This window comes from Schistocerca americana, chromosome 7 (genome assembly GCF_021461395.2).
Source record: "Schistocerca americana isolate TAMUIC-IGC-003095 chromosome 7, iqSchAmer2.1, whole genome shotgun sequence".
In the NCBI taxonomy this organism is placed as follows: Eukaryota; Metazoa; Arthropoda; class Insecta; order Orthoptera; family Acrididae; genus Schistocerca; species Schistocerca americana.
Window position 1 is genome coordinate 110071045 of NC_060125.1, and position 1153433 is coordinate 111224477.

Consider the following 1153433-nt stretch of genomic DNA (forward strand, 5'->3'; position numbering starts at 1 on the left):
ACTTAAATCTATACTCGATGTTAACAACCAGCCTTTACATCGCTGACATGCCTGCAACCAGATCGCGCAAATGGAACAGCACCCTTGTGCTGACGACTGGGCTCTAGCAACAGCCCACAGAAATATAGAAACTGCCGAAGATATCCTTACGAGTGACCTAGGGATTCTCAGCGAGTACTTTAGAAAATGGGGGCTACAACCTAGTGCTACAAGGACGGCAGTATCTGCCTTCCATTTGAACAACAAAATGGCTAACATAGAACTACAAGTCTATCTAGACGGGAAATTACTAAATCACAACAAACACCCAAAGTACCTTGGGGTTACCCTAGATAGGACACTAACATTCAAAGAACACCTGACGAAAACTGCAGCGAAACTTAAAACACGCGACAACATATTGCAGAAGCTCTGTGGCACCACTTGGGGCTCCACAGCATCTACCTTAAGAACATCCGCACTTGGCTTGGTGTATCCAGTGGCAGAATACTGTGCCCCAGTGTGGCTCAACAGCAAACACACACACATGGTAGATAGGCAACTTAATGCAACAATGCGTATTATATCAGGCACAATCAGGCCAACTCCTACAGTGTGGCTGCCCGTTCTCAGAAACATAGCCCCTCCTAACCTGCGCCGTGAACACGCTCTGGTTAGAGAATTTCAAAAAATCATGACCAACCCTCAATTACAAATCCATGAAGACACTCACGACATCCAAGGAAATCGACTCCGGTCTAGGCATCCTCCACTAAAGACCGCACAGGCTCTGCACCGAACCAACTTTAAAATTAATGACCGATGGAAAGAGGAATGGGAGAGCAGAACAGCAGTAAACTGCCACAGTATGCGTGCATCTTTAGTAAACCCAAAGGATTTGATTGCCCTCGCAAAGTTTGGTCAACTCTTAATCGCATCAGAACCAACTGTGGGAGATGCGCCGACTCCTTACACAGATGGGGTAAACTTCCTTCGGCCGCTTGCGACTGTGGCGTTGAGAGACAGGAATGCCCACTAAGGGCATACGAGGGTGACCCACAGGATTTCCTAATGGCGACCCAAGAGGCAATCGACTATTTATTATGTAAGCTGGACGTCTGCTTGTGATTGCTCTTCTGTGAGTGTAAATTTACAATTGGCGGTGTCCTTATATACAAACTGTTATTTATTGCTCTGTTTATACATATGTGATTTTTTTTAAATCGTGTTGTTTCTGTAATTTTTACTGTGATGTTATGAGCCATACGCTAAATAAATAAATAAATCCCCTGTGGACTGACTCGTCCATTGTGATGGTATGACTCGTGGCTCCTCCCGGTGCAAGACGTTCGTGGGGAGCCGTGTTTTCGAGATACAGGACAGCGTCGGTATGGAGACATGTATCTACAATGGAAAACCCAGCTGATGTCACTTCGCGAAGAGTGTCTCCTGCAAGTAAATAGCCAGTGGTGGGAAGGACCAGCCTGGCTTAAAGAAGACGTCACTTCATTGCCCTCTAGCGGTTAAGCATCACAAGAATTGTCAGAAGAAACAACCAAAGTCCTCTGTCATATCAGCGGAGAAATCTAAGAGGATCTCATCTGTCGATTTTCGAAATTGTCACGATTGCAGCGTATAATGTCATACTGTATCAGATTTATGAATAAATATACTCCTGGAAATGGAAAAAAGAACACATTGACACCGGTGTGTCAGACCCACCATACTTGCTCCGGACACTGCGAGAGGGCTGTACAAGCAATGATCACACGCACGGCACAGCGGACACACCAGGAACCGCGGTGTTGGCCGTCGAATGGCACTAGCTGCGCAGCATTTGTGCACCGCCGCCGTCAGTGTCAGCCAGTTTGCCGTGGCATACGGAGCTCCATCGCAGTCTTTAACACTGGTAGCATGCCGCAACAGCGTGGACGTGAACCGTATGTGCAGTTGACGGACTTTGAGCGAGGGCGTATAGTGGGCATGCGGGAGGCCGGGTGGACGTACCGCCGAATTGCTCAACACGTGGGGCGTGAGGTCTCCACAGTACATCGATGTTGTCGCCAGTGGTCGGCGGAAGGTGCACGTGCCCGTCGACCTGGGACCGGACCGCAGCGACGCACGGATGCACGCCAAGACCGTAGGATCCTACGCAGTGCCGTAGGGGACCGCACCGCCACTTCCCAGCAAATTAGGGACACTGTTGCTCCTGGGGTATCGGCGAGGACCATTCGCAACCGTCCCCATGAAGCTGGGCTACGGTCCCGCACACCGTTAGGCCGTCGTCCGCTCACGCCCCAACATCGTGCAGCCCGCCTCCAGTGGTGTCGCGACAGGCGTGAATGGAGGGACGAATGGAGACGTGTCGTCTTCAGCGATGAGAGTCGCTTCTGCCTTGGTGCCAATGATGGTCGTATGCGTGTTTGGCGCCGTGCAGGTGAGCGCCACAATCAGGACTGCATACGACCGAGGCACACAGGGCCAACACCCGGCATCATGGTGTGGGGAGCGATCTCCTACACTGGCCGTACACCACTGGTGATCGTCGAGGGGACACTGAATAGTGCACGGTACATCCAAACCGTCATCGAACCCATCGTTCTACCATTCCTAGACCGGCAAGGGAACTTGCTGTTCCAACAGGACCATGCACGTCCGCATGTATCCCGTGCCACCCAACGTGCTCTAGAAGGTGTAAGTCAACTACCCTGGCCAGCAAGATCTCCGGATCTGTCCCCCATTGAGCATGTTTGGGACTGGATGAAGCGTCGTCTCACGCGGTCTGCACGTCCAGCACGAATGCTGGTCCAACTGAGGCGCCAGGTGGAAATGGCATGGCAAGCCGTTCCACAGGACTACATCCAGCATCTCTACGATCGTCTCCATGGGAGAATAGCAGCCTGCATTGCTGCGAAAGGTGGATATACACTGTACTAGTGCCGACATTGTGCATGCTCTGTTGCCTGTGTCTATGTGCCTGTGGTTCTGTCAGTGTGATCATGTGATGTATCTGACCCCAGGAATGTGTCAATAAAGTTTCCCCTTCCTGGGACAATGAATTCACGGTGTTCTTATTTCAATTTCCAGGAGTGTACAAAGCTGTTAGGGAAACAAGAGTAACTACTGACCTGTTTCGCAGTGAACTGCAGGTTGCCTTACTACGGTGTGCCAGATTAGCTCAAGAAGCCACATATTGGCGATAACAAGCTAGTAGAAAAGAGTAGCAAGCTCAAATTATTGCATGCATGAATGAGATTACTATGGGCTGGCGACAGGCTACAAATGCTGATGTGTCGTACGAGATGAAGCCTTAACTGATACTGCCACCTCACCATCATCTCGCAGTAGTAATAGTGGAAAGTGAACATCGTCGTCTTTCCGACGCTGGACGTCAACTGTTGCTTACATCTCTCAGGAAACAATACTGGAAACCTAACGGACGAAGGTTCTGCGTCAGTGCTTGACTTGTCAGTGATGAAAGACAAATCCTGCCCATCAGCTCATGGGAGACTTATCACGCCCACACGTAGAAACTGGGTGGCCTTTGTAACATCATTGATTAAGGGTCGACCTGCGACAGCAATATCACAACTTGCGTACGGGCCGCTTTACGTCGCCGCGAGCGCTAAGAGTGCATTGCGATCGCAGGCGCGCGTGTTGCGTACGGGCCGCGAGGTGCCGCCACGAGCGCAACCGTATATAAATGCCGACGGAGTTAAGCCAACTCTCATTTTGTTGGCATCTCATTTTGGTCTATTTCCTTATTTGCTTAGTTGCTTCGCTCTTATTCGTTTATGGCTCATGTTATTGTGCTCTGTTTCAGCCATTCTGATTGTTTGATTAACTCCCAATTGAGAAGTGCTCATTTTGGCATTCCACTTTTGCGTATTTCTCATTTTGCTAATAATATGCTCCTTAGCTTTTTACAGTTGAATTGTTTAACATAGTCTCATGTACTGTTTGTTCATTTTAGCCTGTTCATATATTGATGTTCTTTAAATACTGTAATAATTATCAGAAGCATTTCTTCCCTTAAACTAGTGTAAAGTATTCTCGATGTAGGATTTGTTCTGTGACACAGGTGTAAGGTTTTGAATATAAATTATATACGAAATTGTGCTTTAAAAGGAATTTATTTTTTGTGTTTGTACTACATCAGACAACAATTTTGTGATATGAGGGAGAAATTTGAGGGGCGAACCCATGGAAATAGTCTTAAGTGATCCCCTTTAAAAATGAAAATTTGTGTGACACTGAAAGACGTGACACTGTAGGCACCGAAAATTTATATATATAAAACTATACGTCACACCTTTCTTCAACTGTGGGTTTGATTACAGAGAACCGATTTACGAGAAAACTGTCTCACAGCGATCCAGATTAAAGGAAAAGTGCTATGTTGCCCTTTTTGTGTGCCTGGCAACATGAGCAGTAAATTTGGAGGTATTCGGCAACATGACTACTGAAGGTATACTATCCACCCTTAGAAGATCTGTGTCATGACGGGATTAATGCCAAAAGTTGTACAGTGACAATGTCAAAACCTTAGCCAGAGTTACTCGGGAACTCCATGAGTTACAAGCTGCTGTGAGCTCTCGTTATCAGCAGACACAGGTGAAAAGTTTTATGCATGAAGAAGACATCGATTGGCAGTTAATTCCTCCAGCGTCACCACATTGGCGGAATATGGGAAGCAGAAGTACTTCAAGTAAAACTTGCGGCGAATGATGGGAAGCTTACGTCCAACATTTGAAGAATTGACAAATCCGACTTGTCAAACTGAGGCTTGCTCGAACAATCGACCTCTCACACCACTTTCTTGGGACCCTCAAGTCCTCATCCCAGGTCATTTCCTGATTGGTTCAAATGGTTCAAACGGCTCTGAGCACTATGGGACCTAACATCTTAGGTCATCAGTCCCCTAGAACTTAGAACTACTTAAACCTAACTAACCTAAGGACATCACACACATCCATGCCCGAGGTTTCCTGATTGGAACAACCAAACTGAGATTGCTCACAAGACGGGAAACACTGCAGCAACAGTTTCAGATCTTTCGGCCGCACTGGTCATCTGACTACCTACACCATCACCTCCAGCAGCGGGCTATGTGGACGGCCCCCTATCAGAACGTGCAGCCTGGCCCATTGATCGTAATCAGGGAAGATAACCCGCCACCCTTGTGCTGAAAACTGGCCATCATTGTTGGAGTAGATCCTGGGCGCGACAGAATGGAGCGAGTGGCCACTACTTGTACACCACAAGGCGTTTACAAGAAACCAATTTGCTAGCTGAGTCCTTTACTGAGTGAAGTGATACAGAAGTGAACAGAGTATTTGTGCTTTTTCTTTCCTTGTATGCTTTCTAAAAAGAAATTTGTTTTGTGATTACTTTCCAGCAGACTCAGTGAATTTCATAATTTTTTATGTTCCAGTGTATTCCTTGTTTATGTGATTGTGTTTCTCAGGCGCCAGTTATAAATTGTAGTAACAGAAAAACTGGTTAAAGATGCAATGATAAATTCATTTCCACATGTTATCCATTACGCTTTAGCAGGACATTTTGGAAAGAAATTTATGTTTATTTGGCAGCCGCAATGTACGGTCGCTACACTCGCCCGAGTCACTGGAGAGTTCTGCCCTCTCTCGAGTTATTTGCTGCTGAGGGACAATGGCTAGTGCGTCACCCCTCCAAGGGCGGCTAATGCGGCACGCCACGTGGAGAGGGAGGACAGTTGTGAATGGACAGTCGGTCGGGTGGCTGCACCTCGTGTGCTGAAGGGCGAATATTTCCTTTGCATGTGATTTTTGTCAATAATAAGTACTTCTCTGCGTGTCACTCATTTCAGTCCGAATGGATCTGAGCCATTATGCAGTTCTCTAAATTCCTGGTCCTTCGGTAAAACTGACGATTGAAATTTCCATATGCGGACGCTAACAACTTTCGAACCGACCGTCACATTTCTTTCGTTGAGATTTTCATACTAAAACACGATCCAAGTTTCCGAATATTGTCGAAAAATTTTCTTTTGTACAAACCTTGTCCTGACAATTACGAACACAACAAAGAAAATCAGCCAAATGGGTCGTGCCATTCTCAAGTTACGATATTTCATACAAGCATCAATTCATTTTCATTTATACAGATTAGCGTGGTCTCGTAACACTTGCAAGCCCAGCGGCAGTCCTGGGTGAAGCGAGACCTTGCTTGTTCAGGTGGGTACGTACAGCCACACTGTTGTCTTTCAATGCAACCGTATTAAGTCATCTCGAAATGTTTTCGTGGAGGATGGTTAATACGGCCTGCTGTTAAACTCGTTAAATTTAGAAGCAGGCTTTGGCGCTACGGTAAATGAATGTGTAAAACAAGAATATAAACAACAAATTTAAATTTGTAATGAACTGTGTGTAGTGTATTCTCGTCTGTGTTCTTGAAATTAAATTCATTGACACTGAAAAGGACAGGAGCTGTTATTGTGTACAGAGCATCACATTCACCTAGATAAGCAGAATATAGCATAAAAATTTTATACAATACTCGTCTCGATCCGCAGATGTTTATCACATACAAAAATCATTATTCCTGGTTTTAGTAAAGGGTGCCCTGTTAAATGGCTCCGTTGTTTATCCTTCTGACTGTCACCATATCAGTATCATATCAATTGCACCATTTGATCTTTATAAGTGGGTTTGTGGCAATGTGTACGATATATGTCCTAAATACAAGTACCGTCTGCTGTAATGCTAACGTTTCAGGAAATCAAAAAGTATCGTGTAGTGTCTATGGCAGTTAAGTTTCTTTATAATGAATACATGATCGTTAAGTAAATATCAGTGATGTCTTCATAAATGGCTGTAATACGACTTTGTGTGTTTCATTTCTTGTCCTGTGTGTATGTATCGACGTATTGATTGTAATTCAGAAATTACGGATGTTTTCGAATATTCTAATGACACTCACAATGACTAGAGCGATTTATACTTAAATGTACTCTAGTACGGTGTAAAACCTTTTTTTATAATTGATACATATTTTAATCGATTGAAATTGAGGTTACTTTCTTTATCTAAATATACATTTGAGAGCATTAGGAAAAAATATGGAAGGTCATTTTCTCATTTCCTGTTCTTTTATTTTTATTACTCTCTTTTTTCTGGAGCGCTTATGAATATCCACACGTTATATTTTATTACTGACGAAATAGTATTACATGAACCATGTTACCCTTATATTTTATTCATGTATTCAGGTCTTCAGTTTTTCATACGCTTATGTAGATGCATCGCACTCCGTTTATTTTCGTAATTTGTTGGGCACATATTTTTGTGTTTTTCTTTTGTTATACGGGATACTCGATGATGATCTGAACGAAATTGGTAGGAAATAATGTTTTGCCACATTGGCGAATATGACTCTCTTTAAATTTTCGCCGCGCTGGATTAGCCGAGCGGTCTAGGGCGCTGCAGTCACGGACCGTGCGGCTGGTCCCGGCGGAGGTTCGAATCCTCCCTCGGGCATGGATGTGTGTGTTTGTCCTTAGGATAATTTAGGTTCAGTAGTGTGTAAGCTCAGGGACTGATTGATGACCTTAGCAGTTAAGTCCCATAAGATTTCACACACATCTGAACATCATCTTTAAATTTTCAGATCCGTGAGGCAAAGCCTGCATAGACCAAGAAGTCTTGCTGCCGATGGACAACACGAAATAAGCGTTCGTTCCAGGTTTCCGAAGTATAGACAGTGGTAGGAAAATGGTCGCAAGACCGACATGAACCAGAGGAGCGCGAGCTTGGGGAACCTATTTCAAAGATGAAGAAGCAACCCACTAGCAACAAGCAATGCCTAAATTGCTTTTAGTAAAGCAATTTTGTTATACTAGGACAATCTGCTCTACAAGACATTTGTGACTTCTCTACTGCACCGTGGACTTCAATGCAAAGATGATAACCGAAAACTAATCCATCAATGAGACTCAACTTTAAATGGTATTTTTATACTCAACGGATAAGGAATAGTTGAGAATGGGACATCAGATTTTTCTGAAAAAGAAATCCAGTGATTTATTTAGCAGAAATGTAAATTAACAGACCTTACAGTATGTCTAAACGTTGCCAATGTTATACTGAGCGAGCAGTATTATGAAACAAATATTCTGATTATCGTTTGAGTTGAAACTTCCTGGCAGATTAAAACTGTGTGCCGGACCGAGACTCGAACTGGGGACCTTTGCCTTTCACGGGCAAGTGCTCTACCACCTAAGCTACCCAAGCAAGACTCACGTCCCATCCTCACAGCTTTACTTCCGCCAGTACCTCGTCTCCTACTTTCCAAACTTCACAGAAGCTCTCCTGCGAACCTTGCAGAACTAGTACTCCTGGAAGAAAGGATACTGCGGAGACATGGGTTAGTCACAGCGTGAGAGGTTGTTTCCAGAATGAGATTTTCGCTCTGCAGCGGAGTGTGCTCTGATATGAAACTTCCTGGCAGATTAAAACTGTGTGCCGGACCGAGACTCGAACTCGGGACCTTTGCCTTTCGCGGGCAAGTGCTGTACCATCTGAGCATCGTTTCAGTTCAGTGTGCAACATGTCTCCACCTGGAAAACTGCCTGTGCGTCCACTATTGCTAACTCTGTTCCTCTCTCCCTCTCCCCCTCTCTGGCGTAAACACGATGATGATGCTACCAGTTAGCTTGGTCCACAGTTGGCTTTGTGAATTATTTTTGCTGCTGTCGAGCGAAATGGCTCTGTGATAAGACGCCGGCCTGGCATTCGGACGGACCAGCGTTTAATTTACTGTCTCAGGAGGTATGTTTCCCGTGTCTTCCTTAAAGTTTGTAAAGTAAATACTGGGTCCATACAACTTTAGAATATTGGCAAGCGCAGCCTTTGAAATTCGTGATGAACTGAACACGAATAAAACAGCTGTTGACTGATGATATATTCATCACCGGTTTGGCAGCGTTAAAATAGCAACTTCAGGGTGTGTTACATAGTTATGAAAGCATCTTTGTAATCTATATATCTAAAATATTAATGAAGGACCGCCAATAAAAGTAAATCTAAAATGGGGGCCCCTCTTACCTGAAATGCATTATCCTTTCTGGCTAGTTTGTTATTGGTAAGTACCTTAAATAAGATTTATAAATTTAGAACGGTATTAATACATTTAATCCTTCATCTGCAGTCAATTTGCATATGCTTGTATATGTAGGCTCAGCAGCTTAACTAACTTCTCGCTTCCGATTTTTAATCTTCCATAACTTTATCCCTTCAGAGGTTTTTATCTTGAAACGGAGCTGCTTAATCTGTTACGTTTCTCAGACAGGCGCTCCACTGGTGGTATATTTTTGCTTCTTGTATTACATTTCAATTATGTGTATTAAAATGGTTCAAATGGCTCTGAGCACTATAGGACTTAACTTCTGAGGTCATCAGTCCCCTAGAACTTAAAACTACTTAAATCTAACTAACCTAAGGACATCACACACATCCATGCCCGAGGCAGGATTCGAACCTGCGACCGTAGCGGTCGCGCGGTTCCAGACTGAAGCGCCTAGAACCGCTCGGCCACTCTGGCCGGCGTATTACAATAATGCCGTTCTTTTTCCCATAGTATCTCATCTCCTGTACTATTCGCTCTATGTTCTACTGCTTATTATTGATTGATTGCTTCCCTTCTTCCTCGGGTTGGTTTCTGTGACTGTGAAAGTTGGGAGCGTCTCCGTCTGCTAATCAAATGGTTTAAATGGCTCTGAGCACTATAGGACTTAACTTCTGAGGTCATCAGTCCCCTAGAACTTAGAACTACTTAAACCTAACTAACCTACGGACATCACACATATCTATGCCCGAGGCAGGATCTGAACGTGCGACCGCAGCGGTCGCGGGGTTCCAGACTGTAGCGCCTAGAACCGCTCGGCCACTTCGGCCGGCCGTATGCTAATCATTGTGACACTGCTTTGAGTACTTGTATATAGTACTATTTACTGGCTATCACTAATTGTTTTTTTAAAATATATAGATTACAAGGACGCTTTCCCTTCTGTGTGGAACCACCTGAAGAAGCTGCTTTAACGCAGCGGAACCAGTCATGTATAAATCATCAGTTAATAGCTGTTTGCAGTTTTACTCAAGTTCAGCTTACCAAATAAATGCTTTGACGTTTCCTCATACTTCCTCTGTCAGAGCTTGAGTGTAATCCCTAATCTTTCTTATTTGGGCCCTTCTCTGCGTATTATGACACGACCAACAGAATGCTTAAATCTTTAGAGAAGTGTTTATCGGTTGTTCACAGAAGAACAAGTTATTCGTCTGGAATTGCTTTGTACGATGAAAATATTCTTTCGCCAGAATGCTCTGATGTAACTTTATATTTTATCGTTATCGAATTCCGAAACGACAAAGAGCAAGAGGGAGCCATTGGATACCTACACTTCGCACTTCATGCATCTGTTTCTCACAGAACATCCGTATCTGCAACAAGCGGCGCTTTTTTACAGGCAGTACGATCCGGCTATTGTGGTAACTATGCGGGAGACCAATTTATCCAGAAAGGGCAAAATAATGAACATGGTCCATTCATTCGCGTGATGCAAGCACCTGGTTAATCCCATGACTGTTTCATCGTAAATACGTTTAGCTCCCAGAGTGAAATATGTTGTCAAATTAGCGTGAATCTATTTTAAAAATTGACTTTTCAGAACGCTTGTTCTGGAAACAAGACAGTTATTTGCGTTATTAACTGCGATTTTAGTTCTTAAGAGTGTAATTTGAAGTTAAATCGCTTATTAGCATCAAATCATCTCCAGTAATTACACGTTTAATACTTTTTAGATTACGAAGTCTAGACGTGTCGTTTGAGGTCTTCAACCCTGTTGGAATAAATCAAATTAAAATGCAACGGCTCAAGTTTTTTACTGCCGCGGATAGAAACTATTCAGTGCCTGATTGTTATTCATACCCAAGCTTCGACGCATTCTTATCGCTAAACACTCGGAATAAGGCCCTTCATAAAGCTATTGTACATGGTCTCAGTTTCATGTCAAATCTCTCCTGTTGTGATGAAGTTTCCATAAAAATTCCCACATTCGTCTATATAAAACCAGAATTTTTTTAATGATTTATATAACACTTCTGTAGCTATTACACACATGTAACTCAAAAATAATGATTGAAAAATAAAGAAATATCCAAAGCAAAAGATGATTTAGCAAGACAACATGAACTGGCTTGACATTAATATCATTGGTAATAAGAAATGAAATGCTGCCTTATAGAAGTAGATATGCTTATAGTATTATGATCTAACTACTTTTTTGTACCCGCTTTCTCGTTATATCATTTGTTGTAGTTGTGGGTGTTTCAATTAGTTTTTCAGTCGGCTGAGGCTGTATATTGAGCTATTCAGCCATCCTTTTTCTTATTCTTCCCTCCGTAGTTACCTATAAATTTTCAATAGCACTGAGATACTTATATTGTGGGATACTACAGTAACGTTATCCACATGGCCACTGTACGTGACTTGTGTTTTATATTTATTATAGTGGTAGAACTGAACGTCGACCTTTTGGCCAGTTTCTGTCCTCAGTTGCGTTTTAAGCTTCTTTTAAATCTATCGAGTAACTGTATACATTGATAGTGTTGTCAGTAAATATGAAGATCCACATCTGCGTACAGTACTGATCTTTCTCGGAACGTGTCTATGCACTGCTTTGCTTCCATTCTCCCCAAAGTCATGCTGGTGCACTCTGGACATGATTTTCGGTTCCCTGTGCTCTACGAGACGTCTTTCTCTGTGACTAAGCTTGTAAGATCAACATCATTGTCGCAATACGTCAGTTGTTAGTACATTTCTGTGTCGAACTATCAAATCGCAAAAGTGAACAAACCTGCAGCTCGCCTGGTCGATTTATCGCCTTCAAGGCACCGGCCAGCCTGTGATTGAGAGAAGTGTTGAACAGCTTTGTTCCATTTAACATACAGCACTTCTGTAATGATGAAAATTTCTTAGTGGTTGGGCAGAGATTGAAGTCACCTTGTAAGCTTTCTGTAAAATATATTACCCGGATGCGAAAAAACTTCATGTACTGATTTCAAAACCTTTCTCCTCCTGTAAAGTGTATTTTAGCTATCGAATACAATTGCTGAGCAAAACTGACGATTGGTTGGCCCTGTGTTGCACATGTAAACGATGTCACGAAATAAAACTTTAAAGCTCATGAAATGCAAATTTTGAAATAAAGAAAATGAATCTAATTAACTGTCAAAACAAACTAATTGTGTGCTCAGTGAAAACGAAATAACCAAAATTTAGTACCGAGGTATATTATGTTCAGTGTTTGATATGAAGAATAAGTTATACTTGGAATATCTACAAAAATAAGTTAGTGCACTACACGGAAGAAAATAACTCTTTGAAATTACCAATACTGTTCTCTGAAAGTTAATCTGCGGACTCGCATGGCACCTGACAACCCCGACTACACACTGTTTGCACAAGAACGCACGATGAGATTTGCCCTGTAATGAAAGTGATTTACCTCCAGCTCAGCGCACCGTTTTTTGTGTCTGAAGTACTGACGTTCTCGAAAGCAAATACAAATCAGCACATGCATCAGCTAAATATAAATAATCCACTCTAAATGTGTTTGTCAGAAACAATCTGTAACTTCGGGTGGCGTTAGGTGCAATGTGTGGTATCACCGCCAGACACCACACTTGCTAGGTGGTAGCCTTTAAATCGGCCGAGGTCCGGTAGCATACGTCGGACCCGCGTGTCGCCACTGTCAGTGATTGCAGACCGAGCGCCGCCACACTGCAGGTCTAGAGAGACTTACTAGCACTCGCCCCAGTTGTACAGCCGACTTTGCTACCAATGGTTCACTGGCAAATTACGCTCTCATTTGCCGAGACTATAGTTAGCATAGCCTTCAGCTACGTCATTTGCTACGACCTAGCAAGGCGCCATTACCAGTTTATATATACTTTTGTATCATCAAGAGCGATGTTCTCCAATTATGGATTAAAGTTAAGTATTACAGCAACTGCGTCCGTTTTTCGAAGTTCTCATTTCCTTGTAATGTTCCAGACCTCACGCCAGCCTGCGTGTAGTTAAACGCGTGCATTTCGGCGTCCTCTAGCAACACGGTGTTGGCTCTTCTGCCAACACTTCACAATGGACATACGACAAAAATTTAGAGCGTTACTTTGAATCACGGAGGTGGGTTTTACTTTAAAGAAAATCGTTTTTAAGAAATCAAGCTCTGGTTATGACAAAAAGACTGCAGAACACCAGAAGGCTCTAACTATTCCAAAATTTTCTGACTGCAAAGAAACTATAATCATAGCATTAAAATTGCTCAAAACCTCCTCCAACAATATAAAGAACAATAAGGTATTATAGATGAGTTTTCATCTCCATAATAAACTATTCTAGACAGCTTCTTCCAGAGTCACAGAAAACAGATCTCATTCTTTGAAAAATTCTACTGCAAGCAGCTACGCCTCAAATGAGAAGGCCCCAGAGTTGCGCAACTGACTGACCATCAAGTCACGCACAGCTAAAACCAAACACAGAGTCAAGGATCCTATTCACTACTTATGCACTTAAGAACATGAGTTAAATAAATCGGTCCCAGTCAGTTTCACGGGGCCTCAGATCGCAGACTTCATTCACACGTTTGAGTGTTAAATGATGTTACGAAATAATATTAAGCATATTGTTAGCTACAATGTCAGACTATTTTTTTTAAAAAAACGTTATTGGACATTATAAGACAATTACACTGTTTTTCACTTTACTCGACAATTACTCAACTGGACTGAAGCCCTTTCAGTATGGGCCGATCCAACTGCTATCCGTAGTAGTACGTAAGGATTTATGAAACACTATATTTGAGTTACTGAAAACATTACTTCTGCAGGTTGTTATCTTTCCTTTTTTACTTTCTAATATTCTAGAAGTAAATCGAACGCAACTGGTTCGTCAAACGAGATTAGTCTATAGCTACTAAATGCGCCGGATATCGAACATGTATTAATCATGTACTGCCTACAGGGGGTTTGCTATTAATACATTTTTTTAACCGGGAAGACTGCATTCGGACCAGTACAGGCCGCCGCCTCTACGTCGCGCAATCGCATATTTTATTTCCCTCACTTTGCGCGGCACGAACCTGGTCGCCAGCGACCGGCTTCTTGCACCGAGCAAGCACCGCCCACCGCAGACATACCGGCCAATCCGCTACTGCGTAATCAAGTACTAGAAGGTAAAGTAAATTCCGACAAACTGCGAAAAAAACAACAGTAAAGAAGGCGGGAAAAAAGGAATGTGCGTTGGACGTGGACGCAAGGACTGGCAGCCAATGGCGGATTTCGAGCTGCACATTGCCAGAGCACGCTGTAATTCGTTGCGTGTGGCGCAAGACTAATGAGTAGACACCGGATTATAAGCATTTGCGTGATGAAAGTGCATTTGCATATTTCGCCCTTTTTCACCGGTTACTGCATATTTTAACTAGAAACTAGTGACGATGCATATTTTCGCTGTATGTTCACAATATTTTAAAAATTTTGACGGACGGTCTCTAGCTCGATCTAGTTTTGATGTCTCACATATCGATCCCAACCTAGCACTGCGTGCAATCGCTAACCGAGAGGTCACTGCCTAGCGAAATCCGGACACCCCCCAAAACATACGATTTTCATATTAGGTGCATTCTGCCTCCACCTACTGCCACGTGCACCATATCGGCGATTTCAAATGGGTTTATGTGAAGCGTTCATTGCAAGCAATATTCCTCTTCCCAAACTTACAAACCCTATCCTCAAAGGCTTCATGCGCAAATATTGCTTAAATCAAAATATACCAGATGAATCAACATTGCGTAAAAATTACATACCGACAATATGCGTAAACGTTTTAGAAGAAATACGCACTGAACTCGAGGACAGTCAGAGAGAGTCCCTTTAGTCAACCATAGTGCCAGTAGTGCTAGTGTTTGTTTTCAATACAGCCCAGAGACAGGTAGTGCTATTTTCATTGTTTTCTACAAGAAGTGGCTAGCAACCACAGTTTAGTCAATAAACAGCCGCCTTTAGTGAATTAGCAGTCTAGTTAAAGGTTGATTAACTCTCTTCAGTAAATTGATTCCTTAGGATGGATAGGATGTGTGACTGCTGTGTACGGACGCAGGAGGAGCTGGCCACTGTTCGCGAACAGCTGAGCGTGTTGATGGCCGCGGTCAGCCGTCTTCAGGCTGCTGCCTCGGAGTGTAGCGGCAGTGGGGAGTCTGGTGCGTCGCAAGGTATACCCCAGGTGTTACATGCTTCACCCACTGCTGTCGAGACATCTTCGCGGGTACCGGGCGCGGTTGAGCCACCCTCTCCCCAAGGGGAGTGGCGGGTTCAGCGGCGTTCGCGGCGCACGAGGCGGAGGGTCAATGTGGAGGCTGGCCGTGTGGCATCGCCCGCTCTGCCTGTGAGTGGACATGTGGCTGCTCCTTCAGCAAGGTCCGAGCAGGCACACGGGGGGAGGGGTTTATTAGTTATTGGGAGCTCCAACGTTAGGCGGGTGATGGAGCCCCTTAGGGAAATAGCGGGAAGGTCGGGGAAGAAGGCCAGTGTTCACTCTGTCTGCTTGCCGGGGGGTTTCATCCGAGATGTGGAGGAGGCCCTACCGGCGGCGATAGAGAGCACTGGGTGCACCCGACTGCAAATTGTTGCTCATGTCGGCACCAATGACTCCTGCCGTCTGGGTTCAGAGGTCATCCTCAGTTCGTACAGGCGGTTGGTGGAATTGGTGAAGGCGGAAAGCCTCGCTCGCGGGGTGGAATCAGAGCTAACTATTTGTAGTATCGTTCCCAGAACCGATTGCGGTCCTCTGGTTTGGAGCCGAGTGGAAGGCTTAAACCAGAGTCTCAGACGATTCTGCGGAGATCTGGGGTGCAAATTTCTCGACCTCCGCTATCAGGTGGAGAAATGTAGGGTCCCCCTGAATAGGTCAGGCGTGCACTACACGCCGGAAGCGGCTACAAGGGTAGCGGAGTACGTGTGGGGTGCACATGGGGGTTTTTTAGGTTAGAGAATTCCCTCCCTAGGCCCGACAAGACGCCTCCTGAGACGCGGCAAGGTAGGAGTAGGCAAAATGCAACAGGGTATAACAATATTAATGTGCTAATAGTAAACTGCAGGAGCGTCTATAGAAAGGCCCCAGAACTACTCTCATTAATAAACGGTCCAACGCCCATATAGTATTAGGGACTAAAAGTTGGCTGAAACCAGACGTAAACAGTAATGAAATCCTAAACTCAGATTGGAATGTATACCGCAGAGACAGGCTGGAAAGTGAAGGGGGAGGCGTGTTTATAGCGATAAGAAGTGCAATAGTATCGAAGGAAATTGACGGAGATCCGAAATGTGAAATGATTTGGGTGAAGGTCACGGTTAAAGCAGGCTCACACATGGTAATTGGATGTCTCTATAGGCCCCCTGGCTCAGCAGCTGTTGTGGCTGAGCACCTGAAGGATAATTTGGAAAATATTTCGAGTAGATTTCCCCATCATGTTATAGTTCTGGGTGGAGATTTTAATTTGCCGGATATAGACTGGGAGACTCAAACGTTCATAACGGGTGGCAGGGACAAGGAATCCAGTGAAATTTTTTAAAGTGCTTTATCTGAAAACTACCTTGAGCAGTTAAACGGAGAACCGACTCGTGACGATAACATATTATACCTTCTGGTGACAAACAGACCCGAACTATTTGAAAAAGTTAACGCAGAACAGAGAATCAGTGATCATAAAGCGGTTACGGCATCGATGATTTCAGCCGTAAATAGAAATATTAAAAAGGGTAGGAAGATTTTTCTGTTTAGAAAAAGTGACAAAAAGCAGATTTTAGAGTACCTGTTGGCTCAACACAAAAGTTTTGTCTCAAGTACAGATAGTGTTGAGGATCAGTGGACAAAGTTCAGAACCATCGTACATTATGCGTTAGATGAGTATGTGCCAAGCAAGATCGTAAGAGATGGAAAAGAGCCACCGTGGTACAACAACCGAGTTAGAAAACTGCTGCGGAAGCAAAGGGAACTTCACAGCAAACATAAACATAGCCAAAGCCTTGCAGACAAACAAAAATTACACGAAGCGAAATGTAGTGTGAGGAGGGCTATGCGAGAGGCGTTCAATGAATTCGAAAGTAAAGTTCTATGTACTGACTTGGCAGAAAATCCTAAGAAATTTTGGTCTTATGTCAAAGCGGTAAGTGGATCAAAACAAAATGTCCAGACACTCTGTGACCAAAATGGTACTGAAACAGAGGATGACAGACTAAAGGCAGAAATACTAAATGCCTTTTTCCAAAGTTGTTTCACAGAGGAAGACTGCACTGTGGTTCCTTCTCTAGATTGTCGCACAGATGACAAAATGGTAGATATCGAAATAGACGACAGAGGGATAGAGAAACAATTAAAATCGCTCAAAAGAGGAAAGGCCTCTGGACCTGATGGGATACCAGTTCGATTTTACACAGAGTACGCGAAGGAACTTGCCCCCCTCCTTTCAGCGGTGTACCATAGGTCTCTAGAAGAGCGTAGCGTTCCAAAGGATTGGAAAAGGGCACAGGTCATCCCCGTTTTCAAGAAGGGACGTCGAACAGACGTGCAGAACTATAGACCTATATCTCTAACGTCGATCAGTTGTAGAATTTTGGAACACGTATTGTGTTCGAGTATAATGACTTTTCTGGAGACTAGAAATCTACTCTGTAGGAATCAGCATGGGTTTCGAAAAAGACGGTCATGTGAAACCCAGCTCGCGCTATTCGTCCACGAGACTCAGAGGGCCATAGATACGGGTTCACAGGTAGAGACCGTGTTTCTTGACTTCCGCAAGGCGTTCGATACTGTTCCCCACAGTCGTTTAATGAACAAAGTAAGAGCATATGGACTATCAGACCAATTGTGTGATTGGATTGAGGAGTTCCTAGATAACAGGACGCAGCATGTCATTCTCAATGGAGAGAAGTCTTCCGAAGTAAGAGTGATTTCAGGTGTGCCGCAGGGGAGTGTCATAGGACCGTTGCTATTCACAATATACATAAATGACCTGGTGGATGACATGGGAAGTTCACTGAGGGTTTTTGCAGATGATGCTGTGGTGTATAGAGAGGTTGTAACAATGGAAAATTGTACTGAAATGCAGGAGGATCTGCAGCGAATAGACGCATGGTGCAGGGAATGGCAATTGAATCTCAATGTAGACAAGTGTAATGTGCTGCGAATACACAGAAAGATAGATCCTTATCATTTAGCTACAAAATAGCGGGTCAGCAACTGGAAGCAGTTAATACCATAAATTATCTGGGAGTACGCATTAGGAGTGATTTAAAATGGAATGATCATATAATGTTTATCGTCGGTAAAGCAGATGCCAGACTGAGATTCATTGGAAGAATCCTAAGGAAATGCAATCCGAAAACAAAGGAAGTAGGTTACAGTACGCTTGTTCGCCCACTGCTTGAATACTGCTCAGCAGTGTGGGATCCGTACCAGATAGGGTTGATAGAAGATATTGAGAAGATCCAATGGAGAGCAGCGCGATTCATTGCAGGATAATTTAGCAATCGCGAAAGCGTTACGGAGATGATAGATAAACTCCAGTGGAAGACTCTGCAGGAGAGACGCTCAGTAGCTCGTTACGGGCTTTTGTTAAAGTTTCGAGAACATATCTTCACTGAAGAGTCAAGCAGTATATTGCTCCCTCCTACGTATATCTCGCGAAGAGACCATGAGGATAAAATCAGAGAGATTAGAGCCCACACATAGGCATACCGATAATCCTTCTTTCCACGAACAATACGAGACTGGAATAGAAGGGAGAACCGATAGAGGTACTCAAGGTACCCTCCGCCACACACCGTCAGGTGGCTTGCGGAGTATGGATGTAGATGTAGATGTAGACAGCATTATCTGGATTTCAATTGACGAAACTACAGACACTTGTGGCCGTTACATTGAAAATTTAACTGTTGGTGCTTAAAAGAAAAGAGCCTTCCTCTTCCTATTTGGCGGTCTGCAAAGAACTTGAAAAAGTAAATCATTCTACGATCGCCAGATTTGTGAATGAGAGTGTTACAAAAATATTTCCAGAATCTTCTACAGATGAAAGTGTGTGTGTTTATTTCAGATGCTACTCCCTATACGGTCAAAGCAGGAAAAGCCATCCGAGTATTTTATTCTGACTTGATTCCTGTGACGTGCTTTGCTAATGGAGTACATCGCCTTGCTGAACTAGTACGTTCCACGTTTGTGAATGCAAATAAACTGACTCCATCCAGAAAGACAATATTTTTAAAGGCTCCTTGTCGCATCAAGACATACACAGAAAAACTACCAAATGTGCTTTTACCTCCCGAACCAGTGGTAGCTCGTTGGGGTACGTGGGTCGAAGCTGTGTTGTTTTACAACAAACATTTTGAGGCCATTAGAGGGCTAGTGAAGGACTTCGGGACTGCAGAGGCTTTGGCAGTTTGCCAGTGCAAGGGAACTTTTAATGATTCAGGTATTAAGAAAGACATTGCTGAGATATGTACTCATTTCTCCCATATACCTTCAAGTATTAAAAAGTTTGAAACTCAAGGTCTGGCGTTGATTGAATCTATTCAGTTAATGAATAAAATTATTCTAGTGAACTCCTCAATGCCGGAGGCATTCCTAAGGAAACTTAAAGAAATGTTTGAGAACATTTTAAACAATAACCCAGGCTATGAACACTTGTGCCATATTGACAGTTTTATTAATGGAACAGGTGAACTTTCACCAGAAAGAGTAAGTACCAAGATAGCACCCAAATTCAAATACAGCCCAGTTACTTCCGTTGATGTAGAATGGTTATTTTCTGCTTATAAGTGTTTTGGGTGATCGAAGACACACTTTTACACATATGGAACAGTACTTGGTTGTTTATGTTTACAACAGTAGAAAAATGTGAAATAAATTGTAAATGATACTTTGGTCCAATAGTATTAATTTAAAGTTAATGCAGTTCAAAATAATTCATGACTGTATGTTGTATTTTAAATACAATATTACGGAGTTTTTGAGTGTACTCTTCTGCGTGCGTTGGTTCTGTACGTAACGATTGTTTCGCTGCCGCTCACTCTCATTGCATCCTCTTGTTACCGACAACAGCAGCAAAGAAGGAACAGTTCTTGAAACACGATGTGCGTCACTATTTTCCAAATTTTTAGAAAAAAATCCCAATAAGGCCCCCTTCCTAACCTCTACCAGAAAGTATTCAGAAAATAATATCAGCGTTCTAAATACACCGATTTTTCGCTTGGCCGCCGCTCATCCTCGTAACTGATATGCACAGGTTCGACTTTGAGATATAATTCACGCAGTAACTACCACCCTTTTTTTAATTATTTGGTCTTCCATATTTTGCCACTTTTCATGCATTGTTTAAGAATTTTTCATTCATATTGGCATGGATACTTTAATGTTTTTGTGATGCATATAATTTGGTCTCTAATGAGCGTTGGTGGAGGCGTGTCAGTAACCAGTCCCGCGTCTATGAGCGCCAGCCTAGGGAACAGGGTGGCTGCCGCTGCAGAGGCGGTAATCGGTCATTGCCTTCAGCAGCCGATGCACTAATACGAAACTGACGGTGAATTTTGTGGTCGAGAAGTGGAGCTAACACGCAGCAGACAATGGCGTGCGGTTTTAAAAATTATATTTCCGTAATTTTACTAACTAGCATCAGATATACAGTATCAATGTGAAGGGCCACTAGTGGTACTGCAGTCCTGGCAACATTAGAGTGTGGGTCCAATCATCCTCTACGTACATCAGTACTCTGCGACTCATCAGAAAGTGTACGGCAGACGTTCTGCAACGCATAATCTTCTGTTCAATTCTTCTTTCAAATTCGCAAACATTCAAAAAAATTAGTGGTTGTCCAACGTACAATAATAAGATACTTGTTGGGCTTAACTAGAAGGGACAGAAAAACAATCAAACGTGCAAGGAAAAAAAGGAGTTGAGTTCAGGCTGCAATGGTGGTTCGTGAGAAACAAGTAGGACAAATATGGATGCGAAGAGCTAAACATGGTGCACTACTGGCCATTAAAATTGTTACACACGAAATTTAAGAAGATACTGTGATACGCAAATGATTAGCTTTTCAGAGCATTCACACATCGTTGGCGCCGGTGGTGACACCTACAACGTGCTGACATGAGGAAAGTTTCCAACCGATTTCTGATACACAACTAGCAGTTGACCGGCGTTGCCTAGTGAAACGTTGTTGAGATCCCTCGTGTAAGGAGGAGAAATACGTACCATCACGTTTCAGACTTTGATAAAGGTCGGATTGTAACCTATCGCGATTGCGGTTTATCGTCTCGCGACATTGCTGCTCGCGATGGTCGAGATCCAATGACTGTTAGCAGAATATGGCTGGCTCTGAGCACTATGGGACTTAACATCTATGGTCATCAGTCCCCTAGAACTTAGAACTACTTGAACCTAACTAACCTAAGAACATCACACAACACCTAGTCATCACGAGGCAGAGAAAATCCCTGACCCCGCCGGGAATCGAACCCGGGAAGGCAGAATATGGGATCGGTGGGTTCAGGAGGGTAATACGGAACGCCGTGCTGGATCCCAACGGCCTCGTATCGCTAGCAGTCGAGATGGCAGTTATCTTATCCGCATGGCTGTAACGGATCGTGCAGCCACGTCTAGAGCCCTAAGACAACAACAGATGGGGACGTTTGCAAGACAACAACCATCTGCACGAACAGTTCGACGACGTTTGCAGCAACATGGACTATCAGCTCGGAGACCGTGGCTGCGGTTACCCTTGACGCTGCATCACAGACAGGAGTGCCTGTGATGATATACCCAACGACGAACCTGGGTGCGCGAATGGCAAAACGTCTTTTTTTCGAATGAATTCAGGTTCTGTTTTGGGCATCATGATGGTCGCATCCGTGTTTAGCTACATCGCGGTGAACGCACATTGGAAGCGTGTATTCGTCATCACCATACTGGCGTAACACCCGGCGTGATGGTATGGGGTGCCATTGGTTACACGTCTCGGTCACCTTTCGTTCGCATTGACGGCACTTTGAAGAGTGGACGTTACATTTCGGATGTGTTACGACCCGTGGATCTACTCTTCATTCGATCCCTGCGAAAGGAAAGAAGGTAGGGGGTGTTGGGGAAGCCATGGGAGGAGGGAGGCAGGAAGGGAGGAGGGAGAGAAGGGAGAGAGGGTGCCCTCGGGAAAAAACACAGGGTATGGTAGATGGAGGGGATGAGGGTATCATCAGGGAGGGGGAGTTGGTGGAAGCCACCTTTGGAAAGGGTATGGAGGATGTGATGGAGAGCAGGTGGGATGTGGGAATGCAGGCGCGGCAGTGGATGGGGGTGGGAGAGGATGGGAGAGACGAGCGGGTGAGGGGGATCAAGTTTGCAGGAGGTGTAAAGGATCCGTATCCATTCCAGAAAAAGGAGGAGGTATGGGAACGGAATAAGGTCATTCAGGATCCGTGTGGGGGAGGGGAGACGGATGAGATGGGCGAGGTGGAGCGCATGGCGTTCTACGATTTGAAGGAATTTGTAAAAGGTAGGAGGGGCGGAGATCCAGGCGGGATGAGCGGCGGCTGAGCAACAGACAGGCGCTTAAGTACTCGATCGGGGACGCCGCTATTGGCCGCTGTAACCACGTGTTCCACTGTGGCGCCCTCACTCTAAATGTGGGCCAGGAGACGCGCGCCGCCACAGCTTACGACGCGATTTTGCAGAGACCTCTATGGGTCTTCGACGTCCATGATGTCTGGCGGGGATTCAAATTCCGCAGCGCGCGGTAGCAGATAAATTGCTTCATAAGTTTGCCAGGTTCTCTCTTTTCTTGAGTGTTCTCTTGGTTGACGCGTGTTTTTCTGTTATGTCTCTGGATTTTGTTTTCCTACCTAAATGCACATTAAAATCTCCTACTAACATTTTTACGTCCTTCGAGGAGATTTTGTTGTTGGTTTATTTCAGATATTTCCGGAATTCTTGGATCATCTGAAGGCTGTTATAGCTGTTTGTGTAGGAATAATTGTTGATTGTTGTAGAGGAATTCTTTCCAGATCGTGTCGTAACTGTTCGTATTTTTCTGATGTTGAACTGATATCTGTTACAGTGTCCACTATCGATTTTTGTTCTACATATCTTGTTCCGAAGAGTTTGAGGTTTCTTCGTGTAAAGCTTACGGCTGGTTTTCCGTTCTGTTTCTGTGGTTTCTCTAGTCAAAGAGGTTCTCATTTTAGAATCGTGTTTCCTATATTGCCAATATTTTGGTATTGAAGTTACCATGGTTTCCGTGATTTGTTTGATTTTACCTAATTTCATTTCTGTGTGCGTGTTGAGTGTTGCCATGTGCAATGTTCTCTTAGTCTTGAGGGTTTCTGGGAGGCTCTGAGCCTCCTGTTCATGACGTGCCCGATACCATGGAATATGATGAATAGGTCTTATTGACTGGGACACAGGGAAGTGGAATCTCTTCCGTTGTACTGTTATGATTGTTCATTTGGGGTAAGGTGTAGGTAGTGAAGTACCGAACGGTCTCACATAATTTTCACAGGAGTTTCGGATTCCAGTAAATTCAATCACACCCGAGCTCAGACAGCCAGCAGGTGCTGCCCAGAATACAGGCGGTTACCACACAGACATGCTTGGGTTATGGAGTTTCACCTGTGACATTAGGCAGGGGTTTCTCACAGGGCTCCATTCAGTATTGCTCGGCTCTGTTTTCCAGGCAGTGTTAATTATACGCTAACCGTGACCCACATCAGTATAGATGAAGAATCGCCCGATATGCACCTCGTTGTGGTTCCACCGCGGCAGGTCGACACTGTGTTCAACTCTTCCCGCAGACTCTGAAAGCACATCATAGCAGTTTTACATATGTACAGAAGCGCTCCCGAATAGACGGTTCCTTTCCGTTACTACGTTTTGGTGATTTGATATTACTAGCTTCTTCACTGCTGTAAAAGTAGATCGAATGTTTTCCCTGACTCATGACGTTGAGGTTAGGGGAGAGAGTTGCGCATGGAGGACAGTGTACCTGGAAGCACATGATGTTTCCTGGTAGGTATTTCAATTCAGAATCACATAAAGGACTAACTTAAAAAGCGGACCAAAAACGAGCTTAAGCAGTTTGCGTCATTTTCTACTGTTTTCATTGTTCTGAGACATGAGATTCTCTTTCATGCAGAATTTGTAAATATTTCGAGTTCTACACATTTAAGTAATGTGTAATATGTAATGATTATTTGGAGGATAATATTAATTCTTCAGTCACAAAGGCTTACGGTAAGGAAAATTATGTGTACTTTTCAAACTAACTGTATAAGGTGTCGATGGTTAAGTCACAATTCGTCGGTCGTGCTCCGACTTATACATGAAATGTATAATGTTTGCAAATGAACTGAGTTTCATTACTGCCTGATAAACTTTCCCTGTCTTAAAAATTGGAACCTGTGATAGCTCCCGATGGATGCTGTTTCAAAATGTTTTTTACAGTACTTCTTCTTCATTTAGTTTGATTTACTGATTACTGTTGGTGTGTAGTCGAGTAGTTTTGTAACACGAAACTACGAAATACAACATTTTCTAAATTGAAACAGCTTTAAATCTGAAGGAAATTTTGTTATAAAGCATCCTTGGAACAGTTTTCCACGTTTTGAAAAAAAAAAAACCTTACATTTCCGCAGTAGTTTTTGTGTTTTCAGAAAAAGACGTGAATGCTATCACTTCGAAATGGAATTATAAATTAACTTATCATCTATTACAGAGCTGGTTAAAGGTGAAAGTCTGAAAAGTGTTCCAAGGTACAATACTCATCCCTGCTGCCTTTGTTATTATTTCTGCGTTATGGCGAATACTGGATATATAAAAAGTTTTGCTACAAACGAGAGTGGTTGTAGCTCCTGAAACAAGACAATCACAACGCCAAAGCATACAACCAGCGCAGATTCTATGCATAGGGTATAACGTTCTAATTATTTTTCTCGATATTTTGTTATGCAATTTCATGCATCCATCACAGAAAGTTAAAACAGCTATGTTTTATGTATGTAAAATAAATGTGTAGGAGAGATGAAGATGAGTTGTGTAACAATCATGTAATATAATTGTAACATAGCGGGCAAGATGGTCCCATTGCATTCGCGCCTTACCTACCAACTGGTTCGGACGTCAGTTCAGATTACACAGATGTTGTTAACCGCATAAAAATGATTATATGATCACCTGCTTTTAGTAATGGCAGAAGTCTTTAAAGTAAATTTCGTCTACACTGCCTAGCCATAGGATTTAATAAAGGTGCTGCAGTCGTCTCCAATAACAGACCAGAAACAATCTAATCTGTAGAGAAACTCCATGAAAGAGCAGCAGGAACTGATTTTCAGATCTCATGTGGAAAGGCAGACCAGACTAAGATTCAAACAGTTATTCTTTACTCGCCAAACTGAGAAAACTCTCCAAAGAAGATAAACTGAAGTATCTAGATGAAGCTATTGAACCGGTGGAGCTAAACCGTGAAACCAAGAAAGAAAAAATTGCAGAACTAGAAAGAACATAGAAACAGGAACAGAAACAGCAAAAAACATACATCACAAAAGAGAAAACTATGATATTATGCCACGGTTGTTTAAACAGAAGCTCTTTGCACATTTTAAACCGTGATAATTGGTGACAGATGTCTATTGAAAAAAGATATTTTGATAAAAAAGGGATCCCAAAGGGTCTATGAAGCGACAAGAACAGTCACAGATACCATGGGGAAAAAATGATTGAAGTTTTAGGGTCACCTAATTAGACTGGAAAGCAACAGGCTACCGAAAAAAATCTAACCTTATCATTATTGATGCGAAACCACAACTGGCTGACAAATGTTAATGAAGACCTCAAATAAATTGTCGTTTATGTAAGAACTATTTCAGACAGAAAATTAGATGACAAGCCTATCCAACAACAATCAGAACGGACATGAGAAAGAAAAAAGGACCACAGGGAATGAATCAAAAAATACTGGGAGGAAAAGAAGATAAACTTGTTAAATAACTTCAAACACGTTCCTTAAGCTGACACAATAATTTTTTTAACAACTGAATAATTGTACTCATTCATTTTTCCGGTAATGATCGTCTTTCACACATCATTCAAGTGCCGCAAGACGCGAGTGCGAATAATTTGTACAAGTGCTGTATCGAAATTTGATGCATCCTCCGTAAACTTTGTATCCACTGCGAGGAAGAAACTGCGTGCTACTGCGTAAGTTAACCTGTGCAGGTTCCCAGCTGCACAGCACTAGTTTGAGGCGATCCCTCTTTCGGAACACTTGCTTTCGTGGAGTAGCGGAGCCATTCGCACCATTTGCACTAGATACCTAAACTGTCGTAAAATTTACGAACGCAGTTGGTACTAATTTTCGGTTCCTGCCAACCTGGTATTGTCAGCATAGGGCGTAAAAAAAAGACGTTTAGAGTGTGAGATACCATTGGAGGGCTTATAATTCTAATTAACTATGGCTTAAACTGTAAACTACGCCTGCCTTTGAATAAAATATGGACTACTAAAATTTAGGATGGTTTAGTAACAATATAAGTTAGTGTTGTAGAGTTAAGTAGTGTTTCAGTGTTTGTGTATTTATCCTGCCGTCCGACTTTTAGGCCACTTATTATCATTTCTCAGCTGTTCTGTGTGACACATTGTGAGTAGCGGCTTATACGGAGAAGGCGGTCTACTAGTCGGACAGAGTAAGGACATTGACCAATGACCTGTTACTGCGGTAGTTGCCAGTGCGCTTTAACCTGTGTATTGTCACTGTGAAAATGTAGCCAATATGGAAGTCCAGTAAGACGATGAATATAGGAAACGAGGCAGTGAGGTAGACAATCAGCGTGTTATTGAGGAAAAACTTGTTACATAAATTAGTCTCCCAAGTATCGCAACACAATGTGTTTCCTCTCGGAACTCTGTACAGTCGGACGGGAAGAATGACAGTGCTGCTATTAGTACAAACGCCGACGAAAGATATGCTCTAGTTATAAGCAACAGGTATCAACCAAATGACTGTGCCCCTTACTATATTTACTTTGAGAGCAAAATACTGTTGACAAAATGCATCCAACGTCTGTTGGAAAATTAATAAACTTTGGCCGACTAGAAAGTAAAAGCAAACTTATTAATATCACCTCTGTCGGTACAAACAGGATTAAAGTGGAAGTAACGAATGTACACACAGCCTGCCACAGTACAATCAGATTTACTTGCAAAGCGTAGTTCGATGGCATTCATACTTAGTTTCGTGGTGCGTCAGCAAGGTGTTGTTGGAGGATTAACTTAGACTTTGACGAACAGGAAATGCCTTCGAAAATCGATTCAGCTGTTAGATTAGCATAAATATACCCTCTAAGAAAATACTTTGTGGAGGGAAACCATTGTTAACCACCTAACACGTTGCCTGAACTTTTATTCACACATTTTTTCTCAAGTACGTCTGTTTGCATGGGACTAGGTGTGACGTGCATGCACATCTGTCCGTCAATGTCACAAATGCCTCAGGTTCGGAAACATCAATAACCGAATCCATAGTTTCGAGCACTGTTGTATATGTGGCGGAGGACGTCCGTGTGCTAACTGCACGGGTATAAATTTGTGGGCTTCCAGTGTGGAGGCGAAACCTTCGCTATGGATGCGAACTGTCCCGTCCTGCTCAGGGAACCCAGGGAGAAGAGTATGCTACACTCAATAACATCCCGTTCGAAGACGCTGAGGTGAGACATAGTGAAACTGCATATGCATGTGTGGCAAGAGACTCGCTGACTAGCAATAAGTATAGATATGCACTCAGTTCTCAGGCTCGGTACTATGTTATCGATGTATATGATTACAGATCATTCCCTCTTCTTCCCCATCCTGTTCATCTCAAAGAGATTTCCGTTTTCTCGTCAGCAGTCCCTCCTCATATAAAAGCACAGAAATTATTTACCAGCCGATTTAACTCCCGAGATTGACTAAGTTTAATAATACGGCATTAACTTCACTTTATCGAGACAACAATCCCCTTCATTGTATTGGGAAATCAGTAAATCAACAGTTAAGTAAGGGATTCCAGTCTCAGGATATTTAGACAATTGTCCTTCAGCCCGGGAGGATGCGTCGGAAGTCCTACGGAAATGAACCCGAGTCCCCCTTCCGGACATCCCACAGACAATGGGAAAAACGGTTGCAGCAGACAACATATAGATAATATGCGTAGTCAGATATTAACAATAGTGGGACAATTTAATACGAGGATAGTTCAGCGGAACCTCAGTGAGTGATAGCCAGTAGAGAGGATCTGCTGGAATATATCCGCGTCTTCCATTTCCGAAACGTGGTTCAAACCGGACAGACATGTCAGATAGACCAGACGGAAGAGATGATACTGCTATCCTGCTAAGGAAAGAACTTACGTTTTCGGCAGTACGGATCCATTTCTCTACAAAGAGGCTACAAATTGCGGTAATGCGAATTGCACATCGTTCCCTCTCATTCGTCCTCTTATAGGCATATTGCTCCCGGACTTCAGGATAAGAGAAGCAGAGTGCAACACATCATTGTCCCATCTAGAACCACATCTGGTCCTCTGTGGAGATTTCAACGCTAACTGTACCAGCCACGGCAACTTGTACACAGGTGGCCAGAGATCAAGCTGAACTAACTCAATCAACTAATAATCCCCAGCCGGCCGCTGTGACAGAACGGATCTAGGCGCTTCAGTACGGAACCGCGCTGCTGATACAGTCGCATGTTCGAATCCTGCCTCGGGCATGGATGTGTGTGATGTCCTTAGGTTAGTTAGGTTTAAGTAGTTCTAAGTTCTAGGGGACTGATGACCTAAGATGTTAAGTCCCATAGTGATCAGAGCCATTTTAACCATTTGAATAATCCCCAGTGCTGACTCTAGCAATCTAGTATCTTTCCTCACAAAAGCGGCTCTGATTTGGACCACATGCTTGCAACCAGTTGCCGTTGTCTCTACTTAGTCGATACTGCATAACGTGTTAGAATCAGATCTTTTTCTTATTATCCTGAGAGAAGTAGCGGCGAATGATGTGGCATACTTTCGTAACACCCCTTGCAACATCAAGCCAGGAAATTGGCACTGTTTCAAAAAAGTCACCGATGTACAACAAACAGGTGGAGCCATAACAAACAGCTATGCATTTCTCTAAGTATTAAATGAGGCGCAGACGTCACTCTCGCCAAAATACGTGATAATTCCTTTGAGATCAGAAACTGGAGCAAGATGGCGGCGCTGGCAGTCGGTTGTTCGTGTCAGCTCCGTCTTTAGTCGAGTATTGTTGGGATTATGACAGTGATACAATGAACAATTTTCTGAACTAGTATTTTTTGTAATAGATTCGCAAAAATCAGAAAACACTATATCGATTGCACTTCACGTACTTTCGATTTCGGGAGTGTAGTGGTCATCATAACCTGCAATCTCCTCTTCTTCTTCTGTACTGAATGACTTTTCCGCATAAAAGTGTTTCCAGAGGTAAGTGAGAACAGGCAGACATAATTCATAGTTGTGGCGAATTCTTTGAGATTTTTGGTACAGCAATGGAAGGCTGTGATTTTGATTGCGTTCGCACTAAAAGGTGGTTCATAGAACGAAGTTCGATTGAGGTACAGAGAATATACTTTGATTCTGGTACAGAGAACGTACTTTGATTGTGGTACAGAGAACGAACAAGGGCCGCGACATAACCTTTTGCGTTGCACAAATAGAAGATTGTTCGTAGTACGAGGGTCACTCCAAAAGAAATGCGAACTATTTGCTTTAAATCCATCTTTTATTCTACATGTTTGAAAGTTTTACAGTGTGTAGATACATTCTTTAGGAACCATATTTTCATTTCTCCACATAATTTCTATCCCTCTCAACTGCCTTACGCCATATTGGAACCAGCACCTGTATATCCGCACGGTAAAATTCTGGACCTACCTGTTGGAGCCACTGTTTGGCAGCGTGCACAAGGGAGTCATCATCTTCAAACCTTGTTGCACGAAGAGAGTCTTTCAGTTTCCCAAAGAGATGATAGTCACACGGAGCCAGGTCAGGACTGTAAGGCGGGTGTTTCAGTGTTGTCCATTCGAGTTTTGTGATCGCTTCCATGGTTTTTGGTCTGACATGTGGCCGTGCATTGTCGTGAAACAGCCAAACATCCTGCTTTTGCCGATGTGGTCGAACACGACTCAGTCGAGCTTGAAGTTTCTTCAGTGTCGTCACATATGCATCAGAATTTATGGTGGTTCCACTTGGCATGATGTCCACAAGCAAGAGTCCTTCGGAATCGAAAAACACCGTAGCCATAACTTTTCCAGCAGAAGGTGTGGTTTTGAATTTTTTTTTCTTGGGTGAATATGCAAGACGCCACTCCATTGATTGCCTCTTAGTCTCTGGTGAAAAATGATATTTCATCACCTGTCACAATTTTTCCAAGACTTTCATCTCCACCATTCTCGTACTGTTCCAAAAGTTCGCTGCATACCGTTTTTCTTGTTTCTTTGTGCCACTGTGAACATCCTGGGAACCCATCTGGCACAAACATTTTTCAACGCCATCACTTTCAGTATTCTGCAAACACTTCCTTCCCCTGTCATTCATTCACTGTGATGCGTCTGTCAGCAGTCACCAATTCGTTTACTCTCTGCACATTGTCTGGAGTGTGTGTAGTACGAGGCCTGCCGCTGCGAGGACAATCCTCAATATTGCCGTGCCCGCTTTCATCACGTAACCTGCTTGCTCACCGACTAACTGTACTGCGATCGACAGCAGCATCTCCATACACCTTTTCCAATCTCTTGTTGATATTTCCCACTGTCTCGTTTTCACAGCACAGGAATTCTATGACAGCACGTTGCTTCTGACGAACGTCAAGTGTAGCAGCCATCTTGAAGACATGCTGTGACGCCGCCACTCACGGAAACAGGTTGAACTAAGTTTGAAAACAAGCGAGAAGGATGTATCTACACACTGTAAAACTTTCACACATGCAGAATGAAAACTGTAGTTTTTCAAAAATAGTGTGCATTTCTCTTGGAGTGACCCTCGTATAAACATCGACAACAAACAGCTTGTTGGACTCGCATTCGGAAGAACGACGGTTCGAACCCGCGTCTGGCTATCCTGATTTACGTTTCTCGTGGTTGCCCTAAATGTATTTAGACAAATGTCCGCCCCTGTAGCTGAGTGGTCAGCGTGACGAATTGCCGTCCTACGGGCCTGGGTTCGATTCGCGGCTGGGAGATTTTCTCCGCTCAGGGACTGGGGGTTGGGTTGTCTTCGTCATCATTTCATCCCCATCCGGCGCCCAAGTCGCCCAATGTGGCGTCGAATGTAATAAGACCTGCGCCAAGGCGGTCGGACCTGCCCCGCAAGGGGCCTCCCGGCCAATGACGCAAAACGCTCATTTTCATTTTCTCAGACAAATGCCGGGATTGTCCCTTTGAAAGTGATACGTGGCGCCGTTGGCGCCAGTCGTTTCTCTAAATGGCCGCGGTTTTCCTCTTTGGTCGCTTTTCGGCTATTTAAGCGCACGATTCTGTGGGGAGACGGCTGGTTTTGGTCGGTTGGTTGACGCTCCGGTATGCAGTCTGGTAGTCGGCGGTCGCTCTTCGCTTATGCTCTGCCTCCTCCTGTCACGTGGGCAGCGGGGTTGCGGACGGAGTCGTGCGTGCGGTCACCGAGTGTGTACTGGTTGGGTTGTTTGGGAAGGAGACCAGACAGCGAGGTCATCGGTCTCATCGGATTAGGGAAGGACTGGGAAGGAAGTCGACCGTGCCCTTTCAAAGGAACCATCCCGGCATTTGCCTGGAGCGATTTAGGGAAATCACGGAAAACCTAAATCAGGATTGCCGGAGGCGGGATTGAACCGTCGTCCTCCCGAATGCGAGTCCAGTAGTGTGTGTACTGCATCTGGTGAGAGGGCGATGGTCTCGTCTGCGCTGCTAAACATGTGAAAGTGGCTTTGGAATGTATAAACCTGCAATCGGATATGCTACAGTATCAAACGTTGCTAATTATTCAGGTTCTTAAGGTCCTGGTGTATACTGTATATGTATATAGAATTTCATGCTGTTTGCAGTTAACGGCTGTCCCGTGTTTGGACACCTATGTTATCTGTTTCGTATTGACCACTGGTGCACAACTTATTGAATAGTGGTTTACCTGTGTGAAATGGTGGACTTGCGGAGGACTGGCGATTGACTACATGAGCCACGCCGTCATCAAATTTGGAGCAAGTGGAAGTTCTTTCCATTGAGTATGTTGAGAACATAGCCAGCATCAGGAAGGTGCAGAATGAGCAGGTGATGGTATGGCGGTGGTCAGAGAGGAGCAGGAATAATTTAAGCTGTTTCCGAGACACAGACTCTCTACTCCTACAACAAGCTCATTGCGTGATAATGTCTTGCATCTCATATACTGTTTCAGTGAGAATCAAGTTGAAAAATGAGAAAGCTTTTAGGTCCTTTGTGACGGTATTCCTGTTTTGAAATTTTTCTAGTGTTTTAAGGATCGTGTTAGTCTGGATACTGCCCAGTTGCTGTGTGGTTTTATGTTGCTGTTTCAGTGGCATAATCAGCGCTGCGCGTCGTCCGTTATAGCTGGTCGTTTAACTGGGGGCGACGCCTTGACGGCGGCCAGTTTGAGTGGTAACAGATAGCGCAGTCGCCGTGTTTATCAGTAGACTCCAGTTCCTCTGCGAATTTAAGTTGAGTATTTTATCATTTATTCCTGGTGACGCCGATGACTGCGTCTTCCACCGCTCCTTTCAGCTTCCCTTCAGGCTCGATCTGAGTTGTACTTCCCGCGCACCTCTGATGTGCCATTACTTGTCACTGAAACTTTTTAATACCTGAAAGATGCCTTTCATTGTACTAGGTTTTTAATATCTTATTCGAAAAGAGAAATTGTGAGTTGTTTCTACTGTTATATCTTAAAAGGTGTCCTACTTCTGTGGAAGTTTTTGTCAGTAAGCTATTTATTGTTTGTATAGTTTTTAAGATTTATGTGAAGAGGGTTTTAAAATTATTTATTGTTTGGGGTGGGCTTTGGCACCCGTAGACATCTTGTCTCTTTAGTACTGCTTCATATTCTAGGGCAATTATGTATATTAGTCTGGGGTAACAACAGTTTGTTGTCGTCGTGCAATTCTTAAATAAAGTCTGTTGGAAACTGCAAGCCAGAGTTGTGTTTGATTGGTAATTAATGCCTTGTCTTTACTGTGTGTCCCACGTCTCAGAAAGGGTGCAGCCGACTTCCTTCACCATCCTTCCTAATCCGATGGGGCTGATGATGTCGTTGTTTGGTCCCTTCCCCCAAGTCAACCAACCAACCTAACAGCTTATTGTGGACTAGCGTAGCCACCGTTAGGCCTTTAAGTCTGCATGAGTTCCTGTTGCTTCCATTAACTAAGTCACCAGGAGGCTCACTAGGACTTCTGCGCATGACCTTTGGCTGGGTACTACTCCACTCTCGCGCCTACTTGGGAGTTCTGGAACAACAAACGCAGCCACAGCCGGAGGGGGCTGTGTCTTAACCTCCATTCCGGGACAGATTAAGTTGCATCTCTTTCGTGGCGGAAATACCATCAGCACAACAACTTGAGAACGTAGCTAGATTTACACGCTCTGCATCGCAGGTGCTCAAGAAATGGAGGAGGAGCAGCTTCTGAGAACTGAATTTGCTACACCGGACGTGAAATTATCTGCCATAGATGATAAAGACTGTGAACTTGTCACAACTGGAAGGGAAAGTCCAGGCACTAAAAAATGAGAACGCCAGACTGCGTGCAAGTTTAGAAGTGCAGGTTGGGGCCAGAGCCCGACAGGAGGTTGAGTCCTTGGATGCACTAAGACGAGCACGTCCAGAGGGACAGACTGACATCCTAAAAAGAGGGAACAACAAACTGGACGACCAGATCACAGTTCTAGAGGTTAATAACATCCCCAAAGTGAGAGAAAAGGTAGAGAAAGTGCAAGAAGAGAACATTAGGTTGAGATTATAAAATGAAATCAAAAAGATGCTTACGCTGTAGTGGTGACCATTCAAACAGGGAAGGCATACTTTAACACTAAAGTAAAAGAGGCCAAAGCAAAACAGAATACTATTCTCTTCACTAAATCGTGAGAGAACAAAGGCACTGACGACATGTATAGAAACGTAAAGGAGAAAAGCTGAGGATAAGAACAATCAGGAAACACAGACGCAAGAGGATTGTGAAACAGTTTTGGATAAAAGTCGAAACATTTCAGAAATTAAATGTGCGACCATAAAAAAGAGAAGACCACTAGTGGCAATCTACCAGGTTCCAACAGCTTATAAAGATGACGAGTTCCTGGACGAACTATATGAGTTAAATTTATCGGAACACATATTCAGAGAGGACGTTACAAATGAAGTGAAACAGAGATTTAACACTGGACCACGAGAAAAAGGTTTTGAAATAACGTTGCAGAGGCAAGTCCGAGTACAAGAAACCAGTTATTGAGCCAAAACAGAGTATTTGTAGGTTTCCAATCTCTAGGCGTCAAAGGTTACTGTGTAGTCGCAAAATTTTTTAAGTGCTGCGATCTGGGACATACTGTGAATGGTTGCAGTGCCCCTCAAATTGTTTTTCGACCACGTGATGAAGGAGGTCATAAAAAAACGGAAGGCCTACGACCAGAGTATAAAATAGGATGCATCCCCGGTAAGAAATCAGGCAAGACTTATACCAAAGGCGGAACGAATTAGTGGTGACCAAACGTGTAGTGTAGGTAAGGTAGATCCAATAGTTGCACATATGCTAAAACGTGAACTCTTGCAATGGACTATGTTTCAGACTGCATCAATTTTAAGGGTGAAAGCACTGGAACGTGAAATAACTGATAGAGCGTCTCAAAACATCGCGCACACACAAGCAGTTCCCTAACACAACACAACATAAAAAATCATCTCAGATAAATAAATCCTTAACATACAGATAGATATGGCGCAATCAAATGTACACGTACATAAGACCTGTTAAGTTTATCTCAGGAGGAGACTACAAGCCAGGAGGAGCCGCTTCTGCCATCAGTGAGAGGCTATCGCATCAACCTATATTAAGACCCACTAAAAAGAGCGATACTAACAGTCTATCGCGTAAAGAAAGTAAAAATGGTGTAGCGAGTGATTGTGTAGGGATACGAAGTTTAATTCCAAACAATGTGATATGTGAAGAAGGAGGAAAATCTCCGCCAATTCCCAGAAATGTGGCACGTAATGAAGTAGTAGTGAGACCACCAATTCCCGAAGGCTTGGGGCACCACCGCTAATTCCCAAAGATGTGCCGTGTGATGATGATAGAACATCCCTAATGATCCCTATTTATGTGGCGTGTGATGAAGTACTAACAACCGCATCACCTGCTAATAATGAAAACATAAATTAGGAGAAAAAGTCCAAAGCCATGTAGGCAGTGATAAGATAAGCAAGACACACAAGTTTATAACAAAATATAAAACCATAAACATAAAATGAGGGAACAAAGGTAACTCTCATAAGAACGAATGTACAGAAGATACACAGGTGGAGGTGGACAAACAAGTGGTGAACAACATAAAGTACGAACAAGTATGTAGTCATAAGCAGAAAGTAACTAATTACATTAAGACAGAACTGAAAACGGACAGGATGAACAAATACGTAATCATAATCTAGAACCAGCAAACTACAGCGCGTTTGAATTGAACTTAAAGCTCAGTAAACTCGACCAAAGGGATATCCGGCAAGCTGCACAAAGATTAGTTATACGATTAACGCATGAGAGGGGTTAGTCCATTTGCTGCCCTACAACTGAGCAGACGGATAGAACAATTGTTCGGACTGAAAACTTGCTCACTGGAAATGACCTTGCTCATGTTTTCAGACAGGTCGGTGGACGGCGTTCAGAAGATCTCAACATTAAGAAAATGTACAAAGACCTTGTCAAGGCTCACGGGGGAGTGTACTTTGACCCAGAGCAAATGGGTGTGAAGTGCTACGTGTGTACAAGGCACCGTGAAGATCTTGCAGCTCAGTGTTATGAGGAGTAGAATTGTAAGTGTGGAACTCCCCACGGTCTTCCAAGAGATTAACGTTGGTGTCCTGTACAGTCAAGAACCATACAGTAGAAATGGGAAATTAATATGTTTGCCCTCCACCCCAAACAACTCAGATAACAGAGAGGCTATGGCTGCTATAGTGATAATGGACATCAAATGCCAGACTACAAAAACCACACAGTTGTTCAACAGACCTTTTGTAACAGTAGAGGTCATCAAGTGTACAGATACAAGAGTACTGGCGTCTTTATATGCCCAGTATTCCCATAAAATTCAGCCATACAAGGACATGTTTCAACAGATAGCACTTTACTCAAGAGGGAAGAAGATGATCTTTGCGGCCGTCATTAGTACCATATCTACCTTGCGGCACTGTAATCGGATTGATGACTGAGGTCAGATCATCAACGACATCCTGAGTGCGAACAACCTGTACCTTACTGACAAGGGATGAGAACGACCTACATGTGTAGGACATGTTGAGGGCAGTTGCATTGTAGACGTAACTATTGATAACCATGTAGCTGTAAATATAGAAAGAGATTGGCGTGTGTATCTGAATGTAACGGCAAGAGATCATAATACAGTCATCACAGACACAAAGAGTAGAGCGCGTCATACACCATCATCAAATATACGTTCAGCAGGGCTAATTGAGAGGGGGTTCAAAGTCATATAAGAGCTAAACTGATGGAAAACGTAGATGGAAGTGTAGGCCTAGCGGCATATAGACTTCAGCAAATATTACAAACCGCCTAGCGAAAATACATACCGATTTTCACTAACCAGCGTAAGACACATGCTGCTTAGAGCTCCGAGCTATTGAAATTAAGACAGGATATGGGACGCAAGAGAACGCTCTACCAGAAGGCAATTACCACACGGGACAGACGGATTCCACAACAAGAATACATGGATGCAAAAACTACTTTCAAAACCGTACTTATCATGGCTAGACAAGGAACATTGCGAAAGCTACGTCACAACACATCTACAACAGAACACATGCGGAATACCACAAACTTATAACGGAGAAAATTAAGTCCCTTCTTGTCCTGGCTACGCTAAGTTCATTGGACCACTCTAATAACTGTTCTACTTCTGATACCTAAAGCAACGGGTGGAAACTCAGCGTCATACAGGCTCATCGCCCGCGTTGTCTTCGAGTGTCAAAAGAACGCCTTCAGAAAACCAGTTTGAATTTCTAAAATGTAAAGAAATAGAAGAAAGTCTTTCTGTTCTTGTCTCTGATATTCTTTGGGCATTCGTGTTACTGCAACACGTATTTACATTAAGATAGTATGCGGTAGTGTTCAAATCCAGATTATACTTTAAAATTTAAACGGTATGGGCACTCCAGAAGATTTTGTGTTCGACAGTCAAACCTTACTAGGGGACAGAACTACACAAATAGGATTCCAAAATAAATTACTCGGTTCTCGTTTAGTGTCAAGAGGACTGACTCTATGTTCAATTCTCGTCCCTCTTCTATTATTAATATACACACGAGATATTACCAACATGATTTCTCTCGGCGCTAAAGGTCTCCAGTATGTGGATGATTTGCGCCTTTTTTCTACACATCAAAATCTTGAATCGCTTTGGCTAACTTTCGACAAGGTCATTAATGCATTAACATGCTGGCTGGATGCCAACGGCCTAGCTGTTTCAAGGAAAAAGTCTTCTCTAGTTTACTTCAGCAGCAGAAAGATGCTATCGATCGGTTCAGGAATTTTATCTGGAGGTTTCTCCCCGCTGATGATAAGCGAAATTTTTAGGTGAGGTATCTGACATGCGCTTGTCATGGGTCGATCACGTATCTCGTGTACTCAGGAAAACAGAAAACAGCACTAAGGCAATGAGATCTGTAACTAACGAGCTAGAAATTGGGTGGGTGCTGACTTCTACATTCCCTTGATCATGTAGAAGAGCCTCATCCTCTGGATCACCGATTATAGATGTTTTCTGTACCACAACACCACTAAACGTGTACATTACAAATTAAACGAGGTACGATTATTATGTATGAGTTTATACTGATGAACCAAAACATTAGGATCACCTGCTTAGTAGGATTTTTGTGTGTTTTTGTAACGAAATACATCGCCGAGTCTGCGTATCAGAGATCCTACAGTATGTGGTATGTTTGTGGAGGTTGTGTTGTTGTTACGTTCTTCAGTCCACAGACTGGTTTGATGCAGCTCTCCATGCTACTCTATCCTCTGCAAGCATCTTCATCTCCCAGTACTTACTGAGACCTACATCTTTCTCAATCTGCTTAGCGTATTCATCTCTTGGTCTCCCTCTACAATTTTTACCCCCCACACTGCCCTCCAATACTAAATTGGTGATCCCTTGATGTCTCAGAACATGTCCTACCAACCGATCCGTTCTTCTAGTTAAGATGTGCCACAAATTTCTCTTCTCCCCAATTCTATTCAATACCTCCTCATTAGTTATGTGATCTACCCATCAAATCTTCAGCACCACATTTCGAAAGCTTCTATTCTCTTTTTGTCTAAACTATTTATCGTTCTTGTTTCACTTCCATACATGGCTGCACTCCATACAAATACTTTCAGAAACGACTTCCTGACAGTTAAATGTTAACAAATTTCTCTTCTTTAGAAACGCTTTCGTTGCCATTGCCAGTCTACATTTTATGTCCTCTCTACTTCGACCATCATCAGTTATTTTGCTCCCCAAATAGCAAAACTCATCTACTACTTTAAGTGTATCACCCGACTTAATTCGTCTACATTTTATTATCCTCATTTTGCTTTTGTTGATATTTATATCCTCCTTTCAAGACACTGTCCATTCCGTACAACTGCTCTTCCAGGTCCTTTGCTGCCTGTGATAGAATAACAATGTCATCGGCGAACATCAAAGTTTTTATTCCGCTGATTTGCGTACGCGGTGACAGCGCCCGATAGTGACTCAGTGGGTTCGCTAGGATTTGCATCAGGCGAGTTTGGGGTCACAGAGACATCAACGTGATTTCACTATAATGCTCCTCAAACCACTGTAGCACGGTTCTGGCTCCCGAAGGTGGGTAGATATGCTGGTGAAAGATGACGTCACCGTCGGGGAAGGCAACAAGCATGAAAGGAAGCAGGTCGTTCGCGCTTGTCAGTGTGTCTTCGTTTACTACCACAGGTCTCATGCAAGCGCAGGGGAATAGCGTAGTACTGCTCCCACGACCCTGCATCCTTGGCGCGCTGCTCGTTTCGAGCCGCCGTTCACCTGACGGTCGAATTCCGATGCTCCCGTGCCGACTGCAGTCGCAATCAACATAGGAGGAGATAGAGAAGATCCAAAGAAGACCGGCGCGTTTCGTCACAGGGTTATTTGGTAACCGTGATAGCGTTACGGAGATGTTTAATAAACTCAAGTGGCAGACTCTGCAAGAGAGGCGCTCTGCATCGCGGTGTAGCTTGCTCGCCAGGTTTCGAGAGGGTGCGTTTCTGGATGAGGTATCGAATATATTGCTTCCCCCTACTTATACCTCCCGAGGAGATCACGAATGTAAAATTAGAGAGATTAGAGCGCGCACGGAGGCTTTCAGACAGTCGTTCTTCCCGCGAACCATACGCGACTGGAACAGGAAAGGGAGGTAATGACAGTGGCACGTAAAGTGCCCTCCACCACACACCGTTGGGTGGCTTGCGGAGTATCAATGTAGATGTAGATGTAGAACATATGAACACGTACGGGTGGTCTGCTGCGGAGCTCCACATTCAACAATGTATGATGGGCAGTGTGCCTCGAAACACTTGTGCGTGCAAGAGCATCGTGGTCTTTCGGCAGAGACGCCACAGAGCAGACAAGCCTCCGAAGAGTAGTGGACGTCCAACCATTTAGCGCCTAGTGGTAGTTTCACTGCCCTTCTAGCTCTTTCCGTAGATGCTGACGAGAGTAGAGTGTGAACATTCAATCAGCTGCTGCTACAAGCTTTTTGAAAGGCTAATATATAACAGAATAAGTAGCGCTATCTTAGAGAACGTTCCAGTTGATCAGGCAGGCTTCAGACCAGGGCGCAGCTGCTGCGACCAAGTATTGTCTCTCACATCCTTCATAGTCAGGATACCAAATGAAGCAGAAAACATCTGTGGTATTTGTTGATCTAACTGCCGCCTTCGACACTGTGTGGAGGGAAGGCCTTATCTACAAATTTCTCCGCATCATACCCTGCAGAACAATGGCTCGACTGATTAACAGCATGCTAAGTGATCGGAAGTTCCAGGTAATCACTGGAAGCAACATAAGTAAGGAGAGGAAGCTGAACAACGGATTGCCTCAAGGATCAGTTCTCTCACCCTTACTGTTCAACCTATATCTATCCGATCTACCTGACACTTCGTCCAGAAAATACTGCTATGCCGATGACCTGGCTCTAGCCGTCAAACACCAGGAAATGAAGACAACAGAAGAGATTTTAGCCAATGACCTGTCTGCATTAGACAATTACTTCAAAATCTGGAGACTCCAACCCAGTGTGAGTAAAACAGAAGTGTGTTGCTTCCATATAAATAACCAGTTGTCGAACGTAAAACTGGAAGTAAGTTTCAGAGGCAGAATTCTTCGTCACAATTGGAACCCAAAATATCTTTGTGTCATCCTGGATCGTACACTATGCTTCAAACAATACCTTCTTAACTTAGCTCAAAAGCTGAGGACTCGAAACAACATCCTCCATAAGCTATGCGGAACTACCTGGGGACCTTCAGCAACCACCCTGCGAACTTTAGCTCTGGGCTTGGTATACTCAAGTGCTGAGTATTGTGCACCTGTTTGGATGAATAGTCATCATACAAGGCTTGTTGATACCCAGCTGAATACGACAATGCGCATAATATCTGGCACAATCAGATCTACTCCAGTTTATTGGCTTCCACTGTTAACCGGTATAATGCCTCCTGATCTACGCAGATGTACTGCCCTTATGAGAGAATTCCACAAGATCTCCAGAAATTCTAACCTACCCGTGCATAGCGACCTGCCACTTTTAAATCACGTCATCCAACTCTGTGCGATGCTGCTGACATGGTTGCTAAGAATTTCAAACCTCTTGATGAATGGAAAGGTCGGTGGGAAGCAGTGACAGATGTGCACCTGCATAAAATCTTCTCAGGTGCTAAACTTCCAAGTGGATTCGACTTACCACGCAAGACCTGGTCTACTCTCAACAGAATCCGTACCAGCCGTGGGCGATGCAGGGATGCTCTCTTTAAGTGGAAGAAGCTGCCTGATCCAGCTTGTGACTGCGGGGCTCCATACCAGACTGTTCACCACATTGTCAGTGAATGTAGGATTCGAGCCTATCACAGCGCCAAAGAGGACTTCCTGCTAGCAACTCCAGATGCAGTGCGCTGGATTGAAGGACTGGATATTCAGTTGTAAAGACAAACTTAAGTTTCTTGTGTGTCAATATGTACATATGTATATGTAATTTCATGATATGTCTCTATTAGCCATACGCTAAATAAATAATTCGATCAGCTTTGCCCTTTCACAGTATCTGCATAATAATAATCTGCCCTTTGTCAAAGTCGTTTGTGTCAATGGATTTCCCCACTTGCAGCTCGGGTGATCCCCCATCCGTGTCTGCTTCGCTTACATATCTCGGTTACCGCGTTCCATGCCCGCAACACCACCAGGTGGCATCCAACGTCGCGGTGGGCTGTGGTCATAAAGTTTTGGCTGACCACTGTGTGTCTTGGAGCAATGAGATCGACTCCGAAAATCACCTGAACCTCCTCTATCAGTTCGACGTCAGTGCTTAGCGAAACATTTATTCGTCAAATCTACTGGAGAAAACCCATGATCTTCGAGTGATGTAGCCCTTCTGGGAAGAGTTGCGCCTGCTCTTTGTGCCATTCAGTTACCCTGATTCCGTTTCGTTTTCACTCCTTCTGTGGTCACAGCACTACAGCCAAACGTTATACGATCTGCCAGTATGAGACTACTCGTACTGTACCGCTCACACCAACGACTCGCCATTTCTTAAAGTCAGAAAGATTGGACCATTATGCACGTGAACGTCCTCTGGAGATTCTGCGTTGTGGTGTCCACCTGTTAGGTTTGAATTACATCAGACACGTGTCCTTATAATTCTGTACCCGTAGCGATGCCTTTAGCTTAAAGTGAAATTATTGGAAACCAGCTCGCAAAAGCATGAACTGTTAGTGAGCATATCCCACACGCCTGGAAATCAGTTTCACAGCAATCGATCGAGGTGTTGGTGATGTAACACCTTCACATTACCTCACGTATCTGAAACTATCTTGACTGATTCAGAAGGTGAAACCGGAACCAAGAGCTCGCGCTACTTGTAGCAAACACAGTAGCACTTTATTTACTCTGGAACCTCTGGTATCGTGAAGTCAATCAATAACCAACCTGTCAGGCTGTCAGCCATAACAGATTGTCCATTAGTCCAAGTGACATGTGATCCCGTTAGCGATTACCAGACTGTTTTCACCCTAACTGCACAAGCTGTTAGAGTGCTTGACGCCTCGGCCACGTTGCCCAGACATACGGCAAATATCCACAGTTATAATCTTACCAATTTAAAAAGACTACTGTCGATGTTTACCTCTCCCAGACAAATATCGTGATGAGTAAGGTCTGTGGAACAAAAGGAAGGCGGATGAAAAGGTGAGAAGATACACTCCTGGAAATGGAAAAAAGAACACATTGACACCGGTGTGTCAGACCCACCATTCTTGCTCCGGACACTGCGAGAGGGCTGTACAAGCAATGATCACACGCACGGCACAGCGGACACACCAGGAACCGCGGTGTTGGCCGTCGAATGGCGCTAGCTGCGCAGCATTTGTGCACCGCCGTCGTCAGTGTCAGCCAGTTTGCCGTGGCATACGGAGCTCCATCGCAGTCTTTAACACTGGTAGCATGCCGCGACAGCGTGGACGTGAACCGTATGTGCAGTTGACGGACTTTGAGCGCGGGCGTATAGTGGGCATGCGGGAGGCCGGGTGGACGTACCGCCGAATTGCTCAACACGTGGGGCGTGAGGTCTCCACAGTACATCGATGTTGTCGCCAGTGGTCGGCGGAAGGTGCACGTGCCCGTCGACCTGTGACCGGACCGTAGCGACGCACGGATGCACGCCAAGACCGTAGGATCCTACGCAGTGCCGTAGGGGACCGCACCGCCACTTCCCAGCAAATTAGGGACACTGTTGCTCCTGGGGTATCGGCGAGGACCATTCGCAACCGTCTCCATGAAGCTGGGCTACGGTCCCGCACACCGTTAGGCCGTCTTCCGCTCACGCCCCAACATCGTGCAGCCCGCCTCCAGTGGTGTCGCGACAGGCGTGAATGGAGGGACGAATGGAGACGTGTCGTCTTCAGCGATGAGAGTCGCTTCTGCCTTGGTGCCAATGATGGTCGTATGCGTGTTTGGCGCTGTGCAGGTGAGCGCCACAATCAGGACTGCATACGACCGAGGCACACAGGGCCAACACCCGGCATCATGGTGTGGGGAGCGATCTCCTACACTGGCCGTACACCACTGGTGATCGTCGAGGGGACACTAAATAGTGCACGGTACATCCAAACCGTCATCGAACCCATCGTTCTACCATTCCTAGACCGGCAAGGGAACTTGCTGTTCCAACAGGACAATGCACGTCCGCATGTATCCCGTGCCACCCAACGTGCTCTAGAAGGTGTAAGTCAACTACCCTGGCCAGCAAGATCTCCGGATCTGTCCCCCATTGAGCATGTTTGGGACTGTATGAAGCGTCGTCTCACGCGGTCTGCACGTCCAGCACGAACGCTGGTCCAACTGAGGCGCCAGGTGGAAATGGCATGGCAAGCCGTTCCACAGGACTACATCCAGCATCTCTACGCTCGTCTCCATGGGAGAATAGCAGCCTGCATTGCTGCGAAAGGTGGATATACACTGTACTAGTGCCGACATTGTGCATGCTCTGTTGCCTGTGTCTATGTGCCTGTGGTTCTGTCAGTGTGATCATGTGATGTATCTGACCCCAGGAATGTGTCAATAAAGTTTCCCCTTCCTGGGACAATGAATTCACGGTGTTCTTATTTCAATTTCCAGGAGTGTATGTATATGTAATTTCATATGTCTCTATTAGCCATACGCTAAATAAATAATTCGATCAGCTTTGCCCTTTCACAGTATCTGCATAATAATAATCTGCCCTTTGTCAAAGTCGTTTGTGTCAATGGATTTCCCCACTTGCAGCTCGGGTGATCCCCCGTCCGTGTCTGCTTCGCTTACATATCTCGGTTACCGCGTTCCATGCCCGCAACACCACCAGGTGGCATCCAACGCCGCGGTGGGCTGTGGTCATAAAGTTTTGGCTGAACACTGTGTGTCTTGGAGCAATGAGATCGACTCCGACGATCACCTGAACCTCCTCTATCAGTTCGACGTCAGTGCTTAGCGAAACATTTATTCGTCAAATCTACTGGAGAAAACCCATGATCTTCGAGTGATGTAGCCCTTCTGGGAAGAGTTGCGCCTGCTCTTTGTGCCATTCAGTTACCCTGATTCCGTTTCGTTTTCACTCCTTCTGTGGTCACAGCACTACAGCCAAACGTTATACGATCTGCCAGTATGAGACTACTCGTACTGTACCGCTCACACCAACGACTCGCCATTTCTTAAAGTCAGAAAGATTGACCCATTATGCACGTGAACGTCCTCTGGAGATTCTGCGTTGTGGTGTCCACCTGTTAGGTTTGAATTACATCAGACACGTGTCCTTATAATTCTGTACCCGTAGCGATGCCTTTAGCTTAAAGTGAAATTACTGGAAACCAGCTCGCAAAAGCATGAACTGTTAGTGAGCATATCCCACACGCCTGGAAATCAGTTTCACAGCAATCGATCGAGGTGTTGGTGATGTAACACCTTCACATTACCTCACGTATCTGAAACTATCTTGACTGATTCAGAAGGTGAAACCGGAACCAAGAGCTCGCGTTACTTGTAGCAAACACAGTAGCACTTTATTTACTCTGGAGCCTCTGGTATCGTGAAGTCAATCAATAACCAACCTGTCAGACTGTCAGCCATAACAGATTGTCCATTAGTCCAAGTGACATGTGATCCCGTTAGCGATTACCAGACTGTTTTCACCCTAACTGCACAAGCTGTTAGAGTGCTTGACGTCTCGGCCACGTTGCCCAGACATACGGCAAATATCCACAGTTATAATCTTACCAATTTAAAAAGACTACTGTCGATGTTTACCTCTCCCAGACAAATATCGTGATGAGTAAGGTCTGTGGAACAAAAGGAAGGCGGATGAAAAGGCGAGAAGATATATTATTGATTACATGACTTCCGAGCAGTCGCTTGAAACACGTCCGTCAAATATCTGGAAGAATGTGTACGATCTGATTTAAATTAGAACGACAACGTGAAAGTAATTGCAGTAAAGGCAGGTGCAGACGGAGGTTCACTGTGAAAATCATCAGCATGTGTTGTCAACCTTCGTAGGAGGTAGTTTGCAAACCGGTCGTTCCACCGTTACTTGAATATTTCACCTCAGTCTGGCGCTCTTATCAACAGAGGAATGAAAGAAGACCGAAGGAGAGCAGGACGCATTCATCTTTAGTGGCAAACACTACAAAGAAGCCGCCGTGTGGCACCCACTATATATTTCGTGTCTTGTCTGCCCGGACAGGGAAGAAATGCTATGCCACTACAGTAGTCTCTTGTCAGCACTGCTCTCGTCTGTGCGTATGTGTTGAAAGGAAACGCAATTATGCAATAACTTACAGATAAGAGGAAGAAATTTTAATTCTTTAAGTGTAGACGGGGCAGATAATTTTAAAGAGATAGAATACAGATTCTATATACTGTACTTTGATTACGTTACAGACACAGGTCTGTGTAATGAGTTGCTAGCATGACTCAAAAGCAATGTTCATAAAGTTACTCTATAAAATTGAAGAAGGTTAGCTTCATGAACTCAGATAAGGGACAATTTCATAAGGCATTGAATCTCCTCCAAAAGATGATTCATTACCCCGGAAAACGTTCTAAAAGACTTAATGTATGAACCTTAACGTGCATAAGTGAGAAGGTAACTCAGTGTTTCAGACAAGACTATAATTTCTTGTAACAGTAGCTTATTTACCATTTAATGTTTCATGCTTTGCGTTATTGTCATATAGTGGAATAGTGAGTACAGCAGTTTATTACTATTTAAGGGGGAGAAGACACCGCTCGACAGAAAAATATGGAGAAAAAGAGCAAATACGGAAAGAAATAATATGTCGTCCGACTTTTCTTGCAAAGTACGCTCTTAGAATTTCAAAAGTAAACATCTTCATGATCCACGTCCGCTCTCTATAGGGCCAGACACAGTGTGCTTTTTAACATTTCTATGAATTTCTTACGCTATGAAACAGAGCCATGCAAAATATTACCTATTAAGAGTACCAGAAAATAACAACGGTTCCAAAGAGGGTTTTCTAATCTATTTATATCAGTGATTAATCACTTTCCCTTGAGAATCTTCCAATCAATATCCGGCTGCCGTTTGATTGTATTACAGCCAGTTATACAGGGTGAGTCACTAACTATTGCCACCTTGAATAACTCCGAAAGTATCATAGGAACTGCAAAGTGTGTGGGACAAATGTTGCATGGGACAACGGGGGCCATAATACGACGTTGGTTTTTGGTTGCTAGGTGGGGTCGCTTCAGAGATATGAATATCAACTATGTGTTTTTTTTAATGGGATGCTATATTTTAGTATTTATTTTCTGATAGCGGCTATCGAGACGAATCCAATGATGTGTAACAGTAAGGTCTTTGAAGGTCGACGAAGGTCACAAAGTTAATTTACGTCAATGAAAACTACGCAAAGTAAACCACCCAATATATAACTGAAGTCTTCACATTTCTCTTACTCCACGCCCATGGCGCGTACTGGCATTGCCATGTTGATAATGGTGATCATGTTACAAAATGGCGGGAGTGGATACGAGGTATGAGAATGTTCCTTGTACACTTTCAACATTAATTTACTCAGAGACGCCACTCTTGGCGGCAAACAGATATTTATCTCATTTTTCGTCTACTAAAACTACTCGTCTCCTACGTGTATCGAACATTATTGACAAATATTTCACGAAATCCTACTCTTGGAGGAAAACAATGGGTTTATAACTTTCTCCCCAAAACAATTAATCCATAACGCGATGTTTTTCTGCGTTGGGAAAGGGAAAATGAAGGATCCTCAAACATTTGAACATACTCAAACACTGCCTCCCTGTAGATCAAATAAGGCAGATGGGATAGATAAAATTCCATCAAAATTTCTGAAATTCTTGGGGGAAGTGGCAACAAAACCACTGTTCACTTTGGTGTGTAGAATGTAAGAGTATGGCGACATACCATCTGACTTTCGGTAAAACATCATCCACACAATTCCGAAGATTGCAAGACTTGACAAGAGCGTGAACTATTGGCTCAAATGGTTTAAATGGCTCTGAGCACTGTGGGACTTAACATCTATGGTCATCAGTCTCCTAGAACTTAGAACTACTTAAACCTAACTAATCTAAGGACAGCACACAACACCCAGTCATCACGAGGCAGAGAAAATCCCTGACCCCGCCGGGAATCGAACCTGGGAACCCGGGCGTGGGAACGTGAACTATTGCACAATCAGCTTAAAAACTCATGTACCCAAGATTCTGATAGGAATAATATACAGAAGGATGTGTTAGACGACGATCAGTCTGGCTTTAGAAAAGTAAAGGCACCAGGGCGGCAATTCTGCCGTTGCGACTGATATTGGAAGCAAGTTTAAAGATAAACCAAGTCGCTTTTACAGGATTCGTCGAGCTGGAAAAAGCGTTCGGCAATGTAGAATAGGGCAAGATGTTCGTAATTCTGGAAAAAAAATAGCGATAAGGTGTAGGGAAAGACGGGTAAAGTACAATATGTACGAGAGCAAAGAGGGGAAAATATGAATGGAAGACTAAGAACGAAGTGCTCCGATTAAAAAGTATTTAAGACAGGGGTACAATCTTTCACCGCTACTGTTTAATCTGTACATCGAAGAAGTAATAATGGAAGTGAAAGAAAGGTTGAAGAGGATTTAGGATGAAAGGATATCAACGATAAGAGTCACTGATGACAATTTCATCCTTAAAGAAAGTTATGAAGAATTACAGGATCTACAGAATGGATTGAACATTCTAATGAGTGCAGGATATGGACTGAGAGTAAATCGCAGAAAGACGAAAGTAGTGAGAGCAGAAATGAGAACAGTGAGGAACTCAACAGCAGGATAGGTCATCACGAAATAGATGAAGTTAAAGAATTCTGCTACCAAGCGAACAAAATAACCCATGATGGACGAAGGAAGGAAAATATAAAAAGCAGACTAGAACTGGCAAGAAGCCCATTTCTGGCCAAGAGAAATATACTAGTATCGAAAGTAGGCCTGAATTTGAAGAAGAAATTTCTGAGTGTATATTTTGAACTCGGCACTATATGGTAGTGAAACATGGACTGTGATAAAACCGGAAAAGAAGAGAATGGAAGCATTTGAGATGTGGTGCTACAGAATAATGTCGCAAATTGGATGGACTGATAAGTTTATGATTGAGGAGGTTCTCCGCACTATTGGCAAGGAAAGGAATAAGTGGAAAACACCGACAAGAAGAAGGAATAATTTCTGTGGCACTGGACGGAGCTCTAGAGTTTAAAAACTGTAGAGGAAACCAGACAGTGGAATATATCTTGTAAATAATTGAGGACGTAGGATGCGAATGCAGCTCTGAGATGAAAAGGTTGGCACAGGAGAATAATTCGTGTCGGGCTGCTTCAAACCGGTCAGAAGACTGATGTCTCAAAAAAGAAGGAAAAGAAGGTCTTCTACATCCCTGAGAGTTTAAGACAGAAAGAAATAGCAGAACAGGACTGTGGGCACTCGGAATATTCAAGCACGCTATCCTCAAACTTGGCGGTTCACACAGCCCATTACTCAAACTGTGAGAATATCACTACTTTGCCACAGTCCCAAACAAGGCAATTTGTTTCAGACGCACACACCCAGTTCTAGTCTAAGTAAAATTAAAATAAGCAGTTCAGTAACATATTTCCCTCAAAAAAAAAAAAAAAAAAAAAAAAAAAAAAAAAATCATGGACTAGTCAATCAAGCCACACGCTGAGTAATGCAACTTAATACTACACTCGCCATCCTCCACTGAATTCTGATCAAGCTTTTTATTCCCATAATTATCGTCTGAGCACGCAGCGGCCACGAGGTCGCCACAGACGATGAGAATTCAGTGTACTGGCCACGTATACGAGCTCGTCCGTACAAATGATTACACACGAGACGAATAAACTCAGTTTCATTTTAGACGCCACACGCAAATAACCTCAACTTATAATCTACACACGCAAGCGTCGCCTGAATTCGGGTCAGGCACGCTCTGTCGATATTGTCTGTGTAGCCAGTGAGCACAGAGTCCTTTGCAGACAACGGTATTTCAATGTACTCACCAAATATTCGTGCTTGTACACGCCTTCTATGGCAACTTATTTCTACACTTCCCTCGCATGTAGCCTCAACCTAAGCCCAGCACATGCAGAAACCATTAGCAGGCACGTCCTTTGTATAAGACAAGAGCGCCCGGTTGATTAAGTCGTTCCTATTCAATTTTCCGATGCAGGTAAATTACAAAGTATTACCTTCTCATTTACTCGCAGTATTTCCTAAAGCGGAATGGATTAGTGTGTAATTCAGCCTAACTATTTCATATACAATACGCCCGTCGTCAGTAATATTAGCAGAGCACATTCTAAAGTCCACCGTCATCTCCAGCGCCAGCGTCCGAATGCCAAAAATTATGACACCAGCAACCAGTCCTGCTTCCGGAAAGTAATGGGGAGAAGGATTTTCTACCATCCAAGACCTGCCACGATTGAAGAACGGTACACATCTTTGGCCCCTCCTTCCTGCTTTGCTATCCGTGGAAGAAAATTCAAGTTGGTAGCAGCTTGGGAGTGCACAGGCAGCACTATGAAACCTTCCTCTAACATCTGAGCAAAAGACACGTTCCACGTCATTCAACAGCCAAATCAATAACTAGAAGAAAACAAAAACGAATCACGTTAACTTAGTCACTGAGACACGGAGGAAACTTGAGGATTAGTGAAGTGTGTGCATTGAAAAATAAAATTGGTACCACTGTACCGAATTACAGTGAAATTATGTGCACAAGTCACGACCAGTTGGTCTATCTAAAGTGAATGAAAGTGGAAGGGGAACGGTGGTGCCATTTCACACGTTACGTGTTTTTATATTGAGGTTTAACTGACAGCCCGTGTTTTGAGCCGTCACTCTCTACAGACCTCCATGCGTTTCACTACGGTCTTCTGGTGTTGCGAGCAACAGCATCATCTGCGGACAGCGTCAGGCAGTGTACTACACTACCCGGCAAGTCATTTATACACAACGTGAACATCAGTTACAATTACTTCGGGTTCGAAAGATATAGGTACTTTTGCATCACATTATTTCGCACAGTTTATATGATACTGGTGCTGTTAAAGCAGATTATAGCGCTTAGGTATCTGAGACGTGAGACTGCTTCAAGCTTCATTGAAATAAAATATCGTGTCCGCATTCTCTTACAGACGCAGCTGGCTGCTCACTCAATTACCTGACCAATCACGACGCAGGGAAGTGACGGGCGGTATCTTCTTGACAGATTCTAGCTCTCCTAACATTAGCCAGACTGTTGCTGTGTTTGCAGCACGAAGCAAGCCCGAGTTGCTGCTTAGCCTTGGGCTACTGCTAGGCTCGCTTGTGTCAGACCGACAACCAGTATCCGCAAACATTTGCAACAAACAAAAATAGTGATATGATCAGAAAGGATGGCGAAATCATGGCGCGAGAATGAAGATGTACCACAGGTCATCCAGCAATAGCCATCCCTAGTACTGAATAAACCTTAGCTGCCTATTGTACAGCAACAAATCACTCAATAACGCTGTAAGTGGGCACATGAGACTATAGCTTTTCCCAACTTACAACTTTCTAAAACTGGCCTAAAATCCATTAATTTTGTATTCTCACAGGATGGGAATACGCATTCATCACTCAGAGTATGGAGAATACAGGCATAGCGTCAACTGTTAAGAAATTCAAGGAACAATTCTCTGTACCAAAGAGCGGCTGTGATGAGAACCCACTGCAGTGATAGATGTCTATGGAGAGCAATAGCTTTTTACTTGTCTTCTCCTAATTACTCAGCAAGCCATGAGTCACTCTCCCCTCGCCTTCCTCTTTCACTACACGTGTTTGTCTTGTTATGTACAGCTTAAAATAATTTTTAAGCTATTAGATCACTTTAGATGCAGTTTCGTTCCAGCAGATTCATAGTGAGGAAATCTTCCAGGATGTAGCACACGCCATAAAATGAGAATATTTAATAAATATTTACGAAGAAAATTTACATTCCATAAATCCAAATTGAAATTCTACTCATGTATGTGAAATAACCCAAAAAACTGTAACATATGTTCGTTTAAAAGGTAATAGGAACTAGTCACGAAACTTGTAAATGATGACTACCATGTGATGCATACTATTATTCTTAAGCTGTTGTAGCCACATAACGTCAGACGTAAAAATCATTTTACAACACCTATTTACATTGATGGCAATATTGCATTGAAGTTGGACAGAAACCAGTTTGTACGTAATAATAGCATTATTTGATATTATTAACAGTATGTAAACATCAGTCAGTTCTGCTAACAAATACGTGAATTGCGTAGAAGGCGTTGGCCATCAATAAATCCTTTAGGCCCTTCTTAAACTAAATTTTGTTAGTGCTTATTTACTTATGGCTTCTGGAATGTCACTGAAAATGATGATCCTGAATAATGGACATGTTCCTGGGCAGTGCGAAAGTTATTCTTATTTCTGTCACTTTCAGTACAATCATTAGAAATTGCTTGTCCTCTTCTTCCCTTGTACAAAGTAGAGTCTGTCCTCATTGGCCTTTCGCAAGATGACAGAGACACTGTAGACCCTGGAGAGGCCAGCTCTACGGAGCAGCTGTACCGCAGATGAAGATCATATCGTTTCGAGACTTTCTTCATTAAAAAGTCGATGAGCGTAACGAGAAAACATGAGGACGGGAGTTCCACAAATTTCGTGTTCAGGAGACCAAAGACACAACAATTTAAGGGAATTTATATTGTGATCAAAGACTGGAATAAGAAAAACATATAACTGTTTAAGGTACAAAAAGTCGAAGAACATCCCTGTTGATTGAATGCCACCATTCGGAAACACTGCGAAAACGGAGACTTTTACATTTCTTCTTCTGCTAGGAATAGAGGAAACCTCACAGATGAAACTTAACAGCACGTAGGACATCAATAAGATCTTTTATAGTGAATCCTGCAACAAATTCCAGTCAGATGGTGGCGTTATACCAAAATTGCAATGAACAGACTGAAACCTTGTGTCGATCCTCGTAGATCCGTCTGGTAGTGAAACTAACGACAGACATCAGAAAGCAGAAATATTAAATTCTGTATTTAAAACACAATGCACGCGTGAAGGCCCTACTACCTTGCTACAGTTTTGCGAAAATAAAAAAAAATAAAAAACATTGAATTAAGGACTCTCCTCACGGAAATGAATTTATACTGCACTTATTGAACAACGTGACACATCCCAACGGGAATACAATTAATATAAGCCGTGATTTTAGGCTCTTCCCTAACCGTTTACACACAACGAGAAACTGTTCAAACAAATTTTGGGTTTGCAGCCGGTCGTCGTTCAATACTTCGCACGATATTTCAACTGGGCACCTGGCAGTCATCTTCAAGTGAGCTGTCGCAGACAGGCGAAAACGTTTTTTTTTTTTTTTTCTTGATCGTATTTCAATTCCCCATCGGGGCGGGCCGGCAGCAGCATATGCGCTGCTCTTCAGCCGAAAGACATAGAACAAACAACAGAAGACATTTAAAAGGAACAAAGGAGAGAAAATGGTGAACATAGCTATAAAAAAGGGGGAACATCATGGAAGGCAATAGACAAAAAACGGGGTGACCGTAAAATGGAGATAAAAGCTGTTAAAACTGTTTAAAAGTAGCACACACAAAAAGCCACACACTGCGACAATTAAAAGAACACAAGGCACAGTATGACTGGAGCATAAAAGGTATCGACGGATGGCATAGCACATAACAAACACTGACGGCGAACCTCAAGGCAGTACACAATTAAAATCACACCTCTTGATGCACAGCAGAAACAGCACTAAACACAACACTGACGTGGCACACTGACGATGATCAAAACAGAGGATCTGCCAGGCGCTAGGAGATGAGGGAGACTGGAAGAAGGGAGGGAGGGGAAGAAATGGGGGAGATGAGCGGGGGGCGCGCTGAAGAGGGCCAGGTAGGGAGGGATGTGGGAAGGAAAGAGGCAAGTATGGGGTGCAGGGTCTCAGGGGAGGGGGGAGGGGAAGGAGGAAAATCCGCTCTGGGAGAAAGAGGGAAGAGGAAAAAAGGGGGCCCTGGGGAGGGGGGGGGGGGGGGAACAAGGCCAGTTTATAGTTGGAAGGAAGGGTAGACGTCACAGCGAAGTTCGTGGGGATGAGGGGTCCAGGTGAGGTGTCGGTCGAGGGTGAGGCCAAGGTATTTCAGGGTGGGAGTGAGCTGGATGGGACGACCATAAAGGGTGAGGTAGAAATCATGGAGGCGAAAGGAGCGAGTGGTGCGGGGAAGGGGGAGGCATTGGAAATTGCCCTGATGAAGGAGATGGAGTGTTTGGAGGTGGAGAGAGGGAGGGATACAGCGATAGAGGCGCGCCAACGGGCGGGAGGTGGAGAGGAAGGAGGAAACCAGAGGGTGGGGGGGAGCAAGCCTGCGGACAATGTAGCTGTGGAGATGTTGGAGAAACAGGAGGAGGTGGGGGAAGGGGATCAGTTCATACAGGAGCCGTGTGGGGGAAGGAAGGCAGATACGGAAGGCAAGGCGGAGTGCATGGTGTTCAAGGATTTGGAGGGCCTTGTAAAAGCAGGTGGGAGCAGAGATCCAGGCAACGCTGGCATAACAGAGGATAGGACGGATGAGGGATTTGTAGGTGTGGAGGATGGTAGAAGGATGCAATCCCAATGTCTGGCCAGACAGGAGTTTCAGAAGGCAGAGGAGGGAATGGGCTTTCTGCTGGACGGTCTGGAGATGAGGGGTCCAGGTGAGGTGTCGGTCGAGGGTGAGGCCAAGGTATTTCAGGGTGGGGGTGAGCTGGATGGGACGACCATAAAGGGTGAGGTAGAAATCATGGAGGCGAAAGGAGCGAGTGGTGCGGCCTATGATGATTGCCTGGGTTTTGGAGGGATTGAGACGGAGGAACCACTGGTTACACCAAGTGGTGAACTGGTTAAGGTGGGTTTGGAGGGTGCGTTGAGACCGTTGAAGGGCAGGATAGAGAGCCAGGAAGGCGGTGTCATCAGCATACTGGAGAAGGTGGACTGGTGGGGGTGGCTTGGGCATATCAGCTGTGTACAAGAGATAAAGGAGTGGGGAGAGGATAGAACCCTGGGGGACACCAGCCGTGGGATAAAAGATACGGGAGTTGGTGTTGTGGAGGGTGACATAGGAAGGATGGTGCGAGAGGAAGGAAGCGACCAGACGGACAAAATTGATAGGGAGGGCGTAGGTTTGGAGTTTAAAGAGGAGACCAGGATGCCATACACGATCATAGGCATTTTGGAGGTCAAGGGAAACAAAAATGGCGGAGTGACGGGAGTTGAGATGGAGGGACAGGAGGTGAACAAGGTTGAGGAGTTGGTCTTCAGCAGAGAAGGAGGTTCGGAAGCCACACTGGGTAAGGGGGAGGAGGTGGTGTTGAGCAAGATGCTGATGGATACAGTGGGAGAGGATGGATTCAAGGACCTTACTGAAAACGGAGGTGAGGCAGATGGGACGATAGGAAGAGGTGGCAGAAGGGGGTTTGTTGGGTTTGGGGAATAAGAGGACGTGGGAGGTCTTCCACAGGTCGGGGTAGAAGCCAGTAGAGAGGATAACATTATAGAGATGGGCGAGGACAGTCAGGAAGGAATAGGGGCTTTCTAGAAGGTGACGTTAGGTGACACAGTCGTGACCAAGGGCCGTGTTGCGTCTGGACCGGAGGATAAGTTTAATGTCTTGTGCTGTGATGGGAGTGTTTATGTTGGACACGAAAACGTCGTCCGTTCCGCAATATATAGCGTACTGTAACTATTCTGCGCATGTGTCGAAAACTTGATAGTTGAACCACACTGCCCGCCGGCAGCGCCCTCGCTGGTGGAATAGTGTAACTCAGTCGCCCTCTGCGTTGCTGTTTGCCACGGCGGTCGACGCAATCTGTCGTCTTCGATTTGAGCAAATCGTGGAGATGATGGGATTCCATGCACTGTCCAGCTGGTAGCCGCTGTCACGGTTTAACAAATTTTCCGCCAGTCGTATTTCTACGGATTGTTTAATAATGGAGTCCCGTAAAGATGTTGCTGTGGACAAAATCATTGTTATCTCATACTCCATTGAATGTCCAGTAGAAATACAATGTTCAGCTACAGCGGACTTGCTTGGCTGCAAAAGGCGGGTGTAACGTTGACGTTCAGTGCAGCGTTCTTTCACGGTGCGTGTGGCTTGACCTATGTAAGCCATACCACATTGGCATGATATCTTGTAAATTCCGGCCTTTCGTAGTAACAGATTGTCCTTAACTGATCCCACAAGGTCCGCAATCTTCGATGGTGGGAGGAAAACCACTTTCACCTGAAATTTTCGGAGGATTCTTGCTATTTTAAACGAAGTGTTGCCAACGAAAGGAAGAAAAGCTAAAGATTGTTCCGGCATGTTCTCCTCTTTATTCACTTCCTGCTTCTTAGTTTTAACTGTTAGTGCCCTGTTAATCTGCCGGATGGAATACCCATTTTCGCTGAATACTGTCTTTAGATGGGCGAGATCTTGAGGTAAGCTATCTAGATCTGAGACAGTATGAGCTCTATGAACAAGTGTTTTAAGCAAACAGAGAAACCCAACGAGAAACTGCTTCTTAACTGGATAAGCTCAAGTCACCATCCGTGTCTCTTTCAGCATCCTGTAGCATAATTTAAGCTACATCACTGAAACATAGGAAAAATTGACCTATCACTCAGGGAATCAGCAGGGATCCAGAAAATGACAGTTATGTAAAGTATCTCGCTTTTTACGCACAGAAGAGTAGAAAAAGGGAAATAACTAGACTGTATCGCCATAGATTCAAAAAGGCATCTAACAACGTGAAAAAGTAGACTGATAACAATTAGAAATAACACGGACCATCTTCTAAGATGTCTGATTGTCACAAACAATTTTTTACTGTGAAATACAGTATGTAAGAGCTGATGGAGGATGTTCAGCAAAAAGCGAAAGCGAAATCGAATGTGTCTCAGTTTAGTAATGGCAATGTTATCAGTATACATAAATGATTTTTTAGATAGGATCAGTAACAGAATTAAACTGGTCACTGGTGATACTGCTGCCATCAGCAAGACTTCTTCACTAAATGACAGCAAGAAGATGCAGTACGTCGTACTTTCGAAAGGTATACTGAATGACAACTCTCATTAAATATTGATGTATTCAAGGTGTCATCGATAGCAAAGGATGCCAGAATGTTTCATATCAGCGAGCACCCCACTACAGAGTGAAAATGTAATTCTTGAAATATTCCCCAAGCTTTGGCTAAGCCATGTCTCCGGAATCTCCTTTTTTCCAGAAGTGTTAGTCCTGCAAGGTTCACAAGAAGAGTTTCTGTGGAGTTCGGAAAATAGGAGTCGAGACGATGGGGGAAGTAAAGCTGAAGGACGCGTCGTGAGTCATCCTTGGGTAGCTGAGTTGGAACGGAAGGACCCTTAGCTGTGGTGCAAACCCTCCGGTGTTTGGCTACCGCCTTTGACAAGGAGACGGCAGTAACGGCTGCCGACAGCTACCGACTGCTGTTGCTCAGAGTTCCCACGGCAGTACCACTAAACGCCCTACGGTCGACGGATATGCTGCAGCGAGTGTCGCTCGTCAATCTTTATCTCGCCCCCATGATGTGCCACCTGACACACCTTCTAATCTTGAGGCACGCGATGGCTATGAGGATTCAGGTGGCTTTTGGGTACTGTGTAAGCTTGGAACAGCTCTTGAAGGAACAGTACAACACGCTTACCCTCCTAACGCGAGAAGGGCGCGTTGGTATTGTCAACGACAAGGCGCGTGCCATGTATTTTAACACCATGTTAAAACGGCGGCACAACAGGGACACCCCCTTACGGGGACGATCATAGAAGAACTAGTGCCATTATCAATCTTCCCCGTGCCTGTGTCGACAATATGTCGCCCCCGCTAATGTATGTGCACACATTCATCGTGGAACACAGTTACGTTCGAGCGCGTTTACTGACGTCCCAACAGTCGACATCGAAGTACGTGTACCATTTGCTTCTTCGACAGATTTCTCGGAACAGGGTGGAATTCCCTTTAATTGGCAAGTGGTGTGGCGCACGGTACGCCACCGCCTCGTACCTACAACAGTCAGGTCAACGTGGTACATTGTAGTGAACCGGAAATACCCAGTGAATGATAAAAGGTACGCAATACATTTGGCGAATTCTTCCATGTGTCAGCAATGCAGCAGGCTGGATACGGACGACCACCGGCTGGTCTGAGGCGAGACGTTGGCTATCTGGAGTCTGAGAAGGAAGATGATAGTGTTCACGCGGCGCACTATATATACACCAATGTCTTACGACATCGTGATTTTTGCAGAGGAAACGTAGTGGCGTGGTTCACATGTATGAAGGTCCGTCACATATATAGAGATACACATAGGAACGCCACTGGATTACTGGCAGTTCTTGCAAGACGGACACACAAAACTGTTACGGCTACGAAAGTACAAGAACTGGTATGCCAATTTCCTAGCAACGGTTTTTGCGGACTCGCCAGATAATTGGGGCGTGCTGGGTGTGCAAACATGAGCGACGGTGCTGTTTGTGGAAACGACCAAATAAAGTGATCATCTAAGGAAAACTATGCGAGTATGAGCCCTAGGAAGAACCAACGGTTGCACAGCTACCAATGGAATGTTTCTTTTAATTTTGTTTTAATATATATTATAGGTTCCCTGAGGTGGCCCCACTTTGAATTTGTTGTTATTCCCTGCTGCAGGGCAGGATGGCAGCGAGGTTCCTTCCAGGACAGTTACAATGTTATAGGGACATACTATAGTTTTTGGAATAATATTCTGTTTCTCCTACCTTCTTAATAAGAAAAAGGCTGTTAAAAAAAAGTTGGAAGATCACTTGCCCACGAAAACCAAAGATACGGAGTTCGAGTCTCGGTCAGGTACACAGTTTATCTGAAAGTTTGTAATATCTCTTTATATTCGATAAATTATTCTGATACAATTCTACCCTTGAATGACGTTTACTAATTTTCTATCTTCATACTCGAAGAATCCATGCGAAAAGTAGTTTCATACAATAGCTATGCCATGAGCGCACAATTATTCTTTGTAGTACTCTCTCTGGTGGTTGTTAAAAAAAAAGCTTCCGAGATTGTCTTCGTGCCGATTAGCCTGAGCTTTGTTTGAAGAATTGTAATCTGAATATTGAGATTTATGACAAAAGATAACTGATAGGAAATTGTACGATTAAAAGGGATATATATATATATATATATATATATATATATATATATATATATATATATATATATATATATATATTGCTCCTTCATACAAAAGGTGTGTATTTGACATTTGAGAATTAATGATATTCATCGATATATTGCGTAGTTGTTAAACAGAATGGAACTTCCGAAAGACTGGATACGAACCTGCATTTAATAATCCAAGGTTAAACTTCATCAAAGCCAAATATCAGCTTGATCTGAGGTTTCCCGACTGATTATACAACGCTCCCAAAAATACTTGGCATTTTATTTGTACAGATTAGCAGACTGCCGCAAAGCACGAGCCTGCAGAGAAGATGAATCATCGCCTGATTTCATTCTAACAAGTAAAATTTATGAATCATTTTGAGTGACTGAGTTATGATTGCGTTTCCTATTATGAATGATTGATTGCTCGAACGAATTGAGAACTACATAACTACATAATTACATAGATAGGAGGAAAAATTACAAGTTTCAAACCCATTTCCCGGGTCAGGCTATGCGACATGGGCAAATGATCGTGCACAGCCGTACAGAAAAAATATGTCTGCCCTCTCCAGCCCTAGTCACGCGAGACCGTTGAGATCCTGCAAGGTTTTGCATACGACCCTTCTGAACTCATCGATTCCACATTGGCATGGCAGTTTTGGACCATAAACAGCAGTCGCAATAGGAAAAGATGATCATGCTGACACAATCCGATTCATGCTGGAAGACGTTTCTCCTTCTTAGCGGCGGCATAATACGATCTCCTCTTAACCAACAATAAACTCACTGAGTAATCTTCCTTTATGTACAGAATGTAAATGGCATTACTCTCAATCGATTCAAGCCGTTACGCTGGCATACTGATCACTTGCACATCCACTCAAGTAGCACACTTTAAGACAATTTGCAGTCTGTTGTATGCCACCGTCATGGTTTTGCAGTTTTAACGGTCAGCAGTGTACGCATCTACCAAGTGCAAGTACGACGTTGTGCTGCATCTTTTTGCAGTCACTTAGCAGCGATACCTTGCTGATGGCAACAGTATCGTCACTGATCAATCTAATACTGTTACTGATTCCATATAATAAATCATTTATGTTTATTGATAACATTACCAGTCCTGTTATGCTTAATCAAGGTACATTCGACCTTTTCTTCGTTTTTGCTAAACAGCCGGCCGGAGTGGCCGTGCGGTTCTAGGCGCTACAGTCTGGAGCCGAGCGACCGCTCCGGTCGCAGGTTCGAATCCTGCCTCGGGCATGGATGTGTGTGATGTCCTTAGGTTAGTTAGGTTTAATTAGTTCCAAGTTCTAGGCGACTGATGACCTCAGAAGTCGCGTCGTGTTCAGAGCCATTTTTTTCCTAAATATCCTGCATCAAGTATGACGTAGTGCATTTCACAGTAAATTATTTGTGCGAATCACGCATGTTCGAAGACGGTCCGTATAATTTTTACTTGTTATCAGTCTACTTTGTTACTGTGTCAAACGCCTTTTGGAATATAGGACGATGTAATCCAGCTATTAGGTGTGAAAAAAGCGAGATTGCACAAAAAGATTTTTTCGAAATAAGCGGTCATAATTTGAAAAGCGACGCTTCTAGGACGACTTTGTAACACTCGTATCGGTGTAGCCGGCGATGCAAATAAACCTCTGTAACAATCATGTTACGAAATAAGTAATACAATGCAGTCCCATTGGCCCACTTACACGCATTGCTCAAGAGCAGTAACAATGAAACTGAGCCCTCCATTGCTAATCTTACATCCATCGCTCTGGAATTTTATCTGAATGCCATTAATAATAGCTATAGATGTAGTTTTTGAAGGATATTGAGTAACACGATTACGTACTGTTGACATTGAAGGATATTGAGTAACACGATTATGTACTGTTGACAGTCCTTCAGTTTGGATCAGACAAGGAGGTACAGTGGCTGAAATATTGAAATGCCTTTCAGAAGATGTGGGATCTGTCATTACTAGTTATTAGGTATGTGTCGGCGGCGTCTCTGTATCATAATTCGTACGACGTTCGTTCACGTAGCACCAGGTGCGATTTTCTGGGCTGCCTTTTTCTGTCTTAATGTTCTCGCACTCAGTTGCACACAGAAGAAAATCGTAGGGCGTCGTACGAAACGCCATATACAGTACAGATGCTTTAGAGAGAGTTAATGTCACTTGTAAGTTGCTAGCTTGATTGCAAACTAAGTGATGGATAATTTAATAACTGGTAGTCGTGTTCTCTCTCGGATTTAGCTGGTCAAGAGCGCGACATGCAGCGATTTACCACGGATTACTGAAACCCAATTATGACAGAACACGAGGGCGTAAAATTCGAGAAAAACGATTTGCAGTCAATAGATTAATTTCGTGGAATTTATCTTGGGATGAAATGCGGTCTTATTCGAAATGAACACACGCTTTGTTCGACGTTTTGAGATAGTGAAGGTGGTGTGAATTGTAGAATATAAGTGTATCAACTTTTTGGCCTCCTTGTTATATTTTACTGTATATATTTTCGTGTCGGTTTTATTTACTACGTGTGAATGCCCGTGTCAATTATATTTACGTAAGCATAACATCTTAGAGCATACAGTTAAACATGTTTTAGCATGATTCACAGTAGTGACACAAAGCCGTGCTGCTTGTTTCAATATTCCCAGCAGCAGATCCGACCGATAACGGAGCCATCTGTAGTGTCTGTCAATGCGGCATCAGCAGATGAGATGTACGCGAGCAGCTTCGGTCCAGTCTTGCAAAGTACACCACATGAGCTCTTGCGAATCTCGCCGAGCTGTTATAGGGACAGCGTCCCGTTGTGCCTCAAGGGAAAAGGCACCAGCGACGACATGCCACTGTCCTGCAGCTTATCTCTCAACACAACACTGTCAGTCGACGGTCTCGACTACGCTCACACCACAGTCTGCTGCTTTCAGAGTCTTCGGAGATCTAGGAAATTCACATCCGACGTTACGAACTGCACTCTTGTGGTTATAACTGTGGTGTCACCGCCAGACACCACACTTGCTAGGTGGTAGCCTTTAAATCGGCCGCGGTCCGCTAGTATACGTCGGACCCGCGTGTCGCCACTGTCAGTGATTGCAGACCGAGCGCCACCACACGGCAGGTCTAGAGAGCCTTCCTAGCACTCGCCCCTTTGCTAGCGAAGCTACACTGACAAATTACGCTCTCATTTGCCGAGACGATAGTTAGAATAGCCTTCAGCTACGTCATTTGCTACGACCTAGCAAGGCGCCGTATTCAATTGATATTTATCTTGAAGCATGTACTGTCAAGAGAGATGTTCTACAATTGTGGATTAAAGTTAAGTATTCCAAGAACTACGTTCTTTTCTTTGTAGGATAATTACTTTACCTTGTTCCAGACCTCACGCCAATCTGCGTGAGCTTAACGCGTGCCTTTCGGCTACCTCCGAGTGGCTTGGCTGTCTTGCCACGCCACTACAATAACATTTCCTGTGAGCGGTGTTGTGATTTACTCTTGCCTTCCAGTAGTCGCCTATACTAAGTGGTGCAGAAATTTGTAACCACTGTAGTACTCCTGTGTATTGTGTTTCAATTATTTCTGTGCTCTGTGAACCGACTACTGTGGGCAACAGATGGACCTCGTCGCGGCTATGATGCAGTTTAATGCCATAAACAAAATGGACAGTCGTGCCCAGCATGGCCTGCTGACTTGTAGGTTCTCGCTCGCAAGTGCAGTTTCGTGCACCATAGCCGTAAAGTTTCACGTGCTTCGAGATGCGATTCTGCGCCTTGCCCCTGACAGGGAGGCTGCTGAAAAGGCTTTGGCGTGCTTAAATTTGCTAAATTTTTCGAGTTTACTTCGGCAGCTCAGCCTGCTCGTACAAATGAATTTCCCAAGTTTCCCAAGTGTTAGCCACCATATTAACCCACTGCGTTATACCGCCGGCTCGTAGCCGACTGCAGGTTTCCAGTCCGTTCCGTTGTTACACTGCCGGCCGTGAGGCTGGACGAGCAACTCTAGCTTCTTCTTAGGGTTTCTTTGTTATACAACAACGGAAACCTGAGAAATTGATCTCTTTAGCGGTGTATAACACACTAGATTTTTACGATATTTTGGAAGTTACAAGCAATAGTTTTAAGGTTTTGTTAGATTTATCCCCCCCGAATCGCATCAAGCAAGCACTGTCTAGAAATAGTGTAGTGTGCAAAGCAATGAAGAAGAAAATTGATACACGGTATAAGTGTGAGAAATGTATTGATGGTGTTCACATCTCTGTATTTTTTTCGCCTGTATCAAACCAACAAAACCTTTTGAAAGAGTGTTATCTTCACTCCTCATCACTTCAATAACTGAGACATCCTTTAAGTTGTTGCGGACAAAGCTGGCAACTCCATATCGAGGGTGGTTAATTCGGGACACTAATTTATAGCCTGGGATGCGCCCTCGCTTCCACAGAGCGTTGTCATCTTCAGTATGAGTCTCTTGCAGCGCTAAGACGTCCGTCCTATTCTCTCTCAAAATTATAGATAGTATTTCGCCCTTATTTCTGGATAGTCGCTCAACATTCAGTTGACATATTCTGAGCACGTTTCCAGGTTGGCTATGAACAGTGCCGTTTGTATAGGGTTTCATATTATTGTTAATTTCGTAATCGCCGTTGGAATTATCTTTAAATCGCCTTTTACGAGAGTTCGCCTAGTTGGAAAGGACCAATTAGTTGCCCAGGGAGCACCGGTAGTGATCAAGGCACATGAAGATGAAAGTGACTGCTCACGTGGAGGTCTCTCGCTTGTTTCTAAAACCGAGGTAAGCCTGTTCCCCCTCTCTAATCGCCTTTCATCAGCAAAGATCAGTCGACAGTTCGGCCCTCTTGGCACAGTCAGATACAACGAAACCTCAAAATACCTGGGAGTCACTCTCGACAGAACTTTAACACACAAAAAACACATTTCCAACTTGGCCAAGAAGATACAAACACGAGTGAACCTTGTGAGAAAGCTGGCAGGCAGTACATGGGGAGCAACCACATCAGTTCTCCGAGGAGCATCCCTTGCACTGGTATACTCCGCAGCAGAATACTGTGCACCAGTTTGGTTCCAAAGCGCCCACGTAATGAAAGTAGACGTCCAACTGAACTAACTCATGAGAGAAATTAGTGGTACAGTCTGGTCTGCATCTACTTGCTGGCTACCAGTGCTTTCAAACATCTGTCCACCAGACCTCCGTCGAAAGGCTGCTCTTTACAACCTCTGTCAGCAAGTTTCTGAAAACAACTCGATTCCTCTTCATGACGGATTGCTATCACTGCCCACGAAACACCTCAAATCTAGAAGACCAGCATATGAAATGGGGAGTCCAAATGCTATCCACAGGATTCGGCCAGGACGCAGAGTGGAAAACTGGGAGGCAAGCTACAAGAACCCGAAACCACGAACTTGTAGACAACCCAACAGTGCCAGTTCCAGGCTTCCACCAGCCAAGGGAGGTGTGGGTGCAGTTAAACAGATATCGGACCGAAGAGGGTAGGTGCAAATACGACATGCACAAGTGGGGCTTTTCAAGTGACAGTGTGTGTGACTGTGGTGACACCCAAACAATGGTCCATATTGTGAATGACTGTCCAATCAGACGCTTCCCTGGTGGCACTGAGAAGCTCCATCAAGCATCCCACGAGGCACTCCGCTGGATCGAGTCCATCAATACCCGAGTGTAATCTGAGCCGTTTTAAAGTGTACTATATACAATTTCACATGTTCATTTTTATATATATTTCTTTGTTTTGCTAAATGTGTATTACTGTTATTGATGCATACGACAACAATAATAATAATCACTTCAATAAAGTGTCAAAATGTTATATAATTTTCAGAGAAGTATTTAAGACGAAATATGTTGATTTTTTAAATTGTAGGCAGTAAATACAGGGCTGACTAGTGAAAAAAATTTAGTAAGTCAGTGGGTTATAGAGCAGTTACCTGATGATTCCGACTCATCATTCTCTAATTCTTCCTCTCGGTCTCACCCGAGTTCACGGGGGTTTCGGATCACTGGCGTCTCCTGAAGGACTTAAATAGTCGATTATTCTGCTCCATCCTCATTGTCGGGGCACCTTTTCTGTACTGTTTGATTGAGCATGTCAGAAACGTCCTCCCTACACGCCCCCCCCCCCCCCCCCTTATGCCGGTCACACCGACGAAACTTCGGTCCTGCGCTGACTGCGGCAGCAGCAGCTCACTGCCCCCATCCTGCAGCGGACTGCTCGGCTTCCGGAACAAGCGGATACGCCGCCGTTATCTGTCAACAAGAGACCCGCCGGCCACTTGTTATTATGCTGAACGAGAACAACGTAGCGGCCCACACATGCGCGGCCGCGGAGCAGGCGGTTTCCTGTCCACGATAGAAGTTCACGCGGGACTCGATGTCGTTCGACCAGTTCGTGGAATTCGCGGTGGACACGGACGCTGCTGTGTCTTTAGTCATCGAAGACACGTCTCGGGTCATCTCCGCTGGGACCGGCCTGGCGCAGGGTCCCGTCTTAGTGCCGCGGGCCCATTCCTCTACTCGGAGAACAGTCGCTGCCAACCGAGCACATGAATGATGAACGCCTATCACTCTCCTTAGTGTTGCACTCCTCTACCGCCGGTAATATTCTCAGTTTAGACGACCTTACAGTTTTTGGTTCCCACTAGAAGTCCAAGTTAATTTAATGTCAACCATAGTACCTTTTTTCAGATCTTGATGTCCTTTGTACATCTTAACATTGAGCTTTCTGAACCAACGATCGTGTATGCACATACTGTAGCCTTACGGCTCTGATGTCTCTGCGTGGCCAAAAGTCTGCCAGCCTCTCCCACTTTCCATTTGCAGTACGTGAGACTGTTCAGACACAACTCGCACGGCTTCAGGGCCAAGGTGGCACCTACGGCAGTCACTATGACACCAAATGCTTCGTTACGGATTTACAGCGATTTTAAGTCCACTCTCAGCAATCAGTCTAACATCAATCTTTACCACCGCCTTGGCTGGGGCCGCTATTTCTCGGTTATAGAGGTAGAGGATGCAGATTTCCAAATGCCGATTGATGAGGCATGACGTTTGCGTTTTTTCTTTTAACTGTATAGTGATTGAAGACATCGCAAACATTGGGTCTGTTCAAGTACCAATGAATGAAAAGATTTGCGCTGTAATAGCTGCGATGCCAATAAAAGTGAAACTTTCATTATTATTATTATTTTTATTATTGTTATATAGAAGCTCAGCAGCTCTCCACTAAATGATCTTTGCATTCAAGCAAGTATAGCTTATCGTTAATCCACAACAATCTGTTTCAAATGCTAGCAGTGAGCTTGGTTGTGCTGAGTGGAGGCATTCGTTGGTACTGAACAATTAGGATGGGTTGCTAGTTGCTAATAATTTGTTATTCGGTGATGTTGTAGTATCTTTCTGTGTGAAACTTCCTGGCAGACTAAAAACGTGTGCGTAATCGAATCTCAAGCTCGGGATCTTTGCCTTTCGCGCGCAAGTGCTCTACGGACTAAGCTATCCAAGCACAGCTCCCGACCCGTCTTCCCAGCTTTGATTCCGGCAGTACCTCGTCTCCTAACTTTCAAATATCACAGACGCTCTCCTGCGAAAGTTGCAGAACGAGCACTCCTGGAAGGAAGCTAGTTCTGCAAGTTTCGCAAGAAAGCTTCTGTGAAGTTTAGAAGGTAGGAGATGAGGTATTGGCGGAAGTAAAGCGTAAGGACAGGTTCGCAGTCACGCATGGTTAGTTCAGTCGGTAGAGCACTTACCTGCGAAAGGGAGAGGTCCCGAGTTGGGGTCTCTGTCTGATACACTGTTTGAATATGCCAGGAAGTTTCATATCAGCACACACTCTGGTGCAGAGTGAAAATTTCATTCTGGCTCTTTCTGTGCGTTTTCAGTATTCTTGCCGTGGGAACTAGATCCCTGTTGAAGTACCTCGGAAAAGACGATCTGCAATATGAATTGTCACAAACTGTTTTATATTTCAGGCATCCCAAGCCGTTGAAAGTCGTGATGTTAAGAAGCATTCCTCTAACAGGAGGCAGAGGAATTCTTCTTAATATCAATCTGAATTGTGTATTGGAGGGAAAACAGGCGAGGGCAGCGTGGCTGAGATGTGGCAGCGGCTGTGGGGAGTACTGGACAAGGCGTTGACCTTCACGACACAAGCTGTGAGGGAGGTGAGTACCGCATGCGCTACATGTACTGTCTTACTTCGAGAGTGTATTGATTTGTAAGAAGGTATCTCCCCTTCCGGGGTACACATGTTGCGTCTGCACGCTCTGGTGGAATATGTTGCCAATGGAATTAGTAATTTACAGTTAGTTTACAAGGATTCAAAGTACCTATCAGATATACAAGCCCTCAAGGATGAAATTATTTTGATACAGAGGCACCTTTCCTTTCGTAAATGGCAAAAGAGTGTAGTGGGGGAATGTGCAGATTTGGGGGAGCATGCAGGTTCGAACAGACAAGTCGATCCATGAAATCAATTCACGAAAGGATTATAGGTGAGGTTTTAGGGACGCGTAGGGTGAGGGACAAACGGACGAGTATTTTTATAACATGCAGGCTGGTGATGAGACATTGGCTGATTATGTGGACAGGTTATCGACGGCCATAGTTCCCCTTTGTTTGGATATCCTGGAAAGTATGGTTGTGCTTAGCGTTTTAGAGGGTATGCATCCACAAGACCGATCGCGGGTGATGTTTACTGAAAAGCTATGTTCATTTTCTGAGTTAGATCATATGTTAATCGGCGCAGAGAATATTAAGCATGGGGACGAGAAATGGAGCCAGGTCGAAGCAAGATGTTATAGAATCGAGAGAGCGCAGGGGGGGGGGGGGGGGGGGCGGCCAGTGTGTTTTCGATGTGGGAGTGACTGTAAGGAAGCGAGACGACGGAGCGCGAATGCTGTCGCCAAAAGACAGCGCGAGGAAGGGATGCCAATTTAACACCACGCGGCTGCCGCAAAGTATGTAGGTTTGCATAACGTGCAAACCATTTCTGCAGCCTTGGGTTCAGAATCAGCGTGCGGACTGCTTGATTCAGGATGCAGTGTACCCGTGGTCGATCGTGAGTGACATAATGTCAATAGAAGTATTGCTGGTTTGCCGTAACTACAATTACTTAAAGTGGATTGCCAGAAATTTTCGAACAAAGCCTTGGAGCTCGTGGGAAAGGTTCGCTACGAACTTAGAATAGGCAAGTTAACGTGGACGTCGAGGATCTTAGGCATTTGACTGTGAAAAAGCTACAGGGGTGCGATTTTTTATGCATACTCGCTGTATGTTTGATTATGGTCAGAAGGAGTTATATTTTTAACTTTGTCATAGTGAAAGGTTTGAATCCTTTAATCATCGGATATTAGGTGTTGTGTGGCAGGTAGAAGGTGAAGGATCTGGATTCAATGACGGGCACTGCCCACAATCTCAGGTGAAGCAGCTGTGGAATTACTGTATCAACATTCAGAAGTTCTTTCACAGAAGTTAAGGGTCACCCATAAAATAAAGGAACAAATTCCATGCCCCGACCAAATTTCTGTGATCAAGTCACCCTGTCGACTCCCAAAATGAAGGTACTACGCAAGGTCTGGAGCAAATTACTGCAGGATGGCGTGATTAAGCCATCGGCCTCCTCATATTCAGAGGAAGTTGAAAAAAATCAGCCAACCAGTTGCAAGACAAAGGTTTATTAGCCCTTGACCTAGGTTTGCATATTCCTGAAAATATCTTCTTCAGAAGGAGTGGACACTGTTTTCAAAATTTATATTCGGTGACAGTTTTTGGTATCTTTACAGGCACATATTTCATATTCATCTTTGATATTCCTGGTAACGAAAAATAACAATGCCGGATAGAGACCGGTGATGGACCACCGCTTCTCAACCAGAATGTTGTTTTAGAATACATGCCATTTCCCGATTAACATAATTGATTAACTTGGTTTACTTGGACTCGTGATTTCACCATACTAGGCTTGAACCAGGCTTACTAACAAATATAATTAACGGAGGAAAAAATGGTTCAAATGGCTCTAAGCACTATGGGACAACTTCTGAGGTCATCAGTCCCCTAGAACTACTTAAATCTAACTAACCTAAGGACACCACACACATCCATGCCCGAGGAAGGATTCGAACCTGCGACCGTAGCGGTTGCGCGGTTCCAGACTGTAGCGCCTAGAACCGCTCGGTCACCCCGGCCGGCAATTAACGGAGGACTTCAGACCACTAACCCACTTTTGTACTGATTATAAGTCGAACGAACTCAATAGGGTGCCGTTTGGGCTTGCTACAGGGGAGCAGTTTTGCTTGAATCAAAATTTAAACGAGGATACAATTACGTAGATTACGTGGTCGTCTGTTGTTGTGGTCTTCAGTCTGAAGAGTGGTTGATACACCTCTTCATGCTACTGTACCATGCGCAAGCCTCTTCATCTCCAAATAACTACTGCAACCTACAGCTTTCTCAATCTGCTTTCTGCATTCATCTCTTGGTCTCCATCTACGATCACCCCCACGCACCCCCCCCCCCCCCCCTCCCCCACTTCCCTCCAATACTAAGCTCGTGATCGCTTGATGTCTCAGAATGTTTCCTACCAACAGAATCTTTTTCTAGTCAGGTTGTTCCACAAATTTATTTTCTCATCAATTCTATCCGATTCCTCCTCATTAGTTACATGATCCACCCACCTGATCTTCAGCATTCCTCTGTAGCAGCACATTTTGAAAGCCTCTATTCTGTTCTTGTCTAAACTATGTCTCTTACACGTTTGACTTCCATATTCGGTGACACCCAAGACAAATATTTTCAAAAAAGACGTCCCCACACTTAATTCTATATTCGATACTAACGAATTTCTCCTCTTCAGAAACACTTTTGTTGCCATTGCCAATCCATATTTTACATCTTCTCTACTTCGGCCACAGTCAGTAATTTCGCTGCCCAAACAGTAAAACATCTACTAATTAAGTGTCTTATTTCCTAATCTAATTTCCTCAGCTTCACCTGATTTAATTTGACTACATTCCGTTATCCTTGTTTTGCTTTTGTTGGCGTCCATCTCATATCCTCCTTTCAAGACACTGTCCATTCCGTTTAACTGCCCTTCCAAGTCTCTGACAGAATTACAATGTCATCGTAAAACCTCAAATTTTTCATTTCTTTTCTGTGAACCTTAATTCCTAGTCCAAATTTTTCTAAGGTTTCCTTTACTGCTTACTTACAAAGATTGAATAACATCGGGGATAGGCTAAAACCCGGACTCTCTCCCTTCTCAACCACTGTTTCCCTTTCACGCCCCTCGACTCCTGTATTTGGCGTCTGGTTTCCGTACAGGGTGTAAATAACCTTTCGCTCCAAGTATTTTATCCCTGCTACTTCCAGAATTTCAAAGAGGGTATTCCAGTCAACATTGTTAAAAGATTTCTGTCAAACGCTATAAACGTAGGTTTGCCTTTCGTTAACCTATACTCTAAAGTAACGGATAGGGTCAGGTATCGCTTTTCTTGTCCCTGAATTTCTGAGAAATCGAAACTGATCTTCCCCGAGGTCGGCTTCTATTTTTCCATTCTTCTGCAAAGAATTTATGTAAGAGACAATTTACAATAGCATTTGGAACATCTGATGCATGTCTTGAATCGACTTAGAGAAGCGGGACGACAGTCAAGTCAAGCGAGGTCAATTGGCTGAGTGGAATATCGCTTTCAGGACACATTTTGTCGACAAAAAGAGTTAGTAGTGACCAGTCATGAACTGGCACGATCCTTAAATTCCCAAAACCATGATGTAGAAAGACGTCGCTCGTTTTATTAAGATGATTTTTTTTTCGGGAGCTTGTGTCTACTGGGCTAGCGGCTACTGTCAATCAGCTGAGATGGAAGGAGAGAAGTTCGAATGGGGTTGACAGCAAGTGACCTTTGATTATTTAAAAAATGCCGTCGGTAATGTCCTGGTACCTGAAATACGTGATCCACCGACAACGCCTGACAACATGCGTCAGCGCATTGTTAATGCATGTGCGAACATTACGAAAGGAAAACTGCTCGCTGTTGAGAGGAATGTCGTTACACGTATTGCCAAATGCATTGAGGTTGACGGACATCATTTTGAGCATTTATTGCATTAATGTGTCATTCCACGTCAAATCAACAAATGAAACCATCGATTTCGCCCTTACCCTCTTGGATTTAAATGCAATTAAGTATGCCTATAGTACTCATAAAGAGTACCACAATTTAATTTTTTCATATTTTTCTGATAAAAAGTTACCGACTTCCAAAAACAGAAAAAAATGACAAATTTTTGACTCGCAGAACAATGTTGTTTTCTTTATAACTCGTGTTCTAATTAAGCTAGAACAATAAAATTTACTTCATTGGAAAGCTCTTTTAAAGAGATTTTATACTATACCAAACATCATTAGTTTAATATATATATATATATACATTGTTTATAAAAACAACATTGTTGAATTTATCAAATTTTTGAAAACTGTATTTTCAAAATTCTCAAAGAAATATGTGTGAAAGATACACTTTACATCTACATATTCTGAAAGTTTCAGCTTGGGATGAGCATGAGATCACTATCAAAAGCAATTTTATGTTTACCACGATTCTCCAAAATCACAGTCAGACAGGTGAATTTCTATTATTTTGCTGCATATGAAAATATTACAGTGTTGGGTTTTGTTACATGATCCACAAATTGTACTTTTGAAACGAATAACTGCTTATTAAACTTTAGTGCTAACTATTTATTAATAGCTGTAAAACCATGGGGGGAAAAAAAAGAAAATAAAGGAAACTACCACTCATTTTAAACATTATATATAAAATGGTTCTTTGGTGTTACTATCTGCAATCTATTCAGTATTTTATCTCCAGTTAATATTGTCAGCAATTTTCACCTATTGTTGAAAGTGATCGACATATTCTTTTGTTGTGCGACAGCTGTAGTGAAATTATGTGATTAACTCTGAAATGTGTTTTGAATCTAGCTTAGAAGTTCTTTTGTACAAACCTCACAAGAGTCTGTAAGTTTACATGCCTACAACCAGTAGTGTTTGCATACTATTAACATAATGAAATATTTTTTTACAGGAAGTGAAAGAATAGAGATGAAAGAATAGAGACGTTATATTGTGTAGTATTGAATATAGAAAGCTGGGGCATTCAACTTCAAAAACATTTTTTTAAATTAGTTTGTTCACTTGAGAAATATAAAATGCCTAAAATTTCAGCTTTGTGCTGTAATCCATTTAATGAAAAGGGCCACAATAACCACAAGAAAAACTTACGGTCTGTTTCACAATGGATGATAGCAAGAAAACCTTTCTTAACTTTAAATCAAAAAGTGTGTGACAACTGGCGTAAAAAATTACACGAGTAGAAATTTGTGATACGCCTAGCACAGAAAACGATGATGATCCACTGTATTCTGTGGTGAAACAAGAAAGTGAAAAGGTCTTATGTGATAGTGACGTACAAGACATTGCAGCAAGTGAGGCCTTAGAAAGGTTGAATGCTTCTTTGCAGTCCATTGGTGAATCGCCAATTAAGAAGAAACGACTGTGTGAAGCAAAATATACTAAGGAAAAACTAATTAAATTAACTTCAACATTTCAGACAAAGGTATTATTGCTTCCTTCCGAAAAAGAAGAAGAGATACATGATCATGCAGAATCTGAGATGATCCGTCAGCTAAAAGATAAATTTTGTACATGTACATCTGGAAGTAAACAGATGGAAATTCTTACTATTTTACCTAAAAGCTGGAGTGTTAAGAAGCTTCAAGATGAATTTAACGTAACAAATTACATGGCTCGAAGAGTAAAAGATTTGGTGAAGGCCAAGGGAATTTTGTCTTCACCGAACCCAAAACCTGGCAAGACTCTTGATCAAACAACTGCTGATTTTGTTAGAAACTTTTATTGTTCTGATGAGATAAGCAGGGCAAGGCCTGGGAAAAAAGATTTTGTGCTTGTGAGAGATAACGGAGAAAAACTGCAAGTACAAAAACGGATAGTTTTAAGTAATTTGAAAGAAATTTATGCGAACTTTAAAGACAACCATCCAGAGCTCCACATTGGATTTTCGAAGTTTGCAGACCTACGTCCCAGAAATTGAGTTTTAGCTGGAAGTAGTGGTACACATAGTGTCTGTGTGTGTACTACCCATCAAAACTTCAAACTCATGCTGACTGGACCTAACATTCCTCAGCTGACAAAGGTTGAAGATAATCTGATAAAAACTTGCAAAGACTGCATTGCAAGAGTTGTATGTAATATGTCATTACCTGCTTGTCATTTTGGTGAACGTAAATTCTGTCCTGGCCCAGAAACATTTAAGATATATTTACAAGATTTATTGAATACTAATGATATTGATAATATAACTTATCAGCAATGGGTTTCCGTTGATCACACATCTCTAAAAAAAATCATAAAATCATCTGACAACTTTATTGATTTTTTTATATAAATAAAATCGCTTACACGACATTCATTTGTTGCTAGTCAACAATCAACCTTCCAAAAGAGACTGAGAAATGAACTTAAAGAAGGCGAGGTCTTAGCGATCTGCGATTTTTTCTGAGAATTACTCCTTTGTCATCCAGGACGAAGTTCAAGGCTATCACTGGACAAACATGCAAGCAACGATTCATCCTATTGTTGCTTGTAACAAGGATGGGAACAAACTCGAGCACACAAGTCTTGTAATCATATCAGAATGCCTAACACATGACACTGTTGCTGTGCATTTGTTTCAATCGTACTTGATGGACTTCCTGACTGTTACATTCGGTAGAAAACCAAGAAATGTATATTGTTACTCTGATGGAGCAGCAGCTCATTATAAACATAGGAAGTACTTTATCAACCTGTGCCATCATGAAGAAGAGTTCCAAACTGGAGCTGAATGGCATTTTTCAGCCACCTTGCATGGGAAGGGAGCTAGTAATGGTGGTGGTGGAACTGTTAAATGAGTTGCAGCTCGAGCAAGTCGGCAACGGCCATACAGTGATCAAATAATGACACCAAAACAACTTTATATGTTTACCAAGGATAACATAGAAGGAATGAACTTCAAGTATGCTACTAAAGAAGATCACAAAAATGAAGAAATGAAACTTATGGAGAGGTTTGAGAAATGCTGCAAAATTGTAGGGACACAAAAACTTTACACTTTTATTCCTTTTAGCGAGGAAAAAATAATAACAAAAGTGTATTCAAACTCTGATGATCGTAAAATTGCACTGGTGACAGTTTCTGACAGTGATACAATACCATTCAAAGACATAAAAGGATATGTTGCTTGTGATTGTAATGGACACTGGTGGTTAATCTGTGTACTTGAAAAAAATCTGGAGAAGGATGAAATCACAGTTAGTTTCTTACATCCACATGGACAGTCACCATCTTTTACATTTCCGAGTCATCCAGACATTCTTTCCATAAACAGTAGGGAAGCAGTGGCAATCGTGAACCCTCAAACTGCTACAGGGCAAACATATAAGTTATCAACTGCAGAAATGTTGATGTGCAACAGACTGATTAGTTTTAAGTATGAAGAAGTGCACTAATAGGACGCCTATTTGTAAATAATAGTACTTACTAACTGAATTTAGGTCTGATCTCAGGTATTCTTCTTTCTGTGTTTTTTTAATTTATTTTTTTGAGTTTTCATTTCGTATTTATTAATTACAGAAGCATAAAACATATGTTCTTTTGTCAATTATAAGTTATTTTAATTTCCACATTTTACAACAACATACAGCTGGTGAGAAGTAGACATAATATCTAAAATAAATTAGTTTTTACTAATTTTTAAAGCACCAGCCTTAACGAAAAATTGCTCTTGACAGTGATCCCATGCTCATCCCAAGTTGAAAGTTTCAGAATATGTAGATGTAAAGTGTATCTTTCACATATATTTTTTGAGAATTTTAAAAATACAGTTTTTCAAAATTCGGTAACTTCAACAATGTTGTTTTTTTAATGATTTGTGTATATATATTATACTAATGATGTTTGGTATCATATAAAAGCTCTTTAAATGAGTTTTCCAATGAAGTAAACTTTATTGTTCTAGCTCAATTAGAACACGAGTTGTAAAGAAAACAATATTGTTCCGCGAGTCAAAAATTTGTCATCTTTTCAATTTTTGAAGGTCCATTACTTGGTAACTTTTCGTCAGAAAAATGTGAAAAAATTAATTTGTGTCATGATTTATGATTAATATACGTATACTTAATTTAAAAAAATGTGAGAGGGTCAGGTTGTAGCACTTGTTGATTTGGCATAGAATTGCCCTAATGTCGTATTTACAGGTAATCACGCAGTAACAGCATGCGTTCTCAGAAATGATAAGTTCACAAAGGTATATGTATCACATTGGAACAACCGAAATAAAATGTTCAAACGTACCTACGTTCTGTATTTTAATTTAAGAAACCTACCTGTTACCAACTGTTCGTCTAAAATTGTGAGACATATGTTTGTGACTATTTCAGCGCCATCTATCACAAAGCAAAAAATTGGTCCAACTAAAACGTTCACATTTCATTACGCACTGCACGAATATGTAATAAAAAATGGGGGTCCCTATTTAAAAAACGCAGTTAATATCCGTTCGACCTATGGCAGCGCCATCTAGCGGGCCAACCATAGCGCCATCTGGTTTACCCCTTCAAGTTAGACAAGTAGTTTTTTCGTTTGACGCTCATTTCGTGAGATATTTGGCCCAGTCACGATCAATGGACCACCCTGCAATTTAAACAAATCCCCGTCCTCAACGCATACAATAAGATCAAAATGTTGAGAAAATCCATTTGCTCAAGTTGAGAATGTTTGGAACTCTGCTCTACAGTGCACTCGCCATGAGTTTAAAACAGAGTATCCCACGTATGCAGCTTCTATGGCTGTCACTATCACGTTCGTAGGAGTAGGACAGCAACAACTGCATGTTTATTTAAACAGACGCCACACAGGGGCGGGTTTCTTCCGCCTGCATTGCCAACCTTAACGTCAGCTGCTACCATTGCTGTACTGCTATCCGTCAATTGGCTTGCCAGCTGGTGCTGGGCAGCCAGCTCCACAATCAGAGGCTGCACTGCGCTGTTTGTCCTCCATGGCTGTCATCAAGTGGCTGACGACTGCTAACGCCCGAATGCCGCACAGTGCTGCTTCCTCCTGTGCGAGATGGGTTCGAAGCAGCTGTCGCCACCTCATACAGTTAGGAACGCATGCAGACGCTCGAGATGTCTGCTAAGACAGCGAATCCCTAACACTCCTGGCACTCTCTGTAAGATGACAAAGCTTTTGAGACGTGTTCCTAAGATCACACTTCAGCATACAACAGTTTTATAACAGGACTGTGTCGTGCTGTGCTGGAGAGAAGCAATGTAACAGATCTGAAATTCTATATTGCTGAATGACCATTAGTGCCTCAGGCTACAAGTACGACTGCCTTCAGTGCTCTGTGCTTCTCTCTCTATACACATTCACCAACAACAGTATTGTCACGATGTATTTATTCAGGGCTCTTGGGCGTTTTCGGACATGCAGTATTTTCCAGCGCAGGATGTCACTTAGCATGAACTTACGCGAGACGATGAGAAGGTGTTTATCACATACCAGTTTTGAACGTACTTAGTACTTTGCTGTATGGGTGAGCTTCCAAACTGAGCACAGAGACATGGCCGAAACCATCACGAACACTGCATCAGTGAGCACCGATGTTAGAGGCTATAATACCCCAAAAGGAGTACATGCAACTACTTCTTTAAAGTTAACATCTCTCTACGTGAAGAGCAATACGCTATTCGCTAATAACTCTCCAGTAGAAAATCTTGTTTGATATCTTGTATTCTATTTATATGTTGACAGCGAGGATCTGTATCAGACAGAATATCAACACAGACACAAGTATCTAACGCCATCTAGGATCGTGAACGAACAGAGTGAGCTACACTCAACCATCGAGAACAACATCCTGTTTGCTAGGCACTCTTCGATTCAGTCATAAACACCGCATGATACTCGGTATTTACAGAATATGCAGCTGTGATAGATTGCAGATCGATTCATATCTCATATAGGAACCTTCAAGACAGAAGAAATCAGTACTCATACAGAAGGCATACACTCGTTTCCCATTGCTCAAGTTCCGATAGATTTTTACGCAGTGTGCAATAACACAGTGACGTTAGACACGGACTGTACTAGGAGGAAGCATGAAACCTAAGACCACCAGTCAATATGTTGTAGGACAGAATACGGCAGGGACGCTTCCTTATCCAAGCAAATATGACATGCAGAGCCACCTGTCAGGATCGCTGCAGCCTCCATACCGACCGTTGCGAAGTCCATCATCAGAGCCGAAACCGTTTTGCCTTGTTTTAGTAGGACAGGAATGCTTTTTATATATTTATACAACTGTAGTTGACATCAGCAGACACCAACATCCATCAATGTGTAGACGCAGGACGTCCGCTATCGTGTGTCGAACGATTGCAGCTACTGCAGAGCTGGCTTGGGGTTATAGACGCTGCAACCTACGCCCCCTCTGCTATACACGAGGCACTGACACATGTCATCCGATTTTTCTGCTCCATCCGACGCATGAAACGCGCACCGTAACCGCACTCTAATCTAATGACTATTGTTCTGTGAAATCTGTAGGGCAGATAATCTAGCCGAGCATTTCTGATTTTGTTCGATTTCTGTTCTCATGCACTCTAGAATTGATCGTACTAGTGTCCTCAATGTCATTTTTCCTTTACAGTACATGAGAAACCTTTCTATCAAATATAACTTTCTATTCACTTCTCCTATAATTTAAAAAGTCAAAGAACGACTTACGTTAGCCGCTATATAGAATTGTAAAACAAATGGAATCAAGCAAACTCCTTGACAGAAACACAGAAACAGACTTTTGTAGAACGCAGCGACTGATGTCCAAATTTGAACGATTTAATACACCAACGACGAAAACTAGAATAGACCAGAACATTAGATCACTACAATCTCTCTCCCACTCTCCATCTCACAGTAGCTGCCAGGCAAACGTTAGAGAAACGTAAGCATAGAGCTGGCAGAACCTCACCACAATTATAAGTGTTTGACGTTGACGTAGAGTACCCAACAAATGCAGTAGATTTCTTACTGTACTGTCTTCTTTGGGCGAACTTTCTAATGACGATTTAACATAATGCATGAGTCCTTAGATCCATACGTTAAAGTAAAATCAATAGATCAACTGCCTCTCACCTTCTAGGCTTTAGGAACAACCAGAACGAGCTGAGTTCCACACAATCAATGTTTATGAATAAATATTGTTATTCTGTCTCCAAAAATGGTGTGAAACGTGTTCCAAAACTGAACAGTCGACTGCGAAAGTAATATAGATCTTCCGTTGTTTGCGTCACCTCCATGACACTTAGTACAGCAACTCCGAAATGTCAGAGAGCAGATCAGCAGTGAAATGTGTTTACTGGGGCACAACACAGGTAGCAGAACAGGTGGAAATTAGTAGGTGTAGTTCTAATGTGTGGCAGTACTATTCACTGAATAATGACGTTAAGGTGTTCCAATCTCTGCTAAAGGCGCAAAATCACAACAACTAGGAAACTCAGAGTTCCACATATATTGTGACTAATACTAGTCTTATTGATACAACGGTTTGTTAATGATTCCAACAAATCTCAGTCTTCCGTCCCCGTCTCCTGTCAGAGTATCCCTTTTAATTTAAACAGCCAATACACTCCATCTCATTGCACGTAAACAATTGACGTATACGTGAAATGTTTCCATGGCATTTCTAAATAATTTCTGATGAATTCTAAGGCTCCATGTAATGGAAATGTGCTGCAACAATTTATTCACTCGTGTGGGTCGCTGTTGCTCAGTTGGTATAGTACCATAACAGCATTCATAGTAGTGTTGGTAGTACTAGTAGTAAATTCAGTAGATGTAAACAGTAGGTTTAGCGGCAAATTCAGATTGTAATAGGTTACCGACAACTTGTAATGGTAGATTCCTAGACAAGGATTCTCTTCCAGTTGCACTGCAGTGCCCCACACATTCTTCTGATGGGTTACTGTATTATATTTTAACTACACTGATTTACATCGCAGGTACGTTTTAGTGCGGTGGAAATTTGATATCGATGTGGATGTAGTGTTTAACTCCACTCTTCCTATCAACAGAATGCGATCAAATTTCTGAGCTAGCACTGCATATTTAAGTGATTTCTCACATAAATTATAAGTCTTTTACGTCATAAATAGGACACCTAACATTTCCATTTATGCTTAATGCATCAAATGTGGTCTCTCAGGCCTTATGAATTTTCGAAATCGCTCTGATATAGTGCTTCTGTACCCCTTCCACCTTTTGAAATAGCCAACCCTACAATGATTTGCTGCCTATTGCATAGTCGTCTTCTTTGTCTGTTGTTGATGTGTGTTAGTCACACTTGTCAAAGTCTCCTAGTCTGCGCCTCGTGAACTGCATAACTGTTTTCTTCAGTACAGTACAAAATATGTTAGCAGGAACGTGTCTTTTTTTATGACAACAAATTTGATGAAGCAGTTAACTGGTGGATGGAGGAAGACGTCAATGATTAGATTAACAAACAGAAGAGAAAGTCGACGCTTTTGCAATTGCCAGTGATCATAGTTTTGCTACTAGAGGAAGAATCAGACGAAGAACTTCAAGACAATTGTGATGAGGACCTTTCTGCTTCTACTATAAAATACTTAGTGTTAGTTAAAATTAAATGTGTTCTGAGTGGTGATAATGAAAAATGTAGATCCCACCACTTCCTTTTTGTACAAAACAAGGGCAATTTTTGTGGGCAAGTTTAAACCTGAGAAATCAGTTTTATGTGAAAAATTATTTGGTACAAAAATAGTATAAGAAAGTAAAATTCAGTTCTGTAAGAGTTTGTATATATGCACTATTTAAAAACCCACACAGAAGTATGCGATATTTTGTGATCTAAAGTAAAATACTGAAGACTATATTTAATGCAATAAGATCAACAACGAGTATTTATACAACACCTAATTAATTGTAAAAATAAAAGGTTATATAAATGAAAATAAAAGTTCCAAATTATTTGTACCTCAAATTTCTGTTTAAACATAGGAATGCCATAGTCCACTTTACAGGAAAGTCACCTCCTGAATTAAGGGTTCATTGTGTTGTTATAGGATCCTCATCAGATCTAGAGTTCATTTATCAGAATCCACGATTTACTGTCATGAAAGGTGTTAGATTATGGTAGACAGTAGTTATTTCGGAATTCAGCACAAAGGACTTCTATATTCACCCATCAATCATTGCTACTGTTACTTGATTACAGTGTCTAAGGAGTTGTGGCGAAATGGTTCAAATGGCTCTGAGCACTATGGGACTCAACTGCTGAGGTCATTAGTCCCCTAGAACTTAGAACTAGTTAAACCTAACTAACCTAAAGACATCACAAACATCCATGCCCGAGGCAGGATTCGAACCTGCGACCGTAGCGGTCCTGCGGTTCCAGACTGCAGGGCCTTTAACCGCACGGCCACTTCGGCCGGCAGTTGTGGCGAAATAAATAAAAAACATCTTACATTTTAAATTCCACGTCATTGTTGATTTAATCAGAGTTCTCACCTTAGACGTAGAATTAGTCCTTCTGCCACAATATTAATTCATTAGTCGCCATCGATGTTCTTCTCTTTGCTGACCGTGTGTACCATCATGAGTCGGCATCGGTTCACTTCACGAAGACGGTGGAAACCAAGGAATACTATGCTACGTCGCTATAAATAATTTTCGTAACACTTCGATACTTTTCGCTATTTTTTTATTCACAACACAATAAGACTTGCTCTGCTCGTCGCACAAACCATAATTACCAACCATATGGCTGCCTTTCCGCACAGTCCAAAAATCTCGTCCATCCTCCACAAGGCAACAATCGAAAGTGTCCCTTAGCTCCTTGGAGTATCAAACAAAAGAGAATCCAATGTGAACTTTACAAAGATTATAATATACATGCCTCTCAATTTATCTTTGGCGCAGCTTTTAAGATATTGTATGTCTCTGCATAGGAATGTGTCATTACAACTGCCCCCCTACTGTATACCGTCACTAGAAAATTTTATTTGATTGACAGGATACAGTAGTCGACCTTGCAATTGATAGGTTTGGGGGTCTTTTATTTACACACTTCATTTTTATTGTCTCATTTTCATGGCACTGTGAATTCTTTGGTATTTCTGAGTGTGTGTCAGTTTTTTGGTATACTTATGCTAATATTTACAAACCTTAATCCTAATATACAAAGTTCTGGTTAATACTGAGAAAATGACATCATGTAGTAAAGTTTGTACAATAAAATATACACTGAATACAACGTTACATACAAATGTTTCCTTCCTCATCAGAGGTGCAAATTAAGTCCTTGTATTGCTTTCTGAATTTATTCTGGGGCGACGAGCTTTGTTCGCTAGCACGTGTTGAATATGGGCGGGTGATACGCGCGCCTGATTGTTTGGTCGTCCGTTAGCGGGCGACGTTGGTTGAATGCGCGCGCCAGTGCACTGAATATACACCGACGTGCGGGTACCGTCGAGACTTCCGAACCTCAGTATGCGTGTGCTTTTTGTAGTTCCTTCCAGTACTTAGACTGGATACGACGAGGTACATTGGAATATGTGCCCCGAAGAACACACCACACTATGTGCGAGGCGGAGGACGATCCCGTCGATTCAGCTCCTGGTAAGAAGCGTACCATGTCAAACTTGTTTGGCATTGTCCTTTCCTACTGTGACGCCATGGGTCGTTTGACGATACAAGCTTCAATTTTCGATGTCACTTGTTTAGGCTCGCTGACACTTGCAACGTAGCACTACTTTGCACAATTTTAATTTCTACACACACCACTTTAACCGCGAGTATTGCGATCGAAACTTCCTTTTCACTACACTTTTTTTTTTCTTCTCATTAACCCCTTTTACCTATTGTACTGAGATTCATTCCCCTCAATACTTCTGGTCAATGCACATAATTTGTAAGTCACGGGACTTGGCATGAAATACAAAATACATCACATACAATGGAATAACATATAATACATACAATACATTGTTTACATAAACTACAGGAAAAAACTATCGACTAAAATTGAAAAAAATTTTGACCACTCATAGTGGCTTCTTCGTCTTGGATTTTACTGACACACACACACTCGCCTTTTTCCATTAATCTGTTAGAAGGAACAAGTCCTTTGTTTTCCTTCTTGAACTCGAGTATAAGTTAAGGTTTACCTCTGTTACGTATTCTTCATACGCAACGACATGCATCAGCATGCAGAGAATACAGCTGTAGCCGCTCCACTGAAGCTTGGGGAAGGGAATTTTCTACCTTCTACTTAGGGTAGTGGCAACGACTACGTGTATGCTACGGTTTTTTGCGTATAAAATCTGAAAATGCACGAAATAATCATTTATATGCAGCATAACCCTAATATGTACAGTGTTTTGTGCTTAAGCACGTTCTGGTGTGCTTGTAAATCATTACCTCTAATAAAATTTCCTACATTAACATAGACATATAAACATAAAATTTTGAAGTTCAGGGTGTAGCTACTATTAATATGTACAGTGTTTCATAATAGCGGCACGCCCTTGTGTGCGTGTATCATTTTCAATTAAAGTGCGCTTATAGGCGTCTTGTGTTATCATGGGAGAAATAATAGACATTTTAATGCATCGGTTGTCATGAAAATCTATGTACACGAATAATCACACTTTCATAGCTTCAGTGCAGCATGAAATTCTGTATGACTTTTTTTTTCATAGTTTATTTTATAGACGATTCCTTTGCTTACAGGTCGTCCATCACACTACTTACCTGTTTCTCGTATAGCGGCGATATCATTTTCATTCTTTGTTACCGTAAATCGTCATATGTATGAACGATATAATTTGGACATGATTTATCATTTCATATTTCAAGTGTGTAAAGTAATTCATACCTTCCTTCTGCATACATGAGTGAAGAATCGCTAATGTTGCACTGGGTATCAGGTTTTTCGTATTTTCTCGTAAACTCGTAGTCTTACGGTTTTAATTAAGTTGTTTCTTGATGTTAGGTATACATGTTTATAAGAGGTTGTCTTCATCATCATCATCATCATTTATTGCCTTATCGGGCCTTTAAGGCCTACAGCAAGAAGAACAAAAGGAAAAGTAAAGACAAAAAGACTTACAAAAGTACTCTATACAGTAGTAAAAGTTACATATGTACATTACAGCTTAAAGAAAAACGAAAAAATAAACAGGGCATTCAATCAAAGGTTTAAAAGGCAAGAGGGATACATTACAGAAACAAAAAAAACAAAAAAAAAACACACACGCAGTGTCTGTCAATTACACGAGAGGAGGGAGCTGTTGCAGATGGCAGTCCATCTCATCCGGTCGTTGGCGTCCTCCTCCACGGCTGCTGGTTCCACTTCTTTCAGGATCGTTGTTATCCTATCCTTCCATCGAGTTCTTGGGCGTCCTCTAGGGCGTTTTCCTGTGGGTTGAGAGTGGAGGACTCTGTTTGGAAGGGATCCGTCTGCCCGTAGGATGTGGCCAAACCATTGGAGTCTCTTCTGCGCCAATATTCGTCCAATGTGTGGCTTTCCATACCGCTGGTATAAATCTTCTTTTTTTCTTCGTTCCCATTTACCTTCCATGGCATTGTAGATGGGTCCATATATCTTCCGAAGTACCTTCCTTTCAAATGCACATATTGCTTCTTCTGCTGTTGCTGATGTTGCCCAAGTTTCACAGCCGTATAAAAGTACTGGTCTCACCAGTGTCGTGTATAGGTGGATCTTGTTCTTCTGCGATATCAGCCGAGATCTGAAAAGATTGTTCAGGCTAAAGAACATGCGATTAGCATTTGTTATACGTTGCTGTACTTCTTTCATTACTTCACTTCTATTTGTTAGTATGGAGCCCAGGTACTTGAACTCTTCAACTCGTTCGAAGGTATGCCTGTCGACATCAATGGAAGGAGGGAGATCTCGGCGGCGTGATACAACAAGATATTTAGTTTTTTCCTCGTTCACCACCAGCCCAATTTTCTCTGCATTGTGGAGGAATCGTGAAGTATCCCTGCGTACTTGCTCTAGAGTGTCGCCAAGGATCACAACATCATCAGCAAATGCCAAGATTGTGTCTGCTCCCACCATCTCCATCTCTCTGGTTCGACAAGTGTCACGGCTTACTTTTTCCAGGGCCAAATTGAATAATATTGGCGCCAATGGATCTCCTTGTCTCAATCCATTTTGTATACTGAATGATGGTGATAGTTGATTACCAAACCGCACTTGGGCCGTAGACTGAGAGTAGCAAGCAGCAATTAAGCGGATGTATTTTGATGGGATGCCAAGTTCCTCTAACGTTTCCCATAACGTGGCGCGGTCAATGCTGTCATAAGCTTGTCGAAAATCGATGAAGATGAGGTGTAGATCCTTATTGAATTCGTAGAATTTTTCTATCAACTGCCTCAGAGTAAATATGTGATCAATTGTCGATCGTCCAGCAACGAACCCACATTGATAGGTCCCTACAATTCCTTCAGCCAGTGGTTTCATGCGGTTTAGTAGCAGTGTTGTAAAAACTTTGTAAAAACTTTAAGAGGTTGTCTTAGAGTTTAATTTTCCTTATACACTTCCACGTTGTTTAAGTTCCGTACATGTACAGAGCTTCTTTCGCCTTTCACACATTCATACATACGTTTATACACAAAAAAAATATCTACCACTATAATATACACTTTGCTGGTGGGGCCCTTTTTCGGTACCCTGCACCATTCCTTCAATATTCCAAAATAATTCAGGGTGTGCTGAGCATCGTCCCTTATACTAATAATACTTACAACTAAATATTTCTTCTTACATACATAACTGCCTTACAGTCCATTAATGTGCAACATTCCCTATTTTCCTCCTTTACACTTTAGCTTTTGTACATGTACCCTCGTGTATAGCTTATATATTCTACAAAGTTGTTTGCTGAGTGCTTCAGGTGTTTCCTAACGTTAATGTGTGTCTCTCTCTCTCTCTATAAACCCTAGGTATTTGTTTTGAGAGCGATTCAGTTCATTACTCACGCTGCATAGGTCTGTTTATTATTACCCTATTTTAAAGCTTGTGCGATTCTTTTCCTTAGTCACAAAAATTCCCGCGTTTACCTTGTTGTTCATTCTGAAAATCGCTAGCTACTGTGTAATGTAAATGTATGCGTTATCTCTTTGATTTCCTCTTTGCTGCTTTTTCCCTATATGTAATTGTGTGCTGTTCTCGTGTACATAGCCTTTCTTCCGGTTATATATCTGCATTATTTATTTATTTTTCTATTTTCTTTCTCCTTCCGTACAAGCTAAGATTTTTACTCAGTATAATATAATATTACAATACCGTCGATGACCAGTATGTACTTGCATGTTCACTTTTATTACGTAGTACCAGCTTATAATTAAATTTTCTAAGTTACTATTTACAAGACTTGTGTACCCTTTCCTTTTTTGTTTTTGAATGACTTTCGTCTCTGTGTCTCATAGTAAGAGTGGTCTCAAAACTTTTAAACTTTACGCGCATGCACGCTTACGTACCACGACTGGACTGTAGGTGCGGGGAAAACTCTGCATTGTTGGTGAACATTATTCGTGATAGCCACCATCGTGTAATAGTCACGTGACGCCTGGACTCGACCGCGCATGCGCCTTCTTGCTTTGTATACACTCAGCTGATCGGACAGGGAAGGGGGAAGATTTCTCCCCGGCTCGCTGCCTACAGCGCGGCCAATGACCTCGTCTTGACATGCAGCTATCGCGTGCTCCTGAGCTGAGCGTTGGATTGCAACTTCGACGTGTGGTTTGTTGCTCGTCTCAAGCGAACAAACTCTGACCTTCGCGCTAATTTGTCTTTGTTCCTCTCTCTTAAATAACTAAGTTAGACTACAAAGTACCGTATGGTTTATTTTATAATGTTAAGACTCACAGTAACACATGTTTCATTAGGTTTGGTTAAATATGCGTTTTTAAGCTGGCATATGCCCCCAGTTGTTCGCAAGTTTCTTGGGTTAATGACAGCAATTTTACTATGTGACCCAAGATTGTACAATTTCAATTTTGCTAAAATAACATATAACCTTTAATGAAAAAATTCCTTGATGTCCTTGTGGGGGTATAACCCTTTCACCTTGCCCGTTCGTGTGTTACCTAACAGATAACATCCTGGGTGAGGTTTGTCTATTATAATGAAAGGGCCATCATACAACAACTGCCACTTTTTGTTTAATGCCTTAATTTTAGAGGATTTTGGGTGGGTACGTAATAGTACTTCCTGTCCAATGTTAAATTCTGTAGCCTTTCTTATCTTTTTGTTGAACTGCTTTCTCCTTATTTCTGCTTGTTCTTCCATCTGTAGTAATGCTTGACGTACCTTTCCGCCTAGTGTTATTTCCTTTGTGACTAATTTAGGTAAAGGTTTAGCCCATTCGTCAAGTTCTGTGCCTTGAAACATTAACTCTGTAGGTGTAAAGCCTGTTGAAGTATGAATTAAATTATTTACAATATGCTGAAATGGAGCTATGTATTCTACCCATTTTGTCTGTTTATTTGGTACATAAGTTCTTATAAAGCGATTAAATTCTTTAAAATTTCTCTCAATCGGGCTCGATTCTGGATGAAATTTGGATACCAATATATGTTTTATGTTTTGAGATTCGAGAAATGTTTTCCATTTATTACTAGTGAAGTTTGTTGCATTATCAGTTAATATAATTTTCGGTTTTCCCACTAGTGGTATGTAGTCTTTTATCATGCGTTTGATTATTGATCCCGACAGTACTGCTTTTATAGCATACATTTTTAAATACTTTGTGAAGACATCATAAAATGCGATCACATATCTAACTCCTCCCCTAGCTCGTGGATATGGTCCTGCTGCGTCCACGGAAACTAGTTCTCTTGGTCTAGTTGGAATGATAGGGTGTAATACGTCCAAACAAGATCTATTAAGATGTTTAACCTTCTGACATATTGTACACTTTTTTATTATTTGTTCAATCCTGCGTCTGAGATTCGGGAAGTAACAATACGTTGATATTTTCGCTGTACATTTTGATACCCCATAGTGTCCCCATACTCTATGTGTGTGTCTTATCAAATTGTCTATGTATTCTTCCGGGATGCAGACACACCAGGTGTTGGATTGTGGATTGCGCCTGTAGAAAAGAACATCGTTTGACATTGTGTAATATTGTTTCAATGTACTATTGTCATCTGCCTGCAGTTTTTGCATAACTTGTCTCCATCTATTGTCTTCCTTTTGTAGTTTGCTCATGTCCTTACACATCTTTCTGTAATATGGTTGAAATGTGCCACCATGCATCAGAAAAACTCTAAAATCGGAAGTCTGTTCGATCAATTCATTGAACTCGCTCAAGCCTTGTGGCAAGCGCGATAATGCGTCGGCAATTACATTCTGTTCACCCTTGATATAAACTATCTCGAAATCAAATTCCTGGAGGAATAAACACCAACGTGCAATCCGCTTGTGCAACAATTTGCATGTACGATAGTGCTTGATGGTCACAAAACACTCGTGTATGCCTTCCCCAGAGATAGTATTGGAACTTGCGGAAAGCCCACACTACAGCTAACGCTTCAAGTTCAGTTGCCGAATAGGCTCTTTCACATTCCGTTAACGTTCTACTGGCAAAACTAATTATGTTTACTTTCTGTTCTCCATTGTCATTTACTAATTGGAACAGACAAGAGCCTAATCCCTGACATGATGCGTCCGTGCTCAAACAAAAGTTGTAGTTCATGTTAGGATGCTTCAAAATGGGTGCGTTTATGAGTGCCTGTTTGATTTTTACGAAATCTTCCTCACATTTTACTATCCACAACCATGTGTGGTTTTTCCTTAAAAGGTTGAGTAGGGAATCACTATTCAGTAACTGTTTGGGCACGAATTTTCGAAAAAATGACGTGAGCCCCAGAAACGCTTTCAATTGTTTACGTGTTTGTGGTGAGGGGAAATATTCTATGGCATCGAGCTTTTTTGGATCTGGTAAAATTCCGCCTGGTGAAATAATGTGGCCTAAAAATTTTATTTGATCCCTTCCGAATTCGGACTTCTTAAAATTTTCTGTGACGTCATATTCTCGGAACTTTTGGAACACCTTGTGTACCAATTCTACATGCTCTTGCCAGGTGTCCGTGGCTATCAAGAGATCGTCTACATACAACGTCACTTTGCTAATCAGTTCTGGACCCAATACTCTGTCTAAAGCCTCTATAAACACCCCAGCACTCACGTTGAGTCCAAATGGCAGTACTTGGAATTGATAGCTTCTGCCAGCATGAATGAACGCAGTATATTTTCTGCTATCACTATGTAGGGCTATTTGCCAATACGAAGCCTTCATGTCAACGGATGTTAAATACTTCACTCCATGAAATTTAAGCAATTGCTCATCTAAGTTCTCCGGCCTAGTGCGTATTGGTACGATGATCTTATTAATTTCCCGCGCATCAAGTACTAATCTGACTGATCCGTCAGGTTTGCTAACAGCTAGGATGGGACTGCAGTACGGTGAATGTGAAGGTTCTATCACCTTCCACAGAACCATTCTATCTATTTCTTTGCGAACCGCTTCCTTCTTTGCCCATGGTATCGCATATGATTTATGGCAGTACGTTTTATGTGGGTAGACTTCCATTTTGTATTCATACGTTTTGATTATTGTTGGGTGTTTTCTAAAAATGTCGCGGTATTCATAAATAAGATCTGCTAGTTCATTTTGTTGAGTTTCTGAAAGACAAGTGGATTTTCCTACCTTCTCGTGGGCGGCCTGTTCGTTAATTATTTCCGTGTCTAATTGTTCGGGGAAAGGAATATCTATCAATAAAACTTCAGCTTGTTTCTGTAATTGGCCATTACGATCTATTGTTGACCTTACAAGATTGACCTTCACACTACGACTGCCCACTCGGAAATAGCAAAGTCCACTGCCTATGTCGATGTTCACTTTATACTGCCGGAAAACTTCCATGCCTAAAATACAATTGACGATTAACTTGTCAACGATTAAGAATGTACAGTTTATCGTGACATCGCTAATGGTAACAGGTATTTGCGTCTGCCACTTAATGCTTTTTGACTTGTTACCTATAGCTGTCAAGATTTTACAATTTTCCGTTCGCAACACTGGTACTTTTAATGCTTTCGAAAATTCTTTAAATAAACTGTTAGAAATAATATTCGTAGATGCGCCTGTATCTAAAATTACGTTGGTAATAATAGTTCCTATCTTTGCTGTTATTACAGCCTGCACGAGGTCACTTACCTTGTCCGGTGCTTTCATCTCTTCTTCACATAGTTCATCTTCTACGGTCGCATCCTGATCATATCTTAAAAATAATTGTCTAAGATGTAATGTGTGCTTGTTTGTGCCCCCTGTTGTCAAATCGGTCAGCCGGTGGGGGCTCATTACGACCGATTGTTGTTTACCGGGGGAGACAAAGGCGTTGCTTCAGTACTGTCCGTTACCTCTACAAAGTGTACTGAGTGGTTATTCTGTCGCCAATTAGTTTCCGGACCGCTGCGTGCAACATTTTCTTGCGACCGGCCGTCGCTATTCCTCCTTGGTCTACCATTCCTATTACTGTAACTATTGTAATTTTCATTTGTGTGCCGCCTTTCATCACGCGGGCCTGACCAATCATTCACGTGATTTTCATACCGGCGTGGACCGTAATCTGTACTGTACCTTCGGTCTTCACGTCTCTGTGGCGCCGAATTCCTCCGATTTCCATAATTCCAGGTTCCATTATTTGGCCTTGTCGCATACGGATGCCAACTGTGTGGGTTTTGTCCACTGCCATTAAAATGATATCCGTTACCGTTGTTTTGATTGGTTCCGGAATATTCATTCCGATTACTTGTGCTCGGCTCTTCTTCGTATATTAGATCAATTGAGTCAAGCACGGAAAGAAAGTATTCAAGGTCGTTCTCCGGTATGGTTACCAATTTTTCGCGTAAGTTCGCGGGTAGTCTGTTTTTCAGAATTTTGAGAACATCTACGTGCGGTATTGGATTGTTCCAATAGCGTGTCTTATTCAAGTACTTTTCGAAATACTTTCTCAACCCGCCGTTTTTGAGGTTGAACGGTTGTGGGTTGAATACCTCACGTCGCAGTCTTTCTTGGACCCCAGCAGACCAATATTTCTCCAAGAAAGCCCGTTCAAATTGTTCGTAGGTGACGCACTGTTCAGCCATGTCTGTGGCCCACAAAAGTGCGTCGCCTTGTGTGAAGCCTACTACATATCTAATCTTCTGTGCCTCAGTCCAGTTTCTTGGTAAGACATTTTTAAATGCTCTTACGAATACGACTGGATGAGTTTTTCTGGATTCTGTGGAGAAAACTGGAAACTGTCTATGTTTCAACAGGCTCTCATCGACTAGAATCGTCGAGATGCAAGGCGACACACCTACTGCCTGTTGCAGCACCGCGTTTGGCGAATAGCCATTGTTTGCCTGTGCCGGTGCGTGCACATACGCCGGACTGGGCGCCTGATGTTCTGCGTTATTGACATCGTAATCTGGCACGGGCGAATAAGTGTCGCGCTGCCTGCTGCTTGACGTAGGCAAGTCATTTGAAACATTCAGTCTACCAGCAATTTCCTTGCGTATTCTGTCCTCGGCTACTTTGATTTCATTACCTAATTTTTCAAAAAGTTTTGTTTCCCGGTCAGTTATTGATTCATTTACATTACCGTTTTCTAAAGTTTCATTTATTTTGATAATGTCCGCGTTGATACGTCGAGTCTCCTGTTTCAGAAAACCGACTTCTTCGTTAACTTTATTAACTTGGTCAGGTATTTCTTCACATGCGGACTGTACTCTTGTTAAATTTAATTGAATAGCCTGTACGTTTTCATGTATTTCTTTTTGTACGGTTTGTGTTTGATTGTGTGTTTCTACTATTTCTGACAGTTCCTGTTCCTGTTCGTTTGTAAGATCTGACAATTTCTTTTCTAAGTCATTTGCCAATACATTGTATACACTATTGATGGTTTTGATGACTTTGTCTTCTATCTTTTGATCGATTTCATTGGTGAGTTTATTTAAGCGTTGATCGAAATGTCTGTGTATGTTTTCAAATTGCGTGTTTACACTTGAAAACTGCTGTTGGAACCCAATTTCCATGTTTGACAATTTTGTGTTTGTCATGTTGTGGCTGATTTCTAGATTCGCCAGTTTTGTGTTCGTTGTGTTGTGGCTGATTTCTAGATTCGCCAGTTTTGTGTTCGTTGTGTTGTGGCTGATTTCTAGATTCGCCAGTTTTGTGTTCGTTGTGTTGTGGCTGACTTCTAGATTCGCCAGTTTTGTGTTCGTTGTGTTGTGACTCATCTTTAAATCAGATAATTGCTCGCTCACGTTTGACATCAGACTATATAATGCCTCAAGCGTAACTGACGAAGCTTGTGTGTTTGTATTTATGCCATTGTTTGTTGCCATTGTTTCTCTGCCACGGTCTGATTGAATCGAAACCGGGCTAGGTTCACTGATTTCAAGCGAAATATTTTCATCTGATCTGGTAATCGATGCTTCATCGACTGTGCACAAGGTTTCATTTGCAAGTGGTTCATTATTGTTAATCCCTGTGGAGTGCAATTGAATTGTATTTACTTCTACATTATGTTGTGCTGAAAAACTAATTGCGTCATCATTTACGTCACTATTGTCAGAATCGGTGACGTGTCCATGAACATTTGTTAAATTAAAGTTCTCCGATTCCATTGTGAAGATATTATTTTTATCTGTACTTTACTGTTAATCTAAATCTTTAAATTCTCTCGCAGTTGAATTAATAAAAATATCTCGCGATTGTTATTTGTTGCACGTCGGAAATTTACAAGATGGCGCACTACGTCTTCTAATTCTGCGATTGTTGAACATAAAAAAGTAATTATCAAAGTGTAATTGTGTGTTGCCACAAACACTACCAGGATTTTAATATGGACAGGAAATGGTTCTGCTTTAAGTGGAGCTAAGCCAAGGTGCAGCCACTGCATGCGTTTGCGCTTTCCTACCTTAATTACGGCTGAGCTGCGTCACTCACGATTACGTTAGGTTTGTAAATCCTTGTCCTTGTTCCTTCTGGTTATTGTGCCATCCGTTTATACCGTTAGTATTGTTTCACCTTATTCGTCATTTTCCATGTGCGTCATGTAACAGAGAAACAGTAATTAGTACAAGTACATTTGTAGCACAACAATGAAGTACTTACTCTTTGTTCCACCAGCACTGTCCCTGTCAGCGGTCGCCAGTGTGGCGAAATAAATAAAAAACATCTTACATTTTAAATTCCACGTCATTGTTGATTTAATCAGAGTTCTCACCTTAAGACGTAGAATTAGTCCTTCTGCCACAATATTAATTCATTAGTCGCCATCGATGTTCTTCTCTTTGCTGACCGTGTGTACCATCATGAGTCGGCATCGGTTCACTTCACGAAGGCGGTGGAAACCAAGGAATACTATGCTACGTCGCTATAAATAATTTTCGTAACACTTCGATACTTTTCACTATTTTTTTTCACAACACAATAAGACTTGCTCTGATCGTCGCACAAACCATAATTACCAACCATATGGCTGCCTTTCCGCACAGTCCAAAAATCACGTCCATCCTCCACAAGGCAACAATCGAAAGTGTCCCTTAGCTCCTTGGAGTATCAAACAAAAGAGAATCCAATGTGAACTTTACAAAGATTATAATATACATGCCTCTCAATTTATCTTTGGCGCAGCTTTTAAGATATTGTATGTCTCTGCATAGGAATGTGTCATTACAGAGTATATAGACAATCATTTTTTATTCCATCGGTGTATGAACGTGGGAAGGGAGGAATGATTGTTACTACAGGTACGATGCTCCCTCTGCCCTACACTGTGCAGCGGCTTGAAGGGTATTTCTTTGGATGCAGGAAGATCACACATGAATAAGTTTTCTACAAGAGACCTGAATGGAAACAAATCTAACTAGTGCGTATAAATAGGACAAGGAATCTAACTTACTGTTGTCAGAAACATTAACTACATTAAAAATACCAAGCAGTAAGCATCTGCAGGCTCAGCTTTATTTGTAGGAATCTTACGGGAAGTAATCGGAAAGCATCATCTAGACCTATTGCACTGGCTGAGAATTCACAGACTGGCAACTAGAACTGTAATATGTGAAACACTTATGTTGCGGAGACAGCAAGAGAGAGATAATGATGATGATGACGACGACGACGACGACGACGACGATGATGATGATGATGAAAGCTGTAGTTAGGAAGCATTTTGCTACAGATAGAGTGCTGTTTTGTTCGACATTTGGCACAGTTTGGGAGCATTTTGATACAATCCTTTTTACTCTCACATGTGAAATGTTATGTAGTAGCCATTGATCAAAATTCTGCTTTATATGCTTTCCTCGAAGTCCAGACTTCATCTTAAATATTTCAGATATGTTAGAACTTGTGTTGCAAACTTCAAATTATGTATAACTTTTACTCTGTGTTTAACTAAGAATATTATTGAAACTTATTGTGGCATGGGTAGCTGCCGGAGATGGTTCTGAACTTGGTTCCACGGTGGCTATTTTAAGGAGGCTGATGTTGCTCATTTCGTTTCTCATCAACTGTGGAGTGTGTGTTTTAAGTGGCGTTCATGCAAGTTTTAACTTGTTTTAGGACATGCTGACCGCTTGAGGACTGGTTGCCGTTGTGTACGCGCCCGGCAGCTGTAGAGTTAATGGTTTAATCATTTATCACGGCAGGATTTGGTATGTTTATTTAACGTTGAAAGTGCCTTAAGGCAACTGGATGTGATCTCTGAGTTTTCTGCTAATTTACTGGGAGACTGGTAATGTTAGAGTATTGCTCCATAAGAATTTGGGTGCATGTTTATTATATATTCCAGTGTGGCTGTGATATGACCTTGTTTTCATTGCAATCTATTTGTGCTGCAGGCCATTTGTTAAGTTTGGTCGTTTCCTGGCGTCGGTGCGGTTATGGATTCCTGTCAGGACTGCTCATTGTGAGACTGCCGGCTTGTGAGCCTGTGCGCAAGCCGCATAGAGTGAACGCTCGTATTGCCTGCCAGCCGGAGTGTCATTGTTTCCAAATACTTATGTGGGTCTTAAGCCTGTTCTCTAAAGTTAAGTAGGCCACTTTGTTAATATTAGCGTTTCTGTAAGTTATTCTGTGAGTTATTACTAGCCATTCTTATTGAACACTTACCTTAATCATTTGTGTATCCTTAATAATTATGCAACTCGTTATTTTTCCTCTGTTATTTTTCCTTGGTTGGCCCAGCCCACTTTGCATTTTTAGTGTAAGCATGTTTCACTGTGGCCCCTTATGTGGGCAATTCAGTTTTATTAAGCTTTAAGATCTTTTTTTTTATGAAGTTGTGGTATTATGTGGCTGTGTAACTTTGGGTTGGAAGTGTATAGTGTTACTAGTCTTTTGAGATATAGTTAAATAAGAACGATTGTTTATGATTTATTATTCACCGTACCTACTATCTATGATTATGGTAGCGGACGAAAAATATGATTATTATTAGACGATGCTAGATGTGTATTCATGGTATAAGGCTTCTTACATATAGTCCAAAATGCAAGCTGACAACGCCTCCTGAGGCAGGTGGTCAGTACTATGTATACCCATCCCATGGATGGCCTTATACCATGTGATGCAATGAATCACAGTCATACATAATTGGAATTAAACGTATCGAACAGATTGGAATTAATGTATGAACAGGTGAACCACACTAGGTGCTTTTGGAGGGAGGGAGGGAGAGAGAGAGGGGGGAGGGGAGAGAGAAAGAGAGGAAGGGAAAGAGAGAGAGAGAGAGAGAGAGAGAGAGAAGAAGGTTGGCAGGGAAGGAGGGAGGACACAATTCTGAACAAGATAATATAAAGCAATAGACTGTTTAACATGGTGCTGTAATCATACGTGATTTCGAACATGAGTAGTACAGTGCAATAGGCTGACTGTGTAATGCAGCTCAGAACACGACAGTGGTTTCAGATAGGATAGTACAGTGCAACGTCACTTTCGGATGTGATAGTGCAGCACATTAGCCAGATGGTAAATTCTAGCACTATTGCCAAAATAGATTGTGGGATTATTCTGGCCACAATTGGACGACGCTCACAAGGATCAGTCTCCATCCTTTCCACAGACCCCTAGTGTGGTTCACCTGCTCCTATTTTAATTCCAACCTTTTGAATGCATAGAATTCCAATTATACATGATTGTGATTCATAGTATCACGTGGTGTCAGGGCATACGTCAGATGGATTTATATAAGACTGACCATCTGTTACAGAAGGTGTTTTCATCCTGCATTTTCGAGTATATGTAAGAAGCATTGCACCATGAATACACATTTTGTTTCTCTAACAATAATGAGAGGAGGAAGAATAAAGAGGAAGCTTAGTTTGCAAGTGAATGGGAGTCACTCAGTTGCATTGGATTTAGCCTATAGTGCCATATGTATTGGCCCATGACAGCAGGCACCCTGTGATTATAGTTGCTTCCACAGACATTTGGAACACCTGTGGAAAATTTTTTCACCTGTACTAGATGAAAGCTGTAGAGGTCATATCTTGAATAAATTTAATGAAAATGGTTTTTTATAGATTGTCGGAACAAAGACATATTATTTAATTACAGCAATGAATGCAGCTAACATTAAAGTTCAGGAATCCGTAAGAGTTTCAGCCCTACAGCATCAGGTGTATTGTCACCAGAACAGTCTGTGACTGTCAAGATCGCAAATGTTCTACGTCACTTTAGAATAGCAATAATTGACAATAAGACCCTCTGACATTCCGAAGTGTGGCCTCTCTCCAACGTGTGAACTGTTAAGTCTCATGGTATATGTGTATGACGGAATAAAATGTATGACAACTTGTAAAAAATATTAATTATTATATATTTTGAGAAAACTTTTATACATTGTAATAGGCATTTTTACTTTGTGAATTGTGGAAAATAAATCACAGTCATTAAAAAAAACATTGTCTTTCTCTTTTTTCTACATCAGCCCTTTTCATCACTCAGCGGAACTTTCACAATAACTGTTTTATATGCTTTACATTAAGCTTGATTTACATTAAGCGTGAATCCATGCATAGCAATTGGAGCACTAATAGGCATAGGAATGCTATCTGTAAACTCCACATGAATGGATTTTCTGTTTATGGGAGTAATATGAGCATATTTTGGTACAGCACACATACAAAAAGCTATACACACACTCCACATCATCATGCACTTCATGCACTGTTTGGTTTTACTTTTTCAGCTAGTGGATTATCGCAGCTTTCACTGAAAGTCTGATACATTACTCTGTCAGTGTCCTGTAGAATCTTCTGCAACCTCTGATACAGTGCCTCCAATAATAATTTTAAAAATACATATACATGCTCAAAGAATCCAATCTCAAACGTGTTAACACTGATGGAACATCATTAATCCTCTCACACTAAGAAAGTCCAATAAATAAAGCTCGTATGTTATCGAGATCTACAGAGCATTTCTTCCCTTTAGTATCATGTCACTGTTGGACAGCAAGGCACTTGTAATTAGAGTGTTTTGTCCACTTAGCCATTTTGATGACTACCGCGTTATTGTAGCATGCAGGGTATTGTATGGAGAAAGTTAACACATATTTCTCTCACTTTTTTATTACTTTCTAATTTGTTAAAAATGCAAGGATAAATATACATGTTTAAGAGGGTCATAGGATGGTGCCCACATCAGATGTGGCTGGTTCATACATACTGGTACATATTGATGCTCAGCATGCATCATATTAATAAATGATGATTTATACTGACACATTAGGAGATCGGTGCGCCAATTCCATCACATTGGTCCACATTTTCTCATGATTCTGTCCAGATATGGTTGTAAGCATAGCTGTCTGACTAGAGCATCCTGAATTCCTTAACTAACAAACATTACTTTTATAAATGTGTGTTCCTGTAGATAAGAGCCGTTCTTTCCATTATACATTTGAATCGTGTCAAGGAACCCCCCTGAGGCAACTGTCTCGTCACCTAGTATCGCTGAGGGAGCTTGACCAACTCAGTGAGAAGAAGAAATATGTTAAGTACACATGTACAGTCCTATTACTCTATTAATCCGCTACTACTAATAAGGGTGTACAGAAATTAAGTATCTGTTTTGTAAAAACAGAGATGGTACTTCCAATGTTTGCTATGGTATCGGTTTATTAGAGATTACATTCAACATATTCACTATCAATATCACAAAACATTTCCCATTTTTCAGCAGTGGCACGGAACAAATTCTGAAGCATTACTGGTGTTATGGTAGCAGCAACTTGTGTAATGCAGTTTCTGAGTCCCTGCAATGTGCTAATGGGTTGGCTGAACACACATTTTTTGATAAATCCCCACACAAAAAAGTCTATCGGCGTGAGGTCAGAGGAACGTGCCGCCCACGGCAAGGAGCCTGCACATCCAGCCCATCTCCCAGGGAACTGTGAATTCAGGAATGTGCCAACACCTAAGGCATAATGACATGGAGAAAAATCTTGCTAAAAGTGAACAGTATCCCAACCCCCATCGTGGATAAGCTGTGCCAACAGAAAATTTCTTAGCATGTCAAGGTACACTGCTCCATTTATGGCTTTTTCAGCAAAGAAAAACTGTTCGTAAATCTTATCACATACGATGCCCTTCCAAACATTAGCCTTGGAAGAGTATCACGCGACTTCAACATGTTATACTGGTGGTGTGTTAGCCCAGATAAGACAAATATGCCTGTTAACCTTTCCACAAATGTGGTAGGTCGCTTCATTGCTAAATAAGATGTGATTTAGGATGTTGAGCTCTTAACGTGCAATGAGAAGGTCGATGCATATAGCTACACGCTCTGCAAAATCTTCTTCATGCAGATGGTGTGGAACCTGCGGGACGACTTCTTCTTTAGGGTACACCGCAACACCTCGTGTACCACCGAATGTGGAATGTTCAGTTCCATTGAGGTCTTTCAGTGCTCTGTCAAACTCTTCACGCAGTATCATAGCTCCCATTTCATCTTCATCTACATCCTCTTCAATTTCCATAATATTGTCCTCAAGTACAACGCCCTTGTATGCACCCTCTATATAATCCTTCCATCTTTCTGCATTCCCTTCTTTGCTTAGAACTGGGTTTCCATCTGAGCTCTTGATATTCATACAAGTGGTTCTCTTTTCTCCAAAGGTCTCTTTAATTTTCCTGTAGGCAATATCTATCTTATCCCTAGCCAGATAAGCCTCTACATCCTTAAATTTGTCCTCTAGCTATCCATGCAACCTGCTCATAAAGTAAGTATTTTTACAAAACTGACTCTTAATTTCTGGACTCCTGCACTTACTTGCCACCTACATCAAGGAGGAGTCGGTGAGCTGCGATGGACAGTTCAACATCTTCACCCTTTAAGAGTACTTACGCGCGCTATTTTAAACTGCCGTTAGTATGCATCATCTGCAGAAGAATATGTAACATTAAAAGCTAAAAAATATTGTTTATATAGTTTTTCGTTTCAGGTTTATATATAAGAAGGGGCACAGTCAGTTCGTTGCATAACGCAGAGAGTAAGATTGTGATACTAGACGCTAAATGAGATAAGAAGACGATGATGGTATTAGTTGTTGATTTACATGCTGATGGAGACTGTGAAGTTGGTGGAGCACCTGCTATTAAAATAAGGTGTGAAGGTTGTACAAGGGATCAAATAAAACAGGTAGAACATGTTCTTCTCTTCCGTACAAAATGTGTGACTCACCTCCGTCAACCAGGTGGTAATGCGGGTGGCCTACACGTTCTGACTACTGACTATTTCGTCTTTCAGTTGTTGAAGTCTGGAAATTCAAATTCAGTATAAACTGTACTATATCCTAAACGATTTCACAAGAAAAAATCTCTCGCTGGCTGTTGCGTTTCGCGATTGTTGCAGAGCTGCCAATTAAAGCACAACGATCTTCGCCAAGCTGTTATAAGTAGTGCCGATTTACTGAATGTTTCAGCTAGGAGGGATGGGGCACTCTTCGCAGCAGATATGTCGGCTCACTGGTAACGTATGTGGTTGTGACGAAGGCTTATCTTTAAAAAACCGCTAATTAAATTCTTACTTCGTATTATAAACGTTTTCTTGGTATTGTGCCCAACCGGCTTCATTTCTAGTTATTTAATACGATTCAATTAACGTTATTGACTTACTAGCGGCATTAATGTTCGGACTTTTTAGAAAACGGTCACTTCACTTATACGCCAACGTGGATTTTAATTCATGTAAATTCAATTAGCCGTTTGTTTTAAGATAACCGTTTTACAGCGGTGTATTACAAAAATCAGCCGCCCATCAATGCGATGAGTGAGTCAGTTTTAATTATGGTCTAGACGTAAACCTTTGTAGTGCCGGTTCGGTACGATAAAAACGTAGTAACGTAAAGAAAAAATAATAGTACCATTTTCAAGGAGGTGTGAACACCTACTAAAATTTTGGGATTTGCTTACCTGTAGTTAGCACCTATGTTGAATTTAGTTACATACTTCACACTTAAGTGTCTGACAGCGGATTCTTCGAACCACCTTTAGAGTACTTCTCTACTGCTCCACTCTATAACACTTACATTAAATGTTTCGATCACTCCAAATCATTTTCAGACCTACGTAGTTGCGTCAGCAACCGTCTTGTCTACTCGAACCACATATCAGAGTACTTTACTCTGATATGTGGTTCTGAGTACACAAGACAAGTTGCTGACGCAACTGCTTGGATCTGAAGATGATCCAGAGAGACTGAAACATGTAATCTAAAAAAATGTGCAACTGAGACAAAATTAGAGAATTATCTTCATTATGTAAATAGTTGCTGAATCTCTCACGACTAGAATGTCGACTATAGTGATCACTTAAATCTTTCTGTACGAACGCTGATTTCTCTTATTTTATTACGATGGGCATTTCTTTCTGTGTTGGCTGGTGATAGTAAAATATTTTCACATTCAGGAGACAAAGATGGTGACTGACATTTCATAAAAATTTCTCACCGCAACAAAAAATTGCTTTGTTTTAAAGGCTGCCATTCTAACTCGCTTATCATATTCCTGACACCCTGTCACCAATTTCGCGATAATACATAACGAATCACCCTTCTTTAGACCTCTCTGATGTCCTTCGTCAATCCAAGCTGGTAAGGTTCTCACATGACAGAGCAGTAATATAGTAGAGGTCGTACAAGTGTAGTGAAGGCAGTCTCTTTAGTTGACCTGTTCCATCTTCTAAGTATTCTGCCCAGAAAACACAGTCTTTGGTTTGCCTTTCCCACAATATTCACTATGTGATCGTTCCAACGTTTGTTGGTATTTGTAATTTTAGGTATTTAGTTGACAGCGTTTTGTGCGACGTGTCATGTAACCAAATGAAGAGGATTTCTTCTTGTGCTCACGTGGATGACCTCACACTTCTCCTTATTCAGAGACATGTGCCAGTTTTCGCTGCATACAGCTGTTTTGTTTAAATCATTTTCCAACTGGTTTCGAACTTGTCACGCCTTTGCTGTACCGTAAATGACAGCACCATCTGCAAACAAGTTAACGGGGCTGCTCGTACGTCTCTGTTTGTTGTGCTGGCGCACTCGTCCAACCGTTGTGTGGCCGCTGGTTTCCTCTGCGCCCAACAGAAAACCATAAAGAGCAACGAAACACCATCTGAGCGGAATTGCTTGCCTGACTGATTGTGATAATTTTTTGTCGAACATCGTCATTGGCGATGAAACATAGGTTCTTCACTTAGAACCGGAAACATCCAATAGAGTGACGCCACACCACTTCCCCACCGAAGAAAATGTTCAAAGCCGTACCATCAACTTCTAAAGACATGGCGGTGGTCTCCTTGGACTCTGAACGGACTATTCTGTTTGATGTTTTCCCTCATGGTGCAACTGTAGGCTGTAACCTATGTTGAATTTAGTGCTATCCTCTGGAAATTGGAGAAACGACTTCAGTGCGTTCATCGCCACAAAAATTCAAACTAACGTCTCCCTCTCCACGACAAAGAAAGTCTGCATACCAGAGAGGAGCTCACAAAATTTAATCGGACTGTTCCTTATCCACCCTACAGCCCGGATCTTGCATCTCCCACCGTCAATCTGTCAGGCCCAATGAAGTATCCACTCCGTGGGAAGCAGTACGTGGATACAGTGTAGATCAAGCTGTTTTGTAATGCCGGAAAACCAAGCCATTTAACTAAAGCTCTATTTTCCCGACGTTGTATGACACACTCTACGAGATACACATCTGGTTCCAAGGTGTTCTATAACTCTTTTGTGTAAAAACATCATGCAATTTCAGTATCACAGCTGTCCTTTATTATCCATTCTCTGGACACTGGAAACTGTAGATATCTCGGTTGACCAGATTGGTATGTATGACTTCTCAAAAGCGTTCTTGTGTTTTGAAATACGTACTAAATCATCTGCATGAAATTGCTGTTGGCGTGGGTTTAGCATTTTAATACTATTGTATACTGTGTCTAGATGTCTACTATCATGAACGTCGATTAGTCTCAGTTTTATTGTGCGATGCTTGGTTCGATTATACTGTGCAGTTATTTACGAGAGGATATCAGTCCCTTTGTGTGAGCCATGGAGATTGAATCGCATCCACATTTGGGCTTTCACTGTTCTGTTCAGACGTTCCGCGATACTCGTCTTCAGGTGGGTGAATGTCGAGTAGTGAGTGATGTATTCCGTGCGGCTCCATCACAGTTTTGAAACATCTATTGTAAAACTCGCCGCCGTGATCTGTCTGAGGGTTGTCAGCGTTTCGATTTGTCCCCGTCTGCAGCACAAACACATACATGACATCCTTCACTATTTTCGTTTTCACGGTTAATGCCCAAGCAAATTTAGAATAAGTATCAATGACCATTAAAATACATTTGAAACTGTTATTCACACATGTGTATTCCCTCATGCCGACAAGATCCGTCTGCCACAGGTCATACAAACCGTTAATCGTATCATACCTTCGAGGGTACGTTTTGCGTGCTCGTTTGTGCAGTTCTCAAACTACAGTCTCCATGCTTATTTGATGATACCTCTCTCTCTAAGCTCAGATATTACTGAAATACCTTCATTTGAATGAGCTGTATTACCACCAGCAGCTGATGCCATGAGCAGTCGCAGCCGATCGATTAGATCATTGGGGTATTCGTAATATATATACCGCAGGAGTCGATTGGTCACTCTTCTATGCTAAATGTCAATCCCATCACATCTGCTATTTTCTTCACCATTCAATACAGGTTTTAGGATGGATTATATTTCACATTTATTCTTCTTTTTACATTCTTATGAAATTTTCGCGATACATTTCATGATCATTAGGAGAGTAATTTACTGTTCTTGTGTATATTAGGAAAAAAAGCTTCAATAGACCAGGTGTACTTTGAAACTGTCTACCGCCGATCTGCATTGTTTTTACATTTAAAGTTATGGGCTGTGTGCTCAAAATGCATGGTTGATTTTCACCAACACAGAATGTTTTGTCTGTCTCAATGTAGCTGTAACGGATAATTAAATCGGCAATACCGTCATCATCGTCGCTGTGAAATTTTGCGGGGAGTTCATCGAGAGATTCAGCAACTGGTTTAAAGGATTCTTACAGTGCTGCTCCCACTTCAAATGCTTTAACCTCAGCAACCGTAGCTTCTCTTGAAAGGCCTTCCGTGCCTGTGACTTTATGCTTAGTCTACACCTAATCGTATACTAATCGGAGTTCCATACAGCATGAGGTTTTATGTATCCACTCTTTCTCTTCTTATGTTACTCCTCCTTATAGGTAACAGCTATTTTACCTTCGGTTGAGTCGCTTACTTTCTTTTCAACTGCATTAACCTGTTCATATATGTGCCTTTCTGAGTAACTGGTATTTTCCCTTCAGTTAAGTCGTTTACTTTCTTTTCAGATGCATTAACCCGATAATTCAGTATACTGTTCAATCTCAGAAGGGTAACACAATACGCCTCTAGTTCCTTGCACACGCCTCCATCTTTACGTTCGAGAGTTTCAACTTTCGATTCCATGTACAAGCGAATGTTTTGCCTAAGCACACCCATTCTATATAGGAACGCCTGGAAGTTCCGGTTTATACCTACCATCATTCAGTTTTCTTGTTTTATCAGTAACTGTGAGTGATTCCAGCAATCTGCACACATGTTTACAAAACCATTGAATGACATATTGGTTCCTACATGAGCCTGGTAGATGTGTTTTTAAATCAGATTTTACAATTTACATGCTATAATGAGGTTTGCATTATGCTTCAAGAACTCTTTTGGGACTCTGGAATGTCTGACTCAGATAAAATAAATCAATAGCCATATGGCGACCAGTTCAGAAATATCGCAGAGTTTTATCTTGGTTTTCTGCATCAACATCGTCAAATACGAACACTGTTTGGCTTTACTACTTCCAGTGAGAGATACCACTGCTCTCACTGAATGTTATGTCCGCCCCGATAGCTGAATGCTATTCTGAGGGGCCCGGGTTCGATTCCAGTCTGGGGCGGGGATTTTCTCCTCTCAGGGACTAGGTGTTGTGCTGTCTTCCTCATCATTTCATCCCCATCCGGAGCGCAGGTCGCCCAATGAGGCGTGCAAAGTAATAAGACCTCCACCAAAGCGGCCAGACCTGCCCCGTAAGGGCCTAACAGCCAATGACGCCAGACGCTCATTCCCATACAGAATGTTGTGTATGTCATACCATCTATACCTGCAATATATCCTGTACTAGTCGATATTTGGGCTGAAACAGTGTTTTTGAAAATACATATACATGCTTAAAGTGGCCTCCATCCGGATGTGCTAGCAGCGACATGTCTTGCCGCAGTTGGATGGACTTACAAATATTGCATGTATGTCACTGGGAACGAGTACGCCATTCTTCTTCCGGTCTTCTTGCGTGCCATCACAGCTCCAATCACTTACAGCAAAGTCTTGATGCTTCACCCACCCAGCCATGATATCTACTACGCCAAGTACTGGCGTGCAGTGGGTTATTATGGAAAATAATGAAAACTATGAACTACCATGATACTATGTCATGTACTGGCGTGCAATGAACTTCTACAGAGAATTTAGTTAAATAAGTTAATTTTCTACTGTAGCAAGTTTGCAATGAAAATACTACACTACTGGTCATTAAAGTTGCTACACTAAGAAGAAATGCAGATGATAAACGGGTATTCATTGGACAAATATATTATACTAGAAGTGACATGTAATTACATTTTCACGCAATTTGGGTGCATAGATCCTGAGAAATTAGTTCAAAATGGTTCAAATGGCTCTGAGCACTATGGGACTCAACTTCTGAGGTCATTAGTCCCCTAGAACTTAGAACTAGTTAAACCTAACTAACCTAAGGACATCACACACATCCATGCCCGAGGCAGGATTCGAACCTGCGACCGTAGCGGTCTCGCGGTTCCAGACTGCAGAGCCTAGAACCGCACGGCCACTTCGGACGGCTGAGAAATTAGTACCCAGAACAACTATCTCTGGCCGTAATAACGGCCTTGATACGCCTCGGCATTGAGTCAAACAGAGCTTGGATGGCGTGTACAGGTACAGCTGCCCATGCAGCTTCAACACAATACCACAGTACATCAAGAGTAGTGACTGGCGTATTGTGACGAGCCAGTTGCTCGACCACCATTGACCAGACGTTTTCAATTGGTGTGAGATCTGGAGAATGTGCTGGCCAGGGCAGCAATGGAAGATTTTCTGTACCCAGAAAGGCCCACACAGGACCTGCAACATGCGGTCGTGCATTATCCTGCTGAATTGTAGGGTTTCCCAGGAATCGAGTGAAGGGTAGAGCCACGGGTCGTAACACATCTGAAATGTAACGTCCACTGTTCAAAGTGCCGTCAATGCGAACACCCCATACCATCACGTCGGGTTATATGCCAGCATGGCGATGACGAATACACGCTTCCAATGTGCGTTCACCGGAATGTCGCCAAACACGGATGCGACGATCATGATGCTCTAAACAGAACCTGGATTCATCCGAAAAAATGAGGTTTTGCCATTCTTGCACCCAGGTTCGTCGTTGAGTACACCATCGCAGGCGCTCCTGTCTGTGATGAAGCGTCAAGGGTAACCGCAGACATGGTCTCCGAGCTGATAGTCCATGCTGCTGCAATCGTCGTCGAACTGTTTGTACAGATGGTTGTTGTCTCGCAAACGTCCGCATCTGTTGACTCAGGGATTGAGAAGTGGCTGCTCGATCCGTTACAGCCATGCGGATAAGATGCCTGTCATCTCGACTGCTAGTGATACGAGGCCGTTGGGATCCAGCACGGCGTTCCGTATTACCCTCCTGAACGCACAGATTCCATATTCTGCTAACAGTCATTGGATCTCGACCAACGCGAGCAGCAATGTCGCGATACGATAAACCGCAATCGCGATAGGCGGAGACGTGATGGTACGCATTTCTCCTCCTTACACGAGGCATCACAACAACGTTTCACCAGGTAACGCCGGTCAACTGCTGTTTGTGTATGAGAAATCGGTTGGAAACTTTCCTCATGTCAGCACGTTGTAGGTGTCGCCACCGGCGCCAACCTTGTGTGAATGCTCTGAAAAGCTCATTTGCCTATCACAGCATCTTCTTCTTATCGGTTACATTTCGTGTCTGTAGCACGTCGTCTTCGTGGTGTAGCAATTTTAATGGCCAGTAGTGTAGAAGAAATAGCATTAGTACTTGTAATATAATGAGAGGTATGCAATAACACACACACATGGTTACATAAATTTTTATTCAGTCATCATATTCGGGATGCACTACATCAAGAGCTGCTTTCTTTACCTTAACACCAGTACAGAATATAGAACATAAAGCCTTCTGGCAAGCACAGAATTCACTATGTATTTCTCTCAAACTAATTGGCGGTACATTAGTTTACGTTGGCACAATATTTACCCACTGTTCTAAGTCGTCTATACGCCCATTGCTCGTATGTAGATACTCTGCGATGCCATTATACACAGCCTTAATACTAGGCAGCCATCTGTTCAGTCTTTACAATATGATGGATAGCACCATCTGGCCGGCCGCAGTGGCCATGCGGTTCTAGGCGCTACAGTCTGGAACCGCGCGACCGCTACGGTCGCAGGTTCGAATCCTGCCTCGGGGATGGATGTATGTGGTGTCCTTAGGTTAGTTAGGTTTAAGTAGTCCTAAGTTCTAGGGGACTGATGACCTCAGACGTTAAGTCCCATAGTGCTCAGAGCCATTTGAACCATAGCACCATTTGCAGACCAAACAACTGTGGAGTGCTGCAGATAAATGGATGTGTAACCGTATTTCACACAGATTTCAGAGTCATTGTACACTGTTGTACTGGATAGAGATAGAGCTGCGTAGTAAAAGTCCAGAGGAGAACGGCTTGAATGATACTTGGCTGTCAACTGCTGCTTGATGTAGGCTTTCGCATGACAGTTCATCCCATTCCACATCCCTAAACTGTACTTTATCACTTTTAGCTATATTTTCAATCTCTATCACATCATCTGTTTGCAGATGGTTCTATACCAATATATAAACCCTTTGAACCATTAGCGGTTAAATTATGCACCGAAGTGAATAGTAGTGGTGCACTGGGCTTCATTGATATCTTCTCATCCATTATATCCTCACTATGTCCTAGCAGTATCACTGGAATATTCTGTGATGGTGCATATGATGGAGTCCAGTACCGACCTGCATCTTCCTGATGAGGACCCCCTCTGCACTTCTGCAAATCATGGGCTGGCTGGGTGCCTTCCTGCTCCAACAGGCTGACCAGCTGCACAACTGGACCCCAGGGTGCTGCCGCTGCTGCAGCTCCAGGTGGGCTGCGACACGTCGCTGCTGCTACTGCAGTCCACGACAGGCTGGTAGAAGTCCCGTCCACTGATGAGTAAAGAGAAAAACCGTTACAAGCGATAATAACAGCAGCACAAAGACTTCATCTTCCTCACACTACTGTTAACACAGACATTAAACAAGGGGAATTTATTCTTCTGCAGCATCTTCCTGTTCTATTGCTGCTGCAACTGGGCAGTGCCAGACGATCTCGGCTGGCGCATCACGCTGACTGAAACTGGGGCTGCAGAGTTGCTGAGCCCGCCTCATATCCCTGATGTGATCGAATGCTACATTCTATTGGCTACTGCCAATCGCAGTCACCTCTAGTGGCATACTTGCGAAGTAGACGACTTACGCGACTTGCTTGGCCCTCTGAATTGGAAGCAGGTGGAAAAGTGACTGCGAATTTCACAAATGGCAAGTAATTATAGCAACAACATCGGTCTGCATGACTTGCAGAATGCATCTTGATACCATTCCTCTGCATAGCCATTATCAGCCGGACAGTATTCCTCTTCTTTTTCAGGTACTCATCCAATCAATACAACTCCTTGTTATTCTGCATGTAGGAGGCGGTGAGTGCAGTCCTTGGCTGTATGCTTATGGGCATTATGGGTGTTAAACTCTCTTAGATGGAATGCATTCTGCACAGGAGCGAGGGTGGCAAACGAGTGATGATGGGCTGAGAGGATCGGTTGGTCGAAGAGGAAGTGGATGGCGACCAGCAGTTGAAGCTCTTCAACAGTATACATCACATATTCAAATACGCTTCCACTGAAGCGAATTAGCAGCAACTGCCCGTATCCTCTGTTTTGGAAGACTGAATGCTTCATGTGGGATATCTCAGCAGTTTTTGCATGCACAAGAGCATGTATCAGTTGTGACACGCAACTTGGCTCCATCCCTCTGCATTTTCACAATCTATTGAGCTGAATCCTGCTTCTTTCTCCTACACATTTCCATTATTATAGTCTTCCATGTCCCATGTAGTGAACTCTGACTGCAGTCCTTCCTCTGACTGCAGCTGTTGAGAGCTGCTTTATCCATTACAATCATCTCATTGATCGAACACCTCACGATGCTTCCACAATGACAGTTCAGCATAAACTGAATCTCCCCACCTATTCACATCACATGAGCAGAGCAAAAAAGGATTCCAACACAAATGTTAATTTGCCGCCAGTTTCTGTGAGAGAGGGTGGGGGTGGAACGTCAGCACAGCCCTGGGATAAAGCAATTCCAGCCATTTTTGGAGTTCCAGACAAAATTCAAAATTCCTGCCAGAATTCGAAATTCCTGCCTATAGGGTAGTTGAAGGCGGGTATCGGGAGGGGTTCAGTGGAGGACGGGGTTGGGACTCACAACCAGCTGGGGAAAAAAACATGACGTCATCCACAGGTGGGGGTGGGGCTGGCAAGATGATTAACTGATCAATTTAATTAATTTACAAATCAATATCAAAAATTCACCATCACTGCCATCATCCCACTACTGGTAGGCAGTCGTGTCAACTGGATATACACAAGTTCCGTAGTTGTATCTTTCAGATCTTTCAGTGATGCTAGGAGACCCAGGAGAACACGGTGGTCAATGTCTTTGTTCACTGCTGTGATCATGGCACCGAAGAAACACTTTCAATTGCGAGTACATTCACTCGTCTAAGTCATTCGTTGCCAGGTGGGGAACTGTCGTTCTAATGCTCTTCATACCAAGTAGGATGACGAGTGCTATGAACAAGTATGAATCGAATTGCATCCTTGGTCTGTCATAGTGATACACCGAAACGGCGATCCATCCCCAGAAGAACATGGTCATGACTTTGTGGCGCTGCTGTCGACCACAGGGAATACCTCAGGTCAGCGTGTGAAACGGTCGATAGTTGTAAGGCAATAGGTATACCCTTCCAGTCATGGGAGTAGTCTGACAATGTCCAGACACACATGCTCAGATCTGTGGTTCAGTGTAACGAACCTGCTAAGGGATGCTCTGACACGACAGCTAACTTTGTTCCTTTGGCAGCACTGTCAACGGTGTGCATGTTGCTTACAATCCTTGTCCGCGTTTCGACACACAAAATCTCGCTTCATCATTTCGTAGAGTCCGATACTCCAGGGTGCAACAGGTCATGTAAGTAGACGATTGCCAGCTGCCGAAAGTCAACAGTAACAAATTGTTGTGGTTTGGTAGTTGTGACATTACAATAAAGCAGTGCGTTTCATAATGCTACTGTAATACGATGGAGACGTAGACTTGATGGTTGCATCAGGGAGTCTGACAGGCTCACTGGCTGCTTATTGTGCTGCAGTGAGAAATTCGGAATCAACTGCGTCAATGATCACTTTAATCCAGGAGAGTGTTCACTGGCACACTCTGGACTCCTCCGATGTGGACTGACTGGGTAGTGAAATGTCGGAAATATTTTAGATGGCGCAGCTCATGTGGTGATGCGTTCTCTGTACGCTAGCGATAAGCGTATGTCAATGGTCTGTTGTCTGTGACTATTTTGAACTGCTGTGCCCCTAACAAATGGCAAAACTTCTTAATGGAGTCGAATTCGGCACACAGTTCATGGTCATATGTCGACCAGCTATGCAGTGATGACAATAACTTCTGACAGAAAAAGGACAAGGGCGGTGGTTTTCGCCTACGTACTGTGGCAGTGTAGCACTGGTTGCAGTGACAGGTGCATCAATCGTTAGGGCGAGAGGGGCAGGTGAAATTTGGTAGGCTAACAGAGAAGCTTGTGTGATGGCAGTCATCATCTTGATGAGTGACAGCTCAGCCTCGCTATTGCACGAGAGTTTGTGATTTAACCTCGGATCACCACGCGAAAATTCATTCAATGGTGCATCAAGAACGGCACGGTTGTGAATGGAAAAATGACAGAAAATGGTGACGCCAAGGAATCGTCGTAATTCTCTGTCATAGGCTGGGGAAAATTAGCTTCGACTTTTCTCTCTGGCAGCCGAATATCTTGTGTGTTAATAGTGTCGCCTAGGAACTAAATGTCAGCTGCTCCAAAGATTCACTTTGACAGGTTGATAAGCTGACTGTGTGCACAAAGACAAGTGAAAATCCGCTGTAAGTGCGGCAGGCCTTGTGCTTCAAAGCTTGACACGGCCAAAACTTCGTCATTATACACACAGCAGAAATCTAGGTCTTATGAAACCTCGTCCATTAATTGATGAAACGTTTAGCTAACAATACTAAGGCCAAAAGGCATTTTTAGTGAACTCAAACAGTCTGAAATGTGTGCAGACGGCAGTCTTAGCAATGCCACATGTTAGCACAGGTATTTGGAAAAGAGTATGCACTAAATTGAAGGTAGTAAAAATGCATTTACTACAGATATTGTAGGCATTGAAAGCAAAATATTTGAAACACAGTATCGGATACCAGCTGAGGAAAGTTCTGGCCTTGGGCTGTCTGTAATCTCACATGAGCGCTGTCCATTGTTCTTCTACGTGACCACTTGCAGTGGAGATGACCAACTAATGCTCGATGGGCGGCAGATCTCCTGTGTGAACATGAACGACAATTCCTGCTTCGCTAGTGTTGGCATCTGGGGTGTGATCTCCAGTGACATCGCCTCACGTATTCGTCCCTGACGTAACAGGTTGGTAGTGCTATGAAGGAGGCACCAACAACAGAGGTCAGGCAGGAGTCCATAGATCGATAGGAAGACCACTTTCAGCGTGGGGTGTGTTCTGTCCGCTATCCCAAATTGCGAGTCGTATTTGCGTAGCAAGCCTTTGTTTAATGTTAACGTGACTCAGCCATAGGTTTAGATTGTGGCGCCATGGGCGCTGCAAACGTGGCAGAGCTGATATGCAGATGGATAAACTGCCCTGTCTACAAAGAAGTACAGCTTTCTGTTATGCTCTGTCAGGAACAGTCGACGGGTGCCATCCGGAAAGCCAGTGATCGCCATCACTGGTTCAAATGGCTCTGAGCACTATGGGACTTAACATCTATGGTCATCAGTCCCCTAGAACTTAGAACTGCTTAAACCTAACTAACCGAAGGACATCACACAACACCCAGTCATCACGAGGCAGAGAAAATCCCTGACCCCGCCGGGAATCGAACCCGGAAACCCGGGGGTGGGAAGCGAGAACGCTACCGCACGACCACGAGCTGGATCGCCATCACTGATATCCTGTTGAGTTTCCCTTCTCGCACAGTCGACTGCAGTTCCACACCTCAGAGGCGAACAGGCGGTGATACCAGCACACTCTGGCTGACGGAGGCGAGCGGCTGCGCTTTCCCACTGAACGGTGGCCCTGGGATTTGCGGCTGGTACTCTGAGCTCTCAAGACTCTTGCGTTGTGAGCTCGGCGATCTGTGCTCATAATAGTGAGAGTGCAATCCGCCTGAGGCTGTGGACCAAGTGTGGCGACGATTTGAACGAGCGCATCTAAGTCGCCAGTGCACACTTGATATTTTCTGCACGTTAGATTGGCGGCGCTATAACCAAAAATTTCGTAGGATGTCTTCGTAAACAGCGTTGCTCGCCAACGTATACAGACGGTGCAGTAGCTGCGATGGAGTGCGGTTCCCTAGTTCTTCAGTGCGGAGTAGCTTCTCCAATCTCTTCGCCTCGGAATACGAGAGGCGGGTTACCAGAGCGGCGTTAATAGCTGTGTAGCCATCAGCGTTTGGTGGTGACGCCAGAACTTTTTGCAACTCTGTGGCCATATCCTCATTGAGCACTGTAATTACGATTGTGTTCCTGTAGGGTAACATCGTTCTCATCAGACGTTGACGTCATAATATGATATTTTCTGGTCACGTGTTACTACACGCTCGTATAACGAGTTTCCCTCGCTATTGCGTGAACAGAATTAAGCGGCTGCTAAGCAGGGATTGTACGACTAAGCGATCTGGCAAAAATTTTCTGTCAGAATTTCATTTTCTTGGATACACCGAGAAGACAATATGTAGTCTTCCTTATCTGTTAGTCGTTATTTTCACTCTGGTAGTATAAATTCATGGATTTGGAAAATAATTATAACAACGCTTTTCAATCGTGTGTGTGTGCGTGTGTGCGTGTGTGCGTGTGTGCGTGTGTGCACTGCTGCAACAATATTTCATTTTCTGACGCAGTTTAGAATATTGAGCCATAATACTACGACATCATACTTGTGGAAAATAAAACAGTCTATAACGCTTTTACTGATCCTTGTCAACATAGTTCTGATTGTGAACTGCTTATATATATATATATATATATATATATATATATATATATATAATTTTTTTCTGATAATTTGATTTTTGTGATTAAGGACCAACAACTTCGGGAGGTGTTAAAGCTGTGGTGGTAAATGGATTTCCCTCTTTCCTTTTGTGAGCTGTTATGCGTTACCATATACATAAAAATAATGAACAGTGTTTTATTTCACTTTATTTAAAAATCGATATTAAAGTTTACTTACCACAATGTGACAACAATCCTAGAAACTTTGTCACGCAATAAATATATGAGCTGATAAAAGATCACAAAAATGTATATTGTAGAAGCGAAGCAATGTGTTCTGGCAACTGTAGTGATTCCTTGACAAACAGAAACTGATGGGTGTAGCAGTTTTCATACACCTGTTGCAATGCACTACCGCAAGTTATCAGGCATAGACAAGGGTTACATGACGTACTCCGAAAACCTTTGGTAAGTTGGTGGTAAGTACGCTTCCTAAAGACCACAAATGAGAGATTAATTCTTTGGTAAGCATACTTCCCAAGCCTCTTCTGGAAACTGCTTTGGTGGTGACCATACTTCAGAAGAACCATTGTTTGGCGGGATACATTCTTCCCACAGTCCTAAGGCTTTATTTCATAACAAACAGAAATTGCAGCTCCGGACACCCACTAGATGCCAGGAGCATACAGAAGTGGTAACACATCTTCCCTTAAACACTGTAAAGAAATACATTTAGCGGGACATATATCCCCCAAGGCCCGCAAAAGGATTAATTTTGGAGTGTATTGTGTCTTAGATCAAGAGCAGGCCTAATTAGTTATATTCAGGCTGTCAGTTGGTTTGCGTGCTTGCGTGGTTAGCACACTACTTCAGCAAACAAGCATTTTTCTGCTGTTATAAACCTGGTGACGTTAGTTTTACGACATCGAATCCTTTAGCATGCATTCTGAAATGCCAAGCGTTATTAGGTGCGGAAAACTAACATTGAAGTGCATGCTTTAGTGTGTCGCACTGTAATTGGTTGAATATGAGTATACATGAAAATTAGCTTTCAATTTCTTTTATACTGAAGAAGTATTTTTACAGTATTGTGACATCATATTAATTGATATGAGATTTACAGTGTTTTTTCACGTACTTGACGTCAACTAGATCCTGGATACTTCGTATAAAAATCGCACTTTTGCGCTGTCTACATATTTTGCAAACATTTTAGAGTATTACAAAATATTAGATGCAGAAAATAATTAATTTACCATTCTGCCGTGTTTTTCCAACTGTGGAACTATGAACTGGTGACAGTTAAAACTACTCATGGCTCAAAGGAAGAACTATTCACGTTTCTACCATTTAGCCATCTACTCGTGGCAGTAATAACCTCAAACAAATAGTGGTACAAACATGGAACTTCGCTCTTTTTCTACAGTGCAGCCATCTGCTGGTGACAGTAAGAAACTGGAATGTGAAACAGGTCTTAATTTTTTTGTGTGTTTTTAGAACTTGTGGGATAGGGTTTACTGCAAGGTAACACTAATTTTCAACAAATACAAATTCCTAATGTGTTATTTATATTTTATAGACAAATGTTTTTTTTCTCTTATTTATAGAGAAATTTACTGTTTACTCATTCCAGTGTTCTATGATGAAATATGCTAATGTGCAGATCCTATGGTTCGAGTCCTACACCTGCTAAATCGGAAGATATGGTCGCCTTGGCTACACTCAGGGCAAAATCGAAGTTTTGGAAGACCCCTCCCATCGTCCTCTGCTGCTGTTGTCTGTTACAGGCGTCTGTCGGCCACTGTCCGCCGCCTGGTGCAAGCCGCTGCCGCCTCCGAGTGCTCGCCGCCCGCCATCTTTGTTCACTTCCCTCACTTCGTCGACACCTGTCGCCGGTAGTCCGCACAGTCTGCCATGGACACCCCCACTGCCACCATCATATACACCTCCCCTTTCCCTGCACCTACCGTTTCCTCCTGGAGAGCCTCCTCTAGACTCTCCCATCTAATCCTCCTCCCCTCCTCAGAGTCTCTTCCCCTTCTATCTCCTCTTCACCCCTATATCACCACCTGTATGCTGCTCCTACTCGTGCTCCTACCCCTTGCTCCTGCTCTTCCTCCACCTCCCCTCTGCTCCTGTCCCTGCTAACACCCTTCAGGAACAATATCTCCCACTCTGTACTCGCTCTGCTTTGACTGCCCCTGCTTCCCCCACCCAAGCCACCATCTGCTGCGCCACAGTCGCCACCATGGAGCGCCTACCCTCTGTTCAAAGTGCTTTGCCTCACATGAGGGGCCACCACCTCACAATCCAACCAGTCCCTCACCTCTCCTCCCAGGCCATCCCCCCCCCCCCCCCGAAAACCCCCTCAAGCACCCAAGTGGGGATCACACCTTCACCCCTTCCACCAAAGAACCCCAGCCCTTGCCCTGCATCCCTTCATCCTATTCAACCTCGATCCTAAATTTCTTGATGCCTCTAGCCAAACCCCGCATGTGTATACTCAGTGCCCCCATTGCTCAACTTATCCCCCCCCCCTCAGAGACTCTGTCCTTACCAAATCTCCCTCTTCCTCTTTCCACACTGATCTCCTCCAAAACCTTCCCTGCATCACCTTTCGCCCACATGTGTCCCTTGCACCTTCCTTACCTCATCCTCTCCCCATCAGTCCCAACCTCTTGTTGTCCACCAACCCTCACTTCTGTGATCACAAAACTCAGGGAGGCAAAGGTGTTGGCAGAACTGAATGCCCACCTTGCCCTGTACATCTGTTCAGCCAGACGTACCTACAACAACTCCTGCCCTACCTTCCTTATACATGTGTTTACAGAGTCTGCCTCCTCTGTCGATTACAGAGCTCTGATTTTGAATCCCAATGATCCCTCCCATTCCCCTCCTCAATCGTACTGCTGTCAATCTCACCCAAAACTTCAAACCCCCCACCTGTTCCCACTGTAAAGCCTCCCACATCCTCAAACAGTGTCCTACACTCTCTTCTCCTCCTTCCTGCAACACCTACAATGGAGCCTACTCCATCTTCTCCCCCAAGTGCAAGGCCAAACCCATTCCCACCAACCCCAAGCACACTGTCTCTGTTCACTCCATCGACCATCCGATCCACCCCAACAATTCCATCTATCCTCCCTCTATAGCTGAAGGCATCATCTAGTTTCTGGCCATTGTCCACTAGAGTATCCACCCCCTTCCAATGCCTCCACACCCTCCAGCAGATCTCTGTTGCTGCCTGATCCATCTTCCATTAAATACCTACACCACATACTCTGACAACCAGGCTCACTTCACATTCACCTGCCTAGACACCCTCGTTTAAGCCTCTCTCTCCTCCTCCCTCCACTTCCTACCACCTCCATCATCCTGGCATGCCAACAGTATTATACCTAAACATTTGCTCCCTCCCTGCCAACAAGTACCTCTTCATGCATACCCTGCCCTATCACCAGGTTGACTCCTTCATTCTTAATAAAGCATTCCTCCAGTCACACCATGTCATCATCCCCTGCACTGACAATCCCTTCCCCTCTCATTAGGTGCCGCCACTATTGGCCACCTCAGGCATACCCCAGTCTGGCCACAACCTCTGCTCAATGACCCAACAGAACACCTTACCCTCAGAGTCTTTTTTCCCTCTCTCACCATCACATGTGCCACTGTCTATGCCTGTCCCACAGATCCTCTTGCTTACGAATTCGTCTCCCATATTGACCTCAATGTCTACACCTATGTGATTCCTGCAAAGCTGAACATCCATAGCCATGACCCTGCCACTCTACGCCAGTGGCATCAGTTCCTTGCCACCCTCCACAGTGACCTTGTTCCCTTCCAACAGCATATCTGTCTCGAAATTAACTCCACCCAGGATGTTGTCCTCACTTCCCCCAACCTCCTGCATAATATCGCTGTGGATGTATTCAACTCCATTGGTAGTGACCACATCCCAGTCTTTATCTCCTCAGCCCATCGCCCCACTCATGCCCCCCACCCTGCTGCCTCTCTGAAGTCTATCTATGACTACATCTGTGCTGACTGGAATGCCTACCAGGAATCCATTGCCTTACTGGTCATAAGCCCCCCCCTCCTTACCTTTCAACATTCTGATGATGTCATCCATACCTCTTTCTTCCTCCAGAAGACCACCACTGACGCCATGGAGGCCCACATTCCTACCAAACTTATCAAACCTCACCACCCTACTCTTCCTCCACATGCTGTTCTTCTCCTCCTCCAATCCTCCAGGCTCTACTTCTACTTCCTCCACACCTGTGATTGTATACACTCCTCTGCCAACAGCAATTCAAATGACACATACAAAACCTGCTAACAGCAAACAAATGCATGGGCTGGCGCGAAACCATGTACCCACATCAACTCTGCCCTCCCTGTCAACTTCTCAAAGTGCTAGTCTGCCTTCTACCACCTTACTGGTAGCCATTCCACTCCACATTACCCCCTTCTCCACCCTTCTCCATGACAACCGGCCCCTCTCTGACAACCTCAGTAAGGCTCACGATTTTGTTTCCCACCTCTCTGAGGTCTTCTCCATCCCCATTTTCATTACTCCCTCTTCACCACAGTCATTCAATACACCAATACCTCTGTCCCACCCCTAGCCACCAGTCGCTGGTACTTGAATGTGTTACCCTTCCTCAGACATAAAGACTTCCATTACTGCACATTACATCAAACTCATCCTCCACTCCAAATGCAACACTGCCTCTGGTCATGATGGTGCCACCTCACGGAATGCCCCCCCCCCCCCCCTCCTTTCTGGCTGTCCTTGTGAACCTGTATGATGTCCTCCTCTTCACCAGCTTTTACCCTGACCTGTGGAAGACTTCTCATGTCATGCTGTTCCCTAAACCCAACAAACCGCACACTGACGCCTGTTCCTATCATCCCACCTGCCTCACCTCATCAATTCAGTAAGGTCTTTGATCTGTCTTCTCCTGCTGTATTCATCGCCTCCTTAACCAGCACCACCTCCTTCACAGTATCCAGTGTGGGTTTTGGCCCTCCTTCTTGGCTGATGACTAGCTCCTTACCCTTACCAATCTTCTTTGCCTCCCATCTCCTCGCTGTCTTTGTTTCTCTCTACCTCCAGAATGCTTACGACCATGTCTGGCATCCCAAGCTCCTCTTTAAATTTCAGATTTACGCTCTTCTCATCAATTTCGTCCGTCTCATTGCTTCCTTCCTTTTCCATTGTCTGCCATATCTCACTATCCAAAATACGAACTCCCATACTTTCTATCCCACTGCTGAGGTTCCCCAAGGCCCCATTCATTGGCCTCGCCTCTGTCTCCTGTATACTGCAGATATTCCCAAACCTCCCCCACCTGTTCACCTCCTCCAATTTGCTGATGGCACCGCCTTCCTGGCCCTTTATCCTACCCTTCAAAGTCCCCTTCAAACTCACACCCACCAGTTCACTACCTGGTGCAACCAGTGGCTCATTTGCATCAATCCTGCCAAGACACAGGTAATCATCAAAGGTTGTACCACCCACTCCTTCCAGTTCCACCATTTTTACCTCACTATTTATGATTGTCTTATCCAACTCACTCCTACCCTCAAATAACTTGTCCTCACCCTCAGCCATCACCTCACCTGGACTCCCCATCTCCTTACAATTGAACACAAAGCCCACAATAGACTCCATGTCCCCATGTCTAACCGGACATGGGGACTGCGTCCTTCCACCATCCTTCACACTTACAAATCCTTGATCTGCCCCATACTTCATTACACCAGCGTCGCCTGGATTTCCATCCCTCCTAGATTCTATAAGGCATTTCAAATCCTTGAACGCCATGTAGTCCACCTCACCTTCTGTATTCGACTCCCATTCCCCATTCAGATCCTCTATAACCTCATCCCTGTCCCACATCTTCTCCTTTTCCTTGAACATATCTGCACCCTGTACATTGTGTGCAGACTTGATCCCCTCCACCCCAAGTGTCTTCTGTCCTCTCTAGCCCCAGCTCCAGCCACGCCTTTACCATGGTGTCCCGCCCTCTCTCCATCCCAACTCCCTCCACCTCCTTTCCCAATGTAACTTCCAGCACCTACCCCTCCCCTATGATGAGCTTCACCCTGATGTCTACTCCTCCTACCAAGTAACCCCACCTTTCCCTCCCCCTCCTCATGGCTCCTCCTCCGCTCACCTTCCCCTGAGTGGTTTTTTCCGCCTCCTCCCTCCTCTCCTTCTAGTGCACCCCTTCTGCACCTCTACACTCCCACCTGACTTGCCTTCCCTTTCCATCTCCCTTCCCACCCATCTCCTGTCCTTGGTGCACCCTCTGACCCCCTTTCTTCTTATCCCACACTCTTCAGCCATCTCCACTGCTACCCCTCCTCACCACTCTTTTCCCTCCTTTCAGGCCTCCCCTATTTCGGCAAGTCCCTCCTGGTAGTTTTTACTCTTTGTTGTATGTGCTCCATCACGTGCAGTAGTTTTGACACTGTTGTCATTCTGGTGTGTTTTAACTGTGGCTGACTTTTAACTTGTGTGTGTGACATCATTGTATTTTTATGTGCTATGCATACCGCCAACTGCGTTTTTTGTCATTATGTGAACCTTTTTTTTAACTGTCCTGCAATGAACATCTCTGAGTAAGTGTATATTTTAACCCCCATTGTCTCCCATTATTTCTGTTCTTATGTCTCCCTTTTATAGCCTTTTATGTGTATCATTTCATTTGCACTGTCACTCGGCTGAAGAGCGGCGCACTGTGCCACTGACTGCCCTCCACTGCCCATATGTGGCCGGGGAACGAAATTGCAATAAAAAAAAGCTGCTAATGTGAATGGTGAGGAAACCATTAAACGAATTTGTGGAAGTCAATAATGGAAATATAGTCGCCAGAATTTTAAGCAATTTATCCTATTTGGGTGTCAAGCAGGGCATGGGGAACCTTGGGGCTTGGGGGCCTCCCCAGCCCCTCCCCTTGTCAAGTGGCTGGATGTGCTGCTGCTGATGTCGTGATTCATGGAACAGCCTTAGAGGTAACGAAGTGCTGATGCTGATATGAATGATTCTTGGTCTCCTTCCCCCTCTCTTCCTTGCATTGTCATGTGGTTGGATGTCACGATTCCCGGTGTGGTCTTAGAGTCTTTGAGACAAGGAAGTGGTGACGCTGCTCTCAGCAAAATATAGCATGCCCAATTGTCTCAGCTGTAGTTTGACAACACAAACAAGAAAGTGCTGACTGTGATATCGGGTTTCCCAGAATCACCTCTAGTTCAGGGTCAATGTTGGCTCAGTCTATCCTTGTCTGACTAAAAATAGCTCTTCTCTGAAAGTAGAACTGACTTTGCTGCAGTTCTGTCTAAAACAGCTCCCACACTGCTGCCTCAGTGTGTAGACGATGCTGTCATGTCCAGAGATAATTACACAGTAGGACTGCACAGCAACACTGCTCTGATGTAAGGAATCATGCTGCAGCTGTGGCGTGTCTAAGCCAACGTCTCTCACTTGTCGTTGCGTCTCGCAGCTACTGTGCTTACCTATGTTTTATCATGAGGTGCCAACCTAGCCTTGGGTCTCGTTTTTCAGACGACAGCACAAGTAATGTAGGGATAAGCAGTACCACACAGAAATACACAAACCTAAATTACTGTACAATGCACAAAACGACCAGAACATATATTGTTAAATTGACTGAATAATGTCTGTACTACATTTCCATATAGATTTGGTAATTTGCTGACTTCAGTAGGTTAGAGGTATGAAGTGGTAATAAATAAGCTTGTGTGTTGCGTTTTGTTCTGCTAGAGTACTGGCTGTTCTTACAGTTTTAACGCCCCTGTTAATACAGAGAAGATCCAACGGAGAGCAGCGCGCTTCGTTACAGGATCATTTAGTAATCGCTAAAGCGTTACGAAGATGATAGATAAACTCCAGTGGAAGACTCTGCAGGAGTCAAAGTTTCGAGAACATACCTTCACCGAAGAGTCAAGCAGTATATTGCTCCCTCCTACGTATATCTCGCGAAGAGACCATGAGGATAAAATCAGAGAGATTAGAGCCCACACAGAGGCATACCGACAATCCTTCTTTCCACGAACAATACGAGAGTGGAATAGAGGGGAGAACCGATAGAGGTACTCAAGGTACCCTCCGCCACGCACCGTCGGGTGGCTTGCGGAGTATGGATGTAGATGTAGATGTAGAATACATATCGATTAAACAAATAACGCACTACACTAAATTTGGACGACTCTGTCACATAACCACTTCAATTCCGCTTTGAAATCGTTTTGTTCTTAATGTGATACAAATCAATGCCTTCCTTCGGAAATGGGCGTCACGTGAAACATAAAATGAGTGTTTCTTTGGACTGACTCCAGCTACAAATAGCAAAAACGAAATTTCTAATATCTATGAAAACACCAGAGAAAACACACCTAACGAATAGAGGTGGGTCAACCACTGTTCCTGACTGTTGCTAAGTAAGTAGCATTATGGAACTTAAATGAGGAAAGCCATTTGCCGTATTGAAAGTGAGTTTCTACAGCAAAGTGCAGTTAGGGAAAGTGAGTTCGATGTCGAAATTCCTGGGCTAGCAGGACAGAACGGATGCGGTTAAATTTGTGGAAAGGGGCCAAAATAAGTTACTGTCACTTGCACTCAACATGTAAACTTTATTTCTTAAAACACACAATCACACAAGCAATAATCAAAACTGTCAAAGGTATTAACGACAGACCGCCTTTGAATTAATTTAGATCGGCTGAAGGCCACATCGAAAATCCAAGGCACAAGGCCTAAGCAAGGAATTGAGGTACAGTTCTTCTGGAGGTTTCACTTCTCTAGAAAAAACATTTTTTATCTTCAATATAAATAGACTAAAAGCCTTAGCTTCAATTTTTCCCATAGAACTCGGCTGAAAGCCTCACATTAATCAAGAATAGTGTTACGGCTTAAGGCCGAGACAAAGATTTTCAAAGTTTAATCTAAATAGACTGAAAACTCGGTTGAAGGCCACAAATCTACAAAACAATTTAACGGCTTAAGGCCTAGGAACAAAATCTTTCAATTTGAAAAGGCTGAAGAACTTATCTTAAAATATTCCTTGTAAAACTCGGCTGAAGGTCTCATACTAAAGAATAACAATCTTATGACTTAAGGGCAAGATAAGAATTTTGAATTTAAGAGAGATTAAAGCTCGGCTGAAGGGCACACACCATGCAGAAAGGGAAGAGCTTCTAAATTTCGATTAAAATAGGCTAAAGGATTTATCCTAAAATGCTTCACATAACTCTCGGCTGAAGGCCACATACAAAGCCCAAACAATCTCACCACTTAAAGCCCAGACAAAGAAATTTCCAGTTTTTAATTTAAGGTGGAAAACTCGGCTGAAGGCCTTATAAAAACTAGAAAATATTTCTTATGGCTTAAGGCCTACACAAAATTTTTCAACTTTTCATTTGAATAGGCTGAAAACTCGGCTGAAGGCCACATACCAACTTGAAACCAATTTACGGCTTAATGCCTAGGCACAAAGAATTTTCAGTTTTAATTTTGAAAGGCTGAAACTCAGCTGATGGCCGCATACCAAACAAGAAATAATTTTTTTACGGCTTAAGGCCTACGAAGAAAAGCATTGCAATTTTAATAAGCTAAAACTCGGCTGAAGGCCACACAGGGTACTTAAAACTAAAAAGGAAATCACTATGTAAAACCCAAGGAGCGGCGCTCAGAAGGTTCCAAGGATTGGCCTGGGAACGTAACACCAACGCACGTTTAGGTGAGACAGGCAGGCAGACCGACAACCTCTTTATCGGAAGGCAACCCAACCGAGAGCCAGCCGACGAACCAACCAACAAGATCATTTCTGCTCCACCCGACCAGCAAAACGCCAACAAGATATCAACAGCACAACGTCCTGGATACTGTTGCCAGATCCAGCCAAGTCAGAATAAACAAGCAAAACTAGCAACAACACCTCAGCTGTCGAGCTACACGCCGTGCTGGACAGCATCAATACAACGAGGAAAATACACTGCCAAAAACTACGTCAACGACCATGGCAGGTCACCGGCACGTCAACAGCCACAAGGCAGAAGGTACCGCTGGTACTCTTCATTAATGAAGGAATGAATTAAGTTAAACACCACATGAAGACAGCTGCCGTTTTAGCCGAGTTCAATGCACACACATGTCCCAGAAGGCGACAACCTGGATCAAACGAAGAGATGTGATAGCAGCTGAGGCTTGATAGTAGGTTAAGTGAGCACTCAACTTTAGTGCCCAGGATTGGTGGGCGACGAATTTCGTAACCCTCACAAGATGCACCTCACAACTCCAACCGCGCGAGCACGCCGCCAACGGCTCTGGCCTGACTATGCGTCACGGAGACTTCCTCGCTGCTCTGCCCTAAGCGACCGACTGCCACACACAGCACACCCGGAAAATACATCCCTCACACCAAAGATAGTACAGCAGTACTAATATCGATACACGCTGCTGCAGCCACTCAAGGAGGGAAGACAGAAACGTTATGGCGGTAAGGGAAGAAGAAATAAGACACCACTGGATTGCAACCAATGATAAAAAACAAAAACAAGGCATGACGCGAGCCAGCCATGGCTCAGATGTCCAAATTCTTTCGTGTGTAACATGGCGCCAAGGTAACAGTACAGTGTCTCACGCATGACGAGGACAATGTGATAACAATAACAACACTGGGAAGCATTTCGAGTAGATACAAAAATCCTATTACAGTCAAAATTACCTGCATGAATCTGTGCATTAAAAAACGAGATGGGAACAATAGTTGTGAAATCAAAGCATATGCATCAAATACAATAGAATATACTGTGTTTAATGTAGTGTAGACCTCTTTTTTATGTAGATGTACACAATAACACAGGTGTGATCCGTCTAGTGTCGGCAAATTACAAGTTCGATTATGTAATACAACAGATATAAAAATGTTTACTATGCAGGTCATTCTATGGAAGAGTATATCAAGGTCATGGAATGTGAAAAATTCCGCATTGTTAAAAATATTCCCACAACTAATAAGCGAGTTATAAAAATTTTGTATGTGTTTCAGACCTGTGAATGTCTCCTACATATAGTGCGTGGAGAGTCGATCCCAGCACATATGACCATCTCTGCGGACTGCTTGCTACTTAAACAAATAGCCACCTGCTATGGAATGAATCGACTGTCTATATGTTCACTGCCACCCGCTGCTGGTGTGCATGAAGGGGGTATAATTTTGCTATTTTAGGAGTGGCTGCTGCTTGTGATGAATATGAGTGACCATTGGCCAAAGCTGCACCTTCTCCTACACGAAGTAAAAGTCATCAAGACTACAACACAATGGAGTTCAGTGCAGCTGTGATAGTGGTGAATCCTGCGGTTTGCTATCAGGAGAAACGATTGTACAGCCTCAGAGGTGATGATATGCGAGGCTCGCCCCTCACACATTCTGTTACAATAAAGACAATGTTCCTCTCCTATCTCAGTCAAAAGTGTAACAAACTATTTATACATGGGATATTAGTGTGATTTAGCAATATCTTGTAGGTAAACAGCAATGTGTGTTTATTAACATGCATACACGCGTGTAGAAACGTTCCAACGTCAATTTCTTTAATTTCCCACTGTTTTCGGCAAGTCCATTATAGTGTCAAACTCATGTAAAGCAAACGTGTTTTGACAGTGATGTCACAGTACATCCTACATTATGCTGCTTAAGATAATGTAAACACAAACTGTTGAATATCTTTTAGAGCAGCGCTACAGTATGTATGTGTAAACATCTGTATATATTGCTTGGAGTGTGGGAAAACGTTTTGGGCTGCCATGTCGTTGTAGTGTCTAATAATTTATACTAACTAAATATGTGCCATGACCAATTTGTGGACCATACGTTACTGTAATTAACACAAATGATTCTACCATGCCACTGTACATCACACAGTTGGACTAGAGGAATAGGAGAAAGTCGGCTTGGGGAAGGTGGCCATCTTGTGTAATAAATTATGCCCATCAAGGTAATTGGGTCATAAATTAGACATACATAAACATAAGAGCACAAGTGTATAGTTTGTTTACACAAGGTTCACAGCCAAAGTTGCAGGTTTGTTTACATAAGGAGAACAAAGGGCCACTTGTGCCAAAACACACTTAGTGCTAATACAACTAATGTTTTCGTCGCCTTGATGAAGAGCTGTAAAGGCAATTCTTGGGTACAAAACGCTGGATCAACAGTATGAACAAACATGCCAAAGACTCTGGAAATGTGAGTTCATTAGGAAGTATGTTGAAAAGGGTAGATGCCGCACACTGCTCTTAGGCAGTTAAACGTTTAAGTTTCTTTTTTCCCAGTCTATATTAATTTGGTGGTTTAATTTATACTAAACTAATGTGGAGTGAGTTTCCTCATATAATGTAGTGTGAAACATTATTTCGTTTAGAGAACATTAAGGATAATATTTGTCTTTGGGCGACATGTGCTCTTTCCAATTAAATAAACCAGTCCACATGCAAATAAAACTAGGATAGCTTATTATTACACGTGGCAACTTAAAACATTCTCTTCCCCCACAGAAATTATGTTAGTATCATCCAACTTCTCTATTTTACAGTTTTTTGTCGTGTGTGTGTTTGATTCATATGGATGAAATAGAATATTGTGGTATTCGTAAAAATACTTAATAACAGACCTGGACTGCAAAAGAAAGACCCAGGCAGACGACCTCTCACAATAGTGCTTTGTCCACCATTACACAAAAGATCTTTTGTATGAATTTTTGTAATACCCGTTCCATCAAGCAGAGTTTAGCTCAGATCATTCGAACAAGGAAATTTGTAGCTTTAAAACACTTTAATCCAATAAAAATGTTAAGGGCGGAAGTATTTTGTGAATCATCTGCAGTTAATCTTCGGAGGTGAGACCCTGTTGGAGAAACTACATTGATCCTGAAGTAAAAAAAAAATAATTATTATAAAATCCATTAATTGGCAGACGTCAAAGTGGCTAGCCACACACTCAAAGTGGCTAGCGCTGAAACGTGCAATTCTATTTGACGCCTGCCAATATATTTTGGAATGCTGACGACTCCAAGAATTGTGTGTCCTTTAATTCTTTGTTCCTCCGCAGATTTTCAATATGGTTTTATTCTACCAGAGGTGGGTTGTCATATGCTATGCGGGCTCGTCTTTAGACAGATTTTTAGAGATATTTTACTGATCATGCACGGTTCGGATCGGAGGCCCATCCATGGTTTTACCGAGGAGTGATATTTTTACGCGCACTTGCACCTTGGAAGTCATGGGACACGTAGTATTAGTTTTGTATGACCCGAAGATATACCTCCAGGAAATGAAACCGGGTGTCATACAAGAAAAAACACAATAAACAGCTTTTGCGGATTTGGACGTCAGTTTAATGTAGACTGTTTTACCATCTTTGATTTTACTTGTTTGATTGTCCTTCACATTATGTACGCGTTCTTGAGCTATGGTTGCCCGGCCTATAACGTTATTTGTAATACAATGAACATAGTTAGGAACTCAGAACATATTGGTATGTGAATTGTATGAACAGAATGATCAATAAACCCAACACCACTTGAATATATGTCTAGCAGCAAATGTAACTTGTCTTCAGCAAGCCGTCTGGAACGTTTCATTTTGATATTTTACTTTATCGATGAGTGCACTCAAATTCTTCAACAACATGAGAAAAATAAGTCAATGACTCGTCTGTGAAACGAAGAAATCATTATAAAAAATTATACTGAATCAAGATCCGCAGTCCAGCCACTGTTGCGTTGAGTTTTCTCCCTGTATATCGATGACATTCTGTTGAATTCTTGTAACCATTTATTTTCTGATTACGTCTAGTTGTATTTATGTGCCATCCCCAAAATATTGATTCTGCCAATTTCTGAGTAAGTTATGACCTCTAATTAGTACCAGGACGTCGACAAAATCTTGGCCTGAAACTAAGCGATATGTAGTCACAGGTAATCATTATATCATCTCGAAATCCGATAAACAAATATTTTCGGAAATAATTTCCTGTTATCCTTCATCGGTTTCAGCCACCCTGTAGCATAAAAGTGTAATAAGTCTCACCATTATCCTAGGCACACATCTAAACTGAAGAGAACAGTCTGTCACAGCATTCAGTGTATCTCTGTCTTACCCAGTTATCTTTTTTAAATTTTGTTTTTCGGTCACCAGTCTCCTGACAAGTCTGATACGGGTCACCATGAATTTCTCTCGTGTGATAAACTCTTCATCACATAGCAGCACCTGCATAATCCGTTATCAATTATTTGTTGGATGTTCCCCAAACACTGTCTTCCACTACAGCTCAACAGCTCCCTCTAGTAACAACGAAATTTTTTCATGGTGACTGAACGTATGTCCATTCACTCTGTCTCGTCTTCTTTTCAATGTCTCGATTCCGTTCCATTCTTAATTGATTCTACACAGGTTCTCGTCATTCCTTATCTTATCAGTCCACCTGATTTTCAACATCCGTCTATAACACTGCATCTCAGACCCTTATATTCTCTTCTTTTACGGTGTCCTCACTGTCCATGATGCACTACCATACAATTTTTCTACCTCTAATCAATGTCTTTTTTTTTTTTTTGCATGGAATGCCCACTTTGTGACAGTCTGCTTTTTATGATCTTATTTTTCATCTGGAATGTATTATTGTGACGGTGGGCAGTGGACACAATATTTTGGCTATCAGAGATTAACAAGTGTGGCATGTAAACCACGGTCATGCACCAGTTCCGTTCGCTGAATGGTGAACCTCGGAAATCATGGGTAAGGCATCAATGACAATGAAAAGTGGATTCAGATTACGGAGCGTACACATATAACGCTGCTGCTCGGGCTAGGCAGGAAATCTGGCTTCGAATACTGGCGTGGCACAAATTTTCAGTCACCACGATGTATGAATAATTATTTCTGAGCGATAAATCAGGCTGCCCTAACGGATTTCACTCGTTCTTTAACACTGGTGATGAATAATGTGTCATGCTTCCTCGTATTATTTGTCGACTCTTCACTAATCTCTCTGCACCCATGAAATAGCGCCCCATCTCTAGCGATGTTAATCAAGTATGTTGTTGTAGTATCCCTCCTCAGTAGCCTCATTACTTGCGCATTTCGCCGATTCTCTTAATCGTTTGAGGTTGATATGCACCTGCACTGAAGGGATCATCTGCCATCATCGCCTTACTTATATATGAGGTGTCTGTTTATATTCCTGTCTGTTCTTTCGGACATGAGGCTAAAGAACAGGGGCTCTATATCAGTAGTGTGTGATGTAAGCTGAGGATTTGAGCGTGCTAGGCTGATCCGTCCACCTGTGGCGGCCACAGTGTCTGGATGGCGTAGTGGTCAGCGCATCTGCCTTTTTAGCGGGAGACCCCGGTTTGTATCCCAGTCCGGCACAAATTGTGAACTCGTCCAGTTGATAGAAATCAGTGTCTACTGGTAGCTGCTGTCTTTAATTCCCTTGTATCTTGATTCATAGTAGTTGCAGTATCAAAATGGTGTCTGGTCCTTTCGACATATGGTCAGTTTTCTGTTCCGCTCACGCCTCCTGCTATAAGACAACGACCTACATTTCTCGACCTTAGGGACATTTTTTAATAGAGGCGGAGACTTCGACCTATTTGAGGAACCGCCCCGGAATTCGCCTTAAATGATTTAGAGAAGTGACGCAGAATCTAAAAACAAGCGTTAGACAGTCTCAAAGCCAGATCCCGATACGGTACCTACACACAATGCCGGCAAAATCGCCTCCAATTTTCTTGATATTTCTAATATATACAAGTTAACAGCGAAAGTTTGTGAATGCGCGGTGTAGGTTTAGCTCTCAAAAACGTCGTTGTGGCTGATGTGTCAACCCCCTCCCCCTCTCCCTCTCTCCGAAATCTTATCCACAAACTGTGTTCTTAAATGATGACTAACTGAAAACCTCTGCTGCCGACAGGTGTTGTTGATATACCTTGATGTGGACAGCTGAAAATGTGTGCCCCGACCGGGACCCGAACCCGGGATCTCCTGCTTACATGGCAGACGCTCTATCAATCTGAGCCACCGAGGACACATATGAATAGCGCGACTGCAGGGACTTATCCCTTGCACGCTTCCCGTCAGACTCACATTCCCAACTGTCCACAATTCTACATATGTATTGTACCTTATAGACATTTGCCCACACACTCATTTTCAGCTGTCCACATCGAGGTATATCAGCAACACCTGTCGGCAGCTGAGGTTTTCAGTTAGTCATCATTTATTCCAGGGAAAAGCTGCACGGTCATCAACAGTAACTGTTCTTTCGAGAACAAGTTACGGTCTTCGTACATATAGTTAAAGGCTACCCAGCCATTGACCTTCGTCTGTGCGAATGCGCAGAGGTTGCCCAAACTCTTGCGGGAATCGCCAAAGCGTGCGCGAGTAATGACTGGGTGGGCAAATGTCTAGAAGGTACAATACATATGTAGAACTGTGGACAGTTGGGAATGTGAGTCTGACGGGAAGCGTGCGAGGGATACGTCCCTGCAGTTGCGCTATTCATATGTGTCCTCGGTGGCTCAGATGGATAGAGCGTCTGCCATGTAAGCAGGAGATCCCGGGTTCGGTCCCGGTCGGCGCATACATTTCTTCGACCATTTATGAAATAGTCCCTCATCAAGAAATTTACAACTTTTCAACATTCATGTCTTATAGTAAAAGGAATTATACAAGACAAGGATCTTTTCGTTAATACTAATCACACCTAAGTCTACTTTTTAGTTTTAATGTCTCGTGGACAATACATGATTTCATAGTATCGGAGGGTGAGATGTTCAAATGTTCAAGTGTGTGTCAAGTCTTATGTGACTTAACCTCTCAGGTCATCAGTCCCTAAGGTTACACACTACTTAACCTAAATTATCCTAAGGACAAACACACACACCCATGCCCGAGGGAGGACTCGAACCTCCGCCGGGACCAGCCGCACAGTCCATGACTACAGCGCCTGAGACCGCTCGGCTAATCCCGCGTGGCGGAGGGTGAGATGCGCCTGTGTATAGACACAGAGAGCGTGAACAGAAAACGAGTCTCACTCTACCAGAGAGCGCTCGGCGTCAGAAGAAGTGTGTTTCCGCAGCGATAGAACACTCCGCTGACGTTTCGGCTCCATTTACACTTGCAGAACCGGTAGTAACGAGGTTGGCCGGCGGAGCCTGAACTGGCGGAAGGTGTGCAGAGGCGGGCTCTAGCTGTGCGTTCTGGCCAGTGGCAAGTGGCCAGCGGGCGGCGCTGGCAGCGAACCGGTTCCCAGCCGCCGGCCGGGACGTTATTCTTCGTTCTGGGCTCCTTGCAGACTCGTTGCGGAAATCCACTGCGCTTCTTTTACTCCCGCCGTTCGCTTCTTTAAGACTCGGTTGATGTCGAATGGGGAACTCGGTATCGTCAGTTTGTGTGTCACGCATTGAACAGAGTCGCTCTCCTGTTAGGACTCTGCCTAGTAACAACAAAAAGAAAATAAGAGAAAAGAAAAGAATTACTCTCCTTTCCCCCCCTTTTCCGTTTTCCCATCTTCTGTCCAGTTTCCCCCCACCTGCTCTCGACTGTGGTGTCACATTTGCCAACTTTTTAGTGCAGTGTTCCTGTGACTATTCAGTGTTGTTTGTCTTTCTCGTGTTGCGAACAGAAACCATGCTGTCGCTCGGTGTGAATTTTATTTCCTTTGCGAACAGAATCCAGACTGTCGCCGTGTTTTTTAATTGTCTATTGTTTTCCCCGTCTACTTCGTCTGTATTTTTATTAGCGTCATCATCCCTGTGTTGTTGTTTTAAGTTCCACGATTTCTTTTCGCCTTGTTACTCTCTAAGTCTCCGATTTTATCGCCTGTTTTTTTATTATTTGTTCTCTTGCTCTTTGTCACAAAATCTGTCGGCTGAAGAGCGGCGTACTAAGCTGCTGCCAGCCCGCCCCCTTCGGGGGGAATTGAAATTCAATAAATGAAAAAAAAAAAAAGAAAAAGAAAAGAAGAGAAAAGGAAAGCCTCACAAAATGTCGTAAAATAGCACCCGTATGTCGATCGCACCTTGTGTACCATATGGAGTGGTATTATGCTTCGAAAACCTCGCAGCAGAAGTTGTGTAATGAGATCTATCTATATCCAGAATGAGATTTTCACTCTGCAGCGGAGTGTGCGCTGAGGTCAAACTACCTGGCAGATTAAAACTGTGTGCCGGACCGAGACTCGAACTCGGGACCTTTGCCTTTCGCGGGCAAGTGCCCTACCACCTGAGCTACCCAAGCACGGCTGTGGTAGAGTACTTGCCCGCGAAAGGCAAAGGTCCCGAGTTCGAGTCTCGGTCCGGCACACAGTTTTAATCTCGCCAGGAAGTTTCAACTCAAACGATAATCAGAATATTTGTTTCATACTACTGCTCGCTCAGTATAACATTGGCAACGTTTACACATACTGTAAGGTCTGTTAATTCACATTTCTGCTAAATAAATCACCGGATTTCTTTTTCAGAAAAATCTGATGTCCCATTCTCAACTATTCCTTATCCGTCGAGTATAAAAATCCCATTTAAAGTTGAGTCTCATTGTTTTCGGTTATCATCTTTGCATTGAAGTCCACTGTGCAGTAGAGAAGTCACAAATGTCTTGTAGAGCAGTTTTTCAGTAAATTAATTCAGTTATTGCGCTGTAATTTTTTCATATTTATGTACGTTATTAATTTTTCAGTACTGAGTATTTAAGATCTGTAACATAAGTACTAAGATACTGAATTTAATTCATGACAGTAGAATATATAAAAAGGCACCAAATGAAGCAACCGAAAGGGAACACAATCATCTAAAAACCAAGATTGACAGGAAGCGTAAAATGGCCAAGCACAAAAGGCTAGAGGACAAATGCAACGATTTAGAAGCTTATTTCACTAGGAGAAAGGTCGATACCGCCTACAGGAAAATGAAAGAGGTCTTTGGAGAAAAGAGAAGCAGCTGTATGATTATCAAGACTTCAGACAGAAAACCAATGCTAAGCAAAGAAGAGAAAACTAAAAGGTGGAAGGAGTGGATAGAGGGTCTATACAAGTGAGATGAACTTCAAGGTAGTATCATAGAAAATGAAGAGGTCTTAGATGAAGATGAGATGGGAGATATGATACTGCGAGAAGAATTTGACAGAGCACTGAAACATCTAAGTCGAAACAAGGCAAGTGGTGGTGGTGGTGGTTAGTGTTTAACGTCCCGTCGACAACGAGGTCATTAGAGACGGAGCGCAAGCTCGGGTTAGGGAAAGATTGGGAAAGAAATCGGCCGTGCCCTTTCAAAGGAACCATCCCGGCATTTGCCTGAAACGATTTAGGGAAATCACGGAAAACCTAAATCAGGATGGCCGGAGACGGGATTGAACCGTCGTCCTCCCGAATGCGAGTCCAGTGTGCTAACCACTGCGCCACCTCGCTCGGTGCAAGGCAAGTCCCGCCAGAACTATATTGACAGGCTTGGTGCAGCCGGCCATCACAAAACTCGTCCATCTTGTGTGATAGGTGTACGAGACATTCGAAATATCCCCACACTTCAAAAACTATGTAATAACTTCGATTCCAAAGAAAATAGGTGCCAAGAGATATGAATGCTTATTAAGAAGCCATGGTTGCAAAATGCTAACACGATTTATTTACAGAAGAATGGAAAAACTGGTACAGAAGGACGACGGGGAAGATCAGTGTGGATTTTGGAAAAATATAGGAAAACGCGAGGCAATATCAACCCTACGACTTATACCAGATGGTAGATTTAGGTAAGGCAAACATATGTTGACAGCATTTGTAGACTTAGAAGAAGCTTTTGGCAATATTGACTGGAACACTATTTCAGCTTCTGAAATTATCAGGGGTAAAATACAGGGAGTAAAAGGTTGTTTACAACTTGTGTGGAAACCAGACTACGTTATAAGAATCAAGGGGCATGGAAAGGAAGCAGTGGCTGAGAAGAGAGTGAAAGTCTATCGCCGATATAAATTAATCTGTACAATGAGCAAGCAGTAAAGGAAACAAAAGAAGAAATAAGGAGTAGCAATTGAAATACAGGACGAAGAAATAAACATTATGAGGTTTGACATGGAATTTTAATTCTGTCAGATATAGCGAAGGACTTGGAAGAACAGTCGAACGTAACGGGCAGTGTCTTGAAAAGGCAGTATAAGACGATCACAAAAAGAAGCAAAGCAAGGATAATGGAATGTATCGAGCTAAATCAGATGATGCTGAGGTAATTACACTCAAGCGCCAAAGAAACTGGTATAGGCACGCGTGTTCAAATACAGAGATTTGTAAACCGGCAGAATACGGCGCTGCGGTCAACAAAGCGTATATAAGACGACACGTGTCCGGCGCAGTTGCCGGATCGGTTTCTGCTGCTACAATGGGAGGTTATCATGATTTATGTTAGTTTGAACGTGGTGTTATAGTTGGCGCACGAGCGATGAGAAACAGCATCTCCAAGATAGTGATGAAGTAGGGACTATCCCACTATGAAAGTGAAGAAGATCTTGTAGTCCTACTGAATAGAATGGATAAAGTTATGGGGGAAGAATATAATATGATAATTAATAAAGCAAAAACAAAAGTAATGGCATCCGACAAAAAAGATAAGTGGATGTCCAAGTTCATCTAGGCAATTAACTACTTGAACACGTTGATAAATTTACTTATCTCGGCAGTAATATTACCAGGGATGGAAGGAGCAAGGCAGAAGTTAGAAGTAGAATTGCTCAAGTAGAATTGCTCAAGCAAAGGCTGCTTTTAACAAGAAGAAAACATCTTAACATATAAGAGCATCAGCCTTGAAATCAGGAAAAGATTTTTGAAATCATATGTGTGGAGTGTGGCATGCTATGGGTGTGAAACATGGACTCTCGGGACAGAGCAAGACCAGAAGCTAAATTCTTTTGAAATGTGGTACTATAGACGCATGCTGAAAATAAAATGTATCGACAAGGTCACAAACGAAGTGGTTCTGGAAAGAGCATGTGAGAAGAGAAAGCTTCTGGAGTTTCATTGTTAAAAGAAGACTGCAATTTACAGGCCATCTATTAAGACATAAAGGACTCCTGAACACAATCATAGAGGGGTATGTCTAGGGAAAAAGACCAAGAGGAAGACCACGACTGAGGTACATGGATCAAATCGTGAAAGATGTGGGATGTAACACCTATAAAGAAATGAAGAGAAAAGCTGAAAGACGCACAGAATGGAGACAAGCTGCCATTGTAGCTGTTGCAAACCAATCCTTGGATTGACCACTACAGAAGAAGAAATGCGACATTCCACGCGTCCAGAATTGCTGCAGAGTGGCTCCATGAACACTCTCCTGAAACACTTCGGCTGGCTACCAAGTTCCCCAGACATGAACATTATTGAGCATATCTGGAATGCCTTGCAGCGTGCTGCTCAGAATAGACCTCTACCCCCTCGTACTATTACGGATTTGTGGACAGCCCTGCAGGATTCGTGGTGTCAGTTTCCTCGAGCAGTACGTCAGACACCAATCAAGACCATGCCACGTCGTGTTTTGGCACTTCTGTGTGCTCGCGTGGGCCCTACACGATATTTAGCAGGAGTATCAGTTTCTTTGGCTCTTTAGCGTAGGGCAGCGAATTAAGTTATAGACATTTCATTTTGTAAATGTGCTAATAACTTGTTTATATATAGTTGCCAAGACAGCCGAGAACAGAAGGCTTAATTTGATGCAGATGAATAGGAAAAACAAACCTGTGACGTTCGGATACAGCATTAGTAGTGTACTGCTGCACGCAGTCACGTAGTTTAAATACCAAGGCGTAACGTTGCAAGCGATATGAAATGGAGCGAGTATCTGAGGAGTGTGGTAGGGAAGGCGAATGGTGGACTTCTGTTTATTGGGAGAATTTTAGGAGATCGTGGTTTAGCTTTAAAGGAGAGCGCAAAAAGAACGCTATTGCGTCCTATTGTTGAATACTGGATCTCCCGCTGTCTGACTGTGGATCACAAAAAACGTTTTTCTTGATTTGTTGCAACGCTTTGAAGCTGAGGGGGAGGCCTTCTTGTCCCGGACTGTGACAGGTGATGAAACCTGTGTTCACCATTTTGAGCCCGGCACACAAGACAGTCGGTGGAATGACGCCATTCCCACTCCCCACAGAAGAAAAAATTCAAAGCAACTGCTTCCGCCAGTAAGGTCATGACCACAGTGTTCTTGGACTGTGGAGGAGTGATTCTCATTGATGTGATGCCAAGAGGCGGTATCACTAATTGAGAACCATATGTCAACACATTAACAAAATTTAAGACGCTCTTCCAGCGACTTCGGCGTCACAACAACCCAGGAGATGTTTTGCTGCAACACGGTCACCCTCGGCCTCACACAAGTTTGAGGACTGGTGATCACATCGTAAAACAGGGATGGACAATGTTACCCCACCCACCCTACAGCCTCTGGTATGATTTTTAGTAACTTAATTGAAAGCTTTGTTGGTTTGGTAAAAATAAAATTGGTTCTTTTTGTCGTGACAGAATAAATTACTATTAATCACACCAGATTTGTCGGAGAACAGCAGCAACATGGGTAATTGATCCAGCTTTAAGAAATTCTATTACCTTTTAGCGGAAAAATTCGTGCGGTATTCTCCGATGTTAGAAAAGTCGTGGTGTTCCGTTCGGAGCAGGAGGCGGCTGTCTTTTCTCCTTCGCGGTATCGAAAATTACTAAAAAAAAATGAACAGGAATTTTTTTTTGGAGGAAGATCGCGTGGAGAAAACAGACAGAAGTTACATGAAAGAAACCTAAGGGACCAACTAATTGGATTTGTACGAACATATAAACGGAACTGAAAGAACTTGGAATAAATACTATAACGATGTCGTCACGACAGCCTCCTGTTCCGACAGAAAACACGCTGGATCATAAACTGCATAAATCTTTTAAACAGAAAAGATTATCACAAGTATAATTAATGAAAATAAGGTTGAGAGATTTTCTTTGAAATTAAATAAACTTCAAGGCTTCAAGTATTATATTATGAAACGGAAACTTACATTAACATGGCCACCCATTGTGGCGGTGGAGCGAATTTTTCACGATATACATTCTCGCTTGTTTGTGGCTACATATATTTTTAATCACTTAAACTCTTAACTTTACAATAAAATGATTATATCAGTATGGAGCACAATACTTTTGCGTCCGACTCGCAACACATTCACAGAACAGCTAGACAGCGGTGCGGCTTCCTGCAGAAGTAAAAATTGGAAATTGTTATTTTGAAACATAGGTGCATCGTTTTTTTTTTTTACTGATCGATAGCAGCGTATAACAGTTTATAGCTATCGTGATATTCTGCGCTTTTCAGGAGCGCGGCAAAGATATCTGGTTACAACATTCATTGGTATATGTTAAAAGTTCGCACATACTGACGCGAATACAAAAAAAAAACTTTTAGACGTTAAAAATCGCAGTGATAAAGGCTGTAATGTCACAAGCCCTTACCTAGCTCCCTCGGATTTCCACTTGTTTGGGCCATTAAAGGATGCCATTCATGGGAGATACTTTGAGGACAATGAGTAGGCGATTCACAAAGTGTAGCACTGGTTCCGCCATCAGGACAAGGATTGATATGCGCCCTTACGTCGCGCTGGAGGAAGGCCATACAATGGGATGGAGATTACGCGGAAAAATAGGGTGTTTTATCTAAATACCGTTCTTCCGTGTGTGTAATTCTCATGTTCAACAAAGAACTGTTGAAGAAAGAAAAAAGCGGTGCAGAGGCCCTTCACCTTACTCCTTTGGGTTGTTGAAAGGCGAAGACTACAAAGAAAAAGCAGACAAGATGCGACCTAATAGTTCGGATTATGAGTGATGGTGCCCTCACATAAGACGGCCAAGGCGAGGTGCTACACGTGATGTTGTCAAGATAATTCGAAAGTGCATTCGAGTCGGAGGTGTAATTTATGAAAACCAACTTTAATCTTAATCATTTGTATTAGCTAAATATGTTCTGTAAGTAATGGTTTGGACTCATTTCTAATAGCTGCATCTCTGTAGCCAATAAACATTGGTCGCACGTTATACGTAATGATTTACTGGAATCTCCTAAGATATTTACTATTCGTTGTGAGACACCTTGTACAGACTGTCAGTGTACATTAGCAGTTAAAAGAGTAAATGTAAGTATGAAAATCAAACTGTTCTACCGTACTTAATTCGTTGAGATCGAAAATACATTTTTTTCGTTTGCGTTGTTTAACACGGCAGTCTTTCAATACGAAAAAGTGTTTGTCTTTTCAGTTTCGTGTTACACGTTTTTCACTGTAAGTGATGAGTAGATTAATAAAAATAGAGAGTTCAGATTGTGGTTTTAATGCTTCAGGCGTTATAAATAGTCAACCCTCATGTGAGTTCAACGCGCAGAACATTCATACAATCATCTGAAACTGTCACAAGAGCCCTTCTTTCGGACGTCATACAACTCCGCAGTCGCATTGGCTTCAGTGTCGGTTATGTCGTCTAAGCGTTGATCATTCATGTGAACTTCTGCAAGTTTAGAGTTTGATAACAAGACTATCTCACGTCATGAGCAAGTCAAAAAAATTCCAACCTGTGGTAATTTCGTGTGTGAGATTTTCACTAGTTTGTAATAAGGTCTACTGGAGGAAGCCCATACCAAAATAAGCGAAAAACAGATATTTTACACAAGATAATATTTTTACATACAAAACGAAGGGATAACGTGGACCATTCGACAGACGAAACTCCAAGATACGTAAATAGTTGTAGGGCCGAAGCAAAGTCAGAAGGCAAGAATGATGCAATATAATAAAATAATCTGTAAGATAAAGCAACTACGTTGTGAGATATTTTTACCGTTCAAGGTGTACAATATTAATTGTATGATTGGTTTGCTGCAGGAAAAATCTGTAAGTATGAAGTGTCAGACCAACGGTAAGCCGGCCGGTGTGGCCGTGCGGTTCTAGGCGCTTCAATCTGGAACCGCGTGGCCGCTACGGTCACAGGTTCGAATCCTGCCTCGGGCGTGGATGTGTGTGATGTCATTAGGTTAGTTAGGTTTATGTAGTTCTAAGTTCTAGGGGACTGATGACCACAGATGTTAAGTCACATAGTGCTCAGAGCCATTTGAACCATTTTTGAACCAACGGTAAAAGGTAAACGGAATTATAGGAAGAGAAGCGGCACCTTAACCGCAAACAAAAATTGAAATGCAGCTGTGAAGCGACGGTCAATGAGAAGATCGACAGGGTGGTGTTGGCAGTGCGAGTAAAGTTGGCACATCAGATGCACTGGCACATTATCTCACGTTTATTAACGTAGTGCATGAATGAATGAATAACCATAATTGAAATAACCCATTAGCTATCCAAACCCGACAAACCCATTTAGCACTTTACAGTAATAAGTATAAGAACTGATGCGAGTTTAATGAATAAGGGATCAGTGTTAAGTGAGAAACTTGAATCACATTCTTTGGAGTTGATTTGTATGTAAATGTAGCAAAATGGAAATGTGTCTGAGAGGAAGAAATAATTATGCGAAACTATTTTAAAGTAGAGAAGCTTAGAGTGAAATTCCTTACTTAAATGATGTCTTTTAATTTTCATAGATTCATTGTACTAAAAAGAAGCACGCTGGGATGAAGGAATGTAACTTCGTACTTAATTATCTTTTGGTAATGTATTTTGGTAACACTGCTCTAGGTTACACAAGTTACGCACTGAGAAGGGCACGAGAATGAGAGACAGCTAGGACGAGATAACCAACATGGGGAATGAGGCGTCTGACACACCAGAGCCGTGCAGAGACGGTGGCTGTGGCCGTACCTGGAGTGTATTTGGCGTGATGCCGAAGTCTCGTGGGACACGACACCATTTTGCACTTAAGTGACCAAATCTGATAGGCCGGGGAGTAACAGAATGTGAGCACTGCCTACATGGCCACGTGCCGCCCGTCCATTTTCCGGTTGCCGTTAAGCCGCCGTCTTGGAGTCCTGCCATCCTTATCACACGATCAGTCATTTAGCTGACTGCCCAACACAGACAACGAGCGTGCTGGACCAGTTTCGGCAAATGTGATGTACGAGATGACGATGTTTCGTGAGGTCTGCGCGGCGGCATTACTGTTATGTGTTGCTCATGTAACTCCATGAACTCATTTTCGCCTGTACTGTTGTGTCTAGACAAGACAGCCTAGACACAATGAGAGGAAGCCGAAAGGCACGCGCTACGCTCACGCAGATGGGCGTGAGGTCTGAAACAGGATACGTAATGAATGCTATAAAGAAAAGTACGTTCTGTAATACTTAACTTTAATCCATGCTTTTGGTACATCTGGAGATTGTGGCGATACAAGTGAGACTCTTTAGATACATGCAGTGTTACTAATGGCGCCTTGCTAGGTCGTAGCCATTGACTTAGCTGAAGGCTATTCTAACTATCTGCGCTGCAAATGAGCGAGGCTTCGTCAGTGTGCATCGCTAGCTACGTCGTCCGTACAGCTGGGGCGAGTGCTCGTCCGTATCTCGAGACCTGCCTTGTGGTGGCGCTCGGTCAGCGATCACACTGTGGCGACACGCGGGTCCGACATGTACTAATGGACCGCGGCCGATTTAAAACTACCACCTAGCAAGTGTGGTGTCTGGCGGTGACACCACATGTACCGTCCACTTGATTACGACATTTGTGATCAATGAACTAAGAACGCAGTGAAAGAGAGCCAATTTGCACATGACAAAGGAAAATTTGAGTTAGGGGTGAACACTATTTCATCTTGAACTAATATTCTTTGCAATGTGAGAATGGGTAACATGATGCATCTCAAGATCATGCAACAAATAATATTCTAAGTCTTGAGCAAGTGGATGAACGATATAACCTACTTAAGTTACCATGAACATTGTGGAATCTCTGAAGGACTGCACATTCATTAGGAAGTCTAAACCTGAAATAGTTACAACAAGCAAGAACAGTAGTGACGGCTCTTGAGATTTGAACGATATTGAGAATACACAGGTTGCAGTAATAAACAATATGAATATCCTGCTAAAAGAACATACACTGATGTGTGACGAAAATAAGTAAGAGCTTAGATGAGTTTCACAGTTTCGTCCGATAATCACGTGTAATTCGGAATGGCCAGTGAAAATAGCCCCACACCAGTGAACATTAAACTCCATACTTAAATTCGTTTTCATCGTGCTACTGGAAGAAGCTATTACACGTGGTGAGCAGATAAAAAAAATTGAACCTGTCGTAATCTGGAACTGATCAGTACATGATAAAGTGTTCCATGTTTTATAATTTTCTTTCACAGGGACTCGCATGCAGACCTTAACAATGAAACATTTATGTTTTGACACCAATGCAACGGAATAACGACACTGACGACGCATTAACAATAACACCGTTAGAGGTTTGAATACTTTATCACTGAATATCAGTTGTAAAGTTTTATATTGATTGCTAATATTATGAAATTTTGAACTCCATGTGGATGTGGAAATCTCATTTCATAAATTAGTCTCTAATTCTTAACAATTTATATGTGTCATCATTTACAGAAATGTACGTGACTTTTTGTGCACATGAGCACACACAGTGAAAATTATTTTTGGTGAAGTGTACATACATCTGTTTTATTACTTGTGCTTTGGTATACAGGATGATTTTTTTTCTTGAGACAACGAAATATCTCAAAAAGTACACATCGGATTATAAAACGGAAAATTACGTGTTCAGTATTTTTAAAAGTGCTGTTGACCGATAAAAATGTTGACCCCACTCCCCACCAACAAATCACGCAAATGACCTCCAAAACGATATTATCTAAACAGGATGTGGTACTGAATAGTGAAAAAAGTTTGAGATGTGTGTTCTCACCCTTCACCAAAGGGGTGCTTGTTTATGAGAATTATTTAACAATAAGTGCTCAAAAATGTCACCGCCCACTTCGACGAATTTTTTTTTCCGCAAACTGAATGATTTGACGCAAGTGAGAAGTATTTCCGATTTAATTTGGTGACATGCGTGGGTAATATCCTAAATCATGTTATCGTGTATTGTAGGCACTTCGTTATAAGCTTCACTACAAACAAATGCCAGACGAAGTAGGATCTGGCGATCTTGCAGGCCTAGACACTGGCCTACCGAACTAAAACTTCCCTTGCTGCTACGGAATAATGTGTTGGACAACCACCATGGTGGACTCCACATTGTTTGTCACAAGTCCAAGGGAGGATGCGTAAGCTATATTGGAAGACGGTCCTCGTAGAATATTCCATATTTACCACTATTTAAGGATCCATCGATAAAGAACGGACCAGTGAGTTTGTCACAAATTATTCCACACTGTCGGCCGGTGTGGCCGAGCGGTTCTAGGCACTTCGATCTGGAACCACGCGACCGCTACGGTCTCAGGTTCGGGCATGGATGTGTGTGATGTCCTTAGGTTAGTTAGGTTTAAGTAGTTCTAAGTTCTAGGGGACTGATGACCTCAGATGTTAAGACCCATAGTGCTCAGAGCCATTTGAGCCATTTTTTATTCCACACCAAATATTCACGTCCCACGAAAGCTGGTGTTCAACATGGAGTAATATATGTGGGTTTTCCTAATTCCAATAATGCATGTGGCGTCCATTAATCGTATCATCATTCATGAAGGTCAGTTCGTCAGAGAACAATATAGTAGCAATATGTTTGCAGTCTCTTGCTTAAGCGATCACCGGCAATATGTTACTCGGTTCTGGAAAACATTGGCATGAAGTTCCTGATGGAGGGAAATATGAAACCGATTTTATTTTCTACGTTTCAAAATTCGGCAAACAGTAGTCTGACTAATTTCCAATTCACTACTTAATTGCCGGGTATTAGAGTGGGGTTGTGATTTACAGGAGTTGATATCGCAATTTCGTTATTCTCTCCAGGGACCATTTCCTCACGTTATTTTTTCGTGGTTGTACAGTTACTTCAGTGGAGAAATACCAAATAACTGTATAGAAAGAAGCGTGCAGTCGCAATGTGTTTTGATAATTTTGAGCATAGAGGGTACAGTATTATGAACATTCCTGCCACTTTCTCCGTAAGTGTAAATCATTTAAATTCCTTCTTCTGTCGTAATACCCTCCATTCTAACTAATAACTCAGTCAGATTATGGAGAAATGTATTTCAGAACTGAGAAACGATGTGCACGCAATGTGATCAAGTCAAGTAATGAACGAAGTTTAAGAACATGGAGAAAACTCCAAAACACCGAGTCGTTTGCCACAAACGACATTTTTTTCGTTTTGGTACAATGCATTTTTCTCGAGATAATGGAACACAGTTGTGTTATTTGCCGGTTACATTGCCATCTAGCACGCAGCAGCAGAAGTGTTCATACAGAAGCTACATATTTTTTCCCGTACAGTCCGCTTCTACAATCAAAACAGGTTGCCGCTGTTTAAGAATTCAGTTTTCCCCTACCCATACCCCGGGTAGGGCAGAAGAAGTCAACATTGGTATCACCAGGTAGCATTTTTAAAAATATTGATCACGTATTTTTTCCATCGTTTAATTCGATGCGTATTTATTGAGATAATTCATTGTCTTAAGATAAAAAACTCACACTGTATATATTAGTTTTGTTTCGACGTATATATATATATATATATATATATATATATATATATATTGTCGAGGAGTGTGAATGGTAGTGAGTATTCACTGTTTAATGTACGGGTGAATATGATTTAATAACTACTGAGGAGTCGGTCAGACGTATTCCATAAGCCATCAATGAATGAATAATATTAGGTCTAGAACCTTGTTTCCTCGTTTCTTTTCTCGAACTTCGAGCCTTCATTCTAAAAAACTTACAAAAATTTGCGATTCATAGTATTGGTCATCGCTTGCCACCACGTTCGAGATGGAAGAACTGGACGTGTTTTGAGGAGTTCGGTGAATCGACCCAATTTTCCACTGCTGACGCAATCAGAAGTGTGTTCACCCACGTTGTGTGCCAGTGATCGAGAAATGTGGTACTCAAAGGCAGCAATGCCTGAGGAATACAGTGGATGAGGCATGACCTCCAATTTCAACGTTTCCGAGAGTGTTTCGTCAGGTCTTACTTCATGAGGTCGAGCGTTGTCCTGCTGCAAAATTGTGACCGTATATCTTCCAATGCTCGACTCAGACGCATAAATTGCTTTCGAAAATCTGTTTCACCGCCATGCCGGTCTTCGGCATCATAATCACCGTTATTGAAGCGTTGAAACAGTTCTCAACACGTTCTTTTGCCAATAAGTGCCTCAGCACAGATTTTAAGCACCATTTTATGTGCCTCAGCCACTGATGTCTTCACATTAAATCAGAAAATTAACACTTCCCGCAGAAAACGAAAATTACACTCTTATGTGGACATATTCAATCGAGAATAGCTTTATGATGCAATCGCAAATTGACCAATATTTCGACGGCGTTATGTATACAGATACCTAATCGTGTTGTATGAAACTTACAAGCTACCACCTGCACCACCACTTACCGCTACTGCCGTATACTGCAAAACGGCGGAAGCAAATTCGTAGACCGAATATTTAGGCAATGCCAGTTTTGTGAAGTAAATGAGTGTGAATGAAGAATATACGTAAATAACAATAATTTTAAAGTTTATTTGGAAGAGTGAATGATTTTTATAAGCTGGTGTTCCCATTAAACATTATGTCCCATGAAATAAAGTTCACCCTTACACCAGCAGTTAGCGTGAATATGTGGTAGCTTACGATAAATATGGATGTATTGCATGAAAAGATGTATCGTTGGCAAAGGTCCTTCCCTCACCTAACAACCCATGTCATAACGAGCACACATACTCAATGTTAAATGAATGAAAATTTCCTTGATGTACTTACACTACGATAAGCCTAAGCGTTGCTACAAATGCACAAATTTTAAAATCGAGGAAGGAGTGGTGATACACTATTTTTTTTAATCAAAGCTGCTACGTATTATCAGACTGTATAGTTGATAAACACAGCTAATCTAAAGTATTTTCCATCAAGAAAGGAAAGTACGAATATTGATAAAGTTATCATATCCAACCACTAAAACCGCAAATTACACCACTGGCCATTAAAATTGCTACACCAAGAAGAAATGCAGATAATAAACGGGTATTCAGTGGACAAAATACTAGAACTGACATGTGATTACAATTTCACGCAATTTGGGTGCACAGATCCTGAGAAATCAGTACCCAGAAAAACCACCTCTGGCCGTAATAACGGCCTTGATACGCCTGGGCATTGAGTCAAACACAGCTTCGATGGCGTGTACAGGTACAGCTGCACCTTGCAGCTTGAACACTATACCACCGTTCATCAAGAGTAGTGACTGGCGTGTTGTGACGAGCCAGTTGCTCGGCCACCATTGACCAGACGTTTTCAATTGGTGAGAGATCAGGAGAATGTGCTGGCCAGGGCAGCAGTCGAACATTTTCTGTATCCACAAAGGACGGTACAGGACCTGCAAAATGCGGACAAGCATTATCCTACTGAAATGTAGAGTTTCGCAGGGATCGAATGAAGGGTAGATCAACGGGTCGTAACACATCCGAAATGTAACGTCCGAACAAAGTACGAACAAGAGGTGACCGAGACGTGTAACCAATGGCACCCCATACCATCACGCCGGGTGATACGCCAGTATGGCGATGACGAATACACGCTTCCAATGTGCGTTCACCACGATGTCGCCAAACACGGATGCGACCATCATGATGCCCAAAACACAACCTGGATTCATTCGAAAAAATGACCTTTTGCCATTCGTGCACCCAGGTTCGTCGTTGAGTATATCATCACAGGCACTCCTGTCTGTGATGCAGCGTCAACGGTAACCGCAGCCATGGTCTCCGAGCTGATAGTCCATGCTGCTGCAAACGTCGTCCGTGCAGATGGTAGTTGTCTTGCAAACGTCCCCATCTGTTGACTTAGGGCTCTAGACGTGGCAGCACGATCCGTTACAGCCATGCGGATAAGATGCCTGTCATCTCGACTGCTAGCGATACAAGGCCGTTGGGATCCAGCACGGCGTTCCGTATTACCCTCGTGAACCCACCGATTCCATATTCTGCTAACAGTCATTGGATCTCGACCAACGCGAGCAGCAATGTCGCGATACGATAAACCGCAATCGCTATAGGCTACAATCCGACCTTTGTCGAAGTCGGAAACTTGATGGTACGCATTTCTACTCCTTACACGAGGCATCACAACAACGTTTCACCAGACAACGCCGGTCAACTGCTGTTTGTGTATGAGAAATCGGTTGGAAACTTTCCTCATGTCAGCATGTTGTAGGTGTTGCCACTGGCGTAACCTCGTGTGAATGCTCTGAAAAGCTAATCATTTGCATATCACGGCATCTTCTTCCTGTCGGTTAAATTTCGCGTCTGTAGCACGTCATCTTCGTGGTGTAGCAATTTTAATGGCCAGTAGTGTAATATCTTCGTATGGAGGATTACTTAAACGAGTAGTTGAGACTTTCATAGAATGCATGTTGAGGGAAGCATCACATAGGAGAGATGGGAAGGTAATGTCGAGCCATTTGCCTCAACGGGCTATGGGTCGTTTCAAAGTGCAAGTGATCCGCCGCCAAGGGAGGCAAGACGCGAGGTATAAAGTACAAAGGCACGGCGTACTGTATATGAGCAGAGGTCTACCAGATGGGTGCCATCAGCGCTTTATCGGACGGCAGCAGATTTTGTGTCCTGCATGAAGGGAGACTGTTGCTGATTTTTGCCAAGAAACTGTCAAAGCAGCTATAGTTCAGGAATATGATACCAATAGAGAAAAAGAGAAATACTAAAAACTGTGAAGAGCACCGGACCATCAGTCTAATTTCTCATGCAGCTAAAGTCTTGCTGAGAGTGTTGAATATAAGGTTATATGGCAAGCTGGATAGCGGAATTGCAGAGGAGCAGTTCGGATTTAGAAGAGGAAAAGGAACAAGAGATGCTATTGGCCTGCTAAGAACTATAGGGGAAAGATATATGGAAAAGGGTAGAGAAATCTTTGCTGTTGTTATAGATTTAGAAAAGGCTTTTGACAGAGTTCAGTGGAACAAGCTGATGGATATCTTGAAGAGGAAAGGAGTAGATTGGAAAGAGAGACGACTGATACAGAATCTGTATTTACACCAGAAAGTAAGGATAAGGATTGGAAATGAAATGTCAGAAGGAAGCAGCATTGGACGAGGTGTTAGACAAGGTTGTTGCTTTTCCTCACTGTTGTTTAACGTATACCTTGAAGAGATTATTGCGAAAAGTTTAGATGGGAAAAGAGTAATATGTATTGGTGGAAAGAGAATAGAATGTATAAGATTTGCTGATGACATGGTATTAGTAGCAGAAAGTGAGCGGACAGTGAATAACATGCTCAAAGATCTGAATGAAGCTTGTGTGGAATATGGGATGCAAATAAACACAGCAAAAACAACGAGTATGCTCATCAGTAGACTTGAGATGTCACCAGGAGGTGAAAACTAGAATTGCCATAGCGAAGGAGTCATTCAACAGAAAGAGGAGACTCTTATGTGGCAAATTAGATAAAGGACTAAGGAAAAGGCTTGCCAAATGTTTTGTCTGGAGTGTTGCATTATATGGGGCAGAAACATGGACTCTGAGACGAGAGGATGAAAAAAGGTTAGAAGCATTTGAGATGTGGATGTGGAGGAGAATGGAGAGAATAAGCTGGATGGAAAGAGGGAGTAATGGAAGAGTATTGGAAAGGGTTGGTGAGAGAAGATGTTTGCTGAAGGTTGTAAGAGAAAGGAAAAAGAACTGGTTGGGATATTCATTGAGAAGGGAGTGCTTGCTAGTAGATGCTTTGGAAGGATTGGTTTGTGGGAGAAGACTGAGAGGAAGAAGGAGGTACAAGGTGATAGACGACATAAAGAGAAGAGGAAATTATGCAGACCTGAAGAGGATGGCAGAAGACCGGACAGCCTGGAGAACTACCATGTGAAAACCTGCCTTTAGGCAGAACACTGATGATGATGATGATGATGATTTCGGTAATGGGAGAAAGTAGTTCGTCTGTGGATGGGCGGAGGAGACCTTATCTCATGCCAGATGCTGCCTTATAATGAGCCTAATGTCTTTAAAACACCTCCCGGACCTAGGGTGGAAAGTATGCGTGGGTGACTGTTATGTAAATTATTATTACTGTTAAAAATTTTTTAATCTCTGAAATAGTCACCCACACTATCAGCTCATTTTTATCATTATATTATTATTTTAAGTAAACAGATGATGGGGAAAATTAAAGAAAAATAAGTTCAAATTTTTGTATTTATTTTAAAATTCATCAATGTTCAGTGAAACGAATAACACATGCTAAGTCTTTCTCAAAGCTGGTGCCTTATTTACTGTTGTGAATAATTAAGAAAAGTGTTACTCAGAGGGGGTTCTATTAGCATAAAACGTGATTTTCAAAGCACAGGAAACAGGATGGGATACCGCATTCAAACGAGCACATAAAGACAGTTCAAGGGTACACAAAAAAGAAACTGAACAATAACCAATCCATTCTATTTAAAGCAAAGAAATTTCGCTCCTGGGGTAGTCGTGTTCCCAATGGATACCCGCACACTAGTATTGGAAGTTAAGACGAAGATCATGTGGTTCGATATAACCAAAATGTTCTATAAAAACCATTCTAGAAATTTTGTAATAGGAAAACTGCTCGCGATAGCGATTAATTAAGTTTGAATTCGCGAAATATTGTGCAAAAGAGTAGCTGAGGATTAGATTTGTCACTACAGCTCATGTTCCACATGCAAAAGCACATTTTCAGAAAATATGTGATTCCAAACGATTTTAATGAAGAAACCAAATCCAAACGCATTACTTACAGAAACCTTTCGAACTGCATTAATAACGCCATAGTATTAACCTGATGGCTCGCTAAACAATTTTACGAGCACGTGGTACTGTTAATACAAAGCACACACCACATGGGTTGAACACAATAGGAAATTATTAATTTGAAGAATTTCAGTGAGAGAAAACCTTACAATCATACGAAGACACGCTTACATACACATTCTCACTAAAGAGCGATGATTTTACAGTTACGCCTCATGACTTAATGGAGTGGAAACAAAGCAACTACCACAATAACTCCGGAACCAACACTGAAATAGCACTGCATTACGATTTAAAATAATATAAAAAACATTTTCGATATAAATCTGTGTTGTTGCTGTTGTGGTATTCGGTCCAGAGACTGGATTGATGTAGCTCTCCATGCTACTCTATCCTGTGCAAGCTTCTTCATCTCCCAGTACCTACTGCAACCTACATCCTTCTGAATCTGTTTAGTGTATCCATCTCTTGGTCTCCCTCTACGACTTTTACCCTCCACGCTGCCCTACAATACTAAATTGGCGATCCCTTGATGCCTCAGAACATGTCCTACCAACCGATCCATTCTAGTCACATTGTGCCGCAAATTTTTCTTCTCTCCAATTCTCTTCAATACCTCCTCATTAGTTATGTGATCTACCCATCTAATCTTCAGCATTCTTCTGTAGCATCACATTTCGAAAGCTTCTATTCTCTTCTTGTCTAAACTATTTATCGTCCACGTTTCACTTCCATACATGGCTACACTCCATACAAATACTTTCAGAAACGACTTCCTGACACTTAAATCTATACTTGAAGTTAACAAATTTCTCTTCTTCAGAAACACCTTCGTTGCCTTTGCCAGTCTGCATTTTATGTCCTCTCTACTTCGACCATCATCAGTTATTCTGCTACCAAATAGCAAAACTCATTTACTACTTTAAGCGTTTAATTTCCTAATCTAATTCCCGCAGCATCACTCGATTTAATTCGACTACATTCCATTAACCTCGTTTTGCTTTTGTTGATGTTCATCTTATATCCTCCTTTCAAGACACTGTCCAATACGTTCGGCTGCTCTTCCAGGCCCTTTGCTGTCTCTGACAGAATTACAATGTCATCGGCGAACCTCAATGTTTTCATTTCTTCTCCATGGATTTTAATTCCTACTCCGGATTTTTCTTTTGTTTCCTTTACTTCTTGCTCAATATACAGATTGAATAACATCGGGGATAGGCTACAACACTGTCTCACTCCCTTCCCAACCACTGCTTCCGTTTCATGTCCCTCGACTCTTACAACTGGCATCTGGCTTCTGTACAAATTGTAAATAAGTTTTCGCTCCCTGTATTTTACAACTGCCACCATCAGATTTAGAAAAAGAGTATTCCAGTGAACATTGTCAAAAGCTTTTTCTGAGTCTACAAATTCTAGACACGTAGGTTTGCCTCTCATTAATCTGTTTTCTAAGATAAGTCGTAGGGTCAGTATTACCTCTCGTGTTCCAACAGTTCTACTGAATCCAAACAGATCTTCCCCAAGGGCGGCTTCTACCAGTTTTTCCACTCGTTTGTAAAGAATTCGTATTAGTGTTTTGCAGTAGTGGCTTAGTAACTGATGATTCGGTAATTTTCATATCTTTCAACACCTGTTTTTTTTTGGGATTGGAATTATTATATTCTTCTTGAAGTCTGAGGGTATTTCGCCTGTCTCGTACGTCTTGCTCACTAGATGGTAGTTTTGTTAGGCCTAGTTCTAATGGAATGTTGTCTACTCGACTTAGGTCTTTCAGTGTTCTGTCAAACTCTTCCTGCAGTATCATATTCCCCATTTCATCTTCATCTACATTCTCTTCTATTTCCATAATATTGTCCTCAAGAACATCGCCGTTGTATGGACCCTCTATATACTCCTTCCACCTTTCTGCTTTTCCTACTTTGCTTAGAACTGGCTTCCATCTGAGCTGTTGATATTCATGCAAGTGGTTCTCTTTTCTCCACAGGTCTCTTTAATTTTCCTGTAGGCAGTATCTATCTTACCCCTAGTGATATGCGCCTCTACATCATTACATTTGTCCTCTAGCCATCCCTGTTTAGCCATTTTGCACATCCCGTCGACATCATTTTTGCGGCGTTTGTATTTCTTTTTGACTTCTTCATTTACTGCATTTTTGTATTTTCTCCGTTCATCAATTAAATTCAATATCTCTTCTGTTACCCAGGGTTTCTATTGGCCCTCGTCTTTTTACCTGCTTGATCCTGTGCTGTCTTCACTATTTCATCTGTGAAAGCTGCCCATTCTTCTTCTACTGTATTTCTTTCCCCCATTCCTGTCAATCGGTCCCTAACACTCTTCCTGAAACTCTCTACAACCTCTGGTTCTTTCAGTTTATCTACGCCCCATCACCTCAAATTCCCACCTTTTTGCAGTTTCTTCAGTTTTAATCTACAGTTATTAACCAATACATTGTTGTCAGAGTCCACATCTGCCCCTCGAAATGTCTTACAATTTAAAACCTGGTTCCTGAATCTCTGTCTCACGATTATATAATCTATCTGAGACCTTCCAGTATCTCCAGGCTTCTTCCATGCATACAACCTTCTTTCATGATTCTTGAACCAAGTGTTAGCTATGATTAAGTTATGCTCTGTGCAAAATTCTACCAGGCGTCTTCCTCTTTCATTCCTTACTCCCATTCCATATTGGTTCAAATGGCTCTGAGCACTATGCGACTTAACTTCTGAGGTCATCAGTCGCCTAGAACTTAGAACTAATTAAACCTAACTAACCTAAGGAGATCACACACGTCCAAGCCCGAGGCAGGATTCGAACCTGCGACCGTTGCGGTCGCTCGGCTCCAGACTGTAGCGCCTAGAACCGCACGGCCACTCCGGCCGGCCCATTCCATATTCACCTACTACGTTTCCTTCTCTTCCTTTTCCTAATATCGAGTTCCAGTAACCCACGACTATTAAATTTTCGTCTCCCTTCACTATCTGAATGATTTCTTTTCTTTCATCATACATTTCATCAATCTTTTCGTCATCTGCGGAGATAGTTGGCATATAAACTTGTACTACTGTGGCAGGCGTGGGCTTCGTATCTATCTTGGCCACATTAATGCGTTCACTATGCTGTTTGTAGTAGCTTATCCGCACTCCTATTTTCCGATTCATTATTAAACATGCTCCTGCATTACCCCTATTTGATTTTGTGTTTATAACCTTGTATTCACCTGACCAGAGGTCTTGTTCCTCCTGCCACCAAACTTCTCTAATTCCCACTATATCTAACTTTAAGCTATCCATTTCCCTTTGTAAATTTTCTGACCTACCTGCCCGATTAAGGGATCTGACATTCCACGCTCCGATCCGTAGAACGCCAGTTTTCTTTCTCTTGATAACAACGTCCTTCTGAGTAGTCCCCACCCAGAGATCCGAATGGGGGACTATATTATCTCCAGAATATTTTACCCAAGAGGGCGCCATCATCATTTAACCATACAGTAAAGCTGCATGTCCCCGTGAAAAATTACGGCTGTGGCTTCCTCTTGCTTTCAGCCGTTCGCAGTACAAGCATAGCAAGGCCGTTTTGCGTAGTGTTACAAGGCCAGATCGGTCAATCATTCAGACTGTTTCCCCTGCAACTAGTGAAAAGGTTGCTGCCCCTCTTCAGGAGCCATACGTTTGTCTGTCCTCTCAACAGATACCCCTCCATTGTGGTTACACCTACGGCTATCTGTATCGCTGAGGCGCTCAAGCCTCCCCACCAACGGCAAGGTCCATGGTTAAGGGGGGGGGGGGGAGGGTAAATCTAGAAGAAAAGTAATTAACATTTCAGTTAGGCTGAAAACTTAAGAATTTCATTGTGCTTCGGATTCATCAAACACGCGCTTAGCCGACGATATTATCACAGAATAAACTGCCCACAGACTAACTAGCGTGGGCTCCGTCTGAGGGTATCCCACAGATACAGTAGGAAGTGACCAGAGAGGTAGTTTACTTTACAACTTGACAAGGGACGGACAGAACCACCCCTAGGAGACAAACCTCTTTGCCCTAGGAATCGCATCTACCTACTCAGACGTTTGTCCAAATCGTCTCTAAGAGACAGATCTTCTCTGCTACCACCGAGCATGCAACTACAAATACTCAGACTCATTAATTCTGTCACACCAGAGGAGAAGGAGATGGCAATATCTTGAGAACATCATATACACTACATAAAGGAGGCGGATGTGGTTTTATCTGCATGATAAGACTTACGTATAAAAATGTGTTTGAAAATGTTGTATGACAAGTTGTTCGTGTTTATGTGTCAGTGTAACATAATCCACTGCTCAGTCTCCTCCCAGATAAATTTAGAAAAACCACAGTAAATTTAGAGTTGCAAATGTATGACGTAAACAACAATAAATCGAGCAAAATAGCATGAAAGGAATCTAACAGAGACTTTCCATCACACCAACGCTCTGGGAAAAGACTATACAGGGTGTGTTGTGGCCATACTAGGACGCTCCCAAGGAGGCTTTTACCTCACAATTCAGACAAACTGTAAAGTGAAAAAGGCAAAAGGTCACCAGCTATTTGATAAGAGACAATAATTTCATATAAAATTTTTTTAGAATCTACTAATTTAAAGAAATATCTGTTAAATCTATTTAAAGGATAATGTAGACCAAATTCGGTCAGCAAGTAAAGGCAATGGTCTCTGTGTCATTAATATAAAAACGAGTTAATTGATGGTTGTCCCCCTATGGAGTTCACCAGTATCTGCTCAGTGCGAGAGCCAAGTGATCACACGCCAATTTATGATTGATTATTGACATACAAATTAATGAAAGTAGCGAAGGTGACACAGCAATTAATAAAAATTTAAAAAAAAACAGGAGTATTATACAGCAGAAGATTAAAATGCACAGTCATCAGACAAATAGAGAAAAAACATTGTTTTGCTAAGTAGTTATGTAATAACAATGATACAATATTCCATAAATCTAATAATTTGCAGATTTAATAAATTTGTGGCACTGATTTAATGACCATACTATAGATCAACCAATCAGCTAAACAGCTGGTCACTGTGCTGTTAAACTGAATCCAAAAATAATTAAGTGGTTGTTACCGTTACAGGGTTCACCACTATAAATATGACCCATGGAAAGGCCAATCAACCACAGCACAATAAGAATAAATTTTAATTGTCAAACTGATAAAATCAGCAATGCCACAGCAATGAATTTGCGAAGAACAATTTGTAGTGCTACTAACCTAATACCTTACACAAAAAGAACATCAATAAATAAAAACACATCCTAAAATACAAGGATCAACAGTAATTCACATTAAAACATCACAGAACCACAAAAAAATGGTAATTAAGAAGTCTTGACATGATATCTTTAAGTAATTTAACGAATAAGATTAGAGCTTCACATTAAAGCTTTTCTTTCGAGTGTTCCTTGAAAGAATTTAAAAGAAAGCAATAGACAAATTTCCTTGCAATAGTATCAATTCTGACAATTTAATAAGATATTCAGTATAGCTGAAAGAAACACACGAATAGGCGTTGCAGTGTGAACCATATGATCACTGTATTCACTGGCACACGTAGTAGTTCCACTGTAGAGAAGTACAATATAACGGGAGGGGCTCATCACCACAGCTGTCAGTAGGGAATGCTGTCCATATGCTACGTGCCATCTGTCCGTCTCTGCCATCTTATGAAAATTTTTCGAAGTGGCCCATGTTATCTACATCTCATTGATGCAGTTCATGTTTGTGTCTTTGTTGCGATCTATTCGTCGTAGCTGTCTGGTGTACCAATGGTCGCTTGGACGTTCCTGCGCAAGGATGTCATTTTTAAGAGCGCTTCCGTGCGCCCTCCTTAGCAAGCAGAGAACACCGACCAGTATTTATGGTCGCTTAACAGCAAGCATGTGGCCAGAGGTGAAGACATTTCTGCATCTCACTGAGTCGACTGATTCCTCTTCGTGTTGTCAAATCCCTGAAGTTTCGTCATTCAACTCTCTGGTTTTGATATTCCTGCACAAGGATGGCACTTAAAGGATCTTCTGTGTGCCACCCTTAGCTAGCAGATAACATCTGCACAGGGTTTGCTGTCGCTTGACAGTAGGCATCCAGCAGGAAATGTTAACAGGCACCGTTGATGTTTCTAAGTTCCATGAGGCAATACCTGTCAAAGGGCTCCATGCCCCTTTATCATCAGTCTTCTATCATTTCATCGCTATTATAAGTACTCTTTCACAGATAACTTAGTCGTGCGCGTGCACTTCCCGGCCGATTTTCCACTCATTATTGGTATGTGCCAATCTTTTGCTCACCTGCTGCGGCCGTCTCGTCATGGTCACATAGGCATGGTGCACTGCCGGCATAGGGATTTCTGCACGGCTGACCACCTGCTGTCTCAGCTCATCAGCCCCACATAGGGTCGCACGGTGTGGTAGGTCATTAGCTGCGGGCGTATGGAAAATTGGTTCCCGGCACCCTTCTGTTGTTGTCAAGAGCTCTCCAGAAGTGGTCTGGCTGGCAGTGTGTCCCGCTGGGAAACCCGCATGTTTGCGGCTAATCCCTCATCAGGCTGCAACCCCTGCCTCGTAGGAGATCACCTGGTTCGCTTCGCCTTCTCAAATGAACTCACAGAAGTTGTTCATCATGGTTATGTGATTACAAAATGTCATACATAATACCGCTTAGTACAATCTGTCACTTTTTTTAAGAATAAAAGTGAGACTTAATTTCTGCAAGTAAAAGTTAGATGAACTGAGAATATAAAATTATCTGAGTCCACATCACTAATGTGGTGTGATTCAAAATGAAACACTTCAGCTTCGTTTTAATTAATGAAATGCTAATTATTTACTCACTAAAATAAATAAATAGGATTATGCCTTGTGCAAGGATGGCTCGGGACAGCATAGGTTCACATGTTATTTACACACACACATGCACACATGTTGTCTATTCTACTGACTACCTATAAACACGAATTACTCAAAATTTTACTTCAGCCCACTACTAGTTAATCCAACAAGCTATTTCAACACAGTGTTTTAACATTATTTTTGTTATACCACTACTGCATTGTCCTTAATTCGGCCTCTTCTTGACGCTCGTGGCACATGTGTTGTCACATGATACATATGAACAAACTTTTCTTATATGTATGTGCTAAAAAAGGACAATGGTTATTTACACGTAAAAACGTTTATACCAGTTGACAAACCAGATAAGAGACTCACAGTTATACATTTACCATACTCATATGTTTATAGATAAAACAATAAGACAATTTCACCTAAAATTACCTTATCGCAACTATTAATCACACAGATGACTCTGAGAACGGTAGAAATATTTTCATCATACAAGTTATACTACCTTCTATTACCCGTTTTGCTGCCACTTTGTTTGACTTCTTTAACTTACCATCCGATTCCAAATGAGTTACAACATCTGTGATGGTTATGCTAGATTTATTTCTCATTAATGGCCAAATTGTGGTCTCTCTCATTCTGTAAAACGGTTTTATGTTAACATCCTATTGAACTTACAACTGACAGAAAAGATTTGAAACCTCGTATAGTTTGAATGACAAATGTTTTGTTTCACACTTAATACATTAAACCAAGCTTTCCTTCGTTCCCATAATCAAAATTATTTAAGCCTCTATCTTCGAGAGAGAAATTTCATAAATTGAACTCATATGGGCTGCAGTGCATCCCACACCAGCGAAAACAATAAGCTGTAGTGCTCACAGCATCAGCAAAAGACATAAACGTCAGCTTCCTAGGATAAGAATTAATGCTGAATAATCTTTCACACTATGTTTCAACATCAATCGAGACTACAAAAAGACCCATATTTCTGTTCCAATCTCCATTTGTTGTAAAACTGCTCGTCATTTGAATACCACAACAATACTTCAAGACCACGTAAATTACACAAACCACAATTCTTCTTTCACCTTGAAAGTTATCAATCTACTGACGAAATCCACAGACAGCATATATATTGTATATTTTTCTTTACTGCTGTACAGGAAATACGATACTTGACGTTTGTCCTGCAGAAGTCGGTATTTGCCTTACTAGTACCTCTCAACTGATGCTTACTTAGTTCTACATGTGAGTTCACATGCCTATCAAACGCATCAGACTTTTACTTGGAACACTTCCTATGCTTATACTAGTGCTGTTGGTTCCTTGTCTTCACGCTTCATTGATTATTCTGCATTTTATTAATTGGCGAAGTGCCCGGTAGGGAGAATCTTCCAGATCGGTTCTCTAACCCTAAGTTTGGGCTTTCCACATTTTTCTGTTTTCATACAGGTGTACATGAAAACAACAACTGAAAGAGACAAAATTTAATCAACATGTCTGCAGCAGATCACATCCCTTGGGTGGTCTGACCACTACAAACGGTAATTCAAACATTTTCTATTTCGTAATATGAATTTGTGTCCTTTGGTATACAGCCTCTATACATCTTTTATTCATTTATTTCCGATGCTATTTTGTCTTTGCTGATACCATGTAATGTGATACTCTTTATGATGCTATGCTACTCCACTATGGTGTTATTGCACACACTATGCAAGATACCATTACTACTGACATTTACGCTTATTGCCGGATGAATTTTCATTAAATTTTTTGTTAGGTTAGTTACTCTTTGCATTCTGTTACGTTGCTATGTTTCATATGCCCTGCCTTGTGCTCTAATTTGCTGTATCTCTTGTACTTGATGATGGTTTACTTGCTTTCACCTACGCGGATTTAAGAAATCAATGTACCCTGTAACTCATGTCCATTGCACACACTCATCCATTTTCTATATTTTGAAGAACCAATGTACCGAAGTCTCATTGTATCCAAGCGAGCCATTACGCTCATAAATAGAAGAACATGAAAGTGTGGAATGTGCCAGACATTAAGGAGTGCAGGAAATGCATTATACAGAAAGCATGACATAAGCATCTTACGTGGAATACTGAACAACACTGACACTTCTCACTCTGTTTCCTGGCGGGCCTTTATAAAACATTTTCCTGTTAGTGTACTAGCTATATTAGATAGATTGCCGACAAAGATTTATGATTAAGGATATTTTATTCTCTGCATTTTGCTTTATTAGAATATTTAATAGGTGTTCGTGACCTGAGCTGCACCAGTGGCCCTAAGCTACAGTCCAAGAATGAGGATTATTTTGACTTACTGGTGATTTTTCGTAATGATATTATCTGATGTTAACATGTATTTTGTATACGTCGACTCCTTTTTAGGAAAATCTGTCTTGCTTTGTGCCACATGATTGGAGGTGTTTGTGGGAGACCATCATAGAAGCTTTACACCTAAAAACATTTTTCTCACCAGTCCTTATGAGACTGCATATGGTACTGCCTTCTTGTCTTAGCATGTATGACTGCCTTATTTCAGGTTTATAATCACATTTCCAGGTTCAACTACTTCCGCAATTCATTCGCATCTTTGCATATTTATCTCATGACTTACTGTGATATGTTACATTTATCTGACCAGTAAGCTACATTGCACTTGATACTCCTGTCTTTATGCTTGCATATACTGTAATCATATTTGCTTTACTTTGGTCATACCAGTTCTAGACACAAGACGAATGAAGATTGACTGTTGATAATTTTCTTTGCAGATAAAGAGCACTGCCCTTATCATTCCTTCCCATATCTTTCCCTGTAGCTAAACACGTTGTTAGAGGTAGGTCATTTTCTCGTGCAAAATTTATGAAGCCCTGAGGGTGCTATACAACCTATAAATACTGTGTCCTTACATATAAAATGCCATATTTTGATTTTATGATGTTATTTGTCTAATATGTTCTCATACAGGCCATACAGAGTCATACCTCTCTATAATACTCCTATTTGTGACTTTGTTCTTGTAAAAGCTGTCAAATTACGTATTCTCATTATGAATTATGCATAGGTCTCTGAGTGCCATATAAAGTTATAGGTAAACGATATTTTATGATACTTTCTCAGATTTGATGTATATGGAAAGTAAAAAGGCTACGTGGATCCTCTGATTGATATTTTACATTCAATTGTTTTAGATATTAAGATTTGCATGTATTTCATGTACTAGGCCACATGGAGCCCCAATCATTTTATAGCTACTAAGACCAGCATTTATGTATGTAGGAAGGCCACTTTGAGCCTCTGATTGATATTTTCTATGCAATTGTTTTAGATATTAAGATGTGTTTGTATTCCAACTAGAAGGCAACTTGGAGCCATTCTATTCTTGATCTTACTGTTAGGTTTACTTAAGTAATTCTATCCAAATATTGAATAAACAAGGCCACAGAGAGTATGTATTCTAATTTTCGTGACGTTTTATGAGGAGTTTGAGTAATTATTTGTCTCAAATGGCCACTGAGAGCCAGCATTCTAATTTTTATGACATTTTATGAGGAGTTTGTGTAGGGATTTATGTCAAACGACCACTGAGAGCCAGAAAATTTAAAATTACACTACAATTTTAGGTAGTTAAATACTCAAGCACACCCTATAACGGCCACTTGTAGCCAACCTATGACTTCCCATTAATATGTATACTTTATATAATGGTCACATGCAGCTATACCATGAGTATTTCTTATTACCTTCTTAAATATTTTGTCAGGTTGTGTACTATGTAAAATCAACTTGCTGTCATCTCACTATTTTTCTAATACGTCTAACCACTGCTATATACATTATGATAGGTATATAGGCCATTGTAGGTCACTATGTAGGATTAGCCATTGTTGTTGTGGTCTTCAGTCCTGAGACTGGTTTGATGCAGCTCTCCGTGCTACTCTACAAACATACAGTAAAGCTGCATTTCCTCGGGAAAAATGACGGCTGTAGTTTCCCCTTGCTTTCAGCCATTTGCAGTACCAGCACAGCAAGGCCGTTTTGGTTAATGTTACAAGGCCAGATCAGTCAGTCATCCAGACTGTTGCCCCTGCAACTACTGAAAAGGCTGCTGCCCCTCTTCAGGAACCACATGTTTGTCTGGCCTCTCAACAGATACCCCTCCGTTGTGGTTGCACCTACGGTACGGCCATCTGTATCGCTGAGGCACGCAAGCCTCCCCACCAACGACAAGGTCCATGGTTCAAGGGGGATTACCAATAGTTTTTATCTTGCCTTGTTTGCTTAAACCTTTATGTCTTCCATATTTAGAGTGTTCGCAAGTATTGATGTACACACATACAGACTGATGCCACATTTCTTGATAATTATTATACTTACAGGCAGACAGTTGCCATGCTTCTCATTATATTGTACAGAATTGACATGCCATTATGTACAGCAGTATGGCTTAGTCCAGTTCATGGTTTTATCAGGATATTTTATCTTTACTGTTCACTCTTCCTACATTTACTAGAACTTGTCATGTTGCTACAGTAAAGGCTGATTTAGAGCTTCCTTAGACATTTTGCTACATATATTACGATATGTTCCACTACCTTACCTATCTTACTGCTTCCCACCTTCCACCATCCAATTTCCACCCTTCACTCAAGGCACTGGAGCTACTGGATATCAACAGTCAGACTTCAATGTGGCTACGCACAATATGGATCGATGAAGAATTTTCAGTTTCAAATGTAGTGATGATGATCATCATCACAATACTGATGTACTGAGAGCAACCAACTTCGGGTGTTGGTAAATATAGAGCCAGGTACCAACTGCACCTTTGTGCTGCAATGATACTATGGTGACTTGTTTAGCTGTTCTTGGGCGCTGGACCAACGTACTACGGCTATTGCTCAGATGTGAGACTGCAAAGAATTGGACTTTAAAATGCAGGATGGTTATAATCTACAGCCATGCACCAACTTTTCCTTTATCATTTTCCCATGATTATCTTGACAAATAGAGATATACTTTACTCTTACTTGCGCTAATGTTATGCATCGTCTAGCAACATGAATTTAGAACATTTTGTATGTGACAGGCTTTAAATTTATTACTTATGCACTAGAGCACCAGTTTGCTCTAGAGCTCTGTGATTTATACTGTTTAGGATTAAATTGTAATGATTATGTAATACCTATTATTCATACTGTAAATACAGGTGTAAAAATTTGCCCTACATTTGGTGTCCATTGCACATCCAAACGGTATGGTAAATTTAACAAACCCCACTGGAGGGTTTGCAGTGATTCAAGAATTTCTGTGTAAATTCTAGAACCACTCAGCCTTCTACTGTCTCGAACACACTATATTCTAGATACGAGTGTGGGATGGTAAAATCCTACATACCGCGCGTCACATATTTGTGTGTGCAGGTTTAAAATCAGTCGAGGGAAGAAAGTAGACGCGGCGGTCGAATGGCACCAACAAGCACCTGTTTGGCAATCCATAAATGTGACAGTGACTGTGTATGGAAGAACCATGGAATCTATACGCAGCTTTGTGCTTATTGTGTCACTGACTGTTGTCATGTGAAACGAGAACAGTTGAAAAAGTTCTCTTGTAAACTCTTGACTCAGTCTTGGTAGAGGACTGATGACCACAGATTTTAAGTCCCATAGTGCTCAGAGCCTTGGTAGAGGCAAGACGTATTTTCTGATTCATTTTAAGAAAGTCATGGTGGTCCAGCCAACTTTCTTTTAACTGTAACTCATTTTCTTTCTAATGTTCGACGGTACGAGGTACTTACAGAAAGTTACATATGTATGTTAAAAGTATGAATAATATTGTGCACGAAAGTCAAACACATCGTTAACTGACGAAAAGGAAGGTTTATATGTCTACTCATTTCATAAGTAGAAAGAGGCTTGAAAGTTCCTGTACCCAGCGCTATTCGATGGAGAAGAGTCAAGAGATTTTCCAGCAGCCGACTATACCGTAAAGAAGAGGGGTTGCAAAATTCCAAGTAAGTCACCTCGTAAATAAGTGGAATGTGGTTTTGGGAAATAAATCAGTATACCGCACTACCACACTCACACTTTAAGTAGTCAGAATGTTGGAGGTTATGTGAGGGGTCCACTTGTACGTGGAGCCCGATTTTGTAATATAATTCATGAAAAATGACCTGAAATGGCTCTGAGCACTATGGGACTCAACTGCTGAGGTCATTAGTCCCCTAGAACTTAGAACTAGTTAAACCTAACTAACCTAAGGACATCACAAACATCCATGCCCGAGGCAGGATTCGAACCTGCGACCGTAGCGGGCTTGCGGTTATAGACTGCAGCGCCTTTAACCGCACGGCCACTTCGGCCGGCAATGACCTGAAACGATTGTCATATGTAGAAGAGATTGTACTTTTGACAACACTGAACCAAAGATGGAGCCCGAGTGGCAGAATCGACGTAAGTAGGGGTGCGCGAAGCGCAGTAGTAGTTGCCGTTACACTCTGTTATAGATAGGATGTAAGGTAGTGGCTAGTTGTGAGAATTTAGTTGTTGGCCTTTACACACAGCATAATACAGTTTTTATAAAATAAAGTGATGAACGATACCGCAACTCAAAAGTAAAGCAACTGGAACAAATTTGTAAGGTAATCAAATTTTGTATATTTAGTTTTAAGTATGTGAAGAGTTTGACAGAGCACTGAAAGACCTGGGTCGAAACAAGGGCCCCGGAATAGACAACATTCCATTAGAACTACTGACGGCCTTGGGAGAGCCAGTCCTGACAAAACTCTACCATCTGGTGAGCAAGATGTATGAGACAGGCGAAATACCATCAGACTTCAAGACGAATATAATAATTCCAATCCCAAAGAAGGCAGGTGTTGACAGACGTGAAAATTACCGAACTATCAGTTTAATAAGTCACAGTTGCAAAATACTAACGCGAATTCTTTACAGACGAATGGAAAAAACTGATAGAAGCTGACCTCGGGGAAGATCAGTTTGGATTCCGTAGAAATGTTGGAACACGTGAGGCAATACTGACCCTACGACTTATCTTAGAAGAAAGATTAAGGAAAGGCAAATCTACGTTTCTAGCATTTGTAGACTTAGAGAAAACTTTTGACAATGTTGATTGGAATACTCTCTTTCAAATTCTGAAGGTGGTAGGGGTAAAATACAGGAAGCGAAAGGATATTTACAATTTTTACAGAAAGCAGATGGCAGTTATAAGAGTCGAGAAGCATGAAAGGGAAGCAGTGGTTGGGAAGGAAGTGAGACAAGGTTGTAGCCTCTCCCCGATGTTAATCAATCTGTATATTGAGCAAACAATAAAGGAAACAAAAGAAAAGTTCGGAGTAGGTATGAAAATCCATGGAGAAGAAATAAAAAATTTTGAGGTTCGCTGATGACATTGTAATTCTGTCAGAGACAGCAAAGGACTTGGAAGAGCAGTTGAACGGAATTGACAGTGCCTTGAAAGGAGGGTATAAGATGAACATCAACAAAAGCAAAACGAGGATAATGGAATGTGTAGTCGAATTAAGTCGGGTGATGCTGAGAGAATTAGATTAGGAAATGAGACACTTAAAGTAGTACAGGAGTTTTGCAAAATAACTGATGATGGTCGAAGTAGAGAGGATATAAAATGTAGACTGGCAATGGCAAGGAAAGCGTTTCTGAAGAAGAGAAATTTGTTAACATCGAGTATAGCTGTAAGTGTCAGGAAGTCGTTTCTGAAAGTATTTTATGGAGTGTAGCCACGTATGGAAGTCAAACGTGGACGATAAATAGTTTAGACAAGAAGAGAATAGAAGGTTTCGAAATGTGGTGCTACAGAAAAATGCAGAAGATTAGATGGGCAGATCATATAACTAATGAGGAGGTATTGAATAGAACTGGGGAGAAGAGGAGCTTGTGGCACAACTTGACCAGAAGAAGGGATCGGTTGGTAGGACATGATCTGAGACATCAAAGGATCACCAATTTAGTACTGGAGGGCAGCGTGGAGGGTAAAAATCGTAGAGGGAGACCAAGAGACGAATACACTAAGCAGATTCAGAAGGATGTAGGTTGCAGTAGGTACTGGGAGATGAAGAAGCTTGGACAGGATAGAGGTGCATGGATAGCTGCATCAAACCAGTCTCAGGACCGAAGACCACAACAACAACAACATGTAGCAACTGAATGTAGCTTTCGGTAATTTTTACAGTACTGACCCTTGAATTTAGGAACCATGTATTTGGCATCAGATTTAATGTATAAGCTGATTAGGTCTACCCAATTAGTAACATTTTGTGTGTTTTGTAGTCCTGATAAAGAGAAGTTAAATTTTGGAATCTATTTTGTCAATGGATGTCAGACTTTTTATCTTCTAACAATCCAAGTGTTTTTAATAACTATAGTAAGTGAGAACTGTAGAAAAGTTATGAAGTTAACTGATTTTGAAGATAAGGTAAAATGTTTCATATCAGATTTTGTGAAGGAGAAACTTTAATTTGAATACAAATTTTCAAACCAAAACATTTGATCTTAGGATATCGCCTAATCAGTATCTCATACTCTTCCATGTCGTGTTTATTTGAAGCCAATGAATATTTCTTTAAAGAAATCGTTTTTCCATCAGAGTCAAAAAAATATTAATGTGCCAGACTCAGAAAAGCGTTAATGTTTTCACAGCTTCAATGCGGGCCGCATTGCACAGCGCTGAGCCAATATCCAGTGTTTTCACTGAACGTTTGCAAGATTATTCATTCATCAACCAATCTACTGATATTATTTGTGTGAAGTAATTTTACGGCCAGCATTGCACTTCGCCGTGCCAAGATTGAATATTTTCTATCCCTACTGTGGAGAGAACATAATACCAACATTACATCCTTTTCGACTGAAGAGCTAAGAAAAATTTATATCATTGTTTATTTGCACATAGAATTTTATCAGTTTATTGCACAGGGCCGTAGAACTCGGTGCTCACGAGACTGAGTAAATTTCAGAGGGATTGATTTCATTATAGGCATTACATACGGGTTTTCCAGATTACGTTGTTTAATTTTTTTGGATTACAGTAAAACTGATTAAGAACACAATTTGCTCAAAAACACGTCACATAGCAAATTTGCGTAAGACAAACATTACGCATTGCATATTTATTGGCAAACAAAAACACAAAGCTGTTTTAAAATAATATAACAGATTTCAACAAATTGTGCTTACAAATAGCGATAGACACAGTCCCTGTAACGTCACCACCTATAGTGCTCTCCCAGCCGTTATCAGTTTTCGTGGCCAGAGCCGCTACTTATCAGTCAAGTAGCTTCTTAATTGGCGTCACAAGGGCTGAGAGCATATCGCTCGCCAACAGCGCTCGATAGACACAGGCGGTCACCCATCCAAGTGCGAACCAAGCCCGAGAGTACTTAATTTCGGTGATATGACGAGAATTGATGTTACCACTGCGTCAAGCCTTTGGCAAAATTGCCAATAACAACCAAAACAATAATAAGTGATGTTATACTGGAACAGGTAACCCACCTGCAGTATCTCGGCTGTGACACAAAACGAAATTTCGATACTGAAATTGATAAGATCTTAAAATTTAATACAATCGTTCGAACAGTGAGAACTATGCTAAAAAAAAAAAAAAAAAAAACACGAAGGAGACAGATGTTTTTCACAAAGTGATGGCAGTACCTACTACGCGCGATTTACCTGAAGCCAGGTGCCACACAAATGGATACGAGCAGGATTCAGGAAGCGAAAGTGAAATTTTTTCGTAGTTTTAAGTGTGGTACCAGAGATGATCACTACATGAATGAACAGATTTACATTCCTGAAAACATTAGAAATGAATTACATGTTAAATCAATGCACAAGAAAATAGCCCTAAGCCGAAACAAGTAATGAGGACATGAAGGCAGTATGCATGTAAATGGACTTCTAAACTAAATTCTTGACTACAAAGCCACAGGAACGAGACAAAGGGAAAGACCATGGACGTGATGGCTAGACCTTGTTGACCAGAACAGTTGAAATCACGTAATCCATGAAGGGATAAGAAGAAGAAGATCTTGTGGTGCGCAATATTTTCGGTAAGTTTATGTAACACATAAATTTGATTCTACCTCAAGCTTTGGTGAGCCAATATCTTCTTAATATAAGAAACTTGCGGTTTGTTGCCCACTTTAAACAAGCTGTTGTTTCCAGAATGGAATTTTCACTCTGCAACGGAGTGTGCGCTCATATGAAACTTCCTGGCAGGCTAAAACTGTGCGCCGGAGCCTTTGCCTTTCTGGAAACATCCCCAAGGCTGTGGCTAAACCATGTCTCCGGGTAACCTTTCTTCAAAGAGCGCTAGTTCTGCAAGTATCGCAGGAGAGCTTCTGTGAAGTTATGAAGGTAGGAGACGAGGTTATGTGTCATCGCAATGACACAAATCAATATCGTTTTTCTTGTTTGGAATAGATGCATCTTCTGAAATAATTTTTCGTCCAGGGAAATCTCTTTTATAAGGGGCGTTCAAAAACAAACGAGCCGAAATCTGGAATATGCAAACCGGTGACAGGAGGGTAATATCGTGGCCTGTGTAACTAGGTGTGGTTTCGACCGGAACGTGGAAGTTCACAGCCCGTCGCTAGAGGGCACGCGTGCACTTCACGTGACTATACAGTGCTAGCAGCAGCATGCATCAATCGTCCAACGCTGCCAATCGCATGGTAATGCTGACGTTCTTCTTTGACCAAGATCGCCCCCTTCTGATTCACTTCCTGCAGCACAGTACAACAGCGAATGCCCAACGTTACTCGCAAACCATGACCACCCTTCTCCAAGCGATCAGATCAAAACGACCAGGCAATCTCACGTGTGGGGTCATTCTGCTCCACGACAATGCAAAGCCTCATACGGCCAACACAGTCGCGGCACTCCTGCAGAAACTCAAATGGGAGGTTCTCGGCCACCCTCCATACAGTCCGGACCTCTCACCCTGTAATTACGCCATTTTTGGTCCCCTTAAAAAGGTTCTGAGGGGAAAACGATTCACCTCTGACGACGACGTCCAGCTGTACGTGCGGAACTGGTTAACATCGCAGCACCAGTAATTTTATGAGAAAGCCATTCGCCGCCTTGTGTCACAGTGGGACAAGTGTCTCAACAACCAGGGTCAATACTTCTAACATACAGGTACTGGTTTCTTTGATTATACCTCCGGCTCGTTTCTTTTTGAACGTCCCTTATATGTCAAATCAAATATTACGCCATACCTTTGGCAGTATTCGAAATCCTTTTTGGCTTTTTCTCTGGGCATTAAGTAAGACAGCTGTTTATTTTCTGGTATGACGCGGATAACCCACATCACATGAACGGTAAAACATCACCACACAACATCTTCACACAAAATCGTTTTAAAACGACTCCAACTCCGGTGAGAAATCGGTTTTCACGTTTTCTTTTGTTCAGATCCTCAAAAATGCTATAATTATCATGCACAAAACTTTTCCAATGTTAATTCTTCATCTAAACTTTTGACCATAATATACGTTCTTCTTAGTAATCTAGAATCATTAGGTGAAAGGGACGTAGCTAACGATTGGTCCAGACCTTATCTAGCAGTTGTGTTAGTAATAATAACAATAATGATAATAATTTTGTGCAGCTCGACAGCTTAGTACAACTTTTCAGTTGGACCCCACCTTGGCGACATTTCTGTCCCTATCAGGGAACAGGGCCCTAAAGTTTACCGTGAAATCGGAACCGCATGATGTTCCTTGGTGAATTTTCAGTCATTGAGAAGTGAGGGCTACGTTAAAGGCAGCTTGAAAAATCCATGTTCCGTCCCCCAACCTTTCGGTTTCGAGGCACGCGGTTTGATACTTTTTTTCTCTTTGTTTCCTTGCCGTATTTCTTTTTCGGAGAGAATGACTGTGCGGAAGTCGCATGACATCTCTCAAACTCTAACCGTGAAAATTTTTACAATTTTTTTTTTTTTTTTATTACACAGATTGGTCAGCCGCTGGCGCAACACGGTGAGCCGCTGCGTTGGTATCTATACCTCCATGCTCGACAAAGCAGATCCTGTTCAAAATGTAGAGGTAACATAAACCAAAAATAACGCTGAACTTTTAGTGAAACGCTTATCAAAAGAAACACAGTAATAAAGGACTTCATCATGGTAACATAGCAGCACCAATATAGTTACAATTGACTTTCCCGATAATATTAGTCGTTGCTGTGATCTTTAGTCTGAAACCTTGATGCCTTTCTCCACGCCACGCAAACCTCTCAATCTCAGAAAAAATACTACAACCCACATCCTTTTGAATGTGCTTCCTATACTCGTCTCTCTGCTTGACTCTGCTATTTTTATGCCCACAATTCCCTTGCACTTCCAATTTGACGATTCCTTTATACCTCGAAGTGTGTCCTGTCAACTGACCCCATCTTTTAATGAAGTTGTGCCACAAATTTCTTTTCGCTTCTGTTCTGATCTGTACCTCGTGATTAGTTGCGCGATCTACCGAACCAGTATTCAGTATTCTTGGTAACTCCACATTCCATGACATCCTATTCCCTTCTTTTCCCAGTCGCTTCCATACAAAGCTGCACTCCAGATTCGTACCATCAAAAATACTCCGTAACACTTAAATACACTGAAGAGCCACAGGAACTGGTACACCTGCCTAATATTGTGTAGCACGCAGAAGTGCCACAATAACGCCTGAAGTACTGCTGGAGGGAATTGACGCCATGAATCTTCCAGGGATATCCATAAATCCGTAAGAGTACAAGGGCGTGGATATCTCTTCTAAAGAGCATGTTGCGAGGTATCCCAGGTTTACTCAATAATGTTTATGTCCGGGGAGTTTGGTGGGCAGAGCAAGTGTTTAAACCCAGAAGAGTTTTCCTGGAGCCACTCTGTAGCAATTTTGGACGTGTAGGGTTGCGAGGTGCCGGAGCTAGCACTGTATTTAACACTAAATTCTTCTAGAATCTACATATGTAAATGGTGCTCTAAGCCCCCCCCCCCCTATTCTACCTCCGACTTTTGCTTTTGCACAAGGATTAAAAAAAAATATGCGAACTGACTCTAATCAACCCTGCCAGTGGAGTAGAAGAGAGTTTGGCACCTGCAATAATTTAGTTTGATAAATAAGTTAAATAAACGAAGTTTTCATTAACATAGTGAGGAATGATAGGGTTGCTCTACCGATTAACACAATGAAAGTTCTGTCCAAAATAACAATATGATTTATTAAGACTAAACACAAAATAATAAACAAAAACACATGAAACATTTACAATACATCAAACTGGCTCAAATTGGATACTCAAACAAACGGTGTGAATGTGAAGTTGTCCCTAAACTAGATTGTGAGGATTATGACGAAGTGGTATGTGGAGCCAATTCCTTGCAACTCAAATCTTAAGGGAAAACACATAGCCAACCCCACATTAATTGCTGCTACCCAAGACAGAACAAAGTTAGAAAAAGACGAACAGGCGCGCTCTGCTGAGCTCTGATTATCACCAAGGAAAATCCCTGTCTGCCAGTGCTGCGGACATACCTTACCAATCTGTCTTCTTAACTGCAAGAACACGATTTGGCGTACCGGAGGTGATGGCTGGTTGCTTCGACGTCCTCGACCGAAAGGCGAGAGCCGACTACCTAGAGCACCCGTACAGGCCGAACACACAACGTTCCCGCCCCCACGACAGTGGCCGTGGTTAAACGTTCCAATCAGCAACTCGAAAACCGGCAGAAAATTCCACTCTATTGCCGGAGCACTACCATTCCACCAATGGAGATTCTTGGCGCCAATTTCTGCGCTGATTTTTCTACGTCACAGAGCTATGCCCTGAGCAAGCCAATCACAGTTACTATTTTTCAGAAAGCGCGGGAATTTTCCCGCCACAACTGCCTGGGTACACAAGCCATTCCCACGCCTCGCTGGTAGCCCGCCAGAAAGTGATTTCGCTAAGTTTCTGCGAAGTAACGGAACCTCTAGCCCAGCCGCTACTTCAGACCCCTCCGGGCGTGTCTTTTGACAATGTCGGCGTCTGCAAAGCATTCACTCGACTTCCTCACACCCGTCGGCTTAACCCCTTCCAGATCAGCAGAGCCCGCCTGTCAGCGGACCACCCAGGTGACGAGAGACGCTGTGTGGGAAGTCCGCGTGTGAAGGAATAGCGACTTTTCTCTGCATGCAATTAGAGAGGAAAATCGTAAGATAGAAATATGAGAGGGGGCTCATGCCACCTCTCATAGCCCCTACGCCATTTTAGATTGTAATTGGTGAGCGGTTGGCTCACTTAGGAGCAAGGTAGTGAGTCAATCGCCCAAGAACAATCTCACAAACTGGCTGCACATGCCGCACTTTATAAAGAAAATCACTGCAACTGAAAAATGCAGCTCATAGAGGGAGGATTATTTATGATGTAACCAACATCACCTTCTTAATATGGAACACTAACACCCACATCACACATCCATACTCAGGGAGCCCCTTCCAAACACCGATTCACACAGACATTCACTCTCTAAATATGGCCCGGGCATGTGAGCCAAATATGGAGCAATTTATTCTTTACAATCAGAGTTGGAGTGCTCCGCAATTAAATGCCCAAGATGTTACAACAATTTTAATCGTTAAACTAACCTGAACTCACTCACACATGATACTATTTAAGTTAACAATCTCTTTGTGAGCTTTCAGAATCTGATTACAACCTCTGATTCATTCTGTCTCCCTGCAGCAAGAATAACCTTTACAAAATGTTCTTTGAACTGATGGTCCATTCACAATGACAGTGGTGGTATCTGCTTCAGTTTATGGGGACTTCAGGCACACTGTTTGCATACACACAACAATAAATACAAAATACAAAAAAAACATGGTGTGGAGAACAATACAGTAATTTGTAATAAGAATTACAGTACAAAACACAAACACATACAAGGTATAACATAGATTACAAAAACAACACTAGAGAAAGAAATTTAGGAAAAAAAACAAGGTTCATGGGGCATCAAGTTGTGCGTGCACATTGCACAAAGTTCATGACTGTGCTGAGAATGAGGCACTAAATCACATTGTTAGAAATATTCGAAGCACTTCACAAATTCCACAGTACTGACATCACATAGGGCTAAACGTCGGGTGTTGTTGCTACGTTGTTGCAACGGCAATAGGGTGTGCTGGAGCATCTGCAGTACTCTGTTGAGATTGCACCAAGACCCACGCATATGATCACGGCAGTACGGTAGGATGACACAGTGATAGGCTATCCTCACGTCGATTAATTGTCTCTGAGGTCTACTTGTTGGGATACATCACTAGTCTAGGTTTCTTCTCTCACTGGACAGTATTTTACGTTTCCCAATATTGCAGTTCGCCGAGGGATGATGGCACGTGGAGTGACTCCACAAGTGTGTGAGGTCATCCATACAGGATCGAACTAGGAGTGACGATTGCTAAAACTGCTCTCTAATAGAGAGGAGAAGTTAGAAATGAGACGATACATTTGTTAGTGTGGCACGATACTGCTTTGTGTACGCAGATCGGCCAATGCTAGTGAGTTGTAAAAACCCAAACAGGTGAGTATATAGCGTCCCTTTCTGTCCTGAGGCACATGAGGCGCAGGTTCTGACACAATATGTGATCTTCTTCGTGTACTCACGACAACATGGTCTGCCGCAGGGAATCCCTCCAAATGGCTGCCGCGTCCAGAGAGCTAGCAGGCTGTCGCGTGTGGGTCGCGTGTCAGTGTCAACGGCCAGCCTCACTTTCGCTTGTGGCCCAGCGAGGATCCCGCCTAATCCCTTAGGTATACGGCCCGGTGACTGTCAGCTTGCAGGACCGGACGCTCGCCTTCTTGCAGGTAGCCGAAGACCTCTTGTTTTTGCGCTGGCTGGCCTCTGCATTGCCACGATACCCGTCATCTGCACAGTTCTGACAAAAATCTTATACCTAACTTTTTCCCATGACCTTCTATGTTATAATAAATTTACATAATGACACATTGATGGTCTGTCATTTCAGACACTCTTATTTTACTTTTATAGTTATTAATCTATGGCTATCATTATAACAAAATCTTGGTGTATCAAATTTAGACATGGAAATAATTTATCTTGATATTTGTGTAGAGACCAGTCTCACTACTGTACATGGTGTGTGACGCTACACTGGATGAACAGCTAAATGTGCGGGCCCGCACTAATATTACTATTAATTATATAGATCGACAGTAGACATGCTCAAGAATTAACTACCATTTGCCAACGATCTACATTCTGTCTTTTGAAGAAATTATGTTATTATGCAGGTCGAAGTTTTACTGAGCTTATAAAGAACAAGCAACTATTCTACGTTCGCTCGCCGGTCGTCCCTCCATCTTGGGTCTGTGATTTGATGACCTGAAAAATAACATCCCAACAGGCGCGCGCCAAACACTTGTGGTAGAAAACCCCCACAATATTAATCTAGTTATTGTTAAATCCTACAGTTTAACTTATCCTAATATATCGTACCTTTTTCTTTTTTTTCTTTTTTTGTTTGTTTACCTTATACAATGCTCTTACATAATTCCTGTTACGTTGAGATGTCTCGCTGCTCGCCGCTATTTACGACAGTGATGTGCGCGCCGTACGACATGACCTCCGAGTTTTCATTACGCCTCACTGAAACTCCAGAGACTGGGTTAGCCATGGCTATACACGACAATAAATTTATAGTTGCAACTTCCTTCTCTATGTGATGCGGTTTTCGCAATCAAAGCACACCTTTCCAGAGGCAATGTAATATGACCAAGCCAGGACTGGTTCCTGTTGAGGATTCAGTCGCCCAACACACGCCAGCTACACAGTATGTCACGAATATCCAAGTATAAGTCCCTGGTTATTCATCTGTGACAGTCACGAGCAGCACGCTAAATCCCCAACCAGCACATTGGCATGGTAGGCTTTATGCCCGCATTTCTCTCGTCTAGGGCACCATTGGAGTCAAACGCTCACAGGTTCACCCCGACTTGCAAGACAACGATGCTGGCGCAGCTCTGGAAAAAACTATACTGCCCATATTCATCCTCGAAATCACGCAATATACCACAATCTTGCAGTGCACTGACGCGTGCCTGCAAGCATTGGTATGAACGTCTCACGAACTGGTTGTGGCCGCTATGGAGCGTATCACGACTTCTCAGAACGCTTCTAAGAGCACGTTCTTGTATGCGCCCGTTTGTGCGACATCTCGTCACTCATCTTTATCCCTTAACATGGACACCAGATAGGAAAGGACAAAAACATTGCTCATGGAAAGGTAGTGCCTCTTATCGCAACGACAGAGGAGATCCCGAACATAGACAAAAAAAGTTAACAGCAGTAAATTCTTATGCGAGAAAACGCAGCGTGTTAATACTTTAACAATCTTAATCTATTAATGCAACGATTATTGTTCCCCGAAGAAAGGTTCATATCTTTGCCTATTCTACTATGTACACCACTTACACTACTACTATAGCAAGGTTCATGTATTTGCCCATTCTACTATGTACACCACTTACACTACTACTATTCCGCGAACTCCTTTATGTGATAGATGTGGTGAGTCCTATGGACTTCTTTCCTTTCAGCGTCTCCAATCCATAGCATTGTGGTGAGCTGCTCTCCTTATACTGTACGGGCCGTTGTAAACAGAATAGAATTTTTGGCATTTCATTTTTTGTTTGTTCGAAAGTCGGAAAGACTTAACGAGCACCTTTTGTCCAATTTGGAAGTGTCGTAGACGAGCTCCCCTGTCGGCACGTCTCTTCCTGACCTCTGCTGCAGCCCGTATCCTCTTGAGAGCCAAATCCACTATGGCTTGGTGCTGCGTTCGCGCCCTTGGTGGGAAGTTTACGACCTCGGTTATCAAATCCTTAGGAATCCGGTTTTTCAGTACTGTAATGAGTGCCAATTTTGTTATCCCATGGGGTGCCTCATTGATCACCTCCTGGAAGTCTTTAAGGAAAACGTCCCATGTCGTGTGCTGTTTGTTACAGTACAACCGGCATAAGTTTCCGAGTTCTTTAATAGCCCGTTCTGCAGCATTCGAGCTCGGATGGTGTGAAGATATAAAAATGGGATCAATTTTACAACGACGCAACGTCTCCTTCCATGTTTTTGACTTAAACTGTGGCCCGTTATCAGAAATAATTCTACTCACATGACCAACCTGTGGTAGGAAATCCCGGATTAGGGCTCGTGATACAGTTCGTCCTGTCGCCCTCTTCAGTGGCGTAAAGGTAACGTATTTGGACGTTAGTTCAACAAACACTATTACATAAGTATATCCTCTTCTTGTTCTTGGCAAAGGTCCCATCAAATCTGTTGCTGCTAATTGTCTTAATTTGGTCGGTACGATTGGGTATAATGGTGGCTGCATGCTCACAGTGATGTGCTTAGCCATTTGGCAGTCTTTACACACCGACAGTACCCTCCGAATTCGACGCTCCATGTTTCGAAAGTAACACATGGTCCTTAGCTTGAGATTGCACTTGCGTGGTCCGAAGTGTCCATATCTGAGGTGAGTATGCCATATAACCTTGTTTATTAGGTGTTCGGGGATGCCTACCCCCCAATCAGTGTCATTTGCATAATTTCTGTGGAAAATTATGCCTTTCCGCAAGAGGTAGAACTGGCTGATGGTGGCGTGTCTTCTGTCTATCCATTTCTGTTTCAATAACACTAGGGCAGGGTCCTTGTCTTGCTCCTTCTTGATATCCTGCATTCTACAGGTAATAAAATTTTCAAAGGCTACTTTCTGCATATAGAAAAGGCAGTAGTGATTTTCCTCCAGATCTTCTTCAATGTTGTGCTCAAATCCGATCGGTGACCGTGATAAGGCGTCTGCAATAATGTTCTGACTGCCGGGGATATATTCTATCGAAAAGTTGTACTGCTGCAGATATGATGCCCACCTAATGAGCCGCCTGTGATTAAGCTTTGCAGTCATCAAGAACTCGAGTGCCTTGTGGTCTGTGTAGACCCTCGTCTTGCGACCAAACAGAAGGTATCTGAATTTTTCAAACGCCCATACAATAGCCAGCGCCTCTAACTCGGTTACTGAGTAATTCCTCTCACTCTTGGCTAGTACTCTGCTACCAAACGGAATTGTCTTCCACACCCTGTTTCCTTCATGTACATAGTCTTGGAACACCATGACACCCAGACCTGAGTATGAACTGTCCGTTACTATGCAAAGCTCTTCTGCTAAATTAGGGTGTGATAGGATGTGTGCTTGTAATAATGCGAATTTTAATGCTTTCCATTCGGATTCGGCCGCCTCATCCCATTCCCAAGGAATCTTCTTTCCTGTAAGTTGATGCAACCTAGGACTGCTCTGAGTTTTGACATGTATAAAGCGATTGTAAAAATTTATGATCCCCAAGAACCCCCTTAACTGCTTCTTTGTCGTAGGAATGGGAAACTTTTCAATCGCTTCGATCTTTTCGGGATTTGGCGCAATGCCCTCACCCGTAATGATATGTCCTAGAAATTTGACAGAGGGCCAAAATTCGAATTTTCGATACTGATAGTCACTCCGTATTCCTTGAATGTCGCAAGGAGTTCACCGAGGACCGCATTGTGCTCTCCCCAAGATTTCTCCGCGATCAGCAAATCGTCCACATAGCTGGTGACATGACGTTTCAAATTATCGCTTAGTATGCCGTTCAGCCCCCGAATGAATGCGGCAGATGAAACGTTCAAACCAAATGGTAGACGACGAAACCGGTAACATCTTCCAAATGCTAAAAAGGCTGTGTACTGTCTGCAATTTGGATGGGGCTCGATCTGCCAGAAACTCGATTTTTGATCAACTGATGAGAAGATTGATATTCCATGGAAGTTTTGTAAGAGTTCCTCTAATCGTTCCGGTCTGTCTGTTTCGGGTTCTATTATGGTATTAATTTGTCGCGAGTCCAAGACTAAACGAATACTACCATCTGCCTTCTCGACTACTCTTAACGGGTTATTATAGGCTGAAGCCGTAGGTTCTATTATTCCTTCACTCAGCATTCGCGTAATTTCAGCTGCTACTTTCTGTCGATATGCCAAGGGGATTGGATAGGGTGGCACACGAAACTGGTTGTGCGGACGTACACGAAATTCATATTGGAAGTTCTTTATTGATCCTGCCTTGGGAAGGAAGACCTCCGCATGTTCTACTAGTAATTTATGAAGTTCTTTGCGGTGGTCGCACCTTATATTCTTTATTGCTTCCACTTTTTCTCCTATTTTCTCCTTTATTTCTCCCATTATTCCGACTTCATTCTCATCCGTGTCCTCTCCCCTACCCGCAACGTCGACCTGTTCTTCCTTTCTGTCTTTCAGACACGCATAGTTTATCCGTACACAGTTAGACGGTAGTTGAGCTGGGATCAGCTGGTCGTCGAACTTAATGTGGACGCGATTCCCTTTCCTCAAAACCACTTCAACTCGTCCTAGATCAACTATCGCTTCATGTTCATTTAGGAAGTCCGTTCCTATTATCATGTCGATCGCCAGATTTGGCACGATCCAGAAGTTAGACTCTATTTTGTGTCCTTGGCAGTAGAATTCCAGTCTTGTTTGGTGGGTGACCTCCGTACATTTACCCGCTAATGCCCCTTTTATTTTGGTTTTCTTAACCGATAGGACAGGCCAGTCCATCTCCTGAGAGCACCTCTTGTATGCTGCCTCAGATATTGCTGTTATGTAGCTTCCACTATCTATTATCGCATTCATACTCTTTTCAGCCATTGCTACTGTGATAAGAGGCTGCCGATCTTGTCGAGGAGTTGCTTTATGTTCCTCGAGCAGGATTTCTGATAAATCTTCGTAATGTATCATCCGTAATTGGCCAGGTCCGAGATTACGTGCGAAATTCCGGCGGCCTGTGTTCGCACTAGTCTGGCGTCAATCCCTTGTTAAGCTCCCCCTCCTCTGACGTGCATTAGGATTTGCGGGTCTAGTTTCAATCTCCTGATTCCACTGTTGTCCTTGGTTTCGCTCTCTCCAATTACGGTCGCTTTGCCGTTCGTTATTCCTCCTATCCCAGATTCCTTGCCTAGATTGACCCTGCTCCCTGACGTTCTGGTTTCCGTGTCTTTGGTTTCCATAACCTTGAATAGCGTAACCTTGACTTCCGTAACCCTGGTTTCCTAACTGACCAGTGCGATTATGCAATCTGTTGTCGTCTTCCCTTCCTGGCCCGTGGTATTTGTTACTTTGCCCCTTCTTCCTGTCCTTTGCGTCTTGTTTATCAAAGACTACTTCGAGTTCGCGCAATAGACTCTTGAATGCTTCTATGTCAGATCCACACTTCCCGACAAGTGTCTGTTGGTACCTAACTGGCAATTTGGAACAGCAAAATTTAATGATTTCTCCGTTGCTATATGGACTATCTAAATATTGATTCTTCTTGAGTAAATCATCAAGAAATTTGGTTGCGCTCCTATGCCCGGACACTTCCAGTTCAGGACAAAATATTATTTACTCTTTAATCCTGTCTTGCGTTTCCTTTGACCAGTAGGTCCACAGGAATGCACCAACAAATTCCTGATAAGTCCGACACGTCACTGCCACACCCCGCATCTTTTCCGCATCTTGGCCTTCGATGTGTCCACACATGAATTCTAATTTTGCCTGGGTTGGCCATGATGCCGGTAATGAATTTGTAAACTGCAACACCCAGCTCTTCGGATGCAGCGACCCTCCATTTTCTTTGAACTTCTGGAATTTTAGTATCGACAGGAAGTGATTGTGATCAAAATCCTGTCTGATCCTCGCACTGGTGTTGTCACTCGTTTCCGATACCTGCACGTCTGCTGAGTGTCCTGTTCTATCTTGCTGATAACTGTGATGTGCTACCTCTGTATCACAGTGGAAGTGGCACTCAGAATTCACTCTCCTAAGTGGGCTATAATTATTGGAGCTAGTACTCGCTGTTTCTGCGTGTGCATTGTTAGTTCCGCACTCGGTCATTGGGCTAGAGCACGGCGGGCTTTTCCTCGGAGACACAATTCTGTGTATTCCATCATTGGTATCCGAACGCGCAGTGCTCGTGTGCCCGTTTTGCTCTAGTTTTGCTATCCGACTCTCTACTTCTTCCTTCGTTTCGTGGTGTTCGCAACCGCGATATTACCTTGAGTTTTTAAGAATGCTAGGGATTTTGAGTGGGATTGTGTTGTACGTCGCAAGCGCCCTGCGAGTTTAGAAGTTGCTTCCGCGACTTTCATTGCCCTTATTGCTGCCGTTTTGGCCAGGCCTGCTACTTTTTGTGCAGCCATTGACATTTGTTTTACTTCTCCACATTCTTTCTTTATTGTTAGTAATTTCCCTCGAATTTCTCCTATATGCGAAATTATTTCCTGAGTGTCCTTCTTACGCTGTTCGTCAGCTTCTTCCTTCTCCTTCTTACGTTGTTTCTCATCTTCTTCCTTCTCCTTCTTACGTTGTTCGTCAGCTTCTTCTTTCATTGATCGTAGGAAGCTGAGTATTGGGTTTACGTAATCTTTTTGATCCTCTTCAAACGTGGGAGATGTAACTCTGGACACCTGGGCGCTAGAGCTCTGACGTGGCCGAGCTAGCCCCTGTCTGCTCTCGTTCGTTTGATTATAAACTTCTGCTACCGTCTCGACCTGTGTGCCTGTCTCTGTTTCATCCTCTACTTCACTATCATAATCACGGCCGCAAAGCTGCTCTGAGATCGCGTCCAAATCACCTTCCTCATCAATGACCCTGGCCTCCTGTCCTGTTAAAAATGTGCCCATCTCATTTCTGAACCTATTCCCGTCAGTAAACTGCCCCTTATCCATTATGCTATCCTCTTTTGTTTTAGCTTCGCTCGATAATAGTCGTGCCTTACTTCTCGTTATCATTCATGAAAAACAAATTTATCTAAAATGAACAATAAAATTAACCTACTCCATATATTTTTTACACATAGACGTAAAATATCAACAACGCCTCTCCAACGCTGTAATTATACGCACGATTTGTTGTGGTACAGAAACCGCACACAAACCCGACAAAGTGGGATGTGATACGGACACACCATCAAAGGAACACAAAAACAATGAACAAAAGAATATATACACTGAAAACAAAAACAGTAATCATGCGCCGCTTATAAAAACTAAACACGTAACTACAAAAAAAAAAAAAAAAACTTGGGTATTAATCAATTAAAAAAATTAAGCAAAAAAAATTCTGAATGTCCCTACTACTAATAATACTTCCTTATCAGCGTTTCACAGGAAAGATCCGAGGCTAAGGGTCGCCATTTTATGCGAGGTGCCGGGGCTAGCAGTGTATTTAACACTAAATTCTTCTATAATCTACATATGTAAATGATGCTCTAAGCCCTCCCTATTCTAACTCCGACTTTTACTGTTGCACAAGGATTGAAAAAAATACGCGAACTGACTCTAATCAACCCTGCCACGGGAGTAGAAGAGAGTTTGGCACCTGCAATAATTTAGTTTGATAAATAAGTTAAATAAACGAAGTTTTCATTAACATAGTGAGGAATGATAGGGTTGCTCTACCGATTAACACAATGAAAGTTCTGTCCAAAATAACAGTATGATTTATTAAGACTAAACACAAAATAATAAACAAAAACACATGAAACATTTACAATACATCAAACTGGCTCAAATTGGATACTCAAACAAACGGCGTGAATGTGAAGTTGTCCCTAAACTAGATTGTGAGGATTATGACGAAGTGGTATGTGGAGCCAATTCCTTGCAACTCAAATCTTAAGGGAAAACACATAGCCAACCCCACATTAATTGCTGCTACCCAAGACAGAACAAAGTTAGAAAAAGACGAACAGGCGCGCTCTGCTGAGCTCTGATTATCACCTAGGAAAATCCCTGTCTGCCGGTGCTGCGGACATACCTTACCAATCTGTCTTCTTAACAGCAAGAACACGATTTGGCGTACCGGAGGTGATGGCTGGTTGCTTCGACGTCCTCGACCGAAAGGCGAGAGCCGACTACCTAGAGCACCCGTACAGGCCGAACACACAACATTCCCGCCCCCACGACAGTGGCCTTGGTTAAACGTTCCAATCAGCATCTCGAAAACCGGCGGAAAATTCCACTCTATTGCCGGAGCACTACCATTCCACCAATGGAGATTCTTGGCGCCAATTTCTGCGCTGATTTTGCTACGTCACGGAGCTACGCCCTGAGCAAGACAATCACAGTTACTATTTTGCAGAAAGCGCGGGAATTTTCCCGCCACAACTGCCTGGGTACACAAGTCATTCCCACGCCTCGCTGGTAGCCCGCCAGAAAGTGATTTCGCTACGTTTCTGCGAAGTAATGCAACCTCTAGCCCAGCCGCTACTTCAGACCCCTCCGGGCGTGTCTTTTGACAATGTCGGCGTCTGCAAAGCATTCACTCGACTTCCTCACACCCGTCGGCTTAACCCTTTCCAGATCAGAAGACCCCACCTGTCACCGGACCACCCGGGTGACGAGAGACGCTGCGTGGGAAGTCCGCATGTGAAGGAATAGCGACTTTTCACTGCATGCAATTAGAGAGGAAAATCGTAAGATAGAAATATGAGATGGGGCTCATGCCACCTCTCAGGGTGTTCTGCTGGAATTGTCCATCGGAATGCGCAGTGGACATGAATGGATCCAGGTGATCAGACAGGATGCTTACGCACGTGTTACCTGTCAGAGTTGTATCTAGGCGTATCAGGGGTCTCATATCATTCCAACTGCACAGACCCCAAACAGTCACAGAGCCTCCAACAGCTTGAACAGTCCACTGCAGGGTCCATGGATTCATGAGATTGTCTGTGTGTGGTCGCTTATAGGGTGCCTAAAGGATGCTACTTTCTTGGATAGCTATGCAAAAATTCAAGCAAATCACATTCATAGTTTTTATTACAATAAAGAAGATATACAATACTTAACTTTGTATTGATAAGAACGTGTCACAAGCGGTGGGCGACATGCAAATAAGTCCTTTACTGTGTATAATCTCTGTGTAAGCAATAGATATGGTGCGAACACTGTTCGGCCGAGGTTGGCAGGAGGGCGCTCACGGACTCTACGGCTAGAGGCCGCTCCTGTCGTGGTGTGGTCTAAGCCCGCGGGCTATTGGCTGATGTCATCTCACTGCTTTCTCTGGTCCTGCATTCTGCGTCTTCATGCAGCCGCTTGTGATTACACCAGAACAGCCTCCACACCTGTACACATCCATCTGCTCGATACAATTTGAAACACGACTCGTCCGACCAGGCAGCATGGTTCCAGTCACCAACAGTACAATGTCGGTGTTGACGGGCCTAGGCAAGGTGTAAAGCTTTGTGTCCGGCAAGGTGTAAAGCTTTGTGTCCGGCAGTTATCAAGGGTACGCGTGTGGGCCTTCAGCTCCGAAAGCCCATATTGATGATGTTTCCTTGATAGTCCAGCATTGAAATCTGCAGCACTTTGTGGAATGGTTGCACTTCTGCCATGCTGAGCGATTCTCTTCAGTCATCGTTGCTCCCGTTCTTGCAGGATCTTTTTCCAGCTGCAGCGAGATCGGAGATTTGATGTTTTACCGGATTCCTGATATTCACGGTACACTTGAAAAATGGTCGTACGGGAAAACCTCCATCGCTATCTCAGAGATGCTGTGTCCCATCGATCGTGCGCCGACTATAACACCACGTTCACACTCACTTAAATCTTGACAACCTGCCATCGTAGCATCAGTAACCGATCAAACGTTTTACATATGCGTTGCCGGCCGCAGCGCCGTATTCAGCCTGTTTATATATCACTGTGTTTGAATACCCATGGCTATACCAGTTTCTTCGGTGCGTCAGTGTATAATCCAAAGTGGTCTTAGATAACCCCTACACACCTTGCAACCGCACCTCATACTCTACACTGCCATCCCTGCAGCCTTGCATATGTGATTGTTCCAATTTAAGTCGAAACTGAACAGAAGTCGGAGAGAGCTACATCTGCCACATTCTGCAGCCTGTGTAGAAACAGGCTAAGCTGAGTTAGTGCAACAGGATCGTGTTTTGACCATTCGATGGAAATGGGAACATGTTATCGTAGCTGCTCCGCCAACAGTGTACGATGTTTAAGGTCAGCGCCAAACGAAGCCTGCTCCTGCAACACGAGGTAGTATAAAGACGGTATGAACAATTATGGTGGTGTTTGTTGCTGACAGGCTGCGACATCTCTAAAGCTCCTACAACAACAACAACAACAACAACAACAACAACAACAAAAGCGACCGTCGACTACTTCTGCGAAACTTACGATTTCTAGGAATAGGCCAATATGTAATAGACTGACAGTACCATTAGGATCGCTAGGAAGAATGCAACCTGTGGTATTCTGGGCCATTTTCATAAGTAGTTTCTGAAAGCATTGCAAAAGATTTCTATGGTGCATCCATAGGGAGACTTGGCTCATATTTACATACACATGTGACGATAGTATAACAATAGCAACCTTTTAGCTGCGCTTGAGATGATGAATCGCTAGGAAATTATCTGTGCATCACTGTGCGAGCAACGGTGGTTAGGTAAACACGTGCATGGCTGGAGTCATCTCAGAGTGTGGACCAATGTGTTCGCAGGGCCCCAGCTTGCGCGCCTTGGGACGTCTGTACAGAACACTTCACTGATACGTCGCTGTTGAATTTCTTAATGATAGTTCGAAACCGTTCTTACATGCAATGAGTGTTTGTGCACTGCATTATTTCTGCTGTTTAAGCGTTGTGAGCATGTTTGCAGAGCATTCCTCATGCATTATTTCGCGAATTTTACATGTAGTGAACATGTCTATTGCATTATTTTGTGAACACGTCTGTGGGCTGTACAATGCACTATTTTGACAGTTGATAAATAGTGAGCGTGATTGCATAGCGTTTTACAATCATTATTTTGACAATTTACGAGTTGTTTGCATGTCTGTACATCAGCGAATTGCACTATTTTGGTGATTCACCAGTAGTTTGCAGGTCTTCAGGCTATTTACTGTGACCCCAAGCATGCTCGGGTGAGTGTTCTGTATCAGGGTAATAAATGAACTATATGAAATTTGTCCCTAAATAAACTGTTCGAAAATAAAAGAAGTACACTCCTTTCCTCTTCCCAGTAGCTGGACACAGACTGAGTCCTTTTCCTGCCATTTTTCCTCAGACCACCATGGGACAACAGCACCCTCTGGTGGTAGTACTGTGTACTAGGCCAGTAGGACTCTGGACCTCATGGTGAACACACTGGATGGAGCTACTGCCTATAACAACTCAAGTTGTTTAAATAAACACTGCATGCAAAATAAAGACTTTTGTCATCCTATCCAGCAGCCCAGCACAGGCTGGGTCCTTTTCCCGCTAATTCCAAGGAAGAGGTAGTAGTTGGATGACTTAGGTTAGTGGAGGTAGCCCAAGTGATTTATTTCCCTGCCTAAATTTTCTCGCCATTTTCTTAGGTTAGTGGAGGTAGCCCAACTGACCTATTTTTCCACCAGAATTTCAACTTCCTGCCATGGCGTCATTGCGATGAGGCTGTATCTATCGCCGCCATCTTGGATCAGCTACCTTGAATAAATTTTGGAACAATGCAGAGTGGGTGACGCTCTCTCTGTGCTACTACTGTTGTGCCCTCTTGTACGGTTTTGTGGTTCCTGGCTAGATGAGGAGAGGTGGATGGCCGGTTTCCTCTCACTACAACACAAAATGCACACTTGGTTAAAATACACTTTATTACAGGAACCAACTGAGATGTTCAATGATGTCCAATCTGAAGTTCTATGGTTAACAGCCATCAAATAACACGTACCAATTGTTGAATGATGTTTGTGTCCATATCACAGCTATATACAATAACTAACATTCACCCACAGCTACGAGGCGACGACTATCACAGTCGAAGTCTAAAGGAGAGTGCGACATATTGGGATGCAATGCGAACTGAGTCCCGATGCGATGTACTGAGGTACAGAGATTGAGAGATTGACACAGCTCGGTCGGCGGCGGCGACCTATATGCACGCTACCCCAGCGGCTTTATCGGCACGTAGCCTCGGGGTGTGTCTTGGTCTTCTTTCTTCATAGGCGAACCTGTTCCAGCGCCTGCTATACAATGTTTCCTACAGCCGACAGGTGTGCTGGCGAAGGTGTACGCCAGCACATTTTTTTTTTTTTACTAAAAGGTATTAACAATTTAAGAAAAACATTTATGTATAACTACTTCCAAATATTAATGTCTCCGTGATTCCACCACACTTAATAAAACCTTATGATCCCTTTAATTAAACAAGTAGAAAAATTCTTAATGTGTTAATCATTTACAAAAAAACTACCCTTTGAAAGACAATTTTGCAAATGCGTACAAATTGCCTTATGTGGCTCATGATTCAGTGAGCCGTTTATAGAGCCATCATCCTCGGTTGTTGCTGGCCCGAGCGTCCTTCCACACCGTCAGAGCGGCCTTGTCTTCTGCAAGGCGTGGCCCTCACGCCGGGAAAACTAGAACACACTAAAAACTTTGTGCTCTGCCTTAGGCAGTCATGGGGGAAGCCTCGTCAGCGTTTAGGGAAGTGATTCCAGTGGTGGTTTTCCGTTACCTTCCACTCATGATGATGAAGTGATAGTGAAGCCAACACAACATCGAGTCACTGAGAGGAGACAATTTCCGACCCAGCCGGGAATCGAACCCGGACCCCTTGGCGTGACAGACCACCGCGCTCACCACTTAGCTATCGGGGCGGACAGAACACACTAAGGTGTGTGTTAACAGTTGTTTTCGATACCACGTGTCGACAGGTAGTTTTAATAAATAAATTAATTATATGTCCAGTGTGAAATAGTACAGTGTCTTTGTGAAACTACAGTCGCTATAAAAGCACCGAAATACCAGGTGCTCAAAAGGGACCGCGAAGTCAAGAGGTGACAGACAGACGCAGACAGTAAACCAAACACCCGACCTGCTTAGGTCAACTTCGGAGACGACAGCAACGTGCACAGTTCAAGGGTGGAGTTTAATGATACTACCTTGAAGATGTCAGGAAATATCGGTGGGCATTCAGATTACCTGAATAAACATGAAACAACTGCCACCAAGGTGACACTACCCAGGGTCATTCTTTCGGGAAATCAGCTAACTCATCAGTCAGAGTTTTATAACTAGGACCAAATTTCGATTCTGGGCTCGCAGCACTACAACCACTTCATCGAATACCAGAAGTTAAAGATCACTTAGTAGTGGAAAACGACTCTGATGGAAGACGATCCCCTTCAACCGAACGCAGACACCTGTGGGCGTCACGTTCTAAAACCGAAGGGGCCTTCTCCCTTCCGTTCTGGCGGTCGCGAGCCAACAGCCGCTGCCTCTTCCGTCCGGCCAGAGCCGCCCCAATCGACTCCCTCCAACCGTCGCCACTCCGTCCTCCGTCCTACTGATCGTGCCCACGCGCGGCCACCGTCGCTGAAATATAATTCCTGACTATGAATCTAGATGTTGAGTTTCTCGCTGTTCTCATTTCTGTTATTTCTCATTACTTTCGTCTTTTTTAGATTTAGTCTCATTCCATGTTCTGCACTCAGTACACTGTTAATTCCATTCAGAAGGTCATGTAATTCTTCTTCACTTTCACTCAGGATAGCAATGTCGTCAGCGAATCGTATTACTGAAATCCATTCACCTTGAATTTTAAGTCCAGTCCTGAACCATTCCTTTATTTCCATCATTGCGTCTTCGATGTACTTATGGAACAGTATGGGTGAAACTAAAACCGTGTCTTACACCCTTTTTAATCCGAGCACTTCGTTCTTCGTCGTCCACTCTTAGTATTCCCTCTTGGCTCTTACACATATTGTATATTACCCGTCTCTCCCTATAGCTTAGTACTATTTTTTGTAGAATTTCGAACATCTTGCACCACTTTACATTGTTGAACGCTTTTTCCAGGTCGACAAATCATATGTACCGGTCATGATTTTTATTCAGTTTTGCTTGCGTTATCAGAATTGCCGCTATGGTGCCTTTATCTTTACTACACCCAAAATGATCATCATCTAACACATTCTCAATTTCCTTTTCTATTCTTTTGTAAACAACTCTGATGCATGCGTTGTTAAGTTCATTGTGCGGTAATTCTCGCACTTGTCAGCTCTTGCAGTCTTCTGGATTGTGTGGATGATATTTTTCGGGAAAGTCGGATGGAATTTCGCCAGACTTATACATTCTACACACCAACGTGAATAGTCGTTTTGTTGACACTCCCTCCAATCATTTCCGATATTCTAATGGGATGTTATCTATCCCTTCTGCCTTATTTGATCTTAAGTTCTCCACAGCTCTCTTAAATTCGGATTCTATTACTGGATCTCCCACTGACTCCTATTTCTTCTTGTATGAAATCAGACAAATCTTCCCCCTCATAGTGGCCTTCAGTGTGCTCTTTCCACTTATCCGATCACTGCTCTGCATTTAACAGTGGAATTCAAGTTGCACTCTTAATGTTACCACCCTTGCTTTTAATTCCACAGAAGTTTGTTTCCACTTTCCTACATACTGAATCAGTCCTTCCGACAATCTTTTCTTTTTTCGATTTCTTCACATTTTTCCCATAGCCATTTCGTGTTAGCTTCGCTGTATTGTATTTCTGTGTACCTCAATTTCCATGAACATACTTGTACTTCCTTTCGTCATTGATCAGCTCAAGTATTTATTCTGATACCCTTGGTTTCTTTGCAGTTACATTCTTTGTGCCAATGTTTCTTTTTTCAACTTCTCTGGTTAAACTTTCTAGAGATGTCCATTCCTCTTCAACTGTACTTCCTATTGAGCTATTCCTTATTGCTGTATCTATAACCGTAGAGAATTTCAAGCGTATCTCGTCGTTCCTAAGTATTTCTGTATCCCACTCTTTTGTGTATTGATTCTTCCTGACTAATCTAAGGCTGCGTTCACACCGCCGGCCGGGCCGAGCCGGGCTGACGCGTACTGGCTCGGCTCGTGCCTAGCCAGCTCAGGCCGACGAGTAGTGCTTTCACATTGCGCGCCGCGCCGAGCCGGGACGGCGAAATGGGGGAAAATCCACTTCTCCGATTTTCATGTTTTAAAAATTCTTAGCGGTATATAAGACTTCGCCACATCGTTTTCTGAACTTATTTTTTCCTTAAAAGCGTTACTTACGTCGTGAAAGAAGAAAAAGTCTACTTTTCGTTTCCCGTGATTTCTTAGTTTCGTAACGCTTCCCAATCGATTTTGAAGAAAGTATGCGGCTAAAGAATCTGATTTTTGTACATGTGGTAGTGCAACATCTTAGCTTCGTATTGAGTCATTTATCTTTCCATATTTCTTAACAGTCATTGTGAAATGACGCTATTTGTCAACGTTGTGCAGTTGATTTACAAATCTTGTAGTGAAAAAGTTATGTAGCGGGTAGCTTACTGTTAGATCCGTTTTAGACCATACATTGTCGTGAATGAAATGTAGCTAAAAGTACCAAAAGGTTTTTGAAATGATAATGATACTGATATCTGTCTCTGGTCTCAAGTAATGCGAGCTATTCAGTGGCGTAAGAGCCGCGTCCGAAAGCCACGGAGTTCGCGCGGTTACAGCTTGGTTTAGTGTAGTCATATAATGCAGCACAGAAAAAAAACTAATTACTAGTGATCAGCGCAGACCTAGTGCCGGCCCCTCTTATTATTTTAATGCTCTCATTCTCTAGATAAATCCAAATGTATAAGAATTTTTCCCTCGGCTACTGGACAATCATCTGCTATGCTTTTATAATTGGCCACACGTTGCATCACAAAAGACAAACAATTATTTGTCATCAACATCCTACAATTAGTATGATGTACATTTCGTATTTCGAACTAAAAGATAACTGAAGCGCAATTCTGTAGTCTCGTTGTCTACTTTGGCAGAAAAAATAATGGAGAGTTAATGAAACTACTATAGATCGGCACAGATGTGCGTTTCATTGTTCTTCATTGTTTTTTTTTCTTCCTTGGCGGGCTGAGCTGCACTGTCAAGGTAATCCCCACTCTTTGGCTAAATGGCTAGCGGGAGGCCAAATAAATAAATTTAATAAGATCCCCACCCTTCGACAGCTGACAAGCAAGTCAGTAGAAAACGCAGCTGCAGTCGACAATTGCTCACCTTTAGCTAGTCTGTGCTGTCGTGTAGAACAATGTCTTCACTCTTTTATTGGTATTGTTTTGACTCTGCAGTAACTCGTCGAGTTTTGAAGTACAGAAAAACTAGGAGGTTATGGATTCATCCCATAAATAGCGACAGACATTTAGGAGAGTTTTTTTCTTTATATGAAGAACTTAAAAACTATCCTGAAAAATTTTATTCAAATTACAGAATGAATCATAATACATTTCAGCATGTGCTGCAGAACATTCAAGACAAAATTTCTAAACAGAACACAAATTTTCGCAGAAGTGTAACAGCAGAAGAAAAATTGTGTATAACGATAAGGTAAGATTCGTAAGAACACACTTTTTGGTTTGCAGTAGAACTTTGTACAGCATTCACTACCTCCAATTAATTGTAGTCATGCTTTTGTATTTTAAATTTCACAAACGCTTACCTCTGAGGGGAAGAGAGTTTATGGGACTCCTGAGAATCATTAGGAAGTAATTAGCTTCGTCATTTTGGGTAATGTCTTGCTGTGCCTTCAACGAAGAATCGCAGAAATAGTCCTTCAGAATTTTCAAACTTTTTTCTTCTTTTTACTTCATGATGCAGCGCTTGGCAGTGGTAATGGTTCATCATGTGGAGCCACTGATGACCTCACAGAATTCTTTTCATTTCCTTGTAAGATAGACAGATTGATAGGCGAAGAGTTTTGAGATAATGCCCTTTGACTTAGTGGTTCTATTTCCACTGATAAGGAACTGCCACAGCATGACTTTACAATGCATTATCATCTGGTAGGGACACATTTCCGTCCCTCAGTGACACTCATATCTGTCTCCGTTTACAAGTAAATGCGATCGCTGGCAAGCTATTGTTGTAAATGCATGTAAATACGGCAGATTAAATAAATAAAATAAAAGTAATTTCGCATGTATCATTATAATAAACGTAATTTTTCCTCACTGATTGTGAAATGTGAGGTAACATCTTAAAATAAAAGACGTGTGCAGTCACACTTGTGATGAAAGCAGAAGGGAGACGTGTGATGCGTGTACTGCAGAAGCTGTAGTGCTGCTCCATAGACTGGCGCCTGCGGTCGGCTCGCGCCGGCAATATTAAACACTCGGGATGTCGCCGGCTCGGCTCCGGGAGGCTCAGGCTGTGTCGGCGCGGCCCGGCCGCCAGTGTGAACACCGCAATTCAAAACCGTGTGTTTGATATCGAAGCGGGCGGCGGCCCGGCCAGGCTCGGCTCGGCCCGGCCGGCAGTGTGAACGCAGCCTTGTAATCCTTGAACAGAGTATTCGCTGTTACTAGCTGAAATTTACTACAGAACTCAATTAGTCTTTCTCTTCTCTCATTCCTTGTTCCACGCCCATATTCTCCTGTAACCCTCTCTTCTACTGCTTCCCCGTACAACTGCATTCCAGGCCTCCATGACTATTAGATTTACGTGTTGTATTACCTGTTCAATATCCTCATATACTTTCTCTGTATCTTCGTCTTCCAGCAGCGACGTCAGCGTGTATACCGGAACCATTGTTGCCAGTGTTGGTTTGCTGTCAGTTGTGATAAGAACAAGCCTATCACTGAACTGTTCACAGTGAAGCGGCACCACCGTTTAGGATAGGGAAAGTTAGTTTTGTGAGATATTCGGAGCACGAGCTACAGCCAGGTGCGGGTCGGATTGCAGTGGGATATGCATACCAACAGTTGCGAAGGCAAATAAGAGGCCGCAGGGGCGTAGAACTGCCGGAGAAGGCACACGCAGCAGTTTGCATGGCGCAAGCTACAGGCAGAAGGGGCCCACTGGCGCAACCCAGGTGTTGTGCGTACGTGACTCAGAGCTGCGAGTTAGCAAAACAGAGGCGCACAGCCGGGTATAAATAGGTGCTGTCTTCTAACGAGATTCATTCAAGTGCGGCAGCTCTCCTGGACGGCGGGGCGTGTCACACCACTGGGTGCACACAGCAGCAGACGGGGCGCCAGCGTTCTAGTCCACGGCAGGTCACTGTTTCGACCTCCTGAGGCCGACGCTGGTTATGTTGTGTTGGCAGAAGAGCCAACACCGTGTTACTAGAGGAGGCCGAAACGCACGCTTTTCAGCTCACGCAGGCTGGCGTGAGGAGGGAAGGACTCTACTGATGTGAAGTCTGGAACATGACAAGGAATTAGAATTCAGAAAGCGGACGTAGCTAGTTTGATACTTAACTTTAATCCATTAATGATGGACGTCGCTCTTGTCGGTACATGATTCACAATATTATCTGTTCAGAATAGTAACTGAATATGGCACCTTGCTAGGTCGTAGCAAATGACGTAGCTCAAGGCTATGCTAAACTGTCGTCTCGGCAAATGAGAGCGTATGTAGACAGTGAACCATCACTAGCAAAGTCGGCTGTACAACTGGGGCGAGTGCCAGGGAGTCTCTCTAGACTAGACCTGCCGTGTGGCGGCGCTCGGTCTGCAATCACTGACAGTGGCGACACGCGGGTCCGACGTATACTAACGGACCGCGGCCGATTTAAGGGCTACCACCTAGCAAGTGTGGTGTCTGGCGGTGACACCACAGGGTCCATAGCCAGCCAGCCAGCGGCAGGCCACTCCACGGCTCGCTGCCGCCAGCTACGACAGCGAGGAAGGACGCAGTGGGCCGCTCGGCGGCTACCAGCGGTGCAGCGCTGAGTCAACGGGGAAGAAGACCGCTGAGCCGGCTGTCGACGCAGCCCTGCCCACTCGGGGTGTGCGGACATTTGCCACGCCGGACATTTGCCACGATTTTACCTGCTCCGAAGGGTTCGGTCCCTTGTCTCCCCCTCCTCCTCCTCCTCCTCCTCCACCTCACTCGCCGCCCGACCCGCAGTCAAGGTACTTACTGAGCCTTTCCGCTGGTTTTCTTAACATAGGACCAGAATCTCTATGGATTTTATCGCCACATTTCTAGAGAGAGTTTCGTTGTGGAAACTATTAAATGCATCTCGCATTGAAATCCACACCAAATTCGAGCCACAATGAAACTTCGCCAATCTTGGAGATTTTGCGCTCGTGTTAATTATACATGCCATTTTCGGTGCTCCTGCAGCAGCTTTCTGTCGTGTTTTGTGAACCGTGGGGGTCAGTTCCATCTGATATTAATTTATTTGGTATGAATCTTTCGAGTGCTGTTGATACTATTTCTTTGAACTTAAGCCACATATGGTCTTCACTTACATAGTTTGGAAGGATTGGAGACTCTCTCTTAGAAAGACGTTAACCGAATTTTTAGTTGCTTTTATAAATATGTATATTTCTCGTTTAGTTTTGGCGAATTTCTTTGTTATGGAATTAAGCCTCGCTACGACTGTGTGTTCACTAATTCCTGTCCCCGTCGTGATGCCCAGGATTATTTGTGGCTAAGAGGTCAAGTGTGTTTTCGTAAGCTTTTACAATTTGAATGGCCTTGTGAACTAATTGTTCAAATAATTTTATAAAAAGCATTTAGAACAATTATAGAAATTGTTGTCTATCTACAGTAGGGTCTGAAAATGTGTTTTTGTCAACATATGGTAGGAAGATTGAAGTCACTGCCAACTATAATTGTATGAGTAGGGTACCTATTTGCAATGAGACTCGAATTTTCTTTGAAATGTTCAGCAACTGTTTCATCTGGTAAAAGGAACCAGTTATTATTTTATTCCGATTGTCGAATATAACCTCTGTCCATAATATGTCACAGGAACTACCAGCTTCAATGTCGCTTGTGAGCTGGAACACACATTACTTTATTTTTCCTTAAGTTGTGCTTCTTGTTTCTGTTGTAGTGGAGGTCATTACAATTACGGCTTTTCCCTCCAAAACCTAGGATGCTTTGTCTGTGACCCTGTAAATGCCAGAGCTAAACAATATAGAACAACAACGATAGTACAAGCATAGCATTCTGTATTACTTCATTTCCTTATTTCTAACATTTTAAAATTGTACGTCGACTTTACATGACACGTCAATCATAGATGTTCTTATCTCTGTTTATGAACGTATTTTCAGTCATGTTTTGAACATTCTCCTGCTACACTTTATTAACTAATGTTTCACCGCAAGGAATATCGGATTTTAGAGAGTTAATTAATATGAAGCATGTCGTTCTTCTTTTCAAACATTCACATACCCATTTCTTCTTTCCTTATTGTTTTTTGGGCATGCAATTGTAGTAATTAAAGTAGGCACAAATGCAGCGATCAAAAAGAAATGATTAGCATACATTCGCATTCTCTTTACAGCGTTCCTTTCTTGTTGCTCCCATGGCGCTGGACCATTTCTATCGCAATCAGTAAGCGTGAAAGGAAGCTACCGTACAGACAGAGGGATCTATATTTATTCTTGGCAGAACTAATTACATACTGACATAATCGTCAGTATTGCTTTCGTTTCCCAAAAGTCATAAATATTTCGATTTCGGAAAAGAAGCTCTGTATTTCGCCAAGATGTCGAAGAAGAAGAAGGTCCCTTATGTACTGGTTGTATCGAGTAAGATGTGGAGACAGCGGATTGAAAGCGGACAGAAGACGTTCGAGGAAGGGCGTCCCTTACCTGAGGGATCGCTACCTGGTGAAGGGACAAGTGTGGCATATGTCCGGCGTGGCAAATGTCCGGCATTCAAGACTCGGTCATACAAGGCCGACACACAGCAGCGCGTTGCACTGGGTCGCTGGGTCGGTGGCCTCAGCACTGCGGGACCCTGTGACGCAGACCGAGGTGAATGGGTCACTGTAGTGGAAACAAATAAATCATTTGCAAAATTCTCGTCGAGTTTTAATACGGCTCATTCTACCTCCACCCACTACACCTCATGGCATCAGCAACTACAACAGTAACACACTCTCTGCCCTACATTCCCTTTCATAACGAATCTTACTCCCGTTTTACCATTTTGTGCTGCTGTATATATTATCCTATACTCATCTGACCAGAAAACCTCGTCTTCTTTCCATTTCACTTCACTGACCTCTACTACATGTAGATGGAGCCTTCGCATTTCCCTTTTCAGAATTTCTAGCTTCCCCACCACGTTCAAGCTTCTGACATTCCACGCCCAGACTCGTAGAATGTTAGCCTTTCGTTGATTATTCTGTCTTTTTCTCATGGTCACCTCCCCCTTGGCAGTCCTCTCCCAGAAATCAGAATGCTGGACTATCTCGGCATCTTTGACGAATGGAGAGATCATCATGACACTTTTTTCAGTTACAGGCCACATGTCCTGTGAATGAACGTTGTGTGTCTTCAGTGCAGCGATTTACATTGCCTTGTGCAATCTCATTCCGTTGACCATTGCTGACTCTTATGCCTTTAGGGGGCAATTTCCCATTCCAAAGACACGAGTGTGTCCTGAACCTCTGTCCACACCTCTGCCCTCTTTGACAAGGCCGTTGGCTGAATGAGGGTGGCTTCTTATACTGGAAGCCTTCACGCGCCAATTCTGTTTATAAATCATAATTTAATCGGTAGCGTGGTTCGAACCCGCGACCGAGGACGTACCAATTACTTCTCACGGACGCTACCCAAGACCACATAACAGAATTAAGTCAGTATTTCTTACTTTCCACATAACCAGTGCTGTAGAATAATAGACACCCTCTAGTACACTTGCAAGAGGCGTAGCTAAGTGTAGCTATGTTGGCTTATCGCGATTTACACCCCATGAAGTTTCCTTGTCTTCAGCATCTGGGACATCAGACGCTCGCGTCAGATAGGGTATATGAACGGAGGTTTCTGCACATCACTATGAAACTTATGTACACATGTTCTGTTAATACTGAAAGGTGAAACTTACCTTGGGTTGACTAACGTCTGATCTAAAGCGAAGGTAGTGAAATATTATAAAATCGCAATGTAATGCAGAAGTTCATGGGACGAAGATATTATCTGTGTGTGTGTGTGTGTGTGTGTGTGTGTGTGTGTGTTTCTGTGTGTGTTTCTGTGTGTGTATGTGTGTGTGTGTGTGTTTGTTTCCGTTTGTGTGTGTGTGTGTGTGTGTGTGTGTGTGTGTGTGTGTGTCGTAAAATTCCTTTTTATGGCTGGTTGGATGATTTGGGGGGAGGGAACGAACAACGAGGTCATTGGCCTATCAGAGTAGGGAAAGATGGAAAAGGAAATCGGTAGGGGCTTTTGAAGGAACCATCTTAGAATTTGCCTGAAGCGATTTAGGGAAATCACGGAAAACCTATATCAGGATGGTCGGATGAGGTTTTGAACCGTCGTCCTCCCGAATGCGAGTCAACTGTGCTAACCGCTGTTCGCTGGGTCCATTTTCATGTGTGTCATTGTAAGACCAGGACTATATTGAAAGACTGAATTTCAAAAAAGGGCTCTGAAGTTATATGAACGCTTAACAAATGCAACAAAGTAGCACGTCCTGGGAAATGCAACCAATAAAGATCTTTTGTACCTATACAGGACAAAAATCATAAATTAAGATGTTTAAAGATAGAAAATTGAAGATTTTGGATTACACCGCCACTGTATTCTGTCGTTCAGTGATGGCGGAACACGTCAGTATACAGTAGGGGGGGGCAGTTGAGTAGGTACCTGTAAGAATTGTCTGTATAGAAAAACATGAAGTAGTAATTTATAAAGGCGTCAGTTGAATGTGCCAAAGATGCATTGATTACTAGTATGCCGCATTACTGTAATCTGAGAGGGCAGCGAAAAAATTAAAAATGCTGCACCTGTACCTTCAAATTTTTTAATACCACCTCTCTTCTTTTAATCCTTGTAACATACATTATGTGATCAAAAATATCAGGACACCCCAAAAACACACGTTTTGCTTATTAGGTGCGTTGTGCTTCCACCTACTACCAGGTACTCCACATCAGCGACCTCAGTAGTCATTAGACATCGTCAGAGAGCAGAATGCGGCGTTCCCCGAAACTCACGGACTTCGAACGTGGTCAGGTGATTTGGTGTCACTTGAGTCATACGTCTGTACATGACATTTCCACACTCCTAAACATCCCTAGGTCTATTGTTTCCGATTTGATTGTGAAGTGGAAACGTGAACACGTACAGCTCAAAAGTGTACAGGCCGACCTATTCTGCTGACTGACAGAGACCGCCGAAAGTTGAAGAGGGTCGTAATGTGTAATAGGCAGACATCTGTCCAGACCATCATACAGGAATTCTAATCTGCATCAGGATCCACTGCAAGTACTATAACAGTTAGGCGGGAGGTGAGAAAACTTGGATTTCATGGTCGAGCGGCTGCTCATATGTCACACATCACGCCAGTAAATGCCAAACGACGCCTCGCTTGGTGTGAGGAGCGTAAACATTGGAGACTGAACAGTGGAGTGGCGAATCACGGTACACAATGTGGCGATCCGATTGCAGGGTGTGGGTATGGCGAAGGCCCGTGAGCGTCATCTGAGAGTGTGTGTAGTGCCAACAGTAAAATTCTGAGGCGGTAGTGTTATGGTATGGTCTTGTTTTTCATGGAGGGGGCATGCAACCCTAGTTGTTTGGAATGGCACTATCACAGCACAGGCCTACACCGATGTTTTAAGCACCTTGTTGCTTTCCACTGTTGAAGAGCAATTCGGGGATGGCGACTGCATCTTTCAGCACGATCATAATGCACGGCCTGTGGCGGAGTGGTTATGCGAAAGTAACATCCCTGTAAGGGACTGGCCTGCACAGCGTCCTGGCCTGAATGCTATAGAACACCTTTGGGATCCAGAATGGTAGAACACTTGCCCGCAAAAGGCAAAGGTCCCGAGTTCGTGTCTTGGTCCGGCACACAGTTTTAATCTGCCATGAAGTTTCACCTTTGGGATGTTTTGGAAGGCCGACTGTGTGCCAATCCTCACCGACCGACCTCGATACCTCTCATCAGTGCAGCACTCCGTGAGGAATTGGTTGCCATTCCCCAAGAAACCTTCCAGCACCTGATTGAACGTATGCCTGTGAGAGCGCAAGCTGTCATCAAGGCCAAGGGTGGGCCAACACCATATTGAATTCCAGCATTACCGACGGAGGGCGCCACGAACTTGTAAGTAATTTTCAACCAGGTGTCCGGATACTTTTAGTCACATAGTATAGCTCTTCTTTTATAGATCGCAGTGGTGTATGGACGTATCTTTTTCTATATGTGCCTAATATATAAAAAGTGGATAGCTCGAGTAAGAAAACAATTTTATTCCTACGAGCTTCAAGTACGCCTGTTCCCATCTATGCGCATCATGAACCACTAGGCCAAATCTTCGGATGCATGGGAATAATCTTCAAGAACACTACCGTTGCATCGTCGTCGACATTGACGTAATACGAGAGAGAATAGGTAACTATCATTAGTATGAAGAAAACTTTCAAAGTTACTTATTCCTACTTCACTTTGCAGAAGACTGAAAGAAGCACCTATCGTCATGCCCCGCATGGTGCTTGTGAAAAAAAAAAAAAGAAAAAGAAAAGAATCTTTCGACATGCGCCATTGATTGTGATGTTAACGTCAGACACACACACACACTCTCTCTCTCTCATCAAAGTAACTGATTATTTATATACAGACAAGAAGTTTACCCGTCAACAGAGATTATGAAAACTCACTCTGTCATTCTAAGATGGTAGGAATCGGAAAGAAGGATAGCAGTACGATATAAATACGTTGCAATTAACTGTTGGGAAGGTATAGGAAGCACAGATGCGTAATAAATCATTCCATGAATATAAACTAGATATAGAATAAACATGAATTCAACGAATGCATGTAGTTGTGGCTTACTGACGCATGCTCAGCTGCCGATTATTTCTCTCCGCATGTTTATTGAATGCACGGGAAGTATAAGTCGCTAAAGGACATGTGAAATGACTAAAATTTATTTAAACATTATTACGGGGCTAATACGGAGACCGTTCAGCCAGTGCGTGTAAACTGCAAGTGTTCAGATGTAACCAGAACACATCGCAGCCTCATGTGTGGATTGAGCAATTTAAATACTTTATTATACCTCCCACACGGCTCCAAACTTATAGAGTAGAATTTGTCTCAATCATTTAGGAAGTGAGCTCTTAATACGAATGCGACCAGTGGCGCTGCAGTGTGAATCTTATCCCAGATTTAAAGGCGAATTGTAGCTCAAGTGCAACACAGGATTGAATTAAGCATAACATCATGATGAGCAGAAATTTAAATGACGCGAACTTCCAGACTCCCACGAAGTTCTTTGAATCCATGATCTGGAAGAAGCAATTCTCAGGTATTCCATTTAGTCACACAGAAAATGTACACTGGTATTGTATGAAGTTCCTGGTAAACTATAAACAGGTTCTTGCAAGGCGCAGCAAAGATGAAACTGTGTCATTCAAAGGGCTGCTTCAAGAACTGAAATTAGCCAGAGAAGAGAAGAGTATGAGAAGAAGGTTACTGGAGTCAGAGAAGGGACGTTTCAGTCCGCAACGGTATCACAATGACCACCGTAATGATAGGTTCCGTCCACAGGGTAGAGGTCACTTCTGACCATGCCACAGAAACCTTGGTAAACAGAACAACTACCGGAGAAAGAATGTGTCTTAGACCAGGGATCAGGCAACCAGCCGAAGTAGTCGAATTACGTTTGCCAAACCCGTGGAGCAATATGACTTCCCACCGCCACAGTAGTAACATTTGGGTATTGAAAATTTGAATGCAAATAAATGACGAGGTCCGGATGGAGTCCCAGTTCGCTTATAAAAAGAGTACTCTATGGCATTGGCCCCCTACCTGGCTTGCATTTATCGTGAATCTCTCGCCCAGCACAAAATTAAAAATGACTCGAAAAAAATCGTAGGTGACTCCAGTATATAGGAGGAGTAAATGAAGGGACTGATAAAATTACAGATCAATATCCCTAACTTCGGTTTGCTGCAGAATCCTTGAACATATTCTCAGTTCAAATGTAATAAACTTTCTTGAGAGTGAGAAGCTTATGTCCACGAATCTGCATGGTTTTAGAAAGCATCGCTTGTGCGAAACTCAGCTTGCACTTTTTTCACATGATGCACTGCGAACGATGGGTGAATGGCAGTAGGCACATTCCATATTTCTAAATTTCTGGGAAATGTTTGACACGGTGCCCCAATGAAGGCACGAGCATATGAAACACGTTCGCAGATATGTGTGTTGCTCGAAGACTTCTTAAGTAGTAGAGTCCAGTATGTTGTCCTCGACGGCGAGTGTTCATCAGAGACAAGAGTGTCGTCAAGAGTGGTCCAGGGAAGTACGAGGCGAATGCTGTTGTTCTCTATACATTTATGATTTGGCGGACAAGGTGAGCAGCAATCTGCGGTTGTTTGCCGATGACTCAGTGGTGTGCGCGAAGCTGTCGAAGCTGAATGACTGTAGGAAGATACAAGACGACTTACACAAAATTTCCAGTGGCGTCATGAACGGCAGATAGCTCTAAATGTGGAAAAATGTGAGTTAATGCGGATGAGTAGGAACAAGAAACCTGTAATGCCCAGATACAGTATTACTAGCGTCTTGCTTGACACAGTCAAGTCGTTGAAGTATCTGGGCGTAAGGTTTCAAAGGAGATATGAAATGGAAAGAGTATCTAGGATTGTGGTAGGGAAGGCAAATGGTCGACTTCCGTTTATTGGGAGAATTTTAGGAAACAATGGTTCACATGTAAAGGAAACCGCATATAGGACCGTTGTGATCTACTCCTGAGTACTGATAGAGTGTTTGGAATCCGTACCAGGTCGGACTGAAGGAAGACATCAAAGCAATTCAGATGCGGGCTGCTAAATTTGTTGCCGGTAGGTTCGAACAACGCGCAAGTGCTACGGAGACTCATCGGGAAATCAAATGGAAATCCTGGATGGAAGGCAACGTTATTTTCGAGAAGATTTAGAGTACCGCCATTTGAAGCTGACTGCCAAACGATTCTATTCCGCTGGCGCCAGCATACATTGCGCGTAAGGACCACAAGTATCTATGTAGATGTAGATATATTCAATAATGAAGCCAAGTATGTGTAAACAGTATAGTCTCTTGTGTGATTGTGTATTAGTAATTTGCTTATAACAGACACGAGAGAAGGTGGTAATTTTATTGTTGTAGTGGGCTGTCTACCTTGCACTATCTTTTGTCAGATTAGTGGTATTTATGTTTTCCTCCTCCATTTGTGGCGTACATCATTTCATTCGTTTAGTGCAGATCGGACAGCCATTCATTAACCAGTTTTCCATAGACTAGCACACCAAGATCGGGCATAGACTATTTGCTTTTCTTGTCTCTAAGGGGTTTTTAATGTTTCTCGTAGTTGTAATCGTAGTAATTTATTTCTTTGTTGGCTGAGATAAAGTGACCTTTTGTTTTCATTGAAGACGACTGCAGTGCGTTTCTAGTGTGTTGTGTGTTCCTTTGTTGTGTTTATTCAATTTCTGTTTCTTGTTTTTATTCTGTGTTGTCGAACTGCTTTTCTCTGACGAGTTATAGTTGCTCATGCCGATCGGTAAAACAGGTAGTCAAGCAAATGTGGACCTGAACGAGGCAGATTGTAGGACAGATGACATTAGCAGATGTTGTTGGAAAATGGTCCCCAACTGACGTTGAGATGTTTTATTTATGGTGAAACTCGGTGGCTGATGGTTCAAATGGCTCTGAGCACTATGGGACTCAACTTCTGAGGTCATTAGTCCCCTAGAACTTAGAACTAGTTAAACCTAACTAACCTAAGGATATCACAAACATCCATGCCCGAGGCAGGATTCGAACCTGCGACCGTAGCGGGTGGCTGATGGGTTTCCGTCAGTAGATTTCATTGGGAATGTAAAGACCCACAAGTATTATTGTAGCAGCCATATTGGAGGGTTAGCATTATCCAGTTTGGTCATTACGAAAACTTTTGGATTCTCTAACGGGTAAATGATTTTTTTTTCTTTTTTTGTGTAGCCAGCATCAAATATACGCGTGGTACCCTCATCGATGTGGAATGTGGTTTAGTAGATTCTGAGATGAAAGGAGACTATTAGGTTGCAATCAGTGCCCACATCTGACGATTGGTTTTTACAATGTGAGAGCTACTTTTGTGTGTTTTGTTTCAGAGTTTGGAATAGGAGGTATATTTCTCTAAGTTTAAATGGAAATGCAGTAATGATCAAGTGATAAACTGATCATGTCTCTTACGCAGTCCTGATTAAGCAACATCTCGTCTCCAAGGAACAAAATTCAGAAGGAAAAAGACGTCCGCGAACCACACCGACCGAAAGTAAACGCGAAAAAAAGTGAAGTATGCAGCGTAGAAAGGACAAGGAGACGGCGACAAGTAAACTATACAGAGTTGAGGTAAAACCATGAGAACGCTTCTGAAAATTTTCTCTCTTTTTATGATTTACTATGAATCTGTCACTTCCAGCATTTATATGTTTCTGACAGACAGATTTTCCCAGACGAATGGATATAGCGAGCTCTAGTTCTGAGATTTGTTTTTTCTTGCTGCCACCGTCAGATGATATAAAGGAAATCTGTGTTATTCCTCACTTTGGAGCAATAAGATTCCTTCCCAAGATTCACTCCATAGTTTGGCTGAGATTACATTTGATGAGGCATGACGTAATAGACAGGCTGAGAGGAAGAAAACAGACGGTGCAGTAAGTACCAGTTCCGTGAGAAACTACTCCAGTTTAGTAGGAGAATAATCTCATTGGCCGTTGCAAATTTGGAACATTCATTTATGGTTCAAATGGCTCTGAGCACTATGGGACTCAACTTCTGAGGTCATTAGTCCCCTAGAACTTAGAACTAGTTAAACCTAACTAACCTAAGAACATCACACACATCCATGCCCGAGGCAGGATTCGAACCTGCGACCGTAGCGGTCTCGCGGTTCCAGACTGCAGCGCCCAGAACCGCACGGCCACTTCGGCCGGCCATTCATTTATTAATATTCGATTAACGATTAATACAGATTTTATTGTTTATGGTGCTGATTACATTGTCAATAGCACGATTCAATCAGCTTATTTCAAATACAACATTTATAAGGATTCTCATTAACATTAGAATAACGATGGTCAGACGAAGAACTATGTGCACTTTCTGCTCCCACAAATAGTGCACTCCGAAGCGAAGTGATTCGGGTTGTCTAGCCAGTCTGGAGCGAGTAGTGGAAAGGCATAGTTCGCGTTACCGTCTGCGCAGTAAGAGCTCGGACGCACGCCGCATTATAGTACTTCAATAACTCGACTATGCACGCGAAGCAGAGGAAAACAGAAAGAAATGTGAACGTTTATAATCCGAACTGTTTATCAGCTTCGTGCGTCGTAAATAGAAGAGAAAAGCTATTGGTTTTCTGAATGGTTTGATCTGGCCCGCCAAAAACCCCTATACTGTGCCAACATTTTTATCTGAGAGTAGCACTTACAACCCACATCCTCAATTATTTGCTGTATGTATTCCTGTCTCTGTCTTTCTCTACAGTTTGTACCCTCTACAGCACCATCTACTACCATGAAAGTTATTCCCTGAAGTCTTAACAGATGTCCTATCAGCCCGTACTTCATTCTTGTCAGTGCTGTCCATATACTCCTTGTCGAATTCGTAGAGAACCTCATCTCTTATCTTATAGTCCATTTAGTTTTCAGCGCTTTTGTGTAACACATCTCCATTGCTTCGATTCTCTTGTGTTCCGATTTCCCCACAGCTCATGTTTCAGTACTATACAACGCTGTGCTCCGAACGCACATTCTCAGAAATTTCGCCCTCAAATTTAGGCGTGTGTTTGATACTATTAGACTTATTGTGGCCAGAAACTCCCCTTTTGTGTATGCTAGTCTACCTCTTATGTCTTCCATGCTACGTCTGTCACGGGTTATTTTCCAGCGTAGTGAGCAGAATTTCTTAATTTCGTCTACCTTGTGATCCCCAGTTCCTGTTGTGACTTGGCAAGACAGCCAAGCCACTAGGAGGTGAAGCCGAAAGGCACGCGTTTAAGCTCACGCAGGCTGGCGTGAGGTCTGGAACAGTTAAAGGAGTTGAATCTAATAAAATAAGTATGTAGCTTCGGGAATACTTCACTGTAATCCATAATTGGTGTACATCGGTCTGACGGTACATGCATCACAAGATAAATAGCAAATGATAATGGCGCCTTGCTAGGTCGTAGCAAATGACGTAGCTGAAGGCTATGCTAACTATCGTCTCGGCAAATGAGAGCGTAATTTGTCAGTGAAACATCGCTAGCAAAGTCGGCTGTACAACTGGGGCGAGTGCTAGGAAGTCTCTCTAGACCTGCCGTGTGGCGGCGCTCGGTCTGCAATCACTATAGTGGCGACACGCGGGTCCGACGTATACTACCGGACCGCGACCGATTTAAAGGCTACCACCTAGCAAGTGTGGTGTCTGGCGGTGACACCACAGTTCCTATGTTAAGATTCTCGCCGTTCTCGTTTCAGCTACTTATTACCACTTTTGTCTTTCTTCTGTTCGCTCTCAATTCATAATCTGTAGTTATTAGACTACTAATTCGATTCAACAGTGGCTGTAATTCTTCTTCTCGCCGGCCGCTGTGGCAGAGCGGTTCTAGGCGCTTCAGTCCGGAACTACGCGGCAACTACGATCGTAGGTTCGAAGCCTGCTTCGGGCATGGATGTGTGTGATGTCCTTAGGTTAGTTAGGTTTAAGTAGTTCTACGTCTAGGAGACTGATGACCTCAGATGTTACGTCCCATAGTGCTTAGAGCCAATTCTTCTACTCTTTCACGCATGTCATCACCGAATCTTGTCACTGATATCCTTTCTTCTCGAATTTTAATCCCACTCTTGAACTTTTCTTTTATTTCCATCATTTCTTCCTCGATGAATAGACTGAATGTTAGGTGCATAAGACTACGTCTCTGTCTTCCACCCTTTTTTATTCGAGCACTTCGTTCTTGGTGCTCCATCCTTACTGTTCCCTCTTGTTGTACATCATCCGTCTTTCCCTATAGCTTACAACTATTTTTCTCAGACTTTCGAACATCTTGCTCTATTGCACATTGTCAAACTCTTTTTCCAGGTCAACAAACGTGTCTTGATTTTTCTTCAGTGTTGCTTCCATTGTCAACCGCAACGTCAGAACTGCCTCTCCGGTGTCTTCACCTTTCCTAAAGCTACTCTGATCGTCATTTAACAGTTCCTCAAAGTTCTCTTCAATGCTTCTGTGTATTATTCTTGTTAGTGACTTGGGTGCATGAGGTGTGCTTCTGATTGTGCGATAATTCCCGTCCTTTCTGCCCTTGCTAGGTTCGGAACTGTGTGAATGATATTTATCCGAAAATCTGATGGTACGTCGCAAGTTCATATATTCTACACACCAACTTGGACAGGCGTTTGGCCGCCACTTCACCAATGATTTTGGGAATTTTGATGGAATGTTACCCATCCCTTTTGCCTTATTTCATCCTAAGTTGTCCAGAGCTTTTTTAAATTCTGCCTCTAATATTGGATCCCCTATGTCTTTACTATCGACTCCTGTTTCTTCTTCGATCACGTCATCAGAGAGGACTTTAGCGTGCGCCTTCAACCTGTCCTCTCCTCTGCCCTCTGCACGTAACAGTGGAATTTCGACTGCACTCTTAATGTTACCGCCCCTGCTTTTAATTTCACCGACGGTTGTTTTAGCTTTTCTATTTGCTGAGTCAGATATTCCCACAAGTTGTTCTTCACATTTTTCACTTAATCATTTTCTCTTAGCTTCCCCGTTCTTTATATTTACATCATTCCTGATACTTCCTGGCAGATTAAAACTGTGTGCCGGACCGAGACTCGAACTCGGGTTCGCAGGAGAGCTTCTGTAAAGTTTGGAAGGTAGGAGACGAGGTACTGGCAGAAGTACAGCTGTGAGAACGGCGCGTGAGTCGTGCTTGGGTAGTTCAGTTGGTAGAGCACTTTCCCGCGGAAGGCAAGGTCCCGAGTTCGAGTCTCGGTTCGGCACACAGTTTTAATCTGCCAGAAAGTTTCATATCAGCGCACACTCCGCTGCAGAGTTAAAATCTCATTCTGGATACATCATACCTCCTGTAACTTTTACTTCTGTATTCCTCAATTACCCAGAACATTAATTAGCACTAATGAAAGTGATACAGCATGTTGTATCACTGTAACCAGAGGCTGATCTGAGTCAACAGAAAGGATCTTGCAGTCACCCAGTTTCATGCATCACTTAACTGGAAGTTATTACGTGAACATGAAATAAGAATATTGATATGTGATGATATGCCAAAATGTGACAATGAGGGACAATGAAAACAGTTACTTATAATTTGAGTCAATATGTGTAGCTTAGCTACAAGTAACTGTAGATAACAGGAGGAAAAAGAAGGAACTGGTTAAAGAGAACACTTTACCGCTTCTCATCAGCTGTAAACATTGGCTGTCTGATGGAGACGAGGTTGAAATTAATACTTTATGAAATTTATTGTGGAACTATATTTTGCTTATTAGTACTGATCATTATGAATGCAGTTGTGTAATAAGGTTAATGAAAACGCTTTACAAGTGAATATATTTGAGATAGTAAATTAATTTTGTAATCATGATGGTACTCCGTAAAAGAATGACAAGGAAAACACTGTATCGCATAATGTATAAGATCGCCACCTCAGAACTGGATTAAGCGAAACAAGATAAGTGATCACAATAGGATAACAATTTTAATTTACAGGTGGTAACAGAAACTGGTAAAGATAGCGCGCATTCGTAACAAGATGATGCCGGGATTGAGTACAAACAATGGTATGCTCCACAAAAAAGCTAAATAGACGAAGTGCGTTTTCGTCAGAATTGACTATACTGTATATTAATATAGGCGAGATGTTGTCCCGCCGATGAAGCTTATGGTATTTTAGGGAGATTAATAAGGCGACAGGTAAGCCGGCCAAATGTAGTTATGTTAGGGGAGCTTTTGCTTAAAGTAACGTGTATGTCGCCCTATTATGTGCGAATGACGGAAGTATTAGGAGATTTAAGGCGATGTTGTTTCCGCCAGTTCTCAATGAGATGTTAGATGTTTCAAATGGCTCTAAGCACTATGGGACTTAACATCTGAGGTCATCAGTCCCCTAGACTTAGAAGTACTTACACCTAACTAACCTGTGGACATCACATACATCCATGCCCGAGGCAGGATTCGAACCTGCGACCGTAGCGGTCTCGCGGTTCTGGACTGAAGTGCCTACAACCGACCTGAAATGTTAGAGGGCAGGCTTAACATATTTGGCGATGTGCTTTCAGACAATGTTTAACGAGGTGTTAGGGAGCAGCTAGACACATCTGTGTAAAAACAAATCACACAGCAGTATAAAGGCCACAAATGAGATTAGGTATAGCATGTAAGATACTCACTAACGCGCCACTGCATGTGATGTATACTGATCAGCCGAAACATTATGGCCACTGCCCACCGCGACACTGGATCTCTCTCGTGGCGTTGCGGGAATGTGACGCGGTAACAGAAGTTTGTAAGCGGGACAGACACGGACGAGGAACTCCTGAGAGAAGATATGGGCTGCAAATGGCGAAATCCCGTGAGATGAGCGCCTTTGACAAAGGGTAGACCGTTATTAGGCAGAGCCTGTAAACAAGTATCTCGAAAACGGCGAATGTGTTACTGTCGTTAGCATTTCGGAAAGAGCTAGAAGGATAGTGAAACTATCACCAAGCACTAAATTCACAGAACGTGCGATTCGGAGGCTTGTCTGCTCTATAAAGTAGGATTAGATGGTGGCCTGTGGCATCTCTGCCGAAAGAGCACAGTTCTGGTGTACACACATTTCGGTGCATACCGTTCATCGTACATTGTTGAACATGGAGCTACGTAGCAGAGCATCCCTACGTGCTTCCATGTCGACTCGACGACATCGTCAGTTACGATTACAATGGGGATTCGGACCACCGGGGTTCAACGCTCGATCAATGGAAACGTGTCTGCTCTTTGGGTGAATCATATTTTTGCTACACTAGGTCGCACGTCGTCTCCACAAAAGCCGTCGTCGAACCTAGAAACGCGCAGCGCGCCACGGGCGCGGGCTGGTGGGGGCAGTATTAAACTATGGGAGACATGTCTCCTGCGCTTGCATGGGACCTGTGCTACTAATCGAAGACATACCGACAGCTGCAAATCACCTGCTTCCCTTCATGGTTGATGCCTTCGCCGACGGTGATGTCATCTTTCAGCAGATACTTGCCTGTGTTACGGAGTCAGATCCGTTGTACAGTGGTCTGGGAAGCGTCATAATGAACTTTCGCTGATATCTCAGCGACCAAATTCGTCTGATGTACACACTATGGAACCCATCTGAATCGCTATAGGGCGCCATCATCTCGTAAGCAAATCAGTAGCCCTGGACTGTGCGTGGACATCTAATTCCACATACGACTACAAAGCTACAAACAAACTGTCGGATCCCAAATACGCAGAAACAGTGATGCATTTTGTTCCAAAGATGGACAAACAAGCTACTAAGCACTTGGTCGTAATGTTTTGGCTCCTTAATTTTGTAACAAACATTTCACTTAGCCTCATGAGGAGATGACACTCACAAACGGAAAGCTTTTGTTTCCACTAAGACGATAATACAATGAGGCGAAGTAATTTTAAGTAGTCGGGCCATGTGTATACACACACACACACACACACACACACACACACACACACACAACACACGGACAAAATAATTCATATTTTGTAAACACTGTTTCATAAATTTCATGGTAAGGTAAGCCCATGAATGCATGATAGAGCTAGGAGAATAACTATAGACTACAGATAAATATAACATAAGGAAGAAACGTCTATCCATGAAGTGTAAACGATAAAAAATTATGCTCATAGCTTAGTTTTCATCTTTTTAAATTACGTGAAAATTGTGGACACTCATTTTTAAGTTCAGAATAATTATGAATCGCATTTATAAATCCAAATAACTCATTAGAGAAACTGCTACTATTAATAAAAATGCGTCGTCTACATATAAGAAACCACGTAAAAATGAATCAAGATTAGTGTAACCAAAAATATACATTAACATTGAGTTTCGATATGGGGCAGCCGAGACACGCTGCGTGATGTGAGGCAAGAAGACGGAAGAAGGCCGTTGAGACGGGTTTACACCTTACGTGATCGTAACTCATGGGAGACCGGTTCCACTAGCGCCAGCTGTCAGCTAGCATACCGACTCAGACCACTACCCACGAGAATGCAACAAACATATACACTGCAAATTCACATTGCAAAAACAAATAGTTGGAAGAGGTTATATTGGTATACGCCACTGGGTAATGAGGAAGTTAGTTAACTAATGTATTATCAGAATTTTTGTAATTTATTTCCGTTTCATAATTTTTTTATACAAACTAAGTAATTAATTGAAACTGCTTGATGTATTTCATATCAGAGTGTAAGAGTTCTATCCTGACACTGGGGACGTGAGGAGGAATTCAGAATGACGAATATGACAGCAGCCCGATAAGGCGGACGTCAAGCAGTGCTACGTCACGTTGCAAGTGACGGGGGTCACGTCCAGACGCCGGCGTCTATAGTCTGTGCACGCCAGTTCCTACTTGCTGTGTGAATTAAGGAAATCCATTTAGTCGTACATAAAAGGTGATTATGTGTAAAAGCTCATTGAAAAAAATTTTTTAACGCTCCGTAGTTTAGTTTTTAGTTATGTTATGTTCCGTAGATAATTTTCCAGATTCCCGATTATTTTATCGATATGATGTGGAACAAGTAAGATTACAATATATGTATACACAAATGAATAGCGCTAATATTAATATTACTGACATTTTTATTTCTACACATTCAACTACACTTAGAAGTACAATTGTTTTTTTTTACCATTTCTGAAACAGAAACTCGTCCATGGAGCAGAAGGAGTTGTCCAAAAGAGACGATTTTAAGCTAGATTTAAAACTTGATCTGCTACTTGTCAGACACTTTATATTGTTTGGCAAATGATCAAAGTTTTTTGTTGCTGAATAATGTACTACTTTTTGAGCAACTGACAGCTTCGATAACGGATAGGAAAGGTCATTTTTCCCTCTAGTGTTGTACGTATGAACATCACTGTTCTTCGCGAATTGAGATGGATTATTTGTAACGAATTTCACTAGCGAATATATGTACTCTGATGGTGCAGTTAAAATATTTAACTCCATGAAAGGGTGCCTACTTGACGTCATTGGGTGAATACCACATTCTCACTGCTCTCATTTGTGCAATCAATACTTTATGTCTAAATGGTGAGTTACCCCAGAAAACTATTCCATAAGACATTATTGAGTGGAAATATGCAAAGTACATTAGGAGGCTGATTTGTTTCTTACAAGACTAGCGATTATACAAAGAGAAAAAGAAGCAGAACTTAGTTGTTTGAGTAGTTCAGTAATATGCTTCTTCCCGTTCAAGTTGTCATCAATGTGAACACCCAAAAATTTGGAGAAATCTACCCTGTTAACTGAGCCCTGTTCATATGCTACAACAATTGTCGGTATAACTCTATTCTGTATACAGAACTGGGTATAGTGAGTTTTTTCAAAATAAAGGGAGAGTCCATTTTCTGAAAACTACTTATAATTCTTAGAAAGACATCTTTAACAATATCTTCAGCTGATTTTTCCGAAATGGGATTTATTATAACACTCGTGTCATCTGCAAAAAGTACTAATTCCGCTTGCTAAACGTTAAGTGGGAGGTGATTCACATGGTTAAGGAACAGCAGAGGACCTAAAATTGAACCCTTATGGGACTCTCTTTGTGATAACTCCCCATTCACTAGAATTTACCACCTTCCCAACATTATTTGTGCTATTCAGCACAACTTTTTGCTTTCTGTTCATTAAGTAAGATTCAAACCAGTTGTGTGTATAGCCTTCAATTCCACAAAACTTGAGTTTTTCTAAGAGTGTGACACGATCCACACAGTCAAATGCCTTGGAGAGAAAACAAAAAATACCTATCGCCATTTGTTATTTAGGGCTTGTACTGTTTGATGGGTAAATGTGTAGATAGCATTCTCAGTCAAGTAAAACTTCCGGAATCTGAACTGTGACATGCTGAGTAAATTATTTTCACTCTTGAATACATCACTTTTCCGAATATTTTAGAAAATGAGGTCAGCAATGAGATTGGTCTATAATTATTTAAGTCACTCTTGTCTCCTTTCTTATGAAGAGGTTTGACAATTTCGTATTTCAATCTGTCTGGAAAAATTCCCTGTGCCAGCGAAGCATTACTTGTATCTCTAAGGACTCCACTTATTAAATTAGAACAACACCTTGTAAGTAGGCTGTTTAGGTTTTTATATTGGTAAAGCCACGTAGCGCTCTGTATGAAAATCACTGGCTGTGCTGTGTGCAGTCTGTGGCTGGTTTGCATTGTTGTTGGCTATTGTAGTGTTGGGCTGTTCGCTGTTAACAGCGCGTAGCGTTGCGCAGTTGGAGATGAGGCGCCAGCAGTGGTGGATGTGGGGAAGTGAGATGGCGGATTTTTGAGAGTGGATGATCTGGACGTGTGTCCATCAGAAACAGTACATTTGTAAGAACGGATGTCATGAACTGCTATATATATTATGACTTTTGAACACTATTAAGGTAAATACATTGTTTGTTCTCTATCAAAATCTTTCATTTGCTAACTATGCCTATCAGTAGTTAGTGCCTTCAGTAGTTTGAATCTTTTATTTAGCTGGCAGTATTGGCGCTCGCTGTATTGCAGTAGTTCGATTAACGAAGATTTTTGTGATGTAAGTGATTTGTGAAAGGTATAGGTTATTGTCAGTGAGGGCCATTCTTTTGTAGGGATTATTAAAAGTCAGATTGCGTTGCGCTAAAAATAGTGTGTGTCAGTTTAAGCACAGTCATGTATAATTTTTCTAAGGGGACGTTTCAACCTCAAAATTTTGTTAGAGACTCCGTCAACACCACATGAGCTCTTGTTTTCCAGTGTATTTATAATGCCCTTAATTTCAGTGGGAGACGTTGGTGCTAGTTATAAAGGCCTGAAGTCCTGGGGAATGACATTTTTAACATATTTTTTTGCTTCTTCAACTGAACCCTTTAACCCTATTTTTGCTGCTACATTCAGAAAGTGATTGTTAAAAATACCTAAAACTTGTGAATTATGACTCACAACATCATCATTTAGCTTCATTCCTATGGTATGGTGTGCACTGTCAGGCTGCTCCATCTCTTGTTTGACAATATTCCATATTCACATTATTAATTTCTGTCAGAACACATAAGCTTCTCGATATCTTAATGACTTTCCTTAAAATATTACAGTATCTTTTGTAGTAAGCATGTAACTTCTGATCCTGAGTTATTCTGACCTGTCCCTCTTCCTCTTACACGATATGTTAATTCCTTTAGTAATCCATTTCTTACTTGACTTTGTAATGGCTTTTTTGGATAACGTTTCAGGAAAGCAACTCTCAAATATCGAGACAAATTTTCGGTGGAATAAACTGAATTTGGCATCACCATCATTTTCTGTGAATACTTCACCTCATTCCACCTCTTCTAGGCTGCTCTTAAATCTCTGTACCCTGTTTGCATCAATAAGCCTCCCTGCCTGTATGAACCTGCCTGAATCCTGTAAGGTGCTATATGTGTTACTTCCATTAACTGTGCATCATGATCAGATAGCCCATTAACAACTGGGTACACATTAATTGTTTCTGCCTGAGCAGTGTCTATGAAAATGTTATCGATAAGTGACTATTCTGCTGCACACGAGCCGGAAAATTTACAACAGATACTAGATTGAAACAACCAAACAAAGATTCTAGCTCATTTTTCCTATCCGCATCTTTTAAGAAATTTACATTAAAATCACCACAAACCACTAACTGCTTCTTTTTGTCTGACAGGTAGCTCAATAGTGCCTCAAGATTTTTCATGACTAGCTGAAAGTTACCTTGAGGGGATCTGTAGACTATTACAATGACTATAGAAGTATACTGCAGCAGCAACTCACAAGCATATGCTTCAAGGATCTGATCTACACAAAAACTATATGTTTCAATATTTTTGACTGTGTTCAGTTTTTATATAAGTAGCAAGTCCTGCTTTTTCCATGTTGACTCTACATGAATATGACTCTACATGAATAAGATGCTAATCCCTTAAATTTAACTTCTCCATCCTTGCGGTTACATGGTGTGCAGAGAAACACAAAACATCTATACCTTCAGAATTAACAGCATTTTATAGGCATACAAGATGCTCCTGTATCTTATTTTTCAGTCCTCTAATGTTCTGATGAAACAGACAAATTTTATTTCTTTCGATACTGCTACAAACATTATGTTACTGTTATGTTTTAATCTCTTTCAATACTCTCTGTCTGTAAATTTATTGTTTGAAGTAAGATTCGAAACGACGAAAATATTTTCTGATAATGTTACAACGACAGCATTGTACTGATGAGAGATTGTTTAACAATCTGTTGTGTAGTATGTCACAAAAAAGAGACCACTAAAGTGACAAAATATATTATGGTAGACTAAAAGGACGGTACTGTGCTGACAGAAAAAATGGCTTGTAATAAATACGTGAGTTAGTGTTTAATAGTACTGTAATTATAGAACTTCTAATGACCTATTCCAGCAGAAAAATATAAAAAAATGCTTTTGTATCAGAGTTTGCGAAACAAATTAAACGTTTGATGAAATGATCCAACCTCCAAAAATTTTTCTATTAAAAATGAAGATCTTAATGCAACAACGGTGCTTTTGAGTGAATCTTGTTCCATTTTGTTACAAGTACATCAATTCAGAATTATTTGTTTTTGTGAGAAATATCCCATTTTCAAAATCTCTGTGGCTCTGAGCACTATGGGACTCAACTGCTGTGGTCATTAGTCCCCTAGAACTTAGAACTACTTAAACCTAACTAACCTAAGGACATCACACACACCCATGCCCGAGGCAGGATTCGAACCTGCGACCGTAGCAGCAGCGCGGCTCCGGACTGGAGCGCCTAGAACCGCACGGCCACCGCGGCCGGCTCAAAATCTCACAAAGGCAGAGATGTGTGATATTTCTCGCTCTGGAGCCAATGGCGTGTTATGCCATCTTGGCGTCAGCGTAATTTACTGTTGTTTGGGAGGACCAGGCCACAACAAGTAAGAGGCAGTAATATTTCAAACACTGGGCACAATTAAATAACAAGCATCAACAAATATGTTTTTAAAAGTCATTCTACACACTACTTGTAATCAAATTATTTGCGTCCTGATCGTAATCGTTTTCAAAAGGAATACAATATCAAATTCAGAAGAAGAATCTTTAAATAGTTGCCATGACAGATGGTCACAATACGATGGACACAGCCACCATAACAGGATAGCACAACAGGACCCACAACGTGCGTGGAAGGGCAGTTACAATGAAATCACTACAACTGTCTACAAACCAAGAATATTGTTGTTGTTGTCGTGGTCTTCAGTCCGAAGACTGGACTGACGAAGCTCTCATGCTACTCTGTCTTCTGCGAGGATCTTCATCTCCGAATAACTACTGCAACTTACATCTTCGCCTGAAACGAGTGATTTCCCTAAATCACTCCAGGCAAATGCCGGGATGGTTCCTCTGAAAGGGCACGGCCGACTTCCTTCCCCATTCTTCCCTAATCCGATGAGACCGATGACCACGCTGTCTGGTCTCCTTCCCCAAACCAACCAACCAACCAACCAACCTGAAAGCGACAAAACAGAGCCGGTGCCACACAGTGGCGCAGGAGACGGGCTGGACCTCGCGCTACGTTATTTCGAGCAACAGCACACTCATACACCTGCTGATTTGTTGTTTATGAGACGATGGCACATCTATGCGTAATATAACAGCCTGTCTTCATTACGCCATAAAACAGTGAGAATCTTTCTGAATCTGCTTACTGTATTCAAAAAAATGGCTCTGAGCACTATGGGACTTAACTTCTAAGGTCATCAGTCCCCTAGAACTTAGAACTACTTAAACCTAACTAACCTAAGGACAGCACACACATCCATGCCCGAGGCAGGACTCGAACCTGCGACCGTATCGGTCGCGCGGTTCCAGACTGTAGCGCCTTTAACCGCGTGGCCATCACGGCCGGCGCTTACTGTATTCATCTCTTGGTCTCCCTCTATGATTTTTTTACCCCCTGGTCATCATCGGCCGCCCTTCCAGTACTAAACTGACCCTTGATGCCTCAGTATGTGCTATCAACCGATCCCTTCTTTTGGTCAAGTTGTGCCACAAGTTCCTGGTCTCCCCAATTCTGTTCAGTACCTCCTCATTAGTCACGTGATCAACCCATCTAATCTTCAGTATTCTTCTGTAGCACTACATTTTAAAAGCTTCTGTTTTATCCAAACTGTTTATCGTACATAGCTACACGCCAGACAAATAGCTTCAGAAAGACCTCCTAACGCTTAAATCTATATTCGTTGTTACCAAATTTCTCTTCTTCAGAGATGTTTGTTTTGCCATTGCCAGTCTACATCTTTCATCTTCTCTATTTCGGCCATCATCAGTTATTTTGCTGCCGAAATAGCAGAACTTATCTACCACTTGAAGTGTCTCCTTTCCTGAGCTAATTCCCTTAGTACCATCTGATATAATTCGGCTACATTCCATTATTCTTGTTTTGCTTTTGTTGATGTTCATCTTTTATTTTCCTTTCAAGACACTGTTCATTCCTTTTTTTTTACTATTAAAAACAGTCTTGATCACGATTTATTTATCAAGGTGACCGGTTTCGACCACTACTCTGGTCATCTTCAGATCATTGAGTAGGAACCTCTTTCTGTTGTTAGTAGTGATTCTCCAACAGAAAGAGGTTCCCACTCAATGGTCTGAAGATGACCACAGTAGTGGTCGAAACCGGTCACCTTGATAAATAAATCGTGATCAAGACCGTTTTTAATAGTAAATATTTGTAAGACATTGATCACTGCCACTCCCATAATGTATTCAAAAGTAACTGTCCATTCCGTTCAACTGCTTTTCCAAGCTCTTTCCTGTCTCTGACAGAATTACAGTATCATCAGCAAACCTCAAAGTTTTCTTCTCCCTGAGCTTCAATTCCTACTGCAAATTTTTCTTTGATTTATTTTATCGCTGAAAGGGTTGTGATGAAAAATGAAGGGGCGACAGCTGCAAAAATCACTGCACAACGAAATGTCGTACTCGTGAAACCTATCATCATCAAAACAACGAGACGCGAGCTCCAAAACCTGGACTATGGAGCAACGGAAGAAAGTCACTGGATGGATGAGTCTTATTTCATTCTGGCCGATTTTACGTCCCAATGAAGCATGGCCGGGGGTCCTGTAATGATTTTTGCAGCGATATCATGACATTCCATGGTCACGTCACTGCAGTGGATTATATGACCATTATGGCCGATGAGATCCATCCAGTGGTGCAACGTTGTTCACACAGCTCGCTTCGTCGAGGACTGAGCACGAGGACGACATCTCGCACCTCCCTTGGCCGCCACAGTAGCCAGATCTCAATGTTGTTGAACCTATGTGTTCTAGTTTGGAGTGAAAGTTGCGTCCTTACTATTCCCTTCAATCAACGTTACTTGCCAATACTTTGCAGGAAGAATTCGTTTGAAAATAATACAGGACCTATATTTGTCCATTCCGAGACGACTGGAAGCTGATTTGAATTCCAGAGAATTTCCTGCACCGTTTTAGGCATGGTAATGATTTATTGTTTTGTTGTTACCAAAATATTGTCCACCATCCTGTGTCACAGACATATTAAAGATTTTTGATGATTACTGAGGAATATTTACCCGCGATCGTTCTACCTATCTTCTAACAATGTATTTAGTAGATTTTGTCAATTATTATTTAAAGGCATATTTACGTTTCACTAATCATATTTTATTGACATTATATTCCTAATAAGTACTTAAGTGAAATTCTTAAAATGCTTCGCATGTCACTGTAGACATGAGAAAGTATTTGATATACAGCAGATATCGAAATGCTGAACCATTACTAATGCAAATGGCTGCAGTTTCTAATACCCAGAGTCTAAATACAACCTTTCTTCAGGTTAAGCTGGTCGCCGGTAATTAGTCTTTTGCTTTTAAATATGCTCGTTAATATCGAAGTTTTGAATCGCAGGCTTTAACAGTGTAGACTTGTGTCCTGCGTGCTGATTATTAGCGCAAAAAAAAAAAAAAAAAAAAAAAAAAGAAATCCGCGGCCTTCTTAAGCTATGTTCGTTATCTCGTCTTCCGTCCCGTTTAGTGTAAAAGCTTGTTCACAGATACGGCAGAACGGCAGTGAATACTTGCGATTTGCCTGAGAATGCGCATTAGCATGTGTTCGTTTCCATTCGCTCCGGTGTAAATGGGATTAGCTTACGGCTGCAGCATTAACGTACGGCAATGTAACAGCTGAACAATAAAACGTCAAATGCCCTGTGTACGTGAACAGCAGGCAAACAGTGTAACATGAAATTCCATTTTGCATACTTTGTAATAAAAATGAAACAGTATACGGTTTTTGTTTGTTTTAGGAGCTTGAATTCTAAAGAAATAACGCATGCACCTTCGACCACATGGCACTTTTCCCAAGCGCATAACATTTTGCTAATACGTAATATTCTCGTTTCCTCGCCTTACCAAGAGCGGACGGTTGATCTGTGTCCTGTTTCTTCTTTCTTTCCCGCACGTAATGCACTCGACACAAAATATCTGACGTTATTTCCGCAGTCTGTTGATTCGGTACGGACTATTACAATTCGCTAAAAACTTCTCGAATTCATTGCGGGCAGTCTGTTTCTTATTGCTTCCGCGCCTTTATTTCTCTCGGTGGCCGAAAACTTCCGGCACAAGAAGTCAAACCCGTTCTGCAAGGGCTGTGTCAAAGAGGGCGGACGATGGGACAGGGGCTTAGGGCACTCTCTTGCCCTTGGAGTGGGAGAGTGGTCCAACAAGGCGAAAGACTCAGCGATGATCAACGGCATGGATGCAGCAGGCATAGTTAACCGCTGCATTAAAGTCACATAATGTATATCCAGAAGACATGTGGTCTGTAATTAAAAAACTGTCATGATATCTTTCCATTGTCCCCCATTCGGATATCCGGGAGAGGGCTCTAAGAATGAGGTGACAGTGAGAACAAGCTTGAATAATCAACAAAAGGCTAACGTTCCACGAGTCGGGGAGTGGGACGAAACGAATTTGAGCGTGGTAGGGAAGCTAGAAATTGTGAAAAGGGAAATGCTAAATCTACTTATAGAGGGATCAGTGAAGTGAAATGGACAGGAAACAAGGATTACCAATCGGACAAAAATAGAGTAATGTCACAGTTGCAGAAAATGGAGTAACGGGGGCAGGATTCATCATCAGTAGGTAGGTGAGGCAGAGAGTGAGTTACTGGGAGTAGTTCAGTGACAGGAGTGTTCCAATCGACAGCAAACCAACAGCATATCTGCCGACGAGCCAACCAGAAGATGAAGAGATGGAGAAAGTATATGAAGATCTAATTCAAAATGTAATGGGAAAGGAAAATTTAATAGTCATGGGAGATCGCAGTGGAGTTGTAAGCTAAGGAGTGAAAGAAGCGGCTACGAGAGAATATGAGCTTGGTGGTAGTATTGGGTGAGGAGAACGGGTAACTGAATTCTGCAATAAATTTCAGCTATTAGTAGCGAATAATCTGTTTAAGAGTCACAAGAGAAGGATGTATACTTGAAAAAGACTGGGAGATACGGGAAGATTCCACTTAGATTACATTGTGATTAGGGAGAGATTCCAAAAAGAGGCACTACATGTACGTCCTAGACAGATACGCCGCAAGCCACCGTACGGTACGTGGCGGAGAGTACCCTGTACCCCTACTTATCATTTTTCTATTTCCTGTTCCACTCGTAAATAGAGCGAGGGAGAAACGACTGTCTGTATGTCTCCGTATAAGTCCTAATTTCTCTTGTGGTCCTTACGCGCAATGTATGTTGGCGGCGGTAAAATCGTTCGGCAGTCAGCTTCATATGCCGGTTTGAAATGCGTAGCCAGGAGCAGATATAGACTCAGATCACAATTTAGAAACGATGAAGAGCCTTACACTGAAGTTTAAGAGACTTGTCAGGAAGAATCAATGTGGAAAAAAGTGGGATAAGGAAGCGATGATGAATAAAGAAATATGCTTGAAGTTCTGTGAGGTTATAGATACTACGCAAATAAATAGTTCAATGGGCAGTTCAGTTGAAGAGCAACGAACATCACTGAAACGGGAAATTACAGAAGGTGGAAAGAAAACCATAGGTACAACGAAGGTAAATGCAAACAAACTACTGATAGCAGAAGGAATACTTCAGTTGATCGATGAAAGAAAGAAAATTGAAAATTCAGGAATACAGAAATACAAGGCAGTGAAATAAACAGAAAGTGCAGGTAAGCTAAGGCGAAATGGCTGCACGAAAAATCTGATGAAACCGAAAAAGAAATGAATGTCAGAAGGACTGACTCAGAATATAGAAAAGTCAGAACAGCCTTCGGTGAAATTGAAAGCAATGGTGGTGACATTCGGAGTGCAATAGGAATTCCACTCTTAAATGCAGAAGAGAGAACAAATAAGTAGAAAAAATACACTGAAAACCCTTATGTGGAGGAAAACAGTAGTCGATATAGAAGAGATAGGGGATCGATCATTAGAATAATGATTTAAATGAATTCTGGAAGATTTAAAATGAAATAAGGCAGAAGAGGTAGATAACATTCCATCAGAATTTCTAAAATCATTGTGGGAAGTGGCAACCAAGTGACGTTTCACGTTGGTGTGTTGAGTGTACGATACCGGCGATACACCTTCAAACTTTTGGAGAAAAACATCATCCAAACAATTACGAACACAGTAACAGCCGACAAGTGAGAAAATTATTGCACAATCAGCAACACAGCTTATTCATCAACTTGCTAATGAGAATAATACGCAGAAGAGAAAAAAGAAACTTGAGGAACTGTTAGATGACGGTCAGTTTGGCTTTAGGTACGGTATAGGCACCAGAGAGGCAGTTCTGACGTTTCGGTTGATAATGGAAGCAAGACTAAAGAAACGTCAAGAAATGTTCATAGGATATGTCGATCTGGAAAAAGCGTTCGACCGTGTAAAATAGTGCAAGATGTTCGAAATTCTGATGAAAATAGGGGTAAGTTACATGGATAGAAGGCTGAAATACAATATGTGCAAGATACAAAAGGGAATAACAAGGCTGGAAATCAAGAACGAAGCGTTCGGATTAATAAGGATGTGGGACAGAGATGTAGCCTTTGGCACCAACTGTTCAATATGTATTTCGAAGAAGCAATGATAGAAATAGAGGAACGGTTCAAGTGTGGAATTAAAATTCGCGGTATAAGAATATCAAGGATAAGATTCGCAGATGACATTGCTATACTCAGTGAAAGTGAAGAAGAATTACAGGATGTGCTGAATGGAATGAACAGTCTAATGAGTGCAGAATATGGATTGAGAGTAAATCAAAGAAAGGTGAATATAATGAGAAGTAGCAGTGATGAGAACAGAGACAAGCTTAACATCAGGATTTGAGATCAAGAAGTAGACAGGGTTAAGGAACTCTCCTACCTAGGTAGCAAAATAACCCACGATGGGCGGTGCAAGGAGCATAAAAAGCAGACTATCACTGGCAAAAAAGAGAGTTCCAATCCAAGAGAAGCTTGCTAGTGTCACATATAGGCCTTAATTTGAGGAAAAAATTTCTGAGAATGTCCATTTGGAACACAGCATTGTGTGGTAGTGAAACAAGGACTGTGAGATCACCAGAACAGAAAAGAATCGAATTATTTGAGATGCGGTGCTAAAGAATAATACTGAAAATTAAGAGGGCTGATAAGATAATGAATGAGGAGCATCTCTGCAGAAAAGTCGACAAAAGGAATATATGGAAAACACTGACTACGAGAAGAGACAGGATGATAGGAATCTGTTAAGACATCAGGGAGGATTTCCGTGCTACTAGGTGGAGCTGTAGAGGGTAAAAACTTTCGAGGAAGACAGAGACTGGAATACATCCAGCCAATAATTGGAAACCTAGATTGCAAGTGATATTCTGAGATGAAGTGGTTGGCACAGGAGAGGAATTCGTGGTGTTCCGCATCAAACCATTCAGAGACAAAACACTGATGACTCAAAGGAAAGTTTATCTACAGAACACGAAGCAGCTCCACACATTTTCATCAGTCTCGTGCTACTGGCACGACTACATGGTCACAGGTGACGGGACACGTAGAGCGACTGTCCGTTGAGATTTGAAAAAGGATCTACAAGAGTTAAACATTTAACTTGGTAGTTGGCAAAAACAATGAAGCCTTTCACTGCCTTAGCGTGCCCATTCAAGCCAGAATAAGAACCGCGTCACTGATGCTGAGATAGGGCCCATTTCTAGTGGCGTCACAACATATGGTGTGGCCGGCGTTATATGTGTCAGTTGCAGCGGGACGTTACCCGGGACCTGTGGCATTGAGCAAAAATGTGTACCGAACTGGGATTCGAACGCGGGACCTCCTGGTTACTAGGCAGATGCGTTAACCATTGCGCCATCCGGGACACAGCGTTGGCACAACTGCAAGGACCATCTCGGGATGTCTCACATCCAGTCCACACTTCCACCAAGTGTCGCCCATCCGCAGTCCGCATCCATTTTACTCACTGTTCGGTGCTCTGAGATTTCCACAGAAGGTCGGACGCATTTCTGCATCCGCATTGAAGAAAGTTGATCCATTGCCCAGCTAGGCATATCAGTTATGTGAATGCATGGTGTCGGAGAACAGACATCATGTTTTCATATAATTTTTACAGTTAACCTTAAGTGGCCCCTAGGAGGTCTATATTTCCGGACCTTTTGTAATACCGAGCTCGTGTACCTTAAGTTGAGAAGTTGCACAGCGATACAGAGCAATCAAAAACTTTTTATATACAGGGTGTTACAAAAAGGTACGGCCAAACTTTCAGGAAACATTCCTCAGACACAAATAATGAAAAGATGTTATGTGGACATTTGTCCGGAAACGCTTAATTTCCATGTTAGAGCTCATTTTAGTTTCGTCAGTATGTTGTATCACGTTGGAATGAAGCCTCATCCGTAAAGAGAACATTTCTACATCTACATCTATACTCCGCGAGCCACCTTACGGTGTGTGGCGGAGGGTACTTATTGTACCACTATCTGATCCCCCCTTCCCTGTTCCATTCACGAATTGTGCGTGGGGAGAACGACTGCTTGTAAGTCTCCGTATTTGCTCTAATTTCTCGGATCTTTTCGTTGTGATCATTACGCGAGATATATGTGGGCGGTAGTAATATGTTGCCCATCTCTTCCCGGAATGTGCTCTCTCGTAATTTCGATAATAAACCTCTCCGTATTGCGTAACGCCTTTCTTGAAGTGTCCGCCACTGGAGCTTGTTCAGCATCTCTGTAACGCTCTCGCGCTGACTAAATGTCCCCATGACGAATCGCGCTGCTTTTCGCTGGATCATGTCTATCTCTTCTATTAATCCAACCTGGTAAGGGTCCCATACTGATGAGCAATACTCAAGAATCGGACGAACAAGCGTTTTGTAAGCTACTTCTTTCGTCGATGAGTCACATTTTCTTAGAATTCTTCCTATGAATCTCAACCTGGCGCCTGCTTTTCCCACTATTTGTTTTATGTGATCATTCCACTTCAGATCGCTCCGGATAGTAACTCCTAAGTATTTTACGGTCGTTACCGCTTCCAATGATTTACCACCTATGGCATAATCGTACTGGAATGGATTTCTGCCCCTATGTATGCGCATTATATTACATTTATCTACGTTTAGGGAAAGCTGCCAGCTGTCGCACCATGCATTAATCCTCTGCAGGTCCTCCTGGAGTACGTACGAGTCTTCTGATGTTGCTACTTTCTTGTAGACAACCGTGTCATCTGCAAATAGCCTCACGGAGCTGCCGATGTTGTCAACTAAGTCATTTATGTATATTGTAAACAATAAAGGTCCTATCACGCTTCCCTGCGGTACTCCCGAAATTACCTCTACATCTGCAGATTTTGAACCGTTAAGAATGACATGTTGTGTTCTTTCTTCTAGGAAATCCTGAATCCAATCACAAACCTGGTCCGATATTCCGTAAGCTCGTATTTTTTTCACTAAACGTAAGTGCGGAACCGTATCAAATGCCTTCCTGAAGTCCAGGAATACGGCATCAATCTGCTCGCCAGTGTCTACGGCACTGTGAATTTCTTGGGCAAATAGGGCGAGCTGAGTTTCACATGATCTCTGTTTGCGGAATCCATGTTGGTTATGATGAAGGAGATTTGTATTATCTAAGAACGTCATAATACGAGAACACAAAACATGTTCCATTATCCTACAACAGATTGACGTAAGCGAAATAGGCCTATAATTATTCGCATCTGATTTATGACCCTTCTTGAAAATGGGAACGACCTGCGCTTTCTTCCAGTCGCTAGGTACTTTACGTTCTTCCAGCGATCTACGATAAATTGCTGATAGAAAGGGGGCAAGTTCTTTAGCATAATCACTGTAGAATCTTAAGGGTATCTCGTCTGGTCCGGATGCTTTTCCGCTACTAAGTGATAGCAGTTGTTTTTCAATTCCGATATCGTTTATTTCAATATTTTCCATTTTGGCGTCCGTGCGACGGCTGAAGTCAGGGACCGTGTTACGATTTTCTGCAGTGAAACAGTTTCGGAACACTGAATTCAGTATTTCTGCCTTTCTTCGGTCGTCCTCTGTTTCGGTGCCATCGTGGTCAACGAGTGACTGAATAGGGGATTTAGATCCGCTTACTGATTTTACATATGACCAAAACTTTTTAGGGTTCTTGTTTAGATTGTTTGCCAATGTTTTATGTTCGAATTCGTTGAATGCTTCTCTCATTGCTCTCTTTACGCTCTTTTTCGCTTCGTTCAGCTTTTCCTTATCAGCTATGATTCGACTACTCTTAAACCTATGATGAAGCTTTATTTGTTTCCGTAGTACCTTTCGTACATGATTTGTTATACCACGGTGGATCTTTCCCCTCGCTTTGGACCTTAGTCGGTACGAACTTATCTAAGGCGTACTGGACGATGTTTCTGAATTTTTTCCATTTTTGTTCCACATCCTCTTCCTCAGAAATGAACGTTTGATGGTGGTCACTCAGATATTCTGCGATTTGTGCCCTATCACTCTTGTTAAGCAAATATATTTTCCTTCCTTTCTTGGCATTTCTTATTACACTTGTAGTCATTGATGCAACCACTGACTTATGATCACTGATACCCTCTTCTACATTCACGGAGTCGAAAAGTTCCGGTCTATTTGTTGCTATGAGGTCTAAAACGTTAGCTTCATGAGTTGGTTCTCTAACTATCTGCTCGAAGTAATTCTCGGACAAGGCAGTCAGGATAATGTCACAAGAGTCTCTGTCCCTGGCTCCAGTTCTGATTGTGTGACTATCCCATTCTATACCTGGTAGATTGAAGTCTCCCCCTATTACAATAGTATGATCACGAAACTTCTTCACGACGTTCTGCAGGTTCTCTCTGAGGCGCTCAACTACTACGGTTGCTGATGCAGGTGGTCTATAGAAGCATCCGACTATCATATCTGACCCACCTTTGATACTTAACTTAACCCAGATTATTTCACATTCACATTCGCTAATAACTTCACTGGATATTATTGAATTCTTTACTGCTATAAATACTCCTCCACCATTGGCGTTTATCCTATCCTTGCGGTATATATTCCATTCTGTGTCTAGGATTTCGTTACTGTTCACTTCCGGTTTTAACCAACTTTCCGTTCCTAATACTATATGCGCACTATTTCCTTCAATAAGAGATACTAATTCAGGAACCTTGCCCTGGATACTCCTGCAGTTTACCAATATTACGTTGACTTTTCCTGTTTTTGGTCTCTGAGGACGGACGTTCTTTATCAACGATGATAATGTCCTCTCTGGTAAGCCGTCAGGTATTTTATCGTTTCGCCCAAGGGGGGGTCCCTCTAACGTAAAAAACCCCCGTGTGCACGCCACACGTACTCTGCTACCCTAGTAGCTGCTTCCGGTGTGTAGTGCACGCCTGACCTGTCTAGGGGGGCCCTACAGTTCTCCACCCAATAACGGAGGTCGATGAATTTGCAACCATTATAGTCGCAGAGTCGTCTGAGCCTCTGGTTTAGACCCTCCACACGGCTCCAAACCAGAGGACCGCGATCGACTCTGGGCACTATGCTGCAGATATTAAGCTCAGCTTGCACTCCGCGTGCGATGCTGGTTGTCTTCACCAAATCAGCCAGCCGCCGGAAGGAACCAAGGATGGCCTCAGAACCCAAGCGGCAGGCGTCATTCGTTCCGACATGTGCTACTATCTGCAGCCGGTCACACCCAGTGCGTTCAATAGCTGCCGGAAGGGCCTCCTCCACATTACGGACGAGACCCCCCGGCAAGCACACCGAGTGCACACTGGCATTCTTCCCCGACCTACCCGCTATTTTCCTGAGGGGCTCCATAACCCGCCTAACGTTGGAGCTCCCTATAACTAATAGGCCCGCCCTCTGTGACTGTCGGGACCTTGCCGGAGAATCGGCCACTGGCCCAACAGGCGAGGCATCCTGTGGTGGCTCGGAAACGATGTCATCACCACTAGGAAGCACCCCGTACCTGTTGGAAAGGGGTAAGGCAGCTGCCACGCGGCCAGATCCCACCTTCGCCTTTCGGCCAGGCACGCGCGAGCCCACCACTGTCCGCCATTCACCCTGGAGTGATGGCTGACCGGTAAGATGCTCACTGCCGGAAGACGCAGCGACATCAGGGGTTCCATGTGATTCCAAGGCCACCGAAGTAGGCATAGGTCTCACCACAGTTGCTCCAACGCCACTACGAGCCGACGCCTGCGCCTCGAGCTCGATGAGCCTAACAGACAAAGCCTCCACCTGCCCCCGAAGAGTGGCCAATTCTCCTTGCGTCCGCTCACAACAACCACAGTCCCTACACATGACTATGTTTACCCTACTCTATACGGTGACAAATTCCCAAGATAATCTTCTGATGAGCTACTCTGATAATCAAGAAACACTCACTGAAATACGAGACGCGAAAACTACGCTAGGTTTTCCCAGAAAAACTATTTAAAAGCTAAGCGCAGCAAATAAGTACAAAAACGCTTTATACAAACAGTACTCGCTGTTGCTGGTGCTCTCGCTCTGGCTGTCACAAGACAACTGCTGATTCAAGTGACTAGTGGCTAACGGCCGCGAAACAAACAAAAGACGGTTTTAGGGCGCTTTCTGTTCTAAACGATCAAGAAAACACTAAGAAATCTAACACGAAAACTACGTAAAGTTTTATCAAGAACTGTTAGTTACTATGCAGAGCAGATAAACACAAATAGAATCCCTTCCTTGGTGGAAGGTCGTAAACAAAATGCAAAATAAACGCTTTATACAAACAGTACTCGCTGCTGCTGGTGCTCTCGCTCTGGCTGTCACAAGACAACTGAAATGAGGATTGACACATTGTTGGATGAACCAATCGCAGATGTGTTCCCGTGTAGGCCAATCAGCTGCTGATAGTGCCTGCACACGCTGTACATGGTACGGAAACAACTGGTTCTCACGTAGCACTCTCCATACAGTGACGTGGTCAACGTTACCTTGTACAGCAGCAACTTCTCTGACGCTGACATTAGGGTTATCGTCAACTGCACGAAGAATTGCCTCGTCCATTGCAGGTGTCCTCGTCTTTCTAGGTCTTCCCCAGTCACGAGTCATAGGCTGGAATGCTCCGTGCTCCCTAAGACGCCGATCAACTACTTCAAACGTCCTCCTGTCGGGACACCTTCGATCTGGAAATCTATCTCGATACAAACGTACCGCGCTACGGCTATTGCCCCGTGCTAATCCATACATCAAATGGGCATCTGACAACTCCGCATTTGTAAACATTGCACTGACTGCAAAACCACGTTCGTGATGAACACTAACCTGTTGATGCTACGTACTGATGTGCTTGATGCTAGTACTGTGGACCAATGAGTCGCATGTCAACACAAGCACCTAAGTCAACATTACCTTCCTTCAATTGGGCCAACTGGCGGTGAATCGAGGAAGTACAGTACATACTGACGAAACTAAAATGAGCTCTAACATGGAAATTAAGCGTTTCGGGACACATGTCCACATAACATCTTTTCTTTACTTGTGTGTGAGGAATGTTTCCTGAAAGTTTGGCCGTACCTTTTTGTAACACCCTGTATATGGCGCTACCTGGTGCTGCCTGTGAGGAGCACTGACAATATCCTTGGCAGTCACTCACGTCTCTGGAATGCTTTGTGTGCGCAGTTGTGTTTATGCTCTAACATGAGTCGAAACGAGAAGAAACGTCACATAACAACTGAAAAATTAAGAACAATTTTTTTGAGTCGTTGCTCACTAAAGACAGATAGCAATGCATTTCAGCTAAGAGAAAAGATCTTTTTGTTATTTATTTCTTTAAGAACGAAGTCCGCCAATTTTTGACGATCTTTATTTCATCTACTTCCTTTTTTTCTGCTTGCGAGAAAGAACAGGAATTATCATGGCAGCAGAGTCTTCATCGTCCTAAATTGAGAACCAGACTAAATATTGCACAATATCATTTCACATTTTATTAAGCATTGTATGGAGGATATCAGCAATGTTACATAATATCATTGAACACAATATTGACTGTCTACAGCCGATTTCTGACCCTGTATGCGTTTTTGTCACAAACCGCGTTGAAAATGCACCTCTTCCCCGTACACTTACACTTCCTGTGGTAACCATAATTATTAATTTCCGCTGTATCCGACTGGTTATGTGTTTGGAATCAGAAAATAACTAGGTCAAGTTGATGGACACTTGTTATTAGTGAATCATGCTGTTATTAATTTTATAGGATCAAATTCTCAATATTTCCCCTTGCTACAGTTACACTCAGAAATATTTATTACAGTGGAGAGAAGCTACGATTGCGTCCTAAAAAGACTGTGGCTTACACAGAAGTGGCGCTTTTGGTCTCTGTTTACTTTGTTTCCTAAAAGGCATTGCTGGTATCAGCGACGAACTTTATGTTAGTTCTTTGACCATTGACACTGCTGTAGTATACATGCTGCAGTCACATCCTGTACAATAATCTTCGCTGTCATATTCTACAGGAATATGGAAGTTTGTATCACAATAATTAGCTAGGTTTATAGGTGCCAGCAAGACGGAATAGACGGGGCACACTAGCCCCCCCCCCAATGGAATGTTCATCTACTGAGTGGATAACTATCAGTTCTCTGGGCAATAATCAAGTTTTTTTGTCACCTATAAAATTTAATTCTTATCGAATAACATTTCTCGAAACTAACCAGCTCATTTACATAAAAAGTGACGATTTTAGAATCTTGCACCGTCTCTGACAAAATTACTGCCTTCACTTACACTGCTAAGCACCATAGTAGTTCGACATCGTGTTTCTTACAGAAAGTTTGTAGCAGATTGTCACTTCTTCTTTTCTTACTTAATTTCATTTAAAACAAGTCTTTGTTGCATAACATGTGTGACTACTGAAAAACTGACGATTGCAGCTTATAGATAGAGTGGATGAAATGTCTTCCATTTATAGTAGCGCCAGCAGTTAAAATGGAATATGATTGTACATGTTGTTATTGTTGATCTTGCTGTTCTTGCTGTCGTGCTCTTCAGTCTGAAGACTTCTTTGATGTAGCTCTCCATGCTGGTCAATCTTCTGCTGGACGTTTCGTCTCTGCATAACAACAACCACAGCCCAGATCTTTTTCAACCCGCTTACCGTATGCAAGCCTTTTTCTCCCACCACACCTGCCCCCATTCCCAAACTGAAAGGATGTGTCCTACCAACCAAGACCTTCCGTCACTCAAGCTGTGCCATATACTTCTTTCCTCTCCATTTCGATTTGATATCCAATATTCCTCTTGTAACACCTCATGCACGAGCCCCTATTCTCTTGTGATTTGTCTTGCTTATCATCCTTATTTCACTGCCATACATGGCTACACTCCAGACAAATACGTTTAGAAAATACTAACACTTAAAATTATATTCTATGTTAACATAGGATATAGTCGAATTAAGTTGGGTGATGCTGAGGTAATTAGATTAGGAAATGAGACACTTAAAGTAGTAAAGAAGTCTTGCTATTTAGGGAGCAAAATAACTGATGATGGTCGAAGTAGAGAGGATATAAAATGCAGACTGGCAATGGCAAAGAAAGCGTTTCTGAAGAGGAGAAATTTGTTAACATCGAGTATAGATTTAAATGTCAGGAAGTCGTTTCTGAAAGTATTTGTATGGAGTGTAGCCATGTATGGAAGTGAAACATGGACGATAAATAGTTTGGACAAGAAGAGAATAGAAGCTTTCGAAATGTGGTGCTACAGAAGAATGCTGAAAATTAGATGTGGAGGTATTGAACAGAATTGGGGAGAAGAGGAGTTTGTGGCACAACTTGACAAGAAGAAGGGGCCGGTTGGTAGGACATGTTCTGAGGCATCAAGGGATCACCAATTTAGCAATGGAGGGCAGCGTGGAGGCTAAAAATCGTAGAAGGAGACCAAGAGATGAATACACTAAGCAGTTTCAGAAGGATGCAGGTTGCAGTAAGTACTGGGAGATGAAGAAGCTTGCACAGCATAGAATAGCATGGGGCCGGCCGAAGTGGCCGTGCGGTTAAAGGCGCTGCAGTCTGGAACCGCAAGACCGCTACGGTCGCAGGTTCGAATCCTGCCTCGGGCATGGATGTTTGTGATGTCCTTAGGTTAGTTAGGTTTAACTAGTTCTAAGTTCTAGGGGACTAATGACCTCAGCAGTTGAGTCCCATAGTGCTCAGAGCCATTTGAACCATTTAGAATAGCATGGGGAGCTGCATCAAACCAGTCTCAGGACTGAAGACTACAACAACAACATGTTAAAAAATTCTATACTGTTTCAGATACTCTTTTCTTGCTAAATCCAGTCTGCGTTTTATATCTACGGGACTGCGATAGTCATCTTCCTGCGTAGCTGAGTGATCGGTATAGTCGAATGCCATGTGTAGGACACGGATTCGATTCCCGGAGCTGCTAGGAATTTATCCTTCGTTGGTGGATTGGAACGGTGTACACTCAGCTACAGCATGCCAAATGATGAGCCTGTTGACCGACTAGTAGCAGCTCTAAGGCAGAAAAACTGACAGCGGCCGGGCCAACGTTGTGCTGAACCCACGTCACTCCACACCATATCCAATGAACCATTGGCAGAGAATCACATAGTTGTCGGTTGGCACCAATGAGTCCAACGGAGCATGTGGACAGAATTTACCTTTTCTTCGGCCATCATCATTTATATGTCTTCCCAAACAACAAACTCTCATCTGTAACTTATTGTTTACCATTCCCTAATCATTCAACATCGCCTGATTTAACTCGACTAAAATCAATCATCCACGTTTTACTTTCTTTGATGGGTCTCTTAAAACATCTTTTACAGGTTCTAACATTTCCTTTAAATTGCTCTTTCAAGCTTTCTACCGTCTGTGAAAAAATTACAATGTCATCGACGAACTTCATATTGTTTTTGCTTTTCATTTTAGATTTATCTCTGTTTCCTAACTTCTCTTTTATTTCCCTTATTGCCTGCGCTATGCAGAGATTGAGTAATATCGGGGACAGGGTACTCAGCGAAGGAAAAAATGATCAAACGAATCCAGTACTGCTGGCGTTGCAGTGCCGGATGTCGAGGCGGCGTAGCTGTCGTTGATAAATTGCGGCGTGCACTGACTGCGCCTGCAAATTAACGGACACTGCTTTTACGCAACTCGCGCATTAGCCAGCTGCGCATGCCCGGTTGTCGGGTGGTGCCCCATTCTGCGTGCCTAAACAGAGATTTTTACACTGTCCTGCTCAATACGTCAACGTCCAGAAACTCCGCTTAGTTGCCGTGCGCTCTTACGTGATAAAACGAGTAAGTTTTGTGTTGTTGTCGTTTGTTTTCGTGTTCTATCGTGTTTATTCTTTCTGTTTGACATAGGCCGTGCGGTTCTAGGCGCTGCAGTCTGGAACCGCAGACCCCTACGGTCGCAGTTTCGAATCCTGCCTCGGGCATGGATGTGTGTGATGTCCTTAGGTTAGTTAGGTTTAACTAGTTCTAAGTTCTAGGGGACTAATGACCTCAGAAGTTGAGTCCCATAGTGCTCAGAGCCATTTGAACCATTTTTTTGTTTGACGTAACAGTGCCGAACTCTGCTGTGGAAGTGTGTGAAATGTACAATCAGAAAAGTAAAGGTAGTTGTGTAGCCTATCATAAGTTCCTCAAAGATCCTGAAACATGTGCTCCGTGGGTTCAGCTCTGTAGAAGAAGTGATAGTATTAACATTAAAAATGCAACTCTCTGTATTATACATTTTATAGAAGACGATTATTTACGTGATCTCCATGCCGAACTATCGAAACTTCAGTCAAAGATCTTAAAGCCGATTGCAGTTCCTACACTGCACGTTACTAAAGCCACTTCTGCTGCTACTTCATCCTTTGTCCAACAAAGAAGTGACAGAAGAAAAGATCGTGAAACACGTAAAGGTGCGCTTAATTCTAGCTTCTTTGTCACCGATGAAAAAGAATATAGATTAAAGCACAGTAACAAAAAAAAAAGTTCAAATGGCTCTGAGCACTATGGGACTTAACTTCTGAGGTCATCAGTCCCCTTGAACGTAGAACTAATTAAACCTAACTAACCTAAGAACATCACACACATCCACGCCCGAGACAGGATTCGAACCTGCGACCGTAGCGGTCGCGCGGTTCCAGAATCTAGCACCTAGAACCGCTCGACCACCGCGGCCGCCAAAGCACAGTAACAGAAAAGTGCTTATCACTACTGAGAGGGAAAGAAAACAGCGTTTAATAGCTGAAAACAATACGTCGAGGACGAAAAACAGAGTACTGTCTTACGCATTATGCAGACAGTGGACACGGTGCCAAAGCCTTCAGTGTCGACAAAAGTGCTAAAGCGTTAACCAAAGTACAGCAAGTTTTACAAAATTTATTTGCGAACACACGAACTAAATGTCTCACGAAATCCAAGAACAATACATGTTGGAGTGAGGAAGATATAAGCTTCTTCTCTCTCTCTGTCCTGAAATATTTACATTTATTTGAGGAACGTAGTGCGTGTAACAGTACTGAGATTTTCTACTTTAAAAAGATGGATTTCTTACTTCTTTCACTCTCTTCCTGGCATTTTGACGGATGTGTTGCACTTAATGAGTAAGCAACAAGCGATGCACAGACGCTGCGGGTGTTGGGTTTTCACGAAATGAATGTGGACAGTCGCATCTGCTACGACCAATAAGCCGCCACCATATAGGGCCACACATCCAGGTGCGGGTTGTAATGGTACGTCGTTTATGCGGAACCTGGAAGCAGGCTGTGTATTATAATTTTGATACTACGATGAATCGGGATTGGCTAGTCAGTATCATCAAAGAGACGCAGAAAATGGGATTTGTTGTAGTTGGTATTGTATTTGACTTGGAAGGTAAAACTGGGAAAGTGTGCAAGGTTCTATCGACTAACCAAACACGTGCTTCATCAATTCTAACGATGAAACGAAACCTGTTTGGGTATTTGCTGATGTACCACATATGGTGAAACGTTTGAAAAATCTCTTTTACGATTATGATTTTTTATTAAACGGTGGAAAAACAGTAACAAAACGCGTAATTGAACAGCTGTTATTGAAAGATAATGGCGAGTTAAAATTGTGTCTTAAACTTACTGCTCATCATCTGAAAGCGTGTTCATCTTGCCTGCCAGCTCTTTTCCAGCACTGTGTCAGATGCAATTCATTTCGTAACGCCTGTAGAGAAAGATAACTGCAAATTATTTTAAGTTGGTAAACGATACGTTTGACGTCATGAATTCGTGGGTACCTGTTGGCAAGCGACCAATTTCAAGTGCTTTGGATTGTGTATAGAGACACAAGAGAAAGTTCTTCGCAGATTCAACTCCATCTCTGAAAAAATGAGGGTAGGAAACCACAAAATTTTATTTCCTTTCCAAAAGGGATTACTCACGTCGATACGGTCACTATTGGGTTGTTTAACTGATTGAAACATAGCTACATTTGAGGTATGTATTGACCTCAAGGTTCAACCAAGACTGCCTGGAAAACTTATTTTCCCACATAAGAGCAATTGGCAGGGCCTATGATCATCCCGTACCAGTGAAGTTCGAAAGCCGCTTGTGTATCTTAATTGTGGATAGAAGTATTGCTGACATTCGGTTACATAATTCTTTACCAGTCGCATTGGAAACTTGTACAAAGTATCTGACTTCTAAGATGTTCACAGAACTTTTGCCGGTAATTGAGGAAGCGTTGTGAATGATAGAAGATGATCATCAAATGATAGATATTACACTACATTATTCAACTGTTTCACCGTTGACAGAAGCTGCATAGTGTTCTCTACAATGTCTCCGCTACGTCGCTGGATATATTACTCCAGATGCGTCTCTGTAGACAAACTACTTGGCTATCCTAGTGGCAAGATAATGCTACTGTCAGAAGCGTCTACGAGTTCTGGGTGGATTGAGAAACTCTCTCGTCGTGGCTTAATGGCACATTCAGATAAGTGGTATGAAGCTGTTAAGCAGTTAGAGGTGCTATTTTTAAATTTTTGTGGCAGCAGTCTATGAAAAGATGCCAATGTGATCAGAAATCTGACGAGACTTTTCTATGGGAAGTTTCCAGCTGTTTCTCAAGAGGCCATCACAGTGTATGCTAAGGGCAGAACCTTTTACCGAATAAGACACTACAAAACATCAACAAAGGCACAGAGGGCCAAACAGCAACTGCAGGAAACAACACGCACACGGAGAGCTTCTGCGGTTCACTCCACAGCGGATTACGGTGTTTAAATGCTTCTTCAGATTGTTGAAAATGAGGCTATTAATCGTCTAGCTTCTGTATCGTCATGCGTAGTAATGTGTGAAGTACCTGGACTTCCCTCACTATTTAATATCTGCAAGAGCAAAGTGTTGAATACTATTTCCGACTGTGACGCAAAAAATATGTTTACTAAACTGAAGCCGGCCGGAGTGGCCGTGCGGTTCTAGGCGCTACAGTCTGGAGCCGAGCGACCGCTACGGTCGCAGGTTCGAACCCTGCCTCAGGCATGTATGTGTGTGATGTCCTTAGGTTAGTTAGGTTTAATTAGTTCTAAGTTCTAGGCGACTGATGACCTCAGAAGTTAAGTCGCATAGTGCTCAGAGCCATTTGAACCATTTGAACTAAACTGAAATCTCTTGTGGTTGTAGAGTTTGCATACTATTGAAAAGTGTATAATATCTGAAAACGGACAGTATGATGCCAGGCTATGAGTTGTCTAACAGAAAATATTGAATAATAGTATATACATGCTAAGGTGGCCACAAGCAATAGTTTTGCCCTTACTGGAGAAAGGATATAAGAATTTCATATTTCATACTCGTTATAAGTAGTAACATTCAGTCCCTGAATAGGTAAATTTCTATCGAACCCATAACTAGTTGCATTACTCTTCAGTTTTCGTAAATTAAGGTCAGTATGAGCAGCACCGTACGCGAACATGAGAATACGTCTCGTGCTGCTGACGATTCTCGACTAATACTTCTATAACCCGAGCTGAGCTGTCCGTCATGTTTTCGCAAAGGTATAGGATACTAATACTTGTTTAATACGAGTCATGATGAGAGTGGGCATTTATAATTAAATTTATTGAAGAATTCGCTGGCCGCTGTGACCTAGCGGTTCTAGGGGCTACAGTGCGGAACCGCGCTGCTGTTACGGTCACAGGTTCGAATCCTGCCTCGGGCATGGATGTGTGTGAGGTCCTTAGGATAATTAGGTTTAAGTAGTCCTACGTCTAGGGGGCGGATGACCCCCGATGTGAAGTCCCATAGTGCTCAGAGCCATTTGAACCAGTTACTGAAGAATTCGTCGTAAATCCGGGTGGCAGCTCAGCTGTGAAGTGCACTAAATGGTTTGTACATGTTTAGATTTCCAAGTGACCCGAAATGAAGAGAAAGATGGGACGTAAATTGTCGGAGAGACAGCTGGGAACCAGGATTTGCGCTCAATTGTGTACTATAAATATACGTTAATAAAAATAGTAACAAACATGAAACCAAGTTATACAACTGCCATTTTTCCCGCAGTCGAAAATTATAGTAAGGCAGTTGGCCGCAAAATTTTTCAGTGCCACAGATATTTCGCAAATGGAAAAGAGGAGATGAATAGTTGTGATGTATGTACACGTCGTTTCCATCAACATACAGACACAAACTGAATAATACTTAACCCCATTCCTCATATAGGTACGGTAGGAGACTGATAATTAAAGCATTTTTACAATAGATTCGTCATGATAAGAGAACCTGCACAAATAACATAATCTTCAAAGAATAAAGTTTTTAGCCGGCAGGAGTGGCCGAGCGGTTCGAGGAGCTACAGTCTGGAACCGCGCGACCGCTACGGTCGCAGGCTCGAATCCTGCCTCGGGCATGGATGTGTGTGATGTCCTTGGGTTAGTTAGGTTTAAGTAGTTCTAAGTTTTAGGGGAGTGATGACCTCAGAAGTTAAGTCCCATAGTGCTCAGAGCCATTTTTCGAATAAAGTTTTTACCGCAACTGAACAAGCACAAACCTGTTATGAACAACATAAAATGAATACTGGTTACATGATAGATGAAATTATTAATAAAAATTCATTTCACTGTAACTTGAAACTGTACTTTCCTTCATTACAATAAAAATCCCATCTTTCTTAAAGTGCCTAGGTATGACTAAAAACCAAACAGCACTTTTGCAACTCCCTGTATATGGGCAAAACTAATATATAGGCACAGGTTGTTACTGCAAAACATGTATAGTTGAAGACATTGATACCGAGTTCTAAACTCATTACATTTAATATTTACAAAGTACCGCTCAAGTTTCGAGCCTACATTTCCATAACGGTGTAATATTACATTTCAGTTTTTTTGTTATGTGGAAAGGGCATTCTAAATATTTCTATATCAGATATTCTATAAGAAATACCGTATAAAGTTGCGTGAACTGGTTAACCATCCACGAGGGAAGCATTGTCGGATTGGGGAAAACATGGCGGGCGATTCAGCCTATTGTTATAGGAGCGCGCAGTGGCTGCCGAACCTTCTATGTAGGATCCTTGCACGGCTGCAGCTAGCTGTGCTTTTCCCAGCCGCCGAGATTCGTGCAGTAATGAGCGGCCACTGGAACGAGAACGACTGCCCTAATGCGCTGAAAGGGAAGGTTCCGCCGACATGTTGCCGATTGTGGCGCCAGATGGCAGCAGTCGCAAGGCAAGTTGTCGTTGCTTTGAGGTAGGCGCCTTCCGAACCGTCAGTGTACGCTACATCGGGACGTCTTGGTGCGAATCCGTTCGTGGCAAGTTGCTCGGTGGAAAGGCTTGCCGTAGCATTAAAGACTCAACAGGGGTACCTATTCACTGTTCGGACCGATCAAGAAACTGGACGTGTGTAAGCGTTTTGGTTGACCAAGCGACCAGTTCTTCTTGCCGGGTGATTGGTTGGGTATAATCGATAAATTGGTTCCTTTCAAGCTCTCCTCTCAATAACGTACCATGGGTCGGAATCATCCATTCCAACCTATATTCAGAGCTTACCGAAGAAAATTCGCCAAACAGACGTATGCTTTAAGAATTTATTTTATTTAGACGATCAGTTTCGGCATCTCATTAATACCATATTCAGGCCCCTAACCACTCCACGTATAGACAGTCAATATCTGGATTCCGTAAATTCGTTTTTGGACGAATATGGGTCTGAAGCTGACATTAATGACATGCCGAAACTGGTCGTCTAAATGAAACAAATTCTGAAAATATACGGCTGTTTGGCGACTTTTCTTTGGTAATTATTTGACCGGCCGCTGTCCTACCCAGAGTTTTAAATTCAGATTTTGCTGTTGATCCCAATTCTTTCCCGCTACAGTGCTCTTGTCCTCGCATCAGCGTGGAATACAGTTCGCGTAGCCGCCGGTTTTCCTCCAGTTTCCAATCTGTGTGTGGATACCGTGGAGTATACCCTGTTCTCATCCCTCGTCCGTCGTTCCCACTGAAATTGGAAGAATACTAAACTAATTTATTACACATTTCAAATATGAATGTTTCGTTTGTCGTTTATTGGTGACTTTCCATTTATATGAAGATTGCAGTAACGGCTTAGCATTCACGTCGTGTCGCCTGATAATCAAGGAAAGAATTAGTACCATTCCGTATGAGTGTTTTGTTAACAAATGCATGGAAAGTAGATTTTAAAACTATCGTTAGCTTTTAGTGGCGCTTCATGTGGGATTTACAGTCTCTGTGGCGGCAGATATGGCAAACGAGCGTCTATAAATTTTGTACTCTCGTGATCGTAACGGTAACGGTATCATAACGGTAAAAGATGAACATGCAGCAATTTTCTTTTAGGAATGTAATGTAAGAGACATAATTTATCAACCATTTAACAAAAATTCATTGAACAAGCTATGTTATAAACACAAATTGAAAACACATACACTTGTTGCTTGCTTGGTATTCACTGCATCTTATCACCACAATGAGGACAAAGCTCGATATTCGCACCAGAAAACTTATTAGTATTGTAACTGAAAGTGGCATTTCCCATTATAAAATACATATGGGGAGACGCGTTTCCATTTAATGTACATACAGCATACCAGCGCACGGATGGGACGGGAAAGACACAGTAGATAGGTGACGATGTACTGTAATACAGGCTGCAGTTGATAGCGCGATCAGTTTCAGCACTTTTACCTGTTGTTCTGTAATTTCAACACCATTGTTTCTCAATTTCTGTATCATCTCTAAATCACCCCTCCACTACTTTGCATGTACCATATACTAGATTGCAAATGCTGATAGATGATTGTGCAGTACGTTCACTTGGCCATGACGCACCAGAATGCTTCCCCATTTCTGTATCATCGCTGAATCACCCTCCTACCACTTTACAAGTACCGTATACTAGATAGTGAGTGAAAATAGATGACTGTGCAGTACGTCTATTCAGCCATATACACCAAAGTATACCAGACAAAACATCCTACACCCGAGGTAGGCAACCTGCGGCTCGCGAGCCACATGCGGCTCTTCGGATGTGAAGCTGTGGCTCTTTAGCTCCATACGCAGATATTATTTATTTTATTAGAAAAATTTTTTTTAATCGTCCTGAATCGATTAACGAGGTATGGGCACCATTTCCATCCCTCACAATGAGCCCATTGTTCTCGCTTTTCACCGCACCCCTCCCCCGTGACACTCGTCACTGTCGCACCGCGATGAGCACGTCCTGAGTCCTGACGAGTCCATTCACGCCAGCCGGCGATCACCGCACGCGGGAGGCGACTACAGAGTGACACAAACAGTGTTTCGTGTCTGAATCATTCATCTTAATAATTCAGTTATTGGAGAATTATTTATTCCATCAAGGTAAGTATTTTTAATTGGGAAATATCGACGTAAAATGTTTTTTGATAGATTATATTTTGAAGCCCAGCTTTTCGTATGCATTTACGTAGGTGTACGTTGACAGAGTAAATAATTGCAAAACTTGTCATCTGCTGTTTTGGATACCTGAATAATGATTTTAAAAATTCGTTTCACTGCTTCACCGCAAGGATGGCATCTACAGAAAAAGAGAAAAACTGAAAAAGAACATCGAGAATTCAATCGGGATTGGGAGGAGTCTCGCTTTCATATGCAACTCAGATGGCCCTCCGACTTGTCTCATTTGCCACGAAAAACTCGCACACAATGAGAAATCAAATTTAGAGAGGCACTTCACTACAAAACGTACACAGTTTGCTAGTAAATATCCAGCCGATGAAGAACGAGAAAAGCTGTCGACGAGCTCCAGAAACAAGTTCCATCTTAAGTAACTGGACGCAATCGACAAGTAATGTTAATCTGGTAAGCTTCGTGGTATCACTAGAAATTGCAAAAAAAGGTAAACCATTGACAGATGGCGAGCATGTCAAAGACAGCTTCATACGTGCATCTGAAGAACTATTTCGTGATTTCAAAAACAAACCATAAATCTTGAAAAAAATCAAAGATCTGCCACTATCCGCTAAAACAGTACAAGATAGAATAAATAAAATGTCTTCAAATGTAATACATCTGCAGGTGGAAGACGTTCAACTGGCTTCTGCCTTATCGCTTGCTATCGATGAATCTTGCGATATAAAAGTTGCCCTTTTTGTGAGGCATATGTCTTCCCAAGGTCCGAAAGAAGAACTTCTAGGATTGCTACCGCTCTTGGGACAAACAAGAGGGGAAGACATAGCGAGTGCCGTGTAGAAATGTCTCGACGATAATAAGATCGATTCAAATAAAATCGTTTCAGTAGCAACTGATGGAGCCAGAAGCATGACAGGAAAAAATAAAAGGACAACAACAATTCTTCAGAGCAAAATAAACCACGAAATTCTTACGTTTCACTACATAAAACACCAAGAAGTGCTTTGTGCGCAAACATTTCCGGCCGAAATAGTTGAGGTCATGGATTTGGTAATCAAAATTGTTAACAGCATCTTGTTCAATTCAATTCAATTGTGTGTGAAATCTTATGGGACTTAACTGCTAAGGTCCCTAATCTTACACATTACTTAACCTAAATTATCCTAAGGACAAACACACACACCCATGCCCGAGGAAGAACTCGAACCTCCGCCGGGACCAACCGCACAGAGCATCTTGTCAAAAACACCCTACCATCGTCAGTTTAAAGAATTCTTACACGGAATGGAGACTCAGTATTCCGACTTCCTCCTTCACAATAAAGTGTGATGGCTTTCCAAGAGTAAGATGTTGAAACGTTTTGCTTTGTGCTTGAATGAAGTAAATACATTCCTCAATGAAAAAGGCACTAATCACCCTGAATTAGAGAACAGCGAATGGCTGTAAAAATTTTACTTTACAGTGAGGTGAAGAAGTTGGCATTTGGAGGGCTGACTATCTTCGGATCGACATGCTCGTGCAAGCAAGCGTTCTCGTGCATGAATATAATTAAAAGTAAAGTAAGGAGCCAACTAACGAATGAAAAGTTAGAGTCGTGTTTGAAACTGAAAACAACAAGTTATGAGCCAAATTCATCCAAACTTTCTAAAATCATACAAAGCCAACGCTCCCATTGAATTTGTTCGTTTGAATGTATGTTATCGTTTTTTTTTTCATTTTTAAGTACGTGTTACAATGTTTAGCAAAGTTCAAAATTTCTACTTGAGTAGCCATGCAAAGCCATCGCTCCCACTGAATTTGTTTGCTCAATTGTTTGTTATTGAAGTACAAGTTAGTGTTGTAAGTGAATGTTTAATTGTTTTAATATTTTACATGAATAAAAGTGATTATGTAATAATGCCATATATATATATATATATATATATATATATATATATATATATATATATACACACATATTATCTAATTTGTTGTGAAAAACGCTACTTATAGTATATAAATAAATATATATTTTTCTTATAAATGAATGGATTAGTTTTTTTCGTCAAAAATCTTTATTTATACAAGTACTATTTATTGTTGGCAAGAAAAAATTTTGTTGCTCTTTAAAAACTTTGAAATTTGATAAGTTGTAATTTCTGACTCTTCCGACTCAAAAGGTTGCCGACCCCTGCCCTAAACAGCTGTGACCGACAAGGGTGCGGTGTGTGAAGTGGGGCTGTGCCGCTAAATTTTAGTCACACTTGGGGCAGCTCCCCCATCCACCTCCTTTTGTGATGGTTGAGGGAAGATGCTGGACAGTCGCCTTAAAGCGAACCGGGTACTGCTCATCTACCGGCAGGAAGAGAGTATGGCGCAGATAAATGCGCAGAGCACGGTAGCAGTTGAAAAAGCCTGTGTCTCCCCGTAGGGGGAGGGTGGGAGGGAGGGAGGGAGGGAGGGAGGGAGGGAGGGCAGGAATGAGGGGAGGTAAGAAGACCTTCACTTCGGTTGTTTGTGATTGTACGTCGAGGAGAATGCTCATTCAAGTACTGCCCCCCCTCCCCCCCCCCTGTAATCTTGTGGGGCGAAGATTTTCCCCAGTACAAGTGTTGCATTATGACCCATTCTTTCACGACTATTTCGATGTGTAACTAGAGCATAGAAGCATTTACCATCAATTGCGGTAACATGTGTTGGCCTTGATTGCCTGGGCTGTGGAGTGATTGTCGAGCAGGCGTCTGTAGCGAACTCTGATGTCAAATAGCGATAGATACAGTCCTCAACTATATGCTTGCAGGTAATGCACTTATTAAACTCCCAGCATTTCGTCAGTTGAATATATTTCCCACCAAAAAAATAAGGATAGTACCTTCCACTCCACCCTCTTTTTCTGCCAGCTTGTAGGTGAAGCATAGTTTGAGTGCGTCAGTCACTAGTTTCGAGTGGTATTATTAATTTTTTTGCCTGCAGGACAACGAGAGTTCTATGGCATCGTCAATTTTTGAGCGATGTTACGATTTTGGGCCGTCGTTGGGTAGCGCTATGCATTTGCTTGTGCAATTACAGGCGATCTTTATCATTAATTATGTAATTACAACCGATCTTTACTTCAGCTTCCCAACTAAAATAAATTAAGTACACTAACCTAAGATTCCTCTCCTGCATCTGGGAAGTTTCCGTGTGTTGGGGGGTGCACTTGGGCTTTCCTTCCAGAACGACAAGTGTTCGAGTCCCAGAAAGGGGCAGCCATTTTTAATTTGCCGCCAGTTCGCTGATGGGCGTTGGAATGGGGCGATAGCACAGCCCTGGGACACAGAAATTCCCCATTTTTTAATTCCCGCCAAAATTCGAAATTGCAGCCAAAATTAGAAATTCCCACCAACAGGGTAGGCGGGGGAGGAAGGGGGGAGGGGAGGCGCGTGAGGGCGAGGGACCACGTGCCAGCTGAAGAAAACACATGACGTCATCGGAAGGTGGAGGTGAGGGTGAGATTGGCCGCTGTTGGGGGAGTAAGTAAATGATCAATTTAATTAATTTGCATATCAATGTGATATCGAAATTGTTCTCAAGCCACCCTCACCATATTACTAATAGTGTCTAGTGCGATGAGTCCCGCTGTCAATTGGTAAGAGCTGATAAGAGGCTTCCAAAGTGTCAACAAGGCTCTGTGTAAGCTGGTGGTGGCTCCGTAATGGTGTGGGCTGTTTTCGTATGGAATGGACTGAGTCCTCTGGTCCAACTGAACCGATCATTGACTGGGAATTGTTATGTCTGGTTACACGGAAACCATTTTCAGTCATTCATGAACTTCATGATCCCAAATAACGATGGAATTTTTTATGGATGATAATGCGCCATGTCACCGGGCCATAGTATTTTGCGATGGTTTGAAGCACATTCTGGACAATTCGAACGAATGATTTGAGCACCTAAATCGCTCAGCATGAATCCCATCGGTCATTCATAGGACATAATCCATACGTCAGTGCAAGCACAAAGTTCTGGACCAGCAGCACGGCTCTATATTTCTGCAGGAGACTACCAATTTCCTACTGAGTCCATACCACGTCGATCTGCTACACTACGCCGGGAAAAAGGGGTCCGACGCAATATTGTACCCCGTGACTGAACCCTCGCAATTGTATGTTTATTGACAAGCTGCCACTTCGTGCAAATCGCGTGTAGCCGAACCCAAAGAAGATACGTGAGGCACAGTTCTACATCTACATCTACATTTATACTCCGCAAGCCACCCAACGGTGTGTGGCGGAGGGCACTTTACGTGCCACTGTCATTACCTCCCTTTCCTGTTCCAGTCGCGTATGGTTCGCCGGAAGAACGACAGCCGGAAAGCCTCAGTGCGCGCTCGAATCTATCTGATTTTACTTTCGTGATCTCCTCGGGAGGTATAAGTATGGGGAAGCAATATATTCGATACCTCATCCAGAAACGCACCCTCTCGAAACCTGGACAGCAAGCTACACCGCGATGCACAGCACCTCTCTTGCAGAGTCTGCCAATTGAGTTTGCTAAACATCTCCGTAACGCTATCACGCTTACGAAGTAACCCTGTGACGAAACGCACCTCTCTTCTTTGGATCTTCTCTGTCTCCTCTGTCAACCCGACCTGGTACGGATCCCAAACTGATGAGCAATACTCAAGTATAGGTCGAACGAGTGTTTTGTAAGCCACGACGGCCGGCGATACGCGAGCAACTTAAACTGATATATTCAGAAACGGCAGCTTTATCGGTAGTAGTAGCGACCCGGCGCGTGATCTTTACTCATCATAGTTCCTTACTGGAAATGAAAAGTATTTTGCCTCTCATTTGGGTATTGATACTGGTATCACACTGAGCGAACACGTCACTAATAGTAGTTTTGATTAATTTTGTCCGTGAAGAACGGAAACTGTCCTTAGATGGCCATCGATTATTTATTAGCCACTTCACTGTATTTTAGCACTTCCTACCTTCGTTATCGTTTTTCATAATTTAATTTTATCCCTCACACTAACAGTTGTACTGTTCCAGAACATGTTGAGAGTTGCTTTAAAGTCTCGTTAGGAGAATCCCCCTGAAATATATACTGAACTCTGAAAATATGGTCGCCAAGATATAAAGCAGCTGATTTTTTATTGCTTTTGAAATTTACTCAACATCTTTGAAGTAGAATTTACTTCAGAAATATAATTATACTTGAAAATAAGATGGCTACAAATATTATAGTTCCTGACGTAGCATTTTGCTGCGATGTTTAAAATTTGTATCCAAGTTATAACTGAAAATTATGTGCATGAACTGATATTTATTTAAAGATATAAATAAAAAAATAAGATCATGGAAAAAGGCGACCAGCACAGTACTTTCACACTCAGTTTTTGACTGAAAGAGTTTGTTAACATTGGATTCAAAATCGGATGCCAGTTAATAGGGATGTTCAAAGCGATTCCATCAGTGAATTGGAAGATGACGAAAATCTGAGGCACTTTTTCCCTGTTTAAAAATGCAGTTCGTTTCCGATGAAATGAACAATTTGCATCCTCATATGTTCACTGCAAAATTTGACAATACATTTTCCCTGTTTGGAGTCCATTGTTGAAGACGAATGCACGTTTACGCACATATGCAGCAGCAAGAATGCGCATACTTATGCAGAACTGCAAGACTTATGCAGAATTTCATGCAGCCTTCCTGGCCATCAGGTCGGACTGAACATCTTCATAATGGAAGCCTACAGTGATTCCTGACATCAGAATCCTATCCTTTATTTTAATGACATTGCACAGCGTAATTAGTATTTTGACTGATCTGTTTGACGGAACTGTTACATTGGTTGCAGAGAGAAATTATTCAAAGCGTAGTATGAATGACGTTTCTAGTTTTAAGTTCTTTCTAGAGGACTTTGGGTATGTACGTAACACTGTGCCGTATCCACCAGTGCCCTCTTATAACAATCAATACAGCAATTCCCGTCATGCAAATGTGTTGCAAACAGAACCACAAACTTATTATCTGAGACATAACAACTGTCGCAGGCGTTAGCATGGTTGGATATGCCCGGATTCGCCACGGAATAGAGCCTGTGGTCAAGAAAATGATAACCGATCAAGGTCAGTTCCCTGGAAGGAAGTTGTAGGGAGCGAGGCCATGGTTCAGGATGTATGCGCCGTACATGATGTTCTGAGAAATGGGGAACCAGGACGCGCTAGTAGATAAATAGAAACTTGTGTACAAGGAGATCTCAGCCCAAGTGGGAAATTGCAGTATGTTTTGTACATAGGTTTTGCTGGCATTAGGGAAACGCATTGGAAAGAAAATCAGCAATTAACTCACAGTAGTCATCCTATTTTATGTTTATAAATAGGGGGATAGACTTTCTGAGGAATTCTAGACACAGCTAGCCATGCACCCTTCATTAGACCAAAGGTTTTCAATGAGTGTGTCAATAATAATAACCGGCCTGTGTTGTCATTACACGAGAAAAGAATTACAAGGGCAAATAACAGGAAAAGTATTACAGTTAGCAGGCAAGCTGAAATCGCATTTGTATGTCAGTCTTTGGAATTCAGACCAAACCTTCGAACCATTTCCTCACTGACTTTGGACTTAATTCTTAGACTATATATCCTTACGCGTTATTCGACGGTTATTAATCTGAATATGGGACTAATTAAGGCCCAGATCGATGGTGTCACAAAGAAATTACGATTTCAAATGGTTCAAATGGCTCTGAGCACTATGGGACTCAACTGCTGTGGTCATCAGTCCCCTAGAACTTAGAACTACTTAAACCTAACTAACCTAAGAACATCACACACATCCATGCCCGAGGCAGGATTCGAACCTGCGACCGTAGCAGTCGCACGGTTCCTGACTGTGCGCCTAGGGCCGCGAGACCACCGCGGCCGGCAAAAAATTACGATTTGATGGCTACTATGGCGTCAAGAACTGCACAGATGGACAGTACCAAGTTTTTGTGTCGAGATAGAAAGGGTATAGAGAACCTGACAGATGACAAGTTAATTCACATCGTCGATACTGATCAGACAGAACAAGTGGAGGGCATTCTGTATTCTCAGAGAACTGCCTTCTCTTAAAGACTGTGTACACTTTCTGGCTTTCTGCACCGTTGCTGGGTCACAGAACATCATTAAGTTCACTGGTCACATGCAGTCAATGCTCAAACAAGGAGTCCTTGAACGGCGTCGTCCCCATACAACAGTCGTACGCATTATGTGGAAAAAATGGACAAGTCGGTTAGTTTGGGTTTGGATGCACAAAAAGCAGTTGGCATCACTGAAACAGAGAGAGACGAACCGGAGACCTTTGAAGAGCTACTACGATGCTTTCATTGCGTGAAAGTGTTCACTTCAATTGGCCTCAGGGCCGGTTATGGCAAACTAAACTTAGATTCGAGTGCCGGAAGTATAAGGCATTTTTCATGTTTTGGATGCTGTTATCAATTCTGTAAGTTTCCCTTTGGCCTCGACTTGTAATCTGCAGCTTTTATTAGGGCTCTGGACCACGTTATTCCTGCAAATCTTTGAGAGGGTGTGGGGACGATGCTCAAGAATATTCGAAGCAGCAAGTAAAGATCTGATCCTGTAAGATGTGAAGGATAGGTGGTACGACTGTAATCAGCTGACTATCAGGAATTTACATAAAGTAAAGAAAGGAGTGGCCGGCCGGAGTGGCCGAGCGGTTCTAGGCGCTACAGTCTGGAACCGCGCGACCGCTAAGGTCGCAGGTTCGAATCCTGCCTCGGGCATGGATGTGTGTGATGTCCTTAGGTTGGTTAGGTTTAAGTAGTTCTAAGTTCTAGGGGACTGATGACCTCAGAAGTTAAGTCCCATAGTGCTCAAGGCTATTTGAAGAATGGAGTCATGTTCCGAAGAAGAGATACTCCAAGTGATGCGTGGATGCTGTGCATACCAAAGGCATTCGTTAACAAATTTGTTTGGTATGTCCACCCAAGTCGTGCACACTTTGGTCCAAGTACGCGATTTAAGAAATTAAGCACGGGAAAAGGGAGATATAGAGTTCTCACATCGTGAAAGGCGTACCAGTTGCAGAAACCTTCTACAGAGGCACATAAGGACAAATTGTACCCTACTGCACCAACTAGGCTAAAAGAATTAGCCGCAGACGACCTCTTTGGATCAGTGGCTCATACGGAATTTGGGTTTAGGTACATCCTAGTGGCGGTCGAACTCGCTTCTAAGTATCTCGTGTTCAACTCTTGGATTTGCAACAGCACAGTCAGCTGCTAAGGCATTTGTGAACAATTTTCTTTGTATCAGAGAGTGGGACAGAAGTTCAGTTGTTCAGGTGAAATTAATTCTGTGATGGAAGGGAATCACCTTGGTGTTCACGCCTCACAGACATCCGAGTTCAGACCTGTGAAACAGAATTATTGAGGGGCTAACGAAGGGGTGCCGAATATGTTGTAACAAAAAGCATCTGAGGTGGGACTTGTATCGCCAAGATTTTCAAGAAGTCGTAAATGATCTGCCCCATGGATTTGCCGGCATGGCTACGATTCTTGTGCTTATGAACAAGTGACCATACAACCGACTCAGAGAAGAGATAGAGTAGTACCCTATTGTGTACAAGAAGAGCCACCAGGAAACTGTGTCATTGGCACCTGCTCGGATTAAGGGACAAGCTCAGAAAAGGTAGGAGCACCAGAATGGGAGAATAACGGATCTGAAGTAGTTTATTAGTCAAAAAGTCTTAAAGAGAATGCATCGTTTGTGAAGGAAGCACCAATATATATGTCACAAGTTCTTCAACGTTTATGTGGGACCCTTTAGGGTAAAGAGGATTGTTCATCCAAATTGTGTTGTAGTGGAAAGTGAATGTACTCAAAATCTAAGGGTGTACAACGTATAGTTAATCTCAATAAATCTGAGGAATAAGCACATGGAATAAAGTGTGGTAGACGAATTCCTGCTCACCTTTCTATAGCATGAATAAGGAGCTGTAATTGAATACTGATTGTGTATGACTATGTTAATCAGTGGTTCGTAGATAGGCCGTTGTTCCTTTGACTGGTTAGTGTCATTGCAGGACATTTTGGTATTGCTGTTTGTCTCCTAGAAGTAAACTTTAACTTCAAGAAGTCGCGTGCCTAGCCTAATTGTTAGTGGAGCAGATTAAGCAAGTAAAATGAGACCTGAATGGGTCCTGCACTTACGTAGGAAGTTTGAGCTCTCTGTCACGGGAAGGAACAAGTGACATCACAAATGAGTGAGGGAGGACGGTAAGGATTTGAGCACTGCAGTATACTGATGGAGTAGAGTAATGATTTAAGCACTGCATCATACGATTAGAAGTGAAAATTGAAGCATAAATCTGTACATGGAAAGAAGGAAATGATCAAAGCAAACTTTCCATGTAGCACAGACGGTGAGGATTAGGTGGTAAAACAGTTACGTCCTCACCTTCCTGTGTGAAACCAGATTATTCGAAGAAGTGTTATGCGATCTTTTTACTTCTGATGAGCCCTGTTGACGTTATTAATACACTGATGGAAAGATATCGCAACACCAAGAATATGTCGTGCAACATAAACGAAAGTTGGTAGGCATGTTTCTACCTCTGAAATATGTCTATTCAGATTTCGTGCCTGTTGCATAAGAGTGGTGCTTTTAGCGCCACTGTGGGGATGCAAATCTTTAAATACACGCTGTAATTGTCATGAGCGTTGGTTAGCTTCGACATTGGACGTGATCACTGATCAGTTGACGCTAGTCAAGAATGTCGTGCAACAGAGCTGCACGAAGCTGGATGTTCCTTTTGCGATACTGCATAAAGATTTGGCAGATGTGTAGCTACTGTGGATGACTGCTGGCAGCAGTGGTCATGAGGACGTACAGTCCGGATGGGCACGTGGCACTACCGACAGGGAAGACCATCGTATTCAGCGTATTGATCTGGCGCATTGTACTGCATTTGCAGAAGCAATCTGAGCAGCGCTTGGCACCACAGTGACACATTGGACAGTTACAAATCAGTTACTTCAAAGGCACCTCCGAGGCGGGTGCCGTGTAGTCTGCATTGCACAGACAGATAACCAACTCCTTTTGCGGCTTCGCTAGCATCAAGCAAGAGGTCATTCAAGGGCTGAGTGTAAGTCCGTTGTGTTTCCTGATGAATACTGATTTCGCATCGGTGTCGGCGATGATCATGTGTTGGGTAAAAGGAGGCCAGTTGAGTGTCTGAAACCAACATGTCCGTATTCTAGACACACACTTTACCTACACCTGGGTTTATCCTGTGCAGTGAAATTTTGTATGACAGCAGAAGCACTGTAATGGTTATCGCACGCAACCTGATTGCAGATTTGTGTGTCCATCTGGTGATACGACCTGTTGTGTTGCTATTAAAGAACAGAATTGTTCAAATGTTCAAATGTGTGTGAAATCTTATGGGACTTAACTGATAAGGTCATCAGTCCCTAAGTTACACACTACTTAACCTAAATTATCCTAAGGACAAACACACACACACCCATGCCCGATGAAGGACTCGAACCTCCGCCGGGACCAGCCGCACAGTCCATGACTGCAGCGCCTGAGACTGCTCGGCTAATCCCGCGCGGCAAGAACAGAATTCCAGGGTGTTTCTCCAACACGATAACGGTCGCCCACTTGCCACAGTTGTAACTTAACGTGCTTCACAGAGTGTCGACATGCTGCCTTTGCCTACTTGACCGCCAGATCTGTCTCCAATTGAACACATCATCAGGTGACAACTTCAACATTGCATGCAGCATTACCCGACCCTATATTGACAGACCAAGTGCAACAGGCATGTAACTCCATCCCAGAAACTGACATCTGGCACCTGCACAACACAACGCATCCATGCATTGTGTTGTACAGGTGCCAGATGTCAATTTCTCTGATTTCATATTAGCAATTGCTTACCTCGCGCTTACGTTAACCTGTGATCTTATAACGTTAATCACTTAAATACGTCACCTAAGCAAATGTATTCGAGATATTTCATTACTCTACATTAATTATTTTTTGGGCTTATGAAAGAGGATGCAGAAATACGACCGGTCTCCTGTGGGAGTCTCTGAGCAGCGAACTGGAGTATAATGGACAGGGGCTGTGGACAGGTGGCCCTCGGTGGGAGTGTGGTTCAGGCGTGAGGCGTGCCGAGACAGTCCGTGTAGTTGCGATAACGCTGTGTCCCGGATGGCGGAGTAGTTACTGCACCTGTCTGGAAAGCATCCAGGCTTCGAATCCCATCAAGTACACATTTTCGCTCGTTGCCACTGATTCCGCTTACTGTCCTGCTGAAAACTGACAGCGGTGATCCCCTTTCAGTTTACGAATGATGACTTTTTTCCATCGGTGTGCATTTCAGGATTGTTATCCTCATTTGTGCTGAGCTGACCTTCTTTCAGGGGATAAGACAAAGGCGGAGCAAGGAAGGACTAGAAGAACATTTTCGTCCAGTTCTGTGCCAGTGAACAAAGCCTAGAGATCACCCGTCGATCCTCACTAGCGAATTTATGGGTATACATATATAATTTACCGGGTGCACACACATAACATATCTGCACGGAAAACTCAGCCGCATGCTGCTTGGGAGTAGTGGTAAGAAGCGCCATTTTACTTACGTGAATGATTGACAGATAGCGACAGCCTATTTATGCATGAAAGATGATGCTGGCTTGCCTATTGCTCATTACCAGACATGTGTGGTCAGTAGTTTAGTACCTAAACTTTTCCTCTTACTACTATGATAGTAGAACATTTTCCAGGCTATGGCAAACACCTTACACTCTGACAATTTTTTGTTTGCATTTGTTATTGGTTCAAATGGCTGTGAGCACTATGGGACTTAACTGCTGAGGTCATCAGTCCCCTAGAACTTAGAACTACTTAAACCTAACTAACCTAAGGTCGTCACACACATCCATGCACGAGGCAGGATTCGAACCTGCGACCGTAGCGGACGCGCGGTTCCAGACTGTAGCGCCTAGAACCGCTCGGCCACTCCAGCCGGATGCAGTTGTTCTCTTAGATAATGTAAATTGCAATGTTCTTAGATAGTTAAGCTAATAGGAAGATTATACTTAAGTAGAATTCAAATGAAATATGTTTCATTTTGTTAGAGAAGTTTGTAAGTGAGTTTTACTTGGTGCACTGAAGGAAAAGTCTAGTGTAAAGTCAGTCTCTCTCTCTCTCTTTTTTTTATTTTTTTGCTACTTTCAGACTCACGTCTTACTTTTTTCTCATCATTGTTCTTTCTTATTTTGTAAGATTATTGTACAGCTGTATGTCACTTGCACAACTGATCACAAGAGTGATTTAGTGGGATTTGTATTATCTCATCTCGCAGTCATGTTCCATACTGTGATGACGAGTCATCAGAGAAGGGTGTGCTGTTGGCGTGACTGCTGTCTTCTGTCGTCGGGCTATAACGGCCAAACAGGACTGCAGTGCAGTCTGTTGGGGAGGCCTGCGCCCTCAGCTGGGCGAGCACCAGCCTCATTGTGGCGTGAGCAGCGCCGCCCGCTACTGTGACGTTGCAGAGGGCCGACTGAACGACCGTGACAGAATTGGTCCACCAGCTTGACCTGCACTCGGGACACGAGCTGCTGCCTTTGGCCTCCGACTTGCACCAGTTCTCTCCTGAGGCCTCCACAGTGGGTTCTGTTCAGAGTATTCTGGAACCTCCATCATGTTGCTGTTTGTCAACGAAAGTGAAAGCGGCGCTTCTCAATAGCGTGAGGCTTGTCAGCACTATTTGACCGGTTGCTTGGATCTCACCAGCTTGTCTGTTACTGGAATCCTACCAGCTTTAGCTGATGAAGAAGGCGATAGCCCTTCGATAGGAATAATTGAGAGATTCTTCTGTAGCGTCATTCACTGGATTCACTGAGCGTTGTGGCACACTGGATGCACAGCAAGCCCTCTTATAAATGGTGGTTGTCTTCAGCTTATAAAACCATAAATACACTGACGAGAAAAAATCGCTAAGTCAAAAAGTAGTTGTACAATAGAAACGACAGTGGCAGAAATGTACCGGGTGATCAAAAAGTCAGTATAAATTTGAAAACTGAATAAATCACGAAATAATGTAGATAGAGAGGTAAAAATTGACACACATGCTTGGAATGACATGGGGTTTTATTAGAACCAAAAAAATACAAAAGTTGGAAAAATGTCCGACAGATGGCGCATCATCTGATCAGAATAGCAATAACTAGCATAACAAAGTAAGACAAAGCAAAGATGATGTTCTTTACAGGAAATGCTCAATATGTCCACCATCATTCCTCAACAATAGCTGTAGTCGAGGAATAATGTTGTGAACAGCACAGTAAAGCATGTCCGGAGTTATGGTGAGGCATTGGCGTCGGATGTTGTCTTCCAGCATCCCTAGACATGTCGGTCGATCACGATACACTTGCGACTTCAGGTAACCCCAAAGCCAACAATCGCACGGACTGAGGTCTGGGGACCTGAGAGGCCAACCATGACGAAAGCGGCGGCTGAGCACACGATCATCAGCAAACGACGCGCGAAAGAGATCTTTCACGCGTCTAGCAATATGGGGTGGAGCGCCATCCCGCATAAACATCGTACGTTGCAGCAGGTGTTTATCAGCCAGGCTGGGGATGATGCGATTCTGTAACATATCGGCCTACCTCTCACCCGTCACGGTAGCAGCTAGAAAACCAGACTCACGCATTTCCTCGAAGAAAAAAGGCCCAATAACGGTAGATGTGGTAAATCCAACCAATACCGTGACTTTCTCGTCGTGCAATGGAGTTTCCACGACAGTTCTAGGATTTTCGATAGCCCAGTTTCTGCAGTTGTGGGCGTTGACAGACCCTCGGAGCGTGAAATGAGCTTCGTCGGTCCACAACACGTTACTCAACCAATCGTCATCTTCCACCATCTTTTGAAACGCCCACACGGCATCTGATACTCTCTCTCATTACAGCTCCTTTTATACACGATTGTCATGCGCAGTCACTGACGTTTGGCTGTCCAGCGCCATCTGTCGGACATTTTGTCAACTTTGTTTTGCTTTTGGTTCTAATAAAACACCATGTCATTCCAAGCATATGTGTCAATTTTTACCTCTTTTCTACATTATTCCGTGGTTTATTAAGGTTTCAAATTTGTACTGACTTTTTGATCACCCGGTATTTGTATCTGAAAGATTACTCCTATTCAAATTCCGTGCCAGTCGCATAAGAGTGCTCTACTAGCGCTTTTATGAGGATGCAAATCGGGTTTGTTTTGAATATGTGCTAGGTTCGTGAACTATAGCTACCTTTGAGGCTGGATGCAGTGCGTCGATTTTAGTCAAGAATAGTTTTAAGGCCACAAAGACACCATTATCATCAGCTCACCGATTTTCAACAAGGTCGTGCAATGGGTTTGCGAGGAGCTGGATGTTCCATTCGCGACACTGCAGAAAGACTTAGCAGGAATGTAACCTTTGTACATGAATGCCTGGCAGCGGTGGTCACGGGAAGGTACAGTCGCAAAAAGAGTGGCCCTCAGACGGCAACGTGTCACTATCGAGAGGGATCAGCATGGTGTTCGGCGTACGGTTCTGCTGCATTGTACTGCATCAGCAGCAACAGGTTGAGCACCTGCTGGCAGTTCACTGACGCAGCGAACTGTTACAAACCGGTTATTTCACTGATCCCAAACCACCGCCACTTTTGACTTCAGTGGTCTCACGCGAGAGGTAAAAAAAATGGTTCAAATGGCTCTGAGCACTATGGGACTTAACATCTATGGTCATCAGTCCCCTAGAACTTAGAACTACTTAAACCTAACTAACCTAAGGACATCACACAACACCCAGCCATCACGAGGCAGAGAAAATCCCTGACCCCGCCGGGAATCGAACCCGGGAACCCGTGCGTGGGAAGCGAGAACGCTACCGCACGACCACGAGATGCGGGCTCACGCGAGAGCTAACTGGAGGGTAGAGTGGAGGTCTGTTGTGTTTCCTGATAAAGGGTGGATCTGCATTCTCGACACGCTGGACGTACGCCTGGAGTTACAGAGTGGGGTGCGGTTTCGTATGACAGCAGGAGCACTCTCATTGTTATTTCAAATAAACCGACTGCGAAACTGTACATCGTTCGGGTGATTCGATCTGTTGTGCTGCCATTAGTGCACAACATTCCTGAACAATTCTCGCCCACGTACCTCTGCCGTGACCCAAGACGCTCTACAGAGTGTTGACGTGTGCTGGCCAGCTCCACCACCAGATTTGTCTCCACTCTAGCACGAGTTGGACAACAACTCCGGAGTCAGGCATAGCCAGTTTTATTTGTCGCTGTATTAACCGACTAAGTGCAACAGGCATAGAACTCTACCCCACAGACTGACATTTGACACCTGTACGACACAATGCATACACTTTTCCTTGGTTGCGTTCAACATTCTATTGGTCACGCTGGTTCGTATTGCACCAGCGTTTCATATTTGCAACGGCTTATCTCGCTCTTGCATTAACTGGTAATCTTTCAGCATTAGCTTCTTAAAAATGTTATCTAGACAAAAGTATTTCCGTTATTTCATTACTCTACATTAATTATTTCTTGATGATGTGATTTATATTTTCGTCAGTGTGCAAAGATAGAATCAATCTATAGGCTTCATTGGTTCTCTTCTCTGGACTCTTTATAGCGCATCACATCAACACTAGAAATGTGAATTACCTGATTTGTCTACTTGCAACTGTGCTCCCTTCACACCAAATTAGTACATGTACGACGAACACTCAACGTCCAACATGGAATGGAATGGAGAAGACTCTGTAGCAATCACAGTTAAGGGTAGGCCAGGACGGACTGTTCCTGATACTGTTACAGTGTGACCACGAGCTTATCGACTTATTTTTTATTGATCTGCTTATACAGTCATGATACAACACAAGGACACTCTGTTAGTGGTAGCGCATGAATTCGTTGAGTTGGCTACAGGTGTCACTACAATCATTAGGGAACAGGAACTATAGAAAATGAGAGGATCCCGATAATGACTGAACATTCTTGTTCGAACAGCACCGCGTGGGTAGACTGTATCGAGTCATGACCCCACTGGCAGTTCTTGCTCCTTTTGCACAATGCTGAACGCTGTAGACACTTATCTCCGTGCTCCTTTGAACAGCTTAAAAGAGCGTTTCCTTTCTCAGCCAGTTAAAAATTTCGATTCTTGCCGGACAAAGTCCATTGAGTTGAATGGTGGAAGAAATAATAACTGCAGACTGACGCCCCATCGACGTCAAGGTCAGTGTAGATGGAGCACAACTTACTATTGTGGAAAGATGATGCAGCTAATCGAGCGTCCTCTTTTCAAAGGAAGCATCCTTGTCTTCTTCCTTACATATTTATAGTAACAGCAGAAAACGAAAATTTTGATATTTCGGTGGGGAACTGAACCTCGTTCCTCCAAAATGCAAGGACAGCCTCTTATCCACTGCGTCTCCTTACCTACGTATAGGGTCCACACTCAGAACGTGATGTGATTGTAGTCCATGCCAAAATTCAATTGACTGTGCTTTGCACAAAATACATCAATCCATTTTAAATAGTCTGCTACAGATCAATGTTTCTCATTGTTCATAATCTGCGACAAATTGGTTGCATGAATAGTCCACTCTTTTGATGTACTTGCTCACAAAGTCACTTGACGACCTCAGACTATCGTTTCTTTATCGGCAACACGTAGACCCTCTTTGTCCAATGTTAGCTAATTTTTGTCAGTGCTGGAGATGGTTCGCTGTGATCCCCAGCACTGATCTGAAGCTCTTTTAATAATATTGCATACATTAGGATGTCGCCAGCATTAGGAAACTTGTTCTACGAGTTAACAGGGACCGGCCACTCATCAGCTCAACAATATACGCCTTGAAACAGGTTCCATGTCCTGAGCCACCAGCGTTACTGGTTTTATCATGGCTACACTTACAGTTAGTAATACAGCAGTGTGTTAAATGTAATAGCGTGATTGCACTGATTTTCCTTTTTCTCTGGCGTGCTAATGACTATCCTCTAAATGTTTCGCTCACCCATATTCGTATAGGTACCTGAGACATCAAGTTCACTGAGGAAGAAATATGCTGCTACATCGCTGTGCACTGGATGCCGACCGTAGCCAATCTGACATACTGTTTCCACCCCCGCCCCTTTTTTTTGTTGCAGAATTTATAATTACAAGCAGTTGCTGCACTGTTACAGAAATGAGAGGCATTGTGACTGACCATTTGAAATCAGATTTCAAAGATAGGGCATTTGACCTCTTACTATCTGTACTCGTATCTTTCTGCGTGGTTCAAAGTTCGAGCTTCCGTGATTAGTTCTTTGGTATTCCAAAAATCATACCTGTCTGGGAAACTTAAATTCCACTTTTATTTCGTATTAAAAAGGATGGACACATTGACCATCGTAATTGCATTTTGTTATAATATATTTAATAGCCACCGACCACGCCACATTGGTAACACCGGTCCCCGTCAGATCACCGAAGTTAAGCGCTGTCGCGCTGGGCTAGCACTGGGAAGGCTGACCATAGGGTCTGCCGCGCGCTACTGGCAAGGGGGATGCACTCAGCCCTTGTGAGGCAAATTGGGGAGCTACTTGACTGAGAAGTAGCGGTTCCGGTCTCGTAAACTGACACACGGCGGGAGAGCGGTGTGCTGACCACAAGCCCCCCCATATCCGCAGCCAGACACGCCTATGGTCTGAGGATGACACGGCGTCCGGTCGGTACAGTTGGGCCTTCGGAGGTCTGTTCGGACGGACTTATAATACATTTAACAACAGTGAACCATTAAAAATAGTAGATGAGTTTTGCTATTTGAACAGTAACACAGCTTATGATTTATGAAACAGAGAGGATTTAAAGTACAGCATGCCAATAACAATAGTAAAGTAACTGAGAAAGAGGATTTCTTTCACATCGAATGTATATTTAATTATGAGGAAGTACTTTCTGAGAGAATCTGTATCATGTGTTGCCTTGTATAGAACCGAAACATGTTCAGACAAGAATCTAATAAAAAGTATAAGATATTGGTGACAAATGCTACTGAAAATTTGGTGGAGGTTTTGGATAGTTAATGGTCAGATACTGAATTTAACTGCCCAGCAACAAATTTATGGCTCGACTAAAGTGGGAATGGAGGATGGTTGACAGGATACTACTTGAGGCACAAAATAATCATCAGTTTGGTAATGGAGGAAAGTATGGAGAGTGAAAATCATAGTAGACAAGGGCTTGACCAAGAGAAGTGCAGCTACAAATTTTATTTCACTCGACAATTTGGAAGCTCGATGGCGTTGTCTCTGGCCAAAATAAAATCTTCCATTGTACAATTTGTGGGCACAATGTGGACAGGAGTACAGGTGCTGGGTGGTCTGTGACCCACTCCTGTCACATGGAGAGGTTTGGTCCTCAATTGGCCTCCATTTTGCAGCAGACAGAGTCCTCTCTTCATCGTACTGCGCTGTTTGATCTGTTTAGAGATTTCCAACTTTTGCCGTCCAGACTTTCGGCAGAGGTTTCGGTTCCTCTATTGAGATCCAGCTCTACAGGTTGTTGAGACTAGTATGACAAAGATCTAGTTAAGGTAGTCCACGCATGATTTCGTTGTCCTGCTCAGAAATTTCTTTCTGGACTTAAGTCTCTGTGTGGTTGGTTGACGCCAGTGCGCAATGTTGTCTTCACCACACTCCGCCTAATACCCCTCCACATTTACTACCACTTCATGCATTATGTTATGTTGTTTGGTAGGAACTACGATATAGGCTTTGTCAGTCGGCCTCGACTTAAAATTCTGCAGTTGAATACCAAAGTTCAAGGGCTGATAAACACAGTACTTCTCATTTGAGGACCTATCTATTTTCTCCCTCTTTCCATATTCACGAACTTCTACCGCTGAAGTCCTTCCTGGTTTCTGTGCTTCCTAATAACCTTCATATTATCTTTAGATAAGAAGGCCGAAGAATCAGACTACACGAACACACATCCGCATACACACAAGAATACCCTTATACACAGACTTTGAAATTACGGACTAGAAACCTGTTGCGACGTGAGAACCCCTATATATATATATATATATATATATATATATATATATATATATATATATATATATATATATATATATGGTATGACGGTTCTACGTCGTTTGTTTTTTATGGAATATATACGAAGAGGTGTATATAAAGAAAGGATAGAGTCGATCAACTCATGCGCAACGAGAGACAAAAGCATGTGAGTTAGTGGAATAACTTTAAAGCAGTAGTGAGCAGAGGATGGACAAGAAAGAGTACGTAAGCTAGAGTGGAATTGATCGTGATAGTCATTTACGAAAAGTCAGTGTAATTAATACTCTGGGGAATTGATGGATTGTAGGATAGTGGGACTTAAATAGTGTATGTGGACATATTATCTATGTAGAGTATAGAATTTGAGAAGTAGAGGAGGGCTCTAGGGAGTAAAAGATGTATTAAAAAGAGAATGCGAATTGTAGAATAGATTTGTAGCTTTACCAGGGAATACTTAATTATAGTATACATAGGAACGCATACTGGGGTAATGAACCGTGAAGCCTACTCAGAAAGGATAAGGGAGGCGTACCCGGCATTTACTAAATAAAGGACAGGCGGACATACGTGGAGATAGGACGACCTGTGGCCTAAAAAATAGGAATGTTTTATAAAGGGGCGTACCTACCAGAATGGAAAGAGGAAATACTCTACTAAGGTCAACCCACAGGCAAGGTATAGGTACTGATCCTAGGAGAAGCGGACAGTATCGTGTCAAAAGTCACAAAAGTTTATAGTAATTATTCTGGAAAGTGTGAATTCTATGCACAACTAGCATTATTATGTTTCATATTAATAAATGAGTGTCAAAATGTGGTGTCACCGCCAGACACCACACTTGCTAGGTGGTAGCCTTTAAATCGGCCGCGGTCCGGTAGTATACGTCGGACCCGCATGTCGCCACTATCAGTGATTGCAGACCGAGCGCCGCCACACGGCAGGTCTAGAGAGACATCCTAGCACTCGCCCCAGTTGTACAGCCGACTTTGCTAGCGATGGTTCACTGACAAATTACGCTCTCATTTGCCGAGACGATAGTTAGCATAGCCTTCAGCTACGTCATTTGCTACGACCTAGCAAGGCGCCATTATCATTTGCTATTTATCTTGTGATGCATGTACCGTCAGACCAATGTTTACCAATTATGGATTAAAGTTAAGTATTCCAGATGCTATGTACTTTTTTTACTAGACTCAACTCCTTTAACTGTTCCAGACCTCACGCCAGCCTGCGTGAGCTTAAACGCGTGCCTTTCGGCTTCCTCAGAGTGGCTTGGTTGTCTTGCCAAGTCACAACACAAAAGAGCACTTTCATTGAGCCCAGAGTTCCTCCAAACTACAAGCTACAAACTAGTATAAAGAATTAGAACAGAAAATAGAATACTCAACTGTCAAGAACACCTAAAGTTTAAGATTGGAAATAAAGAAAAAGTCTCACGATTCCTAGATACTAGTCAAGCTTACTAAATCACGAATGAATACTCAGGTCTTGATATCAAAGTAAAGTGAGAATAAAATAAAGAAACGCTCAGCTAAAGATTGTTCTATAGAAAACAAATGGTTGTTATTGAAGTGGAACATGTATATATAAACATATATAAGAAATGTATACTGCTAAAATGTAAAATGTTACCATGTGTGATATTATGTACATAATGATTATGTATAAAATATCGCTTGCTCGATCTGAGGGGGGGGGGGGGGAGGGGGAGATATGTGGTGATTCGAGAATTTCTGACTAAATTCTAGAACCAATCGGCCTTCTACCGTTTCTATCACACGATTGTTTAGATATGAGTGCGAAAAAGTGGAATCGTACCTACTGTGCGTCACATGTTTGTGTGTGCAGGTTGGATATGAGTCACGAGCAGAATGTAGACGCAGCAGTCGAACTGCGGCGACAAGTACTTGTCAGTCGATCCATGGAAGTTTAGTGAAAGTGGACAGAAGAACTATGGAATGTTCATGCTACTCTGTTCTAATTGTGTTTTGACCATTGTTATAGTAAAGTGAACAGTTGAAAAAACCATTAAAAACTTTTGTCTTAGCCTTGGTGAAAGGAAGACGTGTATTCTGTTTCATGTTGAGAATGGACATGTTTTTTAAGCCAACTATCTCTCATATGTAACTTGTTTTGTTTCTAATGCTTGGAGACACGAGAGGCTTACGAAACAATATTTATCTATGTGAAGTGTGGAATTTGTAAAATGTCATAAGTTAAAATATACGTCGTTAATTGAAGCAAATGAAACTTGGTATGTCTTCTTACTTTTATAAGTAGAAAGTGTGTAAGAAATTCCTGTACCTAACAGCATACTTGGGAGAAGAAGTGAAAGAGAGTTTGCAGCAGAAGGCCAGCCAGCAGGGAAGGTTGGCCGAACATCTCAAGTAAGTCGTCTCGTAAAAGAAGTGGACGTTAGCACACTTCACGTCCAAACCGTTAGAGCAGCAGATGATCAAGTAGGTAAAAAAACTGGGGCTAGCAGAAATCCCGGGGTAACAGAAGAGATATTGTGTTTAACTGATGAAAGGATAAAATATAAAAATGTATTAAATAAAGCAGGCAAAAGGAATAAAAACGTCTCAAAAATGAGATCGACAGGAAGTGCAAAACGGCTAAGCAGGGGTGGCCAGAGGAAAAATGTAAGGATGTAGAGGCACATATCACTAGGGGTAAGACAGATACTGCCTACAGGTAAATTAAAGAGACCTTCGAAGAAAAGATAACCACTTGCATGAATATCAAGAGCTCAGATGGAGAGCCAGTTCTAAGCAAAGAAGGGAAGTAGTATATAGAGGATCTACACAAGGGCGATGTTCTTGAGGACAATATTATTGAAATGGAAGAGGCCGTAGATTAAGATAAGATGGGAGATACCATACTGCATGAAGAGTTTGAGAGAGCACTGAAAGAACTGAGTCGAAACAAGGCCTCGGGAGTAGACAACATTCCATTAGGACTGCTGATAGCCCTGGGAGAGTCAGCCCTGACAACACTCTACCATCTGGTGAGCAAAATGTATGAGACAGGCGAAATACCATCAGACTTCGAGAACAATATATTAATTCCAATCCCAAAGAATGCAAGTGTTGACAGGTGTGAAAATTACCGAACGAGCAGTTTAATAATACTAACACGAATTCTTTACAGACGAATGGAGAAACTGGGAAGATCAGTTTGGATTCCGTTGAAATGTTGGAACACGTGAGGCAATATTGACCCTACAACTTATCTTAGAAGATAGATTAAGGGAAGGCAACCCTACGTTTCTAGCATTCGTAGACTTAGAGAAAGCTTTTGACAATGTTGACTGGAATACCGTCTTGCAAATTCTCCAAGGTGGCAGGGGTCAAATACAGGGAGAGAAAGGCTATTTAAAATTTGTACACAATCCAGATGGCAGTTATAAGTGTCGAGGAACACGAAAGGGAATCAGTGGCTGTGAAGGGACTGAGACGGGATTGTAGCCTATCCCCGATTTTATTCAATCATTCTATTGAGCAAGCAGTAAAGGAAACAAAAGAAAAATTTATTTGGAGTTGGAATTAAAATCCTTGGAGAAGAAATGAAAACTTTGAGGTTTACCGACGACACTGTATTTCTGTCAGAGACAGCAAAGGCCCTGTAAGAGCAGCTGAACGGAACTGACAGTCTCTTGAAAGGAGGATATAGGATGAACATCAACTAAAGCAAAACGAGGGTAATGGATTGTAGTCGAATTAAATCAGGTGATGTTGAGGGAATTAGATTAGAAATGAGACACTTAAAGTAGCGATGAGTTTTACTATTTAGCGAGCAAAATAACTGATGATGGTCGAAGTAGAGAGGATATAAAATGTAGACTGGCAATGGCAAGGAAAGCGCTTCTGAAGAAGAGAAATCTGTTAACATCGGGTATAGATTTAAGTATCAGGAAGTCTTATCTGACAGTATTTGTATAGAGTGCAGCCATGGATGGTAGTGAAGCGTGTACTTTAGAGAAGAAGAGAATGGAAGCTTTCGAAATGTGGTCCTACAGATGAATGCTGAAGATTCGATGCGTAGAGCACCTAACTAATGAGGAGGTACCGAATGGAATTGGGCAGAAAAGGGATTTGTGGCACAACTTGACCAGAAGAAGGGATCGGTTGGTAGGACACGTTCTGAAGCATCAAGGGATCATCAATTTAGTGTTGGAGGAAAGCGTGGAGGGTAAAAATCGTAGAGGGAGACCAAAGCGTGAATACACTAAACAGGTTCAGAAGGATGTAGGTTACAGTAGTGAAATGGTCCTGTAGTCCCATATAATTATCATTTTATTTACTTTCCAGTGATACAAAACTCTAGCAGGCGTGAGTGAATGAATGTGGCGTGTTTCATGTTGCTATACGGTGGTTTAGTCTGGTGCAGAGAATCAGAGGTAGTCGAACAGAACGCCCAACCCCTGTAGTTTTCAGGTAGGGAAAGAGGTTTGCTCTCCTTGCGGGAAAGTTACCGGTGTTAAGTCGGTGGCGGAAACCCCTTCTCTGGGTTTTTCCTGGCCACGGAATCTCATGGAAGACGTTGGAGTGTGTGAGACGGTCAGTCTGCAGCCGAGCTCTCTTCGAAGGACGGTGAGTTGGTTTAACCGCGTGGTTCGTTGTCTCATTGCGAGAGGGGAGCTTTTAGCTTTTGGTCTCGAGTCTCGTCTTATAAAGATAGTTTAACCTTGTCGCAGCAAGGAATGCAAGGCTTCTGCAGACTTTCAGTTTGATTCCTAATGCAGACTTTGATCCGTAAGAAGAACGTAACACAAAGGTGTTGCATATGTAAGAAATGCGCCCTCGGTTCAGTGTGATAGTTTGTCTGCCTGCAACTGCGTCTGTATACGTTCTAATCTTTCGTGAACCTTAATAATTTTGCCTCTTCGTGAATTTTCTTTGTCTCATTTACCTTATGTCCGTTGTAAGCCATCCACGTGGTTTGATATTAGAGTTTGTTGACCCACTGCCATCACCCTTTGTCCATTCAAATTTGCCTTCTGATAGATATTAGCTGTTCGCGGCTTAGTGGTTTAATGTGATTAAAACTTGGCCATGGTATGCAGAAATTGTGTCCCCACAAACCACGTGGGCATACGAGTGTGTTGTGAATCGTGTACTGCTTCACAAGAAATTGAACTTAATTACCAGGTAACAGCAGTTGTGTAGATGCATTACATGAACGTTTTCAGGAATAAATAATTTTACCACCAATATTATCCTGTGTACTGATGTTACGTCACTGTTACCTACGCCATTTACCTTGTAGTTTCCTTGTTAGCCCATCCATAGCGTTTCCATGCGCACAGGTCCAATGATTAGTGTTCCCTTTTTATTTAAAACAAATTCTTTAGAATAGATGTTGTTTTCAGGAGTGATGCTGCAAGCTGCTCGTATGCACAGTGTTCTCGCATTATTTACTTTATTTTAATATTTGATTCCCGTGAGCAATGCCTGGACCAAACTAGTAATTACATCCCATTCTTTACGAGTGATAGTACAATGAATGTTCCCTTATGAGTCTTTTTTCTTATGATTAAATTAATTAATTTTCCAATTCAGCCAAACCCAAAGGCTAGAGTTTGTGGCGACCCAATCTTTTACGTTGATTTCAATGTCAGATAGCATTTTCTTATTCAAAGTGAGCTTTCCGCAACTTACACATAGTGACCATTACGCAAGCTAACTTGCAGTAGGTACTGGGAGATGAGGAAGCTTGCACAGGATAGAGTGACATGGAGAGCTGCATCATGTCAGTCTCTGGACTCAAAACCACAACAACATACCTGAACAGACTTGGAAATCCTGTCGGTGGAGTTTGGGTTCATCATGGTATTATCCTGTGGAACAAATTACGCAAATGAGCTGTCAAGCTGATTGCGCGACAGTGCAGACCTTAACGATGCGACATTCACGGCAAATGCTGGTGGCTGGGAAAGGCAGTGCTCGGGCAATTTGCTGGCTATCCGGGACGCGCATCTGTTTTCTGCGGCGACAGATCCATTAGAATCCAACATGACGCTATTTTGCTCCCCGACTGCTTTAAATCTGCTGCTGTTAAGGCGTTCCCATTCGTAAGCAAAGGTCAGAGGGGGTCAAGCTGTCCGTTCGCGACAAGCAAGGTTGACGAGCGCTATGTTTAAGCGCTGGACGAACAGGTTGGTTGTCGCTGGCCGTGCGTCTCGAGCGACAGGTTTGCAGTCGATGCACTCGCCGGGAAAGGTGGCCGCGCTGGCATGGGCGTGGAGACATCGGAGCCCTGGACGGGTTTTTGAGGACAGAGAGATATGCTGTAAATAGACGGAGGCCGGAGTGGGCTCGCTCCCTCTTAAAGAGCGTTCGTCGGTGGTCTCATTATTCTTCACTTTGAGTATCGAACACGAAAATGTTCCGACCTTTCCAGTAACGAGCAGCGTGATTTCGACGATAAGGATCATTTACTCTGAGAGAGAGTAAAGCGTATTTAGACTTCGTTATAAATGCAGACTGTCTAGAACTGGCTCTAGAAAGGGAATCCTTGTTGTCTGCCAGCAGCGCTAATATCTGAGCACTATACACTGTCCGACCAAACCTTCCAACGCAGTTTCCATGAGATCTCCGGAGAAAATATATTAACCATTCCGTTAAAAGAGCACACAGGTCGCTTTGGATCTTTGTAGATGCTGTGGACATCGCACCAGTCGCTAGTGTGAACCCCTGCCGCTGACGAAAGTCACGGCGCTGAAGAGGCGGTTATGTGCCGCTGGGTTGCATGGAATCAGGGGAATAAGACGGGTCGACGTGCAGACGTGACGGAGTGGCAGAAAGGAGCGATCGTATTCGGACGTGACTAAGTTTCCACACTGAATGTAGTTGCCCAATTTGTTGCTTTGTCAACGGTTATTGTGGAACGTGTCTACAAGGAATTTTCTACCATGCCGCTTATGTAACACGACAGAAGAAGAGTGAACTTTTCTTTAATTTTTTTATCAGTCCTATGATTGGTTTGATGCGGCCCGCCACGAACTCCTTTCCTGCGCTAATCTCTTCGTTTCAGTGTAACCTACTTCCTCTAGTACTGTGAAACTGCACTGTTGCTGACCGTCAGTTGTTCATTTTTATGCTCAGTGCTACCGGTTTCGATCGGTAGACCATTATTAAGCCTATCAGCTAGTCACTACAACATTTGAAGCCAACAACTTCGATGTAGGTAGAAAAAACATAGCTCCTCTTACAATAAATACTCTCCAAAAGCCACAGACACGTAGGAGATGAACGCAAAACGATCGTACATTTCAAACCATCTCCTCTAGTATTTGTTGGATAGACTCAAATCTCTCACTTCCCATATAGTTTTTCCCCTCTACAGTTCCCTCTAGTACCATGAAGGTTTTTCTCTGATGTCCTGTCATCTTGCCCGTTCTTCTTGTCAGTGTCCTGCATATTTTCCTTTCTTCACCGATTCTCTGTAAAACCTCCTCGTTCCTTACCTTATCAGTCTGCCTGATTTTCAACATACAGCGTTCTGGTTTTTCCATTGACCGTGATTGACCACCATACCGTGCTGTGTCCCATATGTATGTTATTCGTAAATTAAGGCCAATGACTGATGCAAGAAGATTTCTCTTGGCCACAAATGCCCTCATTGTCTGTGCAAGTCTACTTTCTACGTCCTTCTTGCGTCATCCGTCATGGGTAATTTTGCTTCCAATGCAGAGGAATTCCTTAAATTCGCCTGATTCGTGATCCTCAATTTTGATATTAAGGGGAGCCAGAACGATGAAAAGTACAAAATTATGGTTTTTGTGTTTCTTATTATAAAATTATTTGGAGTTCTCTGACTGAAAAAATTCGAGATTCATCCTTGTAAGCTACTTCTAAGTGTTTTTTTTTATCGTTTCAAATTCGAGGCGAATTGGTGTTCAACTCCAATGGCACCGCTCGCTGTCTCAAGACAGTTTTTTTTTTTTTTTTTTTTTTTTTTTACAGAATTTGGAAGCGTTTTGTTTTCCAGCACAGTAGGCTTTTATCTCTGTGATAATTCAACGTTCACATGCGTAGACATAAATGGCAAGCAATGTTTGTTGACTTGTTGAGTTATCTCTGTGTTCATTGTTTACAGGTGCTATTCTTTGTAGTGGACGAATTCTGCTCATAACTGGTTTACTTATTTGGTTTACGCATAGAAATGTACCCCGTTTTAGCAATCGAGTATTGAAAGGTGGCTACACTGAGCCACAGCGCCAGAGATTGCGCCAAAGAGTATTATTCAGCCGCCTCCACTGGCAGTGCTTGGGGAGAACTCGTAGTAGTCAGTGCTTGTTGAGATGTGCTAGTGAAAAGTGCTTGCTGAGATGGGGTAGTGAAGAATGCTCGTCGAGAGGTCGTGGTGGAGAGTTCTTGTTGAGATGTGGTAGTAGAGAGTCGGTGTGGAGATATATTGTAATGATTAGAGTGATTTTCGTCAATATATGAAGGTAAAAGAAAAAAAAATTTTCCTTTTGTTTTTATTATCTCAATGTCTTAAATAATGCGTCATTACAGGTTCAGTCAACAAAGCATCTGGCTTGTGGTATTGTATTAGAGTGTAATTCTGGTTTTCTTGCGCAATTATAGTATTTCTATTTTTTTAATTACTTCAGTATAAATGATATTTAAAATTTCTTGTCTTGTTGAAGAACAACCGTGCCAGATGTGTACGTTGAGTCACACTCCCACACACAGAACAATTACACTTGTGCTTTGGTTTCGTAGGTTTTATAGTTGCTGGGGACTTAATTAATTAATTGTGTTAACAGGAAATTTTCATTTCATTCATTGTTGTTGTTCTATGCAGTCAGATTGCGTACTAAAACTAGTCAGGGCCAACCGTTTACGAGACACAGCGTAATCGGACATACAGCTACCAAAAATATTTGCATTTTATTTAATTAAGCCCCCATGCACGTGGCGACCGCGGCTTCGGATCGTCCCTTGGAATTCTTCTGATTGTAAAAATAGTAGACAGTAGTATTGTTGTAGTAATTTGTAGTTTAGTAATTGTAGTCTATTTTGCATGTGTAGATTTGGTAATTGTCATTCTTCTAATGGTATTTCAGAATTTAATTTTATTGTCTTGTATACGCGTTTGACAATTTAGGGCAATTATTTCAATTGTTCGATTAATCGTGTTTGAGGGAAACATTTCGTGTAAATGGTACTGTTGGAGATAAAGAGTCATTGTGTGTAATTTTCGTACAGTGACGAGTTTTGTACATTTTGTAAATGATTACGCGATCGATGAAAAAGGCAAAAATGATGAATAGTGAGAATGACGAAATTGTTAACATGGCGAACTCGCCAACTCAGGAGAACAGTATGATGAATAATGAAGTGGAAAACAATTTAATAAGTCGGGAAAATAGTCCGGAACCATTTCAAAATTTTTCTCAATCAGAAAATTCACAGAATACGAGATTAATGACAGAAGAGTATCGAACAAAGATAGCTTTACAGCTATGACGAAAGAAGTCGATTTTGCGGGAAATGTTAGGGGTGAAAAGAGTTTCGAACCAGTTACTATGGAGCAGTTGATGAGTGCTATATTAAATTTGGGATCAAAAATAGGAACAATTGAAACAGAAATAGGAACAATTATAACCGAGATGAAAGCAGTGGGATCACAGTTACGATCTGAATTAGAAACTGATATGGGAACAATGGAAATACAGTTAGGCTCACGAACGGGGACATGTTTCAAAAACATGAAAGATGAATTAAAGAGGGAAGTTAGAGAGGAGCCGCAACCGATTTTGAATTCTCACAATAATAGATTAATTGCAGTAGAGATTAGACAAAGGGAACAGGATAGAGAACAGGAAGAAAGAGATCGTGTGGTAGTGCAGAAATTTTCAGAGTTGAATTTACAACGTGCGCACGATAAGGAGGAGACGTTTGAGAGAATCGAGGAATCCGTACCAAATGACAGAGTGAATAACTTAGCGCAACAGTATGAACAGTTAACTGCTAGATGTGACAATACCGAAACCTGAGTCGCGACATTTGCAGAAGACGTAAATAAACAGAAAGAACAAGTGGGTGACTCGTCGGAGAGAGTTGAGGAGATCTCAGATAAACTGACAAGTGTTAGTTTAGCAGAAGGGTTTGAAGAAAATAATTTGTTTCATTTACGTGATGCAACAAGAGAGCGCCAGGCGCGTGAATTTAACAATAATCGTCATTGTGACTGGGACAGACGCGGTAGGTCTTTGTCGCCACGAGGCGAAAACTTTGACTATAAACACTTTTTGACTGTTCGGAAATTTAAGATCTTCCGCAATTCTAAGAATGACATACATCCATGTTCATGGTTAGATCAATTTATGTACGCACTTCCACCGAATTGGCCACTAAGACACAAACTGGAAATTATGTGCGGCTATTAAAGTCCTCAGGGGATTCACTACTCTAAGTGAATATGTGCCGTAGCGTGCATAGGGCCCCGAGCTGTAGTGGTGCTATTTCCCTTTTAGCTTTCTGCACCGCTGCCCACTCTTTTACTATTCTTTGCATCTGTCAAAACAACTCTTCGAGTATCAATCTATCTAGACAGTAGATAAACAATAACCGGATATGACTATATTACCTAAAAGTGATTTCGGAAATTACCGTTTGGACTTACTGTATCTTCATCAGCATTCATTCGTAGTTTAAATGAAATTTTACCTGTTTATCTTCGTGACAATGTTGCTTCATATGTTGACGTTATTCTTATTGCTAAACATTCTTGGAGTGAGCATAACAAAATTTTGGATTCATTATTACGTATTTTTGCAAAAGTTGGCATTACAGTGAACTTAGAAAAATCTGAATTTGATCGTTCTCAGGTGAAATTTCTCGGTCACATTATTTCTACAGAAGGTATTCTTCCTGATCCAGAAAAATTAGACGCTATTCGTAATTATGCTGTTCCTACTACAAAACGTGATGTTCGTAGTTTCCTTGGTGTCTGTAATTTTCTTAGACGCTTTGTTAGATTGGACAATTTGGCCACACCTCGTTTTTGCGAACTATCTGGAAAATTCTTTTTAAACGAAAATCGGTCGACAACTGTGTTTGGTTAGTTTGTATTCCTGATGAGTGGGTCAATAAATTGATTTGGTATACGCATTTCAGTTTTGCACGCTTTGGTCCCAGAAAATGTTTCATAAATTACGGGAAAATTGCTACTTCAGTAATATGGAAAAACGTATTCGATCTGTTCTTGCCAAATGCAAATTATGTCAAAAGGCTAAGCCGCCAACAATTTCTCACAGAGCACCGTTGTTTCCTATCATTCCAGCGAAATTAAAGGAGATGGCTGCAGTCGATTTGTTCGGTCCAGTGGTTCGTTCTACTAATGGTTTTGCGTACGTTTTCGTAGCAGTGGAGTTGACATCAAAATATGTGTGTTTTACACCGTTACGCAAAGCAACAGCTCGTTCAGTATCTAACGCTTTCATTAACCATTTTCTTAAAGAAGTTGGTCATGTTGATAAGGTTATATCAGATAATGGATCACAGTTTCATTCTAAAATTTGGCTTCGTACTCTACGGCGTCGTAAAATTAAACCAATTTTCATTTCACTCTTTCACCCTCAATCTAACGCTTCAGAGAGATGGATGAAGGAAATCAATAAATTGTGTCGTCTTTATTGTCATCAGAATCACAGAACTTGGGATCAGTATCTTCATATTTTTCAAAACATTCTGAATGAACTCCCTAATGATTCAACTTCTTTACCGCCTATATTGATATTAATAAACAAAGTACCGACAAATCGCATATCTGAAATCGTTCCTTTTCCACCTACACGGAAACTGCGGCATTCTGAAGTTGTCAACCTGGCTCTACGAAATATTGCATCTGCGGCTGTTAGAAGAGAGAAATCAGCTAAGCGTCCTGGTCGTTTAAAAATCTTGTCAGTTGGTCAAAAGGTGTTAATTAAGTCTCATCGTTTGTCTCATAAAGGAAAAGGCTTGTGTCGCAAATTTTTTCTGCTTTATAACGGTCCATATAGAATTCGCAAAATTATTCATGATAACACTGTCGAAGTAGAAACTCTTAATTCTCGGCGCTCTAAGGGAATACATCACATATCAAACGTTAAAATTTTTGTGGAATGACATACTTGTGAGAAACTAACAGCTACATGTAAACACGCAGAGAGTACAAGGATACCGCCCTGTGTTTTGGCGGCGGGCATATACTCAAAGCAACAGTTAAGTCTGCGCGCCGCACAAGGCAGTCGTTGACCGCAAACAATTACTTCCTACGTCACGCGCCTACAGCTGATCGAGCGCTCAGTGCGAATGCAATGACAGCCGTAAACAAATACACAGTTTAATTTCTCCGATTAAATTCAGTATAAAGCTATAGTGACTTGATGAATTATGTTATTAACATTCAGTATTTTTCAGGATACGGTTCTATAAAATATTTAAGAACTTCAGGTAAATTCTGTGCGTGTCCGACGTTAAGACGACTTGCTATCGAGAAAATTTCAGAAAGAATGTAATTTCCAAGAAGAAACTAATAAACTAAAAAGGTAACTATTAATTGAGTTTATTTTTTCAGGTAACATATTTCCACTTAGGTACGTACTTTAGACATAATTTGCTGCTCGCAGTTACGTGATTCATACTTTGTGCTAATTTCATGTTCTATGAATTTACTTGTGAAGCGACGTGCTTGGGTACATTTGCTGATTTTTGTCAATGTCTTATTAATGAACAGGGTTGTTATTTGTATATATTATGCATCGCTTGGCTGCACTGCTTTTTCTCTGATGTCATATTTTTTTTATTATGTGCCTGCTGTGCTTATTTATTTAAATTATAATTGTCACCTGATTAATTGTGCTGACTGTGATTATGTATGTAAGTTATACTTTGTGATTTATCTGCTCACGCCTTCATGTTTACTTATTAAGATGACATATGAACATTTATTTGCTTATGCTGATATGATGCTAATGACCTGTTTATTATGTTAGATAACATATTTGCTGCCTTGCTTATGGATTGCATATTTACACATTTCTGTTTTGTTGTCATAACTACTCTTTAATTTGGTATATAGAAATGCTGATATACTGTGAATGAACATAGAGTTTAGGTCACATTATGGTATTAATTATAGATTGTTCGCTTGGCAGAGCCTCGTTGTAGGAATTGTGCTGCATCCACTGGTTGACATTCTGTTCTCTACTGGTATATTTACTCGCTATTGCATGTTTTGCTTACGCTCAGTGCCTTATATTTTTAAGATAGGAAAATGAACTGCTATAATTCGACATAAACGACACTAGTACAAGAAACTTCATAGAAGTCACATGAGCTGGAGGTTTTATGAAAGCCGTATAAATGTATGCTAATAGGAAGGAAGCTAACGACATGACATACCAAAACTAGGTTTAGACCATTGACAGTTATTACACTGCATTTTTCGTGAGCAGTTGAAATAGGAAGTGACACTTGACACAAGAAATACTCCACATGTTTGCTTCTGTTTGCCATAATTCTTGAAGTGGTGTACACACTGTGAAATATTATGATCATTCACACTCCGTAATCGTACTTAATTGCTGAGAGTTATTCGAACTAAGTCTGTTAGAGGTCATGTATGCATGTCTTTTGTTTATAATTCATAATGAGTAGAAGATTTGGGTCAGATGGATTACACAGAGGTTGTGTGTTGACAATGTGTCTTCGGATTGTATGGGATGATGAGGTTTGCATTAGGATTTTATCTGTACTTGTTCGAGGAGACTGACTAGAGGAAAGAGTTGTTATGGAAGTGAAATGATATTGGTAATGAGGTTTATATGTATCAACGTATTGAAGAGGTACTATTGAGGTATTATTGAGATTATGTGAAGTTGATGATTATTGGAGTTTTGGTGTATAAGAGGTAAAGTAAGTGAGGTGCATATTTTTTTTTTTTTTTTTTTTTTTTTTTTTTTTTTGTTGGTCTATGTGGAACAAGGAGGATGAAGATAGCAGACTAGAACACTAAAGTGGAAGGAAGATTGTCTACACACACTTTGTTAAATCAATAAGCAGTACATACTTTTTTTGAAGAGAGGAAGTATTTGCATATCTTGGCACACTGACAGTTGTTCAGCAACAGTACATTTGATCTGGCTTGGCAAACATTGGTCTTGACATGATGACTATGACGTTGACTAACTATTATTGACTGTTATACATTGCTGCCACTACTACTTGATACACAAGATGAACATCAAATTTTGACAGAATTGCATTTACACAGTTAACACTATTCAATTACACAGTAGTACTTAATGTGGATGAAAGATGAGTGAGTGTGTTTTGTGTGTTTTCCTTTCCTAATCCCAAATAATTAGTCCCAACCTATCTCCTAAATATTATTTTACTTGTTTGTTGTGGCTTGCACTGACACCCATAAATATTATAGGTTTACTGATATTTTAGTATTTGTAATAGTTAATATAACAATTATCTGATATCATCTGTGTGTTTATTAGAATTTATATGTTTAGTGTGTAAAAGCATTTGTATGTGTATTCAAACTATTGTTCATGCCTGAACTGTCTGATTAGTGATGGTGAATATTATGAACTGTTACCTGCACTTGTTCAACATTGATGCCTGACACTTAGAAATGTTTAATTTCTGCTGATGAACTGTGTGATTAGTGATAGTGAATATTATGGACTGTTACCTGCACTTTTTCAACATAATGGGTGCCACTTAGAAATGATTAATTTCGGATGATGAACTTTGTGATTAGGATAGTGAATATTATGGACTGTTACTTGTACTTTTTCTACATGATTGGTGCCACTAGGACATGTTTAATTTCTGCTTATAAACTCTGATGAGCAGTGTGATCAGTGATAGTGAATATTATGGACTGTTACTTGTACTTTTTCTACATGATTGGTGCCACTAGGACATGTTTAATTTCTGTTTATAAACTCTGATGAGCAGTGTGATCAGTGATAGTGAATATTATGGACTGTTACTTGTACTTTTTCTACATGAATGGTGCCACTAGGACATGTTTAATTTCTGCTTATAAACTCTGATGAGCAGTGTGATCAGTGATAGTGAATATTATGGACTGTTACTTGTACTTTTTCTACATGATTGGTGCCACTAGGACATGTTTAATTTCTGCTTATAAACTCTGATGAACAGTGTGATCAGTGATAGTGAATATTATGGTCTGCTCTCTGGACCTACTCAACTTTGTTGGGTGCCAAAGATGAAACTGCTTCTACTGAAATGAAGTCACTTGTTGGTGTCTGCACTTGTTCAACATTGCTGGGTGCCACAGATGGAACTGCTTCTACTGAAATAATGTCACCTGTTGCTGTCTGCACCTGTTCATCATTGCTAGGTGCAACTGATGGACTGCTTCTACTGAAATAATGTCACTTGTTGCTGTCTGCACCTGCTCAACATTGCTGGGTGCCACTGATGAACTGCTTCTACTGAAATGATGTCACTTGTTGCTGTCTGCACCTGTTCAACATTGCTGGGTGTCACTGATGGACTGTTTTTACTGAAATAATGTGACCTGTTGCTGTGTGCACCTGTTCAACAATGCTGGGTGCCACTGATGAACTGCTTCTACTGAGATAATGTCACTTGTTGGTGTCTGCACCTGCTCAACATTACTGGGTGCCACTGACGGACTGTTTCTACTGACATAATGTCACTTGTTGGTGTCTGCACCTGTTCAGCATTGCTGGGTGCCACTGATGGACTGCTTCTACTGACACAATGTCACTTGTTGGTGTCTGTACCTGTTCAACATTGCTGGGTGTCACTGATGGACTGTTTTTACTGAAATAATGTGACCTGTTGGTGTCTGCACCTGTTCAACATTGCTGGGTGCCACTGATGGACTGCTTCTACTGAAATAATGACTTGTTGGTGTCTGCACCTGTTCAACATTGCTGGGTGCCACTGATGGACTGCTTCTACTGAAATGATGTCACTTGTTGGTGTCTGCACCTGTTCAACATTGCTGGGTGCCACTGATGGAACTGCTTCTATTGAAATTATGTCACTTGTTGGTGTCTGCACCTGCTCAACATTGCTGGGTGCCACTGATGGACTGCTTCTACTGAAATGATGTCACTTGTTGGTGTCTGCACCTGTTCAACAATGCTGGATGTCACTAATGGAACCGCTTCTGCTGAGAAATGTGACTTTTGCTGTGTGTACCTCTTCAAGATTGCTGGGTGCCACAGATGGAACTGCTTCTACTGAAATACTGTCACTTGTTGCTGTCTGCACCTGCTCAACATTGCTGGGTGCCACTGATGGAACTATTTCTACTGACATAATGTCACTTGTTGGTGTCTGCACTTGTTCAACACTACTGGGTGCCACTGTTAGAACTGTTTCTACTGAAATGGTTACTTCTTGCTGTCTGCACCTACTCAACATTGCTGGGTGCCACTGATGGATTGCTTCTACTGAAATAATGTCACTTGTTGGTGTCTGCACCTGTTCAACAATGCTGGGTGCTACTGATGGACTGCTTCTGCTGAAAAGATGTCACCTGTTGGTGTCTGTACTTGCTCAACATTGCTGAGTGCCACTAATGGAACTGCTTCTGCTGAATGATGTCACTTGTTGGTGTCTGCACCTGTTGACCATTGCTGGGTGCTACTGCTGGAACTAATCATTGAAAGTATTTTATTTGAACATTTGTATAAACTGATTTTTTGTGTATTGTGTAAACTATTATGCAAAGTCACATGTATGAAAAGAAGTTGTATTGCTTACTGTATTTTATATATTAGGTTACTGAAAGGTCAGTGCAAAGCCAAAATTTTAACTAATTATGTGATATTTAGGTATTAATATTATCTTTTATTTTTGTCTGTATTTTTGTGGACGAATTTGGTGGTATTTTCACCACCAATGCTGGCAAAAATACCATCAAATTCTGGCCCGTGGAGGAGGGGCATATGAAAGGTGGCTACACTGAGCCACAGCGCCAGAGATTGCGCCAAAGAGTATTATTCAACCGCCTCCACTGGCAGTGCTTGGGGAGAACTCGTAGTAGTCAGTGCTTGTTGAGATGTGCTAGTGAAAAGTGCTTGCTGAGATGGGGTAGTGAAGAATGCTCGTCGAGAGGTCGTGGTGGAGAGTACTTGTTGAGATGTGGTAGTAGAGAGTCAGTGTGGAGATATATTGTACTGATTAGAGTGATTTTCGTCAATATATGAAGGTAAAAGAAAAAAAATTTTCCTTTTGCTTTTATTATCTCAATGTCTTAAATAATGCGTCATTACAGGTTCAGTCAACAAATCATCTGGCTTGTGTTCTTGTATTAGAGTGTAATTCTGGTTTTCTTGCGCAATTATAGTATTTCTATTTTTTTTAATTACTTCAGTATAAATGATATTTAAAATTTCTTGTCTTGTTGAAGAACAACCGTGCCAGATGTGTACGTTGGGTCACACTCCCACACACAGAACAATTACACTTGTGCTTTGGTTTCGTAGGTTTTATAGTTGCTGGGGACTTAATTAATTAATTGTGTTAACAGGAAATTTTCATTTCATTCATTGTTGTTGTTCTATGCAGTCAGATTGCGTACTAAAACTAGTCAGGGCCAACCGTTTACGAGACACAGCGTAATCGGACATACGGCTACCAAAAATATTTGCATTTTATTTAATTAAGCCCCCATGCAGTATATAAGAAAAGATGATACGAGTGGGAGGAGAAATCTTTTGTTGTTTCGAAGGAAGATGTTGTTATGTCTGTCTCATCAACAACTCCAAACTTGTGAGAGAACTTCTTTCAGCAAGAAACTTGTTGATAGGAAAGAAAAGTTTGAAAAATGTGAAAGTGACAATAGTGATGCGAATGAAATAATTAACTTTACCTGCTCTCTAATGTTTTGAAACAATGTATTGATTGCGTGACCAGATGCAGACGTATGAAAAAGAAGACAAACAGCTTCAAAACCCAGGACAAAGAAAAAAGAGGATACACGCAAACAAACGTTCACATTTAATAAATGAGTTAAGAGACATTCTATATATTTTTAACTTTTATTAGTACTTCTCTGGAGATCAAATTTTCTGTAGAAGTGTAGACTTGCTTAACAGATAATTCTAAAACGATATAGAGCAAAATTCTTTTAAACTATACTAGACCATCAATATACGTTTAACAAATTCAAGGTTCAACCCATTCCTGTCATCAGTTCACTCTGTCGAAATGAGCGAAACGCTCGTTCTGCATTTGCATAGTGCGCTGATATACTAAATTTTAGCAATTCTGAATGACAGTCAAGAGACTTACTCTCACAAAAATACTTGGCCGACTTTTTACTACAAATTAACACATTCAGTTCAGGATTATTACTATTCTCTTTCAGAAATTGACTAAAATTACAGAATTGCCGAAAACATCTTAGGTATTCAGTTTTTACTTTACATTTATCTTTTAAATAAAAAATCTTTTTTCAACATCACTGTAGTTGACATTCTTTTTAAGAGAGATCAATTTTAAACAGGGAAAGTCGTCAAACACAGAGAGCCATCGTTTTAAATATTCATGACACGATTGACACAGCATCATATGCTTCCACCATAAAAAGTTTAATTTCTTTATGAAAAACTTCTTCTGTTGCAATGTCTCGCTTCTGTTCAACCTTTAGGCAAACGAATTTTTCATTTAATCGTTTCTCAAGCATCTTACATATGAATCTAAAATTTCAATCACTTGAAGCACAGAATTGTCCTCATTTTATATTTGCAGAATATTGGAACTGAACACAGACGTTAATGAATGTAAATGCCACAACTACGCATCTTTTAAACTATTCTAAAAAAACTAAAACAAAACCTTTGGTGGCTTGCTTTCAAACACAAAGTAAGATTTCAGAGCAAGATACATTTCCAGGACCCTTTCAATGGCTGGGAAAAGAGACAACCACCTAGTTTTAAGATACTGTTTCTTTCTAACAGTGTAAATAGAAAAGTAATTATGAATTTTCACAGTGCCAGATATTTTACAACACTTACTCGGTTACAATAAACAGCAAAACACACTCACACATGAGTACTGAGTACGTGACATGCCAAGCCAAGACAATATGAATCCGGAACCAAAAATACGGAACGGAAATTTTAAATAACCAATATTTGCACTTGCTTTTGGATCGAACAGTGATCCGTAACGAAAAATCGAAAAAATCGATGATCCTGTTGCCATCCTGTGGATAAGGTTTTTATGAAAAGAGCAACAGACGGGAATAATTGCATACATAATTTTAATACTTTGCGGAAAAGGAGGACAATGTAAAAATCTGCTCGGACCCCGAACAGAGAGACAGAAAGGAGCACATGTCCGGATTTATCCGGACATCCGGTCACCCTGTGTATTGTGACAATGTTGCAAAGAAAGACGACTCGTGTTGAACACTATTTCACACATTTGTTTGTCATGTAAAATGATATTGAAGGGAGACATATGTGATGTAGAAGTTTCATTTTCTAATTCTCATAGTATTAACCGTAGTGGTAATAGTGAAGGGAATGTGTATGACATAAATGTAAGATTAGCATATGCCTTGCGTTGCAGTAGAAAGGGCAGTGCTGCAGGAACAGTGTTATGTGGAATTATGAACTTGCCGAAACCACCAACCAAGTTTGGATTTTATAATGAATCGGTGGTATCCACTGCTGAAGATGTTGCACAGACAACACTGGAGAATGCAGTTGAAGAAGCTGTGACAGATAAAGGAAATTGTAGAGACTTAACTGTTGCTTCAGATGGATCGTGGCAATGGAGAAGTCATAATTTTCTAAATGCAGTAGTGACAGCTATCGGTGGTGATAATTTCAAAGTTACTGATGTGCTCTTCTCTCCAGACATTGTCGATGTAATAGCAATACCAAGAAAGAACATAGTGAAGCCTGTGGAGCAAATTTTCAGGGAACTAGTGGGATGTTGTTCAACGGCCTTACCGCAGTGGTAGCCCCGTTTCCCATCAGATCACCGAAGTTAAGCGATGTCGGGCTGGGATAGCACTTGGATGGACGACCATCCCGTCCGCCGAGCGCTATTGGCAAGGGTGCACTCAGCCCTTGTGAGGCAAACTGAGGCGCTACGTGACTGAGAAGTAGCTGCTCCGTTCGCGTAAACTGACATACGGCCGGGAGAGCGGTCTGCTGACCACATGCCCCCTTATACGCATCCAGTGACGCCTGTGGTCTGAGGATGACACGGTGGCCGGTTGCTACCGTTGGGCCTTCCAAGGCCTGTTCGGGTGGAGTTTTTGTTTAGTAGTAGAGGGAGTCAAAAGAATTATTCACAAATAAGAGCAGTGGTATAACGAGCAATATGCTAACTATATAAAAATATTAAGTTGTTCAAATGGTTCAAAAGGCTCTGAGCACTATGGGACTCAACTGCTGTGGTCATCAGTCCCCTAGAACTTAGAACTACTTAAACCTAACTAACCTAAGGACATCACACACACCCATGCCCGAAGCAGGATTCGAACCTGCGACCGGAGCAGCAGCGCGGCTCCGGACTGGAGCGCCTAGAACCGCACAGCCACCGCGGCCGGCAATTAAGTTGTTCTCTGAAAATTCTCTCTCCCTAAATGTTGAAAAAAAGAACGTGCTACATTAAGTTCTTTACAAGAAATAGTCACACCAACAACTGAGGTAGCAGATGAGTATGAGTCCCTAAATACTCCAGATTTTATGAAAACTTGAACTGGAGGAAGCACATTACTGACCTTCTCAGAAAAGTTTAGCTAATTTTGCTCTTCGTATAACTGCTAAGTTTGTAAACACTCTTATCAGTTTCCTGACATATTTTGCTTGTTTACACTCAATAATGTCTCATAGAACTGACGTAAATCATGACGTAGAAAGAAAATACTAATTGCAAAAAAGGGAGCAGTAAGGATAATACGTTCAGTTCACTCACTGTCGTCTCATAGGCACCTCTTCAAGAAACTAGGCATTTTCACTGTTGCGTGACAATACATATATTCGCTGATGGAATTCGTCATAAATAACCCATCACAATTTGAGAAGAACAGTGACGTTCATCCCTACAACAACAGAGGGAAAAATGAACTTTATTACACAGGTTAAAGCTGTCACTGGTTCAGAAAGGAGTTCAACATGCTGCACAAAAATTTTCGGCCATTTGCCCAGTAACATAAAATGTTAGGTAGCGAGCCAGTTTTAAATCTTAATAAAATAATTCCTTTGGGCAGCTCCTCCTATTCCATCGACGAATTTCTGCTTAAAAATTGAGTGGTACTTACATAAAAATGTAGTTGCACGATCAGGACTAAACAAAATTATGTGTTCACTAATGTTAGGGGTAAAACCCAATGGGACTCGGGGCAAGTAAGGCTAACAACCTGCTTCCCTGGTACTTTAAATATGATCCTGGCAACAATCAGAGCAAAATGCCTCGGAGCTTTGGAGGTGATGGAGTCCCACCTCTAACTGACAAATCAGGGACTCGTAAGATACGACTTGGCAAACTAATGGTAATGAGATGGGGAGCTATTAATATCAATGGGGGCTACTCTGGGAAGAAGGTAGAGCTGGCAGAGGCTGCAAGTAAGATGGGGCTGGACGTTTTAGCTGTTAGTGACATTCGGGTAAGGGGTGAGAAAGAAGAGGAAGTGGGAGAATACAAGGTCTACCTGTCAGGAGTCAATGCAGGAATAGCACAATGGGGTGAAGGGCTTTACATCAGGAACGAAATGGAACCCAGCGTAGTTGCAATAAGGTATGTAAACGATCGAATGATGTGGCTAGATTTGACAGTGTCTAGCAAGAAAATTAGGATTGTGTCAGTATATTCGCATTGTGAAGGGCCAGATCAAGATAAGATGGATAGTTTTTATGAGGCACTCAGTGATGTAGTTGTTAGAGTAAAGGACAAGGACAGTGTTCTGCTCATGGGGGATTTTAATGCCAGGATTGGAGATCGAACAGAAGGGTATGAAAAGGTTATGGGTAAATTTGGAGAGGATATGGAGGCCAACAGGAACGAGAAACAACGCTTGGATTTCTGTGCCAGTATGGGCTTAGTAATCACAAACTCCTTTTTTAAACATAAGAACATTCACCAGTATACTTGGGAAGGCAGGGGAACCAGATCTGTCATTGACTATACAATAACAGATCAGGAATTCAGGAAGGCTGTGAGGGACACACGTGTATTCAGGGGATTCTTTGATGACACTGATCATTATTTAATTTGCAGTGAAACTGGGATTGTAAGGCCGAAAGTGCAGGAGGTCAGGTCCATAGGTAGGTGGATAAGAGTGGAGAAACTTCAGGATAAGGAAATCAGGCACAAGTACATAACAGCGATCTCAGAAAGGTACCAGTTAGTTGAATGTAGTCAATTACAGTCATTGGAAAAGGAATGGACTAGGTACAGGGACACAGTACTAGAAGTGGCTAAAGAATGTCTTGGAACAGTAGTGTGTAAAAGTAGGATGAAGCAAACAGCTTGGTGGAATGACACAGTCAAGGCAGCCTGTAAAAGGAAAAACAAGGCGTATCAAAAATGGCTACATACTAGAACTCAGGTAGACAGAGAAAGTTATGTTGAAGAAAGAAACAAAGCCAAACAGATAATTGCAGCATCCTAGAAGAAATCTTGGGAAGACTTTGGAAACAGGCTGGAGACTGGGTCAAGCTGCTGGAAAACCATTCTGGAGTGTAAATAGCAGTCTTCGAAAGGGAGGTAAGAAGGAAATGACAAGTATTTTGGACAGGTCAGGAAAACTGCTGGTGAATCCCGTGGATGCCTTGGGCAGATGGAGGGAATATTTTGAAGAGTTGCTCAATGTAGGTGAAAATACGATCAGTAATGTTTAAGATTTCGAGGTACAATGGGATAGGAATGATGACGGAAATAGGATCACATTTGAGGAAGTGGAAAAATGGTCAATAGATTGCAGTGCAATAAAGCAGCTGGGGTGGATGAAATTAAGTCGGAACTCATCAAATACAGTGGAATGTCAGGTCTTAAATGGCTACACAGGATAACTGAAATGGCCTGGGAGTCGGGACAGGTTCCATCAGACTGGACAAAAGCAGTAATCACACCAATATCTAAACATGGAAACAGAAAAGATTGTAACAACTACAGAGGTATCTCTTTAATCAGCGTTGTGGGTAAAATCTTCTCAGGTATTGTTGAAAGGAAAGTGCGAGTATTAGTTGAGGACCAATTGGATGAAAATCAGTGTGGGTTTAGGCCTCTTAGAGGTTGTCAGGACCAGATCTTTAGCTTACGGCAAATAATGGAGAAGTGTTATGAGTGGAACAGGGAATTGTATCTATGCTTTATAGATCTAGAAAAGGCATATGACCAGAGGAAGTTATTGTCTGTTCTACGAGGTTATGGAATAGGAGGCAAACTTTTGCTAGCAATTAAAGGTCTTTACATGGATAGTCAGGCAGCAGTTAGAGTTGACGGTAAATTGAGTTCATGGTTGAGAGTAGTTTCAGGGGTAAGACAAGGCTGCAACCTGTCTCCACTGTTGTTCATATTATTTATGGATCATATGTTGAAAACAATAGACTGGCTGGGTGAGATTAAGATATGTGAACACAAAATAAGCAGTCTTGCATATGCGGATGACTTAGTTGTGATGGCAGATTCGATTGAAAGTTTGCAAAGTAATATTCAGAGCTAAATCAGAAATGTAAGGACTATGGTATGAAGATTAGCATCTCCAAAACGAAAGTAATGTCAGTGGGAAAGAAATATAAACGGATTGAGTGCCAAATAGGAGGAACAAAGTTAGAACAGGTGGACAGTTTCAAGTACTTAGGATGCATATTCTCACAGGATGGCAACATAGTGAAAGAACTGGAAGCAAGGTGTAGCAAAGCTAATGCAGTGAGCGCTCAGCTACGATCTACTCTCTTCTGCAAGAAGGAAGTCAGTACCAAGTCTAAGTTATTTCAATCTTTCGATCAACTTTGTTGTATCGGAGCGAAAGCTGGGTGGATTCAGGTTACCTTGTCAACAAGGTTGAGGTTACGGATATGAAAGTAGCTAGGATGATTGCAGGTACTAGTAGATGGGAACAATGGCAGGAGGGTGTGCACAATGAGGAAATCAAAGAAAAACTGGGAATGAACTCTATAGATGTAGCAGTCAGGGCGAACAGGCTTAGATGGTGGGGTATTGTTACACGCATGGGAGAAGCAAGGTTACCCAAGAGACTCATGGGTTCAGCAGTAGAGGGTAGGAGGAGTCGGGGCAGACCAAGGAGAAGGTACCTGGATTCGGTTAAGAATTATTTTGAAGTAATAGGTTTAACATCAGAAGAGGCACCAATGTTAGCACTGAATAGGGGAACATGGAGGAATTTTATAAGGGGGCTATGCTCCAGACTGAAAGCTGAAAGGCATAATCGGTCTTAAATGATGATGATGATAATGTTAATACTAATCGTGTTTATACAGCCTGTTAAGTGACTTGTTCCACAATGTTTCGATAAAAGGATGATCTATGGAACACGTAAATAATTACCTAAGGAAATATGATTTCAATAATCCAAAAAGGAAACTACAGTTCACAGATAATTCAGGACTAAGTATCGCAAGCCACCACCTCAATGTGTTGTGAACTAATACAATCGTTTCACCGAAACTGGCTGTGTATCACAAAGGAGGCCTGGGCAGGGTCGGCCAGCAGTCTCTGACGCTGTAATTGTAGAAGTTCGGCAGTCTGACATTCGTAGTTCGAGTAAATGAATGAGCTGTCCCAGCTTAGAACTTAATATGCCTAGGGTTGCAATGTTGAAGGTATTACACAAATACCTGTTATTGACCCTTGACAAGTTCGAACTGTTGCAAGCTTTAAGAGAAAGTTATAGAGAAAAGCGAGCTGAGAATTGTGTAGGCATTTCTAATAAAATGCAGACTGATGATGATTTTCTTAATAAGATTGTTTTCAGTGACGAAACCATCTTCACACCCGTGGTAAAGTGAATGGGCATGAAGTTCAGATATGTAGTGAATAGAAATCACGTCACGTAATTGAACATGTACAGGACACGCCTAAGGTAAATATCTTTTGGTTTGTAACCTGTAACGAGATTTACAGTCCTTTCTTTTTTTTGCCGAGTCAACTGTAAGTGACACTCCAAACCGCCTACTGAAAACTGTCACTGACGCCTGAGCGCACCGACTGCGACCCACACTACCAGGAAGAATGACAGAGCCTCATAAAAGAAAAGTAGCGTCATTTAATGTTGGAAAAGAACAGTAGTTACACAGAATAATTTATTCCTGCAGCGATTCATTCGTAGAATTAGAGTATCAGACATCAGCTTCGGATTCGGATAGAAGAAATGTGGAGTAACTGCTGACACATTGTTGTAATTGCGCTATGAACAGAAGCCGCTATCACGGAGCGTGCTTCATCAAAGAACAATGTTTTGCGGCATGTAATAACATTTTTTTGTTCTAAACAACTCTGTCTTTTCATTACGATATATCTTACATAAATTACATTTCTTTCATTTCTGATGGTTTCTTCACAGCGTTGCAATATTCACAAACAACGCTGCGTGTAAAAAGCCCTAGAGCACAGCGGTACGTTCTAAACACGTGGTGGGAAGACTTCAATGGTTCCTTGCTTCCGGTGGCAGTGGGAACATAATTTTGCAAATAATAAACCCGAGGCAGCAAAACCCAATACATTTCATTAACAACGCTGGGTAGAACGACATTTTCAGTTCTCCTCTCACTGTCAATCCTCTAGAAGTTAAATTTGTTCAAACTGAGACATAATTCATATCATGTCGTAAAATAGAAAATCTCCACGGATTTTAAACTCTAAGTATAAACAGTGACGTTTGGTATATTATAGGTTTGATGTGAGCATGTATAAGGTCTTGCTTTCATTGACCTGCAGTCTCACATCTGCTGTTTCGTGAACGACGTCTTCTACTGTGTTTTTGATCTGGTCTTTTTCTTTGCTCAATACAATTACATCTGTGTAGGCACTCCATTTATGATGTTTCTTCACGTCCAATCTATTACATAGTAGCATGTCTGCCTGATGATTCATCACAGCCTTAGATTGAGTAAGTTACCCTGTTTCAGGCAGAATTTCATTTCAAACCTCCTGAAGTATGTTGTCACATCAAATCACTCACCCGCATCACTTTGAAAAACCGCACGCGACTGCATGACGGCGATGTCGGTGGGAAGATCGCAGTAACAACACTGGTGCGAGATGCCGCTCGAGACCAACTTGATACATCGGGTAGAATACGACAGGCTGGATATGACTAGACACCTGGGCAGCCGTTTCGAATTGTTTGCTGCCTGAACAGAGGAAGTACGGGTTGCCCGGTACTGTTTGCTGCAGAGAAATCTCTTTGTTCCTGGCGGTTCCTGGAAAGCAAGGACTGGGACAGCGACTTGCCCTTGGAACTTCCCTCATTTCCGGTGCAAGTGTTATACATACAGGGAAGACAGATACTCCACCTATTTTTCGCGTACGGAAAATTGTTAAAGATTTTATTACACACTGAGGCACCTTGAGCGAGACTCTAGGAAGCAAAGAGCCTGAGCAGATGTTGATGGAGCTGGTAGGGCGCTAAAGGGATCAGGTATTTTTATGACTCTTAGCTCGTAGAAACGGCTTGTTGGGAGTTGAAAGCAATTGGCGGCGAGCCCATCCCTTAGTAAATCTTGTCAGACAGGCTGACAGCGTACAAGGCAGACAGGGCAGCCCCTTGTCGAGACAGGACTCTAGCAGAACAATGCCACACTACCTGCCATGGCGCCAGCGGAAGCCTGGCTGGGGCGATGGTCTGAAGGAACATGTCTGCACAGTGGAGTCGTAGACTGGGCATTGTGTGCAGAGCCATGCGTAATAAAAATTCTCCTGTTTTCATGTTCACCGATAGTCCAAATAGGCCAGTAAACCACTTCACCTCGCCGTCTTGGTTGCATAAGAAAAGTCCGGCGTTTGAGAAAGTTTGGGGATAGAATCTTTATTATACCTCATAGCTAAGACTAACAAGCTCGAAGGCACAGGTAAATTAGATGACGATTTTTGAGATTGTGGCCGGCCGAAGTGGCCGTGCGGTTAAAGGCGCTGCAGTCTGGAACCGCAAGACCGCTACGGTCGCAGGTTCGAATCCTGCCTCGGGCATGGATGTTTGTGATGTCCTTAGGTTAGTTAGGTTTAACTAGTTCTAAGTTCTAGGGGACTAATGACCTCAGCAGTTGAGTCCCATAGTGCTCAGAGCCATTTGAACCATTTTTTTTTTGAGATTGTGTCTGTTCGCCTATTGCCGTGGGAAGAGACATGACTTCGGAAAAAATGATTTTCCCCAGCCGCGAAAATTTAAAAAAGCCAGTAATTGGGGGTTTATTTCTCAGAGATGCAAGTTTGTTAACTCTTGCCATGGTTCGATGTGAGTTTGTGCTGTGTATGGGAGGGGTGATTTAGCGCCTCTAGAGCTGTGTGATTGGCTCAAGACAGGGTGAAGGTGGTGTCGTTCGTGCACTTTGCGAGAAAACTGATTTGTTTTATCTGGAGAGGAGTGAAGTACTCAGGTGCCGAAGCTCGGCATATGTGGTTGGCGCTTGGGACCTGTCCTGAGACTGACATCACTTGCGAGTAGTTTGGACTGGGGAGCCTGTGGTGAAGTTCTTACTGTACTGACAGTGTGACTTCAAACGTCTCGGACTACTCATTTGCTTAGGGCACACTTATTCGTTTTTTGATTTGTCAGTCTCGACGTTTGGTATCCTTTTGTTGTCTGTCGTATAAGTGAGCCAAATTGGTCCTTGGTACGAGTGTCACCCACTGAAATCTAACGTGATTTTAGGGCTCTGGTAGCGAGTAAATTGCGATCCGTCTGCCTGATCGCTAGACCGTGAGATTTTTGCATTTCTTTCATGGCCGCGGTCGATCCGCAGGTGCCGCCTCCACGTCTCACCTCGCCAGCTGCAAGTAACATCACCACACCAAGTACACAGAGTAACATACTGCCGCTCCGGCATTGTCAGGACATACAGATCTCAATCGCCACTTGCTCTCAGCTGCACCTACGTATAGAAACTTCAGTAGGTTTGATCAGTCAAAGTCTGCTCAGAGACAGATCAATTCAGATTGTGTTATCTACATTTTTAGGGCCAGAGTGCTTGACTCACTCCACTGGTTAAACTGTCTCTGCCACGCAGGATCCTTGTCCCGTGTAGTCTTAAATCACCTGTTAGTTGTTCACGGTATTCAATTAGTAACTTGTTTAGCATAATTTAAGTCTGGTTTAAAAAAAAATGTTGTTAGAACACTAAAATTATACCAGCATTCTCAGTCATTTGAATAGTGCCACCAGTGTTACCTTGCTTTGTGGCGTCCCATCTACATCTACGTGGTTACTCTGCTGTTTACAATAAGGTGTCTGGCAGAGGGTTCAATGAACCACCTTGAAGCTGTCTCTCTACCGTTCCACTCTCGAAGGGCGCGCGGGAAAAACGAGCACGTAAATTTTTCTGTGCGAGCCCTGATTTCTCTTATTTTATGGTGATGATCGTTCCTCTCTATGTAGGTGGCTGCCAGCAGAATGTTTTCGCAATCGGAGGAGAAAGCTCGTGATTGAAATTTCATGCCAGGATCTCGGACTGCTGGTATCTTCTGTGACCGTCAGATCGTGTTGCCTAGCTTGATTCGCGTTGTTGGCGCCTAGACATAGTAGTAATACTTAATTATTATATGTGTGTATTTTCATGTTGTGGTTGTGACTTCCGTGTCACTTGATTGTTTGTTTCTGATGGCGAAAGGCGTCGTGCTGATTTGTTAGGGTGGACTGAGATTTTTGTTTGTGAGTATAGATAAGCGTGTTGTTATTTGAATTCGTTGTCAGGATCTAGGAATTAGTAGCTCACGGGAGCGTAATTTAGAGTAGGATCTGTATGGAATAGGAATGTGCAGTGTTTGAATTCGTTTGGGTCAGAATTAGAGTGCATGCTTACAAGTAACAAGGCACGTTTGCTGCAGAGTAGTGGAAGTAATTGTGTTTTGTTAACCATGGATCCACGTCAGATTATTAGCGGTGACCAGGCAGATATTACACGGGATTCTCAGGTAAATGCGGTTTCAGAACGGGCAGAAATGTCGAACGCAGAACCTGCAGAGTATGACGACTTGTCACGGTCATATGGCGAAAGTGAACGGGAGACCGCAGCAGGACGAAATCTAGGCGCTTCTTGTACGAGACGCACCATCAGTGAGACTGGCAGACCAGAATCACCAACGAAACATCATAGAATGATGGAATCTCGTTCATCTAGTCCAAGAGGTGTTAGCGGTGGATCTCAGCAGGAGGCAGAAAGGAAGAGGCAAGAGGCAAGAGGCAGAAAGGAAGAGGCAAGAGGCAGAAAGGAAGAGGCAAGAGGCAGAAAGGAAGAGGCAACAGGCAGAAAGGAAGAGGTAAGAGGCAGAGAAAAAGAGACGGGAGGAAGATGAGGAAAGACACAAATTATTCATTAGAACGATCACAGACGGTATAGATAGAGTCAAGAAAGAGATCGCAGGAATCCGAGAAGAGCTAGACAATGTCAAGAAAACGACAGCAGAGAAGCGTGAGATCGCGGATCAGGCGAAGCGCAATGCGAAAACAGTGCGATTGGTAGCGCAGGTAGCACGAAAGGACGCATCAGTGGCCAAATAACAAATTAAACTGGCAAGAACTGAGGTGTGTAAACAGAAAAGACACTTGCAACTCTCCAAAAGCATGGCAAAACAATAGTTCAAGAAGCGCGAGAAAAAAATGAGTGAGGCTGCGAAGCGAATCGAACAGATAGAAATCAAACAGACCAAAATCTCTGAAGTTAAAGATCAGCAGACCCGAGTCGCCGCGCAACAAAACGAGTTGGCTAAGAACATTCGGTAGATACGTGAGCGGGTCGCGCAATCGCAAACACAATCTCGTCCGGGAGAGCGCCATCGAGAGCATCACAGAAGAGAAGGAAATGTTTTGCGGCTCTCCGAATTGCTATATGAGGACACACCCGCTGCACATGAACGAATGCAGCAGGAATATGCTCCTACGACGGTGAAAAGCGTAACAGAACACGCTCCGTCGGTAACAGGCAGCATGTCAGAGACCGAGCCAGGCCGGCCAGAGTACCGAGCGAGGTGGCGCAGTGGTTAGCACACTGGACTCGCATTCGGGAGGACGACGGTTCAATCCCGCGTCCGGCCATACTGATTTAGGCTTTTCGTGGTTTTGCAGTCAGTGCAATGTTTACAAATGCGGAGTTGGCAGATGCCCATTTGATGTATGGATTAGCACGGGGCAATAGCCGTGGCGCGGTACGTTTGTATCTAGACAGGTTTCCAGAAAGAAGGTGTCCCGACAGGAAGACGTTCGTAGCAATTGATCGGCGTCTTAGGGAGCACGGAACATTCTAGCCTATGACTCGCGACTGGGGAAGACCTAGAACGACGAGGACACCTGCAATGGATGAGGCAATTCTTCGTGCAGTTGACGATAACCCTAATGTCAGCGTCAGAGAAGTTGCTGCTGTACAAGGTAACGTTGACCACGTCACTATATGGAGAGTGCTACGGGAGAACTAGTTGTTTCCGTGCCATGTAGAGCGTGTGCAGGCACTATCAGCAGCTGATTGGCCTCCACGGGCACACATCTGCGAATGGTTCATCCAACAACGTGTCAATCCTCAATTCAGTGCAAATGTTCTCTTTACGGATGAGACTTCATTCCAACGTGATCAAATTGTACAATTTCGCAATCAACATGTGTGGGCTGACGAGAATCCGCACGCAACTGTGCAATCACGTCATCAACACAGATTTTCTGTGAACTTTTGGGCAGGCATTGTTGGTGATGTCTTGATTGGGCCCCATGTTCTTCCACCTACGCTCAATGGAGCACGTTATCATGATTTCATACGGGATACTCTACCTGTGCTGCTAGAACATGTGCCTTTACAAGTACGACACAACATGTGGTTCATGCACGATGGAGCTCTTGCACATTTCAGTCGAAGCGTTCGTACGCTTCTCAACAACAGATTCGGTGACCGATGGATTGGTAGAGGCGGACCAATTCCATGGCCTCCACGCTCTCCTGACCTTAAACCTCTTGACTTTCATTTATGCTCGTATTGTGGACGGCTGTGATACAATACGCCATTCTCCAGGGCTGCATCAGCGCGTCAGGGATTCCAAGCGACGGAGGGTGGATGCATGTATCGTCGCTAACGGAGGACATTTTGAGCATTTCCTGTAACAAAGTGTTGGCAGTCACGCTGGTACGTTCTGTTGCTGTGTGTTTCCACTCCATGATTAATGTGAATTGAAGAGAAGTAATAAAATGAGCTCTAACATGGAAAGTAAGCGTTTCCGGACACATGTCCACATAACATCTTTTCGTTCTTTGTGTGTGACGAATGTTTCCTGAAAGTTTGGTCGTACCTTTTTGTAACACCCTATATATATATATATATATATATATATATATATATATATATATATATATATATATATATATATATATATACTGCTGGCCCCCGTAAATGCAACACCAAGAAAGACAAGAGGTAGCACAACAAGATTTATTTTGTAGATAACATGTTGACCAAGTATCAAATGATTACGTTTTCAGACGTCTGTGACATGTGGTTCCTGCCAGAATCAGTAGCCAGAGTAGCCGCCATTGTTGGAGATCACCGCTGCCACACGTCTCGGCATTGAGTCAAAGAGACGTTGGATGTGTTCCTGGGGTACAGCAGCCCAAGCAGCTTCCACACGTTGCCAAAGATCATCTGGTGTGGCAGCTGGGGATGTAATCTGGGTCACTCGTTGAGCAACCATGGACCACATGTTTTCTATCGGCGAAAGATCCGGAGAGCGAGCCGGCCAGGGAAGCAATTCAATCTGGTTATTGACGAAGAACCTTTGGACAATGCGTGCCACGTGTGGTCGCGCATTTTCCTGTTGAAATATGGCTGTGGCCGAGCCCTGAAGGTAAGGAAGGACAACTGGCTCCAGCACCTCGGATATGTAGCGTCGGCTATTTAAAGTACCGGCAATGCGTACTAGAGGCGTGCGAGAGTAATATCCAATACCGCCCCATACCTCGTCAGTAAAGACAACGTCATTCCATTCTGCCGTCCACATCCGTCTGTCATCACACCATTGGCGACGGAGACGTCTGTGGTTCCGCGTCAATGGTAGACGAAGCAATGGACGTCTTGCGGACAGACCACTCTGCTGTAAACGGCGTCGAATGGTACGCGCAGACACCGGATGATGCGTTAGAGACGCAATGTGCTGTGCTATGGTTCGGGATGTCACTGAGCGATCCGTCACTGCCATGCGCACAATTTGCCTATCAGCACGTGCAGTGGTGCACCGAGGTGAATGCGATCGACCACGTCGGTCCGTCGTACCCTCCCGCATCCAACGGTCACATATCCGCATTACAGTTGTTTGGTTTCGTCCAACACAACTAGCGATTTCTCTGTATGATAATCCACAATCTCGGTAAGCCACTATCCTTCCTCTGTCGAACTCGGATACTTGATCAAACGATGTTCGCTGTTGTCTACGAGGCATAACTGATCGTCTTGTGAAACAACCACAAAGTAAACACACGTGCCGAACGTACACTCGTCGAAATCGCCAAGCCTTAAATGGCGCTATGAGGTGGCGCCACAGGCGCGCGTGATGTGCGTCTGTGCTGAAATTCTAATCAGTTGCATATCTCATCGCTGCAAACCCATAGTGTAAATTTCACTTGATTCGGATGCTTCCTTCAGGGTGTTGCATTTACGGTGGCCAGCAGTGTATATATAAGTACTAAAGACGCAATATCCAAAAATAAATTTAATGGCTGCAGGGCCCTGTTAACGTTGTATGGACGTAAATTATGTGGTGTGATGTGTCTTTGTGTGTGCACGTGTTTTTGTTAGTTTTTGGTTAGTTCTACTCCTGTCATGTCTGGATGATAACACAAAACAATAATTTGTGTAGCTGTAAAAAGACGGACGCATACTTAATTCATTATTAATACCAGTACCTCTTAAGAAAGCCATGTGTCAAGCTTGTCCTCATTCTACAGCGCACTGCGGAGATCTCACAGAGCCACTACTTTTGAGCTACAAGAAACACGACCTCTGTTCAGGTCTTTGTCACCAATACAGTCTGCTGATGATGTCAACGTGATTCTAAACAGCAGTGAAGAAGTCAAGGAAACTAGGAGAATTATGAGCCAATGTAAAAATGCCACCGGAGATTAGCTTCACTTTTCCTAGTCGGCAATCCTTCCTTTAGTTCCAGATAGTCAATTTATAAACCATCGTTGGAGACCAAAGGAAAAAGTTAGGAATCAAACAGGCATGTGAATCGTGATTATCCTCCAGCAACTGACAAAACCTAATTAGCAACCCAAAGTATAAGCGATCAGAGCAATGCTTAGACAACAGAACATGCGGGAGTTGGATCGCCTGCATTACATAACCTAATTCTTATTATCTCCTCCGTTTCATTGTCATATCGTTTACATCAGTCGGTTCTTAATCACGAGTGGTGCTAGTTTCTTAATTAACGCTGAACGACATGTATTACCCGTTTCCTGAGAAATGAAGTACTGAAATGAAATACTGACAACGATACAGCACGTCTTTATGAGCATCTAACAGATTGCAAAAGAAACTCAAGAAAGCGAAAGAAGAATGCGCAGCTAGGAAAGCGGGCGTTTTCTGTATCGTGCGGCTGCATCGAGACTCTGCCAGAGATGTAGTTGATAGCGTCTAACATGCCCTACGCTGAAAATAGTGACCAAACCTTGCTACTGGAAGTTATCATTACTGGACGACGGTATGCGTCCATCTGCAAGTGCAAACCTACGTGAAACTGCATTAAACAGAGCTCAAAACTGTTCTAACAGTACTACCGTCAGCGGACGTGTAGTAAATCAAAATGTGATCCCGAGTTAAGCTCTTGATAACGCGCACAGTGAGTGAAGCTCGCCTACTAGGATCTAACAAACTTTGCTCTCTACGCTGTTTGCGACGAATGCAAAGTGCATCGTCTCATGACAAGCGATAGGAGAAGCGTTGCGACTTATCAGAAGCGGCCAAGAGTGAACTCCTGCCTCTTCAGAAGCAATATTCGGAATGCCCAATACTAGTGCGCTCCTCGCACCTGGAGAGAGAGAGCCGCTGCCCTCCAGCGTCTTGTCTCCGCCCTTCCGCAAATTACGTAGCTCGTACTATTTTTCAAAGACGTTAGAGTCTTACCAATGAAGAAGTCCCTTTCAAAATTTCCTCCCTCCTTGCCGTCGCATTCCGCGACGAAAAGAGAGCCATACTCTGTGAGAGACAGAGTATACAAATAAACCAAGACTTCTCCCTTTGCGTATTGCCGCTACGTTCCCAGGTGTTCTGCTCGCGGGAAACGGCCAAAATTGCCCGGGCCACTTGAGATTCTTGGACATCCAAGTCGTACTGTTGCTATTCAACCCGCCTCTCTGTCCATGTTACCTAGAATCGTGGCAAAGCTGTTTTTCGCTCTAAGTTTATAGTTTCCGCTGCCTCGGGCACACGTGCGAATGTCCACGGCTTCCATTGGCAGCGTGTTGATGTATGCAGCGTCTTCGCCTGCCGCTAATCCTCTGGGGGCCTGCCCTCTGTGAAGCGTGCCGACATGGGCGCGCGACCGCCGGTCGCCCGTGGGCGCACTACCTGTGTCCACCTGGTCGCCGGGCTTCCCAGCTAGGAACGCATCAGAAGAATTCCTTTAATGCACGAAGTGTACCAAGTTTGCAAAGAGAAGAACGATAGCCCTTTAACCATGCTTAATGACACAATACTTCACCTTCATCACACTTCATATATTGCAATAAACCAATGACTGATTTTAAAAGCAATTATCTCCTTTAATTATAAACATGAAAAGTCTTTGACGCTTTTCACGTGTAAAAGTTCAACTCTTGTAGATCTGTAGCTACTTAAAGTAATATTCTGGCAAACGTGGCCAGTCGTCATCCTAGGGATTCTGGCTCTCTTTAACAGGGTGCGTGTCGCCACTGGAGCAGTGTACTCAGCTGGAATAAGAGGGTACCAGCGATACAAAGACACCCGTCCCGTTCACCTTCCGTCTACAAAACTATATGACAATATGGTATATGGCATACAGTAATTTGTATGCAAACTTCAATACCATCTTGACCACAGCAAAGTTATTTTGAGATATGGGTATATTCTCCTGAAACACAATTTGTAGTAAACATGACGACAAATAAATTATTCAGATATCAAATTTCAAAAATGATCTCTATTAATACCTCATCTGCATCTCAATACTGTTAACTTTCTCACGTCGTCACTACATTGTGGGGCAGCTTTCCAATTATCCAAAGCAAAATGTAATTCTTCCGAAACTTTAATAACAATGTCGCAATATTTGGGTGTGGGGGGGGGGGGGGGGAGGGGGTATTCAGTAAACTGGGAGACAAATTAACTAAATTATATAAACCCTCCAAGATTATACGTATATTACGAAGACGGTGAAGTAATAACTATTTTCTCAAAAAAATGGTTCAAATGGCTCTGAGCACTATGGGACTTAACTTCTGAGGTCATCAGTCCCCTAGAACTTAGAACTACTTAAACCTAACTAACCTAAAGACATCACACATATCCATGCCTGAGGCAGGATTCGAACCTGCGACCGTAGTTGTCGCGCGGTTCCAGACTGTAGAGCCTAGAACCGCTCGGCCACTCCGTCCGGCCTATTTTCTCAGGAATGTTCATATCTGTGAACAGATCATTGTAACACGAATCACAAGGTCATAGGTAATCGTACCAATCACATTTTTATGAGCAGTAGAAATCAATATTATACTTCAATTGAACCTCAAACAACCGAAAAAAATAATGGATAGGAAGGTGGATAAAGAGATCGGTGGGCAGAACGAGAAAAAGGTTTTTGTACGTTCGTGTGTGTGCAATAGAGACAGAGAGAGAGAGAGAGAGAGAGAGACAGACAGCCAAAGAGATGTAGGGCTTTAAGAGCATAGTGATACAACGACTTAAGAAAGACCTTACCGTATGTGTTTCTCATCGATTCCGAGTGCAACTTTTAAATTACACGAATGAGTGTCATAACCGATCAAATGTAAAAATGTTTCTCCTATCCAACAACACATTAACTAGAAACAAACAACGGAATATCCCTATAATCCTCATTAGTTCGATTCCGAAGAGAAAAAGTCAGAAAACAATATATTTTTATGTCACAAACTCACGTAAAACCAGTATTACGACAACCTTCAGAAGCAAATAGTGCGCATACTAAACAGAGGCTGAATCGCTGCTGGCCTCTGGAGAATGTGTAATATCGTTGGATGAAAAACGAACAACGCTCGCCGTATCGTATCTCGAGCTGCTAGGAGGTGAACTACTGCTGAAAAACAAATCTAGCCATGTCTTGAGGTTATTCTCGGTTGTCTCCAAACTCAACGCCTAGGCGTAATTCAGTGTTACGCACATAATTATGCGATGAGCTTCACACGTGGCTTACCTTGGCCAACTGCCTCCAGCGGAGGAAGTATTTCTCCAACATTCGCAGTCGTGTCGCAGTCGGGTCACAACCGATCGTGTTGGCCATCACGTACCAACTGACAGGGATCGTTTCCGAGGAAATGACCTTACCGATCGTCAGCTGTCTTCCATTGTGGCGTGCACCATAGCGTAACGTAGGTGCTATGTGCCATCGCATTCAGGTAGTTTTCATGTCGTGCTAGAAAAATGCTCTGATATAGGTCGATAGGGCGCCCTATCGATCTATATCAGAACTCAAGACATTCATGTATTAAACCGTCAACTGTAGTGCTACCGAAATGCAACTCTCTTTAGCGATAGTTATCCTGTTACTGGTAATAAGTAATCTAAATATTTCCCAAAATCATTTTCACACCTCGGAACCTCAGTGATGCCGTAAATTTCAACAGGGCAGTAGTGTGCTCGAATTTTTTGGGGTAACAGAGCGTTACCTCTGGCTTCAGCCCTGTATTGTTAACAGTGTTGATGTGAGAAATTTTGGAATTACTATCAATATATTTTTACAGTATTCTGCATAATGCTAAATAGGCTTCATCTAAAAGCTTAACATGTAATATATCGTTCATGATTATCCGTCAGTTCGAACGTTTCTTCACTCTACAGAAACCTCGTTACTCCTACCGAGACAGGTGTTTCAGTAGGTTTATATTAAATTTGTCCTTAGCTTCTCATGTTAACGTAAAACAAGACAGTTATTAAATCACATTCTTTCACCCACCGCACGTCTCTTGACTGACTCATCATTCAATAACGTCAAGTGAATGAAAGGACAAAACCAGTGGCGATATTCTTTGTAATCTAAGTAATTAATTCCCAGCCGCTCTAAGTTCCGAATACATGGCAAAGATTGTTAGTTTCTAATTATAAGAGGAAATATTTCAAGCGTTACACGCAGACGTGTAGGCTGCACTTGTCAGTAGTGAAACCCAGGGGTCTGGCAAGCGCTGCCCATCGACAAAATTACGCACTTCGAAAATTAAGACGGAGTGGTTGCCGTTCCATCTTCGAGATGAGTTTGGAGATGTCTAATCACGGTTAACGGGAGGTTTTCTCTGAGAGTGCAATACGTTCTCGAAGTCACGTGTAAGTAATTTCCAAGACTACTTACAAGCGATATACAGGGTGTTTCAGAAGTGGTGGTGAATATTCAAGGATATGACAGGAGTGACCATTCTAAACAAAAAAGTCAAGTAAACATCGGTTCTAAAACGCATACCTTAAGAGCTATGCCTAATTCTTGATCTTCGATACTGTGTGATGAATCTCTTCTACTGCAAGCAGTTTGGTTTCCACGTTTTGAGAAGTGGTAGAATGGACCAAAACAAGAAGAAAGTGTCAAGTAAACATGTGCTCTAAAATGCATACCTTAAAAGTTATGACCACTTGTTCATTAGAAGAGTTGTATTTCAAAGTAGCGAAAATGGACGAGTTCTCATAATTCCTAAAGTATGCATTTTAGACCACATGTTTACTGGACATTTTCCGCTTGTTTTGGCAATACTACCGGTTTTCAAAATATGGAAATCAAAGAGCTTGCAGTAGAGTAGATTTGTTTCAAAGTATCCAAGAACAAGAATTGCTCGTAACTCTTAAGATATGCGTTTTAGAGACCATGCTTACTTGACTCTTTTGTTTCGAATGATCATTCCTGTCATATCCATGAATATTGACCGTCACTTCTGAAGCACCCTGTATATAGAATGTGCGACTGTTAAAGCTCTGGGCGAGCGGTTCTAGGCGCTGCAGTCTGGAGCAGCGCGACCGCTGCGGTCGCAGGTTCGAATACTGCCTCGGGCATGGATGTTTGTGATGTCCTTAGGTTAGTTAGGTTTAAGTAGTTCTAAGTTCTAGGGGACTGATGACCTCAAAAGTTAAGTCCCATAGTGCTCAGAGCCATTTGAACCATTTTTGTTAAAGCTCCAGGTATCTGTTTTATTTTATGATATCGGTTTTCTTTATATATGCCAATCGCTTGGCAGCGCTGCAATAGCGGCTGGGAAAAAAAATTGCTGAAGATCTTTCAGTAGTGTTATAGAGACGAGTAAAGCCGGCGCAGTTTCGATTTTTACTACTCTCACATGGCACGAGTTAATTCCGGGTCTGAGCACTGTACAAAATTGTGTACAGTTCTTTTGGGAATACCATCTGCTGCCAAGGATATGAGGAATTACGTGGATTGTCGTGGAGAGTCGTGTGTCAAACTGGGTACAAAAACGAGCGATGTTGAGCATAGGTTCCAATTATATCGCACCAATGTCGCAAAAGAATTATGATAAGAAAAAAACACATGATTTGACACATGTTCATTACCGATAGAGCAGAGTATCATTTTGATGTTTTGCTGGGGAAAATCTATACACTGGAAAACACAGCTTCGTAACCTGGCTTATACACTAACGCTGATTCCGATTACTATGCTTTCTATCGTGAGGAATGTTATGCCACTGTGAGGAATGAAAGTGCTTCTGTAAGTAACGAAAATAGGGTTGTAAAAGTAGATCAATCTCATCACAACTCTTAAATACCGGTAACGACGACTTTTGAACAACGGAAGTAAAAATATATGGCTGTTTGGAGGCATAGAAAGGGAGCCTCGGAAGAGTTCCATAAAGAGATAGACGAACTTTAAAGGCTCTTATCAAGAATGTAAGATGAGATAAAAGAAATTATTCAGATAGTGAAGGGAGACAAAAATTTAATAGTCATGGGTGACTGAATTAGATGGTAGGAAAAGGGAAATAAGGAAACGTAGTAGGTGAATATGGATTGGGGGTAAGAAATGAAAGAGGAAGCCGCCTGGTAGAATTTTGCACAGAATACAACTTAATCATAGCTAACACTCCGTTAAAGAATCATGAAAGAAGGTTGTATACATGGAAGACGCCTGGAGATACTACAAGGTATCAGATAGATTGTATAATGGTAAGACAGAGATTTAGGAACCAGGTTTTAAATTGTAAGACATTTCCAGAGGCAGATGTGGACTCTGACCACAATGTATTGGTAATGAACTGTAGATTAAAACTGAAGAAACTGCAAAAAGGTGGGAATTTAAGGAGATGGGACCTGGATAAACTGAAAGAACCAGAGATTGTAGAGAGTTTCATACAGAGCATTATGGAATGATTGACAAGAACGGGGGAAAGAAATACAGTAGAAGAAGAATGGGTAGCTCTGAGGGATGAAATAGTGAAGGCAGCAGAGGATCAAATAGGTAAAAAGACGAGGGCTAGTAGAAATCCTTGGGTAACAGAAGAGATAATGAATTTAATTGATGAAAGGAGAAAATACAAATATGCAGTAAATGAAGCAGGCCAAAAAGAATACAAACGTCTCAAAAACGAGATCGACAGGATGTGCAAAATGGCTACGCACGGATGGCTAGAGCACAAATGTAACGATGTAGAGGCTTATCTCACTAGGGGTAAGATAGATGCTGCCTACAGGAAAATTAAAGAGACCTTTGGAGAAAAAAAAAACCACTTGTATGAATACCAGAGCCCAGATGGAAACTCAGTTCTAAGCAAAGAAGGGAAAGCAGAAAGGTGGAAGGAGTATATAGAGGGTCTATACAAGGGCGAAGTACTTGAGGATAATATTATGGAAATGGAAGAGGATGTAGATGAAGATGAAATGGGAGATAGGATACTGCGTGAAGAGTTTGACAGAGCACTGAAAGACCTGAGTCGAAACAATTCCCCAGGAGTAGACAACATTCCATTAGAACTACTGACAGCCTTGGGAGAGCCAGTCCTGACAAAACTCTACCATCTGGTGAGCAAGATGTATGAGACAGGCTAAATACCCTCAGACTTCAAGAAGAATATAATAATTCCAATCCCAAAGAAAGCAGGTGTTGACAGATGTGAAAATTACCGAACTGTCAGTTTAATAAGTCACGGCTGCAAAATAGTAACGCGAATTCTTTACAGACGAATGGAAAAACTACTAGAAGCCGACCTCGGGGAAGATGAGTTTGGATTCCGTAGAAGTATCGGAACACGTGAGGCAATACTGACCCTACAACTTATCTTAGAAGCTAGATTAAGGAAAGGCAAACCTACTTTTCTAGCATTTGTAGACTTAGAGAAAGCTTTTGACAATGCTGACTGGAATACTCTCTTTCAAATTATGAAGGTGGCAGGGGTAAAATACGGGGAGCGAGAGGCTATTTACAATTTGTACAGAAACCAGATGGCAGTTATAAGAGTCGAGAGGCATGAATGGGAAGCAGTGGTTGAGAAGGGAGTGAGACAGGATTGTAGCCTCTCCCCGATGTTAATAAATCTGTATATTGAGCAAGCAGTAAAGGAAACAAAAGAAAAATTCGGACTAGGTATTAAAATCCATGGAGAAGAAATAACAACTTTGAGGTTTGCTGATGACGTAATTCTGTCAGAGACAGTAAAGGACTTGGAAGAGCAGTTGAACGCAATGGACAGTGTCTTGAAAGGAGGATATAAGATGAACATCAACAAAAGCAAAACGAGTATAATGGAATGTAGTCGAATTAAGTCGGGTGATGCTGAGGGAATTAGGAAATGAGACACTTAAAGTAGTAAAGTTTTGCTATTTGATGAGCAAAATAACTGATGATGGTCAAAGTAGAGAAGATATAAAATGTAGACTTGCAATGGCAAGGAAAGCGTTTCTGAAGAAGAGAAATTTGTTAACATCGAGTATAGATTTGTCAGGAAGTCGTTACTGAAAGTATTTGTAGAATGTAGCCACGTATGGAAGTGAGACATGGACGATAAATATTTTGGACAAGAAGAGAATAGAAGCTTTCGAAATGTGGTGCTACAGAAGAATGCTGAAGATTAGATGGATACATCACATAACTAATGAGGAGGTATTGAATAGAATTGGGGAGAAGAAGAGTTTGTGGCACAACTTGACTAGAAGAAGGGATCGGCTGATAGGACGTGTTCTGAGGTATCAAGGGATCACCAATTTAGTATTGGAGGGCAGCGTGGAGGGTATAAATCGTGGAGGGAGACCAAAAGATGAATACACTAAGCAGATTCAGAAGGATGTAGGTTGCAGTAGGTACTGGAAGATGAAGAAGCTTGCAGAGGATAGAGTAGCATGGAGAGCTGCATCAAACCAGTCTCAGGACTGAAGACCACAACAACAACAATCAAGCACTTCACCTTGTCAGGAACCAAAGTAATTACTAGTGCGTGCCAAATGCCGTGGCTGCTAGGTGTGCAGTCGTCTGGTGAAGTGTGGTGAGAGTGGCAGTGGTGGGGGGTCGCTCAGAACTCTGTAGGGGAAATGTGAGGCGCTGGAGGGGAAGTGCCGTTGTAAGTTGGCTGTTTAGGTTTTTTTATTGGTAACGCCACCTCTGTATAAAAATCACTGGCTGTGCTGTGTGCAGTCTGTGTCTAGTTTGCATTGTTGTCTGCCATTGTAGTGTTGGGCAGCGGCAGCTGAATGTGAACAGCGCGTAGCGTTGCGCAGTTGGAGGTGAGCCGCCAGCAGTCGTGGATGTGGGGAGAGAGATGGCGGAGTTTTGAAATTTGTCATGAACTGCTATATGTATTATGACTATTAAGGTAAATACATTGTTTGTTCTCTATTAAAATCTTTCATTTGTTAACTATGCCTATCAGTAGTTAGTGCCTTCCGTAGTTTGAATCTTTTATTTAGCTGGCAGTAGTGGCGCTCGCTATATTGCAGTAGTTCGAGTAACGAAGATTTTTGTGAGGTAAGTGATTTGTGAAACGCATAGGTTAATGTTAGTCAGGGCCATTCTTTTGTAGAGATTTTTGAAAGTCAGATTGCGTTGCGCTAAAAAGATATTGTGTGTCAGTTTAACCACAGTCTTATGTATAATTTTTCTAAGGGGATGTTTCACCGTTCTAAGCTGAAAGCCTGCGCCCACATTTTTTTTCGGTATTAAGTTTGGCCCCTTCACGCCCACGCTTGCATAGTGACCACCATTAAAGGTCTACTGTCACCTCTGCTTTCGTCAGTATCTAAATACAATTTTGTCGAAAATGCAGCGATTTATTTTCGCCTAGCTTCTTAATCATTTGTAACTTTTAGATAAGAGTCATGAGTGGCACATTTTGAGTAAAACCTACACATTTCTCTGGTTGCTATGTGAAAATTTGCTTCTTGTGTAAAAAAACAGCGGAGTTTACACTGTCTTACCTCACTAACATATTGTGCAGTCGCATTTGCGAGACAATTCTGAGACAATGTTTTATTAAGTAGATTAAGTGAAAAACTTAGGAACAGTAAAGTCCGTAGCTTAATGAAAAGCGCATTTCGGTACAAAAAAAGTATAATGTCTTCACACATGCTGTTCCAACACCCATAACATTTCTCCTTTCACCGGCTGTCGATGGACCCCTTAAAAATTACATTCTTTCGCCGAAAAAGTCTGTAGTTATTGGAACAACACGGTAGATAATGAAGTTTTACAGAATAACGATATGATAAAATACTCTCATCTTTTTGTGCTATCATTTGCCAAAATCTCATTCCGATATCCGAAACTGTTCACGAAATATGATAAATATTATGGGTATTTCACTCTGGCTTTATCGCTAGAGCGGCGCGATCGCAAATGAGTGTGTTACATGAGATAAGTTTTTCTTTATATTGGTGACACTTAGATATTTCTACCCAAGTCTAAATAAAAATTCAGTATGGTAGCTACACTTCATACTCAATAACACGTTATGTAATATATACCAAACGCAAAATCATAGCGACCTCTGTTTTTCCACAATAAGTATGACCATTAACGATATGAATCTGACTTACAAAGCTTTAAAATAGTTCGATAACAGATTTCAGGGTGCGCCCCTTGATTCTTTCGTCGATGACCGGCCGAAAGGTAGAAAACGCTCACCGGTTTACCCCTCCAATCAAACGAATGAACTCGCCCAGCGGTTTGGACGACGACTGGTCACTGTGCATCGGCCATCATATTCTGCGCGAGCTGTACCGACGGCTGAATGTCGTAAATAGTTTGAATAGAGAAGAATTTGGCAATGAATGTGCGAATCATTGAGTGGAATTCGTGTCTGCCTAAAATCCGCCAGTTCTCACGCAGAATATCGAGTGCTTATGGAAATCTCCGAAATGATCTACCAGGACAGAAGGCCGACCACGAGACAGGAGACGAATTTGAAACACGTATGTAACGCAGCAGCGATGGCGAGGCATTGTAGCATCTGTGACCAGAGAGTTTGCGCTTGACCGCGCGAGTGTTGCGAGCGGTTCTCAGTCAGTCAGTCAGTCGTTGCGAGTCTGTAGCTGTGTCTAGTGGAGAGCTGTACTCTGTCAGTAGTCGTCGCGTGCATACGCTAATAGTCGTCATGCAGAGCGGTCGGTCAGTAGTAGCAGTCCAGTGCGGTTGTGTGATGTAGGAGGTCGGCAACACTGGTCAAGATGCTGAATGAGGTATACTATTAATTAATATAATCATTAGATAATGTAAAAATTTATTTATTGTAATTATTCTCCAACAAGTCCCCCAATAATAATTTTTATTTCAAAAGCATTTTCTCAAAAATTTAATTTTTTATTGAACTAAAGATTTCGTTGCACTTCCCATTTCATTCCACTTCTTTTGAAGAAAAATTTCACTAAAATCACAAAAAAAAAGAGAATAATATTATTATTTGCAATGCAGTTCCTCCAAGCAGTGCGCAACAAAAAAGAGCAGAAATGTGACATCCATTTATTCTGATGTAAGACTTTAATTCTGATTGTTTTGCACAGGGCCAAAGACCGATATTTCAGTTTAATTGAATTTTCTTATCACTGAATGGACCTTAATTTTTGTGAAGAATTTACATTTGAGTCAGATTGCGAATTTCACATTTTTGTTGCCATTGTCAGTACATTTCATTGTGGGCAGGTTACGCTTAGAGCAATGTCCATTAGCATTCATAATTAAATATTGTCATATTTCTTTCTTTCAAATTTTTGTGGGGAGGTTACACTCGGCTCCCATTTCTATTAAGTATTGTCATGTTTATTTCCCTTTAAAAATTACGGTGGGGAGGTTACAAATTGTACATTTTTCATTACCTATGCTTCCACAATTTGCGCTTGCGTGGTGAAAAGCTTCCCTACGAGTCTCGCACAGTTTGCCTGACAGATATAGTTACAGTGTACCCTGGCTAAGGCAAAAAAAAAAAAAAAAAAAAAAAAAATAAAAAAAAGAAAAAAAAAAGATTGCTCCCGGAATTGGAATTGTAGATGCTGAAGATCCAGATGACGCGAAATGTAAGTTAAAGTTGTCTTTGTCAACGGTGTAAACAAAATCGATATCTGCCGCCGTAACAGTCGCACGCTCGATGTATACCGCTTGCAATTGATCTTGGAAGTTATCCATCTGGAGGTATCTAGAATGGGATACAACGGAGTTTCAGAGGTTATGAAAGGTGATTTGTTCGTGATGTCAACTGGAAATTAGGTTATGTTCCATCTGAATGGATTGTAGAGCTTTTTTGCAAAGGACAGTATATTTCCAATACTGTCTGAGGATCAGCTGAGCAAATCTATACTTAGCTTTCAGCCGTCATGAAAATGGTGCCTCATGTCGTTTGGGGCTGCTCTTTTACTTTGTACTGTTTGTTGAAAACTGTTATACTTCCTTCTTCTCCATGTATTACAACTAACAGGCGAATTACGAAACCGATTTAGAACTTTCTTCATCTACACTCTGATTTGCTGTTGTAAGACGATTTTTCCAAAACGATTAGGAAATCATCAGTCTTCGTGGAATGTTCACCATTGTATATTGGCTGTCATGAGGTGGGCTCATTTGTCAGGTAATACAACATCCAGAGGTATCTTTCCGACGGCTGCATATACTTCACCTATATTCGCTTATGTATTTATACAACAAAGCATTTTCAGTATTGGGTAGATTACTTAGAGCAGGGCTTCCCGTTAGGGGTCCGCCGGCTCTTTATAGGGTGTCCGTGAAAATGAAATTCATAACTATTTTTTTCGTGTGAAAAATATGTGTACTTTTACTTCAGGTCGTATTCCCAAACAGCCTTTGCGGTTCCTAAGTGAGAACGCATACACAGTTTAGTGCCGGAGAATGCGGCTTCTCTGATCGACTGTTTAGCAACAATACGTGGGTCGTTTGTGCGCCGGCTCACGCCGCTAGATGCGCTGAAACCTTTTACGCATATGCGGAGCGAGCTTTGTCGACCAATCACAGCGCTCGCTGGCACGTATGCGGCCCCAGGAATCATTAAATGTTAAACATGCTTTGTCAGTGCACTACCTATTTCATTAGTCGATTTTTGACCAGTTTATCACTTCTAACATGGATCGGTGGCTGAAGTCAGGATCATTGAAGAAGGATGCAGTTTCGCCATCGCCGTCACAACAAGGGAAGTTTTCAGTTGAAATGAATGAGGGACGAGGACGACCAAAGGAAGAACAATCACAAGAAGCTCCACAGCCGGATTTATTATGTGAAAACACTGCAAGTACTCCATTGGTTGGAATATCCTGTGGAAGTTGAATAACCAAGAAGCGTAAGTGTAACGAAACCTATTTAGAAATCGCCTTTATGGAGACAAAGGAGAGTAAAGCTCAGTGTGTAATTTGTGCGCGACTCCTTCCGAACAGTTCAATGGTTCCATTTAAATTACGCCCTCATTTTGAAGGTACTCACCCGGATTTCCAGGCTAAACACATCGATTTTTTCAAAAAGAAGAGTGCTGAACTAGCTACTTCTCAGCATTGCATGAAAACCCATGTAAAAGCAATTAATGAAAATTAATTAATAGCTTCTTTCTTGGTTAGTTATCGAGTGGCAAAAACTGGCAAAGTTCATACCATTGCAGAAAATCTCATAAAGCCGTGTGTTAGTGATACTGTTTCTTGCATGCTAGACGAAAAGGCAGTAAAGCTTGTATCCTCGGAGCCATTATCAAACAATGCTGTCAAGAGATGCATTGTTGATATGTCAAATGATGTGAAAGACACTCTTGTTTCTTGCATCCAACACAATTCATTTTCTCTGTAGATAGATGAATCCACTGATGTTGCAGGATTAGCGATCTTATTGGCTTTTGTTCGTTATGAATATTCTGGATGTTTTGAGGAGGACCTCTTATTGTGCAGACCACTACCTGCCAACACAACAGGTGCTGAAATATTCCGTCTATTGGATAATTTTTTAAGGACTAACGAAGTTTCATGGTCTAATTGCATAGATGTGTGCACAGATGGTGCAAAAGCTATGATGGGTCCCACAATCGGAGCAATAACAAAAATAAAAGAAAACGCCAAGAATTGCAGCAGTAGTCATCGTGCTCTCCACAGATACTCTTTAGCTACGAGACACATGCCTGTTTCGTTCAGGAAAGTTTTAGACGAATCCATTCAAATCATTAACTACATAAAATCAAAGCCATTGAAGTCAAAACTTTTCACAATACTGTGTGAAGACATGGGAAGCCTTCATCGTTCCCTGCTTCTCCACACAGAAGTGAGGTGGCTCTCACGTGGGAATGCACTCTCTCGGTTGTACGAATTAAGATTGGTAGTCTTAGCTTTCCTTTGGGAGCATAACACCAAATTAGCAGATCTTACTAATGACGAAAATTGGCAGTGTATACTTGCATATTTGTGAGATATTTTCTCCAAAATGAACGAAATGAATATTTCACTCCAAGGGCAAAGTGAAACAATGGTCACTGCTATCGACAAAGTTCGAGCATTCAAGAGGAAAATCAATTTTTGGGCAGAGAGTATCGAGGAGGGGGAGGTCGAGTGTTTTCCTCTTCTCAAGTAGTTTTTGAAAAACGAAACATCGGCTCTTGGGTAGAATTTGTTTCATCAAATCCTGGGACACCGCCGAAGCTTGATGTCATTGTTGGAGCATTATTTCCCAACATCTGAAGATGAGAAGCTGCAGAAATACGAATGGGTGGTCAACCCATTCACAGTATCGAAAAAGCCGAACATTCTATCATGAGATGAATATGAGTTGTTGATAGAAATTGCCGTAGACCCTACTTTGAAATCAAGTTTTGACATTTACGGTTACTCACACTTTTGGATCTGTTTAGATAACAAGAAATACTACCCCCTTGTTGAAAAGGCAAAACATGTACTTCTTCCGTTTGCCACAACATACATGTGTGAATCTGGATTCTCGATCTATGTTGCCCACAAAACTAAGTACCGAAGCTGTCTAGATGCGGAACCAAACATCCGTCTCCAGTTGTCAAGAACCGAACCCAACTTTTCAAAATTGTGTCAGCAGAAGCACCCTCAACCACTACGTTAGGATTCCATTATTATTCCTACAGACTCGTCTATAGTAAAGAAAAAAACATTTTTCTTCGTAGATGTTCAGCGAACGTACCTGAACTATAACTCTGTAGGAATTTTGTTTCTGTCTTCTATCATTTACAAAATAATTATTAATTGAATTCTGTTCTAAAGCTAATTTCTTTTCTTTATAATATATTCCGTCCTCTCAGTTAAAAATATGGCCTTCCTATACTTCAATAACAATTACTTGGTATTGCTCTGACACTATATTATGACAACTGGTTGCGAGCGTAAACAAATGAGAACTTTTCACGTGCCACCTTGTAAAAGGTAAACCCCCTTTGCCAGAATTGTTTCCTTTGAGAAAAAAGTCTTATGTTCTGTGAAATGGTTTGTCTTCTTATATAGAAATAAGAGAGTCTGTTTGGTTGTTTTCATAATTTGTTTACAGTCGAGGCTGACTGCCATGATATAGTGGCCAAGTAGTAGTTTAAGTTGTCAGCTGTGACTAAACTGTTGCCACGCCGCCTGCCAGTTGCCAGCTACCAACTGACAGTACACTGTTGCAACGCCGCCTGCTAGCCTGCCGGCTATGGACTGACAGCTGCCGTTCAGTAGACACAAAAAGGTGTAAAAATAATTAGACTTCCCTAGCTGTTCACATGGCACGAAAATCGATTGTGGAACTGGAAAACTGCTTTATAAAATCACATTTCCAGAATCGATTTTGAAGTGTTTACCCGACAAACCAAAAGCTAATCTGGGACATCGGCTTACGAAATCCGGTTTTGGAAACGCATGTAAACTAGGTGAATGTATTCCCACACATTGCACGACAGATGTCCTTGGCCTCTTTTCTTTCGTGATGTGTTTGTATCCCGAATCATAGGTTTGCCTCTCTTCTTCACAGCCGCGCGCAATGGCCACGCAGTCCAGGGCGCCATGTCGTCGTGGATTGCGCGGCCGCTCCCGCCGGAGGTTCGAGTCCTCCCTCGGGCATGTGTGTGTGTGTGTGTGTGTGTGTGTGTGTGTGTTGTCCTTAGCGAAAGATAAACTTAGGTTGATAGTGTGTAAGACTAGGGACTGATGACCTCAGCAGTTAAGTCCCATAGACTTTACATACATTTGTACACGTTTCTTCGGACTTAACGAAAAACCACACACACACACACACACACACACACACACACACACACACACACACACACACACACACGACTGTTACGAAATATGCATGCTCCTTACACAACAGTAGCCAAACAGTAGAAGTGAACAGACCACAAGCGGCAGCTTGTCAACAGCGAACAGTTTGGACGTGATTGCACTTGGAGGAAGGCAGCTCCAACGTGTGAAATTTCAATTACCAAGTAATTTTAATCAGACTATAGTGTGTTGAATGAAGGAAATAAATCCACTAGTGTCTGGATACAGTGGGAATTCAAATTGGATCGTTAATTTCAAATTGTTTTCATTCATCTCTAAACCAAAGACTAAGACTATTGATACTTTGGAGGGGGGGGGGGTGTCATTGGGAACATGGCACTTCCATTAAGCAGCTTTCAGTTCCCATGGGTTTCGCTCTGAAATTTAAAGTTGCTGTGCTCTTGATTGACTAGGGGTCCACCATGGATTTTCGACTGAAGAAGGGGTCCGCTAGCTGAAAAGGTTGGGAAGCCCTGACTTAGAATACTCGTTTTGACATTAAAAACAGAAGTGATGTCGGCTCATCCCCAGGAGACATCAATTTTATTTTTGGCTCTAGACTAGATGATAGCCGCTCTTCGGAGAGGGACAGAGGGCACAGCTTTCTTCAAGTACACTTGTCACTTGTTATTAGATCACGCAGAGCTACCAAATTGCAAGGATGTAGATTGTCAAGTTTCACAAGCTATTCCAAATACTCCATGACATTTTCTTTGAGATGGAAATGAGGCTGTTTGGCGGGCCATTCAATGTGTAACAAGGTGTCTAAGTTTTCGTCAAATCAGGAACGTACGCACGCAACACTGTAAATACGGCTGTCAGCATCCTGGAATACGAGAGTGGCCACAGCGTACCATTTATGAAGACAGGAGTAACTATAACACTCTACCTGATCACCGAGAACGTTAAAATACACATCCTGGCTCTTCTTCATGGTAACCTGGATGAGTGGCCCCATGTCATGCTAAAAATAATAATAATAATAATAATAATAATGAATTATCACGAAACGTCGCAGAGCTACCTTACTCTTCACAAACTTCGGATTAAAGGTCTCATTCAATCGTCGCTGCAGTCGATGCCTGGCGTCATTTGAAAGGAGGCAACCCCGTGACTCGTCGAACTACGCTACACGACTCCAGTGAGCGGTATTTTAGCCCTTGAAGATTTGCAGCTTTGTACCTCTGTGGGCAATGACATTTCCCACGCTACCCGACTACAGCAGTCCATTGAATGCAGCTCTCTTGGCAGTGTTCTCTAGGAAACTTGTTGGTATGGGCATGTGCTCACTAATAGCAGCGTATTCTGTGTTATTTGAAGGTGATGGTCATTGACATGGAGTAACACTCGTCTCCGCCGTCCGTCGGTGGGGATCTTTTTTTAAGACACGTTGGACCAGGTGCACTGATACCCTGGAAAATCCGACAGCTTCAGTCGTGATGTGGACATCTTCAAACACAAACGTCTGCGCTCTACAGCAAACACTTCACTCTTTTAATAGGCTGACTAATATTTTGTATGAATAGCTTGTTTCTTACCTTCTTCTATGTTACAGTACTTCCTTCCTCATGTGTACTTTTCAGAGTTTATAGTTTTACGATAATCCTCCAACGAAAGGAAAGGCCACAGTCAAAAGTTCTGTCAACATCGAGGTCATTACACTTGAGTGGTTGGTGAAACAAGTGTAATCAAATCTGCACTCTTCTTACTGAAGGAGCGAATCCATATAGGTAACTAGTATGATTCAGTTACAATGCAGATCACAAAATGTTATGAAATAGCTAGACTTAATTGTAAGCCCCACTCCGTTTTTACTCAAATTCCAGATTCTTCCTTTCCTTCCTCCCCATTCCCAAGTAATTCACCTAACGTTTCCCAAGTTTTTTTGTTTTTCTTTTAATCAGTATTCGGTCATTTATGTATCTATTTAAATAGATTTTTCTGTTGTTCCTAGGTACCTAATTTCATTCAAGATACTTGCTTTGAAATTACAATGAAATGAGCACCCTTAGCTGCTTACAGGCGTTGACATACGTCAACGGGGACAGATGAAAATGTGTGTCCCGACCGGGACTCGAACCCGGGACTCCTTCTTACATGGCAGACGTTCTATCCATCTGCGCCACCGAGAACACGGAGGATAGCGCGACTGCAGGGATTTATCTCTGACACGCCTCCCGCGAAACCCACATTCTCAACGTATCGTCCTGCACTACGTTCGCAGTGTCCCCGCCCATTATACTCATTACTCGCGGCGCGTTGCCGATTCTCGTAAGAGTTCGGGCACTATTTGTGCATTCGCACAGAAAAAGAAAATATATTTACTAAGATGGCATCTGTTCTTTCGCCCCCATCTCGTGGTCGTGCGGTAGCGTTCTCGCTTCCCACGCCCGAGTTCCCGGGTTCGATTCCCGGCGGGGTCACGGATTTTCTCTGCCTCGTGATGGCTGGGTGTTGTGTGCTGTCCTTAAGTTAGTTAGGTTTAAGTAGTTCTAAGTTCTAGGGGACTGATGACCATAGATGTTAAGTCCCATAGTGCTCAGAGACATTTGAACCATTTTTTTGCATCTGTTCTTTCGCGGGGCGAAACCACGAGCATGGATCAGAGACAGCAATCAGACAGACAGATACGGAGAATCAGAAAAACAGAAGCACACACACATGTAGATCCAGTGGCACCATATTCACATGATATTTTGAGCTACTGGCTCACATTAAATAGCCCTACTTGTGATAATTCCACCCTGTACGAATGCATGCTTTCACGGCTATAATCGTTAATAAAACATTCTCGGGTTTCAAGCCGCGTCAAGTGGCTTACTGCCCACGAGCATTCGGCAGAGATCTCCTCAGCCATTTTCAAGTGGATGACTGTCGTGTGGTTGTCATTGCCGTGCTTATATAGCCGCGCCGTCGTTCGTGACGTAACTGGTGCTCGGTCCCGCACCATATATGGTAATGTCGTGGCCGCGCGACTGCCGGGCCCGCTTCAACTCCCTCAACACTGAATCCCACGCTGTACTCAGCTGCAATCCGCCGTCTCTATTGAAGGTGTTGTCAGAAATTCTAATCTCTATGGCCTCGCTTATCACGCTATTCCAGAAGCCATTCGTCCGTTTAATAATAGACGTCTCATCGAATGCAATTCGGTGTCCTTTTGCCAGAGAATGTTCTGCGACAGCTGATTTTTCGGGATAGCGCAGACGGTAACACCTTTCATGTTCTATGCGGCGCTGTTCAATAGTGCCAACAGTCTAGCCGACATAAAACTGCCCACATCTACACGGTATCTTCTAAATTCCTGGCGTTCTGAGGCCTACATCGTCTTTCACAGATTTCATTAGTTGCCAGATCTTTGCCGGAGGCCTGAAGATTGTGTCTATTTTATGCCTCTTCAGGAGCCGACTAATCTTTCCTGTTGTCGAACCACAAAACGGTAAGAATGCAACCTGCTTGGTGTCTTCTTCAGAGGTCTTCTTCCTTTGAGGCTTGGATGACACTGCTTGTGAGATCTGTTTGTTGTTGTAACTGTTTTCCTTAAAAACTTTGCGTAAGGGGCTCAATTCTCTCGGCAAGGTTTCAGCGTCTGAGACGGTTTCAGCTCGATGTACTAAGGTCCTCAGAACTGATTGTTTCTGTGCTGGGTGATGGAAGCTGGTGGCGTGCAGATACCGACTGTGTGGGTGGGCTTGCGGTAAACGCTGTGACCTAGAGACCCACTGGGTTTAGGACGGATAAGCACGTCCAAGAACGGCAGGGAACTCTCCTTCTCTGCTTCCATTGTGAAGTTGATGTGGATGCTGTTGAGGTGATTCAGGAACTCTTCTAACTTTTCTTGTCCAGGTGGCCAAATGACGAAGGTATCGTCGACGTAGCGATAGAAACAGCTCGGCTTCACAGGAGCCATGTCCAAGGCGATGTCTTCGAAATGCTCGGTAAAGAGGTTGGCTACCACTGGAGCTAATTTATTTATTTATTTAACCTGGCAAGATTAGGGCCATCAGGCCCTCTCTTACATCTAACCAGGCATTCCACTTATTTTACACTCATATATTTTAGTAGGCATGTTAAACTACATCTGGTACAAAAAGTGAAAAACAATTGCAAAGGCACACTTGGAAAAATACATACATATAGAGTTTATATTCGCAGATGATAAGTACTGTTATAATTAGACATTACGAAAGAGACAGATTTTAGATAGGAGTGCTAGCAGCCGGGAGTATGACATAGACTGATGGTGACAGGAGAAGCAGAACAGAGACATGATGAAACATAATTAAGGAAATATAAAGGAAAAGAAGATTTCGTGGCTAATAGAGATAGATGAAGAAGAGGAAGAAGAGAAAGGAGCAAGATAGGAGGCACTAGCTTTGCTATTTGACAGAGGAGAGGATTGGCCTTGTACATTAATTTTGTGGAAAACGTTATGAGGATGATAATAGGAAAAGCTTCAACTTCGTCTTAAAAGCAGCAGGAGGCGGACAGCGGCAACTGAGAAGGAGTTTGCTAAAGTTTTTGTTTTGTGAGGGGGCACAGTTAGGATACCAAATAAAAGTGACCTCGTGTTTCGATTATGATGGCATGAAAGGTGTTTAATCTCTGACGCAAGGTACTGGGGTGCTTGCACGACGAGGAGCCGGTGAAGTAGACATAGAGTGTGGTGGTCACGCAATTTGTCCGGCCGCAGCCACCCTAGCTGGGAGCATGAAGCACTAACCATGATCATATCGGCGAATGTTGCAGGTGTAACGCACACAGTAATTCATGGTTAGTTCTAGCCGTCTTTTGTTTTCACTACTCAAGCCTTGTTGAATTACATCACAGTAGTGGAGGTTCGGTAGAACGAGTGCTTGCACGAGCTGGCGTTTCAAGTCCTGTGGAAATGTGTTCCGAAACTTTTTGAGAGCATAGAAACAAGCGGACATCTTCCAGCACACTGCGACTGTATTCTCCGCCCAGTTGAGATGCTCATCCAATGTTACACCCAAGTTCTTAACTGTTTCTGGTATGGTATTGGAATATCGTCGAGCAGAATAGGAGGCAGCCGTTTGCTGAAATCTGAACTTATTAATTTCTGATGGGCTATTAAGATTACTTGTTTCTTTATGGCATTTAATTTAAGCCCCGGGTTTTTCGCCCATGTCACTACTGAAGACAGATCATCATTCATCTGAGTGATTGCTGAGTTTATATCTTCAGGTCTGACGCTTAGGTAGAGCTGGAGGTCGTCGGTATAGAAATGATATTCACAGGAGAACCGACGAAATATCGTTGACATATAAAGAAAAGAAAAGTGGTCCTAACACTGATCCTTGTGGCACTCCCAAGGAGACATGTTTCCAGGACGATTTTTCATTTACGCAGACAACACATTGCTGTCTGTCTGAAGCAGCTTTCAAACCGTCTCATTGCACTATCTGAGAAATTAAGCTGTTGCATTTTTCTGAGCAATTTATCAAAGTTAACAGTGTCAAACGCTTTGCTGAAGTCTAGTAGCGTCAATATTGTTGCCTTTCGGCTGTCGATGGCATATTTCAGGTCATCATCTACTTTAATTAGAGCAGTGTTTGTGCTGTGATGTTTACGGAAACCAGATTGAAATTTGTCATATAGGCTGAATTCATGCAGGTGTTCAGTGATTTGATCATGGACAATATATTCAAGTGCTTTGGAAACAGCAGGCAGTTTGCTAATTGGTCGGTAATCACTAGGCAGTTGCGGGTTTTCGATCTTAGGGATGGGTCGGATTATGCTTCTTTTCCATGCCGTGGGGTATATTCCGTTCACGAGGGAAAAATTAAATGTGGCAGTTCAAAAATGATTCAAATGGCTCTGAGAACGATGGTACTCAACATCTGAGGTCATAAGTCCCCTAGAACTTAGAACTACTTCAACCTAACTAACCTAAGGACATCCCACACATTCATGCCCGAGGCAGGATTCGAACCTGCGACCATAGCAGTCGCGCGGTTCCGGGCTGAAGTGCCTAGAACCGCTCGGCCACAGTGGCTGGCAATATGGCAGTTAAGACAAGTACTAAGGTATCGGCAATATTGTTAATCATGGTTATACTGATACTGTCATTGCCTATCGCATCAGAAGAGATTCTCATTATTGCTTTTCTTGCCATATTTATTGTTACGTGTTTTAGATGGAAGGTATCGTTGTTAGTTATCCAGTTAGGGGATTCTTGTGGACGATAATTATCAGCCGTGTGGTTATTCAGAGGTGCAGAGAAGAATTCATTTAATTCGTTAGCTGGGACATGAAAATCAGTTTCCAATTTTGCCTTTCCGACCCCCAAGCTACGGAGATTCTTCCATAGACTCGTGGGCGTCAGATCGCTGCATACAAGGGAGCGAGCGTGCCTGATTTTAGCATTGCGAATGGATTGTTTCACTCTGTTCCGTAGCTTTCTATATTCTTCGAAACGCTCGGGTTTCGGATCTGCCTTGAAACGCCTGTGGGCAGCATCCCTATTTTTCACCAGTTGACGCAATTCAGCTGTCAGCCATAGAGAAGGAGATTTTATTACACGGATTGTGCGTACAGGTGCATGTTTGTGATAGAGGGCAGTGAGTTTATCACCAAGTCCATTAATTTCGCCATCGATTGTAGGTTCTCTGATTATTTGATGCCATAAGATTTCTGAGCAATCGGCTGTTAGGTCGTCATGGTCAACACGTTTCATGTTCCTAAAAGTTATGTAACATGATTTGAACCTTGGGGGCTGTACAGAGTAGACCAGGAATATTACATCATATGCTGAGAGGCCTGGGACCGAAGTTTGACCAACACGTCTTACTTCGTCAGTCTGTTTCGTTGCTATTACGTCTATAAGAGTATGACTGTGCGCGGTATGGTGTGTAGGTTGCAATGGAAGAATGTTCATACTATTGCAACTAAACAATCTTCTTAGGTTTATTGCAGAGGGAGTGTCTCTTAGCAGGTCTATGTTCAAGTCACGCATTACGATGACATGTTCGTATTGACACTGAAGTGAATGTAATTCCGACTCAAAGGAACACATTGAGCTTATTTTTGGCGGCTTGTACACGACACCAGCCAAGAACTTCCGACTTTGTATATTTATTTCAGTGAACTTGAATTCAGCCTCCTTCTTCAGCAGGGTTTGACGTACAAAAGACTTTCGCATTGAGATATGTCCGTATAATCGTGCCGACCCCGCCACCTCGCTTTTTTTATCTGTCTGCCCTAAGAAATGTGAACCCTGGGAGATGAATAGATGCAGAGGATATGTGTGGTTTTAACCACGTTTCGGATAGGGGGATTACGTGGTAGTTTAGTTGGTCGAAGAGGAGGCTAAGTTCTTCGTAATGTGCAGGTAAAGACTGGATGTGGCAGTGCACTACTAAAAGCTCTGACGCGTTCCGCTGAGCAGCCTGGAGTAGGGTGGCAGACTGGTTTGTCCCTTTGTTAGGCACTACCTGCCGCGAGGGGCACTGGCCGGTGCTTCCGCCAAGTGACATAACACAGGGCCGTCCGAGATTTTGCGCGCCCTGTTTGTGACTCCCCGAGTGCCCAAACAAAGGCGATCGCAAGAGATTTCCTGAGGTTGCAGGAGTACAGTAAATGGAGTAGTGATATTCGGTGCAAGGAGAGTAAAACCAAAACAGTGATGAAAATACTAGGGCCCGTGTTGCCCGACTGCCTCGCTCAGCGGCTAAGTCCCCACATCAACTTCACAATGGAAGCAGAGAAGGAGGGTTCCCTGCCGTTCTTGGACGTGCTTATCCGTCCTAAACCCAGTGGGTCTCTAGGTCACAGCGTTTACCGCAAGCCCACCCACACAGTCGGTATCTGCACGCCACCAGCTTCCATCACCCAGCACAGAAACAATCAGTTCTGAGGACCTTAGTACATCGAGCTGAAACCGTCTCAGACGCTGAAACCTTGCCGAGAGAATTGAGCCCCTTACGCAAAGTTTTTAAGGAAAACAGTTACAACAACAAACAGATCTCACAAGCAGTGTCATCCAAGCCTCAAAGGAAGAAGACCTCTGAAGAAGACACCAAGCAGGTTGCATTCTTACCGTTTTGTGGTTCGACAACAGGAAAGATTAGTCGGCTCCTGAAGAGGCATAAAATAGACACAATCTTCAGGCCTCCGGCAAAGATCTGGCAACTAATGAAATCTGTGAAAGACGATGTAGGCCTCAGAACGCCAGGAATTTAGAAGATACCGTGTAGATGTGGGCAGTGTTATGTCGGCTAGACTGTTGGCACTATTGAACAGCGCCGCATAGAACATGAAAGGTGTTACCGTCTGCGCTATCCCGAAAAATCAGCTGTCGCAGAACATTCTCTGGCAAAAGGACACCGAATTGCATTCGATGAGACGTCTATTATTAAACGGACTAATGGCTTCTGGAATAGCGTGATAAGCGAGGCCATAGAGATTAGAATTTCTGACAACACCTTCAATAGAGACGGCGGATTGCAGCTGAGTACAGCGTGGGATTCAGTGTTGAGGGAGTTGAAGCGGGCCCGGCAGTCGCGCGGCCACGACATTACCATATATGGTGCGGGACCGAGCACCAGTTACGTCACGAACGACGGCGCGGCTATATAAGCACGGCAATGACAACCACACGACAGTCATCCACTTGAAAATGGCTGAGGAGATCTCTGCCGAATGCTCGTGGGCAGTAAGCCACTTGACGCGGCTTGAAACCCGAGAATGTTTTATTAACGATTATAGCCGTGAAAGCATGCATTCGTACAGGGTGGAATTATCACAAGTAGGGCTATTTAATGTGAGCCAGTAGCTCAAAATATCATGTGAATATGGTGCCACTGGATCTACATGTGTGTGTGCTTCTGTTTTTCTGATTCTCCGTATCTGTCTGTCTGATTGCTGTCTCTGATCCATGCTCGTGGTTTCGCCCCGCGAAAGAACAGATGCAAAAAAATGGTTCAAATGTCTCTGAGCACTATGGGACTTAACATCTATGGTCATCAGTCCCCTAGAACTTAGAACTACTTAAACCTAACTAACTTAAGGACAGCACACAACACCCAGCCATCACGAGGCAGAGAAAATCCGTGACCCCGCCGGGAATCGAACCCGGGAACTCGGGCGTGGGAAGCGAGAACGCTACCGCACGACCACGAGATGGGGGCGAAAGAACAGATGCCATCTTAGTAAATATATTTTCTTTTTCTGTGCGAATGCACAAATAGTGCCCGAACTCTTACGAGAATCGGCAACGCGCCGCGAGTAATGAGTATAATGGGCGGGGACACTGCGAACGTAGTGCAGGACGATACGTTGAGAATGTGGGTTTCGCGGGAGGCGTGTCAGAGATAAATCCCTGCAGTCGCGCTATCCTCCGTGTTCTCGGTGGCGCAGATGGATAGAACGTCTGCCATGTAAGAAGGAGTCCCGGGTTCGAGTCCCGGTCGGGACACACATTTTCATCTGTCCCCGTTGACGTATGTCAACGCCTGTAAGCAGCTAAGGGTGCTCATTTCATTGTAATTTCAAAGCAAGTATCTTGAATGAAATTAGGTACCTAGGAACAACAGAAAAATCTATTTAAATAGATACATAAATGACCGAATACTGATTAAAAGAAAAACAAAAAAACTTGGGAAACGTTAGGTGAATTACTTGGGAATGGGGAGGAAGGAAAGGAAGAATCTGGAATTTGAGTAAAAACGGAGTGGGGCTTACAATTAAGTCTAGCTATTTCATAACATTTTGTGATCTGCATTGTAACTGAATCATACTAGTTACCTATATGGATTCGCTCCTTCAGTAAGAAGAGTGCAGATTTGATTACACTTGTTTCACCAACCACTCAAGTGTAATGACCTCGATGTTGACAGAACTTTTGACTGTGGCCTTTCCTTTCGTTGGAGGATTATCGTAAAACTATAAACTCTGAAAAGTACACATGAGGAAGGAAGTACTGTAACATAGAAGAAGGTAAGAAACAAGCTATTCATACAAAATATTAGTCAGCCTATTAAAAGAGTGAAGTGTTTGCTGTAGAGCGCAGACGTTTGTGTTTGAAGATGTCCACATCACGACTGAAGCTGTCGGATTTTCCAGGGTATCAGTGCACCTGGTCCAACGTGTCTTAAAAAAAGATCCCCACCGACGGACGGCGGAGACGAGTGTTACTCCATGTCAATGACCATCACCTTCAAATAACACAGAATACGCTGCTATTAGTGAGCACATGCCCATACCAACAAGTTTCCTAGAGAACACTGCCAAGAGAGCTGCATTCAATGGACTGCTGTAGTCGGGTAGCGTGGGAAATGTCATTGCCCACAGAGGTACAAAGCTGCAAATCTTCAAGGGCTAAAATACCGCTCACTGGAGTCGTGTAGCGTAGTTCGACGAGTCACGGGGTTGCCTCCTTTCAAATGACGCCAGGCATCGACTGCAGCGACGATTGAATGAGACCTTTAATCCGAAGTTTGTGAAGAGTAAGGTAGCTCTGCGACGTTTCGTGATAATTCATTATTATTATTATTATTATTATTATTTTTAGCATGACATGGGGCCACTCATCCAGGTTACCATGAAGATGAGCCAGGATGTGTATTTTAACGTTCTCGGTGATCAGGTAGAGTGTTATAGTTACTTCTGTCTTCATAAATGGTACGCTGTGGCCACTCTCGTATTCCAGGATGCTGACAGCCGTATTTATAGTGTTGCGTGCGTACGTTCCTGATTTGACGAAAACTTAGACACCTTGTTACACATTGAATGGCCCGCCAAACAGCCTCATTTCCATCTCAAAGAAAATGTCTTGGAGTATTTGGAATAGCTTGTGAAACTTGACAATCTACATCCTTGCAATTTGGTAGCTCTGCGTGATCTAATAACAAGTGACAAGTGTACTTGAAGAAAGCTGTGCCCTCTGTCCCTCTCCAAAGAGTGGCTATAATCTAGTCTAGAGCCAAAAATAAAATTGATGTCTCCTGCGGATGAACCGACATCACTTCTGTTTTTAATCTCAAAACGAATACTCTAAGTCAGGGCTTCCCAACCTTCTCAGCTGGCAGACCCCTTCTTCAGTCGAAAATCCATGGTGAACCCCTAGTCAATCAAGAGCACAGTAACTTTAAATTTCAGAGCGAAACCCATGGGAACTGAAAGCTGCTTAATGGAAGTGCCATGTTCCCAATGACACCCCCCCCCCCCCCCCCTCCAAAGTATCAATAGTCTTAGTCTTTGGTTTAGAGATGAATGAAAACAATTTGAAATTAACGATCCAATTTGAATTCCCACTGTATCCAGACACTAGTGGATTTATTTCCTTCGTTCAACACACTATAGTCTGATTAAAATTACTTGGTAATTGAAATTTCACACGTTGGAGCTGCCTTCCTCCAAGTGCAATCACGTCCAAACTGTTCGCTATTGACAAGCTGCCGCTTGTGGTCTGTTCACTTCTACTGTTTGGCTACTGTTGTGTAAGGAGCATGCATATTTCGTAACATTCGTGTGTGTGTGTGTGTGTGTGTGTGTGTGTGGTTTTTCGTTAAGTCCGAAGAAAAGTGTTCAAATGTATGTAAAGTCTATGGGACTTAACTGCTGAGTCATCAGTCCCTAGTCTTACACACTATCAACCTAAGTTTATCTTTCGCTAAGTACAACACACACACACACACACACACACACACACACACACAGACATGCCCGAGGGAGGACTCGAACCTCCGGCGGGAGCGGCCGCGCAATCCACGACGACATGGCGCCCTGGACTGCGTGGCCATTTCGCGCGGCTGTGAAGAAGAGAGGCAAACCTATGATTCGGGATACAAACACATCACGAAAGAAAAGAGGCCAAGGACATCTGTCGTGCAATGTGTGGGAATACATTCACCTAGTTTACATGCGTTTCCAAAACCGGATTTCGTAAGCCGATGTCCCAGTTTAGCTTTTGGTTTGTCAGGTAAACACTTCAAAATCGATTCTGGAAATGTGATTTTATAAAGCAGTTTTCCAGTTCCACAATCGATTTTCGTGCCATGTGAACAGCTCGGGAAGTCTAATTATTTTTACACCTTTTTGTGTCTACTGAACGGCAGCTGTCAGTCCATAGCCGGCAGGCTAGCAGGCGGCGTTGCGACAGTGTACAGTCAGTTGGTAGCTGGCAACTGGCAGGCAGCGTGGCAACAGTTTAGTCACAGCTGACAACTTAAACTACTACTTGGCCACTATATCATGGCAGTCAACCTCGACTGTAAACAAATTATGAAAACAACCAAACAGACTCTCTTATTTCTATATAAGAAGACAAACCATTTCACAGAACATAAGATTTTTTTCTCAATGGAAACAATTCTGGCAAAGGAGGTTTACCTTTTACAAGGTGGCACGTGAAAAGTTCTCATTTGCTTACGCTCGCAGCCAGTTGTCACAATATAGTGTCAGAGCAATAGCAAGTAATTGTTATTGAAGTATAGGAAGGCCATATTTTTAACTGAGAGGACGGAATACATTATAAAGAAAAGAAATTAGCTTTAGAGATTATTTTAATTTTCGTAACAAAAGTATCAATGCCAACAGAATTCAATTAATAATTATTTTGTAAATGATAGAAGACAGAAACAAAATTCCTACAGAGTTATAGTTCAGGTACGTTCACTGAACATCTACGAAGAAAAATGTTTTCTTCTTTACTATAGACGAGTCTGTAGGAATAATAATGGAATCCTAACCTAGTGGTTGAGGGTGCTTCTGCTGACACAATTTTGAAAAGTTGGGTTCGGTTCTTGACAACTGGAGACGGATGCTTGGTTCCGCATCTAGACAGCTTCGGTACTTATTTTTGTGGGCAGCATAGATCGAGAATCCAGATTCACACATGTATGTTGTGGCAAACGGAAGAAGTACATGTTTTGCCTTTTCAACAAGGGGGTAGTATTTCTTGTTATCTAAACAGATCCGAAAGTGTGAGTAACCGTAAATGTCAAAACTTGATTTCAAAGTAGGGTCTACGGCAATTTCTATCAACAACTCATATTCATCTCATGATAGAATGTTCGGCTTTTTCGATACTGTGAATGGGTTGACCACCCATTCGTATTTCTGCAGCTTCTCATCTTCAGATGTTCGGAAATAATGCTCCAACAATGACACCAAGCTTCGGCGGTGTCCCAGGATTTGATGAAACAAATTCTACCCAAGAGCCGATGTTTCGTTTTTCAAAAACTACTTGAGAAGAGGAAAACACTCGACCTCCCCCTCCTCGATACTCTCTGCCCAAAAATTGATTTTCCTCTTGAATGCTCGAACTTTGTCGATAGCAGTGACCATTGTTTCACTTTGCCCTTGGAGTGAAATATTCATTTCGTTCATTTTGGAGAAAATATCTCACAAATATGCAAGTATACACTGCCAATTTTCGTCATTAGTAAGATCTGCTAATTTGGTGTTATGCTCCCAAAGGAAAGCTAAGACTACCAATCTTAATTCGTACAACCGAGAGAGAGAGTGTTCCCATGTGAGAGCCACCTCACTTCTGTGTGGAGAAGCTGGGAACGACGAAGGCTTCCCATATCTTCACACAGTATTGTGAAAAGTCTTGACTTCAATGGCTTTGATTTTATGTAGTTAATGATTTGAATGGATTCGTCTAAAACTTTCCTGAACGAGACAGGCATTTGTTTCGTAGCTAAAGAGTATCTGTGGAGAGCACGATGACTACTGCTGCAATTCTTGGCGTTTTCTTTTATTTTTGTTATTGCTCCGACTGTGGGACCCATCATAGCTTTTGCACCATCTGTGCACACATCTATGCAATTAGACCATGAAACTTCGTTAGTCCTTAAAAAATTATCCAGTAGACGGAATATTTCAGCACCTGTTGTGTTGGCAGGTAGTGGTCTGCACAATAAGAGGTCCTCCTCAAAACATCCAGAATATTCACAACGAACAAAAGCCAATAAAATCGCTAATCCGCAACATCAGTGGATTCATCTATCTACAGAGAAAATGAATTGTGTTGGATGCAAGAAACAAGAGTGTCTTTCACATCATTTGACATATCAACAATGCATCTCTTGACAGTATTGTTTGATAATGGCTCCGAAGATACAAGCTTTACTGCCTTTTCGTCTAGCATGCAAGAAACAGTATCACACACACGGCTTTATGAGACTTTCTGCAATGGTATGAACTTTGCCAGTTTTTGCCACTCGATAACTAACCAAGAAAGAAGCTGTTAATTAATTTTCATTAATTTCTTTTGCATGAGTTTTCAAGCAATGCTGAGAAGCAGCTAGTTCAGCACTCTTCTTTTTGAAAAAATCGATGTGTTTAGCCTGGAAATCCGGGTGAATACCTTCAAAATGAGGGCGTAATTTAAATGGGACCGTTGAACTGTTCGGAAGGAGTCGCGCACAAATTACACACTGAGCTTTACTCTCCTTTGCCTCCATAAAGGCGATTTCTAAATAGGTTTCGTTGTACTTACGCTTCTTGGTTATTCAACTTCCACAGGATATTCCAACCAATGGAGTCCTTGCAGTGTTTTCACATAATAAATCCGGCTGCGGAACTTCTTGTGATTGTTCTTCCTTTGGTCGTCATCGTTCCTCATTCATTTCAACTGAAAACTTCCCTTGTTGTGACGGCGATGGCGAAACTGCATCCTTCTTCAATGATCCTGACTTCAGCCACCGATCCATGTTAGAAGTGATAAACTGGTCAAAAATCGACTAATGAAATAGGTAGTGCACTGACAAAGCATGTTTAACATGTAATGATGCCTGGGGCCGCATACAAAGCTCGCTCCGCGGATGCGTAAAAGGTTTCAGCGGATCTAGCGCCGTGAGCCGGCGCACAAACGACCCACGTATTGTTGCTAAACAGTCGATCAGAGAAGCCGCATTCTTCGGCACTAAACTGTGTATGCGTTCTCACTTAGGAACCGCAAAGGCTGTTTGGGAATACGACCTGAAGTAAAAGTACACATGTTTTTCACACGAAAAAAATAGTTATGAATTTGATTTTCACGTTTTTATTCAATAATTTTACTCATTATTTTACACGATTTGGTGAAAGGTGGCCGCGGACACCCTATAAAGAGCCGGCGGACCCCTAACGGGAAGCCCTGCTCTAAGTAATCTACCCAATACTGAAAATGCTTTGTTGTGTAAATACATAAGCGAATATAGGTGAAGTATATGCAGCCGTCGGAAAGAAACCTCTGGATGTTGTATTACCTGACAATTGAGCCCACCTCATGACAGCCAATATACAATGGTGAACATTCCACGAAGACTGATGATTTCCTAATCGTTTTGGAAAAATCGTCTTACAACAGCAAATCAGAGTGTAGATGAAGAAAGTTCTAAATCGGTTTCGTAATTCGCCTGTTAGTTGTAATACATGGAGAAGAAGGAAGTATAACAGTTTTCAACAAACAGTACAAAGTAAAAGAGCAGCCCCTAACGACATGAGGCACCATTTTCATGACGGCTGAAAGCTAACTATAGATTTGCTCAGCTGATCCTCAGACAGTATTGGAAATATACTGTCCTTTGCAAAAAAGCTCTACAATCCATTCAGATGGAACATAACCTAATTTCCAGTTGACATCACGAACAAATCACCTTTCATAACCTCTGAAACTCCGTTGTATCCCATTCTAGATACCTCCAGATGGATAACTTCCAAGATCAATTGCAAGCGGTATACATCGAGCGTGCGACTGTTACGGCGGCAGATATCGATTTTGTTTACACCGTTGACAAAGACAACTTTAACTTACATTTCGCGTCATCTGGATCTTCAGCATCTACAATTCCAATTCCAGGAGCAATCTTCTTTTTTTTTTTTTGCCTTAGCCAGGGTACACTGTAACTATATCTGTCAGGCAAACTGTGCGAGACTCGTAGGGAAGCTTTTCACCACGCAAGCGCAAATTGTGGAAGCATAGGTAATGAAAAATGTACAATTCGTCTCCTGTCTCGTGGTCGGCCTTCTGTCCTGGTAGATCATTTCGGAGATTTCCATAAGCGCTCGATATTCTGCGTGAGAACTGGCGGATTTTAGGCAGACACGAATTCCACTCAATGATTCGCACATTCATTGCCAAATTCTTCTCTATTCAAACTATTTACGACATTCAGCCGTCGGTACAGCTCGCGCAGAATATGATGGCCGATGCACAGTGACCAGTCGTCGTCCAAACCGCTGGGCGAGTTCATTCGTTTGATTGGAGGGGTAAACCGGTGAGCGTTTTCTACCTTTCGGCCGGTCATCGACGAAAGAATCAAGGGGCGCACCCTGAAATCTGTTATCGAACTATTTTAAAGCTTTGTAAGTCAGATTCATATCGTTAATGGTCATACTTATTGTGGAAAAACAGAGGTCGCTATGATTTTGCGTTTGGTATATATTACATAACGTGTTATGGAGTATGAAGTGTAGCTACCATACTGAATTTTTATTTAGACTTGGGTAGAAATATCTAAGTGTCACCAATATAGAGAAAAACTTATCTCATGTAACACACTCATTTGCGATCGCGCCGCTCTAGCGATAAAGCCAGAGTGAAATACCCATAATATTTATCATATTTCATGAACAGTTTCGGATATCGGAATGAGATTTTGGCAAATGATAGCACAAAAAGAGGAGAGTATTTTATCATATCGTTATTCTGTAAAACTTCATTATCTACCGTGTTGTTCCAATAACGACAGACTTTTTCGGCGAAAGAATGTAATTTTTAAGGAGTCCATCGACAGCCGGTGAAAGGAGAAATGTTATGGGTGTTGGAACAGCATGTGTGAAGACATTATACTTTTTTTGTACCGAAATGCGCTTTTCATTAAGCTACGGACTTTACTGTTCCTAAGTTTTTCACTTAATCTACTTAATAAAACATTGTCTCAGAATTGTCTCGCAAATGCGACTGCACAATATGTTAGTGAGGTAAGACAGTGTAAACTCCGCTGTTTTTTTACACAAGAAGCAAATTTTCACATAGCAACCAGAGAAATGTGTAGGTTTTACTCAAAATGTGCCACTCATGACTCTTATCTAAAAGTTACAAATGATTAAGAAGCCAGGCGAAAATAAATCGCTGCATTTTCGACAAAATTGTATTTAGATACTGACGAAAGCAGAGGTGACAGTAGACCTTTATTGGTGGTCACTATGCAAGCGTGGGCGTGAAGGGGCCAAACTTAATACCTAAAAAAATGTGGGCGCAGGCTTTCAGCTTAGAACGGTGAAACATCCCCTTAGAAAAATTATACATAAGACTGTGGTTAAACTGACACACAATATCTTTTTAGCGCAACGCAATCTGACTTTCAAAAATCTATACAAAAGAATGGCCCTGACTAACATTAACCTATGCGTTTCACAAATCACTTACCTCACAAAAATCTTCGTTACTCGAACTACTGCAATATAGCGAGCGCCACTACTGCCAGCTAAATAAAAGATTCAAACTACGGAAGGCACTAACTACTGATAGGCATAGTTAGCAAATGAAAGATTTTAATAGAGAACAAACAATGTATTTACCTTAATAGTCATAATATATATAGCAGTTCATGACAAATTTCTAAACTCCGCCATCTCTCTCCCCACATCCACGACTGCTGGCAGCTCACCTCCAACTGCGCAACGCTACGCGCTGTTCACATTCAGCTGCCGCTGCCCAACACTACATTGGCAGACAACAATGCAAACCAGACACAGACTGCACACAGCACAGCCAGTGATTTTTATACAGAGGTGGCGTTACCAATAAAAAAACCTAAACAGCCAACTTACAACGGCACTTCCCCTCCAGCGCCTCACATTTCCCCTACAGAGTTCTGAGCGACCCCCCACCACTGCCACTCTCACCACACTTCACCAGACGACTGCACACCTAGCAGCCACGGCATTTGGCACGCACTAGTAATTACTTTGGTTCCTGACAAGGTGAAGTGCTTGATTGTTGTTGTTGTGGTCTTCAGTCCTGAGACTGGTTTGATGCAGCTCTCCATGCTACTCTATCCTCTGCAAGCTTCTTCATCTTCCAGTACCTACTGCAACCTACATCCTTCTGAATCTGCCTAGTGTATTCATCTTTTGGTCTCCCTCCACGATTTATACCCTCCACGCTGCCCTCCAATACTAAATTGGTGATCCCTTGATACCTCAGAACACGTCCTATCAGCCGATCCCTTCTTCTAGTCAAGTTGTGCCACAAACTCTTCTTCTCCCCAATTCTATTCAATACCTCCTCATTAGTTATGTGATGTATCCATCTAATCTTCAGCATTCTTCTGTAGCACCACATTTCGAAAGCTTCTATTCTCTTCTTGTCAAAATATTTATCGTCCATGTCTCACTTCCATACGTGGCTACACTCTACAAATACTTTCAGTAACGACTTCCTGACAAATCTATACTCGATGTTAACAAATTTCTCTTCTTCAGAAACGCTTTCCTTGCCATTGCAAGTCTACATTTTATATCCTCTCTACTTTGACCATCATCAGTTATTTTGCTCATCAAATAGCAAAACTTTACTACTTTAAGTGTCTCATTTCCTAATTCCCTCAGCATCACCCGACTTAATTCGACTACATTCCATTATACTCGTTTTGCTTTTGTTGATGTTCATCTTATATCCTCCTTTCAAGACACTGTCCATTGCGTTCAACTGCTCTTCCAAGTCCTTTACTGTCTCTGACGGAATTACGTCATCAGCAAACCTCAAAGTTGTTATTTCTTCTCCATGGATTTTAATACCTAGTCCGAATTTTTCTTTTGTTTCCTTTACTGCTTGCTCAATATACAGATTGATTAACATCGGGGAGAGGCTACAATCCTGTCTCACTCCCTTCTCAACCACTGCTTCCCATTCATGCCCTTCGACTCTTATAACTGCCATCTGGTTTCTGTACAAATTGTAAATAGCCTCTCGCTCCCCGTATTTTACCCCTGCCACCTTCATAATTTGAAAGAGAGTATTCCAGTCAGCATTGTCAAAAGCTTTCTCTAAGTCTACAAATGCTAGAAAAGTAGGTTTGCCTTTCCTTAATCTAGCTTCTAAGATAAGTTGTAGGGTCAGTATTGCCTCACGTGTTCCGATACTTCTACGGAATCCAAACTCATCTTCCCCGAGGTCGGCTTCTAGTAGTTTTTCCATTCGTCTGTAAAGAATTCGCGTTACTATTTTGCAGCCGTGACTTATTAAACTGACAGTTCGGTAATTTTCACATCTGTCAACACCTGCTTTCTTTGGGATTGGAATTATTATATTCTTCTTGAAGTCTGAGGGTATTTAGCCTGTCTCATACATCTTGCTCACCAGATGGTAGAGTTTTGTCAGGACTGGCTCTCCCAAGGCTGTCAGTAGTTCTAATGGAATGTTGTCTACTCCTGGGGAATTGTTTCGACTCAGGTCTTTCAGTGCTCTGTCAAACTCTTCACGCAGTATCCTATCTCCCATTTCATCTTCATCTACATCCTCTTCCATTTCCATAATATTATCCTCAAGTACATCGCCCTTGTATAGACCCTCTATATACTCCTTCCACCTTTCTGCTTTCCCTTCTTTGCTTAAAACTGAGTTTCCATCTGAGCTCTTGATATTCATACAAGTGGTTTTTTTTTTCTCCAAAGGTCTCTTTAATTTTCCTGTAGGCAGTATCTATCTTACCCCTAGTGAGATAAGGCTCTACATCGTTACATTTGTGCTCTAGCCATCCGTGTGTAGCCATTTTGAACATCCTGTCGATCTCGTTTTTGAGACGTTTGTATTCTTTTTGGCCTGCTTCATTTACTGCATATTTGTATTTTCTCCTTTCATCAATTAAATTCATTATCTCTTCTGTTACCCAAGGATTTCTACTAGCCCTCGTCTTTTTACCTATTTGATCCTCTGCTGCCTTCACTATTTCATCCCTCAGAGCTACCCATTCTTCTTCTACTGTATTTCTTTCCCCCGTTCTTGTCAATCATTCCATAATGCTCTGTATGAAACTCTCTACAATCTCTGGTTCTTTCAGTTTATCCAGGTCCCATCTCCTTAAATTCCCACCTTTTTGCAGTTTCTTCAGTTTTAATCTACAGTTCATTACCAATACATTGTGGTCAGAGTCCACATCTGCCCCTGGAAATGTCTTACAATTTAAAACCTGGTTCCTAAATCTCTGTCTTACCATTATACAATCTATCTGATACCTTGTAGTATCTCCAGGCGTCTTCCATGTGTACAACCTTCTTTCATGATTCTTTAACGGAGTGTTAGCTATGATTAAGTTGTATTCTGTGCAAAATTCTACCAGGTGGCTTCCTCTTTCATTTCTTACCCCCAATCCATATTCACCTACTACGTTTCCTTATTTCCCTTTTCCTACCATCTAATTCCAGTCACCCATGACTATTAAATTTTTGTCTCCCTTCACTATCTGAATAATTTCTTTTATCTCATCTTACATTCTTGATAAGAGCCTTTAAAGTTCGTCTATCTCTTTATGGAACTCTTCCGAGGCTCCCTTTCTATGCCTCCAAACAGCCATATATTTTTACTTCCGTTGTTCAAAAGTCGTCGTTACCGGTATTTAAGAGTTGTGATGAGATTGATCTACTTTTACAACCCTATTTTCGTTACTTACAGAAGCACTTTCATTCCTCACAGTGGCATAACATTCCTCACGATAGAAAGCATAGTAATCGGAATCAGCGTTAGTGTATAAGCCAGGTTACGAAGCTGTGTTTTCCAGTGTATAGATTTTCCCCAGCAAAACATCAAAATGATACTCTGCTCTATCGGTAATGAACATGTGTCAAATCATGTGTTTTTTCTTATCATAATTCTTTTGCGACATTGGTGCGATATAATTGGAACCTATGCTCAACATCGCTCGTTTTTGTACCCAGTTTGACACACGACTCTCCACGACAATCCACGTAATTCCTCATATCCTTGGCAGCAGATGGTATTCCCAAAAGAACTGTACACAATTTTGTACAGTGCTCAGACCCGGAATTAACTCGTGCCATGTGAGAGTAGTAAAAATCGAAACTGCGCCGGCTTTACTCGTCTCTATAACACTACTGAAAGATCTTCAGCAATTTTTTTTCCCAGCCGCTATTGCAGCGCTGCCAAGCGATTGGCATATATAAAGAAAACCGATATCATAAAATAAAACAGATACCTGGAGCTTTAACAAAAATGGTTCAAATGGCTCTGAGCACTATGGGACTTAACTTTTGAGGTCATCAGTCTCCTAGAACTTAGAACTACTTAAACCTAACTAACCTAAGGACATCACAAACATCCATGCCCGAGGCAGTATTCGAACCTGCGACCGCAGCGGTCGCGCTGCTCCAGACTGCAGCGCCTAGAACCGCTCGGCCAGAGCTTTAACAGTCGCACATTCTATATACAGGGTGCTTCAGAAGTGACGGTCAATATTCATGGATATGACAGGAATGATCATTCGAAACAAAAGAGTCAAGTAAGCATGGTCTCTAAAACGCATATCTTAAGAGTTACGAGCAATTCTTGTTCTTGGATACTTTGAAACAAATCTACTCTACTGCAAGCTCTTTGATTTCCATATTTTGAAAACCGGTAGTATTGCCAAAACAAGCGGAAAATGTCCAGTAAACATGTGGTCTAAAATGCATACTTTAGGAATTATGAGAACTCGTCCATTTTCGCTACTTTGAAATACAACTCTTCTAATGAACAAGTGGTCATAACTTTTAAGGTATGCATTTTAGAGCACATGTTTACTTGACACTTTCTTCTTGTTTTGGTCCATTCTACCACTTCTCAAAACGTGGAAACCAAACTGCTTGCAGTAGAAGAGATTCATCACACAGTATCGAAGATCAAGAATTAGGCATAGCTCTTAAGGTATGCGTTTTAGAACCGATGTTTACTTGACTTTTTTGTTTAGAATGGTCACTCCTGTCATATCCTTGAATATTCACCATCACTTCTGAAACACCCTGTATATCGCTTGTAAGTATTCTTGGAAATTACTTACACGTGACTTCGAGAACGTATTGCACTCTCAGAGAAAACCTCCCGTTAACCGTGATTAGACATCTCCAAACTCATCTCGAAGATGGAACGGCAACCACCCCGTCTTAATTTTCGAAGTGCGTAATTTTGTCGATGGGCAGCGCTTGCCAGACCCCTGGGTTTCACTACTGACAAGTGCAGCCTACACGTCTGCGTGTAACGCTTGAAATATTTCCTCTTATAATTAGAAACTAACAATCTTTGCCATGTATTCGGAACTTAGAGCGGCTGGGAATTAATTACTTAGATTACAAAGAATATCGCCACTGGTTTTGTCCTTTCATTCACTTGACGTTATTGAATGATGAGTCAGTCAAGAGACGTGCGGTGGGTGAAAGAATGTGATTTAATAACTGTCTTGTTTTACATTAACATGAGAAGCTAAGGACAAATTTAATATAAACCTACTGAAACACCTGTCTCGGTAGGAGTAACGAGGTTTCTGTAGAGTGAAGAAACGTTCGAACTGACGGATAATCATGAACGATATATTACATGTTAAGCTTTTAGATGAAGCCTATTTAGCATTATGCAGAATACTGTAAAAATATATTGATAGTAATTCCAAAATTTCTCACATCAACACTGTTAACAATACAGCGCTGAAGCCAGAGGTAACGCTCTGTTACCCCAAAAAATTCGAGCACACTACTGCCCTGTTGAAATTTACGGCATCACTGAGGTTCCGAGGTGTGAAAATGATTTTGGGAAGTATTTAGATTACTTATTACCAGTAACAGGATAACTATCGCTAAAGAGAGTTGCATTTCGGTAGCACTACAGTTGACGGTTTAATACATGAATGTCTTGAGTTCTGATATAGATCGATAGGGCGCCCTATCGACCTATATCAGAGCATTTTTCTAGCACGACATGAAAACTACCTGAATGCGATGGCACATAGCACCTACGTTACGCTATGGTGCACGCCACAATGGAAGACAGCTGACGATCGGTAAGGTCATTTCCTCGGAAACGATCCCTGTCAGTTGGTACGTGATGGCCAACACGATCGGTTGTGACCCGACTGCGACACGACTGCGAACGTTGGAGAAATACTTCCTCCGCTGGAGGCAGTTGGCCAAGGTAAGCCACCCACGTGTGAAGCTCATCGCATAATTATGTGCGTAACACTGAATTACGCCTAGGCGTTGAGTTTGGAGACAACCGAGAATAACCTCAAGACATGGCTAGATTTGTTTTTCAGCAGTAGTTCACCTCCTAGCAGCTCGAGATACGATACGGCGAGCGTTGTTCGTTTTTCATCCAACGATATTCCACATTCTCCAGAGGCCAGCAGCGATTCAGCCTCAATTTAGTATGCGCACTATTTGCTTCTGAAGGTTGTCGTAATACTGGTTTTACGTGAGTTTGTGACATAAAAATATATTGTTTTCTGACTTTTTCTCTTTTGAATCGAACTAATGAGGATTATAGGGATATTCCGTTGTTTGTTTCTAGTTAATGTGTTGTTGGACAGGAGAAACATTTTTACATTTGATCGCTTATGACACTCATTCGTGTAATTTAAAAGTTGCACTCGGAATCGTTGAGAAACACATACGGTAAGGTCTTTCTTAAGTCGTTGTATCACTATGCTCTTAAAGCCCTTTATCTCTTTGGCTGTCTGTCTGTCTCTCTCTCTCTCTCTCTCTCTCTCTCTCTCTCTGTCTCTATTGCACACACACGAACGTACAAAAACCTTTTTCTCGTTCTGCCCACCGATCTCTTTATCCACCTTCCTATCCATTATTTTTTTCGGTTGTTTGAGGTTCAATTGAGGTATAATATTGATTTCTACTGCCCATAAAAATGTGATTGGTACGACTACCTATGACCTTGTGATTCGTGTTACAATGATCTGTTCACAGATATGAACATTCCTGAGAAAATAGGCCGGCCGGAGTGGCCGAGCGGTTCTAGGCTCTACAGTCTGGAACCGCGCGACAACTACGGTCGCAGGTTCGAATCCTGCCTCAGGCATGGATGTGTGTGATGTCCTTAGGTTAGTTAGGTTTAAGTAGTTCTAAGTTCTAGGGGACTGATGACCTCAGAAGTTAAGTCCCATAGTGCTCAGAGCCATTTGAACCATTTTTTTGAGAAAATAGTTATTACTTCACCATTTTCATAATATACGTATAATCTTGGAGGGTTTATATAATTTAGTTAATTTGTCTCCCAGCTTACTGAATACCCCCTCCCCCCACCCCTCCACACCCAAATATTACGACATTGTTCTTAAAGTTTCGGAAGAATTACATTTTGCTATGGATAATTGGAAAGCTGCCCCACAATGTAGTGACGACGTGAGAAAGTTAACAGTATTGAGATGCAGATGAGGTATTAATAGAGATCATTTTTGAAATTTGATATCTGAATAATTTATTTGTCGTCATGTTTACTACAAATTGTGTTCCAGGAGAATATACCCATATCTCAAAATAACTTTGCTGTGGTCAAGATGGTATTGAAGTTTGCATACAAATTACTGTATACCATATACAATATTGTCATATAGTTTTGTAGACGGAAGGTGAACGGGACGAGTGTCTTTGTATCGCTGGTACACTCTTATTCCAGGGACGAACACGAGTCATTCCGCAGCTGAGTACACTGCTCCAGTGGCGACACGCACTCTGTTAAAGAGAGCCAGAATCCCTAGGATGACGACTGGCCACGTTTGCCAGAATATTACTTTAAGTAGCTACAGATCTACAAGAGTTGAACTTTTACACGTGAAAAGCGTCAAAGACTTTTCATTTTTATAATTAAAGGAGATAATTGCTTTTAAAATCAGTCATTGGTTTATTGCAATATATGAAGTGTGATGAAGGTGAAGTATTGTGTCATTAAGCATGTTTAAAGGGCTATCGCTCTTCTCTTTGCAAACTTGGTACACTTTGTGCATTAAAGGAATTCTTCTGATGCGTTCCTAGCTGGGAAGCCCGGCGACCAGGTACACAGGTAGTGCGCCCACGGGCGAGCAGCGGTCGCGCGCCCATGTCGGCACGCTTCACAGAGGGCAGGCCCCCAGAGGATTAGCGACAGGCGGAGACGCTGCATACATCAACACGCTGCCAAGGAAGCCGTGGACATTCGCACGTGTGCCCGAGGCAGCGGAAACTATAAACTTAGAGCGAAAAACAGCTTTGCCACGATTCTAGGTAACATGGACAGAGAGGCGGGTTGAATAGCAACAGTACGACTTGGATGTCCAAGAATCTCAAGTGGCCCAGGCAATTTTGGCCGTTTCCCGCGAGCAGAACACCTGGGAACGTAGCGGCAATACGCAAAGGGAGAAGTCTTGGTTTATTTGTATACTCTGTCTCTCACAGAGTATGGCTCTCTTTTCGTCGCGGAATGCGACGGCAAGGAGGGAGGAAATTTTGAAAGGGACTTCTTCATTGGTAAGACTCTAACGTCTTTGAAAAATAGTACGAGCTACGTAATTTGCGGAAGGGCGGAGACAAGACGCTGGAGGGGAGCGGCTCTCTCTCTCCAGGTGCGAGGAGCGCACTAGTATTGGGCATTCCGAATATTGCTTCTGAGGAGGCAGGAGTTCACTCTTGGCCGCTTCTGATAAGTCGCAACGATTCTCCTATCGCTTGTCATGAGACGATGCACTTTGCATTCGTCGCAAACAGCGTAGAGAGCAGAGTTTGTTAGATCCAAGTAGGCGAGCTTCACTCACTGTGCGCGTTATCAAGAGCTTAACTCAGGATCACATTTTGATTTACTACACGTCCGCTGACGGTAGTACTATTAGAACAGTTTTGAGCTTTGTTTAATGCAGTTTCACGTAGGTTTGCACTTGCAGATGGACGCATACCGTCGTCCAGTAATGATAACTTCCAGTAGCAAGGTTTGGTCACTATTTTCAGCGTAGGGCATGTTAGACGCTATCAACTACGTCTCTGGCAGAGTCTCGATGCAGCCGCACGATACAGAAAACGCCCGCTTTCCTAGCTGCGCATTCTTCTTTCGCTTTCTTGAGTTTCTTTTGCAATCTGTTAGATGCTCATAAAGACGTGCTGTATCGTTGTCAGTATTTCATTTCAGTACTTCATTTCTCAGGAAACGGGTAATACATGTCGTTCAGCGTTAATTAAGAAACTAGCACCACTCGTGATTAAGAACCGACTGATGTAAACGATATGACAATGAAACGGAGGAGATAATAAGAATTAGGTTACGTAATGCAGGCGATCCAACTCCCGTATGTTCTGTTGTCTAAGCATTGCTCTGATCGCTTATACTTTGGGTTGCTAATTAGGTTTTGTCAGTTGCTGGAGGATAATCACGATTCACATGCCTGTTTGATTCCTAACTTTTTCCTTTGGTCTCCAACGATGGTTTATAAATTGACTATCTGGAACTAAAGGAAGGTTTGCCGACTAGGAAAAGTGAAGTTAATCTCCGGTGGCATTTTTACGTTGGCTTATAATTCTCCTAGTTTCTTTGACTTCTTCGCTGCTGTTTAGAATCACGTTGACATCATCAGCAGACTGTATTGGTGACAAAGACCTGAACAGAGGTCGTGTTTCTTGTAGCTCAAAAGTATTGGCTCTGTGAGATCTCCGCAGTGTGCTGTAGAATGAGGACAAGCTTGACACATGGCTTTCTTAAGAGGTACTGGTATTAATAATGAATTAAGTATGCGTCCGCCTTTTTACAACTACACAAATTATTGTTTTGTGTTATCACCCAGACATGACAGGAGTAGAACTAACCAAAAACTAACAAAAACACGTGCACACACAAAGACACATCACACCACATAATTTACGTCCATACAACATTAACAGGGCCCTGCAGCCATTAAATTTATTTTTGGATATTGCGTCTTTAGTACTTACATATACACTGCTGGCCACCGTAAATGCAACACCCTGAAGGAAGCATCCGAATCAAGTGAAATTTACACCATGGGTTTGCAGCGATGAGATATGCAACTGATTAGAATTTCAGCGCAGACGCACATCACGCGCGCCTTATGGCGCCACCTCATAGCGCCATTTAAGGCTTGGCGATTTCGACGAGTGTACGTTCGGCACGTGTGTTTACCTTGTGGTTGTTTCACAAGACGATCAGTTATGCCTCGTAGACAACAGCGAACATCTTTCGATCAAGTATCCGAGTTCGACAGAGGAAGGATAGTGGCTTACCGAGATTGTGGATTATCATACAGAGAAATCGCTAGTCGTGTTGGACGAAACCAAACAACTGTAATGCGGATATGTGACCGTTGGATGCAGGAGGGTACGACGGACCGACGTGGTCGATCGCATTCACCTCGGTGCACCACTGCACGTGCTGATAGGCAAATTGTGCGCATGGCAGTGACGGATCGCTCAGTGACATCCCGAACCATAGCACAGCACATTGCGTCTGTAACGCATCATCCAGTGTCTGCGCGTACCATTCGACGCCGTTTACAGCAGAGTGGTCTGTCCGCAAGACGTCCATTGCTTCGTCTACCATTGACGCAGAACCACAGACGTCTCCGTCGCCAATGGTGTGATGACAGACGGATGTGGACGGCAGAATTGAATGACGTTGTCTTTACTGACGAGGCACGCTTCTGTCTGCAGCACCACGATGGTCGAATTCGAGTGTGGAGACACCGCGGAGAGAGGATGCTGGACAGCTGCATTATGCACCGCCACACTGGTCTTGCACCGGGTATTATGGTATGGGGCGGTATTGGATGTTACTCTCGCACGCCTCTAGTACGCATTGCCGGTACTTTAAATAGCCGGCGCTACATATCCGAGGTGCTGGAGCCAGTTGTCCTTCCTTACCTTCAGGGCTCGGCCACAGCCATATTTCAACAATGCGCGACCACATGTGGCACGCATTGTCCAAAGGTTCTTCGTCAATAACCAGATTGAATTGCTTCCCTGGCCGGCTCGCTCTCCGGATCTTTCGCCGATAGAAAACATGTGGTCCACGGTTGCTCAACGAGTGACCCAGATTACATCCCCAGCTGCCACACCAGATGATCTTTGGCAACGTGTGGAAGCTGCTTGGGCTGCTGTACCCCAGGAACACATCCAACGTCTCTTTGACTCAATGCCGAGACGTGTGGCAGCGGTGATCTCCAACAATGGCGGCTACTCTGGCTACTGATTCAGGCAGGAACCACATGTCACAGACGTCTGTAAACGTAATCATTTGATACTTGGCCAACATGTTATCTACAAAATAAATCTTGTTGTGCTACCTCTTGTCTTTCTTGGTGTTGCATTTACGGGGGCCAGCAGTATTATATATATATATATATATAGGGTGTTACAAAAAGGTACGGCCAAACTTTCAGGAAACATTCGTCACACACAAAGAAAGAAAAGATGTTATGTGGACATGTGTCCGGAAACGCTTACTTTCCATGTTAGACCTCATTTTGTTACTTCTCTTCAATTCGCATTAATCATGGAATGGAATCACACAGCAACAGAACGTACCAGCGTGACTTCAAACACTTTGTTACAGGAAATGCTCAAAATGTCCTCCGTTAGCGACGATACATGCATCCACCCTCCGTCGCTTGGAATCCCTGACGCGCTGATGCAGCCCTGGAGAATGGCGTATTGTATCACAGCCGTCCACAATTCGAGCATAAATGAAAGTCAAGAGGTTTAAGGTCAGGAGAGCGTGGAGGCCATGGAATTGGTCCGCCTCTACCAATCCATCGGTCACCGAATCTGTTGTTGAGAAGCGTACGAACGCTTCGACTGAAATGTGCAGGAGCTCCATCGTGCATGAACCACATGTTGTGTCGTACTTGTAAAGGCACATGTTCTAGCAGCACAGGTAGAGTATCCCGTATGAAATCATGATAACGTGCTCCATTGAGCGTAGGTGGAAGAACATGGGGCCCAATCAAGACATCACCAACAATGCCTGCCCAAACGTTCACAGAAAATCTGTGTTGATGACGTGATTGCACAGTTGCGTGCGGATTCTCGTCAGCCCACACATGTTGATTGCGAAAATGTACAATTTGATCACGTTGAAATGAAGTCTCATCCGTAAAGAGAAGATTTGCACTGAATTGAGGATTGACACGTTGTTGGATGAACCATTCGCAGATGTGTACCCGTGGAGGCCAATCAGCTGCTGATAGTGCCTGCACACGCTGTACATGGTATGGAAACAACTAGTTCTCCCGCAGCACTCTCCATATAGTGACGTGGTCAACGTTACCTTGTACAGCAGCAACTTCTCTGACGCTGACATTAGGGTTATCGTCAACTGCAAGAGGAATTGCCTCATCCATTGCAGGTGTCCTCGTCGTTCTAGGTCTTCCCCAGTCGCGAGTCATAGGCTAGAATGTTCCGTGCTCCCTAAGACGCCGATCAATTGCTTCGAACGTCTTCCTGTCGGGACACCTTCGTTCTGGAAACCTGTCTAGATACAAACGTACCGCGCCACGGCTATTGCCCCGTGCTAATCCATACATCAAATGGGCATCTGCCAACTCCGCATTTGTAAACATTGCACTGACTGCAAAACCACGTTCGTGATGAACACTAACCTGTTGATGCTACGTACTGATGAGCTTGATGCTAGTACTGTAGAGCAATGAGTCGCATGTCAACACAAGCACCGAAGTCAACATTACCTTCCTTCAATTGGGCCAACTGGCAGTGAATCGAGGAAGTACAGTACATACTGACGAAACTAAAATGAGCTCTAACATGGAAATTAAGCGTTTCCGGACACATGTCCACATAACATCTTTTCTTTATTTGTGTGTGAGGAATGTTTCCTGAAAGTTTGGCCGTACCTTTTTGTAACACCCTATATATATATATATATATATATATATATATATATATATATATATATATATATATATAAGTACTAAAGACGCAATATCCAAAAATAAATTTAATGGCTGCAGGGCCCTGTTAACGTTGTATGGACGTAAATTATGTGGTGTGATGTGTCTTTGTGTGTGCACGTGTTTTTGTTAGTTTTTGGTTAGTTCTACTCCTGTCATGCACTCTAATTTTACGCTGGCGCTACCTCTGTACCTCCACCAAACGTGCAGACTTCTCCCAATACTAAAAACTAAATTATTGTATTACCCTATGCCTTTGCCAATACTACCGAAGCGAATTTTCGTGCATTTTAATCCTTGGATACTCCTCTTTTATTTTTCGATGTGCGGCAGTGTCATCTACTGATGCTGAAGTGGCCAAGAGATGCGTTTACTCACTCAAGGACTCAGGTGCTGGTGATTTGCCTGAAATCTTTGTAGTGGCATTTTGTGATTGTGTGCACATATTTTTACATAGTGCAATGATGCCTCGTGCTGTCCCCTCTGTCAGGATCGCTGTGCTGAAATGAAACAATATATACAAAACTCATCCATGGTCCATCATTTCGTTTCTGCTTCCTGTTCCCGGTCTGGGGTTCGCCACTCTACCTTGACACTTGCAGTTGCCTGTGGTAATTCCCCATACACAATATTTCTTTGGCGGCGGTCACTTGGCGCTGGCAAAATTCCACCGCGAGACAGGCTACACCGCACGATAGGCGATGGCTCATAACACACCGAGCCTTAGCGTCGACACGCACCCAAAGCGAGGCCTGCTAACACCATACGAAACACATCCGAAAATCGAGACGCACAAGTTCTATAGCACGATTTACTGTCTTGACACCACGAAAAACATAAAGTGACGTACATACGTCCCTTGGGCAGTGTTCAAGAAACACGGAAAATACACAGAAACAATTTCATTGAGCATGGTGATAATTGTGAAGACACTTCTACGAGAATGCCATGACAGAGTATGATGCTCAATTGTGGTCAAATTACAACAGGTCTCCTTGCTCTCCTTGGAGCGGAAATCGGGCAATAATTGTGAGGTCCAAAGAAATAGTAGCAGTACTCAGTTGATTTGAGTACTCAGCATTGCAACGTGCCTGGTTTCGTATGCTACAAAGAGTGCCAGTTGTTGTTGGCATATAACTTGCAGCGGAATTTTAATTCAGTCTGCCACCTGCCAGCGAATACTGACATTAAGATGTTACAAACACGCAACTCATTTGACCACGTTCAGCAAGGAATCATGCTGAAAAGTAAAGGAAATGATGAATAGTTTCTGCGGCATTGTTTTGAGCTGAGTCCGCAGCGGCTGTGTATCAGTTCATGGTTGAATTTTCTCTGCGTGACCCCTACGATGGGTTAGGTGGCCTCAGTTCCACATATTCGCTACGTTCGTTATTCCATTGACCTTGACCGTTGTATGTCCTGCTATTGCTTTGCTGCTGGTCCCTAGAATCCTGTTGGCCATGGTTCGAGTTCTGTTGCTCTCTCCAGTTTCCGTTTCGTCGTTAGTTGTTGTTGTTATCATTATAATTTCCTCGTCTTTTTCTATTTTCCCATTATGTTTGGTGATTCCCACTGTAGTTTGAATTTTGGTTTCAATTCAATCGTTGTTCTTTTCCCCCATTTCGTCCATCGTCATTCCTCTCTGGCGAATCTGGCCAGCTACAGTTATTGTTACTATTCCTTTCTCTCGTATTTCATTCACATAATCGAGTTCGCACAGCGCATTCTTAAAAACTTTGATTGAATCGCTGTTGATGGTAACGTAAAGGTAATTTAATGTAGCAGTGCCTTACAATTTTCTTGGGACTGTACGGTTGATCGAAGAATCGGTTCTTCTTGAGCAGGGTTCGAAGAATTTGACAGGACTGCGGAATACTGACGCTTCTAAGTGCTTTCCTTTCGGAGTGCACTCAGCATCGTGATGCCAATTGAAGAGCTACTCGACCGAATAGTAGCGGCTCCGTTCAAAGAATACCATCATAACGACCGGGAGAGCGGTGTGCTGACCACAAGCCCCTCCTATCCGCATCCTCAGCTGTGGACGACATGGCGGTCGGATGGTTCCGGTGGGCCACATGTGGCCTGATGACGGAGTGCTTTAAGTCCTTTCCTAACATGATCTCCTGTTTTATCCCTTCCTGCGTGTCTTGCGACCAGTATGTGCTAAGGAATGTGTCCTTAAATTCATGGTAGGAGCGTCAGCTCTCCGCAACTCCGCGCTTATGTTCTGCAATAGACCCTTATAAGAAACCACAAGTAAACTGCAGTTTGTATTTCAGTGGCCATGATTCTGGTAGCACGTGATCGTACTGTGCCATCCAGGTCTTTGGATGTAATGCTTTGTTTGCCTCCTTGTAGACTTGAAAATTCTGGATGGCCAAGAAAAGTTTGTGATCGAAAGGTTCGATGTATCCGCCGTACGAATTTTCCCTCTCGTCTGCAGCGAGTGATTCCATGTATCAGTGCGCAACCGATCCTCGTGCACTGTTATGGTATCCCCTCCGTGTTGTCAGATTCACGTAGACGTGACTGCCCTCCGTAGACGTGTACAATTGTTTTCCGGCTCGGTCTAAAAATGGTTCAAATGACTGTGACCACTATGGGACTTAACTTCTCAGGTCATCAGTCCCCTAGAACTTAGAACTACTTAAACCTAACTAACCTAAGGACATCACACACATCCACGCCCGAGGCAGGATTTGAACCTGCGGCCGTAGCGGTCGCGCGGTTCCAGACTGTAGGGCCTAGAACCGCTCGACCACTCTGGCCGGGGGGTTGGGGTTGTTTGGAGGAAGAGACCAAACATCGAGGTCATCGGTCTCATCGGACTAGGGAAGGACGGGGAAGGAAGTCGGCCGTGCCCTTTCAGAGGAACCATCCCGGCATTTGCCTGGAGCGATTTAGGGAAATCACGAAAAGCCTAAATCAGTATGGCCGGACGCGGGATTGAACCGTCGTCCTCCCGAATGCGAGTCCAGTGTGCTAACCACTGCGCCACCTCGCTCGGTACTCTGGGCGGCCTGGCTCGGTCTCTGACATGCTGCCTGTTACCGACGGAGCGTGTTCTGTTACGCTTTTCACCGTCGTAGGAGCATATTCCTGCTGCATTCGTTCATGTGCAGGGGGTGTGTCCTCATATAGCAATTCGGAGAGCCGCAAAACATTTCCTTCACTTCTGTGATGCTCTCGATGGCGCTCTCCCGGACGAGATTGTGTTTGCGATTGCGCGACCCGCTCACGTATCTACCGAATGTCCTTAGCCAACTCGTTTTGTTGCGCGGCGACTCTGGTCTGCTGATCTTTAACTTCAGAGATTTTTGCCTGTTTGATTTCTATCTGTTCGATTCGCTTCGCAGCCTCACTCATTTTTTTCTCGCGCTTCTTGAACTATTGTTTTGCCATGCTTTTGGAGAGTTGCAAGTGTCTTTTCTGTTTACACACCTCAGCTCTTGCCAGTTTAATTTGTTATTTGGCCACTGATGCGTCCTTTCGCGCTACCTGCGCTACCAATCGCGCTGTTTTCGCATTGCGCTTCGCCTGATCCGCGATCTCACGCTTCTCTGCTGTCGTTTTCTTGACATTGTCTAGCTCTTCTCGGATTCCTGCGATATCTTTCTTGACTCCATCTATACCGTCTGTGATCGTTCTAATGAATAATTTGTGTCTTTCCTCCTCTTCCTCCCGTCTCTTTTTCTCTGCCTCTTGTCTCTTCCTTTTTGCCTCTTACCTCTTCCTTTTTGCCTCTTACCTCTTCCTTTTTGCCTCTTACCTCTTCCTTTCTGCCTATTGCCTCTTCCTTTCTGCCTCTTGTCTCTTCCTTTCTGCATCTTGCCTCTTCCTTTCTGCCTCTTGCCTCTTCCTCTCTGCCTCCTGCTGAGATCCACCGCTAACACCTCTTGGACTAGATGAACGAGATTCCATCATTCTATGATGTTTCGTTGGTGATTCTCGTCTGCCAGTCTCACTGATGGTGCGTCTCGTACAAGAAGCGCCTAGATTTCGTCCTGCTGCGGTCTCCCGTTCGTTTTCGCCATATGACCGTGACATGTCGTCATTCTCTGCAGGTTCTGCGTTCGACATTTCTGCCCGTTCTGAAACCGCATTTACCTGTGAATCCCGTGTAATATCTGCCTGGTCACCGCTAATAATCTGACGTGGATCCATGGTTAACAAAACACAATTACTTCCACTACTCTGCAGCAAACGTGCCTTGTTACTTGTAAGCATGCACTCTAATTCTGACCCAAACGAATTCAAACACTGCACATTCCTATTCCATACAGATCCTACTCTAAATTACGCTCCCGTGAGCTACTAATTCCTAGATCCTGACAACGAATTCAAATAACAACACGCTTGTCTATACTCACAAACAAAAATCTCAGTCCACCCTAACAAATCAGCACGACGCCGTTCGCCATCAGAAACAAACAATCAAGTGACACGGAAGTCACAACCACAACATGAAAATACACACATATAATAATTAAGTATTACTACTATTTCTAGGCGCCAACAACGCGAATCAAGCTAGGCAACACGATCTGACGGTCACAGAAGATACCAGCAGTCCGAGATCCTGGCATGAAATTTCAACCACGAGCTTTCTCCTCCGATTGCGAAAACATTCTGCTGGCACCCACCTACATAGACAGGAAAGATCATCACCATAAAATAAGAGAAATCAGGGCTCGCACAGAAAAATTTATGTGCTCGTTTTTCCCGCGCGCCGTTCGAGAGTGGAACGGTAGAGAGACAGCTTCAAGGTGGTTCATTGAACCCTCTGCCAGACACCTTATTGTAAACAGCAGAGTAACCACGTAGATGTAGATGGGACGCCACAAAGAAAGGTAACACTGGTGGCACTAAATGACTGAGAATGCTGGTATAATTTTAGTGTTCTAACAACATTTTTTTTAAAACTAGACTTAAATTAAGCTAAACAAGTTACTAATTGAATACCGTGAACAACGAACAGGTGATTTAAGACTACACGGGACAAGGATCCTGCGTGGCAGAGACAGTTTGACCAGTGGAGTGAGTCAAGCACTCTGGCCCTAAAAATGTGGATAACACAATCTGAAGGATACCAAACGTCGAGACTGACAAATCAAGAAACGAATAAGTGTGCCCTAAGCAAATGAGTAGTTCGAGACGTTTGAAGTCACACTGTTAGTACAGTAAGAACTTCACCACAGGCTCCCCAGTCTAAACTACTCGCAAGTGAAGTCAGTCTCAGGACAGGTTCCAAGTACCAGCCACATATGCCGAGCTTCGGCACCCGAGTACTTCACTCCTCTCCAGATAAAACAAATCAGTTTTCTCGCAAAGTGCACGAACGACACCACCTTCACCCTGTCTTGAGCCAATCACACAGCTCTAGAGGCGCTAAATCACCCCTCCCATACACAGCACAAACTCACACCGAACCATGGCAAGAGTTAAGAAACTTGCGTCTCTGAGAAATAAACCCCCAATTACTGGCTTTTTTAAATTTTCGCGGCTGGGGAAAATCATTTTTTCCGAAGTCATGTCTCTTCCCACGGCAATAGGTGAACAGACGCAATCTCAAAAATCGTCATCAAATTTGCCTGTGCCTTCGAGCTTGTTAGTCCTAGCTATGAGGTATAATAAAGATTCCATCCCCAAACTTTCTCAAACGCCGGATTTTTCTTATGAAACCAAGACGGCGAGGTGAAGTGGTTTACTGGCCTATTTGTACTATCGGTGAACATGAAAACAGGGGAATTTTTATTACGCATGGCTCTGCACACAATGCCCAGTCTACGACTCCACTGTGCAGACATGTTCCTTCAGACCATCGCCCCAGCCAGGCTTCCGCTGGCGCCATGGCAGGTAGTGTGGCATTGTTCTGCTGGAGTCCTGTCTCGACGAGGGGCTGCTCTGTCTGCCTTGTACGCTGTCAGCCTGTCTGACAAGATTTACTAAGGGATGGGCTCGCCGCCAGTTGCTTTCAACTCCCAACAAGCTGTTTCTACGAGCTAAGAGTCATAAAAATAACTGATCCTTTAGCGCCCTACCAGCTCCATCAACATCTGCTCAGGCTGTTTGCTTCCTAGAGTCCCGCTCAAGGTGCCTCAGTGTGTAATAAAATCTTAAATAATTTTCCGTACGCGAAAAATAGGTGGAGTATCTGTCTTCCCTGTATGTATAACACTTTCACCGGAAATGAGGGAAGTCCCAAGGGCAAGACGCTGTCCCAGTCTTTGCTTTCCAGGAACCGCCAGGAACAAAGAGATTTCTCTGCAGCAAACAGTACCGGGCAACCCGCACTTCCTCTGTTCAGGCAGCAAACAATTCAAAACGGCTGCCCAGGTGTCTAGTCATATCCAGCCTGTCGTATTCTACCCGATGTATCAAGTTGGTGTCGAGCGGCATCTCGCACCAGCGTTGTTACTGCGATCTTCCCACCGACATCGCCGTCATGCAGTCGCGTACGGTTTTTCAAAGTGATGCGGGTGAGTGATTTGATGTGACAACATACTTCAGGAGGTTTGAAATGAAATTATGCCTGAAACAGGGTAACTTACTCAATCTAAGGCTGTGATGAATCATCGGGCAGACATGCTACTATGTAATAGATTGGACGTGAAGAAACATCATAAATGGAATGCCTACGCAGATGTAATTGTATTGAGCAAAGAAAAAGACCAGATCAAAAACACAGTAGAAGACGTCGTTCACGAAACAGCAGATGTGAGACTGCAGGTCAATGAAAGCAAGACCTTATACATGCTCACATCAAACCTATAATATACCAAACGTCACTGTTTATACTTAGAGTTTAAAATCCGTAGAGATTTTCTATTTTACGACAGGATATGAATTATGTCTCAGTTTGAACAAATTTAACTTCTAGAAGATTAACATTGTGAGGAGAACTGAAAATGTCGTTCTACCCAGCGTTGTTAGTGAAATGTATTGGGTTTTGCTGCCTCACGTTTATTATTTGCAATATTATGTTCCCACTGCCACCGGAAGCAAGGAACCATTGAAGTCTTCCCACCACGTGTTTAGAATGTACCGCTGTGCTCTAGGGCTTTTTACACGCAGCGTTGTTTGTGAACATTGCAACTCTGTGAAGAAACCATCAGAAATGAAAGAAATGTAATCTATGTAAGATATATCGTAAAGAAAAGACAGAGTTGTTTAGAACAAAAAAATGTTATTACATGCCGCAAAACATTGTTCTTTGATGAAGCACACTCCGTGATAGCGGCTTCTGTTCATAGCGCAATTACAAGAATGTGTCAGCAGTTACTCCACATTTCTTCTATCCGAATCCGAAGCTGATGTCTGATACTCTAATTCTACGAATGAATCGCTGCAGGAATAAATTAGTCTGTGTAACTACTGTTCTTTTCCAACATTAAATGACGCTACGTTTCTTTTATGAGGCTCTGTCATTCTTCCTGGTAGTGTGGGTCGCAGTCGGTGCGCTCCGGCGTCAGTGACAGTTTTCAGTAGGCGGTTTGGAGTGTCACTTACAGTTGACTCGGCAAAAAAAAGAAAGGACTGTAAATCTCGTTACAGGTTACAAACCAAAAGATATTTACCTTAGGCGTGTCCTGTACATGTTCAATTACGTGACGTGATTTCTATTCACTCCATATCTGAACTTCATGCCCATTCACTTTACCATGGGTGTGAAGATGGTTTCGTCACTGAAAACAATCTTATTAAGAAAATCATCTTCAGTCTGCATTTTATTAGAAATGCCTACACAATTCTCAGCTCGCTTTTCTCTATAACTTTCTCTTAAAGCTTGCAACAGTTCGAATTTGTCAAGGGTCAATAACAGGTATTTGTGTAATACCTTCAACATTGCAACCCTAGGCATATTAAGTTCTAAGCTGGGACACCTCATTCATTTACTCGGACTACGAATGTCAGACTGCCGAACTTCTACAATTACAGCGTCAGAGACTGCTGGCCGGCCCTGCCCAGGCCTCCTTTGTCATACACAGCCAGTTTCGGTGAAACGTTTGTATTAGTTCACAACACTTTGAGGTGGTGGCTTGCGATACTTAGTCCTGAATTATCTGTGAACTGTAGTTTCCTTTTTGGATTATTGAAATCATATTTCCTTAGGTAATTATTTACGTGTTCCATATCGAAACATTGTGCAACAAGTCACTTAACAGGCTGTATAAACACGATTAGTATTAACATTATCATCATCATCATCATCATTCATGCTGATTATGCCTTTCAGCTTTCAGTCTGGAGCATAGCCCCCTTATAAAATTCCTCCATGTTCCCCTATTCAGTGCTAACATTGGTGCCTCTTCTGATGTTAAACCTATCACTTCAAAATAATTCTTAACCGAATCCAGGTACCTTCTCCTTGGTCTACCCCGACTCCTCCTACCCTCTACTGCTGAACCCATGAGTCTCTTGGGTAACCTTGCTTCTCCCATGCGTGTAACAATACCCCACCATCTAAGCCTGTTCGCCCTGACTGCTACATCTATAGAGTTCATTCCCAGTTTTTCTTTGATTTCCTCATTGTGCACACCCTCCTGCCATTGTTCCCATCTACTAGTACCTGCAATCATCCTAGCTACTTTCATATCCGTAACCTCAACCTTGTTGATAAGGTAACCTGAATCCACCCAGCTTTCGCTCCCATACAACAAAGTTGATCGAAAGACTGAACGGTGCAAAAATAACTTAGACTTGGTACTGACTTCCTTCTTGCAGAAGAGAGTAGATCGTAGCTGAGCGCTCACTGCATTAGCTTTGCTGCACCTTACTTCCAGATCTTTCACTATGTTGCCATCCTGTGAGAATATGCATCCTAAGTACTTGAAACCGTCCACCTGTTCTAACTTTGTTCCTCCTATTTGGCACTCAATCCGTTTGTATTTCTTTCCCACTGACATTACTTTCGTTTTGGAGATGCTAATCTTCATACCATAGTCCTTACATTTCTGATTAAGCTCTGAAATATTACTTTGCAAACTTTCAATCGAATCTGCCATCACAACTAAGTCATCCGCATATGCAAGACTGCTTATTTTGTGTTCACATATCTTAATCTCACCCAGCCAGTCTATTGTTTTCAACATATGATCCATAAATAATATGAACAACCGTGGAGACAGGTTGCAGCCTTGTCTTACCCCTGAAACTACTCTCAACCATGAACTCAATTTACCGTCAACTCTAACTGCTGCCTGACTATCCATGTAAAGACCTTTAATTGCTTGCAAAAGTTTGCCTCCTATTCCATAACCTCGTAGAACAGACAATAACTTCCTCCGGTCATATGCCTTTTCTAGATCTATAAAGCATAGATACAGTTCCCTGTTCCACTCATAACACTTTTCCATTATTTGCCATAAGCTAAAGATCTGGTCCTGACAACCTCTAAGAGGCCTAAACCCACACTGATTTTCATCCAATTGGTCCTCAACTAATACTCGCAGTTTCCTTTCAACAATACCTGAGAAGATTTTACCCACAACGCTGATTAAAGAGATACCGCAGTAGTTGTTACAATCTTTTCTGTTTCCATGTTTAAATACTGGTGTGATTACTGCTTTTGTCCAGTCTGATGGAACCTGTCCCGACTCCCAGGCCATTTCAGTTATCCTGTGTAGCCATTTAAGACCTGACATTCCACTGTATTTGATGAGTTCCGACTTAATTTCATCCACCCCAGCTGCTTTATTGCACTGCAATCTATTGACAATTTTTCCACTTCCTCAAATGTGATCCTATTTCCGTCATCATTCCTATCCCATTGTACCTCGAAATCTTAAACATTACTGATCGTATTTTCACCTACATTGAGCAACTCTTCAAAATATTCCCTCCATCTGCCCAAGGCATCCACAGGATTCACCAGCAGTTTTCCTGATCTGTCCAAAATACTTGTCATTTCCTTCTTACCTCCCTTTCGAAGACTGCTATTTACACTCCAGAATGGTTTTCCAGCAGCTTGACCCAGTCTCCAGCCTGTTTCCAAAGTCTTCCCAAGATTTCTTCTAGGATGCTGCAATTATCTGTTTGGCTTTGTTTCTTTCTTCAACATAACTTTCTCTGTCTACCTGAGTTCTAGTATGTAGCCATTTTTGATACGCCTTCTTTTTCCTTTTACAGGCTGCCTTGACTGTGTCATTCCACCAAGCTGTTTGCTTCATCCTACTTTTACACACTACTGTTCCAAGACATTCTTTAGCCACTTCTAGTTCTGTGTCCCTGTACCTTGTCCATTCCTTTTCCAATGACTGTAATTGACTACATTCAACTAACTGGTACCTTTCTGATATCGCTGTTATGTACTTGTGCCTGATTTCCTTATCCTGAAGTTTCTCCACTCTTATCCACCTACCTATGGACCTGACCTCCTGCACTTTCGGCCTTACAATCCCAGTTTCACTGCAAATTAATTAATGATCAGTGTCATCAAAGAATCCCCTGAATACACGTGTGTCCCTCACAGCCTTCCTGAATTTCTGATCTGTTATTATATAGTCAATGACAGATCTGGTTCCCCTGCCTTCCCAAGTATACTGGTGAATGTTCTTATGTTTAAAAAAGGAGTTTGTGTTACTAAGCCCATACTGGCACAGAAATCCAAGTGTTGTTTCTCGTTCCTGTTGGCCTCCATATCCTCTCCAAATTTACCCATAACCTTTTCATACCCTTCTGTTCGATCTCCAATCCTGGCATTAAAATCCCCCATGAGCAGAACACTGTCCTTGTCCTTTACTCTAACAACTACATCACTGAGTGCCTCATAAAAACTATCCATCTTATCTTGATCTGGCCCTTCACAATGCGAATATACTGACACAATCCTAATTTTCTTGCTAGACACTGTCAAATCTAGCCACATCAGTCGATCGTTTACATACCTTATTGCAACTACGCTGGGTTCCATTTCTTTCCTGATGTAAAGCCCTTCACCCCATTGTGCTATTCCTGCATTGACTCCTGACAGGTAGACCTTGTATTCTCCCACTTCCTCTTCTTTCTCACCCCTTACCCGAATGTCACTAACAGCTAAAACGTCCAGCCCCATCTTACTTGCAGCCTCTGCCAGCTCTACCTTCTTCCCAGAGTAGCCCCCATTGATGTTGATAGCTCCCCATCTCATTACCATCTGTTTGCCAAGTCGTATCTTAGGAGTCCCTGATTTGTCAGTTAGAGGTGGGACTCCGTCACCTCCAAAGCTCCGAGGCATTTTGCTCTGATTGTTGCCAGGATCATATTTAAAGTACCAGGGAAGCAGGTTGTTAACCTTACTTGCCCCGAGTCCCATTGGGTTTTACCCCTAACATTAGTGAACACATAATTTTGTTTAGTCCTGATCGTGCAACTACATTTTTATGTAAGTGCCACTCAATTTTTAAGCAGAAATTCGTCGATGGAATAGAAGGAGCTGCGCAAAGGATTTATTTTATTAAGATTTAAAACTGGCTCGCTACCTAACATTTTATGTTACTGGGTAAATGGCCAAAAATTTTTGTGCAGCATGTTGAACTCCTTTCTGAACCAGTGACAGCTTTAACCTGTGTAATAAAGTTCATTTTTCCCTCTGTTGTTGTAGGGATGAACGTCACTGTTCTTCTCAAATTGTGATGTGTTATTTATGACGAATTCCATCAGCGAATATATGTATTGTCACGCAACAGTGAATATGCCTAGTTCCTTGAAGAGGTGCCTACGAGACGACAGTGAGTGAACTGAACGTATTACCCTTACTGCTCCCTTTTTTGCAATTAGTATTTTCTTTCTACGTCATGATTTACGTAAGTTCTATGAGACATTATTGAGTGTAAACAAGCAAAATATGTCAGGAAACTGATAAGAGTGTTTACAAACTTAGCAGTTATACGAAGAATAAAATTAGCTAAACTTGTCTGAGAAGGTCAGTAATATGCTTCCTCCAGTTCAAGTTTTCATAAAATCTGGAGTATTTAGGGACTCATACTCATCTGCTACCTCAGTGGTTGGTGTGACTATTTCTCGCAAAGAACTTAATGTAGCACGTTCTTTTTTTCAAAATTTAGGGAGAGACAATTTTCAGAGAACAGCTTAATAGCCGGCCGCGGTGGCTGTGCGGTTCTAGGCGCTCCAGTCCGGAGCCGCGCTGCTGCTCCGGTCGCAGGTTCGAATCCTGCTTCGGGCATGGGTGTGTGTGATGTCCTTAGGTTAGTTAGGTTTAAGTAGTTCTAAGTTCTAGGGGACTGATGACCACAGCAGTTGAGCCCCATAGTGCTCAGAGCCTTTTGAACCATTTGAACAACTTAATATTTTTATATAGTTAGCATATTGCTCGTTATACCACTGCTCTTATTTGCGAATAATTCTTTTGACTCCCTCTACTACTAAAGAAAAACTCCACCCGAACAGGCCTTGGAAGGCCCAACGGTAGCAACCGGCCACCGTGTCATCCTCAGACCACAGGCGTCACTGGATGCGTATAAGGAGGGGCATGTGGTCAGCAGACCGCTCTCCCGGCCGTATGTCAGTTTACGCGAACGGAGCAGTTACTTCTCAGTCACGTAGCGCCTCAGTTTGCCTCACAAGGGCTGAGTGCACCCCGCTTGCCAATAGCGCTCGGCGGACGGGATGGTCGTCCATCCAAGTGCTATCCCAGCCCGACATCGCTTAACTTCGGTGATCCGATGGGAAACGGTGTTACCACTGCGGTAAGGCCGTTGAACAACATCCCACTAGTTCCCTGAAAATTTGCTCCACAGGCTTCACTATGTTCTTTCTTGGTATTGCCATTACATCGACAATGTCTGGAGAGAAGAGCACATCAGTAACTTTGAAATTATCACCACCGGTAGCTGTCACTGCTGCATTTAGAAAATTATGACTTCTCCATTGCCACGATCCATCTGAAGCAACAATTAAGTCTCTACAATTTCCTTTATCTGTCACAGCTTCTTCAACTGCATTCTCCAGTGTTGTCTGTGCAACATCTTCAGCAGAGGATACCACCGATTCATTATAAAATCCAAACTTGGTTGGTGGTTTCGGCAAGTTCATAATTCCACATAACACTGTTCCTGCAGCACTGCCCTTTCTACTGCAACGCAAGGCATACGCTAACCTTGCATTTATGTCATACACATTCCATTCACTATTACCACTACGATTAATACTATGAGAATTAGAAAATGAAACTTCTACATCACCTAAGTCTCACTTCAATATCATTTTACATGACAAACAAGTGTGTGAAATAGTTTTCAACACGAGTCAATTTTCTTTGCAACATTGGCACAATACACAGGGTGAACGGATGTCCGGATAAATCCGGACGTGTGCCCCTTTCTGTCTCTCTGTTCGGGGTCCGAGCAGATTTTTACATTGTCCTCCTTTTCCGCAAAGTATTAAAATTATGTATGCAATTATTCCCGTCTGTTGCTCTTTTCATAAAAACGTTATCCACAGGATGGCAACAGGATCATCACTACATATTAGAAATCACGTCCATTCAAACACATACTTGCATAAGCTCATACCCACAAATCAATCATATTTCACGCACTCTCATATCTCTAAACGAGTCACCTTCCTTGAATCTGTCTGCTACAGTAGAACTACAACTTCCTTTTAATCACACCAAACACATCCTCCAGTCTCACCCATTTCTACAGCTCTCCCCAAGTGCTAGTTCCAATTTAAGTCGGAGAAAGGCATATCCAACACCTTCTGCAACCCGTGTAGAAACAGATCGATCTGAGATACTGCAACAGGACCATGTTCTGAGCATTCGGTGGAAATGCGCTCCAAATGGTATGTACCCACACTACATACAAGTACTCCAACATGCTATCTTCGTTATTCTATACCCACTTCAACATAGAAAAATCACGAACTATAAAAGCTCGTCCTATTTACAAGTCACCTAGGCGTGAATGCGGGCCCAATGACTTTTAGCTATGGTGGCCCTCCAGCGCGAAGAAAGACATTTGACAATACCTCCCCAGAACAGCGCTGCGTGCAGCCACCCAGGCATTCCTAAAGGTTCACCAAGTCCGACAACTCAAACCGCAGCTGCCTATGAGGAGACATTCATATTAAATATACAAACACCGCACAGACTACTTTAAACTTTCATCGCCTATACTCTAAGCGAATTATCGTATGAGACGCTCCCTCTGCTCCTGTTTCAGACACTGTTTACCAACATGCTTTTGTTCATTGCCAAACAGCGTTTTCTGCCACGACTTCGAGGTCTGTGTCAGATTCTAAAGTGACATTAAAACGCTCTGATCCACGACCTCTCACCGAAAACTAGACATCACACGGTGTATTTCATATTCGTACAGCGGATAGCATAACATGGATGATTTTTAAATAAAACACACTTACAACATAAGGAATCTAGAAGAGTTTGGTAACGTTGTGGATAGTTTCCAAACTACCATCCGAAAGTGATTCATGACCTCTACATTTAAGCTCATATGTCACCGTCTGCCAGGCGTACATATACACAGACATGTAGAAAACAGAGCAAACGCTCCCCGAATGCCGAGCTGACTGGATACATTCGAGTACAGTGCTATTTTACACCTCCAGATTAGTGCATTTTGGACTACGTGTTGGCAGCTGTGTTAAATTTACCGGCAATTTTAGAACCAGAACGAGCGGTTACGTCGAGATCGCATGGACAAACCTAACTTAAAATCGATAGAATTGCGAAAAATGTCTAGGGAATTGGTGTAAATTTATCGAATATACACCGCAATGCGGGTAAATTGAGGGAGTACTTCGCGTTGAACAGTTTGTACATGGGATAAAGTATGCGCCAACAATAGGAATTCGAGAAAACGTTGACTTCGAAACGAAGGGTACTCAGGGAGATAGTCAATTTTTTTCCCATTGAGTCAGTATTATACTGTATGTCTATTGAGGTATGAGTGATACACGCGAGTTGACTACTGTATTTCGTGCTTTTGAGGAGTGCAGAGATCGTTTCACCTCTAAACTTACTTTCATCCGTGTTAAGGGATAACAGAGAGTGGACTGAGTGAGCGATTGAGAAAGAGCTGTAACGAGGTACGATTTAATGGCTGACAGATTCTTTCTACAGAATGATAAGTTGATGGAGGTCTTTTTTTTTTTCAAGTGTCCGGATGCATCAGTCACGTGACATAGCCATCATTCTACTCGTATACAGCTACGTGTTCCGTATGTGTTTTAAAGCACTGTCTACTTGCGGTCGTTAATGGTAAACCTGTATGCGATCAGAGGACTTCCATCTCATGTGTGAAGAAACTTGACACATTACTCTGAACGAATTTTGATTTTATTCGATCCCCTGTCGCATCTTGTGTGTGTAAAATCGAGACTTCAGCGTCACACCTAACTTAGAGGCAAGAGCTTGTGACGCGCTACAATTCGTGTGTACACATTTGCCCGACTGATGTACTGATTACACAGACAGTGACGGAATGACTTGCAATTTTCTCATGTCGGACGCTGCTGCTATGTGTATCTGTTTCCTTGTATAATATATCCCCTGCTATTAACTATCATTTTATATATCGGCCTGATGAAGGCATAGTATAATTTCTGAACCATGATCGGATGTGAACAGTGGACTTTATACGTCTCAAAAAATGGCTGAGCGCTATGGGACTTAACATCTGAAGTCATCAGTTCCCTAGAACTTAGAACTACTTGAACCTAACTAACCTAACGACATCACACACATCCATGCCCGAGGGAGGATTCGAACCTGCGGACTTAGTGGTCACGCGGTTCCAAACTGAAGCGCCTAGAACCGCACGCCACACCGGACGGCATTATACGTCTCCACATAGCTATATTGTGCTAGTAACATGCAACGCAAATGTTTTACGATTCTATAAGACAGTTCAGATTAGAGAAACGGTGAAGAAGGATGTGTGTCTGACAGGTCGGAAACGTTTGCGATCTAACGTTATAGTCAGTTTTTAAGTGCAGAGCGTTGTAGTCTTAAGAGTGCGAGTATTTATGTTCTCTCTCTTAGGAATACCTTCCAGGTGCGGATCCTACACTCTAGAACAATACTTTACAGTTGATAGCTTGGTTGATTTACGTAAAATAGCGTTGAGCTCCATCCGCCTGGGGTTCCATCGCGTATAAAAATCAATCCTTTGTTGTTGTTGTTGTTCTTAACTGTCTGTTATTATATGACCGTACTTTGGAATCTGTAAGGGGCGCTAAGCTCCTCGACATGGTCGCATCTCGAAAAACTCGAGCACTTGGACGGGCTAGGACTCGGAAAGCTCAATTAATTTACGAGAGGTGGAGTGTAGAGGTCTTCTTATGCTCGAATGCAGATTAATTCTGCTAATTGTGCTGCAGTGCTGGTTCGTCAATGACAGTGTGAGGATGGTCTTTTACCGTAAGACGCGAGAATGCTCTGTGACTCCCATACACTGAGAGAAGGATCGTAAAATGAACACTATGCTCGAGGTGATAGAAATATGTAAAGCACTGTCTCGTATACTTTGATGATTTATGTGTTCGAGAATTAAGAGTTAGTGGACGTACTGCTCAGTCACCTATAGATGTTCGCAACGATACTCGCAGCGTGGAGACGGCATGGTTTACCTATGATACTGAAATTGGGGGAAGATGCTGTCACATCATTGGCCGGTGCTGAACTTAGTGTAAAATTCTTCGCACTATCAAGTCTGTTGCTTAATATTACAGTAGATCGACGCTCTCGTTTCCATCACATCTGCACATTCCTTACCACATAATGAATGAATGACGTCGCTTGTTTTGTGGATGGGTGACAACTTCTGCTGAGTTGATAGCAGCTAAACAGCGATCGCGGACATGAGTGGAAAATTAGGAATAACTCGAAACGGAACACGGAGCCATCATCTACTCAGTCATGGCGATGTATGAGCTTAAATATAGAGGTCATGAATCACTTTCGGACGGTAGTTTGGAAACTCTCCACAACGCTACGAAACTCCTCTAGTTTCCTTATGTTGTAAGTGTGTTTTATATAAAAATCACTCACATTATGCTATCCGCCGTAAGAATATGAATTACAACGTGTGATGTCTAGTTTTCGGTGAGAGGTCGTGGATCGGAGCGTTTTAATATCACTTTAGAATCTGACACAGACCTCGAAGTCGTGGCAGAAAACGTTATGTTTGGCAATGAACAAAAGCATGTTGGAAAACAGTGGCTGAAACAGGTGCAGAGGGAGCGTCTCATACGATAATTCGCTTAGAGTATAGGCGATGAAAGTTTAAAGTGGTCTATGCGGTATTTGTACACTCCTGGAAATTGAAATAAGAACACCGTGAATTCATTGTCCCAGGAAGGGGAAACTTTATTGACACATTCCTGGGGTCAGATACATCACATGATCACACTGACAGAACCACAGGCACATAGACACAGGCAACAGAGCATGCACAATGTCGCCACTAGTACAGTGTATATCCACCTTTCGCAGCAATGCAGGCTGCTATTCTCCCATGGAGACGATCGTAGAGATGCTGGATGTAGTCCTGTGGAACGGCTTGCCATGCCATTTCCACCTGGCGCCTCAGTTGGACCAGCGTTCGTGCTGGACGTGCATACCGCGTGAGACGACGCTTCATCCAGTCCCAAACATGCTCAATGGGGGACAGATCCGGAGATCTTGCTGGCCAGGGTAGTTGACTTACACCTTCTAGAGCACGTTGGGTGGCACGGGATACATGCGGACGTGCATTGTCCTGTTGGAACAGCAAGTTCCCTCGCCGGTCTAGGAATGGTAGAACGATGGGTTCGATGACGGTTTGGATGTACCGTGCACTATTCAGTGTCCCCTCGACGATCACCAGTGGTGTACGGTCAGTGTAGGAGATCGCTCCCCACACCATGATGCCGGGTGTTGGCCCTGTGTGCCTCGGTCGTATGCAGTCCTGATTGTGGCGCTCACCTGCACGGCGCCAAACACGCATACGACCATCATTGGCACCAAGGCAGAAGCGACTCTCATCGCTGAAGACGACACGTCTCCATTCGTCCCTCCATTCACACCTGTCGCGACACCACTGGAGGCGGGCTGCACGATGTTGTGGCGTGAGCAGAAGACGGCCTAACGGTATGCGGGACCGTAGCCCAGCTTCATGGAGACAGTTGCGAATGGTCCTCGCCGATACCCCAGGAGCAACAGTGTCCCTAATTTGCTGGGAAGTGGCGGTGCGGTCCCCTACGGCACTGCGTAGGATCCTACGGTCTTGGCGTGCATCCGTGCGTCGCTGCGGTCCGGTCCCAGGTCGACGGGGCACGTGCACCTTCCGCCGACCACTGGCGACAACATCGATGTACTGTGGAGACCTCACGCCCCACGTGTTGAGCAATTTGGCGGTACGTCCACCCGGCCTCCCGCATGCCCACTATACGCCCTCGCTCAAAGTCCGTCAACTGCACATACGGTTCACGTCCACGCTGTCGCGGCATGCTACCAGTGTTAAAGACTGCGATGGAGCCCCGTATGCCACGGCAAACTGGCTGACACTGACGGTGGCGGTGCACAAATGCTGCGCAGCTAGCGCCATTCGACGGCCAACACCGCGGTTCCTGGTGTGTCCGCTGTGCCGTGCGTGTGATCATTGCTTGTACAGCCCTCTCGCAGTGTCCGGAGCAAGTATGGTGGGTCTGACACACCGGTGTCAATGTGTTCTTTTTTCCATTTCCAGGAGTGTATATTTAATATGAATGTCTCCTCATAGGCAGCTGCGGTGTGAGTTGTGCGACTTGGTGAACCTTTAGGAATGCCTGGGTGGCTGCACGCAGCGCTATTCTGGGGAGGTATTGTGAAATGTCTTTCTTCGCGCTGGAGGGATACCATAGCTATAAGTCACTGCGCTCGCATCCACGGCTAGGTATCTTGTAAACAGGATGAGCTTTTATAGTTCGTGATTTTTCTATGTTGAAGTGGGTATAGAATAACGAAGATAGCATGTTGGAGTACTTGTATGTAGTGTGGGTACATACCATTTGGAGCGCATTTTCACCGAAATGCTCAAAACATGGTCCTGTTGCAGTATCTCAGATCGATCTGTTTCTATACGGGTTGCAGAAGGTGTTGGATATGCCTTTCTCCGACTTAAATTGGAACTAGCACTTGCGGAGAGCTGTAGAAATGGCTGCGGCTGGAGGATGTGTTGGGTGTGATTAAAAGGAAGTTGTAATTTTACTGTAGCAGACAGCTTCGAGGAAGGTGACTCGTTTAGAGATATGAGAGTGCGTGAAATATGATTGACTTTTGGCTGTGAGCTTATGCAAGTATGTGTTAGAATGGACGTAATTTCTATTATATAGTGTAAGGCGACGGATCTTAGAAGTTAGTGTATATTTTACTTCTTAGGCTTCAATCAGCATATCATCTACTACTACTGTCTGTCATCGCCTATAACTTAGCGGGTGTATCACGGAATGTCTGATATGGTCTCGAGACAGAATGCGTTGCGAAAACTAGTGAATTATGCTGTTGCGTGCGGTATGACGGAGTCGCAAATAGCGCTTGCGTACGACGTTCCTTAGCCCAATGAATTTCATAGTTTATGACGACATTGCATCGCTGGCTCTTAACACACACATTTGTATGATCACCATCACAGTATTTGTCCGGAAAACACCACCTCATTCAGAGGTAATGTCGTACCTCGATTCGTAACGCTGTTATAGGTTTTAACATGGATATTTAGGTACACCTGTACAACGACGAGCGCTTGTCAGAGTAACATGCAGTAGTTGTTGGGATGACCAGTATCCAAGCAATGTTCGGCAATAGCAGATCTATTTGGCTGCTGCAATCGTGTGTGCCGTTTATGCTCAGTACATCTGTCCTCCACGGTCCTGATAGTTTGACCAATATATGCCATGCCGCAGCTACAAGGAATACGATATACACCCGCCTTACGCAGTCCAAGCTCATCCTTAACGGAACTCAAAGTGGTCACCCCATGTTATATAATAACACCGAGATATTGGCATGCACGTCCAGCTATTGGGACAGTGTTATTAGGGAGGCAGTCGAGATTAAATTAGCGAGCAACCTCGTTAACAGGGATGGAGGTTTCTGTTTAAACTCTGTTTGGAATCCGGCTCTCTCCCTTGTCAAAAAACAGAGGAACAGAGTCAATGCTGCCTCACCTGCGAATTCATAGTCTCACTATCGATAGCCCTGACTTTGGTCATCTTTGGTGGCACTAGTGTTCAGTGTGTGTGTGTGTTATCTTTCCTGCTTTTGTCCGAGAACCGAGGTATTAAATTTGCATGTACGCCGCCTGTCCGTTGCAGTTTGCCTTGAAAATGGCGGGGTGTTCTCCCGCCGAAATATCGGCGGTCGCTGAAAGTGTTACCTGGCTGAATTCCCGGAAGTTATTTGAAAGTTGTATACGCCAGGAGAAACTCAGGTCTCACATCTGGACTCTGTTACATCACCGACTTCGGTATTCTAGAGTACAAATATGAGTTTACTCTATTTGTTTCTAGTTAGTCAATGGTTTAGAGCATGCTGCACCTCGCTAAAGTTTGGTGTTTGTGGAGGAATAATTTACAGTCTATATCTAGTGCAATATGTCGTGTTAGCGATCGGGATGCTACTGCTGTGTGCTTGATATCGAGAAGTACGGCGAAAATTGTATAATATTATGGTGAAAATATGGCTGTTCTTTTAGTAGAGGAGTATGGAGATGTCTATAGAAATGCGAGCAAGAAAGCAGAGAGAGTAACGCGTTTGTGCTGGGGTGAAACGAGCCTGTCTTTGCACATCAGTTCTGAGAGAGTGACTTCGTGTCCCTGATGTAAAGGGGATGATTTGGTATGGTAGGGGCTATGAATTGCACGTTTACTAGATCGAGACAGTACTTAGTGATATATTCCCTGATTGCAGATCGGTTTGACGCTCAATATTCTTGCAAGTATCGAATGTATTTGAAGACCCGTAGACAACTTTGTGATGTTTAGTTTTCGGTGCAAAATGGTGATCCGTGTAAAATAGTTTATTACCACTGAGTGTAGCGTCTGTAGAAATAAAGAAGAGGTTTGGGGTGTATAGATTGAGGGAACTGTCGGTGCAATTTACAATCTTTGCAAAATAACGACAGAAAGCCCCAGAAAGAAAAAAAAGAAGGGTAAGATTGACCTCCACAAGGTGCTAAACTCATTTATTGAAGCGATTGGCTGAATAACAACGATGTCACAATAGAAATCTTAACAGCCACCAGGAGCCGGGCACACAGGAAGAGCTCCGCCAATAAATCTTTGCAGATTACGAACATTCAGTATTCCAGAATGAGGGTAGAAAATAGAAGACCTTGTAGTCACTCAAGAAATGAGAGGACTGGAATGAACCTAAGTAATAAACCTAAGTAATAAATTAGATATACCTCATATGACTGTCGCGAGCGCTGAGGCACTTAACAGAACATTAAGATGACATAACGTGGACTTGACCAGAACCCAAGAAAGAGAACGTTGCATGTCAAAACCCCATTTCACGGGCGGAACAAGGGTTACACAATTTAAAGAATAAAATAGTTATTTAACCAATTAATAAAATCTCATATATAACTGGTTAAACAAGTGACACAAATGCAAATTTAAGTCACATTTATCTTGGTTGCTTGACTTGCGTTGTGAGTGGTTATCGATTCAAACAAACCCAGGACTCAACCACAAGACAACAAGAATTCATTTCTAATACACTGGGCTGAATATTAACACTGAAATCAACCCAACAGCACACAGCGGAAGAAACGGAAGAGAGTACTAAAGCGTCTGGTAGGAACAGTCAACATTAATCATGATGAATAACTTTGGCAAGATGGCCGGGTTACTGAATCACCGTTTTAGCGGAATGCGAATGTCAACCACCGCTAAACAAAGGTGTACGATAGGTCTTACTTTGATTGATGCACACTCCCACGAATAGCTACCGGTACCGGGACACAGTCTTGCTTCTACACCGGCAACATAGAGGAAACAGAACTGATAGAATTTCCATATAGTCTTGAATGGGAAACCACTATTGTTCCCGACGCCAGTAACCTTACCGACGCCACGTCCACACTAGGCATAGAGCGACGACAACGGCCGCACTTCTCGCGCCTACTCCCCACTACCGGCCTTTTCATCACCCCCTGCCGCGCGTGCAAAGAGGAACCGCTCCGCGCAGAGCACACAGCGCCCCCTTGGAGGCGCTAGTAAACAAAAGATGGCGTGTAGCGGGAATTGAAATTATGCAAGCGACTTTAAGAGGGAGAGGAATCGAACTGTGAGGAACACACAGTTCAGGTAGGAAGGGTAGAGTATGACTAAGCCTCCATAGAAGACTATATAGGGTCGTTGTTTCATCTCAGATATCTCAAAGTGACGTCAAGAGCCTCGATAACCTTCTTGTAATCCATGGCGCATTCAACACACTCGATTAATTTGCAGGCCTTGAGCACCTGCGCTCAAACATTTATTTGCTTATGCTGCAGGAAGGATTTTAGTGTTTGGAAATGTCAAGTGGCAAATTAAATACAGCATGAGTCATCCTTTCTCCTTTCATTGACGTCACCTCAGTCCTCGAAGGGGCAATGGTAAGAGCAATTTCTCTGTGTCCTGTTTTGAGACAGAATTCAATTGTTAAAAAATGTATTCCCCGTATACCCAGGAGCAACAAGAAATTAAAGCCATCTTCTTGTTTCGATGGTTGATCCATGATAATTTCGTATGCTTTTTTTTCTGGTCTTGATTTTCTAGGCTTCTTGTCTGCTACGGATGAATGCAACTGTTCGACGTTGTAGTCCATTTCTCATGTATAATCTATGTTAAGTACGCCTTGTCGGTCTTGTAATGTTACAGGCAAACAGAATTACTGTAATGTTTTATCGTTCTCAACGCTAATAAAAGCCTTGTTGAAAATGTCCCTAGTAGACGAAATTTCTAACGTCGGATTTTCCGTAAATCCTCAGTTACGATTTCATTTTATTTTTACCACATAAAGTTCGGAATCGATGGACTGTACAGGGTCAGCGTTATGGCACTCAGGTTCCTGATTTGCTCTGGAAGGGCTCGGCTTCTCGCAGTGTGTCATCCCAGTGCTAGTCTCTTTCAAGTAACCTCAACTTCTGACAGGCTACTTTTAATGGCTGCCATATTTTACCGTTTAATGCTCTTATCTCCGCAAATGATCGTGGTCCTCGAACTGGCTATAGAACCGTCTTAAGCATTCGGGGTTACTGGGGTGAACTGCGAACACTGGACGCAAAGCACCATTCTCGAATCCATCACGTTCAGGGACAGGTAAGCCAGCTTCTCTTCTCAGAAAACTTTCCTCGCCGCATCTCGTATGTTGTGTTACGGAATCTCAGGACACAAAAAACTTCTTGCGAAAGGATCGTGCTGCTACGTTTCACGGAGCACTGTCCATCCTCCAAACATGAAGAATGGAGAGTGAGATTTCCACATGGTCTGTGTATTATCATCGTTGTTGTTGTTATTGTCTTCAGTCCTGAGACTGGTTTGATGCAGCTCTCCATGCTACCCTATCCTGTGCAAGCTTCTTCATCTCCCAGTACTTACTGCAACCTACATCCTTCTGAATCTGCTTAGTGTGTTCATCTCTTGGTCTCCCACTACGATTTTTTCCTCCACGCTGCCCTCCAATGCTACATTTGTGATCCCTTGATGCCTCAGAACATGTCCTACCAAGCGGTCACTTCTTCTTGTCAAGTTATGCCACAAACTCCTCTTCTCCCCAATTCTAATCAATACCTACTCATTAGTTATGTGATCTACCCATCTAATTTTCAGCATTCTTCTGTAGCACCACACTTCGAAAGCTTCTATTCTCTTCTTGTCCAAACTATTTATCGTTCATGTTTCACTTCCATTCATGGCTACACTCCATACAAATACTTTCAGAAACGACTTTCTGACACTTAAATCTATACTCGATGTTAACAAATTTCTCTTCTTGCTATTGTCACTCTACATATTATATCTTCTCTACTTCGACCATCATCAGTTATTTTGCTCCCCAAATAGCAAAACTCACTTACTACTTTAAGTGTCTCATTTCCTAATCTAATTCCCTCAGCGTTACCCCACTTAATTCGACTACATTCCATTATCCCTGTTTGCTTTTGTTGATGTTCATCTTATATCCTCCTTTCAAGACACTGTCCATTCCGTTCAACTGCTCTTCCAAGTCCTTTGCTGTCTCTGATAGAATTACAATGTCATCGGCGAACCTCAAAGTTTTTATTTCTTCTCCATGGATTTTAATACCTACTCCGAATTTTTCTTTTCTCTCCTTTACTGCTTGCTCAATATACAGATTGAATAACATCGGGGAGAGGCTACAACCCTGTCTCACTCTCTTCCCAACCACTGTTTCCCTTTCATGCCCCTCGACTCTAATAACTGCCATCTGGTTTCTGTACAAATTATAAATAGCCTTTCGCTCCCTGTATTTTACCCCTGCCACCTTTAGAATTTGAAATAGAGTACTCCAGTCAACATTGTCAAAAGCTTTCTCTAAGTCTACAAATGCTAGAAATGTAGGTTTGCCTTTCCTTAATCTTTCTTCTAAGATAAGTCGTAGGGTCAGTATTGCCTCACGTGTTCCAATATTCCTACGGAATCCAAACTGATCTTCCCCGAGGTCGGCTTCTACCAGTTTTTCCATTCGTCTGTAAAGAATTCGCGTTTGTATTTTGCAGCTGTGACTTATTAAACTGATAATTCGGTAATTTTCGCATCTGTCAACACCTGCTTTCTTTGGGATTGGAATTATTATATTCTTCTTGAAGTCGTTACTAATGCTTAAAGTTCCAGACCTTGTGTTGAGTCAGGCAATTTCGCAGATATGAAGTTATCAATTTTGGTCGGGCGATTTAGTCAGTTAAACAGATTAATCTTGTGTCTGTCCTCACTTTTTCCGTTCATTCGTGTACATCCAGCAGCTTGACATTCTAAACGCATGGCCCTTTGTTACAAAGTCAGTTAGTTTCTACTGCTTCTGTTTGAATAATTTCGCAATCGAGTCGTGGCGCTGAAAGGCTATGCGGCCACTGGCAAGCGCCTCCTTAATCTCTGTCAAAATCGGACTGTAAGTAAAAGTAATAGGTAAACCTGGTCTCCCATATGTCCTAATGTAAGTCACAACTTCTTGCGTGTGTTCGTGCATGTGTCGCGGTCTGTCTGTCAACAAAGCTGACGGAATGACTAAAGCATCGAGGTTTTCCATCTCTACGTGATTTGTCACAGTTTGTCTCTGGTGATTATATTGTTCAACCCTCGTTGATAGAGACGAATGTAAAAAAGGCACTCTCTGTTTCTGCATACATATCAACAACGAACTGGTGAAAAAGTTGTCTGCAGTTTAATATGTGTGTGTCTGTTCACTATCTCGAATCATCTTTCGGTATGAGCAGAAATCCATCACTGAAACATTTTTATTGGTTCCAGAATGAGATTTTCACTCTGCAGCGGAGTGTGCGCTGATATGAAACTTCCTGGCAGATTAAAACTGTGTGCCCGACCGAGACTCGAACTCGGTTCCCGAGTTCGAGTCTCGGTCGGGCACACAGTTTTAATCTGCCAGGAAGTTTCATTTTTATTGGTTGCTTCAGCTGTTGATGCCTCACATTAAAATGATATCCATCTTCACCTCACCTCAGGAAATAGTACGGGGCATTGTAGAGCATCACAAGAGCGATATGTGTTTGAAATGTGCTACTACGATTCGCTTCGCCGTTCGACTATGATATCGTGTTGATCAGAAACAACGTTGATATAATCACCGCAGCTTCATCTGCCCTAGGCGCCAACAGACGCAGTCTATCCTGCTATTTCGCAAAACCATCACAATTTCAACCGATTCTGAGACAGGGTTATTCTTGCTGTTAAAATACGTTCTCGACACCAACAATCAAATACTTGCCGTATTACCAATGGATACTGGTCTACGATACCATGGTAGATGCCGATGAGGCCGTAAATTTCCCACCAGAGATCGTGAACTCACCTGATACTGCTGGTTTACCCCCACATCGACTTCCACATACAGAGGGGTCACTAACTGTTTTACTACGAAACCTCGATCACGGCACAAGGTTGTGTTAGGAAGATGCTGGGCAATGCGACTTGTAACGTACCCTCTCTGTTATTGTTTTTGTTTTTTGTTATTGTTTTTTTTGTTATTGTAGTTGTAGAGATATGAAATTATTGTAGCGGTTTGCTTAGTCAGCCGTACTTCAGAATTTTTTTGACTTTAAATGGAGCCTGAAACTTGCGTAATAAATACTTCGCGTGAAGTGCGATTTGCGGCAAAAACAAAAATTAATTGCGGAGATGCAATCCACAGAATATTAACAGAAAAGCTTTAGAACAATGCGCATGACTGACTAGACACATTCAGAGGGTACGTACATTCGCGTACGAGTGGTTGCGATCTGATGAGAAAGATCTATCTTAATTTTTTTGTGTAAAATAATTACGTCGTAACACACTCGGAGATTGCGAACGTACAATCAGGGCAGAGGCACGTACTTTCTATCATTCCCCGTGGCCTGGATAAAAGAATTGCAATTATTTAAATTTAAGAATATTTCTTTTTCTATCGGACTCCTATTTTTATACGAAAAGGAAGATTGCAGGTTCTGAATGTATCGGCAAAAACACATCGAAATTAATCTTAGCGGCCACCAAAGGAAAGTAGTGACCACGATCACGTACCTCTATTGTGGAGCAGCGCCGTCGTAAAGATCGTCGCCTCCATCTAAAATTCGCCTTCTCGAATTAAGAGAATAATTTGTACTCCATTGGTATGGGATTTAGGCTTGATCTTGACAGAAATTATAAAACACATTTTTCATCATTTAACACCTTAATTTAACACACACATAGACATGAAGCTATACAGTACGTCTTTACGCCAGCACATCAGAACAGAAAGGTAGTTAACACTAGAAGTATTAAAAGAATCTCGAAATTAGTCCTTTGTCTCTCAATGATAAAAAAAGTTTTTTTAGAGTATTCCACTGGTATGACAGTCGAACAAATTTTTTTCTTGTATCTTTGAGATTAAATTACAACATTTTTTAGTTCCTTTTCAGGCTGGGCCAATCACCTTAACAGGAAACGGAGAGAAATAGTTTATAACCCACGAATACAGCTTATACTGACAGATCTGCTATTTAACTGCATAAGAATGCAATTCCCAATGAGACTTCCGTTTTCGATTATGATTAACAAGTCACAGGACAATTTATGAAGTACCGCAGAGCCTATTCAACTTCACCATGTTTCTTCCATAGACAACTTCTTGTCGCTTCGCATGCCTGGCCTCATCCAGGAATTAGTCATCCAAACATGTAGAGATAAAACTAAAAATATTCTGTGTAATCATGTTTTGGGTTAACTCAACATTGTATTCAACTACGTGATTATGGTTTTTAAAAACTTTGATAGTGTACGTGCCAAGTTGTACATATGTATGTATATTTTTTGTGTCAATGTTTTATAATTTCTATGCTTTTTTCAACAATACACGTATATGAATTTTTTTTATATTACACCACAAATACAATTTTTTTCTTTTCTCATAGAAGTTTGTTGTAAATACACACTCAGGCAATACCGGCTACTCAGTTATGTTTTACCATTTGTATCCTGTTGCCAGGAATAAATTTCATCGATATTACACTAAAAACACAGTTACATTTTTTCCTTCCAGATGGATGATTGGAATACGTAATACTGGGGACACCCTGCGTATCCAGGTATGTTCCACAAATTTTAAAGGGTTATTCCATGTCAAATCAACAGTTGCTAGAACCTTAACCTCTTAGCTTTGTTTGAAATTAACTGTGCATAAATACTAACGGAAAATAAATTTGTACACATTTTCCTGGAGAAATGTTACTGAGTACTGGGTGTTAAAAATTTATACACTACTGGCCATTAAAATTGCTACACTAAGAAGAAATGCAAATGATAAATGGGTATTCATTGGACAATTATATTATTATACTAGAACTGACATGTGATTGCATTTTCACGCAATTTGGGTGCATAGATCTTGAGAAATCAGTACCCAGAATAACCACCTCTGGCCGTAATAACGGCCTTGATACGCCTGCGCATTGAGTCAAACACAGCTTGGACGGTGTGTACAGGTACCGCTGACCTTGCGCTTCAACACGATACCACAGTTCATCAAGAGTAGTGACTGGCGTATTGACCAGACCTTTTCAATTGGTAGGAGATCTGTAGAATGTGCTGGCAAGGGCAGCAGTCGAACATTTTCTGAATCCAGAAAGGCCCGTACAGGACCTGCAACATGCGGTCTTGCATTATCCTCCTGAAATGTAGGGTTTCGCAGGGATCGAATGAAGGGTAGAGCCTCGGGTCGTAACATATGTGAAATGTAACGTCCACTGTTCAAAGTGCCGTCAATGCGAACAAGAGGTGACCGAGACGTGTAACCAATGGCACCCTGTACCATCACGCCGGGTGATACGCCAGTATGGCGATGACGAATACACACTTCCAATGTTCGCTCACCGCGATGTCGCCAAACATGGATGCGACCACCATGAAGCTGTAAACACAACCTGGTTTCATCCGAAAAAATGACGTTTTGCCATTCGTGCACCCAGGATCGTCGTTGAGTACACCATCGCAGGCGCTCCTGTCTGTGATGCAGCGTCAAGGGTAACCGCAGCCATGGTCTCCGAGCTGATAGTCTATGCTGCTGCAAACGTCGTCGAACTGTTTGTGCAGACGGTTGTTATCTTGAAAACGTCCTCATCTGTTGACTCAGGAATCGAGATGTGGCTGCACGATCCGTTACAGCCATGCGGATAAGATGCCTGTCATCCCGACTGCTAGGGCCGTTGGGATCCAGCACGGCGTTCCGTATTACCCTCCTGAACCCAGAGATTCCATATTCTGCTAACAGTCATTGGATCTCGACTAACGCGGGCAGCAATGTCGCGATCTGATAAACCGCAATCGCGATAGGCTATAATCCGACCTTTATCAAAGTCGGAAACGCGATGGTACGCATTTCTCCTCCTCACACGAGGCATCACAACAACGTTTCACCAGGCAACGCCGGTCAACTGCTGTTTGTGTATGAGAAATCGGTTGGAAACTTTGCTCATGTCAGCACGTTGTAGGTGTCGCCACCGGCGCCAACCTTGTGTGAATGCTCTGAATTCCTAATCATTTGCATGTGACAGCATGTTCTTCCTGTCGGTTAAATTTCTACTTCCATATCGAGCAAATGGTGCTCGTTCGATACAGGTGCCTTTGTCTGACCGACTTTACCCATCATGGATTTAATTTGGCACAACTAGAAGTTCAAACGCTAAATGTAAATATATCCCTTCCGAAATAAAACACGCAAATACATACACAAATCGACTCACTAACTGACAGCACTGCTTACCGCTTTTACTAACGATTCCTCATCTATTTAGCAAATAAATTATTTTGTTTGAATACTCCCTGGGTCTCATGATACACCGTTCTATGAAAATACACGTTTTTTACTAATCTACCATCAGAACGTGTCTTTTCCAAAGTTAACTATACTCAATATGGTCTGTGAGTCAATATGGCCTAGTGCCTTAGTCGTGGTAACGATGACAGGAGTCCGACACATGGCACCTCATACGGATTTTGTAACTTTTTTTGCTGAGCACACCCAATATTGCAAAAATCGTTATGTAGGTGCAGTCAGAGCCTTGAAAGGACGCACCCCATTCGCCCTTGGTGGCTTTGATGCAAAAAATAAATAACAGATCCGGATAACAGAAGTTGTGTGATGATTTTTTTCGTAACAGGAACAACACATGTATTAAATAACAGCAACGAGAGCAATCAGTTTTGACCAAATTGTCGTAAAATTACGTTATAACTTGCAAACTTGTTAGGAGACTCAATGAAGATAGTATCCGTTACGTAACTTTCCTTTTACTTCAATTGAAACTCTTGGTAGATAGCAACCAGAACGGGAAAAACCCATAAACAGTCCACAACCGTATGCTCTCTACAATATCTTCTGGGACAATAGGGCGTTTGAATCCTTGAGAAATGTTAAATAACATGCTATTCACTCAAGGACCCTGTGTACTTTTATTGGTATGATGTGTAGGTGATGTGTATCCCTTAGCGAATAGATTTTTGGAGTTACAGAGATCAAACATTTGCTCAAAAATAAGACAAAAGTGTGCAATTCCATCAGCCCCCTGAAACTCTTGTAATTTCAAGTCACAGCATGAATACTGTAGGGCACTGTTAACTGAAGCACTTAATACCTCGACAGCTAGCTTTACCCGCATCTTCTGCTGACCAAAATCAAAGTGTAGCAATTTGAGTTTATTTGCAACACGGAGCCTGTCTTTTTCTTTTATAGAATGAAGCTTTTTATTGTATTTCCAAGACACTTTCTTCCACTTCTATCAACTAAATTCTTAAATTACGAAACATATTTTGTAATTAACTTTATTGTATGGCACAGATATAGTATACATTATTACCCAAAACAGGATGATGGATGAAAATAAGGTTTCACGTTAACAATTGCAATAGTTGCACGTAGCCCCTTGGCCACTGCAATGTTTGTTGAAAGGCCATCACAAGTGACAGCAAATACAGTCGCATTTACATCATGTGACACTTTAATGTGACACTTTGCCTTCTCCAGGCAAAAAACTCCGTCAGTCAGGAAGAATAGGGGTCTTTCAGTAGTCATTGACTCCTAATGCTATATTAACCAAAGCCTCTTTACATTTAGCTCCCCCTATCCCTGATGTAGTAGGAACGCAACCAAAAATTAACATAGCCGACAAATTCATTCCCATTCCACTCAAACTTCTTCATTGAAGTTTCATCAAACATAAATGCACAAAACACATCAGGGGATGATTTCGCAACTGTTGCTTCCATCATTTTGAAACTTTCTGCTGTAAATCCCTTGCAAAGCTTCCATACAGTTGTACCATCTACGTGATGCACTTCCATGGCAATGATAAATGTACTGCGGACGTCCACATAAGCAGCTGGAGTTTGAAAATTTAAAGTTATAGCAAAAGCTTTTAGCTTCTCAGAAAACTTTTGCGCTCTTTTTTTACTACGATCTCATATTTCCAACAAACGTCACATTGAGTACGTCAGTCAGAGAGATTATTTTATCGTTAACTAAATTTTTCGCTTTCAGTTCTTCTAAAATATTTGCCTAATGACATATTCTCTGTGTCTGTCTTCTGCACTTGGCCCTCACTGTCTTTAACTTATTCTCATGATGTACGATTATGCCCATCTTCCATTCAACAATTCGATCACGCTTTTCCGTCAATTTTGTTGGAGCTGACGAAAATGAATATTTGTGGTCTTGAGTGTAAACAGAAGCAGGAATTTCATTTCACAGAAGTTCTGAACAGTCTCGATTCGAGTTCTCAGCTTTCGTGGTTTCCTTTCCTCAGTAACCTGTAAAAGATACAAGCACACAATTATATATACTAATTACATACTGTAACTTATTCAAATGAGATGGAAAGTCAAATATTGTGATACCGTAACTTATTCAAATGAGATGGAAACTCAAATATTGTTGGTATAGCGTCGTCGTTTAGTTGCCTTTTATTCGCATAATGACCAGAATGATCAGAGCACAGGAAAAAATTTGCTACGTGTCGAAAATTGTCTCTGCGAGTCGCAACTGTCCATTTCTGATTAGAACAATCGTAAATGAGGGAACCTAACACAAAAACGAGCATTTATATCGTATCAGCTGTGTAAGACAATTATTATCTTCCAGAAAAGTTTTATGCAAAAGTAATATTTATTTATTTACACGTCTAGTTCCGTAGGACCACATTGAGGGGCAAATCTCCAAGGTCATGGAACGTGTCAGTACATGAACTTACAACATAAAAGTAATAACAGATAAAAATAAATGTTCATGAACCTGAAAAAAGTCAGTCCGTAAGTTTAAGTAAACGCTATCAGCAATACAATAAGAATCAGCGTAATTTTTCAGGGAACTCCTCGACAGAAAAGTAGTGACCCATGAGGAAACTCTTCAGTTTCGATTTGCAAGCGCGTGGATTACTGCCAAGATTTTTGAATTCGAGTGGCAGCTTATTGAAAATGGATGCAGCAGTATACTACACACCTTTTTTGCACAAGAGTTAAGGAAGTCCGATCCAAATGGAGGTTTGATTTCTGCCGAGTATTAACCGAGTGAAAGCTGCCTATTCTTGTAAATAAACTAATAATGGTAACAAGAAACGACAATAAGGAATATACAAATTGAGAGGCCAATGTCAAAATACCCAGACTCGTGAACAGAGGTCGACTAGAGGTTCGTGAACTCACACCACTTATTGCCCGAACCGCCCGTTTCTGTGCCAAAAATATTCTTATAGAATGGGAAGAGTTACCCCAAAACATAATACCATACGACATAAGTGAATGAAAGTAAGCAAAGTAGACTAATTTACGTGTCGAAGTATCACTCACTTTTGATACTGGTCGATTAGTGAAAATGGCAGTATTAAGTCTTCGAACAAGATCCTGAACGTGGGCTTTCCATGACAGATTACTATCTATCTGAACACCTAGAAATTTGAACTGTTCAGTTTCACTAATCATATGCCCGTTCTGTGAGATTAAAACGTCAGGCTTTGTCGAATTGTGTGTTAGAAACTGTGAAAACTGAGTCTTACTGTGATTTAACGTTAGTTTATTTTCTACAAGCCATGAACTGAGGTCATGTACTGCACTACTTGAAACCAAGTCAATGTTGCACACAACATCCTTTACTTCCAAGCTAGTGTCATCAGCAAACAGAAATATTTTAGAGTTACCCATAATACTAGAGGGCATATCATTTATATAAATAAGGAACAGGAGCGGCCCCAACACTGATCCCTGGGGCACCCCCCACATGTCAGTACCCCGCTCAGATCCCACATCACAGACGTTATCAACATTGTGAATAATGACCTTCTGCTGCCTGTTGCTAAAGTAAGAGGTGAACCAATTGTGAGCTACTCCCCTTATTCCGTAATGGTCCAACTTCTGGAGCAATATCGTGAGATCAACACAGCCAAATGCATTTGTTAAATCAAAAAATACGGCAAGCGTTCGAAACTTTTTGTTCAGCCCATCCAGTACCTCACAGAGAAAAGAGAATATAGCATTTTCAGTTGTCAAACGACTTCTAAACCCGATGTGTACATTTGATAGCAAATCGTGTGATACAAATGATCAATTAACCTTACACACACAGCCTTTTGGATAACTTTTTCAAACACTGATGGCATAGAAATAGGTCTAAAATTATCTACATTATCCCTTTCTCCCTTTTCATAAAGCGGCTTCACTACTGAGTACTTTAATCGCTCAGGAAACTGACCATTCCTAAAGGAAAAATGTGCAGCACAGTACTTTAATATTCTGATAGACACTCCATCATAACCATGAGAGTCCTTAGTCTTCAGTGATTTAATTATTGACAAAATCTCCCTCTTGTCTGTATCACAGAGGAGTATTTTAGACGTCAATCTCGGATAGGCATTTGCTAAGAAACTTATATAATTTTCTGTAGAAACTAAATTTTTATTTAATTCACCAGCAATGCTCAGAAAATGATTGTTAAATTCTGTATATATATCTGATTTATCAGTAACAGAAATATTATTACTGCGAACTGACTTTATATCATCGACCTTGTGCTGCTGACCAGAGACTTCCTTCACAGCTGACCATATGGCTTTAATTTTATCCTGTGAATTAGCTATTCTATTTGCATACCACATACTTTTTACCTTGCTAATAACATTTTAAGCACCTTACAATACTGTTTGCAATGGGCTGCTGTAGCTTGATTGTGACTACTTCTAACATTTTGATATAATTCCCGCTTTGTTCTACATGATATCCTTATCCGACTAGTCAGCCAACCGGGCTGTCCATTTGAAAGTAAGATGAGGAATGACTAACCCGTGGAATGTAAGTTTCTTTCCGTCTTAGTTTTTGCTTCCATTCTTGTTGTTGCAATTGAAAGCACCTCGCGAACGAACCGTATTTACACGCTGTTGCCCTGCAAATGGCGGCTCCCTTCCTCTTCATTGTGCGGACGCTAGCCCAGCGTCACTGGACGCTATACAGTAGTTATCTCTAGCAAGTCTACGGTTCCGCCAGGAGCGGTCCTAATTGGCCCCGACGCTACACAACCGCGCAGCCGACGCGACGCACAGACAGCCGACGGCGCTGATAGAGCACGACAAAGCGAGCGGGCCGTTTTCCTGTAATCGCCGACCACACGTGTTCGCCACACGGTGTGCTGATATAGGAGGCGGCAGAAGCGTGGCGTGACAGCGCCTGGAGAAGACTGCAGGACACTGCCGCCGACAAGCACCTGCAGGTGGGTCACTTCCGTGTGTGTGTGTGTGTGTGTGTGTGTGTGTATGTGTGACAGAGAGAGAGAGAGAGAGAGAGAGAGAGAGCGCGTCGTGCGCCTATCTGTGCGTAAAATTTGAGTAGTTGTACTTTGGCTCGGGTAGGCCAGCGCTCAGGAGCACAAAACTAAAATACCCTGTGAATATTGATTTACCAGGACATAAAAAAATTAAATATCGGCCAAATGTCTCATTGTAACGCCGGAAATGCATATCCTCCTATTTCCATCTATTGTACTATTACTTTTTTCCTTGTTTTGTTACCTTAAGATATGACATTTCTGTCTCTTTATATATTGTAATTGTTTTACTGTTTGTATATATATATATTTATGCATTTATGTCGATGTATAATTGGTTTGTTTCGTAAATATTATTTGTATTTTACGCTGGGTCTTGCCTAGGGAAAACTGCTATCGAACGATTACATCGATAGGTCGTGTGAAGAATCAAAGTGTGTAGGATCTTTGGTAGTGTGAACTCTGCCGCGTGGAGCGCGGGCAGAACAGTGAGGGTCTGGCTGGAGTAGCGAGTGGAGCAGGTGTTGTGTGACGCTCCCGCGAGTTGCCGCGCTTTCGGGGTTTGGCAGCATGTAATTGCGCTCGACTCGCGATGATAGTTTCTGACATGGTGTCGCGGACGGGAAGCATTAGCTGGCGCACATCAAGAGCTCGTTTCGCCTGGTGACCGTGTCGAGAAGAAGGCGCGCCAACATCCAGCTTCTGCAACAGCGACGGCCGACAATGACTGACTGTCGCCACCTCCTCGATCGACGGCTTCAAACCTTCAATCAACCAACAAGGAAGACTAAAAGCACGTACAGTTTCAGAACTGTATGGCAGACCTCAGCTTTTCAAATTGTTCCATTTGCCTCGCAAAATTACAGCAACTTAGCATGAACCTTTGTTGCTCATTGTCCCAATTTCATTGCCAATCAGGGTCCCTTCCTTTTCCGAAATGAGCCCGAGGGTCGTTGAAATTCAAACACCAGCATCATTCGATTTCACTGCTTTAATTTCAAAGTTCAGCTGGCTACAATATTTAGATTGCACAAGCACAAATTAAGAGTGCGAGTTTTGTTACCGTATTTTAGTTACCTGTGACTGCAGCTCAGCTTGGTACGTACTAAATTTTACTATTGTTAATTGTTCAGAATCATTTAATTCAAGTTCAAAGTTAATTCTCTTATTTCTAAATTGCGTAGATTCAAGTAGCTTTTGAAATGATGGTTGAGGTAGTCCAAGACTAACCTTATTTTACTGAATGTCGATGTGCTTCAGAAAGAAAGCTCACTATTAACTTCAGTCACTAAATTAACTTTCGATTTTCCAGTTTTATTAATTCTTTTGCTAAATTAAGTCAGAGTGTAGCGAAGTTTATTACTTCTGACAAACTTTCAGTTTTCACACTACACGTGTCAACCTTCAGTTGCCATGCTTCTAGTGCTAATTATATGTGTAATTACCTTTCTTTTTCAGTTACTATAGTAATTGTCCTTAGGACTGGCGACCGTAATTTCCCCCAAATCTCAAATATCTAATTACCGCTAGTTAATTGTTAACGTAACGGCCGCACATTTACTTTCTTCATTAACTTTACCCCTTTTCAAAACTAATATCCACCAGTTTCATTTGCATTTTTCCTTTCATTTAGATGTAACCCTTTCCTCCCTCTTTACCGACAGATTAACTTCGGTGACGATTGCTTTTCCCAAATTCCCATTAGGTACACGCGGTTTCATTTTTCACTGTCATTAAGGTCGATAAGTGAGGGGGGAGGTTACACGTGGCGACCTGGTGACAGGACAATCTTCAGATTTGAGGTTGTTCTGGACACGAATTTTGCATTGTGCAAATCTCGTAACAAAGTACTGGTTACGAAATGGTCGATACGTTGGCGAGAATATTAGTGTGAGGAATCCTAATTAGATTTGAGATTTGGCATTTATATTGAAAAATATTAAAATGAGTGAAGGCAACAATTGCCAAAATTTGGTAGACTTGGATACGAAACAATCGGTCGAACAGTGGGAAACGCGCACCACGGTACCCATTGTTCAGGGGCAGGCGGTTAGCATGAAAGACGCGACCGCCGAAACGCAACAAAGAGCAGAAATGGAATTCCAAACTTTAGAACTTGTTTCGGAATCGGAAGTGAAAATCGAATCTGAATCCCTTGATGAAGAATACGGGGGGACAATTAAAGAGGAAGCCGCTGCGGAAGTAAAACCGGTAGTTTCTGGGAATTTAACTGATTTATTGAATGTTTTGATTAACGAAATCAAGAGTCAATCGGCCAAGCAAGAAGATCAGGCTGCCAAACAAGAAGCTCAGGCTGCCAAGCAAGAAGCTCAGTCTGAAAAATTTGAACGGATGCTAGACAATCAGAACAAAGCTATTAACGTTGTTATCAACAATGTTGGAGTTGTTAACACAAAAGTTGATAAAATCAAAGAAGATATTGTTGTAATTAATACCGAAATCGGTAATCTTAAACAGGAAATGATAGGCGTTCAGGCGGAAATTGCGAGCATAAATACTCGTTTTGATTCCGAAATTAGCAGAATCGAGAAAAGTGTAGGAGACGCAGTTGCTCCGATCATCGAGAATAAGGTGACGGAACAAATTCAATTAGTGAGAAAAGAGGATCATCAGAAGGTGGAAACTTTAAAGGCTTTAGTATCCGAAGTAGATACCAAAGTGACGAAGCAGGCTAATACCTGCGAAGAGAAAAAGAGGGAAGTGGAAACGCTTGCGACAGCCACTTGCCAAGTGATTACGAGGGTGTCGGAATTAGAAAGGAAACTTGACGAAAAACAGAGCTATGTGCCAATCTGTGCACATAGTTCGGAGTTGTTGACGAAAGAGGAGCGGTTCGACCCCTTGAAAAAAGGCGGTATACACCCGACGGATTTCATTAAAAATTGTGAAAGAGTTTTACCCAGATCATGGACTAATGAGAGAAAAATTAATGCGGTTATTGACGTCTTGGCTGGTGATGCCAAGCGTTGGGGCTTAAACCTCAACATTACGAACATGAATTTTGACGAGTTTAAAAATTTGTTTCTGGCTGAATACTGGTCAGAGCAGAAACAGCAAGGTGTCTGGCGCGAATTTGTCGTATCGAGGCCTTTCGATGCGAATTCGCGCGGTTCGATGAAGGAGTTTTGTGAGGGCTGGATCCGCAAGTTGGAATACTTGCGTGATCGCCGCACGGAATCCGAAATAGTCTGGGAACTCTACAAAAAGCTTCCAGATGATACAAAACGCTACGTAGGAAGCAATTACAGGACAATAAATGATTTCCTGAAAAGAGTGGAGGACGAGGACAATTGGCGCAATAATCGCGACAGTGGTAGAGGCCGTGGTAACAACAACGGGTACCACAGCAACCACACCAACGATAACCATGGGAATAATGCATACCGCAACCATGGCAGCAATAACAATAATGGTTCGGACCGTAATAACAATCGGTACAATGCAAATAATAACCGGAATGACGGAAACCAGTATCATACTAGCGTGATACGGGCTGCGCAGAATAGTAATAACGCCAGAGGGTGTGACCAGCCGCCTCAGCAGTATCCGGGGAGCGTATCTGCTGGGACGAGACAGGGAAACCATTAGCCGCGCCGGTGAGGGGCCGACCGGGCGTGGAGAAATTTTGGCGGCCCAATAACAGGAGAAAACCCAGGTGTCGTCGTTATGAAAATTCCGTATGGAATAATCAACGGCGGGAGAGTGTGCCAGTGTTAGGAGAAAGGAGTGCGCCCACAAGTAGTAGATCAGCTGTAGACACGGCAGTAGAAAATACATTCACTGTCAGTGAGAACAATTTAAGTAGTGTTCCGGAAATCGACTATAAAGTGGCAGCTGTAATACCCACAGTGGAACTGGAGATTGAGTTTAAGAATGATTCGCAAGTGTTGAAAGAAGATCAGATGTCGGATAAAACGTCCGTCATCGAGCGAGGGGATGCAGAGAGGGATGAGGTCTGGTTAAGGCAGTTCGGTCGCTTATACGACGAACTAAGAGATTATAGGGGCCTGTACGGGAGAAGTGTTTATGGGGAGCGCGGGCAGGATTTGCCGCGTCTCGTCCCGCAGGAAGATAGTGATTGTGAAGTGATGGAAAGTTCTGGCCCTAACCGGCAGACTTTACTAGAAATAGTTGATGTTAAGGGGGAGCACGAGCAAGATGCGTCGTGTTTCGTCCCGCAGGAGTTGAATGTTGAAGTAGTAACGGAAAGTTCTGGCCCTAACCGGCAGACTTTACCGAAAGTTGTAATGGTAGAAGTAGCCGACCCATCCGACGCGAACATCCAGTTTAAACGTTGCGAGAGTATTAAGGAGAAAGATTACGAAAATTTTAGTGATAGCCGGACACGATTGGTAGAAAAGCACATAGATTACAGCGTGTATGAGGTTAGAGCTGACATTATACAGTCAGACGATAGCAGTGTGGGTTGCGCAGATCCAGAGGAAGTAATTTCAGATGCTACTGGGCACATTACTCCAGGTAGATTGGCAGATGAGATCAATCTGACCAAAGTGGAATCAACAAAGGTGACAATTAGTGAATTGATAGCAAAGCAACACTCACTAGTTGACAAGTTACAGGAAAAGGTTTCGGTATTGGAGGCGAAGCTACAGACTAAGCCTCAGGACAGACGTGTTGAAATTAAAACTGTATGTGAACAGAGCCTGAAAAAGCCGCCAGATAAGCCGGATTTGGGATCAAAGCCGGACGGTTTTTTCTGGAATGACCTGGATATAGACGAGGATTTACTGTGGGAAAATAAAGAAACAGTCGAGGACAAGTGTAGACAGATAGTAGTGTCTGTTAATATGCACGACCTACAACTAAACGTGTTGATTGACACCGGTGCAGAACTGAGTGCTGTATCTGGGAAAATATTTGAGTTACTGAAAGACAGACCCGGCATCGTAGTTATGCCAGTAACAGGAGTGAAAATTATCGGTGCTACTGGGAAAGCCAGTAAACCGGTCACAAAACAGATTTTTGTCAACTTCGAGATATGTGGGGCACGATTTGAACAAGAGTTTGTCGTCGTGCCAGACTTAACTACGGAAGTAATTATCGGGTTAGATTGGCTATTAAAGTACCGTGCAGTGATTAATTGCGAAAGCAAAACTTTGACATGTACGTCACAACATAAAACAATAGTAGTTAGTTTTGACGAGGCAGGAGACGGTGTGCATAGGCAATACCAGCCTATACACATTGTTAACTGGCCGAATGGTATTGACGTAGGTATGAATTTGAACTACTGTAATGTGAGGAATCTCGGCATTGACAATAGTGTAGAAAGTGAATTGGAAAGTATTGTAGACGGTGTGTCAAACGTAACACACGAACAAAGACGGGGCCTGTATGAAGTAATAATGAGGAATAAGAGCGTGTTTTCAGACAAACCGGGTCTTGTGGAAGGATATAAATGCAAGTTGCATGTAATTCCGCACGAACCATTCTTCGTGAGACCGTATGCTATACCGCTGTCCAAAAAGGAAGCAGTGCAACGGGAGATAGATAAGATGATCGAATGGGGAGTGATTGAAAGAAGTACAAGTCCATACAATAACGGTTTGGTCATTGTAGCAAAACGGGATGGTAGTGTGCGTATTGTGATTGACGCACGCACGTTGAATAGGGTCGTTCAACGTGAAACAGACAGACCAGAGAGTATGGAGGAGATTTTGCAACGTTTTCATGACGTTAAGTTCATGACTAGCCTCGATCTGACGGCTAGTTACTGGCAAATAGAACTCGAAGAAGAATCTAGGCCATACACCGCCTTCTTGTTTGCGGGCAGGTGTTATCAGTATAGAGTACTGCCGTTTGGACTTAATATATCTGTGTCCGTATTCATCAGGGCCCTAGATAAAGTGCTAGGACCGGCTTTGAGTTCAAGATTAACTGTATATGTTGACGACCTATTGTTGGCCAATGCCGCTTGGCATGACCATCGTGACCTGTTAGATGAAGTTTTTAGAGCATTGCGCCGTGGCGGAATGACTCTAAAGTTAAAGAAATGCGAATTTGTGAAGCAGGAACTGAAATTTTTAGGGCATGTAATTACCACTGCTGGTATTACGAAAGACCCAGAGAAACTAGAGGCAATAAGGAATTGTCCTCCACCCAAGTCTAGGAAACAGTTAAAAAGTTTTCTAGGGCTCACAGGATTTTACCGTAAATTTGTAAAAGGACAAGTGTTTAATGATGAAAATTTGAATAACCTCTTACGCAAAAATGTTCCGTTTGTGTGGACTGACGGGTGTCAGACCGCTTTCGAGAGATTAAAAGACGAGTTGTTAAGATCTAACATACTATTTCATCCTGATTTATCGCTACCCTTCCATCTGGGAACGGATTCGTCGAATTACGGGGTGGGGGTAGAACTGTTCCAAGAAGTTGGTAAAGGAGTGGATAAGGAACACCGGACGATAGCGTTCGCGAGTCGAACTTTATCAAAAAGTGAGCGAAACTACACGATTTCTGAGAAAGAGTGTCTCGCTATCGTGTGGGGATTCAAGAAGTTCAAGGGTTACCTATGGGACCGTAAGGTGATTATTCATACGGACCATAAGGCGCTCACTTATCTGAAGGATTGTAAACTACTTCACGAAAGACTGACTAGGTGGTCGCTGTATTTACAGCAATTTAACTATGACATCTGTTACGTAAAAGGGACCGACAATTGCGTAGCGGATGCGCTGTCGCGGTTGCCCGAGTCTAATCAAGGTCTATTGAAAGATGAGGCAGATGGAGTGGTCAAATTGTACTATTTTAAAGAAGTTGAGGGACGTAAATTAATAATGAACATCTGTAAGAATCTACGTCGTCATCAGAACGAGGATGGTTGTTTAAATATGGTGAAAACCCGATATGATGAAAAGAGTCCAGAAGGAGAGAAATTAAGGAAGTATTACAAGATATACGATCATATCTTGTACATATGTAAGGGTGAAGATAGTAATATTTGGCGGGTATGCTGGCCCACCAAATACGTCACGGAAATAATAGACTACTACCATTTGGCGTATGGTCACTGTGGACCAAAGAAATGTACGGAAAAGCTGGGTGAAGTAGTGCATTTCAACAACATGTTAAAACGAGTTACTGACAGAGTGAAAACTTGCGATTTATGTCAGAAGGTGAAGGTTACCAACTGTACGAGTCGTGGTCCTATGCAAAGTATAAGGCCTAACGACACCTTTGAGTTACTGTGCGTGGACTTGTACGGACCTTTGCCCAAGTCATCAGGAAACTTTGCCTACATTTTAGTAGTGCTAGAAGCTTTTTCCAAGTTCATCAAACTATACCCGATTAGGAAAGCTACAGCCAAAGCGGTCTATAGCAAGCTGGTGAACGATTATTTTGTTCATATTGGTAAGCCCAAGGCGATTCTATCAGACAATGGGGCACAATTTACTTCTAAGTTGTGGAATGAAGGCATGGAAAGTAATGGGGTCGAGGTGATCCATATTTCAGCTTATTGTCCGGCTGGGAATCCCGCTGAGAGGTATATGCGCGAGCTAGGCCGACTGTGCCGTACCTATTGCCATCACAACCATAGGGCATGGGGCAAATATGTAGCAGTATTTGAGAGAATTATGAACACCTTGAGACATGAATCTACGGGATTTTCTCCAGAGGAAATCCTGTTGGATGACAGAAGTAAAAGTTTAGTGGAAGAGATAATCAAATTCCCTCCACGGATTGACATTAGTATTGGTGTGAAAAAAGATCGTTTGCGAGAAGTAATGAAGCTTAAAGCCGATGCTCGCATACGTCGTCATGACGCTAAAGCGCGTTTTGCTAAGTTTGCGATCGGAGACTTAGTACTTGTAAAAGCTCATGAGAAATCGAGCGAGATAGACAATGAAATCTCTAAATTTAAGTTTGTTTATAATGGACCATATAAAGTCATTGGTATACCTCACACAAATGCTTATTGCTTAGAGTATCCAAGCTCTGGAAAGCTATTAGGTATTCGAAATATAGTAGATTTGAAATTGTACCAACCTAGGATCGATTAATACCACACAATGGGTAATTTGTACAATATGTAAATATAGAGTGTAAGATTTAAGGTTTGCTAGATTGCCATGCTTTTGACTGACCAAGGTCATTAAAGAAGTTGTAATTAATAAGTAATTAATTTTGATTAATCAATTTAATTTTAATCAATTTAATCATGATCTAATCAACTGAAAAATCCAAGCTGCTAGTTTAAGTTTTCAGCTGAGTCACAGTAGATTAAGGAATGTAAATATGATTTTGTAAATAGCTGTAAGATTTCATAAATATGTGATTTACTAGTCATTGCCGATGTACTTAGACGCTGTTTTAAGTTTCAGGCTAGTACATGCGTGTGATGATGGACAGTGTTGAGTTATCCACTGTGATAGTATTAAGGGACTCCTTGAGATTACTCGGGAGTGAGTTTTTCCCAAAGAATTCAGTGAAACGGACGTTCTGGAAATGCCGTTACACAGGCGAGTGAGATCAAGCGTGCCGCACAGGCGGGCGCAACAATACTGGCGAGGCGGTGCCGCTGTTGGCTCTTGGGCCGCTGTCGGCATTCTTTGTACTTGCGAGTACGGAAGGCGGAATTGTTTTTCTTCCTGGACAGCTGAAAGAATTCTGCTGTCAATATTTATGTTTTTTTCGATCTACTGAATATTATTTTCTTGTTTAGCGTTAAGTGGAATCTCATGACGAGATAATAATTATGAAAAGGTTATATAAAATGTGTATTCTATGTAATTAATTATTAATTTGCGTATTTTGATCTACCTGTTTTTATGACCATGTACTCTGATTAATTTTGTAAATAGTATTCCATTTCTTGATACTGTTGGGAATTTTGACAATTTTAGAATAACTAAACCATTTTCTATGTTTTCTATGAATTTTAATATGTCGTCAACCTGTTTTATTTTGTGCAAGATGACAGAGTGGAATAAGATTAGGAGTGTCTCCACTCAATTATTATGGTCTAAAAAATTTATTTGTGCTTAATTAGACGAATGCTAAATTTTGTTGATGTTTTGAGCATATGCATTTCCGCTGTTTCTTTTTTGGGACATTTTCTGAGTCTGTTTACGTTACACGAACATCCTCAGACAATGTGGGGCACGTGTAACGCCGGAAATGCATATCCTCCTATTTCCATCTATTGTACTATTACTTTTTTCCTTGTTTTGTTACCTTAAGATATGACATTTCTGTCTCTTTATATATTGTAATTGTTTTACTGTTTGTATATATATATATTTATGCATTTATGTCGATGTATAATTGGTTTGTTTCGTAAATATTATTTGTATTTTACGCTGGGTCTTGCCTAGGGAAAACTGCTATCGAACGATTACATCGATAGGTCGTGTGAAGAATCAAAGTGTGTAGGATCTTTGGTAGTGTGAACTCTGCCGCGTGGAGCGCGGGCAGAACAGTGAGGGTCTGGCTGGAGTAGCGAGTGGAGCAGGTGTTGTGTGACGCTCCCGCGAGTTGCCGCGCTTTCGGGGTTTGGCAGCATGTAATTGCGCTCGACTCGCGATGATAGTTTCTGACATGGTGTCGCGGACGGGAAGCATTAGCTGGCGCACATCAAGAGCTCGTTTCGCCTGGTGACCGTGTCGAGAAGAAGGCGCGCCAACATCCAGCTTCTGCAACAGCGACGGCCGACAATGAGTGACTGTCGCCACCTCCTCGATCGACGGCTTCAAACCTTCAATCAACCAACAAGGAAGACTAAAAGCACGTACAGTTTCAGAACTGTATGGCAGACCTCAGCTTTTCAAATTGTTCCATTTGCCTCGCAAAATTACAGCAACTTAGCATGAACCTTTGTTGCTCATTGTCCCAATTTCATTGCCAATCAGGGTCCCTTCCTTTTCCGAAATGAGCCCGAGGGTCGTTGAAATTCAAACACCAGCATCATTCGATTTCACTGCTTTAATTTCAAAGTTCAGCTGGCTACAATATTTAGATTGCACAAGCACAAATTAAGAGTGCGAGTTTTGTTACCGTATTTTAGTTACCTGTGACTGCAGCTCAGCTTGGTACGTACTAAATTTTACTATTGTTAATTGTTCAGAATCATTTAATTCAAGTTCAAAGTTAATTCTCTTATTTCTAAATTGCGTAGATTCAAGTAGCTTTTGAAATGATGGTTGAGGTAGTCCAAGACTAACCTTATTTTACTGAATGTCGATGTGCTTCAGAAAGAAAGCTCACTATTAACTTCAGTCACTAAATTAACTTTCGATTTTCCAGTTTTATTAATTCTTTTGCTAAATTAAGTCAGAGTGTAGCGAAGTTTATTACTTCTGACAAACTTTCAGTTTTCACACTACACATGTCAACCTTCAGTTGCCATGCTTCTAGTGCTAATTATATGTGTAATTACCTTTCTTTTTCAGTTACTATAGTAATTGTCCTTAGGACTGGCGACCGTAATTTCCCCCAAATCTCAAATATCTAATTACCGCTAGTTAATTGTTAACGTAACGGCCGCACATTTACTTTCTTCATTAACTTTACCCCTTTTCAAAATTAATATCCACCAGTTTCATTTGCATTTTTCCTTTCATTTAGATGTAACCCTTTCCTCCCTCTTTACCGACAGATTAACTTCGGTGACGATTGCTTTTCCCAAATTCCCATTAGGTACACGCGGTTTCATTTTTCACTGTCATTAAGGTCGGTAAGTGAGGGGGAGGTTACATCATGACAGCGGGCATAGCCTGCACGGTCTGGTAAAGGACACAGAAGCACGCACGGTCTTATGCGAATGTACCGGGTGATCAAAAAAGTCAGTATAAATTTGAAAACTGAATAAATCACGGAATAATGTAGGTAGAGAGGTACAAATTGACACACATGCTTGGAATGACATGGGGTTTTATTAGAAGCTAAGAAATACAAAAGTTCACAAAATGTCCGACAGATGGCGCTTCATCTGATCAGAATAGCAATAATTAACATAAAGTATGACAAAGCAAAGATGATGTTCTTTACAGGAAATGCTCAATATGTCCACCATCATTCCTCAACAATAGCTGTAGTCGAGGAACATGTTGTGAACAGCACTGTAAAGCATGTCCGGAGTTATGGTGAGGCATTGGCGTAGGATGTTGTCTTTCAGCATCCCTAGAGATGTCGGTCGATCGCGATACACTTGCGACTTCAGGTAACCCCAAAGCCAATAATCGCACGGACTGAGGCCTGGGGACCTGGGAGGCCAAGCATGACGAAAGTGGCGGCTGAGCACACGATCATCACCAAACGACGCGCGCAAGAGATCTTTCAGGCTTCTAGCAACATTTTTTTTTTTTTGTTCTAATAAAACCCCATGTCACGCCACGCATGTGTGTCAATTTTTACCTCTCTATCTACATTATTCCGTGGTTTATTAAGTTTTCAAATTCATACTGACTTTTTGAACACCCGGTACTACTGACCACAAAGCGATTCTGGTAGTTGCAGTCACAGTAGTTTCGATAACCCTGCCTTTTGAGTTCTTGTTGCGCTATTTCCATGGAAAATTTCAGTCACTAACACAGATTTCTTTATTTCTAACCCAGACAATGAAATATTTTCATACAAACTTTCGTCCCCTATTTCACAACCTTAGGGGCTGAATTTCCAACAATAGAGAAACACCAATTTTTTTTCTATTTCTAACCGAGAATCCAAATACAAATTTTCCTAGATTCGGCTTTAAAAAATGGTTCACAATGAAATATTTCATAAACTATTTCATCTCTACAATGAAATGAACACCCTTATCTGCTTACAGGCGTTGACATACGTCAATGGGGACAGATGAAAATGTGCACCCCGACGGGGACTCGAACCCGGGATCTCCTACTTACATGGCAGACGCTCTGTCCATCTGAGCCACCGTTATATTCGTAGTGCCCCGCCCATTATCACGTAGTGCAAATCCTAGATCGCTACGATTCAAGGTGCCGTAGCGGCCGATACATTTGAGCAGCCACCAATTTGTCGGGTTGAGTCGTCCCTTGCTGACGACCAGCCCTGCAGGCAGTGACAGCACGCGTGCACCAAGCCGCATAAACAGTTCTCTAACACTTGGCCACATCAATGAATAGAATTAAGTCATAGCCTCGGTGCTCTTCACGGCACAAACGCCAAGAGGGATGCGTCCAGACAAGCACAGCGTTACGCTTGTGGCAAGAAAGGTAAGAGTTCGAGTCCCGGTCGGGGCACACATTTTCATCTGTCCCCGTTGACGAATGTCAACGCCTGTAACCAGCTAAGGGTGTTCATTTCATTGTAATTTCATTCTAACGAGCTGCATGGTCATCGATGGTGTCTGTTCCTTTGGACATGTCCGAAAGAACAGATACCATTTTAGTATATATATTTCATCTCTTATTTCACCCCCCTAGGGACTGATTTTCCAAAAACGCTGAAACACGGATTATTCTGTTTGTAGCCAAGAAGTCAAATACCAGTTTTCCAGATGTAGCATTAAAATGCTTTAGAACCTCTTTAGTAATAATTTATTTTCATCCATTATTTCACTATCTTACAAGTTGAATTTCCAAAAATGCTGAAACAGGTATTCTCTTAATATCTGGCTGAGAAACCAAATTCCAGTTTTTGTACTTCTAGCTTCAAAATTGCCTTAATAGCGAGATATTTTCCAAAAACTTTTCATCCCCTCTTTCACTCCCTTATGGATGAAATTTCGAAAAATCCCTTCTCACAAAATGCCTACATTTGTCTAAAAGTAAGAAATAAAATTAGAAACCTGAGCCACCTCATTTGTTGTCCATGATTTCGACCATAATTTAAAGGTCTCTCTAATCTGTTTTATTTCTTACTTTAACACAAATCATTTCACAAAACATTTGAATATTTTATTTTCAAGGTTTTTCGATAATAACCCTGCAGATCTGTTACTGACTCGTGATAAGTTTGTTCTGAGTTTCTTTTGCAATGAAAGAACTGGTATATAGCTGCCCCCACATTCACTTGATGTTAGGGAGCAGATGAAAGACTGCACTGCCTATCATTGACAAAAAGTAGTGTAGTTTGACAGAACCGGTACCTGAAACTTTGTGAGCAATGATGTGCGCCTCATACTGTTGCAAACACTCGAGCCATTCCTCTTCTTTTTCATTAAACCAGCGAAAAGGTGGCATGGCACTCGGAGCTACAGTTGTTGCTTGTTGGGATGTGTTTGTCGCTCAGTTTGCCAGTAACTGCTTTACGTGTTTAGAACGGTTGCAATGTGCTGCATCTGAAACTGAAACATCTGTGTTAGCTGCTTTGCATCTAGCACTTGCAGCTGAGGTGCCTGATTAGAGGGTGGGAGAGATTGGTTGCTCAGTTTGGAGTAGGCAAATGCAATAAACAGACAATGCAAGCGATAAGCACACTAACAAAGAAAATTTATCCACCGGCAACCTGAAAACACTGAATTGGAAAAACACTATAAGAGACACTGCTAAAACATTTAAACACACCCCTGAAAAGAAAAGACAAGCTAGAATTAAGGCACCAGCAAAACCCAAAAGCCCACGATAAAACAAAATCTGTGGCAGCTGGTTGCTTGGGGTTCAAATGTCAGCAAGTGGTCGCTATGTTATTCGGACATCTTCGTCACCGTGTTATTCGACGAACCTCGTCGGCAATGTTGTTTTGTCTAGGAATCCTGCATTCTCCGTTCGCTAGACAATCAAACAATTCGTATTAATGAGTTTTATTACAAAAGACAATTCAGTTATTTAACTTTGATATGTGTGGCAAGTAAAGGGCGACATGCAAAATAATCAGTCTTCTTCAGAATAGGCAAATACAAGTCTGTCCTGCGTAGAGCGTACTAATGATAGATGCGTCTGCTAACGAAGTGGCTAGCACTGAAGCTGTTATTGAAGTTGGTGCCACCAGTCGGGCACGGCGCTCACGTCCTCTTCATCTAAGGGCGGCAGCTGTCGCTTTATCGTGCCAGCACTGACTTACACCTTAACAGTGGGGATGGCACTCCTATAATTTCTGTTCGTGGCAAATTACCGAGAGCGACAGCGCAGTGGTAGCACACTGGAGCAGCACTAGGGAGGTCGACGGTTCAAACCCGCGTCCAGCTATCCTCATGTGTTTTCCATGCTTTCCCTAAAATCACTTGATGCAAACGCCAGGATGTTTCCTTCGAAAAGGCACGGCTGCTTTTCTTCTCCATCCTTCACTAATCCGAGATTGTGATACGTCTCTAATGACCTCGTTGGTAACACTAATCTCTTCCTCCTCCTCCTCCCCTAACAAATCGTGAACACACATGTGAACAACCATGTTGGTGACTTTCAAGAAGGAATACAGCTGTTACTCAAACACGACCACTGAAAGTAAGTAAGTTGTAACGGCATATGTGAAACCACCTAAACGCAGATTGTTGTTACTGTTAAAAGTGTGTTGTGCAGTCAAGTTGCACCTCTCTGAGCAGCGCTAGACTATTAAGGAAAACAAATGACACGACCGGAATCGTCGAAATTTATGTGATATATCTTGTGTTGGCTGAAGAGCCAACACCGTGTTACTATTGAAGGCCGAAACGCACGCGTTTAGCTCACGCAGGCTGGCGTGAGGAGGGAAGGACTATACTGACGTGAGGTCTGGAACATGACAAGGAATTAGAATTCAGAAAGCGGACGTAGCTAGTTGATACTTAACTTTAATCCATTTATGATGAACGCCGCTTTTGACGGTACATGATTCACAATATTATCTGTTCAGATTATAGTAACTGAATATGGCACCTTGCTAGGTCGTAGCAAATGACGTAGCTGAAGGCTATGCTAAACGGTCGTCTCTGCAAATGAGAGCGTATGTAGTCAGTGAACCATCGCTAGCAAAGTCGGCTGTACAACTGGGGCGAGTGCTAGGGAGTCTCTCTAGACTAGACCTGCCGTGTGGCGGCGCTCGGTCTGCAATCACTGATAGTGGCGACACGCGGGTCCAACGTATACTAACGGACCGCGGCCGATTTAAAGGCTACTACCTAGCAAGTGTGGTGTCTGGCGGTGACACCACAATATATTCTTAAGTTCGCGAGAAACTTGAAACTTCACTCGATGTATCCGTCACCGAGATCCAGACTTTCAGAGTTGCCGTATTTGTTCCTTTTTTAATATTAGAGAATTGCTTAACAGTGTCACGTATTTGTTAATGTGTGTTGCGTTGATAATTTTCATCAGATTCATTGCATCAGATAGATACTTGTTAAATAATAAACGGGGTAATGTAATAGATACAATAGAAAATTATTTGTTATTTAATACTGTAATATATTAATTGCATCAGTACTTCTGTATTTTAAAACACGACTTTCACAATCACCGTATAGTACTGACATGTAGCGGTCTTCTTTACCTAATGGTCTGGTGTGTACAGCCAGTCTGTTTGCACTGAAATGTCATTGCGTAAGGTAGACCAGATACCAATATACAGGGTTGACAAACGCCGTTTAGGATTCACATATAAATGTTTTGCGTAGATTTGGGTGTTTTCTTGCTTCCTTCGTTTTTAACGATGCGCATTTTACGTAATGTTATGAACGTTTTTCTCTGAGCGTTTGCTTCTTCCCTTTGTACGATCTACATTTTATGCAACTGTGCCAACATTTTTTCGGCTGATACTTTTTCATGTATTTCTCTTGTAGAGCCTTTGAGAATGGCGTAAGACCGAAACACGCAAAGCAGAATAAAAGCAGTAAATCAATAAATATATCAGTATCGATATCGAAATCTTTCGGATCCATCAAAGACGAATTGCTCTTGATACAGTTTTCAGTAATTAAATGTCGGTTAATAACATATCTACGATTAAAGCTCTGAGGAGATTGTAAGATGCAAAATTTGGTCTCACATCATTCACGGTCGGCGTGGCGTGATGGGTAATGGAGCAGAAACTTCAGTTTTAAATGGAAAGAGGGATAGTGAAGAAATTCAAAAGAAAGAAAGAAAGAAAGAAAAAGAAAAATATTAGGCCGCGAAATTATTGATGGAGAAACTTACAAGCTGCAAAGTAATAAGGAAATAGAAGAATACACGGAAATACATGGTGACATGAGAAAACGAAGACTGAAATTTTATGGGCACAATAAAAGAATGGTATTCACTATGTTGACAAAAGAAATAGTAGAATTCTTCTAAAACGGAAGGAATGCCAAAACTGAGCCGATGAAATGTGTTGTGGTGATTAAGGAGGATCATAAAGCAGCCGATATAACTCAGGCAGACGTTACAGACAGAAAAACGTCCAGACAAAAGATATTCGATTGGAAAGTTGGTCAGAGGAAAATTAGAAAACGGGCTGATGAAACAAATTTGGACACAAAGGAAGGCCATTCATCGAAAGCAACGTTGATTGTACCTCGCGTGGTCTTATTGAGCCCATACGTGAGTGATATAAATACATATATATAGTATGTGTGTAAATGTGAATGAATGATCTGTGTGTAGGGTAACTGTAACGTGTTGTATGAAACCGTTTTCTAAACAGATGATGATTAATTATTTTTTTAAGTCACAGATCTTATTACAATCTGTTAACACATTTGTTTCACGGAACACTTCGGTGTGCTAAATAATTGGTTATAATTATTTCCTTTTATTAAAGTTACGTTAGCGTGCAGATACGTTTTGCACATCAAAACAAAAACAACGTATGAAATGATATCTTTTGGTCTCAGGGGTTGAAACTTTAGGGTTCGCGTGTATGTGCATTTATTAGTAGCACACTGGTTTCTTAATTTTAATTGCATGAAGCATATTTAGTTATGGCTTTCTCTGTTATGGCGCCTACGGGAGAAATAACGAACTCGATATTTGTGGCCCAGTACGGCAAACTTTGAATGAGGAAATGAAACTAATGTGGGAGACACTTAAAAGTTTTCATAAATGCGTAATCTAAATTAATCATCTCAATAATATCTGGGGTATAAAAGCCGTAATTACCAAAAATAGTTGTACCAATAGTACTGGCGGACAACAGCTGGGTAAGATCTTAAATAATAAAACTTTTAATAAGTGCAGGAAAGGACACAATTCTTCCATAAATAAAAAATGGTTTCTATAGTAACAAATAACATTTTGTATTCTGAAAACAATTTAGATAAATTAACAGTTATTTCACTTATTACAGACCTCTTAATATGGAACGTAGTAAGAGTGCGTCTTGCCTAGGTCAGCGATACTACTCGAAAACCTACAATGTCTTCTCTTTTATCAGACAAATGAAAATGAGAGAGTATATATTGTCTCCTTTAATTATTGTTTGCATAGGTAATAAATCGTGCTTATTGTATTTATCATTTTCAATCTAATTAGTGTTTTTCACATTTTACAGGAAAACATTAAGTCATTTTTTTCAAGTTTTTTCACAGGAAAAAATACGCCGGGAGACGCCACAAGAGCTACCTCAATAGCGGAACGTCAATTATGATGATATGAACGCGAGGACAACACAACACACAGTTCCAGAGCGGAAAAAATGTCCTAACCATCTGAGAATCGAACTCGGTCCCCTTCAGTTAGCAATCCACGGCAATGATCGCGCTGCTACCCAGCAGAGGACGTTCGAATCTGGCGCCCTTCCAGTTCGTAAGAAGTGTGATTTGTATACCACCTGCTGCCGACGACTGCAGCTGAAGCGTGCTCGGTATGTGTGTGTGTGTGTGAGCGGGCAGCACACGGCGAACTTGGCACGTTCAGCGGTGACGCTCGACTCCACTGTCCGTGCGCCAGCGGCTTCATCGGGTCACGTGACCGCAACTCAACTAAAAGTCGTTTAGTTGAGCGGTCTGTGGTCGTTAAAATGTTTTGGTTCGTCTTTGAAGTTCTGGACCCGTACAGGACAAAATTATTTCTCGATTTCATGGACTGTTGTCCTGTTATTGTACAGTATAGAGTCAAGGTTTTGTGGAGACGAGATTATAGACAGGGAATTAATTAAGGTTCTCTTGTAACTTCCTTTGTGTTAACCAACTGGTGGTGCTCTCGCAGTCATATGTTCGAACATGAAGAATTCATTCAGTCGTGAAAGTGTAGTGGCGGAATCGGCGTTGTGAGCGACTTTCCATACTCAGCCGCAATACTTAGCACTTAAGTATTTACAAGACATGCATTTCTTAGATTTTACATCTGTTTTGAGCACGCGCCACTTAAGAAACTACTTTTTGACAGCTACCTGTAAACACCATCACGTAGTTATCACTCGAACCGTGTTCGTGTCCTAACCTGTCATCTATTAAGAGTAGTTTTCTTGAATCTGTTTTCATTGTGTGACAGATCTGTATCTGGACCTACATCTACATACATAGTCCGCAAACCGCCATACCGTGCGTGGCAGAGGGCACCACGTACCACTACTATTAGTCGTCTCCTGTGCCGTTCAACTCGCAGATATAGCGAGGAACAAACGACAGTCTGTATGCCTCATTACGAGCACTAGTTTGTCATTGTATCTTCACGGTGCTTACGCTGAATGTGCGTTGCCGACTATTTAATGGATAGAGCCTCACGAAAAGGGCGCCGCCTGCCTCCAGGGAGTCCAATTTGAGTTCACAAAGCATCTCTGTAATACTACGGGTAACAAACCTAGCAGCGCGTCACACTGAATTACCTCGGTGTCTTCCTCTAATCTGACATGGCAGGGATCCCAAATACACTACCGGTTCTCAAGTATGGGTCGCACTAGTGTTCTATGCGCCATATCCTTCATAGACAAGTTACAGTTTCACAAAATTCTCGCTGATAAAACGAAGTCACGAGACTACATTCAGACTGCAATTTTTACACGTATCTGACTTATGGGTGTGCACTGAACAGGTAGCGGTAACAAGCAGTCTGTTTTTCCTTGCTAACATCGAAGGTTGATATCTTATCTCTAAAGGAGATACGTGGTAGTATGTGGCAAATCTAGTGACAGAGTACAATGACAGTGCACGCACAAGTGTTTTAGAGCACTTCGTTCAGCGCTCATTGTTCAACCTGGGGCTTACCAGCAGTTGACTTTTAGGGTTTCCACATTGACTCAGTGATATCGTCAATTGTGACTGCAGTAGGTACAGTATCGAGACGTCAGACTGTGTCACTTGATCAGCAGTTAGGTGGTGGAGATGCACAGGGAGAGGAAATAGGAGGAGATGGATTAATAGAAGATTGGAATAGGACAACAGCAGGTACTCAGTTGGTATATAATAGTGAAACGTTGTTAGGAAACAGGAAAATTGTATTTATGGCTTATCAGCTTATGATTATAATACTGTGATAGTACCCGAGAGCACCACGACAGGGGCAGAGTACAGGTAACGACGTGTTTTTTCCAGTCCCTGGCGTGTAGCCTGCCCTGTATGACAGGCATGGTGTGAGAGTAGTATAGGCCTGCTTCATTCAACTACACCGCCGAGTCCAGGTAAGTCGTCACCCAGACGGACGGCTGCTCGAAACGTGCGCCATGTCGAGGATGCAGGCTGGCGGGCACAGTATTGAGCTATTGGGGACATTCACCTAGACTTCTGTGGCATCTGCGGTAGTAATAGAGAGCACCGTGGCAGCAGTGGACTATATGAACACTACTGCAGATCATCTGCATCTCTTCGTGCTCGACGTATTCCTCAGCAGCACCCGAATCTTTCGGCAGCACAGGTATCCTTATAACCGGGCCATAATTATGCTAGAATGGTTTCAGCAGCACGATACTCAACTCATGTTGATGTCTTGGCCACCAAATCTGCCTCACTCGAACCGAATGGAACACATCTGGGATGCTATCGAACACCAGCTCCTCACCTAAAAACCATTGACTCATAATCTGGTGCCACATACCTCAAGAAAGAGCCAAGCACTTGTTCAATCGATACCCTGCATAACTGCTGCTGTGCTATGTTCAAATGTGGCAAATAAACTAATGGGCATAATTTTTTGCCTCATGAGGATAATAGTCTATATGGTAGATGGACAAACTTCCATCAATAACTAACATTAACAGATGATCGCTGCATATATATATATAGCACAGAGACAAAGGGCCTCATGATTATCAGCACTGTGGGGTTCATAACCTCCCAACAGGAGCAGAGGTACAAGCAATAAAGTGTTTGTTCCAGCTCCTAGTGTATAGGCTGCACTGCATGACAGGTGTGTTGTGGGAGCAGTACCATCTTTTTATTCAACCTTACTGCAGAGACTACACATGCTGATGATTATGGCTAGGGATAGGTTGAGATGGGTAGAGGAGATGATGGGGGAGGAAATGGACAGAGAGAGAAGAGAAGGGGAAGATGCTTCAGACAGATGGAAGGTGAAGGGGTTAGTGGGCGGATGGATAAGGAAGAGGGGGAGGCAGAGACGGTAAGTGGAAGGGGGTGGAGGAGGATATGGTCAGAGGATTGTGGGAGGAAGTTATGATCAGTGAGAGGGGCTGGAGGAAATGGACAAAGAGAGAGAGGGGGGGAGATACAGAGAGATGGGGGGGTGGAGGGGGACAGAGATACACAAATACAGGTGGGAGGATGGGATGGACAGACAGACAGAGGGAGGAAGAGGTGGACACTGAAAGGGGATGATGAGGTATGTTCAGTGCATTGGACACATACAGGGGAAAAGCCTGTGAGATAAAAGCTAGTGGCTAAATAAGTAATATATTTTAACTTTTTTTTGGCGATTTCACCCGAATTTTAAAGTCATGTCTATGATGTAAAGATGGAGCAATACCCAAACATCGAGGTCCAGAACTTCACTGATTTTGAGTATTGTCAGTTTTTAATATGCTTTTAACAGTGTTTTTGAAAACCTGTTTTTAGTACTCAGATATCAATTTTCACATTCCAGACTCTTTAGGTCATTCACAGAACATTGTTCAACAGTTCTATTCATTCGTTTGATGAGAAATATTACTAATTTACTTTCAGTAGTTTTCAAGTTTCAAACTTACATGTTCTTTATTTATCAGTACATAAATGTGACAGTAAAATAGACAAACTACATTTTCGATAACGTTACTGCATAGAACTATGCAAATACCTCAAGGCTACTTCCTTCAAAATTTTATTTAGATTTATCAAGATGTCGGACGGTGTTGCCTGATTGGCAGGTAGGTGTTGGAGATGCAGAGAGAGAGGGAGTAGGAGGAGATGGATTAATAGATGCATGTAAGGATTCTTGTTGTAATTTCAAGACCGGGACAGCCTTTTCCTTAAATTTTTCCTTCTCCCGACAGCCTCTCGTGTACTTTTTGATCCGTTGTTGACCTCTAGCTAAGCGGATCTATTTCTGGGTGGATGGTAAAGGAGTGCTAGGTGTCTTGCTTTCTTCAAACATCCCGTACTAGACTGAGAAACAGCTTCTGCAAGACCCAAAACTTTATTCCTTTTTGTCTGTGGGACACTTGGATCAAATGACACAGTGCAAACTTTCGTTAGAATTCTGTGTCTTGCCATCAGTGCATCTTGCCAGCAGCACATGGATGTGATGGACAGGTGCTATCTTGACCACTTTGGCACCTTGCGCGGTGCATATTTCAAATATTTCCTACAATAGATGTATGTGTAATTCGAATACAGCCAGATCTTCCTGTGACCTAACAGTAAACACTCTAAATATATGAAAGAGGCATGAATTTTCTTTGAAAGAGACTGATGTTTTAGTACAGTCTCCCCTGAAGGTAAATATTTTGTTCATGTGTGGTTCGACACCGTGCAATAATTTTGTGAAAGAAACCATTTTAGGTAAAGAGTGTGACTCTACCTGTCCCCCTCGGATCCCTATCTTTTCCTTCACAAAACTAAGGTTTTTATCATCACACTGTGTCAGCCTTCAGCGTTATAACCACAAGTAATGTTTATCACTTAAGGAGAGAAGTCCATAAAATTGACCGAAAATTTCGATTTTCAGTTATTTATTTATTAGTAGGACTCATGGACAATAAGTTCCGAAAGTTTCAATGATGAAATCGCATCCAAAGTACCTGAAAAGTAATTAATTGTGTGACGCGACCTGCCTGCCACGCCCACTTTTTGAACACACAGTGAACAACGATTTCGACGATTACTTTCAAGTAAACTTGCGCGGGATGAATCTAGAAGGCTATGATACATACTAGTTGTTTTTATTGATCGTTTGTAACTCTGTTCCGTATTTTAGGAACACTAACAAACCAGCAACTCTCTTTATAAAGAAGCAATTCTTGTTTTGCCTTATGCAAGTGTTCAATTCTTTCATCATTCAATAATACTACGATCACAAACAGTGTATAATGAACTGGATAAACTGCGTTTGCATAAGTAACTGAATACAAGTCTTTAGAGACAGTAACAATCCAGCAATGTGCTTAGATCTAAAGTAATGTGATTCAGAGGAATAACGACCCCAACATTCACAAGAAGAGGGTTTCAAATTGTACCCTGGATGTTGTCAAGCCCACTTACAGGATTCTGGCCGATCCTGGGCTTCTAAAAAAAGTGTGTTCATGGCAAAATCCACAATCTCAATAAGTCTAAATTCGCCCACACGCACAAAATGTTCTAAAGCCGCATTTTCATCTGCGACAGTTGAGATAATTGCAACTTGATGCAGTTCTTGTATTTAATGATAGGGATGTATGGAATATGAAGGTAATAGAGAGAAAGGGTTTCAAGATAGGAAATTTCACTCAAGACTTCTTTAGGGAAATAGATTTACAACATCTCTCTGCAGCTGAAAAGTCAGTTGAACATCTGGTGAAGGAAAGAAGGCAAAAAATAAGAAACCAGAAGAGAAGCAGTGAAGCGTGAGAGCACCCTGAGTACAAATCGGGGGCCTTCTGAAGTGGTGGCATAAGGAAAAACGTTAGGTTGAACTTTAAATTGCATTTCCTGAAAATTATGGTTTTAAATTTTGTATGAACTTTTTTCCCGGTATCTATGAAGGATAGAATTATGAAATTTTGTGCGTTTATTTCTACATGACCAATAAGTGTTGTTTCAAGAGTAAATTTAGAAATTCTGAGTGTAAGTTAAGATATGGGCAAAGTGCGTGTAAATTTGCGTGAATTTTGTATTATACTTACAGAATTATAATGAATATTTATTAAAATTCCCGTAATCTATATATTTAAAAAAACCTCGTGTGAGAAGCTTAGTATGTGCCAAAAATTGTAACAGAAAATTTTGTAGAAATCTGTTGAATAGTATCTGAGAATAAGGCACATATATTATTTCTTGACAATATTTTTTTTAGTTCCCGTAAAAAAGTTAAATATCTGTAATCCAAAGAACTTAACAGTAAATGTGTTAGTTTCATGGAAAGCACGGTACAACATTTTATTGGCATATATTCAAAATTGTGGATTTAATGTATTTCTTAAAGAAGTCCGTGTTATTCGTGAACGTCCCCCCTTAATGTGCATACTTGGATTTCCACCTTCAGTTGCTTGAATACTGTTTTATAACGTGCCCTTTATGAATATTACCTTGACGTTGTAACTCATATTTCATTAATCTATTTTTACATTGTAACATTAAGTTGCACTTAGTGAGACGCCAGCGAAGCATATAATACGCACAGAAGTTCATTGCCGATAGTCATCCATCTTATCTTTGAATGTACTCGTTGCTAGAAATTAGAACAGCTTACGAATTTCTTTCCGTGGCCATTCTCTGCAGTAAGCACGGACATATTTGTGTGTTTTGTTAGCTGATTTCAGCCTCTGTCTGTTTGTAGAAGTCTTTTGGTTTACAAAATATATGACGTGGCATTTGTTTCTAAGACGATATTTTCGATCTCAGATTGCAATGCAGACGTAGTATTCGCCGTATACTTGATGATATGTAATGGATTTTCGTTTGCATGTCAACACGTAGGGCATATTGCGTAATGCTTATGTATGAATAAGAATGACCGCTTTTAATGGAATGTAAACGCAACTGTAGTTATATTTAGTGATATTCCACCATGTATAAATTATAATGTATTAGGTTGGTGGACAAGTTCATAGCGCTTTTGTTTTCCATGTTGGTATTCCGGGTGTTACAGGTTTATTTACCGATTGTCGTTTATTATTTGTAGTTCACTATTGCTAACTGTGTTAACATATTGTCATTGCGCCATTTGTAGGTAGTGAGTGGAGTTGTGTACACTAGAAAACGGAGTGCTAAGTGGAGAAGTTGGAACATATCCGACATACGTCGTGTGTCTAAAAAGTTCGGTGAATGGTGTCATACCTGAAGGGAAACTTGGCGCATGTCTGCGTGCATGCGCATGTTATTTAGAGACTTGAGGAGAATCTGTAAACGGCATGCTCTGCATGTGACTGACTCCGCAAACAGACTGCGACCAATTGAACGTAGTCAGTGTGAGAGGGAGTGTCACAGCGCAATGGAGCAACGTCTAAACATGTTCTGCTACAGATTGGGGAAGACTGCAAAGGAGACACACGAAATGTTGGTACAGGTGTACGGGAGGGAAGCCGCGAGGAGAAAATACACTACTGGCCATTGAAATTGCTGCACCACGAAGATGACGTGCTACAGACGCGACATTTAACCGACAGGAAGAAGGTGCTGTGATATGCAAATGATTAGCTTTTCAGAGCAGTCACACAAAGTTGGCGCCAGTGGCAACACCTACAACGTACTGACACGAGGAAAGTTTCCAACCGATTTCTCAAACAGCAGTTGACCCGGCGTTGACTGGTGAAACGTTGTTGTGATGCCTCGTGTAAGAAGGAGAAATGCGTACCATCACGTTTCCGACTTTGATAAAGGTCGGATTGTAGCCTATCGCAATTGCGGTTTATCGTATCGCGACATTGCTGCTCGCGTTGGTCGAGATCCAATGACTGTTAACAGAATATGGAATCAGTGGGTTCAGGAGGGTAATACGGAACGCCGTGCTGGATCCCAACGGCCTCGTATCACTAGCAGTCGAGATGACATATCTTATCCGCATGGCTGTAACGGATCGTGCAGCCACGTCTCGATCCCTGAGTCAACAGATGGGGACATTTGCAAGACATCAACCATCTGCACGAACAGTTCGACGACGTTTGCAGCAGCATGGACTATCAGCTCTGGGACCATGGTTGCGGTTACCCTTGACACTGCATCACAGACAGGAGCGCCTGCGATAGTGTACTCAACGACGAACCTGGGTGCACGAATGGCAAAAAGTCATTTTTTTCGGATGAATCCAGGTTCTGTTTATAGCATCACGATGGTCGTATCCGTGTTTGGCGACATCGCGGTGAACGCACATTGGAAGCGTGTATTCGTCATAGCCATACTGGCGTATCACCCGGCGTGTTGGTATGGGGTGCCATTGGTTACACGTCTCGGTCACCTTTTGTTCGCACTGACGGCACTTTGAACAGTGGACGTTGCATTTCATATGTGTTACGACCCGTGGCTCTACCCTTCATTTGATCCCTGCGAAACCTTACATTTCAGCAGGATAATGCAAGCCCGCATGTTCCAGGTCCTGTACGGGCCTTTCTGGATACAGAAAATGTTCGACTGCTGCCCTGGCCAGCACATTCTCCAGATCTCTCACCAACTGAAAACGTCTGGTCAATGGTGGCCGAGCAACTGGCTCGTTACAATACGCCAGTCACTACTCTTGATGAACTGTGGTATCGTGTTGAAGCTGCATGGGCAGCTGTACCTGTACACGCCATCCAAGCTCTGTTTGACTCAATGCCCAGGCGTGTCAAGGCCGTTATTACGGCGAGAGGTGGTTGTTCTGGGTACTGATTTCTCAGGTTCTATGCACCCAAATTTCGTGAAAATGTAATCACATGTCGGTTCTAGTATAATATATTTGTCCAATGAATACCCGTTTATCATCTGAATTTCTTCTTGGTGTAGCAATTTTAATGGCCACTAGTGTACGTTTACGAATAGTTAAACGCTTCTGTGAGTGGAAGGAAACAACTGACGATGAGCCACGTTCCGTTCGGCCATCGACGAGCAGAACCCCAGAAAAGATCGAGAAAGGGCGATAAATGCTGGCACAAGATCGGCTACGGACTCTCACATTGATTGCGGAGGAATTGGGTATGAAGCAAGGACACGGCGCACACCTTCGTCCGCGATGACTTGGGTAAGCGGAAGATCTGCTGTAGATTTGTGCCCCACAAGCTCACAGACGAGCAGAAGGCGAAACGGATGGAAACTTCTGACGATTTCAATTTCATCGCCTTCTTCGACAACAATGTCGTCATCCACAAGGAATTTGTTCCCGCAGGGCAGACCATTAATGCTGTCTTTTACAGTCCGTTTTGAAACGATTGCTACAGCGTATCCGGCAGGTCCGGCCAGAGTTGCACAGTACTGGGAAATGGATGCTGCCCATGGCAATGCCCCCTGCACACTGCGCGATCTGTGTGCACCAGTTCCTGGCGCAGAAGACGATAACTTTCTCGGACACCCTCCGTACTCCCCTGATCTGGCTTCTGCGGACTTCTTCCTGACTCCCCGCTCTAAGGCGGCCGTGAAAGATGAACGTTGTGCGGACGTGAATGCCATCAAAGATCGTGTGACAACCGTTCTGCGTTCGATTCCACACGAAGCCTTTGCTGGTAGTTTCCAGAAGCTGTAGGATCGTTGTCAAAAGTGTGTTGTAGCGGGTGGCGACTATTTTGAAGGACAATAAAGAACATTTGTTTGTATCGTTTTTTTTGTTTGTTGTCTGATAGCATTTACCAAACTTTTTAGACACACCGTGTATTCCTCTGTTTAAGTTCAGTAGAGGGGCGACAGCTGTGAAGGTAGCCAGAAACATTCCGCCGTGTATGGGGATAACGCCACTGGACAGATCACGGCAGGAAAATGGTTTTCTCGCTTTAAGGAGTATCGTTTTGACGTTAGCGACTCTCCACGTTCAAAAAGACGTTCGGACTTTGATGAATATCGTTATACGTATTAATCCTCAATGACACCTGTCAATGTACACGAGAATTGGCAAATGCGATTCAATCATTGTGCGAATTTTCCATGCGATGGGAAATGTTCAAAAATCGAATGTATGGGTACCGCGTGCTCTAAAGTCAAAATCACAAAAATCAGTTGGTGGCCACATGTACATCTCTACTTGATCGTCTTGATTCGTGCTACGAATTGCTTCCCCGAGGTGTAACCATCGCTGCTCTCATTTACTGTCAACAACTGAGTGGTCTTGCGGATGTAATCCAAGAACTACGCTCTGTGTGAAGTGATGCTACTCCACTGTAACGCCCGCCTGCGTTGTGCTAGACTGACAAAAGACATTATCCAGGAGTTGGGTTGGGTAATCATCTTGCACCCACTTATTCACCAGATCTTGCGCCCTCAGACTTCCACATTTTCCGCTCTCTGTCGAAAAACCATCAAGGAACTTCCTTTCCGGGTGAAACTGTTCTCCCTACACGCCTCGACGAGTTCCACGTGGTTTCTACAGTCTTGAAATGGAAAAAGCTACCGCAGCGTTGACAGACTGTTGCAAATAGTGAGGGAGAATATATTATTGACGACGAAAGCCACAGCTATGTGTATCTGTTTTGTTTATTAACGTCATGGAAGAACGTTACTGCCGGCCGGTGTGGCCGTGCGGTTAAAGGCGCTTCAGTCTGGAACCGCGTGACCTCTACGGTCGCAGGTTCGAATCCTGCCTCGGGCATGGATGTGTGTGATGTCCTTACGTTAGTTAGGTTTAATTAGTTCTAAGTTCTAGGCGACTGATGACCTCAGAAGTTAAGTCGCATAGTGCTCAGAACCATTTGAACCAAGAACGTTACTACCTTATTTTTGTAGGTGACTGAAAATGACTCGAGTCGAAATTGGACAATCGCACAACGAAGGAAGGATATAACTGTCCAGACAATGTTTTCTTTTGCTAAGCTCCCCCTAAAGTATTACATGCAAACCGGTCACCAAAACGTTCACTCAAGGATGGAGCTAAGTTGCCTACAGTACGTTTACACTGAGTTGTATATGCTGACAGCGTACAACATCTATAAAATGAGTTTATTATTGTTACTCGTACGTGATTGTCTAAATTGATTTATTTACTGAATGTAATGTAGTAATAAATTTGAAAAAATAAATGGTGGAATGTTTTGTGAAATGATTTGTGTAGAAGTAAGAAATAAACTAGATCAGACAAACGTTTTTCACGCCTTAACTATACTCGAAATCATGTACAGGAAATGAGGAGCGTCGAATGTTTCGCTTACCTTTGTTATTCCTACTTTTAGACAAGTCTGGCCGTGCGGTTCTAGGCGCTGCAGTCTGGAACCGCGAGACCGCTACGGTCGCAGGTTCGAATCCTGCCTCGGGCATGGATGTGTGTGATGTCCTTAGGTTAGTTAGGTTTAACTAGTTCTAAGTTCTAGGGGACTAATGGTCTCAAAAGTTGAGTCCCATAGTGCTCAGAGCCACTTGAACCATTTTCTTGGACAAGTCAGTTCACAAAAATTCTGTCCGTTTCTTTTTTTCAATTTTTAAAAATTTTGTTCACAAAGCATGAAATATTATATTTAATCTGTGACCGGTATTTTATTATTATTAAGAGTATATACAGGAGAGAGAGAGAGAGAGAGAGAGAGAGAGCAGTGAAGTTACAATACACGCTATTATTCACTTTTATCAACATGAGACAATGGTATTTACAGTTTCTACACTAATGCAATTTTTTGATGCGTAAATTGTGGATGTCCAACGAAAGAGTCACTGATTTAAATACCTCTGTATGAAAGATCGTTAGACGAGCTCAACAAATGGTATGTTTATTATGAAAGCTGTAAGAATTTTATGCGGAGGTGATATAGAAATTTCGAAATAGTTCGGCAAGCTGCTAACTGATTATGCTGTAATTGTAATACGTAGTGCCTATAAATAGTGGTCTCACCTCGGAGCGATCAGTTTCACTATTGAAACGCGAAAGGAGGTCAATGTACCGAAGGAAGAGTTTGAAATCACTGTGTTCTATTGAACAACGTGTGTTTCTGGTACTGGAATACCACAGTCGTGCAGGAAGAAGATGTAGTTTTCAACACGATTTAATCTTCCAAAAGGACCCGATGCTAAAACCTATCGCAAACTCTTCGCCAAATTCGATGCAGCGTGCTTCATGATCTAGCGGGCAATGTTGGCCACAGACAAACTGTAGTTAGTCTTGAACATGTCATCACGGTTTCTGAACTAATTCGGCAAAATCCAACGAAATTCGTCCGGAGAATTGCAGCAGAGACTGCTATGAAGCGTTCCAGCTCGCAGAAAATACCGAGACAAGAGGCTACACACGTTGCCATTCCAAATCAAAATCCAGCAGGCCGTACCTGTACGTGATGGGCAACAGAAGGCTCACTTTGCGATCCAGATTCTCACAGTGGTTGATAATGACGGACTGGATGTTGGCTGCATCTGGTTCATACACTCCTGGAAATGGAAAAAAGAACACATTGACACCGGTGTGTCAGACCCACCATACTTGCTCCGGACACTGCGAGAGGGCTGTACAAGCAATGACACACGCACGGCACAGCGGACACACCAGGAACCGCGGTGTTGGCCGTCGAATGGCGCTAGCTGCGCAGCATTTGTGCACCGCCGCCGTCAGTGTCAGCCAGTTTGCCGTGGCATACGGAGCTCCATCGCAGTCTTTAACACTGGTAGCATGCCGCGACAGCGTGGACGTGAACCGTATGTGCAGTTGACGGACTTTGAGCGAGGGCGTATAGTGGGCATGCGGGAGGCCGGGTGGACGTACCGCCGAATTGCTCAACACGTGGGGCATGAGGTCTCCACAGTACATCGATGTTGTCGCCAGTGGTCGGCGGAAGGTGCACGTGCCCGTCGACCTGGGACCGGACCGCAGCGACGCACGGATGCACGCCAAGACCGTAGGATCCTAAGCAGTGCCGTAGGGGACCGCACCGCCACTTCCCAGCAAATTAGGGACACTGTTGCTCCTGGGGTATCGGCGAGGACCATTCGCAACCGTCTCCATGAAGCTGGGCTACGGTCCCGCACACCGTTAGGCCGTCTTCCGCTCACGCCCCAACATCGTGCAGCCCGCCTCCAGTGGTGTCGCGACAGGCGTGAATGGAGGGACGAATGGAGACGTGTCGTCTTCAGCGATGAGAGTCGCTTCTGCCTTGGTGCCAATGATGGTCGTATGCGTGTTTGGCGCCGTGCAGGTGAGCGCCACAATCAGGACTGCATACGACCGAGGCACACAGGGCCAACACCCGGCATCATGGTGTGGGGAGCGATCTCCTACACTGGCCGTACACCACTGGTGATCGTCGAGGGGACACTGAATAGTGCACGGTACATCCAAACCGTCATCGAACCCATCGTTCTACCATTCCTAGACGGGCAAGGGAACTTGCTGTTCCAACAGGACAATGCACGTCCGCATGTATCCCGTGCCACCCAGCGTGCTCTAGAAGGTGTAAGTCAACTACCCTGGCCAGCAAGATCTCCGGATCTGTCCCCCATTGAGCATGTTTGGGACTGGATGAAGCGTCGTCTCACGCGGTCTGCACGTCCAGCACGAACGCTGGTCCAACTGAGGCGCCAGGTGGAAATGGCATGGCAAGCCGTTCCACAGGACTACATCCAGCATCTCTACGATCGTCTCCATGGGAGAATAGCAGCCTGCATTGCTGCGAAAGGTGGATATACACTGTACTAGTGCCGACATTGTGCATGCTCTGTTGCCTGTGTCTATGTGCCTGTGGTTCTGTCAGTGTGATCATGTGATGTATCTGACCCCAGGAATGTGTCAATAAAGTTTCCCCTTCCTGGGACAATGAATTCACGGTGTTCTTATTTCAATTTCCAGGAGTGTAGATGGAGCAGCTGTCCACCTGAATGCTCTGGTGAATAAACAAACTTGACGACTTTGAGGTTCCGAGAACACCGCGTGTGTGAAGCGAAACCAATGTATTCTCGCAGAGTTACTGTTCGGGCTGTGGTATGCAGCAAAGGCATTACATTGAGGTGGCAGGTCACGGGATTCCTTCAAATTTTGTGTCGGACCTCCTCTGGACCAGCGTATTGCAGGAACTCGGCGCGGCACGGACTCAACAAGTCGTAGGAAGTCCCCTGCAGACATACCGAGCCATACTGCCTCTACAGCAGTCCGTAACTGCGAAAGTGTTGCCATGCGGGATTTTGTGCATAAATTGACCTCTAGATTATGTCCCATTAATGTACAATGGGATTCATGTAGGGCGATCTGGCTGGTCAACTCATTCGCTCGAATTGTCCAGTACGTTCTTCAAACCAGTGGCGAACAATTGTGGGCTGGTATCATGGCGGATTGTCATCTATAAAAATTCCATCGTGGTTTGGCCCACAAATGGCTGCAGATAGTCTCCAAGCAGCCGAACATAACCATTTCCAAACAATGATCGTTCATTCTTGAGTTTCTCCCGGCGTATTTGATAATCAAAATATCCACGGGTGTACTGCCGGTCTACAGTGTCCAACGGGCACAATATTTCGGCGATCATACATGTCGCCATCATCAGGTGAACTGACGGACTGAGCTCCTGTGAACGTGCCGGGATGGAGATCCGTACGCTATGGCTGCTCAGAGGGAACTGGGTTCGGTCGCGGCGGCGGCCGATTTAAATACTCTTCGCACGCGACCGAACCCAGTTCCCTCTGAGCAGCCATAGCAGCATAGCGGGCCGACACGTTCACAGGAGCTCAGTCCGTCAGTTCACCTGATGATGGCGACATGTATGATCGCCGAAATATTGTGCCCGTTGGACACTGTAGACCGGCAGTACACCCGTGGACATTTTGATTAATGATCGTTCACTTAGACCAGAGGGTTTGCTCCATTGCACGTAAACACAGTCCACACCGTTACGAAGCCACCAGCAAACTGCATAGTGCCTTGATGACAGGTGCGGTCCATGGCTTCGTGGTAGTGTCACTTAAACACAGGTAGTTGACACATACGATATTGTCGGTAGCGTCATTAAAAACCATCGATATATATATATATATGATTGTTTTGGGCAGGTGTTTCAAATGAAAAAAAAAACTTTCTAAGAAATTTGTTTGTTTTAAACACAACATTATAAGATATGCAACATTTGTTTTATAAAAGTAAACGTGTTTTCCTTTAGTCTGTTGCGTTTTTTATTGATTACTTCTCTTGCTTTGGAGAAAACCGTCCCTGCAGGAATTGAAGTCACTAGACAGCACTGATATTTAGTGGCCATGGCACGCAACGTACTATCAGATTTCTCCCAATATTATGTTACACAAGCATGCTTGTCCGGTAGCGATTTTTCAGCATATTGACGTAGGTCAATTATGGAATCGTTGACTGGTGAAACGACATCGACGTTACACTGTTGCTGATTGAGCAAAAAAAGTAGATCATCCTATTTCAGACTGGTGGACGGAGCAGCAGACGTATTATAGCACTGCTCATGAATGCTTCTGTTTCAGGTACTAATCTTGCGATAATAGTAGCATACCCTATCTGAAGTAATTGTGCTTCTTGATATGTCCTAAATCCAAGTTTTTAAATCTAGGCTCTAATAATCTCGCAAGCGTATTAACAGTCAGTGTATCAAATGGTTTCAAGGCTTTCTTTGACGGATTTAATAAAATAATCTAGAGCTCTTCGTCCTTCATTAGTCGTTAAGGTACTTTCCAAGACTGCCTGGAACCGCGCGGTCACTACGGTCGCAGCTTCGAATCCTGCCTCGGGCATGGATGTGTGTGATGCCCTTAGGTTAGTTAGGTTTAAGTAGTTACAAGTTCTAGGGGACTGATGATCTCAGATGTTAAGTCCCATAGTGCTCAGAGCCATTTGAACCATTTGAACTTTCCAAGACTGACAACTTCCAGAAATACCTCGTATAAGAGGTATAATTAAGGAAGCAGTGACGTATGACTCCCCTTAAATTGTTGTTGTTGCTGCTTCTGAAGGTTCATGGATACTTATTACCTCTTGTATAGGTAAGTAATTTCTGCTGTGAGGGAAGGCGGCGCTTCTGAACTTTCATTGATCACTTCGTAATTCCAAAATTGTTTTAAGCATGTTGTATGAGCTGTTCCATCGAGTCAGCACCTCTTGTATCAGTTTCAGTACCATTTTGTTTCCTCTTTTTTTAGCATTGCGCAATTTGTTATTGGCTTGTATACAGTTGTGAAAGAAAGTCACAGTAGCCTTCGTTTCCAATAAAATTTCGGAAAATGATTCCACTTTGAAACAGTCTTGTGCTCTTAAGTTGATGCAGTGGACAAAACTGGGTGAATGTCGAATCCTTAAGACTGTTGCAGTCTTTTTTTTTTCGTAACTGCAGTGTTGGCTGTAATCTGTACTACTGACTCATCACGAATATTACATTCTAGCATAATCTGATTGATAACCTGAAAAAAAGTAACTTAAAATCAACTGCCAATATGTCCGAAATTTTGCACAATATCTAAAAAAATTTATTCCTTTCAGTGCCTTGTTATCTGAAAAGTTACTTTCATTTATAAAAAGAAATAATTCTGATAAAAATCGGGTCAATGTATTGCTTGTCGAAGCTGAGCTTCAGCATCTTAGAAGCACGGGAAAAGCAGGTAGAGGGAGAAGAAGAAGAAGAAGAAGAAGAAGGAGGAGGAGGAGGAGGACGAGGACGAGGAGGAGGAGATCACCACACGGAATAGGTAGGCGAGAAGGAAAATGTTTACTGGTCTGCCGTGCAGTGCAGCTACAGTAGGTGTGCGTGGTTGCTGATGAATTGCAACAGATATTGTATAAACCGCACACGGGAGTAACAAGATTTTGTGAAAGCGCAGTGAAGAGACGAGGGATGGAACTGACACTCAGTACAAAACAATAACGCCATCACTCTACTGCTACAGCTGCTGCATCGCAGATCTCGGCAGCACTCGTGGACTTAATGCAGGCGACGTAAAGTGTAAGATAAGCAAAGGTATGGAGAGAGACGGCAGTGCTGGCACCTTCACTCATCGTACCGATGTCTTCCTATAATACACCCGGGCCGCTCAGAATTTGCACTCGACAGATCCTGATAGATAGCGTTTACGTCGGTTTCTCTGTAGCTGCGTCACAACAGCTTCCATTACACAATAGCTGACAGTGTTCCCTTACCACTGGAAAGTTCCGATTCATTAATACGGCCTATATTTCCAGCTTGATATGATTTGCTTTATTTGGAAAAAATATGCATTAACATTGATTCCATTTTATAAGCACCAGATGTTTTAATTCTTTTCCGATACGCTAACACAATGGGAAGCACTTCCTTCTAGATCGAACACCAATGCACGCTCGGAAGACAGCAACACAGTAAATGTAGCGCCACGACCAGTTGATTTTGCTATGCTGTATTAATTTTGGTTCAGACGGTGTTGTTGGGGTTCGCTTTCGTTTCTCATTTACTCTGTTATCGCCCAGACTCGAAATGGATCTATCAACTGTAAACATCGCGGAATGCTACAAACGACGCACGGAAGTAACAGTGTTTTGAGAAAGCTCATTATAGAGACAGGCACCTTCAAATATCTTGTTTAATTGTAGTACTGAATAAGAAAATTAATTAAGCCTGTTGTAAATGAATTATTCAATGATTTGCTGACAGTGTCGGTAAACAAAACATAAATGACACGACTTCTTCAGATTTCTGTTATCGACAAAAGGGTGGGGGGGTGGAGGGGGGGAGGGGGGAGCAGGAGGTCAAGCTACCAAGAAAAATTTCACAAGCTATACCGACTCGACTTGTACCAACATTTACCGATCACAAGACTCAGCAGAAGCTCAGCATGGCATTGACAAATTAAAGAAGAGAATATTTTAAAAAATGTTACTTATGTGTGTGATAGATTTGGCGTTGTGATGACTTGCAACTTTTGTCACTTTTACTATGGGCGAAATTAATTTTTCGTCCATTATAAAATGGCAAGTAAACCCCAACAGGCCTTCATTTGCGCAGCGTTTCCATATGTACGTTGTTGCTGTTGTTGTTGTAGTCTTCAGTCCTGAGACTGGTTTGATGCAGCTCTCCATGCTACTCTATCCTGTGCAAGCTTCTTCATCTCCCTGTACCTACTGCAACCTACATCCTTCTGAATCTGCTTAGTGTATTCATCTCTTGGTCTCCCTCTACGATTTTTACCCTCCACGCTGCCCTCCAATGCTAAATTTGTGATTCCTTGATGCCTCAGAACATCTCCTACCAACCAGTCCCTTCTTCTTGTCAAGTTGTGCCACAAACTCCTCTTCTCCCCGATTCTATTCACTACCTCCACATTAGTTATGTGATCTACCCATCTAATCTTCAGCATTGTGACACGCAAAAAACGGTTTCAGTCTTTCTTAAAATGTTGTTAGTTCCGCGCGTCATTTACAGCAATCCGCCCAAAGTTTACACTTGAGAGAGGTCCGAACGAAAATTAATACAGCGTAGCAAAATCAGCTGGTCATGGCGTTTCAATTACTACGTTGCTGTCTTGCGAGTATAGACGGCCGTGGTGGCTATGCGGTTCTAGGCGCTCAGTCCGGAACCGCGCGACTGCTACGGTCGCAGGTTCGAATCCTGCCTCGGACATGGATGCGTGTGATGTCCTTAGGTTGGTTAGGTTTAAGTAGTTCTAAGTTCTAGGGGACTGATGACCAGAGATGTTAAGTCCCATAGTGCTCAGAGCCATTTGAACCATTTTTTCTTGCGAGTATATAAACAACGTGCTTTTAAGTGCGGTTCATTTCCATTGTGTTAGCGAATCGGAATAGAATTAAAGCTTCTGTCGCTTATAAAATGACGTCAATGTGAATGCGTATTTTTGCCGAAAAAGGTTAGTCATGCCAACTTGTAAATATTTGTCGCATTAACTGGAACTCTCCTTATATAGTTTTAGGACCAGTGAACATTTAAGTGTCGATTGTTGTGACAACTTATATCTGCTGTCTAAGGCCTGAACAAATTTTTTCGATGGTCAGATGTTCTAGATGGCAGCTTACTGACAGCGATCATTTGATCATCAAGATAATCAACTTCCATTTTGTCTTTTGAACTGGTGTCGTGCAACTGACTCCGTGAAAGTAATTTTTTATGCAGCTTCAAGATTTTTTTTTGGTTACACCTTTTGCACTTGATATGGCATATAAGCTATTCCTTCACCTTTCATTTCTATTACCAATGCATGATATTCTAGTTTTTGCAATGCTATCTTCTCAAGTGGTCTCATATTGGTCGTATTTCCTGAATCTTTATATTGTGTTGGCACACTGGGGTCACCTCCTACGAAACCCTGAAGAGTAAGAAGCTTTAGGGGCACCAAACTTCCTCGTGATGTTCGATAAATAACTAATTAAACTAAAAAAAATAATGATCTAATTCACCGGTTCTACAAGGTTCAACAATGAATTTCAGCATTAACGGGCAAGATCCCAAGAAATATCTATAGTATTGGCAGCTTTTGCAAAATCATTACAGGACATTCACACTCACCTCTTGGCAAGAGGAGAATAGTTTTGACTCGCATCCATTGAAACATTCAAATTTCGTCAGAATTACTTCTGAATATGCACTGCAATGCTGTGAAAGCAGATAGCATGTAAATACAGCTGTATTTTTTAATGATTATGTCTAAACACCACACAAATAAAAAACTTGACACTCGACAGATTGTATTTTACTACATTCAGTTTTGCGAGTGCTGGTGCGTCCTTGAATGTACAACTTCCGCTAATCCAACACAACGCAGGCAACCAACATATGAACCATATTTGTGCTTCTAAAAAAGCAGAAGCGACACAGGGGCGTGAGGACTTGCGTTTTCGAATCACCTTATACATTAACAAGAACAAATGAAAACACTTTTAAGTGCAATGAGGACTCAGAATCAGAAGAGTACAAGAGTGGGTTTGTTTAATTAATAGAAATTACAATGGCATTTATTGTAAAATACATTATGGAATACAATCACAAACGCTTAACAAATCTTTAAAAGTTATTTTTATTCTACTCTCTGCGTTGTCCCACAACAGTGTTATTTATGTTTGTATTCCGCGCTTGTAGGTATACCCACATATTTGCAGACGGCCATCTGTATAATGTACATTCATGAATCAATGTTATTTCCGTGTGCAAGTTTTACCATAAACACCTGATCGGTACGAGATTCGCACGACAGTGAGTTGTCATCACTGGAAGACAAACAAGTAAAGTTCCCTCTCGCGTCGCCTCCCCTACAGCTGCCAATCTGTTAACAACACACGTATTTGATCTTAAATATCTTCATGGAATCTACTTTCCCCCTGCATTCCATAGCCCGTGGATTTAATAGGATCCAACAATTTTGCGCGCGCCAATTAAAGAAGAACTACGTGAATAAACGATATGACTATCGATAGTTAAATAGACTACCGATAGTGACGATAGCGCAGTCACTATCGATTAATCAGTAGGCTTATGATGATTGAGTGACTCTACGTCGTGGTGTCTACGCCACAATCGAACGCTACCATCACCACAGTTTTCCAGTTGTTTTGGATCCAACCGATGTAGTTACTCAAGCGCCCAGGAGAGGCGCTGCAGGCGATGTCGTGCGGCTAGCAGAGGCATTGGCGTCGGTCGTCTGCTGCCACAACCCAATGACGCCAAATTTGGCCGCAGTGTCAAGACGCATACGTTCGTCGTTCGTCCCATATCCATTCCTACTGCTATTTCACCCAGTGTTGTTTGTCTGTTGGCACCGTCACGTCTACCCAAACGTCGCTGATGTCGGTTGTTAAGTGAAGGCTGTCCGTCACAGCGTTGTCAACGGTGAGATGTAATGCCTGAAATCTGGTTTTCTCGGCACGCTCTTTGACAAAGTGGGCCTCGGAATATTGAATTCTATAATGATATTAGAAATGGAAAGTACAGTGCGTCTAGGTCGCGTTCAAAGTCAGTTAATTCCCGTCGTGGGAGCGTAATCACGTCTGAAACCTTTTGCACACCACTCACCTTAGAACAAATGACAGCTCCGTCAATCCACTTCCGTTTTATATCTTATGTAAGCGATACTACCACCATGTGTATACGTGCATATCGTTATCCCAAGGATTTTCTCGAGTATTTTTTCAAATGAACGATATGTTGCAGTTCTGGAACAATTTGTCGCCGAACAGCTAGCGTCGCAGGAGCTACCGGGCTCCGTGTAGATTACGCAAGTTTTCGCCAGATCACATCGGAAACACGAGTCTCGCTTTCTTGACTAATACTTCGGGAATAGAGACAATGCGCTGGATGATTTTAAATTTATTGGCGCAGGGAAGAACTGGCCCCCATTTTCGGCCAGTTCGCCTCCTTGTCGGAAGACACTGTCCATCAGAATCATCCCCCTACACTGGATGTTCTCGAATCGGCATTCTGTGTGGCATCTGACCGATTTCCATTGAGGCACTGAAAGATGTGATGGCAGATTCCGTTGTTCGTCTGTGCCACCTCCGTACGGCGAGTGCTGAATACTTCGAAAAGATTGTGATGTGATCGCATAGACTGCTCGGAGATGGCGAATTTGACTGCGCACGCTGGTACCGTACGAGCTACACAGCTCACAGCACTATCTGTTAGCAACTTTTCGAACTATTTCGGAAATTCTGTACAATTACTGTATAAAATTCTTAAAGCTTTCACAATAAACATATCTCCTTTTGCACTCGTCTGCATTTCTTAGTTTTCGAGATCGGGGACCCCTTAGCTGGACACCCAGTAGCTAGGCTTTGCAGAGAGAAACTTTGAGTCTTTATTTATGCACTAGCAGCAGCTGGTCAGGGAATGTTTCAATTTTCCCTCAATCGCTGTTTAAGTTTTTGTAAATTACCCTGAGTACTTTCAAACACTGGGTCATAGCGCGTACTGCGGACTTATACACTCCTGGAAATTGAAATAAGAACACCGTGAATTCATTGTCCCAGGAAGGGGAAACTTTATTGACACATTCCTGGGGTCAGATACATCACATGATCACACTGACAGAACCACAGGCACATAGACACAGGCAACAGAGCATGCACAATGTCGGCACTAGTACAGTGTATATCCACCTTTCGCAGCAATGCAGGCTGCTATTCTCCCATGGAGACGATCGTAGAGATGCTGGATGTAGTCCTGTGGAACGGCTTGCCATGCCATTTCCACCTGGCGCCTCAGTTGGACCAGCGTTCGTGCTGGACGTGCAGACCGCGTGAGACGACGCTTCATCCAGTCCCAAACATGCTCAATGGGGGACAGATCCGGAGATCTTGCTGGCCAGGGTAGTTGACTTACACCTTCTAGAGCACGCTGGGTGGCACGGGATACATGCGGACGTGCATTGTCCTGTTGGAACAGCAAGTTCCCTTGCCCATCTAGGAATGGTAGAACGATGGGTTCGATGACGGTTTGGATGTACCGTGCACTATTCAGTGTCCCCTCGACGATCACCAGTGGTGTACGGCCAGTGTAGGAGATCGCTCCCCACACCATGATGCCGGGTGTTGGCCCTGTGTGCCTCGGTCGTATGCAGTCCTGATTGTGGCGCTCACCTGCACGGCGCCAAACACGCATACGACCATCATTGGCACCAAGGCAGAAGCGACTCTCATCGCTGAAGACGACACGTCTCCATTCGTCCCTCCATTCACGCCTGTCGCGACACCACTGGAGGCGGGCTGCACGATGTTGGGGCGTGAGCGGAAGACGGCCTAACGGTGTGCGGGACCGTAGCCCAGCTTCATGGAGACGGTTGCGAATGGTCCTCGCCGATACCCCAGGAGCAACAGTGTCCCTAATTTGCTGGGAAGTGGCGGTGCGGTCCCCTACGGCACTGCGTAGGATCCTACGGTCTTGGCGTGCATCCGTGCGTCGCTGCGGTCCGGTCCCAGGTCGACGGGCACGTGCACCTTCCGCCGACCACTGGCGACAACATCGATGTATTGTGGAGACCTCACGCCCCACGTGTTGAGCAATTCGGCGGTACGTCCACCCGGCCTCCCGCATGCCCACTATACGCCCTCGCTCAAAGTCCGTCAACTGCACATACGGTTCACGTCCACGCTGTCGCGGCATGCTACCAGTTTTAAAGACTGCGATGGAGCTCCGTATGCCACGGTAAACTGGCTGACACTGACGGCGGCGGTGCACAAATGCTGCGCAGCTAGCGCCATTCGACGGCCAACACCTTGGTTCCTGGTGTGTCCGCTGTGCCGTGCGTGTGATCATTGCTTGTACAGCCCTCTCGCAGTGTCCGGAGCAAGTATGGTGGGTCTGACACACCGGTGTCAATGTGTTCTTTTTTCCATTTCCAGGAGTGTATTTACATGCCTCGAGCTGCCACCATCCTGCACAACTCAACGGGATGTTCAACACACTGGTTCACAGGGCATACTCGATATCGGATGAAAAAAATCTACACAAGCAACGCAAACATCTAGAAAATGTGTTCCGCAAGAACGGGTACAGCAGCCGACAGATCCAGCCTTCGGACGACGGAAACGCAGCAGAAATCCAGCTGGAGAACACTCTAAAGATGATGAACCAGGCCTTGCCTTTCTACCGTATGCAGGCAACGTGACGTCAGATATTGGGAGACTGCCAAAAACAACACTGGGGACGGTGAAAGACGAATTTGGCCTCAAGCAAGCAGGCGTATATAATATTCCATGTGGTTGCGGCAAATCCTACATCGGTCAAACGATCCGAACAGTCGAAGACCGCTGCAAAGAGCACCAATGCCATACACGCCTAGGCCAGCCCAACAAATCGGCACTGGCAGAACACTACTTGGAAACTGGACACAACGCGAAATACGAAGAGACCAAGATTCTGGCCCCTACTAGCTCCTAGTGCAACAGAATTTTCAAGGAGACCATTGAAATTGGCGTAACGGACAATCTCATAAACCGAGACACAGGTTTCCAACTAAGCAAGGCATGGAAACCCTTACTTACAAGGAGACGGCACGACCGTGGGGACGGGGATTTGTCCGCAATTTTGTGTGGTGAAAGAGGACCCCTAACACCTCACGTGGTTAAAATATTAGGACGCACTACCGGGAAAATACCGAGAAAAATCGATCCAAAGTTTCTTAGGTGCCGTATGAGCGTAAAGTGTTAGTCCATTGTCGTTCCGCCGTTTGGCCTACATGGTTAGCTCTTGGACCCTTACGCTAGAGGTCTCGGGTTTGATTCCTCCTCCGCCACTTTTTTTTCTTCCGTTGCTTGCAAAATTGCAGCGCATTGTTACAGGAGAATCGTGAAATTAATTCCCGGGAAGATTGTATAAAAATTCATTCTATAATTAACGATCAATTATCGTCACCAATATTCCGAGACATGATTTAATATGCCTGGTTTGCCTCAAAATTGTCAGAAACTCAAAACATTTTCGTAAATGTTAATGGTGCATGTTTTTGTACAGATTTATTGCAAACGCCCTGTGATTGTAAAAAATCCGCTTTTATATGTTGCACAAGATGTCGCAAAAATTATTGCTTTGTTTGTTTTTACGATAATTACCTCTGCGGTTCTTGTTTATAATTATTATATGTATAAAGAATTTTTCCCAATCGACTTTATTATTCTGATTAAAAAGGTAATGTTCCTCCTCATATACTTCACAATGAAAAATGGAAAACCCACCGCCAAGAATTGTGTTGTTGGACAAAAAGAAAATAAATTTTATTCAATAATGTAACTAATTTGTTAAAGATAATGTAGGTTTGGGAAACTTTCTGAATAATTGGTGGAATAACCAAGGATAATGAAACAGAAGAAAAAAAGAAGTGCCAGAAGAGGAATCGAACACGAGACACCCGGCGTAAGAATCCGAGCCCTAAACACCAAAGCCAGACGGCGACTCGGCCGTGTACTAACATTTTACACTCATAAGGCACCTAAGAAACGTTGGATCGATTTTTTTCCGGGATTTTCCGGGTAGTGCGTCCTAATATTTTAACCACGTGAGGTGTTAGGGGTCCTCTTTAACCATACAAAATTGCGGACAAATCCCCGCCCCCACGGTCGTGCCGTCTCCTTGTTAGCTCCATCAAGGAGGCACGCCTCAAGCGAACACAAGATCTTTCCACGACGGCCGCCGGGGACACTCGACGCGATTTTGGATGTGCAACCACCCGCCGCGTCGCCGGGGGCAGCGCGGACGAGGACCTGGGTCGGCGCCCGCAAACGGATTGTCGGCGCTCGCAATCGAAGCGCCGGCACTCGCAACAGGAAGTTCGGCGGCCCCAATCGGACCGTCGGCGCAGGGAATCGAAGCCCGGCTGACGGACATAAATAACACCGACAATGAGCAGACAGACCATCTGCAACAAAGTCACAGAAGGACTCAACCTATGCGACATCGCGTCAACACTGATGTTAGACATAGAAAGGGCCTTCGATGAGGTGTGGCATGCTGGCTGGCCTTTACTATAAGCTGCTGAAAATGGGACTACCTCAAAATCTAATCTCACTACTCAAAAATATACTCGACGAAAGACCGACTAGAGTATACGTTAACGGCAAGCCATCAAACACCTTCTATCCAGAGGCAGGGGTACCGCAAGGAGCCATACTTTCGCCATTGCTGTACTCCCTTTACACACATGACATCCCACAACCCACCAGGTGGAACGAAGGGCTAGCACTCTATGCCGATGACACGGCTTACTGGCGTCACTCTATGACAGCGGCAGGACTCTCCGAAATGACAGCGCAATACATTCAAAAGCTAGAGCCGTGGCTAGCAAAGTGGAAAATAAGACCTAACGCCCTCAAGAGCCAGCTTATAGTATTCCAGCACAGGAACAGGACAATGGACAGAAGCCAAAACCGGAAAGACATCACAGTGCAACTATGGGGACAAAACATTACACCAAAAGACACAGGCAAATATCTAGGCATCACGTTAGACAGGACTCCATCTTGGAGCAATCACATCACGGAAATACTAGCAAAAGCGCGGCGCAGAATGGGGCTGATAAAGATTATCAGGGGTAGGGGACATGGAGCTACCACAGAGACAATGCTGCACACATATAAGGCATTCATCCGACCAGTGCTGGAATACGCAGCCCCAGTCTGGATGGCACACAACCAACAAACCCAGGAGTGTGTGCAACTGAAAGGCGTCTCCTACGAATTGCGCTGAACGTACCATGCAGCACAGGAGAATCGATAGTATACGACCAATCTAGGATAGAACCATTATCGCATAGATTAATAGAACTAAGTTATAGGATAGGACTAAATAGACTAAAAAGCAACACCCTCACAACAGAAGAACTGAAAAAGGAATACCACACCGCAAACTTCCCAGCATACAGATACCCATTACCAACACATACCATAATAGCAGCAATAGACATAGTAGAACCACAAAACGAAGAAATAGTGAACCTACAAAAGGACCAGCGAATACTACAACACCTGCTCCAAACGGAAGAGAACGTATGAAGCAAACCAACAAAAAAAAAAAAAAAAAAAAAAAAACGGAAAGAAGCACAAAGAAAACACCCAACCCTTGCTGAGGTTTTTAAGGAGGTTTCCCTCAGCAGTAAGGCGGATGCCAGGGCTGTGAATACTCTTCCAAACTAGATAAGCTGAAGCATGGAAAAAAATCCATCAGAACCACCTGGTGATGGCAGAAAGGTTATTCGCCGAAGTATCGTGGGACTTCGACGATCGCATCCGGCTGGAGACCCGAGAGCCCTGGAAACAACACATACGCCAGGAAAGCATCCAATCACATACTTTCAATCACTTTTTTTTTACAAAACTAGTAACGTCGTCAATTTGTCATTCCTTTTGTCCATTTTGGAATCCCATTAGGCTATTAAAATTAGGGCAATTATCTATTGTTAACTTTCTAGGGCGTGTTGTAGTCTGTCTGCTCCAATAGTGTTCGCAGAAAAAATAAAATATTGTTAACGCTAGACAACAAATCTAAAGGTCAGAACGCAGCATGTGATTCTATATGGAGAGAAGTCTTCCGAAGTAAGAGTGATTTCAGGTGTGCCGCAGTGGAGTGTCGTAGGACCGTTGCTATTCACAATATACATAAATGACCTTGTGGATGATATCGGAAGTTCACTGAGGGTTTTTGCGGATGATGCTGTGCTATATCGAGAGGTTGTAACAATGGAAAATTGTACTGAAATGCAGGAGGATATGCAGCGAATTGACGCATGGTGCTGGGAATGGCAATTGAATCTCAATGTAGACAAGTGTAATGTGCTGCGAATACATAGAAAGAAAGATCCTTTATCAGTTAGCTACCATATAGCAGGCTAGCAACTGGAAGCAGTTAATTCCATAAATTATCTGGGAGTACGCATTAGGAGTGTTTTAAAATGGAATGATCATATAAAATTGATCGCCGGTAAAGCAGATAGCAGACTGAGATTCATTGGAAGAATCCTAAGGAAATGCAATCCGAAAACAAAGGAAGTAGGTTACAGTACGCTTGTTCGCCCACTGCTTGAATACTGCTCAGCAGTGTGGGATCCGTACCAGATAGGGTTGATAGAAAAAATAGAGAAGATCCACCGGAGAGCAGCGCGCTTCGTTACAGAATCATTTAGTAATCGCGAAAGCGTTACGGGGATGATAGATAAAACTCCAGTGGAAGATGCAGGAGAGACGCTCAGTAGCTCGGTACGGGCTTTTGTTGAAGTTTCGAGAAGATACCTTCACCGAGGAGTCAAGCAGTACACAGGGTGAGTCACCTAACCTTACCGCTGGATATATTTCGTAAACCACATCCAATACTGACGAATCGATTCCACACACCGAACGTGAGGAGAGGGGCTAGTGTAATTGGTTAATACAAACCATACAAAAATGCACAGAAGTATGTTTTTTAACACAAACCTACGTTTTTTTAAATGGAACCACGTTAGTTTTGTTAGCACATCTGAACATATAAACCAATACGTAATCAGTGCCATTTGTTGCATTGTAAAATGTTAATTACATCCGGAGATATTGTAAACTAAATTTGACGCTTGAGTACCACTCTTCCGCTGTTCGATCGTGTGTATCGGAGAGCACCGAATTACGTATGGATCCAAAGGGAACGGTGATGGACCTTAGGTACAGAAGAGTCTGGAACAGCACATTACGTCCACATGCTAACACCTTTTTATTGGTCCTTTTCACTGACGCACATGTACATTACCATGGGGGGTGAGGTACACGTACACACGTGGTTTCCGTTTTCAATTATGGAGTGGAATAGAGTGTGTCCCGACATGTCAGGCCAATAGATGTTCAATGTGGTGGCCATCATTTGCTGCACACAATTGCAATCTCTGGCGTAATGCATGTCTTACACGCCGCAGTACATCTGGTGTAATGTCGCCGCAGGCTGCCACAATACGTTGTTTCATATCCTCCGGGGTTGTAGGCACATCACGGTACACATTCGCCTTCAACGTACCCCACAGAAAGAAGTCCAGAGGTGTAAGATCAGGAGAAACACGGTCGTCATCGTAAACATGTCCCTGCAGATGCTGCTCGCCGACCGTGGCCCGTGTTTGTTACAAGCAACTGAACGTCGGAGGTTTCAAGCGTCAACTTTAGGTTACAATATCTCCGGATGTAATTAACATTTTACAATGCAACAAACGGCACTGATTACGTATTTGTTTATATGTTCAGATGTGCTAACAAAACTAACGTGGTTCCATTTAAAAAAACGTAGGTTTGTGTTTAAAAACATACTTCCGTGCATTTTTGTATGGTTTGTATTAAACAATTACACTAGCCCCTCTCCTCACGTTCGGTCTGTGGAATCGGTTCGTCAGTATTTGATTGGTTTTCGAAATATATCCAGTGGTAACGTTAGGTGACTCACCCTGTATTGCTCCCTCCTACTTATATCTCGCGAAGAGACCATGAGAATAAAATCAGAGAGATTAGAGCCCACACAGAGGCATACCGACAATCCTTCTTTCTACGAACAGTACGAGACTGGAATAGAAGGGAGAACCGATAGAGGTACTCAAGGTACCCTCCGCCACACACCGTCAGGTGGCTTGCGGAGTATGGATGTAGATGTAGATTTAGGTCCCGTGTTCGAGGCCCAGACGGGTTCTTTTCAATGACCTGTCGCTTGTTTCACCTCTTGCAACGATTTACATGAAAAATCTGCATTATATGGCAGGGCACGTTAAGCTCTACGTCGCCTTCAGCTGGCTGAGTAAGTAAGTTCAACGCTCGGATGAAGGCAGCGACGCACCACTCCCAGACGGTGCCGTGTCGAGTAAAGTACTGTGACGTTTAAACCGCCCTTCGTATACAGGACAGGTTTGGTCATACCAGTATGTCAGCTTGACTTAACAGCACGCAGTATACCTCTAACTTTGCCTCGTACGCATGTCTGTCAGTTCCAGCTATAGAAGCCGTGTAAACTGAACTCACATGAAGTCGTATTGCACGTTCGGCCACGTGCTTATCTCCACACGTGAGAACAACACGATAGCGATATGAGGCTGTCACAAATCCAGATGAATCGCAGACAGTGCTGACAAACAAATGATTTTATATCACGTGCGACTCGTTGATAACGAGATTACAGAGATTACTACTACAAATGTATATGAAAGGTCACTTAAAAACATCTGTATACATTCTGTACAGTGAAGGGATTATTCATGGAATGAAGTTCCGGATAACGTCAACTTCAGGCCACGATACTTAGGCTCAAAACCGTTCAGCCATCTTCATCACGGTTCAGCGGAACTTAAACCAAACGTCTTCTGGCGCTATGTGGATGATAGTTTCGTAGTGTGGCCCCCACGTTGAAGAAGAGCTGTCACGCTTTTTGCAGCATCTGAATTCTACCTGCGAGAATATCAGACTTGCGATGGGAGTGGAGACGGAGGGCTCACTGCCATTTCTGGACGTTCCGGTCATACGGAAAGTGGACGGATAACTGGGACATTCAGTTCACCGTCATCGCACACATACAGACCTGTATTTGCAGGCGTCTGGCCGCCACCGCCCTTCAGAAACTATGGGCGTTCTTCGAACGTCGGCCGGCCGTTGTGGCCGAGCGGTTCTAGGCGCTTCAGTCTGGAACCGCGCGACAGCTACGGTCGCAAGTTCCAATCCTGCCTCGGGCATGGATGTGTGTGATGTCCTTAGGTTAGTTAGGTTTAAGTAGCTCTAAGTTCTAGGGGACTGATGACCTCAGAAGTTAAGTCCCATAGTGCTCAGATCCTTTTGAACCATTTTCAACCTTCGGTGCACCGGGCACGTGTTGTGTCTGATGGAGACAGCCTTGCAAAGGAGCTGTTTTCAAAGTGAACTGATAGTCTCCACGTTAGATCTGCAGAGCTTTAAGGAAGAAGAATAAACGCCCCTACTCACAAGGCCGAGAGCAGAAGGAGCTGTTCGAGTCCAGAGCGCTCCCCCCGTACTTCGGCAAGATCTCGTCGAAATTACGCAAAATCTTAAGAAAACATCCGAAGTAATCTTCCGTCCAACTACAAAAACATGTGCTCTTCTCGGTTCGTCAAAGAACGATCTGGGATTGTGGAAGGGTGGAATGTACACCTACATCGATACTTTGCAAGTCACCGAATGGTGCGTGGCGGAGGTTACCCTGTACTACGACTATCTGTATGCCTCCGTATGAGCCCTAATTTCTCGTATCTTATTTTCGTGGTCCTTTACATGGGATGTATGGTTGGCGGCAGCAGAATCTTTCGGCAGTCAGCTTCAAATGCCGGTTCTCTAAATTTTCTCAATAGTGTTTTCCGAAAAGAACGTCGCCTAACCTCCTTGTATTCCCATTTGAGTTCCCAAAGCATCTCTGTAACAGTTATGATTTGTCCGAACCGATCGGTAACAAATCTAGCAGCCCTCCTCTAAATTGCCTCGATGTCGTTCTTCAATCCGTCCTGGTACGGATCCCAAACACTCGAGCAGTACTCAAGAATAGGTCGCACCAGCGTACTATATGCAGTCACTTTTACATATGAACCACTCTTTCCTAAAATTCTCCCAATAAACCGAAGTCGATAATTCGCCTTCCCTACCACAGTTCTCACACGCTCGTTCCACCTCATACGCTTTGGAACGTTACGCCCAAATATTTAAACGACTTGACTGTGTGAAGCTAGTAATACTGTATCCCAACATTACCGGATTGATCTTCCTACTCATCCTAATAACCTACATTTTTCCACACTTTGGGGTAGCTGCGATTCATCACTCCAAGTGTAAATTTTGTCTAGGACGTATGGGACTTCCTGCAGTCACTCAACTTCGACACCTTACGGTACATCAGCGCATCATCAGCAAACATCCGCAGATTGCTGCCCACCCTGTCCACCAAATTTTTTATGTATATGGAGAACAATAGCGGTCCTGTCACACATCCCTGGGGCACTCCTGATGTTGGCCCTGTCTGTGATGCACACTTGCCGTCGATGACGACATACTGCGGACGATTAGTTGAGAAATCTTCGAACCACTCACATATCTGTGAACTTATTCCGTATCCTCGTACCGTCGCTACATCTACATGATTACTCTGCAATTCACATTTAAGTCCTTGGCAGAGGGTTCATCGAACCACAATCATTCTATCTCTCTACCATTCCACTCCCGAACAGCGCGCGGGAAAAACGAACACCTACACCTTTCTGTTCGAACTCTGATTTCTCTTATTTTATTTTGACGATCATTCCTACCTATGTAGGTTGGGCTCAACAAAATATTTTCGCATTCGGATGAGAAAGTTGGTGACTGAAATTTCGTAAATAGATCTCGCCGCGACGAGAAACGTCTTTGCTTTAATGACTTCCATCCCAACTCGCGTATCATATCTGCCACACTCTCTCCCCTATTACGTGATAATACAAAACGAACTGCCCTTTTTTGCACCCTTTCGATGTCCTCCGTCAATCCCACCTGGTAAGGATCCCACACGCCCGCATCTCGTGGTCGTGCGGTAGCGTTCTCGCTTCCCACGCCCGGGTTCCCGGGTTCGATTCCCGGCGGGGTCAGGGATTTTCTCTGTCTCGTGATGGCTGGGTGTTGTGTGCTGTCCTTAGGTTAGTTAGGTTTAAGTAGTTCTAAGTTCTAGGGGACTGATGACCATAGATGTTAAGTCCCATAGTGCTCAGAGCCATTTGAAGGATCCCACACCACGCCGCAATATTCTAACAGAGGACGAACGAGTGTCGTGTAAGCTGTCTCTTTAGTGGACTTGTTGCATCTTCTAAGTGTCCTGCCAATGAAACGCAACCTTTGGCTCGCCTTCCCCACAATATTATCTATGTGGTCTTTCCAACTGAAATTGTTCGTAATTTTTACACCCAGGTACTTAGTTGAATTGATAGCCTTGAGAATTGTACTATTTATCGAGTAATCGAATTCCAACGGATTTCTTTTGGAACTCATGTGGATCACCTCACACTTTTCGTTATTTAGCGTCAACTACCACCTGCCACACCATACAGCAATCTTTTCTAAATCGTTTTGCAACTGATACTGTCTTCGGATGACCTTACTACACGGTAAATTACAGCATCATCTGCGAACAACCTAAGAGAACTGCTCAGATTGTCACCCAGGTCATTTATATAGATCAGGAACAGCAGAGGTCCCAGGACGCTTCCCTGGGGAACACCTGATATCACTTCAGTTTTACTCGATGATTTGCCGTCTATTACTACGAACTGCGACTTTCCTGACAGGAAATCACGAATCCCGTCGCACAACTGCGACGATACCCCATAGGCCCGCAGCTAGATTAGAAGTCGCTTGTGAGGAACGGTGTCAAAAGCTTTCCGGAAATCTAGAAATACGGAATCAACTTGAGATCCCCTGTCGATAGCGGCCATTACTTCGTGCGAATAAAGAGCTAGCTACGTTGCACAAGAACGATGTTTTCTGAAACCATGCTGATTACGTATCAATAGATCGTTCCCTTCGAGGTGATTCATAATGTCTGAATACAGTATATGCTCCAAAACTCTACTGCAAACCGACGTCAATGATACAGGTCTGTAGTTCGATGGATTACTCCTACTACCCTTCTTAAACACTGGGGCGACCTGCGCAATTTTCCAATCTGTAGGTATAGATCTATCGGTGAGTGAGCGGTTGTATATGATTGCTAAGTAGGGAGCTACTGTATCAGCGTAATCTGAAAGGAACCTAATCGGTATACAATCTGGACCTGAAGACCTGCACGTATCAAGCGATTTGAGTTGCTTCGCAACCTTCTAAGAAACTCATGCTAGCAGCTGTTCGTGTTTCAAATTCTGGAATATTTCATTCGTCTTTCCTGGTGAAGGAATTTCGGAAAGTTGCGTTCAATAACTCCGCTTTAGCGGCACAGTCGTCGGTAATAGTACCATCGGCACTGCGCAGCGAAGGTATTGACTGCGTCTTGCCGCTTGTGTACTTTACATACGACCAGAATTTCTTCGGATTTTCTACCAAATCTCGAGACAATGTTTCGTTGTGGAACCTATTAAAGGCATCTTGCATTGAAGTCCGTGCCAAATTTCGTGCGTCTGTAAATTATATCCAATCTTCGGGATTTCGCGTTCTTCTGAACTTCGCATGCTTTTTCCGTTGACTTTGCAACAGCGTTCGGACCTGTTTTGTGTACCATGGGGGATCAGTTCCATATCATACCAATTTATGAGGTATGAATCCCTCAATTGCTGTTGCTACTATATCTTTGAATTTGAGCCACATCTCGTCTACATTTGCATAGTCAGTTCGGAAGGAATGGAGATTGTCTGTTAGGAAAGCTTCTAGTGACACTTTATCCGCTTTTTTAAATGAAATTATTTTGTGTGTTTCTGGTGGATTTGGAAGAAACGGTATTGAGCCTAGCTACAACGACCCCGTGATCACTAATCCCTGTATCAGTCATGATGCTCTCTATTAGCTCTGGATTGTTTGTGGCTAAGAGGTCAAGTGTGTTTTCGCAACCATTCACAATTCGCGTGGGTTCGTGGACTAACTGCTCAAAATAATTTTCGGAGAAAGTATTTAGGACAATCTCGGAAGATGTTTTCTGCCTACCACCGGTTTTGAACAAGTATTTTTGCCAACATATCGAGGGAAGGTTGAAGTCCCCACCAACTACAACCGTATGAGTGGGGTATTTATTTGTTACGAGACTCAAATTTTCTCTGAATTGTTCAGCAACTATATCATTGGAGTCTGGGGGTCGGTAGAAGGAGCCAATTATTAACATAGTTCGGGTGTTAAGTATAACCTCCACCCATACCAATTCGCACGGAGTATCTACTTCAACTTCACTACAAGATAAACCACTACTGACAGACACAAACACTCCACCACCAATTCTGCCTAATCTATCTTTCCTGAACACCGTCTGAGACTTCGTAAAAATTTCTGCAGAACTTATTTCAGGCTTTAGCCAGCTTTCTGTACCTATAACGATTTCAGCTTCTGTGCTTTCTATTAGCGCTTGAAGCTCAGGGACTTTCCCAGCACAACTACAACAATTTACAATTCTGACTGTTCCTTGATCCAAGCATGTCCTGTATTTGTCATGCACCCTTTGAGATTGCAGCCCATCCCGTACTTTCCCGAGGCCTTCTAACCTAAAAAGCCGCCCAGTCCACGCCACACAGCCTCCGCTACTCGTGTAGCCGCCAGCTGAGTCTAGCCGCAGTGGGGCACGGTGTCAAATGCTTTCTGGAAATCCATAAATATGGAATCTGCCTGTTGCCTTTCGTTCATAGTTCTCAGTATATCCCTTGAGAAAAGGGCATGCTGAGTTTTTCACGAGCGATGCTTTCTAAAACCATCTACAGGATACTATGCCAGTGGAGCACGATCGCCACGCCACAGGCGTCTTTCGCAGCCCAGTGAGTCAGCCGCTGTCTCTCCCCTCCCCGCCGAGATCTTTCTGGAATTCCGTTATGAAGGAATCGGTGGAAATACGTTTGGCTCAAGATCTTATTAGTCGTGATTTCGGACTTCAGCTGGATAATGTGTGGGACCCAGTGATATCTTTAATTTCTCCAGAAAGAAAACACTTTATGACCAATGAGACGTCTAGCGACATTTAATTTGATTAATTTTGACAGCTGAATTTTAACTCCGCGAGTGCGCATCCCGGCAGAGAGCGCGACCACAGTATCAGGTGGAGAGAGCGCGAAACTCGACAGAGATCGTTCAGGTAACGGCTGCCTTTGCGCCTGCGTCTCCGCGATGACAACCAGCAATCTCCAGTGCAAAACACGCACCTGAAGGAGGCTGAATAGTTGTCAGCCGAAACACCGTGACAGGAAATCGGCTTTATCCGGCTGCAGTCTTGAAACTTCACGAAATACTGTTTGCGCCGGGAAAATGTCAGGAATCGAGGATTACTCAGAGAGGGTCCTATCTTCATCCAGTCTTCCTGCTTTCTGTTTCCCGTGGGTCTCTAAATGTTGTAAAAAAAGTAACATAAATAAATAATAATAACGAAAGTAAAACGTCTTTCATTTCACACAACGGTTTCGCCCTAAGTTTTTCTGTCTGTATTCTTATATTTTTCTCTGTTTTCTAGAAAACCTTACTCGCAGAACTATACAGTGTGTAAGTGATGATCAAAAACTTTCCATTTGAAGGCCGTACAGTCCAGAATCGGTATGCTAATTGGAGAATACTCAGTATTGTAGAACATTCAGTGTAATGTCGTTTATTGAAACTGAACTACACTTCTCGAACAATCACTATCTAGACACAAAAACAAATAACTTGTAGACGACCATTCATCAAGAGCGTCGGTGAGGTCCGTCGGAGCTGGTCCTAGCTCGGCGAAGAACTGTCTGTACTGCTGCTGCGCTGGCCTTATAAAGCCGGCGGAGGCCGGCGGAGGCCGGCGGAGTACTCCAACTTTCCTTGTGTCTGTGAGGCGACCTCTGCAGAAAAAGGTTCGCATTAGTCTCTAGCAAGTTCTGTTTGTTTTGAAGAACTGTTTTCCTCTTGGTTGCTCCTGCAAGCGCTTGTGTATGTTATGTGGTACACAGGGGTGTCTTGAGTGTAGTCTGCCTGGCAGGGGCCGTCTGTGGCAGACGTAACACAATCGTCCCAGTGACGCACCTGGCTGAAGATACCCGTTTTCTGTAACACAGTGTCCTGCCTGCTGCGTAAAGAACTGCGTAGATGCCAGCTGCACATCCTCCTCCAACTGGAATCGTAGGCCTTTTGAGGCCTTTTTAAGGGAACTATGGCGCGATAGTCGTGCAGGGAGAGATGAGGACCATAGGGCTGGTGCTCCACCGTCTCCCACTTGACTTGGCGCAACTTCTGCGTTACATTTGCGACATGGAAACGTGGTTCATCGTGAACATCGAACTACACACGGCAACAGTGGTTTCCAACTGACACTGTTCATTCCCCATTCTACCGGTGTTTGTTCTTCAGCAGCTGACAAAAGAGTTACACCACGCTAAACCTGACTGGAGGTATTTAGCAATAAACGCTGCTATAGTTCACACAACGGCATTTGCCGTTGGAAAGACACGAACGACACACTTATCCCCTGCCTGCATATACCCGCATCGAGGCCGCGCTACTTTGCATATATGCTGCAGCAACGCCCTCAAAAGTAATACTAGAAGCGTATTTTCTTTTCACACTCAACCTCTCACTCATTACAGAGAGATGTTGACTGAGTTTTCCAAGCTGGCAAATGGGGAGTCGCGACACACACAACGGAAACCAGGCATGGTCTGTACAGTCGTGAAGTCAGCTTAATGGAGTAGTAGTAGCAGTAGTAGTAGTAGTAGTAGTAGCAGCTTTATTCATCTGTAGATCTCTTTTTACAAGGATATAGGACATGTCAAAGTATTTACAAGTTTAGACCAATTTAAAATAAGCTAATTCCTAAACACACATATTTACAGACTTCTAGTTAGAGACAATCAGTAGATTTACTCCTGGTATACAACACTTTTTTTACAAATAACTTATTAAATAATGTAATGCCACACTGTTCACTCATATCTCACTATCAGCCACTGCACATACTATACACACATTGTTTCATAACACTTCACTCACTGCAGAAACACACACACACACACACACACACACACACACACACACACTGGTTGTCTTTGGGCCATTTTCTGTACCACTTGCAATCCTGAAAAACTGAGTCAGCACCCCTCCATGATGAGTGAGATGTTGAGCTCAGAGAGAGGAAGGTGTGTTAGTATTGAGCTATGCATAGCTTGGGGGTAACTATTTCTAGAAAGGAAAAAAGAAGGAAAAAACATAAAGTGAAGGTGTTACATGGAATGTTGGATGTTTTATAATCATTATTATTATTTATTATTTATTTGTAAAACACTTTTTTTATCAAACCCCTACTCTGTTTTAGCTAAGTAAACCTTCAATGTATAAAATATATTGCATAACCGGTACTTTTTAGCTGCCTTTTTAAATAAGTGTATTTTCGCAATTTCTTTATTCTCTTTTGGTAATTTATTGTACAGTTTTATTCCTTGGTAGAAAATACTGTTTTGAGTTTTATGTTTATTTTTTCTTGGTAAATGTGTGTTGAGTCTATTTCTTGTTGCATGGTCATGGACAGAGCTGTTGGTGCAGTAATTACCAATGTTATTTTTGATGTGTACAACTAACTGGTAAATGTATTCACATGGAGCAGCTAAAATCCCCAGTGTTTTGAACAGATCTTTACAATGAGCTCGACTAGTATTTTTGGTTATTATCCTTAAGGCTCTTTTCTAGAGTTTGAAAATTGTTTTCATATCTTGTGCGTTTGTTGCACAAAAAAGAATGCCATAGCTAAGAATTGAGTGTAAATAAGAATAATATGTAACTAAAAGACACTCCATCTTACACACTGATGATAGGATTCTAAGAGCATAACTTGCTGATGACATTCTGTTTGCAAGTACCTAGAAATTTTGCATTTGTTACACAGTCTATAGAAGTGCCAGAGAGTCTATAGAGGTGCAGAGAGTTTTCTGTGCAGCGTTGCGTTATAAAACAAATGTGTGTGTGTGTGTGTGTGTGTGTGTGTGTGTGTGTGTGTGCGTGCGTGTGTGTGTGTGCGTAGGGTGTTCAGAAGCTGGAAGTTAGAGAAAATGAACCAGCTGTTTACACTGTATGGAGACTTACTTGCAGAACAGTCCCGTACACAAAGGGCAGACTGAATCAGGTAGCACAGTTTTAAACATTGTATTCGGAATGTCGGAGACTCTGTCTTCATCCAGCCTTCCAGATTTAGCTTTTCTGTGCTTTTCCTCAGTTATTTCAGTCAAATGCTGGTATGGTTCCTACTACAATATGAGGCCACAGCCGACTGACTGTCCTGATCTTGTATAACTAATCATGTAAACATATAAATGCCTGCAATTGTCAATTATGTTATCAGTATTCGTGCGGCAGCATGCATACCTAATGCGTTCCAAAACGCCGCCCATAAAAGCGAGATTTTTCTTTGCTCGTTCCCTGGGTGCTCTTGGTGATAAAAAGGTAGTGTCAAGTGTTCTGGATACCCCTTGGGCTATGGACCATTTGTATACCCAACAGAAGAATCGTGTTAGCGTCACTACCATACAGTACAGGGCCGAATTATGAATATTACACACTTCCTTCTGCTCAGGAAAATGCAGCAAATCGGCTGGTTCCATTTGCTACTGATGCGGTCAATGGCGCGCTTGCTGTGCTTGGTGGTTCCTCGGCAATTCCCAAGAAAGGTTATATTTTTTACTACATTTTCACCGTCCCCAACGGATCACAATCCAGGTGAGAATTCCAAGACGACTATGAACAGCAAATGGCTGAAATTTTTACGCTATCTTCCTAAGATCCCGATGTCGAACAACGTTGAAAATTTTCTTCCCGTTTCCGAGATACAGGTATTCAAAGTCACCTTGCTTCTACACGTAAAATCCGGTGTGAGGCGAAAACGTTGTTTATTAAGTGACGTAGCACGGAGAAATATGGTGTCAAGTTTCTCATTTATCATCTGAGAAACCCATACTGTAGTACTGAAAAAATTGCAAATTCTCTTTGCAGGTAAAGTGCGGTCTGCGGTGTACAATTATTTTTGCGTTATTTCCATTTCACATAAGTGAGTTATCTAAATTTTACTGACCAATAGATTTCTTTTCATATTAGTTACATGCATTGCTGCAGCAGGGGAAAGAAGGGAACCAGCGGGAAAATGCTCCTATGGGAGCATGAAAAATGGGAATATGTTGCAATTTATTTAAAAGAAGCTGACTGAAAAGTGGGGGAGCCTCATTCTACCTTCCTCAGCACCTATAAGAATTTTCTCAAAAATTCGAGCATATTCAGGTTTTTTATGCTGAGAGAGGAGAACAAAGTAGCACCGGCGAAGAGACGGAAAAGTATTAAATACTGCAAACCAGTAGACAGTGCTCATGTTATAGGAAGATCGAAGGAGACATTGGCAGGGTGAGGGAAAGAAAGGGTCATAGTAGCAGTGGAGCGTGGTTGACAGCAACAGAGACTGAACAGTACTAGGAAAGCAGAGAAGGTGACACTGACGTAGGAGGATTGAAGAGAAAGCAAAGTGGAAGTAGGTGAGAGCCAGTAATAACGAGAGACAGATTATACGACAGTGGCAACGAGGAAGAGAGAGACAGTGTGGGAAGAGGTAGCAGAAGTAGGAAGGATGGAATGAGATATTAACATTAAGAGAAATCAATAAGGATACAGTGACATTGAAAAGACAGTGCAGCAGTAGCACAGAACGAAGCGGACTGTGGCTGTGAGACAGAAGACAGCGACAGTTAGAGAGACACAAAGAGATAATGACAGTGAGCTGGGCTGAGTGAGTGAGTGTGTTCATCATAAGAATAAACCTGATGCAAACAAACACAAATGCGATGATTTGTCAGAGGCCGTAGTACACGTACACTGGTGTTGTTACGCTCTTGGAAGTAGATCCTACATATCTATTAGATATCTTATTAAGACGTTACGTTAAATGAATAACATATTATAATGTAATAACAGCCACCAATGTTTTTCTTAATCACGCTTCAGTTATGTAGTTTTTATATTCGAAAATCGTATGCAGTCAGAGTTCAAATGTGTGTGAAATTTTATGGGACTTAACTGCTAAGGTCATCAGTCCCTTAGCTTACACACTACTTAAACTAAATTATCCTAAGGACAAACACATACACCCACGCCCGAGGGAGGACTCGAACCTCCGCCGGGAGCAGCCGCACAGTCCATGACTGCAGCGCCTAAGACCGCTCGGCTAATCCCGCGCAGCTGCAGTCAGTGTCTTTGTAGTGTTGTGCTCTGATTGTCGCCCTGTTAATACGCAGTGTGAAAATGGCTGAAGCTGCTCCGCAATGAAACATGCTTGTCGAACACGGTTAAAAATTGACGAGAAATAGTGTGTACTTAGTGGTTTTCATAAATCTACAGAAAAAAATCAGCTTTGAAATTTTCCGAGGGACTATATTTACTACAGTTGACATATACATACAAAGCGATAGCATAGTAGATTAACTGGTATAGTTCACGGATCGCTGATTCAAGTCTCGCCGTATTCATTTTTTTTTCGTTCAGTTTGACATACCTTCATCTAGTAGTTGTAAATTTCATCGTATTTTTTTATGAATAATGCACATCTTCTTGGTTTTAATAACGTATTGCACGCGAAATTCCATTTTCCATTTCCAATATAAATTCTTAATTATCGATATTTTGTGTAAGACTGTTAGTAAAGGTTCCGTAACTGAAGAAAACATAACAATTCAAGTTTAGGACAAAAATTGAATAACCAAATACTCTTTTATTTGGACCACGTGCATTGTTTTATGTCACAGATGTAATCTCGCACGAACCAAAATGATAAGTGTCGTAGAACCACGAAAAACAATCATTTTCGCAGCATCGAGCAAAAATGCTGCATTTCTTACATTTGCCACTAAACCATTACAACATGGACCCAACAGAAATGATCTGGAGAAAAGTTAAGGGATTTGTCGCGAGACATAAAGAGACTTAAACCTGCCAGGCGTACTGGAACTAACGCACGCAGCTTTTTCACATGTCACTGCAGAACGCTGGCGGGTTGTAAAAGAAGGGGAGAAAATGCGGCGCCTGGTTAGCTTCGTGGATTGTGTTGTTGATGATCGACTTGTTATCAACGTAGCAGATGACAGTTCCAGAAATGAAATGTTCTTCTAGGATTCGGGTAGGGAAGGCGCTAAGAGGTTACCAGTCAATGGCTTTAGTATTCAACAACACGGTGTGATGCCTGCAGCATGCTTTTGCGTCACACATAGCTCGCTCAGAAAAATTACGGTGTGTGTTTAATTTAGGAATTTTTATCTCTCTTGTTTGTAATTGGAATACTGAGTTACGTGAGAACGAGAGCATTTTATGCTTTCCGTCTGGTCACATGAGAAGCGTGCGGTATTGCTGGAGTTTTTCCGAATACTATTTCATTCTCGCTAAAAATTAAATGACATTCGGACCTATATTGTTTCTCTGCTCATCTCTTATTACGTCTCAACTACAACTGCACACATCACTGCTGGTTAGCTGGACCGGCTGGCTGGCCAATGCTGTCCAAATTAAATGCGCCGTTAAATCTGCCGTCCTGCGTTATCGCTCCGTCTATGTGCGTGCAACGCAGCGTAAAACGTGTCGTTATGATCTTAGTTGACTGTACTGGACACAGCTTGGCTTCCGCACGACGTGAAAAGATATCCAATGAGATTCGAGCAAACGCGGAACAATACATGACGTAATGTTTACATCAGGTTTATTCTTATGATGAACAGAGTATAGTGAGTGGGACTGAGGTGCAGTTAGGGGAGCTTGTAAAAGTTTGAGATGGATCGCATGCCAAAATTTCCGGAAATTTTTTTAAAGGCGCTGAGAAAAGAAGAATGGAGCAGCTGGTACCGCCCCTTTCAGTCAAAGTCCTTCAAATAAACTGGAACATATTAGTATTTTTTTTCTCCGATAGAAGAATTATTGCACTGGTTTATTTTGCTCTCAATCTGTAATACGAAGACATATCGCCCGCATCTCGTGGTCGTGCGGTAGCGTTCTCGCTTCCCACGCCCGGGTTCCCGGGTTCGATTCCCGGCGGGGTCAGGGATTTTCTCTGCCTCGTGATGGCTAGGTGTTGTGTGCTGTCCTTAGGTTAGTTAGGTTTAAGTAGTTCTAAGTTCTAGGGGACTTATGACCACGGCAGTTGAGTCCCATAGTGCTCAGAGCCATTTGAACCATTTTGAAGACATATCGAATATCTTCGTAAAAGTGATATACTCATGGATAATTCGACTACTTCCAGCAATCTAGAGAAATAACTAACAAATAGAAATGATCATCTATTTCATTACTCGAAACAGCGGAATCTGCAGGTGAACTGCAGCATTTTCAGTCAGATTGTTTGGCAACATTTTATTTTCAGTTCATTGAATGTTTTTCGCACCGTTTCCCGGCACAAATGAAGAAACCATTAAGCATTCACGTGAAATGATTCTCTTAGATAGAGATTAACTATTGACGAAGTGGCACATCGTCTGCAAATTAGTCACGGTTCTACCTACGAAATCATCCACAACAGACTTAGGTTTCATAAAGTTTGTGCAAGGTCGGTCCCAAAGCAACTCACACAGTTGCATAAACAAACGCGCTTGGACATCTGAGAAAAACATTTGGATCTCTAAGGTAACAGAGGGGACAACTTCTTAGACAGGATCATTACTGTGGCGAAACATGGATCCATCATTACTAGCCGGAGAGTAAACGGCAGAGTATGGATCGAAACATCCAAATTCGCAGTGCAAGATAAAGTTCGAGACCCAACCATCCGCAGGAAATTTGATGCTTACTGTTTATTGGGACGCACAAGGTCCAGCACTGGAACATTATGGGGAAAGGGGCACAACAATGTATAGTGTACGTTACAGTGAGATGCTTACTGCCAGGCTACAGCCTACAATTGCAGCAAACGCCGAGGATTGCTGTCAATAGGTGTTATGTTGTTGCACGACAAAGCCCGTCCGCATACTGCTGCCCACGGTGCTGAAACGCTCCAGAAACTCAAATTTGAAGTAGTTGATCATCCTCCATATAGTCCCGATCTTGCCCCTAGAAGCAGTGAAAGAAGCGGTGCATTCCTGGCTCGCAGCTCAACCGAGAACCTTCTTTTATGAGGGCATCAGGAAGATTGTACAACAATGGACCAAGTTCGTTGAAACTCAAGGAGACTATGTCGAAAAATGATGTTCTTGTAAGTTTCCTATTTGATTACTGTGGTGTCACCGCCAGACACCACACTTGATAGGTGGTAGCCTTTAAATCGGCCGCGGTCCGTTAGTATACGTCGGACCCGCGTGTCGCCACTGTCAGTGATTGCAGACCGAGCGCCGCCACACGGCAGGTCTAGAGAGACGTCCTAGCACTCGCCCCAGTTGTACAGCAGATTTTGCCAGAGATGGATCACTGACAATTACGCTCTCATTTGCCGAGACGATAGTTAGCATAGCCTTCAGCTACGTCATTTGCTACGACCTAGCAAGGCGCCATTACCAGTTTATATTGAGATTGTTATTAATGTATCAACAAGAGCGATGTTCTCCAATTATGGATTAAAGTTAAGTATTCCAAGAACTACGTTCTTTATTTATTAGACTCAACTCCTTTAATTGTTCCAGACCTCACGCCAGTCTGCGTGAGCGTAAACGCGTGCATTTCGGCCTCCTCTAGCAACACGGTGTTGGCTCTTCTGCCAACACATCAATCACAATAAAATTTTATAACTACTTTGCGAATAATAGCTGACTTACCCTCGTACTGTTCGAAACGGTATCTGAAGTAAGTGATAGACACGAAAAGTATTCTACTTTGCTAATTTTCATTCACTTATGACGCATGATTTTATATTTCGGGGTAACTATTTCCATTCTTAAAGGATATTTTTGGCTCAGAAACGGACGGTTCGGGCAATAACTTCGCGAACCTCTTCTCGACCCCTCTTCATTAATCTGGGTACTCTGACATTGGCCTTTCAATACATACATTCTCTACTGTCGTTTCTTGTTGACAATGATCGTATGGCATTGTTGGCCGGGAGGCCCCATTAGGGTAGGGTGACCAAACGTCCCGGAAAACCGGGATTGTCCCGGTTTTCATCCCGGTTTTCTGGTGTCCCGAAAATTTGTTTCGGGACGCTCAAAAGTCCCGGAATTCAATTTTTAAATACATTTCGTGAAACTTTCTCAAATTTTTGGGATTTCGCTATATTAAAGGAAATACAACACAGGAAATTAATATATTTTAGCTTATTTGTCTAAAACCTCTATTGTCCCATACTAGTAATCACAGTATCAGTACTGATACACTCAGGCAATAATTTACTTTGAGCGGTACTTTGGCCAACAAGTAGTAAGTTGTATTATTGTATCAGAGCTATGAAACCGTCCGATTGTCGCGCCACTACTCACACACTCATTGTCAGAACAGTGTAGTAGCTGATGTTTTGTCAGACAAACTGCAATAGTTTTTTCTCATATTAATGGCATTATTGCTGCAGTACTGTGAAACGCAATGCCGAAACGTGCCTGCAAGTTCAGTGACTGTTATTCCAAGGAATGGAATGTCATTAAGAAAGCTCGTTTTGATTACGAAGCAGAGTGTTCCTAATGTAACTGTTTTATTAGTATAAGTCAAGGTGGACGTTCCGACATAGTTGATCACATCAGGTCAAAGAAACACATTAACAGATACAGTGCACCGAGCTGCAGTAAAACTCTACAAAATTATTTTGTGAAACATCAGTCAAGTAAAGAGACGAAAGTTCGAGCAGCCGAGCTTACACTAGCCTACCACACGGTAAAACATCACCAAACTTATACATCTAGTGATTGTACTAATAAGCTTAACAGCATTATGTTTGATGATTCTTCCATTGCAGAAAAGTTTAGTTCAGCAAGAACTAAAGTGTCAGCCTTAGTGAAAGTAGTTACTGCTCCCCAGAGTGTAAAGGAAAGCCTTGAATACATCAAAAAGTCTTTCTATGGGATATCCACTGATGCCAGCAATCATAAGGCCACTAAAATATTTCCGTTTGTTGTTCAGTTTTTCGATATTAATCAGGCAATTCAGACCAAACTTTTGAAGGTAAGTTCCCTACCTAATGAAACATCTGACGAAATTTCAAGATTTTGTATGAATACTATCGAAATCTTTGATCTTGAGAAAAATAAATGTGTGGCATTTTGTGGAGACAATACCAACACAAACTTTGGTGGTTTAAAAAGACAAGGCAAATGCAACGTATTTACCAAATAAAAGGCAACATTGCATGAAAACATTGAAGGCATAGGGTGCCCTGCACATGTTTTACACAATAGCGTGCAGACATCTGCTGACAGTTTAAGCTGTGACGTTGAAACTACCGTCATGAAGTTATACTCACACTTTTACAGATATACTGTTAGAACAGAGAGACTTAAGAAGTTCTGTGATTATGTGCGAACTGAATATATAAATGTAATGTGTCACTCGAAAACTCGCTGGTTATCACTGTTTCCAGCAGTTGAAAGAGTAATCCGCCTGTTTGAACCATTAAAAGGTTTTTTCCTAAATGAAGACAAATCCCCAAAATATTGGTTCAGTTTTCCAGTAACCCTTTAAGTGAAGCCTACTCCTGAAGTGGGGCAGCAGCCTTTTCAGTAGTTGCAGGGGCAACAGTCTGGATGATTGATCTGGCCTTGTAACACTAACCAAAACGGCCTTGCTGTGCTGGTACGGCGAACTGCTGAAAGCACGGGGAAACTACGGCCGTAATTTTTCCCGAGGGCATGCAGCTTTGCTGTACGGTTAAATGATGATTGCGTCCTCTTGGGTAAAATATTCCCGAGGTAAAATAGTCCCCCATTCGGATCTCCAGGCCGAGAATACTCAAGAGGACGTCGTTATCAGGAGATGAAAACTGGCGTTCTACGGATCGGAGCGTGGAATGTCAGATCCCTTAATCGGGCAGGTAGGTTAGAAAATTTAAAAAGGGAAATGGATAGGTTAAAGTTAGATATAGTGGGAATTAGTGAAATTCGGTGGCAGGAGGAACAAGACTTTTGGTCAGGTGAATACGGGGTTATAAATACAAAATCAAATAGGGGTAATGCAGGAGTAGGTTTAATAATGAATAAAAAAATACGGATGGGTAAGCTACTACAAACAGCATAGTGAACGTATTATTGTAGCCAAGATAGACACGAAGCCCACGCCTACTACAGTAGTACAAGTTTATATGCCAACTAGCTCTGCAGATGACGAAGAAATTGAAGAAATGTATGATGAGATAAAAGAAATTATTCAGGTAGCGAAGGGAGACGAAAATTTAATATGGGCGACTGGAATTCGAGAGTAGGAAAAGGGAGAGAAGGAAACATAGGTGAATATGGATTGGGGGTAAGAAATGAAATAGGAAGCCGTCTGGTAGAATTTTGCACAGAGCATAACTTAATCATAGTTAACACTTGGTTCAAGGTTTTAAATTGTAAGACATTTCCAGGGGCAGGTGTGGACTCAGACCACAATATATTAGTTATGAACTGTAGATTAAAACTGAAGAAATTGCAAAAAGGTGGGAATTTAAGGAGATGGGACCTGGATAAACTGACTAAACCGGAGGTTGTACAGAGTTTCAGGGAGAGCATAAGGGAGCAATTGACAGGAATGGGGGAAAGAAATACAGTAGAAGAAGAATGGGTAGATCTGAGGGATGAAGTAGTGAAGGCAGCAGAGGATCAAGTAGGTAAAAAGACGAGGGCTAGTAGAAATCCTTTGGTAACAGAAGAAATATTGAATTTAATTGATTAAAGGAAAAATATAAAAACGCAGTAAATGAAGCAGGCAAAAAGGAATACAAACGTCTGAAAAATGATATCGACAGGAAGTTCAAAATGGCTAAGCAGCGACGGCTAGAGGACAAATGTAAGGATGTAGAGGATTATCTCACTAGGGGTAAGATAGATACTGCCTACAGGAAAATTAAAGAGACCTTTCGAGAAAAGAGAGCCACTTGTATGGATATCAAGAGCTCAGATGGAATCCCAGTTCTAAGCAAAGAAGGGAAAGCAGAAAGGTGGAAGGAGTATATAGAGAGTCTATACAAGGGCGATGTGGTTGAGGATAATATTATAGAAATGGAAGAGGATGTAGATGAAATGGGAGATACGATACTGCGTGAAGAGTTTGACAGGGCAATGAAAGACCTGAGTCGAAACAAGGCCCCGGGAGTATATAACATTCCATTAGAACTACTGACAGCCTTGGGAGAGCCAGTCCTGACGAAACCTACCATCTGGTGAGCAAGATGTATGAGACAGGCGAAATACCCGCAGACTTCAAGAAGAATATAATAATTCCAAACCCAAAGAAAGCAGGTGTTGACAGATGTGAAAATTACCGAACTATCAGTTAAGAAACCTGGGTACATGTGGAATGAGGTGTCCATTGGCACCCGGGTGAATATGTCCCGGTTTTCACCGAAAATAACTTGGTCGCCCTACATTAGGGGAAGTTCGGCCGCCGTATTGCAAGCCCTTTTTAGTTTATGCCACTTCGGCGACTTGCGAGTCAATGATGATGAAATGATGATGAAGAACACACAACACCCTGTCACCACAAGGCAGAGAAAATCCCTGACCCCGCCAGGAATCGAACCCGGGACCCCGTACGCAGGAAGCGAGAACGCCACCGCAAGACCACGAGCTGCGGTCAATATCATCTTATAAGCAAGAATTAGCAGCTTTCACTCACTTAACACTAGGCTGAAAACTAATCTGCATTTGGATCGCACTTCTTTGAGTTTGTGTAGAAAGGTGTGTAGTAAAATGCTGCATCCCTTTTCAGTAAGCTACCACAAGAATTCAAAACTCTTAGCAGCAATCCACGCGCTTTCAAATCGAAGCAGAAGAGTTTCCTCATGGGTCACTCCTTCTATTCTCTCGTTCCCTGAAAAATTAAGCTGATTACTGCATTATATTGTTGATTGCGTTTACATAAACTTATGGCTTGTCGTTTTTTAGGTTCATAAACATTTCATTTTATCTATTATTACATTCATGTTGTAATTTCATGTACTGACACGTTCCATGACCTTGGAGATTTGCTCCTCAATTTGATCCTGGAGCTAGACGTGCAAAATAAAATTAAAAAAAATGTACTGTTGCAATTCCGAGAGCTTACGTTCCAAGCAGTCAGACAACATTACTTCCTCCCACACACGTCTCGCGAAATGCCAACAACCAGAAAGTTCGAGAAATTGGACGTCATAGGGAGCTTTACAGACAATCATTATTGCCACACACCTTACGCGAAGGCAAGAGCAAAAGGGGATAATGGATGTTGGTACCATAAGTACCCCCTGCCACACATCGAAAGGACGCTTGCGGAATATAGATGGAGGAATAGCTAATGCCGTTAGTTCTTTGCATTTTCGCGTGTTTTGCACTTGAGATGTGTTTTCACTTCCGCTGCAACGTATCAAGAGCTGGTTTCATTTACTTATAAGCACTTGAGATGTGCTGCAACGTATCAAGAGCTGGTTTCATTTACTTATCTTATTCTTAAGGCAGCTCTTACTGTTGATAATGGTGCTATTGTGAAGGAGGTCGATGTGTTGACAAATAAGATATGCCACAGCTGTATGATATTTATAAAGACTCGTTTTCGCAGACGACACAGTTATCTGTAGTGAGGTACTATCAGAAAACCTGCGCAAATATTGAGGTGGCTTTTGATAGGATTACAAAGTGTTGCAATGCATGGCAATTTGTTTCAGATGTAAAGAAAAGTAAAACTGTGCACTTCACAAGGCACAGAAGTAGTACACAGTGTGTGACCAACAGCATCTGGGCGCCTATTGGTGGAACATCAATATTAGGTTGGTGCACAAGTTCGTAGCGTTTTTGTTTGGCATGTTGGTATTCCGGTTGCTGTGGGTTTATTTATCAATTGTTGTTTTTTTTACTTGTAGTTTATTGTTGCTATTTCTGCCATTTGGAGACAATGAGGCCGGCCGTTGTGGCCGAGTGGTTCTAGGCGATTCAGTCTGGAACCGCGCGACTGCTACGGTGGCAGGTTCGAATCCCGCCTCGGGCAGGGATGTGTGTGTGATGTCCATAGGTTAGTTAGATTTAAGTAGTTCTAGGGGACTCATGACCTCAGATGTTAAGTCTCGTAGTGCTCAGAGACATTTGAACCATTTGAATTTTTGAGATAGTGAGTGGAGGTGTGAAGACTAGAAAATAGAGTGGCAAGTGAAGAAATAGGAACACTTTCCACTTATTCTTCTGTTTAAATTCAGTAGAGGGGCGACAGAATCGGAGACAGCCACAAACATTTGCACAGTGTACGGGGATAATACCACTGGACAGAGCACGCCACGAAGATAGCCTTCCCGTTTTAAGGAGGATCGTTTTGACATTATTGACTCTCCACATTCAGGAAGACCAGTGGTGTTTGATGGAGATCGTTTAAACATGTTAATCCACAATGACGCACGTCAGTGTACTCGACAACTGGGAAATGTAATGAACCGTGATTACTGCGCCTTCGCGAAACATTTGCAGGTAATGGGGAAGGTTCAAAAAGCGGTGTATGGATACTGCATGCCCTAAGCCAAAATCACAAAAATCAGCGGATGGCCATATGTGCTTGTTTGCTTGCTCGGCATCAATTGGCTCGTGAACAACACCGACCGTTTCTATCACGAACCGTTACTGATGACGAGAAATGGTGTCTTTATGCTAACAATAAGGAAAAGTCGAAACAAAGCAGCAACTCGCCGTACAAATATTTGCACTCATGCGCAAAAGATAATGATACGCACCTGGTGGAACAGTGACGGTGTGGTGCACTACAAACTGCTTCCCTGGAGTGTAGCTACCACAGCTGACATTTATTGTCAACAACTGAGACGTCATGCAGACGCAGTGCGAGAACAACGAACGAGGAGACTGCGTGAATTGATGCTACGCCACGATAGCGCCCGCCCCCATTCTGCTGGCCTGACAGAGTGCACTGTACAGAAGTTGGGTCGGGAAGTCATTCCGCACCCACCTTATTCACCTCATGTTACTGCCTCAGACTTTCAGATTTTCCAGTCTCTATCGAACAACGTTGAAGGAACTTTCTTTCCTGGTGAAAATGCGCTCCGAAAATGGTTCGACGAGTTCTTCGCCCGAAAACCACGTGATTTCTACAGCCGCGGAATCTAAAAGTTACCTCAGCGTTGGCAGACCGTTGTAAATAGTGGAGTAGTTCGCGTTACTGACGACTAAAATCACTGCCATGTGTAGCTGTTGAGTGTATTAAACTTACCAAAAACGCTACGAAGTTACGCACCAACCCAATATATGACAGTGTCCCCAGCAGGTTCAAGCTGTCACAAAGCTGTGTGTGTGAAGTTTCCGAATGTCTGTTGACGAATGGCAGCCCGTTCTTCCTCCAGAGCCGAAACCGGCGGAAAGCAGTGATGTTGCTGACGCTAGGGCCTGGAGCGACATCGACGTTTCGTCTGATCCTAACGGTGTCCCATTGTGTTGTTGTTGATGATGATGGTGATGTCTGGTTTGTCGGACGCTCAACTGCGCGGTTATCAGCGCCCGTACAAATTCCCAACCTTTGCCCAGTCCAATCGCGCCACTTTCATGAACGACGTTCTCCACTCATTAGCTAAACACAGACAATTCCATCGGCTCGGCGCACACACTGAAGTTACAGAAGTCGTGGGATGGCGATATGCACATATATACAGGGCTATTACAAATGATTGAAGCGATTTCATAAATTCACTGTAGCTCCATTCATTGACATATGGTCACGACACACTACAGATATGTAGAAAAACTCATGAAGTTTTGTTCGGCTGAAGCCGCACTTCAGGTTTCTGCCGCCAGAGCGCTCGAGAGCGTAGTGAGACAAAATGGCGACAGGAGCCGAGAAAGCGTATGTCGTGCTTGAAATGCACTCACATCAGTCAGTCATAACAGTGCAACGACACTTCAGGACGAAGTTCAACAAAGATCCACCAACTGCTAACTCCATTCGGCGATGATATGCGCGGTTTAAAGCATCAACGATGCTTTCGAACTCATTGATGGGGACATGCTGCGCCGAGTGTGGGAGGAACTTGAATATTGGTTTGATGTCTGCCGAATCACAAAAGGGGCACATATCGAACATTTGTGAATGCCTAAAAAAACTTTTTGAGTTTTTGTATGTGTGTGCAAAGCATTGTGAAAATATCTCAAATAATAAAGTTATTGTAGAGCTGTGAAATCGCTTCAATCATTTGTAATAACCCTGTAGATGGCTGTGGTATCACGTACACAAGATATAGAAGAACGGTGTACTGGCAGATTCACGTGAAAAGGTTTAAAGTTTTCAGACGTGATTATGGCCACACGAAGGGAATTAACAGAGTATCAGCGCGGAGTGGTAGTTCGAGCTACGTAGACGCACGGTAATTCCATTTCGGAAATCGTTAGGGAATCCCATGTTCCGAGATCCACAGTGTCAAGAGCGTGCCTAGAGACCACATTTCAGGCATTAGCTCCCACCACAGACAGCGCAGTGGCCGACGGCCTGCCCTTATCGATACGAGTGGCATTTACGTAGAGTTGTCAGTGCTAACAGACAAGCAACACTGCGTGAAATAACTGCAGAAATCGATGTGAGACGCACGGCGAACGTATCCGTTAGGACACTACAGCGAAGTTTAGCGTTTTATAGGGTACGGCAGCAAACGACCGACGAGCGCGCCTTTGCTAACAGCACGATGTCGCCTGCAGAGCGCCTGCTGGGCTTGTGACTGGGAAAGTGTCACCTGATTGCACGAGTCCCTATTTTAGCTGATCAGAACTGCTGTTAGGGTTCGACTGTGGTGCAGATTGAACGAAGCCGTGGACCTAAGATGTCAACAGGACACTGTGGCAGCTGGTGGTGGCTCCATAATGCTGTGGACTGTATTTACACTGAATCCACTGGGTTCTCTGGTTCAACGGAGCCGCCTCTGGTGACATCTGGTGGACAACGCCCCATTGCGTATGGGTGTTCCGATACTGTTGATCAAATAGTGTAGCGTACATTCACAGTAGTTGTAATTAAATGGCTTGTCTCTCACTTTTCTTTAGAAGTTTTTGGTGTAATAACAGAATAAATAAAAATCATTTTGTCACGATCACACTCTCTCCACTCTAAGAAGCTGTATGGGGTATCTTATCAAGTATCTTATGTCGCAGGTTGTGTGTACATTCACATCTCATCAATCGTACTTTATTAACATTATCTTCCTTATATGAAGGGCTTATTTCAATAGTGGCAGAAGTCCATTTTTGTTCATTGTGAGATACAGAGTCCTAAAATTAAATGAGCGCTGAAAAATCTGCAGTTGAGATACCATAAATATTCAAGCACGTGGCTTCTTGCTTTCTGTTTGTTTGAATCATTAATTTCAGAAGCATTATAGGCAGAAAAGTGGAGGTAATGGACTTATACCACTATTGAAATAAGCCCTTCATATGTACCTCCATAAAATTTTACAAGTGCTTCGCATATGTAACACAGCAGCTATTGAAATACGAAACAGTCACTAATGTTAATATCTCCATTTCCTAACAATCACATCTCATAGAAAACGAGCAAAGTCTGGCGTATACATAAGATCCAAAACGCGCAATCGCATTGTGATTTCCAATCATAATAACTGCTGTTTCCAAAGTCCTGGAATATATTGTTCACGAGCAGATTGCTGAACTCTTGTTCCAACTCAACGTACTGGACAAATATCAGTCCATCTTTTGTAAACACCGTAGCACGAGCGCTACCCTACTCTAGGTAACTGATAACCTGAAATATGTCGTGCACAACCGTGAGGGCACAATATTGACTCTACTAGACTTCAGCAAAGCTCCTGATTTGTTTGTCTTGTTTTGCTTTAGGGCACAAAAAGCAGGTGCGGTCATACGCGGCCAAGTCAAAACTAGAGAACACGGAGTGGAGTTAAACGACTATGGGTCAGTCTCAATGGACAGAATAGGACACAGCTAAAAACAGGCACGTGGAAAAAGAGCTAAAAAAACACCATACAGTAATGGAGGTCCTAAACTAAAAATTAAATGGCCTTCGCCATATTGCTTCGGCGGATAAAAACGCGGTCGACAGCCCGCGCGTCATTCGCTAAAACGTCTGATAAATCAGGCGGCAAACCCAAGCTGGAACGTAAGTGGTTAAAAAAAAAAAAAAGGCATTCCAGCAGGAAGTGGAGGACAGTTAAAGTTTGGGTGCAATGTGTACAAAGTGGTGGGGTAGCGCCACTGGGCAAATGACGATGGCTCAAAAGGCAGTGCCCAATACGCAGCCAAGTTAAAATAATCTCCTCCCGGCCGGAGGGCCGACAGGAGGTCGTCCAAGGCGCTGGGAGAGGCTTAATAAGCCGAAGCTTATTCCTGCGAAGGGAGGACCATTGGCGATGCCAAAGGGACATCACCTCCTGACACACGGCAACCCAAAGAACATCGGAGGGAATATAGATACTCGCAGGTACAAGGACTAAAGCTTTGGCAGCAGCGTCAGCAGCCTCGTTTCCTGGCAGACCGACATGACCAGGGATCCACAGAAACATGACACTGGCTCCACCAACAGTGAGCTAGTGACAGTTTTCCTGGACCCGCTGCACTAAGGGATGGGCGGTGTAGAGTGCACATAGACTTTGAAGGGCACTGAGTGAGTCTGAGCAGAGGACACAGTTGGAAATGCTGTGTCGCTGGATGTACTCTGTGGACAAGGCGAAGAGCTCGGGTGTAAATACTGAGGAGTGTGCCGGAAACCGATATCGAAAGCCACGGGTGCCAATAAAAAAGGCACACCTGACCCCACGGTCAGTCCTAGAGCCATCAGTGTATACAAAGCCACTATTGCGAAGTTCCATGCAAAGGTCGTGAAACTGGAAGCGATAGACCGAGGCTGGAGTAGTGTCGCTAGGAAGCGAATGAAGGCCTAGGTTAACGTGGGCCGCTTCACGAAGCCAAGGTGGTGAAGGGTTCACACCAACTGGGAAAGTTGCAGGTAGTGTGAAGTTAAGCCGTCGTAGCAACTGGCGAAAGCAGACTGCAGTAGGTAACAGAGAAGAGGGATGAGCACCGTACTGAGGATCAAAGGAATCATCAGACGAGCAGGCATAGGATGGGTGACCATGCATGGCAGACAAACGGCATGAGGAGAAAGTCACGGCAGTAGAACAGTGGTAGTTCAGCAGCTTCAGCATACAGACTCTCAACTGGACAGGTGTAAAAGGCGCCCATGGCCAAACAGATGCCATGATGGTGGACAGTGTTGAGATGAGGTGAGAGGGATGGGCGTGCAGACGCATAAAGAATGCATCCATAGCCGAGATTCGAAAAGACAGGGGACTGGTACAAACGAAGGACGGTGGTTCGATTGGCACCCCACGAAGTACCAGTGAGGACACATAGGAGACTGAGGTACCGCGTACAGAAGGCTGCCATATAAGACACATGGAAGGACCAAGAGAGTTTCCTATCTAGCATGAGCCCCAGGAAAGTCGTAGTTTCAACGAACGGGAGGGCAACAGGCCCAAGATGTAGAGATGGTGGGAGACACCATTTGCGCCTCCAGAAATTCATACAGACGGTTTTGTCGATACTTCAGGAATAAAGACGATCAAGACAGTGCTGAAGACGCCACTCAGTGAGACACGTATTTGGAGAACAGCAATACATGCCAAAATCGTCAACAAAAAGGCAGCCGGAGATCCCTGGCGGGAGACAGGCCACTATAGGGTTAATGGCGACAGCAAAGAGGACGACGCTCAGGACACACCCTGAGGCACAGCATTTTCCAGGTTAAAGAAAACAGGCAGGCGCCCATAGAAGCCCCACATGTAAAGGGTACGGAGGATACCAGTTCTTCAGCAGGTGTAGTAGGCCTTCTCCAATTCGAAAAACACCTCCACAGTCTGGGATTTCCGCAGAAAACCGTTCATGACAAGAGCGGACTAACGAGATGGTCAACTGCAGAGCGCCGTGCACGAAATCCATACTGTGCATTCGTTAGAAAATTGCGAGACTCGAGCTACCACACCACCTGGGCATGCATCATACGCTCCATCGCCTTGCAATCACAGCTGCTAAGAGAGATGGGCAGGTAGCTAGAAGGAATGTTTTTGCCCTAGGTATGGGTGTGACAGTGGCTTCACGCCAGCTTCTAGGAAATGAGCCCTCTACCCAGATGCGGTTGTACATGTTAAGCAGTAAGTGCTTGTCCAAAAGAAGAAAGTGCTGCAACATCTGAACGTGGGTGGCGTCTCGACCTGGGGTGGAGGATCGGGATGAACTGAAAGCATGATCTAGCTCCCTCATAGTAAAGGCGGCATTGTAGCACTCACGATGAGGAGAAGAGAAGGGTATCGCCCGAGCCTCCTCCGCTCTTTTCCGATGAAAGAAGGCAGGGTGAAAGTGGGAAGAGCTCGAAACTTCGGCAAAATGGCGGTCCCAGATGTTGGAGATAACAAGAGGGTCCACGATGACATCGTCAGCGTCTGTCAGGCCGGAAATTGGGGATGGAGCTTGGTGCCAGAGAGCCGTCGGAGGCTGGCCCACACGACAGATGAAGGTGTGGAACTGCTAAACCAACTAGTAAATGAAAGCCAGCTAGCTCTTTTGATGTCCCAAAGAATGCGACGACACTTCGCACGTATCTGTCTATAATGAATGCAATCCGCCAGTGTAGAGTGGCGGTTGAAAAGGCGGAGAGCTCATCGACGTGCGCGAATTGCGTTGCGGCATGCCTCAGTCCACCAAGGGACTGGGACACGACGTGGTAAAGCGGAAGTGCGAGGAATGGAACATTCTACAGCACTAAGGGGATAGTCCACCTGGTTATCACAACTGGGGAAATCTTGTTCTTCGAAGGTCGCCAGGGACGAGTAAAGCTGCCAGTCAACCTTAGTAAGCTGCCATTTGGGCATACACACAGGTAGGGTAGGAGTCAACAATCGGATAGCACACGGGAAATGGTCGCTAGAATAGGTGTCAGAAAGAACGGACCACTCAGGATGATGGGCAAGCTGGACTGTGCAAAAGTTCGAAATGGAAATAGGTGTGCGAGGAGTCAGAAGGAAAGTGGGTGCTCCAGTGTTAAGGCAGAAGAGGTTAAGTTGGTTTAGAAGGTCAGCCAACAGGGCATCTCTCTGACAGATCCTGGGAGAATCCCAAAGTGGTTATGCACACTAAAGTCACCGAGCAGCAGAAATGGGGGAGGAAGCTGCCCAATAACCTGAAGGAAGTCTGCTCTGGTGACATGGAATAACAGAGGTACAGTCTTAGACAATAAAACTGACCGCCGGCCGGCCGCCACAGGGACTAAGTCCGAGTCATTCACTTAAGGTGGCCAATAAAACTGACCGCCCCTGACAACTCTAAGTCCGGCAATCTGCACAATCTGGCAACACTGTAAGATGCGGAAGTGTCAGGAGGAAGTGTTATCTACTTCCGAGACGTTGTCGGACTACGTAAGCCCGTGGTCTAGTGGCAAGCGTCGTGCGTTCTAAACTTGTAGTCGCCTGTTCGCGTCCAACTGTTCTTTTTTTTTTTTTACCGCAGTCGGTCAAAAGTTACGAGTCTGACTGAACAACGAAGATAATTCGCTTAACATTCAACCCACCAGCAATAACAAGTATTCCAGAAACAATTCCGCAGGATAGCTCGTGGCTGCGCCGCGATCATACCAGCTTTCTCTCGAGCGTTTCCTCGCGCTGCAGCGGCTACCGGCCACCGGCCAGACGCCACCCGCCGCCTGATATCCGGCGCCGCCCAGGTGAACGCGTCCCGACGCTGTCAGTGTGTGTCTCAACTGTCATTTTCGAATTTGAAGTTCTAGTTATCATCTGGCAGCTAAGCAATGGATTTCGCAAACTTGAAAATCATGAACTACAGTTAAGCATTGTAAAACTGAGTCGCAAGTGGAAATAGGTGTAACATCTGCAACACAACGTTTACTTTTGGTATAACAGAGGGGTGAATGCAGAGGAGGCAGCTAGAAAGATTTGAATTGTGTGTGGAGCGACTGCTTTTGGGAAAAATACGCCAGGAAAAGATATTCTTGTTTCAACAAAGATCGTTCTGGCATGAATGATTTTCCACATTAAGGAAGTCTCGACTACTAATATATGTGATAGATTACCATTTTACCATCACGCGACATTTGCATTCAACAGGAAAAGTTCAGAAGTCTGGTGTAGGAGTACTGCATGCTCTAATTCCAAACAACAAAAATCAACGGAGTGACTATTATTGAACGTCATCAGTTCGCTCATTGAGCATTCGTATGCAGTACTGTTACTGGTGACGTGTTATGATGCCTTTATCGTTAACTTCCTAAGAAGAAATGAAAGGCTGAGCCCCTCCAAAAGATACAAACTCGAGCAAAGAGTAGTATGAACATAATATTTTACATCTGATAGCTCCAAAAGTGTGTTTTGAGCTACGAATTCTGCCCCAAGGTCTGTGTGCAACACAGCTGGAATTTGTTGCCAACAACTGAGACACCTTTCGGTCTTAGCGTAAGAAAATCGAGTAATACAACTACATCACATGTGTTACTGTATGATAACGCACTTCTTGATTTGAGAAATAAAACTATCCAGGAGATTGAAATTAAAGTCATCTCTCAAGCACTTGTATTGATAGAGAAATCCTCTCTCAAGCACTTGTCCCTCTCGTCATATATTCGTAAAGATTTATCTTTCCCGCTCTTGATCGATCAACCGTCAACGCAATTCATTTCTAGACGAAAATACTCTTAAAACTACTCTGGTATAATGATATCGTTGGAACCAGTAGGTTTCTACTGACGTAGAATTTGTAAACAACTTTAGCATTGTCAGATCGTTTTAGATATCGTGAAAGAAAATTCTTTTGCTGATTAATTTCTCTTTGATGATTACTGTTGCGTTTAGTAAACTAATGGAAAATCCAATTAAAATATTCACTGTACTAATACAAATTAAATTCAGCTTACTACAGAAACATCACGACGGCAGACTATCTTAATAAAGCATTAAGTATCTGTAAGACGATTGAGCCTATTTTAACACGAATTCGTAGGACATTATCGACTTTTGACTTCGAAAAGATCTGCATTTACCTCATTTCCTGTATCATTCGCAATTATTATGAAAATGTGGCATTTCATAGATAAAATTATGTATTCACAACAACAAAAAATATGTCGTCATTATGAATTTGGCAGTACCGTAAGGTTTTCGCTCTGACACTAAGGGTTACTGAAAGTAGCAAGGCGCATTTTGCTCGAGCGTTGTCTTACGATTCCCTTATTGCGTTTGTATCTGCCTGCTTGTAGCTCTGCTACAAAAGAATTAAAAATCTGGATCTCAGCGAGTCTCGAAAGGCGAACGAAAGCAGCTTGCACCTGGTAGCCAAACATGTTTCTTGGGAACAGGCTACTTCCTAAAGCGGGAAGACATTCTTTTGTGGTTGAATTGTTGGCAAATGTCAGTCAGACGTGTGCCGTTCGTCTAAGCGTTTCGGTGTGTTGAATTTGTACCAATTATTTTTCTACAGGTTTTTTCTGTCCCAAATAGAGAGTTGAAGTCTCCCATTAGTATTTTCACGTCATCCTGGTGAATTTTGCTCATAGTATTTTCGAGTGTATATCTTTTATAGGGGCTCTGAATGAGCATAGTCATAAGTCGATTGTTGATGGATGCGATATCTTTGACAGAGTTGATGACAGATCTGTGTTCGAGAAATGCAGTGCCGAAGATTGGTACGCCTTTCGCTACCTTTTGTTGTATTTTGCTCTTGGAGATGCCATAGTTTCCGTAATGCAAGTTTTAATTGTCAATTAATCGTGGTTCTTGAAGAGCAATGATGAGAATTTTTTGGCGGACGATTTCTTTTGTGAGATTATTGAGGTTTCTTGTTTGGGTCAATGTATCGATGTTTAGTTGTCAAATGAATGTTTTCTGCTTTGTAGGGAAATTTACCAGAGATCTTCGATATTCTCTGCCGTGCTAACCTGGACTCACCAGGGTGCGGAAATCCAACTGCCGCCTATCGGTGGCCAGGTTGTGTACCACCTGGGGTAAAGTTACCTTTGCTTGCATAGTTCTTTTTTTCTTGTGTTTCATTGGTTTGGCCTGGGTGATACCGGGACCAGACAGGACCAGAGGGTGTTGAAGCCTTTGGAAGCAAATATTTTCAGCCAAGCTCATTGAGATAATAGACGGTGACCGGAGTAGCGGTGATTTTCACTCAGGTGTGTCTGGATTTAGGGTTCAACGGATTGAGTAGCCATTCAGGATTGTGTTAGTATTTGGTTCACCCCAAGTATTTGATTTCCTCGGTACCACCCATATGGAGGACGGTTTCCCCTATCGGCCACAGGTGATTATTATTATTATTATTATTATTAGTAATATGTCATCAGCAAATCTGATATGGAGTATCTTCCCACCACTGAAATAGATGTGTATTGTTCGATTCAATATTTCCGTCAAATAAATATGGATTTTAATTACGTTACATTGCTGCTAGTCGACATATTTCTCACTTTTTCTTAGACAGTTGCTAGCTGTTACTCCATCATAGGAATTTATGTGCGCAGAATTGTTGCATTACAGACGTTCAAATTATCCGATTTCTGTAATTTCATTTCGATACAAGATCGTCCTAATCGGATTCAGCCAGTCAGTCTTAATGTGGATATCCGATTACGACTCTCATAATATGATACACTGGGTGAACCACATTCTCAATCGGACTGATGAATCCAGATCACTTATCTATGACAGGGAATGAATTCTAAAACATTGTGGAAAATAATAAGTTATTTAAATATAAATATATGAACTAACGAGATAACAATGTATTTACAGGAGCAGGGACCCATCCATCATAGTAGAGCAGTGCGAGATTGGTTTCAGGGCCCAGAGAGGATAAAGCTGATGCCGTTTGTTCCACGATCATCGAACATCAACCAGATAGAGAATATGTGGGCAGAGGTAACAAGGTCATTGCCATGTGTCCCTACAAATGCAAGCGACCATTGGACGAATATAGAAAACGTATGGTGGGAAGTAAATCATCACGCTACACTTTCGACGACTTAATGAAATCAATTCCACTACGCCCTCGAGAAATCTTACGTAATTATCGTGGGGTGCGGAGGGGGGGGGGGGGGAGGAGGGGTTGGTTACTAAAAGTATACTCGTCCACAAAGCCCATGTGGACACTTATCTGATAATCGGTCAAGCTTTGCTTTGTCGCAGCTCTTTAGCATACAACAAGTCCATTTACTTTCACTCCCCTCCTTACAATTCTTGCAATGCAAGGTAATTGAAAAATCTCATCCACTCGACGCCAACTGAGGAACTGACTGGTGCATGTGTTGTTCAACACACAGTAGTTGTCACCCCCACTGGAATCAATGATTGTGTGTGCGTGTGTGTGTGTGTGTGTGTGTGTGTGTGTGTGTGTGTTTTCGTGTTAACGCACAATCTGAATCAATACTATTAACATTAGAGAGACAACCAACAATAAATATTGCATCAAATATGACTGTAAAGTATTTTAATGCGATGGGAAGTTACAAACTGAATTTTTACCCATCCCACGTCCTGCGTATTACGTTAAGTAAGATGTATTAACTCCATAGTATCGTTAGCAGAGACATTGAGCCCTTGTTGTCGAGGCTCGCGACAAGTGCAGCGATTAGCAGTGCCCAATGCCGCCGCGATTTGTTTATGTTGGCTGAGCGTGGACACTGCAGCAGACGCTTCGCCCTAAACAGAAAGAAATCACCTTTGCTCTGGCTGCAGTGAGCGGATATCACTGCCTGCGTATTCTTATAGTAACCAACGTGAGACTCTACTTACAGGTGCCATGGAGCAATTGCAACGGGTATCATGTCATTAGTCATCAGAATATTAACCAGTGATGAAATGTCCACTCTATTTGAATCCCAAGAAAATAGGAACCTCCTCACAAAGGAATGTGAGGTGATATCAAAATATATCAAACATACCAAAATTAATTGGAGGGCTTTCATGTATGCAGTAATAGCACACAAAGAAATATTATGTCTTGGAAGTGTATATTTCATTTCCTCTTCTCATATTAACGCCCTTGTTTTAATATGAAGTGAGAAAATAAACACGAAAAACTAAAGTTCCTGAGAAGCATATAAGTCATTTCCTCTTCTCATATCACAACTTTTGTTTTAGTATGAAGTAAAAAAATGAACAGTTTAGAGTTCTGAAGCATAATATGACACCAGATTCTTATCGTAGGCGCTGCCGGAAACGCCAAAAGCAGGGAGCTGTCCATTCTTTTGTCCAACAGTCTGTTTCCTTTCATGTATTACTCCCGCTAGGAGATTCTTATTTAAGGACTTGTGGGCATCAAGTTCTTCAGCAGAACAAGCCTTATGTCATAGTGCTAAATACGGTATGGAAAAAATGCAACAAAGACGAGTTCCGCTAGAGCAGTGAGGATATTTGCACATGTGTGTATTCAGCAATGACTGCCAGCTGCCACAACACTTCACAGAATCCTTTCGGAGGCAACACAACTGTGCGTGCACTTCAGACTTCATTCGGTGAGACGTCAGGAGATGGATGAAAACGTCAAATTAACGTCGCTTTCCGAGTCGTATTGAATCCAGAATGAGGTGTTACTAAGGTAGTTGAGAGTTCTAGCAATTACACTTTTATGATTCCCATATGAGTATTTCGAAAGCCAAAAGAACCCGTTAGTGTGAAACTATCGGGAACTGCATCAATATGAAACTGCCAGAACTTGAGACAATACGTGGACTCTTCTCTTCGCTGGGTGACCTATTACTGTTATTTAGCATTCTCTCCGTCCTAGTCGTAATGCAAATGGAACTTCAGAGGCGCTTTCCGCTATTCTTGACAAACATCAGCAACCTGTAATCGCTGAGAGTCACAATTGCGTGATGATAATGGTTCAGGTTGTCAGTAGTTGTGGTGGTGTTATGCTGTCAAACTGCTTACAGTAACGTTAATGGTGGCGCACATAATTTAGCGCTGACTACCTACTTAAGTAAAGATAGTGTTGTGGCGTCATCGCTTGTCTTTATTTGGCCTCAGCTTGAGTAATCCGATTCAACTAACATAGTACTCCAATCGCGGGCTCCTAATACAGTATGACAGCAGAGATTATCGTACGGGTATTACATTAATTCTGCAATGAAATGCTTAACAAATCTTACCCTCAGCTATGCAGCTGGAATGGCTCATTACACAGGTACTCCATGTTGCACTTGGTTAAGTGATCCGTTCGCTGCAATCCTGCTTGTACTGTTCGTAAATACTCGTATACCTCAGAAATGGTTCAAATGGCTCTGAGCACTATGTGACTTAACTTCTGAGGTTATCAGTCCGCTAGAACTTTGAACTACTTAATCTTAACTAACCTAAGGACATCAGACACATCCATGTCCGAGACAGGATTCGAACCTGCGACCGTAGCGGTCGCGCGGTTCCCGACTATAGCACCTGGAACCGCTCGGCCACCCCGGCCTGCATACTTGTATACTGACCATTTGTTATTTGACTAATTATGAACTACAATCTGATTCGCATGTATATGACATGGGTTAGCGCCGGCACAAAGGTAAGACTAAGGGTTGGATGCCGTTGAAGTCCTGTTACATTGATGGTAAGACAAATGTTCGCAAATCACCTCTATTGCCTCAAAAAACAATTGCATCTTAAATATCGAAGGACCGACGTCCTCACTGTCACAGCGCGATGAAATACAGCAACGACGGCAGATGTTAATTTGTGATCGACTGGGCTTCGAACCCAGACCTCCTGCTTCCTAGACAGACGTTCTGATGACGGGATTAAAATTTTTTTTAATGTTTGAGAAGACTTTCAGCACCAGGTAGGCGGAGGCAAAGAGGGCAGGGGTCGAAGATCCGAGGCCTGGCCACAATGCCTCTCCCATACCTGCACTGAGCAGCTGCATTATTCCCATGTATTCCATGTTTGCACCCGTATATTCTTTTAAATTGTAGAACAAAACTGAAGTAGTAATTTAGGTAAAATAAATTACAGATTGCCGCCTCCAGTGGAGTGCGTTCCTTGTAGAACATAACTTATAACAATGGAAAGGGTGACGGAAAAATCCCTAACAAACGTTCATTCAGAAATATATTCACATTTTAATTTATTATGCACTGGATGCATATGAGGTCTGTAAGGAAGCCATATATTTTTCAACAAATAAAAGAAATTTCGGAGCCGGTGGGGTTTGCCAAATTAGAACAGTTCTGATTTTAGATCCAACGTAAAAGAATATTCCAGGAATAAAAAAAGTGAAGGAATAGTATTCCTCTTCTAGTGAATAAAAGTGCCCAACTCTTTCTAGATAAAAATTTTGAAACCATTCCTTATATTTGTTATTCTTCTTCAGCTTGAAATTTTCTACTGCAATATAGATCATGTACTCTACTAAGTTTTGTTTGTTATGACGTAAAACACAAACTGTCCCAGAAGCCACGAATAACTGTTATTCTTTGCGGACGGGTAACATTTCCAGTCGGATTGTAAAGCTTCAGTTATCGGTATTTGACTTTCTGCGGTTCTATTGACAGTGCTAACTTCTTCGTAGTCCAGTTCCAAATTCTGATTCTATTTTCACATGAGAAGATGTGCGCTACAGTTTCTACAAGCCGTCATTTGTCGCCGTATGGAGATGGTCTCAGTTTGATTTTACATAATCGTTCCGCTGTGGGTATGGTTTCGTTTACAAAGTCGCACCGTACGACACTTACTCTAGTTGGTATAATTTTAATGTTTATTTTTTTCCAGACGTTCCTCCAGTTTTTTGTAGGTTAAGTTACCGGAATTGGTTTGTGAAGACGATGTCTGGTAATATAATCATAAACGGTTCTAGTGTTGGTTTGTGCTCGTGGAAGTCTTATACAGCTCCAAACGCCATAGTACTTTCGGACGTAATCTAGGCTGGCGTGCTACATTAACAGGAGCGTTCCTATCCGCAGGATCTAAGGAGAGGAACAGAAGTTTCGTGATGCCTGTCTTAGTGGCGTGTATTAGTTTAAAAGCACATCTTTAATTCCAAGTCCTCCGTTTTTCCTCTGCAAAGTCACCGTGTCGAAGGATACTTTGATGATATTTTGTTTCCACAGATACCAATAGGCTACAGCTTATATTTTTATGTGCAGTGACCTGCACTATTGGTACGACTGCTCCGACGTAATATATTTTTCTAAGTATGTATGTATTTATAATCTGAACTTTGTGCAGTCGATCTAACGATCGCATGTCATGGTCCTTGAACAAGGTTCTGATGACATTAAGTTTCCGCTCACAATTGTTCGTGGCCATGCGCTTGGGATTCGCCCTTAACTACAATCCGAGTTGGAGTCTCTCTTCAGTTACATCTAACCAGTGTGCACCTATTGCACTATTGTAAGAACCGAGATGCAGTATTTTGGTATTAAAATTTTGCAAATCCGGGTTCGAATCTGGTCAGGCACAAATTTTCATCTGACGCTGTTGTTCTATTTTAATGCCAAAGACAGCCTGGACATCTGTCCTTCAATCTTTAATTGATTAAGAAGTCTGTCTATTTCGATTCGTAGTGTCTGTTCTTTCGGAAATGTCCTAAGAACAGACATACACGCACACACACACACACACACACACACACACACATTTATATCATAAGTGGTATTCGGAAAACGTTTGGCAACTCAGTGATAGTGCCGGACTGGAGCTGCATCAACCTACTCATTTCACTAGATATTGTTGTATTTTTCTGAACAATTACTGTTTAATAAGTGACAGCGACAGTGTCTCTCATCGTTTACTTTGTCGGAAACCTGCTTCTTCCTGCCCTAGGCTATACCATATCAATGAGTGATTGCTCACATTCTTGATACCTCACTGGACGTGCTACTGCAACTGTAGTCAAAGATTCAAATTCCACTGGAAAAGTATGTTTCAAGTCAGATGGTTTTGCTCCTCCCCTACTGCCATTGAAAACGATCACAACGAAATTAAGTATAGGTATTCTATGAAACCCTTGAGTTCATACTGCGGTGCTGTGAAGATGAAAAAGTAGTTTTCACAATTATCAGATGACATATGGAACTTGTCAGATTCCACTAATTATGACTGCATCATTAACTGTTGGTTCACAGGCGCTTTTCTGCCGCTTATTGTAAGTGTTATTTGTATGTAGGAGCTGGAAGAATAGAAACATCAAATTTTCGCCTTATGGAATGTTCGAATTCACCTTAAGTCTTCACGTTTCGAGCAAAGGCAGAATATCCGTCAGGAAAGCTGACAACAATAAGCCAGGCCATGCCTGTCTTCTGGTGGATGTGCCAATGACAGTGATTGTACAGCAAAGAGGCATTGCCAACTCAACCACTGGAGAAGCTCCAAAATTGTGAATCGCGTCTGGCGAATACGCTTTTAAAGTTTCGATCCGATTAAGACAGTAAAACACAAATAATTGTCGCAGTTATTATTATATGACATTTAGATTGCATTCAGTGCATCGATGTATTACAAGTAATTGCACTCTAGCCTCTAAACCTAGTTACAGAAATGCGAATAAGACTCATGGGCATATAATGAGGATCTAGCGGTCCTTGCCACCCGCAACTTCGAAACGAAGCTATAGCCACTTCCGAGGTCACTCACAGAACACATCAGCTGGTATCCTTCCTGACACTATAACTGAAACTTGGCAACAGCGCAGAATATGTTTGGCAACTCTGTGACCGACGAGTTACTTCCTTGATGGCACAGAACTATCCTGCTAAATTCACTTGATATTATCGTGTCATTTCAATTGAATACTGTAAGTGATTTTCTCTTGAGACGTGACATAAGGATATCAGTTAATGCTTTTGAGTCAACGAAAGTGGTTTCACACGGGAAATACAACTACTCTCGTCTCTTATGTTGCGATTTTTTTGCCATAGCGGCTACTGAGCCAGTAAGTACGTCAAAGACCAGCACCTGTTCGCTAGCTCCTAGGTAACGTGCTTGCCTGTCAGGTGCACGCTGCCATTGTTCGCCTTTCGACACTCGCTGAATGCAAGATTTTTAATTCTTTTGTAGTAGAACTACAAGCAGGCAGATACAAATTCAATGAGAGAATGGTAAGACAACGCTCTAGCAAAATTCGTCTTGCTACTTTTAGTAACCCTTAGTGTCAAAGCGAAAAACCTTACGGTACTGCCAAATTCATAATGCCACTTTTATTTTCTGCCGACATACTTTTTTGTTGTTGTGAATACGTAATTTTATCTATGAACTGCCACATTTTCATAATACTTACGAAGCAAATCATGTGAGGTAACACTTCACCAACTTGTCGGGAAGGTGGAAAAAGCACTACCCTTTCTGGATGCTCTCTGTATCTTCCTGGATGTCGAGGGGGTTCTAGTAATACGACCTTCGAGTAAATGGTTAGAGATGAAGAACCTAGTGGTGAATGAACTCACAGATGAGCTGAATGCGAGAGAATACTCTTGAAAAGAATAAGTAGACGATTTATTCACAGTAAGACTTAGAAAATTTGATAGTATTGTTAAACCTATGTGCACTGAACATTGTGAAAAAGTATTTAAAGACTAGCCGCACGAAAATTGGTGTAGTATTATTTATGGGGAAGCATGTCCAGCACATACACTAAAAAATTATATTTCTCGATGAAACTTTAGAGAGGGTTGTAGTGTATCTAGAGGTAGCCCTGGATGGAAAACTATTATGAACACCTCACATAAAGAATATATTCCACTGTGAAAGATAATCTTATAAGCACTAGAAGCTGCTGTATGGTAAACTGGGGTCTAAACCCAGTACGTACTGGATATACACCTCTGCAAAAATACCAATGATAATTTATTGTCATATAATATGAACAAAGTCGAACAGAAGGTGGCTGCTAGGGAGTCTCGCAAAGTGCAGAGACTGGCCTGCTTTCACAAACAGATGGAATTAGCAGGACATCCACTCTTGGGATGGATATTAGGCTAGACATGCCCGCCTTACACCTGTGGCTTAAAATGGAGGCCGCAGCAGGGACATAAAGGCTAAAAATTGGAAATAAGTGGATATAGTTAGAATATACGGAATCCCAAATCAGTATGGCGATGGCAGGGGAAATGCCGACTAACTATACAATAACTTCTAGCTGTTTCAATAAACCTTGCCATGTAACAGTTGGAAGCGGGGAACAGTGGAAGAACGAACCACTACACCGTTCAGGAGACATAATATAGTGGTATACTGACAGGTCGAAAACAGATGAAACCAACGGGTCTGGTGTACTGCCTAGAATCTCTTTAGGGAAGATGGCCACAGTATTACATAGTATCTTCTATCAGCATGTGCGCGGAGGAGAATTAGAGTAGACCCTACAAAAATCGTAGCATCTACTTTTATTCAGACAGCCAAGCAGCTCTGAAATCTCTATCAGCCCCTGCGACCGAAGGTCGTTGCAGAATGCCATGAAGTATTTTCTTTCGGACATGTCCGAAAGAACAGACACCACACATATATCCATATATAGAGTGTTTCAGGAGGAATATTAGATATTTTATTAGGTGGTAGTACAGACGAATTGCATAAAAAATTCCATACATATGCGTCCACTTTTTATTTTGTACAGAGATACAGCTGTTAGAACGTAACCCCAACAAACTCAAAGCAAAGGCAACGAGGACATTCAAAGTTGATTTTCAAAAATTCCCCCACCAACTTCAATGCACATTTGACTTCTCTTGATAACACCACGTGTAGGTCGTCTTTGCGTTCTTTTATGAGGGCTGCACTATTCATAATCCGAAAGATCAAATCGGCTCTTGGGTTTACTTTTTCTTTGTAGACTTCGCCTTTAACCATCCCCGCAGGCAAAAATCGAAAGAGATAAGGTCCGGGGACCTTGAAGGCCAAGAAAAGTGCCCATATCCAATGATCCAACTTCCAGGAAATGTTAGGTTTGGATAATGTGTCACCTGACGACTAGAATGTGCAGGAGCCCCGTCATGCTGGAGGAACATACGCATTCTTGTAGCCAAATGAACCTCTTCCAATGACGCTGGAAGCTCATTTTCAAGGACGTGTAGACAACTGGGTCCTGTAAGGACCAACATACGAAACGAAAATGCATTGAACCCAGCTATCTGTATGTTCAATAAAAATTGGATGCATGTTATATGTCATTATTTCAACAATTTGTCTATACTACCATCTCCTATAATATTTACTATTCCTCCTGAAACATCCTATATAATTATTTGGGTCTCCACGGGTCATCGAAAGTTTTCAGTGCTAGACGCACGACATCGTCCGACCCTCGCGGGAATACAGTGTGGACGCAAGCTAGTGGAACAATGGCCGGGGGGTACCGCGCATGTGGTATGCGGCAAAAATGGGAATTCGCGTCTGACGAGGAGCGTGTGGAGATAGGTGCTGCAGAGAGGTTGACTGCTGTGTCATCATAGTATCCACCGTCGGAGGTTTGAATCCTCCCTCCGGCATGGGTGTATGTGTTGTCCATAGCGTAAGTTAGATTAAGTTAGATTAAGTAATGTGTAAGCTTAGGGACCGATGACCTAAGCAGCTTGGTCTCATAAGTTCTTACCACAAATTTACAAAATTTTAATACCAAAATACTGCACCTCGTTTCTAACAATAGTGCAATAGATACGCACTGGTTAGATGTAACTGAAGAGAGTCTCCAACTCCGACTGTGGTTAAGTGCGAATAACAAGCGCATGGCCACTAACAACTGGAAGCGGAATGTCATCCGAACCTTGTTGAAGGACCATGACAGGACCGGATCTTCGACCCCTGCCCTCTTTGCCTTCGCCTACCTGGTACTGAAAGTCTTCTCAAACACTAAAAAGAAATAATAGTCCAGTCATCAGAACGTCTGTCTAGTAAGCAGGAGATCTGGGTTCGAATCCCAGTCGGTCACAAATTTTCATCTGCCGCCGTTGCTGTATTTCAACGCGCTGTGACAGTGTGGTCGTCGGTCCTTCGATATTTAAGATGCAATTCTTTCTGAGGCAATAGAGGTGATTTGCGAACATTTGTCTTGCCATCAATTTAACAGGACTTCAACGGCATCCAACCCTTAGTGATTACTTTGTGCCAACGCTAGCCGATGTCATATATATGCGAATCAGATTGCAGTTCATATTTAGTCAAATAACGAATGGTCAGTATACAAGTATGCAGGCCGGGGTGGCCGAGCAGTTCCAGGCGCTATAGTCGGGAACCGCGCGACCGCTACGGTCGCAGGTTCGAATCCTGTCTCGGACATGGATGTGTCTGATGTCCTTAGGCTAGTTAGGTTTAAGTAGTTCTAAGTTCTAGCGGACTGATAACATCAGAAGTTAAGTCACATAGTGCTCAGAGCCATTTGAACCATTTCTGAAGTATACGAGTATTTACGAACAGTACAAGCAGGATTGCAGCGAACGGATCACTTAACCAAGTGCAACATGGAGTACCTGTATAATGAGCCATTCTAGCTGCATAGCTGAGGGTAAGATTTGTTAAGCATTTCATTGCAGAATTAATTAATATCCGCACGATAATCTCTGCAGTCATACTGTATTAGGAGCCCGCGATTGGAGTACTATGTTCGTTAAATCGGATTACTCAAGCTGAGGCCAAATAAAGACAAGCGACGACACCACAACACTATCTTTACTTAAGTGGGTAGTCAGCGCTAAATTATATGCGCCACCATTAATGTTACTGTAAGCTGGCTGGCTCTGAGCACTATGGGACTTAACAGCTGTGGTCATCAGTCCCCTAGAACTTAGAACTACTTAAACCTAACTAACCTAAGGACATCACACACATCCATGCCCGAGGCAGGATTCGGACCTGTGACCGTAGCAGTCGCGCGGTTCCGGACTACGCGCCTAGAACCGCGAGACCACCGCGGCCGGCCTACTGTAAGCAGTTTGACAGCATAACACCACCACAACTACTGACAACCTGAACCATTATCATCACGCAGTTGTGACTCTCAGTGATTACAGGTTGCTGATGTTTGTCAAGAATAGCGGAAAGCGCCTCTGAAGTTCCATTTGCATTACGACTAGGACGGAGAGAATGCTAAATAACAGTGATAGGTCACCCAGGGAAGAGAAGTGTCCACGTATTGTCTCAAGTTCTTGCAGTTTGATATAATGCAGTTCCCGATAGTTTCACACTAACGGGTTCTTTTGGCTTTCGAAATACTCATATGGGAATCATAAAAGTGTAATTGCTAGAACTCTCAATTACCATAATAACACCTCAATCTGGATTGAATACGACTCGGAAAGCGACGTTAATTTGACGTTTTCATCCATCTCCTGACGTCTCACCGAATGAAGTCTGAAGTGCACACACAGTTGTGTTGCCTCCGCAAGGATTCTGTGAAGTGTTGTGGCAGCTGGCAGTCATTGCTGAATACACACATGTGCAAATATCCTCACTGCTCTAGCGGAACTCGTCTTTGTTGCATTTTTCCATACCGTATTTAGCACTATGACATAAGGCTTGTTCTGCTGAAGAACTTGATGCCCACAAGTCCTTAAATAAGAATCTCCTAGCGGGAGTAATACATGAAAGGAAACAGTCTGTTGGACAAAAGAATGGACAGCTCCCTGCTTTTGGCGTTTCCGGTAGCGCCTACGATAAGAATCTGGTGTCATATTATGCTTCAGAACTCTAAACTGTTCATTTTTTTACTTCATACTAAAACAAAAGTTGTGATATGAGAAGAGGAAATGACTTATATGCTTCTCAGGAACTTTAGTTTTTCGTGTTTATTTTCTCACTTCATATTAAAACAAGGGCGTTAATATGAGAAGAGGAAATGAAATATACGCTTCCAAGACATAATATTTCTTTGTGTGCTATTACTGCATACATGAAAGCCCTCCAATTAATTTTGGTATGTTGGATATATTTTGATATCACCTCACATTCCTTTGTGAGGAGGTTCCTATTTTCTTGGGATTCAAATAGAGTGGACATTTCATCACTGGTTAATATTCTGATGACTAATGACATGATACCCGTTGCAATTGCTCCATGGCACCTGTAAGTAGAGTCTCAAGTTGGTTACTATAAGAACACGCAGGCAGTGATATCCGCTCACTGCAGTCAGAGCAAAGGTGATTTCTTTCTGTTTAGGGCGAAGCGTCTGCTGCAGTGTCCACGCTCAGCCAACATAAACAAATCGCGGCGGCATTGGGCACTGCTAATCGCTGCACTTGTCGCGAGCCTCGACAACAAGGGCGCACTGTCTCTGCTAACGATACTATGGAGTTAATACATCTTACTTAACGTAATACGCAGGACGTGGGATGGGTAAAAATTCAGTTTGTAACTTCCCATCGCATTAAAATACTTTACAGTCATATTTGATGCAATATTTATTGTTGGTTGTCTCTCTAATGTTAATAGTATTGATTCAGATTGTGCGTTAACACGAAAACACATACACACACACACACACACACACACACGCACACACAGTCATTGATTCCAGTGAGGGTGACAACTAGTGTGTGTTGAACAACACATGCACCAGTCAGTTCCTCAGTTGGCGTCGAGTGGATGAGATTTTTCAATTACCTTGCATTGCAAGGATTGTAAGAGGGGGACTGAAAGTAAATGGACTTGCTGTATGCTGAAGAGCTGAGACAAAGCAAAGGTTGACCGATTATCAGATAATTGTCCACATGGCTTTTGTGGACGAGTATACTTTTAGTATCCAACCCACCCACGATCATTACGTAAGATTTCTCGAGGGCGTAGTGGAATTGATTTCATTAAGTCGTCGACAGTGTAGCATGAGGGTTTACTTCCCACCATACATTTTCTATATTCGTCCAAAGGTGGCTTGCATTTGTAGGGACACATGGCAATGACCTTGTTACCTCTGCGTTAACACGAAAACACACACACACACACACGCACACACACACACGCACACACGCACACACACACGCGCACACACACGCGCACACACACACACGCAAACAATCATTGATTCCGGTGAGGATGACAACTACTGTGTGTTGAACAACACATGCACCAGTCAGTTCCTCAGCTGTTTATCTGGCCCTGAAACCAATCTCACACTGCCCTGCTATGATGGATGGGTCTCTGCCCCTGTAAATAAACTGTTATCTCATTGGTTCATACATTTATATTTAAATAACGTATTTGTGATAATCAAATTGGATTATTATTTTCCACAGTGTTTAAGAATTCATGCCCTGTCATAGATAAGTGATCTGGATTCAACAGTCCGATTAAGAATGTGGTTCACCCAGTCTATCATATGACGAGAGTCGTAGTCGGCTATCCAAATTAAGACTGACTGGCTGAATCCGATTAGGACGATCTTGTATCGAAATGAAATTATAGATATCGGATAATTTGAACGTCTGTATTGCAACAATTCTGCGCACATAAATTCCTATGATGGAGTAACAGCTAGCAACTGTCTAAGAAAAAGTGAGAAATATGTCGACTAGCAGCAATGCAACGTAATTAAAATCCATATTTATCTGATGGAAATATTGAATCGAACAATACACATCTATATCAGTGGTGGGAAGATACTCCATATCAGATTTGCTGATGACATATTACTAATAATAATAATAATAATCCCCTGTGGCCGATAGGGGAAACCGTCCTCCATATTGGTGGTACCGAGGAAATCAAATACTTGGGGTGAACCAAATACTAACACAATCCTGAACGGCTACTCAATCCGTTGAACCCTAAATCCTGACACATCTTAGTGAAAATCACCGCTACTCCGGTCACCGTCTATTATCTCAATGAGCTTGGCTGAAAATATTTGCTTCCAAAGGCTTCAACACCCTCTGGTCCTGTCTGGTCCCGGTATCACCCAGGCCAAACCAATGAAACACAAGAAAACATGAACTATGCAAGCAAAGGTAACTTTACCCCAGGTGGTACACAACCTGGCCACCAATAGGCGGCAGTTGGATTTTCGCACCCTGGTGAGTCCAGGTTAGCACGGCAGAGAATATCGAAGATCTCTGGTAAATTTCCCTACAAGCAGAAAACATTCATTTGACAACTAAACATCGATACTTTGACCCAAACAAGAAACCTCAATAATCTCACAAAAGAAATCGTCCGCCAAAAAATTCTCATCATTGCTCTTCAAGAACCACGATTAATTGACAATTAAAACTTGCATTACGGAAACTATGGCATCTCCAAGAGCAAAATACAACAAAAGGTAGCGAAAGGCGTACCAATCTTCGGCACTGCATTTCTCGAACACAGATCTGTCATCAACTCTGTCAAAGATATCGCATCCATCAACAATCGACTTATGACTATGCTCATTCAGAGCCCCTATAAAAGATATACACTCGAAAATACTATGAGCAAAATTCACCAAGATGACGTGAAAATACTAATGGGAGACTTCAACTCTATATTTGGGACAGAAAAAACCTGTAGAAAAATAATTGGTACAAATTCAACACACCGAAACGCTTAGACGAACGGCACACGTCTGACTGACATTTGCTAACAATTCAACCACAAAAGAATGTCTACCCGCTTTAGGAAGTAGCCTGTTCCCAAGAAACATGTTTGGCTACCAGGTGCAAGCTGCTTTCGTTCGCCTTTCGAGACTCGCTGAGATCCAGATTTTTAATTCTTTTGTAGCAGAGCTACAAGCAGGCAGATACAAACGCAATAAGGGAATCGTAAGACAACGCTCGAGCAAAATGCGCCTTGCTACTTTCAGTAACCCTTAGTGTCAGAGCGAAAACCTTACGGTACTGCCAAATTCATAATGACGACAATTTTTGTTGTTGTGAATACATAATTTTATCTATGAAATGCCACATTTTCATAATAATTGCGAATGATACAGGAAATGAGGTAAATGCAGATCTTTTCGAAGTCAAAAGTCGATAATGTCCTACGAATTCGTGTTAAAATAGGCTCAATCGTCTTACAGATACTTAATGCTTTATTAAGATAGTCTGCCGTCGTGATGTTTCTGTAGTAAGCTGAATTTAATTTGTATTAGTACAGTGAATATTTTAATTGGATTTTCCATTAGTTTACTAAACGCAACAGTAATCATCAAAGAGAAATTAATCAGCAAAAGAATTTTCTTTCACGATATCTAAAACGATCTGACAATGCTAAAGTTGTTTACAAATTCTACGTCAGTAGAAACCTACTGGTTCCAACGATATCATTATACCAGAGTAGTTTTAAGAGTATTTTCGTCTAGAAATGAATTGCGTTGACGGTTGATCGATCAGGAGCGGGAAAGGTAAATCTTTACGAATATATGACGAGAGGGACAAGTGCTTGAGAGAGGATTTCTCTATCAATACAAGTGCTTGAGAGATGACTTTAATTTCAATCTCCTGGATAGTTTTGTTTCTCAAATCAAGAAGTGCGTTATCATACAGTAACACATGTGATGTAGTTGTATTACTCGATTTTCTTACGCTAAGACCGAAAGGTGTCTCAGTTGTTGGCAACAAATTCCAGCTGTGTTGCACACAGACCTTGGGGCAGAATTCGTAGCTCAAAACACACTTTTGGAGCTATCAGATGTAAAATATTATGTTCATACTACTCTTTGCTCGAGTTTGTATCTTTTGGAGGGGCTCAGCCTTTCATTTCTTCTTAGGAAGTTAACGATAAAGGCATCATAACACGTCACCAGTAACAGTACTGCATACGAATGCTCAATGAGCGAACTGATGACGTTCAATAATAGTCACTCCGTTGATTTTTGTTGTTTGGAATTAGAGCATGCAGTACTCCTACACCAGACTTCTGAACTTTTCCTGTTGAATGCAAATGTCGCGTGATGGTAAAATGGTAATCTATCACATATATCAGTAGTCGAGACTTCCTTAATGTGGAAAATCATTCGTGCCAGAACGATCTTTGTTGAAACAAGAATATCTTTTCCTGGCGTATTTTTCCCAAAAGCAGTCGCTCCACACACAATTCAAATCTTTCTAGCTGCCTCCTCTGCATTCACCCCTCTGTTATACCAAAAGTAAACGTTGTGTTGCAGATGTTACACCTATTTCCACTTGCGACTCAGTTTTACAATGCTAATTGTAGTTCATGATTTTCAAGTTTGCGAAATCCATTGCTTAGCTACCAGATGATAACTAGAACTTCAAATTCGAAAATGACAGTTGAGACACACACTGACAGCGTCGGGACGCGTTCACCTGGGCGGCGCCGGATATCAGGCGGCGGGTGGCGTCTGGCCGGTGGCCGGTAGCCGCTGCAGCGCGAGGAAACGCTCGAGAGAAAGCTGGTATGATCGCGGCGCAGCCACGAGCTATTCTGCGGAATTGTTTCTGGAATACTTGTTATTGCTGGTGGGTAGAATGTTAAGCGAATTATCTTCGTTGTTCAGTCAGACTCGTAACTTTTGACCGACTGCGGTAAAAAAAAAAATTACAGTTGGATGCGAACAGGCGACTATAAGTTCATAACGCACGACGCTTGCCACTAGACCACGGGCTCACATAGTCCGGCAACGTCTCGGAAGTAGATAACACTTCCTCCTGACACTTCCGCATCTTACAGTGTTGCCAGATTGTGCAGATTGCCGGACTTAGAGTTGTCAGGGGCGGTCAGTTTTATTGGCCACCTTAAGTGAATGACTCGGACTTAGTCCCTGTGGCGGCCGGCCGGCGGTCAGTTTTATTGTCTAAGACTGTACATAAATGGTACAGAGGGAAAAAGTCAGGCTGGGGAGGTAAAGGCAAACTGCAACAGCTTGAAGACGGGTAGTCAGAGAAGAATCTGAAGGTCATCCTGTATGAGCAGGATGATGCTCCCATGAGATGGAATGCCGACCTCAGGGGGAGGTCAAAACGAATCAGTAAATAATGTGGAAGCTCAAAGCGGTCATGAGGGCACATATCGTTTCCTGAAGGCGGAGTACAAAGGGATGCTGTGATGCTAAACGCAGCAGTAAATCCTCTTTGACCGAAGGCCGCGAACGTTCCATTGGAGGACAGTCATGAGAAGGAAGAGATGTAAGAGTGTCAACTCGGCGGCCGCGAGTTAGAGCCGGTGTGGAGTCGCTACTACAGGGCACAGAGGTAGGAGGATCCTGCTCCATGGGGTCCACAGAAGCATCGGTTTGCTTGTGCGGTCGGTCTGTGGAGTCCAATGCTGAGAAACGGTTGGTGGCGTGCACCAGCGAGACAGAGGCAGGCTAGGCTAAGCTACCACATGGCAACACCATTGAACAGGATCTTCGGTTTTGTGAAGGAGAAGACCATTTGCCTTTAGTGGACTTCTTAGAGCCATTGCTCTAACCAGAAAGGCTCGGGTGGTGTTTGGCTGGAGGGATGGAGGAAGTCTTCACGGGAGTACTCCTTCTGTCCTTTCCTGACTACTGGTTGTGTAGTTGGTGCCTTCGCCCCTCGAGGCGAGAGTTTGACGGTTTGTTGCACAGCGGGATGGGGGTATGGCGATGATACCTTGACACTGGGCGACTTCACAACCTCAGAGCCGAATTTCAGGTCGCATGTTTGTGTGGCCATGTGCTTCATGGAGCGAGGGGTGACAAGAACAGAACTATAGGTGCAAGATGGAAGAACACAGGGTTTACGACTAGCCAGTAACTTAAGAGCTAATGGGTAAAGCCCTTTTTCCTTTACCCAAATCTTTTGGACAGCCTGCTCATTCAGGTACACGGGACAATCCTGAGAGGAGGCAGCGTCGACGCCATTTCAGTTCATACAACAGGGAGAAGGAGGCGGACAATTGCCCTCATGTGCATCCCTGCCACAGGTTACACATTGGGCTGGGTTTCGAAAAGATGTTCTAGTGTGGTTAAAATGATGACACTGGTAGCAGCCCATCGGGTTCAGAATGTACGGCTCGACTGTGATAGGGTGGTACTGATGCCCAAGTTCAAAGCAGGCTAGGAAATTATCAAAGGTGGGGAAAAGAGTGAAGGTGGGCACTAAAGAGGACTCTGCCATCCATCGTATAATGAAAAAGGTAATGACACCGTGATGGGGAGATAAGATTATATTTCGGCCTTAGACCGTCGAGCAGCGTGGTGTAAATTACATCACGGGACGAATTGAAAGTGCGATGAGCCTTGACATGAAGAGGGTAGCTGTGGTGAAGCGAGAGAACAAGCACTTGTTGCGTTTGGGAATCAGTAGCCGTCTCCAAAAGCAAAGTGTCATTAAATAAAAGACAGCAGGATTTCACAGGGCCAGCAATTGCATCAACATCTTTCTGAATAATAAACGGATTGACCTTGGCGAAGGACTGACCGTCTTTAGTATGAGAGACCACAAAGCACTATGGTACAGTGGGAAGGGTCTTTGAATCAATAGCCTCATTACGTTTACGGTTGGTAGACGCTGAATGGGAAGATGATTGACTCATCGCGAGAAACTTCCCCATGAATGCCAGTGTCTCTGATGGTGTGCTCCTTCCAACTGGTGGCTCTCTTCACAAGGGGGCGCAACCGACTTACGTGATTGTTCACTCCTCAGGTCACACCTCCCGAATATCTGACATTGGGACCAATCGGCAATTTGGGAAGGTTACACCTCAGGCGATCACCCCTCCCTGTGCCAGGGAGGTACGTGCGAACCCCACCTGTCGACACAGGGCTGGGAGTTAACACGATACCCAGTCACCTGTTATGCCTCAGACGCGTGGGCGCGCAGGGAGGAAGAAGAAAAAAGAGGATCCTCAAACGCCGAAACGAAGGAACGAGAGGAGAAGGGAAACAAAGAAAGGAAAAGGGAGCCCAAAACAAAGATGAGACTGTTCGTACGTCAGCAACAGAATGCAGAACATTCCCAAGACATGTTCCCCAAGGGACGGGAGAAAGAATAGCAAGAGGGTAGACATGCAGCACGGAAGGGAAAATGCTGCAAAGGGTGGGGCCCGGTGGTAGCCAAGCACGAACCCGTCAAAGAGTGGCTAGCCCCCTCGGATGGAAAGCTCCTGATGCTGTCAGCTCTGACATACTGCTCAAAAATAATGTGACAGCTACGTTTCGTAGATAGTACCCTGAATTTTTTGAAAGCTACTCGAAGAACAGATACCAAAATGTCTGTGGGAATGAAAATTCGTTCGAGCAGGCTTCCTCAGGAGTGGCACGAGGGTCAGTCTTAAGCCGAGTTCGTTTTCCTCTAGTGTCGGTGATAGTTAATCGATATCTACAGTAATTATGTAGGCCGAAGCAATGAATTAAAATTTGCACCAGCACTGGGAATCTAACGCAGGTTTCATGCTTACTTGGCAGATGTTACAAGAACCCCCCACTCGTACTAAACCTCCAGACGTGTCACAGTTTAGCCGGTGACTCCGAAGGCGGTGCCGTAAGCTGGAATACTGTATAACTGGCCGAGCTTCGCCACCCGAGTTATGCGACAATTAAGCCAGTGCGTCCTCGAACTGACTTAGTGAGAAGCTGCGTGGGAATTCTTCCCGCCTGTTGTGTGGAGATGCTCTCGTACTTTTATGCCCCCTTGCAGATCCGTAGCAGCGGAGGATTCTGGAAACAGCAGTACTACTGTCTCTGTTTTACGTAATCAAGCGGGAAGAAGGTTTTTGTGAAAATAATTTTTACACGGGATGCCATTATAATGCATGAAACACCGTAAATGAACTTGTTCTCACTCATGATAGCTAACTACACTACTGGCCATTAAAATTGCTACTCCACAAAGATGTGCTATAGACGCGACAAGAAGAAGGTTCTGTGATATACAAATGATTAGCTTTTCAGAGCATTCACACAGGGTTGGCGCTGGTGGCGACACCTACAACGTGCTGACATGACGAAAGTTTCCAACCGACTTCTCATACACAAACAGCAGTAGACCGGCGTTGCCTGGTGAACCGTTGTTGTGATGCCTCGTATAAGGAGGAGAAATGCGTACCATCACGTCTCCGACTTTGATAAAGGTCGGATTGTAGCCTATCGCGATTGCGGTTTATTGTATCGCGACATTGCTGCTCGCGTTGATCGAGATCCAGTGATTGGAATCGGTGGGTTCAGGAGGGTAATACGGAACGCCGTGCTGGATCCCAACAGCCTCGTATCACTAGCAGTCGAAATGACAGGTATCTTATCCGCATGGCTGTAGCGGGTAGTGCAGCCACGTCTCGATCCCTGAGTCAACAGATGGGGACGTTTTCAAGAAACAACCATCTGCAAGAAACAGTACGAAGATGTTTGTAGCAGCATGGACTATCAGCTCGGAGACCGTGGCTGCAGTTATCCTTGACGCTGCATCACAGACAGGAGCGCCTGCGATGGTGTACTCAACGATCAACCTGGGTGCATGAATGGCAAAACGTCATTTTTTCGCGTGAATTCAGGTTCTGTTTACAGCATCATGATGGTCGCGTCCGAGTATGGCGACATCTCTGTGAACGCACATTGGAAGCGTGTATTCGTCATCGCCATACTGGCGTATCACCCGGCGTGATGGTATGGGGTGCCATTGGTTACACGTATAGGTCACCTCTTGTTCGCATTGACGGCACTTTGAACAGTAGACGTTGCATTTCTGATGTGTTACCACCCGTGGCTCTACCCTTCATTCGATCCCTGCGAAACCCTACATTTCAGAAGGATAATGCACGACTCCATGTTGCAGGTCCTGTACGGGCCTTTCTGTATACAGAAAATGTTCGACTGCTGCCCTGGCCAGCACATTCTCCAGATCTCTCACCAATTGAAAACGTCTGGTCAATGGTGGCCGTGCAAATGGCTCGTCACAATACGCCAGTCACTACTCTTGATGAACTGTGGAATCGTGTTGAAGCTGCATGGGCAGCTGTACCTGTACACGCCATCCAAAGTCTGTTTGACAAAATGCCCAGGCGTATCAAGGCCGTTATTACGGCCAGAGGTGGTTGTTCTGGGTACAGATTTCTCAGGATCTATGCACCCAAATTGCGTGAAAATGTAATCACATGTCAGTTTTAGTGTAATATATTAGTGCATTGAATACCCGTTTATCATCTGCATTTCTTCTTGGTGTAGCAATTTTAATGGCCAGTAGTGTATTAACAGTACGAGAGCACGGTCTACCGCCTGACTAGATGGAAAGGAATGCCGTCGACGATTGCCGGCTATGGCACACAGTCTGCTACTTGAGTGTACGACCAGTACAGTTTCGTATAAGAGCGTCGATCTTCGGTTATACCAAAGTTATGCTTTTATTTATTAATATCAGCGTTTCTTGTCGTTGTAAAATTACTGAAAGATGATGTTTATAACCCGTAGAGTCCTCCTACATCTACAGCTGCATCATACTCTGCAAGCCACCTAATGTTGTGTGGCGGAGGGTACTTTCGGTACCACTATCTGATCCCCCCAACCGTGTTCCATTCGCTAATAGTGCGTGGGAAGAATTATTGTCGGTGAGCCTCTGTATTGGCTCTAATTTCTCGAATTTTCTCCTTGTGGTCAATTCTCCGACTCCTCCAGAAAAGTGCTGTCCCGAAATTTCAATAGTGTATCTCTCCGTCATGCACAACGCCTCACTTGTAACGTCTGCCAGTGGAGTTTAGCATCTCCGTAAGGCTCTCTCGCTTGCTAAACGATCCCGTGACGCAACGCGCCGTTCTTTCTTGGATCTTCCCTGCTACTCTCAGTCCTACCTGATAGGGAACCCAGATAGATGAACAATATTCAACAATCGGGCGAACAGGCGCCTTACACGCCACTTCTTTCGTGCATAAATTACATTTCCTTAAGATTCTTCCGATGAATCTGAGTCTGGTGTCTGCGTTTTCCACTATCTGTTTCACATGGCCATTTCACTTATGGTCGCTCTGGATAGTTACGCCTAGGTATTTTACGGCAGACGCTGTTCAAAATTGGTTCAAATGGCTCTGAGCACAATGGGACGTAATTTCTGAGGTCATCAGTCCCCTAGAACTTAGAAGTACTTAAACCTAAGTAACCTAAGGACATCAAACACATCCATGCACGAGGCAGGATTCGAACCTGCTTCCGTAGCGGTCGCGCGGTTCCAGCTGTAGCGCTTAGAACCGCTCGGCCACTCCGGCCGGTGTTTCGGTGCTGGTGTGGTCGCTGAGAGAATGAACAGAGCTGAGTTTCGCAGGATCTCTGTTCGCGAAATTGATGCTGATTTTTATAGAGGAGGCGTTCATTTGCCAAAAAGTCATAATTCTTTAGCATAAAACGTGTTCCATAATCCTACAGCAGACTGACGTCAACGATATAGGACTCTAATTGTGTGGATCTATGTTACGGCCTTTCTTGAAAATATGAATGACCTGCGCTTCTTTTCAGTCCTTAGATACATTTCGTTGCTCAAGCGATCTACGATAAATTACTGCTAGAAGGGGAGCAAGTTCTTTCGCATAGAGTCTTGTAGGTATCTCATCTGGTCCTGACACATTTCCACCACTAAGCGACGGTAGCTGCTTTTCAATTCTGCGATCGTTTATTTCAGTATCTGCCATTCCGACGTCCGCACGACTATTGAAAGGAGGGACAGTGCTACAATCCTCCGAATTCAGTATTTCGGCCTTTTCTCTATCTTCCGTTTCGGTGCTGGTGTGGTTGCTGAGAGAATGAATAGATGATCTTGACCCACTTACTGTCTAATTCTTAGCGGCAAAAGGCAACGAAAGCAGTGTGTTAGCGCCACCGTGTAATGAATTAACTAATGTTCAAAGTAGTAAATTGGTAACTGTGCATAGGGAAATGGAGCGGGCGGCAAACAATGGCGTAGGCGGTGAAACAATTAGTGAACACGGAAGCATTATCGGTTGATCGCTCGGCAACAGCTCGCCTCAGGAATCCGAAATGACAGGACACAATTTTGCAAATACTGTAGATTCAGGTTTTGGGTCCTCACTGTTTTCGCAAATAAGTCAAGACACATTTTCTGCTTGTCAAAATGTAAATGTTGCCGGTGCAACTTCACTGCCGAAAAGCACTGTGGAACATGTTTCAGACACCAGTGCATTGTTATTACAGTTAATGCAACAAATGGGACAAAGGCTACAAAAGTTAGACACAACGCTTGAACAAAATCAGAAACAAATGGGACAAAATCTTCAAAAGTTAGACACAATGGAACAAAATCTTCAAAAGTTAGACACAATGGAACAAAATCAGAGACAAACACAGCAAAAGCTTCAAAAGTTAGACGCAATGGAACAACACCAGAGACAAACACAGCAACAGTTAGACGCAATGGAACAAAATCTTCACACCACGCTTGAACAAACACGTGAAGATTTAACTACTGAGTTACATAACATCGAATCGAAATGTCAAAAAGTCTGTAATGACGTAAAAACACAAATTTGTGAGCATTTCCAACCTATTTTTTCGCGTCATGAAAATGCATTACAGAATCACGAAGCAGCCGTAAAAGAACTGCAAACTATTGTTCATGAAAATCACAACACCTTGCAAGTTAAAATTGACTCAGTTGCATCCACCGATTCGGTTACGCAACTTGCAAAAACTCAAGAAAACTTAAAGGACACAGTAGATACGATTTCAACACAAATGGACACTCTGAAACTTGGTTCAGAAAAACGCACTGAGGAAATAAGTACACTATCGGAGAAAGTAGCCGAACTTTCGGATCAGTTCACTAACTTATCTGCAAAGGTAGATGATGACCTGAATGACACAAGACCCATAGCCTTCACTGACACAGAAGAGTATGAACAAATTAGAAAATTCAAACAAAATCAAAATCAAATTAATACGCAGTACAAAAGAGAAATCCGTGAAGTACAAGATCAGTTGGCACAAGTAATACAAAAATTTCATATTTCAGAGGACACTCGCGCTCCAACACGGGAAGAGGAACTTAGAAATACGGAAAAGCCACAAAATAATAACACAGGGCATTTCGGAAATTATGAAGGAAATTGGCAAGGTGCACCGAATTTTGAAATGGAACCGCTGACACGAAGTAACAATGACTGATATGCGACTCGCCGACATGATGACTTTGACTATAAGCTGTTCATTACTACACGTAAATTCAAAACATTTAAGAATTCTGGCAACGACATTCATTCACAAGCGTGGCTCCATCAATTCTCTCATTGTTTTCCTTCCAACTGGTCATTGGAGCACAGGTTAGAATTTATGTGTCGCTACTTGGAGAATGAACCAGCTGTAAGAATGCGATCGGTCATTCACGATTGCCACAATGAAGGAGATTTTTATCATACCTTCCTCTCAGCATATTGGTCTCAAGCTACACAAGACCGAGTAAAACATAGCATCATGGCGATGAAACACTTTGAACAATCTGAATTTTCCAGTCTTGTGAAATATTTTGAAGACATGTTGAATAAGAATCAGTATCTTTCAAACCCATACAGCCCCTCAGAACTCATCCGCATTTGGTTACTCAAATTGCCTGAACATTTACGACATATTATTTTAGCAAGACGTTGCAAAGATGACATTGAAGCTTTTCAGGGACTCTTACAAGAATTAGAAATTGAGACTGACAATCGCGGAAAGCGGAAACAGGAACACAACAATTACAGGTCATATCCGTCACAATTCCGTGACGGCAGAAACAATAACTGGACACGACAAGTCTATTCTTACAACGCAAATTGTGACCAAAACAGACACCACCCACTGACAGAGTAATAATAGTTACAGAGAAAGATCGCATTTCCGAAGTAGTGAATATGACAGAGATTACCTTAGAAACGGACAATATGGGCACCAAAACAATTATTATCAAGGGAGACAGAATAACTTCAGACGCAACAGTTCGGCGCACAGTTACGATTCAGGGAGAAATTCTCCACCACGTGACGGACAAGGAAGAAACTACGGAATCTACCGACATGACGACACACCATATGATCGTAACGACAGACCTGAATTGCATCAGAACTGGCGGGATTTAAACAGAGCAGGGCCCTCTCGACAAGATGAATTTGTAGAAGTTAGGTCTCCAAATCCAAATAACGACGCGCGCCAACAAAGAGACAGACAATGACTCGCACAGCAGGCAGCCGTGTGCGCCCGCTGGCTCCGAAAAAAATAACATATTAAGACATTAGCCTTGAGAAAAATTTTAGCATTCTTTACCGAGGTATACAACATGATAATTGCTTTGAAGTTGAAACTCTGTGCACTAGGAAGAGTAAAGGTTTACACCACATTTCACATGTAAAACCGTTTATTGAAAGATAATCTGCTTTTTAACTGTCTCTTTGCCATATAACTTTTCACTTTTCATTGCTAGTATGCTCTGTCAGACTTAAGAAACTGTTAACATGCAACAATGTTTGAAGTTCACTATCCAGTCTAGAACCTAGGGAACATATTTAGACAGTAATTACCACTGCATTGTTATTGTGAACAGACAACACAGTGTTATTGTGTGTGTGCATTCTTGCTTGTTAGTTGCACGATTACGTAACGACTATAAGGCTCACATACTTAGAACATTTACCAGTACTGCTAATGAGATTTTAATGCAACATTTTGGTTTACTTGAAATTTGGTGTATCATGAGGTAAGTACATTGGCTTCTGCAGAACTTAGCTTTCGGAGGACGATAACTACGACACTTCCACAGAGATTATCTTACAGCAAGACGCACATTTAGCGGTACAGGACACGCATTTGAGTGATTAATTTTGTACATAAAACATTTATTTTTAAAGATATTTGAAGTACAATGATACGAAGTTTTTCCGTGATACATTTCATTCCATTGCTGTAATCTGTAACACCTGAGGGTATAATTACATTAATCCTCAGGGGGGTACACGCTCACTTTGTGTACCATGTGTTTGGCAAGCACAAGGAGCCCTAGCTAATATGGTATTTGCTTATACAACTTTACACATCGGTACCATATTTCTCTAACACAGAATTACACAGCTATCTGATTATTTGACAGAGAAACAAACATTCTTTTTACTACATCAGTGACAGATGTTTATGTAATTACACAGTTGGATAATTTCACACTTATGAAATTGTATTTTGTCTGTACTTTGTGAAATGCTCATATTTTTCAGAATCGTTGTGATATTATGAGAGCTTTGAATGATGTGTTTGGTAAGGGAGCATGATTTTAAAGTACGTTTGAGGTAGATGACACTATTGAAATGAGCAGAGAATTTTCTTTAGCTTTTGACATTATTGCAGAAAGCTACAACGTTTTCGAGATTTGTCTGAGGTGTTATGATGTTATTTTTATGACGACGATGTGTATTATGCTGTTGAGGTATGTTTATGATCAATAAGCTGATGCTATATAAGGAATGTGATTACGTGTTTATATGTATATGAATAATGAATAGAAGTTAGGGACTCTGGTTTGTGGAAAAGGATGTTGGAAACCAAGAATCGTACTTTAAGAGTTATGAAATGTGTGTAAATGCATGAATGTATCACAATGCCGACGAAAACTTTTTGGACACTGTTATATCAATAGGATTTTGTTTCTACAGATTGGTAACCCAAATTCTTGACCTGTGAAATATTTTTATATGAGACTGTCACTGTAGCGGAAACTGCCGTCGTAAATATTTCAGCAAGAAAGGTAAGTGACCTTGGCATAATGTGTTTTGGGCGCCCAGCTGAGAGGTAGACGTCTGACAAAAGAAAGCCATTAGGTGGAGAAAAAAAAAGGGGAGGCTATTATCCTCGCTACTGACATTCCTTTGAAGAAAGAATCGCAAATACGACATGCTCGAATTTGAAAACATATGATTACACTGTGGAGCTCTTAATTTATGATATTTACTAAAATGCCTAATGAAACGATGAGAAACATTTCACGGCTATTGTCTTGCGAATTGAGAGAAATGCCATATGGCTTGCTGGCTGGCTCTGAGCACTATGGGACTCAACTGCTGAGGTCATTAGTCCCCTAGAACTTAGAACTAGTTAAACCTAACTAACCTAAGGACATCACAAACATCCATGCCCGAGGCAGGATTCGAACCTGCGACCGTAGCGGTCTTGCGGTTCTAGACTGCAGCGCCTTTAACCGCACGGCCACTTCGGCCGGCTATATGGCTTGCTTTATGTATATATTTGCTCATTTCGTTTAATATCTAGTTTCTAGCGGCACTGCAGCATTGGTTAAAATAAAATTTTATAGATGTACTAATATAAATATTTTCTGTCTACAGATCGACTAATAATAATTTTTTTAAAAAAATGAGGGAGCACAAAAAAGACATTTACCTTCACAGGAACTGCATTCATAATTTTCTTTTCAAGTACTTGGTAATTTCTTTTGTAGAATAAATTGTGATGCATCACTCTAGTGTTAAGATGTGACATAGATATTAGACATGGCCATTTTTAGTGTAATATTTTTTTTTGCTTGAGCTATGTCATGTTTAGATACATGTTTTTTTTTTATTTGCTGCTGCTGTTTGCCAGGCATAGTGTTACTGAATTTGACTTTGTATTACTGGGTTAAGCCAGTTTTACTACTGATTTATTTTTATTGTCTGCTGCACATTGCCTTATATTAGTTGTAATATTGCAATTGCTCTGCTAATTTATGCTGCTTGCTTTGGCATTTGTATTTTTTTATCATTGCTGTTTGTGTTAATTGTTTTGTGGTGCTGCATTGCCTCGTCCCTTAGTTTAGCGTCTGAGCTCAGTAGATTTAAGTTAGCTTAAGAGGGGGTAGACTATATAAGAAACTAACTATGATGAATTGGAAGAAATGCGTTTAGAAGCTATAAGAAAATGGTTTGGCCAAAAAAAAGGTATTTTGAAAGAGGATATGAACCAAAAAAGTAGGGTTTAGGGACAACAGGTTTAGGTAGGATTTTCTTGGAAATAAATGATAAGGTAAGATAATGGAAAATAAATAATGAGGTAAGAAATGTGTGAACATATAAATACAGAAAGCATGCTTGGATAGAATTTTTTTGGTGGAAACAAATATTGAAATAAGAGGAAAGATATATGGAATGAAGTTCTGGGTTGGACTGCAGTACAACAAACCCTGTCCTTTCCTTTTGTATTATTCCGCTATATGTTTGTGTACCCTTGTGTATTTGTGTTCATCCTGTCTTTATGTGTTTAGCTAATAAGATTTATGTTGCAGAATTTTTCCAATACTACGTTATTTTCTTCATAAAGGTGTTTAGACATTATTTATTCTGTTTTGTTTTAATGCTCCTGTGTAAAGTTGATGTTTCAAAAGTTATTCTGATCTTTTATGTATTTACTTACGTCATAATTCCTGTATCACTGATGTATATGTTAGTTCGATTCTTTTGTAAAGCCTGTGTTACTACAAATGTTATCTGTATTGTTATGTTCTTTAATGATGTATTTTGTACCTTTTTAATTGTATTCTTATGTTATAAAATTGTAATTGACACCAGTTCATCATATTATTAACTTGTAAGTTCCATTTCACTGCACATGTTTCTGTTGGTCATAGTATATGGACAATATGTGAGAAGTAGGGACTGATAGTGTTTGCACGTGTGTTAATAATTCAGCAAGGGACTGGATAACAGCATTGCTGGTTCTAAGGACAATTCCAAAAACTTTGTGAGTGCACAAGTGGTGGTTATGGACTTACTATATTATCCGCAAGACTCTTCAATGGTGATTGTGCACCTGCACAGTCACAACAGATGGCTGCTGGCCATCTCTACAAGGACTACAGTGGGTCTGCATTTTTGATGACCCACCAATACCATTATTTCTACAAGGACTACAGTGGGTCTACACCTTTGCTGACTCACCAGTACCATTATTTCAACAAGGACTGCACTGGGTCTGCACCTCTGGTGGCACACCAATACTGTATTCTCTACCAGGACTACAGTGGGTCTGCTCTGTGATGACCTACCTACCAATATTCTTAAAAACGTCGAATGACTCTGCTGTGGGTTTGCTCTGTTGTGGCCCATTACCTGTCAGCATGTCAAGAGTCAGCACTGTCTTTCCGTTGGAAGGACAACACTACTTCTTCAAGACCGCATGGAAATCCACTACTTCCGTGTGTATTTTCTTCTCCTGCTCAGACTTTGAGAAAAACACTGCAGTTTTACTGTGATGAACGATAAGGACTGTCTTTATGGACTGTGAGAAAATTTTAGCTTTTGACCAACATTGTATCAATAAGTGTGTGCATTTGATTTCTTTGTTATTGTAATTATGAAAAATTTTATCAAATCATTATTGGCCACTGTCCAAAACAATTTGTAAAATTTTTTGTGGGGAGCATGAGGGCTATGTAAGTAGGCTGTTTAGGTTTTTTTATTGGTAACGCCACCTCTGTATGAAAATCACTGGCTGTGCTGTGTGCAGTCTGTGGCTGCTTTGCATTGTTGTAATACTCGCCATTGTAGTGTTAGGCAGCTGGATGTGAACAACACGTAGCGTTGCGCAGTTGGAGGTGAGCCGCCAGCAGTGGTGGATGTGGGGAGAGAGATGGCGGAGTTTTGTAATTTGTCATGAACTGCTATATATATTATGACTATTAAGGTAAATACATTGTTTGTTCTCTATTAAAATCTTTCATTTGCTAACTATGCCTATCAGTAGTTAGTGCCTTCCGTAGTTTGAATCTTTTATTTAGCTGGCAGTAGTGGCGCTCGCTGTATTGCAGTAGCTTGAGTAGCGAAGATTTTTGTGAGGTAAGTGATTTGTGAAAGGTATAGTTTAATGTTAGTCAGGGCCATTCTTTTGTAGGGATTATTGAAAGTCAGATTGCGTTGCGGTAACAAAAATATTGTGTGTCAGTTTAAGGACAGTCGTATGTGTAATTGTTCTAAGAGGACGTTTCAGATTTCTTATGGGGATGGGTGGGAGTATGTACGTTGATATTTTAGATTATTGTTTATGACGAAACTAATTCTGATAGTTGTATTTTTGAAAAGACTGACCACCTTATAGAACAGGCTTTGATTAATGGATCGTTCCACGTGTTGCACACCGAGACCTGTGTTCACTCCAGAACCACGTTATCGAATCGTATCTCACCGATTTTAATTGTATTCCAAGCTGGAGTGAAACAGCGTGCCTAAGCCAGTGACTGCAAAACTAATGAATAGCAATTTCAGCTATTTAAGTCACGGTGTCGCTCTGTAGAACTTCGAGGGAATTGCCAATGATGACAGAATGACCAAGTTAATTTCAGCTACCACACTTGCTTAGTGTGAAGAGTGAATGGGCTCCCAAAAATTTTAATTGTATTCCAAGCTGGAGTGAAGCAGCCTGCCTCAAGCAATGACTGCAAAACTACTTAATAGAATTTCAGCTATTTAAGTCACAGTGTGGCGCTATACAACTTCGAGGGAATTGCCATTGATGACAGAATGACCGAGATAATTTCAGCTACCACACTTTCTTAGCTTAGGGTTTCGAAGAGTATTAAGTGACGTCGGGTGCACGTGGCAAAAAGCATATCCGTTGCACAAAATGTACATACACGATTATATTTATTAATTTGCGTTGTTAGTGGATGCATGAGGTACACAGAGAGGCTTCTGATTTAACTTTGTCTTGGATAACTTCAATTAACCCGCGATTTTGTTCGGTAGCGCTCTGCGGAAGTTCTTGTCACTCCGAAACTTAAGGCCAGGGTCTCATTCAAATGAGGAATAAATAGGCGAAGTTTGGAAATTTTTTTCAGACAATGAAAATTATACAAATGATCTGTTTGGGGATTATGATTGACCGCACTTTGAACTTTATTTTAGATTTTCAATACAAAACAAAACAAAATGACGCCCATAATTATGGACTGATCGAGGGCTTGCGAGTTTGAAGTACGCACACTGCATGCAGTGTTGCCACTCGCGATTTTCTAAAATAAAAAATTGATAACATCAGTCGATATAACATTAAATTTATGAGAGCTTATATCTAACAGCAATGAAATAATCATAAATTTAACGAGATGGTGCTAATTCGAACTTTGAGTTCGACTTTTGGCGGTTTATTTCACTCTTTATGGCTTAACAAAAGAGAGTTAATATTTATAAATTTCTTATATAAGAGATATAATCTCCCAAGGAAAGTGTTTACTTCTTGCAGGGCACATGTAGAAGTTAATAGGTTGAACTGCTTTTATTATACGCTGCACGCAGCTTTGAGAAATCCTTTCTCAAGAAAAACTTGTTTAAAGTTAAGGGAAAACTTTTCTGTGCATTATTAGTTCAATCTACATAAAAACTACATGTTATTACATATTTTTGATGTCGTTGAACACAGATCTGAAGTTAAATTTTCAAAATTCGAAATGTCTAATCCAATATGGCGGACCAAAAATTATGTTTCGACCAATTTTGACCAAAATTTAACCAAAAGAAAGTGTTTTCGTTACGTTTCGTTACGTTTAGTGTGCAATTCCAGGACAGTATATCGATCCTTCCACTAACTCGAATTGTTCCTGGAGAGCAATTCCCTCGTTCTTCTTGGCGAGAAAAGCCGATTTGCCTGACCTGCATGCGCTGCGTTCGGCAGCCTGCACACGTTCTTCCTCAGCATTTTCGGCGAGTATGATCGCACGCTTACTGTGATATGAATCACTTTGTGGCCGTGCTTCTCGACGAGTCCTCATTCTACCTGAGCCGGCCGTCTCCGGCTGAGGGCGTCCCACGGCGGCCGAGACACTGCTGCGAACAACGGGCTGTGCAAACTTTTGTAACGCACGGATGAAAAAAAAAAACTATTCGCCTCACCATTCTAGACACATATACCTGTCAATATACCATATGTACGTACATATAGGTAAGATATTACATTGCACGACATAAAACATGTGTCACAGTCTCGTATGAACTCACAGACTGGAGTAATTAAAGGAGAGCACACTTTCGAGATCAGCGTGCTGTGTTTCGCAACCTGTATACTTCCAAAGAATACAATAAAGCATTGTTCCTGCTTTATTGCATACGCACAGTAAATAAAATTTCTTCTGCTATAAGCCTAGGTGTTGCACTTCTAATGCCCAGGAGTGAACACACAACAACAAAAGTGTTTTATCACCCCAGGTATGTCGTGCAGGTGTATTGCTATTGTGTCGGATGACCACCCTCGACGTTATTTGTAAACATGGGCACGATTACAATGAGCTCTAATTGTAAGTAGAACGCTGCACTCCCGTGGCTCGCAGCATTTCAGTTGAAAGTAACGCATCAATAGGGACACGTGGAGGAATCTTAGACTGAGTGCTCCAGAACTAAATAAGGCCTTGTCATGAACTGTAGATTAAAACTGAAGAAAATGCAGAAAAGGTACGAATTTAAGAAGATGGGACCAGAATAAACTGAAACAGAGGTTGTGGAGTGTTTCAGAGGGAGCATTGGGGAACAATTGACAGGAACAGGGGAAAGGAATACAGTAGAACAATGGGTAGAGATGAAATAATTAAGGCAGCAGAGGACCACGTAGGTGCAAAGACGAGGGCTAGTAGAAATCCTTGGATGACAGAGGAGATATTAAATTCAGTTGTTGAAAGAAGCGAATATAAAAATTCAGCAAATGAAGCAGGCGAAAAGGAATACTAACGTCCCAAAAATGAGACGTCAGGAAGTGAAAATGGCTAATCGGGAACGGGTAGAGGACGAATGAAGCTTAGATCACTAGGGGTACGATAGATGTAGCCTACAGAAAAATTAAAGAGACCTTTGGAAAAAAGAGAACCACCTATGTGAATATCAAGATCTCAGATGGAAAAGCAGCCCTAAGCAAACATCGGAAAGCAGAAAGTTGAAATGAGTATATAGAGCGTCTATGCAAGGAAGATGTACTTGAGGGCATTATTATGGATATGGAAGAGGACATATAGTAGACGAAGATGAAATGGGACACATGATAATGGGTGAACAATTTGACAATGCATTGAAAGACTTAAGTTGAAACAAGGCCCCAGGACTAGACAACATTCCTTTAGAGCTACTGATAGCCTTGGGAGAGCCAACCGTGACAAAAATTTTGCATCTGGCGAGCAAGATGTATGAGACAGGCGAAATACCCTCAGAGCTCAAGAAGAATATAATAATTCCAGCTCCAAAGAAAGCAGGTGTTGACAGCTGTAAAAATTACCGCACTATCCGTTCAGTTCCAAAATACTAACACGAATTCTATACAGACGAATGGAAAAACTGGTAGAAGCCGACCTCGGGGAAGATCAGTTTGGATTCCATACATATGGAGGAACACGCGAGCCAATACTGACCGTCTGACTTATCTTAGAAGATAGGTTAAAGAGAGGCAAAGCTACATTTATAGCATTTCTAGACTTATAGAAAGCTTTTGACAACATTGGTCAATGTTGACTGGAATACTCTCTTTAAAGCTCTGAAGGTGGCAGGGGTAAAATACAAGGAACGAAGAGCTATTTACAATTTGTACAGAAACCAGATGGCAGTTATAAGACTAGAGGGCCAGGAAAGGGAAGCAGCGGTTGAGAATGGAGTCAGACAGGATTGATGTATGGAGGTATCACCAATTTGGTATTGGAGGGAAGTGTGGAGGGTAAAAATCGTAGAGGGAGACCAAGAGAAGACGCTAAGCAGATTCAGAAGGATGTAAACTGCAGTAGTTATTCAGAGATGAAGAGGCTTGCACAGGGTTGAGTCGCATGGAGAGCTGCACCAAATCTCTCTCTGGTCTGAGGACCACAACAAGAACAAGAACAAGGGGCTGCAGAATATCAGGAATGCCGTCAGAATGTTAGGAGGCGATTGCCTGACGATAACCTCCATTCCCGCGATCACGGCGAGCACAATGTAGTAGGCCACATCGAGTCCACTACAGGTGGGCAAGATATCGGCAGAATGCACACACCAGGACTGGCTTAAGCTGTTCTCAACGGACGACCTCTGATCTGTTTGTATCCTGATAATCGCAGATAACGTGTCTGGAGAGAACTGAACGCCTCAACACTGTGTCCCACGCACGCCACGGTAACGGTAGAGTTGTATTCTGGGATGGCACTACATGGGGCCACCGTGTACCTCTCACGGTTGGTGACATCGCGCTGCTCTACGGTAGAGGAACAAAATTTTACAGCCAATAGTGAGACCATACCGGCACATTTTAATGAGAGTTTAATCTCGATGTATGGTAATCACTTGCCGATCGTGTTGTTCTCGTGAACACATCCCATAAGGAGGCCAGGGTGACCGGAACGGAGTGTGCTGCTTGTGCCCATACATTACCGCGACTGAACACGTTTGACTGAAACGTGCTGTTTTTTGATATCAAAAGCGACAACGTACCGTACTCTGTGCGAATTACGACAACCGCCATTGCAGACTGCGGCTATGTGGCACAGTGCTGGTGTCGCGAGCTCACCGGTGGTGTGCCACGGAGACGCACTGGCGCTTCATACAAGCAGCTGAGCGAATTTCAAAGGGGTCAAAGTGTGGCCGTCCGAACGGCGGGATGGTCGTTGCGGATTTGCCACCCAAGCTGGGAAGTGCTGGACCAGTTGTGCAACGATGCTGGTATTCTAAACATTCTGCGTGGTGTCTCTTTGTTCTATATCGTGTCTCCCTACCACTTTCGCGCAACGACGCTCTCAGCGTGTTTTTTAGGGAATTGACTAGTTTGAACCTGGGACCTGTTGCTGGTAAGGAGACGCCAGACCACACATGACATGTAGAATTCAGAAGAGTTCAGTGAGACTAGCGATGATATAACCAAATACTTAATGATTTCAGCGTCAGCTCCACTGCACTCCCTGTAAAAGAATCTTAATACTAACTAAATTTAGTGGAAAGGGTTCAAGGATTTCCTATTTTTAGTTAGCTGGTAAAATAACGTCGAAAAAGCAGTTAAGTTTACCATTGGAAATTTTATTCTACTCACAAAGCATTGTTTATAAATTGCACTATTGATAAAAGGAAATGTTTTAATACAGGATGGTAAAAACCAGCTGCGTTCACCAAAAATGTGAACGAATATTCCCTGAATGTGTTTCCAAGTTCTACAATGGATCGAAGGATGACCTATCCCATATCACATCTATAATCTAGGTTTAAATTAAGTTTCACAAAAGAGAAAACTGTCAAATGGTCTACAGTGACCCTCGATTATCTTTAATTACTTATCTAACTTGTCGTAAATTACACTGGCTGATGTGGCTTCTCAATAACTATATAACAGAAAAATCATCGCATTTCAGATTTTTACTTCAAGTGATGTGAACACCATGCCCTTTAATTGACGATCGACATTAGTATTACGCAAAAAGGGGGTGTAACAGATGAGAGACTTCTGCAGTTCTGAGTGAAGCTTTACACACTGTTATGCGGCATCGCGTGCGTTCATTACCTTGTCGGTGTTCGTCAGGGGGTGGCGGACAGCACAGCTCCGCTCACCTCGCCGTCTCGGAAGCAACTCTCTCCTAACTTCTCCTTACTACAATTTACCGAAGTTGGTTAAAAAAAAACAACCTGGCTGTGTTTTCATCAGACCAATCAGGGTCTCAATTTTAACCTTAAGCTCCGCCTACAAAAGTTCTGTCCATCCAATGAGAAACGTTATACTTTTCGTGGTGGGGCAATGTTTTTTAAAGTTTGCAACGTAACAGAGACGCGAAAAAGTCTCACGCTGAAACTTGCAGCTGGTGTGGTCCTTTTAATGTTATCGTAAGATCTATACTGTTCTTCTGGAGGGTTCTATCTTTTAACATGGGCTGGGGGGTGGTCCTGACGTAACAGAGACGCGAAAAAGTCTCACCCTAAAACATGCGGCTGGGGTGGCCCTTTTTGTGTTATCGTAAGATCTATACTGTTCTTCTGGCGGGCTCTAGCTTTTAAAATGGGTTGGGGGGTGGTCCTGACGTAACAGACGCGAAAAAGTCTCACGCTAACGCTCTAGCTTTCAACATGGGCTGGGGGGTGGTCCTAACGGTTAGCTGGCGACGTGGGTGTCCGTTCCTTATCGTAGGGCCTTCTAACTTAACACGGTTCTGCTCTCGGCTTCTGTTCTCGTTTCTCCCCTCGGAACTGCGTCTGTCTCACGGTGGGAAGGTATGGCGTGCATTTAGGCATTCTTGTGTTAGTCTGAGGTATTCCATTTGCTCACTCGTTACTCGTATTATTTTGGATAATTTAATGTCACGATTTATTCGGAGCTATGTGACATACTACTGGATTTGCTTATCATGTCAGGGTTTTGATGGAAGGTGTTGGATTTGCCTGACACCTTACAGTATCAGTGGTCACGTGGACATCCTCACACACCCCTAGACGACGTTCTGGGCGTTCACGCAGCGCAGACGCCCGCCAGGATCGTCGCATTGTAAGGGCAGCAGTGGCAGATTGTACAGCTTCAGCAGCAAAGGGGCCTCGTGAGCCCAGACGTATAAACACGAACTGTTGCGAACCGGTCATTAGCATTGAGACTACAGGCACTCACGCCTCTAGCCAGTTTCCCACTCACGCCACAGCATCGACGTGCACGGCTCGACTCATACCGTCCTTCCACACGGAGCACGTCCGTATCTCACCACTGACTTCTAGTACCAGCCGCACGCAGTTGACGTCAACAAGTGTATGGGCCAGAAGATGACGTTGTTACAACGTTGAAACTAATTGCCAAAATAAAATCGACACCTTAAATACAGCTGGAGGAATTTCTTCATTTTTAATATACATTTATACCAGCTGACGTCCCACTGTCCTCCATTTCAACTATGGATGTACGAAGATACCGTCAGAGGAACACTAGGAAGATGGAATGGCGCGCCGTGGTCTTCAGCGATGAAAGCAGATTCTGGCTGCACACAGGTAGAGCGCATTCGTCCGGCCGCACTCCGGGGGTTACGGTCTGGGGTACGACAAACTATAACTCTCGTTCATCTTTGTTGTTTCTGGAGTGGACACTAGCCAGTGCTCGATACGCGCAGAATGTTGTTATATCTATTATTTTACCGTTCTTGCAACTGGGACGTGATGTGTTGTTCCAACAGGATAATGCTCGCCCAAACACTGCCTGTGATACTTAACATGCTGGCCAGAACGATCTCCGAACGTGCACCTGTGGGGTACGGCGGGACGACAAGTGACTCGCGCGAGTCGTCAACAAACAGCTCGTCCAGAACTACGTGAGCAGGTCGAGCAGTCGCAGCATTAAGTGTCCCAGGACAGTATTCGCCACCTGTACGACCGACTGCATGCCAGAGTCAGCGCCAGCATGGCCGCCCGTGGTGGTTACAGCGCGCAGTGTTACGGGTGTTTCAGCTCGGGTCGATATTCCTGGTACCTCGGAACCGCTTGCGCTATTGATGTGTTAATGTAATCATTTCGTGTACTCCATTCGCACTGTTGCAACAATAAATCTTGAAACTTGTAAAAGGGTGCACTAATTTTTTTTTTCCGACAGTGTATTTATATATTACAGTGGCGCTCCAGTAGGCGTATAAAAACACGCGCTATTCGAATGCTGTGTTGTGTGATGTCCTTAGGTTAGTTAAGTTTAAGTAGTTCTAAGCTCTAGGGGACTGATGACCATAGATGTTAAGTCCCATAGTGCTCAGAGCCATTTTTTTTATTCGAATGCTGCGTTCAGTCAAATTTTCAAAGCACCTGATGTAGAACTTTCAGAGATTTGCCATTTCGAAGAAATTAAGATTTGCATTTTTATTACGTGACTATTATTTGTGTTCAGTGATCTGGACACACTACAAATGAATATACAATTTTGAAAGCGTCAGAGCCAGTTTTAGTTTTCTATGCCACTCATTTCGAAATAATGGGGTGATGCTAAACTTTAGCTGATGTCTGTATTAAAAGAAGGCGAGTGTGCTGAACGTCTGTTACACGACTGTGAACAAAGTTTTAGCCGCAGTGTATTGGGGTAGCCGCGTAAGGAGTGTTTCTCCACGGGTATTGTTAACGTGCAAGCTAGTACGACGTAGGGATGCAGCTCGTAACGTCGCTCTGAGGTTCTCCAGAGCCGAAACTTCGAAAACAACGCATCGACGTCAGTCCGATATGTTTCCCGTCCGGCGTGTCGGAGATTAGACTGGGGCCGGCGGCGGACGGAGATAAGCAGCCGATAGGTGAGAGCGACTGAAGCGCAGCCGTCGGGCCGCTCGCTAACCCCCAAGTCCCTGAGAAGTTCAAACACTCTTTGATATCACGATATATCAAATTGTCAACTGTAGTTATGCAATAGCGTTAGCAAAAATACGTAAACACGTTGATCGATTCTTCCTCTCTCAGGTATGGAAAATCTTACCTATCACACGGCCTGCTCTACTGCAGTGGCACGCGGCAACTCTGTCTAGAGATTCGGTATGGCTGACTGACAAGGATCCACTTGCATTTCGCCAGCGGATTTCCTCCAACTCGCGGATGTTTATAGGTTTACTGACATACACCATTGATATAGGATAACTTCAAACACAACTGAACCGTGATTTATTTTCAAAGAATATTCTTAAGAATTTATTTCATTTACTGGCGATTCATCAAGAACATTAACACGTTTAATCACACTATATAAGCATGAAAGGGAGTAACTGATCAAGTCATAAACAGATGCCTTTTAACAAATGGGAATTTTATTCATTTTAATAGTGCCTAAAAGCATTTTTTAGAGAAACAGATTTAAAATTATGATCAGAAAGCACCCTCTAAATATCAAAGTTACAATTTATTCAGAGGCAGAAATAAACAAGTTTTGACTGTACAAGCTTTCGGGCAGAGAACCTTGCCGCCCCCTTTTGACACGGCCGGACTCACGACCGCTCACAACAGCCTCTGAAAGAGTATACTGGTGCAAATCTGCAACACACCAGATTACTTTAAACTAAGAGTTTTAACAATTTACACAAGCACACAGACTATGCACCCCCCGTAGGAGGGATGGAAATGGTACAAAACACTAAGAATTAAAATGTTAACCTTGTCACCGAAGGTGCAACTTGATTTTAACTTCCAAGAAAAGTCTTACGGTGAAAGGCGGGCAACTTTATATACTAAAATGATTATTTAAATAAAAGCCCGTGAAATGCAATCTTATATAAAATTCTACAAGGTTGGCCAAACAATAGTTAAGATGCTCTACAGTACACAGATACCACCTTTCAAGATCGTACGCAATAACATCAAAGTTTCCAAAGATCAAAACATATTTCAGGTATTAGGCCGTTACAGTCCTAGCAATAAATTCACTAATACACCAAATCCGACAAACATGACACAGGCAGCTACTAACGTACGGTAGATTGATATGGAGATTACCGAACAACCCGAACCGCATGTTGGTCTAACTCGCTCCTACTCCACAACGGAAAAACGGACCACCCAATTTATAAACAACCACATTCCCGCGGGTGGGCAAACGGAGAAGAATGATAGGACGACCACAAAGCAAAACGGCTGGTGAGCTCACTGTGTTCCTTTCCCCTGTGCTAATCATCTGTTGCCTAATGCTCCCTCTGAAACTCTCAACAACCTTTGGTTCTTTCAGTTTAATCAGGTCCCATTTCCTTAATTTCCTACCATTTTGCAATTTCTTCAGTTTTAGTCTACACTTCATCACCAATAAATTGTAGTCACAGTCTCTATCTTTCCTTGCAAATGTCTTACAAATTAAGATCTGGTTTCGAAGTTTCACCGTTTACAGGGTGAGTCACAAATTATTGCTACCAAGAATAACACCGAAAGTATGATAGGAGCTGAAAAGTTTGTGGGACAAAAGTTGCGTGAGGCAACGGGGGTTCTTTGTTCCTAGGTGGGGCGCTTCAGAGTTATGAACAGAAACTTTTTTTTTAAATGGGTTACTGTAGTTTGGTACTTATTTTCTGATAGCGGCTGTCGAACGAATCCAATGATCTGTAACAGTAAGGTCTTTGAAGGTCAACGAAGGTCACAAAGGTGTTCGAAGTGATGACGCAGTGCTGCAATATTCCTATCATGAATTGAATGGTATTCCTTATCACATCGGCACTTACCGAAGCACATGCTCTGACAATTCACTCTCGCATATCTTCAGGTGTAGTTGGAACGTCAGAGACAGCAAAGGATCTGGATGAGCAGTTGAACAGAATGGACAGTGTCTGGAGAGGAGGATATAAGAAGAACATCAACAAAGCATAACGAGGATCATAGAATGTATTCCAATTAAATCGGGTGATGCAGAGGAATTAGATTAGGAAATGAGACGCTAAAAACAGTAAAGCAGTTTTGCTATTTGGAGATCAAAATAACTGATGATGGTCGAAGTAAAGAGGATATAAAATGTAGACTGGCAATGGCAAGGAAAGCGTTTCGGAAGAAGAGAAATTTGTTAACATCGAGTATAGATTTAAGTGTCGTTACTGAAAATATTTGTATGGAGTGCATCCACGTATGGAAGTGAAACGTGGACGATAAATAGTTTATACAAGAATAGAATAGAAGCTTTAGAAATGTGGTGCTACAGAAGAATGCTGAAGATTAGATGAGTAGATCACATAACTAATGAGGGGGTATTGAAAAGAATTGAGGAGAAGAGAAATCTGTGGCACAACTTGACTAGAAGAAGGGATCGGTTGGCAGGACATGTTCTGAGGCATCAAGGGATCACCAGTTTAGTATTGGAGGGCAGCATGGAGGGTATAAATCGTAGAGGGAGACCAAGAGATGAATACACTAAGCAGATTCAGAAGGATGTAGGCTGCAGTAGGTACTGGGAGATTAAACTTGCGCAGGATAGAGTAGCATGGAGAGCTGCATCAAACCAGTCTCAGGACTGAAGACCACAACAACAACAGTTGGAACGTCTTTATAAATAATATCTTTTACGAATCCCCGCAAAAAAATCCAGAGGCGTCAAGTCTGTCGAACGAGACGGCCACGACACATCTCCTCCGCGTCCATTTCAACGATTTGGGAATTGTCTTTGCAACTCATTTCTTGCCATCAGCGAAAAATGTGCCGGACACACATCTTATTGTACCACATTCTGTTCCTTGTTTTTGGAGATATTTCTTCCAACAACAGAACTAACGTTTCTTGCAGGAATGTGATGTACATCTTACCACCAAAATTTCCTTCGGTGAAATAGGGGCCTATAATTCTATCCTCCAGAATTCCACACCATACGTACACCGGCCACGGTTTTTGGTGTGCAACTTGCCGGAGACAACATGGATTTTCAATTGCACAATAATGCATGTTATGCAAATTAACGTTTCAGTGGTTCGTGAATGTAGCTTCGTCAGTAAATAAAAGCAAGTTAATAAATGTGTCAACCCTCTGAATCTGAAATTGAACCCACCGGGAGAATTCAGTGCGACGCATACAATCCGTACCAGTTAATTCTTGGTGAAGACTGATTTGGTAAGGATGATATTTATGGCAAAGCAGAACACGAACGACACTACTCTAGCTTATGCCAGATTCGCTTGCGATTTGATGCGAACTAACACAAGGATATCGAACCACAGTGGCAGGAGCACTAAGCTCCGTTTCCTCGTTAGTAACTTTCCTTTGCCAGATGTGTTTCCGAGGTGTTAAAGATCCAGTTGTTCTCAATTTATCATACATATATTTAAATGTACGACGTGTAGGGAGAGTACGGTGAGGATCTCTTTCGGCGAATGAGTCTCTAGCTCTCATTGAATTTCGTTGGCATTCTCCATAAATGAGAAGCATATCGACTTGTACTTCGAAGGAATACATCATTCACATTCGCTTGATTCGACGATACTAGTCTTACCGTTCCTATTAGTGTTGTATTGCGACACCGTCGAATGGTGTTTACACGTCAGTGGCACGATAGATTGATACGCCGTATTCGGCGAATATTTGCTATTTGCACTATATAGGAGAGAGAATTGTCAGAGCATGTGCTTCGATAAGTGCTGAAGTGATTTTCTATTTTTCTGTATATTATTTGTGCTTGTGTAAGGTATCGCGAGCACAACAGCCAGCAAAGAGGTTGCGAGGAGTTCGATAGTAGACACTGAAGCAAGTGAGCCTATCATGAGAGAGGCCCAAGGCAGACTCGCAGGCAATGCGCCGCAACGCCCTCTTGACCGCCACTATTGAGATCGCCGCCGCGGATCAGGGGGTCCAGTCAGTGAGTCAACGAGTCGAGTTATCAGTTGCAGCCCCGTGAGAATAGCAGTAGCAGTTAGCTCAGCCTCTAGATCAGAGCCAGCGCATAGCGACCAGAGCAGTGTACATAGCGCACTTTTACTTCACCAGCAGTGAGGCTAGCGTGGACTACTACAGAAGAGCTTGTACCACAACTCCTCGACTATCTTAAGTAGCTTCCTGTTAATGAAGATCCCTATTAATACATGCGTGCAGTTTGTGTTACAGAAAGAGAATACCGGCCACCATCAACATCCTTTACTTGCTTTGCATGGTTCAAGTCTACAGTGACAATGAGACGACACAAAATTATTCTTGTCAGCAACTTGAATACATGAGCTGTTAATCTCATTGTGCGATCTCGCAGTTGTCACCTCTTGCAGTTTTCGTAACTGTGTGGATGATATTTTTTCCGAAAGTCAGATGGTATGTCGCCTGACTCACCCATTCTAAACACCATCGTGAGTAGTCGTTTCGTTGCCACTTCCCCTAATGTTTTAGAAATACCTGCTCCTCTTGTGATTCTTAAACAGATATTCGCTATTAGTAGTTGAAATTTATTACATAACTCAGTTAGTCTTTCTCTTCTCTCATTCCTTGACCCAAGCCTATATTCTCCTGTAACCTTTTCCTCTACCCCTTCCCCTTCAACTGCATTTCAGTCTCCCACGACTATCTCTCTTTATGTACTTTATTACCCTTTCAGTAGCCTTACATAATTTCTGTCTGTCTTCCTCTTCAGCTTGCGACGTCGGCACGTATAGCTGAACTATCGTTTCGGTCTTGGCTTAACAACTCATTGGATATCACTTCCAAAAGTGTACGAGCATAACTGCGAACGATTACGTGGCCATTTTGGCTGATCAGCTCCATCCCGTGGTAGAATCTGTGTTCCACAATGGTGATGCTGTGCCCCGAGACGAGAAGCCACTGTTCACACAACTCGATCGTCCAGTACCGGTTTCGTGAGGACGAGGATGAACTGCTCCAACTCCCCTGGACACCACAGTCGCCAGATCTCAACATTACCGAGGCTTTGTGCTCTACTTTGGAGAGAAAGGCGCGTTGTCGCCGTCCACCTCTACCGTCGTTACCTGGATTTCCACTATTTTGCAAAAAGACTGGTATAAGAGTCCCTCGAAATCATTTATAACTGTACTTATCCAATCCGAGACGACAGGAAACTGTTGCGAATACCAACGGTTTTCTTACATCGTATCTTCCAATGTGTTGAGTTTTTGCTGTGTCTTTTGGTCTACCCTGCTTACATAATTTTCTCTCTTCTGGCAAACCTTCACCAGTGCTTTCCAACGGTTCGCACCAACATCTTGTCCTCTTTCAAAGCTCTACATTTCACTCATGGAGGGATGCTAACTCAGTTTATCTTGCAAGGAAATGGAAAGTGTAGTACACGGAAGTGGAACCAAACATCACCATCATCGTCCTCAGGTCAACTGATACAGTTTTTTATTTGTTTACAACACTCTCGATTGCAATATTTGTACTACTACATGTTTCACAGACAGTAGGCACATATCTCACTGGATGTACCTAAGAAATTACATCTTTGTACAGTTCATAGTTCAGGAAATACGAGGTTATAAACTTCAAGCTGCATGAAATTAAACCTGCAGGGCGAAATCCGCCTGACGTGTGAAATATGTGTACAAATACGCGTGGAATATGTTAAATATATGTGAAATATATTTAAATGTGCGTAGGCTGGCATAACCACAGGCAAGAAGCTGACCCCAAACTCTTGAAACGGTTTCAGTCAAATTTGATACACATATTAGTTTTAATCTGGAAAAACAAAAGTATATTGTAGGGATAAGAACCACCATTCTCCTAGTGGGGTAAGTGTGGTAACATGGAGGGAGGGAGGACAAGAAAGTGGGCGGACAGTGAAGAGGAGGGGAAGATAGGCACAGATAGGAGGAAGAGGAGGAGGAGGAGCAGGAGGAGGATGAGGTGGGTAGAGACAGGGATGGGGGAAATGGACAGAGAGAGCGAGGGAAGGAGATGCTCAGAGAAATGAAAGAGCAGGAGCTGGAGAGAGATAATGGGTGGAAGAGACAGGCAGAGACAGCGGGGAGAATGAAATGGGCAGATAGAATTGGAGAAGGAAATGGGCAGAGAAAGGAAAGAGGAGGAGGAGGAGGAGGAAGAGGAGGAGGAAGAGATGGACAGAGAGAGGGGGAAGAAGTGATTAACGAAGAGAGTGGGAGGACAGAGGAGAGGGGGGAGCAGATTGATAGAGAGAGGAAGGAGAAAGTGGAGAGAGAGCGGGTCAGGAGCAAATGGTGTTGGAGGTGAGCAGAGGGGATGATAGACACAGCCAGAGAGGAGGTGAAGGGCGAGATAGGCGGAGAGAGCTGCAAGGAGGAGGTGGACTGACAGACGAATGGAGTAAATACGTACCCAGGTGACGCCGGCTACTCAGCTGGTTACGAAATAAATTCTTTTCGAGTGTGTAAAAGGAAGACTACATTGAACGCTAGGGCTAATCCGAATGAGCTAGCACTATTTTAAATGGGGTGGCCTTGTATTCACGAGGGTAGAGGCTCGAATTTTAACCAGCGATCCCAATGTAGGTTTTTCCGTGGTTTCCCTGAACCACTTCAGGCAGATACTGGGATGGTTCCTGCTATAAAGTCACAGCCGAATACCTGTCCCATCCTTGTCAAACTGTATCTATATGTGTGAATTAGATTTCTTTTTTTTTCAGCTAAACTACAGTACCATGATATACCCACTAACCTTGTAAAAGTGATCTGTGGATGAGTAAATCTACTGCTGCTACTACTACTACTACTACTACTACCACCACCACCACCACCACCACCACCACCTGCACAAAGTGTGTCCTGCTAGGTCATTCATTTGGAAAGCTACTGCGATTGCAGACACCTAAATGCACAAGTCTTGTTGTGTGCGGCGGAGGGTACTGTCTGTACCAGTGTGACTTGCCACTCTTCCTGCTGGATGGTTCAAATGGCCCTGAGCACTATGGGACTTAACATCTTAGGTCATCAGTCCCATAGAGCTTAGAACTACTTAAAACTAACTAACCTAAGGACATCACACACATCCATGCCCGAGGCAGGATTCGAACCTGCGACCGTAGCAGTCTCGCGGTTCCGGATTGAAGCGCCTAGAACCGCTCGGCCACCGCGGCCGGCTTCCTGCTGGAACTACGAATGGTTTGTGGGGAGGAGGATTGATAGCAAGCCTCTGTGTAGGCTCGCACCTCTCTGAAGTCATCTCCGTGATCTTCTCGTGAACTACACGTGGAAGGAAGCAACAGATAGGCTGACTCTTCTAGGAACATAACCTTTCGGAGCTTAAACAGTAGACCAACCTTCGTGGCGCTTTCACGTTTGCTAAACGAACCTCTAACGAAACACACTGTTCTTCTTTGTATCTTCTCTTCCCCCCCCCCCCCCCCCCTAACAATCCTGTTTGGTATGCCTCCTTCCGGACGAGCAATATTCAGGTATTGGTCGAAAGAAAGAGCTAGTTCCTTTGCTGATGGAGAACATTTTCTGATGATTCTGCCAATGAATCTGTCTGGTATCTGCCTTACTGAGGAGTAATTTTATGTGGTCGTTCCACTTGAAATCGCCCCGTACAGATAGTCCTTGATATTTTATAGGTGTGACTACTTCCAGTTATTCTTCTGCAAGCCTGTAACCGCACAATAATGAGTCTTTCTGCTCTTACGGGGGCCATTCAATAACTAATGCAACACTTGGTTTTTCTCAAAGCAGGTTATTTTTATTCAGGATTCCAGTACACCGTATTGTTCCCCAAACGTTTGGCTACAGAACCCTACTTTTAAACATAGTCTCAGAGAGGTTCAGTGCCATGGCCTTACTCCGCGTAACTAGGAGGGCCCGTATTCCCGCATTGCCACCACTCTACTGGCCGAAGTCGGAATCGGCGTCTTGCTGCATCAGTAATCTCCCCATCTTCCACTTACTACCTGCCGCTCAGTGCGTCCTTCATTGGGACAAAGAGATGGAAGTCGGTAGGTGCGAGATGCTGGCTGTAGGGTGGCCGATGAAGGAAAGTCCAGTGAAGTTTTGTGAGCCCCTCTCGAGAGGGCAGGCTTATGTTAGGCCTTGTCTTGTAGAGGACGAGGAATTCGTTTGCTTTTTGTAGCGACGAATATGCTGAAGTAGTTTCTTGAGTTTCCTGAGGGCAGTACAGTAAACTTGAAAAACAGAATAACCCGTTCATAGTACCAGAAAAGCGTCGTCGTGACTTCACCAGAACATTGGCTTTGAACGTTTCCTTCGGAGGTGAGTTGGTGTGTCTTCACTCCGTGGCTTTCCGTTTTGTTTCCGGTTCGCAGTGATGAATCTATGTTTCGTCGACTGTGACAATGTTCGACAAAAAACGATCAGCCTCGTAACGCGCAAGCAATTCCGCACAGACTGTCCTGCGTTGCTCTTAATACACTCATGCCCATAAATTAAGGATAATGCCGATACATAGTGAAACAACGATCTGGTGGGCGGTTTGCGGGCTTAAATCACCTCGGGGTATGACCATGCGGTGCATCTGACCTGCGGTCCTCGCACGGTGGCGCTGGCAGCAGTCCACATACGCAGAGGTGTGTTGGTGCATGTCAGAGTACGGTGCAGCGAGTAAGTGTGCAGACGTTTTCAGACGTGCTGTAAGTATGTGTTGAAAATGGCTCAAAGACATATTGATGACGTTATGAGGGGTAGAATACTAGGGCGACTGGAGGCTGGTCAAACGCAGCAGGTCGTAGCACGGGCCCTCCGTGTGCCACAAAGTGTGATCTCACGATTATGGCAACGATTCCAGCAGACAGGAAACTTGTCCAGTCTCTACAGTACGGGACGTCCACAGTTTACAACACCACAAGAAGACCAATATCTCACCATCAGTGCCCGTAGACAGCCACGAAGTACTGCAGGTAGCCTTGCTCGGGACCTTACAGCAGCCACTGGAACAGTTGTCTCCAGACACACAGTCTACAGACGACTGAACAGACATGGTTTATTCGCACGGAGACCTGCAAGGTGCATTCCACTGACCCCTGGTTACAGGAGAGCCAAAAAATGTTCAAATGGGTGTGAAATCTTATGGGACTCAACTGCTAAGGTCATCAGTCCCTAAGCTTACACACTACATAACCTAAATGATCCTAAGGACAAACACACACGCCCATGCCCGAGGGAGGACTCGAACCTCCGCCGGGACCAGCCGTGCAGTCCACAACTGCAGCGCTCAGACCTCTCGGCTAATCCCGCGCGGCACAGGAGAGCCCGTAAAGCCTGCTGTCAAGAACACAGTACATGGTCATTAGAACAGTGGTCCCAGGTTATGCACACTGACGAGTCCAGGTATAGTCTGAACAGTAATTCTCGCCGGGTTTTCATCTGGCGTGAACCAGGAACCAGATACCAACCCCTTAATGTCCTTGAAAGGGACCTGTATGGAGGTCGTGGTTTGATGGTGTGTGGGGGAGATTGTGATTGGTGCACGTACACCCCTGCATGTCTTTGACAGAGGAACTGTAACAGGTCAGGTGTATTGGGACGTCATTTTGCACCAGAATGTCCGCCTTTTCAGGGGTGCAGTCGGTCCCGCTTTCCTCCTGATGGATACCGAGCGAGGTGGTGCAGTGGTAGCACACTGGACTCGCATTCGGGAGGACGACGGCTCAATCCCGCGTCCGGCCATCCTGATTTAGGTTTTCCGTGATTTCCCTAAATCACTCCAGGCAAATGCTGGGATGGTTCCTTTGAAAGGGCACGGCCGACTTCCTTCCCCATCCTTCCCTAATCCGATGAGACCGGTGACCTCGCTGTTTGATCTCTTCCCACAAACAACCAAAAAAAACCAACCACCCTCGTGATGGATGATAACGCACGGCCCCACCGAGCTGCCATCGTGGAGGAGTACCTTGAAACGAAAGATATCAGGTAAATGGAGTGGCCTGCCTGTTCTCCAGACCTAAACCCCATCGAGCACATCTGGGATGCTCTCGGTAGACGAATCGCAGCAGGTCTTCAAACCCCTACGACACTTCAGGAGCTCCGACAGGTACTGATGCAAGAATGGGAGGCTATACCCCAGCAGCTGCTCGACCACCTGATCCAGAGTATGCCAACCCGTTATGCGGCCTCTGTACGTGTGCATGGTGATCATATCCCATACTGATGTTGGGGTGCACAGGCAGGAAAAAGTGGCGCTTTGTAGCACATGTGTTTCGGTAGGGTTTTCTCAACTTATCACCAATACCGTGGACTTACAGATCTGCGTCATGTGTTTTCCCTATGTGCCTATGCTATTAGCGTCTGTTTTGTGTAGTGCCACGGTGTGTGGCACCACATTCTGCAATTATCCTTAGTTTATGAGCGTGAGTGTAGTTTCTGTTAGCGACGAGGTGCTCTGCAGGCACACATCTTCCAGTACTCCAACTGGTGGAAGAGTTTGTCAGCATTACCGACAAAGACGTGCAGTTGAGCAGCGGGTTGTTACATTGTGATCCGTCGATCACCTCGAATGAGAGTGTCCGCATGTTCCACGGGTCGCAGCTGGGTGCGGCCGGCCGAAACGCGTCAGTTCGGACAGGTTTGCGCGACCTTCTTGCGATGACGATAGACACGTCGCCCAATGACTCACTGTGCTTTTGTTTACTTCCAAGTCTGCACAAACTTTTTGCAAGCGCCTATGAATATCTGCAGTGCTCTTGTTTTCCGCTAAAAGAAACACAATGACAGCCCTCTGTTTGGAATCCACCTCCGTTACAGACGTGTTTTTGAAGGCTACATGTAGCGCCGCCACCTATCGGAACTTCGTGAAACAAAGGTCTGAAGCGGGGAATATTCCACGATGCCCAGCAACTGGCTGAGAAAACTAAATTGTCGTATCGGCCGCCGCACAGCAGCCGTCAACTCGGCGCGGCGTGCTACAGCATGCGCGGCTCACAGCGAGGCGCCGCACACGATGTCAACAACTGGCGCAAGTGAACGCGTCGTCGCGGGGTTGATACGGATTACCCTGGCGGCGCTGCCCTCGCCACCAGAGTGAGCAACCGTATAAGAGCGCCATCTACCAACACTCTGATTGGCCGGACCTGCGGATTTAAGCGAGCTCCCTGAGCCCGTTTAACCAGTTCAATCTTCGCCGATGACTGTGTCACTACCCGGCTGCTGGATTCACGACCACCGAACCGTACTGTGGCCTCCCTGGCTGGAAACTTGCGACGGGTCGGTATCGACTGGTTGGCAGTGGTTTGGACTTGGATTCTCTACTAGTGACTCTGATTTCTCCTGGGCGCTACAGCCAGCGAAGTGTTGTGTAGTCGAACTTAAGTTTTGTTTTGAGTGACAGAAGGTCAAATAAATTTGGTTATCACGGAATATTTGTTGTGTTATAGTGCGGACATAACACAACATAAATGTGTTCCGTTTCTTACTGGACGCTCCCTGTACATGCGCAATATTCCATATACGCATATTGGGAAAAGAAATGGTCCAATAACTCTGCCTTGGGGTACTCCGAAAGTTACTTTTATGTCTGAAAATTTATCTCCGTTTAGAACGACATCCTGCCTCTGTTCATAGGAAACTCTTCAGTGCTGTCACACAGCTCGTCTGCCGTTCCTAGGGCTCGTATTTTGTTGATTAGGCTGCAGTGCGGAACTGACGGCCGTACCATTCACTTTAGCAGCGCGACACCTGCTGAATGAGGGCAAAGAGCGCCGCCACGTTATCTAGAGACGGAGAGGGGCGGGCCAGCGCAGGGCTGTCCCTGCTCCAGTCGCGTCCCCGCCCTCTCGCCGCGAGCACACTGTAAGCCTGCAGCTCAAGTTCAAAGCGCCGTCTCACAAAGGCTCCATCTGGGATCGGCTTCGCAGGATAGCACCTACGACCACTTTTAAGCAGGTCAGACGAAGATCATAATTTCAGAAGTACTGGACGAACTAGTGAATCAGCAACTATCTTCTCTTCTAACCACTGAATATTAAGTAAAAATAATTTTCATCTTGCTGCGTTTTGGTGAGTGCTTCAAGAATTTCCTAATTACTGTTGTGTGTCACCCGACATTACTTTGCCGTGGTTCACGAATCTCACGCAGAGACGTCTCTGGAACATGGAATGAAGTCAAAGATGAGTTATTTAAGTTCAGTACAATGAAACGATTTACGTTTACGAAATCTTATTGAACAACTAACTTACCGCCTTTTGCTTCACTTGCTTACACTGAATGGTCTGCAGAGATTTTTTTTTTTTATTTTCCTTTAATCGAATTTTTGCGTTGTTGACAAATCGCAACACCTTCTAAACTTTTCGCTATAGTTAAGGCCGTAGAAACATGGTCTTTTCCGAATATACTTCTGACCAAAGAGCGATTCCGGTAGCTGGAATCCAAGATGTTTTTAATTCGTACGTTTTGCGTTCTTGCGGTCATATTTCCATGAAACTTTATTCCCTGACTCATATTTGTTCACAGCTGATCAAATGGCTCTGAGCACTATAGGGCTTAACTGCTGAGGTCATCAGTCCCCTAGAACTTAGAACTACTTAAACCTAACTAACTTAACGACATTACACACATCCATGCCCGAGGCAGGATTCGAACCCGCGACCGTAGCGGTCGCGCGGTTCCAGACTGTAGCGCCTAGAACTGCTCGTCCACTCAGGCCGGCATAGCTTATCGAGTGCTTGAAATACCACTTTTCATAGATACCGCTTCAAAATTTTTTTAATATAACGAAATGTTTTCTTAAAAAGTATTCGAATTTCGAAACACAGTGAACTCGTGCTTTTCTTATTTCTGAGCGAGAAGTCAAACAGCAGTTTTCAAATATTTAGCTTTAAAAATGCTTTCTCAATGAATTACTTGCGTACAACATTCACCCCGTATTTCATCCGCTTAGGGGTTGAATTTCCAAAAACAGTGAAACACATATTTCTTATTTACATCCGAGATCCCAAATTCAGATTTTTACAGATTTGGCTATAAAAGTGCTTTCATAATGAATCGTTCCATAGAACATATCACCCCCTATTTCACCGCCCCAGGGGTTTAATTTCAAAAACACTGAAATACGTATTTTTCTATTTTTCACTGAGGAGGCAAACATCAATATTCAAAGATGGAGCTATAAAAATACTTTACTGATTCTCTAATTAAGATTTATTTCCAAAAAAAAACCTTTAATCGACGGTTTCATCCCCCTAGCGATTAAATTTCCAAAAAAAGCCGAAACATGGTTTTTTTTCGTTTATGGTGAGGGAGCCAAACAACAATTTTCGTAGATATAGCTTCAAAGTTGCCTTAATAGCGACATTTTTCAGAAAGCCTTTCATCCCTATTTCACTCCCAAATTTCAATTCTCTATCCTCAGTGATTTGGCCCGGGCGGCGATGAATCAGCGAGTAAGTGAGTGAGTCAGTCTGCCGAGACAATGCCTTTTGTGTAATTCCGGTGCCTAAATGGTTCAAATGGCTCTGAGCACTATGGGACTCAACTGCTGTGGTCATAAGTCCCCTAGAACTTAGAACTACTTAAACCTAACTAACCTAAGGACAGCACACAACACCCAGCCATCACGAGGCAGAGAAAATCCCTGACCCCGCCGGGAATCGAACCCGGGAACCCGGGCGTGGGAAGCGAGAACGCTACCGCACGACCACGAGATGCGGGCTTCCGGTGCCTGTAGGAAATCATAACGAAACGAAAGCTTCTTGTCTTTTGGGGAAAACACAGTTTTGTTTCAGTACCCAAACATGTTTCGCCACTGTTGTAGAGTCTTCACTGGGTTTTCCTGTCATACCTTCTGAAAGATGTATACATGCAATTTTATTTGGATTGGAAACACGAATACGTTGACATCACTGATTTTCATCGTTGTTTAGATTACATGGCACTGAATCCTCACCTCCGAATGTTTACAGAATCGAACTCCCATGCAGAAAACGCCGTGTCTCCCAAACCGTATGCCGGCCGCGGTGGTCTCGCAGTTATAGGCGCTCCGTCCGGAACCGCGCGACTGCTACGGTCGCAGGTTCGAATCCTGCCTCGGACATGGATGTGTGTGGTGTCCTTAGGTTAGTTAGGTTTAAGTAGTTCTAAGTTCTAGGGGACTGATGGCCATAGATGTTAAGTCCCATAGTGCTCAGAGCCATTTTGAACCCAAACCGTATGCAGCAAAATGATATGATTTTGCAGGCAAAGTCAGTGATATATTTGGACACCGTCTGCAAAACGTTTAGCTGCTAGAGCTAGCAGTGAAGAAGTAATAAATTTAAACATCAAGCTTGATTCTGAAGTTTTACTGCATGAACGGCAAAAATGTAGAAAACGATAACCTTTTTTTCCTTTCTTTGTTTTGTGGGGTTAGTGAGTGAGAAAAAGTCTGATGATGGTTTGAAACTATGTGTAAAGTTCGTTGCAAGTCGCTAAACGTTCTAGTTCTCAAATACTGCACTAATATAATCCGGGTGATCCGCGAGCCGTGAGTTGATACTTGTCTCCCTGTGTTAAACCTTTAACATAAGATTTTAATTCTTCGTGAATAGATTATGACGGCAACTATTCTCAGTCCCCATGTCGGAAAATGCGAACATCGTATTTCCAATTCTCCTTTTTTTATTCATCGTTTGAGGTCTTTGTGTGCAGTCCCACGGATTTGCTCGTTAGTTTTGATGTTGTTTCTCTTTTTACCGGATTTCCTCTCGAAAATTCTTTGCAGTTAATTGGTGAAAAATTGGACGAAGAAATAACTAAGATTTGTCGCCATGTGTTGACTGTTACGTATTTCTTATTTAATGACAAAGACTCTGAACAAATTGACGAAGTGGCTATAGGGAGTTCACTTGTTTGTGGAGATACGTCGACGACACGTTTATGATATGGCCTCATCGGAGGAATGCTCTGAATCGTTTCCTAAAATATTTTAATTGTTTGCACCGCAATATTAAGTTCACGATGGAAGCTGTGAAGGATGGAATAATTTTGTTTTTGGATGTCAAGGTCTACCGGAGGGATGAAGGGACACTATGACAAAGTGTTTACTGTAAGCCTACACATACGGACCGGTATCTTCATGCATCGAGTTGTCATCCATAGTACGAACGTAAAGAGATCCTACGTACATTGGTAAACAGAGTTTATGCCATCTCAGATGCAGATAGGTTAACAGAAGAACTGGATATTCTAAAAGCAGTGTTCAAGCAGAGTGGCTGTACCGACAATCAGATCCGGCGTGCTCTACGGGCTGAACCTCCGCGGGAACCGACAGGAGATACAAGTAAATCGGTGGCATTGCTACCTTTCACGGGAAGCTTATCTCCTGACATAGGAAGAATTTTAAAGGCATTTGATATTAAATGTGTATTCCGTCCGAAACCTAAGACTACGGCCCACTGGGCTCAATTATGGATGATTTGGGTTTGAGGGAACCCGGTGTCTACAAAATCGCCTGCCATTGCAGGAAAGCCCATAACATTGGACATACGACTCGTACGGTCCAGGGTCGATGCGTGGAGCAATCACGGCACAAGCGTTTACTTCAGCCGAAAGAATCTGCGGTTGCGGAACACTGTCGTACATAAAATGTTGTACTATGAGACAAGTGGTTGCCCGTGCATCGCGTTATTCGGCCTGTGTAGTGAAAGAACCTATTGAAATCTGTCAATATTACTCGTATAAACAGAGATAAGGGCTATCCTTCATGTAAGAGTTGGAACCCTGTTTTGTTTGTTACTGAAAAACAACAGTCTTCATTTCGGTCATCGAAAGATGTCGTCAGTTTGTGATATCGATTTATCGTTTTCGCGAGTTTGCACCAATGATGTTCTGTCGTTTTTTGCATATGAAACACTTAAAATCAAATTCTCGTGGTCCCTTAGATAGGCAACATGTAACTGGGATCATGAACCACAAACCGTGAACCTTGAAGCCGTTTGCTAATATCCGAGCCAATGCTGTCCGTGCGACTAAGGGGGTCGAATGGAACCGTATCAAGTACATAAAAAGATTGAAACTCCTATAAATTTTATGTAATTCTTATCGATGTATTACTACGCATTGACGGTTGTAGCCATCTCTAACCGCTATATCCATTTTGAGTTGCTCTTTATTTTATCTTCTGCATGAGGATGTCACGGTTCACACAACCAAACCCTTATCCTTTTCACAAAACACCCTCAATCGTAGTGATAACAGTACGTAATCTGTCAAGGCAAACATAGCAACGTTTATGTCTGACAGTAATTTGTAACTTTTTAGCCATCGCATCCGGGATTACCGATACACTTAACTTCCAGACACTAGTTCGAAAGTCGCACAGTACAATGCATGCACGCTGCATGCTATACCTTCGGTATCTTCACACATGTTGTAACAGGCTAATTTCTGCTCGTATCACAAGTGTGCGGCACAGCTTGATACCTACTCAAACATGATAAGCTTTTTAATGAAAGAGTGGAAAACAGGAGGCAAAATGAGACCAGACTGGTTATCAGATAAGGTCTACTCGTAAAAAACAACTTTCGTTGCTTATCTCAATTCCTATAATCCGGTTGATGTCTGATGTCAAAAGTCCCAGAAAAATAAACCCGCTGTCGCAACAGCTTACTAATCCACTCAGACGATTCTAATCCCCAGCCGTGCGCTGCTCAGAGAGAAAGTCCCACAAGACGCTGCCTTTCCGGGTATTAAGACGACTTTTTTGGCGTAGTGTAATCGGCTTCCGACGTCTCCATTTGTCCCTCGTTGACGTCGATATTGTTGTGCCGTGACGTTCCAGAAGTTAGTTGCCCATAAAACCGTATATGGGAAGTCATACGGTATGATGCAGCGCTGTGCATACATTTTCTTCGGTACCCTCACACGTTTCAAAGTGTGGGCGAGAAGACTTGTTTCTGTTCTACCTCAAATGCAGTACGCAACTCGATACACACACAAACGTGATAACCGCAATACAATTATAGGAACGCTTTTCCTAAACCCCATAATTCCCATCCGTTGCGACGCTTAAGTTTGAAATTTATCTCAAAGGTGTCTGCAGCCTTCCGCTGTTACGGAACTTGAAACAGTTCAAAAGCACGTGAGACGTGTAAGGCGGGTCAGTGATGTCACACTGCCACCGAACTTCACCACAGTCCTGCCCAGTGCCACCGTGGCCGTGCTACGCGATCGGGAGTCGACACACCCTGTCTCACCCCCATTACACCCCGTCTTCTGGCGCGGCTGCGAACGAGCTGAGAACCACAAAATCCCGCAATTTTCTTATCAGCAGCCGAGGAAAACATTCCATGCTCAACGCCTCTGAGAATCGGCACGGAAAGGCCTCAGGGGTCGGCGTAAAGGGCCTCAATGTAGTAATCTTGTAGTAACATCGGTAGAACATTACGTAGGAAATCAGCATACATTGCACCATTTAGATTGCCATCGATAAAATGGGGGCCAGTTATCCTTCCTGCTATAATGCCGCACCATACATTATCCCACCAAGGTCGCTGATGTTTCACTTGTCGCAGCCATCGTGGATTTTCCGTTGCCCAATAGTGCATATTACGCCGGTTTACGTTACCGCTGTTGGTGAATGACGCTTAGCGCTAAATAGAACGCGTGCAAAAAATCTGTCATCGTCCCGTAATTTCTCTTGTGCCCAGTGGCAGAACTGTACACGACGTTCAAAGTCGTTTCCATACAATTCCTGGTGCATAGAAATATGGTATGGATGCAATCGATGTTGATGTAGCATTCTCAACACCGACGTTTTTGAGGTTCCCTATTCTCGCGCAATTTGTCTGCTACTGATGTGCGGATTAGCCGCGACAGCAGCTAAAACACCTACTTGGGCATCATCATTTGTTGCAGGTCGTGGTTGACGTTTCACATGTGGCTGAACACTTCCTGTTTCCGTAAATAATGTAACCATCCGGCGAACGGTCCGGACACGTGCATGATGTCGTCCAGGATACCGAGCAGCATACATAGCACACGCCCGTGGGGCATTTTGATCACAATAGCCATACATCGAACCGATATCGACCTTTTCCGCAATTGGTAAACGGCCCATTTTAACATGGGTAATGTATCACGAAGCGAATACCGTCCGCACTGGCGGAATGTTGCGTGATACCACGAACTTATACGTTTGTGACTATTACAGCGCCATCTATCACAAAGCGAAAAAAGTGGTCCAACTAAAACATTCAAATATCTTTACGTTCTACACGAATATGTAATAAAAAATGGGGGTTCCTATTTAAAAAACGCAGTTGATATGCGTTTGACCTATGGCAACGCCATCTAGCGGGCCTACCATAGCGCCATCAGGTTTCCCCCTTCAAGCTAGACGAGTTTCATTCTTTGTAGTTTTTTCGTTTGACTCTTATTTCGTGAGATATTTGGCCCGGACACGATCAATGGACCACCCTGTATACTGCATCTGGTATAGCCATGCGTATTCCAATGCAGAGATACGCAAACAGGCAGAATGCGGCGCTGCAGTTGGCACCGCCTACATAAGACAACATCTACATCCACATATATACTCCGCCAGCCACCAAGTGGTGTGTGACGGAGGGCACAATTCGCGCTTAAGTCATATTTGCCACCCCCCCCCCTCCCCCTCTGTTCCACTGGCGGATCGCACGAGGGAAAAACGACTATCAGATCGCCTCAGTACGAGCTTCAATTTCCCTTATCTTTGAATGGTGATCAATGTGCGATTTGAAAGTTGGTGGCAATAATGTATGCTCTACATCCTCGGTGAAGATCGGATTTCGGAACTTAGTGAGCAGCCCCTTCCGTCTATCTGCAAGTCTGTCCCACTTCAAACTTTCTATGAGATTTGTAACGCTCTCCGATGGCTAAATGTACCAGTCACGAATCTTGCCGTTCTTTGAACCTTCTGAATCTCTTGAATCAGACCCAACTGGTAAGGGTCCCATACAGACGAACAATTTTCTAAGACTGGACGAACTAACGTATTGTGAGCTATTTTCTTTGTTGAAGGACTGCATCGCTTCAGGATTCTACCAATATACCGCAATAGAGTTCGCCTTACCCGTTACTTGAGTAATCTGATCATTCCATTCGAGATCATTTCGAATATTCACACCCAGATACTTGACGGATGTTACCACTTCCAAACACTGGGCATTTATTTTGTAATCGTACATTAACGGGGATTTTCGCCTTGTTATACGCAGTAGGTTACACTTACTAATACTGAGAGATAACTGCCAGTCATTACACCACGCATTAATTTTCTGCAAATCCTCACTGATTTGTTCACAACTTTCGTGTGATACTACTTTCCTGTAGGCTACAGCATCATCGGCAAACAGTCTAACGCCGCTGTCAATACCATCAACCAGATCGTTTATGTAAACTGTAAAAAGCAGCGGACCTATTACACTGCTCTGGGGCACACCTGAAGTTAAGGTTGTTTCTGTTGAAGTCACCCCGTTCAGGATGATATACTGCTCCCTGTCTGTTAGTAAACTTTCTATCCAACCGCATATGTCATCGGATAAACAGTAAGTGCGCACTTTCTGGAGCAAGTGTCAGTGCGGAACTGAGTCGAGCCGGCCGCGGTGGTCTCGCGGTTGTAGGCGCGCAGTCTGGAACCGTGCGACTGCTACGGTCGCAGGTTCGAATCCTGCCTCGGGCATGGATGTGTGTGATGTCCTTAGGTTAGTTAGGTTTAAGTAGTTCTAAGTTCTAGGGGACTGATGACCACAGCTGTTAAGTCCCATAGTGCTCAGAGCCATTTGAACCATTTTTTTTTTTTAACTGAGTCGAATGCCTTTCGAAAGTCGAGAAATATGGCATCAATCTGGGAGCCGGTATCTAGAGCCTGTTGTATATCGTGCACGTAGAGGGCCAGCTGTGTCTCGCATTACCGCTGATTCCTAAAACCGTGTTGGATTCTGGAGATGAGCTTCTCAGAGTCTAGTGTCTAGCGCAGTTGTTAGATCGGTTACTGCTGCTACAAGGGCAGATGATCAAGATTTAAGTGAGTTTGAACGTGGTGTTACAGTCGGCGCGCAAGCGGTGGGACGCAGCATCTCAGAGGCAGTGAACAAGTGTGGATTGTCCAGTACGACTGTTTCACGAGCGTACCGTAAATATCAGGAATCGGGTAAAATGTCAAATCTCAGATATCGCTGCGGCTGCAAAAAGGTACTGCAAGAACGGGACCAACGACGGCTGAAGAGAATCGTTCGACGTGACACAAGTGCAACCCTTCCGCAAACTGCTGCAGATTTCAATGCTGGGCCATCAACACGTGTCAGCGTTCGAAACATTCAACGAAACATCAAACATCATCTATATGTGCTTCCAGGGCCGAAGTCCCACTCGCCTACCCTCGATGACTGCTCAACACAAGGCTTTACGCCTCGCCTGGACCCATCAACACCGACATTGGACTGTTGATGACTGGAGACGTGTTGTCTGGTCAGGCGAGTCGTGTTTCAGATTGTATCGAGCGGATGGACGAGTACGGGTATGAAGACAACCTCATGAATCCATGTTCCTTCGTGTCAGCAGGGGACTGTTCAAGCTGGTGGACGCTCTGTAACGGTGTGGGGCGTGTGCTGTTCGAGTGCTATGGGACCCCTGGTACGTCTAGATACGACTCTGGCAGACGACACATAGTTAAGCATCCTCTCCGATCATCTGCATCCAGTCATGTCCATTTTGCATTCCGACGGACTTGGGCAATTCCAGCAGAATAATGCGTCACCCGACACGTCCAGAGTTGCTACAGAGTTGCTACAGACTGGTTCCAGCAACACTCTTTTGAGGTCAAACACTTCCGCTTGCCATCAAACGCCCCAGACATGAAAGTTATTGAGTATATCTGGGATTCCCTTGCAACGTGCTGTCTAGAAGTGATCTCCATCCCCTCGTACTCAAAAGGATTTATGGACAGCCCTGCAGTTCCTTCCAGCACTACTTCAGACATTAGTCGAGTCCATGGCACGTCGTGTTGTGGCACTTCTGCGTGTTCGCGGGGGCTTTACACGATATTAGGCTGGTGTACCAGTTTCTTGGCTGCATATCGCAATCTAAAACGACAGCTTTCAGAGTGATGAGCAAGGAGAAGACATTCTTCACAACGTATGCATGTTTGACCGTAAGCTGCTTTTTTATTTGAAACGCACATGTTGACCGCGTTCAGTCAAAGACCATTTTGACGGATTTAGGTTAAAACAGTTTAAGCCACAACATCACATCTGTGATTACTTAAATAATGGCCACGTCTCATATGTAGAGCATGTCATGAATTCCAATATGGAATGTGTGTTTTACACTGGAATTCGCGACGTGCTCTATGAGACGTGGCCATTATTCAAGCAATCACAGATGCGACATTTAATACATTTCAAGCCACAACATCACATCTGTGATTACTTAAATAATGGCCACGTCTCATATGTAGAGCATGTCATGGATTCCAATATGGAATGTGTGTTTTACACTGGAATTCGCGACGTGCTCTATGAGACGTGGCCATTATTCAAGTAATTACAGATGTGATGTTGTGGCATAAACTGTATTAAATGTAATATGGCCTGTGGGTGAAAGCGGTCGACATTCGGATTTAAATTTAAAAAAGCAGCTGACGATCAAACATGCATTTCATACATTACTTGACGGCTGTTAATAGTCACCTTCCAGAAATGTTTAATTCTTCAGAACCTCGGACACAGCTAACTCCGTCGGTCGCTTCAGCCCTCCTGTGAGGACACTGTGGGGCTGCGTCCCCGTCCAACGTGATCGCAGTGCGGGTGCAGCTCTTGCTCTATAGAGTTTGGAGTCATTAGGGACCGTTCAAGACCAATCTACGAAATATGAATTCGATGCGAAGCAGCAAAGGCTGCTGATGCTTCTCCAGCGCCCCTACTTTGTGTTCCCCTGTGGCGCGATAGCGACGGGATGCGGCGATGACACGTGTGCGCCAAAGGGCGCCCCAGTTCGGCAAAACCCTCAGAGGCATCCATCCATCTCCACTGAGAATTTTAGAAATATACCTACACAGGCAGAACCTGTGGAGCAGTCCTAGGCGCTTCGAGACCGACAACCCTTTTGACACTCCACGTTCTGGGTAGACTGCCATCAGGTGCAAGATCAACAGTGTTGCGGTGAAAGAGCAGCAACGTAGGCTGGCTGCAGCCACCTGAGACCGTCGCCATAGGTTCTGTCAGTACAGGTATACAGGTGCAGGTGCTCAACACAGGTGGGTAGATGACACCAACTTCTTTGCCGAAGGGAGGGAGAGAGCGACGGAGGGATGGAGGTGGATCAGAAGGACTCTTGCCGTTTTATTCGCGCATGTGTCAATGTAGCATCCGCCCCCCCCCCCCCCCAAACCCCACCCCACCCCCAGTGATAACACCACAGGAGGAAGCTAAATATAAGGGATGAGAAATCGTAAGCACCCTTTGCTGTTTCGTATCACGTTCAGATTTCAACTGTTGTTGAACGATCCCTAGTGGTTCCAACCTGTTCTCGAGAGCAAAAACTACGTTCACGCTCCACCCCAAAGGACCGCGATCACTTTCAGTGGTTACCGGTATGCAGGCCTACAGTTCTCTTACAGAAGGCTTGAAACGTCCCAGGTGCCAGCAGTATCGAAAGTTGTCAACAACCTCTTCCTGTTGTTTACCGCGTTGTGAACTGTGTGGGCATCGACGTCTCTGTGAAACGGGTATCCCGTCGAGATCCTTTAAGCTACCGCCGAGCTCTTTTCGCGCCGATTCTGTCTCGAATGTTTTCCTGGGTCACTCGTAAGTAAACCGCGTGATTTCGACACTGTGCATCGTGGTTCTAGCCTCCAGAGCCGTTAAAAGAGGTGCTGAATTGTGGGTAAGTCGGACTCTGACGACGTTCTCCTCGTGTGACATATCCATGGTGGCGTCGGGCAGGGTTCTAGTGAAGTTTGGTGTCACTGGGACACCACTGACCCACCTCACAAGTCACGCTAACGTGTGAGCTGTGGCCTTTTTCTCGCCAGTATCGGCACACTTCGCTGTTTGAAATATCCTCGAGGTCGAGGCGGATGTCGCAGGGCGCCACGCTTTTGCACCGTCCGCCGTCACAGTGGAAGATTGTACGAACCTCTGAGCTAAATTGCAAACTTAAGCGTCGCAGTTGGAGGGAATTACGCGGGTTTCAAACAGTGATCGTTTAATTCTACTGTGCAGTGCACATGTACATACATAATCCACGAGTCACCGTCCACATAATGGTAGGTGATACATCACAGGAATCCACATTTATCCACGTTTGAAGTAAGCTCCATCAATTGCACTAACCAGAAATTCTGTCCAAGCCGTCACCCTACAGCCAGTCGACGGCTGCAGTTTCCCGTACGCTACAGTGTCGACACCAGCCACTGTCACTGTTGTCCACCGCATCCGTCAGACGGTTTACGTACACAGAGAACAGGAGTGATCCCATCTCACTTGCCAGGGACTCTCCTCGCCTCACCTCTGTGTCTCGTTAATCTCATTTCACAATGATTCTGTAATTACACTATTGACCAAATTTAAACTTTTTTTGCACCTGGTTTGTAAATGGGTGGCTTTACCTAATTTTGGGGTGCTGAATACATTGGTAAAATCAGTTTTCTCTATGACGTCACATTTCCTAGAGACATAGCAGTATAAATACTGGTAATAACGAAAAGTGACACAATTAAGTCAAACAGAAATACACATTCAGAACGTTTGAAATCAATACTATTGAGCCGTGTATCGACTCGTGCTACACCTTGTGTTCAAATTGCATTGGTTTTCCTTTTCTTCCCCTGACATGTTTGTGTGGTATGTTGTCTGTCGTTAAGTGACTGCTTGGTTGTCTTTTCCCTCTGCTATCGATAGCTGCGTTTTGCGTCCGGGAAACTGCTAAGAAGGAAGTGAGATCTTTGATCGGTTGTAGCCTCGTGTGGTGGCGCGGAAGTAGGTGCGTGCGCTAAGAGACTCTGGTGGACACAGGAGGGCAGGGTGGCTCGACAGCGCGGACCAGGCGTGGTCGGTTGTACCGAGTCGCCACGTGATGTATGTCGGTTGTGTGTAACGAGCGGGTCGAGTTGACCGAAGAGCACACCGCGGGTTGGTTGTAGACAGAATCGCCCCACGAGTAGTTGCTGTTCATTTCACCTCTGTTTCAATACTGGAGCTTAAAAAGGAGATACCACATGAAGGAGGGGTCACCTCCCGTCAACGTTGCAGAGAAGACGTGAACTCCGATGACAGAGCGTGTTGTCGCGTGACCGTGGCGTGTTGGGTACGCTGGCGACGCGTGCGCGGTCGGATGTGTGGATCCTTGCCATCGGAGGTCGTGTACTGCCTGTTCGAGCATAGTTGCAAGTTTAGTTAGTGGAAGGTTTAAACTTTAAGTAATAAGTTTGCCTAACCAGTGTCTCTTCTGCCTTGTGGCCTCCGGCGATCGGGTTTCCTGTCCCCGGCACCGGTCTAATTAAAGACAGTGATCTTTCCTCCTCCTCTCATTACTGCCCAATGGGAGGTGTAGTTTTGCCAGTTTAATTGTATCGCTATTCTGTCGTATGTTATGAGTAAATTCTTGCTTCTTGTTGGTTGATAATGTGGTCGCTCGTTCAGGACTGTGTGGTGTAATGTTTCCTTGCACGAGATTAGCTCTAATTCCGTCAGCAAGTTAACCCATCTTATTACAAGTTTTCGCTGGCTAAAAGTCGGTGCAGTGACCAGCCTGAGAGTGGCAATTGTGTTTACGTGTTTACGGGCGTATTTAAATTCGTCAGCTTTCTGCCTAGCCTAAGCATCCCTGAGTGGGTGATTTGTGGCCGCCTTACACGCCCGTCATGTCTGTTATGTTCTAATGATATTCCAGGACACTTTTGTTTAAAAACTTTTTTAATTCCTCCATCCCTTTATTGCCAATAATTGTGTGTGTTTGCTGAGACCTTTGATTTTTTTTTAATGGTGGTGGTAGCTTCTCTACCTCACCGTACTTTATTAACAAAGTTCTGTATTTACTTTAGTAGCCTGATTACTAAGGTTCTTTAAATTATTTTTAAACTGTTGTATTGCTGTAAATTACTTGATTGCCGTTAGCGGCGTGTTTAAAAGGCTGTTTATTGCCGTACTGCTAGTTTCTATAAGATATGAATAAAATATTTGTGTGTGAAAATGTCAACTCGACAGTAAACTATTAGAAATTTGGCCCCGTTTCCCAACTTGTGGTGTGGCTTGTAGTAACCGTAACCACTGCGTGTGTCAGCTCAACTATTTTGCATGTATATATTGGTCATGATCCCAATAAAAGGTCCAGATTAGTTCAGTAGATATTTTCACCTTTAATCGTCTTTGGTTTTTGAAAATGCGACGACGGAGCTCTTCTTTTGTTCGCCGTTTCATCTCTCTCCCCTACAAGACCCCAGCAGTAGTCACCCATCATCGAAGGGTCCCAATGGCCTTGATAATGGTGTTCCATGGTAAGAATGGCTTGGTGAAAGCGTTCACCACGCTCATCGCTTACGGCTCCCAAATTTTCCGGGAAGAAATCAAGAAGAGAATGTAAAAAGTCAGTTTTAAGCAACATTCTACATCCCATGTTCTTATAGTTGTCCAACAGATCATTCACAATGGTAACATAGTTTTTGGTTTTTTACGCAAAAAGCTCTTCACAATTGCTTTAATAGAAGACCAAGCAGCTAATTGGGTATCTGTGAGTTCGGCATCAAAGGTTGGATCTTTCCACAATTTTCTTATTTGTGGTGCAACAAATATATCCTCTTTCAGCTTTCCCTCACTTAATTTGGGTAACTTTTAAGTAATTGAACGCCTCACCTTCTTTATCCAGAGCTTTTACGAAATTTTTGATGAGTCCCATCTCGATATGAAGGGGAGCGAAAATGATTTTATCGGGCTCAACCAATGGGGTACTGTTCACATTTACGTTTCCAGGAACATATTACTTCCTTATAGGCCATTCCTTGGCTGTATCGTGATTCTTGGTGTCACGGCTTTCCCAAAGGCACAAAAAGCAGCAGCATTTCGTGAATCCAGCCAGTAAACCTGTAAGGAGTTCAACAACTTTTAAATCACAGCAAAGCTGCCATTCATGATCCTTATATCTGATTGCCTCCAGCAGCAAAACCATGGTTTGATGAGTTTCTTTCATGTCTACTGCGTAAGCCAGAGTTACCGATGAAAATGCTTTGTCATTATGCAGCAGTAGTGCTTTCAAGCTGGAGTCAATAAATAGTCTCCACTCCTGTTGTACACTTAGCTGCACCATCAGACCACTGACATCTCTACACACGCACACACTGAATTCTGCATATCGAAATACTGAGCGAAGGAAGCACCTCTTGATATGAAACAGGAAATTTTTGTCCCTGGAGCTAGAAGGTTCCGTTGTTGTAGTCTCGACCGTAAGAGTTCAGCTTGCTGTTTCGAATGTTTTAAATCGCGAACCAAATCGTTCAATTCCGTTTTATTAAAGAGCTGAGACGAAGTGTCATGATATTGAGGGCAATACTCTTCTATATGTTCAATACTTACTAATTCATTTGACATGGTGTCTGGTTCCGTGGCTTTCAAGTTACAGACAGGAACCTTTCATCATGGGGCACAGGCAAATGCGCTGAAGATACATTTGGATACTTCATTTCATGTCTAGTTTTACTTGAACGTCCTGAAATATTTGTAAGACAGAAGAAACAGTCTGAATAGTGATCAGTAGGCTCACACTACACCATCGGATCAGCGAATGGCATGGCTCGGCGTTTTCCTTTCAACCAATCGGTTAAGGTTGTCGTACAGGTTATGCAGAGAATATGAGGTGCAAAATTTTTATCTTGATCACCGACAGGACAATCAAAATACAATTTATATGCCTTCTTAATCAAATCAGTGATTGGTTTCCTTTTGGCTTTTGGAGTGAACTCCCCACACACATAACAAACGTTGTCGGGGTAGTTTAGACAGCAACGAAACTTACTAGTTGCCATTTTTTTCTTAGTGTAAGTTTTAAACACAAAAAGTTTGCACTGTCTTTTACAGGAAACACACACTGATGATCTCTTTCACATCACTGGATTACCACACAAACCATTTACTGATGATTTGTAGATCTTCTAGCTCTTCTCTGCAAATCAAAAACAAACAATTAAACATCAAAGCAGAAGAACAGCAAAAAGCGAAATACTGAATACGAAAAATAAAAAACCTTTAAAAACTCAGAAATGGTACGTGCTAGAACATTTTGAAAGGTATACTCGGATTCTACACACCAGAATACATACTAGTTGATGTATCACATCCCAGATGCAAAATGGCTGTTGACTAGTGTTATTTGGTCGTTCGGCATAGGTGTTTGCTACCCGTGTTAAAGACTGGGGAGAAGAATGTCTTTAAAATGAATAACAGTCCACCTGCCGATTGGTAAAAAGTTGGCATAAAATTGAAAGCTCAGGGAGAACGTATTGGATGAGTATAGAAGATTCACTTGGCTGTCTGATGGCCAACCGGATGCGTCAGCCACTGTGCAGCACAACAAAAACACCAGAGTAACAGTTTGGATATGGGTCTGGGCAATTCAGGAAGTATTCTCAGTTAGATTTACTGCTTCCCTCTCGTCAGAATATAAAACACACTCTCTTGAAATGTGATACACTCTAGGCATAATAAAAAAAACACAAATTTGTCACAAACTGATGCCCGTGCAGGTCTCGACTGAAAATGAGAGACTGTGAACTTGGCGGGTTTGGGACAAGCTGGCGACTATTATGAGGGAAAAGAGAGTGGACTGGAAAACCAGAAGACTTATAAACTCATTGTACCTTAATCAAAAAGTTTCAGTTAAAGTGAGAGGAGAAAGTACAAACTGGATCAGACTAGGAAAAGGAGTAAGACAAGGATGCTGTTTATCACCTACTCTTTTCAACCTGTACTTGGAAAATATGATTGACCAATGCTCATTAGATGACAAAGGAGTAGAAATTGGAGGAAGAACAGTAGGGTGCTTGAGATTTGCTGATGACATGGTGCTTCTAGCCACAGGGGAAAAAGAACTACAGGATTTGGTGGACACCATTGCAACTAACGGAAAAAAATATGGAATGAAAATTAACACAAATGAAACAAAAGTATTGGCAATAGGAGGAAATAAGGAAATAAAAATTGTGCTGAATGGAGAAACACTAGAACAGGTGCAAAATTTTAAGTATCTTGGAAGCAGGATAGACACCGACTGGAAGTGCACCACAGAAATTAAAACAAGGATAGCAATGGCAAAAGAGGCGTTTTATAAGAAAAGGAGAATCTTCTGCAGCGGTATGGACAGAGAACTCAGAAAGAGACTCATAAAATGTCTTGTATGGAGTGTTCTTCTATATGGCGCTGAAACATGGACTATGAGGAAAAAAGACAGAGAAAGGCTGGAGGCTTTTGAGATCTGGACATGGCGGAAGATGGAAAGAATAAGTTGGATGGACAGAGTAAAAAATGAAGAGGTACTGAGAAGAGTGGGAGAGAAAAGGCAGTTACTAGATGTAATAAAGAGAAGAAAAAGAAATTGGATTGGGCATATATTAAGAAAGAATGACGGACTGATAAAAACAGTTTTAGAAGGTTATGTAGAAGGGAAAAGGAAGCGAGGAAGGAAGAGATTCCAGATACTGGATGACATGATGGACGGTACAACATACAGCAGCCTTAAGAAGGAAGCAATGGATCGCAGAAAATGGAGAGGCAAAGGACCTGCTAATATAGCAGATAACTGATGATGATGATGAACTTGGCGGGCGACGAGTGAAGGTGTGACGCTGCAGAGCAATTTCACCGCGCAGCTGGCAAGGATTTTAAACGGGGTACACATCGATTCCAGGGCATGAAGTCTTGGTGAATTTCATGTCGTGTACTTAGTTGGGCAGTAACTACGCCTCGCAGGCGTGTGAACAAATGAGACGTCAGCATTTGAGTGAGTTGGACTCACAGAAGCCGGTCGGAGTTATCGGCGAATCACTCGAATTTTAACAGGAGTTGTGCGAGTATCCGACGATGTAGGCAGGCATGGATGAACCGTGGCCGAACAAAGAGTCAAGAAGGAAGCGGTTGACCAAGAGAGACGACAGAAGCGAGGACCGAGCGGTCGCCAGAGAGCCACTCACACCCCGGGTTTCATCTATCCGACACGCAGCTCATGCTTCAGAGACGGTGAGAACCATTAATAGGAGGCTCACAGAAGGTGGGTTGTGTTCACAGCACCCCTTGTGCAGTCTGCCATTGACCTCTGAACACAAACAAATCCGTTTGCAGTGATGTCGGGAACACTGGGCCTGGAATCTCATTGACTCCAGTAGAAATGTCTTCAGTGATGAGTCCCGCTTCGAAACGAGCCGTGATGACCAGCGAAGACATGTCTGGAGACGCCCCAGAGAGCAGTCGGATGCCAACCATGCGGGCCGACAACCAGGAGTGATGGTCCGGGATGCCATTTGATTTCATAGTGGGACCTGTTCTCTTGTTATCCGCGGCACCACTACAGCACAGCGGTATGTCGACGATATTCTACACCCCATTTTGCTGCTCTTCATGTCAAACCATCCTGGGCTTACATTTCAGCAAGATAATGGCTGTCCACATATGTCGCGAGTGTCTGCTGCTTATCTTCCTGCTTGCACGACTCTATCAATCACTGCCAAGCCGAACAATTGCTTGCATAAGGGGCAGAGGTAGACCAATGCATTTCTGACATGCTTAATTTGTGACGCTCTTTCTCTTGAATAGATCACCCAATATGATGCGCCTACATTTTTTATTTTTATTTTTTTAGAGTGTACACCTGTAAGGTGGTGTGCTCTCCTGACCTTCTTTTCTTACATATCCCGTTCTCACAACTGTATTCTGCACATCAAGACGCTTCATTCTAACCCTAACTCGAAAAGGAAGAATCAATTTTGTATGAATTCATGTAAGCGATATGCAAAGCTAATAAGTAAATCGCAAGTGCGCACTGAGGTTGAAAAAGTCGAGGCTGGCGTGCACAACATGATGGCCACAGGAATTTTCATTCTAAAGAGGAAACCAGCCCTCTGGGAGGTCCGTCCCTTCAGAAGGGTGGGTCAACAATATACCTACTTCAGCCGGAGCAACCACCCAGAGAGAGGACAGTTTTTGCCAGAGCAAAGGTATAACAACCCTCATGTTCGACTTAAAAGCAGATTCCGCCTACATTGTGTGGGAGCACCCAGAAGACACAATTTTTTGACAGACCAACTGCGTAGTTACGAAGTTCTCACAGCAGGACAGTATATACCTAATGGAGATGCTACATAGTTCCGCATTGGTCGACTTAAACGTAGCGTCATTCTCCCGTTTAAAAGAGCAATGCTGATTGGCGGAGTATTTCTAACGCAAAGAGCCAGAGGAGTGAGGGAAGACAGCGAATGATATACCCTTGCAACTTTTCCAGAGAAAGGCGCCGTTCCGTTATCGCTTTTGGAGTGGGAACACATAACGGGAGCGTGTGCGCTCGTACGTGTACGCAAAGAGCGAGGAACGAAGTCTCTCCTCAGTACTTCACTGGGAGAGCACCTCTGTTTTTAGCGAATCGGGAGTGATACTCTATATTGAGTCGCTCGCGATTAAGCGTTGTTCACTGTGTTGGCCGCCACACTTATTGTGCGGTATGAAGATGGACAGAGTACTAGTTAAACGCCTGCGAGCGAATATTGAGTGGCATTGCAGTGGACTGGTTATCTGACCAGTGTACCACGCCAATAGTTTGACTAGGGGCGGATAGGAGTCGTTGACTTCATCAAGATGTAGGGACAGTTTGATTGGCGAAGGTCAATCCAGATAGAAAGAGATAGTTGTGTTATTTGTCAGCAGTGAGCAACACAGGCAGCAGTCGTCGCAGCTCACGGTATTGTGCACTACAGTATATGTGAGCCCCATATGTCCTCCATAACAGTACTCCCCACTACATTTCTCACGCAACAGCCTTGACTGTAGCTAGAAAAGTTATTCAAGTTGTGTAGGTTTCGTCCGAGTAAATAACATTCTTAAAGAAAATGGAGAAATGACATACCTATCCATAAGAGGCAATCTACTGTTCTGAAAAGAACCCGGAAATTTATTATTTTATAAGAAAAAGTTTCACTTGATTTCTCAGAAATTTTTTGCAATAAATAATATTTTTCGTTCGTTTAATATTTTTCTTACACTAACTAGCAATACTCCAGTATCCAAGTACTCCACTAGTTACGTAAGAATATACAATATTTTTGTGTCTTTTCCTTACAGCGGACGACAGCAGAAGCAGTTCTTGTTGGTACATTAGGAGCGTCTGTCTGACTTCTTAGCAGTGTGAGGTGGACATTTTCTTTCAGAAGTCAAAGGGTAGTTGTTGGATCAATCCATTGCGCAACTTGACAAAATCAAACCCTCACACTCCACGCCGAAAATACTCTGTCACAATTTTAATTTAGTAAGTTAGCCACAATATTCTGTTACAATTTTCAGGAGCAAAACCACAAGAGAGATTGTAAAAACATAGATATTCATTCTCCACTTTGTAAGTGGGGCATACTACAGGGGGTGGACTAAAATATGGAGACACCGCAGATACAACACATTACCGTATCTTACGGTGTAGGAAACGCAGTTGCATTCAAAACTGTTTCCACTCGTCTCAGAATGGATAAATTGAGGTTATGTCTATGGTTTCCGAGAGAATCTTACACCATTCTTCATAAAAACTAGTGGTAAGTTCGCGTAACTATGATAGGGTGGACAGCGATCACGAGGCCGTCTCTCCAAAACAGATTACAAAGGCTCGCTAATACTGAGACGTAGTGATTGCGGTGGCCAGGGAAAATTCTGCAGACAATTCATCCTCGTGCTCACAAAACCAGCTCTGCGAACAGAGACCCTGTCGTCTTAGAACACAGCCTCAAACATTGTACGGGGTGTTCAAAAAGTCTCTTGGCAGTGCCGTATGGTTGTTAGCCGCGCGTGCCGTATGACTGTTCGCCTGCCTGGGTTACTTCCCTTCGAGTGGACTCCACTGTTCCGTTTATCTCAGCCAGCGTCACTAATATCGTTGGTGTGCGTCGTTACGTGTTGACGTGAACGTTCAAGTTTAGTTCCTTTGTTCGTTTGTTTCGTTTTCGTCAGTGTTAAAATGCTAACCATTGAAGAACGTGTGTTTTTAGTCGAACAAGTGTTCAAAGCTGGCGGTAAATACACAGTTTCGGATCGCCAAATATTTAATTCAGTTTTCCCGGAGACAACACTCCCACATCGCGATACTGCGCGAGATTTGATTAAGAAATTTCGAAGTACGGGTTCAGTGACAGATGCACCGAGAAGTGGTCGTCCTAGCGTTATGTCTGAGGATAAACTACTCGATATTTCCGATAAAATGTCCATGAGTCCGAACAGGTCAGTAAGAAAACAGGCCCAGGAAATCGATGTTAGTGTCGCAACGGCCCACACAGCTGTAAGGAAAAAATTAGAACTTTTCCCATACAAAGTGACAGTCGTGTAAGAACTGAAAAATACTGATCATGGCAAGAAACTGCATTATTCTCAATGGTTCAAAAATTTCGTTCAACAAAATGGAAGGGATATTCTCAATGAAACGATTCTCACTGACGAGGCATGGTTTCATTTATCCGGGTACATGAACTCGCAAAATTCTCGTATGTGGAGTACTGCAAACCCATTGTGTATTCATGAGGAACCACTTCATTCTGTGAAAAGAGTCTGGATTGCAATTTCTAGAGTCGGATTGTGGGTCCCACATTTTTCAACGAAACAATAAACGCGCAATGATACTGCAGTGAGTTTCATTTCGGTATATTCACTGCGGCATACGGCACGCGCGGCTAACAATCATGCGGCACTGCGGAGAGACTTTTTGAACAGCCCGTACCATAACGTGGATATAATGAGCCGAAATAGTCACATAATCCTTCTCAGTAGTGTGACTCTGCAGAGTAACCTCGAAGCGCACGAAATACCGCGATATGGCTGTCGAAATCATCACCGAACCCCTGACGTGTTTTACTCCTGGAACGTAAACTGGTTGAATTGTTCTGTAGTCCAGGCTTCATGACTTCGGCACCACGTTTACCTGTGACGGGCATTTGCGCCACTAATGAGGGGTTTTGGAATTTCACCTCTCCCTGCAGTTTCCTGCTTAGGGAGCTCGCTTCGTGTCGCTTTGGTGCTGACAGGGTTCGCATGTGCAACATTCATTTCTGCGGTGACTTTTGGAGCTGTCGTATCCTTACTTTTCGTTACAATCCTCTTAAATGAGTGACCGTCAGCGTCGCTCAATACACGCTTTCGTCCGACTTCTGACCTAGCTGACCAAGTCTGCTTTCCCCGTATGGAACATAAATCTTCGATTCGCTGCCTCTTGCAACACTGAACACCTAGGGTGCCTCAGTTACGGAAGCACCAGCAGTTTGCTCACGCTCGAGTTCACTTAGCTTCAACATACCACACACAATCCTGTTCTTACCACGGCTGACACTTGGATCGCGCAGGTGCCGTTCGTCGTGAGATACAGCAGTGACACCTCTACGCTCGGCACCATCTGCATTTATGTTCAGGCGTGCCAATTTTTGTCTGCACTCTGTAGTTCATAAGCTTCCATACTGTGGCTCCTTTAAAATAAAAACAGTCGTTTAGATATATCTATAATCCTGCGATAATGACTCGGGCTGTGGCATATAAATCTTATCTCCCGGTAAAATTGTTCAAAATGTGTATACATCCAACTGATTCACTGGCAGGTCAGTCCCACACTGCGTAATTCATCTGTGCCTCGACTATTACATACAAGTCTAGGCCGGCATATAATTAGCCCTACAATTTTATCGTTCATTATACTGTCTCGATATTAATCAATGCATAAAGCACTTCTTACCAATATACATGACTGGCCATTAAAATTCCTACACCACGAAGATGATGTGCTACAGACGCGAAATTTAACTGACAGGAGGAAGATGCTGTGATATGCAAATGATTAGCTTTTCAGAGCATTCACACAAGGTCGGCGCCGGTGGCGACACTTACAACGTGCTGACATGAGGAAAGTTTCCAACCGATTTCTCATACACAAACAGCAGCTGACCGGCGTTGCCTGGTGAAACGTTGTTGTGATGCCTCGTGTAAGGAGGAGGAATGCGGACCGTCACGTTTCCGACTTTGATTAAGGTCGGATTGTAGCCTATCGCAATTGCGGTTTATCGTATCGCGACATTGCTGCTCGAGTTGGTCGAGATCCAATGACTGTTAGCAGAATATGGAATCGGTGGGTTCAGGAGGGTAACACGGAACGCCGTGCTGGATCCCAACGGCCTCGTATCACTAGCAGTCGATATGACAGGCATCTTGTCCGCATGGCTGTAACGGATCGTGCAGCCACGTCTCGATCCCTGAGTCAACACATGGGGACGCCTGCAAGACAACAACCATCTGCACAAACAGTTCGACGACGTTTGCAGCAGCATGGACTATCAGCTCGGAGACCATGGCTTCGGTCACCCTTGACGCTGCATCACAGACAGGAGCGCCTGCGATGGTGTACTCAACGACGAGCCTGGGTGCACGAATGGCAAAACGTCGTTTTTTTCGGATGAATCCAGGTTCTGTTTACAGTATCACGATGGTCGCATCCGTGTTTGGCGACATCAGGGTGAACGCACATTGGAAGCATGTATTCGTCATCGCCATACTGGCCTATCACCCGGCATGATGGTATGGGGTGCCATTGGTTACACGTCTCGGTCACCTCTTGTTCGCATTGCGGCACTTTGAACAGTGGACGTTACATTTCATATGTGTTACGACCCGTGGCTCAACCCTTCTTTCGATCCCTGCGAAACCCTACATTTCAGCAGGATAATGCACGATCGCATGTTGCAGGTCTTGTACGGGCCTTTCTGGATACAGAAAATGTTCGACTGCTGCCCTGCCAGCACATTCTCCAGATCTCTCACCAACTGTAAACGTCTGGTCAATGGTGGCCGAGCAACTGGCTCGTCACAATACGCCAGTCACTACTCTTGATGAACTGTGGTATCGTGTTGAAGCTGCATGGGCAGCTGTACCTGTACACGCCATCCAAGCTCTGTTTGACTCAATGCCCAGGCGGATCAAGGCCGTTATTACGGCCAGAGGTGGTTGTTCTGTGTACTGATTTCTCAGAATGTATGCACCCAAATTGCGTGAAAATGTAATCACATGTCAGTTCTAGTATCTATAATATATTTGTCCAATGAATACCCGTTTATCATCTGCATTTCTTCTTGGTGTAGCAATTTTAATGGCCAGTAGTATACCTATAACTGGACCTTTGTGGCACTTAGTTATTGGAAGTAAAGTTTCCAGCCTTGATAAATTTGGATTTGCTTTCGCAGCAAAAGTACATCAGCACCGTTGCTGTAACTAATAAATAAATGTACAAAAACAGGGCAAGTAAGTGTGGTAGTAATGTTTCGATCTCACAATTAGCACAAAATGTTAACAATGGCACACGCTAATACACACAGTCGCCACACACTCTGGTGTGAAAATAGTTAACCGTTTGACAGCTGGTGCGACACCAGCGCTTCAAGCGGTAAGAAAGCAGACAATGACATGTGTCGTAAGGGTAGTGTACGTTGTATTTATTTTTCTGTTTAACGAGATAATTGTTACATTTTTGCGTTCCGCGCACTGTAAACTACCAAGGGACACGAATTATCGCGAGACAAATGTGAAAATAGCCGAATTTCACTGATTCTGTGAAATAAGCTACAACGTACTCAAAAAGGAATATCTCCCAATATGTGCGTAATTTCAGTTTACTCCACTGACAGCAAGAGACTATAAATGCATATTTCCTGCATGAGAAGCACATATTTCTGTTGCTTGTTCTCATTACGATATGCACTTTCCTTGACATGTATAAATGTTATATGTTCACCCATTCTTAACACTTCGCTCGACTTTCTGATACACAAATATTTTGGTAAAAGTAATTACTTTTGCTTCGAAAGCGACTGCGTTGAAGACTCTAGTCGTTTGTGGCTCAGATGTAGAAACAATTGCGGAACTGCCTTCTTCAGTAGCGAAACAGTTTTATTCGTTTTTGCGTTTTATTATGAAGTCTGTGCCGTTTACCGATCAGCTACATTATTTGGTACGTTAAATAATTTAGTTATTACAGTCCACACAGGTAGCCTACGTCCCACGTTCACTGATTTCGTTAGAGGTGTAGAGAACAAAACTCCGCGTTGTTCGGTAGATGTATGAAGTCATTACGTAAAAGATCAAGTCTTCTGGTGTTTACTGGTATTTTTTGTTATTAAACGACAACATTCTTCAGCAAGGATCCATACGTTACAAGAGGATCGTAAGTAAACTGTCCTGTTACCTAGAATTTCATACCTCCGAGGGTCCTTAGAAAACTAAATACTGACAAATGTTGTGTCATTTGCGAGTTATTGTCGATTTTGTGGCAGTACATATGCTCTATATCGTAAAAACAGAGTTACAAACCAATGTAAACGACCGTACTCAGTAGTGTCACTGTCTGACCGCTTGTCACGCTGCTATCGCTGTAACAAAAACCAAACGAACTGTCGCGTCTGTTATGTTAAACTGTGACAATAGCGTCTCGTGACAGTACGATTTTTTTAATGTTGGGGACATGCACAATACGCTATGACCACTCCATAGATATTTCCACTCCTACATTTATGTAGCTGCTGTTTGGACAAACGTGACGTCATTTTGATGTCGCGCGGCATCGACGACGCAGGATCGGCTATCGACTTTCTGACAAGGAAGAATATGAATATTATAGCTCCTCGATTCACTCGCAGTAAATGAAGCTGTCGTCTTACTTTGCTGCCTAATCACACGGTCGAAAGGCGGCACATATTCGGAAATAAAAGCCAAATACTTGTGAGAAGGAAGAATATGAACTTTATTGTTGCTCGTTTCCGTCGCAGCAGTTTATTAAGCTCTCCTCTTAACTTCCTACTTAACCACGTACCTAGAAATCGCTGAATATTTATTTTATCCTTCGTTCTCGCATCAGACTGAATGTATATAGCATCCAATATTGCTCAACCCACTTGTAGTACATTCATAAGAAAGTAACAGAGCTGTTAACAACGATAACATGAAAAAAAAAATTGCGTGTTACAGGATGCAAAGCTACTACTTTCGACTCCAGGAACGACAACGTTATTCATTGCGCTAGTACGTTACTATGTGATGTTCAGCTCCGCTCTCGGTTATCATATTGTATCTCGAAGGCCTGTATCGTTGATGCACTATTGACATTTAATGATAACGATGATGTGTTTGCGATAAATTTTCAATGCGTCGTTACAATGAAACTGCAAATCATAAAACAAATATGTTTCATTCTTCATTTGTAAATTATTGATGATAATAACAACTCACTCCTTAGAGAGCACTCTTATATAAAGGCATTAAGCGTAGATAAATCATTACGCGATATTTTGTTACAGTAATAATTGTAATAAAGCATGGCTTGTTTTTGTAAATCCCCTGAACGCGCGCATGAAATCTTATAAGAGGCCCGTATCGAATCCTAACGGGAGTCAACAGCCGATCATGCGGTCGTCGATATCGGTGCGACGTCAAAATGTCGTCACCTTTGCGGGAACTGTTGTGAAACGAGGGTTACGCATGTAGCTGCTGTTTCGCGATCTCGCCCTCAGTTGTTTAGGAGAAATGTTTGTTTCCCTAGTGCTTGTGCACATCTCCTGTTTACAATGCGAAAGGAGTGCAGAGAGCGACAATGGTATGTAATGCATTAAGCCATATCTAGGCACAGCATAAGTAGCTCTTTATTATTATTAACCATCGCTCGCTTGAAACAATCACTAGATCGAACGTTAACGTGGCAGCGTGCTCGCGGTCCAAATCGACTTGTTTTTCCGTGTGTCGGCGGCCGACAGCGGCCGCTAACGACGGACAGAAGTTAATTTGTGCCCGAGACAACACGTGGTCGTGCTCACATCCGTTCCGCGGCGCCGTCACAGGTAGGTTCATACCTTGTCCGGGTCAATTCTAGTGACCGATTCCACCAGTCGGCGCTGAGCAGTGACGTACAACTTAAGGCAAAGACGCTACTCACAGGCAATCTTTATAAAGCAACAGATCACCTTTGTAAACAAACGAATGTAGCATACGATACAATATCAATCATAGTACACGTGTTTAATTACTTTCACCCAAACTTCCAGATTTTAGGCATTCATATCGGTACCAAACTTAGTATGTCGATAGAGTATCAACCAGAGCTCCGATTTAGTTCGTAATATGTGCGATCGTCCAGCAGAATGGGCGTAAACGTTAATTTACAGTAACACCAGAAGTACGGATCTCAGGGAAAGCGTAACTGTAAATAACGTTTACGTGTAGCTTCCGTGGGGAAGCTGGTATACTGTCAGTTCGTAGCACCGAGGGTCCTGGGTGTAAACCCCAACCGAGGCTTTTTTACTATTACGCGTGAAAGTGTGTAACGTAACAAATTATTACGAGTTTTAGCTTTGCACTGAAAACGTAGCTCGGCGTGAAGCCTGGAGGAGACGCGAGGAGTCGTTGGTCAATGGGCCGAGCTAGCGGTGTACGTATGTTGGGCGCAATACGTTACACACACTCTCTGTGATTTTGAAAAAGTGCTATTAAATATTAATCGATCATTTTCATAGATGGTATACCACATTCTATGCATAACACAACAATACTGTTAAAATTTCAAATCAACAACTTCAATACATTCGGAGACATAAATTTTTACCTAAAACACATAGTAACAGTGCTGGCATTGTGAAACCGAGTTAGGGACTGTAATATATTCATCTGTAGTATCAACTGAAATTGTAACCAATATATCTATATATAATCTAATTTTCTAGAATTTTCTTTAGTTTCATTGCCACAGACTTCTGGCGTAATTAACAGTACATTGGAAAATTGTTATTTCGGTGTGTTTTGGTTGTGAGAGTGATTTGGAGAGACTGAGAGAGCCAATCAAGGACATACGTAAAGTGGGAAAGTGATATTTTAATAAAACTATGTAAATGTGTACCTATGTTAAATCGCGCTCATCAAATTTGTACCAAAATGAAGAACTCTGCGTGTGTGATCGGTTCTCGTGTAGTTGATGAAAAGCGACTACAGTGTAGATTATATCAAGAAAGTTGGAGCTTTGTGAGCGATTTATTTTAGGAGACTTCAAGTGTGAACATTTAAAGTCGTACATAAACTCCTCATGGCGTGTTTCGTGGAAATTACGAGATATTATAGCTAGCATTTCTGTACAAGAAGCCTACTGAACGACCGTCCGTATTAACTCGCAAGTAGTTTTGGGTCAATTTTGGGTCAATGACTGTTTAAGACGTTTACAATATAGGGGCGGACTAAATATCTTCTGGCTGCTGTTGGGTGTGAACTTGTTACAGATAAAACACAAACACAGGCAAAACACAGGGGGCAGGTAAAACACAGTAAGATATTTGTAGAAACGATGGGTATTGTAGTTGTAAATTGTCGTAGCTGTGTTGGGAGAGAACCAGAGCTCCAAGCCCTAATAAAAAGCACTGAAGCTCAAATAGTTATAGGTAACGAAAGCTGGCTAAAGCCGGAAATAAGTTCAGCCGAAATTTTTTCAAACGGTCTAACAGTGTTCAGGAAGGGCAGATTAAATACAGTTAGTGGTGGAGTATTTATTGCTGTCAGAAGTAGTTTGCCTAAGAAAACGAAGTAAATATTCCCGGATTCCAGTCAAGAACAACTGCGAAGATGAGAAACATAGAAGTAGATATCCTCGGTGTAGCAAAGCAGCTTAAATCACTTAATAGAGGCAAGGCTTCCGGTCCAGATGGTATACCAGTCAGGTTCCTTTCAGAGTATGCAGATGCAATAGCTCCATATTTAGCAACCGCTCGCTCACAGAACGTTCCGTACCTAAAGACTGGAAAGTTGCTCAAGTCACACTAACACCCAAAAAGGGAAATAGGAGTAATCCGCTGAATTACAGACCCATATCACTAACGTCGATTTTCAGTAAGGTTTTGGAACATATACTGTATTCAAACATTATGAAGTACCTCGAAAAAAACAATTTATTGACACATAGTCAGCACGGATTGAGAAAATATCGTTCTCGCGGAACACAACTAGCTCTTTATGCTCATGAAGTAATGAGTGCTATCGACAAGAGATGTCAGATTGACTCCATACCTTTAGATTTTCAGAAGGCTTTCGACACCGTTCTTCTAACCAAACTGTGTGTCTCTGGAATACCGCCTTAGTTGTGCGACTGGATTTGTGGTTTCCTGTCAGAAAGGTCACAGTTCGTAGTAACAGATGGAAAGCCATCGAGTAAAACAGTAGTAATATCCGGCATTCCCCAAGGAAGTGTTATAGGACTTCTATTATTCCTGATCTATATTAACAACATAGGAGACAATCTGAGTAGCCCTCTTAGATTATTTGCAGATGATGCTGTCATTTACCGTCTTGTAAAGGTATCAGATGACCAAAATGAATTGCAAAATGATTTAGGTAAGATATCTGTGTGGTGCAAAAAGTGGCAATTGACTCTGAATACAGAAAAGTGCGAAGTTATTCACATGAGTACTAAAAATAAACCGCTAAATTCCGATTACGCGATAAGTCACACAAATCTGAAGGCTGTAAATTGAGCTAAATACTTAGGGATTACAATTACAAATAACCAAAGTTGGAACGATCATATAGATAATGTTACGGATAGAGCAAACCAAAGACTGTGATTCATTGGCAGAACACTTAGAAGTTGCAACAGATCTGCTAAACAGACTGCTTATACTACACTTGTCCGCCCTATTCTGGAGTATTGCTGTGCGGTGTGAGATCCGTATCAGGTGGGAATGACGGATGATATTGAAAAAGCTCAAAGAAGGGTGGCTCGTTTTGTATCGTGAAATAGGGGAGATAGTGCGACAGGTATGATACGTGAATTGGAGTGGCAATCATTAAAACAAAGGCGTTTTTCGTTGCGACGGCATCTTCTCGAGAAATTTCTATCACCAGTTTTCTCCTCCGATTGCGAAAACATTCTGTTGGCACCCACCTACATAGGGAGAAATGATCACCACGATAAAATAAATCACGGATCGCACAGAAAAATGTAAGTGCTCGTTTTTCCCTCGTGTCATTCGAGAGTGGAACGGTAGTGAGACAGCTTGAAGGAGGTTCATTGAACCCTCTGCCAGGCACTTTATTGTGAATAGCAGAGTAATAACTTAGATGTGGGTGTAACAGGCAGTAACATTGCATAATTAATGCCGGCATATTAAATAAGGATTTGATAGGCATTTTCTGTGTTTTAAGGACAATCAACCAGCTTACAGGAAATTTTAGATCTTTTTCAAACGAGTCATGCAAGAATCCCGACCGCCCGATAGTTTAACTAACTTTCAGATGCTGCCCATGGACTGTAATTATGAGGTCTTTGGGCGGTAGGTATTTAGCTGATTTTTCTTCAGCGCTGCTTTTATCGGCTATACCAGTATCTACCATTGCTGAGAGAAGGGGCAGACAACCTCAAACCTATCCAGATATAGTGAGAGACCAACACGACCCGCCGCAAGTTTCGTATGGGACTATTAATACTTCCGCAATTATTTCTTTATTCTACTGTTCCGATTATTTATGTTTATCCCACTAGCTGCTTCATTACGAGTGATGTCTTTCCTGTCGCACATGTCCGACAGAACACCACACCTATCTACACAAATGTACGCTGAAGGTTTGCTGCTTTCAACTACCCAAACGAAACCAGGCCGCCAAAATAACATTGATGAAAACTCCGAAATCTCCTTTTACATGCCAGGAAAATGTTCCTCCAGGTAATAGTTCTACGCGTAAGTAGTTAAAACAAATTGACAGTAGGGGAGGTATGAACATGGCAACTTTCGTATAATGGTCTCATACGCTACTAACTCACCCACGCGAGATCTACGAAACTGTCATACACTGATACACTTTACCCGTGCTCCGTAGTTCTGGTGTTACTTTTAATTAGCGTTTACAGCACATAGCACGAACTAAATCGGTGTTTTGGTTGGTACTCTATCGACATTCAACATTTGGTACCTATCTGATTGTCTGACATCTGGAGATTTGGGTGTAAGCCACAAACGATATCGAAAAAGAGAAGGCGACGAAAAAAATAAGAACAGAATAAGAGAAATATATGAGTCTGAATTAAATTATAATCGTAATTAGTGAGAGTAAGGAAAGCATGAACCATGGACCTTGCCGATGGTGGGGAGGCGATACAGATATCTGTTGAGAGACCAGTCAAACGGGAGCAGCCTTTTCAGTAGTTGCAGTGGTAATAGTCTGGATGATTGACTGGACTCGCCTTGTAACATCAGACAAAGTAGCATTGCTGCGCTGCTACTGCGAACGGCTGAAAGCAAGAGCAAACTACACCCGCAATTTTTCCCGAGGGCATGCAGCTTTACTGTAAGGTTAAATGATGATGGCATCCTCTTGGGTAAAATATTCCGGAGGTAAAATAGTCCCCCATTCGGATCTCTGGGCGGGGACTACTCAGGAAGACGTCGTTGTCAAGAGAAACGGAACTGGCTTTCTACGGATCGGAGTGTGGAATATCAGATCTCTTAATCGGGAAGGTAGGCTAGAAAATTTAAAAGGGAATTAGATAGGTTAAAGATAGGTATAGTGGGAATTAGTGAAGTTCGGTGGCGGGAGGAACAGGACTTCTGGTCAGATGAATACAGGGTTTTAAATACAAAATCAAACTGGGGTAACGCAGAAACGTGTTTAATAATGCAAAAAAAAGGAAAGCAGATAATCTAGTACGAACAGCATAGTGAGAGCATTATTGTAGCCAAGATAGACACGAAACCCACAACCATCACAGTAGTACAAGTTTATATGCGAAGTAGTGTAGCGATGCGCAGGGTACCAAATATGCCATAAAAGTCAGTAAATTAATATTTTTCAATACAGGTATTTCGTTCATTCCAAGGAAGTATCAGTTCGTGACGTCATCGTCCGGACACGAGTTGACGATAATGTGAATCCGTTTTAGCAGACCTATAGTTTCTTTCACAGGATAAAGTTTTATTGATTTTGAAATACAAGTTCTTGAAGTTTACTTAGAATAGGAAATGTTTAATTAGTAATTGCATGCCATAATTTATCCGTTTAATATAAAGGTGTTTCGGTTTTTGTATGCAAGTAAAAAGTGTGAATTTATGTGCAGCTTTTACTCTTGGACGAGTAACCACTTAGATTGCTAAAAGTGCGCGTGTACAGTTCACTGACCTGTGCGGTAAATTTCATTTTGTGATTTTGAGCCGAATAGAGACAAATCCAGTTTCATTTAGACTTTACGTGAGATACACATATCGCGTTATTACAAAAAGTCGTTTCCCCATCAGGGAAAACTGAAACCTGCGTGCTCAATTTGAAACACGTTACACGCTAGCGCTTGATTGAGCTTTCCATTAACTCGCGTATAATAATTGCAAAAGTGCTTGGACTTCTTGCATGAAGTTTGAAATTACTTTTCGAGACAAATACTGATTTTTGATAAAAACGAATCGAAAATTTATTCAAAATATGGAGGTTCTGTTTTAATTGTTGATCACGTTGCTTAGCAACACTGTAATGCAAATAAATTCATTCATTAGGACGATTTACGACGTAGTAAGTCTCATTACACATACAAACTGTTACACAGAATTTGCTGATCGAATGAGAGTATAAGAGTGTTCTTTTCCAGAAATGCCAATAAACCAGCGGTTTCAAAAGTTAAATTACCAACTGTTGTCTAACTTCATTGATACTGCATTTCACTGACAAACACTATTCTTATTGATAAATGAACATTAATTGCAAGTAGATTTTGAATACTCACCAATACTGCCAAGTGGCAGTTCACATTACAACCAGTGATAAATGCCAATATAACTGAACGGGCATTACTTCATTAAAACAGAGCAATCAGCTTCCAGTTCTAGGATAAACTGTACCAGGTGGAATTATTAAAATCTTGTGCAAGTGTAATAAGGTTTATCTGAACACTTCTGCCATACATCGTTATTTCACATTAACTGGACAGATTATCAGTCGGAAACGAATTCACCCACAACAGATTGTCCCACGCCACTACTAAACTTTTATAGTGACTCTGCACATGAGATATCAAGAAACAAGAAAAGCAGAGACATCGGTATACTAGCTCCGCAGATAATAGAGGGGTTAAAGAAATGTATGATGAGATAAAGAAATTAGTCAGATAATTAACGAAGATGAAAATTTAATAGCCATGGTGGACAGAAACAGGAAGATAAGGAAAAGTAGTAGGTGAATGTAGACTGGGGTAAAGAATAAAAGAGGAAGCCGCCTGGTAGAATTTTGCACAGAGTATATCTTAATCATCCCTAACAATTGGTTTAATACACTCCTGGAAATGGAGAAAAGAACACATTGACACCGGTGTGTCAGATCCACCATACTTGCTCCGGACACTGCGAGAGGGCTGTACAAGCAATGATCACACGCACGGCACAGCGGACACACCAGGAACCGCGGTGTTGGCCGTCGAATGGCGCTAGCTGCGCAGCATTTGTGCACCGCCGCCGTCAGTGTCAGCCAGTTTGCCGTGGCATACGGTGCTCCATCGCAGTCTTTAACACTGGTAGCATACCGCGACAGCGTGGACGTGAACCGCATGTGCAGTTGACGGACTTTGAGCGAGGGCGTATAGTGGGCATGCGGGAGGCCGGGTGGACGTACCGCCGAATTGCTCAACACGTGGTGCGTGAGGTCTCCACAGTACATCGATGTTGTCGCCAGTGGTCGGCGGAAGGTGCACGTGCCCGTCGACCTGGGACCGGACCGCAGCGACGCACGGATGCACGCCAAGACCGTAGGATCCTACGCAGTGCCGTAGGGGACCGCACCGCCACTTCCCAGCAAATTAGGGACACTGTTGCTCCTGGGGTATCGGCGAGGACCATTCGCAACCGTCTCCATGAAGCTGGGCTACGGTCCCGCACACCGTTAGGCCGTCTTCCGCTCACGCCCCAACATCGTGCAGCCCGCCTCCAGTGGTGTCGTGACAGGCGTGAATGGAGGGACGAATGGAGACGTGTCGTCTTCAGCGATGAGTCGCTTCTGCCTTGGTGCCAATGATGGTCGTATGCGTGTTTGGCGCCGTGCAGGTGAGCGCCACAATCAGGACTGGATACGACCGAGGCACACAGGGCCAACACCCGGCATCATGGTGTGGGGAGCGATCTCCTACAGTGGCCGTACACCACTGGTGATCGTCTAGGGGACACTGAATAGTGCACAGTACATCCAAACTGTCATCGAACCCATCGTTCTACCATTCCTAGACCGGCAAGGGAACTTGCTGTTCCAACAGGACAATGCACGTCCGCATGTATCCCGTGCCACCCAACGTGCTCTAGAAGGTGTAAGTCAACTACCCTGGCCAGCAAGATCTCCGGATCTGTCCCCCATTGAGCATGTTTGGGACTGGATGAAGCGTCGTCTCACGCGGTCTGCACGTCCAGCACGAACGCTGGTCCAACTGAGGCGCCAGGTGGAAATGGCATGGCAAGCCGTTCCACAGGACTACATCCAGCATCTCTACGATCGTCTCCATGGGAGAATAGCAGCCTGCATTGCTGCGAAAGGTGGATATACACTGTACTAGTGCCGACATTGTGCATCCTCTGTTGCCTGTGTCTATGTGCCTGTGGTTCTGTCAGTGTGATCATGTGATGTATCTGACCCCAGGAATGTGTCAATAAAGTTTCCCCTTCCTGGGACAATGAATTCACGGTGTTCTTATTTCAATTTCAAGGAGTGTAATTATGCTAGCAGCTTGTATACATGGAAAAGCCCTGGAGACACTAGAAGGTTTCAGATTGATTATATAATCGTAAGAGCTAGATTTAGGTTCAAATGGTTCAAATGGCTCTGAGCACTATGGGATTTAACTTCTGAGGTCATCAGTCCCCTAGAACTTAGAACTACTTAAACCTAACTAACCTAAGGACATCACACACATCCATGCCCGAGGCAGGACTCGAACCTGCGACCGTAGCGGTCGCGCGGTTCCAGGCTGTAGCGCCTAGAACCGCTCGGCCATTCCGGCCGGCCGAGATTTAGGAACAAGGTTTTAAATTGTAAGACATTTCCATGGGCAGATGTGGCCTCTGACCGCAATTTATTGGTTATGAATTGTAGATTAAAACTGAAGAAACTGCAAAAAGGCAGACATGTAAGGAGATGAGGTCAGCTTAAACTGAAAGGACCACGGGTTGTGGAGAGTTACAGAGATAGCGTTAGGGAACGCTTAGGAAGAACAGGGGAAGAGTGGGTAGCTTCGAGAGATGAAATAGTGAAGGCAGCAAATGATGAAGTAGGTGAAAGTATGATGGCTAGTAGAAATCCTTGGAGAAAAAATAAAATTGCAAAAAATGAAGCAGCAAAAGGAAATAAAAACGTCTAAAAAATGAGATCGACAGAACTGCAGAATTCAATGAATGTAACTGCATCCTCTGGTGGAATATTGGACTACGGCTGTTCAATGTTTAATAAAAACAATACCAATCGGCGTTGTATAGGTTTATTTCTAGGTAACCAGTTTCGACGTTACACTACGTCATCGTCAGGCCTAAACAGCTCCAATCCAGTAACCTTCGTGTTATAAATATAGCAGTGCCTTTAACTGGTCTTGTAATAGCTATTACGGGCACACGTAATAGCTGATGCAGTTGCTGACTGCTGATTGAAGGAGAGTATAATGCAGTGAAAAAGTAACCAATATTGAAATAGTTACCAATTCCAACCATTCTACAGTTGTTATTTAGAACGTTTTTACAATAAGTGTGTGCTCTACAGTGTTACAGGATTTCTACATTTGATATTACAGCTTTACTGCTATGAAAAAGAAAGAAAGAAAGAAAGACCTGGAATCAGTACCTACAATATTTGTAAATTTTTCGCAGTAGTTCATACATCAATAGGAACTCTAGAAATCCTACGAAAACAGATTCACACACTTACTGCAAACATGTCAGAAATACTGAACGTCAAATGGTTGGAATCGATAACTAGAACTGATCTGCATAGGTCAGTTCTACTTACCGATTCTAACATTTCCATGTTCGTTATTTACATCGTTTTCCCGGCAGATAGGATTTCTGCATTTATAATTCCTCTCTAAACTACTCGAAAAAAAAAAAACAAATATTGGGATCGGTAACTGGAATTAACCCATTAAGTTCTAATATCCCCATTTTGGGATTTGTCTTTGTAACGGAAATATTGCAATTCTAATGGTGCTGGCAACGAATGCTACCAGGCCGGCCGAAGTGGCCGTGCGGTTAAAGGCGCTGCAGTCTGAAACCGCAAGGCCGCTACGGTCGCAGGTTCGAATCCTGCCTCGGGCATGGATGTTTGTGATGTCCTTAGGTTAGTTAGGTTTAACTAGTTCTAAGTTCTAGGGGACTAATGACCTCAGCAGTTGAGTCCCATAGTGCTCAGAGCCATTTGAACCATTTATTTTTGAATGCTACCATTTCCCATTGTTGTCCAGACCTTTTAATGTCGAGCGCTTGCATTGAAATTTCATCAGTTGTTGTTAGAGAGTTGTACACTTTTATTTCTGTGAAGAAGCTACGTTTTTCAGCGTTACAAGTGTTGCACATTTTCAAAACAGCATAAGTTGTATTATTATGTAAATAACTTCCAATATCTGTGTTCAGGCATGTTCTGTAATGGTTTTAGAAGATATTTATCGATCATTTATTTCAAAGACCTATTTCATTTCTGCATGACACCTGTCTGACCTTCAATCCCCATTTGGGGCTCATGGCAGTTTCCACATAAAACTGTATTTCGCTTTTATTTAGTCCTCAGGAACATGAGTCACTATGAAGCACTTTCTATGAGGGAAATTGAAGAAATTGTAAATGTCCCGAAGTTCATGGCTTCTTTTGGTGATGATGGTGATGTGAATGAGACCATTGCCATTGTCGAGCTCCCTCCAGATCGTGTAGGTGAGATATCTGACTGTGAAGATATCAACGAAAATATATTTGGAAATACTGTTCCATATGATATGCCAGGTTCCTTGGAAATTCAAGCCGAAGGAGAAAAGGAAAATAAGGAACATGCAGCCCAACGAAAGAAGAAAGTGAAAGCTGTTAGTTTGGCGGCGTTGTGGAGAGTTTCCAGACTACCGTCCGAAAGTGACTGACGACCTCTACATTTAAACTCATATGTCACAGTGACGGAACAGATGATGGTTCCATGTTCCATTTCGAGTTATTCCTAATTTTGCACTCATGTACGCGATCGCTGTTTAGTTGCTAGCAACCCCCAGAAGTTGTCACCCATCCACAAAACTGCTTCCCCAACTCAAACGAGCGATCACACACAATCATTATGTGGTAACCGTCAGCGCACCAATGCACGGACACCGCCAATGTACTTAATATTAAGTAACACACTTGATAGCGCGAAGAATTTTACATTAACTCCAACACCAGTCAATCACGTGACAGCATGATTCCCCAATTTCAGTATCATAGCTACACAATCCCTTCTCTACTTTGTGAGTTTCATTACAAACATGGATAGATGACCGCTAAGCACGCCCATTCAAAGTTAATTCTCGAACACATAAATCATCAAAGTATACCCGACGGTGCTGTACGTATTTCTAAGACCTCGAGCATACTACTTAATTTACGATCCATCTCTCTGCGTGTGGGAGTCACAGAGCATTCTCGCTGTCTTTAGGCAAAAGACCATCCTCACATTCTCATTGACCAAGAAGCCCTGCAGCACCGTCACCGAATTAATATGCAACCGATCAGAAGAAGATCGCTACACTCCACGTCTCGTGAATGAATAGACCTTTCCGAGTCGTAACCAATCCAAGTGCATGAGTTTTCTCGAGATGTGGCCGTGTCGAGGAGCTAAGCACTCCTTATCGATGTATAGTAACAGATCTCAAAGTGCCGTCATGTAATAGCATACAGTTAAGAAGAACAAGAACCGACTCATTTTTATACGCGATCGAGTTCCAGATGAATGGAGTTCGAGACATTTTTACTTAAATAATCCAAGCTATCAACTCTAAAGTATTCTTCTAGAGTCTAGTATCGATACCAGGAAGGTATTGGTAAGAGAGAGAAAACATAAACACACGCACTCCTAAGACTACAAGATTCTGCACTTAAAAACTGCCTATAATGTTAGATCGCATACGTTTCCAACCTATCAGACACCCATCCTTGCCGGCCGGAGTGGCCGTGCGGTTCTAGGCGCTACAGTCTGGAGCCGAGCGACCGCTACGGTCGCAGGTTCGAATCCTGCCCCCGGCATGGTTGTGTGTGATGTCCTTAGGTTAGTTAGGTTTAATTAGTTCTACGTTCTAGGCGAATGATGACCTCAGAAGTTAAGTCGCATAGTGCTCAGAGCCATTTGAACCATTTTTGAACACGCATCCTTTTTCCCGGTTTCTCTAAGCTGAACTATCTTATCGAATCGTAAAACATCTGTGTCGCATCATACGAGCACAATATAACTTCGCGGAGATGTATAGTGTCCACTGTTCACATCCGATCACAGTTCAGAAATTATACGATGCCTGCATCAGGCCTATATACAGGGTGTTACAAAAAGGTACGGCCAAACTTTCAGGAAACATTCCTCACACACAAAGAAAGAAAATATGTTATGTGGACTTGTGTCCGGAAACGCTTACTTTCCATGTTAGAGCTCATTTTATTACTTCTCTTCAAGTCACATTAATCATGGAATGGAAACACACAGCAACAGAACGTACCAGCGTGACTTCAAACACTTTGTTACAGGAAATGTTCAAAATGTCCTCCGTTAGCGAGGATACATGCATCCACTCTCCGTCGCATGGAATCCCTCACGCGCTGATGCAGCCCTGGAGAATGGCGTATTGTATCACAGCCGTCCACAATACGAGCATAAATGAAAGTCAAGAGGTTTGAGGTCAGGAGAGCGTGGAGGCCATGGAATTGGTCCACCTCTACCAATCCATCGGTCACCGAATCTGTTGTTGAGAAGCGTACGAACACTTCGAGTGAAATGTGCAGGAGCTCCATCGTTGCGTCCTACTTGTAAAGGCACATGTTCTAGCAGCAGAGGTAGAGTATCCCGTATGAAATCATGATAACGTGCTCCATTGAGCGTAGGTGGAAGAACATGGGGCCCAATCAAGACATCACCAACAATGCCTGCCCAAACGTTCACAAAAAACGTAGAGCAATGAGTCGCATGTCAACACAAGCACCGAAGTCAACATTACCTTCCTTCAATTGGGCCAACTGACGGTGAATCGAGGAAGTACAGTACATACTGACGAAACTAAGATGAGCTCTAACATGGAAGTTAAGCGTTTCCGGACACATGTCCACATAACATCTTTTCTTTATTTGTGTGTGAGGAATGTTTCCTGAAAGTTTGGCCGTACCTTTTTGTAACACCCTGTATAAAATGATAGTAGCGGGGGAAAAATTCTACAAGGAAACAGATAAGCGCATAGCGGCAGCGTCCGAAACGTGAAAACTACAAGTCATTCTGCCACTATCTCTGTAAACAGCACATCAGTCGGGCAAATGTGTACACAGGGATTGCAGCGCATCACAAGCTCTTATCGCTAAGTTAGTTATGACCTTGAAGACTCGATTTTATACCCAAGATCCGTCAGGGGGATCGCATAAAGTCAAAATTACTTTAGAGGAATGTGTCAAGATTCATCACACATGCGATGGAAGTCCTCTGACGACCGAGAGGTTTACCGTTAACGATCGCAAGTAAACACTGCTTTGAACCACATACGAAACACGTAGCTGTATATGAGTAGAACACGGGCTATGTGACGTGACTCATACATCCTGATAGAACTCTAGAAAAAAAATTGACATGCACCAACTTCTCCTTCTCTAGTACGAATTAGTCAACCTTTAAATCATACCTCGTTACAGCTCTTTCTCAACAGACCAACCCCTCAACTCTCTGTTATCCTATAACGCAGATGCAAGTAAGTTTAGAGGTGAATCAATCTCTGTAATCCTCAAAAGCACCAAATACAGTTGTCAACTCGCGTGCATCACTGAAACCTCAATAGACATACAGCATAATACTGACTCAACGGGAAAAAATTGACTACATCCCTGATTCCACTTCGTTTCGATGTCAACGTTTTCTCGCAATCCTCTTGTTGGCGCATACTTGATCCCATGTACAAATCGTTCAGCGCGAACCTGAACATACACAAGTACTTCCTCAATTTCCTTGCATTTCGGTGTGTCGCTAACTCGAAATGGAATGCGGAGCCATCATCTATTCCGTCACGGTGACATATGAGTTTAAATGTACGGAGGTTGTCAATCACTTTCGGGCGGTAGTTTGGAAACTCTCCACAACGCTGCCAAACTGTTCTTGTTTCCTTATGTTGTTTTTGTCTTTTATTTAAAAATAATTCAGTGTTATGCTATCCGCCATAAGAATATGATTTCCAGCGTGCAATGTCTAGTTTTCTGTGAGAGGTCGTGGATCAGAGCGTCTTAATGTCAGTTTAGAATCTGACACAGACTTCGAAGTGGTGGCAGAAAACGAAATGTTTGGTAATGTACAAAAGCGTGCTAGAAAACAGTGTTTGAATCAGGACCATAGGGAGCGTCTCATGCGATAATTCGCTTAGACTATACGTGATCAAACTTTAAAGTGGTCTCTGCGGTGTCTGTATACTTGGTATGATCGTGTCCACATAGGCAGCTGCAGTTTGAGGTGTCGGACTTGGTGAACCGTTAGGAATACCTGGCTGGCTGCACGCTACGCTGTTCTGGGGAAGTATTGTGAAATCTGTTTCTTCGTGCTGGAGGCTGACCACAGCTATACGTCATTGCGCCCGCATCGACGCCTAGGTGACTTGTAAATAGGATGAGCTTTTATAGTTCGTAATTTTTCTATGTCGCACCTCGATTCGTAATGCGGGTATAGGTTTTAACATGGATACTTGTGTGCACCTGTAGAACCAAGACTGACTGTGACAATATACAGTAGTTGTTGGGATCGTGTTTTTTCTTTAAGATCTGCTCGATTACGTCTATGACACGGTGGTATGACTTGCAGGAAGAACGTAAAAGACATGTACATCCATCGTTGATTTTCGGCCAGTATTATTTCGTATCGTATGCATCCAGTTATTGATGAGGTAATTTATTTAGTATTAGTGCTGTGTGTGTGATATGTTCGCATTTGAGCATCAGATTTGTAAAGTATATGTGTCTGTGTAAAGGAAATGTCTATGTCCTGTTGTAGAGAGGGTATGGATTTGACTTGGAGTACTGTGATAGCGAAGGGATGAGTATGTCTAGTCGTAAGGAAGGTACAGGTATTTCCAGAGCAACAGAGGTCAACAGAGTGTATTTCCCATACTTCGCTCATTGCCGAATACCGTTCAGTTGAGACCGCGATCGTAACATTTAGTTGTAAGTATAATGATAAACACATATGCGACCGGTTTTCTGGAATGAATCAGTGTATGAAAAGTCCGTAGTGGTTATGATTCACGTTTTATATTGACAGCAGCATCCGTGCGAATGTAGAGGTCTGTTGGATTGCAGGAATGTATATGAGTTAATTTTGCCCTTGTCTAGACGGCCAGATAGCGAACTAGTACTTAGTATGTGTTGAGCGTCTTTCGTGATCAAGTGGAGCTTTGAGAAGATGGTATGATTGCGATGGAGTGTTATTCCTTCCCATATAAATTGTTCGATTGACTGTTTGTGCACATTTAGCGTCTTTATTTAGTTGAGAGAAGATCGGATGTGGTGTGTGGAAGATATGTTTGCATGTTCTCTAGACATGGGAAGGACCTTAGTTGGCTTGTAAATTACATGAATGATTTGGAGTATGTTAGATCAGAGAGATCGGTATTCGCGGTTGGGAATATTATTTTTCATATGTTTGTTTCTAGTTACTCAGTGATCTAGTGGACGCTCCTCTTAGCAAAAGTTTCGTGTTTGTAGGGAAATGATTTCGAGTCTTCTTGCATTAGCTATTAGCAGTCTACTGCTGTGTACTTAATTTCGAGAAGTATACCGAAAACGGTATAATATTATGGCGAAAATACGTGTGTTCTTGTAATCACTGAATCTGGAGATATGCATAGAAAAGCGAGCAGGCAAGGAAGCAGAGACAGTAACGCGTTTGTGTCGAGGGGAAACGATCGCGAATTTGTGGAACAGTTCTGAGAGTGACCGGTTCGCTGACATAAAAGGGGTGATTTTATATGATGGGGGATATGAACTGTATGTTTACTAGATCGACAAGGTACTCGGTGATATATTGCCGGGATGGTGATCGGTTTCACACTCCAATATTCTTGCGAGTCTGGTATGTATTTGATGATCTGTAGAGAAAATTTTTTCGGTTGCTGTACAGTTATAAAAGATAACTGCACTGTTTGTCTAAAATGTGTATATATTGTATTGTAAAGCTACTGTGGCTTACACTGTGTAAATTGTGTATATATTTCATTGCAAAGATAATATGGATTATGTTATAGCATGACTAGGAAGGATTACTGTGCGTCCTTATCGTGAGGGACGTATAGGTTGAGCAGGTTGATAATGACGAGAGTATGAGTGAGAATTTTTAAGTGCAAAATTATATGCGCTATAAATACTGAAGTACAGTCGTCAAGAGGAGAGATTACGTGCACATTGATTGGTGTCAGATTGTAGCAGGAATAGTAATATTTAATTGTAGTTACAGTGGTAAAGATATTCCTGGCTTGCAACATTCTTGTGGGTCTGGTATGTATTTAATAATGGGGAGACAATTTTGTGGAATTTAGCATTCTGTGTAATATAACGGCTGAAAGCACCAGAAAGAATAGGTGGACCGTGCTTCGATACCGGCTGCATAAGTAGTTGGGCGTGTAAATTCGGTAAGAGCAAATCAGAATGCTCCATCGTTTGTGGTGGGATATAGGGATCTGTACATAGCGGAGGGAACGTTTGGATATGTTGAAATCTGGAGGGGAAAGACGTTAGGAGCGATGGGGTGAGTGCATTAGATGTTATTTTCGTTAGAGTAGGTTCCGTTAGTGTAAGAATATCCGTGCATACATGCTGGGACATGTAGAAAGCTACTGTTAACTATTTCTGGGAGAGTATACAATTCTGGAGAGGTCGAGTTGGCTATTTTTTATTTTTACAAAGAAATGTGATGTAAGAATAAGATTGGGAGCATTGTTACATGGCGAGCCGTGACACAGACGTTTCGCCGGGAGACGTGGCGTGAGCCATGCTGTGGCGGGCAAGCATAGTTGAACACGTCACGCATGTTCTGTTAAATGGAAGCATGCTGCGCTATTCTGCCATCCATGGTAAAGACAAGGCTGGCATGAGTTATCTCGAGAATGGTGCTGCGCCTTGGAGTTCTGTGACATGGGTATAAGGGAAACTGTATAGACGCAACTTTCACCTGCATTTGGGGGGGGGGGGGTGGCAGCTTGCGGCTGCCCACCTGCCCGATCACGTCAGCACGTGTGTCTAGGTGAACACGCATTTGGATAGGAATTTCTGAGAAATGAAGTATGAATGAGATGTCGCCACTTGTGGGACGCGGGCGGGGGCCCGTATGTAGTTTGACAGTTGACAGCTGCGCCATATCGTTGGGGCTCCCTGTGTGCTCTACTGGATGAGGTTGGTGGAGGGGGCTTGCACAGGTGTTAATTGAATTATTTTGCGAGCAGGTGTGTAGGCTGTGCTATGAGTTATTTGGACAGTTTACGAGTACTGAGTGTGTCTAGACATACCTGTGCTGAATTATTTAGGAGGAGTGTGAATGTCTGCAATTAAATTATTTGTGTAAATTAGGAGTTGTTTGTGTGTCTGCAGAGTGTGTATTGCGAGCGCAAGGATAAGATGGAGAGTGTTTCGCCTCAGTGTGATAAATATATTCCATCTCTAAATAAAATGTTCGAAAGTAAATAGAGTGAACTCCTTCCTTACTCTCCCCACCAACGTAGCGTGAGTAATTTTAGCATAATTCTCGCCCCTACAAACCACAATCTGGGATTAGGTCATAGGACGGATGACAGTACAATCTGATGGCAGTAATGTGTACTATGTCAGTTAGATAGTAGATGTGGTAGTAGAGACACTGCCTGTAAAATAAAGATTTGTGTTCAGATCTGTTTTCCCGTCATTTCGCCCCAACATCTTGGATGACTCATGCACTGTGCACGTTAGTGCATGTTAGCACACGTTAGCCCGCCAACATGGGTCGGTAAGGGGGTGCCCTAGGTTCTATGAAGTCAAATCATGTGACTAATGCAGTAGCCAATAGGAGTGCAGCATTATAGGGGTGGAGGGCGGTGCTAGGTCATGAATGAACACGCGCTGATAGTGGGAAAATGTGGAGGTTCTCTTTGATCTTTGAATATTGAAATTCTAAATTGACTTATTGAATATGATTAAAATTGAAATGGAATTAAATACTTCGGTAATTTATAGGTTAGATGCGCAATGTCGGTGTTACTTTGGTTAGCATATTTACAGAAGACTATATCCGGCGTGTGTATGGAGGTGGCGGCCGAGTGTGTGTAAGTGGTCAGGTGCCTGCGGGCCAGTTGCGCAGCATGAGAGGTAGCAGAGGATCTTGTGTCATAAAGCAACTTCACGGTAGCGCCCTCTGGTGGTCACGATATGAACTAAGCCAGTTGGGATCTGGAGCTCGTGGTGAACACAGTGGGTGCAAACATCTCGAATGACTGTACTTGCGTCATGATCTGACGTCGCGGTGGCGTCCTCTGGTGGCGACGATATGAACTAAGCCAGTTGGAGTCCAGACCCAGTGGCGAACACATCTGCTTGAAATTGGTTAAATAATAAAGACAAGTACTTGTTCCCGATATTTTCCTTGCTTAGTAGAGATAACAGGGATGTGACGCATTACCATGGTGGAAATTGAACTTCGCGCCATCTTTCTGGGCGAGGGGGGGGGGGGGGGGGCGTGGCACTTTCCCGCCAAAATTCTAACTTCGCACCAAAATCCCCCATATTGATTGGTCATCGCCGCCATGTTGGATGACGTCATCGCCGCCATGTTGGATGACGTCATCGCCGCCATGTTGGATGACATCATCGCCGCCATCTTGAATGACGGTACTTTGGGGTCATACCAATTCTTACGGTGGCTACATTGCTGCCAAGTCTTTCTGCAGCATCTCAGATGGAAGATCCAGCTTTTCGTAGCCTGGTCACACTACCTCGTTCAAACTCAGTGAAATGTTAATAATCGCGTCTTCGTCGTCTTAAATGCATTCTCGACTAATAACTACTCAGAACATACAATCGTAAAAGTTACTAACGCTCGCTACCGTTACAGCGTGTATATAAAACAAATCTGATTTGCACGATCGTAGTGGGGCTACTAACGCCACTCTTATGCGACTGGCGTTAAACTTGAATAAGCGTCGTCTTTCATATGCACAAATACGCCTACCAACTTTGGTTTATACCGCAGAACTCCTTGATATTGCAATGTGTGTTGGAAGGTATTAATCAAACCCCACATTACCTGTCTTCGGTAATCGGGTGGAACTGGTATTATCAACGTGACAACGGAGGTAGTCTGCCAACGGCCTTGCAACATTGGCAACACCAGTTCCCGTCCGATAACCGAAGTTAAGCAACAGTGGGCACGGCTGCTACTTAGACGGGTCACCGTTTGCCAAAAATCGGGTGCCGTTGGCTGAAGAACACGCGTGTCCCGGAAGTGGCGTCCACTTGAAAGACTTGCACCAGGCCGCGGGGCCACACGACATATTTTTTCTTAAAAGTTTATACACTCATATCCAGAAAAAAGAAACAGAACACCGTAACGACTAGAGATAGGATATCTATATTCATAGGATACGTACATTAGTATTTTCTGCAAAAAATAATTACCATTTGAACCACGTCGGCGCGCGGTCTGAAGGTCAACATCGATATCGCGGCGCAACACCATCTAACGGCCGGCCGAAGTGGCCGTACGGTTAAAGGCACTGCAGTCTGGAACCGCAAGACCGCTACGGTCGCAGGTTCGAATCCTGCCTCGGACATGGATGTTTGTGATGTCCTTAGGTTAGTTAGGTTTAACTAGTTCTAGGTTCTAGGGGACTGATGACCTCAGCAGTTGAGTCCCATAGTGCTCAGAGCCATTTTTTGAACCAACCGTCTAACGGTAAGATCTGCCTGCGGCCCTCGTTGTCGCTATAAACCGAACTTAATGGATCAGTGTGACTTGAGTAGACGTGCAGGATGCCTCACAGACGTAGGCACGGACCGCATCGTCAAATCAATGACTCTGAAAGAGGGCGCATTAAGAGCATGAGAGAATGTGATACATCCATCAGGGAAACTGTTGCTCGTGTGGGACGAAATGTTTCGGCAGTGAAACGAGTGTGGTTGCAGAATGGTTCACGGAAGGTTGCAGAACATGACGAGATGGGTCAGATCGCACCACCCAGACCACCCTCCCCCCCCCCCTCCCCCCTCCCCCCTCCCCTCGAGAAGATCGGCACTTCATCTGAATGGCATTGCAGGACAGATCTGCGTCCTCCTCGGCTGTAATGGAACAGTGTTACACCATCGGTGACAATCCGTTACCGTTTATTACGTGCGCGTCGTCCATCTTTCCGCCTACCTTTTACGAGTGTGCAGAAACATGCTAGACGATAATGGTGTATGGAACGACGTTACTGGGGACGGGAATGGCATCCGATAGTGTTTTGGACGAATCCAGGTTCTGTTTATTTGAAAATGATGGCCGCATTTTGGTTCGTCGCAGAGGGTGGAGGGTGGGGGGTGGAGGGGGGGGGGGGGGAGAGAGGCATCACAGTGACTGCATTCGCAGGAGACACACGGCGCCAACTCGAGGCTTTATGGTGTGGGGTGCTACAGTACACAGCCACAAATCACAGATGGGGCGTATCCAGGGCACTGTGACCAATGTGAATACGTGAATGACATCCTGCGACCCATAGCCAAATTCTTTCTGCACGACACCCCAGATGGCATTTTTCAGCAAGAAAATGCACGATCACAAGTTGCTAAACGAACGCGTGCCTGCAATTACGATTGCAGTAGGGTATATAACAGGACATTTTTTACTTAACTTTGTATGCAACATACCTTTGGAGACCTGATAATGGCAATTAACTAATGGTTCAAATTGTTCAAATGGTTCAAATGGCTCTGAGCACCATGGGACTTAATATCTGAGGTCATCAGTCCCCTAGAACTTAGAACTACGTAAACCTAAGTAGTCTAAGGACATCACATACATGCCCGAGGCAGGATTCGAATCTGCGACCGCAGCGGTCGCGCGGTTCCTGACTGAGGCGCGTAGAACCGCTCGGCCACAGCGACCGGCCAATTAACAAATGCATAATCTATAAATTACAAGTGTTCTGGGATTAAACTCTAGAAGCAGGATCGCCGATCAGATGAGATAGTAAAAGGCTTTCCGCTGTGAAGTGTTTTGGCACCACATTCATTCCCATTTAGGCGAAGCTGCGTTTCCCCATCGGTCGTAGTATGAACTTATTCTTCTGAGCCTGGTTCGTACCTCTGCACTTACATCTACGTGGCTACTCTGATATTCACAAGTCAATGCTTGGCAGACGGTTCATCAAACCACTTCCAGACTATTCCTCTACCGTCGGACTCTATAACAGCAAGTAGGAAAAACGAACTTACAAATCTTTCCGTGTGACCTCTCATTTCTCGTATTTTATTATGATAGCCATTTCCTTATGTGGGCGAGAGTTGACTATATATTTTCGCATTCGAAGGAGAAAGCTGGTGATGGAAATTTTGTAGAAGCTCTCGCCGCAACGAAAAACGCCTTTGTTTTATTGACTGCCACCCCAACTCGCGTATCATATCAGTGACACTCTCTTCCTTGAAATTACAATGAAATGAACACCCTTAGCCCGGGAGATACCGGGTTCGAGTCCCGGTCGGGGCACACATTTTCATCTGTCCTCGTTGACGCATGTCAACGCCTGTAAGCAGCTAAGAGTGTTCATTTCATTCTAACGAGCTGCTTGGTTACCGATGGTATCTGTTCTTTCGGAGATGTCCGAAAGAACAGATACCATCTTAGTATAAACTCTCAATCCGGCTGGTGTGGCCGTGTGGTTCTAGGCGCTTCAGTCTGGAACCGCGTGACCGATACGGTCGCAGGTTCGAATCCTGCCTCGGGCATGGATGTGTGTGATGTCCTTAGGTTAGTTAGGTTTAAGTAGTTCTAAATTCTAGGGGACTGATGACCACAGATGTTAAGTCCCATAGTGCTCAGAGCCATTTGAACCATTTATAAACTCTCTTCCTTGTTTCGAGGAAATACGAAACGAACTTCTCTTCTTTGGACTCTTTCGATGTTCTCCGTCAGACCCATCTGGTGACGATGCCATACTGCGCAGTAATACCATAGTCTATCTACAATAACATATCTTTGTTACCCACAGAGATAGCTGCGTCCGAAACAGCCAGCAAACGACTATTCTCAATATAATATCGGATGAGTGAGAATGTTAACATTTGTATGGATTTGTAAGATAGTTTTTACAATAGGAGGTTTATGTAATGCTATAAAAGTCGACAATAATCGAAAAACGACACCACATTTGTCATTATTTAGGTTCCCAGGGAGCCTTTCAAGTACGAAACGATACATTACAGGACAGTTAATTTACGATTATTTTGTAACGTACAGATATTTGCTGAAAAATGTCGCTCTCCTTTGATAACAGAAAATTGCTAGTAATACCAGAAGACCCTAGCTTTTACAGAAATACGTCGTATATCTACCCAACAATGCGGAGTTTTGTCCGCCCCTCTTTCAGCCAAATCAGTGAATGTGAAAGTAGGAAACCTAATGCAATGCAATACCTACGTTATTTAATGTACCAGATGTGCCCCCACACGTATAGCTCAAGGCAGGTGTTGTGGATTGGCAAGAGAGCCAACCCACTATGAGAGGAAGCCGAAAGGCACGCGTTTTAGCTCACGCAGGCTGGCGTGAGTTCTGGAACAGGTCAAGGAAATGAGACTAACAAAAAAGGACGTAGCTGTGGAATACTTAACTTTAATCCATAATTGGTGAACATCGCTCTTGACGGTACATGTTTTACAGCATCAATAGTAACTGGTAATGGCGCCTTGCTAGGTCGTAGCAAATGACGTAGCTGAAGGCTATGCTAACTATCGTCTCGGCAAATGAGAGCGTATTTTGTCAGTGAACCATCGCTAGCAAAGTCGGCTGTACAACTGGGGCGAGTGCTAGGAAGTCTCTCTAGACCTGCCGTGTGGCGGCGCTCGGTCTGCAATCACTGATAGTGGCGACATGCGGGTCCGACGTATACTACGGAGCGCGGCCGATTTAAAGGCTACCATCTAGCAAGTGTGGTGTCTGGCGGTGACACCACAGCAGGGGTCTCCAAACTTATTAGTCCGCGGGCCACCTTGACTCCTCCACGAAGTCATAAGGGCCAACATCTACCTAGTGGGATTAAAGAACCCTAGCACTCCACGATCACCGTAATGTAAGGCTAAAGCAAAGATGAAATCGCAAAAATCTAAGGTTGTGGGAATAGCTAGCACTGAAACGAACTATGATTTTTATTTAATTACATAATTTTGATTGGTGGACGTACCTGACCGAAATTCTGGCGTATTTTATGCTGGCGAATTTCACCGACAAAAAAGTGTGTCACTGCACATTCTTCACGAAAGCGTCCTGCAAAGTTAACGAAATCTCAAAATCATTGTTAGCGACACCATTACTGCAAGACGTAACAGAGGTAGAGTATGTCAACGCATTGTTATTTCAAGCGGCGCAACAATAAGTTTAGTTATGTAGTCTTGTAGGGAGTAGCAGAGCCAATGTCGCGGTGTATTGGTCGCGATAGGCCTGGAAACTCAACTGTTGGCAGTATAGGTACCACCTCAAATATTTGGCTGGCCGGGTACCGGGGATGTCCGGCCAGCTAACGCAGGCCGGTTTGCCGGCTCTCGCGGGCCGGTTTCCGCCCGCGGGCCGTAGTTTGGAGACCCCTGGCTTAAGGGAAAACCAAACAGACGTGATAACAAATTGTTAAGAGAAATGAAACTGTCTCTCTACACGGAGGAAACCAGTTCCACTACTGTTACTAATTTTTCAAGAAAAAGTAATTACATTCAAAAAATATTCGTTTATTAGAAAGTCGAGTGAAGTGTAAGAATGGGTGAATCAGGAGACCATTTTAAGTATCAGGGGAAGTGCCTACGGTTGTTGTTGTTGTTGTTGTTGTGGTCTTCAGTCCTGAGACTGGTTTGATGCAGCTCTCCATGCTACTCTATCCTGTGCAAGCTTCTTCATCTCCCAGTACTTAATGCAACCTACATCCTTCTGAATCTGCATAGTGTATTCATCTCTTGGTCTCCCTGTACGATTTTTACCCTCCACACTGCCCTCCAATACTAAATTGGTGATCCCTTGATGCCTCAGAACATGTCCTACCAACTGATCCCTTCTTCTAGTTAAGTTGTGCCACAAACTCCTCTTCTCCCCAATTCTATTCAGTACCTCCTCATTAGTTATGTGAACTACCCATCTAATCTTCAGCATTCTTCTGTAGCACCACATTTCGAAAGCTTCTGTTCTCTTCTTGTCCAAACGATTTATCGTCCATGTTTCACTTACATACATGGCTACACTCCATACAAATACTTTCAGACTTCCTGACACTTAAATCTATACTCGATGTTAACAAATTTCTCTTCTTCAAAAACGCTTTCCTTGCCATTGCCAGTCTACATTTTATATCCTCTCTACTTCGACCATCATCCGTTATTTTGCTCGCCAAATAGCAAAACTCCTTTACTGCTTTAAGTGTCTCATTTCCTAATCTAATTCCCACAGCATCACCTGACTTAATTCGACTACATTATCCTCGTTTTGCTTTTGTTGATGTTCCTCTTATATCCTCTTTTCCAGACACTGTCCATTTCGTTCAACTGCTCTTCCAAGTATTTTGCTGTCTCTGACAGAATTACAATGTCATCGGCGAACCTCAAAGTTTTTATTTCTTCTCCATGGATTCTAATACCTACTCCAAATTTTTCTGTTTTTCCTTTGCTGCTTTCTCAGTAAACAGATTGAATAACATCGGGGAGAGGCTACAACCCTGTCTCACTCCCTTCCCAACCACTGCTTCCCTTTCATGCCCCTTGACTCTTATAAGTGCCATCTGGTTTCTGTACAAATTGTAAATAGCCTGTCGCTCCCTGTATTTTACCCCTGCCACCTTCAGAATATGAAAGAGAGTATTCCAGTCAACATAGTCAAAGGCTTTGTCTAAGTTTAAAAATGCTAGAAATGTAGGGATGCCTTTCCTTAATATTTCTTCTAAGATAAGTCGTAGAGTCAGTATTGCCTCACGTGTTCCATTATTTCTACGGAATTCAAACTGATATTCTCCGTGGTCGGCTTCTTCCAGTTTTTCCATTCGTCTGTAAAGAATTCGCGTTAGTATTTTGCAGCTGTGACTTATTAAACTGATAGTTCGGTAATTTTCACATCTATCACATCTATCAACACCTGATTTCTTTGTGATTGGAATTATTATATTCTTCTTGAAGTCTGAGGGTATTTCGCCTGTCTCATACATCTTGCTCACCAGATGGTAGAGTTTTGTCAAGAGTGGCTCTCCCAAGGCCGTCAGTAGTTCTAAAGGAATGTTGTCTACTCCCGGGGCCTTGTTTCGACTTAGGCCTTTCAGTGCTCTGTCAAACTCTTCACGCAGTAATATATCTCCCATTTCATCTTCATCTACATCCTCTTCCATTTCCATAATATTGTCCTCAGGTACATTGCCCTTGTATACACCCTCTATATACTCCTTCCACCTTTCTGCTTTCCCTTCTTTGCTTAGAACTGGGTTTACATCTGAGCTCTTGATATTCATACAAGTGGTTCTCTTTTATTCAAAGGTCTCTTTAATTTTACTGTAGGCAATATCTATCTTACCGCTAGTGAGATAAGTCTCTACATCCTTACATTTGTCCTCTAGCCATCCCTGCTTAGCCATTTTGCACTTCCTGTCGATCTCATTTTTGAGACGTTTGTATTCCTTTTTGCCTGCTTCATTTACTGCAATTTTATATTTTCTCCTTTCATCAATTAAATTCAATAGTTCTTCTGTTACCCAAGGATTTCTACTAGCCCTCGTTCTTTTTTTTACCTACTTGATCCTCTGCTGCCTTCACTATTTAATCCCTCAAGGCTATCCATTCTTCTTCTACTGTATTTCTTCCCCCCATTCCTGCCAGTTGTTCCCTTATACTCTTATACTCTCCCTGAAACTCTCTACAAGCTCTGGTTTAGTCAGTTTATCCACGTCCCATCTCCTTAAATTCCCACCTTTTTGCAGTTTCTTCAGTTTTAATCTACAGTTCATAACCAATAGATTGTGGTCAGAGTCCACATCTGCCCCTGGAAATGTCATACAATTTAATACCTGGTCCCTAAATCCCTGTTTTACCATTATATAATCTATCTGATACCTTCTAGTATCTCCAGGATTCTTCCATGTATACAGCCTTCTTTTACGATTCTTGAACCAAGTGTTAGCTATGATTAAGTTATGCTCTGTGCAAAATTCTACGAGGCGGCTTCCTCTTTCATTTCTTCCCCCCAATCCATATTCTCCTAATATGTTTCCTTCTCTCCCTTTTCCTACTCTCGAGTTCCAGTCACCCATTTTCGTCTCCCTTCACTACCTGAATAATTATTATATCTCATCATACATTTCATCAATTTCTTCGTCATCTGCAGAGCTAGTTATCATGTATATTACTGTAGTAGGCGCTGGCTTCGTGTCTATCTTGGCCACAATAATGCGTTCACTATGCTGTTTGTAGTAGTCTACCCGCAATTCATTATTAAACCTACTTCTGGATTACCCCTATATGATTTTGTATTTATCACCCTGTATTCACCAGACCAAAAGTCTTGTTCCAGCTGCTACCGAACTTCACTAATTCCCACTATGTCTAACTTTAACCTATCCATTTCCCTCTTTAAATTTTCTAACCTACCTGCCCAATTAAGGGATCTGACATTCCACGCTCCGATCCGTAGAGCGCCAGTTTTCTTTTTCCTGATAATGACGTCCTCTTGAGTAGTCCCCCCCCCCCCCCCCCCCCGGGGATCCGAATGGGGGACTATTTTACCTCCGGAATATTTTACTCAAGAGGACGCCATCATCATTTAACCATACAGTAAAGCTGCATGCCCTCGGGAAAAATTACGTCTGTAGTTTCCCCTTGCCTTCAGCCGTTCGTAGTACCAGCACAGCAAGGCGGTTTTGGTTAGTGTTACAAAGCCAGATCAGTCAATCATCCAGACTGTTGCCCCTGCAACTACTGAAAAGGCTGCTGCCCCTCTTAAGGAACCACACGTTTGTCTGGCCTGTCAATAAATACCCCTCCGTTGTGGTTGCATCTACGGTACGGCTATCTGTATGGCTGAGGCACGAAAGCTTCCCCACCAACGGCAAGGTCCATGTTACATGGTGGGAGCGCCTACGGTAATAACAGAAATATATGCTTCTTGTGCATAAAATATATTCTCTTGCTTTCAGCGGAGTGAGCAGCAAATACACGTATGTTCAAAAGTATTTATTCGTGCATAAGTTGTAGCTTATGTCATGGAATGAGTTTGATCCGGCTGTTTTTACGTGTATTTCACAATGATTCATGGCTCTTGTTATTTTACTAAAACATGAAACGGAAAAATATAACGATTTCGTTGAAAGTAATTAAAAACAAACGTATCTGAAAACATTTGCCCCATTGTGTCTGAGTTAAAACGAGGATTTTCGCCCTATCACAGTGGTTTTTAAAGTACCTTCCGCTGAAGTGAGACAGTGATTCGCACATGTACAGATGGCGGTAGTATTCCGTGCGCAACGCATAAAAGGACAGTGCACTGGCGGAGCTGTCATTTCACGCACGCACTCGCACACACGCACTCTGCTGCTCGACTCGTTGTTTGTGATCGGTTTGAAGAACATACGGACAATTAGAGCGAGTGATTTGGCCTCCCAGATCGCTCGGCACGAATCCTAGCGAAGACTTATGGGACAACTCGTGCAGGAAATGCTGAACAGGAAACATTTTCAAATTATGGATGGATGTAGGCGCAGCATGGCTCAGTATTTCTGCAGAGGACTTCCAAAGATTTGTTGAGTCCGTGCTACCTCGAAGTGCTGCACTATGGCGGGCAAAAGGAGTCCTACTCGATACTCGCAGGTATTCCGTGACTTTTGTCATCTGTATCTACATAGCTTCCGGTACTTGTTATCTTTATTTTTTAATTTGCTACATATGTGTCGTTCGACACATGTTCACTGATAGATTACTATCGAATTGGTCAGGTGGTTTCGTCTTGTTGCCTGCGTGAAGTGCATTTGTATTTGGAACTATGTTTGTTCCTAATGGAACGGTTTTAAGTACACTGCAGAACCATACAACCACTGTGTTGAGCGTAAGGAACGTACTTTTGTGTATTGTTTTGTTTCCTTTGGGTATACTTCGTTTACGTTTTTAAATTTTGTTCTTGCGTGAAGAAATTAATAATTGGCACGGACTTTCGCACACGTTCACACGGCGTATTGGGATTCAGCGAGGTGCACCGGCCGCGGAGCGATTCCGCCCGGCGGATTAAAAACGAGGGTCGGTGTGGCGGCCGGCCTGTACGTGGTTTTTAGGCGGCTCTCCACAAAAAAAAGAAAAAAAATGTGTGTGAAATCTTATGGGACTTAACTGCTAAGGTCATCAGTCCCTAAGCTTACACACTACTTAACCTAAATTATCCTAAGGACAAACACACACACCCATGCCCGAGGGAGGACTCGAACCTCCGCCGGGACCAGCCGCGCAGTCCGGTTCTCCACATCCCACCAGGTCAAAAGAGTTGCGATTCCCACGTTCTGCGCCAGTTACACTACTAGCAGACATTTAGAAAACATTCGGACGTGGATAGCAGTGGACGTAGACAGGTGGAGGGAGGGAGGGGCGACAGGAAGGCAGCTGGCCAACCTCTACCACTAACGTTGTCAGATTCAGGAGTCAACTCGCCGACCCTGTGAAGATACGGGACAAGGCAAGGAAAAAAGTGAAGAGCGAAGAAATTGTTAGCGTATAACGATTCTTTTTTTTACCTTTACATAAGCTACAACGTCTCCGCATACAAAAGGAAAAATGGCAAGCTAAAAATTCCCTCATTAGATCAATACTTTGTCTCTGGATAATACCTTCCCGACTCCTGGTCACATTGTGTGGTCTTTTACCAGATAACTGCGCAACGTCATCTTTCGTTCGCTGGTCTCACGTAACAGAAGCACATAACAACAAAAATCAACGAAGCTAAGTGAATCGATAAGGAAAAAGAATAAAGGTACAAAGACATCAGCTGCTAGTGGGCATTGATGTATATCGATGGGGCAAGTGGAAAATTTGTGGTGGACTGGAACTGGAACCCAGTTCTCCATCTTACTGAGCAGATATGCTGACTACTATCCCATGTGGACACAGCGGTCGCCACAATCGCATCCTAGCACCCCTCCCGTCGGACGCAAATTCTCACCTTATGCCACACACTACCCGTGTGGTGCCCTCGTCATTAGCCTCATCGCTGGCGTCATCTCACCGATTCTCGTAAGAGATCGAGCTAGGTGTACATCGCCATTGATAACTGATCTTCCGCGATATGTCTGAAAGAACAGTCACAGCATATACACTGATGAAAAAGAAACCGCAACACCAAGAAATAATTAATGTAGAGTAGCCCACCCGGTTAGCCGTGCAGTCTAACGCACGGCTTTCTGGATTGGGAAGGAGCGCCTGGTCCCCGGCATGAATCCACTTGGCGGACATGTGTCGAGGTCCTGTGACCCGACCAGGCTGTGGATGGCTTTTAGGCCGTTTTCCATCTGCCTCGGCGAATGTGGGCTGGTTCCCCTTATTCCGCATGAGCTACACTATGTCGGTGACTGCTGTACAAGCACGTTCTCCACGTACACATACACCACCATTACTCTACCACGCAAACATAGGGGTAACACTCGTCTGGTGTGAGACATTCCCTGGGGGGAGAGGGGGGGGGGGGTCCACCTGGGACCGAACCACACAATAACCCTGAAGAGTGGTTCGTTGTGGGGTGGCGGGGGGGGGGGGGGGGGGGTGAAGTGAACTGCGGTAGTCATCGTCGGGTTGTGGACCACTGCGGCTGCAGTGGGGACGGAGCCTCTCTGTCCTTTTTAGGCCCCAGGTTAACATACAATACAATACAATAATGAAATTTCGGGCATACATTCGTCTAGATAACATATTTAAGTGATTAACATTGCAATATCACAGGTGAAGCCACTAAAAATGTGACAAGCTGGTACATTAATAACTAGTCTGACTTGCCAGACTGTTGAAGGCAAACGTGCATGCACTGTGTTGTACAGGTGCAGTTTGTGGGTTGGAGGTCCAAGCTTCATCCTCTTGGTCACTGAGCCGAGTGACAATTTGATGCTGTTTGTGGATGACGTTAGAGTTGTCCACCGATGATGTTTCATGTGTATTCGATTGGAGACCGATCTGGAGATCGAGCAGGCCAAGGCAACATGCAGACACTCTGTGGAGCGTGTTAGGTTACAATAGCGGTATGTGGGCGAGTGTTACCCTGTTGGAAAACACTCTCTAGGATGCTGTTCATGAATGGCAGCACAACAGGTCGAATCACCAGACTGACATACAACTTCGCAGTCAGGGTATGTGGGATAACCACGGGAACGCTTCTGCTGTCATACAAAATCCCACCCCAGACCATAGCTCCAGGTGTAGGTCCAGTACGCCTAGCACGCAAACTTATTTGCTGCAGGCCGTCAACTGATCTCCTTCTAACGAACAGACGCCATCATTGGCACCGAGGCAGAACCAGCTTTCATCAGAAAACACAACAGTCCTCCATCCTGCTCCCCAATGAGCTCTCGCTTGTCACCACTGAAGTAGCACATGGCGGTTGTTTGGGGTCAGTGGAATGCACTCTTAAAGGGCGTTTGGCTCGGAGCTGTCCTTGAAGTAACCAATTCGTAACAGTTCATTTTGTCACTGTGGTGGCAACTGCTGCTGAAATTACTCCTGCAGATGCAGTACGATGCGCCAGATCCATATGCCGAACACAGTGGTGTTTCCTCTCGGTAGTACCACGTGGCCGTTCGGAGCCCGGTCTTTTTGCGACCGTACATTCCCTTGATGACTGCTGCCAGCCGTCATTGAAAGTGGCTACCTTCCTTCCAGTTCCTTCCGCAATATCGCAGAAGGAACATCGAATTGCTCGTAGCCTTATTAGATGAGCTCGTTCAAACTCAATTAGGTCTTGATAATACCGTATTTGCCGCCCAATCTCAAATGTAATTAGCGCACAAAACCGGAGCAGCGTGTATTTAAAGCACAATGTTTCGCATCCTCGTAGTGGCGCCACTAGCGCCAGTCTTATGCGACTGGCGCGAAATATTAATAGCCATCGTCTGTCAGATGTAGAAACACGCCTACCAAGTTTCATTTATGTTGGACAGATAGTTGTTGGTGTTGTGATTTTTCTCGTCACTGTATGAAGAAGAAGAATTTTAAACGGTAAAAAACAAATCCTTGCTGGAAATTACGGAACGAAACTGAACATACGAAAGGAAATGGGCGGAAACTGCGAAACGAAACGAATCTTCGCGAGGAGGGGCGAAACTAAATTTGGGGGAGTAATGTAAACTGAGGATACTGAACGGAAGCAAGAGTGAACGAAACTGTATAGAAAAAAGGAAAGAGCACGAAACACTAGTCACTGTGTACTCTGTACAACCGCGAATATAATGGAATGGTAAATGTGTTCTAGGAAACCAACCATTTTTCCTCATTCTAACTCACACGCTGATATTGCGCTCTTAACGTCGGCGTCGCAGTCTGGCTCCAAATTTGAAGTTTTCAATTCTCTTGACAGCTGAAATTGCCTGGTTTGATTTTAGTTGTCGGTGGATTGGTTGGTAGGGTTTTTGTTTTGCGTGTTGGTATTCCAGTTCCTATGGATTTATATAGATTGCTATTTTTCATTTATAGGTTTATTGTTGTTGTTTGAATTTACATATCGCAATGTTGTCAGTTGGCGACAGTGAGTGGAGCAGTGGAGGCTGGAAAATGGAGTACCAAGTGGGGAACTCGGAACATTTCCGGCAATCCAGGATTGGTCAATTGTTGTAAATACTGAACGAGAATATATTGCTAATGACTTACCTCTCTGCTATGTGTATCTGTTGTGTTTACTGAACTTATGGGAAACCTATACGATCCGATACAACAATCTTATACTTACTCTCTGTTCTATGTTTTGCACACTCTAAACTTTGGATTCATTTGTGCCATTGTTGCTGGGAGTTGAACTTTTTAGCGAGGTGAGCCGTGCAGTTATGTCGCAACTGAGCAGCGCTGCGCTATTCTCCTGCCCGCAGTATGTACGCCCGCCGTCTGCTGGTGCTGCTAGTGGCGGCGTCGACGTCGTCATCATGGGGGCAGGACCACGGGCCGCCCGGCCAGGAGACGACGGTGGCACGACTGCCGCTGGAGGCTGTGCCCTACCACTACGAGCTGGAGCTGGCGCCCTACTTCCAGCCAGAGGGGGACTTCCAGGCGCTGGACGTGGACGGGCAGGTCACCATCCACCTGGAGGTGCAGGACAGCCAGACGGACACGGTGAGCAGCACACTCCACTACGTCGCTGTTCACCCCAAAGGCTATTCTGATGCAGCTCTTCACACTACTCTGTCCTGTGCAAGTCTCTTCATCTCTATTCGAGGTCAGCATTAATAAAACCGAAAAACTGCAGGGACGGACTCCTGGCTAGGAATGGAGCAAAAAAGGTCCTATGAAGATGTGTCTGGGAATGCATCGGGAATTCATCGTTGCCATGGTAGATGGAGTTGACGATTAAAGTTCCTCTGAGCCCGTGCCGTATGTTCCTTGCGCGTTACAGGCTGTGTGACTGACGCAGGGTGGTGTAAGCAGCAGAATAGTCCGGTGTTCACGTCAGGAACAAGCTGAGATGGTGCTTGCGTTCGGCCAAGTAAATGGAAACGGTAGAGAGGCAGCACGGCTATATCAAAACAAGTATCCTCACACAGACACCAACCACATCACACAACATTTCAAGCCTTTTTTGGGCATTTGTGAGGTCGCTGGTGCTTTCAGACACACGAACGTGTAGGGAGGCGGTGGACTGCACATACATCAGATTTGGAGGACCGGGTTCCACAGGGTATTGAGACGAGCCCTAGACAAGCTCCAGGCAAGTGGTTTGCCAATTTGGTTGAAGCCAAACTGCGATTATGTGTGCCCTGTGTGACAACTGCTATTACCCCTATCACCTGCAACGAGTGCAAGGATTATCAGCAGCGGATTTCCCTCTAAGGGAAGGATTTTGTCGATGGTTTTTGCTCCAGTCCGTCACAGTTATGGGATTTCTGTTATAAGTTCTCTATACCATTGAAGTAAGCTTTAACATAACCAGCATAGTCAATCCACATAATCGCCATCTGTGGGCTACAAATATGCCTCGGAGAATGGTTGAGGGGGGTCTCATGAGCATGTGGTCAGGGATTCCTGGCGACCACATGCTTCGACTGGGCATTATTCCACTACGGCTCGACTGAGCAACATACCTGAACTTCCTGTGAATACTCTCCCTGGGCTGCTTGACGATACCACAGCTTATGTGGTTTCCACATGACAGAGCACCAGACCACTTCTGCATCACAGATTGCTGACACCTCAACATCGTCTCCCCCAGACGTTGGACAGGATGTGGAGCCCTGTAGCTTGGCCTACTAGATCAGTGGACTTAAACCCCCTGGATTTTTACCTCTGAAAATCAGTGTGTATGCTGAACCAGCGCCTGATGTGCAGACTCTTCAACAGTGTATTCACGATGCCTCTGACGCTATTTGGAGACAGGGCGGAACGTGCGATAGAGTGTTCCGATCAATGACGCGACGTGCGAATCCGTGCATTGCATCCCATGGATGCCATTTTGAATATGTGTTGTGATGTGGATGCGGTACAGATCTGTACTATTTGGTCTCTCAGCCAGAAATAAAAAAATGTGTATTTCAGAATTTTTGGAGATTCAGCCACGGAGGAGGAAAAATAGTGAGTGATAAGTTTTTCGGAAATCATTACTAAAGAAATGCTAAAATATTTTTAAAGCTATGTCTATGAAAATTGGTATCTGACTTCTCAATCCCTAAAAAGTATGTATTTCAGTTCTTTTGGAAGTTTAACCCCTTAGGGGGTGAAAAAGGGGACGAACATTTATAAAAACTTATTCTGGTGCATTACAGAAGTATTAAAGCTGAATCTATGGAATTTGCTATTTCACTTCTTGTTTAAATAAAGGGAAATATTTGTTATGGGATGAAAGTGTCTATGGACATATTTCAAGAAGAACTAAAAAGGCATGATTAACAAAAAACTTTGGACTCGAACTACCAGAATCGCTTTGTGGTCAGACGACCATGTTTATGACGCCTTAATTAGCGTGAGAAGTTTAGATGATGGTTGCAGTTTGTGAACATAAAAATTAGATTAAATAAAAACAAAACAAAAATTCTGTGCAGACCATCCAGTCTATGTGCGCCAAACAGGGGGCGCTAAGCTAGTCTGCAGAAATACAGTAATCTACATCCATCTGAACCTGCTTGCTGTAGTCAAGGCCCACCTCTGTCAGCGTGTATGCCTACTACGTAGATGACCTGGGTTCCGTTCCCGTTCTGGCACCGGTCTTTCCCTTAGTGGGTGGTCTTGAACGGGCTGTGACTTCCCGCTCCTCCGACAGTACCAGTTGAGGACCTCCTGGAAAGAGGAGTAGCGACTGCAGGGTCTGAAAACTTTACAACGGTGAAGAGAGTAGCGTGCCGAACCGACGGCAGTCCACATCGAAAGACGCCATGTGGCAGAGGATGACATGGCGGCCGGTGAGCATGATGTCGTCCTATGGGCCTGACTACGTAGCATTTTAACACGATTTCCTTAGGTCACTTTCTTGTTTGTTCTCCTTATCATGAAGTTGGGCCTCCTGGCCCAGGTAAATTGTTTTGCGAACCGGCGCCCTCCTGTCCGACCCTTAGCGGAAGGAGGAGATTGCTACGGACAGAAGTCCTCCTCCAGGAGCGACCCACTGAGTGCCGCTTCCCAGAACCACTCACACTGGTCCCTGCACTCGGAATTTGTGGCCCCCAGTCCACCTCTCTGTTCTCCGGCCTAACTTCCTGATGAGATGGAGACCCTAGGGGCTCATACCCAAACCTCCAGACGTCAGACACTCAAATCGACACCAAGTGTTGTTCGTCGATAGAGTATCAACCAAGACACCTATTTAGTTGGTGCTTTGTGTTGTCGTCCAGTAGAATTGGCGTAAACGTTAACTAAAAGTAACACCAGAACTATGGAGCACATCAAGAGCCTGACTGTAACTACCTCTTGTTGCTTCCAAAGGGAATTTGGTACAGTGTTACATCCTTGAACCAAGGTTCCTAGGTGCAAACCCCAATAACAAAAACATTTTTACTGTATTATGTGTGCACAGGATGACAATTATTGAACTATATGAAATAAAATTGTCATAACTTCTGAAAGGTTCGCGCTGGGACTTCCAAATTGCACGGATGGCAGCAGGACGTGATGGTGATTAGTAGACGGATGCATGGCTTGGTTTAGCGACGAAGCCCAATTTCATTTGGATGGGGCCATCGATAAACAAAAGTGGCTCATTTTGGGTACTATGAATCCGCATTTCGCATCCTCAACTGGTGACTGTGTAGTGTGCAGTATCCAGTCTCGGATTAATCAGTGCGCCGCACGGTTAGAGGCGCCATGTCATTAAGCATCAGGCCCCTCCCGCCGGAGGTTCGTGTCCTCCCTCGGGCATGGGTGTGAGTGTTGTCCTTAGCATTAAGTTAGTTTGCGTAGTGTTTAAGTTTATGGACCAATGACTTCAGCAGTTTGCTCCCTTAGGAATTCACACACATTTGAACAATCGGTGCAACATTCCTTGATGGCAGAATGATTAACAAACAGTACATGAACGATCGATTAAAGAATAATCAAGTAATTGGTTATTTTTTTGATTAGTTTGGAAAACAACAAAAAATAAAGTAACGTATATAAAATTCTGTAGAATTATTATAATTTGTAACATCTAATTCAAAATTTCATTTTCCTTGTAAAGCAGCAAATTCAACTGAAGTTCGAATAAAGAAATTGGAATTTATCATAATTAAAAAGTTGGAATAATGTTACGAAACAAACTTAGTGATTTTATTATTAATAATCCCAAAGGAACTCTATTTTTGATTATATTTTTGAATAATTTACGACACACATTTTGGAGAAGTGAAAACTGTGTAAAGGATAAGTAAATTCGGCTTTAAATAATTTACCAATGCCAGAGTTGAATCTACCAGGATTTAATTACTATGAATCATTTACTGAGCTTGAAGAAAAACTAGCACATGATGATCCAGGAATAAATTAATTAGATAAAGCTTGTAAAACATGTATCGCCTACAGAAATAATAAACTCTTAGAATCTAGACATCAAGCTGATAAAGAACTTCAGTTAGCTGCAAAAGAAAGAATGCATGAAAATGATTCTTCATTAGGAGAAAGTATAGCTCCAACTGCAGTTAGAGGAATAAGGTACGGGAACAAAAATTAGGCATAGCTTTAAATGTTGTTCCAGCTGAGCAGATCTAAGCATGCATTTTGATAAAACTCAACTTTTAGAACTTAAAAACAATATGTAAATGTGTTAACTACGTTTCAAAATTATTATTCCAAGGAAGATATTGAGAAAGTTTTATTAGATTATTCCTCAAAAACATATTTAGCAACATACTTAAAAGATTAAAAAACCTATTTATAAAGTATATTTTAAAGAAATTATTGAATTTACTTTTATGACTGGAGGTGAACAAAAAATTTCAATGAAAATGATTTTATGCTTAAACAAGGTTGTCTTGTTGGTGAAGACACAAATATTTAACATTTGATGATTTTGATATTTGGATAGCGTTGTTGACAAACTTTTTAAAAAACTCCTGAAATCCAAGGAATAACAATAGTTTTCTGACAAACTTTATAAAATAACTCCTGAAATCCAAGGAATAAAAATTGTTTTCTGACTGTAACATTAAAAGAGTCTGTTAAAACTGTTCCATTTGATTTAAGGATAATTGTGTTTGGCAGGATAATTTAATTATTTTTATTGTATATAAATGAAGAATGATAATCACAATTACTGTTTGAAGTACAGGAAGTTTACTTAAACACTTCACCCTCATAGATTAACAACTAAAAATGAAAAACAAAGTGTTGAAGACCTTCATTCAATTTGTAAAACTAAAATGAGTAAATTTATTTAAAAATTTTGTAGGTAAAGGTGTATATATTTGTGAACAAATTATATTAATGAACTACATAAACCAATTAGAAAAAATTTAAACAGAAATATGCAATTTCCTTTGGAACTGATAATTTATGGCAATCTGATTTAGTCAAAATGGGTTCTCAAAAGTTTAAAGGAATTTCGAAAATACATAAAAGATATAAATGTTTATTAACTGTTATCGATGTTTTCTCAGATTTTGCTTGGGCAGTTCTAGTTAAAGATAAAACAAGTAAAAATATAGTTAATTCTTTCAAAAAATAATTGAGGCAGAAAAGCTAAAAAATATGCAAAGAGATAATGGTAATGAATTCTATAATAAAGAATTTCAAGAATTTAAGAATTTAACACGAATCATTATTCAACTATTGATGAATCAAAAGCAACTGTAGTTGAATGATTTAATAGACCATTGAAAGAAAAATGTGGAAGAAATTTGCTCTTCAAGGAAATTATGAAAGAGTTGGCTTAGTTTCTCATTAATTGTTGAATATAATAATACAAAACATTCAACAAAATTGTAACTGAAAGATGTAAATAAAAAAATGAGAAAATCTTCTTGGAAACTGTCTCTGTAACAAATTTGGTAGATACTGAACCTAAATATAAAATTTGTAATAAAGTAAGAATAAACATGAAGGAATTTTTGAAAAGCAAATACAAGAAACTGGTCAACAGGAATTTTTGAAAATCATTCTAATCCAATCACATATAAATTGGGAGGTTTAAATGGTGAACAAATAAAAGGAAATTTTTATGAACAAGGACTGTTGAAAAAGAATTTTCCAAATATTTGCCTTGCTGAAAAAGTTTTCAATAAGGAAAGGTAAATAAAATATATGTCAAATGGTTAGAGTTTGATATTTCACACAACAGTTGGACAAATAAAACTAAAGTAATTTTTAAAATGTTAACAAAAAATTTTATATATCAAACGAGTTTGTTATTAAAAATTTAAATATGTTCATCATTGAATATAATTTTTATTATGCTTATTGTTTCATTAAAGAAGATGAGTTTATTTTGATATTCAAAAAAAAAGGTTAACAAAAACGATTTAATGTCAAAATCATGTGAGAATTTTAAATCTGGGTTAATAGAATCACATGGTTTTAATACATGTAAATTTTGTTTATAAGATGAATATAAAAATTCATATGAATTTCTTTTAAATGTGATTATGGAAAAAAGACTCAGAAATATAGTTTGATTTTCTAAGAAACGTTTGCAGGATTATATATGTCATCATGCAGTTGTTCTCAAGAATAATTATCCAAAGTATTGAAATAATCTCGATATCAAACAATTCTTAAGTTTTCTTTCATTCATTGATATAAATTTGTTGAAATAATTTCGATGCCAAACAATTCTTAAGTTTTCTTTCATTTGTTGATATAAGTTTACCGAATTTGGCACATAATTAATTCTTAAAAATTCTTCACAATTTTCATGTCTATTTCTAACAGTGTCTATTTGATTTTGTGCATTTTTAATTGTGTTTGAATAACATAATATTCATAAATATAATCATGTAATCTTAGAATAACATGGTTGGTTTAAATTTTGATCACTAAATTGAGGACCAACATTTGATAATAACATAAAATGTTGGTACATTATTAACTAGTGTAACCGTTGGAATGTTGACTGCAAGCATGAAATCCTACATGCATTGTGTGTTACAGGTGCCAGATGTCAGTTTGTAGGATGGAGTTCCATGCTTGTTCCACTTGGTTGGTCAATACAGGGACTGTTAGCGTTGCATATGGTTGACGCTGGAGTTGTCGTCCGTTCATGTCCGTTATCTGCTCGCTTGGAGACAGATCTACTGATCGACAAGACGAGGCAACATGACAACACTCTCTAGAGCATGTTGGGTTACAACAGCGGTATGCAGGCGACCGTCATCCTGTTGGAAAACAATCCCTGAAATGCTGTTCAGGAATAGCAGTACAACAGTCGAATCACTTGAATGACGGACAGATTTATAGTCAGGCCACGAGAGTGACATACAAAATCTGAGCTGAGACAGTAACCTCAGGTGTATGTCCAGTGTGTCTAGCACACTTACAGGTTGCTCGCAGGCCCTCAACTGAACTCCTAAGAAAAGCATGGACATCACTGTCATTGAGGCAGAACCAGATTTCATCAGACAAAACGACAGACCTCCACCCTGCCCTCCAATTGACTTTCACATGACATCACTGAAGTCGCAAATGGCGATGGTTTGGGGTAAGTGGAATGAACGCTTCTGTACGTCTGACTCGGATCTGTTCTTGAAGCAACCGATTTGTAACAGTTCGTTGTGTCATTGTGGTGCCAACTGCTGCTAAAAATTACTGTTGGAGATTCTCTAAGATGCGCCAGATCCATATGCCAAACGTGATGGTCTTTCCTCTCGGTAGTGCCACGTGCCCGCTCGGAGCCCATCCTTCTTGTGACCGTACCTACCCATGACAACCGCTGCCAGCAATCGTGTACAGTGATTATGTTCTTGCCAAGTCTTTTTGCAATACCACAGGAGAAATATCCAGCTTCTTGTATGCCTGTTACACAACCTCATTCAAACGCAATGAGCTGTTGGTAAAGATGTTTGTCGCCTTAAAGGCATTCTTGACTAACATCAACTCACTGTGTCCAGTCTGAAAGGTAACTAACGCCGACGACTTTTACAGTGTGTATTTGAAGCAAACCTGATACACATGTTCATAGTGGTGCTATCAGCGGCACTCTTATGCGACTAGCACTAAGTCTGAACTGACATCATCTTGCAGAAGTAGAAAAGCGTCTGCGAACTTTCGTTTATGTCGCACAATTCCTTCTCAGTGTTGAGGTTTTTTTTCAGTGTATCTTCTGTAAGGTTCTTCTGTAAGGTTCTTCTGTAAGGACGCTGGTGATTGCCGCGTCGAATATGGTAAAATCGACAGCACCGTCGCTTTTCATCTTCCAACAGATTACACTGCACGCCGGTGATTCGGTGACCATAGACCCAGCTGACATCAGGGTGAGGAGTACTGCTGAGGACGGCAGCGAGCAGGAGTTCACAGTGGACGACGCGACGCGGGACTGGGACACCGAGATGGTCAACATATCGCTGGGCACGCAGCTGTCTGGAGAACTGAGCCTGGTCGTGCCATTCCGGTCCCGGCTGCGCACCGACATGGACGGCTTCTACCTCAGCGAGTACCAGGCCGGTGGGCAGACCAGGTGAGCCCCAAAGTACTACCACACCTGTTCTCTGTACACTTTGCAAACAAGTCAGCTACAGGCGGAGAAAAATATGAAAACACGTTACCATCCCTAATACAGTGTAGGAAAGCCATTGACATTCAAAACAACTTCCAGTCGTTCTGGAATGGATAAATAAGCGTCCTGTACGAGTTTCTAGGGAATCCTGTACCGTTTTTCCTGAAAAATGATAGCGAGCTCAGTTAACGGTGATGGAGGTGTACGAAGATCGCGCACCCTTCTTTCCAAAATAGACCACAGAGGCTGACTAATATTGTGATCTGTGGACTGTGCTGTGGCAATTCGTCCTGGTGCTCACAAAACCAGTTCTGGATCGGGCCCTATAGACTTATAACGAAGCATCAACATTGTGGAACAAAAATTGTACCATTTTGATGGGCCTGATCAGCAAAATTAGTAACGTAATTCTTGGCAGTAATGCGGGCTTGCAAAGTAACCGTGGAGACCATGCAATACAACGATATGGCTGCCCAAACCACCGCCATGTTTTACTCTTGATACATAAGCTCGACCGGAAATCAGAAACGGTGTAAAATGAGACTCATCTGACCAAATGACTGTCTTCCATTTCTCCACGGTCCGTGTCTCACGACATCCGCAATTTGCTTTCCTGTTATGGGCATTTGTATCACTGACGTGTGGCTCTGAAATTCGAGCTCGCCATGCAGTTCCCCGCTTAGGGAGCCCTCTTCGTGTATTTTGCTTGGTGTTGACTGGCTTCCCAAGTGCAACACTCGGCTTTGATGTGACTTATGCAGCTGTCGTCATCTTGTATTGTATGTTAACCAGGGACATAGAAACGACAGAGAGGCCCCATCTCCGCCGCAGCCACAGTGGTCCACATCCTCACGACGACTACCGCAGTCCACTTCACCCCTCCGCCACCACACACCGAACCACTCTTTCAGGGTTATTGTGCGGTTCCACCCTCAGTGGATCCCCCCCAGGGAACGTCTCACACCAGAAGAGTGTATCCCCTATGTCTGCGTGGTAGAGTAATGGTGGCGTACGCGTACATGTTTGCGCAGCAATCGCCGACATAGTGTAGCTGAGGCGGAATAAGCGGAACCAGCCCGCATTCGCCGAGGCAGATGGAAAACCGCCTAAAAACCATCCACAGACTGGCCGGCTCACCGGACCCCGACACAAGTCCGCCAGGCGGATTCGTGCCGGGGACCAGGCGCTCCTTCCCAATCCGGAAAGCCTTGCGTTAGACTGAACGGCTAACCAGGCGGGCTATCGTCATCTTACTTATCATTACAATCCTCTTTCTGTCAGAAGACGCAGAAGTTGAATACGCGCCAGAGGGTACAGACCTGGATATCCACTAGGGGCCTCTGTTCTCCGCCGCGAGCCTCGCCGCGCCGCTCTCCGAGGAAACGTTAGCGACAGCCCCGGACATTTGCACAAGCCCCGCCATTTAGCCCCCTCCACACCTACCCCCCCGCCACACCAACCAAGAGCGCATCAATATGATCTTTGGTAGTCCTCGTCGCTGTCGTGTTTTTGTTCGTCGTTTTTTGTTTTACCGCGGTTGTTCACACTAGCTGTTGTGGCGTAGCAAGACAGCCACGCCACGGAAGTAGCCGAAAGGCACGCGTTTAGTTTACGCAGGCAAGAGATAGGTCTGTAACAGGATACGTAATGAATGCTATAAAGAAAAGTACGTAGCTTCTGGAATACTTAACTTTAATCCATCCTTGGTACATCGCTATTGACGATATAAGTGAGACTCCATAGATACATGCAATGTTACTAATGGCGCCTTGCTAGGTCGTAGCCATTGACTTAGCTGAAGGCTATTCTAACTATCTGCTCGGCAAAGGAGCGAGGCTTCGTCAGTGTAGTCGCTAGCTACGTCGTCCGTACAACTGGGGCGAGTGCTAGTCCGTATCTCGAGACCTGCCTTGTGGTGGCGCTCGGTCTGCGATCACACAGTGGCGACACGCAGGTCCGACATGTACTAATGGACCACGGCCGATTTAAAACTACCACCTAGCAAGTGTGGTGTCTGGCGGTGACACCACACTAGCAGTGTTGTGCTGTTAGTACTTCTTAGCAATTTGTGTAATACTGTCAAAATGAAACATAGATATGCACTCTCAATAAAGTTACCATACACAAGGTGTCTAATCTTGACTGTTGTGGCCAACTGCTGTCAAAACTGGTATCTAACAGACTGATATCTAACAGACATTAAAGTATGATAACATGTGTTGGAATGACACTGACGAAATTGTGTACATATGTTTAATAATAGCCAGCTCTAAAGCTCTCAAACACTGAAGAAGAATTCAAAGTAGCCTCGTGTCTGCTGTAAGCAAGCAGTCATAAGAGTTCACAAGTACAAATTCACCCATTACACAGGCAAATATTTATGAAGAATGTCACTGTATAAATATCTGACTGCTTGCATTACACATTTATACATTATCCCACTCTTATATTCTTTAGCCTAAATGAGGTAATCAGAAACAAACAAAGACATTGACTTTGCCTTGTTAATGCACAACATTGACTTTAGACCATCGAGATAATGGACAGCATCCTTGGCGATACTATCAATTAATATTTCCCAACAGAATTTCTTACACTACGCGATGTGACGGAAATCTGCGCTCACAGCAGTTAACAAATATCAGATTTTTTGATACAGTGCAGATGAAAGCTCATGAAATAAAAAAGACAGTGTGGATGCCATTTTTATTTTTCATTCTTACTGATGATTTTTCAACTCGCATATTCAATGAACATATTTCTAATTCTTTTCACAAAGGTACTGGAAAAACTGTATTTCGTACTAACTACTGATTTTCTCCCTTGTTATGACTGGCATAGCTGTGATACGAACAACTTTGATGTCTGAACATGCGACAGACCATGCGCGGAGCTTAGGATATGGATTGGTGTGGAGGGGGTGATTGGGCGGGACTTGTGCACCGTCCGGGGCTGTCGCTAACGTTACGTCACTCTCCGTGCCACGCCAAGTCTGCGGCCGATCGCATTTCCTGCGGTCGGGTATTTAGGCGGGCGCGCGCCGCTACCCCGGCAGTCTGGTACTCGCCGTAGTTCGCGTGTGCACCTCGGACGTACTGCGTTCCAGTTCCCGGTGTTGAGATGCGTGCCGCCGTTGTTTGGCAGTGTTCCTGCGTTATTGTTGTCTCCCCGTGTCTATCCCCTCAGTTCTTGCTCGCTCACCTCGTGCTATGTCCTCGTCGGTCGTAGTGTCTGTCGTCCCCTACCCGTTCGCCTCTCCCGTCTGTCCATCAGCCGCACCCCCGCCTGGCGGCTTCGCGCCTCTCTTCTCTGCCGCGCACCGGTCGTTCGCGGCTCTAACACTCTTCTGTCATAAGTTTCCTTTAATTTACGTCTATGGTCACAAACTTTTTTGTTAACAGATTACCGGTTTCGGTCTTTAATGACCATCATTCAGATCTGTTTCATAAAAGCAAAGTCCTAATGTACGGCAGCCATAGAGGCATCGTCAAATGTTAAATGCGGAATCAGCACCAGCGACGATATCTCAGCTTGTAACACTCTTCTTCGAGCGTCCTTCATTCTCACTCGACACACACTTTCGTCCGCGTTGTGGTTTAGTTGACGTGATGCCTCTTCAAATACCTAACACTTTGGTTCCTGTGGTTATGGAAGCACCCTTCATACGAGAGACAACAATTTGGGCACGTCCGAGTTCACTTAGGTCCCACACGATCCACTCACAGCTACACGGAACACTGTTGTGTCCACGACTGGCACTTACGACGTGTCAAATGTGACAATGCAAACGGTGTGCTCGGTTAGATTCTGCATTTATGTTTAAGTACACATTTCTCGCAGTATTTCCATATTTTTGTCCAACCCGCGTATCTTCAGGCCCGGGTATATAGATAGGGAATCCCTAAGCCATAGACTTTTGGCACTACCTCACTCACCCTCCTCCATTTCTCTTCGATTTTTGTTCTTTCAAGTGTCTACACTACTGGCCTTTAAAATTGCTACACCAAGAAGAAGATAAACGGGTGTTCATTGGACAAATATACTAGAACTGACATGTGATTACATTTACACGCAAAAACGGCTCTGAGCGCCATGGGACTTAACATCTATGGTCATCAGTCCCCTAGAACTTAGAACTACTTAAACCTAACTAACCTAAGGACAGCACACAACACCCAGCCATCACGAGGCAGAGAAAATCCCTGACCCCGCCGGGAATCGAACCCGGGAACCAGGGCGTGGGAAGCGAGAACGCTATTTGGGTTCATAGGTCGTGATAAATCAGTACCCAGAATAAGCACATCTGGCCGTAATAACGGCCTTAATGCGCCTGGGCATTGAGTCAGAGCTTGAATGACGCGTACAGGTACAGCTGCCCATGCAGCTTCAACACGATACCACAGTTCATCAAGAGAAGTGATTGGCATGTTGTGACGAGACAACTGTTCGGCCACCATTGACCAGACGTTTTCCATTGGTGAGAGATGTGGAGAATGTGCTGGCCAGGGCAGCAGTGGAACATACAGGACCTGCAACATGCGGTCGTGCATTATCCTATTGTAATGTAGGGTTTCCCAGGGATCGAATGAATGGTAACGTCCACTGTTCAAAGTGCCGTCAATGCGAACAAGAGATGACTGAGACGTGTAACCAATGGCACCCCATACCATCACGCCAGGTGATACGCTAGTATGGCGATGACGAATACACGCTTACAATGTGCGTTCACCGCGATGTCGCCAAAGACGGAAGCGACCATCATGATGCTGTAAACAGAACCTGGATTCATCCGAAAAAATGACGTTTTGCCATTCGTGCACCCAGGTTCGTCGTTGAGTACACCATCGCAGGCGCTCCTGTCCGTTCAAATGGTTCAAATGGCTCTGAGCACTATGGGACTTAACATCGGTGGTCATCAGTCCCCTAGAACTTAGAACTACTTAAACCTAACTAACCTAAGGACATCACACACATCCATGCCCGAGGCAGGATTCGAACCTGCGACCATAGCAGCTCCTGTCCGTGATGCAGCGTCAAGGGTAACCGCAGCCATGGTCTCCGTGCTGATAGTCCATGCTGCTGCAAACGTCGTCGAACTGTTCGTGCAGATGGTTGTTGTCTTACAAACGTCCCCATCTGTTGACTCAGGGATCGAGACGTGGCTGCACGATCCGTTACAGTCATGCGGATAAGATGCCTGTCATCGCGGCTGCTAGTGATACGAGGCCGTTGGGATCCAGTACGGCGTTCCGTATTACCCTCCTGAACCCACCGTTTCCATATTCTGCTAACAGTCATTGGATCTCAACCAACGCGAGCAGCAATGTCGCGATACGATAAACCGCAATTGCGATAGGCTACAATCGGACCTTTATCAAAGTCGGAAACGTGATGGTGCGCATTTCTCCTCCTTACACGAGGCATCACAACATCGTTTCACCAGGCAACGCCGGTAAACTGCTGCTTGTGTATGAGAAATCGGTTGGAAACCTTTTTCATGTCAGCACGTTGTAGGTGTCGCCACCGGCGCCAACCTTGTGTGAATGGTCTGAAAAGCTAATCATTTGCATATCACAGCATCTTCTTCCTGTCGGTTAAATTTCGCGTCTGTAGCACGTCATCTTCGTGGTGTAGCAATTTTAATGGCCAGTAGTATAATTGATTGGACTACACACTTTCAAATTCTGGAGGTAGCAGTGGTAAAACAGAAGGAGCGAAAGGTTATCTACAGTTGCAAGATCTCAGGAAAGTAGAAATGACGTAACCACTTTTTAAATAACTCATCTGTATTTTGTTGCCTCTGTACAGGATGTTTCCGTAAGAGCGTGCAAAAACCTAACAGGACATAAAGAATGCTCGACTGAACAGTTTGAGACAGGCAACCTGGGTCCAGGAAAAGGAGATGTGGAAGTGAACTTGTCTACCGCTTTGTTTACCCTCAGCAGAGAGTCTAGGAGTAATAATAGAAGAAAATCTAAGTTGAACTGTGCACACAATTGCAACACACAAGAAGGTATCATCATCTCTCCATGCCTTACGGAAATATAAAATGCTCTTCCCGTTTGAACTGAAGAACAACTTTGTGTAAACCCTTAATGCTTCCAATTATTTAGTACAGAAATGTTATCCTGCAATCTTTATGAGGAAGGTTCATGGCGTGTAGAACTGGCTATTCATGGGTATGTTCGTTATATCTGTGGTGCTGGACTCTATGATCATACTTTACCATGACATGCACAGCTATCCTAGCTGCCTGCAGACAAGTGCAGAGGTTTTCGTGTTCTATGTCTCCTGTGCTGTCGTGCTAACGAACACTGTCCCCCATATCTCTCCACGACCTTAATGCTTGTCCGAACAACATGGCAGCATCACCTGTTCCCATCAGAGCAAAAATGAAATACTTTCTGTCCTACTCCATCGTTCATCTGTTTGCTCAAAGTCCTTTTCAGCAGCAAGGATTCAACTCTGGAACAACCTCCCACATTATATTACGGAACTGAATAACGACTCCAGTTTCAGAAGACAGTTAATGACATGTCATTTCAGTGATAAACAGACATTCTCTAATGAAAATGGTAGAGACAAGTATTATTCGTAACTGCCATCACTTATTTGCCACATAACGTCCCTCAGTCTGTGATCTGCTACGCAGATGAAACAACGATAATTGCAACTAACCAGGACACATCAGTATTACAAGTGTCACTGGAACAACTAAATGCTGCAGTAAAACTGTTCTCCTCTGACAAACTGCAGTATAATCCTGGCAGAACCCAGCATCTTTTGTTAGGACTACCTAATGATATAGAAACTAGAACAGTTAAACTTTTAGGATTCCATACTGATTTCAAATTGAGCTGGAGCGAACACATCAGTCACATCTACAAAGGAATATCAAGGGTAACGTACCTAATGTGAAACTGAGAGTTTTAGTTACTCGTAACTATTTAAGATTAACATATTGCGGACTGTACCAGTCTCACATTTCGTATGGACTGCTAGTAATGGGTCAGGGTCATTGTGCACATATAAGTGATATATTGAAGAATTGAAGATACAAAAAGTCATAAGAGAAATTGATAGCACTGGTCCAGCAGATCACTTCCGACCTCTGTTTTGAAAGCTCAATACAATAGTATTGTTGGCTATCCCGTTTTCAGTCTCAATGCATGCAGAGGCACACCAGACTGTTTTAATGAGTTTGAAAACTCGGTTGGAACGGTGACACTTTGTTCTTAATCAATTTTGTATAGTATCTATCGATTTATATGTTGTTTCTGCTCCTGGAATCATCTTCTGTATTCGATGATTTTTTTGTGACAATACATCATTCCGATGTGTTAAAATTATTCACTCACACAACCAGTCTTTATTTCAGCAGTTCATTACCATCAATGGATACACTTTATTAATTAGTTGTTCTGAGGCTTCTACCACATTGCATAAATCTTGTTTAGAATAAGGTTACCAGAGTAGAGATCAAGAGGGTAAGTACCATTTCCAACAAATTATCGATAAATATGTGAGCTTTTAGATCTCCTGACGTTGTTGCTCGCACATTGTCTTTCAAAGATAACTTTTCAACCTTATCCCAAAGTATTTATCTTTTGAAACTTGCCTTTGTTACATTTGGCGGTGCTGATTTTGAGCTTATCAGAAATGTTTACCGAAAGTCCCCTGATAGCAATAAAACTCCTCCCATTAATTGTTCTTTTTCCAAAGATTTTGTAATGTTGTATTGAATGCTTCAGTAGTTTCTTTATGGGCCATTGTACATTCTTCCCATATAATCATTCTGCATCGCGTAGGCAGAGATTATGCCACGCAGTTTGTATTGGCTGTGCCGAATCTTAATTACTTCAGGGTTACAATTTTTACCACCCTTGTCCACCCAATTCCACCCACCGCGAGCAAAACACCATAGTGTGCAGTGCGAGACTTACGGCCCCTCCCATCCATAAACGCCATTGGTATGCAGTGAATAGTTTTGGCTGCAAGGTGAAATATACTGACTCACGAGCCATTTTTACAAATACAGTATATGTTGATATTTATTATTGTTATCATTTATCATCTCGAAAGTAGCGGGCAAGGAAACACGGACTGGTTTCCAATTTCAGCCGAATGTGAGACGCAGTTCCGAATTTTGGTGGCCAGGTTCTAGCTGAGTGGCTTTGCAGGTACCTGGCGGCGACGCAGTTCGCTCCCATGAGCGCCCGCAAGGCTTTCCCCTGCTTCGACGAGCCGGCGCTCAAGGCCAACTTCAGCGTGGCCGTGTACCCGCCCGCCGGCTACGGCGCGCTCTCCAATGGCGCCCTCGACTCGGCGCCAGCTGCCGCCAACCGGCCCAGTCGCAGGTACGCCCTCGAAAAATGTGCTGTGTAAGTAAACAACGGGTCGAGTGCCAGAATAGGAAGATTGGAGTAATTGGTGGAATTCTGCAATAAATACAACGACATAACATATATCCTGACACAAGTGTAAGAATAACAGGAAACAACATGTGTACAGATCTCTAAAGATAGCTGTCCTCTCAGAGATTCGACATTGATGTTCAAATAATGAGTCGTACCCTAACTCTCTGTTACTATCTGCTGACAACTGAAGTAGCTCTGTGGTTTGTTTCCAACAATAGCGCATTTCTGAAATTCTTATTACGTTTAGTGAAAAAAATACGAGCTTACGGAATATCGGACCAGGTTTGTGATTGGATTCAGGATTTCCTAGAAGAAAGAACACAACATGTCATTCTTAACGGTTCAAAATCTGCAGATGTAGAGGTAATTTCGGGAGTACCGCAGGGAAGCGTGATAGGACCTTTATTGTTTACAATATACATAAATGACTTAGTTGACAACATCGGTAGCTCCGTGAGGCTATTTGCAGATGACACGGTTGTCTACAAGAAAGTAGCAACATCAGAAGACTCGTACGTACTCCAGGAGGACCTGCAGAGGATTAATGCATGGTGCGACAGCTGGCAGCTTTCCCTAAACGTAGATAAATGTAATATAATGCGCATACATAGGGGCAGAAATCCATTCCAGTACGATTATGCCATAGGTGGTAAATCATTGGAAGCGGTAACGACCGTAAAATACTTAGGAGTTACTATTCGGAGCGATCTGAAGTGGAATGATCACATAAAACAAATAGTGGGAAAAGCAGGCGCCAGGTTGAGATTCATAGGATGAATTCTAAGAAAATGTGACTCATCGACGAAAGAAGTAGCTTACAAAACGCTTGTTCGTCCGATTCTTGAGTATTGCTCATCAGTATGGGACCCTTACCAGGTTGGATTAATAGAAGAGATAGACATGATCCAGCGAAAAGCAGCGCGATTCGTCATGGGGACATTTAGTCAGCGCGAGAGCGTTACGGAGATGCTGAACAAGCTCCAGTGGCGGACACTTCAAGAAAGGCGTTACGCAATACGGAGAGGTTTATTATCGAAATTACGAGAGAGCACATTCCGGGAAGAGATGGGCAACATATTACTACCGCCCACATATATCTCGCGTAATGATCACAACGAAAAGATCCGAGAAATTAGAGCAAATACGGAGACTTACAAGCAGTCGTTCTTCCCACGCACAATTCGTGAATGGAACAGGGAAGGGGGGATCAGATAGTGGTACAATAAGTACCCTCCGCCACACACCGTAAGGTGGCTCGCGGAGTATAGATATAGATATAGATATAGATAGATAGAATAGTACACAGCACTGCAAAATGGAAATAAAAACTACACCAAAACGAAGGGAGAGAGGTGAAGGTAGAAGGAATAAACGAGGTGGTGAAGGAATGGAATACACTCAAAAAGACAATAGTTCTAGCTAAAGAGGCTCCCAGGCACCTTGTTAAAGTTGAAAATCTGATTGTGTGTAATTTTTATTTTGGCTGCAACCATACTCATGTTCATTTTTATTTTATTGGTAACCGATCCACAGTTCGGCCATAGGTCATTTTCAAGTACAGTAACTCATTTATATGTCAAAAGATATCAGGCTGGTATGTTATGGAGCGAAATCTGGACCGTATAACAATAAAATAAAAATTGTTGCAGTCAAATGGCTTCACCATCATTAGAGAAAATATATGTGTGGGTGTGTGTTTGTGTAAGCTGACACACACTGGTACCGCATCTGAAAAAATACTCCATCGAGGAACACATCGATCAGCAGAATTCTGCCCCTACAGGAATGTTGGAGTGAATGACGCGGCATTGTTAGGTTCTGAAGGAGCCGAGTGTTGCCGCGGGCCGCAGGGTGGGACGGGAAGGTTTGTCACCCTGCTCCCCCCGCCACTGGCTCGCTGCCCGTCCATGTCGAATACTGGCAACTGTGCTACCAGCCGTCAGAGCTCTTCTCTCGACTATCGGAGAATAGGAAGCAGGAGACTCCAAAAAAAAAGTCCGATTTCCAGCCTCGGCACAAATTTTCACTCGCTGCTTCAGCCTACACACAAAAAGGGTCGCATTAAAATACTTCAAGATTATGTACATTGATTCCGAGCCTATTAATAAACGTTAAAGTGGCAGTCGAGGTCGGTAACAGTGGACCTAGGGATGTTCAGGAGTGTAGAAGTCTTTCGTACAGACATATGACGCAAGTGGCACCTAATAACCAGACCGCAGAATTCTGCGGAGCACCCCATTCGGCTCTCTTGGCAGTACGTGGCAGTACAATGCACCTAATACGGAAAACGTATGTTTTTGTGAATGTCCGGATACTTTTGATGACATAGTGTAGCCTTTGGTATCTTCGCTACTACTGCCCTTATCGTCTGATAAAGAAATTACAATTTTATGAACAGATTCGTCTCTTAAACCTTCTTCTATGTTTGACCTTTTAATTTCTTTCCACACATGATTCACGACGTTCTTCCAGTTTTCTGGCGTTATTTGTGTGACAGCCTTATTTACCAGCCACTCTGTGTCTCGCAACGTAAAGGTTTTGTTTCGCTTCGTAACATCTGGTTTTATTTGAGTCCAGATGTGTTCTGTTGCCTTGTAATAGCAGTGGTGCGGTGGAAGGCGTATAACTTTGGGGCCATGGTTCTCTGCTAATGTATCAATCACATAATGCGTCTTCTGTGGCTTGTTTTGTTTCACTAATTCCAGAAGCTTTCCTTTCCGCATATTCTATTCAAAGGCCGTAAAATTTGAAATTTTCCCGTCGAATCAACTGTTCAAAAAGATTTCGAGCTTGCAGCCGGTCGTCGTAAAGTTCATTGCACGATATTTCGGCTGGACAACTGCCAGCCATCTTCAGGTGAGCCGAACGAGGACTGACGAAGACATTTTTTTTTTTTTTTCCTTTATTGTGATTTTAACACCTTATACAAAGGCGGGCTGGCAGCAGCACAATACGCCGCTCTTCAGCCTTGAGTGTTACAACAAGTAGTACATAAAGGTGGCACAGAGTAGACAGTAATAACGGTGGGCAAAAAAATGTAGACACTAAAAATCGAAAAAACATGTAGCCGTTCACGCTGGACGAGAAACATCACTAACACTGGGCGACACGATGCACAGAACATGGATGATGGCGACGGCACGTGAACGGTGGGGGCGTGACGGCGAACAACACTACACACAAACGAAGGCACACACACGAAACACTGACGGCGATGATCTCCGGCGCGCGAATGTTCACTGAGCGTGTACGAGTCCGGGGACCTGCCAAGAGAGGAGGTGGAGGAGGAGGAATGGGAAGGGGAATGGGAGAGGGGGGGCAGAGATGCCATGGGCAAAGGAGAGAGGGGGAGGGAGGAAGGGGGAGGGGAAGCCCGGTGGAGAGGGGAGGGGGGAGGGGGGGAAAGGAAAGAGGAGGGAAGGGAAGGGAGGGAGGGAGGGTGCCTAAAGGAGAGGACATAGGAGGTGGGGGGGGAGGATCAAATTTGATAAGAGGGGTAGATGGAGGGGACAAGGACATCATCAGGGAGGGGGAGCTGGCGGAAGCCACCTTGGGAGAGGGTAAGGAGGGTGGAGAGATGGAGACCGGGTGGGACGTGGGAATACAGGCGCGGCAGCGGGCGGGGGTGGGAGAGGATCGGGGACACGAGCGGGTGAGGAGGATCAAGTTTACGGGAGGTGTACAGGATCCGTATCCTTTCAAGGAAAAGGAGGAGGTGGGGGAAGGGGATGAGATCATACAGGATCCGTGTGGGGGAGGGGAGACGGATGCGATAGGCAAGGCGGAGAGCATGGCGTTCAAGGATTTGGAGGGATTTATAGAAGGTAGGGGAGGGCGGAGATCCAGGCTGGATGGGCGTAACAAAGGATAGGGCGGATGAGGGATTTATAGGTGTGGAGGATTGTGGAGGGGTCCAGACCCCACGTGCGGCCGGAAAGGAGCTTGAGGAGACGGAGTCGGGAACGTGCCTTGGCTTGGATTGTCTGGAGATGGGGAGTCCAGGAGAGGCGACGGTCGAGGGTGATGCCAAGGTACTTGAGGGTGGGAGTGAGGGCGATAGGACGGCCATAGACGGCGAGATAGAAATCAAGGAGGCGGAAGGAAGGGGTGGTTTTGCCTACAATGATCGCCTGGGTTTTGGAGGGATTGACCTTCAGCAACCACTGGTTGCACCAAGCGGTGAACCGGTCAAGATGGGATTGGAGAAGGCGTTGGGAGCGTTGCAGGGTGGGGGCAAGGGCGAGGAAGGCGGTGTCATCGGCAAACTGGAGGAGGTGGACGGGGGGCGACGGCGGCGGCATGTCCGCCGTGTACAAAAGGTACAGAAGGGGGGAGAGGACGGAGCCTTGGGGCACACCGGCGGATGGGAAAAGGGTGTAGGAATCGGTGTTATGGATGGTGACATAGGAAGGACGGCAGGAGAGAAAGGAACCGATCAGACGGACGTAGTTAATGGGAAGGGCAAAGGTTTGGAGCTTGAAGAGGAGACCGGAATGCCAGACGCGGTCATAAGCGCGTTCGAGGTCAAGTGAGAGGAAGATGGCGGAGCGACGGGAATTAAGCTGTTCGGAAAGGAGATGAGTGAGGTGAAGGAGAAGATCGTCGGAAGAGAAGGATGGCCGAAAGCCACACTGGGTGACGGGAAGGAGGCGGTGCTGGCGGAGATGCTGGTGGATGCGGCAGGTGAGGATAGATTCTAGGACCTTGCTGAAGACCGAGGTAAGGCTGATGGGACGGTAGGAGGAGACGGCGGACGGCGGTTTGCCAGGTTTAAGGAACATGAGGATACGGGAGGTTTTCCACAGGTCGGGGTAGTAACCGGTGGACAGGACTACATTGTAGAGCCTGGCCAGGGTGGAGAGGAAAGAGACAGGAGCTTCACAAAGGTGACGGTAGGTGGCACGATCGTGACCAGGAGCGGTGTTGCGTTTGGTGCAGAGTGTATCAATGAGATCCTGTGTAGTGATAGGGGCATTGAGTTCCGTGTGTGTAATGTGTGTCCAAGTACTGGAAACCAGGAGCGAGGGGAGGGACAGAGGTGTCAGTTCGATCGCGGATATCCAGGAAGAGGGAGTAATCGAACTGGGGATCGTCGGGGATGGAGAAAACATTGGAGAGGTAGGAGGCAAAGTGATTGGCCTTACTAAGGGTGTCAGGGAAGGGGTGATCATCGTGGAGAAGAGGGTAGTAGGGGGAGGGTTTAGTTCCGGTAAGGCGACGGAAGGCCGACCAGAACTTGGACGAGTTGATTGGTAGGGTTGCATTTAAACGGGTGCATGTCTGTCGCCAGTCCCGGCGTTTCTTAGCCGCGAGCAAATTACGAACGTGTCGCTGGAGTTGCCGGTGGCATCGTAGTGTGTCCGGGTCACGCATGTGGAGGAAGGCACGGTAGAGACGACAGGATTCACGGAGGAGGAGAACGGCCTGTGGGGGTAAGGTAGGACGGTGGGGGTGGATGGCGACAGTAGGAACGTGGGCCTCCACGGCCTCAGACAAGGTCTGCTGGAGAAAGGAGGCGGCATGGGTGACATCGTCAGGGTGGTGGTGGGTGAGAGGGTGGCTATCGACCTGGGTGGAAAGGGTATCCCGGTAGGCATTCCAGTCGGCTCGGGAATAGTCGTGGACATACTTAGGGGGAGGATCAGTACGAGGGTCGGGGCGAGGGCGACGACCGTCTGAAATGGTGAGGAGGACAGGGAGATGGTCGCTACTAATAGGCTCCAGGACATCCACCGTTATGCGGCCGAGGAGGTTGGGGGAGGATAGGACAACATCAGGAGTGGAGTTGGATTCGGGACGGGTGTGCTGGGGGATGGGAATGAGGTCGCCTTGAAGGGAGGAGAGGAACCGATGCCACTGCCGTAACTGGGCGGCGGAACGACTATGGATGTTGAGGTTGGCGGCGATCACGTAGGAGGAGAAGGTACGGTCAATGTGGGAGAGGAAGTCGAAGGGAAGAGGAGCGTTGGGGCGAACATAGATGGTGGCGCAGGTAATGGTAAGGTCGGGGAAGAAGACACTAAGGATCAGGTGTTCAGTGGGGTCGGGAAGGAGAGGTTGGAGCCGAACGGGGATCTGGCGGTGGTGCCCAATGGCAACTCCGCCACGCGCAATCGGGAGGGGATTATCGGAGCGGTGGAGGAGGTAGGGCGAAGTGTGGACTGTGTGGTGGGGTTGCAGGAAGGTTTCATTGAGGAGGAAGGCATCCACGCGGTGGGTGGCAAGGGTGTGCAGGAAGAGGTTTTTGTTGGCGGGAAGGGAGCGTATGTTGTTGAAAAGGATACGTTGCTGTCGCGCCATGACTGGGATTTAAACGAGGGTGTCAAGACGGGAGAAGGTGAAATGGGCCTGGTTGTTGGAGTAGGTGGCGTACATCTTGAGTTGGAAGATGGAACGGGCAGCAAGGGAGATCTGCTGGAGGGTGTGAGGGCGCTGAAAGGGATGAACATTCTGGAGGACGATGGTAAGGAACCTGATGACGTCCTCAGCGGTGGGGGGGGGGGACGAAGGGAATTGCCAGGAGGGGTGGGGGCGCCCAGGGGACGGACAGGGACAGTGAGTTCAGGAGTGGTTGGAGGGGGTCGGGCTTTACACTTTTGGGAGTAGGTGGGATGGGGGAGATTGCAGGAAGGAGGGGATTGGAGGTTAGGGCACTGCCGGAGGAAGTGCGCTTGCCGACAATGCGGGCAGGTGGGGGCCTCGCGGCACTCAGCTGTGGGGTGCGCGTTATAGCGCAGACGCCTCTGGCAGCGCAGGGATTGAGGAGGGGAACGGGAGGGGTCGACCTTGTACCGCTGGTTAAAAAGGAGGGCACCCTCCTTCAGGAGACGGTCAATGGAGGGGGCGTGCTCAGAAAAAACCCGCATAAGGCGGGTGGGGCCGGCAGCGTTATGTATGCGGCGAACCGCACGCACCTCCAAATGGGGATGCGCCTTGAGCTCCGCCAACACCTCCTCCTCCGTGATCACTGGACTAAGCCGAGTGATCACGGCGGTGAGAGTGGGCGGGCGACGCGGAGGTTGGGGTTGGTGGGAGGGAGGTGGTGAAGGAGCAGGAGTGAGGGAGGCATGAGGGCCAAAGCGGGTGACAGGGATGAGGGAAAGGAGGTATGTGTGGAGGGTGGGGCTGGGGGAGGAGATGAGGACCGAATCACGGCGAGGAGTGAGGAGGGAGATGGGGGCACCAGGACAATGCTGGCGAAGGAAGAGGGTGAGGTTCCGGGCTTCAAGGAGAGAGGGATCAGGATGGGAGAGGAGGTAGCGGTAGGAGGAGGGGGTAGAGGAGGAGGATGAGGGGGCAGGGACAGGCGGGGAGACATCCATGGCATCACGGGTGGGGGAAGGAGGACGAGGCGAAGCCTTTTTGGAAGCAGAGGGAGCAGGGGTGCCACTGGGGCGCTTGATGGCGGTGGAGGAGGTGTGGGGGATGGGAACAACGGGAATGTGGCGGGGAAGGGCAGGTCCCGGGGCCGGAGTCTGCGCCGGAGATGGTGACGGTGACGGCGAAGGCGAAGGCGAAGGCGACGGCGACGATGACGGTGACGGTGGCAGTGGTGATGGTGAGAGCTGGGCGTGGACAGTGGCCTGACGGGCCACCACCCGAGCCAGAGCTGCAGTGACAGGCAGGGGAAGTGGGGGGAAAGGATCAGAACGAGAGGAGCGAGAGGAAGAAGTGGGAGAGGGGACGACAAAGATAGAGGGTGAAGGGAGAGTGAGGAGAGGTGGGATGGAAGAAGGGGGGTGGGACTGGGCACACCAAGTTATAGTGGTGGAGGCGGCGGAAGGGGAAGTATAAACTATGGCGGTGGTGGTAGTAGTGACGGTGGTGGTGAGGGCGGACATGACGGTAGAGAGAAGCAATAACGAAGAGAACGAAGAGGAAAGGACAGAAACTGGGGACAGACAAAGACGAAGACGGATGAAGACGAAGACGGCCGTAGACCAGGGTCAGGACGGCGGCGATGGCGGCGACCGGGCGGCACCGGATGGCGGCGGCGGCGGGCACCGGATGGCGGCGGCGGCGGCGGGCACCGGATGGCGGCGGCGGCGGCGGCGGCGGCGAGCACCGGCAGGCGGCGACCAGGCGGGGGCGGCGAGCCCCGGCAGGCGGCGACGGCGGCGGCAGCGAGGACCGGAAGGCGGCGACCAAGCGGCGGCGGCGGCGGCGAGCACCGGCAGGCAGTATGGACGGCAAGCAGACGACACGGCAGGGAAACGGCGGGGATCTTCCACGTCGAAGGTGCACCCTGAGAGTAGCGCAGGCAGTGAAACTCTTCGATGAAGAACAGAGGGAATCCAACCCTCGAATGTGTTGCGAAGACGTTCTCCACTCCAGCTTATATAGTGCGCTGATAGTACTGCCGCGCATGCGTTGCAGTCGCGGAGACAGATGGGCCACACCGACCAGCGGCAGCGCCCTCGCTGGTGGAACTGCAGTACTCCGCTGCCGTCGGTATTCTCGCTGGCCGCAGCTATCGAAGTCTTCTGGCGTCTTCGTCTCGAGCAAATTTCGGAGATGACGGGATTCCATGCGTTATTCTATTGGTAACCACTGTCACGGTTCATTAGATCTCCCGCAATGCGTATTTCAACTGATTTTTTGATAATGGAGTCCCAAAAAGTTGTTGCAGTGGCCAAAATCGAAGTTTTCTAGTCCTCCATTGAGTGTCCGTTAGAAATACAATGTTCCGCAACTGCAGACTTATTGGGTTGCAGTAAGCGAGTGCAACGTTAATGTTCTGTACAACCCTCTTCCACTGTACGCGTCGTCTGTCCTATATAGGCCATACCACAGTGACAGGGTATTTTGTAAATTCCCGTCTTTCGCATCAACAAATCATACTTCACCGATCCCAGCTAATCCGAAATCTTAGAAGGCGGACGAAAAACCACTTCCACATTAAAATGATTAAGAATCCTTGCTATCTTGAAGGATATATTTCCGACAAAGGGAAGAAAAGCTGGGGACTTGGCTGGCGCGTCCTCCTCTTTATCCACTTCCCACTTCCTGGCTCTAGTTGAGAAGGCCCTGTTAATTTGCCGGGTCGACTACCCATTGTCTCTGAACACCGTCGTCAAATGTGCCAGTTCCTTAGGCAAATTCTCTGCATCCGACACTGTGTGTGCCTTGTGTACAAGGGTTTTAAGTTCACTCATGGTCTGGGATGGGTGATGGCAACTTGAAGAATGTAAAAAATCAGTGTGAGTGGACTTGCGATAGACAGAATGCCCCACAGTACCGTCACTCTACCGTTTAACCAAAACATCTAGGAATGGAAGGCAGCCATCTTTTTCTAGTTCCACAGTAAATCGAGTATTCTCATGGATGGAGCTAAGATGATGAAAAAACTCCATTAACTTTTCTTCTCCGTGGGGCCACACTATGAAAGTGTCATCGACGTATCTCCAAAAAACAGTTGGTTTACAGATCGCTGATTCAAGTGCTCTCTCCTCAAAATCCTCCATAAAGAGGTTAGCCACCAGAGGAGACAGAGGGCTGCCCATGGCGACACCGTCAGACTGTTCAAAATATTCCTGGTTAAAGCCTATTTTATTATCTGTCAACCAGCTATTTCGTCTCTCCTTACAGCAACCGTTGGTGCCTTATTTAATTGTACAGAATGGTATGGCGCATTGTCCATTACAAAAACACTACCATAACTGACGTTTGGTAGCAAACAAGTAACGAACCAGTCTTTGAATGTATCTGCATTCATCTCCTTGTGGTAGACGACAGTTTTTTTTACTGAAACATCGTGACAGCACCGGGCACAAAACCATTCACAGAGGTAGCATGAACTATAATTAGTCGCCCTTCGAAACCAGTTGGCACACTCATAGTTCCAAGGCACGTGTCGTCTGTCCACGAGACGGAACGTGCATGACGCACATTGATCTATGTTTTTCCAACGGAAGCTAATTTTTTTCAAAACAATGGAGAGGCTCGTCATTCTGCCTGTGATGCCATCAACTTTCTGAGGACAAAGGTATTAATGGGACACGGAGACGCTCTAGCATGGAGATGTCGTTTCCTGCGCGAGTTGCTAGCAATGAATCAGGAAAATGTAATATGGATTGACGAAACTTTCTAACCGCCATTTTCTTTTCCCTGTTGAAATAATGGAGTAGTTCATATTTCTCTGCCGGCCGGAGTGGCCGTGCGGTTCTGGGCGCTACAGTCTGGAGCCGAGCGACCGCTACGGTCGCAGGTTCGAATCCTGTCTCGGGCATGGATGTGTATGGTGTCCTTAGGTTAGTTAGGTTTAATTAGTTCTAAGTATTAGGCGACTGATGACCTCAGACGTTAAGTCGCATAGTGCTGAGAACCATTTGAACCATATTTCTCTGCTATGTCGAATGCAACTTTACGAGCATCTTTCTCTTCAGATAAAAGGAGATGATCTGCGAAAACTTTTTCCATCTCAGTTGTAAACGCCGATTGTCTTCCGAATAACTTAACTTCATTTGAGAACGTGTTTTTACCACCGGGACGCCTCTTTTTGGTAGCCTTGAGTACTCCATTACACCGGGTGTCCCGGGTGAAAATGCACTTTTTCCATGTTAAGTGACAGTATACTCTTCCTTGGCACTGTGAAACTCATCAATCCTTTGAATGTTTATGGTTTTATATACTGACGTAGAATTCCCCGACACTTTAGAAAACGAGGTTTTGAAAGACGTTTGATGTGCAGCAAGATGTACGCTGCATATTTTCCAATTACGAAGGTATAAATTTGAATTCCGCCAAACAACGCGTGTCACTTTCCGAAGCATTGAAATCGAGATTATGATGGGCTTTTGTAAACCAGTCATAGCTCATGTCACGTGATCTCGCCAGCTGATAACAGCATAGGACACGTGATATAGTCAGCCAATAGCAAGATCACTCTTAAGTAGCACTAACACACAAATAAGAAAAGTTAATGGTTTAAATTAATACACGTAGCATTCATATATAATATTGATCTCGAAGATTAATAAGCTGGAAGAAAAGTTAAGCTTCCACATATAATGTTGTTCTTTTTTGCACGTGCTACACTTTAAGATACATCACACAAATGTGCCAGTAAAATTTTTAATAACGACATAAATGTCTGATCTTCTGGGCTCGAAATTCTTTTAAGTCGTCGTCCTCAAAGAGTTGATTTTTAAATCAGAGTCAAACGCTTTGTGATTTAAGAAATTCATCGTACATTCTCGCATATAGTTCCTGTGCAAAAGGAAATTTGTTTTGAATGTAACACTTTTCAAACCAGCATTCGCAATATTTTCCCGCGACCTGTTAGAAATAGGTTCGTTTCAGCAGTTGCAAGAGAGCGCAAAATAAGAGGCGTCACCGCGCTTGCGCAGCAACGATGACGCAGGAAGCCCACATACTTCGTTCTTCCTGCAAGTGTTGTACTACAAATCGTAAGCTTTTCTCTATACAATACGAGTAAGTAAATAAATTGGCTCTGAGCACTATGGGACTTAACAGCTATGGTCATCAGTCCCCTAGAACTTAGAACTACTTAAACCTAACTAACCTAAGGACATCACACAACACCCAGTCATCACGAGGCAGAGAAAATCCCTGACCCCGCCGGGAATCGAACCCGGGAACCCGGGCGTGGGAAGCAAGAACGCTACCGCACGACCACGAGCTGCAGACAAGTAAATAAATTATCTGCGGTATACTTCGTAAGTGCCATTCATTAGTTAATGATTACACATTGCATAACTAGAATTTAATTTTTTCTATTCCTGTGCCGTTACCTTTACTTATATGGCGTCCAGTAGTCCAAAGCTGGACCAATGCTGTTTCCTAATTTGGACCAGTCCAGTTTAGGACACGCTCGTGACAAATAATATTGAAGTGTACTTTTACAGTAAGTTATAGGTACGCGAAAAGTTTTTAGGTCTTCGAGATGGCAAAACTTTTACGATAAATAATAGGTACGGGTAATCGTTTTAGGTTTCGAAGATGGCAAACAGAGGAGTGTACGGGAAATGGACAGAAGATGAGTTGAAGCTCGCCGTGGCAGCACACAGAAACGGTGACCCTGGACTTAATGAGTGTATTTTTAACCCGGAAATCCGGGAAAAATCCGGGAATTTTTTTCCTTGTCCATGTATACGCCCTGTTATACAAATGAAATAATTTCTATTCGTGTCTAACGTGGAATTTAAAGTAGTCTGGGGCGGCAGTGAGAACTCGGATCGATGAGGGAGGCATGCCAGGGTAGTGCGTGCAGCTGTGTGAACCACTGTGCTGAGGTGGCTAATGCACCCGCCTAGTATACAGGAGACCCTGGGTTCGATGCCTTGCCTCAGTACAAATTTTCACCCCCCGCTTTAGTCTGCGTAGAAAAAATCATATCTGTAGGAGTCCAGTAAAGTCTCTAAACTGTGTCATTTCATTTCTATTTTAATGTGTTTAATTTATAATGGAAACGAATTTCGTATCGACAAAAATCATCGTTCTGATTACGAGGTTAGAGCTAACTTTTTGCTTGAAATTATGTACTCACCTTACAGAAAAGACACACTTTTATATGTTGCGATCGTGATTCTGCTCGCAATGAGAAACGAAAGAGGATCACTGTGTGTGAAGTTCCGAAAGATTTAGTTAGGCTCATCTCTGAATCTAAATGCACACCACCATTCACAGTGACTCTTGCGCACGAAAGAATTGCTGAAAAAAATGTGAAATTCGCCAGTGTATTTTTATTTATATTAAAGCCATTGCAAACGTTCCATTTTCTTCAAATTTTGTATTACTTTGTTCTTAAAGCTATTGCTGAAAAATAAAAACATATACAGTATATGACATACAACTGTGTAGTTGTGTTGCGATCCCCAACTTTTATGCTACTTCTCTAAAACTGCTAGAGACATTTTATTGATTATATCGAAATCAGATTTTTAGCGCCAGATCCGGTATTTATTTGCATGCCACAAATTTTTATTCACCTCTGAAAACATTATGGAGGGTTCGATTTCTGTCAGGTGTGGTAGGAAACTTTTTATTAGAGGCGCATGAACTATAGCGCATGACAATTGAGAGGGTCATGTGAACAGAAACAGAGAGACGTAGAGGGAGAGAGAGAGAGAGAGAGAGAGAGAGAGAGAGAGAGAGAGAGAGAACGGAGTGGGAAGGAAGGGGGGAGGAACCGAAATGTGACAGGGATGAGATCGCCGATAAGAGAGGATAAGGACCGTCTGTTTTGCCAAACGTTACCTAGCCAACCTTTCACGGAACGAGAAAATGTACGTGGGCGAATAGCTGGATAGCTGGTGACGTCACAGGGAGGAATTCCACTACATTTCAAAGCGCGAAATGAAGAATCTGGCATGCGAAATTTTTGCCTCGTGCACAGGAGCGTGGCCAATACGATTGCAGCGTTAGTTTTACGTCACAATTAGAGCTAGGAGCCGCCATATTGTCTGAATTTAAATTCCCGCCTGATGTGAATATAAGTATCTCAAAGCATCAGCAGATTGTCGATTTGTCTATGTCGCGTCCTTTTAGCTACGATTTGTTGCTTATAAGGACCGCTAGTGATAACAGTGGCATGCGTTGCTTTTCCTCTGCTTTGAATAGCAAGCACATTGTTTTGAAGGGGTGAAACCGGGGGTCAGAGTCTTCTTAAATTTCTTCTTTTTAAGTATTGGATACTCCTTTCTGCTGTAGTATGCAGATGTGTTACCTGATAGCACTTTTGGCAAAGTTGTCTGTTTCAGTCGCCGATTGTCTTCCGAATAACTTAACTTCATTTGAGAACGTGTTTTTACCACCGGGACGCCTCTTTTTGGTAGCCTTGAGTACTCCATTACACACGGGAACACTCATTAAGTCCAGGGTCACCGTTTCTGTGTGCTGCCACGGCGAGCTTCAACTCATCTTCTGTCCATTTCCCGTACACTCCTCTGTTTGCCATCTTCGAAACCTAAAACGATTACCCGTACCTATTATTTATCGTAAAAGTTTTGCCATCTCGAAGACCTAAAAACTTTTCGCGTACCTATAACTTACTGTAAAAGTACACTTCAATATTATTTGTCACGAGCGTGTCCTAAACTGGACTGGTCCAAATTAGGAAACAGCATTGGTCCAGCTTTGGACTACTGGACGCCATATAAGTAAAGGTAACGGCACAGGAATAGAAAAAATTAAATTCTAGTTATGCAATGTGTAATCATTAACTAATGAATGGCACTTACGAAGTATACCGCAGATAATTTATTTACTTGTCTGCAGCTCGTGGTCGTGCGGTAGCGTTCTTGCTTCCCACGCCCGGGTTCCCGGGTTCGATTCCCGGCGGGGTCAGGGATTTTCTCTGCCTCGTGATGACTGGGTGTTGTGTGATGTCCTTAGGTTAGTTAGGTTTAAGTAGTTCTAAGTTCTAGGGGACTGATGACCATAGCTGTTAAGTCCCATAGTGCTCAGAGCCAATTTATTTACTTACTCGTATTGTATAGAGAAAAGCTTACGATTTGTAGTACAACACTTGCAGGAAGAACGAAGAAAATACACTACTGGCCATTAAAATTGGTACAATAAGCAGAAATGCAGATGGTAAACGGGTATTCATTGGACAAATGTATTATACTAGAACTGAAATGTGATTAGATTTTCACGCAATTTGAGTGCATAGATCCTGAGAAATCAGTACCCAGAACAACCACATATGGCCGTAATAACGGCCTTGATACGCCTGGGCATTGAGTCAATCAGAGCTTGGATGGCGTGTATAGGTACAGCTGCCCATGCAGCTTCAACACGATACCACAGTTCATCAAGAGTAGTGACTGGCGTATTGTGACGGGCCAGTTGCTCGGCCACCACTGACCAGACGCTTTCAATTGGTGAGAGATCTGGAGAATGTGCTGGCCATGGCAGCAGTCGGACATTTTCTTTATCCACAAAGGCCCGTACAGGACCTGCAACATGCGGTCGTGCATTATCCTGCTGAAATGTAGGGTTTCGCAGGGATCGAATGAAGGGTAGAACCACGGGTAGTAACACATCTGAAATGTAACGTCCACTGTTCACAGCGCCGTGTATGCGAACAAGAGGTGACCGAGACGTGTAACCAATGGCACCCCATAACTTCACGCCGGGTAATACGTCGTTACAGCCATGCGGATAAGATGCCTGTCATCTCGACTGATAGTGATACGAGGCCGTTGGGATCCTGCACGGCGTTCCGTATTACCCTCCTGAACCCACCGATTTCATATTCTGCTAACAGTCATTGGATCTCAACCAACGGGAGCAGCAATGTCGCGATACGATAAACCGCAATCGCGATGGGCTACAATCGGACCTTTATCGAAGTCGGAAACGTGATGGTGCGCATTTCTCGTCCTTACACGAGGCATCACAACATCGTTTCACCGGGCAACGCCGGTCAACTGCAGTTTGCGTATGAGAAATCGGTTGAAAACTTTCCTCATGTCAGCACGTTGTAGGTGTCGCCACTGGCGCCAACCTTGTGTGAATGCTCTGGAAAGCTAATCATTTGCATATCACAGCATCTTCTTCCTGTCGGTTAAATTTCGCGTCTGTAGCACGTCATCTCTGTGGTGTAGCAATGTTAATGGCCAGTAGTGTACATTAACGTCACCTGTTCTCACTTCAATGCCTCATGTCGACTGCCCGATGTGCTACTTGACCTCGACAGCATTTCTCACCAGTAATGCCAACTCTCAAGTTTAAAGTTACTGACACACAGTGAAATACGAAGGTCGGCCAACTTAGACGACGGTGCGACTTCGGTAACTCTCCGCTATTAGTAAATATCTTGTTTACGATTGCCAAATATGAGCTGCTAGCTCGATATGGGCACAGGAAAATAAAAATATGGAAAGTGAGCTGCGTCGTCTTCGTTTATAGATGCATGTCGTCTGTCACCTACACGAAGGCCGAAAACGTAACATTTGACTTTATTACGATGCTTACGGTAACGACGTCACAGTAACTCGAGACGGATACCGCAGGACCCTGCCAGCAGCGGAGAGTCGCAGCGCCGTGACGTTCGAGACGACGCAGCCGATGCCGACCTACCTGGTGGGGGTGGTGGTCTACGACACGGAGACCTTCACCGCCGACGAGAGGCCGGCCTCCGAGTCGTGGGGCGCCCTGCGGGTCTGGTCGAGGCAGGACACGGCCGACCAGCGCGGCCTGGCGCAGGACGTGGCCGCCGCCGCGCTCGACTACCTGGGCGGCCTCTTCCCGGACTTCTTCCGGTACATGGTACCCAAGATGGACCAGGTCGCTGTCCCGGACTTCTACTTCGGTGCCATGGAGAACTGGGGGCTCGTCACGTACAGGTAGGTACGGAGGTACGGCGTCTGCTGTACGACGCTATCCTTACATCTACTGGTCGGAGCAGAGAAAGCGCGCGTTTTTTAAACTGCAAGCATTCAGTGGGGAGTGGGGGTGTCGACCTCGGGCCACCTCTGACGGATATGTCGATCAATTTTTTTATTTTTTTTTATCTTCTATAACGGTCGTTCTGTGGTCACTCTTCGACGTCTTTTCCACGGAAATATTAATGTGAATGTCGAGTTAGAGTCCCAGATCGAGACAACCTATTCCACTGGGTCGAGGCGTTTGGGAGTACTGGCTCTGCGATGAAGAAAAAACCATCTACTTTTCCCAAATCAGTCCCAACTTCGGAAAATGTAGATAAGAGTGACAGGAGCAGTTCTCACGAGCCCAAAACGATCTGCTAGGCCAGGGGTCTCCAAAGTTTTTTGTCCGCGGGCCACATTGACTCCTCCACGAAGTCATAAGGGCCAAGATCTACCTAGTGGGATTAAAGCGCCCTAGCACTCCACGATCACCGTAATGTAAGGCTAAAGGAAAGATGAAATCGCAAAAATCTAAGGTTGTGGGAATAGCTAGCACTGAAACGAACTACGATTTTTATTTAATTACATAATTTTGATTGGTGGACGTACTTGACCGTAATTCTGGCTTATTTTCTTCTGGCGAATTTCACCGACAAAAAAGTGTGTCACTGTACATTCTTCACGAAAGCGTCCTGTAAAGTTAACGAAATCTCAAAATCATTGTTAGCAACACTATTACTGCAAGACGTAATAGAGGCAGAGTATGTCAACGCGTTGTTATTTCAACCGGCGCAACAATAAGTTTAGTTATGTAGTCATGTAACGAGCAGCAGAGCCAATGTCGCGGTGTATTGGTCCCGATAGGCCTCGAAACTCAATTGTTGGCAGTATAGGTACCACCTCAAATATTTGGCGGGCCGGATACCGGGGATGTCCGGCCAGCTAACGAGGGCCGGTTTGCCGGCCGTCGCGGGCCGGTTTCGGCCCGCGGACCGTAGTAGTTTGGAGATCCCTGTGCTACGCGACAGGCTGTATAGTCCGTGAGACGAGTGATTGGTAGTGACAGTTCCGGCGGGCAGAGGCGCTGTTGCCGAATGTGGCGCCATGTCTGCTACACGCATTCTCTAGCACCAGAAATAAAAGCCAGACAAAATACAAGTCGTATTGGTACGCGTGAATTTATTTAAAGTTGATGCTTGAAATATATTAACTCGAAAACTGATAAGAGCTATTTAGTACAAGTATCTAAGATGCTGAAACATAATAAAGTTATTTGTTAAACTTCACAACTGAAATGAAAACTATTTTCGCAAGTTGTTGAACATTAGCAGTTTTGGTTTCCATTGTTAAGTATTAGCATTATTAATTTGTTCTACGACAAGCTACAGAATAATTGGTCAGTGTATTAAGAGTTATAATCTGAAGAAAGTACTCACAATATGATGATCTGGTTGTAGATCGATAGCAAACTCTCTCCTTACATTCCTGAATACGTTGTAGTTACTGTAATGGAAAAACACCACTCACATCACTGTCAGAATCTGATTTGATATTGTCTTCCTCAGCACTACTCGAACTATCACTGCTCTCTCCCAGATGTATAATTAAATTTTCGATGCATTCTTCCACAACCCCTTCGGTTTTGGCCGCCTCTCTGATGGCACTTGCAGTGCAGTTTACAATTTTAGCCCACGTCTCGCTTGTCACTTTATTGATAGCTGCTGGAAGGAGAGTTTCCACTTCAGAGATCGTGAATTTTTTATTGTTTGCAGCAATGTAATTTTTTATCTGCGCCCACACTCCTTCAATTGCATTGAAGTGACAGTGGTATGGACGAAGCCGAACGATTTCATGCCCGTGCCTTTTAGCAATCTCGTCAATTACATATGTTGGAAATTGGGGTTTCTTTTGTGCCACAACTTCGAGCAGTTCCGCCTTCCTTAAATCTTCTCTGAAATCTACTTTTCGCCGTTTCAACCACTGAATGATATCGTCTTTTTTTGTTGCCAAGGTTGATGCCTTATCGTGAACAACGGAATGATAAGGCGCATTGTCCATAACAATCACTGATGGACTTGTCAGATTCGTCATAAGCGATGTCTCGAACCATTCTTGAAATACTACACTGTTCATTTCTTCATGGTAATCTCCCGTCTTTTATGACCGAAACATTTTCAAGCAGTTTGGCACAAAACCTTTCGATGTTCCTGCATGTAAGACAATAATACGCCCTCCTTTGCCAACAGGCACTGCCATTGTCCCCTCGGGCGTTGCATCATTCCAGCCTCTACGTAAAGAATGGCTGGCATTGACCCAAGTTTTATCTAACCACACTATACTTTCGAATTCCACACCCACGATCCTGCGCAGAAATCTGCACCGCCATGCAACTACATCTGTCCTTTCCATTAATATTTTGCGTCCGTTAAACAGTGAATAGCTGAAGCCTATGTCTTTCAACACTGTACGCAATGAAAATTTGCTCCCTTTAAAAAGATCGTCTTTCTGAAGCGACACCTGTAATTTAGATAGAGTGGGATGTTCCCTTCTCTTATAATAGCTGTATATATGACGACGAATAGCGTCTTTCTGAAAACCGTCCAAAGCTGTCACCTGCTTATTTCTCGGCCGCTTCTTTCCTGGTGAGTGCAGCTTTGTTGTGCCACTCTCGTCACAATCTATACTATACTGTTCTTTCCCTATCTTTACAACAGTGTTCTTACTTATTTTCAATGCTGCTGCAGTTCTCTTCACAACCTGAACAACAGGAATTAAGGGCCCACCTTTGTCCTTTTCTTTCTCAAAGTAATCCCTCACAGAGCACACGAATTCACGGGCCTGGGTGTGTAGCACACTTTTCTTCCTCCGTTTCACTTCTTGTGTTGGGCTGGTACTACCCGCCGCACTAGACATTGTTTACAACGAAACATAAACAAAGAAACACTAAAAACAACAAAAACGAAATAAACTGCGAATTCAACTTCAGACAAACGACGAACGACCGCACCGCCTGCACGCGAGACACTGGTAAGTTTCATAAGCGCGCGCGACCGGGTTTCAGAGCGGCAACGTGGCCCTTGCTACCCGCTCAAAGTCAGGCCGTCATTGGCTGCCTGCCTGCGGTCGCTAGGCAACGGAAAGACGCTACCGAGCTGTCAATCCCAAAGACTCGTCTCCCAGACTATAGTGTCAGGTGGTGTCTTTCACCTCGTCACATCTCGCGACTGTACCGAGCGAGGTGGTGCAGTGGTTGGCACAATGGACTCGCATTCGGGACGACGACGGTTCGAAACCGCGTCCGGCCCTACAGATTTAGGTTTTCCGTGATTTCCCTACATCGTTCCAGGCAAAAATGCTGGGATGGTTCCTGTGAAACAGCACGGCCGATTTCCTTCCCCGAGCTTGTCCTGCGCCTCTAATGAACTCCACGTCGACCGGACGGTAAACCCAATATTCCTTCCTTTTTATGTCACTATACACCCACACAAAATTATGATCGTCCAGAAGATAAGTGAAAGGAATTTTGTGCAACGCAAAGAATTTTGTGGCATAACTTTTAACTCAGGAGGTGACTATTCTGTAACATATACTACGAGATGGGGCCTCTGAGACTCCTGTGTTTAAGCCGGCCGCGGTGGTCTCGCGGTTCTAGGCGCTCAGTCCGGAGGCGCGCGACTGCTACGGTCGCAGGTTCGAATCCTGTCTCGGGCATGGATGTGTGTGATGTCGTTAGGTTAGTTAGGTTTAAGTAGTTCTAAGTTCTAGGGGACTGATGACCACAGATGTTAAGTCCCATAGTGCTCAGAGCCATTTGAACCATTTGAACTCCTGTGTTTAAGCTGAGTTTTAAGGTGCTAATTATTTCAAATTTTTAATTTAAGTTATATAGCACTTATTTTACAATTATTTAAGTGTTGTTTAAGGGGGGATGTAACGGAAAATTTAAACATTTATTTAAAAAGTCATTACAGCCATATTTATTTATGTACAAATCTAAAATTTGGCATGTGTAAAGCAAAAGATCTGTGTTTTGGCGGAAAAATATAATAAAATATGCGGAATTAATATATTGCCAGAAACTTGAATATTTAATTTTTTTATTGTCATTTTTATAAAAAGCCATAAGGTAAATTCTAATCATGCAATTAATATGAAAATTTTATTGTAGTGCTCTGAGAAAGTTATAAGACCACTGAACTACAGTTATTAATTTATGTTACAAATCGTATCATTAACAAAGTTTTTAATTTTGCACATCCAAAAGTAACTTTCATCTAAAAATCAGAACGTAATTGCAGGATCTCGTATTTTTTAGTTCCAGGGAGTCAGCAACACGTTGCGAACAGTTCCTGAAAATTTCATAGCATTAGCGGATATACTTTTTGAGAAAAGGCTTCCAATAACGTAAAAAATGTAAAACAGAGAAAATGAGGTTCAAAGATTTTCCTCTCATACTTCTACATGTAATAAGCTTACATCAGTTTTAAAATCCTCCATACTGACACTCATCCTCCAGGTTTCTCTTCTCTCCCTTCGAATCTGCCTGGCCTATGTTTGCAGGTAAGACACGGATCTGTTGGCTTTCTTGACCCTGCTCTCGTCTATGGTGTAAGATGTTTTTGTTGTAAACACAGCAGTATCTATACCAACTCTCTTCACCACTTCAATTCTGCCATTATTTCCATTATTGTAACATAAAACAGCATCACAGACATGTTTTGAGTTCTTCAGGTCCACAGAATGTCCTTTTTGCGCATCTAATCCAAATTAAATTATTGAGGCTTTCATTTGCATTTTGTATCTTTCCATGAAGACACTTCCTCAATAATTCAGGGTTTGGAAGAAACCTGAATGTGGGCGTAATAGCATTCATAGCAGGTTCTGGTAATGAGTGTTTACGTGAATACGTCTCATTTCTGTTGTTGAACGTACACCAATCGTCTTTCAGACACATATGAGGCATTGGTGTTTGGTCAGTGGATAGTTTGTGGAAAAAAATTCCCACACAGCACGCTTTATTGCCTCTAAATTACGTGTGTTTTTCTTGATAGCTCTCCCATAAAATAACTGATGATAACCAATTTCGTTCAGAGTAATCCTGCCTATTCCTCCCAGAGATTTTCAATCCTCAAGTAATACACCTTTCTTCTTTTTCAGCAATCGACGAAGCCTACCGCCAAGCCTCTTTTGGATGTGGCCAACACGTTCCAACTGTTCTATTGTTGTATTGTACGGATTTTTATCTGTTACAGCTTTGAACGAATAGGAGTCCCAATCACCAAGGTATTCAGTATATCTAATACAATACTGGTACTCAGATCTGGAGAACATCCTCACAACTGCAGCAGCTTCCATGCCCCGACTTGAGCCACTACAATTTTTAGAGCTTGCTACTGCTTGCTTTTCTTGCCACAGTTTCGCACTGTCTTCATCGTTGGACATATTCCTTGTTGCACACTGGTGGCAGTATTTAGACATAATTTCTACATCTAAGCCTTTACCTGAGTCAATATCAATAACAGATGCAACTCCATACAGAGATGTGTGACTCCTTTTCATCCAGGTCCCATCTACAGACATACGCAGGAAAGTAACATTTGTAGGAGATTCACTGTCATGAATATCTGCCCCAGAATCCATTTCTTTCTGGCTTATTTCCAGCAATTCCTCCACTGCTTTCGTCATAAACTTTGGCAGTATCGCATACAAATGGTTCAAATGGCTCTAAGCATTGTGGGACAACATCAGAGGTCATCAGTCCCCTAGACTTAGAACTACTTAAACCTAACTTAACCTGAGGACATCACACACATCCATTCCCGAGGCAGGATTCGAAACTGCGAGCGTAGCAGCAGCGCGGTTCCAGACTGAAGGGCCTAGAACCGCTCAGCCACAGCGACCGGCTATCGCATACAACATCAGACATTTCTTTATTTTTTCAAACCTTAGACAAGGTGGAGGTACGTTCAGAAAACCACACAATAAATTACCTCCTTCCGTGTCCTGACCAAGGCATCTCAGAGAATATTCTAACCTAAAATTGCTTTTATAGGTACCAGTGTCAGTTTTTTTGGAGGAGGGAAGCGAAAATTCATAGCCAAACGAATTACAAATTAATTAAGCTATTCCCACTCTTCCTTCTTCAACAATAATCATGCATTCCGTATTTTTACAGCTAACACGTGAACATGACAACTTTGTAGCATGGCAGAGAAGCTTTAAATCAATAAGTCTGAATCAAGTGGAATTCATATCATCATCATTCACGCACCTGTACAATTCTCCTGCTGAAGCTGAGAGCTTATGTTCTTCATTTCGAGCTGCTTCCTCTTTTTTGTTGGTAAACCAATTTCCATGAAATCTCCGTTTCCTAAACACAGCTTTTCCGCCACCCATTACGCATAAATCTTGACTTCCACGTAAAGGTTTGCGAATTCAACCTTCCACCTATTAATATGTAAATGTGTTAGTATTCTCAAAACGTAAATAAACCACATGCAAGAAAGTTTCCAGGCAAAGATATAGATGCCAGCCATAGATATAGATATCAGCTAAAGATATTGAAAGAAATTCCGCTGAAGCAAGCAGTTTCCTAAATGTTGGAAGAGGTGGGAGTGACCGCCAGTGCACAGTTAATCAGTTTAACAATTTAAAGGCATTTCTAAAGCAGCTATCATGATAAAATTAACATACAACATAGAATGAACTGCGTAGATCAAGAAAATAATATTTTTGAAAAATCGATTTTTTGGACCAAAATCCATTACATCCCCCGTTAAGCACTCCTTGTCGATTTTATTGGACAAAATAAAGGCTGCCATATTTTACTTCTTATCACGCAAAATCCCAGTGTAGTTTTTTAAACAGTATGCGTAAACGAAATGTTAGAAATGAATTTTACATCCTAAACAATTACAGTGTCTTCGTAGCAAATAAAATTTTACATAAAACTAAATTCCAGCATTTAAAATTCCGCATAGAAATTTCTCTCGATAGGTACAAAAATCGAAAAATTGACATTTAACTGCTGGGATCTACATTTTTTTCTTATCACCACTCAGTCGCATTTGATCTGAATGATCCACTGCTAGCCGAACTGTGGTCGCTGGTTTTTGCAAAATCGTCGTTTTTTAATTCTATTACATCTTCGTCCATCCGCGGACTAACAATTTCGTCAGACGCACCTGCGAACACATTTGGTTATATACGGAGGAAAACAGTTAGGTACTGCTCGAGGCACAGTTTACGAGACCCCCAGCACACCTCCTAACGCGTATCAACAAAGAAGGTTATAAAGCAACCGACAAGAAAATATTGTAGGGTTGGCGATTTAAGGAGCGTAGGGGGACCGTAATAACATTCGATCAGAACTGACTTTGGAGAGCGAGTTCGAAAATTTTCGCACGGTCTCGAGGAGGCACACCTCGCGAACTGAGAGACAAGTGACGCTATTACGACGGAAGACGCACAAATCCCAATAATGATGAGTGCTGAAGCCCGTTTCCATCTAGATGATTACGTTAAGTTGCAGAACTGCTGGTACAGGGCGTTGGAGAACTCACCGGAAACCTCTCTACTATTCGTATGTAACAAAAGTGTGGTGCAGTGTCCACTTTTTTGACCGGGGAGGGGGGACGGGGGGGTGCAGTTATTGTGACATCAGCAACCTACATCAAAATATTAAACAACTTTCTGGGCGCAGAACTTGAAACGCATGTGGTGCCCACTGGATGGTGTGCCACAGCTCACACGGAGAGAGCATCCGTGGAAGTGGTTTGACAAATGTTTCCTGGACACGTCATTTCACGATACGGCAGAGTTTCTCGCCCAGCACGCTCGCCCGTGGTTTCCTTTTTTGGGACTGCCTGAAATCCAGAGTATACGCGAATGAGCCCCACACAATAGACGCCCCGAAAATTTCCGTTCATCGAGAAACTGACGCCACGACGAAGAAATATTGGAAAAGGGTTTGCAGATCACGAAGGAGAGGCTCCGAATTACCGTCCGCGATTAATGATCTCATTTAATGACATTATTTTCCGAAGCTAATTAATGTACACAAATTTAAAAATTGCAATAAAAATATTACAGGGTTCATACGTTTCGTAAAAGTGCTTAAAAGTACTTAATTGTTATGCTGCGCAATAAAAGTGCTTATTTTTCTCTTATTTTAAATTACGGTCCTTACAAGTCCTTATTTTCGACGTCGCAATTATGTTCTAACTTAAGAATCGATGGTGAAAAAAAGGCTGCATCGATAGGTCGAAGGCCAAAGCAGCGGCGTGACGTGTAGGGCAAGAGGGCTGAGGCTATCCCCGCCTCAGGCGTGTTGAAAAGAGTGGTGGTACGGTTACACGCAGTACTGCCAAATGACACCGTTTGCTGCAGGTAAACTCATTGCTGCAGTGCCGCTTCTGGGAGGTACTACACGTTGGCAGTAATGGCAAAGGGGCACGGAAACCTTAACTATTTTTTTTTATTTTTTTGACTTCTATAAACATTGTAGCCATCACAATTTAAACGTATTGGTGTACCTACGCAATTCCACCCAGAGAGGACTATAAAAATTAATGTGACATATTTACTTCAACTGCTTGCGTAAGAAAAACGTTTATCGAAGATCAAGCAGACGTGCAACGGAGGATATTGCTGGTAATTTTTTAATGAATTTGCCTTAGTTCTATTACAATGATACTTTAAATTTTATTATAAAGGTGCTATATGGAAGTTATCATGTGCTTGTGCGTGTTTCTTTTATTCTCGACCTCACTACAGAGTGCAAGCATTGTCAGTAAAGAAAAAGTGCTTAACAGTCCTTAATTTTTACTTTGTACATTCAGTACGAACCCTGTAATTATTATTTGATATAAAACAATTTTTCTATGAATGAAATAGGTGAAGTTATTTAGATAGAGAGTACTTTCCAATGTAGCAAATATTAGGGCTTCGTCCCATACCACTTGTATGTAGAGGACCGAAACAATGTCTCTCCGCACATTGTAATTACGCTGTCACGTAATTACAATGCCACATAAACAGCAACGGACCGACAACACTTTCCAAAGTTACATCTGTCAATATCTCTCCATCCGAGGCAACTAGCTGCATCCTACCTACTAAGAAATCCTCCGTCCATTGACAAATTTCGTGCGATACCACACAAGGTAGTACTTTCATTAAGAAGCGCTGATGTGTTACTGAGTCAAATGCTTTAAGGAAGTCTAGAATTACTGCAACCACCTCCCTGCCTCGATTTGTGTTTTTCAGGACGTCATATGACTTTGCTTTTTAAAATCCTTGTGGTTGCGATGGAGAAAGTCATTCTGTTAAAGATGCCTCCTTTACTTAAACTCTGAATATGTTATAAGATTCTGCAATAGACCAGCCTTAAGAACAGACTTGGGCAATATGCATTCTCGTACTTAAACATATATATCTCCAAAAATATTACTTCTAAATAAGTGAAACTTGAGACTATTATGTATAACGTAATGCTTGATATTCCATGCTAGTTTTGTTCGAAAATGCGCATTTACGTACATTTTATAAGAATTCGAGTTTTTAATTACCATTGTTTCTGTAACGTATCTTTTCTCGTAAACTCATCAGGCAATAAAACTGGAATTTCACAGTTTACATCTGCATAACAATCTAATAAAATGTGTAGAACAGATTTTAGTTTAAGGTCGAAGTTGGTTTGAAATTAATTTTTCAGTTTTATGTTACCCAGGACTGCTCTATTTTTCTCATATTTTAAAGCAGAACTTTTCTCAGAGAAAAGATAACTGAAAAGTACTGCAGAGGATTATTCAGTAAATAATTCTTAATGACTATGACAAATTTCGGGATGTCAGCTTTTATAGTTCCTGAGGAAAGGTACATTAAAGCTCAAAAAGTCAGTTTACGGCAATTCGCATTTAAAATTTTTACTTCAATTTTTGGCAATATTGCTATACCTTAAGTAACTAATGCTGTCCACATCCATAAATTTCATTTTCTTCCTCGTCTAATCTCTCCCCGTGCCTCCTTTCCCTACTCAACTTTTGCATTTCTTCTTCTGCTGCCTGAACTTTGTCCAGTCGCGCTCCATCGATGCTTCTGAATATCTCCAGTGTGAACGTACCTGAGTGGAAGCCTAGTATCTGCAGGCCTTAATCCTATCTGCATTTCCACTACTAAACACTAGACAGGCATCTTCACAACAGCTGAGGACACTACTGTGCCGGCTGGAGTGGTCGTGCGGTTCTAGGCGCTACAGTCTGGAACCGAGCGACCGCTACGGTCGCAGCTTTGAATCCTGCCTCGGGCACGGATGTGTGTGATGTCCTTAGGTTAGTCAGGTTTAATTAGTTCTAAGTTCTAGGCGACTGATGACCTCAGAAGTTAAGTCGCATAGCGCTCAGAGCCATTTGAACCATTTTTGACACTTCTGTTTTTGGACAATGCACCCACATAAAGTGATTGCAGCTCTCATTTGTACTCTGTGTTTTACCTTATACACATTTTTTCAGCAGTTCAGGATTGGCTAGTGTTATAACTAGGAGTGAAACAATAAATATGTCAACGTTCTACGGTTTATTGACACAACACTGATACCAATAATTCAGTTTCCTTTTTTAATTTGTGGTATGGTCTTATGGGATCAAACTGCTGAGGTCATCGGTCCCTAGGCTTACACACTACTTAACCTAACCTAACTAACTTACGCTAAGGACAACACATATACCCATGCCCGAGGGAGGACTCGAACCTCCGACGATCAACCGCGCGAACAGTGACAAGGCGTCTGAGACCGCTCGGCTACCTCACGCGGGCAATAATTCTGTTACCAAGCGCGAAGTTGTAGATGAAAACCTTATGGAAAATTATATAAGTTGATGGTGGCTATACCAATGTCCAGGAAGTACAAGTGGAACGCAGAATTCCCTCGAAAATCACAAGTTTGCCGACATACTAAGCACAGTTAACGTTGTTCCAGTATAGCATAAGTCCATAGCGCAGCCGGATCATCAAATAAAAGGTCCACAGCAGCGTAGCACTGCCTAGTTGTTGAGTACAAACATAGCACGATGAGAACTGGCTTGTAAATGTCAGTAGCTGCGTTAAATAAGGCTCCACAGTTAATGGAGCCGGCGGCTGGGGTCGCTGTATATTCTGGGCGGCCAGTCGCCGACTTCCAGGTAAAATACATCGAACACAACACCCAAGGAACATTTAATTACATACTTAAAACAGAGCGTACAATAGCATCAGAGAGGTCTATATATCCCACATGATGGCTTGCCTGCGCAAGATAAACCAAATAGTTCCACAATCTTTTGAAACTTATCTTTGTCCAAGGGTTTTGTCAGGTCAGCAAACATGTCTTCTGTGCGTAGGTATTCCACGGCGATGCTCTGTTGCTTTATGTGGTCACGAATAAAATGGTGCCTTACATCAATATGTTTTGTTCTAGCACTAGTGACATCATTTTTATCTAGGTTAATGGCTCCTTCACTGTCATTGAAGATGGGTTCCACTATTAAATTGGGTTCTGTTTCACATAATAAAGTTCTTAGCCACAATGCTTCCTATGTGGTGTAAGATAGCGCCATATACTCGGCCTCTACGGTACTCAATGCAACAGTGTTTTGCTTTTGACAGGACCATGAAATGAGGCCTCCCATTAATTTAAAGCAGCAGCCAGTAGTGGAGCGCCTATCTCCCAAGTTACTCCCCCAGTCTGCATCGCTGTAGCCTTCTAGTTTTGTATTACCTCCTCTATGGTATCTTAATTCGTTATTTGAAGTTCCTCTTAGGTATTGAAATTTCCTTTTCAAAGCTTTCTAGTGCTTTTCCTTTGGGTCTCTGCAATTTCTGCTCACTGCATTAGTGGCAAAAGCAATGTTGGGTCGTGACGTTTGAGACAAATAGAACAGACTCCCTACCGATTCTAAATATTAAACATTCTTATCACATTTCACATCTGTTTCATTTACATTGGAGTATTTATGGGTTTACAAACACTCATGTCAAATTTATTTAAAAAATTTTCTGTAGATGATAACTGATTTATTCTCAATTCTTGTCTCTCTTCATCCTTAGTAATCTGCATACCTAAACAACGTTTAACTTCCCCCAAATCATGCACCTTAAACTTGTTTTGCAGCTGTTTCTCAAAAATTCTGATTTCACTTCCGTTTTCAGCCAGGATAAAGAAGTCGTCCACCCTTATTGCCGTTACTATTATCCGTTCTCTTTCCCTTTTATAGCATATACTGGGATCTGCCTTAGATTGCTTCATATTCATATTTATTAGAGTTTTATGTAAACACCGATTCCAGCAATGTCCACTCTAAGTCCATAAATAGTTTTTCACAAACGCCAAATCTTTCCACTTTCCGATCTCGTTTTCATAGCTTCTCTTGGTGGGATGACATGCATCTCCTCCTCCAGTTTCCAATTTAAATATGGTGTTTTACATCCATATGATGAAGTGTTAAATTTCGTTTTGCTCCCAGGGATAAAAGATATCTCAATGAGGCATACTTGACTTCGGATGAAAAAGTTTCTTTGTAATCTACACCTTGTTTTTGCGAATATCCTTTTATTACAAGTCGTGCTTTATATCTTGGTGATAAATTTTCGGAGCTCTTCAAAGTGAATACGCACCTTGCCTGTAATGGCTTCTTATCTGCTGACGTATTTACCCATTCAAAGGTTTCGTTCTGAGATAAAGATTCCATTTCTCTCTCCATCGCTTCTTTCCATTCTTGAGAGCTTGGACCGCTCATTGTTTCTTCTGCTGTTGCTGGCTCATCATTAAAAGACAGGGCTGCATACATTTCAAAATCCGGATATTCTTTCGGTTTTGGTACGCGAGAAGAACGCCTTACGTTGTTCTCTTCATTTTGTTTGTCCTCAAACTCATTGTCATCATAAATAGTCTCCATATGCCTTTGACTGTCCTCTTCCTGTTCTTCACTTTCTTCACATAAGGTTTCATTCTTGGAACTAGGTGCAGCTAACTTAGTAGTCTTGCCCTCTTCAGAGTCCTTTCTATTTCAAAAGAATATTACATTTCAGCTTGTAACTCTCCTTTTATTCAGAGGATCCAGTAATCGGTAGCCCTTTGAATTCTCATAATAGCCAAAAAAATATACTATTCAGCTTTTGGGTCCCATTTTCCTCTTAGCTGTTTTGGAATGTGCGCCATTGCATCACACCCAAAAACCTTTATATTGCTTGGGTCAGGTTTCCTTCCTACCCAAATGTCATAGGGGGTTTTATTTCTTAATACTTTTGTGGGTGATCTATTTTTCAAATATACGGCCGTTGATACTGCCTCTGCCCAAAAATCTTTCGATAATCCAGCATCAGTTATCATGCTCCTTGCTGTTTCGGCAATCGTCCTATTAGTCCTCTCCCCAACCCCATTTTGAGTTGGCTGTACCGTATGGTAGTTTGCTGCCTGATTCCCATTTTTGCCAGAAGTGTCTTCAATTTCTGGTTGATATTCTCTCCCGTTATCAGACCTAACGATCTTAGTCTTCATTCCCGTCCACCTTTCGACCATATTACAATATTCCTCAAAAACGTACTCACTTGGTCTTTGGAACTAAGAAAATAAACATGAATATATCGTGAATAATCGTCAATAAATGAAAGAAAATAATGGCTCCCACCTATGGATTCACACTCTAACAGGCCACATACATCTGTATGGATTAACTGTGAGACCTCTGTAGATTTACTTTTACTAGTCTTAAAAGATAGCCTCGCTTGTTTTCCTTTTATGCATATCTCACTAGGGTCCTTTGTCATACTATAATTCTGTGTTCCCTTTACCATATCCCTCATTAAAGACATATTCTTTCTATTTAGGTGTCCAAGACTGCAGTGTCAAAAACCTTCCGCTGAGTATACTGAATGACTAACATTTCTATGTTTACTGTCAATTTTATCCAATTTAAAAATACCCCTTCCGTGACTTGCTGTACTTATAACTTCACCAGTTTCGTTGCTTACTACTTCCCCCATGCATATCAAAAATAACTGTATTTCCCTTCTTGACAATTTCCCCTGCAGACAGTAGGTCAGTCGCAACATTTTTTATGTAATGAACATCATGTGCTGTAACCATATCGGGTTCACCATTTACACTTACATGTAGGTCTAGTTTTCCAGCCAAATGACGCTGGAGCTCGCTGCCACCAACAGTAGGCATTCCCATATGTCTTATCTTTAACATCATAAAGAAGAGATTTGTCTTTAACAATATGCATAGATGCACCTGAGTCTAAAATCCAACCCAGCTGACGATTACCCACATCTCCAAAAGAATAAAAACATGAGAGTGCCTTACCTTTATTATTGTTCCCTCTCTCTGGGCTATCAGCAACATACCTTTTTTGCTGCTTATCTGACCTTGGGTTTACTTTTTCTCTGCATTGAGGTGCAATATGCCCCTTCTTCTGACATCTATAGCACATCACTGATTTCTTCTTTTTGTTTTTTGAATAAAGAGCAGATGCAGTTTCTTTCACCAGTACATAACATCTTGAAGTACTCCTTGCATCCCGTAGGTATACCTGAGCTTTCCAGCCCCGTAATCATCGGCACATACCTTTCGGGCAGTCCTGCCAACAGTAGTGTCCCTATCCATTTGTCAGCGATCTCAAACCCAATGTTTCTCAATCGGTTCGATGTGGCTATTGTTTCTTTTGACGTATTCGTCTACACTCTTGCATTTGTCCAGCTGAGTGGTAGTTAACTCACATAATAATCCTACTTTCCTTGTAAGACCTCCATCCTCAAATGCACTTTGTAATTTCTCCCAGACTTCTTTCGCTGTTTCAGCTTTTTCAACGTGAAAATAATTCACTGGCCCAACTAGTAACATCAACTTTGATTTTGCTTTCCTATCCTTACTCGAATAATTCTGATCTGTTGATTTCATTGTCCCATACACCACATCCCATAGTTCGTCTAAACGTTAATATGCTTCTACTGCAAATATTCATGTTGCATAGTTTTCGCGACCCGTAAGTCAATCTGCAGAATTAGTGCCGCGCTCATTTTACCGTAACTTTTATCTTTCTTGATGAAAAGAATAATACCGGAGAATAACACAAAAGAGTTGCACTCGTCTTGTGAGGATAACTCGTACTTCACGCAAGTGCGCTACTTAGAACTTTTCCAATACTTTCTCACTATTATATTATGTATTTCAAATGCATCGCTGGGCCCACAAGCTATTAGAGTCGACAGAGGTGAATAAGTAATGGTGAGTAAAACACATTTAGCGCCAGTAACTATATTTGCACTTCCAGATAAAATACATCGAGCACAACAACCAAGGAACATTTAATTACATACGTAAAATTCAGGGCGTACAATAGCACCAGAGAGGTGTATTACATTCCATATGATGCACTTTGCCGTCGTTTCACACGAAATACATTGTTCACACAATTCCAACAGGCACTGTACACAGCAACATCAATTACTGCACTAATTTTCGTCTTCGATGAACTCAGTGGGTTTGTCGGAAATTGTTCTTCATATGTAGGAGGAGCATCTGTAACACTGTTATTGGAATTTTCTGTACCTTTTACACGTGAAATTCGACATTTCACCAATTTTTTAAATATTCGTTCAGTGTTACGGCCGATTTCGAGCAAAACAGGTTGATATATGCAAAAGTAACAAATAAAGTAAGTATTTAGCATGCACTGTTAAAAAAAAAAAAAAACACGTTGTAGACAAAGGAACAAGCAAAGATAATCTTTCTCACAGCCTTCTAGACTCATCTGCAGTTCGTTTCGATTGTGTGAACGAAAAATTAACGCACTAAAATTTCTAGCATAGAGAAGGCGTGGGTCACAGCATAGGAAAATGGGGAGTGGCAGGTTCAGACGCTCAAAGAAACGTTTTTAAATCATATTTCTAGTTAGAATTCGATTATGAAACTTGGCGAAGCTATTCTTAAAGAATCAATCTAATAAATTACGCAATAAAAAATTCGAGTTTTTTTAGCAATTTTGCCCTGCAACTTCTCTTAAAAATATCGGATGTTACTTTTGTAAATCACTTCTTCTATCTTCTATTGAAAAGCGAACTTCAGTGACTGATTTTCACTGCTGTGTTTAGATGTTAGACACGAATCTTTCCCACTTGCCTGATCAGATACCAGTTGACGTCTGGGCTGATGCCAGACACGTTCTGTCGGGGACGGATCTGGGGATCTGCCTGGGCACGGTACAACGTCAACATCACGCGTGTCGTTCAGACAGAGGAGCCGTTTGTGGACGGGCGTTCTCCTGTTGCAATAGCAGCACAAAAGCACGCAGGATGTCGTGCCGTCAGGGTTCCTTCCTACTGCCACCTCAAGTCATACCCAGTGGTTCGCCACGAGTAACACCGCTCTGCTACTCAAAAATATTGGAACAGTGGGACGTCTCCCCGAGTCACCGCCATACCGGCTGATGACGGTCGTCCGGTGAAGTGCAGGACCGCGTTTAATCGCTGAACACTGTGCGACAAAATTCGTCAACAGTGCACGCTTCACGGTCGAGGCACCACTGGAAATGCGGCCGTTTGTGTTGTAGTGATGCCCGCGAGACAGTAATTCCCAAGTCTGGCTGCTCATAATTTCCAGTGAGTGGTGCAGCATAACACAGAAAGTTGCAAGAAGTCCAGCCCGTATCTCGGACGGCAGGCGTAGACATGGAAGGGTTGCTGTATGCTCGGTGCGCGATGCTACGATGCCTTCTAGGAGCTCAGTCCGGAACCGCGCGACTGCTACGGTCGCAGGTTCGAATCCTGCCTCGGGCATGGATGTATGTGATGTCCTTAGGTTAGTTAGGTTTAAGTAGTTCTAAGTTCTAGGGGACTGATGACCACAGATGTTAAGTCCCATAGTGCTCAGAGCCATTTGAACCATTTTTTGCTACGATGCTCGCTCGTAGTGGTCAGATGCTCTGGACTGAAGCGTCGCCTACAAGTATGCCAGCCCTTAGCTTTCTGCGCGAACTATTTCTTGAATGTGAAATTTAAAACTTCGGCTTTCGTAAGCCTTAAACCCGCTTACCTATTTTACGTAGGACCAGAGTGATGTCGGGTTCTCCACCAGATCGTTTGCTAGTTGTTGTGTGCTTCGCGCGTAGATCTTTTTACAGTCGCGCGAATGTCTACTAACGTTTGCCTGTCGTCATTTCCGCGTTCTCTTTTGCCTTAAACCCGCTTACCTATTTTACGTAGGACCAGAGTGATGTCGGGTTCTCCACCAGATCGTTTGCTAGTTGTTGTGTGCTTCGCGCGTAGATCTTTTTACAGTCGCGCGAATGTCTACTAACGTTTGCCTGTCGTCATTTCCGCGTTCTCTTTTGAATCGGAAGTGCAACAGCCTTCGCTTGCTCAGCATTGCCCGAGAGTCGTTCTTAAACTACGGCGGGTGTTTTCCGACCTTAATCCACTTATTAGGCACGATTTACAATTCGCCTGCAAGTCTGCGGTCTCGAGGCACGGTGTCGACGGCATACGGACCACGAAAGCTCGCGATCTCAGCCCATCTGCCATCTACAGTCATTTTACAGTCATTGCGCTGCAACCAACAGTCTGTGTGGTTCGTCAGTATGATGATCCCGTGTCCGTCATGCGAACTATTCAACCTTTCTAAATCTGTGGAACATGGTGGTAAGCTGCGTGTGCACATCCTGTGTTACGATATCCACATGAAAAATTCCAGTAACAGTTTTTCTTGTTTAGGACCAGGGCCACTGAGTGGAACCTTAGTGAACAGTGACACCACATCAAAACAAACTAATATGTCCTCCGGTTCAATCAAGTGTTGCAACAGCCGAATCGGATTTTTCCTCCCGATGTTGCAGAACTGTTTAAATATTTCCTCGCAACCATGTATTTCAAATGGAGCGAAGAGTTCTGTCAACATAAGAATGGTGTTGCTATGGGGAGCCCCTCAAGACCGGTTATAGCGAACTTCCTTATGGAAAAATTCGACGGGCAGCCATTGGAAACTGCGAACGAGAAACCGAATATTTGGTCCCGTTACGTGGATGACACGTTTGTTTTCTGACGGCACGGCAGGGAGGAACTGGATCGTTTTCACGAACATCTGAACGGGATTCATCCGAAGATTCAGTTTACCATGGAGGAGGAGGCTGGCGGAAGATTATGTTTTCTTGATGTACTAGTTTTCAAGAAAAAAGATGGTAGCTTGGGCCAAACGGTTTACCGAAAACCCCATGCACGCAGACCGTTACCTACACCGGTATTCGAACCATCAGCCACAACAAAAGCGAGGCATCACGAAAACATTGGCGGATAGAGCCAGGAAAATCTGCGAACCAGAGCTGCTTGACGCAGAATTAAAACATCTCACCAACCCCTTACTCGAGAATGGTTGTTCTTTCACCGAGGTGAATAGAGCGTTAAGACCACCGCCTAGAAATCGTAGCGATGCTCAAGCTCCGGTAAAATCTAAAGTTCTCCTGCCATCCATTAAGGACCTGACTGACCGCATAGCAAAAATCCTGAAAAAGCGGAACACGGCAGTAAGCTACACATCTATATGGCAGATAAATGATGACCCAAAATCGGCCAAGGATGCTCGCCAACCGCTGGAAAAAGCTGTAATTTATAGGATTCCATGTAGTTGTAGGGAGGTGTACGTGGGTACTACAAAAAAACTGTCAAAAAACGACTCGAAGAACAAAGAATGGTTCATATGGCTCTAAGCACTATGGGACTTAACATCTGAGGTGATCAGTTCCCTAGACTTAGAACTACTTAAACCTAAGAACATCACACACATCCATGCCCGAGGCGGGATTCGAACCTGCGACTGTAGCAGCAGCGCGGTTCCGGATTGAAGTGCCTGGAACTGCTCAGCCACAGCGGCTGGCACTCGAAAAGCACAAGGGCAATTGCAGAGGGGAGGTTGACACTTCAGCTGTTGCAGAACATGACTTCCAGCCAGGAGACCACCACATTCATTTTGATAGGACTCAAGTACTCAAAAAATGTTCAAATTTGTGTGAAATCTTATGGGGCTTAACTACTAAGGTCATCAGTCCCTAAGCTTACACACTCCTGGACCTAAATTATCCTAAGGACAAACACCCACACCCATGACCGAAGGAGGACTCGAACCTCCGCCGGGACCAGCCCCACATTCCATGACTTCTGCTCCTCAGACCGCTTTTTTTTCCCCAAGACTCGAACTCGGGACCTTTGCCTTTCGCGAGCAAGTGCTCTTCCAACTTTTTTTTTTTTTTTTTTTTGCCAAGTGCCCTACCATGTTTCTTTTCCCCACGCTGAGCTACTTTTGTTTCCCTTTGTCTCTCGCGGGCAAGTGCTCTACCATCTTTTTTTTCTTTTTTTTTTATTCAGAAAATTGTGCACTATCACACAACGCATTAATCATATACGGTAGTTGTTCCTCTTTTTGTTTAGGAAGGTCAGGGCATGGTACACGCCGCACTAGCAATGGCGTCTCTTCACGGCACTGCCAGTGCGTCGAGGTCCAAACCCCTCCCACCCCTTTTTTCATGTCCCCTGTTGGGTCATAGCCCTAAGTGTGCAGAAATCTTAACACAACTCTCATTCTCCGATGTAAGAAAGACAAAGAAACCTCTTCTCTGAGTAGAAACTGAACACTGACAAAACTTAACAATTCTTCTTGAATCACACAGACACTTAGGAAGACGAACACGAGTAATTCTGAACAAAATATTAAAAAAAAAACCTTTCTTGTAACATAGAAGTTTCGGAAGCAAGGTAATAGTAAATAATAAGAACAAAAGTGACTTTTACTTTTCTTCTGTTCGTTTTCGTTCAAGGCGTTGTAGTGGTTCCACATATTTAACCGACACCCATTCTTTCAAAAATGATCTTCAGCGTGTTGCCGTAGTGCTTCTTGTGGTTGCGATACGTGCTGATTTTTGCGTATTCACACTTCATGTAAACGCGGAATTCTATCTCGTTGTCCGACCCAAGTTGGTTGATGACGTAACTAACATATTTTCCTAGTAACCAGCTAATGGCGTTGGTTTTTAATTTCGGAAAGTCTGTCATGTCTGGTCTCAGGAGGAGTGATGGCGTTATACATTCCGTCGAGGATCTGGTGACAAAGGCGATTTGTTGAGACCGCTCGGCTAATCCCGAGTGGATACCGCGAAAGGCTATACAGAAAGGTCGTAGAGATTGTAAAACACGCCACTACGAAGGAGGAGGGCGTGAAATTGAATGAAATTTGGATCCCGGTGCTGAAGAAGCTGTGTACGTCTTCCACCGTGGGATGACAGCAACAGCGGACGACGGCAGTCGACAACGGCCAGTTGCGCTCGCGCATTCAAAACACGTGACGTCGCGCCACTTCGCGGAAGCGGAATTTTGCTCTAGTCAGTGGCGACCCAGGAAATTCGGCAAATCTACGAACCCTCTTGAAAATGTCCTCCACAGGTGGTGACGAAACGTTGAGTTTTAATGTGAAATCCATTCGACACGGCATAATAGCCCCGAGCATTTTATTAATTGCGACAATTCCGGCCGTGAAAGTTTACATTTTACTCCTTATTAAAACAATGACACATACAAGACAGTTCACTAACGACGTAATATGAATGTCACATAAATCTAGACGTAATTGACAACGGCAATTAAGGCCGAAACTCTGTCGTGAACAAAGATTAGTTATTACAAGTAGCTATTTGCTGCATCTGTTCTAATAATCATGCCTCTACCAGCTCAATATGGCATTATACTTTCCTAGTCGCGCCATTCATCGCCCCTAGTGTTGGCTTCTTTCTTCTCTGAAAATAAACGCCGGCCAGGGTGGCCGAGCGGCTCTAGGCGCTTCAGTCTGGAACCACGAGATCGCTACGGTCGCAGGTTCAAATCTTGCCTCGGGCATGGATGTGTGTGATGTCCTTAGGTTAGTTAGGTTTAAGTAGTTCTAAGTTCTAGGGGACTGATGACCTCAGATATTAAGTCCCATTGTGTTCAGAGCCATTTGAACCATTTTTTCATTTTTTTTAAAATAAACACCTAATTTCTAACATTCGTCTATAGTACCACATCTCAAATGCTTCGATTCTCTTCTGTTCCGGTTTTCCCACAGTCCACGTTTCACTACCATACAATGCTGTACTAAAGACGTACATCCTCAGAAATTTCTTCCTCAAATTAAGGCCGGTATTTGATATTAGTAGACTTCTCTTGGCCAGAAATACCTTTTTTGCCATAGCGAGTCTGCTTTTGATGTCTTCCTTGCTCCGTCCGTCATTGGTTATTTTACTGCCTAGGAAGCAGAATTCCTTAACTTCATTGACTTCGTGACCATCAATCCTGACGTTAAGTTTCTCGCTGTTCTCATTTCTACTACTTCTCATTACCTTCGTCTTTCTCCGATTTACTCTCAAACCATACTGTGTACTCATTAGACTGTTCATTCCGTTCAGCAGATCATTTAATTCTTCTTCACTTTCAGTCAGGATAGCAATGTCATCAGCGAATCGTATCATTGATATCCTTTCACCTTGTATTTTAATTCCACTCCTGAACCTTTCTTTTATTTCCATCATTGCTTCCTCGATGTACAGATTGAAGAGTAGGGGCGAAAGGGTACAGCCTTGTCTTACACCCTTCTTAATACGAGCACTTCGTTCTTGATCGTCCACTCTTATTATTCCCTCTTGGTTGTTGTACATATTGTATATGACCCGTCTCTCCCTATAGCTTACCCCTACTTTTTTCAGAATCTCGAACAGCTTGCACCATTTTATATTGTCGAACGCTTTTTCCAGGTCGACAAATCCTATGAAAGTGTCTTGATTTTTCTTTAGCCTTGCTTCCATTATTAGCCGTAACGTCAGAATTGCCTCTCTCGTCCCTTTACTTTTCCTAAAGCCAAACTGATCGTCATTTTCAATTTTCTTTTCCATTCTTCTGTATATTATTCTTGTAAGCAGCTTCGATGCATGAGCTGTTAAGCTGATTGTGCGATAATTCTCGCACTTGTCAGCTCTTGCCGTCTTCGGAATTGTGTGGATGATGCTTTTCCGAAACTCAGATGATATGTCGCCAGACCACACACCAACGTGAATAGTCGTTTTGTTGCCACGTCCCCCAATGATTTTAGAAATTCTGATGGAATGTTATCCATCCCTTCTGCCTTATTTCACCGTAAGTCCTCCAAAGCTCTTTTAAATTCCAATACTGGATCCCCTATCTCTTCTAAATCGACTCCTGTTTCTTCTTCTATCACATCAGACATGTCTTCGCCCTCATAGAGGCTTTCAATGTATTCTTTCCACCCCTCTGCATTTAACAGTGGAATTCCCGTTGCACTCTTAATGTTACCACCGTTGCTTTTAATGTCACCAAAGGTTGTTTTGACTTTCCTGTATGCTGAGTCTGTCCTTCTCACAATCATATCTTTTTCGAAGTCTTCACATTTTTCCTGCAGCCATTTCGTCTTAGCTTCCCTGCACTTCCTATTTATTTCATTCCTCAGCGACTTGTATTTCTGTATTCCTGATTTTCCCAGAACATGTTGGTACTTCCTCCTTTCATCAATCAACTGAAGTATTTCTTCTGTTACGCATGGTTTCTTCGCAGCTACCTTCTTTGTACCTATGTTATCCTTCCCAACTTCTGTGATGGCCCTTTTTAGAGATGTCCATTCCTCTTCTACTGTACTGCCTACTGCGCTATTCCTTATTGCTGTATCTATAGCGTTAGAGAACTTCAAACGTATCTCGTCATTACTTAGTACTTCCGTATCCCACTTCTTTGCGTATTGATTCTTCCTGACTAATGTCTTGAACTTCAGCCTACTCTTCATCACTACTATATTGTGATCTGAGTCTATATCTGCTCCTGGGTACGCCTTATCCAGTATCTGATTTCGGAATCTCTGTCTGACCATGATGTAATCTAATTGAAATCTTCCCGTATCGCCCGGCTTTTTCCAAGTATACCTCCTCCTCTTGTGATTCTTGAACAGGGTATTCGCTATTACTAGCTGAAACTTATTACAGAACTCAATTAGTCTTTCTCCTCTTTCATTCCTTGTCCCAAGCCCATATTCTCCTGTAACCTTTTCTTCTACTCCTTCCCCTACAACTGCATTCCAGTCGCCCATGACTATTAGATTTTCGTCCCCCTTTACATACTGCATTACCCTTTCAATATCCTCATACACTTTCTCTATCTGTTCATCTTCAGCTTGCGACGTCGGCATATATACCTGAACTATCGTTGTCGGTGTTGGTCTGCTGTCGATTCTGATTAGAACAACCCGGTCAGTGAACTGTTCACAGTAACACACCCTCTGCCCTACCTTCCTATTCATAACGAATCCTACACCTGTTATACCATTTTCTGCTGCTGTTGATATTACCCGATACTCATCTGACCAGAAATCCTTGTCTTCCTTCCACTTCACTTCACTGACCCCTACTATATCTAGATTGAGCCTTTGCATTTCCCTTTTCAGATTTTCTAGTTTCCATACCACGTTCGAGCAACTGACATTCCACGCCTCGACTCGTAGGACGTTATCCTTTCGTAGATTATTCAATCTTTTTCTCATGATAACCTCCCCCTTGGCAGTCCCCTCCCGGAGGTCCGAATGGGGGACTATTCCGGAATCTTTTGCCAATGGAGAGATCTTCATGACACTTCTTCAATTACAGGCCACATGTCCTGTGGATACACGTTACGTGTCTTTAATGCAGTGGTTTCCATTGCCTTCTGCATCCTCATGTCGTTGATCATTGCTGATTCTTCCGCCTTTAGGGGCAATTTCCCACCCCTAGGACAAGAGAGTGCCCTGAACCTCTATCCGCTCCTCCGCCCTCTTTGACAAGGCCGTTGGCAGAATGAGGCTGACTTCTTATGCCGGAAGTCCGCCTTGGGGTGGGTGTACCCATTAAACAATGTCCACGTATTTGGATAGGTTTAGGGTTTTTTGCCTCTTCTCTCTCCGATGGTAGATACTGATTTAGTCGATAAAAGCAGCGTTGACGAAAGGTCGACTACATACCTATTATGCAAAGGCCACATAACTCTAGTCCATGGGCAGTAGCTGAAAGTTAGTTAAACTATCGAGCGTTCGGGATTCTTGCACGACTCGTTTGAAAAAATGCGCAAAATTTCCTTTAACTTGCTTTATTGTCTTTAAACCACGGAAAGCGGCTATCAAGTCCGTATTTAGTATGCCGACATAAATCATGCAATGTTACTTTTTGTCTCTGTTACAAGTTCACACCCGAAAACAATCATAAGATATTTAGTCCTACCCGACATTTTTTAAAGTCGTAAACAGTGACTGACCCACGACTACTTGCGAGTTAACACAGTCAGTCGTTCAGTAGGCTTCTTGTATAGAAGTGGCCGCCATAATGTCTCGTAATCGGCACGAAACACGCCACGCGGAGTTTATGTACGACGTGGAATATTCGCACGCGAATATCTCCAAAAATAAAACACTTACAAAGCTGAAAATTTCACAAAATACTCAGTTTTGTAGCCGCTTTTCATGAACGACACGAGAACCTGTCAAATGCGCGAATTTCTTCATTTTGACACACATTAGATCAGTGCGGTTTAACGTAGATGTTTACCAGAGGACGGCTCCCGGGTGACTATATCGACTGATAGATCTGAGGCTAAAAGCCCTATTCCTATGGGCTGGTATGTTCAGCAGCCGATCAGATCATCTCGAGCACTTCTATACTCGCAGAATTTTCAATGTCAGCCAATCAGTTTAATACAAGTAATTTAGATTAGAAATCTCGTAATTCCGAAACTAAATAAAATTAAATGAAAACAAAAAGCGATTTATTTCCACAAAATGAATTACTAATGAATTTAGTACTCAACGCCCATCCTGGCTGCCCTTTACAAAATCAAACTCACTCGGACATAGGTCACAAATTCCTCTATTGCACAACTTTCTCACGCATAGACGTACATAATTTTAAATAAAATATCACATTCTCGCTTTACGTATATCCTCTATTCACTGTCTGAGTCATTCCAAAACACTCACACGACCAAAACATCATGAAGTAAAAATGGTTCAAATGGCTCTGATCACTATGGGACTTAACATCTGAGGTCATCAGCCCCCTATAACTTAGACCAACTTAAACCTAACTAACCTAAGAACATCACACACATCTATGCCCGAGGCAGGATTCGAACCTGCGTCCGTAGTGGTCGCGCGGTTCAAGACTGAAGCGCCTAGAACCGCTCGGCCACAGCGGCCGTCACAATGAAGTAATAATATTCCAAAGTACTATTAATTACTTCAGACCTCTGTGGTAATTACACTAAAGAAAATTCCACAAAATTAGATTACATCAGCTATTCTCTTGTTTGTAGTTTCAGTTATTAACATAGATGAATACACGTGTTATGCATAGAATTTGGTATACTAATCTTTCATAGCACTTCTTCAGATTCGTAGAGAGTGTGTGTAGGTATTGTAAGCAGCGTTAAGCAAGCACAACAGCTCGCTCCGGCCATCAGCCAGCGTAAGCTGTGCCAGCGTGAGAACCAAACATCTCCTCTCCTCTCCACTCCACAGCAAGCTACGCTTTCAATGCGAGAAGACAACTCGTAATAATTTGCTACGTTACACGTTGACTCCGACATTTTATTAGACAAACTTAGCAGCCTAAATCTCTCGCGAAACGCAGTGCATTGGTTTTGCTCATACCTGTCATGTCCGACACCATGAAGTCTCAGTGTAGACGTGTAGTATAAGGCGTCGCACAGGGTTCGGTAACGGGTAATATACTCTTTTCATTGCACGTAAATGATGACTCAACAGTTTTGCCATACTGCTGCAAAGACCACATGTACACTCATGACCGAAGCGTAAAAACGATAAACCTGAAGACAGCAATCGAGAGTCTCAGTACCGACGTGTTTGCAGTATCAAAAAGGGGGCGCGGGATATAGAGTTAAAGCGGAGCCTGTCCAAAACCCGAGCGGTACTTCTCGATCAAGCTAGGCTCATCAGCGCGAAATATCGGGAATCCCTACCATCTTTAAATGGGTCAAATATCAACTTCTCTCCTTCAGCAAAGTGTCTAGGAGTAATAACAAATGAAAATCTAAATTGGACTGAGCAAGTAACTGTAATGTGCAAGAGAGCGTCGGCACCTCTCTATGCGCTACAAAAACATAAAAAGCTCTTCCCTTCTGACCTGAAAAATTATTGATTATTATTGATGAGAGCGATGTTATTCAGTAAGGTCTATCTCAGGAAAGCTAAAAGCGTCTGCAATCGATTATAAATGCCTGTATTCATTTTATCTGTGATGTTCGACTCTTTGATCATACAGGGTGACAATTATTGAACTGTGTGTAACAAAATTGTTATAACTTCTGAAATGTTTGCGTTAGGACGTTCAAACTGCACGGTTGGCTGCGGGGCACGGTGGGAATTAGTATGCGCTGTACGGTTTGGTTTAGCGACGAAGCCCACTTTCATCTGGATGGGTGCGTCAATAGGCAAAATTGCCGCATTAGGGGAACTGAGAATCCGCATTTCGCTATCGAGAAATCTCTTCACCCTCAATGGGTGACTGTGTGGTGTGCAGTGTCTTGTCGCGGAATAATCGGTACGATATTCCTCGATGGCACGGTGAATACCGAACGGTACGGAAGATTATTTCATCCCTTTTATCCAAAAAAATGGCTCTGAGCACTATGGGACTTAACATCTATGGTCATCAGTCCCCTAGAACTTAGAACTACTTAAACCTAACTAACCTAAGGACATCACACAACACCCAGTCATCACGAGACAGAGAAAATCCCTGACCCCGCCGGGAATCCAACTCGGGAACCCGGGCGTGGAAGCGAGAATGCTACCGCACGACCACGAGATGCGGACCCTTTTATCCAAAGTAGTAGTATTGTGTGAAAACTTATGGGACTTAACTGCTAAGGTCATCAGTCCCTAAGCTTACACACTACTTAACCTAAATTATCGTAAGGACAAACACTCACACCCATGCCCGAGGGAGGACTCGAACTTCCGCCGGGACCAGCCGCACAGTCCATGACTATAACGCCTTAGACCGCTCGGCTAATCCCGCGCGGCTTTATCCAAAGTGACCCTGATTTCGGCAACATGTAGCTCATGCGAGACAAAGCTCGATCCCATCGAAGCAGGAGAGTGTTTGATGACCTGGAGGAGTACTTTGCATTCTGGCTCTGGGGTACCCAGAGGCCACTGGCATGGGCCTCAACTGGCCACCATATTCTCCGGATATGAACAGACGCGACTCCTTTTTGTGAGACTATATTAATGACAAGATGTACAGCAATAACCCCAAAACCATTGCTGAGCTGAAAACAGCCATTCAGGAAGTCATCGACAGAATCGATGTTCTGACACATCAGCGGGTCATGCAGAATTTCGCTATTCGTCTGCGCCACATCACCGCCATTGACGGCAGGCATATTAGACATGTTATAACCTAAATCCGAATCTCTGTAGTGACGTTTACGTGTTGTTTAAAGTGTGTGCAAGCCGTTTTTCTCATACAGTTCAATAATTGTCATCTTGTATTTTGCCATCATATGCACAGCTATACTCTCTCTGTGGCCGGCCGGTGTGGCCGAGCGGTTCTAGGCGCTTCAGTTCGGAAACGCGTGACTGCTACGGTCGCAAGTTCGAATCCTGCCTCGGGCATGGGTGTGTGTGATGTCCTTAGGTTAGTTAGGTTTAAGTAGTTATAAGTTCTAGGGGACTGATGACCTCAGATGTTTAATCCCATAGTGCTCAGAGCCATTTGAACTCTCTGTGTGCAGGCAAGCGCAGAGATTTCCGCACTCTCTGTCTTCTCTACTCCCTTATCAACGTGTACTGTCCTCTACACCTCTCCTCGACCTTAACTCTCTTTTCTGAACGCCTTGACAAAAACATGCGTTTCCATCATAGCAAAATCCTTTCTTCCCCACTCCATCGTTCAGCCACTATCTCGACGTCGTTCTCAGTAGCAGGAACCCGACTCTGAAATAACTTCCCGCGTTATATTAGAGAACTGCATAACATCTCCAGCTTCAGAAGGCAGTTAATGACTTTATATTAAAAATGAAGAAATTCCTCCAGCTGTGTTTAAGGTGTCGATTTTATTTTGGCAACTAGTTTCAACGTTGTAACAACGTCATCTTCAGGCCCATACACTTGTTGACGTCAACTGCGTGGTGGTTAGTTACTAACCACCTTCCACACGGAGCACGTCCGTATTCTCACCACTGACTTCTAGTATCAGCCACACACGGTTGACGTCAACAAGTGTATGGACCTGAAGATGACGTTGTTACAACGTTGAAACTAGTTGCCAAAATAAAATCGAGACCTTAAATACTGCTGGCGGAATTTCTTCATTTTTAATATAAATTTATACCAGCTGATGTCTCACTGTCCTCCATTTCAACTATGGATGTACGAAGTTAATGACTTATCTGCTAAAGCAAAAATAATGATTTCCGTTGTCCCTGTACACAGTCGTTCCCCTCCTACTACATTCTTTCCAACCTGATCTTCCTCATTGCCCAGTATTCTTAGCCGATGCAGTATTCTTAAATGTCCTTTCCCCAGAACTCCCTACATCATAAAACATCTATCTTCTACACCTATAAAGTATTTTTTGTGTTGCCATTATTGTTACTATTATTACTATTATTATTATTAGTGACAGCAGCTGCAGTAGTACATGTGCTGCCCGTACTAACTTTATTAGTTCGTAGTATTATTTACACACATTGCCGCTTCAGACACTCGAATAATTGTAATACTTTTTTCACGCTAAGCTTCAGTCATCCGTTGCAACTAAATTTTATTATGCGGTACCGGTTCCGACAAATTAATTTGTCATCTTCAGAAGTCTGCAAAATAAGCGATATTATAAATCTTTAGACCATGGCTACACCTTTATGTGAAGAGTAAAATGTACAAAAGCATAGTACTTCTATGAAGAAGATATTGATGTCTGCTAAACCAAGTAAGTTTCTGTAATATACCTTTTATACTTCACATAGATGTGTAGCCAAGATCTAAATATTTACAATGAATAAATTTTGTAGGCTTCTGAAGATGAAAATTAATTTGTCGAAACTGTTCAACCATAATAAAGTTGTTTGAATTGCTGATTGAAATTTATCCAGAAAAAATAATACTACAGTTGCTGAAAATTACAGTCGTGAATAAGATAATTTTAATACTATTTGTCATATTATAATTGCTATTTTTTATGAAACTATGATATAAAAAACGTGCTGTGTACGTAAAACCTTGGACAAATGTAACAGAGTGCGTGATGGTGCTAATCACATCAGGTTAAATAATTACTACGAGGGGCGTTTAATTACTAAGACAACACATTTTTTTCTGAAAGGAGCTTGGTTTTATTCAGGACTCCTGAACACCATACTATTCCCCACTCGTTTCGCTACAAAAGCCTGTTTTCGAACATGGTCTCCGTTCAACGCGGTGTTCTTACGCTTCCTTGCTAGGAGGGCGCACGTGATGCCACTCTACACATCGACGTCAGGCGCAACGTCTTGCTGTACCAGTGACCTCCCCATCATCTTCGTACTGCTTCCTGTGGAGTGCATCTTTCGTTTAGCCAGAGCGATGGATCTCGGAAGGTGCGGGAAGTTTCGTCAGCACTACCAACAGCGGCGTCCACTTGTGGACCGAGGAGTTTGATCGCGACCCACCAGTCACCTCGAATGAGAGAGTGTCCGCACGTTCCAACACTGCAGGAGTCGCAGCTTTGTGCGGCCAGCCGGCGTGCGAGAGATCGGACAGGTTTGCGCAACATTATTCAACGACTCACCGCGCTTTTGTTCACTGCCAGGTCTCCGCAGACATAGTGCACGCGCGTGTGAGTATCTGCGATGCTCCGGTTTTCCGCCAAAAGAAACTCAATGACAGCTCTCTGCTTGGAACGCACTTCCGTTACTGACGCGATTTTGAAGGTTTCACATGCTGCCACCTGTCGGAATATCACAAAAATGTGTGTTGTAACGAGAGTATTGTGCAATGTCTCGCAATAAATTCCATATTTTTTTCGACCGAAACTGGCCTAGAAACAAATGTGTTGCATTACTTATTGAATGCGCCTCATACTTTTTGTCACTATTGTACTGGATGGTTATAATTAAACTTTCCCTATTTAACACCTTATAACACGGAAACTAATTACCGTACGAGTGCCAAGCTTGGTAGCTTTAATGTCCGAAATATAGGGTGTATGTTCTCCATGCGTCACAACGCCACCGTCCAATTCCAGTTATGGGCACCAGGTGCCGTGATCAGTCATCGTGATTCATAGTGTCACACATTTAGCTGGTCGCAGAGCACTTGTTGACATATCAACATAAGCTCGGACAAAAGGAGCAGGTTATTATTGCTGAAGTTCTATTATCAAAACAACAGTAATGCTGCAGCTGCACTTCGAGAATATTGTCAGCTGAAAGGATGACGGATGGGTCCTCTTTCTCCACCTGCTGTGCGGAGCACGATGAAGAAGTTCGAATTGACTGGAGAACTGGGCGTCGCTCCAGGAAGGGGCCGACGACCAGTTTCACCACAGGTGGTTGATGTCATCGCTATTGCTATGGCAAACAACACTGCGAGCAATTCCCAATTGTCAGACAGTGCGCGTGCCGTGTCACGACAGTTGAACATCCCGTGGTCCACTGTACGGAAGGTGCTTCGAACCATTCTCAAGTGGTAACCGTACAAGATCCATATTGTACAGGAGCTTGCAGCATAGGACGCATAACTTTCTCGCAAGGATTGAAGTTGACTAGGGTTGGCCCTGGACCATCCTATGGACAGACGAAGCTCATTTTTCTCTGACGGGTGAGGTGAACACACAGAATTGCCGAGTGTGCGGATCTTCACCTCCAGTCACTGTGCATGACTTCCCTTTGTATGGTGAACGTTTCACCATACAGTGTGGCTTCACGACTATGTTCATCATTGCCCCATACTTTTTTGAACAGGTTGGGGCTTAAGGACCAAAGACGTGCAGCATGACTGGCCAGCGTTACTCCGATATTCCTCGCCAGGAGAGAGACGCATTGAACTCAATAGTTTTCATGCAAGATGGGGCCCCACCGCACGTTGCTCGTGAAGTTCACCTGCTTCTCCGAAACACATTTGGAAGCGGTCGAATTATCATCCTATCGTTTCCAAATGCTTCCCTGGCACGAGCCATCCATTGTGGCCGAGCGGTTCCAGGCGCTTCAGTCTGGAACCGCGCTACCGCTACGGTCGCAGGTTCGAATCCTGCCTCGGGGATGCATGTGTGTGATGCCCTATTGGGCTGGTGACCTCAGATGTTAAGTCCCATAGTGCTCAGAGCCGTTTGAACCATTTTCTTCCCTGGCACGATCACCTGGTCTCACTTCCTGCGATTTCCAGTTGTGGGACTACCTGAAGGACAGAGTTTATCAGGGGAACATTCACACACATGCTGATCTGAAACGCAGCATATCAAGAGAACTAGCCATCATACGTGCGGACATGCTTGCTTCTCTGTCAGAATGCAGTGCTGCGATTTCAGACTCTCCCGGACACTGATGCTCGCCATATTGAGCCTCTTTTGTTGCAGTAATGATACCAGCATGTAATGGTATGATGTACTGTAGCAGCATATTAAAAGTCTTTCAACTGAACTGATTCTGAATTATTTCTCTTTCTCATGTCCTTGACATTAAGGCTACCAAGTTTGCTACTCGCACAATAACGTGATAAGTAGGGAAAGTTTAACTATAACCACCCGGTAGAAAACACTGCGAAAATCCGATGAAGTTTTGCATAGACGTGCTGGGCAGGGTCTCTAGCAGGCCACTCTTTTCAATTCTGATTAGACAGAGAAATTTTAAGTGGCTGATGACCAACCGGTTTCCTCCGCCGCAGGGAGCGGGCGCTGCTGGTGGACGAGGCCGAGAGCTCGGTTGCGGCGCAGCGCTACGCCGTCACGACGATGGCGCACGAGCTGGCGCACCAGTGGTTCGGCGACCTGGTCACTCCGGACTTCTGGAACGTGCTCTGGCTGAAGGAGGGCTTCGCCACCTACTGGGCCTACCACACCGACCTGGTGAGCACGCTGTCTCTGTACCCACAGGCAGTATGCGCTTAGTTTAGCTACATCTACATCAACACCGATACTCCACAAATCGCACTTAAGTGCATGGCATAGGGACCATGGAACCACCTTCACAATAACTATCTGTCATTCCAATCTCGAACAGCGCGCAGAAGAAACGAACACCTGTATGTTTCCGTGCGAACTCTGATTTCCATTTTATTATGACGGTCGTTTCTCCCTATGTAGATCGGCGTCAACAAAATAATTATCCCACACAGTCATAGTTCACAAAAGTAGCCATTATGGCCGAAAATAATTATGATTCAACCAGCCAAGTGGTAAGTGTTTCGTACATACAGAAACATTAGATTAAAGTTACTTAAAACATGTCTTGATACAAAATTCAACAAAACCTGTCTATATGAAAACATAGTACCTAAATATGTGAACATTAAGACTAACTGTAAATCTACCTCAGCACAACTTGTTAAAGCTAGAGCACATATCTGGAATCAATGTTACTAGCACATCCAGCACAGATCCCATTACTCCATCATATCCTTGGAAATATAATAAAAAAACATAAATTAAGTAAACAGCACTCATTAAAAGAAGCTTGACACTTTGAGAAAGAGAAACAAGCTGCCTGTCGGTAAATACGTAAATAAGAACAGTAACCCCCACAAATTTTTCCCAAGAGTTGTAAATTCGGCTAACATTCAATGCCGTCAGACAGAATTGACACTATTAAATAAGCGTTTGAAGCATAATATAAATCCTAGCATCAATCACAACAATATAAAAGACACCATACACTCACTAAAGATAGCCAGTGAGTTTGCAAAACTTAACAACACTGAACAAACAGTAATAGGCCACAATACTAATGAAATCATGCAAAAACACATAACCACTAAAGCATCAAAAACAAATAACTTTGAAATAAATGTACTTCAATCAATCAACAAGCAACTGCAAAACCATAATGGCCTGGCAGTAAAATCTGATAAAGAGTACACAACAGTTATTATGTTTAAAGATGATTATATACTTAAAACACTCGAATTCTTTGCAAACAACCACATACATGAAGTCCAGGTTGACCCCACACCAAAGCTTCAAGCTAAAATAAGAAAATGTCTCAACAACAGTAACTTCCTTTTCACCAAGAATGAAGTATGAGAACCTATTGTGATGAACCCAACGGCCCCTAAACTCAAAGCACAACCAAAAGTCCATAAAACCAGCATGCCTATCAGGCCTATTGTGAACTCAATTAATAACCCAGCCTACAAATTAATGAGAGATAAAAATGATGTAGAAAAATACACATTTGAAAAATAACATTCCATAAAGAACAGCTATGAACTTACCAACAGTTTGGAAGATTTGACAGTACAATCTCAAGCTAAGCTTATATCACCAGATATTGTAAACTTTTAAAGCAATATACCTGTAGGTAAAACAGTTGAAATAATGAAAATGAACCTACTGAGAAACAAGACAATGAGCAAACCAGAAATCATAGAATTTGTAGTCATACTTAATTTAGTACTCTCACGTAATTATTTCTCCCATAACAATAAAATTTAAATGTAGGACCCAGGACTAGCAATGGGAAGCCCTATCAGTGGCCTAATAGCTGAAATATTTATCAACCATATAGAAAATAAAATACTGACACTAAATGATAACATCACAAGAAAAGTTAAATTCTATAAGAGATATTTAGATGACTCCCTCATTCTACTTGATGGCTCAAAGGATGAAATGAGAAACCTTTTTTACAAATTCAATAGCCTACATAAAAATAGAAAACCTACTAGCACTGACACCACTATACCAAACTCCTCTACACATCCCACCTCCCACCAAAAAGCTGCTTATAGGTCACACAAATTTCCACTTCAACATAAATAACTCCAACAAGAAATACAAACCATAACACATAACGCAATAAACGATGGATATGATCCTTCTCTAAATAATACCATGTCACAACAGGTAACAAATAAACTGAACAAGAAACATAACACTCACTCACAACTGATAGTTCCCCAGCAGTCAAATATGTAAAAATGCCATATCTTGAAATAGCATCCGACAAATTAGTAAGACTATTCAAAAACACAGAAATAAACATCAGCTTCATCACCAACAACAACCTAGGTAGGAAGCTCATTCACAATATAAAATCACCAGATACAAGTCTTGTTGCAGCCAATGTAATAAATATTATATCGGCCAAACAGGCAGAAATTTCAGAACTCGATTCAAAGAACTTTTAGACTGCTACAGACTTGATAAACGTAACAAATCAGCAGTAGCAACTCATATTAAAGGCACAGGCCATCGTTTGAAAATCGAAGACAACCTCGAAATTTTACACGAAACAGGAAAAAGTAAGCGAATGGGTATCATGGAACAAATGGAAATTTTCATACATAATAAAAATCATGGAGATAACATAACAAAATAACCGAATTCATAAACTCAAAATTCTTCAACAGTCTTAAGTCAGTTCTAACTCAATAGATTCAAGATGTATTAATGTAGATAAATGACTACAAATCTGTCAGTACCCTGACTATCGATACAAAACCTCGATTATCGATACTGACTCACATGCTACAAATCCGACATCTTGTGGTACGTGCATAACGTTTACATGTATGTCGAAGCAATTTGTGCAGTGAATTACGTCGGAAGTCAGTGACAAAATGCAATGTGCAATAGTGTAATGTTCCTCAACAGCTCTGCCATTACACCAGTGATGCAAGTGAGACTGCAAGGTGATGAAATCGTAAGTGGTCAACTGTCAGATAAAAGCCTTTCACGCTATTTTCGCAACACACAACTGATACAAAACTATCTGCATCCTATACAGGCTGTGATATCATATATAGCTAACCACAAGGGAAAAAACCAGCAGATGACATCACTGCCCCCCTCGCCCATTCCCCCAAATGCCACACCTGCCACTACAGTAACAAACAATGGACAAAGAGTTCTAGGTTAATCTAGTTTAAGACAGTTCATTTTTAAGTAACATTTCGCTGTATGTATGTATGTATAAATACCTGAAGATAAACAGAACATGCTCGAAACTCGTTGTATTACGATAGATTAAACATAAAACAAAAAATAAAAAAGTGACTGGTAGCTGAAATTACAAATAAATAATTATGCCAGACAGTCACGGTTCACAAAAGTAGCCATTATGGCCAAAAATCATTCTTAGGAAGATGCTTGGCGAACTTAACTGTCAGTCATTCGAGGGAAGACGACGTTCTTTCTGTGGAGCACCGGTTTTTTGAAAATTTAGGGAACTGCCATTCGAAATTGATTCCATAACGGTTATACTGCTGCTAGTGTACATTCCACATAATCACCTCGAAGATGAGAGGAATCAGGGCTCGCACAGAGGCATAGAGATAGTCGTTTTTCCGTTTCTCTATTTGCACTTGGAACAGGAAAGGATATCACTAGTAGTTGTACATCGTACCCTCAGCCATGCACTGTACATTGACTTGAGGAGTATGTATGTTGAAGTATACGCTAGCAGATTCCAGTAAGTATGCCTCCGTAAACAAACAATTTTCGCTCTGGATTTTTCTGTTGGAACTTATTCAAAAAGTGAAATTCAATATTGAATTGCATGAATGTCTGAAGGAAGGAGCACTGCAGCTGTTATGAAATACATGGAACGAAATCACCTCGCGAATATGGGCAACCTTCTGCTGTATAACGGAATGATGACAATGAGAATTTGTGCGGGACCAGAACTTGAACCCAGATTTCTCACTTGTCATGAGTGGTCACGTGAACCACTTAGGTCATGTGAACACGACTCATTGTCGGACCCAAACTTTGACACATGGACGACGACATACGGAAGTTTGGCTTTGGCCTTGAAGCATGCCCAGATAGCCGAAGTGATGAGGAGACCGCTCGCACAGGTGGGAAATTCGGATTCGAGTCCAGGTCTCGCAACTGCAAATACATTCCATGTACAAAAATGAAGCATACAGCTCTCCCGTTGATACCATTGAAGAACTGCAGCCTCGCGGGATTAGCCGAGCGGTCTCGGCGCTGCAGTCATGGACTGTGCGGCTGGTCCCGGCGGAGGTTCGAGTCCTCCCTCGGACATGGGAGTGTGTGTTTGTCGTTAGGATAATTCAGGTTAAGTAGTGTGTAAGCTTAGGGACTGATGACATTAGCAGTTAAGTCCCATAAGATTTCACACACATTTGAACCTTTTTGAAGAACTGCAGCAGCTATTTAAACAATATTGTCAAGAACTATGAAATAGGGCTGCTGATAAAATATCAATATTCTTTCCAAAAAATATGAATATATATTGGCGATACTTCTTTCTCTGGTATATAGACATCAAAATGGCAATATCGAGTGTCGATATGTTTATTTTATATTATTTTTTTCTCACAATTTTCGGAAAATATTTGTAGTCGTCCTTTTCAAGATGTAGTAGGACATCATTTTACTTTCACTGTGGGAAGGAGTCTTATTTCTTTTTGAGCCTTCATCACCTGGAATCTTTCTCTTTGACTGTGTGAAGCAAGTATAGGTGGCATAAAGTAGTCCGACTGAAGTGGTGGGGTGGGGGGGGGGAGGTGGGGTGGGTGGGGGGGGGGGGGAAGGGGGAGGAGGGCGTGAGGGAAGGGAGGAGTGAATGAAATAATAAGATTTCCAATGTGAAGAAGTAGCACACACACTTTTAGCTCACCTAGTGTACTATTTCTGCACATCGACATTCTTCAAAAATAGTTGCTGAAAATGATGAACAAAAATCTTAAGGACAAGAATGGTCTATATGGTGAGCGGAGACGTGTGAGGGAAAATGCTGACATAATCGGCGCTGGCTGCCATCAACGGAAACCGCAACGTGTAGCTTCACCATGCAATTTTGACACTACGACTGCTAGGTGGTTGGCGTTTGCATAAATGAAAAACCAGGAAATGGAGACGAAGTGCGGTAAGCGACGAAACCGAACGATGGACCCATCAAACGCCTTTTATAGTGCCACTTACATGCAGTCACCATTCTTAGCGAAGCGGTTATCAACAAGCGTGAACGTGCAACGTTTTCCCGTTCATTTCTTGCTCTGAGGCGGATGTGCAGGCTGCTAACCTGTCGATTTAGAGAATATCTAATAAGAAATTAATACTTAAATATGCAGCTCTAAAACCGGCGGTATGTTTACAATGTGCACCCGATATTTGCCTTGGCCGGTCCGTCCAGTATTTTATCGATACGTTCTTCGATACTTCGACATTCGATAGCTAAATCTTTTATATATCGGATTCCAATATTTTTAAGAATACAGTCCTACTACTAAATGATCCGAGAGTGTTTGAAAAAATTGTTAACCTACTGCAGAGGCAAGTGCAGTATTGTATCCAAATGCCAGGACGAGACGTTGAACAGCTCCTTTAACAGGTACCAGTGTACAGTAATTTGTAACATGTGAAGAGCGGAAGCAGTACTGAACTTGTGTCAAGGCAGGGCATCTGTGAAATTTGAATCCAATTAGATGCTGTCTTAATCCACTACTCTATACACTCCTGGAAATGGAAAAAAGAACACATTGACACCGGTGTGTCAGACCCACCATACTTGCTCCGGACACTGCGAGAGGGCTGTACAAGCAATGATCACACGCACGGCACAGCGGACACACCAGGAACCGCGGTGTTGGCCGTCGAATGGCGCTAGCTGCGCAGCATTTGTGCACCGCCGCCGTCAGTGTCAGCCAGTTTGCCGTGGCATACGGAGCTCCATCGCAGTCTTTAACACTGGTAGCTTGCCGCGACAGCGTGGACGTGAACCGTATGTGCAGTTGACGGACTTTGAGCGAGGGCGTATAGTGGGCATGCGGGAGGCCGGGTGGACGTACCGCCGAATTGCTCAAGACGTGGGGCGTGAGGTCTCCACAGTACATCGATGTTGTCGCCAGTGGTCGGCGGAAGGTGCACGTGCCCGTCGACCTGGGACCGGACCGCAGCGACGCACGGATGCACGCCAAGACCGTAGGATCCTACGCAGTGCCGTAGGGGACCGCACCGCCACTTCTCAGCAAATTAGGGACACTGTTGCTCCTGGGGTATCGGCGAGGACCATTCGCAACCGTCTCCATGAAGCTGGGCTACGGTCCCGCACACCGTTAGCCCGTCTTCCGCTCACGCCCCAACATCGTGCAGCCCGCCTCCAGTGGTGTCGCGACAGGCGTGAATGGAGGGACGAATGGAGACGTGTCGTCTTCAGCGATGAGAGTCGCTTCTGCCTTGGTGCCAATGATGGTCGTATGCGTGTTTGGCGCCGTGCAGGTGAGCGCCACAATCAGGACTGCATACGACCGAGGCACACAGGGCCAACACCCGGCATCATGGTGTGGGGAGCGATCTCCTACACTGGCCGTACACCACTGGTGATCGTCGAGGGGACACTGAATAGTGCACGGTACATCCAAACCGTCATCGAACCCATCGTTCTACCATTCCTAGACCGGCAAGGGAACTTGCTGTTCCAACAGGACAATGCACGTCCGCATGTATCCCGTGCCACCCAACGTGCTCTAGAAGGTGTAAGTCAACTACCCTGGCCAGCAAGATCTCCGGATCTGTCCCCCATTGAGCATGTTTGGGACTGGATGAAGCGTCGTCTCACGCGGTCTGCACGTCCAGCACGAACGCTGGTCCAACTGAGGCGCCAGGTGGAAATGGCATGGCAAGCCGTTCCACAGGACTACATCCAGCATCTCTTCGATCGTCTTCATGGGAGAATAGCAGTCTGCATTGCTGCGAAAGGTGGATATACACTGTACTAGTGCCGACATTGTGCATGCTCTGTTGCCTGTGTCTATGTGCCTGTGGTTCTGTCAGTGTGATCATGTGATGTATCTGACCCCAGGAATGTGTCAATAAAGTTTCCCCTTCCTGGGACAATGAATTCACGGTGTTCTTATTTCAATTTCCAGGAGTGTATTTGAGATGCATTTGCAGTAACTAAAACAATATGTCATACTAAAGTCAGTCGTGGCCTATACTCTCGCAATTTGGAAGTACAGGAATTGAATAAAAACGTGAAAGACCATGAGAAATAAATACCTGACCATAAAAGGAGACACTCGCCAACCCTGTGGGTTGCGCTGTTGTATTTGCCCACGAACGGCACCTGTGCAGTGTCCTCGGTATCTTGCAAGTATCGGCGGTGGTCAGAACACTCTTCCGTGCAATTGTGAGTGCACTATGTCGGAGCTAAATGAATTCCTCCGTTGGCAAACTGTTGCTTCTCGTACGGTAGGTACTACCGCAAACGAGATAGCTGAAGTGTTAGAGTTTCAAGAGGCACAATATCGAAGATTTACACCACATACAGGGAAACATCATCCGCCAAGTCACAACACGGACGAATGTGTATGTCGTCTGATCGTCACAGACGATCACTGGAGAGGATTGTGACAAAAAAAGGGACGACGACAGCTGTAAAATTCACCGGGGAACTGAATGTCGCACTCGCAAACCTTCTCGTCATCAAAACAACACGAAAGGACCTCTGTAAGCTGGGAACTGCAGGGTGACCTGGAATTCAAAAACCGCTCGTCAGTGTTGCAAATGTATGTAATACGAAAATGCGGTGTCAAACCCATGAGACTTGGACCACAGGGCGATACGTCATTTGGTCCGACATGTGTTCATATTTGCTGCAATGGTTTGTGGACCATAAGATTCCTGAATTATTCTGACTTGCCCACAGTCCCGACCTTTGGAATGAGTTAAAAATCGACTTCACTCCAGATCCTAGACTTCCTTCCCTGGTTGCGACTTTGGAGGAAGAACATGCTACCATTCCTCCAGTCATTCAGACTCCTGCTCCGAGCAGAGTTGAAACCACTGCAGCAGACTTTAACTGCAGGGTAAGAGAGGGCGAGTGGTTCTCTGCTGGAGGTTGCCACTGGAGTGGAAGGAGGAGGCAGCCAGTCAGTTGATAGAGCGCTCTGTTGATGAACTCGAGCAGGTACGGTTCAGCACATCTGAGACAGACTGCAGCTAATGGGAAGGGATCCTCGGGGCCCCACACGTAGGTTTGCCGAAGCAGGTGGTCCCTCGGACAGTAGCGGCAGCCCGGTTGGTGACGGCTGCAGGGCAGTGATGCGGCGGCAGCCTGGCGTTTCTGTGCCCAGGTCCAACACTCGGCCAGTGGTCGTCGCTTAGCAGCGCGGCTGAGGCAGTGTGACAGGTCTGGTCATGAACGAAATGGACTGTGCATCGTCTGACTTGCCGACAAGCTGTTTAAGGGGGGTAGGACGTCAAAAATTAAAAAAAAGTCAATTTTCAAAAAATATGCTTATTTTGTAGCGCACATCTTCCTGAATAATTTGATGTATAAAACATATATATTTGAAGAGTTATAAGGTACGTAATTTGGTCTTAAGTGTATGAAGGTGCAGCGCCACGCCCCTCTGCACAGCATTCTTCTGTCATGCCTAAGAGTATTTCGCTCTGTAGTCATATGTGAAACAAAGGACTATCAATATCGATACTTTCTCTGCTGCTATCGACATGCATTGTTTTGATCGCTGGTTTTGTTTGTTCTATGTTTTGAAAGGCGTGCAGTGTGGTGCTGTGATCTTCGACACAATTTTCATTTTGCTGTGTTGTTTTGTGTTCGTTTGTGGCATATTATCGCACAGGGTGCCTACAATTCGTTGCCTCAACCGTAAACAATGTCACCACGGCAACAGATACACAGTAAAGGGTGTTACAACAAATGTTACACCAGTGGCTCAAGACTGCAACCTCTCAGAGCCAGTAAACAATTCACCACCGAGTGCTTCTAGAAGGAAACTTGTTTTTGGTGCTAATGAAAATGGAGGCTGTGAATCCGAGGGTTCATGTAATATTATTGTTGATGTTAACATACTGTCACAATTAATATTGGACAATGTTATGTGCAAACATTCCCTTGGGGTTTAGTGTATTTCTTTGGTGGAAGATAAGAGTGCCAGGAAAGGCCTTGCTACGAACTTATCTGTGATATGCAGCAAACGCAACGTTTGTGCGTCTTGCATGACATCTAAAATCGCAAACAAAGGTTATGATGTGAATTTGAGGGTAGAATATGGCATGTGCTGTATTGGTAGGGGACAGAAGGCAGCAAGAACACTTTGTGCAGTGATGAATCTTCCTCCTCCTCTAGCAAAGTTTGAGAGATATTATGGCTTACTGATTGAGGCTGTAAAAGAAGTTGCAGAATCTTCAATGAAAAGTGCTGCAGAAGAATCTGTTATCGAAAATGATGGTGACAGGGACGTATGGATGCTTTGATGGTACCTGGCAAAAAAGAGGGCACACTTCATTGAATGGTGTTGTAACAGAAACATCTGTTGACACTCTTAAGGTACTAGATGTTGAAGTGCTGAGTAAATTTTGTCATAGTTGTGTGAAAGGGATTGCAGATCCTGTATGTAATATGAACTATAAAGGCTCAAGTGGAGGTATGGAAGTGCAGGGAGTTAGTTGTAAGCTCGTTTAGCAGATCTGTTACCTCCCATGGCCTGCGTTATGTGAAGTACCTTGGTGATGGTGACAGTAAAGCTTTCCTTGAGGTTCAAAAGTGTGCACCATATGGAGCTGAGACTATTGTGCAGAAGTTAGAATGTGTGGGACATGTACAGAAAAGACTTGGCACTAGACTTAGAAGGCTGAGTTAAGATTTGTCAGGAAAAAAATGATCTGACGGGAAGGGAATAAAAGGGAGAGGGCGGCTGACGGATGCAGAAATTGACAAACTACAGACATATTATGGTTTGGCAATAAGAAAAGTATGAAACAAGCAGTTCGGGCCTTATACTTCCTCAAAATGTCCACAGACAATAACCCTATCCTCAACTTATGCCCAAAAGGAAGTGAATAATGGTGTGGCTACAAAAGGTCAGTTGCTGCTGGTGAGGAATATCATCATAGGAATTCTCTACCAACTGCTGTAATGGAAAGCATCAAACCTATATTCAGGGACCTTGCAAATGAAAACTTACTGAAGAAATGCCTTCATGATGGTGCCCAAAACCCAAATGAAAGTTTTAACCAATATGTATTAGAAAGATTGCCAAAAACCGTTTTTGTGGGAAGAAATGCACTTGCTGTTGGTGTTTATGATGCAGTTTCATGTTTTAATGACGGTGTGCAAAACAGAAAATATGTATTAGAGAAATTGGAATTAAGCCCGGAGTGAACTGTATCAAAGCTTTGTATGCGATAGACAGAGAGCGTGTAGTGAAAGCAGATAAATCATTTTTGGAGGTCATAAAATCAAGAAGAGTGCATCATAGTAGTGTGAAGAGGAAGGAAACTGATATTGAAAACTAAAAACAACCTGCTTATGTTGCTGGACAGTTCTAAAACTGTCAAATACAAGCAGAAACTTTAACGGCCATTTTTCGCAAAACACATTTTTCTGTACTTAGTTACATGTAGCATCCAAAATAAATATCCTATTACTATCAAACTTGGTATGCTTATTAAACACAAACTCCTTAATGCAAAACTTTAGAATTTTCCCAATCTATTAAAAATTGTGGTAAAAATTGGGATAATTAACTATAAAATTTGAGTTTTCCTAAACATGAAGTTTAAAATGTAATAACTCAGTCATTTTCTCATAAATTAAATAAATTCTAGAGTTTCATACTCCTTCAAGTATGATTTGTATGCTGTGGAAAATTCATTGAAGAATATCTCTTACTTTTGAAGAAAAGTGTACCTAAAGCAATTAATGCAGCCAATGGTAACGAAAAAAGGTCGAATTTCACATATAAAACAAATTGCTTTTGTTATGTTTTTCCACGTCCACCGCTATCAGTGTGAATCCTGAATACTTATTGGTCATGCTGACGAATATTTATGAGTTTATTTGTAAAGGTATAAACAGTGGAAATTAAAATGTCCTGTGGTGCCTCTTTTGCTATAAGTCGGCGCGTTTGACGTCCTACACCCCTTAAAGCCAGTTTAAATTCCATTTGTGTGTGGCAGTATCTGTGGAATCTAGCGTCAAAACATCTGGAGTGTGGCCAGTGGCCGGGAGCTGTGTAACCAGTAGGTCGGTCACTCGTGTGCTCGGCATCCCTCACGTGGAAGTGTCGTCTACAGGTGCGACGTGTGCCAATGCTGCGAGCCAGCAGCGCATAGGCCCGTAACTGCAGTGTGGTTTCTGCCGCTTTCGGCGTTTGAGCTGTTACAAATGGCTCTAAGCATTATGAGACTTAATAACTGAGGTCATCAGTCTCCTAGATTTAGAACTACTTAAACCTAACTAACCTAAGGACATCGCACATATCCATGTCTGAGGCAGGATTCGAACCTGCGACTGTAGCAGTAGCGCGGTTCCGGACTGAAGCGCCTAGAACCGCTCGGTCACAGTGGCCAGCCCATTAAACGTTTTGCATCACCCCGGTTCTCAGAACTCGGGAAGGTAGACGTTGACTGTGGATATTGTATCACAGATACAGTCCACGTGACTGTTCAGAGATGTCACTAAACCCACCTAAAGATGTAAACAACCTTGCATGAGCAGCGCCTATTAGAGGGACGGGGTCCGACAGCCTATCCGTTCCATTCCACCAGGAAGGAGGTACATGGCTCATGTTGTCTGTAGTTCAACCATACCTAGACGGTCAATACGGCGGTTCGATCGCGTCCGCATTGTTACTTTGTCCCAGAAAGAGCTCTCAACAAGGAAAGTGTCCAAGCATCTCGGAGTGAACCAAAGCGATGTTGTTCGGACATGGAGATAGAGAGAGACAGGAACTGTCGTTGACATGCCTCGCTCAGTCCGCCCAAGGGCTACTACTGCAGTGGCTCGGAGGAACCCTGACAGCAACGCCACCATGTTGTATAATGCTTTTCGTGCAGCCACAGGACGCGGTGTTACGACTCAAACTGTGCACAATAGGCTGCATGATGCGCTACTTCACTCCCGACGTCCGTGGCGAGGTCCATCTTTGCAACCACGATACCATGCAGCGCGGTACAGATGGGTCCAACAACATGCCGAATGGACCACTCAGGATTGGCATCACGTTCTCTTCACCGATGAGTGTCGCATATACTTTCAATCGTCGGAAACAACGCAGTCAGACTGAACGCCTTACACACACTGTCGAGCGAGTCAAGCAAGGTAGATGCTCCCTGCTGTTTTGGGGTGGCATTATGTGGGGCTGGCGTACGCTACTAGTGGTCTCAGAAAGCGCTGTAACGGCTGTACAATACGTGAATGCCATCCTCTGACTGATAGTGCAACCATATTGGCAGCATATTGGCGGGGCATTCGTCTTCATAGACGACAATTCGCGCCACCATCGTGCATATCTTGTGAATGACTTCCTTCAAAATAACGACATCGATCGACTAGAGTGGCCAGCATGTTCTGCAGACATGAAACCTATTGAACATCCCTGGGATATATTCCAAAGGGCTGTTTATGGACGAAGTGACCCATCAACCACTCTGAGGGATCTAGGCGGAATCGCCCTTAAGGAATGGGACAATCTGGGCCAGCAATGCCTTGATGAACTTGTGGGTAGTATCCCTCGACGAATACAGGCATGCATCAATGCAAGAGGATGTACAGCAATCTGGACCACTACCTCTGGAGGCCTCGCTGTATGGTGGTACAAGATGCAATGTATGGTTTTCATGAGCAATAAAAAGGGCGGAAATGATGTTTATGTTGATCTCTGTTCCAATTTTCTGTACTCTCGGAACCGAGGTGACGCAAAACTTTTTTGGTGTGTATATAATACAGCCAAATCACTCAGAATATTTTACTTTCAAAGACAGTAGCCACATAGGGCTACAGACACAAGGTAACGTTACCCTGCATCCACCTAAATTTGGGTACACGCCAGCAGCCATCTAAGTACGAGAGACTGAAGGAAACCATGTGTGTTGTGCCGGCCAGGGTATGGTGACGGACTGCTGGGGGCTGAGGGAGCACTTCCTGGTGGAGCAGATGGCCATCGCGCTGGACGCCGACGCCTCAGAGTCCACCCACGCGCTCACCTCCGCCCCGGACACGGCCGCCCTCTACGACGACATTAGCTACTCCAAAGGTAATGTCTGACATAGTCAACGTTGGAGGATTCTGGCTTTATACTATTAGATGTTTTTTACTGGTATATGGGGCGTGAGAGAAGAGTAATGAGACCGATAACACTGTGAGCGCCCTGGCAGAACCGTGTCGTTCTACTCGGGCAGACCGGTGGGTTCGTCCCGTCCAGACGCTCGGTCCCGAGTTTCAGCTCCCTACAACCGTCATGTCATTTCTGAGAGCGGCATTGGTGAAGTTGTGTTTTTGTCGTGTGTTACGAAGATAGAACAGCGGAATTTATAGCGACGCTGTGCAATCGAGATTTGTATCGAAATTGGGGAATCGGCAAGTGTGACCTTCGGAACGTTGAAACAGGCCATGGCGAACTTTGTTAATAACGAAAGTCTTTCGCTGGTCCAAATCATTTTTGGAAGCCGACAACACGTTGAAGATGAAACTCGCTCAGGGAGACTTTCAGCATCACGAACCGACCAAAACCTCGGACGTGCGCATTCTATTTTGAGATCAGACCGACGTTTAGCAGTAAGGATGACCTTGAAATTCTAAGGAATGGGGTACATAGAATGAGGCGGGACACTGCATACAAGTGGATGCTGCATAGTGACAACGCCACGTCACACACACACACACACACACACACACACACACACACACACACACACACACACACACTTCCATCGCGGAATTTTTTGCAGTAAAGATATTCCTGTTCTCCCACACACCCCTGATTCTCACGAGTCCATGCGACTTTTCCCCTGAAATTGAAAAATATCTTAAAAGGACGTCATTTTGGGATTCTGGAGAACATTCGAAGAATGTGACTGACATATTAAGGGCCCTACCCGTCCAAGCTTTTCAGCGCTGCTACGAACACCGGGATCGACGACTCTGGCGGTGTGTAGCTGCCGAAGGGAATTACGTTGAAGGGGATAATGTTGTTTGAAAAAAAAATAACTTTGGTAGATAAAAAATCAGTCTCATTGCTTTTCTCACATACCTTATTTTTCTAACTTCAGAATTCCGCCCATTTCACACCATAAGTTCTTGACTAAATTTCGAGAAACTGACTTTCAGCCTTCTTAACTTAGTTCCTGATGACTACTGCTCTGCTCGGGTGATCGTCCTATATACGTCGGCCATTACCCCCTCCGTCTTTCCACTCCTGTCACTTTCCCTGTAACCACCGTACCACCATAGTGGGCGGTGGCGACGGCAACAGCCATTGCGAATTGCAGCCTGCAACCTCTGGACTGTCACAACATCGCACTTGATGACGCAGATAGCAACAAGAGCGGAGTGGGTAATGGCCAGTATGGCAATCCGGATAGCGTCGAAACTAGAGTAATAAAAAAATAGAAAAAAGTTAAGAGGGTGGTTTTAATGCTTCACGCGTTTTACAGGGTTTGGCAAACACAACTTCCTGGTTTTAAACGCAATAAAACCCATTTTATGAATCAGAAATTTTTGAATTTTTTTCTGATAAGGTAGTTACATACCTAAATTTTTGTTTTACACAGTTTTAAAAATCATTTCAGGTGTGTGACGACCCCCATTGCCCATAAACTGAATAAGCTGATTTCTGGCATTTCTCATGACCCTTACAGCGTAGCGGCAGGTATTTTGGCAATTTCTGCCCGAATATTGGCTTTCAGCTCATGTAGTGTTCGGGGGCGGTTGACATAAAAGCGATATTTCAAAGAAACCTGCAACAAATGGCAATGGCCCAAGGAGGGGGAGAAGGTCGGGCACTCCAAATCGCCCCTTACCGCGACGAGGCTCTCTAGGAAGTTGTAATGTCTCTTGCAGCGGTCTCTCCGCGATATTTTCAGAAATTTTTTATAAGTTATATATCTCAGTACATATCTCGAAATATCTCTTCTTATCTTACCGCTTCCTAAACTTTAATATACGATGATTATCAATACAAAGTAGTTTCAAGCCCTATTATTCCTTGGAGCGTGCATTTACTCCATGGAATAGCTTCTCTGCTATATATGTTTTCTCTTATGAAAGGAAGGATTCAGATCTTGCCGATTAGCCGTGAAAGAAGGAAGATCTATATGTATGTATTGTTGAGCTAGTCGCCATCTTGATGAGATTCTGTATGAGAAGGAATTTAATACATGAACTAAAGTAAGTGTGTTCGCGTATTATTTAACTGATTATTATTGACAGTGTCTGCTTACTACGCTGTGTTGCACGGGATCAGTGGGGAACGTCTGATTTACACTGGACGAACCTGCCGTTTAGTATGCTCAAGATATCCAGTTTATTACTTCCAGTAAATAGGCTAACACGGTCTTACCAGCAGATCTCCGGTCTTCCCCATGTGATCACCGAAAGTTAATAATTATTACAAATGTTTTCAGGAGATCGACTGACATTTTTCGTCGCACCGAGACTTCGAAATTGCTTCACTGCCTTATGGAATTTAAGTTAAGCTCAATTTAATCAGGATAGAACAGTACTGAACTGTGTGAATGTGATAAGCCTACTTTGTGAATGAAAATTCCCTTAATATACCCATGTTTTTTACTATCCTGACCAGTGAAGCTAAATCAGGCCGGTGTGAGAGAGGTTTTTTGAATTTTAGATCACACAAAAATATTAAAAAGTGTTCCCTCAAAACTGTCACTGATGTCCTCAAAGTGTGAGCCGTTGCTCCGTCCTGTTGGAACAAAATGTCCCCTAAGTCCAACTCATCAAATCGTGTGAAAACAAATTCCTCCAACATGGTCACTGAGGCGAACCGTCAGCATTTTTAAATAAATGTTAAAGCTATTCAATTTTGCTCCACGAAGAACCACTCATAACAGCGGTCCGTACAGCCCTTCTTGACAAGCGCAGGACTCGGCGAATAATCAGATGCATCCGTGACAAAATAACGCAGCTCCATGTACCATGAAGCCCAAAGTGCACACACGATAATTTTGATCACTTAACCCTTTGTGACTGGTAATATTAAAAATTAAAATTTTTAAATTTTCTTTTTTTATTAGGTTATTAAACTTAAATTGAGGCAGAACAATGTGAAAAACAAGTGTTGCCTACATTAATTGAACACATATAGCGTGGTTTCAAATGGAGCCACTGTGCATGAAATGTAGTTACTTTTGGTGGTAAGATAAAGTGCAGTTCCTTTCTGCAGATAGGCATATAGCTGCTTAGCAGAGAGCACACTTCCACTTGATTCTGTGAGGTTCCTTCTTTGTGCTACAGTGTATGCAGTTTGGGTTTTAAAGCTTTAACAAGTTTTACATTATTTTGCTAACGGCTCTGATGATGTACGTGGACATCTGGGACTTTTATTCCTCTCAGAAGGCCCGCCTGAATTGCTTCTTCCTTTATTCTGCGAGACTACATCGTGTGAAACAGCAAATACAACAACCTGTCACAGCTACTCATGTTGCCCTCAGAGCTGCAGTCGTTTCAAAAGGAACCACCACAATAATCACGAAAATAAATACATAAATTTAGCTTACACATTGTATAAATTTGAGCAGGGTAGTTTTCGGTACCTAATGCATGTGCAAAACACGCCTTATACAGACGAATTCAATCACAATTTGAAAAAAAGACAGTCGTGCACTGCATACAAAAATGGCTTCTACGAGGGTTGTTTTTTAAGTAAGGGCCGTTCGCGCGTATAGTCCCGTAGTTCGCGCGGACGCCGCAACAAGCCACCGCGCCACTTGCTGGCTCCCTTCCCGTTCACACTGATGCAAGTTGCAGCTCTGTAGCTGACGTGTACGCATCGCTGCGCTACTTTATAATGTTTACGATTACTGAATCGCCCGCCGTGTGTGAGATACGGTCAGTGATACGTTTTTGGACCGCGAGAGCCCTATCAGCTGCAGAAATTCATCGTCAGTTAACAGAAGTTTATGGCTTGAATGCAATGAGTGAAGATAAAGTGCGTCAATGGGTTAGAGAGTTTAAAAATGGCCGTCAAAACGTCCATGACGAAGAACGCTCAGGCCGGCCCTCTGTGATCACTGATGATTTGGTGGCTGCAGTCGAAACAAAGATTCGTGAGGACAGAAGATTCATAATTTCCACTCTTTCATTGGAATTTCCACAAGTTTCAAGATCGGTTTTGTACAAAATTGTGTCTGAAAACCTAAACTTTAAGAAACTGTGTGCTTGGTGGGTACCCAGACTTCTCACAGAGGACCACAAAGGGGAGAGATTTGCCACTTCATTGGACTTTTTGATTCGTTACGAGGAAGAAGGGGATGACATGTTGAGTCAAATTGTCACTGGAGATGAAACATGGGTATCCCATATCACTCCCAAAAGCAAGCGGCAATCGATGGAATGGTGACACACGACCTCACCCGTCAAGGTCAAAGCTAAACAGACGCTGTCAAAGTGCAAGATTATGGCAACTGTGTTCTGGGACTGGCGCGGTGTTTTGCTAGTGGACTTTATGCCACGAGGAACGACAATCAACTCAGATGCCTACTGTGCAACTGTAAAAAAGCTCCGCAGAGCAATTCAAAACAAAAGGCGCGGCATGCTGACAAAAGGAGTTTTGCTCCTGCACATAACGCTAGGCCTCACACCTCTCAAAAGACACAGGATTTGATTGATTCTTTCGGCTGGGAAGTTTTGGACCATGCACCATACAGCCCCGACCTTGCTCCTAGCGATTTTCACCTTTTCCGGTACCTGAAACACCATCTTGGCGGGCAGCACTTCAATGATGACGATGAAGTGAAAGCGGCCGTGAACTCTTGGCTGTCCGAGCAGGCGGCTAAATTCTTTGAAGAGGGAATTAAAAACTTAGTTGTAGGGTATGACAAGTGCTTAAATAAACAAGGCAACTATTAAGAAAAATAGGTAAAAGTGTGTAGAATCAGAAAATAAAAGTTTTTTTACAAAAGTATTTGTATCTTTTTTTAAAAATAAAAACGGCCCTTACTTAAAAAACAACCCTCGTATGTTTGCTTGTCTAACTGCAAAGATTTGAAACATGAGAAGTGTTTCCTGTCTCTTGCACTACGGTGTTGCCACATTGGCCATCAGCTCACCACTCGGTTATAGGCGACAAAGCAAGGTGGATCAGTTCACAAATGCCATTAATGTGTAACGCGGAGCGATGGTGGAAGTGGTCGCCACGAGGTATGTCGGAAATGCGAAATGCTCTGTCGACACCTTGTGGCCTCTCCTTCTTTCCCTCTCTTGCTCGGTCGTCGTAGTTTTCTTTTCTCCTCGGCTGTCCAAACCCTCTTCCTTCTTCCTTCGTCGTAGCGCCGCTATATCTCAGGGTTTTCGACAAAATGGAGGGAGAATGGGGCACATATGTGGTTGATCACGATGACGTAGTGCTGTGTGTGAGTGTCACCCTTATCTCCGTTTTGGGAAGGTTGATGACTAGAGCTGAAACATTTCTCTAAAAAGGTAAGTGCTCTCTTTTTCAAAAGGTGAAAATTTTAGTGTAGACTATAATGTTTATCGATCTACTAAGAACACGACACAGTTTATGTCCCAACTTCGGATGAAATTTATTAATCCCAAGGAGCTGGCCGTGAACTGATAGCTTCTCCCAAGAAAAATAAAAGCAGTGTACTTCCGTGACTCAGATGATATTCTCGCCTGTCAATATGAACTCCTCATATCCAGGGATATCAAAAAGCGGGCACCATTAAACTTCTGAATAAGTTCTTCCAAATTCTCTGGTCTCATTTGTACCGGAACAATAATTTTGTTAATTTCCCTAGTGTCAAGATCCAGTCTTACATCACCATTCGACTTTAAGACGGCCAAGAGAGGGCTCGAATATGGAGAATTAGAGGGCTCTATTATTCCCCACTGTAACATCTTAATGATTTCTTTTTTTACTGCCTCTCTCTTAGACCACGGAACAGAGTAGGAAGTACGACGAAAGGCTTCATGAGGATATGCTTGAATATCAAATTCGAGCTCCTTGATGGTTCCTGGACGTTTAAATACTGGTGCATAATCAGTTAACAAGCAGAGTAAGTCTTCCCTCTGATCTGACGTCAGATATTAGGATTCAGATACTTCGTCTCATATTGTGTCTTGATCTATCTCTTCTTCAGAAGATTCGATAAAGTAAATTTCACTTGCTATATCGCACTTAACACCAACATTGCTAACCATTAGCTTTATACAACATCACACCGGGACTACTTGGCCCTTCATCATAGGAATTGTCACAACCTCACTTCCTGGTCCAACGTACACTTTCCTTCTTTTAAATTAATTACTGCTCCAACTCCACACAAAAAATCAAGACCCCAAACACAAGGTACGGCCATTTTCGAAACGATCAGGAAGATACTTTCTATAGAAGCCCCCGCCCCCCCCCCCCCTTCCCCCGCATTATAATGTCGACTCGTGCCTGTTTTGAGACTCCGCGCTTTCGCACCAAATGCGCGGGATACAGTGCATCCAGTAACAGGAAACGTTAACACCGTCCCTTCTCGTCGTATCTGTTTATAACAATCTTGCGTCATTACGCTAATGGTTGCGCCTGTGTCGATCAAGTATCAATTACCATTTATTACTGCTTGCACCACAGCTTGTAAAGTTTGCCCACATCTATTGGAAATGTTCGGCACTTCTTCACTCAACTCTTCCCTTAAGACCAAATCATTATTATATCTCAATACATTTATTGAAAAATGATTCTTGCCCTCCTTTTCATCCCCAGTCATCCTAGGAAGGCTTTTGGAGACCGGTTTTAGTTTAACCTTTCGGTAGATGTCTTCATGAGTGGTTCATGAACTTCAACTATACGAATGTTGTGTTCAAAGTTCGGTATTGGTTCCGTCCGTAATTCCGGTGGTCTGTCATTCATTGGTATCGGTCCCTGCGGTTGTAATGCTGGTGCCGCTCCTTGCGGATGATCTGCCCACGGTTGTATCCTGTCAGGATCTTCTTCCGGATACCTATCACGTCTGCGTTTAAGACTAGGCTTTCCTGTATTGATATAATTTACGCGATTACCATTATTCCCATAGGTTTTCTTAGCATAATAAGCATCGTGTTTATATTGATCTCTTTTATTGTTAGTTTTATGATAGCCATAAGATATCGTTTGCTTTTTTTCTGGTTGTGTAGGCTTAGCATTCCTATCTCTATTGTCGTCATTACAACCAGTACCACAATTATTAATACCCGCATCATTACGCTGTGTAGCAGACCATTAATTATTATTCCAAACTTTGTCATCTTCCGAAATCTTATGAATAGAATCAACTACAGACAAAAATTGTTCCACATCACAACCAGAAACATTTATGTTTTTCGCGAATATGAATCGGCACCCTTCCCTTTCGAATGCGTATTACTTCCCGACGTGAGATAGGCTCGCTCCAATATCTCGTTTTGTTAATGTATTTTTCGAAATACTGTCGTAGTGAGCTTCGCTTACTATTATAGCATTCGTGTTGGTACACTTCCTTACGCAATCGTTCCTGTTTGCTCCTGGAGCAGTATTTTGACAGGAAAAGCTGCTCAAATTCTGCACAAGTACTACAGTTCTCGCTTGCTTCTGCAACCCACCGTGCTGCTTCACCTGTAATTTTGTATACGATGGACTGAAGCTTATCTTGTTCTGACCAACTATGTGCAAAAATACGTTTCAAGGTATTTATAAAAAATTTTGGATGGATGTTGTCCTTTTCTGACGTAAAGGTCGAAAACTGCTTGCTTTTAAATATGCTGGTTTCAACTATTAGAGACAATGGATACCCTCTCTGTACAAACGGATCATGTTCATTCTCGTAACCTTCATAGAATTTGTCAGGTACCGTGGCACTATAGTTACATTTACTCTCGCTACAGTGTCTACCGTTTTTCGATTTGTCCACTGAATGATTGTCGCCCGTCAAAACATTTTGTGATGACCTCCGACCTAACTCGGACACTTTTAAATTTAGTGTCCCTTTGCCCCTTCGGCAATTCTTCAGTTACCCTTTCTTTAATTGCCTGAAATTCATCAGTAAACAATTTGACAAGTTCGTCGTGTTCCGACTGTTTCCATTCGATAAGCTCGGATTGTTTCACGTCGAGGGCTATTAAATTTCTCCTCGACCTCGTTTCCTTAACCTCAATCCATTCGTTAAGATCTTCCTCCAATTTTGAAGTTTGTTCCTTTAAATACGTGTCAGTACCCTTACAAGTATCTTTTTCGAAATCTGTCATTTTTGCGGACAGATTCTCGATCTGCACACCGGTTTTCAGACAACTACTTTCGCAATTACCGACTCTGTTTGATAAATCGATATGCCTGTGTGAAATAGTATCACATTTATTGAAACTTCCTGGCAGATTAAAACTGTGTGCCAGACCAAGACTCGAACTCGAGATCTTTGCTCTAGGGGTAGAGCACTTGCCCGCGAAAGGCAAAGGTCCCGAGTTCGAGTCTCGGTCCGGCACACAGTTTTAATCTGCCAGGAAGTTTCATATCAGCGCACACTCCTCTGCAGAGTGAAAAACTCATTCTGAATATCACATTTATTGTCCACTTCATTGATTTTTCCCACAAGTTCAAAATGTAAATCATTGATATCCTTAGATACCTTTGTTTCAAATTCTTTGAATTTAGCATTTAATTGTCCTTCCCAGTTAAGTTGCAATTTCTCAAAAGTGAACCCATGTCTGTGTTCAGTGAACACACGTCCGTTTTCAATCAACTCATGTCTGTTTTCAGTGAAGTCATGTCTGTGTTTAGTGCCACCAACAAATCCAATACCTTGGCGTCTCTGTCCGTTATTACGCTAGTAGGCACGTTTACTTCACTTGGGCCACCAGCTGTGGCACCTGTCTCCCTATTTGTTTCAGTATCATGCACATCACTGTCACCCAAACCCGGTGCTTGTGATTCTATCTCTCCCACATCTGATATTTCATGGCTCCCCTTTCTTAGTTCATACTATTTCTGTCCCACATTTAATTCCTGAAACGTTTCATCCTGATTCAAATCTCTATTTCTTCGAGAAGGCATTTTTACAAATTAAATCTCCCAACATACTGCTGCTACCGAAGCGCACAAAAGAATACAACAGGGTTCAATTCACTACGCTACTCATACCTGCGGGTCTCACATTTCAGTAGCGAGTACTTGGTCGGTCCGTGCGAAGTTAGACGTAGCGGCCAGATGTCTCCTGCGCTGCAACGTGCTCAGGCCGACTCGTTGGGCGCCAGATGTCACCTCCCCTCTCCCTCTTTCTCCCTCTTGCTCCTTCGTCGTCGTTTTGTTCTTTTCCCCTCGGCTGTCCAAACCCTCTTCCTTCTTCCTTCGTCGTACCGCGGCTGTATCTCAGGATTTTCGACAAAATGGAGGGAGAAGGGGGCACATAAGTGGTTGATCACGATGACGTGGTGCTGTGTGTGAGTGTCACCCTTATCTCCGTTTTGGGAAGATTGATGACTAAAGCTGAAACATTCCTCTAAAAAGGTAAGTGCTCTCTTTTTCAAAAGGTGAAAATTGTAGTGTAGACTATAGTGTTTATCGATCTACACTCATGCTCATAAATTAAGGATAATGCTGATACATGGTGAAACAACGCTCTGGTGGGCGGTTTGCGCGTTTAAATCGCCTCGGGGTATGACCATGTGGTGCATTTGACCTGCGGTCGTCGCACTGACGCTGGCAGCAGTCCACATACGCAGATGTGTATTGGTGCATGTCAGAGTACGGTGCAGCGAGTAAGTGTGCAGACGTTTTCAGACGTGCTAATGGTGACTGTGTGTTGAAAACACATATTGATGACGTTATGAAGGGTACAATACTAGGCCGACTGGAGGCTGGTGAAACACAGCAGGTCGTAGCGCAGGCCCTCCGTGTGCCACAAAGTGTGATGGCAACAATTCCAGCAGACAGGAAACGTGTCCAGGCGCTACACTACGAGACGTCCATAGTGTACAACACCACAAGAAGACCAATATCTCACCACGAGTGCCCGCAGACGGCCATGGAATACTGCAGGTAGCCTTGCTCGGGACTCTACTGCAGCCACTGGAGCAGTTGTCTCCAGACACCCAGTCTACAGACGACTGAACAGACATGGTTTATTCGTCCAAAGACCTGCAAGATGCATTCCACTGACCCCTGGTCACAGGAGAGCCCGTAAAGCCTGGTGTCAAGAACACAGTACGTGGTCATTGGAACAGTGGTCCCAGGCTATGTTCACGGACGAGTCTAGCTATAGTCTGAACAGTGATTCTCGCCGGGTTTTCATCTGGCGTCAACCAGGAACCAGATACCAACCCCTTAATGTCCTTGAAAGGGACCTGTATGGAGGTCGCGGTTTGATGGTGTGGGGTGGGATTATTATTGGTGCACGTACACCCCTGCAAGTCTTTGACAGAGGAACTGTAGCAGGTCAGGTGTATCGGGATGTCATTTTGCACCAGTATGTCCGCCTTTTCAGGGGTGCAGTGGGTCCCACCTTCCTCCTGATGGATGACAACGCACGGCCCCACCGAGCTGCCATCGTGCAAGAGTACCTTGAAACAGAAGATATCAGGCGAATGGAGTGGCCTGCCTGTTCTCCAGACCTAAACCCCAGCGAGCACGTCTGGGATGCTCTCGGTCGACGTATCACTGCACGTCTTCAAACCCCTATGACACTTCAGGAGCTCCGACAGGCACTGGTGCAAGAATGGGAGGCTATACCCCAGCAGCTGCTCGAGCACCTGATCCAGAGTACGCCAACCCGTTGTGTGGCCTGTGTACGTGTGCATGGTGATCGTGTCCTATACTGATATCGGGGTACATGCGCAGGAAACGGTGGGGTTTTGTGACACATGTGTTTCGGGACGGTTTTCTCAACTTATCACCAATACCGTGGACTTACAGATCTGTGTCGAGTGTGTTCCCTATGTGCCTATGCTATTAGCGCCAGTGCCGGCCGAAGTGGCCGTGCGGTTAAAGGCGCTGCAGTCTGGATCCGCAAGACCGCTACGGTCGCAGGTTCGAATCCTGCCTCGGGCATGGATGTTTGTGATGTCCTTAGGTTAGTTAGGTTTAACTAGTTCTAAGTTCTAGGGGACTAATGACCTCAGCAGTTGAGTCCCATAGTGCTCAGAGCCATTTGAACCATTTATTAGCGCCAGTCTTTTGTAGTGCCACGTTGTGTGGTACCACATTCTGCAATTATTCTTAATTTATGAGGATGAGTGTACTAAGAACACGACACAGTTTATGAAGTTCCAACTTCGGATGAAGTTTATTAATCCCAACGAGCTGAAACAAAACTCATCCGTTCCAAATGTCATTCACAACGAGAGTAGTTAGTTTTCTGGTGTGTGTAGTGGTCACCAATGATTGAAATGATCGTTCTGGTAATTACATTACAACCTGTTTATTGGTTGCTAACCAACGTATCAATCAATCGACTATTCCGTGATTAATATATGTCGTATTCAAACAGTAAATCAAAACTCATTTATTGTAAGCACCAAGAAAGATTACTGTAACCTCCAATAATTCTTTAATAGTCATTACCAAGTTAATGTCAAGAAATTACGGGGAGTAGCAATTAATCCTTCACGCGACTATAACGCGCGATAGCCTACCGCGTATCTGAAACTTCGCGCCGTTATTTCAAAGTCCGCGCGCGATCTGTTTGTAACAAAGTTTGGCCGTGGCTCTCTAGAATGTTTTCAAATCCAACTCCGGATTATGGATTATCAGTTTTAGGTCAATTCTTTAAAATTAAAAAGGACCCACACTCGATTACAACTTGTCCGCGCACTCGAGCAACTCAGGAGTTGTGTTTTCCAAAGAAAAAATAAATCACGCATAACGCAGCATTGTGATCTGCTATGTCAAAAACAGCTCATTAACTACTGATTCTTATACAGTGTCAATCGCTCAGCACAGATTTCACTATAAAAAATTCTCGACTTCAGATGACGTCACGCGCTACTACCTATTTTGACTCTCCTACTCTCACGTGATGCAAAGTATATCTGACTTTAAAGGGCATTCCGGCAAGATTATTGCTTAAAGATTTCGTTGGCTACTCGGACGATTGCCCATGTAATGCTACAACATGATTTTTAAATGATCAGTGACTGAACTGCAGCAGGAGACTCGTTTTGTAGCCCAGAATTTAAAGTCACATCCTAAACTAATCACAACCTCATGAAGTGTAATGTATTCGAGAAAGCGGTGGTCAACAATCTGCAACAGAACTAAGATCACGATTGCTTTGTTCATGACTATTAAAGCTAACCTCTACCAGCAAACGTAAGACAGAAAAAGTTCAGTTTCAGCGCTACAAGCAGACTGTGGTTTCTCGCTAACATTGATTGCCTAGAACTATCCTCGCTTTGGCTACGCGAGCTAGCGCAAAACCATACGATAAGGAGTCCTCGTTGGTATTTGATTGCCGATTGTACGCGACGTAGACGGATTCCAGACAAAAAAAGAATGATAGGTAGAAAAATAAGAGCATATAAACAAATCAACACGAGGACGAAAATGAGATGGCAAAGAATTAGAAATAAAAAAATACATTTGAACTAATTAATTTCATAAAAATGAAACTCTTTTGATTTGATTTAGAAGTAAGAAAAAAAAAAATTCGCGGCAGTTCACGAGATTCGAACCTACAATGTTCGACATGACAGGTTACTTCGCTAACCATTGTTCTAAAGTGCAACACTGACACATGAGTAAAGGTGTCAAATTTTTGAATCTGATAACAAAGTCATAATGACGAGTAACAGCCTTCAAAACTTGGTTTCGCGCAATGTCGCGTGATGCTTATTTAATGTAGACTGATCACTGTGATTATGATAACCGCATATGTGACGCTGAATCGCATCTTGTGCAGAAGTATCCAGTAGTGTTTGGTTTGTGCTGTGTATGAAACACATGCATGGTTATATGTGTGTGTTGTTTGTGGTGTGGTTATCATGTGAGATGAAATACGAAGCAAAAGTGCCAGACCCATGATTCGGGATCCAAACCCGTCAAGAAAGAACGCCGGGCAGGGAATTGGCAGTGATCTGACCAGTTGTTGCGGCAGTTTGGCAGTGGCGATCGGTTCGAGCGTGAAGTCGAGTGCTCTGGTTGGAAGAAACGAGCTACAAAACGTGGATTGTCAACAATCAAGTAATTTTAATCAGGCTATAGAGGACAGAACCTACTGGAGATGGAAGGGTGGCTACTACTGTGCATATGCCGTTAAATGAGAAAATCCTAGGTGACTTCAAATGGAACCATATCGTCTGAAAGGGTTAGATCTCGGATACTATAAACACGATAGGAGTCACGCACAGCCAGCCTGTGAGCTGTAAGATTTCCAAGTTTTAGTCTATTATTATTATTACTATTACTATTATATTATTATTTTTATTATTAAGGTTTATATTAGTTGGAATATTTTTTATGGTCGCTGAAATGTTAGTGTAAAGCCTCGGAACTGCGTCATTTTCAAATTATGTTAATAACTTTGAGTTTTCAAAACACTAAGGCTTAAATCAATTAAACATAGTGGAACGCTAAATTGCCTTAGTGTTCTGTTTTATGGTGAATTCACTAGGGAGAGGATATTTCAATACGTATGTGGCAGAAGATAACTATAAGACAACCAACGCAAGCTCGTAACGTTTGCAATATCTTCATACGACCAGTTTGTACCCAATCCTCTCATAACCACTTGTTGATAACAGTATACGAAAAAAATCCTTGAATCAGTTTTAGAACTCGTTTTAATTTCATGTAACCCAGCACTACATCAAGTGATGGACGATCCTGTAAATCTGCGTTCTTCGGCCTAAGACCGTTTATTTCTATTTCCATAATTTTTATTTGTTGGCGTAAGCACGCAAGTCGCAATTACAGCAGTTGTTGTTTTCAGGGTTAACGTTTTATCTAGAAGTAATTGCTTCATTAGGCGGGAATGTATTTTGTTGTGTCGGCTACTGTGGGAGTCAGCACCAGCACCGACACAAACAAGGAAGGAGAGAAATTGCGATGGTCGGTGGCTGGAATCTAAAATCATCTGTACAAAACACTTCCGAATTAACAGAAAACTTTATTTCCATTAAGGAAAGAAATGTAAATTAACTTTCTTCCTGTGCCTCCTACATGCAGTACATTTATACACCAATACTACTGACAGAACACAGGCTAGGTATCACCTTCCTATCACTGGGTACTAAAGCTTTCACAGTCTGCGAACGAACTGGGCCCGACAAGCGATGGGCGGCTGGTTAAATCGGCATTGACAAAGGGGCGTCGAGCACGTGACTTCCTGACGTCGCGCTGCCCGTTCTTTCCATTGGCGCACGGGTCAGACCCTTCTTAATGCCGTTTCGCCGCGCTGCACTGGTTGGTGTACAGTCGATGCTTTAGGACTGCACGAATTTGCCTGAGAAACATGTTCTACTTCTTTACGGTAGCTTCGTTTTTGTGCCCGTATATTTCTCTCTTTACTAGGCTCATTACTAAGCCCAAAATCAGCACCAGAGGATGGTAGGTTTAGAGTTGGAAAAGAATCGGTTTTCAGCTTGTGTTCTGAAGGAATATTCAACACGAGAACGAAGTCTTTCGCGACGGCATGTTGTATAAAAGATTCTCGGACTTCTTGCCGTGTCAATTCAAGGTAAAACCTCGAGCTTTCGACAGTTTCCTCCATCGTCTTCGTCAGGAGCGATTAGCTGTCAAAATTGCTGCTGTGGTGGCCTTATGCAGGCTAAAGACATCGCCAATTCATATACAGACTCTTACTATCCAATTTAACTGGGGCCGCCGGCCGAAGTGGCCGCGCGGTTCTGGCGCTGCAGTCTGGAACCGCGAGACCGCTACGGTCGCAGGTTCGAATCCTGCCTCGGGCATGGATGTGTGTGATGTCCTTAGGTTCGTTAGGTTTAACTAGTTCTAAGTTCTAGGGGACTAATGACCTCAGCAGTTGAGTCCCATAGTGCTCAGAGCCATTTTTTTTTAACTGGGGCCACAGGTAAAGTCAGCCTCCTAGGGCATATAATATCCTTCCATTCTCATTCATTGGCTATGCCATCTCATACACAAATTTTCGCTTTTCAACCCAGCATAGACTTGGGCCTAACCTACAGGTCATTGTGTCAACTCCTCCAGTTTTTGTACATTCACATTCATTAACGTCTCTAACTCACAACCAAACTTCCATCCTGTCTTATGCATCGGACAATACTATAGGTCATCTGACACCCCATTTAGTTTTCTTCCATTCTCGTTCACTGGCTACACCAAATCACATCCGACTTTTCACATTCCAACCCAAACATGACCTGGGACAAAACCAGCACATCCGGTTTTCTTCCATTTACATTACTAGGCTTCACAACTACCACATTCCAACCTAAGCTAGGCCTCGAGCAACGCTAGAGGTTGCTCTACCAGCACATTTAATTTACTTCCATTGTTGTTCATTGGCTACCGCAATTCACAACCAGATTTTCACTTCCAACCCAGTCTAGACCTTGGGCTAAGGTACAGGTCTCTCTGACAGCACAACAAGTTTTCATTCATTCACATCGATTGACTTCACCGATTCGCAACCAAAGTGCCGCACTCCAACCTTATCTACCCCTCGAGCTATGCTACAGGTGGCTACGCCAATTCACAACCAGATTAGCACATTCCAACTTAACCTACGCCTCGGGCTATGCCATAGGTCAGTCAGTTTGCACATTTATTTTTCTTCCATTCACATTCATTGCCTGCATCCATTCAGAACCAGGTTGTTATATTCAAACCTAATCTTGGACTTGACCTGCACTACAGGACGCTACACCTAGTCTCAACTAAATTTTCACATTCCAGACGCGAAGTAGACTTGCGGCTAAGGTGCAGAACTCTCGTTCAGAACATCCAGTTTTCTTCCATTCGCATTCATTGACTTCAACAGTTCACAGGCAGACTGTCACAATCCAACCTAAACTAGACCTCTGGCTACATTATAGGTCAGTCTGCCGCCTCATTTAGTATTCACCCATTCTCGTCCATTGACGACGCCAACTCACAGACAAATTTTCGTATTCCAACAAACCTACACCCGAGGCTAACCTACAGGTCAGTGTGTCAGAACATCTAGTTTTCTTCCATTCACATACAATGTCTTCACTAATTTACAGCAAAACTATCGCATTCCGACCTAACCTAGGCCTGGGGCTACGTTATGGGCCAGCTTGCTAGCAGATTTTTTTTTTCCATTCTTGTTCACTAACTCACCTCCCGCTGCTTTGCTTACGTACTCTGTATGGCCTGCACAGTTTTTTGTTTTTATTTAATCGAATTTTTACGTTGTTAATAAATGGCAACATTTTCTTAAGTTTTCATGCTAGTTAAGACCTTATAAGCCTGGTCTTTTCCGAATGTACCGGGTGATAAAAAAGTCAATATAAATTTGAAAACTTAATAAACCACGGAATAATGTAGATAGAGAGGTAAAAATTGACACACATTCTTGGAATGACATGGGGTTTTACTAAAACAAAAAAAAAGTTCACAAAATGTCCGACAGATGGCGCTGGACAACAAAACGTCAGTGACTGCGCATGACAATCGTGTATAAAAGGAGCTGTAATGAGAGAGAGAATCAGATGCACCAGCAGTCGCAGAATGTTGACGTTACCTGAAAAGGCGCTTTTACTGAAGCTGTATTATCAGAATGGGGAATGTGCTAGTTTAGCGTTACGATCCTATCGCCATAGGAAGGGGATTCGAACGGGTAAAGGTCCGTTGACAAATGCAGCTGTGGCGAGAATTATTTCGAATTTCGAAGCCACAGGTTGTTTAGACGATAGACCCCGTAGTGGCCGACCGAGCACAAGGCGTAATGCTGCTGAGACAGTTCAGGAAGAAATGGAGACTGTAGCAGGTTCGTCTATGCACGGGGAAGTCAGCGCTCGTGCAGTCGCACGTCGCACCGGCATTCCATACATTACTGTTTGGTTGGCACTGAGGCGTACCCTCCGATGCTATCAGTACAAACTCCATCGGTATCAGGCATCATGAACCGTTACCTGGCGATTTAGTGAAGCGGAGGGCATTTGCGGTGTGGGCGTTTCAAAAGATGGCGGAAGATGACGATTGGTTGAGTAACGTGTTGTGGACCGACGAAGCTCATTTCACGCTCCGAGGGTCTGTCAACGCCCACAACTGCAGAATTTAGGATACCGAAAATCCTAGGACTGTCGTGGGAACTCCATTGCACGACGAGAAAGTCACGGTATGGGTTGGATTTACCACATCTGCCGTTATCGGGCCTTTTTTCTTTGAGGAAATGCGTGATTCTGGTTTTGTAACTGCTACCGTGACGGGTGAGACGTACGCCGATATTTTACAGAATTACATCATCCCCAGCCTGGCTGACACCTGCTGGAACGTGCGATATTTCTGCAGGATGGCGCTCCGCCCCATATTGTTAGACGCGTGAAAGATCTCTTGCGCGCGTCGTTTGGTGATGATCGTGTGGTCAGCCGCCACTTTCGTCATGCTTGGCTTCCCAGGTCCCCAGATCTCAGTCCGTGCGATTATTGGCATTCGGGTTACCCGAAGTCGCAACTGTATCGTGATCGACCGACATCTCTAGGGATGCTGAAAGACAACATCCGACGCCAATGCCTCACCATAACTCCGGAGATGCTTTACAGTGCTGTTCACAACATCATTCCTCGATTACAGCTATTGTTGAGGAATTATGGTGGACATATTGAGCATTTTCTATAAAGAACATCATCTTTGCTTTGTCTTACGTTACGCTAATTATTGCTATTCTGATCAGATGAAGCGCCATCTGTCGGACATTTTTTGAAGTTTTGTATTTTTTTTGTTCTAATAAAACTCCAAGTCATTCCAAGCATGTGTGTCAATTTGTACCTGTCTATCTACATTATTCCGTGATTTATTCAGTTTTCAAATTTATACTGACTTTTTGATCACCCAGTACTTCTGACCAAAACGCGATTCTGTTAACTGGAGTACAAAGTTTTCGTTAATCATGCCTTTTATCTTCTTGTGACGATTTTCTTATAGAAAGTTTCATGTAGAGCAAATATTTCTTTATATCTGAGAAGTGAAATGCCAGATTTCATAGATATAGCTTTAAAATCTTTTAATCTAACGAAATATTTCCTCAAAAATTATCATCCCCTACTTTATTCCCTTATGAGCGGAATTTCGGGCAGTCTCTTCTCAAATAATGCCTGCAGTATAAAATCAACACACTCTGCAAATTTCAAGTTTCTATTCTTAGTGGTCTGGGCTGGGTTATGATGAGCCAGTGAGCCAGACACTCAGTCACTAAGTTTACATGCGACCCATCTTCCGATATACGAAAACGGAATTTTGCAAACCGTTTTTTCTGTCGAGCTTACATGTTAAGGTCTGAACCGGATTTGCTATTCTAGTTAAATATAGAGGCTGGAAAACAGATGTTAAGTTTATGATTTAGTCAGTACAGTCGGAATTTCTCTTAAGTTGGACGAGGTGTAGATAATTTAAGTACAATATTTCCTACTTATCCTTCACTGTACAAAAAGTCATTCCGTCCATACTAGCCGAAAGTTTTTAAAAAAAATACGAAACCTGACAGCCCAAGCACGTTTCCAAACCGTTCGCAACCAGAAGCGGATTTCCAGAATCGATTTTGAAGTGTTTACATGGCCACCCAGAAGCGGTATTGGGAAATCTATTTACGAAGTCCAGGTTAGGGAGTCCCATGAGTCAGTCGAGACATTGCGTTTCATTTATAGAACCAAGTTTTCACGTTATAACCGTACCTAGACCTCCTCTAATCTTCAGTTCATTCTGTCAGGACATCCAGTGTTCTTCAACAATTCACAATCAAACTCTCACGTTTAAACCTGGCCCAGGCCTCGGTCTATGTTATAACAAGGTGCATACGTCCAGGGACAACTGAGAGGTCCGGGAAAAAGCCGGGAATTTTTTCATGCGGAAGTAGTATTATGCCTAGTGGCAGGTCTGTTTCTTCGTATGGAGAATTTCTGTCCTCTGTCTTCGGCTTCTTCCTTGAGTCTGCTGTGTCTCTTTACATCTTTCATGACATCCAAAAGTTGAATTATTCTTCTTCCTCGTCCTACCGTCCCTTTAATTTTCCCTTCAGTGATTTCGTGTATGAGCCCTCCGTGTCTAAGTGTGTGTCCGATCCAGTTGCCCTCCCTCTGAAGAATTGTACTCAGAATGTGTATCTTCTCTCCTACTCTTCTCAACGCATGATTATTCGTCAACCAATCGGTCCACTTATCTTCCCCATTCTCCTCCAACACCGCATTTTAAAACTTTCAAGGTATTTTTTCCCTCTTTTCTCATGGTCCACGTCTCTGCTCCGTACAGTGCAATGCTCCACATGTAGCCCTTCACCAGTTTCTTCCTCAATTCCGAGCTTAACTTGCTGGTCAACAGATTGCTCTTTTTATTGAATGTAATTTTGGGCACAGCGATTATTGCTCGAATTTCACTGTAGCATTGGGCATCCTTTGTGACCAAATGTTCCACGTTTTTGAATTGTTTCACATCCTCTAGTTTACTGTTGTTGATGGTTATCCTCAAAGGTTTCTCCCATTTTGATATCCACGTCACTTTTGATTTTCAGATGTTGTTTCCCATGCCATATATCCTTCCAGTTTCCACCAACTGGTTCATGGTGTGTTGCAGTTATCTTTGATTTGTAGCAAGCACGCCAGGTCATCTGCATTGTTGCGGCCACAAGTAGTAATCGTTGCTTCACGCAGTGGAGAATGGCAAAACAGAGACAGCCGGCGATCGCGGCATTGCGAAGTAAGCGCGGTACAGATAGCCTTGCTGACAGTTGCAGTCTACCAACAAGCTGATGCAAGGACACAAACAGACCGAGCGCCAAGTGAAGCCTGGAGAGTGCTGAGTAAGGAGGCCAGCACGCTAAGTTATGCTACAATATGCTGTGAGAGTAATAACAAGAAGGTGCCATAGAGGGTAAAAACGTCCTCCTGCCAGATATAAATAGTGCAGCGCAGGCAGCAACGGACAGAAGCCATTAGGAAGCAGTTCGGATGAGAGGACGGACATGGTCCGTGACCGAATGTTCAATCTTCCTACGTGACGATTCCGGAAGTCTGTTCCAGCCTGCAGGAGTCATCCGTTCGCCACCAGATATCAACTTCAGCTCTGGGGCTCGGCGCGAGTTCGGTCGGCACCATGGCTGACTACCTACAGCGAGAACTTCCAGCAGGACCGGCCGCAGCCCGGTCTCGGTCACAGGCGCCGCCGGGGACTGACGCCCGGACTTCACGGCAACCCGGCCCCACTCCGCGTGGTCCGCCCATGACGGGACCTCGCGGACATCGCGACAGGCGGCTTCCCAGCCGCCGGTGCAGCAGGCGTCGGCAGCTGACCTCACGGCGACGCGGCTGCCGAGCGGCGACGAGTTCATCTCAACCACAGGGCATCCTGGCTTCAGCGGAGCACTGGTGGCCTAATGCGATCAGCGGCGCACTTTGCGCGCATTGTCGGAGAATCTACACAACAGCAGCAATGCGGAGGGAGCCGCAGGGCTGATCAGTGACGACGAGGAAGAAATTGTAAAGAAAGTTCAATAAATATGTGTAAAACTCCACGCTGTCTCAGTCTTTGGCGCAGCCACTGTGTCTACTGCTAACAAGTAGCAAACGGCTGTAACAAGTACTGCAGAAGTCGTAACAAGTGGCCATCTGCTTCGTAACAGCGTACTTTATGTATCGATGAGGCGTCCTCCTATACTGGAGTTCCCGCATCCTTTCAACGCGTCTCTCGCCAGCCATTCCCCATACAGTTTGAAGAGCCTCGGTGATAGACACATCCTTGTCTGACTCCTCTTGCTGTTCCCCGCTGCTTGTTTATCCATAGTTCAGCCGCATCTTTGCTCTGTGTCCCAGGTACAAGTTGAGAATTAGTCTCTGGTCTCTCCAGTTTATTCCTATCTCCTTATGGATGTTCATCAATTGTATCCAGTGACTCTGTCAAAGGCCTTCTGCCAGTCTATAAAACAATCACAAGCTTCTTCGTTAACAGCCAAAACACTCTGCATTATGTTCTCACCGTGCCGATGGCGACTCTGGTTCCTTTTCCCTTCCTAAATTCAAACTGGTCATCTCCTATTATTTCTTCAATTTTGTGTTCCAGCCGTCTGTTGAGTGTTCTTGCAATAATCTTCGCTACGTGTGAGATGAAACTGATTGTTCTGAAGTCACTACATTTCACTTTAAGATAAAGGAGAATAACACCAAAGTACAACTTTAACTGCAAAGAAAATGCGTCATTGACAGCAGCAAAACACAGTGCACACACGAGCTTCTGCCTGTCAGAGGCAATGCACTGCTTCGTAAAAACCGTGGAGGTAAACAAAGAAGAGTGTCGCCACGTCAGAAACTTGAAGCCGTTGTCCGCCTTCTTAACTAACCCGAAACATTAGGTTCACCCATGGAGGTAAAAAGAGAAGGGAGGTGGCAGCGTAGTGTGTGAGGGCGCTTTTAGACAGGAGACTGTGAGCCGCTCACAACAGCTGTGGGGCGGCTCACTGTAGCTGAGCCATCATTCACGTGAGTCTTCTGACCTCACACAGCAGCTGTTTTCCAGTCAGTGATTCTCATAACATACTGGAAGAAAAAGGAAGAGGAGGACGAGGAGAAAGTCATTGCAGAGTCGTGTACCGTAGGAAGCAAGGGACGTTGTTATGAGTGGCTGGTATCCTCTTTCTACAACACAAATACACATGTGGATTAATACGGTTCTTTATTTACATGAACCTCTCATTTTTCTTAACCTTAATAGGGTCCATGTGTTGTGGCAAAAGCTTACCATTAGTAGTCCTCTGGAAGACAATATCGGTAATCTTGCTATTACAAACTTCAGTGTCGCAGCTAGTCTCGATCTGGACACGGTGCCCTGTCGTAGCCTGAGTGTCAGTGAACTCCTCTGGAGCGCATTGCACGTTCCGAACGAGCAAAACCAGAGCTTGTGCGGAGCTGGGTAAGCGTAGCCACAGTTCCTGCAGGACCTAAGTGCGATGAAGTAAAGAGAACTCACTGTGAGGACTGGCATGGCGGACAGAATGCGTCCACTGTAGTTTGGTTACGAAGGAATAGGACCATATGGTCGGGAATAAGGCAACTGATCAGGTCTGTAGGCGGGCCAGTCAGCGGTGACCGCTGTTGACCCGAATGTGACTCGCCTGCCAATGTGCAGCTGGCTGAGGCCACAAAAATGTGTTCACACTCAGAGGGCTTGAAGACAGGGTGGCAATTTATGAGATTGAGGCCCTTCCTCGGCACTAATGAGAGCAGGATCTGGTGCTGCCTGATGGGATCGTATGGCTCATGTGCAGGAAGGGTTTTAGTCCTGTCAGGAGGGGTGAAGGGGTATGGATTATCCGTGCAGGGGAAAGACCCATCGCAGAGGGACACAGCAACCATCTGCATCACAGGTTGAAGGCTGCGCTCGTCGGGGAGTGGCAAGCATTTGTGCAAAGTGGGATGATACACTGCCTCAGGAAATCCCCAGGGGGCTCGCCACTCTTTGGCCAGCTCGTGCTTGGCCTTTGCAGCATTTTTTCCTTTCCATGCTACATGTCTATCCTCTTGCTGTTCTTTTTGCTCTCCCTTGGGGAACATGTCTGGGTGTTACAGGGAAAGTTCTGCATTGTCTGTCGCTGATGTAAGAACAGTCTTACCTTTGTTTTTCGCTCCCTTTTCCTTTCTTTGTTTCCCTTCTCCTCTCGTCCCTGCGCTTCGGTGTTTGAGGTTCCTCTTTTTCTTTTTCCTCGCTGTGCACTCTTGAAAGGCGGCACACACGTATGATGTGTAACAGGTGACTGGATAACGCGCAATTCCCAGCCCCAGGTCGACAGGTAGGGTTCACACATAACCCCCCCCCCCCCCCCCTGGTACAGGGCCAGGCACAGGGAGGGGTGATTGCCTGAGCTGCAACCTTCTCAAATTGCCGATTGGTCCAGGAGATGTGACCTGAGGTGCAAACAGTCACCTAAGGCGGGTGCGCCCCTTTGTGAAAGGAGCATCCAGATGGAAGGAGTGCGCCATCGGAGACGCTGACAATCATGGGGGATTTTCTCGCAATGAGTCAATCACCTTCCCTCTCAACGTCTATGAAACGTAAACGTTATGAAGCTAATGATTCAAAGACCCTTCCCACTGCACTGCGATCCTTGTGGTCTCATGTACGTCAGTCAGTCAGTCCTTCACCACGGTAAATCGATTTTTTATTCAGAAAGGTGTTGATGCAGTTGCCGGCCCTGTGAAGTCCTGCTCACGTTTACGGAATGGCACTTTACTTTTGGAGACTCCTTCTGATTCTCAAGCACAACAACTGCTTGCTGCTTCGCTTCTCCACAGCTACCCTGTTCGTGTCGATGCCCATAGAACTTTGAATTCTTCCTGTGGTTTAATTTACACCAGGCTGCTCAATGGCCTAACAGAGGCCGAAATCCTATCTTACCTCTCTGATTAGGGCGTCATTGCCTCTCATTGTGTAAAGAAAAATGTAGATTCTTCCTTAGTGCCCCTCCACACTCTTTTCCTCTCATTTGATAGAGTGGTGCTGCTGTCCAATAACAAAGCAGGCTATGAAGTTATCACAGTCCAGCCGTACATTCCAAACCTGATGCGCTGCTACCAGTGTTACCGTGCAAAGCACGCGTACACACTCATACCATCACACACACGAAACTCACGCACACATGACCGCGGTCTCCGGCTGTTCTAGCTGGAATCCTTTTTTAAAAGGGGAGAAAATGTGAACAGTGAATAATAAATCTGGGCGAGAGGAATTTAGGGCATCAGATGCTCCCCCAACAATCAGCGCGGTTACGCAGCCGTTTGTTGTGCGGGAACGAGACCGTTGGTACAGTGTGGCTCCCGGACGTCAGAGCATTTGCGGAGCAAAGTAAGGCAAATCTAAAGTCAAATCACAGAAATAGAAGCACTACCGTAAAAGTAAACGTGTAATTTTTTAATTTATCTATTCATATGGCTCACATGCAGTGTAAAATTACAGGAGTATAACAGGAACATGAAAATACAAAACAACATACAAAACTAACTGAATGTTAATATCTATGTTCCTAATCCATGTAAGAGCTGTATGATCAGTTTTCATGAGGTCGCTCCTACTCCCCTGGTAGGAATGCAAGGGGCATTCATCTCTAATGTGCTCGATTGTCTGGTTCGGAACCCCATACTCAAAAAACCGAAGACTGTAGCACCCCATTTCTAAAGAGAGTCTGTACATTGTCCATGCCCAGTGCGAGCTCTGTTCAGATCAAAAGCTTTAAAAAATGGACCTTTTCTGGACAACTGATTAAAAGACTTGGCTCTTCAATCCTAACATGCCATCTTAAAAGCGAGTGTAACAATAATTCATGTATGCAAAAGAGAATTGCTCCACTTACGAATGAAATGTGATACCTTTAAGCTTTAGATTACGATCGGATCGATTAGTGCACTCGTAAACAACGCAAGTTGACATTTTTGGTCGAACAACTACGTCTCTACACAATCAAACCATACAACACAGTCGAAACTGGGTACGGACACTTCAGAGTGACGTCAAGGGGGAGTATCACAGCGATTAGAACTCCTATATAACAAGTTGAATCGCCCGCCATGTTCTTCCCACCTCTGAGGATTCAGTAGTGTTTACCTTTTGGGTGGTTATCCTATTCAAGCAACTTTTTTACAGTACTTCTTACAAAATATTTGATATTGCGTATATTAAGGGAACCAAACAGTAATTAATGTTTATAGAGATATTTAGAATGCCCTTTTCATATAACAGAAAAATTAAAATCTAATATTACACGGCTACAGCAACGTAAGCTCGAAACTTAAGTGATAGTTTGAAAATATTAGATGTATTGAGTTAAGAACTCTGTACCAATGCCTTCGGATATGGGGGTTATGCTGTAACAACCTGTTGCTATTTGTTTTGCCTGTATATTGCCACTTGTAAAAGAGGTGTTTATTTTGTATTCAAAAATAGGTACTTTAAGAAATCCCGCATTTTTGTTGTACGGAGGTGAGGGGAAACATAGTTTCATCTTACAGTGAAACGTATTTTTATTAATCGTTTCATCTATCATTTAATCAGTATTCATTTTATGTACTTCATGATAGGTTTGTTGCCTGTTGAGTTGTGAAAAAAACTTTATTCCTTTAAGGTTATGCTACTTGTGCAGGTTCCCTCACAATGACCAATCCGCAACGAAAATATCTGAATTATCACTCGTTCTACTGTGCCTATATAAGAAATGGGCTTAAGTTTTATTCAGTTGTGCATGTGTGTTTATGAATCGAAAAATTTTGAGCGAACTGCTTCAGTACAGTTTTCGACTGGGAAGAAACGCAGTTGCATGCAATTGGTTTCATGTTTATAACTACTTTTAATAACGTATATTTACAAGAGACAACTGAGCATCGGGTGGTTGCCAATTGTCAGTCCGGCGGTCTGTGGCCCGTCTTTCTCTTCATTCAGGGTCACTAGGAAATCTAAATATGCGAAAACTATTTTTGCAATAGTTAGTGCAGTTCACAGTGAGCAGCCACCCATATTTACGACAAATTCTTCATTACATTTAATTAGGAACCTCCACTCGCAACGGGACTCGTATGTAAACAAGTATGAATACGATGTACGTTGGGGGAAAAGGAAAACATGGCGAACAGTTCAGCTCAGGTTATAGCAGTCTTAACCACGGTGAACCATGGAGGTATGTGTGCGGTGAACCTACAGTATGTTTCGGGCTATAATCCGTTCATCATCAGAATAAACCTGTTGTAAACATTGCACTATGTATTCTTCCGCGTTTGCTGGAACGTCATAGGATTTCAATTTCACGTGGGACTGCAGCCAAGCTGTCGCGAGTACTGCCAAGTACGATAATAAGGGTACGTTTTGTGCTGTGAGTTACGCGCACATCCGCTTAGCGATAATACGGGACAACAACTTTACCGGCGCAATTAACTTAGCACTAGCCAGTCAGCTGATACAGCTAGCCTGCAGCAACTTGGCCAGCTGTAGTTCACACGTAAAACGAGACGAGCAGAGGAGCAATACAGCTTCGAGCGTCATTTAATTTTTAAGCAGCATGAAATAATACATGGCAAATCTCCCACAATACCCTCCTTAGACGACTAGGCGAAAACCGCAACAAGTTATCGTTTTCAGCTAACGTACTATTGTGACTAAAAATAAGAATGATGAAAATTCCTGACTTAACCACAGGGTAATTTTTCTGCATAAGCTGTGTGTAACGTAAGAGAGTATTCAAGAATTTCGCCGTACAGTTAAATATTGAAGCCACTGAAGGTATTACTTACAGTAATCTCTTACTGGTAATCTCTTAGCTCTTTCCTTATCCGAATCCGAGTAATACACTTCAATCCTGAAAGTGTCATATGCTACGTGGATAACGAGCCTATCAACAACAGAATCCACGAAGCCAACCAGACGCAGCATTTTCTCTTCTTCTTTTATGACGAGCCGTTGTATATCCCGCCATTGTTCGGCTGTGACGTATGAAAAAGCTGCGTGCGTTAGTTCCAGTACGTCTGACAGATTAACAGTCTTGTTACTTCTCGGGCCAAATCCCGCACCTTGGCTCAAGATAAGTTCTGTTGGGTTCATATTGAAATGGTTTTTCAATATTGTAATTGTTTTTCATGGTTCATGTTTCTATGATACTTATCTACCTCTATGTTATAAAACGATGGACATAGTCCAGATAAAGAGGATTTGACTATTCATTTTTGCCTTAAAAATTAAATTGTTATGTTTTTTAAATTTAAACAACTTTTATGAACAGTCTTTCATAAAACATCAATAATTAAGAATTTGTATTGGAAATGGAAAAAGGAATTTCGCGTCCAATATGTAATTAGAAACAAGAAGACGTCCATTATTAATAAAACTGATGATGAGTTTCATTATTACGAGATGTAGGTATTTCAAATTGAACGCAAAGAAAACAATGATACCGGTACTGGAGAACTTTGAACAAACGCCTTTGCTTTACGTTCCATTACGCTACCGACTGCGCTACACGTTCAATGTGAGTTTATCAAATGCATTATATACAACGCTGAGAAAACTTCAAAGCCGATTATCTCCGTAACTTTATGAAAAACATCATGAACAGCCTATTCCTCGGCACTGTTTAACCGTGTTCCACGCGGGTGTTTCACTACGGAACAGAAAGCAGCCTCACCCATTTTCATACTGCGCATTAACAGCGCGACAATCAGAACACAACGCTGCAGAGGCTGAGACTGTACACGACTGTTGAAATAAAAATTATGTGGCTAAAGCGTGATTAAAAAAAACGTTGATGGCTGTTGATACATTTGAATATCTTAAAGTTTTATTTAACGTAACTTAGTAATAAGATATCTAATACATAAGTAGCACCTACTTCCAAGAGTGTAACAACGTGTACGTGTACGCGTGCTACGGCTTCTGACGAATCATCGCGTTTGTGTTTGTTTTCGTCAGGTTTATTCTTATCATGAACGGATTATAGTTAACATGGCGGTCATCGGCTTGAAATTTGTGACGTAATGACTCGTCCCTTCTGTGTTTACCTCCGTGGGTAACTTCGTCACAACAAACTGATATCGATATGTCTTTCTCGTGGGCCTTGTTTTGATACGCATGACGTCACAACTGTTTGCATTTGTAACAACAGTTCGTGGGAAAATATTGCGAATGATGATTTGAGAAGCAACACATTCAAAGTAAATTTCGTTTTACGCAAGATGATTTATGTTATGTGTGAGAATGTGAGATGAATGTCTTAAATCACGAATCGTTAGACTCTCGTTCAAAACTTAACAATAAGGACCAGCTTTTTAAAATTTCGTGCCCAGCAGACCAGCCATTTATGTAATTTTTCAAAATTTCACTGGCACAAACATATCTTAAAGGGTAAGACACACTAGAAAAGACAGAGTTTCAAGGTTAGCTTTTCATATTTATTTTAGTTCCTTCATCGATTACAAATTAGAAAGTCGCCGATGTAGAGTCAAATAAAGAGAACTTGCAATACGGCGGCCGAACTCCCCAGAATGCGGCCTCCCGGCCAACAATGCCATACGACCATTTCGTTTCATTTATGCAATAACTATGGCTTAAAGTATAATTATTCTTCAAACGAAAAGCACGAAGTGAGTTCTTGAGGCATTCCGCATGTAATTAGCTTTTCCATGGTGAAGTCGAAGTAGGAGAGAGTGGGGGAAATACACGCACCTAAGGAAAAATCGATGTGAAACATTCGTTACATCATTAAAACCTACGAAAATAAGTACATACCACACAATGGACATTTCTCCACATATTCCAATCGTCTGTAAACGGTTATAAACAGTACCTTAGTTTTGAACATTAAAATTAAAAAAGGTGCAAATACGTGGTATTCCCCACCCCTGAGGATAATGACACGCAAAGTACTGGGTAATAACACGTAAAACAAACAAACCATAAAAATGTACAATACTTGCTATTTTTATTTGCTTATTACTTACTACAAATCGTAAACAGTATATTTAAGAACGAAATAATGTAATTCTACAAACATCTCTTATAATTTTCGTTTTTTGCATTTTTATTGATATGAAAAGAGTTCATTTTTTCATACAGCAAAGATCGCACTTGTAACCTTTTGGAGTGTTCCAGCCACTACATTCTTCATGACTCCATCTGCTACAAGAAATACATCGGTACCATAGTTCTCCATCTTTCCCAAACTCTCCACAGACTAAACAGACATCTTCTGAAATCACCAATCGATCAATATCATCCATTTCATCGTCATCACAAATGTTCAGCAAGTCCAGATTTAGGTCATTCTCGCTGCTATTTTCACTTTCTTGGCGGTGTTTCTTCTTATATAATGTCTGTTTCTTCTTTGTTTAAGTTGCAGATTTCTGCACTTATCTGCTTTACCCTTAAGATTTCTTTTTTTGTTTCCTTCAGCTTTATTTTTCATGCCTTCTTTTTATTTCTTTACTGATAACTCCGTTGGCAGTTTATTCTTCTCTGGAGTTGCTGTAAGGATCACTGACTTTCCCTTGGCTTTTTTCGTCTTAGGAAGAACTTGTTTTTGTTTTGGAACAGGATATACGTCAAATACACTAACGTGCTTGACACATGCACTTTTAGTTGATGTTGTGACCTCTTCTACGCCTACTAGAAGTGGAACATCTTTTGCTGAAGATCCAGGAATCTGTTCCCGACTCCTTTTGGGGATATTTGGCTCGTTTGTAGATGCAACCACTTCATTTCCATTTGTTGCATTCGGAACCTCATCTTCAAGGCCAACATCTCTGAAAACCTCACATTGTCATGCTGAAATTTGTTTGGATTGAAAGGGCAAATCCCACATGCCTTAAACCCTGACTGCCCTTTGTCCATGATAGCGATCTTAATATATGCCTTACTAAAAAGTTCTGCTAACTAATATGGGGTAAGTTTTTGACACACCTGTGACTTCATATACATGTCACATTCACGACTCAAGGCTAATTTCAAAGAAGAAAAGAATGTGACATCTAGTGGTTGAAGCTTGTGAGAAGTGTGTGGAGGTATGGTTACGATGACAATAGAATGTTTTTAACAAAATTCAAAAATATCAAGTTAAATGTGGCCGCTGTGACTATCTAAAATCAGCAGCACAGGGTCATCAATACATTGTTCTGAAAATGTTGGATCCATTCGAAAAATAATGACTCAATGGACCAGCCATTGACGGAACAACCATATATTGCTCCAACTGGTCCACCTTGACTTAAGAGATTTGACATCCTCTTCCTGGGGAAGAGGAAGCAACATATCACAGTCACGTTTTTTCCCCTATCCCGAGACGTGGCCCCACCTATTTCTTTAACACTTTTAGGAGCCAAAATTCTCTCGGGCTTTTTGTACAGTATTTATGCCCGTTTCATCGACGTTGAACACTCGCCCCTTTTTAAATTTATACTTTTCAAAGACATGTTCTAAGTTTTTAAAAATATACATTAAACTCTTCTTCACTAAATGCCTGTATTCTGTTAATGCTAGTTGCTTCAGGTTTTCTCATGCTAATACTTGGGTATCTTTTTAAAAAAAGAGCTAGCCAATCCTTTCCAGCTAACCTAGATGACTTATCAAAATTGTTTGCAATGTTGTTAGCCTCTTCATACTCAAATGCAATCTTTCGCAGCTGGATACATGTAATGCCATAGAACAGCTTGGCCATTGTAATAACATGTTCCCTAATCTCATTTTCCTGTTCTGTTGAAAATGTTTGACTTCTTCTAAGTTTTGGACCCTCAGTATTTTTAACGTTCATTCTCGCTTGTAGAGTAGCTTCATGAATCCTGAAAGCTCTTGATACTTCTCTTATTTTTCTTCCAGATTTAATGGCATCAAGAGCCTCACAAAGTTCCTCTTGCGTCCATTTTGCTTTCTGGGTTTTTCTTTTATAATATCTAGCCATCTGAAATTTAAAAAAAACCTCATTAGTATTGAAAATATAACCTGCAAGGGGGATTACCACGCACTTCAACAGCTGTAAGTTCGATGCCTAACCTAAGCATATCTCGGCACCTAATTCAAATAGCGGGACAAATCTACAATTAAATTGAAGATTCCATCTAGGGTTAGTAGTTGATATGCAAGAATTACTTTAAAGCATCTTATAGTACAACCTACCTTGCGAAATACAGCTGACCAAAATTACATGAGACACGCCGAAAATAAACAATACTTCACTGCTCCAACAATGCCACTAGAAAATGGCTGGCATAAGCCGTGTAGTTGTTACTCCTGCCAGCAGGGTGTAGCACCAACTGAGAACAGCTTGCGCCATTCAAACTGCGTAAATCAGCCTGCGTGGGATTACCCACATGCGTGTAATTCCCCCACCTTCCCCTACTCGACGGATCATTTATTCAGTCACGTAACCTACGAAATGTTCGTTCCATAGCAGTGACATTTATAATCGTGCTTGTCAGAAATATTCAGCTGCTGCAGTTTAAGCTGTGCGCTTAGGATCCTGCCTAACCATACCCTAAAAAAAAAAGAGCTAAAATATTTGGTGACCAATACTCTATGAAACCTTGGGTTTTCTTGTAGCAATACTGTATGTATATTAAATCACAAATGGTTCAGATGGCTCTGAGCACTATGGGACTTAACATCTGAGGTCATCAGTCCCCTACAACTTAGAACTACTTAAAGCTAACTAACCTAAGGACATCACACACATCCATGCCCGAGTCAGGATTCGAACCTGCGACCGTAACGGTCGCGTGGTTGCAGACTGAGGCGCCTAGAATCGCTATTAAATCAAACCATTAACTTTTTCTATTTGTGTGTTCACGATACTTAACAATGGTGCTATTTGCTGACTACATCACGCATCCTATGCCTTGAATATCTACTGTAATGGGCTGGCCAGATAACGTTCCAGGAAATTCTAAATCGATATACACTCCTGGAAATTGAAATAAGAACACCGTGAATTCATTGTCCCAGGAAGGGGAAACTTTATTGACACATTCCTGGGGTCAGATACATCACATGATCACACTGACAGAACCACAGGCACATAGACACAGGCAACAGAGCATGCACAATGTCGGCACTAGTACAGTGTATATCCACCTTTCGCAGCAATGCAAGCTGCTATTCTCCCATGGAGACGATCGTAGAGATGCTGGATGTAGTCCTGTGGAACGGCTTGCCATGCCATTTCCACTTGGCGCCTCAGTTGGACCAGCGTTCGTGCTGGACGTGCAGACCGCGTGAGACGACGCTTCATCCAGTCCCAAACATGCTCAATGGGGGACAGATCCGGAGATCTTGCTGGCCAGGGTAGTTGACTTACACCTTCTAGAGCACGTTGGGTGGCACGGGATACATGCGGACGTGCATTGTCCTGTTGGAACAGCAAGTTCCCTTGCCGGTCTAGGAATGGTAGAACGATGGGTTCGATGACGGTTTGGATGTACCGTGCACTATTCAGTGTCCCCTCGACGATCACCAGTGGTGTACGGCCAGTGTAGGAGATCGCTCCCCACACCATGATGCCAGGTGTTGGCCCTGTGTGCCTCGGTCGTATCCAGTCCTGATTGTGGCGCTCACCTGCACGGCGCCAAACACGCATACGACCATCATTGGCACCAAGGCAGAAGCGACTCTCATCGCTGAAGACGACACGTCTCCATTCGTCCCTCCATCCACGCCTGTCGCGACACCACTGGAGGCGGGCTGCACGATGTTGGGGCATGAGCGGAAGACGGCCTAACGGTGTGCGGGACCGTAGCCCAGCTTCATGGAGACGGTTGCGAATGGTCCTCGCCGATACCCCAGGAGCAACAGTGTCCCTAATTTGCTGGGAAGTGGCGGTGCGGTCCCCTACGGCACTGCGTAGGATCCTACGGTCTTGGCGTGCATCCGTGCGTCGCTGCGGTCCGGTCCCAGGTCGACGGGCACGTGCACCTTCCGCCGACCACTGGCGACAACATCGATGTACTGTGGAGACCTCACGCCCCACGTGTTGAGCAATTCGGCGGTACGTCCACTCGCCCTCCCGCATGCCCACTATACGCCCTCGCTCAAAGTCCGTCAACTGCACATACAGTTCACGTCCACGCTGTCGCGGCATGCTACCAGTGTTAAAGACTGCGATGGAGCTCCGTATGCCACGGCAAACTGGCTGACACTGACGGCGGCGGTGCACAAATGCTGCGCAGCTAGCGCCATTCGACGGCCAACACCGCGGTTCCTGGTGTATCCGCTGTGCCGTGCGTGTGATCATTGCTTGTACAGTCCTCTCGCAGTGTCTGGAGCAAGTATGGTGGGTCTGACACACCGGTGTCAATGTGTTCTTTTTTCCATTTCCAGGAGTGTATAAAACCCTTACCATTCAAAGGATTGGTAAGTTTTACATCACCGAGGGAAAGTGTATTGTCAATAAACACGGGAAAATGTGCTTTCACTGCTTATGTTGTGTGTTTCCACCTGAGAAAAGACGTATTTTTAAGCGGGAAATCCGAGAATTTTTCTCCACGTTTATACCCTGTGTAAGTCTGTCTGGCAGCACATTTAGTTTTCTTCCATTCTCGTTGATTTGCTACACCAACTCACTGCCAGATTTTTACATTTGAGACCCAATTTAGACTTAGGCTAAGCTACAGGTGAGACTGTCAGCACATACAGTTTTTTTCTCCATTCACATTCATTGAATGCACCAATTCACAACAAAACTCACACATTCCAACACAGCCCGGTGATGTATTACCGTTGTATCGTTTGATACCGATGTTCAGAATTTAAGGCATGTACAATGCCTGTATATGGACACCGCTATATACTACATTGACCACTACATTTCGAAAACATCGATCACGTGAAACCCAACCCATACTTTTCTCACATGGTACACTGAAAGCTTTGGATCAAGGCAACCAGGTAGATGCAGTATTTTTTTGATTTCCTAAAAGCATATGACTCATACGGCACATACGCTTATTGAGAAAAGTACGATCATACGGGGTATCAAGTGAAATTTGTGACTAAACGGAGGACTTTTGGGTAGGGAGGACACAGCCTGTTGTCTTGAATGGAGAGACATGGTCAGACGTAGAAGTAACTTCGGGTGTGCCCCAGGCAAGTGTGTTGAGACGGTTGCTGTTCATGTTGTATATTAATGACCTTGCAGACAACATTAATAGTAAAATCAAGCTTTTTGCAGATCATGCTGTTATTTATAATGAAGTACTATCAGAAATAACCTGCTGTCAGAGCTTGGTAAGATTTAAACGTGGTGAAGAGATTGGCAGCTTGCTTTGTTCAAAAATGTAAAATGTGCACTTCACAAAACGAAAAAAAAACCTAGCATCGTATGAGACAATACTAATGGGTCACAGATGGAATCGGTTGACTCATACCTGCATGTAACATATTGTAGGGATATGAAATGGAGTGATCACATAGGTTCAGACGTGGGTGGAGGAGGTAGTAGACTTCAGTTTGTTGGTAGAATACTGGAGAAGTGTCGTCAGTCTACAAAGGAGAGTGCTTACAAATCACTCGTGTGAGTGCGTCTAGAATATTCTCAAGTGTGTGGGACCCGTTCCAGGTAAGACTAACAGGGGATACTGAAGAGATACAGAGAAGGCCAGCACGAATGACTGCAGGGGTGTTTAATCTGAGTCACAGAGGTACTGAAGGAACTGTCCTTAGAAAGCCTATTAACAAAGTTTCAAGAACCAGCTTTAAATGATTACTCTAGGAATACACTACAACCCCTACATATCACTCACATAGGGATCGTGAGGACAAGATTAGAATAATTACTGGACGCACAGAGATATTGAAACAACCATTCTTCCCGCGCTCCGTGCGTGAATGGAACAGGAAGAGACTGTACGATGAGTCATACCGTGCACCTCACGGTGGTTTGCAGAGTAAAGATGTAGATGCATAAGGGGCATTCAAATGAAATCCGGTCACTGTTGTAAAGTAATGGTAACGATTTTATTGACTCAAAAATGTAGTTATACACAGTACACATACTCAAAAATAGTCGCCAAAACTGTGGGCACATTTATCCCATTGCGGCACTAGCCGGTCGATTCCATGCTTGAAGAAGCTAGTAGGCTGCCGTCGGATCCAGATCTTGACCCAGTCATACAATTCGCCATCCGTTGCGATTCCATGTCCGCGAATAGCTTGTTTTAGAGGTCCAAACACATGGAAGTCACTTCGTGAAAGGTCGAGACTGTACGGTGGATGTTCCAGCGTTTCCCACCGAAACTGCTACAATGTCGTCTTTACCGCATTGGCAGTGTATGGGCGGGCATTATAATGCGCGAGGATAACGCCACTGGACAACACGTGTGTGTGTGTGTAGTTTGAGGTTTTCGGGCGCTAAGCAGCGTGATCATCAGCGCCCAAACGCATAGAAACAGGAACACATGCGGTGAAGGGACGAAGACGGACAGCGAACAAGGAGAACGGCTAAAAGACACAGGCCTGACGCAGTTCCAAATCCTCACATACAGAGGCAAAACAAGAGGAAAAGAAACGCACTAAAAAAGGAAAGGAAACACAAGGAAAAGAGAACAGAAATCGAAGTGAAACAAGTAGGTAATCGTGACTGGCGGACCTCAGCGTTTCTACTTGATGGCTGGTCTAAGGTTCTGTAAAGTGACATCTTCAACTTTTTGTAGCCCTGTCTTCCTCAGTTGCATGTAATATTACGGTATATTGATAATTTTTGCTTATGTACCGTCTGACAGCAACTGAATAAAACACAATTTTAGTGCCATACGCGTTTCGCCTTTATTTACGCGTATGGCACTAAAGTTGTGTTTTATTCAGTTGCTGTAAGACGGTCCATAAGTAAAAATTATCAATATACCGTAATTCTGTAAAGTAGCTTGATAACGCTGAGCACTGATGGTGGTTCCCCATTTCAGGAAGTCGACAAGCAAAAAAGAAGGATATCATGACCTTACCAGAGCTGGTGTGCACGGCCTTTTCTTTGGTGGTGAAGTGGCATGTTTCCACTGCTTGCTCTGACGCTTACTTTCTCGTTCAAAATGGTGACACCATGTTTCGTCACCTGTGGCAATATGCGACAGAAAGCTGTATTCCTCCTGATGATAACGTTGCAGATGACTCAAAGACAGCGCCATTCGAGTAGTGTACTGTTCGGCTGTCAAGTTGGTGGGGAAGCCACTGCGCACAGATTTTTCGAAAGTTCACTTGGTGATGCATTATGGTGTGGGCGGGGCGCACGCTAATACCCAGTAACCAATGGATCTGGTCCGCAGTGATTCTTCAGTTGCCTGGGACTAAAGCATTCACTTCCACAACTGCTTACGGAGTGATGACACGACGAACCTGTACAGGACGAGCATCGTCTTCCAGTGACTCGTGCCCCTCGAGGAATCATTTACACCATTCCACAACAATTGAACGACTCAGACTGGACTCACCATACACAGCCTTTATACGTTGGTACATTTCACGGCCTCCAACTCCCTCCATCGCCAAAAGTCGAATCGCTCCTCATTGTTCCTGCTTACTCGCCTGCATCTTCAGTGGCGGACGATAACTTGTGTGACCGCTTTCTCTTTGGTGTGAAACCACACTGGCGCTATGCAACGTCAAACGGTGCGCACGCGTCAGTATTTCTATCAATAGATGGCGCCACCATATCTGCAGTTACGTGGTGCCACCTTACGTGTAAGACAAAGGTAGACGCACTGACCAGCTTTCATCTGAATGAACCTCATAGATCTGACAGGTATAAAATGATTGTGTAGTCAGTAGAGCAGCAGTAAGTGCAGAATGCGTCCTCTAGGAGAGTTCAGTGTTCTTGATAATGGAGTTGCATTGGATGTCACCTTAGTAACAGATCCATCAGGGACATTTCTACTCCTCTAATGCAGCCCAGGCCATTGTGAAGTGGAAATGTTAAGTAACAACTACATCTAAACCAAAAAGAGGCAGACCGGCAGACCTCATGTCCTCATGTACTAAGAGACAGGGACTTGCCAGCACTGCAGAAGGTGGCTCTAAAATAATTCTAAAATCAGCGCAAGGAATAGCTCGTGGGTTAGTTCCAGAGACCTACCAGCAGTCTGGCTGTGCAGTGACTGTTCGTAGGGTGTTAAGAAGACTGGGGTACAGTACTTGACGATCTCCTCATAAGTTATGTTTCTGTAGTCAGTGCTAAGCGGCACTTGAGGTGGTGTAAAGAGCAATGCCGTTGGACAGTGGATGGCTGGAAACAAGTGATTTCGGATAGTGAATTGCACGTGATAGTCTGATTTCACGGCTCGGCTGTGGCAAGTGCCTTGGGAATGTTACCCGACGTGCCTAGTCCCGACAGCGAGGTGAATAGGTGGTTGCGTTACGACAGGGGGGTGTTATTTGCGGTTGTGGTGCACTGCTCTTATTGTGCTTAAGAAAACACTAAATGCGGAAAGATGTTGATGTATTTTATAGTACTGTGTACTGCGTACAGTATAGGAACAGTTCAGACACAGTGATTGTTTGTATCAGAAAGACAAGATCCGCCTCATTAGCTGTGGCGTCAGTGTGGCCGAATGCCAACCAAAGGAGCCTAGTTTCGATTCCAGTCTAGGTAGGAGATTTTCTCCATTCCGGGAATGGATATCGTGTTGTGCACCACTGAGTGCTACGGTGGGACAAAGCCTCTCCGTCGTTTCTAGGTCCCCGGTTTAATAAAAAAAATGGTTCAAATGGCTCTGAGCACTATGGGACTTAGCATCTCTGGTCATCAGTCCCCTAGAACTTAGAACTACTTAAACCTAACTAACCTAAGGACATCACACACATCCATGCCCGAGGCAGGATTCGAACCTGCGACCGTAGCAATCGCGCGGTTCCGGACTGAGCGCCTAGTCGGTTTAATACACAATACAAACAGAATTCCGATTTGAGCCGCACGGAACGCTTTAGAGATGGGTCAGAACGACAACTTCACTCCGGATCCCAGTGTCTAACTTCTGATTTCGGCTCTTAAGGTAGAATGGGCTACCGTTCCTTCACAGATTCTCAGACTCCTCACTGAAAGTGTCCACAGCAAATTTCAAGCCGCCATAAAGGTGAAGGGTGGATAGGCCCCACGCTAGTGTCCACTAATAGGTATCTGGATACTTTTGAGCGGATAATGTAATGCCTACAATTACATTGGCACATTTTGGATCTACACCAGGTCCAATTACTTTGCGGAGCATCTTTGTTCCTTATTCTTTTTCTTTTCTGCTTCTAGAGTCAAGAGTAATATCTACAGTAACAAATTTTACTCACAATTAGAGGTCCTTAGTGGGGCAATCGACTGTTTCGAACCATCTACACGGTGATGTAGGTAAGGTCCCAGGTCCCAGGTATCACACACTGCAGCATTCTCCCTTGTGGGCCCTCATTTGTGAGTAATCGACAGAAAACAGTTTTAAAATTTGTGTGATGCTGTAGAGTTTTAAACAAAAAATTACACACACAGTGTCATGGTTACGCTCCAGGCCTCATAGGCAAGAGGTTTTGGGTTCAAATCTTGTGAGGTGCTTCCAAATTTGTTATTTTTAAGTCTTTATCGAAATGACCTTGTTTATTACTTTTATTCTGTTCGTGGGTTGTTTCTTTTTATTTCTGTTCCTTTGTCACATCATTCTAAACACCTCATTAAGTTTTTTCAGTTACTTTCCTTTTTTTATTCCTGTACTTCTCTTTCCATTTCGAATCTTTGTGCATGTGATTTTAATATTTTCATGTATTAATATCAATTTCATTTCCTCTGTGTCATCTTTCTAAATTTTCATCCGTATTATAGCATTCGTTATTTCTCTTCCTCATTTTACTTGACTTTTATTTTAGTTGTAAGTCCTTCTTCCATTTAAATCTTCATCTGCTTTATTTTGCCCAAAGTGAAATAAGAATTTATGTTTAAAATTTTTGTGTGACAGTTACTATCCGAGAAAATGTATATTTTGTAATGAAAATTACATGTTTGACACCACTGCATATACAAATAAATTATTCCATCTTTTGTTTTTTTAATTGATCGATCAATACATTCAAATGTTTAAATATATTATTATAGATCAATAAAAATGATTAATTTCACATGCACAAAGATTCCAACTGGAAAAAGAATTATGGGAAGAAAAATTGAGAGCAATTGAAAAAGTTGGTACGGTGATTAAAATGACATGACACAGGAATAGAAACAATAAATTACATTTAAACCCATTAATTAAATGAAAGTAATGATGAAAGTCATTTGAGAATGATTTAAAAGTAGCAAGTTTAAAAGCACTCGATGACATTTGAACCGACAACTGCTTGTTTATGAGGCTTGAGCTATAACCATTACACCATCCAAGTAACCTACACAGGTTGAATATTAATAAAACTGACAAACTGTAGGGAAAGATTCCTGGAAATGGAGGAAAAAAGGTCCTGTGAACACGTGTCTGGAAAAGCATCGCCACCACAGTAAATGGCACTGCCGAATGAAAGTTCCTTGTGTGTTGCAGGCTGTGTATGACGCAGCATGCTGTAAGCAGCAGAATAGTTCGGTATGCATCTCGAGAACAAGTCGAGATGGTGTTTGTGTATTGCCAAGAGGATGGAGATGGTCACCTATACCAAAACAAGTACCTTCACAGACACCAACCACATCACACGGCGTTTCAAGCCCTTTTTGGGGGTTTGTGTGATCACGGGTCCTTTCAGACAGACGAACATGGAGGGAGGTACATACACCAGATTTGAAGGACCAGGTTCCACAGGATATTGAGACAAATCCTTGTACACGCTCTCGGCGAGGGGCCCCCAACATGAGGTAAGCCGAAGTACGATTATGCCTATCCTGCATGACAACTGCTAGTATCCCTGTCACCTGCAATGAGTGGAAAGATTTTAGTTTCATTCTATGGGAAGGATTTTTTCAGTTGTTTTTGAACCAAACTATCACAATTATAGTATTTCTGTCATCAGCCCTCTTTACAAATGAAGCAAACCTTATCAAAACTTGTATCATCAATATACATAATTATCATCTGTGGGCTATAGACAAACCTCCGGAATGGCTGAGGCTTCTCATCAGCATGGGTTCAGCGTCAATGTGTAGGTAGGGATTCTTGGCACCACATACTTGGACCGGCTACTATTCCACAACGCCTCGATGGAGGAATCTCATGGGACTTCCTGCAGAATACGCCGCCTGGTCTGCTTGAGAAGGTGCCTTTGGCAGTACGACAGGTTATGTGGTTTCTGCACAGATGCAGAGGCCCCGTAACGTGGCTTTCTAGAGACACTTTCTGTGTATTTTGGTATTGGGAGACCCGTGGACTCTGGTCGCTCATTACAGAGAACCTGGATTTTGTTTGATTACTTACCCACCTTTGCCTTTGTGTCTGTATTGCTCTGGGAATGTCTGCACACCAGCGCAAATGCCGACTGTATGTGCTGGTTGTCTTGTTTGGAAACAAACATGTTCCAGTCCTCAAGCTTGCACTAAGTACTACCCTGTTCCGTCTTGACTTTGTTTTTCCCAGCAGTGTTAACTGTACATTAACAGTGGTACACAGCAGTATTGACAGATCCACTGATGGAGTATTGGCCAATATGTATCTCATGTACAGGTTCACTGAACGCACTGGGCGCTTGGCACGATGGGACTATGCAGAGCTGATCCCACAGCAATGGCAACAACGCAACGACAATTTTCCAAGTGTGTTTTGTGTTGTACATTATCATGATTGCATATCACAGCCATTTTCACTGTTATGAAGGTACACTAGTGTTTGGAAAAAGTGAAACACCAAGACTGAGAGATATGATCACAATAAAATTTATTCCACCAATTAGGGACATGACACTACACAATCGATTAGCGTTACATACCGGTACATGCACTATGGCTGTGGAAATTCAGTTTGGAGTAGCGCCACCACAGGCTGCAATCGGAGCTGCTAGATGTCGTGGCATGTAGCCAAAGAGCACCTGATTATGCTGCTCGGAAATACTCTGCCACGTGGTTTGTAGGAGCATCCACAAAGCATCAATGTGGCTGCAGAAGGACCTGAACGAACAAGTTGTCTACCGACTGTATCCCAGACGTGTTCGATGGGAAACGCGGCAGGTGATCAGTCAGGCCAGGGGAGCAGTGGTACCCATCACTCTCTGAAGAGGGCTTTCATATTTCTTGGTGCATGGGGCCAGGCAGTGTCCTGCTGAAATATGGCATGAGGAATGGCCTGCAGGAGGGGCAGTGTCTCAGAATATAAAACCCCCCTGATGTAGCGGTAGCTATTCAGATTTCCCTCAAGACATAGCAGGTGAAATCGCACGTTATAGGCAATGGCACCCCAAACCATCACACTTGATGTTTGTCCGCTATGAACAATAGTGTCTGCCCAATAGTGTTCACCACTGCCGCATCAACTTTGTATGCAGTCGTCACTGTAGGACAAGTTGACGTCAAAAGCATCCAGAAACAATACACTCTGCCACTCAGCATCCCAATGTAGGTACTCACATGCCCATTGCAGTCTGCAGCATTGGTGGGTTTTGGTCAGTGGAAGCTGACACAATAGCATGCATGTCACCTATGCAGCCCACAGGAGACTCAGACATGTCCACACCCAATGCAGTGCTCCAATGTTATGCCAACACTGTGGACAAAGCTGCTCAGTTCTTCACGGCCAAACGGACAAGATGGCAGTCATCTCACACTGTGGTTAAACTGTGTCATCCAGAACCGTGTCGGCACTGTGTATAGTTCTCTTCTCTCCAATGGTTCCACATACACCTCACTGATGAAGAAGTGTGTCCTGTATGAGCCACAATGTCACAGAATGACAGACCCGCCTCCCGGGTAACAATCATTCTGCCCCATTCGAACGCACTCACATGCCAATAAACATCCTGTGATGTTGATGAAGTATAGTGGCAGTTATTTACACACTTCCACTTCATACGATGGATCTGCACTGACTGAGCGTTGCCTGTCTGACCATACAAAAGAGGCTGCTGTTGGACCTACGTGCATGCCATCTCTGTGCTATTTAAATCACCTAGTATGCTTCCACTGTTCTACACGTCCTCTTATTGTGGCATGTTATTACATATCATTGCTTCTGAATCCTTTAATTTTTATAAACAGTAGTGTATTTTAACAGAAACAAAGACTATTAGGGCAACAACCCAAATACATCTCAAGTATATTATTACTCTTTAACAGGCTATCGGTGATTGCTATTTCCTTATACCTAAACAGGTCCAAAACTTTTGACAGAGTTAAGGTCACTTGGACAAGCAGTTTATACCTTCCAGAACGAAATATTTACTCTACAGCGGAGTGTGCTATGATATGAAACTTTCTGGTAGATAAAAACTGTGTGCTAGACCAAGACTCAAAACTCGGGACCTTTGCATTTCACAAGCAAGTGCTCTGCCGACTGAGCTACCCAAGCACGAGAGCTTCTGTGAAGTGTGGAAGGTAGGAGACGACGTTCCGGCGGAATTGAAGCTGTGAGGATGGGTCGTGAGTCGTGTCCGGGTAGCTCAATTGGTGAGCACTTGCCCACGAAAGGCAAAGGTCCCGAGTTCGAGCCTCGGTCGGGCACACAGCTTTAAACTGCCAGGAAGTTTCAGTTTATACCTTTTGTCTTTGAAGTCAACAGATGCTGAGCTACATTTAAAGTATGTCTTCACTGCTAAATTTCTTTTTTACAGTTATCAATATCCAGGTACTTGCTGATCAGGATTTCAAATATCTAATGTGTTTTTTTTCTGTCACCATCATCATCATCATCATCATCATCAGTTTTCTGACATATGGGCAGTTCATTTGTTATCTCTATTTCTGGCAGTCAATCATTTCCTTCTTAATGCTATTAAAGTGCTCTCCTGTAGCATGCTGTGCACAATGTGAATTCTCTTCCTCTTCCCTATCACGTAATATTGTAAGAGTGTTTTCATAAGCCCCTCCATCTTTCTTAACAAACATCCTATCCAGTATCCTTTACTTCCTTTTGTTGCATTCAATAATTTTCTGCTCAACTACTTTTCTCAGTACATCATTATTTCTCAGTCAATCAATTCAGCTTTTTATGTTTTCTGGCAAGTTTTACCATACTGATCTCTTATTACATATTAAGGCAAAGTATCGGATACATTGTGATATTTTTAAAAATATTTGAAAACAGAAATCCCACTATATATTTGCTTAGCTTTCAGACTGTTCACTCCGAAAAATGCTTCTTTTACAACTTGCATCTTTTTGTCCCGCATTCATTTCTGTTCTCGTATCCTGCAAATGGAACTGATGATTTTGATCATTTTATGAATTAACTTCATCCTCCATTTTGATTAAATACACTATGCATATTTTACAACAATTTATTACTCTTGGCCACATAACATGTGACTTATATATACTGCCGTTCGTTACTTTTACAACTGCATTGATGCAACTCCATGCTTGCAGTGCCACTACTGCACAACCTCTCAACACAGTGAACTTTAAAGATATAAATAACGCATGAAGATAGTAAAATAGAGATACCTGTGAACTAACGCAGAATAATGCTATTTCTTTTAAGTTTTTTGTATACTACACTACTGGCCATTAAAATTGCTACAGCGCGAAGATGACGTGCTACAGAAGCGAAATTTAACCGAAAGGAAGAAGGTGCTGTGATATGCAAATGATTAGGTTTTCAGAGCATTCACACAAGGTTGGCGCCGGTGGCGACACCTACAACGTGCTGACATGAGGAAAGTTTCCAACCGATTTCTCATACAGAAACAGCATATGACCGCCGTTGCCTGGTGAAACGTTGTTGTGATGCTTCGTGTAAGGAGGAGAAATGCGTACCATCACGTTTCCGACTTTGATAAAGGTCGGATTGTAGCCTATCACGATTTCGATTTATCGTATCGCGACATTGCTGCTCGCGTTGGTCGAGATCCAATGACTGTTAGCAGAATATGGAATCGGTGGGTTCAGGAGGGTAATACGGAACACCGTGCTGGATCCCAACGGCCTCGTATCACTGGCAGTCGAGATGACAGGCATCTTATCCGCATGGCTGTAACGGATCGTGCAGCCACGTCTCGATCCCTGAGTCAACAGATGGGGACGTTTGCAAGACAACAACCATCTGCACGAACAGTTCGATGACGTTCGCAACAGCATGGACTATCAGCTCGGAGACCATGGCTGCGGTTACCCTTGACGTTGCATCACAGACAGGAGCGCCTGCGATGGTGTACTCAACGACGAACCTGGGTGCACGAATGGCAAAACGTCATTTTTTCGGATGAATCCAGGTTCTGTTTACAGCATCATGATGGTCGCATCCGTATTTGGCGACATCGCGGTGAACGCACCGTGGAATGGTGTATTCGTCATCGCCATACTGGCGTATCAGCCGGCGTGATGGTATGGGGTGCCATTGGTTACACGTCTCGGTCAGCTCTTATTCGCATTGACGGCACTTTGAACAGTGGACGTTACATTTCAGATGTTTTACGACCCGTGGCTCTACCTTTCATTCGATCCCTGCAAAACCCTACATTTCAGCAGGATAATGCACGACCGCATGTTTCAGGTCCTATACGGGCCTTTCTGGATACAGAAAATGTTCGACTGCTGCCCTGGCCAGCATATTCTCCAGATCTCTCACCAACTGAAAACGTCTGGTCAATGGTGGCCGAGCAACTGGCTCGTCACAATACGCCAGTCACTGCTCTTGATGTACTGTGGCATCATGTTGAAGCTGCATGACCAGCTGTACCTGTACACGCCATCCAAGCTCTGTTTGACTCAATGCCCAGGCGTATCAAGGCCGCTATTACGGCCAGAGGTGGTTGTCCTGGGTACTGATTTCTCAGGATCTATGCACCCAAATTGCGTGAAAATGTAATCACATGTCAGTTCTAGTGTAATGTATTTGTCCAATGAATACCTGTTTATCAACTGCATTTCTTCTTGGTGTAGCAATTTTAATGGGCAGTAGTGTACTTACACTACTTTGAATTTAAAAAAATTCTAAAATTAAATTACTTTTTAGAACATTTTGTTTCCACAATGTGATAAGAATAAATATTTAAATATTTTATGTCATCGCTTTCGAAGTGACAGGAACACATACAGTGAGGTGACGAAAGTCATGGGGTAGTGATATGCACATACAGATGGCGAAAGTATCGTGTTTACAAGGTATAAAAGGGGACTTCGTTGGTGGAGCTGTCATTTGTACTCAGACGACTTATGTGAAAAAGATTCTGACCTGATTATGGTCACACAACAGAAATGGAATAGTAGTTGTAGCCAGATGCATGGGGTAATCCATTTCAGAAATTGTTAGAGAATTCAAAATTGCAAGATCCACTGTGTCAAGAGTGTGTCGAGAATACCAGATTTCAGGCATTACCTCTCACTGTGAGCAAGTGGCCGATGGCCTGCACTTAACAACCGAAAGCAGTGGCATGTGCATTGAGTTGTGAGTGCTAACAGATAAGTAACACTGTGTGAAATTAATGTGGGACATATGATTAACATCTCCGTTAGGGCAGTGCAATGAGATTTGGCATTAATGAGCTATGGCAGCAGGTGACCAATGAGAATGCCTTTGTTAGCAGCATGACATTGCTAGCAAAACCTCTCCTGGGCTCAGGACTATGTCGCTTGTACACAATATGTGGCTAGAAAATCGTGGCCCTATCATACGAGTCCTAATTTCAGCTACTGAGACCTGATGATAGGGTGCGAGTGTAGTGCAGGCCCCACGAATCTGTGGGCCTCCGTTGTCAACAAGGCACTGTGAAAGGTGGTGGTGTCTCCATAATGGTGTGGGCAGTGTTTATGTGGAATGGACTGGGTTATCAGCTCCAACTGACTGATCATTGACTGGAAATAGTTATGCTTGGCTACTGAGAGATTATTTTCAGCCATTCTCAGATGGAATTTTTATATGGACGAGAATGCGCCATGTCACCAGGCCACAGTTGTTCACGATCGGTTTCAAGAACATTCTGGACCATTCAAGTGAATGATTTGGCCACTCAGATCACCCGACATGAATCCCGTTGAACCTTATACGGGACATAATGGAAAAGGCAGTTCGTGCACAAAATCCTGCACCAGCAACGCTTTTGCAATTACGGATGGCTATAGGGGCAGCATGGTTCAGTATTTATGCGGGGGACTTCCAGTGACTTATTGAGTGCACGCCACATCGAGCTGGTGCACTATGCTGAGCAAAAGGAGGTCCGACACGACATTAGGAGGTGTCCTGTGATTTTTGCCACATCAGTGTACAAGGATTATTTAATAAACTGTTGCTTCAGATAGTTAGCTGAACTCTATGAACAAAGGTCACAAAATGAATTGGTAGATACTGCATTGGCAATGTGATGATAAATGAAAGGACCGGTAACCGACAGAACAAAAGTCCTCTAACTCTAAAAGCATTTCAGTTCACACCTTAAAAGCCTCCACCCTTGCTCTTTTTTCCTCATTGTCAGTTTCAGCAGCAAACATGGTACCAAACACTTCACCAGTCTTTTCCTCAAATCTTTGTCCATATTGTTGCAGAAAATTGTCCTTTTCGTGCAAAATACCTCTTTCACCTTTGTGTGACGTCTCGTTTTGTCTCGACTCGATGGTGATGGTCGTCCCAGTCGAGATGACGTGGAACAGCGTCCGTCGATCACGACAACGCCAATCTGTAACTATTATAAAAACAAACTCCTCTCGCAGTTTGGTTATTTTTCAGATACTGTCTCTCAAAACTGATATCAACGTCTCGGTGGAGCAACACGCCGGAGTGTGTGCGTCTCCCTCGCTGGTAGTTTAAACAATCGTGTTTGATGTCTGTCGATCTTCTCCGCTTATAAATATAGCGACTGCACCACTCGATAACGCGATGACTCCCTTGATCTGAAATGATAACCAAAAGTCCTTTGGGTGTTCGCGACAGACTTATCAGTTTACGCGAACTTGCTGACTAAGCTCTCATGCCTGGTTTGAGAATGAGTATTCAAACGTTGAAAATATAATGTCTTGAATCATCAGTCCATCACCCAAGCCGATGTCACATCATGATTTTTGCGAAGATATTGAGTTCTTAATTATTATTCCATCGCCAAGGCGTCGCTACGTCACGTATTCAACAACTACACGACGAAATTCCAGAGATAACGTACCCTTGAGCAATGTTCACATTGCGTCGTATTTCGGTGTAAACTTATTGCTGTTTACAGTTAAATTGTCACTAAATCACTTTTATGTTATCCGAAGAATCAGTTACTTCCACAAATACAAATAAAATAAATGTCCATTAAATGATGCATGCGACACAAAGAATTAAAGTTGAATTAAAGTTAATTGTTCTTCGTAATTATTTGTCCCTACACTGAGCACTTACACCGATTTCTCATTCAGGCAACTGCGTCTGTTAGCACCAGCAATTCTGACTTTGTCGATTGCTTCTGACAACACGGTGCAATTTTAAGTTCTTCGTGAATGCGTTTATCTGTTGCCTACTCAAGTCTAATAATTGAGTTTATGTAGGCGATCAGTCTCTTTCTGTGTCCTTTGATGTTCGTGGCTATTAATTATCAAGAATGCTAATTCCCATCACAAATCAACAATCAATCACACGAGATATTTTTCTGTCACATATATCAACTATCCCCTTATATCTTTCAACGGTAAATATGATTTTACTCCAGTCCGACTTCTGACTAATACTCCCAACCGTAAAACTTTTAAACTTCAGATCGGTTTTAAAACAATCTAGTAGCGTTTAATACGCGTACTACTATTGCAAGAGTACAAGAGAGAAATGAAGTTAACATCTCCATTGCCGAGTTACATTGTATTCACAGCGAACTTAAAGCTCGATGCGGCTACAACTCTCTTCTAGGATAAATGTTATCTTTGGTCAATTTATGGTCTGGGTTTTAACTTTCGTAAATAATCATTTGTTTGAATTCTTTCTTTAAAGTTTCTGTTTCGTATTATATGGCACTCTTTCATTCAATCCTTTCTTTGTGATAAGCATTAGTATCTAAATAACATTCTTGTTAATCAAACAGTCAAGAGTGTAAATTTTGTTGTCAGTAGCTGTCATCACTGTCAGGATGACTGATTTTTCTATTTCTTTTTGCAAAAAAAGGGTGTTCATTATGGGTTCTATAATTGGGGTGTTACAATTGAAACGGTGGTTGTAACTTCTGTGCTGCACTTTGTCACTTTTTGCCCTACATGGTGCTTAAGTTTGATTTATCCAATTCAATATACTCTTGTTTTCCCGTTACAGCAAATACACTGTACACCATGCTAATCTCGTGTATGTTTCAGGTGGTTCAATCCTGCGTATGTTCAGCAACTGGCTGGGTGAAGATCAGTTCAACAATGCACTGAACACATACCTCCTAAATAGGTAAGTCAATATCTCTGCGGATTGTCTCCGTAGTCAAACCTCGAACATACGCTATCTGAGGAAAAGTATTGAGACAGCTATTAGTGGACGTTAACGTGTGTTTTGCCCACCCTTTGCCTCTAAAGTGGTTTGAACTTTGCTGGGAACACTTTCATTGAAGTGTCTGAACGTCTGGTGAGTAATAGCAGCGTCATACGTGACAGCAGAGAAGGTAGTGATGTCGGACGGTGGTGTCTGGAGTGAAGTCGATGCTCTGACTCATCCCACAATGTTCCATTGGGCTCACAATGGTGCTCTGGGAAGGCCAGTCCATTTCAGGTATGTTATCGTCCACACAGGCACTGCTCTATGAGAGGGGGCATTGTCATGCTGCCACAATCAGTCACTGTATTTGAACTATTCCTTCACTGTACGCAGTACACAAAGCTTTGGAATGGGTTCATCTTCTTGTGCATTTAGCCTTTTATTAAGTTTAGTAAGGGAATCGCACCACAACCACGATTAGCACCCCTATATTGCAACATCGTCTCCTCTGAACTCAACTGTCGACAGTACGCCTGATGGAAGGTAATGACCTTCACACATTCCCCAAACCCTACTCTTCCATCAAGCTGCCACAGGATACAGCGTGATCCATTACTCTCAGTCATTCATTTCCAGTCATCCATTGTCCGGTGGTGTCGCCCTTTACTCCACCTCAGGCTTCGTGTGGCACTGACGACAGAAATGTGTGGCTTATGAGGAGCTGCCTGGCCTTTGTAACCCATTCCTTTTAACTCCATATACATAGCTGGACTGCTGGTAGTACTTTGAAACTCACAAGTGATTCCTTCTACTGATTTCAAGCGCTCACATACACTCACTGTCCTGAATGCTCGACGACCCCTGTCCATCAGTACACGAGGCCTGCCTAATCTCAGTTTAGCCACGGTTGTTCCTTTGCAGGTCCACTTTATCGTCACATCACCAACTTACGACAGCTTTAAAAGGATTGAATTTGCCTGGTCGATTTGTTACTCAGGTGATGTCATAGACTAGTCCGTGTACAAAGTCGCGTCAAGACTAGTCCGTGGACAAAGCCGCTGTGCTATCCTGACTGGCCCGTTCTGCTTCTACTCCTTCTCTATTGAGAACATATGCCGCCATTGATGCAAGGTTGTTTGGGCACTAAACTGCCTGATCTGAAACAGAAGTACAAGCCTTAGGGCTAAGCCTTCTACATTAGTGGTGTGTGAATTATAAAATGAACTATGGCTTATGTGGCTGTCTTGTTGGTTTCTGCATTTTTGATAATAACTTGGCATTTTGGTATGACTAATAAGTAGACATAAAATTTATCTTATACAGAGAAGATATTTTTGTCATGTTACGTTTTACAACTTTTTTTGTTTTGTTGAGAATACATCCTTTTATACTGATGGATTGACCTCTCTTGACATCTGGTCGTCAGTGCCCTGTTACGTAGGGTAGGCTGGATACTTTGGTCAGGTAGTCTATATTCCACCCACAACATCGGCTCCTTTGTCGAATTTCACGCAGTTCCCTCTCTAAGACGTGGTTTGAATAACAGTGGCAGACAGTCAGTAGCTTCTTGCCAGTTGTTGAAATCAATTGTTGGAATTCGTGGTGGATGTTTTTAGAGTCACAGTCGAGTTCTAATTTATTGCCGTGGCAGATGCGAACAGTCGTAGTTCACTATTGAAGAGCACTTAGTGGCAACTGTGAGAGTGTTCGAATGACAACAGACAGGGCAGAAAACGAGACAGAGGAGCTGAGGAAACATTTCACACCATAACCCCAAACATGCTGAAAAATATCTCAAAAAGACTGTGGACATGTAAGTAAATATCTTTACAATATGATGGGGAATATGCCACTATACTGGACGCCCTGTCCACCCTGTACTTGAAGTTGTGTGTGTGTGTGTGTGTGTGTGTGTGTGTGTGTGTGTGTGTGAGTGTGTGTGTGTGTGTGTGTCCTCCCCTGGATCGATTTCAACTAAATTTGGCACAGAAACAGGCCTCATGAGTATCAGAACTGTGGGGTGGGGTTTATAACCTCTTAGCTCCAATAGGAGCAGAGATATGGCTAAAACATGGTTTTTTCCAGCCTCTGGCATATAGACTGCAACGTGGGCACGATATCGACCAGCCAAATAAACCGTCTTGCAGGGGGACATAAATGTCAGGAGTAAAATCTGCTTTCTGCGCCTCAACGTGTAGGCTTCCCTGCACGACAGGCATATTGTGGGGGTAGTATCAGCCTCCTTTGTTAAACTGTATTGCAGGGGTTATGGGAGTGAATGAACATCGCCGGAAACAGGTTTAGGTGGATAGAGGAGGGGACTGACAGTGAGAGGGAGGAGGGGATGGACAAAGTGAGAGGGAGGAGGGGGAGATGCGTGAGGCAGGTGGGAGGTAAGAGGAACAGAAGCCAGGTGGAAAAGGATTAAGCAGAGACAAGAAAGGAAAGAGGGAGGGCAGGATGATATGGTCATAGGGGTAGAGGAGGAGGAGGAGGAGGAAGGTATTGTCAGAGAGAGAGAGAGAGGGTGGAGGAAATGGGCAAAGAGAGCGGTAGGAGGAGATGGAGAGGCGGAGAGAATGGAGAGGAGGAGATAGACGGACAGACAGATGTGGGTGGATGAGGTGGACAGACGGAGGAAATGGTGGTCATGGAGAGGGGGAGAGGAGGTGTGTTTAGTACAGGGTGGCGCACGAAATGTGTTACCATTTTGTTTTTGAATATAAACTTTATTGTCAATACAATCTGAAAGGAACATGTACTAAAATGAAGAGCTGTCCATGGAAATTTGTTCTAACTCAGCGCACCCTCAATATGTCCACCATTTCGTTTCCTAACTTCCTTCAAACGAACACTGAAGTTAGTGATTACCCTACACCACATGTCTTCCGTAATTTCACTGCAAGCTTGAAGAATAAGTCTTCTGAGCTCCATTAAACCACGTGGACGTTTCGGGAAAATATTTTCCTTTAGGAAACCCCAAAGAAAAAAGTCACATGGATTGAGGTCTGGACTATTGGGGGGCCAATTTTGTCCATCATTGAAGCGACCTGGAAACCTGAGTGAAATGATTCGCATATGGAAATGCTCGTGTAAAAACTCCAACACAGTGTTTGCAGTATGTGGCCTTGCTCCATCTTGCATGAACCACTGCGTGTTGGAGGGCAAGGCAGTAGCAAGCAGCTGTGGAATGAAGCTATTGCGAAGCATGCTCAAATAATGCTCGCTGTTCACAATTTCTTCACAGAAAAAGGGTCCATTAAGTCCGTGACTGGAAATTGCTGCCCACGCTGTAATCCTCGGAGCACAATGTTGTCATTTGTGAATCACTTGTGGGTTATTAGTGGCCCAAAAGCGTACCTTTTGTTTGTTAACCACACCGTCTAAATGAAAATGCGCCTCATGTGAAAACTAAATGTTGTTGAGAGTTTCTTCTGTATCCTCCGCCCACTGAGCAAACAGTAGTCTCTGCTGCTTGTGTTCTCCAGTGAGCTTCTGTGCACAAGTCATCTTGTATGGGTACATATGGAGGTCACTTTTAAGAATGCGTTGAACGGAGCGTCTGGATATTCCCAGGTGCACTGCTGCCTTTCTACAAGATTTCCCGGGACTTCTCTGTACAGCAACTCGTACCGCTTCAGTATTCTTCGGCGAACAAACAGGCTTAGGCCAAGGTCGCTTCGCTTCCAATACTGTTCCTTCCTGTACAAATTTATCGTACAATCTGTGGATGGTCTTCTTGCAAGGGACCCATCATGTGTTAAACTGTTGTCAAAAACACCTCTGAGTCACAACAAGGATTTTCGTTTCATGAAAAAGTAACGCAATTGCCGACTGTTGCTGTGTCGTCAGTCTCCCATTGTTAGCCATTGCTGCTTACTGGTCTCCTAGCGGCAGTATCGTGAATTACACGTCATTTCGTAACTCATTTGTTTTTCCAAGCTCTGCTGGTACTGCTGTAGAGATCCCAGCGGGATATCTAATGTGCGTCGTAAATTGTGAAAAAAGCAATTGGTTACACATTTCGTGCGCCACCCTGTACGTGTCTCAAAACCATACACAGGCACAGCCACAGGAAAAAGGTTGGTAATCAACAAAGCAGAAATTCTGTCTGCAGAGCTATGAACATAGTTTATTGTCTTATTATCCAAAGAGTTACAGCAAAAAGATACAATTTTTTAAACGGAACAATAGTTGTTTCTATCATGCACTGGAATCAGTAACACCAGCTGTTTATACTTCAATTTAAATTACATTCCTATCACTTTTAGTTTGGGAGCTACAAACCTTCAAAATTTCAGGGGCAGATACCACACGCAGTACATAATACATGGCTGTGTGGTGGGTGATGGATGTTCTGGCGGTGGGAAGTTGATTTAAATGAGATGTTCAAATTTGTGTCCATGTTCCTGAATGCACAATGCAATGCACCTTCTAAAGGATCTGCGGGCGAGATGTAACATGGCCGGTGTCACGGAGCAACATGCATCCTCGATTCGCCATTTTAGATCATCTGGGGATGTGGGCACACTGACATTAACACGATCCATTAGATATCCCCGCAAAAAGAAATCTAATGGTGTTAAACCGGGTGACCTTGCGGGTCATGAGAGGGACCATGGCGCACCAACCACCTTCCTGCAAACCTGATGTTTAGTTCTTCCACAACAGCACGCGCATAATGGGCTGGGTGACCATCATGCTGCATCCACATATGGACTCTCCTGTGTAGAATCACATGTTCAAGCAGACCACCATAACTGTCGACTATAAACGCGTGATATAACTCACCTGTCAGTGTACCTGGGAAGTAGTGTGGACCAATGATTTCATACCCAAGGATTCCACACCATACATTAATAGACCACCTACGTTGACCGTCGACAGGTCATACCCACTAAGGACTGTCTGTGGCCCAGTAGTGCACATTATAGCGATTCACTGCACCATAATTTGTGAGTGTGGACTCATCAGAGAACATAACAAATTGTAAAGACTTCAGCGTTAAATTACACATGGCCCATTCACAGAATGTAACTCTCACAGGGAAATTGTTCCCATGCAGCTCCTGGGTCAGAGACAGGCAGTATGGATGAAACCTGTGGCCATGAACTATACACCACACAGATGTCAGACTGACACCAGCGACTGCAGCAATGGCTCGTAAGCTGACATGAGGATCTTGTTGTACTGCAGCTAAAACAAACACCTCCGTCTCCTCACTTCTTGCAATTCTTCATCTGTTACTGTGGCGCGTTACCAAGCTGCCTGTTTCCCGTAGTCATTGTTTGGCATGTAAGAACGTAATGGCTGCCGGAGCTCTTTGCCTGGGATATCTCATGGTGTATGCCATGGCTGCTTCAGTAGCAACGTGTCGGCACTCACAAAGCATCAGCAAAATGTTAATGTACTTGTTGTTCATGTGTACCATCTTCATTTGATGTCAGTAACTGTACTATATTGAGCCCTGTTTGTTTGCGTGGCTTGAACTGTCAGGTATAAGACTGTGTGCGGCGACAGTCGTAAGTCTAACAGTGTATTGAGGAAGCTTCTCGCTCTGTGGCTCCAGTGACGTTACAACTCGGCCGCACCACATTTAGAAGGTGCATTGCACTATGCGCAGCTTGTGTGGTACAAGTATCTGCCCCTGAAATTTGAAGGGTTGTAGCTCCCAAACTAAAAGTGATAGGAATGTAATTTAAATTGATGTATACACAGCTGGTGTTACTGATTCCAGTGCATGATAGAAACAACTATTGTTCCAGTTAAAAAATTGAATCTTTTTGCTGTAACTCTTTGGATAATAACACAGTAAACTATGTTCATAGCTCTGCAGACAGTGTAACGTTTCTTATGGTGACCTACTACAATAAATATTTCCGTTGCCTTTTACTTCGCAACTTACAGAGACAAACACATTTAGCGAAACACCCTAATATATATATATATATAGATACAAACCAATTTCAAGCTTTCGCAACCCAAGGTTGCTTCATCAGGAAAGAGTGAAGGAGAGGGAAAGACGAAAGGATGTGGGTCTTAAGGGAGAGGGTAAGGAGTCATTCCAATCCCGGGAGCGGAAAGACTTACCTTAGGTGCAAAAAAGGACAGCTATATACTCGCACACACACACACACATATCCATCCGCACATATACAGACACAGGCAGACATATGTAAATGCAAAAAGGTTGGGCAGAGATGTCAGTCGAGGCAGAAGTACAGAGGCAAAGATATTGTTGAATGACAGGTGAGGTACGAGCAGCGGCAACTTGAAATTAGCGGAGGTTGAGGCCTGGTGGGTAATGGGAAGAGAGAATATATTGAAGGGCAAGTTCCCATCTCTGGAGTTCTGATAGGTTGGTATCAGTGGGAAGTATTCAGATGACCCAGACGGTGTAACGCTGTGCCAAGATGTGCTGGCCGTGCACCAAGGCATGTTTAGCCACAGGGTGATCCTCATTACCAACAAACACTGTCTGCCTGTGTCCGTTCATGTGAATGGACAGTTTGTTGCTGGTCATTCCCACATAGAAGGCTTCACAGTGTAGGCATGTCAGTTGGTAAATCACGTGGGTGCTTTCACACGTGACTCTGCCTTTGGTTGTGTACACCTTCTGGGTTACAGGACTGGAGTAGGTGGTGGTGGGAGGGTCCATGGGACAGGTTTTACACTGGGGGCGGCTACAAGGGAGGAGCCAGAGGGTAGGGAAGCTGGTTTGGGGATTTCATAGGGATGAACCAAGAGGTTATGAAGGTTAGGTGGACGGCGGAAAGAAACTCTTGGTGGAGTGGGGAGGATTTCATGAAGGATGTATCTCATTTCAGGGCAGGCTTTGAGGAAGTCGTATCCCTGCTGGAGAGCCACATTGAGAGTCTGATCCAGTCCCAGAAAGTATCCTGTCACAAGTGGGACACTTTTGGGGTTCTTTTCTGTGGGAGGTTCTGGGTTTGGGGGGATGAGGATGTGGCTCTAGCTATTTGCTTCTGTACCAGGTCAGGAGGGTGGTTGTGGGATGCGAAAGCTGTTTTCAGGTTATTGGTGAAAAATGAAATGTCGTGTGGCTAGGGCTTCCCGTCGGGTAGACCGCTCGCCTGGTGTACGTCTTTCGATTTGACGCCACTTCGGCGACCTGCGCGTCAATGGAGCTGAAATGATGATGATTAGGACAACACAACACCCAGTCCCTGAGCGGAGAAAATCTCGGACCCAGCCGCGAATCGAACCCGGGCCCTTAGGATTGACAGTCTGTCACGCTGAGCACTCAGCTACCGGGGGCCGATTAGGTTATTGGTGTAATGGTTCAGGGATTCAGGACTGGAGGAGATTCATTTGCCACGAAGACCTAAGCTGTAGGGAAGCGACCGTTTGATATGGAATGGGTGGCAGCTGTCAAAATGGAGGTACTGTTGCTTGTTGATGGGTTTGATGTGGATGGATGTGTGAAGCTGGCCATTGGACAGATGCAGATCAACATCGAGGAAAGTGGCATGGGATTTGGAGTAGGACCAGATGAATCTGGTGGAACCAAAGGAGTTGAGATTGGAGAGGAAATTCTGGAGTTCTTCTATACTGTGAGTCCAGATCATGAAGATGTCATCAATAAATCTGTACCAAACTTTGGGTTGGCAGGCTTTGGTAACCAAGAAGGCTTCCTCTAAGCAACCCATAAATAGGTTGGCGTACAAGGGGGCCATCCTGGTACCCATGGCTGTTCCCTTTAATTGTTGGTATGTCTGGCCTTCAAAAGTGAAGAAGTTGTGGGTTAGGATGACGCTGGCTAAGGTAATGAGAAAACAGGTTTTAGGTAGGGTAGGAGGTGATCGGCGTGAAAGGAAGTGCTCCATCGCAGCGAGGCCCTGGACGTGCGGGATATTTGTGTATAAGTAAGTGGCATCAATGGTTACAAGGATGGTTTCCGGGGGTAACAGATTGGGTAAGGATTCCAGGCATTCGAGAAAGTGGTTGGTGTCTTTGATGAAGGATGGGAGACTGCATGAATAGGTTGAAGGTGTTGAACTACATAGGCAGAGATACATTCTGTGTGGGTTTGGTAACCAGCTACAATGGGGTGGCCGGGATGATTGGGTTTGTGAACATTAGGAAGTAGGTAGATGGTAGGGGTGCGGGGTGTCGGTGGGGTCAGGAGGTTGATGGAGTCAGGTGAAAGGTTTTGTAGGGGGGCTAAAGTTCTGAGGATTCCTTGAAACTCCACCTGGACATCAGGAATGGGATTACCTTGGCAAACTTTGTATGTAGTGTTGTCTGAAAGCTGATGCAGTTCCTCAGACACATACTCCCAATGATCAAGTGCCACAGTCGTGGAACCCTTGTCAGCCAGAAGAATGATGATGGCTCGGTCAGCCTTCAGATCACAGATGGAGTGGGCTTCAGTTGTGGTGATGCTGGGAGTAGGATTAAGGTTTTTCCCACACCACCAATCATATTTTAGCCGCTTCTCACAGGTTTTAACATCATTATTTCTTTGTCAGACAATTGTTAGTCTCATTTTCATAATCTGCCACCACAAAACCATATCCAAGCCATTTCCCTGGAAATGTTTTGTCCAGATACTGTTGCACATTAATTCCAGAGTCTGGAGGTGCACCATCATATTGGAATAAAATCCTCTGCCGAACATGTAGTGGAATGTCTTCCACTGCATCAGGCAGATAGATTGAGAGGAATGCATGATACCTTCATGCAGTCAACCAGTCAGTCAAGATGTAGGGGCCCAAATACTTGTCACCCAATATTCCGGCCCAGATGATGATAATGATGATGATGATGTTTGGTTTGTGAGGCACTCAGCTGCGCAGTTATCAGTGCCCATACAAATTCCTAACATTTGCTCAGTACAGTCTTGTCACTTTCATGAATGATGATGAAATGATGAGGACAACACCAAAACCCAGTCATCTCGAGGCAGGTGAAAATTCCTGACCCTGCTGGGAATCAAACCCAAACCTCATGTTTGAGAACCGAGAACGCGACCTCAAGACCACGGGCTGTGGACTTTTGGCCCAGATGTTGATACCAAAGCAATCTTGATATCCCCAGTCATGGGTGATGTGTGAGCTAACCTCACACGAATGGTGTGCATTGTGCATATTGAAGACACCCTCAGGAGTGAATGCAGCTTCATCTGACCACATTATGGTGTTCACAATGTCATCATTGGCTTCCTATTTTTGTTGGAACCATTCACAGAATTGTGTCCGCTGATGGCGATCTGCAGAATGCAGGTGTTGCATGAAAGCATGATGATAAGGGTGCAGCTCATGCTCATGTAGCATGTTAATGGCCATGCCTTGCAAGACATGCAGTTGCATTGCTACACTAGTGTACTTCGCTAAGGTTCTTGGTGTATGACCTCCAGAATAGCTTCCTTAGTACCTGGAGTATGGTGAGTCTATGGATGACCACTGTCACACAGTGGTGGAAGGAGAGAACTTGACTCCTTCAGGCTCAGCTCCAAACAACAAAACACATTTTTATCTGGATGGTGTTGACAAGGATATCTAGCAGCAAATTCACAAGTGGTAACACCAGCCCGGTTATCAGATGCATATCCACATATTCTTCGGTTGTGTATGCTGTACTTCTGCCACACTGGTTTAGAGGTTTACAATGAGAAAATTCGATATGTGTACACATATATATTGGAGTCTGTCATGGTTGTGTTTCTCCACTCACAACAAGTCCCGGTCTGGTGGACAGTGTACAGCATAAACATGCCATCAGCCCTGCACACTGTTCCACCTAAGATGCATTACTCTCCAGACAGATATTGCTCTGCATGATTCATCCCAACAATGCTAACTGTGAAATGTTCAGTTTCAAATTACACTGTTTCCCTAATGGTAATACACGTGATGTTTCCACAATCCCATCAATAGAATAACGATGATAATAGTAATAATAATAATAATAATAATAATAATAATAATAATAAACCCCGTGGAGGCCCCAGAAAAGAATAGGCCTCTGGTATGTTCTGTCAGTCGTAAAAGGCGACAAAAAGAACAAACCACTAATAGGGCTAACCCCACATTTAGTGTGCCTAGTTGGTTCAGGACAGAACTAATGAAGCCTTGGTCAAGCACTGTCATGGACGGGGATGATGCTTGAACCCTATGCCCGTCCACAATGGTAATGACACTGCTAGCCACACGGAAAATGATTTAAATCCAAATAGAGGTGTTTTGCAGCATATGCTTCCTGCAACCACACTAGAAGGAAAACAAAGACAGAGGATGAGATGGTCAGATGAAGTTATCTGACACCTCATGTTCTGTTATTACCAAGCAACAAACTTAGGAACCAACACAACTGGATACAGATCACAAGTATACACAACATTTATTATGAGATACCCAGAATTAAAATTTTTAACAGAACAACGACTAGCTGATCAGATTCGTGTAATAATAAAAAATGACCGGATACCCCAGTCAGAATTAGAAAACATCAAACAACAAGTACAACAAATACTGGAACAAAATAATGTGCAATCAGAAGAAGAAGAAAATACAGTAATAGACTCAAACATCCCAGAGCAAACAAACAAAGAACAACACGCATCAATTAAACAATCAGAGGAAAATGAAGTCTTAAGACAACCACCAGAACAAGTACAAATAGAACATGAAGTGACACACATGTTAGATATAGAAGAAAAATTTCAGCTGACGTATATAGAATACAAAGACACAAATATAGACATTAGACCATTCTTGCATAGACCACCAAATAACCCACAAGTCGAAACAATAATAACAACTATCAACACAATCGTACACAACAAAATAAATGAAAATACAACTATGGAAGAGTTTCAACTACTGGTTTATATAGGAGCACTCACTACACTAAATATACACACTAGGAAGAGATCACAACCAACCAACACACAGAAGAAACCCACAAAACCAGCATGGCAACACAGGCTACAGATCAGAATAGAAAAACTGAGAAAAGACATCGGACAGCTAACACAATTTATAAGAAATGAAATATCAGACAAAACATGAAAAAGGTTAGGTAAAATCTCACAACAAGAAGTGATACAGCAATTAGATGAAAAGAAGCAGAAATTACAAGCATTGGCCAAACGACTTAGAAGATACAAAAAAATTTAAAATAGAAGGAAACAAAACCAAACATTCAACACAAACCAAAAGAAATTTTACCAGACAATAGATAACACACACATTAAAATAGACAATCCACCAAACATAACAGACATGGATCACTTCTGGATCAACATATGGTCAAACCTGGTACAACATAACAGGCATACACGGTGGATACCAGCAGAAACAGACACATACAAGATGATACCACAAATGCCTGAAGTGATAATTTTGCAACATGAAGACACCCAAGCAATTAATTCTACGCACAATTGGAAAGCCCCTGTTAAGATAAAATACACTCCTGGAAATTGAAATAAGAACACCGTGAATTCATTGTCCCAGGAAGGGGAAACTTTATTGACACATTCCTAGGGTCAGATACATCACATGATCACACTGACAGAACCACAGGCACATAGACACAGGCAACAGAGCATGCACAATGTTGGCACTAGTACAGTGTATATCCACCTTTCGCAGCAATGCAGGCTGCTATTCTCCCATGGAGACGATCGTAGAGATGCTGGATGTAGTCCTGTGGAACGGCTTGCCATGCCATTTCCACCTGGCGCCTCAGTTGGACCAGCGTTCGTGCTGGACGTGCAGACCGCGTGAGACGACGCTTCATCCAGTCCCAAACATGCTCAATGGGGGACAGATCCGGAGATCTTGCTGGCCAGGGTAGTTGGCTTACACCTTCTAGAGCACGTTGGGTGGCGCGGGATACATGCGGACGTGCATTGTCCTGTTGGAACAGCAAGTTCCCTTGCCGGTCTAGGAATGGTAGAACGATGGGTTCGATGACGGTTTGGATGTACCGTGCACTATTCAGTGTCCCCTCGACGATCACCAGTGGTGTACGGCCAGTGTAGGAGATCGCTCCCCACACCATGATGCCGGGTGTTGGCCCTGTGTGCCTCGGTCGTATGCAGTCCTGATTGTGGCGCTCACCTGCACGGCGCCAAACACGCATACGACCATCATTGGCACCAAGGCAGAAGCGACTCTCATCGCTGAAGACGACATGTCTCCATTCGTCCCTCCATTCACGCCTGTCGCGACACCACTGGAGGCGGGCTGCACGATGTTGGGGCGTGAGTGGAAGACGGCCTAACGGTGTGCGGGACTGTAGCCCAGCTTCATGGAGACGGTTGCGAATGGTCCTCGCCGATACCCCAGGAGCAACAGTTTCCCTAATTTGCTGGGAAGTGGTGGTGCGGTCCCCTACGGCACTGCGTAGGATCCTACGGTCTTGGCGTGCATCCGTGCGTCGCTGCGGTCTGGTCCCATGTCGACGGGCACATGCACCTTCCGCCGACAACTGGCGACAACATCGATGTACTGAGGAGACCTCACGCCCCACGTGTTGAGCAATTTGGCGGTACGTCCACCCGGCCTCCCGCATGCCCACTATACGCCCTCGCTCAAAGTCCGTCAACTGCACATACGGTTCACGTCCACGCTGTCGCGGCATGCTACCAGTGTTAAAGACTGCGATGGAGCTCCGTATGCCACGGCAAACTGGCTGACACTGACGGCGGCGGTGCACAAATGCTGCGCAGCTAGCGCCATTCGACGGCCAACACCGCGGTTCCTGGTGTGTCCGCTGTGCCGTGCGTGTGATCATTGCTTGTACAGCCCTCTCGCAGTGTCCGGAGCAAGTATGGTGGGTCTGTCACACCGGTGTCAATGTGTTCTCTTTTCCATTTCCAGGAGTGTATTTAACAGTTACATTGCAGACCCATACACATTCCCTGATACACTTACATGTGGTATAACTTATGTGAAGCCTAAAGATCAAGCAGACATGCCTACCAACAATATACAAAATATTAACTTCAGTCATTACACAGAAATTAATAACACATACAACACAGAACAAAATTATTAATGAAGAACAAAAAGGCTGTTGCAAAGGAACACGAGGTTGTAAAGAGCAACTGATAATAGATGCAGAGGTGACATATAAAGCTCAAACTAAACAAAGGTCACTACACTATGCATACATTGATTACCAAAAAGCTTTTGATAGTGTACCCCACTCATGGTTACTAGAAATATTGGAAATATACAAAGTAGATCCTAAATTGATACAGTTCTTAAACATAGTAATGAAAAATTGGAAAACCACACTTAATATCCAAACAAATTCAAATAATATCACATCACAGCCAATAGAGATTAAGCATGGAATATACCAAGGAGACTCATTAAGTCCTTTCTGGTTCTGCCTTGCTCTGAACCCACTATCCAACATGCTAAATAATACAAATTATGGATACATTATTACTGAAACATACCAACACAAAATCACACACTTGCTATACATGGATGATCTAAAACTACTGGCAGCAACAAATAAAAAACTCAACCAATTACTAAAGATAACAGAACTATTCAGCAATGATATACATTTGGCTTTTGGAACAGACAAATTTAAGAAAAATAGCATAGTCAAGGGAAAAACGCACTAAACAAGAAGATTGCATATTGGATAACCACAGCGACTGCATAGAAGTGATGGGAAAAACAGATACCTATAAATATCTAGGATACAGACAAAAAATAGGAATATATAATACAAATATTAAAGAAGACATAAAAGAAAAATATAGACAAAGACTAAAAAAATACTGAAAACAGAATTGACAGCAAGAAACAAGACTAAAGCTATAAATACTTATGCTGTACCAATATTGACCTACTCGTTTGGAGTAGTGAAATGGAGTAACACAGACCTAGAAGCACTCAATACAGTTACACGATTACAATTTCACACAGATTCACATTAAGCAGAAAGGAAGGAGGAAGGGGCTTTATTGACATAAAAAACCTACATTATGGACAGGTAGACAATTTAAGAAAATTCTTTATATAATGAGCAGAAACTAGCAAAATACACAAAGCAATCACGCATATAAATACATTGGCTACAACATTGCAAATTCATAACCACTTCTACAACCCTTTAGATCACATAACATCAACAGATACGAAGAAAGTAAATTGGAAAAAGAAAACACTACATGGCAAGCACCCGTATCATCTAACACAGCCACACATCGATCAAGACGCATCCAACACATGGCTAAGAAAAGGCAATATATACAGTGAGACGGAAGGATTCATGATTGAAATACAGGATGAAACAATAAACACCAGATATTACAGCAAGCATATTATTAAAAATCCCAATACCACAATAGATATATGTAGATTTTGCAAACAACAAATAGAAACAGTAGACCACATCACAAGTGGATGTACAATACTAGAAAATAAAGAATGCCCCAGATGACATGACAGTGCAGCAAAAATAATGCACCAACAGCTTGCCATACAACATAAACTAATAAAACAACACGTTCCCACATACAAGTTGTTGTTGTTGTGGTCTTTAGTCCTGAGACTGGTTTGTTGCAGCTCTCCATGCTACCCTATCCTGTGCAAGTTTCTTCATCTCCCGGTACCTACTGCAACCTACATCCTTCTGGATCTGCTTAGTGTATTCATCTCTTGGTCTCCCTCTACGATCTTTACCCTCCACGCTGCCTTCCAATGCTAAATTTGTGATCCCTTGATGCCTCAGAACATGTCCTACCAACTGGTCCCTTCTTCTCGTCAAGTTGTGCCACAAACTCCTCTTCTCCCCAATTCTATTCAATACCTCCTCATTAGTTATGTGATCTACCCATCTAATCTTCAGCATTCTTCTGTAGCACCACATTTCGAAAGTTTCTATTCTCTTCCTGTCCAAACTATTTATCGTCCATGTTTCACTTCCATACATGGCTACACTCCATACAAATACTTTCAGAAACAACTTCCTGACACTTAAATCTATACTCGATGTTAACAAATTTCTCTTCTTCAAAAATGCTTTTCTTGCCATTGCTAGTCTACATTTTATATCTTCTCTATTTTGACCATCATCAGTTATCTCGCTCTACAAATAGCAAAACTCCTTTACCACTTTAAGTGTCTCATTTCCTAATCTAATTGCCTCAGCGTCACCTGACTTAATTCGACTACATTCCATTATCCTCATTTTGCTTTTGTTGTTGTTCATCTTATACCCTCCTTTCAAGACACTGTCCATTCTGTTCAAGTGCTCTACCAAGTCCTTTGCTGTCTCTGACAGAATTACAATGTCATCAGCAAACCTCAAAGTTTTTAGTTCTTCTCCATGGATTTTAATACCTACTCTGAACTTTTCTTTTGTTTCCTTTATTGCTTGCTCAATATACAGATTGAATAACATCGGGGAGAGGCTACAAACCTGTCTCACTCCCTTCCCAACCACTGCTTCCCTTTCATGTCCCTCGACTCTTATAACTGCCATCTGGTTTCTGTACAAATTGTAAATAGCCTTTCACTCCCTGTATATCACCCCCGCCACCTTTAGAATTTGAAAGAGAGTATTCCAGTCAACATTGTCAAAAGCTTTCTCTAAGTCTACAAAAGCTAAAAACGTAGGTTTGCCTTTCCTTAATCTTCCTTCTAAGACAAGTCGTAAGGTCAGTATTGCCTCATGTGTTCCAATATTTCTACAGAATCCAAACTGATCTTCCCTGAGGTCGGCTTCTACCAGTTTTTCCATTTGTCTGTAATGAATTTGTTAGTATTTTGCAGCTGTGACTTATTAAACTGATAGTTCGGTAATTTTCACATCTGTCAACAGCTGCTTTCTTTGGGATTGGAATTATTATATTCTTCTTGAAGTCTGAGGGTACTTCACCTGTCTCATACATCTTGCTCACCAGATGGTAGAGTTTTGTCAGGACTGGCTCCCCCAAGGCCGTCAGTAGTTCTAATAGAATGTTGTCTACTCTGGGGGCCTTGTCTCAGCGCAGGTCTTCCAGTGCTCCGTCAAACTCTTCACGCAGTATCGTATCTCCCATTTAATCTTCATCTACATTCTCTTCCATTTCCATAATATTGTCCTCAAGTACATCGACCTTGTATAGACCCTCTATATACTCCTTCTACCTTTCTGCTTTCCCTACTTTGATTAGAACTGGGTTTCCATCTGAGCTCTTGATATTCATACAAGTAGTTTTCTTTTCTTCAAAGGTCTCTTTAATTTTCCTGTAGGCAGTATCTATCTTACCCCTAGTGAGATAAGCCTCTACATCCTTACATTTGTCCTCTAGCCATCCCTGCTTAGCCATTTTGTACTTCCTGTCGATCTCATTTTTGAGACGTTTGTATTCCTTTTTGCCTGCTTCATTTACTGCATTTTTATATTTTCTCCTTTCATCAATTAAATTCAGTAGTTTTTCTGTTACCCAAGGGTTTCTACTAGCCCTCGTCTTTTTACCAACTTGATCCTCTGCTGCCTTCACTACTTCATCCCTCAAAGCTACCCATTCTTCTTCTACTGTACTTCTTTCCCCCACTGCTATCAATTCTTCCCTTATGCTCTCCCTGAAACTCTGAACAACCTCTGGTTTAGTCAGTTTATCGAGGTCCCATCTCCTTAAATTCCCACCTTTTTGCAGTTTCTTCAATTTTAATCGGCAGTTCATAACCAATAGATTGTAGTCAGAGTCCACATCTGCCCCTGGGAATGTCTTACAATTTAAAACCTAGTTCCTAAATCTCTTTCTTACCATTATATAATCTATCTGATACCTTTTAGTATCTCCAGGATTCTTCCATGTATACAACCTTTTTTTATGATTCTTGAACCAAGTGTTAGCTATGATTAAGTTATGCTCCGTGCAAAATTCTACCAGACAGCTTCCTCTTTCATTTCTTAGCCCCAATCCATATTCACCTACTATGTTTCCTTGTCTCCCTTTTCCTACACTCGAATTCCAGTCACCCATGACTATTAAATTTTTGTCCCCCTTCACTACCTGAATAATTTCTTTTATCTCATCATACATTTCATCAATTTCTTCATCATCTGCAGAGCTAGTTGGCATATAAACTTGTACTACTGTAGCAGGTGTGGGCTTCATGTCTATCTTGGCCACAGTAATGTGTTCACTATATTGTTTGTAGTAGATTACCCGTACTCGTATTTTTTTATTCATTATTAAACCTACTCCTGCATTACCCATATTTGATTTTGTATTTACAACCCTGTATTCACCTGACAAAAAGTCTTGTTCCTCCTGCCATCGAACTTCACTAATTCCCACTATATCTAACTTTAACCTAGCCATTTGCCTTTTTAAATTTTCTAACCTACCTGCCCGATTATGGGATCTGACATTCCACGCTCCGATCCGTAGAACACCAGTTTCCTTTCTCCTGATAACAACTTCCTCTTGAGTAGTTCCCCCCCGGAGATCTGATTGGGGGACTATTTTACCTCCGGAATATTTTACCCAAGAGGATGCCATCATCATTTAACCATACAGTAAAGCTGCATGCCCACGGGAAAAATTACGGCTGCAGTTTCCCCTTGCTTTCAGCCTTTCGCAGTACCAGCACAGCAAGGCCGTTTTGGTTATTGTTACAAGGCCAGATCAATCAATCATCCAGACTGTTGCCCCTGCAACTACTGAAAAGGCTGCTGCCCCTCTTCAGGAACCACACGTTTGTCTGGCCTCTCAACAGCAGATACCCCGCTGTTGTGGTTGCACCTATGGTACGGCTATCTGTATCGCTGAGGCACACAAGCCTCCCCACCAACGGCAAGGTCCATGGTTCATGGAGGGGGGGGGGGGGGGGGCGGGGGACATGCTCCACAAAATGTACTGGAGAATGATGAATACAAATTATACTGGAACAGAAATATTATAACAGATAAAACAACACCACATAACAAACCTGACATCATACTCACCAATAAAAAGAAGAAATTAACACAACTAATCGAAATATCCGTACCCAATACAACAAATATACAGAAGAAAACAGGAGAAAAAATTGAAAAATACATCCAACTGGCTGAGGAAGTCAAGGACATGTGGCATCAGGATAAAGTTGACATTATACCAATTATACTATCAACTACAAGTGTCATACCACACTGTATCTACCAATACATCAATGCAGTACAGCTACATCCAAACATATATATACAACTACAGAAATCTGTAATTATTGATACATGTTCAATTACCCGAAAGTTCCTAAATGCAATGTAACATATACCGTACAGTTAGAAGGAAGTCACTCTTGATCAAGGTCCACGTCACTTTCCATTTTTAACCAGACATAACGTCTGAGAAAGGAAAGAAATAATAATAATAATGAAACCCTGTGGAGGCCTCGGAAAAGAATTGGCCTCCAGTATGTTCTGCCAGTCGTAAAAGGTGACAAAAAGAACACCACTAATAGGGCTAACCCCACTTTTAGTGTGACTGGTTGGTTCAGGACAAAACTAATGAAGCCTTGGACAAGCACTGTCATGGACGGGGACAATGCTTGAACCCTATGCCCATCCACAATGGTAATGACACTGCTAGCCACACAGAAAATAATTTAAATCCAAATAGAGGTGTTTTGCAGCATATGCTTCCTGCAACCACTCTAGAAGGAAAACAAAGACAGAGGATGAGATGGTCAGATGAAGTTAACTGACACCTCATGTTCTGTTATTACCAAGCAACAAACTTAGGAACCAACACAACAGGATACAGATCACAAGTATACACAACATTTATTACCAGATACCCAGAATTAAAATGTTTAACAGAACAACGACTAGCTGATCAGATTTGTGTAATAATAAAAAATAACAAGATACCCCAGTCAGAATTAGAAAACATCAAACAACAAGTACAATGAATACTGGAACAAAATAATGTGCAATCAGAAGAAGAAGAAAATACAGTAATGGACTCAAACATCCCAGAGCAAACAAACAAAGAACAACACGCATCAATCAAACAATCAGAGGAAAACGAAATATTAAGACAGCCACCAGAACAAGCACAAATAGAACATGAAGTGACACACATGTTAGATATAGAAGAAAAATTTCAGCTGACATATATAGATTACAAAGACACAAATACAGACATTAGACCATTCTTGTATAGACCACCAAATAACCCACAAGTCGAAACAACAATAACAACTATCAACACAATCATACACAACAAAATAAATGAAAATACAACTATGGAAGATTTTCAACTACTGGTTTATATAGGAGCACTCACTACACTAAATATACACACTAGGAAGAGATCACAACCAACCAACACACAGAAGAAACCCACAAATCCAGCATGGCAACACAGGCTACAGATCAGAATAGAAAAACTGAGAAAAGACATCGGACAGCTAACACAATTTATAAGAAATGAAATATCAGACAAAACATGAAAAAGGTTAGGTAAAATCTCACAACAAGAAGTGATAGAGCAATTAGATGAAAAGAAGCAGAAATTACAAGCATTGGCCAAACGACTTAGAAGATACAAAAAAGGTGAAAATAGGAGGAAACAAAACCAAACATTCAACACAAACCAAAAGAAATTTTACCAGACAATAGATAACACACACATTAAAATAGACAATCCACCAAACATAACAGACATGGAACACTTCTGGATCAACATATGGTCAAACCTGGTACAACATAACAGGCATGCACGGTGGATACAAGCAGAAACAGACACACACAAATGCCTGAAGTGATAATTTTGCAACATGAAGACACCCAAGCATTTAATTCTACGCATAATTGGAAAGCCCCTGGAAAATATTAAATAGCAAATTTCTGGCTAAAGAAGTTCACCTCAACACATTCACATCTAACTAAATTATTTAATATATATCTAAAAACAAAGATGATGTAACTTACCAAATGAAAGCGCTGTCATGTTGATAGACACACAAACATACACACAAAATTCAAGCTTTCACAAGCAATGGTTGCTTCATCAGGAAAGAGAGAAGGAGAGGAAAAGACGAAAGGATGTGGGTTTTAAGGGAGAGGGTAAGGAGTCATTCGAATCCTGGGAGTCTAAAGACTTACCTGAGGGGGAAAAAAGGACAGGTATACACTCGAGCACACACACACATATCCATCTGCACGTACACAGACACAAGCAGACATTTGTGTCTGTGTACATGTGGATGGATATGTGTGTGTGTGCGAGTCTATACCTGTCCCTTTTTTCCCCCTAAGGTAAGTCTTTCCCCTCCCGGGATTGGAATGACTCCTTACCCTCTCCCTTAAAACCCACATCCTTTCGTCTTTCCCTCTCCTTCCCTCTTTCCTGATGAAGGAACCATTGATTGCGAAAGCTTGAATTTTGTGTGTATGTTTGTGTTTGTTTGTGTGTCTATCAACATGCCAGCACTTTCGTTTGGTAAGTTACATCATCTTTGTTTTTAGATATATTTTTCCCACGTGGAGTGTTTCCCTCTATTATATTCATATCATAAATTATTTAACAGTTACATTGCAGACCCATACACATTCCCTCATACACTTACCCATGGAATAACTTATCTGAAACCTAAAGATCAAGCAGACACAGCAAACCCAGCAAAATATCGCCCCATAACATGCCTACCAACAATATACAAAATATTAACTTCAGTCATTACACAGAAATTAATAACACATACAACACAGAACAAAATTATTAATGAAGAACAAAAAGGCTGTTGCAAAGGAACACGAGGCTGTAAAGAGCAACTGATAATAGATGCAGATGTGACATATAAAGCTCAAACTAAACAAAGGTCGCTACACTATGCATACATTGATTACCGAAAAGCTTTTGATAGTGTACCCCACTCATGGTTACTACAAATATTGGAAATATACAAAGTAGATCCTAAACTGATACAGTTCCTAAACATAGTAATGAAAAATTGGAAAACCACACTTAATATCAAAGCAAATTCAAATAATATCACATCACAGCCAATACAGATTAAGCGTGGAATATACCAAGGAGACTCATTAAGGCCTTTCTGGTTCTGCCTTGCTCTGAACCCACTATCCAACATGCTAAATAATACAAATTATGGATACAATATTACTGGAACATACCAACACAAAATCACACATTTGCTATAAATTTGCCACGTCACTTTCCATTTTTAATCAGACATAATGTCTGAGAAAGGAAAGAAATAATAATAATAATGCATCGAGACACATACTATACAACTTGTGGTTACCAGACTCAGTGTTGAAAGGCATAATTAGTGGGAGCATGGTGAAAACACATACAAATAGTAACCAAATTTTGACATTATTCACAAAGTGTGTCACTAGTCCTACTGGTAACATAAGGCCCTAACGAAATGTAATGGACTGAACGAGGTGAGAATAATAGTTGGTACTAATCCATGGGACCATTGGAGGAGGGTACAAATAAAAGAGGTTTTGCACCTGGTAGATGAAGTCGTGCAAATAAATTCACATCCACAAAGTGGAGAGGGCTTCTTACAAAGCTGACCAATCCTCCATTTCTACGATTGTTTATTTAAGTGCAAATGTTTTCTAGAAGACTTGTTGCAATCGCTGTTGATGATAAAAATGCCAGATACTGTACCACCTGGACTAAATTTACCAAATAAAAAATATATACCTCAACCCAGGAACGAAACATCAATCTCCTGCATGCTAACCCAAAACTCTATCCACTGCACCAACTGTACAGCACGACATATATGTACTGACAGAGATTGTTACCACCCATGTGGTTACAGTGTTGTCAGATTGCCACTCTTTAACGTCCTTTTCTGCCAGATGTACTCGCCGGACTCAGTTTTGTGACAGACATTTTTTTATCGCTGGCATGTGGGGAGCCGCACTGCAAATCCCAAGTGTGCGAATTTTGCTTCACCGTATACATATAAATCTTAATTGCCTAACAGCCTCTGTGTGTCACAGAAAGCTATGATGTACTCAACCAACGGCATTGTTTTTTCAGTGGACACTTCTGTCTTTTTGCCCCTTCTCTGTTTCATTTGCTATTGGTATGTCATAAGAAGGATATCAATAAACTTACACATGTGCTCCAGAAGATGATAAAATGAATTTTAGAAACAAACTGAAATCATGTATGCTTGACAACTCATGGGACAGATATGGAAAGAGAGGGGAAAGGGGGGGGGGGGTGAGAATGAAAGAGAAAAGTAGCTTAAGACAGTTATTTGAATGCTCAGTTTGTTCTATATGACCATCTGCAGAAACTTATGCAGGTAGGGGCAAGATTCTAAAATCATTCTGTGAATGTTAGAGTGTGTCATACCCAAAGAACACAATTTGAGAGGATCTATACTATTTGCACTGTATCTCACGACTGGCAGTTCTCTACTCAATATACATTTTGAAAACTACATTATTTTGATACCTAAAACATACGAATATTTTAAAAAAGTTTGATTCCATTGAGTCTGTTGTGTGCAGCGTCTGTAATAAATTCCAAGAAACGACAAGACAATGTACATTGTAAAGTCATATAACACCATATGCAGTCAAAAGAATGACGAGTCTAGACAACTCCATTCCCAATTTAAATGCACTGAAGATAGCTATTAAATATCTGAAGTATAGATCTGCAGTAAATAAATAAATAAATAAATAAATAAAGATTAGATTTGAGACTGGTTGCTTAACCCCATTTCACCTTTTTAAGCATATTTCATTAGCATATGTAAAGTACATCTTTTTGTACCAGTCATAATTAATGTGGATACTGCCTCTCTGATTTAATGATTTTAAATGACATCTTCATATGATTAAGTCCAACAAATTGTAAAGTCAAGGCAGAAAATATTCATTAAACATATTTTCATTCTATATGGTAACAATAATGTTAGGTTGACATTGAATATCGGCAACTGAATAAAAACAGATGGCAAAAAATATTTTAGTCATGTGATATAATTACAAATTAGCATTTTTCAGATTTTTTTTTTTCCTTTATGTTTGTTGTGAAACAATTTTCACAGTTCTAGGTCACTGGGAAGTACCATATAAGTTTTCATGAGTGAGTCTGTGAGTATTAAAAATGGCCATATTTTTTGACTGCATTTACTTAAAAGCTTAAATGTTTTACATCACCAAGGGACCTTAGACCTTAGCATTAGAAATGAGTGACAAAATCTTGTGGGATATCACCAAAATAACCATAAAAAGTGGCACTGATTAATGTTCCTCAAAGTGGAGAAACAGCATCTATGATGTCATCCACGACACAGCTCCTTACAACACTTTATGTCCAATTATGTAAATGGATGTATTGGATTGTCTCGGGGCAACTGCTTTTAGGATTCTGTACCTCAGTCAGTAAAAACAGAAACCTTACAATATTGCTTCATTGTTTGTCTGTCTGTCCAACTTAACAGACACCTTTTTCTCAGGAATGGGCTGACGTATCAATTTGAAATGTATGTCATATAGTAATGTCTGTAATCCATTAGTGGTGTAAAAAACTTAAGATTTTAAGTAAATGAAATCAAAAGATTTGGCTATTTATGTGACTCTACTCAAAAGCTCATCCATGTAAACCTATGGGGTACTTCCCAATAAAAAATATATTACTTGTGTGTGTGGGTGTGTGTTTTTATCCATTTGTTTGTCCATCTGTTAAGACCCATTTGTTTCTCTGGAATGGATACACTTATCAAATTGAAATTTATTTCATTTATTTAATGTCTATGGTCGCTTTATGGTGCAAAGCATTCAAGCTTCTAAATCAGTGCAATCAAAAGATATGGTCATTTGGATCACATATTTTTGTGCTCAGAAAGTCACTAATTAAAACCTTTAGGATACTTTTCATTGACCTAGAATCATGACATTGGCAAGAAATGAGGTTTCACACCTCAAATAATGGAAAAAAAATTCAACAGCTGTTAATATATGAGCACATCAAAATATTTTTTCTGGATTAGAACTTACTTTGTGTTCATCATCTGTCAAAAGCATAATTTAGGAAAACATTACCACATGCAAATGCAAAATGTAAGTTGTAGTCATGTTTTAGTAATTAAATAAAAAATATTTCATTAAATCTTTTATATCTAACTACTGCAGAGATTTTGGTACAGTCTCAAAATTCCTAAGACCAGTATCTCAGCAGTAGTGGTATTGATAGTAGGCAAAATCTGTCAATATTTTCAATTCTCGAGGTTGATGAATTGTCTATATAGATAATTAAATTTTTGTGGACCCCTCAGCATGTGAGATCTACTCACACTCATGAAATTTCTTTAATGTTGACTGGCAGAGTTTAATTTTTGGTTGATATGGGTAAAATGTAACCCATGGCCAGCTTTTGAATGTCTCAAAATAAACCTCAAGCTTATCAGTGGAAACTATGACAAAGAGCCTAGGACTGATCTGAGAAGGCTCTCATGACCCCAGTTTGTGATGTTGCTACACAGCTGTGCCTACTAGAGCGCATAGTTCATAACTATATAACTGCGCGCAGCGCTGTGTTGCACCATGTATAATTTGAGAAGGCAACATCATCTTGACATTGAAATTCCACACTTCTCCCTCTCTTCTAGACAAATTGTAAAATACTGCAATGGTAATGTTTTGCTGAATTGGGAGGGCAGTGACACTGTGAGGATTAGGAGTGGAAGTTGAATGGTGTTGCAGAACGATTTCGGAGATTGAGCTTGACATTTCATTGATGAAAAAGTTGTAGAGAAAAACATAAGCTTTAACTGTGAAAGAACAGAGCACCCTGGCACAGGAACCATCCCAGCATTCACTTTAGACAATTTAAGGAAATAACAGAAATCTCAAATCTAGACGGTCATACACAGATTCAAACCTACCATCTAGTGAGCTACCATTGCCCCATCTCACTTGAGCACTGTGGTGCAGCTGTGTTTATTTGACCCTAGGAATGGTGCCAGAGTGAGCTGAGATGTCAGAACTGTCCCTCTCTGTAGCTCAGGAAGGGCTGTGCGTGGAAGGAACAGAGGGAGAAGTTGGGATCTGTACCTCAGCAACTTGAATCTGAGGCTTGCATCTGCCTTGACTTCAGGACAGTGCTGAAACCATTTTTGTGGTAAGGAAACAATATAATTTTGCATGAACTATTGAACACTCAAACAAACCTGTGTTATACAGCAATTTCTAAAGTCACAATCACAAGGGTTCTGCAATGAACATAGTGTCTCTATTACAAATTTGGGAATGGCTAAATGCCCACACCTATCACATAAATGTGTCCATGTGTCAGAAGCCAGAATGACCACCTTTATCAGTCATGACCACTGTGTGATGTGCTGGAAGAGTGTCAAGAAGGTTCTGGACAGTACTGACAGAGATTTGGTGCCGAGCCAAATCCAGCGCCACAGCAAGCTGCGCTAGGTTTTTCAGTTGAGAATCAATGACATACCCAGATGAATTGTGGTAATCCCACAGATTCTCAGTTGGGTCTAAATCTAGGAATTTTGGTGACCATGGGAGTAGGGTAAGCACATTCTGGTACTATTCTGCTGCGAACCGTGTGACATGTGTTATCCTGCTGGTAGATGCCATCATTAAAAAAAAAAAAAGAAAAAAAAAAAAATTGTGCCTTCGAGAATGATGAGATCAGCTAGGGAATGCCACAAAAACGTTCCCCGGACCATAATGTTCCCTCCTCCTGACCGGGCCCCTTTGCTTTGAGAAGTTTCGTGCCATACATGCCAATGGCCATCTGTCTGATGGAGCATAAAATGTGACTCATCTGAACAGACCATCTCTTGGCATTCAGTGGAAGTGCAGGTGTGGTATAGGTATGCAAATTCCAGTCTTCATCGCTAATGAACTGCAGTCAGCATGGATGCATGAACGAGGCACCTGCTGCATAGGTCCATATATAGCAACATTTGCTAAACAGTTGTTGAGAGAAAACTGTTGGTAGCACCTAGATTCATCTGGCCATTCACTTGCTCAGCAGCTGCTTGTCTATTCACCAGTATACACCTCTGCAGCCATTGTTCATCATTGTCACCACAGTGGTGCACCACAGTTTCCTCGGCACTCATTATACATAGTGCCATATTGCCACACATGGTATAATTTAGTCATGGAGGCTCATGAACAGTTAACAAACTTAGCTATTTCGGAAATGCTTCCACCCTTGGCCCAAAATCCAATGATTATGTCCCTTTGGACATCAGATAAATCGCTCCATTTTCATATTACAACAATGACTGTACTTTTTCCTGTGTCCCTATGACACGCTTTATACACTCTCCACTTCTACTGCTGGCAACTGCCATGTGTTTTCCGTGAGTGGTTATGGCACATTGACGTTGAATGTAGGCAGTGGTCACATTAACGCGATTGGGCTGTGTATGTTGTAGGTACCCAGAATTTGCAGCTATGAGAAACAATGTGTGCCATACAGTTTGAAACTTAGCCATCTGTTTTTTCTGGCACTCACTGTTTAGTGATCTGCCAATACCACTGTCAGAAGATATTTTATTAAATATATGCATACATGGCATAAGAGAGATATGCATTAAGCAGTATAGTTCAAGTTTGACATTAATACAGTACACGGATTATTTTTCCTTGCTTTTTTTTTGCATGCCATGACTTGATCCATATTTTTGAAAGTCCTACTTCTTGGCAGGATCTACACATTACAGTTAACGGATGAATAAATAAAAATGCAATTGCAGATGCCAAAAGTATAGTGGAACCACATTTACCTGGGCTCAGTAATCTGGATCTGCAATTCATTCAGGTCACAGTCTTTCTTTTTCTTTTATAGGAATTGCACAGTATTTATTACTCCAAAATTAATAATGGCAACAATCAATGGCAACTACCATTAAATTGAAATTCAGTCTGTTGCCATACATGAATCCTGGCAAGGTGTCAATTAACAAGTTGATATTCTGTTCTCCCCATTGTTGTGAGTGAATGTGAAGCGATATCAAAGAGCAACCAGTTGGTAGTGCAAATGCTGGAAAACATCATTGCTCAATTTGATCTTGGATCTTCAGTGGTGTCAAATTGGAAGAATAACTTATACCAACTGTTTGTCAGTCCACTGTTGGAATTTTCACACTGAATAAAGAAACTGGCAAATCCATTTTGCGTCTGGGGTGTGATATATCAATTAATATGCACTTTGGTTTGCAGAATTCGAATCTAGTATGTAAGATTTTTGAGTTGTTGGGGGATTTTATTGTTTATTTTCCGTATTTCTATGTTTACCATTCTTTTGTTTGGATGTCAATTTATTTGATTTTTGTGTTTTTTGGTACATGGGTACTAGAAGATACACAAATTGTCACTAAATGGGAGGTGTGATGGATGGACAACAAACAAAAGGAGAGCATCATGGACTTTTCAAATACCAAAGCAGATTAAAGTTTAAAATATGTTGTGATATAATTTAGAAATTCTATTGGCATCATGTTCATATATATAAGCTATTTGTTAAACAGTACTGAGTTCTAAAGTGTTGAAATGTATTTCTATTTTCTTTTAATTGTGCTAATGTTCACCAATTCAGTTTTCAATTGTGCTTTGTATCAAGGAAATGTGACATGATAGAAAAAATCTGATTTTAACCAGTGAATTCAGCACCACAAAATTAGGTAAATCCATCCAGTCACAAACCAGAAGCAGAAAAACGTTTAAATTTGTTGTTTACAGTAAGTGTTTGAAGATTTTTTCTTTTGTTTCCTTTCTAATATTCTATTTCCATAATATATCATTTAATGTACAAATATTGATCTTTCAAGCATCTATTTTTGAATTAGTTTTGCTTATCTTGTTTACCACGTTGTGTGGTGTTTACTCCTACTTATTTGTACACTTCTGTTGCAATTGATTCTGTTCCTTCCTCCAGTGTCCTATCACTTTGTTTTGTTTTATGGAAATTACCTTAGAACCCTATTTTTAAACTCCTATATTTATTTCCTTGTCATATATTCAATGTCTTCTTTGCTTTGTGCTGAAATTAGCTGGTCATCAGCAAATGTACTATGATTTATTGGGATACCTGTGTTCTTACACATTTTCTTATAATTTTTCAATGCTTACCCTACATATATGTTGTAAAGTGTAAACTATTGTCTGAAGTACGGACAGGGTTGGAATTTATGTTTGGATCTATTAACGGTGTTTTTGATGTACAAAAATGTAGAAGTCGAAGGAATGCCTTGATTTACATTACAAAATCAGATGCACAACCCATATCTAATTGTAATGAGTCGGCATTATCGTTTAATGTCAGATTACGTAGTTGGGCTGAACGTACGGAATATATTGACTACACCGACTCGTTTCTTGTTAATAATTGGTCTCGTGTTCATTATATAGAGAAGTATTTTGAATCTTTTCAGAGCAAGAAGTGTGTTTCACGTTGCTTAACCGAGTGCCATCTCACGTATAATGGCTGGGCGGGCCGCGTGGTCCGGTGGTATAATGAGGCCTTTCGGTCCCAAATGGTACGTAAGAAGCAATTGTACCTATATGGAGACACAAATATTGGCAAATCCACTCTAATTGAAAAAGTTATCTCGCGCAGGCAACATGTCTATATGCCAGTGGGTTGAATGTGATACTACCGACATCTGCACATGTACATATCACTGTCCCATGACTTCTGTGACCTCAGCATACATCCCTATGGATCTAAATGGATTGTGTCATAATTAAAGCAATTCAGAGCTAGTATATGAAATCTCTACAGCTAGAACAGAAATAGAAAACTTTCCCTCAGATGGATTTAAAGTAACATATGAATTTCATCAGAGATGCAGCTTATCAGTGCAGTGGGTTGATGTACCTGTCATATGTACTCAGGTGATTCATGTGAAAAGGTTTCTAACATGGTTAGGCCGCATGATGGGAATTAAGACTTTGAGTGCAGAATGGTAGTTGGAGCTAGACTTATAGGACATTCCAATTTGGAAACTGTTTGGAACTTCAATATTCTGAGATCCACAATGTCAAGAGTCTGCCGAGAATGCCATATCCCAGGCATTACATCTCACAATAGACTATACATATGTGGATGGCTTTCACTTAGCGATTAAGCACAGCTACATTTGCATAGAGTTGTCTTTGATGACAGACAAACAACAATAAATGAAATAATTGCAGAAATAAACATGGGACCTACAACCAATGTATTCATTAGGACAGTGCAGCAAAATTAGGTATTAACGGTCTGGGGCAAGATATAATCAATGTGAGTGCCTCTACTAACAGCACAACATCGCCTGCAGTGCCTCTCTTGGGCTCATGATTGTATCGGTTGGACTCTAGATGAATGGAAAACTGTGGCTTGGTCAGATGAGTCCTGATTCCTGTTGATAAGAGCTGATAATAGGGTTTGAGTGTGGCACAGAACCCACAAAGCCAGGGACCCAGGTTGTCAGCAAGACACCGTGCAAGGTAGTGGTGGCAGCTCTGTAATGGTGTGGGCTATGTTTATATAGAATGGACTGGGTCCTCTCGTCCAACTGAGCTAGTTGGAGACCAGTTTCAACCATTCATAAACTTCACATTCCCAAACAATGGAGGTTTTATGGATGACAATCCTTCCTGTCACTGGGCCACAATTGCTTTCAACTGGTTTGAAGAAAATTCTAGACAATTCAAGCAAATGATATGGCCACCTGATACGAATTCCATCAAACAATTATGGGACATAATCAGGAAGTCAATTCATGCACAAAAATCCTGCTCTGGCGACACTTTCACAATTATGGACTGTTATAGAGTCAGCACAGGTCAGTATTTCTACAGGAGACTTCCAAGGACTTGTCAAGTCCATGTCACATCGAGCTCCTCCACTATTTCAGTCAAAAGGAGATTTGACACAATGTTGAGAGGTATTTCATGACTTTTGTCACCCCATCGTACTGCATTATGTTTATCTGCTGATAATAAAAGCAAGGCTTGTTGGTCTATTATAAATACAAATCACAAACCCTCCAACTCGCAGGAACACAGCAAAATACAGTTCAGGATCAGCAAAATAACTATAACTGAACAGAATAAAATCATAAATCTCTTCAACGACTATTTTACCACAGTAGGCCAAAAACTAAAGGAAAAAAAAAAACAAATAACAAAAAACACAATAACACATGGAAAACATTTATTAATCCCCAGGGGAAAACAATGGCACTTTTCCCAGTGACAGAAGAAGAAACACTAAAGACAGTAAAAACCTGAAACAAACAAAGTCGTGTGGAATTGACGGAATATCAAGTATAGAATTTAAACACTGTATGCAGGAACACAAGAAACCTCTTACACAACTAATCAATGCATCATTCCTGGAAGGAACTTTTCCAAAGTGCTTAAAGACAGCACTGATAAAACCAATACATAAAAAGGGGAATGAATACTATCCAGAAAATTACAGGCCTATGGCTCTTTTACCAGTCATACCAAAAATATTCGAATGAGCTTATGCACAGAGACTCGTTGCTTTTCTGACGTAATACGAAACAATCAACAAGAATCAGTTTGGCTTCCAGAAAGATAAATGCACTATAGAGGCAGTAATAGATCACATCAAAAATGTCATAACAAACTTGGACTCTAAAAATAAATGTCTAGGAGTATTTATGGATCTAACATAGGCATTTGACTGTGTAGACCACAAAACTTTAGTAGAAATAAAGAGTATATGGCATAAGAGGAAATACAGGAGACTGGATTCTCTCATACCTGACAAAGAGGAGCCCATATATTGAAATTACAAAAACTATTGGTGAAAAAATAAGATCTAAAGCAAGAATTTTATACTTCTCTGTGCCACAAGGCTCCATTCTTGGCCTAGTACTCTTCATTCTATAGACAAATCACATCTCAAATATGATTAGGTATGGCAGTACAGTTACCTATGCAGATGACACAACTCTTCTGTTCAAGGATAAAGACACAGAAAAGTTAGAAATAAAAGCCAATGTAGAAGTAAATAATGCCCTCTAAAGATTTACTGAATTAAACATGCACAACAATATTGCTAAAACACTTTGTGTAAACATCAAACTTCGAAACTTTCACAGTGAAGATATCAACGTATGCATAGATAAGTGCGTAGCAGGGAACACCAAATATACAAAATTCCTTGGGATAATTGTCGATGAAAATGTAAACTGAGATAAGCATGTAGAATATATAAGGAGGAAACTCTGTACAAACCTATATGTGCTGCACCATCTCAGCTACCTAAAAGATACAGGCATTATGAAAACCAGCGCCGGCTCTAGGGTGGGGCGACTCGGGCGGTCGCCCAGGGCGCCGGGGCCCAAGGGGCGCCACGTACTAAACGCATGTAAAAAAAAAAAAAATACAATTTACAATCACCCATTTCGCGAAACTAAAATATTATTCAGTCTCATTCAACATACGTCGCTAATCTCACAAATGCGCGATGAATTCGGGGTAGCAGAAGAGAAATCATGCTGAATGCAATCTTCGTATTGTCTGCAACCATCCATGTTTGACGCGGGCTAGCACGGGCTCTACCAAAGCGCCTCTCTTATTTGTTTCAAGAATTGCAACAAGGAAGAGCCCATCCAGCTGCACCATCTCTCGTTTACAACAGAAACTACCGGTCGCTCCAAATAAAAGAAAACACAGACTGTGAAATATACATTACATTATGATTTAATTAATACAAATGTATTTATATCGAATATTTGTGACTTAATGACTCATGTACATTAATTAATAGATCATGCAATGCGTGCACTGCATTCATAGAGAATTCTCCCCTAACTTACTGAAATAATACAGCGCCACACAATGTTTGTTAGACTGCATATGTTGGCAGCGCTACGATTTGCACCCACATGTCAGTAATTGTCAGTAAGAGTCGGAGGCAGCGGTCATGTTTTCGTGGCTGAATAATTGTGAGTGAAACGAGTGTCGTGACTGTGTCAACATTTTAATTTTCTGGTACGTGCGAAAAACATTTTTATCTTTCAGTTCAGGTTTTTTTCTAGTTACGTCTACTGATAGGTGAATTTCTTTATTTATTATAGATCAAATATTGTGGTCGCGAAATAGAGCAATGTCCAGGCAATAATTTGTCAAATTATTAAATCATGCCAGAAGAGAAGGAAATGATTAAAAAAAAGCTTTCTGGTTCAGAAAATCGGAAAAGAAAAGCTAAAAAAGAAAAAGTTATTGAAGAAACTAAAAAGCACATGAATATTTATAAGTACCTTAAAGGAAATTCTAAGGCAAATACTTCAGATATTAAATCAAAAGTCCATGTATCAGCAAATATTTCTTCAGACTGTGAACAATTATACACAAAAAATATACAATCACCTATTGAAGGTGATCAAATTGACCAGCGCAGTACATCTTTGCATGAATCCTCTGATATTTCTCCAAGTCAAAATCAACACATGACATCTGTGGTCGATGAAAGTATCAACGTTCTTGCAATAAAAGAATACAATGTTTCTGATGTAGGTACGTGGCCAAAAGTACTTAATGCTAGAGATATAGATCGCATTATAATATGTGGACCCTCACAAGTATGTCTAAATAACTTTCCAAAAGGTGAAAATGGGCGTCATTTCTCTTCAACTCATTACACAAGAAAACTATCAAACGAAGAAACTATCAGACGACGGTGGCTAGTTTATTCTGTATCAAACGACAGTGTCTTTTGCTTTTGTTGTCGACTGTTTGATTTAAAGTCAACTACTAATTTGACTACCCACTGTGGGATTCAGAAATTGGAAACATTTAAGTGAAGCTCTGAAACTGCATGAAAATAGTCCTAACCACAAAAAAGCATTTACTCAATGGACTGAAGCTGAAATCAGGTTTAAAGCTGGATTAACTATTGACAAGGAAGAACAAAAGCTAATTTCTAAAGAAAGTTTACGATGGAGCAATGTGCTTCAAAGATTGATGCACATTACTTTGTATTTGGCTGAAAATAATATGGCATTCAGGGGGTTATCAGATAAATTATTTACCCCAAATAATGGAAAATTCTTAGGTCTTGTACAGTTATTGGCAAAGTTTGATCCAATCATGGAAGAGCACGTCAGACTGGCATTGAATGGTGACTTGGCTGACCATTATTGCGGCAAAAATATACAAAATGAATTAATAGAACTCATGGCATCACACGTTATGTCTACAATCGTATCCCGCATAAAGGGTTCAAAGTATAATGCAATCATAGCTAACTGTACTCCAGATATAAGCCACAAAGAACAACTTTCGATAACTTTAAGATGCGCCGACATAACAGAGGATGGCGTAAGTGTAAAAGAACATTTCATCTCATTTCTGCAAATAGATGATACAACCGGTGAAGGCCTCACAGAAAGCATTTTAAAAACATTGAGTGATCTTGACCTTAACATTAATGACTGCAGAGGACAGGGCTACTATAACGGCGCGAACATGAAGGGGAAAAATAAAGGCGTCCAGAACAGAATTAAGAAGTTAAATCCACTAGCTTTTTTTGTGCCATGTGCATGCCATAGTTATAATTTGGTATTGTGTGATGCGGCAAAATCATCAGTAAAATCCGTGACACTGTTCGGAATGTTACAAAAAATGTTTAATCTATTTGCTGGATCGGTAAATAGATGGAAAATTTTGACCGACCATTTGAAGATATACACCCTGAAAAATGTAAGTGACACACGCTGGGAAGCTCGAATTGATAGCGTCAAAGCGGTTCGTTATGAATTATGCGAAATACTTGACGCTTTGGCTTCCTTGGCCGGTGCTACTGAACAAAGCGATGCTGCGGTGTCACACGAAGCGACAACACTAGGAGGACAATTAAAAGACTTCAGTTTCATTGTTTCTCTCGTGACATGGTATGATGTTCTGTTTCAAATTAACGTTGTGAGTAAAGCAAGTCAGTCACCCACAATCAACTTTGTCGAGTTTATGGGAATCCTTGACAAATGTTGCTCTTATTTGGAAACATATAGACAAACAGGTTTCGACCAAGCTATTGTAACAGCAACTGAACTGGCTTCGGATCTTGATACGCAGCCATTATTTAAACCACAAATGCGATTAAGACGTATTAAACGCAGGCCGGGTGAAGAGGCTGTTGATGATCAAATAACTGACCCAAAAAAGAAGTTTAAAGTAGAGTTTTTCAATGAACTGTTGGACACCGTGCACGTATCCATGAAAGAAAGATTTGAACAGATGCAAGTATTTTCTGCGACGTGGAGTTTCTTGTTTGACATTTAAAAAAATCAAAATAAAGAAGAACTAATACAATGCTGTTCTAAATTACAAGAAAAGTTAACTGTCAACATGAAGTCAGATATTGATGGAAATTTGCTGTGCGACGAAATTTTAGGCCTGCAACACTATCTCGAAGACAGCCAGGCAACGCCTATTGAAGCCTTAAACTTCATAAAAAAGCATAATCTTCAAGAGTTATATCCCAACATCTGGATAATGTTACGTATTTTGCTAACAATACCAGTGACTGTCGCAAGCGGCGAACGCAGTTTTTTCAAACTGAAGTTGATAAAAACGTACTTGCGGTCTACAATGTCTCAAACAAGACTAACCAGTTTGGCCTCACTGTCCATTGAAAATGAAGTTGCAGAAAACCTGGACTTTGCTAATCTGATCAGAGACTTTGCCGACAGAAAAGCGAGAAAAGTAAAATTTTAGTCGTTTATAATTGTTTTTCATTAGGCGTAATATGTTTTGTGTTCAGATGACTGACAGAAAATATAGGTTTATGGCTTACAGTTATATTAAATTCAATAAAAATATTGTACCCAATTCAAAATTAGTGTTTTTTCATTATACATATTACCTCCTATATATAAAAATCAATTGTTGTGTGTTAGTCTCACCAAAACAAAGAAATGGCTTGACCAATTTGAATAATTTTTGTTTTGTTTTGTTCGCTTTAGTACAGGGGTGCTTCAGAAAAGAAAAGAAATATTTGGGATATACGAGCCTGTTTCAACCACATTTTACGCATCTTTTCTTTGTTTGGAACACGCAAAAACAATTTTCTGGAGTTGTTGTAGATGTACAGTGCAGTACTACGCAATATTTTTAGACAAGTTCCCAAAACGTGAATGCCCAAACAATATATCACTGCTATACTGACTGTTACGGCAGCGACAGCAGCATGCTGGACTGACGTCACAGGCTACACAAGACTCACATGGAGCGTCTTAGCGGGCTTTCAGATTATTTGGATTTCATTTCCATTTAAAAAAATAAAATACTCAAATTTATGATGGAAAAAACCATGTTATGATCATAAGATGACGCCATTAACCACTTAAGACGATTTCTAGAAAACAGTCAAATACCGTGTTGCAAAGCACTGCCAGGTTTGCTGTTTACACAATAAAGGGCGCCAACTGGACGACTCGCCCGGGGCGCCTGGATGGCTAAGGCCGGCCCTGATGAAAACAATATACTATGCATTAATTCATATGACATTAAGTTATGGCACCTCAAAAACAAATATTAATAAAGTATTTAAATTACAAAAAAGAGCTATAAGAATGATAGCCAACCTTAAATGGAAAGATTCAGGTAAACCAGCAATTAAAGTTCTCAAAATACTAAAATTACCCAGTATATACCTATATGAACTCCTCTGTTGGACAAAATTCAAATATTCTGCCAATACTAGAGTTAACAACACACAACACAACCATGACACAAGAAAATGGAACCTCTTCCATGAGCCTACACACAACACCACAAAATACAAAAAAAGCCATTATATGCTGGAGCAAAAGCCCTTCAAAAACTCCCTTCATTCTTGAGAGAAATAAACAATAAAAATATTTTCAAAAATTTTGTAATGGACAACTGTTATTACAGTGTTAATGAATATATGTGCACTACAGTTCAAAACAATTGCACTCCCCATTATTGCATCAAAAGAAAAATTGTACAAAATCTAATTTAATATGAAATAGCTGAAGAATAGTTTTTTAATAAATTATATTTTTGTTCAACAGTAGACAGTAAAAACTATGTACCTGTCAGTGAATAAAATGGAAATGTATCTTGATTCATACAGTGTACTTTGTCAAATGCTAAACAAATAAATAAAATAAGTACATAAAAAATCTCTTCCTATGTCTACAAATACAATATGAAGAGGCTGATCTCCAATATTTATCTCTTTTGAAGCATTCATTGCAATTAATTTAAGTCATTGTGGTGTTTAGTTGCTAGTAAGCATGCATACACTGTACACAGAGAATTCAAGTGGAGGTGCTGTGTGTGTCCTCAGGATGTACAGTAGTGCACTGCCGGAGGACTTGTTTGCTGCAGTGGCGGAGGAGGGATACCCTGAGCTGGCGGACTATATGGAGACCTGGACCACCACACCTGGCTTCCCAGTCATCAACGTCACCCGTGAGGGGAAGAATGCCACCCTGGCACAGGTGTGTGCTTCTCATGTTGTGCAAATTGTCACATAACTATCTCATTCATTTATATATTTATAAATTGCTGATCTTTTAAAAATAATTTATTCGGCTAGGTGAGTTATTAAACACAAAAGATATGCTACATCACAACAGTCTCAGCAATGGAAGTGTAAATGTTTCAGGTAAAACTAAATCAAATAGTGAAACATCTGGCGTGGAATAACAGTAATATAAATTACAGTAGGTGGCTACTCGTTACAGATAGGAGTTATGAAGCAGCAAATCGGTGCATGTAAAATAAGACTGTTGGATTTTATGAGAGGTGTTCAATACGTAATGCAACACATTTTTTTCTTGGCTAAGGTCAGTTGAAAAAATGTGGAATTTGTTGTGGGAGATCATGGAATATCCCCACTTCAGCTGCTGTAGTTTCGTGTAGTTCCAACAGGTGGGGGCACTTAACGTAGCCTCCAAAATAGCATCTGTAACTGAGGTACATTCCAAGGACAGAGCTGTCATCGAATGTCTTTGGCAGAAAACTAGAGCATCTCAGGTATTAACAAGTGCTTGCAGAATGTCTACGGAGACCTGCCAGTGAACAAAACACGGTGAGTCGTTGGGCGAGGTATCTGTCATGATCACAACGAAGTCACGTGTGCCGGCTGGCTACACACAGCTGTGACTCCAACTGTGCTGTAATGTGCAGACCCAATAATTCCAGGTGATTGACAGATCACAATCAAACACATGGCTGCACAACTGGACATCTGTTGGTAATGCTGACACACTCGTCGAGTTGGGGTACTCAAATATGGGTTCCTCACTGTGTAACCCAAGGCCATAGAATGCGACAAATAACCTTCTGTATGGAGTTGTTTGCACATTATGAGTTGATAGTGACAATTTTATGTTTAACATGATCGCAGGAAACAAAACATGTGTACATTATTTTGAACTGGAAACAAAACAGCAGTCTGGGAAGTGACACCATACAACCTCTTCTCTGAATAAAAAGGTGTAAACCACACCCTGAGCCAATAAAGTCATGACAACTGTCTTGTGGAACTTTGAAGGGGTTATTCTGTTTGATGTCTTTCCTTGTAGTGCAACAATCAACTCAGAAGTGTATTCTGCTAGGCTCAGGAACTTGAAGAAACCACTTGAGTGTGTTCATCAACACAAAAATGCAAACTTCTCCTTCTCCATGACAATTCAAAGCCTCACTTAAGTCTGTGTACCTGAGAGGAGCTCACAAAACTTCACTGAACTGTTTTCCCTGATCCATCCTACAGCCCAGATCTTGCACATCTGACTTCTGTCTGTTTATCCCAATGAAGGATACTGTCTGTGGGAAGCAGCACGTGGATGACAAGGAGGTTAATGAGGCAGCAAGATCTTGGCTCCAATGCCGACCCATAGATTCACACAGTGCAGGCATACAGGCCCTGGCAGCAAGGTGAAATGTGGCCATCACACTGAATGAAGAGTATGTTGAAAAATATGGTGTATTTGAATCCTGAATAAAACCAACCTGCTTTTGGGGGAAAATGTGTTGCATTACTTATTGAAAGCTCCTAAGCTAAATTAACCTGTGGATAATCCGGGATGGAATAAGAGTAATATGAACAGGGTAGGTTGCTACTTGGCACTTATAGGAGATGAGGTACTGGCAGAAGTAAAGCTGTGAGGATGGGGCGTGAGTCGTGCTTGGGCAGTTCAGTTGGTAGAGCATTTGCCTGCGAAAGGCAAAGGTCCCGAGTTCGAGTCTTGGTCCAGCACACAGTTTTAATCTGCCACGAAGTTTCATTTTACATCTTAATTCTTAATATCTACGTGTTTTGAACCCTCTGCTTCTAGAGGACTCTGAATTGTAGCATGTACCATGTCAGTGTGTAGCATAACTACGTCGCTGCATGAGAAAGTGTGTGTTGCAATAGAGTTTAGAATTCAAAGAGTTATTTCACACATTGAGCTCCCTCTTCTTCAGCATGGAAGTGTCAGACCACACACACAGCCTATGACATCTGCAACAATCCATTGATCATCCTCCATACAGTTTTGACTTGGCCCCATCTAATTTTCACATGTTTTGAAAACTTAAAGAACACCCTTGAGGACTTCACTTCAGTAGTGATGAAGCAGTGCAAGCAGAGGTGAGGTTGTGGCTCTAGCAACAAAGACAAACATTCCACGGTGATGGTATCAACAAATTTTCTCTCATTGATGGAAATGGGTTCATTGCCAGGGTGACAGGATTTGGATGGGGGTTTAAGAGATTCTCTGCTATTGAGACTGATGACATGTTGCAAATGGAGAAACAATGTTCTTGGGGGAAAAAAAGAGTTTGTTGGTTAAGTTCTCTTGTTGATAGTTCAGTAGTAACATTTGTAACTAGGAGAGTAATAAATAGTTCTTCATGAAAATCAGAACCATTTTTCCTGCAAATTTTTGGGGCTCTGTCTGAAGCTAACTGAACACGTGATGACGCAGTTTTGCTGCCTAAACTGTGATGTTCACAATGAACTTTTCTGAGCACCATTTTGTCTGTGTCAACATAGCGATGTTTAATTGTGCCAATTTTGGATCTAAGACAAGGATTCACATGTTAATGATGATTAGTGGTAGCAGTGTGATGGAAGGAGAAATTTTAAATGTGATGAAAGGGGAAGTAGCCAACAAAAAAAATCCAGAAATAACAACATTAGGTGAAATCAGAAAAGCAAATAAAAATAAAACTCTGTGCAGGTTCAAAACATCAAATCTATACATTAGTTAATTTTCAGAATGGTTACAGATGACAGAAGAAACTGACAGTGTTTAAGAGAATTTTCTGGTTTTACTTTTCAGTCACCAGCTGGTGAATTTGAAGCTAAGCAGGCATTCACTGAAGAATCTTTCTCAGGATTGGAGTTAGGTGCAATCTGCCTTATATTGTGTATAGATAGTAGAGCAAAAAATGAAATGACTACCAACATTGACAAAATTGCGGTGAAAATTAATGACATCATAGAATGTGAAGAGGATGATGGTGATGCAAATGATGAAGAAGGGGATCTAATCCAAATGGGTAGAAATAAAAGATTGAGTTTACTCGAAAATAGATGGAAAATGATTACGATTTAGAAATAGGCAATAAAAATGAAACACGATTCTCACCATATTCACAAGATGAATGGAAAGTTTCCATCATTTTGTGACTTCTAGGGTGATCTTTTTAATGGTGGTGATGGATATCCAGTTAAAAAGCGGATCATGAACTTTGAGGAAACAGCATTTTTGATGGGTCGGAACCTGCGACTCTCTATTTCAGTATGTGATTGATGGGATAGAGCACAATTCAGGCACAAAACGTCTACCTTGTCACAGAAGTGTGAAAGAGATTAAGGAAAAACTGAGGTATTATGAAAGAGCTGTGAAATAATTGCCAAAAAGAAATAACAAATGTTACAGCACTGAAAATGTAAAGAAAGGTGCTGAAGAATCAAGTAACAGAAATGCTGAAAGTGCAGCTTGGAATCCAAAGAAAGTGTTTCAGTTGTGGTGCCAGTGGTCACAGTTCAACTGATTGCAACCACAAGAGCAAGAGGGAGGGATGCTTCAATTGTAATGAGTTTGGCCGTATCACATCTCAATGCTTGAAGGAGAAGAATAATCAAAAGGTGACAATTAATGCAAACATTGTTAAGAAGAATATTAAGAGCCATAAATTTCAAAATGTACAAATAAATAACCAAGAGGTGAAGATGCTAATTGACTGTGGCAATGAATTTACTGTGACAGGATGTTCCTGAGACTATGGATACTCAAAGTCTGCAAAAAAATAGATGTCATTGTGACAGGATTTGGGAAAAACTTTATCTTTCCACTACATCCTTTTAAAGGCATAGTTGAGACTGATCATGTGAAAATTGAAACAGAGATTTTTGTGTGGTTTCCAGAGAGAAATTGTTGTTGGGAATGATTTTCTGGATGAGACTGAAGTTTGAATAAACAAGGGCAGAGTTGCCATTAGGAAGTCAGAAGGGGAAGTTCGTCTTGTGTGTAGCAGACAAACCAGAATGAGGTATTGAAAGCTCTGTTAGTGAAGAAACAAAGGAACACATCAAAGATTTAGTGACTACTTACACCCCAGCAAAGACAAAATCCACTGATGTAAGGATGAAGATTATGGTGATAGAACAACAATTGATAAATAGTAGATGCAGAAGATTGTTCCAAGAGAGAAAGAATATGTTGACAACCAAGTTCAGAAGTGGGTAGATGAAGGGATTATAAAACAGAGTTCATATGAAATACTTGCCATGTTGTAGTTGAAAACAGAGAAAAATGGAGACTACTGTGTCTGTAGGCCTATATATTATAGAATGTTAAACAAGATCACAGAGAAAGATCATTACCCATAGTCCTTAATAGATTATAGATCAAATTTTAGATAAACTACAAGATGCCTCAAGATGCATGCTTATTTTCCACACTAGATTTCAATAATGTTTTTCTTTTTTTTTCATTTTTTAAGTTAATGTTAAAGAGGAAAGAAGAAAATCTACCTCATGTACGGCACACTCGGGGCACTTTCAGCTTAGGAAACTTCCATTTGGATTATCAGATTCAGTTGCAGTCTTTCTGTGTTTTACAAACACTCTTTTTTTTAGGCATTAATGAGGAAATATAATATTTATTTTCATGAATAATATTATAATACCAACAAAGAGAGATGCTGAGTCACACCAGTGACTTGGTTTAGTGTTAAAAACTACAGCGAAATGTGGCTTTGAAATTAATTTTGCAAAATGCTAGTCCTTAATGAGAACTGTTCAGTTCCTTAAGTTTGTTATAGTGTGTGGGCAAATCCAACCTTTGTCTGAAAAGGCAATAGCAGTTCAGAACTTTCCAGAACTGAAATCTATTGCAGCAATACAAACTTTCCTAGGTCTAACAGTATTTGCTCTGCAACTGTCAAACTTCTGAGCAATTTACAGACGAATAATTGAGAATGTACTTTGAAGAAGAGCAGATGCCAACATTTATGATGCTCAAATATATTCTTTTGTTGGATAAAGTTTTAAAAATCTGCAACCCAAAATGTGAAATTAAACTACCGTACACACAGATGCAAGTAAAGAAGGTTTTGGAGCCATGTTATTACAAAACTCTCCACATGACAAAGAGTTACATCCAGTCATATATAAGAGTACGAAAAACAACCTCTCAAGAGGAAAAATACAGTAGCTATAATGATATCTCACAATTAGGGTTGAGATAGCTTTAAGGAAAGCACATGGAAGGTGGACTTCCACATTTTGTCTTTTGTTGTTTTCATGGACTACACTTTATTGCTTGACAACAATATTATAATTACAATTTTAAAAACCTTGTTAAAAGAATCACAATGTCCATAGTCTTAAAAATAACTTGAACTGGCTCAATTCATTAAAAACTAATTTTAGAAATTTATACCATTAAGAGCACGGCTTGAAACCTGGAGTATACAGTTCCCTAAAACAACAAAGAAGTCACACCAACTAGCCTTGGCTGCAAGCAGATTCACAAAAAAAAAAAAATTATCAGCAAAATGAATAACAATGACAGCCACTAAAATTGCTAACCATATCCAAGCTAGGGTAATGTGTTACACAAGTGTATAGCATCCATCCAAAATACAGAAAGGATAACAAGTCATACCACTGATTGTGGCTGTTGGAAAGACCTTAGCAATGTAAAAGACTTAATAAAAATCTGTATGCAATAAAAAACGCAATCCCCCAAAACACAGACAAAATTGGGTCCAATATTCAGGAACACATATTTTCAATAAATTGCCAGCAACCATTACAAACTTGATTTCAGGTAAAGCATGCTTTAAACAGAGTCTGAAAGACTTTTTGATAGGCAACTCCTTCTACTCAGTTGATTAATACACTAGATTCTTGCTAATCTGCCCATTCCTGGCATGTATGGGTGCCGGATTAGCAGAAGTGCCAGATTATTGAGTGTCTGAAGTTTACTTTATTCATTTATTTTGGTTTTTATTTACTTTGAAAACATAGGAGATATAGTGTACTGTACTGTACTTTATTAAACCAAAGGATATAATTTTAAAACATAGAGGATATACTTTGTTAAATCAAAAAATAAATTAATTTTCAAAGAAAACTTTGTCCTTGATTGTATACTGTACATAATTATACAGTCATATCATTCACTGTGAAACATGTCCCCACTTTTAACTGTCACAATGATGATACGTGATGGTGGCATGCTTTATCATGCAACTGCTTTACAAGCATTACATCGGTACTGGATGTATCTGATTACTGTATAATGCAATACTCTAGGAAGACCTCAGCAAATTCAGTGCCAGCAGCATGAGAAATCTTCATGCTCTCCCCTCCTGTGTCCTCTTCTTCATCACTTTCATCATTACTTTCTTGCACACTTTTGATTATTTCTTCATCTGTTAAAGTTTGGTCCGTATCACATTTAGCCATGTAGCAACATCTTCATCACCAATTTCTCCTCCTCCTGGAAGGTTGTGGAATACATCAGTGTACAAAGTAATTAATAATACCAAATTGACTCGCTCATTGTTGTCACTCACTACTGGATCCAACTTGGCACCAATGGATGACCATTATTTTCTCCAGTTCTTCATTATGGTAGTGCTCTCCACTTTATCCCATGCTTCAGCTGCTTGGAAAACAACATCACATATGTTAATTGCTTTCCATGCCTTCAGCGTAGTCTCGATAGAGTTGTTTGCACTTTTGTTCAGCAATGAGACGAGAAGTGAATGTCGATAAGGGTATTTAATTGATTCCAAAATTCCCTGGTCCATGGGCTGAATTAGGGCTGTCACGTTCGGTGGGAGAAAGAGTGCTTGTATACCATCGGACTTTAGAGAAACATCTGGAGGTTGAGTGGGAGCATTGTCAGTTAGAAGGATAGCTTCCAGTGGAAGATTTTTCTTATTTAGCTCTTTTCTCACTGTTGGTATAAAGGTTTTGTGGAACCAGGAAGAGAATATTTGTCTGTCCATCCACGCTTTCTTCTGAGCACAATACTGCACTGGTAGAGCATTTATGTTAGTGTATTGAAAACAGTGTGGATGTTGGGATTTTCCAGTCACCATAAGCAGTAGTTTATGACTCCTATTAGCAGTACAACACGCCATTAATGTTACACGATGTTTCTGTCGCTTGTAACCATGAGCTTCCTTCTTGTTCTTGGCAGCTAATGTTTTTGAAGGAAGCATCTTGTAGAAGAGTCCTGTTTCATTGGCATTATACAAGGCATCAGCAGTTAAATCTTCTTCCTGTATCATCTTTCATATCTTGCTTACAATCTCATCAGCATCCTTATCGTTAGCTGAGTGACTTTCCCCAGTGACTGTCAGCTGCCGAATGCCATGTCATTTTTTCCTGTTTGATAGCCGACCTTCCCTCAATGCAAACAAGTTACTACCACCAAGTTGTTTGTTAAATTCAGCTGCTTTTTCCTTTATAATCAGTCCACTGAATGGAATTCCTTTCCTGCATTGTTGTATGAACCATCTGTAAACAGCTACATCCAGTTCTTCATTCTCATTCTTTCGCATAGCCTTCCATTTTTCCAACTCACTATCCATTTGTCTTGAGTACTGTCAAATATCATCTTCTTTCTGTTTGATCTCATAAATAGTTGCTCATCCAGCAAAAGTTGCTCAGCAGCAATGGCTTTCTGCAAAGAACCTTGATTTAACTTGTCTAAAATTTCAAGTTTCTGCTTGAGGTCTGGTCTAATGTGGTTCCTTTTAGAAGACATGTTTCCAAACTGTAAAGAACACTACAATTTCAAATACAGTATATAAAGCATTGTTTAACTAAGCATTGTATAAGCTAAGCATTGTTTAACTAAGCATTGCTTAACTAAGCATTGTTCAACTAAGCATTGTTGTACACTATACTTCATTGTGCATGTTTTTGGATGTGCACTGAATTACTGAGAGTCCGGACTACTGAGGGCCAGATTAGCAAGAGTCTAGTGTATCTTAACAGATAATGTTAAGCCATCTCGAGGAAAAATGTCTGTTAGATTTCAGTTTTGACAGCACTTGGTCACAACAGTCAAGATAAGGTCGTTTTTGTATGATAAATTTATTAGCAGTACATAACAATGTTTCATTCTGACAGCGTGGGAGAGTAGTATGTGTTATATTCAAATGTTTTATGTTTTTATGTTATACTTTCTGAAATGTTCCACACACATGAGAATCACCTCATTTTTTGGGTCTATCGAACAAAAACTGACTCTCATCTGATCTAATCTAATCTAAACTGGGAAGTCACATAATTTAAATGTGACACCCAACTGGTACACATCAACAAAACATTGATAATGACACTTAAATAATACACAGTTGCCCAAAACAAGATAATTTGGGAGGACATGTGATTTAAATGTGACTCCTAACTGGTACACACCAACAGAGACGTTGACAATGAGTGTTAATAAAAAAATACAGTTGCCCAAAATACAAGATAATCTGGGAGGAGATGCAATTTAAGTGTGACTTCCAACTTGTACACACCAGTAGAAACGTTGACAATGACCTTTAATGAATATACTAACAGACAAAATTCAAGGCAAGCTGAGGATTATGGCAGGCAGCTATCATAGCCAACAAGGAACAAGCAGACAAGTTTCACAATGAGTGGAGTTAGCTAATCACTGTAGATCAAGGAAAGGCTGAACAGCTTATATTGAGAAGTAAAAGGCCTTAAACTTAATATGCTCAGAAATAGTAAAAAGGGTGCAAGGTTTAATTGAGTAGTTAAAGTGCATATATGGTGAGGAGGAGCTTTGACCTTGCAAAATATTCTGTAAACCTCATGAGTTCATTAAATTCACCAAATAGGTCAGACTACTGCTAGAATGTGTTTTAAAACTGTAACGGACTTTGCTGCATTCCAAAAGACTTGAGAAGAAGGACTTGTCACCAAGAATAGTAAGCTGGGCTTTAGTGCCAGAAGAGTATTCCTACACCATTGAACACCGATCTGCAGTGCTGATAACCCAGTGTTGAGCACCTGTAAGCTCTTTCCTTCCAACCTATCTGGTTCTAGGATAAAACAAGTAGATGCCTTAAGTCCTTGTGTAGATGTACTGTCTGGTTTTGCAGGCGGTTTTATAGTCAGAATCAGGGAAGCTCAAGAGAAGGACAATGGTTTAGCTGCAATCAAGAAAATTCTCAAGTGACAGCGTAATGAAAGCTTTTTAATGAGAGATTGGATTCTTTTCAGCTTCTGTGACAGAAGCGAGACTTAATGGTTCCACACACTATGTAATGTGAAATAATCTAGCTTGTGTGTGAGAAAGGTCATTATCCAGTTAAGTGAACTAAAGAGGAAGTAAAACAAGATAATTATATACCAGATTTGACTGACAAGTGAAAAGAGTGATCTTCAATGGTGTAAAATGTTTAATTGTGAATAAGAAATCAGGAAAGAAGGAAGGTTTCCTTCATTCCTTATTCAAACAAAGTGTGCCATTATATATTATCAAATGGATCACTTCAATCAATGCGCAAAGGATACAACCACATTCTATGTGGTATTTATCAAGTTTACCTGGCTACATCCTGTAAAGACTACAAAATCAACAGAAGCAGTTGGTAAAATGGAATTATGGAATACTAATTTTGGGAATCCCGACCAAGTAATTACTGATAGAAGAACTTGCTTTACTTCTCAAGAATTCAAGGAGTACTACACCATAGAAGAAATTGAACACATTTTAAGAATGACATGACTACCTACAGCCAATGGACAGGGTGAGAGGATCAGTTCTATGTACTTTGGTTAAAATCATTTCTAAGCTAAATATTGATAGCCCTAATGAATTGTGCAAGGTGGTAGCATCATTTCAATATGCCATGATTCAGTATATAACAGAAGTATTGGGAAGGCACCAATTGAACTTTGGATAGATGCACACAAAGACTGATTTTCATATTACAAACTTATTAGAAGAAGAAATTATTAATTCATTTGAAGAGAGATGCAATAAACAGAAAAAAGCTGCTAAGCTACACATCAGCAAGGTGCAAGAAGAATGTTGCACTAGCTTCAATTGACACCATAAAAAGATTCCAAGTACAAAGTTGATGACTTGATGTCAATAAGATAAACACAAACTAGACAAACATCAAAACTGAATGCCAAGAATTTAGGTTCCTCTTGAGCTACAAAAGTTGAAACTAATGATACCTATGATGTATGCTGAGAAGATGATAACCATGAGGGTCCCAGGATGACAACAACAACATGTGCTGATGCTGAGAAGGTGATAACCATGAGGGTCCCAGGATGACAACAATAACAAGTGCTGAATTTATACAACCCTTACTAAGTGACAATTCATCATCCAAATTGGACTGTTGTCAGGATGACTGAATGTGGGATCTGAATAGATGAGTTTAAGGGTTTCCCTGCTGACAAGACAGGTGACCTGCCAGAGAAGCTGAATATTACACAGTAGTTTTGTGTGTTTGTGGAGAAACAATATTCATGGAAAAACAAGAGTTTACTGATTAAGTTCTTTTGTTTCTTTAGACTGTTCAGTACTAAATTTTGTAAACAGGAAATTAATAAATAGTTCTTCATGAACGTTTGAACTGTTTTTCCTGTGACTGTGTATGTTTAGGTGCTACTTATACCAAAGTTAGCTTTTCTGGCGTTGAGGACTACTTCCAACTTGCTGGACATTCGATGTTGCCAAGTGACAAAGATATCGCCATTGTGGGGAGGTATCATTACTCCCGAGGACAGTATCACAGGTGGGCACTAAGTTCTATCTCAACAGCTCCCAGAAGTTGAAAGGCCTGTGGCAATGCCAGCTAGGGAGATGCACTGAGCGAGTTGTAGGAAACACAGAAGCTATCGCACCTGAGGTCTGCAAACAAAGTGTAATGACGTCGTGAAAGCTGTGGGATACCATTGTACTAGTTGGCAGAAGTCTGAAATCACTAGGAGAAATGACAGTAAGGGAAAATGAGGACACATGATGTCACAGCCACTTGTGCCACCACAGAGCACATGGGATGCACTAACATAAATACCTCACTCTCGTTAACAAATGTCCGATTGCCGAGTGCCACATGCTGAGTGTCAAATGCCGACTGCCCAGTCTGTACTCTTGGCCTTTGCGTCAGTTGCAGCTGTGTGGTGAGAGTGGAGGCTCAACCTCCAACCTGCCCAGCTATCTCTGATCATCTGGGTACCGCAAGTCTGGCTGGAAGGACACTGTGGGCTGCTGCCAGCTGCACTGCCACCTTCCAACATGAGACTGACAGGGCGTGGCAGCCATCACCATCCCGCAAGCCTGCCGGAGGCTCGACCTGCGGGACCTGGACACTGTCCATCATCTGCCCTTAAGAGGGGAGCAGGCAGAGAGGGGGGGGGGGGGCTGCTGCTGTTGATCTAATTGCTGTGGAGACACTGACGCTGCCAGCCCCCGTCTCCTAAATGGGGGCTGAGAGCTGACCCCTGTGTGCCAGCGAGCACTTCAGGTGGATCTGGGGGTGTGACTCCCGAGTGAAAATCTTCTTCATTGATGAGAATGCTTTGGAGATTGATATGTAGAGCTGGAGGTCACTGGAGTCCACAGGTCTGTGGCTGCCCCATGATGTAATGGTCACCCACCTGATGCTTTACTGGGCTTACAGTACTGCGAGGTGAGTGCAGGATGGCCTGCTGTCAGTGACAAGGCACCACTCTGCTGGCTCGGTTGTAGTACAGTGCTTCAGAAGGCAACCCTGTATAAATGCATAATAAATGTGCTATTTTCAACTATGTTTTCTTGGTTCTCTTGAACAAAACTAGGACCTTTCCATCACATCCCGCTTAGCTCTCTGCTGACAACTACAGGCATCTGAGCAGACCCTACAGTATATTTTCTGACAAATGCAGTTTATATGTGCCCCTAAAGACTGGGTGGCATCTTGAAGTGCGGCCAAAAGTGGCCATTTTGTGTCTGTGTTATGTCATCAAAAGATTTTGTATAGACCAGTGACATAAGATCTGTGTTTAGTCAGAATAATATTTCAGAATAAGGGCACTGTGGATTACTGTGAGCTGCCGTATGGCTCGTACTCACTACAGATGAGCTGGGGATACTGTTAGTACCAAATACATCTCGTGGGGAAGACTGGCAGAAAGTCAAGTGAAACAAATGAGGTTGGCCTCCAGCATTACAAGATACCAGTCTTTGAATGAAGTATTCTGTGTCACTTCCAGCTCACCAATGGAAGAAACACAATCTCATATCTGCACTGACTTAGTTACCACTTATTCATGAAAACTTGTACAGAGCCATAAATACTAAGCAAACATTTACAACTGTGAAATTACAATAAATCCAGACCTTTAGCTACTTACAGGCGTTGATAAATATCAACAGGGCCAGTTGAAAATGTGTGCCCGGACCAGGACTCAAACCTAAGGTCTCCTGCTCACATGGCAGATGCTCTATCCATCTGAGCTATTGAGGACACAGATGATAGTGTGACTGCAGGGACTTACCTCTGGCACATTCCCCATGAGACCCAAATTCCAAACTACTGTCCACACACTACATTTGTAGTGTCCCTGCCCACTATACTCATTTCTCGCAGCAGTCAATCTACCGATTTCCGTAAGAGTTTGCACTGAAGAAGATCATTGGCCAGTAAGCCTTGTCTATACGAAGATGGTATCTTGGACATGTCCTAAAGAACAGATACCATCTTCATATATTCATATATTCATATTTTCAACTGTGGATGAGTATGTACATAGATCTGCAGGTGAGATGTGATGACTTTCAGCAGTGCTGTGATAATTGCAGGAAAACAATGGTTTGCCATAAAATATGGTCACAACTGCTAAGAAAATATAAAGATATGTATATTATTAATTCAAAGTTTGTATTTTTTCAGTTTATTTCTATGCTTAAGTGTTTGAACAGTAAATACCAGTTGCGTCAATAATAAAAAGTCAGTACTTTTGAAACCGAGTATCTGCATTCAAATCTAATGTGGATTAGCATTATATTTCACCATATCCTTCATTCTAGCCTATTTGCATCCATATAGCATTATTCATGGTCTTGGCATTCCGCCTCGACAACATAGTGTTTACTTTGGAAACAGGCCTTTATCCCACAATTGACATCCAAAATATTACGGTGTCACCATGACTAGATCACTGAGATTCAAGAATCATCTGTCAAACACAGCTAGCCAACTTAAAAATGCCAACAACATCTTGCAGAAACTTGCCAACACTTCAGGGGGACCTTCAGGCACCACACTACTGGCTTCAGTTTTAGGTCTAGTCTATCAGGTAGCAGAATGCTGTGCACCAGTCTGACTCGACAATACTCACACTGGTCTCATCAGTGTCTAACTGAATCAAACTGTGCTCCGTATAACAGGCTAAATAAAGGCGACTCCCCTGCAGATTCGTGGGTTAAAATAGGCCCAAGTTATTCCTGCCTGTTGTAAGAGGTGACTAAAATGGGTCTCACATGTTTCAGTCTATATGTGATGGTCCCCTGTAGGGTTTGACTTTCATTGTACCAAATGTTCCTGAAGAGCGAGCCAATTGGGGAAGGGCACCTTACATGGTGCATCGTGTCCATCTTGCACTGAGACCTTCAGCATTCTTTATCATTGTGGCTTTGCAGTTCTACTCATTTTCCATCTCTTGGGTGAGGACACCTTCCTAGGTGCGTTTTCCTTCATCCACTATGCAGTGTCATTTTCTGCGCTGATGCTGACCATGGACTTCTTTGTACCTCATATCCAGCACAGTAGCCAGTCTGTTGTGGTGGGGCCATCATGTACACTGCTGGTTGTAGCCCCCAACTACACAGAGATCACTCTGCTGATGCCTGCACCGTTAACTCCCCATGTATGCCAACGAGTAGATGCCTGTCACCCTGGGTCAACAGGACTCCCGGCAATTGCCATCCTGCCAGGTGACCTTTGCTGTGGCCAGGTGGCACCTGTGGGTAAGGCCCCTGGTTGGAGTGGGAGGCATCAGGGTGGATGACATGCCATGAAGCATACCATGTCATCACTTGCTGGTGGTCAAAACCAGCAGTCTCTAAGTGCTCCAGTTCTTAGTTTAATGTAGGGAAGTATGACCCCAAACTGTTCCCCACCCTGGCCACACCATGGGAGGAACGCCAGGCTAAGGATGGCAGCAAACCTTATTCACCCTGGTACCTTGTATGTATGAGAGCTGATGGGGAATCCTTCAATGTGATGAAGCCTCAGTTTTTTGTAGAGTATTTAGAGGACAAGTTTGAGGAGGTGAAGGAATTGTCCAAAATGCAATCTGGGTCGGTCTTGATAAAAACAGCATCCTCCGCCCAGTCACAGGCATTACTTGCTTGTGACAAGCTGGGGTATGTTTCCATTACCATCATGCCCCATAAGAGCTTAAATATGGTCCAGGGTATTACATTGTACAGAGACCTTCTTTTGCAGTTTGATGATGAGCTGCGTGCCAGTTTAGAGTGGCGAGGTGTCCATTTTATCTGGTGTGTCCATCGGGGTCTGAAGGATAATCAGGTGTCCACTGGTGCCTTTATCTTGGCCTTCGAGGGTGACACACTACCCAAGAAGGTCAAGGTGATGGTCTATTGCTGTGATGTCAAGCCATATATCCCTCCCCCAATGTGGTGCTTTAAGTGCTGACTTCCAGCATCACCTGTTGAGATTATGAACGTTCTTCACATCACAATACCCCATGTGCCCTGCCTCCCATCTGTCTCAACTACAGAGAGCACCATTCCCCTTGCTCACCAGGCTGCAGGATTTTACAGAAATGAAAATCATGGAATACAAGACCCTGGACTGACTGACTTACATTGAAGCTAAGAGGAAATTTGAATGCCTACATCTTGTGTGTATGGCATCCTCTTATGCCACCATGATCACAAAAGTTCTAGTCCCATCAGTTCCGCCAATTCCAGTCAGTTATCTGAGCTGTAAGACTACACCTGCCCCTTGCTGGTGGGGGTCACTTCCCTACCTGTTGCTCACACATCACCTACCTCGGGAGCACTGCCCCCCATATATAGCTCGAGCCTCTGTGTCAGAGAATTACCCCCTCAGCCTTTCACACTCTTAAACAGCAGATGGAAGGGACAGTACTCTCATTCATTGAATGTCACAGTGAACCCTATAATGATCCATTTACAGAGTGGGAGCTCCTCGGTGCCCTTGCGCATTGCCCTGACACAGCTCCTGGGCCAGATCAGATCCACAATCTCTCAGAGACTGCAAGTGACATCTCCTCATCATCTTCAAGCAGATCTGGTGTGATGGCATCTTTCCATCGCAGTAGCAGGAGAGCACCATTATTCCAGTGCTCAAAGCCGGTAAAAACCCGCTTGATGTGGATAGCTATCGGCCCATCAGCCTCACCAATGTTCTTTTTAAGCTGTTAGAATGTATAGTAAGTCAGCACTTGCGTTGGCTCCTAGATTCACAGGGCCTACTGGCTCCATACCAGTGCGGTTTCCACCATGGCTGCTCTGCCACTGATAATCTAGTGCCCCTCGAGTCTGCCATCCAAACAGCCTTTTCCAGACACCAGCACCTGGTTGCCATCTTTTTTGATTTATGGAAAATGTATGACATAACCTGGTGACATCATATCCTTGCCATTTTATATGAGTGGAATCTCTGGGGCCCACTCCCGATTTTTATCCAAAACTTCCTGTTGCTCCATACTTTCCATGTCCAATCTGGTGCCTCCCATAGTTCCCCCCATATCCAGGAGAATGGAGTCCTGCAGTGCTCCGTATTGAGTGTCTCTCTATTTTTAGTGACCATTAACAGTCTAGCAGCAGCTATAGGGCCATTGGTCTCACCTTATCTGTATGCAGACGACTTCTGCGTTTCATACTGCTCCTCCAGTACTGGCATTGCTGAGTGGCGCCTACAGGGAGCCATCTGTAAGGTGTAGTCATGGGCTCTAGCCCACGGCTTCCAGTTTTCAGCCACGAAGTCATATGTCATGCGCCTCTGTCGTCATCGTACCATTCATCCAGAACCAGTACTTTACCTTATGACAACCCACTCATGGTAGTGGAGACATATTGATTCTTAGGAGCTGGCCAAAGTGGCCGTGCGGTTCGAGGCGCTACAGTCTGGAACCGAGTGACTGCTATGGTCGCAGGTTCAAATCCTGCCTCGGGCATGGATGTGTGTGATGTCCTTAGATTAGTTAGGTTTAATTAGTTCTAAGTTCTAGGCAACTGATGACCTCAGAAGTTAAGTCGCATAGTGCTCGGAGCCATTTGATTCTTAGGACTGGTTTTCAATACTCGATTGACTTGGCTTCCTCATCTTCGTCAGCTTAAGCAGCAGTGCTGGCAGCACCTCAATGCCCTCTGCTGCCTGAGCAACACCAACTGGGGTGCAGATCACTCTTTGCTGCTGCCGCTTTACAGAGCCCTTGTTCAGTTCTGCCTTGACTATGGAAATGTGGTTTATGGTTTGGCAGCGCCCTCAGCATTGCATTTACTTGACCCAGTGCACCACTATGGAGCTCGACCAGTGACGGGAGCTTTTGGGATGAGTCCCTTGGTGGAGGCTGGAGTCCCTCCATTGCAGATCAGACATGCACAACCACTCGCCAGTTACATCTGAATTACTATCTCCTTTTCCCAACCTCAGCAGTTCATCTCCTGCATCAGCGGCCCAGGTCAGGGCTTACGATTGTGGTTGGCATCCGATCCATTCTTTCTGAACTGTAGTCCTTTCCTCTACCACCTCCACTCAGGATCCATCCGCATACACCTCCATGGTGTATACCTAGGCCGCAGCTTTGTCTGGACCTTTTGCATGGACCCTAAGGACTCTGTTAACCCCATGGCTCTCTACTTTCACTTCCTCTTGATTCTTGATGTGTTCCCGGGTTCTGAAGTAGATTACATCAATGGCTCGATGGCTGATGGTCACATTGGCTTCGCCTACATTCACATTCACGTTGTCATTAATTTTAGCAGATAATACCTCATTGGCTGATTTAGTTTTACCTTTTACACATTTTAGCGCCTGTCCCTTGCCCGTTTGTTGTCCTTCTGTCATTCTTGTGGTTTTTGCTTTCTCCTGGTATTGTGCTATACGTCTCCTTTGTTTTCTTCTTTCCCTTGTGGAATTGTTTTAACGGGAACAAGGGACTGATGACCAAGCAGTTTGGTCCCTTCCCACCCTCTTTTAAACCAACCAACCAAATAAAGGCAACCCAACCTGTTGGCTACTCCCACTAAACAATATAGCTCCTCCCCATCTGCAACAAGAAAAATTACTCGTTATAGAACTCAAAAAGATGAAGAACAGCTCTCTTCTACAAATCCACCAAGATATGGATGAGACAGACACCCCCTGCCTTTCATAAAATGCCCTGCCTCACCACCACACCACACAGATATAATAAGTAAAGTAAATTCTGGTCTGCCGTAAACAAGAAAAGCAACACATTGGTTTCTGAAAATTGGTTGGTCTTATTCAGCATTCCAACACACCACATTGTTCCGCACTCTTTTGGCTATGAGACCCTATTTTTCAACATAATCTCCATTCAGAGCGATGGGCTTATACCACCGCACTGGGAGGGCCTGTATGTCTGCACAGTACCGCTCTACTGGTAGACATCGGAGCCAATGTCTGGCTGCATCAATAATGCCTCCATCATCCATGTACTGCTTCCTGTAGAGTTCATATTTCATTGGACCAAACAGATGGACGTAAGGAGGTGCAAGATCCGAGCCGTAAGTGTATGAAAAAGAATAGTCTACTGAAGTTTTGTGAGCTCCCCTCAGGTGCATAGACTTGTGTGAGGCCATGCATTGTCAGGGAGAAGGAGAATCACATTTGCATTTTTGTGGTGACAAATATGCTAGAGTTGTTTCTTCAATTTCCTGACCGTAGCAAAGTAAAACGTAGAGTTGATCATTGCACCATGATGGGTGACATCAGACAGAATAAACACTTTGAGTCCCAGAAGACCATCACCATGACCTTACCAGCCAAGGGTACAGCTTTGAACATTTTCTTTCGAGGAGAAGTGGTGTCATTGTTGGTTCAAAGTGATGAAGTCATGTTTCATCATCTGTGATGATGTTTGAAAAAAAAAATTGTTGCCATCAGCCTTGTAACATGCAAGCTGTTGCACACAGGTGGTCCTTCGTTACTCTTTACGGTCTTCTGGTAGGCTGTGGGAAAGCCTGTGGGCACACACCTTTGAGTGCCACAACTGGTGGATGAATGTGTCAGCACTACCTACAGACATCTCCAGCTGTGCAGCGAGATGTTTGACTGATACAATGATCCCCTCAAATGAGAGGGTCCGCACATTCCAACATTGCAGGAGTCGTGGCTGTGTTTGGCTGGCCGGCATGCAGGGGTTTGGACAGGTACACGTGACCTAGTTGCGATGATGACAGATGTTTTGTCCAACCTCTTGCCATGCTTTTTTTGAGTGCCAGGTCTCTGTAGACATTCTGCAGCACCTACGAATAACTGTGATGCTCTGGTTTTCTGTCAAAAGTAGCTCGATGACAGTTCTCGTCTTGGAACACACCTCCATTCCACATGGCATTTTGAACACTACAGTTGCAGTGACACTTATTGGAACTTCATGAAACCATAGAGGCTGAAGCAGGAATATTCCATGATGTCCCACAACAAATTTCATGTTTTTGCAACAGAAATTGGCAGAGAAAAAAAAATATTTTGCATTACTTCTTCAATGTCCCTCATAGAATACCAAAAAACTGTAACAGGTGTAATTTTTGAGAATATTCTCACGAAGAAGCAGTGGTCCAGCTAAAAGTACTTTAAAAGTTGATTGAAAAGAGTCTCAACCACAATAAAATATTTATTTACAGTGGTTACCGGTTTCAGTTAGAATGTGACTGTCTTCAGACCACTTACACCACAATGGTAGATGGTGGCAGTGAATGGAGCAGGTGTTACAGCTCCATGAATGTCAACTGAATGTCTGTATAGATCAGAGAAGGCAGCTTCTCTGAAGTGCAAGAGTGGAGCTGCTAGGCAAACCGTAAAACGTTCAGTTTGAGATTGCAGTCACTTGTGACTGCTCCATATTTCGCACACGCTACAGAAATAACCATAGAATGTATCAGCAACATGGACATTCAGCTGTTCTTGTTCTCACAATTTTGAGGTTTTATCTATTTTTATATTTTTTATTTTTTCGTTTTATATGGTCTGTATGCTTTATGTGCATACTTAATCTTTGTATTGTAGACTATTTACATGTAATTACCTCATGTGATGTAGTGAGCCATAAACTAAATAAATAAATAAGCATTATTAACAAAATTTTAAAATAGCTGTGGACTCATTCTAGGAACTAACTTCATTTAAACTGAGCTGTAATTTTTTGTCTCGACGGCAGGCCAGGTACCTGCTGAAGCGCCCAGAGAACAGCACTTACTCCACTCCTTGGCCCTCACTCGTCTCCTATGTGGTGGGCACAGACTTCCAGCAGACAGCCACCAAGAGTGTATGGGTCATGGGGGAGGAACCGACCACCATAGACGGTTTAGCAGTGGAGGAGCCACTGTTCCTCAACCTCAACTGGACAGGTATGCCATTCCAAAAGGGGAGATTGGGGGGGGGGGGGGGGTACCCAGTGACATGAACTGGTTCTCAGTCTGTAGGAAGAAGATACCTGACAGCTGGAAGCTGTGTTGCCAGCTTTCAGCCAAAAAGTGCAGCCAGATCCAGGTGCAAAAAATATCCAACTACACAGCTATGGTGACACTGAAATATTGCCATGGAGATGCGTACAATATCATGTAATGTAATTGGTCAAGGTAGACACCCCAAGAAGCCATGCTGAGCCCACTGCAACAGTCAGGGATCTCCTACATCCACTACATCTACATTACTACTCCACAATTCATGCATAAGTGCTGGCAGCAACCAATTTCTCTCTGTTTCGCTACCCTTTGACTCTTGAACACCATGTGTAAAAAATGAACACTTAAATCTCTCCATGTAAGCTCTGATTTCTCTTACTGTGTTACAGTGATCATTTATCCATATGTAGGTGGGTGTCAACACAATATTTTTCACATTTGGAGCAGAAAGTTGTAGACTGAAATTTTGTGAAGAGGTTTCACTGCAACAAAAAATACCTCTGTTTTAATGATTGCTATCCTACTTCCATGTTATATTCATGACACTTTGTCCCCTATTTTGTTATAATACAGAATGAGCTTCCCTTCTTTGAATTTTTGATGTCCTCTGTCGGTGTTATGTGGTATGGATCCGACACCGCACATCAGTTTTCCAGAATTGAGCAGATGAATATAGTGTAGGCAGTCTCTTTAGCAGATCTGTTGCGTCTTCTAAGTGTAATGCCAATAAAACGCCATCTTTGGTTCATCTTCTTCACCACTATTTTTAACTTTTTCATTCTAATTTCACTTGTTGGTAATTGTAATACCAATACATTTAGTTGAGTGGCTGCCTTTACATATGTGTGAAATTTAACGGATTCTTTTTGGTACTCGTGTGGATGACCTCACACTTTTTATTGTTATAGCTAGTTGCCACTCTTTGTACTAAACAGATATCTTATCTAAATCATTTTCTAATTTGTTTTGATCTTCTGATGATGTTCCTAGATAGTAAATGACAGCATTATCTGCACACAGTCTAACCAGGCTGCTCACATTGTCTCCTAAATTGTTCATATAGATTAGGAACAAGAGAGGGCTTATAACACTTCCTTGGGCAATGGCAGATAGTGCTTCTGTTTTACTCAACGACATTCCATTGATTTTTATTGAACAGTGATCTTTCTGACAGCAAATTGAGAATCCAGTCATACAACTGAGATGATACTCCGTAGGCACACCACTTGATTAGAAGCCGCTTGTGAGGTACAGTGTTAAGAGCTGTCTGGAAATTTAGAAATACAGAATCAGGTTGAGATTCCCTGTTGATAGCAATCATTATTTAATGTGAGTAAATACCTCCTATTTAACAATAAAAATATTTTCTGAGTTTGTGGCGACTGTGTGTCAACAGATCATTCTCTTCGAAGTAATTAGTAATGTTCAGACACAGTATTTGTCCCAAAATTCTACTGCAAATTGACTACAGTAGTCTTCAGTTCAAAGACTGGTTTGATGCAGCTCTTTGCACCAGTTTATTTGGTGTAAGCCCCACCATGTCTGCATCAATACTGCACACTACAAGGCCTTCCCAAACAGACACGACCCCTTTACCTACCCCCTCCCCTTCCCCCCAGACCTTGTACCTAGTGTGGAAACACATTTCTCATGTCACATCCTCACACACCCCTAATCCTTCAACCACCACCAAGAATCAGGTGCAAAGTAGCGCCCCTCTCATCACCCTGTATTACCACAGATGGGAGCATCTGAACTGTATCCTTTGCGAGGGATTCAGTTATCTATCATTGTGCCAAGAAATGAGGGACATCCTACATGCAATCCTTGCCACCCCTCCTAAAACCATATTCTATCAGCCACACAACTGGTACATCATTCCTGTTCTGTCACTACACCACTCTCACTCCCAACCCATTCCCTAGGGGTCACATCCCGTGGAGGTGCACGACCCATCTGGCACATCCTACTCCAATCTTGTCACAGGCTTATCTGATCCCATCACAGGCAGAGCCACCAGTTGAAGCAGCCATGTCACATACCAACTTTTCTGCTACTTCTGTGCAGCAGAAATGAAGGCCGTGCTCACCATGTGTAGCATCTCTGAGAGGGCTGGTTTGTATGGAGCAGAGTAGAGGGTCCGAATCAGAGGCTCGGATGGTTCTGCAACTGTGCAGGCTGCAGATTCCTTGAGTTGCACCACAGGGTGGTGGGATTTACAATTCTGCTTAACAGATGTGTTACGTTACTCATGTGTAGTGGGGACTATGTGGTGGGGACTTGGCAGTCTTTTAGGTTTGGAGGGTTTCAGGAATGTGCAGAAATGGCTTCAGATTCAAAGGGTGCAGGAAAACACAGAATGAGCGTAGTCCCAGTGGCAGTCAGTATTGTAGTTGTAAATGGTCGTAGCTGTGTTGCAACACAGCCAGACCTGCAACTGCTGATAGAAAGCAGTGAAGCTCAAATCATTATAAGCATCAAAACCTGGCTAAAGGCAGAGATAAGCTCAGCTGAAATTTTTTAGAGAAACATAATGACATTCAGAAGTAATAAGTTTACAGTGTTGGCGATGGAGAGTTTATCTTGTAGTAGTTCATCTTGTAGTGAAATTGAAATAGGTAGTTCCTGTGTGTTAGCAAGGGTACAGATTACACTTTACAATCAGAATAAATTAGTATTTGGTTCCTTTTACAGACCCTCTGACTCAGATGAATCAGCTGTTGATGAAAACGTGAGTCTCATTTCAAGAAGTACCTTACTAAGAGACAATCTCCACTCCTTCCAAACTAACTATGTAAGTGTAAAGCAGATGTAGCTTAAATTCAGAGAAATAGTATCAGTGAGAATTGAGAGATTTATATAAAATAAATGGAGATAAGATGCAGGTGGTTCACTATGGTACACAAAACAGGTCAGAACACTGTTGAACACAGTTGCAAAAAAAAAAAGTTATCATCGTGTCAAAGTTAAAAGAATGAAAATCTCCAAGACTGGTGACATTTTAGTGAAGCTCAAAGCTTAACACAGACTTCAAAGTCAGATGTTTTTAATAGCATTCACAATGAAACTCAGCCTCAGCATCTGGTGAAAATCCAAAAGGATTCTGGTCGTATGTGAAGTACATCAGTGGCAAGACACAAACAATACCTTCACCACATAATACCAATGGTAACATTACCAGCGGCCGTGGCACTGCAGCAGAGTTACTTAACACATCTCCCAAATTCCTTCAGCAAGGAAGATTAAGTAAATATTCCAGAATTTTAATTTAGACTAGATATAAACATGAGTAACTTGGAGATGTCATGAAGTAGTTTAAATAACTGAAGAAAGTTAAGTCTTCTGGTCCAGACAGTATATCAATTAGGTTCCTTTCAGAGTATGCTGATACAATAGCTCCTTACATAGCAAGCATATAGAACCAGTCACTCTACACAGAGTCTGTTGCTAAAGACTCACACCAATACTGAAGGAAGGAAATAGGAGTAATACAATGAAGTACAGATCCATATCGCTGACACTGATTTGCAGTAGAATTTTCAAACATATACTGTATTCAGATGTTATGAACTACTTCAAAGGTAACTGTCTACTGAGACATAGCATGGATTCAGAAAAAATCATTCTTGAAAAACACAACTAGCTCTTCGTTCACATAAAATAATCAGTGTTAAGAACAGGGGATCTTAAATTAATTTCTAGATTTCAGCAAGGCTTTTGACCCATTCCTCACATGTGACTGCTAATTAAATTGTGTGCCTATGGAGTATCATCTTAGTTGTGTGACAGGATTTGTGATTTCCTGTCAGAAAGGTCACAGTTCATAGCAATTGGTGAAAATCATCAAGTAAAATGGAAGTAACATCTAGTGTTCCCCAGGAAAGTGTTATAGGCCCTCTACTGTACCTAATCTGCATAAATGACATGGATATGATAAACAAGCTGGGATGGCAAACATTAAAACAAAGGCATTTTTCAGTGCACTGAGATCTCACGTAATTTAGTTCACTATCTTTCTCTCAGAAATGCAAAAATATTTTGTTGAAGCCCAACTATGTAGAGAGAAATAACAGTAGTAAGAAATTAAGAGAACTCAGACTTCACAAAAAAAGATTTGTTCATTTTTTCCACACGCTGCAAGAGTCTATGATTCACAGAGAAATATTCTGAAGGTGGTTTGATTTAGCCTCTGCGAGGCATTTTAGTGTGAACTGCAGAGTAGTCACGTAGATGTAGACGAGGATTTTTATGTGATCATGGCCACAAACTGGCCATCCATCAGAATAAGTGGCCACTGCCAACTTTGGCTGAGAAGAGAATTGAAGCCCCCCCCCCAAATGCACCAGATGATGTCCTACTGCTCTCCATTTCAACTATGGATGTATGAAGAACAATATACTAGAGTTCAATGACAGCAACAAAGCCCATGCTATCTGGAGCCTTGACTGTAGTACCAGCTTTTCTAAACAACATATGTGAGAGTTATCCTTGTAACACATCCTTCATTCCTGTAATCCTCCTGGCCTCAATCTCTGCTAACCCACTTTGCCCACATGCTTCAACCAACAGTTTACCTGTCCTCTGTCTTGCCCCTCCTTCCAGTCCAACCTTCCACGTCACTTTCCTCAGTCTTTTGTCCCACACCCCTCTGCATCAACTTCAGCTTCACTGTGTGCAGCACCTCATCTGTTACAGTTAAGATGTTTTGCATGCCTAGCCTGTGTACCTGTCATGCCCCCATTTGCATTCCTAGTTGGCACACCTGCTGAGACCCTCAAAGACTTTGGCTACATTCCTCCTGCTCCCCACCTATTTCGCCTCCTGTCCACTCACCCAACATAGCTCCCATTTAAATCCACCTGCAAACTGCAACCCCCACAGTGTGTCTCCAGCCAGATCCTGCGTCGATGCTTAAGTTCGTACTGTTTTTCCATAAGCTTAATAAACACAGAAGATTGACATAACAGAGATTTTAGTCATCAATATTCTCCTTCACTATTTACAACAGTCCGCCAGTGTTGTGATAACTTTCCCATTCAGTGGCCGCAGGAATCATGTGGTTTTGAGGCAAAGAACTCATCTGACCGTGTTTGGAGTGCATTTTTGTTCAGAAAGGAAGTTTCCTACAGTTCTGTCACATAGCAAAGGTTGGCAGCAAACTTAAACAATTGAGAGTGGCACAAAGTCAGCCAATTATCACCAATTGGAGAGGGGCAAAATTAAAGTGTGCTAGCAGTATAATTAAGCTGACTTAATGTTAGCACTATTTTAATTTGTGTTAGCTTTAACATAAAAGTGTTTTTCCTTTGTATATTAAATTAACTGTAATGTCTACTAACCATCGAGTGGTTGTGGCATTTTTTACAGCACAAGCATGCATGTAGCATGCTATGTACATGTGTGAAGAAAGCTGTCTTTATGTTATAAAGATAAACACGCCTGTGCAAAATCACAGTTTAACCTTATTTTAATTATATATCAGTCCAATGCCATATACAGGAGTTACCCCACAGTAATGACACACTTGAAGCATGAAAACAGCACAGTTGCACTACATAATAGCCAACTGCTTATTTGATTGCAAATTATCTCATATGCAACTGCTAGCTCAGATTCTGGGCCATTTTCTTGCATGGATTGTAAGTTTTCCCTCATCTAGCTCACAGTTTATATTACATTACTGTTGCTCACTTGGATATATGGCAGCACAACTTAACAATATGTTAGCTGAAACAATAATGAATGAAAGGGTACAGCCTCACAACTGTATAGCAACACTGGAACAGTACAAGGCAGTATTGTTCATGGTTGGCACTCTACACTTAGGTGCACACACTTGAGAGTTAATGTGATGGCAACCATATTTGAGTCACTTATTCCATTCAGAATTCATTCTACCATCTTAACAAAATAAAATAAATATAACAATAACAGAAATTCCAATGTGGAAAAAACTTAATATGTGTAAAGGAGAGGCAACCACTCACCTCCAGTAGTCCAGTGTGTGGCACGCAGGAATATGCGACATAAAACAGTATTAGCACAAGCTCTTTCTCTATCTCTAGCAAAAGTACACACATTCACAGAGACAATCAGTCACATAGATGGCCAAACACAAACTCCCGATGTCATGGTGACACTGATTATTCAATATAATTTTTACAAATAAAAATGTGTGCAAGATGATGTGTAAAATGTCTCATCTTAAAGAAATCTTTGGGCTGATTGCAAAACTAGTCTCAGATTTTGTGAGTTTGTGGCATTTCCAAAGTTATGGAAAATTTAATATTATTATTAATATTGTATTAGTTATATTATGATTAATATTGTGTTGATATTAATTTACGTGATCTGCTTGGGCTACAGTTGTGTGTGTAATACATGCTCTTTTGTCCTGTAGTATTATATGAATGAACATTACTTCTTGAAACAATCATTTAATTGAATTTAAATATTGCACTGCAACTTCTTCTGTTAATATGTGATATCACTTTTGAGTTAGCTAAATCATTAGGTCCCTCATGAAACCCATTATCCTATTATGATCTTTAGTTGTTATGGACACTCAGTTCATGGTATCAAAATATGGAGTGATGAATTTAACTGGTGTCGGCATTTGAAATATGGATTTGTTACCTGAGTCCTAAAATACAATTTGTTTTACTGTATAGTGTCTCTGGATAGCAATCAGGTATGTTGTGCTTTCGTTACAAACATGTCTTGTGGAAAAATGGCATTTATATAATAACAATATAAGTTAGGACCAAAGAGTGTGTTACCAGGTTTCATGAATGCCTTTGCTTTGTAATGACAGTGCACCCAGTGAAAATTATCCTGACCCAAAATGTACCTTATCACAGATATGTAATGCATGTAATTTTGGTGTTATCCTGACCACTACTGTTATTTATTCTTTGTTTTTCCTCAGTTGCTATCCATATTCAGGTACATCACTCTCTCACATTTTTCTGTATGCTACATTTTGTTAAATGTTGGAGATAAATATCTCGTTATAAATTCCAACATTTATCAGTGACCCTGACATGATCGAAAGATATCTGTTCCAGGTATGACATGAGTATTATGAAATAACCACACTGCACAGTGCGATTAAGACTCAGAGGTGCCGCAATGTGAAAGTGTGATAGCCGTGTCAGCACTCCCGTATATTTCATTCACAGTTCACACAGTGTTCTAGACTGTACCGATCGCAACACTGACAACCAGAGATGAGGTGCCAGTGAGCAGGGTAATCAGTCTCATTGCAGTGAAGCCATCTCCATTCTGGCAACAAAGTCTGGTGCTTTGATTCATGCAGTTGGAAAGCTGGTCTGTACTGGTACACGTTACTGCCGACAAGACTGAATACGGTCACATCATTACAGCACTAAATGGTGAGGTGGCCACCAAAGTGCAGGACATTTTAGCTTGAACCACCAGCTACAGAGTTGTATACAGTGCTTACAAATGCACCGATAGAGCGCACATCACAGTCTGAAACTGAGCAGTTTGAGAATTTGCTGTGGACAGAAGATCTTGGCAATCACTCATTATCGCAGTTCCAACATCATTTGCAGACACTGGTGAACGGTGCTGTTGCCAGTGACGTTCTGAGAAATATTTAGTTGTCATGCCTCCCATCAGCCTCACAAAAAATACTCACAGTGTCTGCAGGAGGGCTGCATGCAGTTGCACAGATGACTAACCACACTGTCGAAATGTATCCATCTGCAAGGGTGGTGGCTGTTGGCCCATGATTGGTTAATACCACAGTGGTGAGGTTTGCATCACTTTGAGCTTAGCTGGTGGAACTTACTATTTGAGTCACAGCTTTACAGTAGAGTACTAGTGAACACCAAGGATATCACTCAAAGTGGAGTCACAGTTCCTCACCATCAGCTACAAAATTATGCTGGTAGAATCTGCACAGAACACCATGGCCAATAGATGCGTGGACAGGAGGGTATGCATGGGGAGAGCAGTAGTGGTGGGGGCTGTGGGCAGGTACTGTAGGGGAAATGTTGAGCACTGGAGGTGAAGTACTGTTCTAAACTGAAGCCTACACTCACATTTTTGGAAATATTAAGTGAGGCCCTTCCACACCCATACTTACGCAGTGACCATTTGAAAAGAACTTTGCCTCTGCTTTAGTTAGTATCTAAAAAGAATTCTGCTGAAAATACAGCAATTTATTTCCACTTGACTTGTTAACCATTTGCAACATTGAGAGAAGTGTCACGAGTGGTGAATTTTGAGTAAAACCTACATGTTTCTCTCATTGCCATGTTAAAATTTGCTTCTTTTGTCAAAAACCAGTAAGGTACACAGTCTCCCCTTGTTAACATGTTGTGCAGATGCAAGTAGTTTATTAAGTTATTCACTGAGTAGCTGAAGAAAAGTAAGGTCAACAGCTAATGAAAAAGCATATCCTCAGCACAGAATAATTGTGTAATGTCTTCACTTATGCTGCTCCAAAACCCACAGCATTTCACATGTCAGCAGCTCTCAATGGCCTCCAAGAATTACATTCTTTCATCAAAAAAGTCTGTAGTTAGTGGAATAATGTGGAAGATAATAAAGTTTTCCATAATAACCATACAGCAAAATACTCTCCTCTTTGTGTGCTATCATTTGCCAGAATCTCATTATCATATCTCACACTGTTTGTGAAATATGAGGGATGTTGTGGATATTTCACTGTGGCTTTATAGCTGGCACAGTGGGATCACAAATGAGTCACATCAATTTTCTTGAGGCTGATGACAGATAGACCTCCACACAAGTCTGAAGAGAATTCAATATGTCAGCTACATTTCATACGAAACAACATATTGTGTAATATACACCAAATGCAAAATCATAGTGACCCCTATTTTTCATTGCATACTTCTTTGAATTTTTTGCAGTGTCTTACTCCCATATAAATATCACAGTAACTATGATCATTAATGAAATCATCATCGTATTATAATGAACCCAATGTATAGAGCTACCAGGAAAGCAAAACTGGATTTTTTTATCAAATAGTTTCCGTAAAATCATTTGAGAAAGATTGCAAGGTGTGCACCTTGATTCTGTTATTGCTGACCAGCTGAAGGTGGTAAACACTTGCTGGCCTCCCCTTCCGAATGACCAAACCAGCTCACCTAGTGGTTTGGATGAAAATTGGTCATTGTGCATTGGCCACCGTATCGTGTGCAGACTCCACCATGGACGGTCCAGTGAGGAGGCAAGGAAGTGCAACTGGCTGTGTGAAATGGGAAATGCAGTGGGAAGTAAGTAATGATGGTGACTGACTCTCCAGATAACAGCTGCCAACCTTTTGCTACCGAAAGATACACAGAACAACCATTCCTGGTGGACACAGGAGTGGAAGTGTTGATTTACCTGGCCACCCACCTGCCTCACTGTAGTCGTGAGGATTACCATCTGTTTGTTTGCTGCTAATGGCTCCAACAGTGAGACTTTCATACAGGTAACATTATCCCTCAGCCTGGGTCTCTGACACAGGTCTGAATATCAGCTAATAGTTTCCAATGTGGTGCACCTGATGCTAGGAGCAGACTTCTCATCATTTTTCATGCTGCTCCCAGATATTTGACACCGCGCTCTTCTGGACATGATGACCAGCATCAGCAGCTGGGGTCAGTTTTGTCAAAGTGACTGTGCTTGAGTGTGAGCAATTACACTTCTTAGGCAATTTCCTTAAATTATGCAACAGTCACTCACACTTGCACCAGTGCAGTATAATACAGTACTGATGCTGAATCATGTGTGATCACTATGTTTTAAACCCAGAAAGACCAAAATAGGAAACAAGAGTTTGCCTTCATGCTGGTGCAGGGAATACGTCAACCATCTAGTAGCAGCTGGGCTTCACTTCTGCATATAGTGCCCAATTAATGGAAAGAGCTCCTGCGGTGATTATCATCACCTTAACAGTCGTACTGTACCTGATAACACTTTGGGCCACACATTAAGGACTTCACACATAGGGAGTGCATGGTAAATGTGTCTTCTTTATGATCAATCTAGTGTGTGCATACTACCGAGTACCAGTCGTGCCAGAAGACGTCCCCAAAATGGCTGTGTATACACTGTTCTGACTTTATGAATTTGCCATTTGGTTTATATAATGTCACACTAACTTTTAAAAGATTTGTCAACAATGTGACTCCCAATTTTGAGTCTGACTTTGTTTACATTGACAGTGTGTTAATAATTCATTTACACCAGTTTTTTGACCATCTTCGTGCACACAGTTTGGTCATTAACTCAAATGTGTTTTCAGAAAACAGACATGCAGCTGCTGTGCCACACCATTAATGCCCACATAATGTGGCCTTCACAGGAGAGGGGTCAGGCAGCAGTCAATTACTCACAGCTGGCATCAATGTGTCAGTTTCTGGGAGGGTCACAAATTTTTATCGTTACTTTGTTTGAGACCGGCACCCCTTAGTTTCTACATTTGACACATAAATCCAGCGATGTAGTAGAGTGTCTTATAAAGTGCTAGCAGCTTTCACTAAACTGAAATCCACTTTCACAAATGACACAGTGTCAGTACATTCATTTCCACAACCACCTATGGGCATCACGTGGATGTTTCCATGACAGCAGTGGGTACAATGCTGAAACAGCAGATAAATCAATGCTGGCAGGCGTTAGAATTCTTTGACAAGAAGTTTCTGGTCCATACACGATAGTGAACTATCTGCCACCACTAGAAAGTTTTGACACTTGCTCGAGGGGGAACAGTTCACCTCGGTTACAGACCACAGACCTCTCACGCATCTGTTTCAACAAAGCCCTGACAAAGCTTTGCCACACCAGCTCTGTCAATTAGGTTACACTGGGCATTTCACAAAAAATATCATACACATCAACAGAGAAAGGAATGTGACAGCTGATGCCCTATCTCACATTTGAGAGACCATGAGCATCATGGATTATGAAGCATTTGCAGCAACACAATAACTGGAGCCAAAGTTATATATATGTCTACATCTATACTCTGCAAACCAACATGAGGTGCATGGGAGAGGATACATCCCATTGTACCAGTTAAAGGGCTTCTTCCTGTTCCATTCATGTATAGAGTGTGGGAAGAATGTTTTTCTTCCTGTTCCATTCATGTATGGAGTGTGGGAAGAATGTTTGTTTTGATGCCTCTGTGCATACAGTAGTTATTCTAATCTTATCCTCACGATCCGTATGTGAGCAATGCGTAGAGGTTTGTTGTATATTCCAAAAGTAATCATTTAAAGTCAGTTCATGAAGACCTTCTCAGGATAGTTTATGTCTATCTTCAAGAGTCTTCCAGTTCAGTTCCTTCAGTATCTCTGTGACACTCTCACAGATTAAGCAAACCTGTGACCATTTGTGCTACTCTTCTCTATATACATTCAATAACCCCTTTAGTCCTATCTGGTATGGGACCCACACATTTGAGCAATATTCTAGAACCAGTTGCACAAGCAATTTGTAAGCAATCTCCTTTGTAGACTGATTATACCTCCCCAGTATTCCACCAATAAACTGAAGTCTACCACCTGCTTCACCCACAACTAAGCCAATATGATTGGTCCATTTCATATCTCTTCAAAGTATTACACCCAGGTATTTATGTGTGTTGGCCAATTCCATTTGTGACTCATTGATATTATAGTCATGGGATACTACGTGTTTTTGTTTTTTGGAGTGCAAAATTTTACATTTATAAACATTTAAAGCATGATGCCAATCTTTCCACCATGTTGGAATCTCATAAAGACCTAACTGAATATTTATGTAGCTTCTCTCAGATAGTACTTCATTACAGATAACTGCATCATGTAGAAAAAGCCTGATTTTACTATTAATATTGTCTGCAAGGTAATTAATATCCAATATGAACAGGAAGTGTTCCAATACACTTCCCTGGGGCACATCTAAAGTTACTTCCACATCTGAAGATGACTCTCCATTCAAGATAAAGTGCTGTGTCCTCCCTACCAAAAAGTCCTCAATCCAGTGAAAAAATTTCACTTATTACAGAAGATTTTTGCACAAGTTTATGATCTACAATTACAGTATATACAGCTCCTGGCATTAAATGCACTGATATTGTGATGAAGCAAGCTGGGATATTTTTAATTCCTCTCTTGTTTTGCCATCTGCCTCCTTAAAATTCATTTTTTCATGTCTGACTAATTATGATTAACAAATGTGAGTATAATCTGCATTTTCATAAAAGAGAAAGGTTGGCTCTCAGTTTTAAAGAATATAACACAAGATGTAATGTTGTGCTTAATTTTAGGTATGTAATTGATTTTCTAATTTATTTTGACTATTACTAGTTAGTATCTTTAGTTATCAGTAACTATTTTGTAACTTAAATTCTATTGTCAACTTACAAACAAAAATAAATTCTGTACTAGTTACAAATATTTGGAGACAAATCAATAGCATTCTTTAAGTATTTATTTGGATCTATTCAAAAACATTATTTAAACATTATTTAAACAAATAATGTGGCTTAACGCTTGTAGTAGAAGAAACTGTTAAAATTTTTCGATGTATTTAGTTAATTTAATGAGTTAAGTTTTGGTTATGATTTCTGTAAATTAAACATCAAACAATGTGTAGTTTCAGTGCCTGTTATTGTGATAATATATAAGGACCCGATTTTTGGTCCTGACACAGTCAGTCCATGGCTGATTTTCAGACAAGGAACCTGTGCTGGTTACAACAACAACAATGCATCAACCTTACTGTGAAATAAGTGTTACACCAATAGGCTGTGTGTGAAAACAATGACAGTGTCTGTTTCAAGTTATATGAAAGACTGTGAAATGTGTGGTTAGGTTTTTACTGCTCATAGATATTCAACAGTGATCTAATGTAGCAGTGTGTGGATGTTTGCGTGCAACCTGTTAATGAGGCTTATCAAAAGCTAAACAACAGTTAACTGGCCGTATTTAATGTGGAAATTGGGGGGTTGTAAACAGTAAAAGTAAAGAACTGTGCAACACAAATGTGCACCTGTTGGCTACATCACTTAAAGTAGTCAGTGTTGAATTTCAACCCCCCATTTTTCAGCCAGCATAGCAACACAGTACATCGACACTGAGGACAGTCAACGATGAAATAAAGCAGGTAAACATCACAATATAACTCTGACATGTCAGTGCCAAGAGTACACCCTTTTTTGACAGCTTATTTCTGCCAACAATCCGTCACTTCATTATGTCAGTTGTCAGTTGTCACATTCCAGGTGTCCACAGCACTACCACATTAACCAAATGAGCTTTTGTGTGGCCAATTTTAGGCACAGACTGCAAGACTTATGAGCCTCAGTGCACTGCCTGTCAGCACAGTAAAATTACTCGGCACACTCGCATGCTACACGGTGCATTTCTACCGCCCGATTGGCTTTTTGAACACGTACACCTGGATATAATAGGACCTTTACCACCATTTGAGGGGTTTACCAACTGTCTTACCACAGTTAATTGATTTACTAATTGGCTGGAGTTTTTCCTGATGATAGATACCACAGCAGAGACAGCAGCTACCACCTCATTCTGTGGGTGGATCACACATTTCGGTGTTTCTTTACGTATCACCATAGATCAGGGCAGTCAGTTTGAATTGTATCTGTTTGAGGCTCTTGCCATACTGTTGGGTACAAAGAGGATTAGGATCACAGCATACCACTCAATGGCAAACAGACTGATAGAATGGTTTCATCGAGAAGTGGAGGCATCATTGCATTGTCACAATTTTCAGCGTCGGATGGAAACTCTACCCATCATTCTGCTTGGTGTCAACATGTACATAAAGGAGGAGCTAGGAGCTGCACTAGCCAAACTGGTATATGGACAACTGATGAACCTACCCAGTAAATTCTTTGGTAGCAGTCCAGGTGTGATACTAAAGCAGCAGTCTTCATTATTAAGCTGTGGTCACACTTACGGCAACTGCATCCAGTAGCAAGGATGACACAGAAATCTCATCACCCATTTGTTTCAGTGAGTTGTGAAAGTGCGTGCACATTTTTGTTCTACACAATGCCATGTGTAAACCACTGCAGCCACTTTATAATGGACCTTAAGCCTAGTTTACACAATGACACTTGGTTGCAGGCAACTGCGCTACCGGGTACTGCACATGTGCGCCGCGTGTTTGCGCAACTCATTGGTGAAACTAAAAACTTTCAGCATGTTTCAACTTTGGTGACACTAGTTGTATGAGTTTTGAGGTTATGTGTGTTCATAGAGTGTAGACAAACTGAAATTTGAAGTGGGGAATGGAGAATAATGTTTGCTTTTTTGGATATCCATGCTTTGCATAGGAGTTTGTGGGATTTCAGTGATACTGATTACAAAAATAAGTAACATTTTGCTGCCGCTGAGACCATCATGTGCGATCATGTAATAGATAGTTTGACAATAAGTGAGCTGCAGGGAAAAATGTATTGAGTTAGGAGCACATATACAACTGAATTAAGAAAAAAATAAGCAAGTGTAATTCCTGCTGTGGCAATGTCTACAAGACTAAAATCCCATTGTTTGAGTTGGCCAACTCATTGTTAAGGAATATTGTTGACAGAAGGGAAGGCTATACAAATTCAAGAAGCTGCATTCTTTATTCAATATCCATCTATTTAAAATGTTGTTGTTGTGCTCCCTGTTCACATGTTAGAATTTAGAAATATTGCCATTGTACAGATCTATCTTCAAGAGATTAGTTTGCAAACTTTTCTCTTCTTAATGTGGCCTACTTCAAATAATCATTGTTGCTAATGTTCAATAATTATTAGCATTAACAGTAATAATTATTGTATTAATGAAATAGTGTCATCACCAACTAAAACCGTATCTTATAGTGTGCCGAGTGTTCTCGATTGTAACGCACACAATATGATATGCAGTTTCTGTTCTGAGGACAGTGCTTCAGGCATTACAGTTCCTTTATTCCTTATCACATAATTAACTCTATTTAGCAGAAAAGTGAACAGTTCTGGTGACATTCCAAGATAATTAAAACAACTTCTTCGATTTTCCGTTATAAATTATTTCACCAAGGATGCTGAGCAACCGAGCTGATGTCTTTTCTTCATCTAGTCATGAATCGAAACATGTTTCTTATTTTTTTTCTTATGCAGAGATTCCACGCAACAAGCTTTAACTCCCTCAGAACTCATGCGACATGCAGCTGACAAAACTTTCATTTCTGACACGACTCAGGGCCCCACAAAACGACAAAATTGAAGTGTATACTGGTGTCGCCATGTCTACAGTCATATATGAAACCACTTTCATGCAACTCATTCCACATAATGAGTGGTGTAACCCAACGTTGTCATGTAAACTAGGCTTTATGATGTGCTCAGCAGAGGTGACAAGCAGTTTAAGTTAGATGTTGAAGGAGTTATGACTACAGTGTCAGTGGACAGGATAAAGTCCTTTTACTGCTCCACCTACACTGACTGGGACAAAGCACCCGGACAGTCTGGCACCAGCACATGAGCCCCATTCATTACTCTGCATGCCAGTGCAGGTGCACTGCAATCACTGTCCAGTGACAATGCCGGTGACACTTCAACAGACAAACCCAAGATTTTTTATGCTATCGGAGTGCCACGTATGATTTTACTGACAATACCATTAACGATGGGGAGTGGGTGGGGGGTGGGGGGCTGGAGGGAATGCTGTCATGATGGAGCACATAGTCACATTGTGAGAATTATCCTGACACAAAATGTTCAGAGTCAGAGTTGTGTATTGCATGTTATTTGGTGTTAACTGCTTAACCAGTAATGTTGTTTATTTTTCCTTGATATGTATGTGTCTCCAGAGATATAACTCACTCACATTTCTCTGTATGCTACGTTTTGTTTGATGGTGGAAATATAAATCTTGTTATATGTTGTGGATTGGCATGAGAGCTAACCCACTAATGGTAGAGGAAGCCGAAAGGCACGCGTTTAAGCCCACACAGGCTGGCGTGAGGTCTGGAACAGGACAAGGTATTTAGGCTAGAAAAAAAAGGATGTAGCTGGTGGAATACTTAACTTTAATCCATTAATGGTGAACGTAGCTCTTGTCTGTACATTCTTTACAATATCAATAGCAACTGATAATAGCGCCTTGCTAGGTCGTAGCAAATGACGTAGCTGAAGGCTATGCTAACTATCGTCTCAGCAAATGAGAGCATATTTTGTCAGTGAACCATCGCTAGCAAAGTCAGTTGTACAACTGGGGTGAGTGCTAGGAAGTCTCTCTAGACCTGCCGTGTGGCGGTGCTCAGTATGCAATCACTGATAGTGGCGACACGCGGGTCCGACGTATACTAACGGACCGCGGCCGATTTAAAGGCTACCACCTAGCAAGTGTGGTGTCTGGTGGTGACACCACATTATAAGACCCCACAGCTTCAGTAATAGACAGTCGATTATGAAATTATATCACAGTGTACAATCCTGTTTTTCCAAATATCATTTTCATATTACTAACAGCACATTTACATTTCACTGAATAATGAAGCAGCCAGTACCTGCATATTACTGTCTTAACATTGTAGACCCACACATTTGCCTAAAGGCATTTCAAAATAAACAAAAACAGCATCATTTGCATTTCAGTATGTTATCCTCTTATTCGTCAATGTACATAAATACCAAATTCCTGATAAGTAACAATATTATGAGAAGGAAAGTTGCTACTCACTATATAGCAGAGATGCTGAGTCACAGATAGGCATAACAAAGAAACTCTCACTAGTAAAGCTTTCAGCCATTAAGGCCTTCATCAAAAATAGGTGTTCGTGCACGCGCGCGTGCACACACACACACACACACACACACACACACACACACACACACACACACAACTCACACACTTGACTCAGGCAACTGAAACCACACTGCTTGAGACTGCAGTTGTGTGTGTATGTGTGTTTGTACGTGTGTGTGTTGTTGACAAAGGCCTTAATGGCTGAAAGCTTTAGTTGTGAGAGTCTTTTTTTGTGCCTATCTGTGACTCAGCATCACTGCTATGTAGTGAGTAGCAAAAGGCAATGTCCTGAATGACTGACTGACTAATTCATCATTGCCCAGCCCAAACTGCTAAGAATAGAAACTTGAAATTTGGATAAGGTTTGAATCTTATACTGTAGGCATTGTTTAAGAAGGAATTTTTTGGAATTACAACCTTAAGAGTGTGAAATAGGGGATGAAGAGGTTTTTTTAATGTTGCTATTAAGACCATTTAGAAGCTAGAGCTAAAAAAATGGATATTTGATTTCTTGGTCATAATAAAGAAAAATATGCTTCGGCATTTTTTGAAATTTAACCTTAAGGGGGTGAAATAGTGGGTGAATGCTTTTTTTGGAACTATGTCATTATCATTTTTAAAGAACTACTGAAATACTTTCAAAGCTACATCTATAAACACTGTTGTTCGACTTCTCAGTTACAAATAAAAAAATACATCTTTCAGTGTTTTTGGAACCTGAACCCCTAAAGAGGTGAAATGGGAGGTGATTTTTTTTATGAAAATATTTTATTATGAAAGCATTTTTAAAGCTAAATCTATGAAAATTTGTAGTAGGCTTCTCTGTTAGAAATAAAACAGACACATCCCACTGTTTTCAGAAATTTGATCCCTAAGGCAGTGAAACAGGATCAGACTGATTCAGTGACTCATCATCGCCCTGCCCAAACCCTGATGATAGAAACTTGAAGTTTGAACAAGGTGTGGATCTTATACTGTAGGGATTGTCCAGAATTCCACACCTAAGGGGACAATGCAGGGGATGAAAGGTTTTTTGAAAGTATTCCACTGTTCAGGGAATTTTGAAGCTAGAAATATGAAAGCTGGTATTTGGTTTCTGAGTCAGAAAATAAAAAAAAATACATGTTTCAGCACTTTTGGAAATTCAACCACTAAGGTGGTAAAATACTGGGTGAGAGTTTTTTTGAAAATAAATAATTACTAAAGAGCTGCTTACGTATTTTTATAACTACATCTATGACAATTGGTATTTGACTTCTTGGTTAGAAACAAAAAAATAAAAAATTGTGTGTTTCAGTGTTACTGGAAATTCAACCCATAAGGGAGTGCAATAGAGGATGCAAATTTTTAAGAAAATGTTTTGTTACATTAAAAGAAATTTAAATTTAAATTTATGAAAATTGGTATTTCACTTCTTAGTTACATATAAAGAAATATTTGGTAGGAGATGAGAGTTGCTATGGAAATATCTCTGTAAGAACCCAAAAGGCGTGATTAACGAAAACTTTGGATACCAGAATCGCTGTTTGGTCAGAAGTACATTTGGAAGAGACCATGCATATATGATGTTAATTAATGTGAAAAACTTAGAAGGTGTTGCAGTGTGTGAACAACGTAAAAACTGGATTACATAAAAACAAAACAAAAAATCTCTGCAGGTCATGCTGTCTATGTAAGCAAAGCAGCAGACACTGAGCTACTTAGATTACGAAATATCCAGGTATTGTGTATTTAACTAATCAAAAGTATCAGGAGGTACGTCAGTCTGCATGTGAGTTGGTACCATTGCATACTCCTCACCTAAAAAACTTGTTGTTGCAAGACTGTTAAATGCTGTCCTCCCTTTTTGTGTGATGACTGTGTACTACAGCAATAGTCACACAGTGTGACACCTGTGCCTCGGTACATCTGCAGGCTTCTTCTGCATCAACTACGATGCTGCAAGCTGGCGACTGATCCAGGAGCAACTGACATCCAACCACCTGGCAGTCCCACGTGAGACGCGCGCCCAGTTGGTGTCTGATGTGTTCAGCCTGGCACGTTCCGACCATCTGGACTATGAGCTGGCCCTCAACTTCTCACTATACCTGTACCAGGAGGAGGACTACCTGCCGTGGGCCATCGCCTTCCGCGTCTTCGACTACCTGGACACTTTCCTCATCTCCACTGGACACTACCCTGCATTTCAGGTGAGTAACATTGGCTCTTCCTTAAACATCTGCATACACATTTCCAGAAAAACCATTTTACATGAAAATTTGTCGGAAAAACCTAATACCCAATGGTCTAGTCAGTTGACAAAAGCAGATACTCACTAATCATATTGATATCAGATCAAAAGACTATGAAATGTATAATCAAATACTACATGGTGTCTCCTGAAATTGCTGCACTGAAGATTCTTCTCAGTGAATTTACTACTCCTGGGTGTTGCACAAATAAAAACCACATGTAGCAATTAGTGCCTATGAAACTTGGAGGAATAAAAAGTAAAAGAATACAAAAATACTCAACACACTGGACATGATGGGGTGACCCTATAGGTTCTGTACTGTTTTAATGTGTTGTTCAGGGGTATTTCCTGAGTATTTTGATATAAGGGACCCATTGTCTCTTGCGGCACATTACAGAATACAGTAGAACTCCAATTATTTGGATGACTAGGGACTGGACCCGATCTGAATAAAATATCCATGTAATTGGATATGAGGCGGTACCCAAAAAAACTGGAACTATTTTTTAAAAGCTATATCTTTTCATATTCTCTGCAAAGGAACCTTATCCCCTTCAAACTACTCTCCATTACAACTAATACATTTGTCCCACCTGTACTTCCACTGTTCAAAACGTTTTTTGTTGTTATCATTAGAAATTTCTGGCAGTTCCTTCCTTTTTTTTCTCACCTTCTTCAGTGGTATCAGGTCAGTGTCCTTTCATTCCCCTTTTCATGTATGGAAATAAGAAAAAGTTGCACAGAGCCAGGTCAGGTAAGTAAGGTGTGTGGTATCATGCTATTTTTATACAAAAACTGTCTAACAGAGATGGCTGTGTGTGCAGGTGCATTGTCATGCTGGAAGAACCAGTCTCCTCTCTGCCACAAGTTGAGTCTTTTTTGATGAACACTGTTGTGCAATCTTCTTAAACCTTCCAAACAAAAGGTTTGATTGATGGTCTGACCTGGGGGAACAGACTCTGAATGAATTACACCCTCGGAATCAAAAAACCAAATCAGGACTGTTTTGAGGATGTTTCATTTGACACAACAACATTTTTTGGACGGGGTGACAATGACATCTTCCACTGACTTGACTGTTGCTTTCTTTCTGGGTCATAACCGTAGCACCATGATGCATCACCAATAATAGCCTTTGACAGAGAATTTGGATTAGTTTCAAGCAGTTGTTTCAAAGCACAACATGTTTCAACTTGACATTCCATTTGATTGCCAGTCAGAACCTGAGTAACAAACTTGGCAGCAACCTTTTTCATTCCAAAAATCTTCCATTAAAATTCTGTGAGCTGAGGTCCAAGGTAACCCACTAATCTCTGGCAGTTGATCAATTGTCTGTCGACAGTGTGTCAGCACAAGCTCTCAAATTTCTTCAATATTTTCTTTGATTTGGGTAGCTGATGGATGTCCAGAACGACGTTTGCCATCAATTGACACGTCACCATTTTTAAATTGAGCAAAACACCCGTACACTTTAGTTTTTCCCATAAAAAAGATTCGCCAACATTTTAACTGAACAGAAAACAAAATTTTGCAGCTACACATTGTTCACTTAAACTGGCCACTATAAAAAACAAAATGAGAACAAAACAGGCCTAGTTAAAACAATCACTGCAGATGAACAGAACAAGCCAGATCGACAACATACGTGGCACTGAACTGGCAATGACTTGCACTATTCCCGCCTAGTGGCAGAAATGTACACTACACAAGCTCTGCCCACAGCAACATTATTTGAGTTTTTTTTATACCTCCTTATAAATCATGGAATCAGATCGTATCTTTATAAAAAGCTAAATTTGTGTGTGTTACTAGAGTGACATAAATTTAAGGAGTACAAAACATTGTTATTTAGATTTTGTACAGTACTGTAGTTAGATACAGCATCAGTTCGTGAACACGTCGATGAATGTCAGTTGTTTTGCTGTCTTCAATCATTCTCCTGCAGCCAAGTCTCGCATCTGCTTGACAATGAGCAATTGTGTACAGTCATACTCAGGCTGCCACACCATCCATGTTAGTGCAGTGTCAAGACATACAAACATATCTCTGGCTGACGGTCCCGCATTTGGTTCAGTGGCAATGTCATCCTCCTGGCCATCAGTTTCTCCTCTCACACTTTGAATGATTTCATTTTCATTGAGAATCTGAACTCTATCATACAAAGAATCACAAGCTGGCCACTCACCTACAGTCTCTGCACCACAATTAATACATCCAGGAATTTTCAAAAGGATCTTTCTTATGTCCTGAAGTAATTTCTTGTCCTCTTCCCCTTCTTTCTTCCTCTTTCTTTTCATGCTTCTTCTTTTCATCTTCAACTTTCTGTACCTCATCTTTGTTTGAAATTCCTTTCAGTTTATTCCAAGCTCTTTTTATTGTGATTGTCTTCACCAAATTCCCTGCTTCTGCCACCATGTAAGAGCAGCCTTTTAAATTCAATTTTGGTGGGAAACCATCATGCCTTCTTCGTTTCCATCTTCTGTGGAAAGCTGTCTTAGCAGTTTTCTTCTGTAATGTCACTTCATAGTTTTGATAACTGATTGGCCCATTGGCTACAGCAAACTTGTTATATTTGGTGGGAAGAAGAGCATTTCGAAACACCCATTATCTCTATCAAGAAGACTTCTTGTGGGATGGGTGGGTATATTGTCCAGCATGAACATTTTCTTACTGCCTTTTTTCCCTAAGATATTTTGGTATTCTTGTACTTCAGGTGTGAAAATTGAATCTACAGTTCACGAAAGAGAGTAGCAATAATCCAGACCTTTGGTTGATTCTTGTAAAGGTTGGGAAGTTTTTTAACGTTTTTGAAAGCCTGGGGTTTTTTGATTTTCCTATTGACAGAGAGCCTTCCAAATAAGGCCTGTCTCATCTTCACTGTGTAAAAATTCAGGATCATGATATTTTCCCCCAATTTTGCATTTTTCAATAAAATTTTCTGTAGCTTTTATGTGTGCTGATAGCTATTCGCCACTTAAATCCAACTCACAAATACCGTGCCTTCCCTTGAAATTTCATTGTCAGTCATTGCTCACTTTAAATGAAGACAAACTGTCTATTTTGTAGGCTGAAAGTTCTGCATTTTTGTAAACAATTGGCTCTGAAGGAGGGTTTCCCAAAGCTCGCTGCTCCAAAAACAACACAAATATGGCCTCGTCAAGTTTTGTTACCTGTTGTTTTCATTGCTTTCCTCAACAAAGTCCCATTTTCATGATCAAGGATAGACACTGAGTTTTAAAATTAAGGACCTTTTCTTGTCTGAATTTCTTGATGTTGCCATGCTAAACATCTCTGCTAACTGCATACCACTCTGCCTTTGTGTAAATGTTCAAGAACTTTTACTTTGTCTGCCATCAAGAAGAAAACACATTTCCTTTTAGAAGACATGTCCACACAGTAAATTAAAACATACACACAGAAGAAAATGAAAGACATGGGAAGCAGAATACACAGCAAGAAATCAGTGTATATGTGAAGGCCACAACATGGACTAACGTATGTTGCACAGATAGGCACCTCAAACAAAACAAAGCCCATATTGCTCATGAAGCACTGTGTGTACTGTATTCAATCATCATGGGAAGATATTTTGTTTTAATACATTCGCTGCAGATTCATTTTAGAATGATAAAGGTACATACAATGTACTGTGCACTGTAATAACTATCAAACAATACAAACCATTTTAGTTGTACAGTACAAATTCCTTTTTCCTCGTATAAATCTGTATAACATCAACATCTACACTCTGCAAACCACTGTGAGGTGCAGGGCACAGCATACATCCCATTGTACCAGTTATTAGGGTTTCTTCCTGTTCCATTGACATTTGGAGTGAGGGAAGAATGAATGTCTGAATGCATCTGTGTGTGCAGTAATTATTCCCATGTTATCCTCATGACCCCTATGTGAGTGATACGTAGTGGGTTGTAGTATATTTCTACAGTAATCATTTAAAGCCAGTTCTTAAAACTTTGTTAACAGATTTTATCAGAATAGTTTACATCTTATCTTTAAGATAAGTTCCTTCAATATTTCTGTGATGCTCTCCCATGGACTAAACAAACCTGTTACCATTTGTGCTGCCCTTCTCTGTATATGTTTAATATCCCCTGTTAGTCTTGTCTGGTATGGATCCCACAAACTTGAGCAATATTCTAGAATTGGATACACAAGTGATTTGTAAGCAATCTCCTTTGTAGATTGATTGGACAGTATTCTACCAATAAACTGAAGTCTATGACCTGCTTTACTCATGGCTGAAGTTGTGTGATAATTACATTTTACGTCCCTGCAAAGTGTTACACCCACGTATTTGTATGAGTTGGCTGATTTCATAAATGACTCATTGATATTACAGTCTTAGATTACTATATTTTTTGCTTTGTTTTGTGAAGTGCAATATATTACTTGCTAAACATTTAAAGCAAGTTGCTAATCTCTTCACCACTTTAAAACCTTATCAAGATCTGATTGAATATTTATGCAGATTCTTTTGGGTAGTACTTCATTACAGATAACTACATCACATCCAAAAAGCCTGAATTTATCATTTCTATTGTCTGCAAGGTCCTTAGTATACAATATGAACAGCAGGAGTCCCAGCACACATCTTTGTGGCACGCCCAAAGTTACTTCTACATCTGATGATGACTTTTCATCCAAGATAACATACTATATCCTCACTATGAAAAAGTCCTCAAAGCAGTCACAAATATCACTTGATACCCCATGTGATCATACTTTTGACAATAAGTGTAGGAGTGGTACTGAGTGAGATGCTTTCCAGAATTCAAGAACTACAGCATCTACCCGATTGCCTTGATCCAAAGCTTTCAGTATGTCATGTGAGAAAAGTCTGAATTGAATTTCACATGACTGATGTTTTCAAAATCTGTGTTGGTTTGTGTAGAGGAGGTCTTTTCGTTCAAGATACCTCGTTACTGTGTTCCAGATAGTTGTAGTTTAGATGGTTTGAGTTTTATTTAATTGCAATTCCAATTATATCCGTGGGCACTGACATATAAAAAATATTGGGGGGGGGGGGCTATACTGGGGGTCTTTCCCTGGGAAATTTTCTAAATTTTAGATGAAAAATAGTGAGTTTTAAAGTTTTTTTAAGCATTTTAGAGTCATATAAACAACATTGGTACTGGACTCTTGACAACGCGACACTCTGAGAAACTTGACAAGCGTGACACATTTTTCAGCTTTCAAAAATGAAACAAAACATAAACACACAAGGTATATTCATAAAAAGCTAATTTAATTTATAGCCATAATCATTCTTATAGACTATTATAGAGCAGTGAATATATAGGTCTAAAAAGACTGAAATTATATTTAAAATAATCTTAATCTATCATTAAAAGAATAAAACATAAAATATTGCTGTCACACAGAAATAGCACTATGATTAATAACTGAAATAACTAATTTAAGCTTAAATAATTACTATTAAAAACAGTCTTGATCACAATTTATTTTATAAGGTGACCGGTTTCGACCACTGCTGTGGTCATCTTCAGACCATTGAGTGGAAACCCCTTTCTGATTCTCCAACAGAAAGGGGTTTCCACTCAATGGTCTGAAGATGACCACAGCAGTGGTCGAAACCGGTCACCTTATAAAATAAATTGTGATCAAGACTGTTTTTAATAGTAATTATTTACAATTTTATTGATCACTGCTGTTCCCATAATGCATTCAAAAGTAATATAATTTAAGCTTACTTTGAATAGGGCTCAGGGTCCATTAACTAAAAACAATATCGCAAAGTTAATGCTTTAATACAGTTAATAAAGTTAATACAGTATGCCTAATACTTTCAGTCAAAAAGTATGTAAATAGCAGGTTTTAATTGGGTCTTACACCCTAAAAGTATTTAAGTATTTGAAAATAACTAATACAGTACTGTAGTAATACAGTTCTAAACTAGTACTAATATTTTGATACTGAAAATTTAACATTATGTGTGTGTTCTCTATTTTATAAAGATTTTTTAATATTGCTCTAAATGCCATTATTAGGGCTAGAGTGTCTATAAAGGTGCAAATGTCGGCTGTCTGACTGGATTACTGAATATGTAGTCACTGATGACTGGTCGGATATCCAATTCATCCAAAACATCTCGGTAGGCATGAAGAGCAGCCAAGTTGTTCAATCGCTTCTCTTCCATTGTTGATCGGAGATATGACATCAGACATCTAAGGGCACTAAATGACCATTCTGCTGTTGCTGTTGTGATTCCAACAACTTGGAGAAGCTTAATGCACTTGACTACTTCACATAACTTTTCTCCAACTGCAGGCTCTTGTGTAATGTACTTTCATACATCATACATATTTTTTAAGACCAGTTGTTTTTTATTGGTGATATCGGCTAACATATTCAAGTGTAAGCACAGTTACTCAATGTCTAGGTCATTTTTGAAAAACTCAGTTGATTTTTCCAAATTTGTTTCACCTTTGCTTACTAAAAGAAAGCACTCTTGCTCAACTGCAGTGACCTGGGTGAGTCCAGTTGAAAGCAACCAACTCAGTAATGCATTAATTGCACCGTTTCACAAACTTCAATGTAAGTAGATTTGTAGTATTCCTTTGGGGTTCTGAAAGTGTGTGGTGAGCTGGCTTCATTGTTTTTATACTTCTTTGGTATACTTCAATTCCGAGGAAGTGAAGGATCATCAACTTGTGAAGGTTTTTCTTTTAAACACAATTCCCAAAAGTGTTCAAAACTATCATGCCTTCCATTCAATATACAAATCAAGTCCTCATATATTTTTTTCCAAATCAGCAACACTTAGATGAGGGCATTTAATTTTTTCATTAACATCCTTGACTAGGTTCATTGCCTGGCAATAAAGATGTATAAAGAAATAAATCTTTAATTGTAGCACTGACTCACATTTGTAACCTGCCTGTATTTTGTCCTCTGCAGAAAATTTTTCAAAAAACTCTAGAAGTTCTTCAACATTTTTCAATATTCTCAATATACTAGAAGCTCACATAGTCCATCAAGTCAGGCAAAGGGGTCATAGGACAGCTTGGTCGCTGGCACTCTCACAGCGTATGCTTCCGAAAAGTCCCATCCTTTTGTTGGATTCCCTTACAGTGTTTATTAAGTCCTTGGCTAAAGCCATAATATCCCTCATAAACGTAAGATGGCAGGGACTGTCTACAACTGCCAAGTCTAAACCGTGAGCAGTGCAGTCCACATAATGTACTTTTGGTTATACATCCAAAACCAGCATTTTTAGTCCTTTGAACTTACCTCTCATATTCGAGGCACCATCATAGTACTGTCCTCTTAAATTATCCATTGACAAATGAAGATGAGCAAAAACATCTTTTAAAATACCAAACAGAGTTTGTGATTCATAGTTGGGGGTCTCATATAAGCCAATAAAGTCTTCATTGATGGTTAAGGAATCATCAACAGTATGAATACAAAGTGACACTTGTTCATGAATTGAAGACTCACTTGTTTTGTCAACCACAATAGAAAAATGTTCAGCCTTCTTGATTGAAGCCAATACCTTTCTCAACACACACTTTCCTAGTAGATCAATGATCTTGTTTTGAATATTGTGGGTCATCTACTTATACCCTAAACACCCTAACCAATCTTTAAACTCAGGTGTGTCATTCTTTTGAAGTTCCAACAACTGAAGAAAATTTGGCTTTACGTCTTTGTACCCCCTAATTGCTAGTCCTTGTTGGCATAGAAATCACACAGTAGTAAATATTGTCTCAAGAGCTAAACAGCCTTTCTTCTTATCACTATCTAACTATTCATTCAATTAGGAGGCCCCACTTCAGTTAGTGACAGAATTTAGTTTCAGAACACCTTCTTTATGCGTAAATGTATTTTCATGAAGATGGAATTTTCCAAAAGCTTTTTCTACTCAGAAAACCCTATGGAAGTAAATGCATCTTCTTTTTCTGAAGAAAATTGTAATAGATTTGTAGCATCTGCCTCTTTGCAGGTTGTGCAGAAAACATTTTTGGTAGATGCTTCATATTCTAGCCATGTATATTTGATCAACCAAGACTTCTGAAATGATATTCCCTTACAGGATTGTTAAGGTTTCAGCTGTGAACAGTTCTTGCCTGACGATAATGAAGCAATTGATGATACAATAACTGTTTGAGGTTGACTTGCAGTATCATCAACTTCCAAGCATGCCCTTTTAGTAACAAATTTATCCATTCCAAACTTAATTCACAATACACTAAGAGACTAAAGCAAACGAATAAAATATAGTCATATAAAATAGTCCACTAGACACTACAGTCAGAAAACTAAACATGTCTGCAGCATGCACTGAATGAAACTATCCAGACTGAATGACTGTGACAGCAGGATGGGCTTTGTATAGCCGCAGTGTCATAATGTCTCAAAACGTCAAGGCGACATGAGGCGGAGCGTTCCAGGTGCTTCTGCTCCAGTCCTTTTGATGTCATTGCAGCCGCAGCACTGGCCTGCCAGTGCCAGACTTTACCCGAAGGTTTGCACACCAGGACAGATTCTAAGTGTCTTTCTTATAAATTACAGAGTGCAGCAATCAGTTATCCTTTTTTAGATTTTATTGCACAAATCCAGATTTCGGCTAGTAGCTAGCCATTCTCAATGCACTATTTTCTATTCTGAATGCATGTAAGTCCCTGTTGTTCAAGCATCAGTCACAGTTCTATTCAAAGAACTGTGACTTATGCCCAAACAACAGGTACTTACATGCAATGTGAACAGAAAATAGTGCATTGAGAATGGCTAGCTACTAGCTGAAATCTGGATTTACATAATAAAATCTAAAAAAGGAGGACCGATTGCTGCACTCTATAATTTATAAGTCACATAACAGTCACTGAGTACACCCACTTTCCAAGTGGAAGGTAACCTGATGAAAATTCTAAGTGTGCCTGCACCACCATAACACTATCATGGTTCACACAACTTTTTTTCAGTTAACCTACTTACTACCATAATAATTATTTGTTTTAACTCATTACTGAATGTATTTTGAAAGGTAACTATCATCAAACAAGGAAAATAAAAAAGTCCGACATTATTTTGTGATTTTACAAAGCATAATATAACTAATAACTTTTTTAAATTATTGGGGGAGGGGGGGCTCCACCCCTCCAAATGAATTTTTGAGGGGGCTCGGGCCCCCTCAGGACCCATGGAGTCAGTGCCTGTGATGATATCTTACTCCGATTTATTTTTGTGTGTGTAATGCACTGAACATACCGACACAACTGTGCAGTTGTCTGCTGTGTGTCTTGTGCTTGCTGCTGTCAATGGTAATGCTCACTATCCAAAACAGTTTGGATTCACTATTGTTCATTTCTATCCCAGGTTGCACATTAACAGTGGTACACAGTAGTACGGACAGGTTTACTGATGAAGAGTTGGCTGATGTGCACCTCATTTATGGGTACACTGAACACAATGAAAGAGTGCCACGTTGACACAATACTCAGTTTTTCCCTCAGTGATTTCAAGCACATCACAGTACATGTGCATCTGAGGCTTACTGCATTACTCTGTGTTTTGTGTAGTGTGTTTTGGTGATTCCATATTACACAATTTCCCCTGTCATGAAAATATTATCACAGAAGGAAAGATAAATGGGGTAACAAAGCAAATGAAGAATAATTACATTATTACTTTGCAATGAGCCACCAAACACGTGGATCCCTTGTAATAAAAATACTCACAAGATACCACTAAGCAACCTCCAAAATATTTTGTCAGTGTAAAGCTACATAAATAATTTGTTCAGTGTACTAGATATAAACAGCACTGAATAGGATAGGAGAAGGAGCAAAGGAATTTTGTCAGAATAGCTCTTTTCCTTCTAATATACAAATACAAAGCAATTCCAATTACTACCACTGTGAATACCTTAGTACTAATCATAATTTGTAGGCTTAGAGAAAGCTCTTGACAATATAACTGACGTACACTCTTTGAAATTCTGATGGCAGTAGGTGCAAAATACAGAGAGAAGGGCAGCAACAGTTTAGGAAGGAGTCAGATAAGGCTCTACTCTATTCCCAATGTTATTGAATCTATACACTGAGCAAGCAGTAAAGAAATCCAAAGAAAAAGTTGAAGAAGAAATGAAAACTTTGAAGTTTGCTAATGACACTGTAGTTATTTCAGAGGTAACAAAGGACTTAGGGGAAGCAGTTGAAAGGAGTGTACAGTGTCTCGAAACCTACATCTACATCCATACTCCGCAAGCCACCCAATGGTGTGTGGCAGAGGGCACCTTGAGCACCTCTATCAGTTCTCCCTTCTATTCAAGTCTCATATTGTTCGTGGAAAGAAAGACTGTTGGAGTGCCTCTGTGTGGGCTCTAACCTCCCTGATCTTATCCTCGTGGTCTCTTTGTGAGATATACATAGGAGGGAGCAATATACTGCTTGACTCCTTGGTGAAGGTATGTTCTCGAAACTTCAAAACAAGCCTGTACCGAGCTACTGAGTCTCTCTCTTGCAGAGTCTTCTACTGGAGCTTGTCTATTATTTCCGTAATGCTCTCACAATTACCAAATGATCCTGTAACGAAGTGCACTGCTCTCCATTGGATCTTCTCTACCTCTTTTATCAACCCTATCTGGTACAGATCCCACATTGGTGAGCAGTATTCAAGTAGTGGGTGAACAAGTGTACTGTAACCTCCTTCCTTTGTTTTCAGATTGCATTTCCTTAGGATTCTTCCTATAAATCTCAGTCTGGCATCTGCTTTACCGACAATTAATTTTATATGGTCATTCCATTTTAAATCACTCCTAATGCCTACTCCCAGATAATTTATGGAATTAACTGCTTCCAGTTGCTGACCTGCTATATTGTAGCTAAATGATAAAGGATCTTTCTTTCTATGTATTCGCAGCACATTACACTTGTCTACATTGAAATTCAATTGCCATTCCCTGCACCATGCGTCAATTTGTTGCAGATCCTCCTGCATTTCAGTACAATTTTCCATTGTTACAACATCTTGATATACTACAGCATCATCCGCAAAAAGCCTCAGTGAACTTCTGATGTTATCCACAAGGTCATTTATATATATTGTGAACAGCAACGGTCCTACGACACTCCTCTACGGCACACCTGAAATCACTCTTACTTTGGAAGACATCTCTCCATTGAGAATGACGTGCTGCATTCTGTTATCTAGGAACTCTTCAATCCAATTGCACAATTGGTCTGATAATCCATATGCTCTTACTTTGTTCATTAACGACTGTGGGAAACTGTATTAAATGCCTTGCAGAAGTCAAGAAACACGGCATCTACCTGGGAACCCATGTCTATGGCCCTCTGAGTCTTGTGGACAAATAGCACGACCTGGGTTTCACATGATTGTCTTTTTCAAAACCCATGCTGATTCCTACAGAGTAGATTTCTAGTCTCCAGAAAAGTCACTATAGTCAAACATAATACGTGTTCCAAAATTCTAAAACTGATCCACGTTAGAGATATAGGTCTATAGTTCTGTACATCTATTAGACATCCCTTCTTGAAAATGGGGATGACCTGTGCCCTTTTCCAATCTTTTGGAATGCTATGCTCTTCTGGAGACCTACGGTCCACCGCTGCAAGAAGGGGGGGCAAGTTCCTTCACGTACTCTGTGTAAAATCAAACTGGTATCCCATCAGGTCCAGCGACCTTTCTGCTTTTGAGTGATTTTAATTGTTTCTCTTTCCCTCTGTCATCTATTTCAATATCTACCATTTTGTCATTTGTGCAACAATCTAGAGAAGGAACTACAGTGCAGTCTTCGTCTGTGAAACAGCTTTGGAAAAAGACATTTAGTATTTTGGTCTTTAGTCTGTCATCCTCTGTTGCAGTACCATTTTGGTCACAGAGTGTCTCGACATTTTGTTTTGATCCACCTACCGCTTTGAGATAAGACCAAAATTTCTTAGGATTTTCTGCCAAGTCAGTACATAGAACTTTATTTTTGAATTTATTGAACACCTCTCACATAGCCCTCCTCACACTGCATTTCGCTTTGTGTAATTTTTGTTTGTCTGCAAGGCTTTGGCTATGTTTATGTTTGCTGTGAAGTTCTCTTTGCTTCCGTAGCAGTTTTCTAATTCATTTGTTGTACTATGGTGGCTCTTTTCCATCTCTTATGATCTTGCTTGGCACATACTCATCTAATGCATATTGTACAAAGGTTTTGAGCTTTGTCCACAGATCCTGAACACTGTCTGTACTTGAGATAAAACTTTTTTGTTGACCCATCAAGTGCTCTGAAATCTACTTTTTGTCACTTTTGCTAAACAGAAAAATCTTCCTACCTTTTTTAGTATTTCTATTTATGGCTGAAATCATTTCTGCATTAACTGTTTCAAATATTTTGGGTCTGTATGTCACCAGAAGGTCTAATATGTTATCAACATGAGTCAGTTCTCTGTTTAACCGCACAAGGTAGCTTTCAGGTAATGCACTTAAAAAGAATTCACTGGATTCTTTGCCCTGCCACCCATTATAAAGGTATAAGATGAGGATTTACAAAAGCAAAACAATATTATGAGAAGGATAGTTGCTACTCACCATATAGTGGAGTTTCTGAGTCGTAGAAGGGTACAGCAAAATGACTGTCAGAAAATGTACTTTTGGACAGTAAGGCCTCTGTCAGAAATAGACAACACACACACATGCACACTCAGACAAACGCAACTGGTACATGTGTGACTGGAGTCTCTGGGAGCTGAAGCCAAATTGTGAGTAGCAGTGCATGATGGGAGAGGCGACTGGGTGATGGGGTAATGAGGAGGCTGGGATGGGGAGGAGGGGGAGGAATAGCTAAACTGCAACCCCTGTGCTGTATTCTATGTGGGCATGACAACTGACAAGCTCTCTATCTGCATGAATGGCCACCGACAAACTGTGGTCGAGAAACAGCTGGACCAGCCCATTGCTGAGTATGCTGCCTAACATAACATCCTTCATTTCAATGACTGCTTCACAGCCTGTACCATCTAGATGCTTCCCACCAACACCAGATTTTGTGAATTGCACAGGTGAGAACTCGCCCTGCAATATATCCTATGTACTCATAACCCTCCTGGCTTCAACCTTCATTAGTCATTGTCGTTACCTACCAAGCCCCTTCACTGTTCCTGTTCCAGCACTACACAGTCCTCATTCCAGCAATGCATCCTCAGTCTCTTTACTTCTCTCCTCTTCTGCTATTTTGAACCCCACCCCATCTAATGTCCTGAATGCACCTATCTCCCCTACCCTCTCTCCACCTCACAGTTACCTCCCCCACCCCCATTCTGCCCCACTGCTCGCAGTCTGACTTCAGAGCTGTTGGAGGCTATGGTAGTGTGTGTGTGTGTGTGTGTGTGTGTGTGTGTGTGTCTGTGTGTGTGTGTGTGTGTGTGTGTGTGTGTATGTGTGTGTATGTGTATGTGTGTGTGTGTGTGTGTGTGTGTGTGTGTGTGTGTTTTGTCTATCCTCAACAAAAACATTATTGACTGAAACCTCACTTTCTGACAGTCTTTGTCTCTGCCATATGATGAGTAGCAAATACTCTTTTCATAATATTGTTACACTCCATCCTGGATTTTCCAAGGATAATAGAAGGTAGATGAATTAAATCAGGCAATGCCGAGGAAATTAGATTAGGAAATGAGACTCTACAAGTAGCACATGAGTTTTGCTATTTGAGCAGTAAAATAACTTACTTGGCTGTAGTAGAGAAAATATAAAATGTAGGCCAGCAACAGGAAGAATCTCAAGGTATTTGTCAGGAGTGTAGCACTGTAGAGAAGTGAGATGTGGATGATAAGCAGCCCACATGAAAAGAGAATACGAGCTTATGAAATGTGGTGCTGCAGATGAATGCTAAAGATCGGATGGGTAGGATGGTTAGCATAACTGATGAGGAAGTGTTGAACAGAATTTGTGAAAAAGAAATTTGTGGCATAAATCAACTAAAAGAAGGGATCAGTTGATAGGACACATTCTGAGATCTCAAGGAATCATGTTTAGTATTTGAGGGAAACACGATATTTAAAAATGGTGAAGTGAGACCAAGAGATGAGTACAGTAAGCAGGTTCAAATGGACGATGGTTACAGTAATTGTTTGGAGATGAAGAGGCTTGCACAGGATGGACTGGTGTGGATAACTGCATCAAACCAGTCTTTGGACAGGAGGTCACAAGAACTGTGATAATTTGTTGTTACAGTCCCATCAAAATTACTTGATAGTTGACACCTGCCACTTGATGCTACAGTCTCGCCACAACTGCTGCCACCTAGCACTTGTTATAGGTGCCACACAAACATGATGGGTCCATACACAAATGCAATTGATGTGTAATGTGAAGCAATGTTGGAAGCAGCTGCCGTGAGGTTTGATGGGAGTTGTTCTGTTGACAGATGGTTTTGAGGAACCAGTGACTGTACTACAGCAGACAATGTGTCTTCTAACCCTGAATCTAAACCTGTGTCCTAAACTAACCACAAACTAGTAATGTGCAATATAACAAACAGTAATCAGCAGTCTGTGGCAGAACTAGTGATTAAAGCTAACCTCAATGAGCAAAGTGAAGACAAAAAAATACCAGTTTCAGCATTACAAACAAAATGTAAATTCTTACTGTCTCCTGTTACCTGAAACTACCCTCGAACTAGCGACAGGAAGGTGCATTCATTATCAACTGCCAATCACTGCTGGTTGCCGCTTGGTTGCAGGATATAGGTGACACAAGCAGATTCCAAATAAAAAAGAATGATAGGAAGAAAAATAAGAGCAAATTAAAATGTCAATATGGTGTCGAAAATGGTGCATAACAGTATTAGAAATAAAAAAAAATTACATTGAGATTTTTAAAAAATCTGTTGTATTTGGTGAGATTCAAACCCATGATCTTCTGCATGTGATTTTTATGTGATAACAACTGTGCCACACCATTACCTAGTGGAAGATTGTTATATTTATGAGTGTGATGATCCAGTCGGAACAATTAATTGCAGTCTTAAAAAATTTGGTTTCACACAATGACATGTGGGCATTTTGTTAGCATTGTTGTGTGAGTATGTGTGTGTGTGGGGGGGGGGGGGGGGGAGGTGATTGGGTGGCCTATTTCTGATGAAGGCTTAGTTGGCTGAAAGCTCACTTTCTGACAACCTTCAAACTCTTATAACAACAGTTATTGGGAAAATGATAAAAAAATTTTGTTGCTGCATTGAGAACTTGTTTCTGAGCCACTGACACTACAATAAAAGGCAATGAATGTCATTTTTTCCTCTAGTGTTGTAGGTATTGAAATCACTACTTTTCTCAAATTCTGATGGTTTATTTATGTAAATTTTCATTAGCAGTTACTGTGTAGTTGTAGTTAAAGCACAGCTACTCACAGAGGTCCACTGTAGGTTTATCATTGTTGTTGATGTGTTCTTCAGTCCTGAGACTGGTTTGATGCAGCTCTCCGTGCTACTCTATCCTGTGCAAGCTTCTTCATCTCCCAGTACCTACTGCAACCTACATCCTTCTGAATCTGCTTTGTGTATTCATCTCTTGGTCTCCCTCTATTATTTTTACCCTCTGCGCTGCCCTTCAATACTAAATTGGTGATCCCTTGATGCCTCAGAACACGTCCTACCAACCGATCCCTTCTTCTAGTCAAGTTGTGCCATAAACTTCTCTTCTCCCCAATCCTATTCAACACCTCCTCATTAGTTATGTGATCTACCCTTCTAATCTTCAGCATTCTTCTATAGCACCACATTTCGAAAGCTTCTATTCTCTTCTTGTCTAAACTATTTATCGTCCATGTTTCACTTCCATACATGGCTACACTCCATGCAAATACTTTCAGAAACGACTTCCTGACACTTAAATCAGGTTTATCGTATGGCAGCAAAACTGAGTAGGTACTCTAATATGTTACTGTGGAATTAATTTACACTTAAAAAATTGGTTCCAGTTGTGGCTACTAGGTGCAAATCCAACACTGTGAATGAAAGAAAGATGTCTAGAAATGTTTCCATTTGTAATGGATTAGGAACAGGACATGGGGAGAAAAGGTCAAATAAGTGAGGAAGACATAATGTTGATTTTATTATTAACCACCACTAACACAGTTTGTAGAGTATGAGCACCAGAAACGTTGACGAGATGCTGTATAGTGCTAGGTATGCACCTGGTGAGCAAAATTAGAATAACTTTTTTCAGTGTAGGATATCTACCAAGTTTAGCTGCCCACTGAACCTCTGTGAGTAGTTAAACTTAAGTTATAACCACATGGAATATGTATTGTGATGGTTCAGTAGCTAAACTAAATTGGTTGAGCATCTCAGCTTCTTGCTGGTCAAGTTTTCATCAAAATGCACACCAAAAACTTGGAGCATTGTACTGTGTTTACTGGCTCCTGTTCATGTGCTAAATTGATTGTTGATATGCCATTATTAGTTGTGCAGAACTGAATATGGTTGGTTTTCTCAAAATTTAGGGAGAGTCCATTTTAAATAACCAGTTAATAATTATTTGCTATCTCTCAAAGATGATTTATTGCAAAACTAGTATCATATGCAAAAATTATCAGTTTTGCTTGATGAATATAAAGTGTAACCAATAGTAAAGTAGCAATAGTAGTGGGCCCAAAATTAAACCTTGTGGGACTCCCTTTTTGATTTCTCCCAATCCTAAAATTCGCTCTCCTTCCAACACTGTTTGAATTTTTCAGTATAACTGTTTGCATTCCGTTTGTTAAATATGATTCAAACCAGATGTGCCTAACTTAAGTTCTTCTGAGGTGATACAGTGTGTGATGTGAGATGTCGCAGTAAAGGTCATGCAATGTGACAGTTGTCTGTGCAACGCTCGTTCTCCCACAGGAGCGATACGATGAGAACAGAGGCACAGCGTCCAACAACAGCCTCACTTGTGACACGCTGCTGCCAGCCTCCTTGTGGACAGTTTCCTAATATGTCACATATTTACTCAATACTGGGAAGAGGTGTGGTTGTCCTTCCAGCTATAAAAACAATTTTTATAGGTTACATCTATGAAAATAATCAATTTTTGATAATATCTTGAATGTATTAATCAGCTACTGCGACAAAGCTGTGACTTCCTAAAATCATGCCCTGAAATGAGATCTAGTCTGTCTGACATTTTATGTGCCACATCTAGAATAGCTTTTTATCACTCTCCCAATCCCCACAATATCTTGGTGAGACCCTATGTTCCTTCTGTACCCATCTCCCTACCCTAAGGCTCCTCCCCCTGTGACTGTCCCTGCTGCAAGACTTGCTCTATGCACCCCCCTACCACTGTCTATATCAGCCCTGTAACTGGCAAAACATATACTATCAAACATGTGAAATGACATGTTACCTACCACCCGTTACGTAAACCCTGTTTGGTGTTTTACATGGTGTGACTGACACCGAGTTATCAGTCAAGATGAATGGACATAGGCAGATGGTGTATTCTGGAAACACACAAAATCCTGTTGCACAGCATGCTCTACAGTATGACAGTCTTGACCTTGGCACCTGTTTCACCATGTGTGCCATCTGGATTCTTCCCCCAGACACCAGTTTTTCAGAACTCTGCAGGTGGTGGTAACTGGTGCTGCAACCCATCTGGCCTTAATTTGCTTTAATTTCTCTGGTGTCAGCATTTCTTCACAGTAACGATTCCTATCTTCACTTTCTTTGTTTCCTATTTCTTTCACTATATCTTTCATTTTCTGACTTGCTTCATCCCTCCCCATCTTTCTCCACACCTCTATCACATACTGCATGCTTAGCTTTACCTTCTTATTAACTTGTGAATGCTGTTTTGGCAGTAACCTCTGTCTTGCACATTATCCTGTCTTCCACATTTAAGCACTCAGATTTTCAAATCCCACCTGGTGCAGTCCCCAACAATCAGTATTTCCTTCTCATCCTGAACAGTAAGTCTCCTCTGGCCTGGGGTTCTGGGCAACTTTTGTGAACTGTGCCTCTTTTCCTAAATCTCACCAGTCCTTTTCCTTCACCCCTCTTCTTCCCTCTTCAGCCCTCTACCAGAAGTAGTGACTGGCTCTGAAAGGTTGTGAACTTCAAACTTAAATACCTTTATATGCGAGTTCATCTGCCACAGCTCATTGAGTAGATTTTTTCATTATCCATACAATTCTGATATGTTACAGTACCAGAGAAGGAAATTTGCTACTCACCATATAGCAGAGATGCCGAGTCGCGATAGGCACAATAAAAAGATTCACACACTCATAGCTTTCGGCCATTAAGTCTTTGTTTTAGAGTGTAGTTTCAGCTCTCTGAGACTGCAGACATGTGTGCATGATGCATTTGCGTTAGTGTGTGTGTGCGTGTGTGTGTGTATGTGTGTCTACTGCTGAGAAAGGCTTAATGGCTGAAAGCTATGAGTGTGTGAATCTTTTTATTGTGCCTATAATGACTGAGCATCTCCGCTATATGGTGAGTAGCAACTTTCCTTCTCTGGTATTCTAAAATTCCATCCTGGCTTTTCCATTGTTCAATTTTGGTATGTTAGCTATATTTGATAAGCAGCACTCTGTGATGTAAACTGGACCAAACATAAACTTGACAGTGACTATATTTTTTACTGCAAAGTTTCAAAATGTGCACTGAGTTTTACTTAATTTTGATATATCACAATCACTAAGGACCATAGCAAGAAAGATAATTGTTCATTATTGGCTGTGATATCTGACTATAAGACGCAAAAAACAGAAAGCTTTTTATCAAGTAATCTCCTCAGAATTGAATGACAAAGACTGCATAGTGGAGAAACACCAAAACAGTAGTTTTCTTAATTTTTAACACAAAAGTAGGTTTTTCTAAGAACTAACAACAGGGGCAGATGCAGCATAGCTTCGGCTACATAAAACAATTTTTTGAGGCACATTTCCCTCTGTGTGTTCAGTATGATACAGTTGCACAGAGCAGCTGTCACCCAGTGTTGCACCGGCCGACGTGACAGAGATTTGTATCAATGTTGTCTCACTGTCATCCCAGTACAAATCAGTTAAGTTGCTTCAACCATGTTTCTTCACACTCCATCCATGTTGATCATTTCTGTCTCATATTGTGAGTTGCATTGTGTATTGTAATTGTATCATATATCACATCATCTCAGTAAGAACCATACCTAGAAATTTAACGCAATATACAGGGTTATTACAAATGATTGAAGCGATTTCACAGCTCTCCAATAACTTTATTATTTGAGATATTTTCACAATGCTTTGCACACACATACAAAAACTCAAAAAGTTTTTTTAGGCATTCATAAATGTTCAATATGTGCCCCTTTAGTGATTCGGCAGACAAGTTCCTCCCACACTCGGCGCAGCATGTCCCCATCAATGAGTTCGAAAGCATCGTTGATGCGAGCTCGCAGTTCTGGCACGTTTCTTGGTAGAGGAGGTTTAAACACTGAATCTTTCTCATAACCCCACAGAAAGAAATTGCATGGGGCTAAGTCGGGAAAGCGTGGAGGCCATGACATGAATTGCTGATCATGACCTCCACCACGACCGATCCATCGGTTTTCCAATCTCCTGTTTAAGAAATGCCGAACATCATGATGGAAGTACGGTGGAGCACTATCCTGTTGAAAGACGAAGTCAGCGCTGTCGGTCTCCAGTTGTGGCATAAGCCAATTTTCCAGCATGTCCAGATACACATGTCCTGTAATGTTTTTTTGCAGAAGAAAAAGGGGCTGTAAACTTTAAACTGTGAGATTGCACAAAACACGTTAACTTTTGGTGAATTGCGAATTTGCTTCACGAATGCTTGAGGATTCTCTACTGCCCAGATTCGCACATTGTGTCTGTTCACTTCACCATTAAGAAAAAACGTTGCTTCATCACTGAAAACAAGTTTTGCACTGAACGCATCCTCTTCCATGAGCTGTTGCAACCGCGCCGAAAATTTAAAGCGTTTGACTTCGTCATCAGGTGTCAGGGCTTGTAGCAATTGTAAACGGTAAGGCTTCTGCTTTAGCCTTTTCCGTAAGATTTTCCAAACCGTCGGCTGTGGTACGTTTAGCTCCCTGCTTGCTTTATTCGTCGACTTCCGCGGGCTACGCATGAAACTTGCCCGCATGCGTCCAACCGTTTCTTCGCTCACTGCAGGCCGACCCATTGATTTCCCCTTACAGAGGCATCCAGAAGCTTTAAACTGCGCATACCATCGCCAAATGGAGTTATCAGTTGGTGCATCTTTATTGAACTTCATCCTGAAGTGTCGCTGCACTGTTATGACTGACTGATGTGAGTGCATTTCAAGCACGACATACGCTTTCTCGGCTCCTGTCGCCATTTTGTCTCACTGCGCTCTCGAGCGCTCTGGCGGCAGAAATCTGAAGTGTGGCTTCAGACGAACAAAATTTTATGAGTTTTTCTACGTATCTGTAGTGTGTCATGACCATATGTCAATGAATGGAGCTACAGTGAATTTATGAAATCGCTTCAATCATTTGTAATTGCCCTGTATGCAATTAAACACCTTTGAAATATCACCAAAAAAATCATCATCACCATTTCCCATCTCCAGTTTCCTGGGTGTGGTGTACAAGCACTTGCCATCTCCTTCTGTCTTCATGCATCTTCTGTCCCAGGACAGCTTCTCATTTGTGTCCTTTCTCCTCCACATCTCATCTTACAGTCTGTATCCAGCGTTTTCTTGGCCTTCCCTGTGGTCTTCTTCCTATGAGATGTAGGTTGGAATACCTTTTGGCAGGTCTTTCGCTGTTTGTTCTCATTATGTGCCCATACTGTTAAAGCCTACATTTCTTTATGACACTAGTAACATGAACCTCAACACCAGCTAATTTTCTGTTTGCCTCATTTCTAATTTTGTCCTCTCTAGTTGTTTGGTTCATAGTTTTAATGTATCTCATTTCTGTTGCCTGAATTCTGCTGAGTTCTATGTTTAGTAGGGTACATGTTTTTAAACCATATGAAAGGATTGGTATGAAATAGATGTAATACATGGTCACTTTTGCTTTTCATGCCATTTTATCATACAAGAGAAGATTTCTGATTTTACTGTAAAAATTGGATGCTTTCTGTGCCCTTCTGAGTATTTCCTGCTTAATGGTGTCATATTTTGAGATCATGCTTCCTAGGTACTTGAATTGGGAAATAGATTCTACTTTGATTCCTCCTATAAATATGTCTGATTTTGTTGCTTGCCTGTTGATGGTCGTTTTTACTGTCTTTGTTTTACTTATTTTTAGCCAGAAATTTTTGAATGTGTTGCTCCAATAACTAAGTTTCTTCTGTGCTTCAGCTTCTGTCTCTCCCATCATCACCAAAAACCAGGGCATTTGGTTCACTGTCTATTTTCTTGATAGATTTTCGTGAACTTGTCCATTATTATTACAAAGAGGAATGATGAGACAAATCTCTTTGTCTCAAACTGTTCTGATCATCCATTGCCTATCTTGACACAACTGTAACACTTTTTGTATAGCATCTTGAATCTATCAGTTAGGTACTTTGATACCTTTAGGTCTTCCAAACATTCCCATATCGTGTTTCAAGGAACATTGTCTTACGGTTTTTCAATATCAAAAAATACCATCAAAAGATTTTTTCCATATTCCCATTACTTTTCTGTCAGCATTCTTATCGCTAAAATAAGATCCATAGTACTTCAGTCTTTCCTGAATCCCTGTTGTTCTTCCTCAAGCAAAGGTTCTACTATCTTTCTAAGTCTCATTCCTACAAAATTTTCTAACAGCTTCAGAGTGTGTGATAGCAGCATGATGCCTCTGTAATTTTCCCATTTTTGTCAATCGCCCTGGCAGTATTATACGATGGTAGTTTGAAAAGTTCTCAGCATGAAATAGAAAAAAAGTACTTACATCACTGAAACTTTTTTAATTTTCAATGTAGTCTCCTTGTAGATTAATGCACTTGGTCCAATGATGTTCCAGTGCATTGATCCCATGTCAAAAATAAGTTTCCTCCAGATCTGTAAAATAGTTGTCAACCCTGGCTATCAGTTCTTTGTTTGAAGTGAATGTTCATCCACCAAGAAAAATTTTCAGTTCTGGGAAGAGATGGAAGTCTGGTGGAGCCACATCAGGTGAATAAGGTGGGCATGGCAACAATTCATACCTTAGTTCATGTAATTTTGCCACACCATTCTCATGCATTTTTCATCCAGCATCAAGAGTCATGGCACCCATCTTGCAGATAATTTTTTCATTTCTAATTCTTCAATTTAAATGTGATATACCCTTTCAGATTACATCTGGCAAGCATGAGCAATTTCACGACCATTTTGTGTACTTTTGCAATCATTTCTTGAGTAGTGAGTCATCTTGGCTGGCCACTGCGTGGATCATCATCTAAGCTCTCCCAGCCAAATTTAAGTTCATCTGTCCACTTGGCAACAGTTGAATATGACGGAGCAGACTCCTCCAGTGTATTCTGGAAATCAGCATAAATGTCCTTTGCTTTCATATCTTTCTTTATGAAGTACTTAATCCTTGCTTGAACCTCAATTTTTTCCTGTCTTCACAAATCACTAAGCAGGAACAACAACAGAGCCATGTCACTGCCACAGCTCTCTTCCAAGAGCACTGACGTGGCATGCTTTTACAAGCAACAGTCCAAAGAATATCACGTGAACTACTCGTTGCACTAGCCTGACCTCTTGTGATGATTCCAAGAACTTTTCAAACAACACTCATATTATTTAAGGCTTATAGTATGAGGTAAGTGAATGTATAAAGAAGATTCTCATTTGAACAACCCTTCTCACTTTCAGTGGCATATGTGTCTATAACAAATATAGCAGTAAAGGTATTGCAAAATAATTAGTGTATCCAGTATTTGTTTTTTGTCATAATCCAGCATATGAAGTGGTGCTGATTTGGTAGTATCTAAGGGGATGTAACAGTCACTAGTGCTGTGAATGTGTCATCCTTGCAGAGCTACGTGAAGTCCCTCCTCGAACGGTTTTATTGGACGCTGACATTCTCTACACGCCCGGACGACGACCACATGACGAGGTCACTACGTGCGGGGGTGGGGAAGTGGCTGTGCCGTGTGCGTGACTCCTCCTGCCTTGACTACGCGTGGCAGCTCGCGCAGGCCGCATCCAGTCCCTCAGATGCCAAGTATGTATGGCCTGCCACCCGAATAGTGTTGTTAAGCCTTACTCACCCCACATTGCTTCAGTCCTGATCTGTAAAATACAGGGTGTTTAAAAAATGTATCGAATTCTTTGAGAGGTGGTAGTACTCATCAGAAAAAGAAAAATAACTCCAATAAACAAGGGTCTGGAAATGCATACTTTCTGTGATGAACACATGTTTACAGGAGGTGTTCACTGTGGCGTCCACTCACAACAGTCCACCCCTCTGCCCTCTAGCATAAGGATTGACACACCCTTTAAGTGTTCCCATAACCGAGAGTCTAGAGGATTTAGGTCTGCGGAATGAGCAGGCCAAGGTGTACAGCTGCTTCCCCCCTCCCCCCAATCCCTCCCCCCTCCAGCCATTCCAGCGGTCCTGAAATGTCTGTGTCAGATTTTCATGCACATTGTGATGAAAGTATGCTGATGAACCACATTTGTATTCGTTGCTGCAGTGGCACAGCCTCCAGCAAGGTAGGCAATAAACTAATGAGAAAGTCTAGATAATGTGCCCCAGTTAACCATTGTGGTAGCATATATGATCCTATTAATTTATTGCCAAGTACACCTGCCCATACGTTGATTGAGAATCGGTGTTGATCCCTTCTCTCCTGAATTACTTGGGGATTTACATCTGCCCATAGATACTGGTTATGAAAATTCATGACAGCGTCTCTAGTGAACCCTGCCTCATTGGTAAATAAAATCTTGGATCTGAACAGTGGATCTGCAGCACATTTCTGCAACATCCATCGACAGAACCATCTGCGCTGATGAACCTGTGGCCTCAGGGCCTGGATGCACTGTAGATGATATGAGTACAGCAATTATTTGTGAACTATGCCCCAGATAAGACAGAAAGGCACGCCTCCTGCTGCTGCTAATCATTGCACACTGGTCCCAGGGATCAGGGATTTCTTCTTTCATGTAGTACATGCTCCTCCATGTCAGGCATCTGGACTGTGCGGGGCCTTCCACTGACTGTCTTCCAAGGTGCAAGGGTACCTGTGTCCCTCAGACACTGGAAAAGTCTGCCAAGCAGCTTATCAGGGGGCACTCTGCACTGTGCATATTTTTCAGTTTAGAGGGCAAGGTCTTGCTGCTACGTCCATTTGTTAAACCGTAGCAGAATATCCTATCCACAGTTTCACTTGTGGAGTAGTGTGCTTCCATTGCTAACAAGTGGTGGAAGAGAGAAAATGTAAATGTATTACAGCATCGATACATACAAACAGCACAATAGCAGTAAACACACAAGTGAACCTGTGTTTGGAAAAGGTAAAACACCACAATACATAACCAGAATTGACAGTAGTGTACAATAAGGCACACAACCACGACGAAAACTAATGTACCCTACAACATGACTCAAACCACGCAATTGACTGTACACCCCTGATGATAGATAGAGCACTATGAGTAAGACACTGTAATGCCCAGCTGATGCATTTGTTGGAGCACCAATGCAACGACTGTGCAAATATCCACAACCGAGCATTACACAGCCCTTCCTATAAACTCGTATTTATCTCAGACCCATTTATCTTAGACCCATTTATCTGGACCCATGTTAATTGGACTTATTTTTCTTGTTTCAATGCATAGTACCACCTCTCAAAATATTCAACACTTTTTTTAACATCCTGTACACACACACACACAAACACACACACACACACACACACACACACAGTTTATTAATATGTACCCACTTCAGTGTTAGTTGTTTTTTATCTGTACCTATCAGTCTTCCATCAAACACATCTCATAATTTACTCTCTAATGGTTTCTGTATGCTTCTAACTCCAGCATGAAGTGAACTACACCCATCAGTATAGAAGTCCACACCTCAGTACCTGACCGAGAGCCTAGGGGAAAACAAAAATTAATGGCTCGCTTGTGCCTTGTGTACTTAGAGCTACTAACCAATCTAAAATCTTACTACTCATAGTAGCTATAATTATTATTTTGCAGATGAAGTAAATACTAGTGTAATGTTGTTCAGTACGCTATCCTCAGCCATGAGTGTAGGTATCTGCACTTACACCCCTATATGCTAATTAAAATTACATTGCGACTGATGTCTCAGCGAGTTGGGCGCTGGGGGCCAACTGCCCTCCAATCACAGTTGTTTCCCGAGCATGATGTACTCGTCATTTTGTAGGCACTGTCAGCACCTTGTGAAGCATAGCTGTCTGTATGTCGGCAACACTGTCCCTCACCACTGCAATCCGTCAGTCACAAAGTAGTTTTAATTGGAGCATAACATAATGGAAACTTAAGCATAGAATAAGAATATTATAAAAATGGTAGATCGCTAATCACCACACAGAGCAAGTATTGAGTCACAGTCAGGCACAATGAAAAGACTGCTAAACATTTAAGATTTCAGATGAGAAGTCCTCCTTCAGAAATAGGAAACACGTACACATTCACACGAGTACGACTCATACACACACAGCCGCAGTCTTTGGCCTCAGTAGTCTCTTCATTGTACCCCTCCGTAACTTAAGTCCACCTCTATGTGGTTAATGCACATGTTCCATGTACACTATTTCTGATGTATGTTTTATATTTTCAACTGTTTTGAAAATTTACTTTGTTGTTGATCGTTGAAAAGGTTAAACATGTTTTCAAGTTCTTGGTGAATCTTTAGTTTCAAAAAAGATGGATCAAAGAATTGGCATTAAATTTTGTTTGAAAAATGGAATAAAATTCAGCACATCATTTGAAATATTGATTGTGGCATTTGGTGAATCTGTTAGGAGTAAGACAATAGTTCACGAGTGGCCTAAATGCTTCAAACAGGGTCGAGAAGATGTTCGAGATGATGACTGTCCTGGGTGCCCTAGCACATCAGTTACTGACAATGATGTGGAAGAAATAAAGAAAATGGTTCTGATTAATCACCAGAGAGGTTTCTGATGATGTAAGCATATCTTTTGGCTCATGCCAAGCAATGCTTTTGGATGTTTTGGGCAGGAAACATGAAGCAGCATTGATTGTTCCAAAATTGTTGAATTGTGACTGTAAGACATGTTGGGAAGATATCACTTAGGAGTTTCTGAATGAAGTCTACAGTGATCCAGAGCTTCTAGAGAAGGCTATAACAGGTGACAGAACGTGGGTATATGGGTAAGACATCGAGACCGAATCCCAATCGTCCCAATGGAAACTACCTGAAGAGCCGAGACCAAAGCATATTGGACAAGTTCAATCACATGTGTAGGTTCTCCCCACTGTTTGCAATAGTGCATCATGAGTTCCTGGCTTACGGTCATATTGTCAATAAGGAGTTATGCACAAAAAGTGTTATGGCAAAACCACTCATGGAAATTGCATCATGTTAATGCTGCTTATACCTCAGTGCTTTTTCATGATTTTTTTTCACAAAAAACAAAAACGATATGTTGCCTCACCACCATATTCAGTGGACACAGCCCTCTGTGCCTTATTTGTATTCCCGAGGCTTGAGAGAACTGTGAAAGGAAGTCATTTTGCCATCGTTGATGAGATTAAAAATAGAACCACTGAAGGAGCTGAATACCATAACAAAAAGTGAATTCAAGACTTGCTTCCATGATTGGAGAAAGCACTGGCACAAATGTAGTAAATCTGAGGGGAAGTAATTTGAAGGGAACATGGTTGATGCTGATGAATAAGTAAAGATTCTTTAAGAGAAAGAAAAATTTCCAGTACTTTTTGATGTACAAGTAACTTCAGGTGTGCCTCAGGGAAGTGTGTTGGAAACCTTGCTGTTAAAATGTTGTATAATAATGAGCTTGAAGACAATGTTAATAGTAAAATAAGCCCTTTTGCAGATGATGAAGTTATCTATAATGAAGTACTATCTGAAAGAAGCTGCATAAATATTCAGTCAGATCTTGATTAGATTTAAACGTGGTGCAGAGATTGGCAACTTGCTTTAAATGTTCAGAAATGTAAAATTGAGCACTTCACATAACAAGAAAATGTCGTATCCTATGACCATAAAATCAAGGAGTCACTGTTGGAATCAGCTAACTCACACACATACCTGGGTGTAACACTCTGTAGGGATATGAAAAGGACTGATCACAGAGGCTTTCCCTCTCAACCTGTATGATAAATCTGCCCTAACCTGTGGTTCTGGGTGATCTTCCCCAAAATCTACCCCATTTCCATGACCTCTCCAGTCCTTTTCCTTGGCACCTCTTCCTTTCCCTTCAACTCTTCTGCCTGAAGAAGGAGCCAGTGGCTCCAAAAGCTTGGTAATTACAACTGTCTTTTATGTGTGTGTTCTTCCACTGCTTGATGAGTAGACTTTTTGTCTATCCTGTTAAATAGTTTTTTCAATAATTAATTGTTTTCGTTGTTATATTTTACTAGATAAGAACCTTAAGATGTAAAAGTAACATTTGGGTGTAGTCTGGAACTGTTACAGGACAACTACTTTTTGGAACATGTATAAAGTTGTGAACCTGGCAATGCTTTATAATTGCTAAATACGTATGAAAACTGGATATACATCCTAATCTAGAATGTCCCTAGAAATTATCAGGATGTAAATTTTGGCTCCTAATTACAACTCCACCCACTTTGAAAGTGAGGAACTTGAAATTATAATAAATCGTGCAGAAAATGAATGGAAAAACTTATTTGTTCTATTTTATATTGTTTTCAAGTTTTTATTTTATTAACAATACAATACAATAAAATTCAGAATATATATTTTCATCTTTGTATACTGTACTGTAAGACTTAAAAATAAATCTGATCTTAAATCAATTTCAAATGTATCCGAATGTCTGACCCTGGGCCTTCTTTATTTATACTGCATATGAAGCCTCAATTTTCTTAAGTTGAATGGGAAACCTAGTTGTGGTCATTGGTATAAATTGAATGAGAGAGAGCTGTCCAGCTGTTGGATCTGTAATTATTGTAACATCACTGGTATTATTTAATTCAATCTGCAAAAAGATAGTCTTACAAAGTTATGGATGATTCAGATTGGGTAATAATATTCCGTCCAGAAGCTGATGAGCTGTAAGTATAAATTTCCAAATATACAGGCTTTCTGTTGAAATTGACTGTAGGGGAGAAAACAAAACAGCACATTGTTGTGCATAAAACTTTTGTTTAAAATTATCTACGTGAAGAAACAATATATGTGGAAGAAACAGTTTGTCTAACAGTTTAACTGACCTGCTATCATAGTTTAAACTGGCTGAGAAAAAAATGCACATTTTCATAGAACAAAACAGCATTTTCTTTCTCACGCTCAGTTTTAACATAAAACTTACACATTTTTGTTTAAAAAATATGTAATATATGTCTGTATGATAATTTATTAGAGTATTGCGTAAAAATCTGAAGTAAACCAGTCCAGAACTTTTCACGATTTTTAGAAACAACCTAGTGGATAATATTGAAAGTTTATTGAGGCTTTTCACCTATGATACTGTAGTGTATAGATCAGTTGCAACACCAGAAAATTGTATCTAAATGCAGGGGAGCTGCAGAGAATTGAAGCTTGGTGCAGAGATTAGTAGTTGACCCATAACATAAAGAAATGTAATGTATTGCACATAAATAAGTAGAGAGACACACAATTGTGTGATTACACAGCTCCTGAACAATCAATGAAAGCAGTCTCACCCATGGAATATGGGAGTAGGCTCATGGGGTGATTAGAGATATCTTATAAAATGCTCCTTCAGCCAATACTTGAATATTATTCCTCAATCTAGGATACTTACCAGATGAGATTGATAGAGGAAATAGAGAATATCAGAAGAAGAGTAGTGCATTTCATTATAGGTTCATTTAGTAAGTGTGAAACTGCCACAGAGTTGCTCATTGAACTGAAATGGCAAGACTCAACATGAGAGGTGTTTGTTACATGATATGGTTTACTACTGAAATTCTGTGAGTGTATGTTTCTAGATAATTCAACCAGTATATTGCTTTCTCCTATGTGTGTCTCGCTAAAAGACCATGAACATAAAATTATAGAGATTTGAGTTCGCATAAAGTGTTACCAGCAATTATTCTTACCACAAAACACATTTGACTGGGCAGGATATTGTCAAAAGAGCAGGGAAGGGGGGGAGGGGGTCAGATTTGTCAGAGAGGACCTTAAAAAGATGCATGTTTTTAATTTATTCTGAAAGTTTCCATAAAGAGTGATAAATCATTTTGGTCAGAAATGGTATCTAAGTTTTCACCAGTTGGAGATTTATCTAATTGGGAGTGCTGTATTTTGGTAAACCACTAACAAGCAGCTGTGCTCCAATCTCCTGTCGCTCTCTGAGGTCATTTTACTCTCTTGTTCTTTCAATCTGGTTTTGACCTGAGGAAGTGATCAGAAATGGAGAAGCCCTAATTTTTTTGGACACAATGATTATTAGTAACAGGGCTTTTGGAATAAAGAAATCTATATTTAACAGAGAAGCTAGAACAATTTTTAGTGGTGAAAATGCAAAGGACCTGATATTATTCAGTCTTACACTTTCCCAAATTTCCTCATTTAAGTATGCATGTGTCACTTGTTGTGATGTAAGAAAGGTAATTAAAGAACATCCTGGCGACAAATGCATGAGCAAAAATTACGAGAATTTGGATTATTATTTATTTATCATATGGCTTTTAGTGCCAGGCATCTCTGAAGAGATGCTTGGCTCGTCTTCAGTGTAGCTCATTTCATTTAAGCAGAGAAGCTGTGTCTTTAAGGGAACTCGAATTTATCAGGAATGAAAGGTATTTGGGACCTCGATGTGGGCTATAGTAAGGGACCAACTACAGCATTTGTGTAAACTGAAAGTGGGAAACCACAGGAAACCATTTCAAGGTTGACAGCAGATGGATTCAAAGCACCTCTCCTAATGAACCTGAGGATTGCCAGCTCAGTGTCTCAACACACAGAGCCATACCAAGTTGGTGCAGAATTTGAAAAAACTGCTTGTTGAACATTGTTTTAAAATAAAATAAAATGTATCACAACAAAAAATTGAATTCTGACATTGCACATTTTTCCTTTAATTGTGCATGTTTAGTCATTTTATAGTGCATGGAGAAATTCATATTTTGAGACTAGAGTTGCTGGCTTCATTTATTGTACTACTTCAAGAGTGTAAATAGATTTTGGATGAAAGGGGGAGGAAGGGATGCAGGGCATAGTTGGCTCAGACGAATCCAAGGAGCCCAATAAAATAATCCTTTAGAAATGAACAACTATAGGGTGTGCTGTCATCAGAAACCCCTTTGGCTCTCGACAAACTCCTTCTCGTCATACTGTATCAGATGTGGTTTTTGTAATTGAGTACCGCCCAAGTAACAAGATTTGGCAATATTTTCCCAGTCAGGTGACTAATGATAGAATATTGAGCAATTTTTTAAAAATAAATCCACTCATCACCACTTGGGCTGTATTTTTGTTGAGCAATGTCTTTTTTGGGCAGCTCAGACAAATCCAAGTGTATTTTTATGCACTGATTTATGTTTACTGTTATTTATAATGATATTTCCCACTCTGCTGCCTTGTGAAATTCAGAAATCTAGCTGCCTCCAAATAACAACTCCAATGTTAACATTAGACTGCTATAGATAGGTAATTAGACTATTACAGTAGTGTGTGCATATTTTGAACTCGCCATAATACCAGCAGACAAATCAAAATCAATTTTCCTCTCCTTTTTAGAAACTATCACAACCGCACACAGCACAAAACTGATAACCAGTAGCATTTACATTAAACTCAACTGAAAGTAAGAACTGATTGAATAACAAAGCAACAATTGAGGTCAAGCAAGGCCAACAACTGGTCTCCGCTAAAATGAGCATGCGCAATAGCTGATAGTGCTATGGATGTGTAGATTGTTTATTAATTGTTGGCCTTGCTGGCTGTCAACAGTGCATATCCCTTTTTATTTGAATGATTGAAAACCAAAATATCTTTCAATTTCAGTACACAACAACTATGTCATGTGTATAATTTCATTTAGGTGATAAGGGAGGTCTGGACCCCTGGACACCCCACCCCTCTCCCCTTTGGCTACATCCTTGGGCTATAACAGGAAAGGGTGAAAAAACAGAAATACACAAAATACCCTCTTCCATACCATGTAAGGTTGACTTGTGAATTGTGGTTGTAGATGGCACATGCTGGTTCAGGGATGAATTGAGAAGATGGTAGCAGGTCCAATGTTGTTACCTTTGGAGTACTAATAATATGACAAGCATTCAAATGAAAATCAGAAACCAGCCACACTGGGACTGTGGAATGGTTCCATTCAAAAACAATCAGCACATGTGTTAGGACCTTTATCCCACTGGGAGACAAGAGGATCAGTTCCTGTTTCACGGAGTGTGGTTGGCCTCTGATGGATCCACAATGGCAACCAATCTTGCAATTCATCATCCGACTGAAACCGTTGTCCACGCTTGTCTTTCTTTATGTTGCCAGACATATTAAAATTACATAGTGAAAAATCTGAGCTGTATATGGAGGATGTCACAATGTTTTCCAACCAAATCACAGAAGCATAACCTTCATCTGATTGTTAGTGCAGGGGGCAAGCGTTATAGTGCAATAGGACGATTCTGTCTGACAGCATTCCTGACTGTGGGCTCGAGGAACTCAGCAAGCAGAGGTCCTCTACAGCCAAAGGAGGAGGTCATCAGGACCTTACCAGGACTTGTGTGAACAGCTTTTTTTTTTTGGGGGGGGGGGGGGGGGCGAGATGTGCGATGTTTCCATTGGTGGCTTTACATTTGTCCTCAGGCTGTCGGAATTCTCCTAGACAGAATCATCCTGTTGCACGATAATGCCCATCCCTACACTGCCAATCAGGTGAAGGCCACACTTCAGCAATTTGGTTTTGATAACACTCCAGCATCCCTTGTACAGCCCAGATCTTTTCACATCTTTGGCACCTTGAAGCGAGACAGGCAGGGACATCAGTTTCAGTCAGCCAAAGAAATGCAAGAGTGGGTGTGGCTGTGGATCTGTCAACCATGTCCTACAAAACAGAAATTTACCTTCTCATCCCCCAGTGGGATAAATGTCTTAACATGTTTGGTGATTACTTTGGAATGGAACTATCCCATGGTCTGGCTGTGGTGAATGCATGGTTTTCATTGACTGCCCCTTCTATTATTGCATTTTGTTGTTTTTTTTTTTGTTGTTGTTGTTGTCATGCTGGTTTTTAAGGGATCCAATTTAGGGGAAACTGGGGTCATCTTTTGAACTGTGGTTGTGTAAGATTACTATTTAAGTTTGATCCTGTACTACATTATTTACAACATTGCCAACCTTAGCATTATTGTGGTGGCCATTATTGAATGTTTTGTGTGCTTTGCTTTGTGTTGTGTGTTGCTCATTGTCTTCTTATTTTGGAAAGAACAATGATGCTACTCGTGGTATATAAGTGGACTAGGTACCATTTTGATAACCCAAAAAAGATCAGCACATGTCAGTCCTGCTTTTGCAGAAGCACAAAAGATGTGTAGGCTGCCAGCTGTGCATGAATGAGGCAGCACTTGTCGTCCACACTATTCCTGTTCCCACAACAGGCAAAGTCCTCTTCTGTCTATGCTTGCGACTTTCTGTCAAGACAAAATTCTGCACTGTATCCCCTTGAAAACTTGTTTCACACAGCTGTCCAAAGTAGACCATCATGAAAAAGTGTCTTCATCATCAAACCTTAATACTTGTATATAGTGCATCATCAAAATATAATTTTGTGACAAACTTTGCAAATCATTCCTATGCATATATTTGCATAATGCTTTCTGCCACTGAGGACAGTTATGAGCACAGGTAGAATTGCTCATAAAATAGATTTTGTTATAAAAAAGATCTAGTAGTTTTTAAGTTAGCTTGTTGGTTGTGGAAGTAGAAGTATGATATTTCTGCTTGAAGGTTTTAGCTTAAAATAAATATGTATTGGAAATAACCTTTTGCAGACATTTTGTGTTTCACACATTTAGGTAATTCCCAACTTTTTGACACAGCGCCATTTCAATATTCAAACATGACTAAGCCTCAAAATACGACACTACACACACAGTACAGTAGCTCCCCAACAACATCGAGGCTTGCGACTAACCAGGAAGGACAAAGATAAAACAGATGTCAAAGGAAGTCTTTACATAGCAAATGAGTTACTTACCAAAGATCTCTTTTGAAGTTAGTTTGAGAGTTTATAATTAATAATTTTAAATGTGAATGACTTCAAATGTACTTACACTTGGATAACCAAATTTTGAAATAAATCCAATATGTGCAAGGTAACAAGTGTTGTTGGTAATAAATATTAGTGGAAAAAAATCCAATCAGATTTTGAACCTTTAATGTGGCATTGTCCTATCACAAAGTTATACAAGAATTTATTGATACAAATATAAATCTATATACTAGGAAGTCCGTGGTTCATGGTGTGGGTTCCTGTAGTCATGTCCTAGTTCATGAACCACGGGCAACGTATGAGTGGCCAAGTAAGTGGTCCTGACAGTCGGGATACCAGTTACTTTGGAATAAGGCTGGGCATCTCGGACATATTCTGAGTCGTGGTCACCTTTGTGCTCATACGGCAAAGACTACCAAATCCACCGATTAGTCCCTCAGCCGTTAGGGGTAAAACCCAATGGGACTCGGGGCAAGTAAGGCTAGCAACCTGCTTCCCTGGTATTTTAAATATGATGCTGGCAACAATCAGAGCAAAATGCCTCGGACCTTTGGAGGTGACGGAGTCCCACCTCTAACTGACAAACCAGGGACTCCTAAGATACGACTTGGCAAACAAATGATAATGAGATGGGGAGCTATTAATATCTATGGAGGCTACTCTGGGAAGAAGGTAGAGCTGGCAGAGGCTGCAAGTAAGATGAGGCTGGATGTTTTAGCTGTTAGTGACATTCGGGTAAGGGCTGAGAAAGAAGAGGTAGTGGGAGAATACGAGGTCTACCTGTCAGGAGTCAAAGCAGGAATAGCACAATGGGGTGTAGGGCTTTACATCAGGAAAGAAATGGAACCCAGTGTAGTTGCAATAAGGTATGTAAACGAACGACTGATGTGGATAGATTTGACAGTGTCTAGCAAGAAAATTAGGATTGTGTCAGTATATTCACATTGTGAAGGGACAAATCAAGGTAAGATGGATAGTTTTTATGAGGCACTCAGTGATGTAGTTGTTAGAGTAAAGGACAAGGACAGTGTTCTGCTCATGGGTGATTTTAACGCCAGGATTGGAAATCGAACAGAAGGGTATGAAAAGGTTATGGGTACATTTGGAGAGGATATGGAGGCCAACAGGAACGGGAAACAACTCTTGGATTTCTGTGCCAGTATGGGCTTAGTAATCACAAACTCCTTTTTTAAACATAAGAACATTCACCGGTATACTTGGGAAGGCAGGGGAACCAGATCTGTCATTGACTATATAATAACAGATCAGGAATTCAGGAAGGCTGTGAGGGACACACGTGTATTCAGGGGATTCTTTGATGACACTGATCATTATTTAATCTGCAGTGAAATTGGGATTGTGAGGCCAAAAGTGCAGGAGGTCAGGTCCATATGTAGGAGGATAAGAGTGGAGAAACTTCAGGATAAGGAAATCAGGCACAAGCACATAACAGTGATCTCAGAAAGGTACCAGTTAGTTGAGTGTAGTCAATTACAGTCATTGGAAAAGGAATGGACAAGGTACAGGGACACAGTGCTAGAAGTGGCTAAAGAATGTCTTGGAACAGTAGTGTGTAAAAGTAGGATGAAGCAAACAGCTTGGTGGAATGATACAGTCAAGGCAGCCTGTAAAAGGAAAAAGAAGGCGTATCAAAAATGGCTACATACCAGAACCCAGGTAGACAGAGAAAGTTATGTTGAAGAAAGAAACAAAGCCAAACAGATAATTGCAGCATCCAAGAAGAAATCATGGGAAGACTTTGGAAACAGGTTGGAGACTATGGGTCAAGCTGCTGGAAAACCATTCTGGAGTGTAAATAGCAGTCTTCGAAAGGGAGGTAAGAAGGAAATGACAAGTATTTTGGACAGGTCAGGAAAACTGCTGGTGAATCCTGTGGATGCCTTGGGCAGATGGAGGGAATATTTTGAAGAGTTGCTCAATGTAGGTGAAAATGCGATCAGTAATGTTTCAGATTTTGAGGTAGAATAGGATAGGAATGATGATGGAAATAGGATCACATTTGAGGAAGTGGAAAAAATGGTCAATAGATTGCAGTGCAATAAAGCGGCTGGGGTGGATGAAATTGAGTCAGAACTCATCAAATACAGTGGAATGTCAGGTCTTAAATGGCTACACAGGATAATTGAAATGGCCTGGGAGTCAGGACAGATTCCATCAGACTGGACAAAAGCAGTAATCACACCAATCTTTAAACATGGAAACAGAAAAGATTGTAACAACTACAGAGGTATCTCTTTAATCAGCATTGTGGGTAAAATCTTCTCAGGTATTGTTGAAAGGAAAGTGCGAGTATTAGTTGAGGACCAATTGGATGAAAATCAGTGTGGGTTTAGGCCTCTTAGAGGCTGGTAGGACCAGATCTTTAGCTTACGGCAAATAATGGAGAAGTGTTATGAGTGGAACAGGGAATTGTATCTATGCTTTATAGATCTAGAAAAGGCATATGACCGGGTTCCTAGGAGGAAGTTATTGTCTGTTCTACAAGATTATGGAATAGGAGGCAAACTTTTGCAAGCAATTAAAGGTCTTTACATGGATAGTCAGGCAGCAGTTAGAGTTGATGGTAAATTGAGTTCATGGTTCAGAGTAGTTTCAGGGGTAAGACAAGGCTGCAACCTGTCTCCACTGTTGTTCATATTATTTATGGATCATATGTTGAAAACAATAGACTGGCTGGGTGAGATTAAGATATGTGAACACAAAATAAGCAGTCTTGCATATGCAGATGACTTAGTTGTGATGGCAGATTCGATTGAAAGTTTGCAAAGTAATATTTCAGAGCTAGATCAGAAATGTAAGGACTATGGTATGAAGATTAGCATCTTCAAAACGAAAGTAATGTCAGTGGGAAAGAAATATAAACGGATTGAGTGCCAAATAGGAGGAACAAAGTTAGAACAGGTGGACGGTTTCAAGTACTTAGAATGCATATTCTCACAGGATTGCAACATAGTGAAGGAAGTGGAAGCGAGGTGTAGCAAAGCTAATGCAGTGAGCGCTCAGCTACGATCTACTCTCTTCTGCAAGAAGGAAGTCAGTACCAAGACTAAGTTACCTGTGCACCGTTAAATCTTTCGACCAACTTCGTTGTATGGGAGCAAAAGCTGGGTGGATTCAGGTTACCTTATCAACAAGGTTGAGGTTACGGATATGAAAGTAGCTAGGATGATTGCAGGTACTAGTAGATGGGAACAATGTCAGGAGGGTGTCCACAATGAGGAAATCAAAGAAAAACTGGGAATGAACTCTATAGATGTAGCAGTCAGGCCGAACAGGCTTAGATGGTGGGGTCATGTTACATGCATGGGAGAAGCAAGGTTACCCAAGAGACTCATGGATTCAGCAGTAGAGGGTAAGAGGAGTCAGGGCAGACCGAGGAGAAGGTACCTGGATTCGGTTAAGAATGATTTTGAAGTAATAGGTTTAACATCAGAAGAGGCACCAATGTTAGCACTGAATAGGGGATCATGGAGGAACTGTATAAGGGGGCTATGCTCCAGACTGAACGCTGAAAGGCATAATCAGTCTTAAATGATGATGATGATGATGATGACTAGGAAGTCCTTTGTTAGAGTATTTCCAGTGAAGCCTTGTTTGAAGGTGCAAGGTGAATGATGGAAGGTAACAACAAGAAGACAACTGCAGTTTCTGAACTGTAGGTTTACAGAGGAATGCTGAAGATTAGATAAGGTAGATCCAATAACTAATGAGGATTGAACGTTTATTACACACTTAAAAAAAAGTCTTGCATCACTTTGGTTCCTGTACAGAAAATTGTAATAGAGAGCAACATAAATACGATCCATCCTTTTTATTGCTCATGAAAATCACACATTGCATGTTGTACCACCATGCAGTGAGACCTTCAGAGGTCCAGCTTGCTGTACACACTGGTACTTCTAATACTCAGTAGCATGTCCTCTTGCATTGATGCAAGCCTGTATTCCTCATGGCATCCCTATCCACAAGTTCATCAAAGCACTGTTGGTCCAGATTGTCCCACTCCTCAACGACGATTCCCTCAGAGTGGTTGCTTCGTCATGTCATCCATAAAAAGCCCTTTTCAATCTATCCTAGGCATGTTCGATACAGTTCATGTCTGGAGAACATGCTGGCCACACTAGTCGAGCGATGTCGTTATCCTGAAGGAAATCATTCACAAGATGTGCATGATAGGGGTGCGAATTGCCATCCGCAATGACGAATGCCTCACCAATATGCTGCTGATATGGTTTCACTATCAGTCGGAGGATGGCACTTACTTATCATATGGCTGTTACGGTGCCTTCCATGACCACCAGCGCATACGTCGGCCCCAGGTAATGGCACCCCAAAACAGCAGGGAACCTCCACCTTGCTGCACTCACTGGACAGTGTGTCTAAGGCGTTCAGCCTGATGGGGTTGGCTCCAAACACGTCTTCAACAATTGTCTGGTGACCAAAATGGTACTTAAACAGAGGATGACAGACTAAAGGCCGAAATGCTAAATGTCTTTTTCCAAAGCTGTTTCACAGAGGAAGACTGCACTGTAGTTCCTTCTCTAGATTGTCACACAGATGACAAAATGGTAGATATTGAAATAGATGACAGAGGGATAGAGGAACAATTAAAATCGCTCAAAAGAGGAAAGGCCGCTGGACCTGATGGGATACCAGTTCGATTTTACACAGAGTACGTGAAGGAACTTGCCCCCCTTCTTGCAGCAGTGTACCGTAGGTCTCTAGAAGAGCATAGCATTCCAAAGGATTGGAAAAAGGCACAGGTCATCCCCATTTTCAAGAAGGGATGTCGACAGGTCATCCCCGTTTTCAAGAAGGGATGTCGAACAGATGTGCAGAACTATAGACCTATATCTCTAACACAGATCAGTTGTAGAATTTTGGAACATGTATTATGTTCCGGTATAATGACTTTTCTGGAGACTAGAAATCTACTCTGTAGGAATCAGCATGGGCTTCAAAAAAGATGATTGTGTGAAACCCAGTTCGTGCTATTTGACCATGAGACTCAGAGGGCCATAGACATGGGTTCCCAGGTAGATGCCGTGTTTCTTGACTTCCGCAAGGCGTTTGATGCAGTTCCCCACAGTCGCTTAATGAACAAAGTAAGAGGATATGGACTATCAGACCAATTGTGTGATTGGATTAAAGAGTTCCTAGATAACAGAACGCAGCATGTCATTCTCAGTGGAGAGAAGTCTTCCGAAGTAAGAGTGATTTCAGGTGTGCCACAGGGGAGTGTCGTAGGACCGTTGCTATTCACAATATACATAAATGACCTTGTGGATGACATCGGAAGTTCACTGACACTTTTTGCGGATGATGCTGTGGTATATCGAGAGGTTGTAACAATTGGAAAATTGTACTGAAATGCAGGAGGATCTGCAGCGAATTGACGCATGGTGCAGGGAATGGCAATTGAATCTCAATGTAGACGAGTGTAATGTGCTGCGAATACATAGAAAGAAAGATCGCTTATCATTTAGCTACAATATAGCAGGTCAGCAACTGGAAGCAGTTAATTCCATAAATTATCTGGGAGTATGCATTAGGAGTGATTTAAAATGGAATGATCATATAAAGTTGTTCGTCAGTAAAGCAGATGCCAGACTGAGATTCATTGGAAGAATCCTAAGGAAATGCAATCCAAAAACAAAGGAAGTAGTTTACAGTACGCTTGTTTGCCCACTGCTTGAATACTGTTCAGCAGTGTGGGATCCGTACCAGATAGGGTTGATAGAAGAGATTGAGAAGATCCAACGGAGAGCAGTGTGCTTCATTACAGAATCATTTAGTAATCGCGAAAGCATTGTGGAGATGATAGATAAACTCCAGTGGAAGACTCTGCAGGAGAGATACTCAGTAGGTCGGTACGAGCTTTTGTTGAAGTTTCGAGAACATACCTTCACCGAGGAGTCAAGCAGTATATTGCTCCCTCCTACGTATATCTCGCGAAGAGACCATGAGGATAAAATCAGAGAGATCAGAGCCCACACAGAAGCATACCAACAATCCTTCCTTCCATGAGCAATACGAGACTGGAATAGAAGAGAGAACCAATAGAGGTACTCAAGGTACATTCCGCCACACACCGTGAGGTGGCTTGCGGAGTATGGATGTAGATGTAGATGTAGATGGTGGTGTTGCTGTCAGGGTTCCTCCGAGCCACAATCCATAGGTAGTGGTCATTCACTGCAGTAGTAGCCCCTGTGCGGCCTGAGCGAGGCACATCATTGACAGTTCCTGTCTCTCTGTATCTCCTCCATGTCTGAACAACATCGCTTTGGTTCACTCTGAGATGCCTGGATACTTCCCTTGTTGAGAGCCCTTCCTGGCACAAAGTAGCAATGCGGGTATGATTGAACCACGGTATTGACTGTCTAGGCATGAACTACAGAGAACATGAGCCGTGTACCTCCTTCCTGGTGGAATGACTGGAACTGATTGGCTGTCGGACACCCTCCATCTAATAGGCACTGCTCATGCATGGTTGTTTAGATCTTTGGGTGGGTTTTGTGACATCTCTGAACAATCAAAGGGATAGTGTCTGTGATACAATATCCATAGTCAACGTCTATCTTCAGGAATTTTGGGTACCAGGGTGATGCAAAACTTTTTTTGATGTTTGTAGATGACTGTTGTATTTAGCTAGTATGGTGATGTTTTGACTGGTTGAGCAACAACTATTCTATGTCTATTAATCCATGCAGCTACACTTTAACACTCCCTTATTACGCTGGTGTAGATATTCAGCCTTGAACCTCTAGTGATTTGCCACAGGGTCCAGCTATTCTGTGCCCTCTTCTTCCTTGGCATCAAACTTCTACAAGTTCTACAAGTGAAAAGGTTTCTACAAGTGAAGTGGCTATAAAACAAAACAATGCTTCTCTATTTAAATAAAGTGTAGATTGGTTCCAAATAACTATGTATATTGTCAGAAACTTTCACAATATGTTACATGACAATCAATTAATATTACTGTCTCAAAGACCTCTTATTAACATTCTGTGAATAGCACACAACAACAGTGGCTTATATTACATCATTTTTGCCATCCTCGCTGCCAGAAATCTTCCATGGTATGAGATCTCCTTCATTCCTCCTTGCTCCATGGAGATTAAAAATGCTCTCCAGCAGGTAGACTCTGCATCTGTTGACTAATACTTTACCATAGTATGTGTCCTGAAGTTTACAAACTAATTAGGATCATGCACATCTTTACTCTGAGCTCTATATTTGACGTACGCGATACATGCCCTTCTGTGAATGGCATGGATAACTACAAGGAGTTCCTGAATGTATTATGGAAAAAAATGTGGTATAATTTGCCTAAAAGAATGGGTCAGTTGATAGGGGACACCAAGCAATACCCAATTTGGTAATGGAGGGAATTGGAACTGTGGAGAGGAGGAGGAGGGGGCAGATGCAAAGGGGAGGGAGTGGGTTAAAATCGTAGAAGGAAGGGAGACCAAAGCTCGACTACAGTAACCAGTTTCAAATGGATGTAGTCTGCAGTAGTTTTACAGAGATGGTGAGGGAAGTGATCGATGGTTCATCTTTCGCTATGTACTGGATTACTTGATAAAATCCGTAAATTTACTATATCGTACAGGCAACTTCAGATTGTAATCTTGCTCTATGTTTAGTTTTAATGACATAAATAACACAGTTATGTATACTTACATTTAGAATATTCATTCAAACGAAGAATTTCACACAAATAATATTAATTTTATTACATTTCAATTAACTTGTTTTCCACGTGTTTCTCTTTCACATGTGTGTGCAGCAGCTTGACTGTCACACTGTGAGTAGGTTACACTGCGTGACAGATCTGTCAGTCCAATGTGGTCTGAGCTATCTTCCACTGTTCTCAGCTTGACAAAAGCAGGCTGGTTCCCCTTATTCTGCCTCAGTTACACTATGTCAGTGATTGCTGCACAAACACTGTCTCAACGTATGCTTACACCATAATTACTCTACCACGCAAACATTTGGGGTACACTCATCTGGTATGAGACATTCCCGGGGCAGGGGGTGGCAGGGGGGTTCCACTGGGGGCAGAGCCGCACAATAACCCTGGATCTGGTGGTCTGGTGTGGGGCGGTGATGGGGTGGATGGACTGCTGTGGCCTGTTGTGGGGTTGTGAACCACTGAGGGCTACGAAGGGATGAAGCCTCTCTGTTGTTGTCGTTTCTGGGTCCCTGGTTTAATACACACAATACAATACACAAATGCAATGTCGCATCCAGCTGTAGTGAAATGGTGCCGACAATTTGACCACAGCCTCATGGATGTGGGTAGTGATAATGAGATGGATGACCATCTAAAGGAAGGAAGGAAGATTAGTGTTTAATGTAGTGACAATACTGCAGTCAACAGAGACAGAACAAAAGCTCAGATTGTGAAAGGATAGGGAAGGAAAATAGCTGTGCCCTTTTCAAATGAACCATCTTGGCATTTGGCTTGAAGGCCATCAACATTGACTACTGGTGACAACATCCAGGCAATCAAGGAACTGATCCAGAGCAATTGTAGATTTACCTACAATGACCATGTTCACACAGTGAATTTTCATCTTTGAGTGACTGAATGACTAGTATAACATTTTGACTGTTGTTTACAGAGATTTGGTGAGTACATTCAAAAATAATGTCATGTATCTCTATTACCTGGAAATATAATGCAGCATTTAATGAACATTACTTCACCTGCAATAGTAATGTGTAATTTACTTTTTTAAGTTTCCTCATATGAACTGCGTGTGTGTTTGCAAGTTTGGCAGGAGAACTTCTGTGAAGTTTGGAAGGTAGGAGACAAGGTACTGGTGGAATTTAATCTGTGAGAATGGGTTGTGTGCTGACCTTGGGCAGCTCAGTCAGTGGACCACTTGCCCGTGAAAGGCAAAGGTCCCATGTTTGAGTCTCGGTCCTGCACACAGTTTTAATCTCCAACGAAGTTTCATATTAGCGCACACTCCACTGCGTAGTTCAGATTTCATTCTGGAGTATTTCTAATGTTATAGATCAAACAAATTTTGCTTTGTTCCATTAACATTGTGAGGGCACTGTAGAGTAACATGGATTTTTGTGAGAATGACCTGTGTTCCATTGAAGATGCTCATCTTGGTGAAGGACGGACATGTTGTTTGTAAACATTTTATATAGTGTGAAATATATGCTGTGCTTGCCCCCATCTGTGATGACGGTATGTATGGAGTGACTTAACGAAGCAGGGGCAAGGCACAGCGTAGCAGCATGGTAACATTTGCCGAATGTGGACATTTGTGCCTGACGGTGTCCCTTGAAGTTGTCATGACCACCCTAGAGAAAACAGTCATACTAAAATGTAAATGCTCAAGACAAGTGAAGACTGTAAATCTTAGATCTTCAGTGGAATTCTGTGTGATCAGATGTATTGAATGATGTGTTTGAATTTATGAGTGACTAATAACTGGATTTGTCTTCACATTTAATGTACATAGTTGAAACAATACGTAAGATTATTGTGTCATCTTGTGCAATGATCTACATGTGGGGCAACAGTAATAGTCATTGTTTGTTCCCCATGTAAACTGAACCAGCACTTGGTTTTCAGTTATGAAAGTGAGCACATACATTGTTTAAGAATGTGTCACTTGCTTCTGTGATAACTATTACTATATTCAGTAAACATTTTGTTTTAAATTTGACACTTGAACATATATGTATTCAGATCAAACAGTAATTGGAATTTTTTAATTTTGTAGGTTTTATCATCCAATTTTCAATTTTTTTATTGTGTTTGTACACATATCCCTTATATATGTTTGCATTTTGAGCAGTTCTGAATAGTTAGTTTACGGTTGAAAGTTGAAAAGGTTAAATGTGATTTTGAGTGCTCGGCAAATTTTTACTTCTAGAAAAAGGTGGATCAAGGAATTTGCATTCTATTTTACTTGACAAATGGAATAAAATTCACCGCTGCATTTGAAATATTGACTGTGGCAGTTGGCATATCTACTAGGAGCAAGACAAGAGTTTATGAGTTGTATAATGTTTCTTAGACAATTGAGCAGGCATTAAAGATTACAATTGACCTTGACACCCTGGCACATCAATTACTGACAACAGTGTGGAAGAAGTAAGGAAAATGCTTGTGGTAAATCATTGAATCATTATCAGAGGGGTTGCTGATGATGTCGGCATTTCCTTTGGCTCACACTAAGCAAGTTTTTTGAATGTTTTGAGCATGAAACATGTAGCAGCAAAGTATGTTCCAAAATTGTTGAATTTTGACCAAAAACAATGTCATGTAGACATCACTCAGAAATTTCTGAATGAAGACAATAATGATCCAGAACTTCTGAAGAATGTTATAATAAGTGACAAAACATGGGTATACCAGTATGACATCTAAATCAAAGCCTAATTGTCTCAATGAAAATGCCTAAAGGGCCAAGACTGAAAAAAATTTGATTTCAGTGGGATAGTTCATCACAAGTTCCTGCCTTATAGTTGTATGGTTGACACGGAATACTACCCAGAAATTATACACCTTTTGCATGGAGCATTCTGCAGAAAATGACCAGAATTGTGGCAAAACTACTCATGGAAATTGCGTCACTGTAATGCTCCTGTTCACATGTCAATGCTTGTTTTCGATTTTTTGGCAAAAAACAAAACCATTTTGTTGCCTCAGCCACTATATTTGGCAGAGATGGTTCTGTGTGACTTCTCTCTGTTTCCAAGGCTGAAGAAAACCATGGAAGGAAGTCATTTTGTCACCATTGATGAGATAAAAACAGGATCACTGAAGGAGCTGAACACCATAATGAAAAGAGAGATCCAGGAATGCTTTCAAGACTGGAAAATGTGCTGGCAGAAGTATAGATGAGTGGGGTTTACACTGAAGGGGACAAAGTTAATGAATAAATAAAAATTCTGTAAGAAAAACAAAAAATCCTGTTGCTTTTTGATCACATCTAATACATGCTCGCTTTCAGAACAGCTAGGTTTGCAGTTAGCTAGATATATTACAGCAGATTGACACCTACAGCACTTGAGAATGGCTCCTAATGCTGAAATTGGCTAGTTGTGAGTAATTAAATAAAGTAAATGCTTGTAAACAACAGCTGAAGTGGATGTGTACAGTGCCTTTCAACTTTACTATGGGCCAAACAAACTGTGGCTGTCCATACTGCCCTTCTGTGTAGACATTCAATATCCACTGGCAATTGCATTTGGTATGGATCCCAAGTGCTTGTGCAGTATTCTACAATGGGTTGCATGAGTGTTTTGTAAGCAATCTACTTTGTTGACTGCTTGTAAATGGAGGTGGTGCATTTGCTGCAGTAGACAAATTCAAATCCATCTGAGACAGAAACTGAAGCAACATGTGAGACTGTTTGGGAAAGACTCAGTATCAGGTGTGGGCATAAAATAGTAACTGGATCCTTCTATCACCCAATGGACTCATCTCCTGATGCAACCAAAAATTTTAGAGAAAACCTCAGTTCACTTCTACATAATTTCCCCAGTAGAACTGTAATCACAATTAATTGGGAAAATTACATTTTTGTTAGTGTTGGGCATGATAAGACGTCCCATGAAACATTACTAAATGTCGTCTCTGAAAACTACCTAGAACAGATAGTTACAAACCCCACTCATGATGTAAATATATTGCAGCTAACAGCAACAAATAGACCTCACCACTTTGAGGTTGTCCACATAGAAATTGATATCAGTAACCATGACATGGTTGTGGCAACGCTGATTACTACAGTACAAAGGACAACTAAAACAAGCAGAAACATATATGTGTTCAGTAAGCTAGATAAAAAATGGGTAGTATCATATCTCAATGAGGAACTTGAAACTTTCAACACAGTGCAGCATGTAGAGGACCTATGGCTCAAGATGAAAGGAATACTTGACCATGCACTGTATAGGTATGTATCCAGTAGAACAGTTTGTAAAGGGAGAGACTGAATGAAACACGCTTGGCTGTGACGAGAGCAATGTGCGATGCATTCAGTGATTACCGTAGCAGAATATTGTCAAATAAACTTTCATAAAACCCAAGGAAATTCTGGCTGTATGTAATGGCTGTTAGTGGCACCAAAGTTTGTGTCCAGACCCTAGCAAAAGAGACAGGAAATGTAGTTGAGGTTAGCAAAGGAGAAGCTGAAATGCTTAACTCCATTTTCAAATGTTCCTTTACACAGGAAGACTCAGGAGAAATGCCCCAACTAAATCCTTGTGCCACTGAAAAGATGAAATAAAGAAGTATTAGTGGCAGTGGTGACCAGAAACTGCTCACATCGTTAGAACTGCTTCAGGGCCCGATAGAATACTTGTCAGATTCTATACTGAATTTGCAGCTGAGTTAACCCCTCTTCTAACTACAATCTGTCGTAGATCCCTTGAACAAAAAACCATGCTCGGTTCTTGGAAAAAGGCACAGATCATACCATGTACAAGAAGGATAGTGGAAGAGATCCACAAAACTACCATCTCATATTGTTGACATAGATTAGTTGTAGAATCTTAGAACATATTCTGAGCTCAAACATAATGAGGTATGTTGATCACAATGACCCCCTTGATGGCAACCAGTATGAATTCTGATAACAATGATCATGTGAAACCCAACTCTCACTTTTCTCGTGGATCAAGGCAGTCAGGTTATGTAGTATTTCTTGATTTCCGAAAAGCATTTGACTCAGTATCACACCTATGGTTATTGTCAAAAGTATGATCATATTGGATATCAAGTGAAATCTGTCACTCAGGTTAGGACTTTTTAATAGGGAGAACACAGCATGTTATCTTGTATGGAGAGTCATCTATGATGTAGAAGTAATTTACGGTGTGCCCCAGAGAAATGTGTTGAGACCCTTGCTGTTCATGTTGTATATTAATGACTTTGCAAACAATGTTAATGGTAGCTTCATACTTTTTGCAGATGATGCAGTTATCTATAATGAAGCACTGTTTGAAAAAAGCTGTATAAATTTATCAGATCTTGATAAAATTTAAAAGTGGTGCAGAGATTGGCAACTTGATTTAAATGTTCAGGAATGTAAAATTTTGCACTTCACAAAATGAAAACAGGTAGTATGAAATGATCATATAGCTTCAGTTGTTGGTAAAGCATGTGGTAGACCAGTTTATTGGTAGAATACTGGGGAAGTGCAATCAGTCTACAAAGGAGATTGCTTACAAATCACTTGTGTGATTGGTTCTAGGATATTGTTCAAGTGGATATTGAATGAATACAGAGAAGGACAGCATGAGTAATAGCAGGTTTGTTTAATCTGTGGAAGAATGTTACAGGCATCCCAAAGGAACTGAACTGGAAGACTGCTGAAGACAGATGTAAGCTATCCTGAGAAAGTTTGCTAACAAAGTTTCAAGAACAGGCTTTAAATGTACTACGGTCCCATATGTATCGCTCACATTGGGATTGTGATGGTAAGATTAGAACAATTACTGCACATATGGAGGCATTCAAACAATCATTCTTCCCATGCTCCGTATGTAATTGGAATGAGAAGAAATGCTAGTAATTGTTACAATGAGGCACACTCCCTGCTATGCACCTCATGGTGGTTTGTAGAGTAGAGATGTAGATTGCATTTCTCTGATATTATACCAATGAACTCAAGTCTGCCACCTGTGTTACCTATGACCCAGCATTTTTGATTGTTTGATTCCATACTCAAAGTGTTATGGCCACATATTTGAATAAGCTGACTGATGCCAACTCTGACTCATTGATTTCGTGGTCACAGGATACTATGATTTTGGTTTCAGGACGTGCACAGTTTGCCGTTTCTAAATGATCTTTGTACCATTGTGAAATCTCTTTGAGATCCAGCTGAATATTTGTGTGGATTTATTCAGACAGTATTTCACTATAGATAACTGCATCATCTGTGAAAAGGCTGAGATCGCTATTAAAATTGACACCAGAATAATTAGTATACAACATGAACAGTGAGGCTCCCATCACACTTCCCTGTGGCACACCTGAAGTTATTTTTAGTTCTGTTGATGACTCTGTGTGTAAGATAACATGCTGCATCTTCCCTATCAACAAATCTTCTATCCAGTCACAAATTCCACTTGACGCACTATACAATTGTTCTCTTATGAAAATAAGTAGCTGTGGTTTTAAAAGTCAAGAAATTTTACATATACATGACTGCCTTCATCATGTTGTGTGAGAAAATTTTGAGTTGGATTTTATGCAATCTATTTTTTCAGTGTCTATTTGTGACTGGATTGGAAATGGGAAAGTGACAATGGCACCACACACACTATAAGGTGACCTGTGGAATGTAGATCCCAATGTAGATGTCAATGCAAGTATCAATGTACTTAAAATTTATTAATCAAGTCATTTGATGTGGTCTTATTTTCACAAAATAATAAATAGCATAACACCATTTATAGTCATATACAAACTGCCTGGATGTTAACCAACAATAGGGGAGTAATTTTTGATTTATTGGTATTTTGTTTGTTAGGATGTTTTACCATTCTTATATTGTGTTTTGTTGTTCTCTAAATGTCATGAATATCTACTACATCATTGGTAACTTACAAGAAGTCTTACACATTATTTAGTGTTGTGATAGGAAACTCTATCTCCATCACAAAAATTCTCAAAGACTAATTACTTTTAAGTTATTTTTAAATTTATTCGCATTGCACAGTATTTTTTTTAGGTCAGTGAGTGTGATACAAAATGTATAAAAAAATTGAGATATAAACAGCTGAATGTGGAAAGTATAGTAAAATGATGGTGTTGTATCTGTTCTTTTGTTCTGTGTGCTAGACAAAGAAAATAACTGGCAAAAATGGATAAACCTTTTGTTCGTAACCTCACTGGCAGGCCCTTCAGATAAACCTCATAACACTCCAAAAGTACCGACTGAAATCTGTAGTTAAAAATTAACGTACGTTACTATAAGGCACACAATGATGGCAGCATGCTACCAAAACACATTGTGCTAATAAATTTTAGTCAAATGTGACGGAAGCAGCAACAGTATAAATTTTGGGTTAGAGATATCAGTCATATCTCTGTCTCTCACATGTTACTGGTTGCAGTGATTACAACTTCTGACTCTCTCCACAGTGTGGACCCGGACATGCGAGCGGCCGTGTACTGCGAGTGGGCGACAGACAACGCCCATTGGGAAGCGCTCTGGCAGCACTACCTGCAGACTAATGTCACCACAGAGAAGCAGGAGGTGCTCTCTGCTCTAGGCTGCTCCCAGGATGAGGCGAAGCTCAACACGTATGTGTCACTGTTCTGCCACTTAGCTCTACACAGTGAACCCAAATGACACTGACAAAATTTCAGAGGTTCTTCAGGTATGTAATGTAGGATAATTCTTACAAAGAAGAAACCTGCAACCAGCCACTATTAATACTGGTTGCTGTTTTCTTCTTTGTAAGAATTAACCTACATTAATTGTACACAGCCACAGTCTCACCATGTCCATTTTAGACACAATAGCTTTCTTCAGATATATTTTTTGAGTATTTCAGTATAAGGCACCAGTGGTCTGTCGATAGATTCAGGGAATGGGACTGAACGTCAAGGTCATCGGTTCTGTAGGATTAAAGGAGGACGGGGAAGAAAGGCAGCTGTGCCCTTTCGAAGGAACCATCCCAGCATTTGACTGAAGCAATTTAGGGAAATCATGGGAAATCTAAGTTGGGATGGCCAGATGTGGATTTGAACCATTGTCCTTATGAATGTGAGTCCTGCGTGGTAGCCACTGCGCCAACTTGCTCAGTACACCGGTGGTCTTCGATGGCTCATCAATGAGTAATTCCATTTCATTTGATATTTTATTACACTTTGTACAAGGGCATACTGAAAAGTAATGCCTCAGAATTTTTTACATGAGAGCTCTTAGAGCTTTTTAAATAAAACAGTCATGTTTAACATTATACATCTTTATTCTTTGTGTGTACATATTTGCAGCCTTCTGCCGCTAGGGGGCTCTGAATAGTAGTGTGCAACATGGTGGTGTGTAATGTGACTATGGCAGTGCATGAGAAACAGCATGCTGTAATCGAGTTTCAAATTCGAAGAGTTTGTCCACAAGTGGAGTACCCTATCCTTCAGCACGACAGTGCCAGACCACACACGAGCGCTGTGACATCTGCAAAAGTCCGACACCTCAGCTTCACTGTTGTCAATCGTCCTCCTTATAATCCTGACTTGGCTCCATTTGATTTTCATTTGTTTCCAAAATTTAAGAACACTTTTTGGGATTTCACTTTGATAGTGATGAAGCCATGCAAACAAACGTGACATTATGGGTCAAACATTTTATAGCGATGGTATCAACAGACTCTTCTCTCATTGGCAGAAATGGTTCATAAGCAGGCACCACCCATCACAAAAGGGTAAGCTCTATAGATGGTGAAGCACTGGTGGGATATGTAAGTCTTGCCTTCTGTACCAATGTGTGCAGTGTGGTCCACAAAGTCTAACACTTTCTTGGACGACAAGAGACAGTGTGGTATTGGGTTGAACGACTCGCGTGTCCCTTCCAGTTGACATACATTATGCATGCAGCTGATCATCTTCTTTAGGTCATCAGCTACGCCACTCTCACCATTCAATTCTTCTCTGAAGACTGTGTCAGGTTAAAGGAAATAATATTAACCAGCTCTATATTCTTGAAAGAAATCATGTACTCACAGAAGCTCATCAGTTCAACTAAAATATATTTTCAACTCTCATCCCAAACTAACAATTATTCTGAACAAACTCCTGCAAGCCACCTGGTTCCAAGATAAATGTCAGAATCGACTAAACACTCATACAATTACATGTGTTCTGCCTCATGCATAGCCAAGACATGAAGTGAGAGTCGACATGAAGTAAGAGTCTCCATACAATACAGGCTTCATCTGTCTCTTTAACAATCCTCATGACACCACAAACCACTCAACATTGTACAGACACTCTTTGACTTTTTGATATAAATTCCAAGGCACTGCTGGTAACTACTTGTTGGGGCCGCTCGTCTGATGCAGCTCCTGCCTTCTCATGACAGCTGTCCCTCCCACACATAGATATGCATGGCACAGTAAAATTCTCTCTCACCCTCATCCTTAAAATATCAGGTGTTCAAGATGGTGGAGAGCCAAGTGTTTCTAGAATTTACCCTGAAATTCTCGAAGCACCACAAAAGTTACCACCGACACCACAGTTAGAACAGAAAAATGGGGCAAAGAAAGGGAGTGCACTGTCCCCCTCTACATTTCATCACTGTTATGGTTGAAGAACTGACAGGGGTGGAAGCATAAATAGGAGATGAAAGTGTGAAAGCAATGAGATTCACAAATAATTTGATGTTGTGGGGGAAATGGAGAAGAGGTACAAGAAAGGCTAAATGTACATGATGACGTGGTGGGACAGTATGGATTGAAATTCAGTGCAAAGAACAGTGATGTGACGATGACACTGGGGAATAAGAGACCAGCAGTGGATGTAATAGGGGGCAAGTAGGCTACTGAAAAAGCGAAAAATTTCTAATAGCGGAGGAGTATAATGGAAGATAGTGGGAGCAATAGTAAGGAGATTAGCAGATAGGGAAGGCAAGTACATGGATTCCTGCAGAGTGTAAGAAACCTGGCCTGGGCAAGGCTGTGCCACCAAAACCTAAGCAAATGTTAAACTGAGTGTATTATGCTACAGTACTCATGTATGCATCATAAATAAGGCTAATGAAGGAAAGGCATGCGAGCAGGATACAGGCTCACATGATGGCAAGATGAAATTTTGTAGAAGCAGGATAGTAGAATGGCAAGAAAAAGGAATAGACAGTGAAAGGTTAGTGAAAGTGAACTGCATGCAAGATACCATTAAAAAGAAGAGATTGAGGTGGTAAAGAAATGTTAAAAGAATGTGTGTTGCTAGGATACCGAGACAGACTCATGACATCACAATAGAAGGCATGACACCTAGAGGAAGACTGAGAGAGAGATGGAAAGTCAAGTGAAAGAACGTGTGAAGAAGGGAGGAAAAGCTTTGATAAAGTGAATTGGAGAGAGAAACTTGATGGAGGGAGCCAGGAAAAGATCGACAGGCTTCTGTTCTCAACAGACCCAGTCAGGGGCTGCAAAGTGAAGAAGAGGAAGAAGAAGAAGAAGAAGAAGGAGAAGACTAAGAAGAAGAAGAAGAAGATTATGATTATTATTATTTTCTTTCCTTTCTCAGACGTTATGTCTGGTTAAAAATGGAAAGTGATCCAGACCTTGATCAAGCATGACTTCCTTTTAACTGTACGGTATATGTTACATTGCATTTAGGAACTTTTGGGTAATTGAACATGTATCAATAATTACAGATTTCTGTAGTTGTATCTATACGTTTGGATGTACCTGTATTGCATTGATGTACTGGTGGATATTGTGTGGTATGACTCCTGTAGTTGATAGTATAATTGGTATAATTTCAACTTTATCCTGATGCCACATGTCCTTGACTTCCTCAGCCAGTTGGATGTATTTTTCAATTTTTTCTCCTGTTTTCTTTTGTATATTTGTTGTATTGGGTATGGATATTTCGATTAGTTGTGTTAATTTCTTCCTTTTATTGGTGAGTATGATGTCAAGTTTGTTATGTGGTGTTGTTTTATCTGTTATAATGGTTCTGTTCCAGTATAATTTGTATTCATCATTCTCCAGTACATTTTGTGGTGCACACCTGTATGTGGGAACATGTTGTTTTATTAGTTTGTGTTGTAAGGCAAGTTGTTGATGTATTATTTTTGCACCATTGTCATGTCTTCTGGTGTATTCTGTATTTGCTAGTATTGTACACCCGCTTGTGATGTGATCTACTGTTTCTATTTGTTGTTTTCAAAGTCTGCATTTATCTGTTGTGGTATTGGGATCTTTAATAATATGCTTGCTGTAATATCTGGTGTTTATTGTTTGATCCTGTATTGCAAGCATGAATCCTTCCGTCTCACTGTATATATTGCCTTTTCTTAGCCGTGCGTTGGATGCACCTTGATCGATGTGCGGTTTTGTTAGATGATACGGGTGCTTGCCATGTATTGTTTTCTTTTTCCAATTTACTTTCTTCGTATCTGTTGATGTTATGTGATCTCAAGGTTTGTAGAAGTCGTTATGAAATTGCAATGGTGTATCTGATGTATTTATATGAGTGATTGCTTTGTGTATTTTGCTAGTTTCTACTTGTTAAAGAAAGAATTTTCTTAAATTGTCTACCTGTCCATAATGTAGGTATGTTGATAGACACACAAATAAACACAAAGACACACAAAATTCAAGCTTTCGCAACCCATGGTTGCTTCATCAGGATTGAGGGAAGGAGAGGGAAAGACGAAAGGATGTGGGTTTTAAGGGAGAGGGTAAGGAGTCATTCCAATCCCTGGAGCGGAAAGACTTACCTTAGGGGGACAAAGGACAGGTATACACTCGCACACACACATGTATCCATCCGCACATATACAGACACAAGCAGACATTTGTAAAGGCAAAGAGTTTGGGCAGAGATGTCAGTCGAGGCTGAAGTACAGAGGCAAAGATGATGTTGAATGACAGGTGAGGTATGAGCAGCGGCAACTTGAAATTAGCAGAGGTTGAGGCCTGGTGGGTAACGGGAAGAGAGGATACTCTGAAGGGCAAGTTCCCATCTCCAGAGTTCTGATAGGTTGGTGTTAGTGGGAAGTATCCAGATAACCCGGACAGTGTAACACTGTGCCAAGATGCGCTGGCCGTGCACCAAGGCATGTTTAGCCACAGGGTGATCCTCATTACCAGCAAACACTGTCTGCCTGTGTCCGTTCATGCAAATGGACGGTTTGTTGCTGGTCATTCCTACATAGAAGGCTTCACAGTGTAGGCATGTCAGTTGGTAAATCACGTGGGTGCTTTCACACATGGCTCTGCCTTTGATCGAGTACACCTTCCGGGTTAGAGGACTGGAGTAGGTGGTGGTGGGAGGGTGCATGGGACAGGTTTTACACCGGGGGTGGTTACAACGGTAGGAGCCAGAGGGTAGGGAAGGTGGTTTGGGGATTTCATAGGGATGAACCTAGAGGTTACAAAGGTTAGGTGGATGGCGGAAAGACACTCTTGGTGGAGGGGGGACGATTTCATGAAGGATGGATCTCATTTCAGGGCAGGATTTGAGGAAGTCATATCCCTGCTGGAGAGCCACATTCAGAGTCCATGGGTACCTGGATGTCTCCCTCGTACGCCAACCTATTTATGGGTCGCTTATAGGAAGCCTTCTTGGTGACCCAGGCCTGCCAACCCAAAGTTTGGTACAGATTTATTGATGACAACTTCATGATCTGGAGTCACAGAGAAGAAGAACTCCAAAATTTCCTCTCCAACCTCAACTCCTTTGGTTCCATCAGATTCACCTGGTCGTACTCCAAATCCCATGCCACTTTCCTTGACATTGATTTCCATCTGTCCAATGGCCAGCTTCACACACCCATCCACATCAAACCCACGAACAAGCAACAGTACCTCCATTATGACAGCTGCCACCCATTCCATATCAAACGGCCCCTTTCCTACCACATAGGTCTTCGTGGCAAACGAATCTGCTCCAGTCCGAAATCCCTGAACCATTACACCAACAACCTGAAAACAGCTTTCACATCCCGCAACTACCCTCCCGACCTGGTACAGAAGCAAATAACCAGAGCCACTTCCTCATCCCCTTAAACCCAGAACCTCCCACAGAAGAACCCCAAAAGTGCTCCACTTGTGACAGGATACTTTCCGGGACTGGATCAGACTCTGAATATGGCTCTCCAGCAGGGATACGACTTCCTCAAATCCTGCCCTGAAATGAGATCCATCCTTCATGAAATCCTCCCCCCTCCACCAAGAGTGTCTTTCCACCGTCCACCTAACCTTCATGACCTCTTGGTTCATCCCTATGAAATCCCCAAATCACCTTCCTTACCCTCTGGCTCCTACCCTTGTAACCACCCCTGGTGTAAAACTTGCTCCATTAACCCTCCCACCACCACCTACTCCAGTCCTGTAACCCAGAAGGTGTACACGATCAAAGGCAGAGCCACGTGTGAAAGAACCCACGTGATTTACCAATTGACCTGTCTACACTGTGAAGCCTTCTATGTGGGAATGAGCAGCAACAAACTGTCCATTCACATGAATGGACACAGGCAGACAGTGTCTGTTGGTAATGAGGATGACCCTGTGGCTAAACATGCCTTGGTGCACGGCCAGCACATCTTAGCACAGTGTTACACCGTCTGGGTTATCTGGGTACTTCCCACTAACACCAACCTATCAGAACTCCGGAGATGGGAACTTGCCCTTCAGTATATCCTCTCTTCCCGTTACCCACCAGGCCTCAACCTCCGCTAATTTCAAGTTGCCACCGCTCATACCTCACCTGTCATTCAACATCATCTTTGCCTCTGTACTTCCACCTCGACTGGCAGCTCTGCCCAAACTCTTTGTCTTTACAAATGTCTGCTTGTGTCTGTATATGTGCGGATGGATATGTGTGTGTGCATGGGTGTATACCTGTCCTTTTTCCCCCTAAGGTAAGTCTTTCTGCTCGCGGGATTGGAACGACTCCTTACGCTCTCCTGTAAAACCCACATCCTTTCGTCTTTCCCTCTCCTTCCCTCTTTCCTGATGAACAATCCGTGGGTTGCAAAAGCTTGAATTTTGTGTGTGTGTTTGTGTTTATTTGTGTGTCTATCAACATACCAACGCTTTTGTTTGGTAAGTCACATCATCATTGTTTTTAGATATATTTTTCCCACGTGGAATGTTTCCCTCTATTATGTCCATAATGTAGGTTTTTTATGTCGATAAATCCCCTTCCTCCTTCCTTTCTGCTTAATGTGAATCTTTCTGTTGCTGAATGTATGTGATGTATTCTATATTTGTGGCATTGTGATCGTGTATTGAGTGCTTCTAGGTCTGTGTTACTCCATTTCACTACTCCAAATGAGTAGGTCAATATTGATATAGCATAAGTATTTATAGCTTTTGTCTTGTTTCTTGCTGTCATTTCTGTTTTCAGTATTTTTGTTAGTCTTTGTCTATATTTTTCTTATAGGTCTTCTTTAATATTTGTATTATCTATTCCTATTTTTTCTCTGTATCCTAGATATTTATAGGCATCTGTTTTTTCCATCACTTCTATGCAGTCACTGTGGTTATCCAACATGTAATCTTCTTGTTTAGTGTGTTTCCCTTGACTATTCTATTTTTCTTACATTTTTCTGTTCCAAAAGCCATATTTATATAGTTGCTGAATAGTTCTGTTATCTGTAGTAAATGGTTGAGTTGTTGATTTGTTGCTGCCAGTAGTTTTAGATCATCCATGTATAGCAAATGTATGATTTTGTGTTGGTATGTTCCAGTAATATTGTATCCATAATTTGTATTATTTACCATGTTGGATAGTCGGTTCAGAGCAAGGCAGAACCAGAAAGAACTTAATGAGTCTCCTTGGTATATTCCACGCTTAATCTGCATTGGCTGTGATGTGATATTATTTGAATTTGTTTGGATATTAAGTGATGTTTTCCAATTTTTCATTACTATGTGTAGGAACTGTATCAATTTAGGATCTAATTTGTATATTTCCAATATTTGTAGTAACCATGAGTGGGCTACACTATCAAAAGCTTTTTGGTAATCAATATATGTGTAGTGTAGTGACCTTTGTTTAGTTTTAGCTTGATATGTCACCTCTGCATCTATTATCAGTTGCTCTTTACATCCTCGTGCTCCTTTGTAGCAGCCTTTTTGTTTTTCATTTATAATTTAGTTCTGTGTAGTATGTCATTAATTTCTGTGTAATGACTGAAGTTAATATTTTGTATATTGTTGGTAGGCATGTTATGGGGCGATATTTTGCTGGGTTTGCTGTGTCTGCTTGATCTTTAGGTTTCAGATAAGTTATTCCTTCTGTAAGTGTATCAGGGACTGTGTATGGGTCTGCAATGTAACTGTTAAATAATTTAGTTAGATGTGAATGTGTTGAGGTGAACTCCTTTAGCCAGAAATTTGCTATTTTATCTTTCCCAGGGGCTTTCCAATTGTGCGTAGAATTAATTGCTCGGGTGACTTCATGTTACAAAATTATCACTTCAGGCCTTTATGGTATCATCTTGTATGTGTCTGTTTCTGCTTGTATCCACCGTGCATGTCTGTTATATTGTATTGGGTTTGACCATATGTTGCTCCAGAAGTGTTCCATGTCTGTTATGTTTGGTGGATTGTCTATTTTAATGTGTGTGTTATCTATTGTCTGGTAAAATTTCTCATTTTCTGTGTGGCTAGCAGTGTTGTTACCATTGTGGACAGGCATAGGCTTCAAGCATCGTCCCCGACCATGACAGCGCTTGTCCAAGGCCTCATTAGTTCTGTCCTGAACCAACTAATCACATTAAAAGGGGGGTTAGCCCTATTAGTGGTTTGTTCTTTTTGTCGCCTTTTACAACTGGCAGAACATACCGGAGGCCTATTCTTTTCCCAGGCCTCCATGGGGTATTAAGTCTGGCTAAAAATGGAAAGTGAAGTGGACCTTGATCAAGCGTCACTTCCTTTTAACTGTACGGTATATGTTACATTGCATTTAGGAACTGTTGGGTAATTGAACATGTATCAATAATTACAGATTTCTGTAGTTGTATATGTAAGTTTGGATGTAGCTGTATTGCATTGATGTACTGGTGGATATTGTGTGGTATGACTCCTGTAGTTGATAGTAAAATTGGTATAATGTCAGCTTTATCCTGATGCCACATGTCCTTGACTTCCTCAGCCAGTTGGATGTATTTTTCAATTTTCTCTCCTGTTTTCTTTTGTATATTTGTTGTATTGGGTATGGATATTTCGATTAGTTGTGTTAATTTCTTCTTTTTATTGGTGAGTATGATGTCAGGTTTGTTATGTGGTGTTGTTTTATCTGTTATAATGGTTCTGTTCCAGTATAATTTGTATTCATCATTCTACAGTACATTTTGTAGTGCATACTTGTATGTGGGAACGTGTTGTTTTATAAGTTTATGTTGTAAGGCAAGCTGTTGATGCATGATTTTTGCCACATTGTCATGTCTTCTGGTGTATTCTGTATTTGCTAGTATTTTACACCCGCTTGTGATGTGATCTACTGTTTCTATTTGTTGTTTGCAAAGTCTGCATTTATCTGTTGTGGTATTGGGATCTTTAATAATATGCTTGCTGTAATATCTGGTGTTTATTGTTTGATCCTGTATTGCAATCATGAATCCTTCTGTCTCACTGTATATATTGCCTTTTCTTAGCCATGTGTTGGATGCGTCTTGATCGATGTGTGGCTGTGTTAGATGATATGGGTGCTTGCCATGTAGTGTTTTCTTTTTCCAATTTACTTTCTTCGTATCTGTTGATGTTATGTGATCTAAAGGGTTGTAGAAGAGGTTATGAAATTGCAGTGGTGTAGCCGATGTATCTATATGAGTTATTGCTTTATGTAGATTGCTAGTTTCTGCTCATTTGAGAAAGAATTTTATTAAAATGTCTACCTGTCCATAATGTAGGTTTTTATGTTGATAAATCCCCTTCCTCCTTCCTTTCTGCTTAATGTGAATCTTTCTGTTGCTGAACGTATGTGATGTATTCTATATTTGTGGCATTGTGATCGTGTAAGTGTATTGAGTGCTTCTAGGTCTGTGTTACTCCATTTCACTACTCCTAATGAGTAGGTCAATATTGGTATAGCATACGTATTTATAGCTTTTGTCTTGTTTCTCGCTGTCAGTTCTGTTTTCAGTATTTTTGTTAGTCTTTGTCTATATTTTTCTTTTAGTTCTTCTTTAATATTTGTATTATCTATTCCTATTTTTTGTCTGAATCCTAGATATTTATAGGCATCTGTTTTTTCCATTGCTTCTATGTAGTTGCTGTGCTTATCCAACATGTAATCTTCTTGTTTAGTGTGTTTTTTCTTGACTATGCTATTATTATTATTATTATTTTAGTGAGCAAATTTTTAAGCAAATTTGTTAATAATTTTTCTTCATGTAATCACTGGAAGTAGTAATGTTGTAAACAATGATTGAAATACTTATCTTATTACTATGAATGAAAGGTTGGTCTCAGGTCCATAAAACAGAAATAAAATAACCATCTGCTTTCAATTTTCTGTTTATTGTATCAGGTGAAGAATATCTGCATCACATAATAATCCAAAACATTTAATGTAACAAACTGCTTGACTGAAATACAGTCAGCAATGTACTGAGCAAAAACCAAACCAATGCAGAGCAACGAGATCGTAGACACGATAACATTTATAAGTTTTCGCAATGTCAAATTTTCATTCTTTGTTATGACTTCAGTTATAATTAGACTGAGGATATGATATAATTTCATAACATGTATCTTATGATAATTTCATAACACATGTCTTGTAATAAATTGCTTGACATTTTTAACTAACATAACAATAATCATAATATTTTGCCAACTTTTTTTTACTGATGAAATAACAAACATTTCTGTATCCATATTTCATTACTTCTAATTTAATTATTTCTTCACTTACTAATATCTTTAACATTCACACACATAAATTCAAACTTTCAGTACCACATTACTTTGACAGGGAATACAGTATCTCGAAAACTATCATATTTTGAGAGAAATTGTAAGATGTGAACATCTCCACACATTAGTTGACATTACTGGTTAATCAGCTACTAGATTAGAGTTTTAAGCAAAGGAAAATTCTCTGAAAGAATAATTTAAAAAAATAAGAAGAATTTAAGCAAACCTAAAAGACAACACTAAGACTGAAGAGATAAATTACAAATATGAAATGTTTGTATATGTTGGATTGTACATAAATTTTATGTATTTTCTTTTACAATAATGCTTGATATTGGCAGTTACATTTCAACATTTGTATTGCAATGAAAATCTCTGCACTTCAGTACAAGTATTGACAGTACATGCTGTGTGTCATCTTTGGAAGTAAACTTTTTCCATTCGCACCTGGTCCTCGCTGTTGACACTTAACTCTTTGCCACCACACTCGCATTCAGCACAGCTCAATTGTGTGTCGGCTTCATTTTGGTGACAGAAAATTGAACACACAGCACTATCAATATGTTTGCTGGTGATGAGTTGCGGATGCAAAACTACAGTGATGTAGTTGCTGTCACTGTGGGAACAGTTATCATGCTCCTTTTCTGTTGCCTGAGTGAAGCTACATGTGTGGTACATATTAGTCAGCTCCTCGCTGGTAATTCTGTCTGGACTGCTAACATTGCTGAAAAAACAAAAGTTAATTTCCAATGAAATGTCATTTAAACAACCACAGAAGAAAGCACATGAGCATTTCATTATGTGGAACTTGTTTCTTTCAATGGTTCAGAATGATTTTCTATAGTTTGATGCAAAGATTTCAACAAGTTCCCTGTGGAAACAAGGAAAGAAATTAAGAACTCAAAAGAAAATTAAAATTATTGTATTACCCTATTGGACCATAAATTACGTAAGTTCAGTGACTGAAGATTCCTGTCGACAGTGTGACAAGTAACAATATGTAAGAGTGCCCAAAATTCTGTTTTCAACAAGTAATAATGTTCATTGCAAATCTCTCTCTCTCCATCTTAGTAGCTAATAATGTTTCTAAAGATGTTTACTCACTGAATTAACAGATGTCCCACTAATTCAACTGATGAAAAAATTGCAAAGCTGACCAGCATTGCTGTTCACCATCCACATCACATTAGTTTTTCATGAATTCAGGACAGCAAGAAAACTCATGAAAAACCAACAATTAGTGTTCCGTTCGCTACCAGTACAGAGTGAGATGGTAAGCCTACCCTTCACACATTTTGAATCATCAAATTAACTTTCCACTTAATTGTGATATTTATCTATGGTATTATCTTTCAAAACTATTGAACTCATCATACCCAAATTCTTGTGTAGCAGGTGCTTCTTCATTTATAATAAACTGTTTAAAGAAAGAAACTCATTGTCACAATTTGGCCAAACCTTAATTTGATAAAACAACACTGGAACAATTAAATTTTGTTCAATAGCATCCATCATTCAGTTCTTCTTCTTCTTCTTCTTCTTCTTCTCCTCTCTCTCTCTCTCTCTCTCTCTCTCTCTCTCTCTCTCTCTCTCTCTCTCAGGACACATCTGATCAGTAGTCCAGCTCTGCCCATCCCTGTCATAACATATAAGGAGTGGCTGTGAGAACAGCTGCTGTAATGCATTTTCTCAAGTCTTCAACATTCTGTGGTAGAGCTGGGACATAAACACTATCCTTGGTGCAAGCACCCAAGAAAAAAATCACAAGGCATCAAGTTCAGCACTCATGGGGGCAACTCAAATAGTGCCAGGACTGTGGACAAATCACAGTTTGCCCAGCAACGTGGTGACAATTCATATAATTTATTAATGTGATCTTGCACAAAGTCTTGGAAATGTGGAGGGGCACCATCTTGTCAGAAGATGAAATCTCTGCCATCAATTTGAATTTGTGGTCTGAACCACAACTGCAGCGTGTCCAGATAGGTGATACCATTGACAGTTCTCTCAGCAAAGAAGAAGGGTCCATTGAAAGCTCTATGCCCAGTCACTACCAACTGGCAATGGGCAAATTCCATCACACTAATTGCATTCTCCACCTGGTTCGCTACCATTTTTAGTAACTATGGTTGGTGGTGCTCCTGTTGGCAGGTATATCCCTATTTCAGGTTGCATACAAAGTTCTATCAGCCTGTTTTCTTCAAAGAGCACAAGAGCAACAAAACTGGTGAATACCAAGGTGGCTTTTGCCACTGTAGATCTTGCACTGAATAAATTTTCAATCTAAAGACCATGCTGAAATACAAAGCAGTCAGAAACAGCCCAATAATTTGCATGTTTGTTGTCTTTAAAAAGACATACAACCCAGTCGACTGACAAGCACATTTTTATATCCTTGAAGAACAAGGGTTGGATCCAAAAACGCTTAACCTCATCAAAGAAACATTGACCCATACTACCTCCCAGGTGAAATTCATGGGTGAAATATCTGAGCCCTTCCTGATCAAAACTGGTGACTGACTATGTGATGGACTATCTCCTCCCCTGTTCAACCTCACACTGGACAAGATCATCCGCAAATGGGAAAAGGAATTGAAGAATAAAAACTGCTGCAAACCAATACAAACAGGGAACTCAAGGATGACATAACAATTTCACTATTCAAGATTAAATCTAACTTTGGCACAGAAAGGGGTGAATTATACTGGCACTAAAGTCTTTGGTCACTTACCAAATAGTATCAAAAGTCTGACAGATAACCAACAAGTATTTAAGAAGAAATTAAAAGAATTTCTGAATGACAACTCCTTCTACTCCATAGAGGAATTTTTAGATATAAATTAAGAAAAAAAAAAAAAACCAAAACAAAAATATTAAAAAAATAAAAAAATAAAAATAAAAAATAAAGAAAAACAAAAAAACACAAAAAAATAAAGTTGTTATATTAACTTAAGTATGTTGTTAAATTAACCTAATTATGTCATGTATTGGAAAATTCGACTCGTTCCACATCATTACGAAATATCGTATTCATGATCCATGGAACTAGTATTAATCTAATCTAATCTAATCTAATCTAATCATGTTTAGCTTTTGCTGATGACTTAGCCTTACTAGCAGATGGCAAGGTAACAGCAATTAAACAGGCTGAAACCCTTAAAGAATGTGCAGAGAAAGTTGGTCTGCAAATATCTTTCCTAAAGTATGAGTTCATTGCCACAAAAACTGACACCCAAAACTTGACTGCAAAATATGGTCATATCAATAGTGTCCCATATTTTAAATATTTAGGTGAAGTCCTCGAACCTATGGAGTAAGAGAAAATAGCACAAAACTTTCACCTCCACAAACTAAAGAGAGTCTATGGAAGAAAATACAAGGTGTACAATAAAAAATGCTTGCTCAAAAACATTGAAATTAGGCACTATAATACATGCCAGTGAAACCCTGGCAGTCCACTTAAAAGGTGACCTAGAAAACTTATTAAAAGAACAACATAAAATCATCAGAAAGATACAAGGGGCAAAGAAAACAGAAGAGGGCTACAGACTACAATCTTGTCAAACAACTGAGAAATTCTCCAACCTTCCAGCAGGCATTAAAAAAACGCAACTAAAACAAGACTTACACACAAAATTCTTAAATACATAAGAGGACTTAAAACTGTACCCTGAAAACAAGAGGTCAAAAAGGACCCAAAAAATGCTGAGATAAATTATTCAGATATTTTGGACAGAAAGGCATTTAAGCAGAAAGTTGACAGATGGGAAGTTAAGTCAGAGAACGAAGCTCCAAAGAAAGGAGAAACAAAATGGACAGAGGAAACGGAATTTGTCTTTTCTTTCACATACTGTATCATCTGTTACATTATGTTTACCAGAACTATTGACCTACACCAAGTTTTAAAAATGTTTTGTGAACTTGCAAATTACCCTGTACACCTGCATGGTGATCTTTTGTGTCATGATTATGGTGTTGCTGACCATAACTGGCAATACAATAAATTAATTTAGCAGCTGTGGTCATGTTTTCTAGCATGACTCTCATAAATATTACTCAAGCCCCACTGGCTGAAAACAGTTTTCTAACTATTGTAAAAATGGAGACTCATTCCTATGTTTTATAAAACTTACAGGATAAGATTTTTAATTCATTTTTTAAGTTTTTGGGATTTTCATTTTATTTTTAACTTTGCAGGCAACGTGTTTAAATCTCTGTGCTGGAACAAAATTCTCCATTTTTCTCTTTGAACTTGGTTGTAAACCCTAAGTTGTAGACACTTTCCTCATCTCGTGTCATGGTTGTGTTCATCGCAGCCTGAAACCATGAATGCCATGAAAGAAATGCAATAGATCATGTTAATTATTATACAGAATGAAAAATCTGTCATTGTGAAATTATGCAAGCTGTACTGTCTTTATCTGTAGGTCAAAGCAATGAGACAGATGGCTCCATGTAAAGCAGGCTAATTTTCTCAGTTAGCTTGTTTGGTGTTAAGTCTAGTTTAATCATTTATACACATATACTATATGGCATTTTGCACTTTGTGTAACCCTTTTGTGGGCAGCATGTTCTACACTTACCATAAACTGTATTCACTGCATGCATGAATGTACATCCCTGTACACTCCTGGCATTTAGAGGTAGTTTGCTGCAATGGGCCTAGTTTCTGTTTGTTGTTAAATATAGCTTATAATTTTATAAAATGGCTATTGTGTCTTTCAGGGGCCATGGGAAGTATACAAACCACCAAAGTAATCAACCCATGAGACATGGAATTATACTTAAGACAAATTTAATATTTCCCTTTGTGTATTCTGGGAAGCATACATATCACCAAATTTACTATGCTCATAGGAGCACATAGCCCCCCCCCCCTCCACACACACACACACACACACACACACACACACAAACACAATGAAATTTGTTTGTCAAATTTGCTCTTTTTTATCCATGAGTTTGTCTAACAAGCCTGTACACATACTGACAAGATTTGTCTATTTAACGTCAGTTCTGAAGAAGATGCTGTTTGATTCACACAGTATTTTGACACTAGATGGAATGGCTTCCAATGCAAACAAGGCTTTTTTGCACTGACTTTGACATTGTGTGTAAAAAGGAAAAAGAAAACAAGACACTGGTCTAGGTAACAAAATCTACTAAAGGAAATATTACACCCCGACCCTAATGATTACATCAGCTTTCTCCTAATAGAAAGTCAAACTTTTAACAACCAAGTCATTTCACCCTCACACTGAAAAGGAAGACACAAGTATGTGAAAATTTATTGTCTTCTACTTATCCTCTCCTGACAATTTATTAAAATACCACAATGGGGGAACATGTATGTATATCATCTGTGGAGGAACTGGAGTGCTTTAATTTTTTTATTTCATTGCACTGTCATCTGCATGTTGAGTATAGAACACTGATTTTCTTCATAACCTCTTCCTCAGATTAAGATTCTTTATTCACCATTGACCACCTGAGGTGGAATAGGCAGGGAAAGACACAACACCACTACCATTTTTTTTGTTATGCTTGATGGTAATTTCCACAGTTCTGGAAACTCATAGTACAGTGAGATAAATTGTAATAGAACTGTTTTTTGTTTATTATGTGCACTGAAAGATAAACACAAACAATGTCCACCATCTTATGAAATTGACCTTCACTCAAAATTACTTTCAAACCTGGCAAAACTCTATGTTCAACAAACACAACAAATAAGGCTAGACAAGTCAAATATTTGACAAACCTAGTAAAGTTCAACAAATTATTTCTTGTGTAGGAGAGCCTTTATCACCTTTGCACATGCTTGACAGCTTGTGACAGAATGCTGTATCAGAGGTACAAAAACTGTTACAACAACAAGTTTCTGTTTGTTGTCAGATCACTACTGTTGTTGCTTGTGAAATGCTTCACTTCTACACTATATACACACATCAAAAAAAGTTTTGCATCAACCCAGTTCCCAGAAATTCTGAAGATAGACATTGACTGAGGATATTGTATCACAGACACACTCCCTTTGGCTGTTCAGAGATGTTGCTAAGCCAGCCCAAAGATGTAAACAACCGTGCATGAGCAGTGCCTATTAGACGGAGAGAGTCCAACAGCCTATCCATTCCAGTTATTCCACCAGGAAAGAGGTACATGGCTAATGTTGTCTGCAGTTCAACCATGCCTAGATGGTCAGTCCCACAGTTTGATCAACTCTGTATTGTTACTTTGTGCCAGGAAGCACTCCCAACAGGGGAAGTATCCAGGCATCTCAGAGTGAACCAAAGCGATGTTGTTTGGACATGGAGGAGTACAGAGAGACAGGAACTTTTGATGACACACCTCGCTCAGGCCACCCAATGGCTACTACTGCAGTAGATGACTGCTACCTACGGATTATGGCTAGAAGGAACCCTGACAGCAACGCCACCAAGTTGAATAGTGCTTTTTGTGCAGCCACAGGACGTCATGTTATGACTCAAACTGTGCACAATAGGCTGCTTGATGTGGAACTTCACTCCCAACATCTGTGGCGAGGTCCATCTTTGCAACCACAACATTCCAGTTATTCCACCAGGAAAGAGGTACATGGCTAATGTTGTCTGCAGTTCAACCATGCCTAGATGGTCAGTCCCACAGTTTGATCAACTCTGTATTGTTACTTTGTGCCAGGCAAATGGACTGCTCAGGATTGGCATCACGTTCTCTTCACCGAGAAGTGTCGCATATACCTTTAACCAGACAATCGTTGAAGACGTGTTCGGAAGCAACTCAATCAGGCTGAACGCCTTAGACACATTGTCTAGTGAGTGCAGTAAGGTGGAGGCTCCCTGCTGTCCCTGTGTCATTATGTGGGGCCGACATACACTGCTGGTGGTCATGAAAGGAGTCGTACGATACGTGAATACCATCCTCCAACCGATAGTGCAACCATAACGGCAGCATATTGAGGAGGCATTTGTCTTCATGGACAACAATTCACACCCCCATCATGCACTACTTGTGAATGACTTCCTTTAGGATAATAACATCGCTCAACTAAAGTGGCCAGGATCTTCTCCAGACATGAACCCTATCGATATGCTTGGGATAGATTAAGGGACCAATGACCTAGCAGTTCGGTCCCTTCCCCCCTCTTTTAAACCAACCAAACAACCTGGGATGGATTGAAAAGAGCTGTTTATGAATGATGTGGCCCACCAACCACTCTGAGGGATCTACACTGAATCACCATTGAGGAGTGGGACAATCTGAGCCAACAGTGGCATGATGTACGTGTCTACAGTATGCAATGATGGATACACACATGCTTCAATGCAAGAGCATGTGCTACTGGGTATTAGAGGTAGCAGTGTGTACAGCAATCTGGACCACCACCTCTGAAGGTCTTGCTGTATGGTGGTACAACATGCAATGTGTGGTTTTCATGAGCAATAGAAAGGGCGGAAATGTGTTTTTTATGTTGATATCTATTCCAATTTTCTGTACAGGTTCCAGAACTCTCAGAAGCAAGGTGATGGAAAACTTTTTTTGGTGTGTGTGCTATTCTGACTTGCAGCACATTGAAATACTGTTGAGAATGACCAGAATTTGCCAAATTTTCAAAGCCGGCACATAGCGAGTGGACTCCTACAGATGTTCAGAATCATCGAGGGAATTTCAAAGATTGTGTAATGACAGTCAAATACAGCTCACAAAAGCTAAATCACAAAAATTAAGTTATCAAAATTCAAATATAGTCAGTTGATCATAATTCAATTCCATACAAAGAAAGAAAAGAAATTTATTTATGTATTACTTTAACTTCATTGAGCTGCTACAAAAGCTAACCACAAAAGGGTTAAATTAGTGCATCACTATTGAGAATCAATCCTTGGGGCTGTGAACACTTTTTGTGTTCTAAGAGCAAAGAGTTAAATTGTTTACTCTGGAACAATATGCCTGTTCAGCTGTTGGCTTACCAAGTACAGAGGGAATTATTTAGATGTATTTTGATTGACACACAACTCTTTGTGTTTACAGGTATCTGGGTTATACCCTGGAAAAAGACAAAATCAAGCCACAGGATGCGCAGACTGTTTTTACGAGCGTTTGTACAACACCTGTGGGAGTGAAAGTTGCAACTGACTTCATTGTAAACAACGCTGAAGCCTTTGCACAGTAAGTGTTCTTTATAATTTTACAATTTGTATTTCATCATCAGAGAGCCTTGAAGTCAGCAATAACATATGCCAAATAGCAATTCTAATTTTCTTGTTGTTGTTGTTGTTGTTGTTGTTGTTGTCAATAATGAAGATGATGATGCTGACAATGATGATATCATTGGCATTGTCACAAAAACTGGTTTTATACAGGTCTCCATGCTAGTCTATTTTCTGCAAATCTTTTCATCCCCGCATGACTACTGAAACCTACATTCATTTGAACCAGATTAGTATATTCAAACCTGCCTCCTCCCACATTTTTACTCCTCACTCTTTTCCCCATTACCAAACTGACTTTTCCTTGATGCTTCAGTATGAGTCCTATGGACCGGTCCCTTCTTTTAGTCAAGTTGTATTTGTTTTATTCAGTACTTCATAATTCGAATGTTCTTATATTGTCTACTCTTGTAGTTTAGACTTGATCTCTAGCAGTGAATACCCAAGTGGGAGAGCCATCACCATCCAAACCACTAGAAGAACATTTCTTCCATCTCTCCATAGTAACCACTGCACCTCTAACCCACTACATTTCATTTAATACAACTTTCCCTAATGGTGTTCAAATGCATTAAGCACAGTGGTATGTAAAAATTAAGTTCAAAAGCAACTTTCATGTGGTGGGTCACTCACAAATAAGATACTTTGATGAACTCTGGAGTGTACATAGGAATAACTGCTACAGTGTAGTGTAGAAAATAGCTGAAGGAAGTATGCAATGAGACAAATAGAAATGACACTTTTATTCAAACCCACTAATTACACTGAGGTTACCACAATTTATGATAGACCTGGACATTACAAAAGGTGGGACAAGGTTGTTAGTAGGGTGTGTGGTCTCCACGGACAGCAGTGCATGCTTTGCAATGCTGGCACACAAGGTTAGTAATGAGTTCTCGTGTTAGGGCGTTCCACTCCTCCACCAGCCCAGTTGACAACTGCTTGTTGCAGTGGATGCATTACCATATTTTATGGACCATAAGGCACTAAGGTGTATAAGATGCACCTTAATTTTCAAGCAATTTTTCTAAAATTAATTTTTGTCATTTTTATCATTAGACTGCAAAAACAGACTAAAAAAAACTTTATTAATTAAAACTTTCAGGCTGAATTGCTGTGGTCCATATATAAAACTGCTTCTCCTTTCTGATGTTTCGTTGCCTACTGCGGGCAACATCTTCTGAGGTGAGACGGCGACTGGCTGCTAGGTGCTGGAGGTCCCGCTTATATAGAGCGCTTAGATGGCGCCACCACTCATCACGTGCTTTCGACTTTAAAACAATCTCTGGCTAGTGCCATCTCTCTCGATTGTAGGTTATCGATAGTCACTTTGTTGGTACAGAGTTTACCGCCATATCTTGTCTAGTTTTAATCCTTCTTCTTTTTTATTAAAATTATTTTCGTGCTTGTGGATCTCTATAGCTTCTCTATACATGCAAGTATAATAATGTGAGGTCCTAGCTATCATGTTTGTCTCACTAACTTTTATTTCGTGATCACCGTCTTTGAAAACGTGTTCCGCTACAGCTGATTTGTAATTTGTCCCAATCTACAGTTCCTTTTGTGTTCCGTTAGGCAGATATTAACACTCCTTTTACATTGGAACAACTAAAAGGAGTGTTAATACCCGCCTAACGGAACACAAAAGGAACTGTAGAGTGGGACAAATTGACAAATCAGTTGTAGCGGATCACGTTTTCAAAGAAGGTGATCACGAAATAAAAGTTAGTGAGACAAACATGATAGCTAGGACCTCACATTATTATACTCGCATGTATAGAGAAGCTATAGAGATCTCTAAGCACGAAAATAATTGGACCACCGCAATTCAGCCCGGGAGTTTTAATTAATGAAGACACCGGCCATGAAAGCTTACATGTTATGAAAAAAAATCTTTGTTTATAAAACCGAATTTACCTTTAAAATACCAGAAAATTGTCATCTGAACTTTCTCCTTGTTCTTCTTCTTCTTTGGTTTCATCCATCAACCATTTGTCCCATTTATTTATTGAGACATCAAGAGGTTGCAATTGTGAAGTAAGTCCTCCTGAAATAACAGCAAGCTCTGTATTTCCCAGTGTCAATTCCTCTTTCACAGAATATTTTAAATGATTAGTATACTGGTCTAGCATAATAAGAGAACACTCCTTCAAGAAAGCACCTTTCCTTCTCTCCCATACTCTGTAAATCCATTGTATTGTATGTTAACCGAGGACCTAGAAATGATGGAGAGGCTCCATCCCCTCCGCAACCGCAGTGGTCCACAATCCCATTATGACTACCACAGTCAACTTCACCCCCCCCCCACCCCCACCCCCCCATGGGAACGTCTCACACCGGACGAGTGTAACCCCTATGTTTGCGTGGTAGAGTAATGTTGGTGTACGCATGCGTGGAGAACTTGTTTTCGCAGCAATCCCCAACATAGTGTACCTGAGGTGGAATAAGGGGAACCAGCCTGCATTTGCTGAGGCAGATGGAAAACTGCCTAAAAACCATCCACAGGCTGGCTGGCTCACTGGATCTCGACACAAGTCTGCCAGGCGGATTCGTGCCGGGGACCAGGTGATCCTTCCCAATCCAGAAAGCCATGTGTTAGACAACACAGCTAACCAGATGAGCACATGTTAATCCAAAGTTTCATACCAGCCTCATCCATCCAGCCCTTATCACGAACATGAACAACGACACCTGGTGATATTTCAGGAGGTTTTGGCATTGTTTTGTGCTTGGAAAAGATCATTGGATTAAGTTTGGTGCCATCAGCACAACATGAAAGGACAGCAGTATTTTTCATGTCCATTTGTTTTTATAGTTACAGTTTTAGTGCCTTTCATGGTGGCAGTTCTGTTACTGGCACACCAAATGTCAGGGGAGTTTCGTCCATATCCACTACTTGCTTTGTTTCACATTGCTTTTCTGTCAATGTTGAATAATAAAGCTATCAAAAGATAATATTTTCTCTTCATACTCTTGTGCCATTTTCTGAGATATTTTGTTTTGGTTTGCATGCTAAGTCCATGATGCTTCATGAACCTACTGCACTAACCAACTCCACCCTTAAAGTAGGTCAAGTGCAAGCTTACGAATGTGTGTTTGAATCATTTTTGTATTAATTCCAAAGCCATGTTGATGGTGTCCTTGAATCTATTTCAACACGTCATCTTCTAGTTCTCATCATTATGCTTTCAGTCCTCTACGGGTGCATTTAGTCTTCCTCAATTTTTTCAGTTCTTCTTTACTAGCCTGCCAATTGTGAATGGTTTTCTCTATTGATTGAGGGCTTAAATGCCACTCAACTCTTCTTTTTCCATGTTTTTTCTGTGTATGCTATTACTTTCAGTTTATAGCAAGCATGACATGTATAACTTTAATTTGTTTCCTTTATGAAACTAGCTACTAACAAAAATATTGTACTGCTACTGATAGTACAAATCACTTTCATTTCAAGTTCACCAGCACCATAGACTGCACTTAGGCATCAAAGGCTAAGAAAGTGTTCTGCATTTGTGATGGCAGGGCAGGAGGGAGACAGTGTTAGAGAGCTTGTGAATCCCTGCAACTCGTGTTTGTCACATTGGTGCACTGCGGCTGCCAGTTGAATCCAATGTTGTCAGGTACAGAGGGACTTCCAGTGGCATAAAATATATGGTCATTTTTAAGACTGGTGGGAATTTTAAATCAAACACTGGACATTTTTATATAAGTTTGGGTATAAGGCACATCTGAATTTTGAGGCAATGTTTTAAAGAAAAACAGTGCATTTTATAGTCCGCTAAATATGGTACCATTCTTTGTGATCAGACACCCTATTAAGAACCACATCTCATATTTTGTGACATCCAGGGGACTATAATAAATTGTGGTGTCTTCCATGTGGTTATTGTCTTAGAATAAAAGTGTCACTTCCATTTGTCTCATTGTGTATTGTTTCACTTACCTTGTATACTGTACTGTAGAACCTCTTTCTATGTATGATCCAAGTGTCATTGAGATGTTATGTGGCAGTAACACATAATGCAAAAGTTATGTTTGTCATTAAGTTTTGCATACTGGTGTAATTTTCAAAGTAACCTCTCTTGAGAGTCTATAAATATGTCCCTACATTACCGCCATTCTTCTTTCCATCACTAGACGCCTTCAGTAGAGGTAATGAAACAGGATGTTTTCACACTTAGTATTATCAGTGGTCCAAAAAATGTTTTCCTCTGAGTTGTATGTGAGGGAGAAAAACAGAATTACCCTGTCCAAGTTTGGAGTGTTGGGCAAAGCCTTAGTGTGTTTGTGGGTGCCAGAGACACTGTCATCTCTAAGACAGTGTAGCTCAGTATGTTGTTGTGACCAAAGATCCAGGTGCACAGGATTTATGAGCTGACATGTGACCTTTCTTCTGATATGATTGACTACTTTGTATTGAAGTTCTTTCTAAGTTTAGTGCTTTAACAGTAGCTTTCTTTTTCTTTTGTAAAAATATAATGGAAGGAACTTGGTTTTGGATCTTGACATGATTTCAAAGTGGTATAAGGATTGGCACCTTGCTTTAAATGCTCATTAAATGCAAAACTGTGCACTTCACAAAATGAAGAAGTGGTATTCTATGATTATAGTATCAGTCAGTCACAGTTGGAATGTATCAGCTCATTTAAATATTTGGGTGTAACATTTTATAGGGATATAAAATGAAATGAGCACTTTGGCTTCAGTGACAGGTAAAACAGTTGGTAGACTTCTGTGTATTGGAAGAATTCTGGGGAAGTGCAGTCAGTCTGCGAAAGAGATTTCTTACAGAGCACTTGTGTGACTCATCTTGGAGCATTGCTCAAGTGGTGCTCCCTGTACCAAGTAGGACTAACAGGAGATATCTGAATATATACAAAGAACAGCAGCATGAATGGTGGCAGGTTTGTCTGACTGATGAAAGAGCATTACAGAGATGATGAAAAAACTGAACTGGCAGATGCTCAAAGACAGACGTAAAGTATCTGAGGAGAGCATACTTACAAAGTATCAAGAACTATCTAGGAATATACTACAACAACTGAGGCATCACCCCCATAGAGATTATGGCAATTACAGCATGTTAAGAGGTTTCCAAGCAGTCATTCTTCCAGTACTCCACCCATCAGTGGAACAGAAAGAAGCCCTAATAAGTGGTACAGTTGGAAGTACCCTCTGCCATGCATTTCAGTGCTTCACAGTAGTTGTAAAGTATGGGTGTAAATGAAGACGTAGATTTGTCCTCCAAACACAAACTTAATATTCCTCTAAATACAAATTTTTTAAAGAGTTGTTCTTCACCACCATTGCAAAATCACTAGTGCTTGAAAGTTAGCTTCTTAAAAGTGAAAGGAAACTCTATTAAAGGGTCCCAACTTCTGACAGCAATAGGACATTCAGTGTTGGTGCTGGAGTGGTTGGGAGGTATGGCTCATGTTGTTGGTCTGGCTGTGAGCGACAAACTTGCTCACTCTGCCAAATGTAAATGCCAGTCTGTCTCTAAATAGTATCTAAAACATGCCCACAGCACATTGTCAAGGCTATAAGGCTGCTTCATGTCATCACCAAGTAATTACTTCATGAACATCAATTTTGCCATGCTCTTTTATTCACAGATTTCATTGGAGACTGTTATGTGGATTTAGTGATGGTAACACATGCTTCCTCTCACATTTTGTAACATCAGCTACACACCTGAGTGGGATTATGTTATGAAATGATATAAATCGATTTGAATAACAGAAATTCTTGGATGGAGCAATATGTAAAATAAGGGAAAAGTAACCTCTCACCTATAGCAGATCAATGTTCAGAACACAGAAACGTGTAACAGAAAATAGCATTTACACTAGCTTTTGAGCATTGGCTCTTTCTCTAGCAGAAGTACAAACATTCACACACATAACCACACAAAAGTACACTCCTGTGGCCACAGCAAGATGGTTACTGATACTTGATTATTGAAAGAAGTTGGCTGATCTGATGCCTTCCACCATCTTGAACACATGATATTTTAGATGTGAGAGGGAGAAAGGAACCCTATCTATTGTGTGTCACCTGTCTGTGTGTGCAGTTCTGAAGTTTGTTGTGAGAAGACTGTAGACATAGGGGTCAAACGGCACTGAAAAGTACTTGTTGGTCAATCAATGGAAGTTGTAGTGCAAGCTCACAGAAGAACTCAGGAACTTTTGTGTTATTCTGTGCTGTTTTGTTATGGTGACTGTCGTTCGTGACAAAAGAACAGTTGAGTTGAAAAGACTTTTAAGTAACTCTTAACTTGAACTTGCTAGAGACAAGACATGTTTCTGATGTCTGTGTAATACAGACGTGATTGTTAAACCAACTCCATTGTAAATGTAACTTAATGGTGTCTAATGGGAGACAACACGGGTGACTTACAAGAAGTCAAATATTTATGTGAGAAATGTATAGTTGTTCATTATCAAAGTTGAAGTATACTGAGCATGAACTAAAAGTATTTCTTCAAGTACCTACTTATTTCACAAGTAGAAAGGGAGAGTCTTATATGTTTCTTTAACTAGCATCATTCTTCAGAGAAGAAGTTTTTAGAGATTCCAGTAGCCATCTAACCAGTGAAAAAGGTTGGTTGTGCATTCACAGGTAAGTCAACTCATGTAAAAGAAGTGGGAAGGTTGCATACATACTTCACCACTTTAAATGGTCCAAACCATTACAAAATTTGGGGAGGGCATAGGGAAAGATGCAAGGAGGGGTTGGGGGGAGAGGCAGGTCTTTAGACTGGTGGCTCTGCAGCTGCACAGCAAGTTGAAAAGAGTACAGAGAGTACAGGAAAAAGAGATGTTGGAGGGGGAGTGAGGGAATGGGAAAAAAGGGTGGGGTGGGGGGAGGGGGAGGGGAGAGGAAAAAAAGGAAAAAAGTGAAACTTAAAAGGTAGAAGGGTAGGAGAGAGAAGGGGAGAGGGTTGAAAAGGGGGGATAGCAGGGGGAAAGAGGGGCAGGGAGAGAGGGGGTGGTGCAGAGAGATAGTGCCTGCATGGAGATAGAGGGGAAAGGAAGACTGGTGGGAGAAGGGCAGGATCTGAACAGAAAAGGAGTGGTGCGGACAGAAGAGAGAAGGGAAAAGGCAAGGTGAAGGGAAGCAGGTTAGCAGTGATTTAGGCCAGGTGGAGTGTGATGGCACAAGATATGCTGGAGACACAATCCCCATGTATGTAGGTCAGGGAAACCTATACTGTAAGGGAGTATCCAAATGCCCCATGTACTGGAGCAGCTAGAAATGCATTCAGTATCCCTGCCGTTTGCCCTGCCTGTGAACATTTGTGCACCCACACCCATATGCCATTAATCATTCCTCAACAGTGTAACTGTGTCTACTCACATCAGCTGTGGCTTCACAACTGAAACATGGCAATACTGAAACAAAACAATAAAAAGCCATATGCAGTAATTTTGGCAGATTGAAAACAGGTATACCAACAAAATAACTATAATATGAAAAGGATAGATTGCCACACATACATTGAGTTACATGCAGGCACAACAAAAAGACTGCTGTACATTTCAGCTTTTAGCTAAATGGCCTTCTTCTAACTAACAAAATGATTTTCCATTGTTTAATAAAACTACTATTTATTTCCCTAACTCTGCAAAGTCAAGACTGCTACAGGGCTTTCTTGGAAACTCTGTAAAGTAATATTTTGCAATAGTAACAATAATATTTCAGTTTAGACTACACAAAACTTCAAGGTATCACCTCTGCTTTTATAGAAACACAAGAGTATGTTCACATTTACATGCTGTCAGCTTTGCAAAACTGATGTTTGTGCAAGATGGGGGTCACTTACATTATCTGATCAATATATGGGGCATGTCCACCCTTTGCCACTGCGATGACTCAAACTCTGTTGTCAACACTTTAAATGAGGTCTCTGAATGTCTATGCAGGAATGGCAGCCCATTCGTTCTTGAGAACTGAAACCAAAAAAGACAGTGATGTCTAGGACGCTGAGTGTGGTGGAAAGTCGACATTCTAACTTGTTGTAAAGGTGTTTCATTGAGGTTAGGTTGGGCTCTTGGTAGGCCAGTCCATTTCACGAATGTTATTGTTCACAAATGGATGCCCCACAAATGCGTGACAGGCTGCATTATCACGCTGATACTATCGTCTTCTCTGACCTGTCCGTTCACTGCACACTGTACGTAACACTGTAAAATGTGTTTGTATCTTCCTGCATTCACTGTTTTCTTAATAGCAAAAAGGGCACCACACCCTGCCATAAAAACCAGTGTCATATCGTACCACCAGCTTCTCTTTACTTCACTATTGGCTCTTCACAAGATGTCAGGTTATGTCTCCAGGCATCCCTTCTGTCAGATTGCAGCAAGGTATAGCTCGATTCATCATTTCCAATCACTCATTTCCAATCATCCACTGTCTCGTGACCCCACATCTTTACACCATCTCGAGTGTTACGTACCACTAACTACAGAAATGTGTAGCTTATTATGAGAAGCAGCTTGACAATTGTACCTCATTCTTTCTATCTCACTATGCGGAGTCACTGTTGACAGCACTTTGGAATTCACGAGTAATTCCTTCCACTGATTTTCTGCTGTTTTTTCCGACCACCCTATGCAATCCTTGACGGTTCCCATCTGTCAGTAGTTGATTATGATTTATCTGTGGTTTTTCCTTCACATTTCCATCACACCTCCAAGTATCAGCTTCAGCAGCTTTAGAAGGCTTGAAATGTCTCTGATGGACTTGTTACTCAATTGACTAGACCACGATGAAAAACACTGAGCTCTACCAACTGACCGGTTCTGCTGTTACTATTTTTCAGCTGATAACACAATACATCCCCCTCCTTTTTCATGGGCGGGTCAACCTCTTATGGTGTCTAGTAGTCAAGATATGGGATTGGCTTGGTAAGTTTGTATGTAATACAACCCAGTACACAGTCCTTGACAGCAAGTATTCAACAGAAACGAGATATCATGAGTGCCTTAGGCATAGTCCATATCACTTCAGGCAGGCTAGGAAAAAATCTTACCTACAAAGTCCAGAATGTTATTGAATTTAGCATATGTTAAAATGAAGGAAGTGTAGTAGGTAAATATGGACTGGGGGTAATGAATGAAAGAGGAAGCCGCCTAGTAGAATTTTGCACAGAGCATAACTTAATCTTAGCTAACACTTTGTTCAAGAATCATAAAAGAAAGATGTATACATGGAAGAAACCTGGAGATACTGACAGGTTTCAGATAGATTATATAATGGTAAGAAAGAGATTTAGGAACCAGGTTTTAAATTGTAAGACATTTCCAGGGGCATATGTGGACTCTGGCCACAATCTATTGGTTATGAACTGTAGATTAAAACTGAAGAAACTGCAAAAAGGTGGGACTTTAAGGAGATGGGACCTGGATAAACTGATTAAACCAGAGGTTGTACAGAGTTTCAGGGAGAGCATAAGGGAACAATTGACAAGAATGGGGGAAAGAAATACAGTAGAAGAAGAATGGGTCGCTTTGAGGGATGAAGTAGTGAAGGCAGCAGAGGATCAATTAGGTAAAAAGATGAGCACTAGTAGAAATCCTTTGTTAACAGAAGAAACATTGAATTTAATTTATGAAAGGAGAAAATATAAAATGCAGTAAATGATGCAGGCAAAAAGGAATACAAACGTCTCAAAGATGAGATCGACAGGAAGTGCAAAGTGGCTAAGCAGGGATGGCTAGAGGACAAATGTAAGGATGTAGAGGCTTATCTCACTAGGGGTAAGATAGATACTGCCTACAGGAAAATTAAAGAGACCTTTGGAGAAAAGAGAACCACTTGTATGAATATCAAGAGCTCAGATGGAAACACAGTTATAAGCAGAAAGGTGGAAGCAGTATATAGAGGGTCTACACAAGGGCAATGGTCTTGAGGGCAATATTATGGAAATGGAAAAGGATGTAGATGGAGATGAAATGGGAGATATGATACTGCGTGAAGAGTTTGACAGAGCACTGAAAGACCTAAGTCGAAATAAGGCCCTGGGAGTAGACAATATTCCATTAGAACTACTGACAGCCTTGGGAGAGCCAGTCCTGACAAAACTCTACTATCTGATGAGCAAAATGTATGAGACAAGCGAAATACCCTCAGAATTCAAGAAGGATATAATAATTCCAATCCCAAAGAAAGCATGTGTTGACAGATGTGAAAATTACCAAACTATCAGTTTAATAAGTCATGTCTGCAAATTACTAACGCAAATTCTTTATAGACGAATGGAAAAACTGGTAGAAGCCAACCTCGGGGAAGATCAGTTTGGATTCCATAGAAATGTTGGAACACGTGAGGCAATACTGACCCTACGGCTTATCTTAGAAGCTAGATTAAGAAAAGGCAAACCTACGTTTCTATCATTTGTAGACTTAGAGAAAGCTTTTGAGAATGTTGACTGGAATACTCTCTTTCATATTCTGAAGGTGGCAGGGGTAAAATATAGGGAGCAAAAGGCTATTTACAATTTGTACAGAAACCAGATGGCAGTTATAAGAATCGAGGGACATGAAAGAGAAGCAGTGGTTGGGAATGAAATGAGACAGGGGTGTAACCTCTCCCCAATGTTATTCAATCTAAATTATGAGCAAGCAGTAAAGCAATCAAATGAAAAATTCGGAGTAGGTATTAAAACCCATGGAGAAGAAATAAAAACTTTGAGGTTTGCCGATGACATTGTAATTCTGTCAGAGACAGCAAAGGACCTGGAAGAGCAGTTGAACGGAATGGACAGGGTCTTGAAAGGAGGATATAAGTTGGACATCAACGAAAGCAAAACAAGGATAATGGAATGTAGTCGAATTAACTCTGGTGATGTCGAGGGAATTAGATTAGGAAATGAGACACTTAAAGTAGTAAAGGAGTTATGCTATTTGGGGAGCAAAATAACTGATGATGGTCAAAGTAGAGAGGATATAAAATGTAGACTGGCAATGGCAAGGAAAGTGTTTCTGAAGAAGAGGAATTTGTTAACGTTGAGTATAGATTTAAGTGTCAGGAAGTCATTTCTGAAAGTATTTGTATGGAGTGTAGCCATGTATGGAAGTGAAACGTGGACAATAAATAGTTTGGACAAGAAGAGAATAGAAGCTTTCGAAATGTGGTGCTACAGAAGAATGCTAGAATTGGGGAGAAGAGAAGTTTGTGGCACAACTTGACTAGAAGAAGGGATCGGTTGGTAGGACATGTTATGAGGCATCAAGGGTTCACCAGTTTAGTATTGAAGGGCAGCATGGAGGGTAAAAATCATAGAGGGAGACCAAGAGATGAATACACTAAGAAGGTTCAGAAGATGAATACACTAAGAAGGTTCAGAAGGATGTAGGCTGAAGTACATACTGGGAGATGAAGCAGCTTTCACAGGATAGATTGCATGGAGAGCTGCATCAGACCAGTCTCAGGACTGAAGACCACAACAACAACAACAAAATGAATGACTAAGTAAGGAACACATATTTTATTTGTTTTCTCCAAAAAAAAAAAATTCTGCTATGAGATACAGCCCTCCAAAGATGACTCTGTGCATACCATTTTGAAGATGCAAATTTTGGAAAAAATTTTAAAATGTTGTATCTCTGGAACAGTTCTAGTTGCTTATGATTATGAAGAAATCCTCTATTTGGACTTATTGTCAAAGTTCTTTTACTATAGCACTCTGAACTTTTTAATAATTTATGTATTTTTTTTTTCCAAAAATGCCAATCCATAAATTTTTGATTTTTTTTTTTTTTTTTGTTGATTAGCACCATATAGTTCTACATTCCCTGAAAAGAAGAGTTTCCACTTTTAGGTTTGGTACATGTTTTCCTTAACTGTACCACACTTACACACCATATCTTAAATACCATAAAAGGGGAAGCGGGATGGAATCATGGTTGGTAGTCACAATTTAAAATTAAGACAATTTATTGACATTACATCTTGTAAGGAATTTGACTGTTACAAATTGTGGATGAGCCACTAGATAAAGCTTTGCAAATACAGTTAGAAACCTAATGTACTTGGTACTCAAATAAACAGTCCCTTATTAAGAAAACATAATTACTGACAAACTTCAGACGTTCAAACTCCCATATAGGATTTCACTCAAAATACATATAATAAAAAGAATTACCAGTAAAGGGTGACTTAATGACACTTGAACACTAGTGCCAAGCTAAGATCCAATTACATAACATGATAGAACCACTTAAATAAAAAAAATACAGCAGAAACATTGATCTTTAAAAATTAATGTTCACTTGCTCAGACATGTTAATAAAATAAAATTACTAGAAAGAGCTGCGCAAGGAACTCAGTGGATGCTATGCTGCTTAAGGTTCAGCCAGTTGCCAATCTGTAATATTTAAGGAAAAAGGTTCGTATATGGACAGGTTACATACAATATATATTTATACATACCAGCTTAACCCACCTTGCCAGAAGGAAGGTAAATACTAAACTTTGGAAAGCGAAATGTGAACAACTCCCGGTAGTGGTCAGGTTCTTAAACACTGTCACACCTAGATCTCAGATGTCATTTCACTCCCCACCAACGTGCTGGCGCAATCAAAATTTTCTGCCCGAATGACAAAGACATTCCAACAACTCTGCAACATAGAAACACTCAGCAGAACCTTTGACTCAATATATGGGTCAGTGTGTAAAGGAACACATTACACTACTGACAAAATTGCAACTTTGATCTTAAGTATTTTACACATGGATAACCAAATTAATAGAGTGCAGGCTTTGAAAATGCCAACATAAAATCATTCGATTACAAGAAACACAGAGCACTAGTAATACTTCCGAGAAAACTTTAAAATAATGGCCACCATTTAACTAGGCCAACTGAACTCTTCCACACCATCTTAAGGTTCGACAATGAAAGTCTCACCATAATAATAAAATTTAAATGCCTCTTAGTGCGTTGGTCAACAAAACACTATTACGACCACTTACTTCATATCACATACATAATACGAAGGAGCGGGTTCCACAGCCTCACCACTTCACTTCAAACTTTGTTCTACATCTACATCTACATTTATACTCTGCAAGCCATCCAACAGTGTGTGGCAGAGGGCACTTTACGTGCCACTGCCATAACCTCCCTTTCCTGTTCCTGTTGCGTATGGTTTGTGGGAAGAACGACTGCCGGAAAGCCTCTGTGCATGCTCGAATCTCTCTAATTTTACATTCGTGATCTCCTCGGGAGGTATAAGTAGGGGGAAGCAATATATTCGATACCTCATCCAGAAATGCACCCTTTCGAAACCACCCTCTCAAAACCTGGACTGCAAGCCACACCGCGATGCAGTGTGCCTCTCTTGCAGAGTCTGCCACTTGAGTTTGATAAACATCTCCGTAACGCTATCACGCTTACCAAATAACCCTGTGACGAAACACGCCGCTCTTCTTTGGATCTTCTCTACCTCCTCCATCAACCTGATCTGGTACAGATCCCACACTGATGGGCAATACTCGAGTATAGGTTGAATGAGAGTTTTGTAAGCCATCTCTTTTGTTGATGGTCTACATTTTCTAAGGACTCTCCCAATGAATCTCAACCTGGCACCCGCCTTATCAACAATTAATTTTATATGATCATTCCACTTCAAATCGTTCTGGATGCATACTCCCAGATATTTTACAGCAGTAACTGCTACCAGTGTTTGTTCTGCTATCATATAATCATACAATAAAGGATCCTTCTTTCTATGTATTTGCAATACATTACATTTGTCTATGTTAGGGGTCAGTTGCCACTCCCTGCACCAAGTGCCTATCCACTGCAGATCTTCCTGCATTTTGCTGCAGTTTTCTAATGCTGCAACTTCTCTGTATACTACAGCATCATCTGCGAAAAGCCGCATGGAACTTCCGACACTATCTACTAGGTCATTTATATACATTGTGAAAAGCAATGGCCCCATAACTCTCCCCTGTGGCATGCCAGAGGTTACTTTAACGTCTGTAGACGTCTCTCCATTGAGAACAACATGCTGTGTTCTGTTTGCTAAAAACTCTTCAATCCAGCCACACAGCTGGTCTGATATTCCGTAGGCTCTTACTTTGTGTATCGGGCGACAGTGCGGAACTGTATCGAATGCCTTCCATTCCTCTAGAGATTTGTGGTACACAGCTGTTAGAAGGGTGGCAAGTTCTTTCACGTACTCTGTGTAGAATTGAATTGGTATCCCATCAGGTCCAGTGTACTTTCCTCTGTTGAGTGATTTCAGTTGCTTTTCTATTCCTTGGACACTTATTTCGATGTCAGCCATTTTTTTTGTTCGAGGATTTAGAGAAGGAACTGCAGTGCGGTCTTCCTCTGTAAAACAGCTTTGGAAAAAGGTGTTTAGTATTTCAGCTTTATGCGTGTCATTCCCTGTTTCAATACCATCATCATCCCAGAGTGTCTGGATATACTGTTTCAAGCCACTTACTGATTTAACGTAAGACCAGAACTTCCTAGGATTTTTTGTCAAGTCGGTACATAGAATTTTACTTCTGAATTCACTGAACGCTTCACACACAGCCCTCCTTATGCTAACTTTGACATCGTTTAGCTTCTGTTTGTCTGAGAGGTTTTGGCTGTGTTTAAATTTGCAATAAATTTCTCTTTGCTTTCGCAGTAGTTTCCTAACTTTGTTGTTGAACCAAGGTGGGTTTTTCCCATCCCTCACACTTTTACTCAGCACGTACCTCTCTAAAATGCATTTTATGATTGCCTTGAACTTTTTCCATAAACACTCAGCATTGTCAGTGTCGGAACAGAGAGAAGTCACATAACTTGTATCTCCAAGCTGCCCATGTTGAAAAAATGCCCAATCAATTTCACACCACAACATATAACGGTCATCACACTCGTTTGGCAGCCGTTGACACTCGTCCCCCATTGAATGTCACGAGACTCCAGGGTTACCCGTTGAAGGCTCACAACCAACAACTTCGCCCCCAACCTGGAAGATAAGACATGCAAAAAGCAAAGATAGCTTAGCTCAACCACACTCAATCTCAATGATACGTGAACAAAATAAGAGTGGTGTCAGGTCATCATAGCTCAACCTCACCATCCTAAGCAAGAGGACACTGCCCAGGGGTGGGACAGACCTTCCCCACTCATCCCAGCATAACCTAGCTGAGATGTACCCTAAACAGCTTGCCCAATGTTATCTCCCTTACCAACAAGTTAACTGAGCTCAAGATTTTACAGATACAAGGGCCCCTATATCTCAGTTTTAATTTCCCTTGGTATCTTGGCTAGACAGAGAAGCCAAGTTACGGATAAACCAGGTCCCAAATATTTCACAAAAATGGTCTACAACACTTGTCGTATCGAATCTGCTGTCGCTGGTGGACTGCACAGGTATTCTGTCTGGCCCTTTGCTAACTCTCATGGAGACTCTGAGGGGTGATGGACATTGGTAAGAGGTCATTTATACTTCACAAGTTTGAGAATTAATGCAGTGGGTGTCGTCTCAGTTGCCTCATGTTTGGCCATATTAAATGCCTGATTGAGCCAGGGCAAGGTGACATCTCATCTACCAAGTGACCAGGCATTGTTGATGGTTAGGGCTGTTTTAAAATTCCGATTAACTCTTTTGGCTAATGATGCCTTAGGACAATATGGCGTGGTGGTAATATGTCTAATACTCTGATTGAAACAGAAGGCCTTAGGCACATGAGACAGAAAGGTGGGTGCATTGTAGCTTACCAACGATTTCAGCAGTCCAAACCAGGATATGACCTTCGACAATTGCTGGGTGGTGATTTCCGCAGTGACCTCTAGTAGGAAGTAGCCATCTAAACTGGGAGAAAGCCTCCACGACAACCAAGATGTAACAGTTGCCTTTCTTTGTTCAGGGCAACGGTCCAATATAGTCAATAAAATCATTATCGAGGGGGTACTGCTCCCGCTGCGAGTGTAGAAGCCCATGAGACACCCCGGAATCAGGCTCCACCCTTTTGCAGAGATCACACTGCCCAACCAATCACCTAATATCACGATAAAGAGAGGGCCACACAACATTTTTGTGGATCCTGGCCAAGGCCTTATACAGGCCCAAATGGCTGCCAAGAACAGAATCGTGATAATACCGGAAGACCATCAGTACTAATTCAACTGGCGAACACACCCTCCATTATTGATCACCACAATCCTGCTTACACAGTGCCCCTTGTCAGACACAATAACCCGGCACTGAAACCCTACCCATGACTCTTTCTCAAATCAGACCACAACACGGGTCCTGCACCTGCTTCTTCTTAAGCCCACCAAACAAGTTAGGAAGGTCGGACAAAGTTGCCCCAACAATAATCTCCTGTTTGCTTTGCTCCTGGCCTTCCTGGGAGTCAGGTGTAAACATACAACTCAGAACATCAGCAATTGCATTACCCGAGTCTTTAATATGAGGATAGTTCCAAAAGTAAGGTCTCATATATTTTTATAAGTGCATAGACCTGTTTATTTCTACAATGGTTAACATCAGTTTACAGCTTGAACATTTAGCAATTTTTGACATAATCACTATTCCTGTCGATGCATTTTTGTAGATGCTGTGGCAGTTTTTGTATGCTCACCACCATGCTGCCACCTCTTCATGGGACCTGAATCGCTTTCCAGCCAAATGTTCTTTTAAGCTAGGGAACAGGTGATAGTCACTGGGCGCCAAGTCAGAACTATAGGGTGGGTGAGTGATTATGTTCCACTGAAACTGTTGCAGGAGAGCAACAGTTTGCTGAGCAATGTGTGGGCAAGCGTTGTCATGGAGAATGTGTACGCCCTTCCTCAACATTCCTCTTCTCCCATTGTGAGTTGCCCATTTGAGTTTTTTCAGAGTCTCAAAGTACCTGTCAGCATTAATTGTGATCCCAGTGGTGGGCATCAAGTAGACCAACAATACCCCTTTCCAATTCCAAAAAAATGGTTGTCATGACTTTACCACAGGGTGTATACGACCCGGGACATCCGGGAAAAACCCGGGAATTTTTTCGTCCGGGAGAAAACCGGGAAAAACCCGGGAATTTTTTCGTCCGGGAGAAAACCGGGAAAAACCCGGGAATTTTTTAGAATTCCGGGAAATTTTCCTTGTTTTAGTTAACAGTTAAATTTTTGTGATTTTGACTGGTAAGAACCAATACTCTAACGAAGGATATTACTATATTCCGCTTCTGCAGAATAATGCTGCAGCAAAAAAACATGAACGAGAGAAGAAAAACGAAAATAAAACTTAAATCGAAAGGATATGTATACAACAACAAAACACAGTGCTCATACAAGTGTCTGCCAACCAAAGTGTGTCAAAGGCTTTAGGAAGAATATGCAGTGCTTCCTAACAACAAATTGCCTCCGATGAGCGTGACATGACAGGTGTTTACATTTGATTCATTTGAACAGTTGCGGGCGGGCTCTTGCGCGTGTGCAGATGAGTCGCCCATGAGTAGTACCTTCTTCCGCTTCTGGCTAAAGATGTGTGGCTGGGCGCCACTATCTAAATTGCTCCGGTTCGGAAATATCGTAGATCCAGGGCTGATCCACAGAGCAGTTTGAGTTATAGTGGGTAGGTGGGTAGTCTCCACGTGACCTGTGTTTACGTTTAGTGATTTTGCTGTTTCCTCTTCGTTTATTGCTCTCATATTAAATGAAAACAAAAGATTTCTGTGGCCGGGGGCTACCAAATGAATTAAAATGCGTTCGCATAATTACGGAAGGCAAAAATATGTTGTTAGTTTCAGGTTTTGTTTCCACCTTTCTGACAGTCAAGCATTAATCACCTTGCAGAACAATGAAGTTATTTTTGTCAGTTTGCTAAAGAGATTTGGCTTTTATTAATATTTTGCGCTGAAGCAGTCACTTTATTTGAAATGAAGTGTTTAATTTCACACTGTTGGCTAGTTTCAACTGTTCACTGCATTTCAAGTGCACGTTTTCCATCTTCTAGCTCATGTGGCATTATGCCATAATAAAGAACCAAACATGAGACAATACAGTACTGGTACACAAGAAAATTTACATCCGAATCCGGACATACGATTGTGCACTTTAAGCCGAATTATGCATTTTAGCATAGTTCACGAAATTCCGATGCTCCTGAAGTATCCTTTGATGTCTTGTTTCTTTTATGACATAATGCAAGATCTTATAATATTTTACTCGTACGAACATGTGGGCTTCCTGCGTCATCGTAGCTGCGCAGGAGCAGAGTGACGCCTGTTATCTGGCGCTCTCTGGCAACAGCTGAAACGAACCAATTTCTAACAGGTCACGGGAAAATATTGCGAATGGTGGTTTGAAAAGTTTTACTTTCAAAGTAAATTTCCTTTTACGCAAGATGAACTATGTGCGAGAATGTACGATGAATTTCTTAAATCACAGAGCGTTTGACTCTCATTTAATAAATCAACTCTTTGAGGACGATCATCTAGAAGAATTTCGAGCCCAGAAGATCAGACATTTACATCGTTATTAAAAATTTTACTGGCACATTTGTGTGATGTTTCTTAAAGTGTAACACGCGCAAAATAATCAGCGTTATATGTGGAAGCTTATCTTCTCTTGCAGCTTATTAATCTTCAAGACCAATATTATTTGTGAAAGGTTTGTTTTTCTTCTAGCAAAACTATGTATATTAATTTAACCCATTAACTTTTCTTTTTGTGTGTTCGCGCTACTTAAGAGTGATCTCGCTATTGGTTGACTACACTACGTGCCCTGTGCTGTCATCAGCTGCCGAGATCACGTGACATGAGCTATGACTGGCGTACAAAAGCGCCTCGCAATCTCGATTTCATTGCTATGGAAAGTAACGTGCAGTGTTTGGTGGAGTTCTAATTTATACCTCCGTAACACGAAAAAATGCAGCGCACATGTTGCTGTACATCAAAGATCTTTCCAAAACGTGTTTTTTTTCCCCCTGGGTTTCGTTTTCTAAAGTGCCGGCAAATTCTATGTCTGTGTAGAAAATCATAAACATTTTAAGGATTGATAAGTTTTACAGTGCCGAGGAAAAGTATACTGTCATTTAACACAGAAAAAGTGTATTTTCACCCAGGAGAAAGTGTATTTTCGACCGGGAAAAATCCAGGAATTTTTATTCCTTGTCCACATATACACCCTGTACCAGCAGACTGTGTTTGTTTGAATTTCCATGGCTTTGGTGAAGAAGGATGTCGCCAATGGCGTGATTGTTGCTTGGTCTCAGGTGTAAAGTGGTATGCCCAGGTTTCGTCATCCATGACAATTGAGTCCAGAAAGTTGTCCTGTTCAGCTGCAAGGTAGTGAAGAAATGCGTGGGAAGCATCAACCCGTTGCCGCATGTGGTCCTCAGTCAGTATGCGTGGCACCCATCTTGTGCACACCTTCCGCTAGTTCAATGTTTTTCGTTAATGTTCTGTGATCGGTGCTTCGGAAAACCTCAGGAACCAACGTGCAGAGATTATCCAGGGTGATCCGCCGATCTTCACACATGCTTTACTCAACTTTCAACACTGTATCCTCAGAAACTGACGGTCTCCCGCTCCTTTGTTCGTCGTGCATTTCGGTCCGACCAGCTGCAAACTCTCTACACCACTTACGAACATTTTTGACGTCCATGCACGACTCACCATATGCTTCTGTCAATTGGCGATGGATTTCAATTGACTCAGTACCCTTTGCATTCAAAAACTGAATAACTGTGTGCAATTCCCACTTGGCAGTAACATCCAACGGGAGCTCCATTCTCAATGGCTGTCAAGCCAAGACTGAGCAACTCAGCGCGGCGTGCACATGTTTACACACAGTGCGTGAAGCACTCTTCATAACGGTGTGATCAACTGCCACACAAACAGAGTTCAGTACTTATAAAAAAATAGGAGACCTTATTTTTGGGATTACCCTCATATGCCTGATTTGAAAACGAAAGGCACATATATGGACTGCCCAACGTAAAATTCAGCCAGTCTTCCTCAGCCTAGCCAAAACCCAGCTTAATGCTTGGTTGTTAATCCCTAATACAAATTCTTTATGCTCCAAATAGACACAAAACTTTTCCAAGCCAAAACCAATGGCCAGAGCCTCTTATGCATGTACAGTATAGTTGGATTCAGGAACATTCAGTTGCCGTGAGGCATAAGCTAGAAGTCGTCTGTCCCCTTCATGTTCTTGAAGTAAAACTGCTGCTACCCCAGTATGACAGGCGTCAGTCTGTACCACAAATGTACTATTAAAGTCCAGCACAGCCAACAATGGGGGATCACTAATTGCAGTCTTAAGCTGTGCAAAGGCTTGCACCTGATTTTCTCCCCATATGAAATCACTGTTTTTCTTCCGAAGATCATTAAGGGGAGCTGCAAGATGGGCGGAATTGGCAATGAATTTATGGAATAAATTCGCCATGCCAATGAAGTGAGTGACATCTTTCTTATTCTGGGGAGGGGGGAAATGCCATAAGGCCTTGGTTCTCTTGTGGTCGATACTTATGTCTTTTTCAGATACCACATGATCTGTTGTTTACACAAGGTCATATTAGATGGTTTGACGGTGAGGCCAGCCGAACACAACCTTAGCAAAACCTGCTCCAGGTGAACAAGGTGTTCCTCAAAGGTATGACTGTAGATAACTACATCATCTAAATAGTTGAAAACACAGACAAACTTCAAGTCCCCTAAGACCACATCCAACAAATGGGACAACACAGCCACACCAGTGGCCAATCCTTAGGGACCCAGTTGAACTCAAATAAATTCCAATCTGTATAAAATGCTGTCATAGGCTTGGACGACTCGGCAAGAGGGATCTGGTAATATGCCTGACTGAGATCTAAGATGGTGAACACATTAGCACCTGCAAACCATGTAAATTAATTGTGCAAATCGAGCTAGGGAATCAACTCCAACACCACTTTTTTGTTAAGCATTCGGTTATCAGCTACCATACAAAAATCGCTACCCTTATCTTGATGGTCTCATCACCCCATCTTGTAGCATCTTGTAGATTTTAGCTCTTAAAATCTTCATCTTCGGTGGAGACAGCCTATAAGTGGCCAGACAGATGGACACAATATCAGTTAACTGGATGTCATACTTAAGAATTTCTGTCTCCCCCAAATTATCCGATAAGACCTGAGGATAGCGCTCCAAGACCTGGTTAAGAGCCTGCATTTGATGTGCTATAAGACAACCTGTGTCAACCTGCACATTGCACACATAGCTCACATTCCCTGCACAAGACTGCTGGCATGAACACAAAGAGAGACGGTGGTGAGGCGCAAACTTAAAATAAAAGACACTCCCAGCATAATCGAATACCAAACTGGCATGCTGGATGAAATCACACCCGAGCAACAAAGGGTCCCTCAAATCTTTAGCTATGAAAAATCTATGAGGCCATGAGAATTTATCGATGTGCAACCACCCCCGCACCTCCCCTACTAGAGGTAACTCTCTGCCATCGGCGACCCAACATCTCTGAACCAGAGACTGTGGTGACAAAAACCTGCACAAATGTCTATGTTCTATGTATCAATCATAATCAACTAAGGATATGAAACCACCCGACTCCAACAACGTACACACTTGTTCCTGTCCTACCATAGCACAGACAAAATGGAGCACCAGAACATGTGTAGCCTCAATGGCTTTACAATTCACTGGCAAGTTAGTAAACTCACCCTCTTTTCCCATCTTCTGGTGTCAGCTATTTGAACGAGGGCTCCTACATACCAGACAATGCCGTACTAAATGATCAACTGCATGGCAACGGTAACAATGCCGAACTACTGAATTAGAACTGGTATTAATAGAGTTACTACATGTTGGTGCCCCAGATATTACTTTCCCTTGTGTGGTGGGACACTGTTCATCTGCCCAAGAAATAGCGTGAATAGAATCAACCAAATGTTGAAACTGTTCCATGGTGCAAGTGCTCTGTACAAGGTTCAACCTGGCATGATCCTGTACCCACATGCCTTCCAATGTATGTTCGATACAATCAAGATCGGACACACGTATATCCAATGCCACTATGGCCATGCAAACCCTCTCAAAATACTACACTAAGGTTTCGTTACGTGCTTGGACCTTCCAGTAACATTCCCACTCTAATTCGACATGCATCCACACTGACATCTTCCTCTTAATAAAACGCTGATGGAGATGTTCCAATTCCTTGGCTGTCATGCAACTAAGCACACCCTTAGCCATTGGATATAATAATAATGCTAATACGACAGACTGTGGAACATGCAATGCATCAGCATGAATCTGGAGACAGACTAACAACCACAGGAAGGATTGAATCTGGCTCAAATTTTCAATATACAAGACAGATATATCTTTCAAGACATTCATAATTGGATTAGGTAACTTGGAAAATATACTCAAATATTCTTTGTTACACTTAACGTGTGTGATCTCACTCTCATTTTCAGGCTCAGAATCAGTACTTAAACCTCCCCCGCTCAAAGCAAGCACCATGGCGCGTGAGTGCAAACCTCCGGCAACACCAAGCAACTTATGATGGAGAGCACCCATTGCATCATTGAGATCGATTGAAGCGATATCCGATAAACAATTACAGTAATGGGATAAATGTGCCTGGATGCAACAAATTTGTTTATGCGTCGGCTGAGTAGATGCCAGAAATTTAATTGTCCGATCTACATAACTTAAAGCTGTTTCAATATTTGACAGCAAATCATCTACCTCACTAATGATGTCGGTCAGTAGGGTGGCGGGAATGTCAACCACTGCACAAAGCCTGGCTACCAAATCAGACATATTTCCATCTACTGGCAGCCTGCACACACGGAGTTCAAGAATCAACTGCTCTTTCCATATATAATTTATGCCGGGGCAAGCTCAGAGACTCATATTACATAACTTCCTGAAACAAGCAGAAAAGTTTCTAAACACAATAATGACGATGTTGCAACTTACTAAGCCATGACTACCAACCATAGGAGAGGATAGGAAAAGCAACCTCCCCTCCTCCCCCCCTTCTGTCTCTTCTACCAAGTGGTATGTGATTATCTTGATTGTACCACACTTACACACCATATCTTAAATACCATAAAAGGGGAAGCGGGATGGAATCATGGTTGGTAGTCACAATTTAAAATTAAGACAATTTATTGACATTACATCTTTTAAGGAATTTGACTATTACAAATTGTGGATGAGCCACTAGATAAAGCTTTGCAAATACAGTTAGAAACCCAATGTACTTGGTACTCAAATAAACAGTCCCTTATTAAGAAAACAGAATTACTGACAAACTTCAGACATTCAAATTCCCATATAGGATTTCGCTCAAAATGCATTTGATGAAAAGAATTACCAGTAAAGGGTGACTTAATGACACTTGAACACTAGTGCCAAGCTAAGATCCAGTTACATAACATGATAGAACCACTTAAATATAAAAAATACAGCAGAAACACTGATTTTTAAAAATAAATGTTCACGTGCTCAGACTTGTTAATAAAAAAAATTACAATGCTGAACTGCTGCATTATAACTGGTATTAATAGAGTTACTACATGTTGGTGCCCCAGATATTACTTTCCCTTGTTCTGCACAAGGAACTCAGTGGATGCTATACAGCTTAAGGTTCAGCCAGTTGCCAATCCATAATATTTAAGGAAACAGGTTCATATATGGACAGGTTACATACAACATATATTCATATATCTACCAGCTTAACCCACCTTGCCAGAACTAAACTTTGGAACGTGGTATGCGAACAACTCCCGGTAGTGGCCAGGTTCTTAAACACTGCCAGGCCTAGATCTCAGATGGCATTTCACTCCCCGCCAAGGCACTGGCAAAATCAAAATTTTCTGACTGAATCACAAAGACATTCCAACAACCCTGAAACATAGAAACACTTGACAGTACCTTTGACTCGATACATGGGTAAGCGTGTAATGTAACAGTTTATACTACTGACAAAATCGCAACTTTGACCTTAAATATTTTACACATGGGCAACTGTATTAATAGAGTGCAGGCTTTGAAAACGCCAACATAAAATCATTTGATTAGAAGAAACACAGAGCACTAGTAAAACTTCAGAGAAAACTTTCAAATAATGGCCACCATTTAACTAGGGCAATTGAACTCTTCCACACCATCTCAAAGTTCGACTATGAAAGTCTCACCATAATAATAAAATTTAAATGCCTCTAAGTGCATCAGGCAACAAAACACAATTACGACCACTTACTTCATATCACATACACAATATGAAGGAGTGGGTTCCACAGTCTCACCGCTTCACTTCAAACTTTGTTCCCAGCGAAGTCACAGAACTTGTATCTCCAAGCTGCCAGTGTCGCCAAAACACTTGACCAATTTCACACCACATCATATAACGGTCATCACGCTCATTCGGCAGCCGTTGACACTCACCTCCCAGTGAATATCATGAGATCTCCAGTGTTACCTGTCGAAGGCTCACAACCAACAACTTCGCCCACCAACCCGGAAGATAAGACATGCAAAAAACAAAGATAGCTAGCTCAACCATAATTGATCTCAACGATACATGAACAAAATAACACTGGCGCCAGCTCACCATGGCTCAAGGTTAAACAAGTTTTACAAACAACTGAAATTTTTGACGTACATAAAACTTGTTTTATTATCACATTGTCTCATAAGTGGCTCATAAAAATCAAAATCTAGCCTCATTTAACATAATTTTAGTTTTGAAAGATGAGTAAGAGACTCATTTTTCAATCATTTTAAATGGTTCCAAAATGTATGTGAAAAGTCCAAAGACTTAAAGGTTTCAATTTATACAACTTCTGTGTACTCTGTTTTGTACTGAAATTAGCCATTTGATGAACTAAAAATGTGTTCCACTGCTTCAGAATCTTACTTTGATATAGAGTTGTTGAACCAATACGAAGTCTTCAAAACATTGTGAACACTAAGTGAGCACTGATGGCATTGTTGCTGTCCTTCAGCTAGAAACCTATATCCAGCAGCTTGTCCAGGTGGTAGCATAAAGTTCACTACAATTTTGTTTAACTCATAACTGGTACCTATAATCTCTGCAATCCACCAGTCACAGTCACAGTCATACACACACGCCACGAACACCCCCCCCCCCCTTCTCAGGTTATGTATCTGAATATTATCCTGCTGTTTTTGAGGTGTTGGCCAAATGAATGAAATTTCTTATTTCTTACTCTTTGAAGTGTGTGCAATATCAGTTCGCCTATCACTTTGAGTCCAAAAATGTGTCTTCTGATTTCCTTTCACAGGAGTACTTTGTCTGGACCATTATTCTTTTTTCTGCTCACGGAATTCCTTGATTTTCTCTTTGGGCAAAAAAAATGAGGGCCGTGGATGTGTAAGATTTCACAACTCTTGTAAAATCCTCAGCATTCTGAATTGCAGCTGCATTTGGTCTGGAGGGATTGTGTTTTGTAGGATGATGCTTCAGCAGGTCTCCTGCACCATCACAAGGCCCTTTCCTGTGACCAATAGCACTGTCTACTCAGTCAGTTGGCACAGATGACTTACTCAGTTGAAACAGCTGGTAACAATTTTTAAAATTACTATGAGCACCATCTGAAATAATGATGATTTTCTCTCCCCCTGTTTGCAGTTGAAGAATTTTGCGCATTGCTAGCAAAGCGTGTGCTGAGTCATACCCTGTGTCATCACTTATAACTACAACATAGGTTGTCTAGTTTTGAAAATATGTCACTCCTGTAAAAATTGAAACGTAGTCATTAGTCCAATGATACCCTTGTACTTCTTGTGGGAAAACTACAGACCAGTTCTCAGAAAAATCACAGTGAACTACTAAACATAGTTCTTCAGCCTGTACACACCATTTCGCTACTGCAATGTGTTGTTGTTGCAATTTCTTCAGATGCTGGTGTGTTACTGCTTTCACTGACCATTTACTAAGTTCATCAATGAAACTGTCAAAGGCAACAGTTTTCTTAATTAGTTTATTTTCTTACCATGTTGCATACGTAATTTCTGCAGAGTTATCTGCTATGTCTTCCAGGCCAAGTGTCTGTAAAGGTAGTCCTCCCTTTCCAGGGCAGTCACCAAATTCTTGAAACAAACAAGTCACAGACTACTAATGACTCATCATGCCAAACCAAAGTGTCATATGTCACTTGCTCCAGTAAGTTCTTCAAAATTACCACAAAAAGTTCAAAATTCTCACAGTACACACATAAAAAAGACATCTCTAGGTGGGTGCAGAACCACCCACTTAGGTTGTAGTGAATAAAATTTTGATTTTCCAACATGTGAAGTTGTATAGTTGCTCTTATAAATTGCAAAAGTTTCTTTAATACTGTGTGTTGTAACTTGGCAAGACAGCCAAGTCACTATGAGAGGAAGCCGAAAGGCACGCGCGTAAGCTCACGCAGGCTGGCGCGAGGTCTGGAACAGGACAATGTCTTGAGAATTGCAATAAAGTACGAAAATCTTGTAATACTTAACTTTAATCCATAATTGGAGAACATCGCTCTTGATGATACATGCTTCACATAATAAATATCAATTGAATATGGCGCCTTGCTAGGTTGTAGCAAATGACGTAGCTGAAGGCTATGCTAACTATCGTCTCGGCAAATGAGAGCGTAATTTGTCAGTGTAGCCTCGCTAGCAAAGTTGGCTGTACAACTGGGGCGAGTGCTAGTACGTCTCTCTAGACCTGCCGTGTGGTGGCGCTTGGTCTGCAATCACTGACAGTGGCGACACGCGGGTCCGACGTATACTAACGGACCGCGGCCGATTTAAAGGCTACCACCTAGCAAGTGTGGTGTCTGGCAGTGACACCACACTGTGAGTCATGTACCTCTTCACTTTCACAAATTTTCGCCCTTCAACTGTTACAATTATAGTGCCTTTTTCATTGGCACTCTGGCAAGGACGGCCCCATTTATCTTCCAAATAAAATGACTGGACTATTTGAACTTGAGCTGCTTCTACAGGATGACCATAATAGGGATCTGGTCTTCTAAAGACTCCTTTTACAGACCTCACATTTCTTGATTTGTCTACCACGTATTTTGATACTGGTGTTATGTGGTTCAAAATTGTTTTCTTTGAAAATGTCTCTGGAATAATAGTAAATTCCTGGCAAGAGGTGCAAAAGTGCTTTGGTTCATTTTCTTCTGAAGATATAATTTCTACTTTGAAGAGTGAGGTCAGATTTGCTGTAGTGTATTTATCCACAGCTTTAGTAATTTCTCTGCACTTTCTTGATGCATAGAGGTTGTGACTTGACATCACTGAACATGGTTTCTTAATGGGACTAACACCTACCTGTGTAGTTGATGGAGTCAGGGCATTTAATTCTTCCTCTATTGATGCAAAATCTACATCATCTGCACCACGGGAGGCTTCACCTTGTTCAGATACTATCATTGTTGTTATTCTGTCAAAACATTTGGAACACCTAAAGAAGTCACTGAAAACATCTTTGCTTTGAAACAGAGTCTTCAAATGAGAACACTTATTCCCAGCCTGAACAAAGCCTATTTTTTTGTTTGTCTTATATATCACTCTTTTATGGATAAGCAAATAGTCGGCACACTTCACTATTCTGTGGCCCCCATCAGAAGACATTTCAAACAGTCCTTTTCACAAAACACACTGCAACTGTGTCAACTGGCAAATTCCTCACGAAAACACTGAACCCACTAGATGGTCTCAGATTTCTTAGAAGCCTCTTCAGTAAAAAAAATTAGCACTGAACAACTACAATACAGAAACCTGCAACGAAGAACCATGACAAAGAAACTGACAAGAAACTACAACAAAGTGTCAGAAATATCTGCAACAATCAAAGTGAAAAGAAATAACTGCAACAAAGAAAGAGATAAGAAGTAACTGCAACAAAAACAATAGAAATAAATATTGTAACAAAGAAATTAGTAAGAAACAATTTCACTGAAGAAATATGTTACCCCTGAAAGTTTAAAAAAATGATTTTTAAAAATAAAACCTTTCCAACTTAAAAGTGGAAGCTCTCCTTTACAAGAAATATAGTACTACATGGTACTAATCAACAGAAAAAGATCTAACTTTTCTGGATTGGCATCTTTTAAAAAAAAAAAAAAAAAAACTGTCAATTATAAAAATATTAAAAGGGTGGCAGTAAAATAACTTTGACAGATATGTCCAATGGGAGGATACCATTGTAATCATATAGCAATTATCTTTCAAATAAAAAAAAAAACTCTAACAAAATATCTAGAACTGTTACGGAGATACAGCATTCTAAAAAAATTTCCAAAATTTGCAGCTTCAAAATGGTGCTCACAGTGCCATCTTTGGAGGCCTGTATCTCAGGTCAGGAATTTTTTTGGAGAAAACAAAAAAATATGTGCTTCTTACTTACTCCTGAATTTTAACATATGCTAAATTCAGTAACATCCGAGACTATGAACGTAGCTCCCCTGCCTGAAGTGATATGGATTATGCCCCTAGGGAAGTGTGAGGGGACAGCTCTTGTTCTCTATACATAGTTTTTCAGAAGTGGTGGTCAATAATTCATGTATGGAAAATACAGGCCAAAAGTAGCTAAAAAGCTCTAATAAACATGGGCTCACAAATCAACCATTGCCAAGATAAAACACATTTTCTGTTGCGGTTCATCAGTATCTAGGAACACGTGGCATCTCTAAACATTAAAGCAGGTGTTCAAAATGTCATTCACGCATCTGAATGTAACATTGAACTCGTCTCTGAAATGAGTTGCATATCCTCTCAGGCAGTTCTGGGGAATTCTGTAGCTGCTGGAAGCTTGCTTCAATCTGCAAGCATAATTCCTCAAGATAGTTGACCTCGGCTTTTGACATGACACCACATACAGAAATTCATGGGATTTAAATCTCGAGACTTTAGAGGCCATGCCATAGGCCCTCCTCTACCTGTCCAGCGTTGACAATATTTCCAAGATAAAAGGGAGTGCACACATAAATGAGAATGTGCTGGAGCACCGTTATGCATAAACCACATGTTCAGGTGTTGGTTCGGTGGGACATAATTATGTACATCTGGAAGTAAAGTCCGCAGAAACAGTGTGTACTGCTGTCTGGTTACGCTGGTATTTTTTTGTCAAAGTTGGTATGTCAAAGAACTTTGATGGTGTAACAGGGAACTTTGTCTGATCTCACAGGTCGTCAAACAAATATGTTTAAATCTATGGCCTCATCTTCTGTTAGCTGAAATGTAACTGCTTGGAGCACTGTTGTCGCTATTGCTATTTGACGTCTCTGTAGTGTGTTTGTATACATGGCTTCAAAGTTGGTGTGTTCCTTCATTTTTTTGGAGCAGAAGGGAAATGACTAGTATAGTACAAGGTACCCTCAGCAACACACTATATGGTGGCTTGAGGAGTGTGTACATGGATGTAGATGTAGATGTTATGGCTTCTTCCAAAGAGGACACCATGCATGCTTGTATGTCAGCAACTGCCATTTGCTATCAGCACAGAAATGTTGCAGCAATGTTTCACTATGTATTATGATGTCATGAAAGCACTGTGGACAATTCTAATCAGTATCTGTAATTTCATTTTGTAGGAGCAGGTATGCAGAAAAGATCATATCAGGACTCGCAAAGAGAGTTACAACAGAAGAGCAGCTTACCCAGGTAAGTAGCCAAAATTTAACAGCTTCCCTTTGTTATCAGATTATTAATAATCATCTGATTATAATAAATGTTTTTCTGACAGATCCCACTTCCTTGAAAATCACCATCATTAAACCAATCATGATAATGATGATATCAGTAGTGGTCATAAATAATCACTGTTTCAAAACCCATGGCATGGTAAGACTTGGAAACTACTTGAACCTCCTCCCTTTCCTCCTATCATCACCACCATCTCCAATTAACCTACATGGCAATCCTATACTGTGCTCCTCTCACAGTTGCCCAGATTATCACTATTTGTGACAAAACTCCAGCAAATAATGAATTACAAGCAAATATTCGTACAGCATTAAAAGACCATTATTACAGCACATCACATCTCAATGAAACTGCTGAGAATGCCTGCAAAGAAACTGAGTGAGTTACAAGCAAATCGAAAGAAAAAGATGAAACAGCACAAAATGCATATTCAGAAAACATTTTTAAAAAATTGGCTAGGTGGGAGTAGGGCTTGCACGGTGAGAGTTCCATACAAACTTAATTATGCGTATACACTGAGGTGACAGAAGTCACAGAATACCTCCTAATAATGTGTCGGAACTCCTTCTGGCTGGCGTAATGCAGCAGTTGGACATGGTGTGGACTTGACAAGTTGCTGGAAGCCCCCTGCAGAAATACTGAGCCATGCTACCTCTACAGCTGTTCGTAATTGTGAAACTCTTGCTGGTGCACATTTTGTGCATGAACTGACTTCTCAGTTGTGTTTTGTAAATATTCAATTTCAATGCAATTCATGTTGGGGAACCTGGTTGGCCAAATCATTCACTCAAATTGGCCAGAAAGTTCTTGAAACCAACAGCGAACAATTGTGGTCTGGTGACATGGTGCATTGCTGTTCATAAAAATCCCATCATTGAATCATTGGAAATGGCCTCCAAGGAGTGAGCATAACCATTTCCAGTCTATGGTCGATTCGTTTGGGTCAGAGGACCCAATCTGTTCCATGCAAACAAAGCCTACACCATATAGAACCACCACCAGCTTGCAGACTGCCTTGTTACCAACATCAGTCAATGACTTTGAAGGGTCAGCATCACACTCGAAACCTACTGCCAGTTCTTATCAACTGAAATTGGGACTCATCTGACTGGGCCACAGCTTTCCAGTCATCTAGGGTCCAAACGATATGGTTACGAGCCTAGGTGAGGTGCTGGAGGTGATGTCATGCTATTAGGAATTCAAGTTAGTCGTCTGTTTCCACAGCCCATTAACAGCAAATTTCACCACACTGTCCCAACAGATACAGTCAACGTATGTCCCACATTGATTTCTCCAGTTATTTCACACAGTGTCACTTTTCTGTTAGCAATGACAAGTCTACGCTAATGCTGCTGCTCTTGGTCATTAACTGAAGGTTGTCAGCCACTATGTTACTCCTGATGAGAGGTAATGCTTGAAATTTGGTATTCTCAGTGCACTCTTGACACTGTGGATCTCGGAATATTGAATTCCTTAATGATTTCCAAAATGGAGTGTTCCATGCTTCTAGCTCCACCTACCGCTCCGCATTTAAAGTCTTTTAATTCCCATTGTGCAGCCATAATCACATTGGAAACCTTATCACATGAATCACCTGAGTACAAATGACAGATCTGCCAATGCACTGTCCTTTTACACCTTGTGTACATGATACTACTGCCATCTATATATATGCATATTGCTGTCCTACGACTTCTGTCACCTCAGTGAGAGAATCTTGACCATTTTCACCTGTTATCAACACTGACACTGGCAAGATATCAGTCCCAGGGATTCCTAGATTTTTGAGAATGTTTTAATTTAAGTAACACGAAATGGGACATAAAATCATGTAGGAGGCAGGCAGCCAGTATTATAATAACCAGCAGTTCTGCATTCAGGCTGACTGCTGCAGCAGTACAAGTAAACATCAGGCAAGGAATGACTTTATTGCTCATATGACACATTTTGGAATTTATCTGTCATTGGATAAAATGACTGCATGTACATATGAAATTTCACATTTTATGTAAAACAAACATTCACAGACTAGTATAGTTCTGTGATAAAGGGATTTTAAGAGTCAGGCAGACAGACGGACAACTAAGCTGTCATATAAGGATTCCATTTTTACTGATTGTGGCATGGAATCCTAAAAACACCTTAATACTAAACTGACAAAGAGAATAATATGTAATCTCAATAAGTTGAAGCAAAACAAATAAGACAGATGTGGTAGCTTAAACTTATAAAATGCCTCAGAATACTTGGAGCCTGTAGGCTATGTTACTGAGTACATTACATTTTTCAGTGATGCCAAGCGTGTTCTGTAGACCTCATCCCATTCAACTACATGTTAAAGTCCCCAAATTTCCTATTTCATTTCTTAGTCTCTTATTTTAACTGCAAGTATTTATACTATGGCTCTGCAATGTTTGTACAGAAATGTTGTTAATAACAGCACTGCTGGCTTCCATAACACTTGCTGTAAACTTTATCAGGGGGAGTGAAATCCTTTACATAAACATAAACCTCAACAGTATGGACTGATCATCATGTCACCCTCCACCAATGGTGTAGCTGGACGCAGAGTCTAGAGGTGTGGGGTCAGCACACTGTTCTCCCAGCTGTTGTCAGTTTTTGTTGCATGCAGCTGCTACTACTTGGTCGACTAGCTCCTCAATTGCCATCATGGGATATACTACCTCCCATTCCAGTCCTCTCGCTGAGGAGAAATCTGTGGCAGTATTTGGAATCAAAACTCAATTCTCCAAATGGCAGCCAGGCACATTGACCAGTTAGTTATGGAGGCAGATAGGTTAAATCCCTTGTCATTTCATAATTATAATTTAAGTGTAGCTTAGAATAGTATGTCTTAGATATTTAAATTAACATGTCCACCTTACCCTTTTGCTGCTGTGAGTATATATACACGTCCTTCTATACTGTTCCCCAGGTGTTGTGGAAGTGTCTCTGTGTACCATTTAGCTTTTCTTACAGTGCTGTGAAAATCTAAATGTGTGAAGAGCTGCCGACCACTCACTGTTACAGACGTGTTGCTTCCATATCTCATTGATTAAAAAGTTTAGAGTACTTATCAGACAACACACATGCCTCATTGCATGCTATCAATTGAAAAGAACCTCGTTTTGATGTCTTGACTCATTTATTAGATATGATGATTGTTATGATCAAATGATTCACGGTGCACAAGGACACAAATGGACGTATTGCACATGACTGTCCTATGGATGTAAAACCCTGTAACTTGAGAACGAAATAATATATCCTTCTGCTCTCAATATTAAATTAAATTTCGATATTTTATCAACATTTCATTCACTGTACTGTATGAGCTACAGTCAACCATATGAAAAGTTTACAATATGTGTTTTTACCTCTGCGAATGCTTTAAAATTTTGTGCAGTGTTTTACTTAATTTGATGCAGTGCAATAAGCGTGATGGACAACCAATAGAAATTGAGTTGTTTATTGAGTGAAGATATTAGACTGTAGTATGTGCAAAAATCAACTTTTTTCACCTAATATTTTTGGAAAAACTTAGACAATAATTATTTCATATTGGCCAGAAAATCATCTCTTAGCACAGGCACCAGCTTTTGGCAAGCGGTATAGCTGCAACAAAAGCTACCTCAGCAAGGGATGCAAAGAGCACGTCTATAACAGTGAAAGAGTTGATAGTACATCATTCAGATTAGATGTTAAAAATTTTGATATCTTTAGTTGTATTAATGTTAATTAATTTGTCAGCTGGAGGCCAGTATATTGTGACTTTTAATATAAATTTTCCATGAACTGCTTTTTTTAAAGCATAAGCTTCAAAATGCTGCTCTTATCAATGCATTTGTATTTGTATTAATTATTCAATCAACTATACCTACACCTACACCTTCACCTTCACATTTCATATGGCTTCGTGCTCTCTGTAAATTATAAATTTTTACATATTACTCCAAAAAACAAAACTAGTAATAACTAGACAAACAAGTCACAACTGCACAGTTATATTGCCGTACATCGCATGTGATTCAAGAGGCGGCTCAGGAAATACGATTGATTGGCAATTGGTCACTGTGACCTGTCACTCATGTGTGCAGCTCTTAACACTTTTTTTCTAATTGTGGTTTAATTTTGGACACTAGCAAATATGTATGCTATTCTTTTGCAGCTACAGTCCCTCCAGTCACTCGAGGCACTGCAAAAGATAAATTCGACTGTGGATTCTGCCATATCAGCTGCGACAGCACAGGTGGAGTGGGCAGACTCCCATATCGGTACTATTGGCAGCTGGCTGGAGGGAGGCAATTTCTTTCCATCTGGCACTTCGAGAATGTCTTACAACGTGATGGCCATCATACCTGTTATTTCTGTGGTGCTTCTCAGTAGCAGTTTTTGTGTGTTTTAAGATGACCATTGTGCCCCACAAAGTTTTGGTTATTCCAGTGTGGAGTTTTAGTTATGTTTTGTTGGTGTATGAAATTTTAAATCACCTGACAATTTACGCAGTAAATGATACTGTGGAGCTTGGACTGTATGGTACAAAAATTTATTCAACCAAGCTTCCTAAAAAAATAAATTTGTTGTGACAGTTGTTTGTTGTATTTCAGCTTTACATGTATTTAGAAATGCTGTCACATTATTTGCTTTTTGGTAAATTCAATTCAATCAGTTATCACTCATTTCCATCGGGGTTTTATTCTTAATGCTAGCAGTCAATTACAGTTATTATTACTGTTACCAAGTTTGTCATTCATGGTCAGTAGTGCACCAAGATTACAATTTCAAGATGTGCTGAATATAATAATGTAGACACAAAAATTTATAGTAAACGTTCGTAGTACAGTTCTGCCACTCTGTTAAAGTACATTTAATCGATCTGTTTTTGTACTAACATGGAAATTCAGTCAAGTGTAGTGGTAACTGTCTTAGACCACATCTTGATAATGGTTTTTTTTTTTTTTAAAAAAAACTTAATTTAGTTTATGTGCTTGGAAGATTAAACAGTGACCAAACAGGGACAAGCAATGGATTTGGACATTTTGTCAGATCTTGAAGATTTTTATGTTGTTATTAGAGGAAATAAATGAAACTATGATGGCCAATATTTTATGCATTGTAATTTAATGAGTAGAGGCTATACGAGACAATATTAAAAGCAACTATGACAAAACTATTTCCTTCATAATAATCATTTAAAACCCAAACTGATGTGGCAATTGAAAGCTAAATTGTTAAATTTGCTGAGAGATTCTACATTTTCTCAGAAATAAATCTTACTGTGAGTTTGTGTTTACAGGATATAACTATGTCACACAAAATTAAATACATTGACGGGGAAAATATGGCAACAATAAATGATAATCAATGTAGAGTGATGAAATTCTGGAAACACATTCATCTAGGTAACATATTTAAGTGTCTACTGGCAACACACAATATCCTGTTACAGAGCATGCTCTACAACATGACAGTCATGACATTGGTGCCTGTTTCACCACACGAGCTATCTGGATTCTTCCCCCATACACCAGTTTCTCTGAACTCCGCAGGTGGGAACTAGCACTACATGTCCTTGGTTCTCGCCAACCACCTGGCCTTAATTTACATTAATTCCTTCTGTCTCAGCAATCCTTCACAGCAACTACTCCTTTCTTCACTCTGTTTTAATTTTCAACATCTTTCATTTTCTGACCTGTCTATTTTTTGCCGTCACTGTCTCACCTCTATTAGATACAGTGCACTAAGCTTTTCACTGTTATTAATGCGTGCACAATGTTTTAGCAGTAATCTCTTGTCTTGCATATTACCCTGTCTTCCACCTTTAAGCTCTCAGGTTTTCAAATCTCGTCCAGTGCAGTCCCCAACAATCAGCCTTTCCTTCTCATCCCATCCGGTAAGTTTCACCTAATTCGGGGTTCTGGGTGTCTTTTATGAACTCTGGCCCTTTTCCTAAACCTCTCCAGTCCTTTTCCTTCATCCCTCTCCCTTCCCCTTCAACTATTATGTGACTGACATTGCAAGATCACAGGTTAATGTAAGTGTGAGACAAGCCATTGTAAATATGAAATGTTGGTACATTAGTAACCGGTGTAAGTACCAGAATGTTGAATACAAACGTGCACGCATTGTGCTGTACAGTTGCTGGATGTCAGTTTGTGGGTAAAGTTCCACACCTGTTGCATTTGGTCGGTCAGTACAGGGACAGTTAATGCTGTTTGTGGATGATGCTGGAGACGTCTGATGATATCCCATATGTGCTCAATTAGGGACAGATCTGGTAATTGAGCAGGTCAAGGCAACATGTTGACACTCTGTAGAGCATGTTGGGTTACAACAGTGGTATTCAACCAAGTGTTATCGTGATTGAAAACACACCACCACTTGGAATGCAGCCATTGAGTCACCAGAATGACATACAATTTTGCAATCAGGGAGCTAGGGATAACAAGAGTGGTCCTGCTGTCCTATGATATCAAAGCCCACTGGAGCCACTTTCATGCGATTGGCGCAAAATCTGAATAGACACTGTCTTTCAGATGTATATACATGCCTACCATCTTTCGTTTATGTCACACAACTCCTCCATGGTGGTTGGATTTTTTTTATCTGTTGGTGTATATTGGAACAGCACAATTGTATATGGCCGCAAAAATATTTTTCAATACTCTGACAAGCAGTAAAATTACCATAAAAATCCTTCTTATTGAGGGGAAACAGAATTATACTGATCTGTGTTCTTAACCTGACTAAAACTTCCAGGGTTCCCTGCTCCACTTACAAATGGCGGGGAAGGGATGGCATTTTTCTGGGTACCAGGGCAAATGAGAACTCTCAGAAAATAATTACTAGATATGGCAGCCTAGGACATATACCATGTCAGGGTTGGCACTGAATACAGAGATTGTATTTCTACATCCTAGACTTGTTATATTGCTGGTGAGGCAAGTTGTTTATCAGACAGTGGTGAGGAGGAAGGAGGGGTCAGCTACTGAGCAGTGATCTGTAAGTGCCAAACTAGCATTGGCAGCACAACTTGAATCTAGATGATGTGGAACAAGCCAAAGGAAGAACTTGAATCTAGACTATGTGTAACTAGCCCTGCTCTTCCTAAGCCCTGTGTTCAGGATACTGACATTTGTGACATTCTGCGAGGAATAGTAGCGAGCTATAGTGAGTTCACTGGAGACCATTTGGGTTGTGTGAAGTTCTGTCAGTGTCGCTTGCGGGAGGATAATTAGTAATGGAAGTCAAATTAATTCATGTAATCTGACCATTCTGTAATGTGAGTGTAGGTGTATGTGGTTTGTTATTTTCGTAACTATAAGAAGAATTGAACTCCTTTGATACTAACATTTGTCAATTCTGTGAATTAATTATAGTATGTTCTAGGTTACTTTTAATTATCCATTTCAGTTTGAAGTTGGCACATAGTAAAGGTCTACCCCATGTGAGAAGCATGACACAGTTTGCAGTTAACCAGGGAAGATATATTTGCAACATGTTTCACTACTTGAAAGTTTGGTACAGACCTGTGTATTACAAAGGGAACAGTGCATCTAAAAGCTCATATTATGGTTCAAATGGCTCTGAGCACTATGGGACTTAACATCTGAGGTCATCAGTCCCCTAGAACTTAGAACTACTTAAAACTAACTAACCTAAGGACATCACACACATCCATGCCCGAGGCAGAATTCGAACCTGCGACCGTAGCAGTCACGCGGTTCTGGACTACAGCACCTAGAACCGCATGGCCACCGCGGCCGGCTCATATCATGGTATTTTCTGAAGCTTGAATTTGACACGTTATCAGAAAAGGTTTTAAACTTTACCTTAACCTGGTTTCTAACTTCTGTGTTTCAAGTTATGGGTGTAATTATGTATAATTACAAACAGTTAGATTTTTTAGTAAGCTGGCGATTAGTCTGCTTGGAATATAAGGGTTCTCTGCTAGTACTAAGTTTCTTGGTGTCATTTAATGAACGATTTGGGGAAGCCATGTTAGAGGGAAGTTACTATTTACAGATTGATGCCATTGTGAAGAGTGATTATAATCTTGAACTCAGATTCTCACAGAATCTTATCTGTTCCAGAAAATTGGTTACATCTGTGTGATGCCATATGTGTAGAGAAATGTAATTGTCAATGGTGCCTGTACTCCACCATCGAGTCCGTTTTGGCTGTACTCCGCCATTGATTCCATAAAACTATTTGCCTCATTAAAGCATTCCAGGTTAAGATATCTGTGTGGATTATTGTATTTAAGCACGTTTATTTGTTTCTGGCTTAGTCAGGCACTCTTCTGTAGTAATGATTTATTGTGCATCTTTTTAATCCAGTTAATTTTATTTTCTCTTAAAAAAGTTTCTTTTAACTTTGAAGTCATATTTTTCCTTTGCAATATTGAGTACATGAAACTGATTGTGATACAGAAATTTAGGTCAGTGTTAAATTTGGGCATAACTGTAATAAATGCTTTGTTGAAGGTGAAGTCCCAAACTCAATCAGTTGCTCTTCCGATTATCCTAACTTTCTACTTATACCGCTGCACAGAATCCCAGGGATCAATGTCCTGCCCCCATACATGTTATCTCATTGTTGACATACAGGATCATGTGCCTGTAGGAAGAAGTATGACAACTTTAACTTGCAGTTTGTGTACCTCTTCCTGACCACTGAAGTGAGATGAAGTCATCCTCACTTGACTACACATAAGTTTCCTGCTCCAGTGCGAGGACTTGCATATGTACAGCACTTGTAACATATACACTACTGGCCATTAAAATTGCTACACCACGAAGATGACGTGCTACAGACGCGAAATTTAACTGACAGGAAGAAGATGCTGTGACATGCAAATGATTAGCTTTTCAGAGCATTTACACGAGGATGGTGCTGGTGGCGACACCGACAACGTGCTGACATGAGGAAAGTTTCCAACCGATTTCTCATACACAAACAGCAGTTGACCGGTGTTGCCTGGTGAAACGTTGTTGTGATGCCTCGTGTAAGGAGGAGAACTTTGCTAAATGCCAGATTGTAGCCTATCATGATTGCAGTTTATTGTATTGGGACATTGCTGCTTGCGTTGGTCAAGACCCAATGACTGTTAGCAGAGCATGGAATTGGTGGGTTCAGGAGGGTAATACGGAACACCGTACTGGATCCCAACAGCCTCGTATCACTAGCAGTCGAGATGATGGCCATCTTATCTGCATGGCTGTAACGGATCGTGCAGCCACGTCTCGATCCATGAGTCAACAGGTGGGGACGTTTGCCAGACAACAACCATCTGCACGAACAGTTTGATGATGTTTGCAGCAGCATGGACTATCAGCTCGGAGACCATGGCTGCGGTTACCCTTGACGCTGCATCACAGACAGGAGCACCTGTGATGGTGTACTCAATGACGAACCTGGGTGCACGCATGGCAAAACGTCATTTTTTCGGATGAATCCAGGTTCTGTTTATAGCATCATGATGGCCGCATCCATGTTTGGCGACATCGCACTGAACGCACATTGGAACCCTGTATTCGTCATCGCCATACTGGTGTATCACCCAGCGTGATGGTATGGGGTGCCATTGGTTTCATGTCTCGGTCACCTCTTGTTCGCATTGACGGTACTTTGAACAATGGACGTTACATTTCAGATGTGTTATGACCCGTGGCTCTACCCTTCATTCGATCCCTGCAGAACCCTACATTTCAGCAGGATAATAAACGACCGCATGTTGCAGGTCCTGTACAGGCCTTTCTGGATACAGACAATGTTCAACTGCTGCCCTGGCCAGCACATTCTCCAGATCTCTCACCAATGGTGGCCGAGCAACTGGCTCGTCACAATACTCTGGTCACTACTCTTGATGAACTGTGGTATCGTGTTGAAGCTGCATGGGCAGCTGTACCTGTACGTGCCATCCAAGCTCTGTTTGACTCAATGCCCAGGCGCATCAAGGCCTCTAGTATAATATATTTGTCCAATGAATACCCCTTTATCATCTACATTTCTTCTTGGTGTAGCAATTTTAATGGCCAGTAGTGTAGATTTCTGTACAACTCATTTAAAACAAATGCATATTACATCCAGAAAAAGGGGCATAGGCTAGTTTACCAGCTGATGTGTCCTCTGTTTTTTCAGACAGTGAGATAAATATGCAGGGTGGCTAGTAGAGTCACAAATTAAAATCCAAGGTTCAATTTTACTTTTTCCAGGTGTCTTATTTCTGTTATACTGTATAAACGATACTGCCTACCAATCTGCTTATTATCAAAATGTGTTCATATTTTGTTGTTGTTATGGTCTTCAGTCCTGAGACTGGTTTGATACAGCTCTCCATGTGTTCATAAACATTCAAATTTTCTAGAATAAAAGGTGTCTTTCTGTCAATATTGTATACAAAAATTAAAAGTAATATAGTGAAAAATAATGCACTGTGCCCACAAAGTTCCAGTAGCATAACACACAGCATTTCTTTTTATACTGTAAACAAAATTTTCATGTAAAGTACTTAGTCCCGCTTTTATTTCATTAAGCTGAGTTTCTCAATATACACAAGTATTCCTACAAAACAGTCTGCCAAATGATTTCAGACCACAAAAAAATGCTAAGACCGCTCACTAAACACAAATAATAAGAGAAAGAAATTTTTCTATTAGGAAACCTGATGAAACAAACTTCATCATTTGCTTTCCAGTAACATTGAGATTGATTCTGCTATTTCAGCAGCATCTGCCAAAATCTCATTTTCTGAATTTCCAGTTCTTTCATTTGACTTCTTTTGCATTTTCCGTGAGATTCCTCCTACATTTTCTTTTCATCACTTCACAGTTTAACCAAGTAGTCATTATACTTAGAATGTGCATTATGCATTGAATGTATGAAACTTTTGTTGATTGTTATATATCCCCCATCTCCTCCATCTTCGACTGAATCAAATTCGCTGTAGTGCCATCATGCTGGTTTTCCAGTAAACACTATGTGTTCACAGAGAAGCCACACTCAATGGTTGCACTGCCATGGGATACAATAAGAATCTTTTTAACAAAATCCTTTAAATTTTCACAAGATTTTTGTGAATTGCATATTAAATCCATCCAAAATTTATAATGATGAGTTTCAGAGCTGTTGAATGCTCTAAGGACGTCCTTTACATGCAGTTGACTACAAAGTTCCATATATTCTTGATTTACATGGTCATCCTTAATGCCAGAGAGTCTAGCATTAAAAAACTAGAATTTCCAAACATGATGATAACCACTTTTTAAGATGAAGGAAAACTGACAGCGGTCTTATTTTGCCCAATATTCCTAAAATGCATGTTTGCATTTCTTGTTTTAGATGTAGAATATCCAACTCTGATGTGCTATTCACTTTCTTTAATGCCTCCTTAGTACTGAAGTCAAGATCAAACTTTCTTGCTGTAACTAAATTGTTTTCATCCGTAAGTTCTATTTTCCAAAAAAAAGGTAGAGATTCTAAAACATCAGGCCTGATTACATGCCATATCAGAGAAAGCTCTCAAGATTGAATTTCACTGTACATGAATGGAGCAATGGGATTAGTCATTTGGTAATTTCGCAGAAAAGGCTCAACTAATGATGCTGAAGCAAGTTTTGGTGCAAGCATATTATTGAGAGTGGCAGATACAGTTTTGAAGCTCTGTGAAGTTGGCACAGATTTGGTTTTTTACAGATTCAGATACATATTTTTTTCAAATTTTCTAGTGCTCTCAGAACAACAGCAAAATTCTCTACCCATCTGATTAAACAAAATTTTTTTGGGAATGACTACATTTAGAGTATGCTATATATTTTGCTCTTACAGCAGGAGAATCTTTAAATAAATAATAAATTGCTCTTAGAAAGGCAATAATGTCCCAATTAGTTTTTGTTATATCAATCTTAAATGCTCCATGTAGCACATGAAGCCCATAACTACCTGTATTCAGAAGACCCATCCCATTAAAAGATTCCTAAATCTCTGCATTTAAATCTTTGAGTACTTTAAAGTTTACAGTAGGGCCATCCCTAAAATGTAGGCCTCCCATAAAATCAACAACAGAAGTGTGCTGAAAAAAATTGAAACAAAGCGTCATTCTGATATGTGTGATGATTCTCGATTCCAAAACTTTGCACTGATGTCCATCTGTGCTTTTTGTGCAACAGTGTTTTAACTTTCATTGAATCCTACAAGTATATCTTCACAACACGTAAGTATTGTGACCAATTCTTTGGTAAAATGGGGAGCAATACCATAGACTACACTATATGCCAGTTTTGCTCTGTGTAGCTGCATTCTTCGTGCTATTTTTGAATCAGAAAACATCAGTGGGGATATGGATGCACATTCCAAAGAACTACAGAATGAGATATGGTTCACTACAGTATGAAGACACCTGAGTATTTCTTAGTTGGTAACATCATCTGATAACATGAATAATTTCAGTGATGATGTTTCAGCTTTCAATGACTTTATGTTGATTGTAGGACTTGCAGAAGTTGAAGTATTTTCAGGGTCACATGCAATCACAACGCTTCCTGAAAACAAAAGTTCTACATTAGGCTGATCAAACATTGTTAACGTAAAAAAATTTGAATTTTAACATTATATATATAGTAGCAGTGAGTGGTCAAAGTGTATCTTGCAGACACTTATTTGAAGTGATTCTGTAGTTGAAGTTATGCAACCAAAGAGAAAAATTTAGATTTTTTGCAATAAAAATTGTTTTCACTTTCTTAAACAATAGTGACATGCTCTTAATAGCCTTGAAAGCTGATCTTCGTGCCTTGCTTAAAATGCATTGCTTTTTTTCATTATGTATATTGGCAACAGTAATTTGCTTCTCTGATGAACCGCTGCCCCTTTACTGTGGTCCTCGCACCCTCACACTAACAATACGACACAGAAATGACTTAGTGATTACATACACCAGGCTTCCTGCCGACATACCTCTAAGAGACTAATACCGTTCCCAACACTCTATTACCTTGTAACCGATGCACCTCTGCCCATTTACTGTAATGCTCACATTGTGAAGCATGTGAGTCTGCCTTACATGTTCAGCTGACGAAAGAGGTAGGAACTACAATGGATTGGGAAGCTGTACAATATTTAAGGGAAAGCATGTCAAGTGCAGAAGTGAGTAATATTAACAAGACAAACACCTACAGCCACGTTGTAAAAAATAGTGTTTGTAATAACGGTAAAGAAGAAATCGAAAAGTTAAATGAACGATTAAAAAGTCTTCAGCTAGTTGCTGATATACTGAAATGAGATATCACTAAACTTGAGAACAAAAACCGTGAGTTAAAAACATTGGTTGCGAGCAGTAAATGCCAAAAGACCATAAACAACTTAAACACGCATTCCAGTGAAAGTAATGGTCAAAATTGTGTAAATAGGCCGAACTCAAATGCCAGTAAAAGTAATAGTCAAAACTGCGTAAATAGGCCTAACTCAAATGCCCTTCAAAGTGAAAACAGTGGCCTAAAGTGTGTTAACAATTCAAAAACTATTTCTCGTGTAATGCCAAACAAAGTGACTAAAAAAGTGCCTTGCTCACAACGAAATACATGGAACAAACCTAATCTCGTGTGCACAAACAAGTACAGTGTGTTATCAGAAAGCAGCAGCAAATCCATAAACATTGAAAGTGAACAAGCCACCCATCGTGAAGATAAAAACATTGTAAGGAGCTGCAAAAACATCGCCAACAGCCAGAAACAGCGAACAAAGAAACACAATGTGCTTTTCCTAGCAGACAGCCACAGAAGAAAGCTAGCAAATATTCTACAGGATGTGAATACGGATCTTCATGCAACTGGCATCATAAAAGCTGGTGCGAGGACAGAAAATATTGTTGAAGGCATCTCAGAACACAAGAATACAACAAGGGACAGTGACTTCGTTGTTTGTGTGACCAGTGCATATGATGTAGCACATAATGAAGCCAAAAAGTGTATAAAAAGTTTGAAAATTTTTTTAGATGGAAGTAAGGTGGAAAACACTATTTTTGTGACGATACCACATAGACATGACTTGATCTATAATTCATGTGTTAACAAAGAGATTCGTAAAATAAATATTAAAATCAAACACCTATGTTCCATTTATGCTAAATGCAATGTAGTGGATATTAGCAGAGTTGAAAGAAATTTGCACACTGAACATGGTGAGCATCTAAATTACCATGGGAAAACATTTTTGTGTCAGGAAATAAACAAAGTTGTAAATGAAATACGAGCACGCAGCTGCGTTGTCTTAAAAGACAGTCCCACAGAGCATGACTGTACACCGCCTTTTTTAGAGAAAACGACATTACAGACAAAGGAAAGTTAGAAACCACATTAAGTGGAAACTGCAGCAGTGTAATTCATTCAGATAATAGTGCAACCCTACATCATGTAGCGAAAATAAATGAATACAGAAGGTTCTGTGAAAGTAGAATACCATTATGTAGCAGTGACAGTTTCCTCCTCCTTCATATAAATGTACAATCTCTTAGGTGTAAAACCAATGAATTACAATACTGGCTCGAAAAAATCAACTGCAGTGTTCTATGTGTCAATGAACACTGGATGAAAGACACTGAAATAGACTTGTGTGTTCCTCTTGGATATTCGTTAGTTACAAGCTACTGCAGAAAAAGTATTACACGTGGTGGGGTCTCAATATATGTCAAAAGTAACCTTGAATTGCATTACTCAGTTATAGACCTTAGTAGAATATGCCTTGAAGCTACAATAGAAGTATCCGGTGTGGTAATGCATGAACAGAAAACTGTAATTGTCTCAATCTATCGAATCCCAGGCTCTGATGAGATAGTATTTATAGAAAAAATTTATACTTTAATATTGTTGTTGTCAAAATATAAACAGCATAGAATTGTAATTGTAGGTGATATTAACATAGATATAAGGGCAAAGAGAAAAAAATGTAATTCATATGATTAAACTATTACTGTCTCAATGAAAAACCAATTAGACTGAACGCATGCCTTGATAACATAATTAGCAGTGTACAAAGAGACTCCATACAATGTGATGTAATAGAATTAGGAATATCAGATCATGCAGGGCTATGGCTTCAAATAGAAAAGTCAGCCTTCAGTTCTACAGAGAGAGAAGTGACATATAGAATTCTAGGTGAATCCAATGTAAACAAAATGATAAATCAGTTAAAAGAAATGGATTGGACTCATGTAATGGATAACAAGAAAACGATTAATAAATGTTTTTCCATTTTCCTGACAGAGATCAAGCATATAGTAGAAATGACATGCCCCTTGGTAACCAAAAGGTACCAGAGTAATATTACTCATAAGCAACAAAATACTAACAAGTGGTACACCCCACAACTTAACATACTCAGAATACTACTGATGATTATGAAAGACAAATCTCATAACAGTGGTAGGGACAAGGAAAATTACACTAAAATGAGAAACCTTTACAGATTAGAAATAAAAAATGCTAAGTGCTGTGCAGATGATGAATATATTTTAAATTCTAAAAGTAAATGTAAAGCTGCCTGGACTGTCATTAAAAGGGAAATTAATAATACCAATAAAGAAAGGAGTATCCCTATTGACTGCAATATTCTGAATGAATATTTTGTAAATAGCGTCACCACCCCACCCATCAATTCTGCCTCTGATGCAGAAGAATTGCTCCCTTGTGCAAAACAGACAAGAAGTGAGAAGTTCACTTGAACCCGAATCACATTAAATGATATTCATAAGTCAATAAACAAATTAAGTAATTCCAAAACAGAAGATTATTATGGACTCAGTAATCTCATCATTAAATGTATAGCAAAAGAAATTGAAATACCACTTCTCTCACCATCAAACAGAGTACTTGATGAAGGAATATTCCCCGACTGTCTTAAGCTCACAGTTACATTGACTGTATATAAAAACGGTGAAAGAAACCTCCAAAAAACTACAGACCCATTTCAATAGTACCAATCATTTCCAAGTTAGTAGAAAATTGTGTGCATAAGCAGATATACAGGTATTTTGAAACCAACAAAATTTTAAATGAACGACAGTTTGGCTTCAGGTCACACCTATCAACTGTAAAAGCAGTAGAAGCTTTGGTAAGCAATGTTTATGAGGGGTATGAAAAAAGGGTATCAATGTCTGGAACTCTTATTGACCTAAGTAAAGCTTTTGACTTGGTGTCACATGATATACTCATCAAAAAGTTAAAATACTATGGCATTGAAGATGACACACTCTGACTATTCAGATCTTATCTAAGCAATAGGTTACAACTTGTATATGCAAATAAGCAGAGGTCAGAAATACTCCCTATAGAAAGAGGAATACCCCAAGGCTCTGTTCTTGGACCTTTTCTGTTCATTGTCTATGTTAATGACTTCTCGAATTACATACCGTGTGAGAACATACTATATGCTGACGATATGATGTTAATAAGTACAGGAGAGAACTTACAGAGTGTACTGGACAAAAATAGAGAAATGATGCAAATGGCTAATTACTGGTGTCAGGCTAACCAGCTGAGCATAGATCAAACAAAAACAGAAGAAATAATATTTAATATCAAAGTAACTAAAAATGAAAACAAAACAGTCAAATTACTTGGACTAATCATAGACCAAAAGCTGTCATGGGAAGGACACACCAATTATCTATGTAGTAAACTAGCACGAGTACTTTTCTTATTGTATAAATTAAGAAACAGTGTGAGCAAGCAAGTGCTACTCCACTCATACTATGCTTTTTTTCATTCCCAACTGCAATATGGAATATTGCTTTGGGGTAACTCCCCAGGGGCTGAATGTATTTTCAGATGGCAGAAGAAAGCAATCAGGTGCATGGAGGGGTTAGCATCCAGAGAGTCCTGCAGAAATTATTTTAAATCTCTTGGCGTAATGACAGTGCCAATCATGTACATATATAACTGTCTAATATATGCCAGAGAAAATCTGAAAAAATTGAACATGAGATGTGATGTGCATGCACACAGTACGTGAAACAGTCACCTGCTGGACTTGCTTTCCACAAGACTTGCTGTAGTCCATAATAACTATAAGTACTTAAGCATAAAATTTTTCAGTAAGTTACAATGCTCTGCTCGTACAGTACCACTAAGTAAATATAAGAATACATTTCAAACCTGGCTAAAAAACAACGAATTCTATACAACTGAAAAATTCTTAGAAATTAATCAACAAAATATATGTTTTACCTAAGTTATGAAGAAAATGTTTTGATATTATATAAGCTAGTTATTTACTGTGATTCTTTTCTTATGTGTGTATTTAACTACTGTATAAAACATTGTTTTACATAATTCTGAAGAAAAGGTCTTTAGTTCCTTTTCTCCACTTTCTGTAACTATTTGAATATCGTACTGAAACTAAAACCCTCTGTAAACTTTGACGAAGCCAATTGTATGAAAAATACTGAAAGGCTAATAAAAATATTCTATTCTATTTACTGTAATTCTCATGCCCTCATACTGATGAGGCAACACAGAAATTGCTTGACAAATGCATTCTACAGGCTGGGCTATTGCATAAGCCTCGAGGAGTTTGATGTTTGATGGAGTCATTCTGCTAGTGTACATTTATCATACTGGTGCAGCTGCAGTCACTGCATGGAACATCTCCTGGGCACCCAGTAGCTAGTAACCAAATAACCACTGATCATTTACTGTAGCCCTTGAACCCTCACACTGACAATGCGACACAGAAATTCCTTCACGATTGCATACTACAGACTTCGCTGAAGACATCTCTCAAAGATGCTAATGCCGCCCTTAGGAGTTGTCTCACCATTGGGCATGTGATGGGCTATTGCATGAGGCTTGAGGACATTGACAGGTCCTTCTGCTAGTGTACAACTAATCTATGACACTGCCACAGCTACTGTTACTGCGTGGAAACTGCCCTGGGACTGCAGTAGTTTGTAACCTAAGAACTGCTGCCCACTTACTGTAGCCTTTGCATCCTCACATTGATGATGCGACACAGAAATTGCCTCGAGGTTGTATACTACAGGCTCCCTGCCAACGTCTCTCCATAAGGCTAATGATGCCCACACGAGTTGTCTCACCATTACACAGGTTCTGGGCTAGACCATAAGACTCGAGAAAATTATTGGTGTCATACTGCTAGTGTACGTCTATGATAATGGTGCACTAATGGTCACCACATGGAGCATCTCCTGTAAGACCAGTAGTACAACCTACTGGCCTTGCAGGAGAAGCTCCATGCGGTGTGAGGGATACAGTAAAAGAGCTGCGGTACATCAGTTACAACACTGATGTGCTGCAGTTCTTTTACTGTATCCCTCACAGGGAGTCGAGGCAAAAGTGCCCTAAGGTTTTTGGAGTTTTATTTATTGTTGCGTCATAAAGATAAGTCTCTTTCCTCAGGAAATGAGAAAGGGGAGAAGCAACTGCATTCCTTCACGGAATGGAATCTCAAAATGTTGTTATGTTTTTGCAGGAACTGATCATATGTGATAGATGAAATTTAGGTATGTTGAAGCTGTGAGGTTGTCCATGACATACTTTGATGATGTAGTTGTGGAAATATTTTGATTCACTGGTGTGGCTTAATTGTATGGTGTTGATTCTGCAATTAATATGTATCTCTAAGACTGTCACTTTGGCTCTAAATGTCTGAGGATTCACTTTCTGGAACTGCTGCTTTTTTTTTTTTCTGACGAACTCCTCTTTCACTCGTAGCTGAACAGATGCCATTGATTACTGTTACTGATAACATACTATATCATTGTTATTTTTGAATTATTTTCCTGTCTATTAATATGTTGCCACATAAGTTTCAACAACATTTAAGGGATTATGTGTAAGTTTAATAACTTTAAATAATGTACAGTTTTTGTGAGGTGTTGATAATAACTGAAACAAAATGAATAGCAGAATGTTTGGATAGTTGGGTGGCAGGGAAAGGTGCACTTACTCAATACTTCATTTGCAGTATGCAGTGAATGGCTAACATAGTGTATATTGAGCCTTTTGGAGTGAAGCAGTGGTGCTTTGCAGAAAAGTAGTTTTTTGATTAGGGTTACTTACATGTTTTGTATGGCAGGATGAATTTGCATTGTGCTGCATGGTAGATGGGCTTTTTAATGTTATTAAGTATTGTTGCTGTAGAATGTGTCCAATTGTGATTGATATTGACCACTGAGGGAAAGCATTGCAACAAGTGCATGGTGAACTGAGAAGTAAATTTTTACACCATGGTTAAGTGTGACATGCTAAGTTATTAAAATTATAAAGCAGTGCACCAGCTAGGATTATTTACTACTATTAAGTGTGTTGTTATAGTTTTATTGGGTACTGATGCAGTTTCATATTAATAAATAGGCAGTGAAAATTAACAGCTCAAGTAAAAATGTTTAGCAAATCTCTGGTGTGAATTGTTGTAAATTAACACCACTTCCATTATTTTATATACACGATAATTTTTTCTGTGATGGGGAAATATGTGAATTCTTTTTTTGAAGATATTGACATTTCTTGATTGACAAGTGTTTATACTCTTTAAGTGAATATTAATATTAAACTAAAGTAAATCCTGGGAGCGGAAAGACTTACCTTAGGGGGAAAAAAGGACAGGTATACACTCGCACACACACACATATCCATCCGCATATACACAGACACAAGCAGACATTTGTAAAGGCAAATGCCTTTTGTTTGTGTGTCTATCGACCTGCCAGCACTTTCGTTTGGTAAGTCACATCATCTGCAAAAGACACCAGTTGGTGTCTCCATGCAAAAAAAAAAAAAAAAAAAAAAAAAAAAAAAAAAAAAAAAAAAAAAAAAAAAAAATTAAACAATAAACAATTGATCTAGTGTTTGATTAAAGTTTGCCAGTCAATGTGGCTCAGAATGTATGATTACTATAAACGTTTCCAGTGTGAAGCACATTTATGCCAACATGTATTTTATTATCTTGAAGAGAACAGAGTTTTAGTGTTTGCTGAAAAAATCCAATTTTTTCATTGAAAATGTTTCTTTCATTAAGGCCTTACCAGATTCAGGCAACCCATATGTACTACACATAATTAATAGGACACTTTTGCAATATAGGTGTTCTGAGAGTGAAAATTGAATTGTGTTATTAAGAACCACTAGAAAACAGCTGCATGGGAAGATAAACATGCTGTTGTGTGAAAATAATGTCATTCTGGTGCAAATACACACTCAAAGGAAAAGGAAAATTTGATGCAGTTTGTGGAACACTTCTTTGCTCTGTGTTTAAAGGAGTAAAATGTCTAGAAGATGGAATTAACACAAAACAGATTCTCACATCAGCAAATCACAGAAATCCTTGATGAACTTGAAAACAGTAAAAATGATGTTTTATGCACTTTGAAGCAACAGATTTTCTTTAAAAATTGTTAGAATATGTTTTTGGTGACTGGTCTAAAATATTTAATAGATTACAACACTGACCGTGCACAGTGTACTTTAGAGAAAAGTAATTACTATGTGTTCAGGTTGAGGAAACAGAAAATCACTTAATGCAATGAATAATTCTTGCCCTTTGTATGTTGAGCATTATTTGTGTGGTTTTCTCACGTTTGGGAATGACAGAGGTATCTTGCAATCACTAGAATGCCAAATGGAAGTGTCTGTGGGTCATAACTATAGGAGATTAGAAAAAAGTTCTGTGGTTCAACTGTGAAGAGACTTTGCATGCTAAGAGAATAGCTGTAATATGTCACACTTCATGTGATGATCACAATAAAATAATAACAGAAGCTAGAGGTTAAACACAAATACAAGCAATTCTTTTTACTGTATCTTACTTTTTATTAGAATAAGGGAGATTTAAAAGTAATATATACTGAGTTGAGATGTACACTCAGCCATAGTATCTGTGGCTGTAGGATGAGGTAACATTGGGGAAAGGAACTGTAAAAAAAACCTCATTTCCATGGATTGGCAAGAGGTTAAACTGAAGATTGATTATAATATTTATACTGGTTCACTGTGCACTGTTGTTGTAATGGTTTTCTTTTGGTTTTTGGTGTAATGTCAACTGCATGGGTTCTCTCATTTTTATTTATTTTAAGACTCCCATCACATTTTTTTTTTTGCTTAAATTATGAGAAATGTCAACCTGTGTTTTGGTTTTCTAATCAATGTGTTTGTCATAACTGTACAATCGTATTGAAAAGTTTTGTAAATTCACTTATTTTATTGTATCTGGAACTGTTGTTAATACTTAAAACACATAAGTAAATAAATAAATACATGAAAAAGCATTAAATGTCAGTATAATTTACTATTTATGGATAAGGGGTGAAAAAATATTAAAGGATGTTTAGTTTTATGTTCATTCTTATCATGCACAAAATATATAAAAGACAACTTGACATGATAATGCTAATTTCATACAATGCATACAGATTTGATTAATAATTGGTCAGACATGATAACTATTATTAATAGATGGCATGTCAGTGACCGAAATATGTAGAATACATTATAGCGGGCATGATGTCTAATTGACAGATGGGAATGGGAGAAAGCAGCATTGGGGCACAGCAGTCAAAAAGTTAATGCTTGTGCATATATATTTACAGAAGTGGCAATGCAGTGAGCACTTATTGTCAAATTTACAGTGATGATTGACTCATTCTGTTGTCGCTCCCAATTTTCACTAAACTATCACACCCAGATTTTTGTTAAGTGAACAATGAAGGGAATGGTCCATGTTAAAAGTGATTGGAAACCAATGTCTGGCGAGGGAGAAACAATTTAAATGACATAGGCCTACCCAATATCAAACATTATGACTATTACCCTCATGTCCTATTCTTTTCTTCTCCATATTTATGACTACACTAGAGCTCTGATGATCTGTTTATTCCTAATCCCACACTCATTTCTTATTCATAATTGTTATCAGCTCTACTGTACTAGTTTTACCTCCATATCTCACTAATGCAGGGTAAATATAAAGTCCTGACCCATTTCTACTAAATAAACTATGCATTTACATAATACACATTTGTTTATTGTCAGTACGTGAATACATTTTCATCACACTTCAGCATTTCTTCTTTCCATTTCAAAGCCCTGCTGCCATCATTGAAGGGCTGCTCTGAATACATTCTGATGCATATTTTGTGAAATAGCTGATTCTGTATCCTGAATTTGAGTGCTTAGATCCTGGAGACCCTTTGCCTTTGTTTTATAGATCTTTGACTATATGTGAGAAACCTATCCATCCATTGGCAAATCTTTGGTGTAGGTACTCCCTCTTTGAGATCAAAATGAGAGAGTGCTCCACCCTGTCTGCACACAGCAGTGTCAGCAATGCCTTCCTGCTGTGAAAGTTCCAGGAACTGTTCCAGCATATCAAGGTAAATGTTTCCTGTAGGTGTGTCGTCTGCAAAAATGAGTGGTTCGTACAGTGTAGTCTTTGTGAATTCGATCCATACATCCACTTCCAGTGTGTCTCTCTCTGCCTCATATGCAGCAGTTACATTTATAAAATTTTCGTATCAAATTGCACAATGCAGTTCGGTGAGCTACTTAATCTTCAGAGTTTAATTTGTGAAGTACCAGGATGTGGTACAGTTTCTCCTAAAGCATAAACTCTGAAACTTCCAGAGTCACTGATGTGCCATGTCTGACTCTTTGTTAAAGTGATGAGCTGATGTTCTTTAGACGGCTTTTTTGATCAGCTGAACAATCTCTTGCGGTACTGGAGGTCTCCCAGAGCATGATTCATTGACAGTGTTTCCATTTTTTTAGAACCTATTGACAAATAAGTGGATATTTGCTCTTGATGGTTCTGGCTTGTGAAACTTCCAAGTGAACTTCTGTTGCATCTTCAGATAACACAAACAGCACAGCCACATGCTAACAGTGGACACAGATTCTTCTGTCATAAGCATTCACCTTAATTAACTGATGATGAGAAAAACAGGACCATGTGACCATAAAAATGAATTACATATATCATTTAAATGAATCTCTTATTTATTATAGATGGACTGAGACTTCATGACCATCCAATACAATGTTGTAGTTTTGTTATTTGGCCATCTCTTCTTGGTTATCTCAGATCCAAATTTTTTTGAAATTTAACTTTTTTATTTTGTTTTATGTAGCATGTTTCTAAAGGGAGAAAGGTAACATGAGAGATAATTGAAAATTATTGGCATATATCACCCCCCCCCCTTCCATGAACCATGGGCCTTGCTGTTGGTGGGGAGGCTTGCGTGCCACAGCGATACAGATAGCCGTACAGTTGGTGCAACCATGAGAGGCCCGACAAACGTGTGGTTCTTGAAGAGGGGTAGCAGCCTTTTCTGTAATCGTAGGGGAACAGTCTGGATGATTGACTGATTGGCATGGCATTGTAACATCAAACAAAATGTCACTGCTGTGCTGGTACTGGGAACAGCTGAAAGCAAGGGGAAAATACACCTGTAATTTTTGCTGGAGGCGTGCAGCTCTACTGTATTGTTAAATGATGATGGCAGCCTCGTGGGTAAGATATTCCGGGTGTAAAATAGTCCTCCATTTGGATCTCCAGGCGGGGACTACTCAGGAGGATGTCATTATCAGGAGAAACAAAACTGCTGTTCTATGGGTCGGAGCATGAAATGCCAGATCCCTTAATCGCGAAAGTAGGTTAGGAAATTTGAAAATGGAAATGAATAGGTTAAAGTTAGATATAGTGAGAATTAGTAAAGTTTGATGGCCAGAGGAATGGACTTCTGGTCAGGTGAATATGGAGTTATAAATAGGGGTAATGCAGGAGTAGGTTTAATAATGTTTAAAAAGATAGGAATGTGGGTAAGCTACCATGAAAGCATAGGGAATGCATTATTGTAGCCAGGATAGACATGAAGCCCACACCAATCTCAGTAGCACAAGTTCATATGCCAACAAGCTCTGCAGATGAGGAGGAGACTGGGGAAATGTATAAAACAAAAAAAAAAAATTATTCAGATTGTTAAGGTAGCAGAAAATTTAATTACTACTCATGGGGGACTGGAATTCGATAACAGGGAAAGGAAGTGAAGGAAAAATATTAGGTGAATATGGACAGGGGGAAAGGAAGGAAAGAGAATGCCACCCAGTAGAATTTTGCATAGAGCATAATTTAAACATAGGTAACACTTCGTTTGAAAATCAAGAGAGAAGGTTATATATGTGGAAGAGACCTGGAGACACTGGAAGGTTTCAGATTGATTATATAATGCTAAGACAGAGGAAAACCTATGTTTATAGCATTTGTAGACTTATAAAAAGCTTTTGACAATGTGCTGGAATACTATCTTTGAAATTCTAAATGTGTGTATGGGAGGAAGGAGGGGGGGGGGGGGGAGGATTAAAATACAGGGAGCAAAGGCTATTCACAATTTGTATGGAAACCAGGTGGCAGTTATACGACTTGTGGGGCATGAAAGGGAAGCAGAGGTTGAGAAGGGAATGAGACAGGGTTGTAGCATATCTCCAATGTCATTCAATCAGTATATTGAGCAAGCAGCACCGAAAATAAAATAAAAAATTGGAGTAGGAGTTAAAGTACATGGAGATTTTGAGGTTTCCTGATGACATTGTAATTCTGTCAGAGATAGCAAAGGACTTGGCAGAGCTGTTGAATGGAATGGGCAGTATTTTGAAAGGAGGATACAAGATGAACATCAACAAAAGCAAAACAAGGGTAATACTGAGGGGATTGGATTAGGAAATGAGACACTTGAAGTAGTAGATGAGTTTTGCTATTTGGACAGCAAAATAACTGATGGTGGCTAATGTAGGCAGGGTATAAAATATCGACTGGCAATGGGAAGAAATGCATTTCTGAAAAAGAGAAATTTGTTAACATTGACTATAGATTTAAGTGTCAGGAAGTCCTTTCTGAAAGTCATTTTATGGAGTGTAACAATGCATGGAAGTGAAACATGGGCGATAAACAGTTTAGACAAGAAGAGAATAGAATCTTTTGAAATGTGCTACAAAAAATGCTGCAGATTAGATGGATACATCATTTAACTAAAGAGGAGGGATACCAGTAGGTGAATACAGTACGCAGAGTCAGAGGGATGTAGGTTGTAGGAGTTACTAGGAGATGAAGTGGCTTGCACAGGATAGAGTAGCATGGAGAGCTGCGTCAAACAAATCTTTGGCCTGAAAACGATAATGACAACAACAACAACAAGTTCTAAAAACTATAGCAATGACCTGGTCCTTTCTGCAAAATGTTCCACTTTTTTGCATAGTTCAAACATGATGTAAGAGAGAACAAGTCAGATCTTGGTCTTGGAGTCTGCTATTTGTTGTACTTAGTTGATGTGTGATGGATAATGACTTCCTCCTGACTTCTGCATACTTTACAGCCTAAAGATATATATCTGTGTTGCTCCTGCTTGTTTTTTATCATCATATACCTGCTTTCCATTAAGTAATTGTCTGCTCATCTCAGAACTTTTTTTCCTGTTCACCATTAATTCACCTTGCTACATATCCTCAGTTTGTACCCTGTTTCATTTAGTTGTATTCTTGACTTTCCTAATAGTTCTCAGTGTGTCTTTCTTCACTGCTCAATAAGCGACTCCGAGGTATTCGATATTTTTCCCATTAAAAGTCTGAGTCACTGCCGTAACTCAAAACTGGTGGTACTCATTGATTGTAATTTTCTTTTTCAGGTATATGGAAATTTTAATTTTTGAAACTGTACGAGGTTTGTCCGGAAAATACATATAAAAGTTGAATAACAACTTTATTTTACAATTATTCAGGTCTTACAATATGGTCTCCTTCAAAGTACTCACCCTGAGACATGATACACTTCTGCCAACGCCGTTTCCACTCTTGATAAGATTGCTGAAAGTCTTCAGTTGTGGTGTTGTTCAGTTGCCGTGTCGTTTCTGACTTGATGGCTTCCACATCTCCCAAGTGCTGCTCCCGAAGCACCATTTTGCATTTCGGGAACATGAAGAAGTCACACGGGGCTAAATCAGGTGAATAAGGTGGGTGGTCTGTGATGGTGATTGAGCTTAGGGCCAAAAACTCACGCACAATGAGCAATGTGTGAGCCGGCGCATTGTCGTGATGAAGGATCCACCAGCCTCTTTTTGCCAACTCCGGTCAAACTTGGGCCACACGAGCTCTGTGTCAGAACTTCAACGTAAAAATTTCTGTTCACTCTCTGGCCAGGAGGAACAAATTCTTTGTGAACAATGCCCCAAGAATCAAAGAAAACAATCAACATTGTCTTCACATTGGACCTTGATTTTCGCGACTTTTATGTTCTCGGTTCTCCTGCTAGTTTCCGTTCCTTGCTTTGAGATTTGAGCTCCACATCGAATTCGTAAAACCAGGACTCGTCTCCAGTGATGACTCAGTTGAGAAATTCCTCTCATTCCTCTGCTTCCAACCAATCCTCAGAGCACTCAACACTCTTTGCTTTCTGTTCTGGCATCAAGAGCTTCGGTATGATTTTCGCACACAATTTCTTCACTTCAAGTTTTTGAGTCAGGATTTCGTGAATGATTGTTTTGGGAATTGACAGCTCATCAGCAATCATTCTGACTGTCAATCTACGCTCTTTAAGAACACAAGCCCGAATTCGTTCAACATTTGCATCGCCCTGGGCGAGTGTCATCGTTCACTTCTTCTCGGCCATCCCAGAACCTTTTTAACCATTTGTTTACAGTTTGTTCCTTCAGAGAATTGTCTCCGTAAACCTGTTTCAGACACTCAAAAATCTCATGGCCGTTCTTGCCTAGCTTTGCAAGAAACTTGATGCTGACGCGCTGTTCCTCAATCAGAGAGAGCTCAATGCCGATGGCAGGTGAAAAAGGGTAACTGTCAACAAGCTGCCACACACTCCCACCTTCACACAGAGTGCTCTGACTCAAATTGAGTGTTGATGGGATTGATTACAGCAGTAGTCCCACCTGGAGGTGACTACAACTTGTAACATACAGACATTATTCAACTTTTATACATATTTTCCGGACAAACCTCGTATTTTTACGAAGACCAATGCAGGCCATTTATATTCTAATATATTAGCATTCAGTTACTGTCTTTAACCGAGACAAGTATCAAAAACTCATCTATGACTGTATTGTTAATTGATACAATTTTCTTTTTTGATATGTTGGTTACACATTATTTAGGTCATCTTATAACTGGTTTTCAAACATAACTTCAATTATACTTCAGCCATTGTGGAATTTCATCAAGACTAGAGGCAATTAGCATAAACTGTTGCCTTAACAATACCAGAGAAGGAAAGTTGCTACTCACCGTATAGCGGAGATGCTGAATCGTGATAGGCACAATAAAAAGATTCATACACTCATAGCTTTTGGCCATTAAGCCTTTGTCAGCAGTAGAAACACATACACACGCACACACACACACACACACACACACTCACACAAATGCGACTTGCACACACGTCTGCCGTCTCAGAGAGCTGAAACTATACAGTTTTATTGTACCTACTGTGACTCAGCATCTCCGCTATATGGTGAGTAGCAACTTTCCTTCTCTGGTATTGTTACATTCCATCCTGGATTTTCCATTGTTTGATTTAAACTTTTGACTTATTTATTGTGAAGGAAAGTCTTGCCTCATTTATTGTGAAGAAAAATACTGACAACTTTGTTCCAAGGTTTACATTCTGTAAATAATTTTGTGCAAACCTTTTGAGTAATTTTTACTGCAGCCCTAATAATTTCTATTGAAAACCATCTTCAGGCCATGAATGGTTTTATCTACCTCATCTGTCATTATCTCCAGAATTTTGTTGTTTTCAGTATTTACTGTCTGTATTTTTGATTCAGATCATGAGATATATGAACATTTAAAGACATTTTGGTGTGTTGTCTAATTTGATCAGTTGTTAATTATTGTGCCATTTGCTATATTAACTGCAAATTGTGTCTACAAAACATGGGTTTCAGTTTTGTTTTCTTTTTAATTATCAAATTTTTTACATTAACACAAGGACATATCCCTATAGTTCAGTGTATTATATCATGTGCCCATTATCGTGTTCTTGAAATGCTCACCTTCTCTTTAGCATCTTACTTACCTTGTTCTATTTATGATTTTCTTTTCATGTGATTTCTTTGTCTCTGCATATTTTGCTGCTTAAGCACTTGAAGTAACTGCCCATTTTGTCTGTCTATATCTGTATAATTATATGTAAATACAGCAAAGGAAAATTTGCCCAAGAAAACTAATAAATTATGAGACAGAATCACTGTCCAGTACCCTCAGGAGGCAAAACATTTATCACCAGCAGTTCTGTCTCACAATTTATTAATGTACAGAAACATTTACATATTATAGAGACATAGGTTCGGGATTTCAGAACTCATCTCAGGAGAAAGTCTTGGTTTTTCAGACCACATGGACTCATGAATAAATCTCTACAAAGTAAGTTCACCATCTGCAAACCTAATACAGTGAAAATGCTTCACATTTCAAAAGGTGCATATCTTTGGAGGGAGGAGAATCCTTTCTTCATTTGGTTCTTCCCTTTTAATATAATTACAGTTATCACCATCAGTGCCATCAGGATCACTGCAATTATGACTTCTTACCCATTATTCACCTTATCACTGAATCTACAGTCATTGTATCGTGTGAGTATATCCTTCACAATTGATGTTTGAATTGTGTTATTGGCATTGAATAACATATTATCGTATTTATTTTAATCATTTCAAAATTATGAAGTCTGTGCATGTGTTGAGATTTTGTGCCCAAGGGATCTCATTTAATAGAATGTGTAGCTCAAATATTTCAGTTCTGCCATATCTATAACAGTTGGTAAACCACATTAATGCTTACGATGTTGCAATGGATAGCTGTAATTAGATGTTTAATGTGTCTATAGGTCATTATAGTATAATAGAGGGAAACATTCCATGCGGGAAAAATATATTTAAAAACAAAGATGATGTGACTTACCATACGAAAGCGCTGGCAGGTCGATAGAAACACAAACAGACACATACATACACACAAAATTCAAGCTTTCGCAACAAACTGTTGCCTCATCAGGAAAGAGGGAAGGACAGGGAAAGACGAAAGGAAGTGGGTTTTAAGGGAGAGGGTAAGGAGTCATTCCAATCCCGGGAGCGGAAAGACTTACCTTAGGGGGAAAAAAGGACGGGTATACACTCGCACACACACACATATCCATCCACACATATACAAACACAAGCAGACATATTTAAAGACCATCACATATATCAATAAAAAAGAAGTTAGGCCATCTTGAGTCATTGAAGTGTTCACAAGAACATCATAGCGTAGGTAAGATGATGTCCTAGAGCCAGCGATATCCCAAAAATATTAACCATTTGTAGTCATTGTTTTTATTTCATATATCATCTGCTGGAGCCAACAAACTTTATTGATTTTTTGTGGAGAAGTATGAAGGAGTTCCTACACAAGGTGGATTTCTGCCTGACATTTGCCACACATACACAAAGTGCTCAGCAATCTCACCCCCCCCCCCCCCCCCCTCTTCTTCTTCTTCTTTTTCTTTTCTTCCTGTTCTCCATACTACTATAAAAGATGTTTGCACTTTCATATATACCAAAAGTAACAATGCGCAATTCATCCAGTGTGTGTGCAGCGTTTCTCCAAACTTCAGTTTCAGATCCCAGAAAAATTAAAGAGAATAATAAAAGGAACAGTGTTTGGAAACTGGAAGCACTTCATAAAAGAAATGTTACCTTGACTGTTTTGATGTTATTTAATGGTTAAGCGAGTAACAGACATGAGCTTGAATACAGTATTGTTGAAGATTGTAAAAAATTGGCATTTGTTATGTAAATTATTGTAATGTGGTAGTTTGAAGTTCTATAGTGATCTTTATTCCTCTAACCAGATGTGTAATGGTGTGGTTTTTATTGTTAAGTTAGATGAACTTAATTGGTTTGAAAGAACTAATGTATAATAAAGCATTGAAAACAAGTCAACAAATGTCATTTCAGACAAGAAATAATTGTCTTCTCCAGAATAGAGATAGAAAGATAAAAAACATATCAAATGGCAGTAGAATAGTGGATATATTCAAAACTTGACATGTCCTATAGATTTTGGAGACTGTTGTTGGTTTTTGTGGCAAAAGATGGGAAACGTATCAGAAGTAATCTGGCTTTCAGGGTATAAGTCGTGAAGTCATCTCAAGCCCAGCTGAAATAAATAAGACACAAATTTCCATCTGTGCCTATATCTTTCCTGTTGTATACCATTTGTGCAAGGCACACAGGGAGAACCACTTAGTGCATACGTCTGTGCTGTTACAGTTGTTAAACAAGATGTTTCTGGGCGTACGTATTGATGAGAAATTTAATTGTAAGAAACACATTGAGGATCTGCTGAAATGATGAGGTTCAACTACTTATGCTATTAAGGTTATTGCAAATTTTGGTGATAAAATTATCAGTAAATTAGCCTATTTTCATTCACATCTTGCATACGGCATCATATTTTGTGATAATCCATCATTAAAAGAAAAAGTATTCATTGCACTAAAGTGTGTAATCAGAACAATAGCTGAAGCACACTGAGGATCACCTTGCAGACATTTATTTAAGAAAATCAAGATATTCACAGTACCTTTGCAATACATATATTCACTTATGAAATTTGTTATTAATAACCAATCCCAGTCAAAAATAATAGTGACGTGTGTAGCTACAACACTAGAAGAAAGGATGATCTTCACTATTCTGGGGTTAAATATGACTTTGGCACAGAAAGGGGTGAATTATGCTGCTAGAGAAATCTTTGGTCATTTGCCAAATAGCATTAAAATTCTGACAAACAGCCAACCAACATTTAAAAACCAATTAAAATCATTCCTGAATAATACCCTATACTCAATGGATGAATTTTTAGATATGAAGTAGTAACTGTCAAAAAATTAAAACAAATAAAAATAAAAAAATTAATTATATTGTGTGAAGAAAACTTACGTTAAACTGACATGTTCTACATCATTACAAAATGTTGTATACATGATCTGTGGAACAAGTATTAATGTAATGTAGTGTGTGGGAGGAGGGGAGGGGGGGAGAGTAGTGTATCTGCCTCTTGACTAATGATGGAATGGCAGCAAAAAATATGATTTCAGATATGGAAAAATTATAACAGGCAAAGAGTGTGTATGAGAAGGGGAGAGGTGAGGAATAGAGATGTAAATCATTTGTCTTCTACTCCTCTTTAAAAAGAATCTTTGCTTAATTTATTTACATACATTTCTCAGGTTTATATTTCTTATTTCCTGTTGTCTTTTTTTTGTTTTATTGATTCCAGTCACTGTTGACTTATGGCTATTTTTTTTAATCCGTATTTCTCCCGTCATCATTCCTGATGTTACCTTCCCTTATTTCCTGTCTGGTGACCTACCTTCTTTCCCACTTCTAATTTCTTCAGTTATCAAATATCCTGTTTTATTCACAGTTTTATCAGTTCCTATACTACTAATCTCTGTCTCTGGGGTCATTGTTCTGATGACCTTTTTGGTAAATCCTCATAAACTTTTGTTGGGTTTTCTCTCCTTTCTGCCAGAGAAAACAGGGTTACCTAAACAAATGAATCTGTCAGCTGGTATATATGTTAATCAGATCTGTTGCTTTCTGTTAAGTAGACTACCCTGAATGAGATGGATGGGAATAGTTTCATTTTAGACCATAGGTTTCTTTACAGAATACCTTTCAGTGATTCATTATACAACTATAAGTCATTAAAGAGGGTTATAAAAGTAAGTATAGGTGTTGCATTAGAAAAAGTAAGGTGTCAGAAGGGAACACTGAAGCTGGTAACCTGCAATATTTTAATGGACCTGTTGAGTTTTCCTACTTGCTTAGACCTGTGTACAAACCATTTCTCCATCCCACATGCATATACCATCTGGCTACAACTTCCATCACGCGGGTCCTACTAGCTGGAGCCCGGCAACGAACATGTACACTGAGTCACTGAGTATTGACCTGTGCAGCACGTGGCAGGGGGTGAGCCATTGAAACCTAGGGCCGGGCAGGCACGTGCAACAACTTCGTTGAGGAGTTCCACATCCAGTATTCAGATGGTGGCGAAATGTGGAGGAGAGACACAGGTGAAAATGTGTTGTGTGACATCCCAGACTATTACCTCTACACTGCCACTAGCATGAAAGTTGCATGTCATCAGTGATGACTGCTTACATGAGAATTAGTGGTAATGTAGTGGATAGAGTACATTGTATTTTACATATGAATTTTTGATGAAAGTCCAGGAATCGTAATTTCCAAATACATTTTAGATAAATAACAATAGATGTCAGTTTGTTATGTAATGAATAACACTTTGATTCTGATTTCTGTTTATAAATGTGTGTACACACACACATAAACACACACACACACACACACACACACACACACACACACAAACACACACACACACACTGATGACAGTCTGGTGATCAGAAAATCCCACCACCACAACCCCCTTTCCCTTGTAGCCAAATATGAAAATTATTTGGCATTATTTAAAAAAAATGTGTTCCTCCTTTTGAAGCTGTCAGGGCCGTTGAAGTTTCTTGTTCTTATCATCTCATGTATGTATGCATCCTCCATTCATTTCTATTTTCTCATGAGCAAGTTCTCTTTGTGTATTTTTTTGTATATTATCAGTTTATTTGCTCATAAGTGTCTCATTTCTAATAGTATATACCGTTATTCATTTAATTTTAAATGAAAAATGTTATCAACTGCCAACAAAGTTTAGCTCGTATTCAAACTGTTGTATATAATGAGGTACAGGTTTCATGCTTATGCCTTCAGTTTTCTGTTGGAACCAGTCCAAATTTTGCAGATCGCTGATAGAATTTGTTTCCTTAAGGTTGTATTTTAAGTTTATACAAACAAGAAGAGCCACTTTTGATAGAGTGAAAAGCCAATTTCTTTTATTTCATTGTTTCATTGGTTCCATTGAGAACACTGAAATGAATTATTCAGCTTTAGTCCCACCTTTACTTACTACGTGTTAGGTCACAGAAATTCTAGTGCAAATTTCTGTCAAAAATAAATCTGGAAGCAATTACCCACATGTAATAAAGATGTGTCTTCGACATTACTGTTAATTATAAGTGACTGCAAAGTATGCTTCTGTTTGGTCACTGATGTACATATCTGCAACTTTGCATGCAATGTGCTGTGTGGTGGTTGCAGTTTCTTGTCCCAGATTCCTCAACAGGACATTAACTCAGCTTTCACTGTACTTTTTTTTTTGCACCTGTAATGGTTCAACCTGCTTTTTTTAACTCTTCATTTGTTGTCCTAGGTGTTGATGTACTGGCTGCAAAAATAGGGGGTAGATGCGCAGTACTGTCTTCTGTAAATGATGTAGCCGACAGATGCACAGTTGCGTTTCACAGTCTTTTACTTTCACTTTTCACAACCCCACAATAGTACACAGTTGTATATGGCCAGTGCATTATTGTTCTAATTTCCCATAAGCCTCATTAACAGGTTGCAGGTGAATATGTTACAATACTTTTCCTGTTGAACATCTACAAGCTGTAAAACCTAACCACAAAGTTCACAGTTCTTTAAGAATAATCAGGTACATATGGAAACAGACAATGCCATTGTTTTTACAAATGGCCTTCTGGTGTAACACTTATTTCACTGTTAAGTCGATGCATTGTTGTTGTTCTAACCAACACAGATTCCTCGTCTGAAACTCGACCATGGACTGACTCACTCGTGACCAAAAATCAGGCCCTTATATAACATCACAATAACAGGAGCTGAAACTACACATTGTTTGAAGTTTAATTTACAGAAATTGCAATTAAAACTTAACTCATTAAATTAACTGACTACATCAAAAAATTCCTTCTTTTTAACAGTTTCTTCTACTAAAAGGGTTAAGCCGAATTATTTGTTTAAATCATGAAATTAACAAATATAGTTCTGTAAACAATACTTTTGACAAAACTGTTAATTACTTTGGAATTAATTACGGGCTGACTTTGCTAACATGTTTTTGAATATAGCCAAATAGATACTTTAAGATTACTAGTCTTTCATCTTCCAAATGTTTATAATTAGTACAGAATTTATATTTGTTTACACGTCAACAATAGAATTTAAGTTATGAAACAATTACTGATTTCACCCTATAACAAATGATTCTAACTAGGCATAGTCCAAATAAATTAGAAAATCAATTACATACATAAAACTAAGCACAAATTTAGATCTGGTATTATATTCTTTAAAACTGAGGGCCAACCTTTCTCTTTTATGAAAATGCAGATTATACTCATGAATGTTAATCATAATTAGTCCAAAAAATGAAAAAATGAATTTAAGGAGGCAAATGGCAAAACAATAGGGGAATTAAAATATCCCAGCTTGATTTGTCACATCACCCCCTCATTGTATTGACCAGACAGATACTGCAAATAGCTAAATGGGCAATTCAATAACCACAAGTGACGCCAGAAATTGGGTTTAAAATCCACACATACACAAAAAATATTACATAAGAAATACTATCAAAAACTACAGGAAATATATTTTTTTTCAAATTTATACTTTTTCTAACTGGCCATATGAAAATCCCCACACAAAATATTTACATACATTGTATTGCAAAATTACACAAAATGTCCACAAGCTATCCTTTTAACCAGTGCTTTTTTTCTAAAAAGAAAGTTTGAGGGTACTCCGACATTGGATATAATGCAGTGAAAATTACTTATAACTGAAGCATGGTATACCACCCATCTGCTTTTAGCCATGCCATCATCAACATGTTGAACTACAAAAAAAAAAAAAAAAAAAAAAAAAAAAAAAAAAAAAAAAAAAAAAAAAAAAAAAATGGTATCGTACACCTTAGTTGACTTTACTACAGCTCAAATGAAGCAGGTGATACTGAGAAACATCCAAACATACAAGAGAATGTGGTATTGAATACTTCAGTTTACATCACCTCAAATGAAGCATGCGATTCCCATCAACCCCTCAACAATGAAAGGAAATAGTATTGTACACTTCAATCGCCTATAATACACCTCAAATGAAACAGGTGAGTCCAATCAGCCCTCCGACATACAAAAAAATACAAGGAAATATTACCAAACACATATTTTAACCTATAAAACACCATTAAAAGACACAATACAACAAAAACCATCCACACCTATCATTAACAACAATAGAAACAACACTACAAAAATCTTTTGTAACCTTGTTTGGTTCCTGAAATGCCATAGATGATGGGTGTTATCCGTGCTTCAACTGACCCAATTTTTAATACATCTGACAATTTATTTAACTATAAAACTTAAATTAATAGCAATGCAAAAGTTGCCAAACTGACTTTAGTTCATGGCTGCTGTAGTCTTCACGCCTTCTTACTTTACTCTTGCTATCTGTAGCAAGATGTCTGCTCGGCATTTGAGCATATGCATATCCATTTAGCACTACCATCGCCCACTATTAGCAGGTGAAGGTACTATATGCTTGTTAAACTGGCTGCCAGCAATTCAATTGTCGAGAATGGTTGCCACAGCTTCGAAATGTTTGAAACAGTCACTTCTCCCACCAAAAACTGCACTGGTATTGTTCGTATTGCAATTACCAACACGAAAAAATGAAATAAAAAATTTACGTCTGTGAAATAAATCTTTGGCACTTTTCCAAGCTCTCAACATCGTAAAAAAATTACTTTGTCGACGAAAAAGTTTAGGGGTACGCTTCCCCAGTGTTCCCCCAGGAAAACAGCACCGCTTTTAACATAAAATTAGGCATATTCATCATAAGTGATGTCCCTTTTGGGTAAGCAAAGATTACATTTAAAGATACATATCATTTGATAAAAGTCCTTTCTTGCTTAACAAAAAATTAATCCTCATGGGTAGCAAAGAAGTTGAATTACACTGCGCATTGCAGTTCATGTTTAGAGAAAAAATTTCACTTGCTCAATGTTTAGTAATTTTCACAAGCACTTTCACTTTTTCAAAGAGCTTTTACACATTTTCTCACGAAGATGTCCAGCCTTCAGCAGGTCCAAGGGACAATTAGTAAGGAAATGCACTGCTATCAGTTTACTTGGAGGTGGTTCTCTTTCGTCGCAGTACATGAAAAACTGAGACAAAATGTCCTGCCTTAGTACACTTACTTTTACTTCTAACTAAAGTCTTACAAAATGTTTAACACTAATGGCAAATTATAGTCATTACATCATAAATGAATACATTACATAGTTTTCATAACATTACAATAACTAGCACTAAATATGACTATAATATGAAAGGTGTGGACTAGAAAAAATTTTAAAATCAAGTACACATTACTCTAAGTTATAACTGCCTGAAACTGGTTAAACTTGAAAGACTTTTGTCTTTTCCCATTTGCAAAATAGCAAAAATGTAAGATGTGCAGTAGCATAGATTTACTAAACATTACATTATAAAAAATTTAGTCAACATTACATAACCTAAGTACTATTCAGATCAAAATTAAGTGGATGGAAGTTGTACCAAATCATTGCCCCACTTCTCTACTCAACTCAAAGCACTATTCTCATTCAACCAGAAAATTAAATTCTCACAAAATCACAAAATGTTATCAATGGTTGACCTGTCAGAATATTTACATCAGTCTAACACCACCATTATCTGTTAATCAGCAAACTTATTGTTGTTCATTCCAGTATTACCACCTTAAGCCATTATTCCTCAGAACACAAATAGAAGTTTTCAGATAACCTATAGATCCAATGATGCAGCATTGTATGACTTGTAAATGTAGCTCTTTCTGTTAATCTCTCACTCCAGCTGTAGTGTCATGAATTGCACAATATAAAGAGTACCCAATGTTGTCTAGTTCAAAATTTAGATCTTCAATACAATTACAACACATTTTTTTTGTATACAGTTATCTTTTTCATTACTCAATGATGTCTGTCAGCACCATTATTACTCTTACATTTCTTACCTTGTTAGCTAGTGGAGTGCATTCTCAAAAAATATCCCTACTGCAGCGACAGGTTTTCAAAAAATTAACACGCTAACATTATTCATTATTTTCTTATTTCATTATTGTTTCATTATCTAATAAATGAACACCTGCCCTGCTTATCTAATGTGAAATTGACTCTATTGAAAAGCTCTGCACTGTAACAGATTCTAAACTTAACTCTCATTACTGATCAGACAAAATTATCACTCAGGAAAACTATTATTTCACTGTATTCTATCAATTTGTTTGAGATTCTAGCCTGAAGAGTGATATACAAACAAACCTTGCTTATTCTTTCCACATATGCTAATCCGGGCAACTACGTTTGAAGTTGTACTTCCTTAATGTCAGAAACAGCTGTACCATGGCACACTCCTACAAGTAGATAGTTATCTCGATATACTGACGGCATTGAACACAAACATTTCTATTATACCACAGTTAATATTAAGATATTTTATACTGCATATTGCCTTTACCACTACACCAATGAACTGATTACTTCAGGTGCTAATTATCCTCCACATATGCTGACACCTTTCACTTTCAGTTTACCTTCCATTTGTTTGATAGAAATTCTTTAACCATTCTACCAATTTATTTTCTTCCATCCTCTTATGATTACATTTTTTTTATCACTAACAAAACATAATATATATAAATAATATTGGAGAAACCTTTTCTAACACATTTCTATACCTATGTATCCTACTGTACAAAATCACATGAAAGCAGAAGACAGAATAATTCTGATCCACTTATAAACTACAAATAGGATAGGAGAAGAGTTTTATTGCCTCAGGAAACATGAAAAATGAGACAGACATCTGGGGTAAGCATTACCGCCACATAATGAATCCAACACAGAATATTGGACCCCCTACTCACTAATTACACAAGTAATTATTCCCAAATATTACATCAAATCTGATATTTTGGATCACCAACAAATTGCATTACAACAACTGTCCTGCCAATTTCACAGTTAATAGTATCTCTTGTTTCACACTCTTTAATAGCTAACCAGTAGCACCAATAATTCTTAATCCAGAAACCTGCATCACTACCACTCCGTCTGTGTTCTTAATATATTCAGAAAATGCCTGCAAAATGCCATTCAAATCACTACCACTGGCCAGTAAACACTTAACATGTATACGCTGTACATTTGCTGTTATTACAGGTTGACAAACTTCCTTTTTACTTACTATGTGATCTTCTTCATACAACAAATTCTCATTAATCCTTTCCCTGGAAAAACTATCATCCTGCTAACCAAACTGATTATCAGTCATAGTCAAATGACAAATATCATGGTCCTCTTCCTTATTACCACTCTCAGACTCTAACTCTTCATTGTACTCCTTTATTCTTCCTTTACTTAACACATTACCATCATTATCAATTATAAATTCAAATACCTCATTCTCTTAACTACTGGATTCATCACTGCTCTTTACAATAGGACTTTTGTCCCCATCCTTTAAAGTTACATTCATGTTTGATTTTTGATTGACTACAGAACCATTCCCAATTAGGTCTTTCTGTTCATTTAACAACTTAACCTCTACAGTTTTGCTCTCGGTCCCACTGTCTTGTTAATTAACATCACTCATTATGTATCACTTTTTATAAAATGGCTTTTGCAATGAAATACCTTATTTTTATTCACTCTCCTTCTGCTGCTGCTGCACTTGTTGTCTGATTCATCATCTGCATGGCTGCGGCAGGTTGTAAGGCTCTCGGCAAGGCGTCTTGTTTACCTGCGGTCAGCTGTGTCCACCTGCATGCTGATTGGCTGCTCCTGTGCTCAGAGGCTGCTTCATCTGCCCCCATTAGCCAAGGGGCCCAGGTTCGATTCCTGTCTGGGTTAGGAGATTTTCTCCGCTCAGGGACTGGGTGTTGTGTTGTCGTCATCATTTTATCACCAACACACAAGTCACCCAATGTGGCATCAAATGCAATAAGTACTTGCCCTCAGTGGCCGAACTTCCCTGAATGGGGTTTCCCAGCCCGAAATGCCATACTCTCATTTCATTTCAGTGGCTGCTTCCACAGAACCTGCTCACTGATTGGCAGCTGGTAACTAGGTGTAGTCAAAATAAATTAGAAAATCAATTATATACATAAAACTAAGCACAAATTTAGATCTGATGTTACATTCTTTAAAACTGAGGGTCAACCTTTCTCTTTTATGCAAATGCAGATTATATTTACATATGTTAATTGTAATTAGTCCAAAAAATGAAAAAATGAATTTAAGGAGGCAAATGGCAAAACAAGAGGGGAATTAAAACATCCCAGCTTGCTTGATCACATACCAGGCTTCTATTATAACGCATGAGATTTTTAATATGTACTGTGTTTTTTCTAATGCTTAATTAATAACACACTGCACCTGTGCTGCCTCACTAACAGAATGTGATTAACCAGCTTTGAGATAACTTACAAGGACAACTGCAAAACTGCTCCATGTTGAAAGAGCTTTTTTTACAGAAACAATTTCAGGAAGTTTTTCTTCTAGTTCAACAGAGCTCTCAAAAGTGCACCATTTAGTGTTGCCATGTTCATCAATGAATGAACAGAATTTGCCAGTAATTGAAGGTTTTGCTATGGTGGAAATGCGTACATGATTTTATGCAACCTTTCTGCCTGAGTAATTGCTTCAGTGATACCAGTGGAAGCCACCTAATAACTCCTAGCTCATTTATTGTGAAAACAGTGCTCGTTGCAGTGGAAGCACAGTTTAGTTGAGTGAAATTTTGTGTGAAGTTGTAGTCCATTGTCAAAATATCATTTATGGTATAGATACATTGCATAAACAGTAATACTTGTTTGTAAGGAATTGTGGTTCCACTGAGGCTGTGTGTTGTTTGGCTTTACTTACCACTATTCACCAGTTTCAAGAAAAGTAATTTTACATGTATCTAGTAACATATCAATGGTCGTACATTAAAATATGAATGAGGTGAAACAGTCTGGTTATAAAGTCACAGGTGTCACAGGTGTCCAGGACACCCTTCTGCTTTTGCGAGGATAGAGAAAGAAGGTGTTAATTTGCTAGGCATCAAGACGCAAGGGAATTTTTGAAAGTGAAGTCAATACTGCTGCCTTGGAGGCACGTATGGTACATGATGTTATCCAGTGTGTGTATCCCTCTGTGAATTGTAATGGCATTGTTGGAATAGTCTGCACTGTGACTGCCGAACAAAGATTGGCGGGGACTGGTGGATAAGAAAATGAGATCAGTAAAAGCGAGTGTATAGGGTCTGCCTTAAAAGATTCAACAATAATTGTTTCTAATGAGAATTGTTGCTAACACGCAAAACTTTCAAAATCCTCAAAGTACATTCCCTCCATATCTACACATTGCTACCACCCTTTGCTCAGTCCGCATTGTCTTCCTGGGAAGGTTCAATGGGAACCTCATATTGAAACCCTTTTACCCTCTCCAAGGACCTGTGATGTCCCTCCAAGTTTTTCTGCAGCCTCAGAAATAGAAAGAAGTCCAGTGAGGTCAAGTCAGGGCTGTATGGTGAGTGAGGCAGCATTGCCACAGAGTTCCTGGCTAGATACACTTGCACAATGAGGACATTGCAGTCCAGAGCAAAATCCATTTGTGTAAAACTGATTGTTAACTTTGAATCACACCTTTAGGGTGAAAAAGTACAATGCGAATTGCATTAACCTCGACGAGGTGGGCCTCCTTTGGCTGAGCTGAATTTTCATGTACCACTTACTGCATTTATTTTGTGATTCATTATTGTACTCAAAAATCCTGTGTGTCATCACCTGTCACAACTCTGCCCAAAAGATTAGGGTCACTTTCGTAGCATTCAAACAACTTGCAACACTTCAGCACACTGATTTCCTCCCATTCATCAGTCAGCATATGTGAGACTGTCTTTTCACACACCTTTCTCATCCCTAAATTTGTCTCCTAAAATGTGGTAAACTTTTAATTTCTGCATAATGCAATTGTCTACTATTATTGTTACTCAGGTGTTGATATCCATTTTAAACCTTTTGCACTTTCTCCTCATATGTGTTCGGGATGTTGACGGACATCCAAAGTGCTAGTTGTTGTAGACATTTTCTCAGCCCTCCCAGAAATCTTGTGTCACTCGTAAACTCTTGGCTGGGACACAGTCCATCACCCCCCAGCCCCCCCCCTCCAAAAGCTTCCCAAAACAGGTCCACGGTCCCATGTTTTTTGAGTTATACACAAAATTTGATCGCGTGTGACGGCTCAATTAAATGTGGCGTTTTGTATCTCAAGACATCATCAAAATGGAAACAGTCCTCAGACTATCACTGTCCGGAGATGACTGGCCGAGCTTCATTTGTTACATGATCCCCTCACTACCATTCCCACTGCAGGCCACATTGCTCTATCTCTTTTGGTTCACTGGAGAGTTGTATTCTCAAAACTTTCGGGACAAACTCTGTAAGTTCCTGGTACAATTCCCGGCTGGTTAGAGGTGATGAAGTTTGTTTAACATGTCTTAGAGTATATAGTAGCCCAATGACACAGGGTTTCTTTCTCCTACTCAGACGTGAAGATCCTCCAGTTTGTTATACATATTGGCATCTTCTCTTTATTCTCTGAAACAGTGGTGTCAAGCCAGGGCTGTACGGTGAGTGAAGTGATGTCGCTACACCATTTTTTACTAGAAACCCTTGCACGATAAGGGCTCTATGGCTCAGAGCCATACTTTAACTAAATGTATTTTATATCATGACAGCAGCATCAAAGCCAATTTATTAACAGATCTGCTGTCTGTTTTAAATGCCAATAAGACAAATTTGTGTTGTCAGTCCTTCCATCTAAACTGCATCAAAAGAAAGATTAAGAAAGATTCACTCGAGAAAACCATAAAGTTATGAGACAGAATTGCTAGCCAGTACTTACTTGAGGAAGCAAAAGATCAGTAATGTGGATAGGCCCATATAAAAGTACACCATACTATCCAAGTTGTGTATTTTTTTTATAGTTCTGTATTTGTATTTGCACCAGTGATCTATGGGTAGCGTCTTTGATTAGTAATCAGAATGTCATAGGTCCTAGGTTTGAAACCCACCACAGCTTAAATTTTGATTAATAATCAGTATTGGCAGCTGAAGACTTCCGGCATAATAAGTCACATTCATTCTGCCAACGGCCTTGTCAAAGTGGGTGGGGAAGCGGACAGAGGTTCAGGGTACACTCTTGTTGTCGGGGTGGGAACTGCCCCTAAAGGTGGAAGAAACAGCAATGATTAACAACATGAGGATGCAGAAGGCAATGGAAACCACTGCATTAAATAAACATAACATATGTCCACAGGATATGCGGCATGTAACTGAAAAACTGTCATGATGATCTCTTCATTGCAAAAGATTCCGGAATAGTCCCCTATTCAGATCTTTGGGAGGTGGAGAGGTCACTATGAGAAAAAGATTCAATAACTAATGAAAGGATAACATTCTACAAGTTGGGGCATAGAATGTCAGAAGCTTTAATGTGGTACGGAAGCTAGAAAATCTGAAAAGGGAAGTACAAAGGATTATGCTGGATATAGTAGGGGTCAGCAAAGTCAAATGGAAAGACGTCAAGAATTTCTGGTCAGATGAGTATAGGGTGATATCAACAGCAGCAGAAAATGGTATAACAGGAGTAGGATTCGTTATGAATAGGAAGGTAGCACAGTTCACTGGTAAGGTTGTTCTTACCAGAATAGATAGCAAACCAACACCGACAATGATAGTTCAGTTATACATGCCCATGTTGCAAGCTGAAGATGAGGAGATAGGGAAAGTACATGAGGATACTGAAAGGGTAATACAGTACATAAAGTGAGATGAAAATCTTATAGTCATGGGGGACTGGAACGCAGTTGTAGGGGAACGAGTAGAAGAAAGGTTTACAGGAGGATATGGGCTTTGGACAAGGAATGAGAGAGGAGAAACACTAATTGAGTTCTGTAATAAATTTCAGCTAGTAAGAGTGAATACTGTATTTAATAATCACAAGAGGAGGAGGTATATTTGGAAAAGGCCAGGTGATACAGGAATATTTCAGTTAGATTACGTCATGGTCAGAGAGACATCCCGAAAACAGATTCTGGGTTGCAAGGCTTGCCCAGGAGCAGATATAGACTCAGATCACAATATAGTAGTGATAAAGAGTAGGCTGAAGTTTAAGAGATTAGTCAGGCAAAATCTATATGCAAAGAAGTGGGGCAAGGAAACACTAAGGAATGATGAGATAAGCTTTAAGTTCTTTCAGGCTATAGATACAGCAATAAGGAATAGCTCAGTAGGCAGTACAGTTGACGAGGAACAGACATCTCTAAAAAGGCCAATCACAGAAGTTGGAAAGAAAAACATAGGTACAAAGAAGGTAACTGTGAAGAAACCAAGGGTAACAGAAGAAATACTTCAGTTGACTGATAAAAGAAGGAAGTACAAAAATGTTCAGGGAAATTCAGGAATATAGAAATAAGTTGCTGAGGGATGAAATAGACAGGAAGAGCACAGAAGCTAAGAGAAAATGGCTACATGGAAAATATGAAAAAATTGAAAAAGAAATGATTGTCAGAAGGACTGATTCAGCATATAGGAAAGTCAAAACAGCCTTCGGTGAAATTAAGAGCAAGGGTGGTAACATTAAGACTACAATGGAAATTTCACTGCTAAATCCAGAGGAGAGAGTGGATAGGCAGGAAGACTACAATGAAGGCCTCTATGAAGGGGAAGATTTTTCTGATGTGATAGAAGAAGAAACAGGAGTTGATTTAGAAGAGATGGAGGATTCAGTATTAGAATCAGAATTTAAAAGAGCTTTGGAGGACTTAAGATCAAATAAGGCACAAGGGATAGATAACATTCCATCAGAATTTCAAAAATTATTGGGAGAAGTGGCAACAAAATGACTATTCATGTTGGTATGTAGAATGTGTTAGTCTGGCAACATACCATCCAACTTTCAAAGAAATATCATCCACACAATTCCGAAAACTGCAAGAGCTGAGAAGTGCAAGAATCATCACACAATTAGCTACACAGCTCATGCATCCAAGTTGCAGTCAAGAATAAGATAGGCCTACAGAAGAATGGAAAAGAAAATTGAGGATGTGTTAGATGACGATCAGTTTGGATTCAGGAACGGTAAAAACACGAGAGGCAATTCTGAAGTTGCAGCTGATAATGGAAGCAAGACTAAAGAAAAATCAAGATATGTTTGCAGGAGTTATTAACCTGGAAAAGGTGTTTGACAATGTGAAATGCTGAAAGATGTTTGAAATTCTGAGAAACATATGGGTAAGCTATAGTGAGAGACAGCTAATATACAATATATACAAGAGCCAAGATGGAATAATAAGAGTTGATGATGAAGAACAAAGCGCTCAGATTAAAAAGGATGTAAGACGGGGAGGTAGTCTTTCATCAGCATTGTTCAATCTGTACATCGAAGAAGTAATGATTGGAATCAATGAAAGATTCAGGAGTGGAATTAAAATTCAAGGTGAGAGGATATCAACGATATGATTCACTGACAACATAGCTATCCTAAACGAAAGTGAAGAAGAATTACATGATCTACTGAATGGAATGAACAGTATGAGTACAGAATATGGACTGAGAGTAAATCGAAGAAAGATGAAAGTAATGAGAAGCAGCAGAAATCAGAACAGTGAGAAACTTAACATCAGGACTGATCATCACAAAGTAGATGAAATAAAGGAATTCTACTACTGAGGCAGCAAAATAACCAATGATGTACATAGCATGGAGGACATATTTGATTTCCCCTACCTTTTTGCATGGCTGCATTTTCCATGTTTCAAACACAACCCTTTCATGAAGTACTTATAAGAGCACTGATAATTACAATGTTGGGAGACCTAAATACACTACTGGCCATTAAAATTGCTACGTCATGAAGATGACATGCTACAGATGCGAAATTTAACTGACAGGAAGGAGATGCTGTGATATACAGTACAAATGATTAGCTTTTCAGAGCATTCACCAGTGGCAACACCTACAACATGCTGACATAAGGAAAGTATCCAACCAATTTCTCATACACAAACAGCAGTTGACCGGTGTTGCCTGGTGAAACATTGCTGTGATGCCTCATGTAAGGAGGAGAAAGGCGTACCATCACATTCCTGACTTTGATAAAGGTTGGATTCTAGCCTATCGCGATTGCGGTTTATCGTATCGTGACATTGCTGCTCGCGTTGGTCAAGATCCAATGACAGTGGTGGCTTCAGGGGGGTAATACGGAATGCCGTGCTGGATCCCAACGGGCTTGTATCACTAGATGACAGGCATCTTATCCGCATGGCTGTAATGGATCGTGCAGCCACGTCTCGATCCCTGAGTCAAAAGATGGGGACATTTGCAAGACAACAACCATCTGTACGAAGAGTTCGACAACGTTTGCAGTAGCATGGACTATCAGCTTGGAGACCATGGCTGCGGTTACCCTTAACGCTGTATCACAGACAGGAGCGCCTGCGATGGTGTACTCAACAATGAACCTGGGTGCACGAATGACAAAACGTTATTTTTTCGGATGAGTCCTGGTTCTGTTTACAGCATCATGATGGTCGCATCCGTGTTTGGTGACAGCGCGGTGAACGCACATTGGAAGTGTGTATTCATCATCGCCATACTGGCGTATCACCTAGCGTGATGGTATGGGGTGCCATTGGTTACACCCTCGGTCACCTCTTGTTCGCATTGAAGGCTCTTTGAACAGTGGACGTTACATTTCAGTGGTGTTACGACCCGTGGCTCTACCCTACATTTAAGCAGGATAATGCACGACAGCATGTTGCAGGTCCTGTACGGGTCTTTCTAGGTACAGAAAATGTTCGACTGCTGCCCTGGCCAGCACGTTCTCCAGATCTCTCACCAACTGAAAACGTCTGGTCAATGGTGGCCGAGCAACTGGCTCATCACAATACGCAAGTCACTACTCTTGATGAACTGTGGCATCGTGTTGAAGCTGCATGGGCAGCTGTACCTGTATACGCCATCCAAGTTCTGGTTGACTCAATGCCCAGGCGTATCAAGGCCGTTATTACGGCCAGAGGTGGTGGTTCTGGGTACTGATTTCTCAGGATCTATGCACCCAAACTGCGTAAAAATGTAATCACATGTCAGTTCTAGTATAATATATTTGTCCAATGAATACCCGTTTATCATCTGCATTTCTTCTTGGTATAGCGATTTTAATGGCCAGTAGTGTAGATAGTACTAAAAGTCCTAAGTGTACTAAAAGAGAAATTAATAAAAAATCAGAGTAATAAAAACCTAGCACCGACATGTATAAATGAACATACATATGCTACCATCTGATGATACATGAAGTCAAAAATAGAGTGCTGACATATCTAACTGATCCTGTGTATAAAACAGCACAAATCAGTATGAAGATTTCCAAAAGCTAATGTATGACATCAAACCTTACATGGCACAGCAAATGCATTATTGTGAAAAGTGTGAGCTTAGATGCGCAATGACAAGTTGTTAAATAGTCCTATGCGTGGGAATAGGCCAGCAAATTGGCATGAGCACAATTACCTCGTATTATTTTCAGTAACATAATTTATATTCATTTGTTACAGTTTGGTATCAGAGATTCGTGTGTGTATGAGGGCATACTGGAAAGTAACGCCTCGGAGCTCTTTTTGTGAAAACTCTTAAAGTTTTTTAAACAAAACAAACTTTATTAACATTCTGCATCTATATTCTTCATGTCAGCAATTTTATTTCTCAACATAGTCACCTCGGTGATGAACACAATTCTCCCAAAGATGTACCAGTCTGTTGATCCCACCACTGTAGAATGTTTGACTTTGTAGACAGAGCCACACCCTGTCTCTGCTTGCACAGCTTCAGCGCTATCAAAGTGAAGCCCTGCAAGGTGTACTTTAAATTTCAGAAAGAGATGAAAATCAGAACGGCAAAGTCGGGGCTGTATGGAGGATGCTCAGTGACAGTAAACTTGAGGCATCAGATTATTGTGAATGTCATAACAAACGTGCGTGGTCTGGCACTGTCCTGCCAGAGCAGAGGGTGCACCATGTGTGGACAAACTCTTCAAATACGTGCTGACAATTTTCTGAAGGACTATAACGCAATTTCTCATGTGCTGACAACCATGTTGCACATCACTGCCATTTGGAGCCCTTTACTGGCAGAGGGCTGCAGCTTATGTCAGCAAAGTGGGAAAGTCAGTGGACACGACATGTTATACTTCAACCGATATTGAGAACAGAATAAAAATTTCGGAGGCATTACTTTTCGATATCTCAGTACTGATCTGTGCTGTATTATGTACATGATTGATGATTTATCTGGACTATACTTTGAATTTAATATTTGTGCCTTCGTGTATGATTTGTCAGTAGCATATTATCGTTGACGAAACGGCCCCGTGTAACTGAGTGTGCGTGACTTGCCAAGTAAATGCAAAAGTGTGTGCCATCAAATCCCATAGTTATTGCTCGTTAAGCATTTCTCCATGTTTAAAAGCAGTTCTCAAGTCAGTTTATGTAAATGGACAATGGTTAACTGGGTGATCTTGTCACAGAGAAAGAAATTGTTGCTCTCTTGAAAGTAATGTATGAAAGAGGAGATTTGTTTCTGAGACTGACAGTTGTCAAGCGCTGCATTAGTCACCAATTCTCTGCAAACCTTCCTGGATTTCTCTATATTTTAAGGCGTAGTAACCACCCTGTGGACCACAGCATCATCTGTGGAACACATCAAGGTGCATCAGACACACCTGTTGTGCAAAGTTTCAATCGTTTCGCAGTTATGTGAAATTTACACCTTATTTTATGTTTTTCGACTTACTTGGTATTCCTTTAATCCACCTTCATTGTGAATATTAATAATAATAAAATACGACTTGCACCACTACTTTCCATTAATGCCGTCTACTGCAAAAGGCCGGAAGCAGAGTTGAGATATAATATTTTCAGGTCCGTATTGGCATCTGTGAAAGGGGGCTCTAGAGGCGTCTAAAACGGTCGGGTTGGGCAATTTCAAACCTTCGATTTCTGTTACCGACAATATTAAGGTTGAATATGACATTTCATACACGTATATTACTATATCTGTCACATGTAAGGACAAAGAAAACGATAATGTTATATGTCAGATAGCGGAACAGTTTGTGGAGGGAGTGACCATGTGACAGAGCAGAGTGTTGGGAAAGGAAATTTTCGGAACAGTGTCCAGAGTCAAGTCCAGTGTACATCTGTTTCCAAGGGTCACACGGCACTAATGGCTCAAATATTTAAAAGAAACTTGAAACAACCTGCCCACGAAATATTCATGTAGAGGCAAGCAAAAATGGAAAAATGACTAAAGAACACATGAAACGTTTTCTAACTTCAGTCCTTGGCGAGCAAGTGGAAATAGCCTATTTCTGTGTGGTTCCTGGTTGTGTCATACAGATTTTCCCGTTTGGATGCACGTTTAGCAAAGCAAGATGTTATGCCGAAACTATTGCCAACGAAAACAACGAAATTTTGCAAAACCCTTTATGTCTACTTTTTTCGGCAATGTAAGCTCCATTCAGAGGGACTGCTGACTTTGTAATACTACAATGTGTCAAACAACAAGTGAATATACGTGATTGTTATTTCACCATCAAACTTCACTCTGGAGTTTACAGCCAATTATCTGCACCAAAGTACACGCCTATGTTGCAATATGCTTGGCGAAAGGCAGGTTATGACACTGACATTGCCACATTATCCTTTGTAAATGGAATTAGTGAGGCTTTTGACATTCGACTGCTCGAATGAGAAAGTGATTTGGATACGAAAACGCGGATTTGGTGAGGTGTGCACGTTGTTCTCTTCCACTCCATTTTAACCATTTCATCGAAATCCTGCATCTGCACTATGAGGACTAATGTAACCATGAGTGCAGCGTATGTGTGGTTTGCACTGTGATAATTACTTTAAGCAGAGCGTTTTTGACAATGTTGATTCAAAATATAATGAAACACTAACGTGACTGAATTACGAATAATTTACTACTTGTTACTTTGTTTCTCTCTAAAATGTTACTTGTGGTAGAATGCAGTTTTCTACAGATCATAGATTTTTTTATTGTCGAGTCTTATTCTAATCATCGTTTCGTGTGGTTCTGAGCGTCTGGGGTCAAAGGCGTCCCTTGTAAGCTACAAAACACGACATGGCTAATGATAACACAGAGGTGCTGAAATATGTTTGTAAAATAATTAGATTATTTAATAACATGAATGCAACGTATTAATGTTCCACAATAATATTTATTAGTTCGTTATTAACCGGATTTCGGCTTCTTAGGCTATATCAGATAACTTAATGTTATATAGGTTACCTCCTAAGTGTTACAAAGAAAGCGTTCCATTAAGCCTTGTAGTAGCTTCAGTTTCAGCACCTTGTCATAAATTAACAAAAGAGTTAGATTCACTAATTAAAACAAAAACTAAATTAGAATCAAAATTTGGAATAGCTAATTCTCTTGCATTAGTGAAAAAAGTAAAGGATGTAACCATCCCACCTTGTGCAAAACTAGTCTCATTTGATGTTAGCAGCATGTTTTCTAATATTCTTGTTCCAGAGGCAATGGAAATTTTAAGAGAATGGTTACATAAAACTAGAACAAAACCAATGAAGACAGAAGATATCTGGATGGCAGCTGAAACAAACTTAAAGCAGAAGTACTTCCAGTTCCACCATACAGTCAGTCAGATGAAAAAAAGCAGTGGGGTTCCCACTGAGTCCCTTATTAGCTCAAATGTTTATGGATATTTTTGTGCAAACGTTTTTAGATAAAGTGCCTCTAAGTTCAAAAATAGATCATTGGACTAGGAATGTTGATGTACTGCGCTTTTGGGCACATGCCACCAGACAATTTAATAAATTTTTCCAACATTTGAATTCACACCACAGTAAAATCAAGTTTATAATGGAGTTGGGAAGAGACTCCATTGACATCAGTAACCAACAGCATTTATTTTAGATGTACAGGAAAGTAACCTCAATAGACACAGTAATACCAGCCAGTTCCCAGACTACCGTAAGACATAAACATGCAGCCTTACAATCCAGGCTGCTTCGCCTACTAACTATACTCCAAACCAAACCAGATTTTGAAAATGAGTTGAAAATAATTAAAGAAACAGCATAAAGTGATGGTTATAGTCCTACAGTGATTGACAATATGCTCTGCAAAAAGAATAGACAAGGGATAACAACCCTGCTTTATCCACCACGGACAGCACAAAGCCACAATTATAGCAAATGGGTCCCTATGCTGTATTTGGGTAGAACTTCACAGGCAACTAAGGTCCAGGAAATATACTCTAGCTTCTTACACTAGGAATACTGTTGCCCACTTTCTGTTCAATGTCGAAGACAAGATTCCACCTTTCGAACAGTGTGGGATTTATAGAATTTCCTGTGAGCTGTATGGGAAATTATATGCAGGTGAATTAGTTGGGCTATAATCACTAGACTGACTGAGCATGAAAGGAGTTGGAGACTGAGAAAGAAAGATTCCACCTTTGCTGAACATGCTCTGAATGAATGTCATTCATATGATGTAAAATTTGATGTCTTCCATAGAGGAACTAAAGGGAGAAAAGTAACATTACTTCAAATTCTGGCCATTGATAAACACCAATCAAAGTATCCTGACCTGGTCCATAAAGACCAAACACAATTCCACTACTCGCCCTTATTAAAGTTATTATTCCTCTCGCTATTACAACTGTTCCACACCCACATTCTGGAGACATATTTCTTCCCCTCCCTTTACTTTGTCTGTTCCTCACATTCTCCAGTTTGTCTGTATGGCATAGTAGCCTGTGCCATTACACACTTGTACAACATTTTTGTTTTATACACTTACATAGTTTTAATATTCGAATATACTGTAATGTAATATTTATTTGTTCAGTGTCTCTTTAGGTATTACAAAACCCTTGTGTTTTGTATCGATATAGTCATAAAATGTCACATATCTTTGAACAGTAGTCTTTGTAAAACTATGAATTCTCGCTGAAGTTTTTGTGGACTATCTGTTCAACATGAAGTTCTCTGATGATGGCATAAGAAACCGAAAGCCAGTTCATAACGAACTAATAAATATTATTTTGGGACACTGATACATTGTATTCAAGTTATTAACATATCTATGTTCCTCCAAGAACTTGCCGGAATATTCCGTAAATAAGATTATTTGTCGGCATAATCAGGTGAAACAGATTCTGATGATTTGGAAATATGGTAGAAAGTTGGGACCAAGTGTAGTAAGACAAACCTGTTGGGTGTCCTTGATGGCATTGGAACGTCAGCAAGGTTGCAGAAAGAATGGATGTTGTAAAATCTGTGGCTTGGTCTTTACCGATCCACCGATTATGAGTTCTATTCTCCCTTAAATTTGAATCTTACCTGCATCAAGTCCTAGGATCCTGCTTAGCAGTGTTGTGTGGTGTCCTGTCTTGGCACCAAGCTGAAAAATAGTCTCTGTAATGAATATTTCAAATAGTTGATGCTGTCACTATTCAGTGAAACAGTACACATACAGAAAGTTAGAACCACAGTTATTCATTGCTTCTCGAGAGACTATTGAGGTAATTACTTTGATACCGTCTGACGACATATCTATATATTGGTTAGTTGACCTACTGATATCAGACATGTAAGTTGTCAGCATGTAGCGTCTCTATTACTCAGAAAGTGTGCTGTCGTTGTAAATATTACTCGATCTTTAGCCTAGCGAACGGTCGCATTTAAAGCCATAGAACATGCCAATAACAAACAAGACAAAGAAGGATTACTTCCTTATAATTAAGAAAGCAGTTTGCTGAAGACTGCAAATATGTTCGTTTAGTTAGTCTTTATTCCCTCCAACACAGACTAGTTTCGGGTCTGCAATCCCATTCTAAAGCACTTTTTCTTGGAATCAGCCACACTGTTGAGCTGTAGCAAAGGTTACTTTTGACCTTGAAATGGTCTTCGTCTACATTCAGTTGATTCTCATACTCACGTATCATTTCAGGGCTATCACAGAAATACGGAAATCTCACAGTAAGCATAGACACATACAGAAACCTAGTTGATAAATTATTCAATGCCTCACATTAATCAGTGAAGTTGTACATCTGCAAAAAGCTACTGTTACATTGTCGGATTTTCCTGGTTGTTTTGTATCTGGTTGTTTGTAGATCGGCTAGAGAATTGGTAAAGAGCAGGCAAAATATACTAAATCTACAATGAGACAGGAACAGACAGCTGAGGCAGCATTCCACGTCAACTCCAGCTAATGACCCACTGCTGAGTGTGGCGCTAGTGATGGCCACGAGAGACATGCAACGCAGAAATGAGACTGGTACTGTTTCAGGTAACCCTCCTCGACTCGCAAACATATATTTACTAGCATCTTAACTAATCTAATAATTGTCCAGAATATTTTATCAAAATGACACGAAACAACAAGTGAATTTTAGCAGAACCGTATGCTTCTGTACTATGCGAGTAAGTATGTCGGAATAGTGTTGCCAAGCACTGTATAACTGCTGTTTTACAGAAACACCATTAGTTATACGGTAAACATTACAAGAACATAACCTAGTCTGTCTATATTATTATTATTATTTTCGATTATTCCCATTTAAAGAGACCGTTTGAACTTGAATTCTTTATGATGATTGTTTATGTTTTACTGAGCCCAAATTTTCTTCATGTGTTCACTGTGTTGTTTCTTTCGCTCCGCTGTCTGTTTGCATCCTGGTCTCTTCTGTGTTGTGGTGTCAAATTTATGTTTTTTGATGATGTTCCTGAATTCAGTTATATTTCGTTTACTGTTACGTGTGCTTGTCTGAGGTCCTCTTCAACTTATTTTATCCCTTGCCTGAGTTGATGACTTTATGAGTTCGCTTTGAAATTCTATTTTCATTCATCCTGTGGATATGTCCGTAGACTTATACCAGAGACCTGTTCAAAAAATTCCAGAACTTTGTCCATAAAATTTTTCTACGCTTATCTTTTACTTACTGTGCAAAGTCTACTTCGAAGTACTCTCCTCCACAATTGATCCACTGCTCCCAATTCCGTTCCCATTTCCGAAAGCAGTCTCGGTACGGCTCTTGCTGGATCGCGCGAAGCGCTGTCTGCCAATTTTCTTTTATCTCGTTTATCGTTACAAATCTTCGTCGTTTCAAGGGGGTTTCCAACTTCGGAATTAAAAGGACGTCCGCAGGGTCCTCTTAGGGAACATCTCGTTCTCATTTTCCAGATCCAGAACTCTTCACATACTGAGAAGCGTAAGTCTTTCTGGTCTTGACTCACGAGCCGTGGGACGAACTTGGCGGCAAAACGATGCATTCCAAGATGCAACTGAAATGTTACATGCGTCGGGAGACGTGGAAGAGCGTCCTGAACAGGGGACATCTTTAATTAGCTTTCGACCATTTTTAAGCAGTGTGAACCATTAGTAGTACTGAATACGGCTTAAGGATTCATCACTGTACGTTTCCTGTTTCATTTGGTGTGTCTCTAAAAGTTTTCTTGAGTTTCAAGCCAAACTTAATGCAGACGCGGTCGCTGCTCTGTCTCCGCCATCTCAAAATTCGCAAACTCTGCCACACAACGTTCTACTCAGTACAGCACTGAACAATAAGTGACAGATTACAGCAATGAAACTTCAGGCAGTAACACATGAGACACAGGCGTGTGCACGAATGCCAACCGCATTTCGCTCCAGCACACCACTGGCGCGAAATTACGAATGTTCCTGAATTTTTTGAACAGACCTCGTACACGACAGTATTCTCTCTTTGCATCATTCCCAGTGAGGAGGAGAACAGTAAGCAAGTTCTATGGCCGAGAGTGGTCCCACGGCAATGCTAAAGTTTATGTTACCACCAGCATTAAGAAGACACAACTCCTCTGACACAATAAGGCTTTTGACAACCCGTCCCCAGGCGCACGTTGATGGAAATCCCATACACATTATGTAGGAAGGGTGGGGGGGTTATAGTACAGGTTCGGAAGACCCGCTCTAACCAGACTTTCGCTGGGCGGAGATACACAGTGCAGATGCCAACAGCAAATGGAGTAAGCACAGTGACAGCACCTGCCTGAATGGAGACGGAGTTGGAGCTGCAAGTGTCGTTCACAAACATAGCCACTCTACCTTTAGACCTGTCTCCACTGACGTCATCCATCTGATGAGTGCTGTACTCCCTGAGCACGTCGGTATCATTACATTTAAAATGCGTTTCCTGTAGACACGGACAGAGGGGTCTCTTCTGTACCAACAATTTCGTTTCCTCCATGTCCCTGTGTCCGTCCATGTTCCACTGAAACTCAGCGGCCATTTATCTGAGTGGTTTATGCTTTCCCTTGACTCTCTGAACGTAGGAGAAGAAACTTAAGAACGGAGTGGACTGTAGGGTTCATCGAAGCTGTTCCTTATCTATATAAACGATGTCGAAGACAATGTGAGCAGCCGTCTGAAACCGTTTGCAGATAATGCTTCGTTTATCGTCTAGTAAAGTCATCAGAAGATCAAAACAAATCGCAAAACGATTTATAAACTGTGTCTTTATGGTGCAAAAATTGGAAATTGACTCTAAATAATAAAAAGTGTGAGGTTATTCACACGAGTGGTAAAAGGAATCCGTTAAACTTCGGTTACCCGATAAATCAGTCAAATCTTAAGGCAATAAATTCAACAAAATACCCGGGAATTGCAATTACGAACAGCTTAAATTGGAAAGAGCACACAGAAAATGTGGAAGGGGAAGGTGAATTAAATACTGTGTATTGTTGGCAGAACACTTAGAAGCTGCAACGGGTCTCCTAAAGAGACTACCTACATTACGCTTGTCCACCATCTTTTGCAGTACTGCTGCGCGGCGTGGTATCCGTATCATATAGGTTTAACGAAGTACTTCGAGAAAGTTAAAAGAAGTGCAACACATTTTGTAATATCGATAAATAGGGGAGAAAGTATCACAGAGATGATACAGGATTTGGTGTGGACAACACTAAAACACAGGGGTTTCTAGTTGCGACGAGATCTCACGAACTTTCAATCACCAGCTTTGTATTTTGTAGATGTCAACCTACATAGGGAAAAGCGTTCGTCAAAAAGAAGTAAGAGAAATCAGAGCTGAAACGGAAAGACATGGCTGATCGTTTTACCGCGTACTCTTCGAGAGTGGAATAATATAAAATTATCTACTTAAGGGTGATTCGCCGAGCATCTGTGTAGATATAGTAAGTCCATAGCCGAGTTGTCATCGCCTCAGTGTTCAGGGATCTGACAAGCCACGTGCTTTGATCCTGCTTTCTCGGCAGTACGCTTAACCTTAGTCTTCTCCTTCAGAGTCGACGACACTGGGGTAGTCTGTGCCACCGCATTGTAGAGCACTTACCCTGCCAAAGTATCATCAACAGCAAGAGAGGAAACGGTGGTCGCTGTTGGGAGTTTGCGTGGGGACAGCAGCTGTTTCAAGATGGATCTGTCGCTGCCACAGGCGCAGTTGCAAGAGTATTTCTTGGATCACGGTCCATAGGTGACGTCTGGATGGGAACTCTCACAATCTCAGGTTTCTTTGTGAGTACTGCAGCATACGGACTGGAAAGGTTAGAGGTTGAAGGGATTCGTACATTTTCTTCGCTTCAGTATACGACATGCACGTAAACATCTTTAACTCTTGGATTTTCTTTCCTTCCTTGTACACCATACAGTTCTTGCTCCAAGTTGGATGTTTACTTAAACAATTGACACAAAGGGCAGGTAGATGCATGTAGTTCCATCAGAATGGGAGGCCATACTACCATTACCATACGTAGGTCCATTACACCTAAGCCACTCAGGGTAGCCACGCGGTCTTAGGTGCCCTGTCACGCATGGTCCGTGCGGTTTCCCCCATTGGAGATTCGAGTCCTCCCTCGGGCATGTGTGTGTGTGTGTGTGTGTGTGTGTGTGTGTGTGTGTGTGTGTGTGTGTGTGTGTGTGTGTCTGTGCGTGTGTGTTGTCCTTTGCGTAAGTTAGATTAAGTAGTGTGTAACCTTAGGGACCGATGACCTCAGCAGTTTGGTCCCGTAAGACCTTACCACAAATTTCCAAATTCTCCATTACACCCAAGAGTGGTGTGACCGAATTTCTGGCACTTGAAACACCTTATGCAGTTGATACAGTTAGGGAAGTACAGCCCGACTTTGTCTTAAATATCTGGCTTTAATATACTCTTGCAAAGCCGTTGAATCAAACGTCAAAGTAAATGAATCTGATTTTTCCAGTTTTCCATCCCTTCGTCAGCCCATTCCTCCTCTAGTTCTGAAGTGTCCATATCCATGATGTCATTGCATGTGACCACTCCTTGACTATAGTTAAGGATACAGTGCTGTTCAACTGCAGTAGGATACTCACCCTAAGGTTTGATCTTCAAAAGATTGTTAAATTCCTGTAATGCAACCATTAAGTAGATCTGAGTGTTGCAGCCAAATCATCAAGCCCTTTTTGGATACAGAGAGGCGACACCTTCTCAAACGTACCAACTTCTCATCATTAGCATGCAGCAAACCTTGAAATATAGGGAAATTTGGTAGAGGTTCTTACCATCCTCGTGATCCGAGTCCACAGCTCAGGAACGCCAGGGTCGCCGAGTCCATATCCAGTAAACGAATGCTGAGCCCCTGAGGGAAGCCACAAGTGAGCGAGGAGCATTATACTGCTTCTTTCGTAAGTTTTTCGATACAGTAACAAGCAGTGAATGAGAGAAGAGCGGTTTTATAGTAACTCCATTTACCATCAGATGTCGGTGAGCGAAAATCATTCTGTTGTGTGCTAACATTCTACGTGGTGTCCGTTTGTTCTAAGTCGTGTCTCCCTACCACTTTCACGCAACGACGCTCTGAGTGTGATTTTTAGGGAATCGACTAGTTTGAACCTGGGACCTGTTGCTGGTACGGAGACGCCAGACCACACATGACATGTAGAGTTTAGAAGAGTTCAGTTAGACTAGCGATGATATAATCAAATACTTAATGATTTCAGCGTCAGCTCCACTGCACTCCCTGTAAAAGAATCTTAATCCTAACTAAATTTAGTGGAAGGGGTTCAAGGCTTTCCTATTTTTAGTTAGCTGGTAAAATTACGTCGAAAAAGCTGTTAAGCTTACCACTGGAATTTTTATTCTACTCACAAAACATTGTTTATAAATTGTACTATTGATAAAAGGAAATATTTTAATACAGGATGATAAAAACCAACTGCATTCAACAAAAATGCGAACGAATATTCCCTGAATGGGTTTCCAAGTTCTATAATGGATCGAAGGATGACCTATGCCATATCACATCTATAATCTAGGTTTAAATTAAGTTTCATAAAAGAGAAAACTATCAAAAATGGTCTACAGTGACCCTCAATTATCTCTAATTACTTATTTAACTTGTCATAAATTACAGTGGCTGATGTGGCTCCTCAATAATTATGTAACAGAAAAATCATCGCGTTTCAGATTTTAACTTCAAGTAGAAAATGTGAATACCACGAAGTTTAACTGACGATCGACACTAGTATTAAGTAAAAAGGGGATGTAACAGATGAGACTTCTGCTGTTCAGAGTGAAGCCTTATTCGCTCTTATGCGGCATCGTGTGCGTTCATTACCTTGTTGGTGGTTAGGCAGTGTCAGGGGCGGCTGGCGGCGAAACTCCACACACCTCGCCGTCTCCGTAGCAACTCTCTCGAACTTATCCTTACTACTATTTACCGAAGTTGGCTTAAGAAAAAGGTATCTGGCTGTGTTTTCAACTGACCAATCAGCGTCTCAGTGTTAACCTTAAGCTCCGCCTACAAAAATTCTGTCTATCCAATGAGAAACGTTATACTTTTCGTGGTGGGGCAATGTTTTTAATGTTTGCTACGTAACACAGACGCGATAGTCTCACGCTAAAACTTGCAGCTGCTGTGGCCCTTTTAGTGTTATTGTAAGATCTATACTGTTCTTCTGGAGGGCTCTATCTTTTAACAGGGGCTGGGGGATGGACCTCTTGGCGGTCGGCCGGCGATGCGGGTGGCCCACTGTCCCGCTCTTGTCGTAGGGCCTTCTAGCCTACACAGCTCTGCTCTCACCTTCTCGTTTCTCCCCTCGGAACTGCATCTGTTTCACGGTGGGAAGGTATGACCGTTCTTGTGTTAGTCTGTGGTATTCCATTTGCTCACTCGTTGATCGTATTACTTTGGTTAATTTACTGTCAGGATTTATTCGGAGCTACGTGACATATTGCCGTATTTGCTATCATATCAGGGTTTTCATGGAGGGTGTTGGATTTGCCTGACACTTTACAGTGTCTTTCATACTTTTGAACATTACTATTGATAAGAGAATGACGTTTTTATCATAACATCGTTTATCATCAGTCGCCAGTAAGTGTCAACCATTCTGTTGCTTCTTTCATAAGCTTTTCTATTTAGTGTGAAGAAGATAAAAAAGAAGGACAGTTTTGTAGTAACACCATATATCACCAGATGCCAGTAAGCGAGAAGCATTCTGCTTCTTCCGTACGTTTTTCCATATGGTACTAAGAAAGACTAAAAGTGGGATGGTTCTTTCATAACACCATTTGCCATCGGTCACCAGTGGGTGAGAAGCATTCTGCTGCCTCTTTCATAATTTTCAATATTTGAGATTGATAAGCAAATGAGAGCAGAACGGTTTTATAGTAACACTGTTAACGACCAGTCGCCAGGGAAGGAGAAGCATTCCCCACCTCCTTTCATAAGTTTTTCTGTTTAGCATTGTGAAGGAATGAAAGGACAGATTTGTAGTAACACCGTTTATGATGCTGGGAGAGGTGACCAGGTCGCTTGAGTTGAGGCCCAGCATAGAAGACCACCAGCAGGGAGGAAGAAACTGGTGCATCCGGCAACATACTAGGGCATGGCAGTGTCGGCAACAGTCGCTGGAGCGACGACGTTTGAGGGGGCAGAGGTCACACAGAGACCTCCACTTCCAAGCCCGTCTCCCCGGGATCTGCCAGTGGGTCCCAAGACCATAAGTTATAGCTGTGTGGGCAAGGGAGTGATAAGTGTGGGTGTTCCAGGACTGACTGAATTGATGGCGGTAGTGCAGTTGGTATGTGTGAAAGAGAGCTGGTTGGTGTACTGTGCTCCAAACCCTCAGAGTGTCCACCATTGTGATGTGCTGCCCATGGGTGGTAACCACAGTGGGTGGCATCCACGAGGGTTTGACCCCATACTAGAAAGACCACATACCTGAACCCAGCAGAAAGCACATAGCATGCCAGGTCCATGCTTCCCTGGGCTGTAGGGCCAGGAGGTGGAGGACAGTTCTTGTCTGTCTCCCATGGTGGAGCTCTGCCAGACTGTGATTGTGGAAACTAATGGTCCTCCAGGTTCTGAGAAACAGCATGAGCACCTGGTGGTGGAATGCACCCCTTTCAAATTCTTTTGCTTGAAATTACGCACTTCACCATTGGAAGAGGGGTGAAACGGTGGACTAAACAGGTGTGTTATGCCACTGGAAATGCAGAACTGTTCATTGGTTACCACAGTGAATTTGGGTCCACTGTCCAGCATAATGGTGTGAGGAAGTCCTTCAGTGGCTACAGTCTGGATAAGAGCAGTGAGCATGGCAGCAGTGATAGGGTATGTCATGCTGAACACCTGTGTGCAGTTAGAGTAAACGTTCATGAGAAAAAGGCAGCCCTAGTCTGGATGCTGTCCCAGGAGAAACTAAGGGTGCGCCAGGGGACAAAACAGTGGAGTGAAGTAGCCAGATGCCAGGTGTGAGCCAAACGTCTGTGCATCACGGCCATGAGCCCTAGCTTATAGGCATGTTGCCTTGTAATGGCTTTCAATTGCAACATACCCCAATGCCCACAATGGAGAGCCACACGAGATAGCTGTGCGGTCTGGGGGCGCCTTGTCATGTTTCGCGCAACTGCCCCCGTTGGCAGTTTGAGTCCTCCCTCAGGCATAAGTGTGTGTGTTGTCCTTAGCTTAAGTTAGCTTAAGTTAGATTAAGTTGTGTGTAAGCTTAGGGACCGATGACCTCAGCAATTTGGTCCAATAGGATCTTACCACAAATTTCCATCTTTTTTCCACAATGGAGATGTTGCAGATCATAGAGGTGTAGGGTAGGCAGAGTGGCGACATGGTGAGTATCCGCCTGTGAGTAAACGAGGAGAAAACTGGAGACATCCAACAAATGGTGAAAAAAGCGAGCTCTGGATAAGTGAAGTTAGAAAGAGTCGTCGACGACATATGGAGCACATGGTGCATGTCACGCCGCAAGATGGGTTCACAGCAGAGGTCTGCAGTGATGTGACCACCTATAATGGGAAACCCATCCAAGATATACTGTCATTCCTCATTGATGCGGAAACAAGAGATTTCCTGTTCGTTAAATGCCAGGTAGTGTCCTGATGGCAGATGGGAAAGGGCATTTGCATGTTGTGCTGCGAGGTTGTATTTAATATCATAAATGTGGGAGTACAGCATTGTATGGTAGTGAAACATGGACTGTGGGAAAACCGGAACAGAAGAGAATCGAAGCATTCGAGATGTGGTGTTATAGACGAATGTTGAAAATTAGGTGGACTGATAAGGTAAGGAATGAGGAGGTTCTACGCAGAATCGGAGAGGAAAGGAATATGAAGAAAACACTGATAAGGAGAAGGGACAGGATGATAGGACATCTGCTAAGACATGAGGGAATGACTTCCATGGTACTAGAGGGAGCTGTAGAGGGCAAAAACTGTAGAGGAAGACAGAGATTGGAATACGTCAAGCAAATAATTGAGGACGTAGGTTGCAAGTGCTAGTCTGAGATGAAGAGGTTAGCACAGGAAAGGAATTCGTGGCGGGCCGCATCAAACCAGTCAGTAGACTGATGATCAAAAAAAATGTGGGCGCTAAGAAGAGCACCTAATGCCGGAGTTGTTAAGCAATTCGCCCCTGAAGCCAAGGGAGGGGGCTCAAAGAGAGTTACTGGTCACTTGTAGTCTGTAGCGGATGTAAAGTTCGTCCCGAATAAGTAAACGTGGAATTTCATAACGGCAAATATGATCACCAAATCCTGTTTTTCGATCTGAGATCAGTTTTTTGGGCAGGTGCAAGTGTATTTTACACGTAGGCAATCAGTTGGTGAGTACAGTTGTCGTTCCTATGCGCCAGCGCAGTGCCATTGCCATAGGGAGAAGTACCCATGGTCAAACCCAGTGGGCGCTATGGAGTAAATGGCTTAATTAAGGCACATCTCCGATCGCAACAGATGCTTCAACTGTCTGAAAATGAGCTTACAGGCAGCTTTCCACCTGTACTGAGCCTCCTACCTCCGTAACTCACTGAGCAGATGGATGATTTGGCCAGCTTGGGGTAGGAACTTACAAGGGAACCTCCCCATCGCACCCCCTCAGATTTAGTTATAAGTTGGCACAGCGGATAGGCCTTGAAAAACTGAACACACATCAATCGAGAAAACAGGAAGAAGTTGTGTGGAACTACGAGAAAATGAGCAAAATATATAAGCTGAGTAGTCCATGCGGAAGATAGGCAACATCAAGGATAATATAACCTCCGGAGCGTCGTGGTCCCGAGGTTAGCGTGAACAGCTGCGGAACGAGAGATCCTTGGTTCAAGTCTTCCTTTCAGCGAAAAGTTTAATTTTTTATTTTCAGTTTATGTCACAAACTATTATGTTTTCATCAGTTTTTTGGGAGTGATTATCACATCCACAAGAAAACCTAAATCGGGCAAGGTAGAAGAATCTTTTTACCCATTTGCCAAGTGTACAAGTTAGGTGGGTCGACAACAAATTCCTGTCATGTGACGCACATGCCGTCACCAGTGTCGTATAGAATATATCAGACGTGTTTGCCTGTGGAGGAACCGGTTGACCTATGACCTTGCGATCAAATGTTTTCGATTCCCATTGGAGAGGCACGTCCTTTCGTCTACTAATCGCACGTTTTTGCGGTGCGGTCGCAAAACACAGACACTAAACTTATTACAGTGAACAATGACGTCAATGAACGAACGGAAAGATCATAACTTCGCAAAAATAAAGAAAATAAAATTTTCAGCCGAGGGAATACTTGAACCAAGGACCTCTCGCTTTGTAGCTGCTCACCCTAACCACGGGACCATGGCGACAATGCGCTTACACTGTCCTTGAGGTTGCACATGGACTACTCAGTTTGTATATTTTGCTCATTTTTTCATAGTTCCACATAACTTCTTCCTGTTTTCTCGATTGATCTTTTTTCAGTTTTTCAAGGCCTATCCACTGTGCCAACTTATAACTAAATCTGATGGGGGATGCGATGGGGAGGTTCCCTTGTTAGAATAATAATTCGTCTCTCCGAAATAAGTCTGCAGCTACTGCAAGTATTGTGGTCAGGGCAGAAAGTGAATGGCAGAAACGTGGTCAATGGAGTGGGTCTCGTCTTTGTTGAGCAAGTGACCAAAGTGTCCCTCTTGCCCCTGAAAAAACAGGCATTTGTGTAAGTGTGTGGCACTTGAGTTCTGAATCCCGCAGTGTGCTGAACAGGAAACGAAGGTTGTGTGGGTAGTCCTGCAGCATAGTGCCTGTGACAGTTAAACCACTGAGATAGACAAGCAGGGATGGAAATGGTTAACTGTTCCGGGTACTTCTGGAAAACTGATGGAATGAAAGAGATCCCAAAGGGCAAGCGCCTGTAATTGTATAAATCGAGTTTGAGGACCATAATGCATTGTGATTCTTCATGCAGGGGGATCTGCAAATATGTGCCAAAGTCTGTCTCGGAAAAATGTTCGGCTCCAACAAGCTTTGTGAGGTGGTTCAAAATGGTTCAAATGGCTCTAAGTACTATGGGACTTAACATCTGTTCAATCCCGCGTTCGGCCATCCTGATTTAGGTTTTCCGTGATTTCACTAAATCGCTCCAGGCAAATGCCGGGATGGTTCCTTTGAAAGGGCACGGCCGACTTCCTTCCCTAATCCGATGAGACCGATGACCTCGCTGTCTGGTCTCCTTCCCCAAAACCAACCAACCAACCAACTTAACATCTGAGGTCAGACTTAGAACTACTTAAACCTAAATAACCTAAGGACATCACACACATCCATGCCCGAGGCAGGATTCGAACCTGTGACCGTAATGGTCGCGCGGTTCCCGACTGAAGCGCCTAGAACCGCTCGGCTACAGCGGCCGGCTTATGAGGTGGCCTTTGAGACGTGGGATAGGGTAGGTTTCCAGTTATGCTTGTGCATTGACTGTCGATTTAAAATCTCCACATAGCCAGAGAGAGACTAGATTTGGAGGGGTCAATATCCCAAAATCACAAGCGCGAAAGAGTACTTAATGAATCGCAATCTGTAAAGAGACAAGAAGAGAACACACTAGCCAGAAACTGGGCACAGCAACTGGACGTAAGGAGATATGGACCTGAAAATCCATGGCACACTACATCTACATCTACATCATCTACATCTACATCTACATCTACATGATTACTCTGCAACTCACATGTAAGTTCTTGGCAGAGGGTTCATCGAACCACAATCATACTATCTCTCTACCATTCCACTCCCGAACAGTGCGCGGGAAAAACGAACACCTAAACCTTTCTGTTCGAGCTCTGATTTCTCTTATTTTATTTTGATGATCATTCCTACCTATGTAGGTTGGGCTCAACAAAATATTTTCGCATTCGGAAGAGAAAGTTGGTGACCGAAATTTCGTAAATAGATCTCGCCACGACGAAAAACGTCTTTGCTTTAATGACTTCCATCCCAACTCGCGTATCATATCTGCCACACTCTCTCCCCTATTACGTGATAATACAAAACGAGCTGCCCTTTTTTGCACCCTTTCGATGTCTTCCGTCAATCCCACCTGGTAAGGATCCCACACCGCGCAGCAATTTTCTAACGGAGGACGAACGAGTGTAGTGTAAGCTGTCTCTTTAGTGGGCTTGTTGCATTTTCTAAGTGTCCTGCCAATGAAACGCAACCTTTGGCTCGCCTTCCCCACAATATTATCTATGTGGTCTTTCCAACTGAAGTTGTTCGTAATTTTAACACCCAGGTACTTAGTTGAATGACAGCCTTGAGAATTGTACTATTTATCGAGTAATAGAATTCCAACGGATTTCCTTTGGAACTCATGTGGATCACCTCACACTTTTCGTTATTTAGCGTCAACTGCCATCTGCCACACCATACAGCAATCTTTTCTAAATCGCTTTGGAACTGATACTGGTCTCCGGATCACCTTACTAGACGGTAAATTACAGCATCATCTGCGAACAACCTAAGAGAACTGCTCAGATTGTCACCCAGGTCATTTATATGGATCAGGAACAGCAGAGGTCCCAGGACGCTTCCCTGGGGAACACCTGATATCACTTCAGTTTTACTCGATGATTTGCCGTCTATTACTACGAACTGCGACCTTCCTGACAGGAAATCACGAATCCAGTCGCACAACTGAGACGATACCCCATAGGCCCGCAGCTTGATTAGAGGTCGCTTGTGAGGAACGGTGTCAAAAGCTTTCCGGAAATCTAGAAATACGGAATCAACTTGAGATCCCCTGTCGATATCGGCCATTACTTCTTGCGAATAAAGAGCTAGCTGCGTTGCACAAGAACGGTGTTTTCTGAAACCATGCTGATTACGTATCAATAGATCGTTCCCTTCGAGGTGATTCATAATGTTTGAATACAGTATATGCTCCAAAAGCCTACTGCAAACCGACGTCAATGATATAGGTCTGTAGTTCGATGGATTACTCCTACTACCCTTGTTAAACACTGGTACGACCTGTGCAATTTCTCCAATCTGTAGGTACAGATCTGTCGGTGAGCGAGCGGTTGTATATGATTGCTAAGTAGGGAGCTATTGTATCAGCGTAATCTGAAAGGAACCTAATCGGTATACAATCTGGACCTGAAGACTTGCCAGTATCAAGCGATTTGAGTTGCTTCGCAACTCCTAAGGTGTCTTCTTCTAAGAAACTCATGCTAGCAGGTGTTCGTGTTTCACAATCTGGAATATTCCATTCGTCTTCCCTGGTGAAGGAATTTCGGAAAATTGCGTTCAATAACTCCGCTTTAGCGGCACAGTCGTCGGTAACAGTACCATCGGCACTGCGCAGCGAAGGTATTGACTGCGTCTTGCCGCTTGTGTACTTAACATACGACCAGAATTTCTTCGGATTTTCTACCAAATTTCGAGACAATGTTTCGTTGTGGAACCTATTAAAAGCATCTCGCATTGAAGTCCGTGCCAAATTTCGCGCGTCTGTAAATTTTAGCCAATCTTCGGGATTTCGCGTTCTTCTGAACTTCGCATGCTTTTTCCGTTGCCTCTGCAACAGCGTTCGGACCTGTTTTGTGTCGTATGGGGGATCAGTTCCATCTCTTACCAATTTATGAGGGATGAATCTCTCAATTGCTGTTGCTACTATATCTTTGAATTTGAACCACATCTCGTCTACATTTGCATAGTCAGTTCGGAAGGAATGGAGATAGTCTCTTAGGAAGGCTACTAGTGACACTTTATCCGCTTTTTTAAATAGAATTATTTTGCGTTTGTTTCTGGTGGATTTGGAAGAAACGGTATTTGGCTACAACGACCTTGTGATCACTAATCCCTGTATCAGTCATGATGCTCTCTATTAGCTATGGATTGTTTGTGGCTAAGAGGTCAAGTGTGTTTTCGCAACCATTTACAATTCGCGTGTGTTCGTGGACTAACTGCTCGAAATAATTTTCGGAGAAAGCTTTTAGGACTATCTCGGAAGATGTTTTCTGCCTACCACCGGTTTTGAACAAGTATTTTTGCGAACATATCGAGGGAAGGTTGAAGTCCCCACCAACTATAACCGTATGGGTGGGGTATTTATTTGTTACGAGACTCAAATTTTCTCTGAACTGTTCAGCAACCATATTATCGGAGCCTGGGGGTCGGTAGAAGGAGCCAATTATTAACTTAGTTCGGCTGTTTAGTATAACCTCCACCCAAACCAATTCGCACGGAGTATCTACTTCGACTTCACTACAAGATAAACCAATACTGACAGACACAAACACTCCACCACCAATTCTGCCTAATCTATCTTTCCTGAACACCGTCTGAGACTTCGTAAAAAATTCTGCAGGACTTATTTCAGGCTTTAGCCAGCTTCCTGAACTCACTGTTCAAATAGGGTCTAGAGGCGCGAAGGTGGTAGACAGGTCATCGATCTCCTGGAAGGGAACTGTGTTAGAGACAACACGAACCTCGTCAGTGACAGAGAAGGGATTGAGACCACAAATGTCACCTGCTGAGTGACTATTGACTACAGAGTTACCAACTGTACGACCTGTCTATATGTAGCCTTGAGGGTGAATTGATCCTGGAGAGGAATCGAACTGTCACCATAGGTGAGTCATATGTGGGAGAACAGGGCCAAGTCATGGGAGGATAATCAAATGATCAGTAGCTGCCAACCTGGAAGCAGACGTTCTGGTTTGCAATCGTGAGGTCGATAAACAACTTAGTGTTGAGAGGGTTTCCCTGTGAAACAACTGCCTGAAATTCATGCATCTTCCCGTGATGCATGTTGGGGAGGGGGGAGGTGTCCTCCAGAATGCCTCGACAGTTGACGACAGGTAGTAAGGAGGAAATGTCCATCTTTCCCAAAATGGGTACAGTGATCCAGTCTGCATGTGGGTGCCATGTGAAGCAGTCAGGACGCGACAGGAAACCCCACTGCGTAAGTCGACAAGGCTTGACAAACTGTTCAGGGCCCATGGAGATGTCTGAAATCAGAATATCACGGCACCGCCGGCGGGGAAAACACTACAAGAATTCTACCGCTGAGGCAGCGGCTGGAGTGCCACTACTTGGGGTCGAGCCGTGAAGCGTTCGTTTGCTGCCTGCAAGATCTCAAACGACTGCGCGATTTTCAAAACATTGTCTAAGGTCGAGCTGTCCAGTTTCAGGGCTGCAGTTTGAACTCCTGGTTCTGTAGAGAGCTAGTCCACGACATCTCGGATCAGAGAGTCTGCATACGAAGTTTTGCGAGCAGGGTTCATGCAAGCGAAATCACAATGTCAATTCAACCCTCACAAAACCATCACCCACATGCGATACAACTGACCAGGTTTCTTTTGGTATTAACGGTTTGTTGTTGTTGTGATCTTCAGTGCTCAGACTGGTTTGATGCAGCTCTCCGTGCTGCTCTATCCTGTGCAAGCCTCTTCATCTCCCAGTACCTAGCGCAGCCTACGTCCTTCCCTCCACGCTGCCCTCCAGTACTAAACTGGTGATCCCTTGATGCCTCAGAACATGTACCAACCGACCCTTCTTCTTGTCAAGTTGTGCCACAAACTCCTCTCCTCCCCAATTCTATTCAATACCTACTCATTAGTTATGTGATCTACCCATCTAATCTTCAGCATTCTTCTGTAGCACCACATTTCTAAAGCTTCTATTCTCTTCTTGTCCAAACTATTTATCGTCCATGTTTCACTTCCTTACATGGCTACACTCCATACAAATACTTTCAGAAACGACTTCCTGACATTTAAATCAATACTCGATGTTAACAAATTTTTCTTCTTCAGAAACGCTTTCCTTGCCATTGCCAGTCTACATTTTATATCCTCTCTACTTCGACCATCATCAGTTATTTTGCTCCCCAAATAGCTAAACTCCTTTATTACTTTAAGTGTCTCATTTTCTAACCTAATTCCCGCAGCATCACCCGACTTAATTCGACTACATTCCGTTATCCTCGTTGTTAATGGTATGTGAGGCGAAATGAAAGCACTTGGAATTTGCGAATAATCACTGAACAGCACTCAACACATCTCCTGGAACTTGACGACAGTTGAATTAGGGGAATGGAGCCAATATCCTTAGCAAGGAAAATGTCTCCGGGGCAGTCCAAAAAAGGAAGAGTGAGCGTTCGAGAGCGTCATCCGAAACCTGAAACGCAGCGAAGTGCCGTTTCAGCCATTGCAAATACGAGTCCCATTCCTCCTTCATGTCGTTAACGGCGGAAACGCAGGTGGGAGGCACTACGCTCGGGAACTGGCCGCAGCTCTGATGCCTTGGGAGCTCTAAACCTGTAAGCTGCCCGGCATAAGTTGAAATTGTTGTTGGAATTTCTGTTGCTGAGATTGCTGTTGGAGTTGCTGTAGAAACTGCTGCTATAGGAGGAGCTGCTGCACGAGTTACACTAGCTTGCCACGCACGGAACGCCCTTATAGTGACTGGAGCCATGCGAAACGGAATGACTCAGGAACCAGCGCAGAATGGCAGAATGGCCGAGAGCATCAACAGTGAGCCGGCTAAGAGTAACACGTGGACAACACGAGAGAGAGGCAGCGGAGATGTCACCGCAGAATAACAAGTCCAGCAAGCAAACGAAGATCGAAAACCGAGACTAACGAATTCAGAACTAGGTCGACCAAATTTATCGAGATCAGTAATTCATTTTTTTTTTTTTTTTTTTTTTTTTTGTCATCAGTCTACTGACTGGTTTGATGCGGCCCGCCACGAATTCCTTTCCTGTGCTAACCTCTTCATCTCAGACTAGCACTTGCAACCTACGTCCTCAATTATTTGCTTGACGTATTCCAATCTCTGTCTTCCTCTACAGTTTTTGCCCTCTACAGCTCCCTCTAGTACCATGGAAGTCATTCCCTCATGTCTTAGCAGATGTCCTATCATCCTGTCCCTTCTCCTTATCAGTGTTTTCTTCATATTCCTTTCCTCTCCGATTCTGCGTAGAACCTCCTCATTCCTTACCTTATCAGTCCACCTAATTTTCAACATTCGTCTATAACACCACATATCAAATGCTTCGATTCTCTTCTGTTCCGGTTTTCCCACAGTCCATGTTTCACTACCATACAATGCTGTACTCCAGACGTACATCCTCAGAAATTTCTTCCTCAAATTAAGGCCGGTATTTGATATTAGTAGACTTCTCTTGGCCAGAAATGCCCTTTTTGCCACAGCGAGTCTGCTTTTGATGTCCTCCTTGCTCCGTCCGTCATTGGTTATTTTACTGTCTAGGTAGCAGAATTCCTTAAATTCATTGACTTCGTGACCATCAATCCTGATGTTAAGTTTCTCGCTGTTCTCATTTCTACTACTTCTCATTACCTTCGTCTTTCTCCGATTTACTCTCAAACCATACTGTGTACTCATTAGACTGTTCATTCCATTCAGCAGATCATTTAATTCTTCTTCACTTTCACTCAGGATAGCAATGTCATCAGCGAATCGTATCATTGATATCCTTTCTCCTTGTATTTTAATTCCACTCCTGAACCTTTCTTTTATTTCCATCATTGCTTCCTCGATGTACAGATTGAAGAGTAGGGGCGAAAGGCTACAGCCTTGTCTTACACCCTTCTTAATACGAGCACTTCGTTCTTGATTGTCCACTCTTATTATTCCCTCTTGGTTGTTGTACATATTGTATATGACCCGTCTCTCCCTATAGCTTACCCCTATTTTTTTCAGAATCTCGAACAGCTTGCACCATTTTATATTGTCGAACGCTTTTTCCAGGTCGACAAATCCTATGAAAGTGTCTTGATTTTTCTTTGGCCTTGCTTCCATTATTAGCCGTAACGTCAGAATTGCCTCTCTCGTCCCTTTACTTTTCCTAAAGCCAAACTGATCGTCACCTAGCGCATTCTCAATTTTCTTTTCCATTCTTCTGTATATTATTCTTGTAAGCAGCTTCGATGCATGAGCTGTTAAGCTGATTGTGCGATAATTCTCGCACTTGTCAGCTCTTTCCGTCTTCGGAATTGTGTGGATGATGCTTTTCCGAAAGTCAGATGGTATGTCGCCAGACTCATATTCTACACACCAACGTGAATAGTCGTTTTGTTGCCACTTTCCCCAATGATTTTAGAAATTCTGATGGAATGTTATCTATCCCTTCTGTCTTATTTGACCGTAAGTCCTCCAAAGCTCTTTTAAATTCCGATTCTAATACTGGATCCCCTATCTCTTCTAAATCGGCTCCTGTTTCTTCTTCTATCACATCAGACAAATCTTCACCCTCATAGAGGCTTTCAATGTATTCTTTCCACCTATCTGCTCTCTCCTCTGCATTTAACAGTGGAATTCCCGTTGCACTGTTAATGTTACCACCGTTGCTTTTAATGTCACCAAAGATTGTTTTGACTTTCCTGTATGCTGAGTCTGTCCTTCCGACAATCATATCTTTTTCGATGTCTTCAAATTTTTTCCCGCAGCTATTTCGTCTTAGCTTCCCTGCACTTCCTATTTATTTCTTTCCTCAGCGACTTGTATTTCTGTATTCCTGATTTTCCCGGAACATGTTTGTACTTCCTCCTTTCTTTAATCAACTGAAGTATTTCTTCCGTTACCCATGGTTTCTTCGCAGCTACCTTCTTTCTACCTATGTTTTCCTTCCCAACTTCTGTGATGGCGCACAGAAATCACGACTGAGTGCCGAGGATGGTGAGTTTAAAGGGAAGCCAAAGGTGTGATAGGCCTGCTCAGTGGCCGCGTGCTCGCGTTTAGCGACTAGTGGATCAAATGGCTCTGAGCACTATGGGACTTACCTTCTGAGGTCATCAGTCCCGTAGAACTTACAACTACTTAAACCTAAATAACCTAAGGACATCACACACATCCATGCCCGAGGCAGGATTCGAACCGGTAACCGTAGCGGTCGCGCGGTTCCATACTGTAGTTTAGCGACTAAAATGCTACCTTACGGAATATCGGAAGGGTTTTGTAACTTGGTTCGCGGTTTCCTAGCAGATGGAACTCAACTTGTCTTTCTTAACGGAACCGAATTGTCATATTTATATGTGTCTCCGGGAGTACCGTTAGGGGGTGTTATATAGCCTTTGCTGTCCATTACATATAATGAACGACCTACAGTTACAATTCTTAGAGCACAACTTCTACATCTACATCTACATACATACTCCGCAATCCACCATTCGGTGCGTTGCGGAGGGTATCTCGTACCACAACTAGCATCTTCTCTCCCTGTTCCACTCCCAAACAGAACGAGGGAAAAATGACTGCCTATATGCCTCTGTACGAGCCTTAATCTCTCTTATCTTATCTTTGTGGTCTTTCAGCGAAATATAAGTTGGCGGCAGTAAAATTGTACTGCAGTCAGCCTCAAATGCTGGTTCTCTAAATTTCCTCAGTAGCGATTCACGAAAAGAACGCCTCCTTTCCTCCAGAGACTCCCACCCGAGTTCCTGAAGCATTTCCGTAACACTTGCGTGATGATCAAACCTACCAGTAACAAATCTAGCTGCCCACCTCTGAACTGCTTCAAGGAATCAGGTGACATATTACCTCCTCACACATACATTCCGAGAAATGATCCGGACGGGGAAGTCAGAGACAATATAGCTCCTTTCGAAGCTTATCAACAGTCGCTATGGTCTAGAACTATTCTCGAATGGAACAGGAACTTGTGAAAGTGGTAGTGGTGGCAAAGGTAACATCCGCTTCACACAGTGAGAAGGTTCGTGGAGTATAAACGTAAACGTAAAATGCATCCGCATGTGGGACATCAACTGTATACTTCCGTACAGACTCTTTCACACGAAGCAGGCACTCTTAGTTAATGACCTCAGGATGGTTAGGAAGAGCATTTCTTCTAGGTTGCCACTACCTACTCAAGTCACTCTTGATTGTCAGATCCCCTAGATCTACCAAATTGCGATGATTTAGGCATTTACCCGGTGTTACACATAGTCCAGACATTTGCTATGGGTTCACTATGACTTACGGAAAGGCAGATCTACAACGACAGCAGCACTTGATCTAGTTACTAGGGCATAGCATAGTTTTGAGAACAAAGAATCTATGGTATTGACATTTTGCGACCTTAGCGAGGGGTTTGACTGCGTTCCGCATAAGGTATTCCTAAACAAGCTCAGTAAACAGGGAGCTGGAGGCAGTATTGTGACAACCCTCAAATCTTATTTGGATACCACAACGCAGATTTTATCAGTCCAAGGAGCACTATCATGTGACTTCCGTAAGTTGGAATACGGTGTGCCGCAGGGATCGATAATAGACCCCCTCCTGTTCCTAATATTTGTAAATGATTTAAGCTCTTGTGGACAGTACTTGCAGTTCGCAGATGACACAACTATGTACTATAAATGCAAAGATGCCAGCAAGGGTCAAGAAGAAGTTGATGATTTGTTTCATGCTACAAATTAATGATTTGTTATAAACAAAATGAAAATAAACGAAGAAAAACGCAAACATTGGTATGTAGCCTTAGTGAAAAAGGATACCTAAAAAGTGCAGAAACTGTGAAGCTTCTGGAGTTCATGGTAGATGGTAAACTCACTTGGTAAGAACACACTGCATATGTTTGTGACAAACTGTCATGAGTTATATACCTCATGAGGAAATTGAAGTATGTGATAACTGATCAATATCTGCTGATGGTATATTGTTCACCGTTCCACAGTCATATCAGTAACGGCCTGTTACTATGAGGCCACTCTAGGATCATAACATCATGGAGGAATTTCGACCACTGCAAACCCATCTTTACACGTCTAGAGTGATGACAATTTTCAGTCAACACGTTTTCACCTGTCTCACGTATGCGACAGAAAATCATGAAACATTCCCCCACAGGAGTGACGTACGCAATTACAACCCGCACAGTAAGGAAGATATTGACATCCCAAACTGTCGGCTCCCATAAAACGGGACAGTTTTCTACAAGTAGCTATTAAAATGTTCAACCGTCTAAATATTAAAACGCAGCCCTTGGACTTGGTGAAATTACGAGGAAGGATGTCGCGAAATCTATGCCAGAAATCACTGTACGGTTTAAAAGAGGTCTCTGGCAATGAAACAGCAAACTGGACTCTCTAAACAATGTACTGCCACATGAAATGAAGCGAACATGTGCTTCTTAAAAATTTGTCACTATATACGTGATTAAATGTTATGCTACGCTTAAGCAAATTAGTTTGGTGTTATTGTGCCTATTTACGCTAATTTGTTTTTATACATATTACAATGCACGTGTAATCTTAACCTCTTTACACTGACCAGTCTATCCAGTGTTGAGTGCAACGACGTAGCAATGCTAATAAATGGTAATGTGACCGATATTGCCAATGCGTTTGACGAGGAACAACACACGTGTCCACTGCCGGCCATTTAGGATCTTTTTTTAACTGTTCTTACAAACTTATATACGTGCTACATATACTGGACAGTCTACAGTGACACACAAACAAACTTGTATACTTCATTAACTGTGTTGGCACGTACACATTCAAATAGTGCAGCTCTTTTCTGTCTTTCTGTCGCGTCTGATGACTGACCCACTTTACTGCGAACCACTCAACCGACTGGCACTTAATTACACTGAAGACCCAAAGAAACTGGTATAGGCATGCGTATTCAAATACAGAGATATTAAACAGGCAGAATACAGTGCTGCGGTCGGCAACGCCGATTTAAGACGACAAGTGTCTGGCGCAGTTGTTAGATCCGTTACCACTGCTACAATGACAGCTTATCAATATTTAAGTGAGTTTCAACGTGGTGTTGTAGTCGCTGCACGATCGATGGGACTCAGCATCTCCGAGGTACAGATGAAGTTGAGATTTTCCCGTACGACCATTCCACGAGTGTACCGTGACTATCAGGAACCCCGTAAAATCATACAATGAAGACTTTTACGACCGGATGTTTCAGTTGCCGAGAATTCTTCCGGTTGTATGGCCGTGGTCCATGGAACTCTTCTATCCCTGACGTTTCGTCCAAAGCTACGTTGGACATCTGCAGAGGTGCTCCAGGCTGTGCTGAGTCTTGCCAACTGACGAGTTGGACGTCGAAGAACGGCCTAAATACCGTGGAAAGTGCGCGTGGTCTGGATTTCACGTGATAGCAGAGATAAACCTTGTCAAGGGTAAAATGTAACTATCGATCATAGTACGTAAAAGATAAAAACTTCTCACCGACTCTGCAGCGCCACTGTCCATATATCGCTGAGTTTCAAAGCTTCTTTTCTGTTAAAATTATCACCACGTTTATATATTTCGATGGCTTCTCTATATAGCCGTGGATAATAGTTCGTTACAGTACATAAAACTTCATTTTCCGAAAATTTCACTACGTGATCACCCGACTGCAGAGCATGTTCCGCCACGGCTGACTTGTCTGTTTTCCCTAGTCGGCAAAGGCTTTTATGTTCCTTCAATAGTGTATTCACACTTCTCTTTGTAGTTCCAATATAGACCCTACCACACGCACACGGAATCTTGTATACACCACTTGCAGACAGAGGAGGACGTTTATCCTTAACGGAACGAAGTGCTTGGCCTATTTTCTTAGTTGGTCTGAAAATTGTTCGAACGTTATGTTTCCTTAAAATCTTGTCGATTTGATCCGTTACTTTTTTGATGAGAGGTAGAGAAAACGTGTTGTTCCATCGCCGTGTCTTATCGTTGTCGTTAGGCCTCCTGTTATTCGGTCGCAAAACTCTATTTATTTCTTTACTACAGTACCCGTTCTTCTCAAAAGCCTGCTTTAGATGTTTGAACTCGGCGTCCAGGTATTCCGACGCACAAATCCTTTTCGCTCTGTCCACTAGACTTTTAATTATACTTATTTTCTGTTGTGGATGATGATTAGAAGCCTTACGTAAGTATCTGTCGGTATGTGTAACCTTCCGAAAGACTTTATGTTTCAAGCTGCCATCAGTCTGTCTCATAACCAAGACATCCAAGAAAGATATTGCATTGTCTTTCTCCATTTCCGTGGTGAACTGGATTTTAGGCCATCAACAAGTGTCAGTGTGCGAATCATTCAACAAAACATCATCGATATGGGCTTTCAGAGCGGAAGGCCCACTCGTATATCCTTGATGATTGCATGACGCGAAGCATTACGCCTCTCCTGGGCCCGTCAACACCGACATTGGACTGTTGAAGACTGGAAACATGTTAACTGGTCGGAAGAGTGTCGTTTCAAATTGTATCTAGTGGATGGACGTGTACAGGTATGGACATAACCTCACGAATCCATGGACCCTGCATGTCAGTGGGGGACTGTTCAAGCTGGTGGAGGCTCTGTATCTTCTAGATACGACTCTGATAGGTGACACGTGCATAAGCATCCTGTCTGATCACCTGCATCCATTCATGTCCACTGTGCATGCCGACGGACTTGGGTGATTCCAGCAGGACACTGCAACACCCCAAACGTCCAGAATTGCTTCAGAGTGGTTCCAGGAACACTCTTTTGAGTCTAAACACTTCCGCTGGACCTCAAACTCCCGAGACATTAACATTATTGCGCATATTTGGGATACCCTTCAACGTGCTGTTCAGAAGAGATCTGCATCCCACGCTTCATGCTGTTCAGAAGAGATCTCCACCTCCTCGTACTCTTCCGGATTTATGGACAGCCCTGCAGGATTCATGGTGTCAATTCCCTCCAGCACTACTTCAGACATCAGTCGAGTCCATGCCACGTCGTGTTGCGGCACTTCTGCGTGCTCGTGGGGGCCCTACACCGTATTAGGCAGGTGTACCAGTTTCTTTGGCTCTTCAGTGTATATACCTACCACTTGACTGCGGTGCGTTACGTCAGCGATGGAGGGTCATACAACTGGCTGCGACCATTTTTACGCCAACTACTTAAAAGCGACCAGTGTGCTCTTTTTAATGGGGTCGACTAATATTTCGTTCACTGAGCATCTGACAAGTTAAAAGTTGTAAAATTGGACTCCTTTCTTACTTGCAAACGAGGACAATGGTCTTGGGTAAGTACACCTGGGTACATCTTAGTGAAACGGAACTGGTCGTACCGTTCCATATTTTTCTCAATAAATTTTGGTACCGGAGAATTATACCGAGAGCGTTTTTACTCGGCAGAAATGAATCAGTGGGTAAAAAGCAGGAGAGAATGGACCAAGCGGTGTTTATTCATTGATGTTTTTTATTTCGTGTGTGCCGCGTTTCCCTGCATCCTTTCCCTTATGCAACCTGGACTGTATGAATGAGATGATATGTGAAGTAGCAGAAAGCTTTGGTCAGAGGTCGTAGCACTGCATGAATAGAGTGGTTCTGTGGTAAGATAGTACCAACACCTAAATGTAAACAAGTTTACAGAGAAGGTGAGCAAGTCAGAGAGGTCGCGAAGGCACGAGTATTGGCTCTATCAGGTTGGCGAACCATCCCCTTCACCACCTTTTGAACACACAGCGATGAGGCGAGGTGTCCGCAGGTCTACTTGTTCCTGGGTAGCGGCTCTGGACAGACGTGGAGACGCAGCTCTCGATTTTGGTAGTGTTGGTTCAAATGGTTCGAATGGCTCTGAGCACTATGTGACTTAACTTCTGAGGTCATCAGTCGCCTACAACTTAGAACTAATTAAACCTAACTAACATAAGGACATCACACACATCCATGCCCGAGGCAGGATTCTAACCTGCGACCGTAGCGGTCGCCCGGCTCCAGACTGTAGCGCCTAGAGCCGCACGGCCACTCCGGCCAGCTTTGGTAGTGTTAACAAGGGTATCAGAATGTCTCGAAACTGTTCGTTAATAAAGTCCATATGTTGAAATCAGGTGTGAGATTACCACCAAACCCCCATAATGGAGTCTGTTTTCATAATTTAGTCAAATTGCAGTAAGAACATTGTGTTTGTGTCTCGGTCAGGTCACGCACCATGGGCCTTAAGTTCACAGTCGTATTATTGCTCTGTGTTTAACGGAATTTCACTCATTTAATGTATTTCAATGAGGTCTTTCGTTTACAGCAATATTTTGGGGGATTTTTATTTATTTTTCATATGAAACTTCATGGCAGATTAAAATTGTGAGCAGGACCGAGACTCGAACTCGGGACCTTTGCCTTTCGCGGGCACGTGCTCTGCCATCTGAGCTACCCAAGCACGACTCACACCCCGCCCTCACAGCCTTACTTCGCCCAGTAGCTCGCTTGGGTAAGTCAGATGGTAGAGCACTTGCCCGGGATGGCAAAGGTCCTGAGTTCGAGTCTCGGTCCGGCACACAGTTTTAATCTGCCAGGAAGTGTCATATCAGCGCACACTCCGCTGCAGAGTGAAAATCTCGTTCTGGAAACATCCCCCAGGCTGTGGCTAAGCCATGTCTCCCTCCACAATATCCTTTCTTCCAGGAGTGTGAGTTCTGCAAGGTTCGCAGAAGAGCTTCTGTGAAGTTTGGAAAGTAGGAGACGAGGTACTGGCGCAGGTAAAGGTGTGAGGGCGGGGCGTGATCGTGGTTGGGTAGCTCAGATGGTAGAGCACTTCCCCGCGAAAGGCAAAGGTCCCGAGTTCGAGTCTCGGTCCGGCACACAGTTTTAATCTGCCAGGAAGTTCATATGAGCGCACACTCCGGTGCAGAGTGAAAATCTCATTGTATTGTTTATATGTTTTCTTTGTGTAATTGCTTTCTCGCTGCGTGGTCGGTTGGAGCAATCGCCACATTGGTAAACTGCAGTTTCGGTCTGAAAATCTATAGTAGTCGAGTGAATAAACATGTAGTAGTGGGTGAGTGTAGATAGAGAAATAAGAATCTGGTGTGTCCGTATTTTTTGCATTTCTGTTGGCTACCGCCACTTGGCCACGCGTGTGGAATAGTACTGATGTGATACATAGGTAATGTTTCTTGTTCCCCCCCTAACTATTTGATTTGCTCACAATGAAGTGCGTTATGTAAATCATACGGGCTAAACACTTGCATCTAGGAAGGTTCAGATTTAAATCAATAAAGACTTGCAAAATTTTCCCACCATATGATAGTAATTGTTCTCACCCCCAGCTCAGTAATGTGGTGTTGTTTCTCAAAGCAACTTAAGTGCTCAACTTGCTACCCTTCCTTCAGCGTACGTTTTAACGAAATTTCAAATATTTAGGAAAATGCTCTTCCGCCCTTAACGAGATCGCTTGTAGTATCTTTGCTGAAATTTTATGCGTAACCTATAGCAATGAAATGTAATAAGCATTGGTTTAGGCATAATTTTGTGCCTGCATAAAATTCCATTGAAACCAGGTCTGCGGCCGGCCGTGGTGGCCGAGCACCTCTAGGCACTACAGCCTGGAACCTCGCGACCGCTACGGTCGCAGGTTCGAATCCTGCCTCGGGCATGGATGTCTGTCATGTCCTTAGGTTAGTTTGGTTTAAGTAGTTCTGAGTTCTAGGGGACTGATGACCTCAGAAGTTAAGTCCCATAGTGCTCAGAGCCATTTGAACCAGGTCTGCGCTCCCCTCTCCCTTTCCATAATTACGTGGCGAAAGTGAATCATGTTAACTAGAGAGCCCAATTGATGATTTATATTCCAACAGATACACGGCTAGTTGTTGAAATGCCATCGGCACTGAATAAATATCAATTAATATATACCTCGACTGATTACGTCCTCCCTTCATCATAAAGAATAGGTGAACGTCAGTACCCCAGTCGAATGCTGGGTCATGAAAGTAAATAAAGGCTCTATGCTGCCTATTAAGCCCTGCATAAGTGCCCTCTGTAGTGGTTCTAAAAATATTGCGTTATCCGTTGCGTTCAAATTTTTATCAGTTGGTTAAACTGTCCTACTAGAAATTATTACACCCCAGCAGTAACTCGCAGGGGCCTGTAATTTCGTGGACCACAAGAATTTCATAGACCATTACAGCAGAGGGCAGCTTGCAGGATGTGGTGTGCGTACTGTAAGACCATCGGTACACACACCATCAGATTATTTGACTTGTCGCTCTAGCGAAGTAGGCGAGTAAGTATATTTCATCAAAATATTGGGAGTTTAAAGAATAAAGTAGATGAGCTTCTGGTTTGTTTGGAAGATTTAGAAGCTGAGAATGAAATAGATATACTATGCCTGTCTGAGCATCACATTGTTACTGATATGGATAAGGTAAATGTAAGTGGTTATAAGCTCTCTGCACATGTAATGAGAGAAAATATGGAGAAAGGAGGAGTTGCCATATATGTCAAAAGTTATCATTGTGCAAAAAGTATAGAAACAAAAAAGTTTTGTGTAGAGAAACATATAGAAGCATGTGCCTGTGAGCTTAAATTAAATAAAGGCACATTTATAATTGTAACTGTATGTAGGTCCCCATCAGGAAATTTTCATCTATTTCTGAAAAATTTGGACTCCTTGTTGTGCTATCTGTCAGACAGGGGGAAGCAAATTATTATTTGTGGGGACTTCAATGTAGATTCTCTGAAAGAGGGTAATAGGAAAAATGACCTTGAAGTATTACTCGGTTCTTTCAATTTGACACCCGTTATTGATTTTCCTACTCGGGTGGTAAAGGATAGCAGCTCACTGATAGATAACTTCTTTATAGACCAAGATAAGTTTAACCAGATAAATGCTCAGCCTGTTGAGAATGGTCTTTCTGATCATGGTGCACAGCTAGTTACAATATATGACATAGCTCCATTCAGCAATACTAAACAGTCCTCTAAAGTAGTACGTTCAGTCAACAATTTAACAATTGCAAATTTCAGGGAAAGCCCACAGCAGTTAGACTGGGATGAGGTGTACCGTGAACCTGATGCCAATTTAAAATATAATTTATTTCATGACATTTTTGTAAATGCGTTTGAAAACTGCTTCCCCAAGAAAATAGTTAAATATACTCGTAAGAAACCTTGCAATAAACCATGGCTTACTAAGGGTATAAAAATATCTTGTAACTGGAAAAGGGAAATGTATCTGACAGCAAGAAAGAGTAGTGACCCAGAAACTATCAAAAATTATAAAAACTACTGTGTTATATTAAGAAAAGTTATTAAAAAATCCAGGAGTATGTGTATCATGTCTGAAATCAGCAACTCTGATAATAAAATTAAAACAATTTGGAATATTATTAAAAGAGAAACAGGTCAACCAAGAGCAGAGGAAGACAGTATTACCATCAAATTGAATGAAAACTTTACGAACAAAAAGTCAGAAGTTGAAAATATTTTTAATAATCATTTTCTAAATGTTGTGGATATAGTAGGATCCAGGTGTTCATTAGAAGATGCAAGGCTGTTAGTGGAAGAGGCCATACCTATGCAATTTGGTACAATTGAAATCTCACCCACTTCTCCCTCTGAAATTAGGAAAATAATAAACTTGCTTAAAAGCAAAAACTCACATGGAATAGATGGCATTTCCAGCAAAATACTAAAAGCTTGTTCTCAACAGATAAGTAAGATTCTCAGCCACCTGTGTAATAGCTCTCTGGAACAGGGCATTTTCCCTGATAGACTGAAATATGCTATTGTTATACCTTTGCATAAAAAGGGGGATAGATCTGATGTCAACAATTACCGTCCAATCTCCCTTCTAACAGCTTTATCCAAAATTTTTGAGAAAGTAATGTATTCAAGAGTAGCTTCACATATCTGTAAAAATGAAGTACTAACAAAATGTCAGTTTGGTTTCCAGAAAGGTTTTTCAACAGAAAATGCCATATATGCTTTCACCAGTCAAATTTTGAATGATCTGAATAACCGAACACTACCCATTGGGATTTTTTGTGATCTCTCAAAGGCTTTTGATTGTGTAAATCATGAAATTCTGCTAGACAAGCTCAAGTATTGTGGCATGAGTGGGACAGTGCACAAATGGTTTAATTCGTACCTAACTGGAAGAGTGCAGAAAGTTGAAATAAGTAGTTCTCGTAACATGCAAAGATCAGCGCATTCCTCAAACTGGGGAACTATCAAGAATGGAGTTCCACAAGGGTCAGTCTTGGGTCCTTTGTTGTTCTTATTATATATTAATGACTTGCCATTCTATATTCATGAAGAGGCAAAGTTAGTTCTCTTCGCTGATGATACAAGTATAGTAATCACACCTGAGAAACAAGAATTAACTGATGAAATTGTCAATACTGTCTTTCAGAAAATTACTAAGTGGTTCCTTGTAAATGGACTCTCACTGAATTTTGATAAGACACAGTACATACAGTTCCGTACAGTGAATGGTATGACGCCATTAATAAATATAGACCTTAATCAGAAGCATATAGCTAAGGTAGAATATTCCAAATTTTTAGGTATGTCCATTGATGAGAGATTAAATTGGAAGAAACACATTGATGATCTGCTGAAACGTCTGAGTTCAGCTACTTATGCAATAAGGGTAATTGCAAATTTTGGTGATAAACATATTAGTAAATTAGCTTACTACGCCTATTTTCACTCACTGCTTTCATATGGCATCATATTTTGGGGTAATTCATCACTGAGGAATAAAGTATTTATTGCACAAAAGCGTGTAATCAGAATAATAGCTGGAGTCCACCCAAGATCATCCTGCAGACATTTATTTAAGGATCTAGGGATATTCAAAGTAGCTTCTCAGTATATATACTCTCTTATGAAATTTGTTATTAACAACCAAACCCAATTCAAAAGTAATAGCAGTGTGCATAACTACAATACTAGGAGAAAGGACGATCTTCACTATTCAAGATTAAATCTAACTTTGGCACAGAAAGGGGTGAATTATACTGGCACTAAAGTCTTTGGTCACTTACCAAATAGTATCAAAAGTCTGACAGATAACCAACAAGTATTTAAGAAGAAATTAAAAGAATTTCTGAATGACAACTCCTTCTACTCCATAGAGGAATTTTTAGATATAAATTAAGAAAAAAATAAAAATAAAAAAAAATAAAAAAAATATAGAAAAACAAAAAAACACAAAAAAATATTAACTTAAGTATGTTGTTAAATTAACCTAATTATGTCATGTATTGGAAAATTCGACTCGTTCCACATCATTACGAAATATCGTATTCATGATCCACGGAACTAGTATTAATCTAATCTAATCTAATCTAATCTAATCTGTCAGCAATATGTCTCATGGTCTTATCGTGGCGTGTTTATCTTCTGCCGTTAGGTCAGACGATAGAAATGCCACTTGCACGCTTAGAGTAGCAGATTGACGGTGACCAACTTTAAATAGAAGTTGATTAATTTTCACACACATTTATTAAAATAATAACAAGCATAAAAATAACTTAACTTGGTTCTGGATGCTATTTATAATTGACATTCTGAAGTTCCTTTGGTCTTGGCACATTAATCTTATTCTCACATATCTCTGATACTTGACAAAGTGTCTATACATTTCTCTTCATGGCTATGTGCAGGAATATGATAATCTTATTAGACGCAGACTGAAACTTGACTACAGACAAATGCAGACAGACTAATCGGAGGTCTGCACACTCGTTATAATGCCTCGCGCATTCAGGTATCACTGCGCAAGTGTGATCCACGAGGAGAAAAGGTTCTACATTAGCAGCAATCTCATTGGCTGCGTTACATATTAATACGTGGATCGCCGGAAGCAGAATTTGGTCCGTCTCTAAGACAGCGCCATCTCGTAGTGCGGAGACGGACGAGCGCTGCGCTTGCGGTGTTGTGCTTAGCGGGGCGCGCTCTAGTGGGAAAGTTGTGTACGCGCTGACTACGCGGAACTATGTACACAACACAGGAGGTGTAGGATATTATAAGCGACGGTTATCTCCCTACCAGGTCGAGTTATAACCATAACTATACTACCACTAGTTGGAAGGTTACGTTGCATTAGTGACATTGAGCAAAATGACTGTAATAAATGATAATGTTCGTATGAAGGGTTTGCAATAATGGAGTCAGTTTAAAATATTTCTCCATTTGTGCTGTATGAACGTAAACATGTGTTTCCCCCTCTTACTCTCCCCTGACTACCTCTAAACCGCCCACTGTTGACCATATGCATTGCTTACGATATAAGCACGAATGATGCGCTTGGTATTTTGTGTAATTGACAATTCCTTAACCTCTGCTACAGGAGGTGGGTAGTGAGACTTACGACCACGGGACATAGGGGGTCGGAGGCTGCCGACAGCAGTACCGGTCTTGCACGGGGGCAGTGCCACGGTGGACTCTGTCGCGTTCTCTCGAACTCTGCCTGCTCTGCTCTGCTCTGCTGACATTTGGACAGTGACCCTCCGTAAAATGACTACGTACTTGGCCAGGATTTATTACTGGAAAGGTGACGTAATCTTGAGTTGCCAGCCAACTTTTGATCTGTAATTAGCATGCCTGCTTACTCCCAAGAAGAAGGTTACCACATCTTTCAACTGTGTACATCTCAGCAAATATTTATTACCAAGTGTTTCCTGAAATTGTTTAAATTTAGAAATGTAAGTAGCTTCCTAGCACACAATAGACTTTCTTATATGTCCTAGTCCCAGGTAATTGTGCCAGTGCTTCTGTGACGTTTGAACTGCTGGCCTTAAAACAGCCACACCATGAAAGCGACATGCAATAAACGTCAAACTGGAATGCTGCATGGAACATGCACGGTTGCGTAGATAGTAAATATTTCAGCGCAACTGCACCAGGAACGTAGAAGTAAAGCCATCTTCCTTGTCTCACCAACTGCGACATAATCACATGTACAAACAGTGATCCAATACTGTAAAATGCTTTTTTATTCCAGTCTCTGATCACAAATGAATTCTTTAGACGATGACCGGTTTCAGTCTGTAATAACCATCCTCAGATCTAAAATATATAAATATATACATCTAGTGAGCAGTGTGTCTTTTAACATAAAGGAGAAACATGTATCACAATAAACAGGGTGGTCCAAAAGTCTGGAAACACCCTCATAAAATTCAAATGGAGTAGCAAACAAGGAAACAAGAGTCCCTACACACGAGGAACGGGAAGGGGGAAACTTTATAGGCTATGCCACCAACATGACGGCCATCTTGAAAGCCGCCATCTTGGATTCAACTCCAAAATTTCAAATGGGAATGTGGTCATGTGACATATCAAACAGATAGAGAATTTCACCAGAAAAACAATGCCGTTGTTATTTTAAACATAGCTTTATTCATTCTCGGGTTATAGTCAGTTACATGTGGCAGCGGTGGGACGCTGGGCAGCATGTGTGTTATTGTTCCGAAGAGACATTACGCCGATGTTACACAGTCCCGAGAGACCACCAACAGTCATAGGAATGGCTCGATATGTTGTCCATTATGTTAGATTGTTAATGCTATCCTCCGTACCCAGTCCTGATGAACTTTGACCAACACCTCTGGCTGAATTTCACCCCACGCATCAACAATGCGCTGCTTTAGATGATGCAAATCCCATATTTTCACAGAATAAACCAGTGTTTTGACATGACCCCAAAGATAAAAATCCGAAAGAGTTAAATCTGGTGAACGTGGTGGCCACTCCACAGCACCCTACGACCAATCCACTTTTGAAGGAACTGCACATCCAGGTATGCTCGCACATTGTGCCCGTAATGTGGTGCGGCTCAATCATGCTGGAAGAATTCAGGAAATGTCTCGTCCTCCGTTAACAATGAGGGAAACACTTCTTCATCCAATAACCTCAGATAACCGGTGGCTGTTAACGTACCATCAATAAAAAAAGGTCCAACGACTTTGGTACCCCACACACCACACCAGACCATCACTTTTTGTGAGGCGACCTTTTTGGAAGCATCAATCCAGTGCGGATTTGTGTCAGACCAGTATCTGTGATTCTGCTTGTTCACCTCACCATTGATAAAGTAATTGGCTTCATCACTGAACAGCACCTGATAGGGGAAACGTGGGTTTATCTGCATCTGTTGTGTCACCCATTCTGCGAACTGTACGCGACGGCCTGGGTCATCCTCGTTCAGGTGTTGGAGCAGCTGAATTTTGGGCGAGTGCCATTTGTGCTGCGATAAAATTCGCAGTATGGAGGTACGGCTAACCCCACATTCTTGTGACAGGCGACGAGTACTTCGTTGCGGACTCTTGCTAAATGATGCCAACACACTCACTGTTGTTGCTTCATCGGTGGCGGATTTTGGTCTTCCAGCCTTAGGCTTATCTGCGACAGAGTCTGTTGCTCGGAATTTGGCCAAAAGCTTGGCAACTGCGCTGTGAGTGATGGGCTGTCTGGTTGGGTGATGACTGTTGAAATCCTCAACAATGACCGGTGTGCTACTTTCTCCTGATATCAAGATCATTTCAATGCGTTCCTCATGTGTTAAGGGCATTTTGTAACCTGTAAGTAAGGAAACGATGATTGAAACGTTAGCATGAGTAAATCATACCTAACATTTAAACACATGTAATATATCAGGCATGGGATAGTCACTTTGCACCATTTCAGACTCCATTTTATGACTTCTCAGTACGTAATACTCATGTTGCCGAGCGTCCCACTGCTGCCGCAAGTAATTGGCTATAGCCCGAGAATGAATAAAGCTATGTTTAAAATAACAACGGCATTGTTTTTCTGGTGAAATTCTCTATCTGTTTGATATGTCACATGACCACATTCCCATTTGAAATGTTGGAGTTGAATCCAAGATGGCAGCTTTCAAGATGGCCGCCATGTTGGTGGCATAGCCTATAAAGTTTCCCCATTCGCGTTCCTCATGTGTAGGGACTCTGTTTCCTTGTTTGCTACTCCATTGGAATTTTATGAGGGTGTTTCCGAACTTTTGGACCACCCTGTACTGTCATACACCAAGGAAATGTACAGATAAAATATGGTATAACGTACCTTCTTTACACCCTGTCCTAAAGTGATACGGCCAAAATGGCATCGTCAAAACATATAAATATCATCAGCATACCATCGTCATATAGATTTAATATATGGTGTAGAATAGGCGACATCGTCCACATAGTGATTATTGCCAACTAACTACTGAGGTACAGTGGCATCCAGAGAAACCTGTTTGCCTACACCCTCCCTAGATGTCGCTACTGTGGGCTTGCTTGTATGTAGTCATCATTTAAGCAAAAACATAATCTGATGAAAGCACATTAGATAAAATGCATGTAGCAGACTTATTAAAATTGATGACTATCCTAGAAGCGAATTGTGATACATTAAAAGATGAATGCAGTTACTCATGTAAAATTATTAAAAGAAAATATATGAAGAGTATATGTCCGACCCTTTTTATGGTGAATTTATGGTCAACAATTAATATAGCGTAATACATTGCCTGTGGCAATCTGTAAATTGCTTATGAAAGATAAAATGTCTATATGACAGCTGAAAAAGAGGCAGATCAATGAACAGCGCCCTCTGTTGGGTCGGCCGCTAGTATCTTATGTAGGTGCGCACCGATCGTAAAAACTAACTCCTCCAACAAGTCGAGAGCGCGACCCTTCTGTGCCCTGTGTAAAATACGCATACAACTCTCGGTATTTTCTACAGTGTGGTCGGTATATGTTAAATGCATTCCTAATGCGGTTTTGTTATGTGCTTGCAAATGCTCTCTGGATCTAATTTTAAAGGAGCGGCTAGTTCGACCGATGTAAAATTTGTCACAACTACTACAAATGATTTTGTAAACCCCAGAACCATCAAATTACCAGGGTCTTTTTTTTTCTTTATTGTTATTTTAATCACCTTATACGAAGGCGGGCTCTCAGCAGCATATTACGCTGCTCTTCAGCCGCGAGTGGTACAATAAATATGACACATAGGTGGCACAGATAATACAATAAAAACGGCGGGCAAAAACTGTAGACACCAAATACAATAAACATGGAGACGTTCACGTTGGCGAGATAAAACACTAACACCAGTTGACACGGCGCACAAAACACGGACGACTGCGATGGCACAGGTGAACAGTGGTGGCGTGATGGCGAAAGAACACTAAACACAAAACGAAGGCAAACACACGAGACACTGATGGCGATGATCTCCGGCGCGCGAATGTTCACTGAGCATGTACGAGTCTGGGGACCTGCCAAGAGAGGAGGAGGGGGGTGGGAGATGGAGAGGGGAGAGCAGAGATGCCACAGGGAGGGGGGATAGAGGGGAAGGGAGGAAGGGGGAGGGGAAGCCTGGGGGAAGAGGGGTGGAGGAAGGGGGGATAGGGGGAAAAGGAGAGAGAAGGGAGGGAGGGTGCCCAAAGGAAAAGACACAGGAAGTGGGAGGGGAGGATCAAAGTTGATAGGAGGGGTAGATGGAGGGGTGGAGGACATCATCAGGGAGGGGGAGCTGGCGGAAGCCACCTTGGGAGAGGGTAAGGAGGGTGGTGAGATGGAGACCGGGTGGGATATGGGAATACAGGTGCAGCAGTGGGCGGGGGTGGGAGAAAATGGGTGAGACAACCGGATGAGGAGGATCGAGTTTGTGGGAGGGGTACAGGATCCGCATCCTTTCAAGGAAGTGGAGGAGGTGGGGGAACGGAATGAGGTCGTACAGGATCCATGTGGGGGAGGGGAGATGGATGCGATAGGTGAGGCAGAGAGCATGGCATTGAAGGATCTGAAGGGATTTGTAAAAGGTAGGGGGGGGGGGCGGAGATTCAGGCCGGATGGGCGTAACAAAGGATAGGGCCGATGAGGGATTTATAGGTGTGGAGGACGGTGGAGGGGTCCAGACCCCACGTACAGCTGGATAGGAGCTTGAGGAGATGGAGTCGGGAGTGTGCCTTGGCTTGGATTGGCTGGAGATGGGGGGTCCAGGAGAGGCGACGGTCGAGGGTGACGCCAAGGTACTTAAGGGTGGGGGTGAGGGAGATAGGACGGCCATAGACGGTTAAATATAAATCGAGGAGGCAGAAGGAAGGGGTGGTTTTGCCTACAATGATCGCCTGGGTTTTGGAGGGATTGACCTTGAGCAACCACTGGTTGCATCAAGTGGTGAACCGGTCAAGATGTGATTGGAGTAGGTGTTGGGAGCGCTGCAGGATGGGGGCAAGGGCAAGGAAGGCGGTGTCATCGGCAAACTGGAGATACCAGGGTCTTTACTCAAGCCGTGTTTTAAATGGAGTTTCAGAGTGTTGTATTTTCTTTTAATAATTTTATATGGGTAACTGCATTCATCTTTTAATGTATCACAATTCGTTTCTAGGATAGTCATCAATTTTAATAAGTCTGCTACATGCATTTTATCTAATGTGCTTTCATCAGATTATGTTTTTGCGTAAATGATGACTACATATAAGCAAGCCCACAGTAGCGACATCTAGGGAGGGTGTAGGCAAACAGGTTTCTGGATGCCACTGTACCTCAGTAGCTAGTTGGCAATAATCATTATGTGGACGATGTGGTCTATTCTACACCATATTTTAAATCTATGTGATGATGCTATGATGATGATATTCTATGTTTTGACGACGCCATTATGGCCATATCACTTTAGGACATGGTGTAAAAAAGATACATTATACCATATTTTATCTGTACATTTCCCTGGTGTATGACAGTATATTGTGATACATATTGCTGTTTTATGTTAAAAGACACACTGCTCACTAGATGTATATATTTATATATTTTAGATCTGAGGATGGTCATTACAGACTGAAACTGGTCATCGTCTAAAGAATTTATTTGTGATCAGAGACTGGAATAAAAAAGCAACATCTTCCTTGTGTGTATAAGGGATTATTTACAGCGTGACTGCTATTTATCATTCTACGATACTGCTGTCCACATTAGTGGGCATGCGACGACTGATATTCGAATATGGAATCGACGAGTTTCTGAAGACCACACTCGACAGTCCCGCGCTGTTAGTGCCCGAAACGACAGGCGTGTCTTTTTTTTTTTTCCTTATTGTAATTTTAGCACCTCATACAGGCGGGCTGTCAGCAGCATAGTACGCCGCTCTTCAGCCTTAAGTGGTACAATCATATGACAAAGAGGCGACATAGACAATACAATGAAAATGGCGGGCAAAAAAAGTAGAGACAAAAAAACAATAAACATGAAGCCGTTCACGCTGGACGATAAAAACACTAACACTTGTTGACACGGCGCACAGAACAGGGAGGACGGCGACGGCACATGTGAACAGTGGAGTTGTAACTGCGAAAGAACGCGAAACACAAAACGAAGCACACACACGAGACACTGATGGCGATGATCTCCGGCGCGTGAATGTTCACTATGCGTGTGCGAGTCCGGGGACCTGCCAAGAGAGGAGGAGGAGGTAGGGGAGTGGGAGAGCGAGAGGGGAGAGCAGAGATGCAACGGGCAGGGGAGATAGGGGGGAGGAAGGAAGGGGAAGGGGAAGCCCGGGGGAAGAGGGGTGGAGGGAGGGGACGGGGGAAAAGGAAAGAGAAGGGAAGGGAAGAGAAGGGAGGGAGGGTGCCTAAAGGAAAGGACACCAGAAGTGGGGGGTGGGGCAGGGTCAACGTTGATAGGAGGGGTAGATGAAGGGGAGGGGGACATCATCAAGGAGGGGGAGCTGGCGGAAGCCACCTTGGGAGAGGGTAAGGAGGGTGGAGAGATGGAGACCGGGTGGGACGTGGGAATACAGGCGCGGCAGCGGGCGGGGGTGGGAGAGGATCGGGGAGACGAGCGGGTGAGGAGGATGTAGTTTACAGGAGGTGTACAGGATCCATATCCTTTCAAGGAAAAGGAGGAGGTGGGGGAAGGGGATGAGATCGTACAGGATCCGCGTAGGAGAGGGGAGACGGATGCGATAGGCGAGGCGGAGAGCATGGCATTCAAGGATTTGGAGGGATTTGTAAAAAGTAGGGGGGGGGGGCGGAGATCCAAGCCGGATGGGCATAACAAAGGATATGGCGGATGAGGGATTTATAGGTGTGGAGGATGGTGGAGGGGTCCAGACCCCACGTATGGCCGGAGAGGAGCTTGAGGAGACTGAGTCGGGAACGTGCCTTGGCTTGGATTGTCCGGAGGTGGGGAGTCCAGGAGAGGCGACGGTCGAGGGTGACGCCAAGGTACTTAAGGGTGGGAGTGAGGGCGATAGGACGGCCATAGATGGTGATGTAGAAATCAAGGAGGCGGAAGGAAGGGGTGGTTTTGCCTACAATGATCGCCTGCAGGCGTGTCGTGCGCTGGGCCGTGTTATATCGTGTTGCCAGCTCACGCCACGCCCCTTGAGCCAGCAGGTTGGTTCGTTTGCGGTGCCATCTGGCGTATTCAGAGCGGCGGCAACGCACTGGCACCACGTTGCTTTTTCAGACGTGTCTCGCTCCTGCATTCAGCGTCGAGATGAACCTACCCATGTTCACCTTTCTACGTGTCAAGAAACCTGGGACCGTTGACCAGTCATTCCCTTCTACCTCCATCATCCTAAACACTTCTCATCTGGTTTATGGTGGTACATTATTTTCAGTAACCCCCTTTCTTCTCTTGTGTTTATATGTTACATTAGTCCTTCCAGCATATTTCATATTTTCCACGATATTTAAAGTTTTTGGTTCTTCTTAGTTTCCATTGCTTTTTGTCTTAGCCCGCCAGATATGTTTCCCGACATACCTGCGAAAGGTTTCCTGCGGCCTCTATCTATCCAAATAAACGTCAACAGCTGTATAGAGAGGCCATTTGTGCGACTTAATCTTATCTCCGACCAAGATATCAGTTCAGTAATGCGTCGGACCTTCCTAACTGCACATTTCTAGTCTGTCTTGAGCTGTCAGTTCTGAGTATGTATCTTTAGGGTCCTTGTTACTGTTTACGGAACGCCTGTAACATTGCAAATGCAGCGCTGTGTGACACCAACACATTATTATGAAGTTTTACATGGAATTAGTGTTGTAAGGAATTCGTCGCAAACTGAAGAGTATACGAGTTGCTTGCTGGAATCACAACGACGCCCCAAATGAGGTAATTCATATGAAAACTTATTTTTTCGCCCAAATGACGTGTATAGTACATTGCATTACGTAAGTATATTTAATTTCGCAAAACTGGCTAACATGTTAATGTTGATTTTTCACGTTTCGTTTTCCAGCACGCGTATTCGTATTTTCTGTACGTCGTTTTCCGTTCCTCCTTAGTTCACTAAGTTTCATCCCTTACCCTCCTTCCTCTGTGTGTCTGTTTATAAGTGGAAAAGGGGGGACGAAAGTAAGCAAAGATTAACGGACTTCTGGAAAACATTAACTGGTGGGGTACGGGGCAACGAGAAAGTTATTCAACCTCTCACAGTGATATCAGCGAATTTTCAGTTTTGTTTCATTGTTATACGTGGTGAGAAGCACGGGTTAACCGCCAGCTTAATTCGGCGTGGAATACCGAATCAGTTTTGCCGCCACGTGACGTAACCGCATTCAGTGAAGCGCCAGTGCATATTCAAATGTCTTTGTTTCAGACGTAGAATAGATCATGTATTTATGTTCGATGGTGGTTAAAATGTGATCTGTGAAATTGTCACATAGGTATTCTCATTTTGTGTTACTCAAGTTTCAGTATAATATTAATTTTGTCTGCTTCTCTGCACTTTCACTATGACTGTCTTGAGAACATATTCTACATCGCCTCCCCATACTCCCCTTCCTTATTGGATGATGTTGTGTTGCTTATTTCGTTAATCCATCTTTAGCTGGATTTTCAAATTATGTCCAATACTGTTGCATTTATCTGATAGGTACTACGTTGATGCAGGATAATCGAGTCTGCTTTGTTTGATACGGAACTATTCGCCGTGTCATACTTGCGCCTGACAAATTTTCGAATCTGAACTTTTTACTTACACTGCGACAAGTATGAATAAAATCGACTAAATTATTGGCGCTTAATGGGCGGTAGTCATGTGTTCTTCCACAAGCATTTCCATTGTGGTGTAGAATGTTAACGATGTGACCTTTCTTGTCTATTTTTCAATGTTTGGTGTGCTGGGATACGTATAGTATACTGCAATAGTCAAATTTTATTTACTCGGTTATTTCAGTTTAATTTATGCATTAACGTGGATGTTGAAGTGTGAGATCTATCCCAAAAAAAATCTGCACCCAATCCTTTTCAAACAATGACTTTCTTGAAACTTCCTGGCAGGTTAAAACTATGTCAGACCGAGACTCGAACTCGGGACCTCGACCCTTCGCGGGCAAGTGCCCTACCGACTTTTTTTTTCCTTCCCTTATTTTGTTCGGCGTTGTTCGTTGCATTTGGTCTGGGTGGACGTCGCATGACATCCGTTCAAGTTGATCGTTGATTCCTTTACTCAGTTCTTTTTTATTGCAGAGGGCCACCGCCTCTCTGACTTTTTTTTTGTTCTACGTTGTTCGTTGACTTTGCTCGTGGCGGGCGTCCGATGATACTCGTTCAGGTTGTTCGTTGATCTGTTCACTCAGTTTATAACAGAGGGTAGCTAAACCCTCTGACCGAACACGCTGAGCTACCGTGCCGCAAGCGACTAAGCTACCCAAACACGACTCAAAACCCGTCCTCACAGCTTCAATTTTGCCAGCACCTCGTGTCCTACCTCCCAAACTTCACAGAAGCTCTTTTGCGAACCTTGCAGAACTAGTACTCCTGGAAGAAAGGATATTGCGGAGATATGGCTTAGCCACAGCCTGGGGGATGTTTCCAGAACGAGATTTTTACTGTGCAGTGGATTGTGCGCTGATATGAAACTTTCTGGGAGATTAAAACTGTGTGTCGGACCAAGACTCGAACTCGGGATCTTTGCCTTTGGCGGGAAAGTGCTCTACTGACTGAGCTACGCAAGCACGACTCACGACCCGGCCTAATGACTTTCTTCTTATGTCCCACTATTTTCATATTGTATTTCTTTAACTATATATTCAGTTGGTCGTGCCAATGAGACCAATGTTCACTCCAAAAATAATTCGATCGTCCACAAACACCACAGCGATGATGTATCTACGCTGAAAGCCCTTCTTAGTTTCTAACTCCTAGCGAATATGGCCAATAAATGTAAATATCAGATCAATAAAAATGCAGCAATGAAGGGATCGAAAAAAAATTTCTAAGTAAGACTAAAAGTACAAAGGGACGTAGATGCCTTGCTAAGGTTCGATGGCGATGCACAGCCCTTCTAGCAGAAAGTAAAGAAGACTCAGACCTGTTGGAAGTAAGAAAGGCAGGCTTACTTGGCATCGAACGTCGGAAGATAGAAATGAAGATAAGACGTAGGTGATGTTTAACTACAGGAAAGACCGAAGCTACATATTTAACATAAAGATTGGAGACGACACGGAAGGAGAAAAAGTAAGTAAACTCTCCTATTTACGAAGTAAAATTACGCGCGCTATGGCCGAAATAAGGATGACAACAGTAGATTGCTACGGGCGAAGATTGATTTCTGCAATAAATGAATCACAAAGGTGCCAAGTATTGTAATGCGGTTGGGGAATAAAATTTATGCCTGTGGCAATGTTTTGAAATGTAGCTTTTACCGTGAGAAATCAAGGAAAGAAATAACTCATTGTAAGTGCTGCTGTAAGAAAGCGTTAAAAATGAAGTGGACCACAAGCTAACAACGGCGAGGTGCTAAAAATTGTAGCCGAATGAGGAATCCTTTTCCTGGCGCTTACCAGGAGGAACAGGCTAATGGGAGAGCTGTTACTGTAGATATTATACATTATCTCGGCGGAGGGACTGATCGTTGGTGTATGCATAGAGAAGAAGGAAGAAAGCTTAGGGTTCAAAAAGCCGATGATGACTAGATCATTAGAGACCGTAACAGACACTCGTGTTGGACACGGGTGAAGAAGGAAATCTCTTGTATACGACAGTGCTTCGGATTACCAGCAAAGCCGCAGTATCTTTATGGACTGTCAGCTAATGCGGTCACCTAGTGATAAGTCCCCACAGACAAGACGGCGCAAGCGACAGTGCTGAGTGCGCTCCCAGTGGCGAATAAATATGCGTGTGGGGTCACATACTGCAGTTTATCCGTTATCTCTTAAAGCTTTCGTACTCATCCATTTGATGCAGTGTTTCACTATTGCCGATTGTCCGGTCCCTGCTTTTCGGTATTCACTCTGGACCACTTACCACGACCTTGCTGTGTTTTGGCCGTTCACTGGGTCAACTTTGTCGTTATCGACCACTCTGGAGCTTGCATTTTTCTCTCCACCAGTCATCGCATCGCTGCGTTCCAGGTGATACACACATCGCTTGCTGCCCACGCCGAGCAGTCCAGGGGAGAGGCGGCGAGACCGTCATTGCCGCCACAAAACGGTCGAGTCCTTTTCAAATTTGTGATCTTTGCTTCTTTCGCGAATTAGAGTAACCACTAACACCTAAAAGTCAATGGTCAGCTGGGTGCCTGAACCACCTTCCTCTCGAATGAGAGTAACACACTGGGCTCGCACTATTTGTTTATTTATTACTTATTTAGCTTGACCACATTAGGCAAATGTTGCAACGGTTCCTTTCATCTACATCTACATCGGCAGTAGAATCGTTCGGCAGTCAGCTTCAAATGCCGATTCTGTAAATTTTCTCAATAGTGTTTCTCGAAAAGAACGTCGTCTTTCTTCCAGAGATTCCCATTTGATTTCCTGACGTATCCCCTTAACACGTACGTGTTGTTCAAACCTAGCGGTAACAAATCTAGCAGCGCACCTCTGAATTGCTTGGATGTCTTCTTTCAATCCGATTTGGTACTCAAGAATAGGTCGCACCAGCGTCCTATATGTGGTCTCCTTTACAGGTGAAACAATCCTTGCTAAAATTCTCCCAATGAGCCAAAGTCGACAATTCGCCTTCCCTACCACAGGTCTCACATGCTCGTTGCACCCCGTATGGCTTTACAAAGTTATGCTCAGATATTTAAGCGACCAGACTGTGTCAAGCAGGATACTAGTAATAATGTACCCGAACATCACACGTGTGATCTTCCTACCTACCAGCATTAACTTTGATATGTCTGCGTAAGCAGAAGAAACTAACGATCAAAGTCTGAAAACAATTTATTGCACTGTTCAATCAACCGAAACAAATTCTCCAAGTATAACTCCAACACAAAACAGTGATCCGTCTTTGAAGCACAACTACATACAAGAATACTGTAAAAACAACTGAAATAATTTCCTACTAGTCTCTGCCAGAGACTTCTCCGATATACCAAGCCTAATCCAGAGATCAACGAGAAGATCCGAACCGGGCTGCCGGGGCGACAGCTATTCACGTCTCCTGGCGGTCGATGAATTGCCGATGTGCGGCCGAGCGCCGGCCTTTATAGCGCTTCTGCGGATGAATACCTCGGAACTATTTTCCATCACATGGTTTGACGTGTGAAAATAGTTCCGGGTTCTTTAGCGACCTCTTCCTTATGTTTATGTGGGCCGGTAGTGGCCCCTGGTGGCCGCTGGTGCCTTTGCTGTGTTGTTGTTGTTGTGGCCGTTCATCAATATTGCCTGTCGGTTGTGTAGTGCTTCGGTGTGCCTGCGAAGCGAGCAACCCGCGGGTGCAGGCTGTCAGTTTGGTTGCTGATACACTAGGCGCCGTGATGTCTGGTGGAGAAGGGCACAGCAAACTTATATTTTTCCATGTTTAGGGCTAGCTGCCATTCATCACACAAACTGGAAATTTTGTCTAAGTCGTCTCGCATCTTTCTACAGACACTCAACATCAACACCTTACTGTACACGACAGCATCATCAGCAAACAACCGCAGACTGCTGTCCACCCCATCTGCCAAATCATTTACGTATATACAGAATAACAGCGGTCCTATCGCACTTCCCTGGGGTGCTACTGACGATACCCTTGGGTCTGATGAACACTCGCCGTCGAGGGCAACATACTGTCTTTTATTATGTAAGGAGTCTTCGGGCTACTCCCATATCTGTAAACTTATTCTGTATGCACGTACCTTCGTTAAGAGCCTGCAATGGGTTGGCGTGTCAAAAGCTTTCCGGAAATCTAGAAGTATAGAATCTGAATGTTGCCCTTCATCCATAGTTCTCAGTATATCATGTGGGAAAAGGGCAGGCTTAGTTTCGCAGGAGTGGTGCTCTCTAAAACCATGCTGATTGCCGCGGAGGATTAGCCGAGCACCGCCGGCGTGGTAGCTCAGTGTGTTCGGTCAGAAGGCTGGGTGCTCTCTGCAATAATAAAAGAAAACTGAGTCATGAAATCAACGATCAATTTGAACGGATGTCTCGTGACGTCCGCCGAGACCAAACGCAACGAACTACATCGAAAAAAATAAATAAAAAAAGCGGTCTAAGGCGCTGCAGTCATGGACTGTGCGGCTACCTGGCGGAGGTTCGAGTCCTCCCTCGGGCATGGGTGTGTGTGTTTGTCCTTAGGATTATTTGGGTTAAGTAGTGTGTAAGCTTAGGGACTGATGACCTTAGCAGTCCCATAAGATTTCACACACATTTTTTGAACCATGCTGATTCGTGGACAGAAGCTTCTCAGTCTTAAGAAAGTTTATTACGTTAGAACTGAGAATATGTTCAAGAATTCTGCAGCAAACGGGAGTCAGGTATATTGGTCTGTAATTTTGCTGATCATTTCTTTTACCTTTCTTATATACTGGAGTCATCTGCGCTTTTTCCAGTAGCTTGGGACTTTTCGCTGGGCGAGAGATTCATGATAAATGCAAGCTGGATACTGGGCCAATGCCGTAAAATCGGATTCCATCCACACCGGGTGACTTTTTTTTCTTTTAGTTGTTTTTCTACACTAGGTATGCTTGTTCCTATGTCTTCCATACGGTCAAATGATGGTATGTTTGTACAGTTCTCCTGTGCGAACGATTTCTTGAATGTGAAATTTGAAACTTCAGCTTTCGCTTTGTTGCCTTCAACTGCCACACCAGACTGGTCCACAGCGGATTAAATGGAGGCCTAAGACCGGCGTATCGCTTTCTGAGAATGACACTACGGTTTGCTCGACTACCCTGGCCCTTTCTGTGCCTGTGCCTCCTGACTCATGACTTCATTGTCGGCGGGCGGCGGGACGCCAACTCGCTGCCTTTTCGAACGAGAATTACGCACCTCACCACTGCACCAACTCGGTCATAGGAGGCTGGGTGCAGCAGCTGCACATAGGCGCGGATATTGGCAGGTGTACAGGACGACCACAAACCAGCTGGAAGAGAACTACTTTAAAATGTGTTGATAGCGTCGGGGAAGCACTGCATCATCAGTTTTTATTGCCTGCTGTTTGTGTGAGTCTAGTTTTATATTTGGTGTTGGTATTCCTCTTAATATTTCTGCCAGAAGCCATCAAAGGTTTTGGAAAGTCTCATCATGAGTCGTTTCCAAAAGCCAAGATGGCAGAGTGCGTCATAGCAACACAGCGTGAGAATTCTATGGAGTTTATAAATTACGTTCGATGTTTTTCCTACAGAAAGCGGTTAAAGAGTTCTCAGTACAAAATATGGTTCAAATGGCTCTGAGAACTATGCGACTTAACTTCTGAGGTCATCAGTCCCCTAGAACTTAGAACTAATTAAACCTAACTAACCTAAAGACATCACATACATCCATGCCCGAGGCAGGATTCGAACCTGCGACCGTAGCGGTCGCACGGCTCCAGACTGTAGCGCCTAGAACCGCTGGGCCACTCCGGCCGGCTAAGAAATGGGAATTTTATTCCTAAAAGCTTTTTTTTGAGAAACAGATTTAAAATTATAAGCAGAAAGCACCCTCAAAATATCAAGTTACAAGATATTCAGAGGCAGAAAGTAACAAATTTTTGAGTGCATGAGCTTTCGGGCTGAGAACTTTGCCGCTCCCTTTTGACACGGCCGTAGTCGCGACCGCTCACAACAACCTCTGAAACACTATACAGGTGCAAATCTGCGACACATCAAATTACCTTAAAGTAAAAGTTTTAACAATTCACACAAGCACGCCAACTACGCACCTTGTAGGAGGGATGGAAATGGTACAAACGCTAAAATTAGAAGACTAACTTGCCACCGAAGGTGCAACTTGATTTTAACTTCTAAGAAAAGGCTTACGGTGGAAGGGTAGCAATTTTATGTACTGAAATGACCATTTAAATAAAAGCCCGTGAAATGCAATCTTACATAAAATTATACGAGGGTGGCCAAACATGCTCAACATTACACATATACCGCCTCTCAAGATGATAGGCAAGATAAAAACATATTTCAGGAATTAGGTCGTTACACTTCAAGCAATAAATTCGTTAATACACCGAATCCGACAAACATGACAGAGGCAGCTATTAACGTACGGCAGATTGATAGGGAGATTACCGAACAACCTGAACCGCAGGTTGCTCTAACCCACCCCTACTCCAAAAGGGAAAAACGGACCACCCAATTTATAAACAACCACCTTCCCGCGAGTGGGCAAAAGGAGAAGAATGGTGGGACGACCCCAAAACAAAGCGGCTGGTGACCTCACCAAGAAACAAGTAGAATTTAACAAGTAAATGAAACAACGTATCACCAATCATTTAATTCTAATAAACTGCGATTTCTGGCGAAGACCTGGCGCAGCACCCCCAAAACGCTCTCCCGAACCGTCCGCTGCCAGCTGCTTCAACGGACGCAGGAAGGCGCGCCGATCTCCCGTCTCACGGCGTCGCAGCTCGCACCGGCCAGACCGATGTCGTGGGTTGACTCCTGTTGCTCTCGTGTCGGCCGCGAAGCAACTACTCCTCGCTATACGGCGCGGCGCACTGGACTCACGTGGCGACCTCACATGCGCCGACGCTCAAGACGGACAAGTCATCTTGTGTCTCAGTGCGAGACCGACCAACCGATCGATCCAACCGCCAATGACCATTGCATGAGCACTCGAGCAGACTGGCGACCTAACGCGCAAACTCAGATGCTGGAACTAAGCCCCCGTCGGGGCGACCACTCGCTGAGTTCTCTTACTGGCGGAGTGGAAAGACGCTCATTTTGCCGTATTTAAAGGTTGATCCGAACGACATACTAGCACTCCGAACGACAACGACATACTAGCACTCCGAACGACGGACAGACTCTAACTGCCGAACAAATGCGGACGAGAGACAGGCTAACAGGTTGGGGACGAGAGACTGAGCCCAGGCTGACTCCAGACTCACCCAGACTGACCGACTGGCGAGCTCATAGCGCCCCTTAAATGCACGTGAACAGGCAACCTTTCACCTTTGCCACCAGAGGGAGACACCAAAGCTGCGATTGCCACAACGGCGCCACCGCCAGAAACGGAGGGTGACTGCTTCACACAACGCGCTGCGGCGCGCTCTTCAAAACTGGAATTTTTACCACGGCTCAGGGTGCAGCGGCAATATAAGAAACCCATCTAAAGCACAACTGGTTGACTTTGAAATTGACCATCAACCCATACTATTTCTGTGGCCTTCTGTAGATGACTACCAGCTTACGTATTCGGATGAAGCGTGAGATTTTTTGCCAGAATGGATATGTGTGACTACCCAACATTTGGAACAAACGATTACATTTTCCTCCTCTGAGGAGAAGCTGGTTTTTAATTATGGAAATGGACTGTTAGAGTTCGATACTGTCTAAACGCTAGCGATACACAAGTACATTTCAAATACTGTACGGGGTGAATATGGTACAGAAGACTGCAATGGAAATTTGGTAATGACGTCAGGGAGTACTCAACACAGCGTCACTGTACTTAAATAGCCCTGACGGACGTTTGGAACCTGTCTTACAGTCATCTGATTCCGTTGCACCGGTGGATTACAGAGTATTTTTTTATTCTTAAGCAAATTGCATTCGAAATGAGAAGAGCGCGTATATGCACTTAAATGCGACCGAAAACTGCAGTTTTACCGGAACATTTGTTAACGGTGAGAGGGATTACCATGCGGAGCATCATTGTACGCAAATAGCACTGACTGACGTTTGGAAGCTATGGGACAGTATTTCGCAAATAATTGTTTTCTGTATGCTTTTAACTTCATATTAACTGTATCCAAAAGTTGCTGCTGGAATAGGTATACTATCTCGCATTAAACTTTCGTTAGTCTTAGAACGATTGACGGCCGAAGTCACGGACAGCTGTTCTCCATCCTCAGGCTCCCACTGTCTCAAGAAAAACAATACCACAGATCCACTGCAGGACACAGCGCTTCCTGCAGACCGTGAGAGTTCGTGACGCTTCGATGCTGTAGAAATGCGCTCTGTGACGTCTCTCGAGCTCTTAATATTAACGTAGCAACAGAAATGGTTCAAATGGCTCTGAGCACTATGGGACTTATCTGCTGAGGTCATCAGTCCCCTAGAACTTAGAACTACTTAAACCTAACTAACCTAAGGACATCACACACATCCGTGCCCAAGGCAGGATTCGAACCTCCGACCTTAGCGGTCGCGCGGTTCTAGACTGTAGTGCCTAGAATCGCTCGGCCACCCCGGCCGGCAACGTAGCAACACCAAGCACAGTGAGAAGATGGGAACGTCGAGGCAGAACATGTCGTATGCAGCCGTACCTGCGACCTGCCCCTCGGTATACATGTCGGTTCGCTGCACGGCTTCTTCCACTCTTTATGAGCTCCATCTTGTACGTCACCATTTTCCACTATAAATTTGAGGTTATTGTGAGCTGCTATCCCAACGTTAACATGCATGGACCAGATTGTTATTAAATGGTACTTACTAATGAACGGTACAATAACATCGAGTCGACAGCTCAGATGTCTACCAGACATGTCAGCCCAAATCTGTTCGTCTTACGTGGTTGATCTGCGAAGTAAAAGAATCATTTGGATGCTGCTAGGACCGTACATCTACATCTGCGTGATTACTCTGCAACTCACAATTAAGAGACTTCATCGAACCATCTTTAAGCTACTTCTCTACCCTTCTTCTCTCGAGCAGCTCACGGGAGAAACGAATACTTAAATCTCATCATGCGCGCTCTGATCGTATAGGTTGGCATACTAAATTGGAATGTGCAACACAAAAAAATCTCTGGAAAAGGAAACGTATATCTCCCAGAAACATGGTGTATTAGGATATGCATGGAGGGATACAGGCACTCATTTTTCACTCAGTCAGCACGTAAGATTGGTATGAAAGAGTAATCGATAAGACTGGTGCAATGTTCCCTCCATCATGTACTGCAACGTAGCTTTGTTTTCTATTTGGATGCTGGCAGGTGGGAAGGCCTGTGGTGGGGCTGGTAGTTGACCTGAACTTAACTAAGTCTACGGCACCTTAACAGAACTAGAAATACCGTAAATTGTCATCGGAAACGTTAACTGCAGCCTAGCAGCAAGCCTCTGGAGGGAAATGAAAAAGAATGCATATTTCAGGCTCCGTTTATTTGCTGAAATCTTAAGAGAAGCAGTTCAAACACAAAGAACTGGCAGATCAATGGGGCTAAACCAGAGGACTATGTCAGTCTCAAATTCATTCGCATGGATTTTGAAGGGGGTGTAATCCACCGACTGTAAAGTGACAGCGTAGGAGGCGATTGGTCGCATTTCCCGTCGGCATGTGACTTCAAAACTCTGGTACTACAATTTGTATCGAGTTGTAAGAGGTACTAAGATCACTGGTGTTGCTGGAAGAAACAACGGCATTGAATTGGTCTGATTTTCTCGATGAGCAATAGTCGTATAAGCGTGTACGTACTGGGTATACTTCTAAATAAATTTCTACCACTATTCATATGCGTACTATCTATGTGGATATATTCTGCTGTAGACGGAATACGGTATCACGGTCTGTCCACTATCGAATAGCGCGTGGGAGGAAAAATGAACAGTGCTATGATTAAGCCCTGAAATTTCCCTACTCTTGCAGTAGCTCTGAATTGTGCTTGGAGGTACGACGGTGTTGCATCAATGTATATGATTCAATGAACAGTGTATCGAAAGCACTCTGATACTGTATTATGGACGTATACCCCATTTGAAAAGGTGACGCATTTCTCAAGAAACAATATCCTGTCAACGAAGACTGACACCATTACACTGTCGTATTTCTAGCGTAGCGATCATAGGAATACTAAAAACAGAGATTAGGACACGCACAGGGACATATTGATAGGCAATCTTTCGATATCGATGAAACGCGGGACTTATGTATCAGATTTTCTTGGTGCGATCCTCGTATACTAAAGGTGTTGTAGTAAGACTTCCTTCGCCATTAAAAAAACTATATCTGAGGCAACAATCATAGATAAGATTAGGGTACTGCAGAGGTATATAAACAATTTTTACTCCCTTTTAGGGTGTGAGTGGATTACGGACGAAGAAATCGGTAATACTGCTACGACATAGTCCCCACCGTGTATTAGTTTGCGGAATACGTATTTAGAAGTAGGTTTGTGTGTGCAGCAGGGTTGCGATACCGGAAAGCTATAGCTATTTGCTCAGGATTGAGGACTGGTGTGAGTTGAATGTAGATAAATGTAACTATTGAATCTAAAATAGTCGAAGAGACCTGTTGCTGTTCTATTACAAGATTGACTAGAGGCCATTAGAAGCAGTACCAATCGCAAAAGATATCTGGATGTAAGTACCCGCAGCTGGTGAACTTCTCCCTGAACGTCAGTGTGCTGTTTTTCTTGTTGTGATAGTTCTCTACGAGGGTAATCCCAAAAGTAAGGTCTCCTTTTTTTTTATAAATACAGAACACTCTTTGTGTGGCAGTTGACCACACTGTTATGAAGAGTGCTTCACGCGCTGTGTGTAAACATGCGCACGCCGCGCTGAGGCGCTGGTAGCCATTGAGAATGGAGCTCCCGTTGGGTGTTACCGCCAAGTGCGAATTGCGAGCAGTTATTCAGTTTCTGAACGCAAAGGGCACTGCGCCGATTGAAATCCATCGCCAATTGACGGAAGTGTATGATGAGTCGTGCGTGGATGTCAAAAATGTTCGTATGTGGTGTAGAGAGTTTGCAGGTGGTCCGACCGAAATTCACGACGAACAAAGGAGCGGGAGACCATCAGTTTCTGCCGAGACAGTGTTGAAGGTTGAGAAAAGCATGCGTGAAGGTCGGCGGATCACCCTGGACGATCTCTGCGCGTTGGTTCCTGAGGTTTCCAGAAGCACCGCTCACAGAATTTTAACGGAAACATTGAAAAAAATGGTTCAAATGGCTCTGAGCACTATGGGACTTAACATGGGAGGTCACCAGTCCCCTAGAACTTAGAACTACTTAAACCTAAGGACATCATACACATCCATGCCCGAGGCAGGATTCGAACCTACGACCGTAGCAGTCGCGCGGCTCTGGACTGAAGTGCCTAGAACCGCTCGGCCACCGCGGCCGGCAGGAAACATTGAACTTCCTGAACGTGTGCGCAAGATGGGTGCCACGCATGCTGACTGAGGACTACATGTGGCAACGAGTTGATGCTTCCCGCGCATTTCTTCAACGCCTTGCAGCCGAATAGAACAACTTTCTGGACTCAATTGTCACAGGTGACGATACCTGGGCATAGCACTTTACACTTGAGACCAAACAACAATCACGCCAGTTCATAAATTTCTGAACAGCATGGCGGCGAGCTGGTATGACATGGGCATACAAAAACTGCCACAGCGTCTACAAAAATGCATCGACAGAAATGGCGATTATGTTGAAAAATAGCTAAATATTCAAGCTGTAAACTGATGTAAACCATTGTAGAAATAAACAGGTCTATGTACTTATAAAAAAATAGGAGACCTTACTTTTGGGATTACCCTTGTACATAGCCAGTGAAGGGTAGAGCGCTAGACAGCATTCTGACTAATGGAACAGTGTGACGTGATGTCGAGAGCGCTGGTGGGACTCTGTCACTGCGCTGCCCGGCGTTTTGGGCCGCCCTTACTCGTCAGAATTAGGTAGACGCAAATGCCACGAATCGAAGACTGGAAGGTTCGTGAATGGTAACAATTCGGGTAGTAAGCAGTACTCTGACAAAAGCTGGACTGAGAGGTGATCTGTTTTCCGCTTCTTCTAAGTGTTGTGAGCAAACACGTAACTCCCTCCCACATACGTCTCATCAAGTGACTGCACCTCAGATGATCGACGAACTGATGGAGGTAGTACAAACGTGACCACAGAAAGCTGGGAAAAACGGCTATATAAACACCTTGGGAGCGAAATAAATAGGAAGTGTACGGCAACCATGGTGAAACGGCTGTAGTAAAAGTATGAAGAAATCTAAAAAGAAATGATCGTTGGAAGGACTGACTCAGCGTATAGAACAGTCAAGAAATGCTTCGGTGAAATTAAAAAGAAAGGGTGGTAGTATTACGAATGCAGTTGTAATCCCATTGTTAAACGCAGAGAAAACAGCCAGTATGTTGTGAAAGAGTACAGTGAAGGCGTCTATGGAAGGGGGGGGGGGGGGGGAGAGGGTAGGACTTGTCTGATGACATGATAGAAATTGGCCCTGGTTCAAATGGCTCTGAGCACTATGCGACTTAACTTCTGAGGTCATCAGTCGCCTAGAACTTAGAACTACTTAAACCTAACTAACCTAAGGACATCACACACATCCATGCCCGAGGCAGGATTCGACCCTGCGACCGTAGCGGTCGCTCGGCCCCAGGCTGTAGCGCCTAGAACCGCACGGCCACTCCGGCCGGCGACAGAAGTTGGAGTCCATAAGGAGGATACAGGGCGTCCAGATCAGTCAGAATTTAAAAGAGCACTGAAAGACTTCATATCCAAAAATCATTAGGCGAAAAGGCAAGCAAACGACTATTCAGGCAGGTATGTAGAATATATGAGACTGGCAGCGTGCCATCACACTTTCGGAAAAGTAGTACACACAGGACTCCGAAGATAAGCAACAGACAGACAGATGCGCAAAAGCTATCGTACAATCTGTTGTGACTTGGCAAGACAGCCAAGTCACTATGAGAGGAAGCCGAAAGGCACGCCAGGCTGGCGCGAGGTCTGGAACAGTTAAGGGAATTAATAGTAGCAAATAAAGTACGTAGTTGATATAATACTTAACTTTAATCCACAATTGGAAAACATCGCTCTTGACGGTACATGTTTTATAATTTCAATATTAACTGGTAATGGCGCCTTGCTAGGTCGTAGCAAATGACGTAGCTGAAGGCTATGCTAACTATCGTCTCGGCAATTGAGAGCGTATTTGTCAATGTAGCATCGCTAGCAAAGTCGGCTGTACAACTGGGGCGAGTGCTAGGAAGTCTCTCTAGACCTGCCGTGTGGCGGCGCTCGGTCTGCAATCACTGACAGTGGCAACACGCGGGTCCGGCGTATACTAATGGACCGCGGCCGATTTAAAGGCTACCACCTAACAAGTGTGGTGTCTGACGGTGACACCACACAATCAGCTTAACAGCTCATGCTTCCAAACTGTTGACAAGATTAATATACAGAAGAATGGAAAAGAAAATTGAGGCTCTGTGGAGACACAATTTCAATAATGGAGGAGAAATTATGTGCGCATAAGAATTTGTTGCGTACGTAACACAGTTGTGCCAACAACTTTACACAGTGATTAGAAAATTCGATTTCACTGAAGGTTTCTGATGATCCATTAAAAACTATGGCTTTCGAAAACAGGGTGACGTAAGTTGTAGCGCACGTTCTGACCAGTCCGACCCGAATTCTGCGAAACTCGTCAACGTTGTGGGCAATCCTCACGTGATTGTCAAGAACGCGCTTGGATGTACGTTTCAGGAAGACAAAGTGGAGGCAAAGTTGTTTTTTTGGAGATCAGTATGCTATGGATCAACTTAATGATTTAGGTATGTCTAGTAACTGGAGAACTGTCGGTTGGTAAGTTGAGCAACAACTTACATCGTGCATACGAAATGGCGAGGCCAGCGTTGGATTCTAGACTTTTCGGGAAACATTTTCCGCTTAGTACGTTTTTTGTCTAGTTTGTGGCCCTACGCACCCTCTGGTACAGCAGTATCGTTTGGAATGGAGTACTCGTGTTCACTCATCTGCTACATTAGGGTTAGATTTGCGTAACCGTGAAGCAATATGTGGGAGGCGAACGACAAGAGATAAGATTACCATTGGACAGTGACACTTCTGTGTGAAGTACGTCAATGTATCATTAGTGTACGGACTCGCGAACTAAAGAACTTTCCGCAAACAGCTGAGCGTTTGTGAAGATATCGAGTAGGAGACGTGAGGCCTTGATAGCGCTGATCGGCTGATCAGCAAAGAAACAATGCATGTGAAAGTGAGATAGGACGACGGAAATGTACGTAGGAATATGCAGGTGAGGAGCGAACAGACAGTTAAACAGAAACAGCTGAAACCATGACTGCAGTGGGCACCAACGGAAAAGCACATCACACTACAGGAGACTGGGAGCTATGCAAATTCGCGTATATGACCTCCTCGAATACGTAGTGCTAGCAAAAAAAAAGTCGTGTGACTAGGGCCTCCCGTCGGGTAGACCGTTCGCCGGGTGCAAGTCTTTCGATTTGACACCACTTCGGCGACTTGCGCGTCGATGGGGATGAAATGATGATGATTAGGACAACACAACACCCAGTCCCAGAGCGGAGAAAAATCTCCCAGCCGGGATTCGAACCTGGGCCCTTAGGATTGACAGTCTGTCGCGCTGACCACTGAGCAACTTTTTTTTTTTTTTTTGTAACGTATATAAACTTTTGGTGACCAGGACGTGTAACCAATGGCACCCCATACCATCACTCCGGGAGATGCGCCAGTATGGCGATGACGTATACACGCTTCCAATGTATTCACTGCGATGTCGACAAACACGGATGCGACCATCATGGTGCTGTAAACAGAACCTAGATTCATCCGAAAAAATTACGTTTTGCCATTCGTGCACCCTGGTTCGTCGTTGAGTACACCATCGCAGGTGCTCCTGTCTGCGATGCAGCGTCAAGGGTAACTGTAGCCACGGTCTGCGAGCTGCTAGTCCATGCTGCTGCAAACGTCGTCGAACTGTTTGTCAAGATGGTTGTTGTCTAGCAAACGTCCCCATCTGTTGACTTAGGGATCGAGGCGTGGCTGTACCATTCGTTGCAGCAAAGCGGATAAGATGCCTGTCATCTCGACTGCTATTGATACGAGGCCGTTGGGATCCAGCACGGTGTTCCGTATTACTCTCCTGAACCCACCAATTCCATATTCTGTTAACAGTCATTGGATCTCCACCAACGTGAGCAGCAATGTCGCGATACGATAAACCGCAATCGGGATAGGCTACAATCCGACGTTTATCAAAGTCGGAAACGTGATGGTACACATTGCTCCTCCTTACACGAGGCATCACAACAACGTTTCACCAGGTAACGCCGGTCAACTGCTGTTTGTGTATGATGGTTCAAATGGCTCTGAGCACTATGGGACTCAACTGCTGTGGTCATAAGTCCCCTAGAACTTAGAACTACTTAAACCTAACTAACCTAAGGGCATCACACACAGCCATGCCCGAGGCAGGATTCGAACCTGCGACCGTAGCGGTCGTGCGGTTCCAGGCTGTAGCGCCTTTAACCGCTCGGCCACTCCGGCCGGCGTTTGTGTATGAGAAATCGGTTGGAAACTTTCCTCATGTCACGTTGTAGGTGTCGCCACCGGCGCCAACCTTGTGTGAATGCTCTGAAGAGCTAACCATTTGCACACCACAGCATCTTCTTCCTGTCGGTTAAATTTTACGTCTGTAGCACGTCATCTTTGTGGTGTAGTAGTTTTAATGGCCAGTAGTGTATTTGGACTGCCCTCAGATTTTACATGCTGCCAACAGGTTTTCTAGTTCAGCGCGTAGCACGGCTCAGCTGAGGAGTGTCGAAATGGTTGCCTGTCACACAGGTGTGTGGCTATCTCTGTACAGGGGCATTTCTGAAGGGTCCAACGGGGGTGTGCTGGTCACACCGAGAGCGTTGCCGAACTGGTGGGCCACTTCTGAGGGAGCGTCCGCCGTTTTATTCACGCACGTCATTGTCGCAGCCCCTCCCCCCTCTTCGTGATCACGCCACAGCGGGCCTGAAAAAGCATAAACAACATCTGCTCCTTCGGATCATCCATCCTGTACACCAGAAGAGAAACTGTCGTCCCACTATGGCTACATTCAGTGGGACGTCAGGCCCACTATGTTCTCAGAGCCGAAAGGGGCCGAGTGAGACTCCCTGAAGCGTCGGAGGTTCCTCCGCTCGGGGCTGCCGTGTTGTCCTCACGTCCGTACCGTCATAATTGACATTCCACTGTCGAGATTGCTGTGTCTCCACGTACCGAAAGCCACTAAATTAAAAAAACAAATGGAACATTGTGCAAGGTATGTACCAGAGGTTCAAATACTTTTATTTGGAACACGGAAGCGTAAGCACTTTGCGACAAAAAATACTGATCGATCTAATCTTTAAAACCGAAATTGACTGTGTATGCACGTGTTGGTCTAAACTCGCCCTGTTTGAAGTATTGTCCCTTAAATCTGTTCAAAACGTAACATAGCCAGTAAAATGAAATTAATTTAGTGTCCGACAGATATACCGACTAATGTACCGAAATCCGAAACATTACGTTGACCTAGAAAATACAGAACCCAAAATATACGAAAATGTTTTTCATTTGCATTAGTTTAGGTCACCTATTGACATTCGGCAGAGGTGCTGAGAGAGAAAATGGTTCCGAATCCCATCGCTTCAGTAGCTTACGAGGCAACGGTATATAAACGATAACAACTTCAACACGGCCGAAGTGGCCGTGCGGTTAAAGGCGCTGCAGTCTGGAACCGCAAGACCGCTACGGTCGCAGGTTCGAATCCTGCTTCGGGCATGGATGTTTGTGATGTCCTTAGGTTAGTTAGGTTTAACTAGTTCTAAGTTCTAGGGGACTAATGACCTCAGCAGTTGAGTCCCATAGTGCTCAGAGCCAGCCAACTTCAACAAAAACGTAAACATGGAATAAACAATAACTCTCACGTCCGGCAGCTGTCAGATTTGTGTACTGCTCTAATTGCAGGTCTGATCCAATCAGAAATAAGTCAGTGATGGTGGGAGGCCAGCACGTTCGCTGTTGTTTCGTCACTTCTAATTAAGAATCAATTATCAAGAGCAAAAAATAGTTCAATACACACACACTTAAATGATGTTGATGCGTTTAGGTGATAAAGCATAATTTATAGCGTTAATTATACAGGGTGAGTCACTAACTATTGCCACATAGAATAACTCCGATAGTATGATAGTAGCTGAAAAGTTTGTGGGACAAATGTTGCATGGGATAACGGGGTCCATAACTTGATGTTGGTGTTGTGTTGCTAGGTGGGGTCGCGTCAGAGATATGAAGGTCACCTTTGTTTCCTTTAAATGGGATGCTATTGTTTGGTACTTATTTCTGATAGCGGCTATCGAGACGAATCCAGTGATGTGTAACAGTAAGGTCTTTGAAGGTCAACGAAGGTCACAAAGGTGGCAAGAACGCCCATTTACAGAGTGTGTTCGAAGTGATGACCATTGGTATCAATGCAGTGCTGCAGTCTTCTTATCATGGATTGAGTGGTATTCCTTTTCACTTGGGCACTTATCGAAGCGCATGCTCTCACAATTCTCTCTCGTATATCGTGCAATTAGTAAATGTTCGCCGAATACGGCTTATTCATCTAAAGTGCCATTGACATGTAAACACCATCGACGGTTTCGCAATACAACAATAATAGGAACGGTAAGACCAGTATCGTCGAATCAAGCGAATGTGAATGATGTATTCCTTCGAAGAACAAGTTGATATGCTTCTCATTTATGGAGAATGCCAACGAAATTCAGTGAGAGCTAGAGACTTATACGCTGAAAGATATCAACATACTCACTCTACACGTCGTACATTTAAATATGTGTATGATAAATTGAGAACAACTGGATCTTTAACGCATCGGAAACATATCCGGCAAAGCAAAGTTACTAACGAGGAAACGGAAATCGTTTCTCCTGCCAGTGTGGTTCGAGATCCTTGTGTTAGTTCGCGTCAGATTGCAAGGGAATCTGGCATGAGACAGAGTAGCGTTGTTCGTGTTCTGCATCGCCATAAATATCATCCTTACCGTATCACTCTCCACCAAGAAATAACTGGTACGGATTGTATGCGTAGTATTGAATTCTGCTGATGCGTTCAACTTTAGATTCAGAGGGACGACACTTTTATTAATTTGATTTTATTTTCTGACGAGGCTACATTCACGAACCATGGAAATGTTAATTTGCACAACATGCATAATTAGGCAACTGAAAATCCATGTTAGCTGCGGCAAGTTGTACAATAAGAACCATGGTCGGTGAATGTATGATGTGGGATTCTGGAGGACAGAATTATAGGCCCCTATTTCGTCGAAGGAAATCTTAATTTTAGGAGGTACGCCACATTCCTGCAAGAAACATTGGGTCTGTTATTGGAAGAAATACCTTTAGGAGCAAGGAACAGAATGTGGTATCAACACGATGGGTGTCCGGCACACTTATCCCTGATGGCTAGAAATGAGTTGCGGAGGCAATTCACAAATCGTTGGATTGGACGCGAAGGAAATGTGTCGTGGCCAGCTCGTTCACCAGACTTAAGGCCTGTGGAGTTTTTCTTGTGGGGATTCGTAAAAGACATTGGTTGTGAACATGTTCCAACTACACCTGAAGATATGCGAGAGAGAACTGTCAGAGCATATGCTTCGATAAGTGCCGATGTGATAAGTAATACCAGTGAAGCCACTATAAGAAGATTGCAGCACTGCATTGATACCAATGGTCATCACTTCGAACACCTTCTGTAAATGGGCGTTCATGCCACCTTTGTGACCTTCGTTGACCTTCAAAGACCTTACTGTTACACATCACTGGATTCGTCTCGATAGTCGCTATCAGAAAATAAGTACCGAACTATAGCATCCCATTTAAAAAAGCAAAGTTGACCTTTATATCTCTGAAGCGACGCCACCTAACAACAAAAAACCAGCGTCATATTATGGCCCCCGTTATTCCATGCAACTTTTTCCCCCCAAACTTTTCAGCTCCTGTGAGGGTGGTTTGAAAAGTTCTCGGAATCACCACGAGAGGTCAGCGCTAGCGCATCGAGTTGTTCACGTGATATTCATTGGACTGTTGCCTGTAAAAGCATGCCTCGTCAGTGATCTTGGAAGAGAGCTTTGGCGGTGACATGTTGTGTAGATCCTGCGTAGTGATTTGCGAAGATGGAAAAAATGGAAATTCGAGCAGTGATTAAGTACTTCGTAAACAAAGCTATGAAAGCAAAGGACATTCACGCCGATTTCCAGAATACACTGGGGGACTCTGCCCTTCATATTCAACTGTTGCCAAGTGGACAGATTAATTTAAATTTGGTAGGGAGAACTTAGATGACGATACGTGCAGTGGTCGGCTAAGATGTGTCACTACTCCAGAAATCATTGCAGAAGAGCACAAAATGGTCATGGAGGATCGCCGATTGAAAGCGCGTTAAACTGCTCACGCTTTCCATATTTCATCTGAAAGGGCATCACATTTTAACTGAAGAATTAGAAATGAAAAAATTATCTGCAAAATGGGTGCCGCGACTCTTGACGCTGCATCAAAAACGCGTGAGAATGGACATATCGGAATAATGTTTGGCCCGTTTTAGGAGAAATGAACAAGATTTTTTGCACCAGTTTGTGACCACAGATGAAATATGAGTGCACTACTATACCCCAAAGATACAACAGTCAAAGCAGTGGAAACATGCTGATTCTCCGCCACCAAAGAAAGCAAAGACAATTCCTTCGGCGGGAAAGGTCATGGTATCAGTGTCCTGGGATGCGAAGGGGATTCTGTTTGTAGATTATCTCCCCATTGGACAAACAATTACTGGAGAATGCTATGCTAATCTCCTGGACAAATTGCAACAAAAGATACGCGAAGCAAGGAAGACAGTCATCTTCCATCAAGACAATGAGCGCCCGCGCCATGGCAAAATTACACCAACTAAGATATGAATAGTTGCCACACCCACCTTATTCACCTGATATGGCTCCGTCAGACTTCCATCTCTTCACAAAACTAAAAATTTTTCTTGGTGGACGAAGATTCACGTCAAACGAAGACGTTGACAACTATTTTGCAGGCCTGGAGGAAACTAGTTTTCGAGATGGGATCAAGGCACTGGAGCGTGGTTGGACCAAATGTATTAATCTACAAGGAGACTACATTGAAAAATAAAAGAAGTTTCAGTGATGTAAGTATTTTTTTATATTCCGTTCCGAGAATTTTTTCAAAGCACCCTCGTATCATACTTTCGTTGTTATTCTTGGTGTCAATAGTTGGTGACTCACCCTGTATATTAGAGACGTAACTAATTGATAAGTTCGGTTGGTTAAATGTTATGTAATTGTGGCGATTTATCACTAGATGTAATTCGACAGTATCAGTTTTACAGTTCTTGCTGAGCAGATTTAATTATTAAATAATTTTTCAAGTAATATGTCATTAACGACAAACATCTCACGGTTTGTGCATCTGATGAAATTTCGTCTTACACTCTATCGAAGTTAGCATACGACCTGTGAGCTGCGATATAAAATTATTTGCCAAACTGATACGATACACTGCATGACTTAATGGCGAATTAAATACGTTTGGAGTGTAAACTCACCGAACAAAGACCGGGAAAGGTAAACGCAGACTTTTTAACTACCGAATCTACAATATTTTCGATAGGAGCACTCTTCATTTATAAATAAAATATAATTGGAACCCGGCCAAGCTGCGAGATTTTTCTCACGGACTGATGTGAGAAGCAAACTCCCATTTTCACAATCATTTACCAAAGTTGCACGACAATGGATGGCAGTGCTGGTAATCGACGCTTTTTAGTCAGAAGCTGATGGTTGCAAATTATTCATTCTTCCAGTTCAGGTAATCTTCCGACTACCATCCACTCCTCTTTGTTTTTGTCAAAACTCGGATATCGTACCAGTCCCTTACCGAGATATACAGGGTGATTCAAAAAGAATACCACAACTTTAAAAATGTGTATTTAATGAAAGAAACATAATATAACCTTCTGTTATACATCATTACAAAGAGTATTTAAAAAGGTTTTTTTCACTCAAAAACAAGTTCAGAGATGTTCAATATGGCCCCCTCCAGACACTCGAGCAATATCAACCCGATACTCCAACTCGTTCCATACTCTCTGTAGCATATCAGGCGCAACAGTTTGGATAACTGCTGTTATTTCTCGTTTCAAATCATCAATGGTGGCTGGGAGAGGTGGCGGAAACACCATATCTTTAACATACCCCCATAAGAAAAAATCGCAGGGGATAAGATCAGGGCTTCTTGGAGGCCAGTGATGAAGTGCTCTGTCACGGGCTGCCTGGCGGCCGATCCATAGCCTCGGGTAGTTGACGTTCAGGTAGTTACGGACAGATAAGTGCCAATGTGGTGGCGCTCCATCCTGCTGAAATATGAATTGTTGTGCTTCTTGTTCGAGCCGAGGGAACAGCCAATTCTCTAACATCTCCAGATACTGTAGTCCAGTTACAGTAGCACCTTCGAAGAAAAAGGGACCAAAAACTTTATTGGCTGAAATGGCACAGAAAACGTTCACCTTAGGCGAGTCACGTTCATACTGAGTTGTTTCCCGCGGATTCTCAGTGCCCCATATACAGACATTGTGACGGTTGACTTTCCCGTTAGTGTGGAAAGTTGCTTCATCACTAAACACAATCTTTGAAACGAAAGATTCATCTGTTTCCATTTGAGCAAGGATAAAATCACAGAAATCGATTCTTTTAATCTTATCAGCTGCAGACAGTGCTTGAACCAATTTCAGACGATAAGGTTTCATAACTAACCTTTTTCATAGGACTCTCCATACAGTTGATTGTGGAATTTGCAGCTCTCTGCTAGCTCTGCGAGTCGATTTTCCTGGGCTGCGAACAAATGCTTGCTGGATGCGTGCTACATTTTCATCACTCGTTCTCGGCCGTCCAGAACTTTTCCCTTTGCACAAACACCCATTCTCTGTAAACTGTTTATACCAACGTTTAATACACCACCTATCAGGAGGTTTAACACCATACTTCGTTCGAAATGCACGCTGAACAACTGTCGTCGATTCACGTATGCCGTACTCAATAACACAAAAAGCTTTCTGTTGAGCGGTCGCCATCTTAGCATCAACTGACGCTGACGCCTAGTCAACAGCGCCTCAAACGAACAAATGTACAACTAAATGAAACTTTATAGCTCCCTTAATTCGCCGACAGATAGTGCTTAGCTCTGCCTTTTGTCGTTGCAGAGTTTTAAATTCCTAAAGTTGTGGTATTATTTTTGAATCACCCTGTATATGTTTCTCACCCACTCTCTCTCTCTCTCCCTCTCTCTCTCTTCTCCCACTCCAGGGCATAGAGCGGGCTGTTTTAGGTCCGGCCGATTATAGAGTAGCGGTTCTTTTCAGCCGATTACCAGGTAACTGGTATTATGACACTGTTTCTTAATTTGGAATAAGTGACAGCCAAGGGAAGCTTCCAAAAAATCTTGTAAGAACTTTGTAATGTAAGAACTTTGTAATGTAAACTGCTTGTTATGAAAGCCGTTCTCATAATGATAAGCTTTTAACAGTTCCATGTCTTTCTTATGTTAGCAAAATGATTTTCTCACGAATGTCTTTAATTTTTGATGTGCACCTTTACCAGCAGTTTATTTTGGAATCCGAACACATTTTACCCAAAAGGCATTCTCTTTAACTGATCTGTAGGCAAGTCACAGAAATAAACTTGGACTACATGCGGGCAGATGACATTTACATTAAACATTCATAATAGGACTTCTGATCTCGAAATGAGTGATCTTTAGTAAAATACAAGTAATATAAAACTTATTGACTCCCTTCATTTTCTTTCTTAATTTGGTTTCAGCTGGTAAATTATGTCTTGCTAGACTTACAACAGTTCGTTAGGAGCTCAAACTTTACGCTCATTGGGATACTTGATTTTCCAGCTAGTGACCTATCTTAAGACGATGGAATTCTAATGGTTCCTCTTCTTGCATTTGTACTACTTTATCTGGCTCACTGACGTCCAAGTGCTCCTTTTGTAACTTGTACCAGTGTTTGAAGATGGTAATGCTACGTTAATCCCTGCTTGTAGACCTGCAGACACGTCTTTCACAGAAGAGTCTCTTCCTTTCTGTCTTTTAACAAACAGTTTGGTCAAAGGCAACTGTCTGTTTCTTTCTTTCTCCTTTTCATTCATGCTGCGACTTGGGTGTACTTATTCGATTACTGCGTTGATAGAGAAAGGCTTTGTTATTTGAGCTATTTAGCATTCATATATAACTTTCTCTTTGTGACGCAGAATTTACAAACACACACACACACACACACACACACACACACACACACACACATACACACACACACACACACACACCCACACACACGAACCACGTATAACTTAAACAATTCCTACTGACACTATGCACAGTCAAACGACTTGTCTGTAACGTACCGTACAGCGTTACTATTATGATTTAAACCAAGCTCCTATGTGAGACAAGTCGGCTCAAATATCTGAAATGAAACAACAAAAAAGGACATACTATGGCTATTGTCATGTGATTAATTCAAAATGGTCTTAGTTTTCCCACGCGTTTGATTACAATTTATTTTGCGGATTTTGCTACCATTCTCGTAACACTCTCACAGTAACTTTACTGCATTTGGGAAGGGTATTTTCTGTCTGTATTTTAACTGAATATCTTAGGACAACATCCCTTTTATTTGAGATGTCCTATCTTCAACAGACATTATTCACCAAAATTCTCTGTCATAGATTGCAGACGTTAGATTAGCGCGAGGCAATACTGACCGGACAACTTCTCATAGAAGATAGGTTAAGGAAAGCCAAATTTACGTTTATAGCACCTGTGGACTTAGAGGAATCTATAGACAATGTTGACTGGAATATTCTCTTTCAAATTCTAAAGATGGCAGAGGTAAAACACAGGGAGCGAAAGAATATTTACCATTTGTGCAGAAACCAGATGGCAGTTATAAGAGTCGAGAGGAACGAAAGGGAAGCGGTGGTTGAGAAGGGAGTCAGAAAGGGTTGTAGCCTATCCCAGATGTTAGTCAATCTGTATATTGAACAAGCAGCAAAGAAAAAAAAGATAAATTTGGAGTAGGAATTATAAGCCATGGAGAAGAAATGAAAACTTCGAGCTTTGCCGACGACATTGCAATTATGTCAGAAACAGCAAAGGACCTTGAAGAGCAGTTGAACGGAATGGAGAGTATCTTGAAAGGAGGATATAAGATGAACATCAACAAAAGCAAAACGAGGATAATGGAATGTAGTCGAATTAAGTCGGGCGATGCTGAGGGTATTAGATTAGGAAATGAGACACTTAAAGTGGTAAAGGAGTTTTGCTATTTGGGGAGCAAAATAACTGATGACAATCGAAGTAGAGAGGATATAAAATGTAGACTGGCAATGGCAAGGAAAGCGTTTCTGAAGAAGAGAAATTTGTTAATGTCGAGTATATATTTAAGTGTCAGGAAGTCGTTCCTGAAAGTATTTGTATGAAGTGTAGCCATGTATAAAAGTGAAACATGGACGATTAATAGTCTAGACAAGAAGAGAATAGAAGCTTTCGAAATGTGGTGCTACAGAAAAAAGCTGAAGATTAGATGAGTGGATCACATAACTAATGAGGAGGTATTGAATAGGATTGGGGAGAAGAGGAGTTTGTGGCACAACTTGACTAGAAGAAGGGATCGGCTGGTAGGACATGTTCTGAGGCATCAAGGGATCACCAATTTAGTATTGGAGGGCAGTGCGGAGGGTAAAAATCGTAGAGAGAGACCAAAAGATGAATACACTAAGCAGATTCAGAAGGATGTAGGTTGCAGCAGTTACTTGGAGATGAAGCAGCTTGCACAGGATAGAGTAGCATGGAGAGCTGCATCAAACTAGTCTCAGGACTGAAGATCACAACAACAACATGAGACATTTAAAGTAGTAAATGTGTTTTGTTATTTTGGAAGCAAAGTAACTGATGATGGTCGAAGTAGGGAGAATATAAAATGATGAATGGCAATGGCAAGAAAAGAATTTCTGAAGAAGAGAAATTTGTTAACATCGAGTATAGATTTAAGGCTCCCGAAGTCCTGTCTGAAAGTATTTATATGGAAAGTATCCATGTGTGGAAGTGAAACATTGACGATAAACAGTTTAGACAAGAAGAAAACACAAGCTTTTGAAACGTGGTGCTACGGAAGAATGGGTACATCACATAAGTAATGAAAAGGTACTGAATAGAATTGGGGAGAAGAGTAATTGTGGTACAACCTGACCAAAGGAAGGGATCTGTTGGCAGGACACATTCTGAGGCATCAAGGGATCACCAATTTAGTAGTGGAGAGAAGTGTGTGGTGCAAAAATTGCAGAGGGAGGCCAAGAGATTAATACAGTAAGCAGATTCAGAGGGATGTAGGTTGCAGTAGTTACTCGGAGATGAAGAAGCTTGCACAGGATAGAGTAGCATGGAGAGCTTTGGACTCAAGACCATAACAACAACACACTAGAACCCTTGTTATTAAATTATTCACTAAATTTCTTTTCAGTGTCTCTGTTTATTTCGTTGTTGTTGTTGTGGTTTTCAGTCCTGAGACTGGTTTGACGCAGCTCTCCATGCTACTCTATACTGTGCAAGCTTCTTCATCTCCTAGTACTTAGTGCATCCTACATCCTGTTTATTTTATAGTTCGCAATTCTAGCCGGTGCACAGACTGCAGGATCACAAATACATGTCATTACTTGCAGCAAAGTAGCTGCGGATGAAAGCAGACGTGCGCGGCCAGACCCTATGACTATGTTGAGATATTCTTTTTAAACAGAGCCATGCATGGCCCCAGTACCTAAAGTACAAGTAACCGTAGGTAAAGACGAAACTAATTTGCTAACAAGGGATGCTGTTTGGAAGTTCAAGTACACTCAGCTGTAGCCGTTAGGTAACGTCGCAAGTTGCGGTTGCAATTTTATAGTATTTCACAAAGCAGTGGAGCGACAGAAATCATTACGAATAACATCAAATAAAAATCAGGACATACAAATGCATTTCCCCCGCCGGACAGGGTGGCCGACGGTTCTGGGCGTTACAGTCTGGAACCGCGCGACCGCTACGGTCGCTGGTCCGAATCCTGCCTCGGGCACGGATGTGTGTGATGTCCTTCGGTTAGTTAGGTTTAAGTAGTTCTAAGTTCTAGGGGACTGATGACCTCAGTAGTTAAGTCCCATAGTGCTCAGAGTCATTTGAACCATTTGCATTTCCCTATCTGACCCAAAAACTCGTACTGACCAGAAAAACATCGTCAAATTGGCGACGATCGCATTTCTTTAAAAAAATTGTCGCAAAATTCTATCATAGATACCTAAAGACATATTGTCCAATCAGGTCAGTCTGCGCTGGCATTCTGTTTCGCTTCTGCTTGTTTATTAGGTTATTATTTCGTTATTGTTGTAGGACTCAAGAAAGGACGCTGCTCTCGCTGAATTGGTTACTCTACTTGAAAATATTTCAAATACATAAAGCTGCACTTGAAATTTTACTAGTTCGCTTTACCACTTGTATGTGTGGACATCCAAGCCTTATTTGCAATGAACTATCCAGGTTCATTTAATGTAATCTGCCTACATTGCGGAAAGACAACTATGAAATAAGGTCATGGGAGTTAATCATATTTTTTTGTTATATTGAATGTGGGGATACGAAGTCTGTCCGATATTGTGAGTATGAATAACCAGTGTTCAAGCTTCTGAAGAACTGACAAAAAATTAAATGATTTGTATTTCTTGCAGTAGTTCCAGTGATTGAAGACGTTATGTTGACTCTGTTCCTATCTACAGTACAGTTGAAGTAAGGATGCAGAAAACAAAACATTTTTATGTGGCTGGAAGTGCTTACTTTGATATGACCTGACAGGTGCTTAAGGATTACTTTCGCTTTCATAGCTCTGTTTCACTCCACGTGGCCCTCCTGCTAAAATCATTCGCTATTTTTTTTCTGACGTGACAGACATCTATGTACAAAAGCTTTCGAACAGCGTCTGTTCTGTTCTGTTTCGGAATAGCCCGGACGCAGTCATGTTGCACTTGGCACATGGAACTTGACACTGACATTGGAGGCAAGGAAAGCCAATTAGCTCAAACCTGTACTTGGGTGATTTATTTTCAGCTACACGACAATCCTCACACAAATGCAGATTTAGTAATGTTATGAAACTGCTTTACATAAGTTGAAGCCTCATATACTTTTGTGAATCTTCCTCTTCATCCACTTATTTGCATCTGAAACTCCTTTCACTTGATTTTCAGTCATAACCAAGAATTAATAATATTAAGAAAGCATTTTGGTACTAGAAAATCTCCATTGTATAACGGAAAGTATAAGCCCAAACACATCGGGGCTGGGGGGGATGGGAGGCACGGGCTTACTGCCACCCCTCCCCTTCCCCCCCCCCCCCCACCCCTCCCTGCGTGCGGGCCTTCCGCAGTTCCAAATCATCCATTACCAAACCGAAAAAAGCGCAAGTGTTTGTACCTGGCTGGAAGAGTTCTTTGACATAATGTTTCGTCAAGATTCTGCCTAATTTCTATGAAATACAGCCGACAAATGGGAGGAACACCGGTCTTCTCCTCTTGCTCTTTTGCGTGGTCGCGTTCCTTACTCCTTATTGCTGTACTGATGTGGCGTGGAGAATATTCATTAACTTTGAACACAGACTTAAGGTATTTCAGCTCCTTTGCAATACTATCTCTAACAGAAACAAGTGCGCTGTGCATCGACGTGCGAAGGACGTCTGAAGTTTGTGGTGGGTGGTGGCTGCTAGACGCCTGATAGCACAGGCCTTCACGTCTGGAACTACGGCAAACGGAATGCCCCAACAATTCATCTACTTTCCGGCTGACCAAGACATTCACAAACGACAGGCAGCCGCCGTCCTTCGCTTCCAAACCGGCAGCCCGCTAAGTCAGCCATAGCCCAGCAGTGCATTTTCACAGGACATTCTATGGATTATTCCTCGATCATTATGGGGCTCAATTATTAAGGAATCGGTGGAAATACGTTTGGCGGAAGATCTCATTAATCGTGATGGCGGCTTTCGACTGGATAATGTGGGGAACTCGGTATTTTCTTTAATTCTTTCAAAAATAAACATTTTATGACTAATGTTATCTGTAGCGACAGTTACAATTATTAATACGAAATCTGAATTTTAAGTCCACGAGCCCTAATTCCAACAGAAAGGGCACATGCCGTATAACCATTACGCATGTGCCTGAGCTCCATAGATGGAGCAATATTCGAATATGACAGAGGTCGGTCATTTAGCGGCTGCCATTGCGCATGCGTCTCCACTTCAGTTTTTGGTATAAAATCAGCTTTATGAACCAGTAATCTCCAGTGCAAACCCCTAACTTGAATTCTGCCAAATGGTTGTGAGCTAAAATATCTTGCCAAGAAATCGATGTCATCCCTCTAGAACCCCGAAACTTCATGGATAACCATTGATCTGTTCCTGGTAATATCGATCGACATTAATTCAAATGGAAGTAACGGCTTCATGGGTAAAATACACTTACTGTGTACGTGTTTTTTTTTTTTTTTTTTTTTTTTTTTTTTTCAATTTCGTGCTTGTGTTCTTCATGTTTCACGTGGTCAATAATGGACGAGAACATGACGAATCATGAGTCACACTGACCACAATTTCCTGCACTTCGTGAACGAAGTTTGTTGGTATTTTGTATCACTTGTCCCATTTTAGGTTGTTGAACGCATTTTCTGTGTAGACAAATACTACGACAGTGGCTTGATCTTTTAACTCCTACCTCCATTGGCAAAGGCAACTTCAGAACTACCCCTCTGGTCCAGTCGCCTTTGTAAGCTCACACTGATCATCATCTAACCGATCCCTATTCTTTTCCAGCCATTTGTATGTTATTCTTGTCATGATTTTGCATACATGAACTGTTTAAACTGAATCGGCGATAGAATTCGCTTTTTACCTCCTTATACTGTCTTCATAACCGGTGATTCTTAGAGAGTCAGACAGAACTTCTCCAATCCCCTAGATTCTACACACTAACTTGAATACCTTTTGGCCGCTACTTCTCTCAATGATTTTAGAAAATCCGCAGAAATTTCATCTATTCCTCCTGCCTTGTTTGATCTCAGTTCTTCCAAAGCTATGTCAAACTATTATCTGGCCTCTCAGACGACAAAGGCAGAAGTACGGCACATACAGGGTGGTTGGAAATTCCCGTTACAAACTTGTAGGACATGTAGAGGGTAGTGATTGCATAACATTTTGAACAGGAACCGAAGTTCGGAATCGTATCGTTTCCGTTCTACGACAGTTTCAAAGCAGATGATTATCTCATCCGCAGCCACGTGAGGAATGTACTTAGGTGTGACCCAGTAAAATTGCTGCAATCCATTTGAAAACAATACTGACTCGTTCCGTTATTACTTACGCATTTGCATTACAAATTACACCTTATGGTTTCCATTAGTCGACAACAACAAGAACCCAGCATCTACGGCACCAGCCGCTACGTACCGATGCATAACAACAGCAGCTCGATGTGGCGACCACCAACGTTGTTACACACACTGTACCTCCGAAGCACGTTCTGGTACACTCTCTCCATCCCACCTGGTGTCTCTTCAGTGTCTTGTGCAGTGGCCAGAACTCGTGCCAGCAGATCTTCCTCTGTCTCTACAGGTGTCTCATAAATTAAGCTCTTCATACGACCCCCACAAGAGATAGTCAATAGGGGTTAAATACGGCGATCGTGGCGGCCACGCTGTTGTACCACCACGGCCTATCCATCTCTCACCATACCGTCTGTTGAGATGTCTCCGGCCAGCCAGTGAACAGTGAGGTGATAACCACATTTACTGCCGGACACAGCTTCCAAGAACGGGTCCATTACGTGTCGTAGGAAGACTTAAGTATGGAAGGAGATAAGGCCCAATCACATGACTGTCCAGAATACCTGCCCACACGTTAATCCCAAACCTGTCTTGAAATCCCTGAACATGCGTGGCAAGCCGGCCGCTGTTGCCGAGCTGTTCTAGTCGCTTCAGTCCGGAACCGCGCTGCTGCTACGGTCGCAGGTTCGAATCCTGCCTCGGGCAGGGATGTGAGTGATGTCCTTAGGTTAGTTAGGTTTAAGAAGTTCTAATTCTAAGGAACTGATGACCTCAGATGTCAAGTCCCATAGTGCTTAGAGCCATTTGAACCATGCGTGGCATGCGGTTTTTCGTCCCCAAAGACATGGCTATTTCGAGCATTCAGAACACAATCCCTTGTGAACCTACATTCATCTGCGAAGAGAACTCGACGTGGAAACAGAGGCGCGTGGATGCAACGGTGCAGGAACCATGTGTAGAAGGCGACGCGTTGTGGGAAGTCTGCTGGACCCATAGCGCGTACCCTTTGTAAGTGGTACGGTTGCAATTGTTACTCATGCAGGACGTCCAAGACGGTACTGTGACTAACAGCGATTGCAAGCGTAATTGTTCGCGAACCCGTTGACGGGCTGTTTCAATGCGACGCAGAACACCTTCTTCAAACTCGGGGGTGCGGCGTCGCCGTCGAGCACCACAGTCCTGCCTCGTCACGGTGAAGGAACTCGTTTCTCGTAGCCGTTGGGCAAACAGTTTGTGCAATGGAGTGTGACGGTGTGGAAAACGTTCATGATACAACCGACTAGCACCTCTTCCGTTACCTCCAACTTCGCCATACACAAGTAGCATGTCTGTGTATTTCGCAAACGTGTACTGCAACATGTTTCCTCTATCGGTGATGCACAGGTATTGACTCGGTCTCACAACAAAGTGGACAACAGATGACATCTGGGGATCGTTTGACGTAGTACACGTGTCTACCGTGTTGCATACCAGGGCAGGGAACTCTGAGACGTTTCTCTTGCCCTACGCAGACGTTGGCGAGGTACACATCTGAATTGAAACAGTGGTAGAACGGAAACGATACGATTCCGGACATGGGTTCCTATTCAAAACGTTGTGTACTCACTACCCTCTACATGTCCTAGAAGTCTGTAACGGGAGTTTACGACCACCCTGTGTATTAAAATTGTGTGTCAGTCCTCCTGCATAAAGTGTTAACTGATTGCAGGAGGTGCTGTGGGAAAGGGTAGGGGGAAGGGGTTGGAGAGCGAATATTGTGGGCGCAAAACACCTCGGCCGCTAGATGCGCAGTCGGCTGGGGAAGCGTGGCAGGAGCAGCAGTGGTGGTGGAGGGGGGGGGGGGGATGGGGGGGTCGTTCAGAGTGCTGGAGGGGAAGGGCTGTTCTAAACTGGAGCCTACACTCACATTTTTGGTAAATTTTAAGTGCCCCCCCCCCCCCCCCCCCATGACCACACTTGCATGGTGACTATTCAAAAAGATCTGTCACCTCTGCTTTCGTAGGTATCTAAAAAGAATTCCGCCGAAAACGAAGCAATTTGTTTTCGCCTAGCTTGTTAATCAATTGTAACTTTCAGAGAAGCATCATGAGTGGCGAATTTTGAGTGAAACCTACACATTTCTCTGGTTGCCCTGTCAAAATTTGCTTCTTTTGGCAAACCACAGCGGAGTTTATGCTCTCACCTCACCAACATGTTGTGCAGACGCAATTGCGAGAAAGTTATGAAACAGTGGTTTATTAAGTGAGGAACTGAGGAAAAATAACGTCAGTAGCCTATGAAAAAGCACATCCTTGGTACAAAAAAACGTGTAATGACTTCACGTATGTTGTTCCAAAAACCTTTGCATTTCTCATTTCGCCAGCTATCAATGACCTTTAAAAATTATGTTCTTTCACCGAACAAGTCTCTAGTTATTCGAATAGCATGGAAGATGCTATGCCCCTTTGCATTTTCCAAAATCTCGTTTCGATATCTGAAACGGTTTATGAAATATGAGAAATGTTGTGGATATTTCACTCTGTTTTTATCGCTGGCGCGGCATTATCGCAAATGATTGTCCAACATCAGATTAGTTTTCTCAAGATTGGTAGCATATAGATACCTCTATGCAAGTCTAAAGAAAAATTCAGTATGTTAGCTAAATTTCATTTGCAAAGACATATTATGCAATATGCACCAAACGCAAAATCATAGCGACGTGTATTTTTCATTGCACACTTTTCCGAATTTCATGCAGTGTCTTACTTTTAATGTAAAAAAATGAAATGATCATATGGCATTGCTGGGCGGGAGGCCCATCTGGGGCACGTTTTCCTCGATGGTGAGTGTTCATCGGAGGTGTGGGTATCATCTGGAGTGCCCCAGGGAAGTGTGGTAGGTCCGCTGTTGTTTTCCATCTACATAAATGATCTTTTGGATAGGGTTAACAGCAACGTGCGGCTGTTTGCTGATGATGCTGTGGTGTACGGGAAGGTGTCGTCGTTGAGTGACTGTAGGAGGATACATGATGACTTGGACAGGGTTTGTGATTGGTGAAAGAATGGCAGCTAACTCTAAATATAGATAAATGTAAATTAATGCAGATGAATAGGAAAAAGAACCCCGTAATGTTTGAATACTCCATTTGGGCGTAACATTGCAGAGCGATATGAAATAGGACAAGCATGTAATGGCAGTTGTGGGGAATGCGGATAGTCGTCTTCGGTTCATTGGTAGAATTTTGCGAAGATGTGGTTCATCTGTAAAGGAGGCCGCTTATAAAACACTAATACGACCTATTCTTGAGTACTGCTCGAGCGTTTGGGATCCCTATCAGGTCGGATTGAGGGAGGACATAGAAGCAATTCAGAGGCGGGCTGCTAGATTTGTTACTGGTAGGTTTGATAATCACGCGAGTGTTACGGAAATGCTTCAGGAACTCGGGTGGGAGTCTCTGGAGGAAAGGAGGCGTTCTTTTCGTGAATCGCAACTGAGGAAATTTAGAGAACCAGGATATGAGGCTGACTGCAGTACAATTTTACTGCCGCCAACTTATATTTCACGGAAAGACCACAAAGATAATATAAGAGAGATTAGGGCTCGTACGGCTAATAATGGAAGCAAGGCTAAAGAAAAATCAAGACACTTTCATTGGATTTGTCGACCTGGAAAAAGCGTTCGACAGTATAAAATGGTGCAAGCTGTTTGAGATTCTGAAAAAAGTAGGGGTAAGCTATAGGGAGAGACGGGTCATATACAATATGTACAACAACCAAGAGGGAATAATAAGAGTGGACGATCAAGAACGAAGTGCTCGTATCAAGAAGGGTGTAAGACAAGGCTGTAGCCTTTCGCCCCTACTCTTCAATCTGTACATCGAGGAAGCAATGATGGAAATAAAAGAAAGGTTCAGGAGTGGAATTAAAATACAAGGTGAAAGGATATCAATGATACGATTCGCTGATGACATTGCTATCTTGAGTGAAAGTGAAGAAGAATTAAATGATCTGCTGAACGGAATGAACGGTCTAATGAGTACACAGTATGGTTTGAGAGTAAATCGGAGAAAGACGAAGGTAATGAGGAGTAGTAGAAATGAGAACAGCGAGAAACTTAACATCAGGATTGATGGTCACGAAGTCAATGAAGTTAAGGAATTCTGCTACCTAGGCAGTAAAATAACCAATGACGGACGGAGCAAGGAGGACATCAAAAGCAGACTCGCTATGGCAAAAAAGGCATTTCTGGCCAAGAGAAGTCTACTAATATCAAATACCGGCCTTAATTTGAGGAAGAAATTTCTGAGGCTGTACTTCTGGAGTTCAGCATTGTATGGTAGTGAAACATGGACTGTGGGAAAACCGGAACAGAAGAGAATCGAAGCATTTGAGATGTGGTGCTGTAGACGAATGTTGAAAATTAGGTGGACTGATAAGGTAAGGAATGAGAAGGTTCTATGCAGAATCGGAGAGGAAAGGAGTATGTAGAAAACACTGATAAGGAGAAGGGACGGGACGATAAGACATCTGCTAAGACATGAGGGAATGACTTCCATGGTACTAGAGGGAGCTGTAGAGGGCAAAAACTGTAGAGGAAGACAGAGATTGGAATACTTCAAGCAAATAATTGAGGACGTAGGTTGCTGGTGCTATTCTGAGATAAAGAGGTTAGCATAGGAAAGGAATTCGTGGCGGGCCGCATCAAACCAGTCAGTAGACTGATGACAGAAAAAATAAAACAGAGGCATATAGGCAGTCATTTTTCCTATTTGGGAGTGGAACAGGGAGAGAAGACGCTAGTTGTGGTACGAGGTACCCTACGCCACGCACCGTATGGTGGATTGCGGAGTGTATATGTAGATGTAGATGGGGAAGTCCGGCCGACGAGTGCGAGTCTCATTTCAGTCGACGCTACATTGGGCGACTCGCGACCCTGTGATGAGGATGAACCGATGATGAGATCAACACAATACCCAGTCCAAGAGCGGAGAAAATCTCCAATGCGGCAGGGAATCAAAGCCGGGCCCCACTGTATGGGAGGCAAACACTTTACCATCCAGGTAAGCATGCGGACATTTAATGTAAATATCACAATAACTATGATCATCAACGAAATGAGGGGGACATCATCATGAACCTGACATATAAAGCTACAAGTAAAGCAAAAAAATGAATTTGTTTAGCGAATAGTTTCTGCAGAAACCTTTTGAGCAAGATTACAGCGTCCGCGCCTCGATTCTGCCATCGCTGACCGGCCGAAAAGTGGAAAACGCTTACCCGCCTCCCCTTCCAAGCAAACGAATGAACTCTCCCAGTGCTCTGTACGAAAACTGGCCACTGCGCATCGCCCGCCGTATCCTGCGCGAGCTATGCGACGTAGCTTTCGGAAGGAGAAGTAGGGAAACGTTCTAGCAAGAAAACATAAGTCTCAGCATAACTACTTAAGGGGCTCCGGAACGCCCTATACTTGCAATGTTAAAATAACGCTTATAAATTACATCTTTCCTCACAAAGTATTTGAGGTAGGAAGTTGAACTTTTTACAGATTATTTATTGGAATATGGGCTACAACTTAACACAGGGATTTTACAAAATTTTAGTTCAGTTATTAAAGATGATTTTTTTTTCATTTGTAATGAAAATTCACAACATTTTTTTGCAATTTTTAATTTATATATTCAAAAATATACAGTTTTTTGGAAAAAGGCTGTGTTAAATTATGCAGAAGGTACTGTGTAACATTTACTGAAAGTTTGAAACAAATATGTTTGGAAGATCCTTAGAAAACATGTAATTAGTATGAGAAAATAAAAGTTTTGGGAATCGAGCGACAAAGATTGGATTAACTTTTTAGTGCATTCCAGGTCCATAGGATGGATTATCTTCATCCTCTGCAAACTCCTCCTCCAGCTTCCTCTTGTTCCTCCTCCTGTTTACTCTTGCTTGTATTTCTAGACTCTTTACAGCCCTGTCTGCAGCCCGAAGGCGTTCCTTGTCTAAAGCAAGCATCGCTCGTTGTTGTGTTCGTAGATTTTGCTACCATTTTCTTCAGTTGCAGTTACTGCAACACTGTTCCAAAAGGTGGTCATGTATGAACACTTATCACATTTCAGTTGTATTTCACTAGCAAGTCCTACGTGCTTTATTATGGAGAGTTCCAGACCAACTTCACTACAATGAATACATCTTACACAGTTTGAAAAAATTCCTTTGAGAACCGACATATCAAATATTTCATTCACATCCGATTCGCCCATAAAACATTCATAGTTTTCACTCATTGAACCAAGCTTCTACTGTGAAGTATTTTCTTTCCCACTTTGACTGCTATGGGCAGGTGTACTTGAGAGGTTAGGTTCACTCACTTTATTGTTTACAGTAATAACACATACCTTTCGCTTTCCAACATTTCTCCTTTTCTTAAAAGCCTTCAGAGGATTTCTAATAACTTTACTTTTACTCATTATTATACTTCAACAAAACAGAGACTCAAGAAACAGAATTAATTACGAATATTTTCGAGATAACGACAGAGTAAATAAACATGAAACAATCGACAATCACACCAGGGGTATGTATTGAACCATCACAGGTTAGCCACAACACATACTTTATCTCACATCACTAAAATGTACCTGATGAACACAGACGTTAATAATAACACCATCTGACAGCAGTTTAACAGCGCCAGAGTGGGTCACGCCCATGTAGAACACATTTCAAAAAAAATTTAAAAATAGTTGCAGTCTTCGGAATTGAATAAATTATATATCTATTAAAAGGTAATAGTCTGCAGATTCAGAAAACGCAAAAAAGTAGAAATTGAACTTTTCATGATTTTGAGCCTTTCCGGGGCCCCATAACACACTTAGAATTATTTGTGACTGTGTACATAAAATTACGACCTAGCAGGCAATTGAGCATTTTATTTTGAGAATAATTCTAATGGTTCAAATGGCTCTGAGCACTATGGGACTTAACTTCTGAGGTCATCAGTCCCCTAGAACTTAGAACTAATTAAACCTAACTAACCTAAGGACACCACACACATCCATGCCGTAGTTGTCGCGCGGTTCCAGACTGTAGCGCCTAGAACCGCTCGGCCACCCTGGCCGGCTGAGAATAATTGCCGCATGTAACGATGTGCGAAAGACATTGACAGTTTCACTTGTACTCGTATATCTGCACTGAATCACTTTAAAATATACTTTATTAAAGTCTTCTCTCATTACAGTCGCAGATGGAACGCGAGAAAAATAATTTCTTGTTGCATCTGTGTTTGTTGTTAGTCTAATTTCTTTTCTTCTCGAACAGTACAAGTTCGATCCTGTAGAGTAATTGTAGCCTCAGATCTGCAGGTCTGTTCCAATAGCTTCGCGCAAAACAAACGGCTTCCTCTTCGAAATGTCGACCAGCTACGATATTTTAGTATTTACGTTACATTGCCCCACCAGTCATACCAGGTAACCATTGACACAGTCCTTCCTCTGCGCTCACGATGACCTACGAAACAATTGACTCGAACGTGGCGCGACCTGTTGTTATTATGTGCAGGAACTCCCCGAGGTACGCGGTGCAGCCGCCGCCAGCACTGCCGACTTCGCTGACACTGGCAGTGGCCATATTGCTGCTGGGTGTCTTGGCGAGCAATGGCTGTGGAGGAGGTTTCACGCCACCTGCAGCCTGTCCACCGGCGCAGTTCTGGATGGGGAAAGCCCGCCCACTCGAGTGGGCCAAGTGTCCTGTGGACTGCAGGTGCTCGAGCACGGACGTCCAGCTGTGGTGCTCTGGGTCAGGCCTGCCCGAGCTGGTCGACGCTGACGCCACGTATCTTGAAACAATGGTCGTCGAGGGCGTCGGAATTCTCAAACTGCAGGCTCACCACTTCGGCCACCTGACCCGCCTGGTGGATCTAACCTTATCTAATGGACGAATCTCTGAGGTCAGTGCGGCGCGAAAGTCCCACGTCGATAGTCGCAACTGGGGTCACAAAGCCAATGTACAGTGGTCCATATTCGGCACATGGTCTACGAAAACCATTTCTCCGCTCATGTTCCTGCTTTTATTGGTATACAGGACGGACATATACACTCGTACAATGACCTCAATGGCAAACATAGTAAAAACGGATGTATATATTAGCTCTACAACTTTGCTTCCGCCGTTTTTTCTCGATGTTCGGGGCTTTATTGTGGAAAACTTACAAAAAAAATTCATTCGTAGTATTGCCCATCGCTGACCACTACATTGTCCCATCTTTCGGTTAGCATACGAATCCTGTGGAAGAAAACTGGGCTTCTTTTGTGGGGATCCATGAATCGATTCAATTTTGCACTTCTTCATACGATTGGAAGTGCTGGACAGCCAGTCTGTATGCCTCTGATCGGAAAAGGTGGTAGTCAGCAACGTATGGAGAATACGGCGGGAGGGATAGGACTTCTCATTTCAACGTTTCCACGTATACTTTGACGGGTTTTGTGACATGGGGTCGAGCACTGACCTGCCGCCGTTGGATAAGCAGCTGAGCAGCAAGTCGTATACTCCTAGCTCACTCATTTGTTACATAGTTTAATTATTAATTTCTTTGCGTGTTTTTGGTTCTTGCATTGTTTAATTCATAAATTTCGGGCGTATTATAGTATTTGAGAGTGTAGCATCGTGTTTTAGTACCTGAATAGTGTAATTTCGCTTAGCCTCCTTCCGCCGCCGAGCAGTGTCAGCAGTGCGCAAGTAGCAGCATTACTGCATTTACTAGGCAATCTTGTATTTTAATAACCGTTTAAATTTTGTCGATTTGTTTGCGCTCTCTGTAGATTAGTTCAGACGTTCTTTGCAAAACAGTTTTTAGCATGGATAGGGACTGCAACTGCTGTGTTCGGATGCAGGCTGAGTTGGCATCCCTTCGCTCCCAGCTTCAGGCAGTGTTGGCTTCAGTCACACAGCTTGAGGCTGTTGCCAGTGGGCATCACTGTGGGGGTCGGGATGGGGGTTTGTCGGGGACGGCCAGCTCGTCCCACGCATCCCCTGATCGGACTACGACTGTGGTTGCCCGGGATACTGCCCGCATTGAGGCTGATCCCTCACCTGTGGTAGAGTGGGAGGTCGTTTCAAGGTGTGGCAGGGGGCGAAAGACATTCCGGAGGGCTGAACGGAAAGCCTCTCCAGTTTGTCTGACGAACCGGTTTCAGGCTCTGTCTCAGGCTGATACTGATCTTCAGCCTGACATGGCTGCTTGTCCTGTTCCAGAGGTTGCCCCTCAGTCTGCAAGATCCGGGCAGTCGCAGAGGGTGGGCTTACTGGTAGTTGGGAGCTCCAACGTCAGGCGCGTAATGGGGCCCCTTAGGGAAATGGCAGCAAGAGAGGGGAAGAAAACCAATGTGCACTCCGTGTGCACACCGGGGGGAGTCATTCCAGATGTGGAAAGGGTCCTTCCGGATGCCATGAAGGGTACAGGGTGCACCCATCTGCAGGTGGTCGCTCATGTCGGCACCAATGATGTGTGTCGCTATGGATCGGAGGAAATCCTCTCTGGCTTCCGGCGGCTATCTGATTTGGTGAAGACTGCCAGTCTCGCTAGCAGGATGAAAGCAGAGCTCACCATCTGCGGCATCGTCGACAGGACTGACTGCGGACCTTTGGTACAGAGCCGAGTGGAGGGTCTGAATCAGAGGCTGAGACGGTTCTGCGACCGTGTGGGCTGCAGATTCCTCGACTTGCGCCATAGGGTGGTGGGGTTTCGGGTTCCGCTGGATAGGTCGGGAGTCCACTACACGCAACAAGCGGCTACACGGGTAGCAGGGGTTGTGTGGCGTGGGCTGGGCGGTTTTTTAGGTTAGATGGCCTTGGGCAAGTACAGAAAGGGCAACAGCCTCAACGGGTGCGGGGCAAAGTCAGGACATGCGGGGACCAAGCAGCAATTGGTATTGTAATTGTCAACTGTCGAAGCTGCGTTGGTAAAGTACCGGAACTTCAAGCGCTGATAGAAAGCACCGAAGCTGAAATCGTTATAGGTACAGAAAGCTGGCTTAAGCCAGAGATAAATTCTGCCGAAATTTTTACAAAGGTACAGACGGTGTTTAGAAAGGATAGATTGCATGCAACCGGTGGTGGAGTGTTCGTCGCTGTTAGTAGTAGTTTATCCCGTAGTGAAGTAGAAGTGGATAGTTCCTGTGAATTATTATGGGTGGAGGTTACACTAAACAACCGAACTAGGTTAATAATTGGCTCCTTTTACCGACCTCCCGACTCAGCAGCATTAGTGGCAGAACAACTGAGAGAAAATTTGGAATACATTTCACATAAATTTTCTCAGCATGTTATAGTCTTAGGTGGAGATTTCAATTTACCAGATATAGACTGGGACACTCAGATGTTTAGGACGGGTGGTAGGGACAGAGCATCGAGTGACATTATACTGAGTGCACTATCCGAAAATTACCTCGAGCAATTAAACAGAGAACCGACTCGTGGAGATAACATATTGGACCTACTGATAACAAACAGACCCGAACTTTTCGAATCTGTATGTACAGAACAGGGAATCAGTGATCATAAGGCCGTTGCAGCATCCCTGAATATGGAAGTTAATAGGAAAATAAAAAAAGGGAGGAAGGTTTATCTGTTTAGCAAGAGTAATAGAAGGCAGATTTCAGACTACCTAACAGATCAAAACGAAAATTTCTGTTCCGACACTGACAATGTTGAGTGTTTATGGAAAAAGTTCAAGGCAATCGTAAAATGCGTTTTAGACAGGTACGTGCCGAGTAAAACTGTGAGGGACGGGAAAAACCCACCGTGGTACAACAACAAAGTTAGGAAACTACTGCGAAAGCAAAGAGAGCTCCACTCCAAGTTTAAACGCAGCCAAAACCTCTCAGACAAACAGAAGCTAAACGATGTCAAAGTTAGCGTAAGGAGGGCTATGCGTGAAGCGTTCATTGAATTCGAAAGTAAAATTCTATGTACCGACTTGACAGAAAATCCTAGGAAGTTCTGGTCTTACGTTAAATCAGTAAGTGGCTCGAAACAGCATATCCAGACACTACGGGATGATGATGGCATTGAAACAGAGGATGACACGCGTAAAGCTGAAATACTAAACACCTTTTTCCAAAGCTGTTTCACAGAGGAAGACCGCACTGCAGTTCCTTCTCTAAATCCTCGCACAAACGAAAAAATGGCTGACATCGAAATAAGTGTCCAAGGAATAGAAAAGCAACTGGAATCACTCAATAGAGGAAAGTCCACTGGACCTGACGGGATACCAATTCGATTCTACACAGAGTACGCGAAAGAACTTGCCCCCCTTCTAACAGCCGTGTACCGCAAGTCTCTAGAGGAACGGAGGGTTCCAAATGATTGGAAAAGAGCACAGGTAGTCCCAGTCTTCAAGAAGGGTCGTCGAGCAGATGCGCAAAACTATAGACCTATATCTCTTACGTCGATCTCTTGTAGAATTTTAGAACATGTTTTTTGCTCGCGTATCATGTCATTTCTGGAAACCCAGAATCTACTATGTAGGAATCAACATGGATTCCGGAAACAGCGATCGTGTGAGACCCAACTCGCCTTATTTGTTCATGAGACCCAGAAAATATTAGATACAGGCTCCCAGGTAGATGCTATTTTTCTTGACTTCCGGAAGGCGTTCGATACAGTTCCGCACTGTCGCCTGATAAACAAAGTAAGAGCCTACGGAATATCAGACCAGCTGTGTGGCTGGATTGAAGAGTTTTTAGCAAACAGAACACAGCATGTTGTTATCAATGGAGAGACGTCTACAGACGTTAAAGTAACCTCTGGCGTGCCACAGGGGAGTGTTATGGGACCATTGCTTTTCACAATATATATAAATGACTTAGTAGATAGTGTCGGAAGTTCCATGCGGCTTTTCGCGGATGATGCTGTAGTATACAGAGAAGTTGCTGCATTAGAAAATTGTAGCGAAATACAGGAAGATCTGCAGCGGATAGGCACTTGGTGCAGGGAGTGGCAACTGACCCTTAACATAGACAAATGTAATGTATTGCGAATACATAGAAAGAAGGATCCTTTATTGTATGATTATATGATAGCGGAACAAACACTGGTAGCAGTTACTTCTGTAAAATATCTGGGAGTATGCGTACGGAACGATTTGAAGTGGAATGATCATATAAAATTAATTGTTGGTAAGGCGGGTACCAGGTTGAGATTCATTGGGAGAGTGCTTAGAAAATGTAGTCCATCAACAAAGGAGGTGGCTTACAAAACACTCGTTCGACCTATACTTGAGTATTGCTCATCAGTGTGGGATCCGTACCAGGTCGGGTTGACGGAGGAGATAGAGAAGATCCAAAGAAGAGCGGCGCGTTTCGTCACTGGGTTATTTGGTAACCGTGATAGCGTTACGGAGATGTTTAATAAACTCAAGTGGCAGACTCTGCAAGAGAGGCGCTCTGCATCGCGGTGTAGCTTGCTCGCCAGGTTTCGAGAGGGTGCGTTTCTGGATGAGGTATCGAATATATTGCTTCCCCCTACTTATACTTCCCGAGGAGATCACGAATGTAAAATTAGAGAGATTAGAGCGCGCACGGAGGCTTTCAGACAGTCGTTCTTCCCGCGAACCATACGCGACTGGAACAGGAAAGGGAGGTAATGACAGTGGCACGTAAAGTGCCCTCCGCCACACACCGTTGGGTGGCTTGCGGAGTATCAATGTAGATGTAGATGTAGATGTACCTTTACGGCTCTATCGCTGTATTGTGGCAGTTTGTGTTTCAGTGTTGGGCTCGAACGCATCAACTGTTTTCGATAATGATGTCCCGTGACTGTCTTCGTCTGTTTCAGTAGCTGCGGAAAACGTTCTGTCTTCCACCGCCGCCGGCCGGAGTGGCCGAGCGGTTCTAGGCGGTACAGTCTGGAGCCGCGCGACCGCTACGGTCGCAGGTTCGAATCCTGCCTCGGGCATGGATGTGTGTGATGTCCTTAGGTTAGGTAGGTTTAAGTAGTTCTAAGTTCTAGGGGACTGATGACCTCTGATGTTAAGTGCCATAGTGCTCAGAGCCATTTGAACCATTTGAACCATCTTCCACCGGCATGCTGGTCTTCGACACCAAAATCACCTTTCTTAGGGTGTTGAAAACATTCTCTGCACCTTCTTCCACTAATAGTTCCCTCACCATTCGTCTTACCCAGCATTTTAAAAGCCACAGCCGAATATTTCTTCACGTTAAATCAGAAAATTAAAACTTACCGCAAATGGCGAGAAATGGGTACATAAAGTGACGTACTTAATCGAGAATAACCCTATGATGCAATCACAAATCGACTAATATTTTAAGGCATTATGTTTACAGATGCCTAAGCTTATTGTATTACACCTATGACCAACCACCTGAACCCCACTTGCCGCGACTGCCGTCTGTTGCAAAACGGCGGAAGCAAAGTTGAAGACATGATATATATATATATATATATATATATATATATATATATATATATATATATATATATACTACTGGCCATTAAAGTTGCTACACCAAGGCGAAATGCAGACGATAAACGGGTATTCATTGGACAGATATATTCTACTAGAACTGACATGTGATTACATTTTCACGCAGTTTGGGTGCATAGATCCTGAGAAATCAGTACCCAGAACAACCACCTCTGACTGTAATAACGGCCTTGATACGCCTGGGCATTGAGTCAAACAGAGCTTGGATGGCGTGTACAGGTACAGCTGCTGATGCAGCTTCAACACGATACCACAGTTCGTCAAGAGTAGTGACTGGCGTATTGTGACGAGCCAGTTGCTCAGCCACCATTGACCAGACGTTTTCAATTGGTGAGAGATCTGGAGAATGTGTTGGCCAGGGCAGAAGTCGAACATTTTCTGTATCCAGAAAGGCCCGTACAGGACATGCAACATGCGATCGTGCATTGCTGAAATGTAGGGTTTCGCGGGGATCGAATTAAGGGTAGAGCCACGGGTCGTAACAAATCTGAAATTTAACGTCCACTGTTCAAAGTGCCGTCAATGCGAAAAAGTGGTGACCGAGACATGTAACCAATGGCACCCCATACCATCACGCCAGTGATACGCCAGAATGGCGATGACGAATACACGCTTCCAATGTGCGTTCATCGCGATGTCGCCAAACACAGATGCGACCATCATAACCTCGATTCATCCCGAAAAATGACGTTTTGCCATTCGTGCACCCAGGTTCGTCGTTGAGTACACCATCGCAGGCGCTCCTGTCTGTGATGAAGCGTCAAGGGTAACCGCAGCCATGGTCTCCGAGCTGATAGTCCATGCTGCTGCAAACGTCGTCGAACTGTTCGTGCAGATGGTTGTTGTCTTGCAAACGTCCCCATATGTTGACTCAGGGATCGAGATGTGGCTGCACGATCCGTTACAGCCATGCGGATAAGATGCGTGTCACATCGACTCTAGTGATACGAGGCCATTTGGATCCAGCACGTTCCGTATTACCCTCCTGAACCCACCAATTCCACATTCTGATAACAGTCATTGGATCTCGATCAACGCGAGGAGCAATGTCGTGATACGATAAACCGCAATCGCGATAAGCTACAATCGGACCTTTATCAAAGTCGGAAACGTGATGGTACGCGTTTCTCCTCATTAGACGAGGCATCACAGCAACGTTTCGCCAGGCAACGCCGGCCAAGTGCTGTTTGTGTATGAGAAATCGGTTGGAAACTTTCCTCATGTCAGCACGTTGTAGGTGTCGCTACCGGCGCCAACCTTGTGTGAATGCTCTGAAAAGCTTATCATTTGCATATCACAGCATCTTCTTCCTGTCGGTTAAATTTCGCGTCTGTAGCGCGTCATCGTGGTGTAGCAATTTTAATGGCCAGTATTTCTAAGTTTGTTGTCGAGTTCATTACACGATTGTTGGTTGGTTGTTTTGGGGAAGGAGACCAGACAGCGTGGTCATCGGTCTCATCGGATTAGGGAAGGATGGGGAGGGAAGTCGGCCGTGCCCTTTCAGAGGAACCATCCCGGCATTTGCCTGGAGTGATTTAGGGAAATCACGGAAAACCTAAATCAGGATGGCCGGACGCGGGATTGAACCGTCGTCCTCCCGAATGCGAGTCCATCATTACACGAGATTTCAAGTTGAAGGAAATAATTTTTCTTAATATAGGGTGACAATCATTGAACTGTATGAAATAAAATCGTCATAACTTCTGGACGGTTTGCTTTAGGACGTTCAAACTGCACGGTTGACCACGGGGCATGATGGGAATTAGTATGCGCAAACACATCGTTTGGTTTAGCGACGAAGCTCACTTTCATTTGGATGGGATCGTCATAAGCAAAATTGGCGCATATGGGGGACTATGAATCCACGTTTCGCGATCGAGAAGTCTCTTCACCCTCAACCGGTGACTGCGTGGTGTGCAATGTCCTGTCACAGAATGATCAGTTGGACATTCCTCGATGGCACAGTGACTGCCAGAAAATACATGAAGATTTTGGAAGATGATTTCATCCCCATTATCCAAAGTGATTTAAACAAGATGTGGCTCATGCAAGACGGAGCTCGACCCTATCGCAGCAGGAGAGTGTTAGATGACCTGGACGAGGAATTTGGTGGCATTCTGGCTGTGGCGTACCCGGAGGCCACTGGCATGGGCCCCGATTGGCCGCCATATTCCCCGGATCTGAATACATGCAACTTCTGTTTGTGGGGCTACATTAAAGACAAGGTGTGGAGCAATAACTCCAAAACCATTGCTGAGCTGAATACAGCCATTCAGTAGGTTACCGGCAGCATCGATGTTCCGACACTTCAGCGGGTCATGCAGAATTTCGTTATTCGTCTGTGTCACATCATTGCCAATAATGGCAGCCATATCGAACTTGTCATAGCCTAAATCTCAATATCTGTAGTGACGTTTATATGTTGAATAAAGTGTGTGCACCTCGCAGTTTGTAACTAATTTACGTTTTTTCTCATGTAGTTCAATAATTGCCACACTGTACTTAAAGATCACAAATATTAACACGTAGAGTAGCATTGTTTATCGGATATTTTAAACTAACCTGGTAACTGCTGTCATAAAGCATCTGCCCCAGATTTTATTGAGGAGTTCTGTGACACTGTCGCGCTATCCGAACAAACCCAGTGTGTATCGCACGTCTCTTCTTTGATCTTTCTTACATCTAGCCAACTTTCTAGGCTACGCTCACTGACCTGCTATGCTAAACAACTGTCGAAAAGTGCTTTGCGACAAAATATTTATTTGCACTTCCTTAATATTTTTCTTTCTGGCATATGTCTACAAAATCTTTCGATTTGTGAGTTCGTTTCACCTCAAATTATTCTGAACAAGTAATTTTAGATTCTTGACAATAACTGATCGTGTAGCCATGGACTACAGGTCTTTCCGTCCGTTTACATGCTTTACATTACATTTAACTGCATTTGTCAGATTCCAGAATTTCCTGTAATAGCTGTTCACGTGCAACTTTCTCTGCAATTCATAGCCATTTCCCTAATACAAGGTGGCGTAGATAGAAGTAGCCCGTGGAAGTAGAAACGAAATGTAGTGAAATTACAGAACCGGGGACCTGAAGTGGACTTACCACTTATTTACGATGAGAAATACAGTGAAAAATACATGTATAGGAGGTGTTGAAAGTGACCCTCTGCAGCATGAATACAGAGCTGCGCACGTCTAAGCATATTCAGATACAACCGACGTAAAATTAGTTAGCAATGGCGACAGCTTCACGGTTGATATTATCTTTCAGTTCCTGTGTGGATTTGTTTCAAAGATCCGGCGAATATGGTGGCCATAAATGCTCGGTTACAGTTCATTCCTCAGTAAAGATTTCAGGGACTTATTCCAGGGATACCTTAGACGTGTGACATGTTGCCCCATCTTACTGGAAGAAGCAGTTTTGTGTTTCATATTCAATGAGTTGAGCACAAAATGGATCAAATTTCCATGCATCCTTTTTTGAGGGCAGTATTAAAATATATCTGTCCAATGGTGCGGATTCCTGTTACACAGCACCAAACGCCAGATTTTTTTCATCATGGAGTCGTCGCTGACACAATGTTAGTGTTCTCCGTTGCCCAGCACATGACCATGCTTCATCACTCATGATTTATTTGGAGAGGGTCAAATAAACCATCGTTGATGTTATTCAAAAGCCACGTGCAGTAATCTGCACCTTCCTGACTGCCAGCCTCCCGCAACTGCTGCAAGGCCGTCGCACGATATGGCTTCAAATTAAGACTTTTCAGTATCCACGGGCAACTCTTCCTACTCACACGCACCTGTTAGGCCAGTTTACGTGTAGACTTCTTCGTTCTATGAATAATGCTTGAACGAATGTTTGCCCTAATTTCTGATGTTCGGACTGAAGGAATTCTTTGTCTTTTTACATTTTGTGCAGATCCGTAGGTGTGTCAGTTTTTATATAGACTCTGTATTGCTCTCTTTCCTTTCTTAATCGAAACTGTTTCAACATATGCTTCTGCAATTGCAATTCTTTCATCTGTCGAGAAAGTCATTTTGCAGACCGCAAAGATAAACGTCTAACTTCACTGATCAAATAAACTGAAATGCTGACAGAAGAATGCTGTTGTTGTTGTTGTGGTCTTCAGTCCTGAGACTGGTTTGATGCAGCTCTCCATGCTACTCTATCCCGCGCAAGCCTCTTCATCTCCCAGTATTTACTGCAACCCACATCCTTCTGAATCTGCTTAGTGTATTCATCTCTTGGTCGCCCTCTACGATTTTTACCCTCCACACTGCCCTCCAATGCTAAATTTGTGATTCCTTGATGCCTCAGAACATGTCCTACCAACCGGTCCCTTCTTCTTGTCAAGTTGTGCCACAAACTCCTCTTCTCCCCAATCCTATTCAATACCTCCTCATTAGTTATGTGATCAACCCATCTAATCTTCAGCATTCTTCTGTAGCACCATATTTCGAAAGCTTCTATTCTCTTCTTGTCCAAACTATTTATCGTCCATGTTTCACTTCCATACATGGCTACACTCCATACAAATACTTTCAGAAACGACTTCCTGACTCTTAAATCTATACTCGATGTTAACAAATTTCTCTTCTTCAGAAACGCTTTCCTTGCCATTGCCAGTCTACATCTTATATCCTCTCTACTTCGACCGTCATCAGTTATTTTGCTCCCCAAATAACAAAACTCCTTTACTACTTTTAGTGTCTCATTTCCTAATCTAGTTCCCTCAGCATCACCCGACTTGATTCGACTGCATTCCATTATCCTCGTTTTGCTTTTGTTGATGTTCATCTTACATCCTCCTTTCAAGACACTGTCCATTCCGTTCAACTGCTGTTCCAAGTCCTTTGCTGTCTCTGACAGAATTACAATGTCATCGGCGAACCTCAACGTTTTTATTTCTTCTCAATGGATTTTAATACCTACTCCGAATTTTTGTTTTGTTTCCTTTACTGCTTGCTCAATATACTGATTGAAAAACATCGGGGACAAGCTACAACCCTGTCTCACTCCCTTCCCAACCGCTGCTTCCCTTTCATGCCCCTCGACTCTTATAACTGCCATCCGGTTTTTCTACAAATTGTAAATAGCCTTTCGCTCCCTGTATTTTACCCCTGCCACCTTCAGAATTTGAAAGAGAGTATTCCAGTCAACATTGTCAAAAGCTTTCTCTAAGTCTACAAATGCTAGAAACGTAGGTTTGCCTTTCATTAATCTATTTTCTAAGATAAGTCGTAGGGTCAGTATTGCCTCACGTGTTCCAACATTTCTACGGAATCCAAACTGATCTTCCCCGAGGTCGGCCTCTACCAGTTTTTCTATTCGTCTGTAAAGAATTCGCGTTAGTATTTTGCAGCTGTGACTTATTAAACTGATAGTTCGGTAATTTTCACATCTGTCAACACGTGGTTTCTTTGGGATTGGAATTATTATATTCTTCTTGAAGTCTGAGGGTATTTCTCCTGTCTCATAGATCTTGCTCACCAGATGGTAGAGTTTTGTCAAAACTGGCTCTCCCAAGGCCGTCAATAGTTCCAATGGAATGTTGTCTACTCCCGGGGCCTTGTTTCGACTCAGGTCTTTCAGTGCCCTGTCAAACTCTTCACGCAATATCGTATCTCCCATTTCATCTTCATCTACATCCTCTTCCATTTCCATAATATTGTCCTCAAGTACATCGCCCTTGTATAGACCCTCTATATACTCCTTCCACCTTTCTGCTTTCCCTTCTTTGCTAAGAACTGGGTTTCCATCTGAGCTCTTGATATTCATACAAGTGGCTCTCTTTTCTCCAAAAGTCTCTTTAATTTTCCTGTAGGCAGTATCTATCTTGCCCCTAGTGAGATAAGCCTCTACATCCTTACATTTGTCCTCTAGTCATTTTGCACTTCCTGTCAATCTCATTTTTGAGACGTTTGTATTCTTTTTTGCCTGCTTCATTTACTGCGTTTTTATATTTTCTCCTTTCATCAATTAAATTCAATACTTCTTCTGTTACCCAAGGATTTCTACTAGCCCTCGTCTTTTTACCTACTTGATCCTCTGCTGCCTTCACAACTTCATCCCTCAGAGCTACCCATTCTTCTTCTACTGTATTTCTTTCCCCAATTCCTGTCAGTTGTTCCCTTATGCTCTCCCTGTAATTCTGTACAACCTCTGGTTTAGTCAGTTTATCCAGGTCCCATCTCCTTAAATTCCCACCTTTTTGCGGTTTCTTCAGTTTTAATCTACAGTTCATAACCAATAGATTGTGGTCAGAGTCCACATCTGCCCCTGGAAATGTCTTACAACTTAAAACCTGTTCCTAAATCTCTGCCTTACCATTATATATCTATCTGATACCTTCTAGTATCTCTAGGATTCTTCCATGTATACAACCTTCTTTTATGATTCTTGAACCAAGTGTTAGTTATGATTAAATTATGCTCTGTGCAAAATTCTACCAGACGGCTTCCTCTTTCATTTCTCTCCCCCAATCCATATTCACCCACTATGTTTCCCTCTCTCCCTGTTCCTACTCTCGAATTCCAGTCACCCATGACCATTAAATTTTTGTCACCCTTCACTATCTGAATAATTTCTTTTATTTCATCATACATTTCTTCAATTTCTTCGTCATCTGCAGAGCTAGTTGGCATATAAACTTGCACTACTGTGGTAGGCGTGGGCTTCGTATCTATCTTTGCCACAATAATGCGTTCACTATACTGTTTGTAGTAACTTACCCGCATTCCTATTTTCCGATTCATTATTAAACTTACTCCTGCATTACCCCTATTTGATTTTGTGTTTATAATCCTGTAGTCACCTGACCAGAAGTCTTGTTCCTCCTGCCACCGAACTTCACTAATTCCCACTATATCTAGCTTTAACCTATCCATTTCACTTTTTAAATTTTCTAACCTACCTGCCAGATTAAGGGATCTGACATTCCACACTCCGATCCGTAGAACGCCAGTTTTCTTTCTCCTGATAACGACGTCCTCTTGAGTAGTCCCCGCCCGGAGATCCGAATGGGGGACTATTTTAACTCCGGAGTATTTTACCCAAGAGGACGCCATCGTCATTTAACCATACAGTAAAGCTGCATGCCCTCGGGAAAAATTACGGCTGTAGTTTGCCCTTGCTTTCAGCCGTTCGCAGTACCAGCACAGCAAGGCCGTTTTGGTTAATGTTACAAGGCCAGATCAGTCAATCATCCAGACTGTTGCCCCTGCAACTACTGAAAAAGCTGCTGCCCCTCTTCAGGAACCACACGTTTGTCTGGCCTCTCAACAGATACCCCTCCGTTGTGGTTGCACCTACGGTACGGCCATCTATATCGCTGAGGCACGCAAGCCTCCCCACCAACGACAAAGTCCATGGTTCCTGCTAACAATTGATTATTCCATAAAACTGTGCATTGTTGTAGCTGTTTACTCTGTTTCAGAAGTCGAAATACTGCGTTCATTTTTTTTTTAATTGCCATACCCCGTCTGTTACCCTCCTCCTATACAACAGCGTCATGTCTCAGCAGGGCATGCCACATTGGCTTCACGCGCAGACTGCTCGCGAAACTGCGTGACGTCATAAGGAATTCGCGAGGCGAGAAGCGGGAGTCCCAGATTTCTCTGTTGAAATGCAGTTGCTTCTTAGCTGTTCTTGTTGCTGGCCGCTATGGACGAAAGCAAAAATCATTGTGCTGCTGCTGAATGCAAAAATACATCGTATAAAACTGCGGAAATCGGTTTTCATGGATTTCCGAAAGACAGAGAACTACAACGCAAATGCGTATCACGCTGTAAAAGAGCTATCTGATCATGTTAATGTGAGTAATGCAAGAATTTTTTTCAGATCGTTTCCTTCCCGAAGATTATGAACGGGACTTAAAAAAGGAGCTTCTGGGTTGGCTTTTGGGAAGAGAATTAAAAGGTGACGTGCCGTCACAAAAAATTCCAGATTGGCATGGAAAAGCATTCGAGGGTGTCGCAAGCACCAGCAAGGATAACACACAGGCAATTGCCAGACATTCATTCTCTTTAGAAACACTTTACTACGTGTTATCGAATTTGGAATTATTCGCGCATTAGTTTTTATAGTGATTACAAAGGTTTCATTTTTAATAATAATAATAATAATAATAATAGTGTTATTCTAAAATAGACTTGTATTATTAATAGATGACATCAGCAACAGCACGAAAGAGAAACCTCATCAGTCGGCCCGCACAGAGGTTGTTTTTGACGTAGAAGTCACGGCAAAAGAGCAAATAGACAGATTAAAAACTGAAGTACAACTGCTGAGGAAAGAAAACTACGCTTTGAAAAGAAGTAACAAGGTCCTGAAAGCCAAGTGTTGGAAGTACGCAATGGAAGTAAAGATATGTGTTTCATCGGCTACAAAACAACAAATTGGAGACACTGTAGACAGGCTTTTATCTCAGCGTTTCACAGCAGGCCGGATTAGATCTTTTCCTAGTATTAAAAAGAGAGTTAAGTGGGGCGCAAAAGATATTGCTGATGCTCTCATTTTAAGAGCCTTCTCACCGAAAGCGTACACTTGATTGCGGAAAAAGAATTACCCTTTTCCTTATCGGTTAATACTTCAGAAGCGGGTCAAACAATTCAAGTGCAGGCCTGGAATTCTGAAATAAGTGCTGTATCTTATGAAAGCTAGGACAGAAACATTCAAACCCTTAGAAAATGTAGGAGTCCTATGTTCTGACGAGATGAATATAGATGATCGTGTTTGCTGTGATTCATTAGATGTAATTTTAGGACCAAACAAAAACGTTATGGAGGTCGTGGTTCGTGTTTTGTTGGCATCATGGAAACAGCCTGTATATTTTGACTTTGATAGTAGCATGACTAGTGAATTACTCCTAAATATTATAAACCAGTTGGAAGCGGGTGGAACCCAAATTGCAGCAGTAATTTGTAAAATGCGAGGCAAGAACTCAAAGGTCTGGAAGGAGGTTGGTGTTCCCTCCACAAAAACCCTGCTTTCCACATCCTATGCATCCATGGAGAAGAATGAGCTTTCTGTGATGTCCCAGATTTGCTGAACTTGCGTAGGAACAATGTTTTCGAAGATGGAGTAATTCTGCCCGACATCAGTCTTGAACAAGAAGCTTCGTGAAAATCTGTTAGCGACACAGAGCAGTGATTTAAGCATCATACATCACATTACAGAGGTTCATGTAGAAATCAAAGACGACGACCTCTGCGGAACGTACGAATGGCAGCACAGCTGTTTCCGCACCGTTGTGCCCGAGCTGTTAAATACCTGCTAAACAGAAAACGAAGGAAATTTAATTGAACTGGTCAATGAAACATTAGATGTTTTAAACTCAGGGATTCATAAGGGTGACAAGGCTCCTCTTAGAAGTAGCCATGGCCTTAATTTTCGAACACAGGAGAACACACTAAAGCGCTTCATCGAGGATGATGTGTCGGCAGCTGGGCCAACACCTTGTAGGTCGAGATGGCTGAAAATGCACGCTAGACTAACGCAGACGGGCGTGAAGTACTGGAACAGGCTACGTAATTAATGCTATGAAGAAAAGTACGTAGCTGGATTAATACTTATCTTTAATCAATCATTGTGGTACATCGCTCTTGACTATACACAGGAGACTTTAATTACAATCACTGTAAGGCTAATGGCGCCTTGCTAGTTCGTAGCCATTAACTTAGCTGAAGGCTATTCTGTCTCTCGGCTAATGAGAGAGAAAGGCTTCGTACATCTAGTCGCTAGCTAGATCGTCCGTCCAACTGGGGCGAGTGCTTGTTCGTATCACGAGACCTGCCTTGTGGTGGCGCTAGGTCTGCGATTACACAGTGGCGACACGCGGGTCCGACATGTACTAAATGGACCGCGGCCGATTTAATCTACCACCTAGCAAGTGTGGTGTCTGGCGGTGACACCATATTCCTCCCCCGCAAATCGGCGAACGGTCGTGAGATAAGGCTTCCGCCCGCCGTGGGGAGGACCCCATGTTGACGTATGCGATGAGGTGGGGAGCCTAACAACAGGCGAGGCTGTGCCACCCGCACCCGGCCATTCGGTCCGAGGGGGGCTAGGAAACGCCTGAAAACCTAGTCCAGGGTGCACGTCAACATGCGGTGTATGCGCCCGTAAAGAAACAGGAGGGGCCGAAGGGTCGACCTCCATTGCGTCGGGGTAGCCGACGCGCGATGACGTCATGTGGTCCGGAGCGGTCGGGAGTTCCATGGCGGAGGACAGCTGGTCACGGGAAGCGATCGGCGGCGCGTGACCCTGAGAGGCGCATGGCGGCTGCAGCGAAGCGTCGAATGCGGGCGGCGCCGGCGGGAGTACCGGCGGCGGCGGCGGCGGCGGCGGCGGCGGCGGCTGCGGCGGCGGCGGCTGCGGCTGCTGCGGCGGCGCGTCGCCATGGGGCAAAATGGAAGGCATTGACGGTAACACCTGGGGATGAGGCGAGCCAGTAGATGGGCCCCCAGGGCGCTGACCGGACGGCACCGTCGCTGAAAGCAGACGGGGAGCGGCAGAACCCGTGCGACGACAGAGGCGCAGCTGATTGAGATGCCGACGCACCTCACCAGAGGGCCCCAAAACCAAATACATCGCGCGGCCGAGGCAGCGAAGAATGCGCCCTGCGAGCCAACGCCGTGAACCTCGATAGTTGCGATAAAATACAACGTCGCCTGGAGCAAAAGCAGGAGTCTGCCGCTGCACAGGAACCTGATGCGGCGGATGCAGCAAAGACATCAAGGTGTGATGAGGACGACCATGGAGCAACTCAGCCGGCGAGCGACCATCTCGGGGCTGAGAGCGATACGAAGACAAAAAGAGCAACAATGCGTCCTCCCGAGAATGCGACTCTTTCAATTTCAACATCTGTGACTTGAAAGTCCGGACCAATCGTTCAGCGGCACCGTTTGACTGAGGCGAAAACGGCGCGGATGTCAGATGTTGAATACCATTGGCCTGGCAGAATGACAAATTCTGCGGACATGAATTGTGGGCCATTGTCGGAAACAATAGTCTGCGGAAGACCTTCAATACAAAAGATAGCAGACAACGCTTGGATGGTGGCGGAGGACGTCGTGGAAGACATCCGGACAACAAATGGAAAATTACTGAAGGCGTCGACCAGAACCAACCATCGAGCATTCCAGAATGGACCAGCAAAATCAATGTGCAAGCGTTGCCAAGGGGAAGTGGCTTTTGGCCATGCAAAGACTCTCCGCGGCGGCGCGGGTTGGTGTTCGGCACACGTCATGCAAGAAGAACACATTCGTAATCGCAGCATCTATTCCGAACCAAGTACAGTGCTGACGAGCAAGTTGTTTCGTTCGCACTATACCCCAATGTCCTTGGTGAAGAAGCCGTAAGACAGAGGACTGTAACGAACGTGGGACCACGACTCGGGACTGATCATTATCAGAACGCAACAACAAAACACCACGTCGAACAAAAAGGCTCTCCTTGTGAGCAAAAAATCTGCGAACCAACGGATCCTCGATCCGAGACTTTGACAAAGGCCATTGCGTAGCAACAAAACGCAAAACAGTAGCAAGGACAGGGTCAGCAGCTGTGGCGGTAGCTACACGACGAAAATCAATCGGAAACGATTCGACCACTTCATCTGTTTCCGAATCAAGGAACATGCAAGCAAGTTCGGAAGAATCGAATGCTTTATCCTCAGCAACAGGCAAACGGGACAACGCATCGGCGTTTCCGTGCTTAGCAGTGGACCGATACAAGATATCGTAGCGGTACTGCGAGAGAAAAATAGACCAGCGAATGAATTTCTGCGCTGTACGTGGAGGTACAGGCTTGTTCGGATGAAAAAGCGATGTCAAAGGTTTGTGGTCTGTGATGATGGTAAAGTGACGACCACACAAGAAATCATGGAACTTAGTAACACCAAACACGAGAGCCAAAGCTTCTTTATTTGTGAGTAATGTCGTTGCGCAGACGAGAGCAATTTTGACGCAAAGGCAATAGGGCGATCATGCGAGCCAACTTTGTGCGCTAGCACAGCACCGATCCCGAAATCCGATGCATCTACCATCAACAAAAGGGGTTTCCGGGGATCGAAAGGCGTGAGGCAAGTATTAGAAAGCAACGCCGATATCAACTGGCGAAAGGCGCGTTCGCATTCCGTCGTCCAGAGAAACGGAACACCTGTACGGCGTAAGCGAGGAAGTGGAGCTGAAATGAAAGAGGCATTGCGCACATTCACTTATACCTTGTGATTCTACATTGTTCAATGTTCTTGCGACCTACGACGCAATGCGTGAGGAACATTGCGCGCTCTGAAAAATTTCGGTTGCGCGTTTACTTTCAGTTCCAAATGTGCTTCACAGTTTTTAGCGCAACCTAAACCCGGTGCAATAATGTCTGCAAATTCTTCACATACACTAGAAACACTGTCTGAAGGCACAGTTTGATTCACTGATAGGACCTTATTTACTATAGACATGTTAAACAACTGAAATAAATCTAAACCAAACAAGTTCACTGCAGTATAAGAACGAAGAACGTAAATTGACACAAGTTTTGTTTGTCCCCTGTATGTTGCAAGAAGGCTGCACTGTCCTAACACAGGAATTGTCTGTCCGGAATAACTTTTTAACTGAACATTTGCGGCACGCAACGGAGGTGCGCCCAGTTGTTTGTACGTGTCGTGATTGAGCAATGAAACTGCAGCTCCGGTATCGAGCTGGAATGGTATCACTTTGCCTTCAAAGTCTAAGTCCACAAAAAGTTTATTGTCCTGCTGACGACAAGAGCGACTGTTTTGTGCAATAGGAATAGACACTGGTACAGAATCACTTGCTAATTGACGTGATTTCCGGCGACGTCGACGCACAGATTTTGTGGGACGAACGTAGTCACTGTTAGAGAAAGTGGCACTGGACGAATCGGAATTAACTACATGAATGTCCATGGGCGAAGGTCCACGATCCTGAGTGTCCTTGGGTCGATTCCGGCGTGAAGCAAAGGGCCTGGAATGATTGTGATTGTCTGATCGGAGCTTTTTCTGGCAAACACTTTGAACATGTCCTTTCCTATTGCAGAAAAAGCAAATAGCTTGGCGTGACGGGCAATGTTCACGCGAATGTCTAGTAGCACACCGCGGGCACGATTTCACTGCATTTGTGGGCTGGCGCGGCACACCTGGTTTATAACGCGGCGGCAGCTGCGTTTGTTTGCGCGAGGGCAGTTGACCGGGCCGCGCAGCTCGCCCGGCGGGCCGGTTAATGTTACACACTGCTGGCGAAGTTTCAAAAGATTCCTGAGCACAGTCAAGTGTGTCTTGTCTATCTAATATGTCGAGCACTTGTTGAAGGGAGGGATTAACTAGTTTCAATATTTGCTCCCGTATGCGAACATCAGAAACGTTCTGTGCAATTGCATCACGTACCATTGTATCTGAATAAGAAAGACCACAGTCACAGTCAAAAGAACACTCCCTAATAAGTCCTTGCAATGTTGCTACCCACTCCCTATTAGTTTGACCGGCCGTACGTTTTGTACGAAAGAACGTATACCGTTTTGCAACCACATTAACTGTTTCTTTGAAATAGGCATCTAAAGCAGACAAAATTTCCTCGTAGGACAGAGTTGCTACGTCGCGTCGGGGAAACAATTTCACTATCACACGGTAGGTGGACACACCAACACAAGAAAGCAAAAACGGCTGCCGCTGATTACCTTGAATTATGTAGGCGGCCAGATGGAAGCCGAACTGTCGGGACCATTCTGGCCACGACTCGTAGTTTGGGTCGTAGTGCCTAAAAGGCGGTGCAACTGCGAGTTGTGGCTGCGGTAGTGGTGAAGCGGCGGCCGCCGCATCGGTTTGAATGGCACGTTGACCCTGGACGAGCTGTCCAAGGGCATCCAATAACGCCTGCGTCTGCTGATTCTGCAAGCGATAAAATTCGGACAGTACATCTGGAGAATGTGGAGAAGCCATGACACAAATACATTAGGGCAAAGTAAAACACAAGATCCTTGGTAGACTCGTCGCCATGTGATGTGTCGGCAGCTGGGCCAACACCTTGTAGGTCGAGATGGCTGAAAATGCACGCTAGACTAACGCAGACGGGCGTGAAGTACTGGAACAGGCTACGTAATTAATGCTATGAAGAAAAGTACGTAGCTGGATTAATACTTATCTTTAATCAATCATTGTGGTACATCGCTCTTGACTATACACAGGAGACTTTAATTACAATCACTGTAAGGCTAATGGCGCCTTGCTAGTTCGTAGCCATTAACTTAGCTGAAGGCTATTCTGTCTCTCGGCTAATGAGAGAGAAAGGCTTCGTACATCTAGTCGCTAGCTAGGTCGTCCGTCCAACTGGGGCGAGTGCTTGTTCGTATCACGAGACCTGCCTTGTGGTGGCGCTAGGTCTGCGATTACACAGTGGCGACACGCGGGTCCGACATGTACTAAATGGACCGCGGCCGATTTAATCTACCACCTAGCAAGTGTGGTGTCTGGCGGTGACACCACAGAGGATGTGGGAAAAAGCAATCTCTGTTGGCGTTCCAGAAGAGTTTCATAATTTCAGTAAACTCTGTTTGGACTTAACAGTGGCATAAAAAATATGGCAGCTTTGTATATCTTTCAGGCTAAACCAATACTGCTTTGAGGACTTTTTTTCTAAAATACGTAGTTGGTTGGTTGGTTGGTTTGGGGAAGGAGACCAGACAGCGTGGTCATCGGTCTCATCGGATTAGGGAAGGATTGGGAAGGAAGTCGGCCGTGCCCTTTCAGAGGAACCATCCCGGCATTTGCCTGGAGTGATTTAGGGAAATCACGGAAATCCTAAATCAGGATGGCCGGACGCGGGATTGAACCGTCGTCCTCCCGAATGCGAGTCCAGTGTCTAACCACTGCGCCACCCCGCTCGGTAAAATTCGTGGTCTGGGGGCATTTTACAACTACCCAACACTTTTCGACGTGAAAAATAGAATGCGACTTCTAATACTGACTGGAAATACAAAAGACTTCCCTTTTCGGTAAATACATCGGTTTGGAGAGTACTAGTGAGGTGCTGTCACATGTTTCTCCGACTGAGGAAACTAAAGAGGACTTAATAAAATGCATCATAGGCGAGTTGCGTATTAACATAACCGGAAATATGACAGCTGATTTGGGCTGCACTAATTTCAGCGAACAAGAGAACTAAATCCGTTGCAGTTTCCTAGTGATGAACCAGCAACGAGTGATGACTGTCAATCCCAAGATACATTTCAAAATCTTACGGGCTACATAGCATTTAAATACAAGCACATTGATAGTTCCTTGGGGTACATCAAACACAAACTTCTTCCGGATATATCAGAGGTAATGACTGTATTTCCGTAATCCCCAGAGGTTCTCTCACTTCTCCTTCAACTGACAGGAGTTCGAACTGATGTTATGCAGTTTTCATGGGCGACATGTGGCTAAGCGTGAGGGAGTGATGCAAAAGTTAATTTCTACAATAACCTCATGTATCACAAAGTGGTTTCTCTGTACTAAGGGCAACACCCTTCATTAGAATAAGACATCTGAACACAAAAGATATAGCAGAGAACATAAACTTGCCGTGAAGAAAAATCTTCACTGGGCTTCGTCCTCATCGTCGTGACCTACTGTGAGTAGCTATGAATGCAGTGATGTATCCTGGTTCTTAATATTACGTCTTTGAAGATGACTGCTATTATAACATACCAGTGTTTATTTCTATCATCTTAGATATAAGCGATACTTAATCATTTGCGTCAACACTTAACAACAACCAACTGGTGAAGCTGGTGTGACTGTCACGCTATTCCAGATGACGTCACACGTGTTAGCCAATAGCAGCGTGACTCCCCGGAACGGCCTACCTGATTGTTTCTAGTTGCTTTGATGTCTCTGTCGGGTCATTTTGTGTGTCGTGGGCAGTAACAGTCCGATGTATCGTGGCTAAGGAGAATTGCTGAATAACCCCATCGTCCTAGTCGTACGCGAGGATATCTGCCATTTGCTGATGTTTTGACTGGATAAACTCTTAGAGGTAGGAAAATTAGTGACAATCGCCCATCTAGTCTCGAGAGACAGAAATTATAGTGATAGGGGTGATGGCATGCATACTATCCCTGACGTTGGGTGCATTGCCCGAGGTTCCCCCAAAAGATTTTCATTATCGTTAATGCGAGATGATTTCCTTTTATAATTGCTTTTTAAAGTTTCTCACCGGAACCAGTCTCAGTTTAACCGAGAGAACCCTGGCATGTACCCCTGGAAGAGAGAGCGGGTAATTTTGCCACGGGTTGCCATTTTTAAATAACGGCTCGAGGACATTGGCCAGTCGTTCTGATCCAGACTACCTGCAAAGAACCCTTTTCCATGAATAAAACAACATACAGTATCAGAGTCGCTTCTCGAACTTATACGAGGGTGAGTCAAATGAAAACCTTAAATATTTGTTATTGTGCAGAAGTGGTACAAAGCTGTATCACTTTTCAACATAATCTCGCCCACGCTCAATGCAAGTCCTCCAGTGCTTACAAAGGGCATAAATTCCTTTAGAAAAAAATTCTTTTGGTAGTCTGCGCAACCACTCATGGACCGCGTGGCATACCTCTTCATCAGAACGGAACTTCTTTCCTCCTATTGCGTCTTTGAGTGGTCCAAACGTATTGAAATCACTTGCGGCAAGATCTGGTGAGTATGGTGCATGAGGAAGACACTCAAAATGCAGGTCTGTGGTTGTTGCAAGTGTTGTACGGGCAGTGTGGGGCCTTGCATTGTCATGTTCCAAAAGGACACCTGCTGACAGCAATCCACGTCGCTTTGATTTGATTGCAGGCCACAGATGATTTTTTAGGAGATCTTTGTATGATGCACTGGTGGCAGTGGTCCCTCTAGGCATGTAATGCTCCAAAATGAGGCCTTTTTCGTCCCAAAAGAGCGTCAGCATAACCTTCCCTGGTGATGGTTCTGTTCGAAACTACTTTGGTTTTGGTGATGAGGAATGGAACCATTCCTTGCTCGCTCTCTTCCTTTCGAGTTGGTGGAAGTGAACCCAGGTTTCGTCCCTAGTAACGATTCTTGCAACGAAGCCATCACCTTCTCGTTCAAAGGGCCGAAGAAGTTCTTCACAAGCATCAACACGTCGTTCTCACATTTCAGGAGTCAGCTGCAGTGGCACTCATGTTGCAGATACTTTGTGAAACTGGAGAACATCATGCACAATGTGGTGTGCTGACCCATGACTAATGTGTAAACATGCTACAATGTCATTCAGTGTCACTCGGCGGTTTTCCTTCACTATGGCTTCAACTGCTGCAATGTTCTCTGGAGTCACAACTCGTTGTGGCTGACCCGGACGAGGAGCATCTTCCACTGAAGTCACTCCATTTGCGAACTTCCTACTCCATTTGTAGACTTGCTGTGTGACAAACATGCATGACCGTACTGAACCTCCATTCGTCGATGAATTTCAATAGGTTTCACACCTTCACTACGCAAAAACCGAATAACAGAATGCTGTTTTTCCCTGGTGCAAGTGGCAAATGGGGCGGCCATCTTTATACTGATAATGCGACCGTATGTGTGCATCTGTACTATGCTGCCACCTACAGGCCATTCTGCATGCTGTTTGTAGTACGCTTGCCAACTTACAGGATAACGGCGCGAAATTTCTATTTGTTATTACAAATTTAAGGTTTTCATTTGACTCACCCTCGTACTATCCTTATGACGTGGTCTTGCTGTGACGCTTCCATGGACCTACTATTAAATGTAGAGAGGAGTGTGAATTCACCTGAGGAAGCAGCGCTATTTCTGTCCTCAAGATTTCACTACATCTTTCGCTACGGAAACTGTGTGTGTAAGATAACCGTCGTATATAGTCATTGACCCGTTATCATTTTCATGGCGTTCAGCGTCACCTTTTGTGGAGTAGCTAGTAAGACATTTGGTCATTTTTTGTTATAGACGACAAAACAGACAATATGTTTTTCACAGTCACAATTTATTCACGGCTGCTCCAAAATGTAAACGGTTTAGCAAAGCTGTCTGGAGTAAGTTCACGTCCTCGTCATCTACTGAACGCTGCCTATTTCGCAGCAGCTACACTCGCTAATGCAATTGTTAAGTTCAAAGGCCGGCCGCTGTGACCGAGCGGTTCAAGGCGCTTCAGTGCGCGACCGCGCAGCTGCTACGGTCGCAGGTTCGAATGCTGACTCGGGCATGGATGTGCATGATGTCCTTAGGTTAGTTAGGTTTAAGTAGTTCAACGTCTAGGGGACTGATGACCCAGTGGAAACCACAAAACGTGTTCTTATAACGGAGGAGGAATGGACTGGAGCTGCTCCTCCGCTGCGACACCAGAAGGCCAGTCTGCGGTCACTCCCAGTTAATCTTACGGTGAATCTCAGAAGTAGGACTTTCAACAAACTCTGCTCCCTCTAAGGCAAAGCATTACCAAAGTATTTTCGATTTTAAATAACTGCCTAAATAAAAGTCATATTAAAAAACTGGCAAGTCACGAGATACAGTGTGCAAGTCCATTAATCATCTCTCGTTTAAACCCGCTTTTTTTCTGATAAGGAAGTGAACAGGGTGGAATAAGAACATTTAAAACAACCAAGAAAACGTCTCAAATAAGCATTAGTGCATCTCCAGTACGTAATGAGACCTACATCGATCCTCCACAAGAAGACTTGATTGTGCGTTGGAAACGCTACACACGGCTGGACGAAAATAGCTCAGACTTTGACAGAGGACGATATGCGTCTGATTTTATTGACGAAAAACTCTCATCTACAATCATATTAATTTGCAATACAATAATCCTTTAATTAAATACTGTTTAGTAAGAAGTTGAGACCAATGTGTCATTAATATATTTCTCATCTTTCTCAAAAATCAGAATTTATTATTCTCGTGTTAAGCATTTCCCTGTTTCGTTCTCTTGTTCAGTGCCTCTACTGTCAGTGATTAGTTTCTACCTGATTTGTCCACTACTTTATTGGAGTACCTATTTAACTTTTATCAGTGTTGTCACCTTCCAAATGGTTCAAATGGCTCTGAGCACTATGGGACTTAACATCTGCAGTCATCAGTCCCCTAGAACTGAGAACTACTGGGTGATCAAAAAGTCAGTATAAATTTGAAAACTGAATAAATCACGGAATAATGTAGATAGAGAGGTAAAAATTGATACATAGGCTTGGAATGACACGGGGTTTTATTAGAACCAATAAAATACAAAAGTTCAAAAAATGTCCGACAGATGGCGCTTCATCTGATCAGAATAGCAATAATTAGCATAACAAAGTTAGACAAAGCAAAAATGATGTTCTTTACAGGAAATGCTCAATATGTCCACGATAGCTGTAGTCGAGGAATAATGTTGTGAACAGCACTGTAAAGCATGTCTAGAGTTATGGTGAGGCATTGGCGTCGGATGTTGTCTTTCAGCATCCCTAGAGATGTGGGTCGATCACGATACACTTGCGACTTCAGGTAATCCCAAAGCCAATAATCGCACGGACTGAGGTCTTGGGTCCTGGGAGGCCAAGCATGACGAAAGTGGCGGCTGAGCACACGATCATCACCAAACGACGCGCGCAAGAGATCTTTCACGCAATTTTGCTCGAAATGTTGAAGAAACCCAATTTTTACACAAAGTTAATTCTGAAACCGGTTGGGAACGAACAGAATCCTAGAAATTCCAGCGGCGTACCAAAGCTTTTAGACGTCATCAGCTGAGACACGTACCCAGTAGTACTGGTTCGTCACGGCGGTCTACAGAAGTTGTGTTGTGACTTGCCTGTAGAATGTGCCGCCTGCCAGCACCGGTGAACAGTGCAGCGCAATACTTGTGAATCCAGCAGACGATCAACACGGGCAGTGCCAGTCATCCGGCTCTGCCAGTCGATCAGCCTGCAGGCCCCTGTTACACCCCCAGATCGCAACGGGCACTGTGTTGTGGTGTGAGTGCGAGCAGTCAGAATGTTAGCCCCCAACGCGCAGTTATCAGTCCCCGATCAGCTCCTTCCACGCCATCGTCTAGCGCCTCCAGTTAACGCTGATTGCAACGAGCTACGTTGCAGCACGTAAAGAAGTAATAAATGCGCCCTACGGGATTCAGCACTCGTATAGTGTTTCCCATGCAGCTAATTAGTGCTATTTATAGTTAAGTATACACGTTCCAAACACCTCAGAGTCGGATACTCACGATACCTAAGTATTACAATTACAAACAACTTAAATTGGGAGGAACACATAGAAAATGTTGTGGGGAAGGCTAACCAAAGACTGTGTTTTATTGGCAGGACACTTAGAAAATGTAACAGACCTGCTAAGGAGACTGCCTATACTACGTCCTCTTTAAGAATACTTCTGCGTGGTGTGGGATCCTTACCAGATAGAACTGATGGAGTACATCGAAAAAGTTCAAAGGAAGGCAGCACGTTTTGTATTATCACGAAATATGAGAGAGTATCACAGAAATGATACAGGATTTGGGCTGGACATCATTAAAAGAAGGGCGTTTTTCGTTGCGACGGAATCTTCTCACGAAATTCCAATCACCAACTTTCTGCTCCGAATGCGAAAATATTTTGTTGACACCGACTTACATAGGGAGGAACTTATCACCAAGATAAAATAAGGGAAATCAGAGCTCGTACGGAAAGATATAGGTGTTCATTCTTCCCGTGCACTGTACGAGATTGGAATAATAGAGAATTGTGAAGGTGGTTCGATAAACCCTCTGCCAGGCACTTGAATGTGATTTGCAGAGTATCCATGTAGATGTAGATGTAGATGTAGACTGCCGGCCGGTGTGGCCAAGCGGTTCTAGGCGCTTCAGTCTGGAACCGCGCGACCGCTACGGTCGCAGGTTCGAATCCTGCCTCGGTCATGGATGTGTGTGATGTCCTTAGGTTAGTTAGGTTTAAGTAGTTCTAAGTTCTAGGGACTGATGACCTCAGAAGTTAAGTCCCATAGAGCTCAGAGCCATTTGAACCATAGAATGTTCTGTCTTTCAGCATACTTTAATTTTTTTAAAGTTTTTCATGCGAGATATGCACTCTGAAACAGCATTTTTGCGAAACTGAGAGTCATTGTTTTTTTCTGAAGAATGTCGATAAACAGTTCAGTCTTTAAAAACATTACTTGAAAAACAGAGGGAATAAAACTAACCTGCTACCGTAGCGGTCGCGCGGACCCAGACTGTAGCGCCTAGAACCGCTCGGACACCCCGGCCGGCTAGAACATTCTATGTTCTTGGTGAGTTCAAGATACATTACTCAGTATACAAGCAGGCAAAATTCTGATCATAGAAAATAACGGCTGAAGATTACGGAAGATTATGCAGAGGTTGCGTTTCCAGTCACTTTATAAGCATACACACGGCCAAATATTAAGGCACACAATGCATAACAAGGTGTTACCATAACTGCAAACTCGTACGATAATTAGAATGATAAAAATGCACTCAGGTACAGACAGACACTGGGCGTAAGAGAATACAAAGAACGAATATGGGAAGTAAAACCCTCTACGTGTGCTAGAACACGCGTCGAATTACCGATTTGTCGTTATGCGCTTGAAGATTCGAGGGAATCAACTAGTAGAAATTCCACGCCCATAATACGCCCAAAATGAGGCTTTGAATTTAACGGGTAACGCAAATAACAAGGGTTGTAAACCTGTTGCCAAACATACTGGGTGCTGAGAAACAGTCTGATAAGTTAGTAAAGATGTTGCAGAGGAGGTGCGCTGGGAAATAATTGTTAAGAGAAGACATCGATGTATTGCGCCGTTTCCGGGTTAATTAGAACTCACTTAACCGATCAGGCCGTTGTGCTCACAAAGCCATAATGAGGCCATAATGAGGATCGACCCGAGCAAAAGGCTGCGCTATACTCTATGCTTTTCTTAACAATTATTTCTCAGCACGGCCTACCCTACAACACCCTTGCAAGCCACTGGACTCGCATTCGGGAGGACGACGGTTCAATCCCGTGTCCGGCCATACTGATTTAGGTTTTCCGTGATTTCCCTAAATCGCTCCAGGCAAATGCCGGGATGGTTCCTTTCAAAGGGCACGGCCGATTTCCTTCCCCATCCGCCCCTAATCCGATGAGACCGATGACCTCGCTGTCTGGTCTCCTCCCCCAAAAACCAACCAAACCCTTGCAAGCTTTCAGACCGTTTTGTTTTTCTTTATTGATTTTCAATTCCCCCCGAAGGGGGCGGGCTGGCAGCAGCTTACTACGCTGCTCTACAGCCTACAGACTTTTGTTTAAAAAAAGGGAAGAAGAAAGAAACAAGAAGAAACAGGCTATAAAATGGTGATTTAAAGTGGAAAATGGTGTAAAAATACGGAAAGTTAAAACAGAAAGCAAAAGGGAATGGCAATGTTGATAAAATACACAGAAATCATAGTAGACACACAATTAAAAAGCATGGCGACAGTCTGGTTTCTGTTCGCAAGTGATAAAAAGCACACCCAGCGACAGTATGATGGCTGTTCGCTACACTTCTCAAAAGACACAACACGGAGCACGCACTGGAAAAACACACTGTAAAACACTGCACGAAAAAGGAGGCACAAAGATGGCACTCCCGATCCAAGGCAGATGGGTGGGGGGGGACCTGGAGTAGGGGGAAAAACAAGGAGGGAGGAGAGGAAAAAACGAAAAAGGGGGCGGGGGCAAGGAGGGAGAGGACTAATAAAGGGGGAGAAGGGCAGACGCGAGACGGAATGAGAGGAGGCAGAGGAGGGAAATGTAAAAGGATTCGGGGGAGAGAAGGGGTCGAAGGGGTCAAAGAGAGGGGAGGTGTGGAAGAAAGAGGATGGAAGGGGGGGAGAGGGAACCCGGGAAAAGGACAGAGGAAAGGAGGGGGATCAGACTGTTTCTGACCGCCCTGTTTATATAACTGCAGTGGTGGTAAGTTACCATAGCTTCCAGCACAGTCAGTCTGGGAAAACTTCCCTCCCTTGTGTTCTCCAGTGGCGGAGTATGGGCCTAAATTCTAGGGAGACCTTCCCTTCCGTTTTAATGTTCACACACCTAGCGTTCCGAATGACCGCTTCTACTGCTAGTGTTACCATTTAGGCGGCGGCGACGACGACGACTACCTCTACCATACTACTGCTACTAATATACTACCCTTTACGGATGCATCCAGGGAATTAATCCCTGCAGAACTCCCTGAAAAGAACCGTGTTGTAATCGTGAAAACGAAACTCAGTGGAGATACGCGTAATTGGTTCGAGTAACAAAACCTTGCGAAATTTTAGATTAGTTTTAGGCTGAATACTGGTCATACGATATGCTAGTCTAGTGGGAATTCTTCGATTCTCCTCCATACCAACCAGGCCGAGAAAAGAATATGAGATATTAGTGTGACAAACTGTGCAGGAAATTTGTAAACATAAAAGGTTTAGGAACGTAAGGACGTCTACTACAATGCTGCTCAGAAAATTGTCTTGGAAAGTCCGAGGTCACATCAGTGTAGGACAATACGATTGTAAAATAACAAAATTTTTGATAAAGATGGGTGAACTCGGTAAGATGTATTGAAACAACAAGAACCAGTACAATAATAGTACAAATTTTCATGAAGATAACTGTTTGGGTTAACGGTCCCATCAACAGGGGCAGCGTTATTACTGCAATAATAATAGAATAACCAACAACAACAATGTAATGCGTTAAAGGATACAACAGATTTTTGCCTAATCAATGATACGTGGAATTATTTGGCGGTTCGTTTTACAGTAAACAAAGTCAACTAAATAACATTGATTCCTTCAACAGCGTTAAAAATATTGTACCAATGGCAAATAATGGAGCACCTTGGGAAAAACATGCTGACGTGGTCTGCGATAATTCCAATCTGTCCTCCGATATGTCGACGAAACTTTTAACACTGAATGTGGATACAGCCGAATTAGTACCTTCATTTGATCTCTCTCAGAGAAAAAATGTCCAGATCCTGTGAACAGTAGAGTTCCTATAACTAATAATAAATGAACCTCAAACAGAGGTAAATCGAGGATGGAATGTAACAGTATTATGAAAGGCAACGTTGTTACTCGCCATATGGTGGAGATACTGAGTCGTAGATAGGCACAACAGAAATACTGTCACAGAATAAGCTTTCAGTCAACAAGGCCTTTGTCAAAAATAGACGACAGACACACACACACACACACACACACACACACACACACACACACACACACATGACTCCAGTCTCTGGCAGCTGAAGCCACACTTCGAGCAGCAGCAGCAGTGCATGATAGGAGTGACAACTGGGTGGGGGTAGAGAGCAAGCTGGGGTGGAGAGGAGAAGAGATAGCAGGGTAGGGGTGAGGGACAGTGAAGTACTGCTGGGGAGCATGCAGGGGCGAGTTGGAGAGAGGGTATGGCAGCTAGGTGCAGTCGGAAGGTTAGACAGTGGGCAGGGGACAGGTGGGGGGAGGGGGGCACTGGAAAAGGAGAGAAGTAAAAAGACTGGGTGTGTTTGTGCAATGAGGGCTGTGTAGTGTTGCAATGGGAACAGAGAAGGAGCTGGATAGGTGAGGTCAATGACTAACGAAGGTTGAGGCCAGGAGGTTCCGGGAATGTAGGATATACTGTGGGGAGTTCTCACTTGCACAATTCAGAAAACCTGGTGATGGTTGTAAGGATCCATATGGCAAAGGCTGTGAAGCAGTCATTGAAATGAAGGATGTCTTGTTAGGCGGTGTGCTCAGCAAGAGGATGGTCCACTTTTTTCTTGGCCACAGTTTGTCAGTGGCCATTCATGCAGACAGACACCTTGTTCATTGTCATGCCCACATAGAATGCATCACAGTTTTTGCAGCTTAGCTTGTAGATCACATGACTGGTTTCACAGATGGCCCTGCCCTTGATAGGATTGGTGATGTTTGTGACCAGACTGGAGCAGATGGTCGTGGGAGGACATATGGGACAAGTCTTGCACATAGGTCTATTACAGGGATATAAGCCATGAGATAAGGGGTTGGTAGTAAGGGTTGTGTCGCGTTGGAGGAGTATATTGTGATGTTCAGTGGACAGTGCAATACCACTGTGGAAAGGGTTGGAAGGATAGTGGGCAGGACATTTCTTATTTCAGGGCACGATGAAAGGGAGTCAAAACCATGGTGGAGAATGTAATTCAGTTGCCCCAGTCCTGGCTGGTACTCATTTAGGAGGGGAATACTCCTCTGTAGCAGGACGGTGAGACTTTGGGAGGTAGTGAGCGACTGGAAAGATACGGCATGGGAGATTTCTTTTTGTACAAGGTTGGGAGGATAATTACAGTCTGTGAAGGCCCCAGAGTTACCCTCGTCACTGCAGATGTGATGACTGCAAGTGGCTAGGCTGTATAGAAGGGACTTTTTGGTATGGAACTGGTGGCAGCTGTCGAAGTGGAGATATTGCTGGTGGTTAGTAGGTTTGATATTGACAGGGGTGCCAATGTAGCCATCTTTGAGGTGGAGGTCTATTATCGCATATACTAACAAAACCAACCAAAGTCATTTGATGTCAGAGTGTTGCTAAACTATTGAGACTTTCTTTGTCCACTTAACATGACTGAGGTAACGAACCACATTTGATGTCAGAATATAACATCATATCTTTAGCACATTAAGAACTGAACACATGATGCTTTAAAGTTTCATTCCGTTTTTGCATCAAGACAATTTAATGCAGACTGTTGGTAAATAAATAAAGTTTTAGAAGGATGTGGTAGGCATGAGGAAAGTAAGCGATGCAGATTAAACATAAAAGGTTGTTTATTTCAAACCATGGCAGGAAGTCTCAAGTGTTCTTTTTCCAGTGCTTTTCGATGTGTCTCCCTCAATCCCATTATTTTTCTTTTTTACAGTAATTTTTTAAAATAATGTTTACAGCACACCATATAATTTCCCTTCTTATGTCTTCTACATTGTGTTGATGACAGCAATTTTCATATAATATTTCACTAGTTATGACAGTTCAGTAAATAAATTCGGCTGTTACTCCACTTGGATTTTGTAATTTCACGAAGGAACCTTTCATGAGTAACTTTTGGAGAATGGCATAGGTGTATGAAACTATTAACACAGAAATGCTTCCTCTGTCTAAGTGTCTAATCAAACTAAACTACACAACAGATGTCATACACTTGTGAAGTATCAGATAATCTTTGCACTCTAGAATATGAAGTTTACTGAGCAATGAGTGGCAACAGAAATCCACAATATTTGTTAATATTTGCTAATAAAGCAAAACAGAAACCATAGTGACCTCTGAGAATATATTATCTGCGCTCAGGAAGTCAACAGTACAAAGTGATACGGTTAATTTCAAAATATTTTGAAATTGTTTTTTCTTTTTCAAGTTATGTGCAATCCAATAAGGACAAAAAGTTACTCTCATCAAAATCAAACCATTTATTTAAATATTTCAGACTAATTTCATATATATGTCTGGATTCTTCCAGTTGTGTTTTTCTTTTTCACCTGGGATCAGGTCTTCCAATTTATCTAGCAACTGTTGCACCTAATAACCAAAAAACAAATCATTTATCCTATGTTCTAACTGCATTTTATTTCCACCATCACACAGTCTACTCCACAAATTGTCAGTTCATTTTTCTCTAAGTTGAGAACACACTTCGCAAAAATGTCAGTTAAGTGCAAGGAAAATTGTAGATATAATTCCACTAAAATAAGTTGTTTTCCTGAACCAGACATAGCTATCAAGTTGTTTTTAATGAAGCTGGGGCAATCATCTAATCTAGAAAAGTATGATATAACTGCAGGAAGATTTTTAAAAATCTTTCTATGGCATTCTTTAGAACAACAAAGCATTATATTCTATATTAACAAACTGAAAGAAATCTTTCAACTGAGGTATCCTTTAACTGAATTTGAGAAATAGTTGAAAGTCTTAATTACTAACATTTCAGTACCTATTGACATAGCGTTCATACAAGATTTACAGCAATTATGGACTATATGTGTGCAGCAGTATGATTTCACTATAGCACGATTTTCCTTTTCTAAGTGAACATAAACAGAGTTAATCTTCCCATAGTTTGCATTTGTATTGTCTGCAATAAAACTTGAAACCTGGGGCCACTTCAACTCCTTTACAAGATCTGCTCAGACATTTCAGATGAAGATTCACCAGAGTCCTCATAAAAATCTAGAATTCTATGGTACACGCCTTCTTGCACATCAACGAACCTTACACAAATAGGATAACACTGTTGATTACTTTTGTTGGAAGCGTCAAACTCCACACCAAAAAACTTATTTTTCAGTTTCTGAGTTCAATTATTGATGCTATTTGGTCCCAAAACACTAGTAATTAATGCCTCATATTTTGTTTTACCATTTTATTTGCAATTGTCGAATCTGGGAATAACTGAGAATATATTTTTAAATGCAGTCAGTGCTGGCATAGCTAAGATGATGTTTAACTGTGTGAAATGCGAATGTAAGCTCAGACGCTGTTATCTGAAAACGAAAAAAGGAGCTCTAACAATAGCATCTTTTTATAATTGCCTAAAAAGGTATTATTATCTTGAAAATGTTGAAATTAGCATGCATCTACTACATACCGTGTGTGCTTCAACGGAGTCCGGTGTGGTTTGTACCGATGTTAAGCGTTTACATTTGTGGTTGACAATGTTAAAATGATGACTAACATCAGTTAACGCCGCCGTGTGAAATCGAAAATCCCTCTCCAGCTTTTCCAAGACGTAAGGTACAGCTTGCTTTGTGTATATTTCCTGGAACTGGCCGCAATGATGGAAATTCTACTTCCCAACGATGCACTTGCAATCTTCTATTCCGGTATGTGCTGGTTTGAGTATCTGATCTTCTTTTCGTAGAATTCGTCACAGTCCCATCCATTTCGAAGAGACTACTTCCACAAAGAAATAAGTTGTAAAGCGTAATATATACGATGGCTTGCGATAAAGCGTTGAACCTGCTGCCGAAATGGACGAAACAATGTGCCTTGTTGCATGGAGTGCAAATACAGCTTGTTCACAAAAACAAGAAAAATTCTGAGGGGGACGACAAGCCGCACTTCCGTCACGCAGTGGCAGTACTGCACTCGAACTTACTCACCGGTCTCAATGTAGGCCCAAGCAAGGCTGCAATCAGAACTGATAGTTTCATGTCGAATCACGGTGCTTTATTGTTCCTAATTCCGCGTCATAGACAATTCGAAATTGAAAAGAGCCAGTACTAAAACTTACATTTTGGAAATAAAAAGAACGCACCACAACAATCACTTAGCAATGACTACAACTCAAGGTTCTGTGTTGGATCGCTGAGGTTGGCAGCTGTCGACACAAAACATGAGCAGGCCGAAGTCGACCGATTCTGCCGCGCCAGAACAAGGCAGACCTCTCTGATCTCTTTGTTAACAGACTGCACACAACGCAGTTCTGCTTCTGACGTCACATCCGTCTCACTCTCAGTTGAGCTGCCATCACGTGCGCGCCCTTGCATGACAAACGTAATCTGCATCGTAATATTTGGTACTGGAAGATTAAAAAAATGTAAGTCATTAGGCCTCGTGTTCAAAATTGGAACATTTGGCGTACGGTTAGAGATTTGCACCGTACCCGGAAGAAAGCGGGAAAATTCGATATTGTTCCGGCTAAAACCGTACGTCTGGGAACCCTAATTACAACCGACAATGCAATGCTCTCGTCGTCTCGTTTGTGAAACAAATACCCACGACTGATCACTGTTTTATGGTGGATACTACTTCAGGAAAGGTCATAATAATATCATTAACTAATAACAAACGCTTTGCAACATCATTATTACCTAAATTAAAACACATGAAATACTTGCCAAAAAAAATTGATCGTTTTTGTCCAAAATTGAATTTTCACTTTAATTTACCAGTAGTTTGAAGTTACTTTTACTTTACACTGTCTCTACTTATATAATATACATTAAATGACTTCGCAATTGCAAACAAGGACTAGCATCAGTTGCAGACAATGATAAGCTGTGCCGGACCGGGACTCCAACTCGGATTTCCCGCTTATTGGGAACGGTCGCCTGACTATTTGGCTACCCATGCACGACTCACAGCCGGACCCACACGTCGTCAACCGTGCGTATACGACCTGCACTCGTACATCCATTACGTGTATTCCGGTACAGGTCAGACATTGTACTTGGAAAGTCACTTACCTGGCTTCAACAGATAAATACGATATTGCAGTGCTTGTATTATTCTGATTAAGAGGCAAAGTTCCTTTGGACATGCACTGCGCCGACTACAGCCCGCACATAGTCACATTTAAGGTATATAGTAAGTGCAATTTAATTTCTCATAGTGGAAATATTATCTCTTTTCCTAGAAATTCACTCTGCAATAACGGTGAAAGAATAGGATCCTAACGAGGGTTGGTGAATAAGGATAATGAGTAGAATACAAGTTTTCAGAATGAGATTTTCACTCTGCAGCGGAGTGTGCGCTGATATGAAACTTCCTGGCATATTAAAACTGTGTGCCGGACCGAGACTCGAACTCGGGACCTTTGCCTTTCGCAGGCGAGTGCTCTACGAACTGAGCTACCTAAGCACGACTCAGGTCCTTTCCTCTCAGCTCTACTTCCGCTAGTACCTCGTCTACTACCTTCCAAACTTCACTGACGGAAGTATATCTGTGAGGAGGGGACGTGAGTCGTGCTTGGGTAGCTCAGTTGGTAGAGCACTTTGCCCGGGAAAGGCAAAGGTCCCGAGTTCTAGTCTCGGTCCGGCACACAGTTTTAATCTGCCAGGAAGTTTCATATCAGCGCACATTTCGCTGCAAAGTGAATATCTCAATGTGGGAACATCCCCCAGGCTGTGGCTAAGCCATGTCTCCGCAATATCCTTGCTTCCAGGAGTGCTAGTTCTGCAAGGTTCGCAGGAGAGCTTCTGTAAAGTTTGGAAGGTAGGAGACGAGGTACTGGCAGAAGTAAAGCTGTGAGGACGGGACGTGAGTCGTGCTTGGGTAGCTCAGATGGTAGAGCACTTGCCCGCGAAAGGCAAAGGTCCCGAGTTCGAGTCTCGGTCCGGCACTCAGTTTTAATCTGCCAGAAAGTTTCAGAATACAAGTTAGTTACGATTTGACTAGAAATACTGTAATGTTGAAAATATTGCGTCCACGACGCAGGCAAGCCCATATACACAACTGATAAACTAATTAGCTCGATCTTGCTTCGAAGTGAGCTGCAAGTGGTGCGATGTTATGCATTATGCGGGAATAATGATAACGGCCTCTTCTTCAACAACGAGTAACCATTAACTTTAGCCGTACGGTGTTCTTCTTCCAGTTTCTCAACTACCAGTTCTTATTGCATGCTTCGTACTGTGCCCAGATACGTGCTCGCTCATCTATTTACAGTGCCTTGTCATACTCGAAACACCATTTCGACAATACACACTCCATTAAGGGCTTGAGCGCCGCCACACTTTGTCCACGTTTCACCACAGTCAACTTGCAAGTTGGAACTAACTTATCACTGGTGGCTCCTCTCTCTGCACGCACTGGTGCCCAACGATATTACTCCAATACACGAAACATATTCTTTGAATATTACGTAATACGAATTTCCATGTGTTTTTCAGCTTTTCTACAATATTACCTCCCATGGTTTTTCATAAATATATTACGATTTTTTAAAGTGATGAACACTAAAAAAACTAAGAAAGTATGTACATATACGCAAACCTGCATTAAATTTGCAATTAATGGATAGGTAATTGTGATGTAGTGCTACTGTCGTGACCATCCAAGGGAAGAGGATGAAGGTCAGTGAAATCGCAAGTCGACGTCACGGTTGCAATCGCCCACATGAAGGCGTGATGCTGTCCCACTCTATAAGGCAGGACAGGTGGCGATCTGAGCATTTCTGAGGACAGAGCAGGGTACTGGTCAGGTACAAGTATTCCGGAACGAACATCACAGCACACACGGGTCTGCTTAGTCACTGAACCGCGAGACAGTGGAAGCGTATCGCCTTGTCGGATGAAAGCGTTTTTTGTTACACCAGATGGATGATCGTGCCTAGGCACGCCATCACCCAGAAGTACGGCTGCTCGAAACATGCAGTGCGCCAAGTATGCAGGCTGGAGAGAGCTGTACTTTGTCATGAGGGCATTCAACGGAGTTTCTGTGGCACTAATGACACTAATGTACTACATCAACATAAACGGGAACCACCTGCACACTTTTGTGTTTGATTTCTTACCTGACGTCGGCGTCATTTTCCAGCAGGAAATTGTCCGTGTCAGCGACCAGAATGTTGCTACAGTGGTTTGAGGACCAGTATAGTGAACTCACATTGACGACTTAGCCACCAAATTCACCTAATTCGAACCCAATGGAACCAGTCTGGAGCGCTATCTGGTACCATCTATGAGACCACAAACCATCGGCTCATGGGATAAGACAACTGCGTGCTCGGTGCGTAGACGTCCGGTGCCACGTCCTCTGAAAACATACGAAGTACTTGTCGAATCCATGACACGCTTGGCCTCCCATGTATTGCGTTCCAGAAGTGGATCAGCATACTTTGAAGGATTTGATCATAACCCTTTGGCTCGTCAGTGCGTGCGTGCGTGCGTGTGCGTGTGTGTGTGTGTGTGTGTGTGTGTGTGTGTGTGTGTGTGTGTGTACATTAGAACTGGTGTTTCTCAGACCGTTAATCTCAAAGGGTGGGTGCCCACAGTTTTATATATATGTGTTTAACTCCTTTTTATGGCAAACATTACTTGCAGGAGCAGCGTTATGTATAGCGTTATTTCAAACTAAAATGAACCGGTGACAAAAAATTTCATCACTAACTGTGTCTTCTTCTAATCAGTCGATAGCTTTTCTAACCTAACAGACACAGACACATTTAAAGGGGGTAGGACGTCTAACGGGCCGACTTTGAGCAGGAGAGGCATCACAGGACATTTTAATTTCCAGTGTCAATAACATTACAAATAAATTCATAAAACTTTGTCAGGATTCAGGATTCACACTCATTGCAGTGGAAGTTCGAAAACATAACAAAATAATATTTTTCTTACGTGCGAAATTTCATCATTTTTTCACTTACTAATGGCTGCATTTGTTGATATAGGTACACTTTTCTTTATAAGTTAGAGAGATTCTTCGATGTAGTTTGCACAACATACATACCATACTCACAGGTGTATGAAACTCTAGAATTTATTTAACTTATGAAAAAACGAAAGAACTGTTATATTTTAAACTTCACATCTAGAAAAAACACAAATTTTATAGTTAATTACCTCAGTTTTTACCACAGTTTTTAATAGATTTGGAAAATTCTAGAGTTTCATACACTTTTAAGTATGGTTTGTATGCTGTGCAAAATTCATTGAAGAATCTCTCTTACTTGTGAAGAAAACTGTACCTATAGCAACAAATACTGCCATCAGTAAGTGAAAAAAATGATGAAATTTCACATGTAAAAAAAATCATTTTGTTGTGTTTTCGAACTTCCACTCCTATGAGTGTGAATTCTGAATCCTTCCTGGTCATGCTGACAAAGTTTTATGAATTTATTTGTAAAAGTTATAGACAGTGGAAATTAAAATGTCCTGTGGTGCCTCTCCTGCTCCAAGTCGGCCCGTTTGGCGTCCTACCCCCCTTGAATTTGTATGAACGTTCATCCACACATAATTCTGTTTACCAAATTTTGTGGTGTGAATACTATTTGCACTAGGAAGCACCAAAAAATTTTTGTTACTGGACATGTTGTTATTGTTGAGCTCAGCTCTCCTCATTAGTCTATCCTGTGCAGGTCTCCTCATCCCTCAATAATTGCTGAGACTTCATCCATTTGAACCTCCTTATATATACCAGACAACAGTAAATATGAGCTAAGTAACTAACACTTGATTCATTTTATTTCAGATCGCCGAGGACGCCTTTCAGGAATTGTCACTCTTGATGCGCCTTGACCTGTCAAATAATGAGATCGTCGACATATTTGAGGACACATTCGTTTTCAACAAGAATTTAAGGTTTCTTGTGTTGGATGGGAACCCACTCCATGTGCCTTCCTCGGATCCGTTGTTGCTTTCGACGTCTTTAGGGAGCCTTTCAATTCGAGGGTGCGGCATAGCATCCGTGAACAGCCAGACCTTCGGTGGTGTTCCAGAACTGTACGAGATACGTATGATGGACAACCCATTGACTGAATTTCCAAGTGAGGCCATAAGTTCCCTGGAGAGGTTGTGCTCCATTGACGTAGAACCAAGAGACAAAATTTCCAAGAGTTTTGGCTTAAAAGAAATACTCATTATCAGTGGTGTGACATTAGTCATGGCTACTGTACTTATAGGAGTCTATAAAATCTGTAAAACTCTTGTGTGCCTCTGCAGGAGGAAGAAAGAAGTTGTACTAAGGGAAAGCCGCCTTAATCCTACCAACCACACAAGTAGTAGTGGATGGACAGAGGCACCAGTACCACTGTATGAAGAGATAGGTGATCGCCAGATGGGCGACAGACGTAGTGGTTATCAGATCCTCAGCCAGAGGGAGTTACACATACCAGCGCATGGATATCCTGGGTATGTCTATAATGGCATAGATTTCCCTAGGTCGTCACATTGTGAACGCTACTCATACGTTGGCAATGTCGGTCTGTACTCACCGACCACCAACTATCATCGGTCGACTGAGCGGTTGCCTCTACCTCCACCGTACGAGAATATTGGTAGGTCCACGCTGCCTTCACGTCATGAGAGTGTTGCAACCTCTACAAGTGACCTACACACTTCGGTAGCATCTGATGATGTAAATGTATGAACAGTTAACGTTGAGAATATAAGTAAGTATGCTTTGGGAGGATGAATCCTGAAGACACTCTCAGGGAACACACATGAACAACCAAGGGAGTCCCCTAGCTTTTAGCCACCCGAGCACAGTATTTTAAAACCAGTATACGTATCTAAAATATTTTTAAAAAACATTAAAGGTAAAAACTGAAGTGTAGTATTCAATGAATTTGTCAAATCTAAAATAATTCTGGGCTACTTTAGGGGCCGAGGTAGAAGTCTGTTCAAATTTCGCAGCGAAACTCTGAAAAGTAGTCCCGCAAGCGAATACCATTGGGCGTCGTTGCTCCTTGTCGATTATTAAAAAAATTCCCATTGATGGACGAGCAACTGTATGGTGTGTTGGCGTCCGTGGCGTGAGTATTGGTACATAGGCATCCCATAGTGCTCTATATGCATTGCAGCAAATGTAACACAGTAATGATCCAGTTATACAACACAAACTGCTCCTTCTTCAACAGCAGGTGGAGTCGCCATCATTCTGCTGGGTATCAGGGGATGTGGTAATCTGTTGAAATGAGCAAACACCTAAGGAGGTCTGCTAGAAACGCAGCCAGTCATTTCATTGTGGAATTGGAGACACACGCAATTTTAGGAAGAAGAGTGTCTGGCCTTGGGGAACAATGGCCTTCAGCAGATGAAGCCGACTATCCAACCAATTCATACCACATCCTGATCGGTGAAATGGGGTAAAGTGCCTTGACCTACCTTTCAACGGAGATCTATCCCCTAACACATGGGTTCATTACTCCAGAGACATGATTCCCCCTCCCCCGCCCCCCCCCCCCTCCATTAACATCATGTTTTAGCGGCATTGTAACAAAACGGAAATGGTCGGCATAATTTTAATAATATAACTGATCATTTATGTAAGTACTGATCTAAGCTCATTTTATGTCAAATTGTTGCTATTTGATTATGTTCATCAAAACTGATGCAATCTTATGTGTAACATTATAAATATAGTTAATTTAATTTATGGCGCAAAATTATTCACATTCTATGAAAACATAAAACCATAAAATATTGAAATTATTATTTGATTATATTTAATTTTGTTACCCACAGGGACACAGCACAAGAACTGATTGATAATGTGATGTCATGAACTTACAAGTATATTAATTTACAATAAAAATAACTATTTAAACATAAATATCTCACATAAATATGTAAATAGAAACAATAAGCTCATGCCAACCAATACTGAGTTCCCTGCAGCTCTCAGCCAAACAGAGCGCCTCACTTAAAATTTAGAAATATTTATCACAAGTAAAATTGCAGCGTGATGATATTTTATTCTGTACTCAGTAGTACTTCATTTCTCTCTCTCTCTCGTTGTGTGTGTGTATTTGTTTGTGTGTGTGTGTGTGTGTGTGTGTGTGTGTGTGCGTGCCTGTTTGTTTATGTGTGCAAGTGTGTTGCTACAAATGTTACCAGAAAGTGTAAGCCTAAGGTTACTAGGACGTAACGTAACTTAGTACTGTATGAGAACATTAACTGAAAATTTCATTTTACTCGACCTTGAAGTGTTTTAAAACAACTGTGTCTTAAAGGCGCAACTTGTGCAGGATAAATGTGTCTGCCACCTGTTGCCCCGTATAACTCGAAGAACTGCGTCGTCATCGCCTCATCTGGATTGCTGAAAATTTCTTCAGAAGATAAATCAAAGTAGTGCAAGCATGCATAGCGTAACCTCTAATCAAATTGCCAAAGAAATGAATGGAGCACGTTTCGTATGAACCACATATTAAATAGTCAGAGATTGACGTAAGTGACACGACGTAGAATTTATGAAGAAAGGAAAGGTGTGAGATATTGAATTCGTGTAGCCTGACTGCGTGAAAAATCTAGTACAACACGTGAATACATCAAATATATGTAGAGAGTCAACCATTATGATTAAGGACGAACATCGAATCAAAATTAGAACATCAGACATGCCTTCCGAACACCATGGAACAAAAGTACGTAAAAATAATTTAACCAGTTGTTAAGAATTAACCTTGAAAGTGAGCGAATCTGTTAGTAAGTCACTTGAATTTACAAATGATGGTCACAGAGATGGGTGTCCATCACCACATAATGAATAGCAAGTCCATGTAGAAAAGACAACGGGGAAAGCGGCCACGATTTTAACTTCGCAACTGTCGCGGTTTCCAGTCTATTGAAAACGAACCAAACAGCCGTAACCTGCTGCGATCCAACCTTTTTCATGGAAGATGCCAGCCGGATATGCCACTTTCAAATACACAAGAAACGAGTGTGAAAATTTTGGCAGTAATAATAAACATTTAACAATCTCTTCTACTAGTATATCTTCATTTATACACGTGCAAGGTCAGTGATTGTCAATTCGAAACCACAAAAAAATTATGTTACAGTCAAACTAATACAGCATATTACTGTCCTACATGACTGTACTATAAAATAGGTAGCAGCCATTAATTATCAAAGATAATAAGGGGTAAACACATTTTCTTTAATACGGAATCAGCCCTTTACATACATATTACTTCTGATTTATTTTTAATTGAGCACTTTTTAGTTTCAGATTGTGAGCAATTAATATAGAATTTGTATGTATGAGAGCATTATTTCCGTAACAGTCTTTCACTAAATTCTCCAAATTCGTCGCGTTTCAGCTCAGGGCTGGATTTTAGTGTTTTGTGCCTACAGTGACTGAGGATACTGCTGTTTAGAGATCATGAATTTGAAGATTATGTCTGTGCATTTCAGGTTATGTTGCGACTGTTGCCCTCTTGGCTTAATCATCGAAATTTTGATACTGTAGTCATCCAGTTTCAAGGTGTACACAGCGTAAACTCGCATCACATAGTCAATTACAAAGCATAATGTGCATACACTGTTCCACTGAGTAGAGATTGCAAAACTGTGTTTGTTTATATCTGTAGCAGTCACTGGGAAGTGGGTAGGTGGCAGAACAGCTGGGACAACAGTGAAATGTGCCAAAGAGTCCGCCAACTTCTCCTTCGCATATAATCGCCAGTATGGGGAGTGAACCGCTCCAAAATGTGCAGCCGTGGTCTAGTGATATGGTCTTTGATTAGCAATCAAAACTTCCCGGTCCCGGATTCGAGCCCATTCTGTCAACGGCCTTGTCAAAGACGACGGAGGAGCTAACAGAGGTTCAGGGCACTCTTGCCTTGGGATGTAAACTGCCCCTATTAAACGGAATAACCAGCAATGATCAATGGGACGAGGATGCAGAAGGCAATGGAAACCACTGCGTTAAAGACACATAATGTGTATCCACAGGACATGTGGCCTGCAACTGAGAAAGTATCATGGTGATCTCTCCATTGGCGAAAGATTCTGCACTAGTCCTCCATTCGGATCTCCGTGAGGGGACTGCTAAGGGGGAGGAGACCGTGAAATGAAGACTGAATAACCAACGAAAGGATAACGTTCAACGAGTCGGGGCGTGGAAAGTCAGAAGTTTGAACGTAATAGGAAAGATAGAAAATCTGAAAAGTGAACTGCTAAGACTTAATCTGCATATGGTGGAGGTCAGTGAAGTGAAATGTCAAGAAGACAAGGATTTCTGGTCAGGTGAGTAAAGGATAATATCAACAGCAGCAGAAAATGATATAGCGGAAGCAGGGTTCGTTAAGAATAGGAACGTAGGACAGAAAGTGAGGTACTGTGAACACTTCAGTTATAGGGTTATTCTCCTTAGAATCGGCAGCAAACCCCGATAGTTCAGGTATACATCCCAATGTCTCAATCGGAAGATGAAGAGGTAGAGAAATTATATGAGAATATCGAAAGGGAATTTGTTAAGTAAAGGGAGATGAAAATCTAACAGTAACGGGGGATTGGAATGCGATTGTAGGGGAAGGAGTAGAAGAAAAGGTTATGGGAGAATATGGGCTTGGTACTAGGAATGAAAGAGGAGAACGACTAATAGAGTTCTGTAACAAATTTCAGCTAGTAATAGCGAATACTCTGTTCAAGAATCACGAAAGGAGGAGTTGGGCTTGGGAAAGGCCTGGAGTTACGGGAAGATTCCAATTAGATACATCGTGGTCTGGCAGAGATTCCGAAATCAGATACTGGATTGCAAGGCGTACACGGGAGCACATATAGACTCATGCCACAATTTAGTAGTGATGAAGGGTAGCCAGAAGTTTAAGAGAGTAATCAAGGAGAATCAGCGCGCAAAGTAGTGGAATATGGAAGCGATAAGGAATCAAGAGATACGCTTGAAGTACCTTGAGGCTGTATATACTGCATTAAGGAATAGCTCAGTATGCAGTTAAGTTGTTGAGGAACGGACATCTATAAAAATGCCAGTAATGGGAGTTCGGAAGATAAACATGGGTACAAAGTAGATGTTGTTGTTGTGGTCTTCAGTCCTGAGACTGGTTTGATGCAGCTCTCCATGCTACTCTATCCTATGCAAGCTGCTTCATCTCCCAGTACGTACTGCAGCCTACATCCTTCCGAATCTGCTTAGTGTATTCACCTCTTGGTCTCCCTCTACGATTTTCACCCTCCACGCTGCCCTCCAATACTAAATTGGTGATCCCTTAATGCCTCAGAACATGTACTACCAACCGATCCCTTCTTCTAGTCAAGTCGTGCCACAAACTACTCTTCTCTCCACTTCTATTCAGTACCTCCTCATTAGTTATGTGATCTACCCACCTAATCTTCAGCAACCTTCTGTAGCACCACATTTCGAAAGCTTCTATTCTCTACCTGTCCAAACTATTTATCGTACATGTTTCACTTCCATACATGGCTACACTCCATACAAATACTTTCAGAAACGACTTCCTGACAAATTTTTCTTCTTCAGAAACGCTTTCTTTGCCATCGTCAGTCTATATTGTATATCCTCTCTGCTTCGACCATCATCAGTTATTTTGCTCCCCAAATAGCGAAACTCCTTTACTGCTTTAAGTGTCTCCTTTCCTAATCTAATTCTCTCAGCATCACCCAAGTTGATTCGACTACATTCCATTATCCTCGTTTTGCTTTTGTTGATGTTCATCTTATATCCACCTTTCAAGACACTGTCCATTCCTTTAAACTGCTCTTCCAAGTCCTTTGCTGTCTCTAACAGAATTACAATGTCATCGGCGAACCGTAAAGTTTTTATTTCTTCTCCATGGATTTTAATACCTACTCCGAATTTTTCTTTTGTTTCCTTTAGTGCTTTCTCAATATACAGATTGAGTAACATCGGGGATAGGCTACAACCCTTTCTCACTTCCTTCCCAACCACTGCTTCCCTTTCATGTCCCTCGATTCTTATAACTGCCATCTGGTTTCTGTACAAATTGTAAATAGCCTTTCGCTCCCTGTATTTTACCCATGCCACCTTCAGAATTTGAAAGAGAGTATACCAGTAACATTGTCAAAAGCTTTCTCTAAGACTACAAATGCTAGAAATGTAGGAATCCATTTTCTTAATCTAGCTTGTAAGATAAGTCGTAGGGTCAGTATTGCCTCACATGTTCCAATATTTCAACGGAATCCAAACTGATTTTCCCCAAGGTCAGCCTCTACCAGTTTTTCCATTCGTCTGTAGAGAATATGTGTTAGTATTTTGCATCCGTGACTTATTAAACTGATAGTTCGGTAATTTTCACATCTGTCAACACATGCTTTCTTTGGGATTGGAATTATTATATTCTTCTTGAAGTCTGAGGGTATTTCTCCTGTCTCATACATCTTGCTCACCAGATAGTAGAGTTTTGTCAGGACTGGCTTTCCCAAGGATGTCAGTAGCTCTAATGTAATGTTGTCCACTCCCGGGGCTTTGTTTCGACTTAGGTCTTTCAGTGCTCTGTCAAACTCCTCACGCAGTATCATATCTCCCATTTCATCTTCATCTACATCCTCTTCCATTTCCATAATATTGTCCTCAAGTACATCGCCCTTGTATAGACCCTCTATATACTCCTTCCACCTTTCTGCTTTCCCTTCTTTGCTTAGAACTGGGTTTCCATCTGAGCTCTTGATATCCATACAAGTGGTTCTGTTTCTCCAAAGGTCTCTTTAATTTTCCTATAGGCAGTATCTATCTTACCACTAGTGAGACAAGCCTCTACATCCTTACATTTGTCCTCTAGCCGTGGCTGCTTAGCCATTTTGCATTTCCTGTCGATCTCAATTTTGAGACGTTTGTATTCCTTTTTGCCTGCTTCATTTACTGCGTTTTTATATTTTCTCCTTTCATCAATTAAATTCAATATTTCTTCTGTTACCCACGGATTTCTACTAGCCCTCGTCTTTTTACCTACTTGATCCTCTGCTGCCTTCACTACTTCATCCCTCAGAGCTACCCATTTTTCTTCTACTGTATTTCTTTCCCCAATTCCTGTCAATTGTTCCCTTATGCTCTCCCTGAAACTCTGTACAGCCTCTGGTTTATACAGTTTATCCTGGTCCCGTCTCCTTAAGTTCCCAACTTTTTGCATTTTCTTCAGTTTTAATCTACAGTTCATAACCAATAGATTGTGGTCAGAGTCCACATCTGCCCCTGGAAATGTCTTACAATTTAAAACCTGGTTCCTAAATCTCTGTCTTACCATAATATAATCTATCTGAAACCTGTCAGTATCTCCAGGCTTCTCCCATGTATACAACACAAAGTAGGTAACTGCAAAGAAAGCATTAGTAGGAGAAGAAATACTTCAGCTGATTGATGAAAGAAGGAAGTACAGAACTGTTCAGGGACACGCAAGAATACAGAAATACAAGTCACTAGGAATGAAATAAAGAGTAAATGCAAGAAGCTGAGGCGAAAGATGCTGCATGAAAAAATGTGAAGAAATTTAAAAAGAAATAATTTTCGTAAATTACTGACTCAGAATACAGAACCTTCGCTGAAATTAAAAGCAAGGTTGATAACACTAAGAGTGCAATGGGGATTCCGCTGTTAAATGCAGTGGAGAGACCGGATAGGTGGAAAGAGTACGCTGAAGGCTTCTGTGAGGGAAGGACTTGACGGATGACATAATGTACGAAGAAACAGGAGTCGATATAGAAGATATAGGGGATCCAGTATTAGAATCAGAATATAAAGGGCTTTGGAAGACGTAAAATTGAATAAGACAGTAGGGCAGGTAACATTTCGTCAGGATTTCTAAAATCATTGGGGGAAGTGGCAACAAAACGATTATTCACAATGGTACCTACAATATATGACACTGGTGATATATCATCTGTGTTTCGGAAAAGCATCATCCATACAATTCCGAAGATTGCATGAGCCGACTAATGCGTGACTTCTCGCACAATCAGCTTAACAACTTATGCATACAAGTTTGTGACAAGAATAATACACAGAAGAATGGAAGAGAAAACAGAGGATGTGGTAGGTCATGACCAGTTAGCTTTAGGAAATGTAAAGACACCAGAGAGGCAATTCTGACGTTGCAGCTGATAGTGGAAGCATGACTAAATAAGAATCAAGACTCCTTCATAGGATTTGCAAACCTGGAAAAAGTGTTCAACAATTTAAAATGGTGCAAGATGTTCGAAATTTTGAAAAAAATAGGGGTAAGCTATGAGGAAAGACGGGTAATATATATTATGCACAAGGGCCAAGATGGAACAGTAAGAGAGGAAGATCAAGAACGAAGCCTACTGGGAAGATAGAAGAGAAGATCTCGCCAACTTGGATATATTATAGTCCAGGACTGACTTACAGGGAACGTCGTTTAGTAAACTTTTAGAAGTAAATAGACAGTAGTTTTAAATTGCATTATTCATTCAACAAGTTAAAAAGATAAAGAAACGTTTTTAACTTATTTGTGTGTGTTACTAATTTGTTGGAATGTTGTAGAACCTTCCTGTTTCTGGACCCTGGGGCATCGTTATGTAATAGTGGCAGGGACAAATTTTCTTAGCGGTATACTGCACCAGATGCCGTTTCACGAACCCACAACCTCGGCCTACCGTAACTACAGCAGTAGCCTCCACAGCAGTAGCGACGAGGCTTTTGCGAAACTGGCGACGAGGTTGTACAAAAGGTACGTAGTCTCTCGCCCCCACTGTTCAACCTATACATCGGAGAAGCAATGACTGAAATAAAAGAAATATTCAAGAGTGGAATAAAAATTCAAGGTGGAAGGATATCAACGACGTTGCTGTCCTCATGGAGAATATGTTGCCGGAATGAACAGAGTACAAAATATAGATTGCGAGTAAATTGAAAAAGAAAAAGACGAAAGTAATGAGAAGTAGCAGAAGTGAAAAAGATCAGAAACTTAACATCAGTGTTGATGGCCACAAGCAGCAAAATAACCAATGACCTGCAGAGCAAGGAGGATGTGAAAAGCAGACTGTTGTTGTCTCTATTCGTCCATCTTTTCAGTTTGGAAATTAGGTGGCTGAAAGGTGTTTGATTTGACATTCTGTTGATGTTATGGTCTTCAGTCCGAAGACTGGGTTGATGCAGCTCTCCATGATACTTTATCCTGTGCGAGCTTCTTGATCTCTGAGTAATTACTGCAGCCTACATCCTTCTCAATCTGCTTACTGAATTCATCTCTTGGTCTTCCTCTACGATTTTCATCCACCACACTTCCCTCCAGCACTTAATTGGTGATCCCTCGATGTCTCAGAATATATCCTACAAACCGATCCTTTCTTCTAGTCAGGGTGTGTCACAAATTTCTTCGCTCGCCAATTTTGTGCATTACTTCCTCATCTAATCTTGAGCATTCCTCTGTAGCATCACATTTCAAAAGCTTCTGTTCACTTCTTGTTTAAACCGTTGATCGTCCATCTTTCACTCCCATACATTCTTTCAGAAAAGATTTCCTAAACATTAAGCCTATACTTAATGTCAACAAATTTGTCTTCCTCAGACATGCTTTTCTTGCCATTGCCGGTCTACGTTTTATATCCTCTCTGCTTCGGCCATCATTAATTATTTTGCTGCCCAAGTAGCAAAACTCATCTACTACTTTAAGTTTCTCCTTTCTAATCTAATTTCCTCTGCATTACCTGGTTTAAATCGACTCGTTCCATTATCCCTGTTTTGCTTTTCTCCTCCTTTCAAGATCGTGTCCATTATGTTCAACTACTTCAAATGGCTCTGAGCACTATGGGGCTTAACATCTGAGGTCATCAGTCCCATAGAACTTAGAACTACTTAAATCTAACTAACCTAAGGACACCACACACATCCAAGCCCGAGGCAGGATTCGAACCTGCGAGCGTAGCAGTCGCGCGGTTCCAGACTAAAGCGCCTAGAACCGCTCGGCCACTCGGCCGGCTGTTCAACTACTCTTCGAAGTCCTTCGCTGTCTTTGACAGAATTTTAATGTCATCGGGAAACCTGAACATTTTTATTTCTTCTCCGTGGTCTTCAATCCCTGCTCAAAATTTTACTTTGGTTTCCTTTACTGCTTGCTCAATGTAGAGACTGAATAACATCGGGGATAGGCTACAACCCTGTCTCATGCCCTTCTCAACCACTGCTTCCCTTTCATGTCCCATGACTCTTATAATTGCAGTCTGGTTTCCGTACAAGTTGCAAACAGCCTTTTGCTCACTGTATTTTACCCTTACTACCCTCTGAAATTCAAAGAGAGTGTTACAGTCAACACTGTCAAAGGCTTTCTCAAAGTCTACATTTCTCCGGAATCCAAACTGATCTTACTCAAGATCTTTTGTGAGTTTTTCCATTCTTTTGTAAGGAATTCGTGTAACTATTTGCAACAGTGATTTATTAAACTGATAGTTCGGTAATACCCACATCTGTCAGCACCTGCTTTCTTTCGGATTGGAATTGTTATATTCTTTTTGAACTCTGAGGTTATTTCGCCCGTTTCATACATTTTGCTCATGAGACGCAGGAGTTATGTCAAGTCTGGCTTTCCCAAGGCTATGAGTTGTCCAAACGAAATACTATCTACTCCTGAGACCTTTTTTCGACTTAAGTATTTCAATGTTCCGTCGAATTCTTCTCGTAGTACTATATCTATCTCATCTTCATCTATGTCCTCTTCCATTTCAATTATACTCTCGTCAAGTGCATTTCCCTGGTATACAGGGTGAGTCACTAACTACTGTCACCAAGAATAACTCCGAAAGTATGATAGGAGCTAAAAAGTTTGTGGGACAAAAGTTGCATAGGACAATGGAGGCCATAATACGACGTTAACGTTGGTTTTTTGTTCCTAGGTGGGGTCACTTTAGAGATATAAAGGTCAACTTTGCTTTTCTAAATGGGATGCTATAGTTTGGTACTTATTTTCTGATAGCGGCTATCAAGACGAACCCAATGATGTGTAACAGTAAGGTCTTTGAAGGTCAACGAAGGTCACAAAGGTCGCATGAACGTTCATTTACAGAAAGGTGTTCGAAGTGATGACCATTAATATCACTGCAGTGCTACTCATTCTTTTTCTACTGTATTCCTTTCCCCTGTTATTTTCAATCATATGTCAGTGATGATTAAATTATGCTGTATGCTAAGTTCTACCACTCGGCTTTCTCTTTCATTCCCTTCCCCCAGTCCATATTCACCTACTTATTTTTCCTTCTCATCCTTTTCCGACTATCAAATTCCAATCCGTCATCACTATTAAATTTTTATCTACCTTCATTATCCGAATAATTTATTTTACTCACCATACATTTCTTCAATCTCTTTATCATCTGCGGAGCTAGTTGGCATATAAACTTGTCTGCCTTGGCTGCAATAATGCTCTCACTATGCTGTTCATAGAAACTTAACCACATTCTTAGTTTCTTGTTCATTATTAAACCTGCACCTCTATTACCCTTATTTGATTTTGTATTTATAAGCCTGTTTTCACTTCACAGAATATCCTGTTCCTCCAGCAACAAACTTCACTAATTTCCGCTATATCTGTCCATTTCTCTTTTTAAATTTTCTAACCTATCTGACATGCCACGCTTGGTTTTCCTGATAACGACATCTTCCTGAGTAGTCCCCACCCAGAGGTCCAAATGGGGAACTATTTTACCTCCAGGATATTTTACCGAAGTGGATGCCATCGTCATTTAACCGTGCAGAAGAGCTGCACTTAAAACCAGCATTGATGTATCAAGGCCAGATCAGTCAGTCATCCAGACTGTTGCCTCTGCGACTACTGAAAAGGCTGCTGCCCCTCTTCAGTAACCATACGTTTGTCTGGCCTCTCAACAGATACCTCTTTGTTGTGGTTGCATCTATGGTGGGGCTATCTGTATTGGAGAGGCACGCAAATCACTCCGCGAATGACAAGCTTCATTTTTCATGGGGAGTGGACTAGCACTGGAAAAAGGATATTCTCGGCCAAGAGAAGTCTGTTAGTACCAAACAGACGCCTTCATTTGAGGAAGAAATTTCTGAGAATTTATGTTTGGAGCATAGCATTGTGTGGTAGTGAAATATGGACAGTGGGAAAACCGGAACAGAAGGGAATCGAATCATTTGAGATGTGGTGCTACAGAAGAATGTGTGAAAATTCGGTGGACTAATAAGGTAAGGAATGACGAGGTTCTCTGGAGAATCGGCGAAGAAAGGAATGCATGCAAAACACTAACAGAAAGAAGGGACAGTATGATAATAAATCTATTAAGACATCAGGGAATAGCGTCTGTGATACTACAGTAGAGGGTAAAAACTGTAGAGGAAGAGACAGATTGGAATATAGTCAGCAAATAATTGTGGGTGTAGGTTGCAAGTGCTACTCTGAGATGAAGAGAGTGATACAGGAGGGGAATTTGTGGTGGGCCGCATCAAACAAGTCAGAAGACTCGTTACCTGAAAAAGAAACCAGTCCAAAACCAATGTGTTATTATCTGGTCGCTGGGTGGGTTAGTGTCACCCTTATCAATGATTTATGATCATCCCTGAAGGCCAATTGCTTTACACGTACACAGTTATCCTATTGGCTATGGGTGGATCAGGGTGTTTATTTATGAGCCTTGTTGCCATGATTTGTTACCCAATTAGGACACTCTTTTCCTTATCAAAGTTAGTATCCTGAAATTCCTCCTCTTTTCTTTGTCGCTGTAGTTTATTACGCAACTTATATCCTTATTGTTACTATTTATTACCAACTGAGGGTGGACTGTTATCCTTTTGGTTGGGAATGTTGTTTATTTATGATCCAGTTTATTATGTAATTAGTATAACTGATGACCCAGTATGGTATTCCAGGTGGCACCAATCAAAAGATGGCAGAACTATAGTGTCGAAAACAAACTTGGCGACACAAGATGGTAGAAGTTGTCCACTTGCCCTCGACAGTTCTAAATGATACTCTTCCCGCGTTAAAGGACAAGGGACACAGGTTCTGGCCCACAGCTGCACCTGACACAGCTTATTCTTATTATGTGATACAATACAGCGTGGATGACTAGCAGACTTGTAGGGTACCTGGGATGATTTATTTGAACGAGGATAAACAATATGATGCATCTGGTCCAGTTGTACGTATGACAGACTCTTGCTACATAAAAATTGAAATTAGTCTCTAGGGATGCATAAACTAATTAAACTTTTGACCCCTTCTTCTATGTTTTGTAGTAACCAAACATGTTTCTAATTTAGTTGCGTTGTACCACTTGGTGTAGAAGGAAGGACGGAAACACATATGACATCTTTGTTATAAACGTTCACAACGACTGGCGATTACAGACAGCAGCTGCACTGTTCTTTGCCACGATTTGGTCACTATACTCGTTCCTGCATGTCTTCATTGCAAGAGTCACTTCAGTGCAGAGCCCGCCCCAGCCCCCATCATACTTCATTGCGCCGGGTCTCAAGCCTGTCTCAACCACACCCCTGCACAAGGGCAGCACTTTTTTGGAACACACACACACACACACACACACACACACACACACACACACACTGCGTAATACACCATCCCTCTCTCCACTCCACCAATGACAGCCAAGTATTTTAGCCACCATGAAAGCGACAGAACCAATTATAGTGTAACCCCACCTGGTCTGCTCTGAAAAGAAGCCAAATCACCAGAATGATTTATCAAAAAGTATGACACGCTTAAAAAGTATTTGAATTGCGTAAAACAACAAGAATGTTATCAACTGCCACTACTACGCTGGCTTACCAGTGAGTGACAGATGAAGAGAGTGACATAGGAAAGGAATTTGTGGCGGGCCGCATCAAACAAGTCAGAAGACTCGTGACCTGCAAAAGAAACCAGTCCAAAACCAATGTGTTATTATCTGGTCGCTGGGTGGATTACTACCACCCTTATCAACGATTTATGATCATCCCGGCAGGCCAATTGCTTTACATGTAAACAATGTATAAATGATCTTTTGGATAGGGTGGATAGCAATGTGCGGCTGTTTGCTGACGATGTTGTGCTGTACGGGAAGGTGTCGTCGTTGAGTGACTGTAGGAGGATACAAGATGACTTGGACAGGATTTGTGACTGATGTACAAAATGGCAGCTAACTCTAAATATAGATAAATGTAAATTAATGCGGATGAATAGGAAAAAGAATCCCGTAATGTTTGAATACTCCATTAGTAGTGTAGCGCTTGACACAGTCACGTCGATTAAATATTTGGGCGTAACATTGCAGAGCGATGTGAAGTGGGACAAGCATGGGGAAGGCGGATAGTCGTCTTCGGTTCATTGGTAGAATTTTGGGAAGATGTGGTTCATCTGTAAAGGAGACCGCTTATAAAACACTAATACGACCTATTCTTGAGTACTGTCCGAGCGTTTGGGATCCCTATCAGATCGCATTGAGGGAGGACATACATGCAATTCAGAGGCGGGCTGCTAGATTTGTTACTGGTGTTACGGAAATGCTTCAGGAACTCGGGTGGGAGTCTCTGGAGGAAAGGAGGTGTTCTTTTCGTGAATCGCTACTGATGAAATTTAGAGAACAAGCATTTGAGGCTGACTGCAGTACAGTTTTACTGTCGCCAACTTATATATCGCGGAAAGACCACAAAGATAAGATAAGCGAGATTGGGGCTCGTACACAGGCATATAGGCAGTCATTTTTCCCTCGTTGTGTTTGGGAGTGGGATAGAGAGAGAAGATGCTAGTTGTGGTGCGAGGTACTCTCCGCCGCGCGCCGTATGGTGGATTGCGGAGTATGTATGTAGATGTAGAAGCGATGTATTATTCACTAAGGTACACCTGAAAGAATACTTTCCAAAATAGTCAAACACCAACATTTACCCATCAAATGTAAATCACAAATTTGTAGTACATAGATGCTGAACATGAGTTTTGTTTTAGATACTATTCAGCAAAACTTCAAAAACGCGAAATAAAATCATTTGCGGGGTTCATGCTCCTATTACTTGTATCTGTCAACAGATGGCTGCACTGGTAAGACCCAGCTTGATTCAAGACGTAACACAACTTCAAATTAATTAGAAAAGTGTAACAATATTTTTTTTTCCAATTCTGTAAAAATGTGCCCACAACGAAAAATGTGTAATGATTATGTCAAACTGGCGTCACAAACATGATTGTGAACTCCGAAGTATGTACCCCAATGTAATTTTTATGCCTTAACACATGTGACCTGCTAAACAGGCAGCTAAATTCTTATCGAATATGTGAACTAGTATAAAACATGCTCTCCATAAATAGTTAGAAACCAGTGTTTGTTTATGCGATGTAATCAACGAATTAGTAATATGAAGTTGTCACAGATGAGTTACAATGTAAATACTATTCTGCAAAACTTCCAATATGCAATATAAAAATCAACTAGCCTACTGGTTTAAGGTTCTGCTGGTTGTCATTACCAGCAGGTGGCGACTCGATCCGACAGCCATCCTTGGTTTAAGAGACAACAGGGCCTCAAATTAATTATTTTTCACATCTAAACATCTATTGTGTTTGTCAAATGTCACAATGTTCTTTCCAAGACTAAAATGTCTACGAAAAAAGTCCGATGTTTACTTCAAGTACTGTAATATTCATTCTTCCACATATACACATATCAGTCAAATTAGTCCCTAAAATAAGATTATCAACTGTCAAGTAAGTGCTTCAATGCTATTGCCATTTCTAAAAACTTCCAAATAACATTTTAAACGAGCAGTTGACATTACAAATCAGGCCTTAAAGGTCGATGTCGTTAAGTTCAAATTGCCAAAATGATGACTGCAAAATATATATCTTAGTTCACGTATGACACTAAGCAGGTAGGTGCACAAAGAAGTAAGGAATGATATATATTGGAAGAATGTAGTTAACTAGGTGTTCTCTTAATGTAAGTCACGATACATCCTCAAATTAAATATTTTCACATCTAAATGATTCTCAAGCATCATTTTAATAGGTATATAGGTGATGTATCACATTATGCGCTGGAAAAACATAATTGATGACACTCATTGACAGTTATTGTTTTTACTGCAAATGACTCAGGCCTGCAAGAGGCTATTTAGAACAACAACTTTTGACAAAAGTTGTAATATGTATCATTTGCAACTATTGTGGCAAGAATGACTAAACGATTATGAACTATATTTCCTATAATCAGCTGCATTTATAACACCAGCACTTAATAAAAATGTGAAATGTTAAAACACAGACACAGACACACACACACACACACACACACACACACACACACACAAACAAACACACACACAACATAGTTTAAGGACAAATGAGCTGAACAAACATGGCAGCAAGAAGAAAGAAGATGATCTGACCGTTTTATTACGATGTAACACTGAAACTGCATAATTTTTCGTACCGGTAATACACAACAAGAATTACTCCTATGTTTATCAACATCTCTAAAGAAGATAGTGCAACAAGGCAGGGTCGATATATTGAAAATAAACTGTTTATTATTTATTCAGTACAGAAAACACATACAGCTCTCAGTTATTACTGGTTTCTCCGTTTTCAGCTTACTGAAATTTAATTAAAGATAGTTTTACACCAGTCTCTTTCTTGTTTTGTTCATTTATTTATAAAGCTTCTTCTGCGGTTATTCTTCTAACAAACACATGTACCTTGATTATTAGGTTCTGTCATGGTTTTCAGTTGTCACCAAAAGCGTATAATACAGTTTGTGATATTTGTATTTCTCTCATTTTAGGGCAAATTGATACATGGAGAATGGATGTGAATGGGGGACAGTAAATGGAGAACTGTAAACTGCGAGCACTGAATGGTAGTAATAAGTGATGAATGGTAAATGGTGGATGGAAGACAGTAAATGGTTAAACAATAAAGCAGTTGTTGATTCCTACCTAATAAAGTCATTAATACAAATTATAAAATGTGCTACTAACTTTATATGTCTAATATTGCTTACAGGTGCGATTCACATATTAAACTGATAGTATCAGGCATATTATTGCATTTTTCTCTTTTTAAACCAAGTCCTTTTGCGATCATTCTGTAAACAACAGCGAACAATCTGCATACACAGTCTGATAAATCTTTTATAGAAATTAATAAGCCTTTTGGAAATCTAGCAGAATGGAATCTATTTATTTGCAAGATACCGTACCTAAAGAACACAATCTTTGGTGTTTACTCCATAATTTTGAAAATATAATGAGCTCTGGGAAGCAAGCTACAGAAGGGGTTGGGAATGATGTTTGACTACACTAAGCAGCTGTAAAGAGATATGTATTGTTGTTAATAACGAATCCTACAGAGAAATACTTGTAGAGTTATTATAAATGTTCCCATATGTTTACATCAGTATTGGGAAAAATAGCCTTGTCAAGGTCGCTGCTACAGTATACCCTTCTCCAGTCGCAATAATGCATCGCCGAATAGCTACTGAGACCTACACTCCTGGAAATTGAAATAAGAACACCGTGAATTCATTGTCCCAGGAAGGGGAAACTTTATTGACACATTCCTGGGGTCAGATACATCACACGATCACTCTGACAGAACCACAGGCACATAGACACAGGCAACAGAGCATGCACAATGTCGGCACTAGTACAGTGTATATCCACCTTTCGCAGCAATGCAGGCTGCTATTCTCCCATGGAGACGATCGTAGAGATGCTGGATGTAGTTCTGTGGAACGGCTTGCCATGCCATTTCCACCTGGCGCCTAAGTTGGACCAGCGTTCGTGCTGGACGTGCAGACCGCGTGAGACGACGCTTCATCCAGTCCCAAACATGCTCAATGGGGGACAGATCCGGAGATCTTGCTGGCCAGGGTAGTTGACTTACACCTTCTAGAGCACGTTGGGTGGCACGGGATACATGCGGACGTGCATTGTCCCGTTGGAACAGCAAGTTCCCTTGCCGGTCTAGGAATGGTAGAACGATGGGTTCGATGACGGTTTGGATGCACCATGCACTATTCAGTGTCCCCTCGACGATCACCAGTGGTGTACGGCCAGTGTAGGAGATCGCTCCCCACACCATGATGCCGGGTGTTGGCCCTGTGTGCCTCGGTCGTATGCAGTCCTGATTGTGGCGCTCACCTGCACGGCGCCAAACAAGCATACGACCATCATTGGCACCAAGGCAGAAGCGACTCTCATCGCTGAAGACGACACGTCTCCATTCGTCCCTCCATTCACACCTGTCGCGACCCCACTGGAGGCGGGCTGCACGATGTTGGGGCGTGAGCGGAAGACGGCCTAACGGTGTGCGCGACCGTAGCCCAGCTTCATGGAGACGGTTGCGAATGGTCCTCGCCGATACCCCAGGAGCAACAGTGTCCCTAATTTGCTGGGAAGTGGCGGTGCGGTCCCCTATGGCACTGCGTAGGATCCTACGGTCTTGGCGTGCATCCGTGCGTCGCTGCGGTCCGGTCCCAGGTCGACGGGCACGTGCACCTTCCGCCGACCACTGGCGACAACATCGATGTACTGTGGAGACCCCACGCCCCACGTGTTGAGCAATTCGGCGGTACGTCCACCCGGCCTCCCGCATGCCCACTATACGCCCTCGCTCAAAGTCCGTCAACTGCACATACGGTTCACGTCCACGCTGTCGCGGCATGCTACCAGTGTTAAAGACTGCGATGGAGCTCCGTATGCCACGGCAAACTGGCTGACACTGACGGCGGCGGTGCACAAATGCTGCGCAGCTAGCGCCATTCGACGGCCAACACCGCGGTTCCTGGTGTGTCCGCTGTGCCGTGCGTGTGATCATTGCTTGTACAGCCCTCTCGCAGTGTCCGGAGCAAGTATGGTGGGTCTGACACACCGGTGTCAATGTGTTCTTTTTTCCATTTCCAGGAGTGTATATCCTTTCGAGTCTGCTTAATGTATTCGTTTCTCGGTCTCCCTCTACGATTTTGACCCAACCACTTCACTCCAGTACTAAACTGACGATACCTTGATGTCTGAGAATATTTCCTATACACAAACAATAATGAAAATATACAAGAAAGTCTAGTGTGCACACGAGAATAGATCTTACGTTACCTAATGCCTCAGAAACTGTCTGCTTGCCTAGTACTAACGATAAACAGTAAAATGTAGGAATAGTGGTAATAAGAAGACATACATGATAAACACACAGACATTACGTAAAGGCAAGAGGGTATATAGACTACAAAGAAGGGGTAAATGAACAAATATGTCATGGTTCATGTACGGGAAATTAAAGGGAACTGAGTGCTCTTCAGAGTCTCAGTCAATCTGTGTGACCTTTCATTCTATTGTCATAAGCTACTCTAATGTACTTCCTAACTTCTTTACTCTATGAATACTCCAAGAACTTATAATTTCTCTGAAACCTCATACTTTCCTCATAATAACTTTCATCTCAATTTAAATGCCAAAACATTGTAGCCCCATAATAGTATCTTTCATTTCAATTTACTTATGACCATACTTCCTCTAAATGTTTCATTATCACATCATGACAACCATGAAATATAATATTTGTTCAACCTGCCAGTACTCATTTACATTTCCGCATTATAATCAATATGTTTTTGATCCATAACATATATACAACTTTCATTGACATTCCTAATCACATGCTTTACTACTTCTGTCTATCTCTATTCATTTCTTTCTCTTTTCTAGTTGCATCTGCTATATTCTCCATTTACTCTCGCCCTATACCCGTTTTCATAATTCTCTTATTAGTCATGACAGCTTCTAACAGTAAATGCTTATCATAATTGAGCTTTCATAAAACTATGGGCACCATGATATACATATATTTACGAAAATATTTAATCAGAAAAACAATGTGGCCAAATTCATTATCAAACACATATAAACATGAAAAATACTTCATTAGAAAGACAGTGCAGGAAAGTTTCTTATCCTATACACATGCAGCAAAAATCATTATGTAAACAAAATGAAGTGCACATCCTTAGGCTAAGGCAAATCATACACAAAAAGTTTCGTCATAAATGCAGCAACTGAAGGAATGCATTGTATCACCTGAGTGCAAGATACCACTGTCATCACCAAATGACAATAACAAATCAGTGTCAAAAGTTATGTTGGTGCACCAATAACAGTGTAATATATAAGTTCATGTAACTCAATAGCTATATTACGCAACTTTCAGACTGTGCAACAAAATTATATACATTTCACAACTCTAATCTGTGCCATGGCGGTAAAATTAATGAACAAATCCTAAAATGCAAAAAAGGGAAAAAAACATTGTGGATTGGTAGCACATTAATCATTAAAATACTCGTTTTCCCACTAAAGTATATCTGTATATCAATACTCAAATATGAACCAGAAAATAATTGTGGTCACAAATGCAGTTTAAAGACTCTTATGTTCTTCCTCTAGGGAAACTTTTGCATATCAATAGCATTCTCATCCACAGTTTCCATCTCTGTCTAGTATGCTACAGTAGTATGATCATGTAATAGTGAGAAAGCTTTCATTTAATGGTCCATCCTATGCGGAAACATGTCTCATGAATCAGGAATGTAGGCATAGTAACAAAATTCATTACATATATGTTATCTGTTCTGAAGACAAGAAGGTGTGTTTTTACTTACGAAAAAAAGAAGAATACATACTTCAACAAGATAATGTTCTCATATTTCATGTACTGCAAAGTCAAAAAATGATCACATAACATCACAAGGAACACAATATGTCAAAAATATAGACTGTACTGGTAACAATTCAAAGTAGTTTTCAAGTTGATCATAACTGAGCAAAATACAAAAATCATTGTTCTGCAAATCGTTTGACATGTGTTATGTGATGGAGTACTTTAGTCTTTTTAAAATGCATTGCTTTCACTATTACTTTGTTGTCATGTGCTATTTGACGAATTCTGTAAGATCCATTGAACATGAAGAAAAACTGATGACTTAGATGCTTATTTTTGTTTGACAATGGATGAGATTTCGTAAGTACTTTCTGACCAATGTACAGTTTTTTGACACTCACCTTAGCGTGTTGCGACTTCTTGCTTTGCTCTGCAGCTTCCTTGATGTTAGTTATTGCTAAGTCTGTTACCTCTTCATGACACAATTTGCGTAAGTTAGGAATGGTACATGCTCTCCTATTTGGTCTGGTGACTGTTAATTCTTAAGTACAAGTAAGGAAGGCAACGATGCAGAACTGTGCGGCAACTCATTTAAAATGATCTGAAACATGAGCATGTGTCTATCCCAATCCTGATGGTGTCAGTGACAACATGACCTGTAGACTTTATTGATTTCTTGCGTCTCACATGCAGGAGGAGTAATTTGTGGCCAATAGAGAGAGCTGAATATGGGTTTAATTTTGTGATTTCTTAAAATTCTTGTCCAGGTGCCTGACACAAACTGGAGACCATTGTCTGAGATTATCTTGTCAACATGTCCTACTTGATGTAGAAAATAGTTTACACATGCATGTAGTAAGTTTTCCTGGTGGTTTACGTAATGGGGTGAGATAAATTTAGTAGTTAGGTCTACGGCAACAAAAACATATGAGTATCCATTCTGAGATTTTACGAAAAAAATTGGTTCAAATGGCTCTGAGCACTACGGGACTTAACATCTGAGGTCATCAGTCCCCTAGAACTTAGAACTAGTTAAACCTAAATAAGGACATCACACATATCCATGCCCGACGCAGGATTCGAACCTGCGACAGTAGCTGTTGCGCGGTTTCGGATTGAAGTGCCTAGAACCGCTCGGCCACCATGGCCGGCAGATTTTACGAGTAGGCGTTAAATACTCAAACCTGCTAATTCTTTTAACTTCGTAGGGATGATAGGAAATAGTGGTGCTTTGTGCTCAACAGTGGATAGTTTTACTCTTTGAAGTGATTTGCTTATAGATAAAACTCTTCCCAAAGTGAGTCACTGATAGTTCATTGCTTAAAGAGAACATTTTTGCATGGTGTCTATGTTTATTTTGTCATGTCACTTATTGTTCAGGTCTCTACCGACAGGGACCTTACCCCGTTTCTTAGCAATATCTCTTAAAGAGAAGGCAATGAAGCTCTTAAAGGCAACTTCCTGTGTTCAGTTTGCTGAAGTTTTTCTCAAGATTCATTTCCGTATTACTTTTTGCTAAGCCAGTGGGTCCATGACATAAAGTGTCTGTGACAACATTTTGTGAGCCAGGAAGATGAACTACAACAAAACGGATTTCTTGAAGATTCTGGCGTTTTAATCTATCACGATTCAGTTTCAGTTTTCAAGATATTAAAAACCATAGTGCACAATGGCCACTGTAGACTTTAGTGTGCCACAAGAAAAAAGAAATTTTGAAAATGTCCAAATGATTATTAGTAACCAAATAATTTCTTTCTGATTTCGTTAGAACACGGCTATCAAAAGCTATATTTCTTTGCACAATAGCACTATTTTCCTCAGACTCCTGGAATAAACGAGCACCCATCTTTTCACCAATAGGTGGCCAAACAAAAATCGTAGGGCAGGTCTAGATGTGCATAAACTGGAGCGTTCAGAAGGGCATCCTTTAAACTTATGAACTCTTCTTGCTCCTGTTCATCCTAATGTCATATTGCGTTTTTACCAGTAGGATAACAAAGTTTTTGGGTGAAAAGAATTTTCATACACAGGAAGTGTCGATAATAGTTTATTATTCTAAGAAAGCTACCAACTTCTCTTTTCGTGGTAGGAACTGGAATGGCTCTAACTGCCTCACGGTTTTGAAGCTTTTTGCCTCCAGATGAGATGATGTGTCCTAGAAACTTATTCTGGCCTTGCCAAATTCTCATTTTTCCACATTAACAGCAGTTCCTGATTCATCGAATATATGTAGGAAACAACTGAGGATACAGTTATGTTGTGACCAAGAATGTTCAGTTATGAGTATGTAATAAACATGTGAAGTATGTGCTGCTGTAAGTACTTGGGTAAGATGGAGATTAAAATTCGAATGAAGGCGGCAGAAGAAATGTTAAAATCAAACAGTAACTGATTCATACCCCAAAATTGATAAATTCTGTGTATTTTCTTTACTATGGGTTTAGTTATATTTGCCAGACGCTTTCTACCAAGTCGACCAAAGATAAAACAAGTATGCCATAACAATTCTGAAGTAATTTATATGTGGTTTGAGGTCTATCTGTCTTAGGTAAGACAATAGTGTTAATTTGTATTGAATCTAATACAAGTCTGACGGACCCATCTTTTCTTTTCTATGGGCAGAGGGCTGTTTTATGAACTAACTGCTGGTCTATGACACCTGTCTGTAGCATAGACTGAATTTCAGCTTTCCTTTGCTCTCTGTAGTATGAAGGAATCGCACACGGCTTAGCGTACAGTCTGTTTTTATCTTTGACCTGAAATATGTACTGAAAACCTTTTATAATACTTGTACAGTCGGTAAAAGCAACTGAATGAGACTGCAGAATGAAAAAAAAAAAAAAAAAAAAAATCTCCTACCTTTTTCAGTACAACTCTCTACTTAGCCTATTTCCTCTTAAATCAAACTGTGTATGTCGATTTTACGATCAACGTCATCACAAGAAGTGTGTAAACATCTGTCATCATATAAGAATTCTGGTGAAAATTTGTGAGTCTGCGACTCACTTCCTCATCTTGGCTTTAAACCCAGTCTTCAAATATCGGAATAACTGACCTATCCTCAACTTCTGAGATTATATCAGCATCGTTAAAGTTTAAAATACCTTTGTGATCATTTAAGCTCATCACAACTTTATGGCCTCAACGTGTGAAATACAAATAAGTTTGATGTCGTACATCAAACCTTTTGCCTGAAATAGCATCTTTTAGTTTAATTTTGCGTAAAGGTGATGTGCGACAGTCTGTCGTCTTTGTTAAAAACCATTCAAATACCATTATCGCACAAAATATGTTTTAGAATGAGATTTTCACTCTACGGCGGAGTGTGCGCTGATGTGAAACTTCCTGGCAGATTAAAACTGTGTGCCGGACCGAGACTCGAACTCGGGAGGGTGCCGAGTTCGAGTCTCGGTCCGGCATGCAGTTTTAATGTGCCAGGAAGTTTCAAAATATTTTTTATTCAAGACAACCGGTTTGAACATTCTTAGCTGTAATCTTCAGGTCTTAAACAATTTTTTGTAATAAAACATGTAAATTTACGCTGAAGTTCATGTAAAATATGCCAAGTGGATAAAGCTCAGCACATTACAAACATTTTTCATTGCTGAAGTATATTGAATTGCGTTAGTGTCGAGCATATGCAAACAGTCGTGCTCTTGTGTACCGTATTTATGTCATGTAACAAGCACCAGTGAGAAATATGTATATGGACATAGCCTGTTGGTCAAGTTGCTGCTTGTTTTTAAATATTTTAGCGATGGCAAACGTTTATAATATGCTGAGTTTTATCCACTTGACATCTTTTGCATGAGCTTCAGCGTAAAATTAACATGTTTCACTACAAAAAATTTTAAGATGACAGCTAATACTGTTGAAACAGATTGTCTTGATAAAAAAATATTTTGAGCGACCTCGGCTTTTGAGTGGTTTATAACAATTAAAACAGATCGCCCTTCAACACTCTCATATTGAGAAAATTCAATGAATGTCGTCTTTGTATATGTATAAAATGCAATTCACTTTTGAGTGGTTTTTAACGGTTAAAAGAGATCGCCCTTCAATACTGTCATATTGAGAAAATTCAATGCATGTCGTCTTTGTGTAGTATCGAATGCAATTTCGGTAATCAGTGATATGGAGCTATTGGAGTCAAGAACTGCAGAGTGGTATTACCTAACGAAACACGTATCACTGAATGTGTGTTATCTGATTCCCGTAATAAAATACCTCTTACGTATTCAATACGTACGAAATTTACTGTTTTGGCAGCCATGTTTTCAGTCCTGTCTATAATGTCGTCAGTTGCTGGCGTTGGCAGTGTTAGGTGGTCTTACTTCAACTACCTCAATGTGTCAAGCTCACGAGCGAGTTGAGTGTTGCTCATGTTGACTATGTTGTTGACTGTTATTATTTTGGTAATGTCGCCCATTTTGATAACTGTCTCCATAATTTCTGTTTTACCATGCGTTCAGTAGTCTTGATGTATCGGAATTTATGTGGTGGAATACTAGTTGCGTCTAAAGTTTTTTCTGGTTACGGTGGTAGTTTCTGTGCTCATTTTCATAGAGTGTGTTCTGTCGAGTACCGTGATAGTTATCATCACTACAGAAATGGCTTCTGACACAATTATTGTTTCGGTCTTGCTTGTGTGAATCACATCGATGATGCCTGATTTTTCGTCTATAATAATTGTCACTGTCAAGATGAGTTTTGCGAAAGCATTCGTCATTTCTACGTTCATAGAGCAGTAATGAACGTCACGATTTCTGTTCTCATGTTTTCTAGTGATACAGTTTCTGGTGTCTAGTTCCAGCTCTTTCAGAAAACCCTGGAAACCTTCCAGGTCGTCCTTGCATCTTCTTACTACACTACTGGCCATTAAAATTGCTACACCAAGAAGAAATGCAGATGATAAACGGACAAATTGGACAAATATATTATACTAGAACTGGCATGTGATTACATTTTCACGCAATTTGGATGCATAGATGCTGAGAAACAGATGGGGACGTTTATAACAACCGCCTTCGGCTGTAATAACGGCCTGGATCCGCCAGGGCATTGAGTCAAACAGAGCTTGGATGGCGTGTACAGGTACAGCTGCCCATGCAGCTTCAACACGATACCACAGTTCATCAAGAGTAGTTACTGGCGTATTGTGACGAGCCAGTTGCTCGGCCATCATTGACCAGACGTTTTCAGTTGGTGAGAGATCTGGAGAATGTGCTGGCCAGGGCAGCAGTCGAACATTTTCTGTATCCAGAAAATCCCGTACAGGAGCTGCAACATGCGGTCGTGCATTACCCTGCTGAAATGTAGGGTTTCGCAGGAATCGAATGAAGGGTAGAGCCACGGATCGTAACACATCTGAATTGTAACGTCCACTGTTGAAAGTGTCGCCAATGCGAGCAAGAGGTGATCGAGACGTGTAGCCAATGGCACCCCATACCATCACGCCGGGTGATACGCCAGTATGACGATGACGAATACACGCTTCCAGTGTGCGTTCACCGCGATGTCGCCAAACACGGATGAAACCATCATGATGCTGTAAACAGAACCTGGATTCATCCGAAAAAATTACGTTTTGGCATTCGTGCACCCAGGTTCGTCGTTAAGTACACCATCGCACGCGCTCCTGGTTGTGATGCAGCGTCAAGGGTAACCGCAGCCATGGTCTCCGAGCTAATAGTCCATGCTGCTGCAAACGTCGTCGAACTGTTCGTGCAGATGGTTGTTGTCTTACAAACGTCCCCATCTGGTGACTCAGGCATCTAGAGGTGGCTGCACGATCAGTTACAGCCATGCGGATAAGATGCCTGTCATCTCGACTGCTAGTGATACGAGGCCGTTGGAATCCAGCATGGCGTTCCGTATTACACTCCTGAACCCACCGATTCCATATTCTGAACAGTCATTGGATCTCGACCAACGCGAGCAGCAATGTCGCGATACGATAAACCGCAATCGCGATAGGCTAGAATCCGACCTTTATCAAAGTCAGAAACGTGATGGTACGCATTTCTCCTTCTTAGACGAGGCATCACAACAACGTCTCACCAGGCAACGCCGTCAACTGCCGTTTGTGTATGAGAAATCGGTTGGAAACTTTCCTCATGTCAGCACGTTGTAGGTGCCGCCACCGGCGCCAACTTTTTGTGAATGCTCTGAAAGGCTAATCACTTGCAAATCACAGCATCTTCTTCCTGTGTAATATTACAGTAGTGTAATATTACATGGCGCAAGTGTGAAGGCAATTTTGTTAAGTAAATGTGTATCAGCTCCACAAAATATGTTACTGGGCTAGAATAGTCGGCTTGATCAAAATTTTTCATTATTATTGTACTAAGCTTTACTTGATACTGCGTAGCTGGCCACCAACTAGCAGGCAGGAAAGCGTGGTAAATATCACTTCGCTTTGACAATCTCTGATTACAGACCGCATCCTCACAGTTGACCCGCTGTCGATATATTCACACATAAATACCAATTTGTGGCTTAAAGACTAGTTTGGTGGTACTGAAAATAAAAATTGATCTAACCATGCTTGGGGACGGATGACGTCGCTGACGTTTCGAAAAATTTTAAATTCGCAAACTATGGGAACGTGCTTGCAGTCGAAATTGTCGTTTCGGCAGTAGCTGGAATGTCCTCTACTGCGCCTGACAGGCGGCCCATTGTCAAGTATTCTTCATTGTGAAAGTCACAAAGACGTCACAAATTCGTATTTTCATTACCAGTTTCTGATTGTGCGAGTGAGTGTGAACACACTCATTGGTGTCGTCATTACTGTTTATTTTGCTTTCGATACGTGTCAAATGTTCTCGCACGTCTCTGATTTTAGTCTGACTTCGTTTAAAATTTTCAAGTGTCTGATAATATGTTATGTCTACGAAAGTTAAGCCCTACTGGATGCGTGACATCAGAATCACTGTATGTATTTGTAGACAAATTTGCCATCTTCTCCGTAAATCTTCGACACTCTTTGTTAACAGACGAAGTTGTTCTTTTTGATTGTTAGTGGTCGGTTATAATTCGTCTACATGTTCACTAATTGCTTAAAGGGTGATATTAAACTGGTCGTGTTGTTCTGTGAGTTGCGAGGCTTCTGCGCTCGATCCAGTGGCCTTTATTTTTGCCAGTAGCTCTTTTTTATTGTTCTCTTGCTTAATTTTTAAATTATGTCGTCTAGTTTCAAGGCTGCTTAGCCTGGCCTCTATACTCGTGATAACATGTTGTAGGTAACCTCTAATCTCTTGTCGAATTCCTATGGAGCGGTTTTGCTATTTTTTTTCCTTAAATTTCTGAATGTGTGATGTGAGTTCATTTTTCGTACTTTTCTCTAACAAAGTTAGATTATTGACTTCCGCATTCATGTTTACTGGATTTTCAAGACAGAGTGTGTACCACGCTGGTCAAATAATTAGGGGATCAGTCGAGATATCTAGGTTCTGAAGTACTGTCATCGGCAGAATAAACAAAAATGGTTCCACGTCTTTCTGTCGGTTCTACGGAGTGGAGACAACAACATTACGGTCACCGAGATTGTGGTTGAAAATGCCTCTGAGCACTATGGGACTTAACATCTGAGGTCATCAGTCCCCTAGAACTTAGAACTATTTAAACCTAACTAACCTAAGGACATCACACACATCCATGCCCGAGGCAGGATTCGAACCTGCGACCGCAGAGGTCGCGCGGTTCCAGACTGAAGCGTCTAGAACCGCTCGGTCACACCGGTCTGCGAGATAGTGGTAATAACGGAAAGTTGCTGCAGAGGAGGTTGGTGTTGATTTGTGTTTACTCTACGAATTACACAAGCAGTTGGGTTCAGATAGTGTAGTGATAAGGTAGTGCAACTCAACAACGTGACTTACCCGAAGCTATGGCATGGAGAGCCATCGGACGGTTGGAAGCGGGACAGACACAGAGGGATGTGGCTGCAGCTATTGGACTGTCCCAAGGCGTAATTTCCAGGACCTGGACGCGATTTCAGATAACAGGAACCGTTAAAAGAAGGCAAGGCCACGGTCGCCCACGGGTAATATCAGCAAGAGATGTCCATCATCTCCGTCTAACAGCCCGTCGAGATAGAAGGGTGAATGCAACTCAGCTATAATGCACCCTCCAGGCATCAACAGGACGCTCAATATCAACATAAACAGTCCGAAAACGCCTTCGGGAATGTGGCCTCTACACATTAAAACCACGACACCGTTTAGCCCGCAGAAACTGGGCGGAGGAACACCAGAATTGGAGTCGTAACGCATGGTGCCGGGCGCTGTTCACAGATGAGTCAAGATTTTGTATTCAGCCGGACAATCGTCGTTCCCTCTGGAGCGAACGTGGAACCCGGGACAATTAGCATATGATAGTGGCGGACGAATGGTGTGAGCAGGAGTCAGTATTGGCGGACTTACGAATCTCTACGCCGTTCAGAATGGCCCTTTGACTGCTCAGAGGTATAGAGGAGATCCTTCGACCTTTTGTTGTGGTCTACGCTGGTGCCATAGGAGATGGGTTCCTTCTGGTGGACGAAAACGCACGTTCCCACAGAGCTTCACTGGTGGACAACATGCTTGAAGCTGAGGAAGTGGCTAGCTTGTTCATCGGACTTAAACCCGATTGAGCATGTCTGGGATGCACTTGGCAGAGGCATCGCAGTCAGACCATCACCTCCCACTACGATTGCAGAGCTGGATATTGCAGTCATGGAGGAATGGCCAAATATCCTTCAAGAGCTGACTGATAACCATGCCATGCAGGTGTGCAACTATGTTGGCCGTCCGACGTGATCAAACACCATATTAGAGGGCAACGAGAATTTTCACTATTATGGTGGCCCCATGGCGCCTCGCTCTACGTAAACGCCGTGTTAATCTCAAGTAAAGAGTTGAGACAGCAAAATATCGTAACGTATCACACACAAATTACAATTGTAAACGATATCTTAATAAAATACCATATGTCCACTGTGTATGATATCTCACCTGATTCCCTAGTAAAATAACTAGGGAACACTGTAACAGAAACTGAGGTTGATTCGTTTACTATTTGAAAGAAACGGAAGCAGAACCCAAATCAGTTGTCTAAATAAGTGATTATTGCGGTATTTCGTATGGCCGAGGAAACTATTCGCCTGCCCATTGGTCTTCTGAAGTTTTTTGTTTACTGTTGGATATCTGTTGTGTTTGCTGATAAAGAATTTACCTTTCTTGGAAAGTAACATGCATTCTCTGAAATCTCAAGTAAATTACAAATAAAATTTCCTATCTAATGTTTATCTTTCACATCTATTTGCTCATTTAATATCTGTTGAGGGTAATTCCGTGTGCGCTAATATATGTCCATTTGAGAATACTCATTAGTGGGCCTCTTCGTGCAACGTGTACCTCGACGTCCGATTCCATGTCGTTCGCTATATGTCGGTCTGTTTTCAAGTGATGGAAGAAAATCCATGGGTTACTGCCGCTATCTCTCGTGTGTTCTCGTTATCGAATACTGAAATTCCGTCCAGTTTGACCCAAACAGAATTTATCACGTATCTTACATTGAATTTTATATATTCCTGGATTTGATTACATGGTTAGTTTTGTTTGTCTGAAGTGTATTAGTGTTCCAGGGTTGTATCGTGCCTGATATGCAAATTTTATGTTGGTATGTGTCAGTAATGAACTGGCGCATGTCATATTGTTGCTAGATCTACATAATTTTTGTTTTGTTGTCAACACTATTTTCTTATGGACAGTTGCTTGTATAGGCTTAGTGCATTTATCAAATAGGTATGTGACAATTTTAGGATCAACATTTCGTTCTGCCGCAAATTTTAGGATTTGAATCTCTTTTTATGTCGTATCATGCTACAAAGGTAGGTTCATTAGCCAGTTAATTATAGAATGAATGTGATGTCAAGGAATCCTGCGTCCTCGGTTCGCTAGCAAAAAATCAAACACGCCGTGTTAATGAGTCTTGTTACAATAAGAATAAGATATAATACTTAATTCTGTAACTACACAGACGTGTCGCAAGCAAAAGGCGACATTCGAAATATACAATCTTCTGCAGTATAGACAATTCCAAGTCTGTGTTACACAGAGAGTACAAGCGAAGTGATTTAGCGTCGATGCTGGTACCCAAGTCAACAGTCTTGAAGCAGCTATTGAACAGCCGTCACCAGTCGGTCGCGGTGCTTATGTCCTCTTCACATAGGGGCCACTGCTGTCGCATTGTCGTCCTGGAGGTCAGTCAGCGTGCGATTGGCTGACTTCTTCTCGCAGCCTTCCCTTCCCTGTCTTTCCCGACTGGCGTGCCGGCGCTTGAATTCACGCCGTAACAATGAAAATATGCATATTTCTGCGATTTTGGATGACAAGGACGTGCACTAATTGTGTTGTTTTGCGCGGCCAGTTTCCGACAAATCTCGAATAGTAATGATATTATGAAAGTTGTTAAGACTTGGGATGAACATGTGAACTACTGGAGCAAGTGAAATTCTTGGGGCATATTGTTAGTGGAATAGGTATAAAGCCAGATTCAAGAACAGAAGCGATTGCAAGCTGTCCTCCTCTCGCTTCTAGGAAACAATTGAAGTTTTTCTTAGGGTATTTAGGCTTCTATACGCTATATTTATCAATCCTTGAAGTCATCCAACATGACATATTAAAACTGTTAAAGAAACACCAAAAATGGTACTAGGGAGGTAGGGAACAAGTAGCATTTGAAAATATAAAAATGGGTGATGGTATAAGCTAGAATTTTAGGCCACTCAATATTTGGAGAAGTCTTTAAGATGGCAACAGACGCAACGTATTATGGGATATCTTGTGAAATATTTCATTGTGAGTTTGAGGTTTCAGAAAACCGTTGGAGCATTGTTTTCGCACTCTGTTTTTTAAGTAAACGTGATATCAGTTATAGTGAAACTGAGAAAGAAGCATTAGCTGTTGTCTGGATTTTCAAACGTTGCTGTTATCTACTTCCTGGCAAAAAAAAAAAAATAAAAAAAAATAAAAGAATTATTCAGATCATAAAGCCTTGTCGCAGTTAGCTAACGGTACATTGTTGCATGAGAGATTAAAAAGATGAGTACTGTTCCTCCAGGAATTGGATTTCTCTGTAGTGTAGCAGAAGTGAAATAAAATGTAATTGCTGATATGCTTCCACATTTACCAGTAAGTTTTTGTGGTGTCACCGCCAGACACCACACTTACTAGGTGGTAGCTTTAAATCGGCCGCGGTCCATTAGTGCATGTCGGACCCGCGTGTCGCCACTGTCAGTGATCGCAGACCGAGCGCCACCACACGGCAGGTCTCGAGAGACTTACTAGCACTCGCCCCAGTTGTACGGACGACTTTGCTAGCGACTACACTGACGAAGCCTCGCTCCTTTGCCGAGCAGAAAGTTAGAATAGCCTTCAGCTAAGTCCATGGCTACGACCTAGCAAGTCGCCATTAGCCTTACATAGCAATTGATACTTATCGTATAAAGCATGTCTCATCAAGAACGATGTATACAACAAGGATGGATTAAAGTTAAGTATTCCAAAAAGCTACGTACTTTTCTTTATAGCATTCATTACGTATCCTGTTTCAGACCTCACGCCATCCTTCGTGTGTTTATAGCGTGCATTGCGGTCCCCTCAAATCACACTGTGTCGGCACTTCTGTCGACACATCATATGGCGACGAGGCTTAAAAGAGGATTTCGCTTTCGTATTGCACTAATTTACTTGTCATGGCTTCGCCACAATCTCCAGATGTACTGTCCGAATTTTATCGCTTGCAGAATCAGCAGACGCAGGCGTTATTGGATGCCCTTGGACAGCTCGTCCAGGGTCAACGTGCAATGCAAAACGATGCGGCAGCCGCCGCTCCACCGCTACCGCAACCACAACATGCTGTTGCACCCCCGTTCTGGCCATTTGACCCACCTATGGAAATCTGGACGGAGTGGTCACGCCAATTTGGATTCCATCTTGCCGCCTACAGAACTCAAGGTAACGAGCGGCAGCCTCACTTATTGTCTTGTGTCGGCGTGCACACGTACTGTGTGATAGTGAAATTATTTCCCCAACGCGACGTAGCAACTCTGTCCTACGAAGAAATTTTGTCTGCTTTAGATGCCTATTTCAAGGAATCAGTTAATGTAGTTGCAAATAGGTATACGTTCTTTCGTACAAAACGTACGGCCGGTCAAACTAATAGGGAGTGGGTTGCAAATTTGCAAGGCCTTACAAGGGATTGTGCTTTTGAGTGTGAATGTGGACTCCCTTATTCAGATACAATGGTATGTGATGCAATTGCACAGAACGTTTCTGATGTTCGTATATGGGAACAGATTTTGAAACTAGTTAATCCCTCCCTTCAACAAGTGATAGACATATTAGATAGACAAGACACACTTGACTTTGCACAGGAATCATTTGCAACTTCTCCAGCAGTGTGTCACATTAACCGGCCAGCCGGGCGAGCTGCACGGAACTGTAAACAGCCCTCGCGCACGTCAGCGCATCCACGTGTGCCGCGCAAGCACGCAAATGCAGTGAAATCATGCCCGTGGTGTGCTACTAGACATTCGCGTGAGAATTGCCCGTCACGCCAAGCTATTTGTTTTTACTGTAATACGAAAGGACATGTTCAAAGTGTTTGCCAGAAAAAGCTCAGATCAGACACTCTTAATCATTCCAGGCCCTTTGCTTCGCGCCGGAATCGGACCAAGGACACTCAGGCTCGTGGACCTTCGCCCGTGGACATTCATGTAGTTAATTCCACTCCGTCCAGTGCCACGTTCTCTAACAGTGACTGTGTTCGTCCCACAAAAAGTGTGTGTCGACGTCGCCGGAAATCAAGTCCAATTAGCAAGTGATGCTGTACCTGTATCAGTTCAAATTGCACGAGACAGTCACTCTTGTCGTCAGCAGGATAATAAACTTTTTGTAGATTTGGACTTTAATAGCAAGGTCATACCATTCCAGCTCGATACCGGAGCTGCGGCTTCATTGATCAATCACGACACGTACAAACAACTGGGCAAACCTCCATTGTGTGCCGCAAATGTTCAGCTCACTAGTTATTCAGGACAGCATATCCATGTGTTAGGACAGTACACTCTTCTTGCAACATACAAGGGACAAACAAAACTTGTGTCATTTTACGTTCTTCGTTCTTCTACTGCAGTGAACTTGTTTGGTTTCGATTTATTTCAGTTGTTTAACTTGTCAATAGTCAATCAGGTCCTATCAGTGAACCAGACTGTGCCTTCCGCCAGTGTTTCTCGTCTATGTGAAGAATTTGCAGACATTTTTGCCCCGGACCTTGGTTGCGCTAAGAACTATAAAGCACATTTGGAACTGAAAGTAAACGCGCAATGTTCCCCACGCATTGCGTGATGAGGTCGCGAGACCCTTACATGATTTGGAATCACAAGGTGTGAGTGAATGTGCGCAATGCCTCTTCCATTTCAGCTCCGCTTCATCGCTTACGCCGTACAGGTGTTCCGTTCGTCTGGACGACGGAAGGCGAACGCGCCTTTCGCTAGTTGGAATCGGCGTTGCTTTCAAATACTTGCCTTACGCCATTCGATCCCCAGAAACCCCTTTTGTTCATGGTAGATGCATCGGATTTCGGGATCGGTGCTGTGCTTGCGCACAAAGATGGCTCGCATGATCGCCCTATTGCCTTTGCGTCCAAGTTGCTCTCGTCAGCGCAAAGAAATTATTCCCAAAACGAGAAAGAAGCTTTGGCTCTCGTGTTTGGTGTTACTAAGTTTCACGATTTCTTGTATGGTCGTCACTTTACCATCATCACAGACCACAAACCTTTGACGTCACTTTTTCATCCGAACAAGCCTGTACCTCCACGTACAGCGCAGAAATTCATTCGCTGGTCTATTTTCCTCTCGCAGTACCGCTACGATATCTTGTATCGGTCCACTGCTAAGCACGGAAACGCCGGTGCGTTGTCCCGTTTGCCTGTTGCTGAGGATAGAGCATTCGATTCTTCCGAACTTGCTTGCATGTTCATTGATTTGGAAACCGATGACGTGGTCGAATCGTTTCCGATTGATTTTCGTCGTGTAGCTCCAGCCACAGCTGCTGACCCTGTCCTTGCTATGGTTTTGCGTTTTGTTGCTACGCAATGGCCCTTATCAAAGTCACGGATAGAGGATCCGTTGGTTCGCAGATTTTTTGCTCACAAGGAGAGACTTTTTGTACGGCGTGGTGTTTTGTTGTTGCGTTCTGATAATGATCAGTCCAGAGTCGTGGTCCCACGTTCGTTACAGTCCTCTGTCTTATGGCTTCTCCACCAAGGACATTGGGGTATAGTGCGTAGGAAACAGCTTGCTCGTCAGCATTGTACTTGGTTCGGAATCGATGCTGCAATTACGAATATGTGCTCTTCTTGCATGGCGTGTGCCGAACAACAATCCGCACCGCCGCGGAAATTCTTTGCAGGGCCCAAAGCCACTTCCCCTTGGCAACGCTTGCACATCGATTTTGCTGGTCCATTCTGGAATGCTAGATGGTTGGTTGTGGTAGATGCCTTCAGTAATTTTCTTTTTGTTGTCCGGATGTCTTCCACTACGTCATCTGCCACCATCCACGCATTGTCTGCTATCTTTTGCATTGAAGGTCTTCCGCGGACTATTGTTTCCGACAATGGCCCACAATTCATGTCTACAGAATTTCAGTCTTTCTGCAAGGCCAATGGTATTCTACAACTGACATCCGCGCCGTTTTCGCCTCAGTCAAACGGTGCCGCTGAACGATTGGTCCGGACTTTCAAGTCACAGATGTTGAAGTTAAAGAGTCGCATTCTCGGGAGGACGCATTGTTGCTCTTTTTGTCTTCGTATTGCTCTCAGCCCCGAGATGGTCGCTCGCCGGCTCAGTTGCTCCACGGTCGTCCTCATCGAACCTTGATGTCTTTGCTGCATCCGCCGCATCAGATTCCTGTGCAGCGGCAGACTCCTGCTTTTGCTCCAGGCGACGTTGTATTCTATCGCAACTATCGCGGTTCACGGCGTTGGCTCGCAGGGCGCATTCTTCGCTGCCTCGGCCCGCGATGTATTTGGTTTTGGGGGCCTCTGGTGAGGTGCGTCGGCATCTCAATCAGCTGCGCCTCTGTCGTCGCCCGGGTTCTGCCGATCCTCGTCTGCTTTCAGCGACGGTGCCGTCCGGTCAGCACCCTGGGGACCCATCTACTGGCTCGCCTCATCCCCAGGTGTTACCGACGCTGCCTTCCATTTTGCCCCATGGCGACGCGCCGCCGCCGCCGCCGCCGCCGCCTGTTCTCCCGCCGACGCCGCCCGCAGTGGACGCGTCGCTGCAGCCGCCGGGCGCCTCCCTGGGTCACGCGCCGCCGATCGCTTCCCGTGACCAGCTGTCCTCCGCCATGGAACTCTTGCCCGCTCCGGACCACATGGCGTCTTCGCGCGTCGGGTACCCCGACGCAATGGAGGTCGACCCTTCGGCCCCTCCTGTCTCTTTACGGGCGCATACACCGCATGTTGACGTGCACCCTGGACTAGGTTTTCGGGCCTTTCCTAGCTCCCCTCGGACCGAATGGCCGGGTGCGGGTGGCACAGTCTCGCCTGTTGTTAGGCTCCCCACCTCATCGCATACGTCAACATGGGGTCCTCCCCACGGCGGGCGGAAGCCTTATAACACGACCGTTCGCCGATTTGCGGGGGAGGAATGTGGTGTCACCGCCAGACACCACACTTGCTAGGTGGTAGCTTTAAATCAGCCGCGGTCCATTAGTACATGTCGGACCCGCGTGTCGCCACTGTCAGTGATCGCAGACCGAGCGCCACCACACGGCAGGTCTCGAGAGACGGACTAGCACTCGCCCCAGTTGTACGGACGACTTTGCTAGCGACTACACTGACGAAGCCTCGCTCCTTTGCCGAGCAGAAAGTTAGAATAGCCTTCAGCTAAGTCCATGGCTACGACCTAGCAAGTCGCCATTAGCCTTACATAGCAATTGATACTTATCGTATAAAGCATGTCTCATCAAGAACGATGTATACAACAAGGATGGATTAAAGTTAAGTATTCCAAAAGCTACGTACTTTTCTTTATAGCATTCATTACGTATCCTGTTTCAGACCTCACGCCATCCTTCGTGTGTTTATAGCGTGCATTGCGGTCCCCTCAAATCACACTGTGTCGGCACTTCTGTCGACACATCAGTTTTGGTTAATAACAACGTGGAGAAAATGTTTCACATCAGTTTTATGACGCAACAAATTAAAAATCTCAATGAATATACCCTAGCTCTAAAGATAACGACCGAACAAAGAATGGATCCACATTTGTCACAATTATTTCAAGTGTCGGGTAGCTGGCCGTAACAAGGATGCGACATTGGTTAACAGTTCAGGGCGTGTTGTTTTGGAGAGAAAATGTACAACCCAACTGGTGAAAAATATGCATTTCTCGACAGATAATAGACCAGCTAATCTCCTGTATTTATGAGGGTTATTGCTGCAAGGGCATAAAACTGTGTTAGTCGTATGAATAAATACAAGCATTATAAAAACTTAGGAAGGGTAGTGTGGCAGAATGTTAGGCAGAGAATGAAGGACCTGAGCTATGGAGGTAAAATAACAAAATTCCTCGTAATGCCTAAAGCTCTATGGCATTTATGTGCACACGATTTTTAGGACCTTCGCCAGTAGGAAAAGGTAGAGATGAGTATGTGCTATTGGTAACTGAGTGCCGGTCAGTGTTGGTCCATATGTATGATCTGAAAAGAGGTACTGTAGTTACTGTAATACGATGTCTGCAGGATGACTATTTTAAGAAAAAGAAGGTACCGCAGTGATCAACGGCAGTCAGTTTACAAGAGAGAAATTCAACGAGTTTCTGATAACGTTAGGGATAATCCACGTAAAGATGGCTCTATAGCTCCTGCAAGGAAATATCGCGGAAATAGCAGCGAAGGAGAATGGCAGGTTTCGTAGAACCTAATGTACAAACACATGCAGCAGTTGGCCCCAGTGCTAAAGACAGTTTCAAACAACAACGAATGAACTACCTCATGTGAATACTGGTGTAGCGCCAATAGAAATTTTGATCGACGAAGTAACTGGAAAGCCGCTGTTTACAGAATTAACGTGGCCTCCCCAATGTGAACACAAGGTGCTAATTAAAGAAGATGTCATCGAAAGAAAGTTAAAACACAATGCTCAAAGTAGATTAAAGGTATGTAAGGGAGCTAGGGTTCCGAAGTGGTTTAGTCGCGGTCGGGGCCCATGCACAAAGCAATTAGAAGGAGAAGAAAATAAAGAAGTCTTTCCTAGGAATCAATGACTCTGGAAAGTAGTGAGAATTCCACTGCAAAGGCTCTGACAGGGAAAATAAAGGCCGATACAACATACAGAATATCTACAAATCTAGGTTACTTATAGCCAGAGAAAATTCTAAAAAGAAAGAAAGGAGTATACTGTGAATCCAAGTGTTGATTAGTGTTGGTTTTCTAATTCGGTAAGCGTTGAGCCTCAGGTTGCATGAACTGAAATTATAGAATTGGACGTTAGTGATAAGAGTGGAAAAATACAACTACCAAATGGTGAGAACCGTCATTTTACTGTTAGACAAGGAATTACAACAAGATTGGTGACTATGTCACCTAAGTACACTATTGGCCATTAAAATTGCTACACCACGAGGATGACGTGCTACAGACGCTAAATTTAACCGACAGGAAAAAGATGCTGTGATATGCAAATGATTAGCTTTTCAGAGCATTCACACAAGGTTGGCGCCGATGGCGACACCTACAACGTGCTGACATGAGGAAAGTTTCCAACCGATTTCTGATACACAGACAGCAGTTGACCGGCGTTGCCTGGTGAAACGTTGTTGTGATGCCTCGTCTAAGGAGGAGAAATACGTACCATCACGATTCCCACTTTGATAAAGGACGGATTGTAGCCTATCGCGATTGCGGTTTACCTTATCGCGACATTGCTGCTCGCGTTGGTCGAGATCCAGTGACTGTTAGCAGAATATGGAATCGCTGGGTTCAGGAGGGTAATACGGAACGCCGTGCTGGATCCCAGTGGCCTCGTATCACTAGCAGTCGAGATGACAGGCATCTTATCAGCATGGCTGTAACGGATCGTGCAGCCACGTCTCGATCCCTGAGTCATCAGATGGGGACGTTTGCAAGACAACAACCATATGCACGAACAGTTCGACGACGTTTGCAGCAGCATGGACTATCAGCTTGGAGACCATGGCTGCGGTTACCCTTGACGCTGCATCACAGACAGGAGCACCTGCGATGGTGTACTCAACGACGAACCTGGGTGCACGAATGGCAAAACGTCAGAATCCAGGTTCTGTTTACAGCATCATGATGGTCGCATCCGTGTTTGGCGACATCGCAGTGAACGCACATTGGAAGCGTGTATTCGTCATCGCCATACTGGCGTATCACCTGCCGTGATGGTACGGGGTGCCTTTGGTTACACGTCTCGGTCACCTCTTGTTCGCATTGACGACACTTTGAATAGTGGACGTTGCATTTCAGATGTGTTACGACCCGTGACTCTACCCTTCATTCGATCCCTGCGAAACCCTACATTTCAGCAGGATAATGCACGACCGCTTGTTGCAGGTCCTGTACGGGCCTTTCTGGATACAGAAAATGTTCGACTTCTGCCGTGGCCAGCACATTCTCCAGATCTCTCACCAACTGAAAACGTCTGGTCAATGATGGCCGAGCAACTGGCTCGTCACAATACGCCAGTAACTACTCTTGATGAACTGTGGTATCGTGTTGAAGCTGCATGTGCAGCTGTACCTGTACACGCCATCCAAGCTCTGTCTGACTCAATGCCCAGGTGTATCAAGACCGTTATTACGGCCAGAGATGGTTGTTCTGGGTACTGATTTCTCAGGATCTCTGCACCGAAATTGCGTGAAAGTGTAATCACATATTTGTCCAATGAATACCCGTTTATCATCTCCACTTCTTCTTGGTGTAGCAATTTTAATGGCCAGTAGTGTATATACAATGTGGACAGTTAAGCCATACTTTTTCTGTCACACACCATCTTGTACCTTGAAGCAGAAGATCTCTTGCCGTTGAACAAGTGCTACTTGCAAATGAACCGACTTTCTTTAATGTCTTAACAATTTCATCTGTATTGAAATAGGAAATTTGTGTTGTTTTCCAGCAGCTTTTATTTCAAAATGTATGTGTTTTGGAACTGGTTTTTAATAATACTGCTGCCTCATTTGATTTCTCATAGTGAATGTTATTGGACTGTAGTAGGGTAATAATGTAACAGCCAGACTATTAAATACCATATTCAAAGATTTTCACCATTGCTACGCTTTTAAATTTCAACTGAATATTTATTCACAGGTACAGACTCATGCGAAACATTTTTTCACATTTGGCTAAATCTTAGTTTTCTGGCACATTTTTGTAAATTCAGAAAAAGACTGCAGCACGTAAAAAGAGATGGTGTTTTTCATAAAACAGAGTAAGACTTGGACTGGCTGGACTCGAAAATCTGAAAGATATAAGAAGGTACAATACTACTCCCCACGTTGTCACCCGCTGTGCGGGTAATTGGATGAATTAATCTATCATGCCCCCCCCCCCTCATGAACCATGGACCTTGCCGTTGGTGGGGAGGCTTGCGTGCCTCAGCGATACAGATGGCCGTACCGTAGGTGCAACCACAACGGAGGGGTATCTGTTGAGAGGCCAGACAAACGTGTGGTTCCTGAAGAGAGGCAGCAGCCTTTTCAGTAGGTGCAGGGGCAACAGTCTGGATGACTGACTGATCTGGCCTTGTAACACTAACCAAAACGGCCGTGCTGTGCTGGTACTGCGAACGGCTGAAAGCAAGGGGAAACTACAGCCGTAATTTCTCCCGAGGACATGCAGCATTACTGTATGATTAAATGATGATGGCGTCCTCTTGGGTAAAATATTCCGGAGGTAAAATAGTCCCACATTCGGATCTCCGGGCGGGGACTACTCAAGAGGATCTCGTTATCAGGAGAAAGAAAACTGGCGTTCTACGGATCGGAGCGTGGAATGTCAGATCCCTATACGGGCAGGTAGGTTAGAAAATTTAAAAAGGGAAATGGATAGGTTAAAGTTAGATATAGTGGGAATTAGTGAAGTTAGGTGGCAGGAGGAACAAGACTTTTGGTCAGGTGATTACAGGGTTATAAATACAAAATCAAATAGGGGTAATGCAGGAGTAGGTTTAATAATGAATAAAAAAATAGGAGTGCGGGTTAGCTACTTCCAACAGCATAGTGAACGCATTATTGTGGCCAAGATAGACACAAAGCCCATGCCTACTACAGTAGTACAAGTTTATATGCCAACTAGCTCTGCAGATGATGAAGAAATTGATGAAATGTATGACGAGATAAAAGAAATTATTCAGGTAGTGAAGGGAGACGAAAATTTAATAGTCATGGGTGACTGGAATTCGTCAGTAGGAAAAGGGAGAGAAGGAAACATAGTAGGTGAATATGGATTGGGGGGGGGAAGAAATGAAAGAGGAAGCCGCCTTGTAGAATTTTGCACAGAGCATAACTTAATCATAGCTAACACTTGGTTCAAGAATCATGAAAGAAGGTTGTATACCTGGAAGAATCATGGAGATACTAAAAGGTATCAGATAGGTTACATAATGGTAAGACAGAGATTTAGGAACTAGGTTTTAAATTGTAAGACATTTCCAGGGGCAGATGTGGATTCTGACCACAATCTATTGGTTATGAACTGCAGATTGAAACTGAAGAAACTGCAAAAAGGCGGGAATTTAAGGAGATGGGACCTGGATAAACTGAAAGAACCAGAGGTTGTACAGAGTTTCAGGGAGAGCATAAGGGAACAATTGACAGGAATGGGGGAAAGTAATACAGTAGAAGAAGAATGGGTAGCTCTGAGGGATGAAGTAGTGAAGGCAGCAGAGGATCAAGTAGGTAAAAAGACGAGGGCTAGTAGAAATGCTTGGGTAACGGAAGAAATGTTGAATTTAATTGATGAAAGGAGAAAATACAAAAATACAGTAAATGAAGCAGGCAAAAAGGAATACAAACGTCTCAAAAATGAGATCGACAGGAAGTGCAAAATGGCTAAGCAGGGATGGCTATAGGACAAATGTAAGGATGTAGAGGCTTGTCTCACTAGGGGTAAGATAGATACTGCCTACAGGAAAATGAAAGAGACCTTTGGAGAGAAGAGAACCACTTGTATGAATATCAAGAGCTCAGATGGCAACCCAGTTCTAAGCAAAGAAGGGAAGGCAGAAAGGTGGAAGGAGTATATAGAAGGTTTATGGAAATGGAAGAGGATGTAGATGAAGATGAAATGGGAGATAAGATACTGCGTGAAGAGTTTGACAGAGCACTGAAAGACCTGAGTCGAAACAAGGCCCCGGGAGTAGACAACTTTCCATTAGAACTACTGATGGCCTTGGGAGAGCCAGTCATGACAAAACTCTACCATCTGGTGAGCAAGATGTATGAGACAGGCGAAATACCCACAGATTTCAAGAAGAATATAATAATTCCAATCCCAAAGAAAGCAGGTGTTGACAGATGTGAAAATTACCGAACTATCAGTTTAATAAGTCACAGCTGCAAAATACTAACGCGAATTCTTTACAGACGAATGGAAAAACTGGTAGAAGCGGACCTTGGGGAAGATCAGTTTGGATTTCATAGAAATGTTGGAACACGTGAGGCAATACTAACCTTACGACTTATCTTAGAAGAAAGATTAAGGAAAGGCAAACCTACGTTTCTAGCATTTATAGACTTAGAGAAAGCTTTTGACAACGTTAACTGGAATACTCTCTTTCAAATTCTGAAGGTGGCAGGGGTAAAATACATGGAGCGAAAGGCTGATTTCCATTTTTTACAGAAACCAGATGGCAGTTATAAGAGTCGAGGGGCATGAAAGGGAAGCAGTGGTTGCGAAAGGAGTGAGACAGGGTTGTAGCGTCTCCCCGATGTTATTCAATCTGTATATTGAGCAAGCAGTGAAGGAAACAAAAGAAAAATTCGGAGTAGGTATTAAAATTCATGGAGAAGAAGTAAAAACTTTGAGGTTCGCCGATGACATTGTAATTCTGTCAGAGACAGCAAAGGACTTGGAAGAGCAGTTGAACGGAATGGACAGTGTCTTGAAAGGAGGATATAAGATGAACATCAACAAAAGCAAAACGAGGATAATGGAATGTAGTCAAATTAAATCGGGTGATGCTGAGGGAATTAGATTAGGAAATGAGACACTTAAAGTAGTAAAGGAATTTTGCTATTTAGGGAGTAAAATAACTGATGATGGTCGAAGTAGAGAGGATATAAAATGTAGACTGGCAATGGCAAGGAAATCGTTTCTGAAGAAGAGAAATTTTTTAACATCGAGTATAGATTAAATGTCAGGAAGTCGTTTCTGAAATTATTTGTATGGAGTGTAGCCATGTATGGAAGTGAAACATGGACGATAACTAGTTTGGACAAGAAGAGAATAGAAGCTTTCGAAATGTGGTGCTACAGAAGAATGCTGAAGATAAGGTGGGTAGATCACGTAACTAATGAGGAGGTATTGAATAGGATTGGGGAGAAGAGAAGTTTGTGGCACAACTTGACTAGAAGAAGGGATCGGTTGGTAGGACATGTTTTGAGGCATCAAGGGATCACAAATTTAGCATTGGAGGGCAGCGTGGAGAGTAAAAATCGTAGAGGGAGACCAAGAGATCAATACACTAAGCAGATTCAGAAGGATGTAGGTTGCAGTAGGTACTGGGAGATGAAGAAGCTTGCACAGGATAGAGTAGCATGGAGAGCTGCATCAAACCAGTCTCAGGACTGAATACCACACAACAACAACAATCTATCATGTGCCAGATTTCTAGCCAATACCTTTTTCTCGATGTGCTGTGATACAGCAGTGCATGCTCTGCAATGTGATGCCGTAGTGACCACGAGGAGGTGTCGTGGTAGGGCGTTCAGCGGTTGACACCTAACGGATGGCTGTTGGCGCATGTGGATGCGCTGTTGTGATGCTGAATGGATGTGAGCCGCCAGAACGGCCAGAAAAGTTCATTCGCCGAGTACCCCCTCGTTCCAGAGCTCCACCTCCTGCGCTGTCCGACGCGGTCGCGCATTGTTGTCCATAAAAACGAAGTCATGGCAGAGGGCAGCCGTGAGACAACGCCCCTGGGGGAGGTTTATAGTATCACAACAACGTTGGGCGACGTGTGTGTACTGTGTTCAAAGATTTGGAGGTCAGCACACCCGTGCGACATTACGCCTCGTCGCACTATAGCACCAGAACCACAAAAACGATCGTGTTCGGCATCGCTGAGCGTACCGTCATGTGGCCGGAGGTAGGAACAGGTAAAGCACCCAGGAACAAATCGGCTGACGAATTATATTGTGCGTTAATCCTTCGTACCGCATCGTGGATACTTCTGTCCGCTGGAAGAGATCACAACCTTTTAAAAGTTCCCTTACTCTTTCTGTCATGTTGTCAATACCAACCTCCTCTTGCAACTTCGACATTCACTTCTTTCGACCGAAATATGTATATATCTAATTACGTTTTCCACGTGGTATTTAGGGGTGCGTTGTTTTCAGTATTCGGCATTTAGACAAGATCTTCGATTTTACATTTTCATCTTGGTTCTTTGATAATGTCACGTAAAGTATTTCATTCCTGTTTGTCTTACTGTTGCGGAGAAACTTTATAATCTCTGTTTCGTCTTCTGTTACTCTCACAAATTTAATTTTAAATTCTGTCATTCTAGGATTCCTCACCATCCGTCGATCCTAAAGAACATTCAGACGAATAGTACATCAGGCACATCAGACACGCCCAGAAAACAACGAATTTAATAATCGAATTCTTGTAGCGCCAGCGCACATCTAGAGAGGCAGTTGTGCATAAATTTACATTTGTACAAGACGCTATGGCTTCACGATCCGTCCCGACAATTGTGTCTCCCAATAAGAAACACTCGCAATATGTCGAAACCCCACACGATTACTAAGATTCCTTCTCAGTCGCACTATGTTTTCTTTCCCATGAAGATAATACTCAGTGTACAGAAGCGGTAGCATGCTGGAAAGTTGCACAAGTCACATCAATATTTAAGAAAGGTAGTAATCCACTAAATTACAGGCCCATATTATTAACGTAGATATGCTACAGGATTCTGGAGCATATTTGTGTTCGAACATTATAAAATACCTTGAAGAGAAAGGTTTATTGACACACCATCAACATGGATTTAGAAATCACTGTTTCCGTGAAACACAACTAGCACTTTACACACACCAAGTTTTGAGTGTTTCTTACAAGGGATTTCAACCTGATTCCGTGTTTCTAGATTGCCAGAAGGCTTTTGACATTGTACCACGCAAACAGCCTGTAGTGAAATTGAGTGCTTATGGAATATCGTCTCAGTTGTGTCACTGGATACTTGATTTCCTGTCAGTAGTCCGTAGTCATCGACTTAAGCAGAAGTGATTTCTGCCGTTCCCCATGGTAGTATGCCAGGCCCTCTGCATTTCCTTAACTATATAAACTATTTAGGAGACAATATGAACAGCCGTCTCAGGCTGTTTGCAAATGATGCTATCGTTTATCGACTAGAAAATGTATTAGAAGATGAAAACAAGCTACAAAATGATTTAGAATATGTATGGTGCGGATTGCCAACTGATCCTAAATGATGAAAAGTGTGAGGTCATCCACACGAGTGCTAAAAAAATCCGTTAAACTTCTGTTACACGATCAGTTAGTCATAACTGAAGTTCCTAAATTCAACTAAATAGCTATCAACTACAATTATGAACAACTTAAATTGGAAAAAAACCATAGAAAACGTTGTGGGGAAGGCAGATAAAGGACTGAGTCGTATTAGCAGAGCACTAAGAAAATGTAACTGATCTACTAAACAGAATGTCAACATACGCGTGTCCGCTCTTTTGTGGAGTACTGCTGTGAGGTCAGATCCTTACCACATAGGATTGACGAAGTACATTGAGAAAGTCCAAAGAAGGGCAGCACGACTTGTATAATCGAGAAATAGGGGAGAGAGTGTCACTGTCACGATAAGGGATTTGATGTGGACATCACTAAAATACAGGCGTTTCCCGTCGCGGCGGGATCTTCTTACTATATTTCAATCACCAGCTTTCCTCCGAATTCGAAAACATTTTGTTCACGCTCACCTGCATAGGGAGAAACGATCATCATGATAAAATAAGAGAAATCAAAGCTCACACTGAAAGATATAGGTGTTCGTTTTTGTCACACGTTATTCGAGCTTTGAATAATAGAGACTTATTGTGAAGGTGGTTCTATGAACCATTTGTCAGGCACTTAAGTGAGACTGGCGGAGTATCCATGTAGATGTAGAGGAACTCATGTCGCCAACAGCTGCTGGTGACATCGAGCCTGCTAAGATACTTTTTCCCACTGAACTGCTGAAGAATCTCTTCACTGTTTTTAGGTTTGCCATGCGGGCGGGAGACCCGCACCACCATACTAAGCAAGATGCTAGTGGAGGTGGTTTGCAATTGCCGTCCTCCGACCGTAATGAGGATGAATGATGATGATGATGCAGACGACACAACAACACTCAGTCATCTCGAGGCAGGAAAAATCCCAGACCCCTCTGGGAATCGAACCTGGGACCCTGTGCATGGGAAGCGAGAACGCTACCGCAAGACCACGAGCTGCGGACAGCAAAGCAAAGGAAAATATGGAATAGGAATTGAAGTCCAGAGAGAAGAAACAAAAACCTTGAGGTTTACTGATAACACTGTAATTCTGTCACAGACAGCAAATGACTTGAAAGAGCAGTTGAATGGAGTGGACAGTGTCTTGAAAGGAGGATATAAGATGGACATCAGCAACAGAAAAACAAGGATAATGGAATGTAGTCGAATTGAATCAGGTTATGCTGATGGAATAGAAAGAAAACGGAGCTACCAGCAGATATTTTGTGTGCAGCCTCATCATATGTAGAGTAATCTGAACCACAGCATGATCATATTTAAAATTCATATATTATAGAGCATGATTAGGCTGAATCAATACATCAACAATATTTACTTTCATTTCTAAATCTTTATTAAGAATATTTAAATTATTTTTACTTTTAACGTTCACTGGAAAAGCGTAAATTCACAGAGTTCAAGTTAGTTCATTTACAAAAATTAAAATGTATAAAGATTAAAATTACATAATTTTTTTAAAATACCAAACTAGTATTAGAATTATCAAAGCCAAGCCATTTAACTAAGACTTTATGATCTTTCTTCTTATAACTTTTTCTACAAAACATACATCTGGATATTTTGTTTTTCGTTGTTCTTGCCCATAAAACTTTTCTTTCACGTCTTCTCCACCTAGAGCTTTTAGTTTCTATGAGATTGGATTAGAGTGAATAACACATTCGATTTCAAAAATATCCCCCAAACGGCAATGGCTGCGTTTCTTTCAAAAAATTTCCTCAAAATTCTATCATTATTAGGCCAAATAGCACAATCTCGCCCAATCTGGTCACCTCAGTTAAGAAAACCAGTTCCGATACGAAACAACGGGGAAGTGTTTGTGAAGAGCGGGAAGGGGATGTGTGATGAAAGCACATTCTACAGTTCGTCCGTTGCTGAAAGATTTTTTCAGTGGGTTGCTTTAATGTCCTGTAATCCTCCCTCCCCCCCCCCCCCCCTCTCTTTGAGTCCAAAATCTATTTACACTTTTGTAGCACTACAATAACTGGAGCCAAGAATTCTCTGCACAATTAAATATTAAAATATGCATGCCATCAGGTACTATCAGATGAGGAAATACGTATAATTCATCTTTTGTTCTGATGCATTTTATTTTATTTGGATACGATGTACAACAACCAGTTCTTCCAATTCCTCCTCGGAGCGGGATAGGTCTGCGCCTCGAGGTGGTGAGATAGGAATCCCTGGGGTCAGGAGGCAAGTTGTTTCGAATCCGTTTGCCGGCAATCTTCAAAACGGTTTTCTGTGGTTTCCCATTTTGAATTTAGGCAGATGCTTGCGTTGGTCCCCTACCGTAGGTCACAGCAAATTCCTTCCGAGTTCCTTTCTCTTCTGACGGATTACACTCCCTTGAGACTGCAGCCTCTCAACTTAAATGAAAAGAGCTGCATCGAAGGCGAGTCGAATATTTCTTCGGAGACTTCTGGCACTAAAGGCCATATTTATATTGGAAGGCTGCTAGCGACATTCATTTTTTACTATGTATCTGTGCGTAGAGATGGCTCACTTGTGGGACGGCTAAATATCATGTCTTCAAGTTTTACTATGTTTCAGTGTGAAATGCCTTATTCGTAATATCCTTGGACAGTGTGACCTAGCGTCACAACAGTAACGTATTTGTTAATAAATATCATATGGAGAACAATCTCTGTTGTACGAGTATATCGCACAGGAGTTTATTGGGACCATAGGCACTAAGCCATATTATCACGTGCAAATACAAAATCATTAATGAGGTCACATACATGAGAATGAAATTAATGCGTGACTCAACTGTTATATCCACAGATTAACACACGTGCGAACAAAAAAATTTTATTAGGTGGAGCAAGGCCACCGCTTAATTTTACAAAAAGATAAACTTCCTTCAAAAAACAAAAGGCTTCTTCTCCTACCAAAATTTTATAACAGGCCAAAGAATTATGCCACCTTATTGAAATGAAATATTAGCAACTGAACTGAATTTAAGTTGAAACTTCCTGGCAGATTAAAACTGTGTGCCGGACCGAGACTCGAACTCGGGACCTTTGCCTTTCCCGGGCAAGTGATCTGACCGAACACGCTGAGCTACTGTGCCGGCTTAATTTCATTTGCCTCCTGTGAGGATCGGACTCACGACCTGTGGTTTACTAGACCAACGCTCTGCCACTGAGCTAAGGAGGCGCCTCCTAACCAACTGAGCTACCCAAGCACGACTCACGCCCCGTCCTTACAGCTTTAGTTCTGCCAGTACCTCGTCTCCTACCTTCCAAACTTTACAGAAGCTCTCCTGCGAACCTTGCAGAACTAGCACTCCTGAAAGAAAGGATGTTGTTGAGACATGGTTTAGCCACAGCCTGGGGGATGTTTCCAGAATTTAAGTTCCTTTGTCGGGTTTTCTCTCGACGCTTTCCGGCGGATGCCGAGGAAGTAGAAGTTGTGATCGTTTTATAAAACCAAAAGATTTTTCGTGAAATGAAAGATATTAATTTGGTGTATAAGTTGGTAGTGTTTTTGTTTTGCATGTTGGTATTCCGGTTGCTATGGTTTTATTTATCGATTGTTATTTTTTATTTGTGGTTCACTTTTGCTATCTGAGCTTACATATTATCATTTTGTCATTTGGAGATAGTGACTGGAGCTGTGGACGCGAGGAAATGGAGTACCAAGTGAAGAAATCGGAACATTTCAGATATATTCTTCTGTTTGAGGTCAATAGAGGGATGACAGCGGTGGATGCAGCCAGAATCATTTGCGCCGTATGTGGAGACAGTGCCATTGGGCAGAGAACGGCTAGGAAATGATTTTTCCATGTTCAAGAAGAACTTCTGGGCTTGATGATGATCATTTTAACCCATTAATCAACAATGATCCACTTGAGTGCACTCGAGAACTAGTAAATGTGGTGAACTGTGATATTCGATCGTCGTTCGATATCTGCATGCAGTGGAAAAGGTTCAAAAATCGGGTGTATGGATACCGCATGCTCTAAGCCAAAATCACAAAAATCAGCGAGTGGTCATACGTGCATCGCTGCTTGTTCGTCCACAGTTGACTCATGAACAACGCCGACCATTCAGGCCCTGCATCGTTGCCGGTGACGAGTAGTAGTGGTTTATGCTAACGTAAGCGAAAGAAAGGAATGGTTTAGCCCATAAAATGCAGTTACTCCCCGTACAAAGACCTACTCGCATACACAAATATAAAATAGCGGCGGTCTAGGGGGCTGCGTAGTGCTTCCTCGAGGTATAACTATTACTGCTGAAACTTCCTGGCAGATTAAAACTGTGTGCCCGACCGAGACTCGAACTCGGGACCTTTGCCTTTCGCGGGCAAGTGCTCTACCATCTGAGCTACCGAAGCACGATTCACGCCCGGTACTCACAGCTTTACTTCTTCCAGTACCTCGTCTCCTACCTTCCAGACTTTACAGAAGCTCTCCTGCAAACCTTGCAGAACTAGCACTCCTGAAAGAAAGGATATTGCTAGTTCCGCAAGGTTCGCAGGAGAGCTTCTGTAAAGTTTGGAAGGTAGGAGACGAGGTACTGGCAGAAGTAAAGCTGTGAGTACCGGGCGTGAGTCGTGCTTCGGTAGCTCAGATGGTAGAGCACTTGCCCGCGAAAGGCAAAGGTCCCGAGTTCGAGTCTCGGTCGGGCACACAGTTGTAATCTGCCAGGAAGTTTCATATCAGCGCACACTCCGCTGCGGAGTGAAAATCTCATTCTATTACTGCTGACTTTCATTGCCAACAACTGAGACGTCTTGCAGACACAGTCCAAGAGCAACGACAGGGAGGACCGTGTGGAGTGATGCTACGCCGCGATGACGACTTCCAACATTCTGCTGGACTGACGAAAACTCAGGGTATGGCTTGGCAAGTCATTCCGCACCCACCTTATTCGACTGATCTTGAGCCCTCAGATTTTTACCTTTCCCGCTCTCTATCGAACAGCCATCAAAGAAATTCTTTTCCAGGTCAAATTCGCTCCGAACGTGAGTCGTCTAGTTATTCACCTCAAAACGAGCGATTTCTGGAATCACGGAATAGAAAAGTTACCCTAGCGTTGACAGACTGTTGTAAACAGTGAAGTAGAATTTATTATTGATGAGTTAAGGCTACGTTATCTGTATTTGTTGTGTTTAGTAAAGTCATTGAAAAACTTGACGAACTTACGCACCAACTTAATACTTCAGTAAAATTTGAGACTGAATTGAGGAGCTTGGGATGCTTTGATATGCTGAAAACTTTGTGGCTTAGTTTCAGATAATTTAAATATAAGATTGTACCAGGAGAAATATAGGTACTGTAAAAAAGGATTTGATCCTTTGTAAGTTATTCAACCTAACGTTAATATTCTTCTGCTCTGCGATGATGAATTAGAAGACTGAAGTGTATTTTGCCAGCAAAAAGGGATTTCATTATATTCGAATTTTAAGTTGTTTGCCAACAGAGAGGAGTTATATTGCCAAAGAAAGAAATGCTGAATTGTGCATCTGTGTTGTTCTTGTATATAGACAAATGTTTCCTCGTGGTCTTGGTGTGTTAAGATGCAAGAATCGCTATAAATGTATTGCTGCTAGTAAGTATCTATTTTATAGCAGTAATGACTTTCGTTTTATTGTTTCTTAACATTAATCTCGCTCTCTCATCTTAAGAGATTACCAAGTGGAAAAATGGGTAGTGTTGTTGTATAAACCGCCAAACCGGTTTGGGTGAAGTTTGTAAAACCACCATTGGGGCCATCTCACTGAGATAACTACGAATTGTAGTAATTGTTTGGAATCTGCTCTTGATTTAATTAAAAAGTTTGACTGCCAAATGCGAAATGAATTATCGCAACTAAAAAGTTTCAAACAATCACGGTCACGAAAATACAAAACCAAGGCAGTTATTCGGAAAGAAAAACATTTTTGACACGGTATTGTTAAACTCGTGGGCCTTTCCTCAATTTAACTCGCCCAGTTCTTAGTAAGGTGAATTGAAGTGGCGACCATTCGCAGGACTAAGTTACTAGATCAATAATATGCTGTGTATGTAATTTTATTTCAAAATATGTGTGTATATGCCATGATTGTTTCTTTTTCATATAAGCCAACGGGACATATACGTCAATATTGAAAGACCATAAAAATTAAAAATGGAACGACGTTTACTGAAAATTAGCAACCAAGTAATGGAAAGGTCCAAAATCAGGAAATGCCATGAAACCTTGATAACTGATAAATTTTTTGAAAACCTCGTTGTTGATGGCTACACTGTAAGGTAAGACAATACACTCTCATCTCGCTTAGTTTTGCTTTCAGTATTTGTTAAATTATCTATTTGAGGCTTTAAACGTTAAAAAATTTAGTCAGTATTAAAACTTGTAGTTACATAGTCTACTTTGTAAAATAAGGGCAAAAATTGGCGAATTTTAGTGGTTACGTGCGTGCAGCTTGCTGTAGTGGTTAGCATTTGCTTCACACAGAACTACTAAGTGCTTCACGGTACTGAGCTGCACGCAAATACTGTATATGAACTGCTAACAATTTAGCAGCATTACGATAAGTAATAGGCTCGTGAAACTGTACTGTACGGTAGTATAATGATAACCCTTCAGCAGTTTATAAAGATGACTTCTTCTCACACAGAAACCGTGCCTAATCATATGCCAGAAGGTGAATTCACCACTGAGAATTTAAATACCATGATAGCTGCAACAAATGAAATTACGTCGCTGGCTACAGACGAGAATACTTCTGAACCTATTAGTGTAGTAACAGATCCTATTATGGAACTACTCCTCGAATTGAAAAATGAAGTTACTGCTGTGAATCAAATGCAAGCCAGTATGGCCGACGATTTTAGCATTATGAAGCAACAACAGAAGGTAAAAGTACAAACTGAGAAATTAAAAACCGTGATTGCTAGTCTCGTGACTTAAGTAATGCGAACAATCTAGAAATCGTAACTAGCGAAATGACTTAGAAACCACTATTGGAAGTATTCCTGAATCTGTAGAGAAACTGACTGAGAACATTAATACTTTGCAATTGGAACAAGAAGTCTTGAAAAACTTTGAAATCCACCCTTCAGCAGGTAGTAACCCAAGTAGACTATCTATCCACTGATCATGAAAAGAGAATAGATGACTATTTCAAGTAAAAGGGCGATCAAACTAAGGAAGGACTAGAGAGCGAATTAAAGAAAGCAGTGCAGCAAACTATTTCGAACAGACCACTTCTGCACAGGCGGTTAAATGTGAAACAGGACTTATAAAAAAAGCTTTGACCCAAGATTTGCGAAAATATCCAAAATCCCCTTAATGACCAGGTAGGTAACACAGAAAAAGAATTAAACGCACAGTTTAGGAATGATACATCCCATGCAGTTCAGATAGATGTTTATCATAGACTAGTATCCAATGAAAATGCTTACTTTCATGAAATGCACTGTAGTAACCTGTCGCCACAGAACTATACAACTAGGAGCATAGCTGCGGAGCCAACTGATTCAGGTGTTCTACCAGACAAACACAATCAGCTTCAACTGTTCACTCTTGTGACAAACTATCATAATAAAATGACAAAAACTATAATAACCGCTGCGGAGCAGGTCCTTTCTCGCATCTGCATGTAATGTTCTGTCGGCGGCCTGCGTCACGAGACCGGTACGTCAATTCGGTGACGCAAGCAACGACGCGTCGGCTACGCTACACTCGTCACTCTGAGCGTCGCCCGACATTTTTCAAAAAACGAGATTGATGGAAACCCAAAGGATTGGCGTCCTCCCGATTATGACACAATACAGTGAACATGACATATTACACACGCTATGAGACATTTAGCCCCCTAACGATGTGCGTAGGAGCAATTTAATTCCAAAGCAGTTATTTCATAGCATATCTAACTACCAGTAGGATTACAGGACTATTTGCACCGAGACCTTAAGAAATACTTGTCTCAAGCACATGTAAGCCATTAAAAGGTGAAAAGCAAACGACAGGCACAGTAACTGCACTTTATGTGCTCAGTTAACCACCACTGAATACATTCAAACTACGACAGAACTCAGGTAAAATAAAAGAGAACCATTGGTCTCTCAAAATGAGTGACCTTGTATGTATCTACTTAGGGACATGGCTGCCAAGGAGGGGAAGAAAGCCAATGTGCCCTCCGTGAGCATACTGTGTGAAGTCATTCCAGACATGAAACGGGTCCTTTCGGGTGCCATAAAGAGAACAGGGTGCACCCAAGTGCAAATAATGGTTCGTGCCAGTACCAATGATGTGTGCCGGTTTGGATTGGAAGACATTGTCTCTGGTTTCGATCGGCTAAAGGATACCAGTCTTGCTTGCGAGATGAAAGCAGAGCTCACCATTCGCAGCATAGTGGACAGGACCGATTGCGGACGTCTGGTACAGAGCAGAGTGGACGGTCGGAATAAGAGGCTCAGACGGTTCTGCGACCGTGTAGGCTGCAGATTCCTCGATTTGCGCCATGGGGTGGGTGGGTATCGGGTTCCGCTGAATAGGTCAGGAGTCCACTACACGAAGGAGGCGTCTACACGGGGCTGAGCCGTTTTCATTAGGTTAGATTGTCTCGAGGAAACACAGAAAGGGCTTCAGTCTCATAGGGTGCAGCTAGAACACAGGATGAACGTAGATCCAGGAACCAACAGTATAACAGTTGTAAATTGTCGTAGCTGTGTTGGGAAAGTACCAGAGCTCCCTGCGCTAATAGAAAGCACTTATGCTCAAATCGTTATAGGCACAGAAGAAGGGTAAAGCCGGAGATAAGTTCAACCGAAATTTTTGCGAAAGACCTAACGGTGTTCAGAAAGGATAGTTTAAACACAGTTGGTGATGGCGTGCTTGTTGCTGTTAGAAGTAGTCTATCTTATAGCAAAATTGAAGTCGATAGTTCCTGCAAGTTAGTATGGATAGAGATCATTCTTGGCAACTGGAATAAAATAATAATTGGATCCTTTTACCGGCCTCCCAACTAAAATGATAAAATTGCTGAAAGGTTCAAAGGAAACTTAATTTCGAACGCGTACCTGACTCATATAATGGTACCTTGTGGTGACTTTAATTTACCCTCAATATGTCGGCTAAAACAGATGTTTAAATCCGGAGGTACACATAAAACATCATCCGAAATTGTACTAAACGCATTCTCTGAAAATTATTTCGAGCAGTTAGTTCATAACCCCCCGCGAATAGCAAACAGTTGTAAAAACACACTTGGCATCTTAGGAACAAATACTGCTGAGCCAATAGCGAGCGTTAAAACGGATGCAGGGCTGTCGTAGCGAGATTAAATATTGTAAACCCCAGATCATCCAAAAATTAACGAAAAATGTACCTATTCGAAAAAGCAGATAAAAATTCACTTGGCGCTATAACGAGAGAAAATCTCCGCTTCTTACAAATTGGCAACGTAATTGTATACAAAACTGGTCAGAAGACTGTTGCATAAACAACGAATAAGGCATGCCAAATTTAAACGAACGCTAAACCTTTAAGATCGGCGATCTCCTACAGAGACTCGAAATTTGTGCGGACTTCAGTGCGAGATACTTATAATAGTTTCCACGAAGTTTGTCTCGAAACTTGGCAGAAAATCTAGAGATTCTGGTCGTATGTAAAGTATGCTAGTGGTAAGAGAGCAGGAGGAACACGGTCTATCAGTTCTTCCACATTTGTCGGTGGAGTAGAACACACGAGCTCCATCAAGTGTTGCCAGAGGAAGATGTCCAGGGGATTTGGGTCAGGTGAAAGCGGAGGCCATACAACACCCCGTCCGAGAAATTTCCCTGCAGATGTTATGTCTAAATAACATCGCACATTAATTCCAAAGTATAGAGGTGTACCATCATGTTGGAACCATAACCTCTGTCCAACATGAAGTGGAACATCTTCCGCAAATAGTTTGAGAGGAATGCACAATACCTTCGTGCAGTCAACCAGTCAGGCAAGAACTAGGGGCCCAAACTCCCGTCTCCCAATATTCCGGCCCATACATTGATGCCAAAGCGAACCTGATGTCCACGGTCGCAGGTGTCAGATGGCTTAACGTCGCAGCAATGACGAGTATTGTGCTTATGGAAGACATCCTCATGCGTGAACGCTGCTTCATTCGATCGTGTTACAGTGTATAGGAAGTCGTTGTTGGCCTCTTGTTTTTGTTGGAACTTTCACAGAGCTGCATATGCAGAGCTTCCTCAGTAGCTAGAGTATGGCGATTCCGTGAAAGATCTCTGTCACGCTATGGTGGAAGGAGAGAATTTGTGTCCTGAAGGCAAAGTACCGGAGGACGAAATACATATCTATCTGGATGACGTCGACCAGGACATCTAGCTGCGTATTTACGAGTTGCAACACCAGACTGGTTACCAGATGCACCAATGACCAGAAACATACCCACATGTTCATCGTTTGTGTATGCCACTATTTTAGAATAATACAAGAAGAAACTGAGATACGTGTACGAATGTACGAGGGTTGCCCAGAAAGTAATGCACCCCATTTATTTTCTTCAACAGCTCTTTATTGAACATCAAGAGAATTACACACATGAAGGAATGTTGTTCTGTCTACACACCCTATTTTTCCACATAATCTCCATCCCATTCCAGTGCGAAACAAGGGCGTGTATGCCCTGTGTGTTCCAGTCCTTGTGCTGGTGGTGGAGCCATTGCTTCACTGTGTTAATCACCTCCTCATCGTCCTCAAAATGTCTTCCACGAATGGCATCCTTTAATGGCCCAAACAACATTAGCTCGCTGTAACATGTCACGTGTGACAGCCGTGGAATGTCTCCCCGACCGCTGCAAATCGTGAAGCTCCACCGAATCGCCTTTTGTTGATCTCACCCTCCGTGCCCAGCGACTAAGTGTATTTCTGTCGACAGCAGGTGCTCCACAGACTTTGCACAAGCGTTTGTGAATATTCCCAACAGTTTATTTCTCTGTACTGAGAAATTCAATGACGGCTCGTTGCTCGAGACGTACATCACTTACAGACGCCATTTTGAAACTGTCCTGCAGCTGCGCTATCTGTCGGAAGTGACGGAAAATTGGCGTGCTCATTAAGGAGACTTAATACACCCCTGGAAATGGAAAAAAGAACACATTGACACCGGTGTCTCAGACCCACCATACTTGCTCCGGACACTGCGAGAGGGCTGTACAAGCAATGATCACACGCACGGCACAGCGGACACACCAGGAACCGCGGTGTTGGCCGTCGAATGGCGCTAGCTGCGCAGCATTTGTGCACCGCCGCCGTCAGTGTCAGCCAGTTTGCCGTGGCATACGGAGCTCCATCGCAGTCTTTAACACTGGTAGCATGCCGCGACAGCGTGGACGTGAACCGTATGTGCAGTTGACGGACTTTGAGCGAGGGCGTACAGTGGGCATGCGGGAGGCCGGGTGGACGTACCGCCGAATTGCCCAACACGTGGGGCGTGAGGTCTCCACAGTACATCGATGTTGTCGCCAGTGGTCGGCGGAAGGTGCACGTGCCCGTCGACCTGGGACCGGACCGCAGCGACGCACGGATGCACGCCAAGACCGTAGGATCCTACGCAGTGCCGTAGGGGACCACACCGCCACTTCCCAGCAAATTAGGGACACTGTTGCTCCTGGGGTATCGGCGAGGACCATTCGCAACCGTCTCCATGAAGCTGGGCTACGGTCCCGCACACCGTTAGGCCGTCTTCCGCTCGCGCCCCAACATCGTGCAGCCCGCCTCCAGTGGTGTCGCGACAGGCGTGAATGGAGGGACGAATGGAGACGTGTCGTCTTCAACGATGAGAGTCGCTTCTGCCTTGGTGCCAATGATGGTCGTATGCGTGTTTGGCGCGGTGCAGGTGAGCGCCACAATCAGGACTGCATACGACCGAGGCACACAGGGCCAACACCCGGCATCATGGTGTGGGGAGCGATTTCCTACACTGGCCGTACACCACTGGTGATCGTCGAGGGGACACTGAATAGTGCACGGTACATCCAAACCGTCATCGAACCCATCGTTCTACCATTCCTAGACCGGCAAGGGAACTTGCTGTTCCAACAGGACAATGCACGTCCGCATGTATCCCGTGCCACCCAACGTACTCTAGAAGGTGTAAGTCAACTACCCTGGTCAGCAAGATCTCCGGATCTGTCCCCCATTGAGCATGTTTGGGACTGGATGAAGCGTCGTCTCACGCAGTCTGCACGTCCAGCACGAACGCTGGTCCAACTGAGGCGCCAGGTGGAAATGGCATGGCAAGCCATTCCACAGGACTACATCCAGCATCTCTACGATCGTCTCCATGGGAGAATAGCAGCCTGCATTGCTGCGAAAGGTGGATATACACTGTACTAGTGCCGACATTGTGCATGCTTTGTTTTTTGTGTCTATGTGCCTGTGGCTCTGTCAGTGTGATCATGTGATGTATCTGACCCCCGGAATGTGTCAATAAAGTTTCCCCTTCCTGGGACAATGAATTCACGGTGTTCTTATTTCAATTTCCAGGAGTGTATATACCTAACGTTAAGCATTCGTAGCCTTGCTTTCGGCTCAGAAAAAGAATGCGGCGCATTACTTTCTGGGAAACCCTCTTACATGGATTCCATCACGTGCGCGTTAGTCCGATAGCAACTAGGCCCCGTTTGGTGAACATAGCATACAGTATAAATACGACATTAGTCGGAGCGGGCTGTTTCGCGTAACTCGCGTCACCTCTCTTACAGCTTCTGTTCTGCATGACTCATCCGATATCGCTAAATGTAAAATGTTAGTTTTCGAATTACACTGTTTCGCTAACGGTAGTGGACGTGATGTTTCCAGATTTTCATCGATAACAATAATAATAGTAACGCATGGAGATACTAACTAAGCAGCTTGCGCTTATCAGTCTCAATGTTGAAAAACATAATTAGTGGTTCCATGGCGAGAATACATACAAACGGTAAACGGGTTTGGAAATAATCTGCAAAGCACGTTGCTAGCCCTGCTGATGACGTAAGACTCAAGCGAAACGTAATGAACGTGCACGTGGCAAGAATAATAGTTGGTACTAATCGATGGGACCGTTAGGTGGGGGTACACAGAAAACAAGTTTGGAAACTAGCAGATGCAGTGATGCGAAATAATTCGTGTCCATGGCGCGCAGAAAGCTTAAGATGACCAATGAAAGCGATTGTACTTCCATCTCTGTGTTCGTAGTACGTAAGCGCAAATGTTTTGTAGAAGACCCCCAGAACTGCTGTGTGACTATTAAGACGCCAGGACCGTACCACGCAGACTACAGTCAGGAAATAAAAACAAATACACCACGACCCAGAATCGAACGCTCGACCTCCCGCATGCTAACCCTAAGCGTTGTCAATTGCATCAACTGCAGAACAGTGCTGCGATGTACTGACAAAGGTAGTTACCATCAGTGTGATTAGAATGTTGCCAGGTTGCCAACCTTTGACGTCCATTTACTGTCGGATATACACTACTGGCCATTAAAATCGCTACACCAAGAAAAAATGCAGATTATAAACGAGTATTCATTTGACAAATGTATTATACTAGAAATGACATCTGATTACATTTTCACGCAATTTGGATGCACAGATCCTGAGAAATCAGTACCCAGAACAACCATCTCTGGCCGTAATAACGGCCTTGATACGCCTGGGCATTGAGTCAAATATAGCTTGAATGGCGTGTACAGGTACGGCTGGGCATGCTGCTTCAACACAATACCACAGTTCATCAAGAGTTGTGACTGGCGTATTGTGATGAGCCAGTTACTCGGCCACCATAGACCAGACGTTTTCAATTGGTGAAAGATGTGGAGAATGTGCTGGCCAGGGCAGCAGTCGAACATTTTCTGTATCCAGAAAGGCCCGTACAGGCCGTGCAACATGCGGTCGTGCATTATCCTGCTGAAATGTAGGGTTTCGCAGGGATCGAATGAAAGGTAGAGCCACTGGTCGTAACACATCTGAAATGTAACGTCCAGTGTTCAAAGTGCCGTCAATGCGAACAAGAGGTGACCGAGACGTGTAACCAATGGCACCCCATACCATCACGCCGAGTGATACGCCAGTATGGCGATGACGAATACACGCTTCCAATGTGCGTTCACCGCAATGTCGCCAAACACGGATGCGACGATCATGATGCTGTAAACAGAACCCGGATTCATCCGAAAAAATGACGTTTTGCCATTCGTGCACCCAGGTTCGTCATTGAGTACACCATCGCAGGTGCTCCTGTCTGTGATGCAGCGTCGAGGGTAACCGCAGCCATGGTCTCCAAGCTGATAGTCCATGCTGCTGCAAACGTCGTCGAACTGTTCGTGCATATGGTTGTTGTCTTGCAAACGTCCCCATCTGTTGACTCAGGGATCGAGACGTGGCTGCACGATCCGTTACAGCCATGTGGATAAGATGCCTGTCATGTCGACTGCTAGTGATACGAGGCCACTGGGATCCAGCACGGCGTTCCGTATTACCCTCCTGAACCCACTGATTCCATATTCTGCCAACAGTCATTGGATCTCGACCAACGCGAGCAGCAATGTCGCGATACGATAAACCGCAATCGCGATAGGCTACAATCCGACCTTTATCAAAGTCGGAAACGTGATGGTACGCATTTCTCCTCCTTAGACGAGGCATCACAACAACGTTTCACCAGGCAACGCCGGTCAACTACTGTCTGTGTATGAGAAATCGGTTGGATACTTTCTTCATGTCAGCGCGTTGTAGGTGTCGCGACTGGTGCCAACCTTGTGTGAATGCTCTGAAAAGCTAATCATTTGCATATCACAGCATCTTCTTCCTGTCGGTTAAATTTCGCGTCTGTAGCACGTCATCTCCGTGGTGCAGCAATTATAATGGCCAGTAGTGTATGCGCAGGACGACGTTTTGTGAAAGACAAAAATGGTTCAAATGGCTCTGAGCACTATGGGACTTAACATCTGAGGTCATCAGTCCCCTAGAACTTAGAACTACTTAAACCTAACTAACCTAAGGACATCACACACATCCATGCCCGAGGCAGGGTTCGAACCTGCGGCCGTAGCGGTCGCGCGGTTCCGGACTGTAGCGCCTAGAACCGCTCGGCCACTTCGGCTGGCTGTGAAAGACATTTCCGTGTTGTGAGTACGTGAAGGATCACGCTGCCAAGTCCGAGTGCGCGAAATTTTCTTTGCCCTATTTATTGACATGGTACAACTACCGAAAAATTCTTATCAAAGGGATGTAAGTACTTACATATTCAGAAAACGAATTACGTGGTTCTCGTAAGTCAGACCACGTGGAAGTGAAAAGATTTTTCACGTTTTGTTAACAGTGCTTACATTCGATAGTCCTTGAAGTGTCACTAGTTCTGCTTTTACTGCTCGCCAGTGTTCTGTTCCTAACTTTCAAGAAAGCGGCTGTAAAAGAACGTGACTGCAATACTCGTGGGGGACCCAACGCATACTACTGACGCCCACTCTTTGTTCTACTGGTGCACAACGCTGCGATTGTCAGTAAACTCCACTCCAATCTTATCGCTTCTACGAGGAAAAGATTAACACAATCTACCGATAAAATGAACCAATAAAATATTCCGAAGCGATGAAGTTCGGACGTTTTTAAGACTTACTGGTACGTGTTATACACCGGGCTGGGAGGAATATTACTACCTCCGTCCATAGCGCGAGCAACATGCTGTCTTGTGGGAACGAAAGGTATGTAAGCTGTTGTAACATGCGACTTATCTGCATGACCTTTGCTGTTTATGATCTTACCCATTTCCTCCAACTCCTCGACCTCACCCATTTCCTCCAGCTCCTCAACTTTATCTCCTAAATCTCACTATCCACCCACCCACCCACCAACACACACACACACACACACACACACACACACACACACACGCACACACACCCTTCCACTCCCATCTCGCACTCACTGCGCACGTCGTAGAACAGTCATCGGTATCTGAAATTCCTATGGTTTGTTTAGTTGCCGAAACTTGTTTATTACAGTGCTGGGTAAGGCGGCTCACGTTCCGCTTGCAGTACTAGCGTCGTTGTGTTTACGTCAGGGGAAACAGTGGAACATAAATGGTGTTACTGCAACTGAACTTTGTTATACCCGTCTCGAATGAATTTACGGCGGAGCTACTATTAGATTAGAAACTGAACTTACAGCTGTAATTATTTATTTGTTGCTTACTTTGGCAGTTTCTATTCTGTTTATCATTATTTTACCATGACCCTCATTAGCCATAGCAGGCTATATCTCTGCTGTTGCTAGGGGATATGGTGACGTTTCACTTTGTGATGTTCTCTAGTAATCATTACAGACTTTTCTGATAAGTTGGACCGCTTATTTAAAGTCACCCAACTTAACGACAGTTTACTTTGGGTATGTCGTTCGTAACCTCTTAATGGCGAATGGAACATAGGGAAAGTTATGATATCGGATTAACCTGTTTAAAAAAACAAGGTAAATTGTTTCCTGTTTCAGTAAGGCGTATTTCGGAGTGATTAAATCGTTTTTTAGCGTAATGTTGACTGCTACGGGGAAGAAAACATATAAACATCTATTCGGGTTGCAGGGTTGAAACGACATGGAGTACTGTCTGCCTTTCCGGAACTGCTGTACCAATTGTGTTAATACCAATCTTTCGTACTTGACAACATATGTGTTTTGGAATCTCTTATATGAAATAATTTTCCTTACTGTTTCTTTGCAGTGCTTATTGAGTCAAGGAACCTGAAAAGTTTTCACAAGAAAATTTTACTTCTGTCGGTAAAATTTCAAATCGTCTGATTTTCATCATATTTAAATGATAGTCAATATAATATTTACAGTCTCAGTTATCCACTCTGGAGAGAAATCAGATGCTATTGGCCACCATGTCTTACCGTTTCTTTCATACATTACACATGGTCGTCTTAGTTTAACGTGATAGAAGAGTGACCATTCGTCTTTTTCAGTCGATAATTTTTCTTTTTTTCTTCTGATCATCAGAAAATTAATAATTCTAACAGTGAGACGTTGCACTTAGCAGTGAGCTCATTTTCTGCTATCAATTTCTGCGAATAAAAATGTACATCATTTTGTAGTTGAACCCGACGATTACTTGTCAAGTAGTTTATCTTATTCGCTTCAACCGTAGGGACAACTACCGATTTGTCTTTTAGTACTTAACCATTCACAGCGTATGACTGATGCATCTTAATTGTAGCTATTCAGAATGGGCGGTTCTAATAAGCTTGTATAGCATATTATATTATGCATGCATTATTCAAGACGAAATAGCAACAAATCAGAATGTAAATTGTGACAATGTCACGTAGACTATTTGAATAAGCAAGGCCGCAGCGAAGTCACTATTCCTTACGATCTTAATTGAAACACGAGCTCCTATATTCGCTGTTCCTGAGGCTCTCAGCAGAATGTAAAATTTAAGCAGCTGTACTGAAAGTGGAGGTCACAACATCTCTGCTCCTTGCAGCAAAAGTCCTAGAACTGAAAACTTCTTACATGTGCAGCATTCGAACAAGCTATCAAAAAAATGGCTCTGAGTACTATGGGACTTAGCATCTGAGGTCATCAGTCCCCTAGAGCTTGTTGTTGTGGTCTTCAGTCCTGAGAATGGTTTGATGCAGCTCTCCATGCTACTCTATCCTGTGTAAGCTTCTTCATCTCCCAGTACCTACTGCAGCCTACATCCTTCTGAATGCTTAGTGTATTCATCTCTTGGTCTCCCTCTACGTTTTTTACCCTCCACGTTGTCCTTCAGTACTAAATTGGTGATCCCTTGATGCCTCAGAACATGTCCTACCAACCGATCCCTTCTTCTAGTCAAGTTGTGCCATAAACTCCTCTTCTCCCCAATTCTATTCAATACCTCCTCATTAGTTATGTGATCTACCCTAGAACTTAGAACTACGTAAACCTAACTAACCTAAGGACATCACACACATCCATGCCCGAGGCAGGATTCGAACCTGCGACCGTAGCAGTCGCGCGGTTCCGGGCTGAAGCGCCTAGAACAAGCTCTCTCTGGAGAAGGAACGCCACTATTGTTAATTGTCATGATCCGAAGATAATTTACTCTTCACATCATATCATTGTTCCGGTTGCATTTAGGGATCCGGGTAGGATATGTGTTGAAAAATGGCGTTTTGAGATTTCAACGTCGACTAATTCTCAATTCTCTTCTGTGTTAGATAATGCCTGTCTGCGTAATTACCAATGAAAAAAAATGTAAATACGTTGGCATCCCTTGAAATCCCGTATTTGATACACTTTTCTCTTTAAAATTGATTATCTGCGCCAGTTTTTAAGCTGAATTCATGGATGAAATTTTGTTTTACTTTTACATGTTAGATATGTGGCTAGACTCTTTTACCCAACACTATGTTCGCTTGTTTCAGTATAGTGTCTATGTTTCCTTTTCACCTTGTAAACAGAAATGTCTTGTATTTCAAATCTTGCTTTGGCCTTTGTTTTCCGTGAGGATACGTTTTATGCTTCACAATGCCGCGGTCTAAGAAAAAGTTTCCTAAACGAACATTTCGAGCTTATACGTACACGAGAGCATAAACATCTGCAGTAACTAGTCAAGATGAAAATGAAAATTGTAGTGTGTTACAAGCAACAATTCCACGCGATGTTGCTTCTCCACCAAACACGTTGAGAAGGAAGGTTCGTAATTTGAACAAAAATGTAAATACATCTACATCTACGTGATTACTCTGCTATTCACAATAAAGTGCGTGGCAGAGGGTTCAATGAACCACCTTCATGCTGTGTCTCTACCGTTCCACTCTCGAACGGCACGTGGGAAAAACCTGCACTTAAATTTTTCTGTGCGAGCCCTGATTTCTCTAATTCTATAGACCTAATGTGGAACCCCAGTGTGTAAATAGTGTTAATTTTATCACACTGTTTAGTCACATTAATGTGATCATCTGTCAAAAGGCCGAATGACCACCTTTGCGCCACGGGCCACTGCGAGACGTGCGAGAAGAGAGTCATCGAGATGCCGACCCCACTGCCGCGACCTGCCGCGCTACATTTCTCGGTCGTGGACCCACGGCGAGAATAGCCTGATGGAAGTGGCCACACCAATCCTCGATTGCCTTACATCCGGGGTGTCTGACAGCCAGCGGAGTACGGTCAACTCATTCTGGTACTCACCAAATGCCGCACGTAATCTGCGAGCTCTGTGACACATTGCAACGTCCTGTTGGTAGACGCCATTGTGCCGAGGAAAAACCAACTACATTTAGGGGTGGTCATGGTCCCCAAGGATAGATGCACGCTGGTGTTGATTCAGTGTACCTTCCAGAATGACGAGATCAGCCAGGGAAAGCCGTGACCGTAAGGCTCCTTCCTGGTCGCAGGACATTTGTCATCACACGTCTCACGCCTTACTCGCGAACGGCTATAGTATGTCTGTAAACTCAAGGTGGGGGAAGTGGCCTTTCCCGGAAGAACGCTGCCACCGACCTACAGGGGCACCCAAAATCTGTTGCCCGTTATCTGTCTAGCGGTGTAGATCGGCGTGCAGCGATATACGTCGTTTCTGTTCGTGGGACTAAGTTGCCAGTGTCAGTGAGTTAACTTTGTATACTTACTGATGTACTTCGATATCCGGAAGTGATGGATAATCGTCTAGCATTGCAAGAAAATGTGCAGAATACGAAGAAGTGGAGGTATTTGGGGAGTAACGGGCTTTCGATCGTCTCTAATTTTATTACAGCGTGTATTAAAGAAGAGACACAAAAAGAACTGTTACCAGTCCCAATCAAAGGGCTGCAATTCATGCAAACGTCAGCCCCACCTAATGGGACGCGTAAGTAAGGAATTGAAAAATAGGCCGCATGGTTTACTGGAATCGCCACGAAGGAAAACTAATAATTTTGGGAGGAAACCCATCGTTATAGACAGTTTCAAAACCACGTAAGACCTTTGATGCTTATGGAACATTAAATCTCTATCTCGGTCACTATTCAGCTGATTCTAAGACATATTGATTAAAACATGTGCGCAATAGCTATTCTAAACACTGCTGAAATTTCCTTCGAAACATGTACGCTGATTCTGGACTTTTAAGCAAAAAGATTGACATACGACGTGCATTCTCATATTAATTTCTATTTTTTGGTAAGAACTTTATTTGTTAATCTACAGCAATGTTATCCTCTTCAAAATATTCCGCATTAAATACTATATACTTATGCCAGTGCTTTTTCCAATTCCCGAAACAGGTTAGGATTGTTTCTTCGGGATAGTTTATAGGTCTCTTAACTGTACATTTTTAATGTCATCCAAGCTTGTAAAACCGCTGTCGTTTAAGGCCTGCTTTGAAATGTTTATACCACTTGTCTGCCCTTGGTTTACTCATAACAGGCTCACCAAAAGCAATATTTACCATTTGTAAAAATTTCAAAATGGCTCTGAGCACTATGGGACTCAACTGCTGAGGTCATTAGTCCCCTAGAACTTAGAACTAGTTAAACCTAACTAACCTAAGCACATCACAAACATCCATGCCCGAGGCAGGATTCGAACCTGCGACCGTAGCGGTCTTGCGGTTCCAGACTGCAGCGCCTTTAACCGCACGGCCACTTCGGCCGGCAAAAATTTCATACACATTATTCCATTCTTATAACAAAATTTAATACAGATTCTCTAATTTATTTTTATACAAAACAAATAATCGTTGATGCTACCAAAACACATGTAACCTTTCTGACAGCTGATAACAGAGTAAATACCCAATATGCATAATATTGAACACATACTTGTGAGGCAAATTTACGAAGACAATGACAAAAAAGTAGCGCAAATCGGACTAATACAACACACAAAATTATAAACTTCTACTTACTTTCTAAAAACTCTTTGTGTTGCAAGAATTGTTAAGTTTCAATGCAGTCCTTCCAAGAAAACTTCTACTTTTTAGTAGAAACACAAAGTAAGAACAAGCCTTAAATTCTACAGACTGATTGAACTATATGGGGTTCGTTTTACGAATAGCAATAGAGAAACTTAGATTCACATGAACGGGCATTTGGTTCTATGTTTGTAGTAGAATCCTGACTTCCGTCCGTATGTTAATATTATTTACTCTATAATGTTGTGTTTCGGAAGAAGCTATCGTTTTTTGTATTCCTTGCGGTCTTAATGCATTTGTCTAAAAATAAACGCAGCCGAGACGTATCTGTACACGGCTTCGCTACAGATTTGAAGCGCGCTCCGCGGCAGGGCCGTTACTATGTAGTGAAACAGCCTGTAGAAGCGCCTCGTGACGTAGATGGGTTGGCAGAGGGGGACTCGCTCGCTCGCTCTTCAGTTTACCGACAGACTATATCTGCCCGATGGATGGTGAAACGTGACGCATATGAAAAGGCCGCCCGTCATCGCTCAGGGGACGATCTGTTGTGGTACTGGTGTGCCAATTCCAGCCCTCGTCGCCGCCGAACAGCGGTCGGCGTGAGTGCGTGAGCCAGGTGCCTGCCGCAGGGGCCCATATGCAGCAACGTCCGCTCAACTGCCTTTAAGCCCTCGCTTCTTCTGGGCAGCCAGTTACTGAACAGCTGCTGGTCTACAAGCCTGTCCACATTTCCGCATCCGCTGTTCACCCCTGGCTAATGGTGCACCACCGTTGCCTCGGTAATGGATTTTGGATAGCGGCATTTTGCCGTACACCGTATGGTTTAATCGTGGCCGTTTGGGATACGCTTCCACCTTTGGCCCGAAAGTTAACGATGGTGCTCTTTTAGACGGCAGATAAATCGCTCCGGTTCCGCATTATGACCACGACTGCACTGTCTTTCCCGGCATGCTTTCTGTTGTGGAGTAGCAAGACAGCCACGCCACGGAAGTAGCCGAAAGGCACGCGTTTAGTTCACGCAGGCAAGAGATAGGTCTGTAACAGGATACGTAATCAATGCTATAAAGAAAAGTACGTAGCTTCTGGAATACTTAACTTTAATCCATCCTTGGTACATCGCTATTGACGATATAAGTGAGACTCCATAGATACATGCAATGATACTAATGGCGCCTTGCTAGGTCGTAGCCATTGACATAGCTGAAGGCTATTTTAACTATTGGCTCGGCTAATGAGCAATGCTCCGTCCATGTAGTCGCTAGCAAAGTCGTCCGTACAACAGGGGCGAGTGCTAGTCCGTATCTCGAGACCTGCCTTGTGGTGGCGCTCGGTCTGCGATCCCTGACAGTGGCGACACGCGGGTCCGACATGTACTAATGGACCGCGGCCGATTTAAAGCTACCACCTAGCAAGTGTGGTGTCTGGCGGTGACACCACACTTTCTATATCTACACTGCTGCCGGCTGTGAGTGGTTATTGCACACTTGCGTCGAACGTAGATGGCGGTCACATTAATGTGACTAGATCGTAGATTAGTACAGACACTTTTTCTACATGATTAAGTAATTGAGAACATTATACAGCTACAGGTTATTTGCACATAGTAGAGAATAAAAGTTCTAGGTTTTGACTGTGCCGTAAGTTGGTGATTACATGAAAAGTTTCAATGAATCTAATTCACAAGAACTTCAAAGAGTACAAGACACAAATACTATTACATCTGAATCTACATCCATACTACGCAAGCCACCTGAAAGTGTGTGGCGGAGGGTACCTTGATTACCTCTATCGGTTCTCCCTTCTATTCCAGTCTCGTATTGTTCGTGGAAAGAAAGATTGTCGGTATGCCTCTGTGTGGGCTCTAATCTCTCTGATTTTATCCTCATGGTCTCTTCACGAGATATACTAAGGAGGGAACAATATTCTGCTTCACTCCTCGGTGAAGGTATGTTCTCGGAACTTCAACAAAAGCCCGTACCGAGCTACTGACCGTCTCTCTTGCAGAGTCTTCCACTGGAGTTTACCCATCATCTCCTTAACGCTTTCGCGATTACTATCTCTTCTAAATAGGGATCCCACACCGGTGAGCAGTATTCAAGCAGTGGGCGCACAAGTGTACTATAACCTACTTCCTTTGTTTTCGGACTGCATTTCCTTAGCATTCTTCCAATGAATCTCAGGCTGACATCTGCTTTACCAACGATTAATTTCATATGGTCATTCCATTTCAAATCACTCCTAATGCCTACTCCCAGATATGGAATTAACAGCTTCCAGTTGCTGACCTGCTATATTGTAGGTAAATAATAAAGGATCTTTCTATGTATTCGCACCACATTACATTTGTCTACATTGAGATTCAATTGCCATTCCCTGCACCATGCGTCAATTCGTTGCAGATCCTCTTGCATTTCAGTACAATTTCCCATTCTTACAACCTCTCGATATACTACAGCATCATCCGCAGAAAAGCTTCAGTGAACTTCAGATGTTATCCACGAGGTCATTTATCTATATTGTGAATAGCAACGGTCCTACAACACTCCCCTGCCGCACACCTGAAATCATTCTTACTTTGGAAGACTTCTCTCCATTGAGAATGACATGGTGCGTTCTGTTATCTAAGAACTCTTCAATCCAATCACACAATTCTTCTCATACTCCATATGTTCTTACTTTGTTCATTAAAAGACTGTGGGGAACTGTATCAAACGCCTTGCGAAAGTCAAGAAACACGGCATCTACCTGGGAACCCGTGTCTATGGCCCTCTGAGTCTCGTGGACGTATAGCGCGAGCTGGGTTTCACACGATCGTCTTTTTCGAAACCCATGCTGATTCCTACAGAGTAGATTTCTAGTCACCAGAAAAGTCATTTACTCGAACATAATACCTGTTCCAAAATTCTACAACTGATCGACGTTACAGATATAGGTCTATAGTTCTGCACATCCGTTCGACGTCCCTTCTTGGAAACGGGAATGACCTGTGCCCTTTTCCAGTCTTTTGGAATGCTACGCTCTTTTGGAGATCTACGGTACACCGCTGCAAGAAGGGGGTCAAGTTCCTTCGCATACTCTGTAAAATCGGACTGGTATCCCATCAGGTCCAGCGTCCTTTCCTCTTTTGAGCGATTTTAATTGTTTTTCTATCCCTCTGTCATCTATTTCGATATCTACCATTTTGTCATCTCTGTGACAATCTAGAGAAGTAACTACAGTGCAGTCTTCCTCTGTGAAACAGCTTTGGAAAAAGACATTTAGTATTTCGGCCTTTAGTCTGTCATCCTCTGTTTCAGTACCATTTTGATCACAGAGCGTCTGGACATTTGAGAATGGTTTATGGCATGAGGTGTACTGGCAAAAGAGAAAGTAGTGCGAAATTGTTATGTGGAATGCAGAATTTGCCATCACCACCATCCAAGTTTCCCAATTACTATGATGTAATTTTAAGAAAGATGTGTGTGAAGAGAGTATGAGAATGGCCGCACATGAAGCTGTGTCAACATATGGGTACATCTACATCTACATCTACATGGCTACTTTGCATATCACAACCAAGTGCCTGGCAGAATCTTCACAATAATTCTCTGTTATTCCATTCTCGAACAGCGCGGAAAAAACGAACACGTACATCTTTCCGTGCGAGCTCTGATTTCCCTCATTTTGTTATGATTTTCGCTTCTCCATTTAGATTTGATTGACTTATCGTCAAACCGAAGGGAAGCGGATTCCTTTTAGCACTCATATGGATGACCTCACACTTTTCGTTATTTAAGGTTAATTGTACATTTTCGCACCATACAGATATTTTATCTAAATAATTTTCCAATTAATGACTCTGGTGACTTTACCAGACGATATACCGCAGCAACATCTGCAAACAGCCTATGATGGCTGCTCAAATTATCTTCTAAGGAACAGCAGAGGGCGAATGAAACTACCTTGGGGAACGCCAGTAATCATTTCTGTTTTACTGAATGGCTTTCCGTTAATTACTACGAACTGTGATCTCTCTGACAGGAAATCACCAATCCAGTCGATAACTGTGACGATATTCCATAAGTACGCAATTTGATTACAAAGCCGCTTTTGAGGTACAGAGTCAGAAACATTCTGCCAACATCATCGTGTGAGTAAAGAGCTAGTTATCTTTCACAACAACGATGATTTCTAAATCCGTATTGACTGTGTGTCAAGTTCTCTTCGAGGTGATTCATAATGTTCGAACACAATATGTGTTCCAAAATCCTGGTGCATATCGACGTTAACGATACGGGCCTATAATTTTGTGGATTACTCCTATTGCCTTTCTTGAGTGTTGTTATGATACGTGCTACTTTCCAGTCTTCGGATACGGATCTTTAGTCGAGCGAGCGGTTGTATATGATTGTTAAGTGTGGAGATATTTGATCAGCACATTCTGAAAGAAACCTAGTTGGTATACATTCAGGGCTGGAAGACTTGCTTTTATTGATTGAAGTTGCTCTACAACTTCGAAGATATCAACTTCTAAGTTGCTCATGTTGGCAGTTGTTCTTGATTCGAATTCTGGAATATTTACTTCGTCTTCTTTGGAGAAGGAATTACTAAAAACCGTGTTTAGTAACTGCTTTACTGTTACTGTCATCGATAGTATTTCCATTTGAATAGCGCAGAGAAGACATTGATTGTCTTCTGCTTTACAAAGGGCTGGAATCTCTTTGGATTTTCTGAGAGGGTTCGAGCCAAAGTTTCATCGTGGAAACCATTATACACATCTCGCATTGAAGTCTACGCTCAATTTCTAGCTTCTGTAAAAGGTTGCCAATCCTGGGTGTCTTGCATTTATTTAAATTTGCATGTTTTTTTCGTTTTTTCTTCAAACAGTCTCCTGGCTTGCCTTGTGTACCAGGGGGATCACCTCCGTTGTTTGGTAATATACTCGGTATAAGTCTCTCAATTGCTATCGATACCATTTCTTTGAATTCAAGCCACAGCTGGTCTACAATTACATTGTTAATTTGGAAGGAGTGAAGATTTTCTCTCAGGAAAGCACCAAGCGAATTTTCATCTGCTTTTTTGAATAGGTATATTTTTCGTTTATTTTTGGAGGATTTGGGAGTCTCGCTACGACAACCTTGTGTTCACTAATACCAGTATCTGTTTCGATGCTCGTTATTAACTCAGGATTATTTCCAGAATGAGATTTTCACTCTGCAGCGGAGTGTGCGCTGATATGAAACTTCCTGGCAGATTAAAACTGTGTGCCGGACCGAGACTCGAACTCGGGACCTTTGCCTTTCGCGGGCAAGTGCTCTACCATCTGAGCTACCGAAGCACGACTCACGCCCGGTACTCATAGCTTTACTTCGTTTTCGCAAACGTATCGAGAATAAATTAAAGTTGCTACAAACTAAAATTGTATGAGTCGGGTACGTGTTTGAAGTTAGACTCAAGTTTTCATTAAACCTTTCAGTAATTGTATGATCTTAGTTGGGAGGTCGGTACAACGATCCAATTATTATTTTATTCCGCTTGGCAAGAATACTCTCTACCCATAAAAACTCACAGGAAGCATCTACTTTAATTTTGCTACAAGATAAACTACTTCTAACAGCATCAGACGCACTAACGCCAACTGTATTTCGCTTATCCGTTCGGAACACCGTTAGGTCCTTCGATGGTGTGAAAGGCATTTGTGTAGTTGTCGATGGAACCTGGCAGAAACGTGATCACACCTCTTATCATGTTGTTGTTGTTGTTGTCACAACATTTGATATCGGTAAAATTAATAATGTATAGGTGTCAACAAACTGTTGTCGAGGGTGTAGTAATGAAGTGTCTAATCAAAACGTGAGAAAAATGGGAGTTGTGGAGGTCCAGGTGCTGCAGAGATTTTTAGACGATCAGCATATGAACGTTACTGACGAAACCCTTTGGTAATGGATCTGGACCTGTAAAACTGAAGTAGGTAGAGTATGTCAAAAATGGATGGGAGCATGGCTACGATAGCTGAAGTGTCAACTATGTGGCCAAAAATTTAATGACAACAAGAGATTCTGTGGCGCTGGCCGACTTACAGACAAAGAAATAAATATTTTGCAAATATATTACGGTAATTCCATTGAAAGTAATATAAATGATCTGCGCGCTATGAATTTGTAGTATGGGCTTCCTTGTTACATAAAACTTTAACAGATGCAAAACCTCATCATACTCTTGTGCCCTAAAGGAAGTGAATCTTTGTGGGGTTTCAACGAGATACAGTTGCTAGTGAAATGTATAAGCATAATAATTCACTTCCTCTTGCTGTCATTCAGACAATAACACCTGTGCATAAGGAACTGAGCGAGGAGAAGTTGCTGCGAAATGTCTCCGAGGACGAGCCCAGAACTTGTACGAAAGTTTCAATACAGGGAAGCGTGGGCCAAAAACTGTGTTACTGAAGTAAAATCTATGCAGTTTGGAGTGTATGATGCGGCTTTGTGGTTCAATGGTTGTGCCATAAGCAGGAAAAAAATTTCTACGGACTTGGAACGAAGGAAAACCACACATAACAGAACGCATTCATACTCCTGAAGGAAACTTTGTAAAGCGAGAAAACATTGATGCAATGATGTCCGATACATCCTTAACAATTCGTTGTGCTGTTGTACGATGTATGTTACTGTTCTAACCAACAACAATGTTAAATGTACCAGTTGCATATGCCCTTAAAGTAATCGGAAGTCTATTCATCGGCGAAATTGGGTTATTCCGATTATTACGAAATACTAACCTCTCATTAATTTGATTTAATAACCACCACACCGTTTCTTTCGACTGACGAAATATCTCTTCAAAACTCGTCACCATAATCTTCAAAAGGGTTTCCCCTTTCCACAATCACTTCAACACGGTTTCGGTCACGATTTAAATGGTCAATGAATAACAGTTCTTCGTTAGTGCCATACATAACGTCAAATGCGCCACCATAATAATAGTTTATGCCTCTAAAACCTCGGTTATCTCGAGAAAACCGGGAAAGAGCCACGGTTAAATGCAGCCACAGTCAATTCCCTCGTTTAACTTAGATCGAAGATGGTGCACCTGAATTTTATACTGAAAGGGGTTGTATGGCAACGTAACCGTGGTTAACTTTTCATCTAAGTTGGTTCACTTGGCCATTAGGGGTTGAATTTAGAAAAACAGTGAAACATTTATTTTTTCATTTCTAACTGAGAAGCCAGACACCAGTTTTCAACGACTTAGCTTTAAAAGTGCTTTTGCATCGCAGTATTTTCATAAAACGTTTCACTCCCTATTTCACTCACTTTAGGGATAGAATTTCCAAAAACAGTGACACATTATGTTATATTTCTAACGGAGAAGCCAAACATAGCTTCAAAAAATCTTGCAATGAAAGATCTGCATAAAAACTTTCATCCCCATTTTTTCCTCATAGAGGTTGAATTTCAAAAAACAGTGAAATAAAGTATGTTCATAAAAAATATCATCCCCTTGGGGTTCCAGTTTTCAAAAAACATTTTTTTTTTTTTTTGTAATTGAGAAGTCAGTTCATAGTAGCTTTAAAAATACTACAGTAGTTCTTTAGTAATGATATATTTTTAAAAAGTTTTCCCCCACTATTTCTCCACCATAGGGTCAAATTTCCAGAAATGCTGAAACATGTATTTCTTTATTTCTGACCGAGAAAGCAAAAACCAGTTTTCGTAGGTCTAGCTACAAAATTGCCTTAATAGCGACATTTTTCAGAAAAAAAAGAAAAGAAAAAACCTTTATCCCTTATTTCACCCCCTTCAGGTTGGAATTTCGAAAAACCCCTTCTTAAACTACGTCTACAGTGTAAGATCCACACCTTTTCCAAATTTCAAGTTCCTATCCTTAGCGGTCTGGACTGGGTAATGATCAGTCAGTCAGTACGTTGCGTTTTCTATATAGATATCGTGCTTAAACAGTGTAGTAGGAAGAATAAATGATTAAAACTGTAGGTGAGTTGTGAGCTTACAGGGCTGCCAACTGTTAGTGGAATGATGGACAGTGAGTAGAACTGGGATTGGATGGTAAATACATGTACTTCATTCCATGCTGACTAACCCCTATGGACAGAATTCACCAATTGCGTTGGCTGGCGTGTGGTGGCATGCAAGACTCTCAGAAACCTGTGACCAGATGCTCTCAGTGGGCCACAGATTTGGGGAACGTGCTGGGTTGATTTGGGTCAGGACAGCATGTGCAACACGTGGGGTTGTGTCGTTTTGTTGACAGGTAACGCCTTGGAGAGCCATCAACCCTAACATCTCATTAACAGTATGGATGTGCTATGTGAACCATTAGTGATCCTGATGTGTACTCAATGGCATTCCATACCATCACACTAAGAGGTCCTGGCTTGGAGTGAACTGCCGATGCATGGCCGTGAGCCGGCCTAAATACCGTTTAGTGGCAGCAGTTACTGGTGCTGCTAGGGCAGCCTGGTGGAACAATAAGACATTTGCTTTTCGTAGTGATATGGTTTCCTGGAAAGTGGGTAAGCCTCGACGGTGGATGTATCATGTGATGTCGATCTTGCAGGCATAACGTTGCGATATTTCAGGTCGGCATGTCAGACAAAGCTCATCTCGATATCTCCTTGCTGCTCTGAGTCCTCGACGGTGAATGGGTAGGGGACCAGAATGATGTCCTCTTACGTTGGTGTCAATCCTACGTATGTGGGCTGGTCCACAGAACTGTTTGATGGCTGCAGTTGGGATGCCCTCGCATTGAGTCTTTGTGCCATCTCCTGAAGCTCCGTCTCTGGAAAAAGAGCAGTTGCTAGTCCATCTGTGTTTGAATTTCTGCCTTCGTGGGGTGGCATTTGATTTGTGCTTCTGGTAGATTATGCCGTTTTTCAGTGTGACTTCAGCCGTGGCCCTTCCATGATCGTGTCTCCTAGAAAAAACAGTGGTCCAAAAAGGATCTTAAAGGGTGTAATGGTGGTGATAGCTGTTGTGACCTGAAGAAACAACCACCGTCTGGCCATTAACTGTGGTTTCTTTTATTGCCATGAGAGAAGCCTCATCATACTTAAACACTTCATAAGCTCTCTTTATTGCATAAATGCCTAACCGCTCATGTAACCTGGCGTTGTTAATTAGTAGATCGCTTTGTTGTCACACTTCCACTGCTATGGAAACCTGTAGCAGATGGAACAAAAACATCTGAGAAGAAGTAGGTAGCGGCTGTCATGTGCCACACTAACCTCACCTTTGTCCAGAACAAAGTAGTGGATACCTGGCAAATTTCCAGATGTAGATGTCTGTAAGATTGATTGACTAATTAATTAATGAAATCGATACCCTTTGTGTGCGGAGAGTTTATCCTTGCAACCAATTCGGGGATACCAGGATTGGTAATTTGGCGTGATTCAATCCCATGTTTACCTGGTTTCGGAACCCTACTCTTCCCCTTTCCCTCCCTCCTATTTATGGGTACTGGCGAAGTTCATTTGGCAGGAAGATCCATTACATTGAAGGTAACTGAAAATTCCAAATTTCAGCTAGATAGCATTCTAAGTCTTTAAACAACTAGAAGTAGGGGGTGGATAGATGTGTGCTTGCAATACCATTACTGTAAACAATAAATGTATCAGTTGGGAATTTTACGTCTCGATTGGAAGCAGTATTGTATAAAACGATATTTGGAATTTCAATTTCGCCGTGAATTTATACCTTCAGGGATGTGGAATTCCTGACCACTAAAGGTCTGCACAGCGAATTTTACAAAGCAATACAGAATACCTAAGTTTGTTCTCTCAACTACCCCAGGACGAAGAAGGACAAGGAAAGGGTCTACATGATAGGGTAATAAGTAATAACTACTACAAATACCACCATAAGACAGAGTGCGCCGGTCGGAGTGGCCGAGCGGTTCTAGGCGCTTCAGTCTGGAACTGCGCGACCGCTACGGTCGCAGGTTCGAATCCTGCCTCGGGCATGGATGTGTGTGACGTCCTTAGGTTAGGTAGGTTTATGTAGTTCTAAGTTCTAGGGGACTGATGACCTCAGACGTTAAGTCCCATAGTGCTCAGAGCCATTTGAACCATTTTTGAACAGAGTGCACTGCAATGTGTTGACAACCACTAAACCAGATCCCTGAACCCTGTAAACATTGGTACATACAGCTCATTCAAGTACCACATATCCACACGCAGCAAGCCCGTCCCAATGTACACCATCACTACAAACCCTCAGAGACCGGAGAAAAATGACTGCATCCGCAGCTGTGGGCGCACGTGGCTGCCAAATGCACCACCCCAATGACGGAGGACATCGGGGGATAAATGGATTGGTAAGAATTCGGATGTCCGGCCCTTACACTTGGCAGCGGTTGATACTGAATCACTCAATTTCCACAGAGAACACCTGCAACACACGCAGTCACTGAGATGGCTCAGCACATGCTGAGTATTAGTTCACCACTCAGATATCAAGACGGCAGGGCCGCCAGGACTCCTCCCCGCAGCTGTGGGCAGGAACTGACTAGCCAGCTGGCAGAACTTTTTATTTGTACGCGACGCCCATGACACCCTTAAGCCGGAAATGTCAATTTGTTCCGACCACCAGTACCTCTGCCACACGCCCTGCTCGTCAAATGGTGTCATCCTAGGAAACCACCCACATATTTATCACTGTAATTACAATTAAATATTACGATTGCAGCCCCAGTCTGATTGCATTCGACAATGAGCTAAGTATTGGAAATACCTCCTCCTGATAGCTGTGGCTTTATCCTTCTTAAGACTGAGCATAATTTTCCACGTGAAATCTCTTATCTCCCTGATGGCTTTCGCTCCGTTAAATTGCAATTTCTCACTTCAGATCCACACCTCCCTTATGACTGGACATGGTAATTTTCTTTGCACATGTCAGAATGACCACAGCAATTTTACACCTTGTAATGGATCTGGGAGATGTTATTTTTTTACCGTATTTGCGATACTGAATTGAAAATGTTTTCTTATATTTTTGTCAGAATTTATTATAATTTGTCTTATTATATGTTAATTTACTTCTGTTTTTGAGAGTAAAAGCATATTGATTACTATTAGAAAATGTATCGAAGAATAGCAAAGAAACTGATTGTGTAAAATATCTTTGACGTTGGAGTAGTCTTTGACTATAGTCAGTCCGAGTCGGAAGCTAACTCTTGGTGTGTGTTGACGGAAGAACAATGTGAAGGTCGCAGTCATAAATAATTTTGAATTATGTTAACTATTATTTTTGTATTATCTGAAAAGAAGAAACTACATTGGAAGAAACTGTATTTGAAACACCAAAATGAGAGAAACACGCTGAACCACGTCTTTTCTGCAGCCGACAACGATGCATTGTGGAATCATACTTAGACAACTGAAGCCAAGACTTATATTTGCTTGCAAACGTCTAATGGAAAAGGTACTGTCATTAAATATGGCAAATTTAAGTTTATAAAAAAATAGTGACCATATTTTCAACTTGTGTAATAGCCGGGAAGCCATATTTCAACCTCAACACACACTTTATAAGCCTGCCGATCATAGCGAATCTGTCACACATCCCCTACTAAGTATAATACTTCTCCAATACCTGAATAGTGGTGGCACCAAACAATAGTGAGCGAAAGTCGGCGATGGGTGGACTTGATTGATTTGTTTTCCTTGCAAGTGGTACCATTGTTCTTAGAAAGAGAGACAAAATCGTCTTATAAGACGACCAGCTATTAAAAACACACTCGCTACCACTATGTTACTCATGAATAAAAAGTGGTCTTCATTCTACAGGCACACACAAGTGTCATTAACGATGTCCATGATAAAAACTGTACATGTTTGATAAATCGAGGTATTGTATTGCATCCTAATGTAGTGATCTCCCACACGAATACCGCGCATTGAACATAGACATTGATTGATGGGAGGGAGGGGTGTGTATATCAACAGACCGAAAGTACAGGTGCACGTCGCCAGCAGTGTAAGCTCGTAATGAAATCACCCTTCTTACCGAATTTACAAAACAATTCAACTAAGGAACGTGGTATTGAGCTGCTATTTGCAACTCCCTCATGTCGCTGATAGATATTTCCCACATTCCAGAATGAGATTTTCACTCTGCAGCGGAGTGTGCGCTGACATGAAACTTCCTGGCAGATTAAAACTGTGTGCCCAACCGAGACTCGAACTCGGGACCTTTGCCTTTCGCGGGCAAGTGCTCTACCATCTGAGCTACCGAAGCATGACTGGAGCCCGGTCCTCACAGCTTTACTTCTGCCAGTATCTCGCCTCCTACCTTCCAAACTTTACAGAAGCTCTCCTGCGAACCTTGCAGATCTAGCACTCCTGAAAGAAAGGATATTGCGGAGACATGGCTTAGCCACAGGGCGAGATACTGGCAGAAGTAAAGCTGTGAGGACCGAGCGTGAGTCGTGCTTCGGTAGCTCAAATGGTAGAGCACTTGCCCGCGAAAGGCGAAGGTCCCGAGTTCGAGTCTCGGTAGGGCACACAGTTTTAATCTGCCAGGAAGTTTCATTTCCCACATTCCCAATCAGTATTTTTGACACATTCTGTCTCGGTATCATGTAGACAGTGTAAAAGAGGTTCTGTGATGTATCCATGGGGTTACAGTCGAAGGAGGATGACGGCTGATTGAGAATGATCACATACAGTAGATGGTGTGCTATGTGAGAAACCATTAAAACATGCAATGCTAGATTGAAACCATAAGAAATGAACAAAATTCTAGACCAATACACTGGTTTTTCACATCTATGGTCTCAAGCTGTCTGGTGGAAATTCTGTCTGCAATTTTGGAATGAAGTTTCTCTGTTTAACCGCACTTTTGGATTGGGTCCTATGGGGGCGCCTTTTAATGATTGCAGCCACTGATGAATCATATTTGTGGCACTCTCATATCTCGAAAAAGTCGCCTTTTTCGAGCCTATCTGCTAAAGGTCCCATACAGCAAAACTCCAGCTTAGATTCAGACAGTCTGTCTGCATCTTGCCACTGTTCCTCAGTCTCCGCCATACCCTCCCCGCAGATTTCTCCATGTGATCGTGGCAGTGGAAGTCAGAGCGTGGTACAGCTACCACCTTCTGCATCCCACAGAGAAATAGGGTGAGCTCAGTTAATGCAACAGGACCGCGTTTTGACCACATAATGGGAATAAGAACATGTTGTTGTTGCTCCGCCAATTGTCTACAATGTGTAAGGTCAGTGCCAAATGAAAATTTCTCCTACAACACGAGGTAAGAGAAAAAACAATACAAGCAGTTACACTGGTGTTTCTTATTGAAAAAATTACGAAGACTTCACATCATATGGCAACTGGGAGAAGTACGAGAATTTTGCGATTGCATTGCAGTACACTTCCAAACTACATAAGGCACTGCAGTCCGAAGGAGATCCGGGTCTTTCAGGCTTGTGAGTTAACGAGCATTGCGCTCTCATTTAAATATATGGCCAAAAGAGTCAGCCTACAGGAATTGTGAAACGAACGCTGTCGCCCAGGACCACATGCCACAAAGGGCGCAGATTCACTACGAGATGGGGAAACTCACAGGCGTCTATTGTCTACTGAGGCCTAAGCGCTGCAGTGTGCGAGTGAGACAGACGAGAACCAACGTCACAGCGAAACCCAGTAGCAGGATTTTGTGGCCAAGGAGACGTAGCAGTGTTAAATATGGCGTACCTAAGGTCAGCCATAAAGGGAAACATTTATGAAAACCATTTAATTCTGTAGTAGTGCAGGGAATGAAGCCACAGTAATTTTAATCTGCCATCGTCCGCAAATATTCATGGTGATCCCAATAAAGCTTGAATATTGATGATATCTATAATAGTTTAGGATTTACTGTTAAAGTGAAATTAACAAGTTTTGTAACAAAGACCTGAAAGCTAAAATCTGAACGCTTTGGTCAATCTTAACTAACGAAGTTTCATATACGAGGCGCATCATGAAAATGACAAATGTTGTAAATATCAACTCAGTTACTTAATTTGTTTAAAACATACAGTAAATTTAAACTATCAATATTTACAGTTAAGCATCAGATCATCATTTCCTCCACACAAAACACATTGAACGATGACAGCATGACACCTTAATGAATCATTAGGTAATAGAATATTTGTTGTAAAGATTACTGCATAATAGTTACTTTTGTTCTTTGTTTATTTATCAGAAAGCACATTGGTGCAAGGCTACTGGCCATGGCATTCAAAACTAAGAAGGAAATTGTATTGGTTTTATGTAAAAGAATTTAACGTTTATTATGTAATGGATATTATTGTTACTTTATTTATAATGTAAAAGTGGTCAAGCTTTGGTTATTTAAATATGTTAAAATGTAAAATAATGTATAACAAGCTGTAGCCAATCAGATGGACGTCTTCAGGAAAGGGAACTGCGCTAGTCAGTTGAGTGACGATGGTCAGCGCACAGGAAAACGTGGCCAGGGATGGGCAGAGACGGACAGTTCGGGTTGAGACACCGAAGGGGACACGAAAGAGGGACAGTTTGGCTGGAAACACCAAAGTACAGTTTGGATTGAGACATGAAAATGGACAGTCGATTCTTAGGTAGCTAGGAAGTGAAACAACTTAGAAAATTTCACATTGTGTGGTATCATGAGACTTAGTCGCTTAGCGGTGAGCAGCCATGCGCCTGGTGTGAACTATAACTTTTCGCGGAGATAACAAGGTGGAATATTAGACTTGTATTTCGTGATGAGATTGTAAATGAACGAACTGTGTCAAATGGATATGCGCTCATGTGTAATAGTAATTCTAAATGCGACCACTTTCACTATTAGTTTGCTTTCTGAATAAACATTATTCTAACCAAATCGCAACTGTGTGGCCTACATCATTTATGGGTCGTTAATTTAGTCCCGATATTATTATAACTGTTATTATATGTTACATCAACTTTGTATCTGGCAAGCATGCCTTCAGCCAGACAATTTAACCAAAGGGTCACAAGTGTCTAATTTAGGGCGTGTAATGCGACACTTGTGGTTCAACCCCTGGACGAGTTTGAGCCAAGACATTTCGCCGAAGAGGAACCGCATGTGAGCCCGAACATCTGTGGGATGTTAGCTCGCAGGGTGCAATCATGTCAGTCACCCAAAAATTTTCTCCCTGATCGATATGTTGTACTACCCAAGAAAGAAAAACGATGAACTATAAAAACTTCACCAGCATCACCCAGTATAGAACTTAATAAGATATTACCGAATTTCTCTCATCTGATATATCGAAAACAAATTCTGTCTGACATTGAGTATACGTGGCGATGCCATTAAATGCACAGGTCTCGTGCACTGGAGCAGGTGGCTAGTGATCTAAGTTGCTTCTGCAGGCCAGTGTAAAGTTTCATCACCCATACTACTGGATGACCATATCCCATAGACTGCCAACCACAAGAGATGGTAACTGTTTCGTTCTTTCATAAGCAGTTTCATACACTTTTTCTGCAGTGACACATTCAAGCAGTGTGTGACTACAGTTTTGTACACCACCAAACATTTTGTTTTTCCATCACGACTTCGTGGTTTGTGTCAGGTACTAATCTGAGATTAACACGGTTCGGTCCATTGGCTTTCACAGAAAGCTGGACATCACACGGTGTAAAATATGCGGCTCCCACAAAACACAGGACAATTGAAATAAAAGACAGGGGCGGTGTTTCATATTGACAAAAATGTAGAGGACTTCGCTGCAAGAGTTTGCGGCTGGCCTCGAAATCTTTGGACACTGCATCTTTCATTTTTATGACTTAACTACATGGGAGCAAGAGTGTATTTTGCAGGACTTAAATCCATAGAGCATGGAAATACTGATCCTCAGTGTAGGAAATAGCCATCAGCAGAGAGAAGGAGCAACAAATATGTTCCTTAGCCGAAATACTTAATAAATTCATTAATATTGTATTTCGATTAGCCACATCCCCTATGTGGATGGAGTCACAAAGTATTCTTGTGTTCGTGGGATAAAGTTAGAGATTCAGGGCTCTAGCACTCAGCCCTCTATTTCGAAACTAGCTGCCCCTTCATTGAACCTACAGGCTAAGGACCCTGAGCAAAAGTCCATATGGCCTCTCTCTATGCATCTCGTAACTCTTCCTCTGCCTTTAACCAACGCTCCCTGCAACACTGTCACCAATTTAATTTGAAACTGACCTGAAGCAGGAAGGCACTATGCCCACTACATTCAATGTCTTGTGAAAGAACAGAACAGGATGAGTTACTCATAATCAATACGCTTCAATATTTTGGGCTCATAAAGAGTAATGCATATTCCAAACTTTTACTAAAGGCCATTAGTAATATAAACCGGTTTTCTTATTCCAATACTGTAACTGGCATTCTGCTGTACCAATCTTACTTACTTCACCTGACCAATTACCACGATCTCTCTAGATGCTTGCGTGCTCAGGAGTTGAGCACTCCTTATTGGTGTATAGTAGATACAATAGATAGAAGCCTGATACATTTGAGAGCATTGTGGTGATATAACAGACGATTAAGAAGAAGAAGAAGAAACGTTTGAGTTATGCGTGATGGAGCTCCAGACTAAAGGAGTTTGAAATATTGTATATAAATCACTTGTATTATCTGTAGAATGGTTGTAGTGCCTGCATTCCATACCAAGTAAGTGCTGGGAAGAGAGAAATGATCGTAGAACATATTCAGAGTCAAATAGGTGTGGTATTTGATAAGTGAAATTATACGCCATGCTACATTAACTCTGCGAACAGAACACACTCTCTTCAACACATATAATACTTGCCAAGCAAATGTATAGACAAGGATTGCAGTAGCTCAAAAATCCCTGTCACTAACTTAGAATTACTGCAGTTATGAGACTGAAGGTTCGATTTATGTCCAAGATGTAGCAGAGAAAAGGAGTAGGCCTACTTCTCATACATCTTCGTTCATCTAGAGGATGGTGCTGAAACAGGTTTTCCATCGATGGAAATGATTCGTCACACATGTGTTGAAAGTCCTCTGCTGACCATTGTATGGAGAAGTTTGCTGTTAACGATTACAAGTAGATGTGCTGTAAGTCACACATAGAACATGCAATTGTGTATGAGCTGAATGCAAGTGGTAGCAAACAACTGATGGGACCCAAGAGCACAACAGAAGAAAAGGTTACGTGTGTGATACCTGACCTGCTGCAACATCTGCCTCTCTCTAGAACGCATCGTCACTTTACCATTAAATTATACCTCGTCACAGCTCCTATCAACTCATCGCTCTATCTATTTCTATCATCCTTTAACGCAGATTCGTGTCAGTTTACAGGCAGATGGTTCCCTATTCCAGAAAAGCGCAAAGACAGCAGTCAACTTGCATGTATCCTTATTATCTCAGTAGACATATAGCAGAATGTTGTTAAAAACCATGGAGGAACTGTTCTGTAACGTATGTGTTAACTGACACCTCATGGTTGTGTCTGGTGGAGAGTACAGAGATGCGCATTGTAAAAGCTGTTCGCTAGGGTTTAAAACACCTAGACAGTCTTGCACAGGGTTAAACTCGCAATCCATTCTGTAGTTGAATATTGCAGTCCCTCAGCTGGTAATACAATGCTCTTTAGCTAAAGACACTTCATAAAAATCTATCAGGTGGTTGCCGATAGCTCTGGGGTCACACTCTACATTTCGCGGTCATCCATGTTCAGCAATCTATTCCAGCCGTCTTTTAGCTGTCAAAGAAAAATGAATGTTTCCCTGGTTCGTGGTGCTCCTATGTCAACTTTTCTTGTATTCATGTTGCTGTCACATACTCATTCCCAAGCACAAGAATTTCCTGCACCAAGCAGAGACATGCAAGTACTTCGTCATCCCCCCTCCATTTCCTCGCAATTTTGCGTAATTTCCCTCAATTTATAGGTATTTTTCGTCAATTTTCGTAATTTTATCCGTTTTATGTCACTTCTGCCCATGCGATGCTGACATCACTTCTCGCCACGTAATCTAAAATTGCTTGTAAATGTGGTAAGTTGTCAACACCTAACGCAAATGCACTATTTTTCAGAATTTTGTGCCTATATCGGTTTCATACTGGTACGAAAAGGTAGTCGCTACGCTTTGAACTACCTAGTTTCAACTACTTTTCAAGGCCAAATAGACAAACAACTAGGTAGTGTAAAGTATACTAACTCTCGTTTCTTACCCATTGCTATATCGCAGAACGTCTGTTACTCTGTCTACTTGGTATAGAGATACAATGCGTCACAAATAGAGTTTTTTAACATGGTAAATAGATATCAGTATTGTTTGGTCCCACCAGCATTCAGTTATTGACGAGGTATTGTGTTTATTAGGGAGTGTTGGATAGAGTTTCTGTGATCAGCAGGCTTATAAAGAATGTGTTGAGGTGTAAAGTTACTGTGGCCATTGCTCCAACATGTGCAAAGAAAATGACTATGTCCTAAGGGAGGTGTGGATTTGAAGTGGGAGAGTGCAATTTCAACGCAGCGAAAGCCATTAGGGGGATGAAAGATTTTACGCGGAAAATTATGCCCAGTCTAAAGAAGGATACAGATATTGATATTACCCGAGCCACAGCCATGAGGAGGAGGTATTTCCAATTCTTACCTCATTGTCGAATGTCATCAGACTGGGGCTGCAATCGTAATATTTAGTTGTAATTACAATGATAAATGTGTGACTGGTTTCCTCGGATGACAACGTTTGCCATGCGGGGTGCGTGGCGGAGGTAGCCGGGAGTTGAACGAATTTTTATTTCTGGCTTCAGGTCGGCCTGAGCAGCAGGTACAACGAAAAGTTCTGGCCAGACGGCTAGTCGGTTTTTGCCTGCAGCTGCGGGGACAAGTCTTGGCGGCGGTGCTGTATGTATATCTGAATAGTGAACTAATACTCAGAATGTGTTGGGCCATCTCCGCTATTGCATTTGTTTTCTGCAGAAAACTGAGTGATTCAGTATCGACCACTGCCAAGTGTTAGTACTGGACATATTGATAACTTCCAGATTCTTACCACTCCAATCATCCCCAAATGCCCTCCATCGTTGGAGTGGTGCACTCTGGCAGACTCCCACGCCCGTGACTGCGGCGGCAGTTTTCTACGACCTCTGAGCATTGGTGCTAGCAGTGTATGATGGGATTGGCATGCCGCGTGTGGAGATCAGAGAGGTGAGTGGGGTGTATGCGCGAGTGTTTTCAGGGATTTAGGCTCGCGATTTAGTGCTTCTCAACACATTGCAGTGCACTCTGTCATATAGCGATATTTCTTGTTGTTACTATCCTATCACGCTGTACACCCATTCCTCCTCCTTCTTTGTTATGGGGTAGTTGAGAAAACAAACTTAGGAATTGTATATTGCTTTATAAAATACACTTAGCAGATCCGTGGTGGTCAGGAATTCCGCAATTGTGATAGTATAAACTCATGAAGAAATTGAAATTTCAACCATCGTATTGTACAGTATTGCTCCCAATCCAGACATCAAATTCCCGATTAATCAATTTTGCAATCATGCATCTGTCCAGCCCCCACCCCCGCAAATTGTTGAAGGACATAACATGCACGTGATCTGAAATTTGAGATTTCAGCACCTCCAACGTAATGGACTTTCTACCAGATGACCTAACTGTACCAGTGCCACCAAAAGGTGACAGGGGGAAAAAATCTGGAATGGAGAAGTGTAGGGTTTAGAAACCGGGCAGTTGTGGGATCGAATCCTGCCAAATATATCAGCCCTAGCATCCACCAATAGGATGCAAGGAAAAACTGGTCACACATCAAGGGTATCGATTCAATTAATTAGTCATTCAATCTGATAGAGTCAGGGAATATTTCCAAGACATATACAGCTGGGGATTTACCAGGTATCCAATACTTCGTTCAGGACAAAAGTGGGGTCAGTGTGACACACGACAGATGGTACCTACTTCTTCTAATGTCTTTGTCCCATCTGCTACAGATTTCCTTAGCAGTGGAAGGTTATGTACAATGAAATGTGCCGACTATCAGTGCCAGATCTGCATGAGCGACGAGGGGGGCAGGAAAGGGAGATAGAAGAAAGAAGGTGTGGGGGATCTCTTGGTCTGTTGGTATTTGCATACGTTGGTTCACACAAAGATGAAGCAACCACTTGAGACAGAGAGAGGGGAAGTGTGTGTGTGTGTGTGTGTGTGTGTGTGTGTGTGTGAGAGAGAGAGAGAGAGAGAGAGAGAGAGAAAGACAGGAAGCGAGTCTGGTATCAAATTTCAAGGGAATGCCGCTAGCTGATACCTTGTTTGCATAGGATTCGCATGGCGCCACAGCTTCGGGGATCTCTGACTGGTGGTGGTGGTTCTAGGCTCTACAGTCTGGAACCGCGCGACCGCTACGGTCTCAGGTTCGAATCCTGCCTCGGGTATGGATATGTGTGATGTCCTTAGGTTAGTTAGGTTTAAATAGTTCTAAGTTATAGGGGACTGATGACCTCAGAAGTTAGGTCCCGTAGTGCTCCGAGCCATTTGAACCATTTGGTGGTGCTGGTGCACAGGGTGTGGTGCGATTGACCCAGTAGTCAGTGATATGATCAGGAGATTTTTTCGCCAGATCTGTTTACCGCGATCTGTGAATGTGTAATTACGCGTAATGAGTGTTTCTTGACGGTATTCCTTGTGCGATTGGAGTAAAAAAGTGCTGAAATTGTTTAAATACTCCATACTGCATTGTCAGCCAAAAATTATTTAAATAAACAGAATTACATACACTGCACTCATTTCCTGACAAATTCTTTCAGTAAGTGAACAAACTGTATTCCATACACTGCCTTGCATCCCATAAATTTTTAAATAAAGAGTACTCCACACATTGCCTTCCCTACCCCGAAACTGCAAGAATATTCCATAACTGTAATCGATTTCCCGCCAAATTCTTCAAATAAATAAATACGTTACATCGCATACACTGTGATGAATGCTATAAATTGTTTAAATAAAGAATATTCCTTACATTGGCTAGTCTACCAGAAGTTCTTTAACATGGCACAGAGGAGGTTCGAGGTTAGATCATGAGAGAGCTTGAAGGTGAATCCACAGCGGGTGTAATTACGTAACTGTAACATGTAGTTGTTCGATGTGAGCTTTTCCTGCCAAATAAATGAGAAATGGTTTAAATGGCTCTGAGCACTATGGGACTTAACATCTGAGGTCATCAGTCCCCTAGAACTTAGAACTACTTAAACCTAACCTAAGGACATCACACACATCCATGCCTGAGGCAGGATTCGAACCTGCAACCATAGCAGTCGCACGGTTCCAGACTGAAGCGCCTAGAACTGCTCGGCCACCATGGCCGGCCAAATAAATAAGAGCTCCAACCCCTGCAAATTAAATTTTGTAAATAAATAATATATCCTCTTCTATGTAAGTGACATTGATTTCAATATCGTATCATGAGATCCTTCCTCTTCAGCACTGATTGAGTTTTTCTCCCGTCAATTTCAAGATAGGGGAGGGGGGGGGGAGGGGGAGCTGAGGGATTCCTCAGGAGGGGGATGGGGTAGTTAATTGATGAATTTAATTAGCCAATTAATTTGATATCAAAAGTGTGTTCATATCAGTGAGGGGGAGGGTAAAGCTTGGGTATTTCCCAGAGAACTGGGGGAAAGAAAGAGGGTAGGGGTAGGGGATTTTCCCATGGGCTCATAAATCAGCATCCAGGGGCTCATAAACCACTTAGCAGAACTGTAGTTTAGGGTCATAAATCAATAAAATTTGCCCATGAATGTATGTTTTCCCCTGATATAGGCAGCCTGCAATGTGGGGTAGAACGGACTTTGTCTCCCTACCCTGAAGATCTCCATCTCCGCTGTAGTTGCCATTTACGACTTCCCTTTTTTTGGTGAAAAGATGGTTCATCTGCCCTTTCCATCGTTGAGGTGTTACAGATTGCTCTCTTCCATCTTCCAAGTCGGTGATCATCCAGTTTGAGAGGGACAGGTTGGAAAATGAAAGATACGGTAGCCTTCGAGACCTAGCAGCATTGGGGTCGGAACAGAACAAGAGGAGGCAGATGGTGGCCAGATAGGAAACATAATAAGAGAGGGGGCTGGTATAAGTAAATGGCAGCAATACCAAACTCAGCTCGAGACCCGATGGTCGCCAACCACATACTCACTGGCAGTGAGTTCCTCAGGGATTGTTTACACACTCTGTCAACAATTTTATTTTGACTCTCGTAAATTTTATCCACCGCCTTGTCTATTTCACTGTGAGTTTGCACGATCTTACTTCGTTCAGACAAGTCATGCACGAGTGTAACCATACAGTTTTCTAGTCATTCACTAATATTAATTGACTCCTGCCTGAACAAAACAGGCTCTTCTTAACATACTTCTGTCATCTTCTCCTTTTGATTGACCCTTTCGTCCTGCTGTTCGAGTTTACTGTTTTGTTTGCTGAATCGCTGATTAATCATCTGATTCTGTTCACTGATTCTTTCCTCAAATTTTGAATGGCTACAATACTCTGTAACTGTTCACGTTTTACTTCGTCTGCCTTCCGCCCCTGTTCATTGAATCTCTGCTTTGTGCCTGCAGGCTCTGTCAGGTCAGCACTACCACATCGCCTTGTTAAGCACTCCGTCCAGGAAAGTAGGCGACTGCAGCAAGCCGCCCATCTGTTCCTGGGGCAGGCTCCGCCGTCCCTCGGCTATCCACCTATCCGAAATTCCATTTCACTCTCAGTCCTGTTGAGTCGCCATGCCGTGTCCGTTCTGTCCGTAGTACAACGATCCCTGCTCCTCGCTCGCATCAACATTAAGGAGACTCAATTAACCCACTTGCGTTTCCTCTCTACAACACAAGTGCTGACACGATAAATTATCTAATTCCACGAAGATGGGTAACAAACCAATTTCCAAAACAATACAGAATACACAATTATCCCCCAAAGTAAACCAAGTAAACATCAAAGAAAATATAATAAGCAAGTCAGTTGGCGTTTCTTCTGCAATCTTTCAGTATTAGCGAAAATTATTTTACTGAAGACAAGTTACTGTTGATATAAATGCCAAGCAGAAGAAAGAGGGGAACGTCCTACCTGCTTTTCACAAGTGCCTACGATTGTAACAAATCCTAGGCAGGACCACCCAAGTGCAAACTCATTCCTGCTTGCTGTTTGATTTTATGATCTCTTACTATCGAATCTGGGTTAGGTTCACACCTGCTACAGGCGCTTGTCTGTGTCATTTGTTAATAGTTCTGGTGGTTATAGGTTGAAGCTACTTCTCAGAGTTGGTATGGGTATTACTTTCCAATAACGGACCAACTAATTAAATGAATAATACTAATTAATTTTCATCGCTCAGTTTAATATAAATAATGCACAACGGACAATGCTCCCTCATAGTAGCAACAGCCAGCAAAATAAGTATAGAGGAGGGGCGGGGGTAGAGATCTGCATTTGCTCAAAGCTACTTTGATTTCTTATCACTATGACTTTCATTTCTCTCAGTTATTTAATTATCCTCCTGAATCAACCATTACCGGAATTCACTTTGACTGGGAATAAATGAAGGTTTCCTCATCAAATGCAACACAGGGATCTTGCTACAAAAATTTATTTTTCAAGTTTTGTCCTCTCTAGATTAGAACTTTTACATATGCAAGGGTACAATTAATAATCCCCAGTTATGATTAAACGTGGTCTCCTAGGGCTAACACTAGTAGGCAGCAGGCAGGTTTTATACAATGAAAATAATTTCCTCTCACAAACACAGTTCTCACCGGCATACGGGATAGTCTCTGTATTAGCTACTGATATCGGAATATCACTGGCAGTCGGAAGGCTAAGCATTAGAGATCAGCAAAGTACGGTTGAGGCTTCCAGATATCATAACAATGTAAGTGAATTAAGAAATTCTACCGTCCTACTTCTATGATTAAAAAACGCATCCATCAGTGAAAAACTGTTCTTGAATACATTAACGAGGAACTGAATGGAATTTAAGATTAGTAATCACTTCAGAGAAAGTATTCAAACATGAATTGGCTATACGATTACTCTCGTGATTTATGTTAAATATAACTAATTTAAATTGTCAAAACTGAGTTAAATGTGTGGGCTCTTCTTAGAGAATTTACTGTGGTGCTTTACCGAATCGACACAAGCATTATAAGATTCCATTTTATGTGAACTACCACTACGATTTTGAAATTAAATTAAAATTCAAGCAGTCAAAATTCAAGCACAGTTCACCGCACAATAATGGTTGCATAGCTACTCATTAGAAAGGAAACGTGAAAAAAATAATCATTTATCAATAAAAATAATCTCAAGGTAGTCTATGTTCCATCCAACAACTGTCCCATCAAATACTCTTACATAACTACAGCGATTTATCGTAGTAAGTTCCTGTTTCCAACAGGGATGCAAACCGTTGTTCATTTTGGAGTCACAAAGAAAACCCACGGAATGTTAAAATTGATCCCGTTAGCTATTCTTTTCGTTGTGCCTCCCGTGGTGTGGCCTCTGCTTCTGCCCACTCCCGTTTCTACACAAAACGTTTCCTCTCACTACTTGTTTCACCTCCTGCTCATTGACATGCATTATATAGGAGCTGTATGTTAATACCGTCGATTGAGTGTCATCCCTTTTGCATTACATACTTATAGGCAAATCTACTCATGACCGCTGAAGTAAGTTAGGTGTCATATCCACCTTCCCATTACGATGTATATACTCTTATGTGAGGTGCGAAATTGACCTTCATTTATCCTGCCACCTTACACCAGTAGTCGTAGGAAGCAAAATTATACGCAACTCATAACAATAACAGTTACAATCACGATCATTACGTGACTCAGTATTGAGATGTTACTGCAGGAAGCACCGAACTACAATTGGACATGGAGGGTCTTCTTACTTACTGACATATAAATAACACAAATAAAGTTAAATAAGCCTACAGTTACACTCTTTATATTCCCATTTATAGCATTGTATCAGATTTCTCTAGCAGCAATAATATTCCAATTATCTTTCTAATATGAGAAGAATATGCTGGGGACCCATAAACTGATACTATATCACTAGTCAAACTCTATGATTATTTCAGTACTACGATTAAATACAAGAAAATTTAATTCTTAGCCTCACTTGGAACAGTTTATGTTTTCATCCTTCAAAGCAAATTACCTAACACTGAGCTTGACTGAACGATAGCAATCAAGGCTAAATTATGGCCGGCCGCTGTGGTCTAGCGGTTCTAGGCGCTCAGTCAGGAACCGCGCGACTGCTACGGTCGCAGGTTCGAATCCTGCCTCGGGCATGGGTGTGAGTGATGTCCTTAGGTTAGTTAGGTTTAAGTAGTTCTAAGTTCTAGGGGACTTATGACCACAGATGTTCAGTCCCATAGTGCCCAGAGCCATTTTTTGCTAAATTATGTTTCAAATAAATTTAGCTTACGTGCCTTTTTCATGACCTGTGAAGCAGGTATTTCAGAAAGCAACATTTACACAGTCTGGCAGTGAATTTTTCCACATTTAATAAACAGAAGTAAATTACTAATTTGTTTGAAACAGGATACTCGGTTTTCTGAACACATAGGAGGGTATCCTGCATAGGTTCATGATTAGGATAAAAGATACGGTTCTGAACACAGGTTATTAAATCACTCACACAAATTAACTGGTCCATGCTCTGATACATGTCTGTATGCATGATGCTGGTGGAGCAGAGGCGGCGTAGTGGTGGCAAGCGACGTGTGGCTAACTGTACTCAGGGGTCTTGATGTTTGAATGCTCTTTACAATTTTAACGGTGAGAGCCATTCCTTATTGCTGAGAGTACCATGCAACAGCAAATTCCACATCCGAGGCAAACTCCCTTGCAAAACGCCTTCCAATTGCCTCCCTTCGCACCGGTGACGTGTACCGTGCAATGGCTAGTCACTGACTGCACACCGTTCCCACCAAGAGGCAGCCCAGTTCGAGGGCCAAAACCACCTTTTACGTCGTACCAAGCCACTTCCGTTGCGGAGGGAGTTCTCTACATCTTTTATGTTATACAAGTGCCCTAAGCATGCACCAGCTTCCAATACACAATGTTTTCTTTATAAACATACGTATATTACAAAATTTCATTATTTTAAACACCATTTATCTTTTTCTAAACATACAGTACAAACTTTAAATTTCCTGTCACAAATCAATGACCTTAACTAACAAAGAACAAACACTTCATAATTACAGATAAACAGTTACATAATATAAACCTACTTCTAATCGATATAGGTGTTACAAGTGCCCCAGTTTGAACCACTGGAGGAGGGGGAGGGGAAGAATCTCCCATTGGCTGAGCTACATGACCCACTCTAAACTATGTAAACCTCTGCAAACCTCTTTGCTCAACGTTGTCCACAGATTTCTCTTCGCAAAACCACCACTCGTTTTTCATATCTGCTTAGTCCTATTCTTTCTACAACCCAGACAACCACATTTTTATTCACTCATCATTATGGGAAGGTAAAGAGAGGACTAACGAAATGTGATTAGTGAAAGAAAACACAGTTTAAATGCACTTTCAAATCCAAATAGCCACGGTGTGAACGAATTGGCTTTGTTCAAATGGCTCTGAGCACTATGGGACTTAACACCTATGGTCATCAGTCCCCTAGAACTTAGAACTACTTAAACCTAACTAACCTGACATCACACAACACCCAGTCATCACGAGGCAGAGAAAATCCCTGACTCCGCCGGGAATCGAACCCGGGAACCCGGGCGTGGGAAGCGAGAACGCTACCGCACGACCACGAGCTGCGGACGTGCTTCGTTTAGCTTCTCCTTGTGCTACCGCACACTCTGATCATCAGTATAACGATATGTTACATTACGAGTCCACATGGCTTAAATGGTGTGCACAAACAGAACTGCTTCAACTGCTGTAGCTGAGGTCACGAACTGCGGCAGAGCTCTTGCGTGCTCGACACTGCGTTCAGCTCAGTGGGAGGGCGCTGCTATGCTTGGGGACTGGTGTGTTCGTCAGGAGAACCTCCTCTACCTCGGTGCAGACCGCAGTGAACTCTCTCTATTGTCTGTGCTGTCGCCTTGCTGTAGCATATGTGAACGATAGCAAAATACGTTTTCTGTGATGGTTGCTGACTGATCGACCAATATACGATTGAAAGTTGTAATCCATGTTGTCGCCCATGTAATTTTTTTGATGTGAGACTCCGTCTTGTGGAGTGGGATGATATGAAATGGTTCAAACGGTTCTGAGCACTATGGGACTTAACATCTGAGTTCATCAGTCCCCTAGAACTTAGAACTACTTAAACCTAACTAACCTAAGGACATCACACACATCCATGCCCTAGTCAGCGGTCCGTAGCGGTCGCGCGGTTCCAGACTGAAGCGCCTAGAACCGCTCGGCCACAACGGCCGGCGATGATAAGAAGCTAGGAACAAGGTTAAGGATTCTTCCGGAGAATGATGATGGTGTAATACAGAAATTTGATTTTTAAACATGCAGTCAATCTTCCTGGTTTGCCATTGTATGGCAGATGGAAAGGTACTGTTCGTATTTATTGTAAGCCACTCTTTTCACGGAAGGAAGTGAATTGTGGCCAATTACCAGTTTCCTAGGTATCTGGGAGTTCTCCAGTCGAAAAATTATTTTCCATGATTTGGATGGTTATGAGAGGTCATGCAGACATTTAACTAACCCATTCACACCAAAGCTGAGGCCAGAGACGATTGGCATCCCTTATCACAATACAATGTTGTTAAGCACAGAGCATTCTCTGCCTGAGATATTTTCTTACCCCTGCCCAAGAATCCACAGTGATAGAGACAAATATTATGGCAGATTCTAACCAAACTTTCAGCAAATCTAGGTTAGTCAAGAGTGTCTTCTTATGACATGTTATCATCTCTTAACCTTATTTCATAGTAAGGTGTCTTTCTGTTCTTTTAGTACAACAGTGTAACTAGTGTTAACACAAAATAAACAACATAGTGGAAAACTACACAAATGACAAAGACAAAATAAAAACATGAGTCAGTTTCAAAAAGTGGTTTGAATATTAGTGTAATTGTTCTGTGTAATCTTTTGTCAATCTTAAATTTTAGATGGAGTGACTTTTTACCGCAGTACACATCTGAAAATGATTTTGTTCCTGATGACGAACATAGTGGGAAAGGAAACTGAAAAATTACATATAACTTAACAAAACAAATACAGCGAGGTACAAAAAATAAGAATAAAAGAACTCAAACCTGTTTTAAGTCTCCTACTACCCCCTTCTCAAGGGTTTTTAGGGAGTCCAAAAATTAACTTTAAATTAGTCTCATGAATAACCACAGCACTTCACTCACGACATGTGTAACAAGTTGTACATGGTATCTACAAGGGGTGAGATGGTGTTAAGAGAAAGGTTACCTATTTACTTAACGCCATCAGTGGTGGCAGCAGTGTCTGTGGCTGGACCTGTCTCCTGTATATGGTAGCAACAGAGAGGCATCTGGGCTATTGCCAGTCAAGAGATGGGACAGCAGTTGAAAAACTGTTGCTCTCATTGGAAACAGTCCTTCAGTAGCAGTTCTCAGTGTCGTGTCAAGTGTCTGGCGATGTCGCTCGCTCTGTTTGACGGTCTCTAGTCTCCTATTTTCCATCGGCAGGGGCGTTACCCCACGTGTCCACTCCCTCGAGGCTGTTGCGTCAAACAGCAGTGGCCCTAAGTGTGATGTCAGGGCCGTGCCTCAGTTAGCTACTGGCTGCAGGTGAGGCTCCCCTGCTGATGCGCCACACCACCTGGAATTCTTTTCCCTCTCCATTGGTGCGAGTGAAAGGGACAAGCGGGGCTCTGTGCACGCCTCTTGTCGCCTGAGCCACGCCAGTGCAGTCACGTCAGCTGGCTGCCTCACGGTGGAGGCAGGGACGGCTCACCTGTTGCTGACAGCTGCTGGTACGCCCGGGCAGTGACGTCGCGTCAGCTGGTCCCTTGTACCGGCTGAAGGCCATACGATGACATCACGCCAGCAGCTGTGCACATTGTAGCAGGTGGTGCCACACTACGTCACGCTACGTCACGCCAGCCCGCCAAGTCGCGCTGCACAATGCCCACCCGTGCCTGGCGAAGCTCTGCTTCTCACAATTCTAAGTGCATATTTTAGTGTCTTGTGTTTACAATGAATGTTTTAAAAACACATACAAAGAAAATCATAATAAAAACATGAACTGATTGTAGTTGAAACTTTACAATATGATTAATGTAAATAATTGAAATATACATTACTGCGTTCGTTTATTTAAACAATTTTACTGCTAAGGTTCTTTAAAAGACTGCAATCCTTTTCAGTTCTTTTTTGATTCTAATAAACATCGATCATCAATCGCTTATGTGTTGTTGTTATGGTCTTCAGTCCTGAGACTGGTTTGTTGCAGCTCTCCATGCTACTCTATCCTGTGCAAGCTTTTTCATCTCCCAGTACCTACTGCAACCTACATCCTTCTGAATCTGCTTAGTGTATTCATCTCTTGGTCTCCCTCTACGATTTTTACCCTCCACGCTGCCCTCCAATACTAAATTGGTGATCCCTTGATGCCTCAGAACATGTCCTACCAACCGATCCCTTCTTTTGGTCAAGTTGCGCCACAAACTTCTCTTCTCCCCAATCCTATTCAATACTTCCTCATTAGTTATGTGATCTACCCATCTAATCTTCAGCATTCTTCTGTAGCACCACATTTCGAAAGCTTCTATTCTCTTCTTGTCCAAACTATTTATCGTCCATGTTTCACTTCCATACATGGCTACACTCCATACAAATACTTTCAGAAATGCCTTCCTGACACTTAAATCTATACTCGATGTTAACAAATATCTCTTCTTCAGAAACGCTTTCCTTGCCATTGCCAGTCTACATTTTATATCCTCTCTACTTCGACCATCATCAGTTATTTTGCTCCCCAAATAGCAAAACTCCTTTACTACTTTAAGTGTCTCATTTCCTAATCTAATTCCCTCAGCATCACCCGACTTAATTAGACTACATTCCATTAGCCTTGTTTTGCTTTTGTTGATGTTCATCTTATATCCTCCTTTCAAGACACTGTCCATTCCATTCAACTGCTCTTCCAAGTCCTTTGCTGTCTCTGACAGAATTACAATGTCATCGGCGAACCTCAAAGTTTTTATTTCTTCTCCATGAATTTTAATACCTACTCCGAATTTTTCTTTTGTTTCCTTTACTGCTTGCTCAATATACAGATTGAACAACACCGGGGAGAGGCTACAACCCTGTCTTACTCCCTTCCCAACCACTGCTTCCCTTTCATGTCCCTCGACTCTTATAACTGCCATCTGGTTTCTGTACAAATTGCAAATAGTCTTTCGCTCCCTGTATTTTACCCCTGCCACCTTTAGAATTTGAAAGAGAGTATTCCAGTCAACATTGTCAAAAGCTTTCTCTAAGTCTACAAATGCTAGAAATGTAGGTTTGCCTTTCCTTAATCTTTCTTCTAAGATAAGTCGTAAGGTCAGTATTGCCTCACGTGTTCCAACATTTCTGCGGAATCCAAACTGATCTTCCCCGAGGTCCGCTTCTACCAGTTTTTCCATTCGTCTGTAAAGAATTCGTGTTAGTATTTTGCAGCTGTGACATATTAAACTGATAGTTCGGTAATTTTCACATCTGTCAACACCTGCTTTCTTTGGGGTTGGAATTATTATATTCTTCTTGAAGTCTGAGGGTATTTCGCCTGTTTCATACATCTTGCTCACCAGATGGTAGAGTTTTGTCAGGACTGGCTCTCCCAAGGCCGTCAGTAGTTCCAATGGAATGTTGTCTACTCCGGGGGCCTTGTTTCGACTCAGGTCTTTCAGATCGCTTATGGAAGTTGATTAGTTTATGTCTTTTACACATCGCTTATGTAAAAGACATAAACTAATCAACTTCCAGTGCTGTAGCGTACGCCAGTGTTATGTTAGTTTCCCAACACCACTCGTGCACCCCAATCGGCTAGGCCGGCGCAGCCTGCACATTTATAATTCAAGCACACCATGCAACCATTAGTCTTGTTGCAACCCTTGTTCACTAAAGTACGAGCAGCCCTTAGTGGCTCGCCATCTTACTTACAACTATTCATGACGTCGCCTTTCCGGCTTAGATCTGCATCTTTTTCCAGTCAGTACAAACTTTAATTTTATTAATGTATTATATACTTAATATGTTTTAGATCAGTTAGTCTAATTCTGAAGACGACGCTCATAGTAGCGTCGAAACCTGGTCAATTTTGACTTAATATTTGTGACCGAGGCCTTATTCGTTCTAATATTATTTATAATTATATCTAACCCATTACCAAGCCCAGCTACCTCTAGCACTATGTACTTTAAGCTAATCTGGATTTTGATACCCCTCCTGAAGCCATTTTTTTAATTGAATGGCGCAGAATCTGGGTCGAATACCACTCACCGCTACCCTTACTGGGCTATCAGTATAGATCAGCCATTGGCACGAATTCACCTTTCCTTCTGATACCGACCTAAATCTCTCAAAAATCGATGTACAGGCGTCAATCATTAAATAACAGTTGCTGTAAAGACTTAAAATAGCTGCGTTTATAATTTGTGGAGCATAAGGCTTTGTGCTTATGTTTCTTTTTTATCTGGTCCCATTCGTCATTTCCTTCCTACTCATCTAAACACTTACTACTGTGACTCGCATTCCACTTGCTCACACTAATAATACAAAACTTGGCCGACGATGTACCTCTGGCGCTGGAAATCCATAATCGAAACAAATGGCTCTGAGCACTATGGGACTTAACATCTGAGGTCATCAGTCCCCTAGAACTTAGAACTACTTAAACCTAACTAACCTAAGGACATCACACATATCCATGCCCGAGGCAGGATTCGAACCTATGACCGTAGCGGTCGCGCGGTTCCAGACTGAAGCGCCTAGAACCGCTCGGCCACTCCAGCCGGCCCTAATCGAAACACCACAAGGCAACATCATCACTCTATTGGCGATAATCCATAAGCGATAACCACACTCGAAAAAGTACCACCAACGAAGAAATACTGCACCCTAGGCGATTATCCATAAGCGTAACCATACTCGAAAACCACCAACAAGAACACATCGCTCCACTGGTGGGAACCCTAATATCGAACCACAACGAAGAAAAAAGCACCATACTTGAACGACAAGACGCCTCCAGCGTGGACAACCCGTGCCCATCTCACAACATACCCCCATCGGCATCGGTGGCATGATCAAAATCACGCCAAGATCCACTATGGGATCGCAAATCAACATCTGTGGCACCACTATCGCCTCCTCGGTACGAATGGTGGAACAGACACTGGCGATGTACAGAATGTCAACGAAAGAAACCAAACCGTTTCTATAGTCCAAGATGAATTCTGAGAAGAATTGCGTCTCCAAGACTTGTGCAAATATCTCTGAACCAGAAATGCAATTTTCACGCTGTTCCGAAACATACCTTTGTTGTGGCATGACTAGCTACTAATATAGCAATGCTCAAGTGTTAAACCAACCAGTTTTATTTCAAATCCAAGAGTTCTCCAGCGAGGAATCGGAGCATTCCTATCCACGAAATAATTTTCTATCTGTGAAACATGAGAGGACACCAGTACGTCTCAAATTTGCGGGAAGTTATCAAAGTGCAAATGCTTTACAGAAAACTACAAACGCCTGACTCAGTGATCAGAAGCCACAGAAGAAGAGATTATGCGCTAGTTATAATAATAAATCATACAAAAAGTGTTAGTGCAAACAAATAAAGGACAATCCACCAAATGACTACATAAATGAGTTGGAAACAAATTATTCCTAACACTCACTTAATGATATAACTGTAGAAGACTTATTCAAGTTAATATTGGGCGTACCGATATTATGTGTGGCTTTGTTTTCGGTCGAGGCCGCAGCAGCCGGCCGGAGTGGCCGAGCGGTTCTAGGCGCTACAGTCTGGAGTGCGCGCCCGCTACGGTCGCAGGTTCGAATCCTGCCTCGGACATGGGTGTGAGTGATGTCCATAGGTTAGTTAGGTTTAACTAGTTCTAAGTTCTAGGGGACTGATGTTCTCAGCTGTTAAGTCCCATAGTGCTCAGAGCCATTTGAACCATTTTTTTGAGGCCGCAGCGGCAGACAGTCAATTCCTTCTCAAACTTTTGCTTCGGTTTCTGTTTGAGAGCTTATGATGTTGCGGGCTTCCCCTACCAATCCCTCCATTATTCTTTGCTTGCCCCGAGTTCCAGACCGGATATGAAATGGTTAGTATTTTGCATTCCCCTCCTATCCCTATTTCTGTTTTCTTGAAAATTACCACCAGACGTCCCCCATCTGCGTCTATCATTCCACTGAGGCTCATTATTAAATCTTTGACCTCGATATTGGTCTCTTGTCGCTCTGTTTCTGTTTGTGTATTGCCTGTCTTTATTTACACCAGATTCACCTTGCGAATTTCCTTCATTATGACTTATTCGGTCGTTCATGTTTTATGCTTCCTTGACAAAGTCTAAATCTCGTTGAGCGCTTTCGAAAGACGCTATTGTTTCATTAAATTTGCCAATGAGCAGTTCCTGGTACCACGAAGGCAATTGAATCTATTAGTGTCGTATTTCTCCTTATCACTACAGGACTGGTCCAGGTAATGGTTATTCTTGACAAGTGTCTCTAAAAACTTTACCGGACTGCAGCACCCCGATGCTTCGTAATCCTTCACTAACTTAATCTCCTGTTCAATACTTTCTTGGGTGTCCTCTGACCAGTTGGTATTTAGGAAAGCCTCTCTAAATTCGCCGTAGCTGCGCCTGTTTGCTGCAACACTACGGATCTGCTCTGTTATTGAACCTTCCAGCTATCCACAGACAAATTCAAATTTGTATACTAAGGGACACGACTAGTGTAATATCCTATCATACTGAGCAATTCATGACTTGGGATGTAATGAATTGTGGTTCTCTTTGTAGACCTGAATATATTAAAGTGAAAGAAAATGTTTTAAATCGAAATATTCGTAATTTTGCGCTACTGGACTTTCTCTACCTTCTGGCGCATGTGCTCCCAAGATTTCATGGCCTACCGATCCCTGAATGCTGTTGTTCCCTCATCTCGTGTCATCAGAGTATTGTAGTAATACACACATCAAAAAAAGTTTTACAGTTGGGTTCCGAGAGTTCCGGAACCTGTACAGAAAATTGGAATAGAGATCAACATGAACATCATTTCCACCCTTTTTATTGCTGTTGTACCACCATACAGCGAGACCTTCAGAAGAGGTGGTCCAGATTGCTGTACACACCGGTACCTCTAATACCCAGTGCACGTCCTCTGGCATTGATGCATGCCTGTATTCGTCGTAGCATACAAGTTCATCAAGGTACTGTTGGTCCAGATTGTCCCACTCCTCAACGGAGATTCGGGGAAGATCACAAGATGTGCACGATGGGGGCGCGAATTGTCGTCCATGAAGATAAATGCCTCCCCAATATGCTGTCGATATGGTTGCACTATCGGTCGCAGGATGGCATTCGTGTATCGTACAGCCATTACGGTGCTTTCATGACCACCAGCGGCGTACGTCGGCTCCACATAATGCCATCCCAAAACAGCAGGGAACCTCCACCTTGCTGCACTCGCTGTGGGTTGCCTCCAAACACGTCTTCGTCGATTGTCTGGTTGAAGGCAAATGCGACACTCATCGGTGAAGAGAACGTGGTGCCAATCCTGAGCGGTCCATTCGGCGTGTTGTTGGGTCCAACTGTACCGCGCTATATGGTGCCGTGGTTGGAAATATGGACCTGGCCGTGGACGTCGGGAGTGAAGTTGCGCCTATTGCGCACAGTTTGAGTTGTAACTCGACGTCCTGTTACTGCATGAAAAGCAGTATTCAACATGGTGGGATTGCTGTCAGGGTTCCTCCGAGTTTTAACCCACAGGTTGCGGTCATCCATTGCAGTAGTAGCCCTTGGGCAGCCTGAGCAAGGCATGTCATCGACAGTTTCTGAATAACATCGCTTTGGTTCACTCCGAGACGCCTGGACACTTCCCTTGTTGAGAGCCCTTCCTGGCACAAAGTAACAATACGGACGCGTTCGAACCGCGGTATTGACCGTCTAGGCACGGTTGAACTACAGACAACACGAGCCGTATACCTCCTTCCTGGTGGAATGACTGGAACTGATCGGCTGTCGGACCTCCTTTGTCTAATAGGCGCTGATCATGCATGGTTGTTTACATCTTTGGGCGGATTTAGTGACATCTCTGAACAGTCAAAGGGACTGTATCAGTGATACAATATCCACAGTCAACGTGTATCTTCAGGAGTTCTGGGAACCGGGTTGATGCAAAACGTTTTTAGACGTGTGTGTTTCAGAATGTCTGGTCGGCTCGCCACTCAGAGCGCGTTCGGTCTGGGCCATACCCCGTGAATCGGCAGTTCCTGCCGTTTGTCGGCCTGAGGCGAGGATGTGGCTACAGGTCGAGCTGCAAAATTTTGTCTTTGACATTCCTGGAGACCATTGAAATCACGGGGACGTGCTGTTGCTTCCGGCTAAATTTCTATACTAGCGACCGGTTCCAGCATTTGCCTCGTCTTATCCGCCAGCCCACTCTGCTTGGTAGTGAGACAAAGGCTTCCACAAACTATTATTGCACATCATAATCTTCACTATCAGGATACGATAGAAGCAACATATTTGCAGGCTTTGCAACAGCTGTCCTCACGTTCTTATAAAAATCATGGTGAACAGGTGTAATGAAGTCTTTCTTCTTCAGTTCACTCATTGCGTTACCTTCTGGATACAGGCGCTCTAACTCCTTTATAAGAGCTGATGGCCTCTTGGACACATCGACTTTATTAAATACGTCACCTGTTTCGTTGAAATATTTAAAAAGTAGCAAAAGGCAGCTTTTCCACAAATCGTAGCCACTGGATCCTGAACCACTCTACTTCGGTTTGATGAACTGATATTTTGCGGTTCGTAATATTCCTTTCAAGTGTTTTTGTTGAAAAAAAGTCATCTTTAATCTTGTGAACTAATTTGAAACGCTTTTTCTTCCTATCAGCCTCAATAATCTCACAGTATTCTGAAATGTAGACCTTTTAAAATATTTCTTTTGTTTTTCGATCAAGTCCAAAATTTTGATCACAAGGTAAATACGAATGACCACTGACTAAAAATTTGTCATCAATTTCATTTACTATGTAAATAGGATTGGAAACTATGTACTGGTACATAAGTGAGAGTTAAATATTCCTATTTTGACCTCCGCACTGATTCGAGTACATAATTAACCGGAAATATTCCACGAAATGGTTCACATAGTACAACAAACATAAGCCAATCTCCTGAGGACCTCCAGATGGTATCAATTCGTTCCAACGAAACATGTGACCATCATCATTCCCTACGTTATGAATACCGAGGCAATAGGTCCACATTTGCCTTTTGTAATAGCATACACCTGTTGACAATACACGTGTAGGCAAAGTTTTCATCAGGTCATATGTTATAACTGTAACATTATCATTTGCTTTAGCAAGCAAAGTATCGTTCTGCAAGCCTTTTAGTGCGCACTCAGCTTTCCTCAAATGTTTGTCTTTCTGCGAGATGAACGAACTGTCGTTTGGTAAGGTCATTATTTTGATCTGGAAAGAATCACATTTCTTACATGAATCCGAAATAGGTGGATGGAAAGCTAAATTAAACTTTTCATTGAAGGTTTTGCGAAATATATGATCAGATACTGGGTTCACCGTTTCTTTGCAATATAATGAATACTTAATACTGATACTTAAATCAGGTGCCAATTACTTTCTATTCTATAAGTGTATGGCATAGTGACTTTCATATGCTGGAAATTTGTCAACAGAACACTTCAGCAATTTTATCTGACGGTGTTTTGTTGGCAGATTCACATCGTCCTCGTCGGTCAAGGGGAGCACTTGCGCTAACACCTTTCTGCTTCAATGTTCTGTCTGTTCGTCGTGCAGATACTGCCAATGTGTTCTGAAAAAATGGTTTGCATACTTGCACATCATTACCATGAATATCCCGTCGAGAAAGGAACGTTGTATAGGTTCGTGATGTTTTGCAAACACGGATACTGTTAAATAGAAAGGTCGATTTCAAATCGAAGTTCGCCAATCCACAATAATCATTAAATAGTTTACATTGCATTTGTGCACTTATCTTTAGGTGGCATTGCTTCATACAAGAACATGGTCCCATTCAGCATTCTTTTTGAGGTGTAATGTTGCCCTTACCATTTACTTATACTTCCCCATTGGCTCGTCTCTGTTTTCTTACATCCCGTTTCCAATCTTTCTCATTCCACAGACGATTTTTGCCTTTCATACTGTTCACGTTATCAGTGGATGATGAGAATGCTGATGGTCCAGGTTTTGAGGACATTTCCAAACATCGAGCCGCTCTGTGTCACATTCTTGATCGTCGCCTTCCTCCTCCAATTGAAACATATCTGTGAAGTTCAGTGTCAAACGTACAGGAATCAATATTTTCGTATTACTGCTACATGATACGATAGCACACACAAACAATAATAACATACCTTGTAATTGTTCCTCAATAGTTTTATGTTGTGTGTTTTGATCCATCATTGTAACTTAAACGGTTATCACCCAACCAACGCCTGCCCTATGCGATTCCATGATGTGAATCAATGCGGAGTGGCGCGAATACTGCAATGGCGACTACTACATGAGGCAAGATCGTTGCATCGCGCTGGGCATGGCTGCGTGTAGCAAACGCTGGAGGTGATTCAGGGAACTGCTGTCGGTGCAGCAGTGAACTAAAGAATCATAGTCCACTATTGCTCCATGAAATCGTGACAGAGGCTCAGGGCAAAAAGTGGTAATTGGCCCCTCGTCTACGTTTATCATACAGAATTTAAATATGTGTTTTTTTTATGGTTTTTATATTCTCCATAGGCATCATTTCATGCAGGTAACTTAACACGGCAACAAATGTGGGTTGGTTCACATTTGCTCTCAGTGCCTCGTATAGCCTTAATGTCATGTACTTACTGTACCCCATGCACTCCACCTTGCCTTCCGTATCCTCCTTCCTTCCCCCACACGGCTCCTGTACGACCTCATCCCCTTCCCCCACCTCCTCCTGTTCCTCCAACATCTATGCATCCTTTACATTGTCCGCAGGGTTGATCCCCCCACCCCCTGGTTTCCTCCTACCTCTCCACCCCCTGCCCGTTGCTGCACCTCTATCGCTGTATCCCTCTCTATCTCCATCTCCACACCCTCCATCTCCTTCATCAGGGCAATTTCCAGCACCTCTCCCTCCCGGATGATGAACTCCGCTGTGAGCCGGCCGCGGTGGTCTAGTGGTTCAGGCGCTCAGTCCGGAACCACGGGAGTGCTACGGTCGCAGGTTCAAATCCTCCCTCGGGCATGGATGTGTGTGATGTCCTCAGGTTAGTTAGGTTTAAGTAGTTCTAAGTTCTAGGGGACTGATGACCACAGATGTTAAGTCCCATAGTGCTCAGAGCCATTTGAACCATTTTTGAACTCCGCTGTGACATATACCCTTCCTTCCAGTTATAAACTGGCCTTGTTCCCCCCCTCCCAAGGTCCCTCTTTTTCCTCTCCCCTCCCAGAGTGGATATTCCTCCTTCCCTCCCCCCTCCCCCCTGCGACCCTGCACCCCATCCCTGCCTCTTTCCCTCCCACATCCCTCCCTACCTGGCCCTCTTCGGCGCTCCCTGCACCGATATCCCCCCTCTCTTCCCCTCCCTCCCTTCCTCCCTTCTCCCTCATCTCCTTGTGCCTGGCAGAGCCTACGTTTTGATCATCGTCAGTGTGCCACGTCAGTGTTGTGTTTAGTGCTGTTTCTCCTGTGCATCGAGAGGTGTGATTTTAATTGTGTACTGGCCTTGTACTTAGTTGTACTGTCAGTGTTTGTTATGTGCTACACCATCTGTTGATACTTGTATGCTCCGGTCATACTGTGCCTTGTGTTCTTTTAATTGTCCCAGTGTGTGGTTTTTTGTGTGCGCTACTTTTTTTACGGTTTTTATCTCCATTTTACTGTCACTCCTTTTTTGTCTGTTGTCTTCCATGATGTTCCCCTTTTTGATATATATGTTCACCATGTTTTCTCCTTTGTTATTTCTATTGTTTGTTTTATGTCTTTCGGCTGAAGAGCAGTTCATATGCTGTTGCCAGCCCACCCTGATGGGGAATTGAAATACAATAAAGGAAAAGAAAACTTACTGTTTTAAGAGATCTGAATTGAAATTCGTAAAAAAGTGTGAACTTTTGTACTCTATCATTTCATTTACGACCTTGTTTTTCAACTTATGGTCACCGATGAATATTTCCCTTTCTTTCAAAATGTCAATTATGTCCTGTATAATTTATGTGTTTTGCTATAGCTGATTTACTAGTTTTATCCAGTCTTCACAGTTCTGCACACAGAACATTTCCGCGCAGGCATGTGATAATGGATGATTTATGGCAGGCTGATCTTGCAGATTCGTGAGACTACTTATGGTCGAATAATGGTTTCAGGGGTATTTTAATGGTCATAGATACATATTCCAAATTTCCTTGGACTCTACCTGTGAAGGTTAAGAGGGGGAAGGACGCTTCAGAGGTTTTGGAACAATAGCTGCAGGCTGGAATGAATTGGTGCTCCAACAACTTTAATGTGAATCGTGGAGGCGAATTTTACGACAGATATTTCCAAGAAGTAACGGAACGATATGGAATAAATCACTGCTCACCATTGTTCAAATTGGAACCTAATATACACTCCTGGAAATTGAAATAAGAACACCGTGAATTCATTGTCCCAGGAAGGGGAAACTTTATTGACACATTCCTGGGGTCAGATACATCACATGATCACACTGACAGAACCACAGGCACATAGACACAGCCAACAGAGCATGCAAAATGTCGGCACTAGTACAGTGTATATCCACCTTTCGCAGCAATGCAGGCTGCTATTCTCCCATGGAGACGATCGTAGAGATGCTGGATGTAGTCCTGTGGAACGGCTTGCCATGCCATTTCCACCTGGCGCCTCAGTTGGACCAGCGTTCGTGCTGGACGTGCAGCCCGCTTGAGACGACGCTTCACCCAGTCCCAAACCTGCTCAATGGGGGACAGATCCGGAGATCTTGCTGGCCAGGGTAGTTGACTTACACCTTCTAGAGCACGTTGGGTGGCACGGGATACATGCGGACGTGCATTGTCCTGTTGGAACAGCAAGTTCCCTTGCCGGTCTAGGAATGGTAGAACGATGGGTTCGAGGACGGTTTGGATGTACCGTGCACTATTCAGTGTCCCCTCGACGATCACCAGTGGTGTACGGCCAGTGTAGGAGATCGCTCCCCACACCATGATGCCGGGTGTTGGCCCTGTGTGCCTCGGTCGTATGCAGTCCTGATTGTGGCGCTCACCTGCACGGCGCCAAACACGCATACGACCATCATTGGCACCAAGGCAGAAGCGACTCTCATCGCTGAAGACGACACGTCTCCATTCGTCCCTCCATTCACGCCTGTCGCGACACCACTGGAGGCGGGCTGCACGATGTTGGGGCGTGAGCGGAAGACGGCCTAACGGTGTGCGGGACCGTAGCCCAGCTTCATGGAGACGGTTGCGAATGGTCCTCGCCGATACCCCAGGAGCAACAGTGTCCCTAATTTGCTGGGAAGTGGCGGTGCGGTCCCCTACGGCACTGCGTAGGATCCTACGGTCTTGGCGTGCATCCGTGCGTCGCTGCGGTCCGGTCCCAGGTCGACGGGCACGTGCACCTTCCGCCGACCACTGGCGACAACATCGATGTACTGTGGAGACCTCACGCCCCACGTGTTGAGCAATTCGGCGGTACGTCCACCCGGCCTCCCGCATGCCCACTATACGCCCTCGCTCAAAGTCCGTCAACTGCACATACGGCTCACGTCCACGCTGTCGCGGCATGCTACCAGTGTTAAAGACTGCGATGGAGCTCCGTATGCCACGGCAAACTGGCTGACACTGACGGCGGCGATGCACAAATGCTGCGCAGCTAGCGCCATTCGACGGCCAACACCGCGGTTCCTGGTGTGTCCGCTGTGCCGTGCGTGTGATCATTGCTTGTACAGCCCTCTCGCAGTGTCCGGAGCAAGTATGATGGGTCTGACACACCGGTGTCAATGTGTTCTTTTTTCCATTTCCAGGAGTGTATTTGAATGGTGGAACACAACGACCAAAAACCGTGACTACAAGCAATTTAATCTTCAGAGGATGTAGAAACGGCTAAACATCCTACCACAAATCACGACTATCATACAACTGGAAACAAGCTTATTGATATCTGTGATAATAGACTTTTATACACAGTATACAGCCATATCAAGATGGTGGATCAACACAAGTAGAAGTTCAACGTATTTGTGTGTATTTCGAAATACAGAACTGCATTTGAGAAGTGCTATCTACTGAACTGGTCAATGGAGACATATATAGTTTCCAAACTACAGCACACTAACTCAAGAACAAACATCTTAAAGGACATTGATGGTGAAGAAATCATAGGGAGTTTTTGCACAGGGGAAGAACAGAAAAGCTCAAAATCGGACGTTTTACTCATAGGACCGGTCATAAGACATCGAGGGAACAAGGTATTAGTGAAATGGCTCGGCTTCTCATCAGGACAAAAGTTCAGACCAATATCTGTAAATCGGCCTGCTACAGAACCCTTAACATATTGTCACTTAGAATATAATAAGTTTCTTTGGGAGGATGAAGCCTCAGTCCGCAGATCAGTATGGTTTCAGGTAACATTGCTCGTGCAAGTTTGTTCCTTTCTCACGTGAAACCATACGATCCACACAGATGAAGGGCAACAGACGAATTCCATGTTCCTAGATTTCCGTAAAGCATTTGTCACAGTGCCACATCAGCTGGCTGTTAATAAAGATGCAAGCACACAGAATAGGTTCCCAGGTGTACCGGTGGCTCGAAGACCTTTTAAGTAACCGAATCCAGTATGTTGTCCTCAACGGCGAGTGTTCATCAGAGACAAGGGTATTATCAGGAGAGCCCCATGGAAGTATGACAGCATGCTGTTATTTTCTATATACATTAATGGTCTGTCGGACTGAGTAAGCAACAGTTTGCTCCTATTGGCTGATGATACCGTGGTGTATCGGAAGGTGTCATCGTTGAGTGACTATAGGAGTATACAAGACTACTTAGATGAAATTTCTTGTTGCTGTGATGAACCGCTAGCTCTAAATGTAGCTAATATAGGGTAATTCACATGAGTAGGAAAAATAAAAGGTAACGTTCGAGTACAGCATTAGTAGCGTGCTGCTTGACACAGCCATATCGGTCAAATATCTAGGCATAACGTTGCAAAGCAGTATGAAGTGGAATGAGCATGTAAGGATTCTAATAGGGAAGGCGACTGGTCAGCTTAAGTTTATTGGGAGAATTTTAGGAAAATGTGGCCAATTTGCAAAGGAGACCGCATATGGACACTAGTGCAACCCACTGATTGAGAGTTTGGGATCCACACTAGGTCGGATTAAAGGAAGACATCGAAGCAATTCAAGGCGAACAGCTACGTTTGTTACCGGTAGGTTCGAACAACCTACAAGTATCGCGGAGATGCATCGGGAACTCAGACAGGAATCGCTGGAGGGAAGACGACGTTCTTTCCGAAGAGCTCTATTAAGAAAATTTAGAGAACAGCAGTTGACGCTGACCGCAGAACGATTCTACTGTCAGCAAGGTACAATTCGCGTAAGGACCTTGAAGATAAGGTCAGAGACTTTTGGGCTCATACGGAGGCATATAGACGTTTCTCCTTCGCTTTATTTGCGAGTGGAACAGGCAAGAAATTGACTTGTAGTGGTATGGGGTACCTCCCGCCATTCACCATACTGTGGATTGCGGAGTGTGTATGCAGATGTAGAAAGCACAACAACTGAGTGATCGCTCGCAGTTTGCTATAAAGCGTGAGGAAAAAGTGCTGTACTTGGCTGTCGGTATATGATTCCTTATCCCAATTCGAGACAAAAGTATATCTAGAAAAATATAGCCCCACCAACCGCAATGGGGATGAATGATGATGATGAAGACGAGACAATGACACTCAGTCATCTCGAGGCAGGGAAAATCCCTGGCCCCGCCAGGACCCCGTGCACGGGAAGCGAGAACGCTACCGCAAGACCACGAGCTGCGGACAGTGGGGAAGAAGCCACTTCCTTTGATGCGGTTGGAAGCTGTTGTACTTCCTCGTCTCATTTGAAGGGTATAAAATATGCTTAATATGCCACCATTTTGCTACGCCCAGCAAAAGCACTGACTAGAAATACGAGTGTGACGTCAGCCGCAGCGACAACAGGGTTCACGTCCGACAAGACCGCAACATTCCTAGAAAAAAGTAAAAAGGCAGACAAGCGTCTTTGTGACCCTCTGTGGAGCTCCGATTACGGTTTCATGATCGACATCATTTGTCATGTAAATGCCTTAAATCGCTAAATGCATGGCAGGAACATTTCATGGTTCAAATGGCTCTGAGCGCTATGGGACTTAACAGCTGAAGTCATCAGTCCCCTAGAACTTAGAACTACTTAAACCTAACTAAACCTAAGGACATCACACGCATCCATGCCCGAGGCAGGATTCGAACCTGCGACCGTAGCGGTCGCACGGTTCCAGACTGTAGCGCCTAGAACCGCTCGGCCACCCAGGCCGGCGAACATTTCATCGTACGTACAGGAGATAACGTGTATGCTTTAGAGCAATAATAAATACCGTTCAGAAATAAACTTCATATTTCTTCCAGGCAGTATTCAGTTTCCAGAACTGACGCGAGCCAATTTAGATGCAGAGACGATTGCCTGTTAATAACTGGGATACAGTAACTAATATTTTTGCAGAAGTCCCATTCATCTTTTCCGGTTGTGTTTTCTCGATGTGTCGGTGATGGTGATGCTGTGTATGAGGCGCTCAATAGCGAGTTTATCAGCGCCCGTACTCAGATAATGTGAAACAAATGTTTCGTTTCGTGACAAGTATGCAACAGGCGGTGAAATGTAGAATGTAATCCTCATCCACCTTGGGACACTCTGTGTCTCTCACACACCCACACTTATACTTTCACACAGAACACCGAAAAATGCATGCCTCGAATCAGTTCCTCTTTAAAATGCACAGAATAAAACTACACATAATCTAAAATAGTCTAACAGTGAACTGCCCTTGGTTGAGCACTTGGAAGGCAAAATATGAAACAATCCTGGAAGCACATTAAAATCTCTTACCTAAGAAACCAATTACAAGAGCAGACATCACACAGGGACACCTGGCGCCGACCGCGGTGGCCGAGCGGTTCTAGGCGCTTCAGTCTGCAACAGCGCGACCGCTACAGTGGCAGATTCGAATCCTGCCTCGGGCATGGATGTGTGTGATGTCCTTAGGTTCGTTAAGTTTCACTAGTTCTAAGTTCTAGGGGACTGATAACCTCAGATGTTAAGTCCCATAGTGCTCAGAGCCATTTGAACCATTTTTGAACGCCTGGCCGTTTCGTTGGTTTCACCAGCCGCATCTCGATGTTCCTGAACCTTAACCACTCCTCTTCCTACAAACGCACGACCCTCTGCCTCAACAGTGAGGTAACGGCTGTGCAGGAGCAGCAAATTCAAATATCGTATCTTCCAAGCACGCATCGTTAGCTGCTACATCTGCCGCTTCATTACCCTGAAGGCCCTCGAGTCCTAGCATCCAATAAATTGACACCTACTTCCATTCGCTCAGTACATGTAAACGGTAGTCGCAGACCAGGTAAAGATACTTATATGTGAAAGGCGGTCTGAAGGTCAGTTAAAGAGTCGGTGGAGACGAGGGATTTTGTAGCTGGAAGACGCAGCATCTTCTCCAAAGCCCTCAAGACCGCCTGTAATTCGACGTCATACACTGTGCACGTGACTGGTTCTCGAATCTTGAGATTACATTCTGGAAATAACACAGCGCAGCCGATGGACTTACCTTGCTTAGATTACCTTGCATAGACGCACACAGTCACAGCGCTCGGATAAAATTGTGTAAAATATCGATTCAAAAACGTAACGTGGAGTAAAATTCTTTTTGCATGCTGATAAAGCCCTGTCGCGTTATTAACCAGGTCGTCGAACTACAACATTTTTAAAATAATGCAGTACCGCTGGCAGCCTCCAATTCTAACGATGATACGAATACAGTCTTATTTACAACGTGCTTATACACTACTGGCCATTAAAATTAGTACACCACGAAGATGACGTGCTACAGATGCGAAATTTAGTCGATAAGAAGAAGATGCTGTGTGATATGCAAATGATTAGCTTTTCAGAGCATTCACACAAGGTTGGCGCCGGTGGCGACACCTACAACGTACTGACATGAGGAAAGTTTCCAACAGATTTCTCATACACAAACAGCAGTTGACCGGCGTTGCCTGGTGAAACGTTGTTGTGATGCCTCGTGTAAGGAGGAGAAATGCGTACCATCACGTTCCCGACTTTGATAAAGGTCGGATTGTAGCCTATTGCGATTGCGGTTTATCGTATCGCGACATCGCTGCTCGCGTTGGTCGAGATCCAATGACTGTTAGCAGAATATGGAATCGGTGGGTTCAGGAGGGTAATACGCAACGCCGTGCTGGATCCCAACGGCCTCGTATCACTAGCAGTCGAGATGACAGGCACCTTACCCGCATGGCTGTAATGGATCGTGCAGCCACATCTCGATCCCTGAGTCAACAGATGGGGACGTTTGCAAGACAACAACCATCTGCATGAACGCCGTCCAGAGTGGCCGAGCGGTTAAAGGCGCTACAGTCTGGAACCGCACGACCGCTACGGTCGCAGGTTCGAATCCTGCCTCGGACATGGATGTGTGTGAGGTCCTTAGGTTAGTTAGGTTTAAGTAGTTCTAAGTTCTAGGGGACTTATGACCACAGCAGTTGAGTCCCATAGTGCTCAGAGCCATTTTGAACCATCTGCATGAACAGTTCGACGACGTTTGCAGCAGCATGGACTATCAGGTCGGACACCATGGATGCGGTTACCCTTGACGCTGCACCACAGAGAGGAGCGCCTGCGATGGTGTACTCAACGACGAACCTGGGTGCACGAATGGCAAAACGTAATTTTTTCGGATGAATCCAGGTTCTGTTTACATCATTATGATGGTCGCATCCGTGTTTGGCGACATCGCGGTGAACGCACCTTGGAAGCGCGTATTCGTCATCGCCATACTGGTGTATCCCCCGGCGTGATGGTATTGGGTGCCAATCGTTACACGTCTCGGTCACCTCTTGTTCTCATTGACGGCACTCTGAACAATAGACGTTACATTTCAGATGTGTTACGACCCGTGGCTCTACCCATCATTCGATCCCTGCGAAACCTTACATTTCAGCAGGATAATTCACGACCGCATGTTGCAAGTCCTGTACGGGCCTTTCTGGATACAGAAAATGTTCGACTGCTGCCCTGGTCAGCACATTCTCCAGATCTCTCACCAATTGAAAACGTCTCGTCAATGGTGGCCCAACAACTGGCTCGTCACAATACGCCAGTCGCTACTCTCGATGAACTTTGGTATCGTGTTGAAGTTGCATGGGCAGCTGTACCTGTACACGCCATCGAAGCTCTGACTCAATGCCCAGGCGTATCAAGGCCGTTATTACGGCCAGAGGTGGTTGTTCTGGGTACTGATTTCTCAGAATCTATGCACCCAAATAGCGTGAAAATGTAATCACAGGTCATTTCTAGTAAAATATATGTGTCCAATGAATACCTGTTCACCATCTGCATTTCTTCTTGGTGTAGTAATTTTAATGGCCAGTAGTGTATGTGGTTGGAAGCGGGTATGTATGCTGAAACGTCAACCACAGTCTTTACGTACCATGGCTGGTTGTTTTTTCACAGAGGACTGAAGTGTGACCTTCCGTTTTGGCGGGCCGTGGCGAGCTTGGTGGGGATCCTGCTGTCGGCCGTTCGCGTGACGTCGCAGCCTGCGGAGGTCTGCGCCTTCTCGAGCAGCTGCAACTGCTCCAGCGACGGCACGAGAGTGGAATGCCGGGCGGCTTCCTGGCCCGCTGTCCAGCCGGCCGACGCCAGCAGCGTGCTGTCGCTGTCCGTGGCGGGGCTGCAGCAGCGCAGTCTCCTGCCGGCAGACTTCGGAAACTTGTCTGCTCTGGAGTTCCTCTCCGTCACTGACGGGCTCCTTCTCGAGGTCAGTATGCAGTCATCGCGTCTTCTATGTGCTCAGCTGGCCTTTCCGACCTCTTCGTAACGCACAGGTGTATCTGCATATTTTTTTCGCACACAGTGTCTCGAGAGGAAACGGGTATGAGGAAAGAAACACTAAAAACAGGGTGGCGCACGAAATGTGTTACCATTTGGTTTTTGAATATAAACTTTATTGTCAATACAATCTGAAAGGAACATAAACTACAATGAAGTACCGTCCATGGAGATTTGTTCTAACTCAGCACATGCTCAATATGTCCACCACTTCGTTTCCTAACTTCCTTCAAACGAATACTGAAGTTAGTGATTACCCTACGGCACATGTCTTCCGTAATTTCACTGCAAACTTGAAGAATTAGGCTTCTGAGCTCCATTAAATCACGTGGACGTTTCGGGAAAAAAAAATTCCTTTAAGTACCCCCAAAGAAAAAAGTCACACGGATTGAGGTCTGGACTATTGGGGGGCCAATTTTGTCCGTCATTGAAGCGACCTGAAAACCTGATTGAAATGATCCGCATGTCGAAATGCTTGTGTAAAATGTTTGCAGTATGTGGCCTTGCTCCAGCTTGCATGAACCACTGCGTGTTGAAGGGCAAGGCAGTAGCAAGGAGCTGTGGAATGGAGCTATTGCGAAGCATGCTCGAATAGCGCTCACTGTTCACAGTTTCTTCAAAGTAAAAGTGTCCAATAAGTCCGTGACTGGAAATAGCTGCCCACGCTGTAATCCTTGGAGCATAATGTTGTCGTTCATGAAGCACTTGTGTGTTTTTAGCGGCCCAAAAGCGTACATTTTGTTTGTTAACCACTTTGTCTAAATGAAAATGCGCCTCGCTTGAAAACCAAACGTTGTTGAGAGTTTCTTCCCTATCCACCGCCCACTGAGCAAACAGTAGTCTCTGCTGCTTGTGTTCTTCAGTGATCTTCTGTGCACAGAATGTATGCGTACATATGGAGGGCACTTTTAAGGATGCGTTGAACGGAGCGTCTGGTATTCCCAGTTGCACTGCTGCCTTTCTACACGATTTCCCGGGACTTATCTGTACAGCAACTCTTACCGCTTCAATATTCTCCTGCGGACAAACAGGCTTAGGCCGAGGTCGCTTCGCCTCCAATACTGTTCCTTCCTGTACAAATTTATAGTACAACCTGTGGATGGTCTTCTTGCAAGGGACCCATTGTGTGTTAAACTGTTGTCGAAAACGCCTCTGAGTCACAACAAGGCTTTTCATTTCATGAATAAGTAACACAATTGCCAATCGTTGCTGTGTCGTCAGTCTTCCATTGTCAGCCATTGCTGCTTACTAGTCTCCTAGCGACAGTACCGTGAATTACGCGTCATTTCGTAACTCATTTGTTTTTCCAAGCTCTGTTGGTACTGCTGTAGAGATCCCAGTGGGATATCTAATGCACGTCGTAAATTGTCAAAGAAACAATTGGTAACACATTTCGTGCGCCACCCTGTAATATTTGTAGGCGATAATCTTCTCGATACCAGCATTTTAAGCGAAGGCATACTGTTTAAACGCTGTGCCACAAACCTTTACCGAAACTTAAGAAACGCTTCGGGATTTTTTCTGCTGTCTCATCTACGACACTACTTGTTAACTGTACTCACACACGCACTACTTTACTTCAGCACAGCTGTTCGAAACTCGTGTATTTACCACTTTTGCAGTCCTGGGCATAGACTGTTATCAAAGACGATAGAGGCAAATTATGTTCTGGGTGAACTCTTCTGTCCACGTCTGTTTAGAAATAGATTTGTTTTTGGAGAGCGTCCGCCTTGAGCAGAACACACTTTTTCTTTTGCTTTGTATTTCCCAGACATGTTTCGCTGAAGTTTCAGCATCATCAGCAGGTATTTTATTATCTTTCTGTAACAACGTTCTTTACCACTTGTATACATATAAAGTTGACTTTTTAAGACAACATTTACATATTTGAAAAACAGAAAAATTTCTGTACATAAAACTTGTTACCATAAGCTGCGAATGTTCTTCATTTTTATGTTGCTTGATGCTGTCGTTTTGTTTCACAGTTTGTTATCTGCAATCATATAGAACTTAATGTAGGACAGTTACTTACTTCGAAATTGTACGACAGCATATTGTAGTTACGCATATCATCAACTAATATCATGTGGAAGGACACACACAAACACGCACGCACACACGCACACACACACACACACACACACACACACACACACACGCACATACATACACACACACACACACACACACACACACACACAACCTACCACATAACTTTAGTTAATGGTAGGCATAGCCATAACATGCCCAGTCGTACAAATTCGAAGTAAGTAACTCGTCTACACTAAGTTCTATATCGGTGATCGTCAAACTTGCTTGATAGCCAATATTGACACTGAAGGGCGACACTTCTGGCCAAATAGTATTGTGTGGCCTGTTACGGTGGTGGTGAGGTAAGGGGAAGGTGGAGGGGGGGGGGGAGGGGCTCTAAAGTGGCCTCTCAAAGACAGATTCAATTTTCACCAAACAATGGTTATCGATTAAATCTTATACATTTTGAATCTACATGGTACAAGATTCCCAACAAATGTATTTCAGCTAAAAAGAAAGTACATGCATTTTTTTGAAGCCTTACATACTAGTAGAGTCCAGTTTTCCGTACCTAAGCGGGTACTGCGGCCAGTCCGAAGATCTCGTGTTTGTTTTTATGATTGCTGGACATATTTTCCAGGCATGTTGATACCCTACTATCTGAAACAAAACAAAGAGGCTGCAGCAGACCGTTTTCAATCTGACTTTTGTATTATACCTACTATAACAGAACAGATAGAGTTATAATTATTTCAAAATTGCCACAAAAGGATACATAAAAGTGTATAAAAGGGTTTATAAGTCAGTTTTATCTGTTCTGCTGTGCCTTCTTTTTGCAAGAACCAATTTCTTATTGGAGTAAACATTTTGGCCACGTTTCCCAACGTGATCCGGAGAAGAGACTATCGAACTGGAACAAATAAGAAGGAACTACATTTGTAGTCCAAAAGACGTTTGATATTGTAAAAAGCCAATAAAATATTCCGCCTCTCATTTCTATTCTATCAAACTCACAGTGGTTGCGCTACACACCACACTGCCCCTGACATAAGCGGTATTTCACCAACGTCAGTTAAAATTAAGCGCATCTTAAAATACTACTCTGTCTGCAAGGCAATTTGTCTGTTACTGACATGGGGATCTCCCCATCGCCCTGCCCTCGGATTTAGTTATAAAATGGCCCAGGAGACACTCCGTCAAAAACTGAGCACCGATCAAGCACGATAACTGGAAAAAAGTGTACTGAACTGTGGAATAAGAAGGAAAAGATAAACAGTGAACGGAGGAAGCTTAAGGCGTGCAACATCGAGCTTGTTGCAAGAATAGCGGCGCCGTGCTTGTGTGGTTACGGTGTTGACCAGCACCGTGGGCGATCCGGGTTCAGATGTTCCTCGTGCCCAGCTTCTTTTTTGTTCACAGATCTACGAACTTCCTGTCTGGTCATTGACGTGTCTGTTCTCCTTCTGTAGTCTTGGCAATTTTCGTACTACAACGTTGGTTATAGAATATGAGTCATGTGGTAAGAATACGTTATCGTCGCTAGTAAATGTGTTACGTAATGAGAGCAATCGAGATGCCGCATACACCTCTCACAGACCTGTATGTGGGTTCCTGGCCATATCGGTATCCCTGGGAACGAAACTGCAGATGCCGCAGCCAAGGCTGCGGTCCTCCAGCCTCTGACAGCTTCTTGTTGTGTGCCTTCATCTGATTTCAGCAGGGTCATTTGTCAGCGCATTTTATCGCTGTGGCATGCCGATTGGTCTACACTTACTGAAAACAAGCTTCGGGCCTGGAAAACTTTTCCCACGGCTTGGACGACCTCTTAACGCCCTTCTCGGCGGGATGAGGTCGTTTTGGCACGGTTACGAATTGGACACTGCCGGTTCAGCCATCGCCATCTGTGACGGCTGCCCCGGTGCCGTTCTGCCTATGTGGGCAATTGCTGGCGGTACGCCACATTTTAACGTCCTGTACGAATTTTAATACACTGCGCATTGATCTTGGCCTGCCATGTACTCTGGATGCCATTTTAGTGGATGACCCGGGAGCAGCTGCTCGCGTTCTTCGTTTTATCCACTTGACAAACCTGTCTAAGGACATATGATTATGCTGTTTTCTTTTAATCCCTTGCCTGTTAATGTGCGTTTTATAGTGTTGTCCTTTTTAGTTGCTGTGCATTCATAACTTAGTCTGGGCGCTAATGACCACTGTAGTTGTGCGCCCCTAAAAAAAAAAAAAAAAAAAAAAAAAAATCCTCTCACGGAAATGGAAACGGCAAATAAACGGGTGTGAACTATGTTACAACAAAGGAATTCTAGAGTCAAAACTTCCAAAACGGAACGCAAAAGTCATAACGTGTGAACGTGTGGTGCTTGTATGGAACAAATAGGAGGTGAGTACGTCTGGAGGTCCGTTACTCAAACCTCATTGTTGCAAACAGACGTTACAACAGAGCACAGACACAAAACTGAGTACGGGAAACAGACACGTCAATGCCTCGACGAACAGCTTACAATTTTGCGAAAAAAGATGAAACACGAGGGATATTTGAACACGGATCTCACACTTATAGACCAACAACGTGACCACGTAACCACGACGCCGTGGTTATTCAAATTCGCTCGATGATGCACATCTCTCAGGTTGGACCGTTCATCGTTTCTGTTTTGCTTCTTTTTTCACAGTTCGGTACACCTTATTCCAGTTTTCGTGCTCGATCTGTCTTCAGTTTTTGACAAACTGTCCACTGGGCCATCTTACCATTTGGCATTGTGCAATATATTGTTCTCGTCAACAACTCGGATGCGTGAGCTGTTAAGCTGATTCTGCTATAATTTTCGCATTGATCTACCCTTGCTCTGTTTGCACTTGTGTGGATGCTATTTTTCCGAAAGTCTGATAGTGCGTCGTCAGTCTCGTAGATTCCACACATCAGCTTGAATTGTCGGTGGTTTCCACGTCCCTCAACGATTTTAGAAATTCCAATGCAATATTGTCTATGCTTTCTGCGTTATTTGATCTCTATTCTACCACTAACACTGGATCGCCTATGTCATCCCTACCGATTCCAGTTTCTTCTTCTAACACGTCGTCAGACAGGTCCTTCCTCTTTTTATAGGCCCTCAGTGCTGTCTTTCCACCTACCTGCTCTTTCTTCTGCGTTTCTCATTGGAATTCCCGTTGTACCCTTGATATTGCCACCACTGTTAATTCCACCCAAGGTTGTTTCGACTTTTCCATATGTTGTACCAGTGCTCTCCACGGTCTGTTTTTTTCGATTCTTCACATCTTTCCCGTAGCCAATTCGCCTTGGCTGCCATATATTTGCTATTTATTTGACTCCCAAAGGATTTATATTGCTTTATTCCTGTCTAGAGAAAAAGGTCATCTTGATTTGCTTCGGACGAAGAGTACAGAGTACCAAACCGTTTACCACAGAACTGTTCCATCAGTTTGGGAAACAAACCAAAGTCATCAGGCCTGTAGGGTGGGTGGGGGTGGGGGAGGGGATGGGGGCAAGGATTTCAGATCCATATTTTCAAGCGTTTCTCTCACTGGTAAGGCAATATGCGGTCTTGCATTATCGTTCAAACTGATACCAGCTGCAAGCATGTCAGATCTCCCTTCACGAGTTTTCGGACGCAAAACGGTTTGCAGAAACAGCTTGTAGCACACACCTGTTACGGACGTCACCTCTGGCACTCTGTTTGTAGCTGTAACTCCATTCCTGTAATACTCAAAGATCGTCATCAGTCTCACCTTTGATTACTGGCGGCCGCTTCTTTCCTGGCGTGGAGAGTCGGAACTTCTCTATTGTGAGGATGAGACTTCACTTCTCGCTTAACATCTCGATCAAGGTTTCATGTAGTGGAACAATGCTATTCAGAAACTGTTCTCCTTTTGTTCGGTAACATTCAAGCAAGTATTTTGCCATTTTTGTGCGACCTTCTGTCTGCTCTTCATTTAGACGATTCGGAACGCATCTGGCAGCAACTATTCTCCTCTTCAACTTTTCAGTTATGAGTCTGTGAAATGAACTGACAGACATTTTGGCCTCATATGAAATTTTCTCACATGATTTTGGTCGATCCTTTCCCTAAATATCATTAACAATAATTTGAGAGGTGTAGCCTGCTGCAGCTGATGGCCTTCCACTTCTCGGATTGTCCTCAGTGCTCAGCCGACCTCCACGGAAGTGAGCAGAGCACCATGACACCGTGCTACTACTTGCTAACTGTCCCCACACAACTTCCGTTGGGTTCTTTTCAGGGTTCTTTTCACGCAGGGTTTCGATTCTGAACTAGGAACGCTGGTCACTACGTGTAATCCGACCTAACTTGATTTCAGCTTCCTTTTAAAACTGAGCTACTCACGACACAGACACGCGAACCAGAAAGCACCAACCAGCAAATACAACCGTCGCGACCGAAGTCGTGCTCATAACCGGCCTGAATTTAAACTTGACCACGTCACCGTAATGGTCGCATATGTGAGTGTGCATGAGTTTTGAAATGGCCCTACCACGCAGTAAAAATTGAATTGTTTGTTGAAAAAGACTGTAGACCAGCCTGTGAACCAGGTTCCTTTGAGATTGTGAAGAGACTGTGGATGCCAATGAAGATTGCAGGCTACAAACATCATAACGGACCGTTTCTACACTTCTGTGGGACTGACGGTATGCAGATTACAAACTTGCTTCGGTTTGAACACTCAAACACAACAGAGAACACATGTCCCAAGACAATAGCAGATCCACCTATTAAGAAGCTTCCTGTAATAGTTGTCTCGTACTTCATAAAGGAAAAACCGAATAATTATCTGTTGATATTGTCTACATAACATCGTGATGCAGGAGTATAATTTGATGAACAACAAAAGAAAATCGAAATAAACCTATATTCTAATTCCCCTAACGGAGGACAGACCGAATGGCTAGGATACTACAAAGAGGTACGAGGAGTCAATGTACTGCAGCTCACTTGATACACATAATCAATAAACTCAAATACACTGTTCGAGATTGATGTGCCAAAGTAGAATGGAGGAAATCAAACGACATTGTATCTGCATGAATTAAGCCTTGAACGTTTGCAGTCATATGTAGATGAGCGATCTCGGTGCTTGGAAGGAGTCCCGTTACCCATCATTTACGCTATGGGAGACGTTTTTCGACAGAAACTAAAAATAACCAAAACTACACCAAATGAAGAACCAAGTAGGAAAGCAAGGTGCTACACATCGTTGATGAAAACAGCTAACCACTGAGCCAGAGTTAACATCACAACAACCAAATTAAAGCTTGCTGGAAGCAGAGCTCCCCGTCTGTATAAGAGTCACTCAGGTTCAGTTATTTTCTGTGCTTGTCTTCTGTGTATGGCGGTATACTTCTCCTCTCGAAGAGTCTGTCTTGAAAGCTTTCGATACACTGTAGCCTATTTTGACGAAAGTGTTTCTGTTTCGCTTTTTGAAGCTGCTTGTCAAGGACAACAAATTTTGAACAGCCTGTATATTTAAGTACTGACTGGATGTTTTATTTAAACTTTCATTAGCCAAGATTTTACCACTATCGCTTGTTATATTTCATCAGAGAAAAAGAGTGTATTATAAATCTCTGAATACCTTGTATATTCTAAAGGCTACATTTTTAGTCACAGTGCAACTGAGCACTTTTAAACTGATCTCACACCGGAAACACAATCACGTAAAATAAATAAATATTACAAGATTTATAAGCTGCTGTAACACAGGAAAATTTTGCTCTTGTTTGGTGTTCCATGTAACCTAAAATGAGATGGTGTTCCTTGGATTAATCAGAAATCTATTAGCGTAATCTAAGCTCTGAAATTACTTTTACAAAGACAAAGACAATAGCGGCCTTTGCACTGTGTTGATTTCTGTGTACAAAAAATTTATGTTGTTTTTCTCCAGTGTGTTAAGCTATTCTCTCCATGGCAATGACAGACCAATCTAGTGACAGGTTTCAGATCGATGACAACATAACGCATTGGCATACGCATCAAGAGAAGCCCGCAGCGCGGTCAGCGTGACGTCACCAAGAGAGGGCCAGGCTTGGCGAGTTGCTGAGCTGACAGAATCGACGAGCACGTCCTGCAGTCTCAGGCGGTTTTGCAGAATATATTTGGTTGAAAAACTTGATTTATACATTTCTTGTAGCTCTTTATATGTCAGCTTCTTGGTGAAGTTCCCATCATTTCGGTAATGGTCGTAGTGACTGTGATATTTCCTATATAAATAACACATTGAAAAACTTGCAATGAAAAACAGGGGTCGCTGTAGTTTTGCGTTTTGTGCACGTTACACCATATGCTGCTGTGAATGAAATTCAGCTGACATACTGAATTTTTCTGTAGAGTTGAGAGGTGGTCTCTGTCTGCATTCTCGGAAAAACGGGTTTTAAGTAGCATGTTCACTTCCGATCGACGAGCGTGTAGATTCATAACATCCCCCATAATTCGTAAACTGGTCAATGTGTAGAAACGAGCTTTTGGCCAATATAGCACACAAAGAGGAGAGTGTTTTCAATATGGTTAATGATATGTCTGCGTAAGCAGAAGAAACTAACGATCAAAGTCCGAAAACAATTTATTGGACTGTTCAATTAACCAAACCGGGCTGCCGGGACGGCAGCTATCCACACCTGCTGGCGGTCGATGAACTGCCGATGTGCGTCCGAGCGCCGGCCTTTATAGCGCTTCTGCGGATGAGTACCTCGGAACTATTTTCCATCACGTGGTTTGACGTATGAAAATAGTTCTAGGATCTGCAGCGACCTCTTCCTTATGTTTGTGTTGTCCGGTAGTGGCCCCTGGTGGCCGCTGGTGTCTTTGCTGTGTTGTTGTTGTTGTGGTTGTTGTTGTGGCCTTTCGTCAATATTGCCTGTCGGTTGTGTAGTGCTTCGGTGTGCTTGCAAAGCTGGCAACCAGCGGCTGCAGGCTGTCAGTTTGGTTGCTGATACTCTAGGCGCCGCGATGTCTGGTGGAGAAGACCACAGCAGTTAACGTATGGAATTTGATCTATGATGATATATAGCAGAAACTGCAGCTTTTCTTTTATTTTTTTTCAAGCTAGTACCGTAATTTTTTAAGAGTCATGGACGGCTAGAGAAAACAGAATTTGATAGTACGAAAAACATGAAATTTTTTCTCTTACGTTACTGTAAACTGAAAAAGTGGGAGTTTCCAAAGGATTTCCGTTCTACGCTTCAGTTTTCTTTAACACACGAAAAATTACTGAAATTAGTGTACCATCTTTCTGTTCCCATCAATGTGCAGAGGGAGGGAGTAGATATTCTTGCTACAAATTTTTCTTAATTCGTCAGTGAATAATTGGCAATGTTTTGGAAGCCGTCATTTTTTTTTTTACAGCTTCAGAGATATGAAAGTGTTTTACTGGGTCAGTTCTAGTCTGCAGCAGAAGATCAGAACTGTTCTGTTAGAAATAACATATCTGATACCTGTTTATTTGTGATTAATAAGATTACGAAAACAAGATAGTCATTATTTTATGAACCGCTTGAGACAACTCGTTTAGGTTAAAATATATTAGAAATATATACAATTTATCTTTAACACATCAAAAGGTAAGGTGAAGACGTTCACCACTTCGCTCTGAATAGACGATGCACTATTTGCTGTCAATTATTGGCATATTTCTCAGACGAAGAACAGGAAGAAAATCCTTTGGTAAGTTTCCGTCGCAACTGTTGACTATTAAAAATACGATGGGGTACACCTCCTCCCAAGTCTAAGGAAAAATTCAGTATGTTAGCTAAGTTTCATTTCCAGCACCAAACGCAAAACCCCTATTATTCATTGCAACGTTTCTCGATTTGTTATTTATATAGGAAACATCACAGTAACTATGATCGTTGACAAAATAGTGCGCATTTCACTATAAAGCTGACACGAAATGCTGCAAGTAATATAGAAATCAAATTTTTGTACCAAATAGACTCTGTAAAACGATTTGAGAAAGACTGCAGTGCGTGAGCCTCGATTCTGTCAGCGCGGCTCCGCGTTAAGCCTGGCTCACTCTGGATGAGGTGGTGGTGTAGTATCACGATTTGAAGTGGGTTAGCAGTTAACTTCCTTCCCGACGGACAAGCCCGTCATTGTACATGGAAGAAAGAAAAAAAAAACGTGTTTTGTATTTGTTCTTATCAGCTGATACTCAGGTTAATAAAGCTGTTTGAATTCATTTAAAAATGGACCTAACTATTGCCTTGTAGCTGCAAAAGCTGCAAATATAGAACTACAGCATACCCAGGTATTAGTGGAGCAAACCCATGGTAGAATCAGTAACGTAAGCCAACTTCATTATAAAATGTGATCTAGCCAACTAGCCAGAATATAGGCTCCACATTGTGAGGTCACACTGTTTCACTACATCACTCTTCCCTGTTGGTGGAATACATTGGAAGTAAATTTGAGGTATACCTATTTATTGTTGTAACCACTAGATTGTCATATGGCCACTAAAATTGTTGATTAGACGCATCCAACAAGCTGACTTCCATTCTAATTTAGCAACACAATAATATTACTAGTAAAAAAATGGTTACTGACTATGAATTAATATTTCTTTAAGACAGGTAAGCAAAAAATGACAGACGGTGTACATTCTTGCTTAGATAGGTTTTCCAATGGACAAAACAGTACAGGTGAGAAAGGATGATATAGGTGGGTACTAAACGCTTGAAATTCGTTGATTAAACACATTGCAAATCTCATGTATAATAATACCTTTGCCTACATTCACTGTCTTACGTATGTTGTATCACACATTACTTCCTTTTGTTTGTTGTGATACCATAAAACGCTACATTAGGTAGCACTTATCCACGCAGAATAGCCACCCACACTTGTTGTTGTGGTCTTCAGACTGGTTTGATGCAGCTCTCCATGCTACTCTACCCTGTGCAAGCTTCATCTCCCAGTACCTACTGCAGCCTACATCCTTCTGAATCTGCTTAGTGTATTCATCTCTTGGTCTTCCTCTACGATTTTTACCCCCCAAGCTGCCTTCCAGTACTAAATTGGTGAGCCCTTGATGCCTCAGAACATGTCCTACCAACCGATGGCTTCTTCTAGTCAAGTTGTGCCACAAACTCCTCTTCTGCCCAATTCTATTCAATGCCTCCTCATTAGTTATGTGATCTACCCGTCTAATCTTCAGCATTCTTCTGTAACACCACATTTCGAAAGCTTCTATTCTCTTCTTGTCCAAACTTTTTATCGTCCATGTTTCACTTCCATACATGGCTACACTCCATACAAATACTTTCAGAAACGACTTCCTGACACTTAAATCAATACTCGATGTTAACAAATTTCTCTTCTTCAGAAACGCTTTCCTTGCCATTCCCAGTCTACATTTTATATCCTCTCTACTTCGACCATCATTAGTTATTTTGCTCCCCAAATAGCAAAACTCCTTTACTACTTTAAGTGTCTCGTTTCCTAATCTAGTTCCCTCAGCATCACCCGACTTAATTCGACTACATTCCATTGTCCTCGTTTTGCTTTTGTTGATGTTCATCTTATACCCTCCTTTCAAGACACTGTCCATTCCGTTCAACTGCTCTCCCAAGTCTTTTGCTATGATGAAACAACATAGTTAGCACATACACTTTTCATGCCTGAATTTTTAATTAAATTTTTACAGTAACTGTTACGACGTGTTAGCGAGCGCCTTCGTACATGGTACAGCGACTGGCTTCGTCTCAAAGGTCACTTACAATCGTCTACAGCTGCCTGGCGTGAAAAGGACTGTTGTGATGGTTGACATATTACGACGTAATGGTCGCGGAACAAACCTCTTATCTCTCTTTAGCAGCGTACAATGTTTCCGGGGCATGTTGTTCTCTACCCCCAAATGTCTGCTTTATCCGTAGGGCTTTGTACTTGGAGCTGTAGTTGGTGCTATCTGCGTTGGTCGGATGCAGGCTTGTCGTTCGACGGTTGCGGCATACGTTCTACCTTGCCGAGACCGTTTCGCATTGCACGTTGGACTAGTGGCGGAGACTGATCCCAAAAATTAGTGTATCTCCTCTTCGAAATTCTCTATTGCGTCTTGATGTATGGGGTCTGCCATCTCTTGTGTACTCCGCCCGATATTTCTGGCGGGCAGACAGTGTTGTATTTTATCCCCTTCTCTATGGCGTACGAGATAAGCGAGGTTGTGCTGATCTTCCACAAGTGCCATAGGGGCCACATTCTGCAGTCGGTCGTAGCTCTTTCGTTCCATTCTTTTTGTTATCATTTGCTCGATTTGATGAGACCACTTTCTCAATTCCTCTGTTGGTGTACATCCTTTACTAGAAGAGTTTCGTACATGCCTTCCTTGAGCCTTTTCATCAAGTATGAGGTTTTGTTGACATCTGTCATATTCGGATGACGATGTGGTATAGTGGCAAAACATTCTGTTAAGTACAGCTCTATTGTTTCAACCATGACGCTGGGCACTGTTGTTCAATATTGTTCCGTTAAGCGGTCTTGCTGCTTATTATCATTTCTCTTCAGTTTTCTTCAGTTTGACCAGGAATTTGTGTCAGCTATTAAGTTTTCTTCGTTGTTCTCATACTACTGCTGGCTTGTAGCGCCCAAGTAGAAGTAAACGAGCACATTTGACAAATACATTACGTCATCTCATCTGTTGTTTCTGGCAACTGGGTCGAATCGGTCGAATCGTTTGTGACATTTCATCAGGTCCCTACCAGCGTCTGCGGAAAACATTGATGAATGGCGGACGTGCAGCTGACTTACTCCTGTTTCGGGATCCATCTGTCTCCTGAATACACAGACCTTAGAATGATGTACTGTTTGGATTCTAGTTCCTGTCCATGAAGGCGACGGCCCAATGGATGCAACAATGAAGTAAAAATTTTGAAGTACCCGTCGTTTCCAGCAAACAACGTCGCGTCAAAACCTCTAGCAGGTCCAGACCCGAAGACAGGTTCGTCAATACAGTACAACACTTGGAAGCGAAAGCGTCCTTATTGCTGACACCAAGGTGTAGCAGTCAGATCACAAGTGAACTCTTGACGGAGAATGTGGTAAATATCGAATATTCCAGAATGTCGGTAATTTTACAGACATCGAATATTTCAGAATGTTGAGATATTACGTGCGTGAGAGCCTTCCAGTAATAATAAATACCATCCAACTGGGTGATGTTGTCTGATTTTCGTCATTAAACTTAAATATTTCTGAAACCATTGAAATTAATGTTTTTTGTTTCAGAGCGTGGGTACTGAGCTGTAGTAACAAAATTTTTGGTGTTTATTACCTTTTGCCCTAACAGACCATAAAATGTAAAAAAAACTCTGTTGGTCATCTTTGGAATGAAGTTGTCTGATTGTCTGTTATGTGATAATTGTGGATAGTTTATGACTCTAGGGTGACTTTAACTGTTCTGCTGAATCTTTATCAGTAATTGAAAAATAAAGTAAAATACAATAAAAAAATAAAATAAATCTCGTATGATAATTAAATTTTAATACTAATTTCAAAGTAAAGTACGAAGAAAATTTAAAGAAAAATTGTGTTCACATATTTTCTTTATGAAATTCTGAAGAAACACACACTCTTCTTTTTTAGCACTGGCTGACCGCTTTGTGCTTTGCCATGAAAACCATGAATCCTTTTCATTAGGGGTTCCTTTGGAACTTTTATACTCTCAGCTAGCCTTGTAATCGCTTATTTTTCTATTTCAAATTTCTGTGAGCCCAGTTCTGAAACCTTCATGTTATTTTTCTTCAATCCACCTGATTTACATTTTCACACACATGGCACTTTCATACTGAAAATTCCTACGTTATCAGCTTTATTGATGGAACTGCAACCTAGGCCTACACAACAAATAATGAGTTAGTATATAGACACTTGTAGTAATAACTGCCTCGCTCCATCACTAAACTGTTATAGAAAGTTGTTGTTGCATCCACCATGGAACACTGTTGCTACGTTCATTGGATTGCATTTTGCCACATTCGTGACTGTTAGCTTCTAAAAGATGCACTTGAAACACATGGTCAACTTCACTCGGATTCCACCAAGAATTTCCAAAGATTTATTTACGTATTTAAAAGCATAAATTTATTACTATGCCCATTGCCATTATTGAGGACCAAAAGCACGACATACATAAGACCTAGCTACATGAATTGTTTTATATCAGTTTCATGAATAAAAGTTTTAGCTCATTAAAAAAGTTAAAAAAGCAGTTATTCGGAAAAACGACTAATAATCAGATAAAGGTTCGGTTGTACTTGCCACCAATTAAGGACTGCCGAATAGTGCATGAAATAACTAAAATAAAATAATTTTCATCATCAACAAGATGTTTTATGAAGTTTTCTGTTAACTTCCCCTATCCTCATTTGGCAGTACTCAATAAAAAGTAAATCCTCGAGGCCGAATTTGAACTGGCGACCCGCAACACCCGTCAGCGACGTTAACTGCTACCCCACACCCCTTCTCCTGGCAATGTTACAGAAACTGAGTTTCATTTTTGTTCATAGGTAATTCCTCCTTCGATGCCGAGAGTAACGCTTTTCCTTCTTCAGTACACATTAACCATGATGATTATTGTAATTTCAGGTCTCTCGAGACGTCTTTTCTGGTCTGTTACAATTGGAAACTCTTGTTCTATCAAGAAACCAGCTGAAAATATTTCCTACAGATGTCTTCGTGGACAACGCACGTCTCAAGAACCTAGTCCTGTCTGGGAATCCGATCACACTTCCAGTATCTGGGACGTTCCTTCGAAGCGAGTCTCTGCAGTACTTGGACATCTCCAGCTGCAGCCTGTCAAAGCTTCAGCCAGAAGTCTTCTCAGGTTTTCCCCAACTCCAGGAGCTGCACCTCGGAAACAACAACCTTGTCGCGTATCCAGGCGATGCCTTAAGGCCACTCTCTAACCTGCATACCGTTTACCACGACTTATTCATCGCAGGCGACAGCTCACGTTCTTACACGCGACATTTTATCTATATTAGCTGCATGGCTGCCACTATTGTCATCTTGTTGTTCGTCTCATACAAAGCTGTCGCACTGTTGATTATGAACTCCTGGTGCAGGACATGCATGCCCCGGTTTGATGATGTGTACTTTCAGCTGGGCAGCGGTAAACCGCTGACCCTATCCAACAGACTGGATGAAGTGAGGCAGCCACCTTTGCTTAACATTAACCGCACACAGCAGCGGAGACTTCCTGCACCCCCTTCTGGATCCTGGACTCCTACAGACAGCCCACAGTTCCACTCCCTATTATCAAACCAACCTCTGTATGAGACCATATCTCCTCCTTAGCAGAGAGCTCCCACTGTCAGAGGATTAACATTGTGAAAAATATATATCAGATTAATACCTTACACCACTTAGTTTGTAATTAAAAGTATAAGTATTGCTAAATATACGAAGTATTTGAATTATAGCATTTACTTACTTTCTTAAGAAACACTGAAGAGGTTTTAAAATAGCATTATAAGTAAGATCAATTTTATACAGAGGGTTCAAGACTGTTTTTACACAGAATGAAAAGAAATTTAAAATTTAATCTTTCAACAAATGAATCATTAACTGAATTGCAAGATGTAATTAAAGTTAAAAGAACTTGTATTAATGTGAATAATAAAGATCGAAGCTGTCTTCTTTAGCCTCAAAATCAACATTATTTGTTAAACATGTAAGGAAGGTTCTCAAGGAGTTAGTAAGTACAGAAGTTTAGGATTATACATTGATGAAAAGATAAAAACATTTGAATATCCAATTAAAATTGATGAAATTGGAAAAATTGATTCAAACATTGGGGTATCAATTAATATACATCCTTCATAATACCTATGTGCAGCAATAAGTATAAATGTATCATTGTGTGATTATAGTGAGTTATAGTTCACATTGCTCTTGGATTGAAGTTCACTGAAGACTAGAGCCAAGAGAAATTAAACAATGTGTGTGATATACCCTCACCCATCAGAATCATTTATGTTATAATACTAACAAAAATATTAGATAAACATGTATAAGACTGCGCAAATTATAAATCTTGTGATTTAAATATCGAGAGAGGAAGAAAGAACAGAATTTCAAAATGAATTCTTACTTAAGGCCATTTTAAGTTATAAATTTAGATTAATTCTTAAACTGCAATGGTACTGAATTCATATTTAGTCAAAAAATGTTTAAAACTATTATTTTCATAAATATGGCAAGTAGCAAGTGTGTTATATTTTTTTAGTAAGCTGATATGTATTTAGATCTTTCACTCATCTTCAGTTGCATAATATATACTTGAGTCTTGAGTCAGTAAATAGTTACGACATTTACAAAAAAATTCCATGCTGCAGCTGACCTGTTGCAATTCCTATTTTCACATTTATGAATGTATCACAAACACCTTTTTACTTCTGTTTTGCACAAAAACAGCTCTGTATTCATCATGCTGCCATCTGACATCTTTGTTTATGTCTGAAAAATACATCTATACCCAAAGATTGTATTCTGCCTATGAGTTCTGCTGCGGTCAAAGCTATAATTTGCTTACAGGTTCTTTATGGCTAAAAAGAAATGAAACTGTTTAGCCTGAATATACTAGATGCTCTATATCGTTATTAACTATGTGCATTAGTGGTTGTTTAATCAGATTAAATGAAATATTAAAAAAAAACAATTTAGTGTATTTTATATAGAAGAATAAGTATTATATTTTTTTCATTTACCTCACAGCTGAAATGACATTTTTAAACGATAAAGACAGAATAGTAAACTTACATTATGTAGTAATATTTTATATGTTGGATGCGCTCACACTGATTTGTGTTTGCTCATAGCTGTACTTAGTGTGTGGCTGTATGAGCAATTTATGGAATTTCCTGAGAAAAATTTTGTTTGATAGCTTATTTTGTCATTTAGAATGTCATTTGGGGACGCACAATTGTAACCATAAATTTCGGTTTCTTCAAGTATGTTCAGTTTTTTTCCTCTGTTGACCACCTGGAGTACTTGTAAGTTGTGAGCTATGTCTTTCACTTGATGTTATCTTGAGCTACATGTAGGGCAAATGTGATTTTGCTTAAGTTTGTTAAATAAAAAGCAATTGTATGTTCTCAGAATCGGATGTTGATATTTCATCCTTGTTGGCCAATGTATATTTTTGAATATGCATTGCAGTTACAGTTTTGTCTTTGTGGTTGGTTAAGTGGGAATTTATTTCACTGTTTAGCTTATCTGGTAGTTCTGGGTGATAGCCACAACCGTAAGCAACTACTGCAATGGTGTTTAGTTTATCACATTGGTCATCTGCTTCTAATGGGAAACTGCTTTGTGTGAGGCCATTTTGTGCTTGTCTGGTGGTATGAGGTGTTATTGATTGTGAGATTTGTCTATGTTGGTTTCTTGTGTACTTGAAAGGTATGGATGCTGTTGGGGCTAATTATAGAGAGATCCAGAAAACTTAAATCTTTGACTGTATGATTTTCAACAGTGAGATGAAATTCTAATGCATTTAATTCATTTCCTTATTGAGTTCTTCAATTTCTTCTGCTGTACCATCAAATAAGATCACTATATGGTCAACATGTCTTTTATAATATACTTTTTTGTTAACTATCTTGCGGTTTTTGTTAAAGAATTTACACTCTAAGTTGATAATGAAAATATCAACATGCTAATTGGCAAAGCAGCTTCTTACAGCTAGGTCATTTTCCTGCATCTTTCAGTTAAAAGAATGGGCTTACTTGAAGAAATCGAAATTTATTCTCTCATATTTGCATCCCCAAATTGCATATTAAATGAGCAAACAGCATTACCATATAATATTTTTCTAAGGAATTTCCATAAATTGCTCATACGAACACACATGCAGACCACCTATGGAAAAACATAATCCATTGTGACCCCATCCAATGCATAAAATACTGCTACATATTGTAAGTCTGCTGTTCCATCTTTGTCGTTTATAACATCATTCCAGCCGTGGCACGAAAGGGAAAAATATAATGCTAATTCTTCTCTATAAAATGTAGTATATTATTTCTATTTTTGTATATGTGTAATCTAATGAAAGCCACTAAGCCACTCATTTAAGAACCACATAGAACACACAGCACATTCGTAGTACACAATTTCAGTTCTTTTTAGCCATAAAGAACCTGCAAGCAAAATATAACTTTGACCATAGCATAATCTGTAACCTAAATACAATGTTTGACCATAGATGTATTTTTCGTTTGTAAATAAATCTGTCAGTTGGTAACATAGCAGATACTGGTCCAAAACAGAAATAACAACAAGAAGAGCAGAAAGCAAGTACACCTAAAACGCTGTATACTATGACAATACGACTTACAAACTGTATTAGCTAATCAAAATTACTATCTTACACAGGACACCAGCAGAACCAAAGTTGCTGTTAATGTTGTAACAATGTACTGACTGAAGATTAAAATTTGTTTGATGCTAACTGAAGATAAGTGAAAGCCCAAAATGTATAATAGCTTAAATAAAAGTACATAACAAAGTAGTTGGTTGCTGTATTTAGTAATATGATATAACTCAAAGCCACAGAGTTCAGCAGGCAGGAAAAGGGATAAATTATTGTTTGAAACTAGTTTATAGAATGAAATACCAAAACACTGAACCATGTGCATTTTGGTAACATTTGATTGTGGACATTATAAGATTCCTCCAGTGTACAGAAGTAAAAATGCAAGTAATGAATGTGTACTACTGATAATAAAACCATAAAGCGGTTCTGTCTGTCTGTCTGCTTGTCTGACTGAACATACTAATCTCCAAACTACTAGACGAAAATTCATAGGGTTTCTACAGGCAGCTTTAGCGTAGCGTGGGCCAACATAAAGAGTTATATCATTAACATCAGATCTCATAAAAAAGATATCGTGAATCAATGTTTTATCTAAAATCTTGTGCTCTACTTCGATGTTTAATCATCACAGCATAGTACACCAAAGAACCAATAAATGGTGCAGTTAGTTTCACAGTAGGCTTCACCAAAGAGCCAATAGATGGCACTCTTAATTATTTTAACTCAGTGAATGGTGTTTTTCGGCAGGTTACGTCAGTGACAGGATTAAGCACAACAAACTCACTTTGCGAATACAAATTAACAGCATTGCTAACTAAACCATTGCTTTGCTTCTTTCGATAGGTTTCATTTACATTCATTACTAGTAAAAACTAGTTTATTAAGTTTGATTCGCAATTCTGGTGCTTACTCTCTACATTTTAATTTCATTTTATTTACAGTTAAACTAGAAAATGGTGGAGTCTTTCTGAGTACACCAGATTGGCTAAAATAGTAATTACTGTGTGGTCTTAAGGATCCACTGAACATATTTAGGCAAGACTCAGTATGGATCGAGAACATCAGGCTTTAATTTACTCTTTGGAAACTCCTTTCGAAAGTGAGGGACAACATAACGCTGGATGAAAGCATTAAACATTCTCTTGCTTTTCAGAACCATTCACTCGCTGAATCTTGATGTTACCATGACGATAAACAAAGCACAAGGACAGATGCAGCATGTTGCAGGCATATCAATTGCATTTCACACAGCCATCTCCACTTGACTCTCTCCCATGTTAGTGAAGTAAACACGTTCTTTGTTCATATTCCCAATCATACTACTTCAAACACTGTCTACAAAGAAACTTTATTTATAAGTCAAGAATAAATTCTACATGTATAGTCTAGGGGGCAGTTATAAATAAATACCTAGGCACTGAGCGGTTTGTCAACTAGATTTTAAATACAATGAACAAGGAATAAGAAGAAATAGGAGAAATATACTCATAAATATGGTAGAGCTCCATTAACATAAGATCAGATATTATATACTGAAGCTATAACTGGAAAGAGAATTTAATAAAACACTTCATTCCATAGCTAACTCAAGAATAAGGTGGTACACGAGAACAAAATTTAAAAAAACTAGACACAAATGGAGCTGATTGTACTGAAAGTTAAAAAAAAACGAAGAGTATTTAGAAAGATATGATCCATAACTCCGAAAAAAGAGCATATTCCGAAGTTATGGAAGCATTATGGTGGAGAGTTTCAAAAAGAAAACAAAAAAGAATTGATAAACTTATCCAGAACGAAAAACAGTAAAAAAGTAGTTAGAAAAACATCATCATGTAATAGGCAATTGCAGTGTCCTGCACATAGTCACGGTAATTTGAATTATCAGTTAAAAGCGTTACATCCATATCTTTAGAAATCATACACAGAAATGACTCTCTCCTACTTGTTGCAGAAGTATCATATAAGAAAAAAGATAATGTAATCCCTAATGACAGCAAAAAAGATATAAAAATAAATTAAAACCAGAAATGTGTATATATTTACATTTATGGCTTTGCCATTAGGTAATCATTAAATCTGAAGGAAGATCAAAAGAAAAACATCAAAAGACAGAAAAATTCAATTTAGATATAACAACAACAGAAGGTGTGCCTATCCCTATGATTACATGGACAATTGGGACAGATTCAAAAGGCTTGGCTAGTACTAAACATAAATTCCACTGCATATTAAATAAATACTATAATTATACAAAAGTAGTATGTGAAAAATTTAATATTCAGAATAATGTTGATAATCATTATTACTATCTGAAAAGAGGAGTGTAAAATCTAATGGCTTCGATTCAGCACAGATTTATACAGAACTGGTTTAACATTTGATGCATTGTTTGAAAAGTACTAAACATTCATTACATTTATTGGACAATTCAGAAATGATACCAATTCAAAAGGGAATCAGAGGTACATCATATGTGACAGTGAATGTTGATTATATGAAGGATTATGATGAGGGTAGTGAATCAAATTATTTAATATTTGTAGGTGTTAATAATTTAAATGTATATGTGTTGCCTGAGTTTCTTCCATATGGAGGATTTGAGTTAAATTAAGCAGAATTTGTTTCAGTTTATTAGAAAAGATGAGTAATTATTATGAAAGATAATTGTGAACATGGGTATTTACTTCACACTGATTTAGAATATTGTACAGAATTACAAGATTCATACAAATTTCTTCTTTTTACATTGGAAAATAAGATAATTCCTGAAGAAAATGAATCCAAACAGTTAACATCATTGTACAATAAAAGCAACTATGTAGTAAAAACAGAGATTTAATTCAATACTTATAACTCAAACTTAAGTTAAGGTTTAAGGCAATAAGTGACTTTGAGAATGAATTTATAGGTTATGAAACAAGTCAGAGTTAGAAAAAAGCTGTGAAAATATAAGAAACAAAAGGACAGAAAGTTAGTATCTTATTGTAGAAAATATGATAAATTACTAGCTGTAATATAATTTTAAGTTGGAGTTATCTTTAATAAAATTTCCCTGCAATACATTTGCAAAAGACAGATATATTTCTAATAAACCAATTTATGTAGGAATGTGTGTATTAGACTTGAAAGTTGTATTTTCCACTCAATGTGGAGGGTCAGTATATCTACTACATGGGCGCTGTGGCACTGAGAAGTGGTGATTTGTTGGATATGAAAGTAGTAGAACCTCCTACAGACAGTTTACATGCCTGAGTTACGAGATGTCTGGTAAGTTTAAGCAAATTTGGATAGCTGTGAATATAATGTAGATAACAACAACAATAATTACTTCATAGACAAAACCCCATGTTGTTGTCGACATCTACAGATATACCTGTAGCATGTGGCTTCTTGAATTATGAATTCACCTGGTCAGATAAGTAGTCATACCAAGAGCTGTTTAATGGGTGCTATGACTTAGTATAAATATATTCATGTATCAATAATCAATTTTGTAACGCAGTTTGACTTCAAAAATAACACTAGATCACACGGACAAGAAGCTACACTACTACAAATTAACAGCTGTACCTTGTATAATCAAACGATACAAAAAGACACACATGAAACCCCATCAAGACTACAGTGTATTGAACTTGCCAGATTATAGCCAAACATCATGCAGTGAAATGATTCTCCTGCACAGTAATTATAATACCTCAATATGAAAAAGGTTGATTATTATTGATTCTTTACCAAAGCAACGAAACAATGATGTGGTTCAATACCAAACTGTATGTGTACTAATAAGAAACGTTGATGTCATTAATATCACGGTTTGTGCAAGTTATTTCGTTGAAACATAAGCACTTATACACTGTAGAAAATCTGCAACAGAAACGCAGCAATCCTGAGCCATGTGCCCAAAAGACTACCTCCCACAACCTGAAAACCATGCAGGCAACAGAACGGGATATTTGCCACTGTTAATGTGGGAGAACTGTGTGCAAACTGAATGATTTCTTTACCTACAACAGTGGCAGTTATTG

At 42.4% G+C, this 1153433-nt stretch overlaps 4 protein-coding genes and 1 non-coding gene across 6 annotated transcripts; 4 read left to right on the forward strand and 1 right to left on the reverse strand.

The window, feature by feature from the left end:
* Positions 1-367267: 367267 nt before the first annotated feature.
* LOC124622749 (aminopeptidase 1-like) lies at positions 367268-567967 on the forward strand. The gene is made up of 4 exons (XM_047148537.1): positions 367268-367334; positions 551349-551589; positions 559290-559543; positions 567763-567967. Exons 2-4 carry the CDS (start codon positions 551350-551352, stop codon positions 567965-567967), a joined length of 699 nt encoding a protein of 232 aa, XP_047004493.1. The 5' UTR covers positions 367268-367334; position 551349.
* A 16057-nt stretch (positions 567968-584024) lies between these two features.
* Positions 584025-854761, forward strand: LOC124622750 (aminopeptidase N-like). The gene is made up of 12 exons (XM_047148538.1): positions 584025-584312; positions 616300-616480; positions 629451-629601; positions 677513-677594; positions 713908-714061; positions 733504-733693; positions 752443-752717; positions 775727-775914; positions 801249-801410; positions 819737-819874; positions 849477-849546; positions 853757-854761. The coding sequence occupies exons 1-12, from the start codon at positions 584035-584037 to the stop codon at positions 853991-853993; spliced, it is 2106 nt and encodes a 701-aa protein (XP_047004494.1). The 5' UTR covers positions 584025-584034; the 3' UTR covers positions 853994-854761.
* Positions 854762-978249: 123488 nt separating this feature from the next.
* LOC124622751 lies at positions 978250-1018868 on the forward strand. Its single transcript, XM_047148539.1, has 2 exons — positions 978250-978693; positions 1017181-1018868. Exons 1-2 carry the CDS (start codon positions 978250-978252, stop codon positions 1018075-1018077), a joined length of 1341 nt encoding a protein of 446 aa, XP_047004495.1. The 3' UTR covers positions 1018078-1018868.
* A 47058-nt stretch (positions 1018869-1065926) lies between these two features.
* On the reverse strand, positions 1065927-1065998 carry Trnat-agu. Its single transcript has one exon. It is a non-coding gene; the product is annotated as a tRNA-Thr (tRNA).
* Positions 1065999-1078442: 12444 nt separating this feature from the next.
* LOC124622643 (leucine-rich repeat transmembrane neuronal protein 2-like) lies at positions 1078443-1146732 on the forward strand. 2 transcript variants are annotated; one of them, XM_047148422.1, is made up of 3 exons: positions 1078443-1078520; positions 1130644-1130950; positions 1145676-1146732. In XM_047148422.1, the coding sequence occupies exons 1-3, from the start codon at positions 1078498-1078500 to the stop codon at positions 1146384-1146386; spliced, it is 1041 nt and encodes a 346-aa protein (XP_047004378.1). In that variant the 5' UTR covers positions 1078443-1078497; the 3' UTR covers positions 1146387-1146732. The 2 variants fall into 2 exon arrangements, with proteins under 2 accessions (XP_047004378.1, XP_047004379.1); XM_047148423.1 differs by having other exon boundaries at positions 1145758-1146732.
* The last annotated feature ends 6701 nt before the right edge of the window (positions 1146733-1153433 follow it).

What these genes read in the sequence shown, in the direction of transcription:
- LOC124622749 (XM_047148537.1), top strand. Translation starts at nt 551,350, where the DNA reads ATGTACGCCCGCCGTCTGCTGGTGCTGCTAGTGGCGGCGTCGACGTCG. An exon ending in AGGACAGCCAGACGGACACG is followed by an intron (nt 551,590 to 559,289) that starts GTGAGCAGCACA and finishes ATCTTCCAACAG; the next exon opens with ATTACACTGCACGCCGGTGA. An exon ending in CAGGCCGGTGGGCAGACCAG is followed by an intron (nt 559,544 to 567,762) that starts GTGAGCCCCAAA and finishes GTGGCTTTGCAG; the next exon opens with GTACCTGGCGGCGACGCAGT.
- LOC124622750 (XM_047148538.1), top strand. Translation starts at nt 584,035, where the DNA reads ATGCCGACCTACCTGGTGGGGGTGGTGGTCTACGACACGGAGACCTTC. An exon ending in AACGCTGAAGCCTTTGCACA is followed by an intron (nt 819,875 to 849,476) that starts GTAAGTGTTCTT and finishes TTCATTTTGTAG; the next exon opens with GAGCAGGTATGCAGAAAAGA. An exon ending in CAGAAGAGCAGCTTACCCAG is followed by an intron (nt 849,547 to 853,756) that starts GTAAGTAGCCAA and finishes ATTCTTTTGCAG; the next exon opens with CTACAGTCCCTCCAGTCACT.
- LOC124622751 (XM_047148539.1), top strand. Translation starts at nt 978,250, where the DNA reads ATGACCTACGAAACAATTGACTCGAACGTGGCGCGACCTGTTGTTATT. An exon ending in CTAATGGACGAATCTCTGAG is followed by an intron (nt 978,694 to 1,017,180) that starts GTCAGTGCGGCG and finishes ATTTTATTTCAG; the next exon opens with ATCGCCGAGGACGCCTTTCA.
- LOC124622643 (XM_047148422.1), top strand. Translation starts at nt 1,078,498, where the DNA reads ATGCTGTCTTGTGGGAACGAAAG. An exon ending in CTGTCTTGTGGGAACGAAAG is followed by an intron (nt 1,078,521 to 1,130,643) that starts GTATGTAAGCTG and finishes GTTTTTTCACAG; the next exon opens with AGGACTGAAGTGTGACCTTC. An exon ending in CTGACGGGCTCCTTCTCGAG is followed by an intron (nt 1,130,951 to 1,145,675) that starts GTCAGTATGCAG and finishes TTGTAATTTCAG; the next exon opens with GTCTCTCGAGACGTCTTTTC.